A 1123086-nucleotide genomic window follows, 5' to 3' on the forward strand; every position below is an offset into this window, starting at 1 on the left:
TGCATACTCATCTTCCTGCAGCATCTGAGCTACCATCAATCACAACTGTCTTTTGGAGTGTGTGAGAGGTGTTTGTGTGTCCTTAATCTTTACTCATCATTTACTACCTTGGAGGTCTCTTATTAAGCAGAAAGATGGTTGAAGTGGAATCCACATGTGGAAGGAATAATATTTTTACACAGGGCTCAAGTCCAACTTCATTTCCCTGCAAATAGCGCTTAACTTCAGTCCTGGGGACCAAATACAACTCTCCAAGTCTCACTGGCTGGCTCTTCAAGGTCTCTCCACAGCACACAAGTACATTCTGGCCACACCCTTTGAGTGTTTTTACTTGCTGGTATGCATATCTTTGAGCTGCCTTTTGCTTGCTGTGGATGGAGGATAGAAAGAGGTGTGTGAGTGTGTGTACTGCACAAAGTTAAAATTTGCATGCATTGCTACACCTACTTTTGCATTTGGCCCCATTCATCACTCTCATGTCCTTCCCCCCACCCCAAAGTGATTGTGGTCCTTGAACTAAAAAAGGTTCTCCACCCCTGACCTAACCAAAACCAACATACCATCGCAGAATACTGTGATAGCATATGAACCTATCCTGAAAATTCTTAACATTGGTTCCACGGAACTGGGGTTTGTTAGGAAAGTGGAGATGAATCATCATTTAGCCATGCCCTTTCTCTAGAAACCGTGTTAGCAGGGATTATTGGGAATGCCCAAAGATTGAGAGCAGGGTCCCAGAACAGACATAATTGAGGTGTGCGCTGTGTTTATCAGCCATAGGAGTTTGTTTGTTTTTGTATGGAGCTGTTAGGCTTAAGAATCTTGGTTACTCTTATGTTAGCCACCCCTGTAGAATATATTCTGGTGACTGATCTGCTCTTTTAAATATACAGGTGCTATTTTACTATCTGTATTTAGTGTCTTAATATTTTACTAAATATTGCAGATTGTGATTCTTCCCTTGTAAAATGGGGATAAGTTACTTAAGGATGTAATCATATACCTATCTAAGAGAAAGCCCCATTGAACTCGATGGCTTCTGAGTACACAAGTAAAGGATTGTGTTGTAACGCATGGGTTTTCTGTGAAGAAAACGCTGGATTATAAATCCATTTGGCAGATCCCATGCCACCCCATGCCACTTAATCTTTCCAAAGCAGACTTTGGGGACGTATTCTGAGTTGTTTTATGATTGTTGCCCTTGATTTAGTGTTAGTCCGCCCTGAGGCTCAGAGGCTTGGCAGTTTCCCTTTGGTTGCTAGAGCTAAAGCTTGTGCATGGATGGCATGTAAACATGGATGCCTCACTTTATTGGGGTGATGGATGTAGCTATCTTTAAGCTGCTTTAGACTTCGTTACAGATTTTTAAGATCGTGTTTATTTCTGTTTAAGCATCTTTTTCTAACATCGTTATGCATAAGGCAAAGAATATCTGAGCGAAAACATAGTACAAATAAGCAATGTATGTGTGTGTTTGTCTAAGCTCTAAGCTGCTGGTTCAGTCACAACAAGAGTTTTGACCGTTTCAAGGAGCTGGACTTGGCCTGCAACGCATCCGTTGGTACAACCAGCCTTTTTCTTCCTTTTTTGGTTGCCTGGAACATAAAAGTTGTTTACGAGAATGGTCATGTACTATAAACGTAGGCTTGAAAAAAAGATCCCACGCTGGGAGAAAAAGGAAGCCAAGGAAATTACTTGCTTGCTCCCAACCCCCCTCGTTTGCTCAGTCTGACAAAGATTGTGTCTGGTCAATGACATTAGGGCAGATGAGTCACAATCTATAAATTGGCTGCAATGAAAAGTGTGTTTTAGAACTAACATTGTAGGAAAGCCAAGCCACTTTTGAGAAGTTATTCACTAAGCAACACTATTCTGGGAATTTCTGTTCTTTTAAAAGCTGACCGAGCTTCAGTATGGTGAAAAATGCCAACTGGCTACTCTCGCTGGGTTAGGCGCATGGAAAATGTTCCTGTTTATCACACCTATAATACCCATCCGCACTGCTTCACAAGTTCTGCAGCCCCATGAAACAGGAACCCGCAGTTTGAATGAGAATTGGAGTTTTAAATATAATAATTTACTTGCCTGCGGCTTCCCAGATTAAACATGGGTAATTAACCATGGTAATTGCATTTGCTTCTCATTAAAACAAGAAATCCCATTGTTGAAATGGTGACGTGAATAAAATCTGCCTCTCAAAATGAAGGTGCCATGTTTGACAGCACCACAGGATCACAGCTGGGATTGCATACATCACAAGAAATTGAGTCACATGCTTATAAGGGAAAAGGGGATCTGGATATATAAATTTGGTGGTCCTCTAATAAGAGGTTATTGATTCAGTGGAGCAAGTATGCAGGCAATGATTGGTGATTTCCCACTCTCTCCTGCAGCTCCTCACGCTGTTCTGAAGGGGCAGGCAGGGGAAGAAGAAATCCCTGTGATCCCTGTTCTGCTAAAAAGCTTCACTGGGTCTAAGAGCCTTTCAGCTGAATACGGTATCCATCTTTTAAAAATACTTGTGTGATACAACAGATGATACCCACAGTGCATTAAGGAGCAAGCACAACCATTGCAGAAAATAATTCCATACCCCCTTTTGTGCTTTAATAAGAGTGTCGTTTCTAAAATAATAATAATACTGCTTATCAAGCAGGAAGATTAGTAACAAAACTGCTTGTTTTAGAAATTCACAATCTGAGTATGTACTGTAGAAATTATACTCTAACAGAACTTGTGATTTTAACGGTCAGTAGAGGTTTCCCTAATAATAATGATAATAATTTTGTACCGTACCCATTTGACTGAGTTGCCCCAGCCACTCTGGGCAGCTTCCAACAGATATAAAAATAGATCTATCAAACATTAAAAGCTTCCCTATACAGGGCTGCCTTCAGATGTCTTCTAAAAGTTGTATAGTTATTTATCTCAACATGTGATGAGAAGCTTCCACAGTGTGAGCCCCACTACCATGGGCCCTCTGTCTGGTTCCCTGTAACCTCACTTCTTGGAATGAGGAAACTGCCAGAAGGCCCTTGAAGCTGAACCTCAGTGTCCGGGCTGAATGATGGAGGTGAGGGCACTCATTTGGGTATACATGACCAAGGTCATTTGGGGCTTTAAAGGTCAGCGCCAACACTTTGAATTGTGCTCGGAAATGTACCAGGAGCCAGCGTAGATCCTTTAGGACTGGTGTTATATGGTCCTAGTGGCTGCTCCCAGTCACCAGTCTAGCTGCCGTATTCTAGATTAGTTGTAGTTTCCGAGTCACCTTCAAAGATAGCCCAACGTAGAGCGCATTGCAGTAGTCCAAGCGGGAGATAACCCGCTTGGCATGGCAGTGCGCAGGCAGGTAGGGTCTCAGCCTGTGTAACAGGTAGAGCTGGCAGACAGCTGCCCTGGACACGGAATTAACCTGTGCCTCCATGGGCAGCTGTTGCACACCTGGTCCTCATGAACCTGAAATGGCTTCTTCATGCATGATTTGTTGAGGATTTGGAATAAATTGTTGTGGGTCACAATTTTGTCCACTGCTGTAAGATGGAAACACCACTGATTTCTGTTCAGTCTTTCATTCAGACCTGCCTACCTTTGTAGGCAAGGTCATACTTTAGACGAGTGACAATCTAAGTAAGTTATTTTTATCCTCCTTGAGCCATAACATAAGCCAGTTTTAAAATGTTTTAGGCTGCAATCCAGAACCCCGACTGGATTATTCCCGGTAATTTCTCACTTGGGGATGGGGAGATAGTGTGGTTTTCGTACATTATGACTGTTGTACTGTTCTTGTTTTTACTTTCATGTATTTTATTTACTGTAACATGGCTTGCATCTTTCCCCCTTTTTTTCAAAAAAGGGTGCCTAAGAAATCTAATAGACCTAAACATATGTGTTCACATTAAAGTGTCAGGCAGTCTGTTGACTGTGAAGATGCCTCATCTTTCCCATCAGTCAATATATTCAAGAAAGAGGTGGCTTATCTTATAAACCACTAATGGACACAGGTTGAATACTAGCTCTTTTGTCTGGAGCATCCAAAACATCATATTTAATTTGGTCCATTGCTGAGTTTAAATTATATAGTACACTGAAGAAAGGAGAGAGTTTGAAAGTTTGAAGATTTACATTCCTTAGAGTTCTATAATGAACGTGGTTCCAGAGTTCAGTTTGGAACCATTGCTCCTGGGAATAGCCTTTCTGTTACTAACTTTGTAACCTAGTTACTGTGATCGTAATGTCTGGAGTTGCCATTCCTGGCTAGGTTAACTGAGGGATTCCTCCTGCTGACAAAAGGAGGAAGTTTGCCTAGATTAAAACACAAACAAGGCTTTTAATTCTTCCTTTTCCCAGTTGAATTAAGAGTATGTTGTGCCTGCAAGTAAAGGCTATGGTCAGAGGAAAGCTAATAATTTGCTGTATTTGAGTACCAATGAGATGCAGGGAGTGCAAGAAATTGTTAACTGCACATGTTTAGTCTTGAACCCAAGACTAGCAGTAAAAGGGCCAAACTATCAATGTGACATTATATACAAATACATTAGTTACATACTCTCACACGCACCCTGCCACCATGATTCTCCTCCTTCCAATGCTGCTATTTGTATTGGGAGGAATGTTCCCACTGAATTAATCCAAAATTTGATCAACTAATGGTAGTGGATTTTCTTGCTAAATCTTCTTTATTTGCTTTAAACCCTAATCTTCATGTTTACTCAGAAGTAAGCACCACTGAGGTCAAGGGAGCTTAGTCCAAAATAAGTGTTTATGGGGTTGCAACCTTTATTGCTATTCCTACAGCATTCAGAGCTAAAACATTACACATAACTATGTACTCAATAAAATTATTAGTGTATTACTTACCCTTGAGTGGTCCAACTGACATTGATTTTTTTTTTAACATTCTGAGTTGCACTAACTGTGGATTTCCCCCCTCTCTTTTGAACAACTGGTCACCTCCTTTCCAAACATTAGATTGCAAGCATCTTCTGAAAACTCAGATTCAAAAGCAGTTTGATTTGCAGAATTGGGTGTGAGAATCTAGGGTCTCTCGGAACTTGTTTCACCATCATTTGGATCCTGAATGATATTTTGGCATCATTCTCTACTGATAATCTTCCAAAATCCTTTTACCTCATACTACTGCTGTGGGTGAACACCTGCCCTCTAAAACTCATTAACATAAAACGCCAACAGTTGTTAGATCCAATACAATTCCATGGGCTGCAACAGACAATTCAAAAAGCAGCTTGGCAACTCTTGACAATCCAACATTATATTGGGCCCGTTAAAACTTTAGGTTTGTCTCCCTCATATTCTACAGGCAGCTATACCCACTGTATTTCCCGCTGAAATTCTTCCCATAGAAATGGTTGGGGTCATTGCCTGAAAATAACGGGAAACAGTGACTTGAGAGAAGTACACATTCGTTCAGGTTAATAGCATCATTTTGAAAGTGATGCTGATTTTTTCCTCTGAGAAAAGTCTTGCCTCTTTTAGAAAGGCATTTATTTATTTACATTGCCCATCGAGAAAATTAGGACATTATTTCCAATTCATGCTTTGTCTTCTGTGGGGATGGTGTTAGTGTCTTCTGTTATTTTGTGCCTTTATTCCCAAGAAACAACAACAACCTAAATGAATGCATAAATAAACAAGGAGCTGTAAATCATTTACTGCCCTTCTGCAGAGCAGAATGGAAGCATATAAAACACCCAGAGGGAGAATCCCAAAGGGAGTTGAGGGAGGTCCTCCTCCTCCCAGATAAAGGATGTGCTAAGCGGCTGCTATAGTAAAGACAAAAATGTGAGGTGGGGGGAAGGGTTTTCTTCTTGGGGAGAATTCAGCTCTAAAATAGGTGGTGACTTTGGCGTGAGTAATCATGGTCTCCAGTGGCTATCTCTGTGGAATCCTATTGTTGGACCCAGAACGCCCTTGCGTCTTCAGGCAGGAGGCATTCAAGTTTAGAAAGGGAGGGGGGAAACACCACAGGGTAAAAGCTGTGAGGAACCATTTACACCACACCCTCATCCAAACCCTCATCCAAGAGACAAAGTTGAAAGGGCGGGAAGTCTCTGTTCAAGTTCCTGGCTGGTGCTCTTTGAGGAAACTTCGGTTGTGATGGCTTCTTGCAACATGCCCTTCTCTGCCCTCTTGGCGGCTTCTCTGCTGATGTCTTCAAGCGGGACCAACACTGGAGATGGTGAGTTCTCTCAGGAGGAATCTACTTTGAAACAATGTCTAGATCTTCTGTGGTATTATTGGTCCAATTCTAAATTTATCTTTGTCATGTCTACAGTTTAAATGTGTTTGTCATAATGTAGCTTTGAGATCATAGCTTGTGGCACACTTTGATGTTTCTGTGCGTTGTGGCAAAGGTTCAGTATAGATACCTTTACAGGTTTTTTTTTTAAAAAATTACAGAGTCACCTTTTCTATTGAATCAATGTTAGTAATAAGAATTGGCCTGGACTTGCACACCACCTTTGTGACAGTAAATAGATTTTAGAATAAATAATACACTGTTAAAGTACCTGGTTGGAAATTCCTGAAACTGCTTGCCTCGATGGGTAAGTATCACTTGTTGCAATACTGTACTTTCTTTAAACGGTTAATACAAATTTGCTGGTTATAATAAACCATGTAAGGCATGTGATTTTAGGCTACTACTGATGTCCCCAGTTTTAATAATACTCTAAACTGAGAGAGAAAGTATCTGGGTGACTTTTTATTTTCCTGGTCTAAGGAATGCAAGCTTTCTTGAGGAGCAAGGATGAAGCCTAAGAAACACAAACGCCAGCCCTCCTTCATGTAGGCTGGGGGAGCCCACAGTGGGGAAAGAGCGAGGGAGCAAAAGTGGGAGGAGGGGCACAAATAAAAATGGAGGGAGGAAAGGAGGAGGGGAAATCCTCTGCAAGTAATCAGCTCAGACTTGTGGCAAGGGAGAAAATGAGATGGAGAGATTAGGGCAAAAACAAACACACAACACTCTATAACACTGCAAACTTTCCACCACTGGCTTCTCACCATCACAAAGATTATCTTTGTGGGAATGTGACTGTGACAGACAAAAAATGATTCTCTAGTCTTGCATTCAAGGAGAGAACTCCTATGCCATTAACATTTGTGAACGTTCAGAAGTGGGAACACAAGCTAGTCTGAGTTGTCTTTTTTGGGGGGAAAGGTACACTTGATCCCTGCTGGAAAGTTATGAAGCAAATTCTAAGCAATTTATGTGATATGAGCCAACCTGGCTGCTCCCATCTTTCAGTGTTTTAGACAATAAGTGAAGTCAGAGAGGTTATTAAGGAGTTTGAATGCCAGGTGATAGAAATCCCTGGGTCCTTAGGATCCACTCTTTTCACTTTGTCCTTAATGCACTTTTCCTGCTTTTGTCTCATTTTGTACTCCTTGAAATTTCTATAGTTTGTGCTTCCTTTTTTGCCTAGAAACTAGAGATGCATGTTTCCTGGTGATGGGTTAATTTTAGTACAGTAGTTGTTTTCTGCAAATCCCGCCACACAACAAGTGCAGGTGGATGCTGTAGAATCCCCCCCACTGCAAAATAACAAATGGGAAAACTTTGCAAAGCACATTTAAAGCTAAAGACCAGACATGCATCAAGAATTCATTATTGCAGCTGAATTTTATACATGTCTACTGATGAGTCTTTGCTGTTTAATAGGGTTTATTCCCAGGTAAGAGAGTACAGGGTTGCAGTGTAGGTTTAGGGTTGGCATTGGGGAAAAGCAGGGTTCTTGTGTCTTTAAGAGCTGAATGGCAGCTAAAAATTCAATAGGTTAAGCATCTTCTAGTATGGACAATTGAGGAAAGCTTCACCTGCTGACATTCTGTCTGTCAGACATTTTGTTATGTGTGTGGCAGAATATTTATTTTTTGGACCCTCCAATTCACCTGCAAAAGAGGTTACAAATTTGCATATTACATAAAGCATCTGTAAATGTTATGCAAATCTCTCTCCTCTTTTGCAAGTTGGACAGAGGGCCTAAACCACACACAGTGGACAGGGTACAGAAAATTCTGTTGGAACCCCTGTGCTCCATTGCTTCAAGGGTGAAAGAGGCTACATCTATTGACATCCATGCTATCACACAACTGCTAAAGGTACATGAATCCTAAGATGAATTGTGCCTAGTCACTTTCCATCAGTACAGCACTGTCATGCTCAGAATAATTCTGCGCGTGCTGTTGTTCAGGATTTTTGCTGGCACTCTCATCCCTTCCCGTAAATTAACTGCTGCTTCTTGGCAGCTTTACAGACAGATTGGCAGCTGCAAGGCTCTAGCTTCTTTCAGCAAAACTCTGGGAACATGAAAACAGGAGTAATTCTGATCACATCATTTTACATGTGGACAAGTAGGGTAAATTCTTGAAAGCTGGCCCACCAGCCTTTGGGCATAAGTCCTCCAGATAAAGTTTGATAGTGAATAAAGAGACACAACAATATTTCCCCATATCCTTGGATAAACAACAGCATATTTTTCTTAAAATTCATAGGACTTCTTTATTACTGATTTTAGAAGAACACAGGTGGCACTCCATTCTAAAAATCTACAGTTTCTGCTGAATTCATAAAATGCCCACTCTTTTCTACATTCTACAAAACTATAAATGTTTTATTTTATTTTTTTAAAATATTTTTTATTCATTTTCACCAACATAAGCAATAACAGGAACATACATAACAAAAACAACAACAACACAACAACACAAACTAACACTAATGTGACTTCCCCAAACCTCCCCTTCACTGCATCCTTAGTTTTAAAGTGTTAATTCTTAGCAAACCTTTGATCAATTTCAAAACTCTTTTTCCTTAAGTTTTTCTCATATTTCAAATTTAACCGCTATAATTCTATATCTCATACCTTTTGACATTTTAACATTCCAAAATTTTACAACAATTCTTAAGATAGATTTTAAACTTCCTCCAGTCCTCTTCCACCGTCTCTCTCCTCTGGTCATGGATCCTGCCGGTCATCTCAGCCAGTCCCATAAATTCTGTCACCTTGATTTGCCATTCTTCCAGAGTAGGTAGTTCTTGAGTCTTCCAATACTTTGCCAGTAGAATTCTTGCCGCTGTGGTTGCATACATGAAGAATGTTCTGTCTTCCCTTGGTACCGTTTGGCCGACCATGCCCAAGAGAAAAGCCTCTGGTTTCTTAACAAATGTCCACTTAAGGATTTTCTTAATTTCATTATAGATCATCTCCCAGTAGGCCTTAATCTTTGGGCAGGTCCACCAGAGGTGGTAAAAGGTTCCTTCACATTCATTACATTTCCAGCAATTATTATTGGGCAAATGATATATCTTTGCTAGCCTGGTTGGGGTCATGTACCACCTATAGATCATTTTCATTATGTTCTCTTTTAAGGCACTACATGCCGTAAACTTAATGTCTGTGTTCCATAACCTTTCCCAGTCTGCAAACATAATCTCATGACCAATGTCTTGTGCCCATTTAATCATCGCTGATTTTACTGTTTCATCCTGTGTGTTCCATTTCAGCAACAAATTATACATTCTAGACAGAATCTGTCTATAAATGTTTTAGAAATATTTTTATTAGAATATTTTTGTTAGAATAGTTATCATTTAATCAGAGTTTCCATATGTTTGTTCCATGTGTTCAACTTTTTATTTTGCATTATACATCTAAGACTGAAACGCTTTCTATGTCCAGGGCAGCTGTCTATCAGCTCCATCTGGTATGCAGGCTAAGACCCTACCTGCCCGCAGACTGTCTCGCCAGAGTGGTGCATGCTCTAGTTATCTCCCACTTGGGCTACAGCAATGCGCTCTACGTGGGGCTGCCTTTGAAGGTGACTCAGAAACTACAACTAATCCAGAAATGCAGCAGCTAGACTGGGAGTGGCCACCGACACTATATAACCCCAGTCCTAAAAGATCTTCAGTGGATCCCGCTATGTTTCCGAGCACAGTTCAAAGTGTTGGTGCTGACCTTTAAAGCCCTAAATGGTCTTGGCCCAGACTCTGAGGTCCTCCTCTGAGGGTCTTCTGCTGGTTCCCTCACTGCGAAAAGTGAAGTTATAGGGAACCATTGGACAGAGGGCCTTCTCAGTAGTGGTGCCCCCCCCCCCCGTGAAACATCCTCCCTTCAGATGTCAAGAAGATAAAGAATTACACAACTTTTAGAAGACATCTAAAGGCAGCCCTGTATCAGGAGGTTTTTTATGCTTGATGTTTTTATTATGTTTTTAGATATGCTATAAGCTGCCCAGAGTAGCTGGGGGAACCCAGCCAGATTGGCGGGGTATAAATAATAAAATTAGTAGTAGTAGTAGCAGCAGCAGCAGCAGTAGTATATTGTAAACCACTCTGTAAACTGCATTGTAGACCACTTACTAATTCAGGGATAGATTGGTTCAGTGTTCTTACATTGTAACATCAGTTCTAGACTACAGCTCAAATTTATTTTCAGGATTCCAAAAACAAACAAACAAACAAAACATGAGACAGTAATAATAGTTTAGGGGTTTGGGCAGGGGCTATTTTCCATCCCTTCCCCTCCCTTTGAGGCCTCATTTGCTAACCTCATCTGCCAGTTGATAGAAATATGACAATCTAGATTAGTCATTCATCTCTGAAAACAATTCTGCGCTAAGATTAGGTTTTCAATACATACTGATCAACCACTGAGAGCAATGTGCTAATTCACCTTCCATTTTAGCCACCCAAAGGCTAACAATTCTTTCCTGAATGTAAATTATATTTCTTTCAAGCCAATAACCTCTGTGACATTTCAGCAGACAATTAGTAAGTAAGGACCTTCAATGGAACCTGCTCTGCGATGCTTCAAGAAGCGCAAGAATCTATCAGCCAAAAGCTCTGTTAACATTATTTGGGTCTGATAAATATACAATTTCTGAAAGGCCAAAGCTAATTGGTGTTCTGAAGATACTTCCATTGCATCCAAAAACAAATGTGTTTTATGAAAAGCCCTGCAGCTGATTTGACCTGGAATACAGAAACAGCAGAATGGGACTCAACAAAACCAGCTATCTTCAAAAAGCTCAATAAAACTAGAAAATAGTGTACTCCCCCTCACATTTGTAAACTCTGTAATGATCCACATAATCAGGAACGCAACAGGTCAAAACACCTCCTTTCAAACCACTCTCTTCAGACCCCCCAATCCACCTGTGAAAAGAGTTTGGGAGGCCATGTTTCCCAGCAGCTCTTGCACCTTAGTGGCTGCTGTTTAGTTCTAGGCATCAGGGGAGCTGTGAAATGTAATTATCCCAAGTGTCTTGAGTCCACACCCTGGAGGGCTCTGGTTTACAAGCTCTCTCGTGTTTTTTATTCAGCTGTTGGAACACAGGGAGAGAGGCAAGCCTTACACAGATCCATCTAGAGCTCTTGCTGGGGTCAAACTACTGCCAAGTGAGTTTGGGGGAAGGAAAGGGATGGTAAGAAGGGAGGGAAGACTGACTGACAGCTCTGGCAGGCTGTCCTACAATATAAGTTAGGCTCAAATGCAGAAGGATCCAAGTCTGGGGAAACTCCACTTTGCCTCCATCACAAGCAGGAATATGATTTCCCGTCATAGACATCAAAAACTATTGAACTGCTCCTGCAAATGGAATAGCTTTCACCCACAATATTCCTGTATCTTATAGCAAGGCAAGAATTCTGACACTACACCTGCCAAAAAAAAACAAGCTTGGATAAGCAGCAACAACTGGTATCCTCAGTGAGGAAACAGGCACTGTAGCTGTTCCACAGCTGAGACAATCTGGTCTAATCCTAGATACCATTAAACTAGTTTAGCATTTCAGCAACACTGAAGAATACACAATAAAACTGAAGACACTAGGAGATATCTTTATTGCAGTGGGTCATAAGACTGGGTTATACAGAAATGTTCGCTTTCCCAGAATAGTAGTAATTATTCAAAACAAAAAAAATTCCTTCCAGTAGCACCTTAAAGACCAACTTAGTTGGTCTTTAAGGTGCTACTGGAAGGAATTTTTTTTGTTTTGACTATGGCAGACCAACACGGCTACCTATCTGTAGTAGTAATTATTGTAAGAATTGGACATGAGTGACTGGCAATGTTTGCAACTGGGTCACAAGGCCCCACATTACAAGTAGGGCTATGCCATTTTTGGAGATTGCTAAGAAACCGGTACTCTGCTAGGGAAAAACTGGTCATGCACACGTGAGTTCTGAACTGCAGCCAGTGCATCTGATTTGGGCTTTAACTTTGGTAAGAATCCCAAAAAGAGCCAGTGTGGTGTAGTGGTTAAGAGCGGTGGACTCATAATCTGGGGAACCGGGTTCGCATCCCCGCTCCTCCACATGCAGCTCCTGGGTGACCTTGGGCTAGTCACACTTCTTTGAAGTCTCTCAGCCTCACTCACCTCACAGAGTGTTTGTTGTGGGGGAGGAATGGAAAGAAAAATGTTAGCCGCTTGGATCCAGATTCAAACTCTGTACATACACACATGCAGATCACACACACACACACACACACACACACACACACACACACCAGAAAGCTGGGAGTGTTCTTCCCATTCCTTCCCCTTTAAAAAGCAGTGTTTTTATATACAGACACAGAAATCAACGAGACCATCATATGTACTAAGGACCTGATTGAAGTAGAAATTCCGAGTGCATTCTTCCTGTCAAAGAACCCTCCAATATTAGTAAGTACTATGATTTTATAATTTTAATTAAAAAAACCAATCCATTCAGTCACTTTAACATGAGGTAAACCCCCTTATTTTGGATGTGTGAGTGCCAATGCATATTTAGCAACCACTGCATGCACACGCACACACACACACGGGAGGGATCCTGAAGTTTGTGGAATTGCAAACAAAAAAAATGGCGGGGGGGGGGGGCGGCGGACCCAACAAGGAGGGTGGGACCCAAAGACAGCCCAAGAAGGACTGAGTTGCCATGAATGCTGACTGTTGTGTGTGGTGGTGGTGAGGTGAGAATGGAAGGGTATGGCTGGCCCCCTGAACAGGAATACCCCACAGTGCAACATTTTTTGTACAGTGGTATCTCGGGTTACATATGCTTCAGGTTACATACGTTTCAGGTTACAGACTCCACTAACCCAGAAATAGTGCTTCAGGTTAAGAACTTTGCTTCAGGATGAGAACAGAAATCGTGTTCCAGCGGCGCGGCAGCAGTGGGAGGCCCCATTAGCCAAAGTGGTGCTTCAGGTTAAGAACAGTTTCAGGTTAAGAACAGTTTCAGGTTAAGAACAGACGTCCGGAACGAATTAAGTACTTAACCTGCGGTACCACTGTATATCTCATTTGGGGGTTTTCTGGATGCTTTCCTTTTTCCTATTACAATTCAATAACCCAGAGGAGCTCATAAAGAGTTGTGGCTAATAGCCCATTTCGTTACCTCTAGTTTCTAGAACTGTAGCTTATGGGGACATTATTTATCCAGATCTTATCTGTAGAGATCTTCCTCTATCTTCATGGTCATATGCTTTATATTCTAATTTTCTGCGAGTTGCCAGCCAGACGATGATAAAATGTGAGCTGGTACATTGCAGACTACACCACATCAAAATATTAGGAAAATGCCAGGTCTTTCTTAGTGCCTTCAACCATGAAATATTTTAGCTGTACTCAGAAAATTCAGGGGAAGTGCCTTTTGAAAGGAGGGGTAGATTTTTCTCACGCTGCCGCTTTCTCTGTGTCCAACTCCTAATGGGATCATAGGCTACATCACATGAATGGATTTTCACTCCCCCCCCCCAAAATTGTTACTATCACATGATAGAATGTACCGGTCCATAGAAGGCAGGTTGGCACTTGGTAAGATTGTATCTTGATGACTGTGAGTCCCAGAAGGCAAAGGAGGCATTTTTCATGCAATAATGCCATGCTTCCAAGTGAAATGATAGGTGTCAGTACTAAGGATATGCTGATTAGCTAGTGCAACTGTAAACGTAATCTAAAATTGTGTTGAGAATTATATTGTAAAATTAAAACGAAAAAGAAAGGTTTTCCCTTTGCAGGTCTCTGATTTACACCTTAATGACCCAGCATGTCAAGGTACTCAAGTGGGAAACCTCTACATATTCAGCATTAAGACCAACTTCACAGACTGCGGAACACGAATGGTAATATGTAAAAGATGTTGCTGTAGTCTTATGACTTTTTACATACCTTCTATGCACACCGCATTTATCCTCTTGTATCCTGCTTATTTAGTATACGAAAGAACAGCTTTTGAAGAATGACAGAATCTCACACACATTAAATTCTATATGGAACTAAATAATCATCTGCTTTGTCTCTATTCATAATGTAAACCACAAAAAACATCATTCCTGCCTTTTCGAAACTGATTGAGAATAGCCAAAATACCAAGAACCATACATCATACAGAGGTGGCATAGATTTATCTGCAGCTTTCAGTGGTTCTCAACCTGTGGGTCCCCAGATGTTGTTGGACTACAACTCCCATCATCCCTGAACTCTGGCCTTGCTAGCTAGGGGTGATGGGAGTTGTAGTTCAACAATATATGAGGACCCACAGGTTGAGAAAGGCTGTGACTTGATTGTGTTTGTGGAAGTGTGTGTGTGTGTGTGGTGTTGCTTTTTATGTATTCCGTTTCTTACATGTCCTTCATGATAAGGTCCCAGAGCAGGTTACAGCAATTTAAAAATACAATATTAAAAACAGTTCAAAACAAGTTCCAGGATACTATTGGATTCTATTATTTTAAGCAAAAACCATTGGTTAAACATTGGTTACCTTCACACCATACATTAAAAGACATTACTTCCCTCAAATAACCCCGGGAACTGTAGTTTGCTAAGGGTGCTGTAAAGTGTAGCTGTGTAAGGGCTAAACTAGAGGTCCCAAGATTCTTTGGGTGAAGCCATGTGTTTTAAATGTGCCTTAAACATGTTATGTGGGTGTGGCCATTCTAGGGCGGCAGAAACTATACCAATACTCAAAATCCCCCAAGTGCATTTGTAACTTATCACAGTATTTCACTACACATCTGGATTCAAGGACAGAAGCAGTCTGTTGAGATCTCTAGTGCCTCTCCCTGCCCAGAAAGAATATGCTATTACTTGTGTGATCCTTAATCTCTTTCTTTGAACTGGGAGAGCAGAATGGCTAAGAACTGACCTGGGTCTGGGGCTCTGCTCAATGGACCTTTGATAAGACATCAGTGAGGATCTTCCTTTCCTTACTGGGTGCTCTAGTTCAGGCATAGGCAAAGTTCGGCTCTCCAGATGTTTTGGGACTACAATTCCCATCATCCCTGACCACTGGTCCTGTTAGCTAGGGATGGTGGGAGTTGCAGTCCCAAAACATCTGGAGGGCCGAGTTTGCCTACGCCTGCTCTAGTTGGTTAAGGTGCAAAGCTTCCAAGTCAAGAAGAACAGCTTCAGAGCATCCTTCAGTTCCCACTGCCACTACATTATTATTTTCCTATCAGCTTAAGTTTTGGGACTTACTGGGATATTTTTGTGTTTTACTAACTTGCAGGATTCTGATGGTACACATATTATTTTCATCAACACCATACAGAACCACCTCTCTGATATAATCACAAGAACTTTTATCAATATCACATTTGCCTGCCGATATCCTATTAATTATATGGTACAGCAACCTAATGGAGAAAATAAAATCAGTGTTGATATCAGGTAAGCCTGTTGCCCTTGTTGTTTCCTGTATACCAATATTGTGCCTGGATTAGAAATAGACAAATCTGTAAATTATGGTTTCTCATTTTTCCAATTCAGTTATCACCATTTCCAAATTAGTTTGTGATTTGTTTATTTTTAAATCTACATGCACACATTTTGGAACACCATTTCCGATATATGCATTTTTGCAAGCAATGTTCCCTAACATGATACATTTTTGTATTCCCCCCCCCCCCACAAATACAAACATTTTTTGTGTACACTTTTCCATATCATGCAGTATTTGGGCATGCTTTTTTGATTGCATAACTGCACTGTAATGTTTGGAGAAGTGTGAATTTTGAACAGGAGCTGCATTTTGGTTCACATATTGGTTTGGGAAGTGTAAATTACATATGTTCACATTTAAATACAAACTGGACTCATTTCATCCTCCAACCCAAATCTGGATTAAAGTCACTTGAGAAGTATGCAGACAATATTGGGTTAATCACTGCACTAAGTCAGCTGCATAAATAGTGTGCTCTGTTGAAGTTCCTTGAGATGAGTGGGACTCTCTTGCTTAGAGCTCTTACCGTGTTTTCCATAGCATAGCTTCTGTGCAAGAAAGGCAGGCATGCATCTAGTTAGGACAAGCTTATTGTTGTATCACCATACTTGGGAAACTTTCACTGGCTGAAAGTTTCTGCCTGTAATGTAGCTGGTCCAAGTCACAGGAGCTTGCCAGAAAAAAGTTGCAAATTTACTTAAAAGGGTATCATCACCACTGGCTACTAGAGTTGCTCCATTCCTTGCAACCTGATCCTAGGCATTTGTGTATAATACTGAAGTACCAGTATAAGAGCTCTGCAATGCCAGTGTTGTAATTTCCATAGCTGCCCAGGCCTCACCATTAGGCTTCCCTAGTAAATCATGCACACGTGTGTGTGTGTGTGTGTGTGTGTGTAATGACGACAATTATCATGGAAATTGTGTCGTTTCAACATCTCCATCATATCTATTTGTCTTTGTTTGTGGCAGGACCATCACACTAAATACAGAAGATGGAAATTTCTCTGTATCTATGATGCTGTACAAAGACTGGCATTTTGAAGACATGTGGACTACCATTCCCTTTCTGACTCTAGAGGACAACGTATTTGTCAAAGTGAAAATGGTACCTGGGGTTATTGAGTCCCTGATGAATCTGAGAATTGAGGTGTTGGATAGATAGCAAAGGCAACACACCTTCATCCCACCAGGCACAAGCCAAGATACATTGGGGAGGAGGGGGGAAAGGCAACACGAATCTGAGAACGTTTTTGAATGTGACTGTTTACTTGTGACTTACTGTACTTTATTATCATCCATTTGCAGGAGTAGGGTTGGGAGAGGATAATAAAATACATAATTTTTAAAAACAGAGAATGAATTTCCTATCAAACATAAGGTTTCAGACAGATAGGCCAGTGGGAATAGGGATATCAGCAGCATTAGGGCTGAGAGCTAACAATATCCAAATCAGAGAATCTACATTCACCCATAGGCCTCAGCCTTACTGTTCATGGATAAATCCTAACCAGGGGCCTGGGGAGGAATGAAGCAGCAGATCTACACTACTGCTCTAGCACCAGCTAAGGGTGAAGACCCCCCCCCCATTTTTTGCCATGCCAGGAAATCGTATAACTCAGGGGCCCGAGATAAGGCCCCTCAGGGGACATGAGAGGAATTGGATCCAGAAGATCTAAAATTGTTGGCACCCACCCCCTACTCCAAAATGATCTGATTTGGAGCTTGCCATTTGCCACTGCTGGTGGGAGAAGCCAGCAGAGACAAACCTATATCCCATCCTAACAAAACTCCCTAACACCGCTCATCCACCAACCTTGTGGGTGGGGTAGGTACTCTTTTTCTGTGCATGTATTGGGGGGTGGGGAATGCAGAAGAGAAAATTGCTTGCAATAATCTGTATCTCTAGGAGAAAGGTGCACTAAAATACTGATGGATTTTTGCAAGGACTAAAAAAAAAAAAAGATTTGCAAACTGATGCAGAACTGATATGCCAAGCTGAACTGAAGTCTGGAAAAATACAAAACAGAGAGAACCCAAAACTGACAACTTTGTCTAGCCCTAGTGACAGCTGCCTTCTATTTGTACCCAGCATCTAGTTGTCATGGTTTCTTGTTAGCTGTCATGGCTGACAGTCATTGTTAGGCTCATCCTCCATGTACCTATCTAGTCCTTTTGAAAGTTACTGACTTAAGAAACAAGAACCCTCTTTATGTTCTGTCTCTGCATTTGGCAGGTCCCAGGCAACTTAATCATTAGGCTTGAAAACTGCTGGTCTACCCCAACGAAGGATCCTGTTCATGCTGTCCAGTATTCTTTTATCAGAGACAGGTTCGTATCCCGCTTTGGTAAAATGGACAACTCATTCTGAAAACATATTGGGCTGAGCTTTCCATTTCATTTAAAAAACAAAGCAAAATGACTGCTGTGAAGGGGAGGCTGACCAGATGAAGTCAAAGATGTGCTTCAAGAGTTGAGTGTAGGTATTATCAGCATCAGACTTATTGATCTCATTGTTGTTGAGAGGGAGACTGTAATGAGAATGCTAGTAATAGCAAAAGGTTGCTTTGGTGAATGGTGCTGAATTTGACCTCTCCTCCTTACTGTTTCCTCTTCTCTTAAGCAAATGAGCCAGAGGCTTATTTTTCACAAATAGCAGGTGCCTTTGCATCCTTGTGCGGGCCCATCTCTCTTTATGTAACAAGTACGGTAAATACATGTTTGTCCATATGTGCCTGTACCTCTAAAGCTGTACATGTAAATAGTATGATTTGAGTAAATCAGCCTTGAACGATGGCAGAATCCATAGCTTCAATGGTAACCCCAAGTACCTTGGCATAGAAGGTTTTTCTGACTTGTGAGGAGCAGGGAACCATTGGTCACACTGAAAGGGCTGGTAAAATGGAAAAAGATGTCCAATATAGACCTCTTTGATGCAAGAAATGCTCACAGTTGAAAAAGCATTCTAATAGTAGTATACTTTTGAGTTAAGTACTTTGCACTAAGACTGGGTTTTTTCTAGGTAGTCTATCCATAATGTGTGTATCCATTTTTTTGCAGAGATGCCAGCTTTTGATGTAATCATATATTTTTGGTTTTGTTCCTGCATAGCTGCCCACAATTTGTAAAAGATGAAACCCTATCAGTAATAAGAAATGGAGAAGGCGAAGAAGCACTCTTCAGGATCCAAATGTTCAAATTTGTTGGCATCGCATACAACCATGTTTTCTTACACTGCACAGTTCAGATTTGCCATGGCACAACAGCTGCTTGCAAACCAGTAAGTTGATTTTTTTACAGGAAAATTTCACATTCAAAATATGAATTGAAACTTTGCATTTTGCACTCAAAGTTGAGGCTATTTTTGTTCTGGTGTGCTACTGTAAAAGAGAATGAAAAGAAAATGCTAAAGATGGCATTTCCTTCTAGCAGCTGGACTCTGAATGGAAGGGAGCCTGGCTGGGGGGAAATGATTGGGGAGACTAGCTGTGAGGCAAAAAGAAGCACACAAGATGTTTCAATAGGAGCCCTTGTCTGTACATCGCTGTTGAAGCCCCCCCTCATTGGTCCTTCAGAGTCAAGAATTTTCTGTTGTGCTGTTCCACTTCAACCCATGTGTTTCTGGAGTGTGTCACACATGAATATTCATCACATATCACTTCATCATTTTGTGGCAACTTTAAGAAATGAACGAGCTATCAGAGTACAGTCCTCCGAATGGGAAAGTCATCTTGAGATTAGAGTTAACTGTAGGAATGCTTCAAGAAAAATATGTTAATGTGTGCATTTAACAGATCCTGATTTGTCAAAGCTAAGAAACTGAAAGGTTTTTGCAGCCGCCAATGAAGGAGAATCCTTAAAAAAAAAAAAAGCTGACTGCACAATTGATTATCAGAAGCACTGGAGCTAATTTTTTTGTTTGTTTGTTTATCTTCCTCTGTGTTTTTCCCCGCTTGGTACCAGAGCTATCGCTGCAGATAAAACTATCATTTCATAGCTTTAATTGCAGCCAGCTCATACAGCTACAGGTTATCAAATAATGAGCATGGGTGTATGACTCATCCAGTCTCTTTCCATCAGAGCTGGAATGATCCAATCAATATCCAGCATCACCATTTATTAAGGCAGAACTGGAAGCTGCCTGAGTTTGTCTTCCTGACCCAGAGTCTGTGACATGGGAAGATCAGAACGGTTTCTGGAATTGAGACAGAGAAGAGGTGGTGAAGGAATTCCTGTAATCTGGCATACAATGATTGTTGTGGCTTCCTCCCCTTCCTAATTTGGAAGGTTACTACAGAGCATGCAATTGTCAGCGAGGAGTTTGGGGTTGGGTGGAGAAGGGCTAAGGATGATAGTGTATGTACTGCTTTTAAAAGGTAAAGGTAAAGGTACCCCTGCCCGTACGGGCCAGTCTTGACAGACTCTAGGGTTGTGCGCCCATCTCACTTAAGAGGCCGGGGGCCAGCACTGTCCGAAGACACTTCCGGGTCACGTGGCCAGTGTGACAAAGCTGCATCTGGCAAGCCAGCGCAGCACACGGAAACGCCATTTACCTTCCCGCCAGTAAGCGGTCCTGATTTATCTACTTGCACCCGGGGGTGCTTTCGAACTGCTAGGTTGGCAGGCGCTGGGACCGAGCAACGGGAGCGCACCCCGCCGTGGGGATTCGAACCGCCGACCTTTCGATCGGCAAGCCCTAGGCGCTGAGGCTTTTACCCACAGCGCTACCTGCGTCCCTATGTACTGCTTTTACAGATTCCTTAATCACAGCCTTTCATACACACAATGCAGTGTACTCAGTCCCAATGGCAGTATAACTAGGTGACCTTTACTGGCAGTCAACTAGCAAGTTATTTCTGCAATTAAAGCAGGGCTTTTTAACAGACGCAGTATAATATCCTGTTTCAGAATGACACTGTTCCTTAAAACTGTTTGTATCTGAATCATCAGCTGGTAGGTAACTGAATAGTATCCTAGTAAATTATTTTATAAAATAGATGCTTCTACCTTAGTAGCAATTGCCATCGTTCTGAAAAAAACTCCAGAGAAGGATTTATTTCTAGTGCTATAATGAAAATGTCACTATACTTATATACGGAGCAAGGACAAAATGAAATCTGAAGTCAGTGTGACGCTTTGGATGGAGACAGTTATAATATCAGAGGCTAGCACTAGATGGCTTATAAAACAGTTCAGGCCAATAACAACAGTGACTCTTATGCAAGCAAGCCCCATTCAGATAAATTTAAGAGTCTACAGTGTATGTAGAATGAGAACTTTCTACAGAGTAGTAGTGTAGAGTTCCAAAATAGTGAGTCATGTGGATCATAGGGAGTTTTCTGGTTAGTTCACTATGGGACTTATTACTTGCTTGCTCAGAAAAGAGATGCGTAAAAAAAATAGGAGACATTACATCTCAAATTCCTACATAACATAAAAGAAAGAAATGCTGTTCCTTCTGGTTTCCATGTTGAGCAGTATCTTCTGCAGTAAACCTTCAGGTCATCCACACACACCTCTTTCTTTCTCTCTCTCACACACGTGCACACACAATGCTTAACTTCCTCTAGTCATACCCATTGCCATCTTCTTCCTACTTCCCTTTGGGGATGGGCTATAGCTCACAGTTAGAACGTATGTTCTGCATGCAAAAGGTCCCAGGTTCAATCTTTGGTACCTCAAGTTAGGACTGGGAAAGACTTCTGCCTAATACCCTGGAAAGCCACTGTCACTCAGTGTAGGGAGTACAGAGATAGATGGGCCAATGGTCTGATTTGGTATATATACATAAGGTTGCTGCCTATGTTCCTATGATGGATAGATTGCAAGAGATTGGTGGGTTACGCATCTTTATGATTCTAATAGCCTGACATGGTGTGTTAAGCAACTTTATGACTGAACATTCATACACGTCCCTGCATATCACCCTTCAGTACTTGAGTTGGAAAACTTTGGCAATGTACCGTATTTTTCGCCCCATAGGACACACTTTTTCCCCTCCAAAAATGAAGGGGAAATGTGTGTGCGTCCTATGGGGCGAATGCAGGCATTCGCTGAAGCCTGGAGAACGAGAGGGGTCGGTGCACACCGACCCCTCTCACTCTCCAGACTTCGCGCGGCTCTCCGCAAGGCGCGGGAGCCCAGTGGTGGGCTCCCGTGGCTTGCGGAGAGTTGCCTGCATGCCGAAGGCTGGGTGCGCTGCAGTCAGCGCACCCAGGCTTCGTGCAGCTATCCGCAAGGCGCGGGAGCTCAGCACCGGGCTCCCACGGCTTGCGGACAGTTGCCTGTTCTGGGGTCGGGGGAAGCTTGGGCTTCCCCCGCCCCAGCCCCGTGCCTGGGGGGGGAATAAACTTTTCCCCCTTTATTCCCCCCCAAAAAAACTAGGTGTGCCTTATGGGACGGTGCGTCGTATAGGGCGAAAAATACAGTACTTATTAGTTTGTTAGACACCCTAAATTCCTGACTCCAGTAGGTGTTATCAAGCCGTCTGAACCCCTGGATCCAGAAAGGGTTAAAATCTAAGCCAGGCCAGTCTCCTGATGTGGCAACTGGCTGGGAGATTAAGAAAGCAAAAGGAAGGTTGTTGTTGTTTAGTCATTTAGTCGTGTCCGACTCTTCGTGACCCCATGGAACAGAGCATGTCAGGCACTCCTGTCTTCCACTGCCTCCCACAGTTTGGTCAAACTCATGTTCGTAGCTTTGAGAACACTGTCCAACCATCTTGTTCTCTGTCGCCCCCTTCTCCTTGTGCCCTCAATCTTTCCCAACATCAGGGTCTTTTCCAGGGAGTCTTCTCTTCTCATAAGGTGGCCAAAGTATTGGAGCCTCAACTTCACAATCTGTCCTTCCAGTGAGCACTCAGGGCTGATTTTCTTCAGAATGGATAGGTTTGATCTTCTTGCAGTCCATGGGACTCTCAAGAGTCTCCTCCAGCACCATAATTCAAAAGCATCAATTCTTCGGCGATCAGCCTTCTTTATGGTCCAGGTCTCACTTCCATACATCACTACTGGGAAAACCATGGCTTTTACTATACGGACCTTTGTTGGCAAGGTGATATCTCTGCTTTTTAAGATGTAGGTTTGTCATTGCTTTCCCCCCAAGAACCAAAGGAAGGTAATAGCCCAATAAGAAAGCTATGGAGAAGGGGTCTGTGCCAGAAGGCAAGTGGGCAGGGCCCCTCCTCCAACTCCTAAATAGATAGTGAGAAGAGTTGGAAGTAGAGTCTTTAGAGTTGGCTGTGACATGACCAAGGGAGAAAAGTTAGAGAGCTATGGCTGATATTGATGACATCCAAGGCTGTCGCTATGGGAGAAACAAGACCATTTTGGGGTGTTAATGTTGTGGGCCCCTCCATTGCAGGCTCAGGTTCTATATATGTGTAAAGGACCCATATAAAGACACCGGTTTCCACATTGTCTCATATCCAAAAGGACATATAGACCCTTGAACCTAGTACCCCTGGAATCTTGTAGGTAAGAAAAGGTAAAGGGCCCCTAGATGGTTAAGTCCAGTCCAAAGACAATATGGGGTGCGGCGCTCATCTCGCTTCAGGCCAAGGTAGCCGCCGTTTGTTCAGACAGCTTTCCGGGTCATGTGGCCAGCATGACTAAACTGCTTCTGGCGCAACGGAACACCATAACAGAAGCCAAAGCGCACATAAACACTGTATAGCTTCCCATCACGACAGTACTTATTTAATGACTTGCACTGGCGTGCTTTCGAACTGCTAGGCTGGCAGAAACTGGGACAGAGCAACGGGAGCTCACCACCGTCACGTGGATTCAAACCCAGCAAGCCCAAGAGGCTCAATGGTTTAGACCAGAGCGCCACCCACTCCCAGAGATTGGGGTGGCATGTAACAATACCTTTCATTCTGATTGGCAAATTATATTTTAAGTAGCCTTTTACCTAACTGAATGGGGATTTACTTGTAATCCTAGGGTTTCTTATTGTGCACTACGGTACTTTGATAATCACTTTAGGCTCACATATATTTACTAGTTTGCGTTTTTTCTAGAACTGCACAGATGACAGTCTGACTAGAACTAAAAGAGAAGTCCCACCCTTTTCTAGTCACATGGTATCTTATGGCCCTATAAAGCGAAAGGTGGCAGATAATGAAGAGACTAATGTTGGTAAGTGGCTAAAAAAGTGCATGCCTTAAAATATAAATCTTCAATAGAGTTACAGAGAACAATAGTGGTTCTCTTTTGCAGTATACAAGTGTCCAATCTAGTAGAATAAAGATAATGGATGGAATTCAACATCATGCTTGATGAACATCCTCCCTAAACAAGCATTTCAGCTTACCAGACAGAACCACCCACATTCCCACCCCGTGCACTGTTTTGGGGGGATATGGGGAGGAGATGGAGGGAAACCTTATTGAGTAAGCAGAAATCTTTGTGCAAAAAATGAAAAACATCAATTAAGCAACATCAATTAAAAATCCTAATGTTAATAATATAAGAAGTGGTTCATCCTCCATTCCCAGAAGAATGACTTTAAACACACTGAGAACTCACCTAAGTGACTGGCCAGTAAATGTGTATGTCTGCAAGTTCCATATTCAGCATCTCCAGGGAAGGAGAGTCGGCAAAGACCTTGGCCTGTGATCCTGAAGAGCCATTTCTAGTCAGAGTAGACAATACACTGGGCTAGATGGACCAATGATGAGCACAATGCAACTTCATGCAGTTGTAGCAAACATCTCAGATCAGGATATTCCCCTCTTGCTGCCACCTGGTGCAGGTGAAATCCATGTTGCTGTTTAAAGCAGCATGCAAATGCAATTCAAAGTTTTATAATGGTTAACATTATTTCACACATTAGATTTGGTGCGAAAGTATTCACTTTTCTGGAAACCGTTCTGCTTTTTTTCAGACAGAGGAAAACTTCTACCAGTAGACATTTTGATCCTTAGTGGAATTCTGATGGCTGTACTGGTGACAACTGTAATTTTTGGAAACCTTTTTCTTCAGTCACGGAGGACCTACCCTACTATGCAAGCACAACTAACAATGTCCCGTTTTCTCAACTCTGAAGTACCATCATGATTAACTGTTCCCATATATTTACATATTCTACAGAAATCTACTGATATTTTTATCTAGCTACAAGTAAAGATTACCCAAAGTAGGTAAATAATAAATGTAAGTGAACCTACAATTTGAGGACCACTTCAGATGTGAACTGTGTTCCCAACTTCTCATGCACAAAAAATGCCCTGAAGATTGTATATATGTGTACATTTTGCTGTGTTCATGCAGGTCCTGATGCAATGCTTCTCAGTATAATCGCTGGGTGAGTGTGCATGACCATGGATGAGTGTGTGCTCATTATAATTGATGAGCTGGATGCTGATTGCATATAGTTTTTCCTTCAGAAAAGTGTTATCCACATAAGAAATTTTTCATGCTTGAATAGCCATTCCTTCATTACATACATTAGATACATGTCTCTGAGGAAAAACATTTATTTTCTGAGATTTCACCCCCCCCCATAGAAGCGGTCAACAAGTCAGCTGTCATTTCATTTTTAATGAATGTTATAGGTATGATCTATTGCTCAGACACTCAGATGAAAACTACGGCTTTCCTACTGTTTGCTATGAAATGGCTTATGTTGTTATTAATTGCTATCAATTGTCCTCAATAAGCAAAGCATTGTTTAATAGCAGAAACTGGTGAAATTGTGTGACCCATCTTCCCTTTACTCCTTTCCCCCCTCTGTGCTGCATCAAAGAGTTATGGCACAATTCTGCAAGTGCAGTACTTGCTAATTTTATGAACTGTTAAGATTTGTCTGAGCTACTTATAATAGAATTGTTTCTGAATAAACACTGATCTACTGCTAAAAAGTTTGTACTGCTGAATGAAACAATCACTCAGACCTTATTTCCCTGACTACAATATTTATCACAACCTCCAGAAAGGTAGCCATGCCCCCTCTATAGCAGCAAAAACAACAAAAAAGAGGGGAAGATTAACTGTTAACATCTTACTGTGACAACTACAGCAGCATGCTTAGTACACTCACTCACATAAACCCACTATTTTCTGAAGTCCAAGTTGATGCTACAAAGAATACCTTTATCAAGTATTTAGCTAAGCAGGATGTAAGCACAACACAGACGAAATTGTTCTGGATTCTCCTGTCCACATGTTCCACGAGAAATGCATCCCTTCAGTAGTAAAAAGTCCTGAAAAGATGTCTGGGGGGTGGGGGTGGGGAATGCATGCTTTGATCCCTGTCTCCACAGCCCTTCTGGTGGCAGTGAGCTCCAACCATCTTTACCACCCATCTTCAGGAGACTGGGCTTTATCAGCACAATACATTTCTTTATAGCTCAACAAGTCACCATGCAACTATAATTCACAGCAGCCATTCCATCAGACTCCAGGGGTCTGCTGAAAGACCAGCAACGTTTGGCTCTTCTTGAAATTCTTCTATTCCAGCTGGTCATTACAAGAACTCTGCATTTAAGAAACAGAGCTTGAGTTTTCTTTTTTTAACTCCCTCTCAAATTATTTTCTTTTTGGGATAAAAAATGATTTAAATAAATAAATAACCTGTGGACCTCCAGATGTTGTTGGACTCCAACTACCCTCAGCCCCAGCCAGCATGACCAATTGTCAGATATGATATCCAGAGGACCACCCTTGTTTTATAGCTTCCCTAATGTAACATATATTCTCACAAGGTGCTGGTGAATAGGTGAAACAGATTATTATCTAATAATAACCGGTATTTAATATAATAAATATCATAATCCTAACAGGATACTTTACTCAGTCACATAAAAACCCAGCTGCACATATTTGCAAATGAAATTTGGCATCTTCTGGGAATAAAGAAAAATCTCATTTATTTGAGGAACATTTGCTCAACTGCAAATAGTAACTAGAACAAGTAGTAGTAGCAATTCTACAGAAGGAATACAAATGCAGATAGTAGAATAGCAACAGGAAATATGGAGGAACATACCTTCAGACCATAATAGCTAAATTAGCTAATGCTTCAGACATTTCGACAATCGGTACACAAAAAACATGCACAAATTAGTTTTGCTTCCAAGTAACATGAAGGAATTTGTACATCTTTTTGTGTGTGACTGTGATCCACATCCAAACCCAGCAAGGCCAAAAGCCTCTCATGTCCAGGGACATATCTTTGCCAGTTTTGGATATGATTACTGTACTGTATTTCAAAGTAAGGAAATGACACCATCAACAAACAAGGTGTAATGATAGTAAGCAGAAATCCAAGTGCCCTGTAAGTGGAGATAAGAGGTTCAGAAAAATACCAGCAAAGAATTGAACCCTATGACAGCAGCCTTCACCCCAGAATCTTTCAGTAGCAGAATAGTGGAAAATACAATAATGCAGAAAGGTGCCTCCGTCAGGAGTGCCTATAGAGTGCAAAACAGCCATTGAAGAGAGTGAGGCAGTCTCATTTTAGGAGGACAATGAAGAGGTACCATGGAAATGGTCTTTTATTCTTATATTTTTACTATGTGGCAAGATAGGTAGATCTGTCAAACTCTTGAAATAATAATAATGAAACTTGAAGCAGGGCAGACCTTCCCCCTTGCCTGCAGGTACCACCATGCCACGGCCTTATCTGGCAGAGGAAAGGACTTTTCCTTCCGCACAGCATCGCTATATATCCCACTGCATCTGCATGCAGTGGAAATAATGCCTTTCAGAACAAATAGTCCGGTTCCCCGGTCCCTTCCCTCATCATATATGAAGCAGAGCATCTGGAACCGGAGAGCAGCAGTGGCTTCTTCAGAAGCAAATTCCAGAGTACGGCTGCAACAGCCTTAATTCCGTAAGTAATAAGGAAGATGATGATGATGATAACAAAATAAAACTATTCCCGCAATAGTTGCTTGCACTCCTCCGGGACCAGCATAATTCCCAGAGATAATGGCCGCGAATAAAATGCAAGGCGCCCTTGTATTTTACAATAAGGGAGAGCGACGCGGAGGTGTCGCCGGACTCCGGGACAGCCTCGCTCACGCTCCCCCGGTGAGAAGCTCGCTTCCCTTTCGCTGCGTCACCGGCGCTGCCGGCCGCAAGGACTCCCGTTGCTCCTCCTCCTCCTCCTCCTCCTCCCTCCTTTACGACACCCGCTCCCCCCACCGCCACCGTGCAGCCGGGGAAGAGAGCGCGCGCGAGCGAGCAAGCGGCGTAGCCGGAAAGCGCCGCTGCGAGCCTGCTCCGGCAAGTCCTCCGCCCCACCCCTCACCGGAACCGGATCGAATCTTCAGGGCGTCCGGGGGAGCGGCAGCCTCTCTCGACTGCTCCTCTCTCTGCCTCCCTCCACGTTCGAGCTGCTTTACGCGCAGGAGGCGGGAGAGCGACCGAGCGGTGAGTCTTGTGTGTGTGTGTGTGTGTGTGAGAGAGAGAGAGAGAGAGAGAGAGAGAGAACACGGACACGGGACGCGTCTTGAGGGCTTTTCTCTCTGTCTGTCTGTGCTGCCCTCGGTGGGCTCGAACTACGGCTGCTGCTGCTGCTGCTCCCTGCCGGCCGACAAGTAAACAAATGGCGGCTGGCAGGGAGGTGGGTCGGTGCGTGGTGTGGAGCTGCGGGGTCCCCTTCTGCCTTCTCGAGCAGGACGGGCCCGGCCTGGTCTGGGGCGGTCAGCCCACCTTCTCGCAGGGCTGTGAAGCGGGATGGGAGTGATGGTGGTCGTCGGGGGCCGGAGGGGGGTGGCAATGCCTGGCTGACAGCTGGCGCGGTCCTTTCTGAGGAGGCCCCGGGAGGTGCTTTCCTTGGGGCAGTGGCGCTGCTGCTTTTGGCCTCCCCCCCCCCCGTTGTGTTTAAAGACGGGTCTCAAAGGAGGGTAGGGGTGGGTGCCAGGGAGGGAGGGCGAAGATACGCCTGTGGCGCTGGCTCCTTCCCTTCTCTTCGCTGCCCGCCCCTCCTCTTCTCTCTTTCCCCTTCGGTGTAGATGGAAACAATGGACAGAGGGGAATGGACCGCCTCCTCCTTGAGCCGATTACTTAGCATGGCTACGGCAGTAATATGCGGAGCTGCTCAACCACACACACACAACACACAGACGCCCAGCTCCCAGTGGTCAGAAAAGCCCTATTGTGAGTTGGGGTGTGTTGGTGCGGCTGCTGCAGGCATCGTCCCCGCCTCAAATTAGTACAGAGAAGCGTGCTCGATTCAACGGCGGGGATTTCCCTGGGTTCCTATATGGGTGTGTGTTAAAAATAAATGGTTAAATGCAAGGGCAGTTCTGCCCTAGATGACTTGGCTCCATTGAGGGTTGTCCTGTGGTTAAGTCTGAGCCTTAAAAGGAGACAGCATCGTTCCCTATGTTAAACTTGTGGGAGGGAAGGAGTATGGCTCTGCCTGTCACTTGTTATAAGGAGGAATAGAACACAATGGAAAGCGGTATTGATTCTTGGAATAGCTTCTTCTTGAAACATTTCCCCCTACATATCTAATATGGAAGAGTCTGTAATAATCAATCGCCTATTGAAAATGAATGGATGGGTATAATGTTTTGTAAATGTTTGTAAGCTGAAAGCAGAATGCAGTAAAAGCTACAGTTTGGGAAAGGAGACATTGTAGTAGTTTTGAAATAATAGAACCTTGTCAGATTTTTGAAAAGACATCAAACAGTGACCGTAGGGACTATTGTTCAGAGAGGAATATGAACACTGCTTTAGTTCTCTGAAAAAATTTCCCTATCACATTTTGTTGGCATCTACTGTAACAGTATAGTTTTTAGTTTTTGTGCTACATAGTAAAAAATAATAATTGATAGTGAAAGAATATACAGTAGCTGGGACTTGAGTTATGCCAAAGTATATGGCTTAAGCCTGAATTTTAAAAAAGGGGTGGGGGATAATCCTGTTCAATAAAACATTATCAAATATGAAACTATTTAATCAACATGGTTTGTATATGTATCTGATAATGCTTATTTTTTTCTGAAATAAGTTGTTACAATTGTGAGCAGCTCTTTGAAAATGTCATTCAGTATTTGAGGTTAGGCACTGAACTTCTGTATTCACAAACTTTAACCCTTTCCTTCACCTCCCTACATTCTTTATTTTAGGTGCAATCAAGGGGTGCAGATGTGGTGACTGGGTGGATAACGTAATATGTATGTGCTTAAGCAAGCTTTGAGGCAGAGACATTAAAGTAGTATGTAAAAATGGTTTAAATAAACCTGGCAAATAAACCATTTTTACATACTACTTTAATGTCTCTTAAAGATGTCCTGCAGTACTTCCAGAGTTTTCAGAAATTACATAGCTTTGAAAACCATATGGAGAAACTATTGCCCAGCTGTAGTACATTAAGCCATTAGATCTGTGAAGTTGTTTCTGAAAACACTTCAATCCCAACCACATTTTTCAAGATTAAGCCCATTTGATTTTAAAGGAATTTACTATATTAAATAGCAACTCATGGGCAGTAACACCTTGGGGTGGGGGTTCTCTCCACATTATGTCATACATCAGATTATATTCCCTATCTAGAAACTGTGACACACACCTACAGGCTATAGACATGCTGCTCTATGCAACAAGCTTTGTGTTGAGCAGAGTTTGGGTGCTGACAGCTCTTGCTGAGATGGCTATTGGTGTCTGGAATCTGTTTCCATCAGACCTAACCACATTGACCATCTGTTCAAAGCTGCATGTGTTTCTCCAATCCAGCAAGTAGCAGCAAACTTTACAGCTATTGAAGCTGGATGCAGATTTTTCTCTGTGTATCATCTTTTCTCTGTGTGTCGTCTGTGCCCTAGGCCCCAATATAGAACGCTTTCTGTAGGTACAGATGTTAGAACAGGGCATATCAGCAAAAACAAGCCAGCATATTTAGTAAACCAGTATCTTGTTTTTAAATTAAATCCAAAGTCTGAAAGTATCCATTGGGCTACAGATATTTAAAATAAAAACAAATAGGTACAAAACACACTCGGTGTCCAGAACCATAATGAAGGAATGTAGGCAGTATCTACATAATTGTGAAATATTGAAAACACATTGCCAGGTGTTTTAGCTACTAGCATTTTGAGAGAACTGACCACTTTTATAATATTTTAATCTAAATTTCATAAGCACCCTTAATTTCTATCAAGTGAAAACTGACAATACTATTAGCATAAGCTGTAAATGTGTGGTACAGTGTAGAATATATAGATATACCTGAAGGAGCGTCTCCATCCCCATCGTTCTGCCCAGACACTCAGGTCCAGCACTGAGGGCCTTCTGCAGTTCCTTCACTGTGAGAAGCAAAGTTACAGCGAACCAGACAGAGGGCCTTCTTGGTAGTGGCGCCTGATCTGTGGAACGCCCTCTCATCAGATGTCAAAGAAATAAACAACTATCTGACTTTTAGAAAACATCTGAAGGCAGCCCTGTTTAGGGAAGCTTTTAATATTTGATGAATTATTGTATTTTAATATTTTGTTGGAAGCTGCCCAGAGTGGCTGGGGAAACAGCCAGATGGACAGGATATAAATAAATTATTATTATTATTATTAAGCTTAAAAATAAGGCATTAGTAAATGGGTAGCTATGCACCACAAGATACATGAAATAGCCTTTACTACAGGGTTGGGGAACATTTTGGGGGGTTGAGAGCTTCAGTGGGTGTTTAGAGACGTATTGGAGTTGCATTTGGGCAGGAGCACAGGCAAAACCAAAAGGAAGTCGGATCTGAACATCCAGTTAAATAAATTGTTTCAGAAACCCCTACCCTTGAATATTAAAACTAAGATTAGAGAATTAATGTTAACACAGGCATAAGTCTGATAGTGCTCCCTGACATTCTTATTTTGATATTTGCTTTCTTTTGTTTGTAACTATATCCACACCTTCCTTAATGGTTTTATTACTGCCATTTGCCAATTCCCTTTGATTGTATTTTTATTCCTTTTATTTGGCATGTCACACTGCCATGTTTGTGTCCATTCATTCCCTCCCCACATTTTTAAATTACTTTTGTTTTCTTGAGCTGTTTCCTTTCATTAATTGTGAGGTGGGAAGGGGTTTATTTCCCCCCTCTCCTTTGCAAAACAGACATGTCACTGGTGCTCTTAATTCAAGAGCAGCAGCAGGCAACCATAAAGAACACAAGACAAACTGCACAGTAGACTTTCAACCAGATGTGCTTATGGTCAGAAGGAAAGACAATAGCAAGGGGCTATAGGACCAGCACTGAGTTTGGTGCTGCAGTGCAGAAGACAAAAATAAAGTTATGGGTAACAGAAAAGGCAAAAATGAGGTTATAATGCACTGGTGGGGTAAATTTAGCAGTGGAGGTAGAGGGCAACCAATTGAATGCAGATTTCTTTCCTATGTATAGTTACAACTATCCTGGGTTTTATTTTGTACATTTATTTGGTGGTCCAGGCTCAATCTTGCAAACTCTGGATCTTTCTAAAAATGCTATTTTGAGAAAAATGAACCTCTTTTCTAAATTTATGTTAATTTCTAGAGGTAATGTTTGACAAATCGTGTATAAAATACTATGTCCTCAGTGTTGCGTATAAAATAATACGTGCTCAGTGTCTCAGATTCCAAGCTCTATAAGTGGCTTCTTTAAGGCAAGTGCAACTACAGAAATTAACAATTGACAGACCGTAGTGTAATGTGTGTGGTAGATTTCTCACCCCAATCCTAAAGCTGAATGCTTCTTTTAAAGATCACCTTTGTATAAACACAGTACTGTGCAAAGCTATAATCCTTAAATGCAAATAGAGACGAAACGTCAATTTAGTTGTAGCATTTAACAGAGAAGGTAAAGTTTAATCTATAGGTCAGGTATTTTCAGTGTTGATGTATTAGAATAATGGCATGGATCATTGACAATTTGTACTAATTACAGAAGTGACTATTCTTAAGAGTCCAGAGTTCCACAGAAACCTGGCCAGATCCTAAGGAAGACCTCTTTCCCAATAGAGTGAACTGGATGATAGTCTTGGACACTTGCAGTCTGTGCTGCTCTGATGTTTGCCTCATCTTGCTTCATGCTTCATCATGACTCCTGTGTTCCAGTTCCTGTTCAGAGATGCTTATAATTATGGCACATGACTAGTAAAATCTAGGCCATGTGGTGTAATTGGGAGAGGAGAAGGCAGATTTTTTTTGGAGCAAACTGCAAAGCCTATGGTGCCTGAAACCAAATGAGGGATTGGGTATTTGGCTGGAGAGCAAAGGGCCCTCAGGCTACAATCATAACATTCTATGGATGCAGTTTAAAAACCTGGAACTTACACACAGCTATTCTTGACTTCATGGACTTTTTTACATTTAAGTGATCAATTGTTTTCCCCCAACTCTAGAACAATTATTGGACTCTTAAAGAGAACCCTCTCCCTTAAATGTTTCATATGCTACTTCTGCACAGCCTGCTGCATGTGAGGAGAAATGTGCAGAAATGTGTTACACATTAAATTTGACTCTTTGCTTTTGTTCCTATGCTAATTTAACCAGGTAGTGCTTCTGTGTCTGATCTATCTAAGTTCTTTACCAAGTACTTAGGAAAATAAAGCATGTGATAATGAAAGCGGATCTGTCAGAAAGATACTTCTTATCTTTTAAAAAAAGATATTTTAAAAACATATTTTAAAAACAATTATGTTTACTGAGACATTAAGAAAAACAGTTATTCTGAACTGCCATCTCAGAGCTAAACATTTGTAAGGAAATGATTGTAATCTAGTAATAAACTTAAAATTCTAATTGAAAATAGTGAAATAAACAGAATCCTATGTCACCTAAAAAGCAAAGACAGAAAAATTAAATTAGATATTTTATCCCATGCTTTGCTTGACTTGTGTGTAGTATATGTATGTGCAATAATAAGGAATTTATTAAACATTGATTGAATGTGCTAAATATTGTAAAATAATTGAAAGTCTATTGCAGAAATATTTCCATTGTACATGAATTTATAGACTAAGTTAACAGTAACAAACAATATGCTATGATTTTCTTCCTGCCGCTTTATTGGCCAGATACTGAAATTAATTACAGTTTCTGGAGGCAAGATAGAGGGTTTGTAGTATCAGCTGTACCAATAGTCTTAAGGTATGTAAATTTAGAAGGCCAGCCATTCTAAAAAGATATTTGAAATGGGAAAGCAGAGCTCACATTGGGATAGGGGATTGAGATGTTCACAGCAGTGATCCCAGCTCAGACTTTAAAACTGAACATTAGGAAAAGGAAAGGAAGAGGATGATGAAAGGTGCTCATGTGGAGCTCTCAGTGTGATGTAATTTTGATTTGATTTCTGAAAATGGACAGAAATAATTTAGAACTTTTATGCAATTTTTTGAGCAATTGATTTTACAAACTAATCTGAAATACTGCTTACTGTTAAGAGGCTTCAGCAAATTACCGTAGTTTTGCAATCCTGAATTTACACCTGTTTGTGAACTATGATTTGTGAGGGGCTGCTAAACTCATATCAGACCATACTTTGAACTGATGCAGGTTTCCACAGTACAGCTTGGGCTCACTGTGATTTGCTGTTACATCTGAATTCAGAACCACACTTCCATGGTTCTGTCTCAAGAGGATTACCAGTACTTCCTCATGGAGGTGGGAGTAAATTTATGAACTTGTGAAGTTGAGTTCTAAGCAGATGAAAAACACAAGAAGAGAAGCAGCTCTAAAGCACAGCTTACTTGTTCTGAAAGTGCAAACCATGGTGTAGGGTAGGTTCTGAGTTGCACCTAACACAAACCAGAATGTTTGATGTCTCAGTTAACCAATTAGTAAGAGATTACCATATCACTGACTTTTAAACATTTATCTTAGTGTACTTTATTAAATGTATGAAACTGTTGAAAAATACACACTGACATGTTGTTAAAAGTCCAGTGTTCAAAGTTTAAAGTGTAGCTATAGTAACTGGATACACAAGAAGCAGAGAAGGAGTTGAATTACACTTTGAATACCAAGAGCTTTCTATTTCAAGTCATTATTATGCTCTTAGTTGTTCATACAAACATTGGTCATCGGGTTGTTTGCTACAGCTGGAATTTTAGTTTTGGCAGCAGATGTTCCAAACACACTTTGAGAGCTCTAGTCAGCTGATTGTAGTATGTACAATAACATCAGGTGATCTGTACCTTCTGAGAGCAGTGTACATCTCACCAGAACTGTGTGTATTTTTAGGTTTCTTGGTTGGTAACAGGCAAGCACGCATACTTCAACATCTCAGATGAACTGAACCCAGTTGCTGACATTGCCTAATCAGAAATGAGCAGCTGTTCTGCCTAGGTTTGTTCATTAGTAAGAGACCAGTATATCAGAAGCTGTTATCTTACCGTACTGATTGGTCAATAAGACTGCGTTTTGGTGAGAAAGTGTCTAGGTGCAGGTTGAAATATGTTTCCCATGTTTGTTTCACCAGAATTGCAGTTCAACTACCTTGCTCTTCCAAGTGAATGTAGTGTAGTCAGTTCGATGAAAAATAATACTTTGAATTGTCAGAATTTTAAAAGGTACGGTGTTGGCACTTGCAGGTTTTGCAGGCTCTTTCTCTAAGATACCAGTGCTGGCAACCAGCAAAAAGGGATTGGGAGGGGAATTCTTGGAAAATAATGCACAGGCATTGTGTGCATGCTTGCTTTAAAAAGAACTGAAAACCTTGTAACACTTCGACCACAGCATCAAATAAAACAATCCAAAATAAAACATCACTGGAGTATACAAATATAAAGTATACATTCAAAGGAACATAATTAACAGGAAACTAAAATATTCTATTAAACATTCAAAAAGAAAACATTACTAAAGGAATTCAAATATAAAATGCACATTTAAAACAGCACAAATAGCAAAAGAATAAAATATTATCATAAGCCTAGAAGATATCTGCTGCTGTTGCTGCCAATCCTGGTTCATGGTGAGCAGCGACTGGAAGCTGAGGCTTGATGACCTAGGTCTGCACTAAGAGGTAGCCAAGATGGTCTCTGGCCTCTTAAGCAGCCTCAGCTTTCGCAGCTAGAGTCCATCAGGGCCCCACCCTCTCAAGCCAGGTGGAAAAAGGCACAGAACATGTCTTGCAGGACTCTTACCCAAAAGTCCTGCAATTCTCTGCTCCTGAACCAGCATACAAAATCATTTTTATTGGTAGAACGGAGCTAAGGGCATTGGTTAACTTTTTCCCTGTCCATCACCACATAAATTTCTCTATCAGTATGTTGTTTCCTTTCCTTCTTGTTCCAGTGTGCTTTCTTTGTTTTCTTACTTCTTGATCACTTCTGTTTCTCTCTCCATATAACCCTTCCTGTCTCACTATTAATGCAGTGACCTGTAACAGCTTCTTCTTGCTATTCTTTGAAAGTACTTTCTGACTTCTAGGAATTGGAATAATATTTGTCCAACCCTGTAAATTATTTTAAATGCACGATTTTCAGAGGTGGAGCTTTAAAAACAAATTGTTAATTATGCACATAATTCATTTTGAGATGCCTGTTGATAAATAATAAAATATTGGTATAAAAAAGAAAATTCTACAGGTCACAGTTTATGGACAGAGTTCAAATATGATGTTTGAGTAGCATTTATGGGATTTACTGTCACATGCACTGAACTGAAACACGAGATCATCACATCTGACTGTGGAAACTGGTTTAGTACCTGGATTACCAGGAATTAAAATATTACAACCATGAAAAGAACGGCATGGTACTGCATTGTGAAATACCAACAAAGCACCGCATTCTATTATCAGTAGTCTGGTGTTCTATAAATTTAACTTACCTGGCTGCTAAGTATATTTACTTTCACACATATTTCTTTATTTGAATAGAACTTACTTCCATGGAAATGTGCTTTGAATTGCAATATTGAAAATCATAACAACAGTTTATATGCCCATAGTGACTTATTTGTTAAGGGAGTAGTGGAGTTTAGAACAGAAAAGTGTGTGTGTGTGTGTGTGTGTGTGTGTGTGTGTACATGCTTATTCCATTCTCTGCTTACTGCTTCTGAAGCAGCTTCACAAAACACAGCTAAGGTGCATTGGTATATAGCAGGCTGTTTCCACAGTTGATTGCAATGTCCACACATGGACAACATCTACATCTCTGCTAGTCTATCAAAAAACTTGCCTTGTGAAAGAATGTTAATAATTTTTAAAGTTTTCATTGGTGTTAAGAACATTTTGTTTGTTTGTGTGTGTGTGTATGTATATTTTCTAATCAAGTCAGTATACTATAATTCAAAGGTTGATATTATTTTAAAAAATTAACTTACTGAAAATGATTTGTTACAGGGAAAAATCAACCTGAACACCATTCCAGCAATAACAAACTGGTAAGTAAGCTCTTATAACAAGGGGGCTGGAGGGCGGGGGGTGGGGAGAAAACACAAGAAAATACATTGAATGGGAAAACTAATGGTGGGGAAACTTCATCAGATATGCTGCTATCATAATTGGATGCTTTCAACCATAAGAGTTTATCAAATTTTGTAGTTCTTGCAATAGATGTAATTAGCAGTGTAAGTCACTGAATTTTCTCACCTCATAAAGGGGGAAAAGGATATGGTAACTCATAGTTTCTGATATCTTATTCTGTTTCTTCCTAGTTTTCTTAGCTGTGGGATTATCCTCATCTGCATATTATAGGAATGGAGTCTACACAGAAAAGTCTCATTGCTCTGTTGCCCCTTGGAAGGTCTTGATTTGGTGAGTCAGTTTTCCTGATCGTAGGGATGTTTCAAAACCAGTACTGAACCACTTCTTGAGCAAGAGAAGATAGAGCTGAAGCTTGAAAAATGACGTCTTGCTATTTTAGATGCATTTATAAGTAGCAGAATTTGCTCTAAGGCCTGGTGTATTTGAATGGCTTGTGAGCTGAGGAGTTCTTGCATTTGTTGCAAGTTCACTAGGTGGCTTTAGCCAAGTTGATTTTTATTTATTTAAAGCATTTTTATCCCACTCTTCTGCCAAAAGGGCTCCCAGAGTGGCTTAGAACTAGAAAACAACCTTACCCACAGACCTACAATCCAAAACAGGGATGAGGAGCTTTTCAGCCCAAGGACTACATTCTCCTCTGTGTGAACCTCATGCCAGTGGTGGGCAGGGCCAGAGACAAATACAAGCAGGGCAATGAATGTAAATTTTACCTTTGTACCAGTAGGTTAGTTTCTACACACTTGCACACCCCTCCCTTTCTTATCTAGGACCAGGTAGAGAGGCCTGAGGTTCCCTGTCCTTGATCTAAAAATACATGGCATAGAAGGCAAAGAGATTGAGAGGGAAGAGGAATAAAAAAAAGAAGGAAAATTCCACTAATTCTTAAGTTCCTGAATCCCTTTGGGGTGGAGCTGCGTTGAATAATTGGTACCCACCTTGGATTATCTGAAATACAGCTTTTTAAAAGTTAAGCTGAATTTTGTGCATATATTGTCACAATTTTCATCTTTGGGCCTGAATCTTTTTCAGTATTGATGAAAAGAAAGCAGTTACCTTATATGGCTCTCGTCTTCGTGTGTGGTGTCTGCATGGTTTTGGAGTAACACCAAGTGTGATTCTTTACTGCATCTTTTAATTTCAGCCTTGAATGACACACGAGTAAAGCAATAATAATATTATTATTAATAATAATAATAATAATAATAATAATAATAATAATAATTCTAGCAAGAGACCAGAATACTGTTAATGCCATATAGGACTCCTCAATGACGCCCTCTTTCTTTGGTATGATGGTATTGTCAAAGTGATGGATGTCAACCTTTTCTATTTCAGAGACTCTCCAAATCTTAGAGGAGCAAGTTCAAGTACGTATTGACAAGATTTGGTTTATTTGAAGAATCCAGTTCTTAAATTTGGTGGTGAAACATTTGGGCTTAAAATACATTTTTGGTTTCTTATGCTTTTAGTTTTTTATTGGCTTATTCAGGGGCCAGTTTTTAATTCAGAGTCAGTGTAGTAAGGCAAATGTTGTATTTGAATGGGAGGTGCATTGAAAACTTTTTCACAGCCATAGCCACATTTCTTGTAAAGTGCTTGTAAAGTGCTTGCAATGTACGTGTGAAGATAAAATTCAATGGTCCTATGTATGAATCTGAACTTAGTTGGGAAAGGATTGATACAATGTGATTAGGCTGTTACCATTTATAACACTCTACTGAAACACATTCAGTAGGCCTTGACCTGGGGTCGTATTGCAGAAGCATCTCCCTTCAAGTTAGTTTTTATGCATTTAAGAGGTGGGTATGGTCTCTAAATTATAGGTTATTTCCCATTATTAGTATTTTCTAGCACACCAAATTCTCCTGCAAAAAAGAGGAAAAAAAGAAAAAAGAGAGAGATCAAGAATTTGGGTTGCATATAGCTCCTGATTACATTGTTTAGCATGTAAAGCACCTTTCCATCAGAGGATCTTAGCAGGTATATATATTCGTGTGTGGTATTAGACAAACGTGAAAGAACTCATTGGTCACTTTATGTTTGTTGGGAAGATACATTCTTAAGCCTAGATCAAACAGTTTTTCTGTAGTGCCTTTTTATAGGTCTTGTGCAGATACACAGGTGTGTGTTGGTGAAGAGCTTTACAGGGTTCCTTCCTCTATAACAAGGTATTAAAGTCCTTGAAAATTCATATTAGCTGATTATTCACTATTTGATCACTAGAGGGAGCTAAAATGCCATTTTGAAATTTAACATAATAAACAAAGGGCTTCCTTGTGTAACTATCAAATAACTTTCGTCTTAGCTTGAAAGCCTTGCTTGCTGCATTTGTATACACCCAGACAATATCCATTTGTATATGCCCAGACAATATCCTATTTTTGCAAATTTGTTTTGATGTTATCTAGGGTTTGATCAAAATCTATCTTGGAAACAGGTGCCACAGGACTTTGCAGCGGTGAAGTGATTTTGCCACCATGTTTACACTGTCAGCGGGGGGAGGACTTCCTACTGTGCCTGCTTTGAGTGTGCCTGAACGCAAGTAAGTTTCAATAATCCAGTGCTTTTAAAAAACACTAAAAAGGACTAGAAATGTCAATGTGGGATGGTAGTAAAATCCCAAACTTATAAATTTTGTGGAACACTGAGTAGAGCTCCTAGGAAATAGTTTCTCTTTTGGAATGAATGAAATGCTTTTGAATATAAAGATTGACTGGCAAAACATGTGAAATTATTATTTTTTTATATGCAGTAGCCAAATCTCCTACATACAACGACATACAATGTGCATACAATGGCACTTGCAGATATTTTATATAACCAGGAGAGTACTTTGCTACAAGTCTGATGCTTGCTTAAAAACAAATATGGACATTTGGTCTGCTTTATCTTCCTCTTTTCCTAGAGCTGAACTTGCCACCGTGGAAGAACATCAACATCTACATTGCGTCAACTGTGTTAGTCGGCGTTGTATGACCAGACCAGAGGCTGGCATTTCCTGTGATTTGATTGGTTGTCCTTTGGTTTGTGGAGCAGTATTTCATTCATGCAAAGCTGCAGAGCATCGCCTTTTATGCCCACTTGAAAGAGTGCCTTGTCTCAACAGTGGCTTTGGCTGTCCATTTACTGTAGCCCGAAACAAAATTGCTGAACATCTAGAAATTTGCCCTGCAAGTGTGGTATGCTGCACTATGGAGTGGAACAGATGGCCTGTCAGTTATGCAGATAGAAAATCTTATGAGAATCTTAGTAAAGATGTTGATGAAGTTGAGCAGTTAGACATGGCTCTTGCCCTTCAGGATCAACGAATGCTCCTTGAATCTCTCAAAGTAGCAACTATGACATCGAAAACAGGTGATGAGGTGGTAACATCCAGAGAACAGACTTCTGTTGCAGGTGCCCCAGATGCTGCACTTTCAAATGGCTTGATGCCTGTAGATGAAGAGTCTTATGGTGCACTTTATCAAGCTACTGTGGAAACGACAAAGAGTTTAGCTACAGCTCTAGATATCCTGAACACTGCAACTAGAGACATAAGCATGTTAAGCTCAAAGCTTGGCATTTCACCACCTAAAACAAGTGAAGATTTTCAGCCAAAAGAGCAAAATTGTAGTAGAATGCATAAAGTAGAACTTGACTGTCTAGATGAAGATAACATGGGAGCAGTTGGTGGTATTCACCTGGATATCTTGAATCAAAATGCGCAGTTGGAACAAAATGGCTCAAGTGACATTTGTTACGACACCATGCAACAGTACAATTTGAATATGGGTCTTGATACCTCTTTATGCAATGGCTTTCATGCAGACAATACAAGCGCAGATACACTGCAAGAGAGTAAAGAACTTGGTATGTGTAATTCTGACCAATCTAATGTAGCAAATGGTGTATGTAATGCTTCTCATGTTGAAACATTGGGTTATTGCAGCCCTATTCCTGTAGCAACACAACTTAAGGAAGAATTACCTCTCCACAGTTTGTCTAACGGCACTGTTAATCATGTATATCTGCCACAGTACTGTAATGAAGAACTGATACAGAAACAAATTGAACAAGACAGACTGAGAAGCATAGATGTATTTTCTTTAATTCCTCATCGTACCTATAATTTCCTTGCAAATCACTACATATCTGCACCAAAGGAAGACAAAGCAGTGGATACATCAGATTTGGAAATAACAGAAGATCCTATGGGTCTTCATGGAATAGATTTAATCACAGCAGCATTACTGTTTTGTCTTGGAGACTCTCCCGGTGGTAGGGGAATATCTGATAGTCGTGTTATTGACGGATACCGTGTTGATTTTGGGACGCAGACGTTTTCTCTCCCTTCTGCAATTCTGGCCACAAATACAATGGTAGGGGAAATTGCTTCAGCCTCTGCATGCGATCATGCAAATCCACAGCTCTCAAATCCAAGCCCTTTCCAGACTCTTGGGCTAGACTTGGTGCTAGAATGTGTGGCTAGATACCAAACAAAGCGGTCAATGTTTACATTTGTTTGTGGACAGTTGTTTAGACGAAATGAATTTCCTTCGCATTTTAAGAATGTACATGGTGACATTCATGCTGGCCTCAACGGCTGGATGGAGCAGAGGTGTCCTCTGGCATATTATGGATGTACATATTCTCAACGCAGATTCTGTCCTTCAACGCAAGGGGCAAAGATTATTCATGATCGGCACCTTCGGTCATTTGGGGTTCAGCCATGTATATCTACTGTGCTGACGGAGCCTGATAAGAGATGCTGTTTAGGACTGCGCAGTGACCACCTGAGTAATCTTCCTTTTGAAGTTCTACAACACATTGCAGGTTTTCTAGATGGTTTTAGTTTATGTCAGCTTTCACGAGTGTCGCGATTAATGAGGGATGTGTGCGGAAGTTTATTGCAGGCACGAGGAATGGTCATACTGCTGTGGGAAAAGAAGACATATCCAGATGGAAGTTCTTCGTGGCAAATAAAAGAAAAGGTTTGTATGCATAACTATACATGGAATTGCCTTTACCTCTGTTTTAGAATTAGTATGTTCTTTTGTCTATGGGTGGGTCCTCGTCACTGCTAATAAAGATAAAAGAGGAACTAAAAGTAAGAATTGTGCTTTTTGAACAGGAAGCCTCTAGTGCCCCATAAACCCCTGGACTATGATCTGCCTAGTTCCCCAGCACTAGACAAACCAGTTGTGACCAGGTTAATAATTCAGGAGTATGAAAGCAAAGCAACAAAAATGTTTGCTGCGAGAAAGGCAAAAGACCCTGGAAGCAAATGGCCCCTTGGGAACACAGGTCAGATTCCTCCCTAGCCTTGTCAACCAGTGGCTAGTGAACACCTATAGCAAATAGAGTGGGCAGCAAAGTAATGAGAGCAAGCAAAGAAAATATTAGCCTGTGTGGTGTGCTAATTGATCAGAGGTAAGACCAAAGCTGATGTGTGGCCAAGGCATTGAGACTTATGCTGGATGAGCCAAGTGGCACTGGACAGTGTGGGACCCTGGCTGAAGCAGGAGTTGAGGCAGCTAATCATTAGGATCCAGTGTGGTTAAAATTGCCATAGAAGTTCATGTGTTTGTGGCAGGAGGAAGGATGCCTACTGATAACTATTATTTGAGTCTTTCATTTTGACTTACTTTGGCCATAGCTTCTTATTGCTAAGAAAGAAGGATGCAGATGAAAAGTTTTCTGGTTGCCCAACAATTAGACTTTAGTTGATAACAACTCACAGGCTTAATTGCCAGTAAGAACATTTCCCTCCTCCCCACACTCTTCACTTTTGGCGATAAGTGGCTAGTGTTACATCTACAGGTGAAACTCGAAAAATTAGAATATCGTGGAAAAGTTCATTTATTTCAGTAATTCAACTTAAAAGGTGAAACTAATATATGAGATAGACTCATGGCATGGAGAGCGAGATATGGCAAGCCTTTGTTTGTTATAATTGTGATGATTATGGCGTACAGCTGATGAAAACCCCAAATTAACAATCGCAGAAAATTAGACTGTTGTGAAAAGCTGCAGTAGCTTTTTAATCCATAGCACCTGCATTGGGTTCCTGAGCCTTTAAATGGTCTCTCAAGTCTGGTTCAGTAGGAAGCACAATCATGGGGAAGGCTGCTGACCTGACAGTTGTGCAGAAAGCCATCGAGACCCTTCATAAGGAGGGAAAGCCTCAATAGGTAATTGCAGAAGAAGTTGGGTGTTCCCGAAGTGCTGTATCGAAGCACATTAATGGAAAATTATGCAAAAGGGAAAAGTGTGGAGGAAAAAGGTGCACAAGCAGCAGGGATGACTGCAGCCTGGAGATGATTGTCAGGAAAAGACCATTCAAACGTGTTAGGGACTTTCACAAGGAGTGGACTGAGGCTGGAGTTAGTGCATCAAGAGCCACCACACACAGATGGATCCTGGAGATGGGCTTCAAATGTTGTATTCCTCTTGTCAAGCCGCTCCTGAACAAGAAATAATGTCAGAAGTGTCTTGCCTAGGCTAAAGAAAAAAAGAACTGGTCTGTTGCTCAGCGGTCCCAAGTCCTCTTTTCTGATGAGAGCAACTTTTGTATCTCATTTGGAAACTAAGGACCCAGGATCTGGAGGAAGAATGGGGAGGCACACAATGCCAGATGCTTGAAGTCCAGTGTGATATTTCCAGTCTGTGTTGATTTGGGGAGCCATGTCATCAGAAGGTATTGGTCCATTGTGCTTCATTAAGTCCAGGGTCAATGCAGCCGTCTACCAGGTTTTGGAGCACTTCATGCTTCCTTCCTCTGATGAGCTTTATGGGGATGCTGACCTCATTTTCCAGCAAGACTTGGCACCTGCCCACACTGCCAAAAGTACCTGGTTCAATGCCCATGGGATTACTGTACTTGATTGGCCAGCAAACTTGCCTGACCTGAACCCCATAGAGAATCTGGGGCATTGCCAAGAGAAAGATGAGAGACATGAGACCAAGCAATGCAGAAGAGCTGAAGGCTGCTATTGAAGCATCGTGGTCTTCCATAACACCTCAGCAGTGCCACAGGCTGATAGCATCCATGCCATGCCGCATCGAGGCAGTAATTGATGCAAAAGGGACCCAAACCAAGTACTGAGTACATATGCATGCTTCTACTTCTCAGAGGTCCAATATTGCTCTATTTGCAATCCTTGTTTTGCTGAATTAATATTCTAATTTTCTGAGATTGTTAATTTGGGGTTTTCATCAGCTGTACACCATAATCATCATAATTATAACAAATAAAGGCTTGACATATCTCGCTCTGCATGTCATGAGTCTATCTCATATATTAGTTTCACCTTTTAAGTTGAATTACTGCAATAAATGAACTTTTCCATGATACTCTAATTTTTCGAGTTTCACCTGTACACCAACACCTGATAATCAAACCCTCATCTGAATATATTTTCAAACTATGGTTTGGCAGTAACTGGTTAGCAAAAAAATCAATTGCAGTTGCAATGTTGGCCAGTTACCTCCCATACCAAAAAGGAGGATGAGGAGCTGGGTGAACAGTCTTGATAATCAAACTGTAGCTTCTTGATCAGACCACTGTATTGTCTTATGAACTTAGGGTTTGGTGTTTACCACTGTACTGCCATGTACTTAGTAGTTGGGAAACACTGCTTCCAAACACTGTTATAAATGCAGTCTTTGAACCCTGAAAAAGCAGAACTAAATGCACTTTGATAAGAAAAATTTATTTTCTAGGTGTGGCGATTCAGCACAGCTTTTTGTACTGTAAACGAATGGAAATTTGCTGACATTGTAAGCATGGCTGACCACTTGAAGAAATGCAGTTATAATGCTGTAGAGAGACGGGAGGAAGCTGTACCACTACCATGTATGTGTGTCACACGAGAACTTACAAAAGAAGGACGGTCATTGCGCTCTGTCTTGAAACCTGTACTTTAAACACGAAGAATTTACTCCAATTGCACATACACTCAAGCACCTGATGTAACCTCTGTGTAATACTTTGTGACACTTTATTAATTTACTAAATACAATTTCTAGGTAAATCTACTCTGTCATTATGTACATAAATTTTTGAAGTGGCATTTATTTTTTATAATACTGTCTGCTTAGAATTAATGAAAGTTGCCTTAATGTTTGAAACAATGGAACTTGCTGGACAGGGTAGTTTATATAAAACTCCTATCTGTAAACTTTTCATTAACGATTTCTCTGTCTTACGGTTCTGTTTCTTTTTATTCACTTCTAGAGGTATGCACATTCAGACCGGAACAATTGTATAAACAGGAATCTGACCAAACAGCATATATTTGGTCTCTTTGCAAATAAGGATACAAGTGAGAAGCTGAATGCTACATAGCATTTAGCAGTGCATATTTTGAACAATCTTTTCCATTTTTGAAAGATTGCTGTGCTCATTTAAGCTGACTCAGTGGTATGTGACACTGTTTCTAGTTAAGTTTCTAGTTAAGGAAGAGACTTACATAGGTTGGGTGCTTTTGGTGTTGATGCAAGTAAGTAAGGGGCGCAATCAAAGCTCTTTGAAGTCCGTTAACAAACCCCAGATTTTAATGAAGCAGAATTCCTTTTAATGACACTTTTTCTTGATGGTCAACAAAGGCTGCTGCAACTAAGAGTCTGATGTAGGGCTGGGGAACCTTTAGCCCTCCACATGTTTCTGCCTTCCAGTTCCCATCAGAACTAGCCAGCATGGCCAGAAATCAGGGATGATGGAAATTGCAGTTCAGCCAAAGGTTCCCCAGCTCTGGTGTAATGGAACAAAAGTTAATTTTATTTCAGACTTAAATGTATACCTAGACTAGCATTTTGGATTAATAAATTTTCTCCCATCTTCTGTTGGCAAAGGTGAACTTGATAAAAGGTGAACTTGAACAAAATTCATGTTGCTTGTTGTAAATTAGCTACAAAGGATCCACAATTTTTAATTCATTGATCTAATGAAGGGCTTGTTTTGTGGTATCAGTGTAATACATTTTATTGTTAACATGTCTACAAATGTACTAGTTGCTTCCGGGCTATTTTAATTTGCATAGGACTCTTGATTCTGAGCACACTTTGAAGTTGGTTCCACTGAAATTTGGAATTTGCTTCTAAGCAAATGCTTTTAGGCTAGAGGTGTCATGCCATCTTTATAAGATGAAAACCTGTTCATTGCAAACAGCATAGCATATCTTAAATGCATGTTCATCTTTATCATGACTCCATGGTTTTCCAGTCTTCCATAATGAGGACATTGTGTTGAATGTTTACTGTAATTATAAGAATGCCTTTAACTATACTACCATAACTCTCTTTATACCATACTGCTAGTTTGAGCTTGTGCCATAGACTAAAACCAAGATTGTATTAAAAGGGTGTTCCATTTTGAAAAAAAGATGGTTATAAAAATGGCTACATTTGAAATGTTTATAATGAAATCATTTAAGTACTTGATCCAAGAGTTCATATGTTCAGCATATATGACTCCAATCTGGGAAATAATTGCCTTTTTCATAACAAGTTGCCCCATTTTTTGAAAAACAAACCTCAGCCTCATTCTCTAGTGCCATATATTGATACCATTAAGGAACACGAAAGCTTGCTCTACATGGCTTTTGGTAATGCATGCATCTTGGGATCAGTTAACTTTTCTCACAAAGCTGCCTTTCTCTTTGAAGGGTCTAGAGAATTTTCCTTTAATCCTGCATAATTTTTCTTCAATCAATAGAACACTTCTAATTTTAGTTGTTTTAAAACTTGAGAAGGGGACATTATTATGAACATTCTTTGTAAATTCAAGTATACTGCTCTTACAACCAATAAATCTCTAGTACCCAGGTATAGACATTTTCTTCAAGAATCTGTGGGAACTTGCCATTCTCCAAAACAGAGATGTAAGCCCAGGAACAACCAAGAATGTCCATTCCACAGCTTTTACAAGATGCTCCTGTATACACTAATCTTTAACTATCAAATATCTCACCAGTGTATACTTAAGTATTAACTGTGGTTTTGGGGGGGGGGGGCGTTAAATATAGAGATAGGCAAAAATATGCCCCGGCCTCTTTGAGACAAATATTGTAACATGAGGCCTTTTACACTAGAAGGCTCCCTAGCTCTAAAAGTAATTGTACCTGTGAGGAAAATTGATTCATTTTTCCACATTTAGCTTTTTGAACACTTCATTCTCAATACTGTGCACTTTTACTTTGAAATTTAGATACTGTGGGTATTTTAAAACTTTAATCCAGAGCTATTAAAACATTAATGCTAAATAATTCTGTTTGGTATACTCTTGTGTGTGCAGAAATTCAATGCAAATCTAGGATATCAGTATTTCATACTGCTATGCAGTTTTTAAACAAAACAGTGGCATGTAGTTTTTCAATACTTGACTTTTTCTCCTGTACTGTACCTTGTTATTTTAAATACACAAGTCTGCCCCAGTACTTTGTTCCAGTTGGTTGCCTTTATTTACATTTTCTAGCTATTCCTTTCTCTCACCAACCCCACACTCCTTTGAATGTTTTCAGTTAATGCCATTTTTTGCAATGTCTGTCATAATCTTAATAAAATGTATTTGCCATTTCTCTCTTTAGTGCATGCTTTCCCTTGATCTAGGATGTTGTGTTTTGTGCTAATGATCCTCATGCTATTTGTGTTAGGCCATGGTATGGAGGTGGGGGTAGAGCATTTGCTTTGCAAGCGGAAGGTCCTAGGCTCAATCTCCACAATGGGCTGAGAGTATCCCCTCTGAAATCCAGGAGGGTTGCTGACAGTATAGATAGCGTAGCTGAGACAATACTCAGCTAAATGGACTGATGGCATGACTATATAAGACAACTCCCTAGGTTCCTATTGAACCAAATTGGGTCTGAAATTGAGAGTATATATGTGATTTATTGTTAGTTTTCCAAAGATGCTAAGTACAATTAATGATTTTCTCAGGAAGCAAACCATGAATTTTCTGGAATTCTTCAAAAGATGTACTGAGTAATGAACAATTCAGTTTCCACTGTTGTTCAGTCCCAAGTAGCAATCCAATGGATTTTGGTCTCTTCTCCCCACCCTCCAGGTTATTTTGTAGTGTTTGTCATATCCCAAGTATGAATGTTCAGTATTTCCTAATGAATAACATGCTCACTAATGTATTCAAACAAACTACTTTGGCTACAAGGAGCTGGTAGATATACAGGTGTACAACTGTTGTAAAAGTTTAGTGTTTGCTCCTCTCTCAACCACCTAAAAAACACATTTGGGGCCAGAAAGTTAAATGAATGCTGCACACTGAGACCTCAATGTAGTCTTTTGAGTTGTTTGAACGGGTTCTCGTATACACTGTATGTGGGCTCAGCAACTTGGCCTGGCAGGCAGCTATATGCAGTAGGGGACATGCTATGCCGCCTCTATCCCCATCTAACCCTCTCACCCTCCCTCTTAAGCTGCAGCTGTGGAAAACCAAGCACACCGGACTCAACCCTAATGGGCACAACCCAGGGACCCCTGATCACCACCATGTGTGAACAAGATGGCAGGAATGAGTTGCAACTCCTGGAGCTGTGCAGGGAAGGACACATTTCAGCACTAGAATATTTGCTTAGCACACACTGGCTGGATCCTGGACATCTCCAGGGACCGGCTACTGTCTGCAACCGTGGGGAGATGCTACCAGTAACACTGAGCTTCAATGGACCAGTTGCCTGACACTCAAAAGTGACCAGACCTTCCTTCCTCTCCCTGCGCACAAGCCTACAGGAGAGCGGACAAAGCTGCCCCTCCACTTGCTCGCCGCCTCTTCCTGAGCCCTATAGGAGAGTCAGTGTGATGCAGCGTCGGATCTGGGAGACCAGAGTTCAAATCCCTGCTGGCCCAGGAAGCTCCCTGGATGACATTGCAGCGAGCGCTGCCAGTCAGGCTAAACTACCTGGCAGGGTGGTTGTGGGGAGAGGGAGAACCAATGTCTGCCGCATTGAGGCCCTTGGAGGGAAAGGTGGGGTGGAAGTGAAACAAATACAATGCAAGCCGAGCCTCGCTCCCTTCGAGAAGCGCTGGTTCTTTGCGAGCGTGCAGGGGACCTTAAAATAAAGTTAACAGGCGGCGCGAGAGGCCTTTATAACGGGTTCCCGAAGTGTCACGTGTCCTGCTCCGTCCGCTCTTTCGCCGCCGGCTCGCATTCCCTTTTCGGTAGCGGAGCGCGGACGGGCAGCGCCTCACGGGAGGCCGAAGTGACGTCGCAGTCGCTCGGCGGCGTGAGGGAGCCCAACAACCGCTCTCTCTGCCTGCTCCGCCGCCGCCGGTTCCTGCCATGCTGTTCCGCTTCGGGGTCGTCGTGCCCGCCCGGCTAGCCGAAGGCGGCACGGCGCTGTGCGTCTCGGGTTCCCGGCCCGAGCTGGGCCAGTGGGACCCCAAGCAGGCGCTGGCCATGAAGCCCGCGCGGCCGCTGGCTCCCTTGCCCGCTCAGGAGCCGGTCCTGTGGCTCGCGGAGGCGGCGCTGCGCGAGGACGAGGCCGCGTGCACCTTCTGGTACAAATTCCTCAGGCGGCACGAGACGGGGGACGCTGTCTGGGAAGGTAACGGCCGCCCAGCAAGCCGAGCTCCCTGCCCCCCCCCGCCTCCTTCCTCTCCGCGTTTGTGCGCCCGCACGCATGCGTGTGCCGCGGGGGCGTGGCCATGACGGCCAGTTCTCGCGTCGAGGACGGTGGGCGGTTGTTTTTGCCTTCGTCGTGGGCAGCGCGAGGGACGCGCGCTTATTGCATCAGCACAGCTGTGTCACCGTTATGTAATAAAGAAAAAAACAACGGTCTGCCTTGAGCGGATCTTTTAGGTGTAGGTAGCTCACAAATGTAGAAAGTCTTACCCTCAGTCTGCTGAGATATATTTCTTCGCGTGGATGGTGCTGTGTTGGCTGCAAATGGGGAGACAGATTATTATTATTATTATTATTATTAGGGGTGGAGATAGTTATTAGGTTTACAACCCCCCCTCCTGTTGAGACTGGGAATGCATTGTGAGGTGACTCCGAAGTAAAGTTGTACCTCGGAAGTCAAACGCCTTGTGAGTTGGAACGTTTTACCTCCCAAACACTGCAAACCCGGAAGTGAATGTTCCAGTTTGTGAATGTTCTTTGGAACCCAAATGTCCGACGCGGGTTCCGATTGGCTGCAGGAGTTTCCTGCAGCCAATCAGAAGCCACACCTTGGTTTTTGAACTTTTTGGAAGTCAAACAGACTTCCAGAATGGGTTCCGTTCAACTTCTGAGGTACAACTGTAGTTGCGGTTAGCTTGTGGTGACCACAGGGAATTAACAAGGGTCATGAATGAATACAGGGGCACACAGGTCTGTGGTTGGCCTCTGGCTGTCTAGAGAGACAGTGAAGTCAAACTGCTGCGTTAACAGCACTAAAGTGACTTCTCTGTGAGGCGTTGGTGTGTATGGAGGTCCTGGGTTGCCCAGACAACAAGACCCCCCTCTCGGCCTCGCTGATGTGGTCCCAAAGGAAAACAGAGCAAAACATTTGGCACCAGCTTGTCTGCAGTCCAGCCGTCTTAGGGACTCTGCTCCAGATTTGTGTAGGGTTTAATCCTTAGCCTTTTCTTCTCCTGAAGATACAAGGTTTAGGTTCAGAGTCTTTCTTCTCCTAGATGAGCTACCTTCCCAGGTTGATGAGCCCCACCTGCCCCTCACCTCTTTCTACAGCACATGCAGAAACTGCCTTCTTGACCATTGAACCCACTATTGGTTTCATTTGCTCAATTTGCCAGGGTTTGACTTGAGACCCATCGGGTACCTTCACCTGGGTTAGCCAGCCAGTAGAAGCTGTTTTCCAGAGTGTGGTCGCTGTCCACATGTTGACAGCTTCTAGGAGCCACAGGTGAGAACTGAGTGCAAGGTGTACAAACTCTTCCAGAAGGAGCACAAAGTGCCCCCACACCAGAGGTACCCCTCCCTTAACACCCGTACACCCCACTGTTGCAAATATATGCCATAAATCTCTTCAAAATGAAATGTAGGCTATTGCAAAGGAGGTGTGGTTGGATACCTTTAGACAGAATTTAGGGGGGAAAGGCCTTTTCATCCAAAACAATCACTGAAATATCCTGTGAGCATGTATATTTTGGTGAAAACCAACAGTTCCAGTAGGTCATACTTCTTTGGTAACTTTGAAACACTGCTAGAAAGGTGTAGAAATCCTTTTCAAGGGGTGAATGACTCACAGAGTAATGCTATGCAGGCGCATAGGGATGGTGGGAAAGAAACTACTACACCCACAGAGGTCACATTAGATTTATATTGCCCCATTCACAGTGTTCAAGATGGCTTCACATCCAAATGCAGGGCTTAATAATAATGAAAGTTGAGAGTATAGTTTACATAGTGCAGCTTCCAGACAAAAATGTTTATGAGCTGCTGCAGCTAAAGAAGTAACCATGGTTTATGGCACTGGAGAGGAAAATAAAGAAAGCCACGTTGTTTCAAGGTTGCAGTAGGCTGGTGAAAATAAAAGACATTCTTTTGCAGTTCAGTGTTTTTATTTGCACCTTGAGAGTAGTAAGGTGTGTGATTGAAAGTTGCACCGCGTACAGTTAATATTTAGCTAAGACATGTAGTATATAATTACACTATCTTGGTTTTTTTTTTTTTAATTGTGCTTTATTGCTTTAAAATTTCAAAACCAGGTGTTATTTTAAAACACTTGAGTACATTTCTTATGGATAGTGTGTGTGTGTGTGTGTGTGTGTATAATGGTGGTAATAATCTATTCTGTTCTACTTATAATTGCATAGAAAAGCCAGACAGTATTGGAAAGAGGGAGAAGACCTGGAGAAGCTAAAGTAGATAGTTGGAAGGGAAGAATGGGCTGGGTACTGAAGGTAGCTATATATTGTTGTAGCTCGGTTTCATAAGGAAATCCCATTGTAGGTTTCAGAAACTGCATCTTTAACTTGCTACTACAGTTGGTAGCCAATCATTTCCTCGTGGTATTAGTAAAATCTAATTATGACAACTAGGAATTCTATAACACACTCTCCAAATCTGTGACCTCCAGAGAAGATTTTACTGAAATAATTATATTTCTAGAGAAGGGCAGTTGTAATTTCTTGTTCCCTTTCATGTCTTTTTTATTCCCTTCCTCAATCTTTTGCTCTCTTGCTCTCTCTTTTCGTTCCTCAAGCTAGAATGGTCTATAAATCAATACTTTCTGCTCCCACTAGATGTCCCTCTTGGACCTGAGAATGGAAAATCCTCATTTCTCCTACAAGACAGCACTATGAGAGCTTAATCGACTTTTAACTCAACAAATTTAAATTTTATTCCCTTTGTGCATTTCAATCTTGTCTAAAAAATAATAGAAGGGAAGGAACATTAAGTACAGCTAGGTATTGACTGCCTAATTTTTTAAAAAGCACAGCTTATTTCAATCCTTTTGCTGAGCAAACAGTATTAGATCTTTTAATGTTTTCAGGTATAAGAATACTTTGTGAGTGACTAGAAGTAAACACGAACATGTTGTAAAATCAAAACATTGAAAATAGTGCAATCTTCTATGGGTTAGTTTTCTGGTATGGTCTAAAATTGGGTTGGCACTTTTGGTTGGGCAAAATATGAGACAGGTCACACAAAATAAAGGACTGGTCGGGGTGGGGGTGGGAGGGTCACACATACCCTCATGGCACCAAATTCTCCCCCACATTGTGGAGGGGGATTCCCCACATTTGGTTTCCCGCTTCCCTCACCATTTTGGCCCTGCTCTTTCCCTCAACTTGCATAGGTAGGCAGGGGCCAGGGATAGATGGCCAGCTCCCACAGGCAACTTGAGATGAAGCTCCAGCCTCTTGCCCATGCTGGTATCAGAAGAGACTAGAGTGTGGAGGAGGAGGGAGGAGGAGAGGTTAGGTCAGGGTGGCAGAGGGGGCTGAGCAGTGGCAGCCCCACACCATGCTAGACTTGGGGGCGGCAGCAGAGGAGGAGCACCAGCAAGAGGAAGGGAGGGAGAAGAGGTTGCTCCTTTCACCTTTTGTCCCTTGTGTGGGGCTGGGCTCCTCGTCAGCCACACCAACAGCGATGCAACTGCCATTTGGGGCTGTCTGAGCTCAAATGTGGAGGAAAAGGCATCCTGTTTGAAGTCCAAATGGGAAAGGGGATATTATGTACAGTGGTACCTCAGGTTAAGAACTTAATTCGTTCTGGAGGTCCGTTCTTAACCTGAAACTGTTCTTAACCTGAGGTACCACTTTAGCTAATGGAGCCTCCTGCTGCTGCTGCGCCGCTGGAGCATGATTTCTGTTCTCATCCTGAAGCAAAGTTCTTAACCCAAGGTATTATTTCTGGGTTAGCCGAGTTTGTAACCTGAAGCATCTGTAACCCGAGGTACCACTGTAGTCAGTGGTATGTGTTGCCTGAGCTTGAGTCTGGACTAAGGATTCTGAGCCCCTGTGTTCTGATTTGATACCTGATATCCAGTCACAGAACATTTCAGGATTTGGGCCTCTGTCATTGGCCCTTAAACTCTGACTTATAATTCGCAGCTTGGAAGTTTAGGCAGCCAGTCATGTTGGGAGTGGGAGTGGCCCAGGCCTTCAGAAAAGTATATAAGCAGTTGCTTTGCCCCTGTTGTCCAGTTCTGTAGTTCAATAAAGGTTCTTGCTGTTATCACTATGTCTTGCCTTCTGGGAACCCACCTACACTTCAGGGGATACACTTTTGTCGAAAACCAGATTGATCCCATTTTTAATAGGGGCAGGTGGCAACTCTAGCCTGAGATTTTCTCCTTGCAGTTTTGTGCCCCCATGCATGGGCTGTAAAGGCAGTGGAGGCATATTGGATATTTTCTTGGGTGATGGCAAAAATTTACCATCACAGTCTATCTCCTCAGACCAACTCTGAGTTGTTATGCCAGGGACTGAAGTCAGACCATTGGTCTATCTAGCTCAGCATTGTCTGCACTGTCTGGCAGGGTCTTAGACAAGGGTTTTTCACAGCACTGCTTAGAGATGCTGGAGATTGAACCTGGGTCTATTTCATGCAAAGCATGTGCTCTGCTCCTTAGCTACAGCTTATCAAGCCTTTAGTTTTAGCTTTGCAATTGTCCATCTGATGGTTGTAAATAAGAGCAGTGAAAGAGACTTATAGCATAATTCTAGGCATGTATACTCAGAAGTAAGTTCCATTGTGTTTCTAGGTAAGTATATAAAGGATTGCAGCCTTATCTCTCCCTCTGTGCCACCTATAAGTACTTGAAAACAGAAAGGTTTTGTTCTCTTCCTGACTTGCAAGATTCGTGTGTGTGTGTGTGTGTGTGTGTGTGTGTGTGTGTGTGTGAATAAAGCTTATACTTAACACAGCAATGCCTCAGTTCCCTGAACAAAGGGACAGGTTTTTTAACTGATCCAATGAGCAAAAATTAACACATTCAAAATAGCAAGTGAGTATTGTTTTTTTTTCTATTGTTTACTGCTGAAACAATAGGGGGGGGGGCACTATATCTTTACTTAAGCTATTATCCACCATAATTTGCTGAAAAACAGAGACTAGGTATACAGTTTTTGTAATGTACATTTTTTAATCTACCTTTGCATTTTTGATATGCTAAGCCAGGCTTTAGAAATGTACAGGGGAAATGCTATTTGGAAACCAAGCAGGCCCATCGCCAAGTGGTCTGAGCCATCTATATTTAGATGAAGGAAGCTCAACATGTCCATAGCTCTATACAGTAACAATCAATACCAATTCAGTCTTGCATTCCAAGCCATCTAATACTGAATTTAAGTCAAAATGTGAAATAGCAGGGATGCTTCCATAACAGACTCCAATCTCAAGGGTTTAGAAACGTGGGACTTGTTTTGTTCAATGGTGAAGCCTAATAATGTTAACAGGTAAATATCATTCCTTGAAGTACAGTAAGTGAAAATTGGACCTCAATTAATTTTCTTTTTCATTGTAATGCAAGACTACAGAAAGTTGGAAGTGATTTATCTGAATCTCTTTATGAAACTTTTTTAAAAAAGCATCTGGTCAGAGAGCTAAGCTGAATTTTCAGCTCCCCATTTAATGTTGCACATCCACGAGTTCTGTGTCAATCTGCTTGTCTGTGTTTCTAATCATTAATCCAGTTTTACATATTGTAAAATCTTATCCCCCCCCCCAATAGTTTATTCAGATAAATTCAACTGCTGAGCTGCAACCCAGTTGTCTGGATTTGAACAGCAGTCTCTTTCAATTACGGTATATAGGACAGACTAGCTTTCAACCTTTGAGCTATTCTGGGGAAATATAACAACAACAACAACAACAACAACAACAACAACAACAACAACAACAACAACAATGTTCTTTGCTTTTATTAATAACATTTTTATTTTTTCCACACAATCCTGTCATCTTTCTCTCAAATAATTTGTTCAAAAAATGATCTGGAATGAGCAGTAAGGTAGCCAAGTTATGACACCAAACCACTGCGGGTGGTAGAAAAAAAAGGATTGTGAAATGCTCCAAAAGATGTGTCCAGAATGTGTGAAAATGGCATTAAAATGGCAAATGTAATTCAGTGTAAGCAAGGGGAAAGTAAAACACATGGGGGGGGTCATAGGTTCACATAAACACTGATCTTGACTGACCTCAAGATCACGATGGGGAGTTTAATGAAATGTCCTGTTCTGTGGTGATGTTCAGCACCAAGGGAAGGTGGTGATGACCCAAGTAAGGTAGAGATCTGTAGAGCCAGGGTTCTGAAACATGTTAGGTAAAGCAAAGCAAGGCTAAGACCTTGGATAAGATTAGGGTTACAGTTGTGGCAGTGTAGCAGAGGCAGAAAACAAAGTTGTTTCAGTGGTGCCTTGGAGCAGCCGGCAGAGTTTTGTAGCCTGGGCTAGTTACACAAGGTCCTAGAGTCATAGAATGGTAGAGTTGGAAGGGACCATGAAGGTAATCTAATCCAGCCTCTTGCAATGCAGGAATCTTTTGCCCAGTGTAGGGTTCAAACCTTCAACCCTGAGATTAAGAGTCTCATGCTCTACTAACTGAGCTGTCCCAGAAGAAAGCCCTGCTCCTTGAATGCTGCATCTGGCACTTAAAGGGCCAGTACCCTTTTCTGCAGCTGTTGAATTTTTCTAGGAAGTGGGGTGTCAAGTTTGGGGAAAGCTTCTCAGAGGTCTCCTGATACTGAGGAGTCTGTATAGTACAGTCATTGATGTCATGTAGCAGAGATGTCTCCTTAGTGTTTGAGAGATGCAATGTGAGCTCCAGTGTCAGTAGATTCACTTGGGAAGGACACACCCTGAAATTATTGGTCCTGTATCTGACAGTGCTGATGAATTCACAAATGGCATGGCTGGTGCAGTCACAATCCAGAAAACAGAACTTACAAACAGGCATGCCAGACCCAGTGTGGTGATCAAGTCTCTGGAACAGTAACAAGGGCACCAATTTCAGATCTAGTGAACATATCACACCATGAGAAAATCTGTTTTCTGTACTCATATTCCCCTGGGAGAGCACATGAAATATGGTTCATTCGATATGGTTTTTCCTTAGTTGGCTAGAAACATTGCTCTCTATGCCTATTTTACTTTGCAACCATTAAGAAAGTGGATAGTGGACGCCTTACAAGAACGCTGGGACCACTTGGAACTGCCCTAGGACTCTTAGCCTGCTTGTGTTACAGGTTTCCATGCATAAGATGCTACCCAGCATGTTGTGTGCTTGAGTTCAGCTCTTTTGATGTTTGCACCTCCTCCCTCTTCCCACACCCTTTTGGAGCTTATGTTTTCCCTCCCATCACTGATCTTGGGCTACTCTGGATTACTTCTTTCTTTTGATCATGTCTTACTTGCTTTTCATATTCTTGTTTGTTCTTCTCTCCCATATGAGCTGCTCATTGCTCAGAGATCTTTGTTTTAATCTCCTTTGCAATAAAGCCAGTGGCTTTTTGATATGCCAGTTTGATCATCTTTCTTACGCATCATGCCAGGAGCCATATGGGCAGTCCTGCAGGCTTTGAAAGAAAGACTGTTCACAAAGATTGATTTGTAAGGCAGAGTTTGCTGATTGCTTTGTTCTTGGACATGTTGATGTGCAAGCAAATTGCATGGGAGAGTTTTTGAACAACAGTGGAATAAAAAAGGACTTAGTTCGGAATCCTTGATACAGAAATATATCCTTTCAAGAATAACCATTATTTGGCTTCCTAATGTTTGTCAGTGATGGGCTCCATTGTTTTTAATCTTAGCCTTTAGACATGAAAATCTCCTTCCACATAGGATATCCAGGCCACACCAGTAACGGACATAATGCAGGCACACAGCTCCAGCTTTTAGGCTTTGCGCACCACGTCGAGCAAAGTGTCCTTGCACAGAAACCATCTTCCCCATGCCAATTGTGTTTGCATAAGAGCAAAAGAGCCTGAGAGCAGCCTACAGGCTTCCACAGGCGCTTTCTCAACTGCTCCTTTTCTAGTGTGGTAGAAGTGTTTGTGTGTGTACTGGAAAGCCAGTATGATGCAATGGTTAAAGTGTTGGACTATGACCTGGGAGAACAGGGTTCAAATCACTACTGAGCCATGAAGCTCACTGGGTACCCTTGGGCCAGTCACTGTCTCTGGACCTAACAACCTATGTTACAGAGTTGCTGTGAAGGTAAAATGGGGGAGGGGAGAACCATGTATACCTCCCTGAGCTTCTTGGAGGAAAAGGTGATATATCAATACAATCAATCAATCAATCAATCAATCAATATTAGGAAGGACATAGGAAGCTGCTTTATTTGTCCATCTAGCTTAGTACTGTTCACTCTGACTGGCAGTAGTTTTCCAGGGACTCAAGCATAGGGTTTTCCCATTCTCTGCTATCTAATTCTTGTAAGTGGAAATGTGAGCAGTTGCTGTTCTGTCCCCTGGAAAACTGCTCCTGGACAATGTAGGATGGGGGCAAAAACCAGGCAAGGATGGTTACAGTGGGAAGGAAAGACCAGGAGCTTCCCGTGCATGCACTTCCTTGTGCTAACTTATAGGATCTGAGCTTTTGTGTGATTTGTAAATGAAAGGGATTAAATATTGCAATGGTGCTGTACAAGGTTGTGTTTTATTTCATGTTAAGAAAACACTTTCTTTAAAAAAGAAATTCTTAAAACTACATTTATCCAAATAGGAAAGCTAAAGCTATAGAAATGAGAGAAAAATGTATTTGTCAATCGATCTGGACTTTACTAATGTGTTCTTTGTTTGGCCACATCCCTATTCCAAAGTGATTTTTGTGTTTCTTTCATTTATTATTCAGCAAGTAAAAGAGGAGGTGGGTGGAAACTGATTAATTTTTGTCCTTTAAACTCTGTATGGGAGAAGGGGATATGTGGAAATTGAAAAAAGGATGATGATTTAAACAGCCATTATTTCTAAAGTGGTATATTGCAGACTTTATTTTTCAATGTATAACTGCTTAAAGTTACAAACTGAGTAGCCAATCACAGTCCTTCCCTCAAAACACCAAAAAGCTTCCTCATGAAGGGTGTGATACTATGTTAACTCCTTTTTGAGCAAAAATAGGTAAATCTGGTGATATTTATTGTCTCTGCATATGAGGATATATTATACATTTGTTGCCCTACTGTGGTTTTGCCAGATGTGAGCTGCATATTCTACCACGTACAAGAGCATTTTATGTCCAGATATTTCTACATGAAATTCAGCCTTCAAGATTGGCCCCAAAGCCTGTTTTCATTGTATGTGTGGATTGGACTCATCAACTAAACCTGCTAATTCAGAGGAACACCAAGGAAGTACATCCAAATCTGGGCTTGAAGTAATTTCAGAATGAATAGAAAGCTGAACTTAAAAGAGCCTGTTAGGTTTATTTTTCATTTGTTCTGAAACAAAGGAACAGATTGTGAATGAGTATATCTTTTTGTATTCATTAAAGGCCTGGAGAGGTGATCTGTGTCTCTCACAGGAGGAGAGGCATGAGCTGAGTTCAGTAGCTGCTCCTGCTCTTAGCATTTCCAATTCCCCTATTGCCAGAATGGTCTGGTCTGGACAAGAGAAAAGATCTATCAGGGGATACCATTCCTTCCCTCCCCATAACCTGCCCCCAATCTCATATGGATTTCCCCCCTCTTAGATTAACTCCATCTGGACCTGATGGTTTGTCCTTTCTCAATAAGGTCTAGAACTTCATCTCTCATCACCACAGTGGGGTGTTAATGCATATGTAGGTAGCCGTTTCCATATGGTCATTTGTGCATCTTCATCCACACATGAGGGCTTCCAGTTTTATGCCTCTGAAATCTACCCTTATGTTTCCCATCTACATCATTGGGCAGTGCTTGATGGGATGTATTCACACTTTGTGCTGTTGTCCGTTTGTGTCAATTAGTACTTCCCTGCCCACCATAAGTTCTAGAAACCTAAGATTGATTGTGGGCAAGTGTGTATGTCTGTGTTTTTCTGTGCACTTGTACTTTAAAAAAGAAAAAGGAAGACCTTTTTCAATCTACCAGATTTGCACAACATTTTCTCCTTTAGATGCCTCTCTGATTTTATTCTCTGGCTCAAGACCAAACTAATCTTGCAATTGGGGGGGGGGGCATAGAAGAAGAAGAAGAAGAAGAAGAAGAAGAAGAAGAAGAAGAAGAAGAAGAAGAAGAAGAAGAAGAAGAAGAAGTCCCCAGTACTGATTTACTTTGGGGGCCTGGTGGTGATTCTGTCGAGGAGTCTCTGTTCTCAGGAACAAGTCCATTTGGGCTAATGGTGACTTATACAGGATTTGATCCATATTTGATATTACTTCCTGTCTCTTTAATCTACCTTTCTGGTAGTTCTATTCTCTTTCACTAAAGTACACCTTACTTTTAAAACAAGAATGAACCAGATGTTTCATAAACAGTCTGTAAAAGCTAGAAAAAACTTTGTTTGGCTTTCCAAATATGGAGTTAGGGTTTACAAATCCAGGCAAGAGATTTCATGGTGGCACATGCCATGTTTTACACAGCAGATGGCACTCTTAATGCCTGAAATAGGGAAGGAATCCACAGATAAACAATGTGTGTTGAAATCTCTGGTGCAGAATTAGCACAAAGTGGTTGCTGGTGTCTAGGTCACTTCATTTAGAAACATAATGTGGCAGTCATCTGCTCAGGAGTTCTCACTACATCTGCTTCCTTGAGTGATGGATTTATAATAAGAAAGGTGAAAATTTTAGAAAACCTTGTAGATGAAACAGCATTTTGAAGGCATCGCTGAATAGTAACATTTTGCACATGTGGTCATTAGCTTGTGAGAAAAGGAATTCTAGTGACAGTTAATGAAAGAAGTTATTTCCCGCTTTAAATTTAGGTTTAACTACACAACACCTTGTGTTTCCATGTCCTGAAGGAAAATGACTTATACTCCAATGGATGGCTGCGTTGCTTTCCCCACAACAGGATACAGATAGGGTTGAATCCAGACTTGGTCATGCTTATGGCAGAGCAACTGGAATCAATTGGACTTTAGTTTTTGATTTCAATAGGTCTACTCTAAGTATGATTAAGTTCGGATCAACCTATAATATGTTTGTTTGTGTGTGTTTATAATGTGTACCCTCCCTGCTGACTGAATGAAAATCCCATGAATTCAGAGCTCTTTGTTTTTACACCATTGAGCTATATTGACTGACAAATTGTGTGTGTTCTCATTTCAGGCAACGGGCCCCACCATGATCGATGTAGTGTCTATAACCCAAGCAATTTGGTCGATGGAGTTTACTGCCTCCCAATAGGCCATTGGATTGAGGTTTCTGGCCATACTGATGAGATGAAACATACAACTGACTTCTATTTTAATATTGCTGGACATCAAGCTATTCACTACTCCAGGTAACAAAAAAAAAAAAAAGAGAGAGAGAGAGAGAGATTAGGTGTTATGAAAAACAGCATGGGAAGATAGTTATTTACTTCATGATCCTAAGCATGTCTACTCAGAAGCAAGTCATGCTGCGTTCAGTATGATTTATGTCCTAATAAGTATGATTAAGATTGAAGACTTAGCTGGGAAAACAAAATACTTCGTATTATTTGCTGATGGGTGATCATATGCAAACATGTGGGTGCTCAGATACCCCAGTCACTTTTTCAAAAGTTTTGCTTGCAGTTGTGCTGACTAGAAACTCACATTTACACATTTGTTCCCCCACCCTCAAGGTGAACTTCTAGCTGCCCTGGATGATCAGAAGACTGCTTTTGCATGCTTTTATGGGGCACTTGATAAGTGGTGGTCTCCTTTACTGATACCACTTGGAAGATCAATTATTGGAATCAGCTAATGCGAAAAACTGCCAGTCAACTTAACTTACATAATTTTAGAAACATCTGACATTGTGTCAACTGACAATCTGATTATGACACGGGATGCTTATTTTTAACACCAGCTGCTGTCGTCTTTATTTGAAGTAGCAAAGCATTGTCCTGTCTGCCCTCTAGAACTAAAATAGTTATTGTCCAGTAAACAAGATTCTCAATAGCATTCTACAACATCTGCAGATAGGTAGCTAATCTCCAATTTCAACATCTTGACTAATAGCGGTAATAACAGATGCCAGGTGTTGAATGGTGAAGAGAATAAACATGGAAAACAAAGAGATGAGATAAGGAATTCACAGTCAAACTGCGATGAGCAGAGCCAGAAGCTGGCAGCTGAGAATGAAGCCAGATGCTGGGTCAGGAAGCTAGGCAGCAGTAGGTGTAAGACTGGTAGGCAGGTACAGTGCCAGGAGCGTGACACTTGGAGATAAGCAAGTTTGGTTCTTTTAAACAAAGCCACAGAACTGCCATACTGTAAGTGCAGCTGGCTTCCCTTGTAAGGCTGAGGCTGGCCAACATGAAGCAAATGGGATAGAGCTATGTGAGAGCACCAGATGCCACGGTTGGCTCTTTAAGCATGCTTCCCCTATTCTTGAACTCCTTGGACGAAAGGTGGGGTATAAATGTAATTATAAATAAGTAATCTTAAAAAGAAACCTCATGTGTGAAAGGAAAACCACTGGGTGTATGTGCATTTTAAGATGTGATATATAAGGGGAAAGTTGTGATTTGCCCCAAAGGAGCCAGCCTTGGAAAGGCAGAACATTCAAACTGAGATGTATTACAATGTGACTTTTTGTAGTGATCTAGATTTTTCCAAATATGCTCTTTAAAAGTTGGGGTTCATACAGCGGCGGAGCAAGCCGATTGGGTGCCGCACATGCCCTGCGCCCAGGGGTGGGGCAACCTGCCTGGGGGGTGGGGCGAGCTGGGGCAGGATGCTCCGTGGGGCCTCCAAGGAGTCTGCTTGCCTCCTCCCACTCAGCTGCCCTACAGCTGGGGGGTGGCGGTGGGCGGACCGTTTGGGGCAGCACAGAGCCTGTGGGCGCCCAAGCCACCTTGTCACTCGCAGGAGAGACGTGTGAAGCGGGCGCGCTGCAGGCCCCGAGGTGAGTGCCGCCCGGCATTTTGTCACCCCCCCAGTGGTAACACCCAGGCAAGCCCGCCCCCACCACACATCCTTCCTCCGCCCATCTCCTCTTATTGCGTGGACAGGCAGAGTCCCCAGATCCCGCGCGGTCCCCCTGTCATGTGGAATAACGACTCAAGACAACGTGCTATGGGATTAAATTGGCCACAACTTTATTAAATTTCAAATGTGGGTTATTCCTTACCCAATCCTACAGCCTTGATCCAGCTCTAAGGTAAAGGGACCCCTGACCATTAGGTCCAGTCGTGACCGACTCTGGGATTGCTGCGCTCATCTCGCTTTATTGGCCAAGGGAGCCGGCTCCGGGTCATGTGCCCAGCATGACTAAGCCGCTTCTGGAGAACCAGAGCAGCGCACGGAAATGCCGTTTACCTTCCCGCCGGAGCGGTACCTATTTATCTACTTGCACTTTGACGTGCTTTCAAACTGCTAGGTTGGCAGGAGCAGGGACCCAGCAATAGGAGCTCACCCCATCACAGGGAATCGAACCGCCGACCTACTGATCGGCAAGTCCTAGACTCTGTGGTTTAACCCACAGCGCTACAGCGTCCAGCTCTAGTCATACATTAAAAAAATAATAGTGTTGAAAGTGACCGGCTGAGTATAACCGTGCAGATATACAACCATGCTGGCTATGTGCACGTAACCTTTCTTCAGCACATAGTTTTCCCTTGCTGGATCAAGTGCAGTGTAATTGTAATATTGCTGTAATAATTGAAAATAAACTGGTCAGTATGATAGTTTGTAGTTTGCAACTCAGATTCAAGCTTTGGATAATGTCTGATCTTCCAGATCCCCACCACACTACAAATGTAGTCAGGTCCCAAGAACTGATGGTAACATCCCTCTAATGATTGTTGCCTTGTCAGCACATAGACCCACATTCAGGCCTAGCTGTCAACCATTTAGGCATGAATATGTGCAGCGTGGTACTGCAGTGCCTCAAATATAACATTTGGGAATGGATAATGAGCTTAACTCGAAATGCCACCTTGAAGTCAGGTATAAGTAGTTTTCAAGATTGCTTTATTATTTACCCTAAATGGAAGAGTCTTATACTCAAAATGCATTGGATTTTTTTAAAATCTTTTCGATAAGTATTTTATAAGAACAATTGCAGCAAGTATTGTGGTAGTGGCTATGTTAGCTTTGACTCTTTGCCTTGCTGTAACAAAATTAATTGTTTCATAAAGGCCATTAAAACTTCTAATCATCGTTAATAAAGGTAAAGTCAACAGTGAATTATTAAAATACCTCTGAAAAGAAAAATGCTTTGTCTGGAATATATATATATATATTTATATGTATGTATGTATATGAGAACTAAGTATGAAAGGGAAGCAAGAAATCCATTCAGCTGTTTAAAGAAAAATAACCTGTGTGCTAAGTGTCACCCTGGAGTGATTTTTTATTGCCAAATTATAGCATGAACTATGGTGGAGAAAGTGACGACTTTTAACTGGAATTCAGTGAGCTGTGCCATTTGAGTAGAAAGCTGAAAAGATGCCCTGTAGTTAAATAATTAATTAAGAACAGAGCTATGGCATCTATTGGGATTTCTACCTTTGGAACTAAATTCTGAGGACCAATTCCCCTTGTCTTTCCCTAGAAGTTCAATAGCAACTGCATCAGTAACAAGGCTAAAAAATAATGAGCTACAGAGCCAAAGTCATTGATTGTATTGTAAGTTTTAAAGAGAGTCTAGATACAGGCTCTCATTTAAAACAGGGAAACAAGACTTGAGTTGCTTTTAATGCATGCTAATGGGTTTAACCTGTCCCTTTTGAAGTCAGTGGGAATTCTGCCATTGATTTCAGACCAAATAGCATTGGACCTCAAATAGCTCAGGAAAGTTAAATATATTTAGTGCATCATTTATCATTTAAATATCCCACGTAAGTAACTGTGCAGCAAAAAAAGAAAAAAAGAGCAAAGCAATGTCAAGTAATGTCACCCTAAGTTTTCTGTTGTTATTACTGTGTAAGCTGTTGTCTTAAAAATACTCCAATTGGCAGCCTGATCCTATGGAAACTGAGCTAAGCACTATACTCACAAACAAGTGTATACAGGAGTGCAACACACACACACACACACACACACATATATATATATATATATATATATATATATATATATATACCTCTCTCTATATATGTCTGTATCTAAAATACTGTATGAAATACAAATTGTCCTCCATCTCTCTGAACCCATCTGCCTTTCATGGTTCCAAGGCCTGAAAGCTTGGCTTGTTACAGTATTTTTGTTTCATCGATGTCCCGTTATGGGTAACAAATGTTCCCCTTCATCATCCCTATTGCTTCTACTGCACAGGATCTCAGATAAAGTCAGACATGCTTCCCAATCTTCACTGATTCCACTCATTAAATATTGTCTGGAGTTTGTTTAGGGCAAACAGACCTATAATAGTTTATTTTCCCTCACCCATGAATCCAGTCTGCAGACACTTTTCCAAGCCAGGGTAGGCAGCCAATCATGCTTCTCACGTTACACTTTCTCTTCCCAACAGTCTTCCAGTTACAGTGACTGTTCCTCCAACTTTACTCATTTGTTTCTGTTGATAGATAAAGCCTTTTAATCTTGGTTACTGGCTACAAAACTTCATAGGCTAAGCTCATCATCACTTATCCACACTTTGGACTTCTTTTAGCACCCCAGTGGGGTGCTTTGCAGCTGAGATTCTAGGTTAGCTGTGTCCCCTAATATACACATTTTTGTATGTTGTTTTCTCAGACATGCGAATTTTAATGCACACTCACCCCAATATATGTTTTTGTACACATTGCTTAGCTGGACAATTGTGTTGCAAAAGTCATTGAATTTTCGAAGGATGGCTGTGTTTTAGAACATGTGAATTAGGTGGGTTCACCTTTAAGTGCAATCTGAATTTCTTCCTCCTCCCTGGCTGGCCCTGAGATTGCTGCAGTTACATGTGAATCCAGAGGCATATGCATGTAGTGGCTGTTCACCACTTGTGTATTCCTTGAGTGTATTTATTCTGAAATAAGTAAATAAATGTACTTTCTCCTTTCTCTCTGCTCTGGACAATACTTTAGCACCCCACAAGCCCAGTGAGAGCACAGGGACTCTTTCCCCCTGCCTCCTCATATATCATAAGAGAACATAAGTTCAAATCCTCATGGATTCCAGAATCCTACCGATGCAACCTCATTGTGTCTTTGGACTGTATATTGTTTCAGGCTTATCTACAACTTTCATATTTTAGCTCAGAAGTCTATATATGGTTTATCAGAAGAAAACTTGCATATTCCTCGCCTATAGCTTAGTTTTTATAACATTTCTTATTTTTAAAAGTAAACAAACATTACTGAATCATTGCAGTTTTTTTCCCCCAAGAGACCTTTTGTTTCTGCAGAAAACAAAATTCCAAACAGTTGAATTGTGGCTGTGCTTGTAGAGAGAGTACTTAAGAGGCTCATTTGAAAAATCTCCCATTTCCCCACTTTAATGCTATGCAGCGGGAGATTTTATTGTGATACTCAGGGGGCTAGATGTACAGCTCCTATAACAGTTAAAAATGTTGTTCAAATCTCTGTGAACCACGATAAAAAAAATTGAGCTCTGTCAGTTTGCCAACCTGTTTGAAATATGGATTTCATTTCCTCTTTACTGGCTAAGCAACATTGAAGACTTGAAAATCAGAACGATGTGTCTCATTCCATATTCTCCCTCCCGCTCCCCACAACTTTTTACCAAGATTATAAATACCTGATAGATACAAAAGAGTAAAGGAATTGGACAGAACATGCATTTTTTCCATTAAAATTAATCCAAGGGAAGAGGTCATGTTGATAAAATGTGTTTCATCATTTTGAGAGTGAAATTAACCCCTTCCTATAAAAAGAGAAAGCAATTACACTTTGTTCAGACAACTGAGGTGGAAAGATAGGAATAAAGGTATTGTGGGGGAGACTATTAGCACCCCAAGTTTTCAAGATGCTAGGAAAATATTGCTTATTTTTACTGGTAACTTGCTACATAATGTTTAAAAAGGTAAAGGCAAAGGAACCCTGACAGTTATGTCTAGTTGCAGATGACTCTGGGGTTGCGGCGCTCATCTCACTTTACAGGCCAAGGGAGCTGGCGTTTGCGGACAGTTTTTCAAGGTCATGTGGCCATCATGACTAAGCTGCTTCTGGTTCAACAGAACACCGAAACCAGAGCAGTGCACGGAAACACCGTGATACCTATTTATCTACTTACACTTTTTTTGGGGGGGGGCGTGCTTTCGAACTGCTAGGTTGGCAGGAGCTGGGAACGAGCAACAGGAGCTCACCCCGTCACAGGGATTTGAACCGCAGACCTTCCAATCGACAAACCCAAGAGGCTCAGTGGTTTAAACTACTCTGCAAATCAGTTCTTGGTGTTGGGGATTTCCCCCCCTTTCTGTAACTGAAGCAAGCTGACTTATGCAGCACAATCTTCTACATATCAGAAGTAAGTCTCATTGAGCTCAGCGAGGCTTACTTCTAGGTAAGTGGGTATAGGATTGCACTTTAGTCTATATAAGGAATAAGGAACCTGTGGCCCTCCAGGTGTTTATAGACCACATCTCCCATCATTCCTGACAATTCACCATGCTGGCTGTGGCTGAAGAAATTGGAGTCCAACAACAACTGGAGGACTATAAGTTCCCCATCCCTGAATGAACAATGACAGGATTCCATCAGTGAATTATCCTTTTATTATCATGAATGGACCAATTAACTACCCATTATCACTCATGCTGCTCCTTCTGGGATTTTCTAAACTCCCTTCCACGGGCTACCTGGCAATTGCTAAGGGTCTTGGCGGACAGCTTAATAATTTTTCTGCCTGTTGTAGCAAATATAATGCACTATTCACCTTGTAGGGCAGAAAACCAGACTCTTAAATTCAGCATGAATAGTTTCATAAGCAGGTGACATAACACTTATTATTCCATGGTTTCAAACATGTTGTATATTACTATATAATGTGGTGTTAAACAGTGATAAAAAGGTGCCTGCCTCCTTTTAGTTGCCAAGTCTGTTCCCTTGTGAGGATCTCAGATAAGTAGACTAAATAACATCTAAGAAGAAAATTTGCCAGTGCTTAATTACTTTTCACCAGCGTGCCACAAATAATGGAAAAAGAGGGAAATGAGCATAGAAAATGTATTGTAGTCTATTTCATTTCTGCCATATAAAAGCCCTGGAGTAGAATTGTCTTAAAACGTACAGCTTCGGTAGCAAATAAGAAAGAAATTATAAATAAAAAATTCTGCTCCTCCTAATTATACAATTTAGATGAAAAATGAGCTTCCCAAGTTGTTTCAGCAAAGTGAGCTCTCCAGGGCACGAGCCTGGGGGGTTGTATGGCTGTCCTGGGCTGCTCAGATGACAGCACTCTCCCCTCGGCCCTGCTGGTGTGGTCCAAAGGAAAGCAGAGCAATACAATTGGCACCAGCTTGGCTGGAGGAGTTGCCAGAAGAAGGCATGCAAGACCCCATCCAACTGTCTTAGGGACTCCATTCTGGATTTGTATAGGGTTTACTCCTTAGCATTTTCTTCTCCCGAAGATATCCCACAAGGCAGTGGGTAATTCCAAAGAGTAACAGAAAAAACAAAATAGGTATCTTAGTCTTAGCTGTCTTTATAGCTAATGAGCCACTACAGTTGCGTACAAAACGCTTGTGATGTAGTGGCACAGAAATATGAAGCTAAATGGCACCATACACAAAGGTAAAAGCTAGATTTTCTTTTCAATAAAAAGCTTGTATACAAATAAATAAAGAACAGGTGATAAGCAAATTGAGACTTTCCATTTTGAATAACATGCTGATTAGTGAATAGTGAATCATGTGCCTTCCAGCCACCAGAATGGTTGCATCTCTTGTTGAAATCCATAAGTTTGCTGGGATCTAAGGCCTGGCCTTACCATTTCTTTATCTTGGTTTACTCCTCTTCTCTATGATTAGTCACTATCTTTTCCTATCCCATACCATATAAAATGAAGTACAGTGGCATAGCGTGGGTTGTCAGCACCCGGGGCAAGGCAAGTAATTTGAGCCCTCTAACCCGTGGATTTGCGCCCCCTAACCCATGGATTTGCGCCCCCTAACCCTAACCCCAACCCCCAGATGTTGCGCCTGGTGCAGCCAGCCCCCCTGCACCCCCCAAGCTACGTCACTGATGAAGTATGCTCACTTTGACCTTGCCTTTTCCTGCTTGCTCCCAAATCCTGCAAGTTTCTCTTTGCTCCTTGCCCCATTGCTGCCTACTTCTCCCTCTGACCTGCCTGGACTGCCCTTTGGAATTTGGACCTGATTTTATCTCACCTCTTTCAATTTCACCTTTGAACAAATGTGCCAGACCGCTCTTCTTTCCCTTCAGAGAGCTCAACATCAAGGGGCAGAGCACTATGTACCAGTGAGCAGCAGAAGCTTGGAAAGGAAAATGAGAATCTAAAAAAGAGTGCATGGATCAGGAATCCAAAATTAGTCACTGCTCCCTGATGCGCCCATTGTGCATTAATAAGCTATGTTCAAATGTAACATAGCCAAATCCTATGCAGGGTTAGTGTGCCCATTCAAATCAATGGACTCAGGCATACCTGATGCTGCATATGATCAGACTGGTAAAGTTCACCCTTTGGACATGTGCCAGACCCTCTGGAAGAACATCTGCCATGCAGAGTGTGAAGCGGTTTTCAAAGAGATTGAGTCAGCCCATGACTGGTCAAGTAGAGTGAACTGTTTCTCTTGACAACTTAGCAGAGTTTAAGTAGGACTTCATTGCTGTGCTTTTGAAAAGAATGCATTGGCTTTCATCTAATCAAAATCAGCAGTATAAACAACTTTAATGGCTGGTGAGTGACTTTATTACCAATTCCTTCTGCAAAGTAGCTTAATTCTGGCAAGCGTTTAGCTTTTAACCATAGGTGATGGCCACATAGTGCCTCATTATAGATGCAAGCAAGTTAAATGCATCACTTAAAGTCTGCTTACATGGGGCTGCTTTTTACAAGACTTCTGGTCAGGGATGGGTTGCTCATGAGACTAGAAGCAAGTTTTATGAGGCTGCTGATTTTTTAGTGCTTCAGAGTGGCGGTGTGCAGTGCAGAATAGTGTCAAAACAGCAAAGATCTTTTATAGCTCTAGGCTCACAACATCTCTGTGGGTGAGAAGATGATTCACGTGTGTATTGATTAAATGAAAAGAATGTGTGGCTTCAGCTATATCTAGAGTGAATTGTCAAATTTAATTAAGAATCTACAAAGGTGGGAAGGGAGTCATCCAAGCATTTGGTGCTTTGGCATCTTTAAACTAATTAAAATCTTCTGACAGAAGAAACACCCTGTAAAAGTGACTTCCCAGGATCCCATGTTTCCTCTGCTCTTTTTGGCTCAATCTTCAAATTGCCACAGACTTCCAAAACCTGGCCTATTCCTTAGTCTTGAGGGGAAGAGATATCCTCCTCCATACTGGTTTTTCATCAACCTCCCCTCACAAGATACACAAAAACCCAAGATTAGAGAAAAATCTAGAAAAAATGAGTCTAGATTCCTGCTGAAGAATTTGCTGTCAAGTCCTTACATGAGAATGCCAGGTAGGAAATCCTTGTAAGATAGTTGTTGTTTTTTTGTATATAATTTTATTAAGTTTTCTGTTATACAATTTAAAATACTCATGTTACATTCTTAAGATATCAGTGATTTCCCTTCTCTCTCCATGGTTCATTTTACATATTATAAATCCCTGCATATTTTACAAAAACTATACCATTCAGTATTCCATTGTTACATCCATCAAAATTCGTTTACACTGTTGAATTTATCAATACTGCTAGAGTTTTCAGCTGTACACAATTATTTCCCATGTATTCAGTAAATGTTTTCCAATCTTCTTTAAATGTATGTTCTTCTTGTTCTCTTATTCTATATGTTAAGTCTGCAAGTTGTGCATATAGTGGTACCTCGGGTTACAGACGCTTCAGATTACAGACACTTCAGGTTACAGACTCCACTAACCTGGAAGTAGTACCTCAGGTTAAGAACTTTGCTTCAGGATGAGAACAGAAAACGCACAGCGGCAGCGGGAGGCCCCATTAGCTAAAGTGGTACCTCAGGTTATGAACAGTTTCAGGTTAAGAACGGACCACCAGAACGAATTAAGTTCTTAACCCGAGGTACCACTGTATTCTGTCAACTTAAGTTGGTTGCCATTCTTCTTTTGTTGGGACCTCGCTCGTTTTCAATTTTGGGGCTAACAAAACACGGCCCACAGTAATAGCATACATAAATAACCTTTTTTTGACACCTGGGAATTTCAGTCTGAATTATCCCCAACAGAAAGGATTCTGGTTTTGTGGGGGAAGTACTTTCAAGTACTTTTTTCCAATTCATTATGGATGATTTCCCAATACTCTTTTACCCTTTTACAAGTCCACCACATATGAAAGAATGTTTCCTCCACCTCTTTGCGTCACCTTGTAAAATAGTCTTCATGGGCATTCAGGATCAAATGGCTACTTACCTTTCTATCTCCTAGGGGTATCACTGGCTTTGGGGCAGGCTTCTTTGACCATTTTCAATCAATATAAGAGGAGGCATGAGTCACATGGGTAGATAATATTCTCAGCTGCACTTCAGGTCCAGACAGTTTCACCATCTTTTACCCTCTGTTAGCCTGACTTGCTCTGATATGCATGATTCGTTTTTGTAGGCCTCTTGTCCTGTTCACATTTGACAGAACTGACTTCTGTATTATACAGAGGTGGAAAAGAACACCAACTATTTGTGCTTCTTTGCCCCGCACACTTTCTCACGTCCCCTATTATATGGAAAGTGGGACTTGAAGATCTCATTCACTGTGAGAGCTCTAAGCTCCAGTAGTTATTTGGGGCTTGTGAATCTTATCAGAGGATAAATCCCTAAGTCCCACTGCTCATGTTATACCGCAAGGAGGGAAATTAGAAGTGTGAGTCATTCACAGTTTGTTTTTCTTTTCCTCGTCTCTATAATGGATATACTGCTCCTTAGTGTTCTGATTCTAACTCAAGGATAAGCTTTGCATTGCCCTGTTACTTTGTGGACTATAGAAAATGATAGTTGCTACTCAAACAGCTTCTCAAGAACACATAAGAGAAAGCCAAGTTGTCGGGAGCCATTGTGACACTGTAGACTTGAGATGACCAAATGGACTATAGATAGGATCTGAGCTTAATTTTAAATGTCTGGTGCATGAAACTTGTTCCCACATCAGTTTTTGGATTTCACATGAGGCTCAGGGACCAGGAACAGATGCCATGAGGGTGAAAATGCCTTTATTTCTTCTGCTTGATTTGGGATCTACACTTCTAGAAACAAGAAAATAATGAACAAGGATTATACATTATATGAATGTTGGTTTTCCATGGCCCTCTGGTTTAAATAGACAATTAATCCTCCATCAACAGGTGTGGTCAAATACACTCCAACAGCACTGAAAAAAATAAAACTTTGTGTCCAGGTAGGTCTCAGCCATGTTGAGGTGAAAATTGCCATGAGGCACACATACACCAATATTTTTACTATTATGGCATTTGAGGTCAACTCTACCGCATTCCTCAAAAGTACTGAGGGGAAAAATGAACACATGGTACCCCACAGGTTTATAAAATGCCTTTACAAACCTGAATTGTTTAAACATTTTTTTCCCAAAATTAGAACGTTCCTTGTGAACCTCCCCACCCATTAATTTGCACAAAACCTACTAATTCAGCTTTTGGTGGGGGAGGTCACTGAGACCCCAGTCAAATCTACAAATGTTTGTAAGTAGCCTGCACCCTCACTTCACCAGGTTGCCAGACTTAATGCCAACTTTCAATCAAAGAAGTTTTTGTGATTAAAAAACCCTGAGGTCAGTTAGACCCCCCCCACACACATACCATTTGTGTAGCGTTTTGTACATTATAGAGATCATACTGCAGTGGTTAGAGTGTTGGACTAGGATCTGGGAGATCAGGGATCAAATCCCCACTCAGCCATGAAGCTCTCTAGATGACCATGGGGCAGTCATTGTCTCTCAGCCTAACCTACTTCACAGGGTTGCTGAGACAATAAGAAGAAGAAGAGTTTGGATTTGATACCCCGCCTTTCACTCCCCTTCAGGAGTCTCAAAGCGGCTAACAATCTCCTTTCCCTTCCTCCCCCACAACAAACACTCTGTAAGGTGAGTGAGGCTGAGAGACTTCACAGAAGTGTGACTAGTCCAAGGTCACCCAGCAGCTGCATGTGGAGGAGCGGGGAAGCGAACCCGGTTCACCAGGTTAGGAGTCTACTGCTCTTAACCACTACACCACACTGGGAGGGGGAGCCAGAACAGCCTGATTTTGGAGGAATCTAGCCAGAACAGATATTTCTTCTTGGTACACAAATGTAGGGAATCGGCCCTTTAAAAATGACCATATAAACTAAGAACCATGAGACAAACTGGTAAGGTCAATTTTCTTTCTATCTGATAAGATTTTATTGTTTACGTTAATAATGCACAACATAACCAATTTCACCCTACCCCCGTCTATAAATGGCTGTGGATAATACAGTAAAACAGGGAGATGTGCACAGTTTTACAAACTAAAGTTAACTGAAAATGAAGCTCATCTCCTTGGAATATAAGGGTTAACCATATCAATGGTGTTTTTATTTATATATATTTGTTATAATTTCTATTGTATCAAAAGTCTGGAATGTATTACTGAAATCTATGGTCCCTCTTTGTCTCTGCTTCAATATTTTCCATCTGTTTGATGTGATGGTTTTCTTCTATGCTTGATTTTACATTTCAATATAAAATAAACAAACAAATAGGGGGAGAATTGTTTATGCCACTTTGAGCTCTTTGGGAGGAAAAGTGTGATGCAATGTAAAAATAAGTAAATAATTTAGTGAGGTATTGTTGACCCCAATGATTTATATGTAAAAGGAAGGTCTTACTGAAGGCCTTCCACCTATGTGATTGATTTATTACTTGAGCTACAGTTGTCCTGATACTGGGTTGGTACAATCAGTATTTCAACTGAGCACAGTCTGTTTTGCTATTAATAGAGGCTTTACCTTATAGAGGGAGGATATTCAGTATTTAATACGTTTGTTACTACTATGCAGAAGCAGAGCCCACACATTCTAGAGAGATAAATTTAATGGAGGAATTAAACTTCTCTCATTAAAGCACAGTCAAATGAACCAACTCTTTAAGGCAGATTTTGTAAAAACAGAATGGTAAAAATTGCTATTATAACTTATGCTGGCAGTCCTCATGACAGCTTCCTTGTTTAACAAGTATGTCATATTGTAGTGCTCACATCAATTATCCATATAAAAGGCTTTTCTGCTACAAATGTAGAAAGACTTTCTTTGAGAGTTTGTAAAGCTGTTAGCTCTTGATGTCAAGAACACTGTTTTCCTTCTGAATGAATGGCTGCTAGAATACTGTTAGTGTTAATGGAGCACAAATGATAATCAATGGGACACTGTATCCTGTTTTATAATATCCAAACTAATTCTATTGCAGACTCACAAGCCAATCCTAATTGTAAAAAGCTGGGGTCAATTCCACTGTCATAAGGCATGCTGGTGTAAGTTACCCTATTCCAAACTCTGTGCAGGCAGAATGTGACTTACCACACCGGTGAGATGTCTGTGGAGAGCAACGGCTTCCTTTTCCCCACCAGCACTGTCTCGATTTGTGTGTCGACCTGCCTGAATGTGTGTATGAGTCTGCCAGCCTGAGTGAATGTCTGTATGAGCATGTAATGAGCATGTAGTGTGGAAGTGTCAGGCGGCAGAGAAACAACTCCCACAGCAGGTTGCCGAGAATGGATAAGACAAGGAAAAGTTCTTACCACCTGCTTTTTTATTCAATATTTACAGAGAGAGGCTTGGGATGCAGCCTCTTAGAATAATGGTGTTGTCACGAGTGACTCTCTGCCCCCTTTTTCTTCCACTTCCTTATTCGTCATCATCTCCCCTACAGGTGGCACTGAGACCCTTTTGCTGCTGAGCCCTTTGCTCTTCTACTTTCAAGGCTTGCCAGGTTCTGGGAGAGGGGTGGGGTCTGGAATGCTTTCTGAAGACACTGTGTCTGTCAGCTGTTGCCCTCCTGGTGCTTCCTCCTCCTCCTCCTCTTCCTCCTCCTCCTCTCCCATTATTTCCCAGCTTTTCTGCTCATCTGCCTCTGAGCTGTGACCTCCCTCAAACCCCTGTTGTAATTCTGAACTGTCTTCTTCTCTGGGAGGGTCAGGCTGAGGAGGCAGTCTCCGCCATTCCTTCTCTGCCCAGCAAGTGACTGTGTGGGCCATGTACACTTCAGCTATTCATACTTTGGCTGGCTGTCAGTGCAGATCTTGAGCCAAAAGTGGTTAGCTACCCCAGCTGGACAGGCGGCATAGGTGTCCTGCTATTGCAGCCATAAACCCATCATGTCCTTTCTATGTATTTTTATCATGTTACCCGTTTATAGAAAGTCTTTTTTTTTTTTACAGAATTTTGCCAAATATATGGTTAGGAAGTTGCCCTCGTCAAGTGGAGCATGTGACCGTAAAGCTAAAACGAGAGTTGGGCATTACAGCTGTAATGAATTTCCAGACTGAATGGGACGTTGTTCAGAATTCCTGGGGATGTAATCGCTATCCTGAACCTATGAGTCCAGAAGTTCTCATGAAGCTGTATAAAGAAGAAGGCCTTGCTTATGTCTGGATGCCAACACCAGACATGAGTACTGAAGGTAATATTCACATTCTGCCATGAGTTAGAATAACTTGAAGAAGAAGAAAAACATTCGGGAAAAGATATGCATTGTGTGAAAGGTTAGCATCAACTTTCACATGACTTCACAAATTACTTGCTGTTATCTTCCAGGCAATTTGCTGCCATGGCACACCATATGCCCAGAGATAGAGATCAGAGTGTTCTATGGATTTAGCAAGCAGCTCTCATATATAAAAACTTGTTTAAATTGTGCTTGCTCTTAACTGCATTGAGCAATCTTGAAATATGCTGAATACGCTTGATGTTCAACAGTACCTGAAAGAAAGCTCTATCCTTATTACTGAGATTAATAATATGATGATGATGATAATGAAGATAAGCAATCATGTATACTCAATAAATTAAAAGTTGCTTTTATCAGTAGTACTCAAAATATACAGGGATTTATTTCATAATCTGAAGTTTTCCCACATATATAAACAAGTACACCATCACGATTGATCTCAAAGGTAGCACATACTTTCCCCCATCTAGGGATGTGGAAGGGGAAAGTATTCATTTCACATTTAATGCAAATCTATCTAATATGAAGCAAAACAGAACCACCCTTCAAAATTTATACTTCTCTGAATTTTGCAATAAAGTTTTCCAGCCAAGTAATGTGTACAAGAATGTATATATTAGAGTAATATATCAGTGGAAAATAATATTCCAAAAATGCATTATATTAGGGGAAATTGCTTTGCAAAAATGCATGCAAAAAATGTGTATATTAGGAGAAAGTCACACTACAATGCTGGTGAGTTTTCAGGATGATTTCTTTTTTTAAAAAAGGTTTGCAAGTTGATGCGGGAATGTGGAAACCTGAACTTAAAATTAGAAAAATAAGTACCAGAAAAACTGAAACGGAAATATTCACCCATCCCTCCTCACATCAAATATTACCCTTTGCCCCAGGAACTAGATGTGCCAAAAAAGTCAAAGAATCACATTTGATACTGGTCACTCAGAGTGACTTTAATACATCGGAAGTATTCTGCTCCCCACAAAGGTTCATGTCACAAAAATCTTTTGCTTCCGATGCAACACCCTAGATCGCTACCCCTCATGAATTTCAAATTACTTTGTGATGAAGACAATTACACTTTTGTTTTTAATGTTCCAGGAATAGCTTCTAGGCAAAATCAATATACTTCCATAATGGTCTTCATGTTTGTGTTGTTCCAAGTCACAGTGCTTGAACATTTTTCAATTTATTTACTACCTATTACAATATTTGTGCCCTGCCTTTTTGAACCAAAAGGACTTGCAAAGGGCCTAGCGACGAAAGATGAAAAAATACACAATGAAATCAGTAACTACAACTACAACTTAATAGCAAGAATTAATAAAATTAAATTAGCCAGCAGTAAGCAAAAGAACAAGAGCCAACAAAAGAAAGAAACCTTGCAGGAGGATCACTTCAAATTCAGTGTGCCCCAAACTTGCCCTGAAAAAGGCCAGCTCTTACCTGGAGATTAAAACTGCATGAAAACCATCTAAAGCCCCCCCAAAAAAGAATCATGGGAACTGTAGAGCACCTCCCCCCAAAAAAAGAATCATGGGAACTGTAGAGCACCTCTCAGATCTACAGTTTCCAACACCCTTAACAAAATACCATGTTGGAGATCATAGTTGGGATGTAAGGCAATTTTTAATATTTATTGTTACCCTGAGTGCTTGGGATAGTTGAAGTGCACAGGGTAGTAGTCACTCTTGTAAGAGAAGCAAGAAGGCAAAAGCGAATGAAGAGTCATCAACTCTAATCCCACCCACCCACTCTTATCCCTCCACTTCAGGTAAAAGCCACCTAGAGTGGGTGGTGGCCTTTATGAAATGACTTCAAAGTCTGGTTATTGTCTTTTTTTCTCTTTTTTTTTAGTATGTGCAGTTTTCATATGTTCTTGAGTTACAGTCACAACAAAAAGTAGTCCATTATTACCTCTTGTGAACACATTATTTTCCCAATTCAAAAGGAACAGTTTGGTCTTCTCCACATTACAACCAACCTCCAGGCAGTTGCCAAAGGGCAGTGTCAAGTTACGCTGGCCATTTCAAGGAGTGGGTGCTATAAAGGTTTTTTGCCCTCTTCCTTACTTTACATTTTTCTTCCCATTTTCTCGTTGGCAGAGGGAATTAGATTTCTCCATCCTTATTAGTTGGGCTGAATCTTTTATTAAAGGATCACCCTGGAAAACAGGACAAAGGGAATGAGAAAAGCTCTCTACTTATAGCCTTCTTAGAAGACCGTTGCATTATATGTTAAGTGGAAGTATGGAAAACAAGGAAGTATTTGATTATGGAGCAGCATTGGCAAAATATGGGGGCAAAATACAGAAGGGCAGTTGCTGGATGCTTGTTCCTGCACACAGTGACCTATCATATCCCACAGCAGTACAGCTGCATACCAAAACCTGTTTGTGTAGGCAAAACATTGCCTCTGCATTGGGGTGAACACACTCATATATAATCAGTTTTTGAGGTCTCTGTTTCTCTTTCTTTACCTGTGTCTTTTGTCCGACTTAGACTTTACTTTTAGCCCTTCATGCCCTGTGTTTTCTTATACATAGAATTGTACTCAGGAAGGCTATACTGTACCTCAGAATAAGGTTGGCTACAACTCATGGTTAGCAAAGACAAAGCTTACCCACAAACTCAGGTTTAGACGACAAACTCAACTAAACCTTTAAGGGTCACTAGTGTCAGTAGCATTAAGCAACTTATGTGAACTGTGGTCAGAGTCCTAGATAGGGATCAGACTGAGGACACACAGGCTGAAGAACTCCTGATCAATTGCTGTTTCTGCTAGTCTCTGACCTCTCACTGTAAAGCAGTTATTTTATTACAGTTCACAAAGGTAAAAGAGCAATCATGTTTCACCAGCGAAAATCCTCACAAGCTAAATATGACCATACCTAGAACTAAGGCACAACACAAACCGCTACCAGTGTTTCTAACTTGTGAGTGTGTGGTTGTCATGCATTTGACAGTTGTCCTGTTTCTAATTCTAGGTAGAGTCCAAATGTTGCCTCAGGCTGTCTGTCTTCTCCACGGGCTACTGGAGAACGGGCACAATGTCTATGTTCATTGCAATGCAGGCGTTGGCAGGTCCACAGCTGCAGTCTGCGGCTGGTTAAAATATGTGCTAGGATGGAACTTGAGGAAAGTGCAGTATTTTGTGGCCTCCAGGAGAGCAGCTGTCTACATCGATGAAGAAGCTCTGGTGCGTGCCGAGGAGGATTTCTTTCAGAAATTTGGACCTCTTCGCTCCTCATGCAAGCCTTAGTAAGAAAAAGAGAACGTCGCTAGAAGTGTTGCCAAACCCAAGCATTTGAGGAATTGTGAAACTGGCTCCAAAAACAGGATCACTGCCTGAGGAAACGGTGGGATGATGGTGATAACGGTGAAGAAGTCTTCTGAGTCTTATCTTTCATATGTTGCTTTTTCTTTCTCTCTGAAACAATTAAGCAAAATGGCTTTGATTCAGCTGAATGTGTGTGCAGCAGTCAGGGCTATGATTGTGCAGCTTTGTTGGAAAAGGTGTAATCACATTGATTAGCTGCTTGGCACATTGATTAGCTGTTTGGGGAGGGGAAGCCGCTGGAATTAAATCCATCTTTCCTCCTTTCCTCCACAAACACCACTGTAGATTCTGTAACAGGACTCCACATACAGAGCCCTGGCAGCTGGACCAATAGAGGAGCTGCAAGTTTAGAACTTGATTGCGCATTTAGTTACATCATCCAGCTAAAGATAAGCATGTATGTCTCCTAGCTGGATCAGGGCAAAATTCCTCTAAACTTCCTAGCCAATTGGATACCCATACATAAGATTCTTATACAATATTAGGCATGGGTGAATGATGCAAAGAATTAAAAGAGAAACACTTGGGATAGAAAGAAGTCAGAATGGATCGGAACACAAGCTGTTACAAACTAAAAAATCATTTCCCCCACACCTGGGCAATTTGGATTATTTGGTCATATCAAAGGGAGCCTTTAGCACAGTCTTTGGCAAATAGAAGTTGTAGTGAAATAAAATTTTAAAGAAAAATAAAAAGCGGGGGTATTACTCTTGTCTGCATTGGCATATTTGTTTCTAATGTATGGGCAAACCTTTATCCTATGATGTGTATAATGTTTTTTAGATTTTAACTGATTTTTAACAGCAATATATTTATATGATCTGAAGAAAAACCAGAGGATAGAGAAGCCAGGAATATTGTTGGAAATGATTTCTTAAGGTCCTCAGGAATGTCTCCTTTATATCTTTATTTGCTCATTTGCATTTATGTTTGGATCATTATCTTGTATTTTTGTGTATTAAGCATGTATAATGTGGTTTATCAATAATTAAGTAAAAAGTAAAATAAATAAAAAATAAACTTTTAAAGCTTAAGTTCTAATCCACTTAGTATATTTCAAATCCTGCATATGCAGGATCCCACCCCTCACGCTCACTATTCTCTTATAGGACTAGTCTGCATGGCAAAACAGTTTTCTGATGATGACATTTGCTGGTTTGGAACAACAGTGGCTATGGCTCTTCGTGTGTGAGGTCAGTAATGGGTGTGGAGAGCTTAATCAGAGAAAGGAAAGGGATGAGATTGAAAGAAAGAAAAATACAAGGAAATTATAGGGAAAGACAGAAAAGTAAAAGAGAAAAGAAAGTGGATCACTGCAGGCTCCTAAAATTGACAGTTGCATCTGGCAGTATTGAGCCACACTTACACCTCCACCAAAAGCCATATAAAATGATATGTGGCACAGTGGCAAGCTTATCTATAGCACCCTACTTTGCTTTTCTTTGTTTCTAAACATATCTTCCAGTGCACCCTATGCATCCAATAAAAATGTAAGTTATGTAACTTTTGTATATATTTATTTTTGTTTTAGACAGCTTGGGAAACCTAACACCTAATTCTCTTGACTCAAGTTCCATCTGAATCTAATGCCAACGTTGTTTTCACTAGGAGTTGGTGAATTTCCTATGTTCCATTGTGAAGTTATTTAATAATAATAATAATAATAATAATAATAATAATAATAATAATAATAAATAAAAATAATTTATTATTTATACCCCGCCCATCTGGCTGAGTTTCCCCAGCCACTCTGGGCGGCTCCCAATCAGTGTTAAAAACAGTACAGCATTACATATTAAAAACTTCCCTGAACAGAGCTGCCTTAAGATGTCTTCTGAATGTCAGGTAATTCTTTATCTCTTTGACATCTGATGGGAGGGCGTTCCACAGGGCGGGCGCCACTACCGAGAAGGCCCTCTGTCTGGTTCCCTGTAGCCTCACTTCTCGCAATGAGGGAACCGCCAGAAGGCCCTCGGCGCTGGATCTCAGTGTCCGGGCTGAACGATGGGGGTGGAGACGCTCCTTCAGGTATACAGGACCGAGGCCATTTAGGGCTTTAAAGGTCAGCACAAGCACGATTCAAACGTCCTGGGAGCCAATGCAGATCTCTCAGAACCGGTGTTATGTGGTCCCGGCGGCCACTCCCAGTCACCAGTCTAGCTGCCGCATTCTGGATTAATTGCAGTTTCCGGGTCACCTTCAAAGGTAGCCCCACGTAGAGCGTGTTGCAGTAGTCCAAGCGTGAGATAACTAGAGCATGCACCACTCTGGCGAGACAGTCCACGGGGAGGTAGGGTCTTAGCCTGCGTACCAGGTGGAGCTGGTAGACAGCTGCCCTGGACACAGAGTTAACCTGCGCCTCCATGGACAGCTGTGAGTCCAAAATGACTCCCAGGCTGCGCACCTGGTCCTTCAGGGGCACAGTTACCCCATTCAGGACCAGGGAATCCTCCACACCAGCCTGCCTCCTGTCCCCCAAAAACAGTACTTCTGTCTTGTCAGGATTCAACCTCAATCTGTTAGCCGCCATCCAACCTCCAACCGCCTCCAGGCACTCACACAGGACCTTCACCGCCTTCACTGGTTCTGATTTAAAGGAGAGGTACAGCTTTATGGCTTAACTCTCCCCTGTGTTCTGTTCTGCCATTCCGTTCTTCTACATTTCCATCTAGATTTTCTGTCTTTCACTTCAAAAACTGGTTTGTTGCAACATTCTGTTCCTTTCTTTTGTGTGTGTGCCCTTTTCAGTTCGTCTTGTATGCAAGTAACAGAATACATTAAAATACCAGGATTTTCCACCAACATCCATCGCTAACATGCACACTGGTTAACGGAAAAGTCCCATCCCAGCATTCTTTGTTCCCCATTTATTTAAAGGCAGAGACCTTGTTGTTGATAAGCCATGCTCTCAGTCTCAGCACACCTATCACCAACATGGTTATAACCACACTGGGCTGTTATTACCTTTGCTTTCATTACTGAATAATACTGAGCCTTCATTACAAGACTGTTGCAGGTTGCTCTGTCTCAGCTTTTTCTTCCAGTGTTGATAGAATTTAAGCGTTGTAGTCACCTTCAAAAGCAAACTATTGCATTGCTCTGCCAGTATTTACTTTTCATTCCCATTCTCTTGCATGTAAGGAAAGGAGTGGAATTTGTTTTAATTATTTTATTTTGTGTGCTGCTCTGATGTTTTATTTCTATTTTTAGTTTTGTGCCAACATGTCATTAAATAATTGAAACTGCACTATTACTGCTGGTAAATAAAACTTGTGCTTTTTGCATGCTATGCAGCCTAGATTGATGCATTTGTTCTCCTCATCACCCTGTTGGATTTTAATGATTTATCCTACCATTGTTTTCAGTATATTTAAAGTTCCTTCTGTATGGTCATTTGCCTTCTGTATGCTATTTCAGCCCAGTTTAGAGCTAATTCATGCCATGTGTATTTTCCAAACAGGTAACACACTCACAATGATAGACAAATATACTTCATTATTTTTGTGGAGTTGGCATCAGCCCATATTCCCTATCTATTCACAGTTTGGCTCATGTTTGCTGTTTGTTAGGCCAGCATGCACACACAAAACTCATCTTGGAGAGACCACAGAACAGAATTTCATTTCGTGACAGTGCCCTTTGATGCAGCAGATTCCCCCGTCATTTGCTTAGTACAAAGATGATTCGCTTACACAGAGTAAATCCGATAATATACGAACAGCCACACTGGTAAACATAAATATAATTCAACTAGACAAATATATGGTCCCGGATAGAAGCCATTATTGGTTGTTGATGGAAAGTATGAAAAAACTTAAGCAAAATAATCTGTCTTTTATAGTTCACGCTTAGTTTCTGAGTAAATTGGAAATTGTGTGTTTGTGCATATGTATCTATGTGGGTGGGTGTAGGTGTTGTTGCGAGTGTTGCAAATGCTTTTATCTTTTAAAACACAATTTTATTATAGACCATCTTCACCTCCCAGAAGTCTATAGAGCTGCTCTTCAGTTCCAAATTAGATCTGATGTTAAATCCATGAATGCAATTAATGCAATTAGTTTTTTTTGAAGTTAAATAGCAGCCTCATAGGGCAGAGCCAGTTGGGATCAGGACCATAGTATGCAGAGATGATTCAACCCATTGTGCTCATGCTGTACTCTTGATGAAAGTACCCTCCCTGCTGCATACACAGGGTAAACCCTTGTTTATTATGTGACCATAAGAAAACAAGAGTAAGTGTATTTCTGATTATTCTTGTACAGTATAATACTCTCCATATATGGTCAAATTTATTACAGTAGCTTGTATCATTTGCAACAGATGGTGGTTGCTACTTCTATTTCCTCTACCTCTTGCATTGCAAAAAAATGAGTTTGCCCCAGTGTATTAATGTAAATTGTGGGGATGAGCCAGCCAAATTGAAACAGTCTTAAATCCCATTTATTGCAGTGAAGAGTTAAGCATATTCTTACAACTCTCTACCACTGATATCAGTTAAAAGTGCCTAACCATAGTTGGTTATCAATCCACATTCTGGCACATCTAGAGAAACACAAATATTTTTCTTAGGTATGACGGATAGTTCAGTCATTAAAGCATTAAATCTCAGGGTTGTGCGTTCGAACCTCACCTTGGGCAAAAAGATTCCTGCATTGCAGGGGTTTGGACTAAATAACCTTTGTGAACCCTGCCAACTCTACAAATCTGTGGCAAAAATAAATTTAGCTAGCACTACAAATGCAAATGACAGAGCCCACGGACAATACAAAGTGATTGTCTCAAGGTACTGATGCCTCCCCAGTAGCATAATTACATAATAAGTCTAGATCTAGTACTTATCCATTAAAAAAACTAATTTGAAATATGCTCTACTGATTGGCTCATTAGCCATTACCACACAAAAACCTGTTTATGCTATGTCCGAAAAGATGAGCAAATTTTTGAAACTAATGTCTTTGTATGGCTCCGCTTGGAAGTCTGGCACAAAGGTGCTAATACATTTTTGAGAGACAAAAGGGTGGGAGGTAGAAAACTCCTAAAATGAGAATTAATCCATTACTCTAATTTCAAAGGGAGTTTTTTTCTTCTAGTGACAATGAGGAAGGCAGAGCTGAAACAGGTCATCCATTCAAAAGCATCATCAAAAGAATTAATTACAGGCAAAAAATTTACACACAGAGAAGAGATTCAGACATAAAAGCATACCCCAACTAAAAGAACAAATTTGCTGACTGGAATAGCACGGCTCAAACCTCAAGATGGAACTGATTAACAGATTGGAACTTATTGCACTCAGTATGGGCATATTACATAAAGTCTCATGTATGTACCCCACCAAAACAGCATGAGGTGGACACAGCATGGGGACTATGCATGTTAGCACTCGCAATCTCCCTATTATAAGACTATCTGAAGCTGCTGAGTACAACGCCTGGCTCATCTACCTCAATATGTCTACACCGACTGGCAGCAGCTCTCTTGCGTTTTAGGACCAACCTTTTCCAGACCTACAAATGAAACACAGGCTTTCTTCTTGCAAGACCTCTCCTCCTCCCAGAGGGGAGGAGTTGTGTGAGGGAACCGGCATCAGCAGGGGGGCGTATTCAGCCCCCTGTGTCAGCCTTCCCTTAGCTGCCGCACCAAGCCCAGCAGACAGCCAATAGGGCTCGCTGTGGGCGGGATTTAGCCATGCTTATGTGGCCGCGGTGGCGCTGGGGCCCCATTCAGCTTCCTGCTTCCTTTGGCTCTCCCACCCTCCCTCCCTTTAGGTCAATTCTGTGTTTTTGACCTTGCTATGGACTTCGGTTGGTTGCCTTGGTTGCCCAGGGAGCCTGGTAGGAATTTTATCCATTTGGCAAATTGGCACCAGCCTCTTGGTTTTCACCTACCTCATAGCAAATCGTCACAACTTTTTGGGTATTGGCGGTTAGGCATTGGAATTTGTGCAGTGTGTTGGAGGGCAGGTTGTGGCCATCGCTTCTTGGGAAGCTTTCAGTTCTATTTGCATCAACAAGCTCCTCCCATTAGCTGTTAACCCTCGATTGACCCCCCGCTGAATGGGATGCTATCATATATAGTTGTCTGATCCAATGCCTAAGCCAATACCTCTCACATGCTGTAACCAATAAAGTTGTGGCCTTATTTAGCCCATTAACCCAAATACATGTGTTCTTGTGTCTTTCTTATCTCCATGCGGGTGGCGGGTCCTCAACACACAAAGCAAATGATCTACCGTTGAAAAGCTACAGCCCTTTCCCTGGGAATGATGTTCAAGAAAACTCCTGGTGTTCAAAAACACAACATGAGAAGAAGCAACCCAAGGTGTTTCATTCATTAAGACCGAAGAGCAGATTTAAGTAAAGAAGGATTATATGATAAAGCTTCTGATTTGTGAAGCATTATTAGGGATTAGGACTGTAAATGTAGAAAGGAAGGGAAACATTAAAAACCAGCAATACTGATTTAGGTGACCTGCCGAAAAGCTATAAACACAGCCAAGGATATTTTCTAAGGGCTGGCACCAGCTTATTTGCATTAAGTCTAGCACTGTGAAGTAGCGTCATCGTGATTTCTCTCTCCCCCCATCCCATGTCATGTTTATCTGTTGCTGAATAATAATGAAACTCAAAGTAAGATTTCACCAAATTACTCACTGACTGAGAACAATGAGATTGTGTGTGTGTGTACATATAGATATATATCTGATATTGCACAAATAAATGCACAGCAGTCTGACCTAGATCATCTTTTGTGAAGGCGTAGTGTACAAAAGCAGCTGCTGAAAGGGAAATCAGTTTGGCCATTGTTCAGCTGCTGAACAACTAGGGCTTGCTTTGTAGGAACACCCACCCACAAATTGTCCCGATTTTACCGGGACATCTCTGATTGACAGAAGTCGCCCTGGCTCCTTATGTCAGTACATGATGTTCTGCTTCTTCCGCCATCAAAACAGGTATGTGCTTCCTCCTGCCCTATTTCCCACTGTGCTCCACCCATCCCACCACTTCTGCCACTGCCAGAATGACTCCCTCTCACCAGACCTGGGTGTTTCACAAGGCCCAGCTGTGCCGCTTTCTGAACAGGGATAGCCTAATTTATATTGTCTTATGATCTGGTAACCTCCAGGTTAGATTACTGCAACATGTTATACATGGCGTTGCCATATGTGCAGATTTCCCTAGATATTTTCCCAATTTCTGCCCGGACGCTGCTGCCGACTGCAGTATTCCTGATATGTCCGGGGAAATCTGGACATATGGCAACAGGCCTTTTCTGTGGTGGCACCCATTTGTGGAATGCTCTCCCCAGGGAGGCTCACCTGGCGCCTTCATTATGTATCTTTAGGCACCAGGCGAAAATGTTTCTCTATAACCAGGCCTTTGGCTGATTAACATTATATGGCCTTTTAAACGTGTTTGTGGGAGGGGAGTTATTGGTTTGTGTTTGTTTTATTATGTATTTTGTGTTCTCATTTTGTATTTTTGTGTTGTGATCTTCGGATGAAGGTTGGCATACAAGTTTAATAAATAATAAAATAGTAATAATGATTGAGATCCCTCAAACGTTGCCTGTCTTTCTTCCCACCATTGCAATGGAACATGGCATTCTGACTCTGCAGTTTCTTTCATATGTCGTTGATATGTTCTATGATAGGCTCATTGGCGTTGTTGCCATGGTTGCTGGAGGAGGAGCTGTCCTGGTTGTTACATTATGCACCATTTTCTTTTCAGTTTTTCTGTCAGAAGTTCAAAGAATCCCAATGCTGGTTTATACCAGTGTCAGCTGCCTGCTTGTGAAGCTGAGCCATTGGATTTCTCTGTGGCAGAGGTGGAGGGGGTGGGAAGCAATATTATAAGGGAGAAATGACTGGCAGAAGAGAGTTATTCCAGCTAACTAAGGCAGAACAAATGAATTAATCACCTTCAAACAATGGAAGGTCACATGGACAGAGGAAAAGAGGAATAACTGGTGAGGGGAGGTGAACTGAAAGAGCAGAATGAGGTCAGATAGCTTCAAGGATCCATGCAGAGTTGTGAGCTGCAGGAGAGCAATTCAGACATGAGTTAAGAAATGGAAAATGATGTTTGGTTTTGCTTCCTGCGTGTACTGGCCTGCAGAATTCAGGCTAACTCAGTTATTTATATGTGTTCGGAAGAATAAATCCCATAAACTGAAAGTTTAGAGAGCAAACATGCACTGAGAATGAAAATAGTTCAGAAAACTTCAAACAGATTTTAAGAATGAAAACAGAACAGAAACTTTCAAACAGGTTACAGGGGGAGAAATAAAAATTATATAACAGAATCTGCCAAGGCAATAACCCAAGAGAGGAAAAACAGAACAAAAGCCTCTTGATCATCCAACAAAATTAATGTGAGCAGGGTTAGAATACCGTATACTTTATTTACTTAAAAGAACAACTGCATGGCACTGCTGGAATTGTTGTGACTTATAAATCTGAAACAGGTATTTTAATTTGCATTTTTATTGGTCATTTTATTATAGCAGACTCATAGGTTGCTCCATGGGGGTGCAGAGAGGTAAGTACCCCCACAAACAAGGAACTTGCCCCCTCTAGCCCCTGATTTCTGAACTCCTGTCTTTAGCATATGCTCTTATTTTTCTTCCCCACCCACTTAGAAATATACTCTGCCGTTTCTGTGCTCCCATTTTTTTCTAGTACTACCACTGGGCAGAATCATGCTTCTCTTTGTAGTAGTTTCTGGTCAAGGGAGTTGCTAGGGTTGGACCTAGCAGAGGTAGATAGAGGGCAGTGCAACTGGTTCCACTGCACTGGGTGCAGAGCCGAGGGGGCGCCACAGGGTGTCACAACTATAATGTAGTGAATTAAGCAGAATGGAAGGTGAGAGGCAGTAGGGTGCCGAATTATGACATTGCACAGGGCAGCACTGAAACCTGAAAAACCAAAGTCCGCCCCTGGACCTGGAGTCTATTTATGTGCCCTGAGTACTTTCAGATGGGTAATGAATTTGGAGGGGGGTGATCTAGGTTACTGGGTAGTGTATTAATTTGGGGAAATAGGTTAATTTCAGACAATAGAATAATAGAGTTGTAGAGTTGGAGACGACCACAAGGGCCATTTAGTCCAACCCTCTGCAATACAGGAAATTCAGCTAGATCATACATGACAGATGGCTATCCAAACTCTGCTTAAAAACCTCCAATGAAGGAGAGTCCACAACCTCCCAAGGGAGTCTGTTCCACTGTCAAACTGCTCAACTGTCAGAAAGTTCTTCCTAATGTTTAGTCGGAAACTCCTTTCTTTTAACTTGAATCCTTGGTTCAAGTCCTACCCTCCAGAGCAGGGGAAAACAAGCTTGCTCCCTCTTTCATGTGGCAGCCCTTGAGATATTTGAAGATGGCTATCATATCTCCTCTCCGTCTCCTCTTTTCCAGGCTAAACATACCCAACTCCTTCAACCGCTCCTCTTGAAGCTTGGTTTCAAGACCCTTGATCATCTTGGTTGCCCTCCTTTGCACATGTTCCAGCTTGTCAATAGCCTTCTTGAATTGTGGCTCCCAGAACTGGACACAATATTTCAAGTGTTGTTTGACCAAAGCAGAATAGAGTGGTACTGTTATTTCCCTTGATCTGGACACTACTTTTGTTGATGCAGCCTAGAATAGTGTTAGCTTTTTCCTGCTGCAACACACAGTTGACTCATGTTTAGCTTCTGGCCCACCAAGATCCCTAGATCCTTCTCACATGTACTACTAGTAAGCCAGGTGTTCCCCATCCTATATTTGTGCATCTGGTTCTTCCTAACTAAGTGCAGAACCTTACATCTGTGCCTATTGAAATTCATCTGGGCTCAGTTAAGGTCATTTTGAATCCTGATTCTGTTTTCTGTGGCATTAGCTACCACTCCCAGTTTGGTGTCATCTGCAAATTTGATTAGCATCCCCTCAGTTCCTTCACCCCAGTCATTTATAAAGACGTTGAATAACAACAGGTCCAGGGCAGAATCCTGTGGCACCCCACTTGTCATTTTTTTTTTCTAGGATGATGAGGGGACTATTAATGAATACTCTTTGGGTTTGGCCAGTCAACCAGCTACAAATCCACCTAACAAGTTACCTCATCCAGCCCACATTTTACTACCTTCCTCGCAAAAGCATTACTGAAATCAAGATAGACTATGTCCACAGCATTCCCTGATCCGCCAAGCTTATAACTACATCAAAAAAAGAATGAGATTCATCTGGCATGACTTGTTTTTGAGAAACCAATGCTGGGTCTTAGTAATCACAGCATCCTTTTCTAAGTGCTTACAGACTAACTGCTAAGTTATCTGTTCTAAGACATTTTCTGGTATTAATGTCCTACTCACTGGTCGGTAGTTACCTGGGTCTCTACCCCCCCCCTTTGAAGATGGGGACAACATTTGCCCACCTTCTGTCTGCAGAGACCCCACCTGTTCTCCAAGAATTCTCAAAGATTACAGACTCTGAGCTGACATCCAAGATCCTTTAGTACCCTTGGGTGGAGCTCATCAGGCCCTGGAGATCTGAATTCTTTTAAAGTAGCTTGGTGTTCCCTTGCCACCTCTTTCCCTGTCTGGGGCTGCAGCTCCCTGCTTACATCATTGGGGGCGGCTTTCCTTTTGGGCGAAGACAGAGGCAAAGTAGGTGTTCAGCAGTTCCTCCTTCTTTCTGCCACCTAATAGAGGATGGTGTCTTCTAGATGTATGTATGTATGAATGGGGTAACTAAGGAAGAATTGAATTGACTTGGAGCAGATTTTGTAGGGAAATTAACTGGGAGTAGATGAATTGAAGATGAGCTGATTGGGGTGAACTGGTGTGGCTGCAAATTAACTGAAAATTTTAACTGAGGTGATTTGAATGGGAAACTAGGTTGCTTGCTGTCTGTGACATTTAAATTCCAAATTTGCATATACACAGATATATAAGTATGTGCAATTTTTATGCAAATTTGTGCCCATGTCTCAAATCTTTTATGTATGTTGGAATGGCCCTGTTTATAGCTCCCATGACTGTAGTAAATAATTGCATTGCTATAAACTCGGGTGTTTCTCTCTCTGTGACCTTAACCTTATTGGTGTAGTCAATGATTCCCCATTTTCCAGACTGCTTGAAAAAGAAGAAGAAGAAGAAAAGGCATCATTTATTAACAAATTCAACATCTGTGGATTTTTAAAAACAAAAAAACACTTCTAAGTATGCCTTCCTTTATGACTGACTTGTTGAGAAAGAAAATTGAGGAATCATAACAGAATTGCTTCATCAAATATTCAGAAGTTTACTTGCAAGAGAAAGAACACTAATGTACCAGATTAAATCATAAAATAGCCTTCATAAATTTATCCATTCCAATTTCTTATTACCTTCTATTTGCGATTCATGATCAGCAGCATAAGATGAGTAAATAAAAAACTAATTAGATATGCTTAGGTGTGACAGTCAAGAGCAGGAAGCATAAAATATTCCCATACAATAGCCCTCTTATAATTACAACACAAAACCTGCTTAGAGCTAAGTGGTTTAGCTGATGCCAGATTTGACAGACCAAGGCCTACTTCATTAGCTATGTGAATGGACTGGCAATGTGATTTCAATCGTTCTAGGGCTGGTTGAGGTGACACCAGGGGCATGCTGGGAATATAGCCAAGCTCAGCTTGCAAAGAGTTATTGTATACTAGAAATTTTCCTCCATGTGAGTGGTCCATATCTGGATGCCTACGTTTCTGTAACAGTGGCAGCATTTTTATTTTTTGAGTTATCACCATCATAGAAACGGAGACCTTCAGGTACCATGGAAATATATGGAAGTACATAAATAACACTCAAACAGATGCTCCATGGAGACACAGCCTGGCAGCAGAGTGGCCTGATCCTTATAAAGAGATGCATGCACACATTTATTCAGAAGTATATTGATGGGCAAGCCCAGTGGCATAGCGTGGGTTGTCAGCACCCAGGACAAGGCAAGTAATTTGCATCCCCTAACCCATGGATTTGCGCCCCTAACCCTAACCCCCAGATGTTGTGCCCGGTGTGGCCGGCCCCCCTTGCACCCCCCACGCTACACCACTGGGCAAGCCAAGTCAATGAGAAGGAACTAAAGACAGATGGGAGGCCAGCATATACTCTGATTGCTGAAGTATAGCCTTGTAATTTCACAGCAATAACATGTTAGCTAGGATTAGCATTGCTGCAGACAGCAACCGGACTTGGAATTCCAAGAAAGCTGTAATGGTCATTGGGCAATCGGAACTGCACAATACGTAACTGAAAAAGCGCTTAAATCTTGAGGTATAAATAGCACAGAGATTACAAACATGGAATGCACCTTAAAACTTCAGAATGGGTGCAAATTAACAACCTGAAAACTGAGAAAAACATACACAATCTATGCATACATGTTACAGTGGAACCTCATGTTACATACCGTCCTCCTTGCGAACGCTGCAGGTTACGAGCTCTGCTTAAGCGGAAGTAGATGCCCCTTGTTGCAAACTTTGCCCTGGGATGCAAGAGGAAGTCGCACGCTGGCAGTGTGGCAGCAGCGGGAGGCGCCATTAGTGGAAGGGCGCCTCATGTTACGAGCGGTTTCGGCTTAAGAACAGACCTCCGGAACAAATTAAGTTCGTAACTGGAGGTACCACTGTACAAGGTTCAAAGGCACATCAACAGAGTCTACGATACATGACTTAAGCAACAGCAAAAACATTGTTCCAACTTGACATACCCCTCCTTCTCTACTTTCAAAGGAGCGGGACAGCACCTGTCATCTGTGCAATTCTCAAAGTGAGAAGACTGAGCTTGCAAGTTTGTGCTCCTGCTGGGGGCAGAGGGTGCTGTGTCTGTTCACATCTGTTGGTGGTGCATCCTTGGCGATGGAACTTGAGTCCAGCCTTCTGAATCCCCCTCCATCTCCAATCCGGCTGGCTCTGCAATTGACTGGCTGGCTCATCGGCTATCATGGGAACCTCATTCTCAGGAGATGGGGTGGGACCAGAGGTGGATCTACTATGAAACAAAAGAAACTTAAGCTTCAGGACCCCTAATCCCAGAGACGCCCCAGAAGCAACTTTTGTTCACATTGCTTAAACATTTTGCTTTAAAAAGTGAACCCTGCATGTATATAACATTTCCTAATTTTCCCTATTTTTCATAAACACCCCATAACTAAAAAACTAAGGCATAGGGGTTTTTTTTTTATTCACACCAGTGACTTTGACACATGGGATAATCCAGTTCAGCGATTTTAATCAAAATCTGAGATGTACCCCATTGAAGAAGATAATAGTAGTTACCCAGACTTTGTTGCTGATTGCTAAGAGACCCCCATATCAGTTCAAGCTTCAGGGTCCCCAAAATGTAGGTCCACCACTGGGTGGGACTGCTTTGGTCAGCTCCCCCTCCCCTTCTGGGCTGTCCAACAGTCCCCAGAGTGGAGTCCTCCTCCACGTCACTGCTTGAAATATCTCCACCCTCCTCATACAGATCTTGCCATTCCTGCCCCATCCTGCTTGGCGTCACAGAGCCCATAACACTAGAGTACAATTTTTTTGTTTAAAGTAACTTATGAAGGAGTGTGGGAGTATGAATGGTCCCCCCACTGACTCCAGTGCCATTGCTTATTCTTCTATTCTTCTGTTCTATTCTCCTGTTGTTAGTTATTACAGACATCAAGTGTTCTACACATAGAAGATTTGCTGTAGCATTTCACAGCCTCAGCGGCTTTCTTTGGGCTTTTGCCACTTGTACTACATGTCATCTGAAATGAGGTAAATGGTCCCAGCTGTTGTCAGCAGATCGATGCGTACCTCATTTCATACTGGGAAGAACTTCACTTGACTGCTGACAATTGTGTGGAACGGTTGATGAGGCACATAGGCTGGACTTGAAATCAGTTCTGCTGCTCATTTCACATCTAATGCAGAGTTAACACTTAAGCAAATCAAATCAATTAACCCAGCATAATTGCTTAACAAGATAAAGCAGCCTTTGGTATTAGAGATGTGTCAGGATTTAACAAGCCACAGATTACCTAGACATTTCCAAACAGGATATATCTGACATGTCATAACTGCTTTCTGCTGTTTTCATATTAATGTTGGAGCAATTTCAGGATCACATGCAATCTCATTTGGTTTCAGTGGGTGTGATCATTTGGGTGTTCCTTACCAAGGAGTTGGGTAGAGATTCAAATGGGATCCTAGGTCTATCACTTCGTGAATCTGTTAATAAATGTTACAAGTAAGGAGAGGTTTAAGGAGGAAAGAAAGACAAGATATGGAGTTTTAGCTATGTGTACATTTCATCGTACTGGTCAGGAGCAAATTTGTGGACTTTGTTTATCTTATGTACTACTTAATACAAACATTTTGAGTGGTTTACGAAAGAAAAGTAGGGACTCTCTAAACTTTCCATCAGTGCAAGGATCTGAACAAGATTATTACATTCCACCAAATTATTGTTTCCTCTTGTGATGGTATTCCAAAGAGTTAAACTAGTTTATTTTGGCTGAGAAGATGGCGTCCAATCAAGGTACCCATACACCTACCCAGAGAGAACAATCAAACAAGAGAGCTGCTTTTAGAATGATGTCCTGAATGAAAATAGTAGAGCCCAGTCTTCACATCTTTTGGGACCACGTTTCTCTACTCCTTCAGCATCTGTCTGTTGTGTTGTTCCACCATGAAGACTCAGAACAAACACGAGCACGGTTCGTTCCCAGAGAAAAAAAACTGTTGAGTTTATAGGCTAACAATGGATTAAACAAGCCCCCTTCCACCTTCTCCCTAATGTCTGCTCTATTTCTCCCCTCTGTCTTGGTAGCCCTGAAAATGGTGTACAGGAAGAGAAGAAAAAATGCAGTCCAGGAAGCTGTAACGGTACTGAAACAGAGATGAAGGAAGAGGTGGATTTAGGGGTGTGTGAGTGCTGAAGGGGCACTGCAACAACGATGAACAATGGAAGGTGAGAGGATGGAGGAGCCAAATTTTGGCATTATGCCACTGACGAAGGCCATTACTAATTACGGTAGCTTCCTTTTTAGGAGGCTTGTTCCTGTTTTCCCAGTTCTGTCATTTTAACTGGAATTTGAGGAGAGGTGCAGATGCATTCATACAACTTACTACAAGACGTTCAAGAGTTCAAGTAAAGTTGAGCAGACACGGTTGGTCAGGCTTGAGTTACTTGCAGTTTTTTATTTGTATTCCCTTCCAATGAGTTATGTGCGACTGACTTTTTGATGTTTATTTTGCAGGCTTCCATTTGACTCCTGCACTTCAAGGAGAGCCAAGATGGATTATGGGGAGGCACATGCTGTATAAATAACACTGTAACTGAAAGTATGCTGAGAATAATGAATGTCTCCAGCTTTAATACCATGAAATTGCAATGAGCAAGCGGATCTACCAATTTAGGGTGAAAGAAAGGGAGAGAGAAGCAGAATAGGTTTCTTCACACTTTAGATTAAAGTAGTGTCCACACAGCAGTTTCTAGTACCCTCACTTAAGAGATTTGTTCTCAGCCAGAAGAGCCAGCAGTGAGATAATACATGCACCTTGACAAAGTTGGTATGTTCCTTACAGCTGGAAATGTCATTTTTGTTTTGTGGATCAGAGATCTCTGAGATCCCTCCTAGAGATCTCTGAGATATGGATGTGCAAGGCTGGGGAAAGCCCAGAACTGGCCAATAAATAGTCAAAATGAAAACAAAACAGTAACTACCCTCTCCCACAAGCCTATTTAAAAGCTTGTAGAATATTAATCAGCCAAAGGCCTGGTTGAAGAGAAACATTATTGACTGGCACCCCAATGTATATATTGAAGGCACCAGATGAGCCTCCCTGGGCAGAGCATTCCACAAACAGGGCACTGCTACAGAAAAGGCCCTTTCTCGTGTTGCCACCCTCTGGAACTCTTGTGGAGGAGGCACACGAAGTAGGACCTCAGATGATGAACACATTTTATACAGGAGAAGCAGTGGAGGAAGGAGAGGGATGTGGAGGCTAGGATAGACAGGAAGAGCATATGCAATAGTTTCAGTTACACATGCTCTGACTTATTTGTGGGTTTACTTAATGCAGGGCATCAGAACCAAGTGGCTTACAGAAAAGGTAGGCCATGAGAAGAAATTTGAAGCAAGTCAGAGGTAGCTTCTCACGGGTTCTGGGAGGTATTTCAAGCATATGCATGCAGGGGGAAAGGGTGGAGTGAAAAATATGTACTTTGGCATCTCATAATAAAAGGTAGGTGAGGCAACAAATAGTACAGCAAAACCTCCTAAGATTCTTCAATGATTTAAATGTTGATCTATACATCCATACTTTCTTTCATTACTAATATACAAAATATGGCATCTCAAAAGAGCTATAACAGGAAAATATTCATATTCTTTCAATAATTTACTCTCAAACTGTCTTCCAAATGTACTCAATTTCACATCTTTCTCCTGTCAAGTGTTCCCTTACTAGGCATTTATTGAATTCTTGGCTCACTAAAGTTTTTTTTTTTATTAGTCTTTGAATGAGAAAACAAAAAGTTTGGTTTTTCACTTTCCCCTTTCTAAGATTACAAATGACAGTTTGAAACAATTTTCTCCCTGTTCAGTTTCTCAATGTCTTGTTCTGCCTCAGAAGAGTCTTTCAAAAACCAAACAACCATATTTCAAAAGGCTTCCCCTGTTCGTCGTTATCACAGGTATCTTCTTAGAAGGAGACATACCTTATTCAGATCAGGCTGATTTAGTTTCTCCATCTGTGTTCCTGTGTCCCCAAATTCAGACAAGGTAGATAAGCCCTTGTCAGGTGTCCAGTATGAATGGATCACTGGGTTTCCATGCAGAAACAAGCTAGCCTGACACCCTTGATGTGTGCATCAGCCACACCCCCAGCCAACATATCATCCCTATTGGGCTGAAGAGCTCTTTCTATGACACACAACTATTAAAGGTGCTGGAACCCTTATCATATGTGGTGGACCTGTAATGCTATTAAAAAATTCTGGGAAATGATATATAATGAAATGAAAAAAAATGTTTAAAATAACCTTTGTTTAAAAACCAGAAGCTTTTTTTATTAGGAATTATAGGTATCGAGATTCCAAAGGACCAGAGGAAATTGTTCATGTATGCTACAATGGCTGCCCAGATATTACTAGCCCAGAAATGGAAGGAAGAAACAGTCCCGACCAGAGAAGAATGGCAAATCAAGTTGATCGACTATGCCAAAATGGCTGGGTACATTTAGCCTGAAAAAGTGGAGACTGAAGGAGATATATGATAGGCACCCTCTAATGTCTAAAGGACTTTCACATGGAAGATGGAGAAAACTTGTTTTCTCCTGTTCTGGAGGGTATGACCGGAGCAAATGGATTCAAGTTACAAGAAAACAGATTGTGACTAAATATCAGGAAGAACTTTTAGAGCTGTTTAGCAGTGGAACAGACTCCCCTGGGAGGTTGTAGACTCTCCTTCATTGGAGGTTTCTAAGCAGAAGTTGGATGGCCATCTGTCATGGATTCTTTAGTTTAGATTCCTGCATTGCAGGGGGTTGGACGAGACGACGATCTAGGTATCTTCCAACTCCATAGAATTCTATGATCCTGACCATGGATCACCCACATAATGTTTGACCCTCAGCAGCTGTTTGGAACCTGGACATAGGTTAGTGGTGGTGGTGAGTGTATTGGTGCCACAATATGTTACCTTTTCTTCTGATCTACATGTGTCTATACTAGAGTGACAAAATGGTCAAGGGAAAGGGGATTAACATGTTTTTTAAGTGGACATACTCTGTGGACAGTTCCAAGAAACTGGTAGGGAAGGCACCCCTTGGCAAGCCACTAGGCCCCAGTATGTGGGTCAACCTTGCTGCAGGATTTGTGTATAAGGGTTATATTGCATATGCCCATACATGAAGTAAAACAGGGATGTTCTTACTATGGTGAAAGGAGAGCAACTTTTAATGAGACACAACATAAAACAATGTAAAGGAATGCATAGTGAATAATGCTGGAAACATATGATCATCAGTAATCAACCTCTTTGGATAACTGGTATTTGCAATTTGTACTAAAACTCATCATAATGATGAGCCCATTTGGTATTAATTATTATCCCTATCAGGCACAATTACATAAGGGTTTAATTAATTCCTATCATTTGTTAATAGCTTCTGAATTAATTGGATCTGGAAGACTGTACACTGAGTAAATAACCTTAAAATTATGAAGTTCTATTTGTCAGGCAAATATGGTGCATCCTGGCCAATTACACAGACGGGATTTTAAAGTAAGAATTCATGCTATGCATCTGTATCATCTGCATTTTTTTTTTTTTACAGAAAAGCACTGGTTGCTGTGCATTTGATGCTTGGTTCCTATTCAACCGTAAATACATGCAAATATACTACTGAACAATGACATTTGTCCATGTTGCCATAGTTATGAGAGTTTTCATCCTTTTGGGAAAACGCCTAGCATTTTAGGGAAAAAGTAATGACTTAAATTATTCAAAACATCACATTAAAGCTGTAGTGGGCAATTTAATAAGCATCAATAGTAGGGCTACTTTGCATATTCAGAGTCATATTACTGACATTATTTGCATACAATTTGCATGGACACAGGGGATATGAAACTACAGCTGGTGTATACACAGCATTCCTACTTAAAACATTTTTCCAGAGTTGCTATTTTCAAATATGCAAAATTGCAAAATTCAATTGAAAGGTATGAGATTAAAAAGAAAAGCTTGATTTTGCTTGATTTTTGCTTTTCAAAAGCCCAAAGTAAGTTAAACACAATTAACAATGCAAACCTATATGTATCTATTCAGAAGTAAGTCCCATCGAGTTCAATGGGGGCTTACAACCAGGAAGAAGAAAGAGAATTGCAATCTCCACCTGCTGATGACTCTGTAACTTACAAAATAGCCCTCTATGTCATGGCAACTAAGAAGATTAGGGCAAAAGGTTTAGATAATCTAGTGATTAACTGTAAAGGGGACTTGGAGATTTAATTTGTATATTTTATATGAGATTTACCTCTCATCCTATGTAACAAAGAACTTCAGCAGATTTGACAGTGGTTTTACTGTATATGTAGTGATTGTCAGTGATGATGATGACTTCAGTAAGAAGCTTAGGATCCTGAGGTGCATTGTTATACTGACGCAGGTAACAAACCATGCCAAAAGCAGAGCTATATCACCTGTCAAAATGCCCCTTTATGAATGAACTTGTTGGTGCCAGTAAGAACCATTTCAAAATTGGACTCCATTGCTATGCTGATGACACCCAATTTTATCTCTCCTTTGTGCAGGTTTTAAAAAAATGCAGATTGAATCAGTTAGTGTGTGTGACAATGGGATCAGAGGTTTGGGAGATTTCTTTCCAATGCAAATACTACCTTTGGGGAAGGGACCAGTACTTAGAAGGACGCTATTGTTAATGGTAATGAAAGCTATTGAGAGGTCCAGCACAAATAGAAGTAACACATTCTTCTTGGCTGCCATAATCAGTTTCATGCAAGAAAGGCTCACTGCTAAAATATTGTCAGCCCCAACTGCTTTTTCATTGCTGCGTCCTGGTCATTTTGTGCTTTCTGTCCCAGTTTAAAAACAACTTGGGGGGAAAGTGGGGAAGCAGAAACTAATACGTTGAAATGTTGATTTTTGTTCAGAGAGATCACATGGGCATGCAGAAGGCTTATGACCAATAATATACAGAATTGTGTATGTTTTATCTCAGACACCTCAAAGAACAGATTAGCATGGTGGTTTGAGTTCTGCACATCATGCTGATGGTACTAATATCAGGGTGGTAGAAACCATGGGGACAGGGGGATGAAATACCAAGTGTGCACAAAAACAAAAGTATTTATCGTCCCAATGCATTTCAAAACACATTTCTTCAGGGACACTTAAAAACACACAACTGTGTTCTTGAGTGTGCCATATACATGTGTGTTGGTGTGGGGCATTTCAAAATACATTGTGACAATGAAACCCATAATTGTATGCACTAAGTTTACTTCAAAATGTGCTGGGCCAAGAAAATCCTTATTTTTGTGCAACCTTGACATTTCATCTCCCCTCTTTTTCTCCACTGTGCTGAATCCAAACTGCCTCATCTTATCCATGAACTTTTCAGTAGAGAAAAGCGAAGGGTTTGCTATATAGTTTGCCAAGAAGATGAATGAACTCTTGAAGATCACACTCACAAAACCACTTATTTGTATTTGTATGCTGAAGTGCCCTCAACCTTACCAAATGGCTGAGTCATTGCCTGTGACTCTGTCTCCATATCACCCATATCAGATCATTATGATCAGATCAAAAATCACATAATAAATCACTAAAGTCTGTTCTTACATGTAGTTAAAGGGAAATGGTTTTACTCCCCAGGTTTGCTGTTGGCTTAGATCCCATTGTTGTTGTTGTTGTTAATTTATTTATACCCCACTATTATTTCCTGACATATATCTGTCTTTTGACCCATTGCTTCATGCCATGATCCTGGTGAAAATCCCCTCCCTGAAAAGCTATGTTTGCCAATAAACATTTCCCAGCTGGAGAGAATAGCAGCTTTGGGGAGGGTGGGGCATATTTTTGGCAGGACCAGTCCCAATCTGCATCAACTCCCCTGTCAGTCCATGACTCCTGCTAGGGGACGGGAAAATACAAGTGCAAACCAACCACTTAAAATAACGCATGGTTTGGCAGCAGGGCCAGACCAGGGCTTTTTGTTATGTGGTGTGAATGTTGTCTTATGATCTAAGACCAGATCGGACAGAGGAGGAGGAGGAGGAGGAGGAGGAGGAGGAGGAAAGGCAGAAGTTGCAGGACCATGGATAGCTCCAAGTAAGCCACTTGCTCCAACAAAGACTAGGAGTCGACTTAGGCCCTTTAAGCTTCTACCTTCAGACTCTCTATCCCAGACTCCACACCCTTGTGGAGAACTTTAGGTTCTTCACAGTTCCATGGGAAGAAGTGTTGGCTGGATCAGGTGTGTCAAAGGCAGAAAAAGTGTGGATTTTTGATGATGCCTACGAGAGACTGGCAGGACAAGGAAGAGCATGCTAGAATGTTTATTGGTTTTCCAATCCACAAATACTTGTTCCCTGAAAGAACACAGTTGGTTGCCAACTCTGCTAATGGTTATCCACATCAACACACCTTCCAGCAACAAATTCCATGATTCATATTTGTTCACATGATGCTTCCTTTTGTTCTGAACCTATTGGTGATCCGTTCAGTTACATTAGGGCTCAAGTATTTTTTTGAGATGGTGCAACCAGAATTTAATTTTCTAAGACTAGGTTACAATCCAGTTTGGCACCTCAGGATTTTTTTCTACCTCATTCCCACTTTTTTCCATTCCTAATACTGAATTTGTCATATTTATTTATTGCTGTAGTACATTAAAACTGAAATACATGCTTTCAATGTGACATAAATCTAGGGATAAAGATACAAAGCCTCAGGCAAATCAAACAGGGAAAAACACACAGCAAAGCTCATTCCTAGCAATCAACAGAAAGACTATGGCACCAGAATATGGAGGAAAGAAGTGATAGAAGAAGTAATTGCTATAAAAAATATATACATCTGAAAACCATCTAAGTGATGAGAGGTAGGAAATTCCCATTAGGGATGTTCTGAGCTTTTCATCTGACAATCTGCAAGAAGGATTAAGAAAAAGAGGAGCCCTCTTTTAGATATCAGTGAACAACTGTTGAGTTTTGTCAAACAGAAAGCAAAAGTGGGTATCTGTCAAATTTCTACAAGATCATCAGTCCCTAAAGATCACAGTATCTAGTTAAGACGTACTGAATTATTAACGATTCAGAAGGAGACAATTAAGTTTTTTTTCTCTTTTAAATTTATGTGAAAGATTTAGCACTCTGATCCAGCCACTGTACATGCAGGCAGGATGAAAACTCTGTAGAACTCCATGCAGAAAGATGATGTTCTATATCTATTATATTATGTGCTGAAGCTACTAAGCCATTATGATGCCACAGAATGATCACAAATATTTAACCTGCTCAGGGGATGCAGCTGTCACCAACAAAACACTCTCAGACTAAAAGGAAGGGATAAATTGTCAGGCTGGCTAGGATTAAAACCTCATACAAGCTGCCAGCATGGACATAAATGCACGGGACAGGCTGAAGACTGGGAATTGTAGAGTTGGAAGGGTCCTTGGAGGTCACCTCAGTGCAGGATGCAAAGATCTCTGGAAATCTCTGGAAGAAGCAAAGTAGCGGAAGGGAAAACATAGTGTAATCAACAGGAATTTGAGGAAAGAGTTGGTGGGAAAGAGATATGTAGAGGAGAGGAGACAAGCTGTTGAAGAAAGGAGGAACTAATGGCTTTAGGTATTGGGAACTGTGCATTATGGATCAAGGGGCATACAACTGCCTGGGACAGATCCTGTACTTCCACAAATTTCAGAGAAAGGATCATTCATGCACACAGTGGCACTGCATGCTCACAGCACACCCAGCATAAAAGAACATGGGGCAGCCCCCGTCTGTATATCCAGACTATGTAAAAAAAATAAAAAATCAGACGGATGGATCAGAGAGACAGAGAATGATTTAGTTGTTCTCATTAATCAGAGAAACAAATTGCATGAAGATGTTAATGCCTTTCTCGAAGAGAAAATTAATGATTCTGCGAGAGGCAAATACCGAATGGATGCAACTCTTTCAAGTACCGCCAAGAGCAGCAAACAACCAGATGTAAATGAATAATCACAAACTAAGCAGAACAGTCATTAGATATAATGATAGAAAACCCTCTTTCAAACTCTCAAGACATCAGCCTTTTCATGCAGTTACAAATTGGCAGAAACAAAGCAAAGAGGTTTTTTGTGACTTTTTGCTGAACAATTGTTTTGCGGCTTTAGTTAGTCAAAACAAAACAAAATACGCACACAAAAAAGAATGAAAGAGAACATTATCATTTAGGCCCCTTCATAAATATACATATTTATACATATACATATTTATGATATGAAAATGTAAGCATAAAAAAGGTAAAGTTAAAAGATTTGAATACAGTTTCAATTCTGACTTACTAGAAATATTAGGATTAACACTTGCCAGACCTGTCTCCTTCTCCAAGGCTTTAACTTTGATTCAAAAAGAAACTCATTTTCTGACTCAGCTGAGATGTTATTGCAAATCACTACAGAGTGGCAATCCACAACCTATTTATCCCAAAGTAGAACTATAAAAATCAATTGGGTTGTTCCAGACTGAGTAGGTCCAAATTGCAGCCTATACCAATTTTATGAGATTTCTTCCTTTCCGAAATAGTTTACAAGATTTCATTGTAAGACAATCTAAAATGGCTTCCTGGTCTTCATCAATTTTCTAATGTGGATGATTCCAAGCTATATGGCTGCCTTGGATTCACAGTAGAAGCATATGAGAGCACTGTTACAGGCGAAATAAGCTACATATTCCTTTCTTTCTGACTGGGAGTCATACTGGGCACCCTGGCCTCTGTTGCCAAATAGTCAAAACAATGGCCGGGTGTTGAATGGGAGTGGGACACCCCTTTGTCTCAATTGTTGACACCAGAGGTGGGGGAACCTTTTTTCAGTGTGAGTGCCACATTCCTTCATGGGCAACTTTTTGGGTGCCACATGGCAGTGGTACGTAGGGCCAGAAGCAAGAGTATCATAAGCTGCATTCCCGTTGTGCAAAAGTCAGAGGATGATACATGTTCACTGCATGCTTAGGAAGACACATTCCTCTTTCACGGCTTGTGTTTGCCATGGCAATCGTAGCTAGATCTCCATACACTGGTTTGATCCTTAGAGAAGACATTCACAGAAGGAAAGCTTCTCTTCTACTCCTCCCCATAAAGCTCCCTGATAAGCCTCTCTTTTTTGGGTTGGGTGCAATCCTCCCTCCTCATCAGGTTCCTGTGCCCCATCCAATGCTGTTCAGAAAGCCCCGAGAAAAGGTAAAATTGGCTGCCCCAGGGTGGGGGTAGGCAGGAAACGTTCCTTCCATTAAGTTCTTAAAATTATCTTGTACTGGGATCCTAGCCAACTAATTTGCACATTCTGAATCATAGCCATTTAGGCTGGCTCCTCTTAGTCCCCAACAGCAGACACTGGAGGAATGAGGTAAAATACCATGCTCAGCGAAAGTCACCGAGGTGCCACTTTATTTTGTTTTTAAACTGTCATTAAACTGGGTGCAAGCCTAAGCTCTTAAAAATAAAAATTGAGTATTTTGCTCTTTAATAACTGAAGGAATGATGTAATGTTTCCAAAGAGAAATATTATTATCACTGGCATTTTAAGTTATACTGATTTTGTTGGTGGTTTTCTGGCGCTTTATGGAAACATAATAGGAACCAAATTTGTGGAGTTAAAAAGGTAACATTATAAAATGCCTTACTGCAGAGAAGATCACAAAGTCTCAGGAATATGAAGCTTCCAGAAACTGAGGCTGCAATCCTATACTCACTTACCTAAGACTCTCAGTATAAGTACCATTTATCCCTGTGGGGCCTTCTTCTGAATAGACATGTATGGGATTCCACGGTAAAGCTGCATTCCTATACCCACTTACATGGGAGCAAGTCCCATTGAACTCAACAGGACTTGTACACAATTGCACTGGAAAACACCACTAAAAACAACCTCTCCATAGAAGCTTAACGGTCTGGAATTGTTTTCAATAACTATCACCACTGTCATTGTATAAGGAACTTTCCCACTTTATAATCTTCTTATTCATACTATTGCCTTTAAGTGCAATAATAACTAAATAATTAAGCACTGGCATTACCAGTTAACAATCCATAGGTGGACTTCTTTTATTTCATGGCTGATAAGCTTATTCAGAAGACTTTGGTGAGCCAAAAGCTCTTTGAAAGTCTAAGTCAACTTGCTCACCTCTCTATACAGTATATGCTTGTTGAGACACTCAAATAACTCAAATAGGTTAGCAAAACAAGACACACCTACTGAAACCATGCTGGTTCTGCTTCAGCAAGACTTGTTCTTCTGTATGGTTATCCTTGACAATGCTTTCCACCAGTTTTCCTGGGACAAGCATTAACCTGACTGTCATGTAGTTTCCAGGATGCCCCCTGGATAACTTTTATTTAAAAAATTGTGTTCCATTGGCCAATTTCTCAGGTATCTTGGGGCAAATTACACGTTTCTGTTCACTTATTTAACTATAAGGCTAAAGGAAATATTATGGTTGTGGAAATTCTTCAGCATAGCCCATTGAAATGAATGTCTCCTCTTGCATGGCTCTCATTACATTCAGAAAAATGACTTTGAAGACTTTACTTATTATTCGATTAGTCAGTCATATTTTTATTTGTTTTTCTAAATCTAGAGATGGAAATTGATGAAGCACACCTATTTCTTTTACACATATTTTTCACCTTTACCTTTTGCTTCTTCTTCTTCTTCTAACCCACCTTCCTTTTACCAACTTGTCAAAACAAAAGAAAAGAAATTCTGATCTGGCGTGACTTTGATAACTCCTTTTCCCTCCCAGCTGTTCTGTCAGTCACTGCTATTGTGCTCCATTAAAAAAAAAAATCAAGAGGGAAGAACTCATTAACAGTCTGGGCACCAACAAACTGTAGCTGTATGAACTCCTCAAGGTGAAGCAGTCATTTCCATCAGAGGACTCTTATTGTCCTCATCATGCCATTAATTTCTGCATGATTTAGACATGCACTTGCCGCTGCCTATTAGCTGGACTGTCTTTGAAATCCAGGGTGGAAAAAGCTCAAAGGAACCTTGACGTGCTGTATTCCAGGATTTCAGAGCAACATAAAAATGATATTCTTGAAATGCAGTGTGAGTAGGACTAGGTGCTGAAGCAATCAGCTACAGCTCAGAAGAACTGGCAGGATGTTCAAATTGTTCTGCCTCAATAAAGCCATAAAAATAAGGGACACTTGCTGTACAAAGGAGCTCAGCTTCAAGGTGCTCTGCTGAAAGCAAAACTTCAATCGGGATGTAACGTCGCATGGTGCTAACTGCAATGCTTACAACCATGCAGATATTTTTTATTTGTTTCATCACAGACGCAGATGCACACAATGTCAAGTGGTGATACAATGTCTATCCACTAAGCACAATGAAAATCTCACACATACCCCTCTACTGCAGTTAGGTTTAGGGGGGAAATAGTTCCATTGTTGCCATTGGTGTGGGAGATTTGCAGTCAAACCTAACAATGCTAGTTACTATGTAAAGGGTTAAGGACCACAGAGTTCTAAATTGCTAGAGTAAGCTCTGTGATGTCACAGCCCCTGTTCTCCAAGGAGAAGTTGTGCCAAACTTGGGTCTTGGCACCCAGGAATTCTCATTTCTATATATGTGTATTGAAAATCAAATTCATTACAATTCTATGTATACTATAGGATTAAATCATAGCCATTCCTTCACACTAGGGAGTAACAGGAAGTGGAGTTTTGTAAGAAAGAGCTAATAGTAACTGCTAATAGAGAGTTTTCATCATCCTCAGCAAACTTCGGTTTCCTAAATTATTCTGGAAATCATTTGATCAAATACAAAAATGATATAAATTTGAAGTGTAAATATTCTTTGAGTATGCAGAAAAGGTTCCCTGGTTTGTAACCACCAGAAGAAAGTAAGTCTAATAGAAACCACTAGGTTTTTTATTAGAAACTTTTGGATATTATTGAAAATTCAGTGAGGAATATGTTTGGAGTTAGAATTGTGTGGCTGATGTGTTATGATGATGTCAGAGCATTACCGTTTTTGTACATCAGTGTCTGTACAGATCTAGGGCTGCTGGGGCTCTAAAGAGTGTGTGGTGGAGGCACGGGACCAGGGGTGTGACCCAGGAGAGGGAACCAGTGATTTATGGGGTGTGACGCCACCCACAAGGCAGGAGCCAGGAGAGGAGGGAGAGTCAGGAAAGTCTGAGGGTAAGCAGGAGGTGCTGGAGGAAGAAGGGACGGTTTGGGCAAGAGATGGGGCAAGGAGATTCCCTGGGTCAGTCTCCTAGAACCAGAAGGGGTTTGAAAAGGGAAGAGCAGCAATGACTTCCATGCAGGAGAAGTCTCAAGTTGTAGGCATGCAACCTGTCAGAAGAGGGTATATAAGCCAGAAGAGGGGAGGACCCCCCCTTCCCCCATTTCTGTAACTGATCTGTAGGGCTCAGATCTGTGGACAACTGCCTAAAGGCTATAAGCATGTGTGTGTGTGTGTGTGTGTGTGTGTGTGTGTGTATCCAGAGCTGTGGAAGCTGCTGCAAGTGTTTCACTTGCCTATAAAGAGTTAACTATCAGTTGTGTGCTTCTTCCTTTTCTGGGGCTGGTCTTGACAATCAGGGTGTGTGTGTGTGTGTGTGTGATACCATCGTCTGTCAAAAGACCATAGGGTGGTTTGCAGCACAGAACATAATAAACAATATAATGTCCATCCAACACAAAACATTAATATTCTCATATAAATACAATTCATAATAATAGTCAATACATAGCCACAGATAATGCATAATGGTTCATAATATTTAATGAACAAAGCATACTAAGCAGCAATGTCAAATTACACACAATGTCAAGCCAGCAATAAATTCCACAACTCAACCCCTGCGAAATACAGAATCTCGTAATGTAAGCTATTATCGACTTGTCTCAGATTCAACTGTGAAACATAATACATACCTAACAAGAGTCTTCTGAAAAATAAAGGAGGGAGAAAGTCAGCAACAAAATATCTAAAGCGCATAAACAGTTTCTTATATAAAATAGGTGGGAAAATAATGGGACTCTCTGATGTGCTGTTTCAACCAGCACAGATCTCCCAGGAAAGGCTTGTGGGCCTACTCTAACTTTAGTTAATACAGCATGAAGCAGAGTGACACAATTCCTTCAACCCAGCAGTGACAGTCTTTTGGAAATTATAAATCTCCCTGGAGGCATGTATGTCATTGCAGAGGTCTCTGAGATGACCTGAGTGCCCAACACGAGGGAGGGATGATTATAAGTAAGATGTGGCTCTTCTGGTTCCCACCACCACCATTTCCATGCAGGATTGTCAGGGTGAGGTATGTATGTTGCTCCTTCTTACATTGCAGGCACTCCTCCTGAGATATGAGACAGGTACCTACTTGGCAAGAAGTGGTACCAAAGCTCACACTCCCAATCTGGCATAGAGAACCTAGTTGAGGTCAATAAAAATAAGGTGGGGCCTCAATGTGACTTACAGGTCTCTACTAGCTCATCTTTATTGCATGTGAGGAGACTATAATAAACACCATTCTAGCAGCTCAACCATGTTTGCTTTGCTTTGACAGGGACAAACTATTTAAACATGATAGATTCGATTTTCAAGAAATGTGTGATTTGAGACCTTTCTTAGGAAACAGCTAGATCTGCCAGTTTCAGTAAAGAGCAGTAAAAGGACTTTAATTATTGCATGGAATGGAATATGTAGCAGGTGAAGCTTCTTCCATCATGGATAACCATGACAGGAAAAGCTTCACCTGCTAAAATCCATATGCTGGCCATTCTGCATGATGATTAAAGGTGGAAGATTCACAATACACACCCATCATTCAGCCCAGACACTCAGATCCAGCTCTGAGGGCCTTCTGGAAGTTCCTTCATGGCAAGAAGTGAAGATACAGGGAACCGGGTAGAGGGCCTTCTCAGCAGTGGCACCCTCCTTGTGGTACGCCTTCCAATCAGATGTCAAGGAGATACAGAACTATGCAACTTTTAGAAGACATCTGAAGGCAGCCCAGTATCAGGAAGGTTTTGATGTCTGATGTTTTATTATGCTTTTATATTTGTTGGAAGCCATCCAGAGTGGGCAGGGTGGTATTATTATTATTATTATTATTATTATTATTATTATTATTATTATTATCTACCGGTTCAGTAACACAATCTGGTGGTGCCATATTCTGTGAGGGACATAATAATACAATAACCCCTTTTAAGAGGATTTTTTTTTTTACCCTTTAGCACAGGAAACAGTTTTGAGAATTGTCAACTGAAATAAAAAAAAGGGGGGGGAGGAATGGAATAATTTATTAAAGTGCCTGTTTCTCTACCAGACAGCACAGTATTAGAATGCTCATATAAATAGATATGAAACCAAAGATGTATTTAGATGCATATTATTGAAAGGCACAGCTCCTTATTTTTATAGCACAGATGAAGTCTGTTCTGTTGTCACTCACCAAACCCAGAAGCCATGCGTGGCAACCCATCAGAGAATATACTTTTTTGTTGCCTGTCTGTGTGACTGTAAAAATTGGATTATTGTCAAACATCTGGCTGAATAGATGATGTGGCAGGTAGGCTGTGTTCATCATAGCGAGCCACTAGTTGAGCAAGCCTGATGCAGATGCCAGTAGTTCTGCCGGATGGAACAATTTCCACTCTACTACCCCCCCCCTCCACTCTTCTTGGGGTTATCCAGACCCCCCTCCTCTTGCAAGCCAATTTCAGTGGGGCAATTCCACTGGGCAAGCAGCGGTCCTTGCATGGGCTTCCATTAGTGGGGCTGGTTAATTAAATTCTGCCTCTAATATTTAATCTGCACTTTAGTTGTCAGAGCAGCTAGAGCTCTACTGTTCAAAGACACTGCATGAGAGAAATGAGTCTCTTTCAATATACATAACTGTATGTAAACCGATGATATTACAGTTAAGGAATTCTGAAGTTCACAAGAAAAAATTAATATCCTTGGGGCCCTATGGCTTTATTACACACTAATTTTTAAGCACTAGGCATTGGTACTTGTCTTGGTCCTTTTAATCATTTAACATCTAGTTAAGCATTATAATGATGTGTTTCAATCTGTTCTCAACTATTATAGATTAGCTGTTCAAATATCTGTTCAATAGTCCCAAGGGTTGCCTTAACTAAATATTTAATTTCAAATAAAGGAGAGATGGAAATTCCTCATAGTCAAACTTCACATCTACAAGGAGCAAAGCCAGCCAAATATATAAGTGAGCTGTGCTCTTTGACACGTTATGGAACTTTTTAGAGGAACTTTTCGCAGGAGGACATTGCTGGTCATAGAAGCAGCCCTTCCATGAGCTCAGCTCTCTTCCAATAGAGGACAATTACTTCTGTTCCTATATCAAAAACCTGGAATCCAAGCCTCTCTGTCTCTGCATGATGATTCACACATCACACTCCCACTGGCGGAGGAAGATGAGTGTGAGAGAAGCGCACTGCCCCCGGCAGCGCAATCCCAGTAGGGTGCCATCGTGGCTGCACACTGCCACCAGGCGTGCGCCAGCCCCGCCCCTGCCTGCTCTCCGACCCCTGGTGTCAGAGTATGAAGCTCCGCCACTGCACACTCATGCTCATCTGAAATTCTTGTACATAAGACTTGTGGAAGGAAATGAAATAACTAAGCAAAACCGCCCACCACTAGGTGGGGCTCTTCCATATGCTTAGTCCTTTGCTATGGTTCTAAGTTTGTCCCATTGTTCCACTGCCTTGCCTTGCCTTCATGGAAAACTTGCAAAAAAGCTGATCTTTGCCGGAGGCCTGTGCTGTCATTTTCACTGACAAGTCTCTAATAAAGTATTTAATTTTAAGTCAGTATTGCAGAGCTTTCTGTCAGTGTTCCTAGTAGGGGCTCCTGAAGTAATGTGGAAAACTAACCGAAGAAGGGCTTCTGTGTTGTTTCTGGAAATGATTGGCAGTGAAACATGTAATTTACCATTGGTCTATATTAGGCAGACTAGAGGAAGGACTCATAACTCTGAGAACAGCTCAAGTGACAGTTCACATCTGGATGTTTCCTTAAACTTCTTGCCATTAGTAGTTCTGCCTCTCATTAAATGCAGTCCTCTATTTTGGGCATATATAGATATGAGGTGAACTGAAGAAAATCTCCCAAGATTTGCTAGACTTTCACTGCCTGCTGAATAGTACAATGGATTAGGTGGCTCCTCAGTTGTCTGAATAAGCTTGTGTCGTCTAAATATTCGGAACATTCTGTTCTTTTGTGTGCTTTCCACAGGCGTGGCCACTGTGAGGATACGATGCTGGACTAGGTTGCCTGTTGGCCTGTTCTAGCAGGCTGTTACTATGTCCTTTCCTTGTTCTGCTCCTTTCTTTTATTTTGCATTGTTTTCAAGAAGGACAATTGCACGAAGCATGCATAGATTCCTAGGAAAACTGGAAACGAGGTTTATTTTTCCTTATATATAATGTTGTCCCATTTGTTTGATTATCCACTTGATGAATTTATGTCAGCCTACTTTCCATCCATGCTAGAGTCATAAATCATTTAACAATGCAATTCTATACATGTCTACGCAGAAGTAAGCCCCACTGAGTGCAACTGGGCTTACTTTCAGGTAAGTAGTCTTACAGAAACTTGAAAAGGGTGAAACATTCATGTTAGATTTTCCAACTCACATGCTGAGTGGGAATATTTTACTCCTCCACATGGCAAAGATAAGGGAATCCTTTTAACTGCAGCCTTAGATGCTGTTAACACTTTTTTCACATTTTCTTTTCTACAGACAATGAATGCCTAAGTCATACTGGCAGCAGCTCAGAACGTCTAAAGCCTTGGGGTTTTTTTTTGGGTGTGCCCAACATTTGAGCTTATCTAGTTCCCCTAAGAATGTTTCTTGAGTCATCTTAGAACAACATGTTCCCCCCTCCGACCTCCCCCTGCTCTAATACAAGCTTTCTCAGTGTCCTTGGTGAAATACTTCATTAAGGCCCAGGTCTTCTATAATTCTGGTAGTGACAGTGTAGCTGTCATTGCACTGACCCTTGCTATTTTTATTCCACCTGCTATCTTTACGCCAGAACTCATCAGAGAACGAAGGGTAGGACCCTCTGCCTGCCTGGCATGTTTGTCCTGAATGATATTCTGCTCTCAGTTTATCAGTAGGTGACTGGAGAACGACAGCCTTTTGTCACTTCAATTCATTTTTAAGAGTGGGCGCCAGTTCATGCTAGCTGCTGCTCTCTTTGCATGCACGCTGGGAATGTGTGGGGCTGCCTCTGTACTTACGGATGAGAGATGCTCACGCAGAGGCACTGTCTGCATAACTTTGCCATGTTACAGTTAATTTATATACCACTTTTTGTCTTACAGGCCCTGAAAGTAGTGAACAAAATTTTAAAACAAAATAAATACGCAATAAAATTTAGTCAAACAAAACAATATAAAATAGCAAAATAACCACCAATCATACGGGATTTGTGCTCATGAGCTACATTCATGTTTTCCCCACAGCCATAGCTTCCCTTTATTCCATCTTTCACTTGGAAGCTATTTAACTTACAGTGGTACGTTGGGTTACAAACACTTCAGGTTACAGACTCCGCTAACCCAGAAGTAGTACCTCAGGGATAAGAATTTTACCTCAGGATGAGAACAGAAATCGTGAGGCGGCAGCGGGAGGCCCCATTAGCTAAAGTGGTACCTCAGGTTAAGAACAGTTTCAGGTTAAGAACGGACCTCCAGAATGAATTAAGTTTGTAACCTGAGGTACTACTGCACTTATAAACATATATAGAGCTGCTCCAAACTCTTACCTAGAAGCAAACCCATCCAAGCAATTGCCCTTGTCCTCAGCTTTATCGTGCCCTGAAAAAGAGACCCAAGGAAGATCTTTGGTGTCTTCCCCTTTGGAATTGGCCTGCTAGCAGCAACCTGTTGTCATTCACAGCCTCCAACTACAGTAAACACCTGCCGAAGACAGATGTCTTGTATTACCCTGACTAATGGGATTTTCAAATATTACCTGCTGTAGCTGTGTGGATCAGTGCACAGTAGGCGAAAATGAGCCTTATTGTTCCTAAGATGAATCCTCTAATGCTAAGATTTCCTCTTTCATCCAGTGCCCACACTGATGGGCCTTTAGCTGTCGCTGGGTTTCTGTCCTCTTCATAGCGGGTGAGCACAGTAATGGGGTTAGTGCAGGTTGTAGCATTTCCTCATTCCAAGGTGTGTTGCCTGTTACATCTTGTTCTTGAAAGAACTGCTTAGCTTTAAAGCAATAAGATGTCCTGTTCTGGTATACCCAGAATCTCAGAATATTTGCATCAGAAAGCAGCAGAGCGGGAAAATGATTTGCTTCTTTACATTTGTTAGCGGGAATCATTTTCATTAGCAAATCTTTGGGGCAGAGAATGTCACTTTATATATGTGTGTCCAGTGTCTACTATGATACAAATTGGTCCTTAAATTAGCTGGCCTTTGAGATGCCTTTTATAATACAAATATTAAATAATAATAGGATTTTTACAATGAAGAGGGAACTCCATCTACATTAATGTTTGCTTCCCAAGTAGCAAATAACAGAATCCGGCTGATCAATCCTAATAGGGTCTCCGTTGATTTAGAAAGCTGAATTATACTTGGCAATTGTTTATAGGCATGGGGCAAAGCATTGATTTTGTTTTGTTTTGTTTAATTGGGTTATTTCCTTATCCTTTTATTTGCTTCTCCTCTTCTGGATAAACTTGTCTGCATTTATTCTCTTCTGTCTTACTTTTTATCAAGGTCTCTTACTACGGCATCACAGGGTCACATTCCCTGCCTGTGCTCTGTCTCCTCCCTCCCCAGCAGGCCGTTCCCTGGCTATGATAACCCAACTGTGGTTTTCACATGATCACTATTTGGAACTGGTGGCTCAGGTAGCAACTGTTTCAAAAGACATGAAAGATGTGTTCATCGCTGCTCAAAATTATCAGCGGAGTTATAGCACCTGTGCTTTCAAACCTGTGAAAGGAATGTGAACACAAGGGAAACACCAGAACTGCTGTATTGTGGTTGGGCAGTATAAAATCCCCCTCCCTATGTATCACAGTCCCAATCTTGATCAGAACTCATACAGGACCATCTTTCTTTCTTCTTTGCAAAGAACAGATATATTAAATGGATTCACACGTTTCACTATTATCTCGTTTGTCCATAAGGCCCACTGAATGTAGTGGTGCTTATTTTGATATTAATTAAGTTCAGGTTTACACTGATATATATTTTTTAATCTGCCTAATGGGAAGAGCAATGGTGGGAATGGCACAATTTCAGCTGATGTGAGCATGGCATGGGGTGTAGCCACTTTGAAGGGGCCCTGAGCAAGGTACCCTTCACTCCTCAGTATTGTCCAGATGGTCCCCACAAAGTTACCAGTGGATGATGAACAGCAATGGAGATACTTGGTCATATATAGCCCTCTTCTCTAAATAGATGAACTGAGCTAGGTGGTTGTAGCTGTCAAGGACAAGAGCCATTCTGGGGAATTTAAGACAGTATCTGCAGTTGCCTTGCCCATTGTGTCTCTTCAAGGTGCTAGTTTCTAAAAATAGAAAAGAAATGTTTTTATTCCCTTTTATTTTATAGAAGGAGGCCACCATCAGCATTCAGAGCCTTAAGTCAGGTGCAGATCCTGGGTTTGGACCCAACATGAATTTAGGAGCACTTTTGTAAGTTACAAGCAGCACTGAAACGGGAAGTATGCCATGGGTCGCACTTCTTGTTTTATTTTTTTATGCTGCTTCTCCTGCGATTTTGAAGGGAGGAAGAAAAGGAGTTTATATATTTCTCCCATGGGCAGATGGATTTGCTGACCTCTGGGTTATGGAGGGGGAAGATATTTGATTCAGTCTGCATTTAAAGTCGAATCTACTTAATTTGCACTTTCCGAGGCAATAGGAGAACCAAACGCAGCAATCGTTCAAACGTGCACCTCTCTGAAATTTTGCAGTGCAGTTCTCCAGCTAAGTAATGTGTTACCAAAATGCATCTACGGGAGTAAAATGTCACTGCAAGTGAATATATTAGTGAGAACAGCACAGAGAAATGTGTTATTTTGGGGGAAATTGCTTTGCAAAAAATAAAATAAATGTGTCCATTAGGCATAACTTGTGTATGTTAGGAGAAATTTGCATTCAAACGCTGATGCATTTTTATGAGGATTTTGTCTTTTAAATCACAAACTGATGTGCAAGGTGAGGAGAACTGAACTGATTGGAAATCCCTATTATGGGATGGGAGAAGCAGCAACCTCCCCCCAAAGTATACATGGCCTAAAGCATTACTTTTACATTTCATACACACCAGGATGACCAAGTATTTATGTCTAGTCCTGGTCCTTGTATGGAAATATGTCCTTGCCTAGGATTGTAACAGGTAGACAGAAATGCTTTTAATTTGACATAATGAAGATTTCTGATTGTGGTTCATTAGTTTAACCTTCACCAGCGGTTCATTAGTTTAACCTTCACCAGCCTGGTGTATTCCCTGCCCTCGCCCCTAAAATTTTGGACTACTGCTAGCTAGAGCTGAAGGGAATTATCCTGTGAACTGCCCTGAGATCTTTGGATGAAGGGCAGTATATAAATTTAAACAACAACAAATAGTAGTAGTAGTAGTAACAACAACAACAACAACAACAACAACAATAATAGCATTCAAAACATCTGGAGGGTGCTGGAGCTGCCAACTTTTTCTTTTTAGCAGTTTGTCTGTCCTTTACAAACAGCCTGACACAGATATTTCTCAAGTGAAGCTTTCCCTCAGCTTATCTTTTTGCCAGAAAACATTTCATTGGCTTCATTTTTGCATGTCTGCCTGCTGTTAAAATGACAGGAGCAGGAGCAGGGGCAGTGAGACAAAAATAAGAAATGCTGGCAGTCCTCCAGTGCGCTGCAGTTCTTCAGAGTCAGAAAGTGTAGCTAATGCACACAAATAGCTTTTAAGTGCATGCGTTGCTCCATTAGGCCCAGACCATGTTAAGCTGGGTCAAATGGAGTGAATGACTGTCAGCCTGCTAAAATGCTTGATAATGCTTTGCATTGGGTGGTGCAAGTCCAGGAGAAGCAGACAGGAAGATATCATGCTGGAGCGGTTGCTGAATCTCACCTATGCAGTGGAAGCTCAGGTTGCGAACATGATCCATTTGGGAGGCATGTTCACAACCCACAGTGTTCATAACCTTCAGCGCCACGCCTGCGCACGCGTGGGTTGCAATTAGGCACTTCTGCGCATGCACAAAGCATGTTCCAAAACCCGGAAGTACAAACGCACAACCTGAAGCGCCTGTAACCCGAGGTATGACTGTAGTTGATTTACACAATACAGGGGCACCTGGTTTACGAATAGTCCTGTTTACGAACTATTCAGTTTATGAACTCTGCAAAACTGGAAGTAGTGTTCCGGTTCGCGAACTTTACCTTAGTTTAAGAACAGAAGCCGAATGGTGGAAGGGCACCAGCGGTGAGAGGTCTCATTAGGGAAAGCGTGCATCGGTTTAAGAACAGTTTCAGTTTAAGAATGGTTTTGGTTTAAGAACAGACTTCCGGAACAGATTAAGTTCGTAAACCAAGGTACCACTGTAAAAACCTTCCACCATCCAGATTGAATTTTGTATTCCCCTCCCGCATATTCAGTTTCTCTTTAAAGAAGAAACAACAGTGGCCCTTCACTCGCTCCTACCACACACTTTTGAACACTGTCTTTATTTATTCATTTATTTATTTTAAAATGCCAGTAATAATGCCCTACTGAGTCTATAAACTCATTCTTCACATCTCTCATCCACTTCTGAAAGATTAGCTACTTCTTTTCAGTGACAAGCAAGCTTGTGTTTTTAAAGAAGAAATGAAGATGAATTTGGAGTGCAATTTCCTTCTCAATCTGATGGGCTGAGGGAGGGGGTCAAAGGGTCTACAAGACAGGGGGAAATCCACTGACAGGCTTTACAAATGTATTGAGTGCACAACAAAAGCAAATTTTGCATAGGAACATAATTGCCAGCTCTTAACATCTGCCCATTATTATCTGGTTTTTCAAACGGATGTGATAAACCAAGGACTTGGCTGCTCTTTGTTATTAAACATTATGCAGCATTTATTGCAACCTCATTTACCAAATGGCTTTGGGGATTCCAAAATATTCAGATAATCACAAGTCTGAGTAAGCAGGAGGACTGGGGCCAAACTACAGGGGTTGGGGTTTTTTTGTTTTTTGTTTTAAATGCAAATAGCATCATTTGGGTGGGTGGGTGATAATTGAAGGTATCAAAGCAGACATAGATAGGAATTTAATCCCTTCATCCCTAAACTCCTCTTCTGAAGGTAGCATTTCATTTGAATTTCCTCCACTGGAGCCAATGGGAGATTACTCCCAAAGCAAATATTAGCTTCAGAAGAAGATTTTCTTCAGGATCTCAACAGGAATGTAAAGGGTTAAATTACCCCCAAACCCTTTCTGGTTAATTAGTAGCCCTTCCAGCTGATGAAACTTGCATTAAAACCTGTTGCTAGATGCAAAGAGGGATTTACTATTATTTTATTTATTTACTTCGACACTTTGTATACCACCGAATCACAGTTGTCTCTAAGCAGTGTACAGGAGACCCAGCACAATAAGACTAAAATGAGTTAAAACTATAAGATCATAATTCAATTTAAAAGCGTGCTTGAACACCAACACCACCACCACCAACTGCTAGTAAGAAATGACATGATAGATGATTTCTTGAGAGAAGCGGTTATCACATTCTCTCATAATTCTTGAACTCAGGAATATCCAGTGAAGCTGGATTTTGGAAAATTCAGGACATATGAAAGAAAGTTTTTCTCTATGCAGCACATGGTTAAATTATGAAATTTGCTCCCACAAGAGGCAGTGAAGGCCACCAAATTGGATAGCTTTAAAGAGGATTAGACAAATTCATGGAATACAAGGCTATCAATGTCTGCTAGTCATGCTGGTTATGTTCTCCCTCTACTGACAGAGGCATGGTGCCTCTGAATACCAGTTGAGATGCAGGAGGGCAGAGTGCTATTGCAGCTCACAGACAGATTGGCTACTGTAAAAACAGGATGCTGGAATACATGGGCCATTGACCTGATTCAACAATTTCATCTCACGTGCTTACGTTTTCAGTGAGCGACAGAGGTTCAACAGGGAGGGGTCCTGTCTGATTGCAACCAAAAGGGTTACAGGGGGGTTAAGTAGATATGAAGGGGCCTATTTGGTGGCATCTAACACATCTGCCTGAAAAATCTGGTGATAGAAATGTGTGACATGACCTCATTTCATGTAGGATTTCCTGACTCCCTGCAAACAGCAGCCAATGAAGCTGAGGGTAAGTTAGCAGGGTGTAGGAGAACATTGAAAGCAATTCTATCACATTTCTTTGAGTAGATGTTACTGGAGAGATGTGAAGTTAGATGCACTTTGTACAGCCATTCATCCCCTCTAATAAGTAGCTCAGCCCTAAAGAGAACCTAATCATTAATAGGTAGCCTGTAACTCTGTGGTTTAAATTGATTTTGTCCCATTGACTTCCACAATACAAAATAAATTTAAATCTCAACCTTCTGGATTGTACTGTAGATACTCTGGGCCTACTAAGCCTCAGTTAACCAAGGTTCTGGTCACTGAGATGTACCCACATAGCTCTAGGATGACTGCTCTGAGGTAAGGTAATCTTCATTAATTTTATTTTACTTCTTTAAGCATCATATACTATTTGGACTCTAAAATTTGTAATGTGCTCCTGTTTTGGCATCCAACATTGCAATTCACATCTCTTTCCATTTTGAAACATTAGGGAACCAGTGTCTAAAAAGAGCAAAATTATATCAAGCACAAGCTTCTACTTCAGGTCGGGATAATTTACACAGCAGTTCTCCACACGCTGATCTACATAATCCAGCTTGGATGACATGGCCAGTGATTTCGGGTTGTCTTGCATATTAATTGGAATGCAAATTAATCACTGTAATCCTATTGAAGCTAACAGAAAATAATGTGGCTTATGACACCTTTTGTCTCAGGAACTGAGGCTGGATCAACTCTTCCTTTAATTTTGGACTGACAGAGAAAAGAGAACAACACAGAGGATGGTATTCAACTGAATTTTACTCAGAGTAGACCTGTTGAAATTAAAGGACCTAATTTAGTCATGGTCATTTCATTGGGTCTACTCTGAGTAAAATCTCATTGAACACCACCCATTCTTTGCTGCAGAAGTTTATTTGTATGATCCAAGACCATTAGCAAGACTCTGCACATGGTACAAAACTACTAATGAAACTTCAAGGATTATTTTTATCTTCCCTCCTCTTTTCTTATTACTGCAGCACATTTTATTCATTTATTGTTCATTAAAGACAATGAAATCCTTTATTGCTAGTGTCACTGAGCTATAGAGAAATATCATGTATTAGTTTTCTCTATGCTCCAAGAATATATTTTGATAGCTTAATCAGAGAGAAAAGAAATCTATGAGTTCAGAGCAACACTTATGTTCACAATTTTTTAAAAAAACAAATCTTGGTGTTTCTTTTGCTAGCAGCATCCACAATATTAGAAGAGGTCTCTGCAAATAATGTTAACCATGGCCTTTATTTTATTCAAAGAAGCATGAATAATAAATGACATAGTCATGGATTTCCTGCCACTCAGAAAGCTAATGCTGTTGGGTCAGTTCAGGTAGCAGAAGGCGAAGGGGCTAACTACATATTTTGCACAAATGCATTGTTAGAGAGGTACCATAGATCAGTCTTTTCCAACCTAGTGGCCTCCAGAAGTTTTGGACTAGAACTCCCATCTATAAATACCGTTCCCTGTTCTGGTAGCTTTCTATTTGGATTACTGCAGTCGGGTTGCCTTTCAAGGCCATTTGGAAGGTTCAGTCAGTGCAGTATGCGGCACTGCCACAGTCCCCTTTCCATCCATCACAGCAGTCTTAAAAGTGCTTCATTGGTTACCTTAATTCTACCTTAGATCAATCACCCGAGAAATTCATTGGCCTGGAAGCAAAGGAAGGTCTTGATGTGGTGCCCAAAACATGGCGATGTCAACACTAGGCAGACTTCCCTAGGGAGAGCATTCCACAATTGAGGGATCACTACAAAGGTTTTCTCTTGTGGCCACTCTCTGCATCTCTACCATAAGGGTCACTTGGAGGTGGGCCTTCAAAAATATGAGGGTTCATACTGGGAGACATATTAGGGTTCCAAGCTTTATAAAGTTTTACAGGTCTAAACCAGCATTTTGAATTCATTTGGTGATGAGTTCCAGAGCTGTGGGGCCACCACAGAACAGGTCTTTTGCAGATACTTGTACTCGAAGTTTAGTTATGGGTAAATGGCTTTCTTCATACTATGTCAGAGAAGAACACTTTGAACACCAGAGCTGTAAATTTTCTCTGTGTACATCCATTGGGCTGACCACAAATGGAACTTGGCTCCCTGAGAATCTTAGCTTTCAGTTTCTTAAAATAAATATGAGTTTCTAGCTCTCATGATATGGGAAAAAATCCCAGAAGGAAGGTCTGGTGAAATTTGAAATGAGTTTAGCAGAGCAACTCTTTTAAAAGTGCTTAGGAGTAGAGTATGGCTGCTTTGGCTCTCTGCATGACCCTCTTCCCCTTCATTTCTCAAGTATTTTTTAAATCATTGTGGAAAACTTTATGGGAAATAAATTAATTAGGTAAGACATTAACATGAATGTAAAAGTGTGCATTTTGCTCTGCTTGCTGATATTCTGCTTCTTCTCACAAGATCTGAGTTTCTTTCTTCAGCAGAAACCCTTTTTTATTTTGGCACAGAGCACACACAGCCCTTTATATGCTGAGTTGTAACATTACTGCTGCCATTTTATTGCTCAGTTGCCCTTTCAGGTTATGAACTAAACAAAACAGGAAAAGGTCTAATTAAAACTATTACAGTTTACATTGTCCTCCCAACTTGGGGGGGGGGAGAGAAAAAACTCTAGCTCAAAAAGCCAGTTAAGGTTATTCAAGTGCATCAGCCCTCATCAAAACAATTAAGAGACAGGAAATCAATAGTTAAGTTCTAAGCCTGCTTACCTCCATGATAATGTCTTTACTAAATTACTTCAGCCACATTCATTATATAGGCCTGCAAATGTGTTTCATTTCCTCAGTGGTCCATAGGAGCAAGGTTAAGTTTTTTCATTGGTTTTGATGATCCTTGTGTGGCCGTTGTGATAATACTGGACATTTGGGGGGCTGAGTCACAGCACATTTAAAACCTATAGGAGTCTTCCCATTAACTTTGATTGTTTTTATGGCCAATTCATGAACATATGAACAGAAATGCCAAGGAAGGTGACTGCGAAGGGTATTTTCACACAGCCAAAATAGACTGGATTAAGTCAACATGAAGTCATATTTTATCCCATGAGTGTATTTGCTATGCCATAGCAAATATGACAAGTTAGCAATCAAACAGGAGACGGGTGTGCTATTGCCTCATATTTCCAAGGCCTGCCATCATTAGCCATACAGTTGGCAGCAGACTTAAGGCAGGGGAAAAAGGGGAGCGCTTCATTACACAGTGGAGTGGTTCTCACTTCTAGACTCCTCTACACAATCATACACAACAGTGTGGAGAGATGTCAGTGTGAACCGAACTGGCAAACCATGTGTGTGATAGCAGCTGCACTTTTCTCAACAACTTCAACCATGGAAATGGCTGCTGTGCTAGGACCACACACTGCACAATTGTTTAGAGAAATTTAGCAGTGTCAATGAATACAGAATCCGTTGCCTTAGAATACTGGGGAAACTGCCACCATCAGTTTTGAAGTACTAGGTAATAAATACTCACAGGATAGTTAGGTCTACAGGAGAGATTCAGTTCATTTCAAGGTGAATCCGCATTTCGTGAAACAATGCACAAACTCAAAGGCAACTGTCCTTGAAAATTCACATTTCTCTAAATATTGCAGTACGGTTCTGCAGCCAAACAAATGAGTAAACAATGTGAGTATTAGGGGAAAGTGTGCACTAAATGCATATGTTTGGGAAAATAGCATAGAAGAAAATATGTTATATTAGGGAAATTTGCATACCAAAATGTGTATATTAGGAAAAATTCACACTAAAATGCTTGGGGAAATCCTTTACTTTCCCCCCTTGAAAACCGATGCAGAAATGTGAAGTGAATTTACAATTAGAAAAGTGAGAAACTGAAAGAAACTGAAATTGGCAGATTCCCCCATCCCTACTGGTGGCCTACAAGACCTATCACTATCAGGGCATGTTCAAAGGCACTAAACCTCTAGCTGCTTTCATGTGAAGGTTGATTTCCACAGTGATGACTGCTTGGGAACTTGCCAGGCTAGATGAGCCATTTTTTCCTGTCTGTTTCAATTTTCATCCAAACCAGAATTTGTCAATGTTATTTCACTTACATTTTCACCTCTACTTGCTGTAGGTCGTGGAACAAAATCTGCTCCGAACAAGACTTGAACTACTTCCACTATAATGTTAGTAGATACGTGTGTATACTCAGAGAAGTATTTCAATTTGTAATGTGGATGTGTGCAGTACCTTAATTATCGCCATTTACACATTCAGTTTTCCAGCTGGAAGATGGGTAGATAAATATGTAAATAGTTGTTTAGGACCCACACATTGCATAGTTGCGAATGTACTTATTTTAAGAAAATACAGTAATTATGGACTTGGACCAATCTGGGACAAGGTTTTGGTGCATGGAAACAGAGCGACAGAAGTGTAGGAATGTGAGGGAAATGAATTTACATAATTCCACAACCTCCATCAATTCAGGGACATTTTACCCTAAATATTCCCACTCAGTATTTGTCCAAAACAATCAGGCACAGTTTCAATGCCACTTACCATTTTTATTATTTTAACTCTTAGCCAAAATTGGGATGATAACTGCCACCACTTTAGAGTCATCTAAGAATGTGCAGCACAAACTTGTGGGTTAAGAGCAGTGGGGGTGCTGGACAAATCAATGTGAATATTATAATCTAGGGGTCTGAATATTTAACTTTTTAGATCTGGTAGGTTGAGAGAAAACAATAAAACTTTTAGAAAATTAGTTATCAGTTTATTTTTTAGTTTATTTTTAAAATTTGTTTGCTTATTTTGATTTTGATTTAATCAAAAGAACAAGCCCCCATCATGCTTCACTTTGTGTGTTTATCATACATTTGGCTCACCTCTTTCACAGAGGATAAGGCCATTCATGACTATTACTTATGATAACTCTCTAATTCTTTCATTATCGGAGAGAGTCGGCCTCTGAATATCAGTGGCTGAGGAACCTGGGCACTCATATCCTGCTTGCAAGCTTCCCTTAGGTATCCTGGTGGCCATTGCAGGAACCCAATTCTGCACTAGATGGTCCTTTAGTCTGATCCAGAAGCCCTCTTCTATTTATATTCTCCTGCCTTGGCTGCTTAACATCAAATGTTGACCTGCTAGGAGACAAAATTTGTTGTAATACATTGATGCTCTCTTACGTTTTTGTTGAGTTAGAATTCCAACACTGACTACTTGTTTTAAGGGGGCGGGGCATCTTCTGCATTTTTCCTGATTATGTACAGTAGTTCCTGTGGGTATATATTCAGAATCACCCAAGATTTGCTGCCTCCTTGACACTACTACTATTGACACTCCTATTGTCCATGCTGAGATGAACTTCTACATTGCTGCTTTTTGCAAATCAGTGTTATCATCCTTGGTGACTCCATAAACTTGTTCAAAGCTTACCCTACTTTGTTACTCTATTAATAGCTCAGAGTACTTTCACTGGCATCAACTTTTTGATGTTTATTCCCTAATCAGTAGTTTGACTTCCTGAAGCACCATCCTTTGACCCTTAGAGCCAAAGCCTATCTGTTTTTGCCATCTGTTCACTTCTGAGCTGCATTTCATCTCGCTTGGATCTTTCCCTTCTACATGAGGGGATGACAAGCACAACACCTGGACCCCTAAATCTTTCACTGTTGTAGATAAATCTTAGTAATCATCTTCAACCTGACATTCAACAATAATCAACAAAAAATGGAAAAGGCATTTTTTTCATTTTGTTTTTCCAGTGACATGATCACAAGAAAATACCCCCCCCCCACCAACTTCATATTTGCCAAGACGAAAGCCATTGACAATGAGCAATAAAGAACTCTGAGAGGGGGAAATATATATCTGGTTTTCTTGTTATATGTTTTCTTGTTGTTGTTACATGATTAAATAATATTATTTTTCATGGAATATGTAATGGTTTTTAATATTCTTTATATACGAAATTATTCAACTGCTTTTATATATGCAATTGTTTTTTTATATAATAATAAATATTTCTATGAATGTTTAACTGAAAAACAGCTCTCACAGTTTATAAGGTAAGCTACTATACTAGAGGAAGCCCTTAAAAATGAGCAGTTGGCAGCAAGGAGATGTGTTTGTATACCATAATGGGCACACTGGAACACCTACCTGTGAATAAAATTTTAATGAGGTAAGTTATCCAATGTACCAGATGTCGTTGACCACAAATGAGTATTTTCTGTCTCATACTAAAATGGATGTTTTCTCTCAAGGCAATACAAGGAGTCTCAAGTCACAATTTTAATACCAGTACTTATTCTCTTTGGAATGCAGACACTCAGTTTTTTATACCTTTCTGAAAAAGCAAATGGAGATAGTTTATTGCAAGGTTTAGTATGAGTAAAACACACACACACACACACACACACACACACTTAAAAAAGCTTCATTGTTTTAAAATAATGGCAATTTAATATTTTACACTGCTTCCAGCTTTTTAAGCTTACTTTAAACTTTTAAACTGTTCAAATATCGACTCTTGCCTAAGTAATTATGTATCAGGCCTTGCTGTGAAATAATTAGTGTTCCTTTAATCTATATATGACACATTTGTGATTCCCTAGGTCTACCAGGGCAATCGGAACACCTACTATCTATTTATCGTTACCTCTTAAAACAAATCCAGTTTGGGAGCCAAAGTGGTCCGCCCAAAATTAAAGGAGCAAGTAGTTTCTGCCTATGTATTGAGGGGGTGGGGGTTCAAAGGTATGCAGAAGTTGCAAATTAAAATAACCCCAAACTCCCAAAGCAGTCTGACCAAAAACATAAGAGCCCTGCTGAAACAGACCAAAGGCTATCGTGTCCAGCAACTGCTAGGAAATGCTTTTAGGGTACAGTCTTATGGTCAATGGAAGACCGTCCCAGAGCCATAGGATTTTGCAGAACTCCGTCCTGATTGGTGGAGGAGATCTACCCTTGGAGGCTGCATGGAAAGAACTGCTGCCATTGTTCCTTCACAGTGGCTACTTCCACAGGGGAAGCAGGGTGGGGTGGTGATATTGCAGAGGCAGATCAGGAATGGCTTTAGATCCAGTGAGTCCAATTTCTGAATCAGGGTAGAAAGTACATTGGCCCAGGGGCTTGCCTACTTATTTCCCTTCCTGTTAGGACCAATGCGAAGGAATTGTGGGAGGTGGGAAGACACTGATGGAAGGAAAATGGAAGGAAGGAAGAAAGGGTGGAAGGAAACCCCCCCTACAACACATTCTGCCTTACAAGTATAAGTTTAGCAAAGCTTTGGATTTGAGATTTCATCTGCCTTCAAGTTGTCGCCATCTTGTAAGGGTCTGTTGCTGAGACCATGGCAAGTGGGCATTTTATGGCATGCTAGCCCACAAATATTTTATATGGAGTTTGTACATGGAGGCTGATCAGTGATAATCCTGCACAAAATATTCCCTTTCCATTGCAAATCTGCTGGCCAAAGCTTCAGCAGAAACCTGTTGCATGAAACCAGCCTTTTAGCACTATACTGCAAGAAACTTATAATATGGTGTGTTATTCAATTTGATTTAAAGCCTTCTACCTTAAACCCTTGCAACAAACACACAGCTCTCCTAATTCTTCTTCTTGTTTTTTATTATTATTAAAAACACTTTAAACAATTTCAGCCATGAAAACATTAGATTGGAGAAGTTGGTTGAGAGTCTAACCTTTATTTCCGTGAGTTCCAAGCATTCTGGAGATGATCCCTGGGTAAATGCCATTCTGATTCTATTAAGGTTAAATTTCAAACAGACAGCAAAGGGCAAGACGAGAGCGGAAAGTAATTACAGAGAACAGTGCACATCTGCCTCCCAATGCCTGTTCAAAGTCACCAGCACCAGCACCAAATGGGTTGAAGCTGTGCTCAAGTCCATGAGTGTCGGGTCCTGTTAAACAACAATATAAGCCAGCTTTGAAAATGAAGAGCTGGGAGCACGGGAACATTAGAGTTCACATGTTAAAGAAAGAGTATTATTCTCTTCTTTGAAAAATAGATATTGTTAATTATATTAAAGGTAAAGGTAAAGGTACCCCTGCCCGTACGGGCCAGTCTTGACAGACTCTGGGGTTGTGCGCCCATCTCACTTAAGAGGCCAGGGGCCAGCGCTGTCCGAAGACACTTCCGGGTCACATGGCCAGTGTGACATCGCTGCTCTGGCGAGCCAGAGCTGCACACGGAAACGCCGTTTACCTTCCCGCTGGTAAGCGGTCCCTATTTATCTACTTGCACCCGGAGGTGCTTTCGAACTGCTAGGTTGGCAGGCGCTGGGACCGAGCAGCGGGAGCGCACCCCGCAGCAGGGATTCGAACCGCCGACCTTTCGATCAGCAAGTCCTAGGTGCTGAGGCTTTAACCCACAGCGCCACCTGTGTCCCTTGTTAATTATATTATGGGTGCCTATATATTTTCAGAATCCAGACATGTATCATTTCAAATTGCTAGAAAGGTAACGAATGAAGATCATTTTCATGCTTTGGAGAAACTCAAAATTGAAAGAGAGGGAATTAGTAGTAGTAGAAGTAGTAGTAGTAGCAGCAGTAGTACTATTAGTATTATCCATACAATGTCATGACAATGTCATGTGTTTGACAGGTGGTTTCCCTGCCCAGCTATCAAAGTTGGTCCATGGAGTGCGGTTAGATAAAGAGCTGGTCCTCAGAGCCAAAATTTTACCACACACTTGCTTTACAGGAATATAATTTGTAAATGTGACTGTTATGAAAATTATAAATCTAAGATATAAAATAAATGTTCATAAATGTACCAGGCAAACAAATACATAAATATATAAACCACAGGTCTGAAACAGTACAGGAAAATAATCCTGAAGCCATTTTGACTCCCAAATTGACCTCAAAGATTTCTCTGCAAGGAGGAAGGAAATGGGAGAACCTCCCCATTGCCTCTTTGCTCACAAATCCTGTCTTAAGGGCGTATCTGTGTATGAATAGGGTGAGCCTGTGACCTGCATTCAGGATTTGAGTATTTACCATCACAAACAAATAGCCAGACTGCTCAGGTAATGAAGTCAGTGACCATATCAGGTACCCTGATTTCTGCTGTAGACCACCTCCTTCTGTGATGTATGTATGATGTTTCGGGGGGGGGGGGTTCCCCAGAATACACAACTGGGGGAGAAATGTGTTGTCCAACAACATCTTAAGGACCCCAGGTTCTCCATTCCTGTAGATGGACAGCAGCCCTCCCAGGAAGCGAGTTGTCAACTCTGTTTCTTCACCACAGAACATTTTGCAATCTATATGCTCACTTTGTTCTTCTCCCTTCCTTCTCACTTTGTTCTTCTCCCTTAATCTCCTCAGGCTCACAATTATACCATGCAGGGTGCTTAAAAACAAAACTAAAAACCCAACACATACATTTTACTGTTCAGACAGAACAGGTGCCTGACTATTACTGCCCTGTGTCTGTCACCTCCTGTTTAACCAGCAGGGGAAACAGTAAAACAGTAAAGGGCCGCGCTCTACAAAAAACAAGAAAGAACCTAATGGAACAAGGGGAAAGAGGTCTATTTGGAAATACCTGGTTAGCATAAAGGCACAATCAGAATGAACCCTGGCAATAAAATGCCACGAAAACGCTTCCCAATAAATCTTAATGAGAGATTTCCCAGGTGGTTTGCAGTCAGATTGCTGATTGTTACTTAATTAGTACAGGTGCTGTCTGCGTAGGGAAGCTGTAGAGGACAAACGGCTGCCAAGCAGACAACAAACTCAAAGGCAGGCAGCTCCAAATTGGAAACAAAATACGCTTGGCTGCGTGATAGGCTGCTGGAGAGAACCTAGCTGATGGTGAAAAGAAGCAGTTGGAAATTTTGATATAAAAAGAAAAGCTTAAACCATTTTAGAAGCACTTTTTACCAGTGAGAGCTATGACCTGGAACTTGGCCACAGTAGTTCAGGCAATGGTGTGGCTTCTCTTACTGTTTGTATATCATTCCCTTAACAGTTTGTGATCAGATTACTTAAGAAATAGCCTTACCCCATCTATGCCTATTCAATCACTTTGATTTAAGGAGCAGGCACTGCTACATATGCTGCATAATACTCGTTCTACATTTGTAAGGAATTGATATTTATTATGGCAGCATCCACACTTTTGAACTTCCTGCCTATTGACATCAGGCAAGCATCTTCACAGTACTCTTTTATTTATTTTTTTATAATATTTATTAAAGTTTTTCAATATGCATACATAATTGGTTCACAATAAAATATCTGTCATAACATATTTTCATAACTTCTTTGGACTTCCTCTCATCTCCCGCTCCCATTTTAATCATGAGAAAAGAAATTTTTCAGCAAATTATCCTCTTATTCACATTATATACCCTCAAACTTAATTTATAATCTGATAGTTCCCAAATGGTTCACATTTTCTTAATCTCACTTATCTTCCTAATTCTATCTAATTTAGTGGTGCCCAATTCTTTATGATTTAGCAACCTGCTTAACATTCAGTCATGTTACAATGTTTTTGTAAATAAATCTTAAATTTCTTCCAGTCTTCTTCCATCCTCTCTTCTCCCAGGTCTCGGATTCTGCCTGTCATCTCGGCCAGTTCCACGTAGTCTATCAGTTGCATCTGCCAGTCTTCCAGTGTGGGGAGATCTTGAGTTTTCCAATGCTTCGCTAGGAGTATTCTTGCTGCTGTTGTTGCATACATAAAAAAAGGTTCGGTCCTTCCTTACCACCCCTTGGCTGACAATGCCCAGGAGGAAGGCCTCTGGTTTCTTAGTGAAGGTATACTTAAATACCTTTTTCAGTTCATTATATATCATTTCCCAGAAGGCCTTCACTTTAGGGCATGTCCACCAGAGGTGAAAGAATGTACCTTCACTTTCTTTACACTTCCAACATTTATTATCAGACAGGTGGTATATTTTTGCCAGTTTGACTGGGGTCATGTACCATCTATAAATCATTTTCATTATATTTTCTTTCAAAGCAGTACATGCAGTAAAGTTCAACCCAGTAGTCCACAGCCTTTCCCAGTCCTCAAACATGATGTTATACCCAATATCCTGCGCCCACCTTATCATAGCAGATTTAACCATTTCATCTTGAGTGTTCCATTTGAGCAGCAAGTTATACATTCTAGAAAGTACCTTGGTCTTTGGTTCTAACAGTTCTGTTTCTAATTTCGATTTCTCCACCTGGAACCCTAACTTCTTGTCATTTTTAAAAATTTCTTTGATCTGAGCGTAATGTAACCAGTCTCGCACTTTATCCTTCAATTTCTCCTGACTCTGCAATTTCCAATTGTCTCCATCTTTTTCTAAAATCTCCCAATATTTTGGCCAATTGGCCTCCATATTGGGTGTTTTTCACAGTACTCTTTTAACCTCTTGCTTAAAACATTTTTGTTTAGGCAAGCCTATCCAAACATGTAGAATGCTGGCATGTGTTTCAATGTGGTTTTTAGCTTATTGTTGATTTTTCGAATGTTTAAAACTGTTAAAACTGATCATTTTTAAAATTCTTTTTGTTTTTTAAAGTCCTTTTTGAGGTTTTATTCTAAGTGGTATATAAAACTTGTAACATTAATTCATTAGTTAATCATCTTTTCACAGATGCTATCAACAGCATAGTTTGTCAATCGAGGCATAATTCTCCTTACACCCAAGACCATTGGCTCACTAGGTTCCCTAACCCAGCTGAGCTGTGCTTTATTTATGGCAGAAAATAGAGGTGGTCCATGAAATACACAAGCCCTCATTTCTGCAAGCCTCCAGTTTTAACCAAATTACGTCTCACCTATGACCTTCCCTAAATAGCATCTAAGGAGGCAATCAGATTAATCTGGCAGCAGTCAAATTGCTGGCTGGAGTTCCCTTTAGAACCTACATAACCTGTTTTTTAAAAAACAGCACCGGATGCCAGTTCAAAATGCTCACGTAAGTGTTTGAAGCCCTTGATGACTCAGGTCCCAAATATATGAAATAAAACATCCTTCGCTACAGGCCCTTTTGAACACTAAGATCAACAGACGGGGCTCTTGGTAGTTCCACCATCCTTAAAAGCTCATGGCAGTGGTAGCCCAGGACATGACATTCTTTGTGATAGTCTTGTAAGTAGTGGAGCTTGGTCCCCACAAAGGTGCATCTGACACCTTCATATACAGCAGAGACTGATTAAGATGCTCCACTTTGCCCTGGCCTTTGATACCCAAGGTGTGTATTTTAGGACTCGCCCTACCACTGGCTATGCTGGCTCTCATAATTTTTAATCACGCAGCCTTCAAATCATTTTCAACAATAACATCATATGACTTTCCCCCTTTTGGGCACCAAGTGGGGGGGGGACCCTCAGAAGTCAAATATATACATCCCCTCCACATATGTTACCTAGCTCCTAAACAACTCCTTTGTTAGAGCTGTCTGTTGCATAGGTTTGAAACCCTTCCAGTGCTACACAAGGTTTATTCTGAACCACATGCTTCATTAGCATTGGCCACACACTTCCCATTGTTTTTATGCGAGGTGCAAGAGGTAATTACCTCTTTTTGCAGGAAATGCAGCCATGGGCATTGCCATAAATATTCAGACCTCTTAAGTCCATGGGCATTGGCATGCATAGGGAGTGCTCCCAAAAGACAGCTATTTCTCAAATCAGAGTTTCTTGCTATCACAATGGATTTAAGAGTGAGCTGATGAAGCATTTTGCAACATTTATCTTCTTGTCTATTCAAAAAGGCACAAAAGCAAACTTTAAATTTAAAGACACATTTTTGCCCACTAAAAGAAATAAGTACGGTATATGCTACCCTCCTTCAAGCTCCCACTGTAAGTATTGGTTTGGGGGTTCCCTGCCCCTGCCCAGCAACTTAAAAAAAAGATTTTTAAAGATTTAACAATGTTCTTTCAATAACAAAATACTTCTTATATATTTTTTTAGTCTTGTCTTTCCACTCTGAACACAGATCATGTATTAACACTAGCAACATACACACTGCAATAAAATAAGTAAAACAAGCACAGAACCAACAAAACAGAGACATTTAATAAATCAACACTTTAGAGGGATTAGCAAAGGCTACCTGAAACAGAAAGATCTTCAGCCTATGGAGGGAGAAGGCTGCTCCTGTCCTGCTTGAGGACTTCCTAGTTGGCCACTGTGAGAACAGGATGATGGACTAGATAGGTCTTTGGTCTGATCCAGCAGGGCTCTTCTTGTGTCCTTAAGAATGACAGAAAGGGGATAAATAGATCTCCCAAGGAACTCTATATTCTAGACGCCACCACCAAAAAGGCCCTTTCTTGTTTTTATACCAGCTAAGCTTCAGAAGTGGATGGGACATGCAAGAAAGCCTCTCCTCAGTGGTTGGGATTGACGGCAGCTAAAAAAGCCAATGCAATTCTGGGCTGCATCAATAGGAGTATAGCATCTAGATCAAGGGAAGTAATAGTGCCACTGTATTCTGCTCTGGTCAGACCTCACCTGGAGTACTGTGTCCAGTTCTGGGCACCACAGTTCAAGAAGGACACTGACAAACTGGAACGTGTCCAGAGGAGGGCAACCAAAATGGTCAAAGGCCTGGAAACAATGCCTTATGAGGAACGGCTAAGGGAGCTGGGCATGTTTAGCCTGGAGAAGAGGAGGTTAAGGGGTGATATGATAGCCATGTTCAAATATATAAAAGGATGTCACATAGAGGAGGGAGAAAGGTTGTTTTCTGCTGCTCCAGAGAAGCGGACACGGAGCAATGGATCCAAACTACAAGAAAGAAGATTACACCTAAACATTAGGAAGAACTTCCTGACAGTAAGAGCTGTTCGACAGTGGAATTTGCTGCCAAGGAGTGTGGTGGAGTCTCCTTCTTTGGAGGTTTTTAAGCAGAGGCTTGACAACCATATGTCAGGAGTGCTCTGATGGTGTTTCCTGCTTGGCAGGGGGTTGGACTCGATGGCCCTTGTGGTCTCTTCCAACTCTATGATTCTATGATTCTATGACAATGTGCAAGGAAATCTTCTTTTAAATTGCCTGGCTCCAAGGCATGTAGGGCTTTAAAGACGATTCATCAATGATTTTTTTTTTTGGCCCAGGGTCTTCTTCAGAAATGAATGCCAAAAAAGAGAGAGCATAATTCTACTAATTCCCCCAAGTCACCCCACAAGCTTTCGGAATGCTTGTTTTAATTATTCACGTTAAGAATGCAATAGTGCAGGAGAATTAGAAGTACAGGACCCAGAAGGCCGTTTGTTACATAAAGCGGTGGCAGCTGTGATGAGATAGAAGTACAATGGAGGCTCATATCACTGCTTAGTTGCTTGATCACAATGTTAGCTGCCAGGGCATGGAGTTTAAATTGAGAGCCAAAAGGTTGATTGTGATGTTGATGCCTGTAGGATGGACTCTACAGAGAGATGTGCCGGGGTGATGATGTCTCTCATTACTGATGACTTTCAAGTGAGGCAGAACTATCATCTTCCTGCAGAAGTGACCTGCTAATTATATTAGTAACAGAAATTAAAGAGGACTTTTTAACACGAACAGCAATAACTGGCAAAGCTTCAGCGACAAGAACAGAATGGATCTGACTTCTGCTGCCCTGCTGTAATGAAGACCTGTGCTGACTTTAGGCTATGCACATAACTAACACTATAACAGCTTTCTGTGACTTTTGTAGTTTGGGTCTGATTCCTCTACATGTTGCAGATTTTGGTAAATCTTTGCTCGCACATCCTTCCTTTTCTTTCTAAATAATAATAATAATAATAATAATAATAATAATAATAATTTATTTATACCCCACCCATCTGGCTGGGTATCAAAAGCATGATAAAACATTAAACATTAGATGAGCTGTCAAGATACGAATCTATATATACATGTATACACTCCACATCACATCTGATTTTCTGAACAGGGAAGGTATGAATTCTTCCATCCAACCACATGCAGAACCTTTGCAGACAGGAGGCATTATGAATCTACTCTGAATTTCATGAAGTCCACATGGAGGGGACAGACTGAAATTCACATGCTTGAAATACATATTTCACAATGTAATCTAATGTGTCTCATCAGAAATGCACAAGCCAATATAAGCAACTCCACTACAAAATCCCAATACACATACACAAAACTTTTCGGCATTTTGTACCAAAACAACATTTCACGCACAGATGCTCCTAGTAGCTTTGAATTTCATTAACCATTGTCAGGGACTGAGCAGAGGAGGAATGGTGGAGACCGCCTCCCCAGCCTGACCTTCCAAAGAAGAAGAATTACAACAGGGGTTTGAGGGAGGTCACAGCTCAGAGACAGATGAGGGGGAAAGCTGGGAAAATAATGGGAGACGAAGAGGAGGAGGAGGAGGAGGAGGAGGAAGCACAAGGGGAGCGACAGCTGACAGACTCAGTGTCTTTAGAGAGCATCTCCCAGAACACGGTGGGCCTTGAAAGTAGCAGAGCAAAAAGCTCAAAGGCAGAGGGCACGTTCCAGCACCCGTAGTGATCACTCATGAGGAAGTTGGAGGGGATGGAGATTCACTTGGAGCAACAACATTATTCCAAGAGGCCACATTCCCAAGGCTCTCTCTGTGAATATTGAATAAAAGCAGATGGTAAGGCTTTCCCCTTGTCCAGTCCTGGCAACCTGCCGCGAGGGTTGCTTCCTCTGCTGCCTGACAGCCATGTGAGCACACAAGAAGCAGTTACTTCGAGTGACAACCAGCTAAGTCACACTCAGAGAAGACGAAATGAAACAAACAGACTTAGGTTGAACACAGGACCTTATGTAGACCCATCTTCCATAGCTGGGGCCTGGTGAGGATGGTAGCTGTTTAAAGCTCTCCCATCCCACCACCGGCACAGTTTGCAACTGCTGCGGTAGCTCACCCACAGCTGCAAGTTTAGCCAGTCACTGATTGGCTGAGAATGAACATGTGAACATATCTCCCTGATTAGTACGCAGGAAAACGTTCTCCCCACCCTACTCAAACTGTGGTCTTAGTTTAATGCGTCTTTTGTACTGGAATGTAAATTGCCTTCTCCGGAGTCAGACTATTGGTCCACCTAGCTCAATACTGGCCCAGTTCTTCATCTATAGATTTATCAACTTTTGGGAAACCCTGTCTCTCCCTTGCAAGATTCAAGCACCACATTCTCATTCTTTGCCCACATTATGTCCCCACTTCCCCTAAAATACAAAATCATCAAGTACACACGGGTGAAAGAAAAATATTGATTAAATGAATGCCTTGGAAATTTATCCTACACTTTCAAAGTGGATGGGTTTTTCTTCTGATAAACTGTGATATAAGTTGTGTAGAACAGCTTCACTGTTTCTACTGAAAGATACAGACACAAGCCTTTGAGTCATAGCTGCTAGCCATCCCCCCCCAGGTCTAGAGTGAATGGGGAATGATTTGTTGCGCTGCCTAAAAACATCTCCTATATCAAATGACCCTGAGTTCAGAAAGGAGCATCATTTTCATGCAATTTCTACAGCTATCGGTGGATTCCTTGGTCATTTGAAAGGTGTTTAATGTAGTAGCTATGACAGAGCAGCTTTATCACATATAAACAATATCTGCCAGTGTGCCGGAAATGTCACACATGAGATGCTTATCACCTCATGATTACCACATAAAATTGTTATGTGAATCCATCTTAAGCATTTTATAGCAGCATAGAGAATAGTGGGGCAAAGATCTTTGAACAAAGAATTACTCTGCTGTATAGGAGACTTTTCAAACTTCTTTGTTATATTATTCAATTTGTCTACATCAGTTTCTGAGCAGGTCTCTTTGGTACAACCCCCAGGAGACAGCTGGAGGCCTTATCATATTATTTTTGGTATTCTGCATACTGCTGGGCACAAAGTATCATCCAGATAACTCTGCAATCTAATATTTTTGTCAGTATGGTTTGGAAGATGGAGAGTTTATTTCTCTATTGACTGATAAATCTCTTCCACTCCAACAAATACATTCCATTGGTCTTGCCTCATGACCTCCAGTTCAGTTCCATGTTGACAGAATTACATCAAGCTGTCTAAAATAATTATTGCCTTTCATCTTTGCTTTTGTACCATTACAGTGCCAAGAAGCAGCTATAAACTCATTCAGTTTCATATGCATTGGTCGGCTCTGAGCCAATATGTTGTGTGACATAAAATAATCAGACTAATTTTCAATTGTTTAGTTACTGTAGAAAACTTTCCACACAAAATATAAACATTAATGTGCCAACCCACAGGTGTCTTTCATTTTCCTATGTTGTTTTTCAGTCATTCATCATTTCATAGCCATCGTTTAGATAGAATAAAGCACTGAGGCATAGCAAGGGATTGAGACCAGTTGAGAATAGACTGCTTCCAAACTTGTACCAATATCAGTTCACAGTAATCCTTCAAAGAACTGGTCATCTCCATACAGCGGAGTTCTGGCATGTCATTGTATTATTTCATGTGGTTCTTCTGTGAGGTAGGCCATTGGCCCTTGCAGACCTTTACTACATATAAATATTTTCATGTCAGTCTGGAACACATTGACTGAGCAATAGGTTATTTTGGGTCTGTTATTGTTCAACATCTTTATAAAAGATTTGGAGGGAGGAATTGAGGGGATGCTAATCAAATTTGCAGATGACACCAAACTAGAAGAGGTAGCTAATGCGACAAAAACACAATTGGGATTCAAGATGACCTTAACAGACTGGAAAACTGGGCCCAAGCTAACAAAAGGTATTTCAATAGGGACAAATGTAGGGTTCTGCACTTAGGCAGGAAGAACCAGACGCACAAATATAGGATGGGGGACACCTGGCTTACTAGCAGTACATGTGAAAAGGTTCTAGGGGTCTTGGTGGACCACAAGCTTAACATGAGCTAACCATGTGATGCAGCAGCACAAAAGCTATTGCTACTCTAGGCTGCATCAACAGAAGTTGTATCCAGATCAAGGGAAGTAACAGTACCATTCTATTCTTCATTGGTCAGACCACACCTGGAATACTGTGTCCAGTTTTGGGCACCACATTTTAGGAAGGATACTGACAAGCTGTGCAGAGAAGGGCAACCAAGATGATCAAGGGTCTGGAAACCAAGCCTTATGAGGAACAGTTGAGGGAGTTAGATATGTTTGGCCTGGAAAAGAGGAGACAGAGAGGAGTTATGATAGCCATCTTCAAGTATCTCAAGGGCTGCCACATGGAAGAGGGAGCAAGCTTGTTTCCTCCTGCTCTGGAGGGTAGGACTTGGACCAATGGCTTCAGGTTACAAGAAAGGAAATTCCAAATGAACATCAGGAAGAACTTTCTGATGGTAAGAGCTATTCAATGGAACATACTCCCTTGGGAGGTTGTGGGTTCTCCTTCATTGGAGGTTTTTTTAAGCAGAGGTAGGATGGCCACCTGTCATGGATGCTTTAGCTGAGATTCCTGCATTGCAGGGGTTTGGACTAAATAACCCTTGGATTCTCTTCCAACTCTACAATTCTATGATTCTGTTCAGATGGCTTCTCAAGTTTCTTGCCTGAATCTTGTGTTTACATCCCATGCCTGATTTCTTTTGGAGTTCCCACATCTACCTTGGTACATTTTCTGCTTGTGCCAGTGCTCCCCACCCCCTTCGTGTTGATTTATGCCTGGCACCACTATGCTTCATTTGAGCCAGGTCACCAGTGTCTTGGCCTCCTGCTCAGACTCAAACTACACAGCTGCTGATAGATCTTTAATACTATCTGCCTTCAGTGGAAAATAGCATTGTTGTCAGATTGTGCCAAAGGGGTTGTTAGATTGTGCCAGTTGCTCCTGTCTCATGGAATAGTTTGAAGGCAAAGGTGACAGCAGACTGAACTAAATACAAATCTTTCAAAGATCAATGCAAAATCTCAGACTTTTTTTGTTAGGCATTCTGCTTTCTGTGTGAGTCTTTCCCTCTATCCTGTCTTCACAAACTGTCATTATGAATCCTTCCCATGGCTGCATCTGATAATCTAAAAATAAAATTAGTAGCTGTATAAATTTATTAAATGCAATTTATTTTAATTTCTTTTTTTTTTAATGAAGAAATGAAACACCAGAATTTCCAGACAGGTACCCATATTAGTCCATGGTAATCCTTCAAATGACTGCATCTGATTTGCTGATAGATTAGACTAAAAATAATTCGAATCAATAGTTCCATTTTGTGCCTTGATGAAAAACCTCTTTGTTGTGGTAAGAAGAGAAATTCTCCCCAGCTTGCTTGTGGTTTGTCAAATTGTCTCTCCGTCTCAACAGTTCATCTCCTACGAAGCATAGAAACCATTTCGGCTTGCTGTTATCAGGTGCCCAGGCCTATCATCTTTGGTAATATGCATAACATAAAAATAGATTTATTTTAAAAAGATCTATACTGTATGGGTCTCATATTCCCCATGTAATCAGGCAAAACAGAATCCTCTGCCTAAAATTAAATGCCATAACAACTGAGTCATGTAAAGAGACTCAGATACAGTACAGTTAAAGTCCAGGAGGATGCACTAAAAGGGAGTGACATTCAAGGAAGTCAATGAAACAGATGTAGGAGGAGAAGTAGCAGAATGCAACAGAGACCTTGGTTAAGGCTGATCACCCCCTGCACACTTACAGTTACCTGAGAGTGAGATCAAATGAACCCAGAGGGGCTTACATGCATGGGGTACTTTTTTTTAAAAAAAGCTGTATTGTTTTTAATATTTGGTTGGAAGCCTCCCAGAGTGGCTGGGGAAACCCAGCCAGATGGGCGGGGTATAAATAAGAAATTATTATTATTATTATTATTATTATTATTATTATTATTATTATTATTAAGCTAGTTAGAACCAAACTGCATAACAAACATAATCCCTGGATCCAACAAGTGTTAAAATATAAGCAAGGATTTAAATTCCTGGTGGGGTCATAGCCTAGGCATGTTTTCTGTTTTAATATATGCTGTAAGCTGCCCAGAGTGGGTGGGGTATTGTTGTAGTAGTAGTAGTAGTAGTAGTAATAATAATAATAATAATAATAATAATAATAATAATAATAATAATGTAATGGGTCATTAAAATTACAAAGGAAGTATCTCAGTGCCAGATAGAAAATGGGTGGGCTCTCCTCCCTCAACTGGCTGATAGTTAGAAAGACAAAGGCCTGAGTTGAGAGTTGAGTGAAGTGAGCTAGGAAGCCAGAGAATGAGAGCAACGTTTGATTTCTGTTTGAATCCGTGGCTGAGACTTTGAGGGAAGCAAGGTCCCCTTGGGGTCTTAATACTGTGAACCCCTCCATTGTAAGCTCAGGTAAAGACACCACAATCTCCACTGTGCCTCATTCTGAGGGAATCACGAACCCTGGAATCTCACACTGCTTGGAGGTTGGGGCGGTGAGCAACAATAATGTCTGTTTTGGCTGTAAAGAAAGAAAAGGGGCAAGGGAACACTGGGTAACAAGTTTAGCCAGAGATAAGGCTAGATAATTTTATGGGAAGATTTTGCTGTTGACTTCTCTATATACTTTGAATATGGCTTTCTTTCCCTATCAGCTGTTTTATCAAAGAGGCTATTGGGTTTGTCTACAAAAGCCTTTGTAAAAATGTCACACTGTGATGAATTATGAGGACTATTTTGGTTTGACTTTGTGACATTTCATTTCTTCCTTTGCTCACTGTCCTCAATACCAAGTATACTACCGATAATAAATTAAATAAAATGGAATGACCTTTTTTGTCCTCCTTTTCTTTCTCATCACTTTCCCCAGACATTAAGTTAGCATGTACAAAGTTATAGACCTTACCAAACGACAGAAATTTAACAAGCTCTTTTAAAGAACAAAATAATTACTAAATATTACTGCCCTTATTTCACTGACACCAAAGAGCCAATAATCAAATTTATGTTCCTTCCTTGTTCTATACATGAAAAGGTCCATTATATGAGTTTTTCACTTAAATTGCCTAAACTAGCTATTGTTCCTGTAAAAATCATTGCAGGCAATTTGTATATAGTTAAAGTGGCAACTAAGTAGCTCATGTTGATATAATATTTTTCCATGGACCATTTGCAGTAGCCCACAATCCATAATTGCTGCCTATTAGGATTATTTTGAAAGAATTTCACCACATCAATTCCATTAAGCACAGTTATATTTCTTACATTAAGATCTCAAGGCTTGTTTCCATGGTGATGATTGCTAGAAGAAGGATTTAAATTCCATTACTCTTCAACTGAGGTAGACTCTGCAAGAAATGTTGAGGAAGATATCCATGGTGGCAAATAGAGTACAGTGGTTGGTGTTAGATGTGGAGTAGCTTAGCACAAAGCTCAGTGGAGTGGTTTTAACCAATTTTATATCACAGAGCTGTTGTCAATGCTTTTTTTTCTAGAGAAAAATGGTACCGCTACTCACATTACTCCCTTTAGGAGCTGGAGGCGCCTCTTTCTCTCGCCCTTCCAAGGTTCTCTGAATCTGCACAGACCCAACTGCCACCTCACCTCTGCTCCTTATGTCCATCTCAGCCTCCCCTCACCTAGGATTGAAATTCTGAAACTAGCCCCCAGGTTGATGGCAATCTACCTTCCTCTGCAGCCACCCTTTCTACAGAGGGCACATCACAAATGTCTGCTGCCTGACAAGACAGATGGACAGACAGCCTCTGGGCTGGTCCCATCCCCTCACAACAGCCGGGCCACACTGCCTGCGCTGCCGCCTGGCCACACACGTGCCAGCTCGTGTAGGCCACATCCTTCCTCACCCACCCCATGTCCAAAGCTACTTCCCCCTCCCTCTTTCCATGCTCATTGAAAGCCCACCACCACTTCCACTGGCAAAAGTGTGGGAAGGCAGTGTGCATGTACAACATCCAGGTGCCTGCACTGTGGGCACCTCCAAAGCTGTTTCAGGGTCGGGGAGGGCAAAGAGATAAAATAAATGATGATTGCATTTCCACCTAATCAGCCTTTTCTTAGGAAATGGGAGGATGGGAGAGGGAATAGTAGAATCATAGAGTTAGAAGGGACCGCGGGGGTTATCACAAGATTTGAAGAAGAAGAAAAGTGCCAGTGCTGTGTACCATTGAGTACCACCAGAAAAAAAGCACTGGCTGTTGTAACAATATGATGAGATAAGAATGGAGCAGCAATCCCATTCAAATAAAGTGAGGTCCAATACCAAATCTCTTGTGCAATCAAATTGTTCTGCTAACCAGATGGATAAATAACTGTTGTTGCTCTTTTAAAAACCATATAGTTTAGAATTAAGCATAAGCTTTGTAAGCTATGCCCTCTGTCCTCTGCCATATTTTGATATAAAGTTTCTAACCCTCCCATCATTACAATGCAATAGCTGGATGGAGGCCACTAGTAATATTTAAAAAGAAAATTCAACCCAACCAGCAACACAATAGAAGAGCAAATAAAGCAACCACAGAAGCAACAACATCAAGCACAAGACCAGCTCATTAGGTCCTCATAAAGGCCTACTGAGATAGGTAGCTCTTCAACTGGTGCTGAAAACCTACTGGAGCTACCACCAGTTTTTCTGCTTGTATGGACAGGAAATGGCCTTATCACAAGTCTGGTCACTAAGCCATGGCCGTTGTCTAGGATTTGAGGCAGAGCTCTTTCACATCACCAACACCATTTACCTGTAATGGGAAACACCAGGGACAGAATGTAGGACATTTCAGATGCAGTATGTGCTCTAGCACTGAGCTTTGAGGGACTGAAAACAGCAGCGGTGATAGAATGATTATTAGCTGTTGTTGCAACTATTACTAATAATAAGCAGGATGGGAATCTTTTAGCAAAACTTAGGAGCCAAGCAATTTCCCTGCCAGGAAGTAGCCATTAAGGAGAAAGGGAGGAATTGTGATTATGAAAGCAAAAAGAGACTGCCTTTTGTGATATATTGTAACCTGTAGTTTTGCTGTTATAAAAGAAATACATTACTTTTTAACCCTGGCTTTAAATATTGGTACTTCACTATTTTGGTAATAACAATGCTTTACATCAAATCTTTGCCTGGCATAGTTTTATATCTTAGCTGGGATGGAATATAATGCACCATTATCCAAACTTCAGTATTCTGAAAATCTAAGGAACAGTTCCTATGCATACTTTATTTTCCTTGTTGTGTGTTAATTTGAATAGTCATCAAATGGATATGTCCTCATTTGAATCCAAGGCTGCAAGTCAACAGTTTCCCTGGATACTTCCAGACATATAGCATTTTCCCAGGGTGGTAATAAAACCAATGCTAGGACTGCATCGATTAGAGAAAAGTGTCAACCCAGGGAAATCTATCTATGTTTTTCAGTGCATAAACAATGCCCTACTCTGCAAAGTAGCATAGCAAGCATAAGCTCTGCTGAGATACTTCACTGTTGTCATAGCCCTCAATCCCAGAGTCCCACAACAGTCTGAGGAAGACTCCAAAGAGGATGAGGTGGTATTTACCACACAAGAGAGTACCTCCATGCCCTCCCTTCTGGCCTAACCATCGTCCCTAGACTCAAAAATGAGTGCCCAACAGCATCTTCATTTCCTCAAGCTTGCAGAAGCCAGCATGTTCAGATTCAAACAAGCGCTCTTATAGAACAAGAACACAGATAGCTCCTCTAGGGAGGTGAGGTCAATTATAATACAAGCTTTGCCAGCCTACATAAGGCTTCAGTTCTCTGCTGGGATAATGCCCAGACAGCAGGGCCAATTTGGAGCTGTCCATTGTCCTGACTTCTTCTGGTTTTCCCCTGCACAGCCCAGAACAGCTCTGCTATCCTTTTTCCATTAAGTGATGCAAGTTTGCAAGTTTCACTCCTCCAGTACAAACAGGGGTGTTTTACCCATAGAGGCTAGTGGTGCAGGGTGCCAAGTTCTGGAGAACTCCATGGAAGTGGCGGATGCTGGACGCGGTTGCCTCCTGGCATCAGCTCACCGCCTTCGCCCACCTTTGCCCGCCTCCACCATGCGGCGCCGAAGCAGCACTGCCCCCGGAGCCTGCCATGGCAACCATGGCACAAAGCAGCCAGCTGATCCAGGAACCACCGCGTCCAGCCTCCACCTCTTCCCCCTGGAGGAGCTGCCCTCCAGCCACTGCCCGCCTCCTCCAGCCCTGCAAAGCTGGGTGTGTCGCCGGCAGCGTTGTGCTCCCTAAAAAAGGTCAGCAACTCTGGGAAACGGGGGGGGGGGAGCCAGAGGGATCTTTGCACCACGGCATCTGATAGGCTTAAGCCCCCCCCCAGTACATAGCTCACAGGAACTCTCCAAATGGGGCATTCCAGGAGCAGAGCTGGGAAAAGGTTGGCCAGCCCTGGGATCTATTGGCTCCTGCGCCTGCACTACTGTCATCACTTTACAGCATCTGGCCCAATCTGTGCCCAGTCGCTACGCCAAATCCATGGTGCCGTAGCACAGAGCAGGATTTTGGTTGCTCTTGCCTTCTGCCCCAGCTGTCTTGAGCACAGGGGCTACAGACATTTCAGTGGTTAAACCAGCCCGCCACACCCTGCTGCGGCCACCCAGCATTAGGATTGCTCTGTTAACCTGATGGTGCCTGACGTTGCCTGACTTGACCTACCCAGAAGACACATGACCTGACTGCCTCTGTTTCTCCTGTGAGCCTCAAGCCCCAATGGGTAGCTGTGCTCTCTTCCCCCCCTGAAATATTTTTCCAGCTTTAGCATAGCTTTGTGTTGAACATCTAAATGGATTGGCACTAAGCTCTCTGTGCAACTTCTTTTTATAGAAAAAGTAATTACTTTAATTTTCCTAACAACCACAATATCATCGTGACCTATGCTCCCAAGAGGTGCTTCAAAAATTCTCCTTTTATTCTAGAAAGATTATGTGCAGCATTATCTTCCCAACAGAAATTGAGTATGTAAATGTGTCCAGGGAAGCACAGCACAGGTAATAGCACCATAATCTCCCTATCTAGGCATTAGCTGCTAAAGATTTCAGCAGAGCAAGTATCACCGTCTTCAAAATAACACACCCTCCTTCCCCACTGGGTCACACCAATCAAAGGGGGGGGGGTCTTTAGAGGATATAAATGGGCACGATTCCATTTAAATTAGGTCTGCCAGTTTGATGTGCAACAGTGACTATTCTGCAGAACTTTTTGTTATCAGAAAAAAGGCCCAGCCCAGAATCAGTTCAGATGGATTGCCTAGATTTAAGTTGCTTTCAAACCTAGACATCCCAGTGAAGATTTCCTGAACCAGTGTTGGAAGGCATTGTCACTTCCGCATTTCCTACTGCAATTTTCTCTTGAGTGATTCATCTCAAAGCCTATCAATATCTAATCACAGTGACTATGCTCTGCCTCCACTGGTAGCATGCCTCTGAATGCCAGCTGCTAGGATTTGTAAGTGGGAGAGAGTGCTGTAGCATTCGGGTCCTGCTTGCAAGCTTCCCATAGGCATCTGGTTGGCCACTGTGAGAACAGGACGCTGGACTAGATGGGTCACTGGCTGGACCCAGCAGGGTCCTTCAGGGGCTGACCTTGGTAACATGGTGCCCTGTGTGAAACCCAGATTCGATGCCCTTCCCAGCCCTTGCATTGCCTTCTGAAAGCTGGATAAGCAAGGTGCTGGGCTTTGGGAAGGAGGTGAGAGGCTCGGTTGGGGCCCTAGAGCCCTCCCACTCCTTTCCAAAGCTGGGCAAGCACTAGCTAGGGTTTGGGAAGGAGGAGGGAGCACTCTAGGACCATGTCAGAGTCCTTATACCTCCTTTCCAAAGCAAGCAATTACTAGGTTTTGAGAAGAAGGCGGGAAGGCACCATTTTAGCTCAGTGTCCTGTGCAGGGGAACCGGCTGCACTGCCCTAAATCTGCTTTAAACAGCTTTCACCAATAATAATAATAATAATAATTTATACCCCGCCCATCTGGCTAGGTTTCCCCAGCCGCTCTGGGCAGCTTCCAACAAAAGATTAAAAATACATTAAAACATCAGACATTAAAAACTTCCCTAGACATGCCTTCAGATGTCTTCTAAAAGTCAGATAGTTGTTTATTTCTTTGACATCTGATGGGAAGGCATATGAAAGTTAGTTTCTGAATTATTTTATATTCTAGGACAGAGGACCAAAAGTCACACCAAGCAGGTGCTCAGGCATTATGCCCGTACTTTTCCACCCAAATAATTCCATTTGAATTAGCCACTGAATCTAGAATCCAGAGGGGCCCATGGACAGATGCAGTGTGCTTCCACGCATGCATATGAAGGTGGCACCTTTTTACCTTTCAGCAGCAGCCTCCCATGAATTACAAGGTGCCATTTCAGAGAGCCACCACCCCTCTCCCCAGAACCTTCAGAGATAAGCTCTGGGAAAGTGACTCCAAGAAGTGAGCTGAAAAGCTCTGCAGCAAATGTGGAACAACACACAGGCATTTGGGGTCTCATTGCAAAGCATTAATTCCACCTTCTACTAAACAAAGTTCTAAAGTCACATCTAGCACTTTTCTCATCATGCTTATTGTAACATGATCTTTTAAGGTAGAGAGAATAGGGAGAAGCATACAGAGTAGCACCTACTGGTGAATATTGTAAGCTTCCTAGTCCTAAAGACAGCTCAGTAATCTGTGGGATATTGCAGACCACACTGGGAACTATTAAAGGTCTGAAGTTGGATGCCTCAGCTCTACTTAACAAATTGAGAACAGGCTGAACTTGCAGTGGCAAAAGTAAGGTAAGGTGAAGGACCCCTGGATAGTTAAGTCCCACTAAAGGCATTTATGGGGTGTGGCGCTCATCTCACTTCAGGCCGAGGGAGCCGGCGTTTGTCCACACACATCTTTCTGGGTCATGTGACCAGCATGACTAAATAGCTTCTGGTGCAACAGGACACCATGTTGAGTGTCAGAGCACACAGAAATGCCGTTTACCTTCCTGACGCAGTAGCTGCTTATCTACTTGCACTGGTGTGCTTTCAAACTGCTAGGTTGGCAGAAGCTGGGACAGAGCAACTGGAGCTCATCCTGTTGCACGGATTTGAACCACCAACTTTCCGATTAGCAGTCCCAAGAGGCTCAGTGGTTTAGATGAGGGCTGCATACACACTAACCTGTTAGTAGCACAAACATGTCATTTTTCTCAATCTGGAATCATTCCTGCTCATCCTCAGCATGCTGCTTTTGAGCTAGATTGGTTATAATATGGCTACTTGATACACATTTGAAAACCCACCCTTTGATTAGGCTACCTACAACTTTTCTTCCCTGCACATAGCCCATGTGAATGAAGAAGGAAGTGACGATTGCGATCTTGGTATACACTCAGCCAAGATGAGCAGGTGTGGATACAACCCCTTCCTTTGCGAAGACCACTTACATCTGTTTTCAGATAGACACGTTGCAGGTTAATGCAGACTCAAACTGCAACAAACTTTTGTTTTCAGAATGAAAGCAGTTTCTCAAGAGGTGCTTTTCAGGCACATAAAATATGCAGTAGATCTAAGTTGTGTATGAACCACATAGAAAAAGCAAATACGCAGTCTATTGATTCCAGAAGAAGATTTTGTGCAGCCAAAGGCAAGAAATAGTAATTTCGAAAATTGTTGGACTTGAATTTTGCTTTTAGACACAGGAGGCAATTAGACAGCCTCCACAGTGGGATAAAGCACTGCACAAATAGGGGGAAAGTGTCTTCCATTCTCAATCATTGGATCCCATAGTGTATGTCATGTGTCCCTATACATTTAGCACACAGAGGCACACTGTACACCTCAGAAGGTCTCAACATATACAGTGGTACCTCGGGTTACAGACGTTTCAGGTTACAGACACTTCAGGTTACAGACTCTGCTAACCCAGAAGTAGTGCCTCGGGTTAAGAACTTTACCTCAGGATGAGAACAGAAATTGCGCAGCGGCAGCGGGAGGCCCCATTAGCTAAAGTGGTGCCTCAGGTTAAGAACAGTTTCAGGTTAAGAACAGACCTCTGGAACGAATTAAGTTCTTAATCCGAGGTTCCACTGTACAGTGGTACCTCGGGCTTACAAACGCTTTGGGTTCCAAACACTTTGGGTTCCAAACTCTGCTAACCCAGAAGCAGTACCTCGGGTTGCCAACTTTGCCCCAGGATGAGAATAGAAATCACGCGCCAGAGGCCCCATTAGCAAAAGTGCGCCTCAGGTTAAGAACAGTTTCGGGTTAAGAACGGACCTCCAGAATGAATTAAGTTCATAATCCGAGGTACCACTGTACAGGCCTTTTGACATGCCACACACCTGTCCCAGTCATTGGCATTCTGCTACTTTCAAAATAAAAAGCGTGACATTGCATCATTAGCACAAAATATGGTAATGAAACTTTTCTGCACTTCACCCCTGGAGCATAATAAGCCTCACAGGGAAATCATCTGTGGTTAAATTTGGTTTCCTCACACCATTTCCTGCTCCTGTACCTGTTAAGAAATTCATTGTGCATTTCAGTTATTCCCTCCCCCCCCAGACATAACTGTGTTCATGGCACTACCTGTTGTCAGAAAATGTCAAACCTGTAAGCAGAAATGTCAGATCTTTGAAAAGAAGTTCTGCTTAATGAAATGGAACTCACTTTGTAGTTCTTCAAAAGGTTTATAAATAGCTGGTTATATATGTCTGCATTATATCCACCTGTGTTCCTCTTCTGAAGATATTTAATCATCTCGCTACCAAGGGCCTTTTCTGCTGTTGTTAGTCTCCTCATCCTTCTGAATCCTGGATCATATGCTACTTTGCATAAAATGATGCCTGGATTGCTTTTAATTCTTTTGTGACATTACCAGTCCTTGTTCTTATCACGGTTTAGTTTCCCTGTCTATTTTCCATTCACCCATCTCTGGTGGGTTATGCTGCAAGCTCCATTTTATTCTTTATTTTGCCAATCTTCAGTCGCTTTCTGTTTTCCTGTTTAAAAATTAATTTGTGTTTTCCCTCCATGCTGAGTCTAATTATTTCCATCTTTCTTCATCTGCAATTTTTAAGGTTCATGATAATATTTCTTCTTTGCAATTCAAAACGCTTTATGTTTTCTCCCACTGGCATGTTTGTTTTGTATGTGCAAGGAGAAAGGCTTTGTGTTTCTTTTTTCGTGTAGCAGTCAATCATGTGATATCCCACTCACAATCTGAAGTCGTACAATCCAGCACAGAACCATCATGTGTATCTGCTGACCACATGGCCGAGCTCTTACATGTGCTCATTTAACTTACATATCACCATTTGTTTATTAATTTATGCAGTGTTTAAGGCCAAAGAAAGGCTTCAAAGTGGTTTACCAGGTATTAAAACTTGTTACACAGACACTGAGATGTAAAGATCCATAATTACAGTATATTACTTTAACCAAAGAGCACAAGACAATATTTACTTGATGGAAGCTGACACTATTCATTTAGTGCCATTAAAAGAGCAAAAAAAACACCTCTGTTGGGTTATTGGTTATTGTGGCTCCGGTCCAAATTTTTTTGCATGTAGCAGAAGGGAGAATTCAAAAGCATCCCAAAACAGATGGCCAGTGCTGTCAGCTTTGATGGAGCTAATAGCTGAAGGTGGAAAGGGAGAAGCACCCTCACCTCACCCATAACAGATGACTTTCACTAACATTGTCTATCATACCTTTGCATGGAAAGCAAAAGCAATTACTACCCATTTTCCCAATTGCATTTGTTTCTCACTCATTTGAAGTTTGAAGATATCATTTACAATCAAGTGGTGTATAGATTTTAATAAATAAATAGGTTGTGAAACAAACACAAATTTATCCTTAGCATCAAGAACGTACACAAATCACAAAGTCAGGCACAGTCTCTCTACATGTACTAGTGTGGTGACTTTCCAGTTTTTTCAGCCCCAAGCAAGCAAACTCTACAGGAAATAGAGTTCATACACACAAAGTACCTGGAGTTCTTCAAGCTTGTTTCCCTGCCCCCTTCAGATCACACAGGAACATGCAACAAATATTTTGCCTTGCAAAATATTTGTTGAACAAAGAAATACCCTTTCTACTTCTCTCCCTGTTTCTTTGACTGCTAACTCAGAATTGCAGCAATTTTCGAGTAGCACTGCACAAAAACTGATTCTGAACTGAGCATTTATGTGGTGTAGAAAATTGCACATTAGAAAAACACTCACTGGTGTTGCTGGAAAAACACAGGATGATTTGGTGCCAATTTATAACCACCAAGTAAATATATATATCACCAACAACCAATAAAACACTTGCTTCTTGATAGTTATCCTGCCATCTGATAATTCCTGTGCTGAAAAGTTACAATCCTCATTCTACAAGTCTCCCAAACTGAAGGTTCTTGGTACATGAGATGAATCATAAAAGATCTCAGCCTTGTGTGCAAGTCGTAATGGGGGGGAGGGTGAGAACTAAACTATTTTGCAATTTTACTCTTCAATGTGCAGCTTAGAACAGAAAACATTCCCAAGAGTACACAGGAAGTGAAGTTCAATTTCACATCTATTTACTCTAGCAATGTTTCTGAGGCTGGAAGCATCAATGATTTTTTGTATTGCTAGGGAGAATGAAAGATGCAGACTCACTAATGAAACCCATTAGTGTTATTGCCACAGTTAAAGGGACTTGCAGAGTGTTGCATTAATTAGGACAGAGCTGAATATATGGAAACCTACATATTTATATCTTCCCTATTCTTTTAAAAGAGAAATTAATCAAGAAAGAAAATTTAGAAATATAAGGCTCCCGGGTGCAATTTCAAGCATTGTGAATGAAGAAATTAATAATTGACGAAGAAGTATTGCAGTCTGAAAATGTTTGTGGCGCTAAAAATAATCTGCATCTTTCAATAATACTAAATATGAAATGCAACGTGCTAAAATTATACAAGCTAAAATTATAAATAGTTTTGAATTGATGGCTACCGGGTATTTGCTTACACGCACACACACACACACACACACACACGCTAGGAAATTATATGATTCATAATTACTTTTGCTGCATCAAATGATAATTTCCCCCATGACTTTACATTAAAACTCCCCATGCTATTTAAACTCTTTCATGATCAGCTACACTGAGAGTTTTTATTGGCTTAGCCTTACAGCATTGTGTGTGTTTGAGCATTAATAAATTACTCCCACAATACTATTCAGCAGGAAAGCTTGGTTATTGGTGAAATTCATTGGATTTTACATGTTCAGGTGCAAGGAAAATGTATTTTCCTGGTCAGAATAGCCCATCAACTATTTCAGGGGCAAAGAGCGAGGCAACCATTGTTGGCTCCAACTCCCATCAGCTGCAGTCAGTACAGCCAACGGTCAGAAAAATGCGCACTGGAGTCCAACAATATCTGGAAGGCATTGATTCCCCCTGATCTAGATCATACTTAGTAAAATTTATCCATCAGGGAACTCCCCCCCCCCCCACAGCCACTAAGGCATGGAGGCATAGGTGGAGACCAAAACAAAGAAAAATGATAGACATAGGAAGTAAAAAGTGGGAAGCAACTGGGTAAGTGCAAAGGAGATCAGAACTATTGATGGAAAGGCCACACTTACCTGGACCCTGACGCGGCAGTCATCTGTGGCCCCATGTCAGGGACTGGCAGGGCTCTGAGGAGTGTGTGGTGGAGGCAGAGAGGCAGACCCTCAGAAACTACTGGTTAATGTAGAAAAGAGCTAAAGTTCAATTTGTGAATTATTTGCTACTTAGTTATCATTCTATCAACTTTGATTAAGATCTTCTCCCAAGTGACTTAAGGGCTACCAGTAATGTTTTCCACATAATAAAACATGAACACGTCACACCAACTCTCCCACGTAATGTGTCATGGTAGTAAGCCAATGGCAACCAGCTGCCACTGTAATTTATTATTGGAACAGTTCATGGAATTGTGACGCCTCCTCAGGCTTCTGGACCCACAGATTCATGGTGTACTAAGGTAACCTTTATGGCAAAAAGAGTGAGCACCCACCTAACAGAGAGAAAAGAGGAGATTCTGGATGCATGGACACAGATCACCATTTGGAGTAAATAAACTGTAGAGGTGGGGAACATTAGACCCTGGGGGCCAAATGCAGCCTTCCCTTTCTATCTGACCCTTGGGCTTCTGCCCTGACCAAACATCCTCTTACGCCATTTTGTCATTTTCTTAAAGCTCAAGAGAACAAATTTCTTAAGGTTCATTAAATGAAATCCATAGAAGCCTTTTTATACCTGCAAGGAACACACACAAATATGAGGCTGTCGTCTCCAACTAAGGTCTACACAGATTAGTCCTATAGAAGTCAATGGATATGTTTTGCCCCTGCACTCATAAATATTAACACAATCTTGTGTGTTGTAGTTATTCACATGTATACGCTCTTTGATTCTGGGGCAACACTAAGAAGACTCAGCTTGATGCAAATTATAAAGTAGCACTTTAAGCCTGCATTGCACTTCCCACTTTTGAAATGTTCATAATTCACTATAATTACCAGAAAGCCTATGATTTACTAATATTTTGCATGTGTTTGCGAGATTTAGAGGAGGTACAACCCCCTTCGTATGGGTTTTTTTATGGCTTGCCCTCATTGTGTCAATGTGACAAACTAACCTCACTAAAATATGCCAAAATTATATAGGCTATGCATGGATTACACCAAAGGTATTTAGTTCCTGACAGTAGTTCATAGTTATGCAATTAGATCAGGCTTTGCTATAGACAGGTACTTTGCGTAATTCATTGCAAATCTTCAAAGTTAGCCCAATTAGGTTAAATGTCTTAAACAGAGCAAATGCTAATCCCACTGTTGAACCGCAACATGTCTGCGTAAAGCTTTATCAGAGTACAATATAGATTGCACCTCCCCATTGGGGTGTCAGTTGTCCTTTGGAAAATTTGTTCATGAACAGTAGCATTTGCACTGAAGGGAAAGCTAAAAAAAATGAGAGGTCAATGTCCTGTTGTGCCACCACTGAGATCCCACTGCTTCACACTGTGAGCCCCTGTGGTTATACAGGATGAGAGGACACACCTTGCATCGGATTTGGTTGGCATTTCAAGCCACATCTAATATTCTGTCCTAGTAACACAGATTCCTAGCAATGTGTCTCAGTATGTTGCTCTCATTCTTTGCATTCAGGTCCCAGTAGCATCACCCCCACCTCCACAGTCTTCCGTTCTCCATTTCAACTCGTATAAAAATCATTACAGCACAAGGCTTGCAGCCAAAAACCTGTCTGGCTAATTTCAAATCAATATGTGATTCGTCACTTCTGCAGCTCTTGGCCATTTTCGCTCTTTGCTCTGCCCATTCTCTCTTCTACCCACAATGCATCCGCATCACTCCCAGGTCATTGAATCAACCCTCCATAAAGTTTCCAAGTTGCTATTGGCTTTACTGCTCTGATCTCGAAGAGGTGTAGGGCAAGCCAAAGACTATAGGAAAGGAGGAACAGAAGAAGAATGTGCCTAGCCTGGGAAGCGAGGTTCCTTTTGCCTGATGCAGGATAACTTAATGCCAGGCTGGGGAACCTGTGGCCCTCTGGGTGTCACATCAGAGCCAGCCAGTATTTCCAATGGCCAGTTATTATGTAGCCCAGGAAAATGTGGAGGGGCACAAGTTCTCCATTCCTGGCTTTAAGGAATGGCAACTTATTCCCCTTCTGAATGCTGGGACTTCATCACATCCATTAGAAACCCCCTTAGCACATTACAAATGGCTCTGTTTTTAAAAGATGTATTTTTACTGATTCCCACCCCACCCCCCAAAAAATAACAACACAACAGAACAAATGCAAAAAAATGTCATAGTTACAAGAAGTATAGGAAATACAAAGAGAGCTGGCAGTGGGTTATCAGTTACTGGTTTGAGGGTCAAAGAATCACAACAAAAAGAAAACTGAGTGATGGATGAGCCATAAAGGACCACTTAAAAATGCCATCTCCAACTCCTCGAAAGATTCCATCAATGGTGTCTCCAATTTTTTTTACATATCACTTGGGAAGACAGGCGAACTAATGTCAGTGTACTGAAAAGAGCAAAGATCACCAGTGTTGAAGCAATGATTTTTCAACATCAACTTCGTTGGACTGGTCATGTTGTTTGGATGCCTGATTATCGTCTTCCAAAGCAACTACTCTATTCCCAACTCAAGAATGGAAAGAGAAATACCAGTGGTCAACAAAAGAGGTTTAAAGACTCTCTCAAGGCAAATCTTTAAAAAGTAACATAATCACTGATAACTGGGAAACACTGGCCTACGAGCGCTCCAATTGGAGAACAACCTTTCCGTGCAGGAAGCTCATAACATGATATCCTGATATCTGCCTTGCAGCTGCCTAGAGAAGGGATTTTAGTATGTGGTAGGATTTGCATCATGGAGCAGCCCCCCTCTAGAAATAAGGCATGCACTAGCTATTTTAGCTCCCCCCCCCACATGCTAAAAAGCTTTCTGTGTTCCTGGGTGGTTGCTGTTGTTTAGTTATATTTGGATTCTCTGAATTTTTATGGCATTGTTTTCTGCTGCTGTATTTTATGCTTTTATCATGTTGCATGCCACTTTGCGATTCCCTTTGAATTTAGGTGCTATTTCAAGACAAAGAAGCAAAACAACATGTATTATTTGCATCAGCACCCATCCTAAAAACTTTAGCTTCAAGTAAGATTGTTAAATACATAAGAAGAGCCCTGCTGGATCAGATCAGTGGTCAATCTAGCCCTAGTTCAGCCACTGGTTTCCTGCAGTGGCCAGTTAAATGCTTTTGGAGAAGCTGACATGCAGGGCCTAATGGCAAACTGCTCTCCTGCAGTACCTTTTCAGCAATTAGTGTTCAATTGCACACTGCAGCTGAACCCAAATGTTCTGTATAGCCACCCCTCCTGGCTAGTAGCCACTGATCCATCTATCCTCCTTGAATTCATTTAAACTCCATTTAAAGTTATCTAGGCCAATAGCCATCATCACATCCTTCAGGCAGCCATTCCAAGAAATTAATTATGAATTGTGGAAGGAGGTACTTTCTCTTGTCTCTCCTAAATCCCCCACCAATCAATTTCAAGACAAGACCCCCAAGTTCTTGCCATAAAAGAGAGGCAGAAAGGCTTCTTTCTCCCTGCCATGCATAATTATATAAACCTGTACTATGGCATGCAGGCAGAACTAAGTTACAATATCGGATTTGCTACCGCACGATGTAGCGGAGGCTTCCAACTTGGAAGGCTCTAAAAGGAGATTAGATAAATTCATGGAGGATAAGTCTATCAATTGATACTGATGTCTATATATCACCTTCACTATTAGAGGCAGCTTGCTTCTGAGCATCAGGTGATGAGGAGCAGGAAATGCTTTTCTGTTTATGTACTGCTTGTAGGCTTCCCAGAGGCGACTGGCTGAAGAACGTGAGATCAAAATGCTGGAACAGATGGGCCTTTGATCTGATCCAGCAGGACTCTTCCTATGCCCTATGTGCACTTTCCTGGAAGTAAGCTCCATTAAACACAGTTGGACTTACTTCTGAGTAAGTATGCACAGAATTGCACTAAAACACTTCACTCCTATGCATATTTACTTAGGAGTAAGCCCCAGTGAACACAGCAGGACGTACCTCTGAGTTGACATGCATACAATTACACTGTACTGCTCCCCAAATTATCACTCCATCAAAAGGAAAATAATGTACTCAAAGAAAACAAATATTTTCTTCATGCCTTTTTTAAAAGTGAAATAGCACAATTTCACTTCTGCTTCTTGGGAGAAAAGCAATGACAAACCTAGACAGCATCTTAAAAAGCAGAGACATCACCTTGCCAACAAAGGTCTGTATAGTTAAAGCTATGGTTTTCCCAGTAGTGATGTATGGAAGTGAGAGCTGGACCATAAAGAAGGCTGATCACTGAAGAATTGATGCTTTTGAATTATGGTGCTGGAGGAGACTCTTGAGAGCCCAATGGACTGCAAGAAGATCAAACCTATCTATTCTTAAGGAAATCAGCCCTGAGTGCTCACTGGAAGAACAGATCCTGAAGCTGAGGCTCCAATACTTTGGCCACCTCATGAGAAGAGAAGACTCCCTGGAAAAGACTCTGATGTTGGGAAAGATGGAGGGCACAAGGAGAAGGGGATGACAGAGGACGAGAGGGTTGGATAGTGTTCTTGAAGCCACCAGCATTAGCCCTAATGCTGAAGGACTCTGAGGAATGCTACCTTGAGGTCTATGTTTTTGCATGCATGTCTTTTAAAAAAGAAACCGGTCGGATTATTTAAACCTGTCATGTATCATTCTAAATAATTTAAGAATTTCTCTCCTCCAGATGTTACCTCACAAGAAGGTATTGTTCTCAAAGGCGCAGGACAACAAGATAAGCATTACATTTAAAACTTCAAAGGCTTGACTGTTAGGAGAGACAGTTACATCTCTGACAGTGCTTATCATCAAAACATAACTCCTTTTCCCATAGTATACATACCAAATTAAGGACAAGCAACCCATTGGCAAACTCTGTGAGTTCAACTGCAGGTCAAAACTTTTACCTGTAAAGTTAGCTTGTCAAAGTAATCACTTCCATTTACATCCTGCTTTAGAAACATTATTTGTTTCTTTTGCATTCATTCTAATCAAAAGCAAGCAGGGCCAGAGACACCAGTTGTAAAACTGGGTAGAGACAATGACTAAGGATATTGGGAGACTGTTGTTGATTAATTATATGAAAGCACAGAGATTAAGAATTTGTTTGGTTTATTTACTTCCATCACTTCTGCTTAGTTCACAGAGACATCCTGATCCTATCCATGTCTATTCAGAAACATAGGCCCTACATGTGCAGCCTAGAGGGCCCTTCACAGGCCAGCCTCCCCACAAACACTCCCACACCCTCACAGTTGACTGAGGGAGCCTTTCTTCACTGAAATGCTTAAATAAAAGCATCACACTCACATCCTAACAGCGCAGAGTTCTCATGCTGGTTTTTGGCTCAGCAGCACTTCCTGGGACACTCATGAAACTACACGACGTCACATTATACACATGAGCATTCCAGGAAGTATTGCTGTGCTAGAAGCTGGCAAACAAAGAGCTTTGCACTTTTGCAAGTGACCACAAGGCTTTAAAAAAGTCTAGCCTTGCATGTACTTGTAGCAGCACAAAGTTCACATGTCACCTCATGTTTTCAAATTGATTGCCCACAAAAATACTAGTGAAGGGAACATATTTTCTATTCCCCCACTACACTAAAATAGTCAAGTTTGTCCTTGTGGGAGAACTGCTGCACCTATCTCTCTGAAACTTGGTAGACTTCATTCCTTCAAAGTGGGTGACCATTTCCACAACTCTCACCTAGCTTTGGCAGAAATTTTTAATACCCTATAAAATAACCTTTAAAAGTTCCCAGAATGAAAAGTCTTGGCTTTATCTGTCTGAAATTCGACAGACCTAGTCCACTCTGGAGAGACTCCTTTGCCTTCAAATTTCATTCACTTATGCAAAAAGGAGAAAAGTTATATCCATTTTTTGATTCCCCGATTACAGTCATCGGGCTGAAACAGAGCATCAAATTTGACAGATCAGATTCAGACCCGAATAGCTTATCAAATTGGAATGACTCAGAGCATATCCAAAATAGATCAGGCTGCTTCAAAACACTTCAGATGCAAATACGAAACAAAGCTTGTGGTTTCTGCACACCCCTAAAATATACTAAAAAATGTCTCACTGAAAACTGCACAGGTTTTTGTACAATAGGATGCTGACTTTAGCTGTTGCATAGGAATGCTCACATAACTGTATTGCAAATAAGAAGTATGTTGAAGTAACATATGCATATTACATAAGTTTCTCCCCTCTTTAATAGCTTTCATAGTGGCCTTTATTATTATTAAAGTAGCCCACCTATAATAAAACAGATGGTTTCAGTTCCCATTATTACTTTTAACCAGGTGTGCACAAAACAGCAGCTCTTCATATATATACACACAGAGACCAGCTTAATATAATCTGGATGACAGAAAATTGTATAACATATGCTTGCATATTTATTGTTTTGTATGTGATTAGGGTTGCCATAGTGCTGCATCTATATACTACATATGTGTTCAGTGTGTGCGTGTGTGTGTTTTCAATGTATGTGTACCAGTGTGTATGTGCACACACAGCCACACATATAGTCTACTTGCGACACAGTGTAGATGGAAATATCTCAATAGTATTCCAAAGGTTAAAAAATGGTTGCTAGAGTTGGAATCATGAGTTTCAATACACTGCTACCTCGGGTTAAGAACTTAATTCGTTCTGGAAGTCCGTTCTTAAACTGAAACTGTTCTTAACCTGAGGTACCTCTTTACCTAATGGGGCCTCCCGCTGCCACAGCACAATTTCTGTTCTCATCCTGACGCAAAGTTCTTAACCTGAGGTACTATTTCTGGGTTAGCGGAGTCTGTAACCTGAAGCGTCTGTAACCCAAGGTACCACTGTATGTATATGTATGGGAAGACCAATATATCCAGACACATTAACCTTAGTACTAAGTAACTTTTCCTTTCTCCCCTCAAAGTCATGCTTGCTTCATACTTCTACACATGTAAAGACCCTTCCATTAACACCCCCCCCCCCGCATACTGTAAATTAAGACCCAGCGACCTCATAAACAATAATGACAGCAACAAAATGGAGGAACCGTGATATTCTTCCATGTGTTCCCGAGAGGGGGAAAGGCTGCTCAGATCAGTGGCCACAGGCTTGATAATGAATCCCCATGTGTTTATCCAAGGGCTGCAGTAAATTACCCTCCTGGAAAGGGTGACATGCTGAGAGACCCAACACATTCATTATACATGCAGAGCGTGCAGCACAATCATCTGAGGAGGCGTTGCACTGCAAGCCATGGCTTTCTGATGTTGTCAGCAGGTTTTCTGTCCTCGATAGCAGCAACCCAATTAAAATGGTCACCAAAACAGTGCTGATCTACATTAAATAGTTTCTCTCATTAATGCCATGCTCAGTTTAGAAGTCTCGTGCTGAAGATGTTCATTACTGTCCTTTGCTAAATTCTGTGGATAAATGTTAAGAATTCTATTGGCATCTTATGTAAATGTAAGCACTGAACTTGTTTGCATTTACCAGTACATGTTTCATGTTGTTTTCCTCGGTCCCCCAGCCCAACATATTCAGCTTCAAATTGGCTCCTGACATTCTACATTTTTCACCACTAATTGCTGCAAGCGACCAAGGAGATTGTACTTGATTCCACTTGTCTCCCTCAAACTTAAGCGTCTGCACTTACATACCACCAGGAAGATGGGGGATTCTCCTTTAGAGGAACTCTGATGTACTTGAACCATTCTATAGGCTGCTGCTTATGACACTTTTTGTATTTGGGTGCAAAACATATATGTGCCCTTTATAGGCATGACTTTATAGGCACATATTGGTTGGCATTCATTTGCCTCGAGAGACAATGGAGGAGTGTACCTTTGGGGGCAAGGTATGGGATGTGAATCACAAGAGCAGCCAAGTACAACATCCCTAGACTGGACCAGCCAGTCGGAACTTCCTGTTTCTCCTAGGCTGGGACAGACTTCCTCTGCATGTGACTAGAGGTGGGCATGACCTCGCCTGCCCAGGTAACAAAAGAGCAGGACTGGTCAGCCATCTCTCTCTCTCTGACTAAATTTGTCAAAGAAGCAACATCTGCTTAGCCTAAGATGCTCTCTTGGCTTGCAGCTCAACTCTATTCTACTGAGACACACATTAATTTTCTGTCTCACATGTGCTGTTCATGACCAAGATGAGAGATATTTTGTTCTCTCATATCTAGATACAAAGAGATACTAACAAATGGGAACTGCTGTGTCTATTTAATCGTGAAGGCTGCAATTCAATATCCAGTGACCAGTGACCTGGAGTAAGCCTCATTGCAGAGTTTTGCAAATGTATCTGGAAACATTTTAACTTAACCATGCTTACTGCTTTTTCTGTAATATGTTAAGTTTGTCTGCTGGAGTTCCAGGATAAATTAGGATGCAAGTTCTAATAAATAAAACAAATCTTCTCTCTCTTTAGGTTTGATTATACCAATGAGGGCAGCAAAACACCTTTTTGTTCTAGTCCTCTTTCAAATGACTGAGACAACATTTACCCTCTGTGTGTCACACAGAATGAATTAAAGAGCTTGTTTCCTTCTCAAACCAGATTTGCAAAAAGGAAATATGAATATGAATATTAATGAACAAATACTGGACCTGTCTTGAGATGGCATTCCTCATGCCTGTCTTAATTAGACATATGGGCTTGGACATTTCTCCACCTTGTTAACTTCCACTCTCTCCATCACCTTCCTCCTGAAATTTCACCCACTCACCTGGCTGTTGGGAGGTCTTTCTGTTGGTGTATATTTGCTCCTGATATTTTGGCAGCCTACTGAATCACCAGCTACATGTGTGAGCCAAATGTGATTGGCTCTATTTAGCTAAAAAAAAAAAAAAGGTCTCTTTATCAGCTCTTCTGAAAAGGGAAATACACAATTCTGATTAGATACAGTTGGCAACTTTGGCTCTCCTTATACATACAAATTAAAGCGCTTACATTGGAAGACTATGCAGCGATTAATGAGTCTCTGATTGCTGCATTTGAATTTTTCTTCATTCCCAATGTATTAAAGAGACTTTTTAAAACCAGATTTTCTTTTTGCAATTTGTCAGCCCCAGGGCCCTTTCAAGTACATGTGTTATTTATTGCCTGCACCGTGTCTTCTAATTTACTTTCAGCACCATTAATCCATGATGTACTCTCATTATGCATGAAGTTTTGAACCCATATATTCTTGCCCAAGATTGTGGAATTGGGTTGGATAGAAATCCCAATCCATAAATACACCTTAACAAAGATTCAGTTTCCTCACAATATACAGGGTAAACTGGACTGGTACATTCAGAGCTAATTACAACTCTGTAAAACTGCTTCTGCATCTTTGAAAACACTTCCCCTCTTGTTCCATTTTCTACACTCAAGTGTGTCTGGCTATTTCATCCTTGTTTGAGTGTATACAGATATTAATCACGTCTCAGATTGTGACTATTGGCAATCCAAATAATGGATGATGCTGTTTGGCTATGATGCTCTGTTTTACCTTTTATCTCCAGGGATCAAATATAGCACTTTTATTTTGTGATAAGTTACCTTCCATAGCTCCTGATCAGTCATTTAACTCTCAAGAAACTGCACCCTCATCCATCTAATAATATTGGCACCATGGGCAGGTTGCTATGATTATTTATTATCACCTCCCAGCGTTCGGCATTATGTGTGGCATATTCTTACAGTAAGCCAAAGATACCCATATCAGGGATTTTTTTTAGGCTTGAAGCAGGAACTGAAGGAATTCACATCAACTGACCCATGCACTGGGATTGTTTTCAGAGGAAGTGGCGATATCAGGGAATATATTGGGAGATGTCCAAAGCCCAGCACAAAGAGCAGGATATTTTGAAACGAGTGAAGTAATACAGATTAATATGTAAAGAGGAGACCAGAGTCTAAAAAGTGGCCTTTTCTGTCCAGAGGCTGACCAGGTACCCCCAACACCTCATGTGAGTTGGGTGGGTGGTGACTGGGAAAAGGGCCAGCGAACTGCCCATTGACTGAGAGTTTGTGTGTGCTCAAGTCTCATTGCTGTCTTTAGGAAACAGGGGTATGAAACAGCCTATGTAAATTGCAAGATAGGCTGCCATTATAAATCTGCTGGAGTTTGTTTTCTGCCCCTGTCCCTGTTCAAAGTGCTTCACATTTCAGCTCCCTACTCAGCTCTAGCGCTATGGACTGGAGAAAACACACTGACATCCCACAATCCTGTTTTTAAACCGGCTCAAACATGCGCATGGCGAAATGTCCAATCAAAAGCTAGCTGTGCATTTCTGTCTGGTAGAGTGCTTTCTTGTGAAAAGAGCTCCCTTCAGAAAGGGTACATTCCATTAACTAAAGTGTTCCATAAAGCACACTTAGGTCAAGCTATATTAGCTCAATCTACTGTAAGTTTTAAATGGCATGCACAATATGCTCAACTGCTGTCCATTTAATTCTTAATTCATTTTGAATTAAAACGCAAAAGTCTAGGGGGAGGTCCCCCTCCCATTTAGATGTCAAAGCGACATGAAAACACTATTGAAGAGCTAACACAATTTTATTGGCTAATGTAGAATGTCATTGGCTGTTGAAGATTGGCTGCTAATTTGACTATGGTTGTTGCACAGGGATGGTAGGGCAAAGAGGTAATTAAGGATCATTTAATACAAAATAACAACACTGAAGTAGGCATTCAAAAATGGAAGTTATAAGCTTATGTGGCATGGGGGTAAGTACTCTTTATAATGCACAACAATACACAATCAGTTAATTCTGTAACTTTAGTGGTCTTCATAATATAGAAGTCAAACTCAAACATGGATTTGCCCAGAGTGTGAACAGAAAACAAGGAGACCGCATGCATACAAGCAAACCAGAAAGCAGATAAGAGCAAGCATCTGAGTAGGGAGGGCATTTACAATGGCTGTGCTGTGTCATTGCAGGAGACCCCTTTCCAGATGCCTACTAGTCTAAGTCAGGGATGAGGAATCCATGGCTCTTCAAATGTTGTTTGCCTCGACTCCCCTTGGCCCCAGACCTCCTAGCTTATTGTCAGGGATTGTGGATGTTATAGTTCAGCAACATCTGGAGAAACAGGTTCCTCACCCTTTGTCTACTTCTACTGCAAATGAGTTACTTTTTCTGCAGATGAGTGAGAGATCTGCCCAACTGCAATATGACAGGTCCAGCTGCCAGGCTGTGGACCAGGCAGGAAGGAGGCACAGCTGGACCACCCATCATTAATTCCTAACAACAACAGAAAAGCACTTATTGGAGGCTATAAAGATGGCAATGTGCAAAGGCCACTCTGTAGAGTCCCCAATAACCAGAAAACAATGACATTCATTGATATTGGTTGCTGGGGATATTACAGATCAGCCTGCTATACAGTGCATAATTAACTTCTGGGATGTGCCGTCACAAGATGTGGTGATGGCTACTAATTTAGATGGATGTCAAAGGAGAATCTAAAAGGAGGTCCTTGGATCCCTAGATGTCATTGGACTACAACTCCCATCATCCCCAGCCAGTTTACCCAATGGTCAGGAATAATGGGAGTTATAGTCCAATGACATCCAGGACCTCAAGGTTGAAGAACCTTGGGCTAGACAAATTCATGGAGGATAAGGCTATTAATGGCTCCTAGTCATGATGAATGGATGCAACCACCATGTTCAGATGTAGTATGTCACTGAATACCAGTTGCTGGGAAGCAAACATTGGCGAGGGCTGTTGCTTTCATGTCCTAGAGGAATGTGACTGACTACTGTAAGATGCTGCAGCAGACAGGCTATTGGTCTGATCCAGCAAGGCTCTTATGATGTTCTTACCCCTCTCTGCCATAATCCAGCTTCCAGAATTATGAATCTTGCTAACTGGGGCCTCACCATGCCCATTTCTCAGTAGCTGTATGCCCTGCCTTGTTCATGAAATATGTTGCTACTTCTGATTTTGAAGATGAGCTTTGGAGTTCCCTTTTCTGAGATATTATTCTGTATTAGGAAAGTGCAGATGCTAAACACAAGCTTCAACATGCAACAAATAGAATCTGCCACTGTGCATTAGAAAATGAAGATTTTAAAGAAGCGAAACTATCAGCATTTGGTCACTGGATTAAGAAGATATATTGCCAAGCCTTTTCCTTCCATCCTCCTTACTATCTAAGTCTGAAATGCTTTAGATATAAAAACATACTATTAAAATGATAGAGATGTTACTTTCCCTTTGCAATGGGTTAGTAGTCACGTTTTCGAGTTTTAACTATCTGGAGATAAATACTATGACAGCTCTGATGTGTATGAGCTATAGACTGAATATCGTAAACGGAATGAAGGAGTATCATTCAAGGCTTTTCCCAGTATGAATCCACAAATCCTATCACAACCTTGGGAGCCATAAAGCTTTCAAATACATGTTCTTTGTGACACCTTGGCCAAATAATAGATTGAAACACATTATTAAAATGGCCTTATTTAGATTCAAACAAAATGCTTGTCTCCCGATGACCCAGCTATAAAGTGAGGCCTTGTCCATTAGTTTGGGGAGGTTTGGGGAAGAAAAGGTCCTCTCAGCATTTCTATTTTAAAGCCTGCGGGGGGCAGCCAAAGGTGCAGGTAGCATAGATGGTTTGGGAGAAAGGCAAGGACCATCAGGCTGGGAATATAGACCATCCATGATTCAGGGAAGAGAGAAGTAGATGAAGATGAAGATGAAGATGAAGGAAAGCTAAAAGACTCAATAGAAGCCTGGGGCACAGCCAAGGAAGTTGCAAGTAGGCTGCCACAGAGACTGGGGCTGCTATCCTGTGCAAACCCATAATGTTTTTGGTACATCTTATACTACTGACAATCGGTTTGGAATTTGCTTGTGTGGTAACTGTAGGGTCAATTCTGGTCCCCTCACCTCAAAAGGAATGTTATAGAGCCAGAAAAGGTTCTTTGGAGTCACTAGCATCCAAAGTGATTCTACATTTTATGGATAACTCTCAAAACCGGAAAAAACAACAACCCTAGAAACCTATTTTCTCTTTTGCATTAGCTTTGTCAGGTTTAAAGATTGGGCTGGCTATTTTCTGGAATGTCACAATTGGTTTTGGGGGAATCCAGAAACTAAATATTATTTCCAGTCAGTGTATTTACATGCCCAAAGAGATTGCACTCTTCTCTTTTAACTGGAATACATCTCAATGTGTCCCTGTTTCAGAATCTGCTCTTGACATAAACGATATTGAACCCATGTTGGTGGGTTTCAGCTAATGCATAAAGCCAACCAATTTACCTAATAAGTTCTCTCAATTTTCAACAAGCTAGCACTATTCAAGTGCACAGAGAGATGAGGATATTTTAGAGAAAATTGTTATGTTATATAGGGGTAATTATATTATATGTGTTCGAAATAGACATTGAATGTGTCCCATATTACCAGTAAATCCTCAACCTACAGAGTTTATGCACTGCTAGAGAGCTTTATAAAAATATCTTTCCTCTCCAGTATAACTTTTCTAATGACCAGATATTTTTCTGAAATATAATTATGGAACATTTTGTTAAGTATGGGCAATGCACATGATTACATTTTCCCAAATAGACTTGAAATAGTGTGCTATTTCGGCTTTGAGAGAACTTGCCAATAATTTCCTGGTTTACACTGGGGTCCCTTTTCGAAAGTATTTAGGGGTTTTTATTTTATTTTAAGTGAGCTTTTTAATTAGGCACAAGCCAGTGCAAGCCACATGTTAAATAAAGGGTCTCACCATGAACAAACACAAACATCTTCAAAACTGTGGCAGTGGTCCTCAGTACACTTACACTGGAGTAAAGGAGTAAACCCCATTAAAAACAGTGAGACCATTTCTGGATAATGATAATATTGTGGTGGGAAGAAAGAAGAAAAAGATTCTGTCTGTGGAAAGATTCTGAGCTCTTTTAGAGGAGGTGGCAAGCTAGAAAAGCCAATTTGTAATGTTCGTTCTGCCTTGGGCCTAACATCTGAAGCACTTGGAAGAACCTTTTGTTGTAGCAGTCCTCAGAGGGTCTGGCAGGACCAACCCCACCATTAGCCAGAGTGAGGTAATTGCCTCTCCCAGCAGATGCTGAGGGAATGGGATGGAAGCAGTCCCCAGTGATTCTTCCTGGTCTACTAGCTTCCTTCCATTGACAGACAGAGCTGTGTGTGTGTGTTGTATGATGGTGAATCCCTGAGGCAGGCACTTTTTCACTCCCTCTGCCTCACAGTCACTGTCTAAGGCATGCAGGGACAGGGGCAAACCAAGAATTTGAACCCCCTTTTTGAAACAATATTCCTTTGTAGCAGACCCCCCCCCCCGAAAAAACCATACATTAAATTTTGCTTTTTTGCCTCAGCTGCTTAGAATCTGGCCGACATACAGTGGTGAAGCCTGATAAACCCTCTAAACAGGACAAACAGAGCAAGGCTTTCTTCTATGTTCCATATTAGTTTTAATTGTATTCTGACAACGGTAGGTGGGTATGTGTTACATTTATGTTCCACCTTCCCATAACAAATGCCCAGAGTAACTAACAATATATTTCACAACAGAAATTGTTGCAGTGCCACAATAACACTATATAAAAACCTGATAAAGGAGATCACTAAAGAAAAAAGCAGCTAGCTAAAATAAAACATAATTAAATTTAAAATACAAATCGAAGCACAGAGCAGCAGGGGAAAAACAAATCAGCTTATAAGGCAAACACCTGTTTAAATAAAAAAGGTGTTCTTTTTGCTTGCCAGTTGGTACATTTTCCCCAAATTAGATGGATAATATGGTTTCACTGTGGGCAAGGGACAGAAATTTGCTGGAAAGAAAATGATTAAGGATAGCAGCTTTATTAGAAAAACAGAACAGAATAACTTAAGAAAAGGACCAGATATTGGAGGGGTTTGGGGAGGTGGAGAAAGCATACAATGAAGCTGAGAATTCAGGACTCTGTAAGAGCAACCAGGATTATATGGCATATCTCTTTTTATATATTTAAAGTGTGTTGAAACTCTCCTCCAATGAGCATTCAGTGCAGCTTATAACAATGAAAAGTACAAAAATATAGAAACTATAAATAAAGAATACAATATACACCAGTTTGGTTTTTTTTAAAAAAAACTAACATTCAGCTTAAAAAGAAATACAGAGTTCAAATACATAGTTCCAAAAATCCATGAAGGCTTGGTGAGAAAAATCTGCAACTGGCAGCAAAAAGGATGAGAAATAGATACGGGTATTCTTTATTTTTTTGGAAGACAGTTCTATAATGTGGATAGGAACAGATGATAGAGGACTAAAGCAAGCTAGAGTCAAGCCATTGACCATTTAATATCTAAAGGGCTGTCACATGGAAGATGGAGCAAGCTTGTTCTCTCCAGCTCTGGAGGCTAAGACCAGAACCAATGGCTTCATGTTACAAGAAAGGAAATTTTGACTAAACATCAGGAAGAACTTTCTGACAGTAATTGCTGTTCAACAGTGGAGCAGACTCCCACGAGAGGTGGTGGCAATTTCCAGTTTCTCCAAGGGCTATGCACACCCAGCAGATGCAGTCATGTGATGCACAATCGTATAGGGACCAGCAATGTTCCATTTGACTGGAAGTTCAAGTGCCAAGAAACTGAGTGATGTATAAACCAGGACAAAGTCATTTACTGCAGTCCAGAAGAAAAGAGAACATAAACAGGCTCAAGCAAACTTCCCAAACTCTGAACAAAATTGGACAGATTGCTTTCACAATACTCTTTGACTTCACAGCAGAACTAGAGTGTTTTATATGCTCCGTTCTGTCAATTTATGATGCTGAATACTGCATTCTTCATCCAGAGCTCAGAAACTGAATTTCCATAATAAAAATGTTAGACAAATATTGAAATGGATAGCTGCCTAGACAAAGGGAGTACCTTAGTTTTCTTTGTGCAAAACTGTACTGTCTCCATCTTCTGCTATACTAACTCAACAAAGATAATTTGTGGCCCTATAAAACAGGCTGGGGAAATCTTTTATGAGTGAATTGTCTTGAATTCTGTGAACATAAGACAAGGCACTGGTAATGCTAAGAATAGTTTCTAAAATGTTCTTCTTGCCATTAGTAATGCAAGATGAAAGATGAGGAACCTATGGCCCTCCAGATGTTTCTGGACCACAACCCCCATCATTCCTGGCCCTTGGCTTTGCTGCCTGGGGCTGATGTGAGTTGGAGTCCAATGACATCCAAGCCCCCCTGCCCCCCGCACATGCTAGAACATCATATATATGGCCCTAAGGCAAAAGCATCAGATATTGAGGAACACACCACCCACCCATCTGAGTATGCCCCATATTTGCAGAAGATCTCCAGCTGTGGAAAATGCCATTTAGGTTTTCATCATGTGAATGTCTCAAAGGCCTTCATACAGACACATCTGCTAAAAGATGACAGGCATTAAAAGATAAATAAATAGAGGGATGAGTTCCAGTTACTTAATTTACTTTATCCAGTGTAGGGTTCTTTCCACTGCTTCAAGGTATTTAACAGTAGAGGACTCTAGACATAGGCTATGATGGAACATTCACATCTATGGCATTTCAGGAGCTTCATTTAGAAAATCACATCACAACCTTCTGGGTGGGTGGGGAGCAGAGTATTAACAGTATCTCAGGCACACAGATTCTATCATGACACTAATGTGACAAGACTTCTCAGAAATTTTCCCTTGGTGACCTGCCTCTAAACTCTACAAATCCTTATATAACTTTTTAAGATTTAAATGTTGCCACTGCCTGACCCAAAGGTCTCAGAGGACTTTAATAGTAGATACAGCTCCAGTGCAAACAAGGCCTTTCCCTGCAGGGAATGCTTCAGTGCAGGCTGCTGTTAGGTCCAGTCTAAGGCCATGGACCTTCAGACTCAGATATGGAGTGTGTGTACTTCCAGGGCTGATTTAAAGGGTGTGTCCTCTAGTGGGTTTTCCCTGGTTTGCTGGGCCAGCCCCACTTCCAGAAGGCTTACCAAGCAATGTGTAGTCCAGCAACAGTGGTAACCAGCCCATCAATTGAAGTGACAAGAGCACTAGATCTGCACATTTTAATGCCCCCCAATGCAACGTCTACACCCCTTTGCATTGTGGGTGAACTGAAATAACAGCACCAGTAGTTCCAGCTATGCAGGACCAGCATTCCTGCCAATGCCAGCCTGGCCCCACCCCAAAGGGTTGGGGAGGGATGCTGACCAAGCTCAGTATAACAAATGATGGTATAACAGAATTCTGTGGCTGGCGCAAAATATAAAATATGAAGCTTTAAAATGTTGTCTTGGGCAGAGTGTGTGTGCAGATTCTTGAGATTGACAATGAGACCAAATAGGAGAGCTACGTAAGACAGCTATGACCTTTCAGCTATGACCATATTTTATGTCATTTTGACAAATGTTTGTGTTCTTCTTGATTTAAATACAAAATATTGATCAAAATATAACAAAGATTGTTTGAACTGGTCCCCGAAACATTAGACTTTTCTGTACCTTAGCAGTAATAGCCCAGACTGACCAATATCAATAAATTAAATTCAGCTTCTACATTTTTAAATGACTTAGTGGTGAAAATGGTAGCAGAGTTCACCCGAGTCCTTATTCAGTGTATAAAATATTTGACCAGCATTTCTGCAGCATAATTTAGGTTGGGATGCTTAACTATGAAAGTTGATTGTTAATCTCTTGGGCTGTGCTCCAGAAGCTCATGTGAGCAGGGATTTCACAGTCACCGCTAAGAAAATGTAATTTCTGTGCAGGCTTTTCTTCATTGTAAGTGTCAAGCATTTCATCCCTTGGGAAGAGAATGCGAAAACCCATCACAAATGAAGCAGTAGAATTTGGTCCTCGTAAGAATGTAAGAATGTTTCCATGAACTGAATCCTATGCATGTTTATTCAGAAGTAAGTTGCACTCTGTTTAATAGGACTTAGAATCACTTAAGTCAAAGCCTTAGGATGCAAACATAAGATTTCTCACCTAGGAGTAAGTCCACTGAACTTGTTGGACTTGTTTCCAAGTAAATATCCATAGGATTCCACTGTTAGTTTTATCTGATTATTATACTACACAAATGTCTATACTATGACCCACCTTTTCGTGTGTGGAAGGACATTTCATTGCTGTGACAATCTAGGCTTTTTAAATTTATCAAACATGTATCTTTCGTTTGTAAAGCTCTTCCACATGTACACTTAAAAAACAACAAACTAGTTTCTGTATCTCCTGTAAATACACTCCCTCTAAAATAATTGAACACTGTTTCTTTTGTTGCAGAATGTAACTTCTAGAGTTTTGATAAAACATAAATGCCAGGGACACCAGCTTTTTGTGTTTGTGAACATGTCAAACCAAAAGTTCACCAATTTCTTGTCAATTCTATCTTTGGGAACACATTTACAACTGTGTGCTATATCATATGAAATAGGGATGGGTTGTATTGACAGAAAAATGTAAGCATATTTTTTACTTTCTTAAAAAACTACTAAATAAAGGTAAACATGAAATATAGCATAACCAGGCCAGCAATAGTTGGATCAAAATTGCTTTTTGTTTCATTGGACTCAGTCTCTGGCATATCAAAACAAGCTGACTCATACTGAGTCAGACTATTGGTCCATCTAGCTCCACATTGTCCACACTGCCAGTCAGTGGGTCTCTGGGGTTTCCAACAGAAGACTTTCCAAACCCTTCTTAATGATGTCAGAGTCTCACTCTGCACCCTTGCAGGCAGCGCTGACCCGGGGCACCAGCATAGGTCAGCCAAGGGTGAACACCTGGGCAGGCACGGGCACAACCTCCTCATGGGGGTTGACCAAACCAGTTGAGTCCCTGGATTCCTTTAATGGAATACCCTTCACATAGGGATAGCAAGACCGCTCTACCATCCCTATCACCTGAACCAGTGCCTATCCGCAACCTTACAAGTTGTGACGACAACAGTGGGAAAATTTCTGCCGTGTCCCTGCCCCCACGATAGATGACACACAACAGCATAGCAAGGTCAATCGCACAATGCCCTAAAAGTAGGGAGAGTTGGGCGGGTGTTCCGAATGCACGAGCCGAAAGAGGAAGCTCTGGGTCACGTGCATGGGTATATATAGGTCCCTCGATCCGTTTAGACTGTGCCCTATTGGCCAGATTGAACCCAACATCGAGGGACCTACCAATTGGGTGTTTTGGCTAACCAATCCAACCCGCCCACAACACAGGAGGTCAGTCTCCAGGTCTCACTGCAACACGTGCCTTCTTTTAGGGAGGACACAATTTTTGAGGGGGTTAGTAAGGGAGTTTAAGTGGGAGACCCAGAGAACAATCTCTGCATAGGACCAAGAAGCCTGGATTCCTCCTCATGCTTGGTTTTCACAGTATGTTTTCCGGTGCCTTGGAGATGTTTTTCTCTCCAGATTCTTATTTATCCAGCTGTTCCTCCTCACTTACATTTAATAGCTGACCAGCACTATGAGGGCCATTTCACAGATGAGAAAGAGGAAACTCAGGCTTGTTATGAAATGTGCTTTCAGCAGGGGCCTCTGCTCTCTGACAGATGTGCCAGTATAATGCATACGTTTGCAAACACATTTATTGCATGCACCTATTTAAATATTTACATGTTGGAAAAGAGACAGAGTGATATAGTAATCCTGATTTATTTTCAGAAACCTGTTTCTCATAAATGGATTGCTGCCCCTGGACTGGGATATGAATTCCATCTTCCTTTGGCAGCTTTCTTTGGCAAATTCAAAATATGTTTATTTCCCCCAAATAGTTTCCGTTACAATGAAAAGGCTTTTCTCCAGAGAAAGAAGTTGGACGTGTTCTTCCTAAAAGTTGTCAGAGGGCTCACATAAAAGAGAAGATGAGAGGAGATATCCACAGTGGTGTGTGTCCCCAGGCTTTACAAAGCCAGCAGGGGGATATCATTGCTGTCTGATAAGTAAATTGGCTGGCAAAATATTCTGCAAGTCTAAATTTTTACGCTGTATGAAAGTCAATCTTAGCTCAATGTGCTAAGAAACCTAGGAGGCATTTGTTAAGAACAGCACAAATACTTGGGATGTTTACAGAACTGGTGTAATTCTTCACCTTGACTTTTATTCAGTTTCTTTGAAGCCATACTATCTATTTCTGTGTTAGCCATAAAATAATCACCTGGCACTAATACCTCATGTACACTGAACAGCTCCTATCTTTGCTCATGCATATTATTTTATGACAATGGAGGAGTGCGCCTTTGGGGGTGAAGTCAAACTGTTGGAAGGATGCAGCACCTGCTGTGGCTGTAGAGACCGAGACAAGAGAGACATGTTTTGTTGTAGCCCAGTGGTTATTCCTCCCCTGGTCACTGCTATGGATACAGAATGGTCATTTCTAGAGTAAATTTCTCATCCTGTTGCAGACTGTCTGTCTCCACTGCAGTCTAATATCACTGGCCTGCATGTAGGTGCCAAGACGACACCGTTATTTATTCATTCACAAGAGTCACATCCTGCCCTTCCAATGCATCCACATTGCTCAGAGATGCTTACAACAATGATTGACATGCAAGCCCATAATAAAATAGTATTTTAAAAATTAGCATTGTATCACCCACAGTGTAATACTGTGGGTGGCAAACTTGCATATTTAGCATTACAGATGCCAATTATGATACTCAAGGAGAGCATGGGCATTCTGAGGTATTTCTAGTACAGAAATAATGTAGCCTAGGCATGGCCTGATTACCAATATGTTTTCAATGTATAAAGCAAGACTATATACCCAGAGTCTTATCAGTTAGATGTGACGAATATGTCTTAAATGAACATAATAAGCCACTGTTCTGCTGGAACAGATCAATCTATTCCAACATTCTGTTCAACAATCCCAGCAATCAATCAATAAATCAATGCTATGTTACCCACAAAAGGTCCCCCTCCACCATCTACCCACCCACATCTCATCCAATTAACTCATACTCAGAATAGATCCACTGAAACCAATGTATACGTCCATTAATTTCAGTGGATCTACTTCGAGTATGACTGATATTGGCTATCACCCTATATTTCTGGCATGCAATATGGGGAATCCAACAATGTCTAACTGCAACCTGCTTTGGCAATACTTTAATGATGACCAGCCAAATATAAACTTATCTCGGTTGACTGCCTATTGCAATACCTACGACTCATCTTCTAAGACATTCCACCCAGGAGCCTTCTTACCTTCATCTCTAGATATGCTCAAACTCACGAAGAAGGGAAGGAGTAGATTTACGAGACTGTAGAAATAGGGCAAAACTTCAAGATGCCATTACCTTTGTGATCAGCATCCTCATTCATTAATCATGGCTGTACATTTGCCACTGTCCCCTGATCCTCCTCCACTATTTGATCACATCCCTCATACATCTTAGATCGTAAACTTGCCAGATGTATAAGGGATGTTATTGGGTATGCATTAAATATGAAACTCTCCTCGGGGGCAGAGAATTAGTCTTTTATGCATCTTTAAAATGCCACGAGCATTAATGGCACTATCAAAATAATATAATAAAATATGCAGATGCATTATGAAGACTCGTTATCACACTTGAAATACAAAATGGTCATTTTCAGGGTAAATTTCTCATCCTGCTACTAAGATCTCTTCAGAGCACAATGGGTCATAAATTGCTGGTGACTTTTTAAAAAAGATATGCAAATAATCTTAAATGTATGCAAATATTCTTCAACATAACCTTCGCAGATAGAATGTGTTTTTCCCCCTTTTCAGTTTTTTGGTCAGAAAGCTAATCTATCTGCAGGGGTGAAAAATCCCATCCCCACAGTAGTTAGAAACAATTTATACATCGTGGCTCTTCATCACAATGGTCCTAATCCAACTGTGTGCATGGGCAATTATTGAGAGCCATTGTGCACAGCATTAAGAAGAAGTGGTGGGACGGACTGAGGGGGTCTATCACTATTGGCACCACCATTTTGTACAAACTGATTTCAATATTGTATCTTTATACTGTTGTACTCTGCCCTGTGAAGGGTGGTTAAGAAATAATGACAACAGCAACAATAATAACATGCAAGATGGCCTTTTAGTGATTATCTAAAGGTGCTTGCTTAATAGTGTTTGGTGGCTTGTGGCTATAAGCTACTTGGATTTATGAGACACCAAAAACCTGCTTGGGGCTGAAGTAATTGTCTTGCCTAGGAAGAAAAGGAGAAGTCTAAGTTGGCTGTGGAATGGTACCGCTTTGGGAAATGGTGCTGCTTGTTGTCTGCCTGGGTAGCCACCTATTCCCTCCTCCTCTGCTCAATTTGTATTTCTGCAGGTGAATAGATATTAGAAAAAACATCAAAGGTCAGTGTTCTCTTCCCAGAAGTTAAGTGATCATAGAAAATCCTAACCTTAAAAAATCCTGTTTTTAGGAAGTGAAGAACACATGTCTCCATGCTGTACAAAATCCAGCTGTATCAAATGTCTTGGAACTGCCTCTCATTTCCCATGAGTGAGAAGGAGGTCAAGACTGACTCCACTGTACTCAATAAAGTGTTACGGCTGTAAGTGAAGGGAGAATTATACCCTTTAGTCCCATGAATGTATTAGTTCAAGTACCCTGAGGAAATGCTGAGAAGCATTTTACACTTAACAAGCCAATCATTAACTACTGGTCCAATGGCTGTGAATATATTGATAAAATACTTTGGATTGTTTATACATACCAGTATTCCAAAAGAAGAAAACAGGCCCTCATTTTTGCAAATATATTGAGTCATTGTGAATTCTACTGGAATGCAATTGCAAAATGGTTCTAATGGAAAAAATCTTCCTAGAGGTAAAACAGGAAGCTAATCAAAAGGAAAAACAACTTCAGGGAAGAGAGGAAGTGCAGGTATTCATTGCACAGAAGCTATTGTGTTCTGACTTATACCCAATATATGAAGATGCAATATGCTGTACACGGTAAATAAGCACCAGCCTTATTTACTTAAGAGATCTGAAACTAGCAAAATCATGTTAGTGACAGGCTAACAAACCCATGTTGAGGGTCCCTGGCTGGGGGTGTGCCCTGGCTCCAAGTACCAAATTCTGTGGACCTGTCTATGCTTCTCTCCACCTGCTCCCTTTAAGAGTGTGCTGAGAAGACACCTACCTGGCTTTCCCCCCCCCCCATGACTGGACAGCCTTAGAAGTGATAAGACTGCCAGAGTCCAAAGAGAGCTCCCCTTCTATAGCCCCTCAAGCCAACCAACTGAGGGAGACCAGTTGGATTAAGTGCTCCTTCAGGATACACACTGAGGTAGCCTCTGATTAACTCCCTCTGTCCTCACCTGTAGGAAACCGATAGATTCACTAATTCAGTCGGAATATCCCTGATGCTCCCAAACTCAGTGCAGTAAGGAGTAGATGAAAAAAAATTCCCTGCTGCCAATGATGAGGACCAGTAATAGTAATAGTAATAGTAATAGTAATAGTAATAACCTACTTAGTCCATAGCAGGTGACAAGCCAACCCCATGATGTAACATCTGAGCTGGGGGTGGGACTGTGAGAAACATTCTGAAGGATGATGAAATCCCCCCTCCTAATGTGTCCTGCAGAAAGTGGCTGCAAGATTATCCCATGTCCAAAACATAATTTATATACATATAATTTTCAGTTGATCTAATTAAAGGTAAGCTTGGTTGTCGTTTTCTCTCCACCCACACATGAAAATAAATATTTAATTCAAACATCCATTCCTGATGCACTCATAGCAACTGGGCAGTCAGCAATTCTGGGTTTCATATTCCATTAGCTGACAAAGTCAAGTATTTAATATACCTGCCTTGGGGAAAAAAAAAACCTTTTAAAACCAGAGAGCAAAGTGACAAATGTATATGTTTAACATCTACACAGGAATGAAAGCACTTTGTCAGCTACGGCACTATTTGTCTCTGGGCCTCTAAGAGGAAAGTGGGGGCCAAATGCATGCCCTCCACACACTCTCTCTCAGAAAAAGGTTGGTTTCATTTACTGATCAACTTTGTTCAGATATTTCCACAGCTGCTGGAAAGCAATACTTTCATCCTGCTTGCAAGTATGAAAAAGGGACATTTTTCTCTTTCTCACTTGAAATCTGAAACATGTGTTCCTTGCATGTAGACGGGGTGCAGGTTGAAACAGGCTCTGCTCCCAAAACTGAGCTGCTCCTTCTGCTCTCCGCCATTGCCCATATACTCAAATGCAGAGGAGGCTCTATGCTGAAGGTCATGCTCAATGTCACATCCCTGAAGTACAGCAGTGACCATGACACTAAGACAGAGGCTGCCATGTCTCCAGATAAGGGCTCAGATACTGGTGATCAGGAGACAACTGAATCTGAGGTAGGAGCCCAGTAAACCATATGCCACAGAACCAGAGTCCATAAGACCCTCACATATGCCTTCCCCTAGGCTTGTGGAGTAGTGATGTATGGAAGTGAAAGCTGGACCACAAAGAATGCTGATCGCCGAAGAATTAATGCTTTTGAATTATGGTGCTGGAGGAGACTTTTGAGAGTCCCATGGACTGCAAGAAGATCAAATCTATCCATGCTTAAGGAAATCAGCCCTGAGTGCTCACTGGAAGGACAGATTGTGAAGCTGAGGCTCCAATACTTTGGCCACCTCATGAGAAGAGAAGACTCCCTGGAAAAGACCCTGATGTTGGAAAAGATGGAGGGCACAAGGAGAAGGGGATGACAGAGGACGAGATGGTTGGATAGTGTTATCGAAGCTTCCAGCATGAGTTTGACCAAACTGCGGGAAGCAGTGGAAGACAGAAGTGCCTGGTGTGCTCTGGTCCATGGGGTCATGAAGAGTTGGATACGACTAAACGACTAAACAACAACAAGGCTTGTGGAACAGAGAGAATTCCACAGTACCTAACTAGTCCAATAGCATGGGGGATATACTTGGTAGGAAAATATGGATTAAAGGAGAGAGACCTGTCTTCAGACCAGAGGACTGGTCTTTAAGAGTCTGTAGTTCACCAGCAAAGGGGGGGAAGTGTAGGAGAGGTAGACTGGAGACAGAGGCAGAAAAGGCCTCCAACCCTCCTCAGAACAAGCGGCTGACTAGGAGCTGTCCATGGTGCTACGACAACTGCTTTACTTTATGGTGGTTTACTCCATGGTCCCCTCTGAAAGACCACCACAACAGAATGCTCAAAAATGGCAATGATGGAGGCAAGAGCAGCGTGGTGACCAGGGGGGCAGGGGTGGTAAATGTGAGTTCCTTAGTCCCTTCCGCCATGCTTGCCCTCTACACACATCTGAAAAGGGTTAAAATATGTCTCATATCCCTCATTCCAGCACAGATGGGATGAAATCATGGCTTTAAATCACACAGGAATCTGTTGTGAGGCTTCAGAAATCTACCTTCAATTTCATGGAGGGCGTTAAATTATGTAGTGATGGTGTGCCAGAAGAGAGAAGGTATGTCAACATGCTTGCCCAAGGAGATGTAACATATCAATAGGGTTTAAGGACGTAAAAGGGTGGGGCTATGTACATGAAGACAGGAGGCTCTGCAACCAGAGGCAATTCTCTCAGTATGTGTCACTGAACCTTTGGGATAAAGTGAATGAATTGCAATCTGGGACACAGTTGGGAGAACCTGCCCCAGACACTGTTCTCACAATGATTTGAGTTTGTTATTTGACATGAAGGAGCAGGGAGGGGTAGTGCCAGGGAATTTTGCAATGAGTCCTGAACTAATGACACAGGGGAAATCACGCTCCACCATCCAGCTCTATGCAATGGAAGGAACTGCAGAAAGACCAGCTCCAGCAGTCAAGGAAGTCACCTGGAGGCCAGAGAAGTCAGGCCTACAGAAAATTTCAGTTTTTGCTTTGTTTGATAGTTAAAGCCATTAAGACACCTGCTTTTGCTTAGTTGATTTGGCCTTGCCTTCAACTGCACAGGAACTGCATCTGACAGGCGGGTGGGTGGGTGGGATTGGCAATGCGGGGCCAGATGCAGGAAGTCTATACCATTTTATGTGAATTATTGATAATATATTTATTTCTATCAAAATTGAACAAACATGAACCAACTGGAAATGTTGCATTAACTTTGATGCGTAAAAAATTAAAAAGAATAGTTGTTATTCAGAGTTCTGAGAATCAAGCAAAATTATCCAAAGATCTAAAATGAAATAACTTTGCCTATTTTAATTGCAATTACCCATGAATGTTACCTAATTTATCATCTCTGTACTGAAATAGAGACAGTTTTCCATTTCCACCATGATCTCTTGCAAGGACATTGTGTATTTTGGGCGGCAGGTTGAGTGAGGGGGGAGTGGGGGTGGAATTTAATGAAAAGATGAGCAGACACAGGCAATTCCATAAAAATAACTCAATGCTTGCTCATGCAACATGGCGGGCGGTTATATCTCATATTACAAGAAGTGCCATTATCCACAGTTAATTGGTAACATTTTAATTCTAGCGTCTTTCTATTTCTAACCTAAATCAATCCTCCAGAGTATCTGAGAAAATGATTTTTTGTCAAGTTATGAGAGTATATATCTTAGAATATAATAATACTGCAAGCATGTCATCATACTGCAGTTCATATGGACACCCAGTTGGAGATAGGTCAGATGTAAAGGGAAGGGATTTGGGTCAGGTACAAAGAGAGGAGGATGGGGTGGCCATCTATAAAGTGAAAGGGTTGGCAAGGGGATGGACAGTGGGTGTTGTTTCATTAATTTTTTTCTAGATCATATATATGTATATATATTTATGTTGTGAACTGCTTTGTGATATTTGGATGAAGGGTGGTATATTAAATGAATGAACATATTGGACCCGCTCTTATATGTAACTTATGTGGAAGTAAAACCTACTTGTATTTTTTAAAGATATAAAAACTAACACACACACATATATATACACACACATGTCAATCTCCTACAAAAATGGTGCACAGTACTCCAGATCTTCAAGTTTCACCATGACTGACTGAATCTCTAGTTTAAAGTAATCCAATCCATCTCACATGGCACCCCATTTGACAGGTTGGGTTTGTGTCACTTTTGTAGTCATCTCTATTGCTTCAGTTGTTTCAGTCGGTCTTTAAAATGTGCTTTCAAAGGAGCTGTGAGAAGGGGGGGGAGGAAGAGAATGGGGGGGAAACATCTTAAAAGATGAATCAGATAATGTCTTGTGTCAATACATCCAAAGACATTAATTTTGCTAATGCTTGATGGGTCAATAGGAAGCACAAACAGGATCACTTAAAAACCAAAGTCTGGTGCAAGCATTTCATTCACTTTAGTGCGGAGTGACACTCAGCAATTTTGCACTTGCTAGGTTCTGCTTACGAGTGAACTGAACCAATGTGACATAAACAGGGCATGTTTGATTTGATTCACATCCTTAAAAGTTGAATATCAAGGGTCCCATCATTGGGTGCAGAATTATTATTAGGCGCTGATAGAAAGTGCAGAGAGGAGTAACTAGGTGACTGGAAGGAATCATAAATTCATAGCATACCTTCTCCACTTCCCCCCTCCACCCCCCACTCCCCATCAGATGGAGGCCCAGTTTTGCCTGGACTACTTTATTATCCTGTCAGAATCTGTTTGGGATCCTCCTCATTTACGAGCTGGCAGTAAGACTGATCTATGGAGAGGGATGTCGTGACTGCCAAGGAGAAAAATGGGGGAAAGAGGAAAAACAGGAGCGACACCTGAGAAAGGAACGAAAACTCAAGCCATCACAATATTCGTACTACAAAGGGTATTTCTTGACCCAAAATGTTTAATTCTACATCATATGAATGGGGTTAGGGAGTTCATTACTGATGAGATAATGAGAAAGTCCAAAGGAGCAGAAAACAGACAATTTTGTTACATGTAAAGGTTCAAGCATCTACAACTCAGGGTCAGGAACAAAATGTCTCATGAGCATCTAGAGCAGCAAATTGTTAATAGTGTCCCCAGTACTTTAAAATATAAGCTACATATAGAAAACTTAATGTACAAGAATATAAATAATAGATGGGTCTTTGGTTTAGATTCCCTGGCTCAGAAAGAAGCAAAGATTCACTGTCTGCTTCAGTGAAATTCCCCTTACATTTGCTCTGCAAAGCAGTGAAAGGCCAGAACAGGTAAGATTTAACAGAGTTGAAGTCAACAAGATAATTTAAGGGGTGTTCTGAAAGTTCAGTTAGGGTCTTTCTAAATTATGAGGTTTAAGAATTTAATAATACTCAGTATTATGACCAGTAATACTCAGGTTGCTGTTATTGAACATGTGCATAGAATTATGTCTTTCCTCAAACTATGGCTTCTGTTGCAAAGTAATCATATTTTTCTAGCACTTAAGCTCATACTATTTTGTTTCTAGAAAAAAGCAGGCACACTCCCTAGTTCCCAGCTAGAATTGCAGCAGTTACTGCTGTGCAAAACATGAGTGTGTGTCAGTCACTGGCTTGTATTGCACAGCAGTTGTGATATCACTGATGATGATATATAGATTCCATTTTCCATGGTGTGGTACAGGGTGGCAAAGGAACTTCAGAAGACACTCCAACACAGGAAAGCCAATGTCTAGGGACAATAAAGAAGTCAAGAATAGAGACAGGTCTTTGAAAACATTACAGGTATGCTTGCCAGACAGCCAGGGCTACTTGTACCTCATTATGGACTGTACCCTCCATGCCAAACCTCCGTTTCTTTTGAAAGAATGGGAGGGACAGCCCCAGGACTGCAGATATACTTAATCCCTCATTTTTTCCACTCACTGGTGAACAGAAACACTCTCTCTGTATGTGCGTATCTTCTGTAATTGTCAACATTTCCAAGTGAATATCAATTTTCACCATATTTTGGATGTTCATTGTAACACAGATAAACCAAAACAGGTCCACTACAACAGCTTTTTTATCTCCTGTCACTGCATCAATATAATTCTAATTTAGCAGTTGGAAATTATTTTAAGAAATCCTTAAATTCAGTCTACTGCTTGTACCCTACGTATAGTGCTCACGTGATAGATTGTGATTGTTTAGTGAAAAGTCATACCACATAGAAATGTGTTGCCAGTCTGAAATTTTATGGGGCATTTTGTGGCATAGGGATTTGCTAATGGTCCTCACCTAGTTGCATTAGATTTATGGGGAAGGGTGACTCCCCAGATTCCCTTTCCTCAGCCACCTAACCTTTCTCCTTATGTCATTTGCCAATTCATGTTGAGTGAAAACTTATAGCCGTGGCCTATGAAGTTGACTAACTGCCAGAAAATAAATCTTTGCCCTATGTTCCATATGTCCAACACTGCCTAGAAATATGTGCACCAAGTTGTTGAGATGAAGACTGGTCCCCCACGGGAAGGACACTGCATCTCCAGTTGGCCACAATGATTGAAGATATCTCTTCCCTCCATGCCTTTCTCACGTGGCCTTGTGAGTCTGCTTACCTCCTCCCACACTGCCTGACCTACAGGCAGAGGCTGCATGGGGGAGGCTGTGTGTGTGATCTGTTTTTTTCTGCGCGGCTTCGTGCGGCTTCATTTGTTGCACAGGAGGAGCACAAGGTGTGAGGTTTCACTGATGTTAAAGGTACAGAGGGGGGATATTACCTCAATTGCTGCGCTCCTCCTGTGTACCGTTGCACCGCCCATGGACAAATGAAGCCACGAGAAGACACCGCACGGCAGAAACGGACTGCCTACAGCCTCCCTCCTCACTGTAGGGCGGGCAGAGTGTGAGGAGGCAAGCTGACTATGGAGGCCCCGCGGCTCACCACTGCCAGGAACTGCAGTAGAGCAAGATATATATATAATTGCTATATTCCATGGATAAGACGACCCACATTTTTAAACCTAAAAAAAAATTGGGTAAAAAATCCTCGTCTTATAGACGGAAAAATACGGTACTTTAAAACACACAGTACAAATACTAAAACATATTAACATTACCTCAGCTTTCTCAGCAAGGGTGGGGGGGCCTTGTCTAAATAAAAACATTTTTAGCAGACACCAAAAAGTGTATAATGAAGACATCTGAAGGCAGACATTAGAAGACATCTGAAGGCAGCTCTGTTCAAGGAAGTTTTTAATGTTTGATGTTTTATCACTTTTTTATTATTATTAATATTCTGTTAGGAGCTGCCCAGAGTGGCTGGAGAAACCCAGCCAGATGGGTGGGGTATAAATATTATTATTATTATTATTATGCCTGCTTGATTTTTATAGGCAGGGAGTTCCAAAATGAAGACACTGCCACACTAAACTATAACTAGACATTCACTCCTATTTTCTGATGCCCAGGTATGAGTGCAGATATTTATTAGCCAAAACAGCACCACCCACCCCATGCACAGGAAGGAGATGCCTTGATAGAGCCACAACATTTGCAGAAGTATTAAAAATAGATAGAGAATATCTTCCAAACAGCCCAATGAGGACTGAGTGTAGTCAGTGGCCACAAGATGCTGAGCTGACTATTTTTTGGGGAAAGCAGAAAACCAGGTATGAGCGGGAATGAAATTAAGTAGACTGAAAATTGCATAGGGTTGAATTACATGACCCTTGGGATCTCTTCCAACTCTACGGTTCTATGATTCTATGAAAGAGGGTAAGACGGACTGGCTGGAATAATAAACAGGAAATGACATACTGCAATATTTTGTTGCAGGCTTTATTTACTGCATCCTAGGGAAATATTCCAGTTTGTTCAATATCCAATAAGAGTCTGTTTCAATTATTTAGCAGAAGGGCACCCAAACCACAAATTTTGTTGGAGACGAAGGTTAATTGACTCAAAACGAGACAAGATGAAACAGGAAGGGGAGGCATTGTTCAGTGCTTTGTGATGCAGTATACTGCACAGTGAAATGGTTGCCGAATGTCAAACGCAATAAATTTAATGCAAGGGTGGCATTTATTTTAGAGACTTAGGCTGCAATCCTAACCACATTTACATGAGAGGAAGGCTCACCGAACTCAGTAGGACCTCCTCCTGAGTAGACATGGTTAGCACCGCAAGCTATGCTGCTCATGAGATACCATAAATACAACCTTAAAATGTCTCTGTCTGCTTTCCTTAATAAGGCACTTACAGTTACTATGACAACCCAACAACAGTGGGTTGGAAAGTATATTCTCTTTCTTAGTAATAGGCTTTTGACTGGGTCAGATCCTCTGCTTGATGGACAGTGAGTGCCCCATTGACTAGATATTTTAAGAAGTCTGTTTACCATGTGATAACCTTAATCTTTGATTCACCTCAGTAATCAAAAGGTATTTCATTTAAGCAAGAATGCAATCATGCATTTGAAAGCCAGTAGGTATCCATCTATTTGAGAATATGCAGGAGACAAATGATGGCTGGGGAATGAGTTAAGAGCCTCCTCTTTCAATGCTTCTTTACTCACAAATTCAATTCCTGAAGTGGCCTTTTAATAGCAATTGTTTGGATCTGGAGATCTCTTGAGTAGAATTATTCCACCAGGGCCAGATTTAGGTTTGATGAGGCCCTAAGCTACTGAGGGTAATGGGGCCCTTTATATGTCCAGCTGTCCTTTGTCAACAACAAATTGTCACTTTTTTTTGTGTTGAATATATGCCATATGGTAATTTATGGACCTAATAGGTCCATGCACAAAACTGTTGCTTTATGTAGGTTTTATTTTATTTTATTTGTTTTTTATCTTATATTTTGGAAATGTACATCCAGGTTTTTTTCCTTTACATTTTTGGGGGCCCTAAGCTATAGATTGTTTAGCTTATTCGTAAATCCGGCACTGAATTCCACTGATGGGATGCTCCCGCTGAACAAAGGGAAGAGGTGATAAAAGCCACCTGGAAATCTATATACATAAAAAACATATCTATTCAAATGCAGATGGAGGGAACAAACAAAGAAAAAACAGTACAGCACATAATCAAGAGCCATTTCCTTTAAAGCAGTCAGTTTTGAAAAGCCTGCTGGAATCCAGCAATTTTCACCTTATGGTAGAAGGAGGGACTTCCGGGGAGAAACCACCGAGAAGGCCCTTTCCTGGGTTCCCAGCTAGTTTGCCTGTGAGGATGATGAGAGTGAGAGCAGGTCCTCCTTGAAAGATGCCCTTGCCAATTAGAAATGAGGATTTGGGACAAAAATTGGGGTGTTCTCTAGAAAGTGCTTTGTTCTTAATTAATTATATAGATTTACAAGCTGCCTTTCAGGGCCACTCATTGCCTTCACACATATTACATAAGGCATGTTACACAATAAGCATAACAATTAGCAGGGAACTTTCACCGATATGTGAAAATTAATAAAAAGGTGGCTTGATATAAGCACATCATAAGACCACCTTTGACAGGCCAAATGTGTTTTGTGAGGAAGGGCATTCCATAAGTACAGGAATAGCATTGAAAATGCACTGCATCCAGTCATTCAATCGAACATCTCTCACTGATGGACTGGAGGGCAGGACCTCAGAGCCTTATCTTACAGCTTAGGCAGTTTTGTACAGGTGCAGGTGGTCCGTCAGATAACCTGGCCCAAACCATTTAAGGCTTTAAATACCAAAGCCAGCACTTTAGATTGGGCCCACAAACAGGCAGGCAGTGCATCTACAAAGAAATCCTGATTTCTTTGGTTATTTTTAATCGCTTTCCACTTCGGCTTCTGGATGCAGTCTTCCTGAGGAAGAAAGGTTCTATTTAATTAGTCCAGTATACCATCAGTGTGGAGATTGCCTCAAGGTCACAAGTGACTGTGCAGAAACTCTCTTAGTAGCTGCATGGTCTTCTCGCACATACAACTTCTAGGACTGGAGAAATGGGCCCTAGGCCCTGATTGGCTAAAGGAAAATCTACATTCCTGTATCCAGGTCTTCCTGTATAACAACAACAACAACAACAACAAATTATTTATACCCCACCCATCTGGCTGGGTTTCCCCAGCCACTCTTGGTGGCTCCAAACAGAATATTAAAAGCACAATAAAACATCAAACATTAAAAACTTCCCTAAACAGGTTGCCTTCAGATGTCTTCTAAAAGTCAGATAGTTGTTTGTTTCCTTGACATCTGATGGGAGGGCATTCCACAGGGAGGGTGCCACTACCAAGAAGGTCCTGTTTGGTATAAAACTTGGGACTCAGCTACATTAGTCAAAAAACAGCATTTTAAATACATTCTAAACATGCAATACCAGATGGAGCTGTAGAGCACAAAACTTTTCTATGTGATTTTACATAGCATTTCCCCCCTTTTGTTATAATGATTTAATTTCTGACTTATTTATAGCATTTTTCCCTTGTGTGTAGATGCACCCCTTTGGCCAGAGTCTAATGGGGCCCCATTTGGATGAAGGATTGTATTGTACAAGAACCACATATAACTGGATACAGTTTGCTAGTGGGGTCTAGTGACTCTAATGTTTGGTATTTGGGTGAGGAAAGCTAGCTTTTTGGTCTGTGTCTCACATCATATGACTACCATGCCAATAATGACCAGTTAGTCTGGCCAGGAAAAGTGAAAGCTTTATCTCAGTGGCTCATCCCATTTTCCAAGATTAGAACTAGTACTTGCATGTTTTTTCATCATTGTCAGGGACAATGAAAGCAATTAGTTTGAAAAACAGGTACCAGCCCCCCCCCCAACTAATGGGTCTTAACATGAAAATTCAGTACATGGAGATATGCAAATAAAAACACCAGCGAATTGGAATATACTCCTTGTTTGATGAAGTCTTGGATCACAACATAATGCATAAAATTCACCGCACACCTCATTTTCATAGACAAACCCTTATCATTCTTCCTTTAGAAGTGGGAAATTGTGCTTCTCAGATCTCTAAAAGTTCCCTTGTAAAGGTGACTCTTCCCCTCTGGAGCTGGAAGGAATTCATCTTTCCCAGGAACCGTTCATTCACTGAACAGTTAATATCCGAGAAGGAACATTTTCTATAGTCACAACCTAATTTCCATTGATGCCTTTTTGATGTCAAAAAGAAAAATGAGAACTGAGCCTCATTCTGTGTTCAAAGGTGTATATATTATGCCTACTCATCAAGCTTGGTACTTCTATATTTAATTGCCCACAAAGTGCAAAATAAACTGTGGATGCTTAGCTGCTAGTTATATATATTTTAAAAGCCATAATAAAAGAACCTGTGTATAGGATTTGGTGTGTTGTAGGGTGGATTTACCTAAGCAGCCCCTTCAGAGGGAGCCCAATGCAAGGACTTTTGCTTGTGCATGGGGTGTTCTCCCCTTCTTCTCACCCCATCTGCTTCCAATGGGTTCTGTGGGGTTTGTGGAGACCCTCAAAGCAGAATGCAGGGGGGAAGAGAGGGTGATCTTTCTATCTGGCAAGCTGAAATGCTTGCACAAGCAAAATGATTGGAGGAGTGTGATGCTGAATCCCACCCAGAATATCCATTCTCTCAGAAGCATTGAGACTGAGTGATGAATTAGATCCATGAGTTCTTGCAATTACCCAAGCAGGGTCCCACACGATCATTATAGCTAAAAGGTTTCCTAACCTGTGCTTACACCTTGGTGAGCTACGACCCAAAGATGTAGGAAAGTGATACTATTATGTTTGCAAATACTGTGCACAAAGGGCCCGGCACACATTTTAAGAACTCAGCTTGGGCAGGCATGTGGATGAGCAACTGCCCAGTTTCTTGTTGAAAACATTTATAATACTGGCATGATTAGGCCTCATAGTGGAATTATTTAATTGCTAGCTTTTAAAAAAAGGAGTTTTCAAGGATTATTATTTCCAGTTTCTAGCAACCAGCACTGTGATGTGCTGGTCACTGGTCAAAGTCCCTCCCCAGAAGTAAAGCAACTCAAAAAATGAGTATCTAGAAAAACTAAGAGAGGGTATTTGGAGGCTATGTAAGTAGGAACAAAGCAGCTACCATATTTTTCACCCCACAAGACACACCTGACCATAAGTTTTTAGAGGAGGAAAACAAGAAAAAATATTCTGAACGAAACAGTGGATGTATGATTTTTGTGGTTCATGCTGTGGCCATAGACATGTAATCTGATGGTGAATTTGGGGTGACCGAATGCAAAAATCCTGAGGATCCATGTGGATCCATGCTTTGTGACCATGTTTTTGCACCATTGCAGCCCCAGGAAACAGTGGGTGCATGATTTTTCTTGGTGCAGGCTGTAGCCATGGACATGCTATGTGATCTGATGGTGAATTTGAGGTGACCCAATGTGAAAATCCTGAGGATCCATGGGCTTTTACCTCCCCCCTCCCAGGCAGCCTCTGCTAGCATCCCTTATCTCTCTTCAGATCCCACCGATCAGCTGTTTCCTTTCAACACTCCCTTCCCTCTTGTTTGCCCTAGTGTCTTTTCCTTAGCAGGAACAGTTTTTTCTCCTCCTTTTCTTCTAATTTCTCTCCTTATTGCTTTAGTCTTCCTGTTTCCCCCCTTTGCAAGTTTGCTGTCTTTACCTCCCCCCTCCCAGGCAGCCTCCTTTATCTCTAGTGTCCCTTATCTCTCTCCCCAATCGGCAAACGATCAGCGGCTTTGTTTCAACACCCACTTCCCTCTTTCCAAAAAAAAAAGCATGATCTGCATTTTGCCCCTGGGCAATTCGGCTCCAGTGACCACTCATTCACTCCATAAGACGCACAGACATTTTCCCTTACTTTTTAGGAAGGAAAAAGTGTGTCTTATGGAGTGAAAAATACACTGAGTACACTAGGGCTGAAATCAGAGGGTCCCTGGGCAGCTACTGTGGAAACCATTAATGTCCTAGCTCAGTGTTAGTGCTTCAAAACTGATAGGGCCCCATAAGAGGATCAAGGGAGGGTCAGAAAAGGGCTTTCATCCAAAGGCTTCACTATCTTAACAATTTAACATGCTCCCTAAAACTGGGCAAAGATATACAACAGCTCAGAATTGGGTCTAAAACATTCTTTCTCTCTGATTTTCTTCTCATTGTTACCGTGAGGAAAAGACCCCCCCCCCCGGCGTCATTCCTTCTGCTTTGAATAAGGCAGTCTCTCACCTGACACCTTTGGGTTGTAGCCGAACTGATTCTGCCAGTTGTAATTCCAGATAATGCTAGACATTTTTTATGATCAGTATGATGTAACAACCTGAGCCTTAACATAAACAGACGATCGGCAGCAGAATGCATTATTCCTTTGAAAAGATGTCTGCACTGAAACTCGGGAATTTTACATTGCAATTACCTGATTTTTACAGAATCACGTTGTGGGTGATTTATCTTTCAGGTGCCAATCCTATTTGGCACAGGAGTGGGTGAAAATCCCTGCCAAATCCAATCCTTCAGAGACAAAAATGCATTCATAATTTGTATGCAAAGCCTATCCTTTCATCCATTTTAATGGGGCTTCAATCTATAGACAGCTTCAGAGACTTACAGCAGATAGTAATTCCTCCCCACAAATAGTTTCACATGGCTATGTATTGTGACAATCTGTTCAGGCACAGTTGATAACAACTGGTTAATATTAAATTCTGAAATAGAATGGATGAAAGCCAAAAAGCTCAACCCAGATAAAACTGACTCACTACTACTGGGTGGTTCCCTTGGCCAGATGGGTGGGAGGTGGCCTGCTCTTGATGGGGTTATACTCCCTCTGAAGGAGCAGGTACACAGTTTGAGGGTATTTGTGGGTCCATTGCTGTTGCTTGATGCTCAGATGGCCTTGTGGGCATGGAATGCTTTCCATCAACACTTGTTCGCCTAGCTGCACCTCTATCTGAACAAGAATAGTTTAAAGTTTACGTTCTGGTAACCTCTAGCTTGAATTATTGCAAGGCGTTATAAGTGGGGCTGCCTCCGAAGATGGTTTGGAAATTTCCGCAGATGCAGATATTGCGGACTGCAATTTGCATTAGCTCCAGGCAGATGGGCAGGGTAGAAATAATGTTGTTGTTGTTGTTGTTGTCGTCGTCAGTGGAGATGGGCATTGGAATCCACAATGTCTGGAGGCCTCCAGATTGGCTGCCCATGCTATAGTCGCCCAGGCAGCAAAACTCAAATACAGATTCAGTGATATTTACTTCTGAATAACAGCCTCTATGGTCTTTTATGGGTTGACGAGGGAAGTCCCAGGATAAGTCAATGTGGAGCCGCCCACCCTTAAATTCTGTAATGGTTGAAGTTAGATATCTTCTACGAATTGGTGGGGAATGGAGATTGAGTTGGCTGCAGGAATCTAAGGAAGGAAGGAAGGAAGGAAGGAAGGAAGGAAGGAAGGAAGGAAGGAAGGAAGGAAGGAAGGAAGGTCCAAAACATATTTTTTTAAAAATGAATTTTCTAACTTTAGTCAGTATCAGATGCCAGATGAAAGCAGATTCCTTAGATAAATGTTGTTTATCCAATTCTTTCTTAAAGCCAAAGTTTACTTGCAGGTATAATAAAGAAAACAATACATCAGCAAGACCAACTCATATGGCAGCTTTGTGTTTTACAAAACACCTGTTCAGCTGCAATTCTTTACTGATATTTTGGCTATACACATACAGAGAGAGAAAGAGTGCTTTTTTCTGGGTGGGTGGGGTATGCAGGGGTACTCATGCCCCTAAACATTTTCTGAATCTAAGTTTGACCACATTGAGGGGCAGTATTTCAATATAAGTAGGAAAATGAGAGTACCCCTAAACATTGTTTTAGAAAAAGCAGTGTGTGTGTGTGTGTGAATAACTGCTTGAGAATTTGTCACAGATCTCAGTAATCTGACATTGCAATATGTTGCCATGACAATGACAGCGATATAAATTAAACCATTGTATGTAGGCACAGACTCAGGGTGTGGGTCACAGTAATGTGATTTGAAACCTTTAAGTCTTTTAAAAATCAGAATAATAGTAGGAACAAATATTATAATAGTATCTCTGAACTATACTATCCCAATCAAATAAAAACAAGGTACATACTGTAAGATTAAGTGTCATATCTGATTTGTACCTGAGACTTTGCTGTTCAAAATTATTCCAAGGTAGGATTGCTTGTTCTGTGTTAATATTTTGGGTCCATGGACCGCAATAAAGCTGTGTGTGTGATTTCACACATCCACAAACTGTAAACTGTAAAATAGTGTAAATGGTTAGGTGTTATGTAAAATGCCATGCTCTGAAGGCCAGAGTATGCAGTTTTTGATCATTATGAGCAACCTCTGAATGCATAACAAACCTAAGAACAGCCACCACACAATTCATTGTAATCAAGCCATACAGCCACTAAGCCTGGCATTGCTTTTTATTTTTGCTATCTTCTGTTGAGTCTGAAAGTTTAAGGAGCCTGTGTGTGCATACAGGATTGTCCACACTGGAGCAAAATGTGGATTTGCATCTGCCTGCCTCCCTGTTAATGTAGGGGCACACACATAATGGCTTCCCCATTCCAGTGTTATCCTGGACATTTTGGACTTTTCAAAGATCGAAAAACCGTACACTGAAAGGAAATACAGTGGCCAAGTACTTACTGCTTTCTAATCAGGATTCTGACAAATCCACATGAAACGTAGGCAAGGTCTTTCACTATGACTTTATTTTTACTAAGCTCAACAGAACTAGCAGGCAATACACTTTTGCCTAGCCTCATCCACCAGCAGAATGTGGCCCCTGACTGATCACTCCTAAGAACGTGGCCATAGTCTCAGGGGTTTGGTTCCCGCGGTGGAATGCTTCACGGTGCAAACACATTTTCTGCACCTAGAAAATTAGTAGGTAAAGGAGGTAATTGAAGCAGAATCTTTCTCTAAGCAGTCAAAACATCCTGTGCATCAAATGCTCTTTTTATCTTTCCAACAGATTCAGCCGCAACGTGATTCAAATAGACTCTCTGATCACCAGGTATTACCACCTCCAGAGCTGAGCCTCTTTGTCAGAGGGTTTTATTTTGCTGTGTAACTCTTCCCAATTCCAACACACCAGGAAGAAAAAAACTAAATATTTTATGTTTCGGCTTTTGAAAATAAATATATTCCACGTATGCCTTCAAGTGGTTATTTAAGGCATGTTCGATCCATCAGATCCTGAGAGCTGCAAGTTCAAATAATGCCATGGTGGCATAATGCCTGGTGGGTGTTTGTCCCTCCCCACACACAATCGGCCCGAGATGCCTTCTGCAGTTTACGGAGTTGTTGAAATATTCATAGCCATTCCCTTGGAAGTAAGCGTTTAATTTATTTAAAGTCCTTTGGATACTCAGAACAATTTCCTTGGCTCTCGCCTCCTGCCCCGCCCACCCACGCACTGAACACCTGCGGTTTGCCATTAATGTGTCCTCTCAAGGTATTGTTAGCACTCCTGTGCTGTCATTCTGCACGATGTATTACCCAGAGGTACATTAATTATTCGTTGGGTTGAATATTATGTGATCTGTGAAGTCTTCTGTGAAGGCTTTTGCATAGAGGCAAAACAAAAGAAAAATGGGGGAAATGGGAGTCAGCAAGCTGCCGGGCATTACATTTGTGCTTATGAGAGCTTCTGCAATTTTAACATTTAAGCTTCTTTCCATAAAACCACACTTTCAAAGGACTGCGGTACACAGTGGTGGGAAGTGTTAGCTCTTAATGCGTTAGCCTCATTGTCACAGCTAATATATCAATTAGTTGACTCTGCCAAAGGCAGGCTTATGTAAAACTAAGCATGGCTCTCAAACAGTAGCAAGCAGCTTACAGAGCAATCTCCAAAGAGGCAAATGACATCGGTGCCCTTTGAGTCCAATAGATTTTGAACACAGGTCCTTTAAACAGCTAGAGAAAGCTGGCTACAAAAACACAACATGGGGGCACCTCCTCCGTTTGCCATGGTCTCAACCTCCAATTCGTTAGAGAAGAATCATTGCGGACCCATTCGCAGTGATCCATCCCCCATCCACCTCAGGGAGCAAGGCCTGAGTCAAGAAGGCACTAAAGGTGGCCAAACTATGGGTCATTTTCATTAGTAATGTATGCCTCCTTTTCAGAAAGGAAAAACTGCCCTGAGGCCTGTGGGTATAGGGTGGTATACAAAAAGTTTGGGAATAATTAAACAGGTGATCAAAGACCAACACTTCAGGGTGCATCATAATATGCACTCCTTTGTTAAGAACACCCTCTAGGTGGAAAAGGCAAAGTTTAAAAAAGAAACTTTGAGAAACAACATTTTAAAAGTGATTCAAAGGAGGGTCAGGCAGATCAATCCATAGTTGGCACTGCTAAAGAGACTGCTGGAAAAACACAACCCTCAAGTAAATATGGATTCTCTATCCATTGTAACCTTCAAAAGGAGACAAAATGCATTCTGAGAGATACTTTAACTTACAAGAAGCTATTGGACCTGGTCTGATAATCATTGCAGAAAATCATACTTATTAAAAATGGCTATGGAATGCAAACACATATTTAGTTCAGTAAATCTATTCATTTACCCGTTAATGCTGTTTGAGAAAAACTGCAGTCTGGGAAATGTTTTTGATTGTGATCAATATTTGTGTTTCCAGACTGCAGCTGATCCCCTAATATTAAGTTTTGTGTGTTCTCAGAGAAATAAATTGCAAGACGGTTGTGATTAACTTTGGTGCAGGTTGTTGTTGTTGTTGTTGTTGTTGTTGTTGAACTCTTGCAATATAGTTTCCATTGTACATGCACCCAAACTGCAAACCAAATTAATGCTAAATGGAGGTGAACAATATTGCAAGGAAGTTTGAATCAACCATCTCAAAATGACGACAAAAAATACTAACATTAGAGAGAGAGAGAGAACACAAGATGTGGGTTGTTCTTGGGTTTTTTTGTTTTTAATGGGGGAGGTTCATATATATCAAGCAGACAGAATGGGCAAATGCTGTAAAAGATGCAAGCATGTCTGTGGAAGGTTGATATCGTGAGATAACAACTCCCTTGTCTACCTGCAATATCTTATCCATTTTACCACTCCCCTTCCCCGGGGGATGGAGTTGTGGGCGGGCATCTGGGACCTCACTGTGACTTGGCAGGGGGCAGAATGATGCCGCCCGTGTCATCGGGACTCTCAGCCGTGTCACACCCCTGGCTGACCAATTGGGTTAGCCGGGGGGGGGCATGACTGCTACTGTTTAAATCACGACGCAGCTGGGGGCGGCAGTCTCCTTTCATATATATCAAACAGACAGAATGGGCAAATGCTGTAAAAGCGAATAAGCAGCAGAGATTTGAATTCAGTTAAGCAGTTATTGAGATTTCTATCTCAGCCTGTTCTAAATGAAGTTCTCAACATATTTAAAACCGAAAAAGATTTTTTAAAGCTTCTTTTTAAAAAAACGCACATCTGAAAAAATACGCCACATGTTCAAGCATGTCTGTGGAGGGTTGATATTGTGAGATAACTCCCTTGTCTAGCCGCAAAATCTTATCCATTCATTTATACCATCACAGGAATGAAGGGTTAGGAAAGGAGGGAAATGAGCCTGTTGGATAACAAGGTGCTGTTAACTGACCTCAGCTTCACCTTAGATGATGTGCTGGATATGCAAATATGGATAAAGAGAAAAACTCATTGCAGAGTATACTGAATTTAAATGCCATAAGACAACATCTTGGCACTCTTGTACTGCCGATGGTCAAAATAAGCCTAGACCGAAAAAGGGAAGGTGGTTCTCAAGTAACTTTATACTTTTTGGTGAGAAATTGAGCTGCCATCTCCACCAAGTACGAGCTTGTAAGAGAAAAATTAATTGTGGCATAAGAGCTTGCATAACCAGTCAGAAACCACTGGAAATCACCTACAGAAGAGTCCCATTGCTATCGTCAGCAGACTTAACTCTATTTGTGTGTGTAGGTCCCCAGGCCACCCCTCAAATAACTTCACACATAACACGTAATTTAGTTTTGGTTTTTGGGCACTATTTTGGCCACAACTTTATTAAATACAAAATCAGTGAGTGGTTGTTTAGACATTGGTTATGACTATCTGTCTCCCCGCCTGGGACAGAACTGACATCCCGAGGTCCGATCGGTAGCCAGTAGAAGGGAAAGTCTAACTTGGGGATCATTTGAGCTAAGCGTCGGACCCACGCCGCTCACCCCAGCAACTCCCCGAAAGCTTGCCGGCCCGGTCCTATGACAAGGATTCCCATGACAGGGATTGGGCGGCCCTGGTCCCATGACAGGGATTGGACGAAATCATGGCAAGCCTCAGGATTCCTTTAACGGAATTCCCTTCAGCGCAACGGGAGGGGCAGGCACGGCCTAACCTGACCCCTCCACCACCAGCATATTATAACCAATGCCTAACCACAACCTTACAAGTTGTGACGAATTGCTGAGTAGTAGGCAAAAACCAAATGGCACAGCCAATCACCAAATGGCAAAATTCCTACTAGGCCCCTGCGCCAAGGCAGACGACCCCATGACAGGCAAAGCAAGGTCAACCGGAAAAGAGGGCGGGCGGGCGGGTGATCCGATGCACTCTGCAAAGAGAAAGAGAAACCAGAGTGCACCAATATTTCAAGACTATGGTCCCACCCACCCAATTTGCAACATACAATTTGCCCCAGCAACTCGGTTACCCAATAATGATGCCAGGCAACAACTATTAACCTGCCTGGCAACAAGAGGCCTGGCCTGGTGGCCCACACCGCAACACATGCTCTCATTTATTGGAGAACATGCTGTGTAAGAATATCAGTTGTGAATTAATACGGGCATAGCAAAATCATGGAGAATACAATTAGAAGCCTGAGAACAACATATTCAAATCTTCCTTGAGTGCTAATAAGATTTTCAAGCAGACTTTTCCAGTTCCCCTTATTAAACCCTACAAAGATAGAAACATTTTTCATGTTATTTTTTTAAAAAAGCTTTGCCCCATTTGTTCCGTCTTCTGTCATCCAAATGATATTTCCTCCGTCCTGATCGAGAAAGAGCCAAGCAGGGCTAGTAGCACCTGCTTCGATAGCAGGAATAAGGGAATTAAGCTACAAAAACCCACATGGGAAGAAACTCACAAAATATTTCCATTGGTCTGTCTAGTACTGAATCAAGAATGTCCGTGGTTTTCCTTTCCTTTTAAGCACGAACTTGTACAAAATAAGGTTTGGACAAGACCCAAACAAGCCCAAGTGACAGGTTTTAGGTTTCAAATTCAGAGCCTCTTCCACACACTGTGGTGCCCTGCGTATTGAAGTGAACAAGAGAGCTTTCTCATGTCGTAGCTTTACATGCACATTAGAGCACATGTCTGGATTTGGGCAGATTTGTGCACAGATTCTAACTATGACTGTGGATCCGTCTTCCAAACTGATATCAGCAGCAAACCCTGCTTTTGCAGCTTGCATGTGTGCAGAGCCTGTTTTCAGGGGCACTGGGCAATTTCATAATGACATTTAATTGTCTTACGATTTGTACAGAGGCATTTGGTTCCACATGACTACTCTGTCGAAGACAATGGCCTATGGAAATTCAACATGGATTCCTAAGAAATGTCTCGAAACAACAACATTGTTCTTAAAGACATGCACTTTGAGGAAATGTTTCTGGATAACTAATTTAGAAGAAATAGTGATTTCACTATTTCACTGTCACCATTATTCCAACAGCTTTGTTTTATTTTATTCTTAAATACATTTACTGTGGCTTGATACCATACATAGTTGCTTAGAAAGAAGTTCCACTGCGTTCACTTATTTCCAGTTAAGTGTGCACAGGATCACAATCTTAATGGCTTTTCTCTGCAAATATTTACAGAATGCTGTACAAGAACAAAAATAAAATATTGACTACAGTATTTGAAGGCTGTAAGTACACTTCCATAGGTACTGGCACAGTGTACTCATTTGCGTATAACTGGTGTTTGTTTGTTTGTTTGTTTGTGTGTGTGTGCACACGCGCGCGCACACACACATTTACTTACATGAATATATACACATATACCAATTATATACCAAAGAATGTGCTGTGTTAACACAGCTGAGCCACAGATTGAAAGCTATAACTGGCAAAGGAGGAAGCAGCCTCCAGCTGGGGCAGTATAACATTTATGTTCAGACAGCCTTGCCACATTAAGAAGCCATTGCAGCATTTAATTTGCTACAGACAACACAAACAGCTCAAGTACATTGAAATATGGTGGAGGCAGTGGAGGTTTATACAGGTTATACCAAATGTTTGATAACAGACATACATTGAAATAAAACACCGTGCTGGGACATTACTAAAAAAGAGTTCCCTTACAAATATAATTGAAACGCATCAGCAGCTGTCATAAAAAAGGCTCCATGTGTACAGGATGGAGAAGGAAGTCAGGTGCTGAAATTAAGATTCATCATTTTTCTGTTTTTCAGATTCAGGTCAAGTGTCATTTAGTGCTGTTTTAGAGTTCACATGAGTGATTATTCCTCCGGAGCTGTGTCATGGACCTAGAGGGCATTCCTTTCATTTCTTTCCTTCTTTTTTTTTTTTTACTAAATTCCTTTGCTTTGCACCTTCAGTCAGTCGCACTGAAAATTTTAAAAGCTGACAAAAATGTAGTATCACCCCCACATACATGTTTGTATGTATCACCCCCACATACATTTTTTGTAATATTTCCTAAGGAATAATAATAGTAATTTTTTTAAATGGGGGTGCTTCCATGGCAAAGTCAAAATAGCCATTAATCAGTAGTGTAGAGCATAGGGAAGCAGTTAAGCACAGGGTTTTCAATGCAAAGTCACAGTCAGTGTTTCAGTAAATCAAGAAAAATGTTTTACCAATAGGATCCATTTTATTTATTGATATCCTTTCTTTCGATTACAATTGCAAGCACGTTCAGCACGGGTCACACTTAACAGAGCAATCCAAACCTGCTTTGTGCCAGGCTGGGCAGGCAGTGGGGAGCTGAATTGGGTGGACGTATTGTTCTGCAAGGCTTGCCAGCCTCCATTGGCCTTCTGCTGCCTGTGAAGTAATGCCAGTGTCACTCCACTGGCACAGAACTTTCCCTTCTACTTGCAGAAGGTGTGGGCAGGTGGAAAGGCAGTATAACTGAGGCCCTGAATAGACAATCTAAAAATCATGGGATACTCTTCTGTGCTTTTGATTTTGTTTAGAAAAGGGGATAATCCAGTTCTGCCCCATGGGGTGGGAGTGTTGATCCTTTCTCTCTGTGCCGTTTTACTGCCCTTCCCACCCCAACCACCCCAAGCTGCTGTTTACCCCCACATATCCTTCTATTTCTGAAGAAATAAGCATGAGAGGGGTCCTTTCTCTAAGTGCTGGAAAGTGGACAGGGCTTGGAAAAGGATATGAAGAACACAAACTAATACTATACAGGAGGAACTTTTGCTTAGGAATAGACTTCAGCGTGGTTATTCAGCATTCAAGATGAGGAAGAGTTCTGTGCAACACCTTTCACAGTTTCCCCAAGTAGAACTAAGAGTTCCTCCAGTGTTGCCTAGGTGACAGACAGATACAACACTCAGGCAAGCGTAGCAAACTTTACTATTAGAACTAAGTCTTTTTCAAAACGTGTTCTTCTTCAAAGAGAGCACGTGTTGCGGTGGGGGCTAACAAGTCACCCCACTGTTGCTGGGCGGGTTAAATTTATTTGGCCACCGTTCTGATTGGGCTCCCCTTGTCGTTGGGGAGATTGTGATGTTGCCATTTGTGACTGACAGCCAAAAGAGTTAAAACTCCCTGCATGCAGCTTTGAGCTTCCTCTTTTCGCTGCGCGCATTGGATTGCCCACCCACCCTCCCGATATTCTAGGGTTGTTCACGTTGACCTTGCTATGCCTGATATGGGATCGTCTGCTTTTGGGGCAGGGGCCCAGTAGGAATTTTGTCCATTTGGCTGATTGGCTGGGGCCAGCTGGGTTTTGCCTACTGTGTAGCAAATCGTCACAACTTAAGCTGAGCTTGCGGGTTGGGGTGGAAGTGGAAGTGGGGAGAGCTTTCATGGATCTTTCCCCTCCTTTCTAGCAAAGAAACTTTATTTTCATCACTTCCATTCATTGTTTTAACTGAGGTTGTATTTTTAAAATGGTTGAATTATTGAACACTAACCTGGAATCAATTGTGAAGGCTGATGCAAACATATTTCAAATAATTCAATAGCCAATGAACCTTCATCCCTTAAGAAAATGCCATGCAGTATGGTAACTACACACACACACACACACACACACACACACACACACACCCTACCTTTCTGGAGAGATATCAAATTAAATTCTTGGCCTTCAGTAGGTCACTTTTGTCTTGCCTAGACAGGGAGAAAGAACAGTATTTAGAAATACAATTTCTATTTTTTCCTTATAATCGTAAGAAGGACAAATGCCAGGCTACTGTCTTTTCCCTGTAAGTCAGAAAGCACATTACACCAAAGATTTCATTTCAAATCTTTTGCAGCTGGTTTGATAGAGGTGATTTGGGGTTGCGCTTACACGACAGAGACACCAGTTGCCCTTCACACAAGGGCATTTGGAATCCTGATCAGGGCCAGGGACCCACCGGTTATAAACTGCAATTTATTTCTTGCTAACATTCTGCCAAACAACTTGCATAGATAGCCTAGAATCACTACCTTCTGGTTAACTACCTATTTGTTTGAAGAGTCCCACCCTTTGTTTATTCCCATTTCCCTGCAAAGTGGGACTGACCATTAAACTATTCTGAGAACTGTGGCTCTGTTGTGGGAATAGGGGTCTCATGACAACTTTCAGCACCCTTTCAAATGACAGCTCCCAGAATTCCCAGAACGTTACCCACCTAAGATCAGCAACAAGAACAAGATAGTCTCTGCCCTCAGGTTTACAATCCAAAACACATGGCACAAAAGGAAAAGGAGAGGAGTAGTGAAGAGGACACAAGTAAACTTGGGCACCAATTCCTAACAAATGAAGCTGATCTCTCAACAGTGGCCCTGCTGCTCATCTCTCCCTCTGCTCCAGACAACTGGAATGTAAACTGACTTGGATTATTTGATGACCAGCCATGTGCAGACATCCTTTTAGAGAGTGGTTATGAGTTTTGACACTCTCCCTGCATCTTTTTGCTCTGAATAGAGCTTCCCTCTTCTTCCAATCTCCTGTGCTTGGCCATCTGACAATAACACAAATAATAGAAGCGATTTTGTCAAAGGGAGCAAATAAGGTTTTTCCACAATGCTGACATTCAGCACAAAGCTGTTTGTCAACTCCCCCAGTCTCAGATCTCCGACAGTAATTGACCTTGTGGATTCCTCAAGAGATTGTCTGCATGCTGCCTATGTAGCACAGACAACAAGTTGGTACCTTCAGCATTCACTTTGTAAAGATATGGTAATACTTCCACAACCAAACAGAATTCATGCACTTATTCATGAGGCTTCATTTAAATATATGCCTTCTGCTCTTATGTTCATGCTTGGCTATTTAGCGCATGCATGATTTTGTCCAACTAAGCAAGTCTAACATTCATTTTGCATCAAACACAACCAAGATTCCCATGGCACCTTTAAGAATCCGCAGTCTTACTGTAGCATAAGCTTTCATGAACTACAACCCACAGCATCAGATGGATAACGTGTTAACCTCATTTGGCTGGTATATCTATACCTATACAGGAGGGAGCGGAGAATGTATAAAACAGCGGTGTCAAAAGATCATGAAATGCAAAGGATAGCAGGAGTTCTGTCACTTTTTGTCTCTCTGCTCATGTGCAACTAACCTGTCAGCTGACAATAGCACTTCATACACCTGACAACATGGGCTCCTGTGCACAAAATCCGATGCCACAATACATTTGTTAGTCACTATAGGGCTCCTGGCATTTTTGCTATGGCTACCCTTCCAGAATGCATTTTATAGGAAGAGTCACATTTGCAAAAAGTAGGTTGATTTATTAGACTGACAAGGAATCCTAAATGAGCACTGCAGACAAATTTCACCTCTCTTTCTCTTTCTCCCTTTTTTTTAATTTTAGGATGCCTCGCGTGCATTTTTGCACACTGAGCTTGCAAATAAAACAATTTTCTCCCTGACATGTACATTTCTCTTGCATGCATGGAAGGTCCTTATCACTTGTGATACAGCATTTTACTCCTGCCTCACCCTGCCTGCTTATGTAGGTACTGAGTCAGGAGACAGGCAAATGAGTTGTCCAAGGTCACAGTAATAGGCTGGGAATTTGGATTCCAGACCCACATCTGGAATTCAACGCTATTTGGTGCTCAGCACAATACAATTGTTTTTCACAGAAGAAGAAATTTCGATAATTTAGACTCTTAACTAAATACACAAGAGACCACAAGCTCCAAATACATTCCAGCCTTAAACCAGTTCATTGCAGATGGTGTTGTCTCAAAAAGTTTTAAATACGGTAACCTTCAACACTTACTGAACATAACTTCTGAGGAAAATACAGAATTCAGGATATGCCTTATAGTGAAGGGATCAGATCACCTGGCTGTCCTGCCAGGCTGGCATCAAGACTCAACGTGGCCGGGCATCTGCCAAGGTTCCACACTCCAGAAGGAGGGCACTAACATTAGCCTCCTGAATGCACTTCAGTGAGAGGTAAGTCCAAGGCCTTGGTGTGTGTGTTGCCCAAAAGCTCTCCAAAACTTAGAACCAGCACTGATGTTGGGTCACAGGAAGGAGGCTTTCCAAACCTGATTATCTTGGATCCTCTCCACAGAAAGGCTGGAGATTTAAAATGGATTCAACTATGTACAAGTACAGTCTAGGGAGACATTAATTCTGTGCTCATATATGGTTCACCACTGTTTTCATTTGCATTGAGCAAATGTTATTATACAACTTCCAGTGCATTTTAACATCACCTTCCTTACTGCAAAAAAAAATCAGATCTTTGAGAGGGAAGCAGATTTGCTACACAAATTGTCCAAATCAGCTATAAATGTGCAACCTGAATTTGAAGGCACATGATTGAATCCCACCAAAAATATTGACAGTCTCTGAGCATGTGGAAAGTGAGCTAAGCTTATATGATGTTCTGGATGTATATCAAGGAGACTGTAGTGGAATAGTCCAATTTCTCCTCTGATACTTGCCTGGTGTGGTTTAGTCAAACATGGCGTGGCTGTAGTTGTTTGAGCTCTTTGTCTATATGTGGTAGGTTGAAGGAGCTCTCTTGCCTTGATACATGAAAGTTACATTTCTCTCTCTGTGTCTCCGTGTGTGTGTGTGTGTGTGTGTGTGTGTGTGTGTGTGTTTAGCAGAAGGAAACTATTTATCAGACCTGACAGAAGACCCTACCAGGGCATGGAAGTCCAAGTCAGTTCTTTACTCCCTGGACACACAGGCAAAGATAGAATACCATACCCCATTAGTGCAGGGTAAGGACAGAAAGAGAGAAAAGGAATTGAGAACTTCAAGGTCCTCCACTGAGCCTAGGATGCTGAGCTGTCAAAAATGCCGTCTATAGGGTTATGCAAAATGTTTTAAATTTGGGGGCTAATAGTTGAGTTCTCATCTACATCCACCCACACAAAAAAACCCTCAAAGTGTGAGGGCCAAACTAGGTGCAATACTGGGAGATCCATAGTCTGGTCTCCCAAGTATTTTTTTTTTTTTTTATTAAACATAGTCATCCTCCAGCCCTCCCTGACATTGGATTGGGGCTATATAGTGCTGACTGGAGGGATCCAAATTACCCCAAAGCTGCTGTTTGCCCTACAGGAGAAGATTATCAGTTGGGATAGTGGGAGGGAAGAAAAGATTAACCCACCCCCTTCCCCCACTTAGTTTGGCCCTGATTCCATGTATCTCAGGCAACAGATTCTGTATATACAAGCCAACATGTGACATTGTATTTTATCTAAGATTGTCTCCATTTAAAAAGACAATATGACTACACAATACATGTTGAAAATTCCCTCCATTCTCTCACAACCTGGCACAGGAGTGTCGTTTCATCAGCAGGAGAAATAAATACTCTTAGAAATAGTAGTCCCCATTTTTGGTGAGGGCTCCAAGACTATGGAATCTGCTCTTACCAGTGCCAGATTTACGCATAAGCTAAACAAGCTATAGCTTAGGGGCCCACTCTTTTGCCCCCCCCCAAAAAGCTCTCTCCTCTGGCATAGTGGTAAAAGCAGAGATTGTGAGGGTATGGTGCTTGTTTTATGACCTGTTTTCATCTCTTGCTATTGTGGTTTTAAGTAGATGGTTTTCCTGTTTGCCAACCACCTCAAGCATAATGGGTGAATCAGACATTTCCAGATTGTAAATCTCCATTTCACTTGTGTCTGCAAAAGGAGAGAGGTACTTTAAAGTTTTTTTCTTGGTGAAATAGAGAGGTCCATGATTCTCAATTTTACATGCAGTGCTTCCCTGTTGCTTGAATTGGTGACCCTTATAAGACCTGAGCCAGCCACTTTCGACTGTTTGTCTCCCACTGAAAGGTCTTGGCATCATTAAATGTAGTAATCGCTCACAAAAAGAACGGAACCTAGCTTTTGAGCAGTGCACCCAAGGCCAGGGTATGCTGCAGGAATATGTTGGTTTTCTGGCCTGATTAAGATTTATTTATTTATTTTGCCCTGCCTGCATAATACATTTTAGTTCAAACTCAATTGCCTCACTCTGTTTTTTATTGTAAATCATAGATATTACTAGGCAATTGTAAGTTTAAAATTACTGATTCATTGACCAGATTCAAAAACAACAGACCGCCACACACAATCCAAACTAAGCCTAATTTTTTTTCATTAAGGAGGCTTTAAAGTAGTCTTCTCTAACCTACTGCTTTGCAGATGTGATTGAACACCAATTCCCATCAGCCTTTGGCCAGCATGACCAATAGTTAGGGAGTGGTAGTCCAAAAAATCTGGAGAGCATTGGAGAAGGCTGCTGTCTAATTACTATCTAATTGCCAGATATATTAGGCTACAATTCTGTACACACTTACCTGGGAGCAAATCCTATTGAACTCAGTGGGGCTTACTTATGAGAAGGCAAATCTAGGATTGCACTATTAGTAATCAACTCATGGAGAAAATATGACACAGGGATGAAAACCTGTAAGCTCAGATATCATGAGGTTGGATAGCCTCTGAGTCTGGTGCTGTCTGGCATGAAAAAATTATGCTGTTATTTAATGTTCAACTGATTTACTGATTTCATACTGATAAAGGTAAAGGCAAAGGACCCCTGACAGTTAAGTCCAATCATGAACAACTCTGGGGTTGTGGCGCTCATCTTGCTTTAAAGGCCGAGGGAGCTGACATTTGTCCACAGACAGTTTTTCCAGGCAGCATGACTAAGCCACTTCTGGCAAAACCAGAGCAGCGCACGGAAACGCTGTTTACCTTCCCACTGGAGCGGTACCTATTTATCTACTTGCACTTTGTCGGGCTTTCGAACTGCTAGGTTGGCAGGAGCTGGGATTGAGCAATGGGAGCTCACCCTGTCGTGGGGATTCGAACCGCTGACCTTCCAATCAGCAAGTCCAAGAGGCTCAGTGGTTTAGACCACAGCGCCACCCTCGTCCCTCCATACTGGTCCTTTGCCTTTTAGAACCTTTTGCCTTTTGTAACCCAGATGCTAAGAGTTGGTCTTTCTTTTTTACCGTCTCTGTCAAGGTGGCTGGTTACCAATATAGGGAGCATTCCAAATGGATATTTGCAGGCTTTGTAATCCATGATGGGCAAAAGTTTGTCATGGAAAACTGCTATTAAACTAACACAGGCTAGCCCAGTTTTCAGGATTTCACATACCCTTAGGAGACAGATTGGCTTTACAGTATTCTCTTGCAGAGACACAGAGGATGTTCCATACCAGTATGCTGCTTATTAGATTGTTGTTTTATCGCCTTGGGCATTATTCATATTTGAACATTTGACAATCTTGATTTTAATAAAGGGCAGAATGGTGCTTCACAGAAATAGGAGAGATTTTGATCATTTTTTCGTTTAGGCTTTCAAATGTACTTCTTCAAATGGACATTAAAAAAATACTGTTAACTTGTAGGTTTCTAGGCCACTTTAAAGAAAAGTACAGCATGTTTTCTGCTCTTAAAGAACTGTGGTTTCCTATATCTTTAATTGAAGAATCAAAAAAAGTTTTGAGCTGAAATCTGCAGGCAAGCCATAGCAATGTTATAAAAATAGAGTACTTCAGTCTAACATATTATTGATTTCCCACAGTATTTCGTAATGTACATCGATCTCCTATCATGAAGATCTGATCGTGGAAATTAATAGGCATACAACAGGGATTCAGAATATTGCCACTTTTTAAAAAGGGAAGCAATGATGGAGTCCTAATATGAAACAAGTTTCTAATTTTTTGTGTGTTACTTCTTTGGTGAATAATTCAAAAATGTTTTAATAATACGCAAAACAAAACTGATCTTTCATTGACTGGGCATTCAACTGAGGGGGAAAAACTAATAGAAGAATCCTGACAGGATAACAAGTCTTTTAAGTGGAGATCTTTATTCCGGCCTGTATCTGTATTGGATTTGAAACTGTTTTTACATATGAAATTGCTTTTTAACCTACGCTGTTATTGTTGGTGCTTTTGCTGTGAAATTGCTTTAGGTTGTTTCATGGGAAGTCATTCATAGATGAAATCAAACAAATAAATAACCCTGTGCAAATAAACCACATTTATTTCAATGTAATTTACTTGGAATAAGAAATTGCCAGTCAACCAGTCAAAAGCATTATTAAAGTTCACTGATAGAGTTAATCTTGTGCTTAAATTTGCACCTATTGAAACAATGGGGCTTTCATCTGAAGTGACCTTATCTCTCACTTCATCCTCCCTTCTTGTTGCTCTGTGTTTCGAAGTGCTCTACCTGGAAGTAATCCTTCAATAGCGCTCTCATATATGGAGAGCTGTGCACACCCCACATTGCATAGACAAGACGGGCTGGACCAATTGTAGCCTGATATGTTTGCAATATAGCTTTGCTGCTAATGTTGTGTGTGATGTGAAGGTGGGTTCCTATGAAGCAAGACACAGTGATAACAGCAATAACCTTTATTGAACTAACTGGACCACAGGGGCAAAGCAACTCCTTATATTGATTTCTGAAGGCCTGGGCCACTCCCACTCTCAACATGATTGGCTGTCTAAATTCCCAAGCTGCGAATAATAACTCAAAGTTTAAGGGCCAATGGCAGTGGCCCAAATCCTGAAATGTTCTGTGATTGGATATCATGTATCGAATCAGAACACAGGGGCTCAGAATCCTTAGTCCAGACTCAAGCTCAGGCAAACACAGACCACTGAATACATAATACCGTAACAATTTCAAGACTTGATCCTTAAATATGCCCCCATCCCCCCAGCATGCATTTATCTGTCACATTCAGGGCCAATGAGTGTTGTCTGTTGGTCACTATCATAATATTCCAAGACCATTGAGTCAACCTCCACCAAGTGCCTTTTTATTATTTTGAGGGTGCAAAAGCACACATAAATTATATAATTTTGCATCACAGCAACAAGTACATATTATATTGTTTCATGAGCTGCTGACATATTATACAATCCTCCTTTGTCCAGACTTCTGAAAGCTCATGGAGCACACTGCCATAAATGACACGGGGAAGACAATGGTGCCAAAATCTGTAATCAGAACACAGAGGTGATCTTACAGTGCTATGTGAAGTGAATGGAGGCACCCTTTGCATAGCATTCATGCATAACTCACAACACAATTCTATGCCTAGCTGCTCAGAAGTAAGCCTCCTCAAGTTCACTGAACTTACTCCAAGTCATGTATAAGATTGCAGCCTTAGTCAAGAGAAGTTGGACATGACATATCTGGTGTGAAAGGAGGACTTCTGCTTTTGATTGTACAAAAACATTTGAAATTCTCATTGTGAATCCTCACTGCTAATGTCCTGTCTCTGCTGTTATTCTGTATGTTTACTCTTTTTCTTTTTTGAGTAAGTAAGAGTCTTACAAAGCTCCCTATGGGGAAACATTTTAAATGGTGGACTTGCGTTGTAGTTTTCCTTATGAATCCTCAGCAGGATACTAAGAACTTGAGAGGAACCGAAGAGGGAGGGAGGGGAGAATACCTTTTATTTCAAGAACTGTATTCTGCCTGCCTCTGGAAACAAATATAGGATTATGGAGCTTTTGTATCTGGTTCTCAAAGAATTATTAATCTATTGGTAAGCTGTTCTTGTGCAGTGGTGGAGGCACAATCTTAGGACATTAGCCAGGGTCACTGAGGTCATATTGAGGTCTCCCTGCAAACTCCATAACAAAAAAGTGTAGATTTACTTTTTTAAAAAATCAATACAAAAATCAAATGAGACTGTGGCTGGAACGGTGAATTCAAGAGAAAGCACACACAATGAATAAACAAACAAATTATACTCTTTTTGCCTTTTCCTTTCTTTATAGCAAGCTGAACAACAAGAAAAAAGAATAAAAACAAGAAAAGAGAGAAAACCATTGGCTCACATTAATAGTACAGTGACCCTCAATACCTCCATCTCTGTTCAAACGTGTAAGTTGATATATACCATCTAACTCTCCTGATAGGTATCCAAACAAAGTTGACATTTATAAGAAATATGCTGTAATGTAGCCAGCGCAGTAAGGTGCTCAGACCATTGAAAAACAGATGGTTAAGCTTGTCATTCCACGCTCAAATTATAAAGCTATAATATACTATGTTATATTCTGCCTTTCTGGTCCCTCTGTAGCAGGCAGAGAATTAGAGTACAATCCTATGCATGTTTACTCAAAGGGAAGTCTAAGCTATGCTCAATGGAACTTATTCCCAAATAGATGCCTAGGGTTGCAGTTCTGAACACATGTTCAATTTCCCCACTGAAAGTAATGGAAATGACAATATAATTCATCTCCTTAAAAGTACGTCCCGTTGAGATTAATAAGGCTTATTCAAGTGGGTCTCAAAAGTGCTAAGTTTTGGCAGGATTGTGTCCTCAGAGCTGTGTACTTTTACAGATGGGGATTCTGAAACATGAAAGATACCAGTCAGCAACAGCCAGGTATGTTTGAATTCCATCAAATACAATGGAAGAGACTCATGTACATGCCAAACTTCACAACTAAAAGCAATAACACAAAAACAGCCTTATTTTGGATCATGGGTATGATCCATGATTTCTTTGCCTGCCAAAGAATTTGTGTGCAAAATCCCCAATACCCTGATATGCATTTTCATGCATCAACCATTAGATAACACTGCACAGTACAATGTGAAAGATGAAATGTGCTCTGAACGTGCACACTGGCTGATCTTTGCAAACATTTTTTCTAAATTACCTACTTTAGAAAAACTAATAAAGCATCAAAACCATCAGTCATCATCATCTTTATTAAAGGACATATATCTAAGACAGATTTCCTCAGGACAAGCACAATTTATCACACAGCGACATGCCCATTATCACAGAACATCATAATTTCATAGACCATCCTAGATGCCACTTAGTTCAGAATACGTCTGTGCTTTGTCACCAGCAGGCATCATCATATCTTTTGATTCAATGCTCATATGCCTTTAATGGATAAATTATAAGTAGGCATTGGGGAAAATGAGCAGCTTCCTCTCCCGAGCCTATTTCTGATAAGCAGCAATTGAAGACATGAAGGTACCTGTCAAGGCCACGAACTGATAACCATCTCTGGTTTCTTCAAATTTATTTATTTACTTTGTAAGCTTGATCTTCAGAACACAGCAGAATATCCAGTCATGGTTATTTCTCACTGATTTCAATGGAAGCAGTTAACAGTGAAGTCCTATGCATGTCTGCTCAGCAGTAAGCCTGAGTTCTAGTAAGCATTTATGAGACGCAAAATTAAGGATGCACTCAGTTGTCCTACTGAAACCAGTGTTAAGAGAGCTTAATTTCGACAATAGCCCCACAGACATTTCTCTCCCTCTTCCTTTCACCAGTGTCAGGTTGAGTATCTGTGAGGGCTGATATGAGGACAAAAATGGACTGGGGGGAGAATGTCAAGCATTTACTCAACAATATTTTTTGCATAAATGTTCAATAACTGCTGTTGAGCATGCTGCTTTATGGAAGTGAGTTGTGGGCAACTTACAACCATCAGGAGCAATACCTCAATGCTTTCCATATGTGCCACATCAGGAAGATTTTTAGTATCACAGGGCAGAGTGTCAAACAAGGACACTGGTTTGGTCATGTCCACAGAATGGAAGATGGCAGGATCCCTAAGGATGTGCTCTATGAGGAAATGATTTCAAGTGTCAGACCCATTGGCAGACCAACTCTGTGCTACAAAGATATCTGTAGATGTGACATGAAGGCTGGCAACATCAACCTCACCGTGTGGGAATCCCTTGGAGATGACCGCAGTGTCTGGAGACAGTAAGGTCAAGGCAGTGACCAGAGGAGGAATGACCTGTGGAAGGGGTGCAGAGAGAAATGCCATGGTGCATCTGCAGCAGGACAACCAGACGCCTTCATCTGCCCCAGCTGCAACAAAACATGTCTCTTCCATGTGTTGGTGCTTCTGGGTGGGAGATGGCCTTCTCCTGGCACCAGTCCGGAATGCATAGCACAGCATTCACTCCTCCAGATGTTCAAACAAGCAGCAGAGCATAGCAGAAGCTGAGGCTGAGGATACGTAGCATCTGGGTGTAGTGATTTATTTACAGGATCAAAATAAAGAACAGAGCAATCATGGTGTGTCTCTTCTCCTCAGAGAGAACACAACAACAGAACAGAAAACAAAGAAGACAGAAGTGGCATACAGTTCCTTCCATTCCCACACTTCCACAAAATGGAATGTCAACACACAGAGCATTTGATCTAGTAGTCACACATTCTGCAGCACAAGAGAGAATGAAACTCCTGACACTCTACAACCACAGAAGGTGCTGTGACCTTCTAACAGTTTGACTTCACACCCAAATGTGCACTCCTCCATTGTCTCCTGAGACAGACAGATGCCAGCAACAGTATGGTCTGGTGGACAGAGGACTGGGTTCAGATGCATTAAAGAGGCCCTTGGCAATGCACACAGTGACCCCATCACTCCACTGCCTGTAGTTGACTAAGAAGTGAAGGGGCACTAAACATTTACCAATGTGCATGCCTGGAGCTTGTCCATACAAGGAGCACCCTGAGTCTTTCATTGCAAGAGGTGGACATCTGAAGTCCCCCACAATCTTGTGGGTTATAGTATCTGCTTCTTTTGCTCCTTGGACACAGCAGGAAATGGAGCATGCAGAGTTAATGTGTTACGGTTCTATGCATGTAGAGAAAGATCCCACACACAGCCATTCCCATACTTACAGGCTAAAGTGAACACTGGGGTTCAACCAATATTCAGTTCAAATATCAAGAAGGACAGGCAAAGATGCTCCCTTAGGAAAGCCATAATTTACAGTGATCGCTACTTCCCACCCAAGCCCTATCGATCCTCATATTTAAGGAAACTGGTTCTTTTTTGGGGGGGGGGAATGCTGTGCTGTCAGAATACCATCATCCAAATGAAATTTTCTAGAAAGAATGCCTGAGCTTCCTGCTACTCAGGGACTATTACAGAAGGAATGGCAGTAAGAAAAAAACATGCAAACTTAAGCAGCAACAAGCCCAAACACCAGAAAGCACAAAATAGCTCACAATAAAAATGAAAGCAGCGAGTCAATGAATCATGTATTGCAGCAGATACTGTCAATAGGTGAGGATGGAAAATACAATGCTCAGTGAAGCAAGGCAGGACCTTTATAATCAGAATGGATAATCCAAAATATATCAGGCAAATGGTCAGAGGAAATGCGAGTAGGGGAGTTGCACATAAACGTGAAAGCTGTATGTTCCAGGCTACAAAAGGCAATTAAGAAGGGAAGAGCATAAAGGCTGATGCATAAATTCAAAAGGCATCCCTTTGCAACCCCTTTTTGAAGGGGAGGGCACAATTTAACTGAGCTAACACAATTTATACAAACCTGAAGGACAAAGTGGTTGGGCTCTGTAAGTACTTTCTGAGAGTTCTAAGTACATTAACAAATGAATAAAAAGTGTCTATTTTTCACACAGAAACATACAGCAGTGTTTCTCCCTGTTTATGGTAAGTAGGTTCTCAGAGTGAGGCTTGTCTCGCCTAGGAATGGGAAAATATGTCAATTTCGGTTTCTCTCTGTTTCTCGTTTTTCCAATCATAAGATCAGCTCTCCACATTTTCACATCAGTTTGTGAGGTGTGTGTGTACACACACACACACACACAGAGAGAGAGAGAGAGAGAGAGAGAGAGAGAGAGAGAGAGAGAGAGAGAGAGAGAGAGAGGTTCTCGTGACAATACCCCTGAACTTCATTGCAAAATTCAGGGAACTTTGAATTTCAAATGATAGATGTTTTAGTTTACATATTGTTTTGGAAAGTGTTTTTCTTTAAATGTGAGCTGAAACAAATTTCTCCCTCAGCTCTAGTCTCTGCACATGCTCACTGCTAACCATTCCCAGTAGCCTGCAGTGACATGGAGGCAAACCAGCAGTGAGGGGCTGGCAATCCCTGCAGTGAGTCAGCAACACAAAATGGCTCACTGCATGGAGCAGCCTCCATAGAACAGCTGGGCTTACAGATGTCTTCACTTGCTCTTTTGTTCATCACTGAAAGGATCTTTGATGAGGGGTGAATGGTGCCAAACATGTTTGCAGCACTGCTGGCTCCCCATGAACACAAACTAGGAGAAGCAGCAGCTGCCTCAAACAGACTGACTGTGTGGTTCAGCCCTTGGTGCGTCTCTCACAGAGAGAGAGGGGCCAAAAGACAAATGAGCTGCTCCTCAGCAAAGATCCAAACCTCTTTCTTCTCACCATTTGTTAATCCTTTTCTTATGTTGTTCCCTCGGTTCACTTTATACACTTTTTAAATAAGATGTGCTTGAAACAAGCATAAGACTTAATGACACTGGTGCTGCCTACATGGAAGCTACAGCTTTCAGCCAGACAAATCTTGTTGTGACACACAATGAAAGGACAACATCAGTGGCTCCTATTCAATTTCCTACTACGTCAATGCATCAGAGCTGGCTCCAAACATTTCAGAATCCGATAAACAAAAATCAAATGGCAGACAACTCCCATTTGTCTCTCAGTCTCCCAGACTAGTGCGCATTTAATTCCAACTGCCCAATTTGCATATGTTCATTCACAATTCTGCCCATCACTCAGGTCTGCATAAGTTCTGCATCAATCTGGTATTTTTTAAATAAACGTGAAAATTAATGAATACTATTATATCACAAAATATGTATTTAAATATGCATTTTATCTCAGTCTGTGTGTTTTCAGATATATTTTATCCTCTTATCCTCTGCATTTTCTCTACAGCTCAAACAGAGGTCGGACAACCCGGCAGATGTCTGCAAAGGTTTTTTTGTTTGTTTTACAAAAATTCCATCTCCCTCACCAGGAAGAATGTGCTTCTGGGTGCCAAACTGGAAGGTTTGTTACTTGGTGTTGGGTCACTGTGACTGAATAGGGATCCAGTTAGTGCACCTGAGGCATTCTCAAAGGTGGTGCTGGAAAACCTCCCAGTCTTGGAGGATTTCAGTGTCCCCAAGTGAGACTGCATTGGGAGAACTGGCTTGAGACTTCATGGCCGCCAGGACCATGACAGGGGTGGCTGAGTCCATCAGACTTCCAACACATGTTATAGGTCCCACACTCAAGATGATTTTTAAATAGGGAATGGGCTGGTTTTGGTTGCGTGCTTCAGGACATTAAAATGGCATTATTCTTGTTGACAGAAGGTGTCAGGAGAGAAGCAAAGGAAGTGTCGCCCTGTTGATTCTCATCCATCTCTCAGAGGCCATGGTATCCCCTTGGAGCTAGGCATTCGTTTTGCTCCTTCATGGAGAGTTGTTTCCAGAGAATAGTACTGAGTGACTTTTTCTTGGCCCCATGGGAATTGTGCTGTAGTGCCTTGCAGAGGAGCATATGGTGCTTTTAAGGGGATTTGGACACTGAGCTCCAAATACACATTTCTAGCACATAATGGCCCATCACCTCCTGGCAAATAGAAGGGGAAGAAATGGAGGCAGTGAGAGATTTTACTTTCTTGGGCTCCATGATCACTGCAGATGGTGACTGCAGTCACGAAATTAAAAGATGCCTGCTCCTTGGGAGAAAGGCGATGGCAAACCTAGACAGCATCTTAAAAAGCAGAGACATCACCTTCCCAACAAAGGTCCGTATAGTTAAAGCCATGGTTTTCCCAGTAGTGATGTATGGAAGTGAGAGCTGAACCATAAAGAAGGCTGATCGCCGAAGAATTGATGCTTTTGAATTATGGTGCTGGAGGAGACTCTTGAGAGTCCCATGGACTGCAAGAAGATCAAACACATCCATTCTGAATGAAATCAGCCCTGAGTGCTCACTAGAAGGACAGATTGTGAAGCTGAGGCTCTAATACTTTGGCCACCTCATGAGAAGAGAAGACTCCCTGGAAAAGACCCTGATGTTGGGAAAGATTGAGGGCACAAGGAGAAGGGGACGACAGAGGACAAGATGGTTGGACAGTGTTCTCGAAGCTACAAACATGAGTCTGACCAAACTGCGGGAAGCAGTGGAAGATAGGAGTGCTTGGCGTGCTCTGGTCCATGGGGTCATGAAGAGTCGGACACGACTAAACGACTAAACAACAACAACAAAGCACATAATACCAGGGGTGGAGAACCCCTGGCCTGCAAGCCTAACAAGACACCCTAATTTGGCCTGCAAGGCCATTCTCCCAAACAATACTGACATGCCCCCATTAGATATGGAGCAGTTAAAGGTGTGGCTGCCATATGCCCTTTACCATCTAAGCCAGATGAAGTAGTATTGGTGTGAGATGGTGCCTAAAGTCAGTAACAGCTTGGATGAGGGCCAGTTAACTGAAGCAAAGTCCTGACAAAATAGAGGCACTGCTAGTGGGTCATTCTTGCTTCTGGGAACTGGAAATTCAGCCTGTCCTGGATGAAACTGCAAGTCCATATTCTGGGGCTGCTCTTTGTCTAACACCATGACTGGAAGCCTAGGTAGCCTAAGTAGCAAGGCATACGTCTTTCCAGCTATGACTGGTTCACCAGCTATGGTCATTCCTGGAGCAAGATAGTCTGGCCACAATCCTGCATATTCTAGTAACCTCCCATTTAGACTACTGCCATATCCTGCACATAAGTTTTCCATTGAATACAGTCAACAAACTACAGCTAGTGCAAAATGCGGCTGCTAGAGTGTCGGCTGGCATTTTGGTGTGCCTTTGTTACACCTATTCTGTGGAATCTGTACTGGCTTCCTCCACATTAAAGGTAAAGGGACACCTGACAATTACTTCCAGTCGTGAATGACCCTGGGGTCATTTTGCTTTACAGGCCAAGGGAGCCAACATTTGTCCGCAGCCAGCATGACTAAGCCGCTTCTGGCAAAACCAGAGCAGCACACAGAAACGCCATTTACCTTTCCGCCAGAGTGGTACCTATTTATCTACTTGCACTGTGTGCTTTTGAACTGCTAGGTTGGCAGGAGCTGGGACCGAACAATGGGAGCTCACCCCGTCATGGGGATTTGAACCACGACCTTTCGAGCGGCAAGCCCAAGCAGCACAGTGGTTTAACCCACAGCGCCATCCGCATCCCTATTACCAGACCCTCTTTAAGATAGCTCAGTTGGTTAGACTGTGGCACTGATAATGCCAAGGTTGCAGGTTCAATCCACACAAGGTGCATATTCCTGCATCGCAGGAAATTGGACTAAATGATCATCAGGGTCCCTTCTATGATTCTATGAAGGTGTTAATATGAACATACAAATAATTGTGTTCCAATCCATGCACTAGTCTGAGATATGCTCACATCAGAATTCACAGAAATCAAATTCACCAACCATCCTTAGTTGCAGCTCCTATTGTGGGTTCTTTTGCAAGAAGGGGGTCATTTTTTACTGTTGTTTGAGTAACTGGTTCTAGAATAGCCCTAAAGTTCCTCTAAACCAAGAGATTACAATAAAAATGTACAATAACATTTCAAGCAGGCTCCCTGAGGCATTAACACCCTTCTCACTCTGCCATAACACTAAGCATTCTTATGTAAATCACCCTTCTAAAACAGAAGCTTGAAGTAAATTCCACATATCATACTGCACAATATGAGTACTTAAAGCTGTCCTCATCAGAGTCCTATTTCTTCTGTAGTGTAACTTATTAAGCCACAAGTGGTACAGTCTAAATTGCATGAAAGAAAAAGAATTCTAAGTTGATTTACATTTACCTCTGATTAATTATTAGCAATTATCCTTCAAATTTGATTGCATTAGTAATGCAGCCTGATGGTGGATGGGGTGAGTGAGGTATTCCAGATTTTTTAAAAGGTCACAGGACGAGCTCATGTGGGACACATTCAGGCAAAAATATGACTATCTTAAAAGAGATTCAGCGGTACCTCGGGTTAAGTGCTTAATTCCTTCAGAGGTCCGTTCTTAACCTGAAGCACCACTTTAGCTAATGGGGCCTCCTGCTGCTGCCGCGCCACCACTGCACAATTTCTGTTCTCATCCTGAAGCAAAGTTCTTAACCCGAGGTACTATTTCTGGGTTAGCGGAGTCTGTAACCTGAAGCATATGTAACCCGAGGTACCACTGTACAGGAAAGTAGTGCAACCCAACCTTTTCTACAGAGAAGGGTACATCTACATGAGGTCAATACAGAAATTAGTAGGTGGGGGATTCCTCTCTGTCTTCTAGGATGAGGAAAAACAGTTGTGCTAAGGCGACAGTTTGGAGAGGACACATTAGTGTCTGGCCCCTCTCCATACACATGAGTGGTCAAAGCATCTCATTACACAGATTAGTGTGAATTGCAATGTCAAAAGTCAGTCCTACCATTAAACAGAGTGAGGTGGCCAACTCAGGCAGTCGATCTGGGGTATCATAAAAAGATAATCAATGGTTAGTTATTTAGTTACTCTTATCAGGGACAGAGAAAGGGGTTTGAGGGGCTTTCTGCTTCTGGTGCCCAAACATCTTGATTGGCATTGGGCAACATGACCTGAGGGACAGGTGCCATTTCCTGCCCTGATTCAGACCTCAAACAGGCACCATCCATCCTGGTTCAGGGTACAGTTGAGAGTGAGTCAAAAATAGAATCTAGGTTGAAAACCTAGGCACCAGCCATCTCTGACTAAATGCGCAGAGCGTCTTACACCAAGGGCAACAAGAATAATATCGTCTTTCAAAATGCAGAGACTGGCACAGCTGTTGCCAACCAGCATGTCAAGGGGACAAGCATAAACTGTCAAATGCTCCAAATAAATTGGTATATGTCCCCCATTAAGCTGAACACCTACGAACAGAAGATGGAACATTTTACCCTTGATATTTCTCCATGCCGTTCTCAGAGTTCCTTGCTTTGCCTCACTGCCTTAGTCTCTGCTGATTTACTGAAAATTTAGAGATAACATGAATCTGTCACTGGCATCAAAATGATTCCCCCTCCCTACAAAGCTCAATACAATTATGCTGGAAGAACAGAATGCCACCAAGTTACAGAGGAATCTTGTGACTGTGCCATGCTGAGAGTTCTAACCATCTCTGAATGGCCCGTGCTGAGCCAGCTACTGTCAGAACATATTCTAATCAATTCAGAAACTAACCTTCAGCCTGTCGGTATCATACAAACACACCAACTCACTTATAGAAGTATGTATAGATTTTTCTTCTTCCTGGAGTGCTAGGGAATCCATTGCACAAAGCAAACTCACCGAACAGAGGTTGCTCATGCTGGAAAAGCATTTAGTTTCTTTATATTTCAGTATATTTAAAATTAAGGTTTGAAATAAAAAATTTTAAAAAATGTCCAGTAGCACCTTAGAGACCAAGTAAGTTTGTTCTGGGTATACAAGAAAGCTTTTACCCAGAACAAACCTAGTTGGTCTCTAAGGTGTTACTGGACAATTTTTTTATTTTTTTATTTATTTCGACTGCGTCAGAACAACACGGCTACCAACCTGAATCTAAAATTTAGGTTCATTAGTTATGCTTTAAAAGTGCAGTCCTGGTTCATTAAAATCAATGGAAGCAATTTCCATAGGCTTCCATGCCATGTGAGTGCTAATTAACCAACCACTCCTAATGACCTTATGGAGAAATAAGTCCCAGTTATTAGGAAGGATTGCAGTACAAGATTCCTCTTAATCCACACCTATGATCATACGCTTGCAGTCCTTGCTAACAAAATTGGCATCACAAGAATCCTGCAGATAAAAGGCTCTAGTTCACAAAGAAGTATGTATTGAAAGAGTAGAGGGCTTTTTGTTGTGTGGGGGGGATGAATCTCTGTGTAGCTCTGTAAGTTCTATACACACCGTCTGTCTTATCAAAAGGCTGAAATTTTGCCTTCCCTGGGACAGGGATGACTAACCTTATTTGACCCAAGGCCCAAGCAGTACATTCCCCTTTGTCCAGCCTTCCTTGGGGCCACATGCCAGAATAGGTGTGGCCAATAGTTTACACTTTTTTGCATGCACGCAAACACACATTCAAGCAGGCAGCCCTTCCTCAGCTTAGCCATGCAGATCAGCTGAAGAGGTGGAGGAAAGTGATCACTCCCTCTTTGCTCCTCAGTTGATCACCTGATGACCAGAAAGAGCAATCATAGTGTTGGGCTCTACATAACACAGCACTGTTTCTGCTGCTGAAATTGGTCAGGTGGAGGGCATATAAACTTGCAAGGCATCAGTGTGGCACACCCCTGGCACACCTGCAGATGTAAAGCAGAAAGTAGACTTGCATGCCGTCAGCAAGTTGCTGACAACATACTCCAGAACTCCAGATGACCCCACTCAGTGGTTTCATGTAGATGTTGAAGAGCAAAATTAAACCCTGCTGAACCCCACACTGAAGCCTCTATGGGGCCTAACAGTATTCCCCAAGCATCACTCTTTGAGAACAACTATCCAAGAAGGACAGGAACCACAGCAGAGCAGTGTAGCCCACGCCTAACTTGGACAGCCACTCCAGAAGAATGCCGCAGTTGATGGTATCAAAAGCTGCTAAGAGATCAAGGGAAATTAACAGGGATACACTCCCCATGTCACTCTCTCAACAGAGGCCATCATACAGGGTGATCAAGGCAGTTTTCATGCCAAACCAGGCTATTTTAATTGAAAGGTATAAAATTTTGTTGCCTTTCTCCAATCCTAATTATTTTTGGATCCTTTCTTAACTTAAGGGAGCAGCTAAAGAGTTCCACTACTTTTTCCAATTCCATTATTGGAGTTGTTGATACATTTTTCATTAATCCCATACATCTTTTGCTAGCAACTTCACCTAACTGCTGTTCTTTTTCAGTGGTAACTACAGCTCACATAGAATAAATAAATAAATCCTGGCTTGAGCTGTTTTACTGCTCCTCAGAAAGTCTTGGAAATTATATGACCAGCAATATGACCTTCCATCTGTTAATAATGGCACGAAGAAAGGTGGCTTTAAAACAGGGGGAGTACAATGCAAGCGTCACAAGTTCATGAAATGAAAGCTTCAAGGACATCTTATATGAAAAAGTGTGACATACTTTCTCTGCCCTACCACAAGCCCATCACTTATCGCCCTAATCGAGTAAGCGAATTATTCTTTAAGACCAAAGTGCACTTTGGCATTCCTAGGAGGCTACGATTCACAGCAAAGGAAGACAAGTGAGACTGTGTTACCTGTAATGCTATGTCAGGGTAATTTATGGCAGGCCTTACTCCAACATTTACCATGCCTGTTTGGTGCAAGATAAATATGTCACCTCCCTGCACCTTGCCAGGTGTGCTTATCTGTAGGTTATCTCCTCCTTCCACATTTTCAGCTGCCGTAAGCTGTCATTTCTCTAAACTGCAGTGAAGCTACAGTAAGTTACATTATTAAGTGAAGAGCTGGTCATTGCACTGTTCCATTACTTTGTTCTTTGCTGTGTAATATTTATGCACCATTGCTGTGGTTAGGCCTGCTCCTTTCTGCTCTTAATTGCTCTCCTATCCCCATTTGGGTGATGCCTTTGTACTGCCTACTTTGCTTGCCTCCAGACTGTCATTATTTTGCAGGAGGGATTCAAGCACATACTGTAAATTTAGGCTTGTGCAAGTAAAGGGGATTAAAGCGTTCTGCTGCCCTAGCACAACAAATTCTCTTTCTTTCTTTCTTTCTTTCTGGTTAGGAAAGTGATAGGAAACTGTACTGAAAAGTGTGGAATGGATGATTAACAATAAGATGTATAAACAGTGAATTAGCAAATCATTACAGGGGCAGGCCCAGGGGTCCCAAATTTCAGCGGCACCCTGGGCAATGCCAAAATACAGCTCCCCTCCACCTCTCATACCCCATTCTAAATCATAGTTATGGCATCTCCAGCAGCGCCCCTGAGACTCTGTACCCAGTGCAACTGAATCAGTTGCACTCCCTTAAATTCGCCTCTGTTCATTATTGTATAACCTCCACGCAAACAAATGAGAATGAATGCTCAGCAAAGATTGGACATAGTCCACATAACCTTTGTGTATGCCAGTCAAGATAAAAGTTCAATAATCAGGTTTTCCAGAGGGCCCATTCATTTCTGTACTTTCCATATGCAAATTTCTATTGCAGTTTATCTATTCCTGTTAAAGCAATGGCATATAGTACACTCCACTCTTGCCAGTCCTGGGACTCTGCATCAGATCCCATGCTGCATTGCATAGCCGAGTGTCATTTCAAACGAAGTTACTCTTAGTATGTTATTGAAAGCATCAAAGTGATCAAAATACTTCCATCATACAGGGGAACAGAGTTGTTCATCCACAAAGGAACATCTGGTGAAAATTAGCATGCTGTATGTAATCACTATAACATTTTTCCACCTAAGGGAAGCACTCTTCCTCTGTATTTTACTTCTTGAATAATATTGCAATCAGAAAACAAACCAAATCAGCCCTGAGTATGTGAGATGAAAGTATAATCCCAGGAGGACCACATTTAAAATAAAACCAGCATCATAAAGCCAAACGATCATAAGCACAGCACTGGAATTGAAAAATCATGTGCTTAAGAGAAACAAAGTAACAGACATAGATTAGTGAGCAAGAATAGTTTACAATCAACAGACGGGGGGAATATGAACAGAGGACCGCTAATCAAAAGCCTTGCATGGATTTTGCCTAATGTACTCATATTTTATTTTTCCATATCAGCAAACTCACACCTAGGAAAAATGAATAAAAGTCAGAAGCAATACAGAAAAGATAACAATGAACAAAGAACAGATTCCACCTGCCATCCACAGTTAACGAAGAACTCTTTTAAACAGCGATATTAACAATAAAACCATACAAAGCTAATAATGCCAAAATTTAAAAAGCTCTCTGCCAAAATTTACAAGCTGTCTTAAAAGCGTGAGTCAACATAAGCTGACTGTCAGGCCTGGAAATAAGTACTTACCCAAGGCATTACTGATAGCAATGGTAAGATATTTCCCACAGTTCCAAGATTTCAAAAACAATTAATTTTCTGTCAGCCATTTTAATCAGATCTCCTTATTACACACAACTCAACACACATACATGCACACAAAAAAGCAAGGCAATCACTCACTTTTGTCATGACATACTGTAATTAACCCACCTAAAACAAAGTTGTTTGTTCTGTGGTAATTAATAATGTTAGCTGATCTTTCTTTGGCTGAGTAAACCACTACATAATACCATCATCATTAGCTTGTGTGGCAAATTTTGATAAGAGACAGAAAGATGCATTTGGAATCAAGTACCAACCACCTATCTATTTAGTTACTTTAAATAAAATGACATGAAAAATCCATTTTGTATAAGAATTGGAAATTAGAATGAAAGCACTTTTCCACATTGATCAGTTCCTGTTGACAGTCTAATTAGCCCCTTTTGCACCTAAAAGGATGGACAGAGATGTGAATGGTAAGAAACCATAACATATTAGCAGAGTGACTGACAAAGACAAATGAAGAGGACAGTAAAGAGGTGTCTGTTTTCTCTATTATGGCTCACAATGTTGTTTCCAGATTCTGGTGTTTTAATTTACGGTATATAATTAGCCAGAGAATGGGGGGAGAGGGGTGTTTTGCTCTCATGGGTATAATTTCATTTTAGAGTACAAGTGATTATAAGTTGCCCATACAATCTCAAAAATGTGTCACAACTCTGATCTATCAAGACAAATAAGGACAAACAAAGAGAAACGATCACACCAAAGTAACACCCAGTATTCAATCCATCCTCAAATGGGCAGAGCCCCATTTGTTACAATGATATGCAATCAATATAGGACATAATGTCCACAACTTGCAGCCCAAAGTCAAGGTGGTCATGGTCACCAAAGAAAAGTGTATAACCTTTTCCAAAGAAAGGCCATTATGAATGTAAAAACACATAGTGAGGATGTTACTCAGCTGATCAAAGAGAAAATGAATGCAGTGAAAGGAAGAGAACCAAAAACAAAGATTTATTCTAATGGTTTATGCCACAACCAATGGGCAGACAAAAAGCTATATGAATCATGTGTCAACTACATGACTGGTGATATGATGGGACACAGCAAAAAAGAAGCCCAAGCCCCCAAATTACTTGGGAGGCTAGATACAGCCCACAGGCTATCTTAATACAGCCCGCAGTTACCCACTCCTGCTGTAAACCTGGAGCTGATATGTTCTTTGAGGAATGCTTTTACTGTTTATTCTTCCTGTTCTCATCTAAGCACAAGCATTCAACTTCCACACAGTTGAAAAAAGGAAAGTGATTGCAGGATGACCCTCTTTTCCCCTGTCTAACAACAGTGAAAATCAAGAAGTGTAACAAATAAACTATGCTTAGAATAATGTAGCAGAAGCCCAGACCCAGCTATTACCATTTTCTAATCTTCATCCCTGTTAGAAGTTGAAATTAAAGCCTGTGTCATTCCCCCACCCCAAAATGTGTATCTGTGAAATCCATTCTGTGAAAAACCATTCCAAACTAGAAACTTAGGACTAGCGATAAAGAATGGAAATGATTTTTATTGTTCTGCTTTCTTGTCCAGTTTTCCTCCATCTTTTGCAGTCTCCTTCCCATGGTTCCAAATGTGCTTGTTCATTTTGTGAATAATAATCTCTCTAGAATATCCCAACAGACACAAGACAATAATAATGAACGATGCAACTGGAGGGAAACATGGCCATATTTTCTCTGAAGGAGTTCTATATTATCCTCCTGACTCCCTTCCCTCCGAATGTAATTATTACATGAACTGACTAATATTTAACTGGACCAACTAAAATGTTTGAACTAATTAGATGCTCACTGTACCAGATACTCAAAATATGAACATTGTTATTATAATTAGTCATGGTTGATTGGCTAACCAAAATTCCCTTAACAATTAAACCTTTTAAAATTTTTGTTTGTATTGCTATACTACTGTTTTGGAATCCATGTGCATCTAAGATGGCGCAACTTTCTAGCCACTAAAATAATTTTACTTATAATTTTATTAATTTGTCTATGTTATATCTCCTATTTACATCTCTTTTTTTACTAGTTTTTCCAACACACTGGCTCAGATATGCAGAGTCCAACAGAATATACAGATCTGGAGGCATAGCTATACCTATTAACTTACCTAAAGTTTCTACGATGACCTTAAGGTAGGGCCGAACAGTGGCAGCATTTGCATGTTCCTGTAAAACTTTGCATTTGCTTTTCCTTTCTGTACTTAGCACCTGATCTTTCCTTATTATTATTTGTATCTGAGTAGTTTTTAAAAAGTTATTTTAGTTTCTTTTTTATTGTTGCAAGTAATTTCTTGGTTTTTCTTAATTTGTGTGTAGCCATCATCTGAGTGGATGTAGGGGAACATAATCTTTATTTGTCAGTGGCTGCCAGGGAAGTCCATGAAGCACTTCATTCTTCTTCTGTAATGTCATTCTTCTCTGAACAGTAGCAATCACAATTTGATATTTCCCAATAGGAGCATAGGTCTCTGTTTTAATTATTAAGCAACACACCTCTTTAAGTATGGGACCTGATTTTTCTAAAGACATCCACACACATTACAATAATTAATAATCAAACTGGGACACTCTTTTCGGAATGCTCACCAAATTGCATAAGGGGAAGAGTTTTATTATCCCACCCCCAAGGTGTTTGTGCTGGTGTGATAAAGCACCCTTTTGGAAATTCCCTTGCTAAAATCATGTGAGTGAAGCATTGCTCTAATAAGAAATATTTAAAATCTGTCAAATAACCCAGCATGTTTAATTATAGCCATATATGTTTCCCAGAACAATAATTGGAAAGTGCATTACCTGTCTAGCATAATTGAAAACCACGCTTCTTGGAAATCAATTAAAATTTCATCTTGCTCCAAGCAAACATAGATAGCCATAGTAGCCTAAGGGCCTATGATCGTGACAATGAAACCCACAGGATACCTTTCCCATCAGGTACTGTTTCACTGATGGTGACATGCCCAAGGGTCAGCCAAATGTGGAAAGTGGAAATAACTATGCACACAAACTATAGATCACTTCTCACTATTGGACTTGGGATCAGGCTCAGATATCACATTACAAATCAAACGAGCACCCCAACTGTTGTGAAGGGTGCACTGGTGTAAATACAGCTACCCTCTCCTTTCAAATACCAGGTTTTCCTGTCTCCACTTCCATGTATTGTAATGTTAAGTGGGATGATTAACCCATGGTGCACTGTCTACAACTGATTTAGCAGCATGCCTGATGCCAGAGATGGGGCCCTGCTCCCAAGTAAATGTGTGATGCCCCTTTCATGTGGTGCCTGTGTGAGGGGGGCTACACTATTTGGCATTTTGTCCTTTGTGCTTCGAGGCCCTAAGACACCCCCCCCCATAAATAACTTCACACAGACACATATTTTAGTTTAAGTTATTGGGCAAATTTTAGGCCACAACTTTATTGATTACAGAAAAAGTGAGCGGTATTGGCTTAGGCATTGGCAACAGACTATAATTGACTCCCCGCCACTCTTGCTGGTAGTCTGAAAGGGTAAACACCAAACGGGTGAAAACCAAGTGACTAAAGCCAATCTGCTAAATGGAAAAAAATCCTACCCAGCCCCTGTTCCAAAACAGGTGACCCAATCCAAAGCAAGGCCAAAACAACACTGCCTAACATCAGAGAGAGAGGAAGGGTGTCCAGCAGCGTGAGGCAAATGCCCCAAATTACATCGCGCTGCCGCATTTACAGACCCCAGGAATAATGCCACCTCACGCGATTGGCCCAAACAGCCTGGTGTGATCCCTGGGCAGGGAGCTAAGACTTAACTACTCCCCTAACAAATTTAACCCTGCGGGGGTGTCCTCAATAAAGAGGACCCCATTTGCAAAATAGAGCTTACAATTCACAATACTGAAATCACTAGTAAGTTTCCAGTATTCTGAAGTGTAGTATGAGAATAGCCTCAAATTATTCTGTCCACCAATGAATTGAATGGATAGTGTTTCCTAGAATTGTGATTTTTACAAACATAGAGAAAGCAACAGGAATGCCAGGGAACAGATGGGCCCAAATTGGTTTATAATGATATTTGATACTTTTTTAAAAAAGTTTTATTTCTAAATAAACACTTATATCCCCAGCAGATCAATCTCTCAAGTCGAGCACTATAACCTATCCAATTTTCCTATTTGTTGACCCAGCATGCTTTTAAAGATTGGGAGGAAAATGTATTTCAGAGAAACAAAGGGAGAATTGCATAGCAGGTACAATGGCAAAATGATTAGAGGCTCAAATCACTTTAAATTAATTGGTCTTTGGAGACTTTTATAATGTTACGGATTTGACAAATGGAACAAACATGTTGCAAAATATGGATGTTGAAACCACATCTAGAAATACAGAGACCCTTTGACACATCCACACCATTTACCGGTAAATCACATTTGAAGCACATGGCTCCCCTTCACAGAGCACAATTCCCAGCACACTTAAACTAGAGCTCTCAGAATTCCTTAAGGGAAATGATGTGCATCAAATGTGCTTTAAATATATGGTATGTGGATGTGAGACCCCTGATTATTTCTGCGAGGACAGAGCCAAGTAACTTTCATTTTTGTGGAAGTGGGGATGAAGAAGAAGAAGAAGAAGAGTTTGGATTTGATATCCCGCCTTTCACTCCCCTTCAGGAGTCTCAAAGCGGCTAACATTCTCCTTTCCCTTCCTCCCCCACAACAAACACTCTGTGAGGTGAGTGGGGCTGAGAGACTTCAAAGAAGTGTGGCTGGCCCAAGGTCATCCAGCAGCTGCATGTGGAGGAGCGGAGACGCGAACCCGGTTCCCCAGATTACGAGACTACCGCTCCTAACTACTACACCACACTGGCTCTCGATGGAAGGAAAATCTTCACCAACCACTGAAGCTGAAGCTGTACATTGTGCACTGAGCAGTGGTTCTGCAATGTGCATGCATCACATTGAATAGGGGTGGTGACAGTGGCCAATGTGATGGGACAGAGCCAAAGAGTGATCCTTCCAACACTTTTGTCATTCCAGCCTAACCTGGATGTTAGGGCACTGACGTTGGAGCAGGAGAAAACAAGCTTGCTCCACCTTATGACAGCACTTTAGATCTTTGAAGATAGCTGTCATTTCTCCTCTCAGTCACCTCTTAAAGGTAAATGTACAGGACCCCTGACAATTAAGTCCAGTCGCAGACGACTCTGAGGTTGCGGCGCTCATCTCGCTTTATAGGCAAGGGAGCCGGCGTTTGTCCGTAGACAATTTTTCCGGGTCATGTGGCCAGCATGACCAAGCTGCTTCTGGCACAACAGAACACAGAAACCAGAGCAGTGCACAGAAACGCCGTTTAGCTTCCCGCCGGAGCAGTACCTATTTATCTACGGTACTTGCAGCAGTGTGCTTTCGAACTGCTAGGTTGGCAGGAGCTGGGACCGAGCAATAGGAGCTCATCCTGTTGCGGGGATTCGAACTGCCAACCTTCTGATTGGCAAGCCCAAGAGGCTCAGTGGTTTAGACCATAGCGCCACCATGTCCCAATCTCCTCTTATCCGGGCTGAATGTGGCCAACTCCCTCAACTACTCTTCATGATGCTTGGTTTCTGGACCCTTGATCATCTTGGTCACCCTCCTCTGCACATGTTCCAGCCTGTCAACATGCTTCTTAAACTGTGATACCCAAAACTGGACACAGTAATCCAGATGTGGTCTGCCCAAGGCAGAATAAAGTGGGACCATTACTTCCCTTTATAAGGACACTGTACTTCTGTTGATGAACAGCATTAGACTATTTTTTGCTGCTGCATCACACTGTTGACTCATGTTCAACTTTTGGTCTGCTAAGATCCCTAGATCCTTTTCCCAGGTACTATTGGCAAGCCAGGTGTCCCCCATCTTATATTTGCACAGCTGGTTTTTCCTGCCTAAGTTCAGAACCTTACATTGGCCCCTGTTGAAGTTTTTTGTTAGTTTGGATACACTTCTCCCATCTGTTAAGGTCATCTTGAATCCCGATGCATTTGAGATGTCTCCCAGCTTGCTTCCCCACCCTAAGCTCTGGAGTATACCAAAGACCCAAATGGACTCCACAAAATGGGAGAGGGCACTCAGAGGCAATTGTGTCAACGGCTGAGCCATTCAGATATATGGCTTTCAAGTCCATGTTAATGTAAAAGTAAAACAGATAAAACAGATATGCTCCTTGCCTGTATGTTGCAATTATCCTTAACAGCTGAGCCAACTGACTTTAAAAACTATTCAAAATTAAAACAAATTAAAACAGAGCATGGAGTTCAGCATTATTTGTCACCATCTTCAACCAGAAAGGAGATAGGTGTGGCCTTGGGAATGTCCTGTGATATTGGTAGAGAAGTCTGGGGCACCTCGTTTGACTTCCACGCCTGAGAGTCCCCATCCATGACACAAGAGCAAACCAGAACTGCCAGGTGATCATGAGGCAGATGGCAGAAGGGAGAGGAAGCAGTTGCTGGACTGAATCTGTGTGACCAATTTCCCAGTTCCAATCCCCCTCATATGATTGATGATACCAGCTCTTCTGACAGTGATGGTTAAGTGTCCGTGTGTGTTCCATAGTGCAGGCTGTGCTGAAAGTTCAGTGGATCAAGGCTTCAGAGGAGAGCTTTGACATACCCGCCTTACTAATGTAGTAGAGCTCCTAATTAAAAGGATACCAATGTCAGAGTCTACTAATTATTTCAACAGCCAATTAGGGAAACCAGTAATTTCAGAAAGAGATTTAAAAATCAATGACAGGGGAGTAGAGCAGATTCTGATTTAAAGTGGTTCTAAAGTTGATCATTAAGGGCATATCTATCATTCATCATAGAATATAGAACAAAACTCTCTCTCTTTCTTTCTGTTTCCCTCCCTCCCTCCCTCCCTCTCTTGTCCCAGCAGTCACAGACAAGGGACAAAGCAATGAGGAATGCCCATTTTCATCAGACCTACCATATTTTTACCAAAAATGATTGCTCTGCATTTTAAATGCTCAGCACCAAGTCTGTGGTATTTTCTTCTTATATTCAACAACAACAGCAACAGGGGAAACCTGGAAACATGTGCCAGGGCTGTAGCCTTTGAAAGCAAAATTATTAAATAGTAAGGATTGCAAGAATGTCTTCACAGCCAGCTCTCTTTCTTTTCAATCTTTCTGGTCCATATTGGTGTGAATATTCCTTATTAAACCTTTATATGCCACTTTATAACTTGTATAGTATACAGTGCCAACACAACACCATTTCACTCATATCATTATTTGATGTGTGCTCCTGTCTCCAAACTACATACAATAAATCCAAATGTCTGTCTCTTTAAACTTTTGTAAATAGCAACCATAAGGAACATGGGTGGCACTCCAGATCAGGATCACACCAAATGAAGGGAGACAGTTTAACCTTTTCTTCTCCTGTTGTTTTTTTGTTTAATTCTATACACAAGCATGATTTTGTTTCTAGGGCAAATAGCACCTTGCAGGGTAGTAGTGATGGAGCAAGTATGATTTTCATCATAGAAATCACATGACATAAAGGGCAAACCCATCTGTCTTCCTTCTTCCTCATGGTCCCAATTTCCATTGCCTTCTCTGCTGAAGCAGGTATTTACAAAAAGTGTAGAGGTGTCACTGGTGTCTAGGTTTGGTCCTTAGATACACACAATTATTTCAAACTCAATGCTTCCATTGTGTGAGTGGAGGGTTACTAGCTGAAGCCATTTTACCCAATCTGGTGCCCACTAGATATTTTGGATGACCAATGGTGCTTCCTAGGGTTGATGGGAGTTGTAGCCCAAAACATCTGAAGGGCACCAGATGCAAACAATGAGGGAACCCACTTGAAGCTTGGTGTGTGTGTGTGTGTGTGGAGTAGCATGTCAAGAGAGCAATCCACACTTCCACTTGTCCTTGTGCCTTCAAAGCACAGGTCCAAATGGTTTTCTGCTTGTCCCACACTTTCTAGGCACGGTCGAAGAGGTTTTACCCGTTCGTTGTCACTTAACCCTGAGAAAAAGCTGTTCTTTAGCAATAAATAAGAGCAAACATTAATCCGGGGGGGGGGGGGGACAACCAAATTGACGTTTTGCTCAGCAGTAGAGATTGGGTTTCTGCAGGGAGAATGTGGTAGGGCAAAGGCAAGTTTGGATGAGCCCTTAGTTAGCGCCCTACAACCACCCTCTCAAACTTCCTTATAGTAGCAACCTGAGCTCAGCCTTCCACACACACACACACACCAAACTTCAAGTGTGTTCCCTCATTGCTTGTATCCACCAAGGACTCTGTGAACCTGCACACCACCACCTCGAACAGGTCTTCTGAGTGTTGATCAATGTCAACTTGATGTTGAACAATGCTACATTCCTTTGGCGTTGATCCATCTTGTGCGATTATGAAAAGTACATGCGGTGGCTGAGATTTCCTTCTTTCCTCCTTAAAGACTGTTTGAAATAGCTTACTTTGTACTTGTAGGGATCGGCTTTCTGACATCCCTTTAATGTTGGCACAAAGAAGATTTCAAACAAAGCATTCGCAGTAAATATTCATGCAGCGGTAGAAATTGTATCTCCTTTATTGTCTGGGATGCAGAAAACTGCATGTGAAGGAAGACCTGGCGAACACAGCATTAAGCAGCCTCTGAGAACAACACAGCCAGAACTGTCAGAATGCAGATAAAAGACAATGTGCCTTGCCTAGCATCTCTTCAGTTTAATCAGGCATCTCCAACCTGATGCAGAAGCTACAGAGTTTTGCACTCCACATTTGCGGTGAGTGCAAAGATGCTAAAAGTTCTCAGTGGCACAGCAAAATGATAGATGTGCCCTTTAAGATGATTAATGTTTGAAGTGCCCATTTAAATCAAGGAGATTACGTCTCCCATGAGTCATTTTTACCTTTCCCAACTGCCACTGTACATTCCCTTAATTACCTAACTAATTGTTGGTGCCTTCCCTATAAAGCTCTCCTCTCTTCTGGGCAACTCAGTTCCTGAGTGACAGCATTCAGCACAGCTTTAAACTGCTGTGTTTCTTCTTTGTAGAAAGAATAACCTAAGGATCGCATTCAAGCGCTTCTTGTATAAACCAATAAAAACTAATATTTGCATGGGGATTATTAGGTTTAAAATAAAGGCCAGAAGGGAAAGCAGACAGAAGAAATCATTCGATAGGCAAGTTAATGCCTCTTGAAGTTGCTTTTGCAGCAGTACTTTGGGGCAAAACAAATATATATCTGATCAGATCTGCATTCTCTTCTAAACTTAAAAGCAGCCACAGGGGGTCCTGAATTAGATCAGGGAAAGGATTCAGGGAAAGGGCAGTGACCTCTTACTTTCTGTATTTTCCCAATCAAAATGGTCCCATCCAAGCAGACAGTAAGTCCACTGGATAAAAATGAAGGGTTGTGCCTGTGTGATCTGTCTTCCTTCCCTCTCTATCCCAGCAGGATTGCACAGCACCCCAAATTTCTGAGTGTTGTGAGGTTTCTGTGGTTCCAGGTGCTTACTTTGTACTTGTAGGGATCGGGTCTGTGTTTCCTTTTTGGAAATGAGGCACAGGGGAGACTGTGATGTCTTTTTGATATATGGTTTATTTACACATGTATACAACCTGGGCCTCCGATGGAGATTCGCAGCATTAACAATCCAAAATGATCCTGTTTCTCCCATCGCCGCAGCCTTGGATACAAGCATTGCCTCTGGCTCTTCTGCTTGCTACTTTTTCTAGCTCACATGAGGAAGCTAGCCTGACTAGATAAGCTTTTTAACACTTGCTAGATCCAGGGATATAGAAGTCTGGAACCCACAAACTAATAACAGCAGCTTCAAGAAGTCAAGCTCTTTCCTCAAAAGCATAGTTTTGTCCTCTCATAACTACAGTTGTACCTTGGTTGTCTAATGCCCTGGAACTCAGACATTTTGGCTCCTGAATGCCACAAACCCGGAAGTGATTGTTCCAGTTTGTGAATGTTCTTTTGGAACCCGAATGTCCGACGGGGCTTCTGCGGCTTCTAGTTGGCTGCAGGAGCTTCCTGAAGCCAATCAGAAACCACGATTTGGTTTTTGAATGTTTTGGAAATCTAACAAACTTCCTGAACAGATTTCATTTGACTTCCAAGTTATGACTGTACTTTTACGGTATGCTTTCCCCCACATTGCTGAATTAATTTGTTTGCAAACTAGTCCTCAACCCATTTGCTTACCTGCACATAACCCTCTGTAATAATGGAATAAAGCAGAGACAGCCTCCGTTTGTGAATTTCTAGATGCCACTACATTACCATGATGTCCAACTGAATACATAGGTTCTTCTATTGTATTTAATTGTATTTAAAAACCAATGTCACCCTTTCTTGGCAGCACCTGGGAAATGTTCCACACAATGAGTAAGAACCACATGATCAGATGCTCTCATTCACATGCATTAATTTTCATGTGGGTTTTTAAAATGTTGCAAACTGATGTGGAAATATGATGAACTGAATGTGAGATTTGAAAAATGAGCACCAAGGAGAAACAAAAATTGACTGTCAGCCATCCCTACTGCCAAGTCCAAAGTCTGTAGGATAGAGTAGAAGGTAGGCAGTAGGGTAGAATGTGGATAGCATGGTTTTGTTCATTTTTTCATCTCCTTCTGTTGAGATTTTTTTTTAAAAAAAAGGTTTCCCCCCCTCCATTGATCTCAATGGGAGGCGAAAAATCTATTCCACTCAAAGCTGGTGTGCTTCTCTCCATCTGGAAAGTACTGCTCCCATTGCCTTTCTGTTGTAGATGCAGCATTTTGGGGTTTATGGGGCAGATGCACTGGATCCAAAGTCCTCCCACTCTGGGGATATATTACAGGAATTGAAAGGCTTTGAATCAAGTGGATCTGCCCAACTCACCCCAAAATGCTGCACCAACAACAGAAGGTCTATGGCAGTGGTGCTCCTCATGCGTCCCAGGAGAGGGGCTTCCCAGGGAGAAACTCTGTCTCTGAGTACAGAGTTTGCTCTCTGTGCATAGAGATGGAGATCCGCAAAGCCCTATGGCTCTTGGGAATGCTTCCAGTTGCCCCCCACAACTGTAGAAGATAAACTATTCTAACAAATCCAGAGGTTGTTCTAAAGCCAACATAATTTTATTTGCATTCATGGATATATTCACTTACTGTATTTCTGTCATGTCCCTATTCCTCTGATGTATTATCTGTGTAGAATGATATTTTTACCTCAGGCAAGTGGCAAACTGGGCTCTTGTCCATGAAATGTTATGCTACAATAAACCTGTTAGTCTTTAAGGTGCCCCCAAACTTTTTCCCTAGGATTTTCTGATCATTTTAGAGTCCATCATATTCACAGCAGAGTCAGGAGGTGGGGGCACAACATTAATCCAAGTCTCAGCAAAAGCATTGATGAGGCATCTTCAAAAGATAATGAAAGACTAGTTAATGGGGTCTGTATCTCCCTCCAGAAAACTTATCAGTGCACAGAGGAAAATGAATTGTTGAGTGTCAATTAAGAAACCTTTAAAGACAACACATGAGACCAATCACCTACGTGCTATTGGGGGGGGGCGGTGAAATTCAGTGACACCATAAAGACCACACAATATATGGTAATAAAAGGTAATGAATAGTACAAGGGGAAGGGAACTGAGGTAAAAAGGCAGTTAGTGAAAACTAACAAAGAAGTTGAAAGGCATAACTCTTAGGTCCTCATGAAGATGACTCCTCTTGGGGCTATTACTATGCATCCAAAAGAAATGGATATGGGTTTCTTAATTTCCTCCTATGAACAGCCATTTTTGCCTGCATTATTGCAGGTGTCACTGCAGGAGAGATAAAAAATATGTGGAGTATGTCCCATTAGTACATTGTGCATTATTGGAAACAACATACTAAGAAGTTGGTTAATGGAAGAAGAATGGAGAATGCAATTTAAAAGTCACTGAAAAGGAAAACTGCAGGAGACTGGCTGATTATTGAATTTTTAAAATACCCTAGTAAGATATTGAACATTTTTTCACCTAATGTAAGTGGAGTGCTTTCTTTCAGATGACCTCTTTGATATGATAAGGAATGCTCTAATATCTTGTGCATTAAAATAAGGCCAATAAATACCCCCCCAGTGTACCCTGAGACTAGCTAATGGATGTCACTGGTAGAGACTGATTTAAAAAATCTTGCTGAAGGGAAAGAAGACAAGACAAGACTGAGGTAAGAAAAAAAAGTGAAGGATGGGTGACTTGGATGTTCAAATAAGGCCAAGAAATGGCTTGAAGTGTAGCCTGAGACTAGTTACTTTTTGTCACTGGTAGAAACTATTGTAGAAAAAGAAATCTTTGCAAAGGGAAAGAAGACCAGATTGAGATAAGTGGGGCTGGTGAGAGACAGAGAGACCTAACCTCCAAGAACTGTAGCAAGAATTGTTGATTTAATTAAAAAGTAATTATTTGCTGCCTGTTTGAGAGGGGGAAATAAAAATTCAGTGGTACTTAACCCACAAGCACATAAACTGCGTTTACTCTCATTTCAGTATGCATAAATGTATTTATGATAACAGAATTGTATGACCAGTATTTACCAATAATGAAGTGTTTCTGAAGAATAAGGAAACAGAAGGAGTAAGGCACTGCAATTCTGAAAGAAGGTAAACTGATGAAATAATTATTTACCAAGAACACAAATTTATGCTACCCTCAGAGATTATTCTGAAATGATTTTATTCAGATACTCAATACAATCTTTTCCAAATGTATTCTAAACTTTCCTGGGAATCTTTTTGGATGAAAGAGCAGTATACAAAAGTAATCCTAGTAAATAAATAAATTTATTTCCATTGTCATATAATCCAGTGGTTATAGTGACAAAATTTTAGGCTTTTGGTTGGTACATAGGTTGATTTCTATGTTGAACAAGTTAGTACGTATTTCAATAGCAGTGAAGGGGAATGCAAGGTGAGCTAGACAGATATTTTCTTATTTTACTGCTGTGCTAAAGGAAGATGGCATTTAAATCAAATATATTGATTGAATGCTGCACATAGCCTGGTTAAATTCTTATGAAGTCAATGGGATTTAAGCAACCTAACAATGTTCAAGATTGCAACCATTGGCCTCAATCCAGCAAGGGGCACAATATTAGTAATAGTAGTAGCAGCAAGCAGCAGCAGCGATTTACAATACTGTATAAAAAGATGTTTTGTGTAACCCTGCAGATATTGCTAGACTACATCTCCCATAATCCTGGCTGGGGTGATGATGGCTGGGGAAGATGGGAGTTTTGGCCCAATGTATTTTGGGGGTGTACACTACAATAAAGTTGCTGCTGCCTGCAGATTAGGAATAGATGGAGCTATCATAGAATCTTAGAGTTGGAAGGGACTCAAGGGTCATCTAGTCCAACCCCCAGCAATGCAGGAATCTCAGCTAAAGCATCCATGACAGAACAATTTTGGGTCTTTCAATTTCTCATTTTCCCAAACTTAAATCCTATTCTCCACATTTCTGAAAGAATTTGTAAACCTTCTTTCTTTTTAATCCTCATGAAAATTCTCCATCATTTTAGTGTTGATTTCTTCTAAGGAACACATTTTTGTATGCAGTTATTTGGTGTGACTAGTGTGTTCCTGACTTTCCTGCAACAGACCTGCATGATCTCTGTCCCAAGACATTTGCCTTGGTAAATAATACATCGTTCTTAGCTTTGACATTGTTACTGATCTATTGATTTTGGCTTGGTACCCTGGGTCAGTGACTAATCTTTTGGCTTGTGTGTTCCTTCCTTGACCAAAGCCCAGCTTTGGGCTGCTTTGGCAGATCCCCAACTCTTCCACTTCCCAATTTTCAGTTTCTCCAGATGATACTTTAAATGTGTGAATGTATTTAGCAGTTCTCTCTCCCCTCCCCATCTTTAAAAACGACAGCAGTTATTCACCCCAGGAAGTGAATAGCAGGAGGAGGAGGGCCAGATCATGGTATAAGTATCAACACACTTGCAGTCCTGATCCTGTTCCCCTCTGCTGTTACTTTTCAATAAAAAACAGCAACAGCCCTGCAGTGTGTTAAATATTTGAGTGCATTTAATGTATTGTTGGGACACGGGTGGTGCTTCTGATCGGCAAGTCCACAGAGCCTAGGACTTGCCAATCAGAAGGTTGGCAGTTTGAATCCCTGTGACGGGGTGAGCTCCCATTGCTCGATCCTGCTCCTGCCAACCTAGCAGTTTGAAAGCACATCAAAGTGCAAGTAGATAAATAGGTACCGCTCCGGTGGGAAGGTTAATGGCGTTTCCGTGCGCTGCTCTGGTTCGCCAGAAGCGGCTTAGTCATGCTGGCAACATGACCCGGAAACTGTATGCCGGCTCCCTCGGCCAATAAAGCGAGATGAGCGCCGCAACCCCAGAGTCATCCGCGACTGGGCCTAATGGTCAGGGGTTCCTTTACCTTTAGCTTTAATGTATTGTTATGGGTTTGGGGCGGGGAAAGTGGGCTATATGCCAAGACCCTTCTAACACCTTGATCCAGCATATGTTAAAAAAATAGTAGCTGGGTTATATTCCTGGTGAGGTAATTGCCTGGGAGATGGGCCATTAAAGGGAAGAAAGGAAGTGGATCTGTGCATGACAGAAAATGGGTGGGGGGCCCTCCCCAAACTCGGGGATAATAGGAAAAAGACGAGAACAGAGAGTTTCAGTGGTGTGAGCTAAAAGCAAAGAAGCAAACTGGAAAGTGAGAGAGAAAGAGTGATGGTTGATTTCTGTTTGAATAAAAGGCTGTGGCTATGGGGAGGGCAATGCCTTCTTTGGGTGTTAATGTCATGAATCCCATCATGGGCTCAGGTTGTATATATGCATAAATGAACCATATATCACAGTCTCTGCTGTGCTTCATTTGACATTGGGGTGGTGTGCAATAGTATCATCCAGTTTGTTCCTCACTCCCAGTTTCTCCTATAGTTGAATTGCTACACCGGAAACTGACTCAGTTTTAAGCATACTTGCAAACCATCTCATATTGGAAATGGATGCCAGATGAACTTTACTGACCCAAGCTGCTGCTGGTCTCTGGCCCACATCCAGTTGGGCTGTTGGCCATCTGTTGACATCCCGTAACTAATACAAGAATTTGCTGTATCACAGTTCTCGAAAACACTGCACTTGATTCTTAATTTGTACAAAATGTTTTTTGTGCTGACGTATTCCTGATTTCTCCCCACCACCATGCCAGTGCTTTGAAGCTTTTTGTCAATGCTATCTCCGGTGCAGATTTCCTAGTCTCAGGTAGGTGCAAACGTTGCAAGCTGTAAAACAAGAATAAATCTGAAACTGTTATGAATATTCAACAAACATGTGCAGGATACTAAGAAAGATACAAATCTGGTGTGTGAATGGGAGCATGGGTTGGTATATGAAAAGCAGGCGGCATAAATATATGGTTCAGGCATTTTAAATATGAACTAAAGGGAAATTGGTCTTCGTTCATTATTTTTCTTCATTAAATAGCAAATCAAGCACATTTTAAGCAGGCATATATTTTCCAAGAAAGTAAAATTGCCTATTCCATTATAACATGATCCAGATGTTGAGATTCCAGATGATGCTTTGAAAACATCCTTGAGATCAGTCTCTTTGAAGAATCTGAACATAGCAAACTTCTACATAGTGAGAATTTTACCTCTCCATATAGGTCAGTGAGAATCATAGTGAGAAATCTTAAGGATCCAAATTCTCAATTATCAGTTTCTAAGCAATTGTAAGAGATATACCAAATGGGTAGTAGATGTGCTGTGGTAGGGTGGAATTTAAACACTTAGAGTTCCATTGAAGTTGAAGTGCCAATTTGCTACTAGATCACAGTGAGGATAATGGTTTCTACTCCTCTTATTCTCCTTACAAAAAAACCAGTGACATCTTTTTTCCCTTGCATGGCACAATAAAATGTATGAGGGAAATCACTTGTTAAGCCTACCTAGGAAAGTAATGAGGACTTCACGTTGAGCTAATTTGTCAGCAGCTTAGTCCAACAAACCTGCACTGTGGTATATGCAGCTTATTAAATAGGTATTTCCCAGCAGAAAAAGAAAATGTAGAAAGATTCTTTGTGTGAGGTGAGGACTCATTTCACAACAAAGTCTGCTGGAACGTCAGAAGATGATTTTGTCAGGAAGATTTAACAGAACAAAATAAGGATTAACATAAATCACTAGCATGGTTTTAGCATAAAGCCTTGTTCCAGCAAGATTTTATCAATATTACACTATTGGCACAATTGCTTCAGGGACGTTTTCATGTTGGATTGATCATTTGATAACCCTTATGCAACAGGTGATGTTAAAACTTTCATCCATAAAAGAGGAACCAGATAGCTATGTAGAAGAAAAAATAGACTATATTTGGTTTTGGATAGAGGTGGCCAATTTCACTATACAGAAACTTTATAGACATGCACTTATTCTGGCTGAACAAGGTATTCCTTTAAGTAATGATTCACCTCTTCTGCTATACTTTTGGTTTGGTGAACTGTGGTAACATTTAATTAATGGGCATTTTGCTGCTCCTACTTTTGTTATGAGTTATATGGAAATAATGGGTATTTTTTAAATCTTCTGGTTGTAAACCACCCTGAAGGCTTTTGACAAAGGACATTATATATGCATTTATCAATCAATCAATCAATCAATCAATCAATCAATATTAAGCTGAAAACAAAGTTGCCCCATCAAACCATTTGAAAGCACCTTCTTTATTATTCCTTGGGATTCATGTCGGATGAGGTCTTGAACCATGAAGTACCATTCCCTGGTCATCTGCCATGTTCTCACTTCTTTTATTACTCACAATTCACTATTCCAAGAGTGGAAAACAGCTGTCCCCCCCTCCCAGTTTAATGACCTCATCTTTCAAACTTTTGGAAACCAAAATGGCACCCTGAGAAAGACTGTTTGTTTTTAAGCTCTATGATTGGAAAAGTCTCAGAAAAAGGCAGCCGAAATGACCAAGGGGATGGAGCAATTCCCCTATGAGAAAAGGCTGCAGCATTTGGGACTTTTTAGTTCAGAAAAAAAAGACAAGTAAAGAAGAGACATGATAGTTTTTTGCTTGGCATAGAGAAAGTACATAAGGGAAACATCTTTATCCCTCTCCTATAACGCTAGAACTCAAGAACATCCAATGTAGCTGAATGTTGGTACGCAGAGGAAGAAGTGATGGCCACCAACTTTGACTTAAAATGGACTAATTTATGAAAGGTAAGGCTATCAATGTCTACTAGCTAGGATGGTTCTGCTCTGTTTCCATGGTTGCAGGTGGTATGCATCTGAACACCAGTTTCTGGAAAGCACAGGAATGGAGGGTGATCTTGTGTCTGGTTCCTGCTTGTGTGTTTTCCACAGGCATCTGGTTGGTCACTGTGAGAACAGGATGCTGGACAAGATGGGCCACTGCCCTGATACAGCAGGCTCTTCTTGTGTTCTTATGTGGCTGCTCCCCACCCTCCAGTTAAAACCTTCACCTGTTTCTTTGAATGTCTGAAGAGGGCTATTCTGTAATTTGATTTTAGTTTTAGTGCTGCATTATTCAAAGTATGCGAAGGAATGGGTTGGTTGTTCCTGTGTGAATAGGGAAAACCTATATTAGCACCAATGTATAGCCTGTTTCAAACATAAAAAAGAAATATTCGAATAAAATAAACTGAGGTTTGTTTGTTTAGAAAAGAAACCCATTTGACCACATGCACATTTAGACTTTTCACTATCCGGTGTGACATCTATTGGCCTTATTGTGAGAGCTTAAACCCCACCTTCTGTGATATTTTAAAGGGTTGTCACAATCTTGGCAGGTGTGAACCATTACTCTTAGCTATGTTTTAAAGATTATTTACCTGATAAATGGCATCCATCAACTCCCAGCAGTGCAGTCAACTATTCAAATAATTGCATGAGTTCAGAGGAGAAAATGTAATCCTTCCCTGCATAGAGCTACATCCACTTCAATGGATAAATTTAATCATTAAGAAGGCATAAGGCAGAACTTCAGAAATGTTGCCTGATGCTAAATGTTTGCAAATGAGATCTCTTCTGAGCACCATGATATGATTTTATGCTCAGATTGCAAATATACTTAATGCAGCCTATAAATCGTTTTGGTAAATTGATTGTGATAGTTTGCTATTTTTCTCCAGTTTGCAAAGTAAAGTGGGCAGGAGAAGTGACTTTTTTTAAAAAAAAAAACACATCTCTGCCAACAGCTTTCAGGTATTCGCCTGCAATTCAAAGGGTCTTGTGTTCAGAAGAAAATAGATGCATTTCTTTCGTTGTTATTTGATAGTCAGCAAATGAGTTGGCACTAGAAATGCTGTATTGTATTGGAATTCAATCCACTAGAAGCGGTGGGGTGAAAGTTCTGCTCTCAAATCTTACATAACGAATTCTTGAACTGATATCTTGAAAGAGGTTAACTACAACTGAGAACCAATAGTCAGTGCAAGAACAGTTTTATGGGAACCTGGGGGAAAGATCACTGGGGTGTCTGCCCTTGCCACCCACATATCTGACTAACAGATGAAGCCTAGCATTATGAATCTTTATAGAAACTTATATATTGTATTTTAATCCTAGATTTACAAGACAAGAGCTACACAATTAGTTGTATGTTTCTGTCCTTAAAAAGCCTGGGGCCAGATGAAGAAAGCGCAAAGAACAAGGACAATTGTACTGGGTGGGGAGGCAGGAAGGGACTTTACAAAATTCTGAAGTATGCTCTTCAACAATATAGTTGGACAAATTTAATTTCTGAGCCTGGCAAATGCAGTCTATTTTGTGTCAGAAAATATACACATGACCTCTCTCTGTTATGATTTTTCAGATTGTGATGGAAAATACTCTGAGAACCTTGTGGCCTCTTGTGAAACTTTCATCTAGACATCTAAACACCTTGCAGTGCCTCTCACAGTGCTCTTCCTTAAAAAGTGAGACGGGAAAGTTCTAATTTCCCCTTTAATTAAAATGTACTAAACAAAGCCAGTTCTGCGTCCTACCAGGCATCACTCTGATGATTTGTGCTAGCAATTTATAATCTGAGTCACTTGCTTCCAGGGACAAGAGTGCCTAAGACTGACTTCACTCTTCCCCAACCAGATTTCACGCTGTTGCCTTTTCCCTGCGATCTAAAACTTACCTTTTAAAAACAGTAGGTGCAGCTGCAAATGGGTTAGATAAATCTATAAGACCTCTTTGAGAATGCCTACTGGATGCATGGCTCTGTATAGTCAATGTACTTCAGCATCAAGCTAAAGTTTTAATAAGCTCCCAGCAGTCTAGGATTTCCATTTGTTACATCCCCAAAGCATTTAGAATGGTGTCACCTACAGATAAAAATAATTGCTGTTATTAGCTGATATGTAGCCCTCTCTCTCTCTCCTGATAAAAAGGAACTTAATAGCTCAATTTACCATGAAATATAATGTTCGGGGGGGGGACACTTATTTGGTAGATTAATTGGTTGTTCTTTAGGTAACACCACTACCTACATAAAAATGCAAAAAGCCCAGTGGCAGGAAAGATAGAAGAACATGGCAAAAGTTTTGAAAAGGAGATCAGTATTTGATCTATACTGGCGTGATTTGAAAGGGTTGATACTGGAAAATCTTCCAAATTTTGTATATGTACGAACATTTGTTTCAGCACTCAATCAAAGCTTTATGATGTGATACAGCTTGGAATGGGGCTCCACCCCTCCTGAAGAATCAAGTGAGCAGTTTGTTGGTGCTCCTGGATTTAGCATTATCCCTGCCTAGGTGTCTCAGTATAGCTAGGTGCATTTTCTACCAGCTTTGACAAGCTTTCAAGCTGTGGCCTTACTTGGAGTTTTGGAGCCCTTCCAGCACAATCACCTACTAGGCGATTCTAGCTGCAATGTTGTCTCTTCCCCTTTTATTTTCCCTCTTGTCAGCAACCATACTGAAGCCTGACCCAATGATTGAGAGAAGCTTAAATGTGTTGCAGAATTTCCTCTGCTTGTCTTACACACTGAACTCTCACATCAAGAACAATACTCCCCGTCTCCCTGGGCTTACTTGGAACCCTGCTGTGCCCAAATGAAAAATGCTAATTGCATTTTCTTTTTCATTTTTAGTAGAACTTTGTTTCATTGCAGGGGTGCTCTATCCTTGTCCTCACATCCTGAAATCAAAGATGTGACAATCTGGACCACTCTGGTGTGGCTGTTGTGCATATATGGAACCTATAAGCACCTGCACTTCCCACATGGAATAAGTTAAGAGGAGACAGAGTGTGATGTGCATAAATTACTGCACCATCATTTCATTTAAAGTTAATTTAAAAGTTTGGCCTGACAATGATACTGAACTCACAAGGGGAGGGAAAGATACCCAAAAAAAATGTATATTGACTTCTTTATTAACAACTATGAAATCAGAAACACAGAATTTGTTTGGATTAACCAGTTTAGGAGAGAATAATTTCAATTGGAATGAAACCAACATTTTCTTTGTGCACCTCCAGCAACAATGGCACCCCAGAAACAATGTTATTTGTTTATTTAAATTATTTATATATTGTGTACATAAAATAACAAAAAACAAACAAATATAAGAATAAACATTCCCCATAAAGCCAAACACCTTAAAATGAAAATCTTAAAGTTCTTGAAGTCTTGGCTTCTATTGTAAGATTTTTTAAAAAATAATAATGGGTGGCTTTTTAATATTAGTGTAAACCACTGAGAGATTGTCCTTGAAAACAAAATATAAATGATTGAAAATAATAAATGAAATAAGAAAAATATTGACACATTGGTGTAATCCCATTTACTGGTGGCTACAAGATTGGAGGTGTTTTTGTTAATGGATTGGCCCAACTTTCTTTCCTGTACTCTTATGACTGCAGATATCCTACTAGGCACATATAATGTGATGAGCAGGGACAGCAATTGTGAAGAATGTAATTTTCTTCTGATTACTAAAGTGTGCCCCCATGAATGACTGTACTTCCATCATGGCACACAATTCTGTTTCAACAGTAGGCTGACTCTGACGTCTTGCCTAAGACTCCTTTACAAAGGAAATGAAATATGAAAATGAAGGTGGATTCCTATTTTCATGCAATTATCTGCTTACTAGGTAGTGCTTACAAATTCGAAGTGCACATGAAAAAGAGAGGGAAAATTGAAGAGGAGACAGAATTGGTCAATTTATCTTTGTAAAGGTACAATTTACAATATCATTTAAAAATATGAAATTAAATCATGTGGGATTCCGGTTGCTAATGTTCAGTGGGCTTTGAATGTAGTCTAATTCACCGATGCCTTGAATCAGACCAGAAGAAATGCTGTCTAGAACCACAGTTATTTAATACACCTCCCACCTTATTCCACCATGTTTGTATTAAATGAGTCTGTAAGAATTTTTTTCCTATATTACTGCTATGCACTATCAACAATGCAGCTTGGTAAAAAGTTTTCCAGGATTCAGTGGACTAAGACCAATTTGTGCCACAATCATAGAGCAAAATCTAGATCAGTGAATTTTCAGAAGAAACAAAGAGATGCTTCTGAGGCTATTAACCTTTTGAGGATGTTAAAATTGATGAGCTGCTGGAATGTGTCAGGTTGGTTCCTTGAAGATTAATAGTGAGTGAAGGTCACGGCAGGCAAAGCTGGCAAAACATTAAAAGATAATAATTCAGGTAACTCTCTTAAGATTAAAACAATCTTCGGTTTAAAAGCTTTCTAAAAGCTGGGGTGACTTACTCTGGCTCAATGGAACCATTTGAAATGGAACTGAACAGGCAATTTGAAAACTCACTGGCAATCAAGGGGATAAATCCTACTGGGTTCCTAAAAAGACAAACCACCAAAGTACACAGAGTCTGTTGCTGTGCTGCCAGCTCTGTGACACTTAGATCTGCTGGAGACTTTTATTTAATCTGGTTTAATAAACAAAAATGGAAAACTGGGAGGAAACCCAGCTGCTGCAATGATCACCCCCTGAGACAGACTTTGGTACTACGGCATCCTGAGCTAGACCAAAAATTGGCACCCACCCCAACCCCTTGTGCAGTGCCAAGCTTTGGGAAGGAGGCGTGAGAGCTTTAGCAGGGTCCTAGAGCCCTATTACCTCCTCCCCAAAGCTGAAGAAGCACTAACTAGGATTCAGGAAGGAGGAGGAGGGACTCTAGGACCCTGTCAGAGGCTTCATACCTCCTTCCTGTAGTTGGGCAAGTGCTAACCGGGGGCATAGCTGTCAAGTGTCCCTTATTTGAAGGGACAGTCCCTTATTCCAGCGCCATGTCCCGCTGCTGTCCCTTATTGATGGATGTCCCTTAAATGTCCCTTAAATGATGTCCCTTAAATTTCAAAGGAAGCAGCTCCTCTCCCTCCCTCCCTGCTGGCAAGGGAGGAGGGAGGCTCTAACTGTGTTGCTTGGCTGTGTTGCTCACCCAATAAGAAGTCTAAGAACGACTGGGGGTGGAGCTTGCATGCCTAGTGTGTGGCTAGTTAATGCAAGCTGAGGGGTTTTTTGAATGCTGGACGCCATTTTGTTGCACGTGCTGCTGCAAACTTTGCAGTGCAAAGCCAGGCCGGGGAGCCATCTTAAGTTGAGGCTGCATAGGCCTTGTGGTGCAAGTGATTCAGATTCTATTCAGTTGAACCTCTGGTTACAAAGTTGGTTGGGCAGTGTTCTTGAAGCTACCAGCATGAGTTTGACCAGACTGCAGGAGGACAGGAAGACTGGAGTGCCTGGAACAGGTGAGGCTGCAGGACCCTTATTTTGGCTGCTGGTCCCTTATTTTCAAATCTGTAAGTTGACAGCTATGACCGGGGGTCCTCTGCTCAGCGCCCAGTACGGGGATACTGGTTGTGCTGCCCTAAAATTACCTCTGCAATACAACAAAACCAAAACACCAAACCGGCTTGCAAATATAAAGGACAAATTTACTTAGTTAAGCAAATTAAAGTGCAATGTGTATATCATACTGTACTCCTGTACTCTGGATGTTAAGCAGGTTTTGCAACAGCTTCATCAGTCCATAGTACTATATACTCAACATGATACACCAAGAATATAAGATCATCACAGGCACTTGCTGTAACAGGTCTTCTGATCTATTCTATTACTTTCGCCGTGGGACAGTGAAGAGGTGCCCGTCTGCAACTACTACTTACGTATGACCCCTCCCTCTACATATGGCCATGGGAAGAACCCTTTCTTGCAACTGTTCCCACTTACAGGACTTTGTGCTTCCAGTAGATAACTAACTGTAGAACGATTTGCTTGTTTCAACTGTGCTATGACACTATTACTACATACATTATTGGCAGAGTTGTGCCACTAGTTGACTGTATGTCTATAAGTATCTCCAGGCTTTGATATGCACATTGCACTTTAATTTGCTGATAATTTGCTGAACTAAGGAAAAGTGTCCTTTATATTTGCAAGCCGGTTTGGTGTTTTGGTTTTGTTGTACTGCAATTGTTATAACACCTGATACTTTTTTTGTATACCTAAAATTACCTCTGTCACCCCTACCGCTAAAACGGTGTAAACTATTTCTCTTTGGGCTCCATTTGCACATTTCATGTTCTCCCTTCCTCAAACTGGCCAATAATGACATGGGGCAACATGAACCAACCCTTATAATAATGCTGTTTGTCTCGGCTTGTGGTGATCATACAGGCCTGTCCATTGAACCTGGTTCCTGTTATTATCCTAGAGTCTATACCAATGGTTCTCAATTAGCTAAGTACTGCAGACCTGTTTTTCAAAAGCCAAACAATAAATCCCCTACTTTTGAAAACTATGATAGCTCTATGGTAGTTTTTGTTATGAGAATGGTGTCATGCATGGACCCCTGGGGTCTGCAGACCACCAATTGGGAACCACTGCCCTGAACTTTTGGTTAGATCTCCTGCCTCCCAGAGTGTCCATAGGCTCTTCTGCCCCACAACAAGACATGAGGACCCAGACTACGTAACAAAGTGGCTGAAAACCTCTGTATGTGCAGAATATGTCAGGGCTCTGCACATGCTCAGATCTTTGACGTATGCATTGAGTAAAATGCACCCACACATTTCTCATTTGTTATAGTTTAGTGTTGGTCTATAGCAGGCATAGGCAAACTTGGCTCTTCTGATGTTTTGGGTCTACAACTCCCATCATCCCTAGCTAACAGGACCAGTGGTCAGGGATGATGGGAGTTGTAGTCCCAAAACATCTGGAGGGCTGAGTTTGCCTATGCCTGGTCTATAGCGTACACACAGAGAGACTGCAACTGCTCTCTGTTCCTTCCTTATCAAATGACTGCTGTGAAAAACCAGCCTGTGTACACACACACACACACACACACACTTCCACCATTTGACTGTACAGTTCTGACAAATCATGAATGATATCCCAAGCATTTCATTTCAATGTTTAGCTTAAGATGTGTGAGGGGTGAATTCATAAGCAGTTATGGGAGGCGTTGTGTTTGATGTGGAATTTATCATTCCAGTCTCACTGGGCTTTGATCCTACATTCTGCTGGCTGGTTCAAGGAAATCATTTTGCCTGTCTCCACATAAAATGTACATGTGCTGCCTACACTCTAGCTACAAGCAATCACATCTTCTTATTAACTTTGGGTGATGTAAGCAAAGGGCTTCATTAAGATCCTATCATGTCTCCCCTAGTTTCTTTTCCCGCTAAAGCTGTGTGTTTCCACATCACAAAGCAATTGCTTCAACCACTTCATTATTTTGCTTGAAGAGCAAAACTATGCATTCACCAAAATCATATGGTAGAATTATTTCCTTACTGTATAACATCAAATATATGGAAGGTGTGTTTTAAGGATGGTATATTTATTTTTAAAATAATATCTTCTGCATATACAAAATAACATATAAGGGTAGAACCTATCCCTCAGCTGCCTAATGTTTATTATCTATTAATTTAATGTTGGGGTTCTTTAAAAATAAATAAATAAGTACCACTTACCTGTAGTCTAAAGTGGGAAATTCCAGAAAGATGCTGTCATATGATTTTGCTAAAGAGCTGCATTCAACCATAGTCTCTTAGACATCAGATAACACTGCATAAAACAAAATACTGTATTACACACACACACACACACACACACACACACACACACACTATTCTATCGCAAGAAACATGAGGGAAAAGGTAAACAGCAGCTATTTGTATTTTGGCTAATTGTGGCATAATTTCCCTGTAACACACTTCATCATTTTTATAGCTACATTTAATCAATATTATTTAAATTAATAATATCTCTTTTACATAAGAAAGATAAAACCAGTTCTGTGAGGCAAGGAGGCTTTTCAAACTTATGGGCTGTAATAGGACAATGGGGGGGGGAGAGCAGAGGGTGTGGAACCAATCGCAGAATGGGCAGACATTGTGTAAACTCCTTTACTGTGGAAGTACATATAGTTCTTCAGATCCTACCCAATGTCTTGTTGGACAGAAATGCACTGAGTGTGTGTGTGTGTGTGTGTGTGTGTGTGTGTGTGTGTGTGTGTGTGTAAAATCTAAGAGAAAAAGAGGGAAATCTCAAGTAACTGAAGGGTACCTATTTTAATTGCATGCCATTTCTTATATTTCCTTCAGGTGGTTTTAGTAATAAAAGGATTAGTGCAGCTAAGTTTCCCCCCCATTAAAGTCTCTGGTTAATTAATATATTATCTTAGTATTAATGATCTGGCAATTTTTGAACAAGTGAAAGGCATGATGGTTACTAACCATTACCTTTTATGATAATCTTTAATAGTAATGTGTTCATGCATCCATAAGTATCACAGCAATCACCTGCCGAAGAAGGTGGAATTAGAATAATAGAATCAGAGTTGTAGAGTTGGAAGGCACCTTGAGGGTCATGTAGACCAATCTCCTTCAATGCAGGAATCTCAACTACAGCATCCATTAGAAAAAGGGATTTAGAGAAGAAGACAGACAATTTGGTCTTCTAAATTTAGAAGGGTGGCAAAGTCAGATATATCAGAAAGGGTCCATACCTTCCTCTAGGCAACATTCTCCAGCAGGATGGGTGTTTTGTGTTACTGCTTTCTCACCATAATGTGCCCAGTCATTCCTTTTACAGATTGCGGACAGGCACAGATGTGTATCTACGTAGACCCACACAAAATAATAAACCAAGAAGCTTGGCTTAATAATCCATACTGTGCACACAGCCCAATCACTTCTTCTTCACTTCTTCCTTTTGCTTGAGTGAGTATATGAGCCAAGAAGAAGAGAGTTTAGTATGATATCCAAATACAGGATCATGGATTGTTTCGCCTTTACAAGCCAAGATATGTAAACCAACATCAAAACTTGGTTATAGGCTGGCTAGTAGTCCTGGTATGTTAGGAAGAAAAAAACAACAATCCTGGTCTCAGAAGGAATGCTAAACTCTCTGTTTCCTGATTTGCCTACCTGAGTGAAGCAGGAGGGATGGGCTGTGTGCACCAGCATACAGCTTGCGCACAGTATGATTTATTAACTCAAGGTCTTTAGCTTGTTATTACGTGCAAATGCAGCAGTGGTGTACTGCAGTCAGAGGCACACACACACAAAAATCTTAAATAGAATGTACACTATGTTAATATGCTCTTTAATTTACAGCCTACAGGGCAACAATTTTATTTAAATAATTATCCTGGAACATTGACTCATTTCCCTGCACTCTTGCACTCCTGTTCTTTCCCTTTCCAGCTAGCTCATTATAATTTCATAGATGCCCTTTGATGTATGAGCTAGAATTAAAGGGAGTAGATACGGAAAACTTCAAAGAGGAAGAGCATACCCTGCCCCATAACCCAAAGTGCCCTGCCTGCTGACCCTTGGCCGCTAGTCTTGTCATCTTGGATGTTCCATGGAGAAAAACACAGGGGGATTCACAATAATACTAAATCAGAAATGTACAAAACCTACAGGCAGTATAGCTTGAAGCAGGTCTCATTTCGGAAGCCAATGGTAGATATCTGAAATCAGGAGCCTAGCAGCAAAAACAGCAACATGTGAGTTGGAGAGAAGTCAACTGAAATGAAGACTAACAATGGGGCAAATGGAGATCAGTTAGAGAATATAGCAGAAATAAATTATGGTGGGGTCTGATGCAGTGTTAATGGAAAGGCAGAGAAGGGGATTAAGCGGCTGACAAAAAAGGACAAGTGGGATTAACCTGCAACAAAATGCTGCAAGGTGGACCACTCATTCATTGTTTCATAATACCACATTCTATCACACCATCCTCTAATGTTCTGTAGTCCCTGAGCAAGTGCAGTCTGCACTGAGTTGTTTTAGTGGTTTACCTGAGAATGCTGATACTTCCAATTTATTTCTCAGTAACCCATTTTTTTGCTATATTGTATAGCCATGATAGCCCAACATTTTTGTTCAATATTATCCTAGGGACAATGGACATGTGATCCTCTAGATATTGCTGGACTACAAGTTCCATCATTCCTGGCCATTGGTCAGGCTGATGCTGGCTGAGGTCAATCAGAATTAAGAGTCCCATCTGGAGGCCACAGGTTCCCCCATCCCTTGGATAGATGAAGGGGGTTGCTACAGAGCTGTGATTAAAAGATAGTTCCAGAGAGAAACAAAGATTTGTGGGAGAATTTTATAAAGCAGCCAAGGCTTCTAAGCTCTTTCTGTCTAAGAGCTGAGCTGTACAAATCAGATGCCAATCAACGAAATTAATGAAATATTTAAACCCTTTTTGAGAGCTGAAAAGCGCAACATAAAATCATAACAGTGGAGGAAAAAGAGGAGGTGCAACGCTGAAGGAATGTTGGCAGAAGACCTGCCAGGGATAGAATGCAAGTTAGCAGATGAAAGGTTGTGGTATAATCAAGGCATAATTGTTAACTCATCACTTTGCAGCATAGCTGTCAAGTGTCCCTTATTTGAAGGGACAGTCCCTTATTCCAGCGCCATGTCCCGCTGCTGTCCCTTAGTGATGGATGTCCCTTAAATGTCCCTTAAATGATGTCCCTTAAATTTCAAAGGAAGCAGCTCCTCTCCCTCCCTCCCTGCCGGCCAGGGAGGAGGGAGGCTCCAACTGTGTTGCTTGGCTGTGTTGCTCACTGAATAAGAAGTCTGAGAACGACTGGGGGGTGGAGCTTGCATGCCTTGTGTGTGGCTAGTTAATGCAAGCTGAGGGGTTTTTTGAATGCTGGACGCCATTTTGTTGCACGTGCTGCTGCAAACTTTGCAGTGCAAAGCCAGGCCGGGGAGCCATCTTAAGTTGAGGCTGCATAGGCCTTGTGGTGCATGTGATTCAGATTCTATTCAGTTGAACCTCTGGTTACAAAGTTGGTTGGACAGTGTTCTTGAAGCTACCAGCATGAGTTTGACCAGACTGCAGCAGGACAGGAAGACTGGAGTGCCTGGAACAGGTGAGGCTGCAGATCCCTTATTTTGGCTGCTGGTCCCTTATTTTCAAATCTGTAAGTTGACAGCTATGCTTTGCAGCCACAGGTCTGCTGGATGCTAGCAGTGCCAACAGCATCATTTATATCATGGTGGTGACATGCACCAGTGCTCAACAATGAACAAATGTATGAACTGCCATTGGTAGAAAATTTGCAGTCGAGATAGGTTTCTGCTTGCATGCTTGGAGATGTTGATATTTCCACAACAGAAGCATTTCAGAGAAGACACCTGGATTCAATGGAAGAAAGTAGAGCTATCTACACTACAGAAACTGGTTTAATTTTCTCTCTCTTTAGGTACCCTTGGAAACTATAGAATCATAGAATTGCAGAATTGGAAGGGTCCTTGAGGATCATCTTGTCCAACTTCCTGCAATGCAGGAATCTCAACTAAACATCCATGACAGGTGGCCATCCAATCTCTGCTTAAAAACCTGCAATGAAGGAGAACCCACAACCTTCCAAGGGAGTCTGTTCCACTGTCCAATATTTTTACTGTCAGAAAGTTCTTCCTGATGTCTAGTTGGAATCCCCTTTCTTGTAACTTGAAGCCATTGGTTCGAGTCCTACCATCCAGAGCAGGAGAAAGAAAGCTTGCTCTTATTTCCCCTTATTCTCAACATCTTCACCAAAATACACTTTCCATAATTCTTTGCGGGGAGCTATGACATTTCTGGTATTTAAGTTGATAGTTAGCTAAGTATACTTCCAGACTTCTTGAGGGAAGATGTATCACAAGTTTTCTGCTTGAGAAAGGGGAAAGACTCCTTTGTTTTCCTTCATCAGGAAGCTGATCATTTTTTGTTCTTTGTGCAGAAAATTCTTTAGAATCTGCTGAGCGAAGCTTTGCTGCTTGTTCATTGTCCTTACTCATTTGAATAGGACTGGCCCAAAGATGAAAGTACTGCTATTTTGAGATCCATGATCAAGAAAGAAACAAAGAAAGAAAGAAGTTCCCCCGCCACTTGTTACCCTGCTGTTTTTGTGTATGGCCCCTATAGGGAGCTTGGCAACTAGGACTGAGGTGCATGCTAGTAAATCCTCTTACATTTGTCACATATAAGCAGGGAACACTTTTCACTATGGGGCCATGATCCTAACTGGCATTGCCAGTGAACTAAATAATCATTCATCCATGTCTCTGGCTGTTCCTTTGTTTCTCTCATTAAATGTAGGAGCCTGTCTCCTCCTGCTGCTATTGTCCCCGTTTAATTAACTGTCATCCAACTGCACAAAAGGATCTGTCATAATAAAGCTACATATAAAATTCGCAGGTACTGTTTTAAACATGACAGAGATACAAATGCTAAATTTCATAAATGTAGCAAATTTAAGCAAGATAGTAATCGGAAAGATCAGAATATGCACAAAGGGAGCATCCATGCTTGTAATGAGGCCAAAGAATGAAATAGCCCAGTTGTCAATCCAAATATATATTTTTAAAGAAATCCCAATTATAATTAAATGTGGGAGAAAATAATAGACTTTGAAATAATGGGAAACCAAGCCATTGAAAAAGGATGCTGCAGAGAATTAGTGTGGTATAATGTTGGACTATGGCTGAAGAGGCCAATCCCAACCCAACCATGATGAATCTCGCTGGGAGACCATGGACTGATCACTCTCTCTCAGTGTGACCTACCTCACAGGTTTGTTGTTGTGGGAATTGACCAAATATGATAATGAAACGAAAATAAATCCTAGTGACAAAGCACTGTAAACAGACACCAGACAAATACATACAATCAACAGTACTTTTTTCTCCAGTGCCAGCCAAACCGTACTAAACCTTTGAAAATTAGAGAAAAGATATGGTAAAGGAAACTAATCATTGGGTTGCAGTCAATGGTGGCTTTAGCTGATTCCCCTAAGCCACAAAGCCCTCTGTGGTATATTCTGTTCTGTTCCATCACAACCCTTGAGTCTTAGAACCTTAAGCAGGTAGGGAGATTGGCTAAAATAGGGTATCTAGACAGAGGCGGAGCTAGCTGCTCTGGCGCCCAGAGGGGCACACATACTGTGCACCCAGGGGGCAGGGCTAGCTGCCCGTGGGGGTGGGGCTAGCCACCCACGGAGAGTGTCCCTGGGTGTGTGCCGCGAGCGGCGAGCAGCCCAGGGGGGTAACACGAGCGGTGAGCAGCCCAGGGGGGCGGCGCAGCAATGTCACTCCCCCTCAGGGATGACACCCGGGTCAATCAGCACCTACCGCACCTCCCTGGGACTTTCCTCCGCCAGTGCATCTAGATTTACAGAAGTAGAAATGCCTTCCACTATGTTTAGCAAAAACTATGATTGGCTACAATCCGTTGCATGAACAAACCTGGAAGTACACTTAGAGAGTACATTCAATAAATAAATTCCAGTCATTTGACAACACCTTTTCTAGTTGTGAGCAGAAACTGCCCACTGAGTCCCTTATGTGCTCAGGTGAGAGTGGAGCTGTGAGTAGACACCTATTAATTGCCCCCACATATCTGCCATGATTGCTGATGTGCTGACTTTACACTGATATGGGCTTCGTGAAATGTGAGCAAACTTGAGAGAAATGCTGCTTAAGTCCTGTCAATTGCCACAGGTACTTGGGGGTGAATGCCCCGGAGAACCCAGGCTTGGAGGTAATCTAAATGCCACATTGACGATAGCAATAGTGAACCAATGTCCACATACTGTCCCGTTGAAATGCAATTTATTTCCTTTATTTTTTTTGGTCATTTCCCCCCTACATCAGAAGTTGTTCTATAAAAGTTAATTTACAATCTAGTGTACTGTAATTCCAAGGTCCAGTGGATTTTCACAGCATTCAGGTATTGCATGATCTCTTGAGACCCACTTTCTGCTTGGTCTGATTATTTTTCCAATGAAAACCTCACAATTGGTCCTTACTAGAACTAATGCCCAAGGACCATGCACAACCAAATAGTCTCCACTATAAATTACTATGTCCAAAAAAATTGCTCATTGAGTTGTGCTACAAAAATAATCCCTCATGGCAAGCATTCCAGCCGATCATTTCTGTACATGTGAAGTATATGTGACAGCACAAAGCCCTCTGGAAAGCAATTCTATTAGCAACACTAGCACTTCAGACCATGCATCTCAGCAAAGAGATGCATTCTTCGGCAGAGAATAGAAGTTCTGGAGCAATGATCTGTTCCTCACACTTCTTGCCAATTTCATTAAGCATGCCAGCACTTCAGAATATGATAGGCGGATGACAGATCAATAAATATTTATCCTGCGATTACGAAGGTTTCAAACCCTCACCCTTGATGTAATCAGCTAAATGGTTTTTTTGACTAAAGAACTAGTTAGCAGCCATTAATCCACAAAATTCCCACCTCTTACCTTTCTCTATCATTTATCCTCTACTTAATTATAGTGTTCTTTATAACAAATCACTTTTATTGTATGAAGAGCCACTTAAGCTTGTCTTCATTCTTCACATCCTACATGTCTGCAAATAATCTAAAAATGTGCTGTATGAAAAGGTAATTTATTTTTTAAATAAAGTATCAAAATTAAAAGAATTTTTGTCATACGTATATAAAAACAGTATTCATTTAGAGTCAACAAGATCAGAGGAACTTCTTTGTGCTCATGTACTTCTGAATCACCCAGGAATTTATTCATGATACCATGGATAGAACAAGCAAGCTCACAACAAATCACATGAAAGAAATTGCCAAGTCACCAAGCATTAGTAATCACACAAGTTGCATTGAAGTAATGAAACAATAATATGGTATTCAATGGAAAAATCGTTAAAGAACTTTAAAAGGGACCCCTGACCATTAGGCCCAGTCGTGACCGACTCTGGGGTTGCGGCGCTCATCTCGCTTTATTGGCCGAGGGAGCCGGTATACAGCTTCCGTGTCATGTGGCCAGCATGACTAAGCCACTTCTGGGGAACCAGAGCAGCACACGGAAACACCGTTTACCTTCCTGCCAGAGCGGTACCTATTTATCTACTTGCACTTTGATGTGCTTTTAAACTGCTAGGTGGGCAGGAGTAGGGACCGGGCAACAGGAGCTCACCCACGGGGATTCGAACCGCCAACCTTCTGATTGGCAAGTCCTGGGCTAGTAAATCAAGAAAATACAAGCCAATCTCTGAGAAATGCCAGGGTTTGGTTTCCTCGGAATGAGGGATAGCAGAGATTGTGGTGTATTTATTATAGATGGTTTATTTACACATATACACAACATAAGCCTACTGCGGAAGGGCTCATAGCATTAACATTCCAATAAGGTATTGCCTCTCCCATAGCCACAGCCTTAGATCCGGGCAGAAATCAGGCATGGCTCTGTCTCTCAGCTGCCCAGCCTGCTTCTTGCTTCTACTTTTCACACACAACTCCACTCTGGCTTTTGTTTTTCTAACTAACAGACAGCAGAGGGAGGGAGACCCACCCATTTGTCCTCTGGCACAGAGCCACTTCCTATGTTATCTTAACGGCCCATAATTAGTGGGCCATTATGTGGGCCACAGCAAACTATGGCAAGTTCTTAAAGAAATGGGAGTGCCTGATCACCTCATCTGCCTCCTGAGAAATCTCTATGTGGGTGAAGAAGCTACAGTTAGAACTGGATATGGAACAACTGATTGGTTCAAAATTGGGAAAGGAGTACGGCAAGGCTGTATATTGTCTCCCTGCTTATTTAACTTATATGCAGAATTCATCATGCGAAAGGCTGGGCTGGATGAAACCCTAGCCGGAATTAAGATCGCCGGAAGAAATATCAACAACCTCAGATATGCAGATGACACAACCTTGATGGCAGAGAGTGAGGAAGAATTAAAGAACCTTTTAATGAGGGTGAAAGAGGAGAGCGCAAAATATGGTCTGAAGCTCATGGCCACTGGGCCCATCACCTCCTGGCAAATAGAAGGGGAAGAAATGGAAGCAGTGAGAGATTTTACTTTCTTGGGCTCCATGATCACTGTAGATGGTGACAGCAGTCACAAAATTAAAAGACACCTGCTCCTTGGGAGAAAGGCGATGGCAAACCAAGACAACATCTTAAAAAGCAGAGACATCATCTTGCCAACAAAGGTCCGTATAGTAAAAGCCATGGTTTTCTCAGTAGTGATGTATGGAAGTGAGAGCTGGACCATAAAGAAGGCTGATCACCGAAGAATTGATGCTTTTGAATTATGGTGCTGGAGGAGACTCTTGAGAGTCCCATGGACTGCAAGAAGATCAAACAGATCGTGAAGCTGAGGCTCCAATACTTTGGCCACCTCATGAGAAGAGAAGACTCCCTGGAAAAGACCCTAATGTTGGGAAAGATGGAGGGCACAAGAAGAAGGGGAAGACAGATTGAGATGGTTGGACAGTGTTCTGGAAGCTACAAACATGAGCCTGACCAAACTGCGGGAGGCAGTGGAAGACAGGAGTGCCTGGCGTGCTCTGGTCCATGGGGTCACGAAGAGTCGTACCAGACTAAACAACTAAATAACAACAACAACCAGGAAACTTGTCTGAATATTGCATCAATTTAATCCTGTTGGATGCAGGAATTAGAAGGGACTCAAGCATACAGTTTATCTACCTACCCCCACAACCCATAACACTATTTTTCTTGTATACAAATCAGCAGTCCTTTTTTTCTGGGGGGATGCAGGGGTACGCATACCCCTAAACAGTTTGTGAATCTTTGTACTTTTGTCCATTTACTGTATTTATTTCCCCCGATTTAAACTATAAACTGGTGATTTTCTTGAGTCAAAATGAGAGTAACCCTAAACATTTTTTAAGGAAAAAAGCACTGCAAATCAGAGATTTTAATAATATCCCAAAGCCCACTCCTTTTATGCAGCAGGTCTCCACTCCAAGACTACAAAACCTGTTTTTCACTCTCATCCCTTTAAAAATCAGCTATACATAAAACACACCATAAAATGTAAAGGTTTAGAAAGTGAATGAAATAAGATTCATGTGGCAGTGTGTTTATTAGACATAAATAGAATCTGATTCCCACCCCCACTCCACACCGTTTAACTTAATATCCCTTGATGGATTAGTGTTATAAAAGCAAACACTAGGGGGTAAATTTTCTGTTATAGATTATGGACAGCGTAAGTGTACACACCGCATAGGTATACGAATCAACAGCTTAAGAAAGAATGAATCAGTAAATAAGTGAGAGATTGTGTAGTTCTTATAACCCAAAAATAAATGAGAAGAATAATTAAGAATTTGTTATAAAGTTTGGATTCTAAGATAAATAAACCAAAGAAAGTACACAAAGAAGGATAGCTCACTTGGTGTCTCCTGTGCCCTCTGAAAGGTCTCTATGGCAGGGCAGGGGGCCTCCTAAAGTATATGAGATAAGGGATGGAAGCTAGATACATCAAAGAAGCGTTTCAGTTAAATGTGTTGTAAATTTAAACAGAGAAAACAGGTACAGAAAAATGGGACGCCACAGTACCATCTGGTGACACAATGTTATATTATACATACAACACATAAATTGCTTTTTCTTTACCAATCTAGCTGAGTCCAAGGTGTGGGGAGGCCTCCTGGAGGATTGCCCAAAGTTGTGCTATCTGATCCCATGACCACTAGCTTGTGGGGTATTACTGGATTCAATCTGGTCTTTCGTGCATTTTAACATCTACATGAAAACTACTAGGAGAGGTCATCTGGAGGGTTTGGCTAATATGTCCTCTACAGGCATATAACGCTACATACCATTCCCATCTACTAAATCCAGAGAGACAGTGGAGATGACAAACTAGTGCCTTAAGGCAGTTTGGGAATGGATCAGAGCAAATAAAATTAATTCTGATAACCCTGAGGTACAGTTGATTGCTACTTTCAAAAAGAACATGGGGGAAGTTTTGACATGCAAGTGCACACCCTACATTTAGTGTAAAGAGAATTTTAGTCCTTGGGCTACTTATAGATGTAATAAATAAATAAATACATATGTATGAATAAGGATTACTTTACTAGCTCTGATCAATATCAATTCCATTTCCAACAGCCTGGAAGATGCCTTTAAATGCTCACAAACAAACAAAAGTGATATATACACCTTGTCTGTCCTTATAATCTGGCAATTAGCGGTATTCACTGTCTTTGGATGTAATAACTGTGACTCATGGTCAGTAGCCATTAAGAGACCTATTCTCCAACATGATGGAATCTATTTTGAAATGTATCAAGGGTTTTAAAAAGCCTTTTAGGCTAGTGGCTTTCAGAGGTGAACTCCATAAGTTAATTATGTGCCATCTGAAGAAATGCTCCCTTTTGCCTGTACTGAACCTACTAGTTACCTCCCAAAAAACATTATGAGAATTTTTCACATATAAAACACTAAATGTGTGCCATTCATTTACCATGTGTGATCATGGTGCAAATGAAAACATATAGACATATATCTAACAATATCAATCAATCAATCAATCAACTATCTATCTACACACAAAAACACAAACACAAACAAACAAACAAACACAGAGCTGAAGATTGTTTTACCATTTGCATGACAAAAATTTGAAAAGCAAAAAAAAGACCCCACTCCCATCCTTTGGAGATGGCTTCTCTGAGCTTCAGCTTTTCTGTTGTAGCCTTGACCTACTCCACTAGCTTGCTGTGAGAATAAAAATTCTGCACATTTAATGAGCTACACAAACAATAAATAGAGTAATCAAGGGATTCAGATTTAGACTGACTGGGCATTTGCCCAGTAATCTCCTCGGAAGACAAAGGAACTGACTGACAGTTTTTAAATATATAGGAATTTGTTCTTTTAGGAGGAGCATGGTGGAACTTCTGAATAATCATAATTTATTTTAAATTTTAATCTGTCATTTTTCAGCTTCACAGTCTTTGGCAACTGGATCAGCATAGCACAAGGAGAAATGCCAACAAACAATTTCAGTTGCTTGCCTATTCTCCAGCCCACCCTCTTCTCGACTACTCTACTTTCCTTAAAGCTATTAACAACCCATAAAAACAAATTGTGTTGCCTTTGGAGTGCTCGAAAAGAATAATTCTTATTAACATCTGCAAGATTATGGGTGCTTTCCCTTCCTTTTCCCAGTTCATGCGTGACAGCTTAGGAAGGCTTGATTGTTTAGCTCTTAATAAATTGCTCTAAATGTCTCTGGAAATAGCTTAACATTTCAAAACATAACAGAAATATCATGTAGCAACATAGTGTATATGAAGATAGATGAACATGAATGAAATGGGGAAAACAGAGCAAAATATGGCATATTGGTTTTATATTCATTTAAGGCTTGCTTATGTAGGAATCAAGATGCAGCCAACAGTCCTCTTCCGAAAGACCCAGCATAGTGTGGTAAATTTGGACCAGAGAGGCTATTCTTCAAATCCTTTGTCTCCCGTGAAGCTCACCAGTTGGTCTTGGGCCAGTTACACTATTGACGTAAACTATCTTCACAACTTTGTTGTGAGTAGAAAAGATGACAAACTCTTTTTGGCACCTACTGAAAATATCTTTAGGCAAGCCTATGGAGACATGTAGAAGCTGTCATATGTTTTAATCTGGTTTTAGCTTATTATTGGTTTTAATTTTTTTAATGTTTTAAATAATTGTTTTTAAGTGGTTTGTTCACTAATAACTGTATTGTTTTATACTTTTCATAAATCACTTTGAGGTTTTATTACAATCAAGTGGCAATCCTTGTAATATGCAAGTAGAGAATCAGTGGAGGCAAAAAGGAGCCAGTGTGGTGTAGTGGTTAAGAGCGGTAGTCTCGTAATCTGGGGAACCGGGTTCGCGTCTCCGCTCCTCCACATGCAGCTGCTGGGTGACCTTGGGCCAGTCACACTTCTCTGAAGTCTCTCAGCCCCACTCACCTCACAGAGTGTTTGTTGTATAGGAGGAAGGGAAAGGAGAATGTTAGCCGCTTTGAGACTCCTGAAGGGGAGTGAAAGGCAGGATATCAAATCCAAACTCTTCTTCTTCTTCTTCTTCTTCTTCACTCCTATAATATTATTGCATTCATATCCCACATTTTTCTCCATAAAGCTCAAGGTGACTTACAGAGTTCTCCCCCTTTTCATTTAATCCTGTGAGGTAGATTAGGATGAAAGTGACTAGCCCAAGGTCACCCAGTGAGCTTCATGGCCAAGTGCAGATTTGAACCCGGGTCTCCCAGGTCCTAGTCCAACACTCTGACCACTACTCCATGCTGGTTCTCTCTTCCTACAAGGCATAAGACCCCCATTGTTTCACATCAGATCTCTAGAGAGTGGGCCTGTACATCCAACACTGCTTCAGCCAACTTTCAGCTTTCTCTGTTTGCAAATTCAAAACTACTGTGCCTCATTTGCCATCTGCCAATAGGCCCTGCAGGTGAAATATCCATAGTCATTAAAGAACACAAAGGTTCTTTTCTGTCAAATTCCCATCTGAAGTTATTTTAGGCAAAGGCAAAGCTATCATGATACACATGGAAATCGAACAGCAAACGCACAACAATTTGTGTAACTCATTTCCCTGCTGGTCTGAAAGCTCATCCTCTTTTGCTAGCATGAAGAGATCAGCAACACTATTAAATTGTGTTTTTTCCTCCAACAGAGATAAATATCCATTGTATTTAATTTTCTCTTTCATTACACATGCCACGTTATCCATTTAACACCAACACAAAAACAAATAGACAAATGAAAGTTTTGCTGATAACTTTCATTGGACAGAATTTTAGAATTACTTCTTCCTTGTGCTGCAGAAACTCACCTATTACAAATTGTGGGATAAGCAGGGTGAGGGAACTTGAAGCCCTCCAGATGTTGTTGGAATACAACTCCCAACATCCCTGACCACTGGCTGGGGCTGATAGGAATGAGTTCAACAGCCATGTGTTCCCCATCCCTGGGGATAAGCCACTGGCAGCCCATTATTTAGGTTTTTAGAGAACACAAAGAATGTAAAATGGCAAAGAAACACAAAAGCACACTGTTCTGACCTAGAGCATGTATTGAGCTAGGCATGTGTGAGGAAGCTTTGGTCCTTCAGATGTTGCTAAACTACAACTCCCCTCAGCCCCAGCAAGCATGGGCAATGGCCGGGGATGATGGGTGATGCAGTTCAGCAATATATGGAGAATCAAAGGTTCCCCACACCTGCTCTAGGTAAGAGAATAGACAGGTCATTAACAGCTTGCGTCACAATGGGCTATCCATAAGAGTGAGGAAACAGTGTGAGAGTAAACGGTCAGCTTTCACCATCTCTGTGACTGAACCAAAAGGACATTGCTATATTGGCTATCTACTTCTGGCAAGACTTACCTGAAAACCAGCTCCAGGGCAAAATATGAGCCAAGATCGAAGAACAATAGGGCAGGCAATATAGTTTTAGGTGTTTTGATACTGCCTGAAGACAACTGTGTTCCCTGACCCATTCAAAATGGAAGCAATTTTGGCCAATGCAGGTGCATGTTCAGATGATTAAATGCAACTCAGACAACACTATACTGTATATTCTCAAGAACAGGTGACTCTTTTGTTACAGATGTACAAACCTCATTCAATCTCTTCAGAAAAACCCTTGCTAGAGTTCATCTGGACAGATAACTCAAACTCATTCCTAGTATTTACAGTTTAGCTGCCACCCATTCATCAAAAGCCCTTTAAAACATCAACAAACAGCAAACAGATTTTACAAACAGCAAAGGTGATAGGACTCCATGGACTGATACATACAGAATCTGTAGTTGGAGCCAGAAATGCAGCACTAATGAGAAAAGCCAAAGAGCATGATAGATTTTCTCTGGACGTTTTCTTCTGAGCCAGCAAAACAGGCTTCAAAGTGGGATTGTTTTTGCCAATTTCTAGTTGCAGTAGGAAAAAATGGTCATTTAGAGCACCAGTGAAAGAATGCTATGGACTCAAAGCTTATGGCTTTGTTTTCTTTAAGTCATATCTCTGATCTCTTCTGTTCTTCTCCAAAAAGAAAAACTGATACGGCATCATTAAAAGCTGTGCCTGAAGATTACAATTCTCACATGTCAAATACAAAGGAGCGTAGTTTCAGCATAGGCCTCCCATTTGTAATCAAGTGAATAATCTAACTGTGATCAAAAGAGGGGTTTTCACACATTCCTCCATGTACAATGAATTATGGCTGGCTCGAAAACTTCTCGTGCATTTTCTTCACCCACTCTCCACCAATTACTGAGAAATTGCATTTGGAAATTGTATCGAATGGAACAATAAAATGGGACCTATGGATGGGGCACAGAGTTTTTGTTACCCTTTCCTTAATTTTGAGGTGGCTGTTGGGTGGCTGCAAGTGCCCTGTCTTTCACTGTACAAATAATCTCCCCAGTGATCTGCACTCAACCTTTTCAGATGCCGAGGGGAAAATATGATAAGGCAAATCCTCCCATGGGCATTTTTCATATCAGGAAGTGTGGGCAGTTAGTGTTAGGATATAGTTCCATTCCACCTTAAAAGGGTCAGGCATGGCTGTTGTGTATCACATGCCTGTTTACTTCCAGCACTGTCTGCTGGGAACTTCCTTTGTATATAGCTTTTGTATTCTGGCTGTTTTCCTGAACACGGAGGCAAGCAGTCATGTTTTTCCTTTGTTCTGAACTTCGTTGAATAAAGCTGTAAATATGCTCTCTCTCTGTCTGCATCTTTCGTTGTGGAGACACTCTGCGGAAAGGGTGTGCACGGGTCTTGGAATGTCTCTGAGGCTCATGTCACTAATTGACTGATGCTGTTCCACGGGAGACGGGTGATTGTCCGGAGACAACTGGGGAGGCTGCCTGATGCCTCCGTCTCCCTGGCAGTATCCCAACAGTCAGAGAGGTTTAAGGGTGTCGGGAAATGTTTACACAAAAGAAAAACACACACACCCTACTCTTGGCCACTTCAAAGATAAAATAACTTCAAAAGTCCACATTAGGGATATCAGAGAAAGCAGGTGGAAATAACTTGACCCTCATTAAGTAATGGACATTTGGTATTAATGCTTTCCCCCTTAGTTCTCTACAACAGATTTTTTTTTTCTTCTAAAAAGGACATTGTTAGCATCCATCTGTTTCAAGAGACAATGGAAGAGTATGCCATCAGGGGTAAAATCAAACTGTTGGAGTGTTATAGTGCCTGTTGTGGCTATAGAGACTGAAATGGGAGAGAGACATCTTTTGTTGCAGCTGGGGCAGATGAAAGCATCCGGTTGTGCTGATGCAGATGTACCGTGGCATTTCTTCTCTCTGTGCGCCTCCCAGTGGTCATTCCTCCCCTGGTCACTGCTGTGGAAACACAACTCAACTGTCTCCAGGCACTGCAGTCGTCTGCAAGGGATTCCCACACAGAAGGTTAACGTTGCCAGCCTTGATGTCACGTTTGTAGACATGTTTAAAACACACACACTGCATTGGAATAGGGTTGTCATATGTCCGCAATTTTCCAGACATAGCAGGGATTCAGCTGTTGTAAACTGCGTCTGGTGCTTGGTTGCTTTTCTCCTTTTTGTTTTTTGTTAATTTTGAGTAAGTTGTTCATTACTAGAAGCATCCTATACTTACCAAGGCTGCAATCCGAACTATGTCTACTCAGAAATAAGTTTGATTGAGTTCAATGGGGGTTACTTCCAGGTAAGTGAGGTTAGGATTGCAGCCTTAATCTGCTTCTTACTGTGTTTTTTAAAAATAAATACAATAGAATGCATCATTTATTATTGTTCTTTTCACATGGAAAGAAGTCATCACTTTTATTACCTTTGAGCCTCTTCATCAGAATGAGAACCATATAGATTTGACTGCTCAGTTTTAACCATCCATCTCCAAAGTAATTTAACCACCCATCTCCAAAATAATTTAGACATGAATTATCTTGAGCATTATGTTTCAGCAAACACACATATACAGTGGTACCTCGGGTTAAGTACTTAATTCGTTCCGGAGGTCTGTTCTTAACCTGAAACTGTTCTTAACCTGAAGCACCACTTTAGCTAATGGGGGCTCCTGCTGCCGCCGCGCCGTTGGAACACGATTTCTGTTCTCATCCTGAAGCAAAGTTCATAACCTGAGGTACTATTTCTGGGTTAGCGGAGTCTGTAACCTGAAGTGGATGTAACCCTGTATATACAGGTACCACTGTATAACCATTTTATTTATAAAATATTTATTTATTTATTATTAAATTTGTATACCGCCCTTCATCCGAATTTAATTTCTGAGCTCAGCGCGCCCAGACTTTGTGCAGCTCTCCACAAGGCACGGGAGCCTGGCACTGGGCTCCCGTGGCTTGCGGAGAGTTGCCTGTTCTGGGGGCTGGGGTCGGGGGAAGCTTGGGTTTCCCCCACCCCAGCCCCACGCCTGGGGGAAAAATAATTCCCCCCCTTTATTTCTCCCCAAAAAAACTAGGTGCGCCTTATGGGACGGTGCGTCCTATAGGTCAAAAAATACGGTAAGTTAATACCGAACTGCAGAATCAAAATAGTGAGGTTTCAATCTCAAATTGAATACAGTGGGACTTACTTCTTAGTCGATATGGTTAGAATTGCAGCTACAGATGACTTTGTGATGGGTCACTAGCCACTTCATTAATTTTGTCTTTTCTTTAAGTAGCCACAAGACTCTTTTTTGGTTTTGCTGCAAAAGACTAAGCAAGCTTCTCCTCTGGAAATTCATTACCTTTGAAAGAGAATGCACAAGGAAGATAACTGATTTGTAAATATCTGCTGATAGCAGATTATATGCACACACACACACACACACACACACACACACATATATATGCATTAGCAGAAAACAAAATGTAAAAAGCACTTGCGTAAAATAAAATTGCAGTGGAATGAAAAATGCCAGAAAAAAGTGCGAATGAATGTTAGTATGGATTGCAGCTCATTTATACATCCCCACCAAAATTCTGAAAAAACCTCTTTTGCAGAGAGCAGAAAACTTGCAAAAATTAGAGGGCAGATTTTGGCATCAACACACACAATGAGAAGAGGAAAGTTGGGCAGAGGCAATAGTAATCTCCTATAATATTGTTTATTTACAGCATCTGGTTTATCATATATTATTACAGACAGTAAGTATGCACAGGTATCCATGTTTCCTGCCAGAAACATCCTGTGGGGCTGTTATTGGACCTGGTCCTGTCTGCGACACTGGGATGTGGGAAGAAAAAATATATTGAACTGCTAATTTATTTTGTTTCTTTACCACATTTCCATACTGCTCTGTAATTGGCTAGAAAAATAGATTTCTGATTAATTAAATATTGCTTATTCTTAAGAAATAAATAAAAATCAATCTCAACAAATATTGAGCACATCAGAAATGGAGGGAGGGGGAAAGAACACACAGATAATTCTTTGAAGAAAGCTACAAGAGGTCATTGATAGGTGCAGAGAATAAAAATCAGCAATCTATATGGAAAACCACTTTCTAGAGAATTCAAATACTTTGTGCTTCACTAGCATTTCTTTTCATTTCAACATAATCTTATAGCCCAGCACTTTCAATAAAAAAGAACAAAGAAGTCAAAAGACTGAAAGACTAAGTAAAGAAAAGAAAGAGAACATTAAGATCAAGGGACAATCAATGAAAGAAATGTGATCATTAATTTATCTAATTGGACTGCAAGGAGGGGGGGGGGAAAGACATAGTTGTCCCAAAATGGCGATTCCTTTGATTCAAGCATGTGGCTTTAACTTCCTTTAACTTTTTTCGATTTGTTTTTGGATGATCTTATTAAATAGGCTTTGCAGTGTTAATCCAGGCAATCAGCACAACAAATCCAGCATCGTCTTCAGAGATTGGGGTGGGGGTTAGAAGAGAAGGGAGATTAGATGGCAGGAAAAATGAAGAATAAAATTTTACCATGTAATAACATGTATTCCTCAAATAGGCATATATAAGGTATCATTTTGTATTACACACACACACACACACAAACATAAATAAAATAAAACATAAATAAAAATACGGATAAAAACCCATGTTTCAGTGTTCCACAAGAAAACATAACTGTGTTATGCCTCAGAAAGTCTCCATGTGTAGAGGGGTCAATGGGCAATAGGATTGTTGTCAGATATATTTCTGGACTGTTCATTTTTTGGAGCTTTGTCTCATACACATACACACACAGCAGACTTTGTCCATATTTTATGTGAAGTTACAAACTGTTTATCAAGTAAAACTTCACTCAAACCCACTTAATTTCTAAGAGAGATGTCTAAAGGGTAAAGGGGCTTCTTAAGGCACAGAAAATGCAACAACTATACTTTCAAAATAAGGAATGGCTAGTCATTATTTTGTAAAAATGTTAACACACAACGGTGTTAGTTTTGCCTCCCTGAAAACTGAATTTGCTATGTAGATTATTACAGGGTGGTAAGGAGCACTGGAAATCTGATTCCGCTCTTGTCAGCCATCCAAATTTAACAATGAAAATATTTAAAACAAAAGGTACCCAATGATTATCCTGCAGTCTCAACAAGCTCTCTTCACTTGTTATGACTCTTATGACTCTTGTGCTTATTAATTCATTCCCCTGCATCACACATCCTTGCTGATCCCACTCCCAACATCCACGTATGGCTGCAAGCTGCAGAAGGAAGATCTGCACATTCTGGGTTCTGAATCACTAGGAAGCCTTAATCTAAAGGGAGCTACTTGGTTGATTTGGCTAAATGCTTTTAAATGCCTCCCCATGATTGGTTAGTCTGCATTATCAGAGTTCCTGGTCTCAATGTGTCTTCTAAGTGTGTTCTAGGATGTCCTCCTCCTCCCACTTAGCATAGGAAGGTTGGCGGTAGAGTGGATACACTTGGGCCATTAGAGACAAGGATGTCATGTTTCAGGGTGAATATCTGAAGCGGATACCTACACCATAGATATGTGTGTGTGTGTGTGTGTGTGTGATGTGAAAGGGCCTTGTATATTTGACTTACGGTGTGCGTCACACACATAGATATGAAGGAGTTGCTTTAGATGTATATATAATGTGGGAAAACATTACGTTTTGATAGATTTATGATGAAGGCTAAAGAACATAATCTCTTAATGCATCCACCTGCCACCATGACTGCATAGGTGGTGTTGGGAATTATGTCAGGTGCATGGCTAGCTAGTGTAGTCCCACCCCCATGCTCAGGGAACATGTGACCCCCAATGAGTGCAAGGGGCCATGACATATGGCTTGCTATGCGAAAAGGTGGCAATTCTAGACAATGATTGCATAAAGTAGCATGCATAACATTTTCTTAAGACCACCAAAGTTTTGTCAGTCTCCACCAAAGTTATATCGCCCTTTTAATTAAGAAACAAGCTGACTGGTTTTTTCTTCTTCATAATTTCAGTGTAAAGAGACACTCAGTTAAACTAACAAGCTCTATATATTTTTAAATAACCAAAATATTGGTTTTGGCTTTAGGAAAGAGAGTCTGCTAAAGCCGATTTATGATTCTCACGTGGGTTTTCATAAATCAGGGTCAGATTTTGTTCAAACTCCAAAGTCACTTATTATTCATATGCTACGGCTTTTTAATTTTTGTATCCTAAATATATACCTGCTGCTAAACTATTGGCATGGCTCCTTATCAAAGAACATGGCTACAATCCTAATTGATTTCAATGGGACTGAGAATGTGGTTTCGGGACTGAGGTCTGCTCATTTATTGAGTAAAATGCTTCCCTCAAACTTCAAAAGCAAAGAGTTCATATCCCTGTAAGAATTAACTGTTTTTAATTAAAAATACATCAAACATTGTGGAAGTTAACTAAATCACAACATTTTAAAACCTCCATTAGTTTAATCTTTCAAAAATATCTGCCACCTAAAACAGTTTGTTTTCAGTATATAACCCTTAGGGATTAAAAAACAAACTGGCATCCTTAGGGATTTATTAAAAAAAATCTAGGAAGCTTCCTTTTAAACGCCCTTAAATTTTTTTTTTCATATATGGTCTTGTTACATTAGATAGTAAATAAATGTAAGAACAATACGTTCCTTTTAGCAAAGTTGTTAAATATCTAATAACCTCAAAAACAAAACTTTTTTAAAACGCCAATTCTACTCCCCAGGAGAACAAAGGCCTAAAGCTGGAGTTCAAACAGGCCACAGACTTATTGCAAAAAAGCAATTTCCAACTGTTTGGCCTAGGAGGGCAAAGACACATTATGTTGGCGGCACAGGAGCTGCAATACCACAAATTCTTATGCCGGAGGGATTGACATGTGAAAGGCCTGTGCTGCAGCTCCTTCCCATGCCAACTCTGTTGCACTTTCAGAAACAACAACACTGATGTTGGCAGGAAGAGCACTGTGGGCTTGGCATGAGGCCTCTCACATGACCCTGGCAATGCAGAGTGAAATGATGCTAGTGTTACTCCTACACTGAATGTCTAAGGTGAGAAGATCACTGATGTTTCATGGGTCTCCTGTTTACCCCTTCCTTCTTTTCCAAACACTGCACATCAAATACTAGTAAGTGCAATGATGACCCCAACTTTGATGATCCCAATGATGACAACCTATGTTGTTAACATGATCTCAGGAGAATGACATTTTGACTGGAGGAACAGCAAGGCAAAGGGGGTCAAACTCTTCAACTGCTAGTCGTTTCCTTCTAAATTACCACCTTGGCTCATCTCTGACGCCTTCCTACTTATTTAAGGGTTTATAAACTGCGTCACAAGAAAATGTTTCCAAAGTGTTGTGCAAGAAGAGCCGATGGCTTAGCACTAACATTTGTGTGCTTTAACTGACCCCACAGACAGGAATGTTACCTAAATCAGCTTCCTTGGAACCTTGAAATGTGGAGGAATTTATTCAGTCATGAGACTAAATCTTCAAAAGGAGGCATTAGACAATCATTGTCTTGTGGTAAAATGTTCCTTTCTAGTTGTTGGTTGTTTTTTTTAAGTGCACTTGTGATGAAATAGATATTTAACCACCTTCTGGAAAATGATTTGTAAGGCAAGATGAGTGAGTTTTACTGCTGATTGCTTCTGATTTACTGCTAAGACTCCCCATTACATAGAATCATAGAATTGTGTAGTTGGAAGGGACCATGAGGGTCAATGAAATACTTGTGAAACCTTCAAGCATCGTGCACTCTGATCCTACACAAATTACAAGGAAGTTCCACTGAAGACAGTACCATATAATTCCACAACAGCTACAATTCAGTGATAAGGCTACTTTTCACTTGTGGGCATTCTCCTGACAAATAAAACCTGCTGGGATGTGCCAGTTGGCAAGAACCTGCTGTGTCAAAAGAATAGGTAGCATGTTGCCTGGACCATAAGCACATGCTATTGTCCACCTGGTTGACTTTTGGATAAGTATAACGTAAAACAAAGTAAAAAGGTAAACACTAAAATATTTCGGACAGCACCCTTTCTCTTCCAGAAGTTACATTTAATATTACTTTTCAGACCCAGAAAAAGTTGTATTAACTCATCCCCCCTCTTGCAATTGCAATCGTATGAGTGAGGGGACAACTGGGGTTTACGCATTTACCCCACACTCCCTGTTGCATTCTCAGTGAGCTCTTTCTCTCGTCTTCATGTTTGGGATAAACTTTCAGAGCAAAGAGTTTGCCGTACTCATGTAGGTGCCCCCCCACAATTTAGAACCCGACGTGGTCACAAGTACAGAAATATATCCCAAACAGATAGAAGATTGCAGAGATCAGCTACTGGTGATGTGATAGAGAGGGAAGGGCAACAAGCCCACCCCAGCTGTCTCCTCACTCATATGAATTATGTGACAGGAGCAAGTTTCAAGTGAATTACACTAAGGTCTCTATGATAAACTTGTCAAGTCTCCACATCTAATCACTGACCACTAGAAACAGCCCACCTGTAAAACAAGTGATGGTACCAGCATAGCACATCACTGAATAGGCATAACCTGTAGGCCAGTTTAATGCCGCTGCATCTTGAAATAGCAAAATTACAGCATCACAAGCCACAGATCTGAGTGGTGAGTAGCTAGCTATACATTGAAATATTCATGGTGAGTTCTGGCACCTCTTCTTCTAGAAAAATAGAGAGAAAGACCTTGTTGGATGGGTTTTGTTTGTAGCTGTTTTTAAATCTCTATGCCAATGTTGTGTGTACAAGTCAGAAGTCTGTCCTGACTGCTGAAATTTCTTGAGTGAAGGCACACACAGAAATACAGTTTTGTCCCTTTGTTTACAATTGAGTCAATGTTTTCCTCAGGACATTTGTAGCTCAAATTTGCCACTACTGTATACTGCACAATTCATATAGGGTTAGGGTTAGGGTTACTGAAAATGATGTACAGTACTGTGGAAATCCAAAGCCATCACTACAATGACTTTCAGGCTCCAGCTAGCATTCTTTAAGGCTTGTAACGATGTTTAATATTGAGTACAATTTCATTTTCATATGCTGAAAGCTTAACTCGCCACCTCACATTGCTATTTTTAAAAACCACACACTGTTATTCAGCTAAATTTGCATCATTAGAGAAAAAATTGGCACTTTGTAAGAACTCAGGGCCAAGTTTATGAAATTATTTTGGAGGGGGGAAATCCATTTGACTTCAACTGCTTTAGAAAATAAAAGGAAGATTAATAACGATGCCCTTCTTTAACCTTTCTTGCCAGCAGGATTATACAGACTTAAGCTGTAACTGACCATAATCATCTTAAGCCACACATACCTATATTAGGTGCACTGCTTGGTGCTAATGCTTTTTCTTCTTTCCTGTCCTTTGATTGCCTAACCCATGTTCTGTCCACTGCAGCTGGTTTCTGAACTGTGGTTGTATATCAATGACAATGTAATGGTTAACCCTTGTTAAGTTCAGCCAGGGAAGGGTGGAAACTTGTGCTCCAGGAAAAGGCTATGGAGGGAAAAGGAATGTATGTCATAGCTTAATTCTGATCGCTTAACCATGGTTAATAAACCAGGTGGGTTAAGCAAGCAACATAATGACACCTGTATTTCTCTGTTCCTTTCTCTCCAGTTATAGGCCACTACCATATGAAGACCAGTTTGTTAATCAGTGAGGTAGACTTTGAAAAGCAGCTGAAGGAGGAATCTGTTAGGAAACTTTGCACAGGGGTTTTTGCAACAAAAGAGAGAAAATACTGGGAACATATTGGGCATCTTATCAGTCTTTGGATAAGTAATTTAATAGGGATAGCTTTTCAAAGCTAATCAGGACCCTTTAAATAGATGTGCATTTCTAACACACCCTCATGGGTGCAATATGTATGATGCCAGGTCCCCTAACTTCTTCAAAATATGCATTATGCTTAATGTCACCTACTGGTGTACTTGCTGAAACTATTATACCACTGTTTTGAAAGCAACACTTTGAAAGCAACACAGAGTTTCATGGTTTCCATACAGCAAGAGGGCATGTATTACTTTCACAATGTGAAAACATGTCATGTTCTGGAAAAACAGTACTATCCTGATGAAACTAAGGCGTGAAAATCAACAGTGTGTTTAACAAATAGAGCACCATCATTAAAGGCAATCTTGAACATGCTATTAGCATTAGTGGGGAAGAAAGTCACTGGTGCAGCCAGATTGTACTCCCTATGGTGGCAAGTCCCCTAATACTACTTTTTCTGAAGTAGCTACTTGGACAATGGATTCTCCACATTTCCACATCAATTTGAGTTTGTTTGTTTTTTGAGCCCTCATGAAAAATCATCAACATTTTGTGGGGAATGTATCCTAATATACTCATTTGTATGCACTTTTTTTGCAACACAATTTCCCCTAATTCATTTTTGTATGTTATTTTCAGTAGCATATGCATTGATATGCATACTGTACCGTAGTATATACCTTTTTGTACACATTACTGTAATTGGCTGGAGAACTGCATTGCAAAATTCAGAGATTTTGAAGAACGGCTGCTTTTCAGTTCAGAAACTGCAAATTAGGCAGAATCATCTTTAAATGTGAACTGGATTGAATTTCTCTTCCTTGGAACAAACAGGGATGAGTGGCTTTTTCTATTGTATGCAGCTCCCCAAATTGAAAATAACAATAGCCATACAGTGGTACCTTGGGTTAAGAACTTAATTCGTTCTGGAGGTCCGTTCTTAACCTGAAACTGTTCTTAATCTGATGCATCATTTTAGCTAATGGGGCCTCCTGCTGCCGCCAGAGCACGATTTCTGTTCTCATCCTGAAGCAAAGTTCTTAACCCGAGGTACTATTTCTGGGTTAGCAGAGTCTGTAACCTGAAGCGTCTGTAACCCGAGGTACCACTGTAGTCTAATATGAAAGACAGATTAAACCAGATAATTTAGCTTCAACAAGAGCACATATGCAGCATTCTTCTTGATCAGGCCCCAGGCCCATCTGGTCCAACAGCAGCCAACCAGTTGAATGTCTGTGCAAAATCCAGAAGCGGGAGCTGAGCATAACAGCCCTCTCCCCACTCTCCAATACCAGCAACTGGTATTGAGAGGTATTTTGTAAGGTGCTTTCTCTTTCAGGGAGAAGTGAGAGGTAGAAGAGAAGAACACCCAGTAATAAAACCAATACATTTGGCTGACCAGAATAATAATGGGATTCCACATGACGCCTCTATCTCCTCTATCTCCTCAATCACTTATGTATTTTTAAGTAATCTTTTCTTATTTCCCATATTTTTCAACAGGGTTCAATGAGGAGTTAAGCAGGTGCTATGTATTAATGATGCACCACCTTTTATGTGGAATAGAGATCTGAATCTTGCTCTCACGTGTCCATGCCCAGCACTCCACTGAGTTTCTATGCAGAGCTACTCAAAGAGGACCACTTAGTATTCTTGACAGTACCTTCAGAGTAGAGGGTTCATGAATTGCATTCCTACTGCTACTTTTACAACTGGAATACTCAGAAGTAAGTCTAAGGAGGTTTACTTTCTAGTAATCATGCTTAAGGAGCACAGCTAATACTTCACTTTATGACTGGCAAACAAAATGGTGGATAGGCTGGCCAGCTGAAAAGCGGGAGGGAGCTTTCGTTGGGCAAGCAACACCTGATAAAATTCCTTCTTCTACACAACTATTCAATGTGTGGGAGCTCCTGCCTTCCTCCAAGTTTTCAAAATGTGCAAATTTCAGAGTTGTAAAGTTTCCCACTGTACTTTTAGAAAGCTATGCATAATTAATAATATACTGCCAGAAAAGTGATTGCAGAGGAAAATGTAGGGTGCAATTTGCGGATGAATAACTATTACACAGCAAATTCTTCAGGACTAGCACCGGCTTCTAATGAATGTGAAATGCCTAGAAAAATTGTCCTTAATAAACAGATGTAAGTGGCAATCCAATGCAAACTCGAGGGATGCCATAGCAATCTGCCAGGTTCAATTTCCAGTGAGGGTATTGTTTTTTCCACTAGGAGAAGACAATTATCCTGAACCTCCCTTATGTCCAATTCCATCCAATTTACTTTCCATCAAAGGGGGGGGGGGATCTTTACCTTACACTGGCTTGGTTGGTACAAAGGAAAAAGGGGGCTTCAAGACAGATTTTCCTTTCTGAAATATAAAAGTAGTCTGGGAGAAAGTCCATGATGGTTCTATTATGTTTCTCCACAGAAATGTAATCATCCCTAACAAAGACTTTATATCAGACTACAGCAATACATAGTCTTTAGGGGTTTGGGGGTTATTGTTTTTTGGTGCATGTGTGTATGGGAAAATATCTCAGTGCAGATTTTTTTTAAAAAGTCTTACTTTACTACCACCTGTGACTGAGATCAGAAAATTAGCTATTGAAAGAGAAAATGTGGGCTTTAATGGTATTTGTTGTGCATTCAGCAATGATATTAGCTTCAACATCATGTTCCTGGTATGACATGATTATCCAATTGTTTTAAAAGCATCTTTCAAATTCAGTTTCTAAAAGCCAAGCATTTTATGGGTCAGAAGCAGACCTCTTTTTAAAAAACAAACCACTTTGCTGAACCAAGGATTGATTAGGTTCACAAATTAGGCTGTGCAGCAGAGGAAGCTGCACAATTCATCTTTAAAAACCAACATCCTATTTAAATGCATTTCCATCTCTGGCCCCGACACAGCTCTTATTTCTCTTTGTAGCCCTTGTTATGGACAGACCAGAGAAGAGACAAACTAAGAAATCCTAAGCCTGTTTATTCAGAAGTTTAACTGGGTTCAATGGAGTCCTTACACCCAAGGACCTATACCTACATCTTGCTCCTGATTCGTTTCCAACAACTGGTGAGCATTACCATTGATTATCTGTGGTAGGTCCTAGGTGCACAGAGCCTAGGCTTCTGCATAGAACCAGGCAGTTCTCGGGGGGGGGGGATTGCACACCCCTAAACATTTTGTGAATAAAGTTTGGCCTCAATGAGTGGCAGTATTTCAATATGAGTAGGAAAATGAGAGTACCCCTAAACATCATTTTTTTAAAGAAAAAAAAGCACTGGAACCAGGACTTGTGTTCAGCGCAGAGGGGCAGATGTCAACAGCAGAGGGCTCTTGCACTTTATTAATGCTGTGCTGAAACTTGCCCTCCAGTTTCTTGAAAGTTGCATTTACCTGCAAAAGAAGCTTCCATTTACCTACTTCGTTCACAAAGCCCTTTGGAATTTCAATGAGTTCAGGGCTGAGATGGCCTTATCGTTATGAGATAGATGGCCAAAAGCTGGTACACATTGCTTTCTTTGCAGTAAACACTTTCCCTGGCAGCCAAGTTCTTAATTAGGCTCTCTGATCTAATATAAAATAATAATAATAAAAATAATAATATAAAATAATAATAATATAAAAGAATATAAAACACCCCCCTCCTCCCTACATTTTCACTTGTTTATAAGTCTGAAATTTTTTCTGTCATTGGCCACCACAGGAGATGCAGAAACAATCCGCTGTCTCTACATCACAGCCAGTTACAAATCACTTTGCAGAGCAGTTCCTACCCCCATCATTTGGGCGGGGGGGGGGCTGTTTTAAAAAGCAAAGTAACAATGCTGGCTTATAAAGCTAGGAAAGGGTTAAGTAGAATGTTATCAGCTGCACCTGGCAATCAGAAGAGTCCCTCAAGGCCTGTTAAGAAACTTCAGAGCATAGGCTGCAGTTCTCAATATCTGTATACCAACCCAGTACTGTATATTTATTTTCATGTGGGCCAATCGCATGCATGCATTTGCAATACCTTGCTCTTCTGAATCGGCATCGATCGATCAGTTTGTTCCCTCGCTTTTAGAGCAAGCAGGCTACCAAACCAGCAAACGGTGAGTCTATTTATTTTCTCATATATATATAATATGTAGGTTTTATTTTCTACAGTGGAGTGGAGAAGGAAAGAGACTGAAAGGTTAGGAAAGCCTGAGGCAAGGAGATTCCCTTTGTTCACCATGCGTGCAACCTTAGAAGAAGATGCAAAAAGTAAGCAACCAAGTATTATTTGTAAAAGGGGCTGGAAATGGTTCTGCTAGTTTTCTGCAGAAAGTATATGTCTCTTTGTGTGTAAGTACTGTAACTGGAGCATGGTCAATCTTTCCAGCATGGAGCTGTGTAATCAATCGTAATGTTTCTCAGACTGTAGGCCAAGACTGTAGGCCAAGCCCCTTTCAGGTAGGCCACAGTGCCTGCCCCAACCCTTACCTGGGCCTCAGATTTTTGATGCTCCACTGTCAACACCACAAGTCTTGGCTGAGCAAAGGTGGCCAGGAAACGGAGAATTTCAGTAGGGATGTCGGAAAGAAAGGTCTCCCTCCTCTAAAGCAAAAGGGCCACAGGAAAGGTTGAAGGAAAGTAGAAATCAAGCTAAAAATTTAATGAGCTATTTCGTTGTTTAAACTCGGAATAGAAAATAAAAATAAGAGAAATTATAGGAGGAAGAAGTGAATTTGAATGTTGCAAGGTGACTGTGAAAAGAGAATGGGAGAAGAATGCTTTGTGATACATGCAGGGTTGGGAAGAGAACAAGGGAAAGCAAATTTTAGAGTTAGTGGATCAGCTGTGCAGAAGGGAGAGGCTGACTTATATTGCCTCCCCTGTACTTGAACTATGGAGCAACTTGCCGGAAGGAAAATGCTTTGGCCGTCTGCAACAATGGATTGAATATCAGTAGAAAGTTATATTGGTAATCATCTGTTGATTATGTGGAATGCTTGTCTGCATCTGCCACCATTTTGTGACTTCTGGCCCTCAGTAATTTTCCGTTCTCTTAAATGGGCCCCGTGGGTAGAAGTTTGAGACCCATAACAAGAGTTTGTATGCATAGGGACTGCATTTCTTCAGGTGATGTGAGCCTTATACCTTTCTAATTTGTTTCTCTGATATGTGAAAAACCACCACCACCAGCAGCTAATGAAGGCTGCATTTCAGTGTTTTGAATTTAATCTGATGCATATTTACTTTGAACAAAGCTCAGTATGTGTGTGCATGTTTTATACCCAGACCACACTAAGAATTCGGCTACATTGGCAAAGAAAAAGCACTTTATATGCATTGAATATGCATTATAACACTGTGACACCAGATGGCGTTGTGGAGTTCTGTTTTTGCCAATCCAATTTCTCATACAAAGTTTACAACTTGTTTAACTGAAACGCTTCTTTGATGTGCCTACAGTACATCCAGCCTAAGCAAGAGTCTACTTCAGAGTTGGAGCAAAGATGGTAACTGATGTGATTAATAACCATTTTTATAACTTGGAGACAAGCAGTACAGTGGTACCTTGGGTTACAAACGCTTCTGGTTACAGACACTTCAGGTTACAGACTCCGCTAACGGAAGTAGTACCTCGGGTTAAGAACTTTACCTCAGGATGAGAACAGAAATTGCGCTGCAGCGGGAGGCTCCATTAGCTAAAGTGGTACCTCAGGTTAAGAACAGATCTCTGGAATGAATTAAGTTCTTAACCCGAGGTACTACTGTAGTAAGTAGTAAGTGGCAGATGTCTGCAGTGCGACAAAGATCTCCAGCCCTGGCAAGATGAAAGTATGTTCACTTTCTCCTGTTGTACCTGCTTTTCTTACCTCTTCAGACTTCTCTAAAGGAAGTCATTCAAAAACATGGTTAAGACCCATATTTGGTTATGCCTTTACACTTAGAAAATGTAGTTGCTTATAACAGGGCAGGGCAGAAGAAAAGCAAGCTGTGAGTATGGGGTGGGCCCACTTTTTATTTCTCTGGTGAGGCCCCTATGTGCAGCTGTGTAATAGATGGAACAGTTATAGCCTTTCTCAGTATAAAGATGTGATGGCAGGGATACTATTCTTTTTGGTTCCAACACTGTTGGTCTGCTGTTAGTCCTATTGTGGGAGAAGAATGTAAATGCTGTAGTCTAGTTGCTTGGGATTTTGAACTGAATATATTACGATGCATTCACCAGCAGTTGCTTTACCTCTACATGTGAAATTTGAGAAAATATTTTTTTAAAAAAATATATCTTAAGAGTAGTTGTGCAATTTTCTGCTGCCAAATACAATATTAAAAAACAGGCAAAGCCTAACCTGCCCCTGATTTCTTACTAGCCTGGGATACACACACATTAGGTTGCTAACTGGCTCTTCCAAGCTGGATTGGGTCGCTGATTTCCAAACTTGAATAGTCAATTTTGCTTGAATAGTCAGCCAGGAACCAACACAAGACATTGCTGCCACTACCAGAGATGCTGTTTTAGAAACTTTTCAGTAACTGTTTACAGTACTACCATCTTACAAGTCTACTCTTGATCTCTGTCAGCAATCCCCATGATGAGTTGCACCTGGAAAAATAGTTTCTTCTATTATTTATGAAAATGTATTTACCCTGAAACTTCCACTCCTGTGAGATGCGTAGGGCAACTAAAAAATTAGGTACAAAGTGATCAATCCATTAAAACAGTTAATGTTTTAATCCATTAAAACAGTTAATGTTTTAATCCATTAAAACAGTTAAAACACCATCGATCACTACCAGCAGCAGAAACAAAAACACAAAAGCCAGCCAGATCAACAAACTGGGGCAGTCATATTAGTGTTTCCATATAATGTATGTCTCCACAAAAATGGCCTGCTACTGAAAGGCACCTAAAATTGTGGTATGCAGGATCTCCCAGAGCAGAGCATCTGGACAGCACGGTTGTGTAGGTTTTGTTCCCTCACTCTCCACAATCTGGGTAGCACTGATATGAAGGCCTTATTCAAAATCCTTACCCTCCACACCCAACAGGGTAGGAGACTGTGGAACAAGCTTCCCTGCAATTGCCATGGGGTGGGGTGGGGCACATTCTTGTGGAAGCACATGGTATTTTTACACAGCTGCTGTGGCTAGGAAGCCTATGTGAAAAAGAGGATAGGACTCATGCATGTTGAATAGTTCTGTAGAGGGGGGGATTTCAGCAGATGTCAAGCTGCACCTGGTGAAATTCTCTTTTCCGCTCAACTATTTAATGCTCTTGAGTCCTGCCCTTCTTTTCACATAGCCACCCTAATCAAAGCCCAGTTGTCTGACCACATCTGGTCAAGAAGCATTCTTGTGAGCTAAGAAAAATGGAGAAGCATGTATCTAACACTCCCTGAAGAAGCAAAACCACCACAGACACAGAAATAGGACAGACTTTGAAAAGCACTAATCATGTTCTTCAATCAATGCTTTAATTGCTCTTTATTTGTATTTGGCTTCTCCTGCCTAACAGGCAGCATTCGCTTCAGCCTAACAAAAGGGCTGTGCTCTAGGGAATGTCTGAAGCCATCATTCAAAAATCAGTGAAGAACATTGAGTTTTGGGATTAGAAGGATAGGAGTGAAAAATGATTGATCTCTTGCAGCTCTCCTGGGAGTGTCCATGTTGCCGTAAACAAGATAAAGGAAAGTTTATCCCTGCAGAATCACATTTAAGGAAAAAATTGATTTCTGAACAAACTAGATTAACAGGAAAATCATTATCAGTAACTTAGATAAGTTGCAAACACCATTAACTTGAATGGTTTTTTTAAAAGCTCACCTGAACTTTCACCACTTCCTGCCATACCCTTAATTAATCTTCTCTCCTGTAAGCATTGCTGGAAATTTAATTTAGAGAGGGATATGATGAAGCTTATGCAGCATTTGTACTCTACACATTTTTTTCCTCTTGGACAGATTTTATGGCAAACTAGTTCTGCTTTGCTGACTGGTTCATTGTCATAATGAAAGTGATAGGATGGTGGGTGAGATAAGGGAGCTTCATTACCCTCTGCCAATCCCAGCTGCACTGTTACACCAATCTTATAGAGGTTGTAGAAAAGTGGCATGGCTTTACTGAATACCTGTGCATTAGAATTTAAAAGATCCTGGGTAGTCAATTTGTGTCTTGCAAATGTTGTTGGACTCCCATCAGCCCCAATCAACCAGCATGGCCAGTGGGAACACAGGAAGCCACCTTAGACTGAGTCAGACCTTTGGTCTCTCCAGTTTCCCTTCACACACCCCTGACCAGCCTGCCTACATTGCTTCTGACTATATTATCAATATTTTAATCTGGTGACTGTCATTTTGGCCTCTTGTTTCAGTGCCACTTTCCCTTGCTAAAACGGCGCTCCCCCCACCTCCATCTCCCTCAGTTTATTTCTCTCATCTAGGGATAGCTTATCCTATAAGCATTAACAAGGCTGTCGTTTTCTGTGGCACTGTACTGTATCCCTGCTAATTTCTCCATAGAAACTGCCTTCAAATTCACCTAAGTTACTTTGCTGTGCAACAACTCTACATGTCTATTTGGAACAGTTATCCATGCTGATTACAGTGGGACCTACTCCCTGGAAAAGGTGTCCAAGGCTGCCGCCTACATCTCAATTCATGAGATTATTTATATTTTCCCATAGATGGCTAAACTACTGCCAGCTACTCGAACATGCCCTGAATGTTAGTGAAGAATCTGTCTTAAACAGCTGTGCAGGTGCACCTGAAATTTACAAGCGGCTCATCATTTTGATACATAACCATAACTAGATTTTATGGGGTGTGACTTGCTACATTAGCTTTCATGTATTTAACAGTCATCATCTGCAGCTGCAGGAAGTTATGGGCATCCAAGTACGAGTTTATGGCCAATTACTTTTATCGGAAGGGACCTCCCCCTCCAACAAACTTTCTGTGTTTCCTTTATGTGGCCAGATGCAACTATATTGATAATTCATTGCTTGTTGACCGGGCAGGTTGCAAATCTAACCCAGGGAAGAAGGACAGAAGTTTGCAACTGGGAAAAGGTTAGAAAATAATGAGAACTGCAGCTAGACATTTTCTCCAGTTCACTTTGCTGCGAGACTGGTTTGTGTAGTCTTCACTGTTGATAAGTTTGTAGCGTATGCAGCAATCCCCACTTACCTGGAAGTAAGCACCACTGAATAAACTGGTACATACTTTGAACAGACATGGGTTGCAGCCTTAATTAATGTTTAAAAATAAGACAGAAAGAACATCATCACCAGATTCACATACATGAACGGGAAAGTAGCAGAGCAGTAGTATTATGAGTGACTAGTATGACTGAAACCAGTGTGATGTAATGGTTAGAATGTTAGACTTAGACCAGAGACCCAAGCTCAAATCTTGTCTCAGCCATGAAGCTCACTAGGTGACTGGGCTGGTCACCATCTCCCAATGTAACCTCCTTTACAGTGTTGTTGTGAGGCTCACGTAGAGAGGAAGGAAATAATGTACACTGCACTGAGCACCCTGGACTAAGTGCTTACTAATGAAGTGCATTTTTATGGTGCATTTATTATGCAACTGTCTTGAATGGTCTTTTATAGGGAGATACTATGAGCGACAATATATTGATGTCTTTCTGTTTTTCCTGTTTTGTCATTATTTATTGTGAACCACTTTGAGTATATAGAAAAGATGTATTAAAGCTGCTAAACGCCTTTATCCATACCCACCTACAGTGATGTGCTAAACAAAACATTTACTGTATTTCATAGGAGTAAAATGAGGACAGTCTGCTAAATCTTGCAGCCACTTAAAAGGCATGAAGATGATGCTATGGGCAAGTCTGGGAGGAATTACTGTTATACAGAGCTTACATATTCATAACTTACGATGGAGAATTGAAATATCTGGCACACGTTTCCACACAAACCTGTGACAATAGCCCAGATGTTATGCAGTAGCAGACTCTTCCTATTACCAAGTCCAGGTACCAGAGCTTTTGGTAAAAGTTAATGAGAGCTTATGGACCCCATTCATGGAAGAAGCACACACTTTGTGGTTAAGGTTTAAATTTTGGTTCATATTCAGGAATATGGTGCTGGTTTGCAGTATTTATGTAACATTTTCAACAGTTGAATACATTTGACTTCCCTTTGCCCCCAAAAGGATGGTTGCCACCATCACCAACTGTGCTAGACAAAGTCCACGCAAAGGCTTTCCCCAACAATCTGTTTAGTATACCTAACAAACACTACACCTCCAATTGGCATTACATGAGTGGTATGCAAAAGTCACTGTTAAGAGAAACTGTGTATGTAAAAGCCTTTGGACTCCAGTCAGTGCGGGTTCAACCAAACAGGCAGAAAAGGGAGAGAGGATGTAGCTCATTAGAATTTAAGGGAAATAACTTATTCCCAAATCTTGCTTTTGGAAGAATAATAAAATATCTAATTAAAGATAGCTTATTTGGCATAACAACATCAGAAAAGCAAAATGTATGCTCTGGCTCACACAAAGAAAAGCAAGGACAAATATAAAATGACCTAGAGCTTTTTGAAATTATGATTGGCTACACTGTAGTGTGGAAATACTAAATCAGGCATCTGTAAAACTGGATTAAATAGCATGGAAGATGCTTTCTTTGGTATCTGTTACATGCACTGACATGACTTCTTAATAATAATAACAACTATTTTCCAGGTCCAAATACAGGGCACCACAATACAACAAATCTTTGATTTGATAATGGAAGTGATCCTAAAAAGTATTATGTCCTGGAAATGAGCCAATAGGACCTTACACTGTCAAGGTGAAAATATTGCAGAATTACTCCCTGCTGCTGAAATAGATGAGATAGTATTGTTAAGACAAATGGAAAAATGCTACTGCCATGAAGGAAATTATTCCTCCTAATGCATACCTAGACCAAGAAAGCCCTTTATTTTTTAGCGAATCTTTCACCAGAACCTATAAAGCAAATTAGGTTTTATATGCCTCTGACAGCTTTGCCTTTTAAGATAAGATATTTGTTCCTTGGTGGTTTATTTTTACATTTTTCAAGGTTACAAAGGGCAGAACTATATGATTTCGGATGTTCATGGACACACTTTAAGTCTGAATAATACTGTACACATATAAACAAGGTGTGCCTGTCTGGGAGGGTAAGACTTCTTTTAGAGTTGGGCATGAAGGAACAATCAGAAATAGATTAGGACAAGTGTCCTTTTTGTTGATTGACCTTTTCAGTTTCTTCTGTCCCGCTCCCTCTCTCCAGCTGGCCACATTGCTTTACTCCTAAAGTATAATAAAATGTTTGCTTTCCCCATACAATAGTTTCCATCCTTGCTTCACAATTCAAGAAACAATACCTTTCCCCACATGTTCTGCCTAAATACACAAGGCCAGAAAATATGTAGGGGACCAAGCACATGTGCACTGACCCCACCCTCATGTGTCCCCCTCATGCACTGCCTCTGCCACTCCCCAATCTCAAACGTTTAGTGCAACAGGACCAAACTTGGCCCTCCAGCTGTTTTGGGACTACAATTCCCATCATCCCTGACCACTGATCCTAGGGATGATGGGAGTTGTAGTCCCAAAACAGCTGGAGGGCCAAGTTTGGCCATGGCTGGTCTAAAGGGAGCTACTTGGTTGATTTGGCTAAATGCTTTTAAATGCCTCCCCATGATTGGTTAGTCTGCATTATCAGAGTTCCTGGTCTCAATGTGTTTTCTAGGTGTGTTCTAGGATGTCCTCCTCCTCCTCCTCCTCCTCCCACTTAGCATAGGAAGGGTGGCGGTAGAGTGGATACACTTGGGCCATTGGAGACAAGGATGTCATGTTTCAGGGTGAATATCTGAAGAGGATACCTACACCATAGATATGTATGTGTGTGATATGAAAGGGCCTTGTGTATTTGACTTACTGTGCGTGTCACACAGATAGTTATGAAGGAGTTGCTTTAAATGTATATATAATGTGGGAAAACATTACATTTCGATAGATTTATGATGAAGGCTAAAGAACATAATCTCCTACAGCTTATTAATTGTGCCTAATGTATTCCTCCTTTTGAAGAAATACTTGATCATTATTTCAAATGCAATTTCCAGTGGTTTCCTTGCCTACCCATACAGGTGCAAAGTGACACAAATGCTCCAGGTCTGGTTTTCGGCTCTGCAGAAATTGTCAGCCCTGTGTGGTGGTGCACTTATTAGCCTGTCATTTCTGCTGAGGTTGATGCTGTGCGATACTGGCTGATTGTTGAAGTTGCCTATTAATATGCTTGCTGCAGGTTGCTAATGCAATTTAATCTCTATTAGAATATTAAACCAATAAAAATGTCATTTAAATACCTTTATAAACTCTCATTTTTAATTTCCTGGAGTCAGAGCTTAAGTTAACAGCTTAACTTTCTAATTCTGGTTTCTGGGTCACTATGGTTTCCCCATTACCAGCACTGAAGAAACAAATTTTAGAGAATGAGCAAATTCCATTATAGTTAATGGGAGGTCTTGCAAATCCAAGTTGAATCAATATATGCAACTACAGGCAATTCCTGATTTGTGTGGGGCTTGCATTCCAGCTCATTGTGCATTTGTGTGAAACTGTGTGCAATTTAAACACCCCAATCTGCCCCTACCCTGCCCCTGTTCCGCCCTTTTTATGACATTTCCAGGTCACTTCCAGGTTTAACACTGTGTGTGTGTGCCCAATTGCGCACATATTGTTTGTGCCTAAAACACGGGATGCCTTGAACCTCATTAGTCAAGCAAATGTCTCAGGGGCTGCCTCATCAGTTTCACTAAGGAAGACAGGTCTCTGCCTTATACCAATTAAATCATCAGTCCATATAGCTCAGTATTTTTGACACTGAATGCCAGTGACTCTCTCTAGAGTTTCCGACAGGAGCTGCTTCCAGCCCCAAAGTTCTTGGAGATGCCAGGGGTTGAACATCTTTTGCATGCAAAGCATGCATTTTAGCTACTCAGTTATAGCTAGTGCATGGAAAGTTCATTTTAAAAAGCAATTAGTACAAGTTACACCCTCCATAAAGGAATTAGTTCCAGTTCACCTCTCCAAAAAAGGAACTGATTCTGTTACAGTTCTGTTTACTATTCAATTCATAATTCATTTGTGTGGTCCTTGGCTCCCGCTCCCCCCCCCCCCAAGGATTCAGAGTTTTACAAGCTTTGCTGAAATATACAAATATACAATATACTTTTTAGAAAACCCACAAAAAATGAAATTTAAATTCGGATATTAAGGGGGGAATTAAAGGTTTCAGGAATTGTACAACACCCATAATTCCAACTGCAGGAAACAATCACTGTCCAGAGGTTTGGCTTCATTTAAAATAGCTAGGTGTTCCCTTATCACCTATTTTCTTAGCTTGGGCTGCAGCTGCCTCCTTGCACTGTTTATTCTGTTATCACCAGGATGGGCAAAGAGGCAAAGAAGGTGTTGAGCAGTTCCACCTTATCTCTGTCACCCAACATTCTACCCCATCTTCTCCATGCAGAGGACCTACTACTTTGCTTGTTCTTCTTGCTTCAAACATAGCCAAAGAAACATTTATTATTATTATTTTAACCTCTCTAGCAAGCCTGAGCTCATTCTGAACTTTGGCCTGCCTGACCTCCTTCCTGCAACTGTTGGCTACTCGAAACACACTCCTCCTTCATGATTCCTCCATTCTTCCATTTCTTATGCATGCCATTCTTACATCTCAGCTCATCTGTAAGCTCCAACCTCCATTTCAAACTGGTGTGCAATCCCTTTACCTATACCATTTCCTCATTGAATTTGCAGTGGAGTCTCATCACAGAAGCCATCAAAGTGAATGAATTTGGCGTGGTGTGTACACTGCTTACATGAATCACAGTGCAATATACAGCACTGACTAAGCAATCTGCACAAACAGCTTTCCATTACCAAGAGGGTAAAGGACTTATTAAAGCAGATGTGCCTTTACAACGGAGCATAATGGCGAGGGGGATTTTAAAGATTTGCATAAATCAACCAGTGGCACCTTTAGGTAGAAGGCAATGCATATAAATAAGAATACATTATATAATCCATAATACCACAATGAAACATTTGGCAACAATGCATCCATCAGGAATATGCAGCAATAAAATGTTAACAGCTAGTCAACCCTCACTCGACTAGTGAACCTGTTAAATATAAGAAATATCTTCCTTAACCCAAAGATCTGCATCTGGTAATAAAGCCAGCTAGGGTGATGGCTGGCCATAGAGGCCGTCCTTGGTTTGTTCAAGGGTATGGGTTCCACAATAGATAAGGCACTGCTCCATAGTCTAGATAACTTCACCTGGGTGCAAAATGTATTGCAACCTGAACATGGCCTCATCAGCAGTTCTCAAAGAATGGGAGATGGGATAATGTTGTTCAAGGTTTTAACCACCGATACTTTAAGGTGGCCTTGAAAACATTCAGGCAGCCAGTTTAGCTAGGTCAAAACTGGTGTTATATTCCCCAAATCTTGACCCCCTAATCAGGTGACAAACAGCAGCATTCTGGATGTGCTCCAGTTTATAGGAAGTTTTCAAATGTCCTTTCTAGTTAGAGCACATGTTAGTAATCTGATAGCCTGATCTTCTGGGTTGGGGAAAAATTCAACGGCCTTCTTTAGATGAGGCATTTTCCTCAGAATCACTGTAGGGAAGAAAACAGTTAAATTCCCCTTCTTGCCAGCTTTGATCCCCTTGGTAATCAACCCCAGCACCTGATGCAATTTGTATATTTGTGTGTGTATATATATATTCTTTCCGTAGGCAAAATGGGAGAGTGGTCATATCCAGAGCAGTTCTTATACAACATCTGGGTGGATTCAAGACTCATGATGCAACATTAGTGCACTGTGCAGGGACACGGTTCTACAATTACTGCTTCATCAGTGTAGCTGTTTATGGATAACAATGGCCGTCAGGATATGCACTGAGTTTTGTAATGAAATAGTGTTGTTGTTTTTAATGCAGCCCTAACACCTCCAGCAGGCTTACTTTTGTGCATTATATGTAACTCGGGTTACATACCGTCCTCCTTACGAATGCTTCAGGTAATGAGCTCCACTAACCCGAAGTAGATGCCCCTAGTTGCAAACTTTGCCCCAGGATGAGAACGGAAATCGCGCACCAGCGGCATGGCAGCAGCAGGAGGTCCCATTAGCAAAAGCGCATCTCATGTTAAGAACAGTTTCGGCTTAAGAACAGACCTCCAGAACAAATAAAGTTCCTAACCGGAGGTACCACTGAATCTGTAAAAGTTTATGCTTTAGATCTATGTTCTGTAAAATAAAATAAAACAAACCATTAAAATATGTGATTTAAATACTGTTCAAACAAGATTTTCTCCTGGGAACATTTACTAATGTAAAGGGTTTGTTGCTTTCATGCGCTTCGGAGAAGTAAGGGGGAAATAACCATTTTATTCAGCCACTAAATATTTGAAGTCAGACAAGCTGCAGAAAGGAAGTCATAAAGAGACCGAAACATTTATAGAAATGGAAAGGAGATTTTCATAACAACCTGATGAACCATAGAAATATGGTTAAAAATAAAATCAGAGTAGTCACCTAAAGTGAACTAAAATCCAGAATACAGTATTAATATTTAGAGGCAGTTCTGATATGAGTTTGAAGGAATTGTAAAGAAATTTTATTTGATTATCTGTGAACCCTTAAACATGCCACCCGTTTAAGGAGCAGGCAGTTGGACTTTATTACTTCATGCAGGTACCAAGGCTGCTGTGCTGTCCATCAGGAGGAGGAATTAATCAGTGTTGCATTTCCTTTGATTACCAGCAAAGGATCCTTTGGTGCCCCCCTGGCTTTTGAGGTCAGGAGTGTGTTTTCAGCTGGCCCAGATGTATTTGAGTAGCTGGCCACCTGCAGACAAAGATATTGGGAGATTTCTGCAGGCATTAACGTCACTCAAGGCTTCACTACCACATTTTGAACAATGATAATGACTGCATTTCATTCCCCAGCATTGTTCTGAAATGCAGATCCCCAGGAGAATGAGTCAGGTAAAGGAGTTCACATTTCAGAGGGTTAGCTCTCCAATTCCTCCGCAGCTTCTCTAAAGAGTAAAATATGGCAAAAAAGAAAACATTTTCTTTTACTTCAGCAACTTGCTGCTGCCTATGTTCAGTGGAGGAAGCCACATAAGCCTCACCACTTGCTTCTGATGCTTTTCCATTCAAGAAAGCAATTCACAACTCTGCTGTTTCTCCCACACTAAACAACACTTCTTACTGTTGTTTTAAAGTGTAACAGGAATGATTGTGGAATAAGCCCTGAATGCAGATCCTGTGTTTTGAAAAATGATGCCTAAACTTATTCTAGTGACTTTTCCTTTTAATGATGATCATATTTATTTACCAGCAGGGTGGCGCTGTGGGTTAAACCACAGAGCCTAGGACTCGCCGATCAGAAGGTCAGCGGTTTGAATTCCCGCAACAGGGTGAGCTCCCGTTGCTCAGTCCCTGTTCCTGCCAGCCTAGCAGTTTGAAAGCACGTCAAAGTGCAAGTAGATAAATAAATACCGCTCCAGCAGGAAGGTAAATGGCATTTCCTTTCGCTGTTCTGGTTCGCCAGAAGCGGCTTAGTCATGCTGGCCACATGACCCAGAAGCTGTACGCCAGCTCCCTTGGCCAATAAAGCGAGATGAGCGCCGCAACCCCAGAGTCGGTCACGACTGGACCTAATGGTCAGGGGTCCCTTTACCTTTACCTTTTACTGCCAGCTCCTCCCAGCTGCCAACCTCCCTCTCTTCATATCTGGCTAACCTCCCTCTCCCCCTCTCTTTACAGTTTGTCCCAAACCACCTTAAAGCTCACCCCAGCCACCAATCACCATTTCAAAATGGTTACACAAATGTCACTGATTTATATAAAAATGTAGCATCAGGAAAAGGGCTGGGGTCCCTGCACTCTTCTGTCACTGCTGCCACCACCACTGGAGGTGCCACCTCAGCCAAGAAAAGGAAGCCTTTAAAATACAGGTTCTCTTTTCAGGGGTGGGCGTGGTGGGGTGTGAATAAAGGAGAATGCAGAGCCAACCCAGGATGTTTTCCTGCTTAAGGCAAAACAGAAAATGCCTCCTGCCCATGGCGACTGCCACTGAATCCTCCGCCACAGACTCTTCTTTCCCCGGCTGCCGCCTCCTCCATCGGGCCCTGAAGGCCACAGGAATCGGTGGCAGTGGAAAAGGAGTCAAAGGAGTTAGCAGTGGAGAGTAGGGGTAGTGCTGGCAGGGGGTGGCAAGAACAGGAGGTAGCAAACAGTGATTTATCCAGAGCCTGCCGCCTGAGTCTGCTGCCTCAGCAAGCCTCGCGGAAGGCTTTGTCCCACCAGTCCTGGGAGAAAGACTTGCCTTACCTATCAAAGCCCTTTTTTCATCGTTTTATAATTATAAGAAACTTTGTTACAAGGCAGAAACGTGGTTGCCTAGCCAGGGTTGCATGATGTGATTTGAGCCCTGATTGGGTGGAAACCACTCCAGGGCCATGTTTTCGTTGTTATCTCAAAGCATGTGCACTTGACTATACTAGAGACTGATGGCTAGTCATCTATGACATTGATTTATGGTAGCATTGAATTTGGTATTACCAAAACATGTCCCTTGTCTGATCATATCATGCATCTATCGCCCAGTCCAGTAAGGGGACTACGAAGGTATGTTTCATTCTTCCCATGGTTAGGTTGATGAAGGACTTCACATGTAAACTGGTACTGCTTATATCATGTTGTTCCTAGTCTGGAAACCAGAAATTAACTCCGATCACCTATTTGAAAGGAGAAAGGGGTGTTTGTGTGATGTAGTCCTCTCCCACCTTACACTAGGATTTGGGCATATGCTTATAGACCTAGGACTATCAACACAGTTGTATTACCATAAGTACTTGCATGCTTCAGAACAGCTGTGCATCTTCTGCAGGGCAAATTAATTTTCTTCTAATCTTTTCGCCTTTATTAATTTTGGATTTTGCTTTTTAAAAAATCTGTAGGTGGATTTTTAATCTGCAGTTGACACTGTCATTGACTGACTAATGCTTTTATCCTTAACACCATAACACTAATGAGATTAAATATACAGTGGTACCTCGGGTTACAGATGCTTCAGGTTACAGACTCTGCTTACCCAGAAATAGTACCTTGGGTTAAGAACTTTGCTTCAGGATGAGAACAGAAATTGCGCGGCGGCGGCGTGGCAGCAGCAGGAGGCCCCATTAGCTAAAGTGGTGCTTCAGGTTAAGAACAGTTTCAGGTTAAGAACGGACCTCCGGAACGAATTAAGTTCTTAACTCGAGGTACCACTGTATATATTTAAACAATACGGCTTGTGTCTGGGAATGTTTTTAATTAACATTAACTATTTGGTAATGCCTTCAAAACCAATTAGCCAAGCCTCATCAGAATTCAGTTCAGCTACCCTAAATCCAAGTTGCTGGCTTTGTAGTTTCAAATGCAAAAGTCACTCTACTTCTTAAAAATAGTTTTTGGAACACGTTTATTTCATTCTGAAAAAGCACAGTCAACCACTGGGAGTTCAGTCCCGATCTCAAAAGAGAGACTATGTAACAGTAATTGTTTATGTGAAAGATTTCTGGCTGAGAGCTTCATGTTTGTGTCTGTTTGTTGTGTTTGTCGTGTTTATTCTTAGCTTTTGCACCTAGCATATGAGATAGAAACTTTAGAAGACATTAGAACAGACTTTTCAAATCCCACATGACAGAAAACAAGATGGCACAAACAAAAATCTAATTTTAAACTCGGAAAACACATCATGCATGCATGGCAGGTCATCTGTTTGAGCCTGTGAACTCATAAGCAAATAACCATGCTGACATTATTGCAGCCTGTTAACCATTGCGAGTAACTGTGTGAACAGTTCACTTGTGTGTCTGAATATTTGCAATGCCAGCTACTGTTAATATGTATTTTAAATATTTTATAATCATAAGTGTAAAGTATAAAACCAGCAGCAGATACTTACAAATGATCCATTTAAAAGTAGTCAGGGAGGAAGCCAGTTGTTGCTTCAACAGAAGGGCATTCCATAAGGATGGGGGCACCAACCTGATAGATGTTATTGGTGGACATATGAGCAGGGCCTCCATGGTCAATCACAGGGCCTAAGCAGGTTCTTACAGGTAGCTTGGTCTGAAGCCATTTTAAACTGTAAAGGAAGTCAACCCTTTAAATAAGGCCCAGAAATTCGCTTGTAGGAAAATCACAAGATGGTATTTTTCTCACCATGGAAGTAGCTGCTGTGATTTTCTAGGATGCTTCAGTTTAGATGTTCAGTGAATCACAAAAAGGGAAATTGAAAGTCTGTAAAAATGGAGCAGCTGCACTCCAGCTTTTCACTTTACAGACTGCACCATAATCCCTTTTGTTTTGGATAGCAAACCAGCATAGGATATTATGCCAATGTACAGGTGAAACTCAGAAAATTAGAATATTGTGGGAAAGTTCATTTATTTCAGTAATGCAACTGAAATCTCTTTTCTGATGAGAGCAGCTTTTGCATCTCACTTGGAAACGAAGGAGTCTGGAGGAAGAATGGGTAGGCACACAATGCCAGATGCTTGAAGTCCAATGTGAAGTTTCCACAGTCTGTGTTGATTTGGGGAGCCATGTCATCAGCTGGTGTTGGTCCACTGTGCTTCATTAAGTCCAGGGTCAACGCAGCCGTCTACCAAGAGATTTTGGAGCACTTCATGCTTCCTTCCGCAGACAAGCTTTATGGGGATGCTGATTTCATTTTCCAGCAGGACTTTGTCACCTGCCCACAGTGCCAAAAGTATGAAAACCTGGTTCAATGCCCATGGGATTACTGTGCTTGATTGGCCAGCAAACTTGCCTGACCTGAACCCCATAGAGAATCTGGGGCATTGCCAAGAGAAAGATGAGAGACATGAGACCGAGCAATGTAGAAGAGCTGAAGGCTGCTATTGAAGCTTCCTGGTCTTCCATAACACCTCAGCAGTGCCACAAACTGATAGCATCCATGCCATGCCACATCGAGTCAGTAATTGATGCAAAAGGGGCCCAAACCAAGTACTCAGCACATGTGCATGCTTCTACTTCTCAGAGGTCCAATATTGCTCTATTTGCATTTCTTGTTTTGCTGATTTCATTTAATAATCTAATTTTCTGAGATTGTTAATTTGGGGTTTTCATCAGCTGTGCACCATAAACATCACAATTGTAACAAATAAAAGCTTGACGTATCTCGCTTTGCATGTCATGAGTCTATCTCATATATTAGTTTCACCTTTTAAGTTGAATTACTGAAATAAATGAACTTTTCCACAATATTCTAATTTTTCGAGTTTCACCTGTAATACATGGAGCAATGTCAAAATCCTCTGCTGAAACGAAGAGCCATCATACCCAGAGGTAGAACAGTACAAAGCTATTCCACAGTCCAGAGCTCAACTGGAAGGTGACTGACAGGTGAGACTGAAGAAGAGGCGCTGCAAGCCCTTTAATGTCAGCACAGTTTGCACCTCTATTGTTTGGCATTAGCTGCTATTTCATTATTATGTTATAAGGTGTTATACTTGCCAAGCAGAAGGTGCACAGGCACTGATAGCATTAATTGTGTGTCACTGGCATATCTAGAATTGTGTTGCAGAAAGTTTCAGAGCCATAAAGGGTAGTTCTACAAAATTTATTTGAAATATGCCTGGCCAAAACTAGTACTAACAGTTGTATCAATGTATCCTGTTCGAACTAAATACATGTGTTTGGAGACACTTAAAGGAGATTCACAGCTCCTTCTCCTATCCCTTTTCTTCTTCTCTGCCATTCCCCAGACACTCTTTGAACTGGCTACTGATCAGATCTCTGACAGATGGTATATATATTCCCATTTTCCTCAAACATCTGGCAAGGCTGATCTTAACTTGTAACTTATTCAGCAAGTGGTGCTTTGAGGCCTAGCCATGAAATCGTCCTTCCAGTGATTTGCACTTAAAGGGGAGACATCAGAGATTGTCCTACTTAACGCTAACATTCCATGACTATTAATCTGGTATTAGTGTCTTCCCATTTAAGTGCCTATGCGGTCTGTCCTATTTGAGAATGATTCTGAAGTGCCATTTTCAGTGGTGCTAACACACCCACTTTGATTTGTAAGCCTCAATTTTGCAGTTTGGTTTAGTGCAAGGAAACAGTAGCAGGGGTCTGTTGAATCCAAGTACAGTGGTACCTCGGGTTACAGACGCTTCAGGTTACAGACTCGGCTAACCCAGAAGTAGTACCTTGGGTTAAGAACTTTACTTCAGGATGAGAACAGAAATCGTGCAGCGGTGGTGCGGCGGCAGCGGGAGGCCCCATTAGCGAAAGTGGTACCTCAGGTTAAGAACAGTTTCAGGTTTAGAATGGACCTCCAGAACGAATTAAGTTCTTAACCCGTGGTACCACTGTATCGGGTCTTTGCACACTTTGTAGAAGAGTCCCATCTGAAATTTTACAAAAGCATCATTAGTCCAGTGCCAATGGTAGCATCCACACAGATGTCCTCCTCCTGGGCAGTAGGGCAGGATGCGTAGTCTCAATCTAAGCAATGGCTGGTCCTGGTAGCCACAAGGCTTAAGCAGGGCAAAGTCTAGAAAAGTTATTGGGCAACTTGGCTCTCACCTTGCTTCATATGCCCACTGCAAGAGAGGATTTCATCCATGGGCACTCAGGGAAACTGGGATGTGGCTGCAGTGAAACCATGGCTTTCCCCCCAGAACTTGCCAGAACTCGGTTCTGGCACCTCTCAGGTGGGCGCCATTGTTATTATAAAAGAACAAGGAAGGTATTAATGGTGAGTCCCAGCATCTCTTTTTCAAGAAAAATAGCACTGGGTGAAACTCATCTTCTTACTTGGAAATACATGTAGTTTGCATGCTAGCTGCTGTTTCTAACTTTAAAGTAGGAAGCACGGGGAGAGGGTAGGATACTGACAGGCTCACAAGCATAGGTTCCCTTGCTTTTTCTGAGCTAGCTTCTGTTAAACATTGTGCTGTTTAGATTTATTCCACTTTTATAGTGGACAATGATTACTTTCAATAATTTCTTAACAGATGATGAATTTTCAGAACCTGATAGAATTTTATACAAGCACATAGTAGCTTGGGGGTACATTTTTAAGCAGACTGGATTTTCTTGTTTGTTTGTTTGTTTGATGTATGACAAATAATTACACACTATATTTCCCAGAGCAATGTTTAACTGCTGTTGTATGTGCTTCTTTAGTGAAACAGAAAAAAATGTGCAAGAAATGGCATCCCATCTTGTTGCATTATTGAGAACACTCTGGAAGGGTGATTGATCACCTCTCGGTACTGTAGGAGACACAGCGGCCTAGTGAAATTTGTCAAAGAGAGTTAGGGCTGCAGGCAGAGCAGGTGCTTTGTCTTCCCTGTTGCCTGAATCTCTGGCTTGTATTGTTATTACTGCCTAGAAAGAACAGCTAAAAAGATATTCCAGTTCAGAGCGGCATCCTGTTATTGGGCCTGGTGAAGCACTGCTGCGTGCGCTAGAAACATCTAACACTGTGTGATCCTGTCAGAGGCAAGCCTCCCACTCAACCCCTTATTTCCAAAGAATCCATACTCTCTGGTTGGTTCAGTGAACAGGGTTATTACTGAAGCCCGGTGGAGCAGAAGCAGTTATTCTTCACCTTAAGTTTTGTGGCTCCCTTCAAGTCCACAGTCCCAGCTTCTTAAAGTGCAGATGGAAACTTGTCATTATCCTCTTATGGGAAGCAGCGTTGACGAACTCTCTAGCATTCCTTCCAGGGATCTCATCCAGCTTCAGTTACCTGATCCTTGCAGGCTTTTCCACCTTGTGTTTTTTGTTGATAAGGGCTAGTCTGGATACATTAGACTCCTCTAGCAGTAACAGCACCATTCCTCCATGTCTGTTTCGGGAGCAAAGGCACTTCATTTGAGTGCAGGACTGGTCGCTGGTACTCTGTGACTCAGACAACACTATGAATCTGGAGAAGTTGAGCACACTTCCTAGGTGTCATCTTCCCTTCTTTTCACATGATCAACCTAGCTAACCATGCATTTGGGTGAGGTTCTCTTTCACTTTTGTCCCTCCTCTATAGATCTTCCTGGATCACCCCAGGCCAATCAGCTTCTGCTCTCTCTCCTCCCCCCCCCAACCTGTGCTGTTTCAGACAAGTCAGTGGCTGGTTTGCCAGCCTCCCATAGGCTTCTTGGGGCTGCTGCCAACAGGCCCTGCCCAATTGTATGGCCTTCAGCTCAGGAGGGGAATGGCTGGATCATAGCTATCCCTGTAGTTTCCCCACACATGGATAGTGCTGAAAATTTTGCATTTCTCTGGTTCAGACTTGCTGGGCTAATAGCTAATGAACCATAAAAGTTATCATAGGAAGTGTGACAGTCTCCCTTTGATGAAAAAGTGTGTGCCCATGTGACGGCAATCACTATACTAATCATTCTTAACAGCATTCACTACCAAAGAGCAGGGGTGTGAAACTGCAACTTTAGGCCGTGTCTTTTGAATTGTTCCCTGAAAGAACTACATGCCAGTCTCTGCTGTGCCTTCCATAACCTGCCCAGTATAATTAATCCCAGAAGAGCATGATTAAATCCTGAGATGCAATTTCAGAGGGGCAGAAACAAGGAAGGAAGCTTATCTGTAAAAACAAGAAGAGGAGCAGCTTGAGAGAAAGTAAACTGCTAAAGCACAATCAGAACACCAGTATAAACATTTTTAGGACAGGCAGAAAAATAACCACTCCCATTTCTCTTTCCAAGCCGCTTGGATTCTATAAATCTCCTTTCTTCTCCCCATCAACGGCTCCTTGTGCTGTACTGGAATCAGGTCGGCCAGTTCCACATGTCCTTTCTGTGCTGTGTACCTTTGTGCAATTAATCAGAACATGTCTGTTAAGTATACTGTAAGCTTACCCAAGAGGTTAAAGATAAAAGTAAAGGGACCCCTGACCATTAGGTCCAGTTGTGGCCGACTCTGGGGTAGCAGCACTCATCTCGCTTTATTGGCTGCGGGAGCCAGCGTACAGCTTCCGGGTCATGTGGCCAGCATGACTGAGCTGCTTCTGGCGAACCAGAGCAACACACAGAAATGCCATTTACCTTCCTGCCGGAGCGGTACCTATTTATCTACTTGCACTTTGATGTGCTTTCGAACTGCTAGGTTGGCAGGAGCAGGGACCGAACAACGGGAGCTCACCCCGTCGCGGGGATTTGAACCGCCAACCTTCTGATCGGCAAGTCCTAGGCTCTGTGGTTTAACCCACAGCGCCACCCGCGTCCCCTACCCAAAAGGTTAGGACATCCCAAATACTGGAAAAAAATAGTTGAGATAAACAATAATAGTTTGGCAAAAGAAAAAGAAACCATCCAGCACCATCCACTCTGCTTAAACAAGATTACATCTGTTTTAAGATTACCTTTTTTATGTAAAACATCATCTTATTGTAGTAGGAAGCAAGTTCATCAGCGCCAGTCAGAATCTAGGCCACATGAACTAATTCTCTGAGACCTGGTGGGTGCAGTGGAGAATTTTCTAGTGCAGAAATACAGCTAATGTTTTTCATGACCTTTTTCATTCAAGTGAAACACTTCATTTGGGGAAAAATAATACGTTTAAAACCTCAGAAGACAAATTGGTTGTTAGTATAACCAAATAACTTCAGATGAATTGTCCAGGAAAAAGAGAGAGGAAGTTAACATGTTAGAACAGAGCTTTCCAAACTGTGTGTCACAACATCTTAGTTATGGGCTGCAGTGTGTAGGTGTGTCCTGTGAATGTTTCCCGTGCTGGAAAGGGGTTAGTTTAACCTGCTAGTGTAACTGAATTACTGTATCCTAAAAGCATGTCTAAAAAGTGTGTCACCAACATGAAAAGTTTGGAAAGCTCTGTGTTGGAATATGATAGGAGGGCAGCAAAGCCATTTTTGAAATTGAACTTTATTGCATTATTTGTGAATAGTAATTCACATGGTTTTAATCTCCCCATGCACAATATTCTAGCTAGGCATCAGTCTAATGAACAAATTCTTAAGAAATAAGGAGGAACAAGTTTATGATACACTAGGTATTGAAAATCTTACTATATATTGCTGAAAAGACAGTAATGTGATTTTTATATATATATAAAGGGGGGGGGGAGAATCCTATTCTTTGGTAATACTAGGATTCAACAAGAATGGAGTGCTAAAGAGTGTGTTCATTATATAAATCTCGGAACAGCTCAGCTCCAAGACTTATCGTACCTGCAAGTAAGGCACAGCTGTGACAGCAGCACAATATTACAAAACATTCCAAAATCTGTCACTCTTGACAGCTCTGCAAGGACAGACAAATCAGCTCAAATCTTTTACACTGGAGTGCTAGTCCTATATGCAATGCCACACATCAATATGATGCCAAGCAGCCATTCTAAGTGCAGCAAAAGGGCAAAATACCTATGACATATTTCTTCATTTTTTTAAAAAGGCTTGGATTCTGAAGTTTTGAAATTTAAAGCTTTCCATCGCATGCTGAAGCTTTAAAGAAGCATGGCTAAATACTCTTTCCAAAATCAGAAATGTTGTTAAGCTGCCAGCACCCATTGCAAATGCATCTGTTATCCCTACAGATATTTGTTCTGCAATCTTTCAAAGCCTAGGAACATTTCAGACCTTTCAACATTCTAATGTGTGTCTAAGACTGGATAAAACCATCAAGCGCACACCTGTCCCTTGTTATCCTGGCCTCTCCCTCGTCTTCTCTGTGGTCAACATTTAGGCTGCAAGTGCTTCAAAGACATTGGCTTCTTACTCAGATTTATTTACCTGGCCTCTTGTGCTGATGGGTAACTATCTGAAGTGCTTATGTTGGGCTCTCATGACAGATCAGCAATTCAGCTGGTATACTGCCCCCCCTCTTAAACTCTCAGGAAGTTTGCCCCTGCCTTGTCTGGGGAGACTGAGAAATTCATGGTGCTCTCCCAACATACCATGGCCCCAAACATGTATCAGTACACACTTGGATTTGGTTTTCTCAGCTATCCAGGAGGATGGTGATCTGAAAGTGGAGGAGTCATTTCCTACTGAGGCTGTCTTTCAGTAGCTTTACATTTACAGGGTTGGGGAACCTATTAAAACCCCCCATCCCTGGAGGTTACTGGATTTTGATGGATACCTAAGAGCTCTTGGGGATTTTCCAGCTGGTATGGCTGAAACTCCTGTCCTGGGTGCGGTAATGGACTAAAATCAAGACTCAAGCAAGATGAAATGGAGGTACTACTGGCAAGTGCTATAAACCTGTTCTGAAAGGAATGCAGTCCTCCTAAAGCACTGGGTATTCAGTCTGGACAAGCTTGCTTTATCCAGCATCTTCACTAGAGTCTCAGGTGGCCTGTGTAGGTTAAGGTGTTCTTTAGCTGATTTATGAGTAGCAGCCATACCTGGAAGGACATAGAATGGCCACAAGTTACCCAGCAAAATTGCAGTTCATTGCCCATGAGGCTTTGAAAATGATCTGGAAACTGTAGCTGGTCCAAAATAGGAGTGCATTTTTATTAAGTGGCACAGGACATTTCAATCACATTATGCCAGTGTCAAAACAAAAAAAAAAATCCTTCCAGTAGCACCTTAAAGACCAACTAAGTTAGTTCTTGGCATGAGCTTTCGTGTGCATGCACACTTCTTCAGTGTGGTTTGTCAGCTGCAATGCCAGTGGTTTGTCAGCTGCAATGGCTCTGTGCACCTCTGCCCAGTTCAAGAGAATATATCACTTTCTCCCATATAAATATTCCTGAACCTTACAATCCTCTTCAGAGGCCCTCCTCCAAGTGCCACCAACTCCCAGTGAAGTGAGGCAGATGGCTGCTAGGGAGAGCGCATTACTGGAGTTCAACTGGTTCTTTCTTCATGGTATTTTACAGAAAATGATCCAGGCCTTTAAAAACTAGGCTTGTGGTGTGTGACTTGTTTCTGTCTTTTTCTCAGTAGGAATGCAGCTGCTCTTCCTACTACACAGCCCTGATTTGGTAGATTTTTTCCCCCCATTTCCCCCCGTTTTAGATTTTGATGGTCTTGGAAGTGCTTTTCTTACCATAGCTAGTAGGACACGCTGTACGTTTCACTCCACTATGAAGGTTATGTTTTGGGCTTGTCGGTTTAGAAAAAAAGATTAAAGGGAAACATGACATACAGAAGTGGGGAGAGGTTTTTATTCTAATACAAGAACCCCAGGGTCATCCAGTGATGTTGAATGTTGGAAGATTGATGTCATACCAGGTCCCAGCCAGATTCCAGATAGCTCATTCTCCAGCAAAGATGCAGGCTACCCCAGTCAGGAGACCATGGGGAACAAACAGAAACCCTGAGCTCCAGCACTGATCCAGAAGATCACAGCATCTAGGGAGAGATGGAATAAGGTGGGCCTCTGGAATTTTCTTACATTCTTATTTTAACTTGATCTAGCAGTCACAGTGCTTTTGAGGTTTACAGAGAATATCGGACGTTATTCTCTTTCCTAAGAACAGTGGAATTGTTGGTAGATGTGTATTGCTTTTGCATAAACCCATCTCTTGCATCATAATTTTTCTCTAGCTGTTGTTGGTTTGTTTCTGTGTTGATTGTTTGATAGTTATTTGTATGTTACTTCCCCCCCCCCCGCCACCAACACACATAGTCTGGTCCTGATTTAACTTGTGTCCAATACAGTATTTGTAGGTTGTGTATAGTATAGTATCTACCTTGCTGCGTCTGTGTTCTTCGTTGTGTGTATTGCGGGTGCCTATGTAATGCACATTCACACACACCCCTTGTATACACATCCAGGAAATATTATAGTAAGCACAATCCACTACATTGGTGTACTCTTACAGATTTCTATAAAATGTCATTCCCTCCATAAAAGATGAAGCAGGAGGGTGGCAAAGGTCATGGTGCCCCCAAGGCTGTTTCTGGGAGGGGAAACAGAAGCAACAGGATCCGTTCCAACCCAATTTGCTGTAATGCTACCTATTGCTACCTATCGCACAGCCCTTATCTGTGTAAATTTGGAAGGCTTCACCTGCCCCCCAGAAGTGCCTAGTAGGCCTGCAAACATAATCTGTAGTTAATTTTCCCATTATAGTCAATGTGGAGACATCCTAAACTTCAGAAGACTGCAGGGCGACTCTGCCTCAGATATGAAGTGAAGCCCTGGCAATTCTGAAGTGAATCTGCCCATGGTGCAGCTCCTCTAAATTATAGGGTCAGTTGCTATCTATAGCATGATGTGGGCTCTGTACTATCACTCTGCATTGCTTCATTTTTCATGTGGGGGATCCAGTTTTTCCAGTTATGATCATGCTGGGCAGCATCCTCTTGGTGGCGACACTGTGCTCCAGCCTTGTGATCTCTGGTACCAGATGCATGCTTCCTCCATAGAAGGAACAAATTTTAAATCAGTGCCACAGCCTCTAAATACTGATTAAGCCTAATGTCTAGTATGTTTAACATCCTTATAAAATCCCACTGGTTATAAATTACGTTTCCTGCCAGAATACAGAACGTTGTATTAGACATGAAAGACCTGCTGAGCACATGTCAGTGGAATTTAAAAATCGTTCTGCCATTGAACAGGGCAACACATATTGATATTTTCAATATTAATAGTATACTTCAAACCAAGTTCACTGATTGGTGGTTAGAATTTAAAATCTGTCACCAGCAAAGAGTGATTGCTGGCAAATATGCATTGCTGAAGATGGAAAATGGCAGAAAAATATCCACTGATTTACTGAGCTATATTTTTCAGCTACATAGTTTATTTTCATAAAGGCACCTTGAAGTCTGAAATGTTCTCACACAGGGAACAAGCTTCTAAATGTTGTTTACTTCTAAGATGAAGAATATCAAACAGCCTTCACTTAAAAATTAATTTTATTCAGAGTGAAAGTCATACCATGTAACCAGATTAGAAAAGGGAAGTGTGATAGTTTAATACCACAAAATTCAAAAGAACTACATACTTTGTTTTGAGATGTTACTGCAATGTATTCCTTTTATTTATCAGTGTCTCGGAGGAAGAATATTACAATGTAAGGTTTTAAGTAGCTTTTACTTGACAGCAGAGGACAGAATTTACATACAAACACAAGCAGAAAAACAATTCATACATAACCTTTCAGTCATACCAAAAAGCCCATCATATCCATTACTGGGATTTCAGCTAAAATGTTTTAAAAGGGGGCTAATTTTTTTGTTGCTGCTTTTGCTTTGATGTGACCTGGTAAAATAAAATACCTTGCAAAAATCAGAACATCGAGTGGTTTCCAAAAGTAAATACTTTAAAAAAAATGGATTTGAGGTAGAAAGGTGGTCATGGCTTTCCTTTTCTGCAAAACATTTTTCCTTCTCAAAATATCTATACCAAAATATATTTCTTTCTAGATGAAAAATCCACATATTAACCTGCTTTTCTGTATCTTGCTTTTGGCAACACTCCCCCCCCCCCACGCTAAAAAAAATAATACTTTTCATTTAGATAGCACTTTGAGTCAGGAGTATGTAACATATATTACCTAATTTGAGCCTCATAATACCTCTGGGTATAGCTGTTAGTATTAACAGCACCGCTTAAGAGATGGGAGAAGCGAGTGGTTGCAGTGATGTTTTATTAGGAGAAGTAAACACCATGCCAGGAGTATTACTGCTCCTACTATGGGATCATTATGGAGTCATTATTCTGTTATGCGTCCCCTTGCAGAAGGCAAGCAAACATTTGAGGCAGGATTCAACTGAGTCCCATCAGTGAAAGCCGCCCTGTGCAAGGCCTTCTGCTCCTCTCAGGAAATTGGCTTGCGGCGGGATCAGCAGAACCCCCAGAACAGTGCATGGGGGTAGGACATGTGGGGATCGTTCCATCTGGCAAACCAAAACACTTGCCCTCACTGAATGGTCACTTTTACGCAATGCTAAGTTCTTCCCTGCTTTTCTCCATCCCAAAAAATCAGAGTTGAATTTCTCCAGCGCTATTTGGATGCTCCAGAGATGTTCATTGCACATCTCACTGAGCAAATGATTTTTATTTTTGGTAATGAAAGCAGATACCCATGCAAATCCGAAAATGTACTAGTGAAGGAAAATGCCCAGCTACTTACTTGAAGTATGGCTGAACTTCCCCAGAGTTTTCTCTGCCTTTAACATGATGTTAAGGGAGCCATTTAAAATGTGTACAAGTTGATACTGATTGAAGTTATCCAGGGCAGACAACCTTTCTGATATAAAGGCAGAACACTTTACCATTAAACTAGTCAGAGCTCCTTCATTTATTAACACTACCAAAAAGGAGGATAAAATAATTTCAAGTCGATCTGAGCCATTGCACTGGGTGATTTACACAATAGGACTTCACAAAATTTGGCACATTTAGACCATAATGTCCCGTCCCCCCCATAATAGAAACAATGTATATTCAGAATTATTTTATTAAGTCAAAATGCAGCTTAGCTCACATTTTAAAGTAAAAACAAAGCCTGGATGGAAAAGATCAGTCTGCGTTCAGTTGGGAGAAAGAATCCATTAAAATGCCATTCTAGTGCCAACAGCTACTGCAGTTGAATGAGGTTAGCTGGGGCAAAATAGAGTCTCATGTGCTCATACACAGCCAGAAATGCTATTTGTCAAATACTAGGGGCTGTGAGGATTATAGAAGCTGATATTTTGTCCATGTTTTGAAACTATTAGGCTAAGTATAAATAACCTGTGCAGAATGGTATGTGTTGGAAGAGAAGTTACTTGAAACAGTAAATGCAACAAGCCAAAAGGAATGTAAAAATGTAACTCTTTGCTCCAAACTCAGTATGCAGTTCACTTCAGCAATATCAAAAGAGAATGGATATAAACCCCCACCCCTTTTCCTGATGCTGCATATTATATAAATCAGTGACATTTGTGTAACCATTTTGAAATACTCCATGGTTTGTTAATTTACAGTTGCATAGAGAGGGAAAGAGGAGGGGAAAACACACACAATATTATATAAAACCACAACATCCTCATCTTTGGGTAGTTCAAGTGTTTTCCTATTTGAAGTAAGAACACACAGAGCTAACAGTATGTTACAAGGTCCCATGCAGCCATATGATTATTGGCATCTGTAGAAAAGGAGTTGCATTTAATGTCAGGAAGAGTGGGCAGTCTTCAAAACAGAAAACTTCACATTGCCTGAAGTCAAAGGGGGAAAAGAGTAAGAAGAAATTATTATCTTACATACTGTTCTTAGGTAGCAACATCATTCAACATAAATATTTTGAATCAAGTTCTGAAAGAATGGCCATTTCTGCAACAGCAGAAGGTGCAGATGCACAGCTTGCAGAACTTGATGGGCCCAATGGAAACAACATCTAACCATGGTTTGTTTTCCTTACCTCTATATGCAGTCCTCTTTAGCAGTATCTAAAAGGGTGGATTTACAACCTCCAGCTTCTAGGCTTCGCAAATATATCATGCCTCCCAAAGACAAGACTTAGCTTGGAAAGTTAAACCAGTTTCACTGTATGTTTGTGGCCTTTTCCAGATTTAACAAAGCATAGGTATCAGTAATGTCTGCAGTGGACAATGGTGATCAACCCTAGAGGGTCCTGTGAGCTCCTCATATTGCAAAACAAAGTGAAAGGGTTCAAACAAAATATTGTTTCTCTCTCTTGTTTAAACTAAAAACACACACAGGCACAAACCAAGATTGTGCAGCGAATTATGGCACACTTACCATGGGATCCCAACAAAAAACTACAACTTCCTGTACTGCCGTGGTTGTAACAGTTAGAAGCATATTGCCATCAATCACCAGACTGAATTTTGCAAACAAGCAGATGTGCACATTTGTTTCAAACTGTGTTCATAGTGAGGAATGAATTGTAAATGTGCGAGTTTACTTATCTAAACCATGAAACAAAAACTGCTGAAAAATGCACAGTTAATTACAAAGTTGCATATAAGTTTATACTTCAGTTGTGGACACACAACTTTAAAAGTACTGAAATACATCATACCTGTGGTCTGCCGGCAAGATTTGCTGTAAATAAGAAAACAAAACGATTAGCTGCAATAAATGAAAAGTCAAGGATTAAGATGAAACTTTCACAAAAAATAGCCAGCTAAGTAGCAATATATATTCTCCCCGCCCCTTTGATTCTGAGCATAACTACTATTTTATCATAACTTGTTTCTATTAAATCTGCTGGCACATACCTTTCTGGTTTTGCATAGTCCTGTTAATTTAAATTCTAACTGTTCTAAATTATGGGTGATCTCCAGTGTTAGCACTATTCTGAGTTGTGCAGTCCAGCCACCTCTGCTAAGAAGAGCCTAGCCCTAGCATACTTGGCACCAAAAAGGAGCCTCCGGTTTCTTAGGCAGTTCAGCCACACCACTTGCTCCCCTTTCTTTGTTTGGGGTTGTGATAGAGGGAGATGCTGCATATACAGAGTGGTTTTTCTTTTCTTTTCAGGGTGTCATGTGTGTAGCCTCTGTGAAAAAAGATGGGAAAGTGCTATATGTATGAATGGTGTTTTGTGTCCTGTTGTATGATACTATACATGCATACTGTGAGTAAGGGGTGTGGTGTGTGAGTGGTCCATTGTAAAAAAGAGATTCGCAGTTCAGGAAGGTGTGTTTATGCTTATGCTGTATGTAGAAAGTTATCCATTTTACAGAAGAGAAAAACTCTGCCTTTATGTTCCCCGTCTGCAAAATGGACAGCTCATTTTTGTATACCAGCTTTCTGGGCAATAATCTGTCTGGGAACGTGACATACTTGCTTGAATTATTTGACCTGTGTGTGGTTTATTTTCTGCCTTCTCGTTGTGGCACAGTTTGAGTGGATTGTGCTGTGATCTAGGGGGACCTAACAGCATGCAAAGAAGTAATACACAGATATTAGTCATGTGAGGGGTATGAGTGGAAAGTTTGAATTTGCCCAGGATAAGAAAATATCTTGAGCAGGCCCTGGAAAAAATTATTAGTTTTTGAAGGTTTTTACACTTTATAATTCATACAAGAGAAAATAGTCAAATGCATACCATCTGTTGAACATAATGGGCCTTTGCCTCAGTGCTATGGACCAGTTAACATCATAAAGCACAACACATTTCCAGCCCATTATATTTTTGATTGTGAGATTCAACTACATAAGGTCTTCCCTGAGGGACTCTGCTTCCATTAAGATTTTTTTTGTGTTTTTTGGAAGCCACAGTTATCACAAGCTTTCTCCCAGGAACTGCAAGTCATTAATTTGAGAAACAGAAATTATATATTAAAAATAGCTGTCTGTTGTTAACTCTAATGTTTATCAGAAGGGAGGATCTGTCCTAAAGTCACCCTGCAAGAGTTTCTCATGGCACGTGGCACACATGCTGCAGTAGGAGAAACAGTACACTGTTAAGCCAATTAGCAATACAATCAAGGTTTTTCTTCTTCAGCAGTATTTCAGAACGGAATTGCAATGCAGGGGGTTTAACAACCTCTCTCCACCAGCTGCCTGTGTCGCTGCTCAGTGGAGCCTCTGTCAATATTCCCTGCCTATCCTCATTCAAACAGTTACCCCTTGCTTGAGTAATCCACAGACCGAAGTCCTAATGGGCTCACACTTTTGTGCCTGACCCAGTAGACTGTGGGGATATGTGCATTACAAACATTTACACAGTACATGGTTCCCACAAGAATCCTGGTTTGATTAGGGTACTTAGAAATAGAGATTCTGAGCCCCAGAGAACCAGTTCCCAGAGTCCCCCCATAGCAAGAAGAACTCTTTAACCATTTTAGAGCAGCCTTGCTATATAGTTTTACTTTCCTGTTGGATAACATCCATATGTATTTATGACTATTTACAGCCCTAGGTTATTTGTTTAATTTTGAAAAAGAATAGCAAACAATAAGAAACCAGGAAGTGTTGTCTGCAACTACTGAGCATGCATAGTCTTGATTTTTCGGGTTGTGTGTGTCAGGGATGGGGTGCCCCTTTAGGGCTTTTGCTGTACTTCTGCAAACTATGGGGTTCCTCTAAGCATCCAACACGTCTCTTATTAGAAACTGCTTCTGCCCACCCTATTTAGAGTCAATCTAGGCTGGGAAAAGACAGATGCATTGGGCAACTGGACATTTTTGGAAATTGCCTCAAGGGCTGGTGGTGACATGTCCGTAATATGAGACAGAAATAGCTGCCAACACCACCTCTCATTCTTAACATCCCAGTGCCCTAAATGAGGGACAGAAACCCATGCAGAGGGAGGCTGAGGCATCATCTGTGGGGAAATAGTTGGTATGGGTGCAGATGTCAGATAGCTCAGTCAGTAGAGCATGAGACTCTCAGGGTTGTGGGTTTGAGCCCCACATTGGGTAAAAGATTCCTGCATTTCAGGGGATTGTACTAGATGACATTTATGGTCCTTTCCAACTCTACAATTCCATGACTTTATGAAGGCATATATGGTCTTTTCTCACATACAAATTCTGAGACTACAAAGTCCAAATTCTCTGCCATCTGTGTCCGGGTGTTCCTTGTTGTCTATATCAAAACACACTTTTGTTTTCAATCTATCCATCTTGGGAGCATCTCTTGAGAAGCTGGATAAAGGGCAAGCATGTGAGCCTTTCCTAACTAGTTTGCTCTAAAGACCATCGCAAAGAAAGCACAATAACATTGCATGAATTTGACCCTTACCACAGTGGATAAAAGAGTTGTTTAATTGTTCACAATCAGCACATCCGCCTAATGACGTCAAATGGCTGTGCTTGTTTAGAAATAGATTCTGAATTAAGCGTAGAGGTCTGGGCAATTATCTTGAACTAACCCCAGACTCTAGAGATCAGTTCAAACTAGCTGGATTTTAATTTGCTTTCTATTTATGTGTGAAGTGTATCTTCCCAGACGTAGTTTCTCAAAAAGGAGGAAACTGTGCATGAGAGATAAAGGGAATATTTAATAGAGTTCAGTGGTGTCTGGACAACACAATATAATTTGATTTTATCTGAGTATTTTGCATGGGATTATGCACCATATAAGCCTTAGTTTTCATAGAACTCAACTGCGTTTACTTTTATGGTCATTTCAAAGGAAGCAATACAAAGTTGTTACTAAACTACAGAGCTGAATTTAGCTTCCAGTCCTAACAGGCAATCAAGATTGAAAATGATCATAACAAAAGTTAGCCACAATAATCTCTCTAGTAAGGGAAAAGTTGCACTATACTCTGTGAAGGACCAGAATAAATACAAGCAAAACTGCATGGGTATTATTTCTGATTTTCCAGTGAAAGGAGGCCTATAAATAAAGAGCATTATTATCTGTCTTTGTAGAGAGAGAATGAAAAATTAATAGGAAATGTAATCTCTCATTCCTAATAAGATATTTCTATGCTTCCATTTCTATGAAGTCTGGGACTGGTATATATAGCCCCATGGTCTCACAGCTTATATTGTCCCATGTGCATGATGGAACTACTCCGTTGCTACTTGTCCATGTGGTTAAGTGTGTGTGGGGCTAAGAGTCAAGCCTAGCACCACTGTCACCCATCAGAAATACAGTCCAAATTAAAGTCACTCCCCACCTTTGGGTTCATATGTTAATTAAAGCTCTGCATGGCTGCAGCAGCATGGCAAGGATATCTCCCTCCTCTTCTGTTGGAGAGAAATTGTGGAAACTGGCATCCTAATTTATGTCATTTCTGCAATGGAGGGAGAAACGTGCCATTCCTCCACCACAAGAGGGCTCGACATAATGTATGAATCAGGGCAATGGATTATTCTGAATGCACTTAGCTACACAGGCAGCAATGACTGATCCAAGTGGATACTGCATATTTATCAAGACACCTTGTTTCCTTACAGCATCCTGCTATGGACATACTTTGTACCAGAGGACAGTCCTGGCCCAGTTCATCATTTCCAAGATGCCTTGGACACTCGTCTCCTGGGTTAGTATTCCCCTCATCATGGACTCATAGTTTTTGACAAGGTTTTTTACTGTCAATTACTACTTTTATTTTATTTTCATTTATTACATTTATATATCACCCTTCAAGGTGGTGTTATGTGGTTCTTTGCCTCCTCATTTTATCCTCACAACAACCCTGTGAAGTAGGTCAGACTGAGAGATAGTGACTGGCCCAGTATGGGGACTTGAACTGTGGTCTCCCGGGTCGTAGTCTGACACTCTAACCACTACACCTTACTGGCTCTGTTCTGACTTGTTTACATCTGGTTTTTGTCAGCAGAAGGATATTGCAGTGCTGCCTGTTGCATTGTGTCATCCCATTTTATCACTTCTTATTGGCTGTTCAAACATGAAAGTAAGGATTCTTTTGGAAGCAATAGGGTTTGAAGTTTAAACGGGTCCCCATGTAATTATTTCTGAAGCATACTGCTAACTGTTCAAGTCTATGCTCACTTTAGATCCTGTTCAATCCATTTGCTGAGCAGCTCTATAGAGTGTTACAAAGGCTTTGAATCTCTGTAAATGACTGCATCATTGCTCAGCTTCAACCTCCCTTTCCTTGGCTCAATATACTTAACACTTACTGCGGCAAGCTGGAAATGTGCTGTTGATTTGTTCCATGACTTCTGTTAGGTCTGTGCTAGTGTCATGAGGTGGGACTAACAAGTCATCTACACCTAATGAAAACAAAAGGTGCAATCAGTTTAGTAATAGAGAAGCAGCATTTAAGAGCCCGAAAGCCATTTCCACCCATCCTTCCCACCTTAATGTATTTAGAGAAAGAAGAAGAAATCCCCTGTTTGAAATCTCTCTCATTTGATATGCAAGAATTGCTCATTGATAATGGCCAGGCAAGAGAGGCATAGATACCAAATTATACATTTATAGCTGAAGTCATTTAAAGCCTAGCCACCGTGCTTGAGATAAACCAGGTTGAATTGCGCAGAAGCAACTAGATGTAAAAAATTGCTATTAAGGTTTATATTATTAAGCACTAAAAAGGGTGCTCGATGCCAATATATTCCAAAGTCATTTAGGCAGCCTCAGTGCCCAAAAGGTCACTAAGTATTGCTATGTGGAAGGTAGGAGAGGGCCTCTCTGTCAGGAGTGCATGCAGAAGCCAGGCCCTGTGACTGGTAGGGCCTCCCAGACTGGGGCCTTCCTGAGTTTGGCCTGAAAGGGCAAGGCGTGCCACACAGGTGAGGCTTGACAGAAGACTCGTAGCACCTGCTGGCAAGACCAGCATTTCCCTCTGGCTCTTTGCCATAGCAACACGCTACCCACCTAGTTGTGCTTTGGCTTCCTGACTCCTGGTTTCCTGATCCCTGGACTGCTGATTCCTGCTTCCCGACCTCTACCCTGGTCCCGACATACCAAGCCGGGACTCTGGCTGCCTGTGACACGGCCTGTGACACACTCCCAGTGCAGCCTTTCCATGGTTGGGGGAGAGGAGTAGAGGTCAGGATGAGCTCTTCTTGCACACTAATGCCTCTTCCCAAACTGGTGTGGACAAATATCTGAGGATATGTATTTTTCTCATGCCAATAAGGAATATTGCTGGCAGCAGAGTGCTAGGATCTAGTTCATTAATATTGTTCCAAACCCTGTTCTCCTTTTTATCTAATGTTTGCTTCCCCTGCCAAAGAGGTTTCCATTTTTCTGCCACCTCTTCAAAGGTCTTGAGAATTTCTTGGGAATTTTTGTGGATTTTGAGCCAGCCTTATTTTTGCAAGGTGGGTGGCTAAGGGTGGTGAGGGTTTTTCTTTCAAGTAAGCATTGATCCAGCACTCTGGATCATTTCCCTGGCAGCAAACACTTCTTGTTCTGAAAAAGCCCCATGGGAAATTACCTCATGTTGTCTTCACTTCACTTTAAGTGAAACATGGGAAGCTAGGGAGGTTGCAGGCGATTTGTAGAATGAGAAGAAAGGACACTCATAACCACCCCTTAGCTGCCTCAGAAACAAGGTAACTGCATCAAAAACCCTGCACACAATTTATGAGAATTTCAACAACATTTCCTTTCATCTTGATAATTTTCAAATTTTATTGTTCCCATTAATTGATGGAGAATGGCCAGGAAAAAAACAACAGGTGAAAGTTTTGGTAGAATGCTACAGATAACCGGACCTAGAAACTTGCCTTTCTGAAGAGAATGGTGTCTGCACCTTATTCTTCTAAGTCTAGTACAAGCCCCCATAATGGCTTCTGGGCTGAAAAGAAGGAGCACATTCTCTCCCTCAATTTGGCCTCTTCAGTGGCTCAGAGTTGCAAGTTAATTTCTCTTGATCCCAAAACCAGGATGGAGAGGCACTGGCGGAGTAAGAAGGGGGTGGGGGGAGCACACCTTCCCAGGCAGCGCGATTCCGGTGATGTTCCATCGCGGCTGCCCCCTGCAGGCGGCGCGCCTCGCCCCCAGAACGTGTGCCCCGCCCCTTTGGGCAGCGCACCCAGCCCCCGGGATGCACACCAGCCATGCCCTCACCTGCTGTCCACCCCTGGTGCCGGAGCATGAAGCTCCGCCACTGTGAAGAGAGGAACCAGAATTAAACTATATCACCTCAAAGGTACCATATACTTTTTAAATACCAATATTGTGTATAGAATAGAAAGATCAAAGAAAGAATGAAAGACCTAAAAGTATTTTGTAGTGATTCCCACTACAACAGAACCAAACTTTTCCAGTGATAATGTACAACATCGTTTTACTTTGACAAGCATCTGGGCTGAGTTTTATTATTAAGCGATTTGGCTGTTGCTGAAAATTGAGCAACAATGTATTGGCCATGTTTGCATGTAATAAGCTGTTAACAGTTGTGTGCTGGTGCATCCAGCCTGATCACTCCTTTCATTCTCTTTCTGTGTAAGTGATTAAACAACATCAGAAAGGGGACAGGCTTTGTGCTGTGTTCCTGCCAACAAGCCATTTCTAAATAACAACAAACTTTGGTTGAAGGCCTGCTGGTACAGAGGGAGGAGTGATCAGGCCCCTTGTACCAGTATGTGCACAGTACGGTTTATTAAACCAAGGCTCTTGGCTTATTGTTACATACAAATGTGGCCACTTTATTGCTGGTTTTAGATCATTTCACCTACTTGTTTTATGAGGTGCATTTTATTGTTTTGTATTAAACTTTGTTAAGCTGTCCTGAGGGGCTCTATGCAGCCATGTGGCAGGCTAACACTGATAAATGAATAATTAAATTTCCATACACTGGTTCATTTAAAGTGTTATGAATCTTTCAGCTAAAAGTTCTGCTGCCTTGATACAGGCAGGAAAGATGATGAAAGACTACATATATTATTATGTCCTTCAAAACAAATCCAATACCTGCTCTAGAGAAGTGCCAAATTTCCATAATAAGCAGTTTTTTCAATATTTATTAATAGGGAATTTATATTCCAATTTTCCAATTCTAGAAGGAAGTAGTCAAGGCAGCTAAGGAAGTCTGTGTGCATGCTCTCTCGGTTAATGCTTTAGTTCTGGATAAATATGTACGTAAAACTATTATAGTGGACAGAGTTGAAATCGTATAAGCAAAGAGCTAGAAAAACATACTTCAACCCTCATGTCTTGCATTTTGCAAGGCGTCAGCTCTTTGATTTAATACTATAAAGTATCTGGAAACCAAATCATGACAAATAGATCTCTGCCACTGCAGTGACCAGGCGACTTACCTGTTTGATTAAACTGTGAAGTGGCTTCCTCATCAGGTGAATAGCTGAGGCCCGAATGCTGAGGTGAAGTGCAGGAAGAGCCTCCATTAACTCTGGAATCTGTTTCAGGCTAAATTAGATTTTAAAATAATTTGAGTCTGGAGTCCACTTCAGAATAGCAAAGCATACTTTATATCATATGATATAATCTATTGGTAAGGTTTTGATATCCAGGTTGGAGATGATGCTGATACAAGTTTAATAAGATTAAATGAATAAAAGCATGGGTTACAGAGTTTGGTAAGGAATCTGTGGAACTAAAGTATTGCTTCGATTTGCTTTAGAATCGCCACACAGATTACTTAAATAGGTCTTTGGTGTATCTGGAAGAAACTAAAGAAGCCTGAATAAATGGGCTGAATTATTTCATTATTTCCCCTTCTTTTTAATTAACATGTCTTTTGTCAAGGTGCCACATGCCAGCTCTGCTTCACCTCCGAGTGTGACATTGTAATCAATCTTTCGGACAAAAATGACAGCATTTCACAAGGAGCACCAATCCTTTGGGCTTACTAAAATAAAAATAGCCAGCACACCTCCCAATGGCAACCTGCAAGTTCCAGAGTAGAGACGTGCAACATTTTCTTCCTAACGACATGCTCCAGTGTTCCACGCTACTGCGCTGTATTCACCGGGCTCAGTAAGTTTTCCTTCCCACAAGCTTTGAGATAATGCATCCACCTTGACAGGTTATTATTCTAATCAACACGATTCAGTCAACATATCACTATAATAAAGCCGACTTTAAAGAAGAGTGAGCGGCTGGTGGGCAAATGATATATCGGAAGAACAAACAAACAGCTCACGCCACAAGGTAACAAACTAGCTGTCAACGCATAGCCCATTTTCAAACTAATAACAACATTACATAATCATATTTCTGTCTTTTAAGAAGAAATCTCTGAAGCTGTCGAATTAAGAGAAATATAATTGAGCTAGATTTTAAATTCATTCTCTCTCTCTCTACACACAGACAAACACTGAAAATTTCCAGAACTTCTCAAACAAGCTAAGGAAAAGTGGAATGAAAGCTTGGTTGAGTGTATAAGCTAAATAATTTGAATAATCTGTTGTGAAAACCATCAAAACAAGTGGCACTATTTTTAAGAATGATTTTAGAAGGTTTGTAATTTCCAGGTGCCTCTATAACTATGCAACACTGGCTTTTAAGTACAGTCATTTCAGCATTAAAAACCTTAAAATATTCCCTTCAGATGTGTCTTTCCATTTTCCTGGCTGTGGCTATGGGAATAGCATTTGGAAACATTTGTAGCTAGGCATTTGTGAACATCATGGCTTTAATTTCAGCATATGTCTTATAAAAACTTGAAAAGGGGGGCATTTTGAAGCTGTAGACAGACACTTAGCCTTGTATGACACAGCATGCCTGAAATTTACATGAAAGTGTAATGGAATGAATTGAATTCAGAAGGAATCTAGTTTGGAAGGACACAGTGTCCCTAAATAACCTTTGTTGCCAAGGCAGAGCAAATCTGACTACTGTACCTGCTCAAGCAACTGCCGTAGTCGGTGAAGTTGAGATTCCAGCTGCTTGTTGTGATCTTCCAAAATCTGCATTCTGGCCTCCAGTCGGCCTTTGTGTTGCCTTAAAAGTTTGGCCTCTGCAATGAGCTCAGCGTCTTCAGATGTGTGCTGTGGTGAAACAGCCGAGTCTGGCGGTGAGCTAGGTGCACTAATTCCTCTCCGAAGATGCTGTTCCTTTAGTTGCTCATATTCGATTTGCAGCATCCTAAACCCAGTTTTAAAAGAATTATAACCAGCAGATTTCATGGCAGCCTAGACACAGAACAAATGCACTGGAAACATCTTTCCTTAAAAGAGCATGTCTGCCATCTTTATTCTACAGTTATGGAACTTATGTAGCAGCTGCCAAGTTACAATAGACTGTAACATATGCTTAGGCATGGCACATTGGAAACACATCAACAGACTAATGGGTGTCACTAGATACACTGAATGTTTTTTTTGGCCAGATGTGGAAGTACAGTTTAAAGCAGGCTTTCTCAACCTGGTTTCCAAAACATCTGGAAGGCATCAGGTTGGGGAAGGCTACCGTATTTTTCGCACCATAGGACACACCTTGTTTTAGAGGGGGGAGAACAAGGGGAAAAAATTCTTCCGCTCTCTGCCCAGCGCCCCTTCAGCGAAGCGGCAGGAAGCGCTGCGCAGAGAGTGGGAGAATTTTCCCCCTCTTGTTTTCCCGCTCTAAAACAAGGTGCCGTTTAAGGTGCGTTCAGGCGGCTACCTTGGAAGCCTGGAGAGCTAGAGGGGTCAGTGTGCACCGACCCCTCTCGCTCTTCAGGTTCCTTTTGACCTGCTCTTTAGGGCTGGCGGGGGGAAGCCCACCACCAGCCCCAAAGAGCAGGTCTGGGAGCAGCGGAAAGGCGCAGCGGAGAGGCTGCTGCCATAGTCACGCGTCACTTCTCCAGCAGGGAGAGGATCGCGGGGCTATGGCTTCTTTAGGCCCGTACGCGCTCTCCCGGCTGGAGAGGTGATGGAGGCTCCTGCCATAGCCGCGCGTCACCTCTCCAGCCGGGAGAGGGTCGCGGGGCTATGGTGTCTTCGCTCCATAGGACGCACACACATTTCCCCTTCATTTTTGAAGGGGAAAAAGTGCGTCCTATAGAGCAAAAAATATGGTAAGTCTTCATTGTCAAACCCACCTCCGCTCTTGATTTCTCGCCACCTGATTAGTCTACACCAGATGCCACGCTGCAAATGCAATTAGCTGCTTTCACTGCAAAGCACTCTTTTTGTATGGATGATGAAGAAAATTCTATCTGGGTTGATGCCATACAAGTCACCTCTTGATGCTTAAACCAAGTGGTGAACATGTGTGGTGTGACTCAACATCCAGTTTTTGGGGAAGTCAGGGACTGAACCCCTTGGCGTGCAAAACATGCACTCTACCACTGAGTTATGAACTGCATTCTTAAGAGGAACAGTATGGCTTTGGCTCACTTCAAATCAAGTTTAAAGAAGAAAATAGAATGATTAAATAACTGCCTTGAATTTAAACGAGGAGAGGGGAGGCCCAAGCTAACCAGTGGAGGGTTCCAGGCATCAGGACTGGGTTGAACAATGATTTATATTGGAGAGTTGATTTATGGGGTGAATAAAGAAATAGAGTAGAAGAAGAGAGGGGATAGTAGTGGCAAATAAAGGAAAAAGGCAATTCCCACCATTAAATTATTGGAGGATGATTTGGTTCCTCTGTTCCTCCTGTTTCAGGGGCAGATGGTGCATGTGTTCTACTTGTATTTTTTTTTTAAGTAATCTCTAGTGCTAGTGCCCTTTTCACAACCAAGCCTGAAATATATGAGCACATATATCAAGATATGTTAATAATGCACAAGGGAAGATCACAGCACCTTTGCTCCTCCTCAAGGTCAGCAATGATGCGCTCAAGCTCTCCTCGTTCTTCCTTCTCCACCGATTTCAAGATCTGTGCTGGGCTCTGTGGCTGACTCACTGGTGACTCCCCTCCCAGAGTCTGGCAGTACTGCTGGATAAGGGCATGCTCGTCTTCCCTAGGGAAAAAGAAACCTAGCATAAATATCTTTTACATGACTAAGGCATAAATAAGAATTGCTATAAATTCTTTACAGAAATAATCAAGAGTGAAGCCATGGTGCATTTACAAATTACATATCTTATGGGATAGCTGCAAATCTTGTAAGATTGCTTATAAGATGCAAAACTGCAGTGATGGATTGGCTTAAAGGAAGAAAAACTCTGATTTCAGTATCTATCTTATTAAATGCTGCTTGAAACAATTATAAGGATTGTCCTCTGCTTTCTAAGGCTATGTTCTTATGCACAGTTAGGTCTAGTTTACACCCGTATACCCAACAAAGCAGGGAGGGTTAAAGTGATGTAGAGATTCACACACAGCTGGAACTCAGTTTCAGCTGGAACTCAGTTCCGGCACCCCTCAGGTGGGCACCATTGCCATTACAAGACAACAAGGGAGGTGTTCCTGGTGAGTTCAGGCACCCCTTTTTCGAGAAAAATAGCACTGTTCACATACACACACATTGTCACATCTAGGAGGTCATGTGGGATAGGTGGGCACCTCACAGATTTGAATAATCCACCCCTTTTTCAGCACACAGATACAAGTATATTCTCAGGGTGAAGTGGCACAAATGAACTCAAAGCCTACTTCCTTGTCCCACTGTGGGACAAGGAGATTACCATGTCGGAGCAAAGTGTGAACTGGCCCTTACACGTACACCAAACTCATATTTTAGCAGGACACATACATACAGGATGACAACCAAAAGCTATATGTATGCATGACCTCATTGCACTGTGTACATATCAGAGTTTCCAAAAGGTTGGGGTTGCATTATTGTTTAGCAAGAATCTGGAGTTGTTCTGACCCTGAATAAGGAATGTATTTATTTGCAAGAGAAACAGCAGCAGATGCATCTTTTGAAAACCAGCAACAGCTCTCCCAACATTTTGTGCTTTGGACATCTGTTTTCCCAGCAAAATGTGTTGCACTCTGCATAACAACTTTCATTATAACTCTTGAAAAGTTAGATAATGAGCAAAAACAGGAAAAATATGTTCCCTGTATAAAAGCGGAGAGAGCAGACATTTTTAGATTGCACTTTCAAAAAAAACAGCCTGATGAAGAGAAGAGGAACAAGAATTCCAGGTGGTAGACTATCACAGGTAAGATAATATTTTAAATCAGGCATGCCAAAAATTGTTGGAAGGGCCTAAAGGTTATCAAGTGCAACACCCTGGCTCCACACAGACCAAGATAATGTGCACATGAGATGCTTTCTCCACACAGCTCAAACCACAAAGTCTAGATGACAGTATGCATTTTCATAAAGCTTCCTAAGGATCAGATGGCTTCAGATGACTTAAGTAAGTGAGTAACAGATTGCTAGTCATAGAGATTAGGATAAGAGAGAGAAAACTGAAATTTGGAAGCTACCAACCCCAAATTACTTAAAAATACATTGTAAAGAAATTAAGCAAATTCTGTGACAGTTGGAGAGGTAACCTTGAAATAAAATGGGTGATGGACTTCTAGACCATTTCTGGCATACCGCAACCACCTCTCGCAAACCTGAAGTCATTCTTATGTCAGGTATGAGGATGGTATAGGAGTAGCTTCAAAGGAAAACATGAGAGATTAAAGTGTGGCTCCTTTGCTGGAGCAAGGCACCCTCTCTCTACCCAGCACCCGATGGGCGGCAGGACTGTGCCTTGCTTCAGTATCACAAAGTGCTTTGTATTGAAACTACACATGTTCAATATGTGCATGACTGTGTATACACACATCAAAGTGTCATAAAGGGCGTAATAGGAGCAGGGCAGGGTGTTTGCAGGCTTTTTCAATGGGTTTCAATTATATGTGATTTCACCAAGGCATGCGGTGGCTTGGAACGTATCCCCGCGTAAACGAGGGGCTGCCTGTGCTGCTAAAATGGAGGAAGAAAGGAGGAAGGGATGCAATACAAGCCCCTTTGTGATCCTGGAGCCAGCCTCTCTGAAGGCATGCTGAGTGCACACCTTCAAAGAGGCCCATCATCATTGGGACATCAGGCCTCACTCCACCTGTGGGTCATTGAGTCAAAAATATTCTCCCTCACCAAGCCACTTATATGGAGGTTGGGGAAACTTCCCCACAATGGGCCTGGTGGAAGCCAGCAGGTGTGGGGTATAACAAACTTATTTTAATATTTTTTGTATGTAGATGCCTTAATGGAAGCCCCAGGATATATTATTCCATTATGTTTTGCAGACAGATTCTACATTGCTGTTAACTAAAAGGTGGTGCATGGAAAATATCGTATATCACAATGCATTTTTGAGGGGGGTTTTGTGTGAAAAAAGCTCATTTTCAATGGAAAATAAATGTACATAGCTACATGACATTAAAAGGTTATTCTGCGAGAACTAATTTATTGTGCAATTTTATTAAAATGTGAGCTATATCCATTATTCATTTCCTTTTAATTCAGAGGTTTCCATGTTAGTTCAAAACATGCAGCTTTGCTGTTATCTTCCTTTAGTTAGCTTACACAAATCTAACTGCGATACTGCGATTGTCCTCGGCTGAAATTTCACTGCTGTGGAAGCTTCAATGTAATTTTCGGCTTTTACAGCACTCTAAAGTTATGCAGAATAAGAATTATCCCTCTTGAAATATGTAATGCTCAGCTGCCAGGTGAATCAGAAGTGAAGGAAAATAATTTTGAACAAAATTGAAGAATCTGATTACAGTCATCATGTTTGCTAAAAATAAATATATTCTAAATCTCTTTAAATTATAGAGTACAACTATTGCTTTTGAGCAGTCATGATCAAAAACATGAGGAGCTGGAGGCACCTCAATGCTATCACAATATGCTAATAGGAAATTCAGGGGAATACATAGGATCGGGCCTTAATGGTTATTTTGTTTGTTTTTAAGCCGATATCAGAAATCATTACCTTCATTACAACATAGCAGGGTTCAAATTTCAATTTCAGATATAAAGTGGCTGTTAAAACATACTCCCCCCCTTACTTCTGTTTTATTATTATTTTAAAAACCAAGATTGTTTTTCAAGTCGGGACCTGAGCACACATGCAGAAAAATATTCCATGACTTCAGAGTCACTGCAAATCTCTAAAGTACAAAGTGTTCAAATATGAACTTAGGTCAAGCCCTTAATTATTCTGACACCAGCCTCAGTGACAGGGAAAGGATTGAGATAAGTAAGCTATGCCACTATGCACCACATTAAGTCCCATAGTCCAGAGTGCGTCTACCCCCCACGTTCTGCTTTTTCAATCTCAGATGTTTTGCAGAGGACAAAGAGTGGGTGTATTGATTCGTCTATTATAAGCAGTATGCTCTGCAACTGATAACACTGTACTTCACCGAAGTAACACCTGACAAAGAAGCACCATCTATTTATGGAAGAGATATAGCCTTGTTACAGATGCCGCTCCCCCCCCCCCCCCAAATCTGCTTTTCTAACTGACTGGATTGAAAGGCGGAGTATTGTGCCAGCCTGAACAGCTCACCTGCCCACAGTTTAAGACAGATCTATCAGCTGCACAGTGACCCCAGTTGAATTCTTCCATGCTGACAACCCATGCTAGAAGAAATGACGAGAAGCCTGCAGAAAACCCTCTGACACTGAGTCATAATGATACTGGAAATCCAGCTCCAGAGAAGAAAGGGAGACAGCAACTATAGATCAAAATTAGTGTGGCTCACACAAATAGTTATTACTTGCCCAAAAACTTTAAGTTCACTTAAGGCAACCAGCACAGTCTTCCATTGTGGAGGAAGGTCATTGGAAACTAGAGCGTTTTGCTTAATACTGAGACCACAGAGAGGGTTGATGTAAAATGCAATGGAAGCTATTTTTCACTGCCACTTCTTAAAAGATGCATCTGTAAATGAGTAATCTCATTTGCAAGTGCCAATGAAAATCTATATTACGCCACCATGTGCCCTCATCTACACACACACACACACACACACACACACACACACACATACACACACACCGCCCTTCCTGGTTCAGAAAACTGGGCTCAGGGTGGCTAACAACAAATTTAAAACACTTAATTGTAATATAACATAAAGCAGCATAAAATACAGTATAAAAGCATGAATAACAATAAAATTTAAAGTTCAAAAATCAATTTGGGGGAAATCCATCCAATAAACATTAGATAGGCACCAATAACCCCTTCATGGATCACTGCCTTGCCGTGGCGAAGGGGCTTGAATAACTCAGAGAAGCTGTGAGCTATGCCATGCAGGGCCACCCAAGCTGGCTGAATTAGTCCTACTTGGGCCAGCAAGGAGGCCAGGGGAGAATTAGCTGTGGGGTCTCAGAGTGGGTAATCGTCATAAAACGGGAGGGGGAGGGAAGAGAAGGGAAATAAAAGATCAGGCTGAATTCAAATTAAAGGCCAGGCAGAATAGCTCTGTCTTACAGGCCCGGCAGAAGGAGGTTAAATCCTGAAGAGCCCTAGTCATGGGACAGAGCATTCCACCAGGTCGGAGCCATCACTAAAAAGGCTCTGTCTCTGGTGGAGGATAGTTTGACTTCCTTAGGGTCCGGGACCTCTAAACTGGTTATTCATGGACCTTAAGGTCCTCTGCGAGGCATACCAGGAGAGGTGGGCCTGTAAATACGAGTGCCCTAAGCCACAAAGGGCTTTAAAGGTCAAAACGAGCACCTTGAACCTGACCCTGTACGCCACCGGGAGCCAGTGCAACTGGTAAAGCACTGGGTGAATATGCTCCCATGGCAGGGACCCCGTGAGGGGCCTCACTGCAGCATTCTGCACCCACTGGAGTTTCTGGAACAGTTTCAAGGGCAGCCCCGCATAGAGCAAATTACAGTAGTCAAGCCTGGAGGTGACCGTTGCATGGATCACTATGGCCAGATTGGGGCAGGAAAGGTAAGGGACCAACTGCTTAATGCGTCGAAGATGGAAAAATGTTGCCTTGGCTGTTGCTGTAACCTGCACCTCCATGGAAAGGGAGGCGTCAAGGATTACACCCAAACTCTTAACGGAAGGCACTGGCACTAACTGGGCCCCCTGCAAGAGAAGGGAGTTGGTCCCTCAGCCCCATGCCATCCCGACCCAGCCAGAGGACCTCTGTCTTCGAAGGATTTAATTTTAATCGGCTCCCACGAAACCATCCAGCCAAACCTCCAAGCATCTGGTCAGTGTCCGGGGCCGAGTCGGTGTGGCCACCCATCAGCAGATAGAGCTGAGTGTCATCAGCATATTGGTGACAACCCAGCCCAAAGCTCCGGACAATCTGACTAGTAATGTACAAGCAGACCACAATGACATACTGGAATCTTTATCCTAGAGCGAAATACAGCAAACATTGGGCCAAAGCTAACAAAGTAGCTCGTTGGTAGAACTTCTCCAAACAGCTTCTTCCTTTTGTCTCCCCATGCACCCCCTAAGTATGCAGACTGGAAGAAAATCTAAAACAAAAATGGGTTTTGCTCAAAAATTAGCTATGAGAACTGTTGGTAGGAACCTTTCTTGTAAACTACAGTATATTTTTGTAAGGAAATACATGCTGCCTCACACACAAAAATAAACCTCTCCTCTGTACTAAATTACTCTCTTTGGCTTATTGAACTCTGCAAGTTTATGCTACCAGCTTACATACTACCAGTTTATACTATTATGGCAGTGTGACATTAACGCAGATCACGGAGAAGTTCTAATTGTTACTTGCTGGAAGCTAAATTCCACTGTAATTGGTGAACAATTACAAGCAAAGGAGTTGACCTTTTTTAGCAATTATACTTGTTTAATTTACTTACACACTTCCTGTGGTGGAGCTACCATCTGTGAACAGAGAACCATTGGTCCGTTCCATCTGGGCCAGTCTAAAAGAGAACAAAAACTCAGGCAAAAAAACCCAAATAAGACCACACTTCATTCTGCTTTGAGCCTACTTTAGGTATGTTAGTTATAGTGTTAGACAATCAATGGAACTGAATGTGAGGATGACACACCAATTCATAATTGATTCCACTGAATGTTTTCATGCTTAAAATCTATACCCATCATGTCATCCTTTCTTTATAAACTGCTATTAGATCACTACTTCAATTTTTGTTGCTTCTTCATCAAGATTCATCTTCTTTCATCCTATCTTTTCTATCAAAACGTTTGTGCCTTTCAGTGGATCGAGGAGGAGATAGCTAAATTGCAAGCCATGTTCGGCTGACCTTCTAAGTGAAATCTACAAACAGTTTGTCTTACTCATATCATTTAGGCCTGGCTGTAGGAGGATGCTTTTGAAATCAATGACAAAGCCATTGTACTATGTGTATTTCACTGAATCAAGGCAACATGAAAATAAGCCCTATTGGAGGGTGTTAAATATATTTGTGAAAAACATATAGAATTATATTTAAAATGGAAAAATTGAAGCGAAGACTGGAGTACTACCACCTGCATGAAACCTATTGGAAAACTTGCGACATAGGGAGACCCTGCTCTGTTTGCTTCCTGCATCATAGATGCAGATGCTGGTGATGAAGAACAGGGCCTTCTTATTTGTGGCACCAAAATTATGGAACTCAACCTTAACAAATCTTGCCTTCTTTATTAGTTTTAAGAAGTCAAGTGAAAACAGTTTTCTTTCATGTGGTACTTGGGATCAATTGAGTAATGAATCTGTGATTCATAATATTTCTGTTGGAGTTCTCAATTTTTCTTATTTTAAATGTTTTAACCTGTTTTACTATTGTTTTTTGTGTGCCACTTCATGGAACCATTCAAGTAAAAGAAGTGCTTAAAAAATTCTATAGCCAGTCTATAATATTGGCCATCCTACAGCAGCTCTCCAGATGTGCCATTTTAATTAAATATTAAACTTTATCACCTTACTTTAACATTCAATACAATTTTTTGTACAGGTTTGTACAACAGACTTTTAAAAGCATATTCTATATTGTCCACATCATGTTCTGCAATGTAAATAAAATGTACTTTTCCCTGTGCTTACCTATTGGCATACTGCTCTATCCTGGAGTGTGTGTCGTCATGAAATAGTTGGGGAGACTGGGAGGGACTGTCAAACCAAAGAGTAAAGGAAAATAAATGAAGACCAAATTGTAAAAAAATAGAAAAAAATTAAAAAGTTTAGGCACACATAATGTTGTTCATACGAGTATTCATTAGCTGAGGAGTTCATGCAAATATATTACTAACTGCACAACATTCATTTACTTGGTTACAATCTGAATTTCTCCAGTGCCTATCCAACAGGAATGAATGAGAGATGCAGAAGAGCATGGTTGTGCACAGGAAGAAGCCTCATTAATTTTCATAGAACGCGCATAAGGAATTCTTAGTGGATTTAACCCAGCACCTCTTCAGGTGCGAGTATAGCAATTACTCACTCATATTGCTCTGGCCACATACTGATGAGTGTAATAGGACTGCAAGAAAAACACACACACAGACAGAGAGGGGGGAAAAACAGAGGACAGCAAAAGTTAATGCAGTTCAAGCAGGTAAAAAGCATGATCTGTTTATCCATTGGCCCTCCCAAATACTTTGGTTTAGCTATGACTGAGACATTAAAAAGTGAACCACAACAGAGACTTTAGCACGCCCTGCTCAAGACATTCAGACAAGCCTACCCAGATATGTAGAACACTTTTCCGTGTTTTAATCTGCTTTTAGCGTATTGTTGATTTTGATTAGTATTTGAATGTTTAAAATACTTGTCGATAATTGTTTTTACTGATGCTACTGTTTTATTTTTTTGTAAACTGTGTATAGCATGTTATTGGGTTTTTTGGTTTTTTTTACAATCAAGAGGTATATACCTTCAGCCTTTTGAAAAGCAAACGAACAGCAAATAGCCCCAAACCAACTTAACTTCACTATCCCACGGCCAGAAGTGGAACTCTCTTAAAACCTCATGTCCTTAACCACTAGGAATTTGTTTAAATTTTCCTAAAACCAACAGAACCAACTGCTTTCACTGGGAAAATTCACTCTGATTATGCTGCACAGTTGTATTTGATTCCAGCATTTAGGTGTACTATCCAGTTTAAAAACTTTGGCATGGTTATTATTGAACAAAAGGGGAAGCAGAAGGCAAGGGTATTCCAGAAGTGTGAATACTACATAGTAGTAATGCTGACTGAACTTTCATCTTACTGCAGTTGAGGTGCCTACATACCTAGAAAAATACAGTTTAAGACGAAAAAGTCCTTAAGAATGAAAGTATTTGTTGAGGACATCTTAGGCAGTAGCTGCATTTTCTCCTCCCTCTTTTTCAATGAATGCGCTTTTGTTGTTAAGGAACAGGTTTTCTGGGCACAATCCAGCACAATTTAAGCACTTTTAATATTAATCATTCAAATCAGCAGAACTGAAAAGTGCTTAGCTTTAGCTGCACTGGGTCATTTCATCAAAACATTTCATATTGCTTCCTTAATCAGTCATTGTAGCTGCATCTAAGTTTTAATGCACAATTCTTGCCTTAATCTATAATTCACTTTAATGTTCTTGGAATTACTGTGGCTTTTAACAAAAAAATATGTATTAACGGGAGAAAATTGTATATAAAAACCCATTGGTCTGTCTGTGTATTCAAAACTTACGTCTCCAAATTGTCACCTTCTAGAACAGTTTGCACTGGTAGGTAGCCAAGCCGTGGGTGTTTAGCAAAATATTTCTTTGACCGGAACTTGTTCTTTAGCACTTTGGTGAAATCTCGTACATCTTCTCCTGATGTTGTCTAGAAAAATGAAAAATACAGAGAGTGCAAATTAAATATTTTCAATTCTGCTGTCAATGACTAATACTGCCAACTGAAATAGTAGGAAAGTGTAAATGGCAATGATTTTAAGAGTTGGGGCATTAAAGATAAACTTAAGCTGAACACAAAAGAATAAGATTAAATAAGCCTGGGACTAAAAAGCAATTTCTTCATTTGTTACTAGCTTTACAAGCCAGCAGTTCTTAAATTATATAGCAACTTATATACATTTTTCAATTTAATAAAGTGACTTGCAACAAATGCTAGAACTGGCAAAATGCTAAAAGCTATCCAATTACGTTCAAAAGGAAAGGTAATTTAATCACAAACATTAGAGACTATTTTAATCCTCCAAAGTACTTTTTTTTTTTTGTAAAACTGAGGATTTTTAGCTTGAGATTCTGTTGCTACCTCTTCTCCAGAGGTATCAAAACTAAGAAAAAAAATAAACACTGCCTGCCAATCCTCACAAGAACACAGCAGAGTAGCACAGTAAGTGGTTGTCTCTACAGCCAGAGACTCCCAATTCAAGCCCCCCTTTAGGTTTCAGTCTTAATGTCAACAAACATACAGAGCTTCTGAGAAAGAAGCTTGGTTAGAAGCTGGTCAGAAGTATCAAAGGGTTTATTGAGATGACATTGCTGTAGACAAATGGAAGATGCAAAATGTATAATAATAATAATAATAATAATAATAATAATAATAATAATAATAATAATAATTTATACCCCACCCATCTGGCTGGGTTTCCCCAGCCACTCTGGGTGGCTTTCAACAGAATATTCAAATACAATAATCTATTAAACATTAAAAGCTTCCCTAAACAGGGCTGCCTTCAGATTTCTTCTAAAAGTCTGGTAGTTGTTGTTCTCTTTGGAATCTGGTGGGAGAGCGTTCCACAGGGCGCGTGCCACTACCAAGAAGGCCCTCTGCCTGGTTCCCTGTAACTTGGCTTCTCGCAGTGAGGGAACCAGCAGAAGGCCCTCGGCACTGGACCTCAGCGTCCGGGCAGAATGATGGGGGTGGAGACGCTCCTTCAGGTATACTGGACTAAGGCCATTTAGGGCTTTAAAGGTCAGCACCAACACTTTGAATTGTGCTCAGAAACATGCTAGGAGCCAGTGCAGGTCTTTCAGGACCGGTGTTATGTGGTCTCGGCGGCCGCTAGTCACCAGTCTAGCTGCCGCACTCTGGATTAGTTGTAGTTTCCTGGTCACCTTCAAAGGTAGCCCCACATAGAGCACATTGCAGTAGTCCAAGCGAGAGATAACCAGAGCATGCACCGTTCCAACGAGACAGTCCGTGGGCAGATAGGGTCTCAGCCTGCGTACCAAGTGGAGCTGATAAACAGCTGCCCTGGACACAAAATTGACCTGTGCCTCCATGGACAGCTGTGAGTCCAGAATGACTCTCAGGCTGCACACCTGGTCCTTCAGGGGCACAGTTACCCCATTCAGGACTAGGGATTTCCAAAATGTTCATTAAGCACTGATTCAAAACATCTTTAATCATAAGTCTGATCATATTTATATTGATTATATACCGTATTTTTCGCCCTATAGGATGCACCGGCCCATAGGACGCACCTAGGTGTTTTTTTGGGGGGGGATAAAGCAAAAAAAAAATGTCCCCCCCCCCAGGCACGGGGCTGGGGCGGGGGAAGCCCGAGCTTCCCCCGACCCCAGCCCCCAGAACAGACTGCTATCCGCAAGCCTTCCCCCACCAGCCCCGACAAACTCTGGGAGTATTCCCCACCTCCCGCAGAAGCTGTGCGCTCTTTAAAGGGGCTGCCCGGCTTCTATTGCCTCTTCTAGCTTGGGGATGGCTGCGCGCAAAGCCTCTCCAGGGCAGCGGGGTGCCTTCACCCCGCTCTCCTGCAGAGACTAGCAAGGCTGTTCCCAAGCCAGAATTCCCCCACCTCCCGCAAAACCGGCAGAAGCCGTGCGCTCTTTAAAAGGGCTGCATGGCTTCTCCTGGCTTTTCTGGGAGGTGGGGGGATTCCCTCACCTTTCACAAAAGCCTGCAGAAGCCGTGCAATCCCTTTAAAGAGTGTGGGGCTTCTCCTGGCTTTTCTGGGAGGTGGGGGGGAAGTCGCGCCAGGCTCCCAAGGCTTGCGGATAGCTTCCTGAAGCCTGCATTTGCCCCATAGGATGCACACACATTTCCCCTTCATTTTTGGAGGGGAAAAATGCATCCTATAGGGCGAAAAATATGGTATATATTATAAATTAAATATATAATAATGTATTATATAATGTATAATTATAACAATAAATGCAAGGGTGCTCTTGGATCCAGCATTTTAAGTGGATGAACATGTGGCCTCTGTAACTCAGAAAACTTTTTATTAGTTTAGGCTAATATACCAATCATGGCTCTTTTGGGACAGATTAGCCTTAGTTATCCATGCTCTGATAAACTCTTACTTTTTGACTGCAAAGTGTTGCATGTGGGTCTGCCGTTATAAGCAGCCCAGAAACTTCCGCTGGTCAAAAACAGGATAGCAAGACTGTTAAGATGGGTAGGATAATAATATCATGCCAGTGCTTTGTCATCCGTTTCTAGTCCACTTCTGGATCCAATTCACAGTGCTCTTGCATTGACCTTTAAATAGCTTCGGATCAGATAAGCTGAAAAACCACCTTTCTCCCAAATATATCTGCCCAGAGCCTAAGAACTTCATCTTGAGGCCCTTCTCAATGTGCCCCCATCTAAGGAGGTGTGGTGGGTATCTGCCAAAAAGAGGGCCTTTTCAGTGGTGGCACTCATCCAGTGCCCTCTCCAGGGGGACTGGCCTATTGCCTATGTTATAGTCTTTTTGGTGCCAGGTGAATACCTTTTAAATCTTAAAATCCTATCAGACTGGATGTTTTTTTTATGCTGTTGTGAGCTTGTTATATTGATGTTTGTATCGGCTTGTTTTATGGTTTTAGATATTTCCATTTTATGGTTTTATTTGTGTGTTTGTTTGATTTTAATTTCTGCTGCAAGCAAGAGAGTTGTGAAATAAATAACGAATGACTAATATGTGGGTGGCATTGCAGTCAATTGAATCCCTACCCTAATAATAGAGACCACATTGGTTTGCATTATAGAAAACAAAATCATCACGATGCCAATAAGCACAGAACAACAAACAATTTCTTTGTCCGTTGCTAAGGCTATTTGTGAGAGATTTAGATACCTTAATTGCAGATTGTGTTTTTTTGCTGGTGGTCAAATAGCCCCCAATGAAGTCTCATCCAGTATGCAATTCCAAAACTATATAGGAAACACCTATTCCTCAGTAGTTGGGTGTTTGTTGGCCTTGTGTGGTTTTAAAATAATTCAAGATGGTTTTAAGATTGGTTTTTCAGATGTTGCATGGACAAAATCCATTTCACTTTGCTTGACTTATTGCTCCATTTGTTCCTTGCCATAGTGTGAGAAGTGCTGAAGCTGACCTTTTTCCAATTCCATAATTTCCCTTTGAGGCTTAAAACTAGAGGAGAGCTTTTTAATGCATCCCTGCCAGGGAGCACAGTCACTTCTATTGAACTTCATCATGTTGGGACAACGGAAGATTTTAATGTATGTGAGACCTTATTTAACCTAGCTTTCCCCAGTGCTTGAAACTTTAACAGTATACAAACCTTTAAATAACTGTTCACACTTGTTTGTGCTGATTTCTTTAAAGGAAATGACAAGCCACAAAAGCCACCAACTTGGATGGCTTTAAAAGAGGATTAGGCAATCTCATGGAGGATACAGCTGTCAGTGGCTACTAGTCACAAGGGCTCTGTACTACTTCTGCTGTAAGAGGCAGTATGCTTCTGAATGCCAGTTGCTGCGAACCACAAGTGGGAAGAGGGCTGCCACAGTAAGGGCCTGCTTGCAGGCTTCTCACTGACATCTGGTTGGCAATGTCTCAACATGATGATGGTCTTTGGCAGGATAACTTTCTGTGGAGCAACCCACAGCTTTTTAAGTACTTCACTCGTAATACCATATTATTCCGAAAGCAGATTGATTCTTCAGAGCTCCTCTGCAGAGTTCCTCCTGCCATTTTCATTTCCTCAATAAAGATTGTCTGTCAGAGCTATTCACTAAGGAAATCCCATTTATTCACATCAAGATACAAACTGTTGATTCTGTCTGTATTATAACAATAGCTACAATTGCCGTATGGAAAAATAACCCTGTGGTGGAGTTAAAAGTTGCGGAACTCCTGAGTGAAGCACTTACTGGACTATAGGAGCAGCTGCATACTAGCCTATCCAATTTAAGTGTCTCAGTTATATGTAGTTTCCATTCTGTTTTTCTACTCTAATTCTTGCAGCCCACAACACATAATTAGATTACCTTTATGTAGTAAGTCTGAATACAAGAAAAAGATATTGCTATTTGAACAATTGTATCAAATTCCTAGAAACTGTCATTTCAGTGAGTTGTTTGTAATATATTTAGGCTGAGAAGTATCAGATCTTACAAACTTGTGTTGCAATCTGAGGCTTTCTTGAATAATTATGTACTTAAGATAATCCAAGGATCTTTTTACCAGGCCGTCCAGATAATAGTACTTGAATGCATCTCAAAATTGATGCTCTTATCCAGCTCTTAATTCACCAGTAGAACTTTCATAATTCTTCCTAGCTGTCATGTGAAATTAAAGAGATGCCCTCTATATATTTACTGCAGGAACATGATCTGCTGGTAGCGGTTAGAGATGGGGAGGTTTATAGAGGCATTTTCAAATTGTCCCATACAAAGACTGGCAACTTCTTAAGTCATGTTGAATCTATGGCAATACTCTTGACCTGCCAGTACAATTTTTCATTAAAATGGAAAAATATGTTTTGTCCAAATAAATTTAAGCCAGTGAAAAAACAGAATGAGGAGGGTGGTAGTGATGTTGGGACATCATCTTTCAAATTCATTCTGTTAGGACCTCCTGTTGTGTGATGCTGATATCCTGAACTTTCTGTAATTTACTGATAAAAAAGAAGTCTTTAATGTGGGATTTGAGCTAGGCAACCCCTGGGATGGGGGGTGGGGGTGGGGACCCTACATATTTAGAGAATGGCTCATATGTGGAATTGCAGCCTGCCTGGTGGAAAAAATACCTCTCTGTGGATTTTAGTCAATATATAACATTTGGTGTTTTGATTAAGTAAATATCCATAATCACTTTAAGGAATAGAGGAAGGCATTGCTCAGATGTAAGGTAGCTTTGATGCTGAGTCCCATTTCTGGAACAGGATCACAATCGCGTGAAAAATAGAAATACATACCCTATAATTGTTTATAAATCTTTCACAGTCATGTCTGCTCCAGATAACAACACTACATTCCCTTATCAGCTGGTACTGTAATAACGTTTTCATCGCTGAAAGTGTTATCATTTTATTCTGCTGACACTGGTCTGAAGTCTATTGTGTTTGCTTTAAAATATCAAGCAGAGCAATCCAAGCAGTTCTTCAGTATTTGCTAAGGTTTTTTCCCTAGTAAGTGTGCTTAGGTATTGTAACCTGGCTCTTTCAGAACCAATTTGCAAGAAACCTGGACAAGTGGCTTGGACAAGGGGAATGAAAGTAGAAGTAGGCTAAAATAGCCTGTTCATTGCAGAGATGGGGAATCTGTGCTCCTATACATGTTGATGGGTTACCACTCACACCATCCCTGACCACTGGCCAAGGTGGCTAGAACTGATGAAGGTCAAAAAACATTTGGAGGGCCACAGATATCCCATCCCTGGTATACTGCACAACATGGTAGGGTTCAACTCTGTCTGAAATAACCTGAATCTATGACTCCTACCACATTTGAATAATTCTTATTCTTATTTTTAGTAAGGTAAAGGACCCCTGGATGGCTAAGTCCAGTTGAATTTGACTATGGGATGCTGCACTCATCTCCGCTTTCAGGCTGAGGGAGTCAACATTGTCTGCAGACAGCTTTTCTGGGACATGTGGCCTACATGACTAAACCACTTCTGGTGCACACCGTGACGAGTGCCAGAAAGCATGAAAATGCCCTTTAAAAATTTTTAGTAGAGCATGCCAGGCAGGTACCTCCTCTAGGTAGCATGTCGCAATCTACATCCTCTGCATGTCACTTAGTTCGCTTATATAATCCACAAAGGAGAGCTATTTTTATGATGTCTAGGTTTTTCTCAAACTCTGTTTTATTTTTGTAACTGCTTTTACCTTCAGCTTCCATTGGAAACACCCACACAATTGGCCCTGTTGACGTGGTTGAAAACCTTTAAATATCACAACTGTGACTCCATGGAAAAAGCAGTTTTCACAGTGTGATTTTAATTAGTGCTGCACTGAATTTTCATTTTTCTTTTAAAATGTGGCATTTAGGATGGGGGACGCAGCTTTCATCAAAAGACACGTCACTACTTGCAAAGAATCCAGAAAACTATTTTATGAGCCCCATAGGTAATCTCAAGCATTGCAAAAGGAATATACTCAAGAACAGGTATCAGCATTATCTAGAACATATTCAGGGACATTTCACATTTCTTATTAGCATTTCTTATTTTCCATGAAAACTAATTAGTAAAATTTATCAAAATAGTAACAATATTAAATTATTTTTTAAAATTCTACTACTAAGAATTTTACTTTTTTAAAATGTAAGATCAAAGGTAAGATCATATAGATTCTATTTACAAAACATTTTTCGCCTTCATTTTCAGTTAAGAATGTACAGGGCAGCTAACAGCAAACAATGGGTTGGATACTGTTCAGCACAGTCCTAACTGGTATCTACTCAAAAGCTGATAGGCTGAATTCATGGAAAGACTCTCCTCCCTGCAAGAGAGGGGAGTGGTTGTGGGCGGGAGCCCGAGCTTCGCCCCTAGCAGGGGGCGTTTGCCCCCTGCCTTCACCTCACCTGGCTGGCGCCCACGCCCCTCAGCAGGCATCCAACCAGGTGCCTGAGGGGGGCGTGTTCAGCAGCCTTTTGCTGCGGTGGCAGCCTTCGCCCGGCCTCATTCTTCATCCTGCCTTGCGGCTCGGGTGGCGGTTAGGCATTGGAATAATGTGTTTTGCTGTGTCGAAGAGCTAGGTGTGGCCATCGCCTATGCCTTCAATTTTTAGGGGTATTCCGTTAAAGGAATCTGGCGGTCGTGTATTCTGTCCGATGCCTGCTTGGCGGGAGGCCATGGCACGACCCTCGGTGACATTAGGGGTGAGCCTATAGTTGGATCGGCATCAACTGGCTCCACCTACTGGTGAATAAACCCACTTGTTCAAATCCAATGCCTAAGCCAATACCTTTTCACTGCTGTAATCAATAAAGTTGTGGCCTTTCCTTGCCCATTAACCTTATATCACGTGTCCGTGTGTATTCTTTCCACATTGCGGGGGTCGGGTCCTCGAACCACAAAGACTCTCCTCCCTGCAAGAGAGGGGAGTGGTTGTGGGCGGGAGCCCGAGCTCCGCCCCTAGCAGGGGGCGTTTGCCCCCTGCCTTCACCTCACCTGGCTGGCGCCCACGCCCCTCAGCAGGCATCCAACCAGGTGCCTGAGGGGGGCGTGTTCAGCAGCCTTTTGCTGCGGCGGCAGCCTTCGCCCGGCCTCATTCTTCGTCCTCTCACCACGAGTCACCCACCCTCCACTCCCCTTTTAGTTAGGGCTTAGGTCACTGGCCTTGCTATGGACCTTAGGTTGGTCGCCCTGGTTGTCTAGGGGGCCTGGTAGGAGTTTTTCCATTTGGCATTAGGCCTTTTTGGTTTTTTCGCCTACCTCGTAGCAATCGTCACAACTTTTTGTGGTATTGGTGGGTAGGTTAGGCATTGGAATAATGTGTTTTGCTGTGTCGAAGAGCTAGGTGTGGCCATCGCCTATGCCTTCAATTTTTAGGGGTATTCCGTTAAAGGAATCTGGCGGTCGTGTATTCTGTCCGATGCCTGCTTGGCGGGAGGCCATGGCACGACCCTCGGTGACATTAGGGGTGAGCCTATAGTTGGATCGGCATCAACTGGCTCCACCTACTGGTGAATAAACCCACTTGTTCAAATCCAATGCCTAAGCCAATACCTTTTCACTGCTGTAATCAATAAAGTTGTGGCCTTTCCTTGCCCATTAACCTTATATCACGTGTCCGTGTGTATTCTTTCCACATTGCGGGGGTCGGGTCCTCGAACCACAATTATCAAATTGGTGATGTTGTCTTTGGTAGGGGGGGGCGTATTGAGTATTTTTTTTTATTGTGAGCTACTTTGAAAGAACCTTGGTCCTGAAACTAGTATATATATATTTTTAAGGCCACACCACTTAAACAAAATAAATGAATCAATAGGTTCCCAAAGAATGGGAGAGACATGAAAATTATGGTATAATCCACGAACAATCTATTAGAAAGAGTCAGTAAGTGACTACTCACTGGTATGCAGTACTCCACCATCGGGTAATGTAATTTATGACCCTTTGCTGTACGACCAGAAAAGAAACAACTCTGACAGACATCGTAGTTGAAATGTTTCAGGCTCCGATATCTGTGAATGTAATGGGAAAATTATGAAGGCTCCATTTTAAGGACATCTTAACCACTTTGTAGCCCGTCTCCATAGGCTCTGAAGCTTGAAGTAGATCTCCACACAATCTTACTGTTTGGGCTCACCATCCTAAACCTTTATCCCACTGTGTTACCATTTGCCCATCGTCCTATTGTAATTACTACACATTGCAGTGTTAGCAGTACTTATATTGTGATATGTTAAGGAGCCCAAATGAATGGGAGCAAGCACAGTGAACTGCATCCAGATTTTGCTCATGCTACTCCTACTGGTGGAAAGGTGGGAAGTGATTCTCCCCATTTTTCTCTTCCCTCTACAGTCCCCAGCAGATTGGGGTAGGGATTATAGGGGGAAACCGCCTTTCAATTCCACCCCACGTTCCATTAGTAAGATTACTCTGCTTGTTCAGAAGTTTTCTGCAGACAGAAGGACCGCTTTTCATTGATGGGAAACAAAGTCTGGACCCAGTCTTGTCAACTCTATTTATTTATCAAACATGCATTTTTTAATGCTGCTTTTCAATAATTTAATTTTCAGAGCAGTTCAGAACAATAACGACAAAGTACAATCCATTAAAAGCAATAAAATTCATAAAATAAAACACAATTTAACAACCAAATGTTCAACGGTAGCAGGATAAATCCTCAATACCTATGAGCAAACAAAGGTATTCATTTTCAAAGATTTTATGTGGGTCTCAGAGGAGACAAATGTAAGACTTGGGATTGAAATTTCCTCAAATCTTTGGAACTGACTATTGTTATGGTTGTTCCCTCCCTGACATAAATAGTAGGTACAGGGATCCATATTTGTCTTGGGATCGTGGCAGGGGTGGGTGGGTAAGGATGCTATAGTCATTTGCCCCTCACTGGAATCCTGATCCCCCACCCAATATTCATTCTTTTTATTATTATTTAAAAAAACCACTCATGGAATTGCTACACATCTGAAACTGCCACAACTAGTGTAATTTTTAGGAACAGGATATTGAACTGAGTAGAATCTTGATCAAAATCAGATAAACAGTTTTAATGAAATCTAAGTGGAAGCACTGCTTGGTGTGGCCCATGTTTCATTATTTATTGGCTGGCACAACAAGACACAATCATATTTAAAATATTGTTACTGTTATTATTTAGATATATTACCTACGCACCCTTCACTTTAAGGTTACAGGGCAGGTTAAAATGGTTTAAAGCAGTTCAAAAACATACAACTTGCCCAAGAAGAAATATGGCCCTCTGGATTCCTTATCCCTGCTCTACATAAACAACAACTTTAACTAGACCACAGCATACTAATAACTCCTACTAATTATACTAATAAATGTGAAGAATCTCATTTTCGCTGTACCTTTCAGATATTAGGAAATACATTATCTGCTTTAAAGTTTATCTGGCTTTTAGTCTCATTTCTGTAAACAATTCTCAGTGCAGCTCACAGCATCTTAAACCAATGATTCAAAGTAAAATAAATGAAAAACAATGGGTGATAATCCAGTGTTAGTCAAACTCAGAGTAGCCAAAGAGATGTGAAGACCCATTTGTGAATAACAATTTATGCCTTACTTTTTCCTTCTTCTCATGCACATAAAGGCATATAGCCACATTATATTTCCATAACTATGTTTACCATGTTACTGATTCTAATGTAGGTTAAAAAAAGGGAAAGAAGCACTCTTATTCTGGTTTCCAAGTGCTTAAGGCGCAATCCCAATGGTCATACTCCAAGCCCTGCCAATTAACCACTTATTTAAACAATGTATATGCCACTATTTAAAATATATATAAAATATTTGGAAACTATGTGATTTAATATTTTAATGTACATTCTTAAGGCAAGGAGTGATCAACTGTAGGTGATTCAGGCTGTGGATGAACCACTTTATGTGATGCTGACATCTATTGAGTAAAAATCTTTCAACTTTTATTTTGGGGGGCCCAAAGTTTTTTTCTGAACCTCTGAAGTCCAAAAATACAATATGGGAACAAGTGTACAGGGTTGTGCCATCAAGAGGCAGGGAGGAGTATATGGACTCAATGAAAGGCATCACATTTCTAAAGACTAACAACAAGTGACAGCATATAGAAAGCTGATCTACCCGTGCTATACAGCTGTTCACTGAATTTCAAAATGACTGTCAGAGACATCCAGCAATATGCAAATTTAACGTCAGAAAGTGTCAAGTGACTAAGACGAACACCTGAGAAGGAAGCATTCATTAATTGTAGCATTAATTGTAACCTGCCTTGAGAAAACTGTTTTGATAGGCAGCATATAAATGCCTATATAAATAAATAAAGTGATTGACAGCTAACACAATTAGTTCTTGACCCTTACATGTGTTTGGGTGACAAGCCTAGTACGAGATCTCATTATGGCTCGGAAATTTCCTACTGGGTTGTAACAGTTGTGAAATCAGTGGAGAACATGTGAAGGTAAGACCTTAGGTTTCCTATTGTCATGATCAATTGAAGAATCATTTTACATATAGATGACAGAATTAGAGAAGCAAAATATACTCTTTCTCTCTAATAAATTCTGTGGAGCAGAAGATAGAACTGGTGATACACATTGCTATATATCTACATTCGTTCAACATTAAAATGGCATTTAAAGAACCTGAGGCTTTGCTTTCTTAAAAACAAACTTAGAAAGGGTTTTTTATACTTTAGCTTAGTGTTCAGTGGCATTCTCTAATGATGCAGGTAGATGATAATAATTATAATGAGCTACAGATATCAGAAATACTAGATTGCTCTTCTTGTAGAAGACAGATTATATTCTTTTGTGTAACAAACTTGTTAAGGCAGTTCATGCTACAGTAGATAGATTGCCATCTAGGTTTGAGAGTGATTGCTTTAGTCAATTCTATGTAGTTTTGGAACTTTTTATAGCTAGATTTAATGCAGATGTCTGCTATTTTTGTTTTCTGATGCATGAATATATGTTTATAATTTAGAGAATTACATTTAGAGATGCTGAACCAGCTGTTTCAACGTTTTATGTGGAGCCCTGTTTTTCATGACCTCCACTGTAATATCACATTGGCCATATAATTCACCTTTATGAGTAGATGCAGTAAAATTCAGCTCACTGCAGTACAAAAATTGCCACATTACTTTCTGTGCTCTCAGTGTTAGTGTTCCTTCAACTTCTCTTTAGTTCAAGAGTGAGACACCAGTGGCCCTCCAAGTATTGCTGGACTCCACCCATCACACCTGAAAATTGACCACGTTAGCTGAGGCCAATGGGAGGTTGTAGTCTCAGCTTGCCAAGCCTGCTTTAGCCCAGTCTGTTTTGCTATACCTTGCCTTCTCAAAACAGAAAAAGCAATAACATATGCAACTCGGGTTCCTGCCTTAAAATGGCGGAATAATTTTTTTAAAGCAATCTGAAGATGTCTTGTACAATACAAAAGAATGAAACAGAGAAAATATGCATTCTACCAGATCTTATGTGAGAAGATTAATGGTTTTGTAGCAGCAGGTATGTAAGTAGGCTATGTGGTAGTTCAGGGCTCAGCAGCCTTTATTTAACTAGGCCACATGTGCCATTTGGGGGTCATATGTGGAGAGCGGCATGACCAGACCCAGGTTTGGTGTAGTGGTTAGAGTGTTAAGACAAGCACCTTGGAGCTAAATGTTTGAATACCCACTTGTCCATGAAGGTCATCTGGGTGACCTTGGGCCAGTTACAGCCTCTTGGCCTGACCTACCTCACAGGGTTGTTGTGGATTGAATGATGAAGGGGAGAATCTTGTATGCCATCTGGAGAAAAAGATGGGTTACAAAATAGACAGACAGACAGATTATATGGACATGGCCCAATCAAAAGAGGGTGGGGCCAGTTTAAAAGCACCCCTCTCCTCACAATCAGGAACCAAAGAAATTTTAGATTTCAACAGTTTTTAAGTACAAGCCACCCACTTCTCTTCCTTCTTCTCTTAACATGTAAATGATTTATTCTGCTTACCTAAAGCCGACAATTGGGCACTCCTTGCAAATATTGCACTTCGCCTGATGCTTTGCTGTTTCTGCAGCTGCCACTCTGTGTAGAACAGGCAGCCACACCATGGACTGCGGCTCGAGATGCATCCAGTCTATGAACTGCTTTACATCAATTTCTGGCTTGTTGTTATTCTAAGAAATGAAAAGCAGATTAGAAAATATTTGAATGTTCTTTTTTAAACTTATCTACCTTCACATTTTTCTTCTTATTAAAGAAACTTGGATCTTTCCCAACTGGGGGTCCCCACAGCAATGATACTGTGACTAACACTGAAGTCATCAGAGCACTCCTGCTACCAATATTCAATTAAGTAAAGATGACAATAATCAGCTTTCTGCTGCTGATGGCACACTGGGTATGCCATCATGATTTATTTGGGTCAGAGTGACAAAACTGATTGGGTTTTTTTTTTACTCCAGTTCATAGAAAAATTCCTTTAATATAATTATCTGCATGAAGCTATAGTAGTTGTATTTAGTATTATAGATCTATGACATCATCCCTCCCCATTTTTTCTTTTTAAATAGGTGGTTTCTGTAAATTCCAGAGCTGGCCCAAACAGAAGAGTCTGAGTAAGTCAAGAGACACATTTAAATCTGCTAAAGGAAAGCTAAAGTTACTACCTGCTGAAAACAACTGCGGACGCTGGGTTCTATATTACTGCCTCCGAAAGCAGCTACTTCACCAAGTTGTCGTGGAATTTGGATGGCATCATGAAGCAATAACCCAAGCTGCCTCTGATCACACATTTCTGTAGGTCCTGCCACTTCCTTAAAGAGATCTGGAATGCAGGCAAAGAAGGGAGGCTTTGTTTGCTTCTACATTAGCAATTTTTAGAAGTAGCAATTACCATTTCTGCATATGTTCAAAATTCCTCTTGTTTTCCCCTGGTTTATTTTTGTCAATCAGTGAAGTTGGCATAACCTATATAAAATATACCCCTCAATAAACTATATTGATCCTGGTACTGGTCCTTATCTTAAATGTAATCTGGAAGGCATGAGTTAATATTTTGACCTCCTAATATTTAATGTAAAGATTAACACGCTGATCTTGTGTTTCCAGCAAAGTCTAAGCATCACCTCATGTAGGAGAGAATGAAGTTTTGTACAGATACTGGAATGTTTTCTCCAAAAGTAAAGTCATGATTCAGGAAACACATAAGATAACTAGTTAGTCATTTAACATTAGGATAATGCCCTTTCAACTACAAACTGGGTATGGTACACAAAACCCATCTCAAAATATCCCTCCCTTCTCCAAAAGGATACCTTGGTTCAAAATAATACTTAATCTCCCAGATGTTCAGTGGTTGGGTAGGTAGCTCAAAGTTCCACTGTGAACCTCCTCTTTGCTCCTCAATGCTCATCCCTTTGCCTCACTGGACTATGGACCAAGGAATCGGTGAGAGAAACGCTGCCTTGGCTGGTTATTGATGGGGAGAGCATAACTCTCAAACAAAAGGCACAGACCTTGATCCGCTAATATTGTACAGTGGTGCCTCGCAAGACGAAATTAATTCGTTCCGCAAGTCTTTTCGTCTTGCGAGTTTTTCGTCTTGCGAAGCACGGTTTCCCATAGGAATGCATTGAAAATCAATCAATGCGTTCCTATGGAAACCGCCTTCAGACCAGGTCCGGGGACAGTCTGTCCCCCGACCTCTTCTGAAGGCCGGCGGGGGGCGAAAGTCTTTGCTCCCCCCCCCGCCTGCCTTCCCGGGACAGCGGAGACTTCTCCGCTGTCCCGGGGCGATCTTAAAATGCTGGTGGGCGGCAGCGAAGGTTTCCCGCCAGCCTTCCTGGACCTCTTCTGAAGGCCGGAGGGGGGGGGGAAGGCTTTGCTCCCCACCGCCAGCATTTAAAAGAGGTCCCCGGAGATTTCCCTATGGGCTTTCTTCTTGCGAAGCAAGCCCATAGGGAAATTCGTTTTGCGAAGCGCCTCCAAAACGGAAAACCCTTTCGTCTAGCGGGCTTTTCGTCTTGCGAGGCGTTCGTCTTGCGGGGCACCACTGTAACTGCTGTCTGAAAGCAGCATCTACACTTTCATTTCAGGTAATAAACCAATCTTTCTTTTTTGCTGTTGTGTGAACTTGGGGCATAAGATTAAAGGTAAGCACGTTTTATAGTGAGTGCACGTTTACAACAAAATAAGCCAAACCTCTTGGGAGTGTGAATAGGAATATATGTAAGTACTAAACATACAGGTGGGTTCATATGCACACCTCTTAACACAACCAGGATGATCTAGGAGACAAAATTTCACCTGGAGGAGCAAAGTCAATGTCAACCACACATTTTGTCTGCCTGAGAAGGTCATCTAAAATTTGTGAACTCCTAGAAAGAGGTTTTGTTTTAAAGTCTTTACCTTCTAAAAGCACTACAGTAGTGGAATTTATTGATGCATGGTACTTAGAAGACAGACACATACACAGAACTCAAAATGACTGATTTTTGTTAAGAAACCTGAAGTAAGACACAGTCAAGTTGATAGCTTGTAAGCAAAGAACAAAACCCAGCTTGTTTAAATAATCATTTACAATAATATTAGCCTTTATTCAATTATATGGATCTCAGATCCACAGCATTGGTATGAATACAACAGCATTAAACATCTGTATTAGTTACACAGAAGACTGCATGTTCATCTTTAGAATAAATTTTAAACAACAGATGCTATCTCCACAATTTAAAAAGCTAATCCTAGTGTGAACAGCAAGCATAAAAACTAGCTTGTAAAAAGGACTGTGGAGTTACAAGCTCATGTTCTTGGGAGACCATTCAGGCATGCCTTCTGCAGGATTTTCCATTAACATCAGACTTTCACTTAAGTCATTCTCAAGAATTCAACTGTAACAGCTAAATTGTACACAGTAGAAATATATGTGAAAACTACTGTGATTTCTTGAGTCACCTGGGGAATAAATAATGGTTTGAAGTTTTGACCCTATTACGTGCTAGTTAAGACATTTGCTTTTTGACAGTATGGTTCTGGAAAGTTGCCATGGAAGAAAGTAATACACTTGGCAACTAGGAACACGTGGGCATGGATGGAAAACCATTACCTGTGTTCCTCTAGATGTTGGGCTGCCAGTTCCCATATGTACAATCAACTGCCAAGGATGATGGGTGCTAGACAACATCTGGAGGACCACAATATCTCTCATCACTGCATTTACGTAAGTCCTAAAACACTTTGACCTTGACACTGGGCCTTGGGCATTACAGTGCATTTTCAATGCACATTTCATTTGAAAGCTGGCTTGGTTGAGAATGAAGCTGAAATATTCCCCAAGATCAAATATCAGAGCAAAAGGTGACTGTAAAGTCACCACATTTAGCACAGTGGCACTATACCGGCATGTTCTTTTGCAGTGGTGTTATCACACAACTGCACCTGCTTCAATCAACTCTGGTTCACTCCTCACTGCTTGCTGCTTCCATAAATTAAATATATGCATGTTCTGTTTGTGCTGTTTATCACAACAAAGAGCTAATCATTCTAAACTATGCAGAACAATTAACGTTTCTAGTCCCTCTGCCCAAACGTGACATAATTGACAGCTCTTGCTGGAATTGAGTGCCTGAACCTCACTCTGCAGACATGTTCCTGTAATATAATGGTCACTGACTTTTGGCAACATTATTGCTAAGCATTTTGGCGTGATAAAACCATATTATGATATTGCTTAAAGAAAATGGGGGCGTTCCCATAATACTCACATCTATACTTCTCCTCAAGAAGGCCCTTAGAAAGAGACATCAAGCCAATCTTCAGGGACTGCACTCTGATTTTTCCAGTTCGGCCACTGTTATGAAAGCAACATTAAAATATTTGGCAGGTGGTAGTGTAGTTTCATTCCAGCACTAAAACAACTAACAAGCACACCTGGTGTATTTCAATTCTTAGACATTAGCTGCTAATCGTGTCAATGAATCTCCTTTGCAAATATTCCACAGTACAGGCACTAAATATTTACATTCTGTATAAACATTTCATATTAATTATAATATATTGAAGTTTAGGAGTGTAGCATCACAGCATGCTCTAATAATGGGATATACACAGTTGCACGCAGCTGGGAGCCACATTACACAGTATGTAGCAGACAGAAGTTATGTTATCTAGCGATACATTAATATTTTTCAGAACATTGTTTGCAGAGTCTGTGTTAAAAACACTTTGATGTATAGGTACAATTGGGCATAAAAGCTAGACATATGCAGCAATTAGATAACACAGAGTGTCTCTTTTATCTGAGCAGTGTGACTTCAGGCTCATGCAGCCCAATTTTTATAAAAACATAATGGCAGCATAATGGGCTACAAAGGATGTGTTTTTAAAGCCGCAAGGAAAATACTCCTCAAACACCTAAGAAACAGAGAGGACAATTGCTCTTGAAAGTTAACATAGCACATGGGATTAACAGAAGATTTGCTTGGGGCAACCTCCTCTGGGACAAAAATCTACAAGCATGAGAGTTAGTCCAGTCTTTGCTTCAGTGAGATGATACATATTTCTAAACCTTCTGAATATTTCACAATTACCTAATTAACTATCTAAACCAGCGGGTCCTAAACTCTCCCACCTCGCTGCCCCATGGACCACCTGAAAATTGCTGATGGTCTTGGTGGACCACTTAATGATTTTGCGAACTGCATTACTGTAAAATACAGTATTAGAAATAAAAACAATAAACATATAATTAAAAGTCAATATAAAAAACCAATTCAATGGGTGCTCTATCTCCCATCTTAAGCCACAAATCCACAGACATGCTGTAGATCAGCGGTTCTCAACCTGTGGGTCCCCAGATGTTGTTGGACTACAGCTCTCATCATCCCTGACCACTGGTCATGCTGGCTAGGAATGATAGGAGTTGTAGTCCAACAACTTCTGGGAACCCACAGGTTGAGAAACACTGCTGTAGACCATCTGAATCAAACTGGAGGACTTCCGGTGGTTCACAGGCCACAGTTTGGGAACCTGTGATCTACATAATTTAACTGTTGAACAGCTACGACTCAGTGGCAGAACATTTGCTTTGCACGCAGAGGGTTCCAAGTTCAACCCCTGGTGTCTCCAGGCAGAGGTCACTCTTTGAAACCTTGGAGAGCCACTGCCAGTTAGTACAGGCCTTGAGGGATCAATGGTACGACTATGTTCCATTCTGATATTTAGAAGGCTTATCCAACCTGAAGAGTTCGTGTACTCCTGGCACTCCTGTGTAGATCTTGTCCCCCCCCCCTTGTAATAAAGAGTTAACTGCACTTACTTCGTGTAATTTACTGCTGCCTCCCTCCCGTCAGTTGGGAAAGCAGTTTGACATGTTTAGTTCGAACACTTTTAAGTTCAGTCCAAATCTTCACTGGACATTACAAAAAAGCTGGAGGAGGGGGAGATTCAGATGGCAGGGACGGAGGCCACAGAACTGAAAAAACTCCCCAATAGATAAGTGCCAGACATGAGGAATCTGTGGGCCTACAGATGTTCTAACTTCCAATTGGAGTCCAATTTCCATCAGCCCCATGCAGCAACATCAATGGGGAGGAGGGGAGTTGGAGCCTCACTTCTTGGCTAAGCACAAGTTCATTACAAAGTATTTTCTTTAAAAAATAATAACTAATTCTGGAGGTTGTTAATGTTTTACAAACTGGAACCTAGGAACATTATACAAGCAGTAAAACACCATGACAAAAATAATTACTTGGTTATGAATGCATCTTTTAGCTTGGTGAAGTTGTCATACTTCCAGACAGCACAGATGAATTAAAAATAAAAGCCTACCGATGTGTTATATCAGTATTTAAATCCATACCACCACCACACTATTGCTTTGTTTTAAATGACACAAGACACACTGTTCCATGGAATTATCCTGGCATCTCGTAAGCAAGATTTACTGTGCACTCTTACTCAGGTTTATTGATTTCTTTGTTTCTTCCTGCTTTAAAGAAAAAGCAGCCAGGATTGTGAAGTCTTTATGTTATCCTGATCCATACTCACAAGGTCCTTATAGTTATTATTTTTCTTTCACATACATATGTAATTATTACTTTTAAAAGTATATAAAAGTGTAGTTTTAAAAATGCCATAGCTCAATATTTGTAAGTCACAATCCATAGGAAATTATTGCAAATTCAAGTGTCTAGGATCATCATAAATAGTAGCCTTTTCTTCATAAGAAGACTATTCCACAAATGTTGATAAAGATCTTCAAAAAACCAGTTTTGATGCATGTTGCCAAAACAAAAACAAATTGCAATCTCTGCATCTAAACCCCCCCCCCAAAACACAACTAATAATACTGAAATAGATTCAGAATTTTATTCACAAAATAAGGTGCTTTGGGTCACAGCTTTTGGCTGCAGGGTAGATTGGCAAAAATTGTCTTCCACTTCTATTTCCTCAAGTTTCTTCTAGACCCAAGCTCATTCCATGAACAGAATTACTCCTTCAGCAGCCACTCTATGTTCCCAATTGTCTTACCTGTTCCACATATGATGTCAGGTGTGGGTCAGGGATAATGGCCTCACAGCTCTAATTAAGCCCACAGGACAAAATTTCCACCTCGCTAATATATTTGGTAAATCACATGGACTTTTCTGTAAAATACTGTATTACAGTATTTTAATATTTTTTGGGAAGCCGTCCAGTGTGTCTGGGGAAGCCCAGCCAGATGGGCGGGATATAAATAATAAATTATTAGTATTATTATTATTATTATTAACATGCAGTGGATTCTAGTCTGAGTTAACACTAAAATGTTTAGTGTCTTCACAAAAAGCAGACTACCAACATCAAAGTATTTTTTAAAAAATATGAGAGCCAGCTACTCATTAGAAAGTCACGTTTTCATCTTGCACAGATGTTCAGCGCTATATATAGCTGAGCCAGTCCCTGCTATAGGAATCATTAGGAAAGGAACTGAAATAAAAGTGCCAATATCACAATGCCTTTATACAGATCTATGATGTGACCACAGTTGGAATCAGAGGCGAATTTATGGCAGTGCAACCACTTCCACCACACCGGGCGCTGAGCCTACAGGGCATCACAACTGTGATGTAGTGAATTGAGCAGAATGGAGGTTGAGAATTGGGCTTGCACTGGGAGCTGCTGAAATCTGAAATACCAAAGTCCGTCCTGCATCTCAAAAAAAGGATATTGTAAAGCTGGAAAATGTACAGAAAAAAGACAACTAAAATAATGAAGCAATTTGAGCAACTCTGATCAAGGCTACAGTGTATTAGACTTTTTAGTTTTGAAAAAAGATGAGGAAGGGAAGGCATGACAGAGGTGCATAAAATTATGCCTGGTGCAGAGAAACACACAGGTGGGTTGTACATCACAGCTGGCTATCTGCAACAGCTTAATAAATTTAATAGCTTTTAGAAAGCAGTCTGCTTGCAATATCTAAAAAAAAATCTTTCTCAGAACTCAAAATTTATCAAAATGGCAAAACATAGTAACTCTGTCAAATAGGTCCATATGTTCCCTCTCATTCGTAAAGGTCATGCTTTGCCTATATATTGAATTTTCAGAACTAGAGACTTAAAAGATATTTGAAATAAACTATTGATAGGCTTATGTTTAATGCTGAAAATTATTTAGAGTGCAGATGTTAATCAATTATTTAACCTTTGAGTTCTTGAAAAAATAAAGTTCAAAGATATTAGATTTCATCTCTGTTCTGCTTGTTGACCTAATGTGAGGGATAAACAGTTCTTGATGTGCCAGAAATAGAAAGGATAATAGGTGTTCCTGTCAATTGTTTTCATTTAATATCTTATAAAGGCCATAAACATCTGTAAGCATGCTTAACAGCAAATGTTTCTTCAGTCTGTGAAGCTAATTAAATTCTAGATTAACAATAGCATGAGAGAAGCAGATGGTTTTTGTAGGTGCATTAATTACTTCAAAAATTGTATACAACAATGACATGAACAATAAAAATGTTAAGTAATGAATTTGTGGCAACCTAAGGCCATTTGCAAGATTGTAAAGTTGCACAAGCTGAATATCTGAATATCAGCTGATGAGGAACATGAGTGGGAGAGCACTGTGGTGCTCAGATCCTGTCTATATGCTTCTCTCATGGGCATCTGACAGGGCACTGTGGGAAAAGGATGCTGGAATAGATGGGCCTTTGGTCTGATCTAGCAGGCCTCTTGAGATGCTAACTTCTTATGTTTTTGAGCTAGAGCAATGCCAAGATTCAAATTTCACACATACAGTGTCACCATGGAAATCAGGAATGACAGCACTGTCAAGATGGATTTGTCAATCAAGTCCTGTGAGTGCATTTCCCTCTACTCTCTTCCCTTCTTGCTCTCTTCTAATTTATTTTATTGAGTTTTAAATCTTACAATTTCTACATCAAAATAATTTATATCATGCCATAAGTTCTGATGGTGCGACATAGGAACCTGAATTTCAGATAGGATTTCTCAGCCTTCTAAGAATATAAGAAAAGGCCAGTGGCCCATCCATTCCTGTATCTTGTTCTCACTGTGGCCGACCTGATGCTTGGGAGAAGCTCACACCTGGAGATGGTACATCATGATGACAACAGTAATCCTTAAAATGCATTAAGGCAAGAATGTGAAACTAGAAAATGTTGTTTCTTACATTTAAACAGCATATGTGTGGGTTTCATTTAAAATCAGTGAGAGGATGACATGCAGAAGAAAACTATGAGAATACTCTAAAACCTACAAGAGGACAATATCTTCACTGGAAGCAATCACAAAGTGTGGCAGGCTTTCAAGTTTTCCAAAATTCTTCATCTGACGAGTTTTGGAGAACTTGGGAAATGTGTATTTATTAAAATAATTGCCCAACTGGATTTTGGATGGAATTTTATGAACTAACATGGTTATCTTTGCTTTTTTATTATGAAAATAGTTTCCCTTTTAAACCCAATGCTTCCTCTGCTCTAAGAATTCAAGCTTTTCCATTAGAAAGTTCTTTTCTAACTGGAGTTCTTTTCTTCATATCTCTCTATGACACATTATGTATTTCAGCACATTGCTTCTGAATTCACACATTCAGAGCCCTAGCTTAGATGTCTATACCTGACAGATGTAGCACAACCAAATGAGAAATGTGCAATGCAATTATCTAGCTACTGAGTGAGTACCTTTCAAAAATTGTTCATTTAACCTGTTTACACAAACTGTAATTGCTTTCGTTCTCCCTGCCCACTTTCTTCGTTAATGAACCATAAATCCTCTGATTGCCCATGTTAAAAATTATTATAATAATAATATTCATTCTTTACACAGATTCTGGGCATCAGTTAAAGTATGATTTCATAGAGGATTCCTTCCAAACACTTCTGAATAAATGCAACAAGAGACCAATGATTTCAAGTAATTATGCAGTCATTGACATTTGAAGGATTTGCAATTCTGAATTCTATTGCTTAGAAGCAGAATATATGCATAAATAGATCATGACTTTAGAGGCCACATTGATAGATGCACTGTAAGTCACATGACGATTAAGCTACCCCGTAGCTTACACAGATGTTGCTAGATCTTATAAAGGCATTTACAACTGAGAGCTTAAGTCATATAGCATGCTCTACAAAATGCAAATGACTGTAGCAGTGTGTGTCACACAATGCAAGCTGTCATGCACATTTCTTGAATATCATTCTTGCTTTCCTGTTGAGTGTCGCACTGCAATGACAGGTACATTCACACTGATATGGATTTCAGTAAGCACAGAACCATGTATGCAAGGTCCATTTCTTGTTTAGTCTTCTACCACATTGAAATGCTAAGGTGAAATATCTATGTTGCTCATTAAAATGTGCATTAGTCATTCATATTACACAACAGAGTATGAACCACAGAGGCAAACACAATAAAGGGCATGTTGGAAGTGTTACATAGAAGATAACTAAGTTCTGAAGTCAAAAGCTTTTCAGCTTTTCAGTTAAGTACTAGTTTGCTATTATTAGCAATGGGAAGGAAAGATCAGTAAATGAAGGGGTTTCATACCTTTCCCATATATGACAACAGAAATGCATTTTTCCGCACTAAGCCCAGCCTGGCCAGTGTGGATCAGGGCCTCAAGGGCCGGTAAGCCTAACTTGATAGAAGAAAAGTTGTAGAGGCTGGTGGGTGTTTTATGTACATGCATAGTCTTTGGGATTTGTTTCTTGCATTTTAAAAGGTTTTATTTGTCTGGTCTTTTGGCAAATAGTGGGAGAAGAAGAGAGACTCTCTTACCCATCAGTCGCTCGGATTAGAAATAGTAATATTCAGTGGATTTAATACTAACTTATTTGATGGAGGCAGGGGGAGTTTCCTTTGCTGTAGATTCCAGAATAAGAATGCATCACTCAAGTCTTACAAAGAGAGGGGCAGATGTACTCCACAAAGCCCAACAGAATATTGATTTCCAATTAAATGGAAGCACTTGCATTTAACAGACAATCGTAACCACAACTGATTCTGATGGAAGCTCTGTAGACCTTTCCTCCAGAATAATGTCTTTAGGATTAGAACCTTCCTGCTTTTCAGTCTAAATGGTTCAACTTCACCAAAGTCTGCTGGGAGATTAAGTTCCTTTATTGCCTTTTATTCTGCTTTGGTTGGAGGCAGAAAAGGAACTTTGCTGTGTGAACACACATGCAAGGCAACTTACCTCTCCCTCTTCTGTTTTGCTTCTAGGAAAAAAATGATTTGCAAATAACACAGCAGGGAGCACCAAACCTGTGCGATGTTCTATTTACAGAAGTGGCTTTTACATCATGTGAAAGTTCAAATACAATCCGAAAATTAACAGTTAGTGAAACATCAAGAAAATGGTATAAACTGCCATGCAAATGCAGCCTAAAATAAGATGTGCTTCCTGGGTATTCTCAGCACAGAGCCTTAAGCCTGAACTAATACCAGGTCTGAGTTTTAGTCTCAGTGAGTCACTGTTGTACATGCAGATGTAGCAGTGCAGCATTATGAGCAATGTTTATTTACTGCCTGACATCTCATACTTACGTGTCATAAACATTCAACAGCCAGTTGAGACACATATCTACACACACTGGAACATTCACCAACTCCTTGTGCTTCTCTTCCATTCCACTGTAAATCGTAGTGAGGCAGCTGACTACATCCTGAACACCAAGGAGCTGGTCATTTTGAGTCAACTTGTGCTGCTTGAAAGCTTCATTTGTTGTATTTAAGTCCAACAAGTCCACTGGCAAAATAGTCAAGCAGAGATGATTTAATGAATGACATTATATTTTGAGATATATATATATATTTAAAACTTTTATACAAAAGAATCAATTGACACACCAGGGCATCCAAAATCTATCTCTAATTTTAAAAGAAAAATTATTATAATATGTGATGTGTTTATTTAGCTCTTAATCTATGGTTGTATTATTAATTTTCTGGTATGTAATAGATTTCTGGCCAATTTTTCATGGTAAAATCCCTCATGAAGCAGATTGCAACACATTTTAAAATACAGATTAAATAATGAAACCATAAAAACAAAAAATATCATTCAATACATGATCCTTAAAATTACAAATAAGTTAGTAGCTAAAATGTCAGTTGAAGGCAGAGTGTGTTAAGTTAATCAAACACACAGTGAAGGACCCAAGTCTTTAAAATTATCATAAAGGCCTGCAAAGAGTGGGCAATTTGTGCTTCTGTCAGAGAAATTATTGAAATTATAGAATGAAATTGAAATGTGTGCAAGAAGGGCTAACCAAGTGAAGGCTGAAATGTGAAGGTTGTGCTTGCAAGAGAGCCGTGAGAAGGATGAAGTAGCACGTGAGGAGGAGTTTGTTATTAGAAACTACTGTACGGGAAGAGATAAGGAAGTCAGAAGAAAGTTGCTATGCCTTGTAGAAGTAGAAGCTAGTAGAAGGAAGTCTTGCCATATATAAGCTTAATGGCACCTTTGCTTGGAAGTGCATAAAGCTAGCGCTATTTTCATATTTGGTGTGTCACCCACCACTACTTGCTGGTTGAAGTTGTGTTGCACCCAGGGCCGTCTTTAGCATATGCACCGCCAGGGGGCAAAGATCTGCCCAGTGCCCCCAAATTTAGTTTAGCCCCCAATTTAGTTTAGCCCTTTTATTATGCTTAAGTCACTATTATCATTTGATAGATAGCGCTCACGCCTGCACGGCTCAAAAATGAGGTTTTTGGGGGGGTTATTTTGTTTAAAACCAGCTTTTCTAAAACCTGTGTGAGATCAGTGGTGTCAAAGGTGCCGCTGACCCCGCTGTCGCATAGCAGCTCAGTACAATACACTTAGGCGGCTTCAGCGGTGGGTACCTGGCACCCCCCAGAATTCAGCACCTGGGTGCCCGACACCCCTTGCACCCCCGGGTAAAGACAGCCCTGGTTGCACCGACCTTGTAATGCTTAAATAAACATCCCGTTTTGCTGGAGTCTGGATTTTATTGGCTGTCCAGGCTTAACCCACAGGTTATTGAGTATTGAACCCTGATATTTCCTCAACACTTCCCTGGGGAGGTTATTCCAGAGATGTGGAAACCGCCCCGCTCCAAAAAAAGAAAAAGAAAAGAAAAGAAAGCCCTGTCCCTTTTACTCACTAATATTAGAGTTTTCATACTGGACCTGAAAGCCGGTGCTGATCTTACAGGTCAGGTAGACTCTTATGGGTTCAGACTGTTAAAAAGCATTTCCTAAGAATTTCTTCTGCAGCATGGTATGTTAAATGAGAATCCGTACATGAACAGTCAGCATTTAACTGTTCAAAGGCATTTGCTTTGTAAATACATAAATCCTTTGTTTGCTATAGGGAACACTTGAGTCATGATGTTGTGCCATCCATGTCCTCCCAACTTCAGTCATGCATGCCATTGTGCTTTTACACACATACCACCTTTCCAGATAAGCTATGCTCAGAGTGGTTATGCATGTACAGTGGTACCTCGGGTTACATACGCTTCAAGTTACAGACTCCGCTAACCCAGAAATAGTGCTTCAGGCTAAGAACTTTACTTCAGGATAAGAACGGAAATCATGCTCCGGCGGCACGGCGGCAACAGGAGGCCCCATTAGCTAAAGTGGTGCTTCAGGTTAAGAACAGTTTCAGGTTAAGTACGGACCTCCAGAACAAATTAAGTACTTAACCCGAGGTACCACTGTAATACCAGACAAAACTACAGTCATTCTCAGGGGCTGGTGCTGAATGTATCCACCAACTTTTAAAGCCTTCTGATCGCTGAAGAATTTTGTAAACATTAAGCCACTCTGAGAGGCTATTGCTTGAAGAGTGGAATAAAAATTTCTAAACTACATACATACATACAGTGAATGCATGCATACTCTTCTGTCTTTAACCATAATGCTGGTACCAGATGAAAAGCCTGAGTATTCAGGCAATATTTACAGATTTGCAGTTGGAACCAAGAATTCTGTTAGGGTAGAGATGAGAATTTCCCAGTACATGCAAGCATTATATCAAGATGATTTAAAGTGCCCTGACTAGGAATAATCTTACTACATTCTATTTGCACTTAACAATTCTGGGCAGAACATGCAGATTAAGGTATCATTTAAAATCCCTTCACGATCTACAAAGAGCAATAATGGAAACATGCCCATATGCACTGACAGGCATCCCTCATGGAAGATCACATTTCTGCTATGAATTCCTGTCTTGAATGATGACAAGAATATGTGCCAGTTCCAAAAAGCACACTCAGTTACAACAGTGATTATGGGAAACTAATTATCATCTAGACAATGAGATAGAAGGAAAATAGCTGATCGTGAATTTTTCCCCAAGTAGTCTTAAGTTATGGAGACAGACATTTCATGGGCATAAAAAGAGTTTAAGCTGAAAGCCAAATGGAAGCATAATCTTTAGAGACATCTTTCACTAGAAATGGTTGAAAATTTAGCAAACCGTGGCAGTTTCTTGGCATTCTTTTCACTGTATATGTACAATGAGCAAGTTAAAATTTCATTTCCTGCAAATTATTTTTTTGCAGGCAGAATCAGAAGTGAATTAACACTGTAAGCTATCATTCTGAAGGAAAGGAAGACTGACAATTCTAGAGTGAATTATAAATTATTGTCTGTCTCAGGGGGGAGGGGACAATAACAGGGCAGAGTAATTTGTAATACATAGGGAACAGGATATGGAAGGCTGGGGAATAACAGATACCACAAACAATATGGCTGTGGTAACAGCTAGAATGCCACTTCTTGTATTTCCTTATCTATGAAAAATGCAGACGAGTCCCTTTCTGTTGAGCTATGTAAGTCTCAGGAGACAGGTTTCGATTCCTCTTCCTCCAATTCCCAGTATGCACACATGTCATAATAATACAAAAATAGTAACACAATAAAAGATGTCCTTGATGCTCCTCATCTTCTCCCCATTAGCAAATAAATTCACACTGAATTGCTCCTGGGCAAGAGTCAGAAATGGTCTGGGGACCACCTGGGACTTCTTGCTAAATAAGGTACTGACCAGCTGTCATCTCAGATACGAAATTAGCAGTAACTCTCTCCTGTTTTTTAAAGGTTTGTTTCCTTTCCCTTTCAGTGTATGGCTTGGTCTGTTTGCCGAGTCATTGTCAAGCTATTCTCCTTGTAGGCGCCTTCCACTGACCTTGTAAATGCTTAGAAGTCCGTCACTGTCTAGTCACGCTAAATATAGCCATTAAGTTTGATCTGGACCTAGAAAGCTGGATATCACTGAAGGTCTCTGAGCTCAGGCTTCAAAATTAACTTTAGAGGCTCACAAAAGGAAGGGCAAGTCTACAAACCTCAAAATTCGTCTCTGATTTGAATTAAAACAATTTCCAGCCTCATCCTGCCCAACCTGCAAGACACAAGAGCTGGAAAAGGTTCAAAAAAGGAAGCTTTCTTCACAAAGCACATAGTTAAATTTTGGAATTCATTTCCACAAGATGTAGCGATAGCCATAACTTGGATGGCTTTAAAAGAACTTTAGACAAATTCGCGGAGGTTAAGGCTGTCAATGCCTACAAGCCATAATATTTGATTTCTACATCATTTTTCCTCATATTTATGGCTTCACAGTGCCAAATTAATCCTATTAAATGTTAAATAGACTATAGCTTGGCTATCACAGTATTTCAAGAGACTATAATGATTCCTATCAGGTACAAAAGAAACAAAATTATTATGCAGGAAATGTTAATTTATGCTGGAAATGTTAATGTATAGGGTTTTCTGTACCCCTCCCCCAGAAAAATAAAAATATCTGCAACTAAATTCCTTTCTTTTCCTGCTAAATAGTCTCTTTTGGAAAATCTAGATGGATGGGCAGTAATTAATGGTTTCCACATTTACAATTTGAAAAGCATTCTACTGGAGCGCCTTACATTGGCAAAGGCCCTAAGACACAAACTTCAGACATGTCCTTGTGGTTTTCCCCCAAAAGGCCTTTACAGTTTGCCACCGTTAAGCTGTGACAGCAATTTGTCACATCTAACAGTCAGATGATGGCCTTCTATTTCAAGTGATTCAATCTGACACTCTCTTTGCCTTAGTGCATTAGCCCTGCTGAAGTGTTATATAGCCTGACATCTTTAGAGACTATCTGCATTTAAATTATGGGAAATGATTTCCAATTTTAAATGGAAGCTGTATGACAGCTTGGCTTGGATGGTACATAAGGACAAGGCATAGAAATTTCGACTACCTGCTTGTCCAAATTTAAGGATAGAGAAACCTCTAGAGGTTCTTAACTTTCTTTCATTGCCCTCTGATGATATAAAGCAAAAAAAAACACACAAAAAAACTTGTTCCTTTCTACATGAGAGGCCATCAAGGCAACACTTTGCAAAGCAAGGACAGAAAATTGCTATTTGTCAGGTGTTTTGCTAAAGGCTGAACAAAGTAGTATTTTCTCAAGGCTCATACACTGTTGAATTTTGAATTAAGTAAATGCAGGATCTTATTACACAGGAAGCTGCATATTTCTGAATAGAGACTGTAGGGTATTTTACTTTCAAAGCTGTTTAATAGTAAAAAGGAATACAAACTCACAGGTTAGCATTTCAGTTGCAGGTGGATTAGCTTAAGAGACAAAATTGTGTTTGGACTTGGCAAGGCAGACTGCAAACTAGGATTTTTCAGCTGAGTCATTTGTAGTCATTCTGCACCTCATCAGCACTAGAGAGATTTCCAGTAACTTGTCAGCTGAATTGTGCAAACATTGAGGTTTTTGGGAGAGGACTAAAAATAAAAGTGCTACTACTAACCCACTGAACAGTGCCTGAGTTATCTCTCCACTGACTTCGCTTCGGTTTTTTCCCTTCTTCAGACACTTGCCTTTCAGCTGGCTTCAGTGCCATTCTACTTCACAAAAGAATGCTTGAGTGAAGCAATCACAACATGAAGAGCAGCTCTCCTATATGAACCTGCTTACTAGAGGTGCAGAAGCTGATCAGTCAGACTCATCCACTAGGCTGCTTTTGATTTCCCCTCATCTTACATACAAAGAGGGGTTGAGGAGAAATCTGTTTTAAGTGATTTTAGGCAGAGAATTTGATGGTTCCAACCCAATTGAGCTTTGCCCACATCAGACTGCCACTTGCATTGAGCACTCACTTATGCCCAAGCCACTGCTACATTGGTGGTTTTTGTTTTTTTTAAAAAGGACCAGCTAGTTATACATAATATTATGTACAAAGAAGCTGTATATATTATGCATACATACATATGCATAATACCTACCTACATAAAGAATAAAGCCCCTTGAACTATATTTCTGCACCATAATTTTATAAGTATTAATATGTAAGTATTTTATATGGTTGTATACTTATTATGTATCTGTTTATGTGCTCACAACTATAGAAAACTTGGAGATATGTGTATAATATTACATTATAAGGATTCTTATAATAATGCATATAGTATGCAAGAATTGTTCATCTTTTTAGCTAAGTCGGGGAAAATAACTCACTTTTCATCAAGATCAAGGAATTAAGACAGTAAAGGGGGGGAATCTGTGTCGATAAATTTGACATCCAAGTTTTTCAGAAAATTCCATCCCTCCTTACATTGTAGGACAAAACTACGCACAGATTTCCATAATTTTTAAACGTTTGAAGAGTCTCATGCCTGAATTCCCATTAGCCAATGCATAAAATCACAGACAATACACATACAGTAGTGGTACCTCTGGTTACGAACTTAATTCGTTCCGGAGGTCCGTTCTTAACCTGAAACCGTTCTTAACCTGAGGTACCACTTTACCTAATGGGGCTTCCTGCCACCGGCGCGCGATATCTGTTCTCACCCTGAGGCAAGGTTCTTAACCCAAGGTACTACTTATGGGTTAGCGGAGTCTGTAACCCAAAGTGTTTGTAACCTGACGTACCACTGTATTATCTATTGTTTAAGGCTTAGCTGAATATTCTCTCATAAGAACTTTAGGGTTGAATCTGGTGGGCAGACTGAAAAGGAGATGAAAGTGGCAAACACTATTAGCCTTTTGCCACGACTTCTTTTAGTTCAACTGGTGTCCTTTTTTAAAAAAAAATATTTAAAAAATCAACCCCAGAGAGTAAAGAAATACACTGAAACATCTCTTGGGGGAAAACAAACTATAGCTGAAGTTTACCGTTAAATAGTTTTTCATGGCTCAGTTCTCCTGGGCTGGCTAAGCGATACACAAATCAAAGCCCCTGATTGGATGCATAGATCACCAATGTTAAATGATGTTAATTAATCTAAGGAATTGTGATGAAAGCAAGTGGAGGTGAAATTTTCAAGGATCGAAGCAGCTGAGAACTTTAAATTGGTAAAAATTTCTGGTGTCACATCGCTGTCAGGACATGGAAGAATAAGTTTTGTACATTCAGGGAGTTAAAAAATAATAATTCCTAAAAGCATTTAAAGCCCACATCTGCAGCTCTTCTATGAGTACAGTGGTACCTCAGGTTAAGTACTTATTTCGTTCCAGAGGTGTGTTATTAACCTGAAACTGTTCTTAACCTGAAGCACCACTTTAGCTAATGGGGCCTCCTGCTGCTGGAGCACAATTTCTGTTCTCACCCTGAAGCAAAGTTCTTAACCTGAGGTACTATTTCTGGGTTAGCGGAGTCTGTAACCTGAAGCGTATGTAACTTGAAACGTATGTAACAAGCGGTACCACTGTACTGCAATCATTTATTGGTCTGGATCTTTCACTGTTCTTTACTGCTTTTTACAAATACTCATTCATTCAGCTCATATAATTTTGCTTCCCAACAAGAATGTTAGTTCTGAAAAGATAAGAGAGATGCCATTATGCTAACTTGTCCATTAACTATACTGATTTTCAACAACCCATACTACAGGTGACCACAATCAGCAAACTGGAAGTATGAATCTGTCTTTGGTTATCAGTTCCTTTGAGGAGGAGGATCCGCTAAATCTCTTTGCTGAAAAAATAATGAGCTTTGAGAAGTAAACTTACAGCACAATGCCTTCTGTAGCCTCCGGATTTTGATGGCTGTGCGATAAGCAGAAAAGCGCACGTTGTTCAAGTCAGCTGAAAAAATGGCAAAGGGCAGAAATGTAAGAGTATTATACGGAACCATTTTGTTCGATGTCATGTCGTCATGAATTTGTTGTCAGTTAAAACACGTGCACACATGCATGAACACACACACACTCGAGACAAAAAAGGGGGGAAGGGAAGCAGTACTTTATATCAAGCTAAATTGATATGAATGTCTGTTTCCAGTCAAAATAGTGGAAGAGATGACAACACCTGTGAAACATTTTTAAAAGTTCTACCAAAACTTTCACTGTCTGTGCCTGGAACCTATAGCTTTCATGCAGCAAAATACAGAGATGCCCTAACACAAGTGTGCCTGCCAGCTAAGACCTTTCATGGGCATTGTATGAGGCCTTAGTAAATAAACAATATGCCATGCCCACACAACATTCATTTTGTAACCGGTACCAATAACATTTTATGTACTGTGCATTACCCCCTATCTGCACATTCAGTGAAATCCTACGTTTAGCAATAAACACTTTGACCACCTATCAGATAGACTCTTTGTGACTTAGTTTTACCAAAAGAGAAGTGCACTTACCTAATGACTGGAACAGTTCGGTCATTTTAGGGTGATCCCAGCAGGTTGTCTGCGTCTGATGACTGTTAAAAAGAAAGAATCATATTTTCAGCCACCAAGAAGCAAAAATTAAATATTTCATTTCAAGCATGTGCAGGACTTTCACAGCACAACCTTCCAGTTCATATGCGTTGTGTTGGAATGCTAACTTGTTATGACATACAGTTCACGACCTTATAATTTTTAAGTGCAAATATGTACAGTTTCGGTCTTATCTATTAATTAGGGTCTCTTCGACAATGTGTGCCAAATTTAAGCTTTTCGGGGAAATACAGTACCTCACCAATGTTGGAGTGCACTTCTAGCTATCTTTTTTGAGATAAGATTTCCAAGAAGTTTTCATTTCAGATTTTGGAAGTGATCAAAGCACCTTGGGATGTGTGTGTCAAATTACAATTTCATAGCTCGCACGCAAGTAATCATTCTGGCTGCCAATCTGAGTTCCCTATTTTGAAGGATGTACAAGCATTCTCCTTTCAGAGTTTTCTACTCATCATGGTATCTTGGACTTAACGTATGTCAAATACCACGAGTAACCGGAAATAGTTTAGCTATTGTGAACACACTGAGTCTTGTATTAATTTTAAGATCCCAGCCATTTGGGAAGTATCACAATATCGGCAAGGCACAAGTATCTGTCTTCCTCTCTAGTTTGTTTAAAGAAAAGAAGCTAAATGTTACTTTGGTTTAAAAATATATAGAGAACCTTTTCCTCAATAGTCAAAAGTATCAGTATACATATTAACCTTAATAGTTAATAATGTACTTGGAGTACAAAAATGACCTTTAACTCACTCGTGCTAAAGATCATGGAGTAATTACTTTAATGCATTGCTACATTTACCCTCTAAGAGCATTCCAATGCAATGAATATTACAATTTTATCCACCATTTAACCCATCAAGATCTTGTGTATCCAGCCATACATATAAGATTAAATTTAGCCTTCTCACAAAACTTTCAGATCTATCGCTGTCGATTTGTCATTTTCTGTTTCCATAAATTATTAGTCTGTAAGAATACTAATTCCAGCCACACTCTGGTGTATAAATTTTCATCAGTAACTGGAAAATTAATTTCAGTGGATTTGTCATAGAACAACCCCCGCCCCCATCAAATGTACAATGTGATTTAATATTAAATGAACCCTATATATTAGCAAATTAAGCAGTACTTAATGAAGCAGTACACTATATTCTCTCACTTTATTTAATCTTAAAACTTGCTCTAACAAGAAACCACACTGACTTGAAAGTAATTTATAATGCCGGTGTGCAAAATCTATCAAGAAGTTTCCTTGTGTGAGCCACACTGAAAAGTACAGCTGAGTAAGAACATATCCATTGCATTTTAAAACTTTAGCCAATTTTAATAGGGTCTGTACTGGAAAATCCCAGTGAGTTTTGCCCTAGCTAGCTACATATTCTACTTTCCTTTATACTGCCAAACCAGAACCAAGGGCAGGGAAAAGGGTGGTACCTATGTGGCATAGAACATGCATCTAGTTTAGAGTAAGCAAGTCCCAGTCTCTAGTGAAACTAGACCACTATGATGCCATACTGAGGCGACTCGAGTAGACTTTACAGCATGGGTAAAGAACAATACAGAAAAGAGACAATGCAAAAGTGTGCATCTTATGGCTTCTGGACACATACAACATATCAGCAAGCACATCTGCACCACACCTTACTAGCATGTCTTTTAAACAGGTCCGTTTGAAGTGCAGTTATCATAAAAAGGTGGAGCAATAGGTCAGTGTGTCTGGCTGTTAATCAGAAAGTTGGTAGTTTGAACCAACCCAGGGACAGCTGCGGGCAGGATCCCTGCATTGGAGGAGGTTGAAAGAGATGACCCTTGGTTGACACTTATGATTCTAAGCAATGTTGCTAAGAATTTTACAATAGGTAAAAAGGTAAAATATCCCTGGACAGTTAAGTCCAGTCAAAGGCAACTATGGGGTTGTGGCGCTCATCCCGCTTTCAGGCCGAGGCGTTTGTCCACAATCAGTTTTCTGGGTCTTGTGGTCAGCATGACTAAACCGCTCTTGGCACACAGAGGACTGTAAATAAATAAATAAAAGTAGATAAATAGGTCCTGCTGTGGCAGGAAGGTAAATGGTGTTTTCGTGCGCTCTGGTTTCCGTCACAGTGTCCCGTTGTGCCAGAAGCGGTTTAGTCATGCTGTCCACATGACCTGGAAAGGTGTCTGTGGACAAACGCCGGCTCCCTCAGCCTGAAAGCGAGATGAGCGTCGCAACCCCATAGTCACCTTTGACTGGACTTAACCGTCCAGGGGTCCTTTACCTTTACCTTTATTTTACAATAATCAGGGACTTCACTACATTAGTAAAACAACAACAATGTTTTGAATTTGTTATAACACCAGATGGCACCAGAGAGCAAAAAGATATTCTATGTGATTTTTTACATAGCTCCCCTTTGTTATAACCATTTAATTTGTGACATATTTTTAGCGGTTTCCTCCCCATTTGTAGATCCATCCCAGGATGGAAATGTTGGTGAGGCCCTGGCAAAGACCCAAATGGACAAGATCCCTTGCGAGCATACCATAACTCTGGCAGCAAGCTAGGTCTTTGTGGGCTTCTGTTTGGATGGAGCCTGCAGGTGGGCAGCCCACCCAGATGCAATAAGCTGCAGCCCTTCTCTCATTTCTAGAGGCATGGAAGCTTCATTAGGTGGCAGGTGTCCTTTATTCTCAGAGCTTATATTGAAATTATGGGGCTGAAATGCAACTGTACTCTTTTGATCCAATGGGCACCTCTGCTAAGAGAAGAGGAAGAGAGGAATTTGTTTTGCTAATTCCTCCTTTCTCCTTGCAACCTCTACACCACCTTCCATACTGCTCTGTAGGCAGGGTCCCTGAGCTCTCTGAAGAAGATTTTTAGGCAGCACTGGGGACTTGTCGTCCTCTTTTCCATTAGTGGAGGCACCAGCTGGATCAAAAGCAACTCCACAAGTAGGAGGGCACAATTTGATTCAACCCTATGTAACTCTGCATATAGAGAGAGCTAGTTTTCAGAAGTAAAATGGTTTAATTCAGGATTTAACTACTAGATGGTGTGGATTTTTATTTTCAAAGCCTCAGAAGTGGTGGGAGGTGTTCAATTGTACTATAGAATTTTTATTATTATTTACGAAAGGCAAATCTATATCAAACATAATGGGTTGAAAAGAGTTATTAAATTCAGCAAGCTAACTATAAAATAAAAGGTTTTCTTTTATCAAGGACAGGGACTAATAAATAACTACCTTATGAGTGAGTTCTGTGACACATTTTTTTTCCGTAAACCAGAGAACAATACGGTTGTTCAGTCACAGAACAAATAAAAAAGGCTACTAGCACTTTAATGTTTCAGAACAGAAAACCTGCTTATATTATACCCAGTTTCAGTTATAAAGATCTTCCAAAGTACGGTTGAATCACTTTTATTAGGTCATAATTCTTGAAAAATATAGAACAGGTGATTCCGTGACTGCCTTCAGAAGAACAGTGCCGTTGAAGTAAGCTGTTGCCTTAGAATGCATTCATATATATCAGCTTGGAAATACTGATTCATTGAACTTTTCTTTTCTTTATCTGAATTGCAGCTTAAATGCTCCCTCAGTTATAAAAAGCATTTTAAAATTCTAGTGTCAAATCCTGTAACTCTAGGATCAAATGTACCATGGACTTAGTTACAAAAAAGCAAGGCACAATGTAACAGCATATCCTATAAAATTTTATTGCAAACCATTAGATTTATCTGTAAATTACTCTAATTACAGTGCTACCTCAGTTTAAGAACAGCCCTGTTTACGAATTATTCAGTTTACAAACTCTGCAAAACCAGAAGTAGTGTCCCGGTTTGTGAAATTTACCTCGGTCTACAAACAGAAGCCGAACAGTGGAAGGGCACCGGCGACAGGAGGCCTCATTAGGGAAAGCACGCCACGGTTTAAGAACAGTTTTGGTTTAAGAACGGACTTCCGGAACGGATTAAGTTCGTAAAACCGAGGTACCACTGTACTCTAAAACACTTTAAGGATTATAACAATTTTCAGTGTTTATTCCTTCATAGTATCAGATCAATTATCTTCCCCTTCATCTGCACTGCTATATCAATATAAATAATTCTAGTGTTAAGTGAGAATTTTTACTATGTTGGGTAAACTTATGATTGCTAGTATAGCTTATATTTTGGATTGTAACATATCACTGAATGCCAAGAGTCAATTCCACCCTCTTAATAAATCTAATTTATTATCAATGCAATCCTATATATGTCAGTTCAATGCGACTTACTCCTAGGTAACTGTATAGAATTGCGATCTAATATACTTAAATGTTTGCCATGTTTTGCACAATACTTTATACTCTCTATAGCCTAATCAAAATGCCCATTACATAGCCTTTTGCAAAAAGTAATTGGCAAAGCAAGCTAAAAAAATAACAACTGGCAAGCATGAGTTACCCTAAATGGCAAAACATATGATTTCAGGAGGTGCATTATCAACGGTTCTGATACTGCAGTTGGATAAATTTTAAGAGCACAATGTGCTCGATTCCTTGTGGCAGGCCTGCATTATAGAGCTGCTATAAGGCTTAAATGAAACATATATCTGCCATTATTATCTAATGATGTCGGGTCTTAATGCAACAGAAGAAAAAGGCTGGTGCTACCAAGTGTCTCCAAAGGGGAAGTGGATATGCAATGTGTGTGTCCCTGATTTAAAAAGCCTGAGGCAATACAGACACAAATAGTCATTTTAATGTATCTAAACCATGCAAATTAAATGAAATCTAGACAGCTCACATGCTAACCATTGGGATAAAAATAGATATCAGGGCTATGCTACACTACAATTTTGATAATGACATTTTAAAGGAGAGAGGGTAAGAACGCTGCTAATCTGACACTATTTCCAAGATATAAACTCATCTGATCTTCTTTGACATGGGAATTCCAAAGCTAAAATTACTTGCAGATTGTTTTATTTACCAAATTACTGAATGATGTCTTCTGCCTTTCCTGCAATATGGCAATAATGTGTTTTGAATATTCCAGTATTGGATTTTCAAAATCACCATCTGCCTTGTCTCACACTAATTAGATTTTATCTTAAGCACCAGCTTACATATTAGAACCATTTATGCAGGCCGCATTATATTGGGTAGATCCACAAATCTTGGCAGCAAATACAGACTTTGGAGCTGTGAGTTTTTTCAGAGCAGCTCTCTCACAAAGGTCAAAAAGGTGAGCTAAGAAGCACTTCCAGTTGTCAGTGGGTGGTGTTTTGCTGCTTTGCATTGCTGACTATCCCTGCGGTCAAAGTTACTCCTCCCCTTTTTGTCACATATCCCCAGTCTTCATATCCTTGCCCTCAGTTTTCCTCCTTGCCCTCTACCACTGAGGCCCAACATAAAGCGTTTTGGGAACCAATTGTGAAAGCACAATTTAAAATCAAAAGGAAATGCATACTTTTTAAAAAAAGGTTTGATATGTGCCAATTGCTTCACCGCTAGATGACTATCATTATCTGTGACTGAATCTGCTTTGGTCCTTTGCTGCAGCAAACCCTAATGGAGGGGTGGGGAAAGGAGTTTAAAGGAGAAGTAGCTGCTGTCCATGGGACTCTCAAGAGTCTCCTCCAGCACCATAATTCAACTGGGATGTATGGAAGTGAAAGCTGGACCATAAAGAAGGTTGATAGCTGAAGAATTGATGCTTTTGAATTATGGTGCTGGAGGAGACTCTTGAGAGTCCCATGGACTGCAAAAAGATCAAACCTATCCATACTGAAGGAAATCAGCCCTGAGTACTCACTGGAAGGACAGATTGTGAAGCTGAGGCTCCAATACTTTGGCCACCTCATGAGAAGAGAAGGCTCCCTGGAAAAGACCCTGGGATGGGAAAGATGGAGGGCACAAGGAGAAGGGGACGACAGAGGACAAGATGGTTGGACGGTGTTCTCAAATCTACCAGCATGAGTTTGACCAAACTGTGGGAGGCAGTGGAAGACAGAAGTGCCTGGAGTGCTCTGGTTGATGGGGTCACGAAGAGTCAGACACGACTAAGCGACTAAACAACAACAAGCTACAGAAAGGAAAGGCATCTGTTCACATCCATCACTCTGATGAGGCTTTCAGATGTTGCTGAACTACAACTCCCATCGACCCTAGCAAGGATGGCCAATGGGATGACCACAGTTGTAGTTCAGCAACATCTGGAGTGCCAAAGGTTCCCCACACCAGTTTTAGACACTTCCCATCCCCATAGCTCCATGAATATCTACTCATATCTCACAGGGACTACTTCTAATAAAGGAAGGAATATAGCAAAGCTGTGGGAAAAGAGGGATTTGGTATTGTTAAAAAGGAGCAAGGGGAAGGATTAAAAAAGGCATGTGACTTAGTTTTATGGATAGTTCTATGGAAGAATATAGAAAGGTGGGTTTTGAGAAGAGTGTTGGCTAAGGAAATATCTGGCAGCTTTGTTAGGAACTGCTGAAGTACAATAGGTGGGTGAAATCAGGATTCAACACCATCTATCAGGACAAACAGAAACCAAGTAAACGTGGCATTGGCATACAATGCCCCGAGGCACTGTCATTGGGATACAGAGCTCTGAGCTAGGTAGCAGAATCAAAAGCCAAGTCCTCTTCAAAGGGTTGTCAAATGGTATTAACTAGAGTGAACAGCAAAGCAAGACAGGAAGCAAGTCGGAAGCAGGTAGAAGCCCTGTTCGTTATGAAAGCTGCTTCGCAAACTGATAGAGACTCCACTTGGAATACTGGGGACAGATCTGCTTGCTACTGGAGGATATTATATTGCAAAACTGGAAAAAAGTTTAGAAAAGGACAACCAAAACAATCAAGAGGCTGGAGCCAACCCACCTATAAGGAGAACTGATAGCTGTTGCAGCAGGTTCTTTCAAGTGGCTGGGTTGTACTTTTTCTCCTCATCAAGTTTTTAAAATGGTTTTAAGTTGTTTTGATTCAGTGTTGTTTTTAACGTGGTAACTTATTTTTTTGATATTTATAACTGACTGGTGCGTTTTTCCCCTGCCTGTTTTAAATTCATGTTTTGAATGGCCATGGTAAAAGCAGGATATAAATAAATCATTTAGGGAAAAGGCAGCTAAGGAGAGGACACAATCAGAGGTGCGTTAAATTCCACATGGTGTGTATAAGCCGATCCCTCTTACGCCATAGTCCCCTATCTTGCAGAAACCTATAAAAACTATCCCAGGAAATTAAATATCAACCATAACGACCCTTGGCAAATGCCAAGACGTTTTGAACCTTCTTTGGAGGTTTTTAAACACAGGTTGGGTGGATGCTTTAGCTGAGATTCCTGCAATGCAGGGGGGTTGGAATAGATGACCCTTGGGGTCCCTTCCAACTCTATGATTCTATGAATGCTTCTTGAATTTGGGCATTTAAAAATCATTTTACAATTTGATTGCCTTAGCTTTATTAAATGTCAGGATTTATTTTTCCCAATTTCTGTGATCCCAATATTTTACCTATGCACAGAATGATTAAACAACAGGATTCTAATGCCATTATATTCCACATATGTTTGCAATACAACCAGTGAAAAATACATTCAAATGAATACTTGCTGAAAATATATATATCATTTTTTCATTCAGGCAACCATTTGTCCAGATGGATCATGTCTATTACAAACAGCAATAGATCAGCGAATTCTTTGTGGCTCTGCACACACAAATGTTTCCATTTCTCCTTATTAGTCTGAACAACCCCGTGGGTCTATTTTTCATCAAAAACTTTTCAACTTTCCTTAAAAGCCTCTATATTTGGCAGATGAAAAACTAGCTTTTTCCTCTCAGCCCCCACCTCCTTACACTGTCCACTGGTGTCTACAGCAATAAATGAAGCACTCAAATGACAGAAGCAAAAACCATTATTGTGGAACATGAGGGAAAGATTAAAAAATGGGGCTGGGAGAAAACATATAAAGGCAAGTCACAACAGCCAGCTTTGAAGAGGATGGCTCAGTTTGCCTTGTGGAAATAAATGGCATTTAGTTGTAGACAGGATTCCAGGCCCTTCACTCTTCTACACACCCAGTAATGTACCTGCAATGAATTATGTAAAGCTAATCCTAATCAGTACATGGCTGTACTGCATAAGATACTGATTCGTGTTTTCAACACATTTGGATATTTTGGGCAAGTACTGGGAGACAGAAGCAGTGTTTGAAATGTGAGCAAATGATGATGGCCAGGTGCTGGAATGGCACCTGAAGTCTCCACCATCTGGAGGTGCTTGCTTGGGGATCCTTGGATCTTGACTGTTTCCACACACTAGCAACACATCCAGTAGGATTCTGTCCATTACCGTATTTTTCGCACCATAGGGCGCACCGGACCATAGGGCGCACCCATTTTTTGGGGGGGAAATAAAGGGGAAAAAATTATTTCCCCCCCCAGGCGCGGGGCTGGGGCGGGGGAAGCTCGAGCTTCCCCCGACCCCAGCCCGCAAACAGGCAGCTCTCTGCAAGCCGTGGGAGCATTCCCGCTGCTTGTGGAGAGGTCCGCGAAGCCTGGGCGCGCTGAGCTCAGCGCGCGCAGGCTTCGGCATGCTGGCAACTCCCCGCAAGGAGCCGGAGCGCTCCGGCTCCTTGCGGAGAGGTCCGCGAAGCCTGGGCGCGCTGAGCTCAGCGCGCGCAGGCTTCGGCATGCTGGCAATTCCCCGCAAGGAGCCGGAGCGCTCCGGCTCCTTGTGGAGAGGTCCGCGAAGCCTGGGCGCGCTGAGCTCAGCGCGCGCAGGCTTCGGCATGCTGGCAACTCCCCGCAAGGAGCCGGAGCGCTCCGGCTCCTTGCGGAGAGGTCCGCGAAGCCTGGGCGCGCTGAGCTCAGCGCGCGCAGGCTTCGGCATGCTGGCAACTCCCCGCAAGGAGCCGGAGCGCTCCGGCTCCTTGCGGAGAGGTCCGCGAAGCCTGGGCGCGCTGAGCTCAGCGCGCGCAGGCTTCGGCATGCTGGCAACTCCCCGCAAGGAGCCGGAGCGCTCCGGCTCCTTGCGGAGAGGTCCGCGAAGCCTGGGCGCGCTGAGCTCAGCGCGCGCAGGCTTCGGCATGCTGGCAACTCCCCGCAAGGAGCCGGAGCGCTCCGGCTCCTTGCGGAGAGGTCCGCGAAGCCTGGGCGCGCTGAGCTCAGCGCGCGCAGGCTTCGGCATGCTGGCAACTCCCCGCAAGGAGCCGGAGCGCTCCGGCTCCTTGCGAAGAGGTCCGCGAAGCCTGGAGAGCGTGAGGGGTCGGTGCGCACCGACCCCTCTCACTCTCCAGGCTTCAGCGAAAGCCTGCATTCGCACCATAGGACGCACACACATTTCCCCTTCATTTTTGGAGGGGAAAAAGTGCGTCCTATGGTGCGAAAAATACGGTATATTTTATCTGCACAATCAGAGTGAATTTCAGGAATCAAAAAGGTTCTATTGAAAAATATGGCTTTTGAGTCGTCTGCCCCCAAAATGGAACGTAGACATTCCATTTTGCCAACTGCAACCCTGGTTTAAGGAGCCATTTGGTGCCTAGCTTATATATCTGAGTTTCTAACACTGGCCAGAGGTGGAACTGGAAAGAGAAGACATACAGCCCTGGGTATGTCCTGCAATATCAAGCATCAAGTGAGGCTAATACCAATACAATATTTTATTAATATTATTAATTATTTTACAACCACCGCTACTACTTATTAGACTTGTTAGTCACTTGCTACCCAAAGGTCCCCAAACAATTCAGAACACATTTAAAATGTAAACATAAATACATTATATTATTAACAGATTCCTGCAAAACACCTGCAGTGTATGTATACATACATCTTCCCATAACAACAGCAGGATGGATATATATATATATATATATATATATATATATATATATATATATGCAGGTTTTGGTGTCCTCGGGTGTCTTCCCGTGTAAAAGTTGGGGTGTCTAGGCGACGTTTCGACGAGGTCTCACTCGTCATCTTCAGGCTGGTGCTTTCGGCTTCTTGTTACTGGAACAGAGCAGGATCTCAGTGTTTGAGTTCCTATAAATACTGTTGAGGGGGTGTGGTGTATAGCCTCCAATGTTCTGGGCATGTGTGTGTGTGTGTGTGTGTGTGTGTGTGTGTATGTATATATAATGAAGAACAGAATTCAATATGACTGTGTGACATTTTAGTTAAGCCTAATAAAGGTGTACCTATACTGTGGCTTTTGGATATTTTCAGTTAGTAAATATTGTGGAACTTGGTTTATGTACAAAAGAAACCTGTAAGAACTTAAGATGACAAAGAATAGCACACGGTTCACAGAGGGATTTGCACTGGCTGCCAATATATATTTGAGCTAATTATGAGTTTTAAAGTACGTGGTAGGTGAACACATTATGGAAGGAAGATGTTCTTTTGACACAGCAAATATTCTGTTGTCTGTACACGTAAAAGCCTGATGACCACTGGCAGTGGGGAAGAGACAGAGTAAGCACAGTTTCACTTGTAAAATAGATGGCTTTAAATCATTTTGACACTTTCCTCTCTTAAAAATCCATTGCAGACTTTAACACACAGAGAGACCAAAATAAATACATCAAGCTAGCTAAGATTGCACGATGTACTTTTTTATAATTTTACCACAGTGTAGTGAGCAGCATTCAGAAAAATAAAGCAGTTGTGCTAGATACCGTGCAATTGATCTATCTGTTGAATTGCTTGCAATAAGCAAGTAATTCCACATTTGACCAGTGCTATATTGCCAGAAAGGTTCTTTCCCCATAACCTCGCCATTCAGCTAACATCACTGGTGACCTCAACTGCTGGGAAGGGGTTTAATCCTGTTGCCCCAATGAGCAAGAACTGTCTTCAAGCCCTATGAAAAGCACTCTCTGAATCAGCTCTGCCTTTCTCCTTTTAGAAGGTGGGCAGCGGTGTTGGAGACAGGAGAAAGAAGCCTCCTGCCCCTGTCCCAGGCCACCCACCCACTTAGAGGGGAAGTGTGGCGCTGTGTCAAATAGTGCTTCTGCAAAGTGCTTCAAGACAACCCCACACTCCCGTTTGAGCATCTGGAGGCTGAAAAGGAGCATGGAAGCTGTTTGCAAAAGCAAACTTTGAAACAGCTATTCCTACCTCTACTTTAAGGAAGGAAGAAAATGCAGCTTCCTCTACCATCAAACATGGCCCAAAGGCTACTCATGCTACCTCATGACTACGATTTACATAACAAAGAGAGCATACACTGACTATATCCATGCAATTAATGCCATATCCAGATTGACCTTAAAAGTTTTTTCTATGGGACAGTTAATAATAAAAAAGGAAGAGTGGGAAAATGATAAACTATTGGCATTTCACTAGCTCTTGAAAATGCACCTGTTTAGGCAAGCATTCCTCTGTTCTTCTGCCTTGAACCTCTGATCTAATTGTTTTAATTGCTGTTTTAATGGGCTTGCTTTATTGTACATTTTAATTGTGGGTGTTTTTAATGTTGGATGAAATTGTTTTATTGAACACTTTAATTATGCATGGATATATTTTTAGAGTTGGTTTTATACTTAGAAGCCATTTGGGTAAGTAAACAGTAAATAAATCAGTAGTAACAACAAGAAGAGGACTGGGAAGGAAGTACCTGAGGGAACGGAGGGTAATGAAGAACTGGGACAGAATAAAGGAAGAGCCAAGGAAGGATAGGGGGAGAGCCAGAAAGTGACTGGAAGGAATGGGAGCCATGAGGCCTTAAGTTGCCATGCCTAGACTCTTACAGGGAAATTCAGCCAAGAATGGCTTCCGCTATAGTACTGTGAACTGGCAAATGAAGCCCAAGAAGCAATAGGTAGTGACAGTGGGTCTGAATTTCACATACAGTATTTATTCGAACTAACCTCCCATTTTTGGCTGCAAGGTTTTAGTCCTATGGATTTGTGTGACAACAGAGCTGTTAATAGTATATATATAACATAATTGTTTCTTAAAATACCTCCTCGTCATCCTAAAACAATTTTTTAAAATGTTTTAGAAAGAGGTGAAAACAAGATAGCACAGACTGTCCTCCAGGGCAGCCACATTTATCGTCTAGCTGAAGTTATACTTAGATCACCTCTAAGCTGCCCTCTAGAGATCAGCCCAAGGTGCACTTTGGAAAAATTGAGTAATAAACTAATCTGTACATCATCCCCAGAGCTAACATTGCAGATATCCATGCTCCTGCTCTTAAGCATGGGCTCGTTTCTGCCCAGGCCACACGGTGAAGCGAGTTGAGTATTGGTTATGAAAAATGGACAATGGCCTGGCCTCTCCATAGTCTGCACAGCCAATACAGCCGACACTGCGTCAATGTTGCAGCATGATGGGGTGGAAACAGGCTAAGCAAGACCTGAGGCATCACCACCTCAGTGGTGCAAGTCATAAATAAGAGAGCGTGTGGGGTCACAATTCCTCTCAAAAAATAATCTGACACTCTTGCCCTTTATCTGAGCATTGTTTGCTCACTCATGAATTTATAGAACACATTGAGTGCTAAGCTGTATCCACATGATGGAGCTGGGAACAAATTTGTATTTGTTTCCTTCATTGACCTTTAGCCATTTTTTTTCATCTTTATCACAACACTTCCACAGGTTCTCTTTCAACTGGCCTCTTCTCTATTTACCAGTGGTTTCCCTTGGCAATGGATATGCATAGTGTCAACAACTATCAACACTCTGGTTAATGGGCAGGGCGCACCTGCAAACTTCAAGGTTCTTCTGCCATAGCTGTCAACTTACAGATTTGAAAATAAGGGACCAGCAACCTTGAAAATAAGGGACCAGCAGCCAAAATAAGGGACCTGCAGCTTCACCTGTTCCAGGCACTCCAGTCTTCCTGTCCTCCTGCAGTCTGGTCAAACTCATGCTGGGTAGCTTCCAGAACACTGTCCAGCCAACTTTGTAATCAGAGGTTCAACATAAGATGGCTCCCCGGCCTGGCTTTGCACTGCAAAGTTGGCAGCAGCACGTGCAACAAAATGGCGTCCAGCATTCAAAAACCCCCTCAGCTTGCATTAACTAGCCACACACAAGGCATGCAAGCTCAACCCCCCCCAGTCGTTCTTAGAATTCTTATTGGGTGAGCAACACAGCCAAGCAACACAGTTGGAGCCTCCCTCCTCCCTGGCCGGTGGGAGGGAGGGAGAGGAGCTGCTTCCTTTGAAATTTAAGGGACATAATTTAAGGGACATCCATCAATAAGGGACAGCAGCGGGACATGGCACTGGAATAAGGGACTGTCCCTTCAAATAAGGGACACTTGATAGCTATGTGTTCTGCACCAGGGACTTTTTGAGCCTGGAATGATTCGACCACTGAAGGATGAAAACAATACCCCCAAGTGGATGTTTAAGGCTAGAGAAGTCTTATAAAATTCTCCTTACTCAAGTCTCTCCCCTCCCCCGCCGATTTAGAGTTTTGAATTACCTGTTTTTGCAGTGGAATCGAATGGAATCAATTTATTAGCAGTCTGCCATTCTTTGCATTATAATTACTGAACTCAAGATTGCTATGCTAGAGCACATGGTTCAAAAACATCCAAGAGAAACATGAAATTAGAGATGGAGCATGCCAGCAGGGCTGAATGCAGCCTGGGGTATCTTGTACATACAAGATACATGTGCGTCTGCCTGGAGCCACTTTGCTTTGTACAATCCTGTTGCTTAGGCTGCAGCAGTCCTGACCCCAAAGGGATGCTTTCCTGCTTACTGATATATGTTTAATAAAGTAGTGGCTAATTTTCAACCCAGCTCTGCCCTGCAAGCAAAAAAGATAATCACAGCACCCTTGCTGAATCGGGCTTGTAATAAAGACTAATCCATTTGATTAACTATATTATTGATGGCATTGTTATTTCTCCTCTGCCCTCTAGGCTAGCTCAGAAAAAAAGGATACAGGCACAATATAAAAACTAAACTTTCCAGCTTCCTAGAAGAAGAAAGGGTAAATGAAAACACTTTCATGGTTTGTCAACTCTCCCTGTTGTATATAAAGAATCTGACAAACATGAGCAACAAACATAGCAAGGGATGATGGTACTTTCATTTGCAATTCAATCCAGAAGTGGTCTTGCACTTCAGGGCATAAATAAGTAGCAAACTGGCAACCAGGTGGTATATGGGGGAAATGATATTTCAAAAGCAACTTCATCTATTAACTTGCTATTACAAATGCACTGAGGTCTGGCACTCACGGGGACTGGTAAGGCAGAACTGCAGGTGCAGCAAGAGCCAATGGCAAGCAGAGCCAACTAATTCTGGTTTTGTCCCTATCCTCCTCCTTGCTGCACTCCCACTGAGACTAAGTGGGAAGCTGACAATCAGCGGCTGTTGTAAGGTGTGGACTGGCAGAATGCCCACTGAGATTGGTAGGGAAATGTTCCATTTGTCCTAACAGGCCAGTCTCCCCTGAGACCTCAAGGAGAATTAATGAGCTCAGACTCCCCCAATTATCTCCAAAAAGGTCATCTTTCATATCAATCAAGACTGATGTAGTCCCATGACTAGGCATGAACCCAGACTGGAAAGGACCTGGATATATCCCTTCTGATGCCTTCAGAAACAACAAGAGCATGGAATGCAGCGGTTTATGATATGGTAGTGTAACAGCTTCTTTGGAATAGCTTTTATCAAACTGATGAATAAGCACAGAATGATTCATATGTAAACAGAGAGATGATCATTACTGGGGGGTGGGGGGAAGACAGATTCAGTTTTATTAATGCTAGTCATTTAAATACAGAAATTAAAAAAAGCAAACCACTAGGCTAATCTGCAGAGCATTCTACTCACTAAAAAGATGGGATGGTATTCAGTCATGTTTTATTCAGAGTATATTGGCTGAAATTAATGAACATGACTAAGTTAGGTCCGTTAATTTCTGTGGGTCAACTCTGAGTAAGTGGAATACAGCCCATGGTCTTTTAAAGTATGTGTACAAAACCACAGAAAATCTGCCTATCAATTAATTTATAACTGGCATTCCATACTTGTAGTCCAAACTCTTGCTTATCCTTTCCTACCCCACTTTTATCCCAATGAGTTGATGAAGAGTTTAAGTCTTAAAACAAGAAGCCCAATATACATAAAAGTGAGCCATAATTTTGCCATAAGGACATGGTTGAGCACCATTAAAAACACTCCCAGTAATTTCAATTGGAGAAGCTTCAGCATTTAAATCATTTCCCCTTTGAAAGCAATGGGTAACTCTGGTAGGTCATGCCTATATTTCTCATATATTACTTCCAGCATTCTTTCAGTTTACAATACTTTCCAGATATAATAGCCAATCCCAGAGAAATCACAGTAAATGTAAATATAACAGTATACAACAGACTTCATACTATTTTAAACTGAGTAACTCTACATAAAATGTGTGGGAGTGTATATATTTTAATTGCCAAAGGGATGGAAATCGACACATAGGATGGTAAGGGTTCATTCAGTATTCACAGCTTGACAGGAAATACAAATGACATATCTCAAAGTTTAATTAAAAGGAGACTTTCAAATATGCTTAAATAGACAGCTTACCCTGAAAATTTGATTTCATAATTTAAACCCTGAATTCAGGCACAGCAAATTTCAAAAATACATTTCTAATATCATGCACCGATGGTACCCTTTCCTTAATGGCACTTCTGATGTGACCAAGTAAGTGTGTAATATAAATATCCATGGAACAAAGTAAGTAAGACTGCAGTATTGTTTTCTATTCATGTTAAGCACTGATACTGAAAAGGAAGACAAAGCCTGTCAAAACACATATACAAATTCAGCTAGTGAGACTAATTATGGCAGCATTTCTACATGATCCCCCCAGCTTGAGGAAAGGCAGCTGAGGATTAATGGAGCTTTCAAAGATCCTGTGAATTTTCCTCTAAGACAATTATAGCAGGAGCAAAGGCCAACTTACTTGATGTAGTATGGAACTTTGTTATGTGAAACTGATCTCTGCCATGGTAGCTGAACAGAGGCTGTAGAAAAGCAACGAAATGGGGTAATTATGACAAAAATAAATAATTTATAGTTAAGTTTTATAATTAAGCTCGGTCATAAGAAAGCACTGAATATGCATTCCAGGACCTGGGAGTGAAGATCCATCTCTACCTTCTAGACAGAGTTCTGGGAATACCATCACCACACCTAGAAACAAAGCTCCGCTCTCTATTCCACCCATCCAAAGCTACAACAGCTTTTTCAGTGGTCAGCACGGACAGTTGCAGCAGCAGGCTCAAAGGGATACCACCTCTGATACTTGGGGTGATACAGAGCCATCAGCAGCAGCAGCCGTTGATGGCTTTATCCTTTACAGATTTGTCTAACCCCCTTTGAAAGCCATTCAAGTTGGTGGTCATTACTACCATTTGGTGGTAGCAAATATCACCATTAACTATGCACCGTGTGAAGAAGTAATTTGTTCAGTATGTTCTGAATCTTACAACATTCAGTCTCTCTGGATGACTCTGGGTTCTAGTATTATGGGAGAGGGAGAAGCACTTCTCTCTAACCGTGTTTTCCCATGTATAATTTTATACACCTCTATCATGCCCCCGCCCTCCTTACTTGATTTTTCCCCTAAACTAATACTAGAATGTCCTTTTCCTCGTAAGGGAGTTTATGCAGACCATCAACCACTTTGGTTTCCCTTGCCTATCTCTACATTATCCTTATTAAAATGAGGCAATCAGAGCTGTTGTTCTCTAATGTCTTTGCCCCAGAGAATGCTCAATGGCAAGCCATCTATTTGTTCTGTATTTTTCCCTTGTCAAGTTATTAGAAATGCTGGATTCCAGATGCTGTAGATAGGTTTGATTGCTGAAAAATGATGAAAGCTACTTCCCCACCCCTTCCAAATATCTAAATTTGTGTGTAAACTTGCACTGTACCTATCTAGGAATCCAATCCTGCTTAGACACTACTTTCTGAACTTCGTATGAATAGCAGCCTTAAGGTCACATACACAAATGACTTCACTGTTCGGGTGAAAATAAGAGATCTTTGAACTGCCAAGTACCACATTTATCTACTCCTGGAATGTCCCTCAATCTCCTTTTACATCCTCCAGTATAAGAACACACTATCAAGCAGCTTCTTTTACTAACACTTACTGGACAGAAAATTTTGAGATGTGGGTCCACAGTTCCAGTGTGCTTCCTGTAGCAGTTTAAGGCGATCCTCTACAGATATCTGCATGTACAAACATATACAAGGAAAACCATTAATTTCAAGTGATCATACATTCTTAACAGCCATTCTAACAGCCAGCATTGCAAACAATGGTTTACAAACAGTTTTAGCAAATAGACTTTAGATGTACTGCAGATGTGTTTACTCTGCCCATTTGCATCTGTTCTCTTGTTTTTAATGTTTAAATACAAATGAATAATGATCTTTCTGTAAGCAATGCAAATCAATAAATAAGATTTTCACAGTGACTAATACTGTCTCCACTGAAATTTTTTGCTTCTCTCTCCTCTTCTCTTGTCTAAATATCTGTAGTCAGCAGGCCTAATTTTGATTCTATTGATCTTACAGCTGCCTTTACAAGGAACCACTTTGGAGCATGCTGTTTTGCTGGTTGACAGGATGGGCAGATATCCTCCTGGTTTACTAATTAAACTGCACTTGCACATCCAGCAGGAGTCTGACTGCTTAGTCAAATCTCCGCAAGGCATAAAAAGCATTCCAAACACAAATTACATTGCAAGAAACAGAGATGCATCAGAAATGTTAATAATTTCATCTCACAGGACACACTGTTTCTCAGCAGACTACATCTAAACTCAGCAGGTCGCAGATGTCAAAGATAGGGGGGCATTTTTCTCCACTTTCAAACATTTCACACTTCCAACTTTTTCTTCTTCTCAGGTTGAAATAGGGTCTCGATGCAGAAAAGGAAGCAAATAGAAATACACAAAACTCTTGGTACAAGTTTGAATGGAGTACAGAAGACTAATTTTCTTTTAATATGAAATTCCCAGTAGACGTTCTTCCACAACAGTTTCAGACCATTAAGGCAATAGGAATTTATTGGAAGCTTTTTGGTTTTCTGGAACATTCAAAGGCAGAAATGAATCCATTCGAAGTCTGAAATCAATAGTGCAATGTGGAATGACTGCCCCCAGGCCAATCGAGACCTTGCTAAGCCATCTAGCATTGCAAAAGGAGAAAAAAACAACAACACTTCTTTACTAGGCTAGATAGAACACATTGCACACTGCCTCATATGTTCCTAGGTCTCCAGGGTAGCATGGGAATGGTGACATCATTGCCCTCTGGGAGATATATGAGCATGTGAAATATGTTTAGCATGATCTGTAAATGTCCTCAGGTTGTACTATACCCACCTTATGCTGCTTCCAGAATATGCCTAGAACCTGCCCCAAATTTGAGGTCCATTTTCCCCGACTGCTTCACTACAAGTTCTGTAGCTATAAAATACCAACTTTAGCATGCCACACCCTTCTTTTCCTCGCCTGCTGCTGAACCTGGAGAATGGCAGCCTGCTGAGGAACTGAAGGGTAGAGCCAGTTAGCTCTGCCCATGAAGAGCAACTGTAAGAACGATAGCTGTTTCTAAGGGGAAGCCTATTGTTTGGGCAAAGGGTTGTGGTGACAGCTACATTTGTGGTGAGACCACAAATGCAACTCACAAATGTATAAAGTGAAATTGATGGGAACCAACGTTTGTCCAGACAGCTTTCCGGGTCATGTGGCCAGCAGGACTAAACTGATTCTGGTACAACGGAAGAATTACTTATATACACACAAACTTTCAAAAGTTGTTAATAGCCATGATTAATGGATATACAAGCCCAAAATATGTACACGTGTCTTTGGATATTAATTCCATCCCCTCCCTGCACTGTACTGCTGATATCAGCAGAAAAGAGAAGCTACCACTCATGAGAGAAAAGAAGAGACTCTTTCATTGCAATTTATTACTAAAGCAGTCAAGATTAATGATAAATTGTACTGCAATAGAGAATAAGAACAATAAAGGGACACCCTCTCACTCTTAATCCATTGAAGAGAAGAACAGAATACCTGTAAAAGTTTCCAGCGCATATTGAGATCATCCAGCTGTCGCGATATCTTTAAGGATGGATGAAGGTCAAGCGGAGAGAATTGACTGGATAAATCATTAACTGCTTTAACTTTCAAGTTGATTGGTGCAATTTCTTCTCTAAAGGCCTAGAACAGGAAACATGTATGTACTCTCAACAAAACATGTTAAAAGACCAGAGTCAGACAGCACATGAAGCACCCTCAAGCACTTACTATTTATTCAAATTCAGCAATAAGCATCAGATTTCACTGCATTTCGGTTCATATGGGGCCCTTGCTGGCTTGGTGAACTGCACATTACCTCAGTAAATCATGAAAATTAAGCAATATGCTCATCAGCCAGGGCCTTTAATATTTCCAACTAATCAGCAAAAGTTTCTGACTTCTCACTGCTACTAGTCAGTCAATTATATCATTCACTTTTGTTTGGGTTTGCTAACAGGCTGACATAATGAAAACACAATAAGCTTATCCTTACCTTCCTTTATACAAATGCAATTAAGAAGAAACTAATTACCTCTTAAAGGCAGAAAGTGGTATTCACAAAACAAAGCTTTTGCAAACTGATTGGTTTCTATTAAAATGGGAATGGGGAAAGGGTGGGCATATTATGCTTAAAACAACAGAACAGAAAATATAAATCAAGTTTGATTATGTTCTGTGGGGATATAAATAAAGTTCCAGTGAATTTTGCTTAATCATTATTTGAAAGAAACATGAAGAGGGTGTTGTGTGTGTGATGCTAGGATACGTAGTGCGATTTATCTTTTTTTTTAGATCATCCATGAATTGACAGACAATAAGCCTCTAAGTCCAGTACTAAAATACCCACTGACTTCAGAACCATTTCCTTAGATTTTGTGCCTTAGGCTTTTTATAGCCTAGGATTTGTAGAGTTGCTGCAGTATGATTTATGAACACCTAAGCTTGCATCGTGGAACATATTGGGAGTTCAAAAAACATTAACAGGAGCAGATTTATTTTGTTTCATGGCAGGCTAGCCATAAGGATTTTCCAGTTTGGGAAAATTATTACTGCACTTTTATACCACATTTTCCCTTCAAAATGAGAGTTTAAAAATATAAACATGTAGGATTTTTGCTCTTGATAAGTTATTTGTGCCTCCCTCTGATCATGTTAACCTTCCCAGCCACCCAATCTATACCATCTTCCCACCACAGTGCTGCTACTTCACTAAAATGAAATGAAATAAAATGTGTTGGGGGTGTACTTCTGTAGCCATCTTTGTAACTGGATGTGCAAGTGGCCTCAGTGGTTATGAGTGCCTATTTTTACTATGGCTAATTCACCAGGTACGATCATTCCTGAATTGAGGTAGCCTTCCTAGACTGATCTACAACCTGGTAACCTTATGTCTGGATTACTACAATGCACTCTGTTTTGTACCTTTGAACCTTGAAAATGGTTCGCTAGTTGCAACAGCTGCAGAATGTTTGATTCCCCATGATCTGCACTCACTGTTTCTTTGCTTCCAAGCCCAATTCAAGGTCCTGTCATTGACTTTTAAAGCCGTAAATCCTCAAGGCCAAAATACTTGGTAGGGTTCAGTGTGCCAGTCTGACCCCTGAGATCACTGGAGGGACCTTTTGAGATTTGTGGTGCTGGGAGTAGTGGCCCAAGGAGTAGTGACCTGGTTGAGGGTCTTCTTGGTTGTGGCCCTCAACTCCAATTTTATCAGCCACAGAAGATATGCTTTTTTGTTCTAGTCTTTGGGATTTGTTGCCAATTAGGCTCAGGAAAATTTGATTAGTAGAACAATCTATGGAATTGTTTACTTGCTGTTGTTTTTAGGTTCAAGATGATTTCATGGTTTTATTTTGCTTTGTGATTTGAAAATGTGATTTATGAACTTCTCTAGGATTTTTGAATTTAGAACATTATATAACTGGAGTCAATAAGCAAATAAAGCATGTAAAGTACACGAAAGAGATATTTGTACATATTTTGCTATCTTGGAACATTAATTCAGAGCATAGCAATGGCCGCATGCATTGTTAGAGACTAAATTTCATTCACACATAGGCATTTGTTCAAAATGCATTACACTGAAAAATACATTTGTGCTTACTGTTGTTTTATCAATGTGATCCTGTAATGAATCCATCAGTATATCTCCAACGAGTTTCCAACCATTTAGCACATTTTCTGCCTCTCTCAGGTCAGCATCTAGGTCATCCATAGAACACTGCAAGTCCTTCAGTTTCTCCAGCGCTTTGTCCACTTGCTTCTGCCAACTGCTGGCACAGGTATTTAGGCTTTCCCACTTCTCTTTCACTTCTGCAGACTGCTTACGCATAGCTTTGGCAATCTTCTGTGCTTTCTCTTCGGGGGTCAGCTCTGTAACAGAAGGCATTTCAAAGAATCAGATTGACATGGAATTGAAAGGATTTGCTGTTCCACACAAATGCACAGTATGCTTTTAACAAGGTGCCTATTAATGCTGATTATTACGCTTTGGTTTGCCACTCGCATCCTCTGTTCTGTCAGACCCAGTGTGTTTGCAGGTGGTCCTCTAGACAAGATCCAATTAAGTAGTAAAAATGTGCCGTATGTCTCTGAATTTCAGGCTTCCCACAGCATCAGATTGGCCACTGTAAGAACAGGATGCTGGAATAGATGGGTACTGGCCTGATCCAGAAGACTCTTCTTATGTAAGGTATTTTTTAGAAACAAGCAATGTTCAAATGCCAGACAAATACAGAATCAAAACTCAACTACATTTGCAGTCCAGGGAAGCTGAACAGGTAACAAGAGAAAAACAAGTATATGGGGACCTAAGAGTAGTGTGTAATGTCTTGTGACAGTGTTAATATAATACTTAATGAAGTACAGTAAGTTGCTTATATGTCACCAGTAAGAAAAGAATGGCTTTAATGATGCAGGCAGATCCCTCCAACAGGACATACCATCTGTGATATTAACACAGCCCAGTAATTTACAAAAATACCCACGTGTGATTGCAACTAAACACCAGAAAACTATAGCTGAGGCAGTACACCCCTAAATTCCACCTGCTAGAAAGCAACCATGTTTGTTTGTGGCTTCCCAGAAGTATCTGATTGGCCACTGTTGATAACATGATGCTGGACTAGAGAGGCCTTCATTGGTCTCATCCAGCAGGGTATTTTCTATGTTGTTGTTGTAAATATTAATGTCTTCTTGTTTATCGACATATTAAACTGTTGCTTTGGATGTCGGTTGAGGACATGGGGCTGCGGGAACAGTCTGAAAGGAAGACCCAAACAAGAATCACAAGCGGCAGTGTGGAAAAGGAAGACTGGCACCAGATGTGGAACCAGAAATTAAGTTTCTTATCCACTGTTAGTTTCCACTGCACGTTAATTAAAAACAAGATTCTACAGATTGTTAGGGCACTTGAAGGGCAACTTTAATTCAGAGTTGCTGTGTAATGGCAAGTGCACTTTCATATTGTATAAATTCAGGTCCCGAATGTATTACATTCATGCCTTCCTTTTCATTTTAGAAGAGAGCCTTAGAATTGCTTGTAAACTTGATTTTTAAAAAGACATTTACTGCAGAGCTGAAGGCTGACAAATGTACTTTTATGAGCTATAAAGATGCATGCAATCTATTCACTCAAGATATGACTGTATCTTACACATAAATATGCTTGGCATTCTGCTATACCAACATGTTTTAATGAGCAACCTACCAATTCCAGGAAAGCTGAAGCCACATTCATAGTTACATTGACTGCACAAAGTAAAAGTACTAATGAGAAGTTTGTTAGTAGTGACAGCTTTCTTTGCAGCAGCTTTTTGTCAGCCTGCCATGTAAGAAGCTGGTGTGATAACACACAACACCTTTGGCAAAAACCACTGCACACTGATTGCTGCCAGTTTCTACTTATTTATCTAATGCATTTATTTACTGTAGTTTATCCTGCTTTTCAGACAATAATTGCCTTTCCAGTCACATCAGTTAAACAATAAAAATGAGAGACGGGCCCTTCCATCAGGCTTAGAAATTAAAAAGGCATGACACAAGGAGGGAAGAGGTATGAAGTTTGGCTTCAAAGTATTATACTACCTCTACTTCAGCAGATACTCGGGGAGTATGAAAAGCTCCCTGAATTATTCTACTAGCTTAAAGGAAAGGAAAACAAGTTACCTTTCTGCTCCAGTTGCAACAACATTATTTAAAGTTAACATAGTTATAAAAGGTTTATTAAGCCTCTGGTCAACATGAGTTACAGTGGGGCTTCCAAAATGACAAGTCTAGTTTTAGGGAAAGTACTTTTAATGGCAGCCATTTAAAAAATAAAAAGAATGCCTGAGAGAAGGGGGGGGGGGTTAGACAACAGGCAAGCATGGATACAGTTTCAAGGTTGGGCTTAACAAGTTTGGTTTGTCTATAGCAGACCTCACTAGATAGACACCCTAAAATAAACATTGTTACATAAACTAGGCTACTCTGTGCTGACTCAGTTGCTTTACACACTACCCTTTCCCACAAACGTGTGGCATTAAAATCCTTGTCCCTTTTACCTGCGCTTACTTGTGTGTAATGGTCATGGCAGAAGGTATCACACATAGCTGCAATGCTAAGCCAACACCTAGCAAAATGTGAATGTGGGTGTGTGACAGTAAAAAATGGAGTCACTTGGCTTGTCCCCTTGTTCTCCTGCTGCCATGCAGGAGTGTTGCATCCAAACCATGACTATTGGGTTTGTCTTGCTCCAAGCAAACCATAAGTGGTAAGCCAATAGCAACTCTTAATTGTTACTCTAGTTGTATAATACTTTGGCTTTATTTCCTTTGAAGGCAGTAAAGTTATTTCCACGCTAACTTTTCTACAGAAAATGAAATGTCACAAGTAAATAGGACTTGCATTCTCTGTGTTTTTTCTTAACCAATTCATCAGACCAAAAAATATTTACCTGGGCATGTTCAGAGTATCATACAGAGTTTAAGGGGGACTGTTAAAATCATAATTGGCTGAAACCGTTTGTGTGCCTTTGTCATCACCACAATAAACTTTGCCTTTGCAGATCACATGCGCAGTATCAACACCTGGCTAATGATGGCTTCCACCTCTGTTCTTTAAGCCTGCAATATGTAGCCATGTCATGCTGCCTAATAAATAAAGTGCATTCGTGTAAATCACTTGCAACAATTATTTCTTTTATGATACAACTATGATTTATTGCACTTTTTGCCTTTGCAATTAAAAGGCAGAACAGATGGCGAATGCTTAATTTAGAATGACAGATCTATCAAAGTAACATTTGCAACTGCATAATTACTTGATATTACCAAGGGATCTCACCAGTATTCACCAGTTTGCTTCTAAAATCTCTCTCTTTTTCACTTCATTAAAGTTTTTGGTTTGTTCAAAGCTCTTGCCAAATCAAGCTTTGGACTTCTGTGGCATCCTGCCATTATTAGGTAAAACAAAAAGGTGACAGGAAATATGCTTTCAAAGTCACCTCCATGTAGCAAGAAAGATATATGCATTACAAGACCATGCCAGCTAGGCATTGAATATGTGCAGATACCCCAAGATACCTAGAAATATGCCTACATGTCTGGATGTTAAAAAAAAAAAAACGGTGAGAGGGGGTGGGACTAGTGATCAGACTCCAAGGATTAGGGAGGTCAATGAATGTGCCTGGTCTATGACATCCCTTCTGAATTAAAAACCTTGTACTTTATAATGAACCAGTAGTTCTGAAGGAGTCAATGCTAATACTTCATGAGTATGAGACTCTATTAGGGACACGAGTGGCACTGTGGGTTAAACCACAGAACCTAGGACTTGCCGATCAGAAGGTCGGCGGTTCGAATCTCCACTCCTGTTGCTCGGTCCCTGCTCCTAACAACCTAGCAGTTTGAAAGCACGTCAAAGTGCAAGGTACCGCTCCGGCGGGAAGGTAAACGGCGTTTCCGTGCACTGCTCTGGTTCTCCAAAAGCAGCTTAGTCATGCTGGCCACATGACGTGGAAGCTGTCTGCAGACAAACGCTGGCTCCCTCAGCCAATAAAGCAAGATGAGCACCACAACCCCAGAGTCGGCCACAACTGGACCTAATGGTCAGGGGTCCCTTTACCTATGAGACTCTATTAGTAACTACACTTCATCTACATGTAAAATTAATTCCAGTATTTGCCATGTTCTTTTGCACAACTGTTTACAGGACAGCTCCACTGCCAGAATTTCTGGCTAGAACATCTCTGGGTACAACTCACTGTTTGCAGTCCTTTCCCTTCTTACTTTATACTGGTGATTCTGGAATAGTCTGACAAGCTTTGGGTCAAATAAGAGGAACTTATACTGTGGACCATAGCCCTGCCAGTATTGCCCCAGTTTCCATGATGGAAAGGGGGAGCACTGGCGCTGTGTTAGAATGAAAGCACAGAAATGATCCAAACTGCTGTGGTTCCTATACCACCAAAGAGCCAAATGTTCACCCAAAGGCTATCAATAGTTGGCCCAGGGATAAAAGAATGGCTGAGCCGCTACTTCTTCAACCATCCCTTCCTCCTGGATTCAAATATGCATGGTAGATCTGGCCCTAGTTTTCCCAGCCTCTTGCAGTGGGGTCAACCACTAGCATCACTGCACAGCTCACATTTATCTAAGGGCCAAACATGGCCAACAGCATGACTTGAGCATGTCTAATGTTTACTATGTCTAATTAATGGGAAGTTGGAAATCGGGATCAGAAATATGGCACACATGGACCAAGGGGTCATCCTCTCCCAATAAAGACTGTCCCAGAAGAGAATATTGCCCTGGCATCAAAGGGATTTCCCCTCCCAAATCCAAAACAAAGGAAATGGGAAATGCCCAAGGGTAGGATGGGGGGTGTTATGTGGTTTCTTAATGATGTGCACAACTGAAAGCTCTGAAGCTTTCGGAATTGGTGCTTGTATCATTTGTTTGGTGTGTTTTTTTTATAAATATGATTAAGTTGAAAGAAGCCAGGTGTTAATTAGCTACTAAAAACCCAGCTAGTCTTTAAATGAGGCAATTTACCACAGCAGTGCTCGCCAGCCTAATATACTCAACTACTGAATGAATATTACTGATTACCATCTTCTCATAATGCAGTGGTCTGAACAAATTTGAACTTGGAAAATATTTTTCATAATAATTCTCCCAATTTAGATCAGCTATATTATACATCTCATCAAAGCTATCTAATGTAGCATAGTATCCATCTGACTGTTCAAAACAGCTGGGGGACAGGATCCAGTAAAGGAGGCTGGCAAAGAACTAGCCTGGGGAAAATGTTCATTTGTTTTAATCAGCAAGCATTCATAATGGAAACCCGAAGTCAAAGAGGAAGAAACTAGGAAAGGCAAAGTTGTGCACACAGTACAATTGCATAAAATTAAAATGTGTTTATGCAACAGATAGTTTCTTACAACACCAGTTGTTCCCAATTAATAGAACAATAGAAAAGCAGGGTAAGAAAAGCCAACAAAGCTGTCTTGAAATAAGATTATTATTTTTTTACGTTCTGGCAAATAAATCTCTTGTAAGTGTGTTTAGGATTGCAAACTTCATGAACTATAAGCAGTGTACCATAGCATGCATTTCGTTCCTGTTAATGTGCTCTAAAAACAGACCAAATTTATTATGTATTTTGAACGTATAATATGCAATGTGAGCGAGTATCTGAATCCCCACTCTGGTTCTGTGTTTGATATGCATAGTTGTACTGCTATAAAACAAGGATGGGAATCTGGATAGACAGCAACTCCCATCATCCTTGACCACTGGCTGAAGCTGATGGGAATTGTGTCTCAGACATCTGAAGGGCCCCATCCCCCCATCCCTGATATGCACAGAACATATTTGTAAGGCTAGTAAAACTTAAAACAGAAAACAGTGCTCAAGGTAACATAATCATACCTGATCAGGAGCCTTCTGGGCAAAACATTTTGCAACTGTCATGTCAATCAGAAAATTCTTTCTTATATATCATGTTTCTACAGTGGTGTTACACCAAACTGCATTGCACCAGTAACAGCAATATACACAGTAACAGACAGTATCACTTGTAAAACTGCCCAATCTCTTGTCTTTGACAATTCACCAGCTATAATAATGTTCTCCAACTGTCAGGATTTATTTATTTTATTTAAATGGTACTATTGTGGCGTTCCCTAGGCCACACACAATTCATTTAAAGTTCTTTGGAGAACAATGAATATTCACCAGGAGAATCACATACTCAACAAAGAAGCTGGGTTTAAAAACTGACCTGACTTTGAGTGTACATTTTTTCTTGGTTCTTCGGGGCCTTCGATTGGTTGATCAGCGAGGAACACTCGTGCTTGGTCTACAGCATTCAAAATGGCTTGCTCTTTATCCTTCAACTCACGCCTTAGTGCCTTTCCAAAAGAAAAACAGTGGAGTCAATTTTGATCTAAGGCTGAAGTCAATGTACAGTACTGCAACTCTCCATTTTCATCTCTTTGACCTAACTTGGAGCTATGGTTAGAGGTTTTGTTACAATCAAGCGGTATATAAATTTTCTTAAATAAAATAAATGGTTTGTTGCATTTATAATCTCTGTAAAATAACATTTATCCACCATGGATCCAGTCTTGTCATCATTTATCATCATTGGGCGGCGGGGGGGGGGGGGAGAGGCTGCTTTTCAATGCACACCTGCAGAGTTCTGCTTAATTAGAAAGCTCTGATCCCCAAACCTTGCCTTTTGTTTCATGGTTGGGGGAGGGGGAAATGTGATTTTCATTTTCCCCCTCCTCCTCCTCTTTTTTTTTGGGGGGGGGTGTTCCTTTTCAATGTGCCCTCTACAGTTTTCTGCATTCAGAAGTCACAAATGGAAAACACTGTCAGTATTTCAGATATGCGAGCAGTGAGTGTTTATTAATGTGCATTCATTAATACACAAGGTTTGAGGCAGGACTGTAAACAGACAGGTCAGAAAGAAATGAAAACGCAGGCAATGATTCTGTAATTAAGTTATAACACTCCTGTGTTAGCAACAGCTGTTTTGAAAATTAACATAGTTAATTAGGTAATTATCACTGTGTTGTGTTTTTCTTAATTTCATGTCTGATAGGAAGAGGAATTCAACAGTGGAGCAGATTCCGAGAGGTGGTGGACTCCCCTTTCTTGGAGGCTTCTAAGCAGAGGTTGTGTGGTTATCTGTCATGTATGATCTTCTGCTTCTTTGGCGATCACTTGTTGCCAAATAAGATTGTCTCCCATGAACATGGTCTTAACACTGAGTCCGTAAGTGACTGTGGAGGCCAATTCTAGATCCACACATCCTTCCACAGTGGGGACACAGGTTTCTGGGTGGGAACTGATCAAAGTAAGGGTTTTCTAAACATGCCTTCCTCTTAGCATGTTTTGTCCTGAGTTCGAACGTCTTCTTCTTTTTTTTTTAGTATATGTGCTGCCGAAGCGAGCACGAGTTCGAACGTCTTCAAAGTCCATGACACCTTTGGTAAAGGATGTTCTTCAATTAGGGTGCTTGCAGGCCAGTGTTCCCCAATTGTCAGTGTTTATACTACTTTTTTTTTTTTTTTAGATTTGCCTTGAGAGAGTCTTTAAACCTCTTTCATTGTCCACCGGTATTTTGCTTTCCATTCTTGAGTTGGGAATAGAGTAGTTGGTTTAGAAGACAATAATCAGGCATCCGAACAACATGACCAGTCCAACGGAGTTGATGTTGAAGAATCATTGCTTCAACACTGGTGATCTTTGTATAATTTTTTTGAGCTGCCTACCTGGGTCAACAAGGGCCAACATTGATGCCACAATCCAGCATTGCCTGAGCTCTGCGAATGCAACTTTATCCCGATTGAAATGCAGAGTGTTTGAGGACCGGGACATTCACAGGGAAACCAAAATGCTTGTTTACAAAGCTTTTGTACTACCAACCTTACTATATGCTTGTGAAACATGCACCATTTATAAACACCATCTCCTCAAAAGATTCCATCAATGTATGATCTAGCTTGCAAGGGATTGGGCTAGATGACCTTCATGGTGCCTTCCACCTCTATAATTCTAGGATTCTATGATTTCCCTATGACTTAATTGCTTACAAGTCCTCCCCACAAGGCTGTGTGTATATAACGCAGGATAACACTGCATGCATCTTATAAAACCAAGACTTTGGTCTGATAAAGACCAAAGTCCACAAAAGCTTAATTAGTCTTTACAACACCACAAGACTCACAGTACCTTGCTCCTTTTACTAAACTGGAGTAAGTTGAAAAGTATGCAGTGCAGCAATAACTAGAATACAGTAATATTCCACACAGAAAAATACATCTTTAATATGTATGAAAATACATCTGATTTAAGCATCCTCTAACATGCCACTTTTATCATATTCAGAAGACAGTACTTGAATGAAAATCAAGACTTTAAAGGAAGATAAAAATAGGGCACAAAAATTCAAGAGCATGAAGAGGGTTGTAATAGTAATTTTTTATTATTTCATTAAAAATTTGATAACGCGCTTCAGAAGTACATCTTATTTTCCATAAGGGCAAATTGTAAGAGACAGAACTTTATGAGCAGGGACCTATCACATATTTATTTAAAAGATATATATGAATATATATGTGCAGCATGGCCTCAAGCCCTCCTTAGTAGCTTGCCATGTCCTTTGATCTCTGGTTCAATGTTGCCAGGGCCAAGTAAATCCCTGTGGGGAACTGTCCCCAGATCTAGACTGGGGGATGAATTCTCCTGCTCAGTTTAGGCAGGGATGTATTTTGGGTTTCCTCAATTACTCATTTTTCCGATATTTAATTCAGTTTCCCATATTTCTGCATTAGCTTAGGTTTTTTTTAAGTCCTCATGAACACTTCTCAATGTTTAATCACAGACTTCTAATACACACATTTTTGTATGCAATCTTGCCTGATATATACATTTTTGCAAGCAATTTCCCTAATGTAATGCATTTTTAATGATTTTTTTTACTAATGTGGGCATTATAATGCATATTTGCCCCTAATATCTGCAGTTCTGACACATCTCTAGGATGGGCAACTGCATCACAACATTTGGAGAAGTGAGGTTTTTGAAAGAAAACTAACTGTTTCAGTTCCTCTATTGTTTCAGGAGGTGCAAATTAGGCAAGTTTACATAAAACAGGTCTCAATTTTTTCCCATCCCTAGCTCAGTGTCCGTTAGGGCAGCTGCTGGACTGGATGTAATAAGCAGAAAATTCTGCCCTCTTCATCATACTGCATTTTTCTTCTCATTGGGTAAACAGCAACCCCGGTTCTAGAACACTAGCTCTCCATTGCCACATGACTTACTGCTTCCTGGAAGCAGTTTGCAACACGGAACAGAGGCCTATTTAAACAAAAATCCGAAATCCCACTAGGAATGCCTATTGTTGAACAGTCAAATCCTAACATTTGACATTGTATTCCATTGCTCTTTTTTCTTCTAAATGTCAGAAAATGTCTGGTGAACAGTAGTATCTATTCTGTTGAATAAAAGGCATTCTTACCAGTTAGAAACACTTTGTTTTGTGAAATAAATGCATGCAATTATTTTACTTTATTTCTTTGCCCTGTAAGCTGTGGTACAAACTAAAATCAGGGAACAGAACTATAAACATTTATCCACAATTATCTGCTATCTACTTTGGTCTGTTCTGTTCTCTCCCTAAACTGAAACTGAGAAAGACATCACTTGCTTATTTTAACTGGAAAGATCATTAACGACACAGAGGTTCCCCATTCCTTCACTATACCAAGAAATCCCATGAAGGTGTTGCCTTCTCTCTGGAATATGTTGGTGGAAATGTGGAATATCTTTTCCCCAAAGCTATTATTTCCTCAAAATGAGCTCCAACAAAATTCACTTTAGGACCGGGCTTGCATAATCTTTATGATGAACGCCTGTAGTATAGAATTTTTACCTTTTAAGTCAGAAATCACATTGCAACAACTCCCCCGCCCAAAAAAAATACATCCCCAAATATGTATTGCACAGCACTATCAACCCAAAAAACATCACATGTATTTTAAAAGAACTATTTCATTTGTAGCTTTCTCAAACAATTTACACAGGCTTATGCTGAACAGGTAAGTCTGCTAATTTTTTTTTGATAGAGGAAGGAGAGGCCATTTTCAATTAGAAAACATGAGGATTTCTTAAAAACAGAACACATCATCTAAATCACTTTTATTAGGCACCAGTGAAGTAAAGGCACTTTTTATTTGAGCCTGAATCTGTTGGGTCTTTCACAGGTTTATGTCCCAATACCATCCACTGGTATTGAATTACCTTCTAATTATACTGAGACAGGTGTTGGAGAAATTTGTTTCTTTTATAGTTATGGGTGGAAATGGAAAGCTCTTGAGGTTGAAGCGACTGAGGAAAAACAGTTTTTATATGGCTTACAAGAAATCAAGAGACTTTGTTTTAATACAGATTCTGTGCTGTAACAAAAGAAACTTTATCTGGTAATACCGAGGCATTATATCAACTTGTGAACAGGAATCTGCCCTTTTTCTGGGGCAGATCATAAAATCACCTTGCAACTCTCCACAGGTCCTGCAAGACTGAGCTGTTCCACCTGGCCTTTGGCTTAGACTGACCCCTTATATGGGATTTGATATATAAATTTTCCCTTGGCTTTTTTGCTGGCCCATGGCTTGGGTGAATATCTGATGTTTCCTCCCTTTATGGTCTTGATTTATGGGCTACTACTAAAACGAGGCTGCATTTTAAGCTGTATTTTAAGCCGTATTTTAATTAACTGTTTGTTTGTTTGTTTTTCTATTACGTTTTATTGTAATTTATATTTGGTGTTTTCCGCCCTCAGCCCGGCCCTGGCCGGGGAGGGTGGGGTATAAATAAAATGTTGTTGCTGTTATAAAACAAAGGTGAATTTCAGCAACTGATCCACTTCAAAATAGTCTCAAGTATGAGCTCATGTATGTTGTGAGGATAAAAACTATGCACACACATTTAAAACTTTGTCCCATACATCCTCTGAGTGTTGCACTTCAAGCCCATTTTACTTTATTCATAAAATGCTGATTTTAGTAAATACTAGTTGGGCTACAGAAGGCATCAGAAGCCTTTTGGGAGCAATAGAAACTTTGAGAAAGTGCTGTGGGTACCAATCACAAAATGGCTACCAGGTACGCATGGCACGACAAATAAATTATAGAGAGAATAAGGTCATTGCTGTTACCTCCTGGGCAATCTTATACTTCATGTAGGAAGTCAGCTATGGCCTGCTTGTCCAGATTGTGGAGATCACACAATACTGATTACACACAAAAAAACCCCTACAATGCTGTTGCTGTTTAGTAACAGGAAGTATTGACCAGTACCAGAGAAAACATGCAAGATAACCACATCATGCTCACTCCCTCTTTTGCACAATGAGACCAAAGACACATGCATCTCTCTCGCATACACTTTTACAGTTCCACAGCCACACACCCTCTTTCTCTGCCCAAATGTATCTGTCCTCTCTCTCTTGCAAACCACCCATACAGACCACCCACCACTTTCGCTTGCGCTCTCTCTGTCTCTCTCACACACAAACATATCCCCTTCTCCTCTTACAGACTTCACATGTATAAGCTCTCTCCCCTCCCTCCCTCTCTCATACACCCAGTGCTTTTTTCTGGGGGGACACAGGGATACGCATACGCCTAACCATTTTGTGAATCTTTGTGCTTTTGTCCATTTGCTGTATTTATTTTTCCCAATTTGAACTATAAAATGGTGATTTTCTGGAGTCAAAACAAGAGTACAGTGGTACCTCGGGTTACATAGGCTTCAGGTTACAGACTCCGCTAACCCAGAAATAGTACCTCAGGTTAAGAACTTTGCTTCAGGATGAGAACAGAAATTGTGCAGCAGCGGGGCAGCAGCAGCAGGAGGCCCCATTAGCTAAAGTAGTGCTTCAGGTTAAGAACGGACCTCCGGAACGAATTAAGTACTTAACCCAAGGTACCACTGTACCCCTAAACATTTTTTCAGAAAAAAGCACTGCATATACCACATAAGCATTTCTGCCACTCACCCTACTCAACTGCATCTATGTCAAACACACAAACACACAGAGAGACGAGAGAGAGAGAGAGAGAGAGAGAGAGAGAGAGAGAGAGAGAGAGAGAAGCCCCTACAGGTGAAGGAAGTCCCTGCCATCTTTCTTTAAAATCAGAAACAATAAACAATTCAAAAATGCACTAGGGTCACCTACCTAGTGCCTACAAGCAACCCCCAGGATACAGCTTTATGAATCAATGCATTGCAAGTAACGAAGGAATAGAGTCCTTTCCTAGTCAGAAGCTTATTTCCATTTTAAGAAAAGAAAAGACAACCCCTGTTGAGTATATTATAGGTTCACGGCAATGTCCTCAGAAGTGCTAGGAGATATCTTAATTCTTTAAAAAGAAGAAAAAAGAATGTGGAATATTTGTATTAGTGACTGAACACAAATCAGTTCTGAAGGAAGGGTTTTTTTAAAAAAAAATACATCTAGATAGTAAAATTAATGCACATTTATATTTGATTAAAAGGGTTAAGACTAAGTTCAACTCCTGAGAGAAAAATAACTTGATTAAAGCAGAGCTTTAACCAGTGCAACTTCACACAAATGTGACGGGATTCAACTAAGGCCAGGAATGCAGAAAAACATTGCTTAATTGAGAAAAGATTACAAAAGCCTGAAGAATAATTATTTTAATTAAAGTCTGCCAGTACCATTTTACATAACTATATGAATTTGTGGTTACAAATTTAGACTTTGGTTTCCAGAGCAATTACTGGTTCAGCTCAAGGAAGGCTAAAAATATATACACACAAAGGTTATGGAATACACAAAAAATACGGGAAAGCAGTCTTATATACCATTCAGAGGTCTTTAGTTCTACTAAGTAGTAGATACATTTTATTAAATAAAAGAAGTAAATAAGAAACAGACACCGGTGATAGCTATTTGTCCTTTTATGTTGTGAAATGCCCTGCGATCTACGGATGAAGGGTGGTATACAAATTTAATATAAATAAATTTTAAAAGAAACATTATTTCAGTGCTTTAAAAATATCCATAAGTAATACTGAATATTGTTTAAGAATACTTTTTTCCAGGGTGGGGGGGAACAAGGGCAAAATAGGAATTGAACTGTTCTGCTTTCTCTTTGTCATTAATTAACATGCCAGCATCCTGACTGAGCAGATGGCCTGTCATTTCCTTCCTTCTCTTTCAAACATTCCTGAAAAACACATTTTTACAGCTCTGAGCATCCCTCACTAGTCTCAGCTAATTCTCAGCTTTGGCTTTCCTGTCATTGTGCCTATAAGTCTGGTCCACACGTCTATGTGCATTCTTGGGTAACCTGTCCACCCTTCCATTTCTTCTTTATTTTCAGCAAAGGACTAAGCATTTTCAGATGTCTCTCAGATTTATCTCTTGGAATTATTTTGGAGATTATCTTGGAGATTGCACTTTTAGCAATTCCTTCCTCAGGAACTTTCATCCATGTTGGGTTCTTTTTTTCTGTTAGTTTGGCCAGTGAATTTGGCATGGAGACTTAACGCTTGAAGTGCGCTGTAAAATTGTCACAGCAGGCAACCTAAGGCCTCCAAGCCAGTTGCATTCCAAACATATGAGTTATCCCACTTCATCTTAGTTATGCTTAACACTTAAACTTTTTCATGAATTCAGATAACTCAGAAATAGCAGATATGTGCTACCATAGTTCAGAATACTCTAAAAACAGAAATACATTTGTGTATTAATAGGGTTTACTTTTGTAGTTTTGTAACACATTTCCTGGACAATTTGCTACCTGTCTCAAAAATAATATTTGTTTCTGCAATTGCTTGCATCCACTTATCACATGGGACTTCATAGTTTCAACTATGATCCCAAAATTTTACATTTGTCAATAGTCTCATGGAAAACAATTAGGTGAATGTATTTTGAGGTACATATTCTTTTGCCCTTAACCATACCATATAGTGTCATTGAATCCAGAGTCAAAACTAATTAATTAAGTTGTTGTTTCAGACGGTGAAGTATGCAATTAGTACCAGCTAAGCTAATGATATGAAAATCAGCATTTAATGTGCCTTGCAAACAGATCTCACAATATGCTCACCACAGAAAGTTGTAGCAAAATCTGTTTTGCGTATATATGCATAAAAACCAAAGTAAACTGTTGTCAACAGGATTCCTGGAATTGGCGTATGGAGTGCAACATAATAGGAAAAGGTAAAGGTACCCCTGCCCGTACGGGCCAATCTTGCCAGACTCTAGGGTTGTGCGCTCATCTCACTCTATAGGCCGGGAGCCAGCGCTGTCCGCAGACACTTCCGGGTCACGTGGCCAGCGTGACAAGCTGCATCTGGTGAGCCAGTGCAGCACACGGAATGCTGTTTACCTTCCCGCTGGTAAGCAGTCCCTATTTATCTACTTGCACCCGGGGGTGCTTTCGAACTGCTAGGTTGGCAGGCGCTGGGACCGAAAGACGGGAGCGCACCCTGCCGCGGTGATTCGAACTGCCAACCATGCGATCGGCAAGTCCTAGGCGCTGAGGTATTACCCACAGGTATTACCCACCCGCGTCCCACTGCAGCATAATAGGAAAACACAAAAGTTCATAACAGGAATAAACAAAATATAATACAGAGGATAAAACTGTCAGATTCCATCCCTGCAGTGGCGAAGCTGCAAGCTCCGCTACCGGGGGCAGAGGGCAGGCGGGGGCATGGCTGGTGCCCCCGGGGTGCGCAGCACGTGTCCGGGGGGGGGGGGGTGCCGCAATGGCACCCTACCAAAATAGTGGTGCGGAGAGCGGTCTGCTCCCTTTGAACCCCCGTTCCTCCACCAGTGCACCTCTGTCCGTTCTGAACAGAACAGTATTGACAAGTAAAAGCAAGATGCTTTTTGCTTGATGTTTCAGTACACGACAGATTCTTTAGTGACCATGAAATCCCAGAAGGCTGGTGAGCGATGGATCTTGGGTGTTTTTATAGAAAGAAGAAGAAATCAACACTAAACACTGTGCTTTAAAATCCAGGACCCTTAACTTGTCTCCTGAGTAGTCCTTAGGAGGTTAAGGCTCTGTTAGATTTATACACTCACAGTAGGCTCTACCATCTGTTGTTTAATCTCTGTGTCATTTTATTTCTGAGTCTTTATCAGACACTATCTTTTTAAAAGTAGCATCTAGATTCTCTTACTAAATCCCTGAGAAAACCATTACTAATAAAAAATAGAAAAATGCAATGCAAATTTACATATAGTTAATTTGCAATATTTCCAGTCTTTTAATTCTAGTTATTTTAGAAGTGGGTGGGATGTTTTTAATGTATTTATTTTTTCCCTTGGTTTTAATGTATCTATGTGGGTTTTTTGTTTGTTTGGTTGGTTGGTTGTAAATCATTTTGGGTTGCCAAAATTTGGATTCGGCAAGATAAACTGACTAACATATTTAACAAATGATCATCATCCCGATTCTGATATGCTGGTTGCATAAACCAGATACTACTGTCTGCCACAGCCAACATGGTCAGGGATGATGGGAGTTGTATTTCAACAATCTGGAGGGAAGAGGCTCTGAATCATGGACACATATGAAAAGCCTTTCAGATTTTTCCCCTGGAACACTTCTAAGATAGTGAGGATGTCATTTCTCTAGAAGCTTATAGATTATCTTACATGTACCACACTGATTTTGGCAACCCAAAATGATTTACAATCAACCAACCAACCAAAACCCCCACATAGATACATTAAAATCAAGTGGTGGAAAAATACATTAAAAACATCCCACCCACTTCTAAAAGGCCACTTATAGTTAAAGGCAGTCCACTAACAGATAGAAATGGCCCATTATTGTGTTGCCACCCTCCAGATCTCTCATGAAGGGGCCACATGAAGAAGGGCCTCAGATGATGATCACAGGTTGGTTCATATGGGGAGAGGCAGACCTTGAATGAAGTACTGCAGCCCTGAGCCATTGAAGCTTTATCAGTCAAAAACCGCACTTTGAATTGGGCCAGAAACTAAGTGGATCAATATGTGGAACTATTAATGCCCTCCTCCCCTTCCCTACTAGAAACAAAGTAAAGCTGTAATTTGTCTTCTAAAAACTATGAAATATTTTAAAGATTTGATTAAATCAAATTAAAAATGCCTCAACAATTGAAGGAAAGTATTTGGTACATACATGCTAAGAGAAAAAAGTTATTCCTTGGCCCTTTCTTCAGAAACGTTCAACACAATATTTATAGCACAATTTCCAGTGGGATAGTTATGTTAGCCTGTTGCAGGAAAATCAACAGTCTTGTGGCACATTAAAGGCTAACACACTTACTGTGGCATAAACTTTCACTGACTAGAGACCAGATGAAGCATAATCTTCAGCTGCCAGGGTATATGATATACACATGAGTGCAAAGCAAGGGGGTTGAACCTGTGGCCCTCCAGATATTGTGGACTCCAGTTCCCATTAGCTCCCACCAACATTGTCAACGGTCAGGGACAATAGGAGTTGTAATCCAGCACCATCTAGAGGGTCACAGGTTCCGCAGGAAGAAGAATATAGAAGTTGAGAATGAAATGGCATGGAAATGAAAAATTGCTGTCCGTGACAATTCAGTTAAGATTGTGAATGTATGTAAAATTACTGTGACCCTTCATAACACCAGTAATTGGTGATAACACAATCATTTAGCAGCAGTGAGTAAACTAACATTTGTAGTGGAAATAAATGTGAATAATTTGTAGATATGCAGGATATACCGTATTTTTCACTCTATAAGACGCACCTTTTCCCTCCTAAAAAGTAAGGGGAAATGTGTGTGATCTTATGGAGCGAATGCAGGCTGCACAGCTATCACTGAAGCCAGAACAGCAGGAGGGTTTGCCGCGCAATCTTGCTGTTCTGGCTTCAGCCAAAGCAACGTGAAGCCTCTTCAGCGCAGCAGGAGGAATGCTCCCACTGCGCTGAAGCCAGAACAGCAAGAGGGATTGCCGCGCGAAGCCTCTTCAACAACATTTGATTCAGAATATTTTTTTCTTGTATTCCTCCTCTAAAAACTAAGCGCATCTTATGGTCGGATGAGTCTTATAGAGCAAAAATACGGTGATCACATAAAGCTTGTGGCATACAGCTTATACACAGGCTCTGCCAAGAAGACCTAATCAATGTGTGGAGTTTAGGGGTGGGATTACAGTTCTCCCTCTTCACATAGAATGGTACTAGTCCTACTTAGAGCAGACCCATTAGAGCTAATGACAATGACTAACTAGGTTCATGAATTTTAATGGTCTACATTGAGCAGGGTTTAGGTGAATACAGCCCCTATCAATCCTGTTGTGCCCAGATTTTTGAACAAGGCTTCTCTACAGTAGTTAAGCACTGAGAAAACGTGTAATATGTATAAATTAACCAATCTTGATTGTGTGAGATTTAAATATTTTGCCCTCCCCCCTTTTTTTTTACTCTGACGGTATACTGATCTGCATATTGCAGAGTTGTACAAACAGAAAGAGATTGTCATGGGGCATCACAGAATACAGATCTCCCTTCCACCATTAGCATTGATTCTGCTACATGACAACACATTAACTGTTGCCTGCAATAGGAGCCTCCCACAGGAAAATCCAGACTGACTGCATTCGTTTCAAGGGCAACACTGGCTGGCACTACCCACAAGCTCTGTGTAGAGCTCTACACACATAAAGGTTTAGGGCTGGGCCAGCAGATGCAATCTCTCCCATTCTTCCATGTTCTGACCAAATACTTGGACGAGATGGTGAGAAAACGGCATGTTGGAGAACCACCTCCAGATGCTTTGGATTCCAAGTCCCAGCCAGCATGGCCAGTGGTCAGGGATTATGGGAGCTTTAGTCAACATCAGGAGGGTTACAGGTTTCCCAACCTCTGGCGGAGAGTTTCAGCCTTATTCTCCATACATATTAGCTCCATGTTGCTTGTCAAAGCAACTAAGGAACATTTTATGAAAATATAGCTCTAAATTATCAGGTGCTTTGCTATGCCATCTTCTAATCTTCACAACTTGCAACATTATTTTATATGGAATTTTTCTAGCAGCAGTTTGTTAGAATAAAAGCAAGGGGAAAGGCTAAACAGTCAAAAGCATCAGCAATTGGTTGCTATGTTTGATAGCCATTTTTTGCTTTCTTTTTCCCCGGAAGGCATATAGGTAGATCAATGTATACAAATTAGCTTAGTGAGGATTTGAAGAAAGGTCTCTATTTGTGCTAGTACTCAGTAATTAACATTAACTGTTGCTTTCAGCATAACACAATGGTTTTCAATTGACAATATATGGGAAAGCATTTAATAATAGCAACGGATACGATAATGGCTCAATTGCATTGAATGAATGCAAATTAGATGACTGCTTAGAAAACCAACTTCCATTAAGTGAGTTGAGAACCAGCAGATCTGACTATACAGGTGTATGTTTCCCAAAGAACGATAGGGAGGAATTCAACATAGTGCTAAATAGATCACTCTGACAGTGCAAGTGGAAGAGAAACCAGTTATTCCCCCCAAAATGGAAGAGGGTCTGCAGAAGGGAAGAGTACACAAGGCACTGCAACCCTGCCTCCCACAATGACCCGCCTATCAAGAAATGCATTGCTGAACTGTATTGGTGATTGTTTTATAATTATATTGAATTTACTTTATGGTTTTGTTTTCAGTGTCAGGTTTTCAATGTTGCTAGCTACCCTGGGAAAGGGAAGAATACAGTACAGGTAATAAAACAATAAATTGTTCCACAGCTGCCCTCCCTTCTCTTTCCCTCAGTGCCTGTGCTTTCGCTCATTCAGCATGTTTCATTTTTCTCCTCACCTTCCATAATTAAACCCATCCCCGTTCAATCCCTTTACCTACCCTGCTAATACTGTAATTTCCATTTTCTTTCCTCCACCTGCCCCGCTTTAGGCTTTCACAGCATTTAATTATCATCCTCTGGGCCTTGGCTCTCAGTCTCACAGTTTTCCTTCTCAAATAGAACTGCTTTCCTCCAAGCTTAAAAACAATCCCAGTCATTTCATTCTGTCCTAGCAGCTTAGCCACAAGTACCTAACCTAGCACTTCAACACGTTTCCTCAACCCACATTCTGAGATCTCACTTTCTCACAAACCTTCCTCTATGCTCTATAAATCAACCAAATGCTTGCATTCTTGGCATCTTCCCCACCACCGCCTCCCTCTGCAGAAAAGATGCAGATAAATCATTTTGAAGAAGGAATAGAATAAAAAATATGGACCCCTTTCTGAAATTCATTCTTTTAGATTTTTTTGCTCAAGTGATTCTGCAAGAGCTGCATCTTTGCAAAAATATGCAACTAGTAAAATGTTTTTTCTCCCTCCCTACACTTTACGTTTCTTTAGAAAGGGGAGCCTTCTAGCATACAATAGGGGGTACATCAATACTTCATTCCCAGCAGAGAAGTAAGCAATTTTGATTCTACGGCTCTAGGAATAAATTTTCAGTCTCTGAGCCTGTGCATTCTCTGGACAGCTGAGTCAGAATAAGAATATTGCCAAGCTGACACCTCCTGTGAAAGCTGCAACTACAACTGCTGTCTATCTCTTGGCTTACACCAGGAATTTAGGTTCCTATGATTCAAAGAAAACCTGCAAGTTTCTAGCCCTGGTGGCTGAGAAGATAGAATTAGGTGTGAGTGGGAAATACCTACTGAAATCTCAGAACTCAGGGGATCAGTTTGAGTAAGATGTCTAGTCTTTGGGGATGAAGGCTTCATTGGCCTGCATAGTTAATTGCTCCTTCTCAAATCTGTCAGTCCCAGATTATTCAATACAGTTAAAATGTAGGTCGATTGTACAAAATAAGAAAAAGTATGCAAATGTTCTTAATTTGCATAAATTACAAAGGAAAAAGAACTCAGTGTTTCTTAGTGTATAAATCAGATTGCCTTGATGCAGGGTTTTGTTTGTTTGTTTTCAGCTTGAATTTCACAAGGCCCTGGCGTTAAGGAAGAGCTTTTAAAGAGAAGAAATCAATGAAACTCTAGAATGGTGTTCTGACAGGAAGAACCATGATGATGGAAATACAGGGCTGATACCTTATATGGAACTCTTGGGGGTTTTTTTATTGAATGCAGGTGCTACTGCATGATGGGGAGGCTTTCTTGCCAATTTCATTTAGAGATTTAGAGAAGGAACTGCCCCTTTCCAATGGGGAAAGTGGGAAACATACAATGACAGGGTTAGTTAAATCTCTATGAAAGTTAGAACCACCCTACCCAGCAATCTTCCATTAGAACAAAGAAAATAACAAAGCATGCTGTCCAGTCAACGCTGCCTGACTACAAAGCTGCTGGAGGCAAAGGGGAAATGGCAGCCTGTTCTCTGGCCCAGCAGTTCCCAGACTTCTTCCCGCCCTATTGGACCACTTGAAAAATGATGAGGGTCTTGATGGACCACTTAAATTTTCTGCCTGTTGTGGCAATTTTAATGCATTACAATTTATACTGCATGGTTTTTAATTGTGCTTTACTGACACACCACGGACCACTTGACTGAAGCTCATGGATCAGTTTGGAAACCTGTGCTCTAGCTAGATTATTTTTTTTTGTGGGGGGGGGGGAATCAATGTCAGCACAGTTACTCATCATGAAAAATGGAATAAGCTTTTAGAGAACTAAATCTCCTCTGGAGATGCCTAGCCTGACCCTTTTAAATTCCTCATTGTGTTCTGCATTGTTTCTGATTCTGGGAGCCATCTTCCACATTTTATGAGTCAGAGTAGTATGGCAAATTGCTTCATGCTGTCTGTTAATGTTATGGATAGGTAAGAACGTTATTTTTATTTACCCGCAGAGCACATGTATTTGTGCAGATTGCAGATGCATAAGAACAGGCATAAGCAAACTCGACCCACCAGGTGTTTGGGGACTACAACTCCCATCATCCCTAGCTAACAGGACCAGTGGTCAGGGATGATGGGAGTTGTAGTCCCAAAACATCTGGTGGGCCGAGTTTGCCTATGCCTGCATAAGAACATTTTCAGATGCAATTTTTTTTTTTTACTTTGCATACAGTCATAGCCCTCCTTGTGCTTTATTTATACCAGCTCATGCATTTGTTGCCAAAAACAACTCTAATAACAGGGAACAGAAGAATGGCTTATTACTAAAATTGTGCATTGCAATCACAGGCTCAGGACTGTGCCCATCATGGAATAAATCTGTTAACAACTAAGTACAGAAAAGTGATAAAACACCAGGAGGTCAGAACAATTTGGAAGTACATGCATTTATTAATGGCTACTATTTGTTTCAGTGTCACTATCTCTTTATAGCCCTTGTGTCTATTAGACCCTCTCTGTATAAACTTCTTTACCCAAAACATAACTGCTGATAACACAACCTCAAGCAAATTAAGAAAATGAATATATATATATATTTTCTAGCACTCAAGCACATTCTGGTAGCACACAAATGAATCAGGCAAACAAATTTTAAAATTACATTACACCATACTTATTTGCATAGTGTTTTTGAAGCAATGCACTAGGGAAAGTGAACAGAAGGAGAGAGCCATTAAATGAGCAACATTAAACAAAAAAGTGTCATAACTTATTTTGAAGTGAGAACAGCGTATTAAAACTATAAGAAGTTAGCAGAGAGATAACATGAAGCAATGGAACTAAATAAGAAGAGATTGGACTAAGGGGAGTATGTATGAGAGTTTATGAAGTACTGAGAATGGACAGAGATTGGAGTTTAATTGTCGTCAAGTGGATGAAATAAAGCAAAACTGATTTCTATCAGTGCCACCATGTAGGAGGCTACGTGATCATGCAATATTGCAGGAAGTCCCTTTTTGGAAACTCACAACAGGGCTGAAATAGTGTTCTGGTGACAGACAACTGTTCTGATTATCCCTCTTTTCCTGCATCCCTGTCCCTTTATCTCTCTCATTGCACAGCATGACCGTAAACAGAAGGGAATATTTGTTTTTCTAAGAATTTGTTGGATTGATTCATTTTCCACCTACATTAATAATGCTTGCTTGGACAGTGAACATTTCCATAGCAGTAGCATTCTAAGCAAATAAACAAAGCTTCTCATTTTAGTGATAAAGATAGGAAGAGTTGCTCTTTGAACGTTAACACTTGTTGCACAAACCATTATGGCCATGACAAAAGCAACACAATGCACAGAAGCAGAGGTGGCTTGTCTGTGGTCCTTAGATGATGCTGGACTCCAACTGACATAATGGTTAGGGATAATGGAAGGGATAATGTCAGGGAACTGCCATCAGAAAAGGGGAGGGAGGCAGGGGGATACAGAGAGCCTCCGAGGCCTCTGAGGAGCAGCTCCTCATCCAGCGGTGGGGAAAGCCACACCTGGAGTGAAACAGATGGGGAAGGGGGCAGCCAAGCAAGGGAAGGGCTCGAAGATGCTACTGAGAGCCCAAGCACCTCACCTAGCCCGGCTGGCCAGGAGGGAGACATGCAGTTTCTGTTGCCCAACTTGCACAGAGTGGTGAAACGTAAGGAGGGGAGGCAGAGATTTGGGGTCTCTAAGTTCTTATGTTGGGGGAGAAACTGGAAGGGGCCACTCCCGGAATCTGCAAGTGACTAAGACGCACATGAACTTTGTGGTTCTGCACTGTAAATAGTTTGCACCAATAAAACCTGTAAAAGACAGGTCGGAGTCCTGCCTGGTTACTCACGAGCAACCACCACCAGCACCTGACAGATAAGAACATCTGAAGAGCCACAGGTTAGTTAACCCTTCAAAATAACCTACTTACAAAAAAACCCCACCTAATTTAAAAATTACTAAATAAAAAAAGCAATAGCTCAATGGATCACCAATAAAAAATAATCCTGCATGCACATTTTTTAATTATATTGATTACCAATCTCTCTCTCTCGTAAAATAAGTAGTTGGTGGATTTCAACTCTATACAGCTATTTGTTTAAAGTCTTTCACAAAAAGGAAGTTTATAAAAAGAATAAGCAGATAAGAATACTCTTTGAACAGATTATTTCTCCATGATAACTTTTAAGTTGCCCTCTTTTGATCTTAGCAACCTTTTAAACTTGTAAGCTATTGCCTATATTATAGCATTCCTCCCTAAACCGAGAGCTGACCAAGAAAGACAAAATCCCTTCCATGAAGCCCACACCCAAAAATTAACACCTTTCTGGTATTGTGCAGGACCAGCACATGGTCCTGGTCCTCTCCATACAAAATTGTGTAAGGCTGCAGCAATTTGCTTTTATTGTGAAATTCTGGGAAATTGTTATTTACTCAGATGGTGATGTTTTTGTTTTTTTTACAACCTTCCTTTGTATAGACAGGTGCATTAACTAGAGGGAACACAGATGACTGATGATGCAGAGAATCATTTAACAATGTCAGTCAATAGTAATCATAGAAAGAGCAATCAACATGCTCCTACACAGCTCCCATTCATTTTTATGAAGTTTACATAAGGCAATGTCTTCCTGGTAGGTTGCATCAACAGACTAGATTCTTTTCTTGCTCTCCCTTTTTAATGTTTATATATTGATTTTCAAGAATTTCATTTATGTAAAGAAACAAGAATTAACCTGGATAAGCAGACATTATAAAAGTTTCTTTAAGAATCCCATGTTTATCCTGTTCAGTCAAAACTCCAGAACACTATTTACCTGCTTAAATTTGTTTCCACAATGGCTAACAAAGAACTAAAAAAATAATAGCAACAATACAACCAAAAAACATAGAGCATACAAACTAACACAACAATCTGAAATAAGTCAACCACATTAGTGGTTTTTAAAAGCCTAGAAAAACAAACTTTTTTGCCTGGCACCTAAATGATAGTAAGAAGGGGGGGCTGGGGGTGTTTCTGTAGAAGACATCCCAAAGCTTAGGACACTATCACTGAAAATGTTTGCTCTCCCATCAAATCTGCTTTCTGGATAATGCACAGATCAGAAGCTATCATGGTAGACAAAGATCATTGTTTGTTTTTTAATTTAAAACTTTTTATTTCATACTATTGCATTTTAAAACCTTTGTTAGCATGAATACCAACATCTTAAATCCTAAAAATTCACAACTCTCTATCAAGCGCACACACACTGAATGATAGCCTGCTTTCCTATGTTTAATAAGGTGTTCCTTGGTTCAGCTGTATGTTAGAAGCTTTGGGCAGCACTGTACATGTGGAGTGGCAGCCAGGACCTTCCAGAGGGATTTCCTGGATTATTCTCTCAGTCTGTTTTTATCTGTGTTCAAGTGTATGCAGTCAGTTATTGAGAGCCACAGTTCTACATGGACACAGTGTTTCCAGCTTCATCAGTGTGGCAACCCAATGGAGTTGTGGTGCCCTGCTAACATTGATAGATGCTGCAGGGGAGCTAAAAGGTCGTCCTTGCTGTGCTGTTGGTCAAGGAGGGCACAAGGGCGCTTGCCCCTGTGGTCATCTGAAGAGGAGATTGCCTGAAGAAGGAGGTGCCATTCAAAGCCTGGAATATCCTCCAAGAACCAAGAGTGGCCCAACACTTCCCACTCTTGGTTTGGGGAAGTTTTTGTCACTTTGACTAAGATGATCCAGTGCACTTTAATCCAATTATGGAGGCAGACATATGTATGTAAGTAAAAGAGACTACTGTATCTCTGTGTGCCTGGCTGGACAAAATAATTCCCCATCCATAATTGAGCACAAGGTAAACTGTTGGTTTTGTTAGCTATGCCTTGCACTGTGGTTAGTAGTCAGCTAAGCAGAAGACCAAATGGCAGGTAGAGATAGTTCTTTCCCCACACTTGGTTCAGTTTTACAAAGGCACTGCAAATGAGCTGTGCATTTTAAAAAGTGTCAAATGGGCAATAGAAAGATAAGCAACTCACTTTGCAGTGGTCATGCTGTAACTGTAATGCTGGAACATCTCCACCAATAGGCATCTGCTTCTTTATCTCTTCATCTTTCAGGTTCAGCCATTTGATAAGCTCTTCCAGTGATGACAGCAACTTATTCCACTTCTCTGCACTTGCCTCTAAGTGAGCCCTGCAATGAGACACAGCAAACATTTTAACCTTTAGGCTACATTAAAATATTATAGGATATTTTCCTTAATGCAATCCAAATAACTGCTCTAATGATCTATTAGATATAACAATTTCAAAATGGCTTATACAAAAAAAGCAAATGTGCGGCCCACAGATGTTGTAAAATACTCAAATGGTACCTAAATCATACATAATGATACCAAATGAGTATCCAAATGGGATGAAGGGAAATCCTCATTTTGTCTCAGATATTGTGCAAATTAGGATTAGAATGAACTCCCTGCTCGTGGTACTGTCAATATACAGTGACATGTTTGCAAATTATATTATATAAACAAATCACTGCATTGTTGCTAGCTGCAGCACACATGAAGATTTCAAGACACCAGAAGATGGGGAATTTCACAGTTCAGGAACTGAGAGATAGGAGATGGCAAAAAATGCTTGCTGAGAAACTGACATGTACTAAATGGATTAAAGATTGTGCTAAACAAGATAATTAAACCAAATATAGTAACCTTTCTTATCATACGTGGCATAACCCAGAAGACACCTGTATCTTACAACTCCCTGTGAAGAGAGGCGTTAACAAACTCTTTATTAAAGTGACTAATAAAGGGTTATTGTGTGGGATTGTTTGACAAGACTATGGAAGGAAGACCATTTATGCTCTCCTGGTTTGAAGTTCAGTTTATGTCATGAGCCCCACAGCACTGTGGGGATCAGGCTTGGATTGGAAGGCTCTGAGGGACGGGAAGGGAGAAGAAACAGAGGGGAGGACTAAATTCTGGCAACCTGGATTGGAGGAGGGTTTTTTTAGAAGGGGGAGCAGGGATGCTGGCTCTCCCCTCTCACCTTCTTGTGCAGCAGAGAATGTCAGTGGAGGCTGGAGCAGGCTTTGATCAGCTGAGGCAGGAAGCTAAGCAGGAGCCAGCAGTGACTGAACAGGAGCCAAGGCAGGAGGTTGCAGTGCTGTCACCTAGAACCAGGTGTGACCTGGTCCCACAAGGTGACAGAGTCTGATGGTTGAGGATGCCACACTTGGTTTTGAAAAGCTTGGCAAGAGGAGTAGGGAAACTTTGGGGGACATCTTTGTTGCTTCTGTTTGGCTAAAGCTCCTCTGTTGGCTAGCAAGGCCGATCTCACACCTTAATAACTGTTGATATATACTATTGTTGTACTGTGAGTTTTGGGTCTATGGACCGCCATAAAGCTGTGTGTGTGTGTTTCTGTTCAGTTCTGAACTTCTTGCTCTGTTCCTGGACTTCTGAATCATGACTCCTGAGCACTGAGCCTGTACCATTAGATGCTGGAATAAAGAAAGTGCCTCTGTGTGTTTTGGGTGGGAGCCAGTCCAGTTTCATTTTAATGGTACCACTGGAAAACATTACTAAAAATACGTTTTGAAAGGAAAATCCCCATTCTCTATTTTAAAACTACAAATTATGCAATCTAGTAAAAGTTCCAGAATATTATGCTTCAGTTTTAGCACCAAGTGCAGTGTACCAAGCTGTAGTCCTCAAACACACCAGTTTAAAATAGCTACATGCAAAACCCTATCAGACTTCTTAGGGGCAAAAGTCCAGATTTCCATAAGACCTGTCTATGACAGGTTCATACCCAAAATGAAAGGGGCAGTAAGGGGTTAATGTTAACTTGCTGAGCATTGCTGGTAGAGATTACTTACTGCATTTTTGCTGAATCAATGAACTGCTGCAGCATTGTGCTGTAATTCAGTTAATATGACATACCATTAGTGTAACTACTCTTGATAATGTCAGAACCTTTTATTTTTCTGAGTCCCTTGTCTACTTTAACCTATGGTAAGCAGAGAGTGTCCCAATACTCACAAGGAAATGGTTGTAATCTTCTCCTGTCACTTACACTCTATCATCCTATCAGTGTACCTAATGCATTTTAGATTCTTAATAGCTTATCTGTGTTTTCTAGAATGATGGTAAAGTAGGACAGACCTCCACTTTAATTCTGTCCATTCAATGATCTTGACAAATCTTGAGACCATATAATTGCCTTACACTGATAAACAGTATGCCAGCTGAGCTATAGGATGGAACTAATAGTTCACAGTTTAATTTTCTGCTAGCTCAATATGCAATTCTTGTAGCAGAACACCAGCCTTTTTAAAGAAAAAAGAAAAAAAGAAAAAGATTAAATCTCTCCCTCCAAAAAATACCGCATGCTTTATTCGCTGATTCCAGTGATTAGTCATCCCTTATCTCATTCACTATTTCTTTCAAATAACACTGCAAATAACAAGGCCAGTGGAAGTGACGGTATTCCAGCTGAACTATTTAAAATTTTAAAAGATGATGCTGTTAAGGTGCTACACTCAATATGCCAGCAAGTTTGGAAAACTCAGCAGTGGCCAGAAGATTGGAGAAGATCAGTCTACATCCCAATCCCAAAGAAGGGCAGTGCCAAAGAATGCTCCAACTACCGTACAATTGCACTCATTTCACACGCTGGCAAGGTTATGCTTAAAATTCTACAAGGAAGGCTCAAGCAGTATGTGGACCGAGAACTCCCAGAAGTGCAAGCTGGATTTAGAAGAGGCAGAGGAACCAGAGACCAAATTGCAAACATGCGCTGGATTATGGAGAAAGCTAGAGAGTTCCAGAAAGACATCTACTTCTGCTTCATTGACTATGCAAAAGCCTTTGACTGTGTCGACCATGGCAAACTATGGCAAGTTCTTAAAGAAATGGGAGTGCCAGATCACCTCATCTGTCTCCTGAGAAATCTCTATGTGGGACAAGAAGCTACAGTTAGAACTGGATATGGAACAACTGATTGGTTCAAAATTGGGAAAGGAGTACGACAAGGCTGTATTTTGTCTCCCTGCTTATTTAACTTATATGCAGAATTCATCATGCGAAAGGCTGGGCTGGATGAATCCCTAGCCGGAATTAAGATTGCCGGAAGAAATATCAACAACCTCAGATATGCAGATGACACAACCTTGATGGCAGAAAGTGAGGAGGAATTAAAGAACCTTTTAATGAGGGTGAAAGAGGAGAGCGCAAAATATGGTCTGAAGCTCAACATAAAAAAAAACGAAGATCATGGCCACTGGTCCCATCACCTCCTGGCAAATAGAAGGGGAAGAAATGGAGGTAGTGAGAGATTTTACTTTCTTGGGCTCAATGATCACTGCAGATGGTGACAGCAGCCACGAAATTAAAAGACGCCTGCTTCTTGGGAGAAGGGCAATGACAGGCCTAGACAGCATCTTGAGAAGTAGAGACATCACCTTGCCAACAAAGGTTCGTATAGTTAAAGCTATGGTTTTCCCAGTAGTGATGTATGGAAGTGAGAGCTGGACCATAAAGAAGGCTGATCGCCGAAGAATTGATGCTTTTGAATTATGGTGCTGGAGGAGACTCTTGAGAGTCCCATGGACTGCAAGAAGATCAAACCTCTCCATACTGAAGGAAATCAACCCTGAGTGCTCACTGGAAGGACAGATTGTGAAGCTGAGGCTCCAGTACTTTGGCCACCTCATGAGAAGAGAAGACTCCCTGGAGAAGACCCTGATGTTGGGAAAGATGGAGGGGCACAAGGAGAAGGGGGCGACAGAGGACGAGATGGTTGGATAGTGTTTTCGAGGCTACCAGCATGAGTTTGACCAAACTGCGGGAGGCAGTAGAGGACAGAGGTGCCTGGCGTTCTCTGGTCCATGGGGTCACGAAGAGTCGGACACGACTAAACGACTAAACAACAACAACAATTTCTTTCAAAGAGCTCTGAACACACATCTTTCTCTCTATGGCCTTACAGGAACTGCAATTATTCATTAATCACAACCACCCCCATAGGAAAAGTTTGGAGTGGTCAGCTGACTACCAAGCCCTGACCACAGAAATATTGGGGGGAGGGGATGGGTACAGCACTTGCATTTCAGATTCTAAATTGAAACACTGGGATTGGTTCTCTGTGGAATTGCATCACTCTATCCCTTTGCACTTCTGTGGAACAAATTCTATATAATCATTGGAAAATAAGAGTGAAAAACGTATGTGTCATAAGATGCAACAATGACCATATTGTGTGGGCATGGTCCATATCAAGGATTAGTCTAGCTAATCCTTTCTGTTAGCCTCAAAAATCAAATTCTTTGCAGCAAGCTTCCAGCCTTCCAGAACGCTGACTGACACAGGCTGTCAGCATTTGTGGGTACCTCAAAGCCCTTTGCATTTATTCTACACCTCATTTGTTTAGTAATCCCCTAGCTTATTCTCTTGACTTTTGAACCCAGTTTTGACTGCCGCTGTGGTACAGTGACTAGCGTGTCAGACTAAGGAGATCTGGATTCCAATCCTCACTCCGTCCTGAGGATCACTGGGTGACCTTCAGCTAGTCAGTATCTCTGAGTCGATAACTCACCACACAGGGATGATGTGGAATGAGCAGTGTATAATGCCTTGAGTGCTTGGGGGGGGCAGTGGAGTACACGTGGGGAAAAAAATGTACTGGTGGTCTCCATTGCACAGCTACATGTCTTGTATGTACTACAAACTGTGCATTCAGTGAGGAATCTCATCCCGATTGAGATTAGAAAAAAAGAACTACTTGCACCTGATACAGCCTTTCTTATTTCAGCAGACATTTTAAGGTAGCGTTTGATTTTATGAAAATTTTTTATTGCTCTTCTTCTTTCTATGGTTTTTATTTGTCATTTTGATTTAATAATTAAGTGGTATATGTATATCTATATTAAATAATAATAAAGGCTAAGTTGCTAGCTTTTCTCTGATTTGGCAGTTCCTGAGCCTTGACTGGGAAGCTATTTATTCTCCAGAGGAGTACAGTGGTACCTTGGTTTAAGAACAGCTTAGTTTATGAACAACTTGGATTAAGAACGCTGCAAACCCGGAAGTAGGTGTTTTGGTTTGTGAACTTTGCCTTGGAATAAGAACATGTTTTGCTTCCTGTTGAGTGTGTTCCATTTGTAAATTGAGTCCCCCGCTGCTATGGGAAATAACGTCTTGGTTTAAGAACGGATTTCTGGAATGGATTAATTTCGTAAACCAAGGTACCACTGTACTGTAATTGGATCACTCACTGTACCAGTCCTGTTTGGAATCAGTCTTGGGAAACTTCCTGGACCCAAAGGATGGGCTTACGATACTAGCTACTATTTTATTTATTTTACTGTGTTATCAACTTGATGTGAAATATGCTCTTATACATGAGCATAGTGGCCTTTGGCAAGCCATATCTCTTGGGCTTTCCCCCCCCCCTTTCTTCTTTTTGTTTAATTCAGAAAGGGCACATAAAACATACGAACTGGAAAGTAATCCATGATAGGATTAGATAGGATATTGGTAAATCTAGCAGAACATGTGTTTCTAAGCAAGCAAGCATATGTTTCTGAATGAGGGAAAATGTTATACAAGTTTCTCCTAATCCCAGTTTAGGTTTCAAACACTTGTTAAACATAAAAGTATAAACACATTTGAATGCTTATTGGAATTGTGGTTCCAGACCCTCCCATCCTTATTTTCTACTTTTACTCAAAACGGTTCTAAAATTAGGGCCAGATGTAGCTGTACTGATTGTGAACACACACACCAGAAGGCTTCTTTGTTCAAAACAATTTGTCACTGTTTGTAAAGCTTTGAACTACTTGCCTAAAAAATAGATGGATATTTGTTGAAGTTGATGGCAACTTTGTAATAATAAAACCAACATCAATAAAGATCAGTAAAACACAATGCTATCAAATCGAAAAACAAACATCCATTTGGCAGGGGTCCATATAAGAACTAACAAAATCTTTCCTAAATTTGTCTGAGAGCTTTTCTGATATGAATTAAAATGAATTATGCTCCCACACTGTGCTTCCAAACTCCACAGTGGCCTTTTGTCCAGACTAAATTTTGTCATATTTTCTAGCTACGATGTATTTTATAATTATTATGTCATCTATTTATCCTCCCGCAAGTCTTGAGGCTGAGACAGGAACTCCCTCAAGCTACCTAGTGGTTACATACTTCTACATGTACAGCTGCATATATACATAAATATTGCCATAAGCACCATCTTAGGGGGGCAGGGGCCCCAAAAAATCCAAACAGGGGGCTGCCCCTCCAAATCTGCAGCAGTTGTGCATGTGCACCATGAAACATGCTCATCTTAATCTTGCTGCCTGCATCACTCACACACATTGACAGCCCCCTCAATTGTGGGGGGAGGGTGGCGCACTTGAATATCACATGTGTGTACAAACAGTGCACTTTTGTATTGTGCCTAACTTTCTCTATTGTATGTTTCAGCAGCACTGATTAAAGGAGAGTATGTGTGGCCCACACACTCTCACTCTCTTAAGAACAGTACCATAGGTTGCCAAGGTAAAATATCACTTTAAGCAGTTACAGAAGAAAATATAAAGCTGTGGATCATAAGATAATTTAACTTAAGGAAAGAAATTTCAGATCTCCTCTTTCTTCCCTACAGCCTCCTTATTTTTGGATTTGGATTTGCTGTGTTGGCTCTTCAGAGGGTCAGATAGTCCTCCTGAACATGGGAATGGGAGGGTACACTGGGCGGTGGGGGATGAAGAAGAGATGAGTTTATTTTCTTCTGTCAACTTATTTTAGAATCCAAGTCTGTCTGGAGCAATCCCCTCTTTCCCCACCAGGCAATGTTTCATAACTCTGCCATTACTCAGCACATCCATAGAAGCAGAACCATCTGTATAGGGTGATAAATAAATGAACTGAATTTATCCTTAGAGAGAGAGAGTCTTGTCAACCTGTTTTCTCCACAATAGCCAGACTCTTATTAGGTTTGGCTCACAGAAGGAGCACCACTTCTTCTAAAACAGCTGAACCTTAAAAAACATAACTAATTAGCACTTTTCAGGAATTTTGCTCTGAACATGTGAAGCTGTCCAGAATGTGCCATTTGGAAAGTTGTACTCCCTAGACATTGACATACATTTATCAACATATCTATATATGCCCTTTTACTTATGCGTCTTAGTGCCGCAGAACCAAACCTAGTCATTCACATGGTCTACATAGCTGGACTTTTTAATAATGATATTTAAGGAGTGACAGGGGTCTGTTCAACCTGGCATGTCTCCATGCCAAGACAAAAGTGTGGTGGGTTGTTATCTGAGAGTTGTTGCTTGCAGATGACGCAGCCTTGACAGCGCAGTCTAAGGAAACTCTACAGAGCATCATCCACTGTTTTGCTCAATCCTGCAAGGAGATCTGCCTTACCATTAGGCTGATGAAGAGCAACATCCTGAGTCAGGGCATTGCCAGCAGTCTACACATCAGCATTGCTGACCACACACTTGAGGAAGTAGATGATTTTGGCTACTTGAGTTCCACCATAGCCAGCAACCTTGCCGTCGATGCTGAGCTGAACAAGTGTATTGGCAAGGCAGCTACAGCAATAGTTTGCTGCAAAGGGTACAGGAGAATGTGATGCTAATGTCCAAGGTCAAGATGAAGGTCAAGATGAAGGCTGAAAACTCTGCTTTATGGAAGTGAGTTGTGAGCAACATACAACTGCCAGGAGTGACGCCTTAATGCCTTCCACATGCATTGCATCAGGAATGTTTTTGGCAGGAGAAAGTCTCAAACAAAGCTGTACTTTCCAAAGCTCACATTCCCAATACACTCACACTCCTGTCTCAATGATGTCTACACTGGCTTGGTCATGTACACAGAGTGTAAGACAGCAGGATCTCCAAGGATGTGTTCTACAAGGAGCTGGCTTCAACTGCCAGGTCCATTGGCAGACCAACTCTGCATTGCAAATATGTCTGCGTACGAGGCATGAAGACTGGCAACATCAACACCACCATGTGGGAATCCCTTGCAGATGACCGCAGTGCCTGGATTCAGAGAATCTGGTTGTGTATCCACAACAGTGACCAGAGAAGGAATGACCACTTGCAGAAGCAAAACTGGATACCTTCATCTGCCCCAGCTGCAACAAAATATGTCTCTCCCACATTGGTCTCTACAGCCACAGTAGGTGCTGCAACTCTCCCACAGTTTGACTTTGCCCCCAAAGGCACACTCCTCTGTTGTCTTCCAAGACATACAGATGCCCACAACAATATAGCAGGATGGCAAAGTATTTCAACAACAACCAACAACAAAAACTTGTATTCAGCAGATTTCTGCCTTGTAAAAGAGACACAGGGAAGAAAATCATTCACGACACTAGACTGGATCCAGTAGAAGGTTGTTCTCCACTGCAACCTCTTATGCCCCAATGGATTGGGGAAACCAGAAGGTTTGTCCCTTGGAATGGAGGTTTGTGATTAGAGGGGGAAATCTTCCCAAATCAGGAAGAGTAACTTGCATGAGCTGACACAGCATACCTGCTTCCCACTGTGTTCTGGTAAATCAGAAATACCTGGACACTGATAAAAATCTATAAATCAGTTCCTTTGTGCACCATTGGTGCAACAGATCCTAGGAGGGGTGACAGTGACATGGCTAAGTTTGTAATGAGAACTTCAGTAAAAAATGGTTAAAAATTCCCCTGCCAAGAGACTGACAAAAGCAATGTTTTGATTTATTTGAACTTTCTTCAAAAGGAGAACAAAAACTAGTAATAGTTTTTTCTTTGTTTGGAAAGTAATGCACCTGTTCCTTTTGTTGTTTTTATTCTGTTGGCAAGCCAAATACTGCAGTAAGAATCATATCCCCAGATTCAAATAAAGTACATTCCAATTTTCCTACAAGAGTTACCAGAGCACCCCTTTAGTCAGACACATTTTAGCCACACGCGAAAGCTTTCTGTCCCTACCCACTTTAGTCTACGATTTAACAGGGATTCAAAAGCAAACGTTATTCTCACACAGACAGTCCCCTGCTTAGAAGTAGCGTCCAAATCAGCCCTAAATTGCAGCTCTGCTTGAATAGGCAAATAGCAGAGAGTCTGCAGATGAAAGAGTTGCAACTTGTTCTCTGAGCCTCAGAGACAAGCTTTAGCCAGATGCCATAGGTATTTGCAATATAAGAACTGCCGGCTCAATGCCTCTTGCTGGGAAAGCATTCTTGATCCTTGGAAATATATTTTTCAGCACTCTTCTGGGACCTGTCTAGCAACACTTATCTGTGGCTAGCTCTGCCTTTTAAATCTACAGCACTTTTAGTGTTCAGCAGAAAGGGAGAAAACTGCCAAGAATGAACTTCAATCCTGTGCAAAATGCAACACTCTTATTTGAGTCCACTTCAGCTCTGCGCTGAGGGTTTAAGTGGCTCATGAAGCCTTCTGCTAGCATGCCATGGAGGGTGAAATTACAACTCAGTGGCTCCTTTTCAATCAGAACTGAAGAAGCTGTACACGACCAGAAATTTAATTTTATCAAACATGGGGTGGCAGCCTGAACTGTCACCAAAAAGGCACAAAAATCAGAACAGGAACTGTAATCTCCATCTGCATGTGATTTGCTATGGGCCTATGCTATATTTTAGTAGCAAGTTATATTCAGAACCTATGAGGGTTCTGAATGAGGGGGAAAATGTATCACAAAAAGAAAAGAAAAGAAAAGAAAAGTTGAGAGGGGCATAGGCAGGGTAAACAGCTATTCAGAAGAAGAGAACGGAAGAACCAACATGCAAATATCTTCATAACAAAACAAAAGGGAAGAAACAAAAAACAAATCAATCCTAACAACTGACCACAAAACAGATAGCACAAAAACTTTAAAGAATCATATTAAATATTGCATAGCCACAAAAAGACACCACTGATATATTAGTGGGTTGTTTTTTTTTGTTAATTTGGCAAACTGGGTTGAAGGACAAGCATTGTTTTAAATGTATTATATGAGCACTGTGTTCACTTTAACCCGGGATGGATTGTGCTTGGGTTGTTTATATGTTATGAGTTTTGTGTTTTTATATTGTAGACTGCCCTGTGATCCTTGGATGAATGGTGGTATAGCTCAACCCCCACATTGCAGACCACATACTACAGAAGCAAGCAGTTACATTGCAGGAGGTAGTTACATCCAACTCTGAACAAGTTTTGAAATACAAAGTAAAATCTACCTAGATCTGATTATTACAACAGAGTAAATGATAACTTGTGTATTGTATTTGATGATTTAGTGTTTGGAGTTAACCCCCTCTGATTATGCTTCTAGATTTCTCCCTTACAGCTGATATATGTCATCTGAACATCATGTTCCATGCATATACACAAATTAAATTAATTGTAAAACTGTTTTAAGTATGATTGTTACACACCATTCATAATAACAACCACTACTCATCCTTAGACTCTCACCCTGGAATTAATGACTGGCTGAAGTAAATGACTTGAGGGCAGCTTGGGCCATTAATTTCTCCCAAATGATCATTAATCCCCAAGAAATACCATGCTGCTCAATTGTTACTGCTGGAACACTGCAGCTGTTGATTAAAGTATTAACATAAATGTCTTCTCATCTCTTTCTTGATGATTTGTGAGGGACGCTTATAAGAGTCAAGACATTAAGGGTACTTGTTCCAACTATCGGCAGCACAAGCTGACAGACACTGACCTCCCAAGCTTCCCTGAAAATGTAAAACTGAATGGAATTTTGATGTGAAGTAATCTAAGGTAAGATTCAACCAAGTTGCCATGTGTACAGAATGAGGCTTTCCTCTCTCTCCTTCCCCTGTCACCATTCCCTTAAATCTGCTTTGGATAATTGGAGAAATCCCAAGAACAGGTTTAGGGAGTGTTCCAATTTACAGAGCACGATGGTGAGCAGCTCAGACACAATGTTATGTGGTCGCACAGTTAGTAAGGGACCAGGCTTTTTATCCCCGATCCCATGTCCTCAACATAGCAATGCTACATCTGGGCCACTGGCAAGAGAATAAAAAGTCGGTTGCCTGTCATGTCTCTCAACATCAGGCTGCCTGCACAGGGGGGCCCTTGCTACCTAGTGGTGAAAAGTGCAGAAAGAGACTTCAACAAATTAGCAAACCACCATTTTAATCTATTCCTCCCATGCTCACAACATGTCAAGGGTACTCGAGATATGGCTAGCACACTATTCTCTACCAGGCAGCAAGGATTTCCTCACCCACACATTCTAGTTCTTCAGAAGGTGTAAACAGCACCTGCTGGTTCCCCTGGGCCTTGGCATTTGCCTGAGCGTTGTTGTTGTGTTTTTTTTAGTTTAGAGAAGAGGCAAGTAAGAGGTAACATGATAGAGATGTATGGTGTGCAGAAAGCATACAGAGAAAAGTTTTCCTCCCTTTCTCACAGCACTAGGGGACGTCCAATGAAGCTGAATGTTGGAAGATTAAAAAGGTAAAGGGGTAAAGGGACCGCTGACCATTAGGTCCAGTCATGACCAACTCTGGGGTTGCGGCGCTCATCTCGCTTTACTGGCCGAGGGAGCCAATGTTTGTCCACAGACAATTTTTCCAGGTCATGTGGCCAGCATGACTAAGCTGCTTCTGGCAAACTAGAGCAGCACACGGAAATGCCGTTTACCTTCCTGCCGGAACAGTACCTATTTATCTACTTGCACTTTGATGTGCTTTCGAAGATTAAGGATACACAAATGAAAACACTTCTTCAGACAATGCACAGTTAAAGTGTGGAATTTGCACCCACAAGAGGTAGAGATGAGCAACAGTTTGGAAGGCTTTAAAAGAGAATTACACAATTTCATCAAGGATGAGGCAATCAATGACAACTAACCCTAACAGCTATAGTCTGCCTCCGCTGTTGGGAACCAAAATGCTTCTGAATATCAGGTGCTAGGAATCACAGGGGAGGACCGTGGTGTTGCACACAAGCCCTGCTTGTGGGCTTCCCATGGGCATCTGGTAGGCCACTGTGAGAGGAAAATTTTGGACAAGATGGCCCTGGACCTGATCCAGTAGGGCTCTAATGTTTATTTGGACATGCCGGTGCACGATAGGATGGCGCTAACATGAAATTGGTGCATTTTTAAGCTGTGTCCACAGTTGTACAAAAATGAATCACAGGAAGGAGCCCTGATTCAGATATAACTTTCAAATCATATTTTACCTGATACTAGCAGACTTCGCTTTCAGGTCATTCCAGCGCTGGTTCATGTCATCAATGCGGTGTTGGAGCAGCGCAGCCTCATCAGTGTTTCCCAAGGCTTTTACCATCTTCTGCCTGTTTCCATCAATGCTTTTGAAGATGTCATTGTGAGCATCAATTTCAGCCTGGATGTCCTAGGAAACAAAAACAAAAGAAAGAAAGAAAAGAAAGTCCACTTGTGTTAATACTGTACTCAGAAAGAGATAATGAACTATTCAGAATTCCCCTATCTCCCTATCAAAAACCAAGGTTACCACATAGGAATAATTTTTTTAATGCTACTATTCAGATATTCATAAAAGAGATCTCTGTTTAGCCTAACAGTATATGCTCTTGAAAAAATTGAAAGGAATAGAAGAAATATGCTACTTCAAGAACGAAATATGCTACTTCAAGAACGAACTGAGTATCATATGGCCGCATTCTGACAACTGTTGTCAATCTCCCTAGCATGCACACAATTTTCCTATACACAATGAAGTACATAATTATGCCAGTATCGCTGTCAACATTTACCTCAAGGAATACTAAAGATTTCAAAATAAATTACTTACTTCATGTTAACACAAGCCATTTAAGACAGATCCAGATGGCAACGATTTCTTGCACAGTGTAGGTTGCTTTTAGGAGCACTTGAAGAGTCCCAATGAGAAAGCAATTTCTCCCCTACAACTCCCCCAGCCCTTTATCACCAGTAAACTAAAGCCAGATAGCTAAACTCATTCCCATTTGGAATAAGCAACTGAGAAGGGTTGAAATAACACATCCAGTATCCAAAGCATTAAGCCAACTAATCAAGGTCAAGAGTATAAAGTGCTAAGTAGAGTCCATCTTGAATTGAATAACTAATGACGATAGAATTTTATAGCTGTATGGAGAAGGGCTTTCTGTGCTGCTGCCTACATTTTGGAATGATCTCCCTGTTGAGAGCAGGTGGGCACTGAGATCTGGATGCTTCTCCTGAAAGTTAAAATCCTGCCTCTTTACATGAGCTTTTCTTGACGGTTAATACCAGTTCCTAGCTGCTGGAATTGATACTGAAGTTTTATTGCTGCTTTTAAAATATGATATTGTTTTGTTTTGTTATATGTTGCTTGTTTTATTGTTTTTGAAATCACATTGGTATTTCTTTAAAATGATGATAATGATAATGATTCTTGATACAAGTCTTCAGAAGATTCCAAGACTCAGAAACTTACCTTTCTGAAGTTGCCGAATGCAAGGAGCAACATGAAGTTACGTCAGTGTGTTATGCCTTGTAGCAAGGAAGGGGAACCTATGGCCCTCTGTATGTTGTTGGACTACAACTCCCATCAGCCATGGTTAGGGATGATAAGAGTTGTAGTCCAACCATACGTGGTGGGCCACAAGTTTCTCCACCCCTACCGTAGACTTATCCCTACTGTAGATTTATAAGAAAGTCTAGAGATCTGGACAGGGATGTCCAATTGGCAGGCTGGAGGCAGAACACAAAGAAATCGAGTGGTTCTTTCCCCAAAACATTTTACATTTCCCACAAGTTAACGTGCCTTCTCAGCTTTTACATGTCATATATTATATTCTATATAAACACATGAATACAAATATGTGTGTGTGTGATGCCCCGGAATGTATTATTTATTAAAGAACTAAGAAGATGTACAGCCTGCCCTTCATTGGTGCCAGTACAGGGTGGGGTACAACATAAAACAAATTATAAAAACTTCAGTAAAACAGAACAAAAAAACTCCATGAAATCAAGAAAAGAGGAGCTTCTATTTTTCAAAAGTAAAGCAAACGTGACTGCTTACTAACATCTGGGCAAGAATGTTTAAACATAGGGGGGAAGCCATGGGGCATACAGTATATCTCCATGGGATTAATCAGCGAAGATTATTACAGGAACCTTGTGATGCTACAAACATGATTTTCCTTTTGAGAGAATCAAATTCAACAAGCCTGGAATGCCATAAAGAGCTGATTCTTTCATATTCATTTCAGCATGTTCCATTCTCTCCCGAGTGAGCTTTTACACAGGTGCCCACGAGGGTAGCACAGCATCTAAAAATGGCCGTTATTCATACGACAGGCATTTAAGAATTCATTGACTGCTCCTGTTCATTTAGGGTATTGTGGAATGCATAATTATCCTCACTGGGAAAAGAAAACAGATGTATGGATGAAAATATGAAATCTCAGGGACACATTTGACGCTTCAACAAAGTTAGTGAAATAAAACTTGGAATTGTTTGTTTCTTCAGAGGGAGAAATGTTTTAGACACTCAGCAAGTACTTCCTTGTTTACAGGGCTCTCGACGAATACATCTGTAGGAGTGTGGGACTCTTTCAGAGGAAAGATGGAGGTGGTGAGTGGGGCTAACCTGCATGGTATCTGTGCGTTCTTACAATGACTAGAGGGGGCTGCGAGTGAACTATGTGACATTTAATAGAACACTCTTGCAGTGGTTTTTGTGTTTTCTTCATAACCATATGTAGCTTCTTTGTATTTATTTCCTTTTCAACCCCTTTCATCTCCTTAACATCTTGTGATATTTGAGAGTGATTTCGTCACATGTATTCAGACTCGCAGATTGAGTCCTCAAGTATCAGTAACATAAGTGCAGCTGACAGAAATGTTAATCACCTTGTCCCCACCAATTTGACCCTTTAAAACTGAGGTAGCAGAAGCAAGCCCTCCTCACAGCTGAACTTTTAAAACGTTCCACAGTGGAAATGAAATCACATAGAGTTTTTCATTCTTCCAAGTTGCACTTCCTTTCATCACCCCTTGCCCACGGTCTCTCTCCATTTACACAATTATGATGTAGTTTTGCTTCTCGATTGGTTGGTTATCTGGGGTAGATTCTGTTTATACATGTACTGTCTCTGAACTCAAATGCAGGGGACTAAATTGAAGAAAAACACATTGTAATGCTATGAAAAGGTGTTGCTGTAGTATTCTTTACATGGTTAGCACCACTATAATAGTATCCAACAGAAAAATACAAAAAGCTTGATCCTGAAAACAGCAATGAGGGGAAAAGCTCTATATCACTGCTGAATCATTGTTTAAGAAGTTTCATTTTTTCCTCCTTGAAAAAAGTTCCAAATTTTAAATGAAAGCTTGTGAAGATTATGCCTGTGCAGCCCTGACCATTTGATCAGGAAAGGATACAGTATATGCAGCTTACACACACACACACACACACACACAGTCACACAACATTAACATGGGCACCTAGAATCTCTGTCGCCCTTTTCTCTTTTGTTTCACTCAGTCCATCTATTGCTCTACCTTCCCTTCCATCTCCTCTTCTTCACTTTCTCCCTATTGGACCAGCAGGATTGTCAATGGGGCCAAATGTTGTCAGGTGAAGAGAAAAGGAGAACACTCATGACAAGTGGTGCAGCATCATTTTTATGGATGAAGCAGTTGGCCAGGGGCAGGTGTACCACTGGCGAAGGTGTCCCATGGCCCTGCAGTGTTGTGGTAGTACTGCCAATGCCAATATCAAAATTGTCATTGCCAGTAAATTAATTGTGGGCAGTGGCAGGCCACTGGGCATGGCTTGGGCCAGATTGGGTCCATGGGTTGGCTGTTCCCCAGTCACAAGATATACAGGCAGAAATGTAATTAAATTAATATGAAACCCTTTGGTGGGCACTAAAAAGCAAACAAACTAGAGATGTCAACAACAACAAATATTACTTAATTTAGACTATACATCTGCCCACTCAAATGTATTATGAACTGAATGTCATTTCACCATCTCAGAAAGTTAAACAAGATTTTGTTCGTGCACAGGCAAAATTCAGGCTGACCAGTTCTGTAAATTCACGTGCAAAAGTTCTTTAATGTTAACTCTTTACTATCAGTGAAATTCTCATTTGAATCCTCATTCCCTCTGAAAGTCTGGACTACAAAACTGGCTACTGTATGGTGCAGGCACAGAAATTCTTTAATGCTAACTTTTCCTCTTGACGAAACTCTTTTTGACTGCCGTGAACTATGTGACTAGAGACCACCCAGCCAGGCTTGTCATTTGTTTGGCAAGTCATCATTTCTCTCTGGGTCAGTTCTTTGACTGTTTCTTTCAAATGTTTTCGTTAGTTGCTTTCCCCCTGCCCAGATTCTGATCTAAAACCCTCTCTTACTCCTGAAGTTGTTTGTTTTGGCAGGAGGAGACAGCAACTGAATTTCCAGGGAACTCTCAAACATTCTTGGTGCTAGGAACTGGCATTCCTAGATCGCAATATGACAAGGACCAGAACCCTCAGAAACAGGCTAGCTTTTTTCCTGAGTGTACCTGAGGAAAACAAACTCAAACAGATTGTTGAACAGGTAAAGGCTGCAAAGGGTGAACATGTCAAGGTGAAGAGCCATGGCTCAGTGCTAAAGCATCTGCTTTGCATGCAGAAGATCCAAGGTTCAATCCTCAGCCTCTCCAGGTAGGGCTGGGAATGTCCTCTGCCTGAAATCCTAAAGAGCTTCTGCCTGTCACTGTAGACAATACTGAGCCTCCAGTAGACCAACAGTATGACTCTGTATAAGGCAGCTCTCTGTGTAAACTACCCCACCTGCTTCATTCACTTTCATTTGCTTTCACCACCATTGCCTTCATTTTGTACCCAGTTGTGTAGACTGTGAGACTTTTTGCTGGTATGTGTTTTTCTAAGCATGATAAAGATAAAGGGACCCCTGACCATTAGGTCCAGTTGTGACTGACTCTGGGGTTGCAGTGCTCATCTCGCTTTATTGGCCAAGGGAGCCAGCGTACAGCTTCTGGGTCATGTGGCCAGCATGACTAAGCATTTTCTAAGCATAGTGCTTAGGATATTTTAATATGGGTAAACACATAAATAAATCGCCGTCGCTTTCACAAAGCTGAGAGGGCTACCTATACAAAATGGCTCACACCCTAATCTTTAGGGAGAATCCTTTCATAGGAAAATAAGGAGAGCTCTGTTGGATCAGGTCAATCGCCCATCTAGTCCAATGTCCGGTTCTCACAGCAGGACCTGAGCACAAGCGCACCCTAACCTCCGACATTTTTCAACAACCTTCACACCCTATGTGCACTCCATACTGGTCCATCCACCCTCTGATATGTGCAAGTCTCCTCAGACATGTACAACTGTATAGACACATACAAATAAAGACACAAAATAGTTAATGCTGCTACATTTTGACAGGCAGCAAGGCAAACAAGGCATCCAATACTTGAAATTTAAGTTTCATAAAATTAAGGAGGGCTACAAAATTACCTCCATATGTTCATTTCCCAATTATCTCATCTCCAGACTGGTACAGATGCGTTGCCAACCTGCCAGTCTTCTAATTTTGTTCTCTTTTAATTTTAGGCTCCTGGTAATGTTTTTAAACTCATTTTTTCCCTCCTTACAGGTTATAAATGTGCACTAGCCAAAAAAAAAAAAAGGAGGGAATCTAATCACCACACATATAAAAACATCAAGATAGCTACAAGTCTATACATACAAGTAGGCAAAACCCTCAAGCACTAGTGTGACTAACCACCAGCTGCATCCAAGAAAACTACCTGAAGCTGTGGTTAGGGTTCAGTCTATCTGAAATTAACATGAAGCAAACCCCTTTGAGAATAAACCTTTTCCAGGTAGCACACCAAAAGTATTTTAGCTGCTGATCATTTTGTTTGCAAGTGAAAATGTAAAACCTGTGGCATGATCTCTCTGGGGAAGCTGAAGCCTCAATCCATACACAACAAGCACAACCCAGTGGGACTGCTTCCTTCCATACAGATGTAATCAGGAGCATCTCCGTTTGGTCACTGCTAACAGGGACATGCTGTCATTGATAAAGCACCCTTGGCTCTGTAGGGCAGACGAAGCCGCTTGCAGCATTTTGAATCCAACACTTTAGGTATCCCTTCCTACAATAAATCAGCTCCTATTTCTCCTGCTTCCAGCAGAGCAGGGTAAAGAGCATGTTAAATATCTGTTCTTCTGCATCAAATGGTGGAGGGAGGGGGACCTACCACAGAAAATTACAAACAATACAGGTCCAGTTTCCATGTTTCAGAACATAGGTGTAACTTTGTCTTTATTTACAGACACCTATAACAGCGGGACGCAGGTGGCGCTGTGAGTTAAAGCCTCAGCGCCTAGGACTTGCCGATCGAAAGGTCGGCGGTTCGAATCCCTGCGGCGGGGTGCGCTCCCGCTGCTCGGTCCCAGCGCCTGCCAACCTAGCAGTTCGAAAGCACCTCCGGGTGCAAGTAGATAAATAGGGACCGCTTACCAGCGGGAAGGTAAACGGCGTTTCCGTGTGCGGCTCTGGCTCGCCAGATGCAGCTTTGTCACACTGGCCACGTGACCCGGAAGTGTCTCCGGACAGCGCTGGCCCCTGGCCTCTTGAGTGAGATGGGCGCACAACCCCAGAGTCTGTCAAGACTGGCCCGTACGGGCAGGGGTACCTTTACCTTTACCTTTATAACAGCGGTACCTCAGGTTACATATGCTTCAGGTTACATACACTTCAGGTTACAGACTCCTCTAACCCAGAAATATTACCTCAGGTTAATAACTTTGCTTCAGAATGAGAACTGAAATTGTGTTCCGGCAGCTCGGCAGCAGCAGGAGGCCCCATTAGATAAGTGGGGCTTCAGGTTAAGAACAGTTTCAGGTTAAGAACAGACCTCCAGAACAAATTAAGTTCTTAACCAGAGGTACCACTGTAAATTTAGAAAGGAAGAACCACACAGAAAAAGAAAGCTTTGCATGCAAACCCTTGCACAGAACTACTATTGTACTCAAGCAGCTTGTAGACATGCATGTAAACAAAGCTATTAAATCCTTCTAAAACAGTCACTAAAAGATAACACTGCCTAGAATAATATCATTTGTGAATAAAGTATAGGTAAATCAAAGTGTAACTGTTGGGCCACTGGTTATGCTTGTTTTTTTAAAAGCATAATGAAATTACTTAAGAGCTCACCTTGTTTTAATATCGTATCTGGTGTTATTTTTTTAAAAAAAGAATCTTCTATGCTCCCATTTAAGCAAGGTCATTAAATAATACCCAAAACCTTATCAGGAACTTCCCAATACAGTCTGCATCACCTCCAGAACAGTGATATGCAGCTTGAGACATAGACACTGTTGTTGAGCAAAGGGTCTCCAATAGCTAACACTTGGTGAATTTTCATCCTTTTAATAGCAGCATTTTGGAGTGTGGGAATGTTTATTTCTGAAGTCTCCAGAACATATACAGTACATACACATAGATGAGCCTTGGTAACACAAAGAATGACTCTGACAACAAGCCAGAACTATAGAATTGCTTTCTGATTTTTCCCATTTTAGTCTTTTAACTGCTATGAGCCAACAGTCCCATATAAGTGCCAGGAGAAAAAATAAGGCAGACAAAAACAAATCACACTCCTGCTCTAAGTGAAGACATGACCAATCACCTTCACACATGCTTGCATGCGTGCACGCATGCGCGTGCGCGCACACACACACACCTGCCCCCAAGTGCTCAGAATAATTAAAGGGTCACCAACCAAAGCTCATGGGAGGCATTCCATGCCATTGAGGCCACCTGATCCTCAAGTAACAGCAATGGATCTGGAAGCTATCCCAAGCTGTGTACCTGCTCCTTTGGAGGGAGTGTAACCACATCAAGACCAGGCAACCTCTCATCCATCTGGTCTAGACTCTAAGGAACCATCCACTCACAGTGCCTCAGTCTTATCTGGGGTTGTACTGGTCTGCCCTCAGAAGCTGCCCATTTAGGCCTTAGGGAGTTCCTTACTAACATGGTCACACCTCTGTCAAAATCCTGGTCAATCTCTAGAAAACCAATGGGGAACCTATGGCCCTCTGGCTGTTGTTGGACTACAACATAATTCCCCACTACCTAGGCATACTCTCCCGCTGACTGAAGACCATTGTGCTTCCTGGTATCCCAGGGAAGTCGAGGAAGTGGAAATAATGGACAGGATTCTGTATTTTGTTGCATTAAAATTTGAGCAGTTGGAATTCAAATTGTAATACAATACAATATGTAAGAAATAAAATAAATGATGAAAATACAATTAAAAATCATAGTGCCCTACAATTGCTACAACAGGTAGAAAACTCATTAAGTGGTCCATCAAGACCCTCAGCATTTTTCAAGTGGTCCAGGAGGGTGTGTGTTGGAAACTACTGTCCTAGACAGCCAAGCAACTTGTGTTCCCAACAATCAACCAACATGATAACTGCTTTGTCATTAGGAAAATGTGTAGCAATCCAATTACAGGCTCACATTCAAATTTCTGACTACTATAGCCAACTAAAACGGCCTGGATTCTGCTGCAGCAACATCAAATATATATAAGCATATAAGCAAGCAACAAGTAATGTATTTTTACAAAATAAGTTATCCTTACATGAATACAATAGTAGCACTAATTTGCATCTTTTATAATGATTTACAACTTTCTCCCTTGTTCGAAATCTGTGACATCAATTTCCTTGGTGCTGAACTTGTTACTATTAGAGTAAAAATGCAATGGGAGATTTGGGGGTGGGCATTAGCAGCTGGAAACTGAAACTTGCAAGCACCAGATCTCCTTTGAAAGAAGCAGACAGAACTGCCCACACAGGAGCTGCTTTCTAAACACATCACTAAATTAATTGAAGGCTGGCACATTAAAGTTGCCACTACAGCTTGCTAACCTTCAGTATCTGATCTAAACTTTTAAAATTAATAGCTGCAATTACAACACAAGGTCCAGCTATTGGTAATAATTACCAGCTCTCAAATCAAGTGAAACACAGCAATTAATTAAGACTACACATATTATGCTAAGGGTGTTTAAACAAACAAACAAACAGAACCATTATTGCCACATACTTTCTAATATGTTTCCGAATGCCACTCAAAACATCACTTTCTAATGCCAACAACTGGTATGATATCCAATTTGTGTTTGATTTCAGTTAGCTAGCTAGTAGGATTCACAAAAGTTATATAAATGGTAACTCCCAAAGAGCAGTATTCAATATATTTGCTCTCCTCTTACTTTGAAACTTATCCCTTCCACTGAGCAAAACCCAGTGGTGTCAACAAGCATTATAGTAGTACTATTGCACAGCATGTGTACATTAGTGATACTCTAGTATTAATTCAAAGCCTGAAAAAGATGCAGGTTAGAAAATTTGTTTCACTCCTTTTGCTATATGTCAACTTTTGATGTGCCATTCTAATTGAAAGAAGCAAAGTCAAGGTTTAGAATATGCTGCATCAATGCATTTTTCAGATACCAAACGCATCTCTATTTCTTAGGAGAAAAGGAAACATTTTAAGAAATATAACCAATGAACAACCAAAGTACCATATTTCCCCAGCATTACTGTTATTAGGCTGCTTGATACAATCTGAAGGCAGTAAAAGAGAGAAAAGAAAGGTGAGAAAAACACTGTTCACGTTTGATGGAGCCACTGAACTACTTGCAAACTTAAAACAAAAAGAAAAAGCTACCGTCATTTCTTTCAGCAAGAAGTTATGAAATGCTTTCTGTTGAATAGCAAGTGTTCAATTGCATCACTCCATGAAAAGGCCCCTTATTCACATAACTGGGCACTGCTGGATAGTTCTGTTACTTATTAAGAAAGCATATGGAGGAGTTTGAATTAATGCTACAGGCAGTACAAGAAAAAATGCCATTGCAGAATACTTTTTTTTAAAAAACAACCTATGAGGCACTGGGTATTCTCCCAGAAAAAAAAGAATAGTGAGAATTTTCTTCTTCTTTTTAAAGAAAAGTAAAGAGTTTAAACTCGCCTTCTTCATACCTTTTCAAATGTTGTCAGTAATTCCCGTAAGCTGAAGTTCAGGCCAATCATTCTTCACTCTCCCTTTGGCACCTACATCTTCCTAACGAAGGTTTTCAAATCAACAGGTCTGTTGCCTTCAAAAGGTGTGCATACATATATTTTTCCAACTATACCTCTTCAAAGTTCTTTGGAAAATCCTGGCCAGTGGCAGCTTAGGCCGCAACATCATTCTGCTGCCCCACTGTGCCCAATTGTTTTCAGGCTGGATAGTTCAGAGTAAGCAAGCTTAATTCTACTTGTTCTATTAACCAGGTTCCATGAGGCTGGCATGCTTTCCTCGTCTCACTAGACCGCCCAGGATTCCCTTTTGCTCACCTCACTAATGACCTGCAGGCCCAAAATATTTTCTCTCCTGGGCCCCAAGCTCAACGTTTGGTCTCAATTACACTCCGCAAACGACGCTATATCCTCATGGCACATAAAAGAAAGAAAGGAAAATACTCTGCCAGTGTTTCTCCATTCATTTACAAATGACTTTTGCTTAAAAATAAAAAAAATGGTGCTGTAAAACAACAGCCAACTTGTGAAAAAAGTTAAAGTAAGACAAATTGCACTTCAGTCTGAAGGAAAAAGGCATCACCAAATGCTGGAAAACAGGCTACCTCTTTTCTCCTGTTCTCTCTCTCACACACGCTGTCCTGGTGACCAGCAGACTTGTGTTGCTATGGAAATAACCAAGCCAGTTTCACTCCATTTCCCTCTGCCTGACTAGCCTAGGGGATGCTGCTCTGCTTTCCAATAGGAGGGGGGAAAACACCAGGAAAAAACCGTTATTCACTTTGTTTCAGTAAAACTCCCAAGCAAAATCTCACGAGATATATAACCTTCCCAACCTTCGCAGGGATCTTGTCCTTTAGATCCCCCACTAGCTCTGGCAACAGTGTGGCAATCCATCCCTAGGATATGTTTATTATTTTAATCTGCACCCTCCCTTCCACCACCCCTTGCTCTCCTCTGAAGCTAAGCCCACTCCCACTTCCTGGAGGCCTCCCCTCCCTTACTGAAAAAAACTTTAGTACCTATAGAGCAATGGAAAATCCTGGGCCATCAGCTCCTGCTATTTTACAACTTCTCTCATTCTCTTCTTCCAAAAGAAACCCAAACATTCATTCTTCCCGACTACGGCTTTGAAAAAAAATAACATTAAAACAAAAGAAAAACGGTTAAAGTAACAGTAAATCTTGTGCCAAAGCCTGCTGCTGCTCTGCTTCCATTACCTCAGTCTCAACACACACAGATTGTTTTCATATGAGGCCTTTTGCTCTCATTTCAGCAGGAAACCTGACACCTGGAGCTTTGCTACTAGGCAATCACTTCCGATTTGCTAACAGAAAGGAAAGAAAAGAAAAAGAAATTCCATTCGAAAAGTGAAGAGAGTGCACATTTCAATTCTTGCCAATGTTTCCTTTACATCTTATGGAGGAGATGTACAAGCAAAACACTTCGCTATATTTCCAAGCAAGCAAGCAATTTCTGAAAACTGAACAGTCACAAAGCCTCTAAGCACTGCAACTCTTACTCATATCAGTTCCATCTAAACCTGCCAATGGCTTCACTTAACATCAGTGTGTCCATCACAGTGCTACTCAGGGTGCAGATGCCCAAACCAGTGGCGTAGGGTGGGTTGTCAGCACCCGGGGCAAGGCAAGTAATTTGCGCCCCCTAACCCATGGATTTGCGCCCCCTAACCCTAACCCCATATGTTGCGCCTGGTGCGGCCGGCCCCCCCTGCACCCCCCACGCTACGCCACTGGCCCAAACCCTGTGAAACAGGTAGCGATCAGAGGAATACTACTTTAAAAGTGCTGCAGAAGAACAGACTTAGTAAAAGAAATAAGAACATCTGAAGATTTTTATTTCACTTGTGTGGGAAAGGTTGCTTTTGCTGTCAAAAAAAAGTTTGTGAAATGTTAGCCACAGTATAGGAACACAGAGGTGGTGTTTGCATGTCATGCTACACCATAGTTTAACACTATGTGCATGAACTGGCCAAAGAAGTCCCTCCTCCCTCACAGCTGAGACTTTGAGAGCTACCCTTGCATCCTTCAAATTATATACAGTGGTACCTCGGGTTAAGTACTTAATTCGTTTCGGAGGTCCGTTCTTAACCTGAAACTGTTCTTAACCTGAAACACCATTTTATCTAATGGGACCTCCTGCTGCCGCCACGCTGCCAGAGCCCGGTTTTTGTTCTTATCCTGAAGCAAAGTTCTTAACCCGAGGTACTATTTCTGGGTTAGCGGAGTCTGTAACCTGAAGCCTATGTAACCTGAAGCGTATGTAACCCGAGGTACCACTGTAATTGTGGTTTATCACATAATCTGCTCGGATCCTGAACAAGCCAACTTCAAACTATCAGTTATGAGGCTAAGTTAACCATAGTTCATATCATCAACAACCTGTAGTTTGGACAACACAACAATCCAACTTTAAGTAAAAATTAAAGTAAGATCTCCCCTCCAATAGCTCAGTCAGTAAAACATATTCTTAATCTAAGGCAGGCATAGGCAAACTCGGCCCTCCAGATGTTTTGGGACTACAATTCCCATCATCCCTGACCGCTGGTCCTGTTAGCTAGCGATGATGGGAATTGTAGTCCCAAAACATCTGGAGGGCAGAGTTTGCCTATGTCTGATCTAAGGGTCGTAGGTTTGAACCCCATGTTTGGCAAAAGACCCTGTCTTGCAGAGGGTTTGGCTAGATGGCCCTTGGGATCCCTTCCAACTCCTCTGTGATTCTACCCTAACCAGCAGGCCTTGAAAGCCTTTTCCTTCATGGGTCTGCCTAATGCCTCCTCTGACTGGCAAGACGGCTCATGATACTTGGCTCAGTCAGTAGAGAATGACTCCCAATATTAGGGTCATGACTTCAGCTCCATTTTGGGCAAAAGATTCCCAGATTGCAAGGGGTTGGACCTTCATGGTTCCTTCCAACTCTATAGTTCTGAGTCTGTGATTCTATCCTACAAGTCATGTAAGAGGAAAAGAGGTGGGAGGGGGTGTGCAAGGCTAAGGCTTGCTCATTCCAGTTCATACACATCACACTAAACAGCATGAAATGTGAACACTGCCATTCATCCAAACATCCATAGCAAAGATGATAATGTATGCTAGATGAGCCGCAACACAGATGGAGGCTTCTATCCAACATCAACAGACATGTGAAGAAACCTTTGGAAAAGCTTGGGCCACTTCAGTGCCCATTTTAAACATCCAAGCATTTCAGTTAGATGCGGAAATGCAAAACAAAAGCGGGCTTCTCAAATCCACCTCCCTCCCACTAATTTCACTGCTACCTGTACACCTGAACAGCATTCTACAGAAAAATAAAAATAAATCAGATTTAAGAAGTATTACTTCACAAAACTTATAATAATCATTGCCATAATTATTTGCAATGCCACTAATATACACATTTGGCACAATTAGATAAATAAAGACCAGGTTTAATATTAAAAGTCGAGTCACCTCAACATACCAAATGCTTACAGGAAGAAAAGACCAGGAAAGGGCTGTTATCTTCATCAATATTTCAAAAAGTGAAAATTGTTGAGCTCTTTTTGGGGGGGGGGCAAAGTTGAGTTGTGTTTTTTTTAAAAAGGAAATTTGCCCAAAAATAAACACTTCAGAAATGGGTTGCCATACACCCAGGTTTTCCTGATTGCCAAAAATTTTACCAGGGTGCTATTTCCAATGGACAACTCCCACATGTCTGGGAAATTCTGAATGTATGGCAGCCCTACTTCCTGTGAGTATGGCTCTTCTTGTGTACTAAGTGACATCTCATGATCAGTTATTGTATACCTTCAAAATAAAAAACTAGAAGCAGATATTGCCATCATGTCATGCTTGCTGGTCTCCCTTGTGGTAACTGCATGACAACTGTCACCAGACTGCTAACTAAACAGATCACTGATCTCACCCAGAATGGCATTTTTTCCTCATCCTGTGTCCAGTGGTTACATAAGCTGATGTGGTTAACAAATATTGCTGCCCTAGACCTACTGAAGCAGACACAGTGTAACTAAATAACAGACCAAGACTGCATACTGATGTTGCCAGTACTGGTTCCATTTTCCACAAAAATGTATAGCAGCTCTAAGAATTTTCCTCTGTTATTCTATAATTCACTTAAATAAGCACCCTTCCCCTACCTGATGTCCTCCAGATGTTTGGGACTACAAATGCCATCAGACCCCAGCCAGTATGGCCAAATGGTCAAGGGATATCTGGAAGCCACTGCAGTGGGGGAAACTGTTTTAAAGCAAATTTAAAGGCTATGTGACTAGCATGAACGAGAGCATCTGTAGCAAAGGGTGCACAATTATCGTATGTGCTACTACATTATTCGACTAAGCTGCTTCTGGCAAAACCAGAGCAGCGCACGGAAATGCCATTTACCTTCCCGCCAGAGTGGTACCTATTTATCTACTTGCACTTTGAAGTGCTTTCAAACTGCTAGGTTGGCAGGAGCAGGGACCAAGCAACGGGAGCTCACCCCGTCGCGGGGATTCGAACCGCCGACCTTCTGATCGCCAAGCCCTAGGCTCTGTGGTTTAGACCACAGCGCCACCCGCATCCCTTGTACATTATTGGACATTTATGTTTCTCTCTGTAACACAAATGCTCTTGCAATGAGAAAGCTCAACTAATTACTGGATTTTCTTGCAACTGTAACTCACACTTCCATGTTAAATACATGGGGTGCAGTGGGGGGCCCCTTATAAACAGAAGCTTTACATTCTTCATCTTTGACAAAGAAATAAGCATGTAAATGCCAAACCATAAATACAAAACACTTTAATTCCGAGACAAAAACAGAATGTCCAGCTATAGTTTAGATTCCTGTGTAATTACAAAAACATAGTTCAGTTTTGTATGTGTGGACACCCAGAATCCAATTTTTCTAGCAAAAAAATCCACAAGCACTATAGAGAAATACAGACTTTACAAAAGACTGAAGACACCAAAGACTCTAGAAAGCTGGCATTCTGTCAGTTTAAGCACTTGTGCAAATAAGTTTCAGCTAATCTTTTAAGGATGATGCCACAAGCAGAACGATAACACAGATCACCTCTGTGCCCAATTAATTTTGCAATTGAGTTTTTATGAAGGATATAACAGGAATGTTCTGGTGCCATTAGCACATCCTCCATTAACAATATTACCAAATACACTAAAAAAAAAGAAGGTGTCTTACATGTACACAGGTCTATCAATAGAATGTTTAAGCCGATGTTGCAGGAAGATACATCAGTGCTAGCAATAAAGAGTATGAGGCTTTAATATTTACCACTTACACCAGTTAACACAACCACTATAAAAGAGCTTTCAGAACTGCTGTGCATGTTCTTTCAAACAGACTGCACAAATTCCATACAGGATATGACTTAATAATTAAAACAAAGTTCTGGGAAAAAAGCCTAAATAGAAATGAATGTGCAATCTATAAAACTGCTATTCAACAGTCCAAAAGCCCAAAATCTGTATTGCAATGCTTACACACTATCTATTCTGTTTGAAACAGGGCAAGATGGCACATGCACACAAACATGTAGTGCTGATGATAAGAGTGCACAACATCAGTGCTTAAAAGTTTGCGAGTTTTCAGAGAAAAGTAATTTTAATCAAGCACAGAGCTATGGAGCAGCCACAAAAACAAAGCTTTAGAGTTAGGAATATGTGAGTGGAACTCAATCCAGTAGAATCAATAAAACTGAAATTACACAGAAAAAAATGAAGACATTCCATTACTTCCATAAAAAGGAAAAATGCCTGATTGACTTTGACATGACCCTATACCAATGAAGTTGAATTAAACTATAGAAACCACCTCACTATGTTTTTACAATATCTTTCACATGGATTCTGCTGCTCAGCTTGTTTTTAGAAAACATAAAATAATATACTGGGCCACAGATATTGCCTCTGCAAAGTTTCCCTGATGTTTGAGAGTATGACAGAACAAGGGTTTTGAAGGAAACATTAATGAATGGGGGTGTGACATTTTAAAACCTTCACTAAAAACAAATAGTCTCTTCTTTTCTCCCCACTGCCCCGAGCACAAATCAAATATCTTATGGCAGCCTAAAAACAGATAAATGTATTCACAATGACATAGAAGAAAGCCAGAGAAAGTGGGGGGCAACAAGGGGATTCTTTGTAGAATTTCGTAGATTTGGAAGAGATCCCAAGGGCCATCTAGTCCAGTCCCTTGCAATGCAGGCATCTCAGCTAAAGCATCTATGGCAGATAGCCATCCAACCTATGCTTAAAAACCTCCAAGGAAGGTTTGAGGGAGACTGTTCCACTGTCAAACATCCATTGGAGCATTAACTCTACATCACTTGGAATAATACTGAAAGGATTTTGAACCATTTAAGAAAATTCAGTGGCAATCTATGAGGATCACAAAGGAATAAAAGCTGAATGAACACGATATATTTAGTTTTCAAATTAAGTTGATATATACTTCTTAAGCACTTAAAAGCTGTAAAAATAAAATAAAGAGGTAACAATTGTTCACGCTATCTATAGAACACAGAAACTGTGATTGACTATTTTCTTACATAAACCCTTAAACTTAATTTTCTATACTAGAAAATCCAACACTAATTAGAAACCTTGAACACTAAGAGTTCAAATATTCTCTCTTTCTTCAAAGTGTCATGTGATAATTAGTAATAAGTAATGGTTACATAAAATAATTTTACTTCATCAAAATATATGTGTTGCTTACTGCCTAAAACAAAGGATTGAATAGAGGCCAAAATTAGCAGTGAGAACAGTGCTTTCTTTTGTAGGTTATCCTTCTAATATGCAATTTTCTGGTTTATTATTCAGCTAACTGGTGAAAGGAAGAAAGCATTATAGTGTATTTGATGTTGTAGCCTGTCACGGAGAACCTTGAATGCCACATCAAGACAAAAAGACCAAGCCATTCTGAGGTTCATATCTAATTTTAACAGGCCTTGTTCACCTTGTGTCATTTTTTTGTTTTCATCTCCCATTAGAACTTGAATGCTGACTGCTTCATTAACACCTAAAATCCTATTACAGTGGTTTCACATCAGCTTTCTAGATTATCAGTGCTTAGTACAATAAGTACAGTGGTACCTCGGGTTAAGAACTTAATTCGTTCTGGAGGTCCGTTCTTAACCTGAAACTGTTCTTAACCTGAGGTGCCACTTTAGCTAATGGGGCCTCCTGCTGCTGCTGCTGCCGCACAATTTCTGTTCTCAAGTTGAAGCAAAGTTCTTGACCCGAGATACTATTTCTGGGTTTGCGGAGTCTGTAGCCTGAAGCATCTGTAACCCGAGGTACCACTGTACACAGTTGTTACCAATTGTTTCCCATGTCCATCTTCTCTCATGGATAGACACCGACTATGGGGCTGTTGCTTTTCACAGCACAGGGTGCCTTATATTCCTGAACGAAGTGTTATTTCTCCTGAAAATACTATACATAGCCCAATAACCTCCAATCCATCCTTGCATGCACTGGTGCCTTACACACCCCTGAGGTAAGGGGAAACCCACTTAAAAATCACAGCACCAATGTTACTTTCACCTGCCCACACACAGGAGTTACCCCAACGTATTTTATTTATTTGTATTTACTTATCAAAGTATTTATATATCGCCCACTCAGGGTGTTGTGCAGTAATACAGAACATAAAACAATTAAAAGAGTACAGAACAATCCTGAAAATGACAATCTGCTCGATAGAATTGTAAACAACTGCATAGGCCTGAAAGCATTAAAAGGTCATCTGAAAATCCAATGTGAGGTTGCCTGCTGAATCTCTGCTGAAAAAGTGTTTCACAGCAACATTAAATGCCTAACTTCCCATTGAGGGGAGCCAGGCCTCCATAACACAGGAGACAACTAACAGGGAACCTCCAGATAATCTCAGCAATCAAGCTCAGTGATTTTCTTTGAAGGCTGTCCATTTCCCTTCCAACATCAAAGTATAGGAACATCTTGATCCTCTTTCCCTCGCAAGCAGCACACATAGCACCCAAACCACTATGTGCTCACTGAATTGTACTATTGGTGCATAATGGGGAATCTCTCGTTTCTCATTTCTCAGATTTCACAGCAACTCCTTCTCCCCCCCCCCAAAAAAATGCTTCACAATTCTAAGGATAACAGCCACTTTTCCTCCAAATGAAACAAGTCTTATATCTTTGTGGAGGATGTTTTGCACATTTAAAAAGCGGCACAATCAGTCAGGGTTCACTGATAAATGTATCCACGTAAAAGATTGTGAGCCAAGAAGCTCACATACACAACTGACCAGTTATCTAGGGGATATTCACAACACAAGCACATAATTTTCTTGGAAGTTTATGGGTGTAATCCAAACATGAACGCTTCCAAGCCTCAAAGATTTCAATGGGAGATTTAATCTGACTTGACAATTGATAAAGGGATTCACTTTAAACGAGACAGCTTGTTGCAGAGCAGGCTATGTCTCTACATTAACCTGTCTCTTAAGATGTGAGCAAGTTAAAATGAATAGGAGATACAAAGTAAGCAAGTCCACTTCATTCAGAAGAGAAGGTGAAAGTAACACTAAGTAAATATTAGTTTGAGAGAACATCACTGCCAATTCTGGTAGGATAACTAGCCAGATTATTACTAGGTTTAAACATATGAAATCACTGGCCAAACTGTGAGATGGACCACTAAGTGTTTGTAAAATGTTTAGCATCCCATGAATCCTCTGTAAAAGAAGAAGAGTTTGGATTTGATATCCCGCTTTATCACTACCCTAAGGAGTCTCAAAGCGGCTAACAATCTCCTTTCCCTTCCTCCCCAACAACAAACACTCTGTGAGGTGAGTGAGGCTGAGAGACTTCAGAGAAGTGTGACTGGCCCAAGGTCACCCAACAGCTGCATGTGGAGGAGCGGAGATGCGAACCCGGTTCACCAGATTATGAGTCCACCGCTCTTAACCACTACACCACACTGGCTCTGTAGGCAAAGATAGCTATATTAACTGGAAACCCTGTGCAGTCCATTTTTAACTCAGTGTTAGTTATTTTCCTGGAACATTTTTATCCCAGAGGGATAAGTCTGGAAACCTTGACACATATATTAAATCGTATATATGCAGCTAAAGTAATGTTAACCCTTTTTTAAAAAGGCAGCTGGAATGAGGCTTTTAATAAGCACCATCTGTATTAGGTAGAATGCTGTGGGCATCTTACTGGCACTTCCAACCTTATGAAAAAAGAAAAAGAACAAACACAGCTGTACTGCGCCACCTTTCCAAACATAGGTTTTTAAAATAATAATGTATCACAATCTCAGTCTCCTTGTTCTCTCAGCTGACAGGTTTCGATGCCTGAACAGGCACTGAACCTTTCCAACTTGGACCCTTCCAATAAACAAAAAGATGGCTTTCTGTGCCACCTCTTCTGCTTTGAAAAGCAAAATAAATGGCTCCAAATGTAGGACCAAGAAGATTCTTGCTATATCTCTTTCCTCCTCTTCCCCTTAAACTTGACGTTCTCTTTTGTTGTCTGAATGATGTTCATGTGGCTGTTTCCTAATGTCTGGCTTTGTGTTCACGAAGACAGCTTCCTTTTGGAATCCCAGATTATGCCAACAGTTGGAATGCTCAAAATGAAGGAAGTATATCCAGGAAAGGAAACCTTAACCAATTAGATATTTGATCTATGCTATCTAAAGTAGTGCCAGAGGACAGAGTAGAAACTGCACAGAAAGGCAACTTGCCCTTGCCCTTATATTTCCTACCTATTCTCGCCACAGGCAGTTCAATAGGTAGAACTGCAAACAATGGCTGATAGGTGCCTTGTGAACCCAACACCGACTTCAAACATACAGTGCAACACAGAAATTGGCTTAACCAGTCAGTAATAAAAACAGGAGCAGTGATTGGCACAAAACGCTATTACCCTCTCAGAGAACTCCTCAGCCAGGGTGAGACCAGTCCTGCTAACTAATGCACTGGAAGTCTCCACCAAGGTGCAACAAATTATACATCTTTAGAAAGGTAAAGCTTACAAGTTCAAAATAACCTGTTTTAGACCAAGGAAACCAAAACAGTCAGCTATTTCTAGGATGGGGAAAATATGTCCATCAGCCCTTCCACACAGCACATTATTACCTCTATCCTACTTCCTGCAGTTCTCTCATAACAAGTGAATCTTGCACAAGATGACTGATAGTCAATTTTGTCATGGTGAGCAAAGATTAATGCAAAGGACCAGGTGATGGCTATCAAAGGTCTTCTGAGGTTGTTTTACACAACCTTGAGCTCTTTGGAGGAAGGAATAAAATGTAATTAAGTAGCTAACTAAAATCTAGCTCAGTGGTTTTGTTTCTGGGAAATATTTTATACAGTTCTTTTGATTCCACCACCTACACCAGTTCTCTCAAAATTAAGTACCAATGTGAAATAGAATTAGATCCCCTCAATAGCAACATAAAGTAAGCAGGTAAAACAATACCAACTGGATAATAAGGTTTGAAATCAGCAAACAGTGGCCGTCCAATAAAATAATCATTTGTATCTATTCTTTGATACATGAGGCAATTTCAGACCAGAAGGAGGAAAGTTTAAATAGGTTGCAGAATCACTCAATAAATTAACAACTTTTCAATCTAAATGTTATTCTGGGCTATTGCTCAAGCAAATAATATACCTATTTGCCAACTGCACCATTTGGCACATTTTTTGTAATCAACAACACTTTCAGAAGAAGCCATGTCCCTCATGAATGAAAGTCTAATGTGAATCTAACTAGTTTAGAAAGTAAAATTAATTATAAATATATTATTTCAAACACTTTTCCTTAGCATAGAAGCTGTGCTTCAATTAAAAAAAACCACAACATATGGAAGTGCCAGTTATTTATTAACACAAGCAGGGTTCACAGAATTGCTATCCCCTAACATAATGGTAGCAATATGGTGTCATCACACACTGCTACACAGAAAAATTATTTAGCTCAAAAGCTCTGACTGCTAATTTTTAAATATTATTATTAATCTGCCCAAATAAAAGTTGGACCATATGGCTCGTTGTTTTCATTAGTCAGTGTTCTAATTTAGCAACAGTGAAAAGCCGGCAAAATACGAGTCTCTGAAAACCAACGTAAAACATATTTGAGAGAATTTTGTAAGAGACCCCTCAAGGCAGATTTCTTTGATAACAATTCGTACTTCCTACATTAGAATTCTGGTCAGTGTCACAGTGAGCATGACAGAAAACAAGAGGCAAGAGAAAATACAGAACATTTTTCATTTTTCGACTCTAGGGGATTAAAGTTACTGATGTGAAAATGTTCAGTTTTGTCTCCCAGCAGGAATGGTGTTTTGCACAATCACACGCAAATGAGAGGTAGGGAGAAAATACTTAGGAGAACCTTCTAATTTTTGCTATGAAAATTTAACTATCTACATGTAGGACTCTGTAGTTTCCAGACACTGCAACCGTATTTATTCTCCCCAAAGGGAAATATGACCAGGTGATGAAGTGAAGCACATCCAATGTGGGTCCAAGGTGCTTAATTGAGAGTGCCCAAATAGCTAGGATTGGTTCCTGAGATTCTTAGTTCACACTTCTGAGGAAAGAAACTATGCCATTTTTCAACTACAGCAACTACTTGGGGAAAGTCAGTAACTAATAAAATGAAGTGCCACTGTGAGCACAAAAGAATTTGAACTACCTTCAGCTGAAAAAGGCAAGCCACCAAAAACGTGATAAGCAACAATTGCTGCTGCCTCTCTAATGGATGCCTGTCTAAATGTTCAATAGCAGACATAATGTGTCCCATTTTATATAGAATTCATCCATCATTAAATAATACAGTCCAACAGACACCCCTATTCAGCATAGCATAGTGAGTGCTATTGTTGCTTTGACCATCATGGTCATATCAACCACAGAAAATAATAATAAAAACTGTTGTTGTTGTTGTTGTTGTTGTTACAGTAATACCCTAAACCTCACTCTTAGTCTTATTTATAATAAATTTGTTTTGCTTAGCTTGAGCTCAATGAAGTTCACAAAATTACTTTTGATCACATTCTGTTTTTCTGCTGAAGAAAATGGGAATTTCAAAACTCATAGTGTCAACTAATTTTGGATTCCTTTAGTATAGATTTGATGTGGGCATAAATACTATAATCCCTTACACAATGAGTTAAAAATTCTTTTGAATGGTAGCTGAACTAAAAGTGAAAAAAGACAAAAAAATAGACCTCAGTATGTGCATTTTAAATGTGCACCTAGAATACTTTTTATAATTAAGTTTTAAAATGCTTGTTTTAAATGAACGAAATAAACTAAGGCTTGGAACAAAAAGTCAATTGACATTGGTTGAACCTAGATGCAAATATGCTTAATTGTGTCCTCTCGAATATACAGGATTGATTTCTCTTCCTGCTGCTGTTATACCTCTAGTCTAGAACCTCCCATTGTGATAGTTCCATTTCACTTTAGCACACACTTTGCAAAGGGAGTGATCACCTCTTCTGCAAGCTCAAAGGGATAGCAGTTCTGCTAACACTATTTGTTTTAACTAAGCCAAAAACTACTACAGTGTTATTATTATTTTTACCAGCAGGTTCAGTCTTCTGATGACAGCAATGATGGCATTGTAGATGGAAGCACAACTTCTAGAACACAAGAGTCAGAAAACAACGATACTCCAAGAGATTGGTGAATACAAAAATAAATACATAAAAATCATGTCATCCCCATTTTCTTCTTTATTCTGAGGTAATTCACCTCCACATGGAAACAGATTTTCACATGTGTATTCCTTACTGGATGAGGAACTAGTACAGTGGTACCTCAGGTTACAAATGCTTTGGGTTACAAACACTTCTGGTTACAAACTCCGCTAACCTGGAAGTAGTACGTTGGGTTGAGAACTTTGCCCCATGATGACAACGGAAATCGCGCAGCGGCAGCGGAAGGGCCCATTACCGAAAGCGCACCTCAGGTTAAGAATGGTTTCGGGTTAAGAACGGACCTCCGGAATGAATTAAGTTCGTAACCCGAGGGACCACTGTATATCCCTCATTTGTGCCGCTGCACACATTGCTCTCCTCTCCAATCCAACAGCCTGGGCTCTGCACATGCCGACCTTTATAGAAAGCTAAAATTCCAGGTAAATAAATAAAGGTACTAGCTGCATTCAACTATTCCTGCCTCCCCTTCTCCAAACCAGTTTTATTGGATCAAGGCAATCTTCCTACAATACCTGCTACTTCTAAGAAAATACTTAGGAGTTGCTGCAGTTACCATTATGGTCATGCACTTAATTCTGCTGATTAGAATTGGGGAGTATACCTAGGAATAAGCAGCTGCAGTATTTTGCCCCTTTCAAAGATACAAACTGCCAATGTTTTTCCTACAAGATAAGTAAACTTGGCTGCTGCTACTGTGTCATTGATCCTGCCAGGTCCCTGCAGACTGAATGAGCATAAACTGGCCATGCCATTTAAATTTTTTTTTAAACTTTCTGTGGTAAGGCTGCACTTGAGGAGCCAGTCACTTCAATGATTATCTGTATTTTTTTTTATTTTTTTTAACGGTTTATGCTTTACATGGCCCTGATACTTTATTATGCAGTGATACAGAAATCCTTTTGTAAATAAATAAATAAATAAATAAATAAATAAAGGAAAGAGAGCAGAGCAATCTGTATGCACTCAAATGAAGTTTTCATTCATTCCTGATGGCTATACTAAAAAATACTAAGTCCAGCCACAATTTGTGTATTCCCTAGCAATTTACCCTTCCATAACCATTATGCATGGAACCTTTGCATCTTCTACTACTTCAGTTGCTAAAGATTGCCACTGTCATACTATGTCTTACTCATACTAAAACTTAACATTATCTACCAAGACCCCAGAGATGGGGGGGGGGGGGAGAGAGAGAGAGATAGGGAGGGAGGGAGGGGGAGGAGGAGGAGGAGGCCTTCCAGCAGTCTCATTTTATTTTATTTTGGGTTCTTTTGAACCCTACTAAAAAAATGGAGAAAGCACCCCTTCTAGAAAGATACTGGCTGATACATCTCTACAGATTGCAGACTACACCCAAAAACAAAATAACTAACATGTATTTGAGGCAAGGAAACATTGGCAAGGAAGCTTAAGTAACAAAAGAAAAGACATCTGTTCCTGAGGGGCAGTGCAGCTTGGAACAGAGTGGCATGGATCAGCCTCTGGAAGCACTGAAGGAAACTGAACTACAGTGGCATCAAGCAATCTCCAGGGCACAATGTGGAACCTGTGGAGCAGTTTCCTGAGCAGAAGACGAAAAACCTCCTGGGAAGATTACTGAGCCAACTGGGGGTACTTTGTACGCCCACTTATAGGAAAAACACCGAATGTTAAAGGTCTTTTTTAGCTTTTTACAAAGGATCCAAGCTTGTACCTGAATGACATTTCACAACAAAAGACATGGGTGGAGAATTTCTAGAACATCCTGAGTTGTGCTAATTAACTGTCACGCTGTAGGGCGAAAGCCCAGCCAGAGACAACCCCTCTTGCCCATTCAGTCTATTTCTAGCAAAGTGCTCTTGCCTTTGCTGAAAGAGGTGATATTCTAAGTTCTCAGGAAATGCAAAAAGGGATACTCTTGACCTAATTAACACAGTCAATTAGCAGCGTGCCTTCATCTTTCTGAAAGGAGATACGCTTGGACTTCTCAAGAAATGCAAAGGGATGCTTTATTTAATTAAGGTGGGGCTTGTTTGGTAGTTGATACTCATTTATTCCTGATGAGGAATTAATGGCTGAATTAGGGCAATCACTTGCATTAGGTATGGTCCTGGATTCTGCAAATAACTGGGGCAAGGTACAGCCTCCTGCTCGTGACTGCCATATGATGGGATTATTGCTGATTCCCTTTCCACTGTAATTATACTTTCACTGCTCAAAGCACAGATAAATTTACATGGATTGGAGGAATCTGCAGGGTTCCAACTGAACCCAGCTTTTCTGCAGTGAGTGGGTGAAGCCTCTTAGAGGTTTCAACATAAATGGAAGCACTGCTAGACTTGGTCACACACAAAAAAATTATGATAAACCAATGAACTCTATGGAAACTGTTCTAAATCAGGTTCCAGTAAATTTTCCATGAGGAAGGCGAGTGCATGGAACAATCCAGAAATGCATCTGTTTGCCTTTACATAAATCAGATCTGTGCTGTGCAATAAAAGAAGAAAATTAAACAGACAAAAAATGACAACATTCAGTGACTAATTGTATTATGTTTCCTTTTTGAGCTTTGCTTTTTATCAGCCTGACTGGCTTGTTTGAGTATTTCGAAGGGGGAAACCCTCTCTTACAGAAATTATGGTAAGCTTCTAAATCATATGCAGAAATGTAATAACAGACAGAAAGTGTCATATTATTACTAAACATATCACTTTGAATGATGTTGCTAAGATGTAATTTGCTCTTGTTCAGAACACATTTTTTTTTAAAAAAAAAAACACTAATGTGAATGACTTGATGAATTTACCAGAATATTTAACAGATGTCCCAAGCTCACATTTGAATAATTTTTCCAGTATGTTTGTGCGAAAGAAAAAGAACATTCCCTTTTGGGCACCCATATTCAGCATATTATAGCAAATTCACATGTCGGACCAGATATTTCCATTGTCTAATCTAAACTGACAAAACATCTATTTATTTCCTGCAGCATTTCATATATACCAAAGGGTAGCATCTGTTTATGAAAGTCTTGTATGTCTGCTAAGGTAAAGGTACAATCTATTCTTTTTCCTGCTGCCACAGGTCATAAAATTCACTAAAAATAACCAGGAAAAAACTTTAACAGGGGGGGTGATGATGATGATGATGTCACTAGTCCCAAGGGTTTGTGCTTAAAGAGCTTTACTTTCCTACTAACGCCCCAAATTTCACGGGGCTTCTGTATGATGACTTCTGCATAGACCCTGGCTTGACTTTGCCCCAGCCCCATCATGCTATACACAATGTATAGCAGGGTTTCAGAACCTTATGGGCTCCAATCACAAGATCCTTATCAGGACAGTTGAGCAGGGCTACCCACCTGTCAATCACATCATGTCAGTCATCATGATCTCACGTGTCAAACTCACAGCTTTGCAAGCCTCTCCTACCCCTTTAAATCCCCAGTCTGGGATGTTTAAAAGAGTCCTCCTGCATGAACAATCTTTCCAAAGGCAGCTACTTACTTATTTATTTTTTATATATTGTAATTTTATGTTGTGAACCACCCTGAGATCTACAAATAGTATACTAACAACAACAACAATAGCAACAGCAACACTAATAAGAATTCCTCTCAGGAGCAGAATATCTGGAGAAGGAAGATCAGCTGCGTGCAGGCATTTTAAAGGAAAAGTGCGCTTTGAAGAGGAGAGCGAGGAAGAAGCTAGTATTTTACAGGCACCATTAAGCTCAAGAGAAGCCTGTTTCACAGCAGATCTGCTTAAAAAGTGGAGGGGAAAGAAACTGTTTTTGCAGATCTGCTGTGAAAGAGGCTTCCCTTGAGTGCAACGATGCTTGTAAAATACCACGGGGAGGGAGCAGTCATGTTGCGAGTCCTGAACAGAAGACTAACAAGATGGCTCTTTCTTGCCTGGCTGCCAGGGGTGGAGGGAGGGTTAGAGAGGGAAGAAGCTGAAATGTTGCAATCCTTGCCATGCTCAGGAGAAGCTGCTTTCACAGAAGACCTGCAAAAAGCAGAGGGAAAATCCAGGTGCAAGACTAGCTGCACAAAGGAGGCAGGGAGCTTTCGGACAGCCCTTGCTGTGCATGTTTGAACTGAACGGGATTTAACCCTGGCTCATCAGCTGCGATAAAATCCTGCAGCCATGGCTGTGCAGGCACAGAGCCAATGCAGATTTTAACCCTGTCCTCCACCCAGTGATGTCAACTGATGAGCTGGTGGGTGTTTGGGGGGGGGGAATGGCCTCACAAGCCAAACAGGACCCCCTATTGGACCAAAATTGGTCCATGACCTGGAGATTCCCCACCGTAATGCCTAGTATATGTCCTATATTTTAAATATCATTTTAATTATCTACACCAGAGGTTCCCAACTGGGGGTCCACGTAACTCACCCAGGGGGTCTATGGAACCATTCACATAGCAAAAAAGAGATACCTACCATAGATATATCAGAATTTTCAAAAGTAGGGGTCCATGGCTTGGCTTTGGAAAAACAGGGGGCCTAATTACGAACCACTGATCTACACATTTAGCTAATTGCGAACCACTGATCTACACATTTAGGATTCCTTGTAGGATATTCTGCACATCTCTCTTAAAAGTACCTAATCTTTTTATCATTTATAGTTCTGCTGCCACTACTGGTTTCCATTCAATACATTTATTCAACTTTTACCATTCACACATGGTAACTGCTTTGGGATAAGCAGAGCAATATACCAGTGCTGAAGATCCCTTCTGCTGGGGACAAGTCATGCTCCTTCTGTGGTCGTTTGTCCACCTTTGGTCCCCACCCTGCACTCAGCTTTCCTTTCCTTTGCTCTGCTTTCCTTTGGGCCACGTCAGCAAGGGTGAGAGGGGTTTTTTGTCATCTGGGCAGCCCAGGACCCCCATACATACAGCCCAGGCTTGCACCCTAGGGAGGTCACTCTGGTGCTGCTAATGCAGCCATTTGACTTCACCCCCGGAGGTGCACTCCATTGTTTCGAGACAGATGGATGCCAATAAACTGACTGAAAGGGAAATAAGCTGATAGAAAACTTCTTAAACCTACAGTAATGCCATAAAGCTTATAGCAAATAGTAGATCAAGTATTATATCATACCTGCAAGTCGGAATATTTCCCTTCCAGCTAGAACCCTTATTTAGTCAAAGACCTTGTTTCTACAGGAATTCTGAACCTTATTGGCCTGATATTATGAATCAATAGGTTTGAATGGAATATAGGGGGGTTCAAATGCTTTTCTTAAAACTTCACAAGTTACATGTTCACTTCCTTAACAGTTTCAACTGCCACTTAACAGGCTGGTGAGCTGAACCCATTTATTTTGTATCTCCTTCTGGCTCCAGCCAGAAGTAACAGGTAGTGGTTATTTGTCCTCCTCCTCCCTTTCACATTTAACTTTTCACAACAAGCACTCTTTACATCATCTTAGTTACAACTACAAATTCTTAACATTACAGTGGTACCTCGGGTTAAGTACTTAATTCGTTCCGGAGGTCCATTCTTAACCTGAAACTGTTCTTAACCTGAGGCACTTTAGCTAATAGGGCCTCCTGCTGCCGCTGCGCTGCCGGAGCACGATTTCTGTTCTCATCCTGAAGCAACGTTCTTAACCTGAAGCACTATTTCTGGGTTAGCGGAGTCTGTAACCTGAAGTGTATGTAACCTGAAGCGTATGTAACCCAAGGTACCATTGTATATGGAAAGAAATGGATATAAAAAGAAATGATCCAGTTTCAGCCCCTCATTGAAATATGGTTCTTTGCTACACTTTTAATTTAATAAACCATCACATATCTGTGAATATTGCTTATCCTTCACATTTCAGAATGAAAGAGAAATGTTCTTGCTAGTCGAACAACAAGACTCAATGATTACCTGTTATGAAATCACAATGCTCACACCTGTCAACACATGTCAAGAAACAATATCAAGTACTCAACACTACTGTTGTGTCTGTCAGATTTTTGGCAAGCTTAACTATGTTTACGTGACTCCCTGAAGAGAAAGGAAGCTTGATTTTTCAACAGCAAGTAAAATTTGAGTGGCTTAGAGTACTACATAGCATAGCACACTTGCATCATCTTGCCTTCTGGAAATCAAGGAATTAACATTGTAATTTCTTAAAATATAACTATATACGACAAAATAATCAGCTATAATTTAGCAAAAGGGTAAAAAGAAAACCAAAACAATTCTCAATACAACCAAAAACATTTTGAAAGGATAATAATGCTAATAATTAGAACTAGCATACGAGCAGGATGACAGTAGAGATTTATCACATATTTCTCTATTTTTTCTCTATTTATTAAAAATATTTATATACCTCTGTATTATAAAAATATACCACAATGGTTTGCAACAATGAAACTATAAAACCATACAGTATAATCAGAAAAAGTTAAAACCAAATTAAAAGTGAAAGAATTTAAAACAAACATCCATAGACATTTATATCCCACCCTTCTGTTCCAACAGCTCCATTCAGGGTAGTCTAAAATGTCCAAAATTACAATTTCATAAAAACAACAAAATAAATCAAGGGTGAGGGGCCTCTTCTACCCCAAGGGCCACATTTCTTCAAGGGCACCCTTTTGTGGGCCACATGTCACTGGTGGCTGGGGCCAGAGGGAAAAGTGGGCATAGCACAGCAACTGATGCAATTCTTACCCTTTATACAGTAGACTACATTCCAGCCATTCCAAAGTCAGAATTCTACACAGTCAGTCAAAAGCATTTGAAGAGGGTGTGTAGCTACTGATGGACATGGCCTGGGAAGGAGCAACCTGGACAGAGTCCCAAGGACCAGACTAAGAGACTTGGAGGGTTGTATTCTGAGGGTGAGGTTTCTCACCCTCAATAGAAAATGAACCAGGAGACAAGATGGACAGCTAAGTGTGCTCCCCTTGCTCATACTCTCTAGAAATACAGAAGGCCCTCTGGACATTTGAAAACACAGTGCCTAATATCTAAATAAAGTTCAAGTAAATAAAGCCTTTGTTTAAAGGAGCTAAATTTGTTTCCAAAATTGAAATGGGGGGGGGGGAATAGACACAGCACAGTCCTGAGATGACGGCAGTTCTACACCTTAACTGCACTAACATTCTTCTTGATACACCACAAATCCTGACCCATTAATTATAGGCTCATTTTTGAGAACAGAGGTGTGAAAAGCTCAGGAGAGGTTCTTTGGAAAGGTTCTTTGCAATTACACAAGGCCAGACATTCATTAAATGATAATGCATTAATCTGTTCACTTAACTACTAATGAAATAAGAAGCAGCCTCTTTCACTAGTTTCTTAATTAAAATGGGTACGTTTCCAATTGTAATTACCTGCAAGTTCCTGTTCACAAGTGTCCACTGATACAACTCTTTCACTGTTTCACCATTTTGTTACCAGCATGGATTGAACATGGATGTATTAAAGCAATTGCCCTGACATCTGACTCTTTTTGTTCTCCAAGAAAACTTCATTTTCAATAGACATCTTTGTTTTTGTTTTCTAAAACATATAATTGTTTGGGGCCTCCTGGACTAAGTGTACATTAAAGAGTAGTCCTACTGGCTGACATTGTATTTACATCTGCCCAATCCTGCCTTAAGCTCCGGCTGTTTTCTATTCCTGGGAACATTCCGCTATCTAGATTAAAGCTCCCTACTTTCAAGCAAGTTCCTGTTAATTTGGCTAAGGTACTAGCTTTCTGAGTCAATTCTACAAGACTCATAGTGGCCTGAGACCCACTTCTGTGAGTTCTGTTGGTTTATTTGAATATATGACAAGCATGCAGAAGGAAACGTTTCATATACAAAACCAGATATTACTCCCACTAACAACAGTCAGCTCCTAAGTACCATGCAGTAAGGCAGCTCCATCTACCATTGTTTCCTCCTCTGGCAGTCCATTTGGGGGCACTGCCGTGAGGTCCAGTTGTAACAGGACCACTGCTCAGGACAGGCTAGTAATTTATTCATTTTCCTAAATTAGTAACTTCTGTTGGCTTATTTACAAGGCTGCACTAAATGGTTGGGAATCTTTAGGCAGTCACTTAATAGATGGACTATAATTAACTGCTATTTTTCTGCTTAATTGGACTTTATTTTCTTTAACAATAAGTGACTGGCCACTGCCTAATGCTACTGGGAAGGGCCTGAGTTATGCTATGGACAAATGTAAGGAAAATTGGAATTTCAAAAATGATGAAAACCTAAAATATACTGGGGAGCTACAACAGCACTCTTGGAGTCAGAAGCAAAGAGAAAAGAATGAGTAAAATTTCATTGCAACAAGCAAAACCCTATTTTTTTCTTTAAGCATCTAGATGATGTGTCAGCCATCATAAAACACTGCATTGCAAATAGCTATAAAATCAAATTATTGTGTTGGGTACACCATAAAAATGAATCATCAGAAATATGTAGACAAAATGCATTCCCTATGTTGTGTGCCTTTATTATTACTCTGATCATTATAGGGTTTTTCTGTTATACAGTTTGGTTGAAAACAATGGATTTTGTCACATCGTAACCCCACTGCCAAAGGAACAGTAGAAGGTAATAATATGTAAGCATTTATAGTACAACGATGCAAGTTTAAGGCAGACTATAAAGGCTGCTCATCATGAACTAAAATTGGATTGTGTAATTGCCACAACCAACAAAGTTGATCTCTTAAGGGGGCAATTTGTGATCCACAACTCTAGACAAATCTTTAAAATATATACAATGCTGGAACACCGTCTGCATAAAAATACTGCATTTGACTGTCTTTAACTTATAGCACTTTGAAAAATTCAACTCAGGACAGGAGAAACATGAAAGAAAAATACACGCTTTACAGCTAGCCTTATAGCCAATTACTGTGCTAAGCCAGGGTTGGGAAACCTTTTAGGATCCGCAAGCCATATATGAACAGGTGGGCTGGGCCTATAGAGAGAGCTCACAGGCACACCCAGAGCAAGCAGGATTGCCCTCCCATCGCATCAGCTGATACGGAGGGGGGGAGAGAATCCTGTTTAGTGCAGAGTTTGGGTGCATGACAGAGCTCTCTGCAGGGAGCTCTCTCTCTCTCTCTCTCTCTCTCTCTCTCTCACACACACACACACACACACACACACACAAGCTGCACAGCCAATGCAGGATTAAAACTTCTTCTCTCTACCCATTAGCTAATGGTTTGTGGAAAATGGCCTCATTGGCCAAACTCGACTCCCTAATGGGCCATGATTAGCCAGCAGGCCAGACATTCTGAACCCCCATGTATGTATCTTGCACAGATATACTACTGGAGAAAGAGGGGATAAACATTATTTCACTCATATGGAAAACTTTGCAAAAATTGTCAACTATATTAGCAGCACAAACTAAGTCTATTTAGTAATTCAGATAAATAACTGAATAATTTCAGGTGTCATACCGAGGGAGAAGATCATGTCAAAATAAAAAGCGATAACAGGTTTGTAAGGATCCTTTCTCTATTCTTCCTTTCTCATGCCAGGACTGCCAACTAGTGGTTTTTATCATTTCAGTTCCATAGGGATACAACTTACATTTCTTCATTTATACCACCACCACCCTCCACCAAACTATGTGGAGCTATCTAGGTGCTGTGTAATAATTGATAAAACAAAGCCAGCAATTGGGACAAATATCCCATTCATCCAATAGGTCAGCTGGGGACCAATGTCAAAACTCCTATACGTAAAATGCAACAACCGCCCTCTACCTGCTATTTCAAGAAACAACTGAAGATATTTTTGTTCTTACAAGCTTTCGCAGCTGGTTGAATAGATCTCTGTCAGGGGAGACCCTTTTGCTGTTTTTCAATTCATTGGCTGTTGTTATTTCCTGCATTGTTTTTAACTGTTTTGTTTTTGTTTTTTTGTTATATTCTGTTCATTGCCTTCAGACATATGTGTGGAAGCAAATTAATTACTTAATAATAGGTCTTAACAGCCAAAGCATATTTTGTGATCTCTCTCCCTCTCTCAGTTGTTTCTCCAAATAATATCAAAGTAGGCCTCTCTATGTACACACCGAGGATAAAAAAAGCAGAGAATATCAGCATGTTGGAAAGCAGCTCCTTACAGTTTAAGCCTGCAATATGTGAAGACAAAAAGTGATGAGTGGGGGTGGGGTGCTAGAATGTCATCCACTTCATCTAGATAACCACAGCCTCTAATAAGAGTTGTGACTGTGCACATGCTTATGGGGGAATAGTCTCAACCACAGAGGACTTTGCATAGGCACTAGCATAAACTCCTGATGTGATAATGCTCACCTTCCTTTGGCCAATCCAATGAGCTACCGAGTAGGATGGCTCTGTGGACACTATGCCCACATCCAAAGAGCTCTTGGGATATAAGGCAACCTTCTCTGGGGTCCTGCTTCCTAGCTGTTCCCAGAAGGTATAGAGGAGTAGGAGTCATTGGGCAACAACTGCAGACTGAACCTTCTCTCCACTCTCAGAAGCAGCCTTCTTTTGATACCAATTTTGGTAGAGTGGGATAGTACCACAGAAAGCCAGTTCTCAATCACTTATTAGACATGATGACCCTTTCCAACCAGATGCCACCATAAGTTTTGGACAGCTCCCATTATCCCCAGACTTCACAGCCATGTTGGATTTTGATTGGAATTGTAGTCCAAAACACCTGGATGGTACCAGGTTGGGGAAAGCTACCCAGCATGATGAGAAAATACTTAGCAACCTCTTGTTGGCCTTCCTCTGCATTTACATAAGAAGGCCTCCATTTACAAAGGACTGTCATTGCCTGCCAACCCTAATGCCAGATTTTGGAAAAGTAACAGAAGTGGAAGCATTATAACAAGATAAATTAAGAACAACTAAATTACTTAGCAACTAAGGCAGAACACCAACAAATAAATCAAAATAAATTGTACAAGGGTACAGTGAGCAATTATAATTTCCTAAAGAATAGAAGCTTTCAAAGAGGTTATTTAGGTTCATGATATTCTCCTAGCAAAATGTAGCCACCAAATAGTGTCCTTGCCACTGACGGATGCATTCAATTATTTTAACATCAAATTTGAAGATGTTGTGTTCGGCAACTTAGGCACTTAAGGCATAATGCAGTGCATTCTCTGCCTACAAAACAATTAATTCTGCTGCCTCTTGTTCTCAAGCAACACTTCCACTTCCACAGTCTGTTGTAATGCAGGTGGCACAAATGAATTTCAATTATTTTTGTGCTTTGTTGTTCAGAAAGTCCATTTGGACTCTGTCCTACTGACACACTAAGCTAAATATCCATACATATTAGCAAAAGGAAATGTTCCACAAAAGAACAGCAATGTCATTACTCTTTGTTAAGAGATAATATAGAGAGTGTTTATTTTGTGAACCAGGTAGACTCTGTTTAACAAACAATCATGTGTTTAAAAAACAAAATTATAAATATAACATTGAAGCCCACTGAGCTGCATACCACATTATTTTACAGCTGCTCTTTGATATTTATCATCACACAACACAGTAAATGAAAATTTTCCTCCTAGTTCTGTTAAGCATTAGTTTAGACTTAAATTATGTGAGATAATGTGAAACATGCTAAGTGTAATCAGCTAAAAAGAAACACAATCACAGGGAAAAATTACTTCAACATTAGCAGGAGCAAGAAAGTCCATAATGGTGTTAAATCCTGCTAAACCAGTTATCAACAGTGCAACAAAACACTTCTTTTAATCAGAGAATTCAAACTTGCCTTTTTTTTCCCTTAAGAGATACCAGACTCTCATTGGCCTGTACATAATACGATGAATTGAAATAGGGCGTACATTTCCATATCCCTAGAGGGCACATGGTTCTCTATTTATAAAGACTGTCGCAGTGTAACAGGGATGATTAATATCAACAAAAGTCATTTAATAATTTGAGAGTCTGCATGCAATTTCTTACTGCAGTAATTAAAAATCAAGTTGTTGGGTTATCTGGCAACTCTTTGATCCCCAAACAACTTGAAGGACAAATCTCATTGTTATCACTACCGATACTTGTCCTGTTATAGACCAAAGGTGGCCACATATGTACTGCCAAAAAAGAAGGCAAAAGAGGACACAGATTTGCATAAAATGGACATATACTTATTTATACATGTAGATGCAACTTCAGGGACAGCTACCAAAATTTAAATGGAAATATAATGCATCTCCCCATAGTATGGAAGACTTTGATCAGGTGGCTTCTGTGATTGCTTGGTCTTCTCTTCAGATGCTAACTGCTGATGGGCAACTTCAGGGCCGCTGCTCTCCTCCTCCTTGTGAGTATTTACCATGAAAATGGGCTTGGCTTGGATAGCCCTTCAAATGAAGGTCAGTACTCTGACAGTCCTTCAAACAGGAAACTTACCATGTTATATAACCCTGAACATTTCTAAGGGCCCTTTCGATTATCCCTCAACATCTTTCAATTACTCTTTAATTAGGGTTATATTTGGAGATAAACCTCCAGTGCCAAATGTAGGCTACTAAAACACAGGCTTCCCAAGTATCTTCAGTAAAATTAAATAAGATTGTACTAAGAAATTACACAATTTTACTGCTTTGTTTAAAGAGCACGAGCCTGCAATCCTTTACTCCTTTACATGGGAGTCAGACTCATTTTATTCAATGGGATTTACTTCTGAAGACATGTATATTAATGCACTGGGGGGGTGCTTACTCTAGGCACAAATCTGGAACATCTTACTTGGAAATATGCATGTCTTTCATCTAAAGAAAACGAAACAGCAAAGTTTGTAATGAATAGGTTTTTACATGCGCAACTTGAACATTTTCATTATGTAATTTACTCGCACGTTTCCATCATAAACAAGTGTAGACTGCCAGAGTCAATTAATATAACTGACACTAGAGGAGAATGATAGCTGATTAATTTTTATATTCACTTTGCTTCCAGCAGACCGTCAACCAGGGCCAGCCCCTTCCATTAGGCATGGCAAGGTGGCTTGCCTCAGGCAGCAGCTTTTGAATGATTCATAAGAGGTAGCTGATTCTCAGTATTTTATAGAAAAACTACAAATCCCAGAAGAAACAGAACTTTGGGTACATACTGTGTGAATGGGCTTTTTCTAGCAGAATTAGCAAGACAGCCTATCGCTGTCAGCAGCCCATGGGGGTCGTTTAACCGGCCCACGAGATGCCCCTGAACCGAGCCACCCACTTGGCGAGTCCCCGTGTGCTGCGTTAAACCAGAAGAGTTTCCACAGCGCCAGAAACCGTGTCTGCACAGACACAGACGCCGGAAATCACAGGTGCGCGTATTCACACATGCATGAGATCCAGCCCACAGATGGATCTCCACTGGAGTGAACTGGTCCAGGAGAGGTAAACCTTGCCAATCCCTAGCCTATCATGTCCTTCCACTTTGCCCATGTGACAAGCCTAAGGGGATAATTAACCCACTGTAGCCTGGCTTGCATTCTGCTAGGGAAAGCACCATTTTCAGCTTTGAGTCAGGAATGCAGTTGTCTGAGCATCCTCACCACCGGTTTATCCTTCCTCCATCACCAAGGTGAATTTAATGGCTGATGAATAAGGTAACAAGCAGGGGCAAGCTAACATTGGCAGGGAGGGCTTGAGTGAACTACACACAAAGGCAATTGTGGAACACTGTCTTGTTTCCATGCTGGTTGGGAAACTGTAATCAAATATTCCATTAGCATTCAATGTTTATAATGAGATGGAGGAGAGTGAGCCCCGAGTTAATGAAAATATTAACAAGTAACATGGGTGTTCTCTCATCTCTCTATACATTTTGTGAATGCCACTTTTCTTGATGAATGGTAAATTAGATGCCTGCATTTTTAACAGATGGGAGCCTTTACTACTATAAAGAAACCAGGCACCAGAGTAATTGCAAAACAATCGCTTGCTGCCATACACAAGATTGGCAATCATAATAGGGCCAACAGAGAAGCAGAAAATTTATCAACTTCAAAACAAAGTCAGACAAAGCCTAGGAGAATTGTGTGATCATTAATACTTCTGATATATAAAAGAGAGGCCCCAGAATACAATAGAAAGCTCATCTGTATAAGATGATATTACCTGGCCATCAGATATCCCTCCCCACCCCCCATCCTATCATTTCCTGGTGGCCATTGGAGCATTTCAAAGCAACCATAAACATTAATTGCTGTTCCAATCTTCCTCTTCTGGCACTCTTCACTGTCCATGTGTTAGCTCACCATGAAGGTTGCTTTGAAACCTGAGCTGCATGGTGGGTGGTCTGGTGTTGCAATTGAATCAAAGCGATAAGGTTAAGATTTGAAAGCTCAACAAGCTAACTTGACATTCTATGAGTCACAGGGCAAGTTGTTTTAAGAGGTGAAGAGGTACTAGCCTGCAAATGTACCTTCTCTTGATGCCTTTTTGAAATATAGATTTGGACCATGAAGGTATTTATTGGTAATGACCAAAAGAAAATACCCCATTCCTGGCTCTCTAACTTCTCTCTCTTGCCCTCGTCTAGACCGTGACAAAAAACAACCTTTTGGGAAATGGCCTCGTTCACTTGGTATTGAGATACCATCTTGGCTGTAAGTCCTGGAACACTGTGGGGCCCTTGAAGGCCTTTTTTCACCTGGCCTGGGAGAGCTGGGCGCTGACTGACTCCAGCTACAAAAGCCAAGGCTGCTGAACAGACTCTTGGGCAGGGGTGTTGTTTGCGGAGTTTTTTCAGGGATTGCTATTGGTTTTTTGTATCTTTATTTTGTATCTTCTTATGATTTGTGTGGGAATTTTTCAGACTGGTTGTGTATTTTTTAATGTTTCATTTATTGTTTATTACTACTTTTGTTATGTTGTAGTTACAGTCAAACCTCGATTTTTGCACATCTCGGCAGCAGAATGTTTTGGAAGCCGAATGCCGAAAACCTGGAAGTGAATGCTTCCATTTTCAAATGCTTTGGAAGTCAAATGGACTTCCGGAACGGATTACGTTTGAAAATTGAGATTCCATTGTATGCCTTTATTTCATGTTGCAACCACCTTGAACATGGTTTGAACTGTGAAAAGGTGGCATACATATAAAAGCACGTATGTATTGTTTTTAAACATATATTTACTTATTTTTGTACTGCTTTTAGAAACTATTGTTTGTACCAACAATTGTTTGTAGATCACCTTCAAACATATGCAAAAGGCCATTCATAATTATAACAATAATAAACACCACAAAATGGCTGCTGTGGTTGACTATCTGGTCACAAAATGACCCTCCAAATCTCTTCCAATGAATTTCTACTCCCTGCTATGACAATTTTTACTGGATCTGTTGGGTATTTGGCATTTTTGTAGACCTCAGTGGGTAGATAATGTATGCTAAGTTTCAAGTTATTAGTCCATCAGATGTCACTGCATATGCTATAAATTTCTGAGACTTCTTAGTTTTGCTCCTGTAGTCCTAGAATTCAAACCCTTTAACTGCCCAGGTAATCATGTTTCTCTGCTCTCACTCATTACCTTGGTCTGAGGGTCCCTTTAGCAAGGGATAGCTTCAAATAGGTAACAGTTATAGCAATAATTATGACACTCTTATCCAAATAAGGAGTATTATGCTATAAAGAAGAGCGATGTATTCACCCCTGTGAATTTAAAAAACCTCCAAGTGGAGGTAACAAAAATTAAGTGATCATGAATACACTTAATCATCAAGTTTCCTTAAAAATTTATACTGTTCAAACGGCAGACTGTTTCAACAGTACAAAAACACTGGCATTCCGAAAGATTCTAACAAATTGTTCTCTGAAACTTTGAGCAAGACATAAAAAGTACAACTTAAACTTGATAAACTTCACTAAGAGCAAAAGTCATACTTTGAATGAAACGTGCATAGCATAAGTGTGTAGCATAACCTTGTGGCGTTCCCCCAACACTTAAACCTGGGGAGTGGCTACAAAGCAATTATGCACTGACAACAGGGCCTATTCTCTGTGTCAACAAAATCAAACAGCTCAATTTGAAATGGCAAAATGTTAATTAAAGACACAAATTGCACTGGGCTTGTGATTTTTTTTTTTACCTCTTAAGATAACAAAAAATGTTCTTTTATTTGCACTGTGAGCACAGAACAAAAGTTGGAATATTGTTCAAAACATACATTTCATTAGAAGCTAATTTTTATTATTTGACTGGGGGATTAATCAAAGCTCTTTTAAAGGGGGAAAAACCATAGCTCTATAACTATTCACATTGATGATGACAATACAGTACAGCATTTCCGTCATGTTGCCATGAACCCAGCTACCACTGTGAGTCTTGAAGCTATAGGCAGCCATAAGCATGTTAGTTAATCATAGTTCTAGTCCCCGGGGACTTGCAAAGTTTCCTTGAGAGCTGACTCAAGGGTAGCCTGACATTGTACTCAAAGCTGAAGATGATATTCGGTTTTGAGTAAAAGACAGAAAGGGTCCTAATGGTATCTACAGGAACTGAGTTGTCCAATGGGCAGTACCTTGTTCTGTGTCTCTGTCCTGCTTCTTTGTCCTGTCCTGAAGCTTCAATCCCTGCTCCACAGTTCTAATTCTCAGCTTGCTCTTTATCTTGTAATCCTGGAAAGGACTCATTACTCCTTAAATAGCTTATGAGTTACCAGAACGATGATGGCACATGATGGTTGCAAGATCCAGTGTGTTACCAATCACAAGCCAACCAAGACCTCTTCTCAGGTGGAACTCCACCCCCACTCCCACAGAGATGAAAATGCAATACTTTGGCATGAGATTTATCACACATGAGCTGGTACTGATAAATAAATGGGGCACAGCTAAAATCCTACATTCCTTAGACAATTCACAGAAGGGCTGGATTGTGTCCATTTAAAAACCCCAATTATATTGTTTAAACAATTGATGCCCGTATACACCACACCTACTTATTTGTCATTGAAGATGTAGCACTTACTAATTACGTGTTATAAAACATCCACTAATTACGTGTTATAAAACATCCACTTGCAATTTTATGTTTATCTCAGTTTATACTTACCATGAAACTTTTATAGTGTGACATTATCTGACCTATATTAACAGCTCTTTTTTTTTTTTTACTATTTGTTTATTTTATAGCATTTGTAGGCTACTCCATTTTGACCAAACTGCGGGAGGCAGTAGAGGACAGAGGTGCCTGGCGTTCTCTGGTCCATGGGGTCACGAAGAATCGGACACGACTAAACGACTAAACAACAACAACAAGGCTACTCCATAACATAAAGGTCACTGGGCAGCTTACAGTAAGTATGTATACATACATACATTCATACATACATACAAAATCCCCAAATAGTGGAGTAGAAGAGCTGAAAATAATGCCAATATATTTCACTCCTAGCAACCAATGTGCCCCTTTGGCTTCAGGTAGTATATGGGTAAAAGAGTCTAAAAAGCCCAGGACACAAATTTTCACAGCCCTCTAGCAGTTATGGTGGCTCAGTTATGTATTTAGCATTAACTCTGGAAGTGTATACTTGATTCTGACCAAACTAAGCCTCCTGGCTCTATCCCTATAGAAAGAGGAAGAAGCTTAAAGAAGACCAGCTGGTGGGCAGCTTTTGGAGCTGGATATCAACTGCCTTCTGCCATGGCCTCCAGTATCTACACTTTATATTAAATTGCTCAGCATTTTTTGCAACCTGAATCCTTTAAAATGTAGACTGGTGGGCTTCACTTCTGGCAGGCCTATTCACCTATATAAATAACACAGGCTGTGTTCCAAAAGGCTGGAATCTTAGTGTAATAGTTCTGATATTTTAAGAAAGGTAATGGGCAAGACCCTGGGAATTACAGACTAATTAGACTGATTGATATCCCAGCTAAAATTTATGCTAAGTATCATCTGCAAAAAATTAGAGGACTGGGCAGAAGAAAATACCTTCTTAGCCAACCAAAAGGCAGGTGTTAAGAAAGGAATATATACTACGCATAATTGTTATGCTGAAAGCACTATAACCTAGGCAACAAAGAAGACATCCTGAAGAGAGCACCCAGCAGCTGGAAAAAAAAACCCCTCTCTTGAGCAGCTACACCCCATAGCTCATTTGATGGGGGCAGTTGGAGAAGCATCTCTGCAGATAAATTTATGGTCTGGGTAGCCTTTGGGGTGCAACAGAGCCCTTTGTCTGAACTGACACAAGTATCCAATAAATGGGCATAGCTATAATGGAGCACAAAGAGGTTTGTGACAACTTCACACTATAGGAAGGCAAGCAGGGCAGGGCTATTAGCCAAACAACAAGCCACACAGTCTCCCAGACAGACCCATGCATCCCTGATCTCACTGCTGCCCTGCCTCATCTACTTGCACTGCAAAGACATCCCTGTCCGAAGAGTGGCTCCATGGCTCCACTCAGATTGCAGCTGCTCCCAGACATGCTGTTTTACAAAATTTCAATTGCTAGAGTGGTCAAAATATGTTTAAGGCGCTGAAGGCAGTCAGTTCCAGTCAGAGCAACAGTTACATAATATTGAACTGTGTTAGCAGTTATGTGTGAACTTTCTACACATGGTGTGTGGCAATGGTGTTTGTTAGCACCGTAATACCATCAACCATTCAGTCTACTGTAAGCTCAGTTGTCAACAAAGAGCAGCTCGTTCAATCAAGCCTTTAAAATAGAAGCCAGCATGAAAGGCCTTGGAAACAGCTCACCTTGCACCCATGGGAGGTAATAAAGAATGAACAGGGATACAAAAGCCAACTGCAGTCATGAAAATCACTTATTGCCAAAATGGTTGTATCAACTTTATTATAGCTATTCCAAAAGGAAAAGTGCCAAAGCATAAAAACCTTGGTCTTATATTAATGTCTTTTTGCAGCTGCTGCAAACAGGTGATATTTGCCAAATAAGCCATTTGCACAGCCAGAAAGTTCCAAATACACATAACTTAAAACACTTTTAATTGACGGCTACTTTGCAATTCATTGTGGTCACGAAAACACAGTACAATGCTAAAGAATGAATAAATTATTGGACATCAGTTGGGACTAACGTGTTGGATGTTACACACAGCAAGATTTTTCTAAGGTGCTTGATTAATTTTACTAGGAAAGCTTTGTCTTGAAGGCAGAAATGAAAAAAGGTAGATTTTCTTTTTTTTACTGTGGAAAAAAAGGTAGATTTTCTAAATTTTACATTACATCTCGAATATAATTTTTCATGCTGCTATGAAGTTCCTCAGGCAAGAACTAAAACAGATACAGATTTTTATTTTTTTTAGAATATTTACATGAATATTTGAGGACACAGAAAGATTATCCAGCAAATATTTTTGCACTGCCAGGAGAAAAAAAATGTTAAGTGATGAAGTGATAGAATACAGAGAGCAGCGGTTATACTCATGTAGCAATAGGTCCAATAACTTTCAAATAAACGAGTGACCCAATAACTGCTGTCTAGCATTGGCAAATAAGAGAACTGCACTGTTTATTCTTTGATACTGTTGGGAACTCATCATTTTCAGAAATCAATATAACTAGAATATTCATTTGAAAGCTTAGATTTCTTTTAATTTAGTTTTCCACCAAGTTAGGTAAACATTGCTCAAATAATTGTGTTAATATACAGAGGCAATACTAAACACAAAAGTCTGTTCTTATTACTGTGGAAAAACCTACTTGGCCTCTGTCTTCACCCAAGAGGAAAAAAGAAAGAGAGGGAACATGATAGCCATTTTCAAATATCTGAAGGGATGTCATGTGGGAAATGGAGTAAGCTTGTTTCCTCCTGCTCTAGAAGGTAGGATCCAAACCAATGCCTTAAGTTACTAGAAAGGAGATTCCAACTAAACATCAGGAATAACTTTCTGAAAGTAGGAGCAGTTCAACAGTGAAACAGATTCCTTTCCTTGGAGGTTCTTAAGCAGAGGTTGCAGGCCATCTATCGTGTATAATCTAGTTAAGATTGCTGCATTGCAGGGGATTGGACTAGATGCCCCTCAGGGTCCCTTCTAACTCTACAATTCTATGAAATAAAAGTTGAAAACCCATTTAGTATTCATACTGGACCATAAAATGTAGACTCCAGACCATCTATACAATCTCATGTAACAAGATGCTGAGACTTGAAGTGTGAGAAGGGAATGAATTGGATGTTTCACAGCTGAATGCAAAATGCAACGCAGAAGTGTACATGCATGCGCTATTCCTTGTCCAGTATGGAAATGTGCACAATGGGGCTGCTTTTGTTCACATATATACCCTGCTACATAGGTAGGAATGAAATAATTTGTTTCCAATGTGATAAAATGGTCTCCTGTTCTAGACTACCTTTCATTTACTCTTTGAGACAACAACTACTGTACATTTCATTTCAAGATTCCTTTGACTCATTAGTTTCCAATGCAGGTCACTGGTCACTTATGTTACTTCAAGCTCAACCACTCTAGTCATCATCCCTTATGTACCTTCACATATATGCCAATGCCAGGTTTTAGCGGGTTCTTGGGGAAGATGCTCTGTATGGGTACCACCTCCTCCACACTAGCTGTCACTAGCCCTCTTCATTTGCCCTCTTCCTTTGCGTCCAATTTGTACAACCACCCAGAAGACAGCATGTCAAGTGGTGAATGCTGCACTGTCTTCTAAATCTTGCCACTGCTTGTGTGCTCCGAGACAGTAGGTGAACAGGCAATTATAGGGGGCTGTAGGGTTCTTAGTGGTCCTCCTGCTGTGGTAGGGACCCAGGAATGCCTCCTCCTGTTGGGCCTGGTTCTCACAGAAGTTTAAAATTGGATGCAAGAGTGGAGGCTAATAAGCTAACCCCCTGTCCTAACCTATTTTCCTATCCTGACACTTAATTGATAGTACTGTTTGTAACTTTTTGACAATATTTCAATTACACCTAATTATACTACTGTATAATAAGGTATTGATTTACACGGCCAATGCCATCACTTTTCAGCAGCTCTTCAGTAGTTTGTCTGCATTGATTATTGAGCAAACACCCATCCCATAACCTTTCATTCTTTCTGCATGATCTTTCTTCCCTACCAAGCCATTGCTGCAGGGTACCTAAAGAACTTACTTACTATAAAAGTAATTATCGACATTTAGCTGCATTTTCAAGCCTTTTCACCTGTCTGAAAAGTTCTTCCTCACTTTCTTCTATCCGGAATTTAACAGCAATTGGTGACATACCTTGACTAGGGAAAGTGCACTGAACTGTATCAACAACCTTATAAGCAGAGATCATGTCAACCAGACAAAGCTGTAAACTAAATGTTAACTAAACATCACTAAAATCTAACCACCACTGGTCACCATCATTTTGCCAATCACTAAGTCAACAACTGAAATGGTCATTCTGAAGCAAAAGCAATGTAGTATCAAAAGGTAAAGGAAGGGAAGCTGCCCTGAAAAAATAACATTATTTGTGTTTGGGGGGAAACATTCTCACAAAAGTATTATGACCGTGGGTTCCAGCTGAAACAACCAAGTTCCATTATACTGTCAACTATCTGTCAACTATCTTTCATCTGCAGCATTTGTTATAAATGGGAAACAAACTGGAAGGGCTGAGGTAGATCAATGTTTCACCAAGATGTAAACCTAGGTCACATTTAAGAGGAAATAGATCCATTTCTTTATCTTCTGTCTGCAGAGTGATATTATCAGTACAAGAGACAAGCACCAGGACCCTTCTATCTTACATGCCTCCTTGCCACCCTCATTTTATTAATAAAATGTATTTTATTTTATTATTTTATTCATTTTATTAATAAAATGTAACCTAACCTAACCTAAATTGGCTGGTACCCTAGCCTTTTCACAGAGAAACTAATACTGGAGACTGAAGCAGAAATGAATCCTATTTTCATTCTTTCTAGAAGTAGAGACCTAGCTTTTCTGATACATGTATATTAGGCAGGCTCAAGGTTTTCAAAAAAAATGTCTTACCTAGACTATAAAGAGTGTGCAGTAGAATATCTGGGAATGAAGCCAAAGCTCAGACCCCTATGCATCTTACTTGCTATGAAAAAAAATTATCCTCACTCATAAGGCACTACAACTAAATAAGCAGCTTAAGCTCGTTTTAAGGCCCCTTGCTCTGTTGAACAGACCTAGTTAAAAGTTGTACAGTCCAGGGGTCAAATACTGAAGAGCAAAAAAATAGTATCAAAATCTGTCTTGATTTTGAAAGCAGAAAACGATCTAATTTTTGAAAGGGAAGATAAATATATGTATATGAGAAGTACGAGGTTCTTACACACTGGCTGAGTTTGTATTTAACACTAATCCTGGGGCAAGGAATTTGTACCTTTTACATAAATAAACACTGCTGTAATCCAGCTCCTAGCAGCCTCAGCTGGCATGGCCAAAAGTCCTGGATAGTGGAAATTGCAATCCTGTTGCATCAACAGAGCCACAGGTTCCCCATCCCTGTGCTAAATCATGCTTTAGTGATATGTGACTGGGATCTTGCCTGTGCTAGGCCTCATGTGGTTTTCTCCTCTCTCCTCCTGGAGGTGTAATTTGTTAGTTTTCCCTTTCCCTTAACCACAGCTCACTGATATCTGAACTGAGGATTGTGGCTTATCACTAACTATGGTTCGCTTCAAAACAATCCCATTATAATTTCAAACTGTGACTTGTGGAACTGACCATAGTTTCTGATAAACCACATTTCCAGAATGTAAACAACAAGCAGGTATGGTTAGGGGAAAGGGAAAGCTTCCAAACTCCTTCTCCCAGACATATGACTGATGAAGAGAGAATGTAACCCCAGCTTAGAGACTGAACTTGTTCACATAGCACTAAAGCAGGCTTCCTCAACCTCGGCCCTCCAGATGTTTTCGGCCTACAACTCCCATGACCGCTAGCTAGCAGGACCAGTGGTCAGGGATGATGGGAATTGTAGTCTCAAAACATCTGGAGGGCTGAGGTTGAGGAAGCCTGGACTAAACCATTGTTTAGCATTAAAACAAACATGGCCACTGGATACATAACAAGCCGTGGTTTGTGTTTGGTTTTGTACAAAGATGAGCAGTAATACGTCTCAACATAGCACACCTGCTCCTCTCCTCCCCTTGTACATTAGGTGAGAAGATAAAAGGCTTATTTTACCTTTAAGGCAGCTCTACTAATTCCCAGCACATCATTGTTCACCCTGAAAAACAGGGTTCTCAGATGAAAATCAACCCTTGATATGGGATCTTATTTGAGGCAAACAATGGTTTGCCATTAATTAGAAGCAAAGGCTTCTAATTTGCTCACTGTGTGCATGGGATAAAAGGAGAAGGGAGTACATGAGTCACAGGCTTGCTGCTGTTTATTCCCAATCTTCCAAGCTATATTTGGAAGACTGGTTACAAGTGGATATGTCTAGCATTGGATTTAAAACCAGATTTAAAAAAACAGAAGAAAAATGACCAGCTTGAAGCCTCACAGAATGATAAATTTGTTATTATATGTGTCGTAAGAAACCCGAAGGTGCTTTACTAGATCTACTACATAAAAGTCTAAAGCAAAATCTGAAGTTTGCTATGAACAAAGGTAATTCCTCCTTGAACAAACTGGAGAAACTGGGGCTGCAAAAGTTATGAATCAGCAATTTCTATGTGACTTCTACAGCCTACGTCCAATCAACCAGTTTCAGTTTTCACTCTCATACATTTCCATCAGTCATAGCCTTACACGTATTCCTAAAACCCACAATTGCCTTCATAGGGAGATGTGTTATGAAAAGGAAATGTGTTACTCTCAAAGGTAAGAAAGTGCCGGAAAACACAGTTAACTAAATATACTACAAGTTACCAGGGGTGAGTGGAATGTAGCTTTATGAAATTGAAGGACAAGCTAGTCAAGGAGGGTGCTGTGAGCTTTCCCATCTGTAAGGTAAGCTTTTATCGGGTGCTTGAAGAATGAGAAAAGAGCAGCTATCAAAGAAGTGTGTGAAGACTTACCGACATCATCTGAAGCAAGTAAATAATGTGGACCATTTACAACATGGGATGTATAATGTTAGTAACCTTGGTGTTTTCTGTCAAATCAGCAGCATTCTTGTGCAGTAAAAAATAGCAGAAACTCATGTATTAGGTATTGATTTAATTCCAGGAAATATGGGAGATTCAAGAAAACAGTTTCCCCCATTAATCCTCCACTTGTTATTTAACACGGCTGTTGCACTATTACAACCCTATTGCTACATTTTATTTACATAAAATAGCATTCTGCTTTGTAACTGCAAAATATTTTAATCATAAGCGCCTAAGATGGACACTTTGTTGCTAAGTACTGAAAAAGTTTCCTTTCTGCACCCTCACTATGTGGTAAAGGTAAAGGTACCCCTGCCTGTACAGGCCAGTCTTGACAGACTCTAGGGTTGTGCGCTCATCTCACTCCAGAGGCCGGGAGCCAGCGCTGTCCGCAGACACTTCCGGGTCACGTGGCCAGCGTGACGAAGCTGCTCTGGTGAACCGGCACCAGAGCAGCACACGGAATGCCATTTACCTTCCTGCTAGAAAGCAGTACCTATTTATCTACTTGCACTTAAGGGTGCTTTCGAACTGCTAGGTGGACAGGAGCTGGGACCAAACGACGGGAGGTCACCCCGCCACGGGGATTCAAACCGCCGACCATGCGATCAGCAAGTCCTAGGTGCTGAGGTTTTACCCACAGCGCCACCCGCGTCCCTCACTATGTGAGGTTGCGTCTAATATATATTTCCAAAAATGCACTTTCCAAAAAGAATGACTGATGATATTCTTGTAAAGAAGCTGATAAAATAGGGACTGGGCGAGGTAACTGCTAGGGTGGATTTGTAGCTGGTTGGATGGCCATCTGTCATGTATGATCTAGCTGAGCTTCCTGCATTGTAGGGATCTAGAGAAACCTCAGGGTCCCTTCCAACTCTATGATTCCACAGTCCTAAGTTATATTATTCAGCATCCTTACGGGGTAGACTTTGGTAATATGGTGCCCTGAACGAAGCAGTGGGCCCTGCAGGAGAAGTTCAAAGCTGTCTACTTGGAGGTGGCAGGAGCAGCAGGGAGGAAGAGGAGAAGGAAGCGAAGGAAGCAATGACTGGAGCTGCACCAGCTCCGACCACAGGTATGTCTTGGGTCTCCTCCTCAGCTCAACACCCTGCTCAGAGTAACCACCTGCACCACCCTGAATCTGGCGCTGATGCTAATGTTTGCCTATCCCATAGTGTTTGCCTATCCCACACACTTTTCTTTTTTAAATTCAAGTCTTTCTCACATCTTCAGTGTTTAAGAGGCACTATATTCTTCATAAGAATTTATCCAACATATTCCTCCCTGTTTTTGCTACCATTTTATTTAACATTCTCAACTTGTAATCGTCTGTGAGTTCACAGTTGAGAGGGCTGCAAAGAACTTCTAGCAATAAATGAAGACAGGATAATATAGCCACAAGTCTTTTTTGCCTTTCCTTAAAACCGTCTAAGCTTTTATGCTTATGAGCTGAACAACGGAGTCCTTTCCACTAGATTCTTGTCTTATATCCCCATTTAAAACAAGCATTATTCATTGCTACTAATTCCGACAGATCATTTTAGCTCCTTTCTCCCTGACATCTTTAACTAAACTCCTATTATTAATTATCTCCCATTATCCTTCATCTGCTATTTGAATCACTTCAAAGTAGCTCCTGAAGTTTAGCTACCTCAAAACACACACTAGCTGAAGTCCGTAAAGTGTAAAAGGAAGGGAAGAGATTAAAAGTTCTGGTACTTTCCCTAACTATATTCGTTTACCAATCCCAATCAGCTATTGCTCCCTTCAAGAGGCAGGAACAGGCCTCACTGTTCACTTTGCACCATATAATTGAATGCGCACTTTAAAGAAATATTTTTATGAATTGCCCTCTCCCAGGTTCTGCTTCCTAAGTTATACTCAAATGTGATAGAATATGGGCAATGGGATTTGATATAGATAAAATCGTTTTCTTCCCCTCATCTCTAAATTCAATTGCCCTGAATCTGCCAAACTTCCATGTCTGCAAGGATTAATCATATAGCACCAGACATTTCCTTTTGCGCTCATCATTATTTTTATATTTTCATCAATTTCCACAAAAGCTTTCTGAAATTGAAATTTATTCTTAAAAAAAAACATATGTATAAAGCATTCATCTGAAAGCCAGACATAGCTTAGAGCATTTGTATCATTTATCATCACATCCAAGGAAGCTGGCAACTCATGTAAGTTATCGTGTGTCACTTCAGGACTGGAGATAAATGTCATACCCAGACTAGACTTTCAGATGTTCCCATGTATACATTTTCTAAATAGTTTTTTTTACTTTATTGTGTTGTAAATGAATACTTTCTGGCAGAATATTCACTGTGTTTAAACTGCCTTTGTTATACTTGTCTTCTTAGCTGAAAGTGACCTGGCAGTTCTTGATATGAAGGGTGAGTATACCCAAATTATTACTTATTAGGAACTCAAGCCACCTTAGCCATTTAAAAGGTTGTGGTATTCTATATTGTTTTGATGTATTTAGAAATGCCTCACTTTCTTTCCATGAAGCAGAAATTCTTTTCAAAAAATACTATAGTCATGGCTGCCGAATTGGAAGGCTTGTAGATGATCTCAAATATACCAAGTGGAAGTGCAACGATCTTCACATTTCATGGACTATGAAGAAAAAGCGCCAGCCATCTTTACCCACATGCTGCTTCGCTTTGTTTCTTTATGTCCTAAGAGCTTCTGACTAGTCCTGAGCACAGCAGATTCATGCTGCATGAGCAGATATTAGGAAGAGAATGAAGAGCAGAGATTGTTGCATGCCATATAGATCCCTGGGGCTCGAGCAAGTGAGTGGTGCTGCTCCCATCCTGTAAGTAGACTCTACAATCTCAGGAAGGGGCAAGCTAATAGTTGGAGAAAATTCCTGCAGTTTCCCTCAAGAAGACTGACAAGAGACTTCCAGAAGTATGGGATGCCCCCAGAAACTGAAGGGGAAATTGATGGGAAGGGCATAACCAAAGGATTGTGATTCATGTCCCTACTTTTGTTATGTCAAGACTGAGCATGGGTTAGGTCCAATGATCCCACTAGCACACTTGCAGGCTCTCCAGAACAGAATGAGAGGTAGCATAGGGGGGTGGAGGGGGAGAATAATAATAATATTGCAGATACTGCCTCCTCCCTATCTGTATCCAATTGTAGAAACCTCCAACAGAACAAACGCCTTGAATTCAAAAAGGGTCCCTTTCGTGAATAGAGGGGCACCACTGGATCCAATCCAGAATGATAAATGTACAGTGGTACCTCGGGTTACAGACACTTCAGGTTACAGACGCATCAGGTTACAGACTCCACTAACCCAGAAATAGTACCTTGGGTTAAGAACTTTGCTTCAGGATGAGAGCAGAAATCGCATGACGGCGGCACAGCGGCAGCGGGAGGCCCCATTAGCTAAAGTGGTGCTTCAGGTTAAGAACAGTTTCAGGTTAAGAATGGACCTCCAGAACGAATTAAGTTCTTAAACCGAGGTACCACTTTATTAGGAAAACCTACCAGATGTATTCTGCTGTGCCTTGAAAGCAGGCGGTGGGCAAACAGTTTGCTGTCAAGGGCAACTTTATGCAGGGCAATGGGTCGCATGATTGAGTGGGGTAGAAGCCAGTGAAGGGCATGACCAAAATCAAAAGTGAGTTGGACACCTGTTTTTTAGCTTTGTGCAATTCCATTCCCTAACCCCAACCCCACCCAGTGGTGGAGGGACAGAACACTTTTCCCATAGGTCTGACTTAATTGTATGCAGAAGGCTTTTGAAATTAGGCTAAAGATTGCACATCCCTATCTTATAGTATACAGCAGACAGGCTTTTGTTTACAATCTATTTTTAGAACTTTATCTTTTACTCCCCAGCTCAAAAAATTAATTGTAGAATTCAAAATTTTAAGAATACACTTCTAATATTATCTTTATTAGCAATATTCTGAACTTATTTACAAGATATTTTCCATTAATTTCTTTTTAAGACAGCTTTAATTTACTGCTCACCAAAACTCTAAGTGAACATTTTTTGGGGGGTGATAGTGTCATCCCTAAATCTAGGAATAAAACAAGTACTTACGTTGCTAAGTATTCTATCATTTGGCATTACACTATTGAAATCAATCTTAATACACCAAAGATATGCTTACCATATTCCTAGCATACAAGTTAGTACACAGAATGGTCAAATTACAGGGTTGCATTATTACGATTATAACAAGAAGAATAAAGATTTTTTGGGCACAAGAATATTGAGACTTTAAGTTATTTATTTCCCCAATTAAATGAGCATAGTAGAATAACAGTGCAGTTCATTATTTCATTGAAAGTTGCTTTAAAATTTGCAGTGCACATTAGATTTTCATTGTGCTATATCATTAACCATTCATTTATCACTGCCTTACATTGACACCTGGTGGAAGAGGCTGGGATTGTAACACATTTCCCAACATCAGTTGAATGAGCATTATAAACAAACTTTGAACACTTCAATTGACAATTGAAACCAACAGTGTATAATTTAAAATGCTATTTCTTTCTCCCTAGAAAATGATCGTTTTGAACAAAAAATGTATCCAATAATTCCAGGCTGTTAGACACTTCTGAGTGATAAATACACCATCAATTCCCATTCATAAAATAAAACTTCCTTTTGCTGCTTCACGAGCTAAGTTAGCAAGATAAATGCATCGCTACTGACATCTGTTCTACGTGGGCAATTTCTTCTAGTATCTTAGTACTACTACAAAGTTGGCTTCTCTGCTTGTGCCGAATGACTGATGTGACAAGGGGGGGGGGGCTATAAGCTTACAAACAACCCAACCACACTATCTTATTTCATGCCCAACATTAACATCTTACACACTTCTGGACAAGTTTCTGAAAAAGAATTTTTTTCACCCAAAAGCTGCAACGAATGCCAGCTATGTAATTTACTCTTTTAAGTGGCTGAAACAAAAATACTTCAGATAGTCATGCTTTAAAAGTTGTATTTGTACAGGCTGGATATTTTCAAATTCACAGCATGCCTTCTGAAACATCTATACAAAGTTATAAATGTTTTAGAAATCTAGTCATTCCTATATAATTTAAGGAAGCAAAAAAGACTAAATGTAAGATAGCCAAGAAACCAGGAGATTTGTTTCTTCCTTGTCATAACAAATGATGGAAAATGCAAACAATATTGTTTAATTTTTATCAGTTCACACTGAAGCAAAGAACAAAAACTAACTCCTAAAACAGCAATATTCAGTAGCATTAAAAATCAGAAGTTCTACCAGCCAGAGCCAGTTTCCTGCTTTGATGATAATCACTGTTTCCTTTTCCCCTCTTGTTTTCTTTGTGTGTATGTGTGTGTTGCTGATGATGATGATTCAAAATAAGGAAAAGACATCCACCAGTTCTCCAATAACCCGCTGAAAGATAAATCCTTCTGTTTCCTCCTGCTCCCACTCTGTCCTTTCTAGCTAGGTTGGCTGTATGAGAAATGGCTCAAGAATGGACTTACAGAGTGAGACTCTTACCTTGAAAGTTAACCAACTTTAATGGTTTCCCCTCGTATCTCAAAGTTAAAGATCAGCAAGCACTTTCAAGCAGTTCCACTACAGCAAAAGTTCTGCCAACCACACAGAATCTACAACTCATAGCAGTAGATGTTTACATTACTGTCATGGGCACTAGGCCACCTTGGGCTTTTGAATGGAAAAGCAGCATATACATTTTATGAAATATGGACATTTTACCATTTTCCTATCTAATTCTTCAATAGAAAAAAATAATGTAACACAATAGAAGCTCCACTGGTTGCAGATCTGCAGAAAGCAGGTGCTTCCTTAAACTTTTGTAAATTGAAATACGGACTGATATTTTAAAACACACTGGGGGTCTGTACTGAGCAGCTCTTACACTAACCTTTTAACTGATCTTTATAAGAAGCAGCATTTCTAACAGCATCTTCCCAACTGTGGCTAAAAATAATGAAACCAATGAAAGTATCCATTTCAGTAACTATAATTAATATTTCCCAAGAAAATATTTCTAGTGCCTAACCACACTATGTCATACTTGTGTTTCTAGATAGAGAGATAGAGAGATATAGATATTCATCCAATTTGTTAGTGCAAGGAAAGAAATAAACAATAGTTTAACTTTCCAGTTTTTACTTACCTTGCAAAGCTTCTGATAACGTGGGGAAGAAACTGCCATTCTCTGCAAGCGATGCAACAATACCACAACTTTCTGCAGCGATGTTCTCACCACCGCCATCATTTTAAGTTTGCCACACTTCTGAAGACACCTCAAAATTTGCATTATAAATGAAGAACAACTATCATTTCCTCTTGGTCACTGGACAACGATTTGCCAGCTCTCTGAGCATGCTCGCTTCCAGGGCAGCTTTTCCGAGTGACAGACTCAAAGGCAAAGGCAGTTAGCATAGTGTTAAAGTGTCTCTTCTTTCAAAAAGCCAAATATACACAAAAACAAGAGCTTGCCGGCATCCCCGAAGCCTGCATTTGCCCAGCAGATCCAGGGGAAAATGCCTGCTACCAAATAGGGAGAGTGAACTACATACCACCGAAGGTTTATGAATTGACAGCAGCGAGCTGCAGAAACAAAGCAGAATTCCTCAGGGAAGACATAATCACAACAGTTCTCCTTTTGAATATGCCTCATAGGAAGAAAGAGAGCAGCGTTCCTTCCCTCACTCTGGAGAAAGATGCTCTCGCACTCACGCTGGAAGCAGCTCTGGCAGAGCTGTGGAGCAAGTGAATAATACAGTGTGCTATAAATCTTATGAGAAGAGCAGAGGGATACCTGCCCTAATTATATCAGCCATACGTTAAAGGCTAATAAATCACATAGCGACAGCTCTCAAAAGCTAGATTATCTTGCACAAAAGGAAGACCTGCAGGGGGCAAACCCTATCCTGTGAAGATTCTCTTAAAGCTCATTCATCTCCAGAGCTCCGAAAGGAATCGTTCTACATGTAGAAGTACCAATGTTATTATGGTGAAAAATCCAATTAGAACCTTTCCTGTATAGGTCCATTTGAAGAATAAGGCAACTGGGTATGATTTTAGCAAGATAATATTTTAGTTATTAATTACTCACCCTCCTGCTCCCTCCCCCTGGGCAGGATTCTTCACAAGCTTTGGACCCTGATAACAAACTCTGAGAAGTTGTATCATTTAAGGAACTTAGTTTAAGACAGATGCTTCATAATGAGGCTATTCTTTTGCTGTCAGCATCAGTGTGGGTCTAACAGTGAGAACATACTTCAAATGTGGCAAAGTGTAACAAGGCACAGGCTGAAGTCACATGGGGCTGCAGTGCTTCTGAAGCAAAGCAAGTCTGGGAGACTGGTCAGGTGGCCAGTGGCTGGAAAGGAGACAGCCTGGGAACCCTGTGTCTGCTGTCTTGAGTTCAACACTGAAATAAAGGTGGGATATGCAACATACAAATATTTTTCATTAAATATGTATCTTATGATGTGGCAGGTCCCTCCACAGAGAGGCTCACCTGGTGTGGCTTTTGAAAGCCATGTGAGGGGCTTTTTATTTTGTTGATTTATAATTGTGAACCTTTGAATTCACTGAATTTTAGATATGCTGCATACTTTTAGTGGTGCAGCATATTTCCTCCCCTATGATGCTGAAGCCTTTGCTGTTGAAATTCTTATGCTGACATTTTATGCTAGAGTTGGTTTACTGTTCTGTGATTATTCTTGGATATTAATGCTTTATTGTTTGTAAGCCGCCCAGAGAAGCCTGTTATTGGGCGACATTGTAAATGTCATTAACCAATCAATAAAAACAGAACGTATGGATCAAACCTCCTGCTCTAATATCAAGCCACCTACCAGGGCTGAACAAATCAAATAATTCCACAAGCAGAAACCCAATGCAATGTAAAATGGCATGTGAAGAGCAAATATGGTTCAGGCACTTGACGTGGAACACTTCACGGAAAATAACCAAGATTAAAACTCCTTCCCAGTCATAAATAGGATCAACAGGTCAGATACTGTGTCAGAAACATGGCTCTAGTGGATCATACTTAAATAGTTATGCTGGAAATAAACTCCATGCCATCAACATGGCCTGGATAGCTCAGATGGTTAGAGCATGGTGATGACAGCGCCAAGGTTGCAGGTTCAACCCCCATATAGGATAGCTGCATATTCTTACACTGCAGGGCATTGGATTAGATCAGGCTTCCTCAGCCTTGGCCGTCCAGATGTTTTGAGACTACAATTCCCACCATCCCTGACCACTGGTCCTGCTAGCTAGGGATCATGGGTGTTGTAGGCAAAAAACATCTGGAGGGCCGAGGTTGAGGAAGCCAGGATTAGATGACCCTCTGGGTCCCTTCCAACCCTACAATTCTATTATTCTAATATACATCACAAAAGGACTAATACTAAGAAAGTATATAATGGCTTTATTCTCAAGGATAACCAAGGTGGTCCCTCCAGATGTTATTATACTCCATTTCCCATCATCCCCACCAATGGTTATCCTGACTGGGGCTAATAGGAGTTGGGAGTGTAATAGTGTATGGAGGGTAATGCATGGGCTACCCCTGCTCTATCCCAAAACTACTCTTGTACTGTAGGAATGTAGAAACAACAAAGTAAAACAATTTCACAAGAACAAAGCTCTCAAGTGTCAGAGACTGTGTGAGAGACTACCTGATTGGTTCTTCCTTCTTCCTACCTACTCCTGCCAACCCCCATGTATTTTTTTTTTAATATTCCTGCGTTATTGGAGAAGCAGGCAGGTGGAGAATGACAGACATGCACTGGGGCAGTCCCACAATATTTCGGATGGGGGGGGGAGAGAACATATCTAAAAAGTCTTCTTCCCAATCATAAGGAGCACAACTTCAGGACTACTTGGTAATCCCTTTTACAAAAGCTCACACGATTCCTCTTAAATAGCCATCCTGTCTGCCTGTGTGCTGAATAGAGTGCTACCGTACTCCTACAACAGCTCAGACATCAGGAAAGCAAATGTTTTCACCAAATACTGCAAGCAACCTTTTCCGTGCATGACTAGAGCCAACAAATATTTACTTACTGTGAGATTCTAACTTGAGGCAACAAAATAGAAAAGACAAATGAGGCACTTAATGTTAAAACAAAACAAAACAGAATTGGCTACATTTAGCTAAGTGAAGTTGCTTGATCCCACATGCTTTCCCAAGGATACAGTTTTACACCTCTAGTAGCTAAAACTTGACAACTTCTAACTTTTTCTAAGTTTACCCGTTAGCCTGGTTGGTGCATATTCTGTAAATCAATACAAGGTTTTAAAATATGAAGTTCTATGATTCTAAGTTTAGTACTCAACGACACTACCAGTGCAACATTCAAAGAATCTCACATCCCGCCCCCCTTATTTTGCCTAGCTTTGTAAAGAGCAACTTCTGAACTCTGGTAGTTGCAAGAGAAGGTCTGAAAGTGTGGCAGAGAGCCTTCTTGGCAGTGGCGCCCTCCCTGTGGTACACTCTCCCATCAGATGTCAAGGAGATAAAGAACTACAGAACTTTTAGAAGACACCTGAAGGCAGCCTTGTTACTGGGAAGTTTTTAATGTCTGACATTTTATTATGTTTTTATATGTGTTGGAAGCCACCCAAGTGGCTGGGGAAACCCAGCCAGATGGCCATGGTATAAATAATTAAATTATGATTATGATTATGATTATGATTACAGAGGAGGACCCAGTAAGTTGGTTCATGTTCAGTGCAGGACCCTCCTCAGTTCCTCCCCCTGGCCCATAAAGTGTGAAAGAAAATAAATTGTCCAAAATAAGCAAGTGCATAATTTGTGCTAGTGGGAAGCTTCCCCTTACTCAGGCACAAAATTTCATTATGTGTATACAAACCCTTGATTTTTTTCTACAAAAAGCTTTCTTCAGCCTAAATAGATCTTATCACTCAACTTAATCATCACCCTAAGCTTCCAAAGCAGAGAATTCAAAATTCAATATATAAAATACAGTGGTACCTCTGGATGCGAATGGGATCCGTTCCAGAGCCCCATTCGCATCCTGAAGCGAACGCAACCCACATCTGCGTGGGTCACGATTCGCCGCTTCTGCGCATGCGCGTGACGTCATTTTGAGTGTCTGCGCATGCACAAACGGCAAAACCCAGAAGTAATGCATTCCGTTACTTCCAGGTCACCGCGGAGCACAACCCGAAAACGTTCAACCTGAAGCTACTTCAACCCGAGGTATGACTGTAGCTAAAACCAAATACATGAATTAGGGTGGGTCCTGAAAACACATATCCCAAGTGCCAAAGGCCAGGGCAAAGAATTGCATCTTCAGCATATGACAGAAACTATACAATGAAGGTGTCAGATGCAACTCTTTGGGGAGTGAATTCCACAACCTGGGAGCTTCCACAGAGAATGCCCTCTCCTGGGCCACCACCCATTTAACTTCTGAGGATGGTGGTACCATCAAGGGGGTCCCACTACTGATCTTAACACCAAAGGAGAAGGAGGATGTTTTTCAAATATTTCATGCCAAAGTCATGTAAGGTGTAATTACAGTATTTTCATATGCTCTCTCAATCCCGCTTTATTTAAAAGAGAAAATCCCTCCTTGGTAGAATTTCCATGGTTATTAGAATCGAGCAGTCTGTATTATTTGTGGCAGCTCTGAAATTGCCAATGATAGCTCTGTGGACAAAGGTTGTGTGGCTATACAGATGAGGCTGAGGTTTCCACTACATGTGAACAAGGGAAGCTAAGTTGCTTTTCATATATGGATTGTTACACTGCATAGTTAGGTCAATGGTAGCACTAAACTAAAATTTTAACTTTTTCTATGAATATGGAAGAAGGCCACTTACATATTTTTTAAAAATGAAAATCACTTTCCTACTTACATATTAGTAGCAAACATAAAGCAAAAGCAAACCGTACTATAAAATTAAACAATGAAAATTCTAAAAGCTTAAAATACCAAGAATAAACCGAAAAATTATCAGTAAGCAGCAAACAAAACAATAAAAACAATGGAAAAACTCATTAAAACTTACTTTTACATTTTAATATTTTGTTTCACTTTAAACAAATGGCAGCATTAAGCTAAAGTTTACTAACTTTAGTTTCAGTGGAACAAAACCAAAACCCCTTATTTTATGGTAAACTAGAGGTTGTACTGTTCCCTAAAAGTGTGATTCTTGAAGTAATATTGTCTCCCAGGATTCTTCTGTTACATATTTTCATTCTCCATGGAATGTCTGTTCCTGCCTTGTTAAGCAGAATGTTGTTTCTAGCACATAACGAGAACTTTTTGGCCAAGCCTACCATAATCCCTTTACTGACTTCCAGGTCTACTCTGTAAGTATATGAATATTTAAATTAATTCTTCCAGCCATATCTTTGCCACAGCTTTATCTTAGGACCTATAGTCATCTTTAAGAATTCTAACATATTCTTCAGACACTCAACCTTCGTGCTTACTCTCTGGGTTTAGATCAGGGGTCAGCAACCTTTTCCAGCCTTGGGCCGGTCCACCGTCCCTCAGACCATGTTGTAGGTCAGACTATATTTCTTGGGGTGGGGGTGGGGAATGAACGAATTCCTATGCCCCACAAATAACCCAGAGGTGCATTTTAAATAAAAGGACACATTCTACTCATGTAAAAACACACTGATTCCCAGACAGTCTGTGGGCCAGATTGAGAAGGCGATTAGGTTGCCTACCCCTGGGTTTAGATCAACTTTTTCAGTAAGATTCCCACTTTCCCCCCAGGCTGTCAATAATAGTGCCTGAGTGCTATCTTCCTTAACTGTACCTAGTCTTTGGCCAGCAAACCTGAACGATTACATATTTTAAAATTCTGCCTCTAATATATTCACTATTTTCATTCAACTGGACACCTTTTCCTCATTCTAATTCCTGCTGAATGCTATGACACATGCAGGAAATCAGGTCAACACTAACCCCTAGGATGACTGCCAGCAGTATAGTACAGATTTTCATGTTCTGCTCTCATGTTTTCTAAGTAACTGGAAACCAACATACTCTGAAACATAACATCTGCACAACCTTATGATACAAAATATCATAATTCTTCTTCTTTTCGTTTGTTAAAGACACCGTGTCCTTTTTTCCACATACTTTATAGCCAGTGAAAATATCTAAGTACACATGTTTCCCACTGCCAAGTGGGGTAATTCATGACAAAAAATAGTGTAGGGGATTTTTAAGTTCTGATCCAGGATCCAAATTGAAATAACAGTCAGAAAGAGAGATCTATACACAATATTAGCCTTGTTAATATTTTCTGTTTGAGGAAGATATCATTTGGCTTATCTTCAATACCTGGAAATTAAGTGTACCTCTCAAAGAAGATGTGGGAACATTTCAGGAAGTCCTAGATTGTTAAGATCAGAGTGTGAGCTGAGTGACAAACCAGCTAAGTTAGCCTTGTCATAGCCAATAGAACAGAAATAACTATAGTTGATGGATTTTCCTTTGGAAGACATGAAAAATATATTGCAAAACTCTAAGTTCCGAAAATAAATAGAATCGGTCAAGTTTTCCTAGTATTTGTCATAAGGACAGGACAGAACACAGTAAACAACCAGTTGTCTGGGGAAAGGCTGTTCCCTTGTGTGCATAGATTACATACTGCTCCCAAGAAGCTGAAAGCCTACATCTAGGAAATAGCAAAAAAAAAAAATCACAAGAAATAAATCACTAGATACAAGTGAAAATCTACAAAAAGTAACTGCAACCCACCAGCTCAAACATTTAATTCATCCATTACACATATTTAAACTAGAATAAAATTAAACGGTCATTGAGTTTAATTTAGTTACTGCCATGAAACAAACCTTGCAGAATTTACTAACATTCACTGTAATCTCTATTTTTTAGAGTTCATGTAATGCTTATATTCACATCAGTTTGCTACTGGCATTTTTACTATGAAACATTTTGATTAAAAAGTGCAAGATGGACTCATACTTTAAACAGAAATTTCCTTCACTGAAATCATCAACATACAATTAAATGAGATAATAGTATAAGATACTGTACTTTATTTTCTCATTTTGTCTTTGCACAAAGTGTGGATCCTATAATTGCTTTTTATTGCAACGCTTAATATTTTGTACAAATACAGAAACATAAGAATTGCCTTGTATTTGATGTTCTACATCAAACTAAGGTCTATCTTATCCAAAATTCTAGACTTGTTCAGATGGTATATTGATCCTGGGGAGAAACTGGGAGTGGGCCTCAGAGCAACCTTCCTTCCTTCCTTCTCTCTCTCTCTCTCTCTCTCTCTCTCTCTCACACACACACACACACACACACACACACACACACTTAATTTATCTTCACGGGGGGGGGGGGGAGAGAATCTAAGAGATTTTAGGTTTAGTTGAACTGAGGGTCTCCCTTATCACTGCAATGTGCAAGCTTTCTCCAGCTGAAGCTATCCAGGAAAGATACCCCCTAGTAAACAAAAGTATATCCCTATTGATTCCTAACATGGAGGTCTAAAGAAGCAGCACAAATAACAACCAAGGAGGATTGCAGCAAAGGTTTTTTGCTGGGGAAAGAAGTGCCAAGCTAACAAAAATTACATTGCTGACATACTACACTGCCTCATTTTATTAACTATGCAGTCAACCACTTCCCCTGTCCTTCCTTCGAATATAAGAAGTACTGCCGAACTTCTCAAAAGAGCAGGGACACTGCAAAACTTTGTGATGATTCAGACACTGGCACTGCACAGTCTAAGAAGTGCAACTTGAAACCCTTTTTAATTTCACTGAGGATGTTGGCACATACAACCTTCAAGCTGGAGCTAGAGCATCCAAAGGATAATAAAGGAAAACCTCTAGGTTCATGCACTGTTCCATTAACACCTCTGAAAGCATCACACCTCCAGGCAACCAGTTGAGTTAGTTGTGCATTCTTGAAAAAGGGAATTTATAGTCATAGGATAAGGCTGAAGATGGAATTGGGCGGGGAGGGGGCAGTGAAACCACTGTATGTAACCACTGCCAAGTGAAGGGTCACTTCAATAAATGATTCAGTTCACTGCCACTTCTAAACAGTTGGCGGGGGGGGGGCAATTTGCTAGAGATCTGGCAGTTGTGCCTCCATTTTTCAGTTGCTGTTTCCTTTGCATTTGCAGTCCCAGAGCAAAGATGCTTAAGTTTTAGCTGCAAATGCTCTGAAGGAATGCCTGCATTGTTAGTTCTGCACGTTTATGATTAACAAGTTCTCACTCACTAAAAACAAATCAAACTTTGTTGACCATCAAAAGGGTTTGCCATGAACTCGAAACTGCATGCACATGACTAAACCCATTTATTTCTACATTGGGAGAGACTATATTATAGCACGTAATGGAGGGAAATTATTCAAGTAGAAAATGTATTAAAATATTCAGGTAAAATGGAAATAACTATGAAGGAGTCGCATAATGCAAGAAGGGCAAACAATGATTCCATAATTATAAGGGAAGTATATTAAATTCCCCCCTCACAATTTAGAGGAAATTTCGCATGTTTTAACTTTGCTATTCAGCTTCCTGAGCTTTAAAGTCAAGGGTACAACAGCCTCAAAAGAGGACACCTAACTGCCCTTGGTTTCCCAAATATACCACTAAGCAATCAAGGAAAATAGCTCTTACAGAACCTCCAAGAAATAAAAGGGGACAGATAAGAACATAAGAATGTAAAAAGAGGCCTGCTAGATAAGGCCAATGGACCATCTGGTCTGGCATCCTTCTCTCACGGTGGCCAAGGAAATAAGGCTGGTCCCATTTCCTTCCAATACCTCAGTGATGAGATCAGAAATGTATTTAGTAATAATACTATACTGAAAGACACCCCCCATTCATTCTCCAAACAATATTTGAAGTTTATCTGCACTTTTATCAACTTTGAGACAGTTATAAAAACCATCATGCAATTTATTTTCAGCATTCAAAACTTCTGAGCCAATTCTTAGCTGCTCACTTTTCCTTTACCATCTATCATCCACATTAGTAGGCAGAAGGTCAACAGTAAAGGGACCCCTGACCATTAGGTCCAGTCGTGGCCAACTCTGGGGTTGCGGCGCTCATCTCGGTTTATTGGCTGAGGTAGCCGGCGTACAGCTTTCGGGTCATTTTGGCCAGCATGACTAAGCCGCTTCTGGAGAACCAGAGCAGCACATGGAAACACCGTTTACCTTCCCGCCAGCGTGGTACCTATTTATCTACTTGCACTTTGACATGCTTTTGAACTGCTAGGTTGGCAGGAGTAGGGACCAAGCAGTGGGAGCTCACCCCGTTGTTGGGATTCGAACCACCAACCTTCTGATCAGCAAGTCCTAGGCTCTGTGGTTTAACCCACAGCGCCACCCATGTCCCTCGTGGTCAACAGTAGTTTTGAGTTTAAGACTAGTTGAGGGTTAGAGAGCTCAGAGGCTAAATACAGTGGTACCTCAGGTTAAGAACTTAATTCGTTCTGGAAGTCTGTTGATAACCTGAAACTGTTCTTAACCTGAGGTACCACTTTAGCTAATGGGGCTTCCAGCTGCCGCCGCGTGATTTCTGTTCTCATCCTGTGGTAAAGTTCTTAACCCAAAGTAGTGTTTCTGGGTTAGTGGAGTCTGTAACCTGAAGCGTCTGTAACCTGAAGTGTCTGTAACCTGAGGTATCACTGTATTAAGAATAAACTGGGAAATCCATAGGTGCTAATAGATAAAAGATAGCTACATTATAATTATGTATGTTTAGAACAGCCAGAAACAAAACAGGCAACTTACTGAAAAAAAATGAATACTAACAAGACCAAGAGAAGACTTCACAAAAATGTACATTTGCTCTTTTAGTATGAATTTACTGAAATCTCTTTTTATATCGCAGAAAATCATATTGCTGAAATGATCCCTCTACTTCAAAGCCTGTGTCAAAAAATCAGGTTGGGTTATGGTTTTCCTATGTGAATTAATGGCATTCAATCAGCAACGGTAAGCTGTCACAAGGTGTTTTCCTTCCTGCCACCAATCATAACTTGGGACCTTGCTTGCTAGTAAATAACAAGAAAGGGAGACACCTCATAGCAGTTCCCATCAGCAAAGTTTACTTATTGATTCCCTCCTATCTGACAATATAGGAGCTTTGTGTCTCTGAGAGATTCTTGAGGCAAAATTTAGGCTGGTGTGAGATATGTAAGACCTCATGATACGCTGTTTCTTGATTTGCAGCATTCCCACTTAGAAAGTATAGAAATGCTCGTGAAGAGGCCCAATGGGCTAGAGGTTTGGGGAATACTTCATTAAAATCACTGTAACTTTTAAGTACAGATTTACTAAACAAGGTTTATGGAGAAAAAAACATTTACTTTGTGGAATTTTCTTTAAAATACACTCAGATTTAGCAGCTCATTTTGATCCCTTAGCTGATGGCCCTCCGTTACTGTGCAGCAGCCTTTATTCTTCAGCAGGCACTGGACTCGTTATTAATTGCATGTTATTGTTGTTTTTATTTACTGCAATCTGGCTTTAGCATTTTAAACGTAAAGGCAAGTTAACTACTTTAACTAACACACACAAACTTGTCGTGCTCTTACCTCTATCTGCTTTTTCAGTTCTCTTCCAGAAGCACTGTCCTGAACAGCGCGTTCTCGTTGTGATGCGTCTGCAAGCACGTTAACTGTAGCTTCTGCTTCTTGTATCCACTTGAGGAAACTTTCAAGGTCTTTGAGCAAGGCATGCACTGCCTTCAGCTCAGCCTCCAAAGCATTCTGCCTATTAGATGTTCTGTAGGGAAGAAAAATAACACTGACCTCAGAAAAATTGCAAAAAGTAATCATTAAATCTAAGACAGAGCAGTTGGTGCGCATTTGTTTTGGTGCATTATGCCACAGGTTCTAGAATTTCTATGCTTATTCATTTACTTGCAAGATGCAACAATTTATGAAAAATAATTCAATATACCAAATACTCCTCTTCTTGCTGTAACCATATTGCAATGTTGCAAGTGTGAGGAACTTAACTGCACACTTTCAGGACGTTGTGAAGCAAGCAAATAGTTTTTTCGCAATGAATGAAAACAACTCCCTAAAGTGTACAGACCACAATGCTGTTAAAAAGTGGAACAGATGTTCTTTATTTTATCACTTACTTGGGAGATTGCAACTACTCCTTTAATAGAATCATAATTTATTTGAGAGTTTCTTTCATATTTCACATATTGCACCTATTACACACCTCAATATTCTGTAAACATTTGCAACACTTTTGACTTTGACTGACCTTCATCTTTCCAAACTGAAATGAATTCAGGCAACATGATCAACTCACAGGATTTAATTTTTGAAGATTGTTTTGGTGATAATCTATTGGTAGGCTAAGAAGGTGCCAAATCTATATATTTTTTCCTGCCAAAAAATCTGCAATACGTAAGTGCCAAATTGCAGAGCTATAGTACCAAAAGCATCCTCTCCAAATATCTACTTCAAGTATTATATCATTGAATAATACGTTATTTTAAAGTATTGGTGATTGCTGGCACAATGGTTGAACTTTGTGTGCATGCTTTTTTTTTTTAAGAAACACAAAGAATGAATAGATCACATTTCAATTATATGTTTAAAATAAATAGTTAAGAACTTTTTTTAAGGCAGCTACAACTTTGCTCATATTTAAAAGATAAATGCATGGGGCTTAGGACCTCTAGACATAATAATAATTTCTCCATCTTCAGTTTTGAGCCAACACAAAATACAGTTCTATATGAAAGAATTTTACCATCACAGAACATTACTATCCAGAAGATTTAGTATGTGCAGCTACCGACAGCAGAATCCACACACTTCCACAAATTAAATTTTATGCCGGAGTGCTCCAACAAAATTGTAGTTACTTCCCACAAGATCTTTTCAGCATTTAGCAAAAAATACATATCCAGATTTCCTACCAAAGCATCTTAATATAATTACTGATCTGCAGTAAGATATTTTCTTGTGATTCCTAATAGCCAGTGTGTGGAGCCACCATATAAGGTGAAGTGGGACCTGTGCCAGTATGGAACATACCTATGAGTGTGTGTGTGTGTGTGTGTGTGTGTGTGTGTGAGAGAGAGAGAGAGAGAGAGAGAGAGAGAGAGAGAGAGAGAGAGAGAGAGAATGCACACACTCACTCACACATGCACCCACACCACCCACTCACATAAAATATCAAAGAGATGCACAACATAAAAACACAATACAAAAAAAGCCCAAGAATGACCGGTTTGTCTAAAAAAGGAAATTAAATAACTGAATAGGCATTAAAAGCCTTAAAGAGACATCTGAAGGTTAACAGTGAGGACACCTGCTGAATCTCTGTTGGAAGAGTATTCCAGAGCATGAGACCAGAGGTACTAATAGCCTGACATCTAGTTGGGGCCAGCAGGGCTTCTGAGATACAGGGGACCACCAACTGTGCCCCTCCAGATGATCTCCTATGTAAAACCCTGTGTGAACTGCAGCATAAAATAATAAACTAATGCAACAGTCCATGTGATAGTTACTACTACTCACAGATCCAGATCTAAATAACTGTGAAATTAGTTCCAAGAACAAATTGTAAAACAGCTCTGCCTAAATGAGAAATGTTTGGTGAAAATATGGGCAGATATTCAGATGATGGATGATTTCCATGAAATGATTATCATTAAGATCAACAACTGCTAATGTCTTGGCATGCTTATTCATGCTCTCCTGTTTTAAATTCTGAAATAATCCATGTAGTGTATTATGGATCAGGATTAAGCCATGGTTTTATAACCTGGTTTGTAGAGATCACTTAAACCACAGTTCTCCAGTCCTGACAAAATTAGAACCTGCAGTTTAACAAACCTCTGGTGTGTGAGAGGCAATGGTAGATGAACTAGGAGCACACATACACACATCCATGTCTCTTAGTCCTACATACATCGTGAGACAGCACACCCCTCAAACTCCTCCGCTAAATGCCCTTGCAAATGCCCCTTGGTCATGAGAGCTTCACCTGCTGGATTTCTTCCTGTGGTGCATTAACTAAGTGGCCCGAATCTACCTGAATATTATCAAGAAGCATGTGTGCAATAAAGAGATAAAGTAGAGATATTTGTTCATTAAAGTATACAAAGATGCAATCCTGTGCACCCTTAACTAAGAATAAATCCCATTTCATGTAAGTATATTTAAGATCGTGCACTAGGATTGTGCTGTTTTTGGAGTATAGGGATGCTGCCAAGGCAGAAAAACAAAAGCTAAGGAGAAAGTAAAGATGCTATGAACCACATGATCTTGTGAATGTATCAGGTGACTTGCTGGATCAGAGGAAATATCCATTTAGTCCAGAACATTGTCCAGCCAGGTGCATCTAGGAACACATAACATGAGCACAGTAGGATAGAACCATGTTTTGTTCATCCCCAGCTGCTGGACAGAGGTAACATTGAAATTCCCCTTCTTAGTACTGTTCAATGTGTTTTCAAGTCTTGAGTCCAAAATCTGTTCCCTGCGTAGTCCTAGTTAATTTAAAGCACAATAGCACTTCAACAAGATAAAGCAAAAGCAAAAGAATTGTCAGGTAACAGGAAGTCCAAATCCACGTAACCTTTGAATCACCAATAAAGCTAACAACAAGAAGTTAAAGGGCTAATGAAGTTAAAGGTAAATCTAACTTCATATTTGCTGTAGCTTTACAGAACTCCAAAAAGTCCAAAGAATAACTTTGCTGATTATCATAATGGGGGAGAGGAGTTATAGATGAGCACATGCATGACTGAAACAGTGGTTTTAAAGTTGCAAGGAGGGTGTCCTATTTTTAAAATCCCTTTTAGGGGTTTTTAAAACATGAAAGTAGACTTTTTAAAAAGTCTAGACTAAATTCAAGAAATAATATCTGAGTCTGAGACTGGGGACAAAGAATGTAATTTATTCATCCAGGTTACAGAGATACTGACAAATTACCCAGTCTCAGCCCTGAAGTATAAACAATTATTGCCCACTGTGTAGCATATCTAATTTATACAGCAGCTCGAATTTGAGAGGGCAATCTCTTCAATGCCAGTGGTTTTAAAATGGTCTGAATTAATATAACAAGCAGGGACATGTTGGTTTTAAAGAAGTTTCAATTAGAGAAAATGCTGAAATTCTCCATTATTTTCAGCAGTCCTTTACTCTCAGATGTTGTTAATCTTTCTTTTCCTTGCTGTTAATAATCCATTTTAATTGCTTTTAACTGTTTTTTTCTGATAATTTTAGTATTTCTTGTAAGCAGAGGTTTTGCTATAATCAAGCAGTATATACATTTTGCTACATACACATAGATAAGCTCCAGCATGTTTACCTGCTTCATGGTTTGAAGTATTTAAACAGATTTCTAAATGTCGGTTTCCTCCTCCACCACATTTTCAAGATAAAACATAATCCATCCAAGCTTCTTTTAAACAGCTGCTTGTTCACTTTTGCCTTCAAAGCCTGTTTCACTGCTTGGCTTCATTTACAATAAGATTGCACTGTTCCTATCAAGTCCCAATACAAATTCCTCCATAATTTACCTTAAAATTATTGGCCAGTTTTTTAACCTTCAAATCTTCATGCCAAAACAAATTAGCCATATACTACCCTAATGTTACCTGCAAAGTTATTTTATTTTAGAAATGTTGCAACTATCAATACTTTGCAATGCATATTGAGCACATTGAGAATGAGCATACTATATTTTTGTTCTCCAGCACCATGAAGTATATACATTTTATTATTTGAATACATATTTTCCAAGTCTATGATATTTTATAACATATACATGAAGTCTAATAATTATACTCAACCTGCCTGAAAGAGAGTTGATGTACAGAAACCACAAATGCTAACAAAAGATAAAGGGAAATCCAGACAAGAAGGGACTCTTGGGTCTTAACACAGTGAAAGTGACAGGACTGATGAAATTATGTAGAATGATGAAAAAAGGCAACATAAAAACAAACCATCTTCACATCTCTAGAGGAATTTTTTTTCGGGTTAAAATAAAATTGTTCAAGGTAACGAAGAGAATGATAGCTGGAGGCAGAAAACATACTATTATACAAAGAAGGAATTGTGACTCAACTGCAAGAAGTTTATTTTCAAATGGGAAAAATCATTAACTCTATTCCTTTCAGGATCAGTCAGGGAGCTTCTGTGGCTTAAAACACTAAAAACTGAAGTTGAGGGATATTTTCTCAAAGTGTAATCCAGGACTCCACAGAGGACAGAAGGCTTTCTTGGAGAGGATTACTAATACAAGGGAATGAGGTACATCCATGAGGCAATAGTCTGCTTTGACAATGTTACTGCTTGTGAAGACTCTAACTCAGGGGTGCAGAACTTTTGGCTCGTGGACCTAATCTGGAAGGCCATTTCCACCAACTATGCCCACTTGCTCTACAGCTGATGCCATATACGACCTCAGGCATGGGGCAGGTAAAGAAACATCTGACTCATCCAAAAGTCCATTTGCAGGCACTGACAATCAGTTGATTGATTGCTGGGTCTTGCTAAAGCCCTTGCAAAGTGCTCTTTTGTGGAGAAACAGCACTCAGCAAGACCCATATGGACAAAAAAGTCAGGTCAAACTTGGCCTGCAAGAGATGGGGGAAATAATGATCAAGCCCACTGGCCAGATCCATTTCCCTACCCCTGTGCTAGCCTGTGGACATAGGGATGTCCAAGGTGTGTTGCACATGCATAATCTTTTCCTTTGACCACTATTTGACTGGGTCAGGCAGAATGCTGCTAAACAATGGTGTGTTCTAGTTACATTGAAGGAGACACAGATAGCTGTTTTTCTGCTCAAGGACTTTCCATAATGAAATCTGTTATTTCCTGGCACTACAGTACTTGGGGCTGAACCAAATGAGATGCATGCTCACATTTTTTGGAAACATCAAAAAGCACCTTTCAACCATTTTCCAGAAATGACTTCAAGAAGGAATTGAAAATGTTTCCATATTCAGGAAGCACTGCTTTCACTTTCAGTAGGTTTGGTGTACCCTTGGTGATAGGGATGTCAAGAAAATCCAAAAGCACAAGACAGTTGACAACATAGCATAGACAAGGAAGAGGTGGGCAATCTTGATGGAGCACTCCTCTCAATCAGTGCTGGAAATGCTGATTAGAAAAGTAGTTAATGATACAACCTTTTTTCCCCAAAAACAGGCACCTTCCTAAGAGCCCATATTTATTAAACAAATGTCTCAGGAACTTTAAAGACCTGGCTACACATGGATCCATGCTGGAAAAAAGAATCAGAAATCTGACCAGCTTCATTTGGCTTACACTGCACAAAGGAACAGTTTAGGGTTCTTCCTAGATTTAGACACACTTGGTAAGAAAGCCCCCAATTTAGGTTACACCTGAATTAATAGAATATGCCTTTGAGGCACACGTTTGTTTGCACATACCTTTGTTTCAAGTTGATCCATGAGGTATTCAAGTGATCCATTATTTCCTTCACTTTTCTTGTGTCATCACCATTGTAGTCTTGAAGAAGTTTGTTTGATAGATCATTGAATTGACTCATCTTGGTATCCCCTTTATCTAGATCCTGTAGTAACATCTAAGCAACAAATTCAGAGTAGTTAAGAAAAAGCAAGAGGGGGGTATCAGTGTAAAACTGAAAACCAAATATGGTTTCTCAAACTCTGACTATATTTTTTAATTAAAGGGTCACTCTTTCATCTGATGTTGTGAACTACAAAAATAAAAAAATGACAAATCAGGAAGGAAGAAGGGTCTGTTCCACAGAGACATCAACTACAATCTTAATAGAAAGGAACAGCCCCATGATTCTGCAATCTAGCAGAAACTCATCAATACTGTGGAAGGAGAATCAGAAAAGTATAAATCGCTCCTTTCCCCACAAATAAAATTCTGGTCAATAAAGTGAATATGGGGAGGGGGCATAAAAAATATATTTAAAATTGTGTGTGATGTGTTGAAAGTATATAGGGAGACTCTTTACTCCCTTTCTCTTAATACTTTAACATGGGGTCATCCACTGAAGCTGAATGTTGGAAGATTCAGGGCAGATGGAGAACATTTTTTCTTCATACAGTGCATAGTTGAAATAATGGCATTTACTACACAATATGTAGTGATAGCCACCAATGTGGTAGGCTTTAAAGGGGCTTTAGACAAATTCATGGATGCTAAGGCTATTGATGGCCGCTAGCTAGGGTGACTGTGTATTAAATCCAATATCAGAGGCAGTATTCCTCTAAATACCACTTGCAGAGGAACACAAGAGTGCTGTTGTGCTTACAGGCTTCCAATAGACATCTGGTTCAGCACTGTGATAATAGGATGCTAGATTAGATAGGGCTTTGGTCTGATCCACCAGGATCCACCAGATTTGGTTTATAGAAGTGATGAGGAGTTAAAAGAAAGTAGAGATGATTAAATGGCTTTAAGTGAACTTTCATTCCAGTGCATGGCAAAGATGTGGAGTTAGTCTCAACACCATGTTGGGAAGAGGTACTGGGTCCAATTGTTTATTGTTTGCTCGTTATAATGGCTACTTCATCAATGGCCTTTGCTGTATTCTGTAATGAGTTGTGATGCAGGGCTGATCTTTCTCCCCTAATGACTCTAGTTCTTTTGGGTTATGAGAAGAGTTGAGGAGGGGATTACTGGAGGCTGATGTGGTGCCCTGCAGCAACCCAACCTCCTGCTTGCCAGACAGAATCTATTTTAGGCTGAAGGGGCAAAATGTTCATCTCTTTCCTGTCAACTTCTTCCAGTCCTGCCTGCTAGCTAAAGGAAGGAACTGTAACATGAGTAAACTGCTTTCCCTAGCAACAGAGAATAGACTTTAACATCAGAGTCATTTTAAAGAGCATCTACTAGTGTCACTATATACCATGCATTTAGCATCAAATGTGCTCTAAGGAGAAACATCCATGCCCCGGGGGTTCATAACCAAAGGTAGAAAGGACAAAGATGAAGGGCCACATTTTAAAAATAGCAAGGATCTATGGGTGAATCAATCATTTAAAAGGCTCTCCTGAAACATTCCTGCAAATCCTCAACTACTAAACTTTTCACATATTTGCTGTCTAGCCTTAAAAAGTAATTGGAGAGCTATGCTGTTCCAAACATAATATTAGTTGCAAAGTGCAAATGAGATTATATTTTATAGAGAAACTGTGGTCTGAATTTTATGTCCACTTAAACTATCATAAATAATATGCAGATGTGCCTCCAACAACAACAAAACATGAATGATGTTTAAATCATTTGTTTTCCAAATAAAAATATACAATGCAGGTGAAACATTATGCATGGTCATCTATAATAGAACAAATGAAATATATCCATAAATACTTATTTTTAGCCCTTCATGTTCCTTGTAACATTGCTGACATTTATTTGTGGTGTATTTATTTGCAAGTTTAAAGTTCCATTATCCGTAATAACAATTATGGATATACACAGAAGCATGAAACAGACATAAACCCGGAATTAGTGATGAAGATTATGTTGTACCATTAAAAATGAGCAGGTTTTTCATCTGTTTCTTAGCTGATGCTATAAGTAGCTGCTAATCTTGATTGTCAAAAGCAGTAAGACTCTGAATGCGAGTTGCTGGGAATCACAAGTGGGTCAAATGCTGTTGGGCTCCTGGCCTGCTTGTCCCATAGGAATCTATGAGAACCGCATGGAGGACTAGATGGACCTTCAGAAAGATCCAGCATGGATCTTATGTGTTTTTTAATTGACACTTTACAAAACATTTTTGAATGTGGATGTTGCTTAGATTTGAAAAGATCTATTCAGCAAGGTTTTACAAGCGGACAAACTAATTTTACACTCCAGTGGATTAAAGATGGAAGGCAAGGGGACTGGTGGATCCCAGCCAGAATGATCAAGTGATCCTCAGCATAAGTATGACTAAATCAGGGAGAAGGGATGAGTAAAATGTGTGTGTGTGTTCCTATGCAAAGCAAATGTTTTGCTAGTCAGTATTGATAGTACTGAGCTGTATGGCCCAATGGTCTAACTCAGAATAATGCAGCTTCCTATATGCTGGGGAGCATTCAAGTTCTATGTGCATTTTGAAGCTCTACTTTAAAACGTAGGCTTCCAATCTTTAGAATAGGTTTATCAGCCTTTACAAGGTCCTTCAGGAGAAAGGAGAAGATACAAATTTAATAAATGATAATAAGTCATTCTCAAAGGCAACTTCTTTCAAAAGGTAGCTGCAGAAACAACTAACTTTCAACAAGTATTTTGAATTTAAAGAAAGCAATTTTTCATCTACAAAATGTAAATTGTCAATTATCAAATATATTTTTCTGGGCATGTGAATAAGACAAGTGCAAGATGGATTCATAAACCATTCAGAGAATCAAATTAGAAAGCACATTTTAACTTACTTTGTTTTCAGCAATCTGCTTGGTGAGCTTCTCTTTAGGAGACTGCAGAAGGGCATGCAGGTGGATCTCATATTGTCCAATTAGCTTCTCCATTTCTTGCTTCTGGTCATCCCACTTCATGCTGTCAGAAAGCATGCGTTTTAACTGCTGCTGACGTACTTCTACCCCATGTTGTGTACTATCCCATTGGTTCTTAACTTTCTCCACTGAAAAAGACAAAAGAGGAACATGTAACCAAACAAGAAAGCATTTTGTGGCTATTACATTATCCTCAATCTTTCTGTTACTCAGAGTAACCATCCAAAAATCACTGAAGCCAACCCTGAGCCCTTGGGAAGCTGTTACGCACAGCTCTCACAAACTAACCCATTCATCTTCACAGGAGGACAGGTTCATTTCTACACATGGATTCCCTTTGCTAGACACACACTCTCTCTCAAGCACACACATTTATGCTACAAGCATAAATGCATATTCATAATTACCACTAAATGTCCCTCCTCCTCCAGGCCAATATTAGTTCAAATGTATAAAGAAGCAATGAAGCTCCCACCACTCCCACATATAGCTTGCTTTTCTTTATGCTGGACTCTGATATGTGGTAAAATTTCAGGTCTCCTCCATATTCCATCCTGGCTCCAACCATGACTTGCCAGATTATGTCAGTCTCCACCCAGGCCATTGCAAGCTCTGACTCCTGCATCCCTTCAGTAGTTACTATCAATAAAAATTGGTCACCTTTACCCTAGCGCAGGCACCCCCAAACTCGGCCCTCCAGATGTTTTTTCAGACTACAATTCCCATCATCCCTGACCACAGGTCCTGTTAGCTAGGGATGATGGGAGTTGCAGTCCCAAAATATCTGGAGGGCCGAGTTTGGGGATGCCTGCTCTAGCGTAACTATTGCGCATTTGTATCCATCTCCTCACACTTCTGTCCACTAGGAACATACATTTCTCTGTGATCGCTGTCCTAACATCAGAACTTGATGTTTTGTTTTTCAGATTCTGGGCCAAGGTAAAAACAAAATCCAGCCGGGGATGTCGATGTTCTAAGTCTTCTTTTGTTATCTGTTAAGAGACAGGATTAAAATGTGTTACTTTCTGAGATTTAAATAAAGAATAAACCATGTCAACAATATTCACATTTATATTACAGAAGGTTATCAAGTTAGTAACTTCTTAATCAACATATTACAATGTTCTCACTACTTCTGTACTAACCAATATGATCAACATATTAAAATAAAGGCTCAACATTTTTTGCGGTATCTATACAGAGATGAGACATGAGTGGATGAGAAAATAAACCTGGTAAAAATCATATTGTTGGGCTGGGCTTAACTTTGCAGACTTTCATGCATTCTGTGCCATATCCTCAGGCTATCAGAACATCTTACCTATATTTATCCGCTCCGAGGGTGTGGGGCAGGGTGTGGACATTTGCAATATTTTATTTTGGTCCTTAGGACTTCACACACTATATATTCAGTACTACTTTCGCAAGAAAATTCCATTTTTACCTGCATGAGTACCATTTTAACCAGCCTTTTCTTCACATCAAGTAACTGAAATCTCTACAATGAGCCATTATAGTCATAATAAGTTTGTGTGTCCAAAGACAGGCAGCTGAAAGGACCTCAGAGATCAATCCCATGAAATTGCATTACATGTATTATTGCAGCAAAGTGTTTGACAATTAATTTGACCACTGCTATGAAGGTTATGTTTAAAACACACACACAAGTACCCTAAAGCTGTTAGTTACTGCTTGCTTTCACTTCGCTATGTTGCTAATATCACAAGCAAGGAAAATGTCAACATAAATATGTGTAATCACTTCCCTTTTAACTTCAGCCAGTGCAATTTTAAATGTCGGTGTAGATATTCACATCTCTCTTTAAACAATCACAGGCTGCCTAAGGCTGGATCCCAATGTTTAACAATTATTGAGCAAGGCAATTAACCTACATTAATTGAATTTCATTATTTCTAGTTGAATGCACTATACCTATTTGTAGATAATGATCATGTTTTGTGGAAGGTGAACGTGTTCTGGTAATCTGCATTGTATGTCATGTGCTAGACACAACAGAACACAACACACATATAAATGAACACCCAGGAATCACTTATCAGTGTTGACTTCAAAATAGTAGGGCATCAGGTTACAGAAAGGTATTATACTAATAGGACTTAACCATCAAACACAGAACAAATTCAGAAGCAATGTGTTAAAGAAGAAGCGCTCCTAAATGGGAGCACCATTAATCAAACAGCAAGACGAGGGCAAACACAGCATTGTTCATTGAGCAAGACTGTGCACATTTGCCACCTTCGCCTGCTTCAAGTTTTCCCAGCAACCTGCTTGGGGCAGAAGAAAAGTGGAGGCAGCAGTGCTTTGGGGTAGCCAGTCTTCAACAGCTTGCGATGGAGAAGGTTCAGTTGGAACTGGACACAAACCATTCATTGCTGCTGAGGATCCTCAGTGGGAAGGGGGCCCCAATTTCTTCTGCTCCAATATAAGTTTCAAGCAGGGTTGAGTAGAGTAAGGAGCAAAGGCAAGCACTTTATGCATGTTCCATCAAACATATGCAAAGTGTTCAAGTCTTTGTGAATATTCATTCGTAATACTCACAAAGGCTGAAAGCCTTTCAAGACAAGCAGAGAAATCATCCACATCTAAACCAAATTCTATCTTTTTCCACTAAAAAATAAAGCAGGGACTCAAAATATCTTCAGGATTTCAACACAACACTTCATGGCACCACATACTTTCATGCGTGCAATTGTCCGATTGATTTCTTCAGCATTTCCCACAGTAACTATGTTGGACTTGAGCATCTGGTCAATCAGTGTCAACCAGTCAGCCAGTTCTGTTGTAGTTTTATCCAGATCAGCAGGTGCAGAAATTTCCAAAGCCTGCTGAGTTTGAGCAACATTTTCAGAGGCAGAGGACACTAGCACCATCTTTTGGAGAACAGGGTAACCTAAACAGGACAACACAATTCACTTGGTATTTAAAATTGAACTTAGTATGGTACTTGAATTTATTTACAGTTGGAAAAACAAGCAACAAAATACCAATTCTTGCCATTTTAAGATTATGCTCTGTATTTTTTCTCCATCCCCATCTAAACAAGTTAAAAACCTTAAAGGGTTAGACTTCAGTTCCAAACATCATCTGGATTACTGCCTTCCTGGTCCAGAATGATGTGAAAATGTTGATGACATACTCATCACTGACAGATCTGATGAGGTGTGAGAAATTCACTGCCAATCCCAATACCCAGGCAGTTTAGGAACATTCAAATAATGTGTGGTCAAAATCTACACATCGTTAAGCTGTCACCCACAGGAAAAGTCACAACCTGCAGCTGATCCTAGTTTAACATCTGATTAAGTTCCAGGAAGAAACAAATTCAAACATTTATTGCCAGTGAAAAAAATGCTACTGAGTCAGAAGCAAGAATTCATTGTTGATCCTCTGAATCATACTGATGGAAGAATATGTCAGTACAGAACTTCAAATGGTGAAAGGGATTAATTTCTGTTAATTTTGAAGTCTGCAAATGTACTTTCTTTTGTTCATAAAATGTATTAGAAGCCAATTTCCTTTCAATACATTTGGACGCATGGTCTTAGTGACTCAGTGCCATGCCCTTCAACAGAAACAGAATCTAAAATGTTCATGACCTTAAAGATCAAAAAATGAGATGACAAAGGATACTGAAAACTGTCCTATAAAAGAAGCACGTTCTCTTTTCAGAGCTCACCAGGTGGCATTGTCTGTGGCACCAGATGAAGCTGATGAACATGGGCCTCCAGTTCTCTTGCTCTGTTGGGTGCTTCTCTGAACACCTAATATGGCAGAGAAAAACGTCACATTACAAAAACCTTTTCATGTCAAGAACTGAGGATTAACATTTTTAGCATTATACAGATAAAGCGATACTGCTATAGACAGCTGAGCACAAAATCCATTAACCCCCCAAGACCAAGAGTTTAGCGATGAAGGGGTTTGCATTTAGCCCCTAAAAAGGGTCTGGGGTGCATTTGAATGTAAGTTGCACATTTGGGATTCTTTACTAAGAATGGGTGGCAAAGGTGCAAAATGAAGAGCTCGGTATAGAGCCTGTTTGTCTGTCTGTCTATCTGTCTGCCCCTCTCTCTCTCTCTCTCTCTCTCTCACACACACACACACACACACACACACACAGCTACATGTGCCAAATGCTATGACAACAAACATTGTGTTGTTCAGTGCAACTAAGAACTAGGGGAGGAGGAAAGAGTTGCAATAGTCATTCAAAGACTGAAATATAGTACCAAAAGCAGCTACTATTTGGGGAAGTACGATATTAACAATATACGTTAATACAAGTGAGTTATACCATAAGGAGGAATGATTGTGAATCCAAGCGGAAGTGTTAGGTGTCCTCAGTTATCATAACTGGGAGGCGGGGACAGTCTGTGCTGGACTGGATTGTACTTCCCTGGAATGAGCTTTGGGGTTTTCCTGGATCTAACACTGTGACTGGAGGCTCAGGTGCTAGCTAAGGTCCCTTTTGGACTCAGCTGACTTGGCCACTCTACCCCATGCCTTGGTAACCTCCAGACTGCATTATTGCAATGTGCTCTGTGTGGGGCTTGACAGTGTCTTAGAAACTCCAACTGGTCCTAATACAGCAGCAAAATATTGGATGGCATTACATTCATTCATTCATACAACCCTGTTTTATTTAAAGCAGATGCATTTGTTGTCAGTTCATGTCTGGACCCAATTCAAGGTCATGCTAGTGTTTGAACTGATGGCTTAGGCCACCAATATATGAAATACCACATCCATCCCTGGAAGACTCCCTTGGGTGTTACGTTCAGTTACGCCACCCCCAGAAGCTCAGGGATGCATGTGTTCCAGGAGAGGACATTCTCTGTAGCAGTTGTGGAACTCTCTCCCCACAGAGCTGCTAGAGCTGCTACTGGTATCTTCACTATATAGTTTCCACTGAATGCTGAAGATACACCCCTTTAACCTGGCCTTTGGTACTTGAAATGTATACTTTTAGGAAACACACCCACCCCAGCCACAATTCTGATCATTTTAAGCTGCCACTTAGTACATTCCTGCTGGGAGCCCACCTCTTCAGAATGCAGACAACGGATTTCATGTTTGGTTGTTGATCCAATTAAAAGAATCGAAGAAGCAAAATAATAGAAATGGATATAAAGTGAGGACTAGGCTGGAACTTTTTTCTATGCCATGCTAGTTCCCCTACTTTTCTACAAGCTCAGCGGGTGATTCCTTCTGGGAAGAAAACATGGAGCCCTCTGTAAGTTGCTTTGAGCTTACTACACAAGTATAATAAATTAAATTAAAATTCATAAAGCATGAAGGATGTTTACTTCCCACTTGTGAAAAGTATTCCAGGGTCACATTTAGGAATTCTGCTTCTGATACAATGCATGCTGCCTCAAACAAAAGAAAGCTATTGATCTAGACCAGGCTAGTTAATTGTGGTTACATTCCAGATGTTGTTGCTCTGCAGTTGCCATAAACCCCAGCCAACATAGCCACTTGTCAGGGATCACTGGAACTATAGTCCAACATGTGGAGTGCACCACACTGGTTACTCCTGATGTGGAATATTAAGAAAGAAAAGCATTTCCATGCATAGGTTTAACAATATGGCTATGTTCACATCTCACTGGAAACCACAGTTAATGGTTTATTTTGAATGTACAGGTGGACCCTTCTTCACTTGTCCCCTAGCATGAGTGGGAGCAGCAAACCACAATCCCTAGTTTAGTGTTAAACAAACCAAGGAATTTAAGCCAAGGTTTGTTCTTGGCTTACCAGCTGTAATTTTCTCTGAGAAAATAAACCACAATCTCCAGTTCGGATAGAACGCTAAGCAGGAATCATGGCTGGTTGCTCACACTCACGCCAAAGGAGGAGTGAAGCAGGAGAAACCCATGCATTCAAGGTGAGTAACTGTGGTTTACCATAACATGTGAAGGCTGCCTGCGACACAAAACACTTCTTAACACTAACTTGTCCAATCATGCCTCCTCTGACAAGATTATTCATATGTAAGTGGCAGGAACACAATTAAAAAAACACACATTTTATACTTGCTGATTTTAAGGAATCCATATTGCAATCCATACCTTCTTCCACTTTATATTCAGGGTCCTCAGTCTATCAGAAATATTCTCTCTCTCTCGAGCCCCAATGCTTTTATTTGAAATCAGCTCAGGTTCATTCTTGTTTAGCCACTTAAGTTTTTCTCCTTGCATGTCCATCTCCTCGATCAAGCCCTAAAGTGATTAAAGAAAGCACTTTTGGTGGAATCTACAGACCTGTTAAAATCGTTGTGAAAATGCTTTTTTTAAAAAAAAAAAATTGTGTTGAAAAATGCATTGAATTTGCTATAGCTCATGGTTTCCACCTAATGTCACAGTTGTATATTGCACTTTACAACACATTCAGAATGTTGTATTTGCAGCTGTATAGCTGAGTCCTTAGACAAAAAAGTCACAGGAGGTAGGCATTGACTAGTTTTTTTTAAAAAAAGATATGGACAATGCCTAGTGCCAGAAGAGAAGCAATAGGAGTTGCTAAGAGTTGGACTTCAGGCACCTCTGTATGAGAAGCAAAAGCAGAATAAATTATTCAAAATACTTTAAAGAACAACAAATTATGCAAAATTAGAGAAAAAAAATAAACATTTTTCATATTCTGCAAGGTTTAAGAAGATCATAGGATTTTACTTGACTTGCTACCCTATTTCCAGGTTACAATCGGAAGACATGAGGCCACCACTTTGCTAGGTCTGGAGAGTTCCTGAATGCGTAAATTCCTGGGAACCACATGTATGCTGCCTTGGGTTGATGATAGAAAAACACCAGGATATAAATGTAAGTAAATAAATAGAAACAATTTAAAAACTAGGTTAATTTGTGGAGGACTTGTGTAATGCACAATAACATAGGCCTCTGTGTGCCCTGCTGATTGACAGGTTCTAGATACAAGTTATTTACTGACTTTGGGAATATTAATGAAAAGTTTTAGTATTGACGTTTAAATTAAAACTAACACGGTCACTTTCCTTTCATAGGCAGCAGTGGAAATTCGTTGCACACCCAGTCTGCTGGATTGAGATTGTTGGTCCAGCGCTTAGTTTTGTGCTCTTGAAGCCCCAAATCAATGTGCTAGATTGCAGCTCTTTGTACTTTTAGCAATAATTTCATGCAAGGATTCTGTTCATAAAAGGGAATTTGATTCCCCAGAGGCTCCTCTGGCACAAGGAGAAGGAAATGTTTCTCACTTATTCCTCCTTCCCACACTGTTCCAGAGGATTCACCAATTCTGCAGAGCAGATTTTCAGGGAACTGCAAGAGACAGGAGGATTTTGCAAAAAATCACCTCTTCCTTTCCACCAGTTGAGATGTCCCAGGAGTGCAGTTCTGCTCAGTGTGTCCTGCCACAGGAAACAAACAGACCCAACGCTGCACTTGGGTTGTGTGTGATGTATTCCATACACTCCGACTGGGTCCATTTAGGCAGCAGTAGCACTGGCTCTCTTAGTATCAAATTACTCATCTCAACCTAATGCACAACAATTATTTGCGAACTAAAGAATCCGCCTACCTTTCAAATTAATTAGTTCTTCAGTAGCACAAGTAGGAATAAGGAGGAATAAATTCTAATAAAGTATAATAAAGTATGCAATCATTTTTATCTAACTTGCCATTAATTCCTTCAAATTTTCTTCACGGCTGATTGTAGGCTTCTCTTCCTGTGCATTTTCTATGTTTTCCAGCCAGCAACTAAATTCATCTAGGTTTCTTGTGAAGTCTAGTAATGGTTGATTCTCTCCTTTCAGTCTAAGGTGCAAACCCCAAAGTGGAATATAAAACAAGAACATCAATATAAATACAGAAAGGTAAAAGCAATAAGAAAACACACTCCATCCACAGCTTACTAATATAGAAAACTACAAAGTTGAATTTTAAAAATCAATTCAAGTGTACAAAGTTCTTCATGTGACATTTCCACATTCTCTCCAGGAATGTGACTTCAAGTAAAGAAATGCTTAAAGTGTTCCCTGGGTTGCCTTAGGCCTAAAAAGATGTATTTAATTTTAAACAATTCCCAGCAATATTTCATATTCCGTGCAGAAATTGAAAGAATTTGCACCCTGTCTTCAATCATACCAAGCAAGTATTTTTAAAATTATGTATGCTCTTCATAAAGCTAGACTGGTGGTGGGAATGACTATGACATTGGTACATTATGCCTTTGTGGTAAACTAGCGTTTTGTTTATTTTGATTGAGGCGGGGTATAGATATTAACTTAAATGTACATTTCAAAATGGCAACACAACTAATAATTCAACTTCACACAGACTAATCTAGCTGCATCTTGAATGCACTTGTTTCCTATTTGCAGGAAATCTGGGGGGAGGGTTATAATGCCTTGCTAACCACCTGTATGCTAAGAAGGACCAAAGGCAATGTGAAAATATCATCAATAGTTAAAATGCAATTCCAAAACATGAATGTAGCACTCACATACCCAAAGAGTATATTAAAAGAAATGAAAGAGCAATTTCCTAAAACAGAGCAAGGGGAAATGGAACGAGTATGCACATTAAAAACAGCATCATTATCACTAATTGTTTCAAAGTAGCTTTGAGGGACCTTTCAGATTCAGGGCATGGACGTTTCAACCAAATAGGAAATACGCAATGTCATTTGGAGCTTCTAGAGAAACTTGTTCCCAATGCTTCTCCTAAGATATCCAAAAACCTGACTGAACCATTTACCTCTGTTGTCTTTCCATAACTTCAGCAGTGATGGCTTTCCAGCGATTATTTAACCCTGCTAGTTTCTCCTTCAGGAAGCTTCCATCTGTAGTAGAGAGCTTCTGTACAATTCCTTCTCCTGTTCTGTTCAATGTCGAAAAGCTGGTCTGATGGCTGCTGACTCCCTCTTCAAGTTCCTGTCACAAATATAAAAACCAAGCTGAATTTTGTTGCTTACCCAATATGACATTGACGTGTAGCCTGAAACAATGACTGGGCACACATTGCTCGTTTAAAAAATAAAATAAAAAAGCACTGTTGTTTAAGTGAATGATTAGGCACTTGTTATTAAGATTAAGCTAATATATTCATGAATATCAATCTACCAAAGGCAAACAGTACAAGAACATGCTGTTGAAATCAAATCAGTATGAAGGCTAAGCATTCCTCATATGGTATGCATGTATGCCTTTGAGATAAAAAGGGAAATACTGCCTACAGATTTTGGTTTGTGGGGTAGGGATGAAGGGAAAACACTGCATTAGTTTGTCTCAGAATAGATATGCTGCCTGTTCTCTGTAGCCTTACTAAGATTTCAGCTAGGCTAATTAAGGACAGTGTTCCCATGATCAGCAGATATGGTAGGAAACCCATGGAAATTGAGTGAAGTCAGGGAAAGTCAGGCTCAAACTTTCACATATCACTAACAACCAGAAAAAAGCATTAACTGTCAAAAGAGATATCTCTGTTCTATACAATTTTTTTTTATAAAAATCAGATACACTCTAAAAATAATAAAACAATACACAGTGGTCTATCAAAGCTAAATTAAATTATATGAAGTTATAGCAAATGAAAATGTGCCAAATGTAAGTGTAACTACTTCTGTCTACGTAAGATCATGAAGGACCATGCCTTAAGTTATGTTGTTTTAAAAATTAAGTTGTGCTTTTTTTAAGTAAAGTGCTGTTATTTAACATTTATTTATTTACCAAGGGATTGGGGAATAAGACTTTCAGTAAAATGCATATTTTCAGTAAAATTCAGTATATGCATATGTATAAAGCGCCTTCACTAATAATTTGAGAGTCAAGGGTTTTCATTAGGTTCCCATCCATTTGTGGTTCAGCATGTCTTCCATCAGCTTTGGCTAGTACAACCCCTATGCCTGCTACTGGAAATGGAGACCTGGCAACTGTCACTCATGTGTTGGTGGTTTATGGGCTGGGTTAGATGTGGCTGCCTGAAGATTGTTTGGAAATTTCAGCTAGTACAGAATGCAGAAATCCACTTATTAACAGCTTTGGGCCCATGTTTGTGCATGTCACTTTGAAGCATTCACACTGGCTGACAATTAGTTTCCAGACCCAAATCAAAATGTTAGCAAGTTCTTAACAAACCACCTTAACAAACCATGATCAGATACCTGCTGGTGTATCTTTGCCATTTCTAAATCCAGGCCGCCATCTTGAGTTTGGGCCTCAGCCAGCAACCCTTCTGCTTCTGCTAACCACTGGGAGAGATCACTGAGATCACAATGGAACTGTCTCCACTCTTCCACAGACTTATCAAAGCAACTAAAAGAAACAGAAGGGGGATGGGAAACTGTTAATTGCCTGTGCATATATTTCAAAAGCAAGAGTGTTTCGTGCAACAAAAAATCCCACAAAATGGAAATATCCTTGCAGAATGGGTGTTGCTTTTGTAAAGAGCAATATTGAGTGGGTGGGGGACAACAGAAGCACTGCCATTTAGCAAAAAGAGCAACACGTGATAAATAAAATTTAACTGCATGAAAAATAAAGATTGATTAGGTGTCACTCACCAGTTGGTATGCAAAAAAAATGATTAATTATGATTGGTTTATACACAGCAACGTTATGATTCAATCCACCCACTGCTATTTTTGCCCTTCAGAAGGGAGTTGGACATAGTCAAAGCCTATGTTCTGAGATGCAACAGAACAAATTGCACAAAGCTCGTATCTCCCTTATTCCAAAATCAAATTTGTCCACAGATCCATCAAAAACCCACTGCTGTTAACAGCATATCAAGAAAAAGTAGGAAATGAGCCAAATACTATAGCTGTGTGGCAGTGAGCTCATATGAACTAGTTTTTCTCCAGGACTGAGCACCATGAAAATCAGTTCTACAGATTTTGCAGCAGAGTAGGTGCTGGCACCCCACCATGCCCCCAAGAGCAGTTTGCAATGTATTACAAATGGATTGTGCTGTTTTCAGAAATGACAGTAAGTTGCTCTATATGTAAATAAATGCATGAACATACAGGCAGCTCCTTTAAAAGCAACACCAATCTATTTATAAAAAGGGTTGAGATGTCAAACAATTGGAGTTCTTTGTAACTGACCATTGGCTAAGCAACTGCTGTACATTACCAGTTCTGCAGCGAAATTTGCAGAACCAGCAAAAGACATATTCAGAAAAGATGCATGAAAGGGGGCCGGGCTGCATTGACTAACCCCACCCAAACACCTCCAAGTCTGAAGCGCAGGGTCTTCTGCACACAAAGGTTTTCAGGTTTCCATGCACATGAAGGGTTCTAGATCATTTGGAAGCCATTTCATGTACTGTTGTATGCACAGAAACCAGGGAGAAAGGCTACTCCGCATAGCTCCATTCCTTCCCCCATATGCTAATCCAGCTAGTGAGGGAAATGTATGAAGAGGACTGGGAAGAAACTAGGTTACCCACACAGAAAATAATGTGGCAACAACTGGTTAGAAGGAGCATGACATGGCCCCCACCAAAGGTATTGCCCTCCCCTAATACCCCATACATGCTGGATATAAATGCACCTCAAACAACCCAATTTAGTACATGAGCAAGGAACAAATTAGTACTAAGTGTGATAATCAGTTTTCTGTCTGTGTGAAGATTGAGCCCTAAGAGGTCTGGATCAGGAGTGAGTCACGCAGCAAACAGAAGACCAGCTAATTTTTGCGTTCTAGCAGAAGATATCCAAAGAAACTTTCAAAGACTTCTAGCACCGGAAATCGTAACAAATTCAAAGAGTATAATAAGGTACTTTGACAACTAAGTATATTTGATCATAATGGAGTCCAATATCCCATCCATTTAAAATTTAAGCATGACTGATACAAAAGTCAGTATGAATCATTATAATAAAACTCATTTCTTTATAATGACTGATTTTAACTTTATGGGTAAAAGCAACTCCCTATAATACATAGGGAGTGTTGATCAACAGTCTTCAGGACCTTAAATTGTACTGTCAGTGAATTACCGTATTTTTCACTCTATAGGACGCACTTTTTCCCCTCCAAAAATGAAGGGGAAATGTGTGTGCATCCTATGGAGCAAATGCAGGCTTCAGGAAGCTGTCCGCAGGCTTGCGGACAGCTGCCTGCAGCCCAAAGCCCAGGGAGCGTGTGCCAGGCTCCGCAGGCTTGCAGACAGCTGCCTGCAGCCCGAAGCTGTTCTAGCTTTGGGATGGCTGCGGAGGCTTGAAAGGCTGTCCCCGAAGCCAAAACAGCAAGACGGGGCGCTGCGCAGGGTGCCTCCACCCCGCTGCCCTGCAGAGACTACAAAGGATGTCCCCGAAGCCTCAAGCCTTTGGAGTGCAGCTGCGCTCCAGAGGCTTCAGGGATCTTTGAGGTTGGCGGTGGGGGAAAGCAGCACTTCCCCCCACGGCCATGCCCCACAAACTCGGGGGGCAGCGGCAAGGCTGCACGCAGCCTTTGCGCTGCTCCCCGACCTGCTCTTGAAAGCACCTTGTTTTTGAGGGGGAGAACAAGAAAAAAAAATTTCCTGTTCTCCCCCTCCTATGGTCCGGTGCATTCTATGGTCCGGTGCATCCTATAGAGCGAAAAATACGGTACATAAAATAAAACCTGTCAACAGTACTTGTAAACACTACTTGTAATGTTACAAGCCTTAGCCTCAAAATAAGATGCAATATTTATGAGATTCAAGGAATGTCTTACCCTTCAATGAATCAGCTAGAAAGTCAATCTGTTGTACTGCACCAATTAACTGCGAAGGTTTAATTTATCTTTTTAAATAGGAAGAGTGGTTTGGCTGCTTAACTGTTAACTTACAGATTACTGAAGTTTCCAAAAGGATTGTGAAGATTCAAATATGCAGAGGAATATTGCCCGGAACTTCAAATTGCTACTTGTTTGGAAATGGTGGTGGATCAGCCCATATAGTAGTTATGTATTGAAGTTCTCACCCTGGCCACCAGGGGGTATTGTGCATAGAGTTTTCACTCAGGTCCAACTTAAGTTAATTTAGGCGGGAAATCCTGGGCTGTTGTAGTTACAATGTTGACAGCCGGCTGCCTGTAAAAGCAGGCCGGTTGAGCTGTGCTCAGTGCAGTTCAGTTCCAGCTTACTTATAAAGAACTACTTGGAGAAATCTCTGTGTCGTCTGCTAGGTCCACCCTCTACATAATAGAATCGAAGCCCAGCATCCCAGAATCCTACATATGGAAGCTCCTTAAGAGACTTTAGGACCTTGGTAACCCAGCCAGGCACAGGCTGATGGGAAATGAACATTAATTTCAATTGATGGTTAAAGGCAGAATAACATATATCTTGTACTGTTTGCCTTTGGTGGGATTCTTCTTTTTCTATACCATCCAGCAATTAGGCTGTAAGTTGGGGCATCTTTCATTCTATAACTTATAGGGACCCAGGAAATTCTTGTTAGAGAGGGCCACAACTATCCTTAAGAATAGGGAGGACTCTGCCCACCCCACAGATAATCAGACCAAAAATAAGGAGGAAGATGTGCAGCCCTAGCATTGCCATCTTGCTTTCTGTGTCCTGGGAACAGAGCTTTGCTATGAAGGAAACAGTAAAGCTGAGCTAAACACTAATGTATAGAGAGAAAAGGAGTCAGAGTTGAGGTTGAGAGTGAAGAGGTTGAGCCTTGAATAGTGAGCTTCTTCTGTGATTCATGAGAAAGTACTATTGGTACTCACCTAAACTGTACATCTCTAATGACATAATGGGGTCACTGAATTGGGTTGGGCTCTGGGCTCCATCCTGGTCATGAGGCGGAAGAAAAAACTCTTTGGGAAGTGGGCAGCTCCCAAACAGTTTTGCGGTCTCACCAAGCTCAAACCGTCAATGGCGTCACAAACAGTAAAGGAAAAGAAAGGTGCCCAGTTTCCCCTAATAATAGGAACGAACTGCAAACTTAAAAGCATGTGGGTAATAGCAGAACCAATATTTGCAGTCAATATTAGGGCTTGGTTCCAGTGACCCCCATGATGCCATCAGCAATCCACACTTCAGATGAGTACCAATCATACTATCTCTCCCATGGGGATCATGGGATCACAAAGCTTACCCAATTAGGGTGGGTCCCAACTGCAACCAAAATTTCTATGGCAGGGCTTCCTGAAGAACAGGCAGGAGCAAAAACTGATTGGGAGCTGCCACTTTCCCAAAGAGATTTTTCTCCTGCCTTGTGACCAGGGCGGAGCCAGAGCCCAATCCAACCCAGTGAGCCCATGATGCCAGTAGGAGATCAGTCTTTTTGGTAAGAATTCCTTTTGGATTTCAATTTTTAGTTTTAATACTGGACCACCTTGGATCCCTGACCTTAAGAACACCCCTGGAGCCCCTGAATACTCATGAAACAGACATTGCTAAGCAACTTCATGATAGCTATTCATAATAATAATTTTAAAAATCACCCAAGCTTGGCAGGCCCAACAAAATTGTTCTGCCCAAAGCAGAAAATCCCCACCAGGGTGTATCTTAAATTTCCCCTACAGATTCACTTCTTCATCACAGAAATCAGCTTTTCTGCGTGCACAACTGTTTGTTTTTCAGCACAAAGTAAATGTAGTCCTTTTACTTACCATTTACGATCATTGTACATCCTGTTAATTCTGTCCCATTCTGCATTCAGTTGGATTAGAGAATCTGCTATTTGAATAGCCTCAGATCCAGATGCTTCCAATATAACATCTGGATGTTTTTCATGAATGACTGCAATCTGATCCCCAAGTTTGTCCAACATGTCTTTTATGTTCTGTAAGCATAGAAAGACAAAAATCCTGTTGAAGTGCTCTACAAGGATGACTGCCAACTTGACAAATTGAACCCTTTGATTGGATTGCAAAAAGCATGAACAACGTAATTTTAACACTGTTAGTATAGGTTTCTTTCCCTAATTATTTTTTAAACCACAATGCTATCCAATGAGTTCTTCTATAACATCAACTTAAGAGCCCAAACACAAAGCTTTCTGTTTATTTTGTTTGAACATGTACTTACTTTCATTCTTAAAAAGTGATAATTTACTTATCATTCTCATTCTTAAAAAGTGATAATTTACTAGGATTGCGCAACCATGCTAGAAAAATTGGCGCCTATGAATCACGGGGCAATTTTGTAACATTTAGAAATACATTGAATTTCCTTATGCTTATACAAGTTAGAATGTTTGGGGAAAATAATCACCATTTTAAATACTCAATTTTCTATTCTAATATTTTGTTTCAGTTTCTAGTACCTTTAATGAATCTTCCTGAGTAGAAAAATCTTCATAGACACCAGAATGAAGTTCCGGAGCATTCAGCAAGAGTTCAGCATCAGCTATAGCCAGCAAAATCTTGTTAATTTCAACCAGATATTCTGCAGGGAATGGAGATGCCCTCGTTGTTGATGAGAGGGGACCTTGAATCTTCTGCAAGACTGCCTAAAGAAAAATAAACTTAAGCTTAGCTCTTTTAAAATAACATCAGTATAAGATAAAAACAAATTTCATTTATTTGTACAGTGGACCCTCCAGATACGAATTTAATTCGTTCCGGGGGTCCATACGTAACCCAAAAAGTCCGCATCTAGAGGCGCCACTTCTACACATGTGTAAAGCGTGCAGAGCGCTTCTGCGCATGTACGCATGGTGAAACCCGGAAGTATACACTTCAGGGTTTGCCACGTTCGCAACCCAAAAGTTACGTTACCCAAAGGTAACGTAATCTGAAGGTCCACTGTATTTGCTTTATGTCCTATCTTTCTATTAAAATATACCAGATAAAATCAAGTTTTTAAAATTGAAATCCTATCCCCAAAACTAAAATCCCTGCCATGTGACTCCTTGTTATAATTAGAAGGAAGTATATCTACTTTGCCCATTGCAGGTACACCAATAACTTAATTTACTTTCTTTAAAATGAATCACCCTATATACCAATACAAATATACTCCAGTCAAGCAAGTCAATTTATCAGCTCCAGTTATGAGGAAAGGGTGGAGATAGCCCACCCTAAATTAACAGAAAGTCTTTTCCCAGGTTCTTGAAATGCGGACATTCATTTTTATAATTCTCAGTTGGCATGGAGGCTAATGCATGCCCATGATGACTTCTGACATTTTATGTCTATAGACACAGTAAGCTAAGTCAAAAGAGAACACTAAAAAGCATGTTTTCCTACAGATAGCAAGAGCTTCCTCAAAATGGGAAAGGAGCTATACAACAAGGTTAAAACATATACCGTATTTTTCGCTCTATAAGATGCACCAGACCATAAGACGCACCTAGTTTTTGGAGGAGGAAAACAAGAAAAAAAAATTCTGAATCAAAAGCAGTGATCCCTCTTGCTGTTCTGGCTTCTGGGATAGCTGTTCAGCCTGCATTCACTCCGTAAGATGCACACACATTTCCCCTTACTTTTTAGGAGGGAAAAAGTGAGTCTTATAGAGCAAAAAATATGGTAATCAGTCTTGTAGCTTTATTCCATACAGAGCATATCATTGTTTGGGGAGCTTCTTTCTCCTTCTTTAAAGCAGAAAGCATCAGGAGGAATGTGGGAAATAAACGTACTTTGAAGTGCTGTGCCTGAGCCCCATCAACTTCTGGAAAACCATGAGTTCCCCAACCCTAGTTTAAAAGAATCAATTAGACAAATTCATAGAGATTAGGGTTCTCAATAGCATAATAGTTGAACTGAAGCACCATAAGCTGGTGGTGATAAACAACAATAAATGGTCACCTTCATGCCTTGCTTCCAGAGACATCTGGTTAACTGCTGCTGGAAGCATAACACAGGACGAGACAGACCTTGGTCTGATCCCCAAAGGCAGTTCATTCAAAAGGGAACAGCAATTATCTGCTTCTGTTCATCAAAGTTGTATTCTGCCCTTCCTCCAAGGAGCTCAGTTTGGTGTATGAATGGTTACCAAGCCAACCTTATACCAGATGCAATGAGCTAGATAATACAGTATCCCCAACTGGCTAATCACTAAAAGATGAAGCCAATCAAAACCAGGCACAAAAATATGGTTTATTCCTTTTCTGAATCACCATATACAGAATTGCATCTTCATCAGAGTCCAGTGCAGAGTGAAGGTCATCAACAAGGTCTCCAACAGAGAAATGTTAAACAAGTTGCAGTACTATTGATCAATTGCTGTTTTGTCACCTACAGTATGCCAAAAATTAATGTAAACCTCAAACCTCAGCAGCCTTATGTTCAAGGTTCAATTCAGAGAAGACAGCAACTATGATTTTCCAGATCGTATACAAACAAAGGGCATTTGAGCCAGAAAAATAGACTGGGGCAATTCATATAAAATATTTTTAAAATATAAACCGCAAACCAATGATCAATACTTGGTACAGCTCTACACATGCAAATCCATCTTTCTGATTTCTATTCATTACTTGAGCACTACCTGTACAAAGGAGAATGAGGGTGACAATCAGGCTCCCACCCTGTCTGATATTTGCATGCTGACATCAATTCTTAACAGGAGGTTTCCTATGTGAAGTCCAGTGTGCAGAAGGGAGATGATTTGCTGCTACAAAGCAACGACTGGTACTTTTCCTAAATACATTTTCTGTGGGGTAAAACTGATCCAAACCTGTTGCTGGCCGCCTTCACTCTCATATTAATTCACCAATTTCAGCCCTTTTTGTAAGAAAATAATTGTCACCCATTCTCCTCACACTATCATCCCAACCTAAATTCCCTGACTTTAAAGCTGCTGTTAGCTTCATGGGAAGAAATGGAGGTAGCTGCTGACAAAACAGGGCACTAAATTGGGAGGACTTTAGGCATCATTATTCTATGCTGCATAAGCTTGAATTTGAGTCTTTCACATTCTATGTTCTCCTCAATAATTGGCTCTGGGCTTTAAAGTTATAGGAGAGTCATAAAGAGATTGATTCATTTAATTATAAAGTCCCATAACCAGAAATGCAAAAGTATTTGACAGATTGCCTAATGCACAAGCTTGTCCAAAAAATTACTTACTGCTTCAGACGACTCCTCACTATTATATAAAATATAACAACAATTCTTATGACAGACTAAATATTTGAGAAAAGTGGATGCATTAGAAATGGAAAATGAAAAGCTTTGTATGTATGAATAATTGAAACAGACAAGCTTTCTGAAGTGAGTATCACAGTACTGCACTCAATAAAATTCTCACAAATATTTGACTAAACAGCAGATTTTAATACATCCAATTTAAACACATCCAAAATAAAATCATAAGGGGTCAAATCAAAATCGGATCAGGGATTCACTTGACCCAGGGCTTGCCAAGACTCAAGAAACTGCCCAGAAACATAGCAGGATATGACCCTTCTCCTTTGGTCATGCTCACCTGTGAGCAAAATCTGAACACAAGGAAAAGTTGAAAGGCCCAAGAAAAGCCTTAAAAAGAGATGGCTAATGAACAGAGAGAAAAATAATCACAGATTCCCATTCATAGATATCACAGTTGTCCTGAGGCCAGAGAATTGAAGAGTAGCACATTCCAGCTTTTGCCAACAGCCAGGAAACCTAGGGTCACTACTTCCCGAAAGAAACATTGAGGCAACAGGGAGATCAACTGGCCCTTACCATCAGCCAAATAAGAAGCAGCTACAAAGAGCTCACTTCTCCCCATCCTGCCTGAAAAAATACTCAGCTTTAGCTGTGTTTAGCCCCTGGGACTGCTAAAGTAAGAAGAAAGAACACTCTGGCCTCATCCATTGGCCAAAGGGACCAAAGTCATCAATTGCTATTCAAGCAGATGAAGAACAAGCTTGCCTGAACTGGATATAAATGGCCTCTCACAGCTCACCACTTGGTTCTGGCTTTGAATAACTAATCTCCCTCCTTCACCTTTTCCCTTTTCCCCTGCCTTTTTACCGTAGTTTATAAACCAAATGACAGGGTCTTTCTCTCATTCTCTCTCTCTCTCCCCCCCCCTCTCTCTCTTTAATATGAGACACATTAGCAGACAATTATCTGAAAAACAAGATTGAAAATATAGTAAATAAAGAAGATCCACTTCTTTCAAGATTTCACATGCTATTGATAAATACTTTATCTGAAATGCAGCAACCTGAATGTAAGTAAATATGCTTTCGAATCTAATCTTTCGCTACCCTGTACAGATCTAGCCTCAAAACTCAGTCATAACATTGCTGGATCCACTCACAACTGAATGTGTTAGTGGCCAATGTAACATTTCAAAAAGAGATGGCAAGTTCTTGTAGCCCAATTATAGGAATGTGTCCTCTTCCTTAGTGGGGTCTAAAACATTAAACTCCAGCTAGATGGACAGATCCTCTATCAGCATCCTTTACCAAAGGGTAAATTTTGTGCAGTGGTCCATTTTAGAATTTATTGACAATTTTATTTTGTCAATAATATGATGACATTATTGACAATTAAAAAACAAACAAACCCCAACCTGTAGTTACAGTTACAGGTAGTGAAAGTATATTGGCTAGATGGTCTGTTAGTGTAACTTAAGGGGAAAGTTTTTAAAATATTTTTTTCACAATAAATAAGATCTACCTGCAACCTCCCCTCCTCTTCTGCTTTTTCTGTTCCAGAAAGGCTTCCATCTGTTTCATTGAGCCAGTGCAAATGACTGTCTTGTTCTGTCTTATATTGGGAGAATGAAGGGGAGAGCTCTGCCACCTGTCTCCTTTGTAATGACCTAAGTTCCTATTAGCAAAGAATAAAGGGAATATAAAGCAAATGGTTGACAGAAGCAGAAGAAAAGCAGTTGTGTATGTTCAATCACAGATGTTTAGAATCTACAAAAGAAGTGCAAGCTGAAATGGCAAAAGTATTTGTTGACAATTACGACCCCAAACAACATCTGCCAGGGAGCCGGGTTGATATTGCATGCTGCCACAATACCAATTTCTGTCTTAACACAGATTGCCTTATTTGAAAAATAATTCTACCAAGGATCAATTTGCCTATTTCCCAGGGAACCAAATTTAAATGCTTCCCCGATCCTCAGCTGGAGGTGGGGTTCCTTGAAGGCATCTGAGGCAAAACAGGATCTTGCCAGGTTGAAGAAGAGGCTTCTCAAATGCTGAATGGTACATCAGTAATCCAGAATTTTTTTTAAAAATGCAACCCCTCTTTTGTCCCACCCCCATTTCCCTTATCACCATGCTGGTGTAAATTAAGTTGTGGCTGGGGGCGGGGGCTAACACTTACTCAGTTTCAATGGGCCTAATATGGAACTCTCTGGTTCCATTGGGGAAGATGACAGGGAATTAGAAACAGGGCTCTGCCTTTCATCAGTCGCAGACAAGAATAAAAGAGCTGAACAATTTTACCCAATATTGACATTTTTTTTTTAATATGGAGGCAATTGCAGATCTAATTGGCCCCGATCCCTCACCCAGTTTCAATAGCACATGCACCTATAAGCATATTTTCTTTCTTCCATTGAAAGTGGGTGAAGAGCTGACTCAGAAGATCAAATTCATACAGAAGAATAACTGTGTGCAGAGAGTACTGGGTTTTGGGCAGAACTAAAATATTTAATGACCAATTCATCCATTTACCCATCCTAGTTTCAGAGTGATGAGAGAAAAAGATTCAAATATATCAGAAGTGGAAAGCCATGTGTACCTGGCCTGAAAAGACATCTGTGTCAATGAAATGAAAAATCAGAAGTTGGGCATGGGTGTGTGCATGAGAGTTACAGAGTTTTCTGATGCAGGCAGGCACATGTTGCTTGGGAGAGAGGAAACTATACTGCAGATGTCTATCCTATTGGATGGGTGGGTGGAGAGAGGGAGAACACAATAGCTTCACCTTAGCGCTGCTTTGCCTGGTCTGCAGAAGCAGAAGCTGCAAACGAATTCTCTCATGCCTGCTCTCTTCCATTGGCTCTTGCAGTAGCTTTTCACCTTTTTGTAGAACATCCTCAATTTGAGCCCTCTCTTCATCCAACTAAAATGATAACAGCACAAAAACACTAAATGATGCTTTAAGGGAAAATATTTCCCCTCCTCCCAAGATGAATATAACAGGCAGTATTCAACAACAAAAAATATGCATGAACAAAACAACTTCCACTTGCGTAATGGGACTCTTCCTTCTCCCAACCACATCCACCCTACACTTTCCCAAAATCTGCTCTAGAAGGTTGGGGGAATCCCCAGGAAAGATTTAGGGGGTGCAGAGGGGGAGGAAAGGATGTAAAGTCCCTTTCTGCAGCAGAATTCATTCCGCTCGCGTAAGTGCTACACTGAACACAACCCAGTATCTGTGAAGAGAAACATGCATAAAAATGTGTAGAATAGCTGAAAATATGTTTAATAAAGGCAAGTGCAATAATCTGTTTCATTCTAATCTCACACACCTTTTCATCATTTTCATTTGATTCCATGTGTTTCTCTACAACCTTCAGCATGTCCTGTAACTCACTTTCGAATTTATCAATGTCTGCAGAATCCACTGCAATTCCATGGGTCCCTTGCTTGACAAACACTTTATGAGCCTCCTGACTGAAAAGCATCTGATGGCAAATGGGAAGACAAAAAACACACATTGATTAATGCCTAAATAACTGCATCAGTAAAGTTGCAAATGAACATCACATTCAGAATCAGATTTTGCGGTGTAGGAGAACTTTGGCTACAGATTATCCAGTTTCACTGGCTCAGTTGAAAAATTAAAAATACTAAGCTGCACCTAAGAATGCAGAATAAGGCTGAGAGTGATAAGATGATTCCCATTCCCAGAGACCCAGGCTAAGGAAATGCCTAGTCATGAGTAACTGGGATACTCAAGACCTAGCTTATATGCTTTTGGAGAGTTGGAGGCATATCAAAAGTCAACGGGTGATATCCAGTTGTAACAGCCTGTTCAAGGAACAGCCATTCTGCAAGTGGGAGCCTCATTCTTAGTGCACTGCAACAGTTGTATTCTGTAAAAGATGTTGCGAAATCCTTAGCACAACCACTATTATTATGATACTTGGTGACAGTTAAGCTTGTGTGATACTGCTTGTTCAAGAACAAGTTCTCAGTCATCTTGTGCTAATGTTATGTTGGATCTCAAGCTTAGTGTTATGTACCCTTTCCACTAGACTGGTAGTATTCTGTAAATTAAATGCGTGTGTGCTTTTTTAAAAAAACACACCCAATAAATATTACTTAAACAATATATCTTGTCAAAGGCAAGCAGATATTTGTTTGTCAATGTACAGTAAGTTATCTCTAAGTTATCATCAAAACTTTTCTCCCCAGCCAAAAAAAATTAATCATAACCAACCAGCTCATCAATAAAATACTAAGAAGCAGCTTCCCTACCACATACACTTCTTATCAAAATAGGAGTTTGCACCTAGCTGAGCTCTAAAAATAACTAAGTAGCATTCATTCCACTAAAGCATTAAGAACCGATCAAGGATCTTAAGGGGAATGTAAGTGTGCAAAATCCAGTCAATATGGACACATTATCCAAGGGCTGTTAGGGATTATGTCTACTGACCAGTAAATGTGCATAATTCCATCTTCATGGAAGGATTATGTGCACAGTCCCCATGAGGCCTGGTAAATGTCCACAATGACCTGTTGTTTGCACATCAGCTGCTTCTTTCTCTGAAATATGCACATTCTCTGTGGCCTTTTGGGGCTTATGTATACTGACTAGGAAATGTGCACAATTTCCTTTTCATGGAAGGGTTGTGTGCACATTCTCCACGAGACCCAGTGAATGTACACACTGGCCAGTTGATATGCACATTAACTGCGCAACTTACATTCCCCTTAACATATGGACTTCAAAATGGGAAGAAATCAATGCTTTGGGATCATGCAGCAACATCCTTGTTTTGCACAAAATCTTCCATCCTCACCTTAGCACTTCTGATGTGCTGCGATACCTTCTCAAAGTTCCTGTTCAGTTCAGCCAGCTTGGGCTCTACCAGCTCACGGCATGACACACCACGGCCATTCATCAGGATAATAGCTTGGTCACGTACATTATCTACTCTGAGACTAACATCATCCAATTCTGATGTTAGACGCTGAGGAGAGGGGAAAACAGCACAAGCTTAGTGTTCAGTACACAGCAGGATAAAACGGGGGGGAGTGTAGCAAGAGAGTTATCAACCAAGAGATTTGGCGGAGTTTTATTTGGAACCAAAATATACTATTACTGTATAAGCCATGTCAGTAAGAGATTAGGTTTGCCACCTTCACTGTCTCTTCTTTCTTGCTGGCTGGCTTTTTCTCAATCTCATCCAACAGGGCTTCAGCTTGGTACAGCCAAGTGCTTATGTGGGCGACCTTCTCATCAAAAATCTCCAGTTGACTTTGGTGATTCTGGACAGCAAAGACAAGGATAAATCAATGAAAGAAATACCTAGAGAATGATCAATAAAATGAAAAAATGCTGCATATTAACAGGAAACACTTAGCAATAGATAGTCATCACTACATTTATTTAGATTTCTGGCCCACTCCATGCCAAGAGCTCTGGACAGTTTACAATAAATTTGCATACTCAATTCAAAAAGAAAATTAGACTAAAATTTAGAAGGTATTAAGTCCACGTCCTATCCCCTTTTGCACTATTTTCTATCTCCTGCATCCATATTTTTGCTACAGGATAAAGCCTGCCCAGGCCCACTTCACCTCTCCCTAAGAACACGCTTCCCTAAAGAGCATAGAAAATATGCAGCATTCATATCCCCACATCATAACAGGGTTTAATAGCCAAGGAGTAAACCAGTATGCTCAAACACATAACAAATCCTTAACATATTCAGACAACGCTGCTCATTATAGATCGCTTTCTGTCAATTTTACATGAATGATTATTTCACTGATAAAAGAATACATGGTTGTGAAATTGGATTTCCAAAAGTTCTTGATTTTTTATAGAATTGGTTTATTCTGATAGTAACACTTTATAGCAAAGGTTTTCAGATTGCAAAAGTATAGAGAAAGAAGCAAAGGTAGCAACTTTTAAAGCACTGGTGAAATTCTGTAGTGTGTTCACCTTATGCTTTGATTCAACATAAATTCTGAGGTTACCCAGTGCATGAACAATAGTGGCTATTCCATGTCCTGGAAAGGGTGCAGTTGCCGTATAGCTTAAGCTGATAACAGGCATCCCCACAGAGATCACCTGAGCTTCCAGTGATGGATCGAGGAGCACCCCCAAACTATAAACTTGTTCCTTCAGAGGAGTGCAACCCCAACCAGAACCAGTAAACTCCCCAACTCCTGTACCTCGGAGCCACTCACCACAGTCCCCCATCACTGCATTCAGTTTAAAACAGGCACAGCCTTTCCTGATTCAGGTGTAACAGAAATAGAGCTGGGCGTCATCAGCAATCTGATGGCACCATGCCCCGAATCTCCCAATTACGACTCACAGCAGCTTCTTATAGATATTGAACAGCACTGGGAACACATGGTGAGAAGGCTATCATAATATAACTTATTGCCCTGCAGCAATGAATAGCACAATTGGCAGGAGGCTGGCACATAATTCCCCCAATGCTATTCTATAAACCTGGCCCCATAGTTCCACCAGTCCCCCACTCATGGAGGATACTGCAGAATCAAAAGCCACTGAGAGATCAAGCAAGAGCAACAAGATCACATTTCCCCTATTCCCTGTAATGTATCAGGGAGACCAAGGGTGATTTTGGAAAGATACCCGGGAAAGATTTTTACTTTTTTAAACCTTCAGATGTTTGTTTGAATGCATATCCTCACAGATACCCATTCCCCCTTCAGAACTTCCCACATGGAAGGGAAACATCTGAATGAAGATTCTAAGCGCTGGAATTCTCCCATTATCTGAACTTCCGCCTTGTCTTCCTCTCATTCCAGGAATGGGAACTGGTGCATACAGTGAAGTTTGGGGTGGGGATCATATGCAAAACCCCTCCCACCTCATTAATCCTACACATATTCAGGCAAATGTCTGAAGATTGCTTCAGAGATATTATAGACGACCAGTCTTGATTGTGAATGACTTCAAAACAGGGAGCTGACAGATAAATAGATAACTCACAACAGAGATCAGAGAGGACACAAGAATGAATTAAACTGCCATGGGTGCGTTAGATTCTCTTAATATAATATGGCTACAACATATTCATGTCAAAAAGTAAAGGCTATTAAAACTGGCTGTTTAGATAGCAAGAATCTTACAAAGTTCAGGTAGGCACACTTTAAACTAAGCGAAATGATCTTCTAAAATTCATGACACATTTTAAAATTATATTGGCCCCTCACCTTTCTTATTAAGTAACTTTAATCTTCCATCTACTGAGCATGCTGATATCTTGTCTCTTCACAGGAATTTCTATGCTTTGTGACAGTACACACAGAGAGAAGGCTATCATAATGTACCTTACTCTGCTGAAGCTAATTACACTTTGGAAATCCTAATGTCAGACAGATAACTCAGCTAATAAAAAAATATTTTTAAAGACAGCAAATATTGTAAAGTTAAAAATTGCATATAAGCTTACCAAAAGCGTATTGCACCAATCTTCCGTCCAAGTTCGGACTCTACTCCACCCAGCATTAAGAACACAGAGCTTTTCCTCCAAAGTCGTCTCACTGCCTTCCACTAAGGTCTGAAGTACAGCACTACTCTCTGTTACACTGTTAAGATCAACCTTCTTCCTTTCCAGTTCTCTCAGCACATTCTGAAAGGCAACAGAAACTATTAACAGAACCAAATTCTTCATGATTGCAAAGTCAAAGATGGCATCAGATGCATTCATAGCATATGACCATGTTTCTAATTTGACCACCTTGCCTTTTCATATCATGTAAGGCCAACTGCATATATGCCCAAATGAACACGGGGTATTCTAATATTGACAACGATATTTGCACTAATTGTAGAATTTTCATAGAAGTTCTAGCAGCATGAAAATTCTCCTTCAATAAAAGGCAAATGAAGCATTGTGAAGTTATTGGGACCATTTGACAGTTCTGCATTTCTGTGCTCATACAGACTAATGGACAGGGCTGACCCAGCCATGAGGCAAGGTGAGGTGACCATCTCAGGTAGCAGGATCCACAGGGGTAACAGATCCCAATGTACATATTTATTCCTTCACTCTGCCACTGTTCCTAATATCAATCTTCATAATAATAATAATAATAATAATAATAATAATAATAATAATAATAATTTATTATTTATACCCTGCCCATCTGACTGGGTTTCCCCAGCCACTCTGGGTGGCTTCCAACAGAACACTAAAATACAATAACCTATTAAACATTAAAAGCTTCCATAAACAGGGCTGCCTTCAGATGTCTTCTAAAAGTTTGGTAGTTGTTTTTTTCTTTGACATCTGGTAGGAGGGCGTTCCACAGGGCGGGTGCCACTACCGAGAAGGCCCTCTGCCTGGTTCCCTGTAACTTGGCTTCTTGTAGCGAGGGAACCGCCAGAAGGCCCTCGGCGCTGGACCTCAGTGTCCGGGCAGAACGATGGAGGTGGAGACGCTCCTTCAAGTATACTGGACCGAGGCTGTTTAGGGCTTTAAAGGTCAGCACCAACACTTTGAATTGTGCTCGGAAACGTACTGGGAGCCAGTGTAGGTCTTTCAAGACCAGTGTTATATAGTCTAGTGGGAAGAGGGATGTCATTTTGTGGTTTGTCTCAGGTGCCAAAATGTCTTGGGCAGCCCCTGCTACCTGAAATTATCTACTGTTGGGAAATGAAGTTGTAATTTTTAAGACAACTTATATCTTCCTCTTGCCTTTATCAAATTTCATTTTATTAGATTCTGCCATTTATTTTATTATGCAATTACTCCATGTTCTAGTTCCATTTGTTATTTCATAAAGTTTCTTGTTCTGCATGTGGGGAACTATATATCTATCTGTTATGGAGCAATTCAAACTACTTTTTGTCTGCATGTGTGCATGTACTTTTCATGAAGTGGAGGGAACCTTATGTAATTCTTCCCACCATAATATACATTTTTGTATAATGGTATGTGTGTAAGCACTTGTTAATTAATAAAGTAGTGCCTTTTCTCTAAATCGCTGTGGAGCACAGAGCATATTGCAACATTTCAAATACATTACACTGAAACATTTAAATACTACTAATCATATTGAAGTATGTTGTATACAGATAGTAGAAAGGTCCTCAGATCACAATTATTTATAGCCATTTTAACATAAGGATTTGTGCAGTTTCCTTGCACGACAAGAAATTATACTGTTCCATTTTTAACATCAATCCTCAGAACACAATACTCCTCCTTGTAGGCTAATGACTTTTTGCACTCAATTAGGCAAATAATTGACTAACCATGACATTCTCTAAAATAGCAATCAATAATTAAAACAAGCAATTAAATTCAAAAAGCCAAGAACTGTATTACGTTATGGAAAATGAAACACACTGGTGAGCCTTGGATCTAATACGCCTTTTTTTGGCTGGCACAATTCAGCTTTTAGAGAAAACGATTTTTTAAAAAATGTCTATAATAAGGCAATCAAATTTAAAAGATAGTTTAAGGTTTTAAATTATCCATGCCAGCTTGGGAAAAAGCAGTAAAGGAAGCATAGACACAATATATGTTTAAATATATGCTCGGAACTATTGGGGAGAAATTTGGAACAAAGTATGATATTTGTGCAGTTAGCTACTTGGTTGATTTTTTAAATAGGTAAAAAAAAATCTTTATATAGCTATTTTAACCACTTTAATCCATCACTGAGGGGATTTATCAAGTAACAGATAGCAAATATTAAGTGTTGCTGCTGTGGAATTATAGAGATTAGCTCCTCCAACGCAGCTTTGTATAGTGGTTACAGATCTAATAGCCAATTCTTCAACATTTTAAATTATTTTCTTTGAGCAACAGCCAACAAAAAGGCTTATATTACTAACTCTAACTTATCCTAGAAGAGCAGACAGAGGTGAAGATAGGGGTTGGCAAAAACAGCACCCGACGAGAACACAGGCCCAGGTGGAGTGCAAAAAATCACCTTTCAGACTATGAAGTGTGTGGTGTACATATATGTGTGGTGCCACACCACTGCTGTTGCAGCAAGATCAAATGCAGAAGCCTCCCATCCTTCTCGCACAGTGGCAAAATTAGGGGTGGGGGGTCAATACAGCTCCTTGCCAGGGACAGAAGAGACCCTTGGTACACCTCTGAGAACACAGGATAAACACTACCCATTCACAATAATCATGTACCATATGCAATGTTTTTGGAATCTAATGCTGGAAGAAAATGCCTACGATTTTCCTATTTATAATCAGCAATACATAGTTGACCACCAATTGCATAGCAGAAAATTCTGCTTGAAAAGCATGTGTCAATTTTTCTTCCTCAGCTTAATGTAAACCAGGAAAAAGTTGCACTATGGACCAGCGAAAAGCAACACAACAATTCCTTCTAGTGCAACAGGACTTTCCACCTTTCCTTCCCCAAATTTGCTCTGGGTGGTCCAAAGACCACCATCCCCCACAAAACAGCAGGGGTGACAGATAGTTCCATCAGGCAAGCTGAACATGGGGGGATGAGGACATCCATCAGGGAAACATAAAAGGAGAAAAACCATTAAATAAATTATTTGGAAGCACTATGAGCCTTGCAGCTGGGTTGCTATTGACACTGCAGCAAAAATTAAGGTAACAGTAGCTTCACAAGTGAACTAGAGGGACAGAATTATGTTGGTGATTCTACATAGCCTGGAAATTTCTAGCGCTTATATAATTTGTTTAATTTATATACAAGGCTTCAAGATAGGCTACTCATTAGAAAGTGCATTTTAGTTAACAGTTGCTCCAAAGATGAAATAGAAACAATTGTCTCTGTTTTGTTTTTGCTTTTAAATCACAAAGGAATACAAAGAAGGAGGAACAAGATACAGTTTTTCTTACTTTAGCCCATGCGATTTCAGTGTCCAGATCAGTGAGCAAACTCTCAGAGGTGGACTTGTGCACTAACTCAGCCTCCGTAGCCTCTAGCCATTTCGACAAGGAAAGGGAGACTTCCTTGAGCTTACATGACAGCTGCAATGCCTGCTCCAAATCTTGCTTCCCTTCAGTGACCTGCATAAGAAACCCAGCATGTAAAAACAGAGATAAGGAGTTCTGCTTCTTCAATAAGAAATACGTAGCAGTGAAAGTAATTGGCAACATCCAGGTGGTATTTTTATAAAAGGTCACACTAAGAAAAAAGAAAAAAGGGATCCAGAGGGGATCCTGGAAATTACAGGCTGCTTAGCACAGGAAAACTGGTGGAAAGTATAGGTAAGGTAAAAGTAAAGGACCCCTGGATGGTTAAGTCCAGTCAAAGGCGACTATGGGGTTGCGGTGCTCATCTCACTTTCAGGCCAAGGGAGCTGGCGTTTGTCCACAGACAGCTTTCCGGGTCATGTGGCCAGCATGACTAAACCGCTTCTGACACAAAGGGACACCGTGACAGAAACCAGAGCGCATGGAAATGCCATTTACCTTCCTGCCGCAGTGGCCCCTATTTATCTACTTGCAGTGGCATGCTTTCAAACTGCTAGGTAGACAGGAGCTGGGACAGAGCAATGGGAGCTCACCCCATCGTGCGGATTCGAACCGCCAACCTTCCAATCGGCAAACCCAAGAGGCTCAGTGGTTTAGACCACAGTGCCACCCGCGTCCCTAGTTTAATGTCCCTGCTTAGCTTAATGTCTGGCACAGGAAAACTGGTGGAAAGTATATTTAAACATAAACTAACCAATCCTATAGAACAGCAAGCTTGGCTGAAGCAGAGCTGAAGTAGGTTTCTGCAACAGCAAATTTTGTCTCACTAATCTATTAAGAGTTCTTTGAGAGTGTCAACAAAGCATATAGAAAGAGGTGATCCAGCTTGCTAGACAGAGCATCCAAGGTGGCTTACAATTTAGATTATACATTACAATGAGGTACTAAATAACAGACAGTTCAGAGAGAGAGCAGAACTAAAACATTTGAAGATGCAGTGTGCAAAGTTAAAACAATCCAAAAGCCTTAAAAAATAAAATGCACTGACCATTTATATAAAAAACAAATAGAAGGAAGCCAGTCATGGTTTCCCAAGGAAAAGCTTTTTACAATCTTAAAACCATTACAGAAAGGACCCTATATGTGTCCCAGGCAACAGTACCTCTGAAGGCAAAAAATCAAAGAGCAAGGCCTCTAATGGTCATAAGGGTGGTCAGATTCATGCGGCAGAAGACTGTCCTCAAATAGCCTGACCCCAAAGCCCAAAAGCAGCACACAACTCTTACCTGTGCACCCAGATCATTGTATAGAAATTTCAATGCTGTCAGTTGTTCATCCATGCTCTTAGGGTTATCTGTTTGTTGTTTCTGTACAATTTGCCTTCCTGTTTTGATTACAGTTTCCACTTCAAGCTTTACTTCACTGAGAGTCTTGTAGAGTTTCTAGAGTCAGAATGAATTACACATTTGTTACTGTTTCATGTCTCAAGGTTTGTCTGTTTCTGTTTCCAAATACTGGTTAAACTTGTTCATGTCATATTACTTCTTGAAAGCAGGTCAAACATAACAATGCATCAATTCAAACATCCTGGCCATAACAAATGTTTCATTCAAAGTTTTAAGAAATAGCTGTTTGGGGTTTTTTGCTTTAATGCTAAATATGACAAAGATAAAATTATGTTATTTTCTCTGCATCAAATTTGTCTCTAAGTACCATTAAAGTGAAAAGTTAAGTAAGCTTCTCTTAGAACTATTTTGATAATATGAAAGTGTTACGTTCTTTTGATAATTCTATCTAGGTATAAGAACCAAATCTCTTAAAAATAATTGTTCCTTTTATCCAAGATTTCCACCAAATCTGTGGATATGCTTCTATAGAAGGATATCTTTGGTAGGAGTCTTCATTTCAGTTGAGACACAGAAGCAAAGTATCTTAAATCTTCATGACCTCATGGAAATAATATGGAGGGAGAGGAAAGTAGGAAAGTGCAGCCAAAATTCTACATTACCATGCACTTATCGAAGTGAGACTGAATTACATCTGGGTCAATATCCTTCACATCCAAGACATGGAGCTCAGCCTTTACACTATCCAGAACCCGTTTACAATCCAGCATACGTTGCTCAAAGTTCGCTGGTTTCTGGAAAAGCTGATACTTTGTGGATACCTCCCGCAGTTTCCTCTGTTTATAAAAGAAGGCAACAATATCAAACTGTGACCAGAAAGAAAACACCTCCAAGAGGTTTCAACAACCCTCCTCCTCCATCTCATTGCTTAGACCATGCAGCACGTCTCCCAGATACCTATCCTAGTCTTGTACAGTCTTGAGCCTAGCACAGGATCCTTGTCCTTATCTTCAAAGGACTCCAGATTCTCATGCCCTTATCACATCTCTCTGCTCTTAAACCTCAATACACCTCTACCTGTGACTGTCACTCCTCCAGCAAAACCCTCAGCTATCCAAGGTCTCCTGCTGCCTCAAATGATTTCATCCTTTCTCCCACTATGATGAGAAATACCTCTTACTTATGTCTAATATGACCCACAGGAAGCTGCATTATACTGAATTAGTTGTCTACAAAGACTTACTGTCAGTTCCCTGGTTCCCATGCTAGGAGTCTAACCTGGCAAGCCATGAGAAGTGGTCCATCAGTTCCACACCAGCCCGGGCTTATCACCAAATCTCAAAGGTATTGTGCTCAGTGTTCAGGATAAAAACCCTTTGTCTATTCTTTAGAAATTGTTCCCAGCTAATTAGGTTTTATGTAGACTAATTGTGTAATTTACAATGTAATATGCTGTATGCAGGCTAGTCCTGTCCCAGGGACAGGCTTTAGTAATATGGCACTCTGAGCAAGGACAAAATTCGGCACACACTCCCAACTTTGACTAGGTACCCATATAAATATAGGTATGATGATGATGATGATGATGATGATGATGTTGATGATGCACCCTCTTAGCTCTGTGCCCTGTGAAGAAGAACTGCCCACACCACCCTAAATCCAGCACTGCCAGTGCTTTATACTCAGAAGCTATATGTATTGCACACTGATTCCTGTTGTACATGAATAAAGTGCATAGCCTTCACCCATAAGTGTGCTTACCACCCCCGAATCACACAGAAAGCTGCCTTTTGTCAGAACACATCCTGCATACGAATTCTGAAATAATTCAGATCATGCTTTATTTCTACAACTAGCAGTGTCAACCTCCCGTTTTATTTTTGGAGCTGTTCCAATGACAACGAATTTAGAAATCAGATCAACAGATAATTTAAACAAACTTCTAAGATGCCCTTCATCCACTGGATCTCAGGGTGATTTTCTAATGATTAATAGAACAATTAATATTGAAAAGCAGCATCCAGACAAATCAAAGACGCACAAGAAATTTATAAAGCAACAAAATTATTTATCTATCAAACTTCTGCAAATCAAATTCAAGTAGCAGGACTCATGTTTATCATCCACAGGTGCCCTCTTCATTTTTTACTTATACGGTCAGTTACACTCAGTCCTGGTCACTGGCAAATGCTTGTGATATTTACCTGCAAGGCATCCAATTGAGACCCACTACGAGGAGATCTGCATTCTGGGGAGGCTGGCATCAACGGCCGCACGTTCTTTTTTAGCTCTTCCAAGGTGGATTCATGAGCAGCAATTTCAGTTTGGATTTTCTGCCAAGTCGTTATTGGAAAGGCAAAAAACAGTACATGGCAGATATCAGCCTTACTAGCAATAAATCACACCACAGAAGTCTATTATGAGTGCTACAGTGTCAACATCAGTCATGCTGGCTTTGATGATAGGCTCCTTCTTTCAAAGTCATTAGCCCTATTACAGCAGGTACTCCAATGTGTCCGCCTACACACACATACACAGCTAAATTATACGGCACAGATTCCTTTCAAGAAGCAATCTATCATCAACTTACACCCAAAAATCCTGCGTGGCAACAAAAGTCTACTGAAAATACCTGTGCCTCCTGTGGCATTTGGAAGGCATCTATTCTGTCGGTCAAGTATGAAGTTAGCTGCCTATCCAGATCCTTCAAGCTCTCTTGTAGCACTTGCAACATGTGCTCGGTTTCCCGCATTGTCTGAAGCTGCTGTTCCAAGCAAATCTGTCTGCTCACTGCCTGAATTTTGAAGCAAAAGAGTAAGTTGCACAGCATGATTACTTTTGAATTTGAACACAGAAAAATATGAATATGAAATAAAATGAGAACTGCAATTTCCTTTCTTGCTGACAAGGGCTGCAATTTAAGCACTGAATTTTTCAAGATTATGAACCACTCCTAACAGAAGAGCACTTAATTCAGAGATCCTTAACATGGGAAGCCCAAACAAAGATGTACATGATTATGTTCCCCCATCAGCATCATTCATCTCAACATACGCAAGAATGGCGTGGTTGGAGGCACAGCTTGAACTCTCTAGGGATTTCTATCAATCATTTCCTACTATAACATGTTTATAAAGGCTGCCAACATGGATGGCTTTTCCCCAGAGAAAACCCACCGCATACAGCTGAACCGGAACAAATGGCAAATGGGTTTTCCGTGGATTGACGTTTGCTCCAAGTCAGCAGTAAAGAGCGGATTTTCCAAAGGAAAGTGGTAGGACAAATAGAAAATCGCTTGGACCTGTGCCTAGTGTCTAAGCAAAGTGTGGACAAGCCCAAATCCATTAAGGTAAAGGTGATCAATGGATACTGATGATGATAGATGTGTGTACCACCTCCGGTACAGTGGTACCTTGGTTTACGAACTTAATCCATTCCGGAAGTTCGTTCTTAAACCAAAACTGTTCTTAAACCGAGGTGCACTTTCCCTAATAAGGCCTCCCGCCGCCGGTGCCCTTCCACCATTTGGCTTCCATTCTTAGACCGAGGTAAAGTTCACAAACCGAGACACTACTTCTGGTTTTGCAGAGTTCATAAAGCGATCAGGGCTGTTCTTAAAGCGATGTACCATTGTATAATTGGTGTGCCTTTAAATGCCAGTTGCCACAAAACACAAGAGAAGAGACTACTATTACACTAATGTTCTGCTTGTGGGCTATCCATAGGCATCTGGTTGGCCTGAGGAAACAGGATGCTAGACTAGAGGAGTGCTTGATTTGATCCAGCAGGGATTTTCTTATGTTCTTTTCATTGTTGTTCTTAGAACATTACTGCTGAAATTCATTTTATTCAGCGCTCTTTCTCTCTCTCTCTCTCCTTAGGCAAGATCCCTTGGGTCTTAAACATTCCTAATGCTTTCAACAATCACACACTTCAAAGGTCAGGGAGCAGGTCGCACTCAAAAACAGAGGTTAAGTAGTTCTTTTAAAACCACTTGGCCGTATCAGTCATCAGAACAGATGTGAGTGAATAGAGTAAGGCAATATGCAATGGAAATGTGATCAGAACTGAAAGCAGCTGCAAAGGGAGTCCCTTGCTCAAAAGAATAGCTGTGGCTCCACCAAGATAGTACAAATTCACTGTAAGGCAGTATAACTAATAGTTGAGGCAAGTGTTCCTATGAGTAGAACACCATTTGCTGGGCACACCAACTAGAAGAAGGGCAAGGTCATTTTTGCAGAAACCCGGATCCTCTGAAAAGCTGGGGGGGGGGGTTGAATGGGGACTGAAGGTGGAAGAGGGAAGTGGCAGATTCACCCCCTCTTCCTCCAGTGAGACTCTTCAGTGGATCTCAGTGTATTCCATGAGCAGAGGGAGTCCCACCCTCAAAAAGTAGAAGGGACCTTTTGGATCCAACCCTGTGTTACACATTGCTGGCAGCATCCTGCTAATCTCTAAAATGAATCTGAGTCACCAATCCAGATCTTAATCTGTTTTGTGATTTTCAGAATTACCATATTTTTTGCACCATAACACTCACTTTTTTCCTCCTAGAAAGTAAGGGGAAATGTCTGTCCATGTTATGGAGGGAATGCCTATGGGTGGCATGCCTACGGATTTTCCTCCTCTAAAAACTATGGTCGGGTGTGTGTTATAGAGCGAAAAATATGGGTAATCTAGTTAGCCGTTAATATACTTCAACTAATATTCTGCTTACAGAAAGATTTTCTTCCATTTGCACTAAAGCTTATGGGAACATTCTCACAGTCTTTTTATTCCTTGCTTTGCATCTTACTTATGATGGGAAAAACATTAGTTTACATATTGCCTCTTACTGACTTTTAGAAGCATGGAAGGAGTCCATTTATGTATCGACAACCCTATCATCTTTTGTTCTGCCCTGCACAGTGGATTGTGACCCACCAAGCTAAATGCAGCCAACCAGTCTGAATGTTGGCTAATCAGGGGCTTAGCAAGGCTTCAATTTTTGCTGTGTGTCTGACAGCTGCCAAACACCTGGAAGGCCACAATGGATGATTTGTGCATTATTTGGCTTGGTGGGTAGCAAGTTGTACAGGTCTGATCTTGATACTGGGTGCCAAAGATTGCTGTCAGCTTGCGATGGCTATTTAAAGCTTTGTTACATACTAAGCATAGAGGCACTAGTGAAAACAAATTATCCATCTTACTAAAAATACAAATTCTTACCACATGACTTAATTCTTCATAGCGGGCATTGAAAGCTTCCAATTTTTCACTGATGATTTCATCAAGGATCCCTCCATCAATCAACGTTTGGCCAAGTTCCCGAATTTGAGTCCGGTTATCAGTTGGATGGCGTAGGACAGATTCCAATGACTAACAAGAATTGTGTTGTTAGTTTAAAAAAACAACAACAATGCATCACAACAATGCAACAAAAACTAATATAGGTAACTCAAATCTTACATTTATTTTACTTGCATGATCACAGCTTTGGGTGGGGAATAAACAAATGGAGAGCAGAGGAAACCCGCTCTCAATTTATTTCCCAGCCCCAACCCATGCACAGCTGCAGTCGCAGACTTACCTGACTTTGGGAAGGTAGTGCACTACCTTGTGCCTCCTCGCCAAAACCCAGCACCTTGCTTACCAGCTTTGGGAAGGTGGTGGAAGGGCTCTGAGAGCCTGACAAAGCCCTTGCGCCTCCTTCCCAAAGCCAGGCAAGCATTTACATGTTTATGTGTGGACCCCCAGAACCAAATCCTCACATAAAATGTGCGTTACCTGTATCTGAAAGCATGTGGAAACAATTATTTTAACCTGCCTCCCGAACACCAAACACATCTCATGGAAGTGCACTGAGTAGCTCCAGGACAACAACCAACAAGGTTCTGCTTCTGTCAATCTGACCTGCAGCAATGATGGGACCTGAAGCAGATCCTCCTCAGCTGATCTCAAGCTATGGGGAGTTTCGCCCTGAAATATCCAGGACCCAATGCATTTAAGACAAAGTGAGAACTCATAATTTTGCCCAGAAACACACCTGTAACCCGTTATGTTGTCTGAGCACCAGTGTTTGAACATCATGCTGATGCGCACCTGACAGCACTTGTTAACCTGTACCTTGCTAGGCCTGCAGAACCAGCAACTTTAGCAAACACACAAAAGAGCAGCCATGATGGATGAAAATGTAGACGCCTGTCATTTCTGTACAAGCAGCACTGAATGTTTTGCTAGATTTTGCTAACTGCTGTGTGAGACTGGCATCCTGGATGTTGCTAAGATTAAAAGGAAACATCACACTGTCAACATAATGTTACCTGCATGAAGAATACAATATCCATGGAGTCAAAACAAAGGTGAAAGCCAGTGCTGAAGTGCGTCAAAGGTGACTTAAGTGAAGAACTGCTGAAGAAGCAGGGGTCCCAAATGCACAATTCCCCTTCCCAGATAGATTATAGTCTTTGTCCTTCACTCATGTGGTTAAATTAATTGAAAAGATGGAAAACTCCCATCCTCTTGGCCCAGTTTCCAATCAACATAAAAAGTGTACGGAGAATCATTTTTGCTCCTTTTCACTGCTAGCTGCTACCTGCTGTCTAACTCTGCTTCACATGCTTTCACACAGCTGAAGCTCAAAAGATCCTGCTGTATCATTCTGGATTTGTAACAATGAACTTTAGTCCAACCTGCTAGTATGCTTGGGAACTTAGAAAATCTGTTTCAAAATTAGAGGAAGTTAGGAGGAGTCCATATTAATTATTTGATTACTTTGCCAGTGCAATCACCAAGACTTGCATATACATTTTATATCACATTACTTTAAGTTGCTTTATTTTCACAAACTTCATAATTATTTAAGTTACTTGGTGATCTTAAAATTGTATAACAACATTAAGCTTTGTACACAAATAAGCCGATTGATTTGTTTCACTTGCAATCTTGAGCTTTTATCACTGATCATGCTTTAATCTTTGTCTCACTGGGTTGCTGCTGACCAAGCCCTGATTGAGGGAATGCAATGAGCACTGGTGTATTGGACTGGCATACACTAGTGTTGATTGGATCCCCAAATTTGGCCAGTTGTATTTTCCACACCATCTTTATGGACAGCCACTCATAAAGCACTTTGCAACTGTCTAATCTAGGTGTCACTGTGGCATGGATTATAGAGTTCAGGTCACTGTCCTCCAACTGGAAAAAGGTACACCAGTTAATTAAGGCAATTACAGTACTGAGATTTAAAGCACTTTTGGAAGAATTAACCCCAAAGGACATCTGTATCAACAAATAAAACCAAATATACAATAGCTTAACTATTATAAAGATTAGGTGGAACTGTTTATTCATTACCAATGCAACGATCATTTGCTGTAATGTAGCAGAAAAATATTGTTCTAATAAATAAATTAAAAGTCCACATGCATTTTCTGCCTTTTCCTTGGGCATACATGAATTGATGGAATGCCTACCATACCTCAAGGGCTTCATTGACAGCATCTACTTTATCTGGCAAGTTTTCAGTGCTTTTCATCCTTTCCTCCAAAGTGTTCAGCCAGGCTGTTTCTAGATCCAGATAGTGGAGCAGCTCAATCCAGCAAGACCAGACTTCCTGAAGGTGATGGGATTTCATTAAAAAAACACAACTAAATTACATTTCAGAGACAAATCCCTATTCAATCTAGAGAGGCACCCATTTCTCAAGTTTCGATTGGCACTCTAAATAGAGTTAGTTGTCAACCAGCAAGACCTTCATTAACCTCTGCATACACTCCACAATTTTTTTAGCAACAAGGCCTGGCAAACCACTCTGCAGTATAGCATGTCCTATCCTGGCCCAAGTTTTACCACCTATCCCATCTTTTGCTACACCTAAATGCATACCGTTCCACTGGAAAGTGGGAGAGCTATGAGATAAACCAAGGGCTCTTGCTCTGTACCACTACCCACATCAATACAGTATAATCTCTCTAAATAAAATTTTGGCATGCTCTGTCAGCTTAGCAAATGAAGATACAAAGGAATATTCTGCCCATGTACAGTACACAGTCGCTTTGGAGATAGCCATGATTAAACAAACAAATCTCTAAGCATGGTTTTCCAATTTCATCCACACCAGGAAACCACGAATGTTCATTTTTGAATACAGTATGATCTTAAATCATTCACTTGTTAAGGTGAGGTATGATTTTCCAAAGCAAGCCAGTGTCTCCCTTTGGGACAACTAGAGCAGGCTTCCTCAAACTCAGCCCTCCAGATGTTTTTGGCCTACAACTCCCATGATCCCTAGCTAGCATAACCAGTGGTCAGGGATGATGGGGACTGTAGTATCAAAACATCTGGTGGGCTGAGGTTGAGGAAGCCTGAACTAAAGCATGTGTTGAGAAGTATTATCTGAAATGCTTTGCAGATGTACACATGGTCACATCTGACCTCAAGTATCATTTAATATAGAAATTATGGTCACATTAAATAAAAGTTTTCAAGTTTTCTAGTTCTTCAGCTTTTCAATGATGTACTAGCATTTCCTATTGCCCAATATATCACAGACATATGAAACATTTCTGCTGAGGTTAGATTATTCGGCAATACCTCCAAAGTGTGGCATTTCCCCCGGATTCTGTTGCAGAGTAGCTGGTAATTCTCCAATACAAGGTTAAGCTCAGTTGTTAAGTCCTGACCACCAGATGGCAGTTTAGCAGCTAACATCTTAATGTTGTCTTTCAGAATTTTCACCCGCACTTCTTTCTGTAGCACATCCTCTTTTGCTCTCTGCCCAAAGAAAGTGATTGCTGATCAAATGGTTACTGACAAAGACAATTACAAAGTCTTAGTCTTTAGTATACAAATGGAAGTTTCTAGTCATTCAATTTTTTTCAATATTTCATTATAGAAGCTGGCAGGAACAGAACCACTGTGCTCCATGAAGTTTCACTTGACGCTCTGTTGTACTATTTATCACATCATGCTGTCATGCTCATCATGCTGTCAAATGACATGATTTCTAACACAACAAAGACTCTTGTAGCACCTGAAATAATTTATTATTGCATGAGATTTCATAATGTGCAGACATTTCTTTGAACGTGATCTATCTTTCATAGCCAGACTATTGCCATTTCAACTCATTAATATTTTTACCAAAACAGTGTTACAGAAATTGCAAAAACAACACTATAGAAAAATCCTTTACATTCATAACATTTTAAAGCAATTCAATAAAACATTTCCCAGGTGAGTAGCCACATAAGTCCTCCCATCTCATGTCTTATTTCCAATTCTGTCACAGAGCTGAAATACCAACATGACACTGCAATTAAAAATATCTGACAAAAAACTAGATCATGACACAAGTTTGGATGAAAGTGGTGGTGGCAGAAAAAGGGAAATGCACCTACGTACAGTGAATCCTATGCCTCCTCTCAGTTTCAGAGTGCAAAGTTCCCTCATCAAATATGCTAACTCTGTATTCAGTTCTGCACTCTGAAAACGTATAGCTTCAACCCCTTCTGTCCCTCATCCCACTACATAGCAAGATCTACAACTTCTGCTTCTGCCAGCCCCTGAAACTCCAGCAATAGTCCAAGACCATTAGGCCAAGACAAGCAAATAGTGCCAGACCAAGTAAGATCCACTTCTCACAATTACATAGGATCTCCTCCACCACTACTGATTAGTTCCAGTATTTCATAATTCATATCCCGTTCTCCCTTCCAAAAAAGGTTTAGACACAGACGTTCACAGTTCACTTTTTCATTTTGTTTCATTTTCACAAAGCCTTATAAAAGAACATTTCCTGAAACCTAAGCTACTTTCCAACATCACACCACACCCATTTCTATTATTCACTCGGGGTTTTCTACAGCTAACATTTTTTTAAAAGTAAATTCAAAAACTCATAAAAGCAATTCAAAAAAGCAATTTCTTGTTTAATAATGGATAATTTGCACATAAACTTAGAGACCCACATAACCTTTCGCACAATCACGTTTTCTCACCTTCATTTCATCCACAGCATTTTCCAGCTCATCTGGACTCTTGTATTCAAAATCTCTCTCCAAATATTCTTCTTCGGCCTGAGTCATCCATTCTTGCATCTCTGTCAAATCCTTTTTGAGGTTTACAGCTTTTTCTTGACTTTCGGATAATTGATTTTTCTGACTAATGATCTAGCAGTTCAACCAAAAACACACAGAGAGGCAAAAGCTATCTGCATCATTTGAAGAGAGTCTCAGCACTGATTCAATGTAAAGTATAAATATCAGAGGATTGAAAGTTTCAGCAGCTCACTTCTAAAGTAATTATTGCATTATAAAATATCTGGCAAATACTGTTGCTATGGTTACAAAAAAAATCTTTCATCACAGCTTACTAGAACTGACAGATGTAATAGAATACTATTCTGCTTATTTTTAGCTATAGAATGTTTGCTATAGTTTTAAGTTCTATAATAACAAATCCATGGTTGAACATCCCTAGGATATGGATCATTCAAACAGGATGTTTATTGGAGTGAATCAACACCACAATTTACTGTTACATGTGCTTAGGTTTCTGTTACTTTAGGCAAACACACACATTATACACATATTAAATGGACAGGAGGTTCCAATGCAAATCTTATCCAGAATAAATATGTGCCCACTGGTACTGCCTAGACTGAAGGATGCCAAGCACTAGTTGAAATGTCTGGCCTTTTAAGGGATGGCTTCCTAAAATATAATAAAAAGAGGAGTAAAAAATACCTATCTGAGTAAATTAAACTTCAGATTCCACAGACACAATTTAAATTGGGGCAGTATTGTCTAACGGAGCAAGAAATAAAATGAGCATTCAACCAGCACAAGCAGCAGACCTGATCTGTCATTTTTTTGCTAGTCACAAACTCATTTTTTTATTTTATTTTTTTTGGTCTGGCAGAAAACATGAGCAGGCAAGACCTAAAAGGTCTCAGTGGCTGGAAAAGACGACACTGATTTATTTGATAGCAAAAAAAGGCAGTCTAGCTGAAACATTATGCTGTACAAAGTTACAAACAAGATGATTTACTTCAGTGTTTATTGATCCCATGGACCTCAAGCATTTGTCCAGCAGCAAAGCCAAGAAGAGAAAGGACATAAAATAGTTCTGTTATAAAAATGAACCTCACCCTCTCCTCTAAGGAAGTTTACTGTGAAGGAAGTCTTGGGCCTGTGGCCACACTGTGGCCACGAATACCCCACCCAGAGAGGCCTTGCCAAGCCATTGCATTACTATTTGTCAAAAGATGACTTGCCTATGGTGCCTTTGGAAATGGTCGGTGGTGTTTAGCATTCTGTTACATAATATAATGTATACAGTGCTGAATACATACATGATAAGCAACCATTACAATAATCCTGGAAGATAAATCACTATTCTTATCCCACATGGTGGTGTTGAGGCCAAGGGACAGAATGACTCGCTAGGTCTACCTAAAGTTCATATCTAAGATGAGATTTGAACAGGGTGTCATTCCAGATCACAGCTTGCACTCTAACCTTCCTATGCTAAACCAGTAGTAGACAGCAGTCTCATGGTTTCACTGCCAAACAGTTAACAGAGTTTCAATGTTTTAGGGTGGACTGTTGCCTGTTAATGTTTATTAACTTATCTAAGTACACTTACACCCTGCATCTCTTCCATAATGGAGCTCAAGGCAGTGCTGGTGAGATTCTCAGATGATCTCTCATCCAGGCACTGATCAGACCCAGACATTGTGTTTTAATATACATGTTAAATATATTATTTATATGGCTACCAAGTCTGTTATTTCAATGTATACAAGAAAGCTAATACAGTACTATGAATACAGAGTGACGAACAAGACAATGCAAATAAAGAGTAATGCTGTCAGTGACTAACCTGCTTGCTGAGTCTCTCCCATTGTGACTGGACATCTGTCAGCTTAGATTTCACCCAGGCATTAACTGGCTGGCCTCTTAAAGCAGAGTCTATTTCTTTCATCTCCTTTAAGGACAACTCAGTCTTCTCCATTTCAGTAACAAACAGCTGATCACAAGAGAGAAAACACTTTAACAACCACTTTTCAGGATGCAGGCAGAAATGTTGTCCATTTCCGAAGGCATCGTACAAATATTTCTGATTCTATTTTTTATAACTCCTAAATTACTCCACATGCAAAATTATTTTAAAATAAATATCCAGTTGCATACTTTCATCTGAGTCTGAAAATGGATCCAACCCAGAGAGCTTCTTCAGGTGTGTGAGGGTTTGTATTCAACTACAGGGAATTCTTTTCTCTGAATAGCTTTGAGCAGCTGCTGCCCACACACAAATATTACATTACAAATGGCTTGTGAAAATCTCAACTTGCAAAGAAAATGTGTGTCATATATTATGATGGGCTGTTGATGTCATGGAGTTTCCTGAGCAGTTATCTGGATTTTGGCCATTGTCTGTCTCTATTCAGGAATGGTCTCACAGTCAAGACTCAAAGGGGTATCAAGGGTAATCTGGCTCTGTCCCCACTACCTATAGTGATAAATTCAGTCAACTACAAACCTTACAGCTACTAGGCTGGTTACCGTATTTTTCGTCCCATAGGACGCACCTAGTTTTTTGATTGGGGAATCCAAACCAGGTCGGGGAACAGCAAGATGGCGGCGCTGCACCTCCCCGCTGTTCCCCCAACTTGTGGGGCTGCCCAATGTCTTCCCGAAGCGCCGGGCGCTCTGCTTCAGCGCTCCCTGCGCTCCCGGAAGCAGGCTGCTATCCACAGCCTAGGGAGCCCTGCAGGAACTCCCGCGGGCTCCCCAGGCTTGCTGATAGCTTCCTGAAGCCTGGAGAATGAGAGGGGTTGGTGCGCACTGACCCCTCTCGCTCTCCAAGCTTCAGCGAAAGCCTGCATTCACCCCATAGGACGCACACAGATTTCCCCTTCATTTTTGGAGGGGGAAAAGTGTGTCCTATAGGGCGAAAAATACGGTACTATGCAAAGAACTGTGCAACAGTCCCTGTGCCCAAAAGAGGCTTCTTTGATCTTATGCTTCTTGAATAGCAGCCCCATATGCCAGATGGCAACCCACTTTTGGAAGCAAGTAAACTCTAAATAAGCTTGGAATATGTGGGTCTGGTCTTCTGTTCAAAAGGAGGATATGATCAAATATCATGACAGGCACACCCAAGCACACAGGTAAGGCAGATTTTTGGAAGCCAGTTATAATGGCTGCAATCATATACTATGGAGGGTACTAACCTCACACTTCGATTTAACCATACTGAAATACCTCTATACTTTAGGGAAAGTGTGCCCGTACTTTTATGTTTTTGAATGCATGGCGCAATTCAAATAATCTCAGCACAACTGCACTTTTCTCCCAATCCCCCTATGACCAATGTTGTTTTTCTTTTGTTTTTATTCCAACAGCATCTCCACATGGGCAAAGCTCCCGCTAATTATAGGCTACTCTGAAGATCTTGCAGGATTACACACTACCTATCTCTCTGTTAGAAATCTTCATTTTTTAAAAAGAAGTGAGACAGTTCTAGTACTCTATCTATATACCTATCTATATTGTAATACTGAACAGGCTGTCAAATTTTTAAAACGAGGTTCCACAACTGCATTTTAGTACCATGGTATCAGGGAACAAAGGAATGCAAAACACATTTTTGTGTTGCTTTATCCTTTTTTTTTTAGAGAGGGATTTTTATGAAATGCACTATATAATGCTTTGAAGTAGCCAAAGAATAACAGAGGTAAATAAGCAACTCTGTTCTACATTAGCAGGGCTTACCATGCATTGATCAAGCTGTCTCTGAAGGCCTTCAGGATCCCTTTGGATCGCTTGCTCTTTCATTAAGAAGTCTTTTACACCATCCAGCCACTTCTGAACCAGTTTTGAATCCGTCTGAACAGAACATAAAAAAGTTAAGAAATGTAATTAACTGTTTTGATCTATTTGTCTTCCAGATTGGAAAACCCCAAATACAATAGTAATTCCCACTTGCTTATTTTTTTCCCCATTGTCAGGCTCATGTAAAGATTTGCTAACCAAAAACCCAATTATAGACTAACTAATAATCCAAATTCTGGACAAATGGCACCAACACTGGAGGAAGAGAAATAAAAACACACAAAGAAACCTGGCAGATCAGACCAAAGGCCCATCTAGTGCAGGATCCATTTCTCATAGTGACCAACCAGATGCCTGTGAAAGTCCACAAGCAGGACCTGAGAGCAACACTGCTCCCCCCAATCTGTGATTTCTAGCAACTGGCACTCAGAAGCATACTGACTCGGTTAAGTGGGGGTAAAACATAGCAGCTCACTCAAATCTTCTGTACCAGCATAGAACATGGGTTTGAAGGGCTTGAGGCATTTTGAAAACAGAGCAAGCAGCAACTGGCTTGTGAAATAAAAGCATAATTTCATACTGTCTGCAAAATCTGAGTTGTAAACATAGCTCCTTCTGACATGAACACAGACTTTGCTTGCAGAAGCACAAAACTGGTAGATTGCCTCCTCCCCCTTCTGTCAGCAGGATCCTTCGCTGAATCAAAAACCTTCCATTGACAGAAGGAGCCCTTTTGTTCACAGGAGGTGAAATTAGGATCCAACCCAATAATTACATTTCACCACAACTGCTAACAGCAGCAATAATGCACTATTAATGGAATGGTGCTTAGAGAACTACAACAAAAAAGAGAACTCACTGCCCCAAGAGCCTAACACTTCATACAAAAGATGAGCTTTGAAATTTCAGTGATATGAAAGAGGCATGGTGTCATGGTATTCTAATAAGGAGTTCCAGAGAAGGGAGACATGACAAAGTAATTTTAGTGCAGGGTGGTTGAACACACAGCCCAAGAGCTGCATGTGGCCCTTGAGGCCCCTTTTTGGTGGCCCTCAGCAACATTTCATGTCTCCTCTGCAGCCCTTGCACTGCCTTTCCAATGTCGGCACTGGGCTTTGAGAAAGAGGTGTGAGGACAGGGTTCTAGAGTCCTCCTGCCTCCTTCCCAAAACCTAGTTAGCATTTTCCCAGCTTTGGGAAGGAGGTGGGAGAACTCCAGGACTCTGACAGAACGTTGTGCCTCCTTCCCAAAGCCAGGTACCTCACCTATCCAGCTTTGGGAGGACAGCACCAGGTTTGGGGCCCGTCAAATTTTGACCTTGCCTTCCCCCTTCTACAAGACAAGACACTGAGGAGCCCAAGGGTTCAATGTCAAATTACTCTTGCGGCCCACTTGGTATGGAAATACAAGTGGGCACAAAAGGAAGCAGAGAGGTTGGTACCAAAGAAAATAGAGACAGCAGGGACTCTGACCAGAATATAGACATTTGGATAGGTGAATGGATATATAAGAAAAGGAGGGATAGGTTCAATATGTCTGAGACCAAACATGAGTTTAATGAAGAACTCAAGGAGAAATGCATATGCACAAATGGGGATACAGGACTGGATAAAGGTGGAAGCTCTAAGGTAGAGAGCTGGGCAGCATCATATAGGAAATGCTGAAATCCATGTGATTTGAGGTGACCACAGAAACCAAGAATGCAGGGAAACAGAAGACCAGGGGACTCCAAACATCCCTGAGGGTCTACAAGGGAGAAAGTTAAGAGAGAGCAAATCCCTGAAAGAGTAGGAAAAGAAACAGTTGATAGCAGGTACAGGTTTAGGTTGTGAAGGGAATAAAGTAGAGAAGAGGATAGTTAATTGTATCAAAAGGCAACAAAGAAGTCAAGAAGGATGTGAACAGGCTAGAGAGCCTTGAATTCAGCAGAGCTGGGTTGGGAATTAAATTCTGTTCTATTTTAGATCAACTATATGATCAGCCTCAGTGGTTTTAGAAATATCTCTACCAGAATTCAGTTATGCTTCTCATTTTTATTCTTTGCTGATTGTGCATATATATTGCCATCTTAAAGGATACTTGTTCTAGGTATTCATCAAAGTACCTATTGTGCTCTGCATCTTGATACAGAGGGATAATTTATGTCCAGATTCTTGGCATTTTTTGTTCTACCTCCAGCTTCTGGCATTTTTTCAGCTGACTTGATTTGCTTGTGAAGAAAAGTTTCCAAAACAGGGAGCACACACAGTAGTTCCAAGGGTATTCACTACAGGCCAATAGAGATACACTCTAGCCTGTAGAACTGAGCAGTAAATATTCTTCAGCCAAATTACTATTTATATATTGCCTAACATTGACAAGGCATTTTATGTACCTAAAGCAGACATCTTATGGCCAAGGATTTCTCATGATCCCTTTGATCATTTTCCCTCCTGACTTCTAGCTGCCACATCTCCACTGTCATTATCCCTCCTCTCCACTATAGTGAACCCAACCTTCTCCTTTAGCTCCAACAGAGTCGCTATGTCCCCCTGTCCCCCAACCTCCAAAAATGATTTCTTGCCCCATCTGCACCTATAAATACCATCAGATATCTATGGAGCAACTTGCCTTTAGTCTCCCAAAACAATGGTGGTGCTGATGCTGGGTTCCCCTGCCCACAGTGGGTCACTCTGACAGGCCAGTCACTGTTCAAATCATTTGATGTCATTATGATGTCAGATGACACACAACTTTAATTCAAATAGTGCTACAAAGGAAAATTCAAGCCCACCAAGTAAGCTTTGAAGTCAGCACCACTCAGCTGATTGGTGCTGACATCAAGCTCTCTTTTTGGTAGTCATCATTTGCACCAGTGATTCTTGATGAGGTTTTAGTGGACCTGAATTCTGAGTCTATCAGTTGATCTGTGCAGACTTTGAGCCCTACTTTTGGCAGGGGTCATCTGTGTGAGGAAGCCCTATTGAGAACTCCCTAGTGCAGCAAATTCCAGCAGGCTTGAAGTAGCATCTGTTAGAACATCAAGCTCTGATTTCAGCAGGGGTTGGCTGTGCAAGAGAGTTTTCAATGTATAGCTCTGCTCCAATGTCATCCCAGTGGGCTCGGCTGGCTGGCAGTCAACCTCCCTTGACAAGGAACAATCAAGAGTATGCTGGCAGGCACATCTCTGTCTGCCCCACACTTGATATAACATGAGGAGTGGAAGAGGCGGGCATGATTTTGAGGAAGCGGCCTTGCAGACCAAACTGGGATCTGTTCCAGGCCTAATCAGGCCTGTGTGCCAGAGGTTCTCCATGTCCATCATAAAACATGCCACTTCCTTTTGCTGTCCTGACATTCCTCAATTTTTGCTTCTGGAGCCATGCAATTTGACTTCCATCTCCCTCACCAAAACCACTATTTTCTCATTACAAAACCTACAGGTACTGATTTCATTCCTTCCCCCCAAACCTTTTACTTTGTTTAATACATTAGATCCTTCTTTTGATACTCATCTGTTTGTATACTTTCCATATCCACTGACATCACCAACATCCACCCAGCTGACCAGGCACAAAGCTTTGGCTTTATCTGATTCCTCCCTGCCCATTGCTTTGCACATTCAGTCTGTTGCCAAGCATTGCTCTAATGAGTGAACAATGTGAAAATGCAGCCCTTCCTTTCTGGTCCATTTGTTCTTTCATTACAACAATGTGAAAATATAGCCCTTGCTCTCTGGCTCATGCTCAAATCTAGCCCACTATTCACCTCTCTTGTTAATCTGACCATGTGGCACATCCGTCCCTCAGAAGACAGATTATGCTCATAAATATTCCGAAGAAAACAAACCAGAATAAGGTAACAAGTCAAGGTCCATTTTTGGCAATTAACTTATAGTTAGAAACAAAAATTCTACAATTTAGCATTAACGTTAACTTTAGCATGAGTCAAGGCAGGTATTTCTTTTCCTGTTCTAAAGCCGCTAACAACTTGTGGTTTAGTTCAGAATATTGTGGCCTCAGACAACATTTCCCATAATCAAAAGGCATAAACCCTGTGATCCCAACCCCCTTCAAAGGGGAACTTCCATAAGGGTTTGTATTCATTCATTTTCTCCTAGATTTACTTTGATGTCCTAATTTGATGGTATTCTGTCCTGTTAGCAGGATGACTGACCCACACAATCGTGGTCATATATTTACCTCAAATATTCTCAGTTTGGAAATAATTTCTTCCAGCAGGTGAACGTCTTTAGAAACCTTCATATTTAACTTGTCCCTGTATCCCTGCAAACACTTGAATTCTTGCTTGTAGAGCTTTGATTTTTCAGAAGAAATATGCTTCTCTAAGACCTGTGTGTCTGCAGCAAGTTTATCAACCACACTTTTCTGATTTTCCAGAGTTTCACAGATCATCTGCAGGGAAAGGATTAAACAGAAATACATTTCACTTTTGCACATGGCAGCAATTCCATGTTCTGTGTAAAATATATCATCTTTAACTATACATATTACAACACGACAAAGAAAATATAGCAATAGATGTGGCCTTTGTGTCACCCAACAATATTTTCTCATGCCCAACAATATTTTCTCATGCCAAAATGGGTTTTGTGTCAATATAATTCCCAGAGCCACAAGGATTTTTTTTCATGTGAATTCATTCAAAAGTCCTGATGTTTCTGTTGACAGGACAACAGGACATAAAATGAGGCTCCTAGGACCTCCAGCTTGCATGTCCAGCTGCTTCTATTACAACTCACAGGATAGTTGTTCTAGAGAAAAGTGAGGCAAAAGGTTTTCTGAGACAAATCTATTTATGGGTGGTGAATCCGTTAACTGCTGACCTGATCAAGTGATTTTCTATGCCCCACCCCCAACCAAAAAACATAGCAGCAGTGGGGAAGAAATCCATAAACAGCTCTGAAATTGCACAATTTTGTACTGGAGAAAGGAAGTACAGAAAAAAGAAACAAGCAGGCCGCAGTTCCCCACTTCTGCCTCTTACCAGCTGGCAAAGCATTGTTAATGTTCAGAACTTAACTGGTTAAAGTTGTTCTGAGTAGTGCGTCACATTCTGACGTCAGTTTTCGAAGCTGGGAGGAGCTAGCACTTTTCTCTGTGTCTTTGAGGGAAAAGGACGTGTCTTTGCTATGGCTGAAAGAAGCCCAGGATTGTTTTGATGAATTGCAGCAATAAATAAAAGTTTAATGGACACAAGTGCTTTCTGAGTTTATCTGAAGCTAGGCGACAGTTTTTGCCGCTGTGTTTACTCTGCAAGGCGTGTCTGGACGGAGCAGAAGTGCCGCAGCTTGTGAGGAAGCGTACCGGACCGTTGTAAATGGCTAATTGGCGATCGTAAAGCAATTAGCAGGTCACGTCTCAATCAATAATACTGACAGGTTATGGGTGACGTCATAAATCGCTCGTAAAGCTGTCGCTGGAGCTGCCGGAATGCTTTGAAGTCTGCGTTCTGAGGCAGAGAAGCTGGCCGGAGGCAAGAGAGTTGCTGGGAGCTGGGAGCTGAGCTGAGAGCAGCTGGAAAATTGTTTCTCCACGGACGGGTGAGCTGGAAAAGCTGATACGTGAGTAAGCTTGGGGCACCCTTGGGAGAACGGAAGAGAATGGCAGCCAGCCAGGTCCTTGAGGACATCCCCTTGGAAAAGCTAACTTTAACAAGTTGGCCAACCTGGTCAAGAAGAGTAAGGGGTTGGTTTCTGGTCACAGGGCTTTGGGAAGTAAGCCAGAGGGAGCCAGTAACCCCTACGCAAGACGTTGCAGGCTTTGAGGCTGCGTTGGCTGAAGATAGCCAGCAGAGAATGCAAAGAGAGCTTGATATGCTGAAGGCATGCGTACATGCATCGCTGAAACCCCATCTGGAGGGCGTAAAGTCAGCAAGGGCTGCCTGGGAGGTGCTGAGAAGTTTGTGTGAAACTTCAGCAGGAGGCCAGAGCCCTGGAGAAGCTGGTGAAGCAGCTCTGTTTCCCGATGAATCAGCCTCAAGGAGCGCTGTTGAGCAGGTTGGGGGGGCGAAGAATTCCAAAGGCAAGTTTAAAGAGTTTTCCTCTGAGAGTTCTGGAGTGGACGGCCGTTTCAGAGGGGGCGGGGCTGGCATGAGGCGCTTTTCCAGAAGAAGGAGGGCCAGGCCAGCAGAAAGGAGCCCCGGGCAGTGTTTTTCCACTGGAGCTGAACATCTGCGTCGCAATTGCCCCCACCGGAGCAGAGAGCCGAAGCAGGATGTTGCCAAGGTCACTTCCCATGGGAACCAGCCGGGTTTCCATGGCAACCAGCCTGGAAAGGCAGGCAGGCGTAGAGCTGAACGTGGCAAACAAGAGAAGGCTTATCAACTGACTGCCAGTATGGCTTTGTTTGAGAACAGCTGTGTGAGAAACTCAGAGCTTTGCTTTGTGATTGACTCAGCAGCTAATCGCAACATGGTTCCAGAGACCCCTGCAGTTAAGATGTGGAATTGCAAAGCAGTTCCAGCTGGACAAACTGTTTTATTTGCAAATGGACAAAAAGGAAATGTATCTAACTTTGCTACAATATTCCTTTCTGTTTTGCAGGAGGAGGTCGAAGTGTGCACCATCCCAGAGATCCTCACTGTCTTTTGTCTGTGCCTTATTTGTTAAAAAAGGGGTTTAAGGTTTGTTTTGAAAATGCTGTCTGCACAATCTCCAAAGGAGAGAGGATACTTGCCAAGATTAAGAAGGGGCAGAATGATCTTTTCATTCTTAAAACGTCTCTTGGGGGTGAGGGGAAGGTTGAGAAAGCACAAGCCCTGCGTGCTACAATTCCCGCTCATGTTACATGTGCTTGTGTATGGCACCAGAGGACAATTCATGGTTCTCTAGAAGAACTGCAGGTACTACCTGAGGTTGCCAAAGGGTGTAAGATTAAAGATTGTGGAAGTGCCATAAATTGTGACACTTGCAGACAGGCAAAGATAAGAGGGTGCAGTTACCCAAAGGTGGAGAGGGTAACCACTAAACCTTTTGATCTTGTCCACATAGATCTGTTCGGTCCCATAGGTGAACCTAGTCTGGGAGGGGCCAAGTTTCTGCTAACGATACAGGACAGTTTTTCGCAGAACACCTGGACTCACGGTCTCAAATCCAGGGAGGACGCAGCACAGCTGATTAAAAGCTGGATTGAAGCGGTGGAACTAAGGTTCTCCACCAGAGTGCAAGCGGTCACCAGTGACAGACACGCTACGTTTACTGGTTCTGCTTTGCAGAGGTTCTTTCACAAGAAAGGGATACATCACACAGTTACTTCTCCCCAGCAGAGGGGGGTGGCAGAGCTTAGGAGTGAAGCTCTGGTTAAGGCTGCACAGGTGATGCTGACAGATGCTGGATTACCTCCAAAGTTTTGGTTGGAGGCGGTCAGTTATGTGTGGAATCGTACCTACAATTCACTGGTAGGTGACACACCTTACTTCATGTTGCATGGCAGGAAACCCCAGATTCACTTTCTGCGCACGTTTGGATCACCTGCATCTGTGCCGGTGCCTGAGGCTTTGCCAGGGCCAGATGGATCCAAGTTCCAGAAAATGATCTTCTGTGGGTATGAGCCAGCAGCTTGCGCATGGAGATTTGCATACCCATCAGGTGATCAGAATAAACTGCTAATCAGTAAACACGCTGAGTTCTTTGAGCAGGATGAAAGGCCAAAGATTCCTGCACAGCGTGATGTTCTTTCAGAATGTCTTTCTGATGCAGAACAGGAAGGTTCAGATGAGGAGGAAGGAGAGGCTGAGTCTGCTGACGACGACCAGGTCACTGACCAGGGTCAAGAGCAGGATGGGGCATCTCCACAAGTTGTTAAAAGAGAGCCCAAGAGTGAGCCTAGTTCCCCTGTGAGTGTAATGGAGAGGATTCGAAGACGCTTTAAGTCAGAGGGGGAATCCCATGATGCAGAGGACACACCTGCTGACCACAGTGAGTCAGAGGAAACCCCTGAGTTTGTGCCCAGGCGATCTAGTCGCACAACGAAGGGTATTCCACCTGAGAGGTACCAGGCCACAGGTGCGTGGGTAAGTTTCGCACAGTGCGATTCTGAGAGTTGTGAGGTTGTTCCACAGTTGTCTAACAGGAACGCCGGGAGAGGGCGCAAGGCATTGGGGAAGGGATTGATCTCACAGAGTTTTGCTGAGGATGTTCCACAGGTCTTGTCAAAACGCGACGCAAGAGGGGGTGTTAATGTTCAGAACTTAACTGGTTAAAGTTGTTCTGAGTAGTGCGTCACATTCTGATGTCAGTTTTCGAAGCTGGGAGGAGCTAGCACTTTTCTCTGTGTCTTTGAGGGGAAAGGACGTGTCTTTGCTATGGCTGAAAGAAGCCCAGGATTGTTTTGATGAATTGCAGCAATAAATAACTGTTTAATGGACACAAGTGCTTTCTGAGTTTATCTGAAGCTAGGCGACAGTTTTTGCCGTTGTGTTTACTCTGCAAGGCGTGACTGGACGGAGCAGAAGTGCCGCAGCTTGTGAGGAAGCGTACCGGACCGTTGTAAATGGCTAATTGGCGATCGTAAAGCAATTAGCAGGTCACGTCTCAATCAAAAGCATGGCAAAAAAGAAATTGGCCCTCATCCCTCTCCTCCTGCAGGAAGGCATGATTTGCAGCCCTAATTCCCTACCATTGCATCCAACTGGCCAGCAATACATATCGAAGGGTGGGGTGAGCAAAAAGGATCAAACCTCCTTCTTTAGGCAGATACACATGATTTGTCACCCAGGGAATGGGTCACAATCCATCAAGTTTGAAAACTTTGGTGTCAGGAAGGTATTTCAGCTGGCTACCCATGTGGGTCTCCCTGAGTAGCTAATATGGGCGGAGTGGGGCATTAGAACCATTTCTTCCACATTGATCTTTGTAAATGCATGGATGCGATGCTATTTTAGGAAAGCTGTGTCCAGTTTTGTGGAACCTATTGTTGTCTAGTTCTTTCTTTCCTTCCCATATGCTCTGCAAGGACATGGGAGGTCTGATTGACTGCTAGGCAAAACAGCTTAGCTAACACTTGCTATTTTGCCTGAAACTATAGAAAAGGAAGCATGCATATTTTGAATGCATCACTCACATTAGGCCTGTGTTTTTCGTACATCCACAACTATTTATACAACACAACACATGTTGCTTGTCACACCTATCTTACTGAGCAGCAGTTTTCACATATAAGCCTGTTAAAACTGTGGGAAAAGTCTAATTCTTCTCCGCACCCACACCCCAATGGTACACACCAATGTTAGTCGGCTTAATTTAAAATGCAATGGCATAAAAAAGCCAAGCTGACTATAGACAGCTGCGTCTGAGTTTAAATTTGCTGAAGTGAAAAAAGGGAACATACCTTTGTCTGCTGCAAGGCTCTCTCAACTTTACTAAAGTCATTCACTGCATTCATGACAGATTGTGCCTTGCTTTCCAAATCATTCAGCTCACCCTTCAGTTTTTTCAAAGCATCCAAATAGTCCTTAGAAGGCTGGCTTTCCAATTCTACTTTCAAAATAAAAACGTAATGGATATGAATATTATTATTATTTTTTAAAAAAGGCATACAGGGGAATTCAACATTCAGTCAGCAGAAGCATTTCAGTTTGCCCCAAAGAATGATATCCTCTCACCTCCCACCAAATACTGTTCTTGGGGCTCTCCAAACCACCAGAGCTGATTTGTAAGGGGAAAGAGCAGCTCACTAGCACACCAGAGTTGTGTTGGCTGTGTTCAGGGGGAAAACCAAGCCAAAAAATCTTGGCTTAAAACACAATATTGTGTGTGAGATGTATGCAGGTGCACACAGTCCAATTTGGCCCACTTTGCTTCTCTCTTCATGTGACCTGGTTAAAAAAAACCTCAAGAACGGGTTAGTTTAAGATTATGTCTGAATCAGGCATTGTGATTTGTTAGGATTGTGATTTGTTTCTCCCTAACAAGTTAAGATCACTAGTCAGTCTTAACGGTTTGTTTCTGACGTATGAACCCTAGCTCATTAGGGGAAAACAAGCAACAACCCCAAAACCTGCGCATAACACTAAACTATCACCTTCATGGTTTATCTGCTTGCATAAAGCGAGGCCACAGCAGGAGTAATTGGGCTGCTTGCACCAGCACATACACCTTATGATTAATCAAGTCAGATTCTTGGGTTTATTGCTACATGTGAACATGGCCACCATATCATTTTTGCCTTATTTAAAATAAAAGTTCTCCTCTTGACTGCATATGTGGGGTTGGCAGAGGTTCATCTAATGGAAATTATGCTGCAAAACAGGACAGAGACCCAACTCCCCTAGAAATGTTGCAAGGAACACTGCCAGTTGTACATGGAAGCCACTGAACATTTGGCTGGATGTGCTGTTTAAGTCACATCTATAATTACCACAAGAGTGACTTCGGACATTGATAATCCCTTCTTTTTATGAGGGAAGGCTAACACATTTGAGGATTCTTAGTTTAGAAAAAAAAGGCAATTAAATGGACACATGATATAGGCTTATAAAAATATCCATGCTGTGGAGTAAGAGATAGAATTTTCATCTGTCTCTCACAGACTCAAGAGTCATCCAGTTGAATTGACACGAAGCAGATACAGGATATACAAAATAACCTACTTCTCTGCACAATGCAAAGTTAATTTATAGAATTCAGTTCACTGCTACAAGATGCTATATCCATAGCTCAGGTGGCTGGGAAATGGCTTTAGGGAAATTCACAGAGAAGTGTTGCACAAATGGCTATTAGTCATGATAGCTATATAGAATCTCCATGTTCAGAGGCGATAAATACTCAAGAACTCCATTTGCAAAAGTGGGTTGACCCAGCAGGGCCCTTATTATTATATATCAAGCATTAATCTTTTTGTTCTAAACCTCAATTGCCCTCCTGAATGTTTCTCTTTTATTCCATCAAATGCTGCAGGCTATAGCATTTACCTCAAGCATATTTTGACCTATATGTTCTGAACCAAGAAACTCCTACAATACTGTAAAAGCTCAGGTTATCCAGGAAACCATAAGAAGAAAGCAAGGATATATATATGGTTATAAGAATCAATCACACTATCCAGTAAGTTTACCCTTTTTTTGGAAATTCTGGAGAAACATGATAAAAACATCAAGGTTAGTTTGAATGATGACAGTTTTCCTTTATATTAAACTACATATCTTTAAATCCCTAATTATGGAGTACAGCACTACAGTTAAGTTTTTAAAAAAATAATAATTAAAAAAAGCTTAAGGCAGCAATTGATAAATAACTGATTTTTCATTGTATTTCTGTGTTTGAAAACTGAAGGACAATGGTACAACATTGCACTTCTGAACTAACACTATGTTAAATAATAATATTTATATAATTATTTTTGCTACTGCATTTCTCTGTTGAGGTGCTTCGGTTAAAAAAATAAAAAAAGAACCAAATGATTATTCACCACAATATGGATGAAACTGTAATCCCTTTATTGGAGACCGGGAACAGAGCATTAATAGCCTGGCAGAAGCATAACTTGGCAGGAATAGACCAAAGGTGTTCACAAACTATTCTGCCACAATAGTACCTGAGCAAATTTTTCTTAAAATACTATGGAATCTTCATTTTTCTCCATTACAAATATACAGTTATTACCTTGTGGACATAAAATCAAAACTGCATAAAAAATTAAACATCAAACTGACACCAGTTGCCTGTGTATTAATCTGTTAAAAATTTGCAATGTATCCATAACACACCATGAAGTTCACTTTTCAAGTTTGAGAGAAAGCCATCAGGCCTGGTGGGATAATAAATATAAAGAATCTAAACATTTCATTCCATCAATGGAAAGAGCTTCTGTCAATGGAACTCTTCGTCATTTACAGAATGGAGCATTTGACTTCAGATCCAAACGTACAGAAATACAAAGGAGCACAGGCAAATACTAACTGCATGGAAAAGCTGGGACCTAAAGCAACATTAAGTAGTTGTGTAAGTTTACGTGTATTGAAATTTTGGTTTCACTGGAGTGTTACATTGACACTTACATTTTAAGCATTTATTGATGATTTTAAGCAGTATTTTTAAAAGTATGGCGTTCATTTAGTTGCCTGAAGCAAATATCTGATCTGGCAGGATATAAATTAAATTATCATAGCAGTAATTTCACTAAAGTCTTCCCGTCCAAGGACAATGAAAGAGAAGACAGTTCCTGTGTTTTTGACATACTGAATGGCTTCATACATTATACATAAAACTAAGCGCTACTATTTTAGACAGTGATATTTAAATGCACTCTACATAGATCCCCCCATAGCATGAGACTGGTAAGCTGACCTTGAAATAAATAATGCTGAAAGATAAATTTGTCTCTTTAAAATGTCGTTAAGTTATATATGCAGAAACAGCATATACATCTTTTTTACATCTCTGTAGGCAATTCAGTGTTTTCCTGTTTTTCTCTGAACCACCTTCAAAATTAGTGGCATTTATAAATGACCTGCATCCAAAAAGTAGCAATCTAGGCATTGCTTTTATGAAGAAAATGATTTTGTTATACAGCAAGCAGAGAAAATAGAAATTGGGCTTATTCCTTTACAAGGAGCTACAAAATCTATGCTATGCTTCCAGCGAGACTATGTAATTTATACACAGAATCTGTGGTGAACACAAAGCAGCAATTCTAAGGTTTTTGCTACAAGCAAAAAAATAGCAATATATTGTAAGCGGGTAAGTGTTTTTTTAAAAAACATATCCACATGTTAAATAAAAACACACCTTTCTTCACTTGCTGTGACAGACCCTCCAGTTTCTGTTGAGCAGACTTGAAGCGATCATTCAAAGACTTTATGTTTTCCTCAGTAAAGTCTGGAGCACCCGGCTGGGATGCAAGGACCTTGCCCTGGGTTTTCAGCTGTTCAATCCAGGGACTCAGACTTAATAGGTCATTGTGTTCCCTCTGTGAAAGTGAAGTATAAGCACACACACACAAGCATTATCATCATTTAAACAACACTGGGTTCCTACCACTGTAGGTTCAGTTTATAATTCCATTTTGTTTATGCATCTCACAATGAACAAGTTTACCTGGCACAACTCCTTTAGAGTTGTTAAAGGTTGCTGTTGCAATGATGAAGAAGACTTTTCTTTCAGCCATAATTCTTTTTCACACAAACTCTTATCAAGCTCATCTATTTCCCTAAAATAAATGTTTACTTCATCCTGGCATTGCACTTTTCTTGCAACTTCTTCCAAGTGCCAGCCTACCCTTTTCCACTCTGCCAACAGCTTCTCGAGGGCATTCGCTACATCTTCAGTAGGAAGCCCTTCTGAACAAGCAAAAGAAATAAAAACTGTTTTAATATGCAGTATTCACCAACACAACAATACATGCTTCTCTTATAAGCTTACTTAGATCAGGCTCAATAGTAACAATGGTTTCCTTGTCAATCACTTGCAAACTGTAACATATGGAATGATTTAAGTTCACCCGCATTCCATTTTTTAAATAAAAATAAAAAATGCTTTTTTTTACAACCATCACCTGACTAATTCAGTTTTAATTGCACAAATCTTCCCCAGCTATCTAGTGAAAAGAAGCATCTCACTAGGAATTCAGTTGTTCATAACTGTGCCTTTTCATGGTAATAGGTATATATTGGTAGGCTAGACAAGAGAGGCAGAGCAGAATCCAAATACAGATGTAATTAACATATGATGAACCTGTTCAAGTATAGGTGCCTGCAGAATCTCCTCTTGTGTGCCAGCCCTAAGTAAGCTGCTCTGAGTACCTTAGAGTACCTTCCTCTGAGCACATGGGTGGATGAGCATGGCATAAGTCCAATAAATGAACATGCCAAGAAGCAAACAGGATGTAATCTAAATATGTTCTTCCCCTTCCACAGGAGATCTGGAGTATGACATCATCATCATTCTCCACCCATCTGGCTGGGTTTCCCCAGACACTATGGGCGGCTTACAGCATATATAAAACATAGTAAAATATCAAACATTAAACACTTTCCGATACAGGGCTGCCTTCAGATGTTGTCTAAAAGTTATGTTGTTCTTTATCTCCTAGACATCTGAAGGGAGGGCATTCCACAGGAAGGGCGCCATTTCTGAGAAATGGGCCTTTTCAGTGGCAGTTTCCTGCTTGTGGAATTCTCTCCCCAGAGAGGGCTCGCCTAACACTACCTTTGCCTAGTTTTAAGCACCGACCAATTTCTTTTTTCTACCTGGGCTTTTGGCCCTTGACCTGGATGATTTTTAAAGTATTTCTGGCCTCTTTTGGTGGGGCAGGATTTGCTAGACCTGTCTTTTATTTGTATAGATGTCATTTCTATGAATAAAATGACTTAACAATAGTAATAGTCTGGAATGAAGATGGACTATAATCAAGTTATCTTAATAAGAAATCAACGATTTCAACTCACTAACACTAGAATGTCTTTTGAGGTCTTGCAGCTTTCAGTGAAGGAGAAACTGGTGCTTTCATAAATTTCAGTTATTATAGTTCTGGTGTTTTTGGTAGCTTCTGGAAACTCCAAGTTTTGACAAGAGTAAGTAATGCAAAGTACTTGTATCATGCTATTATTATGATTACCTTTTCTCATTTGGTCCATCAGATTTTCTCCAACCTGGTTCAGTTCATTCAATGCTTTCTTTTTTTCAGTCCTTTCTTTTTCTATTGCCTGTTTAAAAAAAAACATTTCAACACTGAAAGTAAAAACCTATCTGTTAAAAAAGTAACTGGTTAGGCCCCATAAATTGCCTAGATATGAGTCCACCTAGGAGCCTTCTGTAAGCTCCTAATCTAGTCTTCAAAAGGGTGGAAAGTAAGGGTAATTTATAGTAAAATAACAAATTAATGCTGTAGTTCTATGCATAATTACCTGCAAGTAAGTATCATTCAACAGATACTTATTTATGATTAGGCACTTATAGAACACATTCGATGGGATGAGAATGCTTTAAAGTCAATACAGTGGCACCTCGGGTTACATACACTTCAGATTACATACGCTTGGGGTTACAGACTCTGCTAACCCAGAAATAGTGCTTCAGGTTAAGAACTTTGCTTCAGGATGAGAACAGAAATCCTGCTCCGGGGGCACAGCGGCAGCAGGAGGCCTCATTAGCTAAAGTAGTGCTTCAGGTTAAGAACAGTTTCAGGTTAAGAACGGACCTCCGGAACGAATTAAGTACTTAACCCGAGGTACCACTGTAGTAACCTATTAATATTTTCCATGAACATATAAACATAACTATCTATAAATAAATTAGAATGTTTAGGTATTATAGCTCTCCATAATCCTCACATCTTTTCTGGTATCCTCTTGGGCCTTTTGTCTCCATCCCCATTCTTTATTTATCGCTTTCTACACTTTAGTCCTCCAGATTAGATATTCAAAGAAAACTTCTCTATCTCATTGGACCCATACTGCCGTACAGAGAAATCATGCTGGCACAGGCTTTAGATCAAGTCTTTGCAAAGTAACACGATACAGAACACAGACTGAAAGCTCTTCCGTTCATGGAAAAAGAGTACATTAAGAATAAAAGGTAAAGGTAAAGGTACCCCTGGCCGTACGGGCCAGTCTTGCCAGACTCTGGGGTTGTGCGCCCATCTCACTCAAGAGGCCAGGGGCCAGCGCTGTCCGAAGACACATCCGGGTCACGTGGCCAGCGTGACATCACTGCTCTAGCGAGCCAGAGCTGCACACGGAAACGCCGTTTACCTTCCCGCTGGTAAGCAGTCCCTATTTATCTACTTGCACCCGAGGGTGCTTTCGAACTGCTAGGTTGGCAGGCGCTGGGACCGAACAACGGGAGCGCACCCCGCTGCGGGGATTCGAACCGCCGACCTTTCGATCGGCAAGCCCTAGGCGCTGAGGCTTTAACCCACAGCGCCACCCGCGTTAAGAATGGCAAGTATCAAATCCACTTGCTGTGCCTTCGGAATAATGCTGAACATAAAAATTGTTGCAACAAGTAGCTTGACACTTCTCTGGCAGCATTCTAGTATGTAGCCTTTTACAAGGACATCTGTTATATTAAACTATAGAATTTAGCAATGATCCAGATAAGAGACATAAAGTTTTATCAAGGATTAAAGCAAACCAGGCACAATGCATTACAAGGCTTAAGGGGGGGGGGGAGAAACTCCCCATGAGTCATACAATTTTATTCTGTCTGACAATGTGTGAAATCTATTTCATATGGGATGTACTTTCAGGTTTCTCTGTGGTGGTGTAATTAATTAAGCTATTTAAAGTTAACTTACACAGGCATTAACAAGACTCCAATTATCTAACCCACAGAATACTTTGATCTCTGGTCTTCACAGGGTATGTGGAAAGGTTATTAGATGCCTCTCTGGGCTGAAATCAAGACTTTGCCATGGTTCTCAGTTTTACAGAAATATCAGGGGAGAATTCCTGCTGGGTCCATTTCTAAGAATAAATTGTCTTTAAAATGTGCTACAACTCACAATGTGCAGATTCCTCTTCTAAAACGAAAATGGAAAATAGTATGAGGAGGGGAAAAGGAAAGGAAATGCCCATTAAAGCTCTAAGGATGTCCTGCCACAACTTCAACAGTATTGTTTATAACCAGTATAGAGGACTGAACCTTGGCCAAACTCTAAAGATTTTTAATAATGGAACTTAATCCACAGGAAGCTACCAGATCAGACTCTACCCCCAGCTGACAGCAAGCTTAAGCTGACAAAATAACCTTTTCAGTGAAAATGCCTCCCCGTTTCTCACTTTACCTTCAGTTTCTCTTTCATGTCTGAAGTCTCTCTCATCTTCCTGTACTCTTTGATCTCTATGGCCTGAATGGCAGCTTTTGATTTCAAAATCCAGTTCAACAGCTCAGCAATTTCAGAATCAAGCCTAGTATAAGAGATTGAATAATATTTTCTTATATTTCTTCTCCATTCAGTCATCATCTTTTTTTCTTAAAATGCAACCCCCAGTCTACCCTGAAGTAACATGTTCATGCACATAAAATGTTTTCTAGCATAGTCTTGAATGCTTGAAGAATCCTCAGATTTTACCAGATCGGCAATATGGCACTCGCCTGGCTTCCTGTGCCAAACTGTAGTGATCTCTAAGGAAAGAGGGGCAAAATAACTGTTGCTTCATGCACTCTCTATCACCTGTACCTAGTCAGAGAGGGCAGATGCAGCAACTGCTACGATGACTTGCTGTGTTTCCCTGACCTAGAGCAAAATAGTGGACTGTGAATGGTTGCTGCACCTGCTCACTCACTTGCTGATTTTCTTGCTGCAGTACTTTGAGACCAAAAGGAGCCACACACAGGGCAGCAGTGGAAAAGAGTGGGGAACAACAAACATTTACTGTACATGCGCTGAGCAGCCTACCCACCCAAATACCCATCCTTCTATCCTTATTTGCAAGACTGCAAATAATTTTTCATACAGAGTTCTAAATAGGACAAAAAAACCCAGACAACAGCAGTATTTTACAATGCTGCATTTTTTTTACCATGCACTGTGTGAAAATGAGGCAACTCATTGCCTCTTGATTGAGAAAACACAACAACAATGAAAAAAAATCTCACTTTTTCTTTGCTTCAGTATCAAAGCAGGCTTGTCTTTTCTTTGATGGAGGTAGAGGTGGAACAAATTCTTCCTGTTTGGGATGTTTAACTGTTCTTTGCTCTTTAAAAAGGACGGTTTCTTTGATTACTTTCTGTGACATCTGGGCCGGTTCAGCATTTGCAACTGCCTGAGTAACCTTAAGGGGTAAATTGAAGAAGACATCAATGTAGATGAAACGAAATTATACAATATGCCATCTTTGTACAAGAGATAAATGCAGCTAATAATAACAGTAACACTAATCACTTCAGATATGATCCAGATGAAGTTAAGTGGTTTTAGACCAATTAATTTCACTGAGAACATTAAGCATGTGATTTACTGCCTTCCATTGGTTTTGAAGGAACTTAAACCGCAGCTTCATTCATCCTCTCTGAAGAGCTCAGGGTTGGATAAAAAATGATCACACATTAGCCTTTTATCCTTATACCAATATGAGGTTAGTTAGCCTGAGAGATGGTAACTGGGTCAAGGTCACTCTGTCACTGTCCAGCCCATCACTGATTCTGCACTGGTCCAGAATCATCTTTATAAGTCAAGATGCAAACAAGCTTCATGCAGCCACATGTAGCCACTTCACTCCTCTCTTTGCTTGCAAACAAACCAAGAAGTCTAGTTTAACCTTAGCTTCCAATTATGTCCAAACTGGAAAACTATGGTTAATAGCTTCCAATAAGCTAGGAGACAAAGCAATTGACAATTAAACTTTGCATTTAAACTTTGCTTTAGTGCAGTAGATGTAAGGTTTGCTCAATCTGTTTATTAAACTGAGATATGATCATTTTGCTTGTGATTTTTAAAGGATGCTTCTGGGAAACTTCACAATTTGTTTTGCACAGTACTATTTTGAATTTCTCAGCCAACTCACTATTCAATTTGTCTCTAAATCAAGCGCAGATTAGAACTAGACTTTCAGATTTTCTAATCAGATTAGAATTCAAGCCTGAAAAGGACCAATTTACTTCCTTCTCCCCCCCCCCCGCCCCTCCTTTTTTATTTTAAACACCTTTAAGAAAAGACCTTCAGGCTTCTTTATTAGTTTTACTTTTATAGGTCAACATTAATGTATTAGTGAAAGACATTTGGAAGGTGTAATGGGATAGTAATATTTTTATGGTACCTGAGTGGAATAATCCTCAAGTTTCTGAACTAAACTGTCCCACTTCTGTGTTAGTTCTTCCAGATCGCTGTCAATTTTCTTCAGTGCCTTCTTGTTGTTGAGAAGTTGTGCCACATCCTGGGACACCTCATTCAGCTGTTCTAATGTTCGACGCTTCATTTCCATATCTTCTTTGAGAATCTGACATTGTGAAACAAGAGCAGCCATTCCCTTTTAAAGGCACAATTCTGCTCAAATTTCCCATTCTAATAAAGTATATTCTTAGAAAATAAAATTGTGAAAATGTCCCTAATAGTTTTGCTGGTAGTTTTTTTAAATACATTTGCTAAAATACTATGCCTGTTCAGGTATTCAGTATCTATGTACAATCTCTGTGAAAAAGCCAGCAGGAATGCCTGTGGCATGTGTGCTAGCCATGCCCACCTCACCAAAATCATGATTAGCAACACAGAACCATAGAACTGTAGAGGTGGAAGGGACCCCATGGGTCATCTACTCCAACCCCCTGCAAAAATGCAGAATCTCAACTAAAGCATCCAAGACAGAAGGCCATCCAACCTCTGCTTTAAAACCTCCCAAGAGAGTCAGGATTACCTGAAGGGGGCGCTGCTTCTCCATGCCTAAAGTCTCAACTGGGAGAGCAACCCTGATTGGTCAGCATTTCGGTCCCCATGCTGAAAACCTTACACTACGACTAATACCAATTGTGCATTATAGACAGGGTTGTGACCAGCATGTGATGCATCATGGAGCCCTTCACACTCTGCACCCACAAGCTTTGGTTTCACTGAAAACTGGGAAGAGCCTTGAGTAGCATACACATATGAAGCTATTGTCAAGATTCAGAAGTCCTATGGCATACACAGAAATTTTGAAGCATTTGTGGAGCTTCGCACGTGACAAGGGGCTTCTCCATTTACTTCATCACTGAGAACAATATTACACAGTCTCCCTTTTACTTTCCCCCTTGAAGTAAAAGGGAAATTGCTTGCTTGAGTGAAAGCTGTGGCTGCTTCAAAAACCAAGAAAGCTCAAGATCATTATTTGTGTATACAACAGATTGGGCTGAGGAACCTGTGGCCCTCCAAATGTCACTACACTCTATATCCCATCAGCTCAAGCCAGCATGGCCAACAATCAGGGGTGATAGGAGGTGGTGTTGAGCAACATCTCACAAGTTCTCCATTCCCGCAACAGAATTACTAGGTACTTATCTACTGCTGTATCACATAGTCTTAAGGAGGGCCTTCTCCCATATCAATTTGCCCATGCATTAAGATTAGAGGACGCCCTCCATTTTCCATCTTTAGGAGAAGCACATCATGTATGTATAAAAGATAGGAGCTTTTTTCTCATATGTCCTCAGCTGTAGACAGAGGTACTATTGGCACCAACAATGTATGTTCTTTAGAACGAGATTAAAACATTTTCTATTTGCCCAGGAATTTTAAGTTATGTTACTTTCATCTGGTTGAGTGGTTTTATGCCTCTTAATTTTATTGTATTGCTGGTTCTGTTGCGTAATGCAAATAATGTAACACAGATTTTTAAATATCTTTGCAAATTTCCATCATTCACCTGAACACTGTAATTCAGGCATTCTAGTGTCAGATGCTTCGTTCTCATATCTCCTTTGAGAATCTGATGGTGAAACAACAGTATCCACAAGAATTTGTCTTGGACTACTGCCTTCATACTTGCTTTTCAATAAGCGCCACTTTCAATTTGTACACTCTCTAGCAAATTTGCATGAACTGTACAGTCACATGCTTTTCACAAAACAGCATGTTGTGATTTTCACACTGCATTCTTCAGCTACAAGTGAAACCCACAAGTATTAACCTATGTCTTTGGAAAGTAATTTGAAAACTTGGTAGACCATGAAATTAGCACTAGGATGAAACAAGGATGATACTCTAGCACTGCAGAGAAAATGCCCAATTGACAATAGGGAGTAGAACAGGATGAAACATTTAAGGTTATGATGCTATTTTCAAATGCAAACCAAGTAATACTCACTGCCAGCTTTCGAACATTCACACCAAGCTCTTTTTGATCTTTGAAGTTGCTTGTTTGCACCTGGTTTAAACTATCTTCTTTCTCAATTAGCCAGGCTTTCAACAAACACTGCACAAGAGACAACACATTTTAAAAAACAACACCAAGAGAATATTTATACAATTCTCCTGCATTTTGTTTTTATTTATTAAATTTGTATACCGCCCTTCATCAGTAGATCTCAGGGCAATTCACCACATAAAAATACAATATAAAAACACAAAAGACATGATGAAAACAAACACATTTAAAAGGGTTGTAAGATATTTAAGATGTTAATCAGCCAAAGGCCTGGTTGAAGAACTTTTTTGCCTGGTGCCTAAAGGTGTATAATGAAGGTACCAGCCAAACCTCCCTGGGGAGAGCATAAAGTCTCAGATGATGATCTCAGGGTCTGGCTAGGTTCATATGGAGAGAGACGGTCCTTGAGGTACTGCAGTTCTGAGCCATTTGAGGCTATATTTTGTTAATCATCTTCATTGCAACACTATGGCATTACACCAGCACTTTGTCGTCTTCTTATTGGTTGGCACACCTGTCTTGTTCTCATTGGTTAAAAAAAAATCCACAACTAGGTAAAATGCCATCTTCCATTTTTTGACAGAACAAGTGTCATTCTACTTACAAGAGCATTCTTTTGTGGAGTATCTTAAAATTGAATATAGCCTATAAGTCCATTGCTTTGTAAACTAATATGATAACCAAGTTAAATCCAGACAAATGCAACATCTGTAAGCTCAAGATTTCACAAATCAGTACCAAATTAGTGCATAGACTCAAAATTAATTAAATCTACCCAGGAAGATTATTTTGTAAGTCTTTAGTATCCATAGCAGATATTTTTCCTCACTTCTACAATGGCATGTTTAGCAGACAATATTTAGCTCTGCAAACCAAGAACCAACTCAAAGGGTCATAGCTGTCCTATTCGATCTACTCAGCAAGCAACAAATTTTGTCCTTAAAGAACCAAGGCAGAAACTAAGCCTCCCACTCCAATCATTGAAGTAAGTAATCCATCAAACATATCTATTAGTGTTCTTTATTGGGACTGGACTATTTCAAAATACTCCAAGATCATAGAAAGAGCTAGTATTAGTAATCCTAGTAAGAGCTACACTCAGTTACAGAAAGGAACTAAGACACAACTTTTTGCATTCTTGTGAAAAATCACACAAGTTTCTTCAGACAGAATATTTTATACTGAATTGACACATTACTCTGATGAAAATAGGGATGCCCCATTCCATATTGATAATTTTACTATTTCTACCCCACACATCTTACTGGGTGACCCTAGCCACTCTGGGCAGATTCCAACATATATAAGAACATAATAAAACATTAAACATTAAACAAACTTCCCTATACAGGATTGCCTTCAGATGGCTCAGGGGTCAGATAACTCCATAAAGGTAAAGGTAAAGGTACCCCTGCCCGTACGGGCCAGTCTTGACAGACTCTGGGGTTGTGCGCCCATCTCACTCAAGAGGCCAGGGGCCAGCGCTGTTCGGAGACACTTCCGGGTCACGTGGCCAGCGTGACATCGCTGCTCTGGCGAGCCAGAGCCGCACACGGAAACGCCATTTACCTTCCCGCTGGTAAGCGGTCCCTATTTATCTACTTGCACCCAGAGGTGCTTTCGAACTGCTAGGTTGGCAGGCGCTGGGACCGAGCACCGGGAGCGCACCCCGCCGCAGGGATTCGAACCGCCAACCTTTCGATCGGCAAGTCCTAGGCGCTGAGGCTTTAACCCACAGCGCCACCTGCGTCCCTAGCTAACTCCATACCCTCCAACATTTCTCCAATGAAAATAGGGACATCCTAAGGAAAAGTGGAAGATTCCAGGATCAAATCAGAAACCTGGACAGCTTCTCTAAATCAAGGACGTCCCTGGAAAATAGGGGCACTTGGAGAGTCTATCAGACTTATAAATATGAACAACTGAGCTTTGCTAACAGCTGCCAAAATACATTTCCTTTTAAAAAAACCCAGAAAGGCTATAATTATCACTGAGTAAAGAAGTTAAGTGGCAGTGTTTGAAGATAATTTTCCCGAATGATTTAACATTTGCTGACTTTACAATCTACCTCCCCAAAAACATTAAGGGCACTATACATCCTAAGGTATCGCTTTGCTGTTCATCCATTCAACTAGAAAACCTCAGCCAATGAGTTGTTTCAATTATTTTTTCACCACTAACAAATCATTTTAAAAGATCTACACAACACTGTTGGTGCGTACAGTGAAGCAATTTACCTGCATGTTGTTGTTTTTATAAATAGCTTGCATAAACTGGAGAAGCTGGTAATTAAGGGGATTTTGAAGTGCAAATGCTGCCCAAGGCTCTTTGGGGAAATAACAGGGCAGAAATGCAATGAAAGAAACAGGACTCAAGATAAGACTATGCAGACAAAGGCAATCTGAGTTAACCAGAGGTGATGGTGTCACTAATGGTGTCCCTTGACCTTTAATTTTCTTTTATACAAGTGAAGGATTTGTGTTCATTTCAGTTGGGATTTAGAATACTGCTCTTGTGGATACAATAATGGCAAGGGCGAAACCTGCCTTCTGCAACCAACACTGACTCACCCAGTCCTCTATGATTGGTAATACACACACTAGCCTTTGAAATCTATAAGACCACCTCTCTAGATAGAAAGAGGCACAACAGTAGAGGATTACTTCAGTTATTTTATCCTATTATATTAATCTCAAACGGGATTAATTTAATCTGATTAATTTAGCAGTTTGATCCAAATGTGATCCATAACAGGGCCAATTGCATGCAGAGAAGAGGCCACAATCATATGGATACAGTGATTACTCAGCCCCAGTCTACTAAAATTAATAATGCTCAGCTACTTCCCTTTAGTTAAATTTGTCACTGGTCGTAAAACATACTGTTTGTAAAACATACTGTTTATATATATTAGCTTGATTTATACTCTGGGATACAAGTAGGCAAATTGCTCCCCATCTCTCAGCCATAATGTAGATGACTAGTCACTGACAGCAAACAAAGCAGCGAGGTTTAGCAATGAAGGTTGTTGCACCATGAGCTTATAAATCCTTCCTAATGCATTATACTTAAAGTTCACACCCAGGAGAGACCTGTATCTATAGTTTTGGGGGAGGGGGATCTTAAATGAAACAAACATGCTTTCCCCCAATAGAAAATTTTATTTAAGCACATCCACAAACAATGTAATGCTGTACGCAAAAGTCAAGGAGCCCATGCCCAGATACAAATAAAAATTGTATTAACTTGGGCCCAAGTATCCCTGATGGTGCATTTTTTATTGCACCACTCATAATGGCAGCTGACAACTGGCTTGAGATCTATATCTGAAGAACTGAAAAAAAAGCAGTTTGAACTAAAGAAACACAATTTATTTTAAAACACTTTTACCTGAGATTAAGGGTGTTCCTGAAAACTTGTACAATAGCCTAACTCTCTTTCTCCATAACTGTCTCAATCATAACATGGCCTTATAAATAATTACATAAAAATTACATTCAAATGTAAGAAGAGTCCAAAGGCCTATTTATGCACACCTTTCTGATCTCAAAGCGGCCAACCAGATACTTATGGGAAGCCTGCAAGCAGGACATGAATGGAACAGCATTCTCCCCACTCATGTTTCCTAGCAACTGATAAGAGTTTGAATTTGTCTAATTGCCTTTCAAAACTTTTCAAGTTGGTGACCTTTGTTACATTTTATGGTAGTGAATTCCAAAGTTTAACTATGTGCTGATGAAAAGGTATTGCTTTTTTCCACTTCTGAATCTTCCAAAATATTTCAGTTTCACTGAATGACCTCAGGTTCTGTCAGCAATATACACTGGTAACAGACTAGTCCATAACAAATTGAATGAATACCTTTGGGTAGGAATACAAGCAAGTTCAGAAAGCTGATTTACTCTTTTTAAAAATAAGTACACTGGAGAAAATAAACAAGTTTTACCTGCTCTTCCAATAGCTCCTGCCATAAGATATTGAGCTCTTGGAGCTTGAGCCACCGCTCCTCAGTCCAGCGACAAACTGCTGTCCATCGTTCACCAAGCACCTGCAGACAATTAAAGAAATTTCTGAAACCATGCATTCCCCTTTGAAAGCAGATAGAAAATACAAACATATAGGGTGGGATTTAGCTAATGAGTCCCAGCAGCAGAAGCCCTGCACAATGGGGCTCCACCCCTTTTCTTCCTTTGGCATTATGTATTGTATATGCACATATTTTTCTTTAACATAAGTTGCTTGAAGTCTTTCAGGTGACAAGCATCTAATAAGTCTAATAAATAAATGTTGCTTGCTTGCCTGGAGGACAGAGAGCATCGGGTGAATGTGTGTAGAAAGAAACCAAAAGTACAAAGGTAAGATTCATATTCATTGTTCCATCTAGGTTTGCCCTGCCCACCACTGGCATGTGGGCCCCCAGAAGGAGATGTGGCCCTTTGGCTGAAAAATGTTCCACATTTTTCCCATGCAGAGAATTATTAAATCAAGACATCCACTCACCTGCAATTGATCTTCTAGGATAGCTGTGGCACTTTCACCACTGTTTTCATCAACAATGACCACCATGTGAGTCAATGAGTTTACTTTAACTTGCTCTGCTTCAAGATCATTTTGTAGCCCCTGAAAGCATTGATTAAATTGTTATGAAGACCAGACATAACACTGTATTGTTTTGCTAGTGCCACCTGCTTGATTTTTGTTTAAGCAAATATTTTCCTAATGAGCCACGACTGTTTAGCCACAACCACTCTAAACAGCCTCTGCTGCTTCTGACCATATCCCACACAATATGTATAGTAACAAAATTATTTTCACCAGTGCAACCTTATCTTGCATATGTGCTCATTAAGTCACTTCTTGCAAGTGAAGATCCCCACACTCATTTGCCATGTCTAGTCACATGAAAATGCTAGCTTGGTGCTCTGGACCACATTGAAGAGTGGGTGGCAGGAAGAACAACATTTCCTCTGTGGCAACACTTTTGGGTGCTTAAAAATACACCTCTCCTCAGAAAAAGCACTGTGTCAAAAGGAAGATCCTCACATTCCCCAGAACTACTGAGTAATATTACACAAGATCAGTCATATGAAAAATCCCGTAAGTTCTATCCAGAAGTTTTAATGGCTACACAAAGTTTCAAGGAAGCCAAGAAGTAAAATGTACTTCCTAAAAAATACAGTTCCTGAACTTTACTATACATGGCACAACGCCACAGTACACATGTAGGTCTAAAACTTATTTTAAAGATGAGTTTCTATATTAACAATTCCATCCAAAGGCAACCAGGAAATCTGAGCTGTTGCAGACTATTTTTTCACTCTATCATGCTTATTACAGTAAGGGGTAAAAATACTTTATGTTCATCCATCTGCTGTTGAAAGGACTCCAAGTCTTCAGCGAAGCACTGAGATTCCATCTTTTGAATGCGTCCTTCTGTAACAGTCAGCCAGTTGGACAGCTGCTGCAGTTGTTTCTTCTGTAGCTCCATCAATACATCATGGAGGCTGATAATGTCAAAAACACAAGGAATTATTTTTAATGTCACTTTAAAGAGGAGATTTGATGTTAAAATAACAGTGCAATCCTCAGAAGCGAGTCCCACTGTGTTCCTTAAGTCTTACTCATAAGTAAGTACTCAAAAGATTGCAGCCTACATGGGTTGGTCAAAAGAAAAGCAACATGTTTGGAAACTGGGCCTGAAAATCTAGTCACATTTATAAGGAACTATGTTTTAAAGCAACACATAAGCCTGTATTGAACACAGAATCTAAAATACTACATTTTCATACAAAGATCCAGAGTTTAGTTTTGTGTTCATGTTAGTGTCTTGGGCGCAAAACTATTCACTACCTTATTTCCTTTCTCCTGAGCTCATTTAGATGTGCTTCCAGGCTGAATTTAGTGTTGCAATGCATTAAGTTTATTCTAAAAACTGTTCAGTCCGCAAGGGGTTGGGTCAGAGGGGTTGACACATAACGTGTACCATTGGAACTGGAAACTAGTCTGTGCATGTTCAGGGTGTCACTCACTGGGACTGCCGATCCATACTGTCTACTCTGAGAGCCTCCCATCTGGAATTCAGCAACGACATTTGTTCCTGGATTTCACTTTCCTCCTCCTCTGAAAGATTGCCCTGGGCTAGCAATTGATTGCCAGCCTGCAGCACACTACCCACACTGCTCTGGTGTGCTGTCAACTCCATCATAAAAGCCTAGGGAAAAAAGATTAAACAAGTCAGATCAATCTGATCTCTCGCCATGGATAATTTTAATAACTGCATGGAATTTACAAGACTTTTAATAAACAGCAACTTGGAAATTGAAACGCCACAGAAAAGGCTAGGATCAATAAAGAAACAAGCAAAAAAAAAAAGATGCTAAGGGGTTTCTCTCCTCATCAGGAAGCTAAAAACAGAAATAAAATAATCAAATTAACAGTGTGATTAGTTTTCCATTAGTGTGGGAACCTCAGGTTCATGCTTCTTCTATGACAGCCTGAAATGCTTTGGAACGGGGAGCCAACAATATGCAACATTAATCACATAGGACTGATAATGCCAAGGTTGCAGGTTCGAACTATGTGCGGAAGAGCTGCATATTCCTCCATTGCAGGGGGTTGGACTAGATGATCCTCAGGGTCCTCTACAACTCTGTGATTCTATGATTAGCTTTTCCATGCTTGCATTTTCTTTAAAGTAGCTCTGTTTCCAGGTACTGAGGGACGCGGGTAGCACTGTGGGTTAAACCACAGAGCCTAGGACTTGCCGATCAGAAGGTTGGCGGTTCGAATCCCCGTAATGGGGTGAGCTCCCATTGCTTGGTCCCTGCTCCTGCCAACCTAGCAGTTCGAAAGCACGTCAAAGTGCAAGTAGATAAATAGGTACCGCTCCAGCAGGAAGGTAAACGGCGTTTCCGTGCGCTGCTCTGGTTTGCCAGAAGCGGCTTAAGTCATGCTGGCCACATGACCCAGAAGCTGTACGCCGGCTCCCTCGGCCAATAAAGCGAGATGAGCGCCACAACCCCAGAGTCGGCCACAACTGAACCTAATGGTCAGGGGTTCCTTCACCTTTACCTTTCCAGGTGCTAGTACACACTGTAACTGCAAACATACCAAACAACTACCTATATATATCTGGGTGTAATCTTAAACCCACAACAGAGGTATATATCAATAAAAAAATTATAAAAGAAGTCCCACGGCATGAGCCATTTGCAACCACTTCACAATCTATGGAAAATCCCGGTCTCTCTCAAAATATTGTATTAAAAAAATAATGTTGCTATTCCATAAGCAAATGATTTCTCCGTCAAAAATATTTTTCAGGAAAAGAACCAAAAGAAACCAACAAAAAATTCCCTGTAACTTCCAACGTCTAAGTAGCCCATGAACTTTAATAACATTTATATTACCGAAGAGAGATCGAACAAGAAATTGAACAAGTTCTTCTGCAACTATCTACAGAACCTGTGACCCACCAGGCTGACCACAGCCCACAAACTATGTATGCATGGCCCATCAGGCACTTGACAACCATCCCCTTAATCCCCTTTTCTGCATTCCCAGGCAGCAGGAGGAGGAGCTTTATGAACTTGGTGGGTAACATGTGCATAACAACTATAGTTATGAAAATGATCTACTGCTGCCTAATCAAGGGATAATATTGATCAACCAACTACATCCTGCAACTCTCATAGAAACCTTATTTAACACCCACTTCGTGCGTAGCAAATTGTTGCTTGACTTCCTCAACATCATCAGATATGACTTCCTGTTCTTGGAATGTATCCTCGGCAGAGAGCAGCCATGTGAGAACTTCTTCCAGAGCTACTTGGTAGCTGTCCAAGTCCATATCAACTTCAGTCACAGTGCTGGGAGTTTCTGCTCTTGAACCTCCATAGTCGTCTTCTGCTGTTTCACTCTACAGAGCAGAAAAATCAAACTCAAGAGCCACTTCTTGAAAGCTGTTTTTATAATAACACAAATGCTTATTTAACAGAGATGTTACCACCACATAAAGGGCTGGAGTGGGGGTTGGGAATGCATGTATCAGAATCTTGTGTGTGTGCAAGATTAGGTTTTTACCTTGCAGTGCAGGAAATCCAAGGTATCTGGTTCAAGGTTTTCAGGGCATGGTTATCAATAACAGATTCAATGTTAATGAAATAAATGGCAGAAATTAAGATTAGAGTTGATATTTTACCAAAAAACCATTTGAATGATCTAGGTTTACTAGCTGACATAATTGAGTTTTGCTCTCAATGACGTTCATTTGACAAATGCATTTACACAGTGACTTAGATAAAACATTTCTATACGTGCACAGAAGTTGCTAAAATTCCGTTATCTTACCTCCAAAAGCCTACAACATGACTCCACACACAGACATACACCCTCACATTGATATTTAAAAAATGAAAACGGCTTTCATCAAGCACATTAACCATATATAAATTGTTTACTGTGATGTTAATGTTTTTACTTTAGAGGTTTTCATTACAATGCAGTCGTGCATAAAAATTAAAGTCGTAGGTCTTTCTTCTATAAAAAAAAAAAATCCTAGAAAAAATTGTGGAACCCCAACACATGATTAAAGTACTTTGGAAGTCTTATCAGCACTTCTGTCTAAAGAGATTTCAGTTGTAAAAATATCCTGTCCTTTTCAAGTACGAACTTAAGTCACAAGTTCAATTACCGGATGCCTAAGTGCAATATGTGGCACCAAACCTGTTACAAGCATTAAGCTAGGATTTCTGACAAGTGCTTGACAAAATACATTCAAGTATATAAAACTTAAAATAGTAACCTCTGCACACTTTCTACAACTAGCCTATCAAGAGGTAAGATGTTAACTGGTGGTATTCAAAGTTTACACTTTGTCTTATGATTCTATGTGTTACAAGAATTATGTCATAAAAACATTCGGCAGTATTGCCTCTTGAAAGGAACAATCAATGACTAGAGCAAACGTCTAATAGAATTAAAAAATGTTATGGTGGCTTGACACTTAAAACAAGGACAGAACTATACATTATATATGAAGTTACGTAATCTTTCCCCTTCTCCCACCAAGAGCTTTCTATTTTCAGGTAACAGTAGCTTTATGCTGACTGAAAGACCACAAGAGGTGAATGAAAGAGACCTTTCTCTTCAAATGTTAGAAGATAACAGGAGATATTTTATCTCTCAGGGAGAAAAACAGCAGGAGAGCAGGCATGATTTTGAAGGGGGGGAAATAGCTGGGATGGGAAGAGTTAAGCAGATCCTTTTACCCAAACCCACCCAACTAAAGATACAAACAGAGGAAGAATCAACTGGAAGGGCATTCTGGTCAGATAGCACTGCAAGGGAAAAGGAACCATCTTAGGCTTAGCTAAAGTCATTTCCAAATGGTGAAAGAAATGACCCTACCATTTTGATCCAAACTCAGAAATATAGTCAGAGAAGCCTGAAACCCAGATTGAAAAGAATCAAAAACAGACTTGGTAAAAAGGTAAAGATAGACCCCTGAGTTGGCTGAAGAATTGTTCTTACGCAAATGGAAGCATCTGAAAGCAATGGAAGCTTCCACTAGAACAGCCTTTCTCAACCTGTGGGTCCCCAGATGTTGTTGGACTACAACTCCCATCACCCCGAGCTAGCAAGGCCAGAGCTCAGGTATGATGGGATTTGTAGTCAAACAACATCTGGGGACCTACAGGTTGAGAACCGCTGCACTAGAGAAAGGGAGGAAGTGATTTTTGCTTATTTCCCTCTTCTCCTTGCAGCCTCCTGTGCTACCTCACACACTGTTCAAAAACCACTCCCCCACACCTTCCAGAGTAGATCTTTGGGAAGTAAAGGGTAACAGGGAATCAGTTAAAACTGCATCTTCTCCCACTCCCAGTGAGAGCATCCCGGGATCAGAGTTCAGCTCCCACAAACTCTCGATCCAACACATTGTCATAGAACAATGTGCTCCAGAACTTTATATTAAAAAGGGAAAGAAATGCATAAAAGAGTCGGGGGATTTTAAAGACCAAGATATAAAGGGAAAAGTAAGAGAACTAGAAAACAGAGAATTCTAAATACATAGCATAAAAGCTGGGTTGATATAGCAACAGATTTTTTATTTTTTAAGAAGAAAGTATATTGAGAGGACAAGGAGTTGTACTGGAAAACAGAAAATATGAATGCGAGGCCGATAAAGTAACATCAGAAAAAAGAAGCAAAGGAAGATCATTGGATGATATGAAAGAAGAATGGAAGAAAGCTATGTATTTTTGCACTGCATGACAGAAGCCAGAACCTACTGACCGTACAAGTTTGTATGAGTACTTTTCAATTGACTGTGAAAAGGACAAAAGACACAGGAGCTACCTGGGAGGCAACATTAAATGTCATACGACATTAAACTAAAAAAGAATTGGGAAAACATTAGCACACACCATCTGTATGTCCCCTTCTTCACATTCCTTTTTATATTTCCTTGGAAGAGTCTCCACTTCTCGAATATCTTCCATGGTAACTTGCTGAGGGAGGACCTCAAACAAGGATGTCAAGTACATGATAATGGACTTTTTATCAGGAAGCTGTACAGCAACATCTAAAAACAGAAATGATATGTTTACTGGATATTCTTGCAGGTTTTCAAGCTGAAAACCATGTCCAGAGCCATAAGGCTTTACCCGTATGTTGAGTTCAGGGTTTGCGGAGGGTGGGCAGAGAGATTGCAGAAATGAATCAGCAACACATGTATAGGACACTATCCACCAAGCTGAAAACCATCAGTACTAAATTCTGTCACTTCACTCTCATTATAGTATATAGATATATTAAGCACAAGACTACTGGCAGATTGACTGAAATTAATTTTAAAAAGGCACAGCATGCTTAATTCTGGGTTATTGTTGTGGTTTGATTTTTTCAGAATGTTTGATTTTATTATGTATTGCTCCTTTTCATGTTGTATTCTGGTCTGGGATTGATTCTTGTGAAGAGCAGGTTATAAATTGCCTAAGCAAATTAGTAAATGTAGGCTAAGTAAACACTATAGAAATACTGAAGTCTTTGCAGCAACACTCTTCTTTTTTCATATTCAGTATTGGATTGCATTCCACTGTAGTCCTACCCAAAGCAGACCCACTGAAATTAATGGACATGACTAACTTAAGGCACATTAATTTCAGTGGGTTTACTCTAAACAGAAGTTAGCCAATTATAATCCATTACAGTCATCTTAAATGCATAAACATAAAATAAATTTAAAAAAATCATCCAGACATAAGTGTACTCAGTTGCAAAGAATCATCTTCTACCTTCAGGATCTAACAATTTTTCTATCCCCAGGCGATTTTTGGCTATGTTGAAGGCATGTTCTAGTCTGTCAACTGGAGCCATTTTAGTTACTTTATCCCAGCTAAAGAGCTCGGGCCTAAAATCAGAAGAGAAAACAAAATAAGGGAAGAAAAAAAGGAAGACAACTTGCTTATTCATTCATCACTTGAATCAAGCGGTTATATGTACCATGCGTCCATTATGTCAAATACCACATACAAGAGAAAGATCTGTGCAGATGCTGATGAATATGCTTACTTATTTCTCCGGAAGGAAACTAACATTTCAGGGTCCCCGGAATTTAGTTCACTTTCAATCATATGGACAGAACTTACATTCAACCTACTTATTGATCCCAATGATCATGCTAAAGAAATCAGTCTCAATTGTTGGGTATATTTTAGGCAGCATGCAGGTGTGCTGCTAATGCAAGGCAAGGCAGCCTTCAATTAATTCTTTGAACAACTTGCTGTTTTCAAAAGTGCTGAATATTTAGTTCAGTTTACATGTAGTACTAAGCTAAAACATGGCCTGCTGCAAGCACATAGGCTCCCAAAGAGAATACTCCAGTCACTTTGCTCCTTTTCTGATCATTCTGTTGCTGTGAGCTAAGTAAGCCATGGACTGGCTTAGTATGTCACCTGTTCCTGTTCTCATGTTTTATCTCTTCCAGACAAATTGTGAGCTGAAAACCAAGAGCAAACTTTGCTTACCACTCGTGCTTTGGGTGGAATGAGAACCAACAAGACCATTTGGACAATGCACTAAGCCAAACCATGGTTTAGCTTGTAGCAGGCCCAGACAAGGAGTAAATATCCACAATCTCATCTCCAGGAACACATGCATTCATGCTAAGCCATAAGCCATGGTTATCTTAGCATTAATATATAAACTGGGCCAATATGACCTTACATGACTAAATTACTTGTGACTGAATCCCATTACAATGGGACTTAAATTAATTGTGACTAACTGGTTCCATTGTTTTAATGATACTTAGTTATTATTATCTTTCGGTAGTGGTGGCCCTCGCCATACATCTTCACCCCAACAAAATGAACCTTGAAATTTATTTCAGCAGTTCCATGGTTTTCAGTGGAACAATATTGCAGTCTTAAGCTGCAAAGTGGAAAATAAATGACCTTTATTCATTTCATAATATATGCATCTATGAATAAATAGTGAGAAGCCACAAGATAAACACATGGAAGTATTAGTATTGAGCTGAGATTTCTTTTTTAAAAAAAAAACCAAAAAACTAAATGTTTTCTTACTTTCCCATGTGTGTTTTTAAAAAGTAAAAACAAAGAACATACATAACTGGCTTTGACTGTTGCTCATCACTCAACCATAGTAACCTCAACATTAAAAAAGCCACTCAGCTTTCTTTCCAGCTAACATATGCCAAAGTGGGCATTAAAACAATTCCAAGTATTTTTTTTACCTTATTGAGAACTGAGTGTAAGCTTTGTGCTCTTTAGGAAAATGTTGTATTGGCATTTTTCTTCTATTGTCATTTGTTACTGCCATTTTTTTAAAAAAATAAAAATGCATCACTTAGTATTAAATTTCCTTACCCACCCCAGGACAAAGAAACTGCAGGCACTTATTTCCTTAGAACTGCAGCATTTGACAAGGAGCTACCTACTTGTGCCTGTGGATCACAGCGTTGAAAGCAAGCCCATCTGCCCAGCTTGTGGTGAAGTTCAAAACGTTGACCTCACTGTAAGGCCTAGTAGACTGTCGCACCCAGCTCAGGAGGATCTTTTCACTATTTGTTTGCTGCAAGTCTGACATTATATCTTTCATGACATCTTTAACCTGATAGAAAGCGCAAAAAGCCTTTCAAGTACATATACACAAAACAACTGCCCAAGAGTACACAGAGCCTCTGAAAACAAGATTTCCAAAACCTATGGATTACAGCATTAGCATAAAGGACAGTGAGTCACAATCGGCCACATGAAAGAAGCATATGTAATTGTATTTGTTCATATTCATCCTTCCCATCTGTCCCCAACTCTTTTCATTTCCAGACTTTATATTGCAGGCTCCCTGGACCTGACCTCTTTCTTTTATCCCTCCCCCATTGCTTCCAATGCCAATACAAAACTTGCACTAGTGCCCCTTAAGCTGACGATACAGATGTTAACAATACTCAGCTAGTACATTCCCTAACTATTGGAACCCATTTTACCAGCTTCTTGGCCAGCTAAGGAGATCCAAGAACACCACAGCCTACTCCGTGTGTGTGTGTGTGTGCGTGCGTACATGCATGGATGCTGGTGAATAGCACAAAGTTTTGTCAAATGGTTTCTTACTATTAGAAGAGAGCTACTTTTCAAGTCGTTTCCCCTGTCCCTGGGGTCTCAGGATTGGTGGGATTGGTTGGATAGATGGCATGAGAGGGTTGCAGCAAAAGAAAAACTGCAGATGTGTTCCATTGCTAATTAATAATTCACTTGCAAGGACTGAAATAAGGCATCAAGGTCGCTCACCTGCCAGTGCAAAATTATACTCCATAACAAGCCAAGAGTCAGTTTGTGATTTCCATCAACAATGTCCGTCCCTCCTATGTTCACCAGCTCCACCTGGAACACACATGCAAATATCATTGCTTTATTCCAGTCAACACAATTCACTTCTTTAGCCTAGCCATTTTTGCAAAGAAATAGTATAAGCTATATAACTAGATGATTTAATCCGCTTTTAGAATGCACAAGAAGCAGTCATTAAATGTACAAATTCTAGGAGATATGCACATTTTTATATTCAAGTGTGAAATTAAAATGCCTCCCCCCAATCAAGTTGTCCCTAGAGATCGTCATCAGTGGCAACCAAATATTTATCTGGTGGCCAAAAGCAACAGCCTCTAGGCAAAGGCTTCCCCCAGTTCCAAAAGCTGATTTTGGGGAAAATGTAAAGGAAAGCAGGGCAGAAAGCTCTCTCTTTAAATCAAGAATTAAATTCAGATCCAAACCTTTATATGTATAAACAGTACAAAAGTAGACAACATTCTTGTTTGTGCAATCACTTTTTAGCTTTCTGTTGTTATTTTTAAAAGATAGTTTTTTCTGATGCAGTTCAGGAGACTTGATAACTATTGATAAAAAGTCTATAGAAAGTAAATTATAATTTGACTCAGCCCCTCAAAATAAGTTAGCATTCTATCCATCAATGATGCCCAAAGGCATTCAGGAACAAGAAATACAAGTTCACTTCTTGGGGGAGGAATTATCTTCTAATTATAAGTGAAGTATCATTACAGTTGAGAACTGCAAAGTATAAACTACTATGGGAACCAAGTTGTAAGCATGTTGAATTTTATGAAATTCTTCTTCCCAAGCCTACCCTGTCACCACCAAGACTTTTCAGGCTGGAGTCTAATTGGTAGTTAACTAATTTTAATTCATAGTTACCTTCTCTTCTCCTGTTTCGGGGGCACTGAACATTCAAGGGCACTGAACTTCTAAGCAAACATTTATTTTAGAAACTTACATTGTTCTGATGTAAAACTTGAAGTACTTTGTTGACATTATTCAAGGCATGGACTCTTGTGGATCCACGTTCTTTCAGCTTCAAATAACAAACAATTTTCAGATATAAGAGAACTAAGATCACAAATTTTCCTTTCATTGTATGATATTTAACAAATAATACTCTCCAGAAGATCAAGAAAGACCAAACAGAATTTCTGAATACATTCTGAATACATGTATTAATTCTAGCCAAATGTATATCCATTTATTTTAGCCAAGCTATGTAATTATAATTCTGGATGATATACATTGCTTATGGCAGCTTGAACCAACTATTTTTAATGGAAGACGACTGAATTAGGCGTACACTGGTTGCATTCAGATGTAACAATAGAAACTACAGACATGTACTGTAGCAAGCGTCAGGTTCACATACATTCCCCTTCTCTTTTCCTTCTCTCCTAATTCAGGTATGAAGGGAAGAAATTGTCTAACTCAGGCTAGGGCCTAATCCTGCTATGAACTTTCTTCTGCTGAAAAAAAAATGCAGTGGAAATCCATCAGAGGAAATTTGCATTGATTGTTCAGCATAACTGATTAGATTAAAAAATGTTGCCATCACATATTTAAATTTATTACAACTGCAAGAACTAGAAATCCAAGAACCACATACAAGTTCAAACTGATGCAAAGAACATAAACACACTGACTTTGAGTGTGCTCATTCATAAACTATAGGCAAAGAACTGCAAAGTATTCTAAATAAGTGAATGATGCCACTCTAACTAGACATGCAACATTTGAAGTTAATTTTCTTCGTGTTGGAAGAATGCTTTGCTTACCAATGGATTTCCTGTCAGTCCTTCTAGAAGGTCCAAAAGCCTCCTCCCATCTCGGAGATCTGTGAACATATCCTTTATTGGTGGTTTTCCACACTATAATACAAGATACGTTTTAGAATCATTATAAAATGCTCCAAAAAAGGGAAGTTTTTAGGTAACTTAGTTCCCATCGTGCATGATATTTAGTTCTATAAACACACAAAGAACAAAATGCCACAAATATAAGATGTAGCCACAGTCTGACCAATTTCGTCTCAATTTTTTTTCTCTCTGCATATGTTCAAGCTTTCCAGATTTCTCAGTGAAATTATTTATGTAGACCAAAGTGCCACAAAGGTGGCAACCACTACATAACCTCCCAACAATCTATTTAAAGCAACTATCATCCATTGTCTTCACAGTCTTGATCTGCTATGAAATTATCATGCAATAAATTTCACCTGGAAGAGTAGATTCCAAATTTTTCACCACTGACGGTTGTCAGAAACACACAGAGAAAGCCTACTAAGCCTTGCTATACTGGCCTGTAAGTCTTGCAGGGAAATGTGCCTAAAATATACCTGTAAATGCTAACACACCTCAAAACACTTTTAACACTGACAGTGTAAACCAGGGATGGGAAACCTGTGACCCTCTAGATCAGGACGGTCCAACTTTTCATACCAAGTGGGCTTCAATAATATTTCAACACAGAACCCATAGGCCATACACTACTTGTCGGGTGGGGGGTAGGGTGAGGGGGCAAGAGAGAGAGGCCAAAATTCGATGCCCCCTTGCATTGTCCTCCCAAAGCCAGATAACCAAGGAACTGGGCTTTGGGAAGAAGACACAAGACTCTGACAGAGTCCTAGAGCCCTCCCACCTCCTTCCCGAAGCTGGGAAAGCCCCAGATAGGCTTTGGGAAGGAGACTGGAAAACTCTAGGACAGGGTAGGCAACCTAAGGCCCATGGGCCACAAGCAGCCCGCAGGGGTCGTTTAACCAGCTCACAAGCCGCCCCCAAACTGAGCAGGCCGCTAAACAGGTGCGGGGGCTCACTTCCGCAGCGCTCTAGGACCCTGTCAGAGCATTTGTGCCTCCTTCCCAAAGCCCACCACCTCGCTTACCCGGCTTTGGGAAGGCAGTACAAGGGCTGCAGAGGGGGGCAGTGCACAAAAAGCCTCGAGGGTGCCATGTGCTGGACCACCCTGCTCCAAATGTTCTTGGATTAAAACAGGTATCATACCTGATCACTGACTCTGCTTGGCTAGGTAGGACTAATGGGAGTTGGAGTCTTGGGGGGCAGGGGGGACACAGTTTTCACAGCCCTGCTGGAAGTGGAGATACGAACATTTAGGATTAAGGTGTGAAGATAATAGTCATAAACTAGTAGGAACCCAAAGTCATTCTTTAAACATACAATTATGGGCTCCATCCACAAAATGAGAAAACATACACAGCTGACAGTAGTGGTCCATAAGAAGGCAGGGCAAGTGGGAGTGGAAGGCAAGATACATCTGAAGCACATCCAGCTCCTTAAAGCTGAGCTTACTAGGGGCACATGAAGAAGAAGAAGAAAAAAGATGGGAAGCATTGGCTTATTTCAGCAGTTCTGTGCTGTAGGTCTTCCTTCTCACTTCTCCCATTCCACATATTGTTATATGATGTTTCTTCCACAGAGAAACAAGCTTGCAATTTTCTATGTAACACTAATTTAGCAACAAGTTCAAGAAACAGTCTTAGTATAGGGATAGAAAACAAATTTCTGGTTCATCTTGCATAATACATATTATTTACTTTCGTATTTGGACCAAGATTTTTCCATATCATGCCCCCAAGTCATGGGAATTTGATGTGGGAACCATTCACAAAGCAGAAAGGTCACCCTGCAGGGTCGGAAGAATTTCAGTAAATGAAACGGAGCATATTTTTTCCAGTATCTAAATTTAGAGCACCAACTTTATTCAGAAATATATTTATGTAATAAAAGAGAACTTGTGTCTTTTCTATTTGTATTGATGCTAGAAAGTATATGTAATTATTTTGTAGGCATTTGCTTTGCTGAATCACTTCTATATAATTATATAAGTTAAATTAGTCCACATTCCTCTTTTATTCTGATCTCACATTTAAAGTGGGGGGGAGAGAGACTTGCAAAGCCATGAAGCAGAAGCAGATGCAAAAAACAATGTGCTTTGCCTCAATTTTTTTTAATAACTCTGCAGTCAAAATACACTTTAAACAAGTGTTTCTCAAATTTGGGTACCCAGCTGCTGTTAGACTATAGCTCTCATGATCCCTTGCCACTGGTCCTGCTAGCTAGGGATGATGGGAGTTGTAGTCCAATAACAGCTGCTGACCCTAGTTTGAGAAACACTGCCTAGGGATTTGATGGCACATGAAACCTTACTGAAGTATGTGTTCATTGATCCTGGCCACAGCACTGAATAGAGTCATTAATGAAGAGAGACATTTTGAATATATATAAAGTAGTTATCATATAGATGTAGTCCACTGAACTGCAAATTATCTTTGTCTCTTCTTTTGTTCTTTATGGCAGGGTGGTTTTGTCTTCTGCATCAAAATAGTTATAACTTGATTACTTAGCTCAACAAGTACCTGATTTTTATGAGAACAAACCTACAATCAATTTTCTCCCTATAAAAAAATGTAACAGCAGCAAAACTACCAAAGCAACTTTCAATGTAGCTGATGATACAAAGAAGCAGGTATTCTACAATACACAAAACTATTGAAATATACACACAACTGAGGTCCAAGCGACTTGTGAAGTAATTATGCTATTAGATGTCTATAAAACTGCTACAGATGTCATCAATTTCCCTGACTACTTTGTTTTATATAAAAATTACAACATAATCCTATTTTCCTTTAATGTATACATTCAGAAGGTGAACAATGAATGCACGATTAACATTGAAAAGCAATTAAAGCACCCATAACTAAATTATAATGTTTTAATAAAATCCTCATAGTTCACATCTATCATTTTATAAAAATGACATAAATCATCATCACCATACATACATACACACATTCTTACTTATTGGTACTTCTCTATCAACAATATCCTAATGATCCCAGTGCTGACTTCCAGATATTAAATTTTATGCCACAAAAATATTACAGTTGTTTTGTTGATTGTTATTGTTTTCCTGGTGATTTTTTAATTGTTCTATGTTATTTGTGCACTGTTTGTGATGTTCTGTTATACTAGGGGTAGGCAACCTAAGGTCCATGGGACGAATCCAGCCCAATCACCTACTCTATCCAGCCTGCGGGCGGTCCAGGAATCAGCATGTTTTTACATGAGTAGAATGTGTCCTTTTATTTAAAATGCATCTCTGGGTTATTTGTGGGGCCTGCCTGGTGTTTTTACATGAGTAGAATGTGTGCTTCCATTTAAAATGCATCTCTGGATTATTTGTGGGGCATAGGGATTCATTCATATATATATATTTTAGAATACAGTATAGTCCAGCCCACCACATGGTCTGAGGGATGGTGGACCGGCCCACGGCTGGAAAAGGTTGCTGACCCCTGTATTATGCCATTGTTATTGTTATTATTTGTAAGCCACTTTGCGATTTATTTGAATGATTATATTTCTCTGCCACTTTATCATCAATCAATCAAATCGCTGCAGGGGAGGAAACTCTATTTGCAGCAGGAAGCAATCAGAATTAAAAATGTTTGCTGCTAATGGAGCATGTTTCCTTTGCAGACACAGATGCTCCATTTGCAGGAAGTAGTTCTGCAGCAAATGGCTTTCGAAAGAAGCCACCAATCAGCTGATTAAAATGCCTATTTGCTTTCCTGCCTCTCTTCCCTGTTAGGAAATACAACTTTTCAATTCTAAAATGTAACCCAATATAATTTTGTGAAGCAGGAAACAGTGAAACAAGAAAGCTAAAAAGTGAGCTCTTTGGACTGTTCTAGACTAACTCTACAATTCTTCAGCAGCTTATAATGCTCAGAAACTGGCAGTTGTACTTGATCAGAACGCAAGTTCACTGAATGTTTTCATAACGTCAAATTGTGACAGAGCATACAGAAAGGCAATCTTCAAAATCCATTTTAATGCATTCAGGATATTGCAAGCAGAATCTAATTATAATATGACAACATCAAATTCTCCGGATACTGCTATGGACAGAACTATGACTCCTGGCATATGAATGAATTTAATCATGCGTCACAATTTGTTTTTGTTTTGTTTTTGAAAGGATATTAGCTCAACAATTCTGCTGCTGTTGTTGTACAATGCCTCTTCACAGTGGGAATGCAAGAAACGGCACCATAAGGCAGACTTCTCCAACCTGGTGCCCTTTAGATGCTTCAAACTATCGATGTGCTAGCTTGGAGGAGGTTGATGGGAACTGTAGTCCTAAGCATTTGGAGGGCACCAGGTTGGGGAAGACTGGTTAGTGGGGGAACAGGGTTGCCCCAGATCCCTTGGTGCCATATTTCTTCCTGTAGAATCTTGGGTGCTGGGTTTAATCAGAACTGACAGGCGGAGCTTGTTTTTCTGCCAGCCAGACAGAGGGACAAAGGAAGATGATTGCCCCACCATTAACCTGTCTTGCCAAGGCAATGTGGGCGCTGTGTCACAAAGGTAAATTGTCACCTTTTAAAGCTAGGCATGGAATAGTGTGGAAAGGGGGAGAAGCTGCTTGGCAAAGGGTTTTCTGAAGGAGAAGCAGGAAATAGGTAGAACTTCATGTGAGAGCTGAAGGTCAGGACCATCTTGTTGTGCTGGCTGAAGGCAGGCTGAGACAGAGACATCTTGGAATCCAATGCTGTACTGCTGTGGAGAACATGCCCCCCTTGAAATGTGAAAGCCTTTAAACTCTGCACTCCCTCCATTGAAAGCTTCCGGTGTAAATATGTGTAAAATAAACCATATTTCTTAAAGATCACAGTCTCGGCTGTGCCTTGATTCCCAACGGAAACACGATCCTGGGTAACAGTCTGGAAACCCCTGGAATCTGGCTACCGCTCAGCAGAGATTGGGGGTGGCACACAACCTTTATAAATTACAAATCACTCTGTGGATGTAACTGTGTAGCTTGTTAGGGATGATCTGAAAAGACTATACATTGTAACCCAATATAACAGTAGTAGTAGCAGTAAATGTATTATCTGCCCTTCACCCAACAAGTCCCAGGGTGTGCTACAACAATTTAAAATTCAGTGTTAAAAACAGAAGAAAAAATAATAAGTCACAGGAAAATGGTGTTTCTTGAAAATGCACATCTTGGCTGTCAAAAGCTAGGGTAAAGGTTATGCGTATACTTATCAGGTTTTAAGCCACGCTTACCTTAGAAAAGCGAGAATTTATCCATTTTGTGAAGGTTTTCTTTTGTACGTCATTGTGCTCATCTAGAAATTAAGGAAATTAAAGGACATTAAAATATATTTCTCAGACTTGCTAAATATCACTCATCAATCATCATTATTTTGAGGAACTGCCCTCAATAAGAAAAAAACTGATTCCAGTCTCACTTGGAAGCAAAGGGTTGAGAGGACCTCTTAGAAATGATTTTCATGGCAGAGGAACATCTATCAAAATTCTAGAGTGGTGAATATAGAGATAAACTTGAACAAGCACCATACTTCTTCATTAGCTTAGTTTGATTTAGCAGGTTTTTATATGACTAAATAGAAAAAATCCTAAGTGTTTTACTATTTGTTAAAAACAAATGGAAACAATAACAAACATTAAAAACAGTTGACATAATAAAATAATCAAAAATAGATAAAAACAATAGTTTATAAAAACATATACCTACACATATTGAAATTACATGTCTAGATTGACTTGCTTAAACAAAAAGGTTTTAGCAGGTATTGAAAGTATAATGAGGAGGCCTGCCTAATTTTAACAGCCAGGGCATTCCTGAGACTAGGTGCTGCCACATTCAAAAGATGGATTTACTTGCAACTGTACAACCATCTTCATGCAGCACTTGGAAAAGTCCCAGTTCTGCTGATGAAAGCAGTTCTTCAAGTAAACTGGTCCCAAACTGCTACAGGGCCTTATATACTCATTATTAGGAAAATCCAGAAAATGTAATTGTTGCTGACAGATTTAGTCTGTTCTTCCTTCTAGAAACCAGGTTTCAGATAGTTTTCAAAAAGGAACTGTCAAAGTCCTCTCTCAAGAAGCTATAAAGGAAAGCTTACAGTTTCTCCAGCCTACATAATTACTGAAAAGCAGCAATATTGGGTCAGTGTACCTGCAAGTAATAACTATAGTAGGACAGTCTACACAAGTATGTGTTCACTCTGTGTAAAATAATAATAATAATAATCATGAATCAGTGTTATGCTAGCACCTACAGTTATCTGACTTAATGCAAACTGTTATGTTTTCTAAATTATTATTTACAACCAGATTCAAGAGCTGGATAACAAATGCACCCTGGTTAGCGGCTCCTTTTGGAATACTGCACACGTTTTTGCTTACTCCATCTCAAAGAAGTTATGAACGAATACAGAAAAGGGCAGCTGTCAAAACGGAGGAGTTCTATACAAGGAAAGGTTAAAGAATACAGCCTTACTTTATATAAATAGGGTGGTTGACATTATAAACATCTATCAAGTCATGAATGGCTCCACTGTATGCATCATTTCTGTGCTGATCAACTCCAAGTAAATTCAGATACCAACTTGGAATCAGAGGAATGTGCCCTGGGAATGTGGTCTTTTTCTCTTCAAGCAGCACTTATCTCATTCTATTTACATTTTCCTTCTCCTGAGACTGAGTCAGAGGGGAAGGTGTAGTAAGCTCTAATTAGCTGTTTATTGAGAGCGGATGGCGCGGTGCTCTAAACCACTGAGCCTCTTGGGCTTGCTGATCAGAAGTTCAGCAGTTCGAATCTGTGCAACTAGAGTAAGCGTGTGTTGTTCTGTCCCAGCTTCTGCCAACCTAGCGGTTTGAAGCACACCAGTGCAAGTAGACTCCTGTGGCGGGAAGGTAAAAGGCATTTCTGTGCACTCTGGCTTCTGTCACCATTTGCTAGGTTGCAATTTCTCCTTTGCTTTGACACAATATTCATATATCCCTAAAGCTCCTCCTTTTACTAAACAAACGTCTATGCTAACGCTTCAGAGAATAAGGCAAAGCAACATTTATTGCAAAAGAATATGTGCTGGAAAAGTTTCAGATGTTTAAACTGCTTTTGACATCATCCACTACACAAAGTCACAAAAAGGTCAACATTCTTTTTAACTAGTTCTTAAAACTGTCCTTTCCTTTAATTGCTGAAAATGAAATTTTTACACTAAGGAATTTAGAAATAAAAGTTGGAATTAGCCTGTGGGTTTTCAATGAGGCACCAGGAATGTAGCAGAATTACAAACTTGCACTTGCCTGCCTTTGGGGATTTGTACTACTGTGGGTACCTCAAACTTATTCATAGGTCTTCCAGTGGGAGCATGAGAATGGAACAAGAAAAAATATATTTGTTGTTTACTAAAACATGTATATCTTGCCTTTCTACTTCACTTCATCAAATCTGGCCCTCTCTGGAAAAAGTTTGGACACCACTGGTTTAAGTCAATAGCTTTCATTGCCTTGCTTACTTAAGGTGAAGAACAGATGAATGAGAAAGTCATTATATCTTCACTAAGTATATTTACAACGTTATATTTAAGCACTCTCCCAGTAGCCATTAAAGAATAGTATTCAGGCAAGTTAGTGAACTGATACAGGGTTTGTGTGAAGTGTTCTGAGTCAAACACAGAAATCAAGTGGAGTACCAGAGGAAGGACTGAGCTTTCTGTCCTTCCTCTGCCAGTCTCCAACAGGCAAGTAAAAGCAAAACAAAGCCTGCAGGACATTCGTGACACAAATGCCCCAAACCTGAATTTGACCCCATTCTCCGTATATAAGAATTCAACTGAAAGCAAACATGCAAATTCTGACCTCCATTCATATTTCCCCCTGTAATTAATACACAGCTTAAGGTTCCTTTTTGTACAAATATGACAAAGGAGGAATACTAAAAAGGAAGAATGTGTGATTTGCGCTCTCCAGATTTTGTTTGTTTGTTTGTTTGTTTTCAAGTAGGTTCTATGCTGCAAGAGGAGGTTGAAAAGGAACATCTTATGACAAGCACCTCTCTTACTCTCCTGCCCTGTATTGCTGTGGTATATTACTTTTTGACATTTGAACAATATATCAACAGATTATTGCAGGTACCTTTTTTCTAATTAATCTTCCATTAACCTCAATGGATTAGCTGTCAACTGAGCCAAATAACCTCTGTGCTGAGTTCCCTGCTTGATTAACTATCATGGTTTGGGGGAATCATATATTCTGCTCTGCCTACTGAAGCTATGGCTGAAGATGCATTTCCACAGATGGAAGATGGCTGCAGCTCACTGAAGGGCTGCTGTACACTTAGTACAAAGCACTATATGAGAAAAGTGCAGCTAAATACAAAAGTGGATGTTCTACTTACGAAAGCACACCCGTACCACGAAGCATTGTGTCCTGCTAGAACAGTGTTGTGCAAGTGTTTGAAGAACACTGCTCATATCCTTTTCCCTCTCCTTTGGATCCAACTTTTTTTTTTTTTTTTTTGGTAGTGCATTGTAACACATGTTTATCCAGTGAAAACAATGCTGAATCTGAAAGTGGTAAAGCATTAAAAACCTTTTGTTTAAGCAGGTCCTATTCTAGTTAAGTAGGGCAACTCATTTAATAACACACTACAGGCAGTTAGATTATCTAGTAAAATCCACTGATGGGAGAGAGCGTTTCTTTGGAGAGAAGATGATCCTAGACAGTCTACGCAGGTCCGGATTTCAACGATATATTTCATGAGCACATCATTCAAACTGGATACACACATTCCAACTTCTGTATTGCATTATGTGCTTGGGGAGAATTATAGGAAACCTGAATGAACATCACTCAACTGTTTGTGGGATTTTGTTCAGCCTGTAACCGATGGGAGGGGTATGTATGTATGTATAAATAAATAAATACTATTATTATTATATTTAACCATATTAAATAGAGAGACAGAGAGGTATATCCAAAACCCTTTTTAAATTAGAGCATTCATCATTGCTAGATCAGTGACAGAGTCATCCAGGCCAACATCTTATTCTCCAAAATACTGTAACCACAAGATGCCTCTGGGACAACCACAAGCAGGACATTAAAGCAAAGAGCTCCCATACAGCAGCTGAACTCGGTGGCCTCTGAACAGGGAGGTTTCATATAAAGTACCTATCACTGCTGATAGCCTAATCCCATTTTAAATCCCTTTAAAGGCCAGATGCAGAATTTACTGTACTGTCAAAGATAGGAATCAAAGCTAAATGAGTTTCTAGCTCTCTTATGCTGGCTCACAAATCAGCTTAATTCACATCACATGCTTTTTTTAAAGCATGAAATACATTTTTAAAATTTCTCACAGAGCAGAGCATACAACTTTAACCATTTAAAAAGCCGGAATAAAAAACCATTTGATTTCACTTAGTATTTTAATATTTGTATTCTGCTTTTCCAACAATAATGTTGAACTCAAAGCAGCTCACCCTAGTAACATTTAAAATTAACATTACGGTAATTGTGATCATATCAAAAGAACAAGAGTATATAAAAGAAGGCACAAATTAATCAAACAATACAATTCAGTACAAACTCCTAATGATTCGAAATATCAGGAAATGCTGCTGAGCCCTAGCCCTGTGCCAGCTGGTAAACTCTCTCTGGAAAGGGACTTCTTCATCTGGTGTTGCAGAGGCATACTCCCAGGCAGTAATATCTTTCATAGTTACATTTTTAAAATGCTATTTATACAGCAGTAGTTAAAAGCATCTGCAAATGTTCTCGTATCCTATTGTTGGAAGAGATATGAAAATTATACCCAATTCAGATATAATTTTGCCAAATACTCTTGTGTGTGTGTGCACGCATGTACAAAATGTTCAGCTTGCACTAAAGTGCATACTCCACTTATCAGCCAATCCCAAATCCAGAGGCATGTCAGAAATCCCTTATCTCAAGATGTTGCTTGCATCAAAAGGCCTTTCAGATTTGAGCAGGACAAACCCACGCCCCCTACACTTGATATCAATGATTACCAAAGGTTGTGGTATGATATATCATAATTATATGTACTTATTTATTCAATAACTTTAAAAAGCAGCTATGAGGTTCAGCTAAGGAGAAAATGCTTGGCGCACTCAGCGTTCGGCACACACAACTTCTGTCCAGTGATCGTGGCTACTCCTTGTATCAGACAAAAATGACTTCCAGACACATGCCAATTCCTTCAAACAAGGAGTGGGCCATACGCATGTACCCAAGGTTTTGTGAGTTCTTTTTGCAGAATGCCACTCATGCACAAAAACAAACAGCATTTAAGTGCAGTAAGAAAGAAATGGGTGGGAAAAATCTGCAAAGTAGCAGTGAAGTGACAAGCAGCAGCCTCCTGGAGAGACTGAGTAGGAACATACAGCTCTTCTGCTTAAAAAGAGTTTAACAAAAGGACTGGGTTTCTCCGATTACCACCTTTTCTGTGCAAGCAGTTTATCTAGAAACTCACAGTATGCACAATTCAATAGGGGAAATAACTTGCCAAAAGGACTGAACAAATAAGAGCCCCAAAGCCTTAGTAATGCCTATAATCAGATAGCCGCATAACTATGTGCCTTCTATTCATGTCATGTTGGCCATTATTACACCTCAAGCTTTTAAAGTGGCTGAAAGAAAGAACATAAGATGAATATCAGCATAACCTTACAAAAACATGGGGAGTTAAGTTGCGCTCATTGAATAAGTGGGGGAGGGAGGTAGGCCTGCAGTTTAAGCATTTGTATTATACAAGTAGCTAGAACTACTTGAAAAGCAAGCTAGTGGAACTGTATCTTGTCCACTGTTACCTTTAACATGGTTACACGTTTACATTCCATAGGCATTTTAATTCCACTGTGATGAAAGATTTTTGAAGCAAACCTGTGCTACAAAACAATTCTGAATCCAGTTTGAAAGATAAAACCCCACCGTGGGCTGGCTGCCATGAATCTAGCCAGGAGAGGTTCCTGTTTCCAAATGAGATTGTCTCTTGTATATTGAAAAGTTCAAACCCATTCTCTTGCTATCTTTAATTCTAACTGCTGCCAGCCTAACAGACATTATCTAATAATAATTCAGCTAATTTTCCCATTAACTTTCCGTTAACCACTTTCCTTCCTGCTTACCTCTCAATTTCTCAACCATGTTACATAGTCCGTAATCATCTAATAACTATGGCAACCTTTATTTGTTATCAGGATTTATATCTATTGAATGTAAAATATCCAAGGTGGATTGCAAGCTACAATCTGGGGCGGGGGGGGGGGGCAAATATCAGTGACAATATTCTAAAAAATAATGTGCAGAAATCAGCTTTCAAAATAAGTTTACTAAGACAGGTTTTAAAACCCACGATTCTTCTGTACTCTCTTCAAAAGGCTACCCTGCAATTGTGCACAGTACACAATTGTCTAATCTGGAAGTGAACAGAGAATAAAATAACGGAGGTCAGGTCTGATATCTGGTTTCTTCAACAGAAATGCAGTTGGCATAGAGGAGAATGGTGGTAAAAGGCACTCATGGCCACATTTGCCATCTAGCCCTTCAGGAATACCTCCACATTACAAGCCTGCTACTTCAAGGAGAAAACAACCTTCAAGACAGATGTTGAATTGCAATTATATTCTTCCATCTTTCTAGCCCTTTTGAAAACATGTGTGCTGTGGGATGCGGTGGCTGTAAAAGGGGATATGAACTTGAAAATATAACATCTTGTCCTGAACTAAAACCAAACAGGGCCCTGCTGGATCAGACCAAAAGCCTACTTAGTCCAGCATCCTGTTTGCCACAGGAACCAACTAATGAGCAGCCCAAAAACTGCACATGAGGGCAACTGAAATCATGTTCAAGCAAGATTTCAAGGGAGATATTCTGCATTTTTATCTGTCCTGAACATTGGTAACAAATTTGAATCATGCGTCACAGTCGTCAGGGTTACTGCATTACAAACAGGTAAGGAAACAGGTTACTGCATTTAGCACCAGGTAAGGAAATCTAAAACTGCAACTAAAATGCTCAAAAGGCCTTTTACTCTGCTTTGCAAAGCACAGTTCAATTGGTCTTGTGCACACGTCACCCTCCCTGGCAAAAAAGTGGTAGCAACTGAACTGGGCTTTCTACAAAGCAAAATGAATGTGTTCACCAACTTTCATTCCAATATTCCAAGATATTACATTCTATTTGCATCTTTACTGTCCCCCTTAAACAGGTGTTTAGACACAGTTAGTAATCAAATCTGAAATACAGAATTTCACCCTGAACATGCATACCAAATCATCCTGCAATATGTCAATTTTTAGAGCTTTCATGTTGCAAACATAAAAAATACAAAGTTAGCAAATCATACGTTGAACAGGAAAAAAATGGGGTTTTTTTTAAACCCACCTTATAACTTTTTGTATTTTATTCCAGGACTACTGTTTCAAAACTATTGTATATGTAAACCTATGGCAAACACTGAAACACAATGTGGGGCAAATAGTATTTATTTTATATACAATCAACAAGAGTTTAAATCTTGTAAATTAACAGAGCCCTTGCCAGCTCTTACATACAGAGCCAAAAGTAAAAATCTTTTCAACACATTCTAGAAAAGCCTTTAGTCATTTATTTTCATTATTTATGCCCTTCAGTAACAGACGTTCTCTGGATAGTTTACAAGTTAAAAAATCCCATAATATTTAAAAATCCAGTAGGAAAATAAGATTGAAAACAAACAGAATAAAACCATCATGTCACTCTGATGCAATGAGATCAAGATCTGTGCTACATTAAAGACTTATTTACTGCAGTATGAGTTTTCAGAGGCAAGAACAAATTCTGCCAAATACTTCTGGCAGGGACTCTTAAGACTACTGCTACTTAATCTTGTATACAAATATTTAATCTTTTGGCAGATTTAAGTAACAAATAAAGGATTTGGAAGGAGTAGCTCAGCAGATATTAACACAATATGGAGTGAGAGTAGCTTAATAATTTAGAGCTATAAAGAACCTACTTTTAAAAGGAGGGGAAGAAGTATACCACTTTAAGCCATGAACTTTTCCCAGTATTAAAAAACATTCTACACTTTAAATACCATTTTGAGGGTGAGTTGCCATAGAGATGAAGAAATAAAACTATTTTTTGTGCAATGTTATTATCCAAGTTGTGTATGCAGCCTGCTTTACAATATCAATTGGATTTATATACAGTTCTAATCCTGAAACAAAACCACAACAAAACAGATTTAATATTACTACACTGAATGGGACTACTTCAAAGGATTTAGCATCCTATACAGTAGTATCTGAGTAGTAACAAAAAGGTATTTGTTACAGAGACAATTGTTGCCATATTGATCTGTACACATCAGGTGCAACATAGGTCAATTACATGTTTTTATTGAACCAATTTCCATCTGTATAGAAGCAAGTTTCCAAAAACATCAAATTACTTAAGTGAAGAACTGCATCAACACACCATTACCGGCAGAGCATGGAAGTTCTCTAAATATATCAATTGTAAGCATAACAATGTCTATCAAGTAATACATTGTGTGGCACATGATAGAAACATTTATCAGCTTTTTAGTGCTTAAAAGTTAGACTAAATATTCAGGCATAGTGGTTTCTCTCCCCCTGCCCCCCCAAACCCCCACAGATTTACAAATGCCCCCATGTGGCAAGGAATTATTTCCATTAGACACATACATAGTAAATATTAACTTTTCAAAGTATAGTAGCAAACCACATGACCACAACAGCCAAATATTAGTTACTTCAGACACCCATGCACCCAACATTCATCATTTGTGCACAATGATCTGTGTCGTCTAATAATGAATCCCAGATTTGAAAAGTCTTTATCTCCTCCTGTCCACCATTTCACCCAAGGAAGACAGGCATTACCTTCCCACTAAACTCAAAAAATAAACAAGAAAAGGACAGGTCCTGTCTGAAGGAAAGATTGAGAAATTCTGGTGGAAATCTTCACCAGCAATAACCACAACAAACATTTTCCCCTGCTCTAAGAGGTGTCTATCATCACCTCAGATACCCAAAAGTGTCTTTCAGCCACCCAACCCCCACCTTTCCTTAAGGTGTTTAAAGACTACCTAGCAAGTGTGACCAGTGCTCTGATTGGCTGAAAAAATGCCAGCTTACAAAGAGGGCTGTGGCAACTGACCACGCATCTGAGATTGCTCAGGAGAGAAGACCTGTTGCAAGCAGCAATATTAGGTTTGATAAAAGGAACCTTGTTGTTTCAAATCCAGTTTCCTTATCCTGCTTTGACCACCTGTCTTCCTCTCTTCCTTTTTATTCTTAATACAATTTCATAATAAAACTGTTGAGGTCTTAAGCATGTTTATGCCAAACTCTAGGGTTCTTGTCTAGCTGCTGGAAGCATGCTGCTTGGGGGGAAAGAGTGGGGTTTCATGGGGGAAAGAGCAGACTGTCTGAACCCCAGCTTGGGAAAGGCAGCTGTTTTTCCTGATAACTTGAGAGGGATTTGGCTAAGAAGTGCAACACACATGGTGCACCCTCCACTTCTTTGCCAAATCCCTCTCAAGTTATCAGGAAAAACAGGGCTAATTTCCATGCTAGATCTCCCAGAATTCCTTCCTGTCTAGAGTGTTGAAGGAGGGTGGTGGCAACAAGTACCAAATAGCTTGGGAGGCAAGTGACCTTTCTTGCATGGCAGTTGTGCAAGGAGGGGTGTACGCAGGCTCTCCTGGCCTTGCCCTTCCAAACTTTAGTATTCTTAGAGGACTGTTTTAAGGCTAGCCCACCTTACATTCCTGGAGATTCTTGGAGGAAGAGTGGGGTTACAATGTAACAAGCCTGTCAACTTGATTTGTTTAATTAAAGCGACTCTTCTGTTACAGAGAGGGGAAACATATGGCCCTATAAATGGACCAAGTGGTGTAGTGGTTAAGAGCCGTGGGCTCGTAATCTGGTGAACCAGGTTCGATTCCCCACTCCTCCACATGCAGCTGGTCACACTTCTCTGAAGTCTCTCAGCCCCACTCACCTCACAGAGTGTTTGTTGTGGGGGAGGAAGGGAAAGGAGAATGTTAGCCGCTCTGAGACTCCTTCGGGTAGTAATAAAGCGGGATATCAAATCCAAACACTTCACTTCTTCTTCATCCATGAACTCACTATTTGGGATCGATAAGAGTCATAGCAAGATCATCTAAAAGACACTACATTGGCTGCCCCTGCACCAGTGACTTAATTAGATTTATATTGTTAATTCACCATGAAAATGGAACAAGTTATAAGTCAAAATAAAGCAATATAATCAAGTTCATTGAATCATGATAAAACTAATCAATTCAGAAGATGGTTAACAGACAGACATTTTTATATATAAAAAAATGTTTCCAGGTACTTTTCTCCCTCAACTTTGCTCAGCAAATTCTGTTCTGCCTTGAAAACAACTTTGCCTTTGTAATCTACAATTTCGGGTGGGGTGGGGTGGATTTTTATTTTAAGCCTAAAACTGAGAAATGCTTGCTGGCGCCAGGCAAGCCCTGCTTCCACCCACACAGATTATTTTTGGAAGATCAGCTTTTCACTTTCTATAACCACAGATCAAAGTGCATTGTGTCATACTGCTAACTACCTGATTGCATTTGACTAGTACAAACAATGTTTCGGCTGCAATCTTACTAGGAAAGGCAGAACAACGCAAATGTGCCTTTACTGGAGCCCTAACAGTCATTTCTCTTCTCTCCCTGCCTATCACACTGATGGACACTTAGCTAGTTACTGTAATAAACTTAGGGAGGAAGACATATTAATAAGCCATATAAATGCTCCTCATCTTTGCTTAGATCATATTGCTGAGTACAGTGGAGCCAATCCCCTTTTAATAAATACTAGTTGTCTGTCAACACAGATTTTGTTAAACAGAAGACACTCCTATGCAGACAGAGATAAGGAAAAAAAACCTTAATTAACTTTGCTGTAATATGATCCACATTCCAGAGTTTTATTTAGATGCACCACAGATATGTCATTTTCAAGGCATCCATCTCTTACACTGTCTCAAGCGTGGCTATAAAAAGCAGTATTTTTGTCCCATTATTATTATTTCTTAAAAGATTATTAATGCTGCCTTTCCTTCCTCACTTTTACTATAAGAACTTAGTTTACTGTGGTAAAGATATTTGACGCGTCTTTCCTTTTTATGAATGAAGTTAAACTATCAACTGCTCCTAAAATATTTTTATTGAAAATACAAAATATATTGAAGAAAATTGAAGAAAAAACTTTTTGTATTTATTCAGTTTACATACAGATATCATATTCATTTTCAAGTGAAGAGTCCCCCAAGTGCTTTCTATCAAAGTGGAAGGGCACAGTTTGATGTAATTAACATTACATCCTGATTTCTGGATGTTTACTCAGAAGTAAGTCCTACTGTATTAAATGGGCCTTAATCGCAGAAAGCCTGTGACCTTCTAGATATTGCTAGACTACAACTCCCATCATCCCTGACCATTGGCCCTACAGGCGGGGGCTAAAGGAAATTGGACTACAACAATATCTGGAGGGCCACTGGTGTTGCCTTCAGGCCAATTCATTTGCAATGCTAAACCATAATTTAGCGCTATGTGGATAAGCTTCCAAAGAATTGGGCTTGCAAGCTTCCTCCTCTTGTGCAGCGTGGAAGAATACAATGTCTGTTGAATTGAGTTTATTCAAAAGAAAAAACTCTGAAGTCCACGGCTGGACAATACCTTTATTAGAACCAACCCAAATATAACAAAATTGTGACATACTTTCAAATTCTCCACAATTCTTGATCAGGCAAAGCCCAAAGCAGGGAGCAGAGGTGTGAAGATCAAAAAAGGTACAAAAATTAGGCTGGTGGTGCAGCCACAAAGACAGCTTGTTACTCCATTCCAAGACACAGATTGCAGGCTCTGTTAATCCCTCCAAAATGCTACAGGTATCAGGTTAGACACCTAGGATTTTGGGATAAAGAAGAAATGGCCACTGACCATTTCTGTAAAAATGAGTTCTGACTTGTTCTATCTCATGCCTTAAATGCAACACACATAGAGTGTTGAGCTAAGGAGAAACACAGCATCTTTAATTTAATATGTGTACTGTACTAGGTAAAAAATAGTCAACTGAAGTTAAATTATTGCCTAACAGTTGGAGAGGATGCAACCCTCAAACTGCAAAGTCCATCTCCAGGTAACAGAAAAATTCCTCTGATTATAGATTCTGCTCTAAGTAGTTAGCTTCCCTATTTCTCAAGGCACATAAAAAGCAAAAGTCATCATGCTTGTCTATAAGAAGAAAAAATCACAGGTGGGTGTTCTCCAACTTTGGATTTAGGCATTTTCCCCTTGCACCTTATGCAAGTTCATTGTGTTAATTTACATCTCCTTAACAAAACAGAACTGAAAAATTAGTTTATGTTTCAAATACTGAGGCGTCCACAACCTGTTTGATAAAAAATATGTAAATTTTGATAGAAGGGTGTTGATTTTTCTTCACCCACTTTCATTTAAGGTCCTCAGATAGGGAAAAATCACTCAAATAAAAATTTAACACCGCACATTCTAAACATTTGGACAATGACTCATCTCCTTCCTTTCTAACACAATTACAGTTTTGAATCCACTGGGAAGTTCTTATGACAAACTGGTCTGGCTCACTTTTTGGAATTGCTTGCTCAGATGGATGCATTTTATATAATGGGTAACTGGCCTCCATCCACACAATCCACAAGATTTCATTTAACAGTGTTCAATTAAAGTAAACAGTTTTATGGAAGTGAGAGTGCATCAGAAGGCACATGGCAACCTCCAACAAAAAGCCAAGCCAATTTAGAAACACACAACAATGACGCAAACAAAAGGACACATTTATATTTCCATATACATTCATAAACAATTACAAAATAATTTAAAGTAATAGAACAAAAGAATAAAGTGACCAATTTCAAGTTCTTTCAAATTACTTTTTGAATTACACCTAAGTGTTCCAGCACTAACCCTCTATTCAATAACAGCTTGTTCTGTCATGATAACATGAGAATGCTTACGTTCAAGTGTGTGATTCTGTAAGTTAGTACTAAGGTAAGCTCTTCTAGTTTGCTACCAATTGCTTTATTCTCCTGACCTTATACGTACACCAGCACCGCAAGTTATTCCAAGCAGCACCGTCAGGTTTGAAACAGCAACAACAATGTTAGTGGAAGATGCAACAATGTTAGTGAGCGCATCCACATAGGACCTATTCTGCAATATCTGCATCACTTGCCAGTTTGCTTCCAATAACAATTCAAAATGTCGATGATAACTTTTAAAGCCTTAAATGGCTTGATCCCAGGAGACCCAAGGACTGCCTCCAACCTTTTATCAGAAGAGAATGCCCTTCTCTGTGGCATCAGGACAAGGGTTAGGGCCTTTTCGGCGGCTGTACGAAAGTTACAGAACACCTTTCAACACAAAATGGGGATGGCCTCTTCACTGGTGTTCAATGCCTGGCTTTTGTCTGCGTGGGTCGTTTTAACTTGTGATTTCCTGCAAAGAGGTTGTTTTTAAAGCTAGTGCTGTTGTTTTCATTGCAGTTTACATTTTAATATATTTTACTTTGCTGTGATTTTAAACGTTCTGAGTGGTGCATGGGCACTAGAAGGATAGATATAAATGACAGAAATAATAACAAAGCATGTTTTCTAGGGTCTTGCTTCTGTCCCAGCCCAGCTACTTGTGGATGTGAAATAATGAACACATGAACCAAGCCATCAGAGCTACAAGCCAAAATTAAATGTAACAAAATATAACAGGTAGATTTCTACTATAGGTATGTGGAAAGTGCAGAAGGGGAAGGCAGAGTTCAGCTGTGCATGCACAGAATGAAACTGCAGAGTTGGATACAACCATATGTCTTTTAAAATAGGCAATGTGTTATTGCATAGAAGAACACACATGGTACAGCAGTGGCTCAGTTATCTAAAGTATACAACTGTAAAGCATTGCACATTTCTGAGTCGAAGGCAAGTGTCAAGAAAGGATCATGTTAAGGTTCGAACTTCCACAAGTTCTGACAAGCAAAATTATCATACAACTATGAAATGCAGGAATGTCTGGGTTTAGAAGAGACTACATTGACATTTATAAGCCTTCAGCAATTGAGCAGCCAACACCTGCTTTTACTTACAATTTCTCAGTGTTATTTCACTGGAAAGAAGTATTTCTCTTTAAAACACATTTTCCAGATTTCTACCCCTCAAACATTTAAGATTATTAAATGTTAATATTATTTCTGTTAGATTTTGCATTGCAGTGCATATATTGCAGCCGAAAAAAGGGGTGGTGAAAGTACTTCAGCAAAGTTTAGCCACTGGATGCAACTTTGAATCTCCTTTCTTAAAAACAAATTATTTCCAGATCCAATTCCAAAACTCAGTTACTTCCAGAGCTTATATTAAGAGTGCAGTATTTCTAATTATTTTGGAGAAAGTAAGCACAGTTGTCAGGCAAGCTTAATGCTTAGGTCAGAAAATTATGCTTTCCAGCTGTGGTTTGGAGGCGAATGATGTCGGTGGCAAGGAAAATTAGGTATATAAAAAGGAGAATTCCTGGATGCCATGATCCAAGTACTCATTGGGACAAGTACCCGTTGGTGAGAGAACCTCAGCAGAGATTTAAAATCACAAAATATGCATCAAAGTGTGGAAATGCACCCTTCTAAGTTCCTTCCAAAGTTCTCCTCTTCCCCTAGCATGGGGGGGGGGCAGAAATCCCATGTTTGGCAAGTTTAAATTGGTTTACTTACAAGCTCCATGAAGGTCAAATTGATGTGCTTTTCCATACTGCATTTAGATTACACAGGCAGTAAAACTTAAGATTAGGTACAGTAGTAAATTATTGGTATAGGAACACAAGAATGGCTTGTGAGAGCCATGTGGTCTGAGGTTCAGCAACCAGTTCAAAACCTATTCATATGTTGAGCTTCTCAGGTAGACTGGGGAAACAAAGCCTTGATTACCTAGTCTCTCTCAAGGTGACCTAGTTACAGATAGGTAGCCATGTTGGTCTGCCATAGTCAAAACAAAAAAAATTCCTTCTGTGTATCTGAAGAAGTGTGCATGCACACGAAAGCTCATACCAAGAACTAACTTAGTTGGTCTTCAAGGTGACCTAAGCCCAGCAAGACAGATTACTCCATGGTCTTAACCCTTTCATGCATTAATTAGAAGTATGTTGGTTATATGAGGGTGGTTATCCCACATTCTACTCTACGCCACCATTTACGCAAGTCAGACGCAACCAAGAAAAAGTTGATTACATTGGTCAACAACAAATTTGTTGTCTGCGTTTTTTCAGTTGATTTAGGATGCGCTGAATCCAAAAATGCGCTGAATCCAAAAATCACATTTGTTTTGCTCAATCAGGTCAAGTTTTTGAGCTATGGCCACATGTCGGTTTTTTACGTTTTTGTTCACATGTACGCTTGTGTGGAGCATTTTAGAAGAATTTGGTGGGGGTAAAATGCCATGTTAAATAATTGTTTTGATTGGAAATGATTATTTTAATGACAAGAAGTATTCAGATCCGATAGTTCTGGGTGATTATGTCAAAAAGGGATCAGTTTGAAGTCATAAAACCTCGAAATATTCCATAAATTGGTGCGGCTGGGATCAACAGAAAGAACCGGAGCAGCCTCAAGTATCCTGATCTTCAATCAGCACGTCGTCCTATAGCTCATTGTGATGAAATTCCAGTGCCTATCTTCGGAGAACTTCCTGACATTAGTGACAAAGATGCCTCCAGTGTTGAAGGACATGAAGAAGAAGAAGAAGAAGTGGTTCTTGAAGATGATGCTCCACATCCATTTTCCCAAAAGGAGCTGAATGATCTAGTTTGCAACCTCAGCTTGTCAAAGGACTCTGCCGAACTGTTGGCATCCAGATTGAAGGGAAAAAACCTCCTCTCTGACAGTGCTCGCATCAGCTTTTTCAGCAACAGGCATCAAGAGTACCTCCGTTTTTTCTCGGAAGAGAAGGACTTGGTGTACTGTGCAGATATTGTGCAGCTTCTGCTCAAGCTTGGAGTGCCACAGTACGAACCCAAAGATTGGAGACTGTTCATTGACAGCAGCAAGCGATCACTGAAATGTGTTCTGCTACACAACGGCAATCAGTTTGCCTCTATACCCCTGGCTCACTCGAGTACACTGAAGGAGAACTATGAAGCGGTGAAGTATGTGCTGGAGAAAATTGGTTATGATCACCATAAGTGGTTTATTTGTGTTGACCTGAAGATGGTGAACTTTTTGTTGGGACAACAGTCTGGCTTCACCAAGTACCCATGTTTTCTGTGCATGTGGGATAGTAGGGACCGTGCTCAGCATTACACGAAGAAGGACTGGCCTGTACGGGAGGAATTGGTGCCTTGCAGAAAAAGGAACGTCATCAACGACCCTCTGGTGGACAGAGAGAGAATACTCTTCCCACCGCTGCACATCAAGCTCGGCTTAATCAAGCAGTTCACCAAGGCTCTGGACAAGGATGGTGACTGCTTCACTTACTTGTGCCAGGCTTTTCCAGGATTGACCATGGAGAAGTTGAAAGCTGGCATCTTTGACGGTCCTAAGATCCGTCAGCTCATCAGAGATCCAGGGTTCGGAAACTCAATGAACGAAGTGGAACTGGAAGCGTGGAAGGCATTTGTTCTGGTAGTGAAGAACTTTCTTGGCAACAATAAGGCCAGAAACTACGCAGAACTTCTCAACTGCTTTCAGAAACCTGGGCTGCAACATGAGCGTCAAGATGCACTACCTATTTTCACAATTGGACCGGTTTCCTGAGAACCTGGGTTCAATGAGTGACGAGCAGGGGGAGAGATTCCATCAGGACATGAAAGAGATGGAGACCAGGTATCAGGGTCGCTGATAGGTGACTACTGTTGGACTCTGAAGAGAGACCTCCCTCCCACTGAGCGTTCCTGGAGTTCCAAGAAACAGAAGTTCAAGCCCTGAAGTTTGAAAAATGGTGAAGCAACATGCAATTATTTATGTGTACTTACCTTTATCAATGCCCACCATTCAGTTTACAGTAAACCTGACCTGGTGGAGAGAAACGGATGCCATTTCCTGATTCAGCTGTGCAAAAATACCCTAAATCAGTTGTAGAAATCTAGACAACATTCAAAAAGTAAAAAATTGTTACCCAGTGTTAGAGTTCAAGAGGGGAGGAGGGGAAAGATGAACCCAAAGGCTCAGGCAGAAAGATAGACATATTTTGATGTAATGTGTGAAACAATTTGCTATTTACAGCCAATTCAGCATAGTAGTATACTGAGCTTTAATGCATATACATATACATATGCTAATTTCCCAGACCAAATCTAGTTAGCTGAGGTTACTATATAAATTATGGTTTATTAAGGTCAGGGAGATATGCATTAAAACATCACAAGCTGGCTTTTCACTGAACGAAACCTTGGCAACTCTGTTGGTCAGAAACAAAGTGTCAGGGAGACAACAATCTCTTATTAGATTCCACCTATATGAACTTAAGAAGAGCTGATATGTAAGTTGTTCACCATTCTAAGAGTTTGAGACCTCAAAATATTCTGCTGTTGAAAGGTTTTATTAACAGTCACTGTGATATGGATGTGAAGTAAGAACTGGTCAGCTGACTCATTTGGAAAACAAAGGCATTATTATCAGCTCCTAAATGCTAAGCCTTTGAAACCAGCCTCCAGCTCTTTTCCTCTTTATTTCTTAAACTTATTTTCTATCTCAGTGCAGTATTCGGAGTGAATGTTCATACTTCAATGAAAACTGTTTTTGACCAACATTGAGGTAAGAGCATCAGTAAGGTACTGATCAAAAACACAATGCTGCAACCTTACCTAGTTTAAATAATAAGAATAGTGCATCTATTATGATGTGTGTGTATATGATTGATTGGTTTAAGAGTGAGGAATCCAGAGGTTATCAGTTCAAAATTCATTTTGAGGCTAATGTTTGGCTCAATTAAGACACCATGGCAAACCATGGTTTGTGCTAACCATAGTTTTTAGAACATAAGATACATGGCTGGTTTTAACATTAATGCCAAGCCAAGGTTTGGCACAATGTAAAAGAGAATTGTGCCCATGTGCTTCACCCCTTCACCTCACATGCACCAATTCCTGGAGGATGAAGAATGCTGCTCAACTAAAACATCAATCAACCCTGACTTATTGGTCATGATGCTTGGGGCTGATGGGAGTTTGAGTCAAACAACAATGGATGGGTCACAGGTACTCCATCCATGACTTAATTCAAGTACTGGTTTGAAAGAATGATTTGCAGGCCATCTATGCAAACCAGAAATGTGGCCAATTTAAATGAAATAGTAAATGATCATTTTAGCAAGAACTCAAAGCTGAAAGAATAAATTTCTGCATTCAAGGAATGAGTATGGCAGGTGCAAAACTCAAAGTGCCCGGTCACAACTGGACATCTGTGTATTACCTCTACAGTTTTTTAAACATTATTTTTGCAAAAGGCTAGATCTACCATTAGGCAAAGGAAGACGAGGGGGAGTTTGGATTTGATATCCCGCTTTATCACCACCCTAAGAAGTCTCAAAGCGACTGACATTCTCCTTTCCCTTCCTCCCCCACAACAAACACTCTGTGAAGTGAGTGAGGCTGAGAGACTTCAGAGAAGTGTGACTAGCCCAAGGTCACCCAGTAGCTGCATGTGGAGGAGCGGGGAAGCGAACCCGGTTCCCCAGATTACGAGTCTACTGCTCTTATTATTATCATTTCTATTGCCTGGTGCTTGTGGGTGCCAAAATAACTTTACTTCTCTCAGGCACTGTTCACCCCAAGGCAGGATCTCTTGGGCCAGTCCTGATTATTGTTCTGGGACAATGAACACATATAGAAAGTTGTAATTATAATTGTCGTTATGTATCAACAGCATAACCAAATGACAGATGAGAGATTGAAAAAGATAGATCATTGCCATTTTTTAGCTATAAAAATACACAGGCATTTTTTCTTCATATCCCTTCCAACCGCCTGACAGAGTTCGGCCTGTATTTTCTTAACACCTTTTTCCTTGTTCATCATATAGCAGCTCATGGCTGTGTAGAATTGGCAGGTTTACACGCTTCTTAAGCATGATGTGGCTACAATTTTCAGCAAACAGCAGCTGCTGCTGGAAATCCCACCACTTCTGATGAACAGTTGGCTCACCATTAGTCTCCTCAATCCCTAGCAACAGCAGTATGAAATAATAGTATCCAACTTCTAATTCAGCTGCAACCTGTAGGCTGTAAACAACCCAGCAAGAACGGCTGCTCACTAGATCAATTACAAGCCAAGCCAAACCTCCCCACCAAGGGAATAGGACTTGGAGAGGAAAGAGGAAGTAAATAGTGACGGCAATGGAATTCATGTATGCAACAGGCTGAAGAGCCAGCAGCAGGTGTGAGCCTTCTTCAGATATTAAACTTACAAATCGGTGTACTACAACATACAAATATTTTTAATGCGACAAAAATAAATCAGTGGAGATTTAATGCACTCTGCCAACCATTCAGTATCAGTTTCATAAGAAAGCATTTACTATCTTATTTATTTAGATGTATAATTCATACATAAAGAGCTTTTTATATAAGTGACTGTACTCCCCAGTACAGAGTACCGGCACCTCTTTTTTGCTGCCTATGGCAGTCATTTTGTGCAGGCACCCAAGTCACTTGTATAGATCTATGAGTACTGACATCTCATACTTTACCACAAAAAAGCACTGCATAAATATAACTGCCAATAACCATAACATACTCATATAATTGCTCACATTGTATTTTTATTGAATTGGAAAACAAAGTTTATTAATGGCCTGGGATTGCAAACACCCACACATTCAAAGACCTGAAGAAGATATTCAAAATAATACAGGATAATGCATAAGAATATTTGAGGGAAAATACTTTTTTCAGTTTTTTCAACTGAGCTAACTTGTATACATCTGCAAGGAAAATAAGGCACAACAGGTCAGCCACATTTGTTCATCCACTTGCCTGCCGCATTCCTCTGTTTATAACAAAAGATGCATAGGGATGAAGGAAGCACACTTCTGGATCAAAGCTAGGGAGAGAAGTACTTGAAGTGGAAGAGTGTAGCAAAGGCAGGCAGGCAGGCAGGCAGGTGCGGAAGTTTAGCTCCCTGCACCTGCACATCCTTTGCTGTAAAGTTGTTTCTCTCTCTCTCTCTCTCTCTCTCTCTCTCACACACACACACACAGAGAGAGAGAGAGAGAGAGAGAGAGACAGACAGACAGACAGACAGACAGACAGACAGACAGACAAGCATATGACAAACATCGCTAATCAAATGTAGTTTGCCCCTGAAAGTAAAGTGATTCTCTATACAGTGGTACCTCTGGTTACAAAGACTTCGGGTTACGAACGCTTTGGGTTACGAACTCCACTAACCCAGAAGTAGCTGCTCCTGGTTGCGAACTTTGCCCCAGGATATGAATGGAAATTGCACGCCCGAGGCGCACATGCAATGGGAAGCCCTATTAGCAAAAGTGCACCTCAGGAGAAGAACGGTTAAGAACAGGATAAGAACACCATGATCAGCTCCCACCCGGAAACCAATGTCCCCACTGTGGAAGGACATGTGAATCGAGGATTGACCTCCACAGTCACTTACAGACTCATTGTTAAAACTGTGTTTATAGAAGACAATATTACACGGCTACGAGTGATCGCCAAAGAAGAAAGAAAGAATGTGTTGCTGAGCTCGCCCAACCTGCCCGCCTTAGAAAGCCCTGCCTCTCCACAAACACACATACCATGTACTCTCTTTGGACTAGTTCAGTCCCAACTGAGCGAGGTGGGAGTGAGAGGCTCTTCTCAGCCCTCACTGGGTTAGACCCTTTTAGGGCGGGGGGGGGCAGGCTTTCTCTTCCACATGCTTCCTTGCCTCCTTTAAATGCTACAGCTTTCCATCTGCTTGTAAGTTTCAAGGCCATGTATGGCTTGGGCAACCCTAGTTTAAAATATTGATTTCTTAATTTGGGGTTTAAAAAAATAAGGGTCGTCTTATGCATGGAAAAATATAGTACTGTTATAGAATGGTTTGATTTCAACACAACACAAAAACATGAAAACTGTTACAAAGAGCTCAGGGTTCAGAGAGGCTTCTCCATGCTCCCTTGCCCTTCTGCTCCCCCAGCATGAATGAAATTTGAAACATCTGATTTTGTTCTAGACACAATAGCTTGCCATGCCATCCAAACCCTTGAAACACAGTGCTTTATCTTAACTATGTTTAGCTGAAACAGGTCAACTTTAAACCATATTTTATTAAACTGACTTGTTTCAGTGTAGAGATAGGGAACCTTCAGCCCAGAAGCCTAATCAGGTCCAGCTAGTTTTCCCATTTGGCCCTCAGGCCATTCTGGCCAAGCCACACCCATCTGCCACAAAGGCAGCAAGGCTGGGCCAAAATAAACTTCGAAATCATTGTTAGTCAGCTGGTGTCAGTGCTTCAGAAGCCCTGCACACAGTTGAAGTCCCAACTATCAGCTGATCAGCCAGCTTTAGAAGCTCAGCTGATTGGTAGACCTTCAGGGGTTGTTTTACGGGGCTCTTTTCAAGCCTCTTGCAAATAGCCCTGTGCTGTGCTTAGACGTTGGGGCAATCAGATTATATATCAGTGCTTCAGAGCACTGTGGTATCCGGTAATTGACAGCTGGATGGATCCTTGCACTGGACAAATCTAGCCTGCAGTAGAGCCCCACACTAATCTGTGTCTTCAAATGTCCTGCTAGCTTTATCTCTCTTCCTAATTTAAGTTCTCCTTCCTGACTTCAGTTATCTGTAACTTGGTCTTTTCTCGGACACTTTTATCCATTACTTTCCATTTCAAACCTTCCCTTGCACAGAAAGTATGCAGTGTTTTGCTGGAGCAACTGGGAAATGGGAAAGAGGACAGAATGGCTGGTTGTTGCAGGAGGGGAAAAGGATGCAAGCCTCAGTTCTGATAAGTACAGAGCCAAACAAGAGCTTTCATGAATAGAATGATTGAAGCAGAGCCTCAAGCTTACAGGAAGAAGTGAACATGCAATGCAGAATTGAAAGATCTGTTGATTCACATTGGAAAATGCTAAATTGCACTGTGCCAAGTATTCTTCAGGGAAGCATCTGGTGTAAAATTGGAAGTTCAGGGGAACAAAGCATTGAAACATTCCAGCCACCGCCCCATGCTTCACCTCTTGCAGCCACTTAATAGCTATTGCAGCCTCTCCCAACCGCTGCTGGTGCCAATTTTGCCCCTTTGCCGACATTCCTTTTCCTGGGATTTCTACCCTAGTCAATCAGACAACCCATTTGGCTATGTGGGAGATGATTAATGAACTGTATTTTTACACTGCCCTTCATCTGAAGGGACTCTACAGCAGTTTACAATTGGTACACTGCATTTTAATGTGCAAATAGCAATATAGCGTATCTTAAGACAGTACGGAAACTAAGGTGGACCGCCATAGCCATTCGCAGGCATCACATTTAATAGTATTATTCACAATGAGTTTAAGTATTGCATCTTATACTGTTTATTTTTAAAAGGCTGCAAATCAAGATTAAAACCATTGTTTTAAGAGTGCTTCTGTTGATATGACCAAGAACAGAGCAAACCATTAATGCAGCATTTCTGATGGCAAAATGACAGGTAAGCCTGGCAGGGGTCTCACTAAATGCACTCCAGCTCAACAAGTAAATAATGGATTCACTGCATGTTTTGAACCACCAACTCACATAAGGCAAGTTCAGCTTTTATTCTGGAAAGGTGAGATGGGAAACCTTTGGTCCTATGGGCCAGATCTCCCAGGCTAACTTTGACAGGTAGGCAGGGCTACTCAACTGTCAATCATCAGGTGTCATGTTAACACTGTGGTGTCAGGCAGGGACGCGGACTTATAAAAAATATGGGGGGGGGCGGGAAAGCTCATGAATAATAAATAAGCTCATGAATATGCAAATAAAGTGGCGCCGCCTCCTCGTGAGCGAATAGGGGAGAGCGTGCTGCGCCTATTAATCAGCTCCAAAGGAAATTGGGTGGAGCTTTTGCTCGGGAGGGAGGGCAGGAGGCATGCAGCCCGCCCCTCCCTGTGCATTTTGGGCTGGGGGAGGGGCGGCGATGGCGCTCTGCTGGAGGGGCGCCGGAGATTATTGGGGGGGCGGAGCCCCCCAAACGAATTTTTGAGGGGGCTCGGGCCCCCTCAAGCCCCATGGAGTCGGCGCCTATGGTGTCAGGTGACAGGTGGGCATGCAGTCACACCCACCTGACAAAGTTGACCTACAAGGAACATGCTAGCAAAGCAGCACCCAGCAAGAGTGAACCCAATGGTGTCAGCTGATAAGCAGATAACTGTGGTTTGGAGGAAATGGCCTCATGGCCCAAGCAGGAGCCCTTGATGGGCCAAGACTGGCCTGACAGGCAGGGATTTCCCATCCCTGTGGTAAGACAACCTCAGTATACTGTAAGGAAGAGGCCCAAGCCTTCAAGTTCAAGAAGGGGGGGGCTCTCTTGTTTCCGAGACTGCATATTCTGAAGACAGCAAAGAAATCTCATTTTTCTCTAAATGTCACCAATATTATGCATAAAATCAGGGTCAATGGACAACACAAATTTTGGCTGGCTACCAAGGAGCTACTATAGTTTCTGGTTTTTGGATAATGTTCAGTTATATGCCATCAAAATTAATGGGGTCCATGATTAAGGTCTACACTGGGCTCAAATCTGAACACTGGGTGACCAAGTGTTATTAGATATATAAATGACTATTAGTATTCATCAAAATCTAAGGCACACATATATTCTCCCTCATGCTGAAAGAGCACATATGTTTCAAATACAAAAATATGTTGAATTACAGAAACAAATGACAAAAAGCTGCCTACAGTATGTTCTGGCAGGGACACCAGGCCCTCTAAACAAAGACAGCCTCAAGATTGCTAGCCAACTGGAGCTGCCCCCACAAAACCCACTGTACTTATTTTGTGGCTGGCCAAGTGGGTGGAGAACTTTTTATGCTGTTGCTCAAATGTAAAATTTTCCAGCATTCTTATAAAATTGCATGCTTCTCTCTTACTGCTGTTTCTAGCAGCTCAAACACAGAGTGGCATTTCAGGGGGGAGTCTCACCAACATGGAAAGAAGAACGAGAAAATATGTAATCATTATGTAAAAAGTAGAGTGGGAAAGTAAAGCAGGCAAATTCCAATTCAGAACTAGAGCAAAAAAAGGGAATAGAACAACCAAAACCCAGTTTTGTTGGGGTGAGTTTGACTGCAGTGGTTGCTAAACAAACCTATAGGTAGGTTTGCACCATGCCGCCAGTGTCTTAAGACAACATTTATTTATCTGCAATATTTATATCCCACACCTTTAACTTCTAATGGCATTTCCAGGCTAGCCTAAATTAAAAAGTGAAACAATTAAACCAATAGTAAAGTACAATCAATGGGCTGGATCCAAAAGATCTCTTCTATTCAGAGAAGTGGTCCTTCCATGAACTCAAGGGTCTTCACTCCAATGGAGGAAGGCGAGGAAGTGATTTCTGCCAGTATCCTGGGCCATTGCCCATGCTGGTCTGTAGGGTCCCCCAGTCTTCTGGAGCAGATTGCAAAGGGGTGCAGGAAGTTGTACCCCGTTCCCTTTTTATTAGGATGCTCCTGCTTCAACCAACTTTTGTGGAGAAGCATTCAGTCACGTGAGCCCTCATTAGGTGTCCAGGACCGGCAGAAGCCCAAGGAGAGAGGAAGAGGAGTGTGAGATGGATGACTTGCAATAAGGGGTCAGTGACTTGTGGGGTTCTGTGGCACCAGTGAGGAGAAACCTTCCTCCATCACCAGTGGGCTTCCTGTCACCAGTGCCTTCCTCAGCACCAGCTGTATCTGTGAGGCAGTTGTTGGCTGAGGTGGGAAAAGGGGTGCGAGAGCCAGAGACCAGTCAGCAAGTGCAAGGCAGAGGAGTTGAGGGGAGAACTTTCAGGGATCCTTGAACCTTTAAAGCTTTTGGCGGCCTCCCCACTCCACTGACTTCCTGCTTGAGGAGTTTGAAGAGACATGAACAGTTAGAGCAGGAGTGACAGTTACTTGTCCATAAGTAAGCCAACTTCCTTTTAAAGGGCAGTTAGTTGTTGATGTACTGTTGGCTCCAACTTTCCAAGATTGGCACAGATCTGCAGCAGTAGTTTGCTCAAGACAGCTAATTAGCGAGGAGCTTTGTCGCATGCAACTTGCACATTAGGAGCTGATTTAACAGAGTTATTCATCAATAAAGTCCTATAAAGAAACAGTCACTTGTTTTCATCGGTCTGGCTGCAGGTCAGGACACTAGGAAAAGGTTTATGACTGCTGTGAGAACTAGTATAAAAGGGGGTTGAAACAACTCGTACCTAAAGTAAAAGTTTAACAGACCTTACTACATTTTGGCTTAGTTTGGTTAATAAGGAAACTACAGACAGAAGTTTATTGTGCTCATGATTTTTACCATTAATTTTTCAGTACCTACATGAAGTTTAGCTTTGGAATGGCAATGGGAAAGATACAGTATGTGAAAAATGTCTCTCTCACTTGGCACATTTAATACGAGTATAGTTTAGCTCATGTTTTGCAAGCCACACACATTCTGACCAACAGGTCAAGTGTAACATGAGAGAAAGAATATACTTGTGAAATAGAGATTATTCTGTAGCACCCTAGCAACTACTAGATCCATGTCTAGCAGCATTTCAGTCTTTACAAATCAAGCCAATTTAGTAATCAGGTGTATTATTTAGACACGTATAGTTACAAGCCCTTTAGACTGACTGAACTCCCTTCAAATTTAATACATTTTTCATTTCTAATGCTGGCTCCCTCCAGTCTGGGCAGGTTGCCATTGAAGGACAAGGGCTATTCTGAACAGCAGCTTGAAAAGATTAAGTGAGGGAATAGTCTTCAAAATGACTCCTTCAAAATTCCAGAGTTTACTCAGAAAGGAGAACCCCACCCTTCACCACAAAATACTACACAGATATTTGGCAAACAGCAGGTCAATCATATCTCAAAGCATTGGAAGTAGAATTATGCAATCAGCACAGTTAAAAACTTGGCATGAACTGTAGTCAAGGTCTATTATTAATGAAGCATACAAGTCACAACACAAAACACCTCTTTTTTAAAAAAAGAAATTGTATTTTGGTTTACTAGCTTATCTTTTGTGATACTGTGAGGAAGAAATCCAGAGAAAAGATTCAAAGGCTTCTTGAAGTGCTCATAAGAGATTACAGACTATTCACTTACCAGGGCTTTTATTTTCCCCCCGCCCCCCCCACTACATAAAATAATACATAAATCCCCATCCCTTCAAAACAGCATGCTTTGCAGAGTATATTTGAAGGAATGAACTGAACACCTCCTTTGATATACTGTTCTCTGGATTACCTCCAGAAACTATGACTGTTATATCTGCCAGCATTTTTATTTCCAAGAAATCTCAATTTAAGAATTAACAAGCCTTCATTATTGCAAATATCAATTTTGAGAAGTAAAATCAAAGGCTCATCCTGCCACACACACACCCCAAAAAAACAACAACCCTCCAGCAACCAATTCACAATTTTTAAGTCAGCAAATTGCAATCACTTTGATGCATATGTGTATGTTTTGTTATAATTTCAGTTTGCAAAGTTGAGCATGCAAAACCTAAGTTTCATTGGCTCAGGAAACAAAACCCTCACAATTGTGACTTATTTAATTTATTATTCTTCCAAGACTAGGGCAGATTCAGTAATTACTGATATCAAACAAGGGGCTTTAAAAATTCTCTTTTCAAGTCAGTTGTTAACTTCAGATGCTGAGTGAATCTATAGCTTCAATTCAGTCTCATTTACTTTTTACCTGAATTAACTGAAAGGAAATGATCCAATTTCGCTATTTGGTAATAAAGATTCTACAAGATATTCCCTCTGCCAAAGCCTAACAAGCAATTAGCATGACACAGGAGTGCCCAGGTTTTTGTGATCCCTTTGGCTTGCAGAGAACTGGAGGAAGTGGGGAGGGAAGAGGTAAGCCATGATGGGCTCCTCCTCATAGGCAGTCCCAAGGAAGCAATTCCTATTAACAACAGTGACCTGGCCTCACATTTGTCATAAGAGCTTTGCTATAACTTAAGAGCACACTTAGATTTCTGGAGGAACTGAAAACCTGGTTAGTTATTTGGATTAGTTATTTGGTTATTTGATGTGTTTCAATGCAACATTAAACAGAACACTCTCAGAAATCGTATTCAGACCTTTGGGCTAAATGCATAAAGGTTTAAAGAAGTGCCTGGGCACGCAGGGGCTTTGGGGGCAGGGTCTGTGAGCATCCCCCGGCCCCATCCATATTTTAAGTCATTGTGTGTTCAGGCAATACTTGCACACAGTTCATGTGACTACAGTGTCTGCCAGTGAGATAAGTCGATCAGTTACAAGCTTATTTATAAAATGCCACACCTGCTTTATCACATGAATGAATCCTTTGCTGTTCAGGGATTTCTTCACATTCTTCACATTTCTTTCGTTTCCTTAAGGCCACCAGTGTACAAGGCTGAGAGCTCTGCGTTCTATACCCTCAACCCAAATAACTTTCTCTTAAAGCATTCTTATTTATACTGAACATATTTACATTTCTTAAATTAATGAGCACTTGTGCACATTATTTCTAAATCACAGGTGATTCTTGAAAACAAAGCTCTAAGTGATTATTTAAAGCTTAGATGGCTTGTCAAACAAGGCCTATTCTATTATGGGAAAAGGTACATTGTAATTACAGGATCAGCTATCATTAAATTAGAATCAAAGAAAAGCCAGTTTGCCGTGTTACACCACAGAATGTCTCATTATGAAAGTATAATTGAAACTCCTTATTATTTGTAATGAAAGCGATAAAGCTTTTTTTTTTTTTTTTGGTATTGTAGCCCTACAACAGTTTCCTATAAAGTGATACAATGATACTGGGGTAAAGGGTAAGCTATAATGTTTTCAAAATGGTGCTGCTGACAGATATAAAACAGGGAATCTGACCAAAAAAATTGAAAATCAAATGCAGTTAAATGTAGAGTAAATTAAATCGCAATGTTAAAAGCAGATTTAGGTTGTAAACTTATATATACCCCCCTGGAAGTAAGTCACATCAAACCAAATGGGACTTCCGTTTGAGCAGACATGTATAGGAGCACACTGTTACTTTAACCCAGTGGTTCCCAAACTTTTGGGGGGTCACTACCCACTTAGTTCCATAAACCCATCCCCAGTGTCCTCTACCACACCCTCTAAAAAGTATTATTTAGACCAGTCATATGCAAAACCCACTAAGGAAAGTAGTAACACAATAAAATGCAATTAAAACTATTTAGCTTAGTTAATTCAACAAAACTGATCCAGGGGTACAAGTTCTTCAACGTCTGATATTCATTTACACTTTCAGCACCCCAGGTAATCCCACCAGCCCACGGGGGGCAGTGCCACCCACTTTGGGAACCACTGCTTCAACCAAAGGACTCTGTTTCACCTTTGTACCCACACAGTATAGATTACAGTAGTACCTCAAGTTACATATGCTTCAGGTTACATACGCTTCAGGTTACACACTCCGCTAACCCAGAAATAGTGCTTCAGGTTAAGAACTTTGCTTCAGGATAAGAACAGAAATTGGGCTCCAGCGGTGCAGCAGCAGGAAGAGGCCCCATTAGCTAAAGTGGTGCTTCAGGTTAAGAACAGTTTCAGGTTAAGAACGGACCTGCAGAATGAATTAAGTACTTAACTGAGGTACCACTGTACAATGTTTACAAGTTTTTAAAAAATGTTTTAAAACTGAATAATCTCCAAGTTTTGTTCACTAGATGCTTTCCCTTTTAAATACATAGTATGATGATAATCCTACCCTCCAGACTGTAACATGTAAATGGAATACAATAGCTATACTAGTGCAAGAACCATGGTGGGGATGAAGAACTCCAATGCTGCCACAGAAAGTGAGAGTACTGACTGAAAAGTGACACAAATCAGATCACAACCTCACAAGACACAGCACAGCAGCCACAAACAGCATAAAAAAGCAGGACAAATCATCAAAGCCCTCCGCCACGCACATATAGGAACGAATGACCCATGAGAATGGAATGAGATCTCCACAACTGTTTCTAGCTTTCAATGTTAGAATATGTATTATATGTTTTGATTCTACAGGTGCGTAAACTACCCTATGAACATTTCGATGAAAAAATAATAATATGCAAATGAAACAAGAGTCCAGCACCAGTTAACTGAGTCACATTCTCAAGACGGCACTGATTACAGAGCAAACACTCACTAAAACAAATTTGTATGTCCTCATCCCACTTCTCACAACCAATATTAGCAGCCAACAAATGGAATACCTGCACTTAATACATTGGTAAGAAACTGGCCATGCTGACATGATAAAGAAGGTACTAGGCTTCTTCAGGTAGTACTAGGTACTAGTGTTGCAATAAACCAGATCCAACTATAAAATTGGAGGGTGTTCATTTGAAGGACACCCACTAAGTGAGGTCAGACTTAATTTGAAAATGCACAACACTATTCTATAGGGAGCAGGTCTCCAGAGGACTAATCAGGAAGGGGCAGGTTGGTACCCTGCTTGACCTGCTGTCACAGACAGCAAAAGAGTGTGTATGTTTTCTGCCTGCATCAGTTTATTTGTCCAGTGAGGTATCTGGCTGCAGGTGTTGTGGGTGACATCCTTAGGCCCCATAATAGTGTTGCCTGAAAAAGTACCCTGCATAAATGTCTCTTAGGTGGCCTGGTGAGTGGTTATCTCAAACAGCAGTTTTTCTTCTTCTTTTGTATAACACACACACACTTGTACTTTTAATCATCTGGGTACACTCTGTTCTCTATGAAGTCTCAAATATGATTGATAGCCAGGTTGAAATTTCCTAAATTAATTCCTTAACAAACCTTCATTGAAAGATTAGGACTGCTGACACGAATTCAGACTATACGACTGGAATATTAACTGTAACTTGCTTGGCAGAAGTTCCCATTAAAGTCAACTGTACAAATCCAAATAAAAATGGATTAGAAAGGACTGCTAGCATCACACACTCCATGATCCTGACCTGTGACTACACCATTCCCTCCTTCCTTGCATCAGAATATCTTTCCTACTTTAAAAGGGGTCAAACAAAGAGTTTTCTGTGGCTTAAAAGGATCAGGAGAGCCATACTGGATCAGGCAAAGATTTATCCAGTCCACTATTCTGTTTTCACAGGGGTCAACCAGGAAGCCTGCAAGAAGGACATGAATGCCATTTGCAATGCCCCAGCAACTGGCGCTCAGACAGCAGAGGTAGAACACGGCCATCTTTGAATCTCTGCCACCGTCTCTACATAGTGATGTACAGGTAACAGGTGGCCCTTATTTTGCTTCTAGAATACTTACAAAAGCTGATATGTCTTCTGTAATTTCCCCTTGCCCCAAATTGTGTTATTGATTTTGTAGTTCAGTTTCCTGTAATTTCTATAGCATGATTTCATGCCTTTGCTTTTTTATATTTTGGCCCAACACTTGCATGATGCACAGGACACCCACCCATAAGAACACTGTTTGTCTTCTCACCTTTTCAGATCATCATTATAAGGTCCCCTGTAGAGTGATATATCTTTTCTTTTTCTTTTCTTATTTTTTGCCAGGCTACAGCTTGCCATGGTTTTATCCTTTTTTTCATCTGGAGGAAAGGTGGGCAACAACATTTTAAACTCTCCTCTTCAATGAGAACCAGATTAATGGCAAGAAAATAACTAAAAGGAAGTCATCAAAGGAAGCTGCGCCTTATGGGTTTGTTCAGGCTACCAGAGTAACATGGCTGAATCATTAAAACTCCTTTTTAGATTAGAATCGCAGCATGTGTTGCTGCTTGAAAGGTTATCCATCTAGCACCGCTTGAAAAGGGGAAATGTGAAATGATAACATGTGGCCTCATGCGCCACTACTTACTCTGTAGCACACACATCTCACAGCTTCCTCTTCACAGTTTGCATAAAGGAACAGAATGCAATAGGGCGAACTATGCCACAGGTATACCACACTAGGCAAGTTCAGCTCTATATTCATAGCTTACTAAACCATATTTCAGCAAGTAATATTTTTTTTAATTGAATTTATATACTGCCCTATTCGCCCAAGTCTCATATATATAATAAGCATAAAGGTAAAGGTAAAGTGACCCCTGACCATTAGGTCCAGTCGTGACCGACTCTGGGGTTGCGGCGCTCATCCCGCTTTATTGGCCGAGGGAGCTGGTGTACAGTTTCTGGGTCATGTGGCCAGCACGACTAAGCCACTTCTGGCGAACCAGAGCAGCAGACATGGAAATGCCGTTTACCTTCCCACCGGAGCGGTACCTATATATCTACTTGCACTTTAATGTGCTTTCGAACTGCTAGGTTGGCAGGAGCAGGGACCGAGCAACGGGAGCTCACCCCATTGCGGGGATTTGAACCGCCGACCTTCTGATTGGCAAGTCCTAAACTCTGTGGTTTAACTCACAGCGCCACCCGCGTCCCTATATAATAAGCATATATTCCTTCAAAATGGTAACAAAAACAGATATTAACAGCTGTGGAGATAGAGAGATATGTTTTCTGATATATTTCTCAACATTTTTTTTATATTAGAAGCTGCCCCAAACATCTGTATTGAAGAACAAGGTATTAAATTCCTAAATAAATAAGCAGCAGCCTGGCTACAACTATGTATCCTCTACTAACCTCCAGATTAGCAAACATTGCAACATGTTTTACACGGGCTGCCTCTGAAGACTGTCCACAAACTTTAAAATCTAGCAGCTAGGCTGCAACCAGGGGCAAGGCATTGCCACAGATATCCCATGGGCTTCTAAATGACAAAGCTGGATCTATGAGCAAACCCTGGCTGCAAGCCTAACCTTTTACAGAGACTGCCATCCCATTTAGAACAAGCTAAGCACTACCTCCAGGACACGGGCAACCCACCACTACCTCCCGAGGTGAACAAACCCCACCATATAATGACTGAGGCTCAGGTTAGTAGCTCACAGTTTCTTTAATGCAACCATATGAAGTGCTTTGTTGTTTAAACTACTTGCTTTTTATAGGATAGATTCAAAACAAACCACTTCATACATTCTTTGCACCCTTCCTCTCTAAATGCAAAGCTGGAACTGAGTATTTAAACACATACAACCTTACGTTTTCAAGCCTCATGTATAGAGAACAAAGCTGGTAGGAATGGATGAAGTGGCTTATTTGGGTGCAAGAGGCTTAAAGAATTAAGTGTTTAATGTGATGGCACTGAAGAATACATGCTGATAGAAATGTAATACTTTTTCAAATGCCTGAATTCAAGTAGAATTTCAGTGTGAAGGACTTAGAGTTGTGCACATAATAGAACTTATGTAAAACCGCTTATAACGTGAATTTATACTTAAGAAACCAATTTGCACAGTTCCAGTGCATTCACATGCAAGAATCCCAGTTACAGTTCTCTCTATTTGTTATTTCACATTGTTATAGTTCAACAGAGTAAACACAAGTTTGTTCTGGCCATCCGCCCCCCATGGAAACCACTTTCTTCTCTCACAGATAGTGGACTGAAGGAGTGGGAAAGAAGAGCTTAAGAAGACACAGGAGGCAGTGAGGAAAAACTGACCAACTGCATGAGAAAGATGCTTTTTCAAAAAGCACAATCCAGTAAAATGAATTCATATAGATAAAGACCTGGTTCAGACATAAACAATGGCTATCAGCCTAAGAACAAGTCATTGGAAATGATCCTAGTTCCATCATAAACAGGAGTTAAGACACAGTTTCCAAGTTCAGAAGTAAACAGGAACCAATGGTCAGCCACAGGGTAGAGAAAGCTGAAGTATGCTTTAGAAGCCACAGACTGGAGAACCATCAATCTTACTTTCCATTTCTCCTATTCTACTGGATAGGGCTGGGTAATATCTGGTTTTCCACATTGTGATATATCACCAGCCAAGCATCATGATATACTGATATATCACAATGTTGGCTGGCTTCATGGTTTTTCCTGCATTGTGACTTTTGCTGGCACCTGCTTTTGTGATTCGCTGACCTCTACAGGGGATAGGGGAGAGCTGAGCTGGCAAAGTTAACAGGGGCTGCTGGAATCCAGAGCAGCATTGGCTGGTTTCATGGTTTACACCACATTGTGATTTTTGCATAGGGTGCACGCACACATGCACACACTCACAGACACCATGATTCACAATATACTGTCAGGTCAAAAATTATGAAACTGGTCTTACATGGACTTCAAACTGGTTTTGGACAATCTATTGATATATCGCCCAGCCCTGCTGCTGAATTAGAGCACATGTTGACATTGTGTGAAAAAAGCAAACCATTTACAATATGTACCTACATGTTTCCTGTAGTTTCCATTCTCCCCAACTACAATTTTGTCCCTACAAATGATGTTTTTCTTTCCTTCAATGTCTCCACCTACTTTCATTGTTTCCCTCTCTCCCCCCACCTCCCCTCATAGCAACTTCTCTCCCCTGCGCATTTTTTAAAGGAGATAAAAATAAACACAAAAACTATATATCTCAATAGCAACTTCAAACTCCATGTCCCATGCAGATCTGGCCTTCTTCCAAGTCTGATGAAGTGTCAAATCCTACACCACCAAGAGGGAGGAAAAGAGAGAAGGGAACAAAGAAAGGCCAACACTAGTCATAAAATCCCTGCTCTGGTGTATCAGAAAACTCTAATCTCACTTTCACTCATTAAAGATAAAAAAGGCATTATTCTCAACACCGTAAGTATTGAAGTATTAACTTTACAACAAAAAAAGCTTGAAAACATCGTAACCTGCAAGGAAAGGTAACAGCAGCCTCCAGCACTGCAAACTCAAAGGACAGCTATCCAGTAGCAACTACAGAACTAGGAACTTCAGACATCAGAAATATTCGCTATGCATCCTGCAGGCCACTGCTAACCAAGGCCCAGCAGAACTAGACCAATTCCTGCAACATATGACGCACACAGCAATCAGTACAGTGCTAGACAAACATTCAAATCTGTGTAACTAAATAAAAAGGTGTGAAAAGTAAAAGGCAAGCAATTGATCCCATGTCTCAAGATCCAGATTTGGGGGAGGGGAGCCTATGATTTTATATCTGCAAGATGAAATTCCGTAGAATATTGATGGGGAGCCCAGGGCTCTCCTAATGCTGTTGGACTTCAACTCCGATCAGGCTCAGCCAGCATGGTCAACAGTATGAGATGAGAAAGTTTATAGTCCAACAACATTGGGAGGGTGGCAGACTTCCTGTCTCTTCTGTAGAAAAAAAGTTCTTTAGTTAAGTTAATGGCCCAAGCCAAGCCTGCCAAGTATCTCTTTAAAAAGTCCAGGTGACTTGTTGCCACAGAAATCACCAGCTAGCAATACTTCCACCAAGGCACACAGACGGTTTGAATCATAAACCACTTCAAAGCAAATGAACGTAGTTTGTTGTTTTATTATTGGTGGCATTTTCCCTTAGCTGATCTATATATTGAATAGATACAACTGACAGAAATTGCATATCTAATGGAAGTCAGACACAGCTGGTGAGATGCTGAAGTTCTATGAACAAACATGGGAACTTCCCTCATATAGTTGCCTGGTGTTAAATTTTCAGGAAATGCTTCCTGACTAATTGGAGAGTGTGACAAGTTCACTTTCGCTTGCAGTATTCCAATAGCATGCAACTGCCAAGGCAGCTAGTACTATCAACAGCAACTGTTTGAGTGTCAAGGGGGGGAAAATCAGAAGAACGTATGTAATTCTCATCGGTGAACTCTTCAGATAGCATTGTATTTTGAGGCTTTAGTCCACTTTCATGAAGACTTTTTTTTTAAGGGCAAATGCAATTACAACCAACACTGGACTTTCTTGTGCTATTGCAGTCTGAAACTTGAACAGTTGTTGTGACTGGCATCTTCCCAGGGGTTAAAAAAAAAACCCAAGAGGAAATTTTAAAAATAAGTCAACAGATTTTTTTTTAAGATACTACATTCTAGAGTGCTGATGTAAAATTCAGACCGTTCCCCAACCTCCTGCATATATTTGGCAGGGGCAGACACATGAAAAAGCCAACATGGTTGTCCCCTTAGTATTTAACCCAGGTAGTACAAAGTGGAAACCTTTGAATTAGCTATTCTACCTGCATATTTGATATTCTAGTTTTCTGCCTACACGTTCCCCCTTCCCAACCAAGGTGGCTATTGCTCAGTATCATGAACCACAGGTGGGAACCTTTGTTCGAACAGACCACAAAGAGTGAACTCTTTGAGGCAGCTAGCCAGGCATTTCCTTGCTTTAGTGCTGTGTATTTTATCTTTCAAGACATCTAAAATTGCTATTTAAGAGAACCTTCCTGTCGGGCAGTGATCACCAGAAGTTTCTTAAGCCTTTAAAACAAAGAAGCTTTTATAAGTCATATCCTTAAGAAGGGGCACTTGTTTAAAATTCACTATTTTCAACTGCTTCAATATTCTATTCCCATTTATTATTTTGAAAACCACACCTTCAAGAAGGAAAACGAGGAACACAAAGGGGGGGAGAGTAAAAAGGCAATTTTGTATCTTTTTAAGTCACTTCTCAGACTCACTTGATCATCTTGGACCAGTTACCAGATATCAGCATAACTTACCTCACATAACTATTATGGAAACAATAACACTCGAAAGTGTTCAATCTCTCTTTATTCCCTGATATTAGTTCTTTATATTTCTGCATAATACTAGCATCACAACGAAGGTAGAATAGTGTACAGTAGTACCTCAGTTTAAGTACTTAATTCATTCCGGAGGTCCGTACTTAACCTGAAATCGTTCGTAACCTGAAGCACCACTTTAGCTAATGGGGCCTCCTGCTGCCGCCCCGCCGCTGGAGCACAATTTCTGTTCTCATCCTGAAGCAAAGTTCTTAATCTGAAGCACTATTTCTGAGTTAGCAGAGTATGTAACCTGAAGCGTATGTAACCTGAAGCATATGTAACCTGAGGTACCACTGTATTTGATACATGAAGTTTTGCAAATTTCAAAAGGGCATAGCATCTAAAACCACTAGAAATTGATGTTTTAACCACAGTAAATTTGTTCTGCTTTTCCCCCACATTAAATTGTTTCTCCCATGCTTTCTCCCACTCACTCAGCAATCCTGAAGTACTAATTAAACACAGTACTCCTTTCCTCCCAACAAAGTTAAATGCAGCCAGCATTACAAAGCAAAGCAAAACAATATGCTGAAGTCTGAGTAGGTGGGAATAATTTTCAAAGATAAGGGCAAATAAAGAGTTTTCATTCAAGAATGGCAATGGTCACACATCTAACGAAGCTCAAGAATGGATTGACCCAATATTAAATTGAAAACAAAGAGTATATTAGAATGTGAATCCATATTAGCATGGAAGCATCTTTGTTATGTCCTCTTTATATTAATTGTACCAAATATGAGGAGTGTATAACCAAGATGCTTCCATAGTAATCCATATTTGTTCTTTTTATTATGAACTGCAATAAATATTCTGGAATGTTTAAAGATTAGTTTGTATCTTCAATGTGGATTTTTAAAAAGGTAAGTTACAATACACTGATTTTAAGGAATCTTACTCTCCAGAAATTGAGCATATCACTGCAGTATGGGGTTTTCCTTTAGGGAAACAGTTGCCATTCCTGGTTCTGATATTATTAAAGGTTTAATAGATGCCAAGAAAGTATATTAGATAACAAAGGTGCACTCTGAAACTTCCTGGGGCCAAATAACAATCCCACCCCCCAACCCACCCCCGGTGCTAGACTACACAAGTGGCAGAACTTCCACTGTCACCTTTCCATAGAAGCCAATATTCAAGCCACCTCTTTTTGTCTCTTGAAATCAGAATTGCTTTATTTGTTACCTAGGCCGTCCTACACTAGTGATTATTACACATGTAGATTTGAGTTCCACACTTAAACTGAGGCTTATGCCATTGGGTTGTACAATGCTCCACATGGTTAGTTCCACTGGCATGATGCAAATTCCGTTTTGTGTCCTTCCGTTGCACGTTCCCACAATCTGCTGAGAGCACACAGTGGGCTGGAAGGAACAGCTGAGGGAGAAAAGGTTCCACTGTACACACACACAGAAGACCTTTGCACCAGTGAAGCTGCAACATTGGATACTATAATCTATACAGTGGTACCTCGGGTTACATATGCTTCAGGTTACATACGCTTCAGGTTACAGACTCCGCTAACCCAGAAATAGTACCTCAGGTTATTTGCTTCAGGATGAGAACAGAAATCGTACACCAGTGGCACAGGAGCAGTGGGAGGCCCCATTAGCTAAAGTGGTGCTTCAGGTTACGAACAGTTTCAGGTTAAGAACGGACCTCTGGAATGAATTAAGTACGTAACCAGAGGTACCACTGTGATCACAATTGAAAATCCTGATAGGTTAAAAGTCAGCTCAAGCATACTCTGTAAAGCATATCTGCTATTTTAAAGTATGCAATTCTTTAAAATTACTGTACAGTGGTACCTCGGGTTAAGTACTTAATTCGTTCCAGAGGTCCGTTCTTAACCTGAAACTGTTCTTAACCTGAAGCACCACTTTAGCTAATGGGGCCTCCTGCTGCTGCCGCCGCTCCACTGCCATGCAATTTCTGTTCTCATCCTGAAGCAAAGTTCTTAACCTGAGGTACTATTTCTTGGTTAGCGCAGTCTGTAACCTGAAGCATATGTAACCCAAGATACCACTGTCTAGGTATATTTCTATTGCTGTCTCCTCGCTGTGCATTTTTTGCAAACCAGAGCTGAATTGCATAAACATTTATATCTATTAACAAGCAAGGCAGTACAAAATTGTTATTTTGTTGCATAAGTAAAGATAGAAAAGCCAATTAAAGTTTAATACTAAGTTGATCGTGCCTGGCAGTTTAAATATTATTTAAAAAAAAAACTCTTAACACTGATGAATGTAATAACCAAAATAACATCAGAAGTCTATCCTAGCATGCTAGCCATACCTGTGCTTTCACATTCCTTTAAATCTCTGTGTAGGTCATAGTAGAGATTTAAACTCACAAGTCCATTACATTCCAGGAAGAGTAAGAGAAGTTATTAAATACAACAGTGCATGTGTTAAAACTTTCAAAACATAAATTATTAGTTACAGAATGGCAGTTTGGCCTTAGTAAAATAATAATTTCAGCAAGTAAAACCCAGCACTAGCAAGTAACAGGGCTTCTCCTTCCTGTCCTCCCCACTGGAGACCCCCAGCACACCCCCCAAAATCTAGGCAAGGCCTTGAGAGAGAAGAGAAACCAGTCCTGTTGCACAAGCAAATTTCCAATGTACAAGTGGGCAGGCATCATTTGGTGTCACTCAGTGATCTTACGAGGTCCTTGAATGACAAATAGCGGAAAACATATGAACAGTAGGCTGTAAACCACCTCCAATATCTGCAGGGCTTCCAGATTTGTATTATACTTCTAAGTCATGGCTCTCTCATTGGAAAAAAATCTACACCTCCTGGCTGCTGAGTACATAATGAACATTTGGTGTTTAAGAGATTGTATTACTACTTTCAAAAAATACAAAAACAAAGTCTTTGGAAAAAAGAGATCGTTCAATCACTGCTTGAAAAGTCAAAGGAGTCATAAACACCATAATTTAACTGAATTTATTAAGTCCAATGATATATAAGCATACCGTATTTTTCGCTCTATAACACGCACCCGACCATAACACGCACGTAGTTTTTAGAGGAGGAAAATCCGTAGGCATGCCACCCGTAGGCATTTCCTCCATAACACGCACAGACATTTCCCCTTACTTTCTAGGAGGAAAAAAGTGAGTGTTATGGTGCAAAAAATACGGTATATTCTCTGGACAGCTCACAAACAAGTGAGGATAAAATGCAACACTAATATATAACAGTAAACAGCAAAAAAAAAAAAAGTTTTACTGACAGCCATTCATATGCCTGGATAGCTCAGTTGATGAGAGAATGGTGCTGGTTACATGAAGGTTTCAGGTTCAATTCCTGTATGGGGCAGCTGCATATTCCTGCACTGCAAGGAGTTGGACTAGATGACCCTCAGGGTCCCTTCCAACTCTACAATTCTATAATAACATGGTGATATAATAAAATAGCCAGATTGAGAAGCCCAGCTAGCAATCCTTGCAGCTTTAACATATGCCCCCAAAGCTCCTTGCAATGTAAGTCTACAATGTCTTCTGTAAAAATATTCTGTAAAGACGACTGCTTGTTGCTTTGTTATTTTATTAGCAAAAACTAATAACAAAATGCTTTTACTTTAGGGCAATCCCACCATACATGGAAATATGCACCAATGGACTACTTAAAATTTCTAAATCGCCTAAAAATGTACCAGGCGGTGCACAAGTGTATGCCAATCTTCCAATCAATAGTTCGAGACTTTTGCTTTTTGTGTTTTCTTCTTACACGTTTTATTTATATATATATTGAACACAACTCTCAACCATGTTACAGCATGATTAGAAATAACTTTTTGTCCTTCTCCAATAATATGAAAGCTTGGGCTCACCCAATGAAATTGACTAGCAATATATTCAGAACAATAGATTTAGATGAAGTACTTTTTCACAGAATGCAAAACTTATGGAATTCACTGGCACAAGATGTGGTGATGGCCACTGGCTTACATGGCTTTAAAGGGGGTTTAGCAAAATTGGCAAAGAACAAAGTGTTATTAGCCATGATATTTAAATGGTACCTCCAGGTTCAGACACAGCCTGCTGGGTACAATAGTGTAGGAGAACTATTGTCCATGCCCTGCTTGTGGACTTCCTAGAGACTTCTAGTGAGCCAACATGAGAAACAGGGCGCTGCAGCTTTGTTGCGAACGCCTGACATACAGCACAGCTTTACTTTTCCCTACATAAGTGAATTGCATGCTGCAACTGCAACCCCTTGACCTTGCCAGATGCAAGATAATGGCCCCCACTGACTGACTTCTATGGAAGAAACAATAGATTATGGCTGGGAAGGTTATGGTGCCAAGGTCAAACAAGACACCTCATATGACATGGGAATTCCAAACATTAGCATTAGTTATCTAGGCTAAAGTAATGTCAACATCAACTGATACAAGAGTTGTGTGAACTAGTAATCTGCTACTAATTTTACCTAAAGAAGATTATTGATTATTAGCACCATGAGTTGAAAATAAACGTGATTAGAAATAGAAGTCACTGTTCAGAATTTTAAGAGTAAACAACACTCCCACCTGTAACATATTTTAGTTGAATTCTTTCTGCACTGCACTCTAGCTAAAATTCTGGCATTCCAGCAGCAAAAACAAAATAAACTATTGGATTATATTGCTGGCTTTTGGGCCTTGAAGTTATGAAAACATTCTTGGTATCCAAAGCAACATCTTAATTTAGTGTGCTTGTTTAAAATACAGATAAACAATTTTTTCTCCTTTAAAATATAATGTAACTTCACGAAAGGGAAGGTGTACAACTATCTTCAAAAGACTTTTAAACATATTTATCCCTCTACACCAGGGCAAGCAACTATTCTTATTAGATCATTTGTACATAACATACAACTGAAAGAAGGCAAAATCCAACATTAGTCACACATAGAAAAGACCCATTAAAATCAATGGGCAAGTAACTTAAGACCATTGATTTAAAAGTGTCTATGTAGAGTATGATAGGTTGAATATCACCCAAATGAAATAGAGATCATTATCAAAATACAAATCATAGTATAATTATACCTTTTTTTCTGCATTATCCATTACAGAACAGAGTTATTTCACTTTAGGAACACTCCATTTGAGGACTAACACAAACATTCCTTCCCTTTAGCACTTTTCTCTTTCTGGAGCAATTAAGATGAAAAACACAAATGCCAGTCCTGACAACAAGTCTTTAATTTGTTGACTAGTGTATTCTGAGGAACTGCACCCTTTTCATTGAGAAATCCCTCTCCCAGATTCTGCTCCTATCTCAGGTATGCAGAGTAATAAATAACTAAGATTCAGGAAAATTCGCAAAAGGTAAATACAAGAGGCAGGCCTAATTCGGGTGATTTCTGTAGCTGACTTTCTGTTTAGGTCAGCTCAAGAGCACAGTGCAATTCTATGCATGTTTACTCAGAAATAATCCCTCCCTATACAGCAGGAATGGAGAACCTTTGGCCCTCCACTTCTGACGGAGATCCCAACACCCATCAACCACAGGCATATGGCCAATGGTCAAGAATGATGGAAGCTGGAATACAGCAACACCTAACCATTCCTTATATACCTAATTTTATTAACATCACAAAAGTTCAAGAGTTAAAGCTTGTATTTTTAATTCAGGAATTACAAAAAAAATGAAGTATGCTGATAAACATTTAAATATGCATATAAAGCATATCTCCAAATAAAATTATTTTCAGAAGTTAAAAACCTAACAAATACCTGCCAATCTCAGAGTTTACCATACCATGAATGCTACTAAGAAGGCTCTTTCACTCTGCACATAAACAAACCATGATCCCTAACTTCATATTACATCAAAACCTGGAATTGTAGTTTGATTCGCTCCTGGCAAACTGAGATCTATAGTTTTGTTCTTGATTTACTAGACATGGTTTACTGGGAGCATAAGAAGCCCTGGTTCAGATGTTACCCAAAACAGTGATCACAGAATTGCTTCCAGTACCTGGCCAATAAGACAAGACAATAAGACAAACCACATATATGTGTATTTGAAAGTGAGCTGACCGGGGGGGGGGGGGGGCAGTGGGAGAAATGCTCTCATTCCTCAACAGTTGAACTGACAAGATGCCATTGCCCATCAGGGCCGTCTTTACCCAGGGGTGCAAGGGGGGCGGGGCACCCAGGTGCCAAATTCTGGGGGGAGAGCAAGGAGATCTCTCTGGAAAGTCTCGCTCACCAAAGCCGGGAGGAGGGGAAGTGACAGGAAAGAGGGAGAGACAGACAGAAAGAGAACGTGCCTATCTAGCAACAGGAGCACACACAGGCTCCGGAAGAAGAACTCGTATATGCGCACTCGTAAGGGCCCTCCCAGCTCCTCTAGAAATAAGGTTACTCTCACAATGAAAGGCTGCCCGAGATGGCTCTCCCACGCATGCGCATAATGCCCGCCCGTCTCATCTTTCAGACACCTCCCTATGACCGTAAGTGGATGCATGAAGTCTTTACACTGACTCCCAATGTGTTCTTTGTCTTCTTTAGAAAAGCTGGTTTTAAACAAAACACACACAAAAAAACCCTCCTTTTGGAGCCGTACAGGTGTGAGCACTATTTTTCAAATTATACTAGTGACATAAGGCATAATAAAAGTTAATTTGGGAGATAAACTGAATTTGGGGGCGCTGGGTGGATCTTTGCACCCCAGCGGTGCATATGCTAAAGACGGCCCTATGGCCCATTCTGAAAAGTGTGCAGTGCCTAAATAACTTGTGCATAGCAAGAGATATATGGATGCAGCAGACGGGGGAGGGAGTACAGAATTTCAAGTGGGCTCTTTCAAAGTATGTGCAATCACACCCTGTCCACATGAAAGATACAGTCCAAGACCGCACAGAGAAGAAAAAACACTCCCAAGTGTGCAAAACAATTTTCCCCTTGCCCTGACCAGTCCTGCAATTCTGGTTTTATGGTAAGGCATTAAATTAGAGCCCCAGGGAACTCCCGAAGAGACACGTACTACCTTCAACTTCACAAATATTTTAAAAGGCATTTTGCAGTGTGCGCAGTAAGTTTTCTAAGCCGCAAACAAGTGGCCCAAACAAGACTTAATAAAACCTAATGTAATTGGGTCCTAAAAAAACAGAAATGATTAGCTCTGCAGAAAAACAGAAGCCTATAATTACTCTTATTTCATGATGGCTGCGTCAAGAGTCTTTTCAAGTAGAACCAGGAATCCAACATACAGAACAATGCTTTGACAGACAGACACATCAGGTGTTTGAATTAAGAGGACCAAATTACATTTACAGGCAAGTGGCATAATTGTAGCCAGAGAGTACTTTTAACAGAAGTAGTGCCAGTTTGGGTGGGTTATTGAAGGTTATGGCACTTCAGTAGCAAAGCCACTGGTTGTACCATATTGCAAACACAGTAGCCTGCTTTGGAGAAGTTGACAGTAAACAAGATGAACAGGCATCTGAATCCCCCATGGTTCAGGGGCAGGTGCTGGGGCATTTAAGGGCAGAGAAATGGTTAAAACACCTCTCTCCTGCGGTGCTGTTTCTCTAGTACTCCCAACTGCAGGCTCCCTGAACAGGTTTTTCCTGTTTCAAAAAGGGCCATCAGGCTACCACTACATGCATTTGTACATAACATGAAGTTCAGCTCTTCTGTTTATGACAAGTAAATGGCATTTGTTTGTTTTTACCATGAAGCATTCACAAGAAAAAGGACTGGAAACTTTTGCTTGAAACTCACCAGATCGGGATTTAATGATGTTGCTAAACTCATTGCGCCCTCCATCTAGTCCTTCATCCAAAACCTTGGCCATCCTTTTTCCGCCCCAGCTTCAGAATTCCTGAGCAGAATTATTTAAAATCTTTGTCCACACAGCTCACACTCCAGCCTGCTTTTGAAGTAATACCTGAAACATAAACACACTCAAATAAATACATGTAAATAGTTTTTCTCAAGTAGGACTATATACGTTATCGCTGTAACTATTTCAATACCTTCAATCCATGCCTCCTCATTTTTAAAACTGTGTAATTAATAATCCTCATTTGCTGCTGCTCCTTTTAAGCCTTGGAATAGTTCCTTATCTTACAGATGCCCGAAGGTCAATTTACTCTGTAATCAGAGTCTATGGGAGGATAGACTCCAGGAGAGGATAAAAAAGGAAGACCTAAGGAGGCTACTGACAAATTCTAGAACTCGAGCTTTTCAGTACTACCCACTTAATTACATGGTACCATGCTGTGCTTTCAGAGTGCTTTTTAAACTTAGTATCCATGACAGTGTGTGTGTGTGTATGGGCAAAGGTCAAGCAATATCTAGTAAGTCACAATCAAAATCCAATTAGCCTGCGTTACTTACAGATTTATTCCATACACAATCAAATGCAATTCAATCCTGTATATGTTTACTGACAAGTCCTTCTGAATTTAGTGGGACTTTGCTTCAGGTAAATGTGTATAGGATTGCATCCTTACACTTTGTAAGAGCACAGTTCTCATCACTGCCTGCCACTTTAAAGAAATCCTGGCCCACAGACTTGAACACAGCTTGGGAGTGGCTGGGTTGACTTCCTTATTTATGTGGAAGGAAACAGTTTTCCAGCTGTTCCAAAGCCTGCCTGGATGAGACTGGTTAGCTCTCCAAAAGCTACAGGGAGGAGGAAAAGTGGTATTTGCCTCTTATATAGTTTAGCCATATAACATTTTAGGTGGAAAACCATGTAGTCTCTCAACATGAACCCTGTCTATTTTCTAACTTTTATTTCCTACAAAAAAGGAGATAATGATACTAATCTACTAAAGCCTCAATGCAGTATTAATACATTTTCCCACCATTCCCCAAGGGCTTAGAATTGTTTACAATATATCATCATTTATTTGTATTACAGCCACCTTCTAAGGTTCAATGGAGCTGAGAGATGGAATTTGCTGTAGGCCATCATGCAAGCAATAAGATAAAAAGAGGATATGGACTTCAGCTTTCCAAGAGTATCACTCCATGAGTCTCTTGGGGGAAAGAAAAGAGACCAAATTATGTCATGAGTCTTGAGATGAGGAAATCTGCTCAGACTTTCACTCAACACGTGACTGCTTGAATTGCCAGGTACAACTGTCAAAGTCAAGTTTCACACGTAGAATGAGTTTGGATTCCATCCAGCCCAAACTCTCAGCCCTTCCCAGCTGTCTACACACACTATACGCACACTTAAGCAACCACAGCATACGTAATCGGTTCATATTCTAGTTGCCTTTCAAAGGTACTTTTGCTGCAATGACTTCTGCCCAGTAAATATTCTAGACCCCTTGCCTCAGAATCTGCTTGTATGCCCAAGTCCACACATCTTTCCAGATATTGCACACATTAATCTCAAGGGAAACGGCCAGCCCACTTCAGCAGAACCCTGAGCTTGCCCGAAGCAGGACAGCCAGTGCCTGCTCTCATCACATTCTGCTTCGAAGCAAAGCAAGCAAGGTTTTTTTTTTAATTAGAAACAAATCCAAGTAAGTTAACAACAACAACAACAGAAGTGAGGTCACTGTTCTCTTGCCTTAAAATAACCAGTGACTATTCCACAAGCTACTACATATGTGTCTGGAGGGAGTGTAAGGCAGATAAGGAAGAAGGTGGCAGCTGCCTTCCACCTCAAGTGGAAGCAACAGGTGGTTTCCCCTACTCATTTTACCCACCAATGCCTCCATGCATAGGTGGGCACAACCAGGGCCATCAAACCCACTAGCACTTCTTCACAGGAAAAGAATTAACTCTAGCCTAAGCCTCCTTTGATTCCCTTTCCACAAAATGCATGCAGGTAGTGAGATTCGTATCTCCGATAAGCTAATGAGAAATTTGTGTTTCATAGAAGCTTTGAGTGCACCTAGAACTCCAAAGGTGAGCGAGACAAGCGACCATTTTGCGGAGCTTTTAAACCTGTACCTGCTCTTTTGGGAAGGAGGAGGCAAAGACAGTTAAAGAAAGTGGCACACACTTTCAGCGATTAAAGCCTCCTTGCATTGCAAGCATCCTACCACTGACAATCTAAGCTGGGCGCCCAGACCCACGTTCCAAATAGAATGGAAGGCTTTCCTGTATTATTATCCCATTCCAAAGAAGTTATGCGATGAAGCGGCCTCTCCGCCTCCAAAGCCTATGGCACACGACAAATTTGCCAACTCTTTTCAAGTGCTGCTCTTTTTTTCTGGAAATAGATCAGTGAGTCCACTAATGCCACGTGTGGCACAAGAAAAGCAGGAGGAGCACCAAGGAATTGGGTGATCCCCTTCGTCACCCCATAAGGGGTGGTGGAGAGAGAGAAAGAGAAGGGGGTTTGCTACGACCTACGAGTCAGACTCCAATCCCCACGTGCATCCAGCTTCTTTGCAGAGTTTTGTCCCCAGCTGACTGCTCGTTTCCTGAGGAGAACTGCAACCCCTCAGCAAACACCAGGCTTTGAAACTCTTGTCTGTCTGTGGTCTCCAATCCACCAGGCTCGCGGGGGGAGACGAGAGAGAGCGAGAGAGCGCTTCTTGGGCTGCTGCCCTTTTGTCCTCCCCTGCGCGGAATCGCGTTACGCTCTCCGGCGTCGTCAATTATTCACCAGCTTACCTGCTGGAAAGAAGCAGGAGGAGAGAAGCGCCGGCCAGATCGGCTGCTGCCCCGGCCAAGTCAAATCACAGGCTCCATTCCGCGCAGGGCTGCTGCTGCTGCTGCTGCTTTCTCACCCTCTCAGAGGGACAAAAGTAAAATGAAACCCAGCGCCGACAGCCTGAAGAAGTTGCTAAACCAAAACCCCCTCGGACCAAAAGAAAGTTTCGGCGTCCCAACTGCTCGCTCCGCGCCCCGAGGCTGCCTCTCGCTCGGCTCCTTGAGGAAGAGCCTCTCCCACCGCCGCCCCCTCAGGGCGGACCCTCCCTCGCGCCCTCCTTCCCTCCCCGCCTCGGCTCCTCCTGGGGCCCCCGGGATTCCTCGCTCGCTAGGAGGGAGGACGCGGCTGCGACACAGCCAGCCTGCCTCGCCTCTCTCGCCTCAGCCACTTGGGCAGCCCGCGCCCCTCCTGCAACTTGGAGTTTGCACGACGCCGCCGCCTGGATAAGGACTCTCTCAGCGAACTTTTTTTCGCGGCGCCTGGAACTTTGTTCCTGGAACGCGCGCGCGCGCGCAGCCACTCGCTCTGCCTCCCTCCCTCCCTCCCTCCCTCCCTCCTTCCCTCGTCGGAGCTGCAGCGCAGGCAGCGCCACACTCTAGCGCTGGGAACGCGGCGTGGCAGCGTCACGTGGCCTGCCGGCCTGCCAATCAACTCGGACCCCCCTTTCCTGTGCCTGGGGCGCCCGGCCCAGCGTGGGACTCTTCGACAGGAGGGCTGTAGGTTCGAGTCCCACTTGGGGCAGAAGAGGCCTGCATTGCAGGGGGTTGGGCTAGATGACCCTCGTGGTGTCCCGCCCTCCCAACTCTACAGTTTTATGATTCTAGGACCGCACTCGCCCAAGGAAGTTGGTGTGTCACCAGCCCAGAGCTGGAATCCTTTGCTGCCTTTCTCTTAAAGGCACACCCTACCCCAAAGTTAGACTAAGAAATTGTGCAGCCAGGTCATTGACTAGCTTGCTCAGAAATGCGTGTCCCGCTGTGCTGGAGAGGGGATTCAGTCCATAGCTAGGCGTGTTTAGGATTGAGGCACTGAACTGGCATGTGCGATGGGAGGCCGCAGTCCCATGAAGGCTTACTTACCAAAGAGTAAAGCTCCACTGAGCACAGTGAGCCTTGTTTTCGAGGAAGCATGCTTGGATCACAGCCACAGTGAGAGTTTACCTTGCAAAACCTTTGCTTGAAACACCAGATGCCCTTGTGCTTGCATATATATATATATATATATATATATATATATATATATGAAACAAATAAATAACTATTAATAACAGCACTGAAAACACTTAAAACCATTTAAAAAGGAGGAAGTATGAGTAGTTGATATATAATAATTGGACAAATGAGAGCCAACAGAGTGTTCAATAATTGTCCTATCAAAACTTGATATTTTGAATCCTCCTGTCAGATGAAACCACTAACCAAGGCCTGTAATCACAGCTACGCTGTAGCAACTGAAAGTTACTGTCTGCCCATGGTAAATTTAGTAATACAAAGTAGCAGATTTCATCTCTTAATGTTACTGTTTTTACTACAACTCTTCAAAACACATTTTACAAAGTTTGCAGTAGCAGTTACATTGGCAGGAAATCTAAGTTGCCTGCTTCTGTCCTATTTGTTTGTTTTATCATTATATAAACTCCACCTCTCATTTAACAATCCTGGGGTGGGTTACACATAAATTCAGCCTCAACATTATTCAATACAATATAGAATAACTGTTCTAAATGGGGTTGCACTTAAAGGAACAGGTACACAGTTTAGGAGTTCTCTTGAAACCATGGAGGCCCAAGCTGGAGTCTATGCCGAAGAATGCCTCTCACCAGCTTGGGCTGGTGCATCAGCTGCACCCTGTCCAAGTCTGTTCCAGAGTGCTGGGGGAACTCTTAGAAAATGTTCAGGGGGAGGAAAGGCTGAGGACATTCCATGGTGCAAAGGAAAATTATCGTGGTCACCGAACGAGAGACTTAGTGCTATGTTGGATTCCACCCCATGAGCTTTTCAAGGCACAGATGAATTCTACTGCATCCAGCTTTCATCCAGATTTATTCAGAAAGTGATGTGTGTACATGTACACTTTCTCTTTCAGTTTCTTGCGAAGAAGAGATACTGATATGAGAGCAGTGTGCTGTGGGGGTGACACCCACAGGACTCACTCAAAAATCCATAGGTATCTATGGGCCTAAAAAGGCTGGTGACCTGTTCTGGCATCTTGTCTATAATACAGTACTTTATTTTTTTTTTTTTTGTTCGACTTAAATCTGTAAGAATTAGACCTCATTGACCCATCTACACATAATGAAATGCAGTGCTCAGTGCTTAGTATTTTGAATTGTTTATAGCTCGTTGTAAGATCTGCCAGCTTTGAAAAGAAGAACCATAAGAACATTTACAGACAAGATATGTACCTATTGTTGTTGTTGATGCCAATTTTCTAAGTGCAAATGTAAGTTTTAGACATGTTACGGCAAAAATCTGGGTGCGAGGCTGCTCTGCCACCCAGCTCATCGGACTCAGTCCGTGGGTCCCTGCGGAGGAAAATGAGCTCAGCCGGAGACAGGAGCAAACTGCAGAAGATCCAAGTTTATTGGCCAACAGGTTCAAGACGAGATTGAACCGTGAGAAAGGGGTGACATGAGTTTTTGAAACTTCCCTCCATGTCCCAGAATACAGTGCAAAACACGTCATGAATACATTAAAGAGAGGTTTGGTTACACAGATTACATCATGAATATATTAAAGGGAGGTTGGGTTACACAGATTAACATATGGAGGAGGGAGGGGGGAATATGCAGAGCTACACCGGATTAACATATGGAGGAGGGAGGGGGGAATATGCAGAGCTGGAGATATGCACAGATAAACACTTCCTGGGGATGAGAAAACAATGGTCTCAAATATGCATAGTCTGGCACCTGACATTGCCTGGAGGAAAGGCTGATCAGAGCAAACTGGCACGTTGATTTTCTATGAATTTTATAGATTTTAGTCCCTTTTGACATTGACAATTGGAAATAAATTGATATATTGTAGCGAAGAAGAAGGTGAAGAAGACATGCCCCCCCCTTCCGTAACAGTCCCCCATTCGGAGATAGATTTGCATTAAAGTTCTGTAAGAACTTGCAAATCTTTTCTCCGCACCCTAAATCTTGGTGAAGGTGGGGTGCCGTGTGAGTGGGAATAGGCCCTAATGGAAAAGGAGGTTGGTTGAGCAGGGCAACAAAGGAGGGAGCAACACGGACCAATACAATGTATGTTTATGTTATGTAGATATGCACTAAATAATAACTTTGTATCTACCGTACTAGATGTGTGGGTTTGTGCAAACCTGAAGGGGACTTGCAAATCATGCCTCTTAAGGCCATTTGCAAGTATAGTAGTGCAGATAGCTGGGTATAGGATATCGCATAAAGGAACACCTGTTGTATTTTGTTCAGTAGTGGTCTATGCTTTACATTTAGCAGGAAGGTCCACTATTGACTGGAAAAAAATGCAGTTCGCTTTGCCCCCCGCCATTTTGTGTTCTCAGGTGTCAAGGTAGCTCTTCTGTGGTCTCACGTGTCACAGTAGTGGCAATCCCTGGTGAATCCACTTAGGGCTTTCATATTAGCCATGTTGCCTGGCACCCATCACAGCTGGCACAGGTTTGGACACGTCCTGAGGGAAATATCTTTACCTTGGCCTTTCTATGGGGTTTTATTTTAGAGGCTCTGGTCAACAGTCATGGGAAGTTGCTCACTTGCACTTAAAAGGACCAAAAGCTAATTGCAGCCTGGATACACATGCCCAATTCACACTGGGTCGAATTTGAATTTATCTTGCCCCATGGTTCTTAACTCTTCAAACCAATCTGTTAAAAGAAAACCATTCTTAAAAGGGGCACTTGTCCAAATAAGTCAATTTAACTCTATAAGGGATCATTCCTGCTAAATCAAGGCATATACACCTTCCTGAAGCTTCTCCTTGGTAAAGTGAGTTTTAACACATTTTAAAATGGGTAGGGAAGGTTGGCAGTGTGCCAGGTGGGACAGCGAAATGTGGTTATCTAAACATTGAACTACACAATAGCCTGATCCATTTGAAAGCATAAAATGTATGAAAATCCTCCATTGGGGTATAAGGAATAAGACAGTATACATTAAACATAAGACAATTACACACACACACACAAAAAAATTCTTCCCTTTGTGGAAATAACACTGTCAAACACATTTCAACATTCCTACATAATAACACATAATACACAACAAACTAATTAAATATCAGTTGAATATAAGAGTCAAAAAATGTCCTTGCAATTCAACTCCTCCCCTCTTTGTCAGCCCCACTTCCCCTTTGAAAGAAATTTGTTGTTGGGACTTCCGGGTCGGCGCCATCGCCGAATGGCAGACTCCCTCCGAGCTCCGGAGGGAGCCGGCTCGGCAGGGGTTGGGTCCTACCGCGCCGGCGACGCGGGGACCCTCAAAAACCACGGGCACGGAGACCGTGGACATGGGGACTCGGCTGGTACCGTCAGCGCCCTCCCGACTCGTGAAGGAGCCTTTTTAAAGGCTACGGATCGGGTGCCAGGGAGCGGCGTGGTACTGTGAGTCTATCGCTTCCCCTGCCGAGCGCAGCCGCAAGCCATTCGACGGAGAGCGCTGGCTTTTTTCAATTGAAATTCGGACACTTAACAACAACCCGTGAGTAATTGGGTAACCGGGTACAAAAGGAGGAAAAAAAAGGAATTTTTTTTCCGAATTCGGTACGAGCGGGGGGGGGGATCTAAAAAGGAAGTCAGTCCCCTCCCTGATTGTAAACATGCTAAAACAAGGACTGAGAAACCAAGATCAATTCAGAAGTTTATTGTTGATAAAAAATATAAAATTCCACGATGGAACTATCACAAGAATTGTGCTGGAGGAGAAAAGTCGAAGGTGAGAGGGAAATGGCAACCCCCCCTGGGAACCGGGGCGATTCCGAGAACCTGGCGGAGAGAGATGGAGAGTTTGACAGCTGTCAAAGTAGCTGTCAAATCGTGAGAATACAAAGAGGACTCTGTTACAAGTATTTTGCTGGTTAATTTTGATACAATTGGATATAAATATGGATACAAAATGTCGGGTGAAAAACGAAACAACAATTTGACTGTTGGATGAGAGGACACAAAGTTATGGCAACCCCCCTAGAGGGGCAGTGGGACATTACAAGCGACGTATGTGGAAAACTACTCTGGGATGTGTATTGGTATTAGCTCCTGGGAAAGTAGCAAAACTGAAATATTGTTGTGTCTACAGAGGTGACAACATAATAGAATTTTTCTATTGAAGTATGCTAGGAACTGGACGTAAGTTTTTGTTCCTGAATAACAAACCTCTGCAGAGATACTAGATTTCAGAATAAGAATGGTTTTGCAGCTGAACATGACAGAAACCTGAGAAAGTAAGAAGCAAAAGAGTTAAGGACCAACTACGCCACAGAAAGAACAATGGGAGGAGCAACAACGATCAAGGGAAATTAAAGGCCTCGATTAAACTGGACTCTTGAAATTAAACATTATTAAAACAAGCAGATTTAAAGAAAACCGGCAAGATGGATTGAGAAAAACTTGGCTGTGGACTTGAGACCTCCAGGCTGACAATATACTGACTGATGGACATGGGGAATCCAAACCGGGGAAGGGAGGGGGAATTTTAGAATCCAAAGGCTATGTAACCAACTTTTGGAATCTTCTATTATCTTCTATCTTCTATCTTTTTATACAACTTTGGCATCTTGATTTAACATGTTTTTTGGGGGGGAAAGGGGGAACTCGTGGAAGGAAATGGGGTAGATCTTGGGGGAAAAATCTTTTGTTTTATTTTGTTAAAGATGGGGGGAAAATCTTTTGTTCTATTTTGTTAAAGAGGAGGAGCGACGTTAAGACTGTAATTTAAATTGGCTATCAGGTACAACACATTAGGCATAAATTGGGAATGAGAACTTGTGGAACCAACATAGGGAAAAGGGAATGTAGCTGGGAGGGGAAGGAGGGAGTCCCAGAAAGAAGGTTATGAAAATAAGGGTTTAAAATTGGTCTTTTTTTCTTTCTTTCTTTTCTTTATCTTTTCTATCTTTTCTATTTTGTTATTATTGGAAACTTTAATAAATATGATTTAAAAAAAAAATGAAAGAAATTTGTTGTTGCAGGTAATAAGTCTCGTGGTAGCGAAGCTTTTCATTGGATCTGTAGTAACACACTTGTAGAAGTGATATCCTGTAAGGACAGGGTGGACTTAAAAGACACAGTTAAATAATAATAAAACACACACGCAAACACACACACACAATGACCTATGAGGAACCAAAATAAATAAATGCTAAGACACAGAATTTTAAGAGATCTGAAGTAACAATGAAAATAAAAGAGTGTTTCTTGATGTGACAACATCAGCTAGAGTGTTAATAGCAAAATACTGGAAAATGACTTAATGGCAATGTAACTTTGTGCAAGTACCTTGAACTAGCCAAAATGACAGAATTAATAAGAAATGCTCAGGCAAAAGGTAAACAAATACCATTCCACAAACAATGTTTGGTTATGCTTCAATTAATTTCATAGACATCATGAAAAAACGGATTAAATAAATGGAAACAGATTATTTATAACTTTAAAGTGTCAAAGACACAAAGGGATGGAAGTCACTAATACAGCAGGGATTTCACAGAACAGAAAGAAAGTTAATACAGCAGGGATTTCACAGAACAGAAAGAAAGTTGTTGTGGGAGAAAAAAGGGACAAACACTTTGTTATCGGGGTTCACATATCCTGTTAAAAGGGAAAATTATTTCATGTGAAAAGCCTGTCAGGAAATGCTGTTCCTAAAATGCACACAAACAAAGTCTGTGATTTAAATCCCATTGAGGGGTGGAATTCTTTGATATTTACCTGTGAAAAGAATTTGGCATGTTAAGATTTCAAACTTGGGACACATTAAGGGTGATTTCTCTCAATGGTTCCAAGTTTTACATAAACCTCCTCCCCCCCCCACAGTTCCCCCTCCTTCCTCTCTCTCTCTCTCATTTCTTTTCCTATCTTTTTTTTTTTTTTTTTTTTGCTGATCTAGTCTCTGTGCATGTGTGGAGTTCATGTCTCAGCAAACCTTTTATACTATTGAAATGTTGCATCTTTTGGCAAAATTAGAATTTGAATAAGGGAAGGGTAAGGAGTAGATTTTAAAAGAGGGTTAGATTTAAAACAAAAGAGAGAAACTCAGCAATTGAAGTATTCACCAACAAAGCTAGCAATTTCAGCCCAAGCAAAGCGACTGCTTCCTTTATGTACAGGAAAGGGCTAATATTCCTCTGGCCATTCGTGGAACAATGCCGCGCCCTTATATATGGAAAAAAATGGCCAGAGTCAGAATTCATAGGATTTTTTTTAATTTTTTTTTTTAAAAACATTCTAAGTTTTTCGGCCTTACCATTTGCAGACAAAAATTTTCCTGCCCCTTTATTTACAGGATTGGTCAAGGCCCATATGTATTGGTCTGATTTTCAAATAGTAGACAAAATGATAAACAAAATGATAAACACTGTAATCACTCAAATGCTTGGTATTACCAGTTGTGCTTCAAAACATCACAGCTTCACCTCTCACCTTTTTAAAACTAAAGAGCAAAGCTAGGCTGAATTTCAACTCCATCACCACACCAGAATTTAAGAATTACCCTGCAATGCTTGCGGACACATGTCCTTCCACACAGCCACAAATTGGGAGAGTTGAAAGGGACCCTGGGGTCATCTAGTCCAACCCTCCAAAATAAAGGGTTCACAGCCAGATTTCACAGCAAGATTGGTACTACACACACATACTTATGTACACAGGCACTACTGGGGAAGAGAGCACAATCAGTGCTCCTATCATGTACTAAGGAAGAGGAAAATAAAAAATTCCCAACTTATACAGAACCCTTTAGCAGATCTTGAGATTAGTTTGAGTTTACTTCCTTAGACGTGCAAGTTCCTTAGAGTGCAAGTTCCTAGACAAATGATCTTTAGAGAAAGATTGAAGTGAACATTTTCTTAGTTAAAACAGCCATAGATTTGATTTAAAGGGAATACAAAAGTGACAATTTTCCTGAATTTGCAGAGGAATACTGTAGACTCACGATCTGAAAAGTTGCGGCAAAGCAAGAGGTGGGGTAAACATTTGCACCCTTCATTCTCATCTTGTCTTATTTAGGACTGATAAGGTCCAGCATAGCTTCCTTAAATTTAAAATTTTGAAGCAAGCTTGCAGTTTAAACTATGCGCGCTTAAGAAAGGCAGTCTGTCAGAGACAGAAGGAACAGACAACACACATAACAGACAACATGCAAACACACATATTCTCATATATGTATTAACACACAACACACATAACAGACAACATGTAAACATATATACTCTCATCCTTTAGTTGGTTATTGCAAGGAGTTGGGCTGCTTCCTTTAGCTTCATTAAGTGAAATTAGTAGGAAGGTCCCACATGGTTTTAAGAGCCTCCTTGCCTCTTCAAACACCACCAGTTAACCAGCCGGCCAACGCAATTCGGGCTTGGCGGGGGCGGTGCTGGCGGGCCAGATTTCAGAACAGAGGTCCTCTAATTTTTGTTTCAATAATAATTTGTGGCCAGGAATCGACTTCCAATACGTGATGACAAATTGTAGAGGAGAGTCAGGGTCCTTCCGGGACTGAGATGGCTTTCTAGAAGCCTTCCTCCCAGAGTGAGCCCGCTCGTGTTTGGAAGCCTGGGTACCCATTTTATGTTTCACGCGTGTCTAAGTGGAAAGGAAGAGAGGGAGAGGTCGGTAAGGATTGGTATATCTACGAGATTGGTAGACCTAATACAGGGAATTATAGTGAGCAGGAATTTATAGTAAAGAGGGTTTCAAGTCGCTTGGCAACTTTAGTAGGGTTTTTTAAAGAGCTCTAGCTATCTGGTATATTTCCTTCCTATTTTCCTTTTCTCAATATCCTGGGGTCCTTCTTCCACTCTGCCTGATCCCGCCCAATCCTCCCTGGGCTATCCCTCCTGGCAACCTCCTACCTATCGTTAGACTTCTCAGGAAAGGGGCCCTACTGGACGCCCGCGCCGTGCGGTGCCAGATCGGGTGATCCCTGGATAGGGTTCTGGGTCGAAAATCCCCCTTGCTTTCGGAAGCGGGCTCACAATAAGTGGCTCCGACCGATGCGGCTGGGATTAGGATAGAAAGCAAGACCACTTCCTGCCCCCTATGAAAGGACGCTCGGGAAGATCGGAAAAAGAGCTCTAACCCCTTGCTTTCAACTGAGATACCCGTTGCGGGGAGTCGTCTGTCTTTCAAGACGGGTCTCTCCGTCTTACTTCTCGGGCTCTCAATTGGTGCGGCTGGCCAGAGAATTATAGAGAAAGAGATAGAGCTCAGAACCCCCCCTTTTGGGTCGAGCAGCAGTCCACGGTCTCTCTCACCAATTGGACCAAGAGACAGGCGAGAAGGAGCGATAGAGAGGAGGGCAGAGAATTCAGTTGCCAGGAGATTTCCACCCCTTTCCCACCAGTGCACTGGGTTTTTCCTTTTCCTTATACTCACGTGTTTTCCATGATGATCCCGGGATTGATGAGTAAGCCGGCTGGATCCCTCTTTGCTCCCCGGCTGAACTCCTGGGGCTTTCGATTACCGCCCGGAAGATGGCCGGGGGTCCAAAGGATCTTCCCAGGCAAAATGGCCTGGTGCCGGCTGAAGATTTCGGGGCCCCCGGTCAGCAACGCGGGAGAACCGCATGCCCCACGTTGGGCGCCAACTGTTACGGCAAAAATCTGGGTGCGAGGCTGCTCTGCCACCCAGCTCATCGGACTCAGTCCGTGGGTCCCTGCGGAGGAAAATGAGCTCAGCCGGAGACAGGAGCAAACTGCAGAAGATCCAAGTTTATTGGCCAACAGGTTCAAGACGAGATTGAACCGTGAGAAAGGGGTGACATGAGTTTTTGAAACTTCCCTCCATGTCCCAGAATACAGTGCAAAACACGTCATGAATACATTAAAGAGAGGTTTGGTTACACAGATTACATCATGAATATATTAAAGGGAGGTTGGGTTACACAGATTAACATATGGAGGAGGGAGGGGGGAATATGCAGAGCTACACCGGATTAACATATGGAGGAGGGAGGGGGGAATATGCAGAGCTGGAGATATGCACAGATAAACACTTCCTGGGGATGAGAAAACAATGGTCTCAAATATGCATAGTCTGGCACCTGACATTGCCTGGAGGAAAGGCTGATCAGAGCAAACTGGCACGTTGATTTTCTATGAATTTTATAGATTTTAGTCCCTTTTGACATTGACAATTGGAAATAAATTGATATATTGTAGCGAAGAAGAAGGTGAAGAAGACATGCCCCCCCCCTTCCGTAACAGACACGAATCTATTGTTCTGTACAAATGCAATTTGAACATATAACTAAAACTGAATTGTAATACAGCAGTACGTAGTGATAGAGCAGTATCAAGATAGAAACATCAGTGCCTTGAACAGTGACTGATTTGTTTTCCCAAAGAGAAGGAAGCTTGTTTTGTTGAATTGCACAAATTAGGCATTTACCCTACTAAAACCTGCTCAGTGCTGCACTTAGGAACATAATAAACTTCCTTACATTGAGCCATCACTGGTCCATCCAGCAGATTTCCAGGGATCCTTCCCAATCCTACCTGTTAATGCCAAAGATTCAACTTGGGATCTTCAGCATGCAAAGGAGGTACTCTACCATTGAGCCACTACTCTTCTTTATTACCAGGGAACCCTTGAGGGCATTGTATCAGCCTCCAGCAACTATAAGAATAGATAAAAGTTTAAGAAGCTATGGTACATATTAAACATACAGTGGTACCTTGGGTTAAAAACTTAATTCGTTCTGGAGGTCCATTCTTAACCTGAAGCACCACTTTAGCTAATGGGGCCTCCCGCTGCCGCCGTGCCGCTGGAGCATGCTTTCTGTTCTCATCCTGAAGCAAAGTTCTTAACCCGAGGTACTATTTCTGGGTTAGTGGAGTCTGTAACCTGAATCATCTGTAACCCAAGGTACCACTGTAGAGCAATAATGTCCCCCAATCACGTTGTGTTCCGATTTATACTAGAACCAGTTTATACTGTGCCTCAACCCTAAACTTTGCCCTCTCACCAGTGGCAAATATAAGAATATAGGAAGATGTCTGATACTGAATCAGAACATTGGCCTACCTTGCTCAGCATCATCTAGTAGTCTGATGGACAACGGCTCTTCAGGATTTCAGAAAGGTTTATTCCAGCCCTACCTGGAAATGTCATGAATTGAACTTGGGACCTTTTGTGGGCAAAGCAATTTTTCCAAGAATTGGCTTTTGGCCTTTCTCCTATAAGTGTAACAAAACCCAACTGTTTGATTATTTTGAAATGAAATGCTGAGATGCTGAGTGGCAAGCAGGGAGAGGTGGGTGGCTACTGGAATTTGCTGTTTCTGTGCTTTATTTTCTGCTCTGAGTCCCTCCTCAAAACTGCTCCCCTTCCTGCAGGAAGCCTACACTGGGCAAAGTAGCTGGGAAGTTTTGAGTGGGAAAATGGCAGTTAGTCCCTCTTGCCCCCTAGCCAGATTCTCTACACAAAATGAAGCTGTCCAAAGACTGGTTTTCATTACATTTCATATGTTAACTGTGGGAGCCTCTATGTTAGGAGCCTATTTGTAACATGCATTTGCAACGCAGCCGACAACCCCTTGGATTATTTTAAAGGATTCCTTAAGCTCTAATGACACCCCTGGAGTGATTTGTTATCTTTGTAAAAGATAACAAGCCCCTTAAGAACATTGTATAGAAATTCCCTTAATGAGCAGTTATAACCACCACCAGTTTGCCTTCCTGTCAAAAGCTTCTTAACAAGGTGGATAATTTCAACTGGCAACAATAACACTTCTCTTTAGAAAGCAAGCTTTTGTTCAGTACTATAAATGCAAGTTTTGTTCCACTGCATTTTATTGTTCTGTTAGCTTCACACCTGTTTTGTGCTCAGTTTGGTATGAGTTATGTGTTACACTGCAAATATAACTATTCCGCTGAAAAAATGCCATCTGTCTCTTGTTTAACTGGGAAAAGAAATTTTGCTCATTCGGTGGTTCTTGTAACCCTTATATAAAACAAAGAAAATTGCCTTGATCAGACTCTGAAGTAACTGGAGTTTAAACTGTCATATTGAATCACACCTATTTTGCAGATCATTAGTGTATTTGACTGCACCAGTTAATAATTATTGTTGTTAGGATGGAAGGCTGAAAATTAAAAGAACCAGATAAACCAGAGAAGATTACAATCCACATTACCAGTCAACTTGTGTGCACATGCGCGCACACAAACACACCTTCAGTTTATTTTCTTATGGAGATATGATGAAAAACACATGCAGGTTGTATTTGCTCAATAAAAAACCAAACATGTTAATGTTCTAGCCAATTAGCTTAAATGTACTTGGATGCCTGATTGGCAAGCATTGGTACTTAATAAGCATTGTTAGAATGTTTAAGGACAAAATAGTATGATAGTAAGCATATTAGACTACTTGTAAATGGTATTAGACTGCTCAAAATCTACTTTTAAATACACATCCCAAAAACATTTATGGCTGTAAGCATGACTGGGAGTGGGGGGGTCCTATGGGGGGGCACACATAAGCTGCTTTCTCATTCCTAAGCCACTGACTCAGTTTTTGTTTTGTGCTTTGTTTGGACCAAGAGATGGAGAATTAACCTAACCCCTGTCACTTCCTTCTCCAGTGGGTTAGCTGAAAAGGCACAGGAATGTGGCAGGGGGAAGGAATGTTAGCAGTTTACCTACTCCAGATAAGGAGATTCACGCATGTAAAGAGTTTTCTGTGCAAATTGCACATAGTACTTATTGTTCCAAACCTTTTACCGTAAGTTAACATTACAAAGTTAACATTACCGTAAGTTAACATTGCAAAGCATCAACAAGCATGTACATTTTTTTTTACTATGGGGAAAAAAAGAAAGGAAAATAACACAACAGCAGCATTTGGGACTTTTTAGTTAAGAGGAAAGGCAAGTAAGAGGCGACATGATAGAAGTTCCTAAAATGATGCATGGCATGGATAAAATGGACAGAGAGAAGTTATTCTCCCTCTGTCATAACACTAGAACTCAGGGACATTAAGCTGAATGTTGGAAGATTCAGGGCAGACAAATGAAAGTTTTTCTTCATGCAGCAAATATGGAGGAGGCAGTGCTGCCTTTAAGAGAGGATTAGACCATGGGTTGGCAAACGTAGGGCCATGGGCTAGATCAGGCCCACTTGCCTTCTAAATCTGGCCCACAGAAGGTCCGGGAATCAGCGTGTGGATCGCCAGCACATAGGTTCTTTCCTCTCCCTCCCTCCCTCCTCCTGGCTTCTCCCCGTCCTGCCTAAAGGAGGAAGGGGGCTGGGCTTTGTTGGTGCCAGCCCCTCTCTGGAGCCCTTTCGCACACCGCTCAATGTTTTTCCACTGCTGCCGCCAGGCCATACCACTCGAAAGACACAGGAGCCACAGTTGGCTGAGCGTCCCTCTCAAGTGGCCGACATTTAAAGCAGCCCCTCCCCGGAGCTCTTTCACGCACCGCTCATCGTCCCTCGTTCATTTTTCTCTCTCCAAAATATAGTCCATCCCCCCACAAGGTCTGAGGGATAATTGACTGGCCCCCTGCTGAAAAGGTTTGAGGACCCCTGGATTAGACAGATTCATGGAGATAAAGGCTATCAGTGGCTACTATGCTCTGCCTCAGAAGCAGGCTGCTTCTCTAGGGTTCGAGACACTATTCTTCAGAATACCAGTTGTTGGAAACTGCAGAAAGGGAAAATGCTTTTCACGTAGTTCCTGCTTGCAGGTTTCCCATACGCATCTGGCTAACCACTGTGAGAACAGGCTGCTGGACTAGACGGGCCATTGGTCTGATCCGGCAGGCTTTTTGTATGTTCTTAAATGTTGCTGTCAGTTCTACTGTTCCTCTGATAACTGCATTCCAGGGTGAAACACGGGCAGCTTATTCTGATGGATGCAGCACTGAGGAGCTTCTTGACTTGCAGATTTTTAAGGAACATAACAAATCTCTCCAGAAGGGTCATTAGAGATTAAGGAATGCCAACTTAGTCCAACAACATCTGGAAGGCCACAGGTTAGCCACCCCTCCTATACCCAGTTCCACATGATTTGGCATTAATTAAAAATATTACCCCCCATGTGGCAGCCCCTTCAGGACAGGGTTAAAATATTTTAGATGAGATTCAGAGGCTTGTGATAACCTGTGTGAGTGCTTTGCCTGTGCAGCATCTCATATTGTTCATCTCAAGAACCACAATTCTGTTAAAGAACTTTTAATTCTAGCAGAGGTTTGGCAGGATCTGAGCCTCCCTCCCTTCAGCTATCTTTTAAAAACTTCTTATTGTTTATACAGTGGTACCTTGGGTTACATATGCTTCAGGTTACATACGCTTTAGGTTACAGACTCCGCTAACCCAGAAATAGTACCTCGAGTTAAGAACTTTACTTCAGGATAAGAACAGAAATCATGCTCCGGCGGCATGGAGGCAGAGGAAGGCCCCATTAGCTAAAGTGGTGCTTCAAGTTAAGAACAGTTTCAGGTTAAGAACGGACCTCTGGAACGAATTAACTACGTAACCAGAGGTACCACTGTACAGGCCTTTACAACATGATCCCCCCCCCTTTTAACCAAGCAGTATTTACTGATATTATTTGTTTAATTACATTTATATCCCACCTTTCCTCCAAGGAAGCTGGAGGTGGCCTGCATAGTTCTCCTCAACATTTTATCCTCACAACAACCCTGTGAGGTAGGTTAGCCTGAGTAAGGGTGTTGGCTGAAGGTCATCACAGATGTTTTTAATAATTTTTTATGGTTCCTTTGCTGGTTTTATCCTTATATACAGTATTTTATGAAAGAGCAGACTATGAATTTGTAAATAAATAAAAACAAATAAAATAAAAACTTCGACTGGCTTATAATAAAAGTATTATAATAGCGATTAGCTGCACCTAGCCAGTAGGTGTCACTCTTCTAAACACATTTGATATTGTGTTGCCTTATTGAGAGGATGCGTTTCAGGATGGGATTAAGAATTTACCGCCAACTCATCTCAGTATTTTGCCATTCGTTTATCACGATTAAATCGTCATGAAGTGTGTTAGCCAGATGGACTCAGCCAGATGGGTGGGCTACAAATAATAAATTATTATTATTAAATTATTATTAGCTGAACAGCTTCCCATTGTGATATGTAATAGAGCAACTGGATCGTCACCACACTGCTACTTGTGACCTACATTTTACAATTCACTTATTTTTTTTCCTGCTGTTACCCTTATAATTTGTGTGATTATTATGTCCCTACTGTGGCTTCGTGACACTGCATTTGGCACTGATTTTTTTGTAACAGAATCGTTAACATGTTATATATCTTGTAATTAACGTTATATAACCAGTTGGGCTTCTTCATTTTTTGCCTGTTGGCTGTGAGCTCTCTCTCCCCGCGAGAATTATTCTCTGTTGTCAGCTTGAAAATGCAGATTTCTGTACAAATAAAGGTAGCATCCGTGAAGAAGAGTTTTCTTTGGATCTCAGGAAGGTTTGGACCCCGTTTCCAGGACAGAGAAGTGCAAGTCCACAAAATTATACCGACGCACTTGTAGATTCTACACAGATCTTTCCCCCCATGCACTCCATAACGATTTTTTTACGTGCAAATGCTGCTTATTTGCTTTCATTCTTGTTGCAGGGCAGCACGTGCCATTTAAGTTTTGCGAAAAATATTTAGCAGATCTCCGGCTTTAATCTCTGGTTCGCATGGACTGATGGAAGTTATATTTGCACGGAGACCCAGTTAAAATTAAATGCACTAAACGGCGGCGCTTCCCTCCCATGATTCCTAATAATATGCATCCTTTGCACACCTTCCTTTCAGGTTAGCTTTGCTGCACAGGCGCGGAAGCGGCTCTCGGCTCTCGTCCCTTCCGGGCAACTGCTCAGTCCCAGCGGCCGCCGTAAAGAGGCTGAAGCTGCCCAGGAGGTTTTCCCCTGTCTACGTGCTTCCTCCTTTTTAATTTACCGAGAGCCGGGGAGTAAAAAAACCAACTACCAGGAGTGGGGTTCGAACCCACGCGGACATGCGTCCATTGGATCTTAAGTCCAACGCCTTAACCACTCGGCCATCCTGGTGCGGTTACAAGCCCTGCACGCGGGCACTCCTATATAGAACAACAGGCTCTGCAGCTCGGTGCGTTCGACCCGTCGCTGCTCCTTCCCCAGCCGCGGTCCCGGCGGCCCCACCTTGAGAGCGAGGGGGGAGAAGAACGCTCGGCAGCTGCAAAACGGCTTCCCCTTGCCGCTCTCCCCTCTCGCCTGCAATTCGAGCATTCTTGAATCCGAGCGCGGGAGGGCGCAGGAAGCGAAGGAAGGAGCGGGCGGAACCCGGATTACCAGAAGTTAAGAGGGGGGAAATGAAAGAAAGAGACGCGAGCGGGCGGTGATCCGCGTCACAAACCACCTGGATCCGTATCAATGAGTGTATTTACTCGCCCCTCATATGGGAAACGAATAATATTTAAAGACTTTAAAAATATTTTAAGTAGTTGTGCCGGTTCAGCATTTCCTACTCACGAGGAAGCCTATTGCAAAGCAGGGCTGTCAAACCGATAAAAACAAAGAAGAATGGGTTCATTTGTTGAAGATGCGTTTATATGCAAAACCTACAGCTTTCTGTCTCCAAAGAAGCGGTTTGTGTATAGATCATGCGGAGCAATGTGGGTACAAATCCCAAAACACTACTGTATGTACTTGGAGCCTCAGTAGTATAAAAACAATTGCGATCCTCGAAACAAGATCAAGAAGGGACAAGAAGAGAAGCAAGCAGCCTAAACTTTCTAGGAATCAGCAACGTGGGGGGCGGGGGCTGCTCTTGCCCCCATGTCCTGCTTGGGGTCTTTCCAGTTTGCAGGGGCAGGTCCAAGAAATTTGGGCACCTGAGACGAACCACTAAATAGCGGTCCCTCCCTCGCTGCCAAGGAAGAAAGGAGGGAATGAAGACCTGTGTTGGGATCTGCTGCCCCTGTGGATCCTGTGCTGCACCCCGAGTCGATCACTTCACCATGCTCCCTGCTGGTTTGGTAGAATCTCCTGCCTCTAAGGGAAGGGAGTGCCATAACTAGGGGGCAACTAGAGAAATGGCCCTGCTCAAGAACCACATCCCTCAAGCTGCTGTCATTAGTGGAATCATTAAAAAAAAACAAAAAAAACTCATCTAATCTCATTTGTAAAAATATAAAATTATTAGAAAAATGAGTTAAGGTCCAAAGATCAGCTCAGCCAAGCCAAAGGAGCTTTTCTCAACATCAGGTCGCTATCAGTAGCTGCATGCACACCACACAAGGGCATTTCTCACCAAACATAGAATGATGGGAAGTGTGCTTGATTAAGGGTGCAGAGAACTATTGCTCTGTGAAGGGCAAACTACAGTTCCCAGTATTCTTGGTGTGTTTATGTGTGTACACTTTAAATGTTAATGTCACACAACAAACTGCTTTTGAAACTGAAGGGATATTGAAAAGCAGCTTGTTTGGCATGTGAAGGATGCCTCTCAAAAATAAAAAGGTGAAACAAAAAAAAGAGATACCAGGCATGCTTAAGCCCTTTGGTGCACTTAGAAAGGCTCTCTGTATATCTGCCTCTCTAGGTGTGTCTCTGAGCATGTGGGAAGGTAGCAACTTAGAAAAAAATATTCTATGGACAAGGGAGAATTAATGGAGATACAGGAAGCCTACTACCCATATTAAGCAACAGTGTGGATGAGCCTTATTTTGTCATGTAATAACTCCATGCATGTTTAATAATAAAAAAAAAGGGCTGCAATCTTATTCACACTTTCCTGGAAGACTTCTGATGCACTGTGTTAAAAACTTTTATCAGTTTAATTCTGATTAACCTGAAATAATAACTACCAATAATTCTGTCTTCACAATGTAGCTAGCATGGTTTAGAATCTCATTCCACCAATAAGAGCTTACTGAAAGACTGGAGGATATGCACTGTTCCATTACCCCCAAACCATGTTGAATTAACCACAGATTGATTAAACTTAAATGTGCTTTTGGTGTGTTTAAACTGTACCTAATTTGCATTATATATTTTAATATGCATAAAGCTTAATGAGGCTAGAAATTTATTAGAAGTGGCCTGCTGTTCATTAATGAGTGTTTTAAAAAGAAAAGAAAAAGATTGTTGTCTCTTTTTTCTTGATTTTGAAGGGTAAAAAAAGAGAGTGAGTTGTGGTACAATGCATTTCCTGGCAAAACTGTGGTTTTGTTAAGGAAACTAAGAACCGTTTAGAAGTGACCTTAAAGTACTGCAGTAATGAAAAGGCCTTCAGTTCATCAGTAAACAAATGGAAAAAGCAAACCATCTTGTTTCTTAAAACAAATGGCCCTTAAACAGTTGCTGGCACTTTAACTTTATATTCATCTGTTTGCTCCCAACTTTATTAAAATTAAAGACTAAAATCCAGGTTTCCAGAATGCATCATTATTCTGTAAATTGTAAGCAGCTTTTCCGTGGCCAAGAAATCCTAAATAAAATATTGTTATTATTATTTATTAAATTTGTCAGTCACTCCTTTTTGTTCAAGGCAACCCAAAGCAATTTAGTTATATTAGAGTTGTATTATGTGCCTTTCCAAGTAAGTTCCAAAATATTTCCTTTAAAAGTTCCTTTCCAAAGTTTCCCTCTTCCCCCTAGCATAAGAGAAGACCACACATTTGGAAAGTTAAAAATTGTTTACTGGAAACTCTGCAAAGGTCAGATTAATGTACTTCATAAAGTTGCAAAGGCAGTAAAATTTGACTTAGTTACAAAGTGGTGAAAGTTCCTAAATTATTTGTATAGAAACTCAAGAGTGGCTTTAGAGAGCCATGTGGCTGAGCTGGAGCAACCAGCACAAACATCTTCACATACTGAGGTACACTGGGGGAGAACAAAAGCTTGATCACCTAATTCTTCCCAATGTGAGGGGAAGTGGACATAGCTAAGGTAGGCAGGACAGCTCACTCTATGGTATTAACCCCTTCATTAGACCTGGTTATATGAGGATGGTCATCCCACAGGAAAGGTATGTGACAACACTGGGATGGGGAGTCGTGTGAACACTCCTACATTAATATGGAGACAGACAGTTGCAAATCTTAAAACTAGCCAATTTTATTTTGAAGGAAGAGCAGCACATGGAGCACCAACTGCGGCATGCTCCTGATCAGGATTCTGCACACAAAATTACCCCATGGCTGCCATTTGCCTTCAAAGGTGCTGTTTGTAGTAAAAGACACCTTCGGGAGCAATTAGCAAGCAGGGTTGTTGTTTTTTACATGAAACCAGTGCAGGTTTTTCAGCTTTCAGCTACTGGGAAATTCAATTTCAAAATTCCTTAAATATTAGCAATATGACAACAACAACAAAAATACTTCCAGTCTCTTGTGTAAGCAAGAATCTACAAATAGTTGTAACTTCTTCCACATCCTGTGTGAACGCTACCATGTATCTTTGTTTGAGTGCAAGCTCAATGACTAGGAAATGATAAAACGCAAGTCACTTAAAATATCCAGAGCTGGTGAGTGCTGCTTAGTGATAGGAGGACATACAGTGGTACCTCAGGTTACATACGCTTCAGGTTACAGACTCTGCTAACCCAGAAATAGGACTTTGCTTCAGGATGAGAACAGAAATTGTTCTCTGGCGGCGTGGCAGCAGCAGGAGGCCCCATTAGCTAAAGTGGTGCTTCAGGTTAAGAACAGTTTCAGGTTAAGAACAGACCTCTGGAACAAATTAAGTACTTAACCCGAGGTACCACTGTACTGCAAAAGGAAATTTACAAGAGCTCCACAGTTCAGTATTTCTTAAAGGTAAAGGGTTACCTTTAGTGGACTGTTAGGTCCAGTCACAGACGACTCTAGGGTTGAGGCGTTCATCTGGCTTTACTGGCCGAGGGAGCCAGCGTACAGCTTCCGAGTCATGTGGACAGCATGACTAAGCCGCTTCTGGTGAACCAGAGCAGCACACGGAAACACTGTTTACCTTCCCGCTGGAGCGGTACCTATTTATCTACTTGCACTTTGATGGGTTTCAAACTGCTAGGTTGGCAGGAGCAGGGACCGAGCAATGGGAGCTCACCCCGTCGCTGGGATTCGAACCGCCAACCTTCTGATTGGCAAACCCTAGGCTCTGTGGTTTAGACCACGGCGCCACCTGCGTCCCTTCAGTATTTCTGAAGTTCATTGTATGGAAGCAATTAATGTGTGTGTGTGTGTGTGTGTGTGTGTGTGTGTGTGTGAATGAACAGCCTGAACAGTATGGCAGAGAGTGGGAATGAAATTATAATCCTCCCACCCACACCTGCTGTGCTCCTGACAAATATAATCCCCTTTAGCTGTTATTTGCATCAGGAAGGGAGCCTCTGCTAGTACCGGTGGAGTCTTCCCTCCCACTGCAAAAAACCCAGCATGGGTAGGGAGTATTTTCATCAGGACCACAGTGGTGGAGGGAGAGTTAAGCTTTCCCTTCCCAGCCCCTGCAGTCCTGGTGCTGCCCAGGCTTTACTATAGCTGCTATTTACAGCAGATTTTTTTTTTTAAAGTATGTTCATTAACTGTGTAAATGGGTAAATCTGCACTAAAAGAAGAAAAATGAAGATAGCGGTGCTGCTGCCATGTGGATGATGCAAAAAGCTTCCGTGTGCATAAGCAGACCATTTCCACAGCAAACTCTGTTTTCTCAGGCCATGTCCACACCATACAATTAAAGGACCATTATAGCACGTCATGGAGAATCCTAGGGACTGTCGCTCTCTGAGATCAGCACCCTGAACAAACTACACTTGTCGTCCTTTTAATGTATGGTGAGGAGGTGACCTCAGACTGTGTCCTGGTCTTTCTTGTAGCCTCTGGCAAATGTAACTACTATCACTCTGCCTTAGGCAGCTGATTCTGGGTATCATAAAAGGGAAGCTAATTTTGTATAATTTAATTTATTACTGTATTCTTGTATTTTCACTGCAAGGGAGGGAATAGACATTGTAGGATTTTCTGTGTCAGGTGTCAAGTAACAAGCAGTTTTGGTTGCTCTGGGGGGTGGATACACCATTTGCTGCTCCACCTGAGGTAGGAAAATGCCTTCGCCTGGTTCTGGCTGCTTCCATGTTTCCCTGCTCCCACAAATGCCATCATGATGAATAAAAACACTGGACAGACAGCAATTCAAGATCTTTCTTTATACACTAACAAAAAGATAGTTAAGGCTTCCACATTTATTTTAATATACAGAAATATCAGAACATATATAAAAAATAAGTATATGCTGTGTACAATTACAACAAATCTTGTATCAAAATTCTCAAATCATGTGCACATGATAGTTTTCTAAACAACATTACTGAGAGTCACACCTGTAATTTTGTCCTTTTTTCTTTCATCCAGGAAAAAACAACTGGCCACAACACTGCTTACTTTAAAGTCTATGCAGGTTGTTGTTTAAAATTCACGGAAAGCATTAATTTAGGAGAAATTCATTATACACCTGGTCAACATTTCCTTTGCTTTGTATATGTTCCGGTGTATGTGAAATTTTGCAGTAATGTTGCAGACCAGGTTAATTTTACCTTCCATTATACTGGAATACATGACAACTCGCCAATATCCTTTGGCTTTTGGTACAAGCTGCAATACGTGCACCAGAGTCATTAATGAACATAAGAAAACAAAAGGACACTGCTTTAGAGCAATTTCTCTCAAACTGAGTACAAACTTTAAGTGTCTTCGAATCTGAGAGTGTCCCCAAAACACTTATCTAGTAATTTCATGAGGACAATCAAATTTTGCAGCATCGCAAGCAGCAGCAGAGGATTGTTCGGCAAGGATGCTTCCTTCGGTATTCGAGAGCTCTCCTCACTTCACCTTTAGCTTCTCCAACATATTCTTCAACATTATGAACATTGAGCTCAATAATATCGAAGGTGTCTGCCTGTTCTTCTACCAGCAGGGCTACCTGCAAGAAGAGTTCATGAACTTCCTTGATTCGGGACTCCAGCTTCATCAGCTCTTTGTGCCGGGTCTCTATCTCGTTCAAGGCCGAACGAGCTCCCTTTGCGTCAGACAGAAGGTTCTCAGAGAAAACATCCCACCTGCCTTGTTCAATGATGTCCTCTATCTGGTTCCCAGACACTTCCTTACCCATGATCTCTAGCTGCCGTTGGATCCTAATCTTGCAGTTCTCCCGCTGGTTCATCTCTGTCTCGTTGTATTTAAACATGGCCTCCTGAAAAGAATGCATGAGATCAACATAGTGGTCCTTGGCCACACGGGCTATGATTGTGTTTGAGCCATATTTTGTTTCTGCATCTTCACTGAAGTCTCTCAAAACTTGAAGCTTCCTGTGGATTTCTTCTCCACGAGCCTTGATGTCTTTTGCAATCGTGTTTGTGTCACGTTTTATGCTACTGAAGCGGCGCATAGAGGTGAGGAAGCGACTGTTTTGTTTGCCCAGGCGTCTAATGTCCTCTTTCAGGTGGAGATTGCTCGTTCGGATTGCCTGGATATCTTTGAAAAGACTTGCCAAGGCATAATCTGTTTCAAACAGCAGAGTGTTGTGAGGTAAGAGCGGCTGATTTTCTCCATCATGAGTATGTTGGCTGTAAAGCCTTGATAACTCAAAAAATTCAAAGAGTCGATCTCTCATTTTGGCCTCTAGGGACAGAAATAGGAAAATAAAAATTAGTAGAAATAGCAAGCTTCTCTTAATGATCTAAATAGCTTTGCACACAAGACAGTGTATTTGATGTTCCAAATATATTTACCGGAGTATCATGAACTTTACAAAATATTCTACCTTTCTGACACATTACTGAGTGTTGTAAACTCCATGCCCTTTATATAATTCAGTATACTTGTCTATATTCCATGGCAAGATCAGGAATGACTTTGCCATGACGATTCCATTACCATTACTATTCAAACAGAAGCACAAACTAAAGTCTGGATTAGTGACTAGACTTTGATTCCATTCCATCCATTGATTTAAATGAGACATTTAGTTTGCAGATCCAAAAGTAGCCTTTACAGTTCAATGGGATATTTTGGGGAGGGGGAACCTGAATGGTATCACAATTGCTTTAAAAGGATTCTACAGGAGATAGCTTATGCTGTTTTTAGATAAAGAAATTTAGCCTTTAACAGCTCCTCTTCTTTCTCCTATCCAAAAGTAAATGACATCGTCATAAACTTTTTTCAAGGCCAGTGTTTAAAGGTGCATACTGCAGATAAGCATAATTAATCCATTTATTTATTTATCTATCACATTTATTAGTCTATTCTAATACAATTATGCTCTAGATTAATACCTTTTGGCTGCCCTCCAAGGCCTGATGAATTAATGAATGAATAAATAAGGTACATTTTATCCTTCCAAATATATCAAGGTGGCACCCACGCAACCAATGTTCTCATCAAAACAACCTTGTAAAGTAGCTTGCCCTGGATCACCAGTGAGCTTAATGCCTGGGCAGAGATTGGAAGACAGATTCTCATTATCTAAGTCCGGCACTCTGCCTTGTGCGGCACACTGGCTCTCATGGCAACCAAGCGACAGACATAAGTAAAATGCTTCCATGTGGCCAGGGTGTGATATCCCAGTGGTGATAGTTACAAGCAGGGTTGGATCTGGAGTAAGTCATGACAAGAATAGACTCACCAAACCAGGGGCAGACTTTGGTAATAGGGCATCCTGAGCAAGAACAAAAGTTGCCTCCCCATCACCCTCCCCCCTAAATCACAACACTATTGCCCTTCTGACTGGGACCTAACTTTACGTAGCTACTCATATAAATATAGAATGTTGTTGTTGTTGTTATTGTTGTTGTTTGTGCTCCCATGGCTCGGCATCCTGTGGAGGGGAACCATGCATACTGCCCTAAATCTGGCACTGCACTGAACCAACAACCTTCATGTCTCTACCATTGTGACATCAGGACATGACATGGAAGTGGTTTATTCAGAGTCTGCTTCAGCAAGATAATTTAATCAGGGTTAACATGTTGGCAAAATGTTCAGTCTTGTCAATCAACCACCTATTTAACCACAGTCAAATATTCCATGAAGCCATGATGCTGATTAAATTACAAGAAGTGGTCCGCTGCATACTGCCTTAAACAGCTGTTGTTTAATATTTACTGTTACTTTGCTTTCTATATGTTAGAAAGTTAATTTTTGATACAACCTTTCATAATTAGAGATGGACTCTGGTGTTCCAGCATAAAAGACTGAGTTGAACTTTTCAGTGATTTCCCCCCCCCCCTTCTTTTAAAGTGGATATATTCCAAATTACTTGACCAATATTTGACATGTCAGCTGACCAGAGATCACCCCCCCCCCACGCAAATTCACAGTTCTAGAACCTTATACTCAGAGCAGTTAAGGTGTGGTAAAATGATCTCTACCTCCCAGTAAATTAACCAAGAGGCGCATTCCATATTGGTTAACATGGGATACAGAAAAGCTATTGTACCATAAAATTAATTTTGTTCAGGAATGAAATACTGTTAATTGTCTTAACTTTTAAGCAAACCAAATTACAGCATTAGTGTGTGAAACTGAAAGTGTATTTCATTGTATGCGTAGTTTGAAGACATATCTGATTTAACTAGCAACAAATATGCATGTTACAGCAGACCTAGGACTGAGCAGTTGAAGTATCAACAGTATTTGGGAGCTATCCATAAGTCTGTTAGCTGGCAGGTGGGCGATAGCAATGTTGTTATAATTTGAGGCAAAACAAAGAGAGAGAAGAGATTGGCTGAAATGCAAAATCATACCATGTACTTTGACTTCAGCATGATAATTTCACTCTACACTTCTTCTGTGCTTTCCCCATACTCCTCCCTCCCTCCCTCCTGCCTTTTTCCATGTATCATGTAGATTTCTAGATACATGTTGAGACTGAACTATTTTTCTAGGCCACAGAAAGTCAAAGCCATTGCTAATTGTACAGAGATCGCCAACATGGTGCCTTTCAGATGTTTTGGATTACAACTCTCAGCACCCCTGACCATTGGCTGTGATGGGTGAGTTGTAGTCCAGAACGTCTGAAGGGCATCATGTTGGCTATCCATGTAGAAACAGGCATTCAGGTTACAGGGTGAACATCCAGCCTGTAACTCCTGTCCTCACCCCCACCAGCACTTTATTCTACCTCTACAGTTTCTTCTGTAGGGACGCAGGTGGCGCTGTGGGTTAAACCACAGAGCCTAGGACTTGCCGATCAGAAGGTCTGTGGTTCGAATCCCCACGACGGGGTGAGCTCCCATTGCTCGGTCCCTGCTCCTGCCAACCTAGCACGTCAAAGTGCAAGTAGATAAATAGGTATCGCTCCGGTGGGAAGGTAAACGGCGTTTTCGTGCGCTGCTCTGGTTTGCCAGAAACATTTCCCTACAACCCAACTCAAGTCATATAAATCCTTTATACTGTAGTTCTCTTCCGTATCCTCCATGCCTTCAATGTAAAGATATTCAAGTGCAGAATGAGAAGCACCAGAATGTCTCAGGCCCGCCTTGGCTTTGTTTTTATTGATGTTTGAATATTTAGGATGCCTTACACTGATGACAACAGAACTAGTCAGACAGGACTCACAAGCAATTAACAGCTGCTGCCTTAAGACTCGGGGGACTAACTGTTCAAATGATGAGAGTCCTGTTTGACTTGTTGTTTAAGTGCCCCTTCAGGGACAACTCAGAATGCATATCAGCCAGCACTTTTCTAGGTTTCTGTGTGCTGTATAGAAAATCACTCTGGGTCCGGGGAACTACAGAACTTTGCTGTACTGGGAAAGCAAGGTTTAACTTTCTCTGCCCTGCTCCATTTCCCCCATCCCTAACTTTTATTTGGTAAAGGAAATAAAATGTGGAAATGACGCAGAGGAAAGAGTTTTACTCCCTCCTCCTCCAGCACCAGGGTCCCAGTCTGAATCTCTTCTTGCTAAGAACATTTGTTTTTAAAGTGTAGGAGATCCTTTTCCTTAGATCTCTCAAGTCACCTCTAGTTTGGCCCCAACTTAGTGTGTTTGGCCCCAACTTAGAAGGCAGAGTAAAATTAGGCCCATGCTTCAAAGAATATTTAATAATAATAATAATAATAATAATAATAATAATAATAATAATTATTTTATTATTTATACCCCACCCATCTGGCTGGGTTTCCCCAGCCACTCTGGGCAGCTCCCAACAGATTAAAGTAATCAAAGGCTGAAGAGAAGATAGCTTAGGTTATTCTCATGATAGCAGAAAACAAAACACAGGTGTTATGCCTAATGAACAACTGAAAATAAAGGTGTCCTATTTCACTATTTTTCGGAAGCTAGAACCAAAGTAGCTCCCAGTAACCCTTAAACATGCACACATTACAATACTAGTGTAATGCAAGTCATAAGACACATCTTATATATTTCCTTGTTAATGACTACTTGACTCATAACAGCTAAGAAGCCAAGTATGCAGGTAAGATTACTAAGCACCAAAACTGTATCATACATTCAAAGAGCTCTAATTCTATTATCTAACTTCTCACCACATTATCCCTACAAGTCACATGCTATCAAGTGACTGTAACCTCATGATTACAACAATCGCATGTACACATAGCATTATGAAATAAAAGCTGTTACCAATCAAAAATTCCCAGAGTGCCTCAGATTCTTGTTGCCTTGTTTATACTGCACATTTTCCATGATGTATATTTGTACGTATTCATGCAACCACTTACAAGACTCTCAAATGCAGATGTCATGAGCAAGGAAAACATGCAGGATTTCAGATACCATTCCAGTTGATCAAAGGAAGAGAAGTCAAAGGGGTAATTCCAACCTAATGTTTTCATCCAAATGGAATACACTCAAAGATTTTTCCTATGAATGTTGAATCCATGTGGAATTTGGTGACAAATAATGTGTCACAAATTCATTGAACACCGAGGAAGACCCTTTGCAGGGTCAAAAAGTGTTGGGGTGGGATATTTTTTGTTTGTCACATCAGATTTTCTGGATATATTATTGTACTGCAGTAATTTTATCCATATCTTTATTGTATGTTAAAACCTTTTGTGGGTTTAAAGTTGCATTTTATTCTTCAGTACATTTTAGTAGCAATATATATATATATATTTGATCACACCCAATTCTGGGTCTAACTATTTCAAACCATAACCAGCCCAGTCCTCTCCAGGTCTGCCTAGAGGTAAACCCAACTGAGGCTTACTCCCCATCAGACTTATTCCCAGGAAGCTGGTATAGCATTGAAGAAGCCTAAGAGATGCTTTCATATAAAAAGAATAACACTGCAGCTTCCATTTACAAGAGGTTCAAGCACATTAGATTAATTGGTGTGTCCCAGTTCATACGTGGCTCCTAAAAAACCCCTTAAAGGATACATAAATATCTATAATTACTATAAAACAGAGCTATGCCATGGGTCTATGGAAGACTGTATAGAAAGGGAGCTAACATCCTGCCATCTGAAATACTGTACCAGAAAAACACAGTCTTGGTTCATGGTAAGCTCACCTATAGTTTACTAGGACCTCATGAATGTACTGTCTCCAGAAAGAAGCTCACTGCTGCTTTGCTCCTCCCTGATATTTTTTACTCTCGCACATGCTCAGCTAAGCCAAGGTTTGTCTTAGCATGTTGTCTGAACCCAGGTTCATTGTTAAGCTCTATCCTCACTAACCAGAAGCTGTACCCAAGAACAACCATTTGCCTTATGATGATGATGTGTGAACCAGGCCAGTATATTTTTTAATTACCTCTGCCATAATCAAAGTTTTGAAAAATGCCACCCTGGAAAAAATAGGGGTCTTTTTCAGTATTGGCTGGTGTAGTGAGGTAGAGCTACCCTCATGGACACAGAAAGTGGTGCAGCTTAGCTGGATGACACCAGGGTGGGGCAGGATGGCAGCAATGTTGGGCACACTGGTGGCAGCTGTGGGGCATCCCACCCCAGTGCTATCCAGGGAAGCAGCAGTGACCCCATACGTAGGGGGAGTCAACATGGTTTGCCCCACTGCACTGTGTGTGCAAAATACAGGGGCATCCTCTGGAATACTAGTAAGGTGGGATAGAGAAGAGATTGTGAGGAGACACGAAGGAAGTAATGCTTCGTTTCCAAATTCAAGTTTTTGTTTCATTTTTAGAATCAGAGCCATTAACTGTAAATGCAGTAGCAATGGAAACAACAGGTTTGCACAACTGCCTTCACACTCCTTACTCTTCCAAAGCACACAGGAAATTAGTTACCGGTACTTAGAAATTTACAGGAACAGCTTACGCAAACTTAGTTCTTCTTTAACACTGAGCTGGATACAGTCCATGTTAGTTGAAATGAATGCGACTTAACTCAGCCCTTGCTAACTTTTCATATTGATTTCAATGGAAACCAAGTTTCAGTATTTTAATCTAGATCAGACCTATTGTTTCCCTTCCACAACAAACTGTTTTCTGGATGACCAAAATTGGTTATATCATCCATATTTGAAGTTCTGACTCATTAATACATATTGGTTTAATTTTCTGTCACATTCATTCAACATATACACTAAAACAATAAAATTTAAGTTTAAAAGAAATTCTCCCCACCCAAACGTATTTGATTTTGCTTCCCAATTCCTGGATTGAGGAATCATGTTCCTTCAAAAATCAAACACACCCTAAAAATAGAGAGAAGTCTAAGGTAATAGATCAGTTATGATTTTAAAATTAAAATGGATCTATCTTAAATCTGCAACTTAAGTACTCATCACCTATTCAGGATTGATCTTAATTAATTGATAAGCATTCTATTTAGCCATTTAGGCCCTAGGAGAATAAAGTGAAAGGGAAAAGTAAGGAAGAGAATCCAGTTTTTTAAAAATGGGGAAGAAATGAAAATTTCCTCAAATAGCTTTTCATATCTGAATTATACTGATTCTCCAAATATAAAAGGTTCAGGTAAAGTAATATCATCATGCTACAATACATACTTCTAATTACTGGATTCTAACTAGATCCAATTCAGTGTAATTAGAACCCAGTATTAAAATAGATTATATTTGTTTGCTTCTTTTTGGATTTCCCTGATGTTATAAAGAAATGATGAACAAGTGTTTTCTTATCACTAATACCAGCAGTTGTCAACATTGATGAGCCCATACTTTTCTCACCCCTCCCCTGTGACACTTCCTTTTGACAGACAGAAAGTGAGGCAGTACAGACACACACACACACACACTTTGCTTTTTCATGGGCTCTGCCTCAAAGTTTGATTCAGAAAGCAGAAGTGAAACAGATCCTCTGGAATGCGAATCATTTTACATGGTTTTTTTCAAAGTCACAGGTCCAGAAACATTGGCCCACAACACAGATCCTCATGTATGTTTGTGATTTTTACATAGAATAATAGTAAAACCACAAAGCACAGAACACATTTGTGAACACAGAGGTGACCTATAATTTGATGTCAATTCTGAGGGGATCCCTTGTAAAAATTATAAGGATCTGTGCCTCAGATCAGGTCCATGATTGTTAAAGTCAATGAAAACAGATATATGATCTTTGAGTTGATGGTTTTGTGTGTGTGTAGAGGGGGTGATGTGTGAAGAAATATAACATTTCAAGAGAATCCACTTTACTGCTTCCAGCCTTCTCTCTCTCCTCAAACCCCATCATTATCTCTCTCCACAGCACTTCAAGGGCTCTCTTTCTCTCGACTCCTATGGCACCCCGTTTTCTCACCCCACCCCCTTCCTTCTATTCCCCACCTTTCCCTAATCACTCCCCTCCTCTCCTCTTGGTTGCTTTGCTTTCTGTTTAGCTGAGCCCTGAAAGGTACATACTGTAGAACTTAAAGAAGTGGGAAAGAGTGTCGCTGTTCTAACTTCCTCCTTTTTAAGGTTTGGTAAGCATCCTGGCTTGACAGTGGACATGTGATGAAGCATCCTGGCAATCTCATGGTGAATAGTGAGGGGGAGCTCAGAAGCTTTGCAGGCACCGCGGGCACCATGTTGACTACCCCAGCTTCGCACATGTATAGATAGCCAGCTCTTCCTTGACAGCCAGTTTAAGACGATGTAATTTAAGATGCCCCCAAATAACTATGTTATGAAGCATGCAGATGTCATTAATAACAAGAAGAGGAGGATGAGGATTGTAATAACAAACTAAAAAGCTAACACGGGTTTTTTTCCAACCAAATGCTACTCGGGTTCACATCCACTTAAACAATCAGACCCTTAGTTCGATACGAGGTGAACAAAACGATATGGAAGTCTGGCAGAACATTTCCCTCGGCGCCCCTTAACTGACAATCTCCTAAGTAAGTGTGGATAATATTGCTGCCTTCATTTCATGATCACCACAAATCGTCCACATTTAAATCAGGGAAGGAAGCCTGGCAAAGCCGAAGCCTCAGAAAGTTTCCTCAGCAATAAGCCCATTTTGCGTTCAGTGTGTGAGCAGGTTGGAGGTGGGCTGTAATCTTGCGCACCCTTACTATGCGCATGCTTGCAAAGCTTGACAGTCAAGGCAATGGGCACAAACCGCTTCCAGCCGAAGTCACTGGTAACTCACACCAAGTACGGGGGGTCAGGACTGCAACCCAGGACCGCCTGGGTACCCTATATAAGCCACCTTGAAGCAACAGTGGAGAAAAGAAGGCCAAGTTCCCCTAAATCAGACAAATTCTTCTTACAGCTCATCACTAGTTGCCTGATCGCCAAAAAGCGCTTCAGCATCGACGGCAAAAGTTTGTTCCTCCAAGACACCAAAACTTCCCCTCCAGCCCAAGAAACAGAAGGCTTCTCCCGGAGCCGGCCACATCCCCGTGATCGTCCACACAACTCCTTGAAGAAGTTCAGGCTGGACGTAAAAAAGAAAGAACGAGTCCCACTGACCTAAGACAGGAGGAGGCACAGCTTATTTTCCTATTTAGATAGATAGATTTGCTGCCTGGCCCCATCACCAGTCCCCCCCCCCCCCCAAGGATATTTCCATGCCGTCCTCCAGGGCTATAAGGACCCGAGCACTTACCCGCATGCACTGGGGAAGAGACGAGAACCTCGCGTCGCGCTGCTGCCCCAAAGACGCCCCAGCCAAAAACACGCCGCCTGGTGCAAGAGCAGGTCAACTTGGCCAGGGGGGGAGTTTCCCCCGCCGCTTGACTCGCCCCGCCCCCGGCTCCTCCCGCGCGCTGCTCATTGGTTCCCTTTCCCTCCCCCGCAAGTGATGGGCGACGCGGTGGCGGCGAGTGGATGCCGCGGGTGAGCGATTGGCTGCCGCCTTGTCAAAAGGCACAACTCGAGGCTGCCTGAGAAAGTCGGAAACAATGTTGGGATCGTGTTTCCTCGACGAGGGATGAATCCCCAGTCATTTTCGCCCCAGGCCTCCTGAATCACCGCGGGTAAAAGCGGGGTGCCTTTAAACCACTGTGTGTCAGTCAGCATCTGCCTCGAGACGCCCATCGGACTACCCCTTAGGGCGATTTTGAAAAGAATAGTGATTTAAGTGGCATTAAAGGATGAAAACACACGTACAACTCGCAAATAAGGGAAAGTGGCTCATCATAAATGCCTGGAAGAGTCTGGATGTAAATATGGGGAGGAATGTGATTTTCTTTTCAAATAAAACCTGGATAGGTTTAAAAGGTGTTCCCCGCCCACCCAAAAATGAGAACAGACTACAGTATATAGTTCATTGGTAGAGCACATAGGTTGCATGCATAAGATCTCATGTTCACCTTCAATACCGCTAAGCATCAGTCGCTGGGCAGCACAGATAGGAGAGTGCCATTGCACATATCTGCTGCCCTGCTTGTGCGTTTCCACAGTGAGAAAAAGATGTTGGATTAGATGGGCTGGCCCTTTGGTCCATTCCAGCGGGTCTTGTCTTACATTCTTAAGAATGGGATCCAATGATGGGAAAGACCACTTCCTGAAACCCTGGATAATGTCTGCCCGTGAGACTAGACCAGGGAGGGATAGCCATCCTGGTGTCCTCAAGATATTGTTGGACTCCAATTCCCATCAGCCACATCCAGCAAGGCCTGTGGTCAGGGATGATGGGAGCTGCAGTTCAGCAACATCTGGAGGGCACCAAATTGGCTCCCCCTGGGCAAGACAAAAGAGTAATAGTCTGGCTTGATATACAGTGGTACCTCGGGTTACAGACGCTTCAGGTTACAGACACTTCAGGTTACAGACTCCACTAACCCAGAAATAGTACCTCAGGTTAAAAACGTTGCCTCGGGTTAAGAACAGAAATCGCACGGCAGTGGCGCAGCAGCAGGAGGCCCCATTAGCTAAAGTGGTACTTCAGGTGAAGAACAGTTTCAGGTTAAGAATGGACCTCCAGAATGAATTAAGTTCTTAACCCGAGGTACCACTGTATAAGGCAACTTTTTGTGTTCCATAGTTCAGATTCAACTTGGCATTCCATTGCCAACAACTCATAAGCACCAAATCCCATGAAAGTTTGGGACTGTGTAGCTGTAGTGTAGAAGATTCTGTTGTTTGTAAAGAAATCACTGGCTTTTATTTTCTCTGATGCCCTACTGGAAAAGTCACATTCCTGCTTATGAAGGAAGCCAGGCTATATCCCTGTGATCAAGGGAACACTCCATCTTTCAGCTGTCCAAAGGCTCTCCAGACATGCCTAGAACCCAGTATCTTTAACCCCCCCCCCACCTTAGGTGAATTGTTGTTGTTGTTATTTTCTTTTCCTGCCATCCCCAGCCTTATAGCCCAATGGGACTTATTTCCAAATAAGATCATAAATTTGTCTGCACATATTATTATTATTATTATTATTATTATTATTATTATTAATTTATTATTATTATTACTTTTGTCCTGCTTTCAGCCAAAAAGTATCCCAGAGAGGCTTATGTTACAATAATTTAAAACATGGCATACATATATTCTTTTTTTTAAAAAAGTGATACAAGGAAAAGGGGATGGCGAGGGAGGAGGGAAAAAGCAAACTCAGGCACCAGTTCTCAACAATAGTGTTGTTATAACTAACAACCAACTTCTGAGGTCGAAACAATTCAAGAACAGGAGGACTTAGGTGAGCTCTATTGAGCAAAGTGGGGCTTACCTCTGAGTAAACATGCATGAAATTGGGTTACACATGTCGTTAGGATCATTTTTAAATCCCCACACAACCCTTTCTTACCCCACAAAAGAACATAACTCAGCAACTAAGAGTCTTTCCAGAAAGCCATTTTTGTTTCACTTTTAAGGGGCTGTAAGTAACCCACTCTTGTCTATTCTAGGAAGTGTGGGTGGACTTGTGGGTTTCGGGCTTGTTTGTTACAGTTGGTCTAGTGACTGATCTGTCATCATTTGCCTTCTGTGGGAATTCCTTTTTTCTGTTATTGTGCAAACTTTAAAAGAACAAGGCACCATGTTCTTTAAAGCTCATTGCTAAATTAATAGGATATGTTTTGCTGGGTTTTCCTTCTGCTGAACAGCAGGTTCTCGGTTCTTTCAATGAGGTTAAGGGATCCTTCTCCTGGAATGCCCTGATGGAAGAGAAACACCAGGAGCACCGCCAGATACAGGCTTGCACCAGAGTTGCAGGGAAAGTCCATTCTCCTAATTCAGGAAAATTGGCTATGTTTTTGAAGCAAACATACATGCTGGGACATTGCTTAATGATGCTTAAAAATTAAGCTTAAGGATTGGGAAGGGGCAGTGTGAATTCTGAGGAGTGGAGATTGACGGTGTTTCTCTAGAATTTAAGGAGTTAATGATGGAGTGCTAGGATGAGGCTGGGGACTTTGCCCTCTTAAAAGTTTTGGATTGAAGTTTCTTAGGGTGCTGGACTTCCATCTTCTTGAGTTGTACACAAGTCAGGAAAAGCCAGGCTTATCCTGAAGGAGAGGCCCACCCCATGCCTAGTAAAATCAATGAAGAAACTACATTTTGGATTTCAGGAGACAAAATTGGTCTGCTGTGCATCAGGGTGCACAAGGACCCTTCATTCTACAGCTACAAGCTCGAGAATAAAGTTAAGCCTCCACAGACAGGAGAACAGACCCTGAGGGAACATAACTCCTGAGTTTGAATGACTTCAGAAAGCTGGACCACTCCTGTCTTAAAGGCACAAAACCTCCTTTGTAGTTGTGATCATGCATTTCTACATCCAATATATGCCTCCAAGTGCCCTAATCTGCAAATTGTTTTCATTTTAAGGGACTGGAAACAGTTTCAAAGCTAAAATAAGCAGGCCTTATAGGGCTCTCTGTTCTCCCTCAGCCAACAGTTATTTGGAGAGCGGGCAGCCGAGCCTCCAGCTCCACATACTTCTCAATATGGAATCAACTATATTTACTAGTGCTGCTAATTTGTATAGGAGTGGAACCAAATTCAATTTATTGTCTCTTCTGAAATTCTGGTCCCGAGACTATCCTAGCTATGTCAGTAGAACTAGTTCATCAGGAATGTCTTTGTCACATTACTCTATTTCATCGAGCACTGTGACATTGTGACTGGCTGTGCACATATTACTGCGTATACATGTGTATACATGTTGGCTGCTCTGTTACTGACCGAGGGCTCATCTCAAGAGACCGGAGCACATTCCTAGCTGATTATATGTTGGGATTATGTTTAAAGATAGACATGTACATCCATGCATTGCTGAACAAAGGCCTTAGGCAATGTGGGATTTGCGTGTCCAGACATTGCTACAGTGCCTAATCAAGATTATTATATTTCATGACACTATAGGCAGGACAGAGGTAGTGGTGGCTTAAAATCATTTCGAAAACCAAACTGAACCATTCTCTGGTAATGGGCAGATGATGTTTCAAGGGAACCTGCAGGAAGTCACACTGCAAGCATGAACTGATTAATTAAGAAATTAGCTACCCAGCTACTGCTGGAGAGAGCATGTAAGAATTCCCATGCTGTGTCATGCTAATGATCCATCAAGGTCAGTCCTCTGAGGTAACAACCATGTGATCATCATTATGTATGACTCCATCCTAACCTCTATTAAAAGTTATTTGGGAAGTGATTTCTCTGAAAGCTGCTGCTGCAAATTTAACTGCATAATCCTTAGCTCATATCATGAGAGGTTGTGAATGACTTTTTTCTCACCCTTCATACCCCTCCTGATTTTATACTCCCTTGACTCCACAGTTGTCCTTTTTTTGCCACATCCTTAGTCTTTTTTCCCCTTTAAGGAAGATGAGCCGTTATGATCAATGTCTTGCCTTTCTGTCCCTTTTCCAGACACTATGATGTTGACAGGAAAGATGCAGGGTGGCCAAAAACAAACACAGAGATGAGACAGAACACTAATGGTACACACTCCTCAATTTCCCAAGCGGTGGGACATTTATTTTAGACGAGAGTACAAGCACTGGAGAAGGCTAAGGTGCATTTGTAATATTTGGTTTATTTATAAGTATAGCAAACAGTAAGTGATGACAAGCAACACGGTTACAGAGCAACAGATCCACCCAAAAGCTCTGCATTCCCCAAGGTGCTTTCAGACAACTCACAGCCTTATGAGTCTGTGCATCAATTTCAACTGCAAACAGCCAAAGATGCTCTTCATCAGAGACAAGCTAGACATGACATGGGAGATCTATGATTAGTTCTCTTGTCCTGACATCTTTTTCCTTGCTGAAAAGCAGCTGTGGAGGTCTGATAAGCTGCAGGGCTGTGGTGCTGGCGGAAAAGGCTTAACCCCTTCCACTGTCCCACTAATTTAAATTGCCTTCTAAATATTCTTTTAGCCACAGTTAAAGGGAATATGTGCTCACATTGTACCTCTCTCTCTCCCCCTCTCCCTTCCAGCTAATAACAGCTTTGGGTGGATTTAAACTGGAGAAATGGCAGAAGAGCACATTATTGTTTATTGTTTAAAAACATCTCCTCCAGCATAATGGTCCCAATCCAAATGGGACCTTCTGCACCTGCTTTTTAGGTAGAGAAATCAAGACTTTAAAGCCATGTCCAGTCTGGACCTCACACACATTCTGCACAGAACTTATCTCAGCCTGCAGGCAAACTGCCCACACCCCCAGCCATTGCAATGATATTTGTGTCAACTCTGATCATGACCTCCCTCTGGAGTGACAAGACCAAATCAAAGTGAGAGACCCACTTTGTGTGTGCAATAAGACATTATCAATTGACTATTCAAAGCTCCTGTGTGCTCAAGGTGGCTGCCATTCAGGAAGGTGGCTGCCTGCTGCCTGCTGCCCAGGAAGGTGCCTGCATGATTCACTGCATTTTCTGGGAGCTGGTAACTCTGCTCCATCTCTGCATTAAGTATGGTTGAATTATTCAGTCCCTCCTGATGCAGAGACACAGCAGAATGACCCAGCCTCAGAGGCATCTGCCTGTTGCGTCTTTGTATGAGTCACTGCTCTGGAGTTACCTCATTCTGGTCAGCCTGTGGAAATAGAGGAAGGCTGCCTTCTGCCAACTAGGTGAGAATATGGTTGCATCAACAGAAGCATATTTTCCTGATCAGATGAAACAAAGATTCTGCTTTTTGCTACTGTGTTTAGTACAGTGTTTAGTTTGAGGAACTGCAGTTTAACAAAGCTGGCATTCATTCAGAGGAGGGTGGTAAAGATGGTGAAAGTTTGAAGGAGTTGAGTATATTTATTTTAGAGCAGAAAAAGGCAATATAATGGCAATCTTCGAAGTGTTGTCACATAGAAGATGGCACAAATGTGTAGGTAGGACCTGTGCCAGTTGATTAAAAGTACAAGAAAAATGATTTAGATGAAACATTAGGAAGATATTCCTGATTTTATGAGCTGCTTGATAGTGGGACAGACTTCCTCAGTGGCGAACTCTCATTTCTTGGCATTTTCTAAACAGAGGCTAGAAGGTTACCAATTGGGGATACTGTAGTGGTGAATTTCCACATTGATGGGGGTTAGACTAGAGGAACTCTGAGGTCACTTCCAATGCTATGAATCTATGGCTATCTGTCCATCTGGCTCAGTACTGACTACTCCACCTGGTAGCAACTCTTGAGGAACTCAGACAGAGATCTTCCATTCCACCTGCTGCCTGATCCCTCTAACCAGAGAGGGCAAGGGCTGAACCTATTAACCTGCAAGCAATGCACACCCTTTACCACCAAGCTATGGTTCTCCCCCGCCCTGCATGTGAGTTTACATAAATATTTGAAGTAGTTTCCTTACTGTTTGCAGTTGCTGGGATGAGAAAAGGAATGCTGGCCATATACCCACTAAATCTCCCAAAGGAATGTGCCCATGCTCTGTCCTACTTTTGAAATTTAGGTCCCATTAAAATAAACAAATCCCACTAAAGTACAGTATACAGCTCTTTCCTAACTGATTTTTTTTCTTATTTTTGTTTCCTTTCAACTAATCCTCTCCCCTTGGTGTGTAATTTCCCCTTTTGAATTTAAATATGACTGAACTAGATTCTGGGCAATTTCCAACCCACACGTATGTCAAGCTTAGAACTAACTTATCGTCATGCAACCGGACACCCATGCATGGCTAATACAACTTTAAGTGCTTCACAAAATAAATAAATAAATGATGCTCACTAAGGTTTAAGCATAAATATATTGAGTGCAAGGTCTGCTCCATTAATTAGGATAGAAGGAATGTGTGTTTGTTTGTTCAAAGAACTGCTCACATAGATCTATGTCCACTTTAAGGATTAAGGAGGTTTTCACATACATCAGAGTGGTTGGGATAGTTTTGTGTTTTGTTTTAATCATTTGGTTCAACAAGATTTACCTCCTTGCATCAGATCCTGAGCATAATTATGCCTCTTGCTGGTTCCATAACAAGTTCCTGAAGGGTGCGATCATTTTAAAGTTTACAGACATGGCCATCTGGGTTAGTGTCCACAAATGAGCACAGCCTCCAAAAATTCATTTAATCCCTTTTAAACTGAGGAGGACCAATAAAAAGTTACAGGTGCAACAAGAACTGCTAAAATATAAAATATAAAAAACAAAGGAAGCCAGGCATGTCCATAAGAAAAATTCAAAATCAACATTTGGGCAATACCTAATGGGACTTTTAGTTGAAAATATCTGGAGCAAGCCAGGTTGGTGAAACCTGGTTTATGGGACTGGACAAGATTGGCTTTTAGGTTTCCTTCCATCTCTCCGATTTTATGACAGTTAAAGGACCTTGTGCTAAAATCCGATTTATATCTATGGGGCAAGTTGGTCACTATTCATGTAACCCTAACCCTATGATTCCAGTGAGACTGAAGTGTGATGGACTTTATTTGGAGCACAGCCTCTTTCTTTCTTTGTCTTCTCCCAATTTGCATTTCCCACTTCCCTCAAAAGGCCCCCATCTGCACACAAGCCTTGTGGTTTGTCTTCACCATCATCGGATAGGAGAGCTTTACTTCTGTGTTGACAGCTTTATGTGGCACTTTGGCTTGAGCAAAGATGAGAACTGTGGTCAGATCCTGTGCCGTTCTTTGCATTAATTCAGCGTGTGTCACACAAGTGCATCTTTGACATTTGCTGTCTCAATCAGATAGCATTAGCATGTACAAGCTTGCAGAACGTTTGCAATGCTGGATTTACCGAAGCTGTTAAATTACTCAACTTCTGGTTTTCGAAAGCTTCTTCCCCTCCACTTGCTAACATGTTGCATTTCAAGTACCTGGGAGGGAAAATCTATCAAGACAAGAAAAACTCCAACACAAAGCAAGAACCCAGACTGGGAAGCAACAGACTTTTAGCACAGTTGTGCTCTGTACCTGAGGACAATAGGACTCCCTGGCCACACGGTGATGCAGTTAATTTGTTTTAGAATTTGCACTTCATGGACTTATAGGGGACCTTATTTAGATGGTAATGTACATCACTTCACTCTCACTTCAGATGGCCTTATGGGGATCTCTCTTTAGACAGCACTGTGCATTGCCTCACTTACTTACAAATGTGGTAAGGTAAGCTGGCAGTTGTGGTTAATGTCCATTGAGATTGGTAGGACAGGAGGCAGAGAGGCCCACACTAGGTGGACACACAGCCAATGACAGGCAGAGCCAACTAATTCAAGCTTTGCCCCCATCTGCTGTGTTCTATAATGGCAACAATTGGAGGGGGAAGCTTGACAGTCAGTGTCACCCCATGGACTGGATTCAAGTAAGAAGGTAGGCAAGTGGGGCTGCCGGAGGGGAGACTCTGAGCCAGCCCTGGCTTATCCTGCTGACCCCAAGTCCTTTCATCACACAAACAGAACTTTTGTAACTACTGGAAAGTCCTGCAGTACCTATCTCACAAGCTGAAGCATGCACTCTTCATCTGGCTTCTAGCAGAGAGACAGAACAGGAAATGGAAAATACGGTACATTTTTTTCTTTGCCTGGACTCTGAATATTGATATCAGTGCTACATGAGTGGGAATAACCAGAAGCATTTATCAGATCAGTCTGCTTTGATGAAAGAGAGGAACAGATAAAATAGAGAAACAAGACAGCGGGTTTTTCTGGGCATCTCACCCACTGTCCATGCCGGCAAAAATACAGCAGAGCATGAATTATCCAGAGGTGTCACAAAACAACCCTTTTCTATACATCCCACTAAACTATACTCATTTGGCAGGTGTGGGGAACTTTTGGCCCTCCAGATGTTGCTGAACTCCCATCATCATTGGCCATGCTTGCTGGTGCTAACAGGAGTTGCAGTTCAGTAACATCTGGAAGCCCAGCATTTCCCCCAACTTGCACTAGAGATATCATTTACGCACAAGGACCCTCCTCCAGTCTGAGGGCTTCACACCCTCAAGGATAACCTTCTGGGGGGCATGTGGCCAGTTGCAGAGGGGCAATGGCAAAACTGGGTGGGTAGCATCCCATTCATACTCCAGTTTTACACTCCATCTCGCCAACCACAGAGAAAAATCCAAATGCTCAGAGACACACAGAGATATAGCAAAGTGTTGGGGAGCAAGAAAAAAGCTAAGCTGCGAAGGGGAATGGAAAAATAGCAAGAAGAAAGGAGGAGAAGCAGAGAGGAAAAAGTCCGACTTTGTGTCTCTGTATATTTGAGCTTTTCCCTTTGCTTTCCCTCCAACTCTCTGTGTCCTGTGCGTCTATGCCATTTTATCTCACTGTGTGAGAGCCACAGAACAGAAAACAGTGCTGAGACAAAGATGGGGGTGAAAGCCTTGGACTAGCTGTGGAGCTGAGGGCATTCATAGTCCAGCTCCCTCAACATATTGGGTTGGCCACCTGGTAGGGTAAATAGTCTTGCCTGTAAGAAAAAGAAAGTTGTGTTTTAAAGTGTGTGGGTGAGAGATATGTTTCAAGCTTCACTTTAGTTGCTTTCCTTCATGCATCTTAAAGATGCAAGTAGATAACAGTAATGCTGAAACCATCCCTCACACATATTAAAATAACATCACTGGGTTATTTCCCTTTATAAGAGCAATGAATGTATTAAAAAAGATATTATTCATACAGTATCTTTCAGCCATCAACTGATTTATAATCTGTAAACTGTTTCTCTCTAAACGGTTTATGGAAAGTTGGTAGTTCGCAAGCACTCAATTACTTACAATTTTACCGATGAAGAAATTTAGTTACAGGACATCATTGCTGTGATGGTGAATGACATTAGCAAATGCTTTTTCTTGACCTGAGGTCAAACACTTACTTTCAAATCCACAGATTAATTTGCAATATATCATGTGAATAAATTCCTCCCTCTGTTTGGGATTATTCGGTTTCAGTAAACAATATGTTTTCAATAGAATGTCAAACAGTTTTTATATGATAGAAAAATCTTGAGGTTTCGTATCAGAAACGAACACTTCTGAAAGGGATCCAAGAGACAAGTATGCTTTATAAATGATATATATGATAATTGCATTGCAGCTGTCAATAATTATTTGGATCTGGAAGGTAGTATGAGTTAGGCCTTCTATATATGCTGAAACATCATTATCTGACAGAAAGGTTACAGATTTTCAAAGGAATGTCTGAAGTTTAGAATAGCTTTTAGTCCACTTACAGTGCAATACTATACATGCCATCTCAGAAATAAGTCCCATGAGCCTTATGAATTCAAGAGGTAAGTGAGCACAGGGTCACAACCTTAATAATTGTGACTCAGGGTAGTGAACCTGGAGCCCTCCAGATGTTGGTACAACTCTTCTTCCCTGACCATTGTTCATGCTGGCTGGGGCTGATGGGAGTTGGAGTCCAACAGCATCTGAAGGGTCACAGGTTCTCCATAACTGCTTTAACTAGCCATTCAATCCAATAATTTAAGATCTGTAAGAAAGGCTAGCAAAATAGGCATCAGAAAGACCAGCACACAATACAAATGGCTGCCTGGGTCACAGAATTCTAGGGGCTCAAGACTGAAAGTTTCCAATTTCTGCCTCAAGTATCATACATATTAATAGATATTATTACATATTAATAGGCACTACAGTCTAGATTTTGAACCACGCTAGCAATTATTATTATTTTATATAATACATACCGAAACACCATTATCTGGCAGAAAGGTTACCGATTTTCAAAGGAATGTCTGAAGTTTAGAAAAGCTTTTAGTCCATTTTTCCTTATTCCCTACAAGTTAATGGAGCGAAAGTCCCCCACTCCACTCCATTCACTTGTGTGGAACAGGCAAAATGCTTCAGGAGGAACCACACACTCTTTTCTCTGCCCCCACCCTCAATTGACCAACCATCTAAAATAAGCTCAAAGGGAGCAGTGAAATTATTCCCCCCCCCAAAGCAACAAAACAGATTAAGCCAGTCCTGCACTAATCTAGCCACGGATTACTTGGAAAGAGTTTGGTTTCCTTTGTCATTTATGCCTCAAAGGCATTTGCCATGAGCAATAGGTCCAGCACTTCAGAATTCCTTATTAACCACAACACCAGCATCTGTCCACAACTCTTAAGATCCATCATTTGTACATGAATTCTTAACGGTTGCTAAGCCAGTGAAGACTGCATCATATACCAGATCAGTGAAGAATCCTCTGTCTTGCATTCGAAGGAAAGAGATGGCAGATTACAGCGTATATTAGCTGACTGCAACTTTCGATAGAGCCACTGCACAAAATGATTAAACACAGGAGAAAGCAGTGGAACTAATTTTAAGCTGTCAGAGAAACTCACGTCATCCATGCAGTAAGTCGCCTGTCATAGTTGTTTAATGCATGTTGGCCATACAGCATATTTTCTCATCTTCTGCCCTGTGTTCGACAATCACCCTACCCTAGGGAAGCATCTGGAAGCCATTCTCATCCATCTCAAGAAAAGCCTTTGACCATAATCTGTTTTACTCTGTGATTCTAAGCGTATTTACTTGGGAATTGGTTCCCCCTGAAAACAACATGATTTACCTCTGAGATAACCTGGTTAGGGGTGGCTTCAGAGTCACCTCGTCACTGCACAGTCGGAAACTGAAAAGAAAATGCTTCTCTTTTTGACAACCGAAGGTGGGATGATGGATAGTTTTTGCAACTTTTATTTGAGAATTTGTGGAGAAAGAATACAATGTTTTGCAGCTCATTGTTGGGTAGCAACAGAGGAAGCTGCTTTTCACTGAGTCAGACTATAGGTCCATCTAGATTGATATTGTCTACACAGACGGGCAGTGGCTCTCTGCAAGATTCCCGGCAGGAATCTCTCTCAGCCTTCCCTGGAGATGCCAGACATTGAATCAGTGATGTTCTGCATGCAGAGCAGATGCACTATCACCAAGTCAGGGTTCAATTTCTAGAGTACCTGACAAGAAAGACATGCTTCATATTGCAATACATTGTTAGGTGTAAAAAGGTAAAGGTAAAGGGAACCCTGACCATTAGGTCCAGTTGTGACCGATTCTGGGGTTCCGGCGCTCATCTCGCTTTATTGGTCGAGGGAGCCGGCGTACAGCTTCCGGGTCATGTGGCCAGCATGACTAAGCCGCTTCTGGCGAACCAGAGCAGCGCACGGAAACGCCATTTACCTTCCCACCGGAGCGGTACCTATTTATCTACTTGCACTTTGACGTGCTTTCAAAATGCTAGGTTGTACTTAGGCCGATTTATTTCAGTGGGTTGGGTCTAGAAGAAGTAAGTCAAACTTCAGTTCCACTAAAATAAATTAGATGAGTCAGTCATGACTAACACAACACCGGTTGATTTTAGTGGAACTAATCATGACTCCTTTAGATTCAGCCACTCCTCTGGATCTAATCCACTGTGTTTATGGGTTTTAAAAGTCTATATTGGCTCATGGCCAGACTTTATATGAGTAATTTGTGGTGATTAGAATAACAGGGCAATGAACAAAGTATTATAAATTACTTTTAATTTGACCATCTGTATTTTTCTCAATGGAGTGGAGGGAAGTAATGCATTATATCAAAGTATGAGGGTATTTTTCAATTCACTTATGGCTTTGCAGCACAGATGTATGTATATCAACTCATAAGTAGGTCCCATTGAGTTCTATAGGATTTATTCCCAGTTAAGAGTGCCTCTCTGTTCAATTTACTGGGCTGTTAAGTGTTAGTTCTTCAGGATTTTAGAAATATATGGTGAGGTGAAATCATATCAGTGAAGTAAGTGAAGGATCATTGATGTGCATGGAATGACAACGCAGGAAATTATAATTTATTAGGCCAATCCATTTTTTCTCTCCATCAAGACATGGTAACTTTTATCATGGACTTCAGGCAGTTTTAATGGACCTAAATTAGTCTTAGGTAGCATGAAAGAATCCTCATTCTTTTACTGCACTTGATAACAATAACAATGTGGAACAGATACTATTAATTTATGTTCACAGAGATGTTGATGAATAGTGGTAGGCCTGTGCTTACACTAGGAATTTGAAATGACGGTTTTCCTAATCTCAGCTTTACTAGTAGAGGGGTGGTCCACAAGGCTGCCTGATGTCCATTATTAGTGTTACCATGAACTGACAGAGAACAAATTGATCTGCCTAACATGGTAAGTCCCAGTAGCTGTGTGCCCTGTCTGATTTTAGCAATGTCAGAGTCATGATTATCCATTGAAGGGGCTGTGGATGCCTGATAGTCCAGACTCCCTCTCCTGCCTTCCTCAATTTCAAGCAGCTGGCTCAAGCATTAACAAGTCTAGCCAAGTGATAGCAAAACAGCCAGATGGCAATTCTATCTATGGCTGGCCTGGAGTGGATCATACAGAAACCAAGGATCTTTCTGTGCTGTATCCAGAACAACCCAGGGATAATACAGCATATTGCAGGGTAAGTCATGTAAAGTTGTAGCTCAGTGGCAGAGCACATACTTTGCATGGAAAAGGTCAATCCCTGCTTTCTCCAGGTAGGGCTGGGGAAGACTCTTGCCTGAAACCCTGGATAGGTGCTGCCAGTCACTAGATGATGCTGAACTAGAGGGATGAATGGCATAAGGCATCTCTCTGGTTTCCTAAGGTTTAGCAGCCAAGGCTTGTCCCTTAGTCTCTATAGCCATGTGCTTATGCTGTGTGTGACTCAGACCAGTTCTTCTGTGGTAGGTGGTGGAAGCTTTTCCAGTATAGGCTTTGTTGTGGTTTATGCACTCTGAATTTCAGTTTTCTCCTTGCTATCCGTGTCATGTGGTCTCCTGATTTACTTTGCAGTATAGCCATGCACAAGGAGTGCTTTCATATATAAAATTAGTATGTGCCTATTAGCCTCTCCTGAACTAATTGTGTGGCATTTGCATTATAAACATATTTAAGGAAAATCCAATTTAAGCTTCACCTGTGAAAACGCCCTTAGTCCTTTGAAAATCAAGTTGCAAACACACCAGTGTGTAATCTACTTTTTCTTCCTTCCCTCTTATTTAGCAATATTTCCTGTGGAACCTTCAAGTGTACTTACTTCCTCATCCATCAAGTTAATTTCCTAGTGGTTTGTTTTTATTAATCACATCTACTCTCCAGGCAACCCACCTGCAGCTCAACTGCTTGTCTTGGAGTTTGAAAACAATTCTATCTTCATTTCAATATTTGAGTGGAATTCCCTAAGCTCAGTAATTACATTTAGGTAACAGATGGAAAGACTCTCAGATTGTGCCAGACGAACAGTGCAAACCTATTCATGCCTACTCAGTGATAAAACTCTTTGCATTAAATAGGGCTTACTCCTGGGTAACTGGAAACAGGATTGTAGCAAAATTAATTTTGACAGATGAGCTATTGACAGGGAAAAGGAAATTACTTACCATGACTCACAGATGGTACTCTGAAAACTGTTCAGGATTGGATTCCACACACACACAGAAAGTAGCAGGACCCACCAACTTTTGACTGAGCTGAAAAGTAAGGTGCCTCTAACTTGCTCCCCAGATAATTTGGACCAGCAGAAGGGCTCCTTGGTGTTTTATCTCCTGTTCTATGTTTTTGTGATTCACATCTAATAAGTGATATAATCTCACATTTAGATTCACATCTAAACACTGATATGAAACTTCAACCACTCCGGTCCTGGCACAATACCACCATCCCCAGCCGTTGTGCCAGAGCCATGCCTTCTGCCTTCCAGTACAACATGGACCAAGACCTATAGCTTCCTTTGTCTCTCCAACCAAGGTGACACTTGGAACTGTACCGTGTCTATAGTGACCCTCAGACGCTCTGCGTTTTGCATGGGAACCAAAGCACTTTTAGCAGTCTTCACTACAAACTTGTGTGCCCTGAGGCACTCCAGTGTCATTGGCACACCCCAGAGACTCTGTTCTGTGGAAGGTGAGTGGATCCATGTGACATCTAGGTATGAACATAGAATGATCCACCCTTTGTTTTGTCAGGTGGGCTACCAATGTTACCAGGATCTTGGTAACTGCTCTAAATGCTGAAGTGAATCTGAATGGTAGGGCTCTGTCTTGGAAGTGCAGTAGCAAAAGCACAGAAACCATTTGTCAGGTAAATGGGCACCATGAAGTTGCCCTCTGTTGTGGGTGCTATGAGCCATCTCCATGTTTGCATCAGAACATGCCTCTTCCTCTGGGACTAGGTCACTCAGCCGCTTTAGGTCAAGGATGACCCTGAGCTCCCTGCTATTCTTGGCCAACTAAGAAAGAATTGAAGTAAATCTTTTGGTCCTGTAGAACTGCTTCTATCGCCCTGATTTCTAGCACCTGTTTAATGCTTACCACCATCATGTAATGCTTTGACATCACAACTGCCCTGATCTTGTCCCAATGTTGTTGTGGCATCTGAGGTTGTGTGATCCCATGTGTTCCAGAGGTAGGGCAGTCAATCCCCCACATCTGGCAGTTTTGGACTTTTTAGTTTCCTCGTGGAAGGAAGATGAGGAGCTTGAAGAGGACTGATGGGTTCTGGTGGCTAAAGCCTTGGACTTGAACCACCTCCATTTGCTAGAGCCCTGTAACTGGCACTTGAATTTCTGTGAGGTCAGAAGGGGAGGGTGTGACTTATGAGAGACACTGAGAAATGGAGGATAGGATTGAGTTGTATTAATTGTAGCATGAAGTACCTCCTTGTGAAAGTGGAGCAACTTCTATTTGCACAACAGGACTTTCCCCATTCTCCTCCCTTCTGTGCCCCCAAAATCTGTTTTGGCCTCCCCCCCAACCCACTGGTGCAGAATTGGGGGTGGCATGGAAGTCCCACTGCACAAGCAAAAGTCATTCCACTCACACAAGTAATTTGCTGAATACCGCCCAATGAGTTTTCAAATAAAAACTTTCGCACAATGTGTACATTGACTTAGAAAGGTCACCCAGCCCTCTTTTTTTACTTTACTATCCTTGCACCAGATCTTTATCTTGATGGATTGTATGTAGAAGTTTCCCTCCCACGGGGCTGTCACTTGCCACTTCAGCCGGAGTCTGGGACTCAGAGGCAAAGGATTGCAACAGCAGATTCTTGAACGTCTGCCATGCTTCTGAACCACAGCTCCAGACCTGCCCGCCCATGTCTGGCAGGGGCATTCTGTTCCCAAAAGCTGTGCTAGCTGGCTACTAGGAATTGTACCACAAGAAATATGGAGGGCAGCATGTTAACAGAGGCTGGGCTTTAGTCTGTGGTTTATTTCCAAGAGACAGTAAAATTAATGCCTGTATGAGCCACAGGAAGTATATAACCTTCCATTTTGAATTTTCAACTTGGAATTTGCCAAATATTCAATGTGATAAAGATTAATTATAGAAATGGTAAATCAAGATTGCCTACCACTATCAAATAGCAATCTGTGCTCCAGCTGTTCCAGATGAGCCATTCTGGTCAGTCATGTTAGTGATGAAATGACAGGTATCAGCTCAACTATTTGCAAGTGTACAGAGACTGTACACTCACTGAATGTTACATGTGAACAACTGTGCAAGTACACAGCTGAATTATTTGTGTACACAGTTTGTGTGCACAGAGTGAACAGTTGTTGAATGTAACATGTGAGCATACATAATGAATTGCCATGAGATGCAGACATATGGAAGTGCTGTGTGAAGATGTCATACACAAGTAAACGTTGCAGTGACTGGTGATATCTCTGTGGCTCCCAAAAGTACTTTTGGGATCAGAGAAATATATACAGAGATTCTCATTAGACATTATGTTTTCTGAGACTGGTTTAAAGAAGGGAAAACACAGTGTTATGTACTGAGTTGAATAGGATCCAAAATGCAGCAGTCTGATTGGTCCTAGAACAATAGGATTCAGAATGCAGCAGTCTGATTGGTCCACAGGAGCCACCCAATCCAGCTCCAAGTGGAAGTGAATCCACAACCTGATTGGCCTATAGGAGAATCCTGGAATTAGCCATTGTGTAAATAATGTATATAAAGCAGACATTCTGGGGGAACTTCCATTCCTCCTCACCACTATAAGCTGAATAAAGAACATGAAATCCACTCTCGACTCTGAGTATATTTCACACAGCTTGGTATTTAGTGGGTTAACCTGAAAGCCTGGAACTTTCTGAAACTGCAATCCAACCCATACACACTGTATTAAATCCCACTGAACTCAGTAGGACTTGTTTCTGAGTAAACAGGTGTAAGAGTTGCATTATCAGTTATCTTGGAAAGTTTTATTAGCTTAAATAATTTAAAAACATCGCTATGTGAAATGTTCTAAAATACCAGTATAGCAGGGGTGTCTAAACTTGGAAGGCCAGTGATCACATTTGCAATTTTAAAGAAGTGCCATGAGCACCAGTCACTAAATGTCTGCCATTGGGTTTTTGGAATCACATAAAATGGCTACTGCATCTGTTTTAAAACTGTTGTCCCCGTATTTTCTTGACTTTGGGTTGATTGGTTTCTGAATCAGGAACATCCTAAAAACTAGAAAACTCATTAAAATATATATTAAAACCCTATAACCCCATTTCCCCTTATTTTATTCCACTTCACCTGGATGAAATAGTTTTTCTTAAAACAAACCAAAGCTAAGGACTGCTGTGATGTCAGCAAATGTTCAGTCATTATCTGAAGGTGAATTCCCAATGGAAGGCTTCCGCTGTGTTCATTCCACTGGTCTTTGCAGTCACGCATATTATGTGTGTCTTCATTAGCAAAGGACTCAGTAATGCAATAGACTTCATAATTTGGATAAAATATTCAAGCCATTGCCTTCACATTAACCCCTATTCCTAGAAACGCCCTGTTGCCCTCATGCTGGCTTTTGCAGCATCGATCAAGAATAAAAATGAGTTGACTTTCCAGAATAGGTTACTACGACATCCAGCGGCCATTCAGATTAACTGCACAGGCAAAACTTCCAATTATTTTTAAACCAATCTCTACACAGTAATTTCAGGAATTTATTTAAGAGCACCGACTGCAAGCAGAATAAACAAGCAAAAGTTATTTTCCTATGGGAGGGATTCGACACAGTCACCTCTCTTTCCTCGGAAGGTCGGTGATCACGGTGGATTTCGACTCTAGGTTCAGAATAGGGGGAACCAGAAAAAAAGGTCGTAATTTAGATTATGAAAGGGCTCGGCGCTCAAGTCTGTCGGAAAGTTGCGGCACCTCGTTTGTCAGTCTCTGCTCTCTGATATTTTATTGCTTTATTATTTTTATTATTCTGTTGGGAGCCGCCCAGAGCGGCTGGGGAAACCCAGCCAGATGGGCGGGATATAAATAAATTATAATTACTACACTTACCTAGGGAGAGGAGGGATTCTGCGCGTGCTCAGAGGCACGCCTTCGCATTATTACTTCGCATGACCCGAGGCTGAACCCCGACTATGCAGTTTGTTAAGCCTGATAAACCTTGTACAAGAGAGATGAACTTGTGTTTCTTTAATGAGCACACACTCTCATTCTTTCTACAGGGCTTGAGGAAGCGCTGCTTTGGAAAAAGCGATTCCCCACGGACCTTCACAGGGGCTTTTAACTTCTGCTCTCCATACCGAGAACCACGGAAACAAACAAAGGGGGGAACCACTGCGGTGAACGCGAAACGAAAGCATTTGCCTCATTCGTTTAAAAGGCAGGCAGGGAGGACTAACATTGGCTGCGCCGTGAGCAAGGCCCGCCCCACATTCGGCGCGGCGAATTGCGACCATAGAGAGCGAACGTTTACGATGCAAGAGCGACGTTACCTGGATACCGCAATAACGCCAAGGTTGATCCGGAAAAGGAAGTGCGTGTCTGGTCTCCTCCTTTTCCTCCGGCCTCCATTTTGTGAGGTGCTTTTCGGCGGCCTGGCAGAGGCGCGCAATTCGGCCGAGCTGATACGGTTTCGTCCTCTTGCATCGCTTTTGCCGGCTTTGAGACACCGCCGCCGCCGCCTCGGTTGCCGCCTTCCTCCTGGTCCCCCTCGTCGCCGCCATGACGGACCGCTACACGATCCACAGCCAGTTGGAGCACCTGCAGTCCAAGTACATCGGGACGGGCCACGCGGACACCACCAAGTGGGAGTGGCTGGTGAACCAGCACCGGGACTCGTACTGCTCCTACATGGGCCACTTCGACCTGCTCAACTACTTCGCCATCGCCGAGAACGAGAGCAAGGCCCGCGTCCGCTTCAACCTCATGGAGAAGATGCTGCAGCCGTGCGGGCCGCCCGTCGACAAGCCCGACGAAGCCTGAGCCGCCTGGCGCCCCGCGGGAGAGAAGGGGCGGGAAAGGGCAGCCGGGGCGAGAGAAATTTGGGAAGCGCCGCGACGAGGAGGGCCGGCGGGACGCGGCTTCTTCCCTCGCCTGAGGCCGCCTTCTCTGCAACAAACCCTGCCCCTCCATCCCCTTGTTGCGCTCCCGGGGCCAACTTCCTTTCGAGTCACAGGCGCCATCGGAGAGCGCGGCTTGTGAACTTCCCCCAATTCTGCCGCGAACTGTGAGAAGCCCGTCCAGCGCGAGAGACTGAGGCAGGTGGTTCCCCTTGCTCGGAGGCGGCGTGAATTTCTTGGAAGAGGCCTGAAAGCGACGCGTCCCCTCCCCCGCCTCACTCTAGATTTTGTAACTTTTTTTGGAGGAATTTAGGCAACTCTCTAATAAATGCCACACTCCGCCTTCTAATCTGTTTTGTGGTGATTCGTTAATTTATGCAGGAGACGTCGGTCAGGCTGTATTTTTGAGCAAGTCCCGTTGAACCCAGTGAGGCCCATTCAAGTCAATGGGACTTGCTTGTGAGTAGACCTGCATGGGATTCATCTGTAATGGACTGCACAGAGGTAGCTACAGGGCAAACAAATACCTGCATTTCAAAATGTTATATGTTAAGTGCGAAATTGCTCTCAAATATTTGTGGACATGTATAGAAGCAATGCCCCCCCATACTTTTAGTTGAGGGTTGCTGTAACTCTGCTTCATGCAGACCTCTCTTTTAATTACCATTAAAATGACTGGAGGCTGCACAACATATGTATTACATATTTTCCACATCCATCACATAAGGTCACCTAGGTTTGATTAGTCTGTTGATTATTTTTCTTTCATCAGTAGCAAAACCCAGTGATTACATTTAGCTAACCAATATAATGAGGGGGAAAACACTTAAATAAAATGGAGGGGGATGTAATGGTGAACAAATAGGAAAACACTTGGCTTGAACTTAAAATTACATGTGTGCGCGCATATGACTCCATCGTCCATAACCATTTGCTGCTATTGTATATATGCCAGCTGCAAATATTGCGTCAACTCCCAGGAATTTGATCATGTTTCTTTTATTATTGCATAGTTCGTAAAGTCATACAGGTTTCATGAGACACAGGATACATGTTTATCGGTGGACTAGTTTGCTGGACTTCTGGGCTGTAAAAAGTAAGTGCTCTTATTCAGAGGCAAGGGGCAACATGCCACCCTTATTTTTTGCCCTGTACTGGAACCCTAAAAGCAGTAAAACATTAATTTAGGAGGGCTGTGAAATAAAGCAGATCATATACAATGGTATAAGTTTCTATTTTCTCTGAAGGTGGACTCTGTTAAGACTGTTTCAAGGTACAGATCAAGACCACGTTGAAATAGTTCAGCTAGAAAACCTTGAGAAACTGATCTATTCTTATACCCCTGATACAGATGCTGGTATAGCAATACATGGTTATTTTGTATGATTTTGTTTACTAAAATGGATATTGTAGGCCATATGCTGAAGAAATGAGAGTTACATACATGGATACAAATAGCAAAATGTCATGTTTACATTAAGGTATCTGGCACTTGCAGTAAGTTTTGTATTTCCACATTTTACAAGCTTATTTATTCTATATAAAAAGTTCTTTGGAATTGTCATTTTTCATTGACTGGTCTGTTTCTCAACTGTTTTTCATGGCTTTTAAGAGAATTGAGATTGGATCACTCGTGTACAAACCCAGGGATGTAGTTACTTTGTTTCTTACCCAGGCTCCTTCCCAGAGGGAATTCCAGGTGCTTTTTTCTGCAGCGTTCCACCAGAGGTTTCTGCAGCACGCCCTTAAAAATAACAAATCAATTATACCTCTTTAAAATCCTTTGCAAAAATACATACTGGGCATAGTCCAGAAAAAGTCAAGCACTGATTTCATTTGTAGAATTACAGTGCATTCCTTTACATCAGGGGTGGCCAACTCCTGAGACTACGATCTACTTTCAGAATTAAAATCTGGCAGTGATCTACCCCCGTTTTTTGGGAGGGAGGGTTAGGGACTTTTTTGCAGCTCTTCTGAGGGAGGAACAGAAGCAGCCACTAACCTTAAGGCTGGTTTCTAAATTCCAGCTTCCCTTCTGTAACAATAGAGGCCTATGCGGGGAGAGGGGCCAGGGCCAGAAGGGGGCCAGCGATCTACCAAAACCTCACAGGGATCGACCAGTAGATCGTGATTGATGTGTTGGACATCCCTGCTATACATGTTTGCTCAGAAGTAAGTTCCACTGAGTTCAGTGGGGCTTGCTCCCAGGTGAGTATAGGATTGAAGCTTTAAGCATTAAACTTTCATTGCATTTTGAAAGTGCTTGACTGTTATTATTTCCAGTCTTAAGATCACAATGCTAAGGTCTGCTTGGTCAAAGTTTGTGGGCTTTTCCATAACTCAGTTTTAAAATACAAACCAAAGGCAAGAGTATATAGCAGAATAATTTTGAATATTTATTTCACTTCAAACCAAATGCTATATTCCTTCCACTGTTTCTAGAATTATTTCTATCCTACTTAGCCCTTTGAGCCCCAAAATAGGTTCTCTAGATAGTTTATATAAAAAATCCAAAAAGCAAATTATATTGCATATCAGTTAATAAATTATTAGTTCAAAAGTAGTCTATAAAGCCATCGTAAACTACAGAAAACTCACCTACTAAGCCCTATGATACTGTTAGAGTAGTTCTAACGGTTACAAAACTGGCTTAACCAGAACAGTAAAGGCATCCATGCAATATGCAATAGCAGCAAAAATGAATCTCTTCTACAGGGTGGTTTTCACGATAGGGCATGCCAGCTAATGAATGTGAAATGCAATGAAATGGTTTAACGTTAAAGTTTGGGAGGTGCAGTTGAAAGGAATAATTTCTGTGACCCTCAAATATTTCTGAGCATTAATTCAACGTTATTTTTGCTACTTACCTATTACTACTTGGCTTGGATCAGTGCCTTCCTGTGTCTTGTTCTGAAGCAGTGTTCCCACAGCACTTGTTAGGGTTGGTTCTTTTTTGGGAGTTGCTTGTTTGCCCTGGAAAATACGCAGTAAATACCGTATATAAAGAACGTTTTAGCACACATTCATTATGCAGTACATTTGTATCCAAAAAGCCTAAGGAGCTTTGGGACTATCATATGTTTATCCTCTCAACAATCCTATGATGTTTAGGTAAAGAGTGGCTGACTACCCAAATATTCTGCAGTGTGGGGCAGCAGAATTCAACATTTCTCTGATCCAACACTATCCACTACACCACATTAGCCCTTCACTAACTGAAGTTGTGTACAGTGGTACCTCGGGTTACATACACTTGAGGTTACATACGTTTCAGGTTACAGACTCCGCTAACCCAGAAATAGTACCTCGGGTTAAGAACTTTGCTTCAAGGTGAGAACAGAAATAGTGCTCTGGTGGCGTGGCGGCAGCGGGAGGCCCCATTAGCTAAAGTGGTGCTTCCAGGTTAAGAACAGTTTCAGGTTAAGAACGGACCTCCAGAACGAATTAAGTACTTAACCCGAGGTACCACTGTATTAGCTAGAGTACTTAGATTCTCCCCAAAACCTCTCATAATTTTCAACAAGTCAAACTGGAGGAGAAAAAACCTTAGAAAAATTGCTTTATGGCAGGTAAAGGACCCCTGGACAGTTAAGTCCAGTCAAAGGTGATGGGTGTGACGCTCATCTCGCTTCAGGCCAAGGGAGCTGATGTTTGTCCAGACAGCTTTCCAGGTCATTTGGCCAGCATGACTAAACCACTTCTGGTGCAACGTAACAGTGACGGAAGCCAGAGCGCACAGAAACGCCGTTTACTTTCCTGCCGCAGCGGTACCTATTCATCTACTTGCACTGGTGTGTTTTCAAACTTGTAGGTTGGCAAAAGTTGGAACACAGCAATGGGAGCTCACTGTTGTGGGGATTTGAACCACTGACCTTCCATTTGGCAAGCCCGAGAGGCTCAGTGGTTTAGACCAAAGTGCCACCCACGTCCCCTATAGCAACCCTACAGGGACTAAATAATTTATGTATTTTTAAAAAAGGTGAAAACCTTCCAGTCTGTTGGTTAAAATATTTCTGCACATTTTCCTATGGGTTTTTTGTTGTTTGCAAATTCTGGTTTGACTGGTTTATTCATCCATCAGTCTTTTCTATAGCTCAAAAAAATGTGACATTTGGAAACATTTGGCATTCAGCTTTTAATGGGAGAAGAGTACTCTAGAACTTTTAGAGTGAAGTGGCAAAAATTAGTAGAAAATAAATAATGTTGCAATGAACATGTATTCATTGACCATAATATAATATATGCTTAGGCATGGACCATGACTCATTACTACCTACACTGACTAGGGTTTCAGGTAGGTGATATTCCCAGTTCCAGATGTACATGCCAGGGATTGAATTTGGGACCTTCTGCATGCAAAGCAGATACTCCACTACTGAACCACAACCCTTCTCCAGAATTCATGGGAAAGTGAAATAATTAACGGAGATACATTTGGCAGCGCTCCTCCTTGTTTTTATTATTCTATATAGCCCCTGGAAGAAGGATGGGATAAAAATGTGACTAATGGCTTGAATAAAATAAAATTACTTACAGGGGGTGCTTTGGATCCTTTCTGACCTGGAGCAAATGCACGCCTGGCTGCTTGTTCTTTACAGAAATTGATGTGCCTTTCTGCTGCAGCCTCATTAAACCTTCTCATGCAGTAAGGACACTGAATATAATCTGAATATAACAAAGGAACGGGGGCTATAAAAGCAATTTATATAGTACCTGGGAGACAACATCACTGTTATAAAATATATAAATAATGTGAATATGCCACAATGAGCCAGTTTCCCTTTGTCATCTGAATCCAGGTTCATGGCTTAACTCTCCTGGACAAACCATGAGCTATAAACCACAGGACAGCTTGGTTACAGCTTGTGGTTAGGCTGGAGAAAGCTAAAATAAGCCCAGGCTGGGACAACATGCTGAGCCAAACTGTGGTTAAGCTCTGCATTGCACAGTAGCAAAACAACTCGGGGAGCAAAGCAGACACAATCTCCTCTCCAGTAGCCTGCACATTCATGCTGAGCCATGCTTTGAATTAGAATGATGTGTGAATCAGGCTTATGATTGTTATCTTGCAGATGAAGAAATTTGGTTGAGAGAGACTTCCCACTGAAACAGTAGCTGAGTTGAAAATTATTCTCTTGAGTGGAAGTCCAGTACTATCCACTAGCTCTGTTTTAGTTAATTGTTCAAATGACTCTGAGTTAGACCCAGACTGCCCTTGGGCAGAATTGTATCCACGGGATGTTCCCACAGGTGAAGGCAGTGAATATATCTTCCTCTCTGCAGGAGATTTCTCTGAATCTTTGGCCCCTCTGTGAGCCTGGACCCAACCCTCTATTTTTAAACAAGGATGAACAGCTTCAATGCAAGTAAATAACCTGGATTAATGGTTGGAGGCGGTGGCGGAGGCAGAGGGCGGCCTTCTTTCATAGCTATAGTGGCAAGTTTGGCTGATCGGATTGCATTAATGAAGTCCTCATGTTGTTGTCTCCAATTAGATTTTCTCTCTGGTTGGCTCTGAAAAGGAAATACTTGAATCACATTTTTTCAGAGGGTGCATTAATAGATACATAGTCCTAAACTGTTTTTGAAAAGAGAATTTCAAGAGATGTTAAATGCGTCATAATGATGAAACAATAACAAGCAATCATAAAGTTTAATTATCTATTAAACACAGGTAATACAGTTCCTTGGTTTTCTTGTGCCAGGTGCAGAAGATGGGAGATAACTATGACAGTGTCACCTCTAACAAATGAGTGGGTAGGAAGGATGGGTTTTGGGGTGGGAGCATGGTGGATTTAGGTGGGAGCCAAAGCCTGGGCTTGGTGGAAGATTTGAAGAGGGAGGGTATGGCAGCCTGTGTATAGATGGAAAGAGATTAGAGAGCCTGGTGGGTAAGGGCAAGTAGATGAATTTCTTAATCTTAAGTTGAAGAATCACAACGCTCACCTCTTATTTGAGGCAAGCATAATGTATTCTTAGGATCTTTATTTCTGAACCAGGAAATAGCAATTAAACTAGATGTTAATATGAGCTCCAAATGGATGGTTCCAAAAGCACAGTTTCATAGTGAATGAAGAAGACTTGGAGGGCTTGTAAAGAGGAAGAAGAATATGCACTTACTTCCTAGTAGGCAATGTAAGGGAAGCAGAGTCAGAGGGATAATCTATGACTCAGTGCTACAGTAACTTCTACAGGACATTTCAACCCTGTGTATTGGCAAATACACCCTCAACTCTGTTGGGAAACATCCCTGAACTGATATATTTGAGTCAAGTTGCATGCCTAATTCAAAAATACCTTCGGGGGTGGCTTCCTCTTTACTGTTGGAATGTCAGTTCCCTGCAGTCGCTGTTTCAAGGAATTAAATGGCTTGCGCTTTTTGTTGAAGACTTTTTTGCATATTGGTTCATGTCGTGCCTAAGATGGAGAGAGACAGAGAAAGGTCTGCCAAGTAAGGGTTGATCAAAATAATGTTATACTGAGCTCTAAATGTAGGGTTCCAGAAATGAAAGGCATGATTAAGTCAAGCCTTGATTTAGTGTGCCCAAGCTTCTGGGAGTCAGCAAAGGAGATGATGCCTAACTTGTATGTAAGATATACATACAAGATTAGATAAATTACCTGTGTCTGAATTCTATCCTGGACATGGAATAAATGTGGGTACCTAATTTGACTAATCTGGGATCCTTCTCATTTTCTCAAGTTAAATATTAATAAGGTAGGTGTGCATGTTTTCCCTAGCAGAGGTGTAATTATTTGGCTGTAGTGCCAACCAAGTCAAGTGGCTTGTTCACCTTTGATTGGCTCAGGTTGTTGCACCTGTAAGGATATAATCTTGTAAAGCAGCATCGGTTTTTCTTGTTTGGTTTTTATGCTGGGCCCAATGTAATGCCTTTGTAAAGGCTGTGTGGCTTGGCAAAAGTCTAGTTTGAGGATAATGTATAAACCACCCTGGACACTTTAAAATGGCCTGAACCAAGGGACTTTAAAAACTTGTAACTCTGAATTCCCCTTGCTAATTGCATGTTAGCTAAGCGGTGAAGGAAGGCATATGAACACCTAAGTACCCAGGAGGCCTAGGTTCAAATCCCTACTGAGTCATGAAGTTCACGGTGTCTCCTCAGTCTAACCTACCTCAGAAGGTGGTTGTGAGGACAGAATGGAGTGGGGAGACCCAGGAAAGATGATACATAAATGTAAATTTAAAAATAAGTAAATGGGGGGGACCGGGACCCAGCTCTTGTGTTTACTGATATTCATGTGGTGGCAGCTGCTAAGAGTGGCAATTAAAGGTAGTTTAAATGGGAAGTGAAAATGTAGCACGGTCATCTAATATTCAAAAGGATTCCTGAGTACATGAACTTGAATTGGTCCAAACTGCCCAGAGCTAAGGGACTGAGAAACACATTAACATATGTAAAAATGTTGTGAAGGAAACATTGGGAATTGTTTCTAAGATACGTGAGGTATGTGTAGAGCTTCCATTTATTACTGATTTTACTTCTCTTTGCATTGAATAAAAGGCAGGGATGAGGGATATTTACTGTAAACACTAACAAGTACTTCCAAGTACTTGCCTGTTGCTATTTCTGCTTTGAATTCCTTAAAAGCTGCAGTCTATGAAAGCTTCTGCTGTAAGGTTAACTTCAGCTGTGAACCAGCCTACTGAATTCATTCATTAACAGAGTCATTTTCCATTCTTGCTTGGTCAATTATCTTAAGGTTGCTTTTATGTCACTAAATATATTCAGTGGTTAATTGTCTTGTTTTTACCAGTGCATCCTGTGTAAAATGTCTTCCACAGATTTCACAAGAAAGCAAATTCTGGCTGCTAGCATCTGTGTGAAATGGAAGAATACAAGTTATTACTTACTTATCCAGGGTTTTCTAACATCCAAGAAATCCACACAATCTCATTTTTTCTCTTCCAATTGTGCTTCCCCTCTTCTCGTGATATTAATCCAACTAATATTGTTTTTAATGTATATGCTGCTACATGCCAATAAATAGCCCTTTATTAAGTTAGAAAAAGAATTAGACAGAAAGTCTGCATATGAAAAAGGTGCTTCCAGAAGGATGTTACAAGGTTAATACTTTGAGTGATGTATTACTTATCATACTCACTGCATGAATGAGGGTAGCTTCCATGACTGTGGTCTGTTCAACATGTTTGACATATTTCTATGAATAGCTTCTGCAAATATCAGCCAGTACGGACAAACATTTACTTAAATGTAATGAAGAGCAGAGAGCCTGTGCAAAACCATTCACTGATAAAAGTTACTTACAGCTCAAAGTAAAGATTGAGAATATTACATACCTACAGCTCCTGCTTTATTCCCAGGAATCACACTCATCTCATAGTGCAGTGATATCAAATTCTGCCTTTAATACTTTTCAGGAAGACAGGAGCATCAGGTAGTTTACTCTTGCTTATCTAGCTCCTTTACTTGTAAAAGCCCAAGTTAAATGTCATTGGCTGACAGTTAAAACAATTATGACACATGCAACCCCTCCATCATGCAATGCTGCACATGAAAAAAGAAGTTAAGCTACTCTGAATACATTTGTTTCCTCCACAAGACAGTTATCAATGAGTGTTAGTAATGGGACACCTTGACTTAATAGATGTTCAATAAGGCAGTTGCTTTTTCAGCTACAGAAACTTCTAAAGTAGTTAAAACTAATAGAGGCAAGCTTGAAGTTAGCAGTTTGATTTGCCAAGGTGAACTGTTTACCACTGACCCCGTCCCTCCTTAGGTGGACAGTGATAATGTGTTGTAGGAACCACATGATGCTCAGGAAAAGTTCTTTGAGGGAAATGCTGGGAGGCTGGGCTAGTAATGTATAACCATGAGCACTAGATGGAATTTCCATGTTCAGAGGCAGCAGAATACAGAGGCTGGAAGAAGATCATGCTCAACTTGTGAACATTTCATATTTATAAGTAGTGCTGAAATATATGGGTCTGCTAGTGGAAGCTCATGCAAGGACTGCTGCTGGCACAACATGGCTTTCCTCTCCTCCAATAAATCTGTTCTGGAGGTTCAGGAGAATCCCCAGAATAGCACGCAGGGTGAAGAGAGGAAAAATCATTTTGCCAGGCAAGCAGAAATGCCCCTAATTATCTCCTTAGTGCTATGTTGAATTCATTTGACTCATGGCCTGATACTTTAACATGAGGTTCTTAAGATAACACCCTGCCTCTCCAATCGCAGGAGTTAATTCCTCTTGAACACCATTCCTGTAAGCAGCAACACAGAAGTATTAACTTAAATATTAAACCAAGTTTTGAAAGTCTAATTGTTATAATGAAAGCAGACAAAAGTGTCTAGTAAAGAAATTTTACTATAGAGGAGTTTGCCCATCTTAACAAATGCCTGCCAACACTTCCATAGGAGAAAATATTACAGCAGTTTTATTTCAGTGGTACCCCAAAATTATTTTGGATGTAACCAGATGCCGATAAGTGACTATATCTGAATTCAAAAAGTCATTATCTTAAACTTTGCTGTTGTCAGGCTGAAGACAGAAGTTCCAAAAGGTGTCAGCAAAGAGTATGGTAGCTGAGTGTCCTTAACAAGAAGCAATTGTTTTTCATTATGACAGCTTGAGCCCTTGAATATTCTGTTTCAGGTTGAGCAGCTCTTTCTCTTGCCTCGTCTTCTCTTGCTTGAAGGCCAATCTGTTTGCTTTCTTCTCCATTCTGCGTTCCTACACAGATAAACCATTTATTTACATTTCAACAAAGAAGTTCCCAAAGCAGTTTCCTTAATAAAATAGTATGCAGCCTCTGCAGCCCCTCACATGCTCTCTAGTCATCTGTGGAAGACCCTCCAACCCTCCCAAACAGTTTTTGAGGGATGTGCAGGGAGAAGGAGGCACACGAAGTCCCTTCCAGAGCAGAAATCCATTCTGTTTGTGCACAGGCAGCATTGGATACAACCCAAATGCACCCTCCGCAAGCTTTGGAGGGCACCACATTGGCTATTCCATGCTACAAATGCTGCAGAAACACATCTCATAAGAAAAGCTAGTTTATTTCTATTGCTATCACTAGTCACATGTAGAGAGTTCAGAATGAAGCGACTGATTTACCAATCCTTTCAACTATATACATGCCAGTTTTGGGGTTCTTTCTGGGCTGCACTTTTAAATTTATTGTACTGGTCACAAAGAATGCAAAGATTCTTGCAAGCAGCCAACTGCTATGAGCAAAGATCTGTAAAAAATTAGCATAAATCCAATACTGGTATTAGCAATTGAAATGGAACAAAGGAACTTCTGCCCCCTCCTAAACCCATACAGAGAAACACCATTAGAACAAAGCAGCATCTTTTCCCAATCAGAAGAAGATTAACAATTGATAAGGATCTAATATAGAGCACAATAGTGTCACCTTCTGATTAAGTTACATTTACCTACTCCCTTCTGAGTAGGTGATCACCTTCTGATCAGGACCAGTGTCACTGTGGTGCCCAGTGTACATTGCCCTCTGCACCCTTTATTTCACAACAACAATTTAGCATATTGTAAAAGGACAGAAGTCAAAAGACATATATGCTGCAGAAATACGCCTGCATACACCTAATATGGTCTCAGTCTGTTGGTGCTTATCTATGGGAGACAACCTGGAAACAGTGAAGTTACCCGGGTTCATGTTCAAAAGTTAGGATGTAAATGGCTCTGGTTCAAGTTAAAACTGACCAACTACTTTAATGAAAGTGACAATCAGACAAATGCACATTTCAGTATTTGCTGAAAAAAGTGAAAGAAGCCTACCTTTCTTTCTTCTTTAATAGCTTGTTTTCTAGCTTTCCGATCTTCTTTACTCTCATTTTTGCATCGTGGTTGTGTGGCTACTCTTGGCAGGTCACTGTCGTTAATCATTTCCATGCGTTCAGCCTGCTTAGCTGTAAGTCCTCTTCTGGGCAAAACACCCAGAGGGATTCCTGTCTTACTTGACACTTCAATTGGTTTGGGCTGAAAAGTAAATACATACAAACAAACAAACTAATAAATGTGGTTTTCCCCACCCCCCCACCCCTTGCTATACTTTTTCATGTCATGTATAAGCCAGCAATAACATTGTGGATTTCTTCCCCAATCAGTCCAGTCCAAAGTTCATTGCAGCAGAACCTATAGGCCCTAAGTGTCAAATCAATGCTCAGTCAAAGCAGAATTTATAACCTTGCCTGGGGGGGCGGGAATGTCTGTTTGGCTATGATTAAATAATAATAAAAATGTATTCTTGTTCTGTTGCAATATTTATTAAATGGCTTCCTTATACTTGTTGAAAATCTTTGGCAGATTACATAGAAATTACTTGAAACTGTGCATGCATGTTTAGTATTTAAAGCAGAGAATAGTGATAATTTTTCTAGCTTCCGATTTCCAGGTAAAACAAGTTACTAAGAACTTGTTTTCTGTGAGAGCAATAAATGCAAAAATATTTAATACTGCTGAAAGGAAGAAAGAAAAGACACCAACCAGTCTATGCTGGATCACTTTTGAGTAATGACAAACAGGTCTGAAGAACACTTACAATTATCCCAAAACACGTAAGCTTATGACCACACATGCTACTGGGATAGGGAACCAAAGAACTACACAACTAATTATGACCCAGAGACAATCATCTACACAACCCAGAGACAATCATTTTCCATGCCACATGGCTTTTAATTTCAAAAGCCATTTTCAAGTTGGTAAGGCTTGCTATTTTATTTTTCCTTTAAAGCAAAAAAATCACACTAGGCATGCTGAAATTCTTGGATGTGCCTATTATTGGTCAAAATTCTTAAAATGATATAAAATAGAAACTTCAATTTACCTTTTGTGGAACCTCAATAAGTTTTGGATGATTGTATAAGTTTGAATAGGTACCTTAAGGAGAAAAAGAGAGACACAAGTTTGAGTAATCAATCAGTTACTGCCCCAGTTATGATTTTAAAACTTTTGTTATAGACCAAACTATTAATAATTTCTTATTCATTGGCCTTTTTCGTTAATAGTTACTGTGTGTGCTAGTTTGACACACAAAAGCAGCAGTATAATCCCTGCATTTTTTAGCCGTTGGGGAAAAAAAAATGTAGCTCTAGACACTAACTCAGAATGGATTCGCAATCCCACTTTTCTTTGGGTTCTTCAATAACCAAAGCTGCAATTTCTTCTGTCTCATCTTCTTCCTCACTCGGGAGCAGCTTTGAATCTTCTTTGATTTCGAGACCTTCAAGTTTGACACAGCTTTTGGAGAAAAATAAAAGATTCATGAAGGCATATTAAAAACATTTTAAATTTAAATTTAAAACTGCCTCTAGCTGCTTTTCCATTGATCAGTATCCCTTAGAGCAGCGGTGGCTAATTTATGCTCTCCACACTTTGTTTGGACACCAGAATTCATCAGCCAGCATGGTCAATGGCCAGGGATAACGCAAGTTGCAATCTGGCAACAACTGGTATGGCAGAAAATGGTAGATATACATTATGTTTTTGAAAGGTGTAATTTGGCAAAGGAGTTCCCCTTAATTGTGCATCACAATAAAATACATTTTATTTGCACAGTATCAGCAGGCATTCCAACTGCAAAAAAGCTAAATATTTTTCTCTTAGTACAGCCTATGTTGTTTGCAGCATACCCAGTTGTATATAATTAAAGGTATTTATTTATTTTTCATAAAATGTATATACTGAATGTTAAATCCCACTGAAGTATATTCCCTCCTCCTTTTCCTTCAATCAGATACTTGACAGGACATCACAATTGCCTCTTCTGAATCTGACACACACTTTATAATTGCTGCTAGAGGCAGAGAATGTTGATTATCTTGCGTCAATATGAAGTAAATATCAATACATGCGTCAAGCCAAACATTTTGCCATCAAAAGCTATATATTTAAAGGACTTTGGCTTTCTTCTTCTAACATAGCAACTGATCATCGGTAACAGCAGTCAAGCATGAATATAAACAAGAGATCCAACTGAGCTCTTCCCCCATGAACCAGATAAACCACAACCAAATCAAACAATTAGAGGAAATATAGTGTTTTTCATGACAATGCCTTTAAATAAAAATTATTCAGCTTTCAATGTAGTCTCTGGAAATTAATCAGTAAATAGAATACATAAACACTAAACCAGCAAAGACGCTTCCCTTCCTAGCATAAAATGGGAAAGCTGAAGCTGGGAGCTAAGGCTGTCTATGTGAGTCGTCATCTTTGGACTCGGAACATCCCCTCCCCAGGAGGCTTCCCTAGTGCTCATGCAACTGTCCTTTTCGTGCTACACAATGGCCTTTTTGATTAGCCTTTTAAAATAATTTCATTTTTAAAAAATGGCCTTTTAATGTTTTGATTGTAGCTTATGTCCAACATTTGTAAATCACCCTGATGTCGAAGGGTTCTATAGAAATTCTTTTAATTCACACCAAGAAATCAGACAGCTGGGACATTCTACGTACTTCTTTGCCTTCTCTCTGTAGTAGTCATTCAAGACTTCCTGTAACCGCGTACTGTCACTGTGAATGAAACCTTCCAATTCGGCATTATCCAGTGCTCCAATTTCATCATCATCAAACTGCTCAAAGAACTAAACAAAAAACACACAACACTCAATCTGAACGTATCTGGAACTAATTATATAACTACAGTAACAAATCTAAACTGCACAGGGAGAGGAATTAAGAGTTCTGAAAACAATTATTTTCATTTTCCTAATTTCTTTCTCCTTTATGTAAAAACTAATACAAATTTATTTGCTACACTGCTGATTGACAATAACATATCTACGGTTAAGAATAAATGTTACTCGATATTGAACAAAAATATTACAGAGTATGATTGTTTAGCAGTTAGCAGTCTTTCTATCATTGGAAAAATAATAAGTAGCCATTTACACAGGGCTTTGATCTGCCTGTATCAGAATCAGAGTTTGAGTGGGGGAATATTTGCCAACAACCCTTTAAGCGTCACCAGAATCATTACCATTAGGTTACCTCACCTTCTCAAATCTCTCATCCAAAAGGCTCAGCTGTTCATTCCTTCTCATTACTGAAGAAGTCATGGAGTATTCTGTGAAACGGCTCTTGGTCTCTTCTTGCATGAAAAGAAATTCTTTCATTTCTCCTTTAATCTCACTGTCATCTGACAAAGGACCATCCGAATCCACATCACTCTGGGTGCCTTCTCCATCCTCTTCCTCCATGTCCTCCCATTCATCTTCATCTCCAGACTCCCTAGGAAGAGCAGCCAAAAAGAAAAAGTAACCCAGCTATCACGTTTTTTAAAAAAGAAGTATTAAATAATTTCTATCTTGCTCTTTAGCCAAAATGGCTCCCAGGATGGCATTTGAAACAAAGGCAGAAAGGCTTCCAATAAAAAGTCAAAGCATAGAAGGAAAGGAGATGGGAAAGGAGGTTGAAAAGCAAACTCTGACAGTTTTTATAACCACATGTAAACATAGTGTCACGGCCACCCAGGACGGGTCCCAGCTCACAAGAGACCTCACTCCGTTGCAGTTTATTTACAGGAAAAGTTTATTGAAGATTTCTGCTTCTCGTACAGTTCAGCATCGTGGCCGTACGTCTGTCACGTTAGACCGCTGAAGTCCCCTCTGACTCCTCCCCTCTTCCACACCAACTTAATAGCCTGGCTCTAGACCACCTCTTCCTCTCCTTTCTTTTCCGCAGGGTCTTCCTGCCCCCCTGGGTTCCCTCTCTCCGTGACTCGCCTGAGGCTGAATCCTCTGCCGCCTCTTCCCCCCTCCTTCTGGCTTTAGGGCCGGGCTCCTCCCCTGAGCTCTCTCCACTTCCGCGCGCCTCTACGTTTGAACTTGGCGCGCGTACGTTGCTGCTGACCTTTCTTTCGACCGCTACACCACCCCTTGTTCTGCTCTCCACCCTTTCCGGCTGAACACCTTGCTCCAACCCCCTTTCTCTGTTCTCTCCTAATCCTGCTCCCTCCGAGAGGCTGACGACTCCACCCCCTTTACTCCGTTCCGGCTGAGACGCCTCTTGCTGCGTCTGTCTTCCACTGGGCTCCTCTCCGCTTCTCCCTTCTCCTCCCTTTTGCTTGATTAAGGTAACCCCCTTTTGAGAATCCTCTGACTCGCTGCTCAGACTCGTGGATTCCCTCAGAATTCCGTCATCTTCTTCCTCATCCTTCTGCCCCTCCTCCCACTCGCTCTCCGTCTCCTCTGTCATCTCCTCCTCTCTCCCAGAAACCCTGACATCCATCCCCCCCTCGAAGCCCCCCCTTCCCCCCTCCCACTCGCCGGGTGCAGGTTGAGGAAAACGTGGTTCTTCCGGGGTCGGTTCAGGATACAAGTTGTCCACTTCAACGTTCTCCTCTGTCATCTCCGTATATGTGTGTTCGAACTCGGGTTCCCCACCCACAGACCTCACAGTCTCTTCCTCCATCACTGCTTCTCCTGGCGCTGCCTGCCAAGGACCTACCATCCATCTCTGACTCCATGCCTCCCTTGGCTGATCCACCCACCAACAAGGGCCTGTCTCCTCCCCCCCCAGTCTCGGATCCCTGGTCGGGCTTGTTTCGGGCGTATGGCCCTCGGGTGAGGAGAAACCCTCGAACGTGCTGTCTGACAAAGTGGGCGTGAAAAGCCAATCATCAAAATACTCCTCGGGCATGGGCTTGTGCGGAAAAAGTGCATGGAACTCCTCCTTCAACAGGGGTTCGTCCAACGCGTAACCCGGCACCCAGCTATTGGCAGAGGCCGGAGTGCCTTCCCTGGCTAGAAAATATTCAACTCCCTCCTCCCCCCATCTCGAGTCCAGTATCTCTGTGACCTCGTTAAGAGGTTCTGGTCTTGGCGATTCCCCCCCCTCAGGCGCCCTCCTACGTGGCTCTGGGAGTGCTCCTGACTCTTGAAACCTGTGTGGGGTTTTGTAGGGAGTGAGCACCGACCTATGAAAGACCGGGTGCACCCTGGAACCCTCCGGAAGGGCTAGACGAAAAGCCACCGGATTGATCTTAGCCTCAACTTGATATGGCCCTAGGTGCCTGTGTCCTAACTTCTTCTTGGCCAATGACCTGGCCGGCATCGCGTGGGCTGCTAACCACACCCAGTCCCCAATCTGGATGTCCTCTCCCGCCCTCCTGTGCTTATCGGCCTGCACCTTATACGCCTGTTTTGCCAGCTCCAAATGTCTCCGCAGCTCCTCGTGCACCTCTTGCAACTCCGCTGCAAACTGGTCGGCATCTTGAGGCCCCCCCCCTCCTGGTGCCGCAAATCTCGGGAAGGTTCTGGGATGACGGCCATTGTTCGCGAAGAAAGGCGTCACCCCGGTGGATGCGTGTTTCGTGTTGTTGTAGGCGAATTCGGCCATCGGCAGATAGTCCACCCACGCCGCAGGTCGCTGGTTGGCGTAGCACCGCAGGTACTGCTGCATGATCGCGTTGACCCTCTCCGCTTGACCATTGGTTTGTGGATGTCTCGCCGATGTCAGGTTGATTTTGACGTGCAAGATGCCCAGAAGCTTTCGCCAGAAAGTGGAAACAAACTGGCGCCCCCTGTCGGACAAGACGGACTGCGGAAGTCCATGCACTCTGAAGACGTGATCGATGAAGAGCTTTGCGGTCTGTTCTGCCGTCGCCACCTTGGCACAAGGGATGAAATGCGCCATCTTGGTGAACAAGTCCACCACCACTAACACCGCCGTCTTACCTCTGGAGCTGGGCAGGTCCGTAACAAAGTCCAACGCTACCCTCTCCCACGGTTGCTGCGGTGTCTCCAGCGGTTCTAGCAATCCCGCCTGCTTCTGGTGCACTGGTTTGGACCTCTGGCAGATATCACACCTGGCGACGTAGTCCGCCACCTCTCCTCTCATCTGGGGCCACCAAAAGTCTCTAGCCACCAACTCCATCGTCTTCTCTTTGCCGAAATGGCCTGCACTAGGGGCGTCATGCAATTGTTGCAGAACCTTGGCTCGAAGATCGTCGGTGGGCACGTAAAGGGCACCCTTACGAGTCAAAAGTCCATCTTGCAATTGGAACTCATCGTTGTCTCGCGACCCTCCGCGTAGCTCCTCCATCTTGGACTGTGCAAACTGATCCCTTTGCAACGCGCGTCGCACCGCGTCCAGGTCGACTGCGATGGTAGCGCACGTCCACGCCTGCGGTGCGAAAATGTGCTTTGCTGCGATTGGAGCTGCTTCCTCCAAGTATTGCGGCTTTCGGGACAGCGCGTCTGCAATAACATTGGAGTCTCCTGGGATGTATTCTATTTTGAAGTCGAAATCCGCAAAGAACTCCGCCCAGCGCATGTGTCGCTGGGTCTGTAACTTAGCCGTCCGCCAATACTCTAAGTTCTTGTGATCCGTGCGGACTTGCACCGTGTGCTTGGCTCCTATTAAGAAGTGTCGCCACGCTTTGAAAGCTGCATGAATGGCCAACAACTCCCTGTCCCATATGGTATAATTGCGCTCCGTCTTGCTGAGCTTCCGGGAGTAGAACGCACCCGGTCTCCAGTTGCCTTGTGAATCCTCTTGCAAAAGAACGGCCCCAACCGCTCTGTCTGACGCATCGGTCTCTACCCGCATGGGTCTGCCGGGATTCACGTGGAGCAGCTGCTCTTCGGAGGCGAAAAGACCTTTAAGCGTCCGGAAGGACCGCTCCGCTTGTTCGGTCCAGACGAACTTCTTCTTCTTGGAACTGAGGGTGTCAGTGATAGCCGCCGTCGCGTTCGCAAAACCTTTAATAAACTTGCGGTAAAAATTGGCAAAGCCGATGAACCTCTGGACCTCTTTCCGATTTCGAGGGCTTTTCCAGTCCAACAGCGCTTGAACCTTAGCCCTGTCCATGGCCAGTCCCTCGTCGGACAACTTGTAGCCAAGGAAATCAACCTCTCTGACATCAAACTGGCATTTTTCCAACTTGGCGTACAGCCTGTGGTCCTTCAGCCTCTGCAGGACCTCCCTCACGTCCTTATCGTGATCCTCCGGCGATTCCGAGAAAATCAGGATATCGTCGAGAAAGCAGACACACTTCTTGTAGAGGAGACCTGCTAGCACGTGGTGCATAAATGCTTGAAAAACGTGGCTGCCATTTTGGAGACCGAAAGGCATGACTCTGTATTCGTATGTGCCCAGAGGGGTGAACATGGCGGTCTTCCACTCATCTCCTTTCCGGATGCGGATGAGATTGTAAGCTCCACGTAGGTCCAGCTTGGTGAAAATCTTGCCCCTCCTGACGGTCGCTAAAAGGTCGTCAATCTTGGGCATGGGGAAAGCTTTGGGCTTAGTCAAGCTGTTTATGAACCTGTAATCCACTATAAGCCTTTTTTGGGGCGTGTTTTTCTTCTTCACAAAGAACACAGGGCTGCCACCCGCTGCTTTAGATTCCTGGATGAAACCTCGCTTGAGGTTATGGTCTATGAACTCCCGAAGCTCTTGCATCTCGTCTTCCGACATGGAGTACAGCTTGGCAGCAGGCAGTTGCGCCCCTGGCACTAAATCAATCGCGCAGTCGTAAGGTCTGTGAGGCGGCAACTTGTCAGCTTCCTTCTCACAGAAAACCTCCAAGAAGTCCTGGTACTTGTGAGGCACTGTTTGCACCATACCCAGATGCAACTGCTGCTCGGCTTCTCCTCCCTGATCGGTCTGAAAGCAATGCTGAGCACAATACGACGAACAAAAGGTGATCTGCCGCTGGTACCACGCAACCGCGGGACTGTGCCTCTCCAGCCAACTCATGCCTAACACGATGGGTGTGTCCGATAAGTGGGTGACATTGAAACTAATAAGTTCTCGATGGTTGCCAATCTGCATCATCATGGGAGGGGTTTGCTGCACCACTTGCCCCCCCAGCAACTTCCTGCCGTCTACCGTGACCACGTTTAGAGGCGTCGTTGCAGGCAGGAGCGCCATGTTGTGCTGCTTAACGAACTGCAGTCCCACGAAGTCGGCGTTGCTTCCCGAATCGATCGTTATTGGAACCTCGAGGAGTCTCCCATCAGGCAACTGGAGTGTTGCTGTGAGCAGAACTGCCGGTCTGGGAGGCAAAGGGTCCACGCTCTGCAGTGATGCTGGGGGCTTGTCTACAGATCCGCCTGGCTGAGCCCCAGTAGCTCTGCTTCCAGCCAGGCACTGTCGTTTCCCTGAAGCTGCTCCCCTGGTTGCACCTCTGCTGTTACAGTTGCCAGTGCTGCAGTGTGCTTCTGGAGCCTCTGGGGGCACTCTTTCGCCATATGGTGCGCACTGTCACAGATGTAACACTTCCTGGTTCCTCTAGGAGGCTTCGCTTTGGCTGCACCAGGGACAGGGCTCTGGGATGGCTTCTGAGCCCTAGCACCACCAATCTCCATTGGCTCCTCGCTTTCCTTCCCCATTGGCGAGGGGTGCGCACGGCTGAAATCCCTGTGCACAAAAGGGAGAGTCCTCGCTTGCGCACGCGCTTGGGGCCCGTCCTCCTCGTGCCACGGACGTCCCTCATGTCGAATTCCAATAGCTAAAGCCCGTTGCACCACGTCTTCTAGGGTCTGGGGTCTGTCCCCCCTAGCGATCTCATCCTTGATGGGGGGGCTCAATCCCTCCCAAAAAAGATCTCTGACCGGCTTACTGTCCTTTGGCCAATCTAAGGCGGTGAGCAATGCAAAAAATTTAGAGTGGTATTGGCGCACAGTCGCTTTCCCCTGCCTCAGCCCGTGCATTTGACGGCGCGCAATGTCCACATCCACAGAGGATTGAAAACAAGAATCCATCGCTTTGATGAACGCAGTTGAATTGCGACGGGCCGGTCCATCTTCGCGCCACAGATTGCGTAGCCAAGCCCTGGCCTCCCCATGCAGGTGCGAAACAATGAACCCCACTTTCTCCTCCTCATCTTTAAAATCGTGACGGAGTAAATGCAGTGCATATACGACGTCCGCTCTGAAATTGGGATAGTCTTGCAAGTTGCCATTAAAATGCGGAACCAGGGCACCCCCCCTCCGTCCAAGCGCAATGCCCTCCGCTCTGGAACCTGGGGCCCCCGCCCTGTCCGCGTGTTCCCACCTTGCCTGCAAATCCTGGCACGTCTTCTCCAAGTCGTCATTCTTCTTCTGCGAAGCAATGACTGCCGATGTGAGAGCGGTAACCTGATCCCGCAGTGCAACCAGCTGCTCCTCAGCGCTCATGGCTGCTCCCGTTCGTGAGCTTCGCAAAAAAATTTTTTTGCTTTCTGAGAGGGGACTTACTGTCACGGCCACCCAGGACGGGTCCCAGCTCACAAGAGACCTCACTCCGTTGCAGTTTATTTACAGGAAAAGTTTATTGAAGATTTCTGCTTCTCGTACAGTTCAGCATCGTGGCCGTACGTCTGTCACGTTAGACCGCTGAAGTCCCCTCTGACTCCTCCCCTCTTCCACACCAACTTAATAGCCTGGCTCTAGACCACCTCTTCCTCTCCTTTCTTTTCCGCAGGGTCTTCCTGCCCCCCTGGGTTCCCTCTCTCCGTGACTCGCCTGAGGCTGAATCCTCTGCCGCCTCTTCCCCCCTCCTTCTGGCTTTAGGGCCGGGCTCCTCCCCTGAGCTCTCTCCACTTCCGCGCGCCTCTACGTTTGAACTTGGCGCGCGTACGTTGCTGCTGACCTTTCTTTCGACCGCTACACCACCCCTTGTTCTGCTCTCCACCCTTTCCGGCTGAACACCTTGCTCCAACCCCCTTTCTCTGTTCTCTCCTAATCCTGCTCCCTCCGAGAGGCTGACGACTCCACCCCCTTTACTCCGTTCCGGCTGAGACGCCTCTTGCTGCGTCTGTCTTCCACTGGGCTCCTCTCCGCTTCTCCCTTCTCCTCCCTTTTGCTTGATTAAGGTAACCCCCTTTTGAGAATCCTCTGACTCGCTGCTCAGACTCGTGGATTCCCTCAGAATTCCGTCATCTTCTTCCTCATCCTTCTGCCCCTCCTCCCACTCGCTCTCCGTCTCCTCTGTCATCTCCTCCTCTCTCCCAGAAACCCTGACACATAGCTTGATGGAATGGCTGCTGTAAGGCAACAGCTGAGGGGAAGGGGGTTGAAGCCACTTGGTTTCTCTGCAGCTGCAATTATTATTGTCTAGAAGGCTGTCAGGGGCCGGCAGCAAACATATATGACTGCCTCGCCACTATGGAAAGTAAACACAGGTGGGTCAGAGGTGACGATGGGCAGAACTCGTGGGTGCCTATGCTTCTTCTGCCAGCATAGAACAAGGCAGACAGGTGGGAAAAGAGAGACAGCTGCAGCAGCATTGATTCTAGAAGGCACTCTATTTCCCTTTGCCTCAGTGTCATAAGCAATGATAGACTGGCACTGCGAGAAACAGTAAGGAGAGGACAGGATAGCTGGGCCAACTTTAGAGAGAAGAAGCTACAGAGATTTGAGAAACAATGTAAATGGTTGGGGGAGGATGAAGCTGAATTCTGAATGTATTGTTTGTTTTGCTAGAAGCCCTAAGAATGAGAAGAGTCTTAAGCCTTCCTTGGTAAAGAAATAAAGCGCTCAATAGGCCTACCCTAAATTGATGGTGGTACACTTGAGCTTCTGATGGATCTCTATCAGGCTGCTGCTCTTCCTCCTCACCTCATTTCTTTTCGGACTTCTTGTCTAACCAGGCCATAGGTCATTACTTTTCTTATTTTACAGTTAAATAGCTGATGAGGTGCTGATTTTCAGACACTGAAAAGTGTCTATATGAAAAGGAGCATGAAGATAGTTCCTTAGCAACGTTTTGCCCAGCGGCAAAACGCAAAACAAAGAACAGAAAGGCAACGAAGGACAGTAATACTTTTCCATTCCATTACCAACAAGCTTCCTCTTCCTGCTCTGTGCTTCCTTGATTATTAGCCCTTAAAATGAAGTCATCATCAAGAAGATTATCAGGATTGTCGAAATCAAAGTCATCGTCAAGTGCCGCAACAATGTCAGGATCAAAATCCAGCCTAGGCCCTAATGATAGATAAAATAACACCTTATAAATGAGTTATGACAAGCCATTTCTCAGAAAGTGTCAGAGCCAAACAGCCAGTTTGCTGTAAACACTAGTCTTTAGCCAAGCATAGAAAACCATTCATTGTGGCCGTTCCCTTTATAGAATTCCCTTCTATGGCAGACTCAAACCTGAGTACCTTTTAGAAGTGTTGCAAGACCCCCCCACTTGAATGGGAAGGCTTTTGGGGCCCAGAGCTAATTTAGAAAAGGGTGAGGAAAATTAGATTAATTAATTTTTACTGTGTTCTATGAGAGGAGTTGTGTTATAGCATCTGCTTTTGTTTTCAAATTACTATTTTTTAAAAATTCAATAAGTGATTTTGCTATATTTAAACAGGCTGCTGCCAAATTCTTTTTAAAATACAAAGAAAGCTGATGAAATGGTTATTAGTACACAACTTAAAAAAATAAATAGACAAACCCAAAACTAGCCTGCATTTCAGGGTAAGTAATTTATGGTAGAACTCTATTCTCATACAGTTTACAAGAGTTTTTCCCCTGCTGTCTGTGGACAAATGCCGGCTCCCTCGGCCTGAAGCAAGGTGAGCGCCGCACCCAATAGTCACCTTTGACTTTTTACCTTTTACCTATTCCCCACCACACGTGAATAGAAGAATTAGTAAGATAGCCAACTTGAGGTGGAAACAACACACATATAAAAAATGTTCTGACAGTGCTTTTTTAAAAGTGTTTTTTAAATAAAAAAAATACATTGAATTTTCCACAAGGCTCACCATTGTCATCTAGTGTCACATTGTATATTGCACTTAAACCACACTTAAAATGTTTTATTTGCAGCTGTATAGCTGAGTCCTAAGTCAGACTTTGAGTTCATCCACTAAAATCAATGGACAAGTCCAATGATCTCAATGGGTTTATTCTGAGTATTTACAAAACTGAAATAAAAGTTGTGTCCTTTTCCCTGTTTCCAGAAGACTTACTTCCAGCATGGTAGAACGATGCATCTTGCAAAAACATTTATCTGTTCTGCATAATTGATGCTAATTTGATTTTGAATGAAGAATAAAGAGATCTAGGCAATCCCAAAGCACGTAGAAAATAGTTTCACCTCCTATTTCCTATTAGATTACATAGTGATGCTGCTGCTGCTGCTCATATAGAAATTCTGCAACAAAAGTATTCTGTAATAATAGATGCTAGGACAAAGAGACAGATTAAGCCTATACTTTGATAGTCACTTTCTAGAGAGTAGCCTCCATTTAACATAGTATTTCTTCTTAGTAAATATGAACCAGACTGCAGTGTAAATTTAGTACCTGAAATGGGAGCGGCTTTGTTTAACAATCCCACATCCTCTTCAAATTCTGATGCAAACACTGATGAGGGCAAGTTAATGGTGGGGGCCTAAAAAGCAAAAAGAACAAAACAGAGGTCATCCCCCCCCCCCAAGAAAAAATTACTCAAGACACAAAAACCACTGAATATTATTACTGTTTTTAAAAAATATTTGCCTGTTCTGAAATTGGAGACACAGCACATGTATGTTCATCCCCCCCCCCCCCACAGAGGACTAGTATCTGTAAGAATTTCTTCTACAGAGGCTTCTCTGGAGTGCAAGTTGACAAGCAAGGCTGCTGGAATCCTAAATCCTGCTTATAAGTAACTTCTGGAAAATGTCCCCCTTTTTTTGTAGATGCACAAACTATGATGTTATGGCAGTATGTTCCATCACCACTAGCCAACTTATTAACTGATACGTGTTTGGTAAAAATCTTCCCTCCACACCTCTAATCCTTCCAAATGGCTGCCAAAGAGACATACAGCACTCCCCCCCCCCCCAATCTCATAGGTTGAAAAGGGCTTCTATAAATCTGCTTGATAGAAACTGAATTTAAAAATTACAAAACTTTATCATTTGTGTTATTAGCTACTATTATTAGACTTATTCACACCAATAGTAGTTAAAAAGCCATGTTAGTCCATTGTAACAAAATTCACAGAATCAAACAGAGAAAGAGGCAGCTGCATTTTTGTTCTCATTGCTACGGTACATTGCTTTTGAGCGTAGTTCTTTGTGGCAAGGCTGATTACAAAATAAACTGATGATAATACTTAGTAACATTTATATTCTGAGAGAAATGTGTGGCTGAGGTTATAATGTAACCCAAAAGACCAGAAGCCTAGCTCTGTGACTTTGTGATGGTCACAAAACACTTATGGCTGCCTTAGTAACAGTTGCTAAGGAGGAAAGTTTCACGATGACTGTCTGAAAATGACTAGTGGGAGAAGCTCCCTTTGTTTATAGATGGACCAGGTGTAGAATAAAATGCAATTTGCTTCCATCAAGGGGTCCACAAATTCAACTGCCCATTAGAATTTGTTCATGTAGAATCATTGACTAGTCCCCGAAAGAAGACAGACAGGTAAGGCTTCCCTGACAGGGGCAAGGACACAAGTGGTCAGAAGGCTCTGGCTGGAGGGAGAACAAAAGGCCAATCTGTCAGCTGGCTGCCAACTAGAGGAGAGCAGAGCTCAGCTTGGAAAAAGTAATGCTGGCAGTCTGTGAGAAAACTGCTGGGAAATGAACTGGCAGCTGGGGAGAGCATGAAGGCATGCTCTGAGGTAGTGGTGAAGCTTCAAGTAGGCACCAAAATCCAGAACCAGAGGGTTTCAAGATGAGCTCTTGACCAGAGGGTGGATTTCAGCAAACATCTGATCTATTCTAGAAGTCAACAGGAAGAAGTCTGCTGCTCAGCATCAGTTCCTCCTTATGGCTGCCTGGTGTGAAGGTCAAGCAAATTGGGTCCCAGGGAAAAACTACTGGGGGCTTATCTGGCTGCAAAAAACCCTCTTAGATGTTAGGAACTGTAGCAGCAGATACCCTGGTTAACTGCAAACTGTACACTTAAGAAATTGCATCCTACCACCTGAAATGCAACACTTTTTTCTTTTTTATGTAAATAATTCACTTAACAATAAAATCAAGTTTGTTCATCTGTCTCTAGTTGTGTTGTCAACAGTGGCGTAGCGTGGGTTGTCAGCACCTGGGGCAAGGCAAGTAATTTGCGCCCCTAACCTGTGGATTTGCGCCCCCTAACTCTAACTCCCAGATGTTGCACCCGGTGCAGCCGCCCCCCCTTCACGCCCCACGCTACGCCACTGGTTGTCAATCCCATGTCTATGTCACAGGAAGCAGGCTCCTGGGTTTCTTCAAGACATAGAGGATTTATTTTGGTGGCAGTGGTTAAAGATTTTATAGTGAATGCAACATTCGTTAAGGCCTGCCTGAGAACTTTATTAGGTATTAAGGCAGGAAGTTTCATAGGCTGAAGCCTCAAAGATTTCAAAAACAACAACATAGGTGTGATAAACGGCCGCAATGTTTCATCACAACATTTATTAGAAGTTTTCAGAATACTTTATTTAATAATTTCAATCCTGCCTTTTAAAATTTTTTTTAAAAAAACACGACTTCTTTGCTGAATATCCTTATAAGAGTACCATGACAAGTACATTGTGTACTTACTGGAATTTGCTGAATTTCCTCGTGTACCTCTCCTTCTGTGGTCACAACAATCCTGCCTTGTTGACTGGGTATGCTTGATGGAACGAGCTCACAAGGTCCAGAAGCTTCTTTGAGATGTTGCAGGTAGTCATAATCATCATCAAAGAATACTCCATATTTCCTCTGTTCCTCTCTTCTTTTTTCATCAACCCCCTAAAGGTATTTTTGAGGGAGATTCCAAATTTATTTATTTGTGTAATAATTCCAGTTATGAATCACTTCCTATGAAACATTTCAAAGCAGTTTAACAATAAAAGCATCTGCCCATAATTTTTGCTGAACATAGATTAAAGGTAAAGGGACCCCTGACCATTAGGTCCAGTCATAGCCGACTCTGGGGTTGCGGCGCTCATCTCGCTTTATTGGCCGAGGGAGCCGGCGTACAGCTTCCGGGTCATGTGGCCAGCATGACTAAGCCGCTTCTGGCGAACCAGAGCAGCACACTGAAACGCTGTTTACCTTCCCGCCGTTTACCTATTTATCTACTTGCACTTTTGACATGCTTTCGAACTGCTAGGTTGGCAGAAGCAGGGACCGAGCAACGGGCGCTCACCCCGCCGTGGGGATTTGAACCGCCGACCTTCTGATTGGCAAGTCCTAGGCTCTGTGGTTTAACCCACAGCGCCACCTGCATCCCTGAACATAGATTACGAGGAAGCAAATATTTCAGGGAGAAAGCAGGCACTTTGGATACAGTAACTTTCTAAACATTTTTTATGAAGTGTGTGAACACAGATTTTAGCATTCCCTCACCTCCAAGTAGCCCAATTAGATTTTTATTTGAACTATACTTCCTTGAAAACTACAGAGTGTAGTATGTATGCCACATGGTTTCAAAATGCAAAAATTGTAATGCAAATAAGTGCTAGGGAATTATTACACATTATTACAAACCCCAAAACTTCAAGGCTGAAATAATTTCTGGCTCAATCCTCTGAAAAGTAAAAGCTCAGCCACTTTCCTACAACACTGTATTTTATAACCACCTTCTGTGCAGGTAACAGAACTCTCTGGGGTGCAGTGTCATCTGCTGCCAAGGGGTCCCTCTGACTTCTGTGTACTAAATGAAAGGTTACGGCTTTTTTCTTTTCTATGAAGGGTTTCTTCCGCCTGTGAGGCTGCAAAACAAAGTAAAGATACTTAAGAATGATCCATAATTGACAACCTTTCTGCCTAACTATACGGACTGCATTTGACTGAAACTTCCAATAACTTTTACAAGTATCTGAAATTGAAAAGCAATGCAAATTAGTCAAAAGTTGTTTGGATTATAGGCTTACCCACTGATCTGGTGCCTGGAGACACACATGCACTTGGCACCCGCATGATATCATTTCTTTGCTGGCTTGAAATAAGCATTCTGCTGTAGTCAAGAGATTAGGCTGTGCTGTGTGCTTGGCTGCATGGAGTATGTGTGTAGTACCCAGGAAAGTTTTGCTGGTTTTCAAAACTGACAATCCCTAGGTTAACAAACACACACTTGCAGCAGCCAACATTTATGCACTTGTTTTATGTCTCTGACATGGGCTTACAGATCTCAGCTTCTTGTAGGAGAGATCCTGAGTGTTCCAAATACCTTTTGCCTGGTGGGTAAGAAAGCCAGAGCAGGCCCAACCATGAGGCAGGGTGAGGTGGCTGCCTCAGGTGGCAACCCCCAAGGGGCAGCATACCTGTTCCACCAACCAGCTTTGTTGCTGGTCTCTCCGCTGGGTCAATAAGAGGGGAGGCAAGGTGTTCTGCCATCCAGCACTGCCACCAGGCAGGGTTGAGATCTCCCCGCCTGGTGGTGTGGCAGGAGAAGCCGGTGCAAAACTTCTCTGCTGGGTAGGAGCAGGGGATCTGGAATCTCACCCTGCTGCTTGGCGGGTGAGACTCCGCAAGGGCTCCTCAAGGAGAAACAGAGCTCTTACACTCCATCGCAAGGGTGGCAGTGGCGCATTTCACCTCAGGTGCCGAAACGCCTTGGGATACCCATGAGGAAAGCAAAACAAATGGTTCTTCGTTTGTTGTGCAAACAAATATCAAGATTACAAAAGTGATATTTGAGAGACCGTGGCTGCGTACACGGCATGCATTTAAAGCACATCTCCCCAGGAATTTTGTGAAGTGTACTTTTGCTGGGAATTGTAGCGTGTTGAGGGTCAGCTACAGCTCCCAGAGATGAGGAGAAATGCACTTCAAATGTATGGCGCGTATGTAGCCCGTGCCATCTGCCTCCATTTCTGCCCCACTGTTCTGCCTACTCAATCCCCCCACAACTGCTAAGAAAAGGCCACTGTGGCCTGAGGCAGGGAAGAGGCCGGAGGAACAACAGCAGAACTTCTCCCGAGGCTGCCAGCGCGACCCCGCGAGGAGGCGCGTCATGCTCAGAGCGCGCACGCAGGCTCCTCCTCCTCAAGCCGCCTTCACCTGCCCAGCCACCTACCATGGCGCGAGGACACGGACGTCGCCGTCGTCACCCACCGAACGTTCCAAGACCCCTCAGCACGCGACTTTTTAAAAACCAGCACAGCAGCTGCCCGTGCCCACTCCGTTTCACGTGCTTCCGGCTCCGGCGTCGCTCTGGTTTCCCTTCTCTATGGCGTCCGTTCGTCCGCCATCGTTAGAACATACCAACTCATACAAGGCTGCTCGGAAAGAGGGGAGCAGTGGGAGAACACACTCTATTTCTACTTCATTTGAATAGCACTGATACTTATAGTTAAGAGAAAAAGTTGTCGTGTCTGCTATTGTACGAAGTTACACGGAGTAAAAAAACAAAAAACCACCCCCGGCAAAAGAGTTCAATGGTGTTGACCCTATCTGCCAGGCGGAAGTGCTGGTGGGAAACGGAGCGGCACTGGAGCTCTGGTACAAATTGGAATGCCCTGCTCTTGGCCGTGAGTCTCTATGGTCTCAAAGTGATGTCACTCTATCCCACGGCATCTCAGTGGTGAAACCTCAGCTTATTGGGAGATCTGTGTGCCTGAAGTAATAGGGGCAAATGAATGTATACTGTGGTTGTATGTACAGTATACGGAAAGCACCAATGTGTACTGCAATGGCGTGTGACTTCATTTTTGCGGCATCATCTTTCGTGTGCTACAATGCTACCATCTATTTTATCTTAGGGGCGATATGAACCTTTCTTTCACCAGAGAGAACTCAGGGACAGGGTGACACATTTTAGCCCCCCACCCCCACCATTGCAGAAATTAGGATATATTTATTTCTGCCTTTCCTTCTTGTTTGCTTAAATTAAAGTGATAGCTCAGGAACTGTCTTTTTTTGCTTTTATTGCTGTGTCAGGAGCTTTATTTATTTATTGATGTATGTATGTATGTATGTAAATTCTGTAAATAAATGCTTTATGCACAATCATGTCAAGGCAATGTATAATAAAAACAGGAACACGGACACACATATCCATCGATACATTTTTTAAAAAACAACCCTAAAACAATGCAAAATAGACACTCCTGGCAAAGACCCATTTACCCAGCTGGGAAAGCCTGTGTGAACAAAAATCTTACCTGTTGTTTCTTGACAGGAATGCTATTCCACAGAACAGGGGCAGCCACACTGAAAGCAGTGCTCCAGATTACTGTGGGGCAGGCTTCTGAGATCTTTGGAACTTGCAGAAGAAACTCCTTCAGAATACAGAGATCTATTATTCTACTGGGCATTTAAGGGGTAGGGTCTGTCAAATAACCTGATTCTGAGCTGTATAGAGCCTTAATTGTTAGTACCAACACACTGAACTTGGCCTAGTAGCAAATTGGCAATAAGAGCCTATGCCCCAAGCAAGGTGATTAGTGGTAGTTTTCCCCAAGCAACCTGTCATGATCTGAAAGTTGATGCGCGGAACAAAGTACTGTAATTAAGGTGCTCACATTGTTTCTCAAACTTGAGCCTCCAGCTGATGTTGGACTGAAACTCCCAGCATCCCTAGCTCACTTCATAAGAAACAATTGGGGCAGAAGCTGCCAAGAGGAAGGTTCTAATTAAAGGTGCAGATGACCTCTGTTAAGTGGAACTTCTCAGTAAACATAAAAGATCTTGGGTAAGGGAACAGGCATTGCTAGGTTATATAGCTCAATATTAAGTCCTTAATTAAACCACTGTTTTAATTCCACTTCTAGCCAATGGCAGAAGAAAACATTTCCTCAGCCGTGTAGTAGCAAGGATTTGGGGGGGGGGGCAGAATCAACATGATTGGTCAGTTAGTTATTTTTATTGTTTACCTTGATTGGGAGGGTGCAGCTGCCTGCCTGCCCACACCCATGGCCCTCTCCACCAATTACATTTCTGGGGTCTGAGTTTGCCTATCAGCAATACAGCTCTGTGTTCCTAACCCCTTCACATGTTAACTAGCATCATTAGAGCTGACTGCATATCTCCTATGTAAAGGAGATGCAGCTAAGCATTCCTGCCCTGCCTTCCTTGTCCCATTGCTCACCTCTTGCTTGCTGTGGGAAAACAAATGAGAGCCCTGTGAGAAATGGGATCAGGGCAGGAAAAGAACAGTGGCACCATCTTTTGTGGCTGTGTGTGTGTGTGTGAGAGAGAGAGAGAGAGAGAGAGAGAGAGAGAGAAGACAGACAGACAGACAGACAGACAGACTCCAGGTTGTGACCTAAGCATTTTGGAGAGAGAAATAAGGTGAAAAACTGTTTTCAGTATGAAGTTTCAGTGCCAATTTCTCTGGGCAATATCCAACTAAACCATACTCAAGAGAATACTAACTTGATTTCAGTGGGTCTACTTAGAGTATGACCACCATTAGGGTATCACCATTTCTTTCTCACATAGCTGAGGAGCAAGCTTTAGACCATGTTCTCCAACCAGTAACAGCGTTAGGTGAGCTTAATTTACTTTTCCTATTCATTATTATATGTTATAATACAGCGGCGTGATAGAACAGTTCCACTTTATTTCTAAACCCATTTAATTGACGGCAATGAAGGAACGGAACAATATTGATTATTTTTCTTTGCTATGTCAGGCATTCAGATGTTTCATTAGGTTATTAGTAGTTGTTAGCAATATCCCTGTACACCTACCCAACATTTAGAAACTATGTGTATTTCAATATGATAAGACTGGGAAGTACAATTATTTTTTATTTTGGAGGTGTGGGGAATACAGCCCACTGCACTTAATGCAAATGTAAATGTATTAGTAATGAACATGATACAATATTACCAGCTTAACTGTGTGTCCACTCTTTAAAGATTTCTGGCTGCAATCCCACATAAACTTACTTGTAAGTGTCTTTGAGCTCAGTGGGGCTTAAGTCAGAGTACACATAAACCGGACTGCACTGTTGGACATTCTTAACTTTTATAACTAAAGCTAACCCAGAAGAATACAATACAAGTGTTGAGGTAAAAAATAATAATTAAGTGACAGAGACCATTTATTGCCTGAAAAAAATACATATCTTTTATAATTAAGAACTAAACAGGGCACATAGACAAAAATAAATTGTAGTATGTACATACATTAAAAAGGATAAATAGCATATATATATATATATTGTAATACTGCAATACATGCCGTTGTGTATTTCAGGCCCAGAAGTTTCACCGTGTACATTAAAAGGATAAATAAGTGCTAATATAAGACAATTTTTAGTGTAAACAATGTCATAGGCTTACAATAAGCCAACATACTCAGGGCCAACATAATAAAGCACATATTGCCTCTCTCACCACCGTATACTATTTAAACTTAACTAAACATGTATTCACAAATACAATTACAAGATAGTATAAAAGTAGACAATTTGCTTCGCATTATTAACACACAACAAATACAGGCTGTAGGTTCCAAGGCCTTTCTATAATTTTCACGAGGTCCTTTATGGGGATGTTGTAGGGACACCTACGGAACGACCCTTCCCCACACAGGCACAGAGTCCACTGGCTGAGAGATCCCTGAAGGGCATGACAGAGCTCTGGTTTCACCCGTTTGGTACATGGATACATAGATATACCTTTTAGGGAATGGGAGATAAGAACATAAGACGAGCCGGCTGCGTCACAACAATGGCCCCTCAAGTACAACATCCTGTTCCCACAGTGGCCAACCAGATGCTTATGGCAAGTCCACAAGCAGGACCTGAGATCTGTATTCACCGTCCAGCCCTTTCCCCTCGACTTGATCAAGCAGGCTGGACAAAGATGTAAGAAATGTGCATAGGCAGCCTCATTCCTCAGACTGTCCTGACACAATGCCTGTGTACATTTGCTAAAAGAGGAGAAACAAGGCTCTGTTATGTGGAATAGGTTCTCCCAACCCCCCCCCCCATTTGCGGACACAGTGGTCACATAGGGAAGGGCCGTGTCCATACTAATATTCTCTGCACATAGTCCCAAACACAAAGGCAATGTAACACCCATATATTCTGTGGCCAGCAAATGATGTTGTCTATCAAAAAAAGTCTGCTCTTTCTGCCCTGGAATGGCCAACTACGAGAGTGCTGGCACACGGCAGTAGCATGAGGCTGTGCAATTTAGAGGGAAAGTCTTGGCAAGTGATGAACAGCTTCTAGGTCATATACTATGTACTTTGATCCAAGAATCCGTTAATGTAGCTGAAGCTATAAAGATAAAAAATAGACCCAAACTACTTGCTAAACTGCTTTATTGTTCACTTTCATTTCTGTTTGGCTTCAGAATTTGATTGTCAAGATTCGTAGCCTAAGCAAGGCTAGAAGTCAGCAATTCAGCCCCGACTTCAAAACCCAGATTTTTCAAAAGGCATTTCTATCTGCATCTTTTCATTACAATTTCACAAGTTGTCCTTCCTCAACATGTTTCTCAAATTAGTACATGATTATGGAGGACCATGATTTTCCTTAAAAAAAAAAAAAATCTATGTTGCAATCCTGGACATAGTTGCATGCTCAAAAGTTCTGACCTTCTTCTATTGCCCAGCTCTGCTCAAGATTGTAGCCTCAATGCACTTTTAAAAAGCATGACAGTCATATTTTATTATTATTATTATTTAAAAGCCTATGAATCCAGCTAGGACTAATTACTGGCAAATTCACTGGCACTGCACTGTATTGTAAGCCCTGTTTATGAAGAGAGAACTTTATGTTCTCCACTTGGCTATGAAAAGTTGAGGATTCTGGAACAGTACAAACAGAATTGCTCACATTCCTGGGTTTGCACTTTTAAGAAGTTATCCAATACCCCCATATAGCATTAGGTTAATTTCACCCTAACATTATCCTATTGGCTGACAGGTAGGGGCTCTCTTCTGTCTGTTTCTAACCTACATGAAAGTGGATCCTGGCAACAATTAGCCTCACTTCTTTTTTTTTTCTAGCCAAAAAAAGATATAATTTACTCTGAATAAGATGACCTCAATACCATTTCCTCTCTTATTATGCAACTGCTTTCACATTCCTTCCAGGATCTCTCTTAGATTCATCACTGTTGTTAAATGTGGAGGCCACATTGTTCAATGACTTCAGGTTAAACTGCTGCAGACATTTCAGTTGCAGGGCACTCTTGAGATGCTGCGCTCCCCCCATGTTGGTAGTTTGTGCCTGGATTGCAGGATATTTTCAAACACTTATGGACGGTGAAACCTGCAGTAGATAAAAAGAAAAATAGACCTTTATTTCAAAATCTCTCTTCCTGTTCCTTGAGATTTAGCATGGGTCCAAATATCTGTAAAAGCCAAAACATTCAAATTCTGTTTTCTCTGTATATGACTTGAATCTGTATTTCAAGCGTGTTTAAGACTGAACTGAGCAACATGGATATAAAATGCCTGCTAAAATGTTTAAATCTCCATGACTGACAATGTAAACACTTGCTTCTTGGCTCTCTGTGGGCTGCTGGATCTGGAATAACGTTCTAATAATTACAGAGATTGAAAGGATGAAAGTTGAATGGACATTTGTGGAAGACAGAAGGCTTAAAACTTGTGATTAATTTTGACCTCTTAAAACTGGGGGGAAGAGATGTTGATGGCAATCCTTTATTTAGATTACATTTAGAATGGTTTGGTAATCCTTTTTAATTTAACAGCAGGATGCCTTCCCACTTTGCCTATTACTTTAAATTAGGGGATTGGCAATTGCTTTGGAGATGGGGGAGAAAGTACTTTGCATTTCCTGTCTCTTACATACTAGAAATAGAGCTTTTTGCCTTGCTGCATGAATTGGAAAGAAAAGCAATGTTTAGGGAACAGGAGGTGCAAAAACCTTGTGCTTTGATCATGTCAGAAGCCACTCTCAGAAACACAGACAACATGGGCTTCTGTAATGCCTATATTTAAAGCAGTCCATCAGAGGAACCACTTTGTAAGGTATTTAGAATCTTCTCCTGTCTTTAGTACATTTTATGCATTTATTTGAGACATTTAGCACATAGTGACTCGGGATGCCCCACTGGAAAAACACCATTGAAAGTTACAGCAATGTGCAAAATTGTTCATGTGCCATGCTGAAAAGCAGCAGAATGAAGCTAGCATTCCAAAATGCAACTTGCCTACTACTGGTACAGAGTTACTGCTGCAGCCGTATGTGCTAAGAAGGACAGTCGTACCTTGGTTCTCGAACGCCTTGGTACTCATACGTTTTGGCTCCTGAATGCCACAAACCCAGTTCCGGTTTGCGAACGTTTTTCGGAAGCTGAACATCCGACGTGGCTTCCGATTGAGTGCAGGAAGCTCCTGCAGCCAACCGGAAGCCGCGCCTTGGTTTTTGAGTGGTTTGGGGAGTCGAATGGACTTCTGGAATTAATTAAGTTCGAGAAACATGGTATGACTGTAATGGTGCACAGAGCACAGTTGGACAAGGCAGTATGGCAGGCCAGACATGATCAACTTCCCTCTTCATATTGGGCTCTGCTGTTGCTATATTCAAATAAGCTATTCATTCCAAAAAGATAACTACAGCCAGAAATTTCTGAAGGGTTCTCCCCAACCCAACGCAAGCCCTCCCCTGCCTCAGCTTTAAGTGAAGTTCGTATGTGCTACATCAGTGAAAGCAGAGGCAGGGACAAAAAACTGTAGATAAATGCAAAGCTATAAAGCTGGCTTTTATTTGTCAGGAAAAGAAGTGAAACAAAGCAGATGAACTTTGTCAGGATGCTGATAGCTCATAAAATCATAAAAAAGATATCCATGTTCCTGGTTGTGTGTAATAATTTCTGCAAGACAAGGAGGACACTGTGCAGGTAGCCCATACCTCAGGCCCCATTTGTACCAAGCATTTGTACCAAGAAATCAAGGACTAGGCTGAAGTGTGGGTTTTTGCTTCATCAGGGCCAGATCTAGGAATCCTTCCACACTTAAAAGATCATTATTTTCAAACAATGGCAAATGACATACTTGCATGATGACCTTTTAAAACAAATGTCACCTGGCAGCCATATGTGGCAGGGTGTGAGGGACTCAATAAGCTGCTTTTCATGCCTACCTGAGACTTCACAAGGGTGGGTGTGTTCAAGCACCAGGCAGGCTATAACATATTGCTAATAGCCTGTGTTCAACAAGGTGAGCCACAGGTTGTAAACCTGGTATATAAGGAACCTAGTAAGGTATCAGAAAATATTGCTTCTGAAAATTGAAATACAATCTGGGTTGAACCCCCAAGTTTCCTTACCTTGTAAACTGCCGACTCTCTTCATGTACTTCCATTTCGGTGCTTTTAAATTCATTTAATTCTTTCCTTATTGCTGCCTAGTTTAAAAAACAAAGTATGAGATAAGACTGCACACACACACACACACACACACACACACATGCACACAATGTAACAATGTAATGAATATATATATTTTATGTAATGTATTCACCATTCTGGAAAGAGCAAAGTATTATTTTGTGTCTAGCCCATTTTTATGTCATAACATATACAGTTAAACTTCTGTTCTCTTCATATCTCAGTGCAACCCCATATTTAGGCAGTTTGAATATTATACCATGCAAAGTTGTACACCATGATGTTTTAAATGTAACTAAAAAGACAGACCCACCCCCCGAACTGACAGGTGAAATCCAATACCTAATCCAGAAAGAGACCCCCCAAACCCCACTTTAGATTTTACATCTATGAATTTGTTGCAATTCAGGGCTGCTTCACGTGTTCCACTTACATGGTAGTGCTTGATGATCTTGCTCTTACGTCAGTTCTTTTACAATACACAAATACTCATGTCTATTAAAAAAAAACATGTGCACCACTGATCTGCTCTCACAACCTCAGCACACCTACATTCTTAGGTGTGTTTCACAAGACACAGGAAATGGCATACAAGGCCCTGCTATGTTGTCTTAGCTCAAAGTCAATATTTTCTTCCCATCTTCTTTATCTAAAACAGTATTTATGGTTCATAAGATAATTCCAATAGAAAATGGCTCTAACTACAAAGTGTGCTGGGAATAGAGGTCTTGCAGAGGTAGAAACAGAAAGGGAACCAGCCACCTGTTTAATGGGCATCCACAAAGTGATTATAGCAGAATACAGTTCTAGTCTAGTGGAGCAATTGCAAAGAACTGCAGAATTCCTGCTTTTCTTGACGGAGGACAAGATATGAGGCATGTAAGATGAATAATGCTTCCTGTCTAGAAATTAGCTCCTATTTCAGTTTTCTGTAACATCAGGTGAAATATTTCGACATTCTAGGCCTTTGTTTTCAGGTGGCAGATTATTAAAAAGCAAAGTAGCCATTCAGTGTACTTTACATTGGTAATGAGAGTTGACATTTAAAAAGAAAAACTAATCACTTTCCTATCTCTTCATTTATTCCATAGTAATTTTCTAAAAAGGCTAGCTATCTGCGTACAGCTATTACCACAAATACTTTTATGATAATCACTGCTTTTCGCCCCCCATCGCTCCATGAAGGTCATAGCTACTCTTATTCTATGCTTGCATTTTGTTTTTTGAAAACACCATTAATATCTCTCAATAATCCTTTATAAAAGGCATCTCATTAGAAGTAGAAATCTTTCAGTGCAGGACAGAATTGCAGCTCGAAACAATTATTATGCTGTGTCACCACAATGATATATCTCTAACCGCAGTCTCCTGTTTCAGAAGAGGATTATCTTGCATAATTCTCATAGTGATGTTGAAGCATAAGAGTTATGCAATAGCAAATGAAGTGTTAAGTACCAGAACAGATATCTCCTACTTTAGCATATTAGGCCAGAATTAGAGACCTCCTCTCATATTCCCCTCAATACAGTCATGTGCGATTGGGAACCTTGACCCAACCAGGCTTTCTAACCACATATACAGGCCTTACATGTATAGAGTTGCATATGTTAAAGGTAAAAGACCTTACTCACAACCCAATACATAGTGGGGCCAAGTGGGTGCAACATGGTGATTAAAAGCTGTGGGATTTAGGTATCAGACCTAAATAGAATTTACATTCCCCTTTTTCTGACAGTGATGTTCAGTAACGCGAAACTGTCAGAGAATGAAGTGGAGCAAGGCACTGGAAACTTGCAACATGGCGACGTCACATCATGAGTTTTATGTTACTGAACATTAGGTGTGGGGAGAGGAAGTGGAGGTAGAAATGCCAGGCTGCCTAGTTCCAAACTTAGTAGCATGAATTTCTTCCCTGGAATGCTGGAAGAAGCGGGAGAGGAAAGAAGGCTGCACGCACCTTGAGCTATGGTTTAAAGTAGGCATAGGCAAACTTGGCCCTCCAGATGTTTTGGGACTACAACTCCCATCATCCCTAGCTAACAGGACCAGTGGTCAGGGATGGTGGGAACTGTAGTCTCAAAACATCTGGAGGGCCGAGTTTGCCTATGCCTGCTTTAAAGCAACAGTAGGGAATCTTTTTCAGCTGCAGGGCTGCATTCCCTTCTAGGCAACATTATGGGGGTACATTACCCACCAGTGGTGTGTAGGGCCAGAAAAAAAAGGGGACAGAGCAATGACAGCAACTTTTACCTTTGTACAGTAGACTCATTTCTGCACACATTCAATCATTCCTCTTTATCCTCCAACCAGAAAAAAATAGTTGAGGGAGCTCAAATATAATATTCCAGCCAAGAAGGGTATGAATTAGGCTGGGGCTGGGACTTGAGGGCTAGGATGAGAGGATACGGCTTGAAGAGAACTCCCAGGGCCAGACAGGGAGAGTCCCTGGGCCAAAGGAGAAAATACATCTGGTCGGTGTATTTTTCCTTCTAGACGGATGTGCTCTGTCCATGGGTACATACATATATTTGGAAGCAACCTCTGCTGCAGGAATTAGCAGGAGTCTCTGCTGGAAAATATAAGGGCAAAGAAAATTTCTGAGATACAGAAACGAAGTTGCATTTATAATCCATGTTTGTCTCTTGCCTTGTCTGCAGGGGTTAACCTTGCCCAGGGCTTGTCAGCACGGCGATCATAATCTGGAGAATCTGTTACTTCCACATACTCATTAAAACGCAGGATTCTTCTTGCTTGCAGCTCAGCCACTGTTGGTCTCAGACTGAGCTGTAAAAGAAGGCTAGGTGAACAAACCAAAGGAAAGCAGAGCAAGGACTAATGTTGGAAAAGACACGCCCTGCAGATAAGCAGGACCCAATTTGTTATCAGGATACCCAACTTTTCATGTTGGTGACACATTATTTAGACATGCATCATTCCACGACACAGTAATTCGGTTTTCCTAGAAAACCAGTGGACTACCCGCTCCTGTTCCAGCCCCGGGAGGAGCATGGGGAGAGTTCGCACAGCACACCTACACACAGCAGTCGACACACCAATGTGTCATGTGTGACACACAGTTTGGAAATCTCTGGGATATGGAATACATTTTGTGTACCTTTCTGCTGAGACTGCGCTTCAATTCTCTTTTAGCTTCTTGTTCCTCTTCTTCATTCTTTTCTGTTTTTAGATGAAAGAGAGAAAAGGTAGGAATAATTAAAAGGTATGTTAACTACTGTATAGTACTAGGCCGGTTTGAGTACAAAAGCTTTCAACTTTATTCCTAACTCATTCTAGTTTCCTCCCCTTTTTACTTCTCAGCACATTACAGTCACTGTCCCAGATGAGGAACAGTAGATGGACAGCCTTCATTATTACCAATCAAAGTAGAGAAAGCAAGAAACCCAAAGAAGCAATGGTTAAACTGAATGTGCCATGAATAAGCTTAGGCAAAGTGGTTGCTTTCAGACATCCTGCATAACTAGCATCCATCCTGATTTGTTTGAGGGGAGTTGATGTTGTATCAGAGTCAGTGTTATTCCACATTTTCCAGCATATCTCCCCATCACTTTCCTTACTGAAAAAAATCCAGTCTTTGGGGGAAGCAGGTTGCACAAGACTTCCCAATCCACTATAATTGGGAGCCCTGAATTTGCTGGCATGTGATTGAATCCCACCTGAATATACCAACAATCTGGAAGCACCAAGGTATGCTCATAGCCCTTCGTCTTGATCTGCCAGCAACCCTTTTTATATAGTACCTTACTACCTTCCTGTTTATTTAATTTCACAGGATTTTTGTCCACCTGACTGACTGTTGGTCACACACAGTTCAGTTTTGTGCTCTAATGTAATCCAACAGCATAAAACTGAATTTTCCATCATGTCCTCTGGGGATTAGTTATGTTTATATAACTTTGTAGGCTTGCTAAGGAAATGAAAAAGAAAAGACAAACAGAGCTCTGGGATACTGGAATACTACAGAAAGCAGATTCTATCTGCTGGTTTTACATGTAGTGATAATCATTAATATTCTTCAGCTGGCACATAGAGCTATGACGTGTTTCTAGAAAGCTCGTTTTGGCAAGATGGCAAAGCCCACAGACATTAAGGCTCCAGATCTGCAATTTGCTAGATATACAATGGGTATTAATGAAACTCGGTGCTAAGGAGTGAAGATATTTAACCTTCTTGCTGTCATGCAAACTGCAAACTAGTTGCATAGGCAATATGCCATGGTCACAAAACAAGATGTTTGATTCAAGCAGCTCTACAATGTTATAAACTATCTTCATTCACCTGTCATGGCTCAGAATTCCGGGAATGTCTCTAAATTCATTTGACCCAGATTTCAGGTTGACATCTGATATGATCATGCACTATCTTAATCTCTAAGAGAAAGAAATTATTTATACATAACACACACACACACACACACACACACACACACACTGCTCTGCTTACGTCTTAGGATGTTTCTCTGTTCTAGTTCTTCTGAAGTAGGCCTCTGGCTAAGCCTCCTGCAAAAAGGGGGGGGGGAAGGAAAATAATGCATATTTTCAGTCACTAAGAGAGAGAACTGAAATGCAACAGCTAAATTTATTTTCAAACCAAAAATGTCAAATGCCAGTTTATACTAATGGTGGCTGTATCAAATGCGTTGCTGAATGGGGTTAACATGGGTTTGGAAATAGATGCGTATTTAGCATTTACTAAATACTAATGTGCTTATCAAGTCACATTTAACCTTTCACAAGATCAGCTATGTATCTGAACTTTTTTATTTCATAAAACTTCTTGATTGTTCAAAAACAACCCTCAATATCATAAAGCCAATAATCCATTAAGTAACAGTGGGAGACACTCATTTTTTTTCACATCCTCAGGCAATGAATGAGGGAATTTGCTCAGATGATGCAAGAAGAAAATAAAAGGCTAGATTTCAGGCAAAAGGCTTAGAAAAACATGCTCAGTTAAAGCAAAATGCTCTTTATGTCAAGTAACTTCAGAAGTAGTACATAAAAGTTGTATCAATGTAAGATGTGAATTGATCAGAAAAATTACCCAACAAGATGTTTGAAGTTCAGATTTTTCATGCCAGCTAAGTACTTGTCATATAACAAAACGAAGCGGCAACCACCTGCAGTTATAATGATTCATACCTGAAATGCTATTTGTTTGTTTTGCTTTATGTATTTGGCCTAGCTTCTATCCAAAACACATGAGTAAGCAGGATGGGAATGCGACCAAGATATCAGTGATTAACAGCTGTATTATTTTTGTTGCGGCTTTGTGTGGGGAAGTGTTGAACAATAGCAAATTCCTTCTACTAAAACAAATAAAGTCAGATCAAGTGCCATAGCTGTAGTGGGTTCATAATTATGAAGTGTGGTTTATTTTATAATGTTAGGACATGCCTCAGCTCACAGAACAGGAAAACATCTGGGTCAGACCCCAGACCTGCCTCCATTCTCTCTTCCCACCTCCCAACATGTGCTCAGATGACAACCGATACCTCACTAGCTTTGTGCCAATCTGATGTCTGATTTCCTGCCTCTCCTCTTCAGATGTTCTCGGCAAGATGTTTTTGTCTTCCAGTTCTTTTTTCGATGGCCTGTTGCCAAGTTTGATTGCAAGAGTATCCCTACGGCGTATTTTGCTTGCTAAAGAGCCTGGGATGGAATGGAAGAAGAGAATAAAGGGAGGGAGAGGTTCATTGATTCATTCATATTTGGGCTTAAACGTGCCAAATCCCAGCAAGAAGCTTTCTAATGCAACCCATGGACACCTTCTATCTTTACGTTCTTTCAATGGAGGAATTTTAATTAGCATCTGAAGCAAAATACTTTTGACTTACTTCATGCCCACAAGAATTTGAATAACTTAGAAAATAACAACCTGCCTGCTAGGGTGCAGTCAGAAAGTTCACAAACTTTCCCCAGTGCCTATGAAATAACTTGATATAAAATCTCAGCTTTAGCAACTTGCTGCATAGTAAGAATGCAGTTTCAGTTCTCTCATTAATGCATTTGCATATTTTTTAAAGATTGTCCTCAACAATCATCAACAAGCAATTATTTCTAAACAAATTTATAGCATGCATTTATTATTATATATTTATCACACTGTTGTTGTTTTTTAAAAAAAAGTTATTTTAGTGGTCTCAGACAAATCCAGAACAACAAGTTTCTGGATGATGATAATATGTACTCAAAAAACAAATGGAACAAATCAAAACCCTTTGACCCCTATGTACATTGATTTATTTAAGTGGCACGTATACATAATTTATTATTTAAGATATATTTATGCCCATCCTTTGCCAAAATAGTCTTCTAGGATAATACTAAAATACAGGATACAATACACAAAAACAACAGTGTAAAATAGACAGAACACCAGCAAGTAAAGCATTAGGAAAAGGCAATTAATAGGAATCTCAGATACCGCTAAGAGCCAATAAAGGCCCAGGCATATTAACCTGGTACCAAAATGACCTATATGTGGAAAAAAACCATAATTTGGGTGCCTATTCTGGGCCAGCACTTGGTTCAAGTGTCCTCTGCTCCAGCCTCCTGCACCACCCATGAACTTGCAGGAGGGCAGCCAAAACAGGGGCTGCCAAGCAGCCTGGTACTGAAGAGAGAAGTGTTAGGCCAAGCAGTTGCAGCCACCACAATGTTAACTTTCCCCAATTGCCTCTGGCCCACATATTTGGGGGAATATGTATCCCCCAGATACATTTGGGGGAAATGAAGTTGGCGATGACTACAGCTGTCTCACACAGGCGGCAAGTCAGTCTCTATCAGCGCAGTCCCTCAACCTGCGATCACAGTATAATAGTGTGCTACACTGTAAGGTTCATGCGCCTGCACATACACCCTGCTGCAACTGGTACTGTGCCATCACCTCTGCAGTTCCAACAACTGAAGTAAGCAAGGTGGTATTCCTTAACTACGTAGACGTTTGTCTGGGTAACGGTTTGACTTGATGGAGGATCCCAAATAAAGTGAAAGTTGACTCTTCTGACAAGGCAGCAGAATTCCCTGCTCAACAATTATGTTTCCCTCCCCCTTGTAAACATGGCTTAATGGCTTACTTTCACTACCATCATCATCATCTTCATCATCATCATCTGTGTAGAGTATTGGCCCATCTGAATCAGAGTCACTGGTGTGATTCTCTTTGTAGCTCTCACTTTCCGGAGTGTTTAGGGTTTCAGAAGGTTCATCTGTTGGGGCAGGACTTGGTTGGTCAGGGCTCTCTTTTTCCTGATCTTCTTTGGTAACAGAACTGTAGATCCACAGGGGAGAAGAAAAAAACCTGTAGTACTTGACATAAACACTACAGAAACATGACACTGAGGCTGTTTACATGCATGCAAACTTTAGGAAAAGGCTGTGTTCAGACATAACACTAAGCCACAGCTTGTTTTAACTGTGGTATGTTGACCAGCAGAGTAACTGTGCCTTGTTTTGCATCATGTTTAATTTTATAGCTGCTTTTGCTTTGCATTTCTAGAACTATGTAAGAATTAAACAGGATATTGGGTTTGGACACAACAAAAACCATGGTTGATGCAAGCTGAGATTCATAAACCAACTTCAAGCCTTGGTTTCACATTCTGCTTTGCTGGCCACAAACCATTGGCTGATGTGGGTTCAAACATACAAATAAATCACAGTTAATCTAAATAGACCATGGCACAAGCCAGGACACTGTCAAGCCAGCAGACTTTTAGAAAACAGTAACCAGAACTTAAACCTAAAAATGAGTTGTTTCTACAAAGCACACAGAAGGGGGAGATAATAAAACAACGCTATGTAGATTAGGCTAGAATCTATCATGAACCAAGACTTCTGCTTGGTGTTACAAATGGAGAAAGGAGGATACTAGAACAGTTGAGGATAAGTGTAACATAGCACATATCCAACATGTGCCTACCTATGCAGACATTATGGGAAGTATAGGTAGCTTAATTAATATATTTAGAACTCCACTTGTACAGAGCTTTGGCTTCCTTAAAAGGTCAGCTATTTATAAACAGATTGCAAATTTGTAGCTCAGACAAACTATGCAGATAAATTTTAAAATATGCAGATTGTGGGCAAAATAATGTAATGCCAAATAATGGTTTCTCCATCCTTTGGGCCATGCAAGCCACCCCTGATTTGAATGCAGCTTCCAATTCTGGTTTAAAGGCAAACTGTAATGTGTTCCCAGTTTGCCTGATTTGGATACAATAGCAAACTATGGTTTGCTGCAAACCTGGCAGCCAGTGAGAAAACTGAAGGAAAGAGAGAGCTTGTGAGCTCCATGTTTTGGTGGACTTTCTTTCACTGGAAGTTTTTAAGCAGACTTTGGGTGGCTATCTATCATGGATGCTTTAGTTGAGATTCTTGCACTGCATGAGGCTGGACTAGATGTCCCTTGGGTCTCCTTCCAACTCTACAGTTCTATGGTTCTATAATCTCTCCAGGGGAATGTATTTTTTCTGGGTGAAATACTTGATTAGTTTCTAAATGGCATCCTGGCCTTATGCTGCGGAATTGATTTTAAGTACATAATGAGAGCTTTATTTATGCAAGATCTGGAATATATATATATATATATATATATATATATATATATATATATATTGCACACATAAATAGAAAGAGCTTTAGATTAGAAAGGAACATGGCACAGCTTAGCCCTTTTCTAAAGGAATGTTCATTTCTTTCATTGTTGCACAGCAGAGCACCAGGCAAAATGCAAGATACCAATACCAGGTTTCAGTAAACAAGGTGAAGCAAAGCTATTTTCAAGAAGCACGGCTTGCTACTGGATAGAAGCATTACCAAGGACAGCTCCTTCTGAAATTGTCCTAAGAATGCAGTCAACCTCAGAAATGGGGCCATGTCTACCATACTACACCATGTTGGAACAATGAAGTCATTCTAAAACAGAACTCTGAGCCTCATGATATATTCACTCAACCAGAACCATGAAATTTTTTAAAACAACTCTTAGGAATGAACAAACAATATGAATAACATATCTCCAAATAAATGGTGAGCTGTAATTTTGGAGCCCTATTTGCAGACTTTCAAATATATATTTGAAACTCAAAGCAGTCTAACCAAGTTATTTTGTATGCTTGGCAATTTTGCTAAAGCTTTTGTTTTGAAAGTTTACTGTGTATTTTCAAAAATAAATGAATTGCATAAAATCCTGGCTCCCTCTCTTTCACGTCTGCTTGTGGTTATGAAAATATAATTAAAGAAAGAGAGAGAAAATTAGCAAAACCTTTCTGAGTTTCAAAGCATAGTTCAAACTTTAGGTATAGGAAAGCCTATCTAAATCACTCCACCATCTCCCTAAATACTACTGCAATGTTGCTCCAAGTTATCATGAGCTACCTGAGAGCATGTGGCCTTACCATTCTGTGTCTTCTCCCTCAGTATCCAGGCTATTGTCTAGGACAGCACTGCTTGAAGAGCTTTCACTATCTGCTTCAGTTTTCATGTGAAGATCATTAGAATCTGTGCCAGGGACAGACGGAGCTATTTCAGTGCTAACTGGCACATCTTGTGTGTCTGAGAAACCAGGGGGCTGAGAGCCTGGATACAGAGATGGGATGAAGGGAGGAGGGGGTGGTGGCGGAACAGCAGGAGGGGGAGGAACAGTAGCTGTGCTTGGCTGCGTTGTGTCTCTAGCTTCAGAAATAACAGAGAGAGGCTCTTCTGGTTTAGAGTTTTCCACCTTTGCTTCTGAGTTGCCTACTGCTGTGTTGGAGGTGGAAGAAATGTCCCCAGCGGCAGATGTTCGCACCGTCACCTGCTTTCCATGCTTCTTCTTGTCTCTGGGTGTCCCTGTGCCTGTTTTGCTTGACGTCGGCTCTTTAGAGGTTTTAGGGCGAGATGATGTGGATGAAGGAGATGACGACGATGCCTTGGAAGTGTGCACTTTTTTTACGTGCGAGGAACTAGCTGAAGTGGGAGAGAACATACATGTCATCATTGCAGAAATGGTTTCCTAAACACTTTTTTTTGCGGTCAACATACGTTACATTTCTGCAATGGGGTTCCACCCTATTACTGGAAAATCTGAAGCTAAACGAGCAGTATTGGCAACTCTAAAGTGTAATAAGTACATAATTATTTACAGAGCTAGTGGACACATTTGACAGTAGTTAAACAAGAGATCTGACTGCTGGTTCATGTCCTTTCTTCCTTCCCCTGCCCATCTCGTACCAGCTTTAAGCATTATATTAGCCCAGTCTGCACACCATAGTAAACTATAGTTGATTATTTACCATGATTACGCCTTGCATGAATGTTTTGCTCTTCCCCATGAATGCATGGAGGTTAAAAAACACCAGATCCTTGGCTTAGCGTTATGTCCAAACCAGGGATATAAACGTAGGAAGGTGCCTTTCACTGATTCATATTGTTGGTCCATCTAGTTCAGTGCTATACTGACAGGCAGAAGCTCTCCTGGGATTCAGGCAAGACTCTTCCCTGGGACCTTCTACATGCAAAGCAGATGCTCTACTACCGAGCTATGAACCTTTCCCAAAAGGTGAGTAATGATTAGTAAGCCAAAAGGAAACCTTGGCTAGTCAAATCATGGCTTATTATCAATCATGCTCCATGGCTTGGAGCAAACCAAACCACAATCCTTGGTTCAGAAGCAACACTGATTTTATTCTCCCCAGCACAAGCAGGGAGGGGCAAAGTGGATGTAACCGTCTCATGCACAGCAAATCCTGTTTTAAGGCTTGCCAAACACTTCCAGGGGTACCAAAATTAGCTGTGGCCAAGGCTAATGAGAGTTCTTGCTTAATCGGAATATGAAACAATGGGTTGATGCCTGCTAAGATTGATAATGTTGGAATACTTAGATGTAGTTATTATTTTTATTTATTAAATTTGTATACTGCCCTTCATCTGAAGATCTCAGGGCACTTCACAGCATAAAAGGCCAGGGGTATGAATTTGTGAAAGGTTACACAGCTTACTCCCTGTTGCTTAGCCATAAAAAAAAGGATTGGGATCAATCATCAGCTCACTGGGAGATGGAAGAACAGTGGAAAAATTTCATCTCACACATTCTTTGGTAAGAAAAAGTTGGACTTCTTTTTGCTTGTTTTCAGAAGTCCCCTTTCTTTCTTTTTACAACTGATAACAAAACCAATAAACTCCCTAAGCCCACCACCCAACACTTTCAGATCTGATGTAAAGTGCTGCATTCCCGGGGTGCCACGAGCAGCTCACATCCCTGCTACTGCTGAAACAAAATGATAATCACATGCTGCCTGTTACTGTGCCTCTAAGATCAGGCGTGGGTAATTTGCCTCTGCATTTCACAGGCTTTTTCAATGTTATCTGCCATCCTTGGAAACTTAATGTTAGAAAAGATTTCACAAACTCATTATTGCTAAGGTATTTTTGAAATATTGGGAGAGGGAGGAAATCAGAATAGAAGCAAGTAAAGAGAACCCAGCCTTCACTGTGTCTTAAGCTGCATGATTTCCATGTCCTTGTATAAAGACTTTCAGATGCTAAACTGTGTTTGTCCCCCCCCCCCCCCCCGTTTGAAGGAAGCAGTTTTGAGGGAGTGGGATCCCACTGAATGTGTACACAGTGCATGGCAGTATGCATTAGGCATTGAATGTAGGGCGCCTTTTTAGGGTGCTATACACACAATGCCATCCCCATGTTGTCCCTGTCCAACCATCTGTTGATCTAAAGTACATTTTGCAGGAATGGTAACAACCCGTTTTGTGATGAGAATGCACTTCTCATGTACAGAGAGAGTTGCTTCTCAGGTCATTTCCTACTGGGAGCACACCTACTGATCTCTGTGCCTCTTGCCCTCACCACTTTAACTTGTCCAGGAATGAAATAAGCAAACTTGGAAGCAGTACAGCAGCTTAGTTGTCTCTTTCTACTACCAATATATATCCTCTGTATATCAGGACATCAACAATGCACCAGTTTTTAGCCCCTCTTTGGAAAGAATTAGAAAATGACGCCATCTCATGAAGGGGTGTACAATTACAAGTCGCTATTTACAAAAGCACACTTTGGAAAACAACCGCTGGGCATTTCAAAAGCTACGTGTGTACACAGCTATATCCACCAACGACATTTTGGTAGTGGTCATTAGAAAGGCGATATGCAGTCATTAACCCCACAACCCTTGGCTTCATCATATATTCTTGATTTAGATGTCAATACTGACCAATCCTTTGGAGGGTTTTCTTTTGGTTTTTTGTCCTTTTGTTTTCAAATCGCTATGCAGGAGGGCTAGAAATGTACATTTTTTCTAACCAACAATTTTCAAAATTTTAATAACAGAGCATGATAACCACGAAGTTTGCTCTACACGGGGCTGTGAGTTGCCCAGCCACGCATTACAACACCCAAGTCTTATTATCATCAGATGTAAAGCCAATGACCGTCATCTGCCTGCTTCCATGATGTTGTAGTGCTTATTCAGCTGAATGCACGCTAATGAGTAAAATGTCTGGAAGTTGCTGCTCCCTGTACTTTTAATGCCGGTGGCTGTGGCAAGGAAGCAATAGCCAGTGGCATTTATTCAGCAGTGGAGTGCATTAGAAAATGAAGTCAGTGAAGAGTTAGCTACTGACAAGACACACACTGTATTAGTATTTCTGACATCAAAAGCAAGCAGTAAGCTCCACAAATCCAAAGCTGGGCACCCGTATGTTAATACCCACAGCATGCATTACGGAACGACCAACCCGTGTGTTACTCACCAGCTTCTCGGTTTGCACCGCGGCTTGTTGGCTTGGCAGGCGGTGCAGAGGCCTGCTTGGCAGGAGCCTTGCCCTTTTTTTTAGCATGTGGCACTTCGTTAGTCTTATGGCTAGTGGCAGCAGCAGTAGCATTTTTTGGAGGTATGGTTGCTTTTTTAGCTTTAGGCTTAGATTTAGGAGGTGGCGGTGGTGGGGCACGGGGTGCCGATGTTTCAGAACCTTTAGGAAGAGGTTTCTCTATGGATGAGAAAGTGAACAGAAAGCAACTGACAAACAGACGACAACTGGCAGGATGACAAACAAACAAACAAGCGCATCTCTCCAAGCTGCTCCACCTCTTGAGAATCAGCAGCATTTCTGATTTATTTATTTATTTAAAGAAAGGAATTGCAGCCAAATTACATCAAGTCTGTCTAGTACATCTCCCAGGTCCATCGTGCGGCCCAGAGAGGCTCTCAAAATGCAGAAACAAGGGAACAGCTTTAAAAAAATAAGTCCGTTCCCACTGAAGGAGGATAGTGTCATTACAATCATTTCAGAGACACTTCTCAAGCAACCATAACTCAATTTATTCCAATTCACCAGCCCATATTTGGATCTCTACCCCATTCTCAAGAGATAAACAGTGTTATTATTAGAAATAATTAGTATGTAAAAACCAACAGTATGTGAGACAAGTAAATACAGTTGTGCATGTCACATGTGACCAGGAGACAGGTACAGGGGTTACTGAAATAACAAGATCACAGCCAGCAGGAACCCCAGACTCTGAGTTTTCCTTTTTTTAAAAGCAAGGGTCTCTAGCTCTCCTAGAAAGTAAGTTATGAAGTAAATATGCAGGTGCCTTTCTAAGTGACTTCTCTGAGATGAGGCAGCCTTGCTGCTCCTGCCTTTCAACAGCTGTAATTGGCAACAGGAATCTCTAGGATCCTAAGGAGCTGTTGTTCTCCCCTCTTCTTTAGTACACTTTTCCAGCTTCTGTTTCATCTACTAGTCATTGGAAATTCCAGTTTGCCCTTCCTTTCCCCCTAGCAACCAGGATGCCTCATTCTTGTGATGAGTGTGTCTGAGATCAGGTAGTTCCTAGCAGCTCTTTTCTGCAAATACCAAAACACAGTAAGTATAGGTGGATATTGAAGAATCCCCCCCCCAAAAAAAGGCAAATGTAAAAACTCTGCAGAGGCTTAGGTAGTTTTCCCTGCATGCGCTAAAGTCCTGGCACTCATTAATAATTCACTGTATAGTTAACTTATTAATATTAATTAGATTTCTATACTGCCCTTCTTCTGAGGATCATAGAATCATAAAATTGTAGAGTTGGAAGGGAGCATGAGGATAATCTAGGCCAACCCCCTGTGATGCAGGAATCTTTTACTCAAAGTGGGGCTCAAACCCACAACCCTGGGATTAAGACTCTCATGCTCTACCAACTCAGCTATCCAACCTCAGGCTCACAGAGCAGTTTGCAATGCAAAACTACAAAAATATAAACCATATTAACAAACAAAAACAACAGTCCCCCTAGTTTCAAGGCCATGGGTTGTTGATTAAACTGGGAAATGAGGAATGTCTACTCAGAAGTAAGTTTATTTGTGTTTAATGGGGATTACTCCCAGGTAAGCGGGTATAGGATTGCAGTCTAGGCTTTGGTTTAGGGATAGCATTGAGGAAAGCAGAGTTCTTGTGCATTTAACAGCTGTGTGGAAGGCAGAAATTAAATAAGTTAAACCTCTTGTAGTATAGAAATACATTTATGGGGAAAGCTTCACTTGTTCACATTCTGTCTGTCAGATATTTTATTATATGTGTGGCCGCTGATTTATTTTTGGACTCTGCTTCACTTGTAAAATTTACATATTAGACAAAGCATATGCAAATTTGATGCAAATCTGTGCTCTTTCTGCATGTGGGTCAGAGGGCCCAGTCCACATACAGCGGACTGGACCCAGAAAACCCTGCTGGCTCACCTAGTTAGTAGTATGTAAGCATGTTATGGAATCATGCCAATTTTGTTACTTTTTGACTCAAGTTCCCCTCTCACATTATCACTGGTAACCCCCTAAATTAACTAGCTCTTCTGCTACCAGTTCTAAGCCAAATTACAATTCTAAAATGGTATGTGCTCAGCTATTACAACATCTGTGTAGGACAGAAATCATTTATACTCAGTGTTGCTTGATACATGCTGGGTAATTTTAGTGTTTATTTCTTCTTTTTCTTTTGAGAACATGGTATTTCTTAAAGCACATGACAGATTTATAAAAGATTTAGGGCAAGATCACTTATACAGCATGCACTCAATAATCATTTACCCAAAATACAAGTAGATGAAAACCTGTCAGCATGTTCGTATTATTTTGGTACAAGAGAAGTACCTCCTTCTAAACATGCCTCTTGGAGGGTTGACACCCCATCATTATTACTAATAGCAATACTCAAAATGTAAAAAGCATCTGCAAGGCGACAAACTTCGGAAGCATTTAACATTTCTAGAATTGTTTATCAGGAACAGCTTTGCTTCCAAAAACACTCTTAACTCTTTCTGTGCTCAGTGTACCAGTCTACCATGGCCTAATCATCAAGGCATTCAGCATTTCATTATTACAGTTCTGCTCATTTTCTGCTCTTGTTAAAAGTCCCATTCCTGAACATGAAAAGAAATCATATATACAATCCCACCACTAGTTATGTATACATAAGTCCTACTGAGATGAATATGAGCCGAGATCAGTATAACCGTGATCACAGAAGAACCATGGGCAGCATTGCAGACCCGGGTTTCGTAGGAGTAGTTTTAATACTTTGTATTTATAGAGAAAAGGTTAAAACAAACAAACTCAAAAACCTCAAGCAGGCAAAGGGTACATAAACCTATTTGCTACAACATAGACCAAGTGAAAAAAACCACCCATCTTCATGCCTATATCATGTGAAAGGTCACTTGTCTTTTAATGTATTCTCAGGAGAATACGCTCTATTTGTAGCTAGCAACTTTTTTTTTGCAGGAAATGCACTTGTTTCTTATTTCACATGGCTAGAAAGAATCCTGGATTAGGATGCTAGGTTTGTTTGACAAACACACAGAATTTGCCTTTTAAGATTTAAGGCACAGCCTTCATTCATTTCAGTGAGACTGCAAGGAGCTCCTTCATAACGATAAGATACAGATGAGCAACAAGACCTCATAAATGCACATATGTACGCGATCACATATCAATTAATCTGGAATTGCCTCCAAACTTTCCCCCTGTATTCATAAATCACCAATGTTTATTAGGATGCACCTATTAGCATGCATAGAAAAAAAATTAATCACCCCTTCTGTTACCCTGACTGCAGGTACAACAGGGAAGTGATATAGTGTTGTCTGTAGTTATCTTGAATATGCACCGTCAAAGAGAAATCTGTCATGTTTCTTCATCCATGGAAATGTATGGTTAAAAATGTTTAAAACTGCCTTGAGGGGTCAGACCTAAAGTTCAGTACAATCCAGCACTGTTACCTATGGCAACAAGCAAATTTCTCTGGGAGGGCTATAAGCAGGGCATGGAAGCAATGACTTTCTCCCCTAGATTTTTTACCAGGATTTGGTATTCAGAAGTGAACCATCTTTGATCACAGCAATTTGAGTTAGCTTTTATGGAAAATGGGTACTGACTATTCATAACTATTATATTTGAGAAAGCAATGTTGTGATTACCAGAAATATTCTATTTCTGCTATGGAGTGCTTGAAGCTATGAAATACACCAGTCATGGTAAACAGTTAGATGCAGCAATGCATGTAAATAAGCAATCACTGCCTTCTTTCCCTCTGCAAGATTTAGGAATTCTTTGCATGAGTATTACTTGTCCGATGGATCTCTCAAGTATCTGGAGTTATCCCTCAAAAATGCAGAACATTTGCCCTTGGAAAGACATCATGGTTGGATCTCCTGGTTTCTCTGTATTGAGTTAAATGACTGGCAGAAGGGAGGCTCTAATTTTGATCAGACTAACAGCATTCCAGAATCTTCAATTTGCCTTGTTGTGAAAAATATACAGGTAACCCATTGCTCCAATCAAAATTGAAGCCTCCTGTCTTCTGTCAGACTACAATCAGAAATGTCAGGAGTTTTTGATGTTTCTTTGTCATTTGGCCCCAAGACTACATGAAGCGAAGTTCCATTAATTGTAATAAATCGTAAGCTAAATACAGCCTTCATGTCCAGCAGCAGTATTTCTCTGAATACCAGTTGATAGAGGCAAACATCACAAGATGGCTAGCATCTTCACTTTCTGTTTGTGGACTTCTGGTCCACCACTGAGGAAAATCAGAGTGCCAGTAAGGATGGACTTTTTTGCCTGATCCTGAACAGCTGTTCTTATGTTCTTACTGATTTTCTCACATAGAAAGCAAATAACAACCTGGTGGCATGCACAGTACTTGTAGTGCCAGCTATAGAACAGCAGGGCACCCACTTAAAAAAAGATGTTTCCATTAGTGTATTGTGTATTTTCCTTTGTAGAAAAAGTTCATAAATCAACTTTTGATGGTGGTGGTGAGCTTCTGTTAAAATAGAACTAATATTTGTTCACCATCATCTTGTAGTCTGCAACTGTTCCATTCTACACATGCAAGAAGTTTAGTTACAAACAAGCAGAAAAAGTTATATAAATGCTTTTGTATGATGTACATCCTGCCCTTCTTTGAAGGAGCTCAGGGTGGTACACAAGCCCCACACACCACACCTGCTCTAATGTTAGCCTCACAACTTTGGGATGGAGGTTAAGCTAAGATTCAGTGAATGGCCTTCTCGTGCAATTCTAATTGCCTCTCATTAAGCCACAGACAAGGTTCCATTCATGTCTGGTAAAACAAATAAAAATCTGCTCCTCTTCCAGACCTACCACCTTTTCCTCCACTTCCAACGAGACCAACTTTATGTTCCATATTTAATTTGTATTTCTGATTGAAAAGATGCCACTTAAAAATATTAACTGCCGTCTTGTTTCTGCAAAGCCTATCTCTACATTGGCTTCCTTGCTGCTATAGGCAGAGTCATTTTCAGTAAAACTGTTTACATAAATTATCTACTCATGTTTTTAAAATGAGAAATCAATCCAGATGCGTTGCATTTTAAATTACCCCTTTTGCCATCTTTTCTCTCTTCTGTAGCTGGTGGTGCTTTTGCTGATGTGGAGCTATTCTCTTCTGTGGTCTTTGTGACATTTTCTCCCTGTATGGCTTCTTCAGTGATTACTATCGTGTGGCCGTTTGAGGTTTCATGATTTACTGTTATCTCTCCATCTGAAATAAATGATAACAAAGTTATTGCCTTACACTGACAATGTATGTAAGCGCTTCCCATTTACAGGGTTGCAGCATACAGCAATGAGCCGCACGCTTGATGTACATAAAATGTGATGAAGCTATATTGGAAAGGGAGGAAGGGAGAAAGGAATCTACATTAACAAGCACTTGAATGCCTAGAATACAGTGGTCCCTCGGTTTAAGAACTTAATTCATTCCGGAGTTCCGTTCTTAATCTGAAACTGTTCTTAACCTGAGGTACCACTTTTGCTAATGGGGCCTCCCGCTGCCGCTGCGCAATTTCTGTTCTCATCCTGAGGTAAATTTCTTAACCCGAGGTACTATTTCTGGATTAGGAGAGTCTGTAACCTGAAGCGTCTGTAACCCGAGGTACCACTGTACTTACATTACCAGAACACTAATTGTCACCTAATATTTAGCTCTTCCAAGTCAACCTGAGCAAGCCAATGTGCACACAACACCTTTCCCCAAAATAAAAGGCCCCAACATGTTGTAACATTGCCTCATAGAGGAGTTGCTTCATCCTTTTGATCATTTTGGTTGCTCTTTCCTGCACCTCTTCCAGCTCTATATCTTTTGAGAGGTGTGGTGACCAGAACTATACACAGTATTTCAAGTGTGGTCGCCCCATAGATTTCTGTAGCAGAATTAGTATGGTATCAACAGTTTTGCTGGGAGTACTTGACACCCTCTTTAGGGCATTCCAAGCAGTCTTTGAAGCCTGTCTTCCTTCCCTTGACATCTAGACTCAACAGCACAACACTTAGATGCATGGCAGGCTCCCCCCCACCCCAGCCACCTGACACGAATACTTGGATTCAAGTATGCTCCCATGTTCTCTCCTGAATATACCTTGCTATTCAGTTCACTTTCCCAAACAATGAGACACAAATGACAGTCTGAATTATGGTTTGTGCTTATAACAGAAGACCCAGGGGTTTTATCACAAGCGGGTTATGAGTCTGGCTTGAAAGGATGTGTCCCTGCCTGCTGTATCAGTCATGTCACAGAGTTTCAAAACAATGATAGTAGCAACAGAAAAATAATGCTAATCATTTAAATGGCATACAAAAGTTATTAGCAGCTGCCTATATTAATTGCCATCACCTTGTTCAGTTATTTCCTTCAGGACACCCCTTCTTATCAACTCCTCTCTGCTTTGCCTTGTTGATATCTTTCTTTCCAGCACTTCAAAAAAGAAACAGACAAAATGTAGACATTAATTCACTGAAATTCAATTATAGCAATTATATATATATTTTAAAGCCAGAAAAAGATTAAAAAGAACAAAAGCAAAGACCTTAGCCTTTGTCTTCAGCAATAGCTTTTCAAAATATTGTTGTTAGACAGAAAAAGGAGCACTGTACAAGTCGGCGACGCTGTTTGATCTTTTGTTAACAAGTGCAGCTACTTTTTTTTATTATTAGTAACAAGAATAGCAATGAACCTCCAGAACAGAAATATATTATGCAAATTTGTAATAGCGGAGTCACACTCACATACTCTGTTAAGGCATTGTTTTGTATGACAGGCAATCATTCTTCCCATCCAAGTTTTGGATGAAATACAATGTAGCCCTAAGGCGAGTGTTCTGTTAGTGCAAGGATTTCTTCTTGTGTAATGGAATGTTTCCCTCCTCTCCTGCCCCTCAGGTTTCCCCAGGCCTCTATAAAAGAGCAGGGGCAGGAGAGATAGAGAAAGTCCTGCTGCCCAAGTGGAAATCCCAGCGCTGACAGGAATTCTTTGTAAAACACCACCCTGGAAGTGGGAAAATGTATCTCTTCTTATATAAAGCTATGCATGTCATAGTTCCTGGAAACATGAGTGCACAAAATGTTGCATCACTCACAGCCTGATATATCAGGAAATCCCCTTGTACAGAAACCACTGGCTAGTCATCTGAGAGCACATGCTATGATGAATACAAAGAGTGACCTTCAAAGTGGGGTCTCCAGCCTGTACGTAATGGCTGCCTTTCAGCTTCCCTTACGGGGTTCAGGTTGGGGAAGAGCCATAGCTCAGTGGAAAAGCTTCTAGGCCCCAGGTGCAATCCCAGGCATCTCCAGGTAGGGCTCAGAGAGAACCATGTCTGAAATCCCAGAGGGCCACTGGCTCTGTCAGAATACATAATACTGAGCAAGATGGACCAATAGTCCTACTTAGTGTCAGCTTCCTTCAGTCTGAAGACTTCCAGTTTCGGCCAGGTCTTACTGGCTTTGGTACAAGGGGACTTTCCATAACTTCTTGGATGCTGTGATGCATCAGGCTGTAAACTATGTAACTTTCTGTGCACGCATATTTTGCAGTTTCCAGGAAGTATACCATAAGCTGCTTTGTTTGCTTATAAAACTTATTTGTGCTGACAGAAAGATGCAGAAACACAAATAAATAATCCTTGAAGGTAAACTGGTACTTCTGAGCATCTGTGGCTCCAGTGGAGAGGGTGCAATACTTGCACAGGAAAAGTGCACCTTATCCAAGAGATCCCTAAGATGCAGAATATCAGAGGTCCCTGATTGTCAACCAAGGCAGATCTGCAGCCATGCTTCACAGACCACATCTATCTAAGACCACAATAATGGAATCCCAAAGAATTCACAATTCATTCTTTGAGACTAGAATACCCAGTGGATTTAAGTGCAGCATATAATCCCTGGCTTGCCAATTGTTCATACTGACTTTCTGAAGCATGTGCTAATACCCTGTCCTTTAAAAATATACCGTATTTTTCGCTCTATAAGACACACCAGACCACAAGATGCACCTAGTTTTTGGAGGAGGAAAACAAGAAAAAAAATATTCTTGCTGTTCTGGCTTCTGGGATAGCTGCGCAGCCTGCATTCGCTCCATAAGACGCACACACATTTCCCCTTACTTTTTAGGAGGGAAAAAGTGAGTCTTATAGAGCAAAAAATGCGGTAATTGTTAAGTCTATCTTCTGAATGTGACCCTTAAAATGTTTGCTTCTTCCACTCATTTAATCCTTCCCCCCTTTCATCTCCCAGTGCTGGGAGAGAACTAATCATTTTACTTTCCTCAAGTGTTATCTATAAGCTAGGTCAGGTAGAGTCCCTTCCTCTTGCCATTTCTACCATCAGTCCTGCCATCCACACTTCCAATCTCTGTGTATTCATCATCTGCCTCACAATGCAGCATTTTTGGGATTTAACTATGGCTCAGATTTATCTGCTCTCTTAAGCCACTATCTCCTCCTTACTCAGAACAGGACACCAGTGAACCAGACAGACATTAAGCGATTAAACAACCAGAATATTTCCGTATCAGGCCCTGAGCAGGCACACTTGGCTTGTGGAGCTACAGCTATCCTATCTGTCCTGCTTACTGCTACAAGTCATCATTTTTTCATGTCTCTTGCTTGGTCTGTTTCTCTTCATCTTCCCTTTTCTTTAGCTTCCTTGTATGCATGGAATGTTCCTTCTGCTAAAATCCTATATGCCTCCTTTCTTATTTCAAAAAGCCTGTAAAACCCAATCCTTTTTGCTTTGCCTCCTTAATTTTTACCTTCTATATTTTGCTTCATTTTTTTAAAGGCAAAGTAGTAATTACCAACTTTAGCAGCATGCAGATTTAAGAACGTTCCACACTGCCTTAAGCAAATTACAACTCCTTCTGCACAGTCACATATTGTTCACCAACATGTTCTCTTCCTTTGCCTCTGCCTGGTTTCAGGGTGAGCCAATTGGATAGAGACCTGCTGTTTTTAGTTTTTGCAAAGTATTAAAATTCTTTAAATCAGGAATGGAGAACCAGTGACTGTCCAGATGTTCAAACAAAATCTGGAGGGCCAAAGCTTCCCCATCCCACCTTTAAACACAATGGCCTTGATCCAAAGGACTTTGTGCAAAGCAGCAGTTCACTTGCATGATGCCGCCTGCCTGTTTGGAAAAAAGAAACCCCCTCAAAAATAGATGTATAAATATATTCAGTTGCAGATGTTTTCAGTTATAAATGTATTAAGTCACAGACAATACTTTAAAAGCACAAAACAGCCTTTTCTTTATTATTGCATTCACAAAATATGGCTTGTTTTGCAAAAATCAATAAAAATTGTTACTAACAAAATCACGGAAAATATTGCAGTTCAACAGATACAATGTACTTCAGCTTTATAGGCGACATTCTCTTCTAATATACAGATGCACCCTAGGTTTTGTTTTCACATCCTCTTTTCCAATCACATACTTCTTTATAGAAATATACATATATAACAAAAGAAATAAATGCAGAATGTTTATGATCATGTTTGATCTCAGGAAGTCAGTGAGAGACAAGTCAGTTTTCCTAATTTGTAGAGAAACTTATTCATGAATATACGTAGTCAGATAACATATTGCAGCACCTCCATATGCAACTGTATTTTCTTAAGCTGCTAGATAAAAGGTGTTGAATTCCTTAATCATCAGTTTGGGGTGCTTTATTGTCCTATATTCATTGGGTTTCTAAGCAACCCTCCTCACCCGCTTTTTCTGAACACCAGGGCTTGAACCACCTTCATGCTGCTCTGATAATGCTGCTCTAATCTGGCAGGGCTAATCATGCGTTTGGAAGGTTGTGTCTTAATAAGGACCACTGCCAGCCCGGGACATCCCATTGCGGACAACCCTCTCTATTTGGTGGGGGAGGGAAATGAGTTTGCCAGAAAATTCTGAGTTCAAAAATTTCCTGGAAATTAGGGTAATTCACATTGGGGATGGGGACGGGACTGAATTTGCATTGGAAAACTTTCTGATGCCTTAGATCTTTCTGTTATGTTTGCCAAAAGACTATGTAATTTGTGAAATGCATGTTACTGCATTTGAATTATGGAAGAATATATTGTCCAGATATCCGTGCAACTGTATGTGCTTTTAAGCAGCTGTAGGCATTCATGTGCTGAAGTTTCTAAAGTGTTGCATGTTTTTATGACTAAGTTAATAAATAATATTTTTGTGCACATTTTTGTAACTTGTATATTGGTTATATATATTCGCCCAGAAAATGTTTGGGATATTTATAAATATATTTGTATGTATCGATAGGAACACTATAGTTTTGTAGTGCTTGTTACAAAGGTACTGTACATATGTCAGTCGTCTGCTTGTTACAGAAAGACCCTAAAGGAGATTTACTGAAATGTGTAGGGCAACTAATATGTATTTATCGCCATCTTAAGACATTATTCTGAGTCAGACCATTGGCTGCTCTGAGCTCTGAGTTTGTCTAGTTTGAAGAATGATAGCTCTCTAATGTTTCTCTCAGCAGAAATATTCCCAACTCTGCTGCTATTTTTATTTTAACACTTATAGAGTGCCTAACATTTTTCTAAACGCTGTACAGATATTTTAAAAAAAGATAAGACAGCTTGTAGCCGGCAAGCAGGGACTAACAGACATGATGCAAAAAAGAAAATGGAATGGAGAGTGAAGAGGGAAAGCAAGCGAATTCAGGAAGTTGGAACAGTGTGATCTTTCTAGCAAATACGGAGGGGGGGGGGGGAGCAAGCTCTTTGCAGCTGCTTCTTCTCTAGCTAATGGATAGAGAAACTTTAGTCTTTGTATAGTTAGAAAGTTGATACTACAGAGGGTGATACTACAGAGGGTGCAGTCTCCCAGTGGCCCTTGTTCAGATGGCGATGGCAGAGATCAAAGTGTGCTTCCCTTCAGTTGTGTAGTCCCAATGGACAGAACCTGGGAATGTCTGCTTCAAACCACATGCTCTTCCACTGACCTATGGCCACTTGCCACAAGTTCCTGCAAAATACTCTCGGCACAAATTGTTCATATCAAGCTCTAAAATGTTACTTTTGGGCATCTAATCTTAAATTCTACTTCCTCAGTTTCTGATGACTTAAAACATTTATACACCTCACTCATTACGCTCATGCTCCAGTCTAATTGTGGTTTCTTTAAAGCAAAATGTTACAGGGGATAGATGTGGTAATTTAAACATCTGAATTACACCTCACAGACAAGACAGTCTTGTCTCACACATTATAATTCACCCCCATTAGCACGCATAGCACTCAAGATTATTCCATAAACAAAAAGACAGGTACTTGCTCTCAAGAAATGTATGGCCTACCACAGAAGGAAGAGAAGGGAAGAGAAAATGTAGGAAGGAAATGTGAGCATGTAGATTTACTTACACCTGAAACTTGATTACAGTAAAGATTATGGGATTAATCCACCTGTCTCAGGGAAAAGATGGGCTCTGGAAGATGAGAGAGAGTGCCCTATAGAAGATGGGAGTTCTAGGCACAGCTGGCAGAAAGAGAGCCACAAAGTCCATCTGCCTTAGGTGACCTTTGTAGCACAAAACATTTTCGATGGATTCTGTGAGGGATGCAGCAGAGTTCACTTTATCCTTTATCCTGAAGTGATGTGAAATGTCACTTTGAGCAGAAGATTCTAGGGGGAAGTAAGGAGCGTGGTTTTTCTGTCTGAAGTTTTTCCACGTAAGATTAATAAAGATGAATAAAGATGCTGCTGCTGTAATTATACTTGGGTTTTTTATATTATTAATAGAATATTTTGCTTCAGCTAATTAATGTCTCTTGCTGGCAGTGTTATAGTCAAAACACCAGAGCTGAACTGTGCTCATTTCCTCCTTCCCACTGTATCACAGCAGCAGCCACCCATCAATTTAAATTCTCCATGAACAAGAGCAGAAGCATTAGATTTATTAATGGTATGGAACCAAATCTGAGCTATGCATAAGGAACAAAAAGTACAGCAAGGAAGCTGTCTAAATACCAGGCACTTTGCATTTATTAAGGCATACTTGTATTTTGATTATATAAAATAGATGGAATCTGAAGCAGAGTAAATGAGACAGCGTAGGCAAAGGTCAAATAATATTGGAGAGATTTAGTGCTTGATAATTTGCCAAAGTGTTCCATCTTATCTTTTTAAAAGTTATGCAGACACATTTCTGTAAGAAACAGTGATTTACTGTTTTGCTATTAAAACTTAAATTAAGAAACATAAAATCAAACGCTTCAACAACACACACTGAGACCATCTGCTTTATTTCAGAATCAAGACAGCTACAGAATATCATTCTGTTGCATTTTAAATAAATGTCATTTTAGAAGTTCAGAGTTCTTCAAGATTTTTCATCTGAGTTAATTGTTTTAAAAGCACTGGGAGAAAATGGAATTACTTCTGGGAAAGTTATGGAACTGAATACAGAAGGCATGCCTTGCTATTTGTATGTGAAGTTACTATGACCAAAGTATTTGTACACAACTGGGATTATATCTTTGTGAAATATACCTGTGTTCATGGAGTTGGGAAGCTAGAGTGCGGATGTGTCAAGGTGGTAGCTCAGCTCACATAGAAGGTGTTGTTAAAGATGGGAAGTCTTTTGAAAAACGGGATGGGGGTGACTTGAATGCACAACTGTATAAATATAACACACTGCATGGGCCTTCCCTAAGGATAAGCATCTCTTTACAACGGACATATACACCATTTTAAAAAAGGTGGTCTTTCATCAGAACATTTCAGTTCTCCTGCAATCCCACAGTTCAAGAAGGCCCCTTCTTTCTATCTGACAGCTCTGACTGGCATTTATATGTCTGCTCAAGTAAACATTTGCCCTATGTGCTCAACAGAGAGCCAGTGTGGTATGGTGCTTAGAGGGCTGGACTGGGACCCGTGGGACCTGGGTTCAAATCCCCACTTGGTGATGTTGGGCCAGTACCTGCCTCTCGGACTAACCTACTTCACAAGTTGTTGTTGGGAATAATTGGGAGGGGAGAGAGGAAGAAGCACCGTGAGCTCCTTGAGTAAAATGTGGATATAAATAAATATATAAATGTATTATTAATTCTTCACTTTTACTTTAAGAGTCCCCAACCATGCTATTCAGCAGCTGTTAAATCCTCAGGCTCTCTTAATTACGCCGTTCTTATTTTTTAAAAAGCACTAATCCAACATTCTGAAATACATCCAGATATTTTTGCTTCTCAAAGGTAGACCTGCAGATTCTTCATTTAGCTTCGAACTTCCCCTCTGGGATTATAGCATTTGATGCAATCAGAGCCAGACGTGGCTTCTGCTCCACCCCCTCCACTTTCCCTATGGATATTCAAAGGAGCATCTTTTTCACTCTAGCCGATAAACTACTGAAATCTCTTCCTCTTCCGAAAGCAGAAACTGATAAGATCCTTCCTAAAGTTTGTTATTTAGGATGATGAAACTTTTTTTGCTCAGCTTTGCAAAGCGAGCGGCTTGGCAGCACAGATTCAAGATCTACATGGAAAACATGTTACCAAAGAGGGGGGGAAATCCATTCATCATTCCCACATCAGTACAAGTTATTTCCATAAGGAATCCTCCATAATTTTAACTGCTCGTATCATGTGCTGTTTACATAGATTTATTCAGCTGCGGGCACAGTATGATCACCTTCCAATATATTTTTGTAAGAAAACTGAGCCTTCCATCCAAGACTGCACCTTTCAATAAATGCTGTTTTTCACAGGCCTAATACAAAACAATCAGATTCCCACCCCTGCCCAAGTACTCTGGCTGAGGGCCAGACCACTACACGTAGCTGCATGTAGCATTCCCCTGAGTCCCCCCTCCCCTTGTTATTTTAAAAAAAGCAAAACAAACTAATAAGCAAAATAAGCTTTGGCAGTCCCCTATCTGAAGTGAAAGAACAATGGGAAAGAGTGCTTAAAAGTTTTCCTCTCAAAACTGCTCCCCGAGGGGGACCCCATTAGAGCAATGTTACATGCATGAGCATAACTGGTAAAATAATATGGCACAAGCACACTACAAATATGATCTCCCTTGTGCAAGTACAAAACATAACTAAATGCAAATGAATGCCAGTCGAGCCACAGAGGTAAGCTACTGCACAGTATCAGGATCCTACCCTTTGTCTCTAAGGGCGTTATGCTCAGGATGCTTTTATTTCAATTGGGCTTTCCGCTGATGATTAGGGACCCATATCCAACTACATATATATATAAGCTCGCTTTTAAGAAATCCTACAAAAGTAAACAACAGGTTCCAGGAAAATAAGTCTGCAAATGTTTTCTTGGGAATGTTCCTGCTTACATGTTTATGTTCCAAGACTTAAATACATCACACCAGGCACAGAAGCAAGCTATTGTAAGCAGTGCTTTCTGAATCTAGTTCTGCTCTAATAGACCAGAAAAATGAAAAGTACTTTTTGAAGGTGACATTTGGAAGAACAGATTGGATGTCCGCATTCCACTGTAAAAAGAGAGAATTAATGCCTGCGTACCTTACAGGGGTGTTTCCAGGTGCTGTGAGATGCTTTTAATGTGATTTACAGTTGGGCAAGAACTACAAAGCATAAGTTGTTTTACTATTAAAATTTCCCATGTAAAAAAAAAATATACCACTGTGGTCAGGTACATTTTAATTATGTCTCCTTTGTTATATCACCACACTGCCTGATCTTCTCTCTCTTTTTTTGTCCAAATCTATTAGACATCAGAACAATTCTTAACTGGTTCAGTGTGTCTGGGAAGAAATTTAGTCCATGAGCGAGAAAGATGGGTGGGTGGAAGAGGCTAAAAAGAGGAATGGAAGGTTAACAGGTTATTAAGACAATGGTGACAGACAGAAATTGGCAAGGGACTAGAACAAATTGTCTTAAAGAGACCATAGGCTGGGACTGACAGCAAGCAGAAAAAAGTTACATAATATGCGCAGAACCATCAGTCACACAATCTTCTTTTGAATTGGTATGGAATAATGCATAGGCTGCAGAAGATATAGCTGATCTATCTTTGGTGGGGCACAGGCCAATTAAAATACCAAAACAATAAAATTACATAGGATAACCTGGCCAAGATAAAATGCCTGAAAATTAAAAGCTTGTGAGGGGAAAGAGAATGCCAAGAGGTCATTCTACAGACAAGGTGCCATATCTAAAAATGTCTGGTGCAGTCTCTCTTCTCTTTTTAATGTGCAGCATGCTTTTCAGATCTAGCTTCTGAAAGGAGTAAAGGTATGAAACCAGAAACAATTAGAGTCAAAAGACCTTGAAATGAGGAACAGGGTGGCAGAGTTGAAGCACTGCAGGGATATAAAAGGGAGATTACTAGCTGTTCCATATGGAACCGTGGTCACAGAAATATTTGAGACATGTGACATATAGAGCTATAGAAACAGTTCTTTCTTTTGGGGTCAATACATCTAACAGAGACCAGCATGCAAATCCCTACTTGGCTACGAAGCTCACTTGGTGACGTTGGACCAGTCACTGTCTCTTAGCTCTAACCTACATCATGGGGTTGCTGCGAGGACTCAAGTGGAAGGTGGGAAACCATGTATACCACCTTAGGCTCTTTGGAGGAAAGGCGGGATATAAATGCAGCAAATAAAGAAATAAAATAAGCAATTAATCAACATGATGGGTTTTTTTGTCCAAATCTATTAGACATCAGAACAATTCTTAACTGGTTCAGTGTGTCTGAGAAGGAATTTAGTCCAAGAGGGAGAAAGATGAGTAGGCGGAAGAGGCCAAGAAGAGGAATGGAAGGTTAACAGGTTATTAAGAAAATGGTGACAGACAGAAATTGGCAAGGGACTAGAACAAATTGTCTTAAAGAGACCATAGGCTGGGACTGACAGCAAGCAGAAAAAAAGTTACATAATATGCACTGAACAAGTCACACAATCTTATTTTGAATTGGTATGGAATAATGCAACTGAAAGGGACGCAGGTGGCGCTGTGGGTTAAAGCCTCAGCGCCTAGGACTTGCCGATCGAAAGGTTGGCGGTTCGAATCCCTGCAGCGGGGTGCGCTCCCGCTGATCGGTCCCAGCGCCTGCCAACCTAGCAGTTCGAAAGCACCTCCGGGTGCAAGTAGATAAATAGGGACCGCTTACCAGCAGGAAGGTAAACGGCGTTTCCGTGTGCGGCTCTGGCTCGCCAGAGCAGCGATGTCACGCTGGCCACGTGACCCGGAAGTGTCTTCGGACAGCGCTGGCCCCTGGCCTCTTAAGTGAGATGGGCGCACAACCCCAGAGTCTGTCAAGACTGGCCCGTACGGGCAGGGGTACCTTTACCTTTACCTTTAATGCAACTACAGTAATCAACAATAACCTTTTCCAGTCACCACCAAGTAACCTCTGCCACTGCCCAAAGTGATACCTGCTGATGTTTCTTTAAATTTTTCACTGGTCTTCTTCTTCCGCCACTTCCATGGTTTGAAGATTTTGCCAATAGTAGAAAGTTTGCCTTTCCTCTTGAAAGAAGGACTTCGGGATGCTGGGTTTGGCCCATCTGAGTTTGCAATTGATGTCTTGTCTATCCCATCAACTATATATATAAAAACAAACAAACCAGCAAGCAGCATGTTAGGTTACCAAAACCTGTAGAACAACAGTCATTTTTTAAAACATGCAAAATAATGAGGAGAAAAATAGCAGCCACTTCACAGTTTGTGGCAATATACATTTAACACATTCTAAATAACTTCAGACATACCTAACAATGAAAATGTTATTAAGTATCACAAAATACCATATGTGTAAGTACATTCTAGTTCAGAACTGTAAAAGATAACGGCAAACCCTGAACCAGCACTCTGAATAAATCCAGAACCCAAGCAGCCTTCCAGATATGCTAACATCAAACTTTCAGCATTATGTTGTAAACAGCAAAGTCTAACATAATTAATATTCAAATCAAAGCTGCTATTCTTAGTACTCCAGGTTCCACATGCTGCTCCAAAGTGCCACAAGTGCCACGTTGTCTACTGCCCCATTTATGGTGAGCCCATTAAAAAGCAACAAACAAATATGACATGTGAGGCACACAAAGAAATGTCAAACATGGAGGATGGACAATATAACTACAAAATGTAGATACAAGTTCAAAGTAACATGGCTGTCATTAAAAGCACTTGTAGATCCTACGAAAAATATCTATTTCCAAGTTTAGCATAATTTAACATTTTCCAGATTTCAGTTGTTCCCTAAAAGCAATCCAGGATTCAAAAGCACTGAAGTGTGCTTGATTTTCTCTGAGTTGTACCTACAGAATCTACAATTAACTTTTATTACATGGACTACAAGTGACTAAGGAATGCTATCATTTTTATTGTCTGTGATCAGTACACTTAGGTAATGTAAAGAGCACAAGCCCCTTTGCTCTTTAGACCTCATCGTTTTAAAAAAAACTCTCTCCTTCCTTCTCTAGAACCCTCATGACTCAGACATCCTCTTTACTGCTGTACTGTTACACAGGATATTTTTAGGCAATCCATCCTGTGCATATTGTCATTATTTTTCACCAGACAATGCTATTCAGCTTCTCACAAAAGCAGCCTAATAGCTATGTATGCAGACAACAGTTTTGATGAAGGAATGACAAGCATAGGTCAGTGATAAGCTGCAGAGGCCAGGAATATCTATAGTTATCATTTTATCATTTGTTTATATAGCACTTCTAATATGCACCACACTTGACAAACAGGATAGAGCACAGAATGTCCAGCTGAGAACAGAGAAGGGAGAAAAGCAGGGGCACAACACAGCAGCAGAGGCCAGAAGGAGCAGCAGCTAAGAGACAGTCACAAGAGCAATGCAGGAAGGACTACACATTGTTTAGCAACTTCCTACATAGGTACATTGGAACTGAACCTGTTATCAGCCACATTTGCTCTCCACCTATCTACACACATCTCTCCAACTAGTATCAGAGGGTCACAAGTTTGTTAAACCTTCAGATCATTTTGTTTTATTATGCTGTTATTTCACAGGCAGTCTCACCAGGCCCTAACGAAATATTAATTCATGGTGCCCAAGGCCTGGTTCATATATTCATTTCACCTGCTTTCTCTACACTTACCTTAACATATACCTATGTCTCAATGCAGTCTTCCCATCCCATATCCCTGTCCTGCCATTCCTTGTCACGGCCTGGTCCATGGAATGCCCATGCACCTCAGGAAAAGCAGCGAAACACAGGGTTCTGTTATGCCTATATGGATCATTCCACATGCAGGCAACTGCACTGGCAGTGGGCTGGATCAAACTCTGTGATAAAATATGAAAGTTCTCTCTGTGGTGGCTCGTTCACAAATGCAACTCATCACTTAATTTATAATAATGAAGTCAGGAATGTGCATTTTGCATCAATCCTAATGCAGCTTAATCAACATATTCACAGAACTTCATACTGTTCCAGTTCAGCAACAAGAACAATTCATAGTCTTAGTTTGCATACACAATGGTACCTCGGGTTACAAACGCTTCGGGTTACAAATGCTTCGGGTTACAGACTCCGCTAACTCAGAAGTAGTACCTTGGGTTGAGAACTTTACCTCAGGATGAGAACAGAAATTGTGTGGCGGCAGTGGGAGGCCCCATTAGCTAAAGTGGTACCTCAGGTTAAGAACAGTTTCAGGTTAAGAACGGACCTCCAGAACGAATTCAGTTCTTAACCAGAGGTACCACTGTAGCGCTAAACTATGGTTTAGTCACTAAGCCAGGGATGCAAGGATAAGCTGAAGTGAGCCTCAGGCTCATGTGCCTCCCAGACTAACTCCACCTCTGGTGTGGCTACAAGGAGACTGCTTCCATTTTTGATTAATGCTCAATGGAGGTGATTTAGCTTTGGAAACAAAACAGCTTCATAAACTTAGGTTTTGAAGTTGACTCAGTTTCAACTATTGCTGAGACATCCAGGTTAAGACCATAGCTGTCAAGTGTCCCTTATTTGAAGGGACAGTCCCATGTCCCGCTGCTGTCCCTTATTGATGGATGTCCCTTAAATGTCCCTTAAATGATGTCACTTAAATTTCAAAGGAAGCAGCTCCTCTCCCTCCCTCCTTGCCGGCCAGGGAGAAGGGAGGGTCCAACTGTGTTGCTTGGCTGTGTTGCTCACCCAATAAGAAGTCTAAGAACGACTGGGGGTGGAGCTTGCATGCCTTGTGTGTGGCTAGTTAATGCAAGCTGAGGAGTTTTTTGAATGCTGGACGCCATTTTGTTGCACGTGCTGCTGCAAACTTTGCAGTGCAAAGCCAGGCCGGGGAGCCATCTTAAGTTGAAGCTGCATAGGCCTTGTGGTGCATGTGATTCAGATTCTATTCAGTTGAACCTCTGGTTACAAAGTTGGTTGGATAGTGTTCTCGAAGCTACCCAGCATGAGTTTGACCAGACTGCAGGAGGACAGGAAGACTGGAGTGCCTGGAACAGGTGAGGCTGCAGGTCCCTTATTTTGGTTGCTGGTCCCTTATTTTCAAGGCTGCTGGTCCCTTATTTTCAAATCTGTAAGTTGACAGCTATGGTTGAGACATTATGACAAACTGCAATATTGTAAACCACCCTGTGATCCTTGGATGAAGGGTCGTAAATGACTCAAAAGTGAAAGCTTCTAAACTCTTCCTTGGAGTTATGGAAGAGATAGTGGGGAGAGCAAAAGCTCAAGAGTCACTTACCATTATGTGTGAACACAGCCACATAGTTTCTCACAGAGCATCCCGGTTTAAATTATATTTTTGTTCCTATCTCCAGAACAAACCTCTACAGAGTTTTATTAGAGAAAGCATTGCTATATACAAGTTGCAGAGAACCCCCTTGCCCATTTTGTTTTCCGGGACTGAAGAGGAAAAAGAAATATAGCTAACTTGTAATGGGTAGAGTTATACAAAAGATAAGGCTGTACTGTACTTCAAGAGCAGATCAGCACTACTGGCTTCCATGCATTTTTCTTCACCTCGCTATACAACTGTTAACTTCAGGAAGTTCTTTGAGCTAAGTGTTCTGGCAGCATTTTAATTAAAGGAAAGGGAAAAGGTTGAGTATTAATGTGGGTGGTTGAATAGTAGTTTCCAGATGGGGCTGCCAATGCTGAAAAATGTTAATTAGGCCTCCTGCTAGAGAAGAGATTAAAAATGTAGGTAGCAGTGCTTGCAAATGAACCCTGATTTCTGCCGTAATATTGAGAAGGCGGGTAGAGAAGATCCTCTCATCTTTCTTGGGTTTATGATATAAAGATGGGGTCTCAACACACACACACACACATTCTGTTAAATATTATGATTTTTAACCCTGAAATAGTTCACTGAAAAAACCAACACATTTTACCATAGCAGTGTTTGCTCTTTCAGAGTTCAGAAATGATTTCACAGGATTAATTTTTATGCTTTATATCTTCAGTACACATGGATTTTTTTTTCTTCATATATATATATATATATATTATATGTATATATATATATATTCCCTCCCTTGCTGATTTTCTCTCCTACTTGCTCACCCCTCCCCCACAATATTCCTTGTGAAACCTGGAAACGTTGCTTAACTGCCAAGATAAACCTTTCTGTATGCAACATGCCCTCCTGACTGTTTCAGGAGACACATTCACATGAATAATGTAACATGTGATCCATGGACACAACTATGGCTTGATGCCCAGAGAGGTGGCCATGTCTGTTCTAACAATAATAACAAGTCTTGTGCCACCTTGTACAACCCTTAAAGATTAAGGGTTTTGTCAAGAGAACTTAAATCCCACTTAAGACCAACCCTAATAAATGTATTCTGGATTAAGCTGGGGTTGCAATATTTCAAGCAGTGAAAATCCGGACAGAAAAGTTGTTGAGCTTTTCTTAGTTGGACTCTTCTTCTTTTTTTCTTTTTGCAAAATGCAGTATTCTGGATATGTCCAGGAAATCCCAGATGTACGGCAACCCTAATTAAGCTTTTGTAGGCTGGATGTAACTGGAATAGTCAGAACTGCAGTCAAAATGGAAACTGAAGCCAAAATATCTGCAAAGTCACACACAACATTCTTCACGCATTTGTATCCCCAGGGTTTGTTGGGATATGAACCACATGAACCAGCCTTCTGCCTAATTCCTTTAAGAGTTTCCCCCCTCCCACCACATCATTTGTAACCTGCCAACCTTTTAACCTGCTTAGGTCTAAAAAGAACCCTAAATAGTGCCGAATCAATAGGTATTTGTAATAAACCACAACAGCATGATTTTTTATATATACATCTTTCAGCAGTACAGCACTAATAAAGAAATGAAACCAAAAACAATACAGAAAAATGCTCTTGTTTGAAAAGCAGAATGCGAAAACCAGCATTTTCATTCTTTTACCAATAAAAGGAGAAACTAAGAGAGCAAAGCACAGTGTTTATGTGTCTTGATTTGGCAGGACATAGATGACATCTCCTCCTCCCGTCAGTTCAACTCATAGTGGTTCTGTGTTTAGCCTGGATCACTTGGTCTCTTCCTGAACTGGCTGACATCCCAGGAAAGTTAAAGCCAGCAAGAGTTGCGCAGAAGGAAAGACTTTGGATGCTCCCCCTAAACTGAACTAAGGACAGACTCTGACCAGTAACTCATAGGAAGCACTGTAATGGTTCAGGAGAGTTTAAAGTGTTTTTTTTTTGACTTTCAAGAGAGGACCTAGAGGAACACCACACGTTTTCTTTGCATTACAGGAATGCAGTGTCTACCAGAAGCTGAGGCTTTTTTATCATTTGTTTCCTGCAGCTTAACATCAATTTGTCCCTCTCCTTATAAATTCTTAATTCTACAGTTCCGAGAATGTACAGGAAGCTAGAAATGGCTCTGTTCCAGTCACTAGCAACAGGTGAATTAGTCTGCTCACATCAATCCTGCGTGTGTCTTATATTTGCATCCCTGCAATTTGCAGCCAGTGGTTTAAGTCCTGCCATCTGGTGCACCAGAAACAAGTCAGCTTCATCTTATGCATGACAGTGCTTTAGGTATTTGAAGACCACTGTAATGTCTCTCCTTAATCTTCCTTGGAGGTTTTTAAACAGAGGGGGGGAGGCATCTGCCAGGGATTCTTTAGCTGTGATTCCCGCACTGCAGGGGGCCGGACTAGATGACCCTTGGGATTCTTTCCAACTTTACAATTCTGTAGTTCTATGATTCTCTTCTCCAGGATCAACATACTAAACTCTTTCAACTAAGATATAGCTTCCAGACCCCCCATTATTCTGAGTGTTCCCACAGGGACTTATTCCAGTTTGTCCAGGTACTTCTTAAAATTTGGTACCCAGAACTGAGTACTAGCACTCTAAAGGTGCCCCAACAAGCCAAAGTATTCATATCCAAGGAGGGAAAGCCGCAACAGTTCAAATCACAAGTCCAGTTATTAAAATAATTGTTTCATTCCTTAAAACCACTGTTCACAGTACAAAATTAATTGCCCAACAGAGTTCCCTCTCCCAAATCAGCTTAACACATTATTCAGATTAAATGGGATAATCAATCTTGTTGCTAGCCTGCTGGTGGTTACTCTTTAATAGCAATCACAGCTAAAGTAATTCTAAATCTGATTCACATTTATTGGGTAAAATGATGTTAAAGAGTTGTGGACAGCAGATTTTTGTTAAAACAAATCAACTGATGATGGACAAAAGATCCAAAATATGGTTAGGTATCTTCAAAAATGTATCCAATGTTAAAAATCTGCTACCTTGGTTGGATCTTGATGTATTTGCCACGTGACATTCCAAATCAGGAGCACAGCATCTAGAGGTGGAATATTAGATGTAACGTGGTGCTTTCAGCCATGAAGGCTTGTTCTGCTTTTTTCATTAAAAAAAGTCTAGGACAGGGCTGCAAGTGGTATCTAAAAGAACCAAGCTTCAAAGTTCTCATGAGAACCCACTCAGCCACAATGTAAACTCTTATGCCTACGGAAGCAAGATTGAAGCCCAAAAATGTATTACACCACTTCTGGTGGTTCCCCGCATCCCCAAGCGTCAGTTGACCTTCACTAGGGACCAAGCCTTTAGTACAGCAGGCGCTGCCTTGTGGAACTCTCTACCAGAAGCACTTCAGCAGGAACCATCCCTTCCTTCTTTCAGATGCTTTCTGAGAACTATATTGTTTGAGGCCTTTGCAATATAAAATGTTCTCTTTTTAACCAATCAGTGGAGTGGATGCTTTTTTGCCGATTTTATTCTATGTTGTAAACGCACCTTGATATATTTTTATGAACGTGTGGATTATAATAAACAAAATATTATAAACATCAATTTAATGGTTGACAATTGACTATGGGGTTTTCATAATTCATAATTTCAGAGCAGTCATATCACTGAACCAGGTGCAACATAATTCCAAACCTACTGTACTTTAATCAAATAAAGTAAAGGTAAAGGACCCCTGACAGTTAAGTCCAGTCCAGTTGTGACGCTCATCTCGCTTTACAGGCCAAGGGAGCCAATGTTTGCCCGCAGACAGTTTTTCCGGGTCATGTGGCCAGCATGATTAAGCCGCTTCTGGTGCAATGGAACACCAAAACCAGAGCAGCGCACGGAAACGCCGTTTACCTTCCCGCCGGAGCGGTACCTATTTATCTACTTGCACTGTTTGGCGTGCTTTTGAACTGCTAGGTTGGCAGGAGCTGGGACCGAGCAACAGGAGCTCACCCTGTTGTGGGGATTCAAACTGCCAACCTTCTGATCGGCAAGCCCAAGAGGCTCTGTGGTTTAGACCACAGCGCCACACACATCCCTAACTTTAATCCATAATATGTAGTCTAATCCTGTTTTGTCATAAAAGATGGCTGCTGCAGTGGCTGTGGCTGCACTAGCACCAACTGGTCAATTTCCTACTCTCTGCCAACTCATCAGCAACAATGGGTAGTGTTATATGGTCAGTTTGGACTAGCAAAAGATGCTTCTGCTCAAGGAAGGCATGGCCACCCAATTTCCCCCCTCCACCTAGCACACACACAGCACTCCCCAAAAAAACTGCTCCCTAGGCTTGGGGTCGCCACCCAGAACCGTGGAGAGCAAGAAGGAACACTTTCTGCTAGTACAAAATCACCGATGGATACAACTCAAAGGTTGACGTAAAAGTATCAGAGGAACTATGACAGCAACCTGTCCAAACAATTCAGTTTGCCAGCTTTAAATTTTATGTCACATTTGGTCATGTGCAAAGGTATATAGTTGCTGTTTTGAATCAATCTTTTTTCTCTTTGAAGAAGAACAGGGATCCTGTCAAGGCCAATGATGGTTCCTTTCCTACAGAACAGAGGAAGCTGAGCCAGTCAGAGACCCATTTTATCAGGCATCACATTTCACTCATGGCAAACAGCTGTTTCATTTAATGTTTCAAGTTCTCTACTAAGGAAAGGGGGATGGCGAGGGGTGGGGAAGACAGAAACACACTCAGAGCAGTCTCTCCCGTCCAACTTCTTTACCAAATTAATGCAGAGGTATCACATTGAAAAGCCATCCCTGGAAATTAAAGGGCTTAACAACGAAGGACTATAGCTATACGCAATCATCTCTGCATTTAACATCATAAACTGTAATCGCAAATATCAAGATTATAAAAAAGGTTTAATTTACAGAGATTTAAAAAACATAATTTTATGTGATTTAGCTTTTTAATTTTTTATGGATTGTAGGCAAGCAAAAACAACGCAAGCTCCCTTCTCTCCCTCCCCTCCCCCTACGCCAGCTGTTGGCGCATCTCAGTCCCATTCTTTCTCACTACAGAAACAGCCAAAGTGGTATGATGGCTCTCTGATGGCCTCCTATGTACCATCATTTCTGTTACAACACTGAAAATGTATCATTGGCATTGTTACTCCTGTCTGGAATGCACTGCTGACATCACCTCTTAGCCATAACTATAAAAACAGAGCAGTTAATTGAAGAAATGTTTATATGGCAAACAATGGCCACACACCACTTGTGACAGAGGGAAACACACAAACACACACACACACACACAGAGTGAGCTCTTCTGTCCACAGTTGTTTTCAGGCAGGCATATAACCATCCCACTTCTTCTCAGATGCGTATAACAGCAAGGCAACACATTTTTGTCATGGTAGTGTGTACTGTCACCTCTTTTTCTGTTGCCCATGGCAGCCATTTTGTGCTGGCACCTATAGCATTTTTATCCACACCATTGTTTTACCTCAAAAAAGCACTGCAGCAAGGAACGTGCCCACAGTCGCTATCTATGCTTTTTACTGGAATACCAGTAACAGGACTCTACTTACTGTGTAGTAGAGTCATAACACACCTAGTTTATTCCTCTGGATGTTTATGCATGACTAAATTAAGAAAAAAAAACTGTATTCCCTCATTACTAGTAGCATTTGTTTTTATATTTGGTGCCCGGAGAAGGGAGAGTATTAACAGCGTGAAGCTGGGAAAACTCCATAGGAAAAACCACCACATTCACCAGGAGGATTCTGAAACAGATTATTGATATGGCCTCTTCTTGTCTTTGACTCTATTAAATATAGGCTTCTAGTTCATATACCTAGTGCTTCATTCTTGATACATTCAACAGCATCAAGAATTTTCATTCTAATTAATGGTTAGATAGTGGCATATAATTCTAATGATGGTTAAATTTCAGCACATTTAAAGTACTCAGAGTTCAAGGCACCAAAATTTTTGGGTATACCTTACCCAAGGATAAAGAACTTCTCCGAGTATGGGTTGTTTATTTTTAAGGTAGAATCTTTAATGCACATGTAAACAGCCAATACTCTCAACATAAGACAAGGGCCTCTGCTGTCACACATCTCTTCCTCCATTTCTAGGTCATATACTAATGTTTCCTGACTTCAGAGCTAGTCTTCAAAAACGTATTTTACTCCCATTGCTACCCCAAGAAAGACACTAACGTTTTATGCTTTAATATTTACAGCTGGTATTGTAGGCATGGTATCTTCAATACAAAATGGCAAACGTAAAGTTATTCAATTAAAGCTTTGTTTAACTGATCACTGGAAACCAGTTTTATCAGGGAGGGCTCAGTTAACAGCATGCTTCTTCATTAATTTATTTTTGCCTGCTTTAGTCTCACAATCAGCGATTTTTTTCTAAAAAAATGTTTAGGGGTACTCTCATTTTCCTACTCATATTGAAATACTGCCCCCCAATGAGGCCAAACTTAGATTCACAAAATGTTTAGGGTATGTGTACCCCTGCATCCCTCCATGAAAAAGCGCTGCTCACAATAAATGTGAAAATCAGTTTCATATGAATGCTAGGAATGGGGATGGAAAGCCAAATTTTATTTTGGTAAGAAAAAACTTCTTATCTTATGGAAAATCCCTTTAGACCTGTTTTATGTGGAAAAGCAAAAGAACTACAGGTGAACCTAATTTACTGTCAGGTAATCCAAAAGTACAGTGCAGATCTTACATTTTCATACCTCTAAGAGAAAGTGTGTGCGTATTACCAGTTGCTAAAACAGAAGTCAAGCTGGGGGATGACAAGAAGGAACAATCTGGGCTGGATCACTACATTGTGATTCATGCTTGCATTTTGAATGTGTGAACTCATCTTATCAACACTTGAATTCTTCCTAATATAAATGTTCCATCTGGCATTTGTTTTCTCTAGGCACCAAACTAGGCATAGCCTATGCATATGTTAGTCATGTGTAGGGCAACATGCTGAATCAGGAGCAAGGCTAGGCTTTTTTACCCTGTCTCCAACATCTCATCTGATTTCTCTGACAATGCAGCTGGCTGTAAAGAAACTTAAGCGTGTGAGCGAGCTCTTGATCACATGTGGGTCCTCTGCGCAACTGAGGCACTAGGACAGACAACCATGTGCAATATGTGGTCGACAAGAGAAAAGCAGATGGGTTGTCGACAGTGAGGCTAAAAACACGATCCCACTCCTGATTCGACATGGCTTTGCCCTACATGCAAGTAAGTCATGCATGGGGCTATGACAGTGGCAGATCATAAGCAGATGCCCTCATACTTAAATGATCATAAGAGAAATCTCATACTGAGGAATATTTAAAGCACTAAGGAATTATTGCAGTGCATTATATGTAGGGCTGTGGAATGCTCTCCCCTGGGTGGTTCGGCTGGTGCCTTCATTATACACCTTTAGCCGCCAGGTGAAAACAGTCCTCTTTGAACAGGCCTTGGGCTGATTAACTTCCTATGCCCTATTCAATGTGTTTTGGGGAGGGGAGAGGGGAGGGAGTTTTTTTTATTATGTATTTTGTGTTTTTATCTTGTATTTTTATACTGTATCCTAAGATCTACGGATGAAGGGCAATATACAATTGTAATTAATTGATTAATTGATTAATTTGGGGAAAGTACACTGGCAGAAGAAGGCCACAATATACCAAAACCTAGATGCTAGGTCATATAATATATTTAAATTTATTTTATTTTGACCAGAACAATGGAGGCCAGGCAGTGGCGTAGCGTGGGGGGTGCAGGGGGGGCCAGCCGCACCGGGCGCAACGTCTGGGAGTTAGGGTTGGGGGCACAAATTCACGGGTTAGGGGGCACAAATCCACGGGTTAGGGGGCGCAAATTACTTGCCTTGCCCCGGGTGCTGACAACCCACGCTACGCCACTGAGGCCAGGTACGCATCAGTTAGGTTGAGGAAATGTTTGGTTTGCTGATGTGAACCAAACTGGTCTATACTGAGTTGGAACCTTGCACATTCCCCTCACCAACCAATAGACATTTGATCCAAGAAAGAAAGAAAGTTAATCAGGCAACAGAGATGTGATTTTAATTTCATTGCAAATACCTTCTCTGTGTCTTGCCAGTAACGAAGAAGCTGGTATGGGAGGAAAGAACAAGCTGTTGAATCTATGAGGTTTTTGTTTTGGTTTTTTCAAACCTTTTCTCCCACAATGTTTCAGAATATTCTCATTTTTTTAAGTGGCTTATAGCACATAATTAAAATAAAATAAATTAACTCCCAAGTTATAGCAATGTATTCTGCTTCACAGAAACATGTGTTTAAAAAATCAGGAGCCAGAAGTAGTTATTTTTATACTATACAGTTTTAAATTGCTTCCGAACAAGTAAGTTTATCTTTCTCAAGCATTTAAAAAGGAGTGGTTGGTGACATTTTTAAACTCATCAAGGCCGAACAAAAGGTTAGTCACCAGTATTTTGCACAACATTATTTATCTGATTCTATTCCTGTTTCTGCACACTGTCAACTATTTCTTTCCTTTTAAGTTTACAGGGTTTTTTTGGGGGGGGGGTAGCGCTTTAAGAAAGTAGCCTGGAAACTATGGCAATTTATACCCTAAGACTACAACAGCAGCCTACCAAATAAATATCCCCTTTGCCAAATCCCTAACCCTACATTACACATACAAATGTATTCTGCTAGCAGCACTTTGCAGAGTGAAGCAGCAAGGGAATATTGCACTCATTTTCTATGACATCACAGTCAAAACAGAATCCACAGGCAGATTACCATTCATTAACACTCCTCTGAATTTATGTACCAGAAATGTGTCCAATTTGAGAAGGGATGTGTGTATGCATGCCACTGTTCCATACTAACACTTCAGTAGTCCTGCCTTCAAACATATAAATATGGGGTGCAACAGTGTGAGCTTAATTTGGCGAAATATTGAAAGGAAAAACACCAGAACAAAGGAAGGGGGAGAGGTGGGGTCATGGCCTAGGGAGAGTCCTGTGGGCCAGACGGAGAAGTCTAGAGGGCTCTGCCTGGCCCCTAGGACTGCTGTTCTCCACCCCAGAATATAGACTTCTATTTATATCTCGCTACCTGAGCTGTGGGGACGCAGGTGGCGCTGTGGGTTAAACCACAGAGCCTAGGACTTGCCGATCAGAAGGTCGGCGGTTCGAATCCCCGCGACGGGGTGAGCTCCCGTTGCTCGATCCCTGCTCCTGCCAACCTAGCAGTTCGAAAGCACGTTAAAGTGCAAGTAGATAAATAGGTACCGCTCCAGCGGGAAGGTAAACGGTGTTTCCATGCGCTGCTCTGGTTCGCCAGAAGCGGCTTAGTCATGCTGGCCACATGACCCGGAAGCTGTACGCTGGCTCCCTCGGCCAATAAAGCGAGATGAGCGCCGCAACCCCAGAGTCGGCCACGACTGGACCTAATGGTCAGGGGTCCCTTTACTTTTACCTTTACCCTGCCTGAGTGAAGTCCTCTGAAATCCCATAGATTTCAAAGGCAGAATAAAACGCATCAATGAAAAGTTTCAAAAATGCTGGCAGGGCAATCCTATGCACCAGTGACATATGAGGGAGGAAAACTGTTGTTTCTGTGCCAGTGTGGCATCACTCACTCAGCCGAGGAGGAGGCTGAAAAGTAGGAACAAAGACAATCAGAAAATGGCATTAAAATAGCAGACACCACCCACCAGCATCACCAAAGCCTCCCAATCGTAGTCTGTGCCAAACATGGTGCCCACCCACCCACACAAAGGGAGCCAATGAACTCAAGATGGCAACTTATCCCAGGTTCGCTGTACACACAGTACTTAAAATGATGACACAACACTCCCAGTGTCACAGCAAACAATGACTGCCTTACTTCCAAGTTCTACAAACACAGGTTTGAATCTCCTTGCACTGCTTACAACCACCATTTTGGAGCACAGAACATAGGCAATAAATGAGAGTGTACACAAACACACAGAGTGCACACACAAGGCATTAATACATTTAAGGGTGGAGAGAGCCCACAGGAAGGGGCCACAACACACAATAAACACACTGCCAGGAGCAGGCTCCAGTGACTTAATGCATATAGCAGGGAGGCAGCAAGCAAAGACATTAGATTGAGCCTCATCAGGAGAAAGTCGGGAACATCCCTTATTCGCCTTTTTGCATGCATAGCCAAAAAACAATCATGTCAGGGGCAAACATGAGGGAGTAAATGTGCTCCTGACCTGTGCTTTCCCTGTCCTGCCCATACTGATATCTTCGATTGAATCAATAAACAGGCTCAAAGTAGCTTCATTCTCTTTCCCAACAGTACTCTTGTGATAGTATACCTATTGGCTTTATGACTGTGACAAATGGAAATTTGTTTACTGTACCTTTGAATTCTTATGAGCTTTATTTATAATCAAGGGAAAGAAGGTTGTAGAAGTGTGATTTTCCTTAAAGAACAGGTCAGATAAAATCAGAAATCACAAGCTGATGCAGAAAGGAGCTCACCAAAAATCCCAAATACTGTACAGAGAAACAGGAGTTTGTGTGTGTGTGTGCTACAGGGATCTTTTTCTTGTAACAGTTTTTTGACTGTCTAATGTGCTGCTTCAGCCAAACACTTATGAGGTGTATGCTCATACTCTTGTGTCAAAGTGCCATTACTAGCCAACTGAACTGTGGCAACAATCAATTGGTATGTTCTATACTAGCAGTGGCTGACCGGGGGTGATTCTCAAGATGTAGGTGACTACAACTCCCAGCAGCCTTCATCAGCATGGCAAATGGTACTTTGTAATCCAAAAAAATCTGAAGACTACAGTTTCCCCACCCCTATTCCATACACAGAAAAAGACCTGAAACTCATTGGTAAATCCAATGGAGTACAAAAAGTAGATGTTGCAATACCATAGTCAGTTCTTCCTTGCTCTCCATCAACCCCAATTTAGTCAGGACATCAATGATTTCCATGATGGGTGCTTATGTTATCTTACAAGGCTAAGAAATCTTGATCCACTGCATAGTGATGCCAAAGATCGAAGCAGATCACAAAAGCATCTCAAGGAGCTCAAGCAAAGGCACTGGCAAGAGCCATTTGTTTTCCTCTAAACTTTCTTCCCTAAGGCATCATCAGAGAACACAACATAGATGCTTTCACGATTTGGTAGTTCTTTCAGATTCTTTACATGCGCTGAGGGCCAGAGTAACAGAACACCTATTTTTCTCAATGGCTATTTCTCACCAACTCCACTAAGAAAAATACCTGAAATCTTGAGCAGAGCACCAGTGAGGGAAAGGGACCTACCGGTATTTATCCAGGACTGGGAAACCTCTTATGAGCTGAGACTGAGAGCCATATTTTCCCCGTGGAAAACTTTTGGAAGGCAAATTCAAAAAGTGGGTGGGGATAGGTCCACATAATCACACACAAGAAGGTGCACAGATACACACTTTTCCTTTTTTTACCAGCTAGTTGTCAGTTCAAAATTCACATCCAGCGTCTCTGAAAGGATAGCACGCTCTGACAGAAAGATTGCATGCTCTATCAAAAATCACTGGAGAGTCCAAAAGAATCAACAGGATCACACTCTCTGTGTTTTTCTTCCTACAGGAAGACCAAGGCACATTCTGTGCTGAAAATAAGACCTGAAGCATATGCACTTATTTGCAAGTTTTCACAGATCTTCTGTTATAGGTATAGCTCTCAAAAATATATCCACAATCTGTGGTACAACATATGGAGGAACAGATACGTGAAGCCGTTATCTAGGGGCCAAATCTGAATTATTCTGTCAGTATTACTATAATTTATTATAGTAGAGGCATAGGATGTATCCAATTTATCTATTCACTAGCATTTGTGTTATTTTTATGCAGCTTCAACCAATACAGTATTCACTTGTTGGGGTAATTATTGTTACTGTTTCTCTAAAACAAGGAGTACCTTTGCTACAGTATTTGTAAGTAGCTGTCAGTGACATGGTTACTCGGTCAGCATAAGACCAACTTCCTCTGTGTGCACATAGGAAAAATGCTTTTGTTATGTTCATAAACAGGAAGTCCCCAACCCCAGGAGATCTAAGAGTGAACTAGCTGAAAACCAAGCTAGCTTTTGACCTAAGATACTGCCTTCATTGACTGCCAAACACAACAACAGCAGGATTCTATGGGCTAATAACTATTTGATTACAGGAGAGGGGAAACATATTTTGGTCCCATCTTCCCAGTAAGAAAACACCCTGACAAATAAAAAGGTTTGGTTACCAAAATGACCAGTTCCAAGGGATCCAAGCATTACTTTGTGAAGAATTATTACGGAGCATTACTCCTTTGAAGCTTTTGAAGCCCACAAGCATGCTTTATACAGTATATTAGTAAGCAAGAGAAAAACACAGTATCTAACCTATCCCTTTAACTTTAGAAAAAACTTTTAAACATAATTTCTTGAAAGGACACAAGAAGAAGAGTAAGTTATGCAAAACTCTTAGATATTTTTGACTGAATATTTTGATTGATTATTTATCTAAACATTTATATCTCACGTTATACCTGAAGCTCTCAAAAGCAACTTACAGGTAAGCATTGTAACTAAACAACCAGAAATACAATTAACTAGAAAACCCTGCCTCTGGAATCACATCCCCAGCCATTTCTGGAACGGAGTAGAAAATTAGCTGGTTGGGCTTCTCTTGGAAGTAAATTCTACAATGAGGCAAAAACCAGCACCCTGTTCCTGGATATGGCTGCCAACCTCATTTCAGAATGCAGGTGCATTCCAAGCACACCTCCTCTGATGATCTCAAAACATCTGGGGTGTAAATATAAGAAAAGCACTTTGAGGGAATTTATCACAGCTGATGACCAATACAAATGCAAGCAATGGTGGTGGGAGGTCGGGAGGCAATTAGAAGATACCAGAAATGGGAGATTGAATTTGTATAAAGGCAATCCTCATTTTGCATGGAGGTTACATATTAGACCTCCACACGCATCAGCGGGGCCTGCATAAAATATTCCACCCTGACCTTTTAGTGACGTTTTAGGATCACTTCCAGGTTCTGCAGTGTACACATGTGTGTGACCGCACGTCAATCAAAACATACAGAAAAAATACAGAAGTTGCCTGTATTTGGTCCTGCCCCCAGAGATCTGTAAATTACCTAATATAAATTGTAGAAGTCTTTAAAAACTTGGTTTTCTTTTAAGCTTCAAGGCTGCCCATGGATTTCCTACTCCATAATTTCTTTTTCCTGGCTTTCACTGTATGTGGCTGTCCTTATGGCCCAACACACAGATATCCTCACCAGTGTTGGAAACTGAGATATGAAAGCTAGGAGCTAAACAGCACCTTAAACCTAGATAATGGGTGCAACAACAGAATGTCTAGGTGTGCTTTTTATAACCAGAATAAAAGCTGAAAATGAATGAACTGCAGCTAAAATATTATGTTCATTGTACACAGGATCCAGTCTGTCCCCTGCCTACACCCCCCCCCCTAATATTCTTAAGAGGGTCTCTTCTCCAGTCTACAGAGAGTAGCTGGTGGAAAAAGGTCTTCCCCTCCTTCCACGCTGCAGCTTTAATCTAAAATCTTTGGTGCAGTACTGTGCCCAGAGCTCAGAAATTGCTTGCACTAATGAAATTCCGTGTCACAAAATGCACCTAGAACAATGGGAGTTTTGAACACTGATTCTCCCAGGATGATCACACTGTACAATATAGCTACCGTCTTCTGTGCAAATTATGTGTCCACTTAAAGGTAAAGGTACCCCCTGACCATTAGGTCCAGTCACAAACGACTCTGGGGTTGCGGCGCTCATCTTGCTTTACTGGCCGAGGGAGCCAGCATACAGTTTCCGGGTCATGTGGCCAGCATGACCAAGCCACTTCTGGTGAACCAGAGCAGTGCACGGAAACGGCGTTTACCTTCCCGCCAAAGCGGTACCTATTTATTTACTTGCACTTTGACATGCTTTTGAACTGCTAGGTTGGCAGAAGCTGGGACAGAGCATCGGGAGCTCATCCCGTCATGCGGATTCGAACCACCAACCTTCTGATTGGCAAGCCCTGGGCTCTGTGGTTTAGACCACAGCACCACCCGCGTCCCCTTTGTGCCCACTTACACAGCTCCTTTTGCTTTGCTGTCTCCAAATACCTGAACACACTATGGATATTTCATTCTAAAAACAGACATCACCCTTGTAGCGGTTTCCCTTTAGCCATCTCAAATCCAGCAGTTCTCAAAAGCTTAAAACTTTGATTAGCTGAAATACCACAAACGGTCCATCTGAGGACCACTTATCACACTGACATCTATAAAATGTTACAGATTTTATGATTTAGATGAAGCATCTGAAACATACCTGTTAGACAAACAGTTGTATGTAAAAAATAAACAACACCTTATTAGGTGAGCAAGTAGGACACACTGTAGGATTTAAGTCTTCTTTTATGTTGAAAATCTAGGCCTATCTTTCATGGAAGAGGGTCAATGTCCTCAGATGTCAAGTAGGTTACATCTAAGCAAGATTAAAGGCAAAGGTGGTAGATCAGATTGGTAACTGGGAGCTCACAGGTTGACTATGGCTTCTTGAGAGAGTTGTCTGGTCCGCAGCTGCCAACAGCTTGCCCATGAGAACAGCCTGCTGGATCAAGCCAGTGGCCCATCTAGACCAGCATCCTATTCTCACATTGGCCAACCACATGCCCATGGGAAGCGTGCAAGACCTGAGCATAACAGCATCCTTCTCTCCTACGGTTCCCAGCCACTAGTATTCAGAAGCACACTGGCCTCTGACAGTGAAGGTAGAGGCACCATTGAGAGCCTTTTCCTCCATGAATTTGTCTAATCCTTTTTCAAAGCCACCCAAGTTGTTGGGCAGAACTGCCTCTGTTGTTAGCAAATCCCACTGTTCAACAATGTGCTGTGTGAAAAAGCACTTTCTTTTGTCTGTTCTGAATCTTCCAACATTCAGCTTTGTTGGATGTCCGTGCGTTGTAGTGTTACGAGAGAAAGAGAGAAACTCTCTCCATCTGTCCCTCCTTTTCCTAAGTGCATGTTGAACTAGAGTGGGAGACTGGCTGTGCAAGGGAGAAGAATTGCCCCCTCACAGACATTCTGGTTTCCCCCCTCCTCTCAGCTTCCCTGGAAGAATTCCAACTAAGGAAGTGTATCTGGACTCCTCCTTCCTCTGACACACCCTGCCTTATCCTAGTTCTTCCAGGAAATGTGGATTTGCAAATCAAGGTGGGGGGAAGGCTTAAAATTATATTAATGGTCTGTTGGTATAAACTGTTTGATTGAAAAGCTTTCTGTAATTTTTTAAATAGATAAATCTTCTCGACACAATGCTCCTTACTGCTCCCCTATTCAAGAAGTACTGAGGGAGGGGTATCTGCGTTTAAACTGGCCACCATAGAAACACATATTAAACAATATTGTTTATAAAGCATCTAAAACAGTTGGGTGCTGTACAATGATGAGCAATACACAGTAACCATGAAGCTACCATCAGAGAAGGAAAATATTTAGAGATTCTAGGTCTCTGTGGCCCCAATAGAACTCTCCTTTGATGTCTACCCAACAGTGCTTTTGGCATTCCTTTTCAATAGCAGCCTCCCTTCCTCTAATCCAGCAGTTCTCAACCTGTGGGTCCCCAGATGTTGTTGGACCACAACTCCCATCATCCCTGAGCTCTGGCCTTGCTAACTAGAAGTGATGGGAGTTGTAGTTCAGCAACATCTGGGGACCCATAGGTTGAGAAAAGCTGTTCCATGCCAAGTGGCAAAGTGTTCTTAACTGCCATATGAGTCAGGAGTCTACTGTTTTAAGGACTCACACCACACATGACGAGTTGGGCTGATTTACATACATCATTCAAGATTTCATCACTCACACCTGACAGGGTGATGTCAAGGAAGAAACAGGAAACACAAGCAACCTACACTTCCTGTTCTTCCACATCTCTGCCACACATATGAATGAATTAGGGCCAATGCAGGGACAGTAGGCAAGAGAGATGGGAAATCCCATGTGAGGTACACACACAAAATGCAGACCTGCCATCCAAACTTTGTGTGCACATTGTTCAAAAATCAGTGTACCTACATTAATGGTAATATGTGAAGTGTTTAGCTGCTCTGAATCATGCAGTTATCTGGATTGTGCCTGCATTTGTATTCTATGGAAAGCAGTAAGATGAGCACACACAGATTCAAACTTAAACAACTGGGGTAGTTCTTATATGGCACTGCAATTTTAAAAGACATTTTAAACATTTGTGGTATCAATTTAGGTTGTATGTGCAATCTTCTTTTATCTTAGCAGGCACTAGCTGATACATTGTTAAATTAATGGAACTCTTTTGTGTGCTGACATTTCAAAATTTCAGATACGGAACAGTATTTCAGATTACTGAACAGCAATTTAAATCAAGTACAGCCTTTAAAAAAAAACATGCCTTGAATAACTTGAATATTCTCAACATATATTAAATAAAAAGTTAATGATCCCTGTTTCCCCATTTTCCTATTAGAATGTCAGCTCCAACGTCTGATTTTTTTTGGGGGGGGGGTGTTAAAACAAAATATTACATAGATTACCATTGTTAAGGCTTTTTTAAAAAAACAGAACACTGTTGACATTTTAACACATACACATACCCCTTCCCTGAAACTATGCTTTATTTCTAAGTTTTAATAACTAGAAATACAACAGTGCAAAAGGGGAGGGGACAGGAATGTGCAAAAAAGCAGATGTGTAGCCACCGAGCCTACACTAACAGTGCAAACGCATGATAGGAAACCACGCTTGTGGTAACAAAATAAAGCGTGTAAAAGGAAAAACTGGGCGTAGACTCTTATGACCTACGTGCTGCGAATCTCAGCAACAAAAAGCAGTTGTTTTCTTACTTCTTCTTGTTGTTTTTAAAATCAGGAATCGAAAGAATCAGAACTATGCGTTTCACGGAAAGCTTTAACCCTCCCCAAAAGTTGTTGTTTTTTTTTAATTTTTTATTACTTTTATTATTATTATTATTAAAAGAGGCAATTCAAAATGACATGAAGCCAAGCCAAGCCGTTCCTTTCAAGGGGAGGAGCAGGGAAAGAAAGAAAGAAAGAAAGAAAGAAAGAAAGAAAGAAAGAAAGAAAGAAAGAAAGAAAGAAAGAAAGAAAGAAAGAAAGAAAGAAAGAAAGAAAGAAAGAAAGAAAGAAAGAAAGAAAGCTGCTCCTTTAAGAGAAACTCTTGCTAGACCCCCGCCCCCCAAAGAGGCTGTATTCTACTTTTCCTTGGATCAAGAAACCTGTATAGTACAGTTGGGAAGGTCTGCTTCTCGCGCAGCAGCATCTGAAAGCAACACTTGGTTGACATTAATGCTGGTGTAGACTCTCTCCCGGCTGCGAAGGAAACACGATCAATCTTGCGGGGTGGGGAGGGAGAGTCGTCCTGCCTGCGTGCGCGCCGCTTCCCCCGCTGCACTCACCGCTTGCGTGCTCGGAGAGAGTGGAGACTGACGTCTGGCCCATGTCTTGGTCCTGGCAGAGGGCCGGGGGTCCTACAATCAGGCCGCCCTCTCGGTCCTTCGGTAAGGTCTCCTCTCCCACGGAAGCTCCCGAGGGCTCATGGCACCTTCTCCCGGCGCTCGCTCGCTGGCTCGCTGCAATTAGCAGCCTCCTCCTTGCAACTTCTGCCGCCTCCCCTTGCGCGCGAGTTGCTAAGCCCTCCTCCGGCTCCTCCCTCCGCCTGTTGCTGCTGCCGCCCAGCTCAGCCTGCTCCTGCTCAGCCGAATGCCTGTCATTCCTCTATGCAGATTAACTCGGGCCAGAGGGAGCGAGCCCCGAGCTGGTACAGCCACGCCAGGCTCCCTCGCCGAGATCATCCGGCGCCACAACAGTTGCAGTGTGTGGCTTTAAGCTGCTCGCACAAAGAACACGGTGTTAAACGACCCTGTAGGGCTCGGTTGACAAAAAAAGGAAAGTACTTAGTCGTGGCATTTAAGTTTGCAAAAAGGTCTTGTTTTCCCCAAAGGGGCTTATCCCTGCTCAGTTTCCCGACCTTAGAGGGCCGCTTTCATGCGCTTCTGCTGGCGCTAACTGCTGCTATAGGTTAGATAATTGCCTCTAGAGAGGTAGATATCCTAGCCTCTTGCAGCAAAAGGAAAGAGTCCTTTGGGCCTTAAATACTAAAGGATTTGCAGTGCCACAAAAAAAGTGTTTTTAGACCTTTGGACTAATTTACAGTTCCGTCAATAAAGCATTGCGCTTTCGAATAATGGATAAAAATCTGAGCAAGTGTCTGGGGCCTGAACTGCACAATGCATCAGATCCTGTAGGGAACTGATATGGGACTGAAACACAAAGGGATTCCAGCATTAGGATTTTAAAAAAGAGAGAGAACGGGTACGCATGTCTTCACCTGGTGAGTCACAACACTTCCTTGCATACAAAAGTTCAAACTGCATTGCTCAGGAAAATGCATCTTACACATTTCCGCACCTGCTTTGCTAATCTGGTGCTGGACAGCAGGCAAAATCTAAAATTAATTCCATAAGCTGTTTCATACCCTCTCTAGAAAAATCCGATTGTAACTTTGAATTGGATTTTGTACCTTAATCTAGTGGCAAATAATTACTTCTGTATCTTGCATAACTTTGTTCTGTGCTTCATTTCCTATTGTCTGGTGGTCAGGTGTCTTGGGAACAAAGGAAGCATCTTTTCACAGTTCCCAGTGCAAATTGTTTCCAGTACAGGTTGTAACAGGATATATACTGCGCAGTTATATACAAATGACTTCAATGGGTCTTATTCCCAGCTAACTGGATAAAGAATGTAGCCATAGATGTTCTCCGCTTAATAAAAAGAACGTTTATATTAAGAACAAGTGCCTCTGTCCTTTAAAATTATGCTCATTTTCTTCTTGGTTAAAATATGGAAAGTCAACAAAGCGAGTTTCACCAGCTATTTAAGAGGGGTTATTTAATATAAATGTTATTTCACATGACGTAAAACCACTTCTAGAAATCTAACAGAATAAAGCACAAGTTAAGCACTCATTTCCATGTTCTTTCCTCCCAGGGGGCGAAAACTGTTTCACACTGAGCTGCCAAGCAGAGTAGCAGGCCATCACCTGGCGAGAGCCTCCCACCTCCAATCTGCTCAGCCATTCACACAAAATATGGTTGCATGCACCCCAGTCTCCCAAATGGCAAGAGACTCCAGGGGTTTCAGTTTCCTTGGGAAAAAGAAACACCATGATGCAGCTGTAGCATCACAGCCTGATGCCTTCATCTGCCCCAGCTGCAACAAACATGTCTCTCCTGTCTCTGTCTCTACAGCAATAACAGAAGCTGTAAGCCATGGGTAGGCAAACTAAGGCCCAGGGGACGGATCCGGCCTTCTAAATCCAGCCCACGGACGGTCCGGGAATCAGCGTGTTTTTCCATGAGTAGAATGTGTCCTTTTATTTAAAATGCATCCCTGGGTTATTTGTGGGGCATAGGAATTCATTCTTTTTTTTTCCTTTCCAAAATATAGTCCGGCCCCCCACAAGGTCTGAGGGACAGTGGACCAGCCCCCTGCTGAAAAAGTTTGCTGACCCCTGCTGTAACCTTCCAACAGTTTAACTTCACTCCCCCAAAGGCACAGTCCTCCATTGTCTCCAGAGACAAACGTATGTCAACAAATCCTCACTGGGTGGTGGAAAAGACCCCATCCATACGTCTCTATGACATATTTATCAACTGTATTGATAAATATGTAAACTACCCTCACAATTTTCAATTGGTATGAAAGTGTTTAAAATATTTTAAAGAAATAAAAATAAATTTAATTATTTTTAAAGCAAAAGAAAAATGTAGACAGTGTATGAAACATCAGCTGAAGGGAAAGTCAAGTAACTGATCCAGCACTCACTATGCAGGTATGCACATTTGCCATTTCAGTTGTGAAACAAGAGGAAGCCAGGCTCACATTTTATCAGGTTAGGAATTCTTTACAAGCTCTGTTTTCACATTATATTCATCTTCAAGCTTAGATGTCCAAGGAGCAGGTCCTGTATGTCTTGAAGGCCTCCCTCCTTCTTAATTGGTCTAGAGAAGCATTTTGTCATGAAAACAGATTAGGTTGCAAACAGCAAATAGTTTGGCATGAGAAAAATAATTCTTATAAGACATTATGGGCAAGCTTTCATAAGTCTATGAAAGCTACTTTTTTAAAAAAAGGCTACTAATCTCTTGTACAGTGGCACCTACATCCATATAAACTATATGCTTTTCTATAACATACTTACATTATGTTGGCTATTAATAAGATAATAATATCCATAGCAGCAAAAATATGTTTAAAAAATTAAAAAGTGTCAGGAACAGGGAGCATACACTCCAAAAGAAGTGTAAATAAAAAATTACTTGTGCTTCTGAATATGAATTAAATTATTTGCAGGTCAAAACAGCATATACTGTATCACATTAGTCAGTGACTTAACCTGAGAATTTTAGAAAGTATTTCTGATAAATATGCCAAGACTGTTCAGCGGCTGCTTCTATTAAATACCTTGATGTACAGTCATACCTTGGGTTACAGACGCTTCAGATTGTGTTTTTTCGGGTTACGGACTGCCGAAACCCAGAAGTACCAGAACAGGTTACTTCCGGTTTTTGGCAGTCGTGCATGTGCAGAAGCACTAAATCATGCTTTGTGCATGCACAGAAGCGCCAAATTGCAACCCGTGCAGACGCGCCGCTGTGGGTTGCGAACGCTGCGGGTTGCGAATGTGAATCCTGCATGGATCGCATTCGCAACCCAAGTGTCCACTGTATTAGGTTCTTATTGTGTACCACCAACAGGGTTCATTTTTTGTCTGTATTGTGATAAGAAATAAAAACGTTACATAAGAAGAATAGCAATGCTAAAATATAACACTGGGGGCAAGTAAATGAGTTCATAATGTCACTCTCAGGACACTGGAATACACTGGAGAACACAAACTCAAAAATTACATAAGGACTATGTCACACCACACAGCAAAATAAATACTGAATATTACCAGTAGGGTTTGTTGAACGTTCCTTCTTGTATACTTATTAAAGTAAGGAAAACAAAATATACAACAATACAATTATTTAAAGGTGAGTTTTGGTAAGCAATCCAGAGTGACAACATTTATACCAACTAGCTTATGTAAAAGAAATGTAAATGGAACACAGGAAGCTGCCTATACTGAGTCAGACCATTGGTCCATCGAGCTCAGTAATGTCTACACTGACTGGCAGTAGCTCTCCAGAATTTGAGGACATCCAGCAGGAACTTAGGGATGCAGGTGGCGCTGTGAGTTAAACCGCAGAGCCTAGGACTTGCCGATCAGAAGGTCAGGGGTTCAAATCCCCGTGACGGGGTGAGCTTCCGTTGCTCAGTCCCTGCTCCTGCCAACCTAGCAGTTTGAAAGCATGTAAAAGTGCTAGTAGATAAATAGGAACCGCTCCAGCGGGAAGGTAAACGGCGTTTCCGTGTGCTGCTCTGGTTCGCCAGAAGCGGCTTAGTCATGCTGGCCACATGACCCAGAAGCTGTACGCTGGCTCCCTCGGCCAATAAAGCGAGATGAGTGCCGCAACCCCAGAGTTGGTCACAACTGGACCTAATGGTCAGGGGTCCCTTTACTAGCAGGAACTTGCATTACCGTAATTCCTTTTGAAACTGAACTTTCCATGCACTAGGTATCAGTGTTGTGATTTTCATCTCTTTTCCCCTTACATTTTTAATAGCTATATTGCTTGCTTTCTGTTATATGGTGTCTACAGTAAATGATCCTATCTAGTTATTTTTTATTTTATTAAGGAAAAAACTGTATGTTACTTAATTGTATGTAAAACCTCTAAGTGGTTTGTTCGTCTATTCTGCTTTGTTAAACCATCAGTATCCAGCCATTTTAACTCTGCTGACAAAAGCCAGGTTATATGTTTCATTAAAAAAAAAAATCCTTCCTGACCTTAAATCAAGACATTGGAGTATAATTGGTGCTTGGTATCATACGCTAAAGAACAAAATGCCAGATGTAATTTTTAAAGTTCCTGTTTTATATCATTTTATGTCACAGTTGAGTGCAGTATAAACACAATGGTGGCCTGCATTCCATAAATATTTGTTCTTGCTACCAGACAGATTTTGTATTGTTTCTCCAGTGATATTTATTTAGAACTGCTTGTGTGAGAGAGACATATAGATCTATGGAACCACGTAAAGCCATTATTTTTGAATAAAAATAGTTTTGTGGTCACGATGCAGGTCTAGCAAACAGGTCTGTGATTGGCGTTCATTCCAGAATATTGGCCATCAGCAAAATGCCAACATTTTAATGCTTTACTATTTGGTCACAATTCTGTAGCAAATTCCCAAAGTCAAACATGATATTCTTATTAACTATGACATTCACTCCATGGCAATTATGAAATGCTCGCAGCAACCAGGAAGGGTGACTCTGATTTATAAAGCAAAACAAAACTTTAAACTATATTTATATGTTCAGCCAGTGATTGGGGTGTATGGGGTGTTAGGAGAGGGATAGTAGCTATGGTGGGGTACATGTCGTGCTCCTTCTGGGATATTTTGCCCACCTTCGCTCCCCACCCTGCACTCATGTCATGGAATGGCTGGATGCAAAGGAGGGGGGCACCAACTGGATAACCCCCATGGGACCCCCCAGGGGAAGAAGGCTCAGAACCAGGGGGCTGGTGTTGGGACAACGATGAGTGGTCAGAGGGAGGAGAAGGAGAAGAATGGGAGGAGTGTCAGAAGCTGAAGGGGCAAGAGAGTTTAGTAAGGAGAAAGAGGCTAGGGCAGAAAGTAGTCCAGGCTCAGAGGCCGAAGAGGCTGGAGAGGAAGCACTGAAGGTTTGCTCTGGAGGGTTAGGGGACACTGGGAGCAATGTGAGGAGCTGCAAAAATGGCCTCCCACTGTATCAAAAGCTTTCTGTGGATGGAAAGAGTTTGTAGAAGGGTCAGTCATGATCCAAACTGATACCACTTAAACCAGTGATGCCAAAATACACCCACCAAGAGGCCACTACTTCGTTTATTTTTAAATGGGACTGGCTCCTGGGTTGCTGAGGAAGATAGCAGGAAGGGTCTTCTTCACTGCTGCATTTTGAACCTCTAACTTCGGGGGGGGGGGAGGAATTTTCACAAACTATAGCCATAATAAGCCATCTACTCCCTCCTCTTCCCGCTTCCTTTTTGTTTTATGTTTTAAATTAGATTGGGAACCTGCAGGGAGAGAAACAAAGTAATCTAGGAGCACCCGGCAATTTTATGTGCTTTTATTAATATCACGTGATGAGGTGCCATAGACTTGTCTGTGTTATGGAACCAGCCAAACAGGAACCAAGACAGCAATGAAAAACATAATACTAAAGAGGTCAAATAAGAACTAGTCATGTTAGAGCTGGAATGGGGAAGCTGTGGCCCTCCAAATGCTGCATTCCAATTCCCATCAACCCCAACCAACATGGTCAATAGTCTGGGATGATGAGGACTGAAGCCCAAAGGTATCTGGAGACCCACAGCCCCTGTAGGCAACTCCTGGAATCACAGGGTTGAAAGGGAAAACATCTGATATGTTTGGGAAGAGATTCCCTAGCTAGTGTTGTATACCCTATTTGCTGTAGTAGTGCATGCTACTCCTTGTGCTAATATCACTATCGTAGCTTAGCAGCATTGGAAATCTAGAAATATAACATGGTGTCAAAGCAGGACCTGATTATTTTCAGTTACTTTGAACCTCTGTTATAGAGACAGATACTGATGTTTAAAAATTAAAAAAAAGTCTTGCAAATATGTTCACATGGACATCACCAGAACTTATTAAGCAAAATAATAGCGCATCTGAAAATGATAAAGAATTGCTGCTTGGAGCATGGCAATAGCCCTTTAAAAACCATTCCATCCAGGAAGGCTGATGTTGAATTTCTAATACACAACATGGTGTCTTTATTTCATTTCTTTCAGCATCTACAGGTCCTATTGAACTCAATGCATTTACACAAGTACCACCATCACTTTACTGCCTATAAAATGCAAAAATGAGGCAAAACCCAAAGGCTGAAAAGGAGATAATGATAATCTAGTCCACCCAGCTGCTCTAAGTGGAATCCTCCACAAAGCAACAAACATCTGTTCTAAACATTAACACCCATCATCTAGGTTATCACATGCTGTGAACAGATGATAGTCACACACAAGGTGCTCTACCCTACAGATACCTGTAAAATACAGTGAGTGGTCTAGAAAACATTCTATCCACACTAACCTCAACTTGCTTCTTTCCAAGAAGCTGAGCAGCTGGGTTTTAAAGAAGAGTATTGGAAAACACATTTAGGTTAGGAACATTAAGTGCATAGCGAAGCACAGACAGTGCGTAATGCTTACTGAAAGCCAGCTTAGTTTTTTACCTGTGATATTTAATGTTCAATAAAATGAGGTGGGCAGCAATGTATTGTGTTTCTCCTCTGAAAACATGCCTCGCTTTTGTGAAATGCCGCCTCTGCACTCAATATTTTAGGTTCCTTTCTATTTTATTGTGCCTCCAACCAGATTAAGGACTGCTGCTGTTATGCCTGCGTATAAAGCACTACAGGATGAAATGCTAATGATGATGTTAAAGAACTTTTATTTTATGAAAAAGCAATAGGATTTGTAAAACTGAACTGCATAATTGCTAATACAGCCATAAGGTACAACAGCTTAGAAATGTGGTATTTTGGGTATTCAGGAGGTAGGAAGAAGCATAGTTAATCCTTTCCCACAAGATATAATAATGGCCACCAAAATGGATGGCTTTAAAAGAGCTTAGACAAACTCATTGAGAATATGGTTATTAATGGCTACTATTGATGACAACTAGGTTCCACTGTTGTAGACAGCATGCCACTGAATACCAGTCACTGGGGACCGTAATTGGACGAGTGCTATTGTACTCATGTCCTGCTTGCAGGCTTCCCATAGGTATCTGGTTGGCCACTGTGAGAATAGGATCCTGGACTAGATGGGCCTTTGGCCTGATCCAGCAAGCCTGTTCTTATGTTCATTCAGTGGCTGCCAACTGTTGTGCTGCCCACTTCAGATCAGTAGAACAGTACCACTTCAGTGTCACTGGTAAAGAAATAGCATTTTATATGTGTTGTATATGTGATATAACACTGCGACACCAGATGGTGCTATGGAGTCCCATCTTTCCCTACCGGATTTCCCTCTATGAGAGTTTACAACTGGTTTAACTGAATCGCTTCTTTGACGTGTATCGATCCAGCCCATGTCTCCTACAATCTTAAGTACTTTAAATCCTTTCAGCAGAAACTGACATATTCATAGAATCACAAAACTGTACAAAAGGGACCCCGAGGGTCATTTAGTCCAACCCCCTGCAATGCAAGAATCTCAACTAAAGCATCCTCTGCTTAAAAACCTCCAAGGAAGAAGAGCCCACCACCTTTTGAGGGAGTACCTTCCAGTGTCAAACAGTTCTTGGCACCAGAAAGGTCTTCCTGATGTTTAGTCAGAATCTCCTTTCTTGTAACTTGAAGCAATTGGTTCAGGTCCCACCCTCCAGAGGAGGAGAAAACAAGCTTGCCACTCCAAAGATGGGCCCACTATTCAAGGGTCTCTAAATACTAGCCAAAAGAATTGTGAAATGTCAACTGGTCTCCACAAAAGAAACTAAACTGTCCTGACATATTTTTGTGCATTAAAATTGGCAGCACACTTCATTCTTACACTCAAAAGTACTTGGCTGCTGCCAGTTTTAATCTAGAGAAAGTGTACCTCAGGAAACAAAACACTGTATTAAAGGCAATAAAGGTCTGGCTCAGTCCTAGCCAGTGTGGGCAAATCCTGGAACATTTCAAAGAGTATCAGAAGGCAATATTGGGGGGGGGGGGCGAAACTCCTGCAGGTAAGCAGACAGGCTCTACAGCTTTACAAGATCATGCCACTATCTTTTAAAACAACAACAACAACCACCCTCTAGCTTTATCTGCACATTGCTCTTGAAAAGACAGTGAACACTACTATAAACCTTTCAGTACAGTATTTAATGAATATTTCATTATTATTCCAGTAAAGCCTTTTAGAAGAACATACAACACAATTACATACAATTGCTCCCTAACCACAAGAGAAAGAGCATTTTCTGGCTAGGACAGAGACATGAAGCAAACCATTTGCAGCTCAACTTACAGATGGAGTGAGTCAAAATAGTAAAAATGTGCACATAATATTTCATTCGGGACTTCTGGGCAACCTGAACAGTGAATTCTGCACAGTGGGTTGAGACTCACCTGTGGCTCTTTGGGGGCAGGAGCTGCATAGGTAGCTCACTAGGTATCAGTAAGCGGGGGTAAGACAGTGTTAGAAAAAGGTAATGGAGGGAAAGAGGATTCCAGATCAGAAGTTGGATTGGCTGGGAAATCCCATGCAGAAGCAGAGTTCCATCTCTGGGTATTCATGGCAAAGCAGTTTGGGAACTGTTATGTCCAGTAAATTACAAAAGATACATTTTAGGTTAAAACTGGAGGATTGAATTTTGCTTACCAATTATCCTTCAGCTGATTCATGGTCTGATTCGAGGACAATTTTGATAACAAAAGCCTGACTCACCAATGCTGATATACCTAAATTGCTATTTCTAGCACTAAATAGCCAGAGCCAGCTGCTGTGTGCAGGACTGTCTAGTTCTATGCCAAAAATAGTAGCTATTCAGAAAGATATGTCAGGTATGTAGCCAGACTGATTTTTTCTCTCTCTCTATGGTTTACAGTTTAGTTGGAAAAACAACTAAAGTGTGTGTTAACCTGAACAGAGTTTCCAAAACATTACTGTGCAGACATTGGGAAGGTGATTTGTTACAGAAGTCCTTTATTTTATCTTAGTTATTGAATTGATATCCCACCTTCCTCCTAAATGGTGCTTTCTCTTGCTTACATGCATATGTTACATGCATATGTTACATGCATATGTTAGTTCATTTGATCACTACACACACACACACACACACACACACACACACACACACACACACAGTATATATATATTTGGAGGAATAGAAGGACTGAGACACATGTGAAGGCTCACAGTGCAAGGGGAAAATGACAAGGTAAACTGAACCTGGTTGTTATGTTGTGTGGCAGATTAGGGGCCTAGCCGGCCTGGAAAGAATGAGGAGATTGACAGAATGATTCCTCAGGGCAGGGAAGCTGCTGGAAATGCCACATTGTCACCCTTCTTCCTGTAATGTGCAGATTCACTTACCTTTTGTGATATTGTCACATTGTGTGCTCTCTTGTTCCCTCTGCCAGCATCTGCAAATGGCATGGAGCAGGGGCAGTGATATGCCTGCAAGCGAAACTACACGTTACAGGGAGAGATGGAAGCATGTGAAACAGGGATGCCATTTTCAGCAGCCACCCCACATCTGCCATGATGCACTGAGTAAGACTGCAAGGAGTCATGTTCATACTGTTAGACCACACTGTCTGTATTTCAATCTCAATTAGCCCCAACTTCATTTCACATCTGTTAATGCTTATCTCTTGCTTTATCCTGTGATGAAACCTGTACATGTGGATGTGCTGCAATGTTTTCCATGAGAATATTTATAATTATTTTCTTTTTAATTGTTTGGCTACAAGAATAAATTTGTCACCCAGTTTGATTGCTAATTGTTGTTAGCTATGCAGGCTGTAGAGCAGATATATTTGGTCTGCCAAAAGCAGTGACGTTATATTACTGCAAATGAAAAATAAAACTCTGCAACGTCACCATAGGGTGTGTGGGTGGCAGGCTCCGAAAGCTGCAGAACAATATTTTCACCATTACTTTAGCTTTCCCTTATTTGTTTATGGCATTTCATCTCTGTGCCACTGATGCTATAAAAGCACTGATGCTGTAGAATTTCTATCTCACAGGAGTGACCCAGTTCACACATAACACTAAGTCATGGTTTGGTTTAGTGTTACATGGCTTAGTGTTACAAGGCCAGTGGCAAACAAGGCCAGTGTGTGGCTAACTGATGAGTCCAGCCCAAATAACGTTTAAATGCCAAAGTACTTTATTCTGGGTACTAAATATCACTCTTCAATTTAAAAGCACAGATGAACTTTGATGGGTCTTACAATGTGTGATGGTCCCTCCACAGGACCAGGCAATGATCCAACAATAGGCCTGGTCACAGATGCTGATTTTCTCATTAACTGGCTTCTTGTTTTAGTCTAAATTGGATATAGTCACAATGGTGTGAATTAAGGAGTACTAAACTGATGTATGGAAGTGAGAGCTGGACCATAAAGAGGGCTGATCGCCGAAGAATTGATGCTTTTGAATTATGGTGCTGGAGGAGACTCTTGAGAGTCCCATGGACTGCAAGAAGATCAAACCTATCCATTCTTAAGGAAATCAGCCCTAAGTGCTCACTGGAAGGACAGATCCTGAAGCTGAGAGTCCAATACTTTGGCCACCTCATGAGAAAAGAAGACTCCCTGGAAAAGACCCTGATGTTGGGAAAGATGGAGGGCACAAGGAGAAGGGGACAACAGAAGACAAGATGGTTGGACAGTGTTCTCAAAGCTACTAGCATGAGTTTGACCAAACTGCGGGAGGCAGTGGAAGACAGGAGTGCCTGGCGTGCTCTGGTCCATGGGGTCACGAAGAGTCGGCCACGACTAAATGACTAAACAACAACAACAACAAACTGAAACACGTGTTAAATGTCAACCAAGGCAGGAAGTACTAGAAGTCGCTGCAAGGGTCTGTCAACTGAGGCAGGCTGATATCACTGGAGAGCTTCTGAATCCTAATCCTCAATTGACCACTGTTTAGTAGAACAAAAGCAGCCAGCTGGGGCAATGGGTGATTCACACAAATACAACATACTGGAAGAATTAACTGGATCAAAAGAATGGGCACATCTCACCAACAAACCTCATTTAGTACCAAGATCTCTACCAGACATACAGAAGAAGAGTTCTCCGACAAAAGGAAGCTGGTTTGGTTTGTCCTTTGTAGGCAATAACTCATATTGTAATTTCAAAGAAAAATGTATTATAGGCTTTCTTAGCTTCTTTCTTTTCCTTGGTAAACAAATTCCTAGTTCACCATCCTGATATGCTGTTTCAAAACACAAGGGACAACTTAAGAAAGCAACAATTGATGTTGCTATCAGATGCTTGGAGCATTTCAATACTAGTTAATTAAAGCAAGCCAGACAGCAATATCCTTGTGAAATAGAAAAAGAAATGATGCCCCTAAACCAAACAAGGATAATTTAGGACCTAAAGCTATCCTCAGAGAAAGAATCAGAACAACTAAGAAGAACTGGTTTCTATGGTTTTCAAACATCAGCTTCTGTCCTCCCTCTGCCCCTTCCCCCCCCCCCACAAAAAAGTTTGAGTCATATTTATTTTTAGTCTCATAAATGCTCATATAGCTACACTGTATGGAGTGGACAGTGCCATATAGTTCACGATTAAAGTGACATCTTTTGACAGGGTTTCAAGAATCTGTAGTAGTGAGATAATTTTTTTAACTAGGAGAAATGAGCAATTCTGCCTGTTTCATTTGCTTGCCTATGCTGAGGTATGTCTGACATGAAACCGGAATTTTGCCTAGTCATGGAATATTAGTCATGTCATTGTATTAAATTCCTGCATCTTAATGAACCTCAGTTATGTCAGCTGACTTGTTCCACAGACCTAACAAGTTTGTTTTAAAGTTTGTGCTAGTATGAGAGGTTCCCTTGCTCTGTTGATAAAATGTAAATGAAACCGTAATTATGGTCTTAACTGCAGCTCTCTTGAAAGTGTGTGTGCAGTGCAATAGGAACAGAATTTTAATCCAAAGTCCTGAACACACTTACTAGAGAGTAAGGGCCATTGAATAAAGAGGAACTTACTTCAGATTGAACATGTGTAGGATTGAGGTGTAAGCTTGCAAGCCTAAGCATGTCTACTTCATTTAATTGGGCTTACTCTCAGGTAAGTGGGGTTGGGATTGTAGCCTCAGAAAGGAAAATAAATATAAAATGGGTGCACCAGATCTGCATAGCTCAAATGGGCAATCATAGCTTTGTACTCAACAAATTGCCTGGTATGTGTATGTCACCAGGAATTCTGCACAGGTGGATAAATGGACTGGTTCCCACTCTGGCTAGCATGCAAACCAAGAAGGATGACCTAGAAGGGACATATCTCTTTTGCTTAGTAGATTAAAAAAAGTTTGCCAAGAGGCTAGCAAACATATTGAAAACAATACAAGAACCATCCTTGGCTAAGCACTACTTAGAAATTTAAATGGAAGTAGGCTGCTTCCCAGCCTTTTCAATTGTCATTTTGAACTTCCCCTTCAACTCCTTAGATGTGCTATTTTAACACGAAACCACATGTTCTAAAGTCAAGCCATCAAAAAGAGATTAAAGTGCACATTATTCCTAAATTAGAACAACAGCTATATATTTAAAATTGAATAACCATGTGTTTATATTGAACAACAGACACAGTGTTTCTCTTTTAGAGTGAATGTATATTCAAGTTATTCCCGCCGCTAAAAGGTGTTTGATAATTACATGAATTCTATTCTGCCTCCCCTCCCTACCCCTGCTATCCTAAGTACACTTACTATTCAACTCAGTGGGTTTTACTTCTGAGTAAACATGGGGCTGCATATTGCATATCACCTGGTCTGTGACCCTCAGCCTGATAAGAGGGGGGAAAGGGTTTAAAAGGTGAATTTAAAGAATACCAGCATTGCAGACAGAAAAAGCAAGCACCTGACAGCAGCACACAGAGAAGACACAAATTAATACTGTAGTTCAGCCAAGCATTAATGTCTGATTAGTTTCACTTACCAGTAGTATCCATTTCTTCTTTCTTCGCAAAGCCAGAAAAACAGCTAAGGCTCATTTCCTCCCCCCACCCCTCTCGCTAACAAAGCGCCCTGCCCATCTCTGATTATTAGTCCTTGCTGGCAGCCAGTGCTTGCACTGACTACTGCAGACATCACCACGGAAATTTATATCTCTAAGGATGACAAAACAGCCATTAGCTCCATTAGAAGCAGATTATGCAAGCCTATCAAAGATACAGCGAACTTCGCCAAGGTATTCACTTTGGGGAAAGGAGTGGGGAAGACTCAAATCCAGCACAACTACACAAGATTCGCCCCCCCCCCCAAAAAAAACTTGATAGTATTGCCTATACAATTCTGAGAGAGTTTTAACTCACTTTCCTGAAACAGCAGTGTTGAAAAAAGAAATGCTATGCTAGGGATAATCAGGAAAAGAATTTGAAAAGTCAGTATCATTAAGCTTTTTATATGCATTTGTGACCTTGCCACTTTTAGTTGACATGCATAGCTACAATACTAATGTTAATTTTCAGTGTGTATGTTTGCATGTGTGCATGTACAGGTTTATTGCTTAGGTTTAAGAGTCATATTCCATACCATTCAGAAGCCTACAGGAAGTGGCAGAAAATCATCAGAACTGGGAATTTAATGGCATAAATGCAGAATAGTAGGTCGTCGTCCCCCCCCCCAAGCTTCACACTTGTTCTTTATCAACATGAAGGCTGGTTTACGCAGTCTACTATTGTGGCAATATAGTGGTTGCTATCCTGTTTCTGTTCTTCCTATGCACACAGTCGTTTGTTAGATTTAAATGAACAATGCATGAAAAATCCTTTTACAGTGGTATCCCTGGTTAAGAACTTAATTCATTCCAGAGGTCCGTTCTTAACCTGAAACCATTCTTAACCTGAGGTACCACTTTAGCTAATGGGGCCTCCCACTGCCACCACACAATTTTTGTTCTCACCCTGAGGTAAAGTTCTTAACCTGAGGTACCACTTCTGGGTTAACGGAGTCTGTAACCTGAAGCGTTTGTAACCCGAGGTACCACTGTATTTTATTTGCTCCCTAGAGCAGTCTTGCAGTTATTAAAACTACTGATAACAAAGACTAATCTCTGGTCTTCCTCCTTTAAATATATTCTGCAACCTCATCTCTCATAAGTATTCCAACCAGGCACACTCATTGTACCAATTACTATCAAACAGGGTGGCCTGTCTTGTTTCCTCTCCTCCTGCCACTGCCGCCCTGCCTCCCCCCAAAGCCTTGCTTACTACGGTCACGCAGCAGCTTCTAGGTTCCAGCAGCGCCCGCCCCCCCCCCCCATGGAAGAAGTGGCAGCGATTTCTCTTGAAATATACTCAGAGTCAAAAGTGGATTTTATGCTCTTTGTTCAGCTCATAGTGGTGAGGAGGAATGGAAGTTTCCCCAAAGTATATGCCTTATATACATTATTTACACAATGGGCTGCACGTGATTGGCTAATTCCGGAATTCTCCTGTAGGCCAATCAGGTTGTGGATTCACTTCCATCTGGAGCTGGATTGGGTGGCTCCTGCAGACCAATCATACTGCTGCATTGTTCTAGGACCAATCAGACTGCTGCATTTTGGACCCTATTGTTCTAGGACCAATCAGACTGCTGCATTTTGGATCCTATTGTTCTAGGACCAATCAGACTGCTGCATTTTGGATCCTATTCAACTCAGTACATAACATCTCTTCACTTCTCCAGTGGGGCAGGAGGAGGCCCTCAGTGGATAGGAGAGAAGCAATGGCAAGATCTTGCACAGAGCCCCGTGACATTTTGCAATATTTCATGCGGCGTTCACAAGATCTCACCAGAATATGCCACCGCTCTCCTCACTTCTGCAGTGGTGGCAGGTGGGGCACCCCATTGTGGCTCTGCTGTCTTGCCTCATGGGGAGGCTGGCCATGCTATTAAAGCACCATTCTCTATCTCCAGCTTTGGATTTTGGATAGTTGGGGAGTTCAGCAGGCAGTGTACAACCAATGTCCCCAGGACACTTTGATACTAGGGAATGAGCAGTCTTTGAATTAGTCTTCTGCAGCAGAAAGAAGCTCGCTGAGAACGATGCTTTATTGTAAGTCTGTTGGGGTCCAAAACCCACGTTACCAAGAAGCTTGGCACACCTGGAACTTTGCACATGGCCTGAGTCTGTGCGCGTGATCTGGCTTTGCTCTGAGCCATGTTGGTTGACAATCATTGTGGTGGGCACAGAAAGCCGTAGGGTGTGTGTGTCAGAGATAATACCAGCACATGTCAGGCACAAGCAGGAGGCTGCACCGTGAACTAATTAATTTCAGAATGTGACCAGCACTTTTGATTAATTCCCATTGGGAGTAAAGGACTTTATCCAGAAAACATACCCCACCATTGGACAACCACATTGCTTGCAAGTACAGCTGGCTGGACCACCACATTTTAGCTTATTTACTTTCTCTTTCCAATTTTATAAGTAAATGTGCTTGTTGGAAAACCATGCAATGTTTCTAGCAAATTAATTAAATTAATGTATTCTCAGCTGCTGCCAAAAGAGAACACGAGCACCTGCAACGTTTGCTCTCTTGCTCCTATTCTGAAATTTGATTTCTGTTTGCAGTGCAGATATTCTTTAATTTTTAGCATTATGTATCTTCTGACTATGCCATTTCCAATGTCACTTTTAATGAGAGCTGCCAATTCTAGCAGTTACACTGAAGTCAGAACTTTACAGCATCAGGTTTCCGTCTTCACTGCCACAATGCAATAGGAACAGCTAAACAAGTTTTTCCTGACTGAGAAATGTTATCGGTCAGAATATAAACTTGAGAGCAATGCCTTATTTATCATAGTTTGAGAGCGCAGTTTTGGGAAGAGACTACTTGTTATGTACTGAAGTTCTCACCCTGGGTTATACTGTAGATAGTTTTCACTTAGGTCCACATATGCAAATAAGGGATTGAAAGTGACGTTCAGTGATTGGAAAGTTACAGAAAATGGTTACTGTTGTGTTGTAGTGGAGCTCTATATAAGCAGGCTGGCTGAACCCTTCAGTTCAGTTCTGTTCTGGCCTGTGAATAAACAAGAGCTGTTTGAAGAATCGCTGTGTTGTCTGATATCATAGAATCATAGAATCATAGAGTTGGAAGAGACCACAAGGTCATCGAGTCCAACCCCCTGCCAAGCAGGAAACACCATCAGAGCACTCCTGACATATGGTTGTCAAGCCTCTGCTTAAATACCTCCAAAGAAGGAGACTCCACCACACTCCTTGACAGCAAATTCCACTGTCGAACAGCTCTTACTGTCAGGAAGTTCTTCCTAATGTTTAGGTGGAATCTTCTTTCTTGTAGTTTGGATCCATTGCTCCGTGTCCGCTTCTCTGGAGCAGCAGAAAACAACCTTTCTCCCTCCTCTATGTGACATCCTTTTATATATTTGAACATGGCTATCATATCACCCCTTAACCTCCTCTTCTCCAGGCTAAACATGCCCAGCTCCCTTAGCCGTTCTTCATAGGGCATCGTTTCCAGGCCTTAGACCATTTTGGTTGCCCTCCTCTGGACACGTTCCAGTTTGTCAGTGTCCTTCTTGAACTGTGGTGCCCAGAACTGGACACAGTACTCCAGGTGAGGTCTGACCAGAGCAGAATACAGTGGCACTATTACTTCCCTAGATCTAGATGCTATACTCCTATTGATGCAGCCCAGAATTGCATTGGCTTTTTTAGCTGCCGCGTCACACTGTTGGCTCATGTCAAGTTTGTGGTCAACCAAGACTCCTAGATCCTTTTCACATGTACTGCTCTCAAGCCAGGTGTCACCCATCTTGTATTTGTGCCTCTCATTTTTTTGCCCAAGTGCAATACTTTACATTTCTCCCTGTTAAAATTCATCTTGTTTGTTTTGGCCTAGTTCTCTAATCTGTCAAGGTCATTTTGAAGTGTGATCCTGTCCTCTGGGGTGTTAGCCACCCCTCCCAGTTTGGTGTCATCTGCAAATTTGATCAGGATGCCCTTGAGTCCATCATCCAAGTCGTTGATAAAGATGTTGAATAAGACCGGGCCCAAAACAGAACCCTGTGGCACCCCACTAGTCACTCTTCTCCAGGATGAGGAGGAACCATTGATGAGCACCCACAACTTAACACTGCTGTCACCATTTTAGCTCTTTTTCCTATCCTACAGAAAGAAAATGGTATTTAAAAATAGGTAAGAGAAGAAGCTACGTCTAGGAGATCATGTTTACAAAATTTTAAAATAGCAGGGGCATCTGATGCTTTAACATATAGGAAGAATGTAAAATTACAGTAATGATAGTTGTTGTTGGTGTAAGCAATGCAAGAATGAAGATGGCATATACTCTATATGGCTGAAGATTGGAAATGCCTGAAGATCAAAAGATTTTGAAAAAGCATAACATACCCCATTAGTTTAAGTTATCCAATATACCATTCCACCAGATCCCTTAGTTATTTGGGGGTGGCAACGGGGTGTGTGTGTGTGTGTGTGTGTGGATATATGGAAGAGAAAGGAAAGCCTGATGACAGAGAAATTGTCTGGAATAAATTGACTGAAGCCAAATTTCCAATTGCAAAGAAGTGACGGGACTTGAAAGTCTTGGAAGGTAGCAGAAATGTTGAAACTAATAGAATATATCGGGGGGGGGGGGACAGCATACAGTAGATTGGAGGTACAGAAGGCCTCTTCCACATGTAGATGGTCTTTTTCTGATTTAATGCAAGAAGAGGTCTCTTCCAACTCTACAATTCTATGACTCTATGACTAAAATCCAGATATGTACCTCTGTTTCCACAAAGCATTGCACCCCTCTTGCACAATACCACGTGTCGTCATCTAGCACCAGCACAGCAGCTTCCCAGAATTTCTCCCAACAGCACACCTCTGGGTCCAGCCCTGCACTGTTTCACAACTCACTAGTTCCTTTTCTTATTATTTTAAAAGAAAAAATATAGACATAATTTAAAATAATATTGATAGATTGTGGAGGTTTCTAATTATTTAGTTCAATCTGATTAATAGTTAAATGTTATTTGTATTACGCAAAGTGAACTTGTAGATACAATGTGCCGTTACAGTTGTATGACTTTATGCTATTATATACTTAACTGGTCTTTCAAAATGGTGCAGACGAATTAATTTCATGATTATCCTTAAGGCACACAGCCTTCAGGCAAAATCCAACAAAAATTCATGATTTAGGAGGCTCTGCTTTCTTCTTTTGCCTTATTTGGCAGATGGGTGGTGGTGCATATCCACTAATAAAAAAGGCTTTCTTTCTTGAATGAATGATGAGTCCAGAAGCACATACATCTTCAGTAGTATGAGAGAATGCCAAGAAATGATTAAGCAAGGATTGGGATTTCTTTCAGGTTCTCTCCAGCTCCTCCACTCACCCAGAGCCAAACTCCTTAAACTTGTCAGTCTTTAATACATCTGGTGAGAAACATCCTGCAGAATGCCAGATATTTACTTACAGCTCAATATTATGCATGTAAGTCCTGTAAAGTTCAATGGAATTTTCTAGGGAGTAAATGAACAGAGGAATGCAGTGTTGCAGCACATCCCTACATATTTACCTGGTATTAAGTCTCACGTCATTCAGTGGAGCTTACTCCGAGATAACTATGTATAGGATTTTAGTTTCATTCATTGCAGTTCTGAAGTTAAGTTCACTGTTGAGGCTGTGTTCATGATGGATTCAATCAGAACAGATTCAGTCTCTAGGGCAGTTTTCCCCATCCCTGACCCCCCCCCCCGCCTGACCATTTGAAGACTGTTTAGAGTCTTAATGGGTGACTTAATTGTTTTTCTGCCTGTTGTAGCAATTGAAATGCGCTGTGCTAGATGCCGTTTGCCTTTTCATTGAATTTAAAAGACTGTGGACCACCCAAATGAAGCTGGTGGTCCACGGTCCACAGTTTGGGAACCCCTGCTCTCGGGATTTGATATTGTGGGAGAGAGAATAAGGTATGGTGGTTAAATGTTAAAAATGTTGCTGTAGGCATTGCCAGCTAGACTGAATTCTAATATTAAATCCTAATAAACCATAAGTGTGTGTCAGTACCCAAACAGACACGTGGATCCCAGCCATGTCATAGTAATGCCAGAAAAAGGACACAATTGTATACCTTCCAAGTACCCCATTTTAAGCAGGACGTTCACAGTACCTTTGGAGGTTATGCCTTTGTCCCAGGGCACCCTAATTTTGCACAGCACGCAGACAAGGGACACGGAAGAGCTCCTGCTGTGGCAGTGGGATTGGGAAGGAGACACAAGAGCTCCTTCCCTACCCCACCTACATGGCACCCTTCATTTCTACAACTTTCAGCCCCCAGGAGGGAGAGGAAGAGGCCCAATGTTGGCACTCGCACACCCACCCAGGATGTCTCTGTGTGGCTGCCATAGCCTTAGGCTGCCATGGCATGAGCCGGCGAAGGTAAGGGGATGGTTTGGGGATGGGCAGCAGCGGCACGGTGCATGGGGTGTGTGTCCCCCAATTTGCTGTCCCAAGATGCCGGAGGTTATGCAATGGCCAGGTTTCTTAGAAAGTCAGGCTGCTGAAACTTTATTTTATTTTATTTTATTAAATTTATATTGTACCCTTCTTCCTTAAGAAGCCCAGGGTAGTCATGGGAGGGGAACGACTTCTTTTTAAATCACAACTTCACTAAAACTATGTTATCTAATGGAACAAGCCAGAGGCAGTATTTTTATTATTATTATTATTATTATTATTATTATTATTATTATTATTGAAAGATAAAGATCACTGTCTTACTACTTTGTGTACACAAAGCACATACTGATTCAGGGAATAATATTTTTTTAAAAAAGAAAAACTTGGTAATGAACACTTCTTGACTATATTGTGTCATTTCCCACCTACACGCAAAAAGAAAATGCAAACATCTTGTGAGAGCTATTCTTTCATTTTCAGCTTTTTGGTTAATCAAAATACATGTTTCCCCCCAAGTTTCTTTAAAATTGCCTGTCGGTCACCAATATAATTTTCACAATCACATGGAAGCTACCGTATTCCAGGAAATATTTTATTTTTCTTTAAAATGCACATTCCAAACTTCTCATGGTATCCGTAAGTCAGTGATGGGAAAGGTCGGTATTATGCATCATCAAGACACAGGAGGGAAGAAAAAGAATGCAGTTTATTGTGAAGGTGAATAATAAGTTCACAGGGTTGACCAAGAGAGAGGAAATGTGTCAAAACAGAGAACGGGAAGGGGACAGCGCCACATAAAATTTAGATATCCGAATTTATACATTCCTTAGAAAATAGGGACATTCTCTTCTACACTTGTTTTCCGTTTGTACCATTCTTTCTAGCCATGGGTCAGGGCAGGTTTTCATTTGCCCTGCAGCTTTCCCCTGGAAAACCCGCTGTCTGCCATTGAATTGGAGCAAACATCAATACACAGGATTGATTTTTGTTCCTTCAGATTGAGCAGTAAACAGTGGGTTTTCCTAGGGGAAAGCACTGGGGAAAGTGGCCGGGTGGATGAGCCTAGGCAGGTTGCCATAATGGTACTGGAACTCTCTACATTAGGTATGTTTTCCATCTTGCAGAACGAAAAGGAACAGTGGTCATGGATCAGTACTTACTATGACAGAATCACAGCTCAGTGATGTGTTTCACATGTTCCTAAACAGATAATAAGAGAGGACATAAGGGAATTTCAGATGTGCGGTAACTGTCTGTCCTTGTGACTTAGTAGTGACACACTCCTCTGGGGCTTGGGAAACTGATCATTGCTGTGAATTGGAAGGGGTACTGCTGCTGTTTAATTGCTTTAGGTCCACATAGGGTCTCAAAAAAATAATTGCTAGTGGAGGTGTGAACTCTGCTCTTAACTCACAGGGTGGTCATGTATCCTACTTTTGCAGAGAAGAGTCTTCTATTTGAAGGGCTTTTCCAGACCAAGCCTAGATTAAATATAAGAAACCAAAGGAAAGAAGAACAGAGCCTTGAAGGTGCCCATCAACAGTTGCACTTTATCATGGTCTTCCCCACTATGATGAGATGGATTGTTTTGCTATTTATTTATTTATTTATTTATTTATTTAAATATATTTTTTATTAACAGGCCAATCCAATCACATTATTTCCAAATCATATTACTTCCAAATTATACAGCCAGATTTTTAAATTTTGTTGGGGGTACCCTTACATCAAGCTCCGAACGAGAATCAAAACATCACTTCTGTTACTGCTTTTATCAAACGGTTCTATCCAGATCTGTCCAGATAGTCTCTTTATTACTTCTTCATCTTCTTGTTGTTACTGTATCATGTATTCCTTTCTTTGCAATCTCTGATAGTCTTCACAAGCAGGTTAGGAACAAACAACATCTGCGTGGGTTTTGCACACTCCAAAAGTCATATCTCATAAGGACAGCCGCCATTCCTCCCCTTCTTCAAAAATTTATCCTCGGTCCGTCCTATTAATTTTCCCAAGCTTGCCACGTATATCACAAAGGGGCTCTGCCAGGTTATCACATTCAATCCATCATTTACATTCCAATGACCCTGGTCCTCCTCCCCTTGTCTTTCTTCGACAAGCCTGTCTTAGCAAGACGCCATTAAAAACTGCGTCATAGAATTTTTCCTCCGCACTCCATATTTACCAGTCCTCTCCCAACAGAATATTAAAACGCAATAAAAATCAAACATTAAAAACTTTCCTAAACAGGGCTGCCTTCAGATGTCTTCTAAAAGTCAGATAGTTGTTTATTTCCTTGCCATCTGATGGCATTCCACAAAGTGGGCGCCACAACTGGGAAGACCCTCTGCCTGGTTTCCTGTAACCTCAATTCTCACAGTGAGGGAACCACCAGAAGGCCCTCAGAGCTGGACCTCAGTGTCTGGGCTGAATGATGGGGGTGGAGACGCTCCTTCAGGTATATTGGACCGAGGCTGTTTAGGGCTTTAAAGGTCAGCACCAACACTTTGACTTGTGCTCGGAAACTTACTGGGAGCCAATGTAGGTCTTTGGTAGAAAAACATGGTACTGCTGTACTGCTGTACTTCCTCATCACTTTATAAGGTTGTGGGTTTATATAGATTGTATTTAATGTTGTTTTTAATGCTGGGATTTTACGCCCCGGGGATTTTACGCCCTGGGATTTTACGGTGAAAAGTAGGTAATAAACAAACAAAATACATATTTGAGAGGCCAACTGAATAATATGCTGCAGTTTAGAAGATATTTGCAGTGATTTTTCTACAGAGAGAGAGGGCGGGGAAACACTTATGAAAAAACTAGAAAAACAGGTACATAAATCTACAGCTCAAGAAGGTTATAATTGACGTTGCCAAAGGCTTCAACTCCTTTAATAAAGCCCACAACAGAGTATGGCCAGGTGAGGCCACAAAATGAAGCCTCATTTGCTGAAGGAATAAGTGTTGGCAATGCAAAAGCTGGCACTCGGGCCTCTGAGTCATTTCTATAGCCCACTGTGTCATTGTACCATTAGGGGGTAACACTCTGTTAGGCAGTACTATGTGACTACTGCTGCCTCGGTTAAGTATTCCAAAATTGTGATTAACTCAACAGCAAGCTGCAATTCAGGTACTATTATTACTTGAAGCCCTTGGCAATGATGCAAAACACAGAGCAACCATATACATTATGGAAGAATTGGAGGCATTTTTCCACCTCCCTAGAAGTTACAAAGCATCCAGTTTATTGTGCGTTTTCTTTCACCTGGTCACCCTTTCACAGGATATCACAGGAGGCTGTCTATTCCTGTCAAGGGACACAAATCAATGCTGTTTGGATGACGTGTTCCTAGGGTAGTAATCAGGCTTTAAAATAATCCACTGTATTACTTTTCTTTCCTCTTCACAATAGCATCACATTAGCACTTGCATTTAAAGTGCTTGTTTGGTGTGCAATTGAAGATGCTGTAATTATCACTGTAACACTCAAGTTTATATTAAGGCACCAAATGAGGTGGGGGGAGTGATACAACTTATTTAATTTATACCCAAGATACACTTTTCAGCACATGTCTTTAAGGAGCAAAATTAGAAACCTAAGGAAGGCTCAGCTTCTGAAAATGCCAAGAGGGACAATATGAGATGATTTTAAGATTATATAAAGCATTTAAAAAGAACACAGAATAGATCTTTTGGAAGGCTTATAATGCTAGTGAAAAAATGTAAACATTAATCCAAAAATATCATGGCAATTTTAACTATTTTACTCAAATTATTTGAAGTTTCATTCTTTCCCATCAACATTACGTAAATGTAATTAACAGCAAAAAAAAGCATTAAAATTTAAAGATATGGAAAAGACAAGGAATCAAAGTCAAGTGTCAGCAATATTCAATCAGTTGAAAAACTAGACTAAACTCTTTCTATCACTTTCTGCCAATGTTATCCTAACCTCAGGCAGAAAAAACCAGGCCAAATAGGAAAGTCTTTCAAGAATTCATAAAATGTTCAAGTTTTGGCAAGTATCCAAAGAAAGGGAGTTCATTATTGTACAATAGCCTCTGGCAACATTTCTTCTTAATTTGCCAGAAGTTGAATAACCAAATGGGTAGAGGCAAGGTACCCTGCCCGTACGGGCCAGTCTTGACAGACTCTAGGGTTGTGCGCTCATCTCACTCTATAGGCCGGGAGCCAGTGCTGTCTGCAGACATTTCCGGGTCACGTGGCCAGCGTGACAAGCTGCATCTGGCAAGCCAGCACAGCACACGGAATGCCGTTTACCTTCCCACTGGTAAGTGGTCCCTATTTATCTACTTGCACCTGGGGGTGCTTTTGAACTGCTAGGTTGGCAGGCGCTGGGACTGAACGAAGGGAGCACACCCCGCCGCGGGGATTCGAACCGCCGACCATGCGATCAGCAAGTCCTAGGCACTGAGGTTTTACCCACAGCACCATGGGTAGAGGCAAATGCCTCAGTAAATGATGACAGAAGAAGCCCCCTCCCACCTGCCTTTCTGTCACTCATTCTCCATCAGTCTGATGTGCTGAGTAATAGTGTGTCATGGGGCAAAGCCCATGGAAAATGCAATCCATTTCAGCTAGAAAGCATTATAAAATCTTTTAACGGCTGTATTTGGACATTTCTCTTACATTTCTTTTAATTCTGGAAAGATTTGTGAAAAATAAAATCCTTATAAAGTTGTGTCTTTAAAGGCTGAAAGAACCTTAATAGAAGCTGTTGCAAAATGCTGTAAGACATGAGGCTATTGAAAGCTGACCACACCACCTGATCAGATTTCATCATCACTATTCTTTGTAATTTCAAATTTGGCTAGCCTGCGAAATGGGATGATCCACAGACAAGGATGAACTCTGAAATGCTCAGAGGAATTTTTTCGGTGGGGAAATCAGAAAACCCCAGATAACTATCTCTACAAGCCCTCACAATCCTCAAAAGCTGTCCTCCTGAAAGATGCCACAGCTGGAAAGGAAACTGGATTAGATAGCCCTTTGATATGATCCAGAACGGCTTTTTTATGCTCTGTCCCCTATAAATGCTCTCTACAGATGGGAAAGCGGGGACCAGACCAAGATCATAGCGTATTACTAGGTAGTAACATTTAGTCTCAATCTATGTATGCCTCGTTCTCTTAGAATGGCAATGGTATCCACCTGAGAGGTGCAGGAACCCATCTAAGGGGTGCTGGAACTGAGTTTCTGCAAGTTTCAGCTGAAAAAAAACCCTGGGTTTAAACAAAACAAAACAATCATTCAAAAACAGCAGGATTAGAAAAATGTATATAGCACCCATGGCATGGTCAGAAGGTACATGATACAGCTGGCATTGTGGTCTAAACCACTGAGCCTCCTGGGCTTGCTGATCAGAAGGTCGGCGGTTCAAATCCCCACAACAGGGTGAGCTCCCATTGCTCCGTCCCAGCTCCTGCCAACATAGCAGTGCCTCGGGTTACATACGCTTCAGGTTACAAACTCCGCTAACCCAGAAACTACCTTGGGTACCTCGGGTTAAGAACTTTGCTTCAGGATGAGAACAGAAATCATGCTGCGGCGGCGGGAGGCCCCATTAGCTAAAGTGGTGCTTCAGGTTAAGAACAGTTTCAGGTTAAGAACGGACCTCTGGAATGAATCAAGTACATAACCAGAGGTACCACTGTAGGTACTGTGGCGGCGGGAAGGTAAACGGTGTTCCTGTGCGCTCTGGCACTCGCCACTATCCTCTGTGCGTCAGTAGCGGTTTAGTCTTGCTGGCCACATGACCCGGAAAACTGTCTGTGGGCAAATGCCAGCTCCCTCGGCCTGAAAGCAAGATGAGTGCCGCAACCCCATAGTCAACTTTCGTTTACCGACCAGGGGTCTTTTACCTTTACCTTTACCTGATACAGCAACTCTGCTGAATGTAAGCAGGTCTGAGTCAGTCAGTGTTTGGATGAGAGATGTTACTCTATCAAGGATGAAACATAAAGTAGAAATGTTTCTCTTTTGAAGAAAATGTAGTCAAGGCTTCTCACAACATATGGCAACAAAGTTTCCAAACATAACTAATTAACTGACCCAAGCACTAGTCTAAATAAAAAACATTGTTATCTGAAGTTACATAGAAAGGAGATGTGCAGTTGTGATCCTACACATGTACAGTATCTTATGGGGCTTCCTTCACTGAAAATACACACAGGATTGCAGCTTTAGATATATCTCCCTAGTACACTAAAATCTTAATGCTATTAACAGAAAACATGTGGCAAAACAATCTTGCATATATTCATCTAGGGATAGATGTATCAGTCTATTTCCAGTTTGTGTCAATTTTGTATGTGTTCATGCATGAGTCATCTCTGTCCAATTTCTCTATTAAAATGCACATTTTTAATCTGCATGAAAATACATATTTAAATAATATTTTATATCAACATGCGCATTTCTTTAACATGTGCCATCCTAATATATGCATATTTAATTCATTTGGTATGTTTTTGAGCCAATAACACTACATGATAATAGTTAATGACTGGTAGGATGACATCAGTGTTCACAGTCTGTGAATCACTAGCTCTGTATGCAATGAGGTCATTGTCTGATCTCACAGACTAAGATCCTGGAAACCTTGATTTGGTTTCTAAGCAGCCATGTGCCTGCTGGAGTTAATGAACTACTACCAAATTTATTCTGCAGCCTACATATCCAGGCAATCAGTTTTTAATGGCTTCAAAACAAGTGCAGCATTGATAAGCATAATAGCAAGTGATAATGCTCAGTGGCGCCTATGCACTAACTGCTGACATTTCACCAGTCACTGCCCACACACTTTCAAACATATCTTCACAACCAAAATGGCTAGAAACTTATTTTGTACATGTGTGTTCTTTTGAAGCAATATTCATAGAAAATTGGATTTTACAGCCAACGCCACCTTTTTTGTGTTTTTATTGACATTTTCTACACAAACCACAGCAATGGGTATCACATTTCACTAGTCCGGATTAATAAATGAGTGGTAGCTCAACATTTATTGTGTTTTGTATGCGAAAGGTTTAATCCTTGGCACCTTCAGCTAGGCTGGAAAATTCTTAATTCCTGGAAAGTCACTGACAATTAGTGTAGATAATACTAAGCTAGACAGACCAATGTTCTGACTTCCTATGACCAGTACAGGTTTCCTTCAATATATGAATTCAATGTGTGGTGGCTACTTGTGGGCAGACATTCTCCTACAGCAATGGAGATCATCCTAGACTGGGATCTCTTCCCACCCACTCCAGAGGGTATGGTCAACACTTAAAGCTTTATAACGTTCCTATGTGGGAGAGAGGCTCCTACCAGCACGAGTCCTGCCTAGCTCTGGTGTGCAGGGTGTCAAGGGTTCAGCAAAACTTTTATCTTAATTTTCTGTCCTTCATTTTCTTCCTCTCTGGAGCTATTCAGGAAAATATATTCAACATGGTTTCCTCCAGTAAGAGAGCTGAAAGCCCAGCACTTAGAAATCATCTGAGATTTCAAACAGGAGCAGAGATGCAATAGGAGGTGTTCCCTCTCAGTGTCTGGCTCCCACAGGGCTAAAGACACTTGTCACTATACCAAAGTCCCAAAGGTGACAGCAGTTTCAGCTGCATCCCTGGGCTGTCTCCCAGACATGCAACCATCCCCACATCATAGGGCAGACATGGAGGGTGAGCACTTATCCTCCCCAGCAAGTCACCAAAAAATGGTGACACAGACATGCAGGGGGCATGGAGTTTCCCCTCAGCAACTTTTTCTGCACCCCCACCCATTATACATGGGTCATCTCTCTGCAAATGAATTAGACAAGTACTTGTTAAGAAGCTGGAGTTGTGTACACACCAGATTGTCGATACACTTGTGGGTTGCACAGAGCCAGTTTTGCCGCATGCTCTTTTGTGCATGTTCATCTACACATGACCACTTTCAGTTCAACTAATGGGTGATGCCCTGCATTGTTGTCCCTTCCCCTCAATAAGTACTTCCCCAATCCCCACCCTCCCTGAGGTCCACGTGGGCATGTGCTCAGGCCAATTTTAAAAATTATTTTTGAGAGTTTTCCATTATACCTTAATTTAACAAAACAATGGGTTGAATCTGCATTGTTCACTGGTGCTGTGGTTGCAAGATATGGGGATGATAAGCTCAACAGCCAAAAAAACAGAAAGTGTGAAATATTATTTTAAAAGGCCCATATTAATGCTTTCAGCCAGAGCATCTGCTCCACCTCTTCATCAGTGTCAACCTTTATTGAGCACTACAAGCTAAATATCTCTTCCTTGGTATCCTCAGAGATAGCAGCAAGGGACGCACACATCTGGGAACTGCTAATGTACCATATCCTTGTCTAGGATGCCCTCTACTGCTGCAGGAGAATGGAGTGTAGCGTTTTCTGTAACTGTTCTTTCCCTAGAGTGGCTAGAGAGCAATCTACCCTTCTAGGTAAGATGTATTGGGGGGGGGTGTTGCTCAAAGTTTTTAGTGTATTCCATGGTGTATTTTATTACAGCATGAGCTATGGTATGTACCCAAGACCTCTCTTCCACATAAGAAGGGCACAAAGATTCAAGTTTTGGCTCAGTTTACTGGAGTGCAGAGTAAGAGATCCTAGTCCAGGACACCCTCCATACAGTATAGAGAAGGATACTTCACAGTAAATTCAATGTTCCAGTTCACATGACCATTTCTAACAAAGCAATTTTCAATGGGAGTTGACCTTGTGTGGTTCCAGTTATGCTGAACTGAGCTTCTGCGTTTCTCCAACATGCATCCCAGAGCAAAATTCACCATGGCCAAACTTACTTTTGAAAGATTTTCCATAAAAGCATTACATTGCAAAGCAGTCATATACTGAAATAGTCACAAGACCATTTGGGTTGATGAGAAGCATTCAAAGACTACTTCATATTATTTTTACCACATCAAAGAATGGTTTGGAAAATGGCTAGGATTGTAAAGCAAAACCTACCAGAAAGCCTTGATCCTAAGAACAGTTACAGGTAGGTAGCCATGTTGGTCTGCCATAGTCAAACAAAATAAAAAAATTCCTTCCAGTAGCTCCTTAGAGACTAACTAAGTTTGTTATTGGTATAAACTTTCGTGTGCATGCACGCTTCTTCAGAAGTATATCTGAAGAAGTGTGCATGCACATGAAAGCTCATTCCAATAATAAAATTAGTTGGTCCCTAAGGTGCTACTGGAAGGATTTTTTTTTATTTTGAGCCTAAGAAGTACCGTAATACCACCATTAAGTTCAATGGGACTTACTGTCAAGAACACACAAAAGTGCGGCCTAAATATTGCAAGCTGCAAGTCATTTTGTAGCCTACATTTGGATGCACATAAAATTGGTGTTGTATCACCTATTTTAGAAATATACACTTTGGTTAGAAAGCACTTCTCCTCCTGAGAAATTAAAGACTTTTAAACAGGCATTTGATATTATGGAGAATAACATTTGCCTATCAGTATGGCAAACACCCCATCTAGTGAGTCGACTCTGCATAGCAGCTTTCCTATGTAGCTGTACAGAAACATATTCAATATACAAGCAAGATCAGCATTAGACTCATAAAACCACCATTTCTCTAATGGCTGGGAATAAGTGACAGCTTTTACAGTCTTGTCATTCATCTCTGCATTCTGGAATCCATCAGGCACTGAGGGTGGACCATCCAAATGGGTCCACAACCCTGGTGGGGAGGTATTGCTACCACCACTCCAAACTTCACCAGCTGGTGGTCCAACCATGACAATAAGATGCACTGTATCGCTGCTCATTGTTTTGGACAGGTGGGCATTTAGACAACCTTATTGTTGCCATGGAGACAATAAATTCTCAGTTGTAAACTTTTTGTTATCTCACTCTGTTTCCTTTTTAGCTGCTCTGGAATCTAAGTTAGAAGTTAAAGTGAAATATTAACGCCACCCACCTTGGCATATGACAGTGAATTACAGCCCTGACAAATAAATAAAATCCCCAAGATAGTGGAGATTAAAACCCAAGAGAGAATATTAGCATATGTTTTGAAAGCAATGCTTCCTGCATTTCTCTATTTCAGTCAGAAACAGGAAATTACAAACACAATCTGGGTATCTATTAGAAAACTGCATCTAGCAAGAGACAGGAAAAAGTTCAATGACAGATTTTCCTTCTCTTCAGTTTGCATAGAATATTGTTTAACACACAAAAATGCATGCATTTCTAGACAACATGTAGATGAAGCTTCTTGGTGTTGATGGATCTCATAGGAGTACGAAAATTATCAGGGTTATCATAACATAGAAAGCTGAAATTTTGTACACACATAGTTCAAGGCACCCTGATGATTATAAACCTATGAAGGTGGGGCATTTGAATAAGACCCAGGACAAACATATCACTAAACCATGGTGCAGTGTTACAAGAATAAATTGGAGTAAGCTACAGCAAGTCTTGGGTATCATGACCCCCGACACACAAACACCATTTGAATGGCAATTCCCATCGACTTTGGGGGGCCTGGCCTCCTCAAATATTTTATTGGGGGAGCGGAAGGGACATTGGCCCCTAGGAGTTGGCTTCTATGCCCACAGTAGCAACTTAGCGAAAAACAAACAAACAAACTCAAAAGAAAGAGGGAGTGGCAATAAGGTACAGCTTCATGGCCCTGAAGAAAAGTCACAGAGCTCAAGGTCAACAGGGTTCCCAGGTAGAGACATGCTGATGAATTTGCTGGCCTCCCCCATCTCTCTTCTCCTTGCATAGACAGCATTCAGGGTCCTGCAGGGCCTTGGGAGAAGGGTCTGTGACACCAGTCCTTAAATAGGCATCTCAAGGCTGAAAGCCAGTGAATAAGCCCCAGCTAATTTATTTATTTCCCCTCTAGATGTTGCTGGACTATGACTCCTCTCAGCCCCAGCCAGCTCTAGCTCTGTTTTTGCAGGGAAGTCCCATTGCTTTCAGTCTGCAACATACTCTAATGAATGTATGCATAATATTTCTGCCTTCCTTTACCTTTTTGCACTGGAGACAATAAAGACAACATCAATATAAAGCAAACCACAAAGCAGACTAGTCTGCTTCATAAGGTCTATAGCTTAAAAGAACTGAACAAAAGAGATGGCAGGAAATTGTTACTATCAGCATATTAAACAATAATCTGTTTAGAGATAGGTAGATCGTATGGAATAACAGATAAATGGATTTTGTGAAGCGTTGCCAAAACTGCTTTTTAGAAAGGACAATGTCTCTAACTAGAATATTCTCATTAACTTCTTCCTGTAGCAATTGATGTTTTCAGTATCAGCGATGGGGAATTTCTGCCTCTCCAGCTGCCACTGTACTATAACTTTTATCATCCATGACCATTGGCCATGCTGGCTGGGGCCAATGGGACTTACAGGCCAAAAACATCTGGTGTGCCACAGGTTCTCCACTTTTGCAATGTATACCAATACAGATAATGTACATTCACATAAATTTCCCCAACACTTTAATGTCAAGTTGCAAAGCAGATCACGTTTATCTCACAAAGCAGTTTAAAGAGGTCCATAAAATGCTGTCTAATAATTAGAACAGTGAGGACCGCCTTCTCATTCCTGTGCATTTGAACCGAACATTCTGTTTGAAACTACAGGCCCTGGCCTTCAAGTATTCAGTTCCCCAATTCCAGCCCAGAATAAGTCTCTGTGTTGCAGAGCTATTATCCATAATAGCCCTTCATAGAATTAGTTTATGGGAACTTCAATACTTCATGAAAGACTAGAACAGGAAAAATGTAACAGATAGCCTAGAATATCTGGTTCCAGCCTCAATAAATATCAACACCATTAATCTCTGCATAAATTGAAGGATCATCTTTCAACAGTACCAGGCAACACAAGTTTTGAGTTCTGCAGCAGAAGCCCAGAGAACATAACCTGGAGATCTGCGATATTTTGCTCTAATGGTCCCCTGCCTACTGAACTCTCTCCTTCTGCTGATCCAGCTGTCCCTCAGCTTCTTTTGTTCAGGTGTCAACTTAAACCCTGTTTATTTTTGCAAGCCTGGGGCATATTAAGAGTGGCAATTGGAAACTATATTACTGAATTGTATCTTTGATTGTTCTGTTCTTCCTGCTGCTGCTGCTGCTACAGTGGGTTTTAGTTTATGTTTTTAATTCTGTTGTTTGTTAAGATGCTGTTAGCCACCCTGGAGTCTGCATGAGAAAGGACAGGATACAAGAAATAAAAATAATAATAAGCTATAAATTCATTGATATTTGGATGAACTTAAAGGCCCTCAAAGTCTGTGAGAAAATGAAGGTCCCCTACAACTCTGAATTAAACCCGTGCTCCTGGAACAGACTATAGATGTTATATAAACAATATGCAGATTCATTCAGGTCCTGAAATATGTCAAGTGCAAAGTGTATTCCCTATATAGAGATTGTCTGAGCCTTGAACAATGCAAGTCCTCCAAGCAATGCTCTTCAGTCAAGTCTTGATGTAAATTGACAAACCTGGAAACAACAACATACTGCACCTCCTTACTATTCAAAAAGCTTTTAGACAGTGCAGTAACCAAGTACAGTCTGCTATTTCTCAAGCTGATGCCCATGCTCTGAGAATCCAGGTATGAAAACCAGTCCTTTCAAAAGCTTATGCTGAGGGCAAAATTTTATGTTATGTGAGAGAACTACAGACACTATCTCCTTTAAAAAAAAGAGGGGTGCATGAATAGCTATGGGGCAGGGGAATCAGACTGAGGCTGTAGTAGTGGGTAAAGCAGTTTGCTTAACTCCCTATTGTACCCATATGCTTGCACTTGCATGAAAAATAGCAGATTCAAAGACATGGAAAAATGGCACAAGAGAGAAGGATTAACTTCTGCCAGCACTGATATGGGTATGGCCCTAAGACTGCTATTAACCATTTTTTTAAATTCCAAGTATGGCCTATACTTCCTAGCCTTTTACCCAAATGCTTGCTTGAGAGATGCTTGCTCTTATGGCTAACAGCCCAAACCCCAGGCCATGTTGGAAGTTTTCAAGCCTTACAACTGAAGATTGGGTTGAAATTCATAAAATGGTTGAACACAGTGCTATTTTTTTCTAGAAAAAGAGGTGCCAGAATTCACCATGAACACTTCCCTCATTCTCTTAGAATGGCAATGGGACTCAACTGAGAGGTGCCAGAACTGTGTTTCTGTGAGTTCCCCCTGAAAAAAGTTCTGGTTGATCAGAGGGTTGAAGTTCATACTTTGGAAAACATTGACACAGAACTCATTTGTTGTGCCAAATGGAATGAGAACGCAGCAGATTTGAAATAGGTATTTTCTCGAAACGTCAAGCAGCAGTATCCATCATGGATAATCCATGGCAAACCCATTATCAAATCAAGTGTTGGCTCTTGGAATGATCGAGTACCTGCTAGGCCCCACACGATGGCCTAAGTCCCTCATGGTGACCACATGCCAGATCAAAAAATTATTGAAAACAACCCTTTGCTTGACAAACTGACTTACAACATATAGAATTTTTTTTGGTGTGAGAAGACTGCCATGCACTACACCTGTGGACCCTACCACCTAAGGCAGTTACCTCACCTTGCCTCATGAGCTGGCTGCCCCTGCCAAAGCCTCAAGTTCCAGTGCTTTCTCTGTACATTAAAAGTACTATATAACATAATAATATTTAGTTCTCCTAATGTAACAAAGTGCTGTACAACCTTAGTCTGGAGCAGGGCTGGGAAATCTGTAGATCTTTAGATATTGTTGGACTTCAGCTCACATCAGCCTCAGCCCAGCATGGCAAATGGTATCACATGACAAGAGTTGGGAGTCCAGCAATGGCTGGAAGGCCACAGCTCTGATCTAGAAAGTCTTTTGAAGTAGGCTGCTGTTATGACCATTTTACTAAGAAGAAAATAAGTGTTTGTCATGTCAGTTTCTTTAATGGTCAAAGAATGTGGCATACTAACTACCAGAGAGAACCCATCACTTGCCAAAGGACTGAGATGTAAACCAAGCCAAGCCAGAGAAGATGACAATCATTCTCAGTGCTAGTCTGGAACAACCACTACTGTGTTTCTTCATGCTCATTATCACCAGCCAAATATCAGTTCATCTACAAAAGCATGCTGGAACTACTCTAGTTTTAAATTAACAGGGAGGTCAGTAGGCTCAAGGCCAAGTTTGAGTTAAGGAATCTTGACATCCTACCAGAAGCATAACACTGTAGATCCCATGAGGCTTACCTCTCTAGATCCCATGAGTATTACCTCTCTAGATCTAACATCATGCTGACAGCTGCCTTGTGACAGGCAGAAGTTCAATGGGAGAATCTCTTTCCCATAACTACCTCTCAACTACAGTGACGTGGTGCTTCTTGAATTCCTGCCTGCCATGCAACTATCAAAGGCTAAGGAAAGGGAGGTATGAAGTGGGACTCATATATGGCTCCCTACTTAAAAAAAAAAAGCAACAGAAAATCCCTCCATAACCTTATACATACTGCACATATTCAGCAGAACATTTTAAATTCTCGCATATATGCTTATCTTACTCACACAGGCAAAAAAGTTGCTTGGAGAGAACTCCAATGCAACCTGATCCTGGATCTAGGCTTGGTGACCGACTTGAATTCAGCCGGTGAAGCTTTCCCAGCAAGCCACTTCGCAAAGCAGCTGCAGCGGGCTGGGGAAGCTTCTCCGGCAGAATCCCTGCCTGTTAAAGGCGCAAGCCCCCCGGCTGCCGAGAAAGAGGGTGGGGTGGGTGGGATGAAGATGGCAGCTCTTGGCGGCCCCTCTCCCTTACCTGAGCCGGAGAGCGCGCCCCGCTGCAGGTGGCTCTTTCGCAGCGTGCAGAAAGAGGAGACGTCGCTCTGGGCGCGGCCCCGGGGGCCGGTCTCGCCGGGGAGCATCCACCAGCGGGACGAGGGAGAAGGCGCGTCTGCCCGAGCAGGGCTCGCCTTCTTCTCCTCCATCCCCGCGACGAGAAGGGACGAGCTCGCCTGCCCGCCACTTCTTGCCCTCTCTCCGCGTTTCAAGTGCTCTCTGAGAGGAAACGGGCGCCTTCTTCCGCCGTAGGTGTGGCGCCTTCGAAGCCAGCGCAGCCACAGCGCGGCGAAGCCCTGCCTGAGGTGGCGACAGGCGAGCGAAAAAGTTTTGACAGGAAGGACCCGCCCACCGACTCTCGCTTCTCCTCACAGCCAGTTCGCGCTGGCTCCGCAGGGGCTGGTCCTGCTCGCCTGGCTTTTCTCAGGGCCACTGGCTCTGCAGGAACCAAGGCAAGCGGCCCTTTGGCAAAGGCTTACCTCGCAGGGCGTGGACGACCAGGAGCCACCTGATAAAGCGGCAGCCTCCCCCGGAGAGTGGCCTGTCAAAAACGGGGAGAGGAGGGCGCAGTTTCCGCTCCCTCCTGGGCTGGCACTGCCGGGGGTGGCAAGCTCCCCGCACATCTCGGTTGACGTTTGCACACCGGGGTAGTTTACTGCTTGGGAAATGGTCGCTTGCTTTTTGAAGGCGAATGTGTGTGTTTTCTAGTTAGAAATCCAGATTGAGTTGGAAGGCATCTTAGGAAAGGTCTGAACCTTAAATGCGATAAACTTCCTAAGCTGAAACCACTCCAAAAGAAGAAGGAAAGGGCAACCCACGTGTTAAGATGATATCGCACACATACTGGGAAGCCTCAGCTGAAGTTGCCTGGATGATGAGATGATGTGTGTTGGGGGTGCTGCACTCCCAGATGAGACAGTTGTTGTCCCAAATCCTTTTTTTGGGTAGCTGGGCTGTCTTTGTAGAGTCTCCCAAGGAAGGCTTATCTGGTATCAACTCTGAGGCCCTTTTGGCACCAAGTGAAGGTTGCTTCAATTGCCCTGGTCCTTTAGATACTTGTTTCACTAGATGTTGCATTCCCTGCTTTATTCTGTTTTAACACAGATTTGTCTTTCAGGTAGTTTTTTTTTTTAAATGTTACATATCCAATTTTAAATGGCATTTTAATGACTGTTTTTATTGTGAACAGCTGTGGACATCGTTTGTGGTTGAAGAGTGGAACAAGAAAATTGCTAAACAGTTAAGTAAACAGGTATGGTTTCCCAGTGAGTATTTGTCTGCCGTTTTAAAAACTGAGACATATTTCATGCTCTAATTCAGCACACAGTTGCACATACCGCATGGCCACCTGCCAGGGATGCTGCTATTGCACCCTGCATTGCAGATCTTGCACTGACCAAAGGGATGGACTACATGTCTTCTGAAGGTCCCTTCCAGTTCTATGATTCCAGAGGTGGATTTAGGGCAGTGTGACCAGTTCTGCTGTACTGCATGCTGAGCCTAGGGGGCGCTGCAAGGCACTGCATCTATGACATAGTGAATTGACCAAAATGGAAGGCAAGAGGTGGGGAGGGGGTGCCAAATGTTGGCCTTGCACAGGGCATCACTGAAATTTGAAAGACCAAAGTTAACCCCTAATGATTCTGTCCCTAACCATGCACCACATGCAGGAAGAGAGAGGATCTTAATACATTCTCAGATGCAGTCACTATACCTAACTGGATATAAATATAATGTGCTTCCTGTGAACTCCTAGAAACAGGCTACCTGATTCTATCCATACAGAGTTTGAGCATTCAGGCTGTTTGCTCTCAAAAAGCCCTTTGCTATATCTTCCAGGTTCCAACTATTCCTATTAAGAGCTGTGGACTTGCTCTGTCATGCTCAGAAACAGGGCAGGGGAGCTTACCCTAGTCCATGACCAATGCCCCTGCGACACACAGTGAATTCCCCATTGCCCTAAAGCAGAGGACAGAACACAGGACTGGGTTCTGAAAATAGCCCATAACATTTACTTGGAAGTGTACTCTATTGATGCCAATAGAATTTCCTTTCTCAAAAATCTACCTAGGAATTATTTATTTTATTTCACAGATTTATAGGCAGCTAAGCATAATAATACAATACGCAGACAGCAATGCTAAAATAATTACTAAAGGCAAACATAAAGGTAATATTGAAGAATAAATCTTACATTCTTTTCCTACACCAAATACATTCCAATAGAAAATAGGTTTTTGCAATTACATTAGACAAAAATACATTTCTGTCTACACTTGCAAAGAAAAAAAACTTTCTACCTTGTTATTATCCTTTCCCTAGCATGATTTTTGGAGAAATTTTTGTAATGAAAGATACTACATTGTTTCAACTATTTGTAGGTTTACAAATAGCTATTCCAGCTGTAATCCAAACGTCAACCTTTGTGCAGAGTTGATATGCAGTATCTTCCATAGCAAAAGTAAATGACAGATTCATCAGTGTTCTGACTTTGCTACTGGTTCTGCCTGCAACAAAAGCATAATATTATAAACAATCCTATTGGTATATTCATATGACATTATAATGTCTCTTTTATGTATTACTAATGTATTGGGCACCATAGTCTCTAGGCAGCAAACATAAAACCAATCAATAGTTTCATTAAAATTGCATGGAAGTGCTCTTATATCCATTCCCCGAATCAGCAGTTACCGTATGCAGTATTTCTCTGCCCCCCTCCTTCATTTTTCTCCTCCTTTCTTCATTTATTTTCCACTCTTTATTGGCAGAATGTTCACAGGTAGACTTATGTTTATTGTTCTACGAAGGCATTTAAAGTTCAGTGTGGCAATGAGTCTGACAGCTTTTAAGTGATATTCAGGCTTCTGGAATAAATAGTTTAGTTTTGGGGACAGTAACATTTCCCCCCAAACTGTAGGTTATAGTTACCCCTGGTTAAGCTAAGCCCATAGGTTCACAAATGGTTCATTTAGCATCAATGAAATAGAAGAGACCCATGACCACTCTGCTTTCTTTTGAAAGCAGTTGCCAGAATTGCCAGGGTTGAGGTGGGAATTAATTCTATTTCCACTCATACTGTGTCTTCCAAGTCTAAACTGGTCTTCCCACCAGCTGTTGCTTGCCCTGCTACAGAAAACATGCAGCCTTGAAACTGAAACTCATTAAATCTGGTGCACCCCAAGATTAGGCCTACCTAGCATTTCTTTTTAAATGTGTGCTTATATAATTTATGTGATTGTCTTTGTGACCTGTAACATGTAGGAAACTGCTCCAGTTATGGAACAGAACCAACCTGCTCCACACTTATAGTCCTCATGTTGAAACACCTGTGGAAAGTTTTATTTTCTTTAAAGTTTAGTGGATGAAAACATTGCAGTATAAGAGTACGATCAGGATATGTTTCACTAAATTCTTGTTTATACACTAGCATCCTTGTCTATGCAGTGGCAATAACACAGCTGAACTGTTTAAGTTGCAAATGCAAAATTAGAAGTCTTTTGAACATTTATTTATTTTTGTCTTCTTGGTTTTGGACATTTATTATGGTTTACTTCAACCTTTGTCAACCTGGTACCCACCAGGTATTTTAGACTACACATCCTATCAGCCACAGACAGCATGCCCAGTCAATTTCATTTGTACTCCAGAGCAATTGGCGAGGAGGAAGACCACAACACACTTGGCCTCCCAGCAGGCAGCGAAGTCACTGCCACTTACTGGGAGGGGCAATGAGGTGGGGAGGCTGGTGTTGTACAGGTGCATTGGCAGAGCCAATCTGGTGCCTGCAGCAATTTGCCTGAGCAGCAGTGACCTCCCTGTCTGCTTCCTTGCCCTTCCTACTCTTCCTCCTAGCAAGCAGCAATGACTCTGCTGCCAGGAGGTCAGGTGACTGGTGCTGCCCCTCCTCACCAGCTGCTCCTTCTTGTATTGCCAGATATCAGGTTATGTTATAACATTATAGTGAAGCTAACAATCTAATCTCCATTCTCATGTACTCAGGGTCCTGAGACTGAACCACAGCTTGTCACCTCTAGTGATTGCGCAGAACTATATTTAAATCCCAGTGCAGAATATGGGAGTCTAATTATTTTAGTAGAACATATTCCATTTGAGCAAACTCGAAACATTTGTGTCAGTGGAACACCCAGTAGTGAGTAATGCTCCTGTTTTTACACTAGGGAGATAAAACATTTAAGCTACATAGCATTATAATATTTTTAGGAGCATGCTGCCTTTATATGAAAGATTTGCAACAAATGAGGACTCCAGGCATGTGAAATCTTGAGTTACGATACCTGAATGTCAAAGAGGGAGCCTCAAATATATACAAAAGATAAAGATTAACAGTTATATTAAAAGTAACAGCAGGTGGCACTTGATAATACATGGAAAGAAGAACTGAGTAGCCTTTATAAAAAAAGAAGGTAGGAAATTTTAAACTGAAAATAGGTCAGAACTGAGATAGAATATTCAGAAAAAGGCAAGGAGGGTGATGGCAAGTTAAAGGATGTAAAAGTGAATTAATCATATAAGGCATTAAGAAGACCATAAACGTTAAAAGAAACTGTCAGAATTCATGATGCCTGTAGAGATTTAAATAATACCCTGTAATTTACAGTGGTACCTCGGGTTACATACCTTCAGGTTACAGATTCCGCTAATCCAGAAATAGTACCTCGGGTTAAGAACTTTGCTTCAGGATGAGAACAAAAATTGTGCTCCAGCAGCACGGCAGCAGCAGGAGCCCCCAATAGCTAAAGTGGTGCTTCAGGTTAAGAACAGTTTCAGATTAAGAACGGACCTCCGGAACGAATTAAGTACTTAACCTGAGGTACCACTGTATTTTTTTTTTTTTTTAAGCCATTCAATTTTAGCTTGGGAAGAATATTCTTTGGCTGACACATTATTATGGGGAAACCCAATTCCAGTGCTCTGAGCAGCATTCTTTTAATTTTCCACAATGCTGCAGACTGATGCGATGTCAGAGGCATTGTGAGGAATGAAATGGTGGCTAGATTCAGACATCCAGTGCTGCTTGGAGTGCTCCTCAGAGCCCCACTGCCAACATTACTGCCCATTCCCCTGGCTGCCCAGGTAGTCTACCATGGCTTATGGATGAAGGTGGGACCCACTTTGCCTCCTCAAACCTGGAGCCAACCTTGCATTTCATACTTGCCTCCACTGAGGAACATCTCTCAGTGGCAGCAAATAAAAAATAATAAAATTGCACATACGCATTGTGAGGATGATGCTGATAAAGGATTGATCCTTTTTTATATTATGTGAGCTGTTAGAAGCAGTGAGTTACAAACCTTTCAAAAGCAAGGTGTAGATGCATCTTCAGCTTAAGTGTCAGCTGCCAACTTTAAAAAAGCATAGATCGCCTATTTGTAGGATTGCTGGCTGTTGGAGTTGAAAGAATGATCAATGAGGCACATCACCATATTATGATGAATAGGACAACTGAATAAATTTGTTTTGTGAAAACTGAGTGCTTATAAGGGCACAGCGTAAGGGTAAAAATGCCCAAACACAGTTGAAATCCTTTTTCACCTTTGCCCTGCAGCTGTCCTCTCTGAGGCTCTTCCATACCAAACCTTGCATCAGCAATTTGGCACTGATAAATTAATACAGGACAGCACAATGACTGTAAGTCTAACATTGATGGTGTGGGTTTCCAAAGAAAGTATGCATGGACCTTTTTGCAATAACAGGGGTCAGCAACCCTTTTGAGTCCACAGGCACATTTGCAAACCAGAAAAACAGTCTTGGGCACCAAGCACACACAACACTTAGGAATGAAAAAAAAATTGATATTTTATCAAGTCTAATTTGGGGGGGGTGATCTTCCTGGAGAATGCAGTTTGTGGGGGAAGATTTAAACTTCCCTCCCCAGCTGAAATCCCCAGGCAGATCAATTAGGCTAGAAAAATGTCTCCTTTTGAACAGGATGGAACCTTATAGCACCAGGGAAGCCCTTTAAAGGCCCATGAGTGCCCATGGGTGCTATACTTGCAGTCCATGTGCTATAGGAGCCAAGGATTATCAGATTGTGTTAGTTTTTATTGGTGTTCTCAGCTTTGGGAATTCAGTTGAGTTGACCAGTTGCTTATACATTTCCAAATAACCAAATAAAATATCTTCCAGACACCACAGCATGGGAAGGGGCAAATTAATTGATTCATTGGTTGCCCAGTCTGCCTTAGTAAATGCCTACTGCTGCCCATAAAAGTTTCTGTAGGTCATTCTATCATCATTTGAGCAATTGCCATTGGGATTATGATGCATTACTCCCTGGGTCAGGTTGCCCTCTTGATACTAAATAATCAAATAGGAGTCAATGCCAAATAAGGTTAAGATGGTAATGCAGTCCATTAAGGAGCACTTTTCCTCTCAACGTGTGGGAGCCTGCCAAATATTGCCTACAGTACAGTACAAGGAAAACATAGTTGGACCAGTAAAGGCCTGGGCACTTCAACTTTTGATAGAAGACAACGGGTACATTTCTGCTGCATTAACTGTGAGCAGCTCATCATTCAAAGATAATTGAATGAGCAAGTGAGAGAGCAAACTAAGCCAGCTCCTTCAAGGCAGTTTTGGCAGCATTTGCATTTAAGGAGTTTTCATAATTTAAAAAAAGCCTGGCTTGAATTTTCCTCCGGAATATGCATTGTAGAATACATGTTCGTTTTTAGATCATCTGCGTACTTCCTGTTATATAAATTTAGCACCAGGTATGAAAAAGGCAAAATGCAGCAGGAAAGTGTGAGATTTAACTCTTCTGTTAAGATTTGTTTTTAAAAAATGCAACTCAGCAAGTAGCTAATGATTGTGATGCAGCAATAATATCTGGCAAACTGCAGATATTCTTCCTCTGTTACAATGACTGCAAAGAAGAGGCTATTTGTGCAAATAAATGACTGAATGAGAGTGTCCATTTGAAATGGGATCCACTGCTCTGCATTACTCTATAGCTTACTTAGCACAGTGGTTAATGTATCCTCTAGTGGAAAAACTCGCCATAGATGGTAATGACACTCTGCCACAAGACTTACTCCTACACAGATACTTGTTATGTACAAGTTTTCAACAGTTTTGTTGTGATTCTCTGCTGTAAGCGAACAGTAACCGAGGCTGCTGTTTCTTCAAGATTGGATTCAATAGTATTCAGATCAGGACAGAATGGCCTGGTTCACACAACACAGTAAGCCAAGCTTAATAAAACTTGGTTAGCGAGGAGAGAACCCAGGTTCCCATGACATGAGATGTGGGAATCAAAAAGCCTAGGAAGGAGCAAAGGGGCTGTGATGGTTCAGGAGTTTGTATGGTTCCATTAAGCCATAGTTTGACTTACCAGGTTGTGGGAATCAGGCCACTGTATTTATTATGGTCAAAAAGAGTACAGAACAAAACTGACCAACTCCATCTGCAGTACAGACCCTGGTGTGGATTATATGTGATCAGCAGAACACTTTGTATGTACAGAAAGCAAGTACAAGCCTGCAAGGACAAGCACATTTCAAAGACCTATTGCTGGACCCAACAACACAAGAGGCAATTACTCCTTCTGGTTTGTTTCTGAAGATGCAGAAAAAGCTAATTTTCTTGAATTGTATCATGCACTCTGTAGTAATGTTAGTATATTTCACGAAGTTGTTCTTGAGGGGCGAGCGGCTGGGGACCTTTACCACACACTCTTTATGCATTAATAGTGATTCTTTGCATACTAACTCTAGGGCTGAAATTAGACAACAGCACAGTTTCACATGGTCAAAGGATTTTTGAACTTGTATTCCTTAAAACAACAGTTTTCCATGCTACATAGAAGCCATTATTTTAGGGAAGTTTGAAAAATGCTTTATAACAAGCCACTCTTGTTGGACTCGGTTAAAGCAGTTCTTTGGATCAAAGTACAGAAATGTGAATGTTTGAGCTAATTACATACGTCCAATATTTGACAGAGAAAAATGAAGTGTACTTACTTCCTAGTGATGAGTTTATGATGGTAGCTGAGCTTGCCAAATGTCTAAGACACTAGCTGGATCATCTACCAAAGAAGTTTTGAAATAGTAGCTTCCAAATTGAGTTTCCTACAGTCCAGAGAGCACAGTTGGCTGTGTTCTTAGATGCATTAAATCAGCTGATTAAATGAGGTCTTGAGTTTTACAAGTCTATTCATCATTCCATTTGTAAGACTGTCTGTCATGTGAGAACTTTATTGAACTTCAAGATATCAGAAAAAAGAACTTCGTACACACAGTCAGGTTGAAAACCTCTACATTTCAAGTGTGAATACTAACTTGACCCATTTTCAATGGATCACAAAAGCTGTAAAACGTAAGCCAACACAGTGAGTTGTTATTCAGTTGAATAACAGACCCACTGAAATTACTGGGCCTACATGAGTCATGGCCATTGATTTCAATGGGGCTACTCTGAGTGATTTAATTCAATACAACCCAGTACTCCCCTTGGCATCCTAGTGTGTGTATTCAATGTACAGTAACAGTTTGTGTTTCAAATAAAAACCTCAGGTCAACTTTCTCAAACCAAAATACATTAACAGGATCTCTGAAATGAGGCTTTTTGAGCACTTTGCTGTATTATTATTTATTGTCAAACTCCTGCCTTCCTTTAAAAATACTAATTTAGATTTTAAAATGCACATATCCTAGCAGAGTTGTTCACATCAATAAAATAGCTTGGACATTTATATATACTCCACCCTTCATAAGCTTCCCAAGGGATGAGTAACTTACAGAAAAGTAAAATTAGAATAAAACAAAGGCCTGTCCAACTCAAGGATGCTTGGGGTGGGGGGAATATTGGTGTGGGCTGGTGCAACTCAACACTTAGATGGGGGGGTTATTTAAAGAGCTCAGGGTGGGGTTCATCATTCTTCCCCTTACTATTCTATCCTCACAACAACCTTTTGAAGTAAGTTAGCCTAAGATAGTGACTGGCCCAAGGGCACCAAGTAGGCTTCATGCCTGAGTGGGGGTTTCAAATGCTTTTTGTTCAAAAGAATTGCAGCAGTTATTATGACTTATTAATAAACAGCCACAACAAATGAATACACTGCTTGCTTTGTAACTATTTAAATCTTGAATTTATCCAAGCATGAATTTCTAAATAGAATTTATGTAAATCTTGAATCACTTTTGACCCCCTCCATCTTAAATACCATGCCTTATCTTGCACCAAATGTAGTACTGTTAGCCTTAGACTAGCAGATGAAAGACATACAGTAACATAACATGAATCACAGAATCATAGAATTGGGACCCTGAGGGTCTTCTAGTCCAACCCCCTGCAATGCAGGAATATGCAGCCATCCCATCCAGGGATTGAACCTGCAACCTTGGTGTTATTCGTACCATACTTTAACCAACTGAGCTATCATCAAGCAGAAACTTGCATTTGTTGCACTCTTTAGGGTTGACACTGGAGGAGAGTGGGGCTGTGGCGCCTTTATCAGATGCGGCAGGCAGATATCAAACAAAGCAACTCTCTTCTAGTATGGAACTACAATTATGGGGAAAGCTTCACTTGTTGATATTTTGTCTGCTGGACATCTTATGACTTGTATGCAACCCCTGATTTATTTTGGGGCACTCCACCCTCTCCTGCAAAAGTGTGCACAAATTTGCACAAGACATAAAGAAGCGCATGCAGATATGTGTCTTATCTGGCAACTGCACCAAAGGGCCAAATCAGCGCACAGTATACCAAGCCCAGAAATTGTGTTGCCTTATCTATGGGCATGGGTGCAGTGCAGTCATGCCAGTTGTTGCAGAAGGTGGCTGCTGCCTCGAACCTGGCTCTGGGAAGGTGGCACCTTCTTCCATGTGTGGTCTACGTGGCACCTCCTTGGTCCATGGCAATGAGACGCCATGGGGTCTGTTTGCTGTGACTTGGCAGAAGTGTTTGATGAGGTGTTGGGAGTTTTCATCCTTTCTCTGTGACTTGATCCAGATGGTTGAGAAGACCACTGGCAGGTCGTTGGAGGGGGAAGGAATGACCTCACGACACAACCACAGCAGTTGGTTATCATTCTGGAGCTGTCCAAGGTCGTGAGCAGTGGAGCTGCGTTGCCACTGAGAAGGGCCTGCTGCTCTCTGCGCTCTCTCTCTGTGTCTGTGTGTAGCTTCTGATGCTCTGTGGACCTCTGTGCCTGCTCAACCACAGTCGATGCTCGCAATAAAGGCTGGCAAACGCTCCCCATTTTTTGTTTTCCTTGCGGCAGGTGGCCCCACTGATTTGAGAGGTTAGAAGCTCGACCCGATCTCAGGACGCATCTCCCAGAAACGACTTCCTGTTTGGAGGCCAGCGCGGAAAGCAAACTCGGCCAAAGGCGAGTCACTCTTTTGGTCTGCCGGAAGACGAGAAATGAAATGAAGAAGATCCAGACCTCGCAAGAAGCGGAAGCAGCCCTGCCTCGCCTCCCCAGCGGCTGCTGCTCGGTCAGCTGACCGGAGTCCCGTGAAGACGAGGCGCAGAAAGGAAAGGAGGACCTTCGCCAAGGGGCTGCTGCTGCCTGATGTCTCCGCCGGCGCGCTCCTCCATCCTTCGCTCCCCAGCGGCTGCTCCAGGGCTGCTGCTGCTCCTGCTGCTGCTCTGCTTGCAGCTTCCCTCTCCTGGAGATGCTGCTCGCTACGACCCCACGTGGGAGTCGCTGGATTCCCGACCGCTCCCCGCCTGGTTTGACGAAGTCAAGTTCGGCATTTTTATCCACTGGGGCGTCTTCTCGGTGCCAAGCTTCGGCAGCGAGTGGTTTTGGTGAGGCTCCCCACCCATCCACTGCTCGAGCTCTTTGACCCTGCCCGCCCCTCTTCCTCCCGAGCGCATCGTGCCGGCCGATTCCCTCCAGGAAATGTCAAGGAGGCTCGCTGCCTCCCTGGGGTACCAACTGGAATAAAATATTGGAGGTGGGGCAGGTCAGCCTCGCCCCGCGTAATGGATCACAAGACATAATGCACGCACACCATTTGAATGGCAATGCCCATCAATCCGGGGGGGGGGCTGGCCCCCTCAAATATTTTATTGGGGAGCCCAAAGTTATCTTGGCCCCTAGGGGTTGGCACCTAAGCTACCTCTGGTGGGTCCTCTGTGATCATCGGACTCAGCCGCTTGCTAGAGAGGGACGAATGATACAAAACTTAACTCGGAAGCCCTGCCATTTTAGCTCTAAGGTGGGTGGGCTCTAGCTGTTCAGTGAAAGCTACTGCTTCATGTATTCATGTAAGTGAGGGGGCTCGAAGGATGAACCCTTGGGAAATCCTGCACCTCCACTAATGAACTGAGTTTGAGGAGCAGCTAAACAATTGCCCAGAGGGACATCGCATAACCTCCACGCAAGCAAATCAGAGTGATTGCTCAATGGACACCGGAAGATGTGTAGTCTCCTTGCAAACGTTTTCTGAATAAATGGAGTTAAGCGCACAATAAACAGGCTGTATGAGAAGTGACCTGAGTTCTAAAGCTGCAAACTAGCTCCAGGGCAAGGAGCATTTTCACACAAGTGGCTTATATTGGTTTGGACTTTATGTCAATCGACAAAGCAAAGCTTACCATGATTAGGATGTGCAGCTGATTTTTCTTCACTCCATTCACATGTGTGGCATAAATAATATGAGAATAGGCTTTAAGTAGAATAATAGAAGCATAACCACCCCACCCCACTCACCACTCTTTCCTTTCTTTTTTTCTTCTTCCTAATTGTTTAAACCAGTTCTTAATCCAGGAACTTATACGTTGATCACTAATAATGAAACATGTTGTATAATAATGAAACATGTTGATTGGTACAAAGCAGCTTCTTGTGTTTCCTAAAAGCCCCATGATGCAGGACTATACTCCAGAACATGTTTGAATCTTTGTTCGGGAACTTCTGAATGCTTCTGCCTTTGTGTGCAGATACAATGGGTTTGTTTGTTTCCTTTGTAGGTGGTATTGGCAGAAAGAAAAGAGAGTTCCCTATGTAAACTTTATGAAGAGCAACTATCCTCCTGGTTTCAGTTACGAAGATTTTGGCCCTTTGTTTACAGCAGAGTTTTTTGATGCCGACCAGTGGGCAGACATTTTGAAAGCGTCAGGTGCCAAATATGTTGTCTTGACTTCAAAGCACCATGAAGGTAAACTTGAATGTATTTCTTTCTGAGCACAGTTGTTTTGTTTGTTTCAACAGACAAAAAGCCTGGGTGGGGCTTAATCATTCAGCTGCTGAGATACAGAGGTTTTCAGGCATTTTGAGTCCATGGTTCCCTTGGCCAACTACATTCTTTCTGCGGCTCCCCTGTGGGGAAACACTCCCCAAGCCTCAGAAGCTCAGTTACGTCACCCCTTGCCTTCAGAGCTGTGAGTCCCTCGCCCGTTTTCGAACACCCTCCCTTTTGGAGTGTTCCCTCAGCCCGCTCTCTTCTTGGGAGTCCTCTGAGCAGCAGTAACCACCTTCCCTGGTCTTTGAGCTGTCCCACAGAGAGGTGCCTCACACCACCCAACAGGGGTCTGGGAAGAGGATTCCCCCAGCCTTAGCAGCCCAACGGAGACTGGCCCAAGGTGAATGTGAGACCAGCACCTTACCTTGGGAGACAGCAGTGGCAGCAGCGAGTGCCACTGGGCCTGCACAGTGGAAAGGCTCTCCTTTGGCGCTGGGCACTCAGCTCCCAGGCAGGCATTGCACACAGCAAACACAAGAAAGGCCAGTGTAGCACCTGCCTACCTGCCCGGCCTCCCACTTGGCACTCTATTCCCAGAGCAAGGGCTGGCGGACTGTACTACATAAACAGCTAATTTAATTCAGAGCATGCTTTAGTTAAAGAACGTAAGAGCCAGTTGGATCAGGCCAGTGACCCATCTAGTCCAGCATCCTGTTCTCACAGTGGCCAACCAGATGTCTGTTTGAAACCTGCAAGCAGGAGCTGAGCACAAGATCACTCTTCCCTTCTGAGGCTTCCAGCAACAGGTTCAGAAGCATTAGGTTAAACAAGAATGCAAAATAAAGGTGCACGATATAGTTACAATTACAATTATTTTATTAATCCTACCATTCGTTTCCTAGGTTTTACATTGTGGGGATCTAAATATTCTTGGAATTGGAATGCTGTTGATGTTGGACCCAAACGGGACATTGTGGCTGAATTAGCATCATCCATTAGAAATAGAACCGTCTTACACTTTGGACTCTATCACTCGCTCTTCGAATGGTTCAATCCTCTTTTCCGTGACGATGCCTCTAGTGGGTTCCTAAAAAACCAGTTCCCAAGTGCCAAGTCACTCCCAGAGCTGTATGAGATTGTGAACAAGTACCACCCAGAGATTCTATGGTCAGATGGAGATGGGCATGCCCCAGACACTTATTGGAACAGCACTGGCTTCCTAGCTTGGCTTTATAATGACAGGTGTGTCCATTTCCCCACTCCCTGCCCTTGAAATAATGCATTCAATATTGATAATTGCAAGAAACTTGTTTCCCAACAGCTTTTTAATGGCATTTCATGCAACTCATTGCTCCGGGCTGATGCATTTACAAACAGGTTCTTAGGAGTAAGTCCCACTAAACTTACTTCTGAGTGAACATGTGCAGGATTTCACTGTTGATTAATCATTTCATGATAACAAATTCTAATTTACTTACCTAAATAAGATATTGAGAGAGAATGGGGTACCTCATGCTAGTTCCTTGTGGTTTTGGAATGTGGCTGTCATTGCAGGTGCCTGTGATTTCTGACCTGTAGTTACACAGCTTAGGAGTCCTGGACAAGTGCAGTTTTTTCTTCAGTAGGTTAGTGACATTTATAACCCAGTGCCCTGACTTCATTTCAAATACTTGAAGACTTGATGATATTTGACCCAGTTCTGCTGGAAGCATTTGTCTAAACCAGCCTCATTCAACCTGATGGCCTTCAGATGTTATGGACTAAAGCCAGCCAGGGTGGTCACGAAGTATGGTAGGCTGAAACATCTGGAGGACACCAGTTCAGCAAAGGCTGAAGTAAACCAGCCTTCCTTAACCTTGAGCCCTCAGATGTTCTTGGACAGCAGCCCACACAATCTGCAACAACTTGTGGAAACTCAAGGTTGGTGAGGACTGGTCTAAATGCAACTCCGTCTGACGCATTCTCCACTGTTCTGATTTTCCACTGATTGTTCATATGTTGTTGGAAGTCACATTTCCAATGAGTTGCAGGAGGGATGTGTTTGCCCAGTGGCAGATGTAGAGGAAGGCCCCAAGTTGCTTAGAAAATGAATTGAAAATGTTGCTTAAGCATTTCAAGCAAAGTTCCAGTACCAAATACTAAAAAAAAAAAAAAGAGGATTGGCACTCTTAAAAAAAACTAGTGCAAAAGTTTTGGTGCTTGAAGTGGATTGGCTTTTTAAAGAAACTGGCATTTCTAAGTTAGAAAATACTCTTGAATACATGTAGAATCCCCACAAGTGTAGCATGATAGAGCAGCAACGATGAGGTTGTGGTTTTGTATAGTATCCACAAGTGTTAGCTGTTTTTAAACATCCAGAAGTGCATAATCACCTAGGTTAAAATATTTGATTTAGAAGAAAATGCACAGAGAGTGTACCACTGAATCAGTTGTTGTTTTTAAGTCCTACCTATTAGGAAGCATTCGAGAATAGTAAACTGCTTATATGGAATCTACTGAGCTTCCTGTTAAAATAAAGCACTGTATCTGAACAACATATTCTCCCCCTCCCCAGCCCTGTTCGGGACATGGTTGTAACAAATGATCGCTGGGGAGCTGACTGCATTTGTAAACATGGAGGCTATTATACGTGTGCCGATCGTTACAACCCAGGACACCTTTTGACCCATAAGTGGGAAAACTGTATGACGATAGACAAAAAATCCTGGGGATACCGGAGGAATGCACAGTTGAGTGACTACCTAACTACTGAAGAGCTTGTAAAGGTAAAACCAGATAAAGAATCTGGGGCTGTCAATTCTTGCATTCTTTCCTTGCCCTTCCTGGCAACCCTGAGTTCACTAGATGAAACAATGTTACTAATTGTAACTTTCTTTAGAATAATTTAAAATGTTTTAGAATGTTTTTTTAAAAATTATTGCGGATCCTGGGCTCCTTTGGGAGGAAGGGTGGGATGGATAGATAAATAATCGTGCAAGAGTTGTTTCTCATTTTAAAGGGCTAGCGGCCACAAAAATGGTACTAAGGAGCCCACTAATGAAACGCCCATGTTGATTCCTAGAAGGAGCACTTCCAGTTGAACAGCTAGACAAGGGTTGGGGGACTTGTCTCCCTCTAGATGTTGTTGAACTACAGCTCCCATCAACCCTGGCAACCGGATGTGTTAGCTGGGGCTGATAGGATTTGGAGTCCAACATCATCTGAAGGGCCACAGTTTCCCCATCCATGAGTTAAACTCTCTTTGAACCTACAGGAAGGTACTGATAGTGTTGTAACAGAAGCATGAATTTAGGCTTAACAACTGATATAAATGTGCCATCTCAAACGCTGGGCAGCTATGTTGGAAATGCCAAACCCAGTGTGGCTTTTCATTGCTCCTCTCCCTATATAATTTCAGCAACTTGTAGAAACAGTATCATGTGGAGGAAATCTCTTGTTGAATATCGGGCCCACCCACGATGGCCGCATTCCTGTTATTCTTGAGGAGCGCTTGAAGCAAATGGGGTCGTGGCTGGCCCTCAATGGGGAAGCCATTTTCAGCACTAAACCTTGGAGAGCTCAGAATGACAGTGCCACACCAGGAGTATGGTAAGTCCGTGAAGCAAAAATGCAGGAAGTACTGTACCAACGTTAAGTTTACTTTATCTGAAGTACTTTATCTGAAGGTATCTGAAGTAGTGTGCATGCATACGAAAGCTCATACCAAGAACTAACTTAGTTGGTCTTTAAGGTGCTACTGGAAGGAATTTTTTTTGTTTTGACTATGGCAGACCAACACGGCTACCTATCTGTAAGTTTACTTTTGTTATTGTTCCACTATATTGGCTATATTTCACTTCCCCCTCATTTGACTCCCTTCACAAGCAAGGTATGATGCTACTGAATCAGGGAGAACTGAATCAGGACTGTGCTATTTGTGCAGTGAGACTTTTAACACTTTGCACTTGAGCCTTTGCTGCAGCTGCTGTTAACCCCAGGAAGAAAGTTCCATTGGTATCAATGGGAGCTCTCCTTCTGTTGAGAATAGCATTTAAGGAAGGGTGCAATCTAGAATGTAATTATGCAATGGGCGAGAGCAAATCCTCCCTCAAAATGCTGCTGTCTTGATCAGAACCACCCTCTTCCCCCATAGCTGCTATTTCATTAAAACTCCCCCGCGCGCGCACGCGCGCGCGCACACACACACACACACACACACAGTCAAACATTTTGACTAAGCTATCTAGTTTTGTCTTCCATATGATGTGTGGGATTACTATTTCTAAACTATTGGTCCTTCTTCTCTAGAAAAAGAGGTGGTTAAAAATAACAACACACTTCTGAGGTGTGCAGTATTTGCATTGGTTACTAAACAGCTTTGCTGGCGAGGGTCCCAAATTGTTTGTAGGTTAGGTAGTTTCACCTGCAATCTTTAGAAAAAATGATTCTTCATTTGTTAACTCCTACTAGGTATACATTCAAGCCAAAAGAAGACATTCTGTATGCCATTTTCCTTAACTGGCCATCTTCAGGAACTCTGATGCTTGGGGAACCAAAAGGCGTTACCGGAAAGACAGAGGTAAGAAATATTTGCCTATTTTTATGACTTCTGTACAATTTCTCTTGAAGAATTTCAGGACTAGAAAGAACATGAAATGCACTCCAACAAAGCAAGATCATCTGCATATAACATCCCTAACAGATTAGTTTACAAGGCTAGTCAATGTTGTTGTTTTGTGTTGTTTAGTCGTGTCCGACTTTTCATGACTCCATGGACCAGAGCACTCCAGGCACTTCTGGCTTCCACTGCCTCCTGCAGTTTGGTCAAATTCATGCTGGTAGCTTCGAGAACACTATCCAACCATCTCGTCCTCTGTCGTCCCCTTCTCATTGTGCCCTCCATCTTTCCCAACATTAGGGTCTTTTCCAGGAAGTCTTCTCTTCTCATGAGGTGGCCAAAGTATTGGAGCTTCAGCTTCACGATCTGTCCTTCCAGTGAGCACTCAGGGCTGATTTCCTTAAGAATGGATAGGTTTGATCTTCTTGCAGTCCATGGGACTCTCAAGAGTCTCCTCCAGCACCATAATTCAAAAGCATCAATTCTTCGGCAATCAGCCTTCTTTATGGTCCAGCTTTCACTTCCATACATCACTACTGGGAAAACCATAGCTTTTACTATACTGACCTTTGTTGGCAAGGTGATGTCTCTACTTTTTAAGATGCTGTCAAGGTTTGTCATGTTGTTGTTTAACACCCATTAATTCCAGACTATGGCTATTCTCATCTGGAGAGAGAGAGACTTTTAAGCGCAAGATCTTAAGAGAGTCAGCATCTCTTTGAATGGTTTCTACCATTTAATAAAAGCTTTTCTGTTTCAGGTTAAGCTGATTGGATATGAAGAACCATTGCCATGGGTTTCCATGGGGGAAAAGGGAATGATGGTAGTCGCACCTCAATTGCCATTCACTATATTTCCGTATCAGTGGGGCTGGACTCTGCAGCTGACTAACGTCTATTAGCAACAGACATCCTTCACTTTTGGTTATTATGACTGATTCTTTTGTTGTTATTATTATTTCGGTGAACAATCAGAGCTCACTCACCATAACTTACTTCTGAGGTGACAGGGGATATATATCTGAAACAGAAATACACTTACACCCCGCTTTCTATCCTGCAGCCACACAAGCAAGAGGGATTACTAGAGTTTAAGGACATAGACCAGTCAGGCAAAACCGCTCAAGATTTTGGGCCTTGGGAAGAGTCATATTGAGGCTCACAAAAGACAGACTAAACAGAAAAGTTATTATGTGTCTTAAAAAGAAAAGTATTTTGGCTTTAAAAAGCAACCAGGGGCGGCGGGGGAGTCCACCATGCCTAATGTTAGAATTGGTGCTCAAATAACCATGGACAAAAAGGGTTGAGGCACTCTAAAACTGAAATGTTGTACACTGCATTTGACTGTAAATCAAGTATGACAAACAATACAATCCTACCATTGTCTATGCAACAGTCCTACTATGTTCGATGGAATATGCTCAAGTTAAGTGTTTAGGATTGTTTTCAGTAGGGATAAGTGGTAAGTTGCTGTGAATTTCAACTTCTTCCATTGGTTTCAGTAATATTTGATTCCATTTTGCTGGAGTTGGGTGCTAGAGTTTCCTCAGTCCTATAACCTACCTCAATATTACCCCATCACACTTTCCTTGAATATAAAATTACATATTAGGACTTGGGTCATAGTTCTGATTAGTGAGAAATGGCCTACAATTATATACTTCTTAAATTTTGATACATGTATGTTCAGTTACTTAAGTATCAGACAGGTAAGATTCTAAAGCTATTGCCTCTTTGAGTATCTTGCAGTTTGTGACTTGAAAAAAAGAAAATTATTGCTAATTTAAAAATTTGTGTAATTGTAATCTTCATGAAACACTTTAATAAAGCAGCTGAGGTTCTAGAAGGAGAAATCAATGTTGAAGCCCAGTTGCCTTGTTGATTTACAACCAAACTCATTTTTCTCTGTGTGAATGTACTGTACTGTATATTTGCTTTCGTTATGGGATGGACATGGTCTAGCTGCTCGGTCCCACTCCTTTGCCTCAAAAGAAGCTTGGTGGGAACTGTTTCCTGCTACAAAACCAGAGAAGGAAAAGGACAAGGACAAGAAATACAGCCTAAATAATCCTGGTTCTACTTGAATGCAATGTGATTACTGTATTTGACTGCATATTTTTTTTAGAAACTTTTAAGAAACTTTTGTAAGCTGCTAGGGGACCTTCTTACATATATAAAGTAGAATCTAATAGAATAAATTTGCTACAGAAGTAGTAGGTATAGCTACAGCAAGACTACTAATATGTTTAATGCTTCCTTTTGTGCTGAAGTTACAACTGATTTTTTTATATATACAAAAAATAAAGCATTGCATCCATTCCCACACCCTACAGTTCAAAATTGCACAAATACATCACTGAACGGCGAGCTTAGGATGTAGCAAGTTACCACACACAATCTTTGTTAAAATAATTTATTGTCAGATATTTAACAGATATTCCAATTAAAAATATTTACAAATGAATGTATACAGCAGGAGCCATTTACAAACAGCATAAACATATTTTCTAGGAACCATCTACTCTGAATCTGAAACAGTAGAGTAAGCACTCAGCATTGCGTTGTTCAGAAGATAACCGTGTTCTAAATATATGTATTTGGGAACATCAGCCTAAAGCACAGAAGGCCACATACCCGACTCCTGTTCTCACATTCTTATAGACTCACTCAGGCTAGCAGGTAAGAAGTTGAAGAGACAGCTGGGAGTAAAGGAAGCTTGATTGCATCTCCCCTTTTCATAGTGGTAGACTGTATGATCAGCTTTTGAGTGAAACCTCTCATGGCTTACAACTGCCATAGGGGAAGGGCACGTAGGACATGTTCTACCCTGCTTCACAGCTGATTGGTGCTGAGACGAGCTACTCCTGATCTTCCCCAGCCACCAAGAGAAGAGGTGCTGAGTACAGTGGGGGTGGTTCTCTCCCCCGCCCCTATTCTTAATGTGTTACCTGCTGCAGCCAATCTGTGAACTCATTTCATAGGTCAACCACTGTCTCTGGGTTGAGGGGAGACTGGGGAAAGATAGCCACCTCCCCACTGGGTCAAGAGAGACAGAAGCCTGACATTGCCTGCACACTTTTGAAGCCAGATGTACTTCTTATGGGGTGGGCAAAGGAGTTACTGTAGGCAGATTATTATTTTTTGCACTGTCTTTTGTAAACAAGTGATTTGTAACTGAGACTGCTTCAACACAAAGGCTTGCAGTGTAATGATACTTCCCCCTTAAATTTACTTACGTCTGGTGAGCTCTATCAGTATAAAACCTAGGTGTTGGATTTTCTCAAAAGACATTCTTTTTGCAGGGATTAATAATATTGTACCATTCTGAAGAGATTCATCATCAAATGAAGTATTCACAGGACTGGGCACTACAGATCATATGTACATCCCGTTGTGCAGTTCATTTCTCTAGTTGTTGAGGGGTACTGAAAGCTTCATACACATTAGCAGCAAAATCTTTCACTTGTTCCATCATTAGAAGGTCCTAGAAAGAGAATGTCCATGTAGCAAATATAGCACTCTTTTTTAACACAAGCAGAAGTGTAATATCAACAAGTAACCCCCGTTAACACTTCAAGCCTGGTTAACAGAATTGCTTGGCACGTTACTTCATGCACTGTTAGAGGCTGAGAAGTTCAAAACTGTTAAGATGGAATTGTTCTATCTTACATATGTGGATCATCTACCGGGGACACTAAAATGGCTTTTGCCTCAGCCATAACAGGGAAGCCTAACCAAAAAGGGGGATGGATTCTATTTCTTCCACTCAGAATAAAACGTGTCATCCTGGCAGTCTCACTTCCTGTGTTCATGCAGTGTAAAATGTGCATACCTGAACTCTACACATTTCTTCATATTTTGATTAATAAGATGTGAGACATTATGACAGCAACAAGTCTAGTTTGCTGTTGGTACAGAGCTTAGTGCACTTTTAAAGGCTTAAAAATATACTAATGGCAACAATACAAAGCAGGCTGACAGGTCTACATTTTCATATTTTAGGTGTGAAATTATTTTAATTGGAATTCTCCCCATTTGCACTGTTTAATTTTATTTATAAGACACCCTGAAAACTAAGTGCAGAAAAGCTATTAAATAACAGACTAAGCAAAAAGAAAAAAAGAAAAAAGAAAGGTAAAAAGGTCTTCTTACCTGAACAAAATGGCTAGGTGTTTCACTGCAGACTGAATGAATTTGCCCATTTATTATTGGAATTATCTTGGCTAAAGGAAGACTGACACTGGAAAGACTGGAGGTGGAGGTGGGGAAAGAGATGCGATTACACAACATAAATGTCTGTCTTGTTAGCTACTTTTGTAATACACAGATTCAGAAGAAGAAGAATAGTAAACACATAATACCTGCCCAGGGGAAAAGCTCAGCCAGGCTGGGGACTGACTGAGCCCCAGAAGCCAAAAAGGGCCCTTCACCATCCCATCCCATGCTACCACTCACGGCCTGTCAGTTTGGAGCAGGCAGCACACAACCCCTACCCAGTTGCACAGGCTCTCCAGCCTACACACACTCATTCAGCCACCTTCCCTGCCTGGCTCCTGGTCCAGATTAGACATTGAGGGTAGGTGGCATAGATTCATAAAATCTTAAAAGTTGGAAGGGACCCTGAGGATCATCTAGTCCAACTCCCTGCAATGCAGGAATATACAGCTGTCCCATATGGGGATCAAACCTGCAACCTTGGCGTTATCAGCACCATGCTCTAACCAACTGAGCTATATGGTGCTATATAGTAGCTGCATTTCTGAATGGGAGTCTCTTGGCTCCTATGTGTGGTGGTCACCTGACTGGCCAATGCATGTTGGTTTATTTGATGGCCGTCATGAAGATTCAGGGTGGGGGGGAGCAGAGTTTGTCTCCCACTTCCATTCAAAAGTGCCAGCACTGCACCTGATTACAAGGAAGCATTCTGCCTTCTTTTACTTCTCTTTTCAAAATGGCTGTCTCCCATAAGGAAGTTTGTGCAGTGTGTTTTTGGGGAAGTCGAGAGGAACTTTAAATAAAAAGAATTTGAAAAGAAAATTAACTTAGTGGAGTCTGAGTGAGTATTCAATCTTGCTAGACAGCAGACCTATCTTATTTTAAGACTAATTACTCATAATTAAACAAAGGGTTAACACATTTTGCTGGAAGAAGAGCACAGTCCAAACTATGTTGAGACATTGTTTTTGTTAAAAATTCAGCCTAAAACTGATCCATTTGGCAGGATTGCTGTGTGATCCTGGTAAAACCTCAACTATTTTTTTGAAAAACTGATAATAGTGAAGTAGTAAGTAAAACTCTGACTATACTTAGATTCTTCTACATTGAAAAGCATTCATATTAAAACACGTTTAAAGATGTTTACCTGTTCATGGAACTACTATGGCATAAGTCCTGTTCGGTGGGTCTGAAGAATTCTGCCATGTTGTCCAGTAATCGACTGAACCCTCTATTTAAGCATGAACTCAAAACTCTATTGAAATCTGGACTGGAATAAATCAATCAAATAATAATAGATATATAAATCCCTCTCTACATGCCAACGTATTTTGGAAAACGTATTTAAAATGTAATTTAAATAAAACTGATCCTTTGCTGATGGGGATACGAGACTAGATCAAACATAACACTAAACTAGAAATGGGGAATTTCAGGCACCTCCAGGCCTTTCTGGCTGGGCCTGGAAGAATTTATTTGTTCTTCCTCTGCTCATCTTGCTCCAATTCACTCCCCACCCTCATCTCTATGAAGCAAAGTTTGCGTCTTTGCCAGTAATTAAAATGAGTTTCAACCCCAAGTTTAGAGACAAGCTATATTTTCTCAGTTTGGATAAAACAGCAAACTGTGGTTTGCTCAAACAGGGACAAGGGAAGTGGAGGATCAAAGAATTTGAGAAAGGCTTTTTTTTAAAGATACTTTGTTATGCAAAATCACCCTCAATTTCTCCACTCTGTTAAAAAAACGAGTATCCTATTTTCCTTTCCTAAGTTTACTTAGCCTAAGTTACCAAAGATAACATTTGCTGCATACCTGTCCAACATGTCTCTTGTCTCATTAAGTAATTTAATAGTAGCCACATCTCCTTCTGTAAGTCCACTGGCCTAGAAAGACAAACAACAGAGCATAAAAGCAAATGTACAGGATTAATTTATTTATGTTGAACCTTTTTTGTTCGTAAAGGTCTGGTTCTGGTTCAGATAGAAGCAAACTAAAATATTTGAGTTTCAAGTTTAAATTCTGCTACTTTTTTAAAAACCCAGAGCCAATCTCTGCCCCGCCCCCAACAACTTCAGGTTTGGTTTGGTTCCCTGCTCACAATACTATGAAAATACCTGGGTAGCTAATGGATTCTCTTCATCTGGCATCATGTAATGACACAGCAGAGACTGGGATCCAGTGTCTTCAGATGATGACCCATCTCCAGGTTGTTCTATCACCTTTCTAATTTCTTGTAGCTTCTGGTCCAAATCCAAGAGAGAAAGAGCATGTTTGAGAGAAACACTGCAGGGGGAAGGAGTTAAACATTATTTATCACATCAGTTGAATGCATCCCAATGAATTACTTAAAAAATACACATGAAAACTTTTTTAAAAGCCAATTTTTTTACCTCCCAAATGCATCCTGCACAGCTTTTTTAACCACAGTAATTAATTCAGTCAAACCTAAGGCAGAAGAAAAACGTTACTGAAGACTAGCTACTCATTTGTTCAAACTCTGCAAATATTGGCACTACGTAGGAAGAGGTTTACAGATATCATACCATCTCCTAGAAGGTGCTGAATGCTTGATAAATATTGCTGTTGGACTTCAGGGGGAGCTAGAGGTGTCTATAAGGAGAAAAACATTCTGTAATGTTTCTGTTACTTTATGGAACAGTGTGTTTATCCTCCATGTGTCTGTACAACCAGTCAGGATGCAGAATTTCCCTCCCCGTGCCTTCTCTGTGCTCTCCTGCTGCTGGCATCACTCTCAAGATACCCTGGATCTTAACAGCCTCAGCCATCTTTAAACACAGAACAACAGAGGACAGAACAATTCAAATCTCTCTTTTTTAAAAAGCCTTATAGATCCTCTCTCGTTATAAATAAGAGCTAACATTGGGAACAACCACACAAGCATGGAACACCAAATTTATTTCCTTTTTGCTGTGCTGTCAACTTATTCAACACCAACAAAACGGATGAACCCCCCCCATATGAGGGCCAGAGAGTTTACAAAAAAAGGAATTCAAGAAGCATCATCTCTGCTCTTTAGCATCATTCACTTTGTAAATCAGTCCAATCTTCTAATACTCATAAATTGAGAATATCCAGTCGTGCCTCATCTGCTAGCAGAATGGCCTTGCACATGTGCAACAGAATCTCTCATTCTTCTCCTCCCTCTGCATTTGGGAGGGTGCAGGGAGAGGAGAGGAAGGAGCAGTCCTGTCATGCAAGCAGAAAGTTCACTTGTGATGTTGGATTTCATCCTCGGCATATAATTAACGTCAATTGGATTTCTGTAAGTATAATACTATGTACTTGATTCTACATATTATAGCCACCCTTACTGAATTTTTCAATCACTGATATACTGCTCAAAGAATGTACTTACTGTGCCGTTTTTGCAAACTGCTGCATTATCCAGGTAGATGTATCCACCAATAATATTTAACTGTACTCGTAGAAGAACTACAAGCATACATGTGCTATATACAGCTACAATGCTTCTTGTAAAACCTTTAAACAGAAAAAGGAATGATGCTAAATGGAAAAAGAGTGGACAGCTAATAATCAGCATGTCATCTAAAGTAATGCAGAGTAATAAATATTGTATATATGGGATTGAGTAACTGTTTACCGTTCTGGTTTTATGTGCAGAAAACATAACTTTCTAGAGCTTATTTAGAGGGGCTATCTGTATTTCGTGTCCTCTTCAAAAAGGTGTTTCTTTTGGGTAATCAAGAGCTTAAGATGCAATGAGCTCAAACAAGGACAAATTTTACAAGCCTATTACTTAGGCTTGCAAGAACAAGGCAAAGCAATCCAAACAAGGGGCTGGGAAAGTGTGGAACAGATTATTTTCACTACATCAGCTCCAGGCTGGTGTAGCTAAATATCTCAAGGGGGGGGGTCCCAGTGATCCCAATCTGCTAGTACCCCACTTTAGAGCTTTCTGCTGGCTACCACAGGTGAGAGAGTAGTGCAGCGTTTCCCAACCAGTGGCTCACAAAACCTGTATAAGTGGGTCATGGGCTTTGTAAGCAAACCCTAAAGAAGTATTGCTTGTAATCCTTTATCTTACAACTTTTTTTGTTGGCATGTTATAATGCTGCATTAACACTTGTGTTAGAAAGATTCAATTTCCACATTTTAACACTTGGGAAGGTCAAAAATTAACGTGACAATAAATTGATGGGTTACTATGCCATGTAAGTTTGGGCTTGGGGGTTGCCATATCGAAAAGGTTGGGAACTACTTGCTCAGTGAATGGCTAAGCAAAGCTGAGGCCTCTGCCCAAGCAGAGCCTTTCCCCCCTGCCTTCCTCTGGCAATGAAGGCCAGTAGAGAGGCAAGTACATACTATCCTGACAACACCATCTGCAGCCATTGGGGTGGGGACAGGAATGCTCTGTAAGGCTACAATCCTATGCATAATGAGCTGGTAGTAAACTTCATTGAACAGAATGGCACTTGCTTCTGAAGAAGTACATATCTGACAGTTCTGCTTACAGATTGCAATGTGCACTGGAGCTGGATCAGAGTTGCATTTGGAAGAAAAACCAGAAGCTCTGCTATGTGCATACATAAAAAGAGGATCACTGGATCATGAGCATAATTATTCCTTTCAACTTACTTATAATCTTCAAATCTTCCCATATTTCTAATTTGTTGGCTGGTCTAAGAAAACACAAAATTGGAAACATTGAAAATGAATGGTCTTGGTAGAAAGAAAGCTCAATTTCTGTCTATATTTAAGTGAAAATTCAATTTTCACTTTAATATAGGCATGAACAAGCATTGAAACTGCTTGGGAGGAAATGCTTGGAGGAAAATCAATATATAATTAACCAAGCCTGGGGATTTGAGGCTCTGAAGAAATTTACAAATGTAGCCCTAACAGGCCTTTGTAAATAATATTTCAACAAGCATTTTTCAAACTAACTGAAACACACAGGAATTTGCTTTATGCTTCCTCTACATGTTTCATAGAACATGCATTATAAATACTTTTTATTATCATTTCCCCACCAATGCATATTAGATACAAAATGTGCTACATGGTTTTAATTCTTATATTTCTCTATCACGATAAAATAACTTTAAAGGTTTTCACAGTCCACAGATTCAGGTTGCAGGGAATAATTTTCCTACATGATAGTTACATATGCACATTCCACTTATAGCCCAAATATAAAGAATAGGCATTCAAACCAAATCAACAGATCACACTTACCTATTCTTAAGCAGTGAGGTGAGGCTCTCTGAATTCAGTTGATACATCAAAGCATCCCTTAATGTTGGAAGCATTGACAGGACTATTAACAAAAAGCATATGATTAGGAACGTAACCAGCGTACATAGAATCTCATAAACAAATCATTTATTCAGTAATTGCTTTGATCACATGTGTATGTGTTTTTTGATACTTCCTCCTCCCTCTAGCACACCTGTGAGGAACATTTAGTCCACCAAATGTCAGTGGTTTACAACTCCCACATCCCTGGTCATTGGCCATGTTTGCTGAGGCTTATGCAAATTGTAGTTTAGCAACATCTGAAGAGTTAAAGGTTTTCCACACTTGCTATAGCAGCTCATGGGAAACTGCTTTAGAGGGCTGGGACTCCTTCCTGAACAGCACAGGAAGTGGTGAACTAACAGGGAGAATAGACTAAAATGGCCTCCCCTTCTCTCTCCAGCCAAGCATCTGCTGGATTTCAGAACGTTCCATCAACAGGGGAAGCTGTTCCATTCATAGAACTGCAAGTTTGAATCCAACTCTTGGTCTTTGGGAAATAAATATAAGGATCATTTGTTTTTGTTTTCTTAAAAAAGCACAAACTGGAAGTATGCACAATGACACCTTTAATATTATTGTTTCCAGCTTTAGTTGCCCCTGTTCAAAAAGGAGGAATTCAAAGCCAAAGTGCAAAGAGCACTTTTGCAATCAGAACTAATTTTATGAATAGAGACTAAATGATCTGAGTCTTTTAGAGTTAAGGAAGCTCAGTATGGATATGATTGCTTTTAAAAATAGTTTAACAAAGATGCACAGGATTAGAACAGCCCATAAAATGTGCAGAAAAATAAAACAAGATTAGCTATAAAAGCCCAACTAACCTTAGGCTACAGATGGTCCTTCATGAGTTTTAAATGTAGTTTGCCATGCAACTTAAGGGGCTGCTGTTAACAAAACACAAGTCCCTCTGGAAATGCGAAGCTAGATATGCAATTTTTTTGATCCTAGCTACTATGTGATTTTGTTTATATTACCTCAATCAAAAAGACCACTTCAGTTAAGGCAACACACCAAACCGTAGTTAAGGAAGTTTAACTATGATTTGGCATGACAAATCATGGTTCAGTGATCAGTTGTCAAACTGGCATCAGAAACTATGGTAATTAATATGTGCTGAGAAAACAGGAACCAACAGTAGGCAAGTGACGTGCACTTTAGTTAGCAAAAGCCATGTATGCCTGAATTGATTCCAAGACTGCTGTTGCTTTACCTGTCATGTTGCAAGTCCTCTGGTTACTTTCAAAATGATATTGTCTTCGTGCTTGTGCAATGTATTCTGCAGCTTCTCTTTCTTGGATTTCTTTCATTTTTTTCTGTCCATATTTTCCAAGTATGTAAACTCCTATTAAAGGTATTTTAGAAGAGGCATAATTTAGGGCTTACAAAATACCAAACAGTTTCTTCTGCTTTAGAATATATTTTTCTCTTGATTTCAGCAGCAATTGTAAAAATGTTATCCAGAACAAGTTCTCACAATTAGATTAAATGATCATAAGTGAGGCTGGATCCCATCACAGTAAAGGATTAGCGAAACAGCATATGTGCTAAATAAAACTGTTCCTAATTTCCAGACTGTCTTCCCTTTCTCAGGCAAAAATGACCTACAATGGATTGTGATAGAAAATTATTGGTAATAGTTTCACACAATCGGATAAAAAAGTTGACTATACAAATTATTTAAGTAGTACTTTTAGCAAACTAATAATGGAACTAGAGTCCGCTGGTTAAGTAGTGATGAATACTGAGATGAGAAAGGCCTAATTCATGGCAAATGAATATATAGCAGTTTCAAATGTAAGTTATGAAGCAATGGCTGCTACTGCCACATACTCCCCTATTTTGAAACATAAACTTCTAATGACTTACAATACAAGATATCAGCCCATGAAATGTGTATATCCAGAAAAGCACAATAAAGGGATAAGTGTTTTCCCACTAGTACAGAGCAAAAAACAAATGGGGGGTGGGGGTGGGGAGCAAGTATCTGCAAGAGCTGGTTATAACAGGATGATTGTGCAAAAAGAAAGACTTTGATCTGAAAAGGAGGAATGAGTCCATACATGCACTTGTTAGGAAAGATTAAGACAAGTTATAATCTGAAACGAGTGAATAAGGAACAGGCCTGAACTTGAGCACCTTCAGCAATTTTGAGCTTAAAAAAAGTTTTTCTTGGAGGGTGGGGGACTACTTTTCAAGGCAGGAAAAAGGAGGGATGACACACCAGATTTTGGCTAAAAGACACAAGAAATCAGTTGAAATAAATGCACGAGGAGGGAGAAACAGCAGGAGCCACAGCCGGGGAGAGAAGGTGTGTGGCCATCATAGAGCAGGAGCTCTATGACTTCAGCCCCTGCCTTACAATACACAGGAATGCTAGAGCTGGCCTGCCTAGCAGGTTTGCTGGTGTTGTAACTGGCGCAACCTCACCTGAACTCAAAAAGATAAGGAACTGCACACCGACATCCAGTGCTATAATTGCTTGGGCAGGTAGCCACGCTTACCTGGGAGTAAGCCCCACTAAAAACAGTAGGGCTTACTGCTGGGAGATTTGGGGGGGGGGGGGAGAGGAATCTCAGGGAACAAGGCAGCAGGTGTGTGTGTGCATGGGGGGAGGCGGAGCGTATGGGGGAGAGAACAGGGCTGGATTTAGGTTTGATGAGGCCCTAAGCTACTGAAGGTAAAGGGGCCCAGCCGTCCTTTGTCAACAACAAATTGTCGCTGTTTTTTGTGCTGAATATATGCTATATGGTTATTTCTGGACCTAATAGGTATCTAAAGCCATTCGCCTCTGTTGCTGTATGTAGGTTTTATCTTATATTTTGGAAATTTACACCCATGGTTTTTTCCCTTTAATTTTTTGTGGGGCCCTAAGCTATAGCTTGTTTAGCTTATACGAAAATGCGGCACTGGGTGAGAAGCAAAGCCAGCCAAAGGCCCCCTTCCTCGGGAAGGGCTAAGGAGGGCTATGCGGAGACCGAGGAGGACACGCAAGCAGAAGGGGGGGGTTCTTCTCACTTACCGCCCACGAAGGCGCCCAGGAAGAAGCATTTCTTTTTGTGGTGCTTGAGGAAGCCCCACACGGCCAGCAGCATCCCGGCGTCCGCGGAAAGCAAGGGCTCGGCGCTGCCTCTTCGCCGTAGCGCTGCCGCTGCAAAGCCTCCAGCCCCGCCCCGGACGTCGGCCACGCAAAGCGAAGGCAGCGGCTGCTGCCGCTCCGCCTCCTACCTGCATTCTAGTCCCCCACCTCTGCGCGGTCCGTCTAGATCCCGATTCCCCCCCCGGAAACATCGGCTCCGTACTCTCCGTTCCGGGGCTGTAGTGTCGGCGGCGGCCCCGCTCGCCTCTATAGAGAGATGGAAGCGGAGAAGGGGCGAGCGGTGACCGCAGGGGAAAGGGAGGCCTGGATGGACCTTGCTGTAAACATGGTGAGTGAGTGGGGGTGGGGAGCGGAGGGGCTGGATAAAAGGACGGTCGCGTGAGTCTTGTGGCTGGGACGCTCGTCGAAGCAAAAAGGAGGCTCATGGCGAGTTAAATGCCTGGGCAGATTTGTTGTCATCTAAGGGTGTAGGAGCTGGATTAGGCCAAAGGCCCATCGAGGACACTCGGACTCATCCAGTCTTCACAATACCCCTAAATCTAGGGGAAGCCCGCAAACCCCTTGTCAGTGCAGATTCTCTCAAGGGCCATGCGAGACATGTATGGATAAATAAAGGAAGTGTGTCTTTCCTTTTAGTACCCTTGATTGCAGCTCACAAGCCCCAAAGGTTTGAATTCATTTAAACTAGCTAGGTGTTACCTTAGCACCTTTCCCCCCGCTTCCTATCTTGGGCTTCAACATCCTCCCTGCATCGTCTATTATGTTATCACCAGGGTAGACACGGCTTTCCATTTGGGTTAAGACAGAGGCAAAGTAGTTTGTTGAGCAGTTCCGACTTCTCTCGTGTAATCCAACAGCATTTCTCCCATCTCCACGCAGACGACCCACTACTTGCTTGTTCTTCTTATTGTTTCGAACATAGCCAAAGAAGCATTTGTTTGTTTGTCTGTAACTTCTCTAACAAGCCTGAGCTTATTCTGAGGATAGATGTAGATAAGGGGTAGCAAAATATAATTCTCTTCTTCTCTTCCTGCCCTGCATTTTGGCTTCATTTAACATCTAACCTGATGTTCAGGAGTTCAGGAGAACTTGAAAGCATGCACTCAAATTTGTGATATTATTGCAGTTCGCTAGATATTGCCCTAATGTGGGTTTTTGAATTTTTATTGTGTTCTAACATGACTGCCTTTGCTTATTATATGAAAAGTGGGGAACAGAATAATTTCCACCCTTACTCTTGAGAGTTATCCTTGGGTAAGAATATACTGGAATTGTCTGCTTTCTTAATGCTGGCTTGTGGGGTGGGAGGATTTGAACGCAATGTACTTTGCCTTGGTGTATATAATAAATGATAAAGCTGCTCTTGTTGATTCATTTTGTATCTGATAGGCTAAAGAAGCACTAGAGAGTGGTGAAGTACCTGTTGGTTGCCTCATGGTCTACAATAATGAGATCATAGGAAAGGGAAAGAATGAAGTTAATGAAACTAAAAATGTAAGTTATTTAACTAAACTAAGCTAATGTAAGTCACTGCACTACATATGCTGGTAAGAACTCCTTAAGTTGGTATAATTGTAATCATTTTTTCAGTCCAAAAACATACATCTTGTGTAACTTCTGAGTGGCATATATACACTGCTGTCTCTGGAATATTTGCATGTTTGTGCTCCATCTTTCTGGAAATTAGGTGTGTAAAACACTGTGTTTTCAGTAGTTCTCTGCAACTCTTGAACATATTCCAATAGGAGAAATATCACCTGGCATCCTTCCTACTGTAATTCAGAAGGGCCATGACAACATTCCTTTTCTACAAGGTATTTGGCATAGCACTGATTTCTGAATGCTTGTGAGAATTCATTTTCATTACTTTTGGTCCTTTGATTTGTTGTTTCAGCTTCTGCCTTTTTATCATAATTGTATCCGGCCTTTCTGCATATTAATGCAACTGCATTTTAATTAACTTTTTTTTAAAAAAAATAGTATAATTCTTAAAAGCAGCAGCTTTACATTGAAATATTTTCAGGACACAGATAAAGCTGAAAAGATGATACAGTGGTGTTTGTTTATTTTTTTAAAAAGCATTTTAACTTTGTTAACAATCTCAAAGATTTTATGAACAAAAGTTTATGTGTTTTCCATCTCATTTTTATAAATGTTTGCCAAAAAAAGTTGCAGTTTACTGACAGTATTCCATTCACAAAATGCATGCATGTTTTTGTTGTTGTGGCTGTGTGGGTTTTTTTAAGCTCTGGTATCTGTGCCCGAGTACAAAATGTGAGAAGTGATTCTGAGCTGGATTGTATGTTGAACGGCATAATAGACTTGTTTTAATCTGCAGCTGGGGGAGTTCACCGTTCAGATAGTGCAGCCAATACTTCTCTGAGCTGACCCTTCCGAATTGTCTGGCAGGAGGTGGAGCAAATATTACCAGCATGTTTTTCCCTCTGGCAGATTCCTTGCCTGCTCTTGTTTTCCCTCCTTCATGCTTCTGTTTCTGTTTGAATGTGCATTGTTTGTTCTTTTTGGCTGTAACAGTTATCTGGCACACTAAACCTCACTTGCAAGCAGAACCTGCCCACCCACCTGGTTTGCCCTTGAAGGTGTTTCAGAGATAACCTCTAGTATCCACTTTAGTCATTTGAGTATGCATATATTACATAGCACAGAAAACCTAACAGAGCTCTCTGAGTTGCTCACAATCAAGGGCAAAATTCAAAGCATCAAGGTAACAGTGTAACAATATTACCTTGGATGGCAGGGAGACTCATGAAAGTACACTTCCTTGGATGATCTAACTGCATTGTGGTGATGGCAATATCACGGCATAGGATGCATATTAGGATGCATTATTTCAAATAAACTGTGCCCAAGATATGTAGGACTTCTATGATCAAACAGTTACCGTATTTTTCGCTCTATAAGACGCACTTTCCCCCTCCTAAAAAGTAAGGGGAAATGTATGTGTGTCTTATGGAGCGAATGCAGGCTGCACAGCTATCGCTGCGCTCAGGAGGCTGCGCTCAGGAGGCTTTGTGTTGCTTTCGCTGAAGCCAGGAGAGCAAAAGTGGTCGCTGCTTTCGCTGTGCAGCGATCCCTCTTGCTGTTCTGACTTTGCTTCACTAGAGAGGCGCTGCGCAGCTTTCCCTCTCTGCACAGCGCCTCTTGAGCGAAGTGGGAGGAGAAATGAAGCCCCTTCCATTTCTCCTCCCGCTTTGCTGGAGAGGCACTGTGCAGAGAGGGAGATAATATTTTTTTTCTTGTTCTCTTCCTCTGAAACTAGGTGCGTCTTATGGTCAGGCACGTCTTATAGAGCGAAAAATATGGTACATGTGTGTGGGGGAGTCCCTATGTCTGTCCACCTCCTGAGAAGTAAGATATTTTGTGTAGAGACGATTGTGCACTGTCCTGAACACGTGCTTAACTTATCCTTAACTTACCCACAAATATACTCTCACACAGAATTGTTCCAAAAAGAGTTAATTTATAGAAAAATAACAAGATCATTCTAATAAGAAGTAATTGGTGTGGTACAGCATGACATCATGGTGCATTTAAACCAGTATCCTAACACATTAACACTCCTAGTCTGACAGTCTGTCCCTTGTTTTATAGGACTAGCATGATGATAAGAAAGTTTCAATTGCGTATATATCTTAAGTTCCCCCTTAGTTACTGCTGTAGTGAAGTAGTTGTCCATTTCCACCATTGGAGGCTATCAGTGTAGCTGGAGGGGCTGAAGAATAAGATGTGTGTTGCAGATTCATTCACAAGAATGGGTTCCATGTGAGTCCCCACAAGGAGGAGATTGGGAGGGGGAAAGCTGTGCTGTGATAGCAAACCTCCCCTCCAAAATGCGGATCATGACCGGATTCATAAAAGGGAAGTATAAGAGGACTATTAGGTGTGTAGGGATGCTGTGAACTGGCCTGAAATCTTCAGATGGTCAGTAAACAAATTTTAATCATCATCATTATGATAGTGTCAGCTCTGGGACAAAGAAGGTGGCTGAACATTTCCTGGAGTGCTTGACACTGTTCATGGTGTCTGCTGATCCTGATCTTTCAGAAGGCTGGCTAAAATATAAATTCATTTGCAAAACTGTCTTATAACATTGGTTTACAGACAACTGCATAAGATACTAATAATTCTGTTCGGTATGTACTTGTTATCAGTTATTTACTTTTAGATCTCTACTTTGATCTGAAATCATTTGTGGAACAAGTTATTGCAAGGCAAACAGTCTACCTGAAGGGATTTAAAATAATGTTCATAAAACTTTAGCATATTAAGTCAGAACAGTAATTAATCTACCCAATGATTCATTTGCTTTCTGTTGTTGATCGCTATCTTAACAGCAACAGAGTAGTAAAGAAGTGGAATTCAATGAAATATATAGGCTTCATTTATCATAAGCCAAGCAGCCTTAAATAGCTTTAAACATCTCTTATCAAAATATGTGTTCTGTTTTGTCGATAAATGGTGTGTTAAAGCATTTAGGCTAGTGCACCAACTGCAGTTCCTATCCATGCTCTTGTTAATATCCTGTTCAGGCAAGTATAATGTTTTGTACATGGGGTTGTGTTTGAGGAATGGACATAACAGTAAGTTCATTATGCAGTGGCTAGACTGCTAAGTGAGAACTAACATCCAGATCATAACTTGCAAGCCTTGAAATAACTGCTCCAAGTCTATTTCTGAGCACAATTCTTTGGGCTGGTTTTAGTCTCCAAAGGCTGAAATGAGTTTGAATCTTGGGTGCCTTCTCCTACATGAATCGGTTCAAGTACGACGATGATCTTCAGAGCCTGTTCTCTGGTCCCACTGCCATTGGAGGTGAAGCCAGATCAACAGTTGTAGCCTCCAAGTACTGAAGTGTTTTCCCCAGAGACATTGAGTCTGCTCTTTTTATCTTCCCAAATCTTTTAATTCTTGTTTTTTGAATCCTGTTTCATCACTCTGTGTGTGTGTGTGTGTGTGTGTCTTGTTGTTGCTCCTATTTTAAATGAATTTTTATGTAAGCCTTGTCAGCGTATGAGCAGGGTAAAGAATATCAAAATGTAAATAAATGAATGAAATGGAGGTATTTGGTCTGTCTGTGAACAATACTGACATTCTATTGAGCCTAGGAGCATTTTCAAATGCTCCTAATTGAAAGTGACTGTAGATGGAATATGTGAACACGCCTAAAGCTGTTGAAAGAGGAGGGAGGGTGTCTTCTGTGGTATCCTTCGAGCTCTTATGACTAGTAGGTCTCATTGCCTCCCTCATATTTATTCATAGACTGAGTTAGATACAAAATAAGGATGTTGATATCTTGACAAGTAAGGAAAGCATTTTGCCTGTAGCTGAGCATTTCCCCCCAACTGGCCACTTTCTGTCTGACCTCTCTGTCCTTGCATAAATGGTAATCTGGGTAAAAACTGGGATGTTTTCAATAATAGAAAAGCTGATTAACATAACATTTGTTAACCGAGGATAAAGAGAAACAGATGTATTGTGCATTTCCCCTTTATAGCAGATTTTGATAAGGAAGAACCTTTCAATAAAGTGCCAACAATTTACTCTGCTTTTCTATTTTACAAGAGGAAATTTACCGCTTTGAAATGAAATTTCTGCAGTTATTATGACCATATTTTATATGGTTTTAGTGGTTAAGCTTTGGCATCACTGAAGATCCTACCCTATTGCCTTCCTACTAAAAATAGCAGGAATCCACCCATTCAGATTGATACATTGCTATTTGGTGTAAATACTGATGTTATTTCCCTGTATCCCCCCAGGCTACTCGCCATGCAGAAATGGTAGCAATTGATCAGGTCATGGACTGGTGTCGTCAGAACAAGAAGGAACCGAAGGAAGTATTTGCGAACACAGTGCTATATGTCACTGTAGAGCCCTGTATAATGTGTGCAGCTGCTCTGCGAATGATGAGTATCCTTTGGAGAATTATCCATTTGTATGTTAATTTCATCTCACATATCAGTTGCTAACAAGGTAACAGAGGGCAGCTCTATGTTGACATGAGGCCTGTGTCATTGGGTCTAAGGGGATTTGTTTGTGCAGACGTGATGGGCGTAAGGAGAGCTGTGCTGGACAAGTTCAAAGACGTAACTGGTCCAGCATCTGTTTCCTACTGTACTGAACCAGATCCAAGGAAAGCCAACAAGCAGAGTGCATTGCTATGTCCCTCTGTTTTTCCCCAGGTTCTGCACCTAAGGAGAAGAAGTTTAATTTAGCAAGTGTTTGTGTGGGTGGGTCTAAGCAAGGAATGGGTGCCGGGTGTAGCCAATGCCACAATGAAGCAGGGTGAGGCAGCTTGCATCAGGTGGCAATCTTTGGGGTTATCATGACTTAGTTTATAATTATTACCTTCCCTGGGTGGTGCTTGTACCTCAGGGGCCAAAGTGTATTGTGCCATCTCTGCTCTGGGTTAGGATAGGGTTGCTGTATTTCAATAAGTAAAATTCCTGACACCCGCAAAGTTGTTGAGCAAGCATAACCTGCCCACCCAGCTGGTTTGTTCTTGAGGACCCCAAAATTATTTAGCTTTTTGGGGGGAAAACCTCCCCTCCAATAGTGACTTTAAGCTTTTGGAGCTGTTTCCACTGCTTCCCCCCCCCCCATCACATTGCCATACGTCTGGGTTTCCCCTGACATTTTGGCAATTCCCCAATGCAATTTTTACACCCGAAAACCAGGACATGTCAGGAATTTTCCTGACATATAGCAAGCCTAGGTTTGGAAATTTGGAAATGATACAGTAGTGGTAGTTATTGCTCTCAGATTGTGGGCAGAGGAGAACACTGAATTAGCAGCAAAGGAGTTGAATTAAGTGGGGGAAGTTTTGCCCAGAGATATGACCAGGCAGTAGTGTGTCTGTGGAAAAGAGGAGTTTATAAAATACGTGAGAAAGGAGGGAGGCATGGGTTTGAGACAAGCACAACTATATAGCCTATTAAATGAGGGTAATTCTATTCTATACTCCTTCTTTTCTTAACTTACATATATAAATCCCACTGGTTGTATATGGCTGCCAAAATGAACGATTCGGAGGATGTGGTTCGGTTTTGAACATCTCTTCTGCTACCTTAACGGACACAGGGGAACCATTCCAGGTGAAATACTTGTCACGGATGTGTGTGTTTTTAAAAAACAATAACAACAAAAATAAAAGTGTGTAGACATCAGTGGCCAAACTTGGCTCTCCATCTGTTTTTGGACTACAACTTCCATCATCCCTAGCTAACAGGACCAGTGGTCAGGGATGATGGGAATTGTAGTCCCAAAACAGATGGAGGGCCAACTTTGGCCACCACTGGTATAGAAGAACCAAGTGCAAGTTGATGGTACAACCTCATCCAGAGAGAAATTCTTCTAAAGGTGCATCGTTGTCAGTACTTTAATTCTGAAACTACCACTGAAATTCATCCTTAGCACCATTGTGTCAGCATTTCTCCAGTGATAGTTTGGTGCTGAATCAACATTCAGAGAGACTGCAAATAGCTTCAGGATCTAGAGCAGCCATTCTCTTCCCAACCCCCTACCCCACCCCCAAACAGAAATAGCAGGCTGGAGTGTTCTTCCATAATATAGCATCTTCAGGGCTCCTTTATTTTATAGAGAAGATTATAATTTATCTTTGTTTGAGGTGTGAGGGAATGCAAACCATAAATGGTAAAATTAGCTGCAATCAAAATGGATTCAGTGAATGGTTAGGGAGCACTTAATTGTGCAGCATTGGTGAAGCTAAGTGGATCTGAGTAGTCCATGGACGAAAGACCACAATAAATCTTATGTATCCCCCCTTTAAAAACAAAGAGCAGGTTATAAACTTAATAAATAATACACTTATATGGATGAAGGTTTATCAGAATAGTTGGAAACCATTATAGGACCAGAATTGGTTGTAATTTTGTTTAAAAGAGAAAAAAAGGGCTCTTTATTTACCCTGACATTTAGCATAGTGATGACACTAGCTCTACATCATGGCAACTATGTAAGAAGAAATATCTTGCATTTAAGAAATTTGATTTCCATTCTCAAACGATTGCACTTAATGGCTGTGTATAAATTATTCCACCATGTGCGTGCATACTGTTTAAATTAGGGCATTCATTGAAAGCATCCTGTTTTGTGTATGTGTGTAAGCACTGTCACTTTCACTCACACATGTCAAGAAATAAATGATAACAGGGAAAGATTTGTGAGTGGAAAAAGTTGCAACATAACTAAATTATTTTGATAGGTCAAGGACGTTTTGCTGCTAGGGGAAAAACCATAGCTGTCAACTTTTCCCTTTTCTTGCGAGGAATCTTATTCGGAATAAGGGAATTTCCCTTTTAAAAAGGGAAAAGTTGACAGCTATGGGAAAAACACATCCACAAAGGCAAGTTCCTTGGCACAAACTCATAGATTCCTGTTCAGCAAACCATGGTTGGTTGGAATGGGAAGAGTCTGTGTATGTGCACACTCTCACTTCCCTTCTCTCATATGCCTTCACTCATTACTTTGGAGGCTTGTTAAACCACAGTTGCTTCTAATGTCCCAACCAGGAAACTGTTATTTAATATCCCTACAAACCAGGCTATCACACTATGGTTATTATCTGTAAGCCAGTCAAGATGCATATAAGAATGGTTTGGAAACATGCTATTTACATGTGTAAATTGGATACCTTCAGTGGTAAGCCATTTTTGTTATTGAAAGGTACTGCTTTGCCTGAAAAAATACCTCCAGTATGAAGTTGTTCAGTGGATTTTCTTTTGCCCCTGGAAGTTGAACACAGTGATATCAGAAGCCACATCTGCTGAAGTTCTTTATGCTACTAAAGAGTCAGATAACCTCTTTGGGATACAAGCTGGTTAATCTGAGAGGCCTTATGAACAAAATATTCCAATCTCTACAGTGCATAGCTGGTTATCGATCTGAAGAAGCTGTTGAAATGCTGAAAACCTTCTACAGACAAGAAAATCCAAATGGTAAGTACCCTCTTGTTCTAATTTACGTTGGCTTTTGCATCTTTGAATATTAATGCTTATGTTTTCTTTTCTTGTGGCAGCACCAAAATCAAAAGTTCGAAGAAAGGAATGCAGTAAATGAGTGGTTGTGATGGATAGTAAAGCAAAGCTGGAAGAATGACAAGTCTTTGAAAAGGCTGGCCAGTATTGACCTTCCCTCAGCTATGGTATTTAGTCCTGAGAGGTAGAGAAAAACATGTCTGTTACTCTGTAAAATGTCCAAAAGTATCACTGATTGAAAGATAATAATCAAATTGTCAAATATGGGTTTGGCTTTTTATAAGGAACAATAGAAAGGAGTGGTATCCTCCAATAATTCAATAGTTAATATGACACTGTTGTAGCCCTACTAATTTTGAACTGATCAGCTGGAAGACCAGCTATCCCAAAAGTCCTTAGTTTGGCAGGTATGCTGACTTCTTGCCACTGATGCCATGCACACACATGATGATATACCGGCCAGTACACATATCAAGTTCTGTTTACATTTAAACCACTTAACAACATATACAAATTCAGTCGTCTCAGAGTTCTGCATGCCCCATCAGCCAGAACAGAACCAGCATATCCACTCATGGCGTCAGCAGCTAGAAACCTGTGTGAGCAGTGGCTGTTATACTGAAAACTGTCATGAGGACCAGTTGTCATATTGAGTCAGACCATTGGTCTATCTATGGACTACTTAACTGGAAACAGGGGGATGAAATTGGGACCTTCTCCCCATAAAATATGTTCTCTTCCAATGTGCTACAGCCCTTTCCCTTGTATCCTAGACAGATTTATAGTTTGTATTACTTAAAAGTAAGCTGCTTTCCTCATCACCGTAGTGCACGTTTCCAATGTATACATAATTTGGAGGAATTCGAAGGTAAGCTAGCAAATCCCAGAGAATGGCTTGTTTATATTGAGCTCAATTAAGACATTCATGATTAAGAAAGCTTGACTATGGTTTGTTCATGATGTCTAAGTTGACAAACCATGGTTTATGACCATGTTTCGTTGTGTGTACTTTTTCAGGTTACGCTGCCACTACAGTTAGCAAACAGACAGTTTCTTTTTCTTATATGCTTGTGATAGAAAACCGCCTTAAAAAGGGAAGTCTAGCATACCCAGTATTTTTTGAATAAATATTCTGTTTCATAAGTTTTATAGATTGCTTTATTGGGGGTTTTTTGTAAAAAAAAAAAAAGGTCAAAGAGGAATATTGAGAAGTAGATTTCCAGAGGAACTTTTCTTAGTATAAGGTAACTAGGCAGGAAAATGGCAATAAGAAATGCCTAAAGCTTAGAGCTGGCACTTCAGTGCTTATTGGGTTGTTCCTTGACCGTATTCTGATTACAATCCAGAAGAGGGCCTTGCTGTTCTAATAATGAATGGCCCAGCAGTTTGACATGGAGCTCTTATTCCTGCAGAATGTGCATGCTGAGCAACTCAACAGGCTGGGAAGCAGTCAAGCGGTGCCTTATAGATTTGTATATTATGGACAATTCCAATAGTTAGACAAGTCAGAGCCACAGTTGTTGCACTATTTTTATTTCTCTATTAAATAGATAAACCAATTCTGAAAAGGGATGAAGTATGTTCCTGATGGTTAAATAATAAAAATGAATACATCTGCCACTTGCCTCCCATGCTTGGCTTCCATTGACATATAATAATTTCACATTGTGCACGGCAGAAGGGCATTTTGGGGGTGGGGGGAGGTAACGTTAAGGTTGCTATATTAGCACCTCATTTCTTAAGCATTAAACTTGGAATTGGGCCTCACTGATTTCAAATACAGCATTTCAATAAGCAAACTGGTTTGGACTTTAAATGGTAAGTTTTCTGCACAGAGAATATGTCCCTTCTATGCCTTGCATAGCACCTTGGACATCATTTGTGTGATTAATATATTTGATTAATAGTTATAGGTAAGGATGATGTAAGGTGCTTTTCACGGTGCAGTCCTATGCATGACTACCTGGAAGTTGAATGGAATTTACTCTCAGATATGTGTTCTTGGGTTGCAGCCTTAAACATACAGTTTGTGCCTCTCCCTTATTAATCTGTCTTCAGTCACAATTTGATGATAAATGCTTTCAGTACATATTAGAGTTTAGTGAGGTTGGCAGGGGAGAGGATCCATTCCTGTTTGATGAAGGGAAGAATGAAAATTTGGGAGACACAAACACTACAAACATTATTTCTATTCATATGAAACAAGCAACTTGTAACACATTTCTCATTTCCTACTGAAAAATCATGTCTGTGTTTTAAAAATGTAAAAAATTGTAGACCATCGTCTCCACAGGCTTAGAAGCTGCAATTGGCTGCAGGTTCCCACTGCTTATATATCACACGTACACACAATTGAGAAGATTTTTAAGTTCATTTTTTTAAAGAAGAAGAAGAAGAAGAAGAAGAAAAAGAAGCTTATCCTTATTATTCCAATTACCTTTTGGTAAAAGACTGGATTGTCATCAAAAACAAAAATTTGTTAGATCTAGAGGGGTTTAATCTAAGATTCGGTTGGCATGCCTATTTATGGCGAGACAAAGGAAGGGTTCATAAAGGTTTTTCTAACCACATTTTCAGAGGGCCACTGCTGGAAGTGTGGGAAAGGAACAAAAAATTGTTGGAGCAGAAAACGCCCTGGTGGTTATCACCAATAGACATTTTAACAATTAAAAGATCAAACATTGAGGGGGAAAGATGGACATATGAAGATTTACTAACCAAAACAGAATCCGGGTGGAGGATTAGACCTTACGAAGAAATAAAAAGCAAGCTGACTGGCTGGATTCAATACCATCAAATTAATTCAATGTGGAGAGAAGATAATAAGATCGGAATAAATGACAAGAAATCTAGATTTCAGATTGAAATAATAGAAAGTAAAACAAAATTATTATCAAAAATGTACAACCAGTTGCTTGAGTGGGACACCAAGGACGAGGAAGTAAAGGATGTGATGGTGAAGTGGGCGGTAGACCTAGGGTACAACATAGAGTTTGACAAATGGAAGGCATTGTGGTGTAAAGATATGAATTTCTCAGCATGCACGACACTAAAGGAAAACATATATAAGATGATGTACAGATGGTACATAACGCCGGTAAAACTACATAAAATGTATAGAACAGGCGATAAATTGTGTTGGAAATGTAAGAGCAAGGAGGGCGATTTCATCCATACGTGGTGGACGTGCGAGATTCTCAAAAAATTTTGGGAATCCATCTATAATGAATTAAAAAAAATTCTCAAATATACGTTTGTTAAAAAACCCGAAGCCTTCCTACTGGGGATAATTGGTAAGGATATCAAAGAAGAAGATAGAACCTTTTTTCAATATGCAATGGCGGCCGCCAGAACCCTCATAGCACAGTACTGGAAAACACCAAAAATCCCAACACTAAAGGAGTGGCAACTTAAATTATCCGATTATTTGGAGTTGGCTAAATTGACACAGAAAATAAGAAATCAAAGAAGTGCAAAATTTAATAATGAATGGGATAAATTTAGGATATATATGGAAATAGAGATAAAGGGAAAATCAAAATATTGATCAGAAACATATATGTACTTACAGAAATCACAGTAGACATGCGATAACGCTTACTACGTAAAAAGTTTTATTAAGGAATAGACACAGCAGATAGATAAACAAGGTAATATTTTCCGAAATCGAGATAAGGGGAAGTCGATCAATGTCTTTTAAAGTTGTATGTTTTTCGTGTTTTTCTTTTTTTCTTTTTTTTCTCTTTTTATCCTTTTCTCTGTTTTTTCTTTTTCATTTTGTCTTTTGTACGTTTGTGAAATATATTTATGTCAAAATTCAATAAAATATATTAAAAATAAAAAACCAATTACCTTTTGGTAATCCATACCACACACTAGTTACCTGTGTCTAGCAACTTTTGAATTCCTACTCAGATGATCTATTTTGAGAAAGTCCGATCCTATTAATGTTGATTTGGAAGTCCTGCCTAGTTCAATGGGATTATGGGGGGGGCTGTGCCTCCCTCCAAAGGGGCCTATAAATAAACTTAAAATAACTTTACTTCCAAGCATGGATAGCTGGGATCAGGAACATCTGGTCCTCCAGGAGTTGTTGGACTCCCATTAGCCCCAGGCAGCCCAGCCAATAGCCAGGGGTGGTGGGAGTTGCAGTCTAACAACATCTGAAGGGTCACAGGTTTCCCATTTGTGATGGGCAGGATTGCAACAGCAGGGTGACATCTAATGATGTTTGAGTGAGTGTCCCCTTCTTCATCTCCTGTGCCCTCACCAAACCCCGCCCTCTAGAGCAGACTTTGGGGGTACATGGTTGGCTATAGGGGGAAGAAATAAAGGTGAAGGCCTGTTGCAGCAGATGAAATATGTTCTGTTCACAGATGGCCATCACTGGACATCCCTCATTCCTATTGACTTCAGTATGTCTACTCTGAGTAGGAGTAGAAGCCCTTCACATGGTCAGGCAGACAAAAGGCATTTCTTCCATAAAAGGAGCTGTGAAAACACAGGGTGAGCAGGGGCAAGACAAAGACTCAATACTATATGAAATTTAATCAGTCTTGTTACTAAGATATCACTGTCAGTTTCTGATGCTTTATAATTGTTATCATATTTATCATGGATGTCTAGAAGCTGATGGTTTGCCTGGGTTGAAACAAGTGCCTTTACCCTTTCACATGTCCAAAACTTTCCATTTTGGGGGGGGGGGGAGTTAGGAGGAACTGCTTTGTGAAAATAGGGTGAAAATTGTCCCCCCTCCCCCTCCACATTTTTATGACCTTTCATATCTCTATGCAGGCACAACAAGAAGCATAAATATGAACAACAACTTAAACAAATGAAAGGCTTATTGAACCAATATTGAAAGCTTGTATTGTAGCCTCATCAGTTCTTCCCTTTGTTTTTTAAATGATCTTTATTGGTTTTACACATTTTACAAATTTCACAATTTTTTACAAATAAAGACACTCGCGGGACTGAAATAGACCTCATTATGTTTATTAAAAATCATTCGTTTTGGATTTAAGAACATTGAACAAGTATATTACAACAATATATTTGTTGAAGGATGTATATTTAATGAAATTTTGAATAGTATTATTCCATAGTAGTAAGGACACATAAAATGTAAACATAACAAATGCATAAATATAAAGAAAATATAGAGAAACCAGACGGAGGGAGGGAAGTACAAACTTGTTTAGAGTTAAAGTATTAAGATTAAAAGGAATAAGGTATGTATTATGTATTGTGATGGTGAAATTTGTAAAATTAGTCCTTCCCTTTGCATACAATAAAGTGACACTCTTACAAGGCAGCTGTTTAAAAAAGCAAGTTGCTCCTTATAATTTAAACATTTGAAAGTCTGCAGGGCTCTCCATTCATATCCTGTATATGCAACGTGGCCTTTAATTACCTTGGCAGGTTTTGAGCACTGATAAAAGACTGTATTTTTTTAAAACCTCCCCCCCAAATGTCCAATGGTTGGCAGGCAGTCCATCCCAGGGTTCTATTTGGAGCAAGACTAGCAGGAGAGCTTTCAGCTAAGGGCTGAGTTTAAACAGCAACTGTTAGGTTTTTAAAGAAAATGGCTTTGACACAAACGGGGAAAGAGCTCCGAGGACAATTAGAGTCCCAGAAGCAGCTGTTTTATTAATTTACTTTGCCTTGTGTGTAGCCTTGGCTGCTGATTCTATCTACTTTTATCAATAAAGTACATCTAGAAATAGGACACTTCCCACTGAAATATATACACTAACATGACTTGTTTTTAGGCTGATTTCAGAAAGACACACACACACACACACACACATTTTTGTAGTGTGTGTAAAAAAGAGAAATGCCAAGAAATTTCAGCTAAGATCCAAAGAACCACAGAAATGTAAGAAATCAAGCAACAGATCTCTATCCCGTAGGCCAAACTGCTTTGGAAACTGACGTAAGCTGCAGAAGCGGTTTTTGACAAGGCAGGCACCTTGGATTTCCTGCACAAAGGAGAAGACAATTAATCCATCTTGGTTTTTGCAAATAAAAGGATTGATTGACTTCTCCTTTGTGAAGAAGAGCAATCATCACCAAAAAGGCATTGTACAAATTATAGACTTTAAATCAAAACCCTTTACATCCTTCTCAGCAGGATAGCTCTATACCAGATGTTCACCTTGACAAGACATAGCACTAGGCGTAACACAGTTGTTTCTAGTTTTCTCAAGTGCCACCTTACACAGAGTCAAAAAACTAATAATCCTGCTGAGATCTGTCCTCCCAGAATAATACCCAAGCACTCTGTATATGCAAAGTCTCGGATAGTGAACTATGGTTCCATGTGCTTATCACAGGTTGCTGTCGCTCTGTACACACAGCTCTGTTGGAAAAACAGTCAATCTGCCAGTTTTACTGGCAGTTTTACTGGAAGGAGAGCCAGTTTTACTGGCAGTTTTACTGGAAGGAGAGCAAGGGAAACCAAATCCAGCCCCATTTTCTCCTCCCAGACAGCTGACATGTACAGTGGTACCTCGGGTTAATAACTTAATTCATTCTGGAGGTCCGTTCTTAACATGAAACTGTTCTTAACCCGAGGTACCGCTTTAGTTAATGGGGCCTCCCACTGCCACCACACAATTTCTGTTCTCATCCTGAAGCAAAGTTCTTAACCCGAGTTACTATTTCTGGGTTAGCAGAGTCTGTAACCTGAAGCGTCTGTAACCCGAGGTACCACTGTAGTGTCACTGATTTTCTAACTAGGTTTTCAGTGCATAGTCTTTGACAGCTGAATTGTGCACTGCTCAGCACTCATTGGCTCATGAAGTCCCTTGCTAGAGAGATTCAAGTAGGAATCTGCTTTTGCATGCATATGAACTCTAGCTGGATTGGAGCACGTATTTAGCCTCAAACCAAGGCTTTTCTTATCAAGGCTTCTTTGGCAGCAAACCTTGTCAAATGTGGACATATTTGAATGCTGCATTTGATAACGGTAGCCACAGGTGTAGCAGTTGGCGTATGAAAGAGCTGGGTTCAAAATCTAAGCCAAAGGTGGTTAATGTGTGAGAAGAAGGGAGGCAAAAGAATTGTAATGTGCTTTGTACTGATGTAGTAGAAATTACCCTTAAATATCTGAGAGTCTCTTTAAAAAAAATCAAGATGTAAAACTCCCATTTGAGAGAAAATATGTATCCTGTGTTTCCATAGAGATTTGGGATGTTTTTCTGCACTGTGCTACTCTTCCCATTCCCTACACACACACACCGCTCTTCAGAATGTGTGATTAAAAATATATGTGAGCAAATACTGGTTTGCATCTCTACAAACCTGACTGCTTGAAGTCTTAAGATTTAACCTTCCCTTCTCACACCAGGGAGACACCATGTGTTTAGTTTGGGAGAACAAAGTTCCTCCACTGCCTTCTGGCATAACAGCAGCTTGGTGAATGAAGGAAGCCAAGAGACATCAGATCAATTCTTTTCTTTTAGATCTCTTTCCCAGAAAAATAGCTACTCCACTTTTACCCTGGCATACACCAGGCATGCCTGTTAAACTCAGATGCATAAGGGGGAAATGGCAAATTAACTTTACTGCTAGCTCCAAATCCCCAATTGACATAGCATTCACCACCTTCCCATACACACTGCAATTTTCATCATTGGTGATACCTGGGAAAAACCCAAACTAGGAGCATTTTAACCTCTGGTCATGAAATTGAGTCTTTGTTAATTGACGCCCAAATGTTTCCATCTTATTCTTCTTAAACACAAGCTTAGATAAACCTAGCAGGGCTTTGTGATTAAGAGAGGGTATTCCATAATAGTCCAGGAAAGAAGAAAATAGTTAAACTTACCAATGGCACATTTATATAAGAGGAATCTGAATGCAGTTTACTAATAATGCATTTAACAAGACTTTAAACAAAGTTCCACAGCTGATGTTTGGACTGAAAGCATAGCATAATTGTTACCATAGAATAGGATGCTGTTTCATGGTCTGCACAGGAATTTCTTAGTCCAAATTCAGTAGAGAAAGGTAAACTGGCACATCAGTCCTATGGAAAAAGGCATAGTTCCTGCTCAGAGTGCAGATGCCTTTCAGAGGAAAATCTAGCCACCTTGTCAGATAAGCAACCCACCTTTTATGTAAATATATCTAGAACCCTTTACCTGCAGCCATTTAGCAGGGATAAATATCATAATTTTAAAGGTTGGGAAGAAGTTGACCCATTCCAGATAAGGAACTTTTAACTGGGTGTTAGACCCACATAAGGAGACCTATCTGAAGAACAATTAGCTGAATGAAGTTACACTTGCTTTCAAATCCATCGAGGTAGACAATTTATAACCATCCTGGAAATTGCTCCTCAAGTGACCAGACCTCTCACGCTAATGGAAAGTTTAATTGCTCAAACCACAAACCTTAGGAAAGTCTTGTTATTGGATAGACATGAAATATTGGAGGTGGAAATGCTAGGGTCATATGAGAGTCTGCAGAAAACATGGGAACAAGACCTATGAAGAAATGATGAGAACAAATGAAAAAGTATCTGGAGAAAACTACCTTTTAAATCAGTATCAGCAAGGATTACAGAAAAATCTGTTAAAGTGGTATTCAAATGATACCTCATTCTACATACACTTAATAGCAGAATCCTCTTCCCCAGAGGATGGAAGAGGTATAGAGAATGAAGAACAATGTCCCATATGTGGTGGCCATGTGAAAAGGTCACACTTTGGGGGGGATAAAATAACAAACCAGACAAGCACACCAGATTCAAAGCTAGTTTTCATGATGGTTTTTGATGACAACTTGAAGACTGTAAGGCATGAAGAGTTTATTGACTGCTGCCAGATTGGTAATAGTGAGATATCGGAAAGAATCATGTCCCAGTATGCTGGAGACATGGTATCAGGAATTGTGGAAGATTCAAAAGTTAACACAAAAGTTTAGAGCCCTGCATAAGGGGGAAACTACAGATGATTCCCATACTATTTGGAGTAGCTGTGCAGCAAAGACTGAACACAACTGCTACCCACCCATCATGCATAGGAATCTATGGAAACACACATCTGCAAGTATTGAATGCTAATTCAAATATGTACTGATGAGTGACTAAAAAAATAAACACAATTATAGAATTCACTGGATGAAATAACACTAAGTTCGTGGCCTACAACATTGGTTTCCAGCTAAATTTTGTTTGAGGCCATTACTGAAGTTTTTAATGTAAAGTTGCTGTCAAGTTGCAGGTTGCCACATACTCTCAGTTACAGATAGGTAGCCGTGTTGGTCTGCCATAGTCAAAACAAAAAAAATTCCTTCCAGTAGCACCTTAAAGACCAACTAAGTTAGTTCTTGTATCTGAAGAAGTGTGCATGCACACGAAAGCTCATACCAAGAACTAACTTAGTTGGTCTTTAAGGTGCTACTGGAAGGAATTTTTTTTGTTTTGCCACATACTCTGTTGCACTTAGCATTTTAACTGTTCTTACTGAAGCAAACCTAGACCAAGGGTTCCTTTTAGAGTCCTGAATGGTTGCTATATAATCATACATGAGGGAGATATTGCCAATTTTCTGAACAGGGTTGCAACCATTATGCATGCTTTAATCCCAACTGCAACATTCATGAGTATGGCAATGTGGATCCTAAGCCATTGTATGTGTGGGGAGAACATCTTCAAGAAAAAACGTGCCCCAATATTGTATCAGAAATCTGCCATGGAAAACTCGGTTCCTCCCCTACTAACAAACTGTTTGGACTAAACTCCATCTCCGAGCTGTTGCAGCATACAGGAGCTCCAAAAGGTGCAAAAAGCACTAATACTGAGCCACAGTGTACTCTGCCATGCATAACAGGTTTGCCACCTAGTGGATTGCTGCTGTGACAAGGAAACTCAAGATCTCAGCAATTCTGAACCATATAAGCTGTTTTTAGGCTAACTGATATCTCACATGCCTATTTTCTCTGACTGCTTGTAGCCAAACAACAGTAATCAGTGCAAGTTTAAAATAAAGAAAAAGGTTGCTGAAATTTCCACTAGTAAGAAAAGATTGCCGTGTTTTCAAGTTGCAAGAAATATATATCTTCCACACTTTAATTCCACACGGGTTTTAATATTTAACATATGCATAATGGAACTTGCCAACTGACCAGATAAGTACAGTATTAGCTTGGCCTGGCCATCTGCTTTAGCAGTAGTCTTTAGTGTTAACTTTTGGTTATGTTATTTTTAATCCTGAAGCTGTACGTATTTATGCTGCTGGTAGTGGTAAATATTTATAATGAGGGTCTTTTAAATAACTATTTTAAAACTGTGAGTTGTTCTGATAGCATGGAGTACAAATATTTGTAATTTATAATATTCACGGCATTAGGCTTATTATGGAGACCAACCAGTAAGTGACTCCCACAATACATATACCCCACTGTATGGAAAACATAATAGTCCCTAATATATATAAGTTGTTCATCACTGGTTTAGATTATACAGTATGTGCAATCATATGTAGATATTGCATTGATTTGTATGTGCCTAGTTTTTTCAAAAGGGTTAATCTTTGGATTGTAGAGGTTCTGCTTCTAAAACGCCCTGAGCACTTTTGCCAATCTGTTGAGAATATACAGATGAATATATAAGCCTGCCTATCCTCCCGTCCAGACTCATGCACCCAGCTGCAGTAAAGAGATAACAGTTCTTCCATGAAATCACAACATTGCTCTTATTAAGTTTTGATCCCCGCCTATGCCAGAGAAGGAATAAGGCCTCAGTCCTATGCCCATATACTTGGAAGAAAATCCTGTTGAATTCAGTAGAGCTCTCTTCAAGCACAACAAAAGAGTCACATGGCAAGTTAAAGATGAACACATTTATTACAGCATAAGCATTTATGGCTTAAGAGTCCTGATGTGTTATCTATCCTGAGCTGGCCCCAAAATTATATACAATGGACATATGGGTGTAATGAAGAAAAATGTAAACTGAAAAGGCAAATGGCAATGAAATGCAAAAAGTACGGGCTGTTATCACGACTTACTGCTGTTGGAAACAACCACTGTACTCATTCTGAATACATTTCAGTTTTTCACAGTCTGTATTTTTAAATTTTCCATTCCCATCTTTTTCTCTCTCTACACTTATGTTTATTCCTGCCAACTGAGGCTAACACTTCAGGCAGCTGAAGTGGTCTCTACTCCACAAAAGCTTAGGCTAGAATAAATCTGTTATTATTTAAGGTGCTTCAAGATTCTTCAGTGTTTTTGCTGCAACACTGTCTGGAACAACGATAGGAAACCTGTGACACTCCGGATGTTGTTGAACTACAACCCCCATAATTCTTGACTCTTGGCCATGCTGGCCAGGGTTGATGGGAGTTGAAGTCCAACAACATCTGGAGGGCTACAGATTCCCCTTCACCCCTTTGGACATTTCTCAAAGTAAACATGGTAGAGCTGGTCTGAAGGCAGAGCAGGCTAAACAGTAAGAACCGGCTTTTGATGAAGAGGGAAAGCACCAGATAAAAGTCTAGAAAGAACCAGTATCTCAGTCAGGCCTGTTGAGAGGAATTAAAGGAGTGTAGTGGGACTTACTTCCATGTAAGCAGATATAGCAGGGGTGGGGAACCCTGATCTAGCTAGTGGGCTGGTGGGAGGTTACTTCAAGCTTGCTTTCTTCAGGGATTAGTTGCAGGATCAAGTTCCCCATGGGAAACTTGGTCATGCAGCTGATCTTGCTGCATCTCTAACTTGGTTTTTGGACTACAACTCCCATCATCCCTAGCTAGCAGGACCAGTGGTCAGGGATGATGGGAACTGTAGTCCAAAAACAACTGGAGACCCAAGTTTGGAAAGTCCTTCTCTAGCTGCTCCACACCTAATGACACCTGACACCAGGCGTGGGACAAGTGGGCATGGCTTGGGGGTAAGTGGCCATTTGGCCTTCTCCAAATTGGGAACTGTGGCAGGCCAAATTTGGTCAGTGGGCTGGAGGTCCCCCCCCCCCCGGTATATAGGATTACAGCCAAAGCGTCTTGTCCTACTTCGTCAACCACTTCTATGAAGCAGCACAGACCTGTATTTTCCCCATTTCTGTCTTCAGCCATGACAGAAGCCTCTTTTGCCATTGAGTAGTATGTAAACAAACAAATCTCTATTATGGGTATTGGAGCAACCCTCTTTTTTCTTTACAAGCAGTTCTGCTTTCTGTGCTGAACCTTCTAGTAGAATTCTGGTGACCAGCATTCTCATCGTCCACAAAGCACTACTCCTGGAGGCAATGAAGTAGATGAGCACAGAAAGGTTTATTTCAAAACAATCCACTTTTGAGTTTAGTGAGTGAGTGAAGGAAGGGAAGGACCTTGCCTGTAATGGAACAACCCGCCCACCCTTTTCTCCTTTCTTAAAAGTGTCTTAGCAGATGGGCGGCAGTGGTGGTGGTGAGGGCTGGCTAAAGAGTTCATAAAATCCTATCAGAAAGTCATCTTCACCTAGAACTCAGAAATTTTATAGCTTCTTTTTATGTCTTCCTCCACTATGGGAACTAATTTCCTGAGGAATTGCAGGCATTTCCAATTTGTTTGAAAGATCTAGAATCTGTGTGTATATGTCTGAATCAGGAGAGACAACACAGAACACTGAAGTTAACTCATGCAACAGGTGACCTGTGGGAAGGATGAAATTATATTATGGGTTTTGCTGTTGTTCATCTTAAACCAGGGTGTCAAAACAGAGCCGTTTCTTTGCTATAACAAGTGAATAATGCTTTCTTTTGTAGGCACAAGTCTCACCATATTGCTTATATGTAGAGGAAAAGCAAAAAAAAAATTAAAAATCATGTGCATAACTGCTTTCTCTGTGGAAACTTTAATATTTTGAACAACCGACAGTAAAGAAGCACATCCAGCAGTGCAGTCTGATCTGCTAAATCTCATTATCAGCTGGTTGCACAATACCCCTCTTTGATGAAGATTGTTATACCTTCTCTGTTGGAAAAACTTGTTTTTCTGGTCTCTCTTCCTTCTGAACCAGCTGTTGTCTGTGTTTACTTGATCCTGCCCCATCTTCAAAAAAAGAAGTTGTCTAATTTTTATATTTGTGGTTGACAATCCATACCTTGTGGCATTAAAAGACAGACCTCTGAATGCCAGTTCAGTATACCACTTGTGGGCATCTGATTGTCTACTGTGAGAACACATTACTAGATGGACAGAGGCAGCAAGGTTCTTCTCGTGTTATATATTTGCATGACCTTAACCTTTAGGCCAAACACACGAGAGCTACTTTGGCAGGGAAACCACAAATCTCAACAAGTGGATCTGAGAGAGCTTGTTAATGGAAGCTAATACATCTTTGAGAGCCACCCATCCTTGCTAGAAAAGGCTCCTTGGATGTGTTTGTAAGTGGGCAGCTTCACCAAGTCCCTCAGGGAGGCTACAGCCGGCTTGTTCCTCATTATTTTCATCACCACTCTCTTGATGTTACTGGTATTCACTTGCGCAATCGAGACGCAGAGCTCGGGGGTAGCTTCCTCATGCCAGTTGCCAACACCTGCTTTCTGACATCCTCAAAAATAGGTTCGTCATCAGCATGGACTGCAACTCACTCAAGTTCATGGAACTTTTCTCACTCAAGTTCAACCTCTCCAATGGCTCCTGCCATTAAAATGAATTCCCAGGTGATTATTTCCACAGTTGTCAAACCTGCCTGGGGTCTGTGCTGGCATGGATGCATGGGAGGCCTGCATCTTCATAGCTGTGATGGTTAAAAAAAAAGGTAAAGGACCCCTGACAGTTAACTCGGGGGTTGCGGAGCTCATCTTGCTTTACAAGCCAAGGGAGCCGGAATTGTCCGCAGTTTTTCCAGGTCATGACTAAGCTGCTTCTGGTGCAACAGAACACCAAAACCAGAGCAGTGCATGGAAATGCCATCTACCTTCCCGCCGGAGTGGTACCTATTTCTCTGCTTGCATTTTTTGGCATGCTTTTGAACTGCTAGATTGGCAGAAGCCGGGACCGAGCAACGGGAGCTCACCCTGTCGTGCCAATCGGCAGGCCCAAGTGGCTCAGTGGTTTAGACCACAGCGCCACCCGCGTCCTGCTAGTTGTGGTGGTAGGTGGTGGCAGTGTACATCCAGTGATGCTGGTTGAGCACATTGAGATACAACTGGGTGAACATGCCTTTGCCTGGTCCCCCAACGGAAAAGGACCCACCTCCTCCCAGGATGGCAAAGGGGATAAAGTCTTCCTCCAGCCCAAGTTTCCAGCCCAATCATGATGTGAGTCAACTCTAAGATGGGGGTGGGCCCCAAACTCACACCTCCAGCTCAAAGTGGACTGCCATGTGCACCATCTCAATCTCCTCATCCGATAATCTGGGCTGTAGCCCAGACGGACAACAGTGTCCAGGCCTCTGGCATCGGCTGAAATGGCATACATGGTGGTGTCCCTTGACACCTGACAATCATAGATGTCGCCATGCTGCTCCAAAGTGAGGAGGATCATGCCCTTACTGCCAAACTGAACTTAGGAGAAAAGGCATGCTTTTCGAGAAAGTGTGAAATGTCACTGGTATGTTTTGCTTCATATCTTGAGCCTTAATTTATAAGAATCCCAACTGTGCAGAACTGTCCAAATATGTTCTGAGAAGCCACCTGCATCCTGTTCACCAGGGTGATCAGTTTGGTTTCAAAGTTCTCTTGGCCATCAATGGTGGCAGTGGCAAAGAGTGGCTTTGGCACTCCAGGGAGAGGAGCTGCCAGGGGAATGCTGGGATAGCTTCCACCACTGTGTATTTCCTGTATGCAACTAGTCCAAACCTCCGTGCGGAGCTCCAGATGCCCTGACCGACCACCTTGGCTGCCATATTGGCTTCCCCTCACGGCAAGGGTGGAGAGGTGTGAGTCATGCAAGGCAAATGTGGATTGGCCAGTTGAGGACAACAGTGTGGATTGGCCAGTGGCTGGCTTAAGGGGCAGAGCTGAAGTCAGCTGATTCAAGAGAGGTGGGAGGAGGTGAGAGTAAAAAGGAAGGGAGAATAAAGTCCCCACTTGACACTTCCGGATCTCTTTCTACAGCTTTTCTAATTTCCAGTAGCAGATCTTTCCCAAATCACATGCAAGTCAATGGGATGCTAAAAGGACTAGATTGGCTACCAAGAAATCCCTTCTAGAATACTTCACTCCTATGGGAAGCATACTTTGAACCTTCTTTAAAGCTCCATCAGTGTGGAATAGCTGTAGTTAGATAAATTGAATAGATTCTTCTCCCTCTCACTGGAATCAAGGCTCCATTCCATTCTCTATTATATTTGTACAATTACCATACGACTGTTGGTTCAGGGTTAGCAGCATGGTACAGGAAGGTGTGGGGAGTTGCTCTCATTGCATCAGAGTTATAATAGTGTACTTGCACCCCAGCATAATTTCTGCTGGGAAGGTCTGGTGGCACAATTTTACTCATGCTCAAGTTCAGATGAACTAACAGCCTTGGGGTCAGAAAGCAATTTTCTCCAGGTCACACTGGGTGGCGGAGGGATGGCTCCTTCTGTAGCCTTTGGCTTGATTAATTGGGGGTTATCTGCACTCTGGAGGAAGCTTGCTTTGCAAAAGCTGGCAGTGAAAAGAAGCAGAACCAAATATTTTTTAGTCAAAGCCTTGTTGTCGGCAGGGGTGGGTGGGATCTCTAGGTTTTCTTTTTCAGCACATGTGCTAAAAAAATGTGTTTTAGGAGATGAGACTGACATGCAGAGAGCCCATGAAAATTCAAGCCCGAGACCAATCCCCTTTCTCAAAGCAGAGTCATCCTCCAGTGCAGCTAGGAGAAAGAGGGAGAGAAGTTGGCTGGCTTTTAAAAATAACTTGCTTTCAATGGGGAATTTCTAGAATACAACAGTTGGAAAGGAGGACCTGCCTCATTCTCCATAAGCGCCAAATTTGGCTAGCATCTGTGTCAAACAGCAGAAAGAACATGCTGTATTGGAGGAGAATAAACAGTGTTTATGCTAATTTCCTATCCGAATTGTTTTGTATCTGACAGAACCCATTAGTCTGAAGAATGAGATAAAGACAGATAATAACAAACTGAGCCAATCACTAGTTGCCTAATCCAATAAAAGTCACCTCCGTCTCCCTTTCAGAATTTTCACTACCAAGCAAAACAAATGCAGTCACTGCACTCTCCGGCAGACTGCACAGATTAATGTCCTGTACTGGGAGTGATGGAGAAGTGATTCCTTCATTGGCCATAAGAATGGACCATAAGCAATAAACATATTATAAAAACTGGACCCACCCAGCACGAAGAACAGCCTGCTTCATTTCCTCCAAACCAATAAATTTCCAATAAACTTACATTTCCCCCTGCGTGAAATGGAAGAGCCACAGGACTGAGTTTTAGTTTGTCTTTTCTGGCATTTTCCCTCCTTAGCTACACCCCTTGCTAAGCACATCTGCCAACTGTGGTCCTATTCATGTGACATAGTCATCACTTCATGACTGGAATGACTTGCATTTGTGAAAGAGCCATCACAAATCAACCAACACTGATTGAGGTTTCATATCACAGCAGAAAAATAGTATTTCCTACACTGAGGTAGTTCACATGTTGAGATACAAATTGAGTGTTGAGTAATTAGTTGGTGTGCATGACGTGTGAACTGATAAACCAGTGGCTTCTATTTGAAGAGCATACTGAACTGTTTTCAGTCTCATATTTCAGGACAGAACAAGCCAGACAATATATTCTCTCACACAGGGAGAGTACCTGCATAGGGCTAGTACCTGTGTTGTAGTATTTATGTGTACCTCATATTTTAATTTCTGTTTTATCTTATTAATTCTGAAACCTATGGCATGTAGCTTGGTTCCCTTGTTTGAGTCAGAGATATCTGCTTAGCAGGAACCATTCTGGGTTATGTTTACTTTCTGCTTGTGTGGTATACCATGGTCTGGATAGTGTTGGGCATTAGTGGTTTTCTCTTAAGTTGGCACTTGGACTTGTGAACTCCATTTCAAATGGATGGACAGAACTTGCTTCAAAATGGTCTCATGTCCTCCAGAGATATTCACATCCCCCAAAAGTGTGTTTATATGATGGAGTCAACTTGGCTTAACAGTAAATCTTCTATGTCAGGGAACCCTAGTTTTGAGAGGAGGGTTAGGAAAGAATTTTCATGGTCCTCATCAAGCATTCCCCGGAATTATTTTTATAGAATGCAATGCTATTAAGCCAGTACAAAACCAATAAATGTCTGTAGGGCAGACTGGTATGCAGGCTTGGAGTGTGGGGGTGGGGTATTTTAGATCAGCCACAATCAATAGAGCAGACATGGTTCTGATATCCAAGGTTGTTCAATAACGATCATAAGCAAAATCCCTACACCATTCTAACTTCTGGGGGGTGAGATGGGGAGAGAATATCAGTTACAGAAATGTGCATGTGTGAAATTGAGGAAATCAGATGAAATTGTAGAAGGCAGAACAAGGTAGGTGTGCCAACGCTAATGTTTTATGGAAAGAGACAGCAAGTCTTTAAGAGCTATAGGTTCCTCGAAGATCTTTCCATCCTGACAATGCAACAATGGGAAAAGACACATCCTCTTTCCAGAACAATTGTAGCAGTCCTGGCTGGGCATCAAGGATTTCCAAGTGCTCACAGAAAACTCCTAGGCAAGTAAGTGTCATTCCACTAAATGCTGAACTTCCTTTCAATTTTAGGTATTAGAATAGACTACTTTGCTTGATTGAGAAGTTATAGGATCCGGTTTGGTTCCGGTTATGAAGGCAAGTGAAAATAGTAAAATAAAATAAATTTTAAATTTCAAATACTTGTTTCCCAAAGATGGTCCAGAAAGACAGCTTTCCCTTTTCAAGGCAAAACAGGTCCAATATTGCAGTATAATTCATTCCTCTTGTATGTAATAATGACAGAGGAACATACAAGGCATTCCCGGGCCTCTAGATAACACAAAATAGGGACAACTATTTTTCAGGCGCAGGTACCAGAGAATAGGGACTGTCCCGATATATTTATATCCGTGTCCTCATTTGCCCCTGTCCAAATATGGAGCACAGGGAGCCCATCTGGAGCTGGTTTGAGATCTCCCTGTGCTGGTTCTGCCTTTGGTTGTGTCTTAGACAGCTTGTGTTCAAGAGTAAGTCATAAACACCATCTTCTAATGGTCCCGTGGGCAGTGTTTTGACAAACATCTCCCTCCTACTCAGGGACAACACAGCTCATGCAGCTGCTCCTCTTGCCTCTGGTCTTCTGCTTTTGTCTTTGCCTTTTAATAAAATACTTATTTGGATTGTTCCCCTTTGCATTTCCCTTGCTATTTGTATAATGAGGGCAGACACTCGGGAAATATCTCCTTGCCTAAGGAGAGCTCTGTATTCCCCAGAAAATGAGACAGTCTATTGAGGCTTAATGTCCCAGGAGGCATATTCTTTTTGTAAATGCCTTCAACAGTCACCATCAACATTGCTCTGCCATGCGGTTCTCCACTTTATTTAATATGCAGAGCTTACCACAGCTGGTTATGTGCTTTAATTAACACCAGCTGATTTTGATCCTAATATACTAATGAAACAATGCCTTTAAAAAAAAAAAAGCTTTTGAAGTTCGCATTTTACCATATCCATCTAAGTTTGGAACCAGCTATTGTAGTTCCGTTTAGCAAAGTACACTGAGTTAGTTCAAAAATCTCTGAACTACACCTGAAAGTAGTTTCCATAATTTCCAGGTGAACTATATATGAATTAAGTTCATTCTGGGGTAGAACGTTGATTGATTTTTAGTTCATCTTCAAATTCATTCACTTACTGTACATGTGTTGTTTACTCTTTAGACTCTTTTGGCCTTTAAAAATTATAATTGTTGGGAGAACTTAAGTAAACAGTTCACATTCCACTGTGTGTATGTTTTGATGTTTCCTCGGGCTTTTAAAGAATATTTTAAACTTCAACACAGCAGCTTGTAACATTCTGAATGCTGGGGGGGGGGGGATGCAAATGATTTTTTGGATGAACTGTGAACTAAACATGTTCATTTTGTAAAGGGGTGAATATGAACTAGAATTAGTTCCTTCTTTGATACCTTGAACTAGAATTATGTAGTTGTTTTAAAAAATGAACTTTCCAGTCTCTGGGCATAACTGACTGAACTGTTCAGAAAGGTAAAAAAGTTAATGTACTTTCCATGAGCTTAAAACTGGAAATTTAGTATCTACATAGGCCCATTACTAGAAAATTTTGAAAAGGTAACATTCATACAAATAAATGGAAGAAAGAATGCCCTCAAATGGTTTTGATATTTTCGCATTACCTAGACAGCTAAAGCTTTGTACACATTTACCTCATAATAGTTGATGTGTTTGTTCTTCAGTGAGATCAGCAAAGGTATTTTCATATTAGCTCGACAGCTGAAAACACTTAATGGTTTATCTCATGGGCTTACCTTATAATAAAAGTCAACACTCTAGTATACAGCCATCCAAGTTGACTTCAGATAACAGCCAGAAATGAGTATCCATAGTTAGAATTACACAAAAACGTGGCTTCAAGCCAGATACACACACACACACACACACACACACACACACACACACACACACAGTGATAGGCTCTGCACAGTGTCCATGGTTGAACACTGCGAGGCAAAGCAGGTCCATGGCTCACAGGTTAAGAACACCTGCTCTAAGGCAAGCACAGGGTACAACTTCCAGCATTCATGCTAGCCAGGGCCACACACACCCCTCCCACAGGAGGCTTATTTTGATCAGAATCGAGTACACACTTCTGGTAAATGAGCCACCATAGAAGCAAGAGGGCTGTGAAAATTTGGGTCCAGGGCCTTTCAGATTCGCTTACCCATGCACTATCTGAAACCAATGGGGTTCATTTGTTGCCATATGTGATTTTTTTCCAGCTCTCCTACCTCACTGTTCATTCTCCTTGCTGTTCCCAGAGTGTATGAAATCACTTTGAAGTCAACTGTATGCCTATGCAGAGGTGGCTGCAGCTGATGGTTCTCTGATCTTGCAATATTTTGTAATCTTTCTAGAAGGCTCCCTCCCCCACTCCAGTCCTTTAAGGTTTCTTTCTTTCTTTTTCTATTTAGTTTTAGGTCCTGTGATTTAAAGCAGCTTTGTCAAGGGTTGGGCCAATATGTAGTAACCATGGAAATCTAGACAATATGAAAGTGGCAAAGAGCCACCGTCTCTTTATCCTCCCTATAAGTCCTGTGTCAAATGGAACTCAGCCAGCCCAGAGCTAATCAAGGCGTCAGAGAGTTTCCCAAAACCAAAGAGTTTCAATAGTGAGGTATGCAGAGGGTGAACCGAGGACACATTTTGCAGCTGAACTTCTGAGTTTTGTAGGCTTCTTTCGTTTATTTAATTTTTGGGTCAGTTTAAGCCAGATTCTGGATGTTAATGTCGTTGTTTTGTGTGTGAAGTATGTGCTCTGTGTGCCAGACCACATGCCCTGGAACCAGTAACTCATAAAAATGTCTTCCATTTTAAAGCTAATGGCAGTTATTCTGTAGATGGGGCGATGCTTAAAAGAGCTTCAGGCTGCTGCTATTACCTCAGAGAAGGTAAAGATGATGAGGACTGATCCTGAATAACCACATATCATAGGGTGAAACAACTTGTCAGACAATTTCTCAGTTATTTCTCTGGCCACCTGCAATCCTTTCACCACCTGCTCCTTGAAATCCATATCCCCAAGGCTTAGGAATTTCTTTTCCTAATTCAGAAGCTGAACAGACCTTGCCTTAACTTCCTTCACAATGTAGGGCTCCCCCCCCCTTTGCAGTTCAACTGTTAGCTTTAACTACCCTCAAGTTCTTCCCCTTAAAAAAAATTTTTCCCTGGTTTCCACGACAACTGCTCAGGCTTTTTGGTTATTCATATTATTCTGTCAGGCTAGCATTTGAATATTTTAAGCTATCAGTCAGCGGCATCGTGGGAAATGAAACATTTAAACCTTTATATCCCTATTAAGAGCTTTCTAGATGATAATGCTTCCCCATTCCTGTAGCACAAAATATCTATTAGCCCATGTCCAGCACCGGGGGGGGGGGGGGTGACAACTCCTGTGGGGTGGGGATTCCTAAGTCTTGCTGAAGGCGGAGAGCTGCTCTTGTGTCAACCATTTTTGGGGAGGGAGGGATGAGAAACACCCCAAAACATTCAAAGGTTTGTGCTCCAGCACTAGAGAGTGTGTCAGAACAAAAATGAAAGATTTAGGAAATGGAGGGGGGGCATTGTTGTAAAGAGAGATGGAAGCCTTCCTTGTGTTCAGCACTTTCTGATTTTTAAAAGGCAACATGAACACTGCTAATGCTGAATGATAAAAGATCCCCCCCCCAGCGTAATAAACCCACAGTACTGTTTGGTGACTTTTAGGAGAGGCTGGGAGGCGAGGTCCAAGCTTCCATCCAAATGGTGTGCCACTTCTCTTTTTATTTGTTTTATTTGCTTTTCACCCAAATTTCTATAGTGGTTTAAAACATTTAAGGCAACAACAAAAAGCTCTAAAAATGATAGCATAAACCCAAAACAACAGTGCAGCAATCCTAATAAAAACAGGGTCAGCACAACGGTTCATTCCCCAAAGGCTGACTGAAGCAAGTTTCTACTTGTCTGTAAAAATTGGGTACACAAATACATAGATTTAGACAAATGGACACAAAATGCATATTAATTTCCATGCATACAGGGTTGTTGGTTGTTGTTTAAAAAAACAACCACACCACAATGTATGTGGAAATGGGGAGAACCCAACTTAAGACTGAATAAATGAGAAACTGATAGAAACCAAAAGCAACAGATTCACCTACCCCTCCCCAGGGGGCTATCTGGAATGCAGAAACTGAGGGTGGGGGTTAAGCATCTATTTTTGTGCCACTTCTCTGCTTTAAATTCCCCTCTTGCAAAGCTGTTTTTCTTCTTAAGACTGGCCTAGGGCCCAAGTTCCATGGGGCTTATTCCCAGGTGTTTGCAGAAAGGACGGCAGCTGTAGCCACGACCAAATTTAGTTGGATTATATCATGTATATATTTTACAGAGCATGTCCTGCTTTTTCATTTAATTAAATATTCAGCAAAAAGGAGCAATTACCATAGCAACATTTTCCTTCCAAAACCCATAATGGGAGACCATGCAGCTGAAAATGCATACCACACACTTAAAACTTGCAGATTTGCACACTGCAAACATCAGAATTTCCACATGCAAGAGGAAGTCATTTAAGCAATTTGCACATTCTCATACTTTTGTAATACTCTGTTATCTCATAAATAAAGAGACCTTCCTTTGTTCAGCTGGGTTCATCTCCATCCCACTGAAGTGTTGGCAGTGGTTCATGCCACCTCCAGATCTCTAGCTATAAATTCCTGACAGTAATCCCACGCTATGCAAATGTATAAACTGAAAATCCACTTTATATTATTTTTAAGCGCAGTCCTTGGAACGGAACAGTACAAGTAAAATTGCTAAAGGGGGAGACACACATTCTCCACTGCTTGAATAGCAATCATTCAGTTTCATGAAGTTTCGTGTATGTTAACATTCAAGCTAAGGTTAAATATGTGTACATTTTGGAAAGCTGGCAGGTTTCTTAGGACTGAAAATGAAACAGAATGACAGTAGTACTTTGAGGACATCACCGTTGCAAATGGATTGGTTGATTTAGTGCCCACACAGTGTCTCTGTCACTAGATGAATCCCTGTGTGAATGACACTTGAAGGACACCACCTTTCCCCATCTAAGTGGAGCAGCTAGGTATGGGCCAATGTTATTTGAAAGTCCTGGAGGCAGGTAGACCTTTGAGTGGCAAGAAGCAGGTAGAGGATGTGAAAGAAATTGGATTTATGTGTAGTGATAGGGCATTTGGGCAGGCAAAATGGGGGAACTGTGTAGGATGCAGATTTTGGAATTTCTCAAGATGTCTGATAATCATTAGCTCGTGCACTGTATTGTGTGACATGGATAAATTTATCAAAATAACAAAAAGCACATTAAATCTCATCTCCCAAATCTCTAGTTTTGCTGTCCTTTTCTAAGACTTTTCTAGCTCCGCGATATTCTTTTTTCTTTATTTTAAGTGAGACAACCAGGACTGTGCAATGGATTCCAAATGCAATTGCACCATAGATTGGTGTGGTAGCATTATGATCTTGGTAGTTTTATTTTCAATTCTGTTCCTAATGCTCCCTAATGTGGAATTTGGTGTGGGGCGACATCCACAACAACATGAAGAACTGGAGAAAATTGCCTCCCCTTCTTTCATGTTAGAGAACACCTCTGCTGGATTAAAAGCTATTCAGCGAGCAGAATGACAGCAATGCATGTCACTCATGGGCAGTTAAGCTTTTTCTGATAGATGTGAATAGAACCAATATGTATGAAGGAGGGTATGTCAGGGTTTTTGTTCTTAAAAGATGTGCAGCCGGGGGGCGGATACAGTCTGTGGATCATGGATAATCCAACACTGCCCTAAAAGATCTGATATGGGCAGTGCTTTTTTTCTAGAAAAAGAGGTGCCGGAACTCACTATGAACACCTCCCTTGTTCTCTTATAATAGCAATGGCGACCACCTGAGAGGCACCAGAACTTTTTTTTTCCAGCTGAAAAAAAGCCCTGGATATGGCAGCAGTGAACTTAAGTGTGGGGTCTAATGCAGTGTTTCATGCTGTACCTCCACCTGTGTTCAACCTGTGTATTTATAAAGATAAACACTCGGATTGTGAAATGCCAGTGAGCCTCAGCGATCTGGCTCCAATGGAAACTGTTTCCCAAACAATCCTAATGAAAGGAGGAGAGTAAGAAGGGCTCTGTGTGACTGGCCAAAGTGAAGGTGGGTGATGTTGACCAGAGATATAGAAGCTTTGGGTTATACTGCTAAAAATGTCTCAGGACTGCTGAAACAGCATGCATTTGAGCAAGACGTGGCCAGCCAATTCAGCTGCAATGGCCTCCCCACTAAATATGGACAAGGCCTTTTCATTCTTTCCCTAACATGTGAATCAATAACAAGCAATGGCAGGGGACAAATATTCACAGAAAAGTTACAGGTGAATTAAAAACCTTGTGGGATGCAAAAAAGAAATACTTTATCCAGCCCTGTGAAGGCACTCAAGTTGCACATTCAGGACTTTAACCTAGCATGCTTTGACTATCAAAGCTGTTGTTCACACCGTCAGATCAATATTGTGCAGGAATGATTGAATGAATTCTAAGTGTGATTAAAGTCCCCCCTCCGTCTTCTGCAGGGACCGGCTGCAGACTGACATTCAAATCAACTTGGCACAGCAAGTCTGCAGGGATACGTTTGTGTGGTGTTAAATTGGCCTTTGTGCACTTTCTGCTGTTCCAGACCCTCCTGACTGGTGTAATAGCTCTGTGGAATAAATACAGTCCTCATGAAAGAGGGAGACAAAGATTGCAATATTAAAAAGAGAGCTTGCAGCCTGTTCCTTAGCCGCAGCTGAAATGGGAGATGTACAAACCAACTAATCAAACACTGGCATAGCTGTTGGCTTCTCTGCCCCACCCCCACCCCCACCGCCCTGCAATGCACCAGGCAAACCACCTGCCTTTTAAAATAGTTTACAAGCACAACGCGAACCTTCAAGTGTTCATCTGTTCATTCACCACCTTTAATCTTGCCGATTGCCGATGTTGTTTTTACTTGTTTTAGCAGTGAGCTTTTTATAATGAACGGCAGGTTATGAATGCTTAACTAAGCAATTCAAAGTGTGGGTGGGGGAACTGTATTTTCCTATGTCCTGCTGGATTTGTAGTCCTACAGCAAAAAAAGCTGGCAGGAGGCCTGGGGAGTTCACTCTGTTCTCAGAGATTTTTTAAAGTTTTGTTCCCATTGGATCTGTCCCCCATCACCCTCCAGCAAGCCTCCTTTTCTACCTGACACTGGAACTTCCACTTCAGAGGATCACTGGTTGAAGATCCTTCCAGACCCTCATGATGAGGGTTTGTAAGGCTGGATCACTTCCTCTGCAGGCAAAGCTTTCTCTACTGCCTTGCAGGGAATTTAGGATTGCAACTTTAAATAAATAAGTATTCATGCAGGGGGCAACATGTATTTTTTTAAAATCAGTTCTACCTCCCCCAACCCACTTTGGATTGCTCTGTTAAACATTTATACCCTACCTTTTCCTCACAACTAGATACCAGCTTACTTGAAGGACTGCCTCGTTCCCTCTGTGCTTGACAGCTTCTTTCTGCGGAACTTGTATTTCTATAGGTGCCATATAGTGTTTGTTCCACATCTGTGAGGAGTTGATTTGTTAGTGGGGCAGCATTTACGCTTTGCGACTCCCTGTTGGAAGTGCAACAGTCCATGTGGAACTTAAGTGTTAACTGTTAAAATCAGCTAGCCAAGAGGGGAGCAGATGTAGGTGCTGCTAGCAATCAGGGTGTGTGTGCCCTGATTGGCTGTGTAGCTCTGAGAGGTTTTTCCCTCTGTACGTTTGGCTGAATGTCTCCCTGCTAGGGAGGGCATTCCCTGAAAGAGGACAAGACCTCTCCTTTTCTTTCTCCTCAAATTATACATGTTTTTGTTCAGTTTCCTCAGTAAAGTGTTATCAGGACCCTTTTCCTCTCTCTGTTATTTAAGAGACTTTGCTAACATATTCTATCCACTCTGCCACTTCTCATTTCAAGGAAGGAAAATGAACCTCAAAACCATATTTCTCCAATGGAAACAAGCTGTTTCAACTGAAGATGTCAGAGAATTCAACTGAAAACAGAAGCAGGGATGGAAATTGCTGATGTTCGCTTATTTGTCCCATGTCCAGAACAGATATCAACCCAGCAAATACTATTGCTGTTTTTTGTTGCTGTAGCTTTCAGTCCACAAATGATATGTAACTGATTGCTTTTCTCCCCATCCTCTATTTGCATTGCATTTCCTTTGCAGTGAAATGAATGGGGCAGAATAATGTAATGACAACATAACTTACACAATTTATGTAATCAATTACATAAATTATGGACGTTATATAATTTTGCCACAGAGGACAGAGACACAAAAAGCAGTTTTGGGCAGAATTTGAATTGTAGTGGAACAGAAACAGGGCTGCATGAGATGAATACAGAACAAAACATGATGTCTTCTTACACCTCTAGTTTTAACTTTGTGCCACAGTCAAGACGCCCTTGAAATGTTAAGCTAGTTTTGATGCTTTCCCATGGGTTCCTCTGATGCTTCCAGTTCAAAGACCCACAAACACATGGGAAGGGTACTGCACGCGTGGCAGCAAGATCTTTAAGTCATTAAAGGACGGTTGTGGGAAGCACAGACAGAAAGCACCCCTGAGGGCACGACTGTCATATTTAAAACACACCACAACTGAGAAGGTTTCCAATCTTCCTGCCATCTCAGATGCTCTGAACTGAAGACAAATGCTTGCTTTAAGAACAGTTTAGCGGCAGTTAAACACTAAATAAATTTGAGTGGAAACTCACCAAGGCAACTGCATTGCTGATCTTCAGCAGTCATGATCTCTGCTGCCAAGAGTGTTCCACAAAGCTCTGGCATCTGCTTGAAACAATGTCATCACTGCAACTCTTATCTAGGATGGTGGTTTCTCACTAGGATGACACATCAACATGACACAGCCCAAGAAATCAGTGTTGCGCTAAGAAAGATGAGCGATGAATTATTGTGAAGGGAAGATAAATGGGCAGCATGTAACTGAGGAACTACTTGACAACAAGGTAGCTGATGATATGGAGATATATAGTGCAAAAGGCTTTCTGGGTAGCCATAAATTGATAAAACTGGAATTACAGGATAAATTGACACTTGCAAAGCACATTTAGGGCTAGCTGATTCACTTCTCTTATGTGGATTTTAAGGCGTTATGCATGCGGTGAATATTTTTTCTTCTACCAAGCCTTAGAGATGCTTGTCTGCATATGCTTTCTGCCTGTAACAAGATTTATATATAACCTGGAGGATGCTGTGAGCTGATCTAGATTTAGATGCAAATCTTTAGATATATCAGCTTTGATTTCGGTGCCAGGAGTTTGTGTAGGTGGCCTTAAAGGAACTTCCAGCTCTATGGTTTCATTCTACCAATAGGAAAATGCATACTATTCATCCTACATATTAGCATAGCATATTACAGAGAGGTGCCTTAACCATAAATATTTCTCACTAGCTTTTGAAAAAAGGTAAATTTATTATGTTGGGTGTTGTGTTGGTACGAGGTTGAGACTTTACTGTGTGGCTTTTACCAGCCGATTGTCATTGTAAACACACTGCATGTTTGGAACACATCATCACTATGATGTCAGTCTGGTGCTTTGAGTTCAGGTTCAGCATGTGACCATCTAACGAGTTTTCATATTACAAAGGTAGCATCAAAATCCCCAGAACACAGGGGAGAAATTCATGTGGTTTGACCCACCCTCTTGGAAACTGGGGTGACACTGGTATAGGAAACAGCTGCAGCTGGGACCACCTCCCATAAGGCCTCGGGCCTCTGACATTAGCTTTGTGGCAGAGGAAGGAACCACACTGCAGCAACTCCCTGGCCACAAAAGGTAACCGGCGAATGAGACTCAAGGAAGCATGCCTAATGCCAAAAGTAGAAGACTACACTAGCCACCGCAGGCAGAAAGAATGTAAACTGCTCTGCAATGCTTCAGTATTATAAGTTCTTTTATTATTATTTGCCATTTGTGCAGCGAGTAAAGTACAAAGGCCAGCATCCAGTGTTTAACGAATAAAAGGTCAATGAGAAACACAGACTTAGACTGCAGACATGCAAGTCCCAACAGCAAAGAATGAGTTATGCGAGCCTTGCCACGTGAAAGCACTCAAATACTATTAACAAAACGGCACAGACCTTTTTTTTTTTTTTACCAACCTGAACTTCACATTGTTGACAATGAAGCCTCAATTTACATTGCACCACTCGTGTTGAAAAATCTTGTACTAAACTTTCAAGCATTGTCTATAAATATTTCCTCAAAGAGATATGTGGCCAAAGTGAGGCCTTTCAGCCTTTTTGGTGCATTTGCTTCTGGCAACTACATTTTTAAAAAGTGTTGCTTTCCAGAGGTAGAGAGGATCTTTATTTATTTCTGCTCAGGAGAGCCTCTCTTACCAACTACATTTGAAGCTGCAATTCTATACCCATTTACCCAAGAGGAAACACTGAACTCCCAAAGTGTTGACTTCTGTCTGCACATGTATAGGATTATGATATAAATTCCTCTTCTGTCGGGAGACGGATATAGAATCATCGAATTGTAGAACTGGAAGGGGGACCCCAAGTCCAATCCCCTGCAATGCAGGAATCTTAACTAAAGCATATATGAGAAGGCCACCCAGCCTCTGTATAAAAACCTCCAAGGAAGGAGAGTCCACCACCTCCCGAGGGAGTCCACCCCACTGACAAACACCTCGTACTGTCAGAAAACTCTGCCTGATGTTTAGCTGGAGTCTTTCTTTCTAGTATGCTCTGTGAAAAGCGTTGACCAGTGGAAGGTTTTAGGGGCAGATGCAGCTCATGGAACAGTTTGGTTAGTGAGCTCTCGCTGCACCTGAAGGCTCTGCCAAGCTGTAATGAAAACGTGGTACAGATTTTCCTTACAGTTGTAAGGAAAATAAATTTCTTTTCAAAAATGATGTGAGATATGCACTTCACACTGTTGCTCTCCAGGCTTTGCATGAATGCCCTGTGTCCATGACCCAGAGTTGTAAAAAGTCCTTACTGTTACTTTAGAATAACTTTATTGAAGAACCTGACCACTTGAAGAGTCTACTTCTGCCCCCCAGATCTCTATTTAGAACAGAGGTGGCCAGTTTGGTGGTTTGCTAAGTGCAGGAGGCCAGATTAGCAATTTTCTGCTCCCCAATGGTGTTACTAAAAATGGATATTCCACAATTTATTGTGACATCTACTATTTGGCTATATGAAAAACTAAGCCTGACAATATTCTCTCCAAGCAGTGAAGCCTTTCCTGCTCAGTAGATGTAGACCACTCCCAGACCCTAGACCACTGACTAGAGACTGGTGATCCCTGAGACTACGGTGGTTGGACATCCTGCTTCTGTGACGCAAGGGGCCTTGGGCATGCTTTGCAGATTGCATGCTACTTCACTGGCTCCGGTTTGCTCCCCCAAGTGATCCTGAGTTGTTTGTGCAGTTGGACTGGCTCTGACTCAGCCACTCCTCTTACCCAATGCTCTCCTATTCCAATCCTACCATTCACCAATCCTTGTCTTCCTCATTTACTGTAAAATTTAAGTCCAGTGCCAAATAAATATTAAATAAAAGAATCCATCGTGTCATTGCTCCTGGAAGGAGTATGATGAAGTTCTGCCATTTCCTCTTGATGTGAAGAAAACCAGGTGGTGCTATTAAGATGTACCTGCAAACACCTGAGCAGCAAGAACTTTTTTGAACGAAGGGAGACTATTTTTGTTTTTTATTGATGTGGTTTTGTACTTTAGCAGCACTGAGTTAAATCAGTTTGTTTTAACAATTTTTATAGCCCTAGTTGACCGCCATTGTCCCAAACACTTCTTGTCCGTAATGTGATGATTAAAATTCCACAGAACTCTCTGATTTGTTAATTCCACAGAACTCTCTGATTCAAAATATTTGCATGTGTGTGTTAAGTTTTCCACTCTTTTGAAGACGTGGCTTTATGATACAGCTAGATATGCAAACAATTTCCCCACTGATTTCCAAATCAGAGACAGAGCAGACTTCAATAATGCTGCCACAGGAAAGACACTTAACATAGTAACATACATAATTACATGTGTAGAAGAGTCGTGGAGAAATGTATCATACATAGTGTTATGGGCAGAGGCAGGTATCAGGAAGGAGTGGGGCAATAAATCAATATCCCTTTTCTTTTTAAAGAGAAAATAAAAGTATCCTGGATGCACTGTTCATTTAAATGGCCAATCTCTTGACACTGAGATGTCTTCCGTATAGCAGCAAATCTTGTTTTCCTCTTTCACGTTCAGTCCAATTTAGGCTTTTCTTTTCCTTCTTCCATACCTGCGCACAAACAGAAAACAATTTTTGAAACACCTGAGGAAATCGGAAGGCACTGCATCCTTATGCTTCTTCTGCAAAATTTTGGGAAGAATTTAACGTTGTACATCCTAAGGTGATCATTCTATCAGGGTATAAGCATTTGGGTTTGCCAAGCAGAATGATTCCCCCTCCCTCCATGCCTTGTTCCAAGGCTTCTCCTCACCCTCCCCCAGGCCAATTTTGGACTGTGTGCGAGGGAGTGGGGATGGAAAGAGCCCCATTGTGCAGATCTGCTGCTGCTGAGACTCATCTGCCGAACCCTGCCCTTTGTTTCTCCTTTGGTGCCTTCCCAATGCATGATAATAGGCAGTAGAATGTTGACAAAATGGGGTCAGACTAACCAAATAATCTGCAACCATACTGGCTTTTTACTGTTAAATAATAGCTTGTCTGATATATTTCTTCCACATTTGAAGCTCCTCCGCCTCGTTCCTTGTTGAATAATGGTGAAGATCATTCTTCATGATGTCTATTTACTTATGAGCATGTATTGTATTCATGGTTACAAAACAATGTCTATGCTGGGATACGCAACAAAATATTTGAGGTTCTCCAAGTCATATTATTAACTGCTGATGGGTAGGTTTGGGGGCATCCTTTTAAAGCCATTAAGTGTAATATGCATTTATGCCCACACAAAAATGTCCAGATTCTTATACCAGCTGTCTGTGACACCAGTCCACAGTCATCCTTGATTTCAAAGACCTCAAACACACCAATAACTTGGATCTGTAATTGTAACAATATATCTGTATTAGCTCATTATAATGAGACCCATGAATTAAAGTGCTGCAAGCAGCTTGGAAAGTTCAGCCGTTGCCTGAGTAGTATTCCATTGGTCAATTTCTTGCAGTTAATCCTAGCAATGGTTACTCAGAAGTAAATCCCAACGATTTCAAGGGGCTTATTCCCAGTAAGGTCACACCCCGCTATGTGGCCATAGTATAGAGACTTAACTCCACTAAGACTTCCATCCTTTAGATTCAATGGGACTTATTTCAGAGCAGACCTGCAGTTGGTATGTACTAACTTGACTGTGGCAGTCTTAGCTTTTAGATTGCCAACATTTTGCAAGGTTTATTGATTTCAATAAAACATCCCAAAGTGATAAAGGATCATTGCCCCAGTCTCTCCTTCCTTACCAAAATTATACAAATAATTTTGCTTCTAGAGGTGCAGTTCTGAGGTGCCCATCTCCTGCCCATTCTCTACTACTAGAGACACAGCCCTCCTTTCCCTTTCAGATCTGATGGCACAATCTTCTCTAAGGTCAGCAATACCCACGCAAATGCCTCGACTCTGTGAGGGGGAATGGGTGCTTCTGATCTTGCACAACTTCTGCTCAATCTCAGAGACACCAGAAGTTAGCTTTCCTACACAACCATTCTTTAAATGACCTTCCCCCCAAATGTTATTAGTATGGTAGGTGCACAGGTGTCTCTGGGTTCATTTGGCCTTTAATATTAATTTTATTTTAAAGTAATGTGGCCAAAGAAAACCCACAATCCATAGAGGAACATTGAAGCACAGCAAGGACAAAACATAGCCTGGAAATAGTCAACAGGTTGTTGTTTTTTCAGAGAGCTGAAGACACTTTGAAAGAAGGATCACTGCTTCTGGAGTGTACTACTCATTTTTACTGGAGATAAAAACAACAGTTCTTACTGTTCCAAAACCTGCAAAACCTATTTAACCGTCAGGCAAAATAAAGAGTGTGAAAATCATGGGAAGCAAAACCTCACTCAAAACCACTTTCTTTAAAATGGTTCTTTAAAAGGGATTCTTTATAACTATTGCCTGGCTCCAGCCTTCAAAAACCAAAATCAATTCCCAGAAACAACCAGAACAGAACAAAACCCCACCACAGATTCAACATATTGTAAACTGTAGGTGCGATAGAGGGAAATGTGGCAAGCAGTAAACATGTTGCTGAAGTCACCACAGGAACCAGAGACAGCAGATGATAACGGGTTAAAAAAAACTGCAAAATTTCCCCGTCTTATTTTCCTTAAGCAAAATCTACAGGCAGCAACACTTACCTCATCTATGAAAAAGATCCAGGTATTGTCAACAGCATCCTTTACTGTGTTTCTCGTTCTTTTTGAGCAATCCAGGCAGTGAAAGCCCAGCATAAGTAACTTGCAAGGCACAGAGAGGGGGGCTTGGATGGGGCTGTGAGAGGTGCTGCCTGCTTGTGTGTCCATGCGCTTGTTCAGGTGTGTGTGTGTGGGGGTGCAGGTTCTGTTGAACCCCCTTGGGATTCTCCATGTGCAGGCATTGCACTCACAGTGTAACTCATTCACGGCCATTGATTGTGTTTTTCTGGCAATGGAAACATTCGTCTCTTTCAAATGCTTGTTCCTGGGCAAAGTTCTATTCTTAGCTTCTGGCAAAAGTTTTGTTCTTTTGTCTGTTTAGCTAATTTGGACCAAACCACCCTGCCAAACACCTCCGATCTATTCTGAAAGTGTTTCTTTTGGAAGTTTCCAGTGCTGCTGCATATCCAAAAAAAGAAATTTCTTATCTTTCTTTTCAATAGGACAGGGGTCTAGAGGGTGGGCAGAGATGAGAAGGAACCTCTCAAAAGGAAACCTGACCATAAATCACAGTACTTTTCAAATGGAAAATCTGCTTGGCTCAGATTTCTTATCATGGGCTTCTTTGAAAAACACACCCATATCTGCCCAAATTACAGCAGAGGGGCAAAAGCGTCTGGTAGTGGCGATTTTCTTGAAAGACAGAGTAATGAAGCAATTTGGTTTGGACATCGCCAATAGTCTACATACAATGGGCTGGGTGTTGCTGACAAACCAAAAATAATTGGATAGTCAGTCAAAGGTTTAAGAAAACAAAACAATGGCTCAGCTCCAGAAACGCATATTGGCTTTGGATCCTGTGCTGATGCCAATTCTGGTCTCCTGTGTCCTCTCTGCTGCTGGAGGAAACTTTTCCAGTGGTTTCAAGCAGTAGTGTTTCATTTTTCTTCATAAAAGAGGCTCTATCCTTTCTTGAGAAGCATTTTACTGCTGATGGATCAAATACGCTGGCAGAAATTATGTTATCTTCAGACCTGTGGGCTGACTCTGGCCCATAGAATGGGAAGATTTTTCTTTGCCTACCATGTTTGTGGTTTAGTTTGGAAAAAGTAACTGCAAATTATTTTGTCAGTAGTGGTGTGTTTCTTTAAAAAATGTAACTCTTAAAGGAAGAGAGGGGGGAAACCTTTCAGACTTGTAAATGCCTTTTTCTTTCCACCCCAACCTTTATTATAGGACAGCATAAGCTCATTGTATAATTTTGTGATATGTGGTGTACTTGTCAAACCTTTTTAAGAACATCCAATTTAGATCTTATCTGGATCACAACAGGCACATCCTCAATCACCTTTGCAGAACTTATTGGGACTAGAAGTATCACCCAATGGTGTTGTTTCATTCATGGAATGATCTTTGATCCAGCAGAGGCTTCCATGAATAGAAGTGGTGGCGGAAGGTGATTTTTGCTAATTACCCCTTTAACTCCCTAGAAATTTCTGGATTTATGTATTTATTTGTTGTCATCTGATGCTCTCAGCTAAATGTCCAAAACCAGGCAATGATAATCACCCACACCCACACACCCAGTCTCAAATTAAGCCCAAAAGTACATCAATGCATGAGTGTGCAAGCAACTTCATGTACTGATTTCAATGCAATCATTTTGTGTGGAAAGGAGTTTGCATGAAACTGCAGCAATGGGAAATAACTGAATGATACCAGATTAGATTGAAATGATAGAAAATTTATGGGGTTTTTTTCTGACAAAGTAACATTGTATGGAATAACCACCATATGACAGAATTTAAACACCTCTCCACATGAAAAGGACATGGTGGAGTCACTCTCAGAGAACTTTACAATGTCCATGGCAATATGTGAATCAGTCCTTGTTTCATAGTTACATCAGTGCTTCTCAAAATAATACTCACATTTTTGTGTATCCCAGATGCAGTTGTTTAGGATCTCACCCAGCAAGTAGAAGATGTTAATTATTGCAGTTACAGTAGCAAAGAAGATAATTTTAGCACCTGAGCCAAGGTACTCCAAGAGAGGGTACACCCAAACACCTGTTACATGATAAATCCAACAGACCCTAATATAAATACAGAGAGAAATCAGAAGTTTTCTTTAAATAAATAAAATTATACAATAGCAAGAACTTTATTCCTATGAGCAGAATCCTATGTCTATTTAGAAGTAAACTCTATTGATTATGTTTAGTGAGATTTTGGTATACATCTACGAAACATCCACCCACCCTTTTTGAATGGTTTTGAAAAAAAGATATAAATGTGGCTTACCATTATGGCAACTGGGCTGTAGTGTTAATAACACTAACAATGGGTTGGATCCAAAGGTTCCTTTCTTCTGACTGAGGGATTCTTGCAGCAATGGATGGATTCCCACCCCCCCCCAGCCCCCAAAAGAAGAAGGAAACCTTTGGTCTCATCCCAGCATTTGCAACTATTCTAACACTTTTTGATTCCTAATTGTTATTTATGATTAATTGTTAAATACAGATAGCCATAAACCTAGGTGTATTCAGAGTTGCAACGTATCTGTCTATTTATATGCTGGGCTTGTCTACTGTGGATTTGCTGTTGGTCATATAGGCAAGTTTTCCACAATGCTCAAATCACAATTCTCTCTCACTTTTTAGCCAGAATTTTCCCATTCTGCAGATAAGAATGACATTGGCATTCACTGCTAGTGTGGAAGCTCCTCAGTGCATTGGTCTGATGTTCGGATGGGCTGCCTCTGTCATCACAACCCCTAATTCTGTTTGCTGCTTACCTGGACGTAATCTATTTGTTTTGTTTCCAGCAGCCCAAGTGATGTAAGTGTGCCTATTTCTGTTGACTGCTGAATGCTTAGGACATGCCCCAAAGACCTCTGAAGACTGCAATTGTAGCACATATGTGAAGGAAGTCTTGCATAAAACCTTTGTATGGTTTTTCTTAAAGATATACTGCAAGCCCCTGAAAAAAACAAATCTAAGCTGCAGGCCTCTGTTCACGCCTTAGAATAGAAACAAAAACATGGCACCATCAGTTCATGTCTCCCATATTGCATGCAGCTCTACCCTAATTATAATAAAAGCCAATATTAAAAAGTAGGGGGAAAAGAGTACCGCTCTCTGATTTCAGGACATAGTGTGAGAAATTGTAGCGGACTAATAAATTCCCCATGTCATTTCCGTCCCGAAAGGCTTATAAAGTGTGGGGGGCGGAGGGAAAGGTTTATGACAGTAAACCAGGTAGGGCTCCTTGGGAAGAGGATGCAATGAAGGTGCCACTACAGAGAAAGCTCTGTTCCTTGTAGCAGCAAGCTTAACTTAAGGAGGCAGAGGCATTGGAAGCAGGATCTCACCTGATTACATGAACAGATGAGGAGACTTATGGGGAAGAAGTTACTCCCTAAAATGTACCATATCTATTATGGGTGTATATCCTGGAAACCTTTATAGAAGCAAGCTGGAACCAGGCAAAACATGCACATATGCAGATGTAGATTCTTTTCAATCTCTCTTTCAGTTTATTGATGATTAGTAGGAGATTCCATTGCCAGTGTGGGAAAGTAAAAAAGAAGAAGGAATAAACAAGCTTGGGAAACCATGACACTTTGGGGGGGGGTAATACAGGAGGGAGCAGGAAGCATGAATCAGGATTTGATTCACAGGCTTTACATGTATCAGTACAGGAGCAAAGACAGGGGCTGGATCTACACTCACCTTTTAAATCTTATTAGAACAATATTTTAAAATACCATCAAGGCTGAAAGTCCCATTCCATAAGGTCTACCTGTATTTGGAAGGGGGTTGCTCTGCAGCGCCCTCTGGTGTCACACTTTAATAACGCATTATTAACGTTAAAAACGAACGTCATGTGGCTATATGGTTATCGGAACCACTCCATAACTCTTTTTTAGCATTAAAAACCATGAGTGTAGATCCGCCCAGGATTAAGTACAAGAGCTTGTCCCACAAGACCATGACTGGTCCAAGGACCTTCCGTGACTAATCCCTACACTACACCATTGGGATTCCGGCAGCATGGTAATTGCAAAGCAAGTTTTCCATTTAGGTTTTGCATGCTTGACCCCAGAGCGACTGAACAAGCAAATGGAAAGTAATTATTACCAAAGTTAAATGGGAAAGAGCAAGTCAATTTATGTGCCACTTCAAGAACAGGCTTCAGAACCACCTATGACTACCCAGGCTGACATCATTTAAACACAGAACCCACCCCTGTATATTACACTAGAATCCTTCCATCCTGCCCTTCTCTGGACTGGCAGTATTATGAGTAGTCCTGTATTGTCTATATTACAAATGTGAGAAGGAAAAGTAGCAGTGCAACCATGGAAACATTACCCAATGGCCTTTGTTAAGGAGTTCATTGTCCTTGAAAACATGCTAACTCAATACTGCACAATAATGGGCTGATCAACCTTAGGCATAAAGCTTCTGCACAAGATTAGTTGTTATTAATTCTAATGAATGTCTTTAACATTGCAATTCCTGTCCAATCTCATTATTAGATAAGCACAAGGGAACATGCATTAAGGCACACTTTAGAGTGCAAGGCCAGAGCCATTTTGTTGAATCTCTCTCATTTGCAAGGTTTAGAAAAAAGCAGACCATTTAGTGCTAAGTATTCCTTAGGAAGGGGACACAGGTGGCGCTGTGGGTTAAAGCCTCAGCGCCTAGGACTTGCTGATCGAAAGGTCGGCGGTTCGAATCCCTGCTGCGGGGTGCGCTCCCGCTGCTCGGTCCCAGCGCCTGCCAACCTAGCAGTTCGAAAGCACCTCCGGGTGCAAGTAGATAAATAGGGACCGCTTACCAGTGGGAAGGTAAACGGCGTTTCCGTGTGCAGCTCTGGCTCGCCAGAGCAGCGATGTCACGCTGGCCACGTGACCCGGAAGTGTCTCCGGACAGCGCTGGCCCCTGGCCTCTTAAGTGAGATGGGCGCACAACCCCAGAGTCTGTCAAGACTGGCCCGTACGGGCAGGGGTACCTTTACCTTTACCTTTATTCCTTAGGAAGAAAGAACAAAAACTAGAACTTCAGGGAAAGTATACTAATCGTAAATCTCATCAAAGGTGAGGTGAAAGGATATTTTAATTTAAATACACATGGCTGTAATATTTCACATTACCATAAGGATACGTAGAAAACGGAAATGGTTTTTTGTTTTACGGATTATGCTCATGTCTCAGACTTTAGTTTTCTACCTTTACAGGCAAAGGCCAAGTGCCCATAGCTGTCCTCAAGCATGCAAGAAATCTAACTCCCCAGTAGACTGTGGCCCCCAGTAAATTGTAGTCAGGAGAGTGCTTTTGGTCAGTCTTCAAAACTACAGTAGGACATAAGGGAAAGGAAATCCTTTAGGTCAATGGTTCCCAATTAGCTAAGTACTCTAGAATCCCTGTTTTTCAAAAGCCAAGCCATAGACCCCCTACTTTTGAAAGGTTGATATCCACAGACCACCAATTGGGAAGAACTGCTTTAGGTAACTAGAGCTTTAGTTCAGGCATCTTGAATTATTATGGCAAGTTTCAAATTCTGGAAATACAGACTTCAATCCTGAAACGTCTTACTGCATGATCAATGAGTAAGCATTGGTAGAAGGAACAGAATACATAAATAAATTTCTCCAGATCTATCAACAGCTTTTCCTATCATGCTTACTTACAGATTAAGGGTACTTCTAAATATACATGCTTCAAACTCATGGGATGGTTTTACATTTCCAATCTGCGATATGGCCTAGCTGATCTGAAAGCCAGGAAGAAGCTAAGATAAATGAATGGATACATTAAAGGTGCAAGGGGAAAAGCTCATGCTTGGTGGAAGCAGATGCTTGACTAAGGGTATGTGTATGAGAGATCTATATAGTATCAGAAAGCCCTCAGCATAGACATAAGACAAAGCAAGCGGTACACGCAGGTTCCATTATCCACCCACTTGTTATTCCATTATCCACCCACTTGTTATGTGAAAATTCACTTATCCAAACACAAATATTATGCCAAGATTTGCTATATACTCCATGAGTTCAGATATCCAAACAGTCAAAGTTTGCCTGCTTCCTTACTAGCTTGTGTTTGGCGGTTTGGCAGCAGCCATTTTCAGGCAGATACTATGGGGGCGAGGAGTGTAGGGGAGATCGGACCAATCAGAGAGCAGGATAGATTGGACAAAACAGTTTTTCCTTTGTTTCTTTTGATGGTTGGCTGCAGCCATTTTTAGAAGAAACCATAACGGGAAGGGGGAAAGAGATCACGGCTTAGAAATGGCCTCATAGGAAAGAATTGAAATCATCAGCTTGTTATGTGAACACTCACCTAACGAACAATTTCCTGGGAATACTGTGTTTGGAAAGCGGGACCTGCATGTATATCTGTGGTTATGTCCACAATGAAATAGATAATCAGATTTCACAACGTGAAAAGGTATCTCTTACCACAATATGTAGCCAACCGAAAAGGTGCACACAGCAACCAAGCCACAGGTCCTGCTGGGATATTCATGATGTGTTGTTCTCATCTCAATTAATATAAAAGGCAAAACGGTTGTATGCTAGGAAGAAAACAAAATGGTAGAAAACAGTTCATGCAAGAACTTTCCAAATGTCCATAATAAAAATATTATCGAATATTTCTAGGATAACCTATAAGTAATGAGCACTTTACAACTAAACTTAACCATTTCCATTCTTTAATTCTAGCTGAACGGTAAGGCTTAACTCTTCCACTGAAATTAATGGGATACAGCACAGTTCTGTTGCATTTCATCCGAAGTAAGTTTCACTGTGGTCAATAGGGTTTACTCCTTAGCATTCAGGATTCCAGCCCTAGAAGTGCTTAACTTTAACTGGATAATGTCCAACATCTTTTTAGGATATGGCAGAAGATTTTCAAAGACATCTTTCTTTTTTAAGCTTACCTAGAAAAAGGCTGCTTCGATCAACATTTTCAATAAAACAGGAACAGTCAGTCTGTCCTCTGGCAGAGGAGAAACTTGATTCCTGCTGAGCTGTATTTTGTGGTTTCAGGTTCACAGCTAATAGGGCAGAATCAGCATAAATCTAAGCATTTAGATGCTGCAAGCTGTGATCAGGAGGCCAACTGAATAGTAAACCAATAATAGTGGACTTATTGGGAAAAGAACATTATATGCAAAGGGTGGAGCTAGCTAATAGAAGAAACATGGAACTGCTTAGCAGTTACTGCTACCATTCAATTCTTTCTTCTTCCCACCAATGGCCCCATTTGCACATAACTCTAGACCATAAAACTATGGTTTAATAAGCTACAGTGTGCACGAATTGCATGCTAGTGCAAGCAGACTGAATGGTCCTACTTTGCTCCTCCCTTCGTGTGAGTAGATAAACAAACCACAAAGTGGACAGCTTAGCACAACAGCCTAAACTGGGATTGTGATTTGTTTTATCCCAGCACATACACATCCCTAACCACCTTAAATCATGATTGTTCTTGCTTTAACAACCATGTGCTTATTAGGGTGAAACGAAGCGTGATCCTACGACCAGACACCATGCCAAGCGCTCCACCTAGTAGTTTGCTGACATGATCATGAAAATAGAAGAGCAAGGCAGGAGTTATCAGGCTACACGCACTAGCACACAACCCCTATTCATATGGGTTACCAAGGCCAAAGTTATGTGTGAACATAGCCATTTGCAAAGGACAACTCCAGATAGTATGCCATTAGACTGTGAATTTCTCTGCTCTCATCTCTCATGCCATGGGGAAGGCAAAATGCACAGCACGTGGGCATCACGTCACATGCTGTCTTATACCTTATGCTGATGATTTTTCAACAGAAGAGCTTTAAAAGACGCACGAAACACCTATGCCATTATAACACACTTGGCTGGGAAGAAGACAAAAAGAAACATGGCATAGGAACAGCTAAGGGTTTCTTGCAACAGTCTGTTCCACCCAAAATATAATAACTTTTGCAAGTTTTAGGAAACAGGTGCAGTGAGAATCAGTGATATGTTACACATAACAGTGTCAATCTAGCCATCTCTGGGTTTTTAAAAAAGTGATACTACTGCAAAAGTACCATTGGTAAAACTTTCACTATCTGAAACTGCTATTGAGAAGAACGTGTTTCATGAGACGGATGATACCTTATTATATCTATAATGGAAAAGCAGGATATTCAAAGTGGGTGTCTAGTTAATGGGAATCCATGAGTAAGTCTGAACCCCGCTGAGGATAAGAGTCCTGGTAGTAGCACTCATCCTTTTATGGAGGATTATTACCGTTAACTGAGACACAGGATGCACTCTCTGCAGTAGCCGCAAGCACTTCATTAATTATTATTGCATAGTTCATGGGTGTTAGCAGTATATTATCTAAGTAAAGGCCAGTGTTGTGACGATGACTTGGAAACACAGGAATCAGAGATAACAAATTAAATCGATGTAGGAGGTTAATGCTTTGTGGGTATTTAGCAACACTTCCTTTTTTAATGCAACCTCCTTTCTTCCGCAGCGTTATAGCTACGGAGGATACACTAAATCTGAAATAAACAGAGTGGCATAGTAGATCACTCTTTGCTCTTCACTGTTGCTTTGACAAAACAATATATAAAGTGCAACTGCATACAGTGCAACTGCAGCTGTGGCAATGGGCACAGGTCAGAACCACTACTGCACTGCAACTGCTGGCCATTTCAAAGGCACTTGCACAAATCTCACTGAAACGGGAGGTGGTTGCCCAAAAGCAATGTATGCTAGAATACATCTACTATCTTTGCTAAGGGGCCAAAATTGAAATCTGAAAATAAGAGATTAAGTTGGCGGTGGGGAAACCTTCACTAAATACTGTTGCTACAGTTTCTGTATAGAATAGAATAACTGATACAGAATAGGTAATTTTTTCTTTTTTCTTGTAGTAAAGACAACCCAGATAATTAGATCACAAACCTACTTAATCCAGAGACTCTTGCAGCTGAATGTGTAAAGTGTCTCCATTGAAAAAAACATTAAGCATGAGGTGACAAGGCAATACGAAAAGTTCAAATTCAACATCAAATGTTGATGGTATACATAAGTGAACCTTAGCCCCAGTTCATGCATGACATCAATGGCTGTCGCTTCTCCAAATATCTACAATGTTTGCTGTTCCACTAATGAATGAAATCATGTAGGATGGTTGGATCATACAGAAGATCCCACATCAGTGCTGCACTCCACTAACATATTAATCAGGCCATGCACTTTACTGGCACCCATGCGCTTCTTCCCTACAGACTGCACACCAGGCAGTAGGCCATGGAGCACATATGAAAAGTGCTTATCTTCAAGCCAGAGGATGGCCCTTTAAGAGGCCCTTTAGTTACACAAAATAAGGTGAAGTTAGGAGAGGTGGACCGGAGGCAGCTCTAAAGGTCTCTAACCTTTGTCAGAGCAAGTTGCTCACTAGGAGCTATCCTTGGTGCTGCTGTAACTCACCTGCCTTGCCCTGTGAGCACCACTGTGATACAGGAACAAGACAAGGTCTGTCCTGGTTGTAGTGGTTAGGTTGTCAGGCTAGGATAGGAGAGGCCCAGGTTCAAATCCCCACTCTGCCGTAAAGTTCACTGTTGACATTGGGAATGTCACTATGGGCTCCCTCAATTTCCATCAGCATGCAGGGAGGGGCGGTTTTGCAGTGTCTGTGGCAAAATCACCCTCATGCCGCAGTGAACAATAAAAATGATGTTCCCACTGGCAACTATCCCCCCGCCCCCATGGCTAACTACCATGGGGGAAGCAGGGGTGTGGTTTTTGATGTGATTGCAACACGAGAGGGAAGGGTTAAACTAACAGAAATCCTTCTGCACCCAGGATTAGAGGCAATACACACACACACACACTCCACTGGCATCCCTGCAAGCGATACATTTAACATAACATTTTGTTAGGCCCCAGGAGAGGCCATCCATCAGAAACAGCAAGCTGAGCACTATGCTTATATTTAAATGTTTAAGGTCCCTATTGAGTACTGACTCTGTTCATTGGGGATATAAAGACTGTACTAATGCTTAGTGCAACCACAATAACCACTTTCCCGTTCGGTCAATCAATTTAAGAATGAATATTTTGAATATGTTAATCTACACCAGGGCAGGGGAACCTTTTCCAGGAGCCATGTGCTACTGGTTGGTGGTGCCAGAAAGCTGGCAAAGCAGTCACTGTAAAATGCTAGTTTCTACACACACTCACACACCCCTCTCTATCCTGCATGCAGGCAAGTAAGAATCATCATTAGAGATAAAGGAGGCATTCCAAATATAAGACAGAGGTAGGGATATGCATCTGGCTGGTTGGCCAAATCTTTATCTCCACACCCCCTGGGTGGCCAAGTTTGGCAGGTGGACAGGGGCTCCTACATGTCAATTACTTGATATCACAGTTACGTCAGATGACTCATTTTTACCCATGAGGTTTGAAATCAAAACAAAAAAGGGTGTGAATGCTTCTCAAGTATTTCCCAACAGCTCATTGACAGTGCCTACAAAGCCCCTTTTGCCCAAGCCCCAATATGACATTCTATCACATCAGGTGTAAGGACAGTGGGTGTGGCTTGGCCAAAATGGTAGGCAGCCCAAATCAGTATGTCTGGTAGGGCTAATTACAGCTGTAGGTCAGATGTTTTTGCACAGTTGGGGTGTGGGCAAGGACAAAAATGAGAGGCTGGAGGGCTGTATTTGGGTTCTGAGCCTGAGATTCTCCACTCCTGAACTACAACTTCCAATTGTTCACAAGTATAGGCCACTACACCATGAGATGTTAAAGGTGTGTCTCCATCGCTTGTGAAAAACACTTTATGCATACCAGGAGACATACAGAAGAAAAATTGTATCAACACAGTTAAAGCTGTGTCCAATTTTTATGGATTTGTGCTTTTGACTTACATTATATATCCAAACAAAATGCCAGTAGAATGAGATCAAAAATATTGTTAAGTGTAGTGGACAGAGCGGAAATTTTGCAACTGAAGTTTTAAAAGAAAAACTTGACCTTATCTTGCTATTTCAAGAGTCTTTCATATATCAGAATTAGTTTATAAAACCAAGTTGCTGACAGAAATCAGATTGCTTCTGTCAAGATGAAAATAGCTCTTCATGACCTATGACAATATTATTTGTTTTATTTATTTATTTCATAAAATTTATATGCTGCTTGATTGTAAAAAAATCACAAAGCAGTTTACAAAAATATAAAACAATAAAATCAATAAAAATTCACAGCCATACTTTAAAACATACAAAGGTTAAAATACTAAAACAGATTGAAATTACTTCAACTTTCTGAGCATCTGGATTGGCATGTCTAAATAAAAATGGCATCCTAAGAACAGCTGTCAATCGCAGTAGATGTGCTGAGAGATAAGTTATGCTTAAGGTTATGAAAGGGTGCCAGTTTGTGGTTCCAGCTTCTCCTAATTAGTTCTTCAGTTATGGCGGCTTCCTAATGTCTCAGGAGATGGTAGTTGCGAAGGCAAGGACTAAAGACCATTGTTTCAGAGATAATGGTACCTCTTCTGGCAAGATGGAGAAGGGGGAGGAGAGAAAAAGCTGTTGCTGCATTTCATGTACTACGTTGTGTTTTGCTCCAGTTTAATCATTGGCACTTTCCCAATGCAGTTGCTATGGGTAGTGCTTATTAGAAGGAAGAAAACTGGTGTCACTGAGTGCTGTTGCTAGGGAAGCCATGGCAGGGAGGTATCTTTATCTTGAATTTTAGAAACTTCACCTTTTCTGCAAGGAGACATCTGTGTGCCACAGCACGTACACAGTCTGGTGCTGCACACAAAGCTTTCTGGATCAGAGCCATGGTATATGATACTATATATGTATGTCTACATATATATATGGATTTTTCAGCAGCAGTTTTTTGAAACTGCTATATAGCTCCAAGATTTTGTTTCTTAAATCACAAGAAACCCTCACAAATAGGTGAATATCACACATTATCAGTAAAATCAGCAATCCTGATTCTAAATTTATTTTGAATGATGTCTAAAATGTTATTTAAATAGCATCCCCTCCATTTAAAAGGATAATTATGTAAAGTCTTATGAATTAACATCTTGTTAATCCTGCCTGATCTATTACAGATCCTGCGTGATACATTACAGCATCTTCACTCCAGATAGTTCTAATTTTATTTTGCTCTTGTTTCTGCTAAAATGAATATTGTTTCGATTGATCAGTGAAAATCTACAACCACCAATATATGCAATTAAGCCTGCTGTAGGGACATTTTAAAATCTATGCCGTGAAACTTTAAAGGTTGACTTAAACCATCTTGTTTGACTTACAAGACCAGTTACAACACTGCTTCATGTAAAAAGCATTAAGCTAATGCTGGATCAAGCTACATTGCCAAACATGCTTCAGCATAATTAATCAAAAATATTTCATAAACCAATTGCCTCCAAGAGGTTATCGATTTCTTGTCACGACACATTTTCCGTATGAGGTGCTGCAATGCTCATGTCTCAGATGTGCTGGCATGTATTTTTTTTACTGACTAAGCCTTAATCCATCTTCTTGGCCTCCTGCCACTGGTGCACTGACATCTGCAACTACTCATGTCTGACAGCCTCATGCATGAGCTATGTGGCTTCAAAGTTGGACAAGATTAGTACAGGAGACTTTCTGTATACTTTGAACATAAATTGAAAGCAGATATGTACAAGGGCAGGTTTTGAGAGGGTGACATTACAAATGACATCAAGTAAAATTATACATCTTTATCTATGTATGTATAGCCACACACCCACATACTTGATGAAGATTTTAGCGTTTAGTAATATGTTAGATGAAGGAATTAAATGCCTAGAATTAACAATACTCTTGAGACATTATGTAATTTGTTGTGTGTCAAGCAGAACATGATAAACACATTTTCTGGACGCATATTTCCCCTCTACGTCATTCATCTGTGCTTCCATATTGTCAGGCTGTTTTATGAATACTTTTGCACCTATTGCACAGTGACAACTGAACACACACTGAAAATACAAGCACCTAGTATTTCTGTGAAGCTGATATCTTTGCACAACATGCACAAATATCTTCGACCTGCTGTCTGGTGCTTGTTGCTCCATTTCCCCCCCGCCCGCCCCTCTATGAAGTAAGGAAACAAAACTATCCCTTCATTTGTCAGATGAAGATTCCAGACAACAACAGATGGACAGCCAGCACCATCTTGCAAGGCCACAGCTGGCATGACAACCATTCACTTCAATGGAATGCTTTCTACACTTTGCTTCAGAAACATGCTTTGACAATATGACAGGCCAGCCACAATCCCACAGTTATTTATAAATACCTTCAACTTATTCAAGATCATTCCAACACTGGATATCTACGGTAAATCAAGAATGGAATCCAACCCTCAACACTTCTAGTCTGCAACCTCTGGGCTGTTTATTGCAGCCAATGGCAACACAGCTATGCAGATCATTGGCAGTGCCAGCAATTCCTTTTTCTACATTCTCTTTTTTCCTGGGTAGTACAAAACACTGTTTGTAAGCATGTTTTGTAATGTATGATGTATGTCACACACACACATTTTAATAAACCTGGGTGTGGAACTGGTAGCTTACAATTAGTATTTCCTAAATATATGGCTAAACACTTCCCTAATTTAGAATCAGACCAGGTATGCTGTATCACCTCAATGTCTGTGAATGTTGCATGTCTTTGAAGGAAAAACAAAAGGTTGTTGCTCATTTCTATTCATTCTTATACTTACAAATTAATGTTCAGAATAAACTACACTTACAACACAATCCTATACATGTCTACTCAAAGCATAAGTCCTATTGAGTTGTTTGGAACTTACTCGTAGGTAACTGGGTACAGGACTGCAGCCTCAGTTGGACTTACTTCTATGTAGATATGCATACACTTGCACTCTCAGGCTGCCATTATATGCACATTCATCCCATTTCATTCGGTAGGGCCTATTTCTGACCACGCATAGGCCGACTCACCTCCTAACAATGTGGTAGATCCCACCCACCCACATTCCACACACTAAAAAGTGAAGGAGAACATTTGGTTTTAAAGTAACCAGCTCTGTAATCCTTGGATAATAAGTTAGACAGGGTTTGCTTTTAAATGCAGCTAACCTTTGAATGCTGACAAAAGTTTATTATTGTCTTATTTTAGCTGGTTTTACTGTTGTTGCTTTTAAAAGCCTTAATTCTATATAGAAGGCTGCACATGGCTTTTAAAAGCAACAACACAAACCACCCACCAACTGGGGCCCTAAAACAAAATACTTCAGTGTAGAGTGCTTCTCTTCAGGAATCTTTTCACTGCATTCCAGCCACCTTCTCTTCCTCTCTCAATCTATCACAACTCCCTGCCCTCTGACCCGTGCTCTGCCCTCACTGGGTTGTTTTGGGGTGTCTCCCCCTCCGAGTTTTTGGGGAAGGGGAAAGATAAACTTGTGCCCATTCTCAGCTGCATTGATTTGTTTAATTTCTCCACTGACATCTATGGGCAGCTCTCGCTCTCTCTCCCATCCTTGGGGACAATTAGAAATAGTGTCGTGTTGTAAAACAGGAAATGACCTCTTCAGAAAATGAGATAGTTCTTCCTATTTATTATAGTCATTAGAGAGAGAAAATGTCTGTGATAGGAGAAAAATGCTACTTCTGGTTTTGACTTTATAGGTCTTTCAGGTCTTTTTGATAGGTAAAGTTGCATTACATGAGTCTGCTTGCACAGGTTTTTTTTAAAAGGCCAAATATGGATGAGAATCGTGGTAATAATCCATTCTCTTTACACAATCTGCAATAATCTGCCCTTTTTTCTTTCTAAGTAGTGATGGTATGTGATGTCACATAGGGAGCTTGCGAATTGAAACAACCTCTGGTAGATGCAAAAGCTCAGTTGGCAGGAAAGAAGCAACCGTCTCTCTCCCCCTGCCCCACCTTACATTCTCCATAGAATGAACGGAGGGACAATCATTCTCTTTCTTCACATTGCTACTTCTGCCAGAGCCCAACTCAAGGGTAAAAACACCCCCACCCCCCACTTCCTGAGTTTTGTGCATATAACACAGGACTCAGAGAAGGGAGCTTACTCGGCTAAGTAAGCTACACTAAAATATATGGACTCCTGTCTCATATGACCCAGCATAGGGTTAGAGTCCTACTATGAGTTCCATTTCTCAGTGACTCCTGAGTGCAGCAGTCCCAGGGCATGGACTGAAGCCATATTGCTGAACCTAAACTGGCCTGTGTTAGGTCTGGCAAAACACCTTAAAACTTATATATGATTACCAGATGGTGGTTTATCCCATTACTTCTCAGCCCAGACCCCTTTAGATTCAGCAGCCGAACCACATCGTGTGATTTCGTTCCCTGAGCCATCTGATCTAATCTCTTCCATGGGTTGGCCCTGTGCACTGGTGTTCTTGGTATACATTAATCTGTGCTTTGCTGGGTTTCCACTAGCTTTAAGGCCCGCTGAGAATGATTTTGTTCATTTCTGTCTTTCAGACCCTTCAGAATTTAGAAAGCTGAGGACTTTGCCAAAGGTTTAACATTCCTCATAATATGAGACGCTTGGGAGACATTTGCAAAGGCTTAAGTCAAATGCCTTCCTAAGACACCATCAACAATGACGATCACCTTGGCACAGTCCATTTAAGGGAAGAATGTAGTCCAAAGATGGCTCAAATTCCTAACTACCACAGTGTGTTAGAATAGCCCTCGGATTTGTGAGTAGATCCAAATATTCAATCCCCAAATCTCCAGAAGTATTACTATTATAATTTTTAGGAGGTTTTTATGTGTGGGGTTCAGATTCTGGGGCTATTGTACAAAGAGGTGAAAATCTGCATGTATCATTGATGGAGGCAACATGCCTCTAGTAACATTAATAAAATCCAGCTGTTTTACTATATTTTGTATTAATTAGAGATTTGTTACGTGGACATGTGCCTCTCTGCATGGAAGGTTTGTAAGCCAACCTCACATATAGGGCAGCTCTGGTAAGTCATTGCTGACCTCTCAATGTCTAATTAATTTTTGTCCATTACATGTTTTCTTTGGCAGGTTTCAGCTATGTTCTGAGTCTCTGATTTAAGTTTAAATTTCACTGTGGATTTATTGCTAACATTGATTTTTGGTTTTAGAACCCTTTCCAGTAGTATTTTAATTATTATTTATTACGTGAACTGCCTGGTGGTCAAAGGTGGGACAGAATTTTGTTTTTTGTTTTTAAAAAGAGCAAGTGAGCATGAGATGCAGCCCTCATTCTGGACTGGTTAGTAAAAGTGAGTTACTATGTCACTTTTTCAGCCTACTAACAAAGAAACTTATCTGTTACTCCTAAAGAGATTCAGTAGCTTTGCCTATATTCCCATAACAGACACCTGTTTTCCATTTTTTAAAAATGATATGACTGAGGCCACAACCTTTTAGTTCCATCCAGGGAACAAAGACAGCGTCACAGGGCAGCAATCAATTAAAAGACAAATTCAAAAGGTTTCCATCTGACTATTGGATTCTGAACCTTTGATGGAGCTTGTGCATTTTCATTGGTGACTCCCCTCATCTTCAGTGCTGAATAAGGACAGTGCAGCAATGCAGCAACTATTTTAAAGGGTTTTGATCATCATATATAACTAAGCAGCAGTAGCTCTTTGAAGAGGTAGGTGGCACTCAACAGGGCAGGAAGGCAACCTGAGAATGAGCTCAAAGAGCCCCAGAAGACCTTGGGAACACCTGAGGACATCAAAAGAGGAAAACTCCAGGCATATCACCACCTCTGGAATTAGCTATTCTCTCCAGTCCCCAAGGTGATTACCTAAGGACAGCAGGAGTCACCAAGCAGAGGAAATGTTTTAGGATTAGAAGACATTATTACTGAATTTGATCAAGCAGAACACAGTACAAAGCAGAGCTCTTGGCTGAGGTGGTACACGAGCTCCATTTCCTCCCTTATCACTTAATAGGGCTTGAGAGCGAAATGGTACTGCAGCAACCACACAACTGAGTCTCAATATGGTCTTTTGACCAACACTTCCCATACGTTTCTACCTTATTTACATTGCTCTAACATGATAACATTGCTCTACATTCATTATAAGAATTGACATCTGGTGTACACTACTCTGTAATAGCAATACTATCCAGTTGTCTCCATTCGCATGGTATTTAATCTGGTCTCAAACACAGTTCAAACTGCTGCAAGGCTCACAAAACTAAGAGAATGGATGCCCTTCTTTCTCTTGAAAATATGTCACTCTTTATTACTAATATGGATGCCACTTCTGCACAGGAAGAAAATGTGGTGACACTATAAATCCTGCAATTGGCTTTGTTTTGTAGGATTGCATAAACTCACCTCATCCATACTAAACTCCTGTATCTTTTCTTCTAATTAGAATTCTTCCTCATGTGTGGTGACATATACACAGTCTCCCCTACATATACAGAACATTTCACTCATACACAGGCATATCATTCTATAAAAGTTGACTTTAAAGGCAACTAAAACATTTATTCTTACCATTTGTTACCTCACTACTCAAACAAGTTCCCAAGTTGCCAGAATGCAAAAGGATAGTAGCAGATAACCCAGCCAAATTTGTAAATTGTCATTCAGAAAGTTATTAAATACTTCAATTGTGATTTCATGAACATGGTGTTAACAGTGTGTCTGTAAGTGACTGTGGAGACCAATTCTGGATCCACACGTCCTTCCACAGTGGGGACATAGGCTAGGAGTTGATCACAATGAGGACTTGCCAAACGTGCCTTCCTTGTTTCTTCCTTTTGTCCTGAGTTCGCATGTCTTCAAAATCCATGACACCTTTGGTAAAGGCTGTTCTCCAATTGGAGCACTCCCCTCCTTACCTACAACTTTGCCAGGCCTTTGCTTCTGCCTTGTTGACCTTTCCTGCTGACATATTCCCCCTCTTCGATAAATTCAGAATACTGCTACTAAAATAATTTTATTGCCTGACTATATTAACCTTGTCACAAGCCCCTGCACTTGCTCCCTGTCACTTAGGGAGCCCTAGTTCTACATTTAAGGTCTCCTAATCATGTCTCATTTTCTAGAAAACTAAAAAAGAAAAGAAGAAGGGGAAAAAAGATATACACAGTTCATTGGGGCTCGTTACAAGAGAATGACTTGTCCAAGGCCGCCTAATGAACACTACAGTCAAGGCTAGGTTTCCCAGACCTAAACCTGACTTTCTGTCCCCTAGATTATATTAGTCTATAATGGTTCTCTATGATATAGAGTCTATATCATTTGAACAGGGGTGGTGAACTATTTCCTGTAATGGCTACATTTCTTGGGGAGTAATCTGTCTGTACTACATGCCAGCACTGGATGGCACTGGAACCAGGAGTGGGCAGGACCAGAGCCCAAAGAAGATGGGATACTTTGGTTCTCTCTTGCTTTCTGTCCCCACCTTTTTTTCTTCTCAGCCCCCAGATAAAATTAGACTGACGTCCACTGACAGTCCATTCCCTATTATTTTATTGTTAGTGCTTTAAGTTCACTATCAGAGGAAGGAGAGGGGGAATATTGACTTACGGACTCAGCAAATCCACTTCTCAGCACCCAGCTGCAGCATATTGCTGCACCTATTTCCGGGAAGTACTTACAGCAGGAACTTCAGGCCAGGGACCCAAACTTGGCCCTCCATGAATCTCTATTTGCCCCAAGGCTGCCTCCCTCATCAGCTCTACTCCACACCTTCCTTGCAAAAGGACCTGAGACAATGTCTAAGCAATTTAATGCTGCTTGCTTCTGTAGTGTGGTGTCTGAGTGTGGAAATCTCTGACTTTTGCATGGCTGGACTGCAGTCCACATAGTCCTCAGCATTAAAAAAATCTCTCTCCTCCCCCTCTCCCACTGGGCCCTGGAGTTTTCTTCTCTGAACCACAGAGGATACAAAATAAGGAGCTGGTGCCTCTGGTTTATGATTTGAGACAGTGCCTGGGCCTTCCAACACTATTAACATAATGATTAGATTGACAATTTAGAACCATAAACATTGGGTTTCCTCTTCCTAGAACTTCCTAGAGCTCAGGCCAGAAACAGCTCCGTGAAGTTGATTTTATGGTAATGTGGTCACACCGCATAAAGCAGAGCAACCAAAAATCACCATGAGGTGGAGTGAGGACAGCACATTTGTGTTCATGTATGTGGCAGGCCATGGCTTTCATTCAATGGAACAGAATGTGACAAAAGGACCGCAGCTCAGTGGCAGAGCATCTGCAGAAGGTCCCATGGTCTTGCTAGGAATATCCTCTGTCTGAAGCCCTGGAGAGCGGCTGCCAATCAGTGTAGACCAGGTATAGCCATCATGGTGCTTTGTTTTGGATTTCAACGTTCATCAGCCCCAGCCAGGTTTCGTCAATGGCTAGGGATGGTGGGAGTTGTAATCCAAAATATTTGGAGGGCACTGCTCTGGCTGCACTGAGCAGATGTACAGATGGTCCCTCTCAGTATATGTTCCTAGAGAACATACAGGAAAGGAATTAACAGCCTATGGTAATGAGAAATAGGAGAACGAAAACTTCTGTTTTCCTCCCCACCCCCTTGGAACCTGTATTTATCAGCAGTAGGTCATCCACAGCAAACCGCAAATTACTTCCTTGTACAAGATGTTTTTCAGGTTTCTCAAAGATTAACTACACACGGGCTAGGATGACTGGCTGCTGGTAGAGATGGGGAAGAAGGGAAATAAAGCAAAAGAGGATTCCTGTAATCTTTTGTGTTTGAACTGCCGAGTCTGTTCAGCAGTGTCACAACCCCCCACCTCCACAATCACAGGTGCAGATGACTGTACACAGCAATAATCTTGGCTTGGCTTCTTCTTGATCGTACATTCCTTTCAGCTCAGCTACACCACTTTCCCACATGACCTCATCTTTTATGCCCTTACGATGATCAGTCTGTTGGGCCAAGCAGTTGCTCCTCTTAAATGCCCGGGAATGGCTCCCTGCCACTAGGGCTGCAACGCCCTCACATGCTTTCCCGGACGAGATCCCCAAATAGGCTCCTGGGACTAAAGAAACATTTTGGCAAGACAGCCCCTACTTGCCCATGATCCTTTGAAGGACTGAAAATAGGAAATATGGCAAAGGACCTCTTCAGAGGCACAAGCAAATCAAGGTAGAAAAGAATGTGACAATGATTCATAGGGGTTTTCATGGGCGAATGCAACAGTGGTATATTGAACAAATCTTGGCTACAACCCAGCAGAGCTTCCCCATGACCAACTATGGGGGGAAAGAATGCCCTTTGCTGTCAGAGCTTCATCTGCCATCACTGGTGGAGGGAATCCAGGGGTGGAGGGAAGTTCTTCACCACAGTCATTATTCTAATAGTGGGTACTGACATCGCAAAACAAACAAGAGAGCACTCTAGTCGGTGAACAAATGAGATGCCATGCAATAGTGGAACTGCAGAAATCTACTAACTGCATAGCCTTTCTTATTCCAGACATGGCTTCAATTCACTGATGAGGCTTTATTGTGTTCTCCTCAGATTCTAGACATGTCAACGTGTTCTATTAAGCTAGATATTATTGCCTTACTCATAGGCATAGACTGCTAGATAGTTTAGTACATCTTTTCAGATTGTAAGTCAGACTCTAAAACAGGGTTGAAAAGCTTCCTTGAAGTTATGTATAACTTCCTTGAAGTTATGGAAGCAACCCTAGTTGGCCTTGTGTTTGGTGCCAAATTTAAAAGGTAATGGTTAGGAGCTCAGCTTGCCAAACATTACTGGAAGTACACCTGAAGGCTCCTGGTTTTACTTTTACAGCTGGAGCTTTAACTGCCCCACACCTGACAGCATACGATGCCAAGCATAGAAGGGCATGACTGCAGGAAATGCCTTTGTGGGGCACATTAGGGCCCCTGTGGGTCTTACTGAGCCCATGGGCTGGAGGCTCCCATCCTGCTCTAACTACTACACCACACGGACCTCTCAGATTTGCAAAAGCCCTTGCTCTGAGCCTGGCTCAGTTCAGAGTAGATGCTTCCTATCTGCAAATAGGGCCTTCTAGGTAGTGGTGCCCTCTCTGTGGAACGCCTTCCCTTCAGATGTCAAGGAGACCAAGAATTACACAACTTTTAGAAGACATCTGAAGGCAACCCTGTATTGGGAGGTTTTTAACGCTTGATGTTTTATGTTTTTAGATATGCTGCAAACTGCCCAGAGAGGCTGGGGAAACCCAGCCAGATGGGTGGGGTATAAATAAAATAACAACAACAACAACAACATCCACAAAAGCTTGACAATTCCACAGAGAAATAAAATAAAAGCAGTATTTCTCTTTCACTCTTCCATTCCAGCTCCAAATTAAGAGAACTGTTTTGACAAAGCATCAGCTGCCACAACAAACTCCATTTTGAGAACTGTTTTTGACCCTTGAGATAATCAACAGCTTATGCATATGACCTGGACACTTCTCCTTCCTTAGCCAATAATAGATCAGTGAAGTAATGTCTTTTTATGTCTATTAACCCTACACTTGTAATCAGATAAATGTTGAGTAATTGTAGAATGTAAAATAATTATAACAGAAAGCATTATATATCCTTTTCTGAGATTGTTACCAAAAATGTCATGGCAAAAGTTGAGGTGCTTATGCAAAATGAATTGTATTATTTGGCACTAATCAATCTCATCTATTTTCCCCACCCTCTGCATCCATAGTGCCTTAAAAAGCGGTATGTGGAAGAGATACAACCTGGAACAGATGGCCCAAGGATGCCACAGCGAACGGATGCCTACTGCTGCTGGGCACAGCAGAGATGGAAATTTATGGCTGCCAATTTGGCTTGGCTTGAGATATGTCCTACAGACCGTGCAGCAGACTCAGGAAGGGCAAGATGGTAGAGAAGTGCATAAATCACTGGGAAGTTAGTAACACAACACAGTGACAGCCTTTTCTGCTGGCCTCTCTCATATATGCACATAACAAGGGCAAGAACGATGGAAGCCCTCAGCAGAGAACAGACATCTTTATGGAGGCAAAAGTCAAGAACTGGCATTTAAGAGCAAGAGTGAGAAAAAGTAGCATATTAAAATGCAGAAAGTAGAGCGTACTTCAGGGGTGGTATTTCTCATTCGCAAGAGGGGGAAGCAGCAGCCAATCCTGATTTTCTAATTATTACAATCTGCTTGCTGTCTAAAGGGCTTGTTTAAGTACGAAACCCCGAATGCTTTGGCTTTCAAGAAAAGAATGGCCAAATAGGGCAAATCTGGAATAGACCTACCAGAGGCGGCTTCTGCTTGGGGTGCCAAACAATTGGGAAATTCTAGTCAATTGCATTATTCATATTCACCTTGCAGATCCATTTAAGCCACTTGTGTGCATGGACCATTACAGCTGGTTTCCAATCATTGCTCCATCCCAGTCACAAACTCTTTGTGGAAAGCCTTAAGCAAATCACCACTTAACAATGAGTTAAGTATTATAAAATAGTATAATTGAAAGAGAGTAGAACACTGGCATTTGGAGATACAGACCAATCTACACACATATGCATACACACATTATTTAGATATGGTTGTATTTTCACAGACTGTTCTTGTTGCAAATGTCCCTAAGTCAGACACAAAGCAATTCATGTATGTAAAATGCAGTTTTTTAAACTTACATTCTTTTTGTCTGCTTAGGTCTTGCTACCAGACCACTGTTTTTCACAGAAAAACTGTACCACTGGTGGGACAAGCTGTGAAGTGGTTTTTCATCTTCAATGGGCATATTGGCTAAAAAGGTGAACCGTGATGCCCAATAAAAATATGACTTCGGTCAAAAATACATCAGGTGGACTTAGGCAAGCTACTATTGCCTTAGGCCATCATCTGCACTATGGGAATAATGGTGTTGGTCTGTATCACAGGCCTGCCTTAAGTGCACCATATGGTATAAAATGTACTATATGATTAATACACAATCAACTGTCCCCACATTAACTGAATAATCTCTGCCTTTTCCCACGATGGCTGCTTTCCGGAGATGGTCCTCTAGAAGAGAGGAAGATAGTAATGAGAACGTAAAGTGATCCTTGGAGCAACTTTCCTTGAAAACAAAACACAATAACTAGTCACACAGGTTATACTGTTGACGACAGCAGGAAAGCTGGAAATGATTTGATTTTAATTTGGGTCTATATTTATAAATATCCAAATATAGAACTGCTTTGCTCTGCTTGTACAGTAAGTGGAACATTTGGCAGCCCTGTGGTCTTCTCGGTGGGATTAAGCTGAAGATTCACAATTCATTATTTATAACAGCACTCACGCTGCAAGGCACCAGAACAGAGCCACCGCAAAAAGTTTCAAGTTGTTCCAAAACCTGTATTCCACTCTTCTTTTCTGAGTGGGTGACAGAAGGATGAAGGTGAATTAGTGTCAGGAGACTAGGACTTCTGGAACCAGTCTAGGACAAGCTTTTATGCTGACAGTGGACCTTGCTATACGAGGCATAGGTAAGGGAGTATACAAGGGGGAAATTTGATTCCAATTAGCACAGTGGAATGACTACAGTTCCTTTAATGAAGAATATTTTTATGAAGGTTAGAAAAAAAGATGCTAGTAATAAATGCATGTGGCTATTGGGGGGGGGAAGAGAACCACTCCCTTTTAAAATTACTATTCATTGATATTTATGCTGGAAAACATAAGCAAAAAGATACCCTCATACCCTCCAACATTTCACAGAAAGAAAAAAAGTCGCATCTACATACAAGTACTGTACCTAGGAGTTCTCAGGGGACATGTACAGAGATTGCACATGGCAGGAAAGAATTGCTCATTGGTTACTTTATCTGATAAGTTAAATTGAAAATTGCTGTATTATTGTAATTCCTTATTGAGTGAACTTGAATAAACAGAGCATGTGGAACAATGTCCCACATTACAGATATCCTCATACTCCTGTTCATCATGAATCTTAGTTTTGTGTGAACATTGATAAGGAAGAGACAACAAGCACTAACATAAAGGTTGCAAAACCTATCAGCATGTGTGTGATACAACCCAAACTGGCTGGTGGCCATACTAGAAAAATTGTCAGGGATGCACAACTTGGCAGCTCACCACATGACAATAGACGTTTTGAAACCACAGTTTGGTTCATACAAATCAGCAACAAGTTGCCAGAGCCTCACCATCAGCATTTGTTCAGTTATGGCTGGCATAGATAGATAACATATGGTCCAAGAGTAGAGATTCCAGGAAGGTTCTCAGCAAGCGGAAAGAACCCGGGATAGGTTAAATAACAAATTAAGCAAAGATATCTAAAAAAGCAGGGTGGTGGTGCAAACTGCACTATACATGGGATTAAAATCAAATAATTTTATCAGTTTTCAAAGCTAACAAACTTCAGACTAGTTGCTTAGTTCTTTAACGAGTAGCCCACCTTAATGAAACACAAATACAAGCATTTATTATTACCAAACTATATGGCCTTTATGTCCTATTATTATTTATAAAATACCATGAGCAATATGGGAAATTGGTGCAGACAGACATTTATTTTATGATGATTTGAAATTTGAACTTGAACCAACTTAGTACTTTAGTACTCTTACTCATTTGTTCCCGTTTTCTTTTAATCTCATCATTTTATTTTTATTTGGGGCTCCCCCTCCTTATCTCTAAAAGGCAAGCTGTTGAGTTAGGTTGAATTTATTGATGCCATCATGCTGTTCTGGAGTATTTTGTATATGCTATTACGATTAGCAAAAAATAATTTACTTAAAAATAAAAAATGCAAGAGCAGGACTATGCATCCTTTTGAGCTACTCAGAATGCTTCATGGTTCTGCCTAAGTAACTGAAGACTGTATTCCACAAGAAATGAAAGAATGTTTATGCTATGGGAGAAAACATCTCATTTTATTCAAAAATAAATAAAACAAATATACTCAGTGAGGAAAATATTCCTCAGTTGTTAAATCCCACATATACAAACATTCTGCTTTACTGAATATTAAAACATCAGTGGTTTACAATACACAAGGCTTGCTGCAGAATTCAGCGGCCAGATTACTGACTAGAGCAAGATGGCCCAAACAAATCCTTTCATGTTTGCAGTGGCTACCAATTAGTTTCTGGGCTCAATTCAATGCTGCTTCTGACATATAAAGCTTTATGTGGCTCAGAACCCCAATACCTCAAGGACCACCTCTCCTCACATGAACCAATCCTGTGGTTAGCATCTAAGGCTTTTCTCCATGTGCTCCATCTAGGAGAGGAAGAGGACTGTGACTCAAGAAGAGGCTTTTCAGAATTCGCTTGCTGCTTATGAATGCTCTCCCTAGGGATGTATGCCTGGCACAATTACTAGCCATCTTTAGGCACCATGCAAAAACCTTTCTTTTTAGCCAGGTTTCCGGCCCTTAATTTGGAGTGTTTTAGGTATATCTGGCCTTTTCAGTGGGTGAGATATGTTAGACCTGCTTTTAAGGTTTGTATTCCATTTTAGCTTTATGCTGCTTTTATTCTCTGTATTATTTTGTAAGTCACTTTGAGTTACTTTTTGTAAAAACAACAACTGGTAAGTTCAATAAAAATGTAAAAATAATAATAACCTGAGCTGTGTTGGTGAAGAATCCACTTGCTCATATTCCCTTTCTGTCACTTCAAAATGGGAGGAAGAGGCAGGCGTTGGTGCGAGAAATATGGCAGAAATTTATCTGCTTTTCATATCTCTTAATCTTTTGGTTTCAGCCACTGCCTGCAACATCCATACAGTGGTACCTCGGGTTACAAACGCATCAGGTTACAGACTCCACTAACCCAGAAATAGTACCTCGGGTTAAGAACTTTACTTCAGGATGAGAACGGAAATCATGCTGCTGCGATGCAGCGGCAGCAGGAGACACCATTAGCTAAAGTGGTACCTCAGGTTAAGAACAGTTTCAGGTTAAGAACAGACCTCCAGAACAAATTAAGTTCTTAGCCCGAGATACCACTGTATAAACACTGTTTTATTGTTTAGGCCTGCCATTACCAGTAGCTTTGATCTGGATCCTTAGCAAGCAGCTTCTTCTTCTTTTTATCGGCTGAGGCAAGATGCTGAAGGCATGCTGCACTGCTTTGCAGACAGTGTGCAGTCATTCAAAGCCACAAATTACATCACTCGCATTAGCATTTTATTTTTAAGAAGCATCCTCAACCTCTACACAAACCTCACCAGACATTTATTTAGTCTCTTAGCGCAACAAGGAAGACGTTTATTTTTTAATGAATCAAGGAGAAAGACAGTATTACATGACATCAATGCATAGAAATGCAATGATAACTATGAGTACTTTTTGCCAAAAAACCATTAACTAAAAAACAAACAAACCGCACTCCGCACACAACAACCAAAAACTAACAACATTTGGCTGTGATTCATATGACTTGAATAACTGCTTGTTATTTCAGAACTTTTATGGGGCTGGGTTTTTTTTGGGGGGGGTACTTCTATGAAAACTATATATAGCTAACAAATAGTGAATAATTTTGAATAATATAATGAAATATAGTAATGCACTCACTGACCAAAAATAAATAAATTATAACTACATGCATACCTTTACGTGATTTCAAGTAGATCTGGGGTTCATGGTGACCAGCTCAATGACAACTTCAACTCAATGAGGAGCACTGTGAAAAGGCTAGATTAAACTCTACGGAAAAGATTCTGAAAATAAAAACTGACAGGATATTGTCGATTTGTAGAAGGTGCAGAAACCAAAATCGTTGGGGAGTTGGAACACCTTCGCGCTATTAAAAAACTTGTATGTGTGTGGAGCTTTTAAATTAAGGAACAAACCACAATTACTAAGGCTAAAATGACAGGACATAAGATCACACATGGTTTACGATGGTAGAGAGAAGCTTTTCAATTGCTCATGTAATATCAGAGTCCAGGGTCTGGTAGTAAATTTAGGACAGACAAAAGAAAGTACTGGTTCACCCTGAACACAATTAATTTATGGGCTTCACTGCCACAAGATGCAGTAATAGCCACTAGCTTAGATTACATTTAAGCAGAGTTAGAAAAAATCATGGAGCGCAGACCTACCAGAGGTCATTTGTCATACTGGCTCTATGGACACCCACTGCATATCAGTAGCTGAGGAGCAACAGCGGGAGAAGGCTATTACCTTTATGACCTGCTTGTGGGCTTCCTGGAGGCATCTGGTTGGCTACTGTGGGAAGCAAGAAGCTGGGCTTTGGCCTGATCCAGCAGGGCTCTTCTTGCGTCCCTCACATTCATAACCTTGTTGTAATTCTTACACCAACCCTGCAAGGTAGGTCAGTATTATTATTCCCATACTGCTGAAGCTGGGCTGAGGATAAGAGAGAGGGGCTTGCCTACAGTAATTTAGACAGTTAAGTGAAGTGAGATTCAGTGAGTTGGGAATTCCTGACTGCTAGTTCCACCAAGCTATACCAGTTGCAATAAGCTAAATGACATAATTCAATTTGATCTTTTTCAGTACAAGTGTGAAGCTGAACTACTAGCTATGTGCATAGTTAGAATAGAACCTCTTTTCTTGTGCTCATACCCCCAAAGTTAGTGCAAAGTATTTGTTAAGATTTTAAAAGCATAGTATTTGTTAAGATTTTAAAAGCAGAGTAATGAGTCAACCACTGCTCTTGTTTGAGTTGCATTGTGTAGCTATGCATTCATAGAACACAAATATAGAGTAGCAAAACTCAGCTGCTTATATCAAATAGTATCTAGCATATATTTTGTCACTTCACTAAGGTATTCTTTCTCCATTTCCCTGTAATATTGTATGGAATTGTTAATACAGGGCAAAATTATTTGCCGATTCCCTGGTCTTACTGCTCTCTGGAAAACCATTCAACAAAATTGCTTGGTGCATAAATCCAAACTCTCTCTCTCTCTTTTTAAACTTCATTGTCTGTTTTCTGACTCCAATCTTGTATAATATTTTGGAAAAAGTTACCCTTTTCTGTACTGAGCAGAGTAAATATTTTGTCAGTTGTTAAGGATGAGTTACAGAGCAAGGCCCAGCAATGTATCCAAATTCAGCAGGGAGACTTGGAAACTACTTTAGAACTTTGTTCCAGATTCTGATTGGTAAAATACTTCAGAGGCCAGCAGAAATACCAGCCATTCAACCAGTTCAGGAAAAGATGAGTAAATCTTTTCATATCAGTCCACCCTTCCCCCTTGCAACACAGGTTTTAAAATCAAAGTAAATTTCTGTAACAGGAAAAATAAGTTCCTCCAATAATTGTTTAGCCAATTGGGGATGGTTTATTAATGGGAAGTATGCATATTGCTACTGATGAGTAGAACTATGCTATGAATGGAGGAAAACAGAAAACATTCCGACTCAATAAGGAACTATGGCAATTTTGGCACTGTAAAATTGTGGCTGCATCAAATCAACAAATACACTGAAACAGAAACCCACATGTTGCAAAGTTTGGTAGCAAAATTAGGTAGCTGTTTCAAAAGGTGTGGCCATTTGGCCATAGACAAGCGGATATCCTAAATGAATATGCTGTAATTTTTGTCATGTTAATGACCCAACATGTTGGCTAACCTGAAATTCAAGTAAATTGGAGTACTGTTTAGAAGGTTATCCTGACAATGAACACACATATATACCCATTATTCTATTTGGTACTCTCAAATCAAGATCAACCACTCAAGGTCCCATTACCTTGAGACACTGACTTTCCCGCAGCAGCATAGGGCGTTTGTTGACCTAAGGTTCCAACAGATGCTCTCAGCATATTTAGAGGGGAGGTACCTGCGAATTCCCCATATGTATATAAAAAAGGTGCTGCTGTGGGAAGAACTCTCCCTCTAAACAATAATAATAATAAAAAGATCAATCACTATCAAGACTACAAAGCAGCATACAACTTATTAAAGCTTTTTATCATCTTCTCCATAATTACATCAAAACAAAATTGTTTTCACTTGCCATCTAAAAGAAAAGTGGGGGTAGCCGACTTCTCTGGGAAGGATATTCCAATGGCTGGGAGCCATTACAGAAAAGTCCCTGTCCTTGATTGAAACTGGCTTTATTTTTGATAGCAGGAGCATAGCCTTCGAGAGTGATTTCAGCACATAAGGAGGACCATATGAGTGGAGCCGAACCTTTACTTATCCTGGTATCAGGAATACTTAGAGCTTTGAAGTCAACTCCAGAACTGGTGCTTAAAAACCAGCTGGAAGCCAGTAAAATTCTTTAAGCACAGGTTTAATGCACTCAGTATGGAAATTACCATGGAAATTCAGATTGAAAAACCTGGTCGCCATGTCCTGGATCATTTGTACTTTCCAAATACTTATTAAAGGCAGCCTCATGGAAAGCTCATTGCCAAAGACATGATTAACTGTGGCCAGATTTTCTTTCCTCAGAAGAGGGTGCAGCTGGCACAATAGCTGAAATATCAAATTTTTAAAATGTACAAAGCAAAAAATAAACAAATAAATATTTTACATGAAAGCTTAATGTCAAACAAGGACAGACGGAAAAACCCAAGCACTTTGCCCATACCCATAGGCGGCAAAATAAGGAATGAATTGCACCTTAAGCAGAATCAAAGCTGGAGTGGATTTTAGTCATTTCATCATTAAAGTGCTTCACAAAACATATTATTGTGGGTAACAACACAGTGTAATAAGTGCCCCACCACACACAAAATCTCCATTTGCAAGCACAATGGTGGCAGAAGATTAGCCCATGGAGTAGGCTTTAAAATCAGCTGGTCCAGGAGGCTACCATCATCAGTGATATCGAAAGCCACAGAGAGATCAAGAAGCAGGAACAAGGTTGGATTTCCCTCATCCCACTCTCTGAAAAGGAAAATCGAACTCTTACAAGCTACAGCCACACCACTTCCTGAACCACTGAACCACGCTGCTTCGGTTGTGCAAAGAATCTAAGACAGAACTGGAAGTAGACTAATGCCAGCTGTCTCAGGCAACAAAGTTTAATAACACAGACTATTAGCAGTGTGATTCAGGAGGGAGTTCTGCAGATGTCTTCCCATTCAGCAACCTGGCATTTAGCATCAGCTTGGTGGTCCATTGACATGGCAACTGAATACTCTTGGCTGAGAGGACGATAGCAAGTAAAGCCTGAAGGCCTTGGGTAAACCAATATGCCACACAAACTCACTGTGAGGTAAAAACATTGTTCTGAGCTCCATCAAAGAAGAGAAAGATGGAAAAAATTAAAACAACTCCTCAGTTCTGAAACCCTCCTTGGAACAGCCTGGGAACAAAACAAAACAAAACCCTGATCGGTGGAGGCCTCGGAACAATTCCAGCTCCTGCTTCCTGACATTGCATTCAATCATTTCTGTTATCCAATGCCTTCTCTTTGATTCAGATCTAAGACTAGATAATACTGAATCTTCATTTCAAGGCCACAGCTGCTCTCTTGCCTCTGATCCTCCTGCTGTCTCAGTCATTCCATCAATGTTCGCATCCAGCTTCTGACAAAAATTTGTATCCTTTGAAACAAAGTTTATTAGACAAATTACACATTTTTTCGGAGCGGTTGAGGGGGGAGGGGGAGCTTGCTTTGCTTATGCTCAATACACCTCTGCAATATGAGTTTGATGACAGCGTGGTTTGACTGGACCTTAATGATCCAGTACATGAAAAGATACAAGCTGGGCCTTACTCTAGTTTCAGCCAAAGAAAGAGAGGTTCCTGTAGTACATTTAGGAAACTTATATACCGCTTTTTACTTCCATAAAGAACTATCAATGTATTGTTGCATGTCACCCCAATCTCTAAGTGGCATGAGATTCCATGGGGTCCAGGAGCTGACCCAGGGTTCATGTTTCCTTCTGGAATGACACACAGTGGAGACTGTGGTGTCTTTATGATATATGGTCTATTTACACATTTATACAATCTGAGCCTGTGATACCCAAAAAGGATATTGCTTCTCCCATAACTGCAACCTTCAATTCAAACAGAAATCAAACATTGTGCGCTCTCGCCCCCTCCCCCAGTTTGCTGCATTTCTTCTAGCTCAGTGTTTCCCAACCTTTTTTGGGCAAAGGCACACTTGTTTCATGAAAAAAATCTCGAGGCACACCACCATTAGAAAATGTTTAAAAAATTAACTCTGTGCCTATATTGACTATATATAAAGTAACTCTCTTTAATAGGAATCAAATAAACTCAAAGAAAGTATTTTATAATTATTATGAAATAGTAAGTAAACAGAAATATGAAAAATTATAAAATACTTTATTCATTTACCTTTGAGGTTTGTCTCATGAAAGTTGCCTGTTTCTCCGTGTTTTCACGCAGGCGAACAAAATAGTCCGCATTCTTGTTTTGATGCGAAGGGTGTTTCGTTTGGAGATGGCGTTTAAGTTTGCTTGGGACCATAGCACTGTTAGCTAGCTTTTCACCACACACCACGCACAGTGGAGTTGGTTGGTTTGCATCTCCGGTGAAAGTAAATCCAAATGAAATATAGCTTTCGCTATATTGCCTTGTGCCGGAGAATTTGCTTGAGCTAACCATCTTTGCTTTCTTTTCATGCCCACTCATACTTGGGCTCTCATCTGGCTCCAAATTTTGTTCAGAGTCCAGTTCGTTTCTTTTCAAAAACTTTTCCATCACTGCAGTATCCGGCCATCCAATTGCCACTGACAAACGGATACAGACCCCTTTTTTTTACAGCACAGCTCGCACAAATGTACACGGAACACCCTTTTCGAATTAAAACACACAGTCTCACGAGAGCAAGGAGCAGCGATTTTATATTTTACAAAAAGAAGTCGCTAGTCCTCATGGTGACAGGGTGGAAAATATTTAAAAGCAGAACCACCTTGAGGAAGGTGGAGCCATATCACATCCGGGCAGGAGACCTAAATTGATGGAACGCTCAGGCCCCGCTTATTCAAAGAGGACACCAGGCAACGTCTCAGGGTATTAAGAACCCTGAGCTAGATTAATGTCCCCAAACGTCATGGTTTGTGCCAACCTACTGACACTCCACAAAGCTTCTTAACCATGTTTGTATGAAAAAAAAATGGGGTGCTGCGGCTCTCCCAACCCACTAACTACCAACACGCTTCAACACAATGCCGCGCGCAGCAAGAGCCCAGGCTTTCTGATCCAAGCCGCTTTCCTTAGCGCTTCCGGGCAAAGCCGAGCACATGCTACGAAGCGCCCACACGTGTACGAAAAGTCCTGGCTCAGCCGCGAGTTGGCGCAGGCAGATGCCGTCCTGGAGGCAAAAGCCGTCACATGGGGATTTTCTTCCTCCCTCCTTTAAATTTGGAACGTACGGCGCGCGCTCCCTTCACGCCTAGGGGGATTCCCCCTCCCCTTCCTGCTCTCTCTCTCTCCCTCCCTCCTTTGGCGCGCGCTCCCTTCACGCCTAGGGGGATTCCCCCCTCCCCTTCCCGCTCTCTCTCTCTCTCTCCCTCCTTTGGCGCGCGCTCCCTTCACGCGTAGGGGGATTCCCCCTCCCCTTCCCTCTCTCTCTCTCTCCCTCCCTCCTTTGGCGCGTGCTCCCTTCACGCCATGGGGATTCCCCCTCCCCTTCCCGCTCTCTCTCTCTCTCCCTCCCTCCTTTTCTCCACCCACACACCTCCCTTTACGGCTGCTCTGCGCGTGCGCGTTGCTGCGACGCTCTTCCAGTCTTTCCCTGCACCGTGGGAGGTAAGTGCTGGCTCCTGACGCGGGTGCGTGCGGCGCCCCCTCCCCCCTGACCGCCTTCCTCCCACGGCACACCAGGCAACGTCTCGCGGCACACTAGTGTGCCGCGGAACACTGGTTGGGAAACACTGTTCTAGCTCACATTAAATTTTAACTCTCAACTCTGGCTTTCTAACTACCAGCGTATTGAGAACCCATCTGCTGTTTCACACAAAACCCTTTGCTTTGTTCTCCTTGATGGCCCATGACCCAGGCGATCACTTCATCAGGAGGCTAGCCTGGCTTATATTTTAACACTTGCTGGATCCAGGGTTTAGAAGAGTCTGGCATACAGCCTCCCCTCACCCCCAAACTCATAACAGTTGTGTTAGAGAGAAATAAAGGTAGGCACTATAAAGGTGAGGCATGCAAACTGGCAAATCAAAGCAATTAATGCATTTACACTGACAACAAAATTTAAGTACAGTAAATGATTTTAAGGAAAAAAAGGTAAAAACATAAATGATCACTTTTTAAAAAAAAAACAAGCATAAAAGGTTTCTGGGAAGAGTCAGTGTCAGTACAATCAATGAGACAAGCAGTGCGTTATTGGAACTTAGGAAAGAGTAGCAAAAGGGAGTCTGAAAGCATGAAAACCACCCACCCACCCACTCTCAGTAGCAACTATGTCAGAGGAAATTCTCCTCCTCCCCCTGTTCTTCCGACTACCAGCAGCTGCAAAAGATGTCTGGGAAGTATGGACAGGTGGTCACATATTTCATATTACATTGCAAAGGTCTAATTTTGAAGTGTGAAAGCAGACACTGATAACACCGCTTTCTCTGACTGGAGGGTGAATAACTCCTTTGCACATTACATTACATCACATCATAGGTTTTGACAGTCTCTCACTATTAAAAGCAAACAATTGCCACAATCACTGGCAGGCAAGTGACTTTTAGGGTTGTATGTGAAAAGCAAACAGACCGGTCTTGCTGCAAGGCTTTGGAACAGGAGCTTCATAATCATATTGTCATTGAAGCCGTCTTAAAAAGACAACAGCAGCAAACGTACCCAAAATGTCTGATAGAATAGTCAAAGACAGAAACATTCCTCTTTCCCCACCAATAGTCAAACTTATTTGGTTTGTTCGCACATTTGATATTAGGATTTTTTTTAAAAAAAAGAACACACAATTTCCTGTTTGAGCAAGCTTTGAACACCCTCACTACTATCCTGTGATGATCTCTGGATAATCAGATGAACAACAAAAAGAACTTATGCTTGTGAGACATCCATCATCAGCCATCCCAGTCACAGGTTATCTTAAAACATTGCCCTTGCCTACTTCTAGTCATTCAGTGTGCTAACCAAAAAGCTGGGAAGAAATATAGGCACAAAACCTTTTTAGTGTCACAGAAAAGTTCGAAAAACTGGAAATCCTATTATTAAGTGGCATGCTTAATTATTGGTCACTAGTCTTATTTTCAAGATGGCAAGTTGGAGGCGATGGAGGGGAGACTTAAGACACTCTCATCTGGTTAAGTGGTTGGTTAAGCTGGTAAGATATTTCCTTCATGTTGTTAATTTAGTCATTTAGTCTTGCCCGACTATTCATGACCCCATGGACCAGAGCACGCCAGGCACTCCTGTCTTCCACTGCCTCCCGCAGTTTAGTTAAACTCATGCTGGTAGCATCAAGAACACTATCCAACCATCTCGTCCTCTGTCGTCCCCTTCGCCTTGTGCCCTCCATCTTTCCCAACATCAGGGTCTTTTCCAAGGAGTCTTCTCTTCTCATGAGGTGGCCAAAGTATTAGAGTCTCAGCTTCAGGATCTGTCCTTCCAGTGAGCACTCAGGGCTGATTTCCTTAAGAATGGATAGGTTTGATCTTCTTGCATTCCATGGGACTCTCAAGAGTCTCCTCCAGCACCATAATTCAAAAGCATCAATTCTTCAGCGATCAGCCTTCTTTATGATCCAGCTCTCACTTCCATACATCACTATTTCCTTCATAAATCTTAATAAACTTTTTTTTTTTTTAGCATACTGCATCTTCTTCTAACTACAGTGGTACCTCAGGTTACATACGCTTCCTGGTTACATACGCTTCAGGTTACAGACTCAGCTAACCCAGAAATATTACCTCAGGTTAAGAACCTTGCTTCAGGATGAGAACAGAAATCATGCTCCAGCGGTGCGGCGGCAGTGGGAGGCCCCATTAGCTAAAGTGGTGCTTCAGGTTAAGAACAGTTTCAGGTTAAGAACAGACCTCCAGAACGAATTAAGTACTTAACCCAATGTACCACTGTACAGAAATTCATATTTGTTTGTGATTATTCACAGGATTATTCAGGATATATAATCACAAAAGAATGTAAGTTATTTCAACACTACAGAGTAATAAAACTTTAGTCAAAGCATTTTAATTATCAATGACTATTAGCTACATGAATAACAATCTGAGGTGAACATAACAGGCTGGATCCAGGATTGTTGAGACCAGAACATCACTAACTGGATGCTTCTGCAGGTAGATGGGATGGAGAAGACATTAGGCATGAAAAGGCAGAAAATTGTGGGAGAGTTTCAGGTACCAAAAGAATGTGGCTGGCTTCAGGTTAGGATTGGTGAACCTGTCTCTCTCCAGAAACCATTGGACTCCAACTCCCATCAGCCCCAGCCAACATGCTCTGCCAAAACCAAGAAACACGGAACAACAGGAGTTCATTCAGACCAACCCCAGTCCCAGAACAATATCACTGTCCACATTCAGACTGTATAAGTATATGAAAAATCAACACACCAGTAAGATAAACATTAATCATGGGATAATAAAGAAAAATTACAGGGTGGGATCCGATGTAGTGACAACAGCCTTCTAGTTGTGCAACAGGGCTTCTCCTTTATCTCCTCCCCTCTGCAGCCCCTTGTGCACCCTTAAATTTTGCAATGGAGGGCTCAGGAACCCTTCGTAACAGATCTGGGGGGCATATCAGGAGCCAGAACGGGGAAAAAGGTGCTGGACATCTTGTTGCACAAGCAAATTCCTTTAGGCAAGTGGGTGGACAACAATGGATGTCACCCATATTGTATTAGAGTGGGTCACTGGCAGCACAATTTAATGCATGCTTACTCAAAAGGAAATCCCTGGTGTTCAAAAAGGCTTACTCATAAGTAAGTGTGTACCAAATTGCAACCCGGGATATCTGAGGGCTTGTGAATTACATGATATTTTGTATGCAATTGTGCTATATAGATAATATATGGTTAAAAATGAGGCAACTATTGAAAATAAGGGCCAGATTCAACTAATCCAGTGCCCTAGCAGTGCAAGGACTCCTGCCAGTGTAATGGGGCTTGTCCCTTTTTCCTGCTCCCCTGCCCCCTTACACTTCCCCCATATCCACTTTGGAGGGTCAGGAGAACCCCCCACAACAGCACAAGTTTATTCCATTTGGCAACATCAAGTTCCCACTTTTTATTTTATGTGTGCTTTTTGAAAACACAGAATCTAACCCTTTAGGTGTGGGATAATTTATGTGGGAAGATTTATGAGGAAATATTCAGTTATTACTTTTCATCTCCTTGATCCTGGATGGTTCATCTTTCAGGACAAGTTACAATATTCCTACACGACAATATTCCTACATGCTGTTGTGAGGAGGAAGCAGCAATGCTGTCGTGTCTGTGTAAGTCTTTGCAGAAGGACAGAGCAATAAATCAGGTCAGGCTGGAGGTCACTCTCCTCTCAGCATGCAGAGATAAAGAAGAGTGCTGTGTGGAAGGCGTGGGCTTCATGAAGAACTCGATAGAGGAAAGATGTGAGAAGCAGGAGACTGGAGAGGAGGAGGAGAATTGTCAAGATGCATTCCACTCCACTTGTGGGGTGGGTAGCTTGGGGGAACGGAGATAAGAGGATAGAGCCCTGTAAAGCAGCATCCAATGAAAGGTGAGAAGAGAAATGGATTTTGGAGGGGGGGCTCATACTTTGAGCAAATAAGAAAGGAACAAGAAAACGTTACTGGAGTCAAGATCTGGCATAACACGTTCAAGTGGTGAGCCTATAGCAGGATATTTGAGGAAACAGCAGAGGAGTCCAGCGACAAAAATGGAGCCTGGGTTCTTACAGCAATGGCCCCACTCAGTATACCTGAAGTAACAGTACTCTGGTGCTCTGAGGATCCTCTGGGGATGGATGAATATAACAAGTATGGTTACAGTTATTATTTGCCTCATGGCCACCTCTCTATCCAGAAATAATGAACTAAGCATATCCAACAAAACCACAATATTTCTCTCCCTCTCCTGGGATTGAGTAGATCATGCTTGTATTCTATTATGGGAGATCTCGGCTCCTTTTCCTTCTACACACACACACACACATATATGTGTGTTATTTTTTTAAATTGCCATCACTTTTAAATTCAAAGCAGCACTTGAAAGCGAAGGAGAAAACCATAAGGGAGCATGCTAAGGAAACATAGGGAAATGGCAATCTAGCAAAAAAAAAAAAAAAAAAAAAAAGGCATTCAAGGACAAAGGGAGCCAAACATGTCAATCATAGGTTGCTTCGGTGCCAAAAAAATTAAAATAGCCTTTTCTGTATTAGTAACAGTTATCAAATCAAACAGTCTGAAATGTTCAAGGTTCCCCTTTGCCCCCATTTTACTGGGCACACTGCTGTTCTTGCCTACAGGTGAAAACTCACAAATTGCATAAAATACAGTTCCATATGAACAACTTTCACACTCACAATGCCTTCTATTGGAGCGTCATGGTATTTTCTTATACAGTAATGTTATTTCCGGGGGGGGGGGTGAATTGCCCATTAATATAGAAATGAAAATATGCAAGTATCCATGGCTACTGTTGTGATCCCAGCAACATCATTTGTACAGCTGTGAATATTTGTTATATTGCCAATTACGGCACAGCCACAGCACTAGGGAAATGACTAGCAAACACTGGTGCCTTATTTGGAAGCAGGTATTTTCCAAAGTAGAAGCAAAATTTTATTGCTGACTTTGTGACCTTTGCAATTTCACTTAATTTTTTTTCCTCCCGGCAGATGACCACTGAGAAGCATTTGCAGTTTTTTCTTTCAAGGCAACCAGATACAAATGACTGACAGAGATGTGTCCAGTAATGACAGATTGTATAGATCAGGCATCCCCAAACTCGGCCCTCCAGATGTTTTGGGACTACAATTCCCAACATCCCTGATCGCTGTTCCTATTAGCTAGGGATGATGGGAGTTGTAGTCCCAAAACATAGATCAAAAGAACAGTCTAATGTGTGTGATTTCTTCAAGATTTATGTTATTTATATCAACATTTCTAAATTCTTGCTCAGTAATTCTGAAATCGAAGTGAAGTGGAACATTGGTTTAACCACAACAGAGCATTTGCCAACAACAGAAGATGACGAAACTATACTGGGAAACTAGAAGACAGAGCATGTCTTCCTGAGGCTCATTCCCAATTTGCAAACCATGGTTTGGAGGAGGAAGCTAATGCAATGCCTGTGCTGTATCACAATGGGATGCAGTCTTCATTTCTTTACAACAAAGGGAGAGGGTTATTTTGAGGCAGAAGGCTGCATTAATCTATACTGGGATTAATGCATATCTTCTCCCATGTTAATCTGCCATTGTTTACCAAGTCTTGGTCTCATATGCTATGTACCCAGGACATAGCCACATGGAGTATATCATCATCATGCTATCAATAAATAATACTGATTACTGCTTCTAGGCATTTGGGATCCAATATAATTACTTTAGGTGTGCTTAAGGACTTGGGCATATGCACTGTGGTTTCTGACTTGTTTTCTTATAACAGTAAATGCTCATAAGCCATATTAAGAATCCATTTTGGAAATCTGCCCATTTTCAAAAGTGTGTTGCCGTGTGGTACTGGGGTGAGAGGACAGTTGCTGTTCAAGAAATGGAATTAGTTGCGAGTTGTTCGGATCCTTGCCATTTAAAACTTAAGCCATTGCATTTCTCTCTAATAGCATGAATGCATGAACAAGTATTTCAGGCATATACTAATGCAACTATCTAGCAATCAGATAACCGAGAACAAATTAGATTCAGTCAAAGCCTCAGATATAGTATGTACTAAACATATTATCATAATAGTTTTGTTTTTTAATGGCTTTATAGTTCAGAGGGTGAAACATTCATACTCCCTTTAAGTTCAGAATATGCAGGAAAATGAGATAAATTTCTTTGAAAAATCAGTTACTTTCTGTGACAATTTTAATAGGAAACTTAGTGAAACTGCAAGAATGTATGCCTTGTTGGGCTAAGTGAAATGTCAGACCTTCATTATATAATCTGAAATATTTCTCTGTTCCTTTGTAAGCTTTCTACCCAGGAACGTAAAGCACATATACTTGCCAACCTGGGCTCCTTTGGGAGGAAGGGCAAGATATAAATTTAATAAATAAAATTAAAGCTTGCCAGTCTAGTGCTATTGTCACCTCCTCCTTTTAGTATGTTGTTTCCTCTTGTTTTATAATTTCCTGAAATGACTAGATTTCATATATTACAAAAGACACTTAATGAATTTAGCACAGTTGTTTGCTGCCTTGCTTCTGCTATACAAAGACACATTTCTTAGTTTTAAACGCTTTCCCTTCTACCAAGATGCCATAACTGCCACATAGGTTGTAGATCTTTGGTGCTAGAACTTCCCCAGAACTCCAGCACTCTATAAAAACAAGTACCAAAGCAGCACTAGCTTGTGTCCAAAATGCCTGCTAATTTTTACCATGTTGAGACACACTTTTGAATAGCTCAATTTACAATGAAGCCACTTATCCCACATAGCTGAGGCTTTATCAGTCTGCTCTCCTGCCATGAGTGCTTTCTTCCCTCCTCTAGTGAAAGTTATTGTCTAACCTGATTTGTATTTCTGAGTATCACCAAGAAAAAAACAACAACATTGAGATTGAGGAAGTCCAGTTTTCTTCCTGGCATAAATTTCAACAATGAATCCTACATTATATACTTTTTCTCAAAAGTATTATAGCTACACATACTCATCTCTCACATATAAATATAGGCAACAATTTCTCAAGGAATGGCTTGCCATGTGCATGGATCTACTCAGTAAGCCAGGAGGTATAGAAGGTAAGAGGTCATGTTCACAATTTCATTCTGCCTGACCCCTGAAGACAGCCCACTGTCACTTTCAGACATCTACCATGAGCACATGGCAGGACAGAGTCTCAACAAAGATGTGCTCTCCCAAGCCCAGCATGTTCACATTCCTGTCTCATTGAGGTCTATGCTGGCTTGGTCATGTCCACAGAATGGAAGATGGCATGATCCCCAAGGACATGCTCTATGGGAAGCTGGCATCATGCATCAGGCCAGCTGGCAGGCAATCTCTGTGTTACAAAGATGTCTGCAAACGCCTGGAGACAATCAGTCAGGTCATCTATCCACAGCAGTGAGCAAAGGAGGAATGACTGCTGGGAGGAGCGCAGAAAGAAGAGACGCCATGGTGCACCTACACCAGCACAACCAAACACCTACACCTGCCCCAGTTGCAACAAAACATGTAACTCCTATATCGGTCTCTACAGCCACAGCAGGCACTGCAACTCTCCATCAGTTTGAGTTCACCCCTGAAGGCACACTCTTCCACTGAGACAGATGGATGCCAACAACCACATCAGCACTATTGCAATACCTCAACAGTCTTTATTATTTGAATAAAATGCTTTTTGCAGAAATGATGCTCGTTTCCTTAAGTAGAAAGAAAGATTTGCTGCTAACCTACAAAAACATAAGTTGATTTCATTATTACCCATACATGATTGTCTTTCTTTTTGTACTCTGTTACAGACAGAAGGCTTTTTTGCAGGGGGTGTGTATGTCACTGGACAGTAAATCCACAAAGCTCTTGCATATGTCTTCAATTGAAGGAAATGTTGCCTGCCAAACTTAAACCAAGTTGATCATAGGTTTGTTGGGTGTTTTTCTAAAAAAACAACAACCAACCTTAACACTACCACCAAGAATATTCTAAAAGCAAGTGAAGGAATCCAGTTGCTATGGAAGCAAATTAAACAAATAAATGAGCTACCATGAAATGCTAATATATAAATACATATTGTGGTCTGATTAAGTCATATTTGCCATATTTCTTAATTGTAAATAGGCAGGTTTTAGCTTACTAAGCAGGATTCAATGTGCAATGGAGAACATTACTTTTTTTAGTAAAAAATACCTTTGTAAATTGATCTGAATGCTTACCAAGGAAGGAATCTGAAGATAACGCTATTCTATTTGCTACATGTGCAAAGGATAGTTGACAAGGAACTGGTGTGCTAAAGGAGGATAAGGAAACTGCATAGAAGCCTAATGATTTATTTGCATCTGTCTTCACAGTGGAGGATGTAGGGTACATCCCTGTGCCTTAACTATTTCAGGAAAGGAGTCTGAGGAACTAAGGAAAATAGTGGTAACAAGAGTCTAACTCTTTTGCCTTACTGACAAATGGGCAAACCACCAGGTTCAAATGTCATCCATCTAAGATTCATCAAAGAACTCAAATTTGAAATTGTTGATCTTCTACCCAAAACATGTAACTTGTCCCTAAGATCAGTAGCCATCAGAGGACTGGAAAGTGGCCAATGTAACACCAGTTTGTTTGTTTTTAAATAAAAGGGATCCAGGAAATTATAGGTAGGTTAGCTTAACATCTGTTCTGGGCAAACTGGTGGAAAGCATTAGTAAAGATAGAATTTAAAAGCATATAGAAAAACAAGTCTTGGTGAAGTAGAGGCAGCATGGGTTCTGCAGACGTACGCATGATCTATCTAACCTCTTAGGTATCAACAGGTATCTATGCAACCTGGGTAAATGGGAAATACAACTCAATGTAAGTAAGTGTGAAGTGATACACACTCATCTCTTCTTGACCTCTTCAATACGGACAAGTGCACTGCTGTATATAAGCTATGAAAAATATATGTTTAAGGCTAGATGATCTGTGGAGTTCTGCAATTCTATGATTCTAAGAGATTGAGCATTCATTAGGAAATCAAGTTCAGAAGTTACCACCTGTAGCATTTCCCATTTCTTTCCTCCCCCTGCTGTTTTGTTATTCTTGCCTGCTTATTCCACCACAATATAGACCCATACAAATCTTATTCAATATAGTTATCATCATCTCAGCAACGATTAAACTGTAAACTATTTTAGATAAGCCAGAATGTAAAGAGGTTAATTTAATCAGAAATGGCCTCATTGCTATTTTTTAATATATATTAAATTTGTATAATGTCCTTCATCTGTAGATCTCAGGCAGTTCACAGCATAAAAATAGAAGAAGAAGAAGAAGAAGAAGAGTTTGGATTTGATATCTCGCCTTTCACTCCCTTTAAGGAGTCTCAAAGCAGCTAACATTCTCCTTTCCCTTCCTCCCCCACAACAAACACTGTGAGGTGAGTGGGGCTGAGAGACTTCAGAGAAGTGTGACTGGCTCAAGGTCACCCAGCAGCTGCATGTGGAGGAGCGGAGACGCGAACCCGGTTCCCCAGATTACGAGACTACCGCTCTTAACCACTACACCACACTGGCTCTCTACAAGATAAAAGCACATTATCATTTAACCCCTATATACTGTGTGTCTTTATATATACGCATATCGATCTTTATATATACTCAAATACAAGATAAAAGCACATTATCATTTAACCCCTATATACTGTGTGTCTTTATATATACGCATATCGATCTCTCTGTGCGTACAGAGTATTATTTATCCACCTTTTCTATATCACTGTTACTATTTCCCCTTAATGTGCAGTATCAGAAAATTAAAGCAGAAATTTTAGTACAACTGTGGCAGATTCTTACTTAGCTCATGTCATTTAACTGTCAAAGTCCCAGATATAATATCCTGTGTTGGAAACTGCCCTGGAATTACTATGTTTGTTTGTTTTATTAACCTAATTTATAGCTCAAACAACATAGCAACATGCTGTGGTGGGTGGGGCTGGGGAATCTACAAAATGAATTCCATTAATTCTGATCACATGTTCTGAAGATAAAATTTATTTAAAATTAGTTGGTTTTTCAAATACAGGCACAAATATGACCAAGAACCTGATTCTGTGCTAGATACTTTGGAAGCTGGCCCAGTAGCCTACACCAAAGCAGCAATAGCAAGATGTACATATACTTTTAACTACGGGATTTTAGAAAAAACTTGTGGAACTGTAGGTGGGGATGGAGTTTGGTTGTAAGGTTACATCCTGAAAATGGGCTATGTTGAAATCGGCTGGATTTGTTTCTAAGTAAACTGTTTAGGACCAGCACATAAGCTTGAAAGCTTCTTGGAGCTCAGCCAACACAGCACTCTAAACCTGCATTTGTTTTAAATTAACCAAGAAATTCACGTATTTTAAAAGGACAAATATTCAGAAAACCATTAAGGAAGCTCGGCCTGTTCCTCCCAGCCATTTTGTTCTTTAATACTATCTCCTTAGCTCTTTCCTTGAAAACATTCCTCTGTTTTTGATCTGTAATTAAAGCAAGGATAACAAATAACTGATGAATTGCAAATAAGCATGAAGATGGCAGAATTATACAAACCAAGGACTTGAGTTTCAAGGTTAATGGATGGGTGGATGGTATGTCAACAGTTGAGCCACATGAACATAAACAGTAAAGATGACTCTTGGGTTCATGCCCTTGAGGCCAGAAAGTTGCATTGAAGGCAGAGAGAGGAAAATTTTCAGTGGCATCCATGGCATAAATCCTATTCAATGGGTAGAATTATTGTAACATAGTAGCCAAGGCACTCGGTTGCAAGTTAGGAAGCCCTCTATGCTAACCCCCTAGTTTCCCATGACTGCCAGTTACCGAGAGGAAGAGGGAGTTCAGTGTGGTGGGGATGCAGTGGCAAAGCCAATCTGCCTACCCCATGCCACCAACCGCTACTGCTAACTCCACTTACTGGCAGTGAGACCCATTGAATTTGACCGGACTTACTTCTGAAAAGACTTGGTTAGGGCTTGTACTATAAGTAGTCGTAGGGAAGATAATATCTCTTAGCTTTGGTTGCCTATCTGTAATGTAATTAATGCTGTTCTTCTTTACAGAGTTGTTGTAAGGTTAAAACAAATCTGTCACTAGTGATAGTAGAAATTAAATCCTCAAACTACCGTATTCATTTCTGAATGATTCCTAAAATGGTTTATTGTGAACTACCTGAACCTATTAAGGTCAGTCCCTTAGTGCTCAGAACAATCACCCTGGCTGTTATTAAACACAACAAGTCAGCTAATTTACAGGTAACATTATTCCCTTATTTTTCATCTGTGTTTTTACCTCAAAAGTTGATGCCAAAATGATGGCTCTGTTCCTCTGTAAAGTGTTAATATGGCCCCATGCTAAAAATAAGAGATTTCTCTCTATTACAAAGAAAAGGAAAGGGGGGGGGGACTTCATCATCTCATCCCAGATGTGATGCTATGATAGACAAAGCATCAGACTGAATTAGAATTAGAATTATCAATGAAGATAATGAGATAGCTAACGCATCAGAAGCCATTAGGCAGTGAAGTGGTGAAAACCCCCAACAGCCAAATGTTTCTATAATCATAGGAACATTTGGATAAACAGAAACTGACAGGACTTAACCATTTGTTTTTTAAAAGGGCTTTTAATGAGGCCTGCTGCAATGTTAGAAGTTAGAAATAAAACAACATGCCAACCTACACTTCGAGAAGTGTGTACGAACGATGTGATGTGACATCAAGTGTGCCAGGCACATTAGTGCCCCTCCCCAATTCTTTTTTAATTGAGACAGTTTTTTCCTCCTTTCCCTTTGGCTGCTTTTTTGTGGAGGGTATACTGCTTTGTTTGCCTGTGTTTTATTTTGAGAGGGCGTGTAGATATGTTTTTCCAGTTTTGGGAGGTTGAGGTGGGGCTTATGAGCATCACCAGTTTTTTTCCAGCAAACTGGGTATCTTGTGGTGTCTGTGATTTCCAGTTGCGTTCCCAAGGTCCAAAGGGTTGGGGACCCCAATCTAGAGCATTTCTGGTAGGGGGGGTCAGTAGAAGGTGATTTTCCCATCCCCTTCTGCCACTGGCAGCCCCCAATCACTCCAAAACACCACTTCTGTTGGTTGGGACATCTTCCTGCATGAGATGGGCTGTGGGGAAAGAGATAATCACTGAAAACTAGGAGCGCTTTTTGGGTGACTCAGGGGGCCACCAGGGACAGACTGTCGGGGTGGGCACTTCTCTGTACAGAAGTATTTGTTTATATGAAAAGATAACACAGCAAAAGCCGTATTTAAAATTTTATCTACCATTTGTTCTAATATTCTTGGACTACAGACAACCAGAAGATAGCACCTGTTCCTCAGAAAATAGCGCAATAGTGTTGAAAAATACTCTGGGTCATACACTTAGCCCTGTACACAAACTCACACTTCTTATCCTGTCCCCAAAATTGCAGTTATTAATTTCAGCAAAATGGGAGTCTTCTCCATGTGTGTAAGCTTCCTGTGCATTTTATAGAACTCATTGGTCAAGGGGCAGCGTAAACATGCAGCTCAGAGCCACCTCTCAAGATACTTATCTTCTACATGAACACCGCTCAAATCTTTGGTAAAAAAGATACCTTATTAATATTGTGTCATATACACAGCACAAGAACTTGTACAGTTAAGTTTAAATTAGATGAGGGTTGATCCTCCAGCTGTTACAGAAAACCTTTTCTTTCTTTCTTTTTTAAAAAATCCTCTCTGTAAACATCTTTGAATGTTTTTCATTGTGCACATTTCAACATATATGATCTCAACAATGAAATAAACCAATTAACAATGTTCTTTAAAAGTAAGGAAAGCGTACTCACCATTCCATGATTCAGCCAAGGTGGTATAAAATTATCAAGGAGCTTTGGGTAAACTAGTTCTCTGTCATAGATGTAGATGCTCCAAAACATTGTTACGACAAACTAGAGCAAGGAGGGAAACAGAAAGAAAGAAAGAAAATGTTTGTTCTTTGTTAAAGAAAGGCAAAGGACTGTATTAACATTTAACACTTCCTTTTAATGGTGTAAAAATAAATACTGCTGTTGTTCTAAGAGAAATTTCCTTTTAATTGATTTAAATGCACAGTATATATCTGGCATAGCCCAATGCTGTGTCACTGGGGATAATCTCTCTGCCTATTCTCCAGATAGCGGTCTTGTGGTCAGAAGTGAATTTTGCCACATAAAGCCGTCTATCCACACATGCTATCCTGAGACATAGAAAATCTGGAAATAGGCATAATATTAAAACATGGGAAATTGTTTTCTTCCCTTTCAAAATTTCCACATTTGTTAAATAAGTGAAACTTTAGGCAAGATTTCTTTTTAAACTACTCTTTAATTTACAAAAACATTAAGTTCTTGATTTGTCATCCAACAATTTGGTAATTTCATATTCCAAAAGCATGTACATCTTCTGTCCTACTTTTTATATTTAGGTTATAAAACACATATTTTGATATACAAGCCTCTGAGTTAGTAACAATCGCACACAATTTTTGTGAAGTCAATTATGGTGACAAATGCTGATTCAAAACAAGAACAACTCGAATATCCTGCCCATCATTTACGGACACAGCAAGAACTGTAATCAAGTCATGCCAATGGAAATATGCTCCGTTTTGCTAAAGTCAAATGCATGCCAGCTGGCTTTATTGAGCAAGAAACAATGAATTATTATTGTTTATTAAATTTATATATTGCCCTTCATTCAAAGATCACAGGCCAGTTCACGAGAACAGGGATAATCTGAATGTACAAGAGAAATTATGTGGATTGCTGACAGGAGCTTCAGGTCGAGAACATGTGACACCGTTGTGAAAACATCTGCACTGGCTGCCCATCTACTCTGAGCCAAGGTTCAAGGTTCTTGTATTAATCTACAAAGCCCTGAACAACTTTGGTCCATGGTACCTCAGGGATCGCCTGAACCCTTATATCCCAGCTTGATCACTGAGATCATCTGCAGCAGTGTCTCTGATTGTTTCCCCAAGTTGGTGAGGGTCATTTGACAACAATAAGAAACTGAGCCTTTAGTGTCATTGGCTCACTCCTGGAGAATACAACGCGGGTGCTGCTGCAGTCTAAACCACTGAGCCTCTTGGGCTTGCTGATCAGAAGGTTGGTGGTTCGAATCCCTGCAACGGGGTGAGCTTCCATTACTCTGTCCCAGCTCCTGCCAACCTAGCAGTTCGATAGCATGGCAGTGGAAGTAAATAAACCTTCCAGCTCCGGCGGGAAGGTAAATGGCATTCCCATGCACTGCTCTGGTTCGCCAGAAGCAGCTTAGTCATGCTGGCCACATGACTCAGAAAACTGTCTGTGAACAAACATTGGCTCCCTTGGCCTGAAAGTGAGATGAGCGCCACAACCCCATAGTTGCCTTTGACTGGACTTAACCATCCAGGGGTCCTTTACCTTTACACATCTGATTACTGATCTTTGTTTTTAACTTTGTTGTTTTTAACTTGTTATGCCCGAGCTTTCCAAACTGTGTGTCACGACATGTTAGTGTGTTGGCTGCAGTGTATAGGTGTGTCGCGCAAATGCTCTCCACACTCTTCCTAAGGCTGGAAAGGGGCTAGTTTAACCTCCGGTTTGCTAGTAAAACTGAATTACTGTGTCATGAAATGATGCATGTCTAGAAAGGGAGTCACCAACATGAATGTTTGGAAAACTCTGTGTTATGCTTTTATTATATGGATTTATCTTATTTTTACTGTTGTAAACCACTTTGATACATTTTCGTGATAGAGCCATAAATAAATAAATAAATAAATAAATAAGTTTATTGTGCTCCCATATTTCAAATGCACAGAGGATTACTGTCATAGTTTGGAAGGAATAAGTGTTGCAAGTGTTGTGAATATGAACTAAATAGCCTACAATGGAGGTTCATTTGCCTGAGTTTTTGACGGGAACATCTATTGTGACCTTTTCAATCACCCGAAAGCGGAACTTTTGCTTAGGAAAACAGATCTTCTCTTAGCCATACAAGAAGAATTTGGGAGCTGTTCTCTCAATGCTATACTAGAAAGCTTCTCTCTCAATGCATAGCGCCCTAGCTTCAAATATATTTGTCCATCTGTTAGGATGAGTACTGATGCCTGCTCAAGCTAACTTAAGATTTGTGCCAGGAAAAATAAGTTATGATGGACCACATGCAAGGCACTGCAAGTAAAAATGCTCTGCAAGAAGTAGCCCCCTTTCTTGTGCCAATACTGGGGTTGGCACACATCCCTCCCCCCCCTTTTTGCTGCAGTTGACATGCAACTGACTGAAAGGCAGGACAACGGAGAAAATGATACAAATCCCCCGCTTTTCTAAGACGACATATTGTACTGCAAGGGGTTAGGGTGACCTTGTGAAACACAACTGGCATATGAAACATGCATCATGAAATGAACTTTCAGGGCTACATTAAAGAAACAAAAACAGGCCTGATATTAATGAATTAAAGTGAGTTGAGCTGAATCATAACGGAGTGAGTCCAACAGAGTTGGCGAGCACATGAAGTATCTTGTGAAGCAACGAAAACTTATACTTTGCCAGTGAGGTAAAAGTGAAAAAAGAGATAGCAGAAGATAGGAAGTTCCATCTGTCTCCCAACCAAAGTCAGCCTATGGATGGAAATGGTTCAGCAAAACTGGCTGCAACCATCTGGTGTTCCAGGTGGCCAGATTTGTTTAACGAAAGCCCAAAACACAGGTATGCCTGGGGTATGAAAAGGATGCATAAAAGAACAATTCTAATTTTAGTCAGTTTCCACTTCAGAAAATACAGGCATGTAGCTATCACACAAATCAATTTTATTTTCTTTACAAATGCACATACAATAGGTAGGTTTCTCTCTAACCAGGCCTTTGGCTAATTAACATTTTGTGGCCTTTTAAATGAGTTTTTGTTTTATTATGCATTTTGTGTTCTCATTTTGTATTTTTATGTTGTGAACCAGCCTCTGACCTTTGGATGAAGGACATTTATTTATTTGTTTGTTTGTTTGTTTGTTTGAGCCTTTGGATCCTCTACTCCATATTTCAGAGAGGTCAGATTGGATTTTACAATTCAAATCTCTTACAAAATTAGAACACCCCTACAAACCATCATGCTCCTCTAAAAATCCTGTGAAACCAGCCCAGAAAATAGCTGATAATGCTTTGAGAACTAATTAGTGCAGTAACTCTGAAGCTAATCAGAATCATAAAACAGTGCCTGACACATGTATCCAATCAACTGTTGAACACAGAAAAAAATGACAAAACCGAAAATATGTGTTTCATGAGAACCCTGCTTGGCTCCCTGTTGTGCAGCCTTTAAGCAGTCCCGAAAACGTTTTTTTCTTAATCCCAGCAAGTTTTCTATTGATTTCATTGCTGGCCCTCTATATATGATTTTATCTGCTGCTGCTTTTATTATATGTTTTTTCAGTTCTTTAGTTTAAACATTTATATTGTAAACTGCATTGTAAGAACATGTCTTTATTAGAAATAAAATGAATGCAGAATACTGTTTTTCATCAGTGGCACCAATTAGATTCCATGGCTTTATTTGCAGGATGTAGCAAAGCTCTTCATTGTGAGACAAAGGCTTACATAATCATGCCCAATGCATGGAAATGCTGCCTTGTGAACGTGCATAATGCATGAGGTTGTGACATTACTGTGAAGTCATGCAAAATTAAAATGTGATTTTCTACATCTCCTGTGAGTTTCTGCATCTCCTGCAAATACATCCAGCAATCAGGCGAAGTTGCAATAAAATTAAATAGTTCTACAACCAGGGCCTTCAGTTCCTTCAGCTTCTAAACAAAACTTGTGAATGATTTGTATAGCTAGAACCGGCTAGCTTGTAATATCCAGTCTCGCTTCCCAGGAGCATGGGCAACGTGATGAATAATACGAAGAAAACAATGTCCCTCTTCCATGGTGAAGAAATATTTCCATTTCCCTATTCTACTTTAAAGCTTCGGAAAGCAACATGACAAGGTGTCATCTGACTAAGAAGTTGAAATCAGGAAACAAACTAGTGATTCAAAAGGAGGGAAGGGTTCTTCTTAATAACAACACACATTAGTCCAAAGGTGGTTGAACAAGATGTAGCTGCAATTTGTCATTCTATAAATGTTGATCTTTTAAAAAAGCTTCATTAGAAAGAACAGAATTCAGTGTTGTTTTAAAGAACATAATAACAATTGTGTGGAATGGCATCCTGTTCTCACAGTGGCCAACCAGATGCCTGTGAGAAACCTGCAAGCAAGGACCTAAGCACAAGAGCACTCTGCCCTCCTGCAGTCTCCAGCCCCTGGTATTCAGAAGCACTCCTGCCTCCATGGAGCCAGAGCATAGCCACACCACCATGACTCCACAAATCTCTGTAATCCTCTTTGAAAGCCATCCAAGTTAGTGGTCATCATTGCCTCCCATGGGAGTAAGAACCATACCCATGTGTTGCTTCAAGTACTTTCTTTTATCTGTCCTGAATATTTCAGCATTCAGCTTGAGTTCTAGTGTTAACGAGGGAGAAAAACTTTTCTCTATCCACTTTTCCCATGCCATGTATAATTTTACAAACTTCTATCGTATCACCTCTTACTCTAGCCTCAAATGCTGCGACCTTTCCTCATAGGGGAGTTGCTCCATTCCACTGATCATTTTAGTTGCCATTTTCTGGACCTTTTCCTACTCTTTTGGAGAGCCTCTCTCTTATTTAGACTGCTATAGTTTCAGTGATCATGTATAAGAGTACAAGTTTGATTACCCAATGCATTGGGTTGTCTTCCCCCTTACATTTCTGTTTTATCTCATTTTTCACATCATCTGTTATGATGCTGTATTGCTATGAGTAAAAGAAAAACTAACTGAAATATAATAGTAGGAACTGAAAAAAAAGGTTAAAGGACAAAAACGTATTAGACACAACTAAATGATGCTTTCTATTCTTTACTACACGCTGGCACACTTAGGGTTTCTAAAAATAACAACAATAATACGGAAGCCACTATTGCACACAGTATTTGAATTTAATAAATTGTGGAATTTTCTGCTTTACACATTACTGCTGTATGAATTAAGAATAGAAATAACAGAGAAATGTATAGGTTCTGTCCTTGCTTAAGAAGATGAGGAATTGTTGGAATGGGGGCAGTCCTACAGAGTGCTCTAAGATTCTCTCTTCTCCATCCAGCGTCACTGTTTAACACCCTCATGGAACTGCTGGAAGAGGCTGTCCAAAGACTTAAGATTAATGCCATCAGTGTGCAAATAGCTCTTGGCTCTATTTCTTCTTTTCACCACAGTGAGAAGTAGAGAAAACTCTGAATTAATGTCTAGCATCGGTGATGAACTAGATGAGAGTGAATGTACCAAAATTCAATCCAGACAGGACAGAGATATGGGTGGTGGGAGGTTTGATTAATCTGGGAGTTTGGGGCTTTAAAAGCTCACCTTTTGAGGCAGGTTTTATAAACTCGTGAAGTTTTTCCTCCCAAACTGGTTGTGGAGAACTCTGCCAGCATCTCTATCTGTGCCTGCTCCTACAGGGTGGTTACTGACCTCTATGAGGCATTTCTTGGTATTTCTAAAACATGACAAAATGCTTTATGTGTGGTACCTTTGAAAAAACTGTGCTTTCTGTGATGCGCGCGTGTTCAAACCTGTGGCTGATTTTCTTGTTTTTAACTGTTGTTTTTAATACTGTGTTGCGAGCTACATAAAGTGGTCCTTCGAGGCATGTTTAATAGGCAATAAAGAATAAACAACACAGAGAGAAAGATGAAATTGTGTATAGTCAGAACAACCCAGGAATCCCCCCCCCCCAGCAGCAGCACCCCTACCTTTCTGAGGACAGTGCACCAAGTGGGCCTTGTCCCCCATGCAAGGTGGAGCACCTTTAAGCAATCTGCATTGTTTACTGAGCTTTGGGAGGCTCCCACAAGATATCGCAGGAGCCTCCCAGAGTCCACGTGAGTCTTCGTGCAAGTTAAATGTGTGCAAGTTGCTAGTCGACTATATACTATGAGCTATTTGGGGGCTACATGTCTCAAACTGGAAGTTAATTACTTTGCATGGTACTTACAACTCCAATAGGGAAAGCTAAGACAGCCATCATCCAATCACGGAGGGAAATGAGTTTTCTTAGTTGTCTTTCTTGTTCTTGGCTGTCATTTCCTTTAGTAAGGAGGCTGGAAAGGTCTGTCAATACGCAGATCCCGAAAAAGACCGCTTGAATAACCTGCATTAAAAAATTAAAGATATATATTCTGTATATCTTGAAGGCTGTACAGTTCCAATAGTTTCATTATGATGTTGCGGCAGCCAGGCCAGGACATCCAAAGTTTCCATTCTGGCTGTGGATTAAAATATTAGAGTGCCAATATACACCATCTCTGCTGTAAATAAGACCAATGCAGTTGTTTTTACAGTAGTGATTTTGTTAAGCCATTTTCTAAGATATACATCGACAATACCAGAGGTTACCCTTGTGTGAGGAATCTTCTCACATAGGAAGCCAAGCAGAAAGAAAGCCACAAGGAAAGGGTGTGTGGCAGTAATCAGGCACATCAGAAAAACCACTAACATGGAAATGAGGAAGCAGAAAAGAGGCCATCACAAAGGAATTTTAGAACGAGATGCAGAATGCTAAGGGGGGGTGAGAATTCAAGACAGAATCAGGGCTGGTGGACGAACATGACTCTCCTGTTTGCAAAAGGTCCCAAGGGTGTCAGGGCTTGTGGTCTAGAGTGCCACCAGTGCTAAATTCTTCAGAATGAGCCAGAGTTAACAGCTTTATAAGACCTGGTAGGATTCTGTTGGTCTCATGTCACCAAACCTCTGTTGAATTGGGTCATCTGATCCCTGCAATGCCACCATCTGGCCATCTGCAGGGGTGGTGCTAAAGCACAGCAGTGGTAGCATAGTTCAGAAAGCTAACATAGTAACACAGTAAAAGTCCTGCTTTTCACTATAAAAGTACCTACCGGTACTTCAAAGTCCCAAGTGTTTCCCAGCTCCTCAACACTATTCATAGCCAGATGAAATTTGAATAAAAGAGAATGGGTGGCAGTTATCTTCAACCTTCCCTGTCAACACCTGAAACACTTAAGAAATGGCGCTGCTCAAGTCTGGCCCACATAATTTGTTATGATTAACACTTTACCCTAGATTATATTATGAAATTGAGCCTTTGATAGCCGGATCAGAATTCAGCAAGAATTCAAAGAATCTGCTAACATGCTTAGGACATAAAAGTTTTTTGGCTGCTTTTCCCAAAATGTGTGGGCTGAAGACAAGACAGTAATCTCATCCTGGTGAGGGTCTGGAATATTAGAGATTTACAGCCAACTGATAACTAGCCAACTGATGTGAGGTACTAATAATGCTAACAATTCTATTGCCAGCTTTTCTTGACTGGCTTTCCAATATAGGATGGACATGGATCCAGCTTCCAGCAGGTTGCCCATTTTTATCTGCAGAAATGAAATCCTATGCTTCCTGTAATCTAACCCTGTAATTGAGCTAGCAGGTCCCCAATCATATAAACATGTGTTCTTGTCTAAAAATGGTTGAAAGCAGCCCTGTATCGGGAAGTTTTAAATATTTACGTTTTACTATGTTTTTAGTACTGTAAACTGCCTAGAGCGGCTGGGGAAACCCATGCAGATGGATGGGGTATAAATAATAAAAATAAAATAAACAACACCTTGCTGCAATGATGATGAAGACGTGACCATGTTAAGAGACCAATACTTTTCTAGGAATAATCAAGGATAGCCACATTACTAAAACCTGTGAATTGATTAAGCCTCACACTAAATGGCTCCCTACATTCTGTCCACCTGTGAATAGGAATCAAAGGTGCCAGTCCTAGGCCTCCTTACCTAGGAGTAGATTCTACTGAACCAAATAAAACTTATGGCACAATCCTAACTATGTCTTCTCAGAAGCAAGTCTACTAAGATATAAAATCTTGTGCACCTCCGAAAGCTAACAATCACTCTTCTGCATAGAACAGACCACAGAAACCCTCATGAATATGAATGGGTAAAATACTTTAGAACACAAATTTGTTTCTAATTTGAATTATTGCTAAACACAATCTCATGGATATGGGAATAAGAAAATGTAGGCATATCCCAAGGAAATACTTATTAGCTATGAAATCAATGACAACATAGAACCGTCTCCCGAAGGCAATGGTGGAAAGCATCTTGACATCCCTTTTAATGTTAAGTGAGACAAGGCATTCCATAATGTGTGTTGGGGGACAATACTGCATTGGCAACATTTTGAGATATGACCTAATGGGCTTTTTATTTTTGTAACTGAGATTCCCCCCACCCCAAGCTATAAGAAAAGAACTGTTTCAAATAACAGCTTCAAAGAAAATCACACACCCATTCTCTAAGGGGATATAAGTTGTACATTTCCTAATCAATCATAAACTAAGCCTGTCTCCATCAGCAGTGGTGTTATAACAAGGTCACAGAGGAGAGCCAGCCACCTATGCCTCCATTCAGCTAAGCTGAGTATGTTGGCCACTTCACTACTTATGTCCCCAAATGCATGCAGCAAAGTGGACAGGACATGGATGGAGATATGTATCCCTGTAGCATTTCAATAGTGAGACACAAGTATAAGAGACACATCTGATGAGCCATTTGGGGGGAATCTTTGCCCCCCAACATCACAGCATCTCGTGATAAATGTGTCTTCAATCACATGTCCTTAAGACTACGAATCACCAGCCATTTCCAAATCACTTCCTCACATGTGGGTTAAGAAAACCATAAGAACAACATGGAAGGCATCTCTAGGGTGTCACTGGATGCATACTTCAGTCCTACAGACAGCTGCATGAAGTAGCATAGGCATAATTACAAATGTGAAGACTGCCCAAATATCTGAAACACAGCCTCCTTCCCTATAGAGCCTGTTGAAGTGTAAAGATCTGCAAAGGGGGTCCCTCTTGGTAGTTTCTCCACCCTACAGGCTCATAGTGTGTGTGTATGACCTGGAAGAGGGCATTCTTTGTGGAGTTCCTAGGTTGTGGAATTCCCTCCCCATAGAACCGTGACTGGCATCTTCATCATGCTGTTCCTGTAGTTGAAGATGCATCTCTTTGCCCTGGCCTTTGACATCTATAGGACCCACCCTATTCTTGTGCCTGTCTCAAACTGTTTTTAATACTGTCTTCTAAATTGTTGTAACCCACCCTGGAACCTTACGGTGAAGAAGGTACAGTAATGTGGTGAATATGTAATAAAATTAAATATTGATGTTGCTATGGATAACAGCAACAATAACAACATAATTTTTCTATCACACCTTTTACTTGCTAAAGTTTGTTTAAAATGACTATCAAGCTTCCCCCAATCTGGTGCCCTCCAGATAGTTTGGACTACAACTTCTGCAATTCTTGATCATTGTCCATTCTGGCTGGTACTGATGGGAGTCCAACTACTTCTGGAGGGTACCAGGTTAGGGAAAACTGACCCTTGAACAATCAGATGCCTTCCTCTTAGGTTTGCAGAAATATGGCTCTGATGTAGACAAGACAATTCCCTCTTCATAGAAGGATTATGTGCACATTCTCCACAAGGCCTGGTGAATGTGCACAATGGCTGGTGGTTACACACATTAACCGCACAATTTATATTCCTCGTCATATAATCATAAAATAGGTTTGAATGTGTGTAAAACAAAGAAAGATTCAGGTGAATTCCTCAATGTTATAGTCAGAGCGGACCCTTTTAATTAATAGATATAGAAGGATGACTATAATTAAACAACCATGATGGTACATAGCTACCTGATCCAGATCTTTAGGCATTCTGGAGATCATTAATACCCAGAAACATTTCTCCCAGAAGGATGATTTGAATGGAAGGATATACTATCAACTCAAAAAGGCAGCAGCTGGAAATGGTAGCAAAAGCATTTAGATCTTTCAGCACGCAAAACAAATTGCTTGAAAACCTGCCAGGTCACATAACCTTCACCTTGCAAGTCTGCCAGATCCACAAGTGTGTTTTCCTTTGAAGCAAGCGGAATATGATTTATTTCCCCAGATTATCTGTTATGACTTTTCCTGTCACCTCTGTGTACTTCTTGTAGTCATTTGTCAATCCTTTGGCATGGTGTAGTGAGGTGAACACACATTAAGCTTAAGCAGAAAATGTGGTTGAAGATACTATCAAATAAGGAAACATTAAGTCAGACGACTTATCTCTTTTACTACTGGAAGTGTGATTGACTGGGCCACTGTCCTTGAGATCAAACCAGTTAGTTCCTCAGCAGGTTTATTTCCATCTCGCTGCTTATAAAGTTTAGACTGGCATTAAATGGACAACAGTCACCTAATCCTATAGAATCCAGTGTATTAAGTTCAGATAAATCACGAGGGACTACGACATGGTTCTGACACTAAGCTGTTCAATGTTTATATATCTATGTCAGATGAAAGCTTCTTTCCCTTCTCATTTGCTTCAGGTCACCAATGGGTTGTTCTAGTCCACAGCAAGCAATGTTTCCCACCATGCACATTAATCAGCAGTGAAGAGTGGGGTGGAGGTGCTCACCTGACCTCCAGCTGTCTACATCCCTGCTACATCCCAGGACAGAGAGGGTGAGGAGTGAACTGGTGTTGATGCTAGCAGAGCAGATGTGCTAGACTGGCTCCGCCAATGTTTGCACTGTGCCAGCCTTGCTGTCCTCTGGCTTCTCCCCATCTCAGTATACAGCAGCAAACATGGGTGACTGGAGGTTAGATGAGCACAGCTGCCCCACCCCATCATCTATCACTGACATTAACTATGAGCATAATTCAAGAAGTAGGGAGGAACCTACAAAACCAAAGTTAACATTTATTGAAATTTGGAACAAAGGAGAAAGCTTTGCCTTTCAGCAACTTTCAGCAACTGAGGAAGACAGGCCTTCAACGTGTGTTTTTGGTAACTTTTTGTTTCAAACCCAACATAGCCTTGAGTGTCTACGCCTAGCATTTCCAGCCAGGCTGCTGTTTTGTCACCACAGACAGTCAAAAACTTGAGAATGCGGTAAGAGGGAGTTGAGGGCCTTATCCACCAAGCTTTCAATTGCCAGGCCCATGTATTGGCCTGGCTGGAAGAGAGACACTGCAACTGAACCCAGGGGGAACTGTGTGATGACAGTCATCCTAGCAGCACTTCACATAACTTGAAGTACTTCTGGCCAGGCCAGTTGGGCACTGAAACTGGCATCTTAAGGGAAGGCTATGGTGAATTCATATTGACATAAGTTTGTAGTCAACTAACTTTTACAAAGAGTAGAGACACTGGAATTAATGGGCCTAAGTTAGTCATGGTCATAAATTTCAATGGGTATATTCTGAATAAAGGCTAGCTGAATACAACTCACAATACTTTACTTAATATGATGCTTCAGAAAGCACTTAGGGATTTGGTATTATGGGAATGCCTCCACGACGCCAAAGCCTTTGCAAACAGAAGAACTCAGGCTGTCTCATCAGGTCATCACTCTGAACAAAGATATCACTGGTGATTTATTACATGAGTTATTTAACAATTTACAATTGCCTTAAACTTGCTTGTAGCAGGGTGGATGCACCAAGGGGGCCCTATGGACTGCACTTCTGTTTGCACAAGGGAGGACCAGCAATTTCTCAGGTCTGGATATGACACATCCTGGTTTGTTTATCCGCTCATGTCAAGGAAGGAGTGAAATGGAAGTGATCAGACTATGTTCACAGTATAGTTTATTAAACCAACATTCTTGGCTTATTGTCACATGTGAACATGGCCTTCATAGGTACATGTTTAAAGGAACAACATTTTTAATATATATATATATTTAAAAACAGAAAACCTCTAGCCAAAGTCATTTTCTAATAATTGCTATTCCCCTCCTTCCCCCCTTCAGTTTAGCTGTACATACAAAATCTGTCTTTATTGCTTTCCATATCCTGTTTACAAGGCAGGATAATTTCATTAAATCTATATCATCCATTCAGCAAATATGTTTATATGGAATACTTTTTTTTATTAGATTACATCTTTTACATTTTCCTTTCTAAAGCTCAGTTTTGTTTGGCTCCTACTCAGCGTTGGAGGCTACACCATTATTTTTACTTAAATATTAATATTACATGCAATGCTACAAATGTGATCAGTGATATATCCTGGGAAGCATGCCAAGAATCAACAAACAGTGGGAAAGGCCATGTAACAGACTAGGTAACATTTGGGACTGCTAGTTAAGTAGGGGGGAAGAGACATGCATTGCAGCTGTCTGTACTAAACTGGGCTTAAGGATAAGGTTTCCAGTGGGAGGAAAGCCCCAAACTTTTTATGAATAAATTGCTTGCTCAGTTGAAGGGAGGGGGTAAGATTAGCTTAGTGAAATCTTTCCCCTAATACATAGCAGAAAAATTGTATATGTGAACTTCCTCTAACATGCAGAGTAGATTGCACACTTAATCCAAAACAAAATGGCTTCTTATAATACTTATTTAAATAAGGTGAAATTAAAACATTTCCTGGTAGGACTGTTGCGCAGCATCAATATGTTGTACAGTGGTACCTCGGGTTACAGACACATCGGGTTACAGACACTTCAGGTTACAGACTCCGCTAACCTGGAAGTAGTACCTTGGGTTGAGAACTTTACCTCAGGATGAGAACAGAAATCGTGCTCTGGTGGTGTGGCGGCAGCGGGAGGCCCCATTAGCTAAAGTGGTACCTCAGGTTAAGAACAGTTTCAGCTTAAGAACGGACCTCCAGAATGAATTAAGTTCTTAACCCGAGGTACCACTGTATTTGTAAATGATTTTAAAATAAAGACTATAAACTATTTCTGATGACATTTTAAGAGTGCTAGTAAAGGTTCTCATGAGTGTGAGATAGCATAATGTGGCTGCACTTTATAGGTAGGAGTAGCATTCCAAACAGTTTCTCCATGCTATGAAGAGTTCTTGGGGTCTGAACACATGAATGCTGGTACAGAATTGGAAAGTAACGAAAGCAAGCTAGTTCATCTCCCTGCTTTGAAGCACTACCAAAAGCCTACCCCCTGCCCTTAAGACCAACACACAGAACATAGCATACCAAGAGCAGAATGCAGATGTTCCCCACTCAGGTGCCTGCAAATAGTTTCAGATAACTAGATGAAGATACAAACACCATTACAGAGGGGGTACTAGCATGAGATGGGTGGGGGGCAAAATACACATTCCAGGATATCCTGGAAAGAAAAAGATAGGATAGATTGACAACACCATCCATGGGTCATACTATGAGTTCAGATTTCCAGAGAATTAAACAATGGAACATCTAAGCCAGGCTTTTTAAAGAACGGGAAGGGATAGTGAGTGAGAATGCACACACATAGCCTACTTTCCTGCTAGAAGAAAAACTGAGGGCAAGGGCATTTACATACTTCTGACAAAATAAAAATGAGTATGCATGGTGTGTGCCCCATGGCTCCTTTTAGTAGCATGCTACTCTTACAGCCTAGTCCTACACAATGTTAAGTGCACCAAAACACACTGAAACAAAAGGGCTTAGGTGTGCCTAACTCTGCACAGGATCAAGATGTACTTGTGCCCTTAAAAATGAAGATGGCTTTCTAGAATTTCCCTCATTTTGGTAATGAAACATAAAACTGTTCAGTGACTGCAAAAGAGCACCTATCTGCATTCTAGTACACAAACTACGCTCAAACATGTGGCTGGTATGGATCATGATACAGCTGCATTCTAGCAAACGTTGGCTAGTAGGTGAAGGCATGGGATTCCCCTCCCTCTCAGTCACCATCAGTGCCAGCAACTGCTCCGCGTTCTCTTCCTCACTTCATTGGCCTTTCTGGAATGCTTCCTTTAATAATCTCTCTCCCCCCCCAGGTATTCCATTTGTTCATGTCCCATCCCCTCACCCCAACTTGCAGGCTCCATTTCTTTCTGTACTTCTCCCTCACTACGTGACCCAAACATTAGATCATCCGCTTCCAGCTCTAAATACACATATAAGATATTACTAAAACAATGCAGCCACGTTTGTACTACCCAAAGTAAATAAATAACATAACATAACTTAAGCAAACCCCAAGTGGAAAAACGAAGAAACCAACTAGCAACAGAGCTGGAGAGAGAGCACTTTGATGTCTGAGATACAGGATCAAAGCAACTTCAGAAACCAAAAGGAAGCCAAATTTTCAAACTCTTATTATTCTGAAGAACTTGGAGAACAATAAATTATCTGAAAATCCTCAAAGTACTTTGGGCCATGATGAATAAACACTATTATACCTCTAAAAAGTATCGTTTTGCTCTGACTGTTTACCACTAATTAAGACAGTAATTTTTTTGAACACCATTTCCAGCAACATATTCTCTTTGAAGTGCTCCAGAGATGTTGTTCTTGCACAGCAAAGAAACAAACGCTTTTAAAATTTGCTCTTGATAGCTCACAGTCTTTGATCAATTCTTTACATGCCTCCGGGAAGTAAAACTTTGATATATTTATTTAATTAGGTAGAGTTCAAGAAATAGATGGCAACAAGTAGCTTGGGCCCTCTTGACATAGTGTCCTATGGAGAAGATGCTATAAAGACAATTTAAAACATTGGTTTTTACCAGAAGCAGGCTAACTGCAAACATCACTATTGCTCTCCCTTGTGTTTGTTCCTAAAGAAAGAATGAAGCAGATGACTTTGAACAGCCTATGAAAACAATGTTTACCATTAGGGTTATTGCTTTCTCTACATTTATACCCCAGCCTGCCACGTACAAACTGTTCTAAGGGCACTTGGGGACTCTGGAAAGAAAAGTCAACATTCCACACACCTGACTTTAGGATTGTCCCGAGGCCTGTGCACAGCCTCCATTACTCCACCGACTATGGGGAGAAGTGAATTACAAAACAAGTAATGAAATGTATACAGGATCTCCTATACTAAAGGCTAAGCCATCTAGACCCTCTGCTAGATTCTAAACCTTCAGACAACAGACACAGGCTCCTAGGCACCACAAAACTATGGGTGGTATTCTACTTACTCTGGCCTCTTCTTTCCTGGGCAACCATGCTTACCCCCAGCAGAGATGAACTTGGCTTATCAGTCCAGTCTGGTTGAATGGGCCTGCCTCACTATTGCTGCTCTGGTATTGGGGTCTCTGGCCCTGGTCTAATCTCTAAGCGTCAGGGGGAGTGCAGGCCATAGGGGGAGTCAGTGGTGGGTTTTTTACTCCAAAAGCGTCCGTGAGTATCCTCTCCACCTGCAGATGTTTCAGCAAATCTCTGACTTGGTCACGAGGAATCATTCAAGAGGGCTAGGCTCAATGCCTCTGCGTTGGCAGGGAATACTGCAACCCCAATGTTAAACTGTTTTTTGCCTCTCAGCCCTCTTCCTCTCCTTTGGGTTGTCTGTTGCAGCAGAAGGTGAGAACAAGAAGGGAGGATAGATGGAGAAATCAGGAAGAAGTGGGCTTGTCTGCTTCCAGTCCCAAATTTTGGCAGCACTCTTTTAAAGCCCTAACTGCCACAGCAAGGCAGGATGGAACTGAAAGGGGTTCTCTACCACACAATGAGGTCTCCTGACAAATCTGCATAGCACTGCCAAAAGAAGTGAGTAGGTGGGAGAGGCACCCATTCAAGGATCTTATCAAGTAAGTAAAGGCTAGAAACTGAGTGCTCCCTAATTCTCTCTGTTCAGCTTTATATCTATGTAAAAGGACACTTACACAATAAATGACCCTCCTCTTCAGGACACTTCAAACCACCCTTCCCCCACACAGCTGCCACTATCATACATATTTCAAAGGTTCCATCTGTGTGCATCAACTACCTGACTCTCTTGCAGCCAACAGAAAGACACAGCCTTACTCAAATATGCCTGGTAGTTCTTTTTTTCTTTCCCCTTCCTCCACCTTCCTCTCTCTCTCTTTTTCTTTTCCATTTTTTGGTTTAGGTTTTTATTTAGATTAATATTTTATCCTTGGAATTATAAAAAGATACTGGGTATTTGATATTTTGTATACCTTTTTTTAAAGCTTTAATATAATCTATTAGGGAAAAAGAAGAAGATGAAAAGAATGTACTGTATTTAATATCCCACTATTCTATTTTCTGCAAGCCAGGATATGGTATCAACCAACACTGCAGCTACATTTTAAGCAGTAAATAAACAAACAAACAGAATGTTTGTTATCTGCAACCCTAAGAGAAAAGTATTATTGTAATTAACAACAAGAGCTTTCAGAAATTTCTTTCGTGTGATGAGGAGGCACTTGTCTGAAGAAGGTCATGAATAGGATTGTCATGAAAATGGGTTAGCCTGCCAATACTGGAATCCATAGAGTGGTTAAAATAGTAATGTTTGGTTGAATATTTGGCCAAATGAACAACTTCACTACTATATTAGTGATAGAAAGTGTTCATTAACATGAAAATCATGAAAGTGCAGTATTTTCTATAATTAAATCCCATCTTCTTTAAGTCAGATAGGCTTTCTCTACCAAACAACAATTTGCCAATGAAGCTAGAAGTATGATCTCAAAGCCGAAAAGCAGCAGAAGTTAATGGTCAGTGTTGGGTAATCTGACGCCTTCCATCTGAAAAAGAACTATCCCATCCCTAAACACCATTTCTCCATAGGAAATGAAGCAGCACTGCTTGCCACTGCTGATGAGAGGCATTATGTTCTGGATGACATCACTCTCCAGTCTTATCTCAAATACATTTGCATGCCAAGCAACCCGACCATCTCACATACTACAGAAAGGGACAAAGACTGCTATGCTTAACAGGCCTGTAGAGAACAGGACAGGAATAAATATAAGCATACAGAGGTGAGCTACCACTAGACAGATACTGTCTAGACAGTATATAGTGAGTAACAACGCAGGTCTCCGGGAAACCAAGATACATCCTTCCATATTCTGAGCGAAAGTTATTCATTGTACAGGATTTTTAAATTTTACATTCTGTTGTTAACACCAGCATTCTACAGCACTTGGAATATTAAGACACTCTGTGATAGTGCAGCAATTCAGCCAATGATTTTGGGAGTTACCAAACTAGATATTCTGTGTCTTGCTTCAGTGCAAAGCTAAACGATCAATAAGTTATCTGGAAACAAAATTAATTCAAGTACTACATTATATTCACCCCGTAAACAATCCTTCAATCTAAAAGCGTTCATTGAGAACTCTTGAACAAAATTCTGCATTCTCGTGATTTGTTTAAAACTGAGACGAGGAAAACTCAGAGAAAGCCAATTTCCAGACACTTCAACAGCAGCATATTTTCAAGCAGCATCTGGGCGGTCTAATTCATTTTAGGAAGCAGATACCACTTGCAATTTGATGGAAATAATGCTGAGGAACAAAGTGTTTCCAGGTTTGCTCAAGTCATGCAGACACACAGTATGCCCCTGCCACGCTGGACAAGGCAACTGGCCAAAACCAACCAACTCCTTTTCAAAGACAATTTCCAGAAGAGTTGTTAAAATTAGTAAATCCCTTTTGCAGATGAAATCAAAATACCATGGTCAAAATTTTTTAAACTGTGCTGCTGTGGATGGAAGTATGAAGCCAAATAATGTAGGACTGGTTTTTGATGAGCAATGCAAACCCGATGTGCGAGATGAGTTTAGAATCAAAATATGAATCATTCAGATCTACAGTTTTCTAAAACCAAGGGACCTGAACTGGATTCATGCTTCAAAAAAGCACAGGACTGGAGTCTCAGCAACCAGTCTTAGGCACAACTGATTTACTTGCACAGAAGCTTGTTTGCTCCCAGTGTGTGGAAAATGTCACAAGGCACTTTAGCAACCCTGCTAGTAGTTAGGAAGGAGGGTTTGTGAGTCCTTTTGCATTGCATCCTGTGGGCCTCTGAGATCCGACAGAAACAACCCAAGCCTGCATTAGTCTAAATGTACAGCAGATTTGCCAGTTATAACAGCTTTACTCTTCAGGTTTCGTTGTTTTAGCCAATGACGTTTCATCAACTTTGCAACCTTCCGTGGATGCAGGATGCAGGATGCGGGAAAGATGGGAGAAAAGTTTAATAATTAAATGAGATAACGTGAGGATTAGTCTGCGATGAAAGGAGAAAGTGTGTGGCCAAATAGATAGGGCACAGTTCTAATCTGATTAGTTGTAGCACTATTGGTCATAGTTTGTGCCATTAATGCTAATTAATTGAACTTGCTGAGAATCTATTATTTTACCTTAGAGAAAAAATTAGTAGACATGCAACCATACAGAAAAAGTCATGGGCTCACACAAACAATTATAAACACCATGGGAGAAGTGTTCCCAGCTACACCACCCATTGTCCCTGGAAGTCTTATAGGTAGCTGCTGCAAGAGAGGGACTTTGAGTGGCATCATAGGAGGGGGTCTTTCTAAGACAAAGGTGAAGCTCCCTTGTTATTTTTGCTATTAGATGCTGCATGTTGTTTAAGTGTAATCTTCTAATATTTATAGTACTGGAATGTGGTTTTTTAATAAGTTATTATATTTGCTATTGTTTTGCTATGTTATGCAATTGCTATTGTTATTATTTTGCTATGTTATGAAATTGTTGCTTTGTTATTGACTTTCTATGTTACTATGAATTTTTTTGTACTGTTGCATTCCTCTTTCTTTGTGGCTAGTCACTTTGAGCATGGTTCTTTTGTGGAAAAGAGGCATACAACTGACAGAATAAATGAATAACAGAAAAAGGTTGTCAATGCACTTCAGTAGTATCAATTCTGCCTGTGTGGTGCCAAAGATTGAGGTTGTGTACTGTGGTGCCAAAGACCGAAGTTGTGTCCAAAATAAATAATAAATATTCTTCGTTTATCCAACGTTATATTGAAGGGGTCCACCTGGGTCCACTTTGGAGAGCCAGGCTGTGGAGCCATTTTATAAGCTGAAAGCCATCTTAGAAAGCAAACTAAAAGCTAAAAAGACATCTCTCGCTCCCCTGCTTGCCCCTGCTCTTTGCAAGAGGATGCGGCCAGGGGATTTTTGCTAGTGGTTGAGCTCTTTCTGAGAAACTGTACGTTTGCTCAGGATGTAGCCCACCACAAAATTCTAAAAGAAGACTTACACCTGAACCTGTTAAAACCACAAACACAGGTGGGGGTCGAGGAGTATTTACTGGAACCAGTAAAGAGATCAGAAAGATTTTAAATTCGCAGCGCCACCTAGTGTATAGTGCAACTTGGAACCGAAAGGCCATCATCAATTCTTTAATTGGTTGAGATGGGAATGATTAAGGGGTGGGTCAGGGGGGTTGAACCATTGTTTTGCCTGAGGGGATAAAAACTGTTTGCCCCTGGTGTTCGGGGGCATTCTCTCATTTTTCCTGAATGCACCCCTTTGCTTTATTTGTCTGACAAATTAAACCAAAGTCAATAAAACCTCTTTTAAAAATATTGCTGCCTGGATTTTTCCATTCTGGTCTATATTCTGAAGTCTCTAACATTTCTGGTGCCACAGGTGACTCGGATAAGGGACCTTAAGTCCCAAAAGACCAGAAGGCAGCTCCCTTGTCCTTTTCTGGGCAGGGTACAGCCGAGGGCCAAGGGCCAACTACTCCTTGCGCGCACCGAGGCTTTTCTTCGGAGGAGGGCGAAGCCAATTTGACCCTTCTGCTGGATCCTGTGAGACTAGGCAACGGATTGAAGGACCGAGGTTGACAGGACAGGGCAGAGTCCAGCCGGCTGGGGTGAGTACATGGCAAAGGGCCCTGAGGACATAGGAAACCTCCTTTTTTTAAGGAGAAGGGAGATCTTGATCACATCTCCAACGTGGCCAGTGGCATTAAGGGGGAAAAGGAGTGTCCCCTGATAACCACCCACGTTAAGGTATTGGGAAGAAGGAAATGGGGCAGAGGTAATTGGTGTTTGTGTGTTGTATGTTGTATGTTCAGATACTCCAGTGAATGAATTTGTTGAATGAGTGGCCAGGGTTTAGGACCCCTTTGGCCAAGCGAGTGCAGGGTTGTGCAGTTCCTAGTAGGGCGACCTCAGCTAGGTCACAACCTGAAGCATGTGGAGAGTGGAAGGAATTTTGAAACCCGGTTAGGAGCGAAGTATCTGAAAAATGGGGTCTGGAACAAGCCAATGTAGTCCTTTTGAATGCTTTTGATTTGGTCCAAAGTACTTACAATCAGAGACAGGAGGCCTCAAAGGAACAACCACCCCCAAGGTTTTCTGATGCCTGTTCCTCAGTCATCAGGCATCAAATCTTTCAGAAGCATAGGGGCCCTAACTGGGACAGGGCAACAAGGAGTATCTTTTGAGGCTGAGTACCTAGTTAGAGAAGAGTTTCAGACTCAGATGCAGCTTTGGGAGCGATAGAGGGGATCGCTCCAGAGATCCCTTAGGTTATTCAAGTTGGTATATTGCACTAGGATGCATACAAACCTTTCAGATCTCTAAAGGAAAGAGTTCAGCCAGGCAAAGTTGGAGGGTTGTCTGCTGAGTTGTGGCTTTGGTAGCAAGGCAAGCCTCCTAGTTTTTCCATAGACAAGTAGTGAACTGGGAAGCACATGAGCCTTGCAGACCTCCAACAGTTTTGATCCCTATAGTAACTACAGCTTGACCAGGGAGGGCAAGCTAAATCCCAGAACTTAGTTAGGGAAGAGCTGGGTACCTCTGTGACCAGCGGCAGTTTGGAACAAATTAGGGAAACCACCAGCAGTGTCCTAGTTTCTCTGATGACCAGTGAGAGGTGGTCTATGGCTAGGAAATACGAAATGGTTTTAGACCTATAGCAGTTATAGTTGAGACAGGGAGGGCAATTTAATTGGTGTCCTTAACCAGGCACCAGCTGGATGGGTCAGTGCTCAGGTGTGTCTTAGTGAACACTGCAGCAGACCCCAGTTTGAGGCTCAGGCAGAGGAGCCTCAAGAGAAGACCTGCATCTTTGTGGCCACCACAGTTGACAAGTTAGTTGCCACAGAAAAAGGATGAGGGAACAGATGAAAAAACAAGCCGGACACCTGAAACTGACCACAGGGTGTGACCAGCCAAGGTCAGGTGTCTGCTGGGAGAACTACTAGAAGTTTAAAAACAAAACAAAAAACACAAAAAAACTGCATAAAACTAAAAGAGAAGGAAGAGTTTTCTCCATTTAACTTGGAACATGGATGAAGTTCTAGAGGTTCACGTGATAATAGAGAACACCCCCCCCCCGACTGAAGAAATATAAGACTGATCAATGCAAATTAAAGGAGGACAGGCAGGAAAATGTCGGTTCCAAGTGCCGTGGTTCCAAGTGCCCTGCCCTTGGGAGGACAGGGACAGCCCCATATCCCCAAAGCTCCACCACTGCCTCAGTATGTGGCCCCGGGAGCCGAAGCAGGAAAGGGGGGGGGGCTGCCAGACACCCCAGAAGTAGACGAGGCAGAGCCCAGTGACCAGATCCTGGACAAAATATACCCCAATCTTAAAGAATTGAGGGAAAGGATGAACAAATACAGAAGTTTGATGTATTGAGAACCTGAAAAAGCTTATCGCAATGTTTGAGCCAAAGCATTGGGGAAGTATATGAGGCAGGAGAAACAGAAGTCCTGACCCCCCCTTCGTGTAATTTGGGACAATCCGCTCCCTGCGCCTCCGTTCACCCTCTCTTTGTCCCTTTCACCACCACCGATTTGATGAATTGGAAGACCCACACCCCTGCATTTGCTGAGAAGCCCCAGGCAATTGTGGACTTGCTGTCCTCTATATTTGCAGCGCATGAGGCTACCTGGACAGACTGTCAGCAATTGCTGAGCACTCTCTTTACCTCAGAGGAAAGGAGGAGAATTAATACACAGGCTTTAGAATTTCTTGGAACGCCTGATGGAGGCATACAGGATTTGGACCCCCCTTTTGACTCTGAACTCCCTGCACATGAGTTAATGGTAAAAGCCTCCTTCATAGGACAATGTGCAAAGGACATTAGAACCAAAATCCAAAAACAGTCTGGGTTCCAGGGCATGTCCAGATCTCAGATCATGGCCATCGCCCAGAAGGTGTTTGAACAAAGAGGAGAGGCTGAGAAGAGGGAGAAAAAGCAGTGGAGGAAAGAAAAGGCAGCAGTGTTAGGCACGGCAATGGCTCACAGCCCAGGGACCTGAGGGGTCCGCCGTAGCCATTCAGAGACCCGCAGCCAAGGAGGAAGATGCCTGTTCAGTGATAGCAAGGCCATGAGAGTTACCCCTGTAAAAGGCTGCATGGAGCCAATTGGGAAGCCTGGTCAAAACGCATGTATTACTGGCTGGCAGAAAAGCAGCTATGGGAAAGTACACAGGCTGAAACAGGCTTTGCCCAGCCCATTGAAAAGTCTGCAGAAGCAGTGGAGGCTTGTGAAACAGACGTGGCTGATGCTCTAGAGAAGCCCTGGGTTGTGTGGCAGGGACTAAAGACGGCATGTCAGGCCGCAGTAGAAGCCAGACCAGAGGGACCTGGAAGCCCAGAAGGGACTGTGGGACGCCCAGGAAGCCCAGAGGGGCCTAGAGGATGCCCAGAAAGAGTACCAAGCCCAGAGGGGGCTGAGTACCAAGCCCAGAGGGGGCTGAGTATCAAGTCCAGAGGGGGCTGAGGCTGCTTTGGGAAGTTGTTTCTACGGTTCAATGCATCTGTGTGATGGACTGTGTGTTGGAGAAAGGCTGAAAAGGCAGTTGCAAGTTGTTCCTCAGGCAGCAGAGCACCCAAAAAGTGGGGTGCAGGCCAGGCAAGCCATTCCAAGAGTTCTGAGGAGGCCAAAGTCTCCAAGAGTTATTTGTCCTTTGAGGTGAAGTCCAACAGCGAAAGGCATTGCCATGCAATTGGCAGCTGGATGCAAGGCTAACATCTATACTAATTCTAAATATGCCTTCTTAACCCTGCATGCGCATGGCGCCCTATGGAAAGAGTGAGGCTTGATTGGAGCCCATGGGAAAGCTCTGAAATAAGTTCCAGAAATTGAGACGTTACTAGAAGCTGTATGGGCTGCAAAGGCCATGGTCACTAGAGGCAACCAGAAAGCAGATAATGCAGCTTGTGAGGCAGCTCTGAAACCTCCACCAGTAGTCACCGCAGCCCTCACCCCAGAACTCACTCCGGACGATGTGGAACCGCGTTACATCCTTGATGAACAGCAGTGGACCAGCCAAGAAGGAGCAACGCTCCAGGAAGGACCAGATAGCCGTGTTTTTGGTGCCCCAGCATCTGGCCAGCGTGATTGTGAAGAATTACCACGAGTCCACCCATTTGGAAAGCCCAGCTGCTAAAGCACACTTTGGGAGAATACTCTACATCCCCAACCTATCTCAACTAACTGCTGCTATAACAAACTGCTGCTATATCCCAAAACTGTGTCCTGTGTGCCAACCAAGAGACTGAGACTAACTTCTATATGGCAGGCCAACCCCTTTTGTCCGAGACATCCCCGCCAGTTTGGGGCAGATGGGACATCACATCACCCAAGGACAAGTGCAATCTCTGTGTTTGTTGTGTGTGTTTGCTTCCTTTCCAGGTATTCCCTCGAGCGTACACCGTGCAGTCCCGCGGCAGTCTCCCTGAGCCGGTTCACCAGTTCCAGCCGGGTGACAGCGTCTACGTGAAGGAGTGGAGGCAAGACCCCCCCATCCCCAAGTGGCGAGGTCCGTACACCGTCCTTCCCTCCTCCCCAACTGCAGTGAAAGTAGCCGAGGTGATCCCCTGGGTACATCACACGTGTCTGGACTTGCAAGAGAAATCCTGCTGACCCTCTGAAGCTGATCATCACCTTGTGTTTGACGCTACCAGGGAAAAGCGTTGAGCCACGGGCAACGAGATCCTGCGACTAATCATCACAAGGACAGTTACAAAGACTTTCTCTTTTCTCTCTTATTTTCTTTATTGACTTGCTCTATGTCTTATTGCCCTGACCCTACCGAGCCATACCGACCCTATTGGCCTGCTGACCTCTGCTATGACTGGTTTGTCTTGCCGGTGGTAAGAGACGGCATACTCGTTGGCTCTTGGGAACGAGGGTTCAATAGGGCGGCCGCAGTACAGCATCCCACTCTCCCACTGTGGCTCTTTATTCACTGCATTGCCCAGCGCACTTGGATGTGGCTCCTCCGGGAAGCTGCAGGATCGGTCGAAATCTATCGAGTTCTAGACCGCTCTTGTGGTTGTGGGAGAATAGCCTGCTGGTTGCAGGGTAGAGCACTGTACCAACCCCATTTGATAAACCAGGCCCAAATCTTACTCCAGGTGTTGCATGGGAGGGTGTCTGAATCAAGTGCACATTAAAATTACTGAACAGGTGCCTGTAAATTCTGCAGCCCCACCTGTGGTTGTCGTGGTGGCTCAAGCCTCCCAAAATCCCAGAATACTACCTGAACTACTGGGCCTGGTAACTCCATCCCGCCACGAGGGTGCGCCACCCAGTGGGACTGGCAGATAGACAGACAGGGCACCTAGTTCCGGAAGAATTGGGTGGGAGGGGTGCCCGAGGGCAGCGTCCCCAACATAGAAACTTGCTCTCCAGCAAATTTAGAGGCACCACTAGGACTTTTGGTATTGGGACCAGAACCCCTTGATGGATATATTCTTGTGGGTGCATGGTGATATATGAAGAGGGGGAAGCCCCTTTTGGGTATAGTACTCTCCCAGGAAACCACAGGGGTCTCCACCCACCGGGAATAGTTGGGAAGTTGATCCAAGTGGTAGGAGCTTCCGAAATAAGGTGGAAAATAACCCCAGAGGCCCAAGCGTTTATAGAATACGAATATCAGTGGGCCCTTCAGCAGTAAAAGAACATTAGGAATGAACCCCGAGTATTGGTGCGAGGAACTATGGAATTATTGGGGTTGGTGGGTAGGCGTGGTATGTACTGCCCTACTTCTTTGGATGCTCCTGTATTTTTGCTGGCATTGGCCAAAGCGGGAAAGAGTTCCCTGGTCTCCCCTGCTAACTTTTCCCGTCTAATGACTGAATGGGGCGTCCATAACCGCCACGATAGGTGGCTGAGACGGTAGCCCATTCTGCCAAGAAGTCAGAATGTCTGGTATGCACCTTGGCCCCAACAGATGCCACGAGTGGACTACCATTTCTCCCATATCCTGGCTCTCTATGACTTATAGGTCCATCAATCGAAAATGGAGACAGTAACTGGTTGGCATTTTCGTGATGGAAAGGGGGGAATGAAGGGGTCCACCTGGGTCCACTTTGGAGAGCCAGGCTGTGGAGCCATTTTATAAGCTGAAAGCCATCTTAGAAAGCAAACTAAAAGCTAAAAAGACATCTCTTGCTCCCCTGCTTGCCCCTGCTCTTTGCAAGAGGATGCGGCCAGGGGATTTTTGCTAGTGGTTGAGCTCTTTCTGAGAAACTGTACGTTTGCTCAGGATGTAGCCCACCACAAAATTCTAAAAGAAGACTTACACCTGAACCTGTTAAAACCACAAACACAGGTGGGGGTCGAGGAGTATTTACTGGAACCAGTAAAGAGATCAGAAAGATTTTAAATTCGCAGCGCCACCTAGTGTATAGTGCAACTTGGAACCGAAAGGCCATCATCAATTCTTTAATTGGTTGAGATGGGAATGATTAAGGGGTGGGTCAGGGGGGTTGAACCATTGTTTTGCCTGAGGGGATAAAAACTGTTTGCCCCTGGTGTTCGGGGGCATTCTCTCATTTTTCCTGAATGCACCCCTTTGCTTTATTTGTCTGACAAATTAAACCAAAGTCAATAAAACCTCTTTTAAAAATATTGCTGCCTGGATTTTTCCATTCTGGTCTATATTCTGAAGTCTCTAACAATATTCTTACGAAGTGGTACTAATAGGATGGAAAACATTTGTTTCTTAAATAGAATTGACATCTGGCTATCACTAAGTACTGTTTAAAAAAACACCCAAACTGTTTTATGCCTAGTAGTCAGGAATTCAAAACACAGTCAAGCAAACTAGAATAGGTCCAAACTAGTTAGGTTCACTTTGGTTCCCAATTCTTTTTTTCTAATATAGCTTCTATGACTTTAGAAGCTGCATGTCAAGCAAAAATTCAAAAATTTAAGTAGCAGTAAATAGGAATGGCTGGAAAGGCTTCATTCGCTCAATATCTGCGATCTTTATCACTCTTCTCTTTCAAACGGGGCCCATATACAATCAATATGCCTTGCTCCACCCATCGCAGGATTCAAATAATCTACTGCAGAGAAAATGAGTCCATAAAGATAGCTATTCCACACCCCCACATACATCTGCTCCCAGTGTGTAATAGCTTTGCATTACCAGTTTGCAGGATGCTATTAATGACCAAGTTACCCCTGGGTAAGAAAGCTCTCAGGATAGATTAATCATTAATATGAGTTCTCCAATCACTTCCTTTCTAGTAAGCTAGTAGAGGAAACTCCAGCTATCTGCACCTAGCTTCAGTGCACGTAAGCCTACTTTTGAGTGGAATGTGAGCTGTGCATCACTGTACATAAAGCAAAAGTATACAGTGAGAAAAAAGTCATGCAATTCTGACAGACCTAACTACTCCCAATTGTTGTTGTTTTTGTTCATATGAATGCAGCCTAAGAAATAAAGCACTTGTGATGCCATGAAGATAAATGGAATGTGACAAAATGCAACAGTGCTAGCCTTGAAAACTGTGAAAACTAATGCAGTTTCAATCAGTTAATTTGGCAACTTTTTACATATAATAAGGTGGAAGAAACTTCTTAAAATATGTCCTTATTTTAAACAGCCCCATCAGTGTTGCAAAAATAACACTGCACAATTCAGTGAAAAAAGTGTCTCTCAGCTACAGTAATCCCCCCCCCCAATCATGTAACTTGGCATACTTTAATACTTGGGAAAATAGTAAAATAAACAAACTAAGAAAAGGTAGACAATCCATCAATAAGAAAACCAGTCCTATCTTAAGGTCTGATTAAATTCCTGCAAACAATGGAAATATGCCTTATAATAAAGAGGCCTTATAATTTCATTGTCAGTGAACAGAAGCTAACATAGGGAAATGGTTACAATTAAACCAATCATGTCCAATAAAAAAGACAACAGGTTGGCTATATATAAAAGGAAAAACACAGTGCAAATATTCATCAGCAGCATCAACTCAAATCAATTCATGAAGAATTGACAGAATTGACAATTCAGTTTTAAAAAGATTAATTGTTCAATTGACATGATACAAAAGAGTACAGCATTACTCAGTCATACAATAATCACTTTCTACCTTTAAAGCAATCAAAGTTATTAGTACTGTATCAGATTAACTTTGAAGTTGAGATGAATCTTTCAGAGAATGGAAAGACTGAAATATTTGGGTGGGCCATGGTAAAAAAAGATACAGAAATCATGCAGGGAAAAATATAATTTTCTCAGATTTGTTCCTTCCAATTAAGTAGGCCTTAAAATAGGAAATTGGTACCATCTTGAAGGATTGGACAAGCTACTTTTTTATAGCCTATGATTGTAGTAAAAATTATTGGTCATGATGGCTGTCAGTAATCAGTAGCTTTCACTGAAATAACATCTTGTGTAAAAAAAATTGTCAAAAGTATGTAATAATCAAATGGGAGTAAAGAATACCACAAATCTTTTCATTGAAAGCTACTCATTACCATTCTGCACCTTTAAAGCAATTTGCCCCACTCTACACCAAATTTCAAGTATGGATCTTTGGGTAAAAGATGTGTAACCTATAGCCCCAAACTGGACAGTACATATTTTGGGCTTTTTAAAAACCCACAAAATTAAAGGTGGGATTTTGTTATGAAAGTTACTCATTACCAATGGCCAACATGGGTGACAATTTTACTAGGGCCATAGGATGATGATGATGACTAATATATCCATAGCCTGTTATCTGCATCCATTTCATATGATGTCAGAGATGCACATGTATTATAGTATGTTAGAGTGACATATTGTACAAAACATGCTGAAGCCAATTTTCAATCCTGGGCCACTTTAGGTGGAGCTGGAAAGGGCTCCAGCCTGAAAACCTAGAACGCGGCTGCCAGTCAGTATCAACAACAGAACTGAGCTAGGTGGACCACTGCAACTTGCTATGTTCCTAAGACACCGCTTTCACACAGACTGAGTGTGGAATTTCTGGGCCTTTCACTAACAGCAGACAAAATGGCACTTGCTGCTACTGTATGTGATGGTGATGGCATATGTGGTAATATTGGGAAGAAGCAGTTACAACTGTGTGTTTAGTGTAGGGGTGGTGAACAAATGTCTTGTTCTAGTGCACGGATGGGGGACTCTGGCCCTCCAGATGCTCTCTATGATCCAGCAACTCCCATCATCTCCAACTGCCAACCATGCTAGGCTGATGAGGGTTGTAGCCCAAGGACAAATGGAGATTAGAAGGTTCCCAAGCCTTCACGTAGTGCATGATCTTCACCTTTTTCAGACCCAGGAACCACTGTTAACCCAAACACACATTTGGGGGCCCCTTTTTAAATCTTCTACCCTGCACCGTGGAAGCGCTCCTGCTGCAACCCACCTTGGATCAGTCCTAGTTTCATACATGAAGAGTGTGGCCATTTTGAAAGAAATATTGTGAACTATTCCCTCCTGATTATTATTATTTTTGGAGGGGAGGGGAATAAATTCTGTAATGGGTAACATGCTGGTGCTTTATACCGTCATGACCTGCCACTATAACTACAACATCCTCCATTGATGCAATTGATCCTTTCTGCCTGAAGCGGGAGCTGTCTGGGGAAGCATGTCTTGGATCAATGTTGACATGCCCAGAAAACCAGACCATGACATGAAGAAGAATCTCCCTCCTTTTTTGGCGATCTGTTCCGTTTGCGGGGATTAGTGAACTGACAACAGAAGACAAAAGATAAAAGAGAAGCGGGGGGGACATCTCTTCTTTCTCGCCGCTTGGATGAGTGTAGCTTCCCTCGCGGGCTCCTCCCCTTCCCCGGCTCCGTTCGGCAACCCCGGGAACCGAAGGGGCATTCGCCCCGCCCCAGTCAAGGTCTCCTCTCAGGGAGGAAGCCAAAGGGAGCGCGAGGCACTCGAGGAGCCCAGCGGGGCTTCTGCTGCCTGCGCGGGCCTCGCCCCCTTCGTCGCTCGGCGGCGGAGGAGGAGGAGGAGGAGGAGCGCGTCCGGCCGCCCTTCCCAGGTGCGCACGCCCGCGCAGGGGGAAGGCGGTGCGGGCCGGCGGGCGGCCGACTTACCAAATTAATGAACGTCAGGAATTTCCAGCTGCCTCCGTAGGTCTGGTGCGCGGGCATGTCGATGGCCTTGTAGTTGCACAGGATGGAGAAGTAGGAGAGGAGGATGGCGCCGCGCAGCACCTGGCACGGCACGAGCGCCATGTTGCCGCGGCCCCCCGCCCCTTTCTTGCACAAGCGAGGCCGGAGCTCCCGAGTGAACCCGCCCGGCGGAGACAGAGAGCAAAGAGGCAAACGGAGACGCGCTCGGGGAGCGGGGAGCCTTCGGATGGGCGGCGCGCGCGCCAAAGCGGGAGGCAGGAGGAGCGCGCGCCGCCGGCCCAGCTGGCCGCTTCCCATAGAAAGAAAGGGAGAGCCTGAGAGGCTCTGAGGAGGCTGCTAAGGGCTGCCATCCCGCGCACAGGGCTCAGGTTCCGCGATTGGGCGACGTACAAGCGAAATCCACAGGCCGCGCGAATAGAACTCTATGCATTTTGTTTTGTGCACAAGTGCATGAGGGTTTTTTTCTACCTGCTTTTTACTTGCGAGGGGGGCGGTTTGAGGGGGGACATTGGCGCTTGTTCGACCTTTCCTGCAACCTGAAGGGGCTTCTCTGTTAAGGTTTTCGGTTCTGCCTCAGTCCCAAAGCCTGCTTTCAGATATGAGCGGTGGTCTGTATGGTCAGGCTAAGCTACTGCCTACCTTGCACTATATATCTCCCACACTTACACAAACACACACGTTTTGCGCACGAAATAATAAGTGCCTGATAAAAAGTGTGAGCTCTTGTCTTTGCTTTTCCGTCTTAAGTGTTTTTCCGCTAAAAGCCTACGTTCCTCCATAGTGTTCCGATGGATAGCTTTCGGTTCCTCTCGTGAGGGGGGGGGGGGCAGCATCCAAAGGAACCAGGAAGCTTCGTCTCCAGGCCGCTGGCTTGTCGCTCTACATTTTTCCTTGTTCTGTAACCAAGAGAGCACTATTCCATTGGTTTCCAACCAGGACTTCCGGGTTCTTTTTCAAGCCTGCAGTGCTTCTAGACGTGGGAGGCAATGTTAGATGTGCGGTGGTTTGACAACCCTCATGTCTTGCCGACCCCCACCCCATCTAGATTTTCTTGTGGCAAATAAAATGCCAGGATTTTGAGATTTTTTAAAAAAATTGCCCTTCAAATGCTTTCTGGGTAAGAAAAAAAACAATAAAATACATTCATTTTTAATTTTCCTTCCCTGCAAATTAGCAACTTCAATAGGGTTTGCTTGTTCTGGCCCTTTTGAAATCCAGTCATGAGTGGTGCTTGTGGTTTGAACATGAAATTTAAAATATTATCTTGAATATGCACACAAAGTTTCATTTCCATCTCTGTCTTCAAAGAAGATATTGCATCATGTTGTGCTTAATAATATTTCCTGGCCTCATTGAAGATGAGGTTGATGCTGGGTAGATGCTTCAATAGAGAATATGGACATGTTTAAAGGGGGAATATCATACTCTGCTGAATTTTGCATTTCCCCTTCCTTTGGAAAATGGATATTGAGCTAGTATATGAACTTGAAAGGTAGAGTTGTGTAACAAATCAGTGTTCACTGGAATTAATTATGTTATAAACCAACCAAATAGAAAGATATACTTGGTTGTACTTCATTAAAGATAGGGAGCTACATATGATCACTACATGCCTACATTTGGCAGAGGAAGCTAATTGCTCTACATTAAAAGAGCTAATGCCATGGTAGTGAGCAAGTCAAGTATGTATACAATACAAGCTCTCTAAAGTGTGGTAAAATGCCATTTTAAAGGATCTTTTAAGTATATCAAAATACAAAAATTCCTATTGAAAATGTTTAGTATCACAAATGAGCTTGCTTTAGAATACTCAGCTTCTCCTCACCTCAAAGGCTCTTGACCCTTAGAAGGAAATAGAGACCAGGCCTGCTGTTTCGCAAGGTGGAGTGAGACTAGAAAGGGACGAGCATTCCATCTTGTCGCCAAATGTAAGACTGTCCCAGAAGGAACCTCCTCTAGCAGCTAACTGGGTAAGGACGGACCTTCCATCCAAAGGAGTCTTCACACTGACAATCTTCCATATATAAATCTCACCTTTCTTTATAAAATCTGGTATTGCACATAATTCTCACATTTGTCAGCAATGTGTTGATTACATTCAACTCCTTTTCATCTGGAGGTGAGGTAGCGAAAGTGCTGGACCAGTGCCTTGCCTCGATAATGGACTGGATGAGAGCCAACAAGACTGAGGCACTCTTAGTGGATTGTCCTCTAGACCGGATGGCTGAGAGGTTGCCTGCTCTTGATGGGGTTACACTTCCTGTGAAGGCGTGGGCACATAGTTGGGGTATTCCTGGATCCCTTGCTGTCACGTGAGGCTCAGGGGGCCTCAGTGGTGCAGAGTGCCTTCCATCAGCTTCAGCTGGTAGCCCAGCTGCGCCTTTATCTAGACAGGGATAGCCTAACTACTGTTGTCTATGCTCTGGTAACCTCGAGGCTAGATTACTGCAATGCATTATATATAGGGCTGCCTCTAAAGATGGTTCAGAAACTTCAGCTAGTGCAGAATTCAACAGCCAGGTTGCTCACTGGGGCAAGGCGGTTTGAGCATATTACACTGATCCTGATCTAACTGCACTGGCTACCAATTAGTTTCCCGGCCCAATTCAAAGTGTTGGTTTTGACCTATGAAGCCTTAAACTGCTCAGGACTGCAATATCTTAAGGACCGCTTCTCTCCATATGAACCTACCTGGACCTTGAGATCATCTTCTGAGGCCCTTCTTTGTATGCCTCCTCCATGAGAGGTCTGGAGGGTGGCTACACAAGAACAAGCCTTTTCTGCTGTGGCTCCTCATTTGTGGAATGCTCTCCCCAGGGAGATTCAGCTTTCATTATACAACTACAAGTGCCAGGCAAAAAGATTCCTCTTTAACCAGGCTTTTGGCCGATTGATATCCTATGCCCTTTTAAAATGTGTTGGTGGGGCGGGATTATTGAGTTGTTCTTGTTTTTGTTTTTAATTAAGTATTTTGTGTTTTTACATTGTGATTTTATCTTCTGAACCGCCCTGAGACCTGCAGATATAAAGTGGTATACAAATGGAATAAAGAAAAACAACAGCATATTCTAACAGATGATGATCCCGGTTCATGTTTGGATTAATTTCTTTTTCTTTTGAGCCATTCACTCAGTTGGCAAAGGGTCATATCTACACAGCAGTAGAGAATCATTAGGTTTTGGGGGGTTTTTAAGGTTAATTGAGGCTGTGGTGCTTGTTTTAATTTAATTTTAATCATGATATTTGGTGAACATAAATTCTTTCTTCAAACTTAACTAATATTGAAAGCATTTTTGCTGTATATCAGCAATCGCTGTTTAATTCCTTACACAATGCACTTCCTTTTGAAAATGAAAATATAGATTGCATTTGCTACAGTGTTTCTATGACCTCCAGTATATGTTTTCAGACAGCATTGCATCAATTCTGTGGAGTAATGTAGGACTTTTAAAAAATTGTTTTTAGATAGATCAGGTGACAATACTGCATCCAACTAAGTGTGGGATCAAATTACAAAAAGACAACATAGCCATATCCTGTTGGCTCATTTAAAACAGGTGTCTACAAATAGTCTGTGAGTCAGATGGTCTCTTGCTTAGTAAAAGCCTAGAGTCCAAGGGAAAGTGCAAGTAAATAGCTTTTACGAATCTGTAATCTAATTGTGCAGGATGCTAGTTCCATGGTCTGATAGGTTATTAACCATCTGCTAAAAATATAAACTTTCTATAAAAGGGTTTATGAGTTCACTTCAATATTTTGAACTAAAATAGTGTTCCAGCTGTGCTGCAGTAAAGTGGTTTCAAAACTTGTAAAATATTGTGTATGTATTAAATGCATTAGAATTATTTTCGCTTGGAATCCACTTGAAAAGGAAGGAGGAACTGAGTAGGTGTCAAAAGGTCGAGGAGAAAAGACAGTTGTGTTTAGAGGCATGAAAGCAGTCTGACAGGCAAGGCATAGTTACTCTAGTGTAAACCCTCATTTATTTTGTTCTACTATGAACTTCGTTAAAGCAGGTTGTGCAGATTTTTAAAGCACGATGAAACACTGCAAAATCTGTTTATCAGAGATGTCTGCAACACGAATATATACACCATAAAATACAAAGCCTCTTGAATTACCTAGGCATGGATCTGCCAATTTGGGTTTCATTCAGGTTTTCATCTTATGTCCTAATTAAAATTCATGAACATTTTCACATCACAAAATTTGGAGAATTACAAATTTCAATGGGTAGCTGTGTTTTGATTTTATTATTGTTTTGGAAGTGCATGCTGTATAGGCTCACATTAAAATCTGAGCCAAATTTCTTCCCTATCCCTTCAACTTTCTGGAATAATGATTATTTATGTCCAGATAGATAACGGTTAGAAAAGGAAATTTAAGCAGGACTCCTTTTCTTGTGCTTGCTTGGCAAGCTACATTTTCCCAAATCCCCAAGTCTGCAATCCTATGCACACTTATCTGGGAGTGAATCCCATTTACCTCAGTTGGGGTAACTTTCATGTAAGCGCACACAGACTCAGACTACAAAATAAAATATGCTAGCAGGAACTTTTACTGTGTATTAATGCATATTTATGATTTTTTAATGATAGTTTATATTATGTTTATATAGAAAATCTCAATAAGTTATTTAGCAGTGGGAGGTCTTCTATATAAGGCATTAGAATCCTGTTTCTTTAATGGTTGCCATAAAGTTGCGTGGCCCATATTTCAGCCTCACTCTTGACTCTTCACAGAATGTTGATGACAACCTATCATCTGTTCATAGAATGTGTGAACTGCCAAGCGTGAGAATTAATCTTTAGGGACTATATATTAAGTGCTGCTTTAGAAGAAAATCCTGACATTCTGAGTCATCTAAGACCTTTGGGCGAACTATTGTTTAAGCAAGACTCGGCCCTTTCTGTGTTAGGATGACTAATGTCTGGTGACGAGAAATGTGGGACTTGGAGGTAAAGTGTGGGAAGAGTGCTGGGAGGAAGCTAAATACAGAAGCCCTAACAAGTACTTAGAAAAAGGAAGAAGCTGTGAATAGTAATTAAGGAACATAATGAATTTCACAATGCAGTAGCAGGCTGTTGATCACTGACCACTAGGGCTGCTTTGAGAACAATGAGATAATATGACAGTATCAAGACCCCGTCAAGATCGTGGACAGCTGTACAAACGTCTAGACCTGAAGGGTGTGTAGAAACTGGTACCAAAAGGTTATGGAGGCCAGAGCTTGTGCTCCCAATTCCTTTAAGAAATACTTGCGCTACTTCCATAACCAGGCAGAGTGGGTTTGTTGTTGTTGTTGTTTAGTTGTTTAGTTGTTTAGTCGTGTCTGACTCTTTGTGACCCCATGGACCATAGCACGCCAGGCACTCCTGTCTTCCACTGCCTCCCGCAGTTTGGTCAAACTCATGCTGGTAGCTTCGAGAACACTATCCAACCACCTCATCCTCTGTCGTCCCCTTCTCCTTGTGCCCTCCATCTTTCCCAACATCAGGGTCTTTTCCAGGGAGTCTTCTCATGAGGTGGCCAAAGTATTGGAGTCTAAGCTTCACGATCTGTCCTTCCAGTGAGCACTCAGGGCTGGTTTCCTTAAGAATGGATAGGTTTGATCTTCTTGCAGTCCGTGGGACTCTCAAGAGTCTCCTCCAGCACCATAATTCAAAAGCATCAATTCTTCGACGATCAGCCTTCTTTATGGCCCAGCTCTCTCCTGATATTTTGACTAGAACCTTTATAGCTGCTGATGCCAGTAAACTGGGTTGAGGGGGAGGCTTGGTGGACTGAATGAGTTCTGTAGGCTGGCAGTTCCTTGATGCCAATTTATACCAACTATGACTCACAGGGTCCAGTGTTGTGTATTATTTCTGTACCTGAAGTTGCATATACCTGTACATGAAATTAGAGGCAACTCACCACGTGAGGTTCAAGCCTGGTTCTAGCCCTGAAGTCTCTGTCACAGAGCACCCAGAATTATGAAGCCAAACCATGGTATTTGATTATAGAATCATAGAGTTGGAAGAGACCACAAGGGCCATCGAGTCCAACCCCCTGCCAAGCAGGAAACACCATCAGAGCACTCCTGACATATAGTTGTCAAGCCTCTGCTTAAAGACCTCCAAAGAAGGAGACTCCACCACACTCCTTGGCAGCAAATTCCACTGTCAAACAGCTCTTACTGTCAGGAAGTTCTTCCTAATGTTTAGGTGGAATGTTTATGATTCTAATGTTTATGATTAATACATTTTCCAAAACTTGATATGTACAACTTACATTTACCGATACTTTAATTAATCTTGTATCAGAAGACTTCCATGTCCACCCCTCCATGGTTCCGTTTGTTCGTTATTTTGCTACATATCCTAATACCACTCAAGTCCTTCTGTACACTAACCTAGTTGTTTTTAACTGCTGCTCATATTTCTAACCCTACTTGGAAGTTTCTTTGACTATTATATCTCTTTAAATGCTCCCCCAAATATTCTTACTCTTCCTGTGTCCCTTCTCTCATCTTGATTCCTTATCCTTGCTATCATAGCAGCAAGTTGCTGAATGAGCCAAACCTAGGTATTTTAGAACCTATTGCATTTTATTTACTTTTCTGATGAGTATTGCCAATATTGTGAATGCATACAGAGAAGAACTTCATAAGTTTAATTATTTGTGATACTGGAAAACGTCTAATTGCTCCACTCACTTGAATCCCCTTCCATCCAGTGCATTTACTATTCAGATACACATGCAAAAAATACATATGGATTCTCAGGCATTTCAGTGGAGCAATGCAATCTCTCACACATCTCCTCTCCATTTAAATTAATGCAGATCTTGCCAGCATCAGAGATGAGCTCCCATCCCCATGCCAAAGGAATCGCTGGAGCCAGACAAGAGCTTGATCTACGGTAATAAGTAGATCTCAATGTAGCATTTTCACTGTGTACACTGAAATAGGAAAAGTAGGGGGTTTTTTATTGCAATGCTACAGAGATGTGATTCTGGAAATGCTAACAATTCTAAACCATTCATACAATAATATATTGGGGTTGTTTCTGTTGTTCTCCTTATATTGCCCTGTATAAACTATGAATAACAACTGAGAGCTATTTATCAAATTACATTAGTTGCCTCAGAGTGGAATATTGGTCACTTTATTTTTGATTAAAACTCCATAAATCTGTCACAAAACCTTCAGTCTCTTATGAACTACTCAGGATGCAGCTCTTGCCAGATTTCCTGCAAGATGCTCATATAATAGATTATATTAGAAATTAGTGAAACAATTGTCCTCTGCTTGCCATATTTTTCCATGTATAAGACGACCCCTGCCTAAAACGGGGAGGCTAAGTCACAATATCTCCAGAGCAAAAATGTCGATACTTAGCCTGAGGCAAGTTGAACTCTGGAACTCCTTGCCACAAGGAAAGCACCATGGCAAAGAATTTATCCATTTCCAAAAATGGATTAGGTAGCAGTAGAAAATTATTTCGATAATTACTCACTGATTATGCAAAGCTGTCTCCATCTGCCAATATTTTGTGATTGGTGGGTATTAGTCATTTGTAGTTGCAAGTGGGCCCTGGGAGTAGAAAGTTTGGGAACCTGTGGCTTAAGGCATCTGATGCAATCATAGGGCAGGATTCACCTAACAAACCACATCAATGGAAGGCCTATGCAATGACTTTCTTGCACAACAGGGCTTCCCACCCCCCACGTACTGTGCTCCAGAAACCAGCTAGGGTGGGGCTCAGGGGAACCTCCAATAAGAGCACATAGCGGCAGTGGGATCATTCCACCTGGCAAGCTGAATTGCTTTGCATTTTTTAATCCAAAACTTGAACTAGAAGTATTATTGCATTATGTCAGGAGCTCTGGAACCTTGATAGTTGTGGATAATGATTTAATTTTCGTGAGGAAGTATTTATTGACATTTAAATTAGGGACTATGAGTGGAGTGTTGTTTTGAATTTATATGCCAGACTGAGTTAGCTACAACTCACTAATTTCAGTTAATTCATTAAGTTCATCTTTGCCTTTTCCCTACGAAAGGACCCCTACAGTCTAGACAGGATGTACTTCTTTGGGTGATAAATAATGAATAAATACAGAGAGTGCCATTAGCCATTAATGTAGCAGATTGATTCTCTGGAGCGTGCCGTCTCCATCCTTACTTTAGTGCTTATGCCACCTGCCTTTTGCACTTATCATATTGGGCTTTAGTGAGAGTGAATGAGATTCCCTTATCATTCTTTGTTTACTTCATTTTTACCAATGCACGCCAGCCAAAATAGAGCCTTTCTACAGCGACACAGAAGAAGATATAAATTGGAGGGAAAGTGCTCCATGTTAGCATACCTTTATTGCTCTGGCATAGTGATTTATGTGGCTTATTCATCATGATTAGGGAGAAACTCAGAAGATACTAGTTGTGTGTGTGTTTTATATCTATCTACTTAAAGCACATTACCAGAGATTAAGGACTGTAAAGTTCTTATAATACAGGGACAGGAAACCTATGGCCCTCCAGCAGTTGTTGGGAAGTGCCTGCATTGGATACTATTAGGAATCCCATATGTACTGTCTAAAGGAGAACAGGAAATTTTAAAGATGCTGCTGGTGGTGAGTGGATGGTGCAGTTCAGCCAATTGAGGATGGGTTGATTATGAACATCTTAGTATACTGAGCAAAAATCAAGAATTATTTTTTTCATTCTTGGAGAAGGAGGTGCTATAGTTCATTGGTAGAGCATATGATTTGGATGTAGAAATTTCCAAGTTTAGTTTAAAACGGATTTGGTGCTCTTGTGCAACAAACATGATTCTTGATTCAGAGCACAGTCTCTCAGCTATGGCACTACCACAATTCTCCTCATGGTTGCAATATATTTTTAAACAACCAGGACAGACTGCAGAACAGATTCTACAACTGAACATTTTCACTGCAGCAGCAGAAAAAGCAAGTCAATCAATAAAGGGGGGGTGTCCATATAGTGCAGTGCAGTTGCAATAATATACAATTCTAACACGAGCATGACATCTTTATGTGTTACTGTTTTTATTCACTAGTAAGAGCTTTCAGACCTGGTGATGCCATGCATATAATTAGTTTAGCTATCTTGAGCGACCTTCAGGTCCAATCGGGCTGAAGGAGAAGGAGGCAATCACCTCACCTGTGTGTCCCCTTGGAGATGCCAGGACTGGTGTGAACTGAGTGTTCGGGCCCTACCTGCAAGGTGGAGTTCCCGTTTGCCTGCAAGAACCGAGCCACATCCTTTTTGCCACTCTAAAGTTATGCCTGCCCACTCCTTTTATGATAGAAGCTGTGTGTGTCAGCTGTTGAATGAATGTCTTTTGTTTGCTTAGCCCTGCCATATACTTGTTCCACCAGTGATCATTGGCTTGCCCATGTTCTATACTGATTTGAACATTAAAGTTTGTAGCAGAAAACAAAATTTGAGCCCAAGTACTTCATGCAGGACATCAGCCACAGGGCACCCACAGTGACCTGCCACGGTTGGCACCCACGTGGCAGGCAGTGGTCATGGGAGAATCAGTTTGCTGAAAGATTGGCAAAGCAGCACTGAATCTTTTCCCTAATATCCCTCCTTAAGAATCTAAGAAGGACCCTTCTGAATGAGATCAAGGGTGCATCTGGTCTAGCACCCTGCCTCCCACAACGACCATTCAGAATCCTCCAGGAGGACTGAAGGCAACAGCCATCTCACACAGTTGCTCCCCAGCAATGGGTACTTTGAGGTACTCCCCCTCTGAACACTGCCTCTGGAGGCTGCATGTATTCATCATAAAAAGGAGCCATTTCCACTACTGTGCTAATACGTCTAATCACAAGTGGAGAAGAAGCTGCCTTTTAACAAGTCAGAACATGGGTCCACCTAGCTCAGTATTGTCTATTTTGACTGTCAGTGGCTTTCCAGGATTGCAGACGAAGGATGCTCCCAGCCTTATCCAGAGATGGCAGGAATTGAACCTGGGCTGGGACCTTCCATGTGCAATATCGATGCTCCACCACTGAGCTACTGTCTTTCTCCATATTTCAAATAGGGAAATGTTAGTATGCCTCTTCAAAAAAAGAAAAGAAAAGAAAAAAGAAAAAGGTATGGTTAATAAGCAAAAACGATTTTATTTTTAAAAAGGCAGAGTTTTCATTGCCGTCACCCCACCCCCAAAGCAAATATATCCAGTAGAAATATTCAATTCTCCCTGTCCTATAATAGTACATTTTGAAGCAGGCAGCTGAGGAGGAATCAAGGACAGAACTGACACGCAGCAAGAGAACAAACTCAGCAGCTTTGTCAAATGCTTCTCAGTTTGTCTGTTGCATAACTGCAGTGCTAAATGCTACTCTGACTAATTTCTGCCACGTACAGAGCCAGATTTTCACATCAAGGAGCTGAGGCCAGATTGTCAAATGCTCAGCAGAGAAATGAGGGCCAGATTTTTCCAAAGTGATCAACACCCAGCATACATGCTAAAGCACTGAGGTCTTCTGGAAATTCTGGCACATGGCTTTGTTGCCACCTCTGCAGTACAGCTGAGGTCTTTGTTATAAACACAGGGAAGAGTTTTCTGAACTGCCATTGACTTTGGGGGTGGATGAGGATAACTTCATCATGTCCTCTCCTTTGAATCTTCAATAGCCATCAAGGATGAACTGTGTGGCAGGAGCTGACCAGATCTTCTGGATGTTGTCACCAGTTCCATTCCTGGATCTCATCAGAGAGAAGAGTTTTTCAGGGAAGGGACTGCTCTTTACCAAAATTGCAACTATAAGAACTTGTGCTTAAGCTTGCTTTCTCCTCCTCTTTCCCATTCTTTTTTCCTTGTGTGCCATATCTTCTTAGCTGGTAGGCTGTTGGGAAAGGACCACCTTTGAACTGAATTTTGTAAGCCGTTTTGAGAGCTTTTTTTTTGCTGGTCGGCTGGATATAAATCCTGAAAAGCAGTTCCAATTGCAATTCTTTCTAAAATACCTGGAAAAATAAGAACATCTTAACTTGAGGCCAACAAATTGTGAAGTCAGCACCACACACACCTCCTTTGCAAGGACATTCTAATGTTGGAGAGCCACCACAGAACGGGCTCTCTGCTTTATGACTACACAATAGGTAAAGGTAAAGGACCTTGACCATTAGGTCCAGTCGTGACCGACTCTGGGGTTGTGGCACTCATCTCGCTTTATTGACTGAGGGAGCCGGCATACAGCTTCCAGGTCATGTGGCCAGCATGTCTAAGCCGTTTCTGGCGAACCAGAGCAGCGCACGGAAACGCCGTTTACCTTCCCACCGGAGCGGTACCTATTTATCTACTTGCACTTTGACGTGTTTTCAAATTGCTAGGTTGGCAGGAGCAGGGACTGAGCAATGGGAGCTCACCCCGTTGCGGGGATTCAAACTGCCGACCTTCTGATGAGCAAGCCCTAGGCTCTGTGGTTTAACCCACAGCGCCACCTGCGTCCCTACACAATAGACCTTTGTTAAAGCAGTGTTTGGGGAAAGGCTTCTACAGAAGATCTTACTACACAAGCAGGCTAGTTTGAAGATAAGATATAAAGAATTAAAACAATATACAAAGTGTTCTAGTTGAACCTTATCGTAAACCAAATGTTCGCAGTGGTATTCAAACTCCATTTGCATTGACAGCTTTTGTCTGAAGCAGCCACAATATAAAGGTGTTAAGAGTGTCTGCTTCACACACTGTAATTGCTGTTAATTAATTTCATTCCTAGACAAAAAACAAAACAATGTCTAATAAAGCTACATTGCAGATCACCATAGTGCTGTAGTTGACTCAGCCCCTTTTCTGCTTTTGCAATTCTGAAAATCTTTAAGGAAAATTGTTGAGCTCTGCAGTACACCCAGATAGAAACTGGAACACAAAAAAGATGAGGGCAAAATAGAATAAATGTTTGAAGCTTATAGTTTCTACTGATGCCCATCAGAATATTGGGAAACAAACACTGCATTCAAGGGAGTTGGCCACATTCTGTCTCGATGAAGATTAAATGACAAAAATCCAGAGAGACAAAGAACAGGTGAAATAATATCTTACATTAGATCAGCTCCTGCACTTGACAAACATTACACCTTTTGTAGCACATTAATATGAATGTTTTCTCAGAAGTAAGTTCCAATGTATTCAATGATGCTTACTTGTGAGTTTGCTCAAGGACGCAGTTTTAAATTAGGGGCACCATTTATACAAATACTTGGCCCAATAAGAAAAAGAATTTTATTTGTTCTTTTATTCTGTGAAACCTATAGAAGTGTAACAACTGAAGTAACATTGTCTACAACCCATTTTTCTGCTAATATTTCATAACTTGTCACTTTGTTCTCATGTACATCTTATTTCTTGGAGACATTTTCTTGCATTTTTTATACCAGCACATTTGCAAATGGTCAAATAATACTTTTTCACTCATCAAATACTGTAAAAATAAAATGTAAAAATGAATATTCAAGACAAGCTGGGGGTGGCACTCAAGAGATTCATTTATCTTCAATTTGGAGTGCTCATAATGGTTTGGCAGATTTTTCAGGCAGCTCCCGTTCAACGTGCTACTTAGCTGAAAGGGGGATCTGACAAGTAAAAACTGCATTATTTAAATTCAACTTTTTCAGGGTCTGGGGAACTTAAAAATGATCCCCCCCCATTAAGGGCTCAATATCCATAATTACAGTTGTCTAATAATCCTACCCGTTCTGTATTCTGTTAGATGTCATTATCATTTATGTCAAATAATAACACATATTAATGCACCATAGGTTAGTTCGGCTCATAACTTGTTTAATATGTAGGTATAGATTTTATGTGTATATGTATAGTGATAAAATCTGCTTTTAGAATGCAACGCTCCAGAGCAGGGACACATGTTCCTCAGCTAAAGGATTTGATCTGGCCATTGCTATGCAAACACTGTAGCATATCCCTTCATCTTAATTCCCCTTTGCTAAGATCCTTCACCCTTCACCTTATTCGAGGAGATTCGAATAATGTAATATCATCATGGAATTAGAGAACTGGGAGGGTCCCAAAGGTCCTCAGAACTGATATTGCACAAGATATTCCACATACATTTCTCTTAAAATGCATTTGCCTATGTATTGAGCTATATGTAAGATGTTGTTTTTGTTATTTAAACTTCTATACTTCTCTTCATCCGAGGATCACAGGGCAGTTTACAATACAAAAACACAGAAATGCATAGCGTAGTAACAGACAAAAACAATCCCCCAGTTAAAAAGGCCACAAATTGTTTAATTAGCCAAAGGCTTGGGAGAAGAGAAATGTTTTTGCCTGGCACCTAAAGATATGTAACAAAGGTACCAGGCAAGTGTCCCTGTGAAGAGCATTCCATAAGTGGAAAGCCACCACAGAAAAGGCAGTAGTAGGGGCTATTTAATTGCCTTGTTACGGAGAACATATTAAGCTGCAATATATTGAGTAAGACCATTGATCCATCTTGCTCAGAATTGTCTACACTGATTGGCAATTTCTGTGATTTCAGACTGGTCTCTCCCAGCTCTACCTAGAGATGCCAGAGATTGAACCTGAGACCTTCTGCATGCAAAGCACATGTCCTACCACTGAGTTATGGCTTCCCTAATGCGTATATATGACAAGGAAGATGTTTTAAAATGGACACACATCAAGTGAGTGTTGTTATACATGCTACAGACACCACTGATGTGCATTGGAACAGCCAGACGAGATGCAACAAAAGTGATGGGTAGAAGAAGAAGAACATGGGTAGACAAACTAAGGCCCAGGGGCCGGATCTGGCCCAATCACCTTCTAAATCCAGCCCGTGGACAGTCCGGGAATCAGTGTGTTTTTACACGAATGTGTCCTTTTATTTAAAATGCATCTCTGGGTTATTTGTGGGGCCTGCCTGGTGTTTTTACACGAGTAGAATGTGTGCTTTTATTTAAAATGCATCTCTGGGTTATTCGTGGGGCATAGGAATTCGTTCATCCCCCTCCCCCAAAAAAATATAGTCCGGCCCCCTACAAGATCTGAGGGACAGTGGACCGGCACCCTGCTGAAAAAGTTTGCTGAACTCTGAAGAAGAGGAAGAGTTTGTATTTGATATCCCACCTTTCACTCCCCTTAAGGAGTCTCAAAGTGGCTAACAATCTATTTTCCCTTCCTCCCCCACAACACACTCTGTGAGGTGAGTGAGGCTGAGAGACTTCAGAGAAGTGTGACTAGCCCAAGGTCACCCAGCAGCTGCATGTGGAGGAGCGGGGAAGCGAACCTGGTTCATCAGATTACGAGTCCACCGCTCTTAAACACTACACCATGTTGGGTCTGGTAAAATGTTTGCCAGTATTGCACACATACTCTGTAAGCACTTACTATCCCACATGCAGAGCTGGCATTCCATTGGCCCAGCCAGGGGGGCTTCTGTGCAGACTCATGTTGAACGTGATTCTTAGGTTTGGTGATACGCAAAATGGTTGAAACAACTGCATTTATACGTAACAGAACATACATGGAACAACTACCTAAGCAGCCCTAAAAGGGTGAGATTCTACCTATGGTGCCATCAGCCTGAAAGTTGAATGACTTGGCCATGTACTTAATGGATGCACTAGTATCCAGTGTACTCCAAGATTAAACAATTTCTAGTATTCTAGACACCATGTGTATGTTCTTATACCACACACACTATGCAGTTTTTAATAAGTCACTTATTGGAAGTGATTCACACACCTCCCCAAATTAATAAATATGTGCAAACAGCTTTGAATGAGTCAGAAATGAGTCTCTACGGTCTCCTTTACTATGAATTCCTGTGAACAATTTGCAACTTGTATATGTAGTGTTTCTTCTGGGTACACAGAACGCTTCAGGTATGTCAAAACTTGTATTCCCTCTCTCACAAAATGGAAAATTATAAGATACCTCTTAATTCTTCTGTTTCTTTTTGCTGACTGAAATTTGTCGTCCTTATCTTCTCCATTTGCAACTCTGTGTAAATAAATGCCCCCCTCCCTCTTTTCCAGTTTTTATCAGTGTTTCTTTTAAACAATGACCCGGAGGCTTTAACTAGACCATTTCGCTTTGTTTTTAAAATTCCTCTTGAAATCCTGTAATATTTGCTGCTGCAAACAGTATAAAATGATGCCACAGGGGATCCAAGCATGGTACAAACTTTACTTTACACTGTGTGATTCTTAACAACTTGATCTCAGAACGATTACTGTCCTAGGTCACATTTCTCGGCTGGAGTTCCCTAGAGCTGCTTCTTTCCATGCCCCTATTCACATAACATTTTAATTCCTACTATTATTACAGACACTCAGGACCAATCCCAGAGGGTACTGCATTTCACATAGCCAGGAAAGGGCTTTTGGTATGAACAAACAGATTGCAGTTCTTCCGAACTACCAGTCCAAGGTTGTGGCAGTGTGGCTAAACTCTAATTTGAGGTGGTGGTTTTAAATTACAACTCTACGCTATAGAAGTAAACGCCAAACCTTGGCAGGATGTGTGAAAATCGAAAGTAGCTGCAAATTACCCAGAAATCAGAGAACTACAAGAGCTTCCATTTCAAATATAATAATGTGTGCTTCCTTTTAGTTTCTTACAGGAATTGTACACTATTTTGAAAAAGATGGATCAACAGCTCAAATCCATGCCCACAGACCACACTGTAAAAATAACCAATGCAATGTTTTGTAGTGCCACAGTAGCACAAAAGCACAAACCGGAAGTGTAGCTTTTTGTATGGAGTCTCTCCAAATCCACCATCAAATCACAACTTTGTCTATAGACTGTGTCATGCTTCAGATTTTTGGTTTTGTGTGGGATATGCAACTTTAGTCATATTCAGAGAAGACACATAATGCCAGATACCACTTGGTAGAAAGGAACATGGGGAGATGTATTATACAGTCAGACCACTGCCCATCTAGCTCAGTGGTTCCCAAACTACCCTCTCCCTGCAAAAAGGGAAAAAAAAGACTATTTGAAAATTGCTGGTCTTGGCAGTCTTCTTAATGATTTTTCTGCCTGTTGTAGCAATTGTAATGTGATGTGCCAGGGGCTGTACTTTTACTGCTGCTTTTATTTCTTATCAATTGTATTTTGTAGTATTACAAAATACAATTGCAATATTACATTTTGAATTCCGCAGACGTCAAATTCCAATAAATAAAATGCAAGAAATAAAAGCAACAATAAAACTACAAGTAAAAACAATACCAATATTTAATGTGGTGGATGTGATGACTCCCATTTTCAGCCACAAATGCACAGATAGACTGTGGACCACCTGAATAGCAACCCCTGATCTGAGTATTGCCTACACTGACTGGCAGCAGCAGGATTGAACCTGAGACATTCTGCATGCAAAGCAGATGCTAGACCCCAAAGCTATAAGTCCATGGTTATATTTAGGGTTTATATTATTAGGTTTTTTAAAATTTAGTTATGTTAAGTCCATAGAAAAGGATGTGCCCTTGAAGATGGCTTGGGGGATGGGCTCCATATGAAAACCACAAGGATGTCTCTTTGAGCCTGTATTTTTTTTTATACTGCTGCAGCAACATACAAGATTTGGTTCCATAAGTTTTATGGCACCGTTTGCTGATGGTTTTGTGTGATCCGAACTTAGGTCATGTGAATTTAGATTCTACTAGATCCCATTTTCCAAATTCCATTCCATTCCATATCTGCTTGAGAATGGCTCAAACCCAGCGGAGGTAAAGAGATGCAAATTTTGATTGGCCCAGAGAGCGCAGACAAACTCCGAAGTTCCTACTATTCAGACTGACAGTCCTTTGAAAAAAGAGTTGCTGGCGTTCCCATAACATTCACGAAACAATTCATGGACAATTTCAATAAATCTGCAAATCAACCAAAAATATTTTTTATTACGACCCGCCCCCGCACCTCTTTAAAATGAATTTATTTATCTGCCATGGGGAGAAAAAAAAAACACCCCACCACAACGCAAGTAAATATTGCGGCTAATCACCAAAGTCAAAGAACATTCCCTAAATCCACACCGGCTGCTGCTGAAGCATCGCCGCTAAGTGAGACATTTTGTTTTCGAGAATCGCATGCCGCCGAGGACAAGGCAGAAGCCGCGAGGCCGCAGGAGCAAGAGCGAGGTCCCGCCAGCATCCGACGAACTTCTCCCGGGCGCATCGAGGGAGAAGGGCAGCGGGGCAGGCGATTCGTCAGAAGGCCGGAAGAAGCCGCAAAAGGCGAACTTTAAAAAAGAAAGCAAAGAAGAAATGCCGCAGGAATGACCTTGGCCAGGCGAAGGAGGCGGAGACCGGGGACGGAAAGCAACCAAAAAGGGCGGAGGAGGCGGGGGAAGGGGAGCCTGGCCGCGGGAAAGAAGATCCCACCCACATCCTTAAAGGAAATTCTCAGGCGAGGAAGTCGCACACCTTTTTTTTTTTTTTGCCCGGCAAGTTGAGACCGGCTCTCCTGGGAGTTCCCTCCGCGGGGGGAGGGAAGAGGAAGCGAGATCTCCCCTGACCGGCGAGGGAGGCGCGTAGCTCTCCGCTCTCAAGGAGGCCCCGCCCCTCTCTCTCCTCCTCTCCCTCCCTCTCTCTGTCTCTCCGCCCCGCCTCGGTGCCCCTCTCCTACGCACTCCGCCTGTCAAAGGCGCGCAGCGGAGCCCGCGGCGGCTCTCTCGCGCTGCTGGCCTTCTGGTTCAGCCTCCTCGCCTGCCTGCCTGCCTCCCTCCCTCCCTCCCCGGGACGCGCTGGGGGATCCGATGACATCACTGGCTGAGCTCTCCCCTCGCTCGCTCGCTCTCCCCTTGTAACTTCTGTTCTGGGAAGTGGTGCCAGGAATAACCCAGTCTGTCTGCAGATCAGAGGCTCCTATCATCCAGAAGGGAGGAGAAAGGGGGGGGGGGACACGCACGCCACACACACACACACACACACACACACTACAACTGCGGCTTCTCGGGCCTGCCCTTGATACGTGTGGATGTATGTGTGCGTATCTATACATACACACATATATATATATGCGCGCGTGTATTGGTGTGTTTTTTTGTAATAAAGTCGAGCTGACGCGGAGAGAGAAAGGGAAAAGAGAAGGCGGAAAAGAGCCAAGCAAGATGAATGATCGGTTTGAATAGAAACACACGAATCAGACGCCCTTTGGCTGTCGGAATATCTCTTTCTGCCTCTCTATATAAAGCAATGCAGCAAGGCATTTAAAGGCAGACACAGGCTTAGCAAGAGAGCAACAAGAAATCACACACGGGCCGGTCGTCAACAACAACAACAACACCAGCGGCAGCAGCAGCAGCAAGAAGGGCGGCAGTTAGAGGGCTTTCCTCCTTCTCGGTGACTCCCAGGTGAGCTCCTGCTGCAAATACTCACCCCCTTCTTTTTCCTGTGGGGCTCGAAGCAACTGACAACCCTCTGAGGTGGTCTTGATCGCCACGGTCAGGGCTTTTACTGTCACTGTGGATGGGGGGGGGAGAGAGGCAGTGTCATGTCGCTGGTTGTTTTTGTCCACCCCCACCCCCTTTGGCAGTCGGAGAGCAAGTGCTTTTGCTGGCTTGCGTGCATGTACTGAAAGAAGACTTTGAAATAATATACATACACAGGGGTGAGAGCTCAAGGTTTTGCCAGCGGGGTGAAAAGGGGGGACTTGGTGTGTTCGGATGGGTAGCATCACTTATCCCCCCCCCCCCCGCATTTCCCTGAACTGCTCAGTTTCCTTTGGGGAGATGGTGCCGAGGAAGGAGGGCCGGGGGGAGCCAGGAAGATGTGCTGGTCTCCTTTCGCTGCTGCGCTGGGATGCTCAAGCGTTTCCGATGCAGTCGATAGAGCGACTAATGGAAGCCTTGAGGGCAGAGGCAGCCCTAGGCTCTGTCAGCACCACGTTCTCGGGAAAGGCTCGGGTCTATCCAGGGCGGCTTTTGCTTCGTGTTTATAAGAAGTTCATATCTGGCAACCTTCGCTAGGAACCGCCTCCCCTTCCCTCCCTCCCTCCCCCCTCCAGAAACCCTTCCGTCTCTCCCTCACAAGTCGCCGTTGCTTCCCCCTTCTTTCTCTCTCTCTCTCTGTGCGCAAAGGGGAAGGTCTTCGCTAGTGGCCTTACTGCTAGGGAATGTGGGGAATACCCAGCATGTAAGTGTATGCAGATGAGGCGCAGGCTGCCTTGCGTAATCTCCTCCTGTGGGGAAGAAGTATGTGCATGGTTACTAATGAGCAGATGAGGAGGCGGAGGAAGAGCAGAGAGCGAGCAAGCCAGCGAGCGAGAGAGCCCCAGAGGAGGCGACGCGACACGGCTGCCGCTGCTGGGCTGAGGCACCGCTCTGCCCATGTCAAGGTAGCTGGCGGCGAGGTGAAGGGGAGGGCAAGCCCCCCTCCGTGTGCGCGCGCGCTTGCTTCGCTAAGGGGGCCGAGGGGGCCTTGAAGGGTGGCGCGCGGTGTCCGTGTGGGGGGGACGGTTGCTGTCGGAAGGAATTTCAGTCACCGCCTCCAAGGGCTCAGGGTGACTTGGCAGTAGCCGCCGCCACCGCCTGAATTGCCTTGGGTTCGGCGTCGTCTTCGCCTTGCGGCCGTGGGGCGGAGGTGGCATGTGGGAGCCCCTGGAGGGGGGCCGAGGAGGAGGAAGCAGCAGCAGCAGCAGCAGCTCGTGGCGGCGGCGGCAGCAGCTGTGCGCGCGGGGGAAGAGGAGGAGCGCGCGCGGAGCTGCTGCGCGCGCCGTGGGGGGGGGGGTGTCGGTTTGCGACGAATGTGCGCAGGGCGGACAGGGGTAAAGGGAGAAGGCTATCTGGTGTGTTGCGCCTTTATGTCTGTTCCCTGAAGTGGGTGGAACGTTGGCCCGTTCCGGGAATGTTCCATGACGTGTAAAAGCCACAGGAAGGGGGTTAACAAGGGGCTCTGCCTGCTGCTGCTGCTGCTGTTGCTGTTGCTGCGAAAGCAGATGTGATCTCCCTCTTTCTCCCCTCTTCTGCACATGGGCTCCCCTGAGGGGTTTGGAACGAAGGCGCTTTCGCCCACCACCACCTCCGTCCTCCTCCCCTTCCACCTTCTCCTATTTGATTGCAGAGAACTGCATTTCTTATATAATGCGTGTGCATATGGATGTTTGGGTATGATTATGTAACGCGCACATCCATGCTTGTGCTTATTCGCCCCCCCCCCCTTTAAGCATCTACTTGCCTGAGAGCGTCCTTTGGGGGAACTGAAGGAGGCAGGCAGGGAGGGATATTGCCGGTTTCCCTGGCAGTTTCCCTTTAGAATTTATTACCCCTGTAATGATGGGAAGCTGGCATTTCAAGGGGAAATCCCTGGTTTAGTCTGGACGACAATTCTCCACGTTTATTTTTCAGAGAAACATGTATGTCATTTTCAGGCTTCGAAAGGGGTCCCTAAACATGATTCTCAACCTGCAATGTCCCTGAGCTACAATAAATATTATTATACCCCATGCAGTGATACACTATACAGAGTGCTGTGAAAAAGGATGGCAGCTCCCCTCCACCCATGTTTATTGTAGCTCTTAAGAAAAATACGCAAAAATGTTTCCTACCTATCCAGTAACAGAGGCCTAATGTAAGAATCTGTTTATTTGTTATGAATTAGTAAGGCCCACACTTGCTGTTTGCCACGATAATTTTGTTGCTTTTCCTTTTAGATTGTGTATGTTGTACTTATTAAAAACATGAAGCACTTACGTCATTGTGTGTGTATATGTGTACACACACACTTCTACTTTGTTGGGATGCAGTTACTGACTGATATTTTTTTTCTCCTGAACTCATTATTAGGCCTTCATTATCAGACATATGAATTAAATTGAAATATTGCTATTGGAGTTTGAGTTGGCACATGTGCGAATATATATTATATTAACAGAAAGTGATCAGTTGGTGTTTTTCTTTTCTTTACAGAATTAATAGACGTGTTTTAGAGAATATTAGCTATTGTGTGCTATACAAATGTTAATAATGAATGTTAATAATGAATGATGTGGTCTTACTATATGACAGTGGTTTCAGTGGAATTGCAAGTAAATGAGTTTAGGAGCTTTAGCATGGTAGAGCTCTAGTTTAGTATAGTATATTCTGTAGCTTTCTAAGAGGAAACATGATTTATATCCATACTTTCAAGATAAATAAATTAATGTCTATGCATAGGTTTGCAGGATGTGGTACAGTGTTACCTTTATTGTGCTATCTAAATAGAGTTATTGGTCCAAAGAATATCTGTGGGCAAAAGATCCATGGGAATCTTGGCACTGTCATTGGTAAAACACTGATCACAGTTGGCATTTGATACCAGTTCATAAAATCAATTTTTTTAGTTCAATTTTTTTTCTCATATAAACATTCTGAAATTTTGCTTGGGCTCCTGTATTTTGTCAGTTTTTCATTAATAAAAATGTATTATTGGAAACATTTATATATTCATTATAAAAGTTATATTTGCTTAGTACTTAGGGTTATTTAATACTTCCATTTCCTAATCTCTGACTCTAGCATTGCCTCCAATATGGTTTTTGAGCTCTGTTATTCTTAATTTTAGATGTGCTTTTATTAGAGATGATAGGAATTTGTGCATGAAAGTTAAGAAACAGGAAGTTGTACAGGGGTAGGGTTTCAGTGACAATATTGTGGTTAAGGTCTGAAAGATGGCAGGAATATTTACAGAGCAAACCTGTGCAGGTCTACTCAGAAGTAATTCCTGCTAAATGGGTATAAGATTCCATCCTCAACGTTCAGAAATTTAATGTAGTTAGAGATAGTGTTTTAATTCCAGAAAGCATGAGTTGATTTGGTTTTTCCTTACTGATACAATGTTCATAAGACAAAAAACAAGATCACAAATTGATCTTGACAAATTGGATGAAACAAAAATGTTTTGGCATGGAAATAAGGGATTATATGCATTGTACAACAGAATGATTTTGCTAGGATAGAGGTTTTAAATTTTGTCTTACTTTCCTACACAGTTTGTGTACATGCGCATGCGCATGTGCATACATGTACACACACGACTGAGAACCAAATTCTAGTAAAAATACTTCAAACCTTCTCAGGATCCCACAGTCCATGCCTGTGTAGACTGTTCTGCAAGCCATTCCTTGGACTGACATATTTTAATACTGGCATGAGAGGACAAATTATCCCATGCTGATTGAACCTGACCACTGTGCTAGCACAGCTGCTGCCTCCTGTCCTACCATTGTAGACGTCTAAAAGGTTCTGCCATAAATTTTGTAAGGCCAGCCTTGTGAATGATATCTTTACAGTATCCAAATATATGAGACACAGGAGTTATTGCGGCATATGCAAATATGACTCTGCATATTATTGTTACATTTGAGCTTCATAGTAGCCCTGTAAAATAGCTTAAGCTGAAATACAGTGGCCTGCATAAGGGTGCCCTGTCAACTTTGGTGCTAAATGGGGATTCAAATCTGGGTTTCCCACATCCAAGCTGCACACTCAAGCCACATCACACTGGCTCCATCTGTGTGTTTAATATATGTATTTTTGCACACTCTTGCTTCCATTGGGCGGGAAAGTTTTTGGTAGACTGTTGATAAAACAGTGTGGCTACGTTGAAGAAGCAAACCACCGGTTAATTTAAGGTAGACCTTGTGTGGCCTAGGGCCAGGTGGGGCTGAATATGCTGTTGACAGTCTATAACAAGTGAAGCATGGATGTGGGGGGAGCAAGTAGGCTGAGAGTTGTGAAGTAGGAACAGAGCTGGGCAGTGTGAAAGTTGGGGTAGGATGTCTTCTGTAAACCTTAAGAGACTCAGGATATATTTGTGGGGGAGGGGGCATGTAAGGGGCCATAGATTAAGTTGAAGGGGCAGGGTGGCCAAGTATGGGATAAGGTGAATACTGATTGGATGTTAGCAGCTAAACCACTGGCCGGAAATCTCACTTATGAAAGACTGTGACACAAAACGTTCCAATTTCCTCAGTTGGCGTAAATGACCAAATGTAACTTGGCCAAAGAAAGCAAATTTGGAATATATGCTTCCCTAATATTCATATAATTAATCCGAACTCTGTGGCACCAATGTAGAAATGACCCAAAAGGATTTTGATTACTGTATATTTTCTCATGTGTGAGATCTGTTTATAGTCCTTGTTACCATGAGGACAAAACACAGAAACATATGCATGCATGTTGGCTTTGCTGAGTAATCGTGCGTCTGTCTGTCTTAATATCTTATACTGGATCATTATTTATATTATCTACTGGTAGACTAATGTGGCCTTCCATCAAGAAAAACACACACACACCACAATACAGTGGTACCTCAGGTTACATACGCTTCAGGTTACATACGCTTCAGGTTAAAGACTCCGCTAACCCAGAAATAGTGCTTCAGATTAAGAACTTTGCTTCAGGATGAGAACAGAAATCGTGCTCCGGTGGCGCGGGGGCAGCAGCAGGCCCTATTATCTAAAGTGGTGCTTCAGGTTAAGAACAGTTTCAGGTTAAGTACGGACCTCCAGAACAAATTAAGTACTTAACCTGAGGTACCACTGTATTATGAGGAGTTGAATTTTAAGAGTTTTCAATCAGTTCAGGGGACGTGGGGACAGACTAGTAATCAAAATAAACTTTGGCCTGAAAACCTTGGAGATATCCTCTGATATAAGGAAAAAAGCTATCACTACACTATGCACTTGACCAGATGTATATATTTTATTTATATTGAGAATTAATGAAAAATGTAATTTATGCAACCGTAAAAAAGTCAAGTACCATTTTGCTTCCGTTTCCCCATTAGTGGGGAAAATGTCAAGTTAATGTTTTTTAAAATAAAAAATGCAGCTTTTATTCAAAATTTTGTATAATTTGGATTTTATTATTTAAAAGCCAGTTATATAATATGTCCTTTAAAAATAACTTGATTCAAAATCATATCTGGATATAATGCAAATGCATTAAAATCTATATTAATGATATCTTAAAACTGAATTCATGGCTGTCAAAAACATTGTGTTAAAGGCTTTCTATGTAAGAGAAGAGGTCAGGGATGAAATATTTGACTTGAGAGGTCAAGGAATGTAAATCTGACATAAATGCTACATATGGATGGTACGATGAAGTTTAAGATCAACCATGGTTTATTGTGACAGTAATGTGCAGCAGCAGTGAGTCCCTTAGGCTTCTGCAATCTTCTCTTATGGTGAGACCACAAGGAGTTCAGAAGCCTTCACTTGTGGTTTTGATCAGCTGCAGCTTGTAACACAATAAATTGTGGCTGATCACAATGTTTCCAACAAGGAAACTCCAAGCCATGGGATATGAAGTTGAATTGTTTCAATAAACCATAGTTAAGATTAACCACCATGGGATTTGGATGTAACACTAAACTATATTTAATCATAAAGGAAGCAAAAGCTTCTGATCCCCTCCTTGTGGTTGTACTGAAGGAGGAAGCTTAAGGATTCTGTGGCTCATTCCCATCACAATGAATCATGGTTTAGCATGTATGCCCAATCAAAATAATACATGATTGTGAACAGCATGAATGTTTAACTTCCATGTTATGGAGTAACACTGTTCTGCCCAATAACTTACTAGCCCTTCTCTTCTAAAATTCTGTACACTTATAATGCAGTGGTATGTATGTCTGTTTAAAAGTAAGTACCATTGAGATCAGTGGAACTAGCTTGAGAGTAAGTGTGTTTAGTATTACAGTCTAAGTCTTATAGTAAGTAATCTTGATTCGTGGCTTTGCATACGTATAGAAAAAACCAAACACAATTCTTGATTAATCTTCCTCTAACCAATGTGATACCTTCGGATGTTCAATCAATTAATCAATCTCCTTCATTGGCATAGAAAAACTGCATCATATACATGGATCTCAGAACACAACACAGTTAACAAAACATAGTAGGAGATACTTTAGGATAGAACTGTCCAGACATCGTGAGTTACGATAATGGCTCCTGGGACCTATGGTGACATAATTTCATGGCGTCACTCAAAAATCTTGCCACATTCTCCACAATGTTGTTACTACAGTGGTACCTTGGGTTACATATGCATGGCCATTGATCAGGGACGATGGGAGTTGTCTGAGAACTATATTTTCCTGTACTTTCTACTTTCTTATAAAAACCACACTGCCAGAGAGCTGATAATGTCAGGAAGAGTTAAGAAGGAACATCAGCATCCAGGACTACAAGTTGTTTGCACTAATATGCTATAGCCTTTTCAACTTAGTCCACATACTGACTAGTTGGTTATGCATGAATTAATGCAGGCGCTATACATTCAGTATCTGACTGAGTTGGTTTTTTTTTGGGGGGGGGGGAGGGATTGTGACAGTTTTCTCCTTGGCCAAACATCTATTGATCTATTGTAGCACAGTGGTACCTCGGGTTAAGTACTTAATTCATTCTGGAGGTCTGTTCTTAACCTGAAACTGTTCTTAACCTGAAGCACCACTTTAGCTAATGGGGCCTCCCGCTGCCACCGCGCCGCCAGAGCACAATTTCTGTTCTCATCCTGAAGCAAAGTTCTTAACCTGAGGTACTATTTCAGGGTTAGCGGAGTCTGTAACCTGAAGCGTATGTAACCCGAGGTACCACTGTATACCTTGTTTGAGACCTGGACTCTCTTGCCACTGACCCTTGACAGGCATTTAATCTAGTTGACTTGAGCCAACAAAAACCATTTGTATCCTTCCTTTGTTCCTGGTCTCCTAAAGTCTGAGCAATGGGTGCTCTCTTGTTACCCTTTGCATCCATTTCCTGTGGTGGGCATCTTTGCTTTAGAACCGTTTCCCATCCCAGTGCAGAACTAAGGTGGTGCTGTTGCAGATGCATCATGGTGTTTATTTTCTCTGCTCCCCTCCTAGAGTACATTCCTCCTCTAGTCACTGCTGTGGGTACATGACGAAATTGCTTGCAAAGTCGTGATGAGTCCTTCATTTTTCTTTGCTATTTCCCAGTAAAATTGGAAAGTCTCCCAACTGATGTGTTCTGGCCCATTAATCTTGTAGGGTGGGTGCTGTTTTTTAAAATAGAAAACCCATTCTAGCATTCATATCCAAGGACGTAATTGTTCCAGACAAGTGTAACAGCTCCTGTCTGCCCTCCCCGGTAAGTAATGGCCAAGTCATCCCCAAATATCTGGCAACTTTGAACTTACCAGGCAAACAGAGGAAAAGTTGAGTCAGATGGAAGTAACAAATACAACGGGAAATGAAGGCCTTTGCAGGGTTGAGGGTATGTAGGCATCAATCTCCTGGTAGAAAACAACCAATACCTTGGACTGAAGCAGGGCTGAGCAGATATGCTAGGGTTTCTCTCTATCTCTCTTGTCTTTAATAGTTTGTATAGCTCTGCTATGAATTTAAGAAAGTGGATGTTGCCTGAATGTCTATACGAACCAAAGACCACAAAGATATGGGGCTGTGCTTAGGATATGGCTGCCACATGGGATCTCCTAGAAGTGCTGCTGTGTGGCAGTGGCTCCACATGGCAGTAATGATGTATGAGATTGGCTCAACACATTAATTCCCTGTTCATGTTGTCTAGACAGCCTGCATTCTATCCTTAGCTGAGACTACTATTGTGCGCTGTTGATGTGCGGAGACATGCTACTTGCTGCAATTATATGGAGACTTGCAGCTGTAGCAGTAGCTCTTGCATGTTGTGGGTACAGTGTGGAGTTGCCTCCATAACAGTTTTGTGGCAGTTTCTGCATGGTGGCCACAAAACAGGAATTGCATGGAGTCTGGCAGACAGGCCTTGACCATTATGAACACATGGTGATTGTAACTGGCCCAGATACCAGGCCTCTTTTCCCACCCTCAGGGCAGGGGCAAAACTAGGCTTTATTTCACCTGGGTCGAAGACCCAGTTTGGCACACACACCCATGTGTATTTGTGTACACACACACACACACACACACACACACACTGAGAGTCTCAGTGGTGCCTGTGTGGCTTTACTTTGGCCAAAAAAGTGGCTAACTCCACCATAGCTATGGCTCTGCCCCAGGGACTAGGAGTAAGCCATTTGCTGTTGACCCTGTTCTGAAATTGGTACTCGAATTGGGATCCTACATACATGGCAAAGTGCCAATGCTTCCAACTACCGTACTTATTTCTAGATTGAATCTGGAGACAAGTTCTTTTCCCTGCAAAAAGACTTCTTTACAACAAGTCCATCCCAGGTTTGTTTTTAGTAGAATGTGAAGATTCAAAATCTTATATGGCTTGCATTTTTTGCTGTGGTTGATGTTTATTCAGTGGATCTTTTTAGAGTTTGCCTTTGTTCTTGTTTTTATTATGTATTTTGTGCTTTTTTATCTTGAATTTCTGTGTTGTGAACCTCCCTGAGATCTATGGATGGAAGGCAGTATACAAATTATTACTATTATGATTATGTTTTACATTTCTTCTGTATTGATACTTTGTGTTTCGTACTATATAGAAACTAGTTCAGTTTTGCTGAAGAATGTTAAGCCAGGCTTCTGTGCCTCATGAAGTGTGTTTAAAGCCTATTTCTGTTTACATTTACTTCAGCGCAGTTTTGCTTTAATATATCTGCAGCGTGTCACTTGATCCTGGTCAATAGTTCAAGTCCACAAGACAGGCTATAATAGTGGAGGACAATTTGGATCACATGACACTTTGTCAACCAAGTGGATTGTGGTTGGCAATCCAAAGGAAGGAATAAATAGACACTGTGATTATTTATGGCCTGTGTGTCTTGGAGCACAGAAGGTCCCCATATGTTTCAGGTTGATGATATGGAAAAGCCATTTAGTGTCATGGTCTGGGAGGAAGGATTGCAAATAGTTGTTTTTTTATTCCTTTTGAATGTGTGTTTACAGGTTTAAATAGTGTCTTCTCCTAAAACTGCTATATTGGAAATTATATGTAGTGAAACCCCTTTCATCTGGACCTCTGTAATCTGGTCTTCGTTTCTATACAGCTTGCTGTTCACTTGACAAAACATTGTGTTTCTTTCCACTCCAGACCTGTATCCCTTGCAAACACCAGGTTCCTGGACATGAGTGATGAGTGTATGGCAATGGGGGTAGGAGTTGTTTCCCATACATGCAGGGTCGGATCTAGGGAAGTGGAAGCAGAAATCTGCTAATTCACTGGGGCTTTCTTTGTGCTGCTTTCCTTCCACAGCCTCCTGTGTCAAGGAACCCCCTGAAATTGGGTACAGCGGGGTGCAAGTAGCAAAATTTGGGGGCCACCTTGGGTGAGTGCAAGTGCTTTTGTGCTTAGGCAACACATCTTTGGATCTATCCAGGTCACAGCATTTTTTAAAAAATAAAGTCCTCCCCACTTCAAGACTGCATATTCTACTTTATTTACCATTACAACATTCATGTAAAGCAAGGGAGTATTATTTTTCCATTGCTGCGGATGAATGACTAGAGTTAAGATAAGTTAGCTCTCTGAAACCTGCATGATTGCGCAACACCTAACTTTTATTATTAGCAGCCTTCGGTTTGTGTTTGGTCAGGGTCTGCGCTGGGATGAAGTCCCATACGAATTTACTTGGAAATGAATGGGATATATTTTTGAATATGCATAAATAGATTGGGCTGTTAGTCAAATTGCTGAGCATATCTGGAACAACCCCAAATTGGGCCAATAATTATTGGGAATGTAAGTGTAAGCAAAATTAGGATCATAAGCTGCAAGAGATTGTCTGCCTGATCAGGGCCACTTTAGATGATGGTGCAGACAGAAAGATTTACTTACACAGATGCAGATAGGTTTGGGATTGCATAAGACTTGGGAAATCAACCTCTGGTAACTGGAGTTTTCTGGAAACCAAATTGATAATGCATACTTAGCTAAGTGTCTTTCCCAAAACTATATTTAGTAAGACTTGTCTTGCTGTTGTACTTCAAAAATGTTTCTTTAGAGCAATTTGTAATTTACAAGAAAGGCAGGTCTGAAATAGAAATAACCATAGCATCTTGTGATGTGATAAAAAGGAAATGTCTCTGGGAGTCAATACAGATGTTTATTCTATATTTTCACAGTGTATAGGCTGTCCTCTGTATCTTCATGAGGTCGTTGGTGTGTGTGTGTTGTAGATGCTGATGTTTGCACCTTGGTGATATGGTGATAATTTTAATTGCAGTTCTGCTACCTAGGCAGAAACAGTCCAACAGACTTTAAAAGGTGTTAAGCTGTTTCTATTTGGATGACAAGGAAGAAATCTGGCCCAGCTCCTCACTGGAAAAAGACAACTTTTGTCTCTCTAGATAGTATAGTAGGAATCAATATTTTTGCAGTGAATTTTTGGGGAAAAAAATCAACATTTGAGAAGGCCAGATGTTAGCAGCTGCAATGCATTAATGTAGAGCAAACACTTAATTAGCACCTTCCTTTCAGCAGTGCTTTTCTCTGGCATGGAGTGGCATCTATGCTTTATTTCTGTATACTGTCAATAAATGAAGTGTATAATAATATTAGATGCGCCAGCTATTTGTAAATGTAGTCCTTTGGGTACCATTGAGAGAGCTTTTGAGAGAGCTTTTCTGTGTTAAGTGGTACAGGATGAATGAGATCTACATAAAAGCAGGCTGTGCTGTCCAGTGTGAGTATGAAATAGTGATTGCAGCAGAACACCCATGATAATCAGTGGTTTTTCCAAAGACTGGCAATTCTTTTTATACATGGGAGCTGTTGCATATGCTTCATAGCAGCTCCCAGCACTATTCCAGATTATTTGAGATCTATGTTAGAATTTGTAAGAAAAGTTCTGAAAGCTAGATTTATGGGCTTATAGCATCATCCTAACCATGTTTTCCTCGGAAGTAAGTTCTATTGAATTCAGTAGGCCTTATGTCCAGGTAAGTGGGTTTAGGACTGCTGTCTTAATGTTTTGTTTGCATGAACTGGGAAATCCTCCATTCAAATCTTACACGGACAATACTAGGTGTCAGGGAACTACCATCAGTGCCGGAGGGAGAGAGCAAAAGCCGGAGGGATTCCAGAGAGCGTCCAGGGATCGGGAGAAGCAGCCCATCTTCTGGGGAAGAGAATCAGTGTAGCACCAGTGGAGAAGGGGGGCAAATGGGGGAAGTGGCGAGGCGGTCCCATGACTCCTTGCCTGGGACCAGCGAGGAGAGTAGGGGTCCTCCGTTGCCTACGCCCTTCTTGCGCAGAAGGCTTTCGCGCAGAGAGAGTAGGAGGAGACTAGGCGTCAAAGAGCTTTTTTGCTGGAAGAAGTTTAAGAAACGGCCACTGACAGATTCTGCCAGTGATTGAGTCAGCCATGGGTGAGTGGCTGTCTGGAGAGAAAAGGTTCACTTTGGCAACCCAGCCAGGTGTTTGCACCCAGCCGGGGAGATAAGCACCGGCTTACGCACGAGCAACCCCTAGAACCATTACACTAGGGAAGTGGCTTTAGTCAATGTGTTATTTTCTGAAATCTTCCCCTGTCCCCCAATATGGGTATGATCATGATATTGGGCTCTTTTACAAGGATTTGCAATGATTTCTGAGATAACGTATACAAAACATAAAACAGTCATTATTATTATTAAATGTTTCTTGAGTTAAAACAAAGAGAGCTGAAATACCTTCATTAACATTACTGTGGAAAGGGCAATATGCTTTTCAGATGATACTTTATCCATAGCTCTAAATAATAATAATAGTAATAATAGTAATAATTTTATTTATATCCCATCCATCTGGCTGGGTTTCCCCAGCCACATTGGGCGGCTCCCAACCAGATATTAAAAACACAATCCACCATATATGGTGGAAGGATAAAGACATTTTAAAGAGTAGCTGGGAAAGTTTAAATTGACTAAAGAATGTGAACAGACCTGCATCTCTTAACCCAGTTTCCTTAATTTTGTTCCCACTTTGTTATACTTTCTAGAAGTACAGCAATTTGAAGTCTGCACTGGTTGAGTGATTTATTGACAAAGCAATGCTGTATTGTTACTAACAGGCAAGAGTTAAAGTAATGACTGCTGCAGAAACTCAGGTTGTGACAGAATATTGCAAAGTGTTGCGCCCTATCATAGAATTGTAGAGTTGGAAGGGCCTGTGAGGGTAATCTAGTCCAACCCTGACCAATTAAGCATAATAAGAAGTAATTTGAAACAGAGAAAATGCCCACAACAATTGGGCATTGTTGAATATCCACGTGTGCTTTCCAATTTTTAACTGTATGCCTTGGATAATGTGAGAGGCTTGGTTAAACGAAAGAAAGGGCAATAATTCAGTTGTAACCAAATAACACTGGGGAAAAATATGCTGGAATGCACAAAAATATAACCTTGGGCAAAAGAGGTCAGTTAATAAGCATATTACTGAGTAACCAGATAATCTGATAAACTAAAGATCTGAACCTGTAGAACTAGTTACTCAGAGTTGGAAACACTCTGTTTTGACTGCCTTCCTTATTGCACACCCGGAGGTATGTCAGTAGAATTGCAATAATTGCGCACTCTAGAGTTTACTAGCTTGCTAGTAAAGACTTGCATGTTATATAATATTTATACAATTATGATATTTCCACTTAGTTCAGGAATGGCCTATATATTAGGAAAACAATTTCAGAAACTTATATAATGTTGTGTGATATATCTGTACATCAGTAACTATCTATATAAAACAACATACTGTGTAGGATTTTTAAATATATATATATATATATATATATATACAAAGAGTATAAAAGAGAAGTCGCTTATTTGGAGCAGGTTTTTTTTAAATAATAAAAAAAATTATATCCTCCTCCAGCCACCTCAAGCTTCCAACCAAATTTATAAGTAAAGGTTATATGAAATTCTAGAAGTAATGTGTAGCTTGATACAGAAAAGTCATCATAAGTTATTGAAACTGTACTGTGGCATTTATCCTGGTAGTACCATATTAACCTTTAACAAATTGGTTTCAAGAATGTGTATACAATGAAGTGGCAGTATCTGTTTCATTTCTGTGTGCTGAGAAAGCTGTGGATTCTTACTAGAGCTTTATGTTGATTCTGGCCACATTCTATAATTGCAGGTATATAATTGTGCTAGCTTCCAGGGCTGTACTGTACCCAATTTTGGCTTTTTTGTAGTGACGTTTCATAGCTGTATCCTCTGTGGTTTCTCTAATGGTGTTTTTACATGGAGCAGATGGCATATTATGTTGAAAGTTTTCAATTGTGTGTGTGTGTGTGTGTGTGTGTGTGTGTGTGTGTGTATATATATATATGCAGGTTTTGGTGTCCTCGGGTGTCTTCCCGTGTAAAAGTTGGGGTGTCTAGGCGACGTTTCGACGAGGTCTCACTCGTCATCTTCAGGCTGGTGCTTTCGGCTTCTTGTTACTGGAACAGAGCAGGATCTCAGTGTTTGAGTTCCTATAAATACTGTTGAGGGGGTGTGGTGTATAGCCTCCAATGTTCTGGGCAGAGAGGAAGTTCCCAGGCTAGTGTGCCTTTTCTTCTTTTGTTTTTTTTTTTTTTTATAAAAATTTTTATTAAGATTTTTTACAGATGCATATTTAACAAACAAAATAGGTTTCATAACATCTTTTCATTCTATTGCGGACTCCCTCACGTCTCCCGCTTCCACTCTCATCATTAAAAACGAATTTTTCCAAGCAAATTATCATCTTGTTTATACTCTTAAGTGCAATATTTAGGTTAAACTCAAATAAAAAATTATAATTTAATGGTAGACAGTTATTTCTGCTCTGGCTTCCTTGTTAGGATTCAACCAAATTACAGTACTTTTGTAAATAAATCTTAAATTTCTTCCAGTCTTCTTCAACCCTCTCCTCTCCCAGGTCGCGGATTCTGCCAGTCATCTCAGCCAGTTGCATATAGTCCATCAGCTGCATCTGCCATTCTTCCAGTGTTGGTAGATCTTGGGTTTTCCAGCTCTTAGCAATAAGTATCCTTGCCGCCGTTGTAGCGTACATAAAAAATGTTCTATCCTTCTTTAACACGTTCTGGCCGACCTTTTCTTCTTTTGTTCCTTAATTACTTGAGGGATATCTTGAGTGATTTCTTGAGTGATATCCTGAGTACCACTTAGGTGGGTCATTAGGTGTGGATTAGTTGCTAAAGTCTTTGTGTCTTGACCTCTTGAACTTTGTGAAGAGTTTTTCTGAGAAGATGGCTGTACTGCACTTAGTTGTGCTCTGGCTTGGCTTCGTGTATAGGGGCGAGCTGTGGTTTTGTGGCCTGTGTCAGCCAGATCTGTGTAGGGATTGCAGGGGGTGCAGCATCCGGAGGTGCCACGATGGTTTGGCTACTGGATGGTGTCTGTAATTTATCTGTGGAGAGGGTCTGGGTTTGGGTCTGGTGTGGTTGATTGGTGATGGCGTTCTGTGTGCCTCTGGATCTGGTGTCAGTTTTTGTGGGGAGGGCTAATTTCCAGATGTCTGGCAAGCGGGATGTGTCGTCACGCTTGTTCATGTTGTGAGGGTGTTTCTCTATCTCGATGGCTTCCATGATTATTCTCTTGTGGTGATGTTCCATGTTAAAGAGCAATTTGGAATCTGCAAAATTAATTTCGTGTCCTGTTTCTTTCATGTGTTGGAAAAGAGAGGAAGTTTTTTCTTCTTTTTTGACGGCATTCTTGTGTTCTGCGATACGTGCATTTATTCGTCTGTTTGTTTGTCCAATGTACGTGGCTGGGCAGACTTTGCAGGGTATTTCATAGACCCCTTGGTTTTCCAACTGGATTTTATCCTTGGGGTTTCTGAGGATATTGGCTATTTTTTGGTTGGTGCAAAAGGCTGTTTTGATATTGTGTTTATGGAGGATTTTGCTAATTTTATCTGTAGTGCCCTTGATATAAGGAAGGAGGGCCATGCCATTGTTTTCTTCTGTGTCTTGGTTTTTGGGGGGTGTTTCTTTTTGGATTAGCTTCGTAACCCTGTTTTGCTGGTATCCATTGGCAATTAACACATTTGAGAGATTCTGTAACTCAGTTGTCAAGTGGTCTTTGTCAGCCAGGCGTTTGGTTCTGGAGATGAGAGTCTTGGCTACGGAGTTTATTTGTGCAGGGTGGTGGTGTGATTGTGCATGTAAGTAGCGGTTGGTGTGTGTTTTTTTCCGGTAGATAGTGTGTCCTAGGGAGCCATCAGGTTTTTTGTAGATTAGGACGTCAAGGAAGGGAAGTTGGTTGTTGGCTTCTATTTCCATAGTGAATTGTATTTTGGGGTGTAGGCTGTTGAGATGTGTGAGGAAGCTATCCAGTTTTTCCTTCCCGTGTGGCCAAATTACAAAGGTGTCGTCAACATATCTGAGCCAAAGTTTGGGTTTGTGTTCTGACTTGTCTAAAGCATTGGTTTCAAAGTGTTCCATGTACAGGTTTGCGATGACCGGTGAGAGGGGTGATCCCATAGGTGCTCCTTCTATCTGTTTGTATCTTTGTCCATTGTGGATGAAGTACGTGTTGGTTAGGCAGTGGTTGGTCAGGTCCAAGATGTATTCGGGGGGATTGTATTTGTTTTGAATGGCTGTCAAGGCTTCATTAATGGGCACTTGTGTGAAGAGAGATACAACATCGAGATAGAGAAACACCCTCACAACATGAACAAGCGTGACGACACATCCCGCTTGCCAGACATCTGGAAATTAGCCCTCCCCACAAAAACTGACACCAGATCCAGAGGCACACAGAACGCCATCACCAATCAACCACACCAGACCCAAACCCAGACCCTCTCCACAGATAAATTACAGACACCATCCAGTAGCCAAACCATGGTGGCACCTCCGGATGCTGCACCCCCCTGCAATCCCTACACAGATCTGGCTGACACAGGCCACAAAACCACAGCTCGCCCCTATACACGAAGCCAAGCCAGAGCACAACTAAGTGCAGTACAGCCATCTTCTCAGAAAAACTCTTCACAAAGTTCAAGAGGTCAAGACACAAAGACTTTAGCAACTAATCCACACCTAATGACCCACCTAAGTGGTACTCAGGATATCACTCAAGAAATCACTCAAGATATCCCTCAAGTAATTAAGGAACAAAAGAAGAAAAGGCACACTAGCCTGGGAACTTCCTCTCTGCCCAGAACATTGGAGGCTATACACCACACCCCCTCAACAGTATTTATAGGAACTCAAACACTGAGATCCTGCTCTGTTCCAGTAACAAGAAGCCGAAAGCACCAGCCTGAAGATGACGAGTGAGACCTCGTCGAAACGTCGCCTAGACACCCCAACTTTTACACGGGAAGACACCCGAGGACACCAAAACCTGCATTCCTGTACCCGTGAAAATCTACGAAAGCATATATATATATATATATATATATATATATATATATATATATATATATATATTCCTTTTGATTTTCCATTAAGAATGCAAAAATAATCTACAAGTTTTGATTTCCATGTAGATATTGTTTATTTGTGTACAATTATCTCAAGCCATCCTTATGCCTGATTCAATCTAATTTACTTTTTTTGGCAGCGTGGGGGGGGGGATGTACATCTGACTGTGTAAGCCTTTCTAAGCGCTGTAGCTGGCATTTTCCAGGATTTTCCATGTTTATGCACTTGCTGATCCACTTTTGGGTTCTCTCCCCACCTTTCTTTTTCATACTGAGCATCAAAGGCTTGGATGCCTCTGTTTTTCTCTCCCAATTAATGGAAAGGAGATGTAAATTCTTCTGAGGCCTGTAAAACAATGCAAAACAGTATTTCTATCTTGGTATACAGAAGAAGTTCAGAAAACTATTGCAGGCCAGAATATGCATTAACTGGATTTGGTTCTGTTTTCTTCAGTTCTCTGAAAATCGGTCTGAATTCTTGTAAGCACAAATCCATCAGACTCTAGGACCGTAGTTCCCAATGTGGGGAACACGCCCCACAGGGGGGCAATTGGAGAATGAGTTATTAACAGTTCATGGCCTTTTAGGTTTCCTCCACATGAATAGTAGTTCACTTTTGAATAATAAGAATTATATGTCACAGGTTTGACCAAAGTGCGGGAGGCAGTGGAAGACAGGAGTGCCTGGCATGCTCTGGTCCATGAGGGTCACGAAGAGTCGGACACGACTAAACGACTAAACAACAACAACAAATATGTCACAGGGTGGGGAGGCACCAGGATTTTAGAGATGCTTAGGTGGGGCATGGCCAAAAAAAGGTTGGGAACCACTGCTCTAGGGTCTGTTATCTCATTAAGTATCTCCTTTCCCTGCCTCCTCCTTGTGGAAAGAAGTAGCACATGAACTATGTTGCTTAGGCACAGTACCTCCCAGTCAACCAATCCCGAACTAAAGATCGGGAGACCAAGGAGGTGATTAATTAAACCAAATATGGGTTGCAGCATGGGAACTGGATATCTTAAGAACTCTCCCACCCCTTATGTTCCTCCTCACGTGTTTCAGTAATCATTTGGGGTCCTACTCCAAATTCCTTGACCTCAGGAGCCAAGGCTGTTGTCAACTAGGAATGGGCCTTTTCAGTTGTGGCACCTCTTCTGTAGAGCAATATGCTGACTGAAATCCTTCAGGCTTTATCACTATCCTTCTTCAGGCTTAAACCCCCACCCCCAAACAATTGGTTATGTCATTTTTGCTGGCTTAGTTCTGTGTTATTTTTGCGCTGCTGGAATTTGTTTAACGTATTAGATATTGTTCATTCGATCTTTTGAGTATATATTGTGTCTTTAACTGATCATGTTTGTTCTGTTGTTATTACTGTTTTTTAGCTGTCCTCTGTCTATTTAGAAAAATGGTTAGGACAGAAATTATAAAAATAAATAAATAGTGAGAGAGACTCAAAATGTTTCTTTATGGGCAATAATCAAATGGAAAGAAATCAACCCAAACATACTCAGTAGCTTGGCCTGCTGTAACCATTCTATTACTTTTAATTGATATCATCTGGTCATTTTCAGTGAAACTGCTTGCTCCCTTGTGAAATATATTTTATTGTAAATATTATTGTTGCCTAGGTTATAGTTGAATTTATGAGACAGCAGCTATGAAGTTGACTCTCCCCCTCCCCCCTATTTTTTTTCCTGCAGAGTTTTTCTCATTGTTTCCATGAATGAAATGTTCAGGAAATATTGTAAGCTTGAACGTCTGTGGTTGCAGGGTGGGTTTTTTTTTTTTTTTTAGCCCACAGTTCTTGATTTTGTTTTGAAATCTGCTCTGCTATAGTTGGAGATTTAATTCTAAAACTTTCCCTGGGAGTGTTCATAGCTCTTCTGAAGTACGTTCTACCCTGTTTTTCTCTTACATCAGAATATAGGCTTATGTACATTGTACATTGTGTATCTGTCTCCATGTGTGAGAGTAAAATACATGCCATTTCAACAGTGAGGGATATCAGGTCTTCCCTCCCCTCATTCAGTTGAACCATCTCTGTACAATTGCTGCAGTCCTCCCTGCTCATGCAAAGTTCTTCAGTTGCATCTGAAGGTAAACACTTGCATGAGCTTGTATTTGAGAGAGGCAGAGTGAAGGAAGGAGAATAACAATACCAGCACAGCCTTCTTGCTGGCTCAAGGCACCCTTGCTCAGGGTGACTGGGTGTGGTGAGGAAAGAAGCTTCTGTGGTGAGCCACATTCTGCTGGTTCCTTAGAGCTCTATCTCAACCCTGTTGAAGTTTACAGAAGGACTTGTTTTGACTTCTGTAGGAGTTTGAGCAGAGATCTTTCAAAAGCAGCTGCGTGTGTGTGCCCTCATCACTCAAAACCCGTTTGCAATGTATGCCCATGAGAAACTAGAGTTTCAACCCCCAAAACAAGTGGACCACATCTCCTTGGTGCTCAGGGCAGAGATTAAGAGGCCTGAAGAGATCTGCTTTGAAGACCAGTGTTTCGCTTCCTCCTACTGATGTGGTAGATTGAACAAGTGGGTTGTGTGTAATTGTGATAGCAATTATGTTGCCTCCTGGGTTCAGGCTTCGTTGCAGTCTCGCATGCACTTTAAACTTCCTCTCCCCACTCACTCCAAGCATTGTCTCTTGGAATTCATTCCATAGCCTTCTATTTATATTTCACTTAATTATCACAGAGCAGAGTTAAGCTTGTGGGATATGTGAAACAAGCCATTTGTTGTATATGCAGCAGGTATACTCATCTTGTCCTAGGGCCAAACTTTATGTGATGGGTCAGCTATATCTGCTTTATCCAGTGTCTGTCATTTCCACATATGAAGTGAAGGGGCTGAGGACCCAGGGTGGAGCAGGGGGTCAACATAGAAATAAGTATGCGGAGCAAAGCCTTCCCCATCCCTTCCCTTTCTGCAGGGTGTTTTTCTCCAATCCCAAGCTCACTTTTAGGCAGGCATGGACGTTTGCCCATCATAGATGTCATCATTTCCCTATAAGTGGGTGCACTTAGCCTGCAGGCAGAAAAAAACAGTGAGGAAAATAGTTTAAAATGGATGTCAGAACAGATGGTTTAATCCTATCCATGAAGAACTGAGGCATAACTAATTAGCTAGCATAGATTATAAATATTAGGAATGTGTTCTTACTGCAGGATCAGTTCTACAGTGGAAAACAGTGTCCTGAAGAGGTTATGGAATCACCTTCCACTACACTGAGGAGAACTGATACAAACTTACTTACTTGCTTTATATATTTATTTGATTTTATTTGATTTATATACCTGTCCTTCAGTAGGTGTCCCCAGGGTGGGGTACATATAGCATTGAAATAGAATAAAATATCAACAGAAAGACATCAACAACATAAACACTCAGCATTACAAATAATAATAATAGTAATAATAATAATAATAATAATAATAATAATAATAATAATAATAATAATAATAATAATAATAAATTTATTTGTACCCCGCCCATCTGGCTGGGTTTCCCCAGCCACTCTGGGCGGCTTCCAACAAAGATGAAAAATACACTAAAATGCCACATATTAAAAACTTCCCTGAACAGGGCTCCTTCAGATATCTTCTGAATGTCAGGTAGTTGTTTATCGCTTTGACATCTGATGGGAGGGCGTTCCACAGGGCGGGCGCCACTACCGAGAAGGCCCTCTGCCTGGTTCCCTGTAACTTAGCCTCTCGCAGTGAGGGAACCGCCAGAAGGCCCTCGGAGCTGGACCTCAGTGTCCGGGCAGAACGGTGGGGGAGGAGACGCTCCTTCAGATATACTAGACCGAGGCCGTTTAGGGCTTTAAAGGTCAGCACCAACACTTTGAATTGTGCTTGGAAACGTACTGGGAGCCAATGTAGGTCTTTCAAGACCGGTGTTATATGGTCTCGGCGGCCACTCCCAGTCACCAGTCTAGCTGCCGCATTCTGGATTAGTTGTAGTTTCCGGGTCACCTTCAAAGGTAGCCCCACATAGAACGCATTGCAGTAGTCCAAGCGGGAGATAACTGATAGTCATCAGCAAAACCCCATAACAATATAGTTAAAAGCAGGCAATGAAAAGTAACTCTAACTGGCTGGTATATTATTATCTCCCTCCAAAGGCCTGGGCACCAAGGCACATCTTTAGCCACCAATGAAAAGTCAACAGTCTCTGTGCCAGATGCACCATGGAAGAAAAGGGGCCAACACCAACAATGTCCTAACATTCCCTTGTGGTAGAATCACGAGAAGAGCCTTCCCTGCTGATTGTAACGTACAGGGAGGTTGATATGGAAGGAAGCATTCCGTCAGATATTTAGGGGCCAAGTCACTTAGGGCTTCATATATCAACTTCATTAGGCTCAGAAACGTATCATCAACTAGTGTGGCTCCTTCAGGATGGGTGTTATGTGTTTCTGGCTAGCTCTACCAGTTAAAATCCCATCTTCAAGAGCAGCTTTATGTAGAACACATTAAAGCAATCCATTGTGGAGGCTGCTATGGCTAGGCTGGAGCAGCCATGGCTGTTGCTTGAAATAGTGTTCCTTGCCACTTGACATCTGGGCTTTACACGACAAGGCAAGACTGAGCTGTACTACCAAGTTACATACCTGTTTCTTCAAGAGGCATGCAATTCCATATAGAATAGGCTTTCTCTCTAGTTCCTGGACCTGACAGCTTCTCTCTCTATTTTCAGTTTGTTGGCCTACATAACTGCTTTTAGGCAGTGGTACGGATCCTGTTCTCCCTCACCTGTTTCGTGGGATACAGAGAAATAGAGCTGAGTGTATTTTTGTATTTGTGACACCTAGTTCCAAACCCCCAGGGATCTCTCCCAGTGGAGAGATCTTCGTATAGATGTTGAAAACCATGGGCGACCAGGTTGAACCCTACAGAACCACACTGGATAATTTGTACAGGGTTGAGCGGTCTTATGACTTTTATGTTATTACTACTGAAAGTGCTGGAGCAGATTCACTGTGCCTGATGCTTTAGGTGCATGCCGTGGTCAACAGTTTCAAAAGTTACTGAGAGGTCAAAGAGAAGCAACAGGGTCATTCTTTTGGGGGGTTTTCCCAACAAAGATGCTCCATCAGGTCTCAAATCAGTGCTGAGTCTGGGCATGATGCCAGATTGAAATGTGTAAAGAAAATCTCTTTTGTCCCAACATCCTTGAACTGCTAAATAAGGGGATATTAGTGACTGAGTGCTAGATGCACACTCTTCTGGATCCAGGCAGGGCATATTTATTTAAAAGCACTTCTCCCCTCTGCAAAGAGTCAATTACTGCTCTTTGTACCTATCTTTAGATAGAGTCTTCTGCTTCAGGTAAGTGGGTTAGATTAGATGAGTCCCCTTCCAAACCCAGAGTTCAAATATAACACTGGATAAGCCAAGGTAATTAATTTGTTCAGTCTGGATTGTATGAACTGTGGTTTCAGTGGGTCATAAACCACCATGATATTAGTATTGGTTGTTTGAATACTATTTTATAAGGTTCAAGATTTGTATTTTACTGTGACAAGCAGATGGTGTTTTCCTACACCAGATCTTTGCCAGGGATGGTTTAATACAGTTCTCCCAGTGACATAGATCAACATGAGATAATTAACCAAAAGATTAACTTTCAGCACGTGGATACTTGTACTACAGCTTCTTATTACGTTTTCTGTTAACACGTGTAGCATTTCAGCAATGGGTTTTAACATGCCCATCCCTAGTGCTTCCATTGCTGTTGACCTTAAAACAGCAAAGACATAATATTCTTTCCTGTTTTTCTTCCTTCCTTACCGTTGCATGATTTTTTCTCTTTGCTCTGTGAGATTACTTGTATTTCAGCTGTCCTTGTTTAAGATATATCTGCCCTTGGGTCTGTGAAGGACACCCTTTATGTTGACCTCAATCCATCAGTGTCCTTAAATGAACTTTTTCACTTTCTGTCATGTGTGTGAATGGCTCCCATGATTTTTTTTTCTTAATTGCTGTGCTGGGAATTTCATTTTACCTTCGGCTTTATACTAAATTCCCTTATCACATTTTTGAAAATCTAAGCTACTAGTTGTTTTCATGCTGAGTATGGAGAAAGCAAGCAAACGTTTCAGGTTCAAAATACATGAGGAAGGACCATAGCTCAGTGTCAGAGTACATGTTTTGCACCCGAAATTTATTTAGTATGTTATTTCTTAGATTTGTATACATTCGTACCTCAGAAGTCGAACGGAATCCTTTCCGGAAGTCTGTTTGACTTCCAAAGCATTCAGAAACCAAGGTGTGGCTTCCAATTGGCTGAGGGAAACTCCTGCAGCCAATTGGAAGCCGCAGAAGCCACGTCGGATGTTTGGGTTCCTTTCAGGTTTGTGGCGTTCAGGAACAAAAACATCCGACTCGCAAGGCGTTTGGGATCCAAGGTACAGCTGTACTGCCCTTCATCCAAAGATCACAGGGCAGTTCACAACATAAAAATACAAACTAATAACACAAAATACACAATAAAACAAAAGCAAACCAATAACTCTCTTTCAAGCTTCACTCTCTGGCATTTCCAGGTGCGACTGGGACAGTCCCATAGCTGAAACTCTGGAGAACTGATGCCCATCAGTGTTGACAGTGAACGAGAATCCAACCTTCCTCAACTTAGTCTAGATTCTAAAGCTTCTGTTATCCTTGATTGTCGAACTATTGGCCATGTTGATTGAGACTGATGGGAGTTGTAGTTAAAATCATGTGCAGGGCACCAGGTTAAAATAGGCTGGACCAGATGAACCAGTTGTCTCATATAGCTGGCTAGAGTGTGATGCTGATAAGGTTGCAGGCTCAATCCCCGTAAGGGACAGTTGCGTATTCCTGCATTGCAGGGGTTGGGTTAGATGATCCTCAGGGTCCCTTCCACCTCTATGATTCTGTGACTCAATTTGAGGCATTTAATAAGGTTAGAATTTGTTAGTACTCAGAATTGTCTCTATTCTTGCTTCTTGCCATCTTCTAAATGTTCTTGTGTACAACAGAAGGTAGTGCTATATAGAAAGGCAGGAGAGTATTTTTTTGGCTCCTACTCGCAGCAGTTGGCAGTGATTGTCTGAATGCTTGTGAGGAGGTCTCTCTACATCAGAAAACACAGAAGTGTGTTCCTCCATTTCCTGCCTCATACCTCAAAAACACAGGAGATGATATTAAAAATTGGCATCACTTTTGATCATAACATTGCCTCATAATGTCTCTTTTTCTCCCTTCCTTTCCCCTTTAAATGTCTAGATAAGACTTACATGGGCATGGAACTTGGATTGCCCTGAGCATCCAAAAATAGGATTTTCTGTTCTTCAGCACAGGTACGGCAAGCTGCAACTTGGCTTTGGGTTTCTCTGGAAGTCATGAACACGCCACACAAAAGCCCTGCTCTATTCTGAGCAAAAATAGTTTCTATCAAGAGAGACAGGGTTTTGCCATTGAGCCTGGCAAAATGCATCTTCTTTGTTTGGCATGCGAGCGCAGAAAGTCTCTCTGTCTCTTTTGGCAGATGCTTCTATATAACAAAGACATGAGAGAACACCCTCTCCTTTCCCAATACATTGGAAATGGGTGAACTTTGGCCCTTAATTTGCTGACACCCTAAGGGAGTGTAAAGGCAATGACGTCTTTACTTGTTTCATCTGCACAACAGGAAACGCTAGTGGCCTCCCCTTCTTCCTGCTATGAGAAAGTAGTGTGTCCCCTCCCTCCCTTGCCTTAGAGCTGGCTGAGACCTAGTTTCAGGTCTGCACTCTGCATTGAGCTAGTCCTAGCACACGGCTGTGATTGATGTCTCCATCCAGCACAACAAACCAATCAGCTTGCGGCTACTGTGCTTTAGTGAGGGTCAGAAATAAGATAACCCACCAGCCCTACCCCATTTCTTTGAGAAAGTGTCAGGGGAGAAAACTACTGTTTTCTTTGATGGAATTCCCCATGAAATATTTAATAAAATACTGTAAAAGAAATCCAGCAACTGGAAATCTCCCGATTAGCTCTTTGCTGGTGATGCAATGTAGCAGAAACAGCACTTAAAAAATAAAAGGATAATAGGTACATTCTAAGCTAATGGCTGAAAAAGAACCCTGTTTTAATATGTTCTCCAAAAGTATTAAATCTGAGCAGAGTTTTTGTATGTGAGAACCAGTTTAACCTTCCTCCCTGTTCCCTTTAAAGACTGCAGCTGTAATGAATTTTTCTGTTGTGATGTGATAACTATTTGTTACATTATTTAACTCCTAAGTTTGAATGTCTTAATTTAACTAAGTTTGACTGTCAACGCTTGGTGCCAATGAGTGTATTCAGCATTTCCCCTAGAAAAACGACTGATATTAATAGTGACCATTGGGGATCTGTGAAGTTCTGCAAAATGGTTTGTAGGCTGGACATATGCAAACAATAGCATTGTGCACACACTGTACTTTTGATGAGCTTGTGTGGCTTCTTTTCAAGTAGATCTGGTTTGGGGGACTAGGTCTGGAAGCTGAGCTGAGCTGAGCTGAGCATAGTGAGTTGCTGTAGAAAGCCCATCGACCCTTTTCTTCCTTACCTTTGTCTAGCAATATTGGTTAATCATGCTTCTGAATAGCAGTTGCTGGAAACCACAAGTGCAGAGAGTGCTGTTGTGTTCAAATCCTGCTTGTGGTCTTTCTTTAGACATCTGGTTAACCACTGTGCGAAGAGGATGCTGAACTAGGTGGGCCACTGGCCTGATCCAGCAGGTCCTACTTGTGTTCCTAGAGGATGCATTGGGTCAGCAGTGGTGAAAATACATTTCAGCCAGTTTGAAAAATGAATTTTAGTGATATATAGTGCTCTTCATAAGTTCTTATGCAGAAGATATGCTGGATTGCTGATAGCCTTGTCAACTTGTCCAGTGGCTGTGAAGAGACAAATGATCATTTCCCAGTCTTCTTTAGGGATTGCCAATGTTTATATAACAAAAAAAGAATGCCCGACATGTCTGATGGGAGTTTGTGACTGCTCATACGATCTTGTTCTTGTATCTAAAATTCCTTTATTTTAGGACATGTCCAGTATATATGGATAATGCCAGCTCTAACTGCTTGATGATAGCAGGTGTAATTAGTTAAAGGAATGCTATGTTAGCTCTTAACTTAATGAAAGCAAAATTAAGGATGTATTACTATAATTGCCTTTATCTGTGCTCCTATTGTTATTAACATTCTTGCTCTTTCCATTGGCAGACAATTTGGTTTGAATAGCTGTATGTTTGCATAAATATTGGTTAGATGGTAGAGTTATTACCATTGCATGGGGTTAATTAGTTTCTGCATCGATTGTATTTTCTGGATACTAAGTTCAACATACACGTTGTTGAATAAGAAGAAGAAGCTGCATTTGATACCAGTCTGTGAAGACGTCAGAATTCTGAGGTGTGTTCTTTGCCAAGGGACCCACAACCCACTAACCTTCCGTGCTGTGAAGTTTACAGGAAGCCTTGAGTGGCTGGCCTTGAAGTTCTGCTAAACCCTTATTTGCTTGTTCATTTTGTTCTGGCACGTTGGATAATGGTAGGTGGATAGCTGTGGTTTGTGTATGAGAGCCACAGGTTCCCCACCACTGGCCTAGAGTTACATATTCACATTCTTCTATAGCAGGGTGGTTGTGGGCAGAAGTGTAGTATGGCAGGAACGGGTCTCTTATCTTGGGAAGTTCCATGGGAGTTTTGTGCCATCCCTAAAGTAGGGGGATGTACAACTGGAGCTCTTACACTTCAGAATTTTGTACTAGTTTCACTGGCAATGTATGAGCAGAGCGAAAAGGAAACGGTACAGCTGTTCTTTCATAGAACTATATCATTAGGTTTTACGGCTGAATATTATAACTACTTTTGAGATTGGAAGCAGGAATGATTTGAATGGATGAACATTTGATTGCTTGTGTTGAGATTCAAGAGACAAATGGGGTTTGGGGGGGGGAGGGCTGTTTTTATTTCCAGACAAAAAACCCCACCACAGGATAATGTGTCTTAAGTCTCTTTAGTTATGGCTAAAGAGAAGAAATAAAGTCATTTGTTGCTCTTAACACTTGCTCTATAATTTTTAAAACAGAACTCCCTGTAGGGTCATTAGACATGAACGTATTACGACAAACATACCCCTTGGGAGAGTTTATAGCTGGTTTATGTAAGAGGGAAAGGGAGGGTTATGTGAGTGCACTCTCAATAAGAATAATTGCTTTCGGAATCAGTCTTTCTTCAGTATGGTATTCTCTCTCTCTCTCTCTCTCTCTCTCTCTCTCTCTCTCTCTCACACACACACACACACACACACAGCTTATTTTAGAGTATCACTCTCACTCTCCCATTATCCCAATTACAACCCTATTTATAATAATATTTATAATAATTATTAATAACAACATGCTAAAATTATTTACAACTATGGAGCCAGGCAATAGATGATTTTAAGCACAGAACATGGATAGACACTAAGGTTGTGTGCACACCATATATTTAAAGCACACACATCACCTCCAAGAATCTTGGGAACTGTAGCTCTGTAAGCTGCAGTTCCCATGATCATTTTTGGGGGGAGGGGTATTTGTGCTTTAAATGTGTGGTGTGTACACAGTCTAGTTAAGCTCTGTGGCAACTGATAATGTATGTAGCCAAACAACCAAGTCCCTCACTGTGTGACCTGAACTACAAGAAGACCCTGTTCCTCTTTTCTCCACCCCAATTTCTTCCTAGAGATGCTTCTCCCTCATTTTGTCACACAGAAATTATATAAGGCATCTATGAGTGCAGTTTTGAGTTCCATTCCAAAGACACTTTGGTCTCTGGGGGATACATGGGTGTGTATAATATTTTAACGTGAGGGGAAAGAGGTTGCCCTAGCGTTCGTTCATAAGCGAACTAATAATTTTTATTGTAAAGTCTCCTGGGGGTTCAAGAAATGAAAACAGCAAACCCAAAGGTTGCTCCATTTCATAATTTGGCAGTTCCCCGGCAACTGAGCACTTGGCTGTTCTGATCCGTTTTTACTGTACTTCTTCACTAACCTGCAAATTTACCTCAATAGGTGGAGGTCACTTTCACCCTACAACAATTGCACACGGGTGGAATTGAGCATTTCAGGTGTTCTTGTCTGCTTGCACCCACTGCTGCATGCAGTTTTCATACCAGTGCCTACTTGTACGTGTTGATACTTGGTGGTTCTATGGAAGCCATCTATGTGATGGCGGATCACAGGGAGATAGTCATTTCAGGAGGACGTCTTTCTTGTTACAGCTGCAGAGCCAGTGCACTGTGGAAGCATTTGTTTGTGGCTTTAACATGGTGGCTACAATGTAAAATTTGGCCTTTTTTAAAAATCACTTGGTAGCGTGAAGAATTTAGCATTGAGACCTAGAGCTGAACTCACATGGACTGAGATAAAGGTAAAGGTAAAGGTACCCCTGCCCGTACGGGCCAGTCTTGCCAGACTCTAGGGTTGTGCGCTCATATCACTCTATAGGCCGGGAGCCAGCGCTGTCCGCAGACACTTCTGGGTCACGTGGCCAGCGTGACAAGCTGCATCTGGCAAGCCAGCGCAGCACACAGAACGATACTTGGGCTTTATTCCATGTAAGGCTTGAAAGTAATCTTTAGGTCAGGGTTAGCCAACATGGTGCTCTTCAGATGTTTTGGAGCCCAACTCCCATCATCCCTGATCATTGGCAGTGATGACTAGGGCAGATGGAAATTGTAGTCCACCCAACAACAAGTGGAGATCATCACATTGGCTACCCCTTCTTCAGGACATTTGAGGCTGTCTTGTAGAGATGCATCTCCCAAGCACCGCTGTTGTATAAGCAGCACAAAAATGGAAATGAGCAGAAACAGCATAACAGTCGTTCATTGTGGGTGACACCCTGGCCGCTGTGCCTTTTTGTTTTGTGGCTTTGTTCTGTTCTGTTCTGTTTTACTGCACTATTTGTGCGAGTGACATTTCCTTTTTACAATTTGCATGAACGGTTAAAAAACAACCCAGAGAGGCAGGCTTCCTCTCACATTTATCCAAATTATCAAACTTTCCAGAATATGCTTCTTGCATTTTTCTTTTCCACCTTGTGAAGCAGTTGTCCACATTGGATGAAAACCCTGCTTTGGACCTAGGAGACAATATTTTAAACTTTTACCCCACTGTTTGGCCCTGCTATATATTACAGCTGGTTACCTGTGACAGCAAGTCTATTAACTCAAAAGCCAATTATCAACTTAGTAGCGTTAATAAAAAAAATTAAGTGCTCAAGTTCTTTGCTGGGGCAGCAGCAAGAATCTCTTAATATAACTTTAATTGGATTATGAAAGCAAGGTACAGATCCCCCATGCTTATCCTGAGATCTGACAAATAATTCAGTATGCATTTCATCACAGTATTGCCATACATTGTGCTGGTATTCCAGAATGGTTTGTGCCCCTAATTCTAGTGTTGGGAGATGGTTTCACACTTTACAGGATGGCTGTAGTAGCCATTTATACTTCTTTGCCAGGGAAACTCTCAGTGCATTGCAGAACTGCTGCACACTTTGAGTGGAGGAGGAAAGAAAAACACCAAGGGAATGGATAACCCTTGGCCCCTATTGCAGGATCTTCTGAGAATAACCTCACCTCTCTCCTGCTGGATACAAGTGACCCCCGATTTTCACAGGAGTTGTGTTCCATGTCATCATGGGTGATGGTGGAGCATGCTTAAGCCCGCTTTGCCCTGTTCTGCTCCCTTTTCTGGCGACTTCCAGGTTGCTGCGATGCACATGTGAATGGTTGTGCATTAATTGGATGCGTATAACTTGCGTGGCATTGGTCGGTCCCAGCTCCTGTCAACCTAGCAGTTCGAAAGCATGTCAAAGTGCAAGTAGATAAATAGGTACCGCTCCGGCAGGAAGGTAAACAGCGTTTTCGTGCACTGCTCTGGTTCGCCAGAAGCGGCTTAGTCATGCTGGCCACATGACCCGGAAGCTGTATGCCGGCTCCCTCGGCCAATAAAGCAAGATGAGTGCCGCAATCCCAGAGTCGGTCATGACTGGACCTAATGGTCAGGGCTCCCTTTACCTTTTTAAATTGGTTGTTGCCTGTAAAGGTATTGCCAAGGGGCTGAATAGTATTTTCATGGTGCTTGTGGCAGTTTGTGGCTCGTATTGCAAGCTACCTTGGTTCTGTATTGAAACCTCTTTTTATTTTTTAAATCCTCATTTGGCATCTAATGCTAGGAATTTTCCACTGTGGAAGCTGAAATAATTCCTCTCAATTATACCTTATCATTTGCTAGCTTAAAAACTGTAAAAATATAATTTTCACTAACTACTTAGTTGCACAGGATGTGCTGCATGGAAATTAGCAGGTGCAAATGAAGTTCAAATTAACGAGGGGAGGAGGAGTGGAAAGTCATATTTTGCAGAAAAGAAGATATTGCTAAATTTTTGCTTGTGAATGCATTTCTTAGCTGTTCTCTAGAGAAGGGGTTTAGGAAAGTGAAAGCTAACCCAACTTTTGGTTAGTCAAGCAACTGGAGTACAGATTTTTGTGTGTGTTGCAAATTAAGGCAGATAAGCTTCATGATATTCATAATTAAGAACCTTCAAGCAACTTGTGGGGTGGGAAGTTAGCCAAGGCGTTGGCAAGATTTCCTTCCTTTTCTCTTCTGCCATGAGTTCCTTATTTGGTGGGTGAGATGAGCCTTGAGAGGTTGGTGCCACATTCCCAGTATTCTTGAGAGATGTAATGCTGGTTCTCAGTGCCCCCCAACTGAGTTCAGGGCTGAGCTTGTACTCCCTTCCCCTACTCCCTTGTTCTGCTGCAGGGGTTTGCTTTAAAGAACCAACATGGCTGTGTTCAACCTCTACAGTCAGAGCATTTTGCTTGTGAGTACCATTTTCTGGAAACTGCAGGAGAGGAGAGTGCTTCCCCTAGACACCTACCTGGCTGGCCACTGTGAGAACAGGATGCTGTCTTAGATGGGCCACTGGTCTTACCTAGCGCAGCTCTTCTCACATTCTTAAACACGGGGAACATATTTCATCCCTTGAGCACTCCAGACCCAAATCTGCCAATGAATCCTGACCAGGCAAGGGTTGCATCTACTTGATCCTCCCTGCTACTAGGAATTTCCTCTTGGGCATTGGTTTTTTACAGTTATGGGGGCTCTCTGACCTGACTAGAGACCGTCACTACTTTTATCACCCACCTCCCTGCAAATTCCTCGTCTTCTGCATGCATAGGAAGGTTACCCAAAGAGAAGATGGTTGTTTATCTTTAAATATGACAATATTGACAAACATATGTTTGCATTATACAACAATGCTATGATGTGGCAACCACTTGTCTGTATGAATGGTAGGAGACATTCCCAGAGAGCTGGATCATGCATAGGTCCTCAAAGTATCCTCAATGAAAGCTTGGTGAAACCAGTCTGTCTAAGGAACTGTTTCCAGTCAGTTTGCTTGGACCCTTGAATGCTTTGCAAAGGGTTGTGTGCTGCTTCTGGTCAAAAGAGCAAGACAGTATTGTACCCAGTGTCCTGAAACTATAAATCTTGGAACACGGGGCTATAGGAAAATGCCCAGTGGGAGGGTCGCTTTTAGCAGTCCTCCTCTCAAAGCATGTTATCTGCCTTAATAGTGACAAAAGAGGTTGTAAGCTTTTGAATTAAGCTGAGCAGAATGGAGTGGTAGCCAATTTGCGGCATGCCTGAGGACTAAATAATTCGGAATGACAAGGATAATAGGTGGAAATTAATCCTCTTCCCATTCTGTCCAATAGATAATTCTGTGAAATGGTGAGAAAAAATATAGACTGTAAATAAATAAGTTCAGTAGAAGAAATCGTACCCGTTTTTCTCTGATGTTCCTTTTTAAGAAAACGTATGGCCACTATTAATTTTGGTGTGTACCCTTCTGTTGATAAATGTCAGTGTACTTGTTGGTAATGGATGTCCCCCGTTCTACTGAAAGATACATTGCACTAATGTAAAATAAAGGCAACCCCTTATTTGTGTGGTGGCTGCGTGCCAGGTCATTGTGTGCAAGGGCGGAGCCCTGTTACGCCCCCACCCTGTTCTGTACCCTGATCCACCCCCTTTTCCAGCCACTTGCAGGTCGCTGCGGTGCATGCATGAGCGGCTGTGCATAAATTGGATGTGCATAAATCGGTCATTGCGGTCCCAGTCGCAGTGCCACCCTCCTCTGAGGCAGTGAAGCAGACAACAGTCTGGATTAAAAACGGCCGTAGCTTTCTTGATTGCAGGTGGAATTTTGGCTCAGGCGTTGGGTGTATATCTGTTTGAGCCTCCTGCCAGAGGGCTGAAACTTTTTCAGCGTCATGCCAAGGGTTATGACCTCCCCAAGTTGCCCATCTACTGAAGTGGCCATCCAAAAGCTGCTGCTGGAAGCTCTACAGCCCGTCTGCAACATGCTTGGCTTTTGGACAGAGATTTCCACTGAGACCCCTCTAATGGGGTACCCTGAATACGCTGCTGGTTCTGGACAGGGTGATGCACCACTTCACCCAAAAGCTTGATGCCTAGGATTCCACCCAATGCCTTAAATGCCCAAAGTTGTGAAGTTTTGTTGCGGGGAAGGCAAATTCTCTAGATGGAGCAAATTGTCTACAGGCAAATTCATTCCTGGCATAGAATATGGCAACTATTGGCAACCATAGCAAGGTCAGGAAACACAAGGAGGAGCTGAGGAACAGGCCAAAGTTGTTGGTTTTTGTTTTGTTTTTTAGGCCAGACAGTCCTGCTGTTGCAGCTTCAACCTGCAGAACATAAAAAGGAAGCCCTGTTTTATTTTGCATCTTGGGGTGGGGCATGGTGATGTCTGGGAGTTGGCCTGTTCAACCCGACTTCAGGTCCGTTGGCATGTGGGCATTGTGACTGGTGTAGTCCCTGACAGCTGGACTGCAGCAGTGTATTCATTTCCCCATTTAAAAAATATTTTCTACCTTTGTGTGTGCATGTACTTCCCCTCCTCTTCCCATCCCTGTCTGAGCATGCATTTGATACGGCAGTTGTACTGCTGGCACTGTGGCAGCATAATATGTATATGGGGTGGCCCTGTCAGGCCCTTCTGAGATAGCATGTGGTTTAGCCTGAACTGTGTTAGTGCAGTTACATTTTAAAGAGCTGATGATCGAGAGCTGTGAACAACAGCAGGATGCAGGCACAGTGGGACATGGCTGACAGTCAACAATTCGTGTTCTGCATCTGCAAAAAGTCCCATGTGTGCTTGCCATTTAAATTCTGCATGAATTTAGCAGCAAAAATAGAGAGGGGCAATTAGATTATGGGAGGATCCGTACTGGAGATGCTTTTCAGAGGTGTTTTTTTAAAAATAAAAACTTGTTTATGGAGGAGGGTGAAGATGAATGAAAGATGAACGCACACCACTGTTCTCTCGACCACAGCCCACGCAACTTGTGATCGTATGTTATCTTTATCGGGTTGCTTAATAACTACAGAGATAATGCGAAGTGCATTGGCAACACTAACAGCACAGTCCTACATGTGTAGATGATGTGTAGTATAGTGGTTAGAGCGTTGGACTATTCAAATCCCCACTCAGCCATGAAACTCATTGGGTGACCTTAGGCCAGCCATCTTCTCTCAGCTTAGCCTACCTTACAAGGTTGTTGTGATGATAAAATGGGGAGGAGGCGAGCCATGTGTGTCACCTTGAGACCCTGGCAGGGAAAAGCAGGATATAAATGTAGTAAAATATGGATATAAACACAGACACAAGTCTCATTGAGTTCACTTACTCTCAAGCTTGCAGCCCCAAATGCTATAGAAAATCTAAGCTTTATTAGCTCATTTATAATATAAATATTATAAATATTAATTATCTAAAATTTATGGTTCGTTAGGCCCTGTATAAATCCATATAGCAAGGACTGTTTCATATCTGCCATTCCCTGTACTCACAAAGGCTTTGAGAGAGAGCTAAACGCACTCCAACGGACTATGACGTTTGCATATAGCGTTAAAGATAGGAAGCATAGTTTTGCATGTAAACGACAAAATGGGAGACAGCTAAGAGGGCTGTATGAACACATAGACAGATGTGCTTTTTCTAATCAAGTCATCAGCTAGGTTTGATTTTAAAACAGGTGAACTACTTTTTTGTTTTGGTTCTGATTTACTTGTTAGGATATATTAAAGATTGGTTTCAATTAGGTTCTGGTTTAAATCTTTTGTTCAAACCCCTTGAAACTCTGCTTGTAACATGTATTTTATGATAACATTGTAGGGTTGTTGATTCTACTTAGTATCTGTCTGTATTTAAGGAAGTTTTGAATTCAGCAAAGCTCTTTGTTTAGACACAGCATCTTGTGCTGCATTTAAGTCATGTTACTCCCTCCACTTGCACCTTTAACCTTCTAATTCTTTGCATCTTTTCTTCTTTTCAGCCATAGGTTTGGAGTATTTGACAGAGGGCAAAAATATTTAATAGTGAAAGCTGTTGTTTCATAGAATTATAGAGTTGGAAGGGACCCGAAGGATCATCTAGTCCAACCCCCTGTAATGCAGGAATATCAGCTAAAGCAGTGTTTCCCAAACTCGGGTCTCCAGCTGTTTTGGGACTACAATTCCCATCATCCCTGACCACTGGTCTTGCTAGCTAGGAATGATGGGAGTTGTAGTCCAAAAGCAGCTGGCGAACCAAGTTTGGGAAACACTGAGCTAAAGCACCCACCACAGATGGCCCATTCAACATCTGCTTAAAAAAACCCCAATGAAGGAGAATCGACAGCCTCCCAAGGGAGACTGTTCCAATGTCAAACAGCCCTTAATGTCAGAAAATCCTTCCTGATGTTTAGTCGGAATCTCCTTTCTTGTAACTTGAAACCATTGGTTCAAGTCCTACCCTGGAGAAAACAAGCATGCTGCATCTTCCATGTGACAGCCCTTCAGATATTTGAAGATGGCTATCACATTTTCTCTCAGTCTCCTCTTTTCCAGGCTATACATATCCGGTTTCTTTAGCCGTTCCTCATAAGGCTTGGTTTCCAGACCCTTGGTCATCTTGGTTGCCCTCCTTTGCACATGTTTCAGCTTGTCAACATCCTTCTTAAACTGTGGTGCTCAGAATTGGACACAGTATTCCAGGTGAGGTCTGACCAAGGTAGATTAGAGCGGTACTATGGCTTCCCTTGATGTGGACACTAGCTTTTTTTTTTGCTGCTGCATCACATTATTGACTCGTGTTAAGGTTGTGGTCTACTAAGACCCCTTGATCCTTTTCACATGTACTACTGGCAAGCCAGGTGCCCCCCCCATCTTACATTCCTATGCATGGAGAGCAAAGATGGAGAATACTGTGCAACACACTGCCTTACATAGAGGAGACCAGAGAGAGAGAAAAACCCACCCATTATCCACCTTGACAGTGTTATACATGGCAGGTGAAGCATTCTGTGGGGGTAATAATTCCATGTTGGTGAAACTAAAATCCATATACCAGATAGTTTACATTCCAATTGAACCCAATATCTGCCTTCTATCTTTGTTAGAAATGAGGAGAAGAAAAGCACTGTAAACATTTTAAAAAGCATTACTTTATCAACTCTTTGGTTGAAGCATCATGTAAGCTACTGAACTCTGCAGTATTCTTTGTGACATTAGGTAGAGTCTCCCTTTTGTAGCTGAAGACTGTCTAATGTTGTACCTACAGACATGGATGCAGTGAAAGGTACCGGTAATTATGTTTACAAGCTACAGGAGAAAACACTATAATTTCATTTATGACATTTTGCATGCTGAACATGGAAATAGGAGTGGTTGTATGGGATAGAAAGTTTATTGCTGTGCTTGTTTAGAAAACAACATGATTTCACACATCTTTTTAATGGGTAAAGTAAGGTGGATCTAGGAGTGGGACAGAAATTGTTCATCACACAACTAGCTTAGATTACAGGCAATCAGACTTAATTTTCAGAAGATGGCTGTAGAGTCATTCTCTTGCCATTCTTTAACCAATATGTATATTGGCAAAAGCGTGATCAGTGCATGGTATTTAAGCAAGGACAGGTGATTTCAGAGTGCAGTTCAGCATTGTTGTAAAGCAATGTTCTCCAACCTGGCGCCCTCCTGGTGTTTTATAATACAACTTTCATCAGCCCCAGCAATGTGCCAGCCAGCGGTATTCTAAAACATCTGAAGGGCAGCAAGCTGAGGAATGTGATGCAACCACACACAGGCTCACATCCGTGTACTTAATATGAATTGCTGAAAAGTATCATCGACAGTTTCCATATTCAGGACCTTATAGGCAGGAATTTCTTTTCACATGTAGTCTTTGGACCTGACTGCATTTGGGTTTCCTTCTCCTTTTATGCCACATTGCTTTGAAATTTAAACTGAGTTCAAACTGGCTTTCATTTTCCAGTGTCACAAAGAAATGAGAACTGCCTTGCGATTTAAAGAAAAAATTGAGAGCAGTAATGCCAGGCCATCAAGTCTAATGGGTTGTGTACCATACATTATATGTTGCGAGTTGAATTTCTGGATTGCTAGTGAAGGCTGTGGGATTCTATGCAGTAAAAAGTCCTATCATCTGAACACTGAAAAATAGGAATTCAGCTATCATGCGTCTTTATAGAGGCATCTGGTGGGTAAAAATAGTAACACAATTGGTCTTGCATTGTCTTGGCAAATTGTATTTATTTTTTAATATAGTACTAACCTAATTTGATTTTTGTCTCTGCCGAGCCAGTCCTATCCATCCCTACGGCTTAGCTCTTAGTAATGATCCCATAGCTTCCTTATGCTTCAGACAGGTTCCGTTTTTCTCTTCTCTCTTCCTCAGCCCACCCTTATTCCACGTCTCACACCTACTCTTGCAATCTTAAGAATTATTTTTCCTGCAATCTCATAGCCCCAGTGCATTTAGTTACATTTGATGAGATGCTCCACTTAAAGCTGTGTGCTTTTGGAAACTCAGATTTGATTACTATTTCTGACAAATTGGAGCCGGGAATAGAAATCTTATGAAAACTGCTTACCTTTACATTTTATGTCATGGACAGTTTTCACCTCCACTGCAGTGGTGATCCCAGTCTTTGAGTGACCTTGTGTCACTGAGCTAGCATGGCAGAATCTGAACGGTCTTCTACAATACAGACCAAGCTTCCAGTTTGTTCTTTATCACATTCTCTTCTGTGATCTCTGGCACCAAAGGGTGTATGAAGGAAAAAAGATTGGAAGCTGCTTAAGAAAAACCCCAAGAATACAAAGAATAATGTTGAAGATATGCACTGCTTGCTAGAAAATTTTTAAAGTTGTCGGCCCCAAAGGAAATAAAGTAATACCGGGGCAGTGCCTTTATTAGCACAATCGAAATGGGAGGACCCAAATGTTTGTACATTTATTTTGTGATACGTTGGTTGTCCTAATAGAGGTATTGCCCTAATATGGATTTAGGAAAGTATATGGTATAAATGATGGGTACTTTTTTTTTTTAAGCAATGGGTGCCATATTTCCCACACCCAAGAGACAGCTGTATTATGTTCAAAGTTGTATGTGTTATGAAAAAGGCTTCCCCTCTTTAACTTTTAGAGAAAGGTGTGGATCCTAACATTTTGCTTTGTGAACGGATGCACCTGTTCACAGAAGAAAATTGAGGATACAAGTCAAAGAGTTTACATATGTATGAACTGGCACTGGCAACTGTCTTTCTACAGAAATTTGTTGGAGAAATGAAACTAATGAGTACAGATGGGCATATGTTGTGCAATAGTATATAATTATGTGGTAAAATATATGCTGTCATCAGATGTTTCATGGGGTTGTTGGGGTAATTATCAACACTCCTTCCTCTGCTGAACAGTTTTACGGTTTTGCCAGATTATTCAAAAGTTAAAAGTTAAGGTTGAAACTCTATAGCATTATAAAATTAGCAAATTGAACGTGTGTGTGTGTGTGTCTGTATACACACACACACACACACACACACACACACACACAAAATAGAACTTATTTCTGAGTAGGCATCCAAGGCACTGGGCTGTAAGCTTGAGTTCCAAGGTCTGACAACAATTCCTTAAAAAAAGAAGTTTGAAACAATGCTTGTGCAGAAGTTTGAATACTGCTATGTGCTACAGAAAACCTCAATTATTTTGCATTTTCCCCTTTCCCTTTCTATCTCAGAAAAATCTGTTTTTAACCTTGATTGTACACTACGTTTATAATTTACATTATTATAAATTAAAAAGGGAAATTTATGGTATATTGAAACAACAAGAGGGATTAATCAACTCCCTCCCATTAAAAATCAGGCGAGCATTGTCCCTGTTCAGTTTCAGATGCCAGGTTAAATTGGTTTTATTACAGGAGGCCTTTGAATTTTGTTCTAATTTTTTTATAGTCTGTTATTTTAATCTATGTGTTTTATTATCTACAGGCTCAATGATGGTGATTTGCTGCTTTCACAAAAATAGTTTTGCAATCACTCTAGCTAGAGAACAAGATAATAGTAAGATATTTTCCAATAATGTCATTCTGTCATATTTACCAACTTCTTTATGTGTATTTCTTTGCTCTTTGGATTTATTTGTCTGGCATTGGTGTACTGTGTTATTGTTTTGTCAATGCTGTTTGGTTTGTTCTTTGTATTTTTGTCTGTTAAAAATGCTTTATAAGCATGTATATAATAAAAAAAAATATGTTTTCAATTTTGTATGTTTTACATTCTGCCCCCCCCCCCGTCAGCTGCTCTGATTGGAAAATGTGATATAAATTCATCAAGTAAATTAAAATATATTCCGGGGTCGGGGAGGAGGTCTTTTACTCCCGACATGTTGCAAAGTAACACAGTGAATTAAGGCACAATAATATTCTCACCCTCTCAACTTTAGTGCCAAAAAGCCTTCATTTATTTCAGTCTCTGAAACTGAGGCAGTAGACCTACTCAGCCAGAAATGCTGACTGAGAGAAAAGGACTATTTTGGTCTAAGCAGCATTATTGAGAGGCTGTGCAGATTCAATAGACTTGCTTAATAGTTTCTTGAGGAAAAGTTTACCTTGAAACATGTCTGGAATAAAATTCTGCAGAACTCAGCTGACCAAACAAACAAAAATCTGAAGGAAGATATGTCAAGGAGTGGAAAGAGAGGAACTGCTTTGGGAGGAGCAATCACTAGAAAACATCATTTAAATATCTGACGGAAAAGAATTTAATTTTTTTAAATGCAACCATATACACAAACAAAACTCACCCCATTTATGTTTCCTGTGTGGAACGAGTGAGTCTTACTACCCCAGCTGGCTACTTAATGGTGTTCAATTTCACTTCAACATTACGTTAACGTTTGTAGAACACGGCGAATGATAAAAGCGGATTATGCTATTTGTTTGTAAAACACAAGCTTGTGATCTGTATGTGCTGCTTTAAGATGCAGTTGTGTACATAATTTGAAAGCCCACAAGAGTTGTAAAAGAGGTGTTGACTCTCAAATTAATACCTGAAATACATCTTTGTAGTATTTTAATAGTATGTAAAAAGGTGAAGGAAAGTGGTGTGTGCGCACACACACACACACACACACACACACACAAAACCAAGGTTGTTGCACCCCACAGTGTCTGTAGGTGAAGAGAGCAGACTTACAGTCCCTCAACAGAATTCTTCCTCTGAAGCTCACACATGCACCCCCAAACCTGGTTTGGGGGAACCATAAGGAACAGATTTGGTGTGTGTTGAGGGGCTTCAGGGGAGAACAGAAACATGACTTTCTGTGTATGTGAAAATCTGCAACGTCGAATTTATGTGTGTGCGAACTAGTTTTTAAAGTATACTTTTAATTAATTTAGCAGACATTTCAAGCAATGTTACCATATGCCATAGCTCCATATGTTTCCTGTGATATACTTAATGGATGAGAGTGAGCTTTTGGTTTTTTTTACAAATTAAAAGGAAATCTTGCTTTGCAAAGATGAACCAGTGACCAGTGGAGGGCTAAATCATTCTCTGCTTTTGTTGTTGACTTTTTAAAAGGAAAGTTTTCCGTCGACACAGAAACCTAACATACCCCTGACAGAAGGGCTTGCACATAGCTGACAAATGCAGACGTGTGTGTGATGTGTTGCAAAATAGTAATAAAATAAATAAATAAATAAATAAAAAATTAAAAAATTGGCATGGATGGTTGAATATATTGATGCAAAGACAGCATTTCTTCTTTGAAGAAGTTTGTGAAGTGGGCTGCTAGTCACCTACCACATCCACATGCAACAATGAATTCAGAAGCAGCTCAAGGCTGACAGAGTGATGGAGACAGAGCTGTTAGAACCTAAGACTAAGGTACTTTCAAGAATGTATAATTTGCTGCTGAAATGGAATACGCAAGACGAAATGGTTAAGTCGGCTATGATAAAATGGGCACAGGACATTGGGCATAACATTATGTTTGAGGACTGGGAAAGGTTGTGGACCACTGGGTTGAATTTCACTGCATGTAATGCTTTGAAAGAAAATGTAATGAAAATGATATACAGATGGTACATGACTCCAGTTAAACTTGCCAAAATATACCATTCGTCTGATAACAAATGTTGGAAATGTAAAGAAAATGAAGGAACATTCTTTCACCTCTGGTGGACTTGCCCTAAAGTGAAGGCCTTCTGGGAAATGATATATAACGAGTTGAAAAAGGTGTTTAAGTATACCTTTACCAAGAAACCAGAGGCCTTTCTTCTGGGCATTGCAGACCAGAAGGTGCTAAAGAAAGATAGAACATTTTTCATGTATGCAACAACAGCAGCAAGGATACTACTTGCTAAGAACTGGAAAACTCAAGATCTACCCACACTGGAAGAATGGCAGATGCAACTGATGGACTATATGCAACTGGCGGAGATGACTGGCAGAATCCGAGACCTGGGAGAAGAAAGGATTGAAGAAGATTGGAAGAAATTCAAGACCTACCTGCAGAAATATTGTGATTTAGTGGAATGTTAAGAAGGATGCTTGGTTATAAATAATTGGCCATCATTAAAATAGATTAAGAATTGATATTTAAGCATGTGGTCATAGATTTGGAAATAAGATGATAATTTGCTTGACAAAAATTATTAAAGATGCAAATGGGAGCGGGAGGCGTGAGGAAGCTCAAGAATATTATGAAACTTTGTTAAAACAAAGCAATAATGTTCATTATTATTGTATTTTCTTATTAAAAAACCTTAATAAATATTTATAATAAAAAAAAAAAGGCTGACAGAGTGAAAACTGGTACAGGTTACAAATGCTTCGGGTTACAGACTCTGCTAAGCCGGAAGTAGTACCTCAGGTTAAGAACTTTATCTCAGGATGAGAACAGAAATTGCATGCCAGCAGCGCAGCAGCAGCAGAAAGCCCCATTAGCTAAAGTGGTACCTCAGGTTAAGAACGGTTTCAGGTTAGGAACGGACCCCCGGAACGAATTTAGTATGTAACCAGAGGTACCACTGTATGTATGCTGCATTCTGCTATGCAAATGTAGCCATATTGATAAGTATAAGTTGCAGCATGAGATGGAATTGCCCTATGGTTAGTTTTCATGCCCCCAGTTAAGATCAGTGGTAGTCACTATGCTTTTTCTGAGCATTTGCAGTAATTAGAAGTTTAATCAGCATTTGAGGACAATATTGTGAACAGTCTGCAGACGGAACATTGAGACAGGCACTTACATTTCTATATGTTACTATTGTGATTCTGTTGCTGTTCTAGTTGCTATACTATCAAATGGCATAACCTCAAAAACAAAAATATTACGTCACTTTGGTAGCATCTTTTTCTTTCAGGTCATGCTGTGATGTATCACATGCCCCTTTCTTTGGATCTTTAAATAGCAGTCTTGTATCTTAGTGACGTCAGAATAAAAATAATAAAAAATGAATTGTCACTCTCCTTAATAAAAATTGGCAGTTGCTGTGGTAAAGATAAGGGACAAATTGGTGGATCTCTGCTGTTCTCAGAGATGTTGATTCTTCTTTGGGTTTCTTGTCACAGATGCCTGTGCAGTTTAATATTGGTTTTATCTCTGAATTTGAGGCTATCTGAGGACTGAGATTGTTCTCGTGTTTGGCCAGTTTGTGATCATGTTTCTTGAAAAATTGCAGTAAGAAGCTAACAGTTAAAGGAATGGAGCTCTAAAACAAGCAGAGCGGGACACATTAGTGAACACATTTTTCTAATTAAAAACAAAAAAGGAAGAAGAGAACAAGGAATGCTTAGTTCAAAAGCAGAATTAAACTCTAGAAAGTTCTGAATTTATAATTAAAGCAGACTCTTCCTTGAGAGTTTGACTATACTTCTGTCCTCTTCATCTTAAAGTCTGGGAAAAGTATAAAAGCAAACAAACTGAAACAAGGAATTTAAAGGATAAATCTTCTCTAATTTAGTTGATTCTGCTCCGCCCCCTCAAAGAAATTGTTTGCATTTTTTGGGATATTATATCAGTTCTTTCCTATGTATTTTAAATATATCCTCCAGAATGAGAGTTACCCACTGTATAATTCCCAGCAAGGTAAGGGTTACCCAAGGACAACACAGCAACAGTAAAGTAATTTGATTATGTATGCACTTTAGGTAAGGTAGTACCAAGGGGGTTTTTGAGAGCAGAGCCAGGAGGCCTCAGAATCCCTCACCTGTAGCAGTTTCCTTTTTGGGTGAGGGAAGGAGGCAGTCGTTTTCTCTCCCCACCATTTTTAAACTTTCAGCACCACTGGACTGGTATATTGTCTTAAATAGTGAAGAAAGCGCATTTCGATCCTGGATGTGAACTGTGGCACACATGCACACTAAATTTCCTATGTAGAGTTGCCTTGCAGGCAAACATTTTGGCACCATTTTTAATTCATATGGCTGATATAGTTTCATGCCTACCTCCCTACTTACATAATTTTATTTGTATGCCACTTTTCCATAGTTCAAACCACGCTCAAGGTGACTTACATCGTGAAAAAATTACATAATCACAAACGTAACAAAAGTAGTCAAAAACATTAAATAAAACATCAAAAGCACACAACCAAATAAAGCAATTTCCCCATAATAAGATCTAAAATAATTAATATTGATAACAGCGGCAACCCCCTCTCGGGCAAAATCTCCTAAACAATACCCCAGCCTAAGAGTCTGTAATATTAGTTTAGGATGCAGATATAATTCTTAACCTTGGTTTGTACTACTTAAATTTTATTAATAATGCCATCTGAATATCTAAATTGTATGTAAAGATTAGTTAAGAAAAGAATAGAATAGTGTAAAACCATAGGTTGAAGTTGTTAAGAGAAAGAGTTCATTCAGTTGGACGGCATGAGCTTACAGCATGGAGTATGCAGCAAACCTTGGGTTAGCATACAGTACTTCCACTTGACCTCGCCACCCCACCCCCTGTCTCTGCATGTGTTTTCAAGTTATCAGAAGACCATGGTTTGCAGTTATAAACCAATATCAAGATGTGCTTTGGGATTCTGGTTTGAAGACAAAGTGTTCTTTTAGCAAATTGTACTTTGCTGAGTTTCGACACAATGGCAGTCGGTGAACCCATTGTTTCACCTCTTCAGCTTCTCTAGCTGCAAGGACCTCTCATGCCTCCTTATATTTTTCTAGGTCAGGGCTTAATTTAGCAATCCATAAAACATATATATATATCAGAATTTCACTGTATGTTTTGGGATCTTCACCAAAGTTAAGGTAATGAACTGTTGCTAGGACTAATTGTGATTAAACATTATGTCTGTGTAACAACTCAGACTTCCTCCCCATGTCAGCAATCCTGAACATGTGTATGCCTGCCTGGCTAAAAATGTACTTATTTAGACTAGGTATGTGGATATTAGAATAAATACTTTTTAAATGTGTTGAAAGAGATGAGTAGGATCTGTAGCCATTCCTGTCTTTTCTGAGCTTGGGTTCAGCAGTCACACTTTATTTCATTGTGGAAATATGCCTCTGGGATTAAATAGTCCATGTCTGTCATACTTGGAGTAGACCCATTGAAATGGATGGAATCTGAGTCTGCTCCGAGAATGACTAATAGTGGATGTCACCCTCTGTTTTATGACTTGAAAAAAATAAATAAGTAGTATGAAATGGAAGTACTGAAATATGTCTTGACTGTTGTCTGTTGCACGCAAGAGTTCACAATGTGGCAGGAAAGAAGTCTTGAACAGAAATTTGTATTTAAGAGGCAGCCAGCTGCAGAGGGCATAATTCTGTGTTATTTGCTTCTAAGCCATCTGTGTTGTTAAGCAGATGGTATACAGAATATTGTACCTGCTGCAGTTTTACATTTGGTTAGGGTTTGTTTGAGGTCTCAGAGATAAGAAGTTATATAAAAGACAAAAGCTTTGTATTCTTGCATTTTTGGCACTCTCTACGAAGCTCATACTCCTGAATTCTTCTTTGCCTGCTAAAGCCTGCAGAAGGGAAAGGCAGGAATGGGTTTTCTTTTGGCAGCCTATCTATATTGCATTGCACAAGTTTACAGGAAACCAATCTGCACAAGTGCAGTTGTTAAAAAAATCATGCCCTCAGAAGAACTTGTCTCCTCCTGTTACCAAAAGGTGTTTGGAATAGTTTCATTTTGAGAAAGTCTCTTCAGTAAATTACAAATTATGCCATATGTGAAAGAACAGTTCTAACCCCTCCCCTTCATAGGTGTACAAGTAGAGATAGACAGCTCCGTCCATCTTGATTTCTTTCAGTTGCTCATTTATCCAGTCTTAAATTTTGTTCTCCGTATTTCCACAGCAGATAACAACAACAACAACAACAACAACAACAATAATAATAATAATAAATCATGAAAATGTTGTGTATGCCGTTTCAGGTAACAGACACATTTTTGTAAGCAATTCCCCCCATTTTTGTATGCTATTTTCAGAAATACACACGCAAGTGTTTATATATGCTTGACCCTGATATATGCATTTTTGTACACATTGGTTGATTGGAGAACTGCATTGCAAAATCCGGAGATGTGTGAATACTGAAGGAGAGTTATGCTTTGGTTTACAGATTGGTTTGATAAGTGCACATTGGCTAGTCTCATTAAAATTCAAATAAAAGCAACTTACTAACCCCCTCCCCTGCTTTCAAGACAGAAATTAGAGTCTTTAAATATTGTGTAATGAAATCTTAATCACCTAAAGCAGTGCTTTTTTCCTGGGGGTATGCAGGGGTACGCATACCCGTAAACATTTTGTGTTTGTCCACCTTCTGGAAGTGACCCAAATCAGCAGTTATGGGAAGGCAGATACTTGGTTCATGTAAAGGCAACTCTGTTCAGTAAATTTCAAACTTCTGAAAGACAGAATCCATCGTTGAGAACTATAAGAAAGACAGGAGCCCACATTTGCACGGCAAATATTCTGCATGCCTTCATAGCATGAAGTGTTTTGTTAATCGGTTTTGGACAATAGCCAAAGTGAGAATGCTGGGCAAACAGTGAAGCTGAAAACCTGGGCAGGACTGTTAATACAGTATGTTCTTCATAACACATAATATAAAACAAGATTTGGAGGATTACTGCCTTCAAACCCGCAACACTTGCGTCACAGACTTCTTGGAAAATGAAAGAAGGAATCTCCAACATTTGGTTTTAATTGTAAAATTACGACTTGCTCAGAACATCTGTACATAGGAAAATCTAACATTCTGACTGTGAGACTAGGATCCATAAAACTCATTTTTTCAATAAGACCACTGAACTGTAGAGGCTTGCTCAAGGGGGCAGAGCCGTAGCAGTAGCCCCTCAACAGTGGTGTTGCCAAAACGGCTGAAACCTAGTGGAAATGGATCTAGATTGACCTGTTTTAACAAGGATATCCTGAAGTTGTAGAGCAACCACCCACTTGAGCACTTTGTCAAGAAAGGCATTGTTTTCAGGCATCCAAATAGTTATTTCAGTCCGCATCTAGGGACGGATTTTCAAGAGAGGCTGCACAACCCTCTCTTTCAGAGTGGCTGGAATGGACCCTTTCTCAAGGAGGCATCTACGCAGCCTCTGACCAAACCAGCCTATCCCTGCCTGTCCAGTGTTATGATCCAAAAGGGCCAACGCTACAGTCGGTAGGTCACACATGTGCAAGAACCCAGCCCATATACTTGGACCTCAATAACTGCCGTTCCTCCAGTAGAGCAGGACCAGACAGGTCACAGTCTCCTCAGCAGCACACGAGTGATTCTCTAGCCATCTAATAGATGACTGACACAAGTGACTAATTAAACTGCAGTCGAACTTGAAGTGATTACCTGAACCGGGAGAGAGAGAATTGTGCTCTTCAGCATGATGCTATCTGCACTGTATTTCCAAAACGTTTGATGAGATAAGACAAGCTAACCATGATATATGTTGCTTATTGAGGTGGAAGAGAAGGGAGGGGTAGGGAGCATGCGAAGCGATGTGCAGACAAGAAGCTTGTGATACGAAAGGAGTTAATGGTATGCAGTGATTTTACCTCTGTGATAGGAAGTGTAGGAACAGCCTGCTCCCTGGAATACATCGCCATCTAAGCTGCAAAGGTTTCAGTTCCATGGCAACACGGAAGGACCAATTGTGTTCAAGGTGTAGGTATTATTAATACATTCTGAAGGAGAGGTTAGGGTTGTGTGTGTGTGTATGTGTATTGGAGGGGAGGGGGAAGAACAGGAAGTAAGCATTCAGAATCTTTACTTCTATTTAATCCTTTTAATCTAGAATAAAAGTTTGTGTACTTTGGCAAAATGTGATGCGACCTACACATTCCCCTTGGTCTTCATAGTACTGTAGACATATTCCCTCCCCGCATCATTTAGAACAAACTGCAGATACTGACACGATAAAGGGATTTAAAAACCAACAACGTTGCACATTTTATTTGGCTGTAGCACTGAAATATGAGCCCAAGATAATAAAAATAGCCCCTGAGATTATGGGGTGTTGCCCAAGATATGCAGGTTTAGGCAAGGGTACACAGAAGAAGAGGAATGTATTTTTCCCAGAGACACAATGCTTTCCTGCTGATCGTATCCTCCTTGCTGTTTTCCCTCTGCCTCCTGCAGGCTTCCTCTTGCCATCCCTGACTGAGAAGCGGAGATCTTCCCAGTAGTCTGTTTCTTTCTTTTTGTTACAGAAGCTATAAGCAAGTAAATAGTGCCCTGACACTCTACAGTATTTCTGTTTCTGATTCTGACACTGGTCTATTGTGTGCAGTGCAGAGGTGGGACTCGTTGAGAATGTCAGGGTTTCAAAGCAGCCAGATGGAGAATCTCTGCTTTTTGCAGTAGCAGCATATGGAGTGCCAGTGCTAGTAAGTTAACCAGGCAGACATAAATCTGGCTTTGTTGAGTAAATGAAGATGTATTTGCAGCTGTTTTTTGCACCAGAATGTGCAATAAAGTAGAATATGTCATTTTGTTTTCATTAGGGTAACACAAGTGTTAACTGCGAGATGAATAGGAATCTCTGTTCTTTTGTGTTCTTTGAAAAGAATCTGTTGCTATATACGTCCCAAACGCTAAAATCAGTCACTAAACTTTCTATTTGTGTTCACTCTTCGGTAGGAAGAATAATATCAGGAGCTATAATGGATTCATTCTGACATAATGTTTTGTGTGCTTTTTAAGGGAGTATGAAGATGTTACATAGGCATACAGCAACGTAAGATTTCTGCAGTGGAATGTGCAACTGCCACTCTGTAGAGATTACATATTCTGCTTGCATATCCCACTCCAGCAAGTGTTCTGATTCCTGTGTAACATGTGCAGGCTTGTAAAAACCACTTGCCTGGTCACCTGTGGCGAGTAAGAATTGCTGCTAGGCAACAGGCAAAGCTTACTACATTGCTTTTTTAAAGACCACAAATTGCTAACATAAGTGTACGCATGCAGCCAAGCATATAAAATATTTTGTGGTCTAGTAACTTTTGTGGAATTGTTTGTAACTGTGTATGTGCCTGCAAGATCATTTTGGAAAAAGCAACAGTGTGGGTGCAAATATGTCATGTTTGACTTGGCCTAGCTTCTCTTGAAGAACTTTTAGAAGACATCTGAAGGCAGCCTTGTTTAGAGAAGTTTTTAATGTTTGGCGGACTATTGTATTTAAATATTTTGTTGAAAGCCACCCAAATGGCCTGGGTATGTATGTATGTATGTATGTATGTATAAATAAATAAATAAATAAATTATGGAAAATCCATAGCTGCATGTGGAAGACCATCATCATGACTATGTTATCTTGTGAACAGCTCTGGGATCTTTTGATGAAGGGCGGTATATAGATCTTAATGATAATAATAATGATAATAATGATAATAATAATAATATATTTGTCATGTCAAAGCTGTGGACCTGGGCATAGTTTCGTGGACCAGATGTCATCAAAGTCTGTTGGATTTAAGCAGCCTGTGCACATGCAGGAACACAGCATTTAAGAAGTCCCAAGGTAGATTTAACAAAAATAACAATAATAATATGGGATTTTAGTCATTTTGAAGAACTGAGTACCTTTAGAACTGAACCCGCCCCCCATTAATAATAATTTCTGTATACTGCACTTTGTGGTTCCTGTTCAGAATAAATGAATTGACGAATAGTGTGATTTAAAATATTTGTAGTAAAATTAACAGTGTGGCTCCTTTGGCATCTTCCTCCTCACTTCTTTGCTTATAGTGAACATACATCCGATATGAATTGGTTGTGGGGCCTTGTGCGTTGTACATTGTAAAATCAGGTTCAGCATTTCCTTCAGGGGAGCTGGGATTGTAATCTGAGTAGAGCAGTTTTTCTGAACCTGCTCACAGATCCATTTCTCAGGGTTAAATGAAGATGATGAACCAATGAGAATTGCTTTAGAAGGAAAGGGGGGAAAGTAAGAGACACGAGTGGGAAAAAAGAATGGAAAATACATGGCGTGCCTACATTAGACTTAAAACTACAGTGGTACCTCGGGTTACATACACTTCAGGTTACAGACTCTGCTAACCCAGAAGTAGTACCTCAGGTTAAGAACTTTGCTTCAGGATGAGAACAGAAATTGTGCTCCGGCCGCGTGGCGGCAGCAGGAGGCCCCATTAGCTAAAGTGGTGCTTCAGGTTAAGAACCGTTTCAGGTTAAGAACGGACCTCCAGAACAAATTAAGTACTTAACCCGAGGTACCACTGTAGTTTCTTTCTACATTCCTCTTCCCTGGGTATCTTTGGAGCTATAGATCTGAGTTTGTATGATGGGAAGAAGTTAATGATTTCTAGCAGGTAATAATCAGAACTGCAGCAACCTGCAGCCCACAGAATGCTTGCAGGGTGGGGGACACCATGACAGCTAAACATATGTAACTGGTGCAAATATGGAGATGACCAGCAATGATAAAATACGAAGAAATGAAGAGAATGCAAAACAAAAGTGGGATGCTGTTGTAGCTTGTGATTTGTTTATTTTTGTTTTAGCTTCCCATCTACCATGAACTTGGAGAAAGCAAGCTGAAAAATGCTGGGGTTGTGGGGGAGAGGTATGTCTGGCTTTAAGCTACAGCAAGACTGAATGAAGGAAAAGATGAGGGAAAGGAGTTAGGAGTTGAGAAGCAAACAGGATGTAGAAATGCTAATATATCATTTTTAAAGCTGAACATCGAGGAACGGTGGGGACCCAGAATAAAGGGACATTCAACTATGGGTTCAAGGTCAGTGAGGTGATGTTAGCAAGTCTCAAGAGAGCCAGCCAAACGGCTTTGTGTTGCGAAATGGAATTAAAGGAGAACACTTAGTATTCTGTGTAGGCTGAGTGGCAGGAGGGAATCCCCATATATTACGTTATCTGATGGCAAATATATTATTCCTTCTATCCCAGGAGGAGAACTGAAATCAAAGCTCCATGTAGATCAGGTGAATTGTAATAGAGTAAAATTATTACATTGGATCAGCTGAGATCAAGCCACCTCAAGCAGGAAAAATCAGTTTTGTGGTTTCAGCTGAGCGTTCAAAATGTATCTATGCATAATTCTTGAGCTTTGTGAAAACACTCTACATGTACCAAATAAATAGCTATATATACTCGGATGTAGTAATACTCGGATGTAGTGGGTCAGAATGCCTGGGGATCTGCATTTTGGAATTTTAATGTGTTAGGTTGAATAAATTACACAAGATAGTTTTCAGAAAAAAAATATAGCATATTTTGATGCACTTCTGTTATGGTAATATATTTAGCTGGAATGTGTCTTTCATATGGGCTGTCTTTTTCCTTAGACTAGGTATAGTGTGTGCCGTGTGTCTCTTATATGAGAACATAAGAAGAGCCTGCTGGATCAGACCATGTGCTGTCGCATGTGCTTGATACATGATGGGCGACCCCAAAAGGAGCTTTGGGAAGAGGCAGCATGAACAGTAGAGATGGAAGAATGCTTAATCCCTTCCTCACTTCCTGCTTCTCTTTTTGAAATAGATCCAAACTGCTTTCTCTCCTCTTACAAGGTTCTCAATAAGGTTTATCCTCACATTTGGAGCCCCACTGGGGGTTGATGGTGAAGGAGTAACCTGGGGAAGGGTTTAGATAAATGGCAGATGGAAGAAGAGATAAATGTTACACATGCATTTGCATGCTAATACTCAGTTTGCGCCTTGTGCTTCTTATGTTTTACCTGGCTGACATGGTATACCTTGGGGTTGGAAACTAGTAAATATGATGTCTCAACGCACCAGGCTTACGTACCTATGCCATCCCACTCCACTGAAGTTGAAGGTAGACCACAGACATGTGTGGCAGTGCGCTAGCAACCCATGAGAGGAATAGGTGTTTGTTTGTGTGTGTGTGTGTGTGTGTGTGTGTGTGTCAAAACACCTGGGAGGCCACAATAAAGGATCAGGGGGTTGTGCTTGACTTGGAGAGTGGTGAGATGCTTTCTGTATATATATAGTCATAGACTTCCAAGGACAAACAAAGAATTAGTTACCCACTAGACACATCAGGATCTATGAGAACTATTCCTATAATTCTGATCAGATTCTTTTTTCTTTTCTATTTTTTACAATGAAGGAAATATTTTCCACTATTGTTATGGGGCAGTTTGCTGTGTAACGCCTCCCCCTCCCCCCGCCAAGCCCCCCAACACAGCACATGTTAATTTGTATTACTCACTCACTTCCCTAAGTATCAGTTTTCAAGAGGTTCCTGTAATGTGGCGGTGAAGCCATTTCTCTGGGCTCTCAAGTGCCTCCTCTTTCGGTTTGTGTCTCTATCATTAAGGCAGACTTTTTCACTTTGGGGCTTAGGGCACCTTGGCTTTTAAAGTGGAAATGTCAAGCACCTTCTGGTACTGGAAACATGAAACGTGTGACTGCCTGCGGAGCAGCAAACGCTAAAGTCTCAACCTGTGGGAGTTGAGAGATGCCTGGCAAGCTTTGCCCTGCCAGCATGAGCCTTTGTAGTGGCTGGAAGGAGATGGGATGAAGTCGCTGCCAGTGCTGCTCTCTGCATATTATTACTTGCCTGCTGATACGCCCACTCCTTGGGCTCCAAGTCCTCAGGCTTCCTGTTGTTGAAAGCTGCCTGCTTGTAAGCAGAGCGCAGAGCAGTTGTGAAACAGTGACATCAAATACGGTCCCGCTCCTCTTCCAAAAATAAATGTCCCCCTCTGGCTTTTCTTACTCTCTGCTCCCTTTGTTCCCCTGGGTGTCATTCTTCAGGAAAGCACGAAATGCTTCCCGCCTCTCCTGCTCCAATGTGGAGTTTACTACTTTTAATTTTAGAATTCTCTGCTTCTTAGGTGGTGGGTCATAGCTCAGTGCAAAACATGTGCAGCATGCGGAATGTCCCTGGTTCATTGTCATCTCTGGGATCTCCAGTAACAGGAATAGGCAAGACCTTTGGAGAGATGGCACTACTATGAATAGATGGCCCTAGGATAAACAGAGCAAGGGCCAGCTCCTTATTGATCCCAAAGAAGACTGGATTGTGATCTGCAAGCTGGGGGCTTTTCATGGCACTGTAGAGAACTCAGATGTTTGGATACTTCCCCAGGGGCAGAACCTCCAACAACTTCTTCAGGGCCTTGCTGGCCAGAGCTCACAGCCTCACAGAAGCCCCAAAGGTTACAAAATAAGGTGAGGGCTGTTTAGTCAGTTAGCCAGCTCCTGTGGCTTCAAGCCTGTGCAGCCTAGATAAGGCTTCAGCTGGCTCTTGCTCCCAGCAGAGACAACGTTGCTTGTTAATTGCCATAGCAGGACCCCTTGGTGCTGTCCAAGGTCTTGTATCCTCTCCGCCAAAACTTGAGTACAAAATGGCCTCAAGTCCTATTCCATCACAGTCAATGTTAGAGACTGAGGATGGCACCAAGACACACACACGCACACACACACACACACACACACACAGAGAGAGAGAGAGAGAGAGAGAGAGAGAGAGAGAGAGAGAGCGCACTCTGTATCCCTTCCTTTGTGGACATGTTGTGCCCATCATATCTCAAGGAAGCAAGTTAGTCTTCTAATATAGCTTTTATTTCTACCAGTTTTTCCTCTATCTGGGAATGTCTTTGGAACTCTGGAACTCAAAAGTATTAGCTTTTCTGTTTCTGAGGAAGAGTGGAAAAGCAGAATTGACCAATGTTGATACTTAATAAATATTTAGCTGCTTCTGCATCTCTCTTCTCTGGCTTATGGCATTCCAGATTCATTTTCTCTGTAGGGGTGCTATTTCAGAATTAAGTGAAAATGGGAGGTTCAAAGTTCAGCTCAGTCTAAGAGCTAACTTTCAAGGTTGAACACTGAGAACTCAGTCACTCTGTACAACGTAGCTGTGATTATTTTCTACCCCTTTTTTTTTAAAAAAACAAAAACCTCACATAGGAATTGAATTTAGGCTTGGGCGACTAATCAGTCAAATTGTTTTCATAGTTATATTAATGAAAGGGAAACCAATGACGTGATAGAGAAAATGAACTTGGGCTTGACTGTGGGGTCCTAGTAATGTTTTTCCATTCCTGCAGTTGGGGCTAGTCTCTTTCTAGGTGCAAAACTCTTAATTCAGGTGAAGGTATTAGAAGGGCAAGAGAGATGCAGGGCTGCCTTGGCATATGACAGCTGGGCAAGAAAGGAGCTAGGGGACAGGGGACTGTGAAAAGCTCATTGGGGATGTCCTTGAGAGAAGGTTCCTAGCTTTATTTTGGGAGCATGGTGAGCTCTATGAAGGGTCCCAGACAGGGTGACTTTTGCAGCTCCAAAATACTATGCCTTCTTAGATGCCACCAGTATGACAGTGTTTTGGACATAGCGTCCATTTCCACTTTTATCTCTTTTGCAGTCTGAAGCATTGCTATACTCTTCAAAACTGCTGTTTTGTTCCTATGTAGAATTATGCAGATTTATGTGACAAAGTCGCTAAGATTGCTTTAGGCAGGTGACAGGCATGCTTCAAACTATTCTGTAGGAGCAACCGTAGGTATGTAGCAACCCCACCATTCGAGTGATGGTTGAACTGAGCTTGACTGGCAGATGACTGAGGGAGCTGCTGATGTCATGCCTATGCTGGTTGAGCTATGGCTTTCCCTGGGCATAGGGAATCCCCTGCCAGCTGGCTCAGCCAATTTTGACTCTGTTTTGTGCTTGATAACCTGGTGAATATAAAGGAAAACAATTCCACTGTGTTACGGAATTTCCTTCCTGAGCGGGGCTTCTATTTTACAAAAGAGAATAAATTAGTAATTCTCAATGGGAATCGCAACCCAACTATATCCTGCTCAGACTATTCTGCTGCGGTGTGTCCAATTTTCAGGCAGATGAGAGAAAAGGTTGGCAAAAACTGCTGTTGCTGCTGCCTCTAGTTACTTTCTACATTAGGAATCTTGGTTCGAAAATGCAGAAGAGGCTAATAGCAGAGACTGGAGCTAGGTGACCCAGGGCTGTTGCTGCGTTGGCAGAGTGCATTGCAAGTTGTGGTGGCTTTCCCCACCACTGTCTGTTGGGTAGCAGGATGGGAAGCTTGACAAAAAATGGTATAAGGAGCCTTGCCGAAGAGCAGATTACAACATGGATCATATTCCTTCCATGGTCTTTAGGCATCAAGTTCAATCCTGTTTTTGGTCAGCTGGGAATTTTCCAACCTTGGACATCCTTGCTTGTATGATACAAGTTACATAAGAGACTGGAGGGCGGGGGAGTTAGAATAGGAAAAATATAAAGCTGTAGAAAAAGATAACCAAATCTAAATGTTATGGATTATTTCATTAAAAATATATATTTCAGAACTGAATATTATTCTCCTTTAAAGACATCTTATTAGAGTTCATTACCTCCTCTCATGTATTTCAAGATCCTCATAGGTGGGAGGAGGAAAATGTTCAATCTCCTTGCTGGCGAGAGATTTTTGTGTGATAATGTTGTAGGGTTGACTTCACTCTGTTGAAAGAACACATAAAGCTTCCCAGTTTCTTGATGACGTATTGTGTACGTTTTGAACCCCTCTAATATTTTTATGTTAAACTTTGTTTTGGTGGGCCTCCCCCCTGCCCTGCCTTGCTCTAAAATTTGATTGTTTTTATCTCCCATGTTCTGTAGGAAATGAATTGCTTCTTTCTTGGATGCTGGTGACAATTACAGAGGGCAACAGAGGCGAGATGCTGATAGGAGACTGGAGGAGAGACTAAGCATCAGACTTCTCCCGGGAACTTGCTTGGGATAAATCAGCTAGAAGCCACCAATGAATATTTCTAAAGAGGGCTGTTAAACTAGGGCAAGCAGAACTGCCGGCGTTTACACACAGGAGAGAAACGTGAGTGCTTAGCGAAATCTCGGTGCTAAAAATAATTTGCACTTTTATTTATAACAATGTTATCATCGTCGAGGAAAGTTCGGCAGAATTGGGCATGGCAGGGCTTATTGCAGTGCAGGGATAGAGACACACATCTTTTCACCATTCTAAGTAACAGTGACTTCCATTCTGCTATAAGTGAGGGCCAGTAGTTGCTGTTGGCTGCTTCATAAAGCCATATCATTTTCATTACATAGAAGAATTCAAATAAGGCTACTCTGATTAAGAATCGGCTATATGACTATTCCTATGGAATTTGGTGCCAAGTACACTCCAAAATTCTTTTAAGTCTTGCATTTAAAAAAACAACATGGCTTCGTATTGAATATAGCTTCATATTGAGAAGCAGAACATGAATTATTGTAGCCATCTTTAAACAATAGAATGATAGAATTGTTGAGTTGGGACCCTGAGGATCATCTAGTCCAACCCCCTGAAATGGAGGAATATGCAGCTGTCCTATATGGGGTTCAAATACCTTGACACTATCAGCTTCATGCTCTAACAAAAAACATGGGTTTGTGGGTATAATGTTCCAGCTGCTGTAACTCACATTTTGAAACACTTTTTAGTTTATAATTTTTGTTGGTTTACCATATACAAAAAAAAGTAAGTTTAAATATATGGCAACACTAGTTATCTCCATAGGTTTCAGTCAAGAGTTTGATATTCCCTACTTAATTTTCTATGGCTACAATATTATAACACTTACCTGGGGGTAGAGTCCACTGAACTAAAACGAGTTTGCTTCTTCATTATTAATGATATAGTATTTTACCACACAATTCTCTACATGTCTACTTGGAAATAGGTTCTGTTTGAGTTCATTGAGACTTAGTCCCAGGTAAGTGGGTATATGATTACAGCCTTGGTGGCCTTTTGGAAAAAGGAAAAAGTTCCATCAACTTTGCGCGTGTAAAAAAGAAAAGAAAACATAAAATTATCAGGGTGCCTAGGAATTAATGTATTTTTAGTTGAAGGAAAATCTTGTCCACTATTGGGATGTACCCCTGTTTAAATATACTAACCTTGAAGTGAAAAATGTTTTTCCACTACTGAGAAATCCGAAGTTCCGTTAGGGTGACTACTAATTTCATACCATCTGATATGATTTACCGAATTTCTTCTACTTTATTAAGGCAATTTATAAGACTGTTAGGCTGGTTTTCAACGGAGAGGACAGCCTGTAATTTTTCTAATAGGATCCAGTATCCGAGCCCATTCCTTTTAACATGCCACTTTTGGGCAACATGTTCATTGCTCCCATGGGTCTTATCCTATGACAAAGTTCAGGGCACGGTCCAATGTTCTGCTTGTTTATAATAATTGAATCAGGAATGGATCCTGCCTCCCATTGTCCTATGAGCCCTAGTTGAAAGAAATGTCATTTTCCTTTTTAGGAGGTTTTTTGTATCATAAGATTCAGTACCACTGAAAAGCTATCACTGGGTGAACTCCAACAAAGCTTGAACAGGTCTCTGCTGCTGTAAAAGGCCTTCTTCTTCATTTCCTCTCCCTGCAGGCTCCCTGCACCCTTAAAATCTGCTCCAGAGGACTGGGGACCCTCTGGAACAAATTTTGAATGCATACCGGGGCGGGGGGCAGGAGGGAGAAAAAATCCATGTGTAAGTGGATTTCTGTTGTGCAAGCCACTATTGGATCTCACCCGCTATGTCAGAAAGCCAGTCCCCAGTGTTCTGGTCTACAGTCGAGTGCAACTAAGAGTCGTAAGCCAAGGTGGACTTAGGCAGATGACAGAGCAAGCTGGGTTCTTCATGACTAGAGTCGCCAGTGTCAGGGAATAGGTTTAGCTCCCAACCCTAGTAGCAACCCTAAATTGTTTCCTTTACTTTCTCTGGTATAAATGTGGGACTGGTTAAGTTTAGTCCTATGGGGGAAGTACAAAACTGCAGTGGGGTTGGAGGACTGGCATGTTATGAGCTGCAATCCTGAACTGTCCTGGTTTCTCTGAGGTGCAGTGTATATGTTTGTGCACAAAACATGCAGAGCTGCAATTCATCCCCAAGAGTCTCTGCGAAGATTTGTGATTCAGAACCTTCATTTCACCCAACACCATTGCAGATCCTTCAATCTGGGACTACGTTTTTGCTGTCACATTTCTTTAAAGGAAGCCACTTTTGTTGTAAAGTGATTTAGGGAACCGAAACCCGTTTTTTGTGATGTTGCTTTTATACAAGTGTTAAGCCAGGCTGCTCTGCAGGGGCCAAGGGGGGGAGGATAGAAAGCACGTTTAGAAATGTATAGACAAATGTTAAGCTGTGGACAGCATAATTTTTTTTTTAGTAAACGAAAACCAGCATTGTAAAGATACATCTTATAGGTAGAATTTTGTAGTCTGCATCTCTCCCTTTATACTTTGTCCTTATACTGCAGTGTCAAAAAATGCAGAAACAGCTTGTAATTGCAGTTGTTTATTTAAACCAGCCACTTGTGGTTCTGTCCACTGAAGATGCTTAAACTCCAGCCTTTCACAGCCACCTAAGAGCAGCAAATTGACTTTGGGTCTCTTGTAAGAATATCTAAATGTAGGCTGTTGAATAATCCCTTTGGGGGCCCTGTAACTATTTTTATGCCTGGATATGCGTCATCAGTGGGTATTTTCTCTGGTGACTAGCTTACATCAGTAGGTCTCCTACCATACATTCTATAACTGAGTGACTTATGATTGATGGGAGTCACTGCTGCTGTTTAGCTTTTATCTGTGACCTCGAATAATGGACAACCGGAATTTCCAGGCTGTTCGGTTCTTTGGAGTGACTGGAGAGATGAGGCGATTGCATTGCTGATAAATGCAGGTAGTGCCGGGGATGGCATTCACTGGGAAATCGGGAAGGGGGAGAAAGGGAGGTGTTCCTTGTCTGAACGGCAGTAAATCCTATCTCTGTTGTTCAGTTTTCACCGGGAAAGGTATGTTTCCCGAAGCTACGGAAGAAACTGCAGTTGGATTTCAGGACGTGATGTGTTGGCTGCATTGTTTCCTAGTGATCTATGTACTGGAGTGTAGCAGGAGCAATGTGTATGGTTCAGTTAGCTGATCTTTTATCCGAGGAATGCTTGCTTTTTCCCTGCAGCTCTGCTGAGAGTGATGCTGTGGAATGTAAAGCAGCAGAGGAGGGAAGTGTTTGTGTGCTCTTTCAGCTTGTTGTTGTGTTTCTGTGTCTATTTTGTTTTTTTTAAATATAGGAATACGGAATGGTGAGCATTTGATGCAGGGTGTTCAGTCCAGATGTTCTCCAGGTGAAATCATAACATGCAGCAAGCAAGGCTGTTCTTAAATTGATAGGTTACACCTGCCTCCGTGACCTGCTGAGCTTTTGGTAGCAATTAATTTCCTGCTCTCTTTTAAGTTATTTCTGGTAGGGAAATGAATAGCGATTATAAAAGGCATATTAGTAAATGACCCCTTCTGTTCCTTTTCCTCCCCCCTTGCCACCTCCCCTCCTTCCCTCTATGACATGTGTAAATGAGACTGCGGTAGGCTTGTGAATTTTTTTTCTTCTTCTCCATCTCTGTTGAAGCACACTCTGTGAGGACAGCTGAGTGCTGGAGCCAGCTTGAGGCACTTTCGCCTTCCTTTCTCCCTCATGTTTACTCCGTTTGACACAAACGTGATGGCAGCGATGCCACGTTCAACTCTCGGTGACCTCTGACCTCAGGACTGTCAAGCTCTTTCGCTGGCATTCAGGCTGTCAAGAGAATGACAATAAGGTGCACGAAATACCGAGTGGGTGAGGTGCTCTGTGTGGATCTGAAAACAGTTAAGCAGCTAACTCTGCCTCTGCATGGAGGAGAATATTATTCATTTGTTTGTGAAGCTGTATAACTGGAGGGTCACAGTAATGGGCTTTTCCTTGTTCCTTGATGCCTCTCTCATTAAGAGCGGGATTCCTCATAGCCCTGCATTGTATCCTGCAGGGTTCGTTGCAAAACAGGCAACAACAGCAAACCAGTCTTATACTTTTCTTTTTATTATTCCTCTGGTATTAAGGATGCAACCCTTCCATCTATTACGCCTGCAATAAGATCAGAGGTGCTAGAGGTTCTTTAATCATACGAAGAAATTCCTTCTCAAGCCCATAGATCTATATCCATAAATGTTATTTTACCCTGTAGCTATTATACCAACAACTCCTTTCTTGTCATCCATTCATATACAGTATCTGCTGTTAGACAAGGACAGAATACAGATACAATGTTGACACTTTGATAGCTTCGCTCTGAGACTAGCAGGCAAAGCTCATGCCGGATTTAAGTATCCCAAGTTATATCCAAAGTATAAGGCTGTAATTTATAACGCTTGGTTTTGAGTAACACAAATAACATCCCAAGTATAATTCTGAAATGGTACAATTCCAGATTCACTTTCCCCATTCATTTATCATTAGCAAACTTTTGAGCTTAAGTTAAAACTGTTTGATAATGCAGTCCTATAACATATCTACTCAGGAGTAGTGACCCCAGGTAAGTGCAAACAAGCTGAAGCCTTAGAAAATGCAAATAAGTACTGTGGTTTGACTGTGCCAGGTATATATTTATGTATTGCTTTTTTATTTCAAGAACCTTTGATGACTAATTCCAAGCTGGTTATATAATTCACAGTAAAAGGTTAAACTCAAAATCTTGATGGGACTATGAGTCATTTGCTGGGAAAACCAATCACTGAACTCTTCTGGGATTCTGTGTTTAGGAAATGTAATGTTTATGTGTGCGCTTCTGTGTATTATGGGTCCCTTAGCAGGTGGTGTCAAACACTCATCTAGAAATAGGATGTGGGTATTACTGTTGATTTTCTATCAAAGTTTATGTGGATAATTCAGTGGACAGGCTTGTTCATTGTCGGCTGCATTTAGGATTTAACAGAATTGTCCTGGGACCGGATTGATTAGTGTTCCTTGTCTGTGTTCGTCTTTTCCTGCTATATGTGTTGTTTTGACTTGAAAATCAAATGCAAAACAGTCAATAATTACCTTGTTTTGGGAGACCCAGGTAAGCAAAGTGTGTGTGTGTGTGTGTGTGTGTGTGTGTGTGTATCAAGCCCACGATGGGCTGCCTCAAGTGACTTGTGGGCTGAATTTGGCTAGCTGGGACACATGTTGTGCAGACCTCTTATACTGTAGATCGATTTGAGAGCAGTACTAAGTGGGTGAGTGGAATGACTTTGCAGGGAGATGATTTGGTAAGGAAAGCATTGCTAGTGGGTGGACAGAACTGGTTCCTTCCACTATACTAGCTGCAGCGTTCCAGGAATCCCTGGACTTGTTTCATGATGAATATCTGGTAAAAATCAGACAATAGGAGTTGCTGTGGGGCTTAATTCCATTCCTGGCTGCTGTACTTCAAAGGTAAATGTTTTCAGAACCTTTTCAGACCCCCTTGGCTGTGAGTCCTGGAAGACATGCTCCCTGCTTTGCTTGCCTTTTCCACCTGGCCTGGGAGGGCAGGGCCCTGACTGACTCCAGCTACAACAGCCGAGGCTGCTGTACAAACTATTGGGCTGGGGTATTGTTAAACATGTTTTTGTTGTTATTGATATCAATCTTTTGTATCTTTATTTTCGTTCTTATCATTTAGATGGACATTTTTAAATTTGGTTGTGTACTTTTTGATGTTTTATTTATTGTTTATGACTACTTTGGGTTATGTTTGTAATTGTGTATTTTTTCGTGTTGTAAGCTGGCTTGAGCATGGTTTGAACTATGGAAAGTCAGCTTACAAATAAAATGATATCTCATGTTCGTATGTCCCATCAGTGGCCTGATGCAAAAGAGAACTGGGCTTCTGCCCCTTTCATAAATATGTACGTTTATTTATTTTAAACTATATATTACACCTGTTTGTAGGAAGAAATTCAAGGCAGCTAACTGTCCAAAACAGAAGTTATAAAATCTAAAGCAATCCACAATTCAACCAAGTCCTAAATCAAAGTATCAGTATAACCCTTTTGTGACAATAACCCTTCTGTAAATAACTATCAAAGGTGCAGGACCCTGCCCTCTTTTCCCCTTTAGCCACCCTTTCAGTTTCTATATATCAGTTCTGAACTTGGATTAACACAAATCCTATGTTGTATGGTATCATGCTGTCCACTTTCGGGGAAACTCTTGATGAGGCATCGTCATGAATCATGCCAAAAGTGAACAGTTTAATGCCACCTATGCTGTCATACATGGTACCCAAATGGAACTGCTTCTTGGCTTCAGATGTGAATTCTTGGCTTGCCAAATATGTATGAAATGTATGTACATGGTTGGAGAAAACTGAGAAAGTGAGTACTGTTTCCTTCCACATTGGCAAATGATGCAATTAATTCTGAAGTCCAGTCTGTACTGAGCAGATTCTTCCACACTTGTTTCTTTTCTCAACTAGTCAGCCGGCTGTCCAGTTAAGGGGACCCATTTTCCAGAATGAGAATGAGCTGCCTTTTATTTCACCATTATATCTCTTAATTCCCCCATAACACGTGCTGTTTAGGCAGTGTTTCAAGTGACTGCCCAATAATTACAGGGTCAGGGTTCAGCAAGATAGATAGATAGATAGATGATAGATAGATAGATAGATAGATATAGATGATAGATAGATAGATAGATGATAGATAGATAGATAGATAGATAGATAGATGATAGATAGATAGATAGATAGATAGATAGATAGATAGATAGATGATAGATAGATAGATGATAGATATAAACAATGCAATGTCAGATGGTTGTTCTGCATCCCTTTTTTGTTCTCTGAGCTTTCGTTTAGGCTGTCCGCAGTACCAGCTGCATTGGCAGCATCCATCAGAACAGCACTGGGAGTGACAAGATAATTTGAAGTCAGAGCTATCCTGGAAGCAAATGAATCAGTAAACAAGTTAGAATGATCCTTTGGGTTAGACTCATGCTTTTAAAAAAAGATGACTTAAAAGGTTTTTTTTTTAAACTATTTCCATTTCTGGCACATTTTGCTTCATCGCTAGTGGCAGCTCCACTGCAGCTGATTTTAGGCTTGGGATACCCAGTGTCTTGGGGTGGAACACTTTTCTGGCTGGCTGCTTGGCCCCTCCCTGGGACCCGAACCTTCACCTCCCAGCTCACTGGGTCCCTCCTCTTCTCTTGAGGACCTGATCTCTGTTCCCCCATCTCACCAGGATCTACCTTGGGGCCATTCAGCCCCAGTTCCCCGATCTCCCATTCCTCTGACCACCCTCTCCAAGGCATCTTTGTGGGGTGCATGACATTGGGGATGGTGGGAGTAACCCCAGGAGAAATATGGCTCATCATGTGAATGATTGGTCTTTGCCTTGCCTAATAAGGATAGCTATGCTGGGGCTAGACAACAGAAGTAACAAATGCTTGTTCTATTTCTGCATTAAAAGAGATGGTCCTTACTGAAGAATCCATCATTTGAACCCTCTGATAGAAATCAGGATTGTCCAGTATACAACATTCCATTACTGGACAAAATATTTGTGGAGGTGTGAGGCTGAGCTTCACATTTTCCTTGATGATGTTAATTATCTAGATTTCTTAAAGCTGGGTTGCTTTAGGGTAGCATCCAGAAGCTTCATTCAGGAGGCCTGCAGTATTTCTGTAAAATTGCAATTAAAAGTCATGCAGATTCTAGCACAGCACATTACAGTTGCTACAACAGGCAGAAAAACCATTAAGTGATCTACCAAGGCCCTCAGCAATTTTTAAGAGAACTGTTGGGGGAAATAGTTTGGAAACCACTGCCTTAGTGCACATTGTAAGAGGTGACCCTGATTTTGCTGGACCTCTTAGGGACATTTGATCCCACCAAGTAGATGGCATATTGTCCAATAATTGGAAGATGTCTTCATATTTCACCAAGCGCTTTGGGCATGAATTCTTAAAATCACTGCAATAGGCAAACTCGGCCCTCCATATGTTTTTGGAACTACAATTCCCATCATCCCTAGGTAACAGGACCAGTGGTCAGGGATGATGGGAGTTGTAGTCCCAAAACATCTGGAGTTTGCCTGCTGTAATCAAAGATCTTTGAGCAGTAGTTTCACTTAGGTTGCAATCCTATGCACACCTACTTGGGAATGTAGTGTATGAACTCAGCATCCAGGCAGGCATGCATGGGATCAGGGACATCACCTTTAAAATGAAAGCAAAATCATCCCCAAAGGGTTTCAGAAGCACAGCCTTCAGTGTAAATACTGCAAAGCATTGATAAGTCAGTTTATCAAAGCTGCCCTCAATGTTTTAATTGGATGTTCTGTCATATTCTCAACCCAAATCATGACCTTGTAGCCACCCTGCCATAACATGGTTATGCTTGAGTAGTGCAGCTGCTGTATTTCTGATTTAAACATAACCTCTCTTTTGAAGTGTGAAATTTGGCATGCTTTGACACTCTTGAATTCATTCCAGGCCCAGCTGGAAAGATGCCATTGACTATAACACAGGCAGAATCTGGCCCTAAACCAGAGGATATTTTTATTTTTATTTATTTCAGCCTCCCCATCCCATACTTCTATGAATTTAGATTAAGTATTGTCATGCAAATTTTCAAATGATTTATTTTTTAAAAAAATCAAAGATCTGAATATCAAATAAGGAATGGTAATATTTTAAGAACCACACTGAAATATTAACAACTAACTCAATAGGAATTCAAAATGATATTTGCTAATGTTTCCTGGTCTTGATAAGAAAGGGAAGTTATTTTGTTTGCATAAATCAAGTAAGTGGTAGACAATATATTAACAATTATGGTCACAATCAAACTGAATTTCCTTTGTTTGGATAAATAGGAACGTAGGGACATTACATTATGGGCATGATCCAAGTGAAATTAGACACTTTATTTTAGCTCAGTCAGTTTCAGAGAGAGGATTTTAAGCATACAATACTCTCAGTGCCCCAAGGAATCCAGAGCTAAACACTTGTTTTTTGCCCTCTCAGTTAAAATGCATGAATAATCCATATGTTTATAGCTGTTCTAAGGAAATTGACAGAACTGAGGGACCTTCCACACTTCTGCTTGCCCTGTTGTTTCCCCCTGGGGAAACCTGCTGTTTACCACTGAATCGGAGAAAATGTCAGTTGAGTTTTACTCCGCGTTGATGCTTGCTCTGATTTAGCACTAAAGAGTAAGTTTTCTGGGGGAAAGCAGTGGGGCAAAGTAAAACCGCTCTGACCCATGATTTCTAGGCACAGGGCAAGCACAAGTGTTGAATAGCCATGAGACATACTGAATTTGGGCTGAATTGTATGTGCTTTACTTGCTCTGGGTAGAGAATGTTTTAGAGCATGAATAGAAAATTACAGAAAGGAAGCATACTATGCTTAAACTTCTATTTTAGATTTTCAGAGCTTTCCCCCCTTGCTTATTTTGTATATTCCCTTCCCCATCTACTGGAAGTTTCATTTTATAAATCAAAACAAACTAAAGTCCTAAACGTGTCTCGGGGAATAAATCCCACTGAATCCCCTGGAATTAACTTCCGAATAAGTGTGCTTAGGATCACACTGTGTGAATATAATTTAAATGTTATGTTCAGTACATCTTCTGAGAGTTACCAGCTTGAGGGTCAGCACTGTGTAAAGTGTTGAGCCCTTGCAAAGTATTCCTCCTCTTTCTTTTCATCCGTGCTTGCTGACTGAGAGAACATTTTTGCCTCTTTTTAATAGGAGGAGATTGCAAGGACCTCTTCCCCCTTACAGCTTAAAATGTCTGACAGAAATTTTGTGCCTCAGCTCTCTATTTTGTCCCTCCCCATTCAGCTCGTTACCGTTTGAAGGGCCTGTCATTGACAGGCCACCTGCAATGTTCTGTTATGTTACACTTGTGCTCCCAATCATTCATTTAATTAAGGAACACAAGCTGGGTTAAAATGCTTTTGCTGGACGCTAAGCCAATGCGGTGCCATACCTGTCCAGGTGCATGAATAAGGCAAGAAGGAAAGGCTGCCACACACTAGCAGTGTATATGCATTGGATGAAGATTGTCCCAGGTTCAGGCTTAAGCATCTTCAGTTCAAAAAGGATCAGGTAGCTGGTGATGGCAAAGGCTAGAAACCTGGGAGAGCTATTGCTGGTCATAGAAGACACTACTGGACACAAGGCAACTCCTATGTTCCTTTGTGGGAAGGAAGCAATTATTAGAATACGTGTGAATAATGGTTCACAAGTGAAGTTGCTGAGAAAACTTTGGATCATCTCTGCCTCCCAGGTGGTTCCCATTGGTGTTGGGAGGCGGTAGCAGCAGGGATCCAGTTGTTATAAGGAATGACCTGGTAGTGCACGGGTGGGCAGCCTATGAACCTCCAGATGTTGGTGAACTACAATTCCCATCTGCCCTAGCCAGTATTGCAAGTGGCCTGGGATTATGAGAGTTGCAGTTCAGCAACGTGGAGGATCATAGGTTCCCCGCCCCTGAGGTAGTACCCTACAATTCAAAAACTGTTTACAATTTTCTGTATATATGATCTATTAAAGTGGGAGTATAATAATGTGATAGGAATGTATTACCACTCATGATCAATTTCAAAATTGCATTGGCCCCATACTAGATTTAACTTTGCTTTCTTGGCTTTCACAGCCAGCAGAAGCAAACAGCTGTTTTTCCTCTGGGAAAGTTCTTTTGTTTTGAGTAGCAGAAGCTCGTTTCCCATCCCGGAACTGGCTGCACTGTAGAATAAAAATGAAAACTGTATTTTTAACAGTTCAGGGTCCTGCTACCTTGAAATGTGTGCCTGCGTACTGTGAGTGCTGCACAATGTGAATGGCCATGCAAGGAACTGAGGAGAGGTTGTCGTTTAATGTGTAAAAACTACTGAGAGTGAAATTTTGAACTAAAGTATTGAGGCAAAGAATGGACCTCTGGCTGCAGACATCAAACAACAGAACTGTTTTGAAAGTTAGAGAAATGTTCCTCTGGACTTTAAAAAACACAAAAAAACCAACCCCTTCCAAATACTGAAAACTATTTTTACCCTCTTCCTGCAAGATATTAACAAAATAATTTCTGAGCATTTTTATTTTGGGGTGTGTGTTAAAATTGTTTTAAAGGAAGAACTGAATATTTAAGACACATGTTAATGTGTGTGCATTGTGTGTTTTAATTTAATCTTAAGATCAGTTAGACACATTTTAGCATCACTCTGTGATTTTTTTTAAGTCCCTACATAAATTCTTCAACATTTTAGTGCATGCTTCTTTCTAATATATTCAGTTTTTGTATGCCATTTTGCCCAATGCACGCAGTTTACATGCAGTTTCCTCAAATACAGTGGTACCTCAGGTTACATACGCTTCAGGTTACAGACTCCGCTAACCCAGAAATAGTAGCTTGGGTTAAGAACTATGCTTCAGGATGAGTACAGAAATCGTGCTCCGGCGGCCTGGCAGCAGCAGGAGGCCCCATTAGCTAAAGTGGTGCTTCAGGTTAAGAACAGTTTCAGGTTAAGAACGGACCTCCAGAACAAATTAAGTACTTAACCTGAGATACCACCTCAGTGCATTTTGGTGTCCTATTTCAGTCCGTGCATTTTTGTACACTTTTTGATGGGTAACTGCACTGAAAAATTCAGAGACGTGTTCATTTCAAAGCATGTCTGAGTTCTTGTTTACATTTGGGAAGAACAGATGAGGTAGGTTCATGTGAATGGACCTGAATTTCTCCACATACCTATGTGTGTATTATGACATCAGGTGATTACGTACAGAAACCTGGTCCAGCTTCTCAATCAAACCACTTCACGGGGTTTTCTAGGTTGAGTCGGAGGCTACCACAAGGCTGCAGAGCTGCTTGCTTCTCTAAGATTTTATGCTTTAAATATTAGCCTTTTTAGAAAGTGCCCCCCCCCACGTCTTGATATTAACTTCCTTTTATCTGTTTGTTCTTGAGTAACCTAGTCTAAATAGGTTTGTTTAGTCTTGGTTGTCTTATATACAAAGGGTGTTTCCGATGGAGTAAGTGCATATGTATTGGTGTATTTATTTTATGTTGTATTTCCTTGTGCACATCTGACGATCCAGCATCTCCCAAGAGACTTGGCTTTATGAGAAAATAGTGATATACTCTAAGCGGATGTTGGTGATGAGCTTGAGTTTTCTCTTTGGCTGGAGGTTTTGGGGGCAGTAAGAGTTCTCATAGGCGCTCAGTCTCAGGTTTTCTGGGGGTTTGTGTTATCATTTTTTACCTGCGGACAGTGTGTGGCTTGTTAATTCTTGCCTTCTCTGAACTGCAAGTCATGAATTACAGCTGTAGATTTAGCCGACTGAGAGGAAGGAATTTGTCTGCTGTACAGTAAAAGGAAGTATTTGCTGTGTTATTGTAGCACATGGCCCCTTGCCATTTTTGATAAAGCATTTAAGCGTCATGCACCCAAAGTCTACTGCCCTCTTGACCCATCATCAATCATCAGTTGTACAGTGAGGTTACATGAAACAGTAGCCCAATAGGAGAGCCATTGTTTTAGCATTGCACAACTTTTCTGGAAACGGAAACGCCAGACAAAGCACCCTAGATCACTCATTTTTGCTCTGTGTTAACCTAACGCTGATCTATTGCATTGCAGAGAGGCAAACAAGTTAGTAATTGGGAGGCTGAAATTTGTTCTGCTATGTAAATTGTGTATGGGAAGAGACCTTTACTTGAATTCTTAAAACAACAACAATAAAAATAATAAAAAGAAGATACCAAGAAGTATTCTGTAGTTACCATACCAAATGAATGTAAATTCAAGAAAATGAATGGGCCTTCAATAAATCGCCTATGCTATCATACAGAGTTTCTATTAAAAAGGCTTTTTTTTCCACAGTGCAGTCCTTGATTACAGTTGTATGAATTCTTGTTCTGGCTATTTATTGGAATTGTTGGTTTGATTATGTAAAATGCTGTCTTCTTGTTGCTTTTATACCCTGTTTCTTCTTTATAAATAGATATTTTATTGTTGCAAACTTCCATGAGTTTATTTCTTTTGTTTTAAAAACTTACACGTTTCTTTTTTATATAAAGAAAAGAATGAATATAATCTTCTATAAATCAGATTTGTTGTGTTTAGTGGGTCTTATTCCCAGTTATCTGTGTACAGGAGGAGAATTCTAGATATATTTTTGAATGCAAAATAAACAGAACTCCATTTCTTCATTTCTGATGCTTGACAGAAATAGTTCACAAATAAGAGTAGATCCAGTAAAAGTTTCAGAGTTGTATCTAATGCTGAACAAGGGGACTCCCCCTTCTTCTCCCTGCAAGTCCATAAAATGTGCTTTGTGGAGTTCCCAGCTCCCTCAAGCAGATTTTGAAAGTGTCTTTGAAAGTTACGTTGTGGAGGCAGAAATCTGTTGTGTGAGTGGAACAGCAGCGTTTGATACAACCCTCAGTCTCAACTGCATGTTTCAGGAGACTACTTCATCGCAGATGCCTGTGGTATTCCTTCTAACATATCAAACATATTTTTTCAGCATATATAATAGCAAAGCAACTTAAGGCCAAACATATTTTCATGTGATATGGCTATCTCTCGTGTTTCAGGAACGACTGCCACTAAAGGTATGTCCCTGGTATTTCTGGAATGTGTGAGGGGGTCTTTGACAAGGAGAGTGGCTCTTTAGTTGAATACTGTACCAGATTCTTAGAATTTAAAAATACATAAATCTGAAAGCTCATCTTGCTCATTCTGGAGCACTTAGAGAGCCAATTGAACTTTGTTAAGTGAGGAGTGTTGCTCAAAACAAAGGACTCTTGAGAAGTATTGCAGTTGTGTGGACAGACTTTTCGTAGTATATTTACCCTACCAAAGTTTAAAATTGCAGTGGCTCATTGTGCAGAGCACATTTTTATAAATGGTTTATAAATATTTGTGGCAGCCATTCACTATCCCAGCCAGGGCTCCTTCTGTTGGACTTTTCCCCTCCGTGTTGTTGGACTTAGGGCATATATGAATTGCATAACAATGAGTGGAGATACACATTATTGAATAGTTACAGTGGGGTGTTTAAAAGTCAAAGCACTCACTGTGAGAATACAGTGGACTGTGTGAGAGAATTGGAGGGAAAGTGTTGTGTGCCTTGAAATAGCGGAGGTGTTACAGGACCCACCCACCTTGCCATGCCCTTTACACCGATACCCACCTACGGCGTACAGCAAGGCTGGGGAAACTTTGGTTCTGTGAGGCAAATTTGACAGGTGGGCTGCCAAAGCAGACTGTGGCTTTACCACCAAATCAGCTGATGAACAGTAGAGCCGAAGCCTGCTTTAACTTGCTAATACGCACTTTGAGGCATCTCCCTCTGCCCCACATCTGACATCCTATATGTTGTTAGATGTGGGGGCAGGTGGGCATGTTTGGAGGAGACAGCCTCATGGACCACTTTTGAACCCTGGTGCCTCTACCCCTTTGCTGCAGACGCCTTTGCAAGTCATCCTTCACCAAGCCATAGAATACACATATGATATCAAGCCCCAACAGATCAACGCAACATAGACTACCACTGTGCCACAATCCAAATGGAGGAAATAACCTGCATGCAGAGCAGATGCTTGAAGAAAGTGAACCAGGACACTGACTACATGACCACCTGGTTCACATGTTAGAGTAAGTCCTAGTCTGAGCAAATGATGGTTTCCCATGAACAGGCAGCATGCTGCTGCATTCTGCTCATATTGCACCCACCCCACTCCTGCAGTTTCCAAGCCAGGAAGAAAGAAACGAGAATGCTAGCATAGCTGGCGGTTGCTTTCTTCCCAAACCAACCAGGAGGAGAGCCTGAGTGTTTGGTACGACAAGGTTGGTTTAGACTGTGGCTTACCATGACATGCAAACTGGGCCGTAGTGATGCCACGCTCAGAATCAAGGTATTAAGCATATCTGTGTGATGGCTCATCAGTTCTGCTGATTTCATGGAGGATAGGAGTGGGAGCAATGGGCATAATAGAGCCACGTGTTCCAGATATGTGTGTAAGCGAACAGTATATTTGTGTATGTGAGCTGGGCTCTAGCGTGCAAACCTAATTCTTTGAGTTGGATCCAGAACAAGGTGAGCATGAGCCTGCTCATACAGCCAGGCTTTTCTGTCTCCCCCTGCCCTGCAATACAGCTCCCCATACCCTACTCTTGAGGTTAAGGGGCCCTCTGGAGTGATGTGCACAGGGGTCTGCAATGGGATGGGGGGGGTGTGGACTAGGCCACTATTGCAGAAGTGGAAGTTCCTTTCCATACATGCACAAGTGAGTCATCTCTGGATCCAAGTTACTGAAAGGTATTGTGTTTGAGATAGCATTGAGTGATGCGAAGTGCCTTCCTCTAGCTTTGGGATAGTTTGATGGCGAATGACCGTCAAAGCACAATAAGCTTGCGCATGTGAATGTATGATTTAAAAGGTACAATATAGATTCTGGTAGATAATGCATGATTCTTTTTTAACCCTTTGATCATGAATGGTCTATCCCTTAATTGACATAGGTGTCATTGATGTTTCTAAAATGCATTGTATTAAATAAGTTTTAACTCTGGTTAATTTTGCCATACCTTTTAATTTTCAGTGTTGCTCGTGTTTATAAATCTTTTAACTGAGCACATTAAAAAGGTAATTAAATTGTCATTCTAATTTATGCCATTCCTGAAGTCAATCACCTAATTAAACTGAAAGAGCAGAGAAGTAGTAGTTTCATAAGTATTTATTAAATAGCGCAACATTAATTATGCAGAACGTTCAAATGAAGTAAAATCGGAAGGGAATGAAACTGCCATTACAAAAGGTCTTTCTGTCACTGCCCTTCTTGGTTTAATAAGCTGAGCCCTCCTTCTTAATAACATGACTTAAAAATAAAAAATAAATAAAATTGTCCAGTAGCACCTTAGAGACCAACTAAGTTTGTTCTGGGTATAAGCTTTCATGTGCATGCACACTTCTTCAGATACCTAAAAATATGACTTAAAAATATATTACTGATACAATTAATGAAATGAAATTTGTGAGAAATTATTATGGTAGTGTGTTTGGCATGAAATGCAGAATACATATAAAATGACAAGAAGGAGCAAAAATTGTGGGAAAGTTACAGTCTAACAGCACTATATGCTCAGATATTCGTGCCATCGAGTTCAGTGGAACTTTCTTTATAATTTTAAAAACACTGTTAAGTGTGAGCTCATAAACTCTGGTGAAAGGGGAGTTCCCCACAACAGCATTAAAGTTAAATCAGTAGGGCTTTATCTTCCAGTTCTGCTTGGTAGAAATTCCTCAGAATGGAATTTCTTACTGAGATGATGTTTGATTAACAGTACCATCCTAACAGTGGATAGTGTTACGCTAAGTTTTACTCAGAATAAACCTGCTGAAATTAATGAACATGACTAAGTTAGGTCCATTAATTTTGATGGGACTACAGTGGTACCTCGCGTTACATATGCTTCAGGTTACATACGCTTCAGGTTACAGACTCCGCTAACCCAGAAATAGTACCTCGGGTTAAGAACTTTGCTTCAGGATAAGAACAGAAATTGTGCGGTGGTGGCACGGCAACAGCGGGAGGCCCAATTAGCTAAAGTGGCACTTCAGGTTAAGAACAGTGTCAGGTTAAGAACGGACCTCTGGAACGAATTAAGTATGTAACCAGAGGTACCACTGTACTCTGAATACCACCCCATGTCTATTCAGAAGTTAGTCCTATTGAGTTTATTGAGGTTTACTCCCATAACCAATAGGTTTCTGTTAGGATTGCATCTTAATACAACTGCAGTATAAAAATGTTAAGGTTTTTTTTTCTGATTCCTATGGGTATAGAATTAGTTGCAGACCCCAAGCCTCTGGCTAAACTTTGTGTGCATCATGATTTCTGTTCTGAGCTTCTCTTTTCTGGAACTGTCTCCCAGTTGAGATGCCGTGAAGCAGCCTCTGCTCCTGGAAGTAGAGCAGCAACAAGACCAGTGGTGCTGTGTGGTCCTGAAAGGGCCTTTGGGGTCATGACTGTTATGATGTATTGTTCTGCAGAGAACCATAATGTATGTCTCTGACTTAATCTTAGCTAATGGTTTCAAGAAGGAAGGACTTAAGGTTAACATTTTCTTCAACGATAGCAATCATTCTGAAAGGCAATGCCTTCTGACTGTACAAGCTTTAGCAGGTTTTTGAATGTTGCCGTTGTGTCGGCAGCACCATTGCATGATGCTATAAAACTGAAAGTTGAAATAACAAGGTGAGAATTGCTTCATGAACTGTAAGCCGGATGTGGCTGTTTATTCAAGTAAAACATGAAGCTTGAGACTCCAGTGTAATATCTCTTTGAAGGGCCTGAGGAAAGCTGCTTTGTCTTCTATTTGTCCATTACAGCTGCACAAATTTATTGGTATTGCTCATGATAAATGCATAAAGTGTATAACCACAGCAAAACGTTATTGTTACTCAAGGTCCCAGGGCATGGTCTGAACACACATGAAGCAGCAACCTTGCTGAAGGTACGTGGGCCTGGGCTGATGATCAGTGTCTGGTGGGAGACCTCCTGGAAGAAAGGATTGAAGAGTGTGTGTGTGTGTGTGTGTGTGTGTGTGTGTGTGTGTGTGAAGCCCAATATTATGAGTGACAAACATTGCCCATGGAATGGAATTTGACATTTGCATTTTTCCTTTCCACAAATCAGCATGGAATATGTTTGTGTGCTTCCTTGTGCCAGTTTGTTGAGGACAAATTCATGCATGAATATTTTTTGCAACTTCCACACAACATCGTCCTCATCAAAACGGCATGGCATAGTTTCCCCCATTAGGTTTACCATTTACAGTAGCTTAATCAGTTATCCCGGATTTGCAGAGCAGCCTGAGTTGGATTCACAATTAATGCAGCACCATGGAAGCAAGAGTCACTATTCCATATACAGTGTTTATTACTTATGATTCAACACACACGTCCCACGGCAAATTGAAGCCATTGCACATATGGTTAATTTGAAGCCCACAGCCACTAAGTCATGTTGATTTCAGTTGAGCCCAAGTTTGGGACTGTGAAGCACTTTGCATAGTTAAACTGATATACACGTTGCTGGTAATGAAATAATACACATTTCATGAAAGCCCTTTAAACTTTTGTTAATCATGCAGCAACTTCAATGTAGCAGCAGTAGATATGTACACATGCAGTTCCAAGCCATAAGTAGGGACTTTTTTTGTTAGAACAAATAAGGACTGTAGGGGTGTGTGTGTGTGTCTGTGGGGAGGGGCACGTGCTAAAATTGTGTTTCCATCGAAACAGATGTTGGACATCCTGCTAATTTCACTGGAATCATGACTTCATGGCATATGTGCAGCTTATAGCCTTATTGCCAGCTGTTGAGCTCTATAATTATGGTAATTTTGTTCTTTCTCCCTGACATCTTCACACTCTTGCGCACATAAAATTTCTGTTACATTCAGAGATGCTCCAAAGCAATGTGATGTGTAAGGAAGGCGACTTCCCCTTTTACTCAGAATAGCATGGGGAAAAGATGAGTAAAGCCTATCAGACTAGTGGAAGTTCAGAGATGACATAAAGCAAGTTGGGTTATATAATGCATTTTAATGGTCAATAAGCCTTTTGGCTAAGCTATATTTTGGCAGCTTAACGCCTGTCTGTTTGTGTCATACTCTGCAGTTATCTCTTTCACAAATAAATTGTTCATGCCATGGTACCGCTAAGCATGTTTTCAGCTTCTTGAGCTAGCATCACACAGATATTCTCTTTTCACATTGATTATTCAGGCATATACACTAGTTTTGGGGTAGTAAATATAGATAAAGTCTCGCTTATTTTTATGGACTTTGAAAACAAGCTGCTTATGCGTTTAGTCACAGGAAATTCCTATTAATAAGTGAGTTGAACACTTAGATTTCCTCTGTTTCATCCTTCAAACCAAGAAAGTTGTTATCTATCTCTCATATTTGTACCTCTTAGCTATTTTAACTTCATGTAGAGAGCTCTTTTCAGGTTGTTGTTAGAGAAGGGTAGATGTAAAAAGTGCCATGTAATATAATTAATTACTTTTCATAGGATGGAGGTAAAGGAAAGGCCAAATGCAAGTCCACCCCTCTCATTTTGACTCCAAATATTGGGGTTCTGTAGAACTTCAAAATTACACAGCTGTTTCCCATGAAGAACTAGAATGCAGCTATTGACTTTTGCATTTATAAATACTTAAAAGTCAATTTTCTAAAATCATTCCTACTATCATTGGTAAATGTTTTTCAATGACATGATCCCCAATTAGCACCATATTCTTTGTTTTTAAGAAGGCCATATACTGCAATTTCCAATTTCATCTTTTAAAAGTGTTCCTCTTTAAAGGACATGGCATAAATGACCTTGATAAAATGTTCACCTGTAAGATGGGAAAAGATTCCCTCACATTGCAAAAATAGCTGGTGTAAGATTCAGACACATTTTCTTTGTGTGGAAATTATTGATGCCCTTTTGTGATACCAAATCAACGTGTTAGAACTTGCCACATGCCCCAATTAAAATGTGTGGCATTCCAAATTATAGTTAATGAGAACAGATCATGGATTTCCCTGAGCTGTTGACATATGACAGGACATAGTGCTAGCCCAAGACACTTTGCTGTATGAGGTGCAGCATGAAACGAGGCCTACCCCCCACCCCTGTCAAAGTGCATAGTACTCAGGGATGACAAGCGATTTAATCCAGTAATCATTTCAAAGCGAACTGTGTCCTAGCTGATGAGTACCAAAGGCAGTCATTTTAACAGATGCACCTCTCTCCCTACCCAGTGGTAAAAATACACAATGAATTAAGTACTTAACAATTTGCTACCTTCATCACACCTGAAATCAGCTGCCTGAGGTGCCTATCTCATTCTCCCTAGTGTTAGGACTGGCCCAGCTGAGGAGGGAAATCTTAAATGTAAAAAGCACAACATTCCAATACAGTGGTACCTTGGGTTACAAAGGCTTCGGGTTACAAACACTTTGGGTTGCAAATCCCGCTAACCCGGAAGTAGTACCTCGGGTTGAGAACTTTGCCCCAGGATGAGAACGGAAATTGCACGGTGGCGGTGGGAGGCCCCATTAGTGAAAGTGTGCCTCAGGATAAGAACGGTTTTGGGTTAAGAACGGACTCAAGTTCATAACCTGAGTTACCACTGTACAGTGGTACCTCGGGTTACAAACACCTTGGGTTACAAACACTTCGGGTTACAAACTCTGCTAACCTGGAAGTAGTACCTCGGGTTAAGAACTTTACCTCAGGATGAGAACAGTGTACACACTGCTGCCCCACAGAACTTGCAATTTGACAGATGGGGAGACAAACAGAGGAAGAGGAAGGGATGATGACAGAAGCAGAGCTAACTGGAGAATTGTTTTCAAATGCAGCAGTGCTTGCTCTGAGTAGGGAACGTGGACATTAGCTGAGGCTTTGGCATATCAAGGCAACCAATACTAATGAATGTTATTGTGTACAATAACATATATAGGTGAGAAATCCTTCCAAAGCCTTCAGTAAAAAAATAGTGTAAATGGGATTAGGTGTTCATGCAATATTTACGAGTTCTTGGAGAAAGTTGGCATTTTGTGGCACGTAGGAAGCATTGTGAATATCTTTGGCCAGTGCCTTTCCAAGATCTAAACAGAAGATCTAATCCTCCACTTGAAGTAATCTCTGGGTGACAGATTGATGTTGTGTAGGCTATGCAGACTGTGTTAATTATAATTGTGCCACACCCATCATTTGTTTCTTTCCAGGTTTTTTGTTTTCTTCCAAGCCTCCTGCTGTTTAATCTAACATGCACCCATGGCCTTACTTGGCAACCAAAGGATCCTCTCCTCAGAGCCACCCCACCCCCTGAAATCAGGCTTAACAGAAGCATTATATTCCAGCCAATATAATAGGTTGTGTGCTAGGATGCAGTGCAAATATGTGGCAGCCACAAAAGTTGGTCTGGTTGGCATAGGTATGCAACCCCTGATTATATGCCTGTATGCATATGCCTTTCCATTAAAAAAAATTCTGCCAAAAGATTCGCTTTAAATGACAGTCAGTTAAAAACATAATGAAATAAAATAGATCAAAACATAGGAGCACCAGCAAACACTAGTTCTTGTATCTGTTTAACTAAAAAGTTATACCTATTGGTGGAAGATGTAAGAGCTTAAGAAGAGCCCTGCTGGATCAGAACAAACACCCATCTGGTCTAACTTAGCATCCTGTTCTCATAATGGCCACCCAGATGTTTCTGGGAAGCCCACAAACAGGACATGAGTGCAGCAGCACCCTCCCCACTTGTGATTCAAAGCAAGTGGTATTTAGAGATATAGTGCACTTGACCCAAAACCTCCCTTAGTGTAGAGTTCCAATGTCTGGGCACAACCAATGAAAAGACCCTTTGGAGTTCTTGCCAGATGCACATTCTGTGCTGCAGGACAGAGAGGAGGGTGACTCTTTGAAGTGGTCCTCCATTCAGCATCTTCAGAAATTCCTTCTAAAGATGGAAGAAGTGAGGGGGAAATAGATATATAATAGGGGTGTACACCAGCCACAAGATCCAACTTATATCTGTAGTTTTGGGGAATCAGCCAGCTCTGAGCTATTCTGTGTCTTTTCATGTCAACTTGTTATCTGGGACCACATTAGATTTGTTAAAAACGAAGCAGTACTGTTTTCTTCTTATTCATTATAATGTGAAACCTACAACAGCTATAACTCCTCCCCCCCTTTTCACAGAAGTAGATGGAATTTACAGATACCACAGTCCCTCAATAGTGGCATCTGTAATCAAAGGCACATTTACCCAGTGAATTTTGTGCAGGGTACCTTTCCAGTTTGTTTGGTTTTTTTAACATGGATTTTAAAAAAAAATTATGCCAGAATTTGGATTGGGTAGTTTGGAGGTGGGATGCACCTTCTGAGGAAATGAAGTTTGCCCATTTTCAGAATGAAATTTGCAGTGGTTTTTCCACAAGGGCAAATGTTACTCTTCTTTCAAGAATAGATAACCACGGAGCTGAGGAGAGCACAATTCCCAGGAAGATTTGGGGATCTGGTTGCTCCAAGGGTCCTTAGTTGTGGGGTAGGCTTCTGCGTGTGCTCGCATACACCCCCCCTCCCCGATTTTGGGGGATACATCCCATTTTCTCAGTGAGAGACTTCTCCATTGACTTGTACTTCAAGAATGGCTGGGGAAGGGAAAACATAACCTTCTCAGTTCAGACTCTGTTACCCCCAAAGGTTATTGGTAGGAACTGGCATCTGCCCTGATGGGTTTTTAGGGATACAGTCGTGATCTTTCCATTGGGTTGTATAGGGAAACACATAGATTCATGTGAAAAGATACAGCTCAAATCAATGTGAATGGAGTGATTTCAGAAAATAATTCAATAATTCACTGTGATTTAAATAATAATTCACTGTGATTTAAAGCTAGACCTGTCTGTTAAAAAGGAAAGCTCTCCTCCCCTTCCACTCTCAAGAGGTGGGTGTTTCCCAAGTCAGATTGGCTTCATTTCTCTGAAGACACAGAAGAAACTGTTGTGGGTTTTTTGGACAACCAAGGCCACAGAGCTGGGTGAAAGGTTAGGGAGTTCCTAATCCACCACAATACACTTTTGTAACGGCATAGTCCAATTCAGAAACATTTCTCAAATCACCCTAATTTGCTTCATAGTTTGGAGTAAACTCAGTGCAGGCACACACCCCTCCTATGTGCTATAGAGTGGCTGGGTACATTCCTCTTTCTGTAGGGTTCAAAAAAGGTTGGATAATTGACTCATAAAACAAATAACCTTATCTTGGCACAGTCATGTTCTTCCTTCCTGTAGGAGGTGGGGTGGGATTAGGGCTTCCTCCATCAAATGAATATTGGTTTGTTAATCTATATTTGTCATCTTCCCAGAATTCTGTATTAATTAAACATAATTATCTGTAACATACCAATCCCTAAACAATAGCTCATAACTTTGTACTTTCTGATTCTTCCCTAGTTAGTAGTTGGCAAGCTTCGTGCTTAATTGCTAGATAAGCAGATCTCAGTTACTTAATATATAAATGTAATGTTGTTTTATTTAAGAGATAAATACACTTCACACACACACACACACACACACACAGACACACACACACACACACACACACACACACACACACATATGCTAATGAGCCTTTTCTGCTGTGAGCTTTTTAGTTTCTTTTCCCTGATAAATTAAGGTGTAACAGACACGGATTGACATAGCTTCAGCGACATATTGAAGGTAGCAGTGTGGTAGGTCCTTCCTACGGTGCTCTGTTTCAGTTATGAACCCATTCCAACTATCTGAAGCTACATTCTCAGGACTTGAGTCTGCGTAGGTGTCCCTCATAATATATAGCCCTGCATTCCATACAGTTCTGTAGGATTAAAGTCAGTCTGAAATAGTTGCCTCTAGTCCAAGCTTTGCCTTCCTTTGTCCACATTTCATCTGATTTCCGCCACGCCCCTTAGATACTCATCTTTGGTGTGGTGTGTCAATTTAGGCCGCAGCAGCACCTTTGATTATTTCAGAGAACAATAGTCCAGAGCTTTTGCAGCAGACTAATTATAAAATCATATTGGTAGAACGCAGCCAGTGACGACGTGCAGGAGTCAGAGTTATTTTCCTATGAAGTAGTTCATATGAAAGGGCTGTGTTGTAATCAATTTACACAGAAAATAAATCTGGTCTCTCCCAAATCAAGAAGGGAAATCAATTGCTTAGTCAAGGGCTTCTCAAGAAAGGATGACTTTACACTATTAAGTACTCAGGAGCAGCATGTAGAGGGGTCATCATGTCAGTTGATCATCTCACGTTCTCCCTGTGGTGCTCTCTAATTCAATTCCTTTTGACTTATCATTAAATTTACCTTTCCCTCTAAAGTTGTGTAGGCAGTTTTGTTTTCTGCATGCATTTTTTTGTTTGTGCTTCCATCACATGGTTTCATGGGTAGCTAATAATACCTCAGAAGATAGAATCAGGATTCAATATGACCTTAATGGTTTGGAGAAGTGAGCTAAAACTAACAATCTGAATTTACTGATTGGTATGTATGTCTCTTTGTCATGGCATGTTCCAATTTGAAACCTTCAATTAATAAATATCCTGCTTAGGCTGATGAACATATGAGGTTTGAATATTAAGATATACATTGTTGAGTCATCCCATGGGCCAAGAACCAAATGATTTTGTCCAGCTTAGAAAATGTCACTTGTAAACCATGTTTCTTCACAGTGCTGTTTATATGCTGGAGATAAAAGAAAAACAAGATGAAAAGGATATAAAAAGAAATAGAATCCATCCATGCTCAACCTTAAAAAAATGGTAGTACTGTAATAGAACTTGTAAAAATGTTACTGGTTTCTAATCCATGAAGACATAGTCTTTGTTTAGAATAACACTAGACCACGGTTTAGTTCTACCTAGATGAGACTAGCCTTCTCCTGAATCAGTTCGCTCCTCCCCTCTCCTCCCCTGACACAGCTGAGAGGATCTGGACTTTGCGCTTTTAGTTACAACAGTTCACCACTTTTTCCTGAACCACAAATTGTGCATAATGCTATTGTTGTGCTGAATGCTGTACCTACTTTTGCAAAAGTCTTTGCTTCCTGTGACATTTTTTTCCTGCCATTTTTGCAGTGTGCAGAAGAATTTTGGAGAATATTCAGTGGAGTGGGTTCTTTGCATTTATCCTACTGAATGTATGAGGTGGCAGAGGGGTCTTCTAATCCCTATGGGTGTTTTGTTTGGCCACTGCAGCACAGAGCTTGCCTTCCAAAAGCTTACAAGCTGGCAGCTACTTTGTTTCAGACTAGCTTTTTGCATTGCCATGTATGGTGGGGTAGAGATGCCCTCCCAATGCCCGTATTTCTGCTTCTAACTTGGAAAGAACTGGGGCTGGGTGTCGATGAGGTTTGTAGGTGCACAGGCAATGTACCTGATCAGTCCCAACCTCACTCCCTACCTGCCTCATCCCAACCCCATGCAGGCAAGCAGCAGTGATGCTTGTGTTGAAGGGGTGGTTTGGCAGCTCTTCAAACCGTGCGCCACCACGAAAATGTTTCTGACCCAAAAGCCCAAGACTGAAGGCACAAGGTATATTTCTTTTCTTTAGAAAAGACTTCCTGCATTTCAAGGAAGTGCTGTTTCTCAGGAGAAAATTCATTCTACATAGAGGAGAATTTAGCTGCATTCTACTTTTATTTGCCTTTTCATATCTGAATGGATAACAACAACATTTTAAAAATTTATATCCCACCCCTCTGCTGGGTTTCCCTAGCCACTCTGGGCAGCTTACAACATATAGTGGTACCTCGGGTTACATACGCTTCAGTTTACAGACTCTGCTAACCCAGAAATAGTGCTTCAGGTTAAGAACTTTGCTTCAGGATGAGAACAGAAATTGTGCTCCAGCAGTGCAGCAGCAGCAAGAGGCCCCATTAGCTAAAGTGGTGCTTCAGGTTAAGAACAGTTTCAGGCTAAGTATGGACCTCCGGAACGAATTAAGTACTTAACCTGAGGTACCACTGTATATAAAAACACAACAAAACATCAAACATTAAAAAACAAAATATCCTATACAAGCAATGAATAAATCAATAGAAACCAACAACAATAACAACAACAACAACAATAAACAGCTTGCAGTTATACCCAATTTAAATAACCGTCTAACCTAACTAAACTTTTAACCAACACCAACCCAACGAAACCAAAACAGAGGAACCAAAATTAGAACTGTAAAACATTTTAGCTAGTTGCCCCAACCCTAGAGTTGTTCCAGCAATGTCCCTCTGGCCTCCCAGGAACCTTTTAGCTGTTCAAGATGAGTCTGGGCCCTACCCTTTAGGCCAGGTGGAAATGGGGCTTGCAGCAGGGAGCTGGTCTTTCTTCCAGCACTCACGGCAGCAGCAATCCCTGGGTTACTGGACGAAAAGAAAGCTACTCACCTGCCCTGCTTGCTCCAACCTTGCATAAATACCCATCATACTGATATACTTTAAAATAGGATCATTTAAAACTTTTTATTTTTTTACCTGAAACTCCCTTCCACCCTCAGTGTTAGCCACAAAAGTTTTAAGAGTCAGACGTTATAGCTGATTGCTTAGCCAAGATGTTGTAATTCAAGCACTGGGACTTCCAAGATTCAGAAGTTCCAAGTTTTGGCAATCCCAACTTGGATAGAAACCAAAAGTCTGAAGTCATTCCCTCCTCCAGGGTGACATGTATGGACAAAGACCCACACATGACAAGTTTAAATTGGTGAGTAGAATGAGCATAAACTAAAAGGATAATTAATCAAGACATGCCACAATGTCCTGTTATCCGTAGCCAAATAACTTTTTGGCGCTTGGACCAATGGCATTCTTTGTAAAACACAGCCTAGCCATGTTGTCCAAAATCCAAAGAACTCCTAAATCATACCATGTGGGAATTATTTACTCCTCCCCTTAGAACAGCCAATTTAAAAGCCATATCAGAAACCTATTTTAAAAGTCCCTCTGGTTATAGGCTTGAAGCATATAAGCCCAAAGTGCCTTTAAGCATGAAGAACTAGTTTCATTGTTCTTTGGTTTTTAGCTGTTGCTGAGATTTTAGCGTCATATTGTTGCTTATAACAACAAAAAGACAATATTTCCTAATATTGTTCACCCCTTACTTTTACTTGTTGCATTATTACTTTTAATGATGTGTGTAGCTAAAAATATGCTGCTAGACACTTTGGTATTCATTGTTGAAAGAAATATGGGATGAACATTTTAAATAAAAATTTATGATTTTATTAGAAATTATATTTGATTGTGTGTGTGTGTTCACATGCACAACACATATTAACACTTTGTGCTTCACCCTGTATACCTTAAATTAATGCTGTACACCTCAGTTTTAAACTCTGCCCTCAATCAACAGAGGTGTACTCATAGACAAGTAATAGACAAGTTCATCTTTCCTTTTCTCCAGCAGCTCACTGCTAAACTACAAGTTGCTTTTTTAAACTCAAAGGAATGTAAAAGCAGCTGGTGTGCTTCTGACTTGACAAGCAAAAATGCACATATGACAACATGGCAGGCACATATTGTTGGATTGTATCCACTGTGCAGAAGAGATTTATGACTTCCATAGGAGAGAGTGGCTTGGACTTAAAGCTGTTTTGTCTGCTTAGATGCAATAGGTAATAACCTCATAAATTATAGGTGGCCTCTGCAGAAAAACAGCTAGGGACCAGTGATGATATTGGGTAATACGCTGGAATAAAGGCACTGCTATTGAAGAATGTCGAGCTATGGAGGCATTTGCCTTAATGTCACCTCTTTTGTTAAATGAAAATAAAACTGAAATGTGAATGATACAGTGGTACCTCGGGTTACAGACGCTTCAGGTTACAGACTTCGCTAACCCAGAGATAGTACCTCGGGTTAAGAATTTTGCTTCAGGATGAGAACAGAAATTGTGTGGCGGCGGTGCAGCAGTAGCAGCGGGAGGCCCCATTAGCTAAAGTGGTACCTCAGGTTAAGAACAGTTTCAGGTCAAGAACGGACCTCTGGAAGGAATTAAGTACTTAACCCGAGGTGCCACTGTACAGCACACCATTCCTATTTTATAAACATTTTTCTAACAATATTGTGAGTCTGTCCTATCTTTCTCTGCTGGACTGTTTCATATAATGCAAAGCTATTATCCACATCTTTGGTTTTCATTTCAGGACTACAAGTACAGAGAAAGATAAAAATGGCAGGTGAAAAATTGCCAAAAGGCAGTGAGTGGCTGGGTTCCATGATAATTACATCTGAGATGTGAAAATAGGGATAAATGTTTCAATACCACTTTGCAAAATCCTTTGAGGGGTTTTTTCAGGTTTGTGTTGTGAGCCACCTTTGGCAGAAGTACAAAGATAAAGACATTTGAAAAGTCCAACATTAGAGGCCGGGAAAGGTTTGAGGGTGGGGGGAGGGGAGTTTTCAGGAACAGCCTGTAACAGATGATTGATGGTGCCTTGTGAATCACAGAGGGAACTCTGTAGATTCAGGCTTCAGGGACCACCATGGAAACGCTTGCTTCTGGGTCACTTTCCTGCAACACTAAAAGGATTGCCGCAATTACCTAAGTGGGTGAACAGCTCTGTGAATGGGGAAGCAGACTTTTATGTAACCTGTTCACAATATAAACCTGGGGGTTTATAAGTCAATCAGAAAAACCAGAATGTGACCTGGAAGCTAATCTTTATACATACCTCCTTGGCTCCTTAGGAAGAAAGGGCAGGATATAAACTTAATAAACAACAACAATGATAATAATAGTGCGTATTTATGCAAAGAGAGTAGTGAAGGCTGCTTCTAGATTTTTATGTATTTGTTCATGACTCGCATACTGTTGTTTCTCACATTCAGCCATGATGTGCAGAAGCACATTCCATCTCTTTAGACTTTTCTGTTTGGAAAGAAAGCCTTTTGTTAAACATTTGGTCTTAACTCGCAAATTTAAAGTTGTTTCTGCTTACTCCCACCCCCATCCATTCCATCAGCTACATAAAATTTCCAAAATAAATATGGTCATCCTTCCTCCACTTAGCTGGGCTTAAATGGCCAGGTGTGGCAGGCATGCCTATTCACCCTTCTGCAAAAATACAGGTCACAGGGTTCGTTTCCCATCTGTTAATGAAACCTCAGTGCAGTAATGTGTCTGTACACAGGAGCCTTGTCTGAGGGATTTGGCACCAAGTGTGTTTTGATTGTGCCCAGGCTGAATTCTGCACATAAGACGGCATTTAGAAGTTTGATACAAACATATTTTAGCTGCATAGGGAACAAAGGGTAGGCAGTGATATGCAAAGATAGAAAGTCTCTATTTTATTTTCAGATAACAATTTCTGTGCCTAGCAACGCAAACATCCGGGGGGTAGGGAGAGAAGGCCAGCTTGGAGGAATTTGCAGGTTTTCCATGGTGACAGATTTCTCTTGTTCCTGGGCATCTCTCTTTCTGGCTGATTGCCAGCTTCTCAGGGCAGGTTAGCATTTGTTCTGACTGTGGAGATCTAGTGCTTCTGCCAGCTATTTTGCAGTGGGCTCAGGCTCCCACAGAGTGCCTTTCCTGGGAGATACTTTTTGCCATTCTAAGTGGTTGTTAGGAACATCTAAGGCACCTGGTGCTCCACAGCTTTTCCTGTTGACAGCTCCAAAGGCCTCTCTATATTTATTTCCAATTTTGTCTCTCAGTTGTATGGCACATTTCTAGCTTCCCTGTCGTCAGAAGGCAAGCTGGAAGTTTTTCGGTGGCAAGTTCTTGCAGTGCTTTGAATTTGCAAAGTACTTAATGGTCTTTATTGTGCTCACCTTTCATTGTTTTTACTCTTTAACAGCCCTGGTAGGTTGTTATTCCTGTTCAGCAGTGTGTAAAAATGAGTTTGAGCCTGAGGTCACTGTGGCAGAGATGGCATGTTAACCCACATCTGTGGCATCAAAGTGTTATCTTTTACTTGTCATAGTGACTTGACTCCTATCGTGTCATAGTGGCAGAAAGAACTGCAGGGTTGAGATGGCAACTGCTCCTTACTCTAGCCCAGGTCTTGTGGCAGCTGCTGCTGTGTGTTCTTCTTTTTCCTCCTGCAATTTACAGAAATACTTTGCCCATCCTATGATGTCACCATATTACATGTTTTTCCTGTTCCACATACGATGATACAGGATTATTTATTGGCGTTTTGAGTTGCATGAGGAACATTGTCTGGGGCCAGACATTATTCATTGATTTGCTTTAGCATTTTATATTCACTTTAATGATTGTTTTATGTATGTTTTCAATTTACAGTGTTCCTGAATACTTTTTTTTGTATCCAAACAGAATGAACAATTTGCATGTAGGGGGGAAATCATTATTTGGGGGCTACCAGTTTGAAGCTTTGCCTCTGCCCCTATGTGTTTTGCTCTTTGGTGTTGCTCCACCTTCCTTTCTACATGTGGATACAGCACCAGCCATCCTGCTGTTTTTGCACATCAAGCCTGGCTAGCTAGGGCATGAATTCCAGCTGGTGGTGTCTAAATTGCTATTTGCACTGAAGTTTGTGGTTAGGAGGATGTGCACTTTCTAATTTAGCCCCTGGCTAGAATAAAAGAACTGGCTTTATGAAGAGCAGCATAAAAATGGTCTTCTGGACAGACAGAAAAATGGTTTTATTTATAGGGAGTTTGTAGGAGATTTGCATTTAATGCAGTTCGAACCAGCTGTTTAGAAGTTTGTTTTCAATGAGCTATTTTATTTCAAAACAAATACGTCAATAAAAGATTATGGATGAACGTACAGGCAATTGAATGTAAGCAGCATCTTCTGTACTGAGCCCTGTCATTAGCAAGGATCTCACAGTATGATGCCAGGAGAGACTGCAGAAGCAAAGCAGTAAACAGGATGGAGTGGATGGTTCAAAGCATTAGCCCCAGGGACACTTTGGTGGTTGAAACTGGCCCCAGCACTACCATTGGTGCTGCTTTGCTGGTGTTTTACCCTTATCCTTACAGTAGCAACTGGCCGCTGTTTGCATTGCTGAACCCTACAGTGTAGTGCTATGGCTGTGCTGCCTGTTGATCTAAATAAAATCCAGAATAGTTAAGGTGGAACCTTAGGTTAAACAAACTTGTTTAGTGAAAAGTGTGTGTTCCTGTTTTGAGCTGTAATGGATTTTCTGACAGAGAATGGAAAGCAGTATGACTGATTTGTTATTTTCTGCAGACGGATGGGTTACTTTATAAATGGCAATGCAAATTCTTTGTGGAAGTAGCAAAGGGGTGGAAGGCTTGTTTCAGGCCAAAAGCTGTATTTATTCCTGAGCAGTCTTCCCAGGGCTGCATGCTAGTGGTAGGCAGGGCCAGAGGCAAAAAGTAGGTGGAGCAAGGAAGGTGTCTATGCTTCAGCAAAAATCATGGTTTCTAAACATACACCTTTCTCCATCCAGGCAACCAAGAGGCATGTCAAAGTCCAAGAACACATTCTAGCTAGACAAAAGCACTTGAGGAGTATTGGTGGGTGTGGCATAGGAAGCAAGAATGTGTCCTGAAAAGGAGGCATGGCCAGGGGAGTGGTCCAAGGGCCAGGTGGTGAGGTCTGAAGGGCCGCATCCAGTCTACAGGCCCTGAGGTTCTCCACCTGTGAAATAGACATGTAATATACCATGTAATATACCATGCCAATCAGTTTTATAAACATGGTTTAACAGGAATCACTTGGTCTTCTACAATGGAAACTATAAAATGACAACGTCAGACGCACCTTGTGGGTAGTGAATTCCACAACCTTGAAGAATTCCCAGGCCACCCACCCAACCACACCAAACATCTGAGGGCCCCCTCTGCTGATCTTGGCATCTGAGAAGTCTTGTAGGGAAGCAAGCAGTCTTCCAGGTATTTGGGACCTATTTTTAGGGCTTTAAACACTAATGTGAGCGTCTTGAGTTAGGCCTGGGAACAAACTGTCTTGACAATTCAGCTGCTTTAAAACAGTGGCTGTTTGAGTTCTAAAAGTGAGCCCAAGTCAGTAATCTGGCTGCTTCATTTTGGTCCATCTGAAGTAGTGGTGTTGTTGTTTTTAAGGAGGGGTGTTAGGGAGAGAAATAACTTCCCATTGTATAAAACAAAAGCTGACACATTATGCACTGTGACACCACTTTTGAGTGTTCGCAGCATTCTGACCCTTAGTTTGCAGGACTGAAACTCATTTCTTAAAAGCAATTGATTGATGAGAATGCTCAGATATCTACTCATCTAGGTAATGATACAGCAGGGGCTGGGTACCCTCACAGGTGAGGCCCAAGAGCTTGAACTGAGGCAGAAAGTGACTGAGGGTATCTTTCTGGGATTCCACCTTGGCCTGCCTCCACTAATGCTAACCTGCACCTTCTTTTCTCTCCCACAAATCCCCATGAGACTCCCCTCTCTCCAGCCATGGAATATTTTGCTTCTCTGTCACCATGGTAACGTTTCCACCTCTGTGTTCAGGGCTATTCCCTCAGGCCCTGGCTTCCCACAGGAGGGTAACCCAAAGGATATGTAGTACACTTAACTGCCACTAAAATCAATGAGACCCCAATCGTTTGGATTTATGTTTATACTGGCTTTCTGTGGTTCATACCCACAACTTGTTCCACCTTGTAAAACTATTTGAAGATTATATTGTAATTGGAGGTTTTGGAGTACTTTTTAAATTTTCACATAATGGAACTTAGAATTTATTGCTTGCCATATTTCAATGCCTTGAGGTAGTTTTATATAAACATTTTTTTATTTTTTAAAATAATTTTATTTATTATTCCAAACAAGAAAAACATAAAAGAAAAAGAAAATATATACTGTATATTTTTAACACTAGCTTTACAGAAAAAGGAGCAAAGAGACTCAAAAGAAAGCAAAAATTAACCTTTTTTAATTAAAAAAACAACATTTGCCTTATCTGAGACTGGGATAAAATAGGCCTCATTTATTTAAAACAAAGCAAAACAATGAGGTGTATTTGACAATCCCTCAAATTTAACATAAAAAAGAAAATGAAATTGTATAAGAGATTATTATTTAGTGACACAACTAGACAGGAGACTGTCTTAATAACCCCCACTGTCATTTTTTATGGCATTTTCTCTTTGCACTAGTACTTTACCTTAATTCCAAAGCCTCCCAGACATATGAATAAAAAAATGAATGTTATATGAATATTCATCACAGTGGGCCCAATTAGAACTGGGGACCTTAGACCCACCGTGTGCTTACCAGTCCTTTATCATTTTATTTTTAGTAATGCCACCCTTTGCCTGCACCACAACTTCCTGAGGTGGGACTAGCATGCACTAAGTCTAGCCAATAATATTCTGGGGGTTCCAGTTATGTGCTGGTGCTGTTGTTTCTTTGCCTCCGTTACAAAATACATGTTCTTAGAAAATTACATAATGAAGTGATAAAATGCAAGGGTTCTGAAGCCAAAACATATGTTTTCTTATATGCCCAAATGCTTGTAGAGACCACTGTTTACATTACTGATTAGTAACGCATTTGTCGGTTTGTTCTTGCTGCAGATAGCAAACACTGAAGGGAAAGAGGGGGAATAATACTCAGAATCCTCCAGTTGCAAATGGGTTCCAGACCTGTTTTATCCTTTACATTTCGACACTGTATTCCTTCAAAACCACATCTGCATTCTGCATGATGGTGGGAATCCCTTTTCTAATCTGATCTCTTGTCTACATACTTTTATGCATTTAACTCTTTTGATGAAAGCAGAGCAATGGGCCCACAGTCTTTCCTGTGGCTTGTGGCAGGTATTCATGTGGAAGCAGCAGAACTACTGCAAATGTAAATGCATGTACAGTACGGGCAGCCAGTTTGCATAAACATGAGAGGTCTTCTGACAGACTGTGCACCTAACTTCCATCTCATCAACACTGGGAGTGGGGCAAAGAAACTGGAGGCAGGGGTGTCAACAACAGGATTCTCTGCTCCAGGACACTATATGGAGAGACAGAAGTGTGCACAGTCTTACAAAACATTGCATATGCAGCTTTGTATCCACTTTTGCAGAGGTGGTGGAGGGCCCCCAAAATAATTTGGGGGGTCATACATGGTGACGCAGTTTGTATTGTTATGGGTTTGGAGGGGCAGATGCCCCTAAATTCTTAATTTAGTCAATGTTATAATTTAGCTAATATTTTATGGGAAGATGCCAGGCACAGTGTAAGAAACAAATAAAGGCTATACCTGTATTCCTTTTCAGGAGATCAGCTAATAGAGGTGCCATTAAGAAACAGATCAGATAACTGGGCCATTGAGAGCAATTGAAAATGCAAATACTGTCATTCCCCTGGCTCTGAGTAATGGACAGAGACAGGAAAATTGGGAAGGGGAGGTTGCCAGGGTTACAGTGGGCATGATGTCCCCACAGGAAGAAAATGTCCTTTTGCAGGAGGTTTTTGAAAAGAACAAGAAGAAAGGGAGGGAGGACAGGACTCCATGCAGACTGGCTGTGCCCAGAGACCAGGGAGCATGGCTGGCTTCTACTCTGGACTCAAGCTTGCTGAAGCTATGGAAGAAGCGACAAAAGACAGTCTTGGTGTGTAATGCTCCATACTCCCTCCATCAAGGCTCAGGTGCATATATGTGTAAATAAAACCATATCGCTTAAGACACTACAGTCTCTGCTATGCCTCATTTATCCAAAGGAAACACAAACCCTGGTTAAGTACCAAGAGGCCTGGAATATTGCACTCTCAGCAGAGATTGGGGTAGCCCATAACAGTATGTTAAGACTAAGCCAAACCACAGCTCAGCCTTAATGCAAGGCTTCCTGGAGAAGAGATCACAATCGTTGCAATTCTTCTCCTCCTATGACTGTGCTGCTGTGAGCTAAGCAATGGTTTGGCTTAGCCTGCTGTACAAACTGGGGCTTGTGGTTTGTTTCGCTCCAGCCAAACCACAAAACGTAAACCGAAGAACAGAACTTGGTCGCAGCTCGTGGTTTTGTCGGGTGGGGCAAACCGTGAGCCTAGATTTGAATGACATGGCAAGTCCAGTCATGACTTAGCTCACAGCAGTGCAGCAGGAAGAGGACTTAAGAAGGAGCACAGCAGCTGTGATCTCTCCAAGAGCCCACACGCTCGCCCTAAGCTCAAGGTGACCAGCTGAAACTTTCTCCAGAATCACATTTCTGTGTCAGAAAAGGCTTCACTAGTTTAATTTCTGCCTCTCACAAGAGCCCTGTTCTTCTTCAGTGCCAACCCTAAACCAGGCAGTGACCTCAAGTTTCATGAGTTGTAAACCTGTTACGTCAGTGTAGGTCTTCCATCAGTTCATGCAGGGGTTCATGTAGGCCACCTCTCTGAACCATAATGGTCCATCCCCAGCAATATGGATCAACTAAGTATGGAGTTTATTTACATTCACGTTAACAGGGTAATTTCTAAAAAATGTTTACATATTGACAATAATAATAATAATCCTCACTTGTCTACCAGGGACAATGAAAAGAAAAAAACAGCTTCAGAATGAAGCAAGATGTCCCTTTAAAATTGCACATGTAACCTCTTCTTCATTGATTCCAGAAAAAAAATGTATATGTATCCAGGAAGACACCCCCCCCCCAAACAGCTTCAAAATCAACAAGCTCCTTCTCCATTATCTCTTGGTTGGTCTTCCCTGATGCACATTTAATTTTTTTCAATAGCTATGAATTTGAAATCATTGTAGCTGTGACTGAACTGTGATGTGTCCTTCCAACGGCAAAACGTGGCAGAAAACTGTCATTGTACCAGAAATGTATCAACAGTCAATGTGTGTTTGGGGTCCGTTTTCCTTCCTGAACCTGCTTTCAGATTCTACCTCTAAATGTGTAAACAAATAATACAATGAGATGCTCAAAGGGACCATTAGAGGATGTATCACATAAGCAAGCTTTATGAGGTCTAGAAGCTTTGTTTCCTTAAAATATAATGTGGGTTTCTTAAGTCTGTGTGTATAATACAGGATTCTTTCTGTTCCATTGCATCTGCAAAGCAGAATTCAATATATCTTGTTCCTGCCTACCTTTGAGGATTCTAACTTAGCAATATACCTAAAAAAACCATTCTTTTTCTCAGATTTAATGGAAAGCATGCAGGGAGGAGATTAAATTGCCTTAATTTAGAAACAGCAATAGATGCTATATTTTCTACCCTCTTGCATCGCTTCCCCATAATCTATTTCCTAGGACAGATAGTTGAGCTGAGATGTGGCCAATTAGTTTGGTGAGGGCTGACATGAGATTTTTAACCCAAGACACTAAATTTCTTGCAAGTGTTGTTCCTAAAGAGAAGGTAATTCTATCTGAAATTTAAAAGCACATTAATTGGAAGTACTGTATGTCAATTGCAAGCAGCTTTTAGGCTCCTGGGCAGCATACCCTGGGTTCAAGTTTGCTCATCTGGTGTTGTTTTGTTGATTATTACCTACTTACTGAATTCAACATGCATGAGAAATATGAGTGGAAAAGAAGGTTAGAAGTATTTCATAGATATTAAAACCTCAGTGCATATCTGGTACATCCATAAAACATGAAGGTGCCATTTGTTGCAAAACAATTTGGAATAACCGCCCTGAAAGTGCATTTGGAGTTTTTTGTGAGCTTAAAGCACCAGGAATGTAAATTTGCAAGATGCTGCCACAACTTCTTGGAAGGCAATTAATGCAGTGCAAAAGGAGCCATTTTAAGAACAAATGACTGTGAGACACGCATACAAAATGAGGGATCCCAGATTTTCGAAAGCACATTTTCCAGTTGGCAACAGTTAATTTTTTTTTTATTTTTTTTTTAAAGAAATTGTTATTAAAACCATAGTTAGAATGGTGTAAGAGCCCAAGCCTAGGGAAAATGTTTATATCACAATTTGAAATCTGCACATGCGCATTGTTAAAATTATATGCTTTGTGGGTGGCGGGGGGAATGAACAAGTTTATTTGATATGTGTCACTTAATTATTTATTTAGTTTTATGTGTAGCCATCTCCCTTAGTCTCTGAGGGGTGTGTGAGGGGTATGCTTCTTTCAGCAATTGCACTTTTTTAAATGGAAGGAAAGAAGGGGGGGGGAGAGAAAATCCTTTACCAAAACATTCTATAAATAACTCTAAAACAGCCAGTGCCCTTGGACAACTGATAATAGCTGGTTGTGCAGTTACTGCTTTGGAAAGGCCACAGTCTTGTGGCGGCTCATGGTACCATGGCTGGTGACTGAGATTGCATCCTTTACTGGTGCTAACACCACATTTTGGTACCTTTCCTGCAGCATGTTTTGCATATGTATTGTTAACTTAGGGACACTTATTGCATTGTGTAGCCAAAAGAGCCTGCCAGCTTTGACCTGCACACAAATATAAATTGCTCTCCCCACCCTATTTAAAATAAAAACTAAAAAAGGAATTTCCCCCTACTCCTGCCTCATAAAGGGAGAAGTATCTGTGTCTACACATGTGCTCCTTCAAACAGACCTGATTTGTGTATATTTTGTATTCAGATAAGTGTACATGAGTACAGAAAGTAAGCTAAGAAGTGGAATTTGCTTAAGAAGTGGTGGTTTCTATTTATCAACTTAAAAACAATTTACTCAGGAACTCTAAAGCAAACTGTACAGTCCTCAACAGTATTGTGTACATTAAGGTAAAGGTAAAGGGACCCCTGACCATTAGGTCCAGTCGTGACCGACTCTGGGGTTGCGGCGCTCATCTCGCTTTATTGGCCGAGGGAGCCGGCATACAGCTTCCGGGTCATGCGGCCAGCATGACTAAGCCGCTTCTGGTGAACCAGAGCAGCACATGGAAACTCCGTTTACCTTCCCGCCAGAGCGGTACCTATTTATCTACTTGCACTTTGACATGCTTTCGAACTGCTAGGTTGGCAGGAGCAGGGACCGAGCAACGGGAGCTCCCCGTTGTGGGGATTCGAACCGCCAACCTTCTGATTGGCAAGTCCTAGGCTCTGTGGTTTAACCCACAGCGCCACCCGCGTCCCTATTGTGTACATTAGACTGTGATAAAAAATGGATGATATTGCTCAACCTCCTCTGAACCTTTTTTATTATTGTTGTTTTAAATAGGTGCAGAATATCCTGGAGAGCCATTTCTAAACTGGATTAATGAACCAAGTAGTCGTCGGACCATTATTCACTTTCATCTCTGACATCAACAGAGAGGTAAGAAACTAACAGTTGCCGTATGTTATTTCCAGCATGCTAACATAGCTATGATGAGAGGGCATTGCTTTTATGTGTCAAGGTTTCAGTTATGCATTTCTGTGCAAGATTGAGACTGTATATACACTAATTGCTGTTTTTGTTTGTACATGTCACACTAAGACAACTTATTGTCTAGAACACATCACTTCTGAATGCTGTTAATGCAGTATCTTGGCCTTACGCTGGAGCTGGGTTCAGGGGGCACCAATAACAGCATATCATTGGGACGAATCAAAAGGTTACACCTTTGTAGAATATCATGGCACCAGGAGAATGAGGTTGAGAATGATGCTCAGAATGGTTTGGCTATCGGGGAGCAGGCAGGGTCCCTGAAAGTTGTTGTAACAGCAACTGCCTACTTAACTGCTTTTATACTTAAGTGTACAGGTTGATCAACATGACCTATTATGCATGTATTTATTAGAATATATTGCTAGGGTTCCCTTAAAGGGGGAGTGTCTGGAAAGCAGTCCAAGCACTGCACCTTCTGCTCTGAATAGCAATGTGGTCTTTAGAAGCAGCTTAGTACTGGTGGAATCTAACCCAGTCTTGGTCGGGCAAGGCAGAGACTATAGTGCAAGTGTCTTGATCCTGCTAGTAATATCTGATTCATCCATTGTGAAAATGAGAGGACCTCTTCTCCTCTGTAGGAAGAACTTTCCAAAGACACACGATAACATTCAGGTCAAACCTTCAGAGATTAGGTACTGAAAATGAAAGAGTACTTTTAAATATATAAAACATATTAAAGCATTGCATTACACCCTTCTGGTGCTCAAGGCAGCTAGCCTCATCTAAAATCTAAAGTACCATTGATATTGTCATTGCTTAGTTTTCAGGTTATTTGCATACTTTTCTATTCATTTTGCCTTTGCTGGGGACTGACATTGTATAATGTGAGGTATACATTGACAGCTCTTATTTGTTGTTGTTGTTGTATTATAGTATTTGTTGTTGTGTGGCATGATCTGGTATGCCTGTAACATCTGGAGGGTGTCTGTCATGTCTGGATTAAGCATTAATATGTTAGCCCTCATCCAGCCAGCTACTGATACAGAACTTCAGCATCTTCCTTGGTATTAGGTGAAAGGAAGAAATAGAGTTGCATGTCATCTGCATATTGATTATGCATAACACACCCTAAACCCGGGGTCAGCAAACTTTTTCAGCAGGGGGCCAGTCCACTGTCCCTCAGACCTTGGGGGGGCGGACTATATATGGGGGGGAATGATGCAAGAGTACCACGAGCCCTGGTGGCTGCTTACCTGTGTCTTGAGAGTGGCAGGGGCTGGACGATGAGTGGCGCACGTCCAGAGAAGGGCTGCTTCTGCGGGCACCAACAAAGCCCCTTCCTCCTCTAGGCAGGGTGGGGAGAAGCCAGGAGGAGGGAGGGAGGAGGTGGCGCTGGTGCCGTAGGAGGGAGAGGGAAAGAATACACACGCTGGCGATCCACACAGCAATTCCCAGACCATCCGCAGGCCGGATCCAGAAGGCAATTGGGCCTGATCTAGCCTGCGGACCTTAGTTTGCCAACCCATGCCCTAAACCTTTGGACAGTCTCTGCTAAATAAGGCGAGGGATGATTAACCTTGCAGGTGACCATCAGCCAATGGCTAAGGCACTGAGCAGGAGTTCCCAGTTTCACTTCCTGGAACCATCCCTCAAGGAAGGACTGGAGCTATCGCAGAGCAATTCCTGCTAATCCCATACCAGTCAGTCCAGAAGCATATTGTGGTCAAATGCTGCTGAGCGAATCAGCAGGAATGTACTCCTTCCATCCAGTTCCCAACAAAGGTCATTTAGAAAATGTAGCCAGTGTAACATTTGACTTAGAATTACAGCTGCTAGAAATGATTTTTTAAAAGTTAGCTACATATAAAAACTTCCTTAAAATTATTTGAGCTGTATCATGTAGAATAACATTAAAGCCTTTAAGAAAATATTTTATTTCCCCCTGAATGTTGTGTGTGTGTCTGAATTTCTCCAGCACAACTGCAGCATCCACCAGGCTGATTTTTAACACACTGCTGTGATTTGGGGGGAAACTGGCTCTGCATTCACGCCCATTTGCATCTCACTCCACTCACTTCTGTGCAGAAAGGGACCAAAGTTATCTCCAGTGTGCTGTTCGCTTCTGGTGGATAACCAGTAAAAACATCAAAATATTGCTTCCAAAGTTTGTGGGGTGTGTTACCTTACAAGACCTTAGAGAATAAAACCTGTAGACCACAGGCTAAAGCAACCACAATGGAAAGTTTTTCTTCTCCTAAGTAGAAGTATATGTTTGCCAAAGTTCTTTGTAAAGCCCCAAAGCTTGCACTTTCTCTTACTCTCACTGCTTAAGATGGTCTAATACAATACGTCAGCCTGCTCCCCCCCCCCCCCCCCGGCAAATCTTGGAGTCTGGCCAAATAGTTTTTGTTAGGCATCAAGTGGGGAAGAGGCAGGACCAAGCATGCTGAGGGGAAAGAATGGAGTGCCTGGGGAGGAAGCAAGATAACATCCTATCTAGGCATAACATCCTGTCCTGTGCTTCTGTAGCGATTGTCTGAAAAAGATAACAAGAGGCAGCATCTCTCCCCTTCTCCCAGAACTTCAGAGAGTGCTCCGTGTTCTAAGAGAATGCACATGCCATATGCACACAATATCACTGAGTGAGCACTTGCCATTTAAAAATGTAAACAACGGCATGGGGCGCTTTTCGTTTGTCTGTTGAGGAATGTAGTCCAGTCCCAGCCAATTCTAACTTACTGAAGCAGCGCAGAGAGAGGGGTCAGCAGGGACTTAAATAGGAAGCCATCAGAATGAATGGCTACATCTCAGCATTGGGACAAGCGGTCCATAGGGAAAACATGCCCTTTCCTATGATGCAGCCTGTTAAAGAGTTTCATCGGTTCCTTTTAAGTGGTGTTTTAAAATAGGGCTTTTAGCTTTCATTAGCATTGGAGTTTATGGTCCTTCTGTGAATTGAGGCTCATGTAGATAGAGCTTTTGTATCTTTAGAAGACTATCAGTGATAATGAGTGTGCTTGATCTATCTGTCTGTCTATCTATCTGTCTATCATCTATCATCTATCTATCATCTATCTATCTATCTATCTATCTATCTATCTATCATCATCTATCTATCTATCTATCATCTATCTATCTATCTATCTATCTATCTATCTATCTATCTATCTATATCTATCTATCATCTATCTATCTATCATCTATCTATCTATCTATCTATCTATCTATCATCTATCTATCTATCTATCTATCTATCTATCTATCTATCTATCATCTATCTATCTATCTATCTATCATCTATCTATCTATCTATCTATCTATCTATCTATTTATTTATCTATCTATCATCTAACTATATCTATCTATTCCCAATATAAGAGACATGCATGTGGTTGGATTTTTAGGTGCACATTATTGCTGGTCTTAATTTAGGATATGCCGGTGCTGCTGCTATGGAAAGCAAATGTTTAATGTTTGTGGGGTAGTTTATAGATCTATAGAGCAATTTGCAGGGTAGTTTATAGATCTATGCAACAATTTTTTCAGTGGGCATGCGGGGAGGGGGAAATGAGTGTCTTCAAAGGCCTTGGCCTAATTTCAGTGCTGCACGTGAAGAAGAGAAGCTCATTTCCTTTAGCAGGTTCAGAGAGTGCAGGCAAACCTCCTGCTGCCTTGAACCTGTGAGCAAAAGATCTTCTATAAGTGAGATAGTGGTAGTGATTGTCCTCCCCACCCCCCAACCGAAAACAGATTCTAGTTTTCATTTCCAGCAAGAAAGCTAAGAGCCGTTTCATATATTTGTCGGAGGTAAAGTTTTAATGCTACTTCAGATTGGAGGAGAACCCTTGTCCCTGCTGTGTTATTTTTTGTATATATAGGGATTGGTTTGTATTAGAGAACGTTGACTCATACGCAGTTTATGGGGGTAGGGGGAGGGAAATGTCACTTGATTCTCCCGAGACCTGCATTTTGAATGTGGTGTCTTTGCAGACAAGTGCCTAACATCTGTTTGGGATGAAGCTGTTGGCTATGCAGGCATGTGGGTAGAATCCTTAACAATGTTCTTTGCAGTGCAAAGAAGCCATAGACACACAGACACCATGAAGGTAGTATGTAGGCCTTGGTATTACAGTGGTATCTCGGGTTATATACGCTTCAGGTTACATACTCTTCAGGTTACAGACTCCGCTAACCCAGACATAATAACTCGGGTTAAGAACTTTGCTTCAAGATGGGAACAGAAATAGTGCAGTGGTGGCGTGGCTGCAGCAGGAGGCCCCATTAGCTAAAGTGGTGCTTCAGGTTAAGAACAGTTTTAGGTTAAGAACGGACCTCCGGAACGAATTAAGTACTTAACCTGAGGTACCACTGTAGTTCTTGGTGTCTGATCATTCTGGTTTGCATAACTCAGTAGGTCAGAACAGCCTGTGATCCAGAACGTTCTGGACCTCACTCGGCAGATACATTTCTGCTTTGGTTGACTAGCCTTGCCTAATGCTTACAAGCATCTTTCTGGCGATCCTCCAGTGATTCATAGACTAGGAAATCCTGCTTGTCTTCTGTCTATAGTATTTGCTGCTTTCCAGAATGGAGAGCAAGAGGGTGGAGAAGCTTTGGCCCTACAGATGCTGTGTGGCTGCAACTCCCACTAACCCAACCCAGCAACATCTGGATGGCCATAGGTTTCCCAGACCTGGGATATACATTCCAAATATGTCTGTAACCATACCTTTTCCCAAACCTATGAGCACTACTGTTTGCTGCTTAGACATCCGACGATGCCAGCCTTTCTTCATTCAACTTCGAAGTGCTGGGGACTTGTGCTGCAAATGGTTTATTTTCCCAGGGTTTCTTAGGATGAGGCTGTGATAAAAAAATGTTTAAACAAATTTTAGGGGGAAATAATAAGTCATCTATGTTTCTGTTGCATATATTTCAGCTTTCAATGTGAGGAAGCATTCTGAGTGCTTGCAGGGCATTAATATTCTGTATTTGGAGACAGTCCTTGAAATCCTTTTGGCACTGTGACTTCTGGTTTTGAAAGTAAAATACAGACAGACAAGGATAGTCTGAAGGAGAAATTCTGTCTTGACACTAAACCATTAAGAGTACTATGTTTACACAGTCCTCTTTCCTCGTACAATAGTAAATAGAGCAATCCAAAATTCTGCTGTGTGTATAAATTGCCTGACACCCTGTTTGTAACCACATTAGTTTGGAAGCATGTCCTGTTGATCTCAGTGGAACTTATTTCCATGTAAATGAGCTTAAGATCCCCACTCTCCCATTTAGGGCCCATTCACGGTTTCATTTGTCCTGTGAGTTCTAATATTTTGTATTGATCTCTCATCATGCAGCTGAGAGGTGTTTTCTTTTGACCTGCTGTTTTCCTTGAGGAAACCCACCTTTTACTGCTGAATTGGAACAAATGTCAATCCATGGAAAACCTGAAGAGAAATATGTCTCTCTTCTGAACTGCTCTTAAAACACTCCTGAACGGTATTTGTTTACTCAAGCTGTGTTTTGGGCGGTCCACTCTGTGGCGTAGCGTGGGGGGTGCAGGGGGGGCCGGCCGCACCGGGCGCAACATCTGGGGGTTAGGGTTAGGGGGCGCAAATCCACGGGTTAGGGGGCGCAAATTACTTGCCTTGCCCCGGGTGCTGACAACCCACGCTACGCCACTGGGTCCACTCCCACCTCCTTTCATTATATCTCTGCCTACCGCTGCAGGATAATTTTTCCAGTTGTCTCTCCAGCTTCAAGCAGTGCACTTCCAGTTTTCTTGACAGGCTTAAATTGCAATTAAACAATATGTGTGGAATGTGTGTGTGTGTGTGTTCGTTCCGGCTTGTTTGTTTTGATTGGTTGTTATGGTTCCCGTCACAGCTTTATTTTCAGTCTTTAATAATAAGTATTAAATAATATGCATCGCAGTGGTGGCCAAACTTGGCCCCCCCAGCTGTTTTGGGACTACAATTCCCATCATCCTTGACGACTGGCCCTATTAGCTAGGGATGATGGGAGTTGTAGTCCAAAAATAGCTGGAGGGCCAGGTTTGGCCACCACTGATGTATCAGAAGGGTCCTGGCTCCTTTGGTTTATGTTGAATGATTGTTTGTCATGGACTGGCTGGATGCAGAGGAGTGGAGGGAGGCATCAGCTGGGGACCCCCAAGCAAACCCCCAAGGGAAGAAAGCTCAGAGCTGGGGGGTTGGTAGTGGGACGGCAATGAGTGATCAGAGGGAGAAGAGGGTACCGACTGGTAGGAGGAGATGTCAGAAGCTGAAGAGGTAAAGGTATAGTGAACAGGAAGAGGCTGTGGTAGAGAGCAATTCAGACTCTGAGGCAGAAGCAGAGTAGAGGCAGGCTGCTGAAGAATCCAGGAAGTCTCCACCTCCTGCAATGACTAGCTCTCCTCTTCCCTGGTCTCCCAGAACCCAAAGAGGTATGAAGAGGGTGGAGCAAAGAGACACCAGACAACGGAGTCTCAGGTTGCTGGGGAAGGACCTGAGGGAGTAGGAGCCTTAGAAAGTGGTGGAAAGCAGGGAACTTCAGTCCTGACAACTGCCTCATTGGGGCAAGACCTACTGAGAAAAGTCACTGTGATCACTAGGCGCAGTGTGATCACTAAGTGAGCTTCTGATCCCAATATCTAGAAGCACTTCTGTCTCTAGAAATAGCTAACATTCTCTCCTGAAAGAACCATAAGTGTTTGAATCTTATTCTTGGCAAGATTTTGAGATGCAATGCCCTTGAAGCCAGTCAGAGCCTGACCTGCATATGAGTGTGCCAGGGGTGTGAGTAAGGATTTCATCTTTACAACGTAAGAGTAGACCCACTCTGCCCCAGCCAGCAGATTCACTTGCAGGGGAGCATCGCTCAGTTTGCTGTTTGGACCAGGAGGCTTGGGTGACAGACTTCCGAAGAGGGTATCTTGCTAAACGTGCGCACCTTGAGCCTGCTGTTCAATGTTGTGAGAGCCAACACTGTCAGCTTACCCAGTATCTCTTTAACAGAGCTACAGAGTCAACATCTGAACCTAGAAGTGGAGCCCCAACAAGCAATTTCTTCTAGAATGCAGTGTTGACTGCAGCGGCTGTCCCTGGAACGCAGCCCAGGGAGAGAACAGCTGGTCCAAGCATGCCAAAGGCCTTTCCTGAACTGTAATGGCCTCACCTCACCTGCCCTTCCCTTGCTATTTGACACTCCTTTTCTCACTCCTCATTGTTGATTCCCTGGCCTTTGCCCTAGTCATATCTGTCTAATGTAGATTGCAAGCTCCCTGGGTGGGGACTGAATTATTATTGTTCTGTGGAACCCCTGCTGCCGCAGCTTTCCCACTACTAAACGTCTTGGCAATACAATACTTTGAATTACGGACCTCAAGATTTAAGTCCAGTAACAGGAGTGACTGTTCTTGGGACAAATTCCAGAGTGAGAGCCCTTCTGTCCTCCTGCTCTGAATCACGAGTGCAGCAGCAGCGTATGATGATTGTTGCTACCCTGTAAGTCACATTTCAAATGATATAATTACCGAATGCTCTCTACTGGGAGCTAACTCACTTTATACTTTTAGGTGCATGCTTTCCTCGCTAACATTTGCAGTCTCAGAGTTCATTGCACGGTGACAATCCTGTGTCCTGTATCGTGTCTTCGTTTTGATCCATTGGTACTTTGCCATCTAGTTCAGAGGCTGAATATGTTCTGAGCTGGCAAGCAAACTCGGATCCATGTTAGCAGCTTTCGCCAGATGGTGGTGTGCTGTTTTGAACTAAGCATCAGTGGAACAAGCATACATGGGCTGATGAGGTATACTGTTCCACTTGTTTTTGCCAAAAAGCCATGCAATGCACTGAGTGGCCATCTTGGCCACATGGTATAGCTGAATGAGAGAGAGAGAGGGTATTTCGAGGGAGGCAATAAATAAGGCGGCAAACACTGGTGTGTATGTGAGTTTGTTTTTCTGTGTGCATTCAGTTTTAGCAGTTTGACTGGCAAACATAACTTGACTGCAAGTCATGAACTTCATTGAATTTCATCCAAAAAAGACACAGCTGAGCAATCTACAGGAAGCAATCTTTTCCTAGAAGTATGCCGTTCCAAACTGTACAAGTTATTGTGCAGCTCGTAAAAGTGTCTGCACAGCTAAACCTGGACAGTTGGGTCCTTTTCAGATTTTTGTATTCATCAGAACTGGGCTTCCAATATGGAAAAAAAAAATACCCACATTGTGCAGTGAAAGAACAGGGACAGGAACCCTTGGTTGTTTCTGGTTGCAGCTGTTTTTTGCAAAATATGGAAAAATGTGAGAATGTTAGTTCAGTAATGGTTCCAAGCTCGACTCGTGGAAAATATGACAGTGTTTCCATCAGCAGTTAAGAACAAGTTGGGTCTTTTATTTCTGCAGGGGAGGTGGCATGCAGTTTGCCCTACACAGGAAATTGTCAACGGTAACCTGCAAGCAGCTGTGCGATGACTGCATGTAGGAGGGAAGAGTTCAAAGCTTTCCTGTCCTGATATTTACTGATGGCTTTAGCTTTTTCAAGTTAAGACCAAATATAAATGAAGATGTATAAAATGTTGCTGATCTAAGCTAGTGCAGATAGTTCTCATGGAACGGAGACCCAAATACGTGGCATACTTGAAATTATATAATTTGTGCACATTCACACGCAATAGATAAACTACCTGCAACTTCTGGGGACACGGGAGAGTTGAAGGGACATTTAGGCAGGCCTGTGTAGTGGGGGCAGCTGGGTACATTTCTCCAGGGCCTCAGAGCTAATTCAGCCCAGGGGCCCTGCCAGGAACCAGCGGCTTTGTCGTTGGAGTTTATAACTTTATTCTAACAAGGCTCCCGCCCCGGGCCTCAGATATTGACAAGCCCCTCCATTCAGACTTTACCTTTCTTGCCCACTACCACTGAAACGGGGGCAGCTTCCTGCTACCTGCCCACCAAGACAAATCCTAGCACCACCATGACTATATGCAGCTGGGCAAATAGGGTCACAGATAATAAGCTGTATTATGTACCTCACATTGCCAGGCAGAAGACAATAGTGCCATTGCAACACTTCTCTCTGCCTCTCACTCAGGGGGAACATCACCAACCCAAACGTCCCATCTCTCAGGCTCTCACCCTGGGTAAAGGTCCACAGGCTTATTGCCCACAGTGCAAAGCCTACAATTTCATATCCTGACAGGCAGGGTGGGCACACCGGAAACTTACTGAAGTGTAGACCCAAAGGGGGGAGGGAAATCCCATTTGGTGTCTCTCCCTTTGGGGACAACGCTGCCACAGGTTGACCCTGCCATCCACATTGGTGTCTGTTCTTATATACTCAGGCAGGCTGTGGACCACACCCCAGCTGTATCCACTCACCTGTTTTGGCTGCCCCACTCCGGCCAGTAGGTGGGCAGTCACATTTTGTTTCCGAAGCATTTTCCGTTGCGGTTCCAAAAGCAGTCGAGCGTAAGTCACTTGTGCATGGATTGCAACATAATCTGTTTATTCTGCCAGTTGAGTTAGCTATGGATGAATTCTAATTTCTCTCTCTCTCTCTCTCTCTCTCTCTCTCTCTCTCTCACACACACACACACACACACACACACACACACCTCCATCATCCCAAAAAGAGAGAAAGGACAATCTTTATATAAAGGGTCTGTCTTCTGCTATAGCTGATAATATGGTTGCAAAATGGAAAGTTTTAGTGGCTTTTTTTTGTTTTGTTGCCGGTTTCAGATGTTCCTTCTGTTTCCACTGACATATGTACGGATGCAACAGCATGTATATTATGTTACATTTTAGATAGGCCATAGCAAATTATTTGTAGAAAGCTAATAGCAATATTTAAATCAAGGAATAGAAAGCTTTGTCCGTGTTTAGCCAAAAGATATAAGGTGCTTGTCTAGATAGCATTTCTCAGACTCTGTGAATTCAGCTCTTGTTTCCTTTTACATTTATCCTGCCTTCCAACCTTGTCCCCACCTCATGCCCAAACCAGGCCACTTGGCAGATGAGGGAGGGCACAGAGCTTTGTCCACGAGAAACTGTGGAATGAGTTGGAGGGATATTTGAGTAAGAGGGTTATAGTTTGAGTCACTCACCTGCCAGACCCAACAGAGGATTGCATAAAATGAACTCAGTGCTAGGAAGTAGCCCCCACCCCTTTCCACTGTGATGTGATGTCAGCAATGCTACTTATGTGCATGAGTCCTGATCACATGCAAATCTGAGGCAGGCTGCAGCTAGACGGATGTTGAGAATTTACCTCTGGTCACGTTGTGTGACCAGAGCAATTCATATGCGGTTAAGGTCATGATTTCCACCCACCCATCTAGACACGCATGAAAAATTGCTCTCGCCTGTGGCTTGGAGAAGTCTGCTAACGGCTCCGCAGAGAGCCAGCTGCACCTTGTGTTGTATTTAGACTGTGGTCTGAGATGGTCTTTATGCGTCCTTTCGTTGCTCACAAAGAGCCAAATTAATGAGACCTCATCAATGTGCAATTTGAATCAGGGCGATCTGCTAAAGAGCGTGTAGAAATCAAACGTGAAGGGGCTGCATTCAGTTCTCTGCTGAATGGCAAGCTTTTGTAAAGTCCGAAGCAGGTGACACTCCACCTTAGTTTTTCATCTCTAAATGGGATTATAAATTTCCCCTGCTGGAGTTGATCATCTTAACTGAAGTTTCTGACACACGCCACAAGTAGGGTTATAGAATACCACTGCTGCTCCCATTAGCCACTTATTTCACATGTTCAATAGGCAAAGGGCTAACCGATTGCATGCAGGAATGGGCAAAGGAGTATGCGACGACAAATGTTGAATGCGGGAGAGCAAATAGGTTTTTCAGAGGGCAGAAGAAGAGCTTAAATATTTGTGTTTTTTGTTTAAATGGGGAGGTTCTTTATTCAGCATCTTTGGTATGTGTGACACTCCATCCATCCATCCATCCATCCAGAATATAGGTTTCTGCTCCAAAGAGCTGAGTGGTATTCAACTATGTTGTACTCAGAGTAGAACTACAGGAATTAAGGTGCCTAACTTTGTCATTTTCATTAAGTTCAGTGTGTGTACTGTTAAGTGCTACCATTTATTTATTATTCTATTCATTTAAGATCCAGTGGTGGTGTAGTGGTTAGAGTGTCAGACTAGGGCCTGGGAGACCAGGGTTCTTATCCCCGCTCTGCTATGAATCTCACTGGGTGCCCTTGGGCCAGCCACTGTCTCTTAGCCCTGACCTCCCACACAGGGTTGTTGTGAGGATAAAATGGGGAGGGGAGGGAATCCATGTGTGCCACCCTCAACTCCTTGGAGGGAAGGTGGGATAGAAAACAAAATTTAAATATATAATATATGTATTATTTTAACCATGCTCATAGAGTTGTTTGAATAAATATTTGCTACAAAAACAAAAACTGGATGTGGAGTGCAGAAAGCTTCCCAAATAAATAAATCATGGCCGTTTTACTGAGAACCTTTGTCCTGCTAGTCATCAGCTTGGTGCTTCCAGCTCTTGAAATATATATAATTTGGATGTTCAGTGAGGACTGCCTTTCGTGCAGGTTTGGGCATGGTTAAAGTGTGATCTTTTGTGGAAACATGAGCACTGTTAATGATGAAACCAGAGCTTTGTTAATAATGCATTATAGTTATTGCTTCTGTCAGGCACGTGTCTCATATTTCTTCTATTTTAGCCAGAGAATCCCAGTTAAACTGACTTGGTTTGATATGGTTCTTTTCTATACCCCTTTTTATTTTGTTTTGTTTTTGTGACTGGGGAGCCTTTTTCAAGGTCAGTGTGCCTTTGCAATGTAAGTGCATCTGTTTAGCCTGGTGAAATACGTAGGCAGAGAATAGCCTACGTAATGAGCAAATGAGGGAACACAATTTTAATAATACAAGGCACCTGATTGGCCCTGCCCTTTCCTCAAACAATGGAGATGTACGTCATTCTCCGGGACAAACAGTGCCTGTGGCACCGTGCTTCCCATGTTTGAACTGCTTTCCTGGGTGAAATCATCCACATATATTTCTGTGCATTACGGATAAAGCTTCTTATCCAATGTGTCAGTCAAACATATAAACATTTAAATGCTACCTAGGTGGAGAGCAGGGCTGTCCTCTCTTTTGGGGAGGGAGGTGCGACGGAGCACAATCTTTGGATGATGAAGATCCCAGGTTCAACATTGGGCATTTCTAGTTATAAAGGGCAGGCATCCAAGGAATGGGACAGTCCTTTCTCTGTCTCAGGTCTGGGGCTGAACAATATCTGGTTTTCAACATTGCGATATATCACCATCTAAACATTGTGATATACCAATATATCATGATGTCTGTAATAAGGATGGAGTTATGTAGAGGCACTGGCTGGCTTCATGGTTTTCCCTGTGTCATGATTTTTTGCATAGCAAACACACACACACCCCACAATTCACGATATATGGCCAGGCCAAAAATTATGAAACTGATATCACAATATAGACTTCAAACTGGTTTGGGACGATATATCGATAGAGCCACTTCCGCCTTAAGAGGAGGTGGTGTTGTGGGCTGCATGCCCCCCCCCCCACGCGTGCGGTGGCTGGCTCTCAGCCTCCGCATGATTGAGGGAATCCCTGGCCGCGTCATCCCCTGGACAGCCAATCGGTTGGCTCAGGGGGAAGGGCCTGCCCTAGTTAGTGCAGCTGTGGCTGGGGATCTGCCTCTTTTGCCGCCTGCAGCTACTCCGGTTTGCCACCCTCCCGCCTTTTAAGGTTTTCGTCTTTGACCTTGCTATGGACCTCAGTTGGTCGCCGTTAAGGGGCCTGGTAGGAATTTTTTCCACTTGGCAGATTGGCACCAGCCACTTGGTTTTTTGCCTACCTCGTAACAAATTGTCACAGCTTCCTTGGTATTGGCGGTTAGGCATTGGTATTGGTACTGTTATGTAGATGGGGGTGGAGGAAGCGCCATCACCTCCCCCGGATATTGAAGGGTAGTCCGATAAAGGATTCCGTGGTGCATGGCCCTGTCCGAAGCCTATGGAGGTGAGGGCCTAAGGCACCCCCCCGAGTGGTGACCCCGGGGGAGTTCCTAGTTGATGTGCATCAGCAGGACTCCCCCTACTGGTGGTAAACCCTTCCCAGACTTCAAGCGGACGGGCTGAAGCCGGATAGTCTGTTAGGACCAATGCCTAAGGCAATACCGCTCATCACTTGTAACCAATAAAGTTGTGACCATATGTAGCCCATTAACCTTAAATAATTGTGTCATGTGTCTTTATTTCCACTTGGGGGGGGGGCGGGAACTCGCCACACAACAACCAGCACTCGCCTTGGATAATTAGCCAGATCAGGGATTTTAAAAATACCTGGTCGGTGGGTAAATGCAGGGGTGGGTTTTGAGTGGACACTAGGTGGGTCTGGGTGGGTCAGGAGGTAGAGAACATAGCTGTGTCTGGCAGGTTATAGGTTGAAGCCTGGCAGGTCTGGGCACCAGTTCATTGGGAGGCTAAATTAAACCTTCTATTGTACTTCAAAAAAAACCAAAGCAAAAACCTACACCTGGTTTACTCCACAAAATTATAGATGTGAATAAATACGTAAAATATGGTCCAGTTGTCAAACCATAAAATCTGGTGCTTTCAGATACTTTGGAAATGGTTGGCAAGCTTTGGAAGGATGTTGGTTTTTAACTAGGGAAATGATGCCAATTGAAGGACTGAACTTTTTCTTCAATCTAATTTGGCTCTTCCACGCCATAACTTTAGCCTGGCCATTGACACTTATTCTATTTTGCTTTGTGGGACCCACTGCTTTTGTTGAATCTATGTTGTTATGGTTTGTTTGTTTTTACTGTCTTATTTTTTAAAAATTCTTTTCCTTGTTTTTATAACTTGCATATTGCATTGTAACCTGCCCCAGTACCTTGTGGTGAAGGGCAGGTTAAGAAATTTCACGTTTAAATAAATATAGTGTGGTCTTTGGGGAGTTGCCACATGATGGCGCTAGAGACCTGGATGCCACTGTGTTGGCTGGTGTCTTATCTGGGCAAACAAGGATCAGCCCTTAGTGACTTCCGGAGCTTGAAATTGTGAGGGATCATCAGGAGATCAGCAAGTTCTGGGGAGAAGAGTGACATTCTTGCTGTTTGACCACAAGGAGGATGTGCGTCTTTAGAGATGGCCCTGGAAAAAAACTGGGGAAAGTGCGATCACAGGCACCTGATCTCCACCGTCTAGCTAGCAGCTTTGTATGGGTGCCAAGCCGCTATAATATAATCCCTGAAAAACCAGTAGCAATCACTAGGATGATGATGCAATTTCCTCCATTTATGGGTCTTCGGAACCTTTCACCATTGTCCAATAATTAGTCGGAATATCTTGCCACTGTCTTCTCTGTTGAAAGGTAAGAGGCATTTTGTGGTATTGAGAAGAGATAGATGCAACAGTGGTTGACAGCGTTTACCTGACCTTTAGCCACCCGTGATGCCGTGGTGCACTGGGAGTGACAGTGGGAGGGGCTAGGACTTGGTGGTGCAAACACTAGTAGGAGCCCTGGATTGGCTCTGCCAGTGCGTTCGCACCATGATGACCTTCCTGCCGCCTCTCCTTCCTGGTACTCCCCAGTGAGTACGTGACAGGTGGTCAGGTAAGTGCTGCCGCCCCAACATGGGAAGAGAGGAGGGCTGGAAGAGGAAATAACTCTTCAGTCTTTGGCAAATTTGGTCTTTTCTTTTTGGTTTTCCTTCTGAGGAAGGCCAAATGAGGGGGGTAGTGCAGATCTCCGCAGGCTCCAGTGTTCTGCATCATGCCTTACAGCTTCTTTTCAAACCCTGCCTTGAATCTGGTGGTGTCTGGAATGCATGGGCGATATCTGGAAAACTGTAAGTGCTCACTTTGTAAATGGGTACATTATCAATAAAACTTTCTTTTTTGGTCTGTGGGGGGGGGCATAAAAAAAGCAGAGGAGGAATTATACATAAACTTTTATGTTGCCGAAATTGCTGTGGCACTTCCTGACAGCTAGTCATGAAATATGCCGAAAGAAGACTGGAAGGATACTTTGAGTACACATCAGTGAAAGGGTTAGAGCACCGCTGAATAAAAAACCATATCCCATGAAATATCTGTCCTAGTCTGGGCAAAATATTTATGTGCCTGGCTTGCAGGATGCAAACAGTTATGGCCAGCCAAGACACAAGAGTTTTATGGCATCTCTAATTACATACCACATTACTTCATTGCATTGTGTTATACATTATGCATTATATTAACCAATCAGGAACTTAAAGAACTTTAGCCCACTGTGCGTAGCTCATCACTTCAACAGGAACTGCCTCGTCTGCTGTAAATAATTAATTGCTACCATGATAATCTTGCCTGCCTGCAATGCCATACATGCATATGTATCTAGTAGAGGTGTATATCTTCCTTTTGCATATACATTCCCATCCTGCTTGCTTTTTAAACTCTTGGGCAATTATAGAAGTTTAGTAGGTGTTACAAGATCTGCTAGTGTGCCTGTACACACATGAATGTGAACAACTGTTCTGGCCATGTTTTCACTGCAGAATTAGCAATGAGCAGTACATTTCTTTTGATCTTGACTAGAGACATTTGTGTACACCTAGACTGAATTGCATTGGCTTTTAAGACCTTGCTTGTTTTGGGAGAAATTGGCACTGGCCAATAAGGAAACCAGCATCAGTTGCTTACTTTGGAGAGCTAGCAGGAACCACGCCATTATTGCAGTTGTTGGCATCTGTCTATCCCAAGAGACAATAAAAGGGTGCGCCTTTTGGGGTGAAGTCAGACTGTTGGAAAGTTGCAGCACCTGCTGTGGCTGTAGAGATCAATGTGGGAGAGACATGTTTTGTTGCAGCTAGGGCAGATGAAGGCGAGAGAGAGGGAGCTTGTTAAAATAATCTTTCCACCTGTCAAAATGTTGGTAAAATGATTGTTTACCTGATATGGTTAGTTGTGCAACTGCAGCGTGACTCCTCCCTTTCAACCACTGATGGTCTCTGGGTCCCTCAAGAACCCACAAAAATATGGCTTTAAAATATAAAGATTATTCCTTTACAAAAACACTGGTGAGGTATTGATCCATAGCAGAGTCCTAAGTAGTCCCAAAGTAACTAGGGTCATGGGGAGGGTTGCGGAAAGATATGTGCCAAGTTAAGCTCAAGTGGAGGAAATTCTGGAGGCATCCTGTGTCAAGTTAATTGAGTGTCGTGCCACAAGATGAAAGCCAAGTCATGGGGCAGCTCTGCCCTACTAGTGCTCCTGCTTTTGCTAAAAACTTGGGAATTCTAAGGAAATGGAGAAATTATGGTGAAAATTGTGCTTGGGGGCTGGGAACCATTTACACGCAATGCTATTTGTGATTGGCATGGGCTGGGATCAGCACTTACTCACACAACAGAGGCTCTCTCTCATGACCACCACGACACCCTCATTGCTCAGAGCAAAGCTAGATCTCACATAGTCTTCAGCCATGTACAGGGTTCCATCTGAACAAGTCCTCAGCAATAAGACCTTATTACAGAGCAAGTAGTTGTGGCCCTTATCTGACAGTCTGGATACCCTCTCCAAACATTGCCTGACCTGTCAGAGGAACAGAGAGAGCCGGAGGATGGTAACAATGCCATGAATGGATTACTGTTTGGCTCTACATGTTACGGATTTGAGGACAGGAGAGAGCATGAGGCTTGCTAGGTACAGGAAGCTGCAGGTAGAAAGTAGCATCATGTGGTCTGGGAGAGGAGGGAGAGGATGCAGGAAGAGGACAGTCCAAGAAGACGGTGCTGGTGGATGTGGGAGAAGGAAATGAATGAGGGCAATTGGAAACCTGTTGATAAGCAGCTTCCACTCCCAGAAAACAGACCATGTGCTAAAAACGTTACATCCAGGGAAAAAGGGGAACCACATGTTTGGTACTGGGAAGAAGTTGCCTGCTGCCATGGGAGGAAGGGATTCAGATTTGTGAACCACTCTGAATTTTCCAGGGGGTCTTCTCTTGAGACATATATAGTAATATCGCTTCTGGATGGCTGGAGCCAGCAGAAGGAAATTAAATACAGTTTCTTTGGAGATGAGTGTGCCCACATTCAGAATAAGTCTTTATGTGAATTTCTGTGACCTTACTACATGTGCCGTATGACAAATCTGTGCCTCTCTTCACAGTTCCTTCCGTTGCAGTCTGGCCCTTCACTGAACTAAGTTGACTACCTCTGTTCTAATTATAGGCCATAGGTGGAAGTGGAAAGACCTAGTCATATGGGTTGCTGACATTCTTCCTTCCTCTCCCTCAGTCGCGTGGGGGCATGCCTTGAACCACCTGAACCTAACATTTGTTCCTTATTTGATTGATGCATTTGCAACTCGATCTTCTCTATGAGGAGGCCAGGGTGGGGTGATGAGAGGGTGTCCCCAAGAGGTGCCTCACCCTTTTACTGCCCGGGGCCTAGACCACATTAGCTTCAGAGATGGAAATACATCAGACTGCTTCAGCCCGCTCAGGTAGAATTTTCTCGATACTTCTCTTGGTTTGTAGCCTGCTATCGTCTAGTATATAATACCTTTATGATTTGCAGTTGGACTTGTTAGTTGTTCATTTTTGAAAAGGCACTAGATTTTTATGTTTGTTAGCCTTTGTTCCTTAGGTCAGTTAGCTTTCTTATCTGAATTTTGTAATAAGTAGCTGTTCCCTGGTTCTTTAGAGATATCTAGAAGTAACGTGGATGTTTATCTTTTTCTCCTGCAAAAAAGAGAGAGAGAGTGAAAAGTGACAATTGCAGGAGCTTTAGTTAGCATAGATCTCAATGATGCTTGTTAGATACACTAGTGTCACTGTACTTAGCAGCACCACAGAGAAACTGCCATGTATAAGAATGTAACTGAGCAAGCAGACAAGTATATTAAAAACCAGGATGCTGCTTTGCATTTAGGTGAGGTTAAAAAAAACACCACCTAAAACATCAAGTGTTAGACTTGCTAAAAATATGAATACAGTCATACCCAGTGGGTAGTCCTGGTTATATTTAGATTTTATGCTTGCCTTTATTTTTTAATGACACCTCCAGTGTACCTTCAGTTCTCAGCAAAGCACTGCTTCCTGTGTTAGTAGGAAAGGAGGATCAGATCTTGTCAGGTGTCATTTATCATTGCATTGCAAATGGGTGGTTTTTGGGGTAGGAAGAACAAAGCTTAATATAACAGTGAACAGCAAGGGCAAACTCTCTCCCCCCACCACTACCCGGCAAAAAAAGACAACTGCTCTCCTTAAACAGTTTGCTCTTTGCAACTGCAGAGTCTTCTCTGATCACCCACGCTCATCTGGCTGCTGACGCTGTAGGAGCTTCATTTGCATGAACTATTTTTGCAACTATTGTGTGTCTTTTGAGGAAACAAGCAAGAAGAGTGGCTTGTAGTGATTCACCATCTCAGGGCGCCCTAAAATGTGGAAGGGAGAAGAGAATAGACGTATGCATGCTGATTTCTCTTAAATGTTTCTGAGTGGCAGAGCTCGGCTCAGCAGCAAGGCACAAGGGCTGCTTCACACATTGCATGTGAACATGTCACATAGCCATGGAGCATGGGTGTAATTGCATCAGATTGCCCTTTCCCATGTGCGCATTTTGGCAGATGTGCCTTTGTCAACAAATAACATGCAAAAGAGTCCCAAATCAAATATATCTAGTGTAGTTTTTAATATACGATTTGCTTCAGAAAACCAGCATCTAGTTAGATGGAGCAGCATATATAACACAGATGAGCAAACATATACACGTAGTGACCGATTTGCTACATTCCAGGCCTTTGAATGCATCAGCAAAGCCTGTGTAAGGCCACCCCATTCTGCCCCCTTTTGGTGAAATTTTGGGGTCACTTCCAGGTTCAGTGTGATGCGTGTGTTGCTCACATATTGGACGCGCCCAAAACGGTTGCTGCCTGTATGTAAATATTTACGGACAAGCCTGTGATAGAGCCAGTGTAGTGCAGCTGCTAGTATGATGGCCAGGCATTTTGGGACACTGAAGTTCAAATCCCCACTTGGTCTTGGAACATGCTTTGCATCTTTGGGGAAATCACTTTCTCTAAGCTTAATGAATTGTGTTTGGTTTTTCTAGCATGGAAGAACTTAAAAATATTCAAGTAATGGAAACTCAGTAAGTTTTGGAAGTAGAATGTATCCTTTTCTACATTTAAAAAGTTTCTCCTGGTTGAGTTCATTCTGCATGTGGAAAAGGATTCTATATGAGCTAATGAGCTGGTATAACTGTGTGTGTGTGTGTGTGTGTGTGTGTGTGTGTCACACAACCATTTAATCTTTCATGAAGAGCCAGTGAAAAGTCCTGGAAATTACATTCCGACATGGAAAAACTTGGGAAACAGTGTAGACTGCCAGCTACAAAGCCACAACCACAAGAGACTTATAACCTCTCTCTACCCTGCTTTATTAGCAAATATTGAACATCTGAAATAAAATGCATATGATCTGGTAAAATAAATACTACTCCATCACTGGGAGATCCAAAGAAAGTTTTCACTTTGTTTCTTAATAATGCTTGATGAAAACAGTAGAATACCAGACCCTCCTCTTATTACAGCTTTGCAGTTTGAAGTCCAAATGTTATACTGCTTGGGGTTGCCTGACTGTCACTTGGAGAACCTTGTGTGTTAGTCAGAATGTTAGATGCCTCATACCAGGTCAGACTATTTGAACTGGATACCTTTCCTGTCACTGAGCTATGATAACCGCCCCCCCCCCATCACACACACACTGCTGCCAGGCACAAGTGGCAGAAGCAGAGAGACTCTCCATCAGATCGTGACAGTGTGCACAGGTAACTTCTAGTGGATGTTATAGGCACAGCATGCAGCACTTGACTTATGGAGACCTGCTGCATGGAGGCAGATGAACCTCTATAAGCATGCTGTTCAAAGGTATAGGAACCACTACTAAAACGACACTTTTTCTGTTGAAGCAATTCAGCTGATAATAAAATTATGGGTAAAACCCATCCATCAAGACAAGAGACCTCAGTCCCATAAGGGGGCCCAAAACAAAAAAAACAAAACACCCAGCTGTGCTAATGGTTGTGAAAGGCAGACATAAAAGTTTTAGGAATTTCTTCAAGTGCTGTCAGGGTGCATTGACCCCACCTGAGTTAATGTTGAGTTAACCAGCCATGATAAAAATGGGTGAAATGAAGCTTATTAGTGGTACCAATGGTGGCTGTGGATGAATCAGCTTGACTGAGGCCTTCTTGGAACTTAGGCTGTGTAGTGGTGCCCCCCCCCCCCGTGGAACGCCCTTCCTTCAGATGTCAAGGACATAAAAAAACTACACAACTTTTAGAAGACATCTGAAGGCAGCCCTGTATCGGGAAGTTTTTAATGCTTGGTGTTTTACTATGTTTTTATATATGCTGTAAGCCGCCCAGAGTGGCAGGGGGAAACCCAGACAGATGGGTGGGGTATTATGATGATGATGATGATGATGATGATTACTACTACTACTACTACTACAACATTTTAAACACACCTAGGTTGCTCTCTTAACCAGGTGGGGATTGAAGCTGGTTTTGGTGGTGGTGGTGGTGGTGGGGAACTCACCCAAATGCAGGACAGATACAGGGTGAATGTGGATTGTGGCTAACATCTTGCATGCTCCACTTCCCATACCAGTGGCTGCAGAGTAAATGGGAGTGTGTACACAGCTTCAGATGGGTAACCTGGTTTCATTGCTGCAAAGTGTGCAGAAAGAATCTCAGAAGTTTCTCCTCACCCTGTACTGAAGAAATGGTTAGAGGGATGGAGAAAGTGGGACGTCTGAAGAGGGAAGATGGGTACCCATCCTGCTGCTGCATTTGCAGATCTTTGAAATGGAGAACTGCCACTGTTACACGTGGGGCGATTCTCTACCCTGCCTTTTGTATTTGACCTGCCTCATGTGGGTCCCTCTTGTTAGACTGCGGTCAGTTTGTTTACCAGGGCAGCTATAGAATTGGCAGGATTCTTGCTGCTTTTGACATTTTCATCACTGTGGCTGACAAAGATATTTGGTAAGAAGGAAAGATGTTATTTCCTTTATTTATGTAATAGCATCGTTATTTTGCTCGTAACCATCTGGCTTTCTTCAGAGTCAGTTCCCTCCCCCAAGCAACTGTGCCTTTTTATTTATTTGGTGCTTGGCTAGTGAGATAATTAATTAGCTTATTAATGAAGCCAGTATTTTGTACATTGCAATTTGAAAATTATTTGTAAGCCAACATCTGTTCTTTATATGAAGCCATGTATTCAGAAACATAATAAGTATGGTGCAAAAATAATTTATTGATTTCTCCCATCCGTTTGAACAGACATTCCTTTTATGACAGGGGTGTGGGGCCTTTTTCCCATTGAGGACATTTTGACTACTGGGAAAACAGAGTTTCAACCAATGGGGGGGGGGCTGATCTAGATCTAAAAGTATGTGGAGCCAAAGACCCAATGTTGCAGAATTGCATTGCGCTCTCCTTTCTACCTGTTCCCTCCCTCCCTCCCTCTTCCTCTTTCTCCTCTTCCCTTCCATCTCTCAATCTCTTTAGCCTTCCCCAATTCTCTCTCCCCACCGCTTACCGACACAGGTAAGAACTGATCTCCTGCAGAGGTCTTTCCCCTCCTCCATCCCTTGTTTATTCTGTCATTTTTGTCTCTCATCCCCCATCCTGGACTCACTATACAGCAACTTCATTTCCTTATTTAGCACTGCTGGGGAGGCAGATATTGGAGTTTGTTGACCGTATACTCAAAGGTGTAACATAAAAAGCTATATTGGCTAGGACTTTTTTTATAAAAAAACAACAACAACATATTCTTCAGAACAGAAGGTAATGTGTCCGTTTCCTACCCCCCCCCAACCCCCCCCCCCAAACAGTTTCTATTCATTGAAGCTGGATAAGCTCTGGAACAATTTTAAAATAGCATGTGCGCTCTCTCTCTCTCTCTCTCTCTCTCTCTCTCTCTCTCTCTCTCTCTCTCTCCCTCCCTCCCTCCCTCTCTCTCTCTCTCTCTCCTCTCTTTGTATAAGGTCCATATAGATTTTTTAACATTTTCCTAATTATTTTTGTTTTGTTTTTTTCTTTCCCTCTAGGAAGCTTCAAGATAGTCATGTACAGTAGATGCCAAGAAGATGCAGGTAACTTTAAAAACAACAATACTCAAATTAAAGATATCCTTTGCTCTGGCACCAGAACAGGAAATATTTCAAAACAAAATGAAGATATCCTATCCTTGGTAGGATGTATCACGGCTCTTCTATTTATGTGGAAAACAGGCAGAAACTGTTTGTGTAAAACTTAGACATATGCAGCTTTTTGGGGTTAGATGCCAATGGCCTGATCTAGTAATTGCCTTACTTGTTTGATAGTTTTGCATATTCTGCATTCAAAGACTTGCAAAGAATCTTGCTAGCTGCAGATCTTCCACAAACAGGCTGGCCCTGGATGCTGCTGCATAAGTTGTAAGGACCAAACTAGGCTGATGTATGGGCTGAATTCCTGGTATATTAATTTTTTACATGTTAAATCATATATTAGGGTCTCTGAATTGGAACAGAGCGGCTGTGGGCTAACTGCAGTTTGTAGGGGATTTAGACTGGAAATAGAATCCACAGTGGAAAGGGTCTAGTTTGGTGCCCCCTGCTGCTGCTTTTCAGTAAAATTTCAAAACATCAAAAGATCACTGCATGGATCTGTATGTCACATGTAGGTTGGACCTAGCATGACCTAATCTGTGTGGATATGAGTAGGGAGCCACAAGAACAAGATTTGCATATGCATATCTTGTAATCACCTTCCCTTAAAAGCCAATGTCTGGCAGGACACAAAGCTTCTCCTTCCTACTTTGTGAGCCAGGTAGGTAGACCCTCTAGAATTAATGGACTTAAGCTGACTACTTTCAGCAGGTCTATTCAGAGTATCTTTTAGTTGGTTGTTATCTCCCATAGTCCCTTCCAGCATTATATCATTTTGCTGCTTTTGACATGAGGTAGTCCTGCTGCCCATCACAATTACTGCTATTGTTCCACAGATAATATATGCTTAATGTGTGGTTTCCAATTCTGTATCCAGAGCAGCTGGCTACCAGCTCCATCTGGTATGCAGGGTGAGACCCTACCTGCCCACGGACTGTCTCGCCAGAGTGGTGCATGCTCTGGTTATCTCCCGCTTGGACTACTGAAACACACTCTACCTGGGGCTACCTTTGAAGGTGACCCAGAAACTACAACTAATCCAGAATGTGGCAGCTAGACTGGTGACTGGGAGCAGCCGCCGAGACCACATAATACTGCTCTTGAGCACAATTCAAAGTGTTGGTGCTGACCTTTAAAGCCCTAAACGTCCTCGTCCCAGTATACCTGAAGGAGCGTCTCCACCCCCATCGTTCAACCCAGACACTGAGGTCCAGGGCCAAGGGCTTTCTGGCAGTTCCCTCACTGAGAGAAGCCAAGTTACAGGGAACCAGGCAGAGGGCCTTCTCGGTAGTGGCGCCCTCCATGTGGAACGCCCTCCCATCAGATGTCAAAGAAATAAACAACTATCTGACATTTGGAAGACATCTGAAGGCAGCCCTGTTTAGGGAAGTTTTTAATGACTGATGTTTTAATGTATCTTTAATCTTTTGTTGGAAGCCGCCCAGAGAGCATAATAATAATAATAATAATAATAATAATAATAATAATAATAATAATAATAATATATTATTCCAATCTATGTCATTTCATTTTTAAAACAAAAACCCAAACAAAGATTTTTTTTGTGTGCAACTTCACAAACTTCCATTCGAGCCATGCCATTGCTTGTTTGTTTTTAGGATTTTCTCCATATATTGCCTGCACAGATAGGTTGAGTGGAAGCACTGTTTCTTAATAGATATATTTGGTGGTATCAGGCCAGAACTAGACATTGTGGAAGCTGCATTGTTATTGCTGTAAACAGTGGTCCTTGGTCTCTCCTTCCTCTGTAACATCTAGCAGCATGATGTTGTGAGCTTTTTGGCACCTCCAAGCAGCTGTTATCAAGTGGAAGCAAGGTTTGGGAAAATCAGAGCTCAGTAACGCCACATCACACACTTTCCATTTTATTTTCATTTTAAAGAAAATCCTTATTACATTTATATCCCACCTTTTTTCCCAAAGAGTTCAAGGTTGTGTTCATGGTCTCCCCCACCCCAGCTCCATATTATCCTCACAATATCCCTGTGAGGTAGCTTAGGCTGAGAGTTGGTGACTGGCCCAAGGACAGCCAAGAGACTTCATGGCTGAGTGGGGAGTTGAACCCTGATCCCCCAGGTCCTAGTCCAGCACTCTAACCACTGTACATCACATTGGCTTGTTGAATATCATGAGGGGAAAAAGAGGAAGAGATGGGAGACAGCTGCTTTCAGAAACAACCAAGTGACTCAGAGAACATCTAGTTCCAGCCTTATTCACTCAATTGAATGTTTCTTAAGTATTTTGTTGCATTGATCTCTCTCTTTTAACTTTCTCTCTTACAGACCACTGCATCTTTTTGGGAGGAATGTCTAGAACCCTGCTTTAGTTGACGAGCAAATATATCCCCCTGGATCATTCTTCTTCTCAACACTTAAAAACCATGGATAATGTTCAAATGCCACAGCAAGTCTTGATGGATGTATAATAAAACTGTTCAGAGACACTTCCTGCCATGAACAGAACTGTGTGACAATTAACCTTTTTTTTAGCATAGAGCTACGAAAGATCTAATGCCTATAAGACTACTGCGTGGACCGTTCCACAGAGAAAGAGAAGTCTGTGAACTTGGAACAGCTCTGGAGAAATGGGAGCAACTTAACTTTAAAAAAGCACAGCACTGGAGAAACTTCATGTGCCTGAACAGCTTTCGAGTGAACTAGCACTTAAGACCTTGCGCGACAAAATGGACTCCGGAGATACAGCTGTAGGGCAAAATGCTACCTCAAGGTCTGGAGAAACAGCTAAAGTACCAAGTAGATGGAGGCAGGAACATTCGGCTAATGTTAAGATGAGCGCACTTGGCAGCCTGGAAGGACAGACACAAAGGGACCCCGAACACATGGGGGAACCGGCATCTGCACAGCTTTTCAGTTCTGGGAAAGGAGTGTCATCTAGCGACGTTGCCCAGCAAGCCACAGACAAGCAATACCCGCAGCACCTTCCGAGTCCTTACTCATGTCAACATTCGCTTTCTTTCCCCCAGCATTCATTGCCACAAGGATTCCTGCACAACCTGAAGCCGCATCAGAGCCTAGAAGGCCACAAATGGCAGTTTCCTGGCCACCTGCAGCCGGTTGCCTCCGAGGACTTGTTTCCATTTCACGTGCATGGCCATAGCGGAAGCTTCTCCAGGAAGAAGATTTCGAGTCTGAACCCTGCTTATAGCCAGTATTCTCAGAAGTGTATAGAGCAACAGTCGGAAGATGGTCATAAGAAAGAACACAAACCCAAAAAGCCTGGCAAATACATTTGCCCGTACTGTAGCCGGGCTTGTGCCAAACCTAGTGTACTTAAGAAACATATTCGGTCTCACACTGGGGAACGTCCATACCCTTGTGTCCCTTGCGGCTTCTCGTTTAAGACAAAGAGCAATTTATACAAGCACAGGAAATCGCATGCCCATGCGATCAAAGCGGGATTAGTACCTTTCACAGACTCGGCTGTATCTAAATTGGACCTAGACGCCAGTTTTATCGACGTGGAGGCAGAGATACATTCAGATGGCGAGCAGAGTACAGATACTGATGAAGAGACTTCGTTATTTGTCGAAGGTTCTGACAAACTGAGCCCCGTTCCGCAGATTCCATTGGACATCGGTAGCAGAAGTGGCTTTCACTCATCCATAGAAGAATCCCTGGGAGGCCCAATGAAAGTCCCCATTTTGATTATTCCCAAAAGTGGCGTGCAGTTACCATGTGAAAGCTCCCCACACATTGGATCTGACAATCTGCAGAACACATTAATTAGTAAGTCTGATGACTCTCACACAGTTAAGCAGCGACTTGCACTAAGACTATCTGAGAAAAAAGGGCAGGATTCTGAGCAGTCATTAAATCTCTTGAGCCCCCACAGCAAAGGAAGTACTGACTCTGGTTATTTTTCGCGCTCAGAGAGTGCCGAGCAGCAAATAAGCCCACCAAATACAAATGCAAAGTCTTACGAAGAAATAATCTTTGGAAAATTCTATAGGATTAATCAAAGGATGGCACAACCTTTAGCGACAGCCAATCAGGATCGTAGCTCGATGGGTAGAAAAGGCAAGGCAGAGCCCCTACCTCTCACAAACCCTAGATTAGAAATGAAGATGCTTGAAGAGCGAATGTCTCCAAATAAAGAAGCACTAATTGATCCTAGCAAAATGAGCACTATAAAAAGTAGCCAAGTCTTTAACGACAGCAGTATGGAATCCAAACAGTCTCAGAATGTCACATCATCCATCAAAAGTGAATCAAGCCTTTATCCTGGAAGCCACCCAAGTGATTCGTCTCTCCTAGAGCCTCCAGCAGATACAAACCCGCTTATTAGAAGCAACTCCATGCCGACGTCGTCTGCAACCAACTTGAATGTCCCTTCAGCTTTAAGAGGAAGCCATTCATTTGACGAGAGGATGACTGGTTCCGATGATGTGTTTTATCCTGGGACAATAGGAACACCCCACCAGCGAATGCTAATACGACAAGCGGCCTTTGAGCTGCCATCGCTGCAGGAAGGACACTCAGATTCAGAGTACCATGGGAGAATAGCAAAGAACATTATGGTTGCTTCCAGCAGGTCAACTGTAGGAGAAAAAGGGTCGGGCATGAAGAAGTTGCTAACAGGGGAGAGGCCCTTTTACGAGGGGGACGCCTCTGGGAAGCACTACAGGAAATGGGAAGATTATGGGCCTTTGAAGCAAAGCTATAGAGACACACCATCTCTGAGCGGGTCAAAGCAAGGGGGAGAATTTTATCCTGAATCATCTGCACAGTTGCAGGCAGTGTCTTCTACATATAGCATTACCTTTGAAACTAGAAAGCGCAGAATACAAAAGAGTGTTGGAGATGAGGAAGACACCCCATCCCTGTGCAGCGGTGCTTCTGGCAGCCCCATGAGTGGCGATTTTGATCCTAAATTGCAAATCCAGGAAGGGCCAAGGACCAGATATGCCGTCCAAAGCCATGACAGTTCTGTGCACTCTCACCCGGACCGCTTTGAAATTTGCAGACCCCACCTGACGTCTGGAAGCCCAGCCACAAGCTTAGAAGAATGCTCCTTGACAAGCGATCAAGAAAAGGCTTCGGAGTCCCTGAGCAGAAAAGGCAACGTAATCTCCGTCATTCAACACACAAATTCATTAAGCCGGCCCAACTCGTTTGAAAGGTCTGAATCTACAGAGCTTGTCGTTTGCCAGCAAGATAAGATGTATTCGTCGTCTGAGACTTGTGAAAGTGAGATTGCAGATTCCCCAATGAGCCCGGATAGGGTCCCGCAAACAGAAAACGCTGACAGCATTGTTTGCAAGCAGCCTTCTTCGTCCCAACATTCTCAGTCATATCACATGCAGCCCAGGCTTGTTCGCCAGCATAATATACAGGTACCTGAAATCCGCGTGACGGAGGAGCCTGATAAACCCGAGAGAGAGAGGGAAGCCCCAGCCAAAGAGCCGGAGAAGCCTGCAGAAGAGTTCCAGTGGCCACAGAGGAGCGAAACCCTTTCTCAGCTGCCGGCCGAGAAGCTACCTCCGAAGAAGAAACGCTTGCGGTTGGCTGACTTGGAGCACTCCTCTGGAGAGTCCAGCTTTGAGTCCACGGGCACGAGCCTTTCTCGAAGCCCTAGCCAAGAGAGCAATTTGTCCCATAGTTCCAGTTTGTCCATGTCCTTTGAGAGGGAGGACAGTATCAAGTTCGTAACGTCAACAAGGCAGGATGAGTTTGGCAAACAGTCTGAGTTTTTAACTGTCCCAGCTGGCGGTTACTCACTCTCTGTCCCTGGGCATCACCAACAGAAGGAAATGAGGCGCTGCTCATCCGAACAGATGCCCTGTCCCTACCCTGCCGAAATCCCTGAGATCCGAAGCAAATCCTTTGACTACGGGAATCTGACTCATGCTTCTGCAGTAGGTCCGCCTCCTACCTCTTTATCTCCAGCAAGAGAAAGGAAAAAATGCTTTTTGGTTCGCCAGGCTTCTTTCAGTGGTTCTCCGGAGATTTCCCAAGCTGATCCAAGCATGGAACAAAATATAAAGCAAGAGCAAATGGAGCACGGGCATGCCGGCCTTCGCTCTTCCCACGTGGCTTGGCCTCTTTCCCCCTCTTCTGTCCAGTCGGATGACTCCGGGAAGCAGTCTGCTGGTTCTTGTCCCCCACGCAACACTAGTTTATCTCCACTTTCCCATTCCTCAATCCCGCAAGCACCTTATATTCCAAGCAAATACTCCACAGAACAGCAACATCTATTTGCACTGCAAGAAAAGGTTCCCTTTCTCCCCTTCCAGAACACATTGTTGCAGTTTCCGTATCCGTCAGTCTGCATGGTTCACTTGCCCTCTCAGCCCCTGTGGCCTTCGGAACTCTCTCAGTCCCCCTTTCCGCATCATTTTGTACAGCAGCTTCAGAAAACTTACTCCAAGCAACCTTTCTCAACTGAAAGCCACCCTGGTTACCACCTGGAATATGCTCAGGAGCATATCAGAAAGAAAACTGCTGATTATGTGCATGCTAAAGAGCAAACCTACCAGCGTTACTCAGGAACATCAGGACAGTATTCTAAAAATGCACTTGCAACATACCAGCCCGATTGTAGCATTAAATCAACCGATACCTCTTCTGAACAACAGCTACAGGTGGATTTTGAAACCCAGAATATTGGGCCTGCCCAATCATTACCGGGCACAGTTGTTCCCGTCAGGATCCAGACCCACGTGCCATCCTATGGTAGTGTTATGTACACAAGCATTTCCCAGATTCTTGCTCAGAGCAGCAGCCCTGCCATTGTCATTTGCAAAGTCGACGAGACTCTTTCTCAAAGGACATTAGCCACCAGTGCAACCATGCACGGCATAGGATTCAACATAGCGCAGATGTTAGGCCAGCATGGAGGGTTGTGGAAAGTACCACAGACCTTGTCCCTGAACTTAGATCCTTCCATCCCATTGTGCTTAACCTCCAGCTCAGATAGTGCCTCTACCCTAGGCGGAAACAAGCGAATGCTTTCACCGGCAAGCAGCCTGGAGCTCTTCATGGAAACCAAGCAACAAAAGAGAGTAAAGGATGAAAAGATGTATGGGCAGATTGTCGAGGAGCTAAGTGCTGTAGAACTCACCAGTTCGGACATAAAGAAAAGCTTCCCCAGACCTCAAAAGCCTCAGCTGGTTAGGCAGAGCTGTACTACTGAGCCAAAAGAAAGCGTGCCGTCCTCCTCTCCATTGCCGTCCTCGTCATCTCAAGATTCGCCACCTACCAACATGCCTCCCACTGAGCTTTCCCCAGTAAGCAGGGAGAAGCTCCCTAGCTTTGACTCTGCTTCTCCAGGGCAAAAGTCTAGTGGTACCTCAGAAGGCCGAGAATCTCCAGAAGAACTGGACGTAGATGAAGCATCATCTGACATGAGTCTCAGCCCCACCAGGTTGCCATCAGCGGAAAGCCAGATAGAAGACGAACCCAAGCAACAGAAATTGCCGTTTGGTATGTTGGTACAAATGGCATCGCAGCCAAGTGGGAAAGCGGTGACTTCAACAATTCTCCTGACAGATCTCGCAGACTTCCAGCAAATCCTACAGTTCCCTAGTTTGCGCACTACCACAACTGTGAGCTGGTGCTTCTTAAACTACACAAAGCCTAGTTTTGTTCAGCAAACAACCCTGAAATCGTCTGTTTATGCTTCATGGTGCATTAGTTCTTGTAACCCAAACCCATCAGGATTGAGTACGAAGATTACCCTTGCACTCCTACGGTCCAAACAGAAAAACAGCACGGAAATCTATACACTGGCTCCAATGTATAGGCCCGGAACAGGGAAACTGACATCATCAAGTGCATGGAAACAGTTTGCTCAGGTAACTAACCAATTCTTAAAGATTCACCCGTTTTTATTTTGACCTAACAGTATACAACAAACCGAGATGCTTTCAAGTCTTTTCAGTGTAATGCTTTTGGAATAGTTCCTCTAGAGTAATGAATACCTTTCTTTGGAATGCAAATTCTGAGGGGATTTCTCAGGAAGCAGGAGCAAACACGGATGTGGCATCCTGGACATGGATCTCACCCCTGAACGATTTCAACACTTTCCAAGTATATTCAGAAATTGTTCCAAAGCCGCTCCCTTGGAGAGAGGGAGAGAGCCATTAAAACTGGCTTGTTATAAAGCATAAAAACCAGAAAAAATGAGTACATCTGGTATTTCAGAATGTGTCAGAAGATGTACTTATTATAGATCATCTTCTAACCAGAATGCAATAAACCTATATAAGTGCCTCATACTCTGAGAAATAGATGTGGCCTCTGTTGTTTTTTTAAAAACCCTGTTGTCTCTTTGTACATCATGGTGCCTTCGGATAAAATTCATGGCTTTGAAAAACTGGTAAATCTAGACAACAACTGTGGATGCCCAAGTGTCCGTGTTCCTTTTCTCCAGTGTTTTTAATACCTCTTGGTTAAAATATGAATAAATGAAAATTAGACAGGAGCTTCTAGATTGTTGACAAAAGTTAATGCTGTATGAAAGATAAATCTGCATGTCCTAGTCATGGGCTTTAGAAACTTTGAAGCTATCGACTATGGCTGGAAAAACATGTCCAGCTCAAGGCACCAGCCTTTTTTAAAAAACAAACCAAAACATTGTAGGTGACAATCCTTTAAAAGCCCAAATAAATTAGATAATGAGGCAACAGCATCAAGTGTGGAATGGCCCAGGATATTTCCAGCCCTGACATGACTGTACTATTCCTCCTAGTTAGAGCACATGGTTGTTTCCCATGAAGTTGTGGATTGATGTCTCGGCTATGAATGAGTACCTAATGCTTTGGGTTGGGGAGATCAAAGGCAGTTGGACATGGGTTGTTGCCACATCACTGCCTTTTGAACTGTAGGCAGAGAAACTAGTGTGTCTTAACCACACCAACCCCGATGGGCCAGATGGCTTTGAGCAGACTGTGCCTTGAAATCCCAGTGCTAGCAGTGGACAGATTTTGATCGCCTAGTAAGTCTTCTTTATCTTTCCTTTTTTGTGTTTATATGGCGGCATGATGCGCTGTTGTGCTTACAGCATCCCTGGGCACTTCAAAAACTTTCCTCTGCTGCCTCTTGCCTATCTTGTTTATTCCTTGACAAAGTCAAAGGGCCAGATTAATTGGCTTTTCTGAGTCTGAGCATGATGTAAGGTCTAAGTATGTCCTAAAGCATTTACAGTAATATGACACAATGCAGTTACTCTGTTTACGTTTGTGGCATTGATTCCGACTTTCAAGCATTAACAACAATTAGTGACTCTGTGTTGTTGTTTTTCCATTTCACAGATGAAACAGGAGCCGTTCTTCCTATATGGCAGCAAGTTTGAAAAGAAAGTAGCGGGGAATGTTATCAAGGAAAGAATTAAAGGAGACAGCCATGGTGATAAAGATATTGTATCCAAACAAACTGAGCCAATGCGAATTAAGATTTTTGAAGGAGGGTAAGAACATACATTTGGAAATAGCATGTGTGTTCTGTTATTTTTTAGAACGATTTTTAGGGTTCATGCAAGCAGCTTGTGCTAGGTCCAATATCATGGTCTTGAGTCCATGTGATGGGGCAAGTGAACTGAGGTGAAACAGGTCTGGATCTCATCATTACCTGGATGGACAACTGCTGAAAATCTGGGATATTGCACCATCAATTAAGGGAGTAAAGGCGAGAAATTAAAAATCCACTGGAATTCTTATTTTTTCCTTCTTCTTCTTCTTTAAATAGTTGAGCCATCAACCACCTTTGACTTTTGAAACTACTATCAGGCATTGACAGGATGGGAGAAATTGCCCTGTTCATGAAAAGGAATCTAAAATTCTTTAGATTGGACTTATGGGAAAAAATCTAGAGGTTGTTTGTATCCCAGCTATTCTTTTGTAATTTTGAAATATGCCATTTGTAAGTTACTTTTTGCCTTTATAAATAAGGATTTAGGTAGACAGTGGTCTTACTATAAAACATTTGTATGGCAGAACAATGCAAAAATGCATGCTACCAGTGAGTTATACAGAATATAACAAAGAAGATGGAACTAAATGCATTCTGAATGCCCTTTAGGTAAAAGAGCAGGGTCACATGCTAATAAATAAATCCTATGATTTCCCTTGATATGTACTATTCATTAAGCTGTTGACAAGATCCATTAATGTATTTCCTCTATAGATTGACTCCGATTCCAGTAAACATGAAACAATGCTTTGCTTTAAATTAAGCATCAACATTTGCCCTTCCCAGTCATATATGTACACTAGCAGTCAGCTTGCTTTTTGGTATTTGGTATTTTCCAAGACATTCCTCAACAGACAACTTCCTATTATTTCTCCAGTACCTGTAGCTACTATTTTAACTGCAGTCAACACATTTCCTCCTGTGTCTTATTTAAACACTTCCTTATACAATTTCAAAGGATAACTTGTAGACAAAAGTCTTTGTTCCATTATTGCCCAAGTAAATTTTAATACTAACTCCCCCCCCCCTGTTCTTCAATTTTTTTAAAAAAATAAAGCATATTGAACTAGTTCAGATGTATGAGAACAGTTCTCAGCCAATACAACCATGAGGAGGAGTTTTGAAGCATCCATATATCTCTCCTATTTTTTAAAAACTAGCTACAGCTTGCTGTACCATCCAAACCCAGGAAACTGTAGTTAGTCTTAACTGTGGTTTACTAAAATGGAAGGATTCACATGGCTTAGCATGTTAAGAACAAGCAGCAGGGGGCCTTGGACTCATAGGCTACCCCTTTTCTCTTCTCTCCAGCATGGCCATGAGCAGATTCTGCTTCTATTTTAGATTAACCACAGTTTAGGGCTTGGCTGTGATACTGAAATGGTTCATCTTAAAGATGGAGGCAGCTTCTGAAACTATGGTTTGAAGTTCACTTATCTTCTGGAAACTTCTATATCAGCAATGAGCTTATTCTTTTGCAAGCTCGCTTAGTGTGCCAGGTTGATGCAAGCTGTCTTGTTATCATCATTCAAACAGCATTAGCCACTGATAGGTAGCATGATTCAAATGAAGACATTTGAATAGCAAAATTTGCTTTCCATGACCTGCAACTCCAAATGCCAAGAGGATTTCAGAAGCCATCTTTCAGGAAATTCACTAATTTAGTATGCTCAGTTGACACTGTTCTGAATTCTGCAGATCATCCGGTGTCATCCAAAAGAATCAGCTCAGGCAAATAGGAGAGATGTAGAGTTGGTTTTTTTAAGAGTAAGGAGGTTAGTCTGTGACATTTTATGAGAGAAGGAAAATTCAGAGTATCATACTGATGGGGTCTTAGTTAGTACAACATGAAAAATAACATATGTATCATGAAGATTAAAAAAAAATAGTTAAGATTCTAGCACCTGACTTAGGAGTCAGATCAGATTCTCCCTTTTGGTGAATGTCTTGAAACTAAAGGCTCTTGGTTATTTATTTAAGTATTTCTGTACTGCTCCCTCATAAAATACCTGGGTAAGGCACAACTGTAAAACACCATAAAAATGCACGCGATAATAAAAGTGATGGGCTAAATCAATTTATACAACTGCGCAGGCCCAGCAGCATAAAAAGGTCTTCAAGAGATGCCTAAAAGTCAAAAGTAAGGATGCTGGAAGAGTGTTCCACTGCATGGGCCTGGCGGCGCTAAATGCCCCACTTCTAGTGAATGCCACTCAGGCCTTCATAACAGAACTCACCCTGATGATCTCAGTGATCAAACGTGAGATACAAGGGCTTAAGTGGTCCTTAATGGACCCTAGACCCATGTTTTTCAGGGCTTTTCATCGCAACACAAAAACCTTGACTCTGGTCTCGTAGGTTATGGGTAGCCTGTGCAAAGGTTTTAGCAGAGGTGTCATATGCCATCAGCCACGTGCTCCCATCAGCAGCCCAGCCACCATGTACTACACCAGCTGGAGCTTCCAGGCCAAGCCGAAGGATAGCCCTACAGAGTGTGCATTCTCCAGAGGGCTTGGGTGCCAGGCTTCATGAGAGTAGCATTTTTTCCAAGTCTAAGTTTGGTTCCCAATCTTGCAAACGCTCAGTGCTTAGAAACCTTGTTGATTTTCTTAGTGGAGCCATGTGTAGTAGCCACAGAATGTGAGCTAAAACTAAAGATGCTGCTGTAAGGTACTGGCTGTGTCCCTGGATGCTTAAAAGCACCATTTTGATATTGCCTTTCTTCCAACAGGTATAAATCCAACGAGGATTATGTGTATGTCAGAGGACGAGGGCGTGGAAAGTACATTTGTGAAGAATGTGGGATTCGCTGCAAGAAGCCAAGCATGCTCAAAAAACATATCCGAACTCATACAGATGTACGGCCTTATATATGCAAGTTGTGCAATTTTGCCTTCAAAACAAAAGGTACTTAGTCCTTCTTATGCTGGGGCGGTGGGGGAGGGGTGGTCTGTTCTTGGCTCTCTGCCAACCATCTTTCCAAATGCAAAGGTGGTTTTCTTAAAGCAAGGTGGTTTTATTTATGAAAACGAGACCTCTTGAAATGCAACTTTCCCCTCTTTATCTAAGTGATTCAAGGATTTATGTGAGACGGAGAGCCACTCTGTATAACTTAATTAAGAAATATGGGCTTCTGCCCAGCCCATCTGTCTGCAAAGGAAATGTAGTGGCATAAAATTAAAAAAAAACTGCCTTGGCAAACGTTGCTTTTGTGCTCCAAATGTTATGGTGCAAGTATTAATTACATTAGGGGATTGTACATTTGCAGTGGCACATTGCAGAAGCAGAACATTAGCTGCAGGGCAGAGAATTCCTGATCTGCGTTTATGGTGGGTCAGTTTCACATTGATAAATAATGCAGAAATCCACAGACTCCAGGTGGGCCACTCCATCCACAGTGGTATTAATTATGGATTGAGATCTGATAGCTTGTGTTCACATGTACTTACCAGCTCAAGAGAGGGGGTGGTGGTAGAGAAACTTCCATTTGTCAGCCTGAGGCATTACATAGAGCAGTACTCATTGGCGCAGAATTTCCCATGGAACCAGATCCTAAAGGGATATTTCATTGGCATTTTCTCTTATTGTTTACATTCCCTAAATCTTGGCCAAACCCTGCTTCTGATGTACCTCTTGGCCATGGCAATGTTCTAGTGTGTGTGCACGTATTTCATGAAAGATGCAGGTCCTTGCCAGTTTTGCAGCCCTAATATGACAGAAGCTGCTTTGGTGGCCCTGGTAGATGTCTCTGGGCTCCAGCTCTCATAAGCACCTTGCAATTCAAAGATAGTGGATGGTTTGCAGTCAGGAACATTGCCTTTCAGAAGTACACGTGTGTTTGGGAGGCTGCTGTGTTTCTTGATGGAGGCGGTATCTGCAGCAGCCAATAATTTCTTTAACACTGCCACAGTGGGGGCTGACCAAGACCTGGCTTCCATCATTCATTTTATTAAATTAATTGTACTTATGCCCTAACTTTCCAATATAGGCCTCACAGCTCTAAATAAATAAATGCTCTCTATCTTGCATCTACTCTGGGTAGATTGCAAAATAAATAAACAAAAATGAATAGCGCACTAAAACTCTAAATGCTACCTAAATTCTGGCTGTACATTTTTGAGGCGTTACCCATGACAACGAAGAACCAAGAGGAAGCTGGAAAAAAACCTAATATAATTCTTTGTGCACTCAAATTCTCAGGCAAATATGGTTATGGATTATATTTCATTGACAAATTGCAAAGAGGTGGCTGAGCTAGTCTGTTGCGGCAGAAACGGCGACAGGTTCTTGTGGCACCTCCAAGCGTATTGAGTCATTATTGTGTAAGGTTTCGTGAGTCTGTAGAAGTGAAGTGTGTGATGAAGCCCACTTTTGTCCACAAAAGCTTGTGTGATCATAAGAGACTCCCCAAGTCTTTTCTTTTGTATTTCAGCCACCGTAGCTAGAAGATAGGGGCTGAAAATCAGTGCTGCTGTTCTGCTTGCAGAGTGGCTTTGATTCAGCAGAGGTATCCCCTAACACAACTGAAAGGGAAGTAACCATCTTAGAAACTTCTGCAGCCCACTGTGTCACCTTCTGCCGCATTATTCTGGAAAGTCACACAACCATCTGGAAACTAATTTTCAGAGGTTGAGGGGGATCTGCAGGGGAAAGAGGGACAAAAATCACCTTCCCTTCTCTTATATTACCTTTGCAGAATTAAAAGCCATTCTGCACGTGGAAAGGCAGCATCAGAATTCACCCCAGTCTTAAATCATTCCTAGATTGCCCCTTGGTGCTTTGTCTTTTAAAGGTCCTGTTTTGGGGCCTTGTATTAGTATCCGATGCAAACAACTGAGTGGCAATCCTTTCCCAGCATATTTGCATTGGCCAATCACCAACGGATTGTAAGGATGATGCTAAACACGATCGAAATATTATTATTATTATTATTATTAATAGGGTTGTCTGAGCAGCACAGTAAAAAGAAGATAGGCTAAACATTCCGGAGCACCAGGACTAAGAATACCAGCACCTAAGAATATACATGCAAATACTGTATATGCAATTACTCTTGCTACAATGGCGTTCAAATTGAGCGGATATGTTCCATCTGTCTGTCCAGTTTATTTGTTCTCTATCTAGTTGGGGGGGGGGGAGACTGCATAATGCCAACAAGTTTCCCCATCCCCGGTGCCATCTAATTAGTGTCATTTATCCACAGGAAATCTGACAAAACATATGAAATCTAAAGCACACATGAAAAAATGCCTGGAGCTGGGGGTATCTATGACATCGGTGGATGATGCTGAAACAGAAGAAGCAGGTATGTCACAATGAGTTCAGTGACTTGCTGTGGCCTTTGCAATATGCAAATGACGCATCACATTTTATCACTTGCTGACAAGAGAGGATGTGTTAAGAATCCCCCCCCCCCCGCGATTTTCTCATGTCAGCACAAAGCGTCGAAACAATTTTGACATTTTTGTCTGAGGCTTACAGAGTGCAGGGTTTCATTGATTCTGAAAATGGCTTCCCTGCCCCCTCCCAATCCCGAATGGAGTATAAATGTTGGTCGTAGCACGCAGAGTATTCTTAAAGGTTGACATGCAAACACATTCCCAATTAGTGTGGAAACTTTCTGTACCTCGCAAGCTGTATGAGGCCTGTCCAAGCTGTATGTACAAGGTGATAATGGGCAGGATTTTTCTGCAAATTGCGGAATCCAGATTATACTCCTGTCAGTTTGATACATCCTTGAGCACTTGAGAATCCTAGTTCCTAATTCTGTTGGGAGGGAAAATCTTAATTTAGGCCTCATGCTTACAGAGTAAATCATGTCTACTTGGAAGTAAGTCCCATTGAGTTCACTGAGAGCTACTCCTAGGTTTGTAGCCTTTCAAGACCCTGTAAGTGCTATTTTGTCAAACCCCAACCAGTCACCATGTGACTTGGGTTCTCATCCTACCCTGCAGAAGTTTTAGAGAGCCATGGAAAACAATGGTATTTTAGTGCTTGATTGTGACAGCTGCTTTGTGTGTGGGAAAGCTGTATGGTCAAGTCTGGAAGTATGTCTCTGACTTATGCTCTTTTGACTTGTGACAATTGTTTCAGAAAATATGGATGACACACAACACGAAGTCAAGAAGAGCAGCATGGCTGGTTCGTCAACAGAGCACCAGTTCTCTGATGCTGAGGAATCGGATGGAGATGATGGAGAGGACAATGATGACGATGATGAAGATGAGGATGATTTTGATGACACCCTTGGAGATTCGACACCCAAAACAAGATCCCGAAGCACTAGCCCCCAACCCCCAAGGTTCTCCTCATCTGTGAATGCTGCTACAGCATCCTATGGGGGTTCTCCTGACAGTTCAGTGGGACATTCATCCTTGATAAGTTATCTGGTCACTTTACCAAGCATTCAGGTTACTCAGCTCCTCACACAAAGTGACACTTGTGATGATTCACAGATGACAGAATATCAGAGGTTTTTCCAGAACAAAAGTACAGATTCAGAACCGGACAAGGATAGACTTGACATACCTTGCTGCATGGATGAAGACTACATTGTTTCTTTGGAGTCCAACTCTCCTAGAGACTTTTCATCTTCCAGCCGACAGTCCTCACCTGGGTATGATTCTTCACCGTACAGAGATAATTCGCCAAAGAGGTATTTGATGCCCAAAGGAGATTTGTCACCTAGAAGGCATTTATCACCAAGGAGAGAGATTTCGCCCATCAGACACGTATCACCGAGGAAGGAAGCTGTTCTGAGGAGAGAGTTATCACCACGGAGAGATGTGTCACCAAGACGCCATCTATCACCAAGGAGACCCATGTCACCTGGGAAAGATGTATCCTCCCGAAGAGATCTGTCTCCACGAAGAGAGAGAAGGTACATGGCCTCAGTTAGAGCAGCATCACCCCGAAGAGGGTTGTACCATAACCCAACGTTGCCCATGGGCCAGTATTTACAGTCGGAGTCAGTTCCATTGGGACAGTCGGTGAGTTGAAAAGAACATGGTAATCCAAAATGTGAACTTCATTTATCTGATAGTGTTCTTCTGTAACTATGAGTGGTTGGCATAAGCAAAGCATAATCAGAGTTGTGTTATTTATTCTAGTCAGAGGTACAATGGATGAAAGGGGCAGTGATTTGTACAACAGAACCTTATGGAAGAGTCACTGGCAGGTCACAGTGAGTGCCGAAAACCATGTGGCACAGACAACTAATGGAAGGATCAACAGGGGTCCCCTCAACAGCATTCTGGTAGTCCTGTTGCAATTGTTGGGAGCTGAATAGTTCCCCCCAAAAAACCCTTCTCCCATGTCCCTTCAGTTATCGTACTGTGTTAAAATGACTCTAGACCTTATCATTCTTTCCATTGGCAAATACCAGAAAAAACATCTATGTACATAGGCAAGTGAAGGTTCAGTGTGCCTTGACTTGCTGGCCTTTGTCTGGAAAGAACATTGAAGATGAGTTGTAGTCCAAAACATCATTGAATCTGAACTCTAGAGTCATAGAGTTGGAAGGGGCCTTTAGGATCATCTCCAACCCCCTGTAATGCAGGAATATGTAGCTTTCCTTTACGGAGATCAAACCTGCAACCTGGAGGACAGCAGGTTGGAAATGGCTGATTGAGATTAACTTCCTCACCTGCTGCTTCTCAGGAAAGGGTCCCAGGAAGGGCAAACCGGGAGATAAACTCTCAAGATCCTTCCTAGAACAAGCTAGTACAGCTGCCCTTCTATCATCTGTCTGTTTTGTTCTCCACAATTAGGATTATTCCCTGTGGATGCAAAGAATTGAATTTGGACGCACAAGACTAGCAATTTTTGAACCGTTGAATGGGCTTCCTGATGCATTTGAGCACTCCCACAGACCTAAATATTATTGCCTTCAGTTATCTTAGGGGGGAAGAAGAAGGCAACAACTGAAAACCAATCACCATTGTTGCTGTCACATAAAGGAAAGGGGCGCATTGCCTCTAATTAACCAGTCAACTATTTTGGCCTCAGCTGTTTTCCTCCTCCTTCTCAATATTACATTACAAGAACTGACAAATAGAGGAAAACAAAGAATAGGGGAGATGTCTGTGTTCCTGCAGATCTATCAACATTGCTTTCACATGTGTCTGAGATATTGACATTTGCTTATAAGCCAAGCCTTTGTGTGTGATATTTCGGAAGGTGAATTTAAAATGTATAAAGAGGGCATGAATGATAGTATTTGCTCTGCAGAGCATCTTATACTCGTGGCAATTTGCTCTAGATGGCAGAGTGGCAAGGTTTTGTAGCCACAATGTCCCTTGCATGTTACCTCTTGTTCTTTAATGACACATTTTGCTGAACCAGAGGTAGCATTGTAGAATAGAGTTGCTAGTCTTGCGATAGCTGCTGCTAATTGTGAATATCTTTCTCTGCTTGCAGAGTTCAAGACCAGGATTGTTCCAGGGACCTTATTTCAATATTTCTGGGGAAAAGGGACTTCTGGAGCATCATGGATCTAGCCTGTTCCCTGAGGGTCCTACTGACTATGTCTTCAGCCACCTCCCACTACACTCTCAGCAGCAGCTTCGCGCCCCCATCCCAATGATGCCCATTGGCGGCATCCAAATGGTCCACTCGGTACCGGCAGCCCTTTCAGGTTTACACCCTCCGTCCATCTTGTCCCTCCCCAAAGAGGGCTCTGGTGAAAAGAAGAGGGCAGCTTCGGAAACCATCGCTCAAGAATCGTGCATTGTTTTGAAGCACCATGAGAAGCGCACCTGCCCTCACGCTCTGCACACCGCCACTCAAGGCGCCGCATCGCCTTCTCAGCTGCTGCTGCTGCAACAAAGCACTTCGGAAGACGGCGTCGTCGAGAGGGAGCAGGAGGAAAACATACAGACTTGTACAAAAGCCATAGCTTCTCTCCGAATCGCAGCCGAGGAAGGCCTACACGGGACAGAGCAGTCGCAGAGGGATTCTGAGCCTCCGCAGAAACCCTCGGAAAGTGCACATTTTAGCATTAAACACTTTAGTGGCTCCGAGCCAGGCCAGATCTGTGCCTCAGCCACCTCCCCTGACTTGCACAGTGGCGAAAAGGACCTTTTTGGTACATCACAGACTGCGTTATCTCATTCCACCTTTTACAGCAAAAGCAGTGCGGATGTCAGACAGATAGGCTATCTTAGTAAGCAAGATTCCCCATCAAGCACACCAGAAAGAAGAGAATCACCCTCTGAAAAAAGCAACCCACAGCGATCCGAAAATGTGTGAAGACTTTAATACATGTGTTTACTCCGACCCCCGACTCCCCGCCCCTAGTGATAGAAGGAAGTATTCATCTTTATAGCATGCCGGTTCTAAGTTACAGTAGTTTGCTATTATATATACTTTTGTTATATCAAAAGAAATGAGTAAAACTACGAGTCATCATGAGCCTGACCAAAATGAAATTTCAAAGTTCTTATTGGGTCTGGTACTTTTAACCTGTACAGATGTTTGTGCCTTTTCTTTACTTTTGCTTATATTCTTATAAGCATTTTTTTAGCGGTAATTTGTACATATTTTAGAATTTGTGTATCTGCTTTGTAATAAATGTAATTTCTTTCCTTTTTTGGACACTTTGACCTAAACGATGTAAAGCAAAAAACAAAAAAAGCATCAATATATATGTGAGGTTGCACTAAAATATTTTTATATGATTAAAACTGAACAGCTTTTATGTACAGCTCTGATTCTGTAATACTAATATTTATTTACTTTGTTTCATAAATTGTACATTTTTTCTTAATGTTGCGGATTGCTTTTCTATGTGAAGCATGGGATTTACTGTTGCATTATTAGAACAAAAAAAAATTGTATATTGTAAACAAGATATTTAAACTAGAGTATCTTATTCTGCACTTATGCATTAGTTTAAAACAAAAATAAGATAAAAGGATGTATCAGTCCATTCTTAACTCTTGTAATTTTTTGTCTCTTGTTTGCTGGATCGACTATAACTTAAAAGTGCTGATTGTGGTTTTAAAAAGATAGTACCGTAAAGCATTAAAGTAAAACCATGTGCTATTGTGAGTTTTTTCAAAGCTTTATAAAACAGTTATAAATATATTAAAAGTATTTGGTCTTATGTGAACATGTTGCTCTATATGCTCCTTTAAAAGAAAATGGGAAAACATTCCACCCCATGTAAATATGTGCGAATTTAAAAAAGCAAAAGGAAAAAAAAGCGGTGCAATTTCATGTAGATTGTTTGGACAGACACTTTGAGTTTGCACCCTGCTCCAAGTGAAGTCAGCGGAAGTTGTGAATTTGACTTGAACGGAAGCAGGATCAGGTGATAGGGCACCACATATCTTTATTAAAGTGTCTTTAAAAAAGAAAAGAAGAAGAAGAATGGAACTCTGGCTCCCTTGGCTTTGACTATAGCGGAATCAGGTTTCCAGCTCAGGTGAGAAAGCATGTTTGACTGTATAGATCTCTGTTATCGGCGGGGCCGGTAGTTGTGGTCGTCAGTGCTGGGCACTGCATGCAGCAGGTAGAGCCATGGAAATGACCTGGGGAGCCTCCATACTAGTTGATAGCCAAGGAGCCTAGTCATATTGCCAAGTTATCTCACTCGTATGTGGGGACTTTAGGGTGGGTTAGGGGAGGGAATATTAGACGAAGGCTTTACAGCCATTTCTAGACAACCAAGACAACCGGTAGGCATTTTCTCACCAGGATAAAAATTACCATCCCCATATGTCTTATCTAAGGGAAAAGGTCAGCGGAGAAAATGAATTCTCTCCTTCAAGATTTAGGGCATTTATAGCATGCAGTGGTTTCAGGAGGAGACGGGAAAGAACCATTGCTTATTTGTTTGGAAGGCATGATGGAGGCCGCTCCCTTCACCCTGCCCCTCCCCAATATCCATGCATACACCCAAGTCAAGAAAATTCTGGGGTCTTTTCTGTGCTATTTAGTGGATTATAATTCTGTGAAAAAAGTTTGTATATTGAATTGCAATACATTTAAGGAGTGTTCTTTAAAAAGGAAATAAATATACAGTTACATTACATACCTAGCGTCTAGTTTTCATGTGTTTTATTTTTTTTTTCCAGGCTAGCAATGTCGCTCTTTTAGGCTGCAATCCTATGCCTTCTATATGTATGAATAAGCCCCATAGAAATGAGTCTACTTCCAAATAAAGACTTATAGGATTGGATGGCATGTTGCATAATGTGACATTTTGTTGGGCATGAGCATGCATGTAACTGGCCTGGTTTTGCATGAAATAACAGTAAAAGCCGTTGACGCTTTGGCTGTCTTGCCTATTGCTACGTTTCTGCCAAATATTTTATATCCATTGCACACTTCTGAGTAAGGAAAAATCATCATAAATCATCATCTGAGCACTGCCCATACTTAAACGTTTAAACCTCTTGACCTGAGTATCTTCCAAAGAGATGAGTCTGCAACAGCTTGTTGTCTGTAAACAACCTGACAAATCTGTAATTATTAATCTGCACATATTTCAGGGTTACAACTCAGCAATGAGTTAAATAAGCAATGCTCTTACCTCTATATTCCATTGTAGGGGGGGGGGCGGGAATTAGCAGTGCTAAGTCTCTGCAGATACCGTGTTCTATGGTGGTAAAAGACGACCTACCTCTCTTTGGCTAAATCAACTTTTAACAAGAGACACAGGGTGTCATTGTTACCCTAGGCTCATTTTCTTTTAATTTGTTGCTAAAATGTCAATGAAATGTGGTTATCTTTGGTTAAATTAAGGCACAGGAATGTGGTATTCTTCCTAATTGTGTTTGCTATGTGTTTGAGCTGATTGCTGTGAACTGCCCTGAGATCTACGGGTGAAGGACTGTATACAAATTTAATAAATAATAATAATAATTCCAACATAGTTGCAGCTCCCCGGTCATTTTTGCACAGTAATATATAGAACACATTTCTGGACAGACATATACACAAAAAGGCTAATTTGGATTGGTTTATCCATATCACTTTCCAGGGACAACCCCTTTGGCATGACCCAATAGTTATCTGGGATCATTCCTAGAAATGGTAGGTGCCATAATCTTTGTATTTCTCTCTCACCCCAGGCTTCTTTATATGGTAGCAATTTGAACTCATTTATTTAGAGTTGAATATTCCAGAAGAGCTTGTTTTCAAGTAAGAGTATCCAGAACTTTACAGAGCTGCTACCAGTTGATGAACACAAGGCTAAACATGGACCAGTGGTCTGGCTCAGCAGCAGCTTTGCATCTTGCAAACGCTAGTTTGCATATTGTACTGTCAAAGTGAATTCTTCCCTGTCTTTCAGACAAGTCCTAGAACAGGGCCATCCATTTCCAAGGGATTTGAGATCTGCGCATAAAAATGTAAACTGGAGCTGTGGGAGAAAGGAAATAGGGGCCCAGTTCAGACATCCCAGCAAGCTATCCATCTCTATGCAGATACTTTTAAGTGTTTGCCTTTAGTACCCATCATTGAACTAGAAATAAAACATGAACAAAAAGGATGTTCCAATTCTGTAACACAAAAAAATAGGGCCTTATGCTTTAAAAAAGTAAATATGTGTAAAAAGTTTCAGTGAAAAGTTTTCCTGCTTGCCTTAGTGCATCATGTCTGTAGGGGAGGTATAATCCTGATTTCCTGCTATTGTGTTTTCTCAAAGTGGTTCATAAATAAAATACCTATTCAGGCTTCCAAACGCTCATGAAGGAAAGATCGGGCTACACATTTCTAGCCCTTTCTGATATTTTTTCTGCATTCCCAGAGAAACATCTGGTGCAGTCTTTATGATATCATCCATCCAGCATCTCACTAAGTGAAAATATCTGTAGAATAAGCTGTTATGCTGTGTCCAGATAAAATATACCTGAATACCTACCCTAAGCAAGTGGATTACACTTCTAAACACACTTGCTTCTCTAGTACTGTCCCGAAGGGTTCAATTAAGTTTTCACAAGTGGAGGGTTGCAGAAACATTGTCCCAAATCTCTTCCAAACTAAAGATTTGCATACTAAATTCTAACACAGCACGAATATCTCTGTGCATTTCTCTCATTGCTGTCTCTTTTTGTTGTTTTTATTTATATGCATCAAATTTTTAACAGCAGTACATATAAAATGGTGGGTGATAGCTGGGAGCACTGCAGATCGTCAGAAACAGACATCTGGCCAGGAATCGACAAAAAGGTCGAGAAAATCGTATTGTAGGTCCTGGAATTTCTCATTTTTCTGCTGAACATAATTTCCATTTCCCATAAGTCCTGCTGTATCTACCAAACTCTTCTGGTTCAAGCTTCCAGACTCTTGCCATTTGCAATCCTTTACTCAGTCTCCAGGGTCCCTTTACTTTGCATTCACGGTTAGAACAGCTCTTTCTGCCGCCCCCGCTTAACTCCAGACTCTGCTGCTGCCTGTTGGGAGAGGTTTCCTGTAATCCCAGAGGCTGGCATAGAGCAGGTGTGATGGGGCAGGTATGTATGTGCAGATCCCTTCATTTCTAGTCACAACTAGCAGGACATGCAACTAAGAAGACATGTGGTGATCTCAGCTTGGAAAGAGTAACCTGGTAAATTCCAGCAACTGGATCAATAATTGCCGAGAATTTATGACCCTGAGTAATTCACAGAGAGGTGGGAGAAGGAGATTTTCCATGCCTCCGTTTTCCACCACCCACAAGTGTCCCACACATTCCTGTGGAAGATGTTTCAATGGCTCTTGCTCAAACTAGGAAAACATCTCTCAGAAAACACCCATCAGCAGAAGTCTTGTTTATTTTAGTACATTCTCAACACACCTTTTCATTTAGGAAAAAGCCCAAGCAGCTAAAAATAAAAGTAATAGTTAAATAGGATTCAAGTGACTAAGAGATAAAATAAAATTCAGAACCTAAGAAGAGTCTGCTGGTTAAGGCCAGTGGTCCATCTCGTTCAGCATCCTGTTCTCACAGTGGCCGACTAGATGCCTGTGAGAAACCCACAGTCAGGATTCGAGCACAAGAGCGCTCTCCCCTCCTGTGGTTTTCAGCAACCGGTGTTCAGAAGCATTACTGCCTCCAGCAGTGAAGGCAGAACATAAGCATCAGGATTAGAAGCCACCAGTAGCCTACTCCTCCGTGAATTTGACTAACCCTCTTTTAAAGCCATCCAAGTTGGTGGCCATCGCTACAAATTCCATAGTTTCACTATGTGATGTGCCTGCTAAAAAGAGATAAAAATTAAATGCATATCAAGATAAGCATTTAAGGTATCTTGATACGGTAGGGGGAGGGAGGTTTATTGGTTTGTGTTTTTTATTCTTGTTTTTATCATGTATTTTGTGTTTTCATGCTGTATTTTTATGTTGCAAACCCTACTGAGATCTACGGATGAAGGGCGGCATTCAAATTTAATGAATAAATAAGAAATGAAACCAGCTCTGAAGGAGGTGATAGAAATATGTCAAGGAGAGGGATCTCCAGGGAGCCTCCTCTCTACCGGCCACCTGTCTCTACCAAACGAGTCTCAGATCTGGATGAGATACAAAATAGTGACCCCCCCAGCAAATCATAATGAATGGGTAGGATTATGCCAGACAAGATATTCTTTCGGTATCTTGATCTGAAACCATGTAGGGTGTCAGAGGTGAGATGAAGTCCATCTTCCCTTCTCCCCTTCGAACATCAATGTGTAGCAGAGTTTGGGATCCTGAGAGTCTTCCCTCATGGAAAGTGAAATTTGCATACATTTTCCTAGGGGAAGGAAAACTCTTAAGGCACCCAAGCTCATTTAAAAATATATGCTCCAAATAATATTTTATTTTTTATTTAAATGATGCTAGGAGTGATTTTGACTATAGTCATACCATACACAATATCTAAGAAGGTCTTGCTAAATTATAGGAATGAAAAATATCACATTTAAAAAGTAATTTGAAAATGATGTTCCCCCACTCCCCCCCACACACACTGGTCTTTCAGATTCTAAAACTTCAGTAGTGATGACGTTTTTAGTCACTTGTGTTCTGAGTGTTTTTAATGTCATGCCAAGTCCTTTGTACGCAAGCTTCTTGACAAGCTGCCTATTTCCGCAAAATCACTGTTGTCAGCTCCATATTGAAAGTGTTAAGATTCATCAGCATCACTGTGCTCTGAACAGGTGATGCAAAAAGTGACACCCAGAGATCCCACAGGGGGACTGTCCAAAATTTACTCTAGCAGCCGAGGTTTGGAATGTGCAGCCAACCTTTTCCATATTGTAGCTAATGAAATGCCATGACAAGAGTTGGAAGGTGCATATCAGGCAACAACACAACACAAGTTGCTGAAATGGCTTACAGACTGCTAATTAACTCTCACTGCAAATGAGATTTCATTTTTATTTTGGATTGGGGGAGGGGGAGTGGTTTTATTACATTTAGTTGGCTGGCAGCCAATGCTACAACTCACTATGAAGCAAGTAAAGCTGAAGTCCTTCTGCAGCAACATATGGATGTTTGGGAAGGATGAGTCATAAATGGAACCAGATGCAAAGAAAAATAAAGCAAGTTATGAAAGAAAGATAGATGGCTGCAACTGTCCTTAAATAGCTATCAGTATTATTACTTCTGATGCTAAGCCCACTATTGTGGGGCAGAGCCGTAGCTAGGTGATCTTGTGGCTCTGGCAGAAAAAGCCCAGATTGCGCCCCCTAGCCACGGACAAATTGGCTCTTCTTTCTGCCTGTCCTCCAACCCACCCCCTTCCTCCCATTCAATTCACTCTCTATTTGAAACCATTTCTTATGAGGCAATAATCAAAATTTATATTTATGGACTTTTTTTAAGCCAATTTTGCGTCCCGTCCCCCCCAATCACCTGCGCCTGCTCTTTTACCTGGTCTTTAGCTATAACTAAGAGCAAATGTCAAATTGGAGAAAACCCATTTTTTTGCCACCTATGTTCAGGCATTTAAATACATTTAGCTCTTCAGGTACCTTTAAGTCATTAAAGGGTTAAAATACTCTCAGCATTACCCCACATTAACTCTAATCATTGCACCTGTTAAAGGTTTCTTCCTGAGGCAACTAGTTCTGGCCTTTGGGTGCTTCCTGCAGGAGTTCTCCACTTGGTAAGCATTATTTATAACCACTAGTTTACAGATATTTGGTTGTATCATTAAAATCTGGACATCATTTTTTAGATTTTATGAGAAAGGTTTTCTAGCTTACATCTCAATCCTTATTAATTAGGGGGTTTTTTTTCGTTTCAATCTAGGGGTTGTTTTATCTTTAGCTCTTTGTTCTGTTTTTAATTTGCTTTTGTCCTGAGTGTATATTGTTTTATATTTCTAGTTTTTGCTTAACAAGAGCTCTTATAAACAATTTTATAATTACTTTCATATTTACTTACTATGAGACGTTGATAATGCATTGTACATGACTAGTTCATTTCCCATTTATTTCTCATATCTATTGTGTCCCTCACAATTGCTATTATTCTAAAATCAATTGGGCCTCAAATGAATATTTCTTCATGCACTTAGAGTCGTTTTCCTCCTGATATCATATGGAGGTCACCAACCTGGGGTCCATAGGCACTATGGCACCTCTGAAGGCCCCTGGGTGGGTGCCCCAAACTGTAAGCTTTCATTTTCTTAAAAAGCAAGTCTCCAGCCCTCCTAGAAAGAAAGTTATGAGGCAAAAAAAAAAAAAAAATGCACTCTGAGTGATCTCTGTGAAATGAGATTGGTGCAGCTACCTTGCATATTTTTCTTGGTACCAAGGAATTCTCCCTGTTGTTATTAGATAGCAAAAACATTGATGTTTGTGTGTGAGAGAGTGATCTCCATAGTCAGGACCAGCAGGACATAGGTGATTTCCTATGGAAAGCCTAGGGCTCTTAGTTGTTTTTGTCTCTCTGTGATTTTGTGTTATGGTATGCGCCCTGTGGCAGCCATTTTGTGTTGTGTCACGCCCTTTCCATGGCAGCCATTTTGTGACCGGCACCCCTAGCATTCCCTCAGAATTCAAAATGTGCCCACTAGTGCCCACTAGTCCAAAAACGTTGATGACGCCTGTCATTGTAAAGAAACAGCAAAACTGTAATTAAGAAGTAAAGGTGAGGTTGCATTTCCACATGTGCAAAGTCTTCAGGTCGAATTTGATGTGATGCTCCTTGCATGTTAAGGTGCAGGTTTTGAAAGGTGCAGTTAGCACCAGCTGAAGATGGCAGTGGCTGAAGGGCAGCAGGAGCACTGTCAGCTGTGTAAGGGAAATTTAACCCTTTCTTCCCCTGCCGAAGTGCTGAAGGAAATCCCTCATCTAGAAGGTGGTTTTGCATTGAGAGGAAAAACCCCACTGGTGTCAATGGGGGGATTTGCCCCCAAGGTAAACACCAGCTGCATGTTTCTGGTACTGTAGCCACTGAGAGAATGCAATGTACATGCAACTTATGAAAGAGGCTTTCTGAAAGCATTCCTAGGAGGACAAAGGTCCTTTCATAAACCCTATACACATGACTTTCAGACACTGAACAGGAGAGCAAACCCCAAGAACATTCCCACCTTTCCAGACTCATAAACTGAAGCAAATTATGCCAAGGTCAGACTGGAGAAGATTTAAGCAAGACTTCCTAAGGATGGGATGAAGATATAATAAAATATTATATTCCAATGTTAAAGCCAGAAAAAAAAAAAGATGTCTCTGCATTTTACCCATCCTAGTAGCGCTTCTTTGCTGGCAATATTGTCAGAAAGTTTCTTTCATAAACAAAGCAAGAGTTTTCCCTGATCTCACTGTGGCAGAGTCGTCCCTTCTGGACACACTGTGACGAGCACAGCAGAATAAAGCCTACAAGGGAACACTTGGCTGTACAGAGAACAGCTTGATTTTATGCTCTGTCCACTGCCTTGAAGATTTCTATACAGAAAGGTGGTCTGCACACTAACAAATGAAAATTAAGCTCAAGAGCAATTTCCGAAATGCTCTGTTCCAAGAGGCATGGCAACAAGAAAAAGCAACCATGTGCTTCCTGAGCTTTCCATATCAGCCAGATTTCTAGGAAATCTTATCTCCTCATGTGAAAGGACAGAGTGAAATGGCTGCAAGATGTACCTAACGCCAACCCTTTTCTTCCTTGGTTAGAGAATTCCATCCATGTTTTTGTCTGTCTGTTGTTATTTCCTCACTTACTGTCTGTCACAAACACAGCAGAAAATAACAGAGATGGCAGAAGAAAGTCACTCTTACTTGTTTTTGTTGTTTAGTCGTTTAGTCGTGTCCGACTCTTTGTGACCCCATGGACCAGAGCACGTCAGGCACTTCTGTCTTCCACTGCCTCCCGCAGTTTCCTCAAACTCATGCTGGTAGCTTCGAGAACACTATCCAACCCTCTCGTCCTCTGTCGTCCCCTTCTCCTTGTGCCCTCCATCTTTCCCAACATTAGGGTCTTTTCCAGGGAGTCTTCTCTTCTCATGAGGTGGCCAAAGTATTGGAGCCTCAGCTTCATGATCTGTCCTTCCAGTGAGCACTCAGGGCTGATTTCCTTAAGAATGGATAGGTTTGATCTTCTTGCAGTCCATGGGACTCTCAAGAGTCTCCTCCAGCACCATAATTCAAAAGCATCAATTCTTCGGCGATCAGCCTTCTTTATGGTCCAGCTCTCACTTCCATACATCACTACTGGAAAAACCATAGCTTTAACTATACGGACCTTTGTTGGCAAGGTGATGTCTCTACTTTTTAAGATGCTGTCTAGGTGCTTTTTAAGATGTACTCTTACTTAGGGTGCTCTGAATGGGATTCACTTAAGGCAGCCTTCTACAACTCGGCCCTTTCTAGGCATCTTTGGACTACACCTCCCATCAACCGCCATTCTGTAGTATACAGCCTGCAGTGGGGGATTGTGGGAGTTGTAGTTCTGCGACATCAGCAGGGCACCAAGTTGGAGAAGGCTGATGTAAAGTGTTGGGGGGGGGGAAGGGCCATAGCATCTGCCTTGCACTCAGAAGGTCCCAGGCTCAATCTCTAAGTAGGCCTGGGATACAACCCTACCTTAACCCCTGACAGCTGCTGCCAGTCAGTGTAGACAATACTGAATTAGAATGGACCAACAGAAGGGAACTTCCTTGGTTTCTGTGTTCCTGTGAAAGACAAAACCAAGTAAGGAGTAAAAATGGGGATCACATGAAATAAGGATGTGCCTCATTGCAGGGCAGGGATGATATATACATAACATCTTTCCCCTTCGGACTAGTATTCAATTCTTAATTATTTCTCTTACTGCCTCTTCATCTCAGCCTAGTATTTCCTCACTTTTGCTTCTCTCCAATTTTCCATACTGTGACATGCTGGCAGGAGGAATAGACTGTGGTGACAATTTAACATTTGACTGTGCTGTCAGTATTTGATATTTCACACCTGATATTTGTTATTTGATGTGCAATAATATTTGATGTCTAATTCCTCATATTTGAGTTTTACTGCTTGATTTGACAGCCAGGGTCGAGCATTTAATATTTTCTAAGATCTGTTTGAAATTCATTGGTAGCTTTTCCATCATGTGGGTTCATTCCTATATCTAGTATTGCACAGCCATCAAGATCCCAAATCTCTCCTCTTCGAAACTGGGGCAGGCTCATGCATTTTAATGGCTCAATTCCTGTGTACGCGCGTCAACAGAGAATCTGACATTGGTTTTGAAAAGGAGTCATTTTAAAAAGGAGGTTATTCCTGGCTAAATAGAAAACTACATAGCTTTCCATTTTGTCAGCATCGTGTGCTTCAGGGTTTCTTTCTCTTTTTTACATTTATCTTAATGGTTTCAAGAGCACTAGAGGGATATCTGTGGATAAAAGGAGCTATAGAAGTACCCATTTTCATTTTGTTACAGTCCTGCATTCAGCCAAAGGACTTCTTTTTCCAGGTATTATGAATCTCCTTGCATAGCTTAACTCTGAAGTATATAAACCCACTGTAACCTTAAGCACTCGCTCTCTCAGGTGGGCAACACATGCCTGGCAACTTGTGATGCACAGAGGTCTTTTTATAGCCCACAAACTGCCTAAGAAATTCCCTTGTCTTTTTTTGTTAGATCAAAGAATGTGGGTTGAGAATGTGGGTTCTCTGGCACCAAGGAGTACTAAAATCACCCCAAAATTTTGTTGTTTTATCTCCCCATGATTTCTCAGTCAATTCCATGTTTTTGATCCTGATTTACAGTGTTGTCCTACACCCAAAGGTGCTCTCCACTTCTGCAAAGTTTGCTTACCTTGCCCCTTATTGCTTTTCTAGCTTGTTTCACCACTTTGATGCCAGATTTGCAGGCACTGCCCTGATCGGAACCATTTGCATTGCACTACTTATTGACTAAGCACTGATGTGCCTATGATATATATACATTTCTTTATCTGGTAGGCTGTTTCATGTGCCCATGAGTGACGCCTCATCAGCCCCAACTAGCACAGCTGATGGGAGCTGCGATCCAAAGCATATGGAAAGCATTACATAGTGGGAGGCTGGTTTGAAGCTATTATTTTGTGTGTTCGTTTTGAATCTTCATTTCTGTAGCAAAGCAGGAAGGACGTCACTGATTTCTTATGGGGTGTGTAAAGAGGTACCAGGCATTCTGGTTTGGACATTGTGGCATGATTGATACTATGTGACATGACCTCGTTGTTTGTAAGGTGGTGGTGGGGTTTTAAATAAGAATTAGAAGAGACCAAAATATTCTGACCCAAGAAAAGGATGGTGTCTCTCTTATAAAGTGAAACTGAGTAGGTGATAGCAAGAGCCACGGAAGAATATTCTAGAATGGCTGAGAGCAGTTATTAATATCCCTGTTGCTAGACAATTTTATTTGAGAGTGTGTGGGCTGCTGCTTTCACATCTCTCAACCCATTTCACTGTTTCTCTTCAGTGTATTCCATTATGTACGTGACATTCTAATTTCCAGTCGCTTAATGTTCATTGAACTGGTAAGACACAGTTACATTCTGTAAGAAAACAAGAAGAGGATAATGATATAGTACGGTGATTTTGGGAAAAGGAAGAAATCCCGTTCTACTCAGTAGTATTGTTAGGAAGCATGGACATAATTCAGCTCTACTAAGCACTTTTGGGATTATGCTGTTGTAGTATTTCTTTATTTCAGGATTTACATCCTACCCTACAAAAACTTTATTAAGGCCATTTATACAACATAATAAAAAGAATATTTTAATAAAATATAGGTTAAAAATAGCTTACAAAAACAGCAATGTTGCTGGACTACAGTTCTTAGCATCCTTAATCATTGGCCATGCTAGGCAGGGCTATATTTTTATTATTTTTTTAAATGGTGGGAGAGGTAGAATTAAAGTGCTTTAACAAACAACAAAAACAGAGAAAAGAAATCCTGTTTGCAATCCTATGCAATAAAACGTAGGTTAGTTGATTATCACAGGATAATTAAGCATGCAATTAATTTGCACTGATTTAACTTGGAAAATCTTAAAGCATGTAATTGTGACTAAATGCTGCTACCTGCTTTTCATGTATACTCCAAGAAAGAAAAATGCCTCTTAACCAGGTGGGGTACTAGGTGCTTATATCAGGGATGTAACATCTGTGGCTTTCCAGATGTTGTTGGATCCTAATGGACTGGGGCAAAAAATATATAAATAAATAAATAGTGGAAGCCAGTGCAGATGACAGAGGCCTGGCATAATACAATTGTATTGGCTGGTCCTAGTTAACATCCATGCTGCCCAGCTCAAAAGTTTGGACCATGTAAGGCAGCCCTACATGTACCTGATTGCAGTAAGCCTGATTGCAGATTGCTAAAGAAGTTTTTAACCACTGTTCAAAATAAATAAATAAATCCTGACAGGTCTCCTCACTCTTTCTACATCCACAAAGCTGCTAATAGAAAGGACTCGTGACTCATGTTCACTCATCAAAGGGCCTGGGACAATGGCATGGAGAGCAAGGCCTCTGTGGGAGGACTATATAAGAGAAAATGGTCCTCAAGGTAACTGGGTCTTGGACTATTTAGGGCTTTAAAGGCCAAGACCAGTACTTTCTGCTGAGCTCAGAAACCAATAGACAGTGAAACTGACACAGAAACAGAGTTATGTGTTCTGAGCAATGAGAACCAAAATTTGCCCTCTGCATTTTGAACCCATGCAAGTTTCTGGTCTGTTTTTGAAAGGCAGTCCCTTATAGCACAAGCATAGATCTTTGGGTAGACCATGTGTTCATAACAGAACTAGTTCCAACCCCCACCAGTAAGGAAGATTACATGATTGCAGCTCTCAACAAAGCCCATGTTGTGTTCATGCCCAGGGTTAAAGGAAGGAGTGAGAAATGCACGGTGGAATGGTGCCCTGACGCAGAAACATTATCATCTTGTTGAGATTCAGTAATGTCAGAAGATAAGCGCTTATGTGAGAATGACCGTGTAGCCTTCTCTCCTTTTCTCTCTCTGTCTTCTGCTTATGGGGAAAGATGTACAACGAAGGACGCTGAGCCAGACATGCTGTCAAAGTCAGATCAGAGAGCTGCCTTGAGAAGCACCAACCTCAGGGCAGCTGGAAATGGTGGGTCTTGTTGAAAAGAGCTGCCGTCCGGTGTCACTGCTGCTGTCAGCTGGCTGACTTCAGACTCTCTGCCCAAGGCTCTTAGCACTGTCACTCTGTGACAAGATTCCCATTCTCATTCTTAGAGACTGACTATCATCAGGTTTGCTTCTAGGCACTGGCTGCGGAGAGTACAGAGGGGACCCTCGGTAACACTAATATAATGTGAAAACTCTCCGGGATAAGAGAGAGATGAAGAAGAGAAACAAGTCAGCCTCTCTTTTTTCTTCTGCTCAGATATTTCTTACACTCCTTGCATACAAAACCAGAATTCACAGATTGTGTCTGATTCTGTTTATGCACAAGTAAGAAGGGTGCTAATTTCCAGGGATCCAGGGGCGACTGTTGCAATACTTCTCCTGACATGGTGAAAGTGAGTATAACATAAGATGGCAAATGCATATATTATGGTTCAGAGTTTATGATGGCTCAGGAAGCTACACTGTGTCAGTCAGAGGCGTCATCTTCTCAAGAAGATTGAGGGCAACCAGGGTTGTAATATCCTGATGTCACACACATGACGTTGTGAGGAGACGGGGGCAGAGCCAAATGCCTTCTGAACATTGAGGGGGCCTGCCCCCCCAAAAATTGGGGTGAAAGTGCCTCAGCCCCCCAGGAGCTGGCACCTATGGTGCCAGTGAACATGTGTAATTTGCTGATATGATCTGCTGAGGTCCAGTATAATCTCAAAAACCTTCACCCACACCAGATGTAGCTATTCAAGGTGTATATTTATATACAGACATTTGAAATTGTTACTTGCAGTGATCTACACACAAAAAAACTGGCTAACATGAAAACCATGTGTGGATGATTGCAAAAAATGGTCACACCAACATGCTGAAATGGCCCTAAACTGTTCTTGGTTGAGTTAGCTGGCTTGAACTAACTCAGAACATGGTATCCCTTAATTTTCAGAATCTATATTTGGGCAATACCTTTATTAGGCCAACCAAAATGTTACAAACAAGTGTGCAAGCTTTTGAGTTCTCTAGAATGCTACTTCAGGCAAGATAGTGGGGTAGGGTGGGGAGAGAGAGTTGATGGAGCCCTGGAGTCTGCATCTAATCCCAGTCTTAATGATGAAATTTGGGAGAAGGTAGCAGACATGCCATTTTTCTTATGGGCCACCGTGTGTGTGTGTGTGTGTGTTACTTAATTTAGGCTGATTTCCCCACCCACCCTCTTAGAATTTGCAGTCCCAACTGCGCTACTGATTATTCAGAGTTAGTTTGGTGCCATACAGAAGAACCTGAGGTTTGAGATGCTCCTCATTACCACTTTTTCCCACTTCATGGTGCTAGACTATATGTTTTGCGCATGTGGCATATTAATAGACCAGGAGCTGTTGTAGTGAGAACAAAGAAGATAAAACTCTCTGTCAGTGTTATATACGAAAGCAACGACTCTTCTCACAACTATGCATCTTATTTTAAACAAGTGAGGCTTTCAACCCAGCATTATATCGGAATGTGGGCTATGGTTGCCAGCTGGCCACAGCAAACTGGCATGGCTGGGTTTTTGTGCCATTAACAATACACAGATTGGTCAACAGAGAACACCTTTATTTATGTTATTTGTATGCTCAAATACAATATCAGCCCAAAGCAACTTAGTTAAACACACAATAAAATGTGATACTTTTCAGAGCACGAGCAAAGCAATCCTATCCTTGTTATGTTTGCTGGATATGGTAGGTGTTAAGTTGTGGGTGAACATATCAGACGACACAGCGATTCTTCAAACAGCTCTTGTTTATTCAAAGGTCAGAACAGGACTGAACTGAGGAGCTCAGTCAGCCTGCTTATATAGAGCTCCAGAACAACGTAACTGTTGCAACTTTCTAAAACTATCCAATCACTGAACGTCACTTTTGATCCTTCATTTGCATAACTATCTACAGTAACCCCCTGCTGGCCCAGGGTGAGAACTTCAGTGCATAACAGTAGGAGTGTTCAAAGATTTCCTTAGCTTAGCAGAACACAGTACTTACACTAGAAAAAATAGCCATCTTTGGAGTGAAGTGTGGATAACACCCATATCTATTTCTCTGTTCCATCTGAATCAGGAGGGATGGCTGTGGTGGAAGACAGGTGTTTGGAAGCAGTGATGGGCTGGATGTGGGCCAACAAATCAAAACTGAATCCTGAAAGGACAGAGCTGTTAAAGTTGTTCCAAGTTCTTGATAGCAGGAGGTGGGGAGCTGGCCTGTTCTGGATAGGGTTGCATTCCCCTGAAATAAGATTTGTTGCTGGGGCTACTTCTGGTTCCAGGAGTGCCTATCTCCAGCTCTGACTGGTTTGATAGCTCTGGCCCCTTTTGGTAATTGTCAAATGAATCAGTAAACTGTTGCCTCCTGAACTTTCAGGCAGCACTTAGTGCTGGCCTGTGCCAGCTTCCTCTTGTGGTTTGTCCTTGTGGGTGGGGAAATTCTGTTGGGATGACAGAAGCCATTCCAGGATTTAGGACTACAGCCTACAATATGACTGTACCAAATGGATTCTGCTTCAAAGCAGAAAACTGCTTTTCAAGCAGAAAATGCATAAGGAGTGTTCAGAGCATGAGCTTCTCATTGATTACATGCACACAGCATGGGAAGTGCCTGCCATTAGGGACTTCATGACAGTGGCGTAGCGTGGGTTGTCAGCACCCGGGGCAAGGCAAGTAATTTGCGCCCCCTAACCCGTGGATTTGCACCCCCTAACCCTAACCCCCAGATGTTGCGCCCGGTGCGGCCGGCCCCCCCTGCACCCCCACGCTACACCACTGCTTCATGATACATGTAGGCATGACAAAGGAAGCATGCATGTGCTCATCACATATGTGAGGGGTGTGCGTGCATGTATGAGAGATTGATTGATTGATTGATTGATTGATTGATTATATTTCTATGCCACTTCTCATTCAAATGAATCCCATAGTAGCTTACAAGCAATAAATAATAACAACATGATAAAACAATAGAACATCACAAATGCAGCATAAATCATACAGAATAATTAACAAATCATCAGTGCGACAATTACAATCTATAAAACACTGTTAACAAAGGAAAACACTAGCATGTGACATTGTTTTATATGCAATTAGCCTGATGCAAAATATCAGACTGGCAGAGTCACCCACAGCCTGCAAAAACAGAACTATCTTGTGGGTTGTTTGGAAAGTCCCACATACTGGGTGGTTTTATTTTACTTGTCAGTTTAGTTGCACACACATATTTTAAAGCGTGAACTGGGGCACAGGTGGCGTGTCTTGTTGACATGTTACATTTATCTTGCTCTCTGGAGCATATGAGAAAATATTAAGCCTTTTGATAGTGTCTACTGCGTTGCCTTGAATATAATATAAAATGGAGGCTGCCATTTTTATACATGTCATTCATTTAATCCTTCTGAGAGTGCAGGTGGCCAATGGGCGGCAGCAGGAGGAACTATTAGTAAGGCTATATAATAGCATGGGGTGTAATAAAAAACTTTTAATGGCCCCAAATACAAACCAACCACATTGCTCAAGACTCACAAGTAGTTGAGTTACGAATGAATGATCCTGGTCTAATCAAATAAGCATCTATTAAAACTTTATAGCACCACACAACATCATGTAACCCATTTATGCCAGATGGGCTATATTTAGACCAACATCAGCTGGTATTGCAGAGAACAAAATGCGCTCTGTACTTTTAGTTTTATTAGATATATTTATCTGATTTGGTAAGATTCCTCTCTAAAGTGCCTTGCCTTTCTGCCTTTCGGGGTATGTCTTTCCAACCATTATTATGGACTGAGCTTTATGCAATATGAAACTAAGTTATATAATGGAGTGTGAAACACTTATTTTTCCATAGCACTACCACAGATGGTGTTTTCTTAAGGACTTGCTTTAAATCACAGCTATGGAAAAAAAGCACTTTACTGCTTTAGAGCTCATTGGATCTGATCAAGAACTAGATATATACAGTCATGAATTAAGAGTCCATGCTTGACCTTGTCAATGTGGTTGTGAAGCTACTCAGAATGTTTTCCTTTTGGTAAGCATATGGATCTCTTGGTGGAGCCTCCACGAGATGGTGAGATGAATGAAGCAAGTGAGTGTGGAAAGGGACACTGATCTAGTGACTGATTTTCAAAGCATCTGGAATGGAAGTGGTCTCAGATTCAGTGGCAAGTGTACTGGGCTGCTTGAATAGAAAGAAAACATGACTTCGCCCAACATTTCATATCCAACAGGCATCTTCAGGACAAATGTGAAAAATAAAGAAACTGGGAGGAGACAAATATCTTTGCCCCAGAAGCAGGCAGTTGAATTTGTAATACTGTAAAAGGGCCCAACCTGAAAATATTGTGACGTATGCTAAAAAAGTGAAACAAGGATCAGTGTGTTGATAATACAAAAAGAAGGCATGATGTGCTCGAATAAAAGCCCACTTGGGATCATGAGAATTGAGCTGCAACCCTGCTTCTCCCCAGAAGAAAATGCCAGTGGCCAGGCGTGATGGGAGTTGTCATTCATGTGCCTAGGATAAACTTTTGAATAAGCCTTTGAATTAGACCAGTCATTCCCAAATGCCCCCGCCCCCAACCTGGACCCCGCCCCCAACCTGAAAATTGCAGAGAGTTTTGGCAGGCCGCTTAATGGTTTTTCTGCCTGTTCCAGCATTGGAATCTGCTGTGCTAGAGGCTGTATATTTCTAAACTTTATTTGCATTGCTCCTTTATTCTATATATTACAATTTGAATTACGTAGAATGCCATGTGAAACACAGTATAAGAGACACGGAGCATTAGTCGTCTGTGGACAACAGTTTGGGAACCCCTGAGATAGACCATAGATGCCAGCCTGAGCAACTTGGAGGAACGAAGGGAGACAAATAATGAAGAGCACTTCCTTTTTCAAACAGGCCATCACAGGATGCTACAACAACATCAAATGTTACAATAATGCGACACCACACCCAGTGTGCAAATTGCCTTGTCAGGTTTTAGGAGTTCATTTCCCTTTCATGATTATTTTATAGCAGGTAATTATTTTATAGTGTAAATAATTTAAGGAGGCAACATGAGAAGCACCATAAATGAGCAGCATTAGAAATGCATCAATACTAAATCTGGTGAGGAACGGACCCTAGATGCCCTTTGTTTTGTTTTGCATGGGTCCCTGCAAACCTAAAATAAATGAGGGGGGGGGGTTGTGGTGCTGCTACCAGATCCATTTCAATAATGGAAATGTGTGGGTGGCAACTGAAGAGACCCAAATCAGGCATAGAGCCAGAGTGGAAAGCTGAGAGCAGAATGCACAAAATGTTAAAGCAATGGGGGAATCCCTGCAGGGTTTCAGATTTTCTCCTGATGGACACGAGATGAACAAGTGGGAATTCTGCCCGTAAACAGGCTGAGTGGAATGATCTAGCTTTCTGTCACTCAGAAATTGGAGGGGGGGTGAACCAGCCCTTCTCTGCCACCTACTGTAGGAAACATAATATTTACATGCTTTGACCAAAAGTATCAAAAGTCAAACTGGGGAAAAACAGAAGAGTTGTCCTGGCCCTAGAACAAGAATCCGTTTGATAGCAAGTAGCAGGCTGGATTCATTTATTTAGAATGATGTTCATTTTTCAAAGCAATCTTTGCTTTGATGTTCATTTTCAAAGCAATCTTTGCCATTGGGCAGCAATATTCTCCTGACATTGTGTGGCTGGTTAAGGCACTTACTCCTTCATTTCGGTGGGGTGTAATAGACTTTAACACCATTATTTCAAATAGTGCTCATTATTAAAATGATCTCATTTAATCAGAAAGCAGTAATTGTTGGCCCTTTTAGGTGAAGTGGGATGGGGAAATGTCTTCCCAAGCCTTTGTTGTTATCGATGGCATGAGAATCCCACAAATAGGCAGCTCACAAAGGTTCTTTTTGAAATATTGAAACTTCTTTCGAATATTTAAACTTTCTCCCTAGCCCTTTTTGGGGATATTTAGGAAAAAATTCATCTAGATACAAAATTAGTATCTACAAAAAAAAGTAACTAGGAAGCAATTTAAAGTCCATAGTTTTTTTTAAGGAGGGGGAGAGAAAGCAATTTAAAGTTCCCATGGAAGAAGACCCCAGGTTGGAACAAACAGCTTTGGAAATTTCATTAAAAGTATAGTTAAAAGTATAGTTAAAAATTGAAAATTAAATAAGCCTTGAGACACAAAGAAGCCTAAACAAATCCAAAATGAACAGAAGAAACCAAAGTCCTGGAACCAAAAACCACTTCAAAACAAGCCATCCTTCACTTCAGAGAATCCTCATTGTTGCATTTCCCACTGAAATTCACTCGCCAAAGGATATTTCATTTCTGTCTGGAATGGATAGGGGATACATAAATGAACAGTGGAGCATAGGCATGACATCTGGGAAAGAAAGTTTCTGTAAATTCACTTGAAGAATAATATCAGTGACATCTGCATGGCTTTCCATGATGTATGGAGAACAGGGTTACCAATGTTGCCTTGCTGCCAAATCAGCAGATTCTTGATGCTATGAGTCATCTTTGGTGTCCTGTCTCAGGGTATGACATACAGGCAAATGAGTTCTTCTTGGGGCCGCAAAATATATATTCAGACTATACCAAGTTTCCCCTCTAGAGAAGGACCACCATCTTCTCCTTGACTCATTCTGCTACCCAGCCCAAGCTTCTTCACTTTACAATGTTCCGTCTTACAGAGGTGAGCCCAACAGATGAAGCAGAGATTCGCCTTCAGATTTTCTGTGCCATGCTGGCCCTACATCCACCTATACAAACCATTTCTGGGGTTTAGAGGCAGTGCAAGACATTTTTGGCTCTACTGTCTTGGGCAAAGGAAGCACCTATCAGATGTTAAGTTCACCCCAGGATTAATGGCTCAACAAATTCTGCATATCTACTTGAGTTGCCACTATGAGGGTGAGAAGAAATAGGTTTATTGTGTTTGGGACACATTAAATTTTTGATTGAAATAGCTTCATGTGGATGTTGCCTCCATGCAAACTGGGATTGATTCTTTTTTTTAATCTACCACTGAAAACCTTTGCTTGCATCTGGTATGGAAAATAGATGTAGTACATGAAGTACCTGTTCTATAATAATAGCTGTGGCTTGCAGAGGTTTTAACAAAGCAACATGCGCTCCCATAATAATGGCCATTATACTTGTTCCTCACTCCACTGAGATGAACCCAAAGCAGATATAAATGCATTTCCTTATATTCATCTTTTGTTTTCTCCCTCCCTATGGAAATTTAGATCAGGGCAGAGATCTTATTATGTTTGCCTATTTTAGGTGACTAAATAGAGAGAGTCACAGAAGTGAAAAGTGTGGACAAAAATGCTAATCACAGATCTGTGGGATCCGTTGATGTGAGGAGCTTGTTCCACAACAATAGAAGAATCTTTATCTCCATCTTTGTCAGATACTTTTAGAAGTGATAATCCAAATGGAGAAGACATTATCACCTAACTAGAATATCATCATGAATATAGTTGTTCCCAAGCCAGACTTGCCAGAGTTATTGGAACTGAAGCCAGTAGAAGCACTCACTCCCATTATATGCACAAGGAAATAGGAATGCTATAAAGCATCTTGAGTTTGAATTGCAAATCAGTTTCAGATGCATAACAGAGTTCACTTCAGGAAGGATAACCAGGTTTGTATTAAGTGAATTTTGCTCCATGGTTCCCCAGCAGCTGAAGAGGAAACAAAATATCTTGGGCTGGAGCCCACATGTTTCAGGAAAGTTGACACATCACGTTTGAATTTTCATCTCCCACTCATGGCTGGGTATTTTATCCTCTTTCATCTCCATAATAACCTTGAGAAAGGAGGTAAGAAGGAAAAAGAGTGACTCATCCAACAATGCAGTGAGCCTTATGGCTTTGAACCCAGGTCTGTCTTGGTTCCAGTCTAACGTCTATAGACTATATTGACTTTTCACTTCTTCTTTGCTTATCCTTTACTTTGGCAGGAAAATGGAAGCCCATTGTGACTTAAACAATTCCCCACTCCCACTCACCATGCCCCCTCCACCTCTTTCCCCCTTTTCTTCCTAATGTAACACTAATCTCTCAACAAATGAAACTGATATGTAGAAAATGTAACTTGAAAAAAGAGACATTGCACATACTTTTGTAAACCAATAAATCGTTAATAAAAATGTTTTTTTAACAACCAATGTGCCTTATTAAATGTCCAATAATTCTTCTTTCTTTCTTTCTTTCTTTCTTTCTTTCTTTCTTTCTTTCTTTCTTTCTTTCTTTCTTTCTTTCTTTCTACATTTAATAATAATTTTAAAATGTACCTTAAGAATGCATTACTGTGAGAAGTTATGTTAAGAGATGCCAGTGGGATTTATGTATCACACAGGTTTAAGGTTAAGTGTTTGAAATTCAGCATATTTATACTATTGAACTATGATATTTCTACTACTAAATATTCATACAAAACAACATGGGTAGGCCATAGCTCAGATCAAGGGTGTGTCAGTGAGATCTGCTTTGATACAGAAGGCCTCAGGTTCAACCCCCAATATCTCTAGGTAGGCCTGGGAATGCCCCCTGCTTGAAACCACTGCCAGTCAGTGTAGACAAGGCTGAGGTAGGTTGGCCAATGGTCCGACTCTTGTCACACAAGAAATGGTTTGTAGGCCCCAAAGGGCTCATTTGTAGCAATGTGGAATAGAACTGGAAATCCCCAGGTGCCCCATTCTATAAGCTACAGAATGTACGAATCTTGAAAAAAACATTAAACAACAAGAAGGCTGCAGTGTGCACAAGTAAAACCACAACCCAACCAAAGAGAATGACTTTTTTATCCCATTAATTTATGTGGAAGCATTTGGATGTTCTTAAAGCTGCAGCGCTATAACCATTTACTTGGGGATAAGCCCCATTGAAGTCAATGTGACTTACCTCTGAGTAGACATGCACAGGATTGCACTGTTAATGCTTTCCAGTTGAAACCAATGGACTTATTAGTGCTTAATTTGACTGGATCATGCCCTACATTTTTGGTCAAAGGCCACATTTCTAGTAGAAACAAAATATTATAAATAAATCCTATATATAATAGAAGGGTTGCTAAGAGAATTATTCAAGAAATTAAGAATAATAAAAAAACCAGGAAGGTCAAGTAAAGCAAAACTAGTTGACTAAACTTGAAGAAGAAACCATGCAAACCAGTGCTCTGTTAGTTATTGTAATTTCCAATGGGAAAGATCAAGGAACCCTCTGACATCTTTGTTCTTGCACATTCAGGATGCTTTGTGTTCCTGATGCTACTGAAGGGGTTGTGCAGGGTTGCCATATGTCCCCCTTTTCCAGGACACATCCTCTGTTTCATGGGCGTGTAAAATGAGTCATTATAGTGATCCATAGTTAAAAGTAGAAGTCGGCAAGTGTGTCCACTTTTTTGCACTTCAAAATATGGCAACCCTACAATTCCACTTTGTCACTGCAAAAGTTTTGGGGTGGTCACACTGCTTCACTTCTAGAAAGTGCTTGCCCCATAACTTCCTACTGCAATTCCACAACTTCTTATACCAAAAAAGTTACTGTGTCCTGCTTTTGTCCTGCTACAGCCTCTCCAGACAGCAAAAACACAGGAAACATTGCAAAAGAAACTAAAGCAGAATCAATCCGCCACTAATGGATTATTACTGCATTAAGAACACAATGCAGAATACACCCACAATAAAAACCAGTCTGAAGGGACTCTCAAACAACTTAATTGTATTGTGTTTTTCAATTTTTACCATTATCCTTGAGTTTAAGGGCTTTGAGTTGGGGATGAGGATTTGGGGTACAGAGTTTTGTTCATTTATCAGACAGAAGCAAAGGATTTGAATGCAGTAGGATAATGAGATTAAAAGAAAAACCCACTGTATTGAAGCTGAAATCAAACATTATGTAACCAGTTTGGGACACATCCTTCATAAAAAGTAAGCATTTTCCCTAGCACTTCTTCCAAATGTCTTCATGATGATTTCCAATGACTAGCCCAGGTCCAGGGCCAAACAAGAAGAGTCAGTGTTGAAGATTAAGGCAAGAAATATTGAAACCAGATGTAAGGACAGGGGAAGGAATCAAGCTCCAGCTCAGCCACACTGCAGAGCTTTCTGATTCTTGCAGATTGTCAGGAGTACGAACAGCTGCTGTGTTGGTGGCAGGGAGGCCTCCTTTATGAATGGACTATTCAGCACTTTGTACAAGTACTCAGGCAAGCAGGAACAGCGGCCACAGCAACAAATCACCTTTATAGGTAATCCCGTGAGACCTTGCCACAACCACAATGACAAGCCACTTGAATAGGCCCTTAGAAGAAGATGTTGAGCTAGTTAGACCTGCCTAGTAAATAAGTGTGGAAAAACTCTGGATTAAATTTGGCTCTTACAAATGAGAGAGAGAGAGAGAGAGAGAGAGAGAGAGAGAGAGAGAGAGAGAATATGAAAGTCCCAAAGGTGACATGAGTTAGATTAGAACAGGGAAGTGACAGCCATATTCTGTAATGTATGGAACCTTCTGTAGCAGAAATGAGGGAGTCTTCATTTTCCTACAACCCTTAGCTTAATTCATGGAACATTTTCAAGGCTGCTAGTCAGCTATGAATGATCCTGCTGTGACTTTGGGTCTTGCTCTGCTGCAATGAGACAATACTGTGTGCACAAAACCTTAGAAAATAAGCTTTTTGAGACTATGTCTCAGAAAAGTGTGGAACTAGAAAACATGACCATAAGACTTTTTTTTTTAATGTTTTTCTAGAAATGAGTGCAATTGGTGGCCTCTTGGGTACACGGGGCTTCTGCAGTTTCTCAACAACAGCTGAAAAGCAAAGATATCTCAATTCCAAGGAATGTATTAGATCAAGCAGCCACAAGTTCTCAAGTGCCTTCTCTTTAGTAAACCTCTTGCAAAACCATCAAAGACAGTGCTCTCTGTTCCTCTTGTGAGCACATCTTGGACAGAGAGAGGGCATGTGGATTAATTCCCAGATCCCTAGAGCAAAATAAGGTAAAATCTGCTTTTGTATCTTGGGCAGAGGGACTCTTGATGGAGCTTCAAAAATTAGTTTCTTCCCACTGTTCTGATCCGGAGTTCTTAAAGTCTTAGAAAACTGGACCATTAGTCCAAGCAGCTTTCGTGAACCTGTAGCCCTCCAGATATTTTGCCCCAGCCAGCACACCTACAGGCAGACTGTGGCTTGTAATGCAAAACTAAAACTAAAATCACAGCATGTGAGAACTGACTCGGGCAGTTCCAGGTGAAGCAAGCCAAGAGGACCAATAGACTACTCCTTTCCTCTTGCCAGTGTATCCTGGTGAGTGAGGCTCTAGGTGTGGCTCATAATAGTAACTTTATTCCATCTTTCATGAGAGGAGTATGGCTGATCTAGGAATGGTTAGAAGTTTTCTTGAGTCCCACCCCATGATCTGTTTATTTGCTTGCACAATGCTTATGCAGAAGTCAGACTATGCCCCGTTTTTATTGAGCATTTGTTCTGGTTTGTTAGGCAGCAACAAGCATTCCGCTGAGGTGCTTATACATCTTCTCATTAATCATTCATCTTACACTTTTCAGTACATAGATTTCCCAGTCACTTTCCTAAACACAATAAGTAAATGAATAATCTGATTTTTAAAAAGTGGATTTATTGCACTAGGGTTGCCCACATTAGTTGTGCAAACAGAGTGTTACCCATGTTAATTGTGCAAACCTAAATTTCCAGTATGCACTTTAATCTTTCCCCTCAAAATACTGAAAGTCCAGAGGTTGCCTTCACAGTCTAAGCATACCTGCCAAGTGCCCTGAAAAAAGAGACATGCAGTTTCTTTGCGCAAGATTGCGGTGGCCGTTTTGGCTGCCTGTCTCCCACTCTCACGCTGTACTCTCAACCCAAAAAAGCACTTTTTCCAGACAAGAGCAAGGCACAGGTCATTTGACTTGCCTGGGTGCACATCCCAGTTTTGGGTCTAAAAAAGTTGGACGGTATGTCCGGGCATACAAAAATCTGGAGTAATTCTGACCCAGGTTTTATTTAGGACTCAAATTTTCATTCTCTCTCTCTCCCTCGATCAGGCAGACACCTATGAATAATCTTGGTAGATCTTAATGTAAGAACATATTTGATATGAAAACTGTGGTAACAAAACTGTATTCTGCTTACAGCATTTCTCTGTATTTTCCTGGGTTCCTGGGGAATCTTATAGAAACCCCAAAGGTTTGTCAAAGGAACAGCAACAAAAAATCCTGCCTTGCCCTTACTTCCCTTTTCTCTGAGAGACTTTGCGTCCCAAGTGTATGAAGGCGTGGCTCAGAGCTAGAAGACTTTTTCAGGCATTATGGGCCATGTGATTACCATAATGTAAAGGAGAGTGGGGTCATGCTTTCTGGCCTTGCGTTTAGACATATCCTTTGGTTCCATCCATGGTCATGAGTTGTGGCTGAAGGTATGAAAGAGGGAGTCCACCCTACATACCTAGACTCCCCAAATAATTTGACCCCGTGCCTAGTCAGGGTTCTCATTTGTGAGGGAAACCTATGTACCCAGAATAGTCCCAATGAACAGATGGTGGCCGGGGTGGTCTGTCTGGGTTGTGACAGGGCAGGGGGACCAACAAGTGCACCCCCCTTCATGCAATTGTAATCTTGTGGAGCGTTGAACACCCTAAACAAGGTAGAGTAGCCACCATTTTAAGTCTGGGTGTCTCCTCCTTCCATGCCTTCTCTTCAGTACGTTTCTTACAAAACCGACTGAAGACAGCCCTGCATTTTCCACTTGCCGGCAAACCTCAAGCAGACAGATGCTGTGTGTGCTGGTGAACAGAAGCAGCTTTCTTCCAGTCTTGCTGGCGGGAGTCCTGGTGCTCCTAGAAATCTGAAGTGTTGGCCCAAAGAATAGCACCAGAGATCTCTCTGTGTATGAGATGTTTGTGTTCTTTTCTCAGAAAGAAGGTTCTAGTTGTAGCAACAGCGAGGCGGGGGACCTTGCTTGTGGGAGAGGGTTTGGAGGGCGAGTCCCAGTGGTACACAGTCCAAATTTTGGGTGGCCATTCACAGCTTCTAGTTTAGTAAACTTCTTTCAAAAGCATTACAGACAGACCTCCTGGCCTCTGAAGGCAGCTTATAACTTTCTGCCCTTATTCCTCTCAGGGTTCAGTTGCAGTTCTTGAAACTGGCACATTTGCCTAGACAAAGAGGAGAGACTATTGAGGGCAGGACGTTTGTGGTGTTTTCCTGGAGAAGTCCATAATCTCATGTACACGTGAGGAGGAATAGCTTAGTAATAAAGAGTTTGACTGCAAATCAAGAGGCATATTGTAAAAGGGTTGTTGAGACATTGCAAATGAGTTGTTGGCTCTAAGTTCTCTTTTTTAATTTAGCAGATTTCCCCCAGAAAGGATAATTCCAGATTAAATGGGGAGAAAATATGAGCATCCATTTTGGGGTGGTTGTTTTTTTGTTTGTTTTTTAAGTGATCTTTATTTTTTTAATAAAATACAGAGATTCAAAATAATTGTGGAATAAAGTTTACAAATTTTAATGGCAGCTAAAAATAATAATGAAGAATTATGCAATAAACAATGAAAAGGTCAGGGTGCCGGGGAAGGATACCAGTCAGAAGCTTATTTATACATTTCTTAACAGTAAACAAAAAACAGAGTCTGTTTTGCACTTATACATTGGTGCATGTAGAGAGGGCGGATTGTCATCTGTATTTTCTTAAAGCAACCATAGACTTCCAAATGTTGGATATGGGTTCAAATTGTGTGAGTCATCCTTTTGCTATTTCTAATTTGCAAGTAGATTTTTTTCCCAATAGGACTATCTCCCACACTTTATTGTACCGTGTGAAGAGGTTGTTGTTGTTTAGTCATTTTAGTTGTGTCTGACTCTTCGTGACCCCATGGACCAGAGCATGCCAGGCACTCCCATTTAAATCTTTCCAGTGTCTGACAATAAAAGCCCTGGTGGCCAAGAATAAATGGGACACCACCTTTCTGCAGCGTGTAAGTAACTGTCCAGTTTCAAATAAGTTTATAAGTGTCATCTGGTGGGAGACAGCAATCATATGGTTAATGATTTTACCTATTTCTTGAAAAATTGAGTTCCAGGAGGGTTGTATGTTGGAACAGGACCATCACATATGTATATGTTTCTTGTCAACATCTTGGCAAGGACGTAGCAGCTATATATGCCAGTCTGCAAGGGGTTAAGTATCACCTATGGATTAATTCCAGAGTTAATTATCTTTTTCTCATGGGGATGGATTTGTATGGTGGCTGTCATCACAGACTATTCCAATCATCTTCACTGATGAAACAATGTAGGTCTTTCTTCCACATCAGCTTAGCACCATTTAAATGGCTAAATTCATCTTCTAGGAGAAATTCATCTTGTTTTGAAATTAGACCTCTAAATTTAGTATCCTGAGCTTCCATTTTGATGCCAGCAACATTGTGTAGATGCTATGGGGAAATGTTCTGGCTTCAGAACAAAGATTAAGCAACAGGTTGTGCCTATAGAACTTTCCATGCAAATAAAAATCACTGAATAAAGTTCTCAGGAATAAATATTAATCATCTGAACAATTCTACTGAAGTTAGTGGTTGTGTTTTGTTGGCCAACCCCTTAGCTTTGCCCACTCGCCACCAATCATAGGGAAGTTCTGTTGCTACTGTTGGCTGTCTGGTAGCAACTTCAAATAATATTCTACACAGAGCTATTCCACGTCTTTAGATAATGAATTCCATTTGTAGTTAGGAGCCCAAGGCTGAAAAAGATGTGCAGGTTTCCCCTCCGCACTTCCCTCCTGCCGTCCACATTTGTCTATAACAAATTCCTCATGTGTTGTCCTAATCACCTGACACCAGGCATCTGATATTGAGATTAGCTGAACTCTCACCAGGGAAAAATACATCTCCACATGTTATGTGTTTCACAAAGAAAACTTGCTTTACCGTGCACTGAAAATAGTTTATAAAATGGCACCTTCGCATTGGATTTCCCAGATGTGATGTGCTGAATACAATGCTTTATGCAAGCCTTGAATAAAATGCTTCTGGTACTGTGCAACGTTATTGTATGTTATAAGCAAATTTGCCTGACTATAAATGCTACTTGGTGTTTTGTGAAAACTTTTCATTTCCCTTTCATTCAACATTTCATAGGTCTCTTCTTCAGTCTATCAAAATAGCAAATTTAATCTAGATTAGCTATGCAGAATGAATAAAAAGTAGAGGAGACAATAGGTACCACATCTTCCCTATTCTTCACACACCATTTTATGGTGCATCGTGTAATTTCTGCATGGAAAAGTACAAAACGCAACAGAAGAAGAGCCATAATCTGAAAGCTAAATTCTTCCTTCAAAGTTAGGCATGTTCCCCAATGAAAGAAGCCTTAGGGTGTGATACTATACTCACTTTCCTTTGACTAAGTCTCACTGAACTGAATGGGGATTACTTCTGAGTAGTCACATATAGGATTTCACTGTTAGTTGATTGATCCCATCAGTTTAAATCAATCCATACTTTATTTATTTATTTAAAAATTAAATAGCAGGGAGTACTGATGAGGAGGTACTATGTGTCATCCTGGCCCTCACCATCAACACCAGGTTTTGGGAATGTTCTCTAAAAGCAGTAAGAACACACAAAAACTACCATCACAAAAGGCTTCCTCTACCTGTTTTGCTTCAGTTCCAGGTATGGGATCCAATACAAACTAGAAACTATGAAAGCTAAGTGGGAACTCCTAGCTTTTTTTGCTGATCCAATGGCTATCTTTCATGTCCTTGTACTGCAAAGGAACCCTAAAATTTGAATAAATAATGTTGAAGACCCCTTTGTATACTAATTCTTGGATGAGGCCATCTGGACGAACAGCAGGCCCAGATGCTTTCCCCTTGTTCATCACTTTTATCCTGCCAATTATTAATGCAAATGACATCCTACTTACTCTAAAGCAAGCAGTGGGTCTTCTCTTGAGTGAATTGGCAATGGCTGGTACAAAACTAAGATCTCTCCTCCCTCCTCCCCCCCCCCCCGGAATAATGGAATGGTTAGATAGAAAATTATATTAGGAACATTTGCATAGATGACACAATATTATTTATAAAATTTATTTGCTTGACACCTTTGTGACTGCAGAACTATTGCCATTCTTCATGGTCACCAATTGCTAATAGGTCACTCTGGTTAGTATAGTCCTTTTTAGGGAAGTTTTGAATGACTGATGATTTAATGTATTTACAGCCAGATGGGTACGATAGAAATAAATTATTATTATTATTACTCCACTTTCTTTGAACGAGCCAGCATCAACCACAGTTATGTTCCTTGCTTGTTAGCAAACACATAGTTTAAGTTTGGATCTAATGGGGAACTCTAGTTAGCTTAAAAGTAGAAACTGATGTTTCCAGTCTCCTCACAGCTATGTAGGAGCGGAGACTGCGTGAGAGAGCATGTGAGCCCAAGGTTCATTATTGTTCTCGCATACAATTGCAAAATGGGCCAATGCGTGTGATTCAGCAGAGAAAGTGGACCTGGGACAGATCTGCATTCATGGTTTATAATGTTAAGAAATGGTTAAGGAAGGATTTTCCAAAAGTAAGTGACACATTACGTTTAGCTTACAACATTAATAATGTGTTATTAAAATGTGACACTGAGGGTGGTGCAGAGCGACCAGGAACCAGGCTGTAAGGGAAACTGCTGTTATGGAGGAACCAACATTAAAGTAATTAACTTTTTAAAGCTGTATTCCCCGTGACGTTTTAAAACAATATAGCTATTATCATTCTAATAACGTTAAGAAGCTCAGTGTAGATTAAGTCCTGGTTCTACACATGCAGTAGAATGTGGTGTTGAGCTCTGTATGGTGAAACATGACTTTGCTATTCATACACACTGCAGGTGGGGGAGGGGATCACATTTAGGAATGTTCCCAGATATAATCAACTCCTTTTTCCCTGATACACTAGCTTTTTAGGTGCAAGGAGGTGCTTAGTGGATTCAAAAGCAGCATCATAGACTTGTAGTCCAAAGTGGCATAGCCAATTGCACCACCTCGAGATTCTCCCAGCATATTTTGCTCAGAGACACAACCAAATGATGTCAGTTGCTGTCATAACTAAACATTTTTCTGTTTGTATCAGACCAAGCCCAAAGTTTCCCCAGGCCTGTTATTAGGGGCATTATCAGCCTTCTGTGTATCCATGGAATGAAATGTGATAATCCCAGATGTCTACTTTTTCCAGTAAAGCTGTAAATCACCCAAATTAGAGACAAAATGATGCAGCCAGGACTCCTCTCGGAATTCCCATTTTGTTGTTCAGTTTCCATTGACATGTCTCTATTACGCTGCTGGTTGCCAAAGCCTGAGTATGTCACTGATAAACAAAGGAACTTGCTAGACAGCGAAAGCAAAGGGTTCCTTTCCCAGAAAAAGGCGAGGCTCCTCATGATTGGGAAAGAATGGGGACTGCGTTTGCATCCAACAAAAGGAAGTGCTAAACATCTGCTGCACTTCAGTCTCCTTGGATTCTGGTCAACTCATTAAGCAGCTTCCCAAGAAACAACAGAGGACCTTTTTTGGCATTTTTTTAGGATTAAGTGTTCAACTATCATAATGTTTCAATTTATTTTAAGAGTATCCTTACCCCATGCCATTATTTACACAGCCTAAGAGTTGTACCCGAAAGTGGAGCAAAACACTGAACTAACTCTCAGTGTGAAAATGATCAGGATGATATTATAGTCCCATTGAGATATAGCACAAAGGAACATCCATTTGGGAAAGGAGACGGTCTGAATTCCCAGTGGAAGCAAGTTCTAGGTCAAATCTGATTCTAGGTCCCAGGAAAGCTGGACCTGACAGGGCTGCTAAACACTGCAGCATGAATGTGGATCTTGGGACTAGAGTCCTCTGAGTCAGGGAGGAGAGGTAGATCCTAGTGGCTCTGCATGGAATTGCGGAGAAAGCAGAGCACAAAAAGAGCCTGTTGTCCTAAGGCAAGGCTGTGGGATAACCAGCCTCATATAACCAAGTCTAATTAACACATGTAGGGGTTAATACCATAGAGTAAGCTGTCATGCCCGGCTTATCTATGTCCACTTCCCCTCACTTTGTAAGAAACTAGGTAGTCAAGCCCCAAGTCTACCCGAGAAGCTCAACTTATGAAGAAGTTTGACCTGGTTGATCCAGCTTTGTTGCATGACTCACCATACCAGTAATTTAGTCACTTTTAGTCCTACAGCTGAAAACGATAGGAACACTTGATTCATAGTTCCTTTTTGGTTCATAGTGATGGTGTTTTCTTCTACAGTCGTACCTTGGAAGTCGAATGAATCCATTATGGAAGTCTGTTCGACTTCCAAAACGTTCAGAAACCAAAGCACGACTTCTGATTGGCTGCAGGAAGCTCCTGCAGCCAATCAGAAGCTGTGGAAGCCCTGTCGGGCTTCGGGCTTCCCAAAGAACATTCAAAAACTGGAACACTCACTTCCAGGTTTCAATTGTTCGGGAGCCGATTTGTTCAGGAGCCAAGACATTTGAGATCCAAGGTACAACTGTATTACTATTATTACTGTTACTGTAGTTGCTATATTTTAATTTATTCCCCGATCTTCACCTTAAGATCCCCCCAGACAGATCACAACAATTTAAGATGCAACATTAGCAACAATTTTAAAAAAACTTGCAATTACAAAGTATGTAGTCACACAAAAAATAGGGTTGGTCCTAAAAATATACATCTCAGGCACATTTATGGTCTTTTTAAGATCGTACTGCGGCCCATGAGGCCATCTGGAGTTGGATCATGTAAACAATCACACGGCAATGGCTGCCTATGTCAACTGGAAGGGAGCATAATGTGATCATTCAGCTCATGTCGCTTCTATACAACAAACTGCTCTTAGCAAGCCATGCTAGCTCTGGCTTGAGCTAGTGCAAACTGGCGCTGCTTCATTGATGTCAATGCAGCAAGCACTACCTCGCCATCTGGTCTCACATTTCTATATCTGGATCTTGTACATAGCCTTCTTAAAGCCCCCCTTTATGAGAAGCTCGGGGAGCACTGGGCTGGCCAGAATGAATGCCTGTTGTGTGCCAGACAGGATGCCAACATACCTTTACAGTTCAATTGCTTTTTCTGAGGTTGGTGTTAATCTTGGCATCCTAATGGTCTAGCGGAACAAGATTAATGATGAAATCCTGCAACGAAGTGACTTTTTAAATTTTATTAGAAGGCATGTTTATTGGTGGGGAGAAATGCCAAAGGGACAACACTGGAAACAAATCTCCCATTTATCCACAAAACAGGTGTAGCATGGACAGTGGCAGAGCAAGACTCCCCGATTCAGCCGTAGAAATACTCCTTTTAATAGAAACTGTGATTTAACCTTAGCCAAGAAAGACCTGTTTGGGGAATGGGAAATAGCTGAACTGGCTTTGTATGTGCATGCAAGTAACACGAGGATTTAAATAGGTTTGTTAAAAGGACTAGAAAGTCAAAAACTTAAGTGCTTGTGACAGGCCACACTACCAAGTTTTCGCCTGGGGCCACAAATTCACAGCCAGACAACTCCCTCTCATTTGACTAGTGCAATTCACATGTAACCAGAGGCGCCGAGTTCCACACGACATTGCAGGGGGTGGGGCTTGTTGCGTGTGTGTGATGTCACAAGTGCAACACACATATGTGACAGGAGGTGGCCATGAAGCCCGGGGAGGCCCTCTGCCACTGTGGGGAGGCCGGGTGGGGCCCTGGACCTGCAGAATGGAGGAGGGGCTCAGCCCCATTCCCATGTACTTGTGGGGGTGGGGTGGGCGGGCACTGAGCTGTCCTCAGTCCCATAGAGCTGGAACCTACGCATGTCACTAAGTTTCCTCAATTCAACACTTTTTGGTCCCTAACACAGGCATTCTTCATTCCCTTTCCAAATCCTGGAATAACAGTCTCATAGGCCAAACTGGGGTGCCTAATATGGCCTCAGGGCCAAACATGTGTGAAGGCAAGGCTACCGCAAACGCAACCTACTATTTTTATGTTACAGAACAGCCCAAGCTGATAAGATCTGAAATTGTACATATAAAGTGGGAGCTGGTTCCTCAGTGAACTCTTTGAAGAGTGAAATATAAGCAGCGAAATGCAAGTCCTGGGATAGGTGCTGCTCTGCATTCTCTTTCCCTTATGAGCTTTAGCACATGGAACATGTCAGCAGGCGCTGCCGAGGCTGTTCTCAGATTCCTAGCAGAAGGACAACAAAGGAACTTTTTTCAGCTGGTTCATTTACTTTATGATGGGGGGGGGGAGTTCTATTATAAAAGCAGATGTTATGGAAATCTGGCCCTTAAGCAAAACTGGATTTGGTGCAGAAACAGGATTATTTACTGTAAATCTTTTAACCTCCCCTTATGAGTAAAATGGTGCACACTTAAGGATTTTTAAAAAAACAAAAACAAAAAATGAAGTGCTGGTTTTGAATAAGATTAGTGTTAAATAATAGAAGATAAATAATGACATTTCAGATTTCTGCAGTAGATATATTGAGCCAAACATTGCTCTATTTCTTGTGTGTCTGTTCAACAGAAATGTACTACAGTAATCTGTCATAATCATTTTTGGGACTGGTTCTCTCTCTCTCTCCCAACCACGCACACACAAATAACACTTGAAGTCATTATGCTTAATTATGGCAGTGTACACTTGATGGCTAATAGTTTAATATAAAAACTGACTCCTGTGAAAAGCATTGGGCTATACTATAGTTCTATCTGTTTTTACTTATTTTCCCTTTCACACATGTAAGTAATCTTTCGATATTGCAGAGATCAAGCGATAAACATGTACATGAAAACAAAGCTCAGTTCCAATTCAGACATTACTTTTTTTTCTTTTTGGAAATTCAGTAATTACTCTTGAGTTTATATCCATTAAGAAATGCTATTTATCAGCTTTCTCATAAGAATCACTAGGATTTTTCTGTGTGTGTGAGCCTACTCGACACAATAAAGGAAAGACTGTAGCCCTTTTCAGGCATCCAGAATAACACAGGTGTGCTTAAAGCAAAGATGGAGTAGAGATAGACCCCACCCCAACATCCCAGCATCTGTTTGGTTCCTCTCCAAACTTTTGCAGATTAAGTGTGAAGATCTTAAAGGGGGATTCCACTTCTTTCCATTGACCCATAGCTAGTTTTTCTCTTGCAATCAGGGAACCCAGTGTAATAAGCTGGATATAGTATGACTTCCCTGCAGTCTTCAGACATCCACATTGTATATATTAAAGTTGGGATCAGAGGGGTGGGGCCTTCAGACACGGGGATGTTGGAGGGGGCAGGGCCCATACACGCCCTTCTGCATTCCTGAAGAGGGTTTTTGTTCCTTGTGCTTATAATTTGTGTTCAGTTAGTTTGACTAATTGTTACCAGCTCATCAAAAGAGTGTACCCCATGCTATCTCTTTTTGGTCTATAGCTTTGTCTATTGCATCACCAAATACCAGCTTGTAAGTATTGATCCATATTTTAGATTTGTTTCTATTTTACATTATGACATTTTATTAGTTTAACCATCCTAATAGTTGTATTTAATTTCAGTTTTTGGAGAGAAAGCAACTGTCCCCTTTCTTTATTTTTTTTTTTTTTGGGGGGGGTATGAATCTCATGTTTACAACTCCAGAATTAAGTTGATACCTGTTTCCACAGCTCTGCTTCTGGGGATTTAACAGCAGCTGGCTACACAGAAGGTTTTCCTGCCATGGAGGTAAGTTGCAGAAAAGCTTCACTTGCTAAATTGTAGGACCAGATTATCCAATGCACAGGAGCAAGCAGACCAGGAAAACAAAGAGTGGCCTTAGTAAAAGCTGGCACATTCAGCAGGAAAATCATCTGAAATGGCTCTGTGAAAAATGATAGCTCATTATGTTTTCAAGCAGGGCAGTGACTAATCATCATTTTTCTGTCCAGTGTTACCACATTAGAGGGCCACATAGGGCGAAACAAGCAGAAAAAGGCAGCTGACACATGGGTCATCTCTCCCCGCTAATAGAAAGAAGGCTTCCAAATTCCTCTTTTAAATTATCCTTGGCGATTCACTGCTGTGGTGGTAATGGCAGAAATATCCTCTTTACATCATGTGATGCCATCTTTTCCCAGCAGACAAACCTTCTCTTTTTGAGCTTATTTTGAAAACCTTCATTGCTTTCAAGGTACTTCTATCTTTAATATAAAAGTGGGGGGCACTTGGCTAATCATTGTTAAGTATATTTTGCAGTTTTTCAGTGCTGTAATGTAGCACCCTGCTTGTGGTTAACGCTTAGCTGGAATGAAATATTCAACGCAGCAACAGAGAAATTAAAATAATAATTTATTTGTCAGACAAATAAATGAGAGGCTCAGTGGTATATGGTTACCAAGCTCTGGCCTGGCCTCCTGCCATTATGGCCAGCACTTATATTCCCTTAATCCAGCCCCCTTTGCTCCTCCTTGGGCTGCCTCTGTTCAATCAGCCTGGTTGGATTTCCTATTGGCTGATTGCTATAACTAATCACAAAAAGATACACCCATATCCTCCTGTCCTTATAAGGGAGACAAAGAGCTATATATAAATGACAAATAAGTAATAATATATCTTACATGGAATCTTAATTACCAGCTCACCTCTTGCCCTCCTTGCCCTATTGCCTTCTAAAACAAATGGTTAATCTTACATTTTTATCTTCAAGGATCTTGAGTTAATCATCATTGAAAGATCTCCTTCATTTGAGGGTCTTTTAAACAAATGCCTGACAACTATATATCAGAAGTGTTCGATGGCGTCTCCTGTCTGGCAAGGGGGGCTAGGCTCATTTGCCCCTCTGGTCTCCTATTGCAATATGACTCTATGAATCTAGCATTTCTTAAATCCTTTGCATAATTACATTTAAGCCAATATATTTCATACATAACATATATAGCTTTTTAGAAGGATAAATCTCCTCAAAGTAAAAGGAAGGAACAGTTTACAGCCTCAAAATAAAAAGTGAAGAAAAAAGTCTCTTCCCCTGTTTACACTCCCCCCCTTCTCCAGCCAGTTGTTTTCAAAACCATTTGCTCTTGGCCTTTTACCCTGTGGCTCAAGTTTAAGAAAGGCCCATGGTATCATTTTACTATTTGCCCATTCCTAATTGTGTTTTCTCAGCCTTTTTTATGTTCTGTAACATGCAGGATCAGTGTCCTTGCTCTCAGTCTGTAATTTCCTCTTTTTTTAAACGACTTTGAGAATTGTTTTTCCTGCTATAAATCAGGGGGGGGGCCCTTGTTCAGGAGGAAAACATTGCCAAGGTTCCTCTGCCTGGCATGAAACATTTGAAAATCTAAGCCCATTTAATTTAGGAACCTGATCAAGATATAAGCCAATATAAGTCTTGATTAAAAATGCAGTCTATATTCAGATGCCACAGTAACTCAGGACTTTTTCCCAGTCAGAACTCGCCAGAACTCAGTTCTGGCACCTCTTAGGTGGGCTCCATTGCCCTTATAAGAGAACAAAGGAGGCGTTCATGGTGAGTTTCAGCACCTATTTTTGTAGAAAAATAGCCCTGCTGTTACTGGGATAGAAATCCAGGTACACTGTATGTTTGGCCTAGAAGACCCTGATTGGATGAGACAGAACAGCATAGAGACCCACACCATTTCCTCAGCCTCAGAACTCACATTTAGACGGTGGCGTAGGAAGGGGGGTGCAGTGGTTGTGGTTCACCCCGGTGTCATCACTGAGGGGGATGACTGCAGGGTGGCTTGGGCAATGGCAGGCTCCGAGCTGCCTGAAACGGCAGCATGGGGCTTGCAGACTCCATGGAGGTTCCGTGCAGTGTGCTCTGCCCTGGCTTGCCCCGCCCTGTGGGTGGCTTGCCCTGCCCCCGAGTGCAGGGCATTTGTGCCACCCCAGGTGCCTGAGCATCTAGCTACACTGCTGCATTTAGCTGCTGGAACATTCTTTGAAGTCTGCTTGATTTTTACTAGCAGGGTGCAGTTTGAGGGACTGGATGAAATGAAGTAAAAGCAAAGCCTGTAACCTCTTACAGTGGAAAAGTCCTCTACTCAAAAGGCTGTCTGCTTCAATTCTTCTTTAAAGATCAAGAACCACCAGAAAGGGGGGCAGGGGCCTTGAACTTGCCCCTCAGCACCCAGCACCTGTAGTAGGCATAGAGGTCACCTGGTCAGCCTTCTGCACTTATGGTGACAGGTGCTGTATTTCTATTTCTATTTAGGGTTTTTGGTTTTCTTTTTTTTACTAATTCTTTCTAAATGTGCACCTGCTACATATAAATTAGCCCCGACAAAGTCTATGCAAATCTGTGTCCTCTTTGGGAGGTTACACATTTCCCCCTTTTTAGCAATTTGTAACCCGTGTTCAGGAAAGCTTACACAGAGCTAAGGATGTGGATACAGTGATGAACAGCTAATACAGTGGTACCTCTGGTTACGTACTTAATTCGTTCCGGAGGTCCGTTCTTAACCTGAAACTGTTCTTAACCTGAAGCACCACTTTAGCTAATGGGGCCTCCTGCTGCTGCCGCGCTGCCAGAGCACGATTTCTGTTCTCATCCTGAAGCAAAGTTCTTAACCCAAGGTACTATTTCTGGGTTAGTGGAGTCTGTAACCTGAAGTGTCTGTAACCTGAAGCGTATGCAACCTGAAGCGTCTGTAACCCAAGGTACCACTGTAGCTTAGTGGTAGGACATCTGCTTTGCATGCAGAAGGTCCCTGGTTCAATCTCCAGCATCTCCTGACTGAAATTCTGGACAGCCACTCAGTGTAGACAATACTGAGCTCAATGGTTTGCCTCGGTATGAGGCAGCTTCTGAGGTTCAAATGACAGTGTGTGTGTGTGTTGAGAGAGATTATGTGAGTGTTTGGCACTGCCCACTTTGCGTTGAGCCTACATTTGGATGGCAGCCCTTGTCAGAAACGCACCCTCTGCCCCACTTTAAGCAGTCCTCCTGGCCTCAATAACCTTCTCTTTTCAAAATTGCCAAACTTACAAAATGTACGTATAAATCATAGAAGTTTGTGGAATTCATTACTCCAGTTGAAAAATATTAAGTGTTCCCTGAACGAGATTTTCAAAACTCATTATTAAGCTTTTGTGCTGGATACATGGTATGTGGGTTGTTGGTTTTTTTGGTTTTTTTTTTGTAAGATGACTAGATTTCCTCCAGCGCTGTTCAGTTTTGCCAACATCCTTCCCTCAGAAGAAACGAAGTCAAGGCTAACAAAGATATGTGATTTATAAGGACTTCAGGGAGGCCAGGAATGTTTCCAATTTTTAGTTACTTTTATGCTGTCAGTGATGAGAGGACTATGGAGATCTTTAAAGCTTATTGGACTCACGTAGTTTTTGGTCTGCTCACAAATATTCCTTGCCAAAAAGAATCTTTTTTTCTAATTGCTTTTCTCTTCTGCTGACATATGGATTTAAAATATATAAAAAATAATAATAATTGGAAGGCATAATTAGGAAGGATTAGGTCAGAATGATACCAGCCCGACAGTGAAAGCTCTGATCAAATGGTGCCCACATGTAAATGTTCCCAGACAATTGATAATCATGCCAATAAGCTGTTTGGCACGGAGGAGGGAGGGAACAGCTAATCACAGGGGGCACTTTCCATGAACCCTTTCAGAAGCTTTACTCCCCTTGGACTATTTCACAGGGCCAATGTTGAACAGGGGAAAAAACCTTCATCCATTTGGAGTGAGGGAATTGCAATCTTGTGTGCCAAGATTCCAGTTTGTGGCTCATTGCAAAAATTCTTTCAGAGCCTACACAGACAACTTTCGTTTGCACCAGCCTTCCCCCCACCCTGATGCTGTCCAAATGTTTTAGACTACAATTCCCATCAGCCTTGATCAGCATTACCATGATTAGAGATCTGTAATCCAAGGGCACAAGGATGGGGAATCCTGGCTTGTACAACCTAATCTCAAGGGGAAATGAGAGTGCACACTCCATAGGCTCATTCTCATATCACCAAGCCATAGTTGGCATTATATCCAAATAGAATCTATATCTGCACACACTCTCTCACACACTCTGTTTCAGGTCAACAAGTGTGGAGTACTTAAGTCATGAATATACATGCATGAACCAACTTTAAATTTGGCTCAGTTCAGAAAGCGGTTGTAATGAATGGTTAGCATCTGTCATCAGACCAAGTCCCTTCTCAATGAAGGACTGAAATAAAGGCAGCACAGCCACTGCCTACTTACTTGGGTGAAACTTGCTTGTTAAACGAATAACACTCCCATGCCACATATCTGCCTAGCCATCAAATAAATATATAACGAACTGATTCCCCCCCCCCCGTCCTTGTGTGAATTTTTCTGTACAAGCCAAGAGAGATATGATGGAAAATCCAAGGGGTCTGAATCAGTACCGCCACCTTGCCAGTAAATGGCATGCCATTTATTTGGGTTGGCAGACTCGTTAAGGAGGATACCATCTGGGAGCGATTTATTTTCCCGAAGCAAAAGTGACTGGAGGAAAACATAAGATATGAAAAAAGCCAGATAATCCTGTTGAAAGAGAAGGGAGGAAGAAAAATATTTTGTAAAAATAACTTTCCTTGGAAGAATCCAAAATGAGGTTTCCAGCGCAGTGTGGATTTATGCAGACCTGCCCTTGAAATGTTAGAAAATTACAGACCATTCATTAAGTAAGACAGGAAGGATTCACAAACTTGAATGAGGACACCAGGCAGGCACTTAAGAGTTGGCTTTCCCTCCTCACTGGATTTTAATAAATGATCAATGAAGAAAAAGGGAGGGGGGATTTTTCAGTTCCTCAGCTCACACAGCCCAGTAATGTGTTGGCATGCCTCTTAATATTTCCAAGGGACTGCTAGGAATGCAACTGAAAACGGAGGTCAGAACCGCATAAATAGCACCTGAATCCATTCCACTGTGTTGCTATAGTGCTTTATCCAGATTAGTTTCAGGCCATGTGAAGGACATTTCTTTGGGAAGGGTGATTTCTTCTCTAAATTAATACTTACTTTTGGAAGGTTAATTGAAGTCCTTTTTACTGATATGATTAATGGCTTCACCAAAAAACTAGGAGAAAGCTTTTAACTTCCTAAGATTGAATTTGTGAGTCAAGTTGGAATCTCTCTATTTCTGAAACATCTCTTGCCTTTCAATCCAAAATGCTATGTATGTTCCAATGTCACTCCTAAATGGAGAATAGTGCCCATTCATTTCAGTGGAAGGAACCCATCTGCACATGTGATGGGAATGGGCACGTGGATTGATTAATTGCCTTGAAATGAAAGGGATTCTATTGCAGCAGGCATTAAAACTGTTGCACCTACAGCAGATTACTTGAATGAGATACTGATATTTAAGTGGTAAGTTCTGGTGGTAAGAATTTGCCACCATAAGTTATACATTGTATTTGTATTAGCTGAAATGATAAATAATATACTTAGAGATTTCCTTTCTGCTGAAAAATCACAATATCAGAGTTAGAATTGGGTTCCTAGTATCATACATAGAAAGAGAACTTAGTATCCTTCAATGAAATAAATGAGGAAACCATCAAACATATCAGCAAAATTAAAAACCACAAAATAGAGTTTAAAGAATTGTTTAAACTAAAACTATTCGTTTAAAAGACCATTCATCTTGGCATGAAATCTACCTTTTTATTTCATATTGCCTTGCTGCCTTAATTACTAGCAATGTACCAGAAACCATGGAACAACCACATTATTTAAGGTGGGGAAACACAAATTTTAAATTATACCTCTGACCAGCCAAAAACATTATTTTTTCATTCTGAAATGAAGGGAGGTCTTTTACCACAGCTGAGCACACAAATCAGCAGGAACATAGTATTGCAGAAGAGGCCTAGTTTCCTTCAGTACAGATATGCACACTATCTTTTGAGTGCCTCTTTCTGTGGCTGGAAGAATCTTTGGGAATTCTAGTTCTGTGAAAATGGGGCTGTATTTTTGTTGGGTGGATACTACACCCACTCCCACACACCATGATGGGTGCCAACAAGCCCATCCATTCTGGCTAATAATGGGCCTGGACTGAGACCTGTAGACTCAGCCTATCCCCGGGGTCATGTTATACACGAGGCACTGTGAGGAAGTGCAGTTTATGGCCAGCTGCATAATTGCTGAATGGTGAGGCAGCAGCATCAAGGGATGCCTTCAAATGATGGAAAGATGTGCTGGTATAGCAGAAAGAGGCTCCATGGAAAAGCGAGTGAAATGGTTAAAGCCAGCTGAGACAACTATGCCTTTTGTCATGACAACTTGCCTGCAAGTAGACAAGAACATGGTGCTTTTCTGCCTCTAAAACAGGAATATGGAAGATGTGGCTCTCCAGATGTTGCTAGATTACCTCTCCCATCAACCCTCCCAGCATCACCTTTGGCCATGCTGACTGGGGCTGATGAGAATAGAGCCCAACAGTACTGGGTCATATGTTCTCCCCCGTCCCCAGTTCTGAAATAAACCACTCTCACACACTCCTGCAGTTATTAAGAATGTCCATTTACTTTCAGATTTGAAAGTTTAATCTTATTGCACAATATGTTTATAGGATCTACTGCTTTAATAGTACTAAACATCAATCAAATTTGCTAATCCTTTGCATAATAAGGCAATGCTATATTCTTCTTTACTTCTCAGCTTTTATATATGTACTCAGGGTACAAGTAACTTGCATGAAGATTTTGAGCATGCCATATAGCTGTGTCTCTTAATTTCTTTACTGTCTGGTGGAAATTCTATTTTTAACATTGCTAATATATTTTCTTGGAACTGAGAGCTCATCTGTGCTCCCAGATAAGGATAGGAGGGGGTGCAGGATGGGGAGAAGGCAATTTCTGTTTTATGAGTACTTTTGCGAATTGGTATTTGCTCCTCCAGTCACTGGAAATGCTCACTTTGATTCAGTGCTATACAGGAATTGTACATTTCAGTAATTGGCCAGCTGGGACTCAACTTCATTCAGCCAAGATTCTAGAACTAGTGCACAAAAATGAATGGTTGGTGAATTTTAAAGTGTATTCATTTCCAATTATCTAAAAAGCCACATGCTCATAAGGTAACATGAGGTTCAGCATTCTGAATACTTGATGAAAAACCCCATAACATCCTGAAATCTCTGCCTATAGAAAGCTAGTTGGCAGGGGCAAGGGAACTGGATTCGTTGTTTCCCAGACATTCTAGCTTGCTATATCCAAGGAATTTACTATACAGTTCTGGGGGGACTGCCATTTGGTGTTTTTGGATTATAGCATAATAACAAACAAAAACAATACCCCACCACACACAGAGTTTAAAAGGCCATAGATTGTTTAGTTAGCCAAAGGCCTGGGAGAAGAGGAACGTTTTTGCCTGGTGGCTATAGGTGTATAATGAAGGCACCAGCTGAACCTCCCTGGGGAGAGCATTCTACAAATGCAGAGCCACTGCAGAAAAGGCCAGTTCTTGTGTTGCCACCTTCCAGACCTCTGACAGGGGAGACACAGGAAGAAGTGCCTCTTCCAGCCCAGTTGAGCAAACAAAGTCCAGAGTGTGGCCTGTCACATGGGCTGAGCTAGTGACATGTTGGGACAGCCCTGTGGTTGTCATGGCAGCTGTTATGTCCTGAGCCTTGGCATGGATGTTGAAGTCCTCCAGAACCACCAGTCTGGGAGTCCTCAATACCACCTCTGAAACCACCTCTGTCAGCCCAGACAGGGAGACTGCTGGGCAGCAAGGCAGGAAATAAACTAGCAAAATCCCTAACCTGCCTGATTGCCCAACACCAGGAACACACACTCTAGATTCCCCCTCAGCTGGGCAGAGAGCCTGGAGAGAGAGATGGAATCTCTATAGACCACAGCAACTCCCCCTCCCTCATCCTCAAGTCTGCTCTGATTCTGCACTGAGTAGCCAGATGGGCACAGCTGGGTGAGACCAACTCTACCCTGCTCACCCACCCAGATCTCAGTGATGAAGAACAGATCAGCCTCCTGATCCATAATCAGATATTGGATGAGGAAGGTCTCACTCAGAGTGGACCTGGTATTCAGCAACAGCAGCCGCAGACCCAAACCACAGGAACCAAACTCTCTTTTAAAAAGTTAGCCAGGGCCTGATCTTTTCTCTGCAGAAAAGACAGCAGATCTGTGACCCACATTTTTTGTAGAATCATGACAAATGCAGTTGCAATTAAATGGAAATTAGATTTACACAACACCAACAGCTATAACCATCAAAATACCTTCATCTTCAAACAATAGACTGTATTATAGTTTAGTGCAGTAGCTAAGAGAATGAGCTGGAAATTCCTTGTTCACATCTCATTTCAGCCCTGAGTGCACTTTTTATAATTAAAATGTTTCCTGTGCCTTTCACCTAAATTGATCAGAGCAGTAGGCACACAAGGAGGAACTGAGTAGTGCAATTCAGAGGCAGCCCCGAAAGAACTCTGCTCTGGCTACTTCCTAAAAGCTAATTGAAAGGCCTTAAGCAAAGATTTTCCCTCCCCATGCAAGATGGGGATTAAGGGACATGTTCATCTAAGTAGTTGTGTGAGTAGAAGTGAGTACAAGGACTTCACTCCATGCCCACCTTCAGATCTGCTCTGGAGGGTTAGGCGAGCCCTCAGTACAGTTGACACAGGGGTGATTGTACTGTTGGGCAAGCAGAGCTGCTTGTGCTGATGGACCAATCTCCTTGGTCCTAGGATGAATACTACAGTACCCTGTAATATTGAGGCTTGCTTCAAGGTTTGCTGTATGTCCAATGCATTCAACACTTGCCAGGTGCTTTATTATTGCACTGTTAGCCTCACCTGTTTCAAAGGAGATCTAAAACAGAAACCAATGTCCAAATATTATCACTTCCTTCAGAAAAACAGCTTCTACCCATTCCTGATTTTTCCAGTAGATTTTAAAAGGTGGGTTGAAACCACTACTTTTTACACCCTGTTCTCCTTCCACATAGTCCTTGAGGGGGGGAAATTATAGCTAAGATTCAGGATCAACACCAGTCTTGTGTTTAGCATCATAGTCCAACTCCCTGCAATGTAGGAATCTTTTGCCCAACCTGGGGCTCAAACTCACAGTCCTGAGATTAAGAGTCTTATGCTGAGTTTCATACCAACTGAGCTATCAATTTGCCTTATTATTTCCCTGTATGGGATGCAGTTCTAACACAGCAAAATACTACCAGAAGTTAAAGTGCAGCAGGGTGTGTGTTCCCATCTGTAAATGTGAATCAACCTCCGTTTGGGGTGGCTGTGAGGAACAATATAGTGTTTTGAGTCTGGGCTGTCTTGATTACTTTGAATTTGCCTCTATTACTATGGTCTTTTCCTAATAGGCTGCCTTGTGGGAGTCAGGAACTTGCCAAAATTACTTCATGCTTATCAGTGACTGCAAATGCTTTTCTGAACAGTCAGTTTACCTGCAGACCTGGGGCAATCTTCAGCAAATGGATATATTTTGTGAGAAACAGCCAGCTTTCGTATTGAATTTGGAGAGAAGTGGAGAATTTAACTGGAGGTCAGCTAAACTGGTGTGACCTCTTGGACAGGTGTGTGTGTGTGTAGAATAGGCAGGTTTGCCTCTACTGTGCTCTTCTAATCTTTGTAATTAAAGCAAATATTACAAAGGCATCATGGAAGTCCCTATTGCTTTCTCAGTTGGTGGAAAATAATGCTGGTGTTGCTCCACCTGGAACTTCTTGCTGCTTGCAGAAGTGAGGCAAGCTAGATAGAAGTTTGGTTCAAGCCGCTTCAGAGCCACTCCCATGATCACCAGCAATTACCTGGGTGGAAAAGGTGGAGGTGAGGGCCAGGCTATGCAGACTGGATTAGCTCTGCCAGTGTGTCTGCACAGCCCCGACTCAGCACCACACTGCAATCCCTGCCTAGGTAAGCTGCAGCAATACTGGTGTCGGTAAGGTGGCTCTGCGCCACTAGTGCATGTGACAGAACTGAATGCTACTGGAGTTCTCTTCCACACATTAAAGACAAAAATCCTTGGTCTGAGAGAGGGGATATTTCCAGTGGCAGCCAGGACTGTAACTATGCTTGCTGAATGCTTGCTGGCTTTACTAGATTTACAAAAACAAAACCCCGAAAGAAAGAAAAAACATAACCAAAGACTCTGAACAAATTACCTCATGCCTTTTTCCCCTTTTTTCTTTTTACTTCAGGGAAAATCCCTTTCCAACTCCAGATGTGAATGAAGAAGAAGAAAAGAGTCTGCCAAGCCTTCCCACATGTTAGTTCAGGCTATCCAGTTGCGGCCTACAGCTTCAGAGGAAAGAGGGCAAGCCTAACATCT

At 41.3% G+C, this 1123086-nt stretch overlaps 14 protein-coding genes, 3 long non-coding RNA genes and 1 pseudogene across 30 annotated transcripts; 9 read left to right on the forward strand and 9 right to left on the reverse strand.

Annotated features, from left to right (window-relative positions):
• Positions 1–5987: 5987 nt before the first annotated feature.
• LOC309366523 (pancreatic secretory granule membrane major glycoprotein GP2-like) lies at positions 5988–25926 on the forward strand. Its single transcript, XM_081905220.1, has 9 exons — positions 5988–6199; positions 12596–12690; positions 14031–14135; positions 15521–15681; positions 16705–16840; positions 17969–18063; positions 18844–19012; positions 23753–23870; positions 24619–25926. Exons 1-9 carry the CDS (start codon positions 6118–6120, stop codon positions 24789–24791), a joined length of 1134 nt encoding a protein of 377 aa, XP_081761346.1. The 5' UTR covers positions 5988–6117; the 3' UTR covers positions 24792–25926.
• A 1981-nt stretch (positions 25927–27907) lies between these two features.
• Positions 27908–47702, forward strand: FBXO30 (F-box protein 30). Of its 4 annotated transcripts, XM_081905157.1 has the most exons (8): positions 27908–28109; positions 37003–37043; positions 37317–37416; positions 38482–38513; positions 38988–39126; positions 39584–39688; positions 40052–42116; positions 44848–47702. In XM_081905157.1, exons 6-8 carry the CDS (start codon positions 39624–39626, stop codon positions 45049–45051), a joined length of 2334 nt encoding a protein of 777 aa, XP_081761283.1. In that variant the 5' UTR covers positions 27908–28109; positions 37003–37043; positions 37317–37416; positions 38482–38513; positions 38988–39126; positions 39584–39623; the 3' UTR covers positions 45052–47702. The 4 variants fall into 4 exon arrangements, with proteins under 4 accessions (XP_081761283.1, XP_081761284.1, XP_081761282.1 ...); XM_081905158.1 differs by lacking the exon at positions 38988–39126 and having other exon boundaries at positions 37317–37444; positions 38484–38513; XM_081905156.1 differs by lacking the exon at positions 38988–39126.
• A 151-nt stretch (positions 47703–47853) lies between these two features.
• Positions 47854–79772, forward strand: EPM2A (EPM2A glucan phosphatase, laforin). 2 transcript variants are annotated; one of them, XM_081905227.1, is made up of 4 exons: positions 47854–49682; positions 60781–60955; positions 75110–75351; positions 78386–79772. In XM_081905227.1, the coding sequence occupies exons 1-4, from the start codon at positions 49418–49420 to the stop codon at positions 78658–78660; spliced, it is 957 nt and encodes a 318-aa protein (XP_081761353.1). In that variant the 5' UTR covers positions 47854–49417; the 3' UTR covers positions 78661–79772. The 2 variants fall into 2 exon arrangements, with proteins under 2 accessions (XP_081761353.1, XP_081761354.1); XM_081905228.1 differs by lacking the exon at positions 47854–49682 and adding an exon at positions 49915–49938.
• Positions 79773–121681: 41909 nt separating this feature from the next.
• Positions 121682–130058, reverse strand: LOC309366560. Of its 2 annotated transcripts, none has more exons than XR_014166778.1 (4): positions 129933–130058; positions 124544–124762; positions 123000–123186; positions 121682–121978 (listed from the first exon to the last, which is right to left on the reverse strand). It is a non-coding gene; the product is annotated as an uncharacterized lncRNA (long non-coding RNA). The 2 variants fall into 2 exon arrangements; XR_014166779.1 differs by having other exon boundaries at positions 121682–121981.
• Positions 130059–293327: 163269 nt separating this feature from the next.
• Positions 293328–610482, reverse strand: UTRN (utrophin; the record flags this gene model as incomplete). Of its 4 annotated transcripts, none has more annotated exons than XM_081905086.1 (76): positions 610212–610480; positions 607350–607515; positions 564046–564107; positions 558727–558819; positions 557904–557981; positions 556904–556996; positions 556054–556226; positions 554387–554502; positions 553517–553674; positions 550807–551010; positions 549122–549303; positions 548446–548596; positions 547593–547712; positions 547039–547140; positions 543033–543140; positions 541014–541193; positions 539854–540029; positions 539039–539162; positions 536870–536957; positions 535351–535592; positions 535042–535222; positions 531644–531789; positions 526496–526708; positions 522255–522368; positions 520360–520506; positions 518475–518645; positions 517069–517248; positions 515954–516088; positions 513703–513852; positions 511127–511288; positions 510699–510827; positions 509157–509330; positions 508435–508590; positions 507071–507241; positions 503676–503855; positions 501379–501507; positions 501039–501209; positions 499539–499694; positions 498989–499126; positions 497723–497875; positions 493435–493620; positions 492779–492951; positions 488351–488501; positions 486946–487121; positions 485868–486003; positions 484285–484434; positions 481890–481974; positions 480889–481103; positions 479067–479184; positions 478115–478320; positions 475142–475296; positions 469296–469485; positions 406112–406284; positions 393923–394079; positions 375290–375419; positions 369126–369394; positions 367016–367162; positions 365078–365156; positions 363883–363943; positions 347896–347957; positions 347268–347342; positions 339830–340031; positions 332543–332628; positions 329447–329604; positions 328788–328954; positions 324680–324791; positions 316147–316283; positions 314932–314970; positions 314535–314600; positions 313342–313407; positions 307387–307545; positions 305501–305744; positions 303956–304064; positions 300863–300955; positions 296338–296360; positions 293328–295510 (listed from the first exon to the last, which is right to left on the reverse strand). In XM_081905086.1, the coding sequence occupies exons 2-76, from the start codon at positions 607420–607422 to the stop codon at positions 295502–295504; spliced, it is 10443 nt and encodes a 3480-aa protein (XP_081761212.1). In that variant the 5' UTR covers positions 607423–607515; positions 610212–610480. The 4 variants fall into 4 exon arrangements, with proteins under 4 accessions (XP_081761212.1, XP_081761213.1, XP_081761215.1 ...); XM_081905087.1 differs by lacking the exon at positions 610212–610480 and adding an exon at positions 609948–610138; XM_081905088.1 differs by lacking the exons at positions 293328–295510; positions 296338–296360; positions 300863–300955; ... (4 more) ...; positions 314535–314600; positions 314932–314970 and having other exon boundaries at positions 316143–316283; positions 610212–610482.
• Positions 332635–347261, forward strand: LOC309366568. The gene is made up of 3 exons (XR_014166792.1): positions 332635–333972; positions 337847–337954; positions 347149–347261. It is a non-coding gene; the product is annotated as an uncharacterized lncRNA (long non-coding RNA).
• LOC309366574 lies at positions 592425–642759 on the forward strand. Its single transcript, XR_014166798.1, has 2 exons — positions 592425–592538; positions 642642–642759. It is a non-coding gene; the product is annotated as an uncharacterized lncRNA (long non-coding RNA).
• STX11 (syntaxin 11) lies at positions 631557–641526 on the reverse strand. The gene is made up of 2 exons (XM_081905266.1): positions 641402–641526; positions 631557–633042 (listed from the first exon to the last, which is right to left on the reverse strand). Exon 2 carries the CDS (start codon positions 633032–633034, stop codon positions 632168–632170), a length of 867 nt encoding a protein of 288 aa, XP_081761392.1. The 5' UTR covers positions 633035–633042; positions 641402–641526; the 3' UTR covers positions 631557–632167.
• A 17000-nt stretch (positions 642760–659759) lies between the features above and the next one.
• Positions 659760–660808, forward strand: SF3B5 (splicing factor 3b subunit 5). The gene has a single exon (XM_081905257.1). It carries the CDS (start codon positions 660122–660124, stop codon positions 660380–660382), a length of 261 nt encoding a protein of 86 aa, XP_081761383.1. The 5' UTR covers positions 659760–660121; the 3' UTR covers positions 660383–660808.
• A 634-nt stretch (positions 660809–661442) lies between these two features.
• ZC2HC1B (zinc finger C2HC-type containing 1B) lies at positions 661443–669420 on the reverse strand. The gene is made up of 8 exons (XM_081905233.1): positions 668780–669420; positions 668233–668297; positions 666757–666876; positions 665835–665973; positions 664994–665124; positions 663327–663432; positions 662131–662203; positions 661443–661621 (listed from the first exon to the last, which is right to left on the reverse strand). Exons 1-8 carry the CDS (start codon positions 668814–668816, stop codon positions 661597–661599), a joined length of 696 nt encoding a protein of 231 aa, XP_081761359.1. The 5' UTR covers positions 668817–669420; the 3' UTR covers positions 661443–661596.
• A 367-nt stretch (positions 669421–669787) lies between these two features.
• Positions 669788–688528, reverse strand: LTV1 (LTV1 ribosome biogenesis factor). The gene is made up of 11 exons (XM_081905187.1): positions 688369–688528; positions 686930–687061; positions 685905–686096; positions 683695–683782; positions 682231–682375; positions 674459–674693; positions 673920–674047; positions 672569–672705; positions 672293–672345; positions 671242–671442; positions 669788–670173 (listed from the first exon to the last, which is right to left on the reverse strand). The coding sequence occupies exons 1-11, from the start codon at positions 688369–688371 to the stop codon at positions 670060–670062; spliced, it is 1428 nt and encodes a 475-aa protein (XP_081761313.1). The 5' UTR covers positions 688372–688528; the 3' UTR covers positions 669788–670059.
• A 2776-nt stretch (positions 688529–691304) lies between these two features.
• On the reverse strand, positions 691305–759028 carry PHACTR2 (phosphatase and actin regulator 2). Of its 3 annotated transcripts, none has more exons than XM_081905173.1 (13): positions 759001–759028; positions 724828–724995; positions 714794–714874; positions 713501–713662; positions 708374–708610; positions 705029–705578; positions 702707–702900; positions 701123–701279; positions 700072–700127; positions 698726–698787; positions 698257–698394; positions 695551–695627; positions 691305–693525 (listed from the first exon to the last, which is right to left on the reverse strand). In XM_081905173.1, the coding sequence occupies exons 1-13, from the start codon at positions 759011–759013 to the stop codon at positions 693510–693512; spliced, it is 1911 nt and encodes a 636-aa protein (XP_081761299.1). In that variant the 5' UTR covers positions 759014–759028; the 3' UTR covers positions 691305–693509. The 3 variants fall into 3 exon arrangements, with proteins under 3 accessions (XP_081761299.1, XP_081761300.1, XP_081761301.1); XM_081905174.1 differs by lacking the exon at positions 759001–759028 and adding an exon at positions 745602–745831; XM_081905175.1 differs by lacking the exon at positions 708374–708610.
• A 28969-nt stretch (positions 759029–787997) lies between these two features.
• FUCA2 (alpha-L-fucosidase 2) lies at positions 787998–798074 on the forward strand. The gene is made up of 7 exons (XM_081905192.1): positions 787998–791070; positions 792238–792425; positions 793352–793691; positions 795004–795214; positions 795847–796037; positions 796899–797007; positions 797807–798074. Exons 1-7 carry the CDS (start codon positions 790832–790834, stop codon positions 797945–797947), a joined length of 1419 nt encoding a protein of 472 aa, XP_081761318.1. The 5' UTR covers positions 787998–790831; the 3' UTR covers positions 797948–798074.
• Positions 798075–799444: 1370 nt separating this feature from the next.
• PEX3 (peroxisomal biogenesis factor 3) lies at positions 799445–809693 on the reverse strand. The gene is made up of 12 exons (XM_081905221.1): positions 809560–809693; positions 807751–807882; positions 806478–806559; positions 805878–805921; positions 804637–804761; positions 803804–803870; positions 803651–803705; positions 803375–803543; positions 803073–803143; positions 802408–802530; positions 801198–801294; positions 799445–800529 (listed from the first exon to the last, which is right to left on the reverse strand). The coding sequence occupies exons 1-12, from the start codon at positions 809630–809632 to the stop codon at positions 800446–800448; spliced, it is 1122 nt and encodes a 373-aa protein (XP_081761347.1). The 5' UTR covers positions 809633–809693; the 3' UTR covers positions 799445–800445.
• Positions 809694–809831: 138 nt separating this feature from the next.
• On the forward strand, positions 809832–818982 carry ADAT2 (adenosine deaminase tRNA specific 2). The gene is made up of 6 exons (XM_081905259.1): positions 809832–809965; positions 811027–811131; positions 815418–815568; positions 816646–816752; positions 818543–818615; positions 818696–818982. The coding sequence occupies exons 1-6, from the start codon at positions 809894–809896 to the stop codon at positions 818734–818736; spliced, it is 549 nt and encodes a 182-aa protein (XP_081761385.1). The 5' UTR covers positions 809832–809893; the 3' UTR covers positions 818737–818982.
• A 9108-nt stretch (positions 818983–828090) lies between these two features.
• Positions 828091–835022, reverse strand: LOC309366538 (mitochondrial-processing peptidase subunit alpha pseudogene; annotated as a pseudogene). The gene has a single exon. The product of its transcript is annotated as a mitochondrial-processing peptidase subunit alpha pseudogene (transcript).
• An 11283-nt stretch (positions 835023–846305) lies between these two features.
• Positions 846306–926111, reverse strand: AIG1 (androgen induced 1). The gene is made up of 6 exons (XM_081905230.1): positions 925674–926111; positions 902593–902748; positions 896341–896442; positions 857225–857340; positions 852689–852852; positions 846306–848682 (listed from the first exon to the last, which is right to left on the reverse strand). Exons 1-6 carry the CDS (start codon positions 926007–926009, stop codon positions 848645–848647), a joined length of 912 nt encoding a protein of 303 aa, XP_081761356.1. The 5' UTR covers positions 926010–926111; the 3' UTR covers positions 846306–848644.
• Positions 926112–943625: 17514 nt separating this feature from the next.
• On the forward strand, positions 943626–1079209 carry HIVEP2 (HIVEP zinc finger 2). 3 transcript variants are annotated; one of them, XM_081905113.1, is made up of 10 exons: positions 943626–944063; positions 998525–998738; positions 1036347–1036442; positions 1058624–1058668; positions 1061029–1066559; positions 1068018–1068172; positions 1070906–1071081; positions 1073378–1073479; positions 1074268–1075163; positions 1076593–1079209. In XM_081905113.1, exons 5-10 carry the CDS (start codon positions 1061430–1061432, stop codon positions 1077421–1077423), a joined length of 7290 nt encoding a protein of 2429 aa, XP_081761239.1. In that variant the 5' UTR covers positions 943626–944063; positions 998525–998738; positions 1036347–1036442; positions 1058624–1058668; positions 1061029–1061429; the 3' UTR covers positions 1077424–1079209. The 3 variants fall into 3 exon arrangements, with proteins under 3 accessions (XP_081761239.1, XP_081761240.1, XP_081761241.1); XM_081905114.1 differs by lacking the exon at positions 943626–944063 and adding an exon at positions 944763–945046; XM_081905115.1 differs by lacking the exons at positions 943626–944063; positions 998525–998738 and adding an exon at positions 944763–945046.
• Positions 1079210–1123086: the final 43877 nt, after the last annotated feature.

The sequence above is a fragment of the Podarcis melisellensis genome, assembly GCF_964234715.1.
Source record: "Podarcis melisellensis genome assembly, chromosome: 3".
NCBI lineage: Eukaryota > Metazoa > Chordata > Lepidosauria > Squamata > Lacertidae > Podarcis > Podarcis melisellensis.

What these genes read in the sequence shown, in the direction of transcription:
- AIG1 (XM_081905230.1), bottom strand. Translation starts at nt 926,009, where the DNA reads ATGGGAAGCGGCCAGCTGGGCCGGCGGCGCGCGCTCCTCCTGCCTCCC. An exon ending in TCCTGACGTTCATTAATTTG is followed by an intron (nt 902,749 to 925,673) that starts GTAAGTCGGCCG and finishes TTTTTAATGCAG; the next exon opens with GTTATTCAAGCGGTCTTTTT. An exon ending in TCGGTTGGCTACATATTGTG is followed by an intron (nt 852,853 to 857,224) that starts GTAAGAGATACC and finishes TATTTATATTAG; the next exon opens with GGTCTGTTGGATTTATCATG.
- HIVEP2 (XM_081905113.1), top strand. Translation starts at nt 1,061,430, where the DNA reads ATGGACTCCGGAGATACAGCTGTAGGGCAAAATGCTACCTCAAGGTCT. An exon ending in ATTAAGATTTTTGAAGGAGG is followed by an intron (nt 1,068,173 to 1,070,905) that starts GTAAGAACATAC and finishes TTCTTCCAACAG; the next exon opens with GTATAAATCCAACGAGGATT. An exon ending in TTTTGCCTTCAAAACAAAAG is followed by an intron (nt 1,071,082 to 1,073,377) that starts GTACTTAGTCCT and finishes ATTTATCCACAG; the next exon opens with GAAATCTGACAAAACATATG.
- STX11 (XM_081905266.1), bottom strand. Translation starts at nt 633,034, where the DNA reads ATGAGAGATCGACTCTTTGAATTTTTTGAGTTATCAAGGCTTTACAGC.
- EPM2A (XM_081905227.1), top strand. Translation starts at nt 49,418, where the DNA reads ATGCTGTTCCGCTTCGGGGTCGTCGTGCCCGCCCGGCTAGCCGAAGGC. An exon ending in GGGGGACGCTGTCTGGGAAG is followed by an intron (nt 49,683 to 60,780) that starts GTAACGGCCGCC and finishes TTCTCATTTCAG; the next exon opens with GCAACGGGCCCCACCATGAT. An exon ending in CAAGCTATTCACTACTCCAG is followed by an intron (nt 60,956 to 75,109) that starts GTAACAAAAAAA and finishes TTTTTTTTACAG; the next exon opens with AATTTTGCCAAATATATGGT.
- PHACTR2 (XM_081905174.1), bottom strand. Translation starts at nt 745,644, where the DNA reads ATGGGCCAGACGTCAGTCTCCACTCTCTCCGAGCACGCAAGCG. An exon ending in GAGAAAAGATGGCAAAAGGG is followed by an intron (nt 708,611 to 713,500) that starts GTAATTTAAAAT and finishes TCTCATCCATAG; the next exon opens with AGAAACCTCTTCCTAAAGGT. An exon ending in AGCGCAGTCTCAGCAGAAAG is followed by an intron (nt 698,395 to 698,725) that starts GTACACAAAATG and finishes CTTCTTTTACAG; the next exon opens with CTCAGTCTGAGACCAACAGT.
- LTV1 (XM_081905187.1), bottom strand. An exon ending in TTCTGTTACCTGCACAGAAG is followed by an intron (nt 686,097 to 686,929) that starts GTGGTTATAAAA and finishes AAATACCTTTAG; the next exon opens with GGGGTTGATGAAAAAAGAAG. An exon ending in CTATTAAAGAAGAAAGAAAG is followed by an intron (nt 670,174 to 671,241) that starts GTAGGCTTCTTT and finishes TTATCTGTGTAG; the next exon opens with GAACGCAGAATGGAGAAGAA.
- LOC309366523 (XM_081905220.1), top strand. Translation starts at nt 6,118, where the DNA reads ATGGCTTCTTGCAACATGCCCTTCTCTGCCCTCTTGGCGGCTTCTCTG. An exon ending in CAAAGAACCCTCCAATATTA is followed by an intron (nt 12,691 to 14,030) that starts GTAAGTACTATG and finishes TTCCCTTTGCAG; the next exon opens with GTCTCTGATTTACACCTTAA. An exon ending in CAGACTGCGGAACACGAATG is followed by an intron (nt 14,136 to 15,520) that starts GTAATATGTAAA and finishes ACTAACTTGCAG; the next exon opens with GATTCTGATGGTACACATAT.
- ZC2HC1B (XM_081905233.1), bottom strand. Translation starts at nt 668,816, where the DNA reads ATGAGTGTGATTCCTGGGAATAAAGCAGGAGCTGTAG. An exon ending in GCCTCCAACCATTAATCCAG is followed by an intron (nt 665,125 to 665,834) that starts GTTATTTACTTG and finishes TGTTATATTCAG; the next exon opens with ATTATATTCAGTGTCCTTAC. An exon ending in AAGGATCCAAAGCACCCCCT is followed by an intron (nt 663,433 to 664,993) that starts GTAAGTAATTTT and finishes CGTATTTTCCAG; the next exon opens with GGCAAACAAGCAACTCCCAA.
- ADAT2 (XM_081905259.1), top strand. Translation starts at nt 809,894, where the DNA reads ATGGAAGCGGAGAAGGGGCGAGCGGTGACCGCAGGGGAAAGGGAGGCC. An exon ending in TGGACCTTGCTGTAAACATG is followed by an intron (nt 809,966 to 811,026) that starts GTGAGTGAGTGG and finishes TGTATCTGATAG; the next exon opens with GCTAAAGAAGCACTAGAGAG. An exon ending in ACACAGGGGAACCATTCCAG is followed by an intron (nt 816,753 to 818,542) that starts GTGAAATACTTG and finishes CAATCTCTACAG; the next exon opens with TGCATAGCTGGTTATCGATC.
- SF3B5 (XM_081905257.1), top strand. Translation starts at nt 660,122, where the DNA reads ATGACGGACCGCTACACGATCCACAGCCAGTTGGAGCACCTGCAGTCC.
- FUCA2 (XM_081905192.1), top strand. Translation starts at nt 790,832, where the DNA reads ATGTCTCCGCCGGCGCGCTCCTCCATCCTTCGCTCCCCAGCGGCTGCT. An exon ending in TTCGGCAGCGAGTGGTTTTG is followed by an intron (nt 791,071 to 792,237) that starts GTGAGGCTCCCC and finishes TTTCCTTTGTAG; the next exon opens with GTGGTATTGGCAGAAAGAAA. An exon ending in GACTTCAAAGCACCATGAAG is followed by an intron (nt 792,426 to 793,351) that starts GTAAACTTGAAT and finishes TTCGTTTCCTAG; the next exon opens with GTTTTACATTGTGGGGATCT.
- FBXO30 (XM_081905158.1), top strand. Translation starts at nt 39,624, where the DNA reads ATGTTTACACTGTCAGCGGGGGGAGGACTTCCTACTGTGCCTGCTTTG. An exon ending in TTGAGTGTGCCTGAACGCAA is followed by an intron (nt 39,689 to 40,051) that starts GTAAGTTTCAAT and finishes CTCTTTTCCTAG; the next exon opens with AGCTGAACTTGCCACCGTGG. An exon ending in CGTGGCAAATAAAAGAAAAG is followed by an intron (nt 42,117 to 44,847) that starts GTTTGTATGCAT and finishes TTTATTTTCTAG; the next exon opens with GTGTGGCGATTCAGCACAGC.
- PEX3 (XM_081905221.1), bottom strand. Translation starts at nt 809,632, where the DNA reads ATGCTGCTGGCCGTGTGGGGCTTCCTCAAGCACCACAAAAAGAAATGC. An exon ending in AGAATCCATTAGCTACCCAG is followed by an intron (nt 803,144 to 803,374) that starts GTATTTTCATAG and finishes TTGTCTTTCTAG; the next exon opens with GCCAGTGGACTTACAGAAGG. An exon ending in CATAGTAGTTCCATGAACAG is followed by an intron (nt 801,295 to 802,407) that starts GTAAACATCTTT and finishes CTCCACCTCCAG; the next exon opens with TCTTTCCAGTGTCAGTCTTC.